This window comes from Megachile rotundata, chromosome 1 (genome assembly GCF_050947335.1).
Source record: "Megachile rotundata isolate GNS110a chromosome 1, iyMegRotu1, whole genome shotgun sequence".
Classification (NCBI taxonomy): domain Eukaryota; kingdom Metazoa; phylum Arthropoda; class Insecta; order Hymenoptera; family Megachilidae; genus Megachile; species Megachile rotundata.
In genome coordinates this window covers 15,068,200-16,107,341 of record NC_134983.1, presented here as the reverse complement: position 1 = coordinate 16,107,341, position 1,039,142 = coordinate 15,068,200, and the positions used below count along the sequence as shown (strand labels likewise).

Genomic DNA, 1,039,142 nt, shown 5'->3' with positions numbered 1-1,039,142 from the left:
CGTCGTCAAAGTGCCGAAATACTGCATTTTGCATGCGCAGTAGAATTGACATTGGCGGCTCATATACGTATCGCAATGCTGACACAAAATAATTAATTACTCGTTACCCGAACATTATTTATGAACTCTTATTACCGAACCACGTAAATAATGCACTGCTCACCATTCTTCAATCATAACAGTGTACAAAATATATGCACAAAACGTGTAATTAATTATTTACAATGACCTCGTATATACCGCTTGTCACCGTGGCTGGCCTTAGATTACTAGTTAATATCTAATAAATTTCATTGAAAATTTGAACAAATATGATACGAGAAAGTAGCTGAGGGATCACTGAACATTCTTTCATAGTAAAAGTGCATAAATTGTGTTTAGAAAATGTGTTATTAATTATTTCAAGTTAGTTCATGCGTACGATGTATTCCGCCGACTTGGTGTTGGATATCAATTAATAACTAATTATTTACAATAAAAATGTGAACACATGTGGTACGAGAAAGTAGCTAGGGAATCATTGAATAATCTTTAATCATAAAAGTTCATAGACTATGCTCAGAAAGTGAATAATTAACGATTTTGCATACTCATTATCGTGGGTACATATATGTATATTATAAGTTAAATTACAACTTATATTCTAATCGTAGCTCTTAGCTCGATATCGTTTTCTAAGAATTATTCTTTAAAATATTTTTAGAAAACAATATTGATTACCAGGTCACACCACGTGGAGGTGGCTACGATAGTGACCCACCCTAACTCCAAATCCCTTCCACCCGCCAAATGCAACCTCATTTATCGGAAGGATAAATGAGTTCTGACTCTACTTAGCTCATAGGCTCGCATATACAAGTTCTTTACCACAATCCAGCAAAGAACTTGTATTAACACACACGCACACATACATTAACTTAATACTAATTGCATAGGATCCCACGCATACGCTTAACTTATTCTAAACGCCGCGCGGTACCTCTCATTCTAACATTGCACTCAAATAATCTATGACGAATTCAAAAAGCAAAGGGGCAAAAAAGAAAGTTAGAAGAACTTTCTACTAAAAGCAAAGAAAGTTAGAAGAACTTTCTACTAAAAGTAAAGAAAGTTAGAAGAACTTTCTGTGAAAAAAAGGGGACCATTATTTTTCGCCAAGCGAACCTTGCTTTCCATGGGTCAAAGGGTAGCCCATAGTGGCTTACGTGAACCACGACGGCAAAGATGAACCGAAGATACCTTTGGCAAGAACGAGTGATACACCCCAGTTGGCGGAGGGTTCCCATTTCCCCCAGCGCTCTCGCGTCTTACTACAGAGAGGATACCCAGACCGTGATGCCCCTTGGCAGAATGGCGGCGGGTCGGGGAGGCACATCAGAGTATGAGAGGTGCCAACCCCGATCCGCCCCGCCGGGCAAAGAATATCACTCGCGCTACACCGGCACTTGCAGCTCACCTCTACCGCGTGTTCACAGCGCTATGAACCCCCAATGATCCACTTGGGCGCAGAACGATTGACAAAAAATAAGTGGGTATACTACAAGCTAACGCGTACAAAGATTGAGTACTGAGAAGATGAGTGCAATTTAGAATGAGAGGCACTTACAAGGACCCACCCGCCCTGCCCACGAGCACACTTAACTTAGAATTAACGCACGCATAAAATTAGCTTAAAACTAACGCACGCATCCCTCGATGATCCCACGATGATCCCTCGATGATTGACGTCTTCAATGATGACCTATTACCTATAGAATAAATAGATGTAACAATAAAAAGCGGAAACAGAGAAGCAAACGCAATATTAGAAACATTGAAATGTTTAGGCATGCACAATTCCTGCTAACATTTAAATTCATATTAACATTTTCAGAATAAAAATAAAATAATCCTGGAATCGACTCGATAAAAACCTGAAACAGACAAATATTATTAAGACACATAAGAAAAATTGAATTACTTATTTAAAATAAAAATCTGAAACATAAAAATATAATTAGACACATATGAAACATCACTTACTTAAAATAAAAATCAGGATACACACTCACGCACACTGTAGTACATTCTAAATGCCCTACATGTACCTCTTATTCTAAAATTGCACTCGCATATAAAACTTTGTAAAAATTGCAAGAAGATAGGAAAGAAAGTTGGAAGAACTTTCTTTTAAGTTTGAGGAAATTGAGAAAAAGAGACAAACTATTACTACAGTCTAATATGTAAGTTTAAAAATTGACAAAGATGAGTGCAACTTAGAATAAGAGGTACTTATAATGTGCGCAGGTTTTTCGTCACTTGTGGTGACGAAAAACCTGCGCCCGAGCCCACCCTTCCTCCCACAGCTCGGAATTAACTTAAAATTAATGCACTGAAAATAACTTATCAAGAATTAAATTCTGAAACAGACAAAAATTTATTAACATAGAAATTTGAGAAGAGAGAACAATATAAGAACTTACCAAAAATTAAATTCTGAAACAAACAAAAATTTATTAACACAGGAAATTATGGGAGGAGGAGCAAAGTTTTCTTTATTTTATACAAGAATTTCAAAAAATACAAAACGCAATGAAAATTGCGGATTTGAGAAGACAACTGAATTTACCAAAGATGAAATACTAAAACAGACAAAAATTTATTAACACAGAAATTTGAGAAGAGAGAACATGTTAACTTACCAAAAAATAAAATCTGAAACATATAAAATTTTATTAACCAATAAAATTGTACGAGAAGATGTGAAACAACCCTATCGAGAAACAAAAAAGCACAATGAAAAATTCGAATTTAAAATCAATCAACAATAAAACAATTTATTCAAAGTCAATTCCTGAAACAGAGAAAAATAATTAACACATAAAATTCGGGGAAATTAAAAACGCGAAGGGGTATACAAATCTCGAAGCTCGAAATAAAATCGCGGAGGGATATAAAAATCTCAAATCTCAAAATATAATCGCGAAGGGATACAGAAATCTTTAATTTCGTACTGTAATCGCGAAGGGATGCAAAAATCTCTAATCTCGAAATTTAATTGGGAGGGCATAAAAATCGCGAGTGGCTTTGCTCGTAAAAATTCGAGCAAAACGATACATTTTGTATCGTTCAAAAAAATACCTGTAAAACACAAGAAAATATTAGCGAGCATAGTGACAAAATGACTGTCCATCCTAAGATGGACAGCCATTAATAGTTCCCCTCTTCTTTGGCAACTTTGCCGGGGCTCTTCGGCATATAGCCTCTTCTCTCTTCGGCAAAGCCTCACAAAAATCACTCGCGAATTTTTACGGTAACTCGGACATTCTTAGTTTTCAATTACATAAATTCTCAATTTCGCTATCAATCTCCATAAACAGATAACAGACAATTTTATAGAAATAAAATTGCACCACTATCCATTTATTTCGATCGATAACAAAATCGAAATTTTATGTAATATATGTATAATAAGTTAGTTTGGTAAGAAAAATAATTACTCAAAATAAAAATACGACCAGCGATTCTCAGAATGCACTGTCCGTAAAAGAATGTCCGAGCAGAATATTTTATTTCACTGCACTTCACTTCACTTTATACTTCATTTTTGCAGTCGGATCTAGAACCCGACTGCGACTTACAAACTAAAAGGCCTGGCCTGAACGAACAATCGAGTTCAAGAGATATTAAATATATTCATATTTAATTTTTCTCTTCTCGATTTTTCGTGAAACCCCCAGATACAAGCATCTCACGTGTGAGAGAGGAGAACAGAGAAACGTGAAAGCTTGCTCTGGCCCTACCTACTTAAAACTAACTCATTCATACCAGAAGTAAGCTACCTGCCTGCCTATCGCTATATTTAAAAAATTGCAAAGTCCATTCTCACAAAAACACACTCCACGGTTCTCACGCATACCACCCGGGTGCAAAAAAGCCTAATCCTAGGGAGTACGTCCCGGGACGTCTCCGACACCCGAGTTCAATACTACATTCACACTCTAAGTTCATACCTTTTTGCTGAAATCGATCGACAAACGACAGTGAACGAACATATTTCATTTTCTTAATCTTTCGAATATTCAATGTAATATGTGCATGTAATTTTAACTAATATGATTTTCTAACTTAATAACTTTATGTAATTTTCAAATGACTCGACTTGCATTTTGTATGCATTTTCAAATAGAATTTTGCAAAATTTAAAAAATAAATCTATGGTTTAATCGACACAAGGTCCACGACCTAACCACACACACACACGTGTAACTTGTGTCGATAATTCACTGTCAATTTGTCGATCGCCAAAACATCTTAAAACTAAACCGTGTCCACCTGCCCTAACTCATGCGAGTAGCATCTAAGCACGCGCATGAATTTAGAGCACAAAAATGAACACGGCCAATCATATTTTGACCTACCAGTTTTCTTCATGTGTGCTGAAAATCCTGAGCTAAAAACATGATTAGTAACATGCTAATAAAGTGTCTTCCAGCAAAAATTGACTCTAACTTTAAAAAATTTTCAAAATGGAAAATGGAAGATCACTTTGCAAAAATCTAAGTATACGATTGTTTCATTTTTAACAGATTTCTGATATCAAAGTAAATTTCTAAATGACTCAAACATTCGTAAATAACTTTGATATCGAAATCTGTTTCTCGCGATACTTTCTTGTACATTTATTTAAAAAATTTTCACGCGTACGTAAAAATTGAAAGTGACTCGATAACTTTATCAAAATGACTCGAAAGCTACTGTGAAATCGGAGGGTCATCCGACTTCTATGTACTAATTTTAATTTTAAATTGTAAAGAAGTTAAAACGCGATGTACAAGAAAACCCTATCCTGATCTAATAAATATAATAAACAGTTTGTACGAATTTTGCACGATCGTACAGTCGTGGTCACTATGCTCGCTCAAATAATAAAAATACAACCAGTTCCCGTGTCGCTTCGGACCATTCGTCCTACGACATGATGGGAACCGGAGGAATCGTAAAGCATGCGACTCACCGATCGCTGACTTGCACCACTGCGATCGTTTTATCGGTAGAGCATCTGAAACAGCACGTCTGGTAGGCACTGCATCTTAGAGGTTGGTTGATTGATTGGTTGGCTGTTTGATTGATTGACTGCTTGGTTGGTTGGCTGCTTGGCTTTCGTCAGATTTGTATGTGACGGTTTGGCAGTGGACCTTCTGTAATCATAAAAGAATCACAACGATTAATTAACTGTGTTTGATTTGCATTTTGATGACATACAGGTTTTTTTCGAAAACTACTTGTACAAACATAGAGGCATGCATCGGTTATAAATTTGCAAACGTTTACAATGTGAAATATTGTAAAATATTCAAAAATGTATGTCAGGACATTTGGGTAATTACTTTAGAGAGCATGGTAAACGTTTGCAAAAATACAATGGAACATATAGGTAACTACTCTTTAAACAACAGTAACAGTTTGTCAAAACATTTAAGTAACCACTACATAAAGTATACTATAACACCAGTAATCGTTTGTAAAAACATTTAAATAGTCACTACATAAAGTACACTAAAGCACCAGTAACAGTATGCCAATACACTCATATAACAATTGCATAAAGTACACTAAAGCACTAGCAACACTATGCCAATACACTTAAATAACCGTTACATAAAGTGCACTAATACTCAATAACAATTTGTAAAAACACTTAAATAATCACTTCACAAAATATACTAAAACACTAAAAAATTAATAAAACATTTAAATAACCGCACCATAAAACACACTAATAAATTCGTATACGCATGCACAATCACTTAAAGAAACACAGTAGTAAAGTCATTGACACTTGTAGAACCACACCATAAATTTTATTAATACACCCTCATATTTAATAAAAAATATTTATTAAAGCCACTACACACTAGTAGTAATACACTAGGTACACTAATATATCCGTATATGCATGCAGGAAACACAATGGTAAAGTCACTGACACTTGTAGAATCACACCATAAATTTTATTAATACACCCCCATATTTAATAAAAAATATTTATTAAAGCACACTAAACACTTATTAAAGCACATTAGGTAACACTGGGACAAGCACAGTATCAATTAAGTAAACCCTTGACTCGTACCGGTAAGTGTTGACAGGGTACTTCCGACCTCCTCGATTTCCAAAATACAACTGAGAGCATTCGACCTCCCTCTACTGTAAGTGTTATTGGTAGTTAACAACAGCCAATTAGACACCGCATGATCCAATACCAACACCAATAGATCAAATTCGACCTTTTCGAGTGTAATAAGTGATTGGTAGTTTACAGTGGCCAATTAGACATTATGTAATCCACCAATAGGGTGCAACCACTATCATTGGACGTCGTATAATTATTTTAATGTTAATTTTTGTATAATTTTATATTTTTCGATTGTTTATTAACAAATTTATTGTTGTAACTATTTAAATTTATTATTTTTATTAATTTACTCTTGCAGATATGTTGCAAAATTATTGTTAATATATTACGATATATTTTATTGTAATTAATAATTTTTTAGTTATTTATAAAATTATTGTAACTATTTAAATTCATAGTTTTTTATTAACTTACTCTGGCAGATATGTTGCAAAATTATTGTTAATTAATGTATTACGATATATTTTATTGTAACTCATTATTATATAAATTAATTATTGTATTTCATTATTTTGTTAAAAATTAAAATTGACGCGCAGTTTTTTAAATAGTGACGTCATCAACGAAAATGGAACCAACCGCCATCTCTCCGGCGAACAGGGTGAACTACACGTTTTTGAAACTGTAGTTTCATTAGTTCTCCACACTGCCACAGGACGGCGCCACATGTATTTTCCGTTAAATTCAATTAATGTAGTTGATTTTATTAGTATAATTAATTACTAGTTACATTATCCATTTTAATATACCATGTGTTACAATAATACAAATATCCCTAAAATACTTTAACAATTTTTATGCTACATATTGGTTACAATTTTTAAGATATTCTATGTTAGATCAAGTATATATCAAACTTTATAATTAATTTTTATTTAGTATATAACTCAGTCTTTGAAAAGTTTATGCTGGTAAATGTACAGTTTTAACGAACATATTTCGCTGATTTTTCTGATACTTCTTTTTCTTAATTACTAGATTATTTTTGTATTCTTAAATTTACAAGTAGTGTACACTTTCACACAAACATGCGTAGTACTTATACTCCAGACGCATCAACTTTTGAACAGCATTTCTTTCTTCTTCATTTCTTCCGCTTTTACCCAATCATTTTATCTTTCTCATTCACATTCATCTTCTCATTTATTTCCTCGCTCTTTATTATCGCTGACTCCGTCAATTTTTGCATCTCCTGCCCGCTTTCTTTATTGGATTTTCCATATCTGTTCCATGGTTGTTCCTTCGACGTTCCGAACAGTAGATACACAACAGTCCCAATTAATGAGTTTACGGTTGCTATGATGAAAACTATACGCCATTGTGATATTGTTTGCTAAAAATAAAACAATAACAATCAATTAATGCATACAATGACCAATAAAAAGTAATCTACTATCTTGAAGTGAGACATTTTTAAACCTCATTTTGGTATTTTTTGACCAATCTTGCAGAATGTGTTAGAATGTGACACAAAATGGCGGATTTTAGAACGGAAAATCTGACGTAACTTTATAGTACAAATTATGCAATTTTTTCATGAATATTCATCACTAAATATTAGTATAAATAACAAGTTGAAAGCACCTAATGAATAATCATTTTCAATATAAGTTTTTTATTTGTTACTCACATTATTGTTTGTCAAAATCCCAACAACAGCCGGCGAAATAAATCCACTCCATATCACGATCATTCCACACAACCCAAGGAGGATACTAGCATAATTGGGGCTGAGATCTACGAAATTTGCGAAGGTGGCAGCGGAAACTGCGCCTGTTACAGTGATTCCCGCCATCATGAAGATAACAGCGAGCGTCGGTTCACATCCGCTAAACCCTAACAGTAGAATGAAAACCCCTTGCAGACCGATGGACACAAAGGTTGCCAGTTTTCTGACATTCGTCAAGCTCATTCTCTTGGTACGTATTAGCCAATCGCTCATAACAGAGAAATAGTAGGAGAAAACCATTCTCAGCAGATGTGGTACTCCAGAGATTACACCAGTCTAGAAATAAAAATTTAATATTATAAAATATGTTCGACTACATATTTACTTCTAAATTGAAAATGAAAGAATGCAATATAAAAAGAAATAAACTTGTAAAAACTCCCTCATCGACTTTGATTTCGAAATATTTTATAAAATTTGATATTCGTGCAGCTTTTTCTTTTGATAAAAATGTCGTAGTTTTAGTAAATATAGAAATGTGGAATTTAGTAGAAAATCAAATTTCCTTTACCGCATTGATGTTCCATCCGTGAATAAAATTGAAGTAAGTCGGTGTTTGCGTCATCAAAGTTAGGAAGCCCCATCCGCTACCCCAGTGAGCAATAATGGTGAACCAAACAGGACCCGATGTCAATATGTTTCTCCATGGTATTTCAGGTTTCCCTTCGTCGACGGAATCACCAATAGTATCCAGAATGTATTTCCTTTCTTCGTCGGTTATTCGGGGATGTTGCTGGGGTGAATCGTATACAAGACACAACCAGAAACCGTACCTTTGAGATTGATTTTGTTATATCAGCGAAGAAAGTAAAATTGTGGGGACATTTTTTAAAATTATACATTCTTGAAGCTTATGAAAATTGTCTGCTGATTTTTAATTAGGTTTAACTAGTTTCAATTAGGAATTTATAGTATCTATATCAGAAGTGGTCATTTTAAAAAAAAGTCTTTTGTAAATTAGTAATTGTGTATGCAAATACATTTGCGCATAGCTCATTATTGTATTTATTTATATAAAAGGGATTACCAAATAAGACCAAAGAATGATGTTACATAAAAAGCTGCAGGCCACCCGAACGTGCTACTAACAGCTGCGCAAAGTGGATAAGTTATAGCAGCGCCAACGGAGCTACCTACAAAGTTAATAGGAAGTTTTATTACACATACAATTGATTGCAAAATAGAGAAAACGAAGAACGTTTAAAACTGTTACGACAGATTAAAATTATGAGAGAAATTTTGTTACTTCAATTTTATTATTTAACTTGTATTACTGATATTGTAAACTCACCTAAATAAGAACTGACAAATCTGCTTCTCTCGTTCGGAGGTATCCATTTGGCTGTCATATTGTGCATTGAAGGCCACATTACACCCTGTAAACAGTAAAAATCATGAACATCGCCATTTAAGAACTTATAAAACTACTATTTTATTTTTATAAATCTTATTTAACCATTACATGTCACCTAAATGTGGAAGCTTTCCATTTATTATTTCATCGCTATTTGATTTAAAAAATGTAGGACAATTAACAGATTTTTTAATTATTGCTTTCATTCTTTTTAAAATACGAACGCATTATATTTTGATTTTTTGCGATTCTTTAAACGCCATAAAGTTTCATTGAATCTAACAAAGTCACGTATTAGGCTTTTTGTCATACGAAAATACAGAAAACAAACATGGTTTTGAATACTACTGTATATTTTACACTTAGTTGATGACATTATTAAATGAACAAAAAAGAAATAATAAAATAATTATATGTCCTAACTTTACTCACCGCAGACAAACCTTGCAGAACTCGTAAAAGCACAAGAGCATAAAGGTGATAACGCGTTAGAAATGGAATAAAAAGGCCGAATATAGCTGAGAAAAAATTTCCTAAGCCGTAAACAAGCTTGGTCCCATAACGTCTTGTTAGCAACCCGCCGGGAAGTTGCGATAACCAGTGCAACCAGTAGTAAGCACCTAACGCTAAACCTTGCTGATATTCGTTCCAAGCAAATCGATCTCCGTACTGCGAACATACAAATATCACTACGTAACTACTATAATATTACTACATACTATATAATTCGAAATTTATTCTACATCGAATTTAACATTTGTTGCGGTAAGATTCTTCAGCAGTCGCTGGACTGCGATGTCGCTCGAGTCTTTCACTACTAAATGTACTTAACCCTTTGCACTATTTTGACGAGTCAGACTCGTGACGCACTCCTACTTCGACCGTGATCAATTTTACTTGAATTTTTAATATGTTTCAATTTGGAGTTCAAGTCCAATTACAACTTGCATAGTCAACGATTGCATAATAACATATTGACATAACATTTCAAGATTTTTGGTCTGTTTTAATATTGTAGCTGTAATTAGTCAGTTCTGACTGACGCACCTGACAAATAAGTCATAGTGCAAGGGGTTAATGTACTACTAATGTAAGTACATTAAATTTCACTATTAAATATGTGCATTTCGTATCGTTCTACATGAAGTCAACACATGTACACATAAGTACGTTCTTCAGTTTGAATTAATATTTATATATTTAAACATTCTAGGAGTTTCTCTAAATATACGAAATACATTCAAGCATTTTATAAAAATGACTAATTGTAAAAAAGTATATATTGAAGTATGTAGGATTATCTTTCGAATTCATTATAAACGAATGCACAAATTATTGAGTAATATAACATTATGTCGCATAGAAGTGCTCATACCTCGACGTTGTCGGAGATTGATACGCTCGAAGGGGTTGTTGTAAAGGTACCATTAATATTATACGACTGATTGTTCAATGTGAGTTCAGGGTTGCATTGTGCAGTTATGGCAATTTTTGGACGAGGTATCACCATCGCCACTATCGCTAAATTCAAGTTGATCCTCATCATGTAGTTCGCAGCGAAACCGCAGAAAACGAGATACCAAAGTACATCTCGGCACGATAGCCATTCCTTTCCTTAAACGCAATTTTATTCTTATTAAAACTCCAGTTCCTTAAAAATGAAAACTCCAGTTTCTTAAAAATGGAAGTTCTATGACAGACTTTCGAAAATTTCACATATTTTCTAGTTAATTTGCTTAAAAATGAAACTGGAGTTTTATGATAGACTTTTAAAAATTTCACATATTTTCTAGTTAATTTGCTTAAAAATGAAACTGCAGTTTTAAGATAGACTTTCAAAAATTTCACATATTTTCCAGTTAATTTTCTTAAAAATGAAACTGGAGTTTTATGAGACTTTCAAAAATTTCACATATTTTCTAGTTAATTTTCTTAAAAATGAAACTGGAGTTTTAAAATAGACTTTCAAAAATTTCACATATTTTCTAGATAGCTCAGTCTCGAATATTTCCTAGATTTATATTGTAAATAAACGACGTACGCGACATGCAGTGTGTCTGCAACTGCAAATCTAGACAGCACTTGTATACACAACTACTTAAGACACTTGAAAGTACAGTGCAGTAAAATCACCCAGAAAACAACATTTGATGTTGTCGTCGGAAGACGCACCTGTTGACTCAAGTGATGCATTATACAATAATATACGATATGATATATACCTTAATGTGAAATATTTGGGTGATGACATTGATCGGTGTTATGACCAAAATCATTTAATCGTAAAATTTCGCTTTGATATATCACCTGTTTAACCGATTATTTCAATTACATCGGTACAGTGATTGACACCCGAAATATTAAAACATCATTTCGAGCAAGCTAATTTCTTGTTTTCGAATTGATGACGCGAACGCGACAGAAGATGATAATGTTATTGCTAGCTTTAAAATATTCCCGAAATTTGATTGTTTAACTTTGAGGCACCCTGTACGTGCAATTTGATAGTGCACGTGTTTGCATATTTTATGACGTTTTGTTTTGTCACTGGATCATTATAAGAGGATAGAAATGCAAACTCTTTGATGATAAACTCATTGTCAGATATGTCGTATGAAGAAAATTATCGTAATTATTTCTTAATGCGATAACGATCTTAGGACACTTACTAATAAAAATAAGTAGATATTCAATTTTTAATATATGTCAATACATAAACACACGAACATTGATGACAAAAATATAACAATAGATTTTGATGTTAATAGTCATTTTTAGTATTTATAATTTTGAAACAGATAATATGAACATAAACAATTTTTATGTTAAAAAAGTGAAAAAAAGTAATTATAAAAAACGAAGTCACAAAAATTTTGCTCTACATTTTCATTGAATTTTCTCTGATATGATTTTAGCTGTAATTGCAATATTACAGGACACCTTGTGTACTTTTCAAAAAGAATCACATGCTTCAACAATTTTTTTCAGATATCCGTTTTTCAATGCAAATATAAGAATTTAACTCACTTTTGTTCAATTTGCCGAATCTCTCCATAATTACTGATCGAATGAACAGAGAACGTCTTCTAAAATTTCCACACCATGCGTCGAGAAAAGTCTCGTTGTGTCAATCAGTAATTTATACCGATTGTTTCTGTCTCGACGAATTTCAAGGTGCACTGTTCATGGTTTTCCAAAGCACTTTTGTATTCGATTAATTTCATCGAATGTTTCGCGAGACTGCTTCGCATCGATTTTCCATTGACAGATTTCGAGATTTATCGAGTACCATGTACATATGTGTGCGAATCGGTTAATGTCGCTAAGAACACTGCATGTCTGTTCTCCGATTGCAATCGCGCGAACCTTCAGAAATCTGTCGGAGAATCTGTGGCGTCGCTGAAACAGTGATAAAGATGATCGCACCTTCCGTACACATATTTGAAAACCTTCCTTCAATAATTTCGTTCGATCACAATTACTTCACCGATTCGAATCCAAAAACAAATGATGAAGTTATCAAAGTGTACACTATTTACAATTAATAAATAAAAAGATAAAAATATTTAAAAAAAAAGAAGTGCACGTTTATCGTGCAAGAACTAAATATTGGAAATTTTAGCGCAATTTATATATGTCTATGTATACTGTTTTATCAATAAAAAAATTAACGAACCAAAAGATTAGTTCACGCCGTAAAAAAAATTAGCTGAAACAGTATTGAAAATTTCTAAACCAACTGAACAGTGTTGAAAGTTGTAGCGATAGATTTGCACGTGAAACGAAAGATCTTGATTTGGGCCATATAACGAGCACTAAATTATTATACCTCAACATATAATGCTCGTCGAGTACGTGAAGGAGATATAAGGATTAGTGTTAGAATCTGATGCACTAAAAGATACGGTAGGTATAAAATGACTGAAAAAGATGTTTTTTATAAAAATTCAGTAGCCTTGATATTTTTAAACAACATAATATACTTCTAATTTCATATTCTTATAATTAACAGTTATTCTTATAGTCTTCGAGTTTAATACAAAAAATGTAAACACTTGAAAAGTATGTCCTAATTATTATAGAAATTTGAAAATTATGTCCTGGGCTTCTTATTTGGTTTATTGATTATCCAGCAGAGCATACAGGTATAAAATAATATATTAAGTGTCTCGTACTGTACAATATAATTGTATCTTAAAGGTATTTGCAAATGTCTCAGAATAAATATATTTCGAAACATGATTCTTCATTAATAGAACTTATCTCGGGTTAGTTATTGCTAAACCATGTAAGTAGCTCATAAAACTGTCATCCTTGGAACTTATATTGCGTTCTGTATCATATTATAACGCAGAAACATGTCCGTGAGTTAGGCTGAGACGCAAGGATGCTCGAAAACAAGGCAGAAAAATATTATACGTGTACTCTTACAATGGTAGTACAGTAAAACCCTTATTAAGGGACACTTTTTAAGGGATACGTAAAAATTTATTACGCCATCATTGTGGGTGCTTCGACTACTTTTTCTTTGATTACTTTCTTCGTAGAAATTTACTGCGCACATCTATGTACCTCTTACGGTTGAGGACTGCGCAGGGGGTCAAGATTAATTCCCCGTGCATAGAAAGGGCGTTCCACAACTTAATAATTAAATAATGATTAAACAATAAGTTTAATTAAGTTATGCACTATATGAAAAGTGGTGAAAATAAAGAAAAATTTATCAACAATCATTTTGTATTTATTGTTACCTACCAAACCCAACAGAATAAAAATTTGCATATTCGAAAGACAGAATTTGTATCAAGAGAGCATGAGAATTCCTGATAGAAATCCTGTAATTCGCGGAACTACAATAGAAACTTCGCTCATGGTATATTACCGTTGAAGAGTAATCAATTCATTACCGATAGAAATCGGTCGGTACTTTACACGTGTTCATCATAGTTCAGCAGTTTGTTGTTAAATGGCACTGTTAACATGATTTGTGGCGGTTTTTTTAAAAGATTGATTCATTTTTTTCTTGATGTATTTATATGCGTATCATTTTCAATAATTCCTATACTCTATGGTGATCATTAGAATCATCGGTCAAAATGAGTTCTGTCATCAAAGTCATCGATCAAGAAGAATTCTATTTCTACTTGTGAACAAATGATTAATGTTTAAAGCTATTGTCGTTTGATCATATTCAATTTTATTTTACAAACAAAATCGTTCTATATTCATTCTCTAATGAAACCTTAATTTAAGAACGCGTGTTAAAATCAAATTCAGAATCAAGTCCAATGAAATCAGTTGTTTTGCAAAGTTATTAATTTATTGATTATTACAATATAAGAAGACAATTCCTATGTAAACAGTAGCGCCATCTAGCGGTGGAATACGCGAACTAACGAAGGCCGTGTTCCCGCCTAGTGTAGTTCACCGTGTTCGCCGGACAGATGGCGCCACTTTGCAAAAAATCAAAATTGCGCCAATTTAAAAACTAATTACGTCATCATTAAGAGTGGTCAATTTGGTCAATTTAAGAGTGGTCAATTTATTCTGGATTAAGCCTCTTTGTAAAAAATTTCGTGTGCATGTCTATCTTCTACGATTTAGGACTGTGCAAGGGGTCAGTTAACTGATTAATTCCCCGTGCATACCACGGGGCGTTCCACAAGTTACAATAAATTCCCAGGGAAGTGTATTTATAACCCCGTAAAATGTTAACCACCCTTAAAAATACTCAACGATCGCATGCCCCGCTGTGAACAAGGCTTAAGCTTGCGAAAGCTCGCGTATATCGCAAGATGCCGCAAGAGTATTCCCACCTAGCCATCCAAACTGCACCGACCGAGGCTTTCAGCTCTCGAGCTTTTCATTCTGCACCGACCCATTGGTACCGGGCTAAATCTTCTGGTCGACGTACCAGCTCGAGCGATCCAATGGACGCTTCGAACCATCGTCACCCATGCTTTCGGCACATGCGCCTTTCACCCTTGGCCGGAGGCTACGCCAGCAGATGACACTGCGATTTCACCCCTGTCTCGCTTTCCTCTCGATCCCTCTCTCTCTCTCTTCCCTTCTCTCTCTCTGTCACCGTGTCCCGTCCAAGTGGCTAGAAGCGACCAAGGAAATACGTGCGAAACCACGCGGATTTTCCGGCCTCTCCATCCTGTCGATTCCGGTGAGTAATCAACCCTCTCGAGAGCGTTCGCGAGACCGATCAAACGACCCCATCTAAGCGATAGAATCGGTGCATCTAACGAATAAAGTTCGAGTCGAACGAGAGCCGGCTGTTGGCGACATATTGATTGGTCCCGGCGCAAATCCGCCCCGTATACGCTCGCGGTTATCTAACTGCTCAAAAGCGACACGATCCGCGGCCGGTTAGGTAGCGCTCGCGAGGAACTCGCTGATCGAATTAATCCTCGAGGAGGATCGTAAATCGAGCAGGACACGAGTAGGCCGAGACCCGGCTACGGGAGAGAAGTGCGCCGCTAGTTGGTTACCGGCGGCCATTACGCGAGCGGTCGGGGGCGTACGATCATTATTCGACGCAGTTGCATCCACTTTCCTCCGGGAGTTCTCTACGAGATCGTGTTATCAAGATTTCCGGTTCACGCTGAAGTCCCGCTCGATCTACAGAGGCAGGTAAGTCACGGAAAAAGCCGGTCTTGCAGCTTAACCTCCTCGTCGATTGCATCACGAAGGGCGTGAATTGCGTGCGCTAATTCGCCGGATCGCCGTGGAAAATTGAGGGGCCTGTAATTTTTGCGTGCTCGAGGGGAGACTTTCGGACGGTTCGGGACGACGGGAAAAAGCGCGAGCTTGAAATTGCTGATCGCGAAATGGCCGCTCTGCGCTATAATTAGAAGAGGCCAGTGGACGCGAGCGCTTCGACCGTACGCGATTTCGTCATGGTTTAAATCGCGAGCACGCTGAACCGTGATTTTTCAAAGAATCGCGGGGGATATCGATCGAGCCTGGAGTGGGTCGCGGACACGTTAAAGGGTTAAATTGAGATCCTAAAAAAAAGCTCGCTCTCTTTTTTCTTGACGATTCAGGCGAATAAACGCGCACACTCGCGCCGATAGCACTGGTATTTTCGTATGGGGCCCTTTCGACGAATCAATACCCTTCGTCGACTCGTCAACGCTCGTGCATGCAAACCCCCGTAAATATTAGTTGTTCCGTCGATAGTGACCTTATCGGTTAATTACGTTCAACGAACTCTCGATAGAATTAAAGGATCGGGAAACGATAATGGCGAGGTAAGTCCAATCAGAGTAATCCGCGAGATATCGGCTTACGATTTAAGGTAATAATCGAAACCTGACCGGTAATCTGGATTTAAATATTTTCTATGTGCAAAAGTGTCACGCGATCGATAACGGGAAACCCGACTCGTTTTATTAATCTGGTGCTGTTTAATTTCTGACAAATAAGTATCCGAAGAAAAGGGTGTTTTGTTAATTAGGTTACTTGCTACATTGTGGTTCTTTATGCGTGTTCGATGTAGATGAGACATTGTAACGCGAGGGGTGTGTTCTTGAAGGGTTCGCAACTTCTTATAAGCTGTACCTTAAGATAGGCACAAAGAAGGGTTAATATAGAACGACGCAGTTTTTCTTTCTCTATTTTTGAACATGGTGTACGATATCGATTCGAAAGGGTACATATCGCGATTGGCTCGACCCTAACTTTCCATTTCGTATTGCAACATACAGATCAATGATGTTATTAAATAACCGGTGTACAGAAAATTGAATTACTTCACTTCTCACAGTTTCTTTATCAACTCAGGGAACAACGTTGAATTGAATGTTTTTTGTTTTTACTGAATTTTTTGACATTTCTAAATTGGTACAAATAACACGAACAGAAAGATAAATATGTTTTAAAGAAAGAATTTATTGAAAGAGAAATGATGTAATTTTACAATGAAAGATAACCTTACTACTCATCTGTTCAAACAAAATACAAGAATTTCATAGTGTATTAATTAGTACATTGCTTATACAGAATATTATTTTATGAAATTCGTGGTATATTATTATATGATTTAAAATTTTTCTCATAATTCAATCAACGGAACGTTTAATATTGAATTTCCGATGAAGGCGCATAAAACATACGGGACAGAAAAGAAAGGAACTAAATTTTCATTTTATTCAGAATTCAAAAACAATTACGTTTAATTGCGACGATATTAAAATGTGTATGTACTAATTTGTCCTGAATTCTGTTTCCGTATTTGTTCAAAATGCAAAGATTAGAATGCAGTGTTCTAATTAATTGTTTCAATGGGATTATTCGAACAACTTTCTGCAATAGATTTACTGCCTATAAACGTTTCATAGCAATTACACACGAAAGCATAATAGCACTGAAATCCAACATAATTCGTTGACTTCGAACAATCGATACAGCCTCGCTTGTCACCGTTGTGACCCATACACCTGAACGTATCGGGGAAGCTTTATTATGTAACAATATTATACTTCAGTTTAATGAAGTTTCGTTTAACAAAGCTTCTAATTCAAACTTTTATGCTTCTCGACTGGTATTCATTTTTATTTCTTTTTAAAAAAGAAATAGGAGAAGTTACACAATTTGAGAATAAAATTTTTATTCAACGCATATAATTTTGACGGTGTTACTTATATATCAAAATCATTCAATTCAAAGATCGCAATTTAATTCAATTTTACTTTTACCATGTCACCTAGATTTTAAAATTATAGTAATTAAAAGCAAATATTATTTTGCGTTACAACACCTTTATTAAAAAAAATACGTTTATTAACATTTCCCAAAATAGTAAAAAAAATCACATACATTAATCGGTTAATTAACGAAGCAATAAAACTGCAATCCGTTAAAATTTATAGCCAGCTAGTAGTATGAGTACGCGTATGATCAGACCAAGCCGATATCTCGTCACGAATTAATCTTTCCATATGTTCCCGCTCGTTAGATTTGATAATGAACAACTCTCCCGATATTGGATTCCAGTCAATCACTAATGACTTGCATAGCCAATTATGATGCAGGCAAATCGTTGATATACGCGATAAATTAATTAGGCGAGTTCGATGATTTCTTGCTCCACTCGTTGCTCGTTACTCTTTGGGGATGAGCCAAATTAGTGGATCATATCAACCAAAGGTTTCGAAAATAATTTGTAACATTTTATTATTTTTAGCAGTTTCAGGAATTCATTACTGTACAAATTTTATATTTCATCATTTATCAAAAATATGAAATGTTACTTGAGATATTTAGTTTTACATAACACTTTATTATTTTTAGCAGTTTCTGAGGGAATTCATTACTGTACAAATTTTATATTTCATCATTTATCAAAAATATGAAATGTTACTTGAGATAAACAGTTTTCAAACATAGTTTGAAAGCCTTTTTGTTTGAGAGACAATTTTCATACTTGTGTAGATTGTTTCAAAAAGTTCATACAAGTAGGAAAAAATGCAATTTCATTAAAAAGTGCATTTGCGTTGTTTGAGGTAGTTACATCCACGAAGTACATGAAGTACAAAAATAGACATCCACTCAAATTTTCCTCAACTTGTTCAACAAATCCGAGATATAAGCAGACTCAATTACATCACAGACCTTGTACACTTCCCTCTCGGTAACTCAACGCGTAAAAGTTACCAGACCTATCAGTCGCAAACTTTCCCGTAAACAACTTGTACATTCTCGTTATTAATAAATGACGAAAGTAGTCTCCTGAAGCATCGACAGCAGTCCCGAAGATCGATACGTGAAGTCGGTGTTTCTTGCAGGTAACTAGAACGTCGACATGGGTAAGGAGAAGATACACATAAACATCGTGGTGATCGGCCACGTCGATTCGGGCAAGTCCACAACGACCGGGCATTTGATCTACAAATGCGGCGGCATCGACAAGCGTACGATCGAGAAGTTCGAGAAGGAGGCTCAGGAGATGGGCAAAGGTTCGTTCAAGTACGCCTGGGTGTTGGACAAGCTGAAGGCCGAGCGTGAACGCGGCATAACGATCGACATCGCCCTATGGAAATTCGAGACGGCGAAATACTACGTGACCATCATCGACGCTCCCGGTCACCGTGACTTCATCAAGAACATGATCACCGGCACGAGTCAAGCCGATTGCGCCGTGTTGATCGTAGCGGCAGGTATCGGTGAATTCGAGGCGGGCATCTCGAAGAACGGGCAGACCCGCGAGCACGCTCTGCTCGCGTTCACGTTGGGCGTCAAACAGCTGATCGTCGGCGTGAACAAGATGGACATGACCGACCCGCCGTACTCGGAGAGCCGTTTCGAGGAGATCAAGAAGGAGGTGTCGTCCTATATCAAGAAGATCGGTTACAATACCGCGTCCGTCGCGTTCGTGCCCATTTCTGGCTGGCATGGAGACAACATGCTTGAACCGTCGCCAAAGACACCCTGGTACAAGGGCTGGAAAGTCGAACGCAAGGATGGTAATGCCGATGGCAAGACTCTGATCGAGGCACTCGACGCTATACTGCCGCCGTCCAGACCCACCGACAAGGCTCTTCGTCTGCCTCTTCAGGATGTTTACAAGATCGGTGGTATCGGCACTGTGCCGGTCGGTCGCGTGGAGACTGGTATCTTGAAACCAGGTATGATTCAAAATTCTTTGATGTTTTTCGGTCGAGTGCATAGCTACTTTTTTATAATTTAGTCAAATTCATGCTTAAACTTTTCTATGCTTATACTTGCGATAGTATCCAATTAGTCACCAATTATTACAGTCATCAGACACTGATTACAGATCAGTGTAAGTCAATTCTATGCGCTCAGTTTGCGATTCATTTTGATACAATTCAGATGAGTGCAATTCAATTCAGTAAACTAGAGCATTCGCTTGGTCGACTCCAAATGTATTCTACCTGTGCTGATCTCAATATCATTGAATTCTTATATATACATGTACACCTAGATTCATGCATCTCTTGATTTCTATATTCTTACATGTCATCACTACATGTGATCACTAAATCTCTACATCTCTACTAAATCTCCATCTAGATTTCTACATCTCTATTCAATTTCTATAACAACATATCCTTATATGTCCATATCCATACATCCCCAAATTCCTTATCCTGTCACATCCCTACATTCCCATATAAATAATCCTTCAAATCCCAACTCTAAAAGCTTCCACATCCCCAAATATAAAAATTCCCATCCATAAAAATCAGTAACCATCCCGCTATTTCCTGCTTCTCTGCAAATTTTCCCCAGTGAACCCGTATTTGCAGTGTACACGTTCCAGTTACAACGTCACGTTATTTGAACAGGTATGCTGGTGACATTCGCTCCCGCAGCGCTCACCACCGAAGTAAAATCGGTCGAAATGCACCACGAGGCGTTGACGGAGGCCCTGCCCGGCGACAACGTCGGCTTCAACGTGAAGAACATCTCCGTGAAGGAATTAAGGCGCGGTTACGTGGCAGGCGACTCGAAAAACCAGCCTCCGCGAGGAGCGGCCGACTTCACGGCCCAGGTGATCGTCCTGAATCATCCTGGACAGATCAATAACGGGTATACGCCGGTGCTCGATTGTCACACCGCTCATATCGCGTGCAAATTCGCGGAGATCAAGGAGAAATGCGACCGTCGTACAGGGAAGACCACCGAAGAGAATCCGAAGAGCATCAAGAGTGGCGATGCCGCAATCGTGATGCTGCAACCCACGAAACCGATGTGCGTCGAAGCTTTCCAGGAATTTCCGCCGTTGGGTCGTTTCGCGGTTCGCGATATGCGTCAAACCGTCGCCGTGGGCGTTATTAAGGTATATAATACTGCAGTTACTAATACCGCAGACATTTCTTATAAATTGTTTGGACAATGTTGCTTGCCAAAAATCGACGAGGTAGGACGGTGATGGGCAGATCGAGTGATCGCCAAAGAATACTTTAGCTGTACATTGTCGTTTGGGATTGTTAGGTTGCGATTCGAGAAATATTAAAATTGGGGGTTTGGAAGTTGGAAATTTGGGAATTTGGAGGTTGGAGAAGTAGTGAACATTAATGTATATTGGCATTTCAAGTTTTTAGATTGAGAAATTTGGGAAACTTGAAAATTTCAAGCCTGGGAAGGTAGGAAATCAAAAATTTGGGCACTTGGAAATTTAACAATTTGTGAATTTGGAGACTTGGGGATTTTAGAGTTTGAAGAATTGAAAAATTGGAATTTTGCAAGTTTAGAAATTTGTGGATATATCAAACTTGAATAAGGATTCGAAAGTTTTGAAATTGAAGAAATTAGGAATTTGCAAAAGTTCGAAGATTGTTTAGAATTTGAAAATGTGGGCATCTGAAGATCTTAAGATTTGACGTGTTCTATACTTGCTCCAAAAATTGATTATTTCAAAGAAACAACAAACAACTTAGTAAAATACCATTCACATTTGATATTTAATACTTTCCAACAATCGAAATATCATGGCAACATGACAAGAGTATACTGACGCTTTCTGCTTTATTTCCGGACTCTGATACCTCCTTCTATGTTTATACTACAATTTCGAGTATAATTAAAGCTTACTTCATTCCTGACAAAATTCCAGTTGTAACATCACCATTATGTATTACTTTCGTTACATTATATTGTGTCTATCAGAAAATTTTCACTGTTGGAAAATTTCTATTCAGAATGATTTCTCTCATAATTTATATTTTAGTACCATAATTCAATTTTATAATGCTTATATATATTTTTAAATTAGCATAACTGCTATTTGCGTTCATGAAGCTTTAATATCAATTATATATAAGAATACTGACAATAATATCAATTATTGCCAATAATATGAATTATCTATATAATTCCTCTTCTTTGTCACATGATCTCATAATTTAATTAACTTTACACCTATATTTCGTGAGATTAAAAAGAATCACGCGGTACTCTCCAACAAAAATTTAATTCCACTTAAAAAAGAGGACGTGACTAACCCTCGACTGATAACGCGAAACAGAAGGTAAACAACTTGATAACACGGGCCACTAATCATGATAAAAAAAAAGAATAGATGGAACGCGTATTATCTAACAAAACACGTGGCTACGTTTGCACAGCTCGCAAAGTAGATAAAAAATGAACAAAGAATGACCAATAAACAATACTTAACGATACTAACAATACTTAAAACGATCCTAATCGGCCATTGTAATCCACGGGAAATTTCTCTGTGATTGCACAATGTCTTCTTGCGAACTTACCAAATTAATACTAAATTTTTCAATTTATAAATTAATACATTACTAAAATTTCAAACTATTAAATACCAGAGCAAATACTTTGTATTTCGAAATATCTAAATGTACAATGTTCCAAACTTCCACATTTGCAGACTTCCAGACTACTAAATTTGAAAGTTTGAAGTATCAGAACATTGCACCTCATTGTCACATCAGTAATTTCAGCAGACATTTAATGTGCCCAACACCAGTCTTTAAGAATGAAGGATAAACCTCCAAATAGGTTTGGCTAGCTCGAAAATTTGACATTTTCATATTACTAAATTTGTTGAATAATTAAATTTCTTAGAATACCAAACTGCCCGAATGTCCAAATTTCTAACTTTCCAAAGTATCCAAAAGACAAGTTACTAAGATGAACGATCTGAATTTCTGTAAAAAAATTAACGCTGAACTTGATTTGTTTGCAGAGCGTCACGTTCAAAGATACCCAGGGCAAGGTTACAAAGGCCGCGGAGAAGGCCCAGAAGAAAAAGTAACCATCAAGCTTCCTCGGAAGCTCGCAGTCCGTCGGCTGGTGCCCGACGAGCATCTCCGCAAAGGGATCCTCCGCTAGGATGCAGTACGCCGCGGCTGCTCCATTCAATTCATACTCGACTAATAATAATACCAAAAGTGAAAAGATGTTGTGCTTACCCCCGTTACATTATCCGGTAGTATTGAATCCGCGCATCTATCCAAATCTGCACATTCAGTTCACCCACGCCCCGCGCACACCCCACATATGCTAGGTGGATGATTATTACGTTTCTACTCATTCTTACATTGACGAATATGTGTCCAATTACAGGTAAGAAATACTCAGTTCCCCTTGGACTCTGTGTAGTTAGGTTTTTCAATTAAACGACTACGTGTTACACCGATGACGAGACGGGATGTTGTACGTCGTGCGATCACCGTAACGGTGATGCACGGCACAAAAAACGAGGCAGCGTGTTGGATCACGGCTTTTCAGATCCCCACGAGATTTCTTTCCTTCTACGGTTTCAGTTGAAAGACGAACAAAATCCGACACGACCGAAAATTGCTGACTGATGCGATCGTAAAACCCAGTCGAACACCAAACAATCCGCCGCCGCTGCCTCGCCATCCCCGACCTTTTTAATCGATTTTTATTTTACACACGAATTCGTTAAGGCTGATTTGTTCGAAGACTTGGTTGCCTCGCTGCAAGAATAATTTTATTACTCGTATAAGAAGTGTATTTATCTCTAGTTAAGGTACATTAGATCGTGATCCCAAACTTTCGCGACGCGATCGAACCTCTCTCGTGCGCTTCAAAAGGATCTTTTGTTCTAGCGAGCGAGTTTCGCCATCGAATCGCATGTGTTAATCTCGAATACCCCTAATAGACGCGTTCTACAATTGTTTTGACCCTTAGCCAGTATTATGTTGATGTAATAAAAAAAAATTTTAATTGCACCCTTGTTGTTTCTTCAAATCTTCTCAACCCCATCCTATTCCTCTACCACTTGCTCTTTGAGTACATCTACGGATAACAGCGACATTACTATTATATTTATATCTTCCATGTTTTATGATCTACATTTTTCTCTCTCAAATATAATACGAGCAGATAGACAACACTTCTGACTTATCAGTTATGGATTTTTACTACATAAAACACTTCCGTATTCAATTACTAATTTATTACAAACAACAACATTAGTCAACGAATTATCTTTACTTATTCTCTTTATTGCTCACGTAAATCTACGTTTTTTTTGTTGAAAAGTTTGGGCCTAAAATCGAATACAAGCTTCCAAAGACTGGTATCTCTTACAGACCCTGAAACCTCTGAATATTTTATGTGGATCGAACTTTCTGAAGAACAATGTATATAAAAGATTAGGAGCAAGGGTTATGGTAAATATAATTTATTCCGCAATAAACTCTTCGTTAAAGTTACAACTAAACATGGTATGTACAAATATATATGTATATTATATATATATTTAATGCAATGATCTTACAAGAGAATTTAGTGTAATGCAGGTCTTGGTCAGTCTTTGATTGCTGAGGCCCGTTAGCCAGGGCGCCGAGCAGACTCGATGCTCCTTCACCATCGTACATGACACAGGATTTATCCTTTCCAGGAAATGATACACTTTCTTCGTACATACAGGACGATCAATGGAATTCATAGATCAAAACGTGTGTAGGCACTTTTGTCGGCTTAGTTTACGCTTCGAAACAAAAATCTCGTCGACCGAATCGAACGTACATATACATGCTACATGTTAACTGCGGGCAGTCCAGTCCAGATTTTTTTTCTTTTGTGCGACAACACGTCGTTACCTAGCTGTTATTTCGCAAAATCTAGAGACGCAGTGATTAATCGTTATTTAATACTAATTGATGAACGCATTAACGGTTCGTCAGAGGAGAGAAAGAAAATAAAGGAGACAAAACCGCTATGTGCCTGGTCACCGAGTGACAGTTACCCAACCGATGAGGAAAGAAAATGAAGTAAGAAATGATAGAGGAAATAGGGTGATGATGCAGGGCCGACGAGAGTGGGAGAGTGGTAAAATTCCCAGAACCCACATTTTGCAATTTCTTTTTTCTTGACCATTGTTCCCCCGGTATCTTGAAGACCCTGTGAGGAAAAAGAAACGAGAGGAACAGGATCCGACTGCGACGATATCGACGAAAAGAAAAGACACACCGAAGCTAAAGCAACCTGGGACTTCACGCCCTAATACTCTAATATCTCTATATATGACACCATTTTGTCACTCTTTCTCGCGAACCTCGTAAATGCTAAGACAACCCACAGCCTCGGTAAATATACAAAGAAAAAAGAAACATACTCGACACCTTCGTTCTCTGCGATACAGTACGCTTACAACGATAGTGCTCGCCGATATGTACACCCAGGTGCAACGTAGACTTCCGTTGGCAAACCACCTTTGATTTTGGGAAAATATGTGAAACGTGGGCAGAGTATAAAAAAATTTGGAAAACCGAAAATTTGCTTCGAAGGAATTTAGAAATCTGAAGGCTCAAAAATGACCAAATTTGTTAGTTTGTATCTGTTCAACTAAAGGAGCCTACGTTGCACCCAAGCGTATACCTAAATAATCAGAAATAAAATGAAATCCGCAACGCAAACTTCCGTCCGTAGAAGTCGTTTAAAATACTTGATCGAATGATTTCTGTGTTCGACCATCGTTCCACGTACAAGTGTTCAACACGGTGCAAATATAAGCTTCACGCTTGCAGCGAGTCTAAGTCGTATGTACGCGCGTATATACACTCATCGACGTGTGGAACAGGCGAGATGAGACATGGACTCGCATTCAGAAGCGTCCCTGAGTACGCCATTTTATGTCTGTTGTTGGTGCGTGGGACTAGAATGGTGTGACCACGCTGGCGGCGACGAATGGTTGAAGTTGACCGATATGGTAACTGGATGAAGAACAGTGTCGGGTCCGGTATCCGGGATAAAGTTCAACTGAGGCCTCAACATGGACGCTTCGATGGTTAACGGGACGTAGAAAGCACCACCGTCGTGAAGAGCAAAAATGGGAACTCCGTGTGAAGAAGTTGGCTTCTCCGCGTTGATAGCAGGCGGTGGGCTGGATTTTATCCTCTCCGCGGAGAACCTTTGCTTAATGGAGCTCTTGAACTTGTAATTGGAAGGCTTGCAGCTGGTTGTTGGCAGTGTGCTATGTGAATGGGTGCTGTGGTTGCTGTCGTCGCTGACGATCGTTGGTGGTGGGATGATCGTAGGACGCAAAGGACGTTCGGGGTCACCGAAAGAACTCACGCCAGAACTCGAACCGTGATCCGAATGTCCATTCGGTTGACATATCGTGGGAATGCTGGTGTGGGTGAAACTGGTGCCGTTCACTACACCGTTTGTTGTAGGCATCTCCGGGTGCGGGAAGCCTAGCCTATCGCCTGCAATGAAAAGTTATGACGATGCAAGATTTTCCTCTCGAATTTACATTTGCTCTTTTTTGATTAAATAGTTCTGATAATAGAAGATAAATCATTGTGTACGTTATTTACGTCATCTGATATGTTATCTACATCGTGTATATCATTGTCTATTTTGCCTACATTGTCTATGTCATATACATTATTATCTAGATCATCATCTATCTTTATAGAATTTGGCATCATAAAGTCTATCCTAAAAAGGTTCGTTCACTTAGAGATCTTCCTAGTCTATACAAATAAAGTTTATTCACACAGAATCTACATATAGACTCATTCTTCATTCTTTGTCTAATTTATCCATATGAAGCCTATTCATGTAGACTCTATTCACAGTTTATTCATGCAAAGTCTATCCACGTAGAATCTATCTACATATACATAGACTAGAGTCTATACGTTGAGTATATTCATAGTGCAGAATTCATTTTCATAGACTTTGTACATAATTCATGTGTCAGAGTCTACTTTCATATAGTTTGTCCTAACGTAGAGTCTATCCTCTTTTGTCAAAACCTATTTGATAAAAAGATATATAAAGTGCTAAAGAGCTTCATTAGACACGACTAATTGAAATGTACATTGAAGTTATCGTAATAATGTTCTTTAGAGATTGATCAAGTATTTGACACTAATTTGATTTTCCTTGAAATAAGTTATTAAGCACTGCAATGCATTAACGTATCAAATATTAATTTAAAGCTGAGTTTCACCTGGTTAAAAATTCTATTATGTACATACAAAATGCATCATCAAAACGTATAGTAATAATTTGGATAACCGAAGAAAGAAAAGGAAAGGATGTACAACTGGAAACATCGGCTTTATTTCACGTATTCATATTATTGTTTATTCACAGCACAAAATACATAATTATATTCAGTACAAAAATTCTTCGATGAAACTCATTTGTGATATGAAACTTTCAAAAGGACATATCCTACCCTAACAATAAATTCTAATTTTCCTTAAATTCGAACGTGTCTCCCAGTGCTTAATAACATATTTCAAGGAGCACAAAATGTCTCAACTACTAGTGCGAAAGGACTGACAGCTACTTTTCTGGGGAATGTCGCAATATTTCTTTCGAAAGAAACCTCCTACGCTACCTACGTTTCTGAATCAATTTGATTTGAATAACAAATTCGAACGATTAAATTCCATGTAAGCTCTTTCCAAGAACAAAACACGAGTCATTGTTACCAATTTCAATATCACTAAATGTTACTCACTGGTAGCTAAAATTTTTTCACAGTGTTGCTGCAAATGATTGATCAGCTGCACGCACAAGGAATCCCTGGCAAAGAAACCCTCCACTTCCACGAGGAAGTGCATGGTCTCGCTCAGACATTCTTGAAAACCCAACCTGTAGTGATCTGCAGCGGTGGACGTCACCGTCGAATGAGAAACACTGTCCACGCTGTCTTCGGGGTGCGTGTGAACTGTCGTCACAGCAGGGTGTTTCGATTCTGAACAATTTTATATAATCATTGAATATCAAACGAAATACCGACATCCGACTGGGTTTTCTGTTTCGATTAAGTACCTTGTCGAAGACCTTGAAGATGCTTCATGTGACGGATGGCCATTTCGATGATTTCGGTCTTCTCCACTCTTCCGCGACCTTTCTTCAAGTACTCGGCCGGTATGAGTCTGCTCAAGTCGGCCAAGCAGTTGTTCATTCGATCTCTTCTTCGCTTCTCGATGATCCTGTGAGACATTGGATCTTGCTGCAACAAAATGGAAGATACACTGTTAGGAGACAAGCTTTTACAATATCTTGATTTGTTAACAGATTTACTCAACTTCTGACCTTTGCAAATATTAATAAATTATAATGTTTATGTTATTTAATACGCAGTGCATTTTCTTCTGGAGAAAGAAAATGCAGTAGGTGCATACGTATATATTTTTGAGTAAATCTATTAATTTAAAAATTTTATTTTTCATTAACTTTTGGTATGAATTATTAACATGAACATTTTTCATGCTTCTGACTCTCGTTATATTGCTATGAATGGGGTTCGTTTGCAATAAGGAAAAATCTTCCCATGCAATGTTTACTAATATGAAAATTTGCAAATTCTTAACTTTGTGCATTCTTAATTTTGTACACTTAAAAATTTGTACATTTGGCAATTAATTTATAAACTTCTAAATTTGCAAGTTCCAAGACTTCTATGTTAGAAAATCTATAAGTTTGAACAATTGTAAACTTCCAAATCTTGAAATGTAAAAATTTAAAAGTTTGTAAATTGAAGCTTAAAATATTCGTTCATGCATCGTATTTATATCAACTTTTCATTTCTTCTGCAATAAAATTAGCCCGGTGTCGCAGGAAACTATCGAAAGGTCACGAATTTATTTGCCAATCTATTAATAGTTAATTAACAAGTGTTAAATGACTAAGTAGATTCTAACTTTATCACGAGTTTTCTAGAATCGATTGCGATACAAGATTAAATATCATTCAATAGAATGTTCACTGATGCAATGATATATTTACATCGGATTAATTTTTCACCGTTCTATTGGACAAGATTCAAGTTTGCGTCAAATCACGTAAAAAGATAATCTTTGCACATAAAGTTGTTACGCATTCGTTAGCTACGTAATATTTGATTTGTATATCGTCTGATATATCGAATAAGATCTGATGATTCATTTTTTAAATCTTTTACTTACAATATACTGATTCAAACTAAAATATGTGTACATGCAAAGCATTTAACTGTTTAAAATTTTAAATGCACTACAAACTGCTAATTGCACTTAATCTGCTAAATATTAGGTTACAACCAATCATTAAGCACGATTAGTTAACTTTCGAGTTCAACCTCCTAATTTATTTTCTTACATCATCACCGATGCTATTCAAATGTTTTCCCCGTGTTTTCCTAATGTAATAAATTCTCGTTAGATTGCCACCCAAGCAGCTTACAATTCTTACTACTGATAATACACTCGTACAAACTAATCTCCTTTGATATTACAGCAGTTTCCATAGAACTTCATTCACAATAAAGAAACGTAATTGGTGCGCATGAAAAATTACAACGGTGACAATGTAACGGAAGCCTGCATATCAAAGTTCCGATAAGAGGCACTTTCTTACAAATTACTAATCAATGAACTGCAACACCTCGAATACTTTTTCTTAAAAGATGAACTCATGCAAAATATCGCAGAAGACCTTATCTAAGAAACTGTAACGTAGGTCTTACAGAATAAAACCAACCATTACAAGACCAAGGAAGAAATGAAATATCACCTCCTTATTCAAACACCGTCTCTTCCTAAGCGGCGGAGAGTGCACATCCGCCTCAACGTGACTATTCGTAGGATAATACTGCATGTTCAAAATATTGTCCATGCTGTGCGTCACCATCGTGCTCTCAGGAGCGGGACGCGCGGATACGGGCACCGTTGACACGCTGTTGTATCGCTCCTCTTCAAACGTCACGTTCAAACACAATTTTCCTTTTCAACGATTCCTCTCAACGACTTCGCGCAAACCCCGTTCGAACGTACTTGTACTAGACCGCACTATTTCCAAGAACCGTTTTTCCTCTTCTCGCAAGTGGCACTTCGATCGCGCCCTCCAGGTAGCTCGATTCAAATTTTAGCGCGAGCACGTTCCACTCGAACCAACAATTAACACTCCGTAAGAACAATTTCGATCAATACGTCTGACGGAGGAACAACAGGTAATCGTTCATAGTGTTACGAGGACCCACTGGTGTGTGATCGAGCAGGGATCACGACGATGAGGAACAAACTCGCACGAAACGCCGCGACGTTGGTAAAACACTGTGCGTTACGATATGGCACGGCCACGACTGCGATCCACTGCTGGCGGCGCTTACGTTCCTTTAACGAGGAGGGAGATGTCGCTCGACGATGACGCCGTGCTATCACGTGTTATAAACGCGACGCATTACGCCCAACACGTGAGGGAACACGTTTCCAACGGAGGAAGCCCGACAGAGAATCTCTTCCGCGGCACTTTCCTACGTTCCTCAGGAAGCGCACGCGGCTAAGCGCCGGGCATCATTCGCTGCCTCGGTGAAAAAAGGAAACGTGTTCGATAGCTAAGACACGATTTTTTTTCTATGTAAAGTACACGCAGCACCGCCTTGAACCAGATACTTAGAAACGGTGAGTAAGGCGCACGTGACGAACGTGAATAAATTATTTTTCATCCGCGGCTTGGCCGATCGAGCGTGGAATGCAGCCAAATGTTCGTGTAAGGGTGCGTTTACACCGAGTTAAACGCTTGTTCCATTCCATAGATACCTCGACATAGTACGACACGATGATCACTATGATAACTGAGTCAGACACGCTATAGTGTAAATTATTAGGAACAACGATGTTCCAATTTCATCTTTTAATTTCTTAGTGCATAATGAAAGTTCCTTTCATTATAATTATTTTGAATGAATTTGCAGCAACGATTAAGTACGAATCTAGGGATCGACGTGTTAGACTCGCGGTAACTGAGCGCCGTTCGGGTTCAAGCGATCAGTTACGGTGAGTGCTCGTTTCGAGGAACCGTCCACGAAACGTCGTACGATTGGGACAGCTCTGGTCCAATACGTGTACTCTGTTATACTATACGTGTGTGTCGTTTTGAGCTGCAGTTACATGACTCGGGACGTTTCTTTGTTCGCGTCGATGACTCCTCGAAATCAATTTCTCTAACTGGTGGGGATAGCCTGCGTTTATCGAGGGATTAGCGATCAATGCGACTACACTTAACATGAAAGTAGAAAAACTATCAGATGCTCGATCAGAAAAATTCACTTTGTCATCCAAATCGCGGAGATATAATGTAGATATTCTTTTACTCGACACATACATACCAAATTCATCAATTTACATATTAGAAAGAGATTCATTTCTTTATGTTTAACTCTTTGCTCTTTTGTACCTAAGTTTTGTCGAATACATTTATTTTTTTTTTGTCAAATAAAAGATAAAGGACATAGTACGATGAGTAAGAAACGTTTCCCCGTCGTCGACAGCGTCGGTACAGCGAACCGTAATCAAGAGTTGCTCGTTGACCCTCGACTACGAAGTTTCTGCTTATTCCACGAGACTCGCGGAGCAGAACAGCGATCCGGGAAAGGAGATGGATCGTTAAAAAATCGCGGGGGAACCGCTTTAACGGGGTCGTGTTATCAGCATTCCGGATAGAACCGGACGGAGGAGAATATTGCGGCTGACATCGATGCTTCTGTTGTGACCAGGGTTTATCGGCAAACGTTTGACCGCGGCGGCCCCTTGCTGTTTTTCATACGATAACCGGGTATCACCGGATCTTGCAGCTTCGCCATACTTGGCAATAACAAACGAAATCTATCTGAACGTCTCGCAACGCGTCTATATTTGCATTTGCGGAATATCGTGGAGATGTCCTCTATTTGTCTATAAGCGTTTCGCAACGAGTGTTAACTCATCGGTTACTTTCTTATTTCTGAGGTGTGGGACCAACCCCTTTGTATCTGTATTTACGTTCACAAATACGTATTTTATCTTTGCTTTGACGTTGAACGAATCAGCAGAGAATATTCACGATTCTAAATACCGGAAATTTAGATATTTTTGAAGCTACAAATTTAAATTTCTAAATTCTCTAAGAATTCCAAGTCCTCAAATTTGTAAATTGTTAGGTCCTCAAACTTCAACTTTTTAAATTTCCCAAATTGTCCAACTACAAATTCGCAAGCTTCCAAATTTTCTAATTTGTTCAATCTCTAAATTGTCAACTCAATTTCTTCATTGATAATTTTCGAAATCTTCATCTTCATAAATCTTTATATTACTAAAATTCCCAAATTGTCGAATCCGCAATTTCCAAGATACTGATATAATATGTTATGAACACAGCGGATCTGTTCGGCAATATTTGATAATTACTTAACCGGTTTAAATTCTTCTTTATGTTTACTTCTTTATTCTCAATGAAAGTTTCATTAGCGAGCTCCTGTTATCGAGATTCATTTGCCGCGCAGTTTTTCTTCTTCGTCAAGCTTGCTCGTGTTTTCTGCGCCACGTTTATAGAGAGCTTCGTGGGTAGCAGCGTTTCCGGGTATCACCAAAGTGAAAAACACGTTTCACAATATGGCATCAACGAGTCAACGACTCGTGACTTGTTGCTTTCTTCATTTTTTGGCTCGGTCATTCGAGGCTCGTATGAACATTCTTGCAAGGGGATCTCACGACCTTTGAAACACGGATTTCATTCAAACTTCCTACAATTATGGACTACACCAAGACTAACAATTCTGTGCTACCGTATCGTGCAACTCTCTAAAACGAGGGAAAAATTCACTTCGAAGTTCATTAGAACTACGCTATACACTAACGTTATATAATACATCTATTCTTTTATTCAACTCTATTCATTTAATTTATTAAAACTAAGGAAATGAAAAATTGTTCATTATTGTACGTTGTATTATTTTTAAATAATTCAACTTGTCAGAAGTTTGAGACATTTCCATGGACAATTTATAATTTCTTACACAGTTGGTTTATCTTTCTGAAGCATTACCATTCTTAATTTTCCCTTCTATCCCTAGTAATAATTTTGTGAGAATCTATTCATTCCACAATTTTGCTCACAACGTTTCACAGAAGTATACTTCACCCGGTCTTTAATTTCACTTAGACTCAGATTCCTCCACATTAAACTCGATCCCGTTTCTATGGTACATTTCCCACGGAAATATTTAGAAACGTCCTTGCTGTTTCCGAGTATCATTTTTCTCACACATCCTCCAGTTACAAAAATCGTGATATCCGTATGCAGTTAATAGTAAACGTGAATGATCACGTTGGCTGCAGAAGGCATATTTACAGAAAACAAACATGTGACTACGTTCATTATGGATGAACGGTGTAAATGAGCACGTGCTGTTTTCAGCAATTCCGACGTAATCGAATACTGAGATATAACTTCTGTTACGAACAGGACAGGAAAATTTCGTAGCTCTTGGGGAGAATTTAGCTAAAGGAACTTTGCATAACCATGCTATAATTGTGACACAAAGGTGTTTCAAAATACTCTGTTTCTATATTCGGTTGAAGGAAATGTATTTTACTCTGCGAGTACTATTAATATATATTAGATATGATTTTATTGGAATGTGCAAACGTGCAAGTGATGGGTATGAACGTTTTTTGAACAAAAATAAAAAATTTGCAAGTAACACTATCAAGCTTAAAAATTATTTTAATGTCACAACTAGCTATATTGCAAAATTCTAAATTCTACAATTTTCAAATTTGTCAAATTCCTAAATTATGGCAGTTCCCAAATTTCATGGTAATTCCTAAATTACCATAGTCTGTTACTCAATTTCTATTTCTGCAGGCTCAAATTACCTTACATTTTCTAAATCTAAACTTTCTCATTCCTACATTTCCAAACCATCAAATTTCCAAATCTCAAAATTTTCCTATATTCCAAATTCCAATATTTGCAACTCCCAAAACTAGAGAATGCCTGTATCCCCAAATAAGAAATAAATCTGTCTCCAAACAAAAAATTCCCAAAATCCTCAGAAAGAATTGCAATAGACTTCAAGGAAGAAAATAAATCACTCTCAACAACGACAAGAACGTGTCTCGTGAAAAGAGAAGACAGCGAGACTAATAGATTTTGTAACTCGACGCGAATAAACGCGATAAAGTTGTATTAAAGTCCAAGCAAACGAGCATTTATTTTGCAGAATCGAATCTGTCCGCATCGTGCCGGTCCATACATAATACGATTAACCTCCGATCGGTTATCGAGAAAGCTCCGTTATCGACTTTGTTAATGGCATCGCGCGAAGTCCAACACGATATCCCCGCAACGACGCACTTGCGTCCCATTCGCAGAAAGCTCATAACAATTGTTACGTCTACGTCAAGCCCTCGTGACGCTCGGTTTACTCGTAATAAAACTCAAACGAAACACGTGACAACGGAAAATGAATTCCCCTTTTGTATCTTGATAAAAAAGCAGTAGAAACCAGTGCGAGAGAAAATTCAGTGGACGCAGGCGTCGTTCGTGACTTGTTATACGACAATCTACGCTGTTTTCAACATGGACGTATGTTAAGGGGATGTTTGGTTGAAAGTTTTTTTTCTATTTTGTTGGGAGAGTTGGAAGTTTGATCACCTTTATGAGTAAGTAATGGTATTCTGGTTATACTTTTTGATTAAATAGAGGCGTTTTGTGAGAGAAAGAATGCACGCTTCTTTTCCATATGTTGTAGTACTAGAATGTTGTTCGAACATTTGGAAATTGAAGATCTTCGAAATTTGAAAATTAGGATAATTTTGAGCTTGGAAAGTTGGAAATTTGAGGTCCTTGAAATCTGAAAATTTGGATATTTGTAAACTTGCGAATTTGGAAATCTGAAAACTTGGGAATTTAAAAATTTAGAAATTTGAGAGCTTGAGAATTTGGAAATTTGGGAACTTGAAAATTTGAGAATTTGGAAATCTGGGAACTTGAATCTTTGAGAATTTGGAAATCTCGAAACTTGAAAATTTGAGAATTTGAAAACTTGAAAACTTGAAAATTTTAAAATTCAAAAATTTCCACGACACTCAAACATACCAAACTCTTCCTAACCAAATCCACTTGATTCTTCTCCAAACAGCATCATTTGCAAGCAGCACGAATTACGCCAATCAAGCATCTGCATCAAAGACTAATTGCATCTAAAATTGGTGCAGCTAAACCGGCGCATAATTTAATTGATCGTTAAATATAACAGATAGCATCACGTGCGAGACGAATGAGCGACACCCAACGTGGAACACGTGCAAGTGACGAACGAACGGAAAAGATAATACGTATCTGTAGAGAAGTTGAGTCACGCTAGGGTCGTATTGAATGCATTTAGAAAATCAACTGTACCTTTTATTCCTATAGAATCGTATGATCTTTCTATTCAAACGGTTTATATTTAGCTTAAACCTATTAAACTATAGGGTATTATAATCCTTCTTCGAGGCAGTGTAACATATGGTCTATGGTTAGATCAATCCATAATAATCGGCTGGATAGGAACGTTTCATTTAATCTTGCTATTTTTACGAATGATCGCAGTTGATCACTCGATAGCGGAAGTGAACTTTGAATTGAAACATGTGTGGAGTCATTTTTGCTTCTTCAATTTCATATGTGGTATATGTGATATTTGTGTGATACTCGTTTGGAGTAGACAGGTTATGGTGATGGAGGCACTGCTCTTAAGATTTAGAAATTTGGGATTTGGGAGATTTGGGATTTAGGGAATTTGGAATTTAGGGAGTTTGGAATTTGAGGGTTTGGAATTTGGGGGATTTGGAATTTTCGGGGTTTGGAATTTGGGGGATTTGGAATTTGGGGGATTTGGAATTTGGGGGATTTGGAATTTGGCGGGTTTAGAATTTGGGGGATTTGGAATTTGGGGAGTTTGGAATTTGGGGAATTTGGGATTTGGGGAATTTGGGGAGTTTGGAATTTGGGGAATTTGGGATTTGGGGGATTTGGAATTTGGCGAATTTGGAATTTGGGAGATTTGGAATTTGGCGAATTTGGAATTTGGGGGTTTGAAATTTGGGGAGTTTGGAATTTTCGGGGTTTAGAATTTGGGGGGTTTGGAATTTGGCGAATTTGGAATTTGGGGGATTTGGAATTTGGCGAATTTGGAATTTGGGGAATTTGGAATTTGGGGGATTTGGAATTTGAGAGATTTTGAATTTGGGGGATTTGGAATTTGCGGGGTTTGGAATTCGGAGGATTTGGAATTTGGGGAATTTGGGATTTGGAAGATTTGGGATTTGAGGAATTTGGGATCTGGGGAATTTGGAAATTGCAGATTTAGAAAATTTTGGGGGTTTGAAGAATTTAGCAAATATAGAAACTTGGGATTTCCTTAATTTCGATTTTTGGCCCCAAACATTTGAAAACTTGAGATATCAAGCACTAATCAATTTTTAAAAAAAAAATTTGCATGAAAATAAGCATTATTAAATTTATATATCTTGTAAGGTATCCTAACTATGCAATTTTACAATTTTGCACATCTGCAAACCGTAAGTTAGCTACCTGCGTGTATAATTTAAAATTCTCGACCCATTCCTTTTATAGCCACGCGAGCAAACTTGATTCGCGAGAACATGTATAGTCCAGGTCTTCCTATGTTTCAGAATGCAGAAAGCATCTACCGATAGGTTCGCCGCTTTGACAAGTTTTTAAATCATACATGTTCCCCGTACAGTCGTTGTTAATTCTATGTCAGAACTATAGCTGCGACGATTTAAGGGAGGTCGGTGCTCTTATGGGACACGAATAACTTCGTGCACGTCTATCATTATGTTTGCTATTTAGGTCATTCGATAATCAGTGTCTTTCTGTTAACTAGGAGAAAAGGTCTTTATACTATTCTAGAAGAAAAGAAGGGTAACGCGATCTCTAAGTTACTAGATCATTAGTATAGATCTCTAAATTAGTGCATTCGTAGGTTCTTTCATATATAAATTTATAGACGGTGAAATCTCTGGATTACCAGATACATAGATGTTGTAAATATTGTAGAGACATCAGTGGACATCTAAGTGCTTATGTTCCTAAATCCTACATTTGCAAATTTCTAGATCCCTAAATCCTAATATTTCCAAATCCATGTATCCTCAAATTCTTACGTTTCTGAACTCCTACATCCTCAATCCCTACATTCGCAAATCTCTACATTTCCAAATTCCTACATTTCCAAATCCCTACATTCTCAAATCCCTAGATCCCCAAATCCCCACATCCCCAAATCCCCACATCCCCGAATCCCTACACCCTCAAATTCCTACATAACCAAGTCCCTACATCCCCAAATCCCTACAATTCCAAATTCCCACATCCCCAAATCCACACATCCCCGAATTCCCACATCCCCGAATTCCCACATCCCCAAATCCCCACATCCCCAAATCCCCACATCCTCAAATCCACACATCCCCAAATCCCCACATCCCCAAATCCCCACATCCCCAAATCCCCACATCCCCAAATCCCCACATCCCCAAACCCCTACAATCCCAAATCCCCACATCCCCAAATCCCCATATACCCAAATCCCCACATCCCCAAATCCCTACATCCCCAAATCCCCACATCCCCAAATCCCCACATCCCCAAATCCCCACATCCCCAAATCCCCACATCCCCAAATCCCCACATCCCCAAACCCCTACAATCCCAAATCCCCACATCCCCAAATCCCCATATACCCAAATCCCTACATCCCCAAATCCCTACATCCCCAAATCCCCACATCCCCAAATCCCTACATCCCCAAATCCCCACATACCCAAATCCCTACATCCCCAAATTCCCACATCCCCAAATCCCCATATCTCCTCCACAAAAAACTCCTCCTCCCAACGGCTGACAAATAAGTTTTCGAATAACATTCATCATCATCTATTTTACTGCGCAGCACGGAAAGATTCCGCGAAGCTATCACATAGTAATAGTACGTGAAAACGTGCGACTTCGTCAGACTCGCGTTTCTTTCGAAACACGACGGTGAACGTGAAACTGCTACAGCTGAGGAAAACTATGAAAGCCACGTGACTCGAATTATCTCAATTGTCACGCGCGGATAGGGAAATGAAACGGAGAGGCCATCGAGAGAGAGAGGCAGAGAGAGAGGGAGAAAGAGAGAGAATGTCGGTAAGGAAAACAAGAAGTAAGAATAGATCATGGTCAGGTGAAGACGACCTTAAGGGGGAGACTCCGCTGCTGTGCATTATGACACAGATGCAAAGTTATCGGCAAAAATATGGATTTAGTAATTTGAACTTACTGACCTTGTTCTTCTAGGTATTTAGGTAACTGGAACTTAGGAATTTAGATATTGAGGAACTTAGAAATTTAGAATTGTCAGAATGGAGAGATCTGGACATTTGGAGAGTTGGAAATTTTTAAGTGTGGACACTTCGGAATTTGGGATTACAGAGTTTGGGATTACAAGTCAGAAATTTGAGAATTTAGAAATTCAGGTTTTTGGTCATTTGAGTATTCTGGAATTTAGGAATTGAGGGAGTTAGGAACTTATAATAATTAAGAATAATTTAAGAGTTTTCGAAATTCAAGAGTTGAGGTCTCAGAGATCTAATAATTGAGGACTTCAGAAACTTAGAAGTTGAAGACTTCAGAAACTTAATAACAGAAGATTTCAAGAATTCAGCAATCGAAGAATGTAAGATTGAATGAATGTATTAATCTCAGAATTGAGGCATTTAGAAATTCAGCAAGTTGGAACTTTGATAATGAGTTCCTAAATTGACGAACATAGAAATTTCAACATCCGCGAACTAATTTTTCCAATAATCAAATTAAATCTAAAGATCGAGAAATGTAGCTTAAAATAAGAAACCTGTCTAATTTAAGCTATTACGTGTTACCGAAATTCGACCGTTACTAAAAAAAAATTGTTTAACCGAGTAAGTTTCGCAGCAGCCGAGCACGCGTGACTCTCCGCCGTTATACTCAGAAATCTTATCTCTCGCCGATCCTTTTTCCGTTTCACGGTATGGCGGATGTACTTATGTGCTCGCTGGCACGAACACGATTTTCACACCACCCTGACGATTCACGCGGGGAAATACCTGACTGGATTCTCGGTCATGGCTCCGGCAATGAGTCAGGGTCTCGATACAGCTTCTACGTCATCGGATGTTACTACGGGCCAATGACGATCACCATCCGCGTGGTATATTTGCGATTAAGTCGCCAAGATTAGGCGATGGGTCACCCCGTTGTTTATCGCATCTTCGTGCGAAGAGTATTTTAATAAAAATGTATTCACGAATATGTACTGAGAGAAGTTTTACTTCAATGTTATTTATATTGAAACACAATTATTACTGCGAAACTATTTGGGTTAATATTTACATCAGAGAAGCATATGTGCACACATGATGCATGCAAAAATTTGTTGCACTTGAAGTTCATTAAATAATTTATTTTTCTTTCATTTACAGTATGAAACTTTAAAGTTTACAATTCCTTTCAGATTTCATTATAACAAAGATATCAAAACAAAGCTAATGGAAAAATACGAGAAAAAACTATGACAAAACAGTGTAGAAATTAATCCACTTATCACAGGATACAGCACTCGAAATTAGATAATGGACGTCGATATAAATTGTAGTACAACTTTTAAGGTCAAATTATCTGAATATCTGATAAGTCGACGAATCTGAAGATTCACAGTATCTGCTGTTTATTAATGATTACATAATCACTTGACGATTTATCTAACAATTTTGTCAAGATGTTGATGGAAAAAAAACCCAGTGTCGAATAAACATGTTTAAAAATAAATCTTAAATTACTGATTATAAAAGACAAGTTCGTCGTTTAAACCAATAGCAAATATAAAAAAAGTCATATGAAAATAAATATTACATTTCATTATTGTTTCATCTCTTACAAAATTTATTTCTAAAACTCCCTTATACTCTTCCTATTACAAGATCGATTGTCAGCGAAAGAGACGTAGCCGTCACAGACAGGTCTCGTAACCGCATTGAATCAATTGCGTGAAAAGAAGATGCTTTCGGTGATTGATTAACGTCAGATCAATCGAAATTACGCAATAACTTAAAACTGTTCCGATTACGCAATGGACGATTAAGACCCGTAGATTTTCACCTGTAGTCCGCACGAATGGCGACAACCTCAATTGGCAATCGTAACGATTCCAAAGATATAAGAGAACATGCTGTTTTGCGTCGATCCGTAGAATCGAGTCAAGGATAGGCGAGGCGCGGCTCATTCGAGCGGGACGAAGCGAAATAAATTATTTTTAAGCCGGTGTCTCCACGAAAATAAGCGTGAGCTTATGTTACTAATCGAATCGAAAACTTTCGCAATCTTTCGGCTGCATTTAGCGGATACGGGAGCTGGCAGCTAAGGGACGTTTCTTTTTCGGGTAAAATATGAAACAGAACCGAAAATTATTACACCTCTAAATTAAGGTCAATGTAAAACAAAATTTAATTTATTTATTCTATTATTGAAGAGTTATTGAATCTATTATTGAAGAATGGGTCTATTATTGAAGAGTTTGTCCAAATATAATTACAAACTTTTATAGTACAATGTTAAAAATTAATTGAAGAAGAAATAATCAACAAAGAAAATACCTCACAATAATTATTTATTACAATGTAATATTTATCAAGCTTAAATTAAATTTATTTAATGAAATAAATATTAAGTTCATTTAGAAAGGTAGCAATCTACTCAAGATTTCATGAGGGAGCGTTTGTATCTGACACACAAAAGCATTATACACTTTCCAGCTTGAGAAAGAACGCAATTAAGAGGTAAAAAATGTCTCGAGTAACGTTAAAACTCCGTTATCTAAGATCGCCAAGCACGAACAAGGGAATTTCCCGGATAAGATATTTCCCTCGTGACTGCAGATCTTTTTGTACGAAACGGAACACGAGGAATTTTAAAGAGTATCAAACGATCGACGAGGAACTGGAGAGCTGCCCGAATCAAAATTAAGGGGTCACTGAATCCCTTTGGTAGTCTTGAAATTCTGATACAAATCGGAGATTTGCATCGAGTGTTTAGCGATGACAAGCGAACCTCTTGAAATTCCAAACTTTGGTCGTCGAAAGTCACATACACGAAAATCGCGATTACAAAACATTTCGTGGAATTGTGAGCTTGAAGTGCATTCGATAATCGTCGAGAAAGCGTCCGTCTTTGATCTGAACTTGTATAATCGACCTGTTGGATTCACGAGGTCTCTGGAAGACGCCCCGTCACGCTCTTCGACCATTTCCTAGATGAGTATCCTGCTCTACTGCTAGTAAAAGTGGAAATTACGAAACCCGGGGAAGAGGAGAAAACTTCTACAGATTTCTTATGGACAGATTCTATAAATACTACGCACCGAATGCTTAGATTTACATTTAAACTCTGCTGAAAGATCGACTTTCTACATTTTTCCATTTACAAATTTTAGAAATTTTTTCTAATTCACAAGTTTCCAGACTTTCATGTTTTAAAATGCATGATTTTACGAATTTACAAGTTTAAACATTTTAACACTTGAAAATATTTTGTAGGTTTTTTTCAGACATTCAAACGCTGCATAGAACTTTTCCTATATTGCCATGCTTGCCTTATTTGTACAAATAGAAAGTCACTCATCACTATTACTGACATAACAGAGCTCTCAGACAATCAATATAAAAAAGTTTTCATAATTTCAGAGTACTGACGAGAATCCCAAGTATTGAGAATCCCAAAATACAATATACAATGTATATTAACAATATACTGCTGATGTGACGACACCATTAAAAAGTGTCCTATAACATGAATTTTAATTTCTGCATCGGGTACCAGAAATTATATCGACAGCACTGACGCACAACAAAATGTTCTATGTTTTCCTCAACTCTTATCTCCCATTTCACTGCAACACAAAATTAAATAATATCCTTCATTATTCAATTGATTATGTTTTTAACATGAGTCATCCATATGACTCGCGTGATGTTACAACAATATTTATTGAATTAGATATCTCAACTCTCACTTTCCAAACGGGAGACAATTTTATTGGACAATTTTAATCCACGACCAGAATTTCAAACAGTTATCACCTGTTTGCTTTCTACAGTTAACTGCAAGCGAGAGTTTTCAAGGAGAACAACGTTCCTATTCAAATGTAAAGAGCTCATCTCTTTACGAAGGTTAATTGACGAAACCAATTAACACTCCTTAGACTTTTCCTGATTCCAGTAGCAGGCATTTACGTGTCTCACGATCCTTCGTTTTCATTTAAAAACACGTAACGATAAACGTACCAGACGATTATTACATCACGGATGATATGCCGAAGAGCCTTACGACACAACCGAAGGATCTATTATCAAGCTTGAATAATTCTTAACTCGATAGTAGGGTGTTCTGTTATGAAAGCATACAGCAATTGTTTTCGAATTATGTCACGATCCGTTACTTACTACGATCACGGAAGACATTTTATTTTCTCTTACATTTTGCTACTTTTTTATGGGTTGTAGTTTTTAGTAAATTTGCAGAAAAATTTGCGTTATTGTGTGGACTTTTGTGAAAAATTATTTATTTGAAAGAGTATATCTTCACAAATTTTTGAACGAAATACTAGATAGACTCATCATCATCATCTCATGACTTCAGTGGAATCATCATCTAACTTATCAATATTTTCTACCTCTTTACCACTTCAATTTACAACTACAACAATTTACAGCTACAACTTTTATTGTCTCAGTATGTAACAGGACATCGCTGCTACCCTCCTCACTGATTAGACTGATGAGACTCACCATCTCATCACTGAACCACACTTCGTCCAAAAAATTTCACTCCCACTGATTCCCATCAAAACTCCCACTACATAAAATTTTCTGTATTCATTTCCCCAGTCTAAGATATAAAAATCTGACTAAAGAAGACACCGTTATCGCACAGGTTAAGTACACCGTTGGTAATGATTAACTAACAAGGCAACCGTGTACATCGCACAGAGTTTCGACATGATCCACAGCAGCGACAAACTACCTACCTTCGTTAAGGGTAAAGCGGTGCATCAACCCTTATAGTAATTTAAGTTCGCAACGAGGTTACGTTTCTCCGATGTAGCAGCAACAACACGTGCATCCGAGTCACTCGTGCGTGCGTGCGTGCATGCATGCATGCATGCATAAAACGGCTACAAACATCAAGGCAAGCGCACAGCAGGCACGCAGACGAGCGAGCAATTGTGCAAGCTGCCTTGAATGACCCCACCTCGATGACCCGATATCCGTGCCACGTTGCTCTAATCGAGTCTGCCTTGCCAAAAGTGGCGTTTCACGCTCCTGTTTCGACGCCAGATTTGAACGTGCGCGCTGCACGTGATCCGGTGCAATTACAGAATGAACAGGATATATATCGCTTCACGATCGTGCCGCATGCTCGTCGCGTGTAAATATTAATTCAGAACGGTCTGCACGCCTCCCTTCCTGCGGATCACTGATCCCCGTTTTATCAGGACATTTTTGTCGAGATAAAACGCGAGCGAGCGATTGTAACGTTTTCGGCCGTATCACGCGACCGATCAATTCGTACTTGTTTTTCAACCTTTTCATACTTCGATGGTAAAATTATTTGTACTAGATTTATACTGTGGACTTAGGACACGCTGAGCTTATTTAACGAATTATTATGAAGTCGTGTATTTTATTGTTGCATCTATAAGAATGTATTTTTATACTTTTATGGGGCTGAATTTCTGCTTTCAAATTTCTTCATATATAAATTTGTATATTTTCAAATTTCCTTCTATCTGAATTTTTATATTTTTAAATTTCCTTGTATCTGAATTTTTATATTTTCAAATTCCCTTGTATCTGAATTTTGATGTTTTCAAATATCTTCGTGACTGAATTTTTGTATCCCCTTTCGGTATTTAATTTTTTGTGCTTTCAAATTTCTGAAGTTTCTAAATCATTATTATTAATTCAAAGTTGTGTTCAAAGCAGAGAATGATTATTTTTTACTTTGTTGCTCTATAAACTTTCTGCAGGCTCAAGTCTTGGAAGACATCCAACACAGAGTATCGTCTGAGTTACCAGTAATTGGCGCCACAAAATATACGTAAATAAATGAAAAAAGAAAGGATGAATGATTTTGAGCAGGCGTCACCGGTTAACAAAACTTAAACCTAGAATATTAATCCTATTTTGTATATATTATCTAGATTGTTTTACCGATTTAGCTATTTCTTTACACCCACTTAATTATTGTACAAATAAAAATCGTCATAGAACGCTCAGCTCAAGTAGGTACTCACAACTATATTTGTGACACGGTGAACGTCTTAATCACGCACAGCCTACGTCATGTTCTAAGAAATTCTTTTAATTACATCCGAGAATTACAGAACTGTTTTCGATTGTAATTTTCGAAATGAAGGTCTATTTCGGTGCAGGCGGAGAATAAAATAGAACAGAAAGGTATTTGTGTATGAAATGGCGACAGTTCCGGTGAAATATGACCCGGGAACGAAGGCAGTGAACGCGTTAAAAGTCCCGCGAAAAGCTGGCTCCGATGCAGATCCGAATTTATAGGATCGACGGGCGTATTCTCGACTGGATCCGATTTCGCTCGCGATGTCACAATCGTCGTTTTCGAGAAACGTGACCGCCATCGCATCGGTGTGACCAACAATTGCGTCACCATCGATTCGACAACACGGAAAACCTTTCTCTATGTTGGCCTAAATACCGTCTCTTCGGGCGTTTCTCGCGTACAGATTTTGCCGCGGCCTTCCGGTCCGAGTGAACGCTTCACGAAATTAGAGGCGTGGTTATTTTGTTCACATCTCATTGACGTCTAACTTAGTTTAAAATGTTTATATCGTTAATACATCGTTAGTTTATGTTAATATTATTACGTCTTATAAATCATTACTTCGATGATCTATCGTTTTCACTTTCAACATCGAAAAAAATTGGTGACAACTTTCTAGCTTAAAGTTTGATGAGTTTCCTAGTACCGATCGTCACTGCTGTTTGTTTCAACATGTTTAATCTGCTTTGACGTGTCTGACTCGTGACGCACTCGTACAACATAGTTCAAATGTGATAAGTCTCACTGGAATTTTTAACACTTCAATTTAGTGCAGTTATAATTTGCATAGTCAAGGATCTCTGAATACAAAGTTCGTATACAGTTACACATAATAACTTGAAAATATTTCAATTCAAAGGTAGTTTGAAAATTCGACAACCTTTTAACAATTTGTAAAAATAAAACAAATAAAATCGATTGTCAAATTCGATTGATTATAAATTAATAGTTAAATTGTGGTAAATAATTCGATGAATGTAGTCCGTTAATATAGTTGCCATAATAGATAATTTTGATTGATGAATTTAGAATTCGGAGCAACGCCAGTTTTCATCGCACTAATTTCGCGAAATGATTTACGGTTTCTGGTGAGAAGAGTAATGATCCTAAGTACGTCAGAGTAATTATTGCTGAGGTTAATTGATACGACTTTCTTCTGTTAACAGGTACTCTTAACGTTACTACATATTGCATTACGTAAAACTCATTGCATTGAGCAAGCAAACTGCTGACGGAACACTCGTCGGACACGTGATGCTTTGTAACTTCAAGGCGTATACGAAATATTTACTCCGAAAATAATGATATGGCAGACATAACTCCTTTTCGAGACCATCGAATGTTTTCTCGAAGAGAAACCGTATTGCGTTTGTATTGGGACTTTTTTAGCTAATAAATTTAATCAACGCTTTACAGTCACATAGAAAAAAGAAGTGAAGAAAGAACACGAGCTCTTGAAAACGAGGAGTGTTGCAACACAGATAAAATGGCCAATAGTAAACATGAGTCATCTCTAAATTTTCCAACACGTGTGTTACATCTCGTTATGTTTTTGTTACTCGTATTTTGGAACAGGAACCTTAATTAAAAAGAAAAATATGCACGGTACTGAATTTATGACGTTTCATATTTGCAAGAAAGATTGAACCAAAATCTGACCACTTTTATAAAAGATATAGCAATATAACGGAGTCTGCTATATGTTTGATTAATTAGAAGAATGACAGTATGATTAAATATGTGAACTTACTCTGGAAACTTTCTTCTTCGTGTAAACTTCGTCATCCTCTGAAGCAGTGGCGAAGTTCAGATTTCCTTCACAGTATCCAGCACCGATGCCCATCCTGTATATTTCGTCCTTACAGGATCTTCCATCCAAACTGCAAACAAAGTCCAATTTTATTAATTTTTTAATTTAAACAGTTTTAGGTGTTCAAGTTTTTATGTTTACAAATTTTTGAATATTCAAGTTTTCAGCTGTGAAAATGAGGTTTTCTCCTATTTCTAAATCCTCAAATCCCAAATTTTCCGAGATCACAAATCCCCCAAATTCCAAATTTCCCAAATTCCAAATTCCTCAAACTCCAAATTTCCCCAAATCCCAAATTCTCCAATTCCCAAATCCCCAATTCCCCAATTCCCCAATTCCCAAATCCCCAATTCCCAAATCCCCAATTTCCAAATCGCCAATTCCCAAATCCCCAATTACCAAATCCCCAATTTCCAAATCGCCAATTCCCAAATCCCCAATTACCAAATCCCCAATCACCAAATCCCCAATGACCAAATCCCCAATGACCAAATCCCCAATTCCCAAATCCCCAATCCCTAAATCCCCAATCCCTAAATCCCCAATCCCTAAATCCCCAATCTCTAAATCCCCAATCCCTAAATCCCCAATCCCTAAATCCCCAATCCCTAAATCCCCAGTCCCTAAATCCCCAGTCCCTAAATCCCCAGTCGCTAAATCCCCAGTCCCTAAATCCCCAGTCCCTAAATCCCCAGTCCCTAAATCCCCAATCCCTAAATCCCCAATCCCTAAATCCCCAATCCCTAAATCCCCAAAACATCACTCAAATCCTCATAAAAGCTGCAATTTTTACTTCACCTCCTTATACGATAATTTCCTAAACATCCTAAACCTACTCACATTCTCAACTGAACCAACAAGGTAGGTTCTCGCAAAGATTGCTGGTTGGTCCGATGTCAGCTGCAACTTTTATATGGAACGTTATAGCCGTACAGTTATCAATAATGCGAGGAGGCTCGTGTCTTTTCCGTCGATTCTATTTATGGAGGAAAATCTATAACGAGTCAGAAGACGTGGTGTCGGGTTATTGACTGAAACGTTCGTTGCGATACGTTACGTAAAGTCTGCTACGCCTGTGGGCGAGTTGCTACATTGCTGTTACCGATCGTTTCCGTCTCGAATTATTCTACGATTATCGCACGTGAATCAATGAACACGTGATCGTCATCTGGTAATCCTTTGAAACGAGAGCACTCGATTTAATTTAACTATCACTCGATTTCTGTCGTTTTAGTATCACAATTTCTATTGTGATTCCCAACGTTTAGCAATTCTGCAAAATAATAGTAAAACTGCGAAATAATAGAATATTTTTTGTACGTGTATTCTTTGGGATATTTTGCTTAAGAAAGAGTTAGGGTACAATCACAAAAAAATTAATAATTCGTGACATATAAAATATCTCTTCTAACGTTATCCATTTTCCTTCATAACTCTTAATACTTTTTTATGTAAAATAAAGTATATTTTATACCTCAACCTGATTTAGAAAAGACCATTTCTACTTTCAACATGAATAAGAAATTAATGTCAACTTTGTTAACAATTTCTGTGTAATTGCGATCTTCCTGCTCGGTCGTTAAAAACTTTTATTAACGTCGGAACGCGAAGTATATAATTGAAAATATCTTTCTGCCTCGGTGGTTGTACAAGCGATTAATCGACGTTTCTTCAACATCGTGTCTCATTCGATGATACAACGTTATCTCGAAAGTCATCTTAATAGGTAGCTTCCGAGAGTTTCGTGCGATGGGTTGTAGGTTTGAAACTCGAGTGAATGTGAAAGCGACGAGAGTTATTCGGACACGACATCCTTTCTGTCGTTGTCGCTATTGTTCACGGAACTGTCGCGGGAAATTTCTTTTCGTTGGATTACCATGCGTCACGGTGCAATCGCGACAGGAATTCACGATCCTTACGTGACTGTCGCTGAAAAGTTCTCAGGATCGTTTCAAAACCTTTCCAGTTTTATTTCATGATTTTGGTCGACGATTACAACATTCCTTCGTGTACGATCGACGCGTGCGACAAATAGATGGAACTTCGGACTTCTCTTAAGGTTCCTTTTAAATAAATAAGATAAATCGTGTTTTCACAGTGATATTATCAAACCGGTCATTTGACCCATTCGCAAGTTTTTTTACAGATACATTACTGTGTTTATTAATTTATACATTATCTCTTATTTTTACTTCTGTACAGGAGCATAATTTTTTAAATAACACTTATAAAATATATTTTTAAAAAATCGCTTAAATTTCTACAAATGAAAAATTTTGTTTCATAAGATATACGTAAATTCACTTTTCTCCAAATTGGTTTATGTAAAATTTTCGAGAATGTAAACTGTGATAATTTTCCAATCGGCAACAAGCGACGTGTTATGATTAAACAAGAATGCCTTAACTTATTTTCCTTCATCACGGTCCGTGTTATTTACCGAACCGTGTGAATAATTAATTGCACGGAAACTTTGGATGATAGCAATCGACAATGGAATAACCCGTCTGCAGCAATGTTTTTCAGATACAAGGTATGACGTCTGGTGGTCACTTCGTGAGCTAATTACTATGCAAACAGACGATTAAAAATTCTCCATCGATGACTTGATACTATACGTCTGAAAGACGGACCTTGTCCAGCAAAATTTTGTTATTCTTACAATTTATAATTACCTTAATCGTCCTTACAAAAATATTCTAAATTGAAATTTGACAGAATTGTTATGGAACAAATTTGCTCAGAATTCGTTCAAAATGAAACGAAAAATGTTCAAGAGTCAAATCTATAAGAACAAAATACAATAAAAAACAAATTATATAAATTGTGTGAATTTTTAAAAATTATTAAAGGAAAATTTTGGATTTGAAGATTTTCCTCTTACACCGTATGATAAATAAAACTTGTAATTTAACGTACTGCCAGATAAAACCATAAAATTCCATCGTCTGATCTTGCCACGCGTACGTTGTGAAGAAAACAACGTTTCACGGGAGAAAAATGTTTTCGATCGACAATGAAGGACATTAACCGGATTCCTCCGAGTCGCAATCGTCCGTCAAATGGAAACGCGTTTCTTCCCCGTACGTGTAAACTGTCTATTTATAGTACCTAGTAGCTATCGTTCGCGTTACGTGATATAATTCGATTTTATGTTATGCAATTATACACGGTGACATTACTCGTTCCAGGATGATCGATTTGCCATGTTATTTCTCTGCGACGGCTTTCCGGAATTACGCCGAGTAAAAGTGACACAAAGGACGGCGCATCCGCAGTGTCGGGAATGCAATTATACGTGATTGCATAATTACTCGGATAATAACAAATTCCTACTCAAAGGATATCTGATTCGATTGAATTAAACGAGATTCCGGAGGGTAATGAGATGTACATGATCTTTAAAATTGTGTTATTGCCATTTTGAATACCAGTGTGTGTTTGGACATTAGCAACTTAGACACAGTTTCTGGACATAATTTGTTATATTCATAGTTTCGACATGCATTCATTGGATATGAATTGTGAAGAAGTAGAAAACTTAACAGTATTTCCATTAAGATTTTCAAAATGCTCCCTCAACAATCATAGTACAAATTTGCTCCTATAACGGTAACTATAATGTCAAAATAATAAAAAGTGCGTAGAACAGAAATAAATAAAATAAATGAAAGAGAAGAATAATTTGATAACCTGCCCTTTTAATAGTCAAGAGAGTGTCCTTGGCTGCATCGACAAGTAAATGGTTCGTTACACAATATTTTTCTCCGGCACGGTTCGCTGTAAATGATGTAACAAGCAAGTAAATTATCTGAAACAATTTTCTGCATCGTTTCTTGCACGAGCATAATCACGTTGAACAGGTTATAGGCGAGAACCTCGTGTACCTGCACGTGGTTGACATTTTCCGGCATGTGACTCGCGTTTCTCTTCTTCTTTATTTCATACACACTTTGCAAAGCTGCAGACGATGCACACCTGTGCATCAACAGCTGCACGCACGTTTATGACACAAACGTCCTCGTAAACAAACAAGAATGAAGTTCGTGCGAGATCACGTGTCTGAATAGGATAAACAAAACGGATGAGTCACGCGATTAACACTTTTGTGTGTTATCTATGCAGCTACGATTTTTGTTATCTATGCACATCGTTTTCTCGTGTTATCTAAGGATTTTGTGTACTTTTTTGTTTGTGACAGCGATGACAGGACGTGGAATGCGTAAATGGACTCCGATGAGCGTTGAATAAATTAAAAGATTTATTTCCAAATGATTTCAGCAAAAACTTTCTCTAACGATCTTTTTATGGCAGTCGATTGGCAAACTGCAAGTTTCTAAATTACTTATAAAGTTGAAGACTAATGTTTGTGCTAATGTCAACGTTTGCAAAAGGCCGTTTCAATTGATTTATCCTATTCTGTTTCCTGCTAGAAACTTGCACAATTCATGCGCCACGTTATTCAACAATTAGTTTAGATTAAATAGACGATTACAAAACATTGTTATGAATTTCTCGGTCGCTATCTGGATGAGGCGTAACGCGCGACACGCGAGCATAGCTTCGCCGTTTATCATCCTATGGATTCTATGATTTCGTAACGAAACTTCGAGTTACTCCATTAATAGCGGCTGCAATTATACGGATCCGCCCATAGGAACAAGAATATCTGCGAACTCTGCTCGGCCTGCAGCAAAGTACACTTGTGACGTAACGTGCTGATGCAGGGAAACGTTTTATTGTGTACAGCTGCACAAACTTGTGTATTACATTAATTAAATGTTCTATAATTTGATCGTTTGATCACTCAATATTCGATAACTTAATAATTCAATATTTGATAATTTAATAATTCAACATTCGATAATTTGATAATTCAATACTTGATAATGTGCTAATTCAGTATTTGAATGTTTCAATAATTTCTATAGAATGTCTGAAAAATTAATAACATAGCAATTTGGGAATTTGGTGTATGGTAATTTTAGAATTGAAAGATTTAAAAGTTTGACATGATGATTTAAATTTGGAAATTTATTAATTTAATAATGTGGAACTGATAACTTATGAATTTGGAAATTTGACAATTTGTGAACTTAGAAATTCGAGCACTCAGAAATTTGAAAATTAGTGAATTTAAGAAATACTCCCTTTTCTTACCGATATCTTACCGATAGTATCAGTATGTCACAACTGTGAATAACATTCCGATGTTATCGACATTTATCGATATGCATCTAGTTCAAAGCCGGCTATTCATACCATAACTCGGAACGATCGTTTCATAATCCGGATTATTATTGTTCCCATGACAGTATATCGTGGAAAGTGCCGTGCAATGGAACGACACGCATATTTCATTGCAAGATATTTCAGAGAGCGAATCGGACCCAAGGATGTTCTGATGAAAATAAACATCGAATATTTATTGAATCGACCGGTATTTATCGAACGTGCCCGGACAGAAAATTCATGAATCAGCTTCCGTTTCGTTTCGACGTGTCCCCTTAATAAAACCATCAAAGTATTACGGCTACGTGGAACATCGTTCACAAAACAACCGTCGAAATCACGAACGACCTTAATTGCGATCTGGATTTTAATTGGCTCGGAATCCAGTCACGAAAGATCGCCAACTGTGCCCGCAATTCACGACAACGTCCTTCGTCGACCTTACTGCCCACCACATATGCATTAGCTGTTCATGCGTGCTGTCACTTTCACATATGGTTGCACCTACAGCACTTGGCTGCCTTCGTGCACGTGTGTCAGCAAAACCAGTCGGAAGACGACCTGTTTACCGACTTCGTTTGCCCACGATTGTTCGTTGATCCGTGAAGATTGAACTAACATGTCAAATCACGACCGGAGCTCCGAAATAATTTTCCAAATTTTTATGGTAACCGAACGCAAATATTTAACAGGTTATCTGTTGGCTGTGACGAGTTCCAAACTACATGTTTATTGCAAGATTTTTACTTCCGCTTGTGACTGCAGGAAGTTTATCTTCACTCGGAAACAGAAGCTTCGTTTGTTTCTTATCACCAATTTTTATAAATAAATTTGCTTTTAAGAAAAAGAATTTTAGTTCTCTTGTGTGATGCTACTTTAACACTAGTAGCGCCTATATTTTCCAACACGTATTCCACATGTATTTATTCTTGAAAGCATTAAATATTGTCTCTAAAGAAATCCAGAACAGTAACATTAATCAAGCCTCCAAACCAGCAACTAAATATCCTTCCAATTTTAGCACTGTAAGTGTCAAAACACATTATACCGAACACCTATAAATAAATTCATAGAATTGAGCTTGTCTCCAGAGCCAAGTAAATTCTATCTTATATTTTCAACAAAACGAAAATATCTAATGTCACAATGCAAGTTGTTGACGTTTCGTCCGCATCAATGACAACGTAATTTTATGCTCAACACTCTATTGAATTAAATTCACAGATCAACAACCCACGTCCCTGCATTTTCTTCACGAAGTCAACTCTCGAACATTGTAACCACAAGATCCGCGTAATTCTTAGTGATGTAAATCGAAGTCACTGACTGAGAAGCTGAAATTCGACCCGAAAAACGTGAATAGAATTACGTGGTCGGAAGATTTACGCGCATGTTTTGGTTCGCTGCCATAGAAAATTCCTGACTGTGAGAAATGCGAATTTATGCAAATATCTATTGATTTAAATCGAAGCTATTCGACGTCCTTCCACGACCTCTCTACCAAGCGAAGCATGATCATCGGCACCATTCACTTTCACATTATTATATCACGGCAAAGCACGTGCGTAAAGTAGGCGCGTAATGCGCTCATACCTACGCACCAGCGATAAATCTACGGTGTTTGTCTCCATCGATCACCGTCACAATAGGAATTACTTGAAGAGTGATTTATGGTCTTGGTGCTCCTACGATCGGCGAAAGGATTGTAATAAAAAATACCTGCATACATAAAAAGATCGTTCCCAATATATTTCTGTAAATCATTTTTCAAAACCATAGATTGGATCAACATACGAGCAAACGGGGTTCGGTTGCTTAAATCAACCTATTTTCACATTTGGAGATTTGATAAAAATTTACTAATATCAGGCAGTTGAATAATTTTGTATTTAAAAGAAATGCATCATTGATCTTTACACTGAAGATCTGAAGAGGAGTTCTGAACAGGTGGATGTGATCAATCATAGGCAAAGTAAAAATAGTAACAAAGAAAGTAATATATGCGACAGTTTTTAACCCCCGAACCCCAAATAGTGAAGTGAAACATACACCACTAAATTACGATTATAATTTTCTATCGTTGGTAAAATAGAAATCAGTGTGTACGTGTTGAAGAGCGAATCAGCGAGGATGACAGGCATTGTGAACGATACATGAATCTGAAGAGGAGTTAATCTCAAATTCAGACAGGTGTATGTGATCAATCATAGGCAAAGTAAGAATGGTAACAAAGAAAATAATATATGCGACAGTTTTTAACCCCCGAACCCCAAATAGTGAAGTGAAACATACACCACTAAATTACGATTATAATTTTCTATCGTTGGTAAAATAGAAATCAGTGTGTACGTGTTGAAGAGCGAATCAGCGAGGGTGGCAGGCATTGTGAACGATACGTGAATATTAATGAACACTTAGTGCACGCGCGCACATCGTGACAATAGCAACACCAAACGTAGCCCGGTCGAGTGCAAATTATAACCACGAGGACGTGCACGACGATAGGGCTTTTAAACGCACGCCTCCTTATCAGCCACGTGTGGACCATATAATCCAATCGATTGTGCACATTACATGTCCCGGTACCTGGACGAGCTCGCCACTTCGCAAGTAGAAAGTCACGATGCATAAATGTATGTATCGTGTCGCATGCACGCGCACGTGTACGTAACGGGTGGTCGAAAAGAAAAACCTACGTGACACCTCGGACGCTGATGCAACCATACTCTCTTCACTCCCCACGTTTTAGAACCTACGATTCCAGTTGCGTGGCTTCTACGTAACATCCTCTAATCCGTTTTTTGCGACTTGTTTTCATTTCCTTATTCTTGTGATATGTAACGCGTTCACCGAGATTCTGGTATCATTCAGTTACGATTATTTCATACGTGTTTGGTCAAGTTTCAAATTGGATGAAGTGTAAATTAGAATGTTAAAGAACTGAACTTTTCACCTATTTTGTATTGTCGAGCAGTCATTGTACTATGGAAACATTTTTGGCAAGGAGATTGAATTGGTAATGAAGTTCATTATGTGACGATTCAGGTCAAATTTAATTTAGTAATAGCATGAATTAATAGCATTGAATTTCCAAAGTTCTAAACTCGAAAGTTTGTATATCTGCAATTTTTAAAAATTGCACATTTTTCAATTTTCGAAGTGTCGCAACCTTTATGGTTTTTATAAGTACTTGAATTTAAAAAATATTTTTATAAATTTAATCGTATGAATGATAATATTGTATACTATTCAAAGGAAGTATTAAGTACTCGTCTATCTTTGTATTTGCACAAGAATTTTCGTTTTCAGGATTAAACGATTGAAGCTTCTTGGTATACTGACGAAACCCGGTTATTAATTACTGGAATTTCAACAATAAACAAAAGAATTTAATACACCTTGCAAAATATTGATAAGCTTTAATCGTCGTGATAAGTTTACAACTCTTGTGATAATTACGTGTACTCGAGCTGGTGATTTACCTGCTCGTGTAATATGATAAATAACAAATGCAGAATTTGTCATCAGCGCCTTATTCACGGCTTACCGACAAAACAATTTAATCATTCCTTTTAGATAATTACTATCGTTTTTGCTTTTACAATATTACGACTTTATTTAAAATACAGATATTTATTACAGTAATACAGATACATAGTACATTAATCATTCAATTGAAAACATACAAACCGATAATAATTGTTACAACAGTTATATATTGGGGTGAAATATAGACAAACACAAAATACTTTATTGTTGGTTTTACAATTACAAATGTTCAAAATCACCAACATCTGAGTCATCAAAAATTTCTATTAAGATTTTAATTTCTAACATTTCTGATTTTATTGTCACACACGGTATAAAATAAAGCTTTGTCATTACAGAGTCATTCCCTTTCAAACACCAGAATAATTCAAAAATCGTGAAAAGTACAGTTATCACCGTTCTAATCGCTCAGTTTTAATTAACTTGTCAATACCACACGAAAGAATTCGATTAGTCTCGCCATATGAGTTAATAGGTGCGAGGATCGATCGCTAATCGCCATATTATGTACATCGAAAGGAAAGTCTGATCGCAACTTCTTGGATCATCCGTGCAAGCATGTGGAGAAACACGTGACCGTCTCTGATGATAAATTAACAGTCGCAGAAAATATTAACACGCGAGATCCTATGGTCAGCGAATATTTTACGAGGAAACAATGCACGCGTTTCCTGGCCTTGAGATGCTTAATTATCAATTATTAAACCCGGGACAGGTGTTCAGTCTCGTTGACTATCCGTTTGGTCTGGAAATCGATTTGCCATTCAATTAACACGTGGATTACCGTGAAGGTCATCAATCACCAGGTATTTAATATAATTGAATAGTCTAGTTTCTGCGATATCAGGGCCATATAGCGAGATTGTACTTAGGAATTGGTTTTTGTAATTCTTTTCTTTTACAATGATTTTATCATCATGCAATAATAATTGTATCACAATAAAATGTGACGAAAATTATTTTGACTATACTATACTATACTTTACTATACTACTTCTATGTTCTGTTATGAAAATGGTACTCTAACATGACTTCAAAGTGTAATCTTGACTCGATGATTTTTAATATTTTCACATGTGAATACGTGTGTGATAATAGATCATTTTCTGACAGATAATTAAAATGAGATACCTTAATATTTTTTAGTTTAGTTTAATTTTTATATGAAACTACCTGATCATCCAATGTTCGTCATGCTATCGACAATAATTTTGAATATCGATAAAATCAATACTCTTTAAATTGCTAGATTTTATCGAAACTAGTAGCCAAATGGCGTTAATCAGATCCGTAGATACGATATGACTTGTTAATATTGCGAAAGAACATATTCTTTCTTCCTACGAGTGGATATCGAACTATCATGCGTTCCAAGAAACTTGCTTAGCCATTGTCCATCGTATCACGACGATATCGTTGATTAACCTCGTGCACAGTCGGGAAGAGCGTAATTTGAACGAATTGCGTAAAATCGTGTCGCCGAAAGTCCTCTCGAAATTACATGGCTGCTTGATGACGTCCGAATCAGCGGACAAAAGGTCAAGGATAAATCGCGAAATAACAGATCCTGGTTATAATTAAAATACTGAAACAGCTGGGTGGGGACCTTCGAGTGAAAATAGAATTACATGATTCCGAAGGATGGCCAAATTTTTCCTGTTCAACGATTAAAGTCTCTAAATCTCGTTTTATCTGCTGCCCGCCGATAAAATATCCAGGCGACACTTTTTGTCACGTTCTGAGATAAATTGAGTATAATCAGTAAAAAGTACGTACTTACATCCGGTTTAATACGCGAGATAAATTTCCTATGTTACCAAAAACGCACCACAGTTGATTTATTCTTTGGACTCAGATTATTAAGAGATACCAGAATTATGGCTGTTTTCATATAAAATCTCGCACTCGGGTAATCGGAGGATTAAATTTATTTTAATTTATATTTCGTGTACTTTTATGTATAATTTTGAAAAATATTTATAAATTATCTTTTATAATTAGATTTTTAAATAACAAGTCATACCTTGCCAAAATTAATGTTCAAATGACTCAAACTTTTTCATTTTGAATGCTGTTAATGTCTGAAGCTAAACATTGTAGCCTTCCACAGTAGAAGAATAATTTACTATATAATTTAGAAGTAACTTAATCTATATTGATAACCGTCAATTAAGTAATGTTAGTTAAAGAAAGTATTCGATAATAGGTGTGGGTATAAACTGACCCAATTGCGTGGCTCACCCTGTATGCAGCAGGTCGTGCCGGTAAAAATACTAACCTACATCGAGTCGAGTCTCGAAGCGCGTGTCAAGCAACGTGACTTCTGACTAGCCGATTCGTGCCAGCAATCGTGTTCTGTTCACCGTCTCTTTCGTATCTGCGAGACGTAACGCGTCTCTGCGAATAAAAAGAAAAACACTGGTCGCGCGAGAACCGCGAAAATGTCTGGGCCGTGACGTAATTTTCCGCTTAACGCTTTCGCGACCGGCAATGACGTTGATACTCGTAGGCTTTCCGTCCTAATGCAGCCGCCGAGAACTCGTTGACGTGGTACCAGTAGCCCTTTTGCCTAGTGAAAGGTGAAAGACATCCAGCTAATGCCACGTCTTTCACCGAGACTTCGAACCTTTGTCATGGTGTTACGTCTTTCCCTGAACGCGTTCAAAGCGGAAGTCTGACATTCTACGAACTTGCACACGCCGGCTAAAATTGACACCTCTGGCAAATTCGAGTCGGAAACCTTTGACGCAATGTTGGTTGCTTGCATGTCACAGCTTTTTGGACGACGTTTGTAGCATACTTTTTGATAGTTCATTTGAGCATTTTTGTATTACTATTTTTAATTGTATGAATTATTTATGCTATGCTAATTTATTATTTGATTGCATAGATTTATTTGCTAGTGTCCTGTTTGACGATTTGAAGATTTGAGAACTTGTGAAATTTCCATACTTTGATATTTCCAATTGTTCCAATTTTTATTCTGGGGTATAAAGATAAAAATTTTCATTCGAACCTAAATTCTAGTATGCACGAACCTTTACTCTTACAAAGAATTCGATATTCAGTACAGTTCTGAATCACTCAATAAATCTACTAAGAACTATGAGTCACAGTAATGCTTTAAGAATACCAGAAAACTGTGTTAGCAACATACCAAAAAGTCTATTACGAAAAATAATTTTAAATCTATTCTATATCAATTACAAATAAAAATGTCCAATTTTTGGAGATAGTTCTCCAAGTTATCTCGAAATGATCTATTTTCAAGATGTATCATAACAGACCGGTGTAATTAATCAAATTTATGATATCAATAAACGGTGATACCATACGGCAGTTAACATGCAAATAAACGAGAGGAACAGACTGTGAGAAACGACTTCATCTGTGCTGACACTGGTACAGTACATAGCTCGTTATCCCGCGAGCATGGAATACATTTCATAATCCTACAAATAGTTTCACTAGCGCAGTTAAATCTGTTCGTGTCGACCCCGATTTTGCGTAGCCGTAAGCTAAACCTTGACTCATTCCAGCCCACGATTCGAAAACATTGGTATGTCAGCGAAAAACTTGCATATCCGGTACTTCTCTGAAATTTAACCAACAAAATATTATTTCTAAGAGTATGCACAACCCTCTGAACACTAATTCTGATAGATATGCTCCCACTCGTGTCTATGAATACTCCACTCATATTAAACAATTTACTCATGAATACAAATAAAAACACAAATGAATAAGTTTAGTTACAGATTAAAATCGATCAGACTAACAGTACTAACAAATTCGATTTCTTCGTTATTCCACACATTTCCTCAACACCGATAGAAAGCAATTAGCGATCGAACGGAGCAAAATTAGCAGGAGCCCAATCGAATATCGATAGTCGGACAAAAAGTTCAGAGACAAAAGCGATACTGTTTATCTGTGCTCCTCCACGTCACAATTCGAAGTTTTTCACAATGAATCACATCCCCTGCCTCTAATGCAATCGGTGTACTATTTTCCACGCCCACTCACACGTGTGCACGCACATTCATCAGCCGCGGAAGCCCCTCTCCTATTCGATACTCCAACACGAAAACGTATTCACGTGTCCGTGTACGTACACGTCACATGTGCGATCGGTTGACTACCTGTGGAACAGCCCAAGGTAACTCTCACTTTTTCTCGAACGACACTGAACGTCCCTCGGGCATGTCGTTGGAATTACGCAGACCTCGACGCAACGATTGCCAATAAAAAGGAATTAACGACGAGCCGTTCGGAACGGAATTTTCAGAAAGAGAAGGAATTATACTTGACAGACCTTATCGCGACACTTGCCTCTTTATCGTCGAAATTTTCCGCCCGTACTTCTTCGCGTTTCTGGAAACTTCAACGACGGTATAAAACGTGGGGTGCGCACGAAAGGGACCTTAATCGGGTTGAGCTTAGGAATTTGATTATTCGAATATTTGCACACTTGCAAATGTCTTGTTACATAATTTTAAAGGCCTACAAGTTTAAAAATTTGTGTATTTGGTAATGTAGTGAGTTGGAAGGTGAATGGACCGTTATCGAGCAGTCGTTTATCGAACGGTCCATTGTCGAATGGACTAATATCGAGCGAGCCATAACCCCAGTCTATAAAACCTTAATCTGTACGAAATCTTTCTATTCTACTCCTGTACTATTTTATTTAACTAGAAGTGTTACATGTATTCGTTTTTGCGTTGTCTTTTAACGAGTCTATAACTAGCGCGTGTATTTCACTCATTCAACGCTGTCGACTTAATTTGTTTACATCTTGAATGCCATCGGGTATCATCAACAATAGTAGTCTATAAATACAAGAGAAGATATCGCAATTATACGTAAACAATTTTTTATATAAAAATTACTTGGCGATTATATTGGCAAAACAGTCTATTTTTAAAATTACTTTCATTGACACTACTTCATTTCTTTTAATAAGTTCTAGATGTCTGTTATGTATAATTCAATAATACACAGTACATTCCGTTTCATGATTAAAATACACCAGTGACGGTCATAAGGTTGCGACCACTATTGTTATCGATTCCAGCTCAATAAATATCCATAATTAACATTTGACCGTATTTAGCTATGACTAAACAGCTGAACGTGGGCAACAATGTTGCAAGTACGAATAAGCCTAATGCATGAAAGATTCGTTTGAGAAGTTAAGACAAGTTTGCGATGAATGAAAAAATATTTGAACCGTGTAACCACATTTTAAAATTTAATAAAATCAGTCAAATGATAGATCATACGTTAATGGCCAAATCTGGTTGAGGACGAACAAAACGTTTCCACAGTAGAAACAGACGTCACGATCAGAAATTAAATTGCGCATAATCGAACAAACTGCAATTCATTCAACAATCATGATCGTCGTGTGAGAAAGGAATAACCTGTTCAATACTTCAGACACAAAAACCGAACCGTGAATGGAAAAGTTTAAATGTGCACCAAACTGACGCGTCGTAAAATAATAAATTCACACCGATGACGAGACGGTACATCATTAACCTGCGATTTCTCGAAAGGAAAAACACGCGCTTACTCGTTGCTTTCTTTTGATAATTATTCTCAACAAAAAGACCGAACAAACGGTGCTTATTTCTTCCGCATCTGGTATGATTGATGATCGCTCGTAAAATAAAAGTACTTTAAATAAATATAATGATACAAACTTTCATTGCAAGGATTTTCTATTCTATTTTTATTTTAATTCAGAAATACACTTGGAAACGTACAGTTGTGACGCATTATATTGCCACGTATTACTACTATATTGTTATGCGTTATACCGAGAGCATTTTATCACGAGTTGAATTGCCTCCCGTTATATTGCCGCACGTTGTATTACTACGCCTTATTTTGCCACGCGTCAAATTACAACGCGTTAGTGTTGCCTCGCGTTATATTGCCGCGCGTTAGTATTACCTCGCGTTGTATTGCCACGCGTTGTATTACTGCGCCTTATTTTGCCACGCGTCAAATTACAACGCGTTAGTATTGCCTCGCGTTATATTGCCGCGCGTTAGTATTACCTCGCGTTAATATTACCTCGCGTTGTATTCCTACTGTATTATTATGCATTATACCGAGAGCACTTTATCACAAGTTGAATTGCCTCGCGTTGTATTGCCATACGTTGAAAAATTCAATGTATCCATTGAATTAAATAAAGACGGCAAAGGAGGATCCTTGTTCGGTTCTTTAGACGTGTTACATAGCCACGTCTTTTTGCTTTCGGTCACGTAGATAGACACGCGTTACTCTCTCGCACGCGGGAATTCGCAAACACGCGCCAACATTATCGATTGGATCGTTAAGATGTCTGCAGGTGTTCTATATTTATCCCAGGAATGTTGTAACCATGCGCCCATTACGATTTTCCATATATGTTTCGTTACGCAGACAGTTTTCTGTAAGGAAAACAGTTCGAACGGGGTGGTGGGCGTTTTTCAAGGAAGCGCGTAAAAATGTCTGATCGGATGGTATATTCTACTGCGAGACGCGAACCTTCGCGCGAGTTCTACGGAAAAATTGCGTGACTTTGAGATGCCAATGTTTTGACAGAGATTAATGATAGGACTGCGGATTTGAGATTGTTTTGATGTAGGTTAGAAAGTGAATAATTCATGGAAACGTAATTATCGAAGTTGTCAACTATATTGTCGCACTGACTTGGGAAAAGCTGACGAGGAAATTGGAAATTTAGAAACGTATCACTAAATATTATTTCATCAAGAAACCTTGCCCCTCATAACTCCTAAACCATAAAAATCTGAAAAATATTTCACACGCGTTCTATAGGGGCCAAGGTCAACGCTCGTCGTAAGTTTGTCCAAGATCAAATTAACTGTTCTTGAATCGTACAATATACAACCGATCTTTCCTCGTAAAAAAGTCAGTCGAAGAGCGAACATATCTTTACGGAAGACACGGTCCATCAATTTCACGGAACGCACCAATAAAACGTGTCTAACGAAGCACCTGTATTCTCAAACAATGATATGGAGGTTGGTGCAACGGAGAAGGGAATTGCATCGATCAACGATAAATTATGGCTACACGAGGCAGCGACATCAACTCCACCGACAATGACCGTCGTTACATTGAATGCAATTAACATCCGATTCTCTTTCTTTGTCTACTTCGTTCGGGTAGCGGTGCGTTGAGCATAGGTACCAATCTCGTGCCTTCGTTTCCACCATCTTGACACAGATACTCTCCCCGTTTGCGTTTCTGCTTATCATGGATCGAAGCGAAGGTCCTTCGACATGCTTCGTTCAATTTAATCGTTCTGCAACACACCGTGTGTCGGTCTCCTTTCATTCTTTATTTTTCAACTTCCATAAGCGTCCTCGTCAATTGGGACCGTGTGGATGCCTACCGCTCTTGGAACGAGGCAGATGCGGCACTTGCTTCGGGTACTATTCAAGGCTCTTACAGTTAAATAACTAAATTTGCAAATTAAGAAGTTTACATATGTTAGAATCATTGGCGTAGTAATACAACGCGTGGCAATATAACACGAGGCAATATATTGAATTTGGGAATTTTCAATTTGAGGAATTTCACATTTGGGAAATTGGGATCTGGGGAATTTGGGATTTGGGGAATTTGGGATTTGGGGAATTTGGGATTTGGGAAATTGGGATCTGGAGAATTTGGAATCAGGGGAATTTGGGATTTGGGGAATTTGGGATTTGGGAAATTGGGATCTGGGGAATTTGGAATCAGGGGAATTTGGGATTTGGGGAATTTGGGATTTGGGGAATTTGGGATTTGGGAAATTGGGATCTGGAGAATTTGGAATCAGGGGAATTTGGGATTTGGGGAATTTGGGATTTGGGAAATTGGGATCTGGGGAATTTGGAATCAGGGGAATTTGGGATTTGGGGAATTTGGGATTTGGGGAATTTGGGATTTGGGGAATTTGGGATTTGGGGAATTTGGGATTTGGGGAATTTGGGATTTGGGGAATTTGGGATTTGGGGAATTTGGGATTTGGGGAATTTGGGATTTGGGGAATTTGGGATTTGGGGAATTTGGGATTTGGGGAATTTGGGATTTGGGGAATTTGGGATTTGGGGAATTGGGAACTTGAAATCTAGGGAATTTGGGATCTGGGGAATTTGAGATCTAGAGAATTTGGGATTTGGGGTATTTGAGATTTAAGGAATTTGGGATTTGGGGAATTTGGGATCTGGGAAATTTTGGAATATGGGGAAATTTTTATCTGAGGGATTTTGGGATCTAGAGAATTTTGGATTTGGGAAATTTGAGATGTAGGGAATTGGGAGAATTTAGTACTTGAAAAGGTTGGAATTTGGGGAATTTTAGAAATTTGGGATTTGAGAAAATCGAAATTTAGGAAATTTTTAAGAATTTGGATTTGGAGAATTTGGTATTTGGGGAATTCAAGATTTAGAGAATCTGAGGTATGTCAATCTTAAAATTTAGGGAATTTCAAAATTAGGGAATTCGAAAGTTCTAGGATTGATAGACTTGGAAATATACAATTAACATCAAAAACGTTCAGAAAGAGGGCTTTCAGATTCGAAAGTTTAGAAACAAATGTAATTTAGAAACAAATTCGAAAGTTAGGTTCAGATGTACACGAATTTCTTCAAAACTTTTTCAGCTATATTTCGAACGCGTAGCCGCCCATTCTCATTCTTAAATCGATTCATTGCGTTAGTTTCCATGACGCAGTGATTTAATTAGATTGCGTCAATTGCCGTGGTCATCCAGGACACGAAATCAAATGTATCGCAGCCATGATGTACATATTTGCTGTACCTAAGATTACATCAGGTCGGGGCGACACCATTGTGTCTTATCAGCACATATTCCTGATAATAACGAGCGAGTTCTTACCCGGTTCCAATTAATGAATTTAATCCAAAACAGTCTTACACAATATTACGTTTCGAATAAGTAGAAAATATCAGAACATCAACAAAATTTGAATTTCTCTATTAAAATAACTAATCTCTCTATTAAAATGACTAGTGTCATAAATCCGTAAATGTACATATTAACAACGCTAAAGTAACGTCTCAATTTTTTCGTATTTTTCCGAAATCGATCGAGATTCACCGGAATCGCACTCAGACCCTATCTGTCGGACCCGATCTCTCGGAATCGATGCAACTTCGAAGGTGGATTAAAAAAAGTCGATCGATTTCCAAGTTAAATTCAACATCGTGCGACTAACGCAAGAACGAACGCGACACACGTTCGCAACACAGATGGTGCTCAAATAAATCCGTGCTGATCGATCTGCAGTGTCAATGGCCGATGCGGTGCTCGAGCGGCCAAGATGCGAAACTGTTCTATACTCCTCGAAGAATTGCTCGGGGATTACCAACCATTCGATATAGCTGGTGATGCAAGCGGAAGAACAAGGATTTTTTACGTAAGAACTAGTCAAAAATAGGCGTATATCAAAACAATAAACGTTGGACTTATATCTCGTCTTTTACCATTTACCTTTATCACCGTCTTTCACCCTTTAAGAATTACACGACAAGATTGTGAACGAGATTTAATCGTGAGTTCATGTATTTTATGTTATATGAATTATCCACTGTTCTCAAGATAAAATGCACTTCGATTTTTTTGATGAAATATTTAACTTTATTTTATTGAAAATGTTCGGTTTCATTTGAGACACACTATGTACACGACACGTTGTATACACCATGTCCCCGGTCTATTCTTGATCTCCCGTAAGTGTTTATGACCCAACGTGCTGACACACTCGTGAAAGTCACTCGTTACGAGCTTCTGAACGAGCAGCTTGAATAATACGCGTAAACGTCACTCCCCTTGACAATAGAAGTCACGAATATCAATGTAACTCACGCCTGTGTCTTGTTCCTTTGAAAACCGCTGTCCTTCGTTAGTCCACTACCATAATGCAATAAAAGTCAAGGTGTATGGCGTTCTTTTTATTTCTTTTCACCTCCATAAGGTATACAAAAAGAACGTGATTGCTTCATCTATGGAGCTTTTAGAAAGTTATCTCTGGATGTTAACATCATGCGTTAAATAATAAAGGTTGTATAAGATTACGATCATAATCACTTGTGATTAATTTATGATTACTTTATAATTATTCGACGATGTATCAGAATTGGTAATACAAATGTATTAATCAATCATAATGTGTTGACTACCGTGGGATCAGCGATATCTCAAATATTATATAATAAATAATTAAAAAAGAATATGTATAATATAATACCAAATTAAAATACCAAATTGAAATTCAAAATTTAAAGGACATATCTTCTCCAAGGAAGATTATTATTATGCGTGCAACCATATTTGTAACATGCCTTAATTGACTCAAATATTCGGTGATAAAGCGTTGTCTTATCTGTCGACGGCCATGAATTCTTTTCGGCAATGTACGGACCTTCGGAACGGTACAAGTCATATCGAGATAAGTCTAATTATCAAAATCGTCTGAAAGGTGGAGCGATAAACCCCTGAAGTAAAAAGAGAGAGGCTCATCAAAATCGAACACCTGTAATATACGCGATAACGACTTGTAGTTTTCCGTGTTACCGAGAAACATAATCTTTCCCCATAATTCGTCAAATTTTTATGTTTTCAGTGACGTGATTGTTTTCATATGACTGTTCAACGTTTAACTAATTAATCTTACGCAAGGTAAGAGGAATTTACAGTGCGCGTGTGTCAATAATTTGCTCTGAATCTACACAAAAGGTTTTTACAACCTTCTGGGCTTGCGTAATTTACAAATTGTATTGTCACGATAAACTTTCCTAGATTTACATACATAATAATGAATCAACTGTTATCTGTGCGACTATTAAATGGGAAAATGTAATTCTTAGTTGATTTGCAAAAATGTAAAATATTAACAGTGCGACTATGTATTACAAATAAGGATTGCCTTATGCTTGGTTGTTATTTCGAGAGCCTCGGTAATGCTCCAACAATAAATATTATATATCCGTACAATACGAGTCACGCGAACATCAGTTTAGCCTACTTAATAAGTGCTCTGGATGCTTATTTGTAAAATCATAAAAAATGTCTTTCCATCTTTCATCTAAATATTTTTGGAAAATATAACACCAAGGATACCGTGAAACGATCACCTGTCTTTTTAGCCCCCTTCAAAACTAACACTAATTATATCGAATTAACTTTCCAATTTAATTTCTTTATAATATTAAAATAAATGAAAAATTTGTATCGAATAGTACATTTATATTCTACTTCAATTTCTTTATAACTTTACACCAAGCGTTAATATTATATTAATTTTATAAGGTACCAAATGCAAGGTTTAAATTTGAGAACGTAATCTAAATTATTACAATTATATCGTGGAATGCCACACACGTCCGTTTTCACTGCGGCAATCAACGTGTGAATATTATCTTTACTTCATTCACCGGCAAATGTCCACGACGGTCTTTCAATCCGTAGTGAACGTGTTAAAATCCAAACACTATCACGTTTAAAAAGCGCATGTGATACCTTATACTAATTTCACTTGAAAATAAATAACGTTCTTACCTTTCGTATTTGACTTGCATAGAATGAGCGGAGTTGTCCTCCCAATAATTCTGTGTCTCCATCATCTTGACGCATAGAATCGTTTCCGGCGCACAACACGAACACTTCCGATTTCCCGTGTCTACCACCGTTATATTCCTCTCCTTTCTACTCTTTTTCTAACACCGGAATCGTCGAACTTCCCTCGTTAGATCCACCTTCGAAACACGCACATCGACGGATCAATTCGTCGCGGTTGAGCGCGAAATCGAACGATACGCACCAACGAAAAAAGAAACGGCGAAAAGTGAACCAGAGGATCACGCGCGCACAGCAAGTAACCGAAAAAAATAGTCGACTTCTCTTGAAACCGATGAGCTCCTTGATCGATAGTGCGCCACAGAACCGACGACTAGGTTAGGTTCGCCTCCACAAACTCACTGACACACTCGTAACGACACGACAGACCAGGAGGCCGGTACTTGGGAATCGCCCACGTCTTTCCGTCCAGTCACACTCACCGATATATCTGTACTGGCGCCCTCTTCTTTTCTCCTTAGTCTTCCTTCCTGTTTCCTAATTTCTCCTTTTTTCTTCCAGAATCAAATCGATTACCGATCGATCTCGCGTTATCCCTTGCCACAAGTGTAACCGGTTAATCCTCGAAGCCAGATCAATGTCCATGCATCGAGGAGCGTTTCCTCGTAAACAAAACGATAACGAGGGACGTACGGTTCGATCCTGAGACATAAATGCGAGCGACGATAAGGCCGTTGACTTGTTCGACCGCGAAATTCCACGATATACTAACCGGCAGGGCCGTAGAATTGAACGGGCCGCGCGTTCATTTGCGCGTCAAACTATCCGCCACCTATGGACGCCTCTTTCGTTCGGGTGCATGCGCATGCACCTCGGAAATTTCACGCGGCAATTCGCGGCGACGCCACGGATGTTCTGAACCAATGATTAACCGAGAACGAGATTCAATCCGTCGATCTTTTGGCGCGCACCTTTTTTTGAATTTCGCGCCACCTCGCTCTGTATAGTCACGTGACTCGAAATTCGAGCAAAGACAATCGCGTGCGTCCTTTTTAGCGGTGTGTGCGTGGAGACGCGTATAAACGCGTGTCGTTTTCTTGGCAAGATACAGTGCGCGTATAATGCACGGCCCTGTTCGCGATGGGCCGCGGTGTGGCATGCGGACTATTGGTGGGAGCGATCCAGAACCGTCCCAGGCACGGAACCATCGATCCTGGAGCCACGCAACTCAGGGCCCAATTGATACCGTTGGATTTTGCTTCGCGCGGGATACGATCTTACAGGTACTTTATCGATCATGCTACTGAATTTATCGAAATCGTTCCACTGAACTTAAAACGCGGTATCATTGGAATTGATAACCGGGCGATTAGTTACGTTGCTTCATTTTGGTAAAATACAGTCTGTTTCACGAGAGCGTCCATGTTAGATCTGTATAGGTTATGTTATGGGTTAACGTAAGATATCTAACTATTATTTATTTTTATGGCGAATTCAGTACGATTATAAACTTGTTATAAGAAACTTGTAACTCATGTTTATGTGTGGTGCGGTTAAATTATAACAAAAATTGTAAGGTTTTGGCACCAATATTTTAATGCTAAGAAACAGTACTAAATGAAATTAAAAAGCAGCAGTACTAAATGAAATAAAAAAACTGTACAAAAGAATTACGGTAATTACAGAGTTTTTCATAGGCGTTTTATCTTGTGATTGTGCATTATATTTTAATGAATATATCATCTCAAATGCGAAACTAATAGAAAATGGTTTTTTCTTAAGTATGCTGTACATGCTCTTATGGAATGAACTATATGATGTTCTCATTCGCAGAAACGTAACTATCAAGGTGTATGCGTTTGCAAAGTTTGCGAAATGAAGTGATAAGACAATTTGTTCTAGTCGTATCAGGCGTTGATAACATACTGAGTAGATCGATAAAGTGATCTAGAAATAGCTTCGGCGATACCACGCTCATGTATTGTACAAAAACAAAAACAAAGTAATCTGCATTTTGTATGTGTCGTTTCGATCTGTAGACTCGAATTCTTATTTCGTCATGTGATCGAATGTAAACGTCCCGATAATTTGGAATTTTACGCCGACTTTTGAATCATAAAATGATAAAAAGATAACAAGTCGATCTGCCTGCGTCTACCGTTCCCCGCCGTACCGTGGACGTAAACAGACACGCACGTGATGTTCTCGCATTTAAAACGAACATGGTGCAAGGTAGATATCAGTGAGACGTATCAAATATTCAAGGATCGTAATTTCGCGAAGGCAGTAAACCAAATTACGTACCTCAGCTTTCGACGACCGGTTGATAAGATTCCGCACTTCACGAAATCACCACACGCCGAAGTAACAAGCGTAAAAGTTTCGCTCGTCCGAAACCGATCCTCGACTAAATTTCACGAGCATACACTTTCATCCTTCCGTTTCGATTGGACAATACCCAAAGAGAAACCAGCGCTTTTTTCCTTTCTTCGACCGGACGGACCACGTGTTCACATAACGACTCACGCGACGATGCAAATGCGACCGTCACATCACGAATTCAGCGGGATACAAGAGAACGGTCAGAAGGGCGAGGGTGAAGCGCAACAGGGAAAAATAAGATGGTGAGTTTCCTGGTGAAAGTCACGAAAGGGGAGGGGGCGACATGGGATTTTGAGACGTTACTGACCAGCACGGCGAGTGGCGAATGCTTGGAGGGGTACGGAAGGTGAGGAACGTTCGGAGAACGTAGAGTTGAACGAAGAGAGGGATAAGAGTTACCACGCTATGTGACACGTGCGCGTGACGTCACAGGGCCGGTCACGCGAGCACCGTGTGCTCCCGGTCACGTGTCCTGTCACGCGCTCGCTCCATCTCCATTCTCCTTGCTCCGTTCTTCACCGCTGCATCCCTACCCTCGTTACCTTTTATTTCTCGTTGCTTCTCCTCGTCCGTTCTCGATTGCGGTCTACGTGCCTCGACGCATTCAGCCCGGATAAAGCCTTAAGGCTTCGTATCAAACCGGGTTAACCTGCCGTACGAATGATGCCTTAACACATTCGACATGAATAAAACCTTCGACCAACGAATGCCGTCGGATCCTTTAACCCTTGCTGGACAACCGGCTACAGTCAAGAGCAAATCTGACCTCCACAAGAAACATATGGCTGCTGGGTAACAACCTGCTCATCGACTTTTAGGGATTTTTGGAAACTACAAGTTTAGGATTGGGTGGAACTTTGGGGACATAGGACTTTGAAGGTTTTGAGGTTTGGAAACTAGGATTTATTAATATGGAATTTTAGGAATTTGATGACATAAACATTTAGAGATGAATTTGAGAATCCAGAAGGAGATCTATTAATGTGATCTATAGAGATTTGACAATCTCAAAATTTGGAGATCTAAGAGTTTGAAGACATACGAATCTGAGGATCCAGGAATTTGGGGATCTATTAATATGAAAATATAGAAACTTGGCGGTCCATAAATTTGGGGACGAATCTGAAAGGAATTTGGAGCAAATGTTACTGCAAACTTGTATTTAAGGAACTTATAATAGCTTTACTGACAAAAATATGGTACGAGGAATCATAATTATAGACACTACTAATCATTCCCCTATTTTTATTTATGAAATTATCTTAATAATTGTCCTAATTAAAATCAGTCATAAAAATTTTAGGTGCTTTGATTATCCAGCGCTGATGTTTTATTAATATAGTTATTTCCTCAATTTTTTCTGTTCTTATATCCACGTCTAGAGTCATCTAAAAGGGCCCGGCCGCATATAATGAAATTTGCATTACAAAGTGTAAAGCGTTCAATTTCATACCTAATAATGTATAAAGAGTCGGGTCAGAGGCGTTACGGAAATCGGGGTTATACCTTGTTATTGATATAGCGATTTAAACGCGTGCAGCATGCGGCTTTAAATAGTTAAATTACCATTACTTTGAATAATGTATACTATAACTACGCTTAGCCGAGTGGCAAGCTTCATAAATAAGGTCGTTGGATGTGTGCATTATTAACCCTTACTTATCACGCTCTATGTGACATTCGCAGGCTATTCCAATAATATCTCGTATTGTAAAAGAGCTAGAAATGGAGTAAACCTGCAAAAATAAAATTTGATATCTCTGTTAGTAACCTTCTATAGCAATCATGTGCTCAAAATTGCTGGAGGAACTATCTTGTATATGCTGTGTCCAGTGTGGCAAGGACATATTAAAAATTGATCAATTACTTAATAACCCTATTTGAAAATTTTCATATATTTCAAAAAATTTTAATTTAAAAAATTTGAAAGTATGAAAGTTTGTAAATCTGTAAATTTGAGAATCTGAAAATTTGGACATGAAAAAAATATCTGGAAATCTGAAGAAAATCTGTATATTTTAATTCTTACGATTTTGAAAGTATTTAAATTTGAAAATTGAAATGTTTGTGAATATTTGTGTGGTAAAATGGAGGAGCGTCAGTGGCAGGAAAATGGAAGTCACGCGCCGTAGAAGACAGTTGATCTGCCCATTGCCCATCGTTGATTTAAGTGACATACTATTCCCGTTTTACAGATCACCTGCGAAATCTAGATCTCGTTTCTACCCGATCACGAACGATTATACATTTGACCATCTATATTAAAGTCGAGAACGTACTTCGAATAGAAAGAATGCAGCTAACGACGTGGTTTTACTGAGCGAGATTTACGCATTACGAAACATTTTTATGACGTTGAAATCCACAGACGGACTAGAAAGTACAAGCATTTGTGATTATGTAAACCTGCAACCTGACAGGACGAGTAATTTCGAGACGAAATCGCGATCAAGTTAGCACATAAACAGTAAATGCAACAAGGGAGAAGTATATAAATCTTTCGCTTTCGAGCAATTTCTCGGGGAACGAAATTCAACATTCGAGACACGTGTCGCCGACTGATAACTCCTGAGAACTCGTGCATCGTTCCAGGAAAATTAAACTTCAGTCGTCATTGTTTTGTAACGTTAAATTGTTTGAAAGACTATGAAAGACTTCGGTGGAATGAAAGACTTAACGTATCTAACATTGACATATGTACATCATATGTAGATGTCTGTTGATACATAATAGAGTAAAGTTATGCTGGAAGTTTCATGAGCAGAACTTGTATATATATAATTTTATTTTTTTTTTTTTAGGAAATTAATATGCTACATGTTATAAATAAAGAACACATTATTCCATAAATTAAGTAACGACTGAATCACCATTCGAGGAAAATTTAGACCCCGTTAAGGCATATTCCACCGTTTCGAAATCCGTGAAATAAAAAATTTCTAAATTCGCAGATTCGGGAATTTGAAAGTTATAAAATATGAAAGTTGAAGAATTAAAAGATCGTCAGCCTCGTGCACGTATGCGTTATCTCGAGGTATCTTAACTAAGCGTACGTGAGCACAAAAGCAACATGTTAAGTGCTAATATATTTACCAAATAACGTACATATTGTACTTGAACATTTCACGGCAGAAAGCGAACTTTTTGGCTCGTTCCCTCTTTAAAGCGAACTTGACGTATGCGCCGGTACGCGCGTAACGCGACCGATTCGAAAATAGACGTCTTATTTTCTGCACGGCACGGGAGAAAATAAACGCAATCTGTGGCAACTTGTAGTTATTCTCGATCTGGTACATCAACTGCACGTCGCGGTGTCTCGTGTCGACTTCTAATCGCCTTGCCTGTTCAAAAACGTAAGACTGGTAGCCAGTTTTAACGAACGCCCCTCGATAGGGCGTTCGTTATCGTGGTCAGATCTTTAACCTTTGATTCCGGATTCTGTCACGAGACTCGGGCAATTTAAATTCCTTCTAGAGCACTCGACGGATTCCCCTTTGAGCCGGGATCAAATTATGCATCATACAGTGGCCGTGTACCACCATACGCCTACGTGACTTTTAGATAGAACGACCACCACGGATGGACTCATGTCAATGAATATTCAACCGTATTTTGCATGTTTTCATCCCCGACATTTTATACTAGGATTTTCATACTCGTCAATGCAAGCCAGTTGCAACACGGTTAATTAAAAGTTATTTGGTTTGGGAATGCTTCAATGTGGGTCGAGCTTCAATTTCATAAACAGTAAATTGATATTCGGTATTCTTTCTTACCATCATTCAAAAATTTAAAAACTTCTCTAAAAATTTATACAAACATTCTAAACATTCTACAAACATTTTAAAATTTGTATACATTTATTCTCCAATAAAATTCTATACAGCTCTATATGTAAAAAGCTTCAATCTGAAGTTGCAAGTGCCAGAATAAAATTAAAAAATCTATAATTTTAAAAGTTCATAGCTTCTATTCTTGCATATTCTCTATATTATTTTCAGTAAATATGACCCTTATTCTTATGTCCTTTTACATCCCTTATCCCAATGAGATAACTCGAAGGGATCCCCTTAAACGCTTCACCCTCTTTCATCCCTCTCAGACCTTTACGTAACATCTTGATGTCGAGGAACGTGTAATACGCGTTACGTAAAACTGAAGAACATCGAATTAGAAGTAAGGTGACAAATATGTAATAGCGATTGATGTAATCACGCCTTTCGAAGAACAAGATAAAACGTAAATAGAAAAAGAATGTTACACAAGGGTTGAGCGACAAGGCACGTGAAAGTAATTACGTCATGGTGATTGCATCGTTGAGTGCATCAAGGTGCTTCCCCTCGATTATCGCCTGAAAATATTTTTCTGAAATGTTCGGTGTCCTTGACAAATTAGAACATTCGCTCGGTCGATACGTAATTATACGCACTGCTGGGTTAACATTTTTGAGAGGCTTAATTAAGCGATTGATTAAAATATTTTAAGTCCTGTTTGTTCAAATACTTCAACTGACAAAATTTTGAATAAAACTTATTTTTTAATGTACTGACTGCCGAAAAAATATTCTTGTTCGATAAAAGTTCATGACTATTTTAAATGATATTTCTTATATATAAATCATATAAACAAATTTTTTAAAGGTTTTAAAGTTCAAGTTGTCTCTCCTTTCCTCGATGCTACAAGTGCTTGTTTCGCTTATTGGTTAATGCAGCACTGATTATAGCAGTTACGTGGTTATAATATAACGTTCCCTTCTCGTTCTGGATTGATCTCGTGTCCCGTGAAGAAATCCTGATAGGTCTGCCCGTTCCCAAGGAATATACTGAATCTGTACTTGAATCTGAAAATCCCACAAACGTGCCCCGTTTGATTGTACGATGCCTCCGGTCTGACAATATGATTACACCGTGCTATCTCACGCTCCAATTTAATCATCGTGATTCGAATTAATAGCGCGAAAGAAGTCACCTGCTGTGAACAAAGGTTCACTCGATACAAAATATCGAAATTCATGGATTACGTGAATAATTTTAATGTATTTAATGATACAGGAGATGGGCAAATCAAGCTAGAGCACCTACCAATATCGTGAGTACATTTGATGAAGGGGTATAAGAATTTAGGGCTTTGAAAATGGAGGAACATAGAAATTTGAGAATTTAAAAAATGTGAGAATGTATCCTTATGTAACTTGAGAATTTTCAAATTTATTTCTATTGTGAGATTTGTAATGTTTAAAAGATTGGTATTCCAAAAATTTACAAATTTGAAAATATAGTAATCTGTTAATGAAAAATTTGGAAAACAGAAAGTTGAAGTCTTGACATTTTCGAATTGCAAAATGTTCGAATGTATCCTTAAAGTCAGCATCGTTCGCTAAGAACGTAATTCCACTCGCATAAAAAATTTCTCCTGGAGCTACGTATCGAAGCAACCTGTAATTACACAATACGTTGCGTTATCTGAACGTATGCGTTCGCGTAAAAAGTTGCATTTTCAAAGTGCAATTGCACGCGTGATACTGATGTAACCGAGTTCGCGATTCGAGTTGCATATAACGGACCAACGTCCGAGAGATGTCATCGCACACCGTGCGCAAAATAACCGAGCGGCTCTGTCGTGTGCGAATGGCGCGATCGAACGAACAGGACACATTGCGTGCACGTGTCGGTTAGGGTAAACGCGTGGTCGAGCGCGTGACTCTGCGATCGAGGCGTGCCCTTCTTTCTCTCTCGATCACGTGGAATGTAACGCGGTACATTCTCTCCTTCTTTCTCTCTCTTCTGCCATTTCCAGTCACACTTTGTCTCTCCTTGGTCGCGAATTGCACGCGTTTCTCTCTAATTCGCCAGTCACGCTAACCCGTTTTCTCCGTCCGCGTCAGCCGACACGCAGGTATGCCGATCGCTGAACACGATCGTCTGCGTGCACCTTTCGATGTCCCCAGAGATACGGGAAAATGCGTACAAAAAAAGAACAAGTGAAGTCTATTTTTTAATCGGTTAATTTAGTTTTAGTTCCTTATTAAGAATCAAGGATGAGTACATGAAGTTATAAGTTCATGCGAGTGAGTACTTATGAACTTTACGGGAAAGGGTAGAGCAAAAGCATTTTAGGTAAAAAATTAACAGGAACCACACGGAAATAGAGTTTTGGATTAAGGTGTAGGTACATACGAATACATTTATACTAGTAAGAAGAGAACAAGGTGATAATGGATAAGTTTATCAGAGAAAATATGGCGAGGTAGTTCAATCAGGTCTAATCGTCGATTTTTAAAAATAGTTGAATATTAAAAAATTTCTGAATGATCTACGGCAGGGTTAGATTTGAGAACATGAGAGTGTAGAGACATAGGGATCCATGATCCAATTGTTCCAACAAAACACAACCTGTAACACTTTATGCCACCCTGTTTCTATGTAGCTGAAAGGTACATGATAAGACATTATACTTTCAACAAAATGTGCTCTTGAAAATGTAAATATAAGTTCTCCTTGAACCACTTACCTTTTTCCTCCAATTTTTTCTAATCATGAAAGAACTGTTCGAACGCTTTAGAAACGTGTTTGATTTTTTATTCAAATATAGGAAACCAACCACAGTAAGATAGTGATGTCTAACAGCAATGTTTTCATGCTTGTAACATTGTGCAGCGCGTTGAAACGTATTATTAACGTTGGTGTTACTAACTTGAAGCTAATTATAGTTGTTCGTTATCATAATACCAAAAATAGAAAGGTCTAGAACGTTCGCTTGAATTCAACGATCGACTGTCGTTATCGATAGCCACGTAGAAGGAAACCACTAGTATCAGTGACTATTTAAAGTAAACCCTGGAGACATACTTCCGGTCTAAATACGCGTCTCGAGTGCGAGATCCGGTTTCCGATTACTTTGAGGTCACCTGTTACCTGTGACAGTGGTTTATGGCTCACTTTCAAAAGGTATTATGGTTATCAGAAATCGATTGCGGAATCGAATTGTTCATTTTTGTATTCAATGATTTATGGCTTCGGCACCGATAGTGCGAGTGGTATTTTCTATGGAGCAGAAATTGAAGCATTTAATGCTTGCAGAAATTTATCTATACTAATTGAATTGCAAATTAACTCAATTGTAAATTATGTAGTGTTCTTTCAGTTATTTAAAAGAAATGAAATTTCATTGCCTATGCGATGATAAATGTGTCACGTTGCGTAGTGTTCGCCTCGATATAGCGAGGTCGTAAACTATTTAGGAAACCAAAGTGTACTTCCATGGCTATTTACATATTTACAAATTTATATATTTGGAAGTTTACGAACAGGTAAACATATGTGAAAATTTATTAATGTAGAAATTTCAGGTTTTCAAATTTAAAAAATTTGTAGTTATTGACTATGAAAGTTTTAGTTATTGAAGAATTTAGTAATTTAGGAATTTATATGTTTATAAACATACAATTTTTTATTTTAAATATTTAGAAATTCCAACTCAGAAATTCAGAAATATTTAATTCAGAAATGTAGAACTTTCAAAATACTGAATTTTCAAATTTGGAAATTTGTCGTTAAATTTGGTCTTTCATAATTGTGATATTGGTAGATAATCAGCAGTATTATGGACACTCTACAAGCCGCATATCAAGGATGCAAAATTAGATAGCTTCGTTAATGAAATGTCAAAGTGCATAACTTCCACTACGTTATAGATTACCTTTTGCTAACTTATTCTAAATGAAACAGGTCCAGCTAAATTTAGCTCAAGAAAAAGGTTACAAGGTGTTTTTAAAACGTCAAATTAAAAAAATGATTAACACATTATCTAGCACAGAACCGTGTATAGAACACCTTAATGAGATTTATTAACACACTGACAGTAGAAATGAGGACATACTGAATCATTAAAGACAAAAAACGTCATATCTATGATTTTTAATATTACTGTTTAAAATTGCTAGTAAATAAATTTATCGAAATTTATTTTTTATATAACATAAATATATTAATATTTTATATAAAATATTCTTATATTATAGTTTGTATAACCTTTCAGATTTTTAAATTCCCAAATTTCTAAATTGCTTCAATATCAAATTACTAATTCTTGCATTCATATTCGAGATCAAATTTAATTTCCAAATTTGAAAATTTTCGAATTTTAACTTCTAAAAAATTTCCAAATAAAATCCTAAATTTCTCATTTTCCCAAATTCACAAATACTCAAATCTCAGCCCTAAATCTCAAAACTAAATTTCTACCCAATTAATTTTTCGCTAATAGATAACTCCATTCTAAGAATATCTACATAAAGTTAAACATCAAGCTCTAAAAATAACACTTTCACAGCAAACACGAGCATTCAATGCTTGAATGCTGTTGTCAAATCGTCGACGTAATCTACTTTTTATCACTGCATACTTTTATGAGTCCAGTGTCACGTTGTTATTAAACGTGCTGCATCAGACGACTGTAAACGCACGCAAACGTTTCCCACGAGCGTAGACAGTTCTTTTTACATAGTCTTCAAGATGCAAAATAGACTCATAAGAAATATAATTTGTATAAAGAGTTTACCGTGCGTCTCATACCTGGTGTTGCACTGTGTCTTATAACTTGGCGCGAATCGGTAAAGTTTACCCTTCTTCAGACTGTGAACTTACTGGTTGTAGAGTACCGTAGGGTGCATTTTCCAGAAAATGTTTTGAACAATGTTTATATGTTTTGACTTTACGTTTCTGACGTCTATTTCGAAATTAATGCACATTAGGAATTTTTGAGAAATTTCTTCAAAATTTGATTGGAAAATAAAAATATCTGACTAAGATGGTCAAGATAGTAAAACAATGAAATGTGGTGAAATAGAAAATATTAAAAATGGTAAAATAGAAATGTAACAAAATAGTAAAATTGAACGCAAATAGTAAAATTTTAAAAACAATGTAAGTATGTTTTTACAAAATATACAAACAAAGAGATAAAATAGTAAAATTAAAAAAAATTCAAATACTGTAAATATTACGTGTTACCCATATCAGTAAGATTATATTTCAAGGCATTGATTAATAAAAAAAAAAGAAAATATTTGCTTACATCTGAAATTTTTCGATTCGTTGATCTCTTTAACTATGACCTTTGTCTTTCATACAGCTGTCTTATCAAGGAGAAGTGGCAGCGTTGTATATTGCAGATTCATTATCAAATTCAATGTTCCTGGAGTATAATTATTTATCTTTGGTAATTTCGGGGAAGAGTTATCTACCGACGTTACGAACATCGTGACATACAATTTCTCATGGGAAAATCAAATGACGCAACAGTTAAAGACAATCAAATTGCAAAAATTCGATCGTCTGTTTTTAATTAGAATTCTGGGAACGGAAAATCCTAATGGATTTGTTAAATTTAGGAATTGTGAATTTAAGAATTTGAGGATTCAGGAATTTTGGTGAATGTTTGAAAATTTGGAAATTTTTATTTCTTGGAAACTTGAGAATTTTAGAGTTTGGAAGTTTGGGAATTTGAGAGTTTGGGAATTTGAGAATTTGGGAATTTGAGAGTTGGGGAATTTGAGAGTTTGGAAATTTGAGAGTTTGAAAATTTGAGAATTTGGGAATTTGAGAGTTTGGGAATTTGAGAGTTTAGGAATTTGAAAATTTGGGAATTTGAGAGTTTGGGAATTTGAGAGTTTGGGAATTTGAGAATTTGGGAATTTGAGAATTTGGGAATTTGAGAGTTTGGGAATTTGAGAGTTTGGGAATTTGGGAGTTTGGAAATTTGAGAGTTTGGGAATTTGGGAGTTTGGGAATTTGAGAGCTTGGGAATTTGAGAGTTTGGGAATTTGAGAATTTGGGAATTTGAGAGTTTGAAAATTTGAGAATTTTGGAACTTGAGAATTCAATGATCTGCAAATTCGAAAATCTGGAAATTTCGAGAAGCTCGAAACTGAGAAATTGGAGAACTGAAATTTTTGAAAATCCAGAAATTCGACGATTCAGAACTTGAAAATTTAATAATTTGTAAATTTATAAATTTGGATTTAATTTGATAATAATAAGGTTTAAAAATTAGCTTGCGAAATGATGAAACAATGTATCCGGTGATCGACCCTCCCGCAAGTCATAGCCAGAAAAGTTTCACTTGAAAAATATCACGTGATGTAGAAAGAATATCAAAGCTGTTACGGCCTTGTAGGATTCTTGTTAAAGAACGCACACAATCGTTCTGGCTTTGTTTACTCCACCAAGCGTGTATTCCAACTGTTATCGTAGGAAACCGGTTTGACGGTGGATTTATTCGGTTTCGATATCAACTGTCGCTGGGGGAGTTCAAGAAGGCAACTCCCGATTAAAACAGTGCCATCGGACACCGAGTCGTTCTTAGCCAGTTACGAACATTTTTATAACACTTCTTTTTTCATCTGCATGCGCGTTATGGTCGACGATAAAAAAGAAATGCAGAAAGAAACCGAGAACACATTACTCTGTATCTATCTTGAAGGCAATTAAATTCATTTTCTTCGACAGCTTTTCCCTAGTAATTCTCTTGCGCGATTTAACGAGTGCACGTCGAGAACATGCGACGAATACGTGGTAATTTTTAATTACTCACGCTTTCGCCGTATAACTTGTCTTTTTTCTTCCAGCTCAACACACAGGCATCTGTTCGTTCAGTTGTTTTTAATGTATCCAATATAACCATTTATTAACTTACTAAATACAAGTACGCTTTAGTTCCACGTGCAAACGATTGATGCACGAATTAAAAATTCATTTTATTTCCGCAACGAAACGTTTCTCGGATTAGATCATAATTTCATACAGGAGTTGAATGGAACTTTTAGTCAATGTGTCGCCTCGATTTACAATTAAAATAAATCTTACGCCGCTCGGTTCGCGAGAGGATTATACGATTGGCCGATTTTGATAAATTGATCATTGTATGTTTAAAATTACGTTATCGTCGAGATGTCTGAAAATTGTAAATAAACAAAATCAGCTATCGTCATTTAGCGGTAACCTTGCCGAACATTCAATAGTTTTGTACATAATGTACAATGGATGCATACAATCGTGTTTCATTTTCGGGCGTATGCATCATCGGTATTCGATCTAGTAAATAACAGTCGTTCCGAGTGTATACGATAACCGTAAACTTACGTAACTCTTGTCTTGTTTATAAATTGACAAGCAATCGTTTTCTTTTTTTCTCTTTTATAAACAATTATTCTCATTTTCAACATTCACTCGTGATATTTTCCTCACACGAAGATGTACAAACGAGACAATGATTTATGCTCTCGAATGATCGACACACTATGGAAATGATAGTTCTCTTTCCTCGTGGTATTCAAATAAAAAATAATCCATTGGTATTTTTCTGACGACAATATAAAATTGTATAACGTAGATCAGTGTATATAATCACGATTTCGATTGTAAACGATTACAATGTGCCACGATAAATCCGATGAAAGGTGTAAAATATTGATTACGCTACTATCGAAACAGTGCTAAGATCAATAAACACTGACGGGGGAATCGTAAGCTTCCCTAGGAAAAATGGCGGCGTAGGGAGAAAAGGAATCGTCGCGTGTTAGTTTTTCTACTTTTTTTTAACTCTGGGAATTTGAGGATTTTAGAACTTTAATTTAATGTTTTTTTGGATTTAGAAATTAAGAAATTTGATGATTTGGAAATTTGAAATCTGAAAACAATTTTTAGTAATTGAGGATATGGGGATTTAGAAAAATTTAGAAATGTAGGAATTAGAGGACATTGAAATGTTTTATTGAAATGTTTTTGATCCCCGAGTCTCCTCCTTTTACGCTAGTTTTTATCCAAAGGAAGCCTCCGCTGTCACCCGAGTGAACAATTATGTCGATCATTGGATAATGCTGCACGCAATAATTATATTTCGTCGAAAGAGATATAGACAAATTAATTAGTTTACTTGATTATATTTAGTCCCGTTCGCCCCTCTCTTCGGCACGCTCTTCCGCTCTTGCTTTCATTCTAGTAATAAATGCTTGACCCTTACTTTTCCTAAAGTTCTCGTAAGGGTCATTTAAATTAATACCAACGCCTTTATATTGATCATTTTTATCTCTAATTTCACCCCCCGATATAGGTGCTTCGATACCCTGTTCATTGGCACCAAGTCCCGCACCACTCCAGCCCATTTTTTTGAGCAACTGATGACCCTTGTTGCTCTCATCCAGACTAATTTCTTGTGGAGCTTTACTATAAGTTGATCCGCTGGAATTAAGTAATTTGTGAGAACCAAACTTTTCGTTACACTTTAATAATACTTGGAATTAACCATTAAAGCATGTAGCGAGTACCACGGTGTTCCCAGAAAAGTAAACAAAATTTAGGTTTCATACTTTAAAAGTTAACCCATTTGATACGATTATTGACTTTGTGATTTTTGTTGGCAATATTTTATAGTAGGACATTTATACTTACAGAAAACTAGGTGGTGTCGGACTTCGATCTTGCCTGTCCATTCTCCTGTCAGGACTTCGATCCTTGTTGCTATTTCTCCTTCTCCTGCTTCTGTTATTATAATTACTATTACGACTGTTGCGTCTATGATTGGCTGCAGGCGATCTGGATCTGCTTCGACCCCTCGATCTCGAACGCGACCTACTTCGTGATTTACTTCGATATCGTTTCTTTGGTGGACTAGGACTTTTGGATCTTGGCCTGAGAATTGGCGAAGGCGACTTTGATTTTTGCCTAAGACCGGCTGCTATGTCCTCTTCTTTACGCTTACGCGCAGCGTTCTTTGCCTTATAATACTCGTATAAACCTAACTTTTCCCATCCATCGCTGTAACGTTCATGCATTGTATGTTAAAATGTTGTTCACTATTCTCATAATTCTTTTTTTATCTACACATAGTTTATATTATAAACTTACCTATCCCGCGGAGAATCATGATTAGGAGGAGCATAAAATGCTTCTACAGCTGCTACTAATCGCTCGCTTGGAGGAGCAGGTGGTGGAAGTCTAATAGCTTCCGGGTCCAAAGGTTTATATTCAGCATCTTCTAATTTGATTAGAGGCACCATCAAACCAGCAGGAAGTTCATAATAAGGCATACTGGGCATTAAATCTTCAACGGAAGGCTCGTGTATAACGGGCGGTGGACCAAATCCAGGTGGAGGTTTCGAAAAATCTGGCAAGGGAACATTCGAAAATGGCGGTGGTTCGCTTCCAGGAGGTACGCCCCATCCAGGCGGTGGTTGACTGAAATTTACATCTGTGCCTATTGGAGCAGGAGGGCCGGAATGACTAGGTGGCATAGACATATTTTGCTGATTCTGTAAAGTGTCATATTTTTTGTTAATATCTCTTAAATGCACAGATATGAAGCCGACAGAAGTTCGCCGGCACTTACCAATTGTGGTGGAGGTGGCGGCGGAGCTTTCAATTGTTGATCAATGGCTATTTTTTGCTGCTCAATATTTTGAATTTGTCTTAAAGCATGAGTGACAAACGCTTGATGTTGTGCTTGATAATTATCAAAGGTCTGCTTTGTCGACGTGGTAATTGGCGTAATTGCACCAGCATGTTGTGCAACCAGGTTAGCCTGATACTCAGACCAAGATGTACTTGGTTGTTTCAACTTATCTATAATTCCTTCATCAAAGTAATTATTTTTTGATTCCCATAAGCTTAATAGTTTATTTAATTTATTAAGTTGTTCTTCTGACGCCGCTAATGAAGTGTTACAGAACATGGGAACAACAACACTTTCCATTGCCTTGCGAAGATCCATAGATTTTTTTCTTGCACTAAAGAAGTTTAAAATTAAATATCGTGTTCACGCATTTCACGGAAATTATCAAATTCTACAATTTTAAATACTACTGAATTTCATAATTTCGATCGGTACATTTTAATTTAAAACATACACTTTTCAGTTAACATGAACAGTACAAAATCTGCAAATGATTTTTAAATAAATCTACTTACCAGTGATGCAAGACATCGTTGACCAAATAGATGATATGGAGTTTATGACTAAAATTTGTTGCCTGAATTACTCTGAAAGAAATATTTAAATGTAGTTGATACATTTTTAACACGACGCAATTGATGTTTAAGAAAAACATACTTCTTTAGTAAATGGTCTGCAACAACTTGATTACTTTGTGGAGTAACAGAGTTCTGAAGTATCCAGGCTTTCCCCGCACTGATGCTATCTTTTGTGCAGCTATCAATGATGGGCTGTAGAACTGCATCAAATGCAGTCAAATCCGTATTTGTGCTTTGCGCACTATTTTGTAAAGCTGTCTCTTGCGCTTGTCTCACAGCATCCTCAACTCTCCCTTGTTGTTGTGCCATCAATGCAGCATGTTGCGCAGCCAGATTTTGTTCTGATTGTCTAACTTGTTCCTGTAGCGTGGTCTGCTGTGATTGAAGATTTGCCAATTCATTTTGAAGCCATCCAGGGGGCCCACTGATGTTAACCGGTTGAGTAACACCAGCAATAGGTGGATTTACACCTCCCATAGCACCAGGCACTGGTCCAATTGGTCCTGCATTTCCTGGCCCTCCAATCTGTCCTGGTACTCCAGGTATAACGGGACCACCTTGATTTCCAACTGGTCCAATCCCCACTACTGGATTTAATCCATTGTTTTGAGTATTTAGGCCAGGTGCAAGATTGACGTTATTCAGTGGCTGCGCGACGGTAGCGGCTGTTTGCTGCTGCTGCGAAACGTTTAAACGTGGGTCTGCATTTTGCATTGGATTTATTCCTTTTTGCTTTAAAACTGTAAACGAATGACGGTGGATTATTGTAAGATGTTTTATTCCTTCAATGGATATTGAAAAAGTATACAAATAGTCCAATTTCTGTTGAGTCTTATCTTCTACCAGTGCATAATAAAATTCCTGGCATTTATGAGAGAATTATATCAAAAATTCAGTAAGTCTTTTGGGAGCACTATACTCTTTCCCTGTTTTATATAATATATATACATGTATTTTTTTACTTTTTTTTTACAGTACTAGGGTATTACAGGGTACAATGGACTGTATTTCCCACATAGATTGAAGCAATATATCAACAACGTAGTCCGTATTAGATAAGCTCCAGTAAGAATCTTAAAACTACATCTTCTTAAAATTCACCATTGCCAAGAAATAGAATACATCTTTAGCTAAAGCATTCTGCTTAATAAATAGCAATCCCAAAATCTTGAAACGAAGTGCTCATATTCGATGAATAATAGTTTTGTTCGCTATGACGAATTCAGACCCTTTCACCCGTATCTCTTTTTCAAAGTCATTCGTTGTTCGTTGAATAAAGCATGGCCATTATGCTTCTCAATTGTTGTAGCTGTTAAGGGGCTGTATCCCACTTACTGGCTTGCTCTGTAGTCACTTTGTATTGATAGTAGTTGAAGTGCTCTCCACCGAACAGGAAACCAAACTTTGGGTTGTCCTTCTGCTTGTTTTTCGTCATCTGCTCGAACTCTGGTCCATTGCGAGCCACAAACTGTGCCAGCTTGTCTATGATGTTCCGTAACTCTGTATCTGGGTATTATACCAAAAAGGACAGAATTAGCACAGTGACCAAGTAATTATGAATTACTTATACAATTATTACAATATAAATGATTACAATAGAGTATTTAAATACAGTACTGAAATAGGATCTCTTATTTTTAAAGTATGCAGTCCTAAATCAGCCCATCGTAACCTGAAATATTGAATCTGTTTTGAAACTCATTGCATCGTTAATGTATCTATGGGGATCTGCCTGAGAAATAATTAAATTCATTGAGTGAACAGTTCTTTCTTTGTTTTTTAATCATAGCCTAATAATATTACAGAATGTGCAGAGGTTTACATAACCTACTATTTAGAATCTACATTTTGTCTTTCCTTTAACATATCTAATTACATCTATTATGTGAAAATTCACGGGTTCTCAATTCTGACTAACTAAAATGCTAAAACGACGGATCACAAGTATTACAATTAATAAAAAAAGATCGAACGTTAATATGCTCGCCCGGAGTGGGAATGTGCAAAACCGCGCTTGGCCAAATCGTCAGATCACAACATTCTTTTCTTACCTGCAGGTGCCTGGTCCATTATCGTGAATACTTTTTTTATTTTCACACTGAATTCAATTGCGTCTACTTTTTTACTTTTGTTAATGCTTTTTCGTGCACAATCGAAGTACGCCTCCGCAAAACATTATTTTCTCACACTCTGAACACGACAACGCTAGACGTCGCCATTAATTCCGGAGCAATCATACTTGGTAGGATCACCACCAGAGTCGCTGACACTCCAACTTACCACATGCGGAAATTCTTCCATTTCAGCCATTTCGGTTGAGTTTCATGAGAATAGTTGCTTTCTTGTCACTCTTTATTTATATTGGTCCTTTTTGTGATTGCTTCAAATTGCAATTGTTGAAGGTAGTATATTCAATATATTCTAAGTTACACGCAAACGAACTGAGTAAAATTGAAAAGAAAATGAAATATTCTTCTATCACTAATTGTCATTTTTGCTTCGATGCATGAACGTTTGACAATATACATTATTGTACGAAAGAATATTTTATTTTTTAATTGTCTACTTTCATTCTAAACATTTGACTATGATTAATTAATTTTAACACCACTGAATATTGTCTACAAGACAATAGATATAAATTGATTCAACCACGTAACCTATAAATTATTGTTGGACTATTGACATTGGTACAGATCATACATATGTTCATAGAGTTCATACAAAGAAACGAAATCAAAAGAGAAACTGTCGTTATATTTTTACATATGTTCATTTATTATATATTTCTATTATAACATTTTAAGTGCATAAATATGCATAGCTTAATTATCACAATTACACCATACTTCTAACATACTTTCTATTTGTATAACATAATTAAAATTACTGTTTATATAAATTTAAGATATGCCAGTAGCAGAAGCAAAATCCAGTTGGGCTGATGAGGTAGAAGAAGAGGGAGGAGCATTACCTCCTCCTTCAGAAACCTATGAGAATGGATTCAAAATTCTTACTGAATATAAATACAACCAAGACAATAAAAAGGTCAAAGTGGTTCGTACATACAAAATTGAAAGACGTGTAGTTTCAAAGACAATTGCTGCACGTAAAAATTGGGCTAAATTTGGAGATTCAGCAGATGATCGACCTGGACCTAATCCTGCTACTACAGTCGGCGGTGAAGATGTTTTCATGCAATTCATTTCTAGCAAAGAAGAAGAAAATAAGGTTGAAGAGGATAATCTTGATAAATTAAAGAATATGGGAGATAAAGGTGTAGTTAAATGCCGTAATTGTAATGGAGACCATTGGACATCAAAGTGTCCTTACAAGGACACAGTCCTTGCTGGAGGTATGTTTTATTGTTATGAATTGATTTTGAGTAAAAAGAAATAATTTACATCTATTGATTTCATAAAATTGAATTATCAGGAAAAGTACCAGATGATAAGAAACCACTTACTACTACTGGTGCTCCTGGAGCAATGACAGATTTGAAACCTCAAGGAAGCAAATATGTACCACCTGGTATGCGCGATGGCGCCAATAAACGCGGAGACTCGATGCAGATGCAAAGAAGGGATGATACAACAGCTATTCGTATTTCTAATTTGTCAGAGAGTACTACAGATGCTGACTTGGATGAGCTTGTCAAGCCATTTGGTTCTGTCCTTAAATTTTACCTTGCTAAAGATAAGCAAACAAATCTGTGTAAAGGATTTGCATATGTACATTTCAAATATAAAGCAGATGCTGGAAAAGCTATTAGTAGACTTAATGGCTATGGTTATGACCATCTTATTTTGAATGTGGATTGGTCAAAGCCACAACAACAGAGTAATTAAAATGATTAACTAAAGAATAATTTTGATCACTTCTTACAGAGTACTACCATCTTTATCTCATTCAGGATTATTCCATTTGCTACTGTAAAAATATGATATACATGTCTATGAAAATATAATTTGTATTCTTAGATTAAAAATAAATTGTACACTACTGTACATTGTACTTTATTAATTGAATTTGATTAATTCCTCTGAATCCTGAGTACAATTCTCATTCCGACATGCTTTTTAAAGTTTACCTTCATTCGTATATTGAATTTCTTATAAAATCGTATTTATCGACAATTTGGTAACAATTATCGATAAATGTCTATGTATTTATATTAAGATTGCAATATCAAGAAGGAATTTTAAAATTGGTAATAAATATTACAACATGCTTAGTGGTTGAAATTAATCGTGTTTAAAAGAAGCGCGTGAAGTGTAACGCGTTGCGTGTAGAAAATGCGCAATATAACTAAGAGCAGTGGTTGCAGTAAAATTTCCAAAAAATTCCTAGGAACAAATAAATTACCAATTGCAAAACAAAAGAAAAATAAAAGTATGTAAAACGAAAAGTGAAAACTGGTTTTTAGAAACGACCCACATAGTGGAAACGTTTATTCTAAAAATCGTGCAATTAGCGATACTGTATCATATCTGAGTGCATTAGGTATAAACATGTTTGTGCTCATTTTATACCTTGTTTGTACTAATAGACATTTATTATTCTAAGCACACAGTATCAAAAAGGAGAAAAAACATTCCAAGATCCTATTTAAATATGCTTCTACTATAAATTTTAAATACACTACTAAATTCTGTAATATATATTGACATAGAAAATTAATATTATTCTAAGTTATTAGTGTGTAATCACAGGTAATATAACACTTTAAGTAACTTCTTCATTGTATAACAAATAAGAAAACAAGAATATGAACTTTGAAATAAAATAAATGAAAAATTTATTATAGAATTGTTAAACACTGCTGCAGTATGGCTTCAGCTTCAAGTACAAGTGCTCGTAGTTTATTCGTTGAGTCAAAAATGAGATTAGCTGATAGAGTACAAGTTAATGTAAACAATATTGCATCCCTTGCAAGACAAATACAGAGAGGTTCAAAAAGTAGTGAGGTAATATTTTGTTACATAAATTTTATACAAACATCAGTTTCTTTTTTCATTGAAGGACAATTTGCAGATGTTGTTGCATAGTGCAAAAAATTTTGCACAACAAGAACATGGATTAGAAACTGCAGAAAATAACTTAAAAAAAATTGCTCTTATAACAACTCACTTAGAATATCAAATGGAATCTATTAATAGAAGTTCTATGATTTTAGAAGAAGTTACTGAACAAGTACGTGCCATGCAAAGATAAATTATAATAAATACTTACCTTAATTTTATGAACAGTGTATAGTTTATCATATACTTTTAATAGATTTATTTATATGTTAGTATTTTATTTGATCTTGATATTAATTTTGTAATTATATAAACTTAATAATTTCGAATTACATGTAATTAGTTCATTGTGTAAGAAATATTTTATAGAATTTATTTATTATTAGTATAAATACATCTATTACAGTAATTGACTTTTAAATTTTATTCTTTATGAGATATATTATTAAAGATTTCCTTAAAGTATCTAAATTCTGTACCTTTTCATATTTTTTTTTGACAAAATATTTTCAATTCTGACTTAAATTTATGCATAATGTATTCTGCAAATATAAATGCATGTGTGAGTGTGTATGTGTATCCATATGCGTATACGACGATTTATGTTTAATAGTGAATTGAAAGATAAAAAATAATAAATATCTTGTTAAATTATTTGTTATTTATTTGATGTACTTAATTCATAACCTGAGTTTGAAAAGAATTTGATACAATTATTAGTAAATGACAAATTCGTATCTTCTTAAAAAGATACAGTATCTATGTAAATACATTTTCTTCTTTACACAAAATTTTATACTTATATTATGTATTCTATAATGTTTAAATTAATTATGTAAAAAGATAGTGCTGTGACGTTTCACCAAATAAGAGTTTTATAAATTTTGACTACATACACAAGATACAATTTGCTAAATAATTAAATCCTTGTTGTGAAAGAGACTTTCCAAAAAATCGTAACATACAATTTATCAAGGATATAAAATATCATAATGACCAGGACGATATAATAAATGAACTGCTGGAGTAGCACCTTCAGGAAAATCATGTGCAGTTACTTCAGTTCCAGCACCTCTATCCATGTACCGAACACGTACTCCAGTACCTAAAGCAGTACTCATTGCTATAATGTGAATATGATCAGACTCTTTGTACATTGGTTCCACTTCCTACAAAACCAAATAGTTTTTAATGATTTAAATGAACTTGATTACAATATGAAACACATATAAATTAGAATCTATTTTCATTTAAAGTTATGAACAATATTAACTGCTGTTTTCACTGCTAGTTTTATCAATATTTTTTTGTACAAATAACTTTTGTTCATTCAAAGCAGTTAAGTAAATTAATGTTTATAACTCTTACTTGACGGCAAAATTCTGAAACTGTACGTTCTCCTTCGATAAAGTGCTGATAAAAATCAGCTTCGCTTCTTAATTGACCGGATGTAATTAATCTAAGATAGACAACAACATAATCAGAACAACCTTGTTCGTTAAAAAGTTTATGTAATTCAATGTAGCTTGACTCTGCATCCCCTCCTACTTTATCAATTACATCCATAAACTATAATTTAAAATCAAAAGAATAATTCTTTTTTATAAATAAAGCACTGCAAGTATGTTGCAATCTTATTATTATAATATTTGTCAATAAATATATTTACCGTATCATGAAAATCTCCAACAGTAAATTGGGGAAAGCCTAATGCTACTAAGTTATCTTTGCTTTTTAATGCAAGTTCTCTAAATTTTTCGTATTCATCTTTATTTCCAATTAATTTTTCAAGATATGCATAACTAAAAGCTCTAAAGAAGCAGTTTCCATCTGGTCTGGTTCTTCTAATGTATGAGTATTTTTGACCCAATGCTTTAGCTTTTGAAAGATACACTTCATCTTCTGGGTATTCCCGTTCTAAACTTTTAATAGGTTCTTTTTCTCCAACCAAAGCAATAGATTCGGAGATCTGAAAAATCAATATTTTTTCATTCTTTATCAATATTAACTAGAAGAATAATAAATAAAAATATTAAATTACCATGATCTATTCAGTCAAATTATAATAATTGTATTTTAATTTAAAATAAATCAAAGAATAAAATAATATGTTTATAAAAGTTACAAAACAAAAAACAAGAACGAATACTAGTAACAATGATTGAATAATATTAAACAATTTTTAAATAAACAGTAATTGCTAACTGACAGAGCAGTTTTCAATAAATACATTTTAAAAGCAATAAGAAGTGAATATTAACCTCCATCTCAATTCGCCTTTGCTGCTGAAGAATTAACTCATCTTGATTGATGTCTGTAATAAAATAAATTTGGTGAGTTATACGTCCATTTTACTTTAACTAAATTATATGTTTTAAAACCTGTGTTTTCCGTTAACTGTTCTGTACAGGATGTCTCTTCCATATTTTAGAATTTCATAAATTTTAAAACGACTGTCAAATTACCAGTCGTAAATAAAAGCCTGATGTCCATGTGGAAATTGAAAAGACATATACCCTTGTAGTTAAATGCTTAGATTGGTAACTATGTCTCCTAAAACAGGGTAAATTCAATATAGTTACAATATCAATATTTCAAATTCTCATATTTCATATGTGTAAACTTACGAAAAAGAGTTTATCAACTAAAAATTGTGCCTCTTTTGTAAATTCGGCAATGGAAATATCAAATTTCATTGCGAGACAAACATATCAGATATTACTAGTTTTTCACTGATATGCAATGCGAACATATATTCCGTTCAATAAGAAACCAACTTCTTTCATGCAACTCGGCTAACTTCAGCAGGCTCGCCTTCACTTAGAGTTGTCTCTCTATCATACCATTTTATATATATACGATCAGTTTTATACGTATGTGGTGGACAAATATATGTGAATAAGGAAAAGAACTGATGTTATATGAAATATACAAAATATTTGCTCGATTTAAATTTTCAATTTTGTTTGTTTGCACAGCATTTTCTAAAGAACAGAGGCGCCGACAGCAAGTGTCGCCTCTAGTTTACTATGCGTTAATGCATTCAGGTTAAAAGTTTTATTGTTGGTCATACTGCCAACATTTATTGAAGTTAGTCGTAGTTGGCCAGAGTGATTCTAAGATAAAACTCATTTGTTTTGGAAATCCCGATAAGATTTACTGTATTGATAATGTTTTTTCATATGCGAACGAGGGAAAACCTGATTATATGCTTGCTTGCGGGGAAAACAAGTTATGAAATAAAAACGTCTGACGCAATGTAAAATTACATACATAGTTTTTAATACATGATAATCAGGTCGAGATTGCTTTCCTGAAAATTTTTCGTATATTAATTATCGTAGTGTGCAATTTTTATTCTACGTTCATCTTTTTAACTGATTTGAATTGGGTAATTATTCATATCAAATAATGACTAATTATTATTATGTATAATCCTGTATTTGTGATAATTCAATTAATTTTGTACTTGTCTTCATTCCATTTGTCAGATTAACTTTTATCAATCTGATAAGTTAGTGATTACTTCTTTATTCCAGACTCCAGAATCTTTTATTGTTACCATATCCTTGTAAACCAATCTGATCATATCGTTTATCACTATGTACTACTATCAGTATACATATATGTATGTATATTGCTGATTCAATAGGTTCAACACGTGAGCTGACATAATAGAACGATACTGAATATAGAACATAATTCGCAAGGTTGTCACGCCAGTACCAACGTTTTTTCCACGAACGAAAGAACAATGCAAAACGAAAATCCCGAGAATTTTGGAATTTTCTATGACGAACATAATGGCGTATCATTTTTTAAATATTTTGCGAGGTGCTAATTTTCGTAGAGCTCTTCTACTATTTTCTTTTTTTTTGAAATCTCACAGGTAATGCTAATAATGAGTAATATTTCATATTTAATCAATAATAATATTTCAAACATTTTGAAAAGGAAAATTGCAATAAATATTTTTAACTCTAAAATTTATTTATGATTATCACGGTATAAACCTTTTTTTAATATTTCAAACTTAAAGTATATGAAGGAATGATACGAATGAAAGAGTATAAATAATATTTTAAATAATATTTTTTTAAATATTTTAGCATTTAAAATATTATGGGAATTCTAAATATAAGCGAGCTGCTTAGGCACATATCAACTCCCGTTTCGAAGTCGAAAACCTAAACAAGAAAGCCTATCATCCATACATTCAATTGTATTAGTATAAACAATTACATCAAGGAACGATAAAATTTTTCGGGTGAATAGATTATTTAGACTACAGCGATAACACCTGAATGATTGATACTTCGTTGAGCATGTATTAAGATAATCGATCCAATGAGGGGTGGCATATAGGTCCATTGTTCGAGGACTGCCAATGGCAGAATTTTTAGTTAATTTAAAATAATGGAGGATTAAAACAGTTATAGACATTTTTATTCGTTAGTCAATTTAATTCATATAAAATAAAATACTTTTCTTGTAAAAATGATAAAAAAATAATACAACTTAACAATTTAAGAATTGCTTTTCTAAAGGATTATTTAGAATCATACCTACATACTAAAAGATTGTTTAGAAGAAAAAATGAACATTTATTAACTAGTTTGAGATATCGATAGACCGTTTCATTTGTCAGAACATTCATGCAACGCCACGAACTCATATTTGAAATGATTCAGCGCCCTCTCGTTAAAAGAACGCAATTACAACGCATTCAATCATTCAGTCGCATAATTTCGTAGAGCGCGTATGAGCTTCGATTGACTGTAGCCGTAGTGGATACTGTGCAGTGAGTGTCTATAAACTAACTTGAATTTGAATGTTACAGAAAATAAAGCTATGTTTCTGAAAATGTAGTGTTACAAAATGTGTTCAATTTGTACAAATAATTTTGTAGATACATTTTCTGTCGCTTATTATAAGCATTTACTGTTTCAACTTGAATCAAACGTTTCTTTACATTATATTAGATTTACATTAAATCAGTAAATATTGCATGGTTTTCTTAGTCAATACTAAGTTTAAAATTCAATAATTTTAAAAGTTTTATGCAAGGAGTTGGGAATATTTTTAATGCAGTTGCTTGTTAAACTGAAACTTGGTAAATTGTAATATAAAGTGCTGGGAAGTCCCGTTTACTACTATGTTTATAGTGACGTTCTTGAACGTATCATGCACAGATAAGTTAAAGGACAATTTACAGTAATCGAGTTATATCTTATATGTATTTTTATTATTGGAAAATACAATGTTTCATAAAGCCATTAAGATTGAGTTATTAAAAATACTAATGGTTTTATGCATTCTTAGCTGGTGGTTAGTTAGCAGAAAAATCAAATGAATTTATTGTTTCGTTTCGATGGCATCGAATGATTTCATTAAAAAAATTTAAATTACTATTACAGTTCACAATATCAAGAATTTTTGTTCGGTTTTTTAAATATTCTATTTTATTAGTACCAATCGGTTGATAATTTGAAAATTGATGTTTGTAGTTTTTAGTACAGAAAGTGTTTGTTTTCGAAACCTTTTAGGTGTACCGTTAGAAGTCCCATGACCCATGAAGTTTTCATTTTCTTCATGGTCATATTTGTTTATTATCAATTGCGTTATTCGTTATTCTTATCACGTGACTTCTTCGAACGTATTTGGGGGTGAGGCTCGAAAACGTTACTCCATACAAATAATTCTGAAAAACTGATTTAACTGTGTTTCGACGATATTCAAATTTAATTGAGCTTTTTCTGATTAATATTTCAATAGTGATATTTCCGTTACAAATAATAATCGTTACTTTAAGAAATATGGTGACTTCAATGCGTAGCAAAAATTCATCTTTTTCTCACAAATAAAATTTAAGTAATTTAAATGAAATTTTCAAGCGAATATAGTATATATAATATAGAATATAGTATCCTCAAATTATTTTCAGCAATTTTCAATTGGATATGAAAAACGACATTGTTATTTTTCCCTTCATATTTACGGGATTTTAATCAAATTTGCTGATAGTTTCTCAATAAATTCAAATTATGCAGGTTAAATGAACGTCTTTCATTCTGTATTCGCTGTCGTATAGTTTCGTCTCTGACGCAACTCGATACAAGCAAAACTAAAGTGAGATAAGCACAAGCAATTCCTCGAATACCTACCTCGGCGAATATAATTTGTCATACAAACTAGGAACGGCTAACATCAATCAAGATCTACTGATTTGGATACACACGATCATTGACCAATTAAACCAATTAAATTTTGCAAGGATAGAGTATAAATAATATTTTTAAATATTTGTAGTATTTTAAATAGTATACGTATTATAAATATTTACTCTAAATTATTTAAACTTTTTAAAGAATTTTTTGAATTTTTTCGAAGTTCGCTATTTGACAAAAAACGACTGTCACAATATCGTTCTAATTTTATAATTTTGTTGTTACAGACATTCACTCGTTGGAATGCAAAAGGTTCAAGCATATTTTTGTGCGAAGACATTAACAAAATAGAGAAATAAACTACAAGCACTTAAATGTAAGAAAACAACGCTACAGTAAATGTACGTTTTATTAATGACATTAATCGTTTCAATTTAATATAGATGGATTACAAAATTGCTACTTTTGAAGATCAGCAAATAAAAAGGTACGTCAGTAATTCTGCGCGGGACTCTGACGTCGAGTACGAAGATGAAACTGACAGCGACGCTTACAGTAGCGATACAGATGATGATATCGATGCCAAATTCTCACATTCCAGTATCACTTCAGTAGACTTGCAAAATAAGAGCTACTCAAAATATTACAATAATTTGACAACCAAACAGAAGCAAGCGTATCTGCAAATATGCGATTTATTCACGAAAAATAAAGGCGCAGTAGTTACGATAAATAGCCGAAGCGGAACTGGCAAGACGTATCTTTTAACTGCCATAACAAAGACTTTCGCAAAGTCTGTACAGTTTATCACCTTCCGAAGAGACCAGGCGAGCGAAATTGCGATGAAGTTGGAAGGTAGCGCTACCGTGTATACGTACATATCTTTTTACCTTAGATGTTTCAATTTAAATTACGTTCGTGCGATTCAATTGTTTACCACGTCGATGAGTGACGAAATTGATCTGCTTTACAAATTGATATTATATTCAAAAAAATACCTCAATACCGGCACGAACATCATCGTCGTGGATTCGTGCACTTTACCATCTGCGACCATGATACTTTTGTTGTACATAATCTCCCTGAAACATGGCATACACCTAATTTTTTCCGGGAACAAGATCCAACTGAGCGCCATGTTCAAACCGTCGCTTCACAGCAGATCCAATTTCGACATCATCAATCTGTTCAACGATATGACGATCAGAAAATTAACCCACAAACGATCCTTCGATAAAACATTGAACAACAAGCTATCGCAGTTTCGCAAAATGATACAACAGAACCGACCAAAGAACGAGGTGCCGTTCCGCTTCAACCTCCGTTACTACCTGTATTGTTGTTTCCGATCGAAGTATTTCACCGAAGAACGCTTCGATGTTCTGTACATGTCTCAGTTCCATAAAGACATTACGGAGCGACTGCACCGTTTTGTCGATTACCTGGATGCATCGAAAACAAACTACTTGATCGTGCCGTATTACACCGATAAAATGGAAAAGATACCCACCCCTAAAAAACAGAGAGATAAATTCTTTTCAGGACTGATACTGGCAGAGGGATACAAGTATTACCACGTTAACCGGAACGGAGTTCACAGTGTAGTCGTATTAGAAAAAATAACATCTATGTCTGAGAATTCTGTCAGTTTGTCCATTCGTTTCTTGCTAAATAATTCTAGGATTAAAATAAATGTTGGCGAACTAAATTACTATCAGGTTTTGCCCGCTTTGCGCGCTTGGCTTTTTGGTAAATACGAGAAAAAATTATATCAATTCCCTCTACGTCCGTACACGCTGACATATCACGCGGCTTTGGGACGAACGATCAGCAACGAAAAGGTAGAACTCAGCGCTGACTGTTCTCTCGCGAACACCATTTACGTTGGTCTTTGCTGCATACGTAAATACGACGACATCCAGAAAATCCATGCTACAAGAGATTTACCCAGTTTCGTGGTGATGGATTATATGAGGAAGGAGAGAAACGACGACAAATATTATTATCGTTGTCCATCGAAACTTTCCGAAGACGATAAGAACAAGATTATGCAGTACGTACACGAGAAAGGACCTAATAATTTTATCGATAGTATCAAATGGAGAACTGTGCAGTCGTTGACAGACTTCGAGAGGACAGAATTAGAGTACTTTGCGCGTATTCCGTGTTCCGTGTATGAGACACCGCGTAAAACGTCTGAAAAGACGGGTGAAACGCGTTTAATGACAATTGCGAGCTTTGTTAAGGATAATCCGCACGTGGTACTGGATACTATGGCAAAAGCGCCGGCTAACGATGTTGATAAATTCAATAAGACCGTGAAGAATCCGGGTTATAGGAATTCGGATACGTATGCTCGGTTGAAGGAAGAATATACGAAATGGAATAAATGCGCCAGAGAAGAATAAATTATATTTGTATGCCAGAGAGTGCATACTGCACCAAGTGTTTCAAAGTTAAACGACCAAACTCATTATACAATACTAAAGTTTAACAGGAACGTTATTCATCACTTCGATCAAAGAGGACTGTTTCTCATTGCAGTTAAATGCTTTTAAATAACTTTGAGAAATTGTAACTTTTTCAACGAAGTAGTTGTGCCTTTGAACATTTACACTTTGATAAAATATGTTTAATACCGAGTATTATGGGGCGTACATAGGTTTTATAAAATCTTGCTTATGACACAATTTTATAATGTGATATCTTACGGATGTATTAAACTATTTTATTTCAGTGTTTATTTGGAAGTAGTTTTGGATGATTTGAGTGGTTTGAAATTTATACTTTTTTTCCTTGTTCTACTTTGTGACTTTTGAAAGATATTGCATTATTGTAAAGCGGATGATGTGAGCCATGAAATTCATGCGCTGAAATAGATCCTTTTAAAATTTAGAAAATCGAAAGGAATTGCAATGTGCATGAGGTTTGTTCCTATTATATTTTAATTACGTTAGTGTTCATTAATAATTAGCTAAAATTCAAGCTAATTCATTGTTGGAATTTGGGGATTGAACGTGACGATATTACGTTGTATTATTGTTAATTTCATAGGATATATGTTCGTAAAGTCTGATTGTTTAACTTTGTCACTGTGTTATTGTAAGAAGTATTACTGGAAAATACTAGTTAAATTAGTTTTTGACAATATTGTTACAAAAAGATGTACTTTGATATACTATTATTTATGATTAATTTCATAAGCAATTAGCACTATATTATTTTAAACGACACATCTTAATATTTCTGAGATTTATTTAGTACAAAAGGTGTTCAACAAAGAACTTTTCTTTTGTTGCATTTCTTTTTGTTTGTTTACCACAGGATCTTTATGTTTTATACATCATTTGTACTTTGCTAAGAATATATGTATTGTTTTGGATGCTTCGCGTTCTTTTATTTTTATTTCATCGTCAACTGTTATTTTCCTTTTTGTCGACTATTTCCTATATTCCCGATGAGACATAGTATAGTGTACGAACTTTTCAAACTTTAGTTTAATTAGTTCCTACATTCTGCCGCTAGCATAAGAGTTGTTGGTAACTTTAACATAAGAGTTGCTTAAAATTAAAACTGGTTTAGTGAAGTCAAAACACTCCAAAGATTAATCTTACACTCTGATACAATTTGATGCATATAGAAATTAATTAAGCCAATAAAATCAAAATAATTGAATTTTTTTTTTAAATTGAACAAATGGCGCCATCTCTGTGGTAAACAGGATGAACTACACGGTTTTAAAACTGTACTTTCATTAGTTCTCACAGCTACCGCTAGATGGCGCCGCGTTATCAGTTCAATTAATACAATTTATTTTATTACCGTAATTGAGTATAATATAAATCGAATTGCAAGACCAATTAACTTCGAATTACTTCCGAAATTTCGCAAAAGTTTTTCGATTGATTGTGCCAGCTGTAGTCAATGCAGTTGATAAGTTTTCAGTCGATATGGACAGAATGCACATTTTCTACAGTTGATTAGCTAGTTTGCTTCCTGAGCCCTGATTGGTTTCATTGTCCTCAATTTATTTTGCTCCTTAAATGTTTACTTTTATCTCATTTAATGGTACTTTCACTTATTCTCATTCAGTGATCTACATTTTTAATTTCAATTACAAATCCAGATATTACAAGCGTTTCTTTGGTGTTGAATTAATTTCTGTGTTACAATGACACCACACGAGATCGGTGATAATTAGTACAACTCAAACTTAAACTAACTCTACTTAAACCAACATGAAGTTCATATTAAAAAATTATCAAGAAAAATTATCAATAAAAACTGTTATTTGTCCACAATCAAAAATTGCAAAATGATCCATTTTACTACATTCCTATAATTAATCATACTAGATGATTAATTAGAAGCGACTGCTTATGAATATGGTAAAATTTTTACCTTCACCGTACAATGATCAATTTTTCTGACGGGTTGTTTGAAACCTTACCCTGCATTTAATCCGTGTTATTCGTGTATCCCGAGGGTATTACCTGTCCAAAAGGATCGTGAAATCTGGAGAAACCAGTCACACGGTCGTTAATATTTCCAAACATCTCCACCTGCAGCTTTCTTTCGTCCTCGCAGGTGAACTTCACCCTGACCCTAATCACGCATTATATTCGAGGCAACTGCAGTGGCGTAACTAGGATTTTTTTTTGGAGCAGACTTGGTATTTTACTGTTACTTTAGATGTTATGAGCACTTGTTGGAAATTTGGGAATTTTAGAATTTGAGGATTTTGGGAGTTGGGAATTTGGGAATTTCGGGACTGTATAGTATGGGGTTTGTGAAATTTAGGGATTGTGAAATTTAGAGGTTGTGAAATTTGGGGATTGTGAAATTGGAGGGTTGTGAAATTTGGGAATTGTGGAATTTGGAGTTGTGAATTTTGGGGTTGTGGAATTTGGGAAGTGTGGAATTTGGAATTGTGAAATTTGGGGATTATGGAATTTGGAATTGTGAAATTGGGGGATTATGGAATGTGGGGTTGTGGAATTTGGGAAGTGTGGAATTTGGGGTTGAGAAATTTGGGAATTGTGGAATTTGGAGTTGTGAAATTTGGGGATTATCGAATTTGGGGTTGTGGAATTTGGGAAGTGTGGAATTTGGGGTTGAGAAATTTGGGAATTGTGGAATTTGGAATTTTGAAATTTGGGGATTATCGAATTTAGGGTTGTGGAATTTGGGAAGTGTGGAATTTGGAATTGTGAAATTTGAGGATTATGGAATTTGGGGTTGTGGAATTTGGAGTTGTGGAATTTGGAAAGTGTGGAAATTAGAGTTGTGAAATTTGGGGATTATGGAATTTGGGAAGTGTGGAATTAGGGAAGCGTGGAATTTGGAGTTGTGAAGTTTTAGGTTGTGGAATTTGAGGATCTGGTACTTCAAGATTTTAGAAATTTAGAAGCTTAGATTATTGAAAATTTCGTCAATTAATTGTATAATTTGAGAATTTTGCAAGTAGACAATTTAGAAATTAACGAAACTATAAACTGCAAGATTTTGGATTTTGCTAATTCACAAATGAGGTATAATTCAATTTGTAGACTTCACTCGCTAATTCAAACATCTGCAATTTTGAGCACTTCCAAGTTTCCAACACGAGTTGTACAAGATACTCTACATCCTCGTAGTCCACCCCCGTAGTTACGTCAATGGACAGCAGCCAAATTAGCTTCTCTAATAGTTTTCCTAAACCGGATTTATCTATAGGTGAGGTCTTTCATGCTACCGCATCTATTTGAATTATGTGCATCTATTACACATAACAATAATAAAAAATTCGGTCAAATTCAATACTTTCTGATTTATGAAGTGAATACGTAGCAACTAAATTTGTACAAAACTTGCTGCTATTCACAAATTAACTAATAAATGAAGTCCGCATGTAACTATACATACATTAACTTATACATCACATGTATTATTATTCACAATAGTATATTCACTTGTTCGTACTCTTTGAGAAATCCTATCGAGAGCTGGTGCAACGATCGTATTTCTCATCGGTGCAGTTTCGCGCTGGTTCTTCGTATTCGGCACAGCTGAGCCGACTTCGGCGGTGCTCGGCCACAATCGCAGGCGATGCATCGATTTTTCCTTCATCCACTGCTACTGCAGCTACGGTGCATCGCCTTTGCATCGTGGTTACGTTCACACTCGCCACCTCCCCTTCTGGAATAAGAACCTTAACACTTAACGGATGGCTTGTTTTTTCTCTGTCTTTCCCGATTCTCCGCCATTTTTTAAGAGAACCAAATAAACACGCTTGGTTTTAAAACACTGCAGTTTTACTAAATCAACTCTGGTTTTGTTAGAAATGAAGTTATTTATTCACGTTCTTTATAGAATATTTCTTTATAGTTTTATTTAAGAAAAATTAATTTTTGATGACTGTAATTTTTTTTTGTGAAAGTTGTTTTAAATACTAAGTAAGGTGAACAAGATTTAAAGAATATGTGAGTAAGTCATGAATATGTCAGCAATGTTAATGTCGTTGTTAATGTACGAGATTATACAACAGTGGATAAAATTATTAGTTTACTTCATTTTTAGTTGAAAGAGTACTGTGAGAATGGTGTTTCAATTTTCACATCCGCAGTGAATTATTGCCTGTTTATAAAGTATGCTATTGTACATTGAATAAAAGTATAAGTTAAAAAGTACTATTTATATAGTAACTAGTTACAAGAATTATGTTCTAATATTCAGTTGTTTGAATCATAATTAAATGAAACAATTTAAGTGCTTAACTTTAACAACATATTTCTATAATTATCAAGAAACAAACTGACAAAACTGTGACAAATGTTCAATCTGTGTTTGCGGTATTAGATATCTTTCTGAGCAAAATTTTTATTAAGTAAAATAGAAAATTTAAATCTGATTCACGAGCCCAAATTTTCTTCCAAAAGCTGATTCACGTAAGACTGATCTAACTTCAACAAAATATTCCTATAATTGTAAGAATATTATTAGTGTTTGTAATATTAAATATCCTTCTCAGAAAATATCCATTAAAAAAGAATAAAAAATGTAGACCCGATTCATGTGCCAAATTGGCGTCCAAAATCCTCACAAATTCTTACAAATTATCCGGGATCCACCAATACACTCAGCAGGAAATGGCGAAAACTCGATGCAATTGTATATTGAACATTGTGGAAAGTTTGCTACGAGCCTTGTTATTTCGCGAATCGGATATACGTTTCGGCGATGGCGTTTCCGTACTTTCTTCCCGATATCTGGGACGTGATTCGACTTTCTTTGCCTTGCCAGATTAAAGAGGAGGCTGTGCGAAATGAACGCTTCATTATCGGAGATTAGATTCGCCAAGTTTCTAAATTGTATGCGTGATTCACGGCGATGTAAAAGTGGAAACTAATTATAACAAAACTGTTATAAGTACATAAAACTTCCTTTATCTTTACTGGTATAGCGTATAATCATTGTTGAGGATTTTGCAATTTTAGAATTTGGGAGTTTTGGTATTTGGAGACTTGGGAATTTGGGGATTGTGAAATTTGGGGGTTGTGGAATTTGGGAATTGTGGAATTTGGGGGTTGTAAAATTTAGGGATTGTGGAATTTGGGAATTGTGGAATTTGGGGATTATGGAATTTGGGGATTGTGGAATTTGGGGATTGTGGAATTTGGGGATTGTGGAATTTGGGGATTGTGGAATTTGGGGTTTTTGGAATTTGGGGATTGTGGAATTTGGGGATTGTGAAATTTAGGGATTGTGGAATTTGGGAATTGTGGAATTTGGGGATTGTGAAATTTGGGGGTTGTGGAATTTGGAAATTGTGGAATTTGGGGGTTGTAAAATTTAGGGAATGTGGAATTTAAGGATTATGGAATTTGGGGATTGTGGAATTTGGGAATTGTGGAATTCGAGGATTATGGAATTTGGGGATTGTGAAATTTGGGGATTGTGGAATTTGGTGGGTGTGAAATTTGGGGTTCTGAAATTTGGGAACTGTGGAATTTGGACAATGTGGAAATTTGGGAAATATAGGAATTTAGGGAATATTGGGATTTGAAAAAGTAGAGATCTACACAAACACTAATCTAGCAATCTAAAGATCTAGAAATTTACAGAATTGTGAGTGCACACAATAAAAATGAATAGCTCCACAAAACAATATTAAAACAAAACAAAATTCTGCCATTCACAACAATAAACAATATTGAAACAAAAAATCTTCTATTCTCTATAAATCTCCTCCTTGTCCACCACAATTGTTTAAAAATCTTCCTTCGTTAATTTGTATTTATAAAGATCTCTTTTTGCCGAAACCTTTTCGTTGTAAATAACAATGCTAACTTTTTGCAACGGACAGTAGATGCACTTTGCGGGGATGCACTTTCGAATTGTTTCAAAGCATGACAATTCAATTATTGTTTTTCGTATTATATTCAATGAGGCTCGTAGGATTTCCATTGAAATTCGTTCTGTCGAAAGAACGACGAAAAAGTGGCGCTGGTCGTTATCTGCATTGAAACGTACACACGAAACGGAGCTTTGAAAGGAAGCAGTATCTTTTGTTTATTGTACGGCCATTGTGCTGATTCTTAGCGCAGACAGATAACGCGCAATTGCGATGTGCATATTTTCGTCCGGGTAAATAGAACAGGATATACGTATTACGGTTTCGTTAAAAATAGGTGAGAGGTTTTGAGACATTTAATGTTCAATAGTCTTCATTTTATGAGAATTCATTTATCTTCCACTTATCTTATTTTACGGTGTGATCACGTTAAAATTGTTTGAAAATTTAGAATATTTAATGAGAGGAAAAAGCAAAGGGAGATTTAGAAGTTTGCAGCTTGAACAAATTTCTGATTCTAAAATCTTTAAGTCCACAAATTCTTTAATAGCTTCTTTGTTGGATTACATGTTTAAGAAAAACCAATCGACTCATCAGTGACTGATAAACAAAAGCATTTATAGTATAAATAATTCTGTATCTATGTAATAGATATACAGGGTGTCTCAGAATTAGTGTAAGCCCCTGAAATGAGAGGTAGCTGACGTGATTCTGAATAACATTTCCCTTTGCAAAAATGGGGTTTGAAGCTTCGTTTTTGAATTATTAAAGAAAAACACGGACCAATCAGAGCGCGAGGATTACGCATGCGCAGACGCGAGAGCGGCAGCTTCAATCCTAGTGGCTGGGCGCGCGTAATCCTCGCGCTCTGATTTGTCCGTGTTTTTCCTCAATAATTCAAAAACGGAATTACACACCCCATTTTTGCAGAGGGAAATCTTATTCAGAATAGCATCAGCTACCCACCATTTCAGGGACCTACACTAATTATGAGACACTCTGTACTTCTATAAATTTAATTGAGCCCAGTTTTTATTTAAATAAGTTCTGTGTTTATTAATTAATTTTCATCTTCCTCTTCCAGTGAGATCAGTAAAGAAACATTTTAAATTTAATCAATTCACAGCGTAACAAATTATTTCTTAACCCCTTTTCCAACAATCTTCAATTCTTAAAACTCTCGACTCTAAGAGTTTCGTAATTTCAAAATTTTTAAATTAGCGTGCTACCAGTATTTTATAACCCTATTACTAACCACTATAATTAAAGCTCCCCGTAATTTCGTGACGCGATTCCCTAAAAATAGAAAGAAAATCAGGGCAACCTTTTATCGTTGTACAGGAAAAATAAAATATTCTCGAGGGATGTAGAAATGTCAGAGGATGTTCTAATAATTATCCCGTTAATTTTTCGCCGGGACGTTCGATGTGCAGCATCGATAATACATTTTATAATCCGGATTAAATATTATCGATTAACGTCGTATTTCAGCGATAATTTTATTGGTTATTTCTAACTTTTTTTTTGAAGAATTTCAGCGACACGAGTACGAATTAATCATTTCGTAATAAGATCGGAGAACACGAGGATTATGTAACATTAGTCGAGCTCATCCACTCTTATGTTTCGGGCTTTTTGTACCCGGGTTACAGGATGTACGCGCAATCCCACAGCTTAGGAGACTGCTTGATTCATTTCAGTTCATAAAATACTCCTGGTTTACGATCTTTTATTTGCTTGTAAAATATCGCGATAGTAATGGTACCAGATATACTTTAATCTTGCATGCAATTTAAGAATTTTATCAATTTTATGTTTCCTACTCTTATATTTTAATCCAATGTATAGTCAACGATTGACACCAAAATAACATAACATGAAATGACATAACATTTCAACTTTCTTTGTCATTTTTAATATTGTATCTGATACATCAGACAAATAGTGCAAGTTAACATTCAATTACCAAACCGATCAAATAACCGTTCCACAAGATCCTTATTATAAATTACACAATTTGTGATTCTGATATCTGCATTGACCTCCATCAACATGAAGAATTAATGTATATACTAATTTATGTTTTGTTTATTCATTTTTTCACCTAATTTTTCGTCTCAAATTAAGTACACATACGCCAGTAGGTTTGCTGTCAACCCTTTGCTTTGCAACTCAAAAGTAATTTGACTGCTGAACAGCAACTTTAAAATTTATTAGTTAAAAAGTTAAACGAATTCTTTCGAGGTTATTTCTATACTAATAAAATATACACGTATCATATTATAGAATCAGTTAAAAAATGCTTATTTCAAATTATTGTATCAGATAAAATGGTGACTGTCTCGAACATATGTAACTATATGTAACTCACTGATCATTAGCTTGTGACCCATCCGTGTCTCATTTTCGTATCTAATTAAATTGATATCATTAAAGTAAGCACGGGCGCTCCGTATCCGCGGTACCTTGAGCCGCGTGGAAGGGGAAGCCTGTAGTGTTTGTGCGAGGGTGGGGGAAACGAGGAGTCGGGAAGGAGTACCGCGTGTCTGCCATCTCTGTCTTCAGTTCGAGTTCGGCGCGCAGCCGGTTCGCGTCTGTGTGTTCCGCGCGCGACTTCCGCCTGATCAACGCTCGTTTCTTCGTCGCAACTCGCATCGGTTCGTCGTTGACTCGGAGTGTTTTTCGCGTTGACTTGCCGTAAACGTGGTCAGATAAAACGTAGGTAACCAGCACCGATTCGTAGCGTCGTACGCGGTTTCCGATCGTGTGGTCTTTAGGGAAAAAAATTGGAGTCATTTCAGTGATAGTTCACACGCGACTCGCGATGATTCATTGAACGTTGAAAAAGAGTGAGATGTTTGTTTTGTTAACGCTTGCACGCGGACAGACAGCTACCTTGTCTTCCCCAGGCTTCAGCGCCTGTTTTCAAAGATATCAAACGTAAATATTGCGACGCAGATTCTTCTGAAATATCGATCGGTCGACGCGAGTTGGCGATCGATCGCCCCTACGTACGCGTAGGCACGCACTTTTCTGGAGCGCGATTATGTTCGCGCGTTTTTTTTCCATTCACGGTTTCTGTTGCGAATGTCTGTTAGATTAATTGTCCATTGTCCGGGATAAATTATTGGATTTTGTTATTTATTGTCGAAAATGAACGATGTGACAGCGTTTAACTCCATTCTGTGTCAACTTTGGACATAAATTATTTCAACTCTCGAGCAATGAAATATTTAGTAGAAATATCAGTACTGAATTATTTTCTTCCTCCAGTGTTGATAAAAGGGTTGAGGACCTAAGGGGTGCAACTTCGACTTTGACAACTGCTTATAACATTGTTTTAATTTGGCAATGTGGATACATTCTGTAATATGAAAATATATATAATACAGTTAACGAGTCGATCAATTTTATCTTTGGTGAATTTTTCAAGTCTGGCCTTGACCTGCGCCAAGGTGCACAAGGCTATTCGTTAACTGTAAGATCATATGTACTTTAAGATCACATTTATCCATTTGTTCTTCAATTAATAAAATATGAAAAACAGTGACGACATCAATAGATAACACTATTCTTGCTCCTCGTCATAACACCTTCATCCCCCACTAAAAGTTGGGTGTCAAAATAAATAAATCAAATTTGCATGAAACGTGCACCAAAGAAGTTTACTTATACGCCACATCGAAGCTGTCAAAAACGAAGTTGTACTTCTGCTAGTCCTGAATTATTGACGTAACCTCATAAGCGGAGCAAAATGTTTATTTCGTAGTTCATCGAAAACGAGCAATGTGACACGGTTAAGCATCGCTTCAGTGTCAACTCCGTACATAAATTATTTGAACGATTCGCGGTATCGATGTCCCGATAACGTTCCAGATCGTTGATAATGATGAAATAGAATGTAACTTCAAGAGCGTATAGAAGTTTCTTTTAAAGCGTCGAGTTAATTATTGGCTTCGTTATCGCAATTTGTAATTTATTATTTCGGAAGGAGGGTTATTAATCAGAGGACCTAGAGAACGTTCTCGCCGACAACATTGGCAGCTAATTAATCAGCGACAGACGTATCTCGTGTACGTACACGTCCGCAGCGATGACTATCGTTGTGTGAGAAATTATTCGACGGAGAAATTGTTATAAGTCTTCGCGGATGGATCAGCGGCAATTAGTCGATTCCTCATATCGAGTTATTTATTCTCTGTCCATTTAGAGCGTAATCGCTAAAGACCACACGCGTTAAATGATTATATTAGGGATGATTATATTAGGGACTTTACTGCGAAGTTGAGGACGTGTCGATAGCATTTTGTGGTGTTTTCTGGTTTATAAGTGAAATGGCGATGTGAAAATGGCCGTGCTATGGTCGTGATCAAATGTTTTATTTTATTGAAGAAATTCAATTTTATTGAAGAGATATTAAAGCTGTGTATTTAGAATTTTGATGGTTTATGCGTACTTTTAATCTTGCTGAGAAAATAGATTAAGAATTGTTACGTTACAGAGCTTCAAAAAAAAGATTGTGCAATGTCTCTTAGCAAAATATATCATACTAGAGATGTTCTTTAAAAACAGATAAATCATTTATATAATTATTAATAGAGTAATAGAATAATATAATAGAATATATTATTAATGAAAATTTAATGTATAAACCATTCAAGAACCATTCATAACAGAATATCACTATATTTAGAATTACAACATTATTAAGAAGTGCAGTGATTACTTACAAGAATCCAACAACTTCTTTTTCCAATTATTCGATTTTATTAATTTTTAGATAGACGGTATTCTACCATAAATTCGTACTAGTATCATTTTATTGAAACCGTCTTGTAACATTTAACTAGTTGATAAGATAGTAAAGTGGAACTTCTCAAACTTTCGCAAGCCACGACATACTTTCGAAAATGGTAATTTTTCGCAACACACTTATTATCTTTCTAAAGTTCTAAATTTCTTTATTCAAAATTACTTCAGAGTTCTGGAATTCTTTTTAGCTCTCAGAGTTCAAAAATTATTTCCAAGCCTCAAAGATTTCAGTAAAGTAATATTTAAAGCTCTGTTATATAAAAATTTTACTGTTATGATACAACTTTTAGAATTTAAAAATTTCAATATCCTAAAGATCGAAAGTGTCACACTTTCAAAATAGTAAAATTTTAAATTCAAAGTTGTAAAATTGTGAGGTTAGAAGTTTCAGTGTTCAAGAACTCTAAAATTCTCAAATATGAAAGTCTTCAAATTTCAAAGCAGTACTGGAATGTTAAAATTCAAAAATATTAATACTTAAAAATTCCAAAGCTCACTCACTCTGAAATCTTCAAATTCCAAAGTTCTAAAATCTTGAAATTCTAATATCTCAACATTCCAAACTTCAAAAACTTTAAAATTGTTAAATTCTCAAGTTAAAAAATTCCAAAGTTCCAACATCCTAAAATTTCAAAAATTCCAAAGTTCCAATAGCCTAAAATCTCCAAAATTCCAAAGTTCCAACATTCTAAAATTTCAAAAATTCCAAAGTTCTAATATACTAAAATTTCAAATATTCCAAAGTTCCAACATCCCAAAATTTAAAAAACTCCAAAGTTCCAATATCCTAAAATTTCCATAATTCCAAGCTTTCGACCTCCAAAATTCTAAAAATTGAAATTCGAAAATAACCCCATAACTCGTTCGAAATCACACTTCTGAGCGATGCTTTTTATATTTTGTGGTATCAATCATTGACCCCCAACGTCCGTGTGAATTAACCTCGTCCTCCCGCGCCACAGGTCGAAAACATACACGATTCGCATAGTTACGTATACAGATAACAGAGGAGAAATGTCACTGACTCAGTGTTTGATTTTAACGTTCATTTTTATCCTCCTGAAGTTAACATGTCAGTGCTATCGACACGTTTCGTTCGTAAACGGGTTACTATAGCAGGACGTTCACCTGCATTGACGTGCAAACATCTTATTATGTATATCGCAGAACTATAGTCTGCTATAGAAACTTATCTTCCGAGAATGTGTTTCGTGCAATAATTGATAACGAAACATCGGTAATTCACTTGTACGTTTTATCTCTAGAAAGAAGAAACGATAATAGTCTGTTGTATCTCATTAATCGTAGACACTTCAAGAAATTTATCGATAGTATTCGATAAAGCGACGTTACGAACGGGGCTCGAGTTAATTGTTTTCCGTTCACGTGGTAGAGAAATTTTTTGCGGGTGATTAGAGGATAATAACGGTGTATAAGAGGGAACAGCGTGGAGGATCATGGTGTGACTCGAGTGATTAAACAGATCTTTCGGAAAGATCGACAAGGTTGACCAGTGGTTGTGTGGTGATTGGTTTTGGTGGTGGTGCTTGATACGCTCCTGGGAGTCGGAAGCTCGTTGGCACTTGGGCCTCGTTTTCGTCGGTTTACTCATGCTGGGAGTTTTGAAGCGGCGTTGGAAGCCATCGAAAAGGTGAATACACTTTGCTCTTCTAATACACTGCGCTGGCGACTGGGATTAAGAATAACGCGGACAATTCAGCAATTGCTGAAATAACTGAAATTTCAGTTCCAAGTTGTGCTTTATAGACTTATACTATTTCAGTATTACTCTATTCATTTTTTCAGTAAAATTGTCTTTGAATATTTACACCGTCAATGACTGATAATGTAATATAAGTCTGCAACACCACATTACCGTATCTTTATAATACAATTACTTTGATTCTGTTATTTTATTCTTGTTAATTCATTCTGTTATATTGTATCATTTATTTATTGTCATTCATTTTTACAATTTGAGTAACAGGGAGTAAATGAACATTTGATACGTAGTTTATACTACACCCTGACAAGTTTCTCTAATACGTAGTTCAAAGCTTGAAAATTTTAAGCACCATACAAATATGTCACTATACAACAAAGTGATAGTCTAGATTTCAATTAAAGCGTAACTAAACAGTTTCCTACGCAAGGTTTCCTGCACCACTTTATCTTATCAGTGCAGTTAGAATTGAAATAACGAAATAAGGATGATATATTAAATGTACAGTTAGACTTGTAACATTTAAAATGAATCATTTAGTGTATCTGGCTCTCGAGTTACAATTATTTTTATCGCAGTTCTGCTTACATGTAGATAACGGGTAAATGCTGAGTAGTTATAACCCCGATAAATGAATACAGTTCTTTTATTAAATTTCAGTAATAACACGGTGTTACCTTGATGCATTACAGCTCACCGGCGTAAAGATAAAGTAACGTTATGTGACACGTTAATTACAAGTTAACTGGGCAGAATTACGGAACGTGAGCCGAGGGCAATATCCTCGTGCGATAATTAAACTCCTTACGAAAATATTGACCATTTATTGGTAATTTAAGGGAACCGTGTTATTACTTTCCGAGATTCGTTTTGGGTTCATGTAATCCGAAATAAAAATTACGTATGCTCTTAATTATGGACTCGCGTTATATTGCCGTTTGGAGAGATTGTAGAGGATAGTTCTTGGGAATAATTTATTGGAATGGAGATTATTTTGATGTTATATTGGGTTTTGTAAATTGTGGTGATGTACTGAATGGTGCAGTGTGTGGCGGTATATAGGGCGGCGATATAATGTGAGACAAATACCACGCGTCGTGATACAATGTGTACTGAATATAGGACGTGGAGAATACAACGTGTCGCGATGCAATGCGTGGAAATTCAACGCGTACCAAATGCAATATATGGAGAGTACAAGGCGTGGAAATTCAACGCGGACCAAATGCAATATATGAAGAGTACAACGCGTGGTGATATAACGCGTACGAATACAATGCGTAGAAAATACAACGCGTGGTGATACGGTGCGTACCAAATACAATATGTGGAGAATACAACGCGTAGCGATATAACGCGTGGAAATTCAACGCGTACTAAATGCAATATATGGAGAATGTAACACGTGGCCATACAACGCGTGGTGATACAACGCGTGCGAATACAATTCGTAGAAAATACAACGCGTGGTATACGACGCGTACCAAATACAATGCGTGGAGAATACAACGCGTGGCGATACAATGCGTAGAAATTCAACGCGTACAAAATGCAATATATGGAGATTACAATGAGTGGCCATGCAACGCGTGGTGATATAACGCGTACGAATACAATGCGTAGAAAATACAACGCGTGGAAATTCAACGCGTACTAAATGCAATATATGGAGAGTACAACGCGTGGCCATATAACGCGTGGTGATACAATGCGTGCGAATACAATTCGTAGAAAACACAACGCATGGTATACGACGCGTACCAAATACAATGCGTGGAGAATACAACGCGTACGAATACAATGCGTAGAAAATACAACGCGTGGTGCTACGACGCGTACCAAATGCAATACGTGGAGAATACAACGCATGGCGATTTAACACATGGCAATATAACACGTGGTGAACGCAATTCATCCAAAAATAACGCATAGTTCTACTATTAAAAATTTAGATTATTTTTTAAAATCATCACAAGTCATCATAAAAAACGTCATCATCACATACTTGCAAATTCATACAATAGCGGCAATATAACGGGAGTTTGTCATATTATTGGAATATTCAGCACTACCTATGCAAAATGAACCTGCTCACCTACTTTCATAGAATTTCTTATACCCAAGAATCAAATTATGCAACATTCGCTAAAATATACCATGTTCCAAGTGTCATAAAGTGAAAACGATATGTGAAGTGCACGACAAGATACCCGTACGCCGTGTAATCGGCTTATAATCATATTTTAACGCGAATGTCGATATTCGTGGTAAGAAGAAATTTGCTACGTTGTTATTTATCACTGTACTGAAACTAGTCACAATGGAACAATAGAACAATAGGATAACCCGACTTTAACGAGCAGCAACGTTGTAGTATAACGGAGTTGCAATGAGAATAAATTATGAACGTTGCATCCGTTTTGACGGAAAGATAAAGAAAGTTGCCTGGAGATAGTATCTGGTGCTATGGGTTATTCAAAATTTCTGTTTTACAAATGTCATTTGTAGGTGTCAAGTGAATTTGTTCTATTGCGTTGCATATGTTACTAAATATAGAGTAATATCCCACCATAGCGAAGTTCCGATCGAAGTTTCCATTCATGTTCTAGTTCTCTGATAGCTTCAGACCCAAGAATACTTCAAAATTCTTGATTCATGCAAATCTTGATTGTCATGAAAGTTTTAATTGTCTCAGACCTAGCTAAGTAAACCAAAATCTCTGATTGTTTTAAACTTGATCTCAAATCCAACGGAGTACTCCAAAACCCTTGATTAAGGCAGATCTCGATTGTCCTAAAAACCTTGTTTGCCACAGACCTAGCGGAGTATCTCAAAAGTCCTGATTCAGCGGGGTGCTCCAAAATTCTCATTGCCCAAAACCCAGTAGAGTACCTTAAGAAAACTCTGATCGCCCCAGATCCAACGGAGTACCCTAAAACCCTTGATTAACGGAGATCTCGATTGTCCTAGAACTCCTGATTGCCATAGACTTAGTGGAGAACCTTGAAAAACCCCTGATCACTTCAGATCCAGTAGAGTGCCCCAAAAACCTTGGTCGTGGAAAACCTGGTGGAGTTCTCCAAAAATCCCCAAACCCAGTGGAGTGTCCCAAAACTCCTGATTGCCCTAGTAGAGTATCCCACAAACACATGATCGCCTCGAATCCAGTAGAATACCTCAAAAATCCTTAATCCCCCAAAAGTCCAACTGAGTGACCCAGAACAATACTACTCCAAAAGGCAGTACACCTACACTAACCCTACCCTTCCCTAATTTTTTGTGTCGCCCCTGGTACCCCTTGAATCTACTACTCGCGACCGCCAAACATCATATGTGGTTTCATTTTGTCGTTCATATGTGTAGACAGATCATTGTCCCTCATAACCAAACTAAACTGTAAATATCGATTCGTCCCTGGATTCTGCAAATTTTATCGTCACATCTGACTTCAGAGTCGTCCCGTTTGAAATCTGGTTATTCGAGAGGATCGGTTATGGCATCGAGAGTAAACATACCTGCTTTTTGATTTTATATTTGCACGAGGATTGCTTCGGGGTAAACGCAGCTTCAACGTACAGGATGTTCGAGAGATTCGTTCAAACGGCAGATAAATTAAACGGCGAAAGGAAATTTTATCCTTTGTGAGATAGTTACTTCAAGATTGTTTTTAAACTTGTTTAAGATTGTTTTAAACAGAGTAAAATTTTGACAGTAATTTTTTAGAGTAAGGTGATACAGTTTAGGTCTACGGAAACGTGTCAGATATGTAGGTTGTCCAATTAAATGCGTCGTAACTGTTCCAAATCCAGCGTTGAACTAATTGGCATGATCGATACGGGAGTTTCTCAATAAATAATTGTCCTGCCGTTTGTTCTGGGTAATTAAATCGTTCGTATTTCGTTGAAAGTTCGCGATCGGATACACAATGCTTTGTATGATTAGTGTAATTAATCGAACGCGATTCACTGCAAAATTGTGTACTACTGTTTCGTTCCATTTTGCCAATTAAATCTTTCATTAATGGAGTTTCATTGACTAATTAGAGGTAATCGGAGAATAATACGGAAATATTGTAATTATGATATTTGATTGGAGATAGATGCAGTTTTTCGAACAATAGCATGTATATTTTCTTATGATGTGTGATGACGTTAAATATGTGTGTATATGTACATATGTATGTGTTAATAGCAAGCATATCTCGAGATTCTTAGATTCTTAGATTTCTAGATCCCTAGGTCTCTAGATTACTAGATCATTATTTAGATCTCTACATCTCAAAATCCCAATATTGCACAAATTCCTATATTCTTCAAATTCACACATTACTCAAGTTCTCACATTGCCCAAATGTCTATATACCCCAAATCCTTATATAAACTTCTTTCAGATGTCTATATGAAACCTTTACATTCATTAAATACCTTTATCGATTTTGTAGCATGCAGTTAATTTTGACTTTTTGAGAAATTACAAACAGTGCGAATGAATAATGCCAATGCTGCTGCATGGTCAATTAGAATATTAGATTAGCACGGAATGCAGTCGAGTAAGTGTATAATGTAATTGTAACCCTCTAAATAATACCGTGACCGCCGTAATGTGTGTGGACGACTGCAACGAAGATGATTACGTTTAGTTCGCTGCATAACTTTGCATGACAATGTTTACACCGGTTAATCTAAACGAATTATCATAACACCTGCTGCGGCCACGTCGATTAATTTTCATTAGATCATACGTTGACAGAATCAACCATGACGCGATTACTGTTAGTGAATTTACGTACTTTCGATATATATTTGTATTGTCTAAATTCTCAAATCTCAAATCTCTAAACTCCCACATCATTAAATCCCCAAATCCTTAAGTCTCTAAATTCCTAAATCCCCAAGTCTCTAAATACCCAAATCCTCAGACTCCCAAAAATTCAAACTCTCAAATCCTCAAGTCTTTAAATACCCAAATCCTCAGATTCCCACAAAATCAAACTCCCAAATCCTCAAGTCTCTAAATACCCAAATCCTCAGATTCCCAAAAACTCAAACTCCCAAATTCTCAAGTCTTTAAATCTCCAAATCCTCAGAGTCCCAAAAACTCAAACCCCCAAATCCCTAAATCCCCAAATCTCCAAATCTCCAAATCCCCAAGTCCTCAGATTTCCAAAATCCCTAAATCCCTAAATCCCCAAATCCGTAAATCCTTAAATCCCTAAATCCCCAAACCCTCAAATCCCTAAATTCCCAAATCCACAGACTCCCAAAAACTCAAACCCCCAAATCTAAAATCCCCCAAAACTTGAACCCTCAACTTTCTACACCCAAAACTTCCTAAAGTCACCAACTATTAAGTCCCCAAAAATCCCCAATTGAAAATCCCCAATTTTGTCCCTCCATCATCATATTTCCCCAAGAGAAGGTAGATTTGCAAGAACAAACCGAGTCTTTGACGCATGCTCAGAACTCCTACTCGAAACGAACAGTTTCTACGCTTGTTCCCTCTCGAATACGACCACTCGACATAGGTACACGTATTTATTTGCTTTCAAACACGTTGCCCGCCTTCGTTCGCCTTGTATCCTGCTACTAAAATCGACTTGGAGGGTCCCTAGCATTGGCGTAATTGGGTTCTTTGTCTAGGGTGCGTCAGGTCTCTTAGCCTCGAGTATCTAGCTTCACACTTTGATCGCGCCTCATCCATATTTCAATGACATATGAATTCACACTTGATCTAGTCACCTAATTTATGAACGACGTTCTTTATTACCTATCGATAAATAAGACTGACTATAGGTAGCGAAAGTAGACAAATATTTACCTGTATTTGGAGGGAAATAATTTAATTTGTGGTTGTTTAGCTTTTGCACTTGGATGAGGGCTCTAGGATGACATTTTAAATGATGGATATTTTAAGCTGGAAAGTTAGTAATTTGCAGTAAAATTGGTTCGGTGAAAATAAAGTTACTATTGTTTTGGATTTTTGATTAATTTAATGTAGACTCGTAATGTTCATTGTAATTTCACTCATCATTGTAATTTCGTGGAATGTTGAAGCTGGCAATGTATTGGATTGTTCATAATTTTTCATGGATCTTCATGAGAACAATATTAATAAAGTTCATCCTGAATTGCTTATACGTGTTCTTATTGAAGTAATGAAATTTTAAGAGTTAACGAATGTCTTTTTACTGTCCCAATAATTTTTTCATTAGTTACGCCAATGGTATCGAGTGTGTTTCATGGTGCAACCGTGGCAACAATGTGAACCTTACACTTCCTTGCCACAATCAATTCCCGTTTCCTGCAAATCGTTGTTTAACCCCTTGTTATACTACACGTAACACTTGTATAGATTCAAATATATGTCACACTTGTTCTATGAATAGTAACATACTTAAATAGTAATTTATTCTTGTTTCTTCATTATGAAAACCGATAAAGTCCAGTTTATGACAGGACAAATTTACAACTGTTTCATGCTGCAATAATGAGTAATGAACACGATTTAACACTTCAAGTGATAATATATTTAATGTAATATTGTAAATAATTTTAACAAAAGTTTCACTTCACACAGTACCCTGCAAATTTATTTTTATTAAATATTATTCTATTAAACTTCGAGTCATACTTTCAATCTTACACTCCAACTCAAAATCAAAAGAATCCTTTCACATTTCAAATTTTCCATCTGACAGTCTTTGAGTAAAGAAAATTAAATAAATTCTTATCGAAATTATTCACGAATTTATCGCGCCTTCACCGTCGCGTATCACGATGGCAACACCTCGTACATTAAGAATTGTTATCTTGCTCGAGATAAATACGTTTCGCATAAAATCACTCGTAGAGGAGATACGAGATAATTTATTCAATTGCAGATTAAACAGATCAAGTTTCATTAACCAGATCGATTTGATATCAGATTTCCTGTCTGGTTTCGCCAACTAACGGTATTAAGAGTTAAGCTCGTGTTAGGTCAAAATGCTAATTACCGTCTCTTCGCTGAGAAAAAAATGGCTACGATGCGTTTGAAATGCAAACGTGGCTGAAAATTACTTCGTTAAGGAATTTCGCCGCAGGAAGTGCTTCGAGATGCACACGCTACAGTTAAACGTTAAAAAAGAATAACCTTCTGCCTACAAAGGCAGGAAAATCATTGTACAGTGAAATCTCGATCAATCGGTTTTAATTTCGTTAAAAAATGTTTTCGTTCATTGTCCTCCGTATTTGCATTTGAATTTGCAATTCAATTTACCGAATAATTCATAATGCTTTTGTAAATATTCTATTTTATGCACATCAAGATTGCATCGTTTATTTGTCCTGTTTTTAATCATACTTTGTAATCAGATTGGGTGCTTTCTCGAGCAGCGTTAATCGGGGAAATTATTTTCATTTTAAATTTTAAGTATGTTTAATTAAATGGACTTTAGCTTGTTATGAAGTTGGGAGATTTTATTTTTTATTGGGGAAATGTCAGGTTGGAGAGTTGGGGAGATGAAGAGTTGGAGAGTTAGGGAATTGGGGAGTTGGAGAGTTGGGGAGTTGGGGATTTGGAGAGTTGGATATTTGGAGAGTTGGATATTTGGAGAGTTGGATATTTGGAGAGTTGGATATTTGGAGAGTTGGAGATTTGGAGAGTTGGATATTTGGAGAGTTGGGGATTTGGAGAATTGGGGATTTGGAGAGTTGGGGATTTGGAGAGTTGGGAATTTGGAGAGTTGGAGATTTGGAGAGTTGGATATTTGGGGAGTTGGAGATTTAGAGAGTTGGATATTTGGAGAGTTGGAGATTAGGAGAGTTGGATATTTGGAGAGTTGGGGATTTGGAGAGTTGGATACTTGGAGAGTTGGATACTTGGGGAGTTGGATATTTGGAGAGTTGGGGATTTGGAGAGTTGGGGATTGGGAGAGTTGGGGATTTGGAGAGTTGGAGATTTGGAGAGTTGGGGATTTGGAGAGTTGGAGATTAGGAGAGTTGGATACTTGGAGAGTTGAATATTTTGAGAGTTGGATATTTGGAGAGTTGGGGATTTGGAGAGTTGGATATTTGGAGAGTTGGGGATTTGGAGAGTTGGATATTTGGAGAGTTGGATACTTGGAGAATTGGATATTTGGAGAGTTGGATATGTGGAGAGTTGGATATTTGGAAAGTTGGATATTTGGAGAGTTGGATATTAGGAGAGTTGGAGATTTGTTGAGTTGGATATTTGGAGAGTTGGATATTTGTTGAGTTGGAGATTTGGAGAATTGGAAATCTGGAGAATCAGCCATTTGTAAATTTGCAGATTTGAAGATTTGAAGCTATTAGAGATTTGGAGACTTGCAGATATAGAAATCCTGAATTACTCGTTTGAATTGCCATCTCTCAAATTTTCCAATTCACAAATTCGTACCTCGTGATCTCCGCTGCTCATCTCTGATTACGCTCATCACGTAGCAGCGTGTAACGACAAAATAAGCGTAGCCAGTTAAGAACACTAGAAATGGACGTACGCATCATTACTTAATAAAAGCCGTCTCTGTTCTTTTATCAATTTATCCGTCTCGCAGAAAAGGCACGACGCGACGAATAACGTGAAAACGTTGAATAGGATTTGCACAAGGGTGTAATCTCATTCGCAATTATATCTGTCGCATGGGAGAAGCATGCAACCCGATCGAGTGAAATCCTCTCTCGTTTCCGGATATTCTGGCCTGAAGGAAAAATGAAAACGCGGACAACTCTAAGGAGATTGCGAACTACATGAAAAAGAGAATATACCATCACGATGGGGGAAAATAAGGGAGAATCGTAATCGGGTTCCATTGCACTCGGCTTCAACCAGTCTTTGACGAATGGAATAAGGATAAGTCGAATAGGTGGATCATCGGTGCAGATGTACAGATAGCATATTCCGTGAACCAATATCTGAATGGAACCATATTCGTATATTTTACTGTTCGATAGGTTTATTTTGCTATATTCTCTTCTGTATAGCAGAAATATTATTTAACATTTTAGGAACTTTACACTGCTCTGTATGACACGAAACAAACAGCAATATGTGAAAATGCTGAGTACATTGGAATAAAGTTTTTGACTATTAAATTTTTTCCTAAAGACATGTACTTTAACTTAAATAATAATTTACTTTCTTAGAAAATTTACAAAATATCTAATTTCCAAATGTTTCAATATGTAATCACAGTGCAAAGAGGTGCTCCATGGTGCCTAAATTTGACGTTACCTTTTATTTACATAAAATGTACTCTTGTGGAATCTATTACTCTTATAAAATGTAATGAAGGCGACAAAGTGTGAATCAAAATACATGTATGAAAAGGATCATTCAATTGAAACTGTGAGCGAGTCAGCCAGTAGAGTGAGCCACTATAATGGCGCTACATAACGTACGACATTCGCGAAAGCTACTATAGTGGACGTACAAGGAGATGATGTCTGCGAGAACCATTATAGTGGTCGTACAAGAAGATGATGTCTGCGAGAGCCACTATAGTGGTTGTACAAGGAGATGATGTCTGCGAAAGGCACTATACTGGTCGTACAAGAACATGATGTCTGCGAAAGCCACTATAGTGGTCGTCCAAGAAGATGATGTCTGCGAAAGCCACTATAGTGGTCGTATAAGAAGATGATGTCTACAAAAGCCACTATAGTGGTCGTACAAGAAGATGATGTCTACAAAAGCTACTATAATGGTCGTACAAGGAGATGATGTCTGTGAAAGCCACTATACTGGTCGTACAAGAACATGATGTCTGTAAAAACCACTATACTGGTCGTACAAGAACATGATGTCAACGAAAGCCACTATAGTGGTCGTCCAAGAAGATGATGTCTGCGAAAGCCACTATAGTGGTCGTATAAGAAGATGATGTCTACAAAAGCCACTATAGTGGTCGTACAAGAAGATGATGTCTACAAAAGCTACTATAATGGTCGTACAAGAAGATGATGTCTACAAAAGCCATTATAGTGGTCGTACAAGAAGATGATGCCTTCGAAAGCCACTATAGTGGTCGTACAAGAAGATGATGTCTGTGAAAGCCACTATACTGGTCGTACAAGAAAATGATGTCTACAAAAGCCACTATAATGGTCGTACAAGGAGATGATGTCAACGAAAGCCACTATAGTGGTCGTACAAGAAGATGATGTCAACGAAAGCCATTACAGTATTAATAACCATATAAACCTAGTGTTAATAACAATCTACAAACTTCATTATATCAAAAAGTATCTAGAGCGTAAGTAAAAAGTTAGTAATAATTAGAGATTTGGAAGGATGATTATCCATGATTCAGTTGATTCGCCACAATGGCCGAATTCTGGCGTCGAACAGGAGCTGTTTCTGCAGCGCCAATTAGAAATGTCTGAAACGAGCAAGAAACCTTACGGTACACAGCCGCTAAATTCCGACCGAGTTTCTGGACCGTGCTCCCCTCGAAACTTTTTGCCCCTGAAAATACGACGCCATTCTTCGCCCGATTACCGAGGTATTTCGCGTTCCTCGTATTGTCTACGCCCCGGGAGAAGAGTTGCCGCAACTTCTGGAGATCCTTTCAAACACGCGAATTTCCACGACTCATGATTTTTGGTCATAGAACGCCGCATTGTTCGGGATTTGGGTCATCGAGCGACCAAGCAAACTCGACCGAGAAGCGTATTTCTTTTACTTCAAACTTTTTAGACTTTTCTTCTACGAAAATATTGCTGTTTCTTTCGGGCAATTGGCTTGAATTGTGGTTCACGTGCTTTGTCGGCGAACAAGGTGAAATAGAGGGATAATAGGGGGACTTTAGACGGTATATTGCCTTGCGTGGAACTGTAGTCAAGTGCAACGTGTGTTACTTATGTGCTGAGGTATTTTAGAATATTCAATTTTTAGCCCTTTGCACTTTTCAATTTTCTTCACCTACTCTTTAATTCACAAAATAAATTAAGAAAGGGGTTCTCAGTAAAATGTATTGCAATAGGACGTAGTATGTGAGAAATACATTTTTCTTGTATTACAAGTAGCAAATAAATGATAATATACATATTCAACCAATCTATTTATCTGAATTATTTATGAGATCCAAGAGAAGTGTGACGTCGAGCCATACTCGACATAGGAATGCAAAAGGTTAAATTCTTAAATCTTGCGTATCAATTACCAGTCTTAGTAAGTTGTACAATTTATTGTTTTAAGGTAGGAGATTGTTCGAAGAGTACATCTTGAAAACTTCTTTATTATCAAATAAATTGTTAAGTCTCTTTTGACTATTACAACGAATAATTTTTTATTAACGAGTTTTATTAACCGGTGTCTGCACTTCTTCATATAATATGAATGTTCTTTTTAAAACTTACGAAATTAGACAAAAGCTGACTTCTTAACAAAACTTGAGAAATTTTCGACTATGTGAAACTTGATTTATCTGCTAAGCCAGAATGTGTTCAGTATCCGCGAAATCGCTGAAACAGTTTAGCTTTTGCTATTTTTACCCCTTTTAAACCGTGCATGCGCGAGCGCCGCTCTGCAACAGTTTCGCAAAATACGTACGAAGAACTTCGGTGCGGGTATGAAAAATTGATTCTCTAGCGGGATGATTAATCGAGTGACCCAAATTTCGTGTCGGATATAACCTCTTGAAAGTGCTGAATAATTCGGTTTCCCAGCGATAACTTTCGAATTGAAAGGATTTCGGTGTACAAAGTTTTCTCACAATTAAAATACCTTCCGAGGACTAACATATGGTTTTGTCCAACGAAAACAGGGGACTAATACGAGTACGGGAGGCTCGAATTTCGAGCACTGTACAAACACGCCAACTTCTGAGCAAGCTTCGAATAGGATTCCGGAGTGGAGAAGCAAAAGGTAAAAGACGAGGGTGAAGTAACGTTCGAACTTCTCGAGGGACGCGGGCATAAAACCCGTTGAAATCGAACTCCTGGTATTTACGATCGATACATGCTCTAAAACGGATGATAAATGGCTTTGCTATGAGGACTCTGGAAGCTATAAAACTTGGGTCTTCATATTTTTAGTTTAGTGAATTACATTGCGAGGAGTACAAATTACTTTCTTGACGATTATAGATAAATTATGGAGGGATCATGCTCAAATTTGGTTAGAGACTGAAGTATAGTGGATGGGTGAAATTATTGAGATTTTACTTAGAATTTGGTGGAGAGTTGAGATTATGGGAATTTGGGTGTTTTGGGATTTGAGGATTTATCTTAGGAGAAATTAAGAATTTATGCATATGAAAATCTACCAGAATGTAGAAATGCAAGAACCCAGAGATTACAATCTAAAATAAAATTAATTTAAAAATTTGAAACCATACCACTTGGACAACCTTGAAAATTTGAAAAGCTTAAGGGTCGAAAAATTTGGCAATATATCACCCTACCCAAATTCAGTCAATAACCTATGCATCTCTTCATAGCTGTAATAGGTGCTAAAATAAGCAAATGAACTTAAATTTCATAAGTTAAAGAAGCGTCTGAAAAGAAGAAATTTGAAGCTTCCGAACGAGGGTCAGTCCATTACGGTCGTGGTGTTTGGCACGTGCAATGACGCGGGCATAACAAACAAATTCCGCCGGTGGAAACGCTTTCCGTCTGCCAACTCGGTCTCTGGTGGATAAATTTAATTGCGAGAGGCGGCAGACACCGCGAAGAATGACCTTACGACCGGTTCACCTTGACGGTAATCACGCCTTGAATTATTCAAGTTCTTCTGTTGATAAGCGACCCGGCGTAATATATTGCTTCTAATTAGCGCTTGTCTGTGAGGAAAAAGTTACTATCATAGATAAGTATCGGCGAATTAATCGCTATGTACATTGTTAATTTCTGAGATACGCTTTTCTTGGACTATTAAAACTGAGACGTAAAATTTCTATCAGTAGACTTTCAACTAATTATAGTTCATTATTCAAACTCTTACAACTCTTAACTCTTTGTATAATTAATTATACAAACTTTTAAAACTCTTAACTTTTTGTATAATTAATTATCCAAACCGTCTCTAAATAACTAGGTTATCCTCTTGCCTTACAATATCTCCTGTGACGCACGTAATTGTTGAAATGTGACGAATCTGCCTCAAGAATTTCACTTTTAATTTCAATTCCTCCATTAATGATCGCTATGTAGAAAGTGTTCCTAACATTTGAACATTCTTTGTCCGTCTTAATGTTACAACAATAATTAAGTCGCACTCGCTGAGAAAATCATAAGTTAAGGGGTTAAAGTAAGAGAATTTTGTATCCCACTGCAGTAGCACTCGAATATTGTTACCTGAATTTCATGAAGGTCAATAACCGAATTGCTAAGCACGAAGTTTAGTGAAAACACGAATGCAAGCTTTATTTAACCGTTGCAGGAGTGCCAAATGGCTGGCACAAAATTTTGGCTCCCAGATCTTCTCGCGTAGCCGCTGGGATAGGCAATCTTCGCTGAAAAATTGTTTAAGGGGAGAAAAAGGCGATGGGTGAAGTTCAATCTTCTGTGCTCTCTCGAAAACAGGGATACAACGTGTCGAACGTTACAATGAAAAATGCGTGTTAGCGTCAGAGTATTAATGGTTTTTGGATAATGAAAAACATTTTAAGGTTAATTGCAAGACCCTTTAAACAAACATTATCGATGTCGTTACTATTGGGAATGAGAACGTTCCTGATCTTTATAATTATACAGATCTGATCTTTATAATGGAAGAACTATTATTACTCCTTTGCACTCATCATAGAATTTGAAGTAAATATTTTCTACCAGCATCTATAATGCTATACAGGCTATAAAAATAGAGTCCACTAATAACAGAAAAGTAATAACTTCGAAAGAATTTACACTCGACTAGAAAGTTTGAGAATATTGCAACCAGTGAAGGGTTAAAGGTTGAACAACGAAGGCACCCACATCGCAACGAAAGGTGAACGTCCTCCATTTCCTTTTTTATTCGAAACCGCGCGAAGACACACTTAAGATCTCGTTGCTGTTTCACCGACAATACCGAGAATTCCATTCCTTCAGCGGAACAATTAGATACAATGGAAGTAGTACACGTATGAGAACGCGATTCTCTAAAACGCGATGCACGCAGGGCAGGTACCGTTACGCCTTTTAAAGCCGCATTCATGAGTCACACGCCGCTTAAATCGTCGCTGAACCTCACCACCCACCGACAATACCGTCGTTGTCTATGCGAAACCGATGCTCGAAACGGTGATCAATCTCTATACCGAAGGTAGTGATCGATGGTCCCTCGTGGACGATTAAACGACACGGCGAACCTGCCACTTTCCGAGTCGTGTTTCACCGCCGCCGCGTTTAAAAGAAACTCCACGACGTCTGTTGGCCGTTCGAACGATTGCGACACGCGGGGAAAAAAAAGAGAATATTGCCAGCTCATTCTTGAACTCCTTCCATTCAGCCGCGAAAGGTCGTAATCGACGTTGCATGTTCATTCATAAAAATACGAACGAAAAAACGCTAAGCACCCACACCACTTTTGCACGCGCCATGTTGGGAAAAATCGTATGTGAATATGTGAGAGATATAATACTAGTATTGAATTGAATTATATCATTTCTACTCGCATGTTTTTATGATTTTTTGTATTATAGTTTTGAGATATTTGAATTTTTTAAGAATCAGCTTCCTGAAGTTCTCCAAATTATCCAAATTTCTAAAATTTCCTAAAATTACCTGACATATTAGAATGCAGATGATCATCGCGTACTAGAAGTAGAAGTTCGGTAGCGGATTTAGCGGTTCTTCAACGACAAACGTGGCGGAAGAGGTCGAGATGTTGGCGTGAAAACGTGCGGAAACCCTTATGGGGAATTTCGCGCTCGACCCTGTTCGTGATCAGACGGCACTGTCTACTAAACGGAGGCAACTGTACACACTGACCTTTGATTCGACCCACGATGGGACCGCGATTATTCGAAGCAGCCGTGGAAAGGTGAAAAGAGCAGGGGGATAAGTTCATCCGCGTCTGAAACCGGCACGAAACGATACAATAGCTTCGCGACCATTTCAACATTTCGTCGCGACGCGCGAATGTAAATATCGGTGGAGAGCGCTCTTCGGGAATTCTGATAAACCGTGTTAGTAGTCGTCCGGCGGATTATAACGGGTCGTTAAAGTGCTCTGCATCCATGAAATATAAACGAATCTTGGATGAAAGCCATCGCATACGCGAATTCACGACACTCCGTTTCTAAATTCGCGATTCTGCGAAATTTACGTGATCTGTTGAAAATTTTGAAATAGTCTGTCTACATATTCTTTGAATGAAGCTGCCATTTTATTGTCTTACTATTCTACTGTTTCGATGCTCTACCATATATTGATATTTCAATATTTTTACTACGTTGTTTCCATTAATCGTAGTATGTTTAACTAATTTCTCAGTGCACTATTTTATAAAATATACACGAAGTACATATTTGTAACACGATAAAGGGTCGACTTATTATACTTCACACATGTACACGTATTATAAATGTATGTATCCAGCAGTTGATATACATCAGGAAATTATTAATGTATCGCAGTAATTTGTAACGAACAGCGTAGATAGTAATTAATTTAGCAATCACCGGAAAGACGTTCCCCTATCTCGATCCCCTTACACGTCTTCGTTCCGAATCTACTTAAGACGTAATGCAAATTCTCGTTTAATAAACGAAGTGCAGACAAGCTCGTTCCGTCTCGTATGAACAGACCTTAACGAATAAAGGCGCTTGAAGCGTTCGAGGGTGAAGAGGAGGAGCCTGTTACTTCTCACCCTCGAGATACGGGTAACGCACCGCGTTCCTATAATAAGTCCTTAACGACCTTTCTAAATGCAGTCGGTACCCTGACGACCACTATCCACTATGTGACAAGAGCATCCATTAGACAGGGGTTACGTGCCTCGTAACATGGGGATGAAGAGGTCGATGAAGGGAGCTCCCTAACCATGAAACGACAGAGGAAACCATTTTTTTTTCTACACCAATAACAGGAAGCAACGTGTCACTGTATTTTTGCTTGTCATACTGCCTAATTGAAACGGACGCACGCGAAGCTATGTGAACTATTGATTTTGTGAGAAGTATGATTTTTGAATCTTCAGCTTTTAGCGTAATTTTCCTCAAATTCTCCAAATTTCAAATTTCTCAAATTCCAAATTTCCCATATTCCAATTTCCCCAAATTCCAAATTCTTCAAATTCCAGATTTTCCAAATTCCAAATAATCCAAATTCCAGATTCCCCAAATTCCAAATAATCCAAATTCCAAATTCTCCAAATTTTAAATTCTCCAAATTCCAGATTCTCCAAATTCAAAATTTCCTCAATTCCCAAATTTCCAAAAATCTAGCTACCTCAGCATCGGAGACAGAAACGCTAGTTACGCTATTGCGCGATACAGTTAGAGCGACGTGTGTCGAGCAGAAACTGTAGAACGGTGGAAGTCGATTAAGAGTCAGAATTCATTCCGTAGAAAGTATGCAAACGTTTGAAATGTTCCGATCGTTTTGCTCGTGCAGCAAACAACACCGTGTGCATTTTCGAGTGCCGCAACAGGCCGGAATGATGCAATGCACACGCAGCTACCAATGTAAAGTCGAAGAGGCATACGCGGCGAACGTTTGCAGGTTGCAGGTGCACCTGTATCGCGGCAATAATTCAATGCATCGAAGCGGCCGGCCAGCGTGCAGCTCGAGAGGCACGAAGGAACATGAAAGTCGTGGAGAAATGTAGAAATGATAAATTATGTCGGAGTTGAGCGTTCTCGGCCTCGTCGATATCAATTATTGAGAAATAAAAGGGTCGCTAACTCGAGCCAAACAAAGAACAATTTCGAGCCAACGCGCTCGCAGGATGCGCCGTCGTAATAATTCAATTTCTTCCGGGGACGTGCTAGGAGAGGCTGCCACGGACGATCGTAAACAGTGCACGACACACGCTCAAACTTTCAACGTTTCGTCGACGGTTTTCAACGAACGACGTGGAAATGGCTTGTATCGACTTCTTTGATAATTTCTTCTTTCGTGAATATTTCGAGCTTCGATGTTCATTTTTATACCGATTTGAAATATTCTGCTTTACTGTGTTCCAGTAAGTCTTATTTGCTCTTACGTTTTATTGCGTGAAATTAAATATCGAATGCCAGTGATGCCTTGTGACACGAACGTTTCTATACCTTGCAACGAGTTGCAGTTTGCATCAAGCATGACTGTTACTTTTTATTTCAAATGACAAATATGTGTTAGTGGATTAGATTTGTCTCTTCTTTTCTCAAGAAGCAGTGCTCAGATTTATGAACATAAGGAATTGCTATATTCTCAAATTTTCAACTTCCTATAATTCTCAATTTCTCTATTTCTTAATTACCTACTTCTAAACTTGATGCGTTTCTAAGTGACCTAATTTTAACCTTGATGGATTTCTAAGTGACCTAATTTCATCCTGATGCGTTTCTAAATTACCTAATCTCAACGCATTTCTAAACGAGCGCGCTTCAAGATTCGTGCACGAAGAATGCCTAGATATGAAATTGAGTACATATCCTACATATAAAAATTGAGCGAATAAAGTGATAATTATCGTAATATCTTGAAGAAAGCTGTAAGTATGTGCGAAACGCTTCGCAGATACAGATGTTCGACAGTAGGCACGTTTCTCGCGTGTTCGTTGTTCGAAGTTGTTCCGGCGATGCCGCGTATTTATAGGCGTCATGCTGTTTGCTTCTGTATTAGCCCAATTTGCTTCGCAACCCCCGGTAGTTTCGTGGCCACCCTCCAATTAGTAGATTAGTCGGAGCATAACGCCTTCGCCTTGTTGGCGCGATTCGTAAATTCCAGCCTCGCCACGTGGACGCTCGATTTAACGCAGTCGAAACCGCGAATTCACCGTGGATGTCCGTATTTCTTGAAAAAAATTGCTATCACTTCGACTAATTACAAAAATATCTAAACCTTTTTAATTTTTGTATAGTACTCTTTACTGCTGTTTAGTTTGTTCATTTTTAATTTAGTTTTCCTAATATTATTATATCATAATAAATATAATAATATGCTAAAATATAATAATACATGATGGAGAATGTCTGGTACAAATTATTTTTTAATTTATCTCATGAATTATCAAATTTGAAAGATTCAAATTGTCATATGTGGCGCCCCGTATTTGGACTCGGGGCGAGTCGGGTGAAGTCGGGTGGCTTCGTGCGTAGCGACAGACCCCCGCGTAATTCGATGATTTCAAATCAACTCAGCTATGTATAAATTTGCTAATCGACAACCTAAACTTTTGAAATTTACTACTCCACAATTTAAAATATCTAAATTTGAAACTTTTTAATGTCTAAAATCATACTACATAAAATATTAAAAGTATAAGATTTGTAATCTTCCGAATTTGAAAATTAACAAGCATAAAATTGTTAAATATTTTATAACCCTACCAGAGATATTCGATTACTAGCATGTTTTTATTCCTGTTAATGCAGTTTGCAATTATAACCGGAATACCATTGTTCTCCCATTAGCATGTAACCCAGCAATGTACGCAACCTCATGTAACATTTCTTTGCGCGCATTATGGCCGATGCTAAATGTGCACCAAGCGGGAGAAGAATGCGCATGAAAAGTTAAAAGCGTTGCCTGGTACACACAGAGACAAATGCTTTCAGGGAACGGGACGGTGTTTTGATTTTTCTTGCAGCGTTAATATTTCGTTGGTGAGAGTGTTCTGCGAAATTCTGCGGAATGACGGCGTTAAAAAGAAACGATAACCACAGGGGAAAGTTCGTTGACAGCGGGTTGTAGAGCGAAAATTTTCTACGTAGAAATTTATTTCGGATTACCGTTCCCTTGACAAATTCGTTAAGCGAGGAACGTGTTGACAAATGCTTCTCTGAAAGCTGCATAATTGCACGAACTTCCCTTATCAAAAATATTGCATAATTTTACGAGTCTTTTACTCAGAGTTTAAAGCTTGTTTAAACAGAGAAATATCTTTAGTGACTAAAATTTCGATTGTACTAATTAAATTTTACTAATTTCTGTAGCACAGACATTTTTTAATAAAATAATTTCAAGCGTAAAAAAATATAGTGAAAAGTAGCGGAAGACTTGGAGAACGGAAATTAAAACTGTCTCTTCAAGAGTTGAAGCTTGAAGTAATGGAAATATGACTTTCACAACGAAAGTCTTATTTCCTACATTTAAGTCTGCATTTACCTAAAAAATAAATTCTGTTAAAAAGCAATTTTGGTACATTTCCATAAAAAGATTCATACATTATTTAAACAGAGTTCGTTGAAACTGAAAGAGCAACCGAAAGTTACCCACAAACTCCATTCTGTTGGCACGCAAACTGAAAATATTTGAAGTCAACGTGCTCCCGCTCCATAACAGAGCGCATCCCTCGTAAATGCTTACGTAAATATTGCACTACAAATGAGTCTGAGTAGGACTGTTCCTTTTGAAGAGACATTTGTACGGAATGTGTATTAGACAGTTCATCGAGGCGACGACCTTACGGATGAAGTAGTTAGTTTCCTCTTACTTTGCTCGAATCCATGGGGGACGTTTTAAGGGAAACTCACGAGGGCGAAGACGTACGCTTCGTTGCTTTTACTTCTTCACTTGTTCCCTATTTTCGTGTTCCTACTTGTAGGCGGAACTAATAACCCGTAAATGACCCGTTACTCTTTTTGGATTATTTACACGCACGACATGTCTAGACGAAATTTTGATATGGGTTTTTGTGAGAATTCTTAAGGGTGTGGTTGGACAATATGGTACCGACTTTGGTTTGGTTTGGCTGTATCTCCAAATTCTCAGATTTCCAAATTTTCAAATTCGTAAAATTTCTAAAACCCGAATTCTCAAATTTTCAAATTTCGTAAATCCCCAAATTCTTGAATTCTCGAGTTCGTAAACTTCAAATTCCCAAATCCCCACGTCTCCAAATCCCCACGTCCCCAAATCCCCACGTCCCCAAATCCCCACGTCTTCAAATTTCTAGATCTCCAAATCCCCACGTCCCCAAATCCCCACGTCCCCAAATCCCCACGTCCCCAAATCCCCACGTCCCCAAATCCCCACGTCCCCAAATTTCCACGTCCTCAAATTTCCACGTCCCCAAATCCCCACGTCCCCAAATCCCCACGCCCCCAAATTCCCACGTCCTCAAACCCCTACGTCCCCAAATCCCCACCTCCCCGAATCCTCACGTCTCCAAATCTCCACGTCCCCAAATCCCCACGTCCCCAAATCCCCACGTCCCCAAATTCCTATGTCCCCAAATTCCCACGTCCCCAAATCCCCACGTCCCCAAATCCCCACCTCCCCGAATCCCCACGTCTCCAAATCCCAAATTCCCAAATCCCCCAATCCCCAAATCTTTAAATTCCCATTCTCTTAAATTTTCAAACTCTCACCCTTTCCGAACTCTCAAATTCCCGAATTTCTAAAATTCCAAACCTCTAAATTCCCAAATGACCAAATCCACAAATTCTCAAATTCCCGACCAATACGTCAAGAAATATTAAGAAACCTGCATTATCGACTGCATATCAAGTTTCAGTGATTTCCACCCACACAAGCCATACTTTAATAACTCGAAAGCACTCTCCGTCGAATATTTGGCGACAGAATATTGAAACAAGATGAATAAGAACTCGGCGCCCGAAGATCATAAAAGTTCGAAATATTAAAGAGATTACGAGCGAATGTTTAAAGGCTTCATATCTCAAGAGGCGACAGACACTTCGATTCGACTTTGATGAAAACAATTTTTATGCGTTGCACTTCGAAAAGAACAACGACCGAGATTCACTAGAATTCATAGCGAAACTTCTTTAGCTCAAGCCAGGATCAGCCATTATGCGTTGTTTAGCAGAAAGAAATCAATATCAAAGGGGCAACTGTGCCACTTCCTTTCTGCTTAGCTTCCCGTTCGGTTTTCATCGGTAGAGTGCTCTTAAAATACAGGGGAACCGTACTGAAAGCCGATTGTCTCCTCTGGCCGGAAGTGGTTTCGGTGTTCTAACCGCTTCCGCCAGAATGGGCTTTAAACTTTGCTCAGTTCCGATGGGAAAAGATGATATCTCTTGAAACAATCAGCTCTTATTGCGGAAACTTTGTATCACCGTGAGGGTCTCCCATAAGGTTCACGAGTCGTCGTACCTATAATACTGGTCGATATTACCGCATTACCATCGAACTTACGCTTCTGATACTGTTCAGCTCTTTGCCTTACGAATTTCGGTTCTTCAATGGCTTTTGTTAAGTTTGGTAAAATTTGGTTAATACTTATCTAATGGCTTAGGTGACTCGATTGTCGAGGGATAAAATGCAGTCATGTAATACTGTTTCATTAGTGTAATACTGTCACGTTATGTACCATTGTGTTTCGATTTTAGTATTTTATTAATACAGATACTATAACGGTATTTCATTTTTTGGCTACTTGATTGTTTCATCCATTGTTCTAATCCATCACTACTTCACTGTGTTATATGATGACTCTACGGCAACAAAGATTTGTACTTCTTCAATTAGTTTCATTTTAGAGAATGAATTTTGTAAAATATAGTCGAGTTGTGATACTACTTTTCTACTGATTTCATGCTCAGGAAATTTGAATTTTAATATTTCACTAATATAGACGACTACTGTATTAGTATTTCACTATTTGGTTATTTGATTGTTTTACTCATGCGCTGTTCTAATGCATCACTACTTCCCTGTGTCATACGATGATTCCATGGCAACAAAGATCTTTACTTTCCCAATTAATTTCATTACCTTTCAGAATTTTGTGAAATCGAATTTTGCGTACATGCAGTAGAGTTGTTACACTACCTTTCGACTTATTTCATGCTCAAGAAACTTGAATTTTACTATTTCACTAATACAGCTGACTACTACACCAGTATTTCACTATTTGACTATTTGATTGTTTCACTCAAGTGCTGTTCTAATACATCACTACTTCACTGTGTCATATGATGATCCTATGGCAAGAAAGATCTTTACTTCTCCAATTATTTTCACTACTTTTCAGAGAACGAATTTTGTGAAACATGTAAAAGAAGTTCGTGTACATGTTGTAGAGTTATTACTTGAATTTAAGAAACTCGAATTCGTACAAATTTGAAACGACGTTGCTCCTTGCTGATCTTTGTAACTCTCGATCGTCAGACAGTAACCAGCAGAAACTATACGTACTTTTATGGGGTTGTACACATACAGTAAACAGTATCCAGTAGATAGAAAAAGATCCAGTTATCACGAAGGAGGCAACTTCGCCGAAGATAACAGCAGGAACTTTTATCACCGACCTCGTAAAAAGGGACGCATCGTTTGAAAGTTTATCGGCGATATTTTTCGCCGGCGCGTCATTCTAGGGGTTCTTTATTCCCCGTGTACGTCCCGTTGCCGTTGCCAAAAACTCTTGAAAACAAAAACGAGAAAAAAACCGGAGAAACTAACGGACAAAAAAGGTATGGAAATTTGAATTTTACGACTGCGCCCCCGGACCAAAAATAAATTTACACGCGACGCGAGCAAAACTGAGCAATTTTTACGAGCTTTTATTAAGGGTACAACTGGCTGCGTATACATAAGAGAAGGAGAGATCCCGAACAAAAGAGAGCCCCGGGTTCTACCGAGTATCTTTCGACACGCAGACGGCATTATTGTCTGCCTTTAAAAATAGAATCGTTCAAACCGTAGAAATACATTTCCTGTGAGCCTCACTTAGCCGCAGCTGGTGCAAAGGTCGTGGCTCGTTGAACTGCAATCGATGCGAAAAAAATTGAAGTTATAGAAAAAAGTACTGTTTGGCTTTGCGGTGATTATAGGGCAGCAAATTCCCCAAATTCCAAATTCCCCAAATTTCAAATTTTCCCAATTCCAAATTCTCCCAATTCCAAATTCTCCAAATTCCAAATTCCCCCAATTCCAAATTCCTCCAATTCCAAATTCTCCAAATTCCAAATTTCCCAAATTCCAAATTCCCCAAATTTCAAATTTCCCAAATTCCAAATTTCCCAAATTCCAAATCCCCTAATTCCAAATTCCCCAAATTCCAAATCCCCCAATTCCAAATCCCCCAAATTTCAAATCCCCTTAATTTCAAATTTCCCAAATTCCAAATTTCCCAAATTTCAAATTTCCCAAATTCCAAATTCTCCAAATTCCAAATTCCCCCAATTCTAAATCCCCCCAATTCCAAATTCCCCCAATTCCAAATCCCCCAAATTTCAAATCTCCCAAATTCCAAATTCCCCAAATTCCAAATTCCCCAAATTCCAAATTCCCCCAATTCCAAATCCCCCCAATTCCAAATCCCCCCAATTCCAAATCCCCCAAATTTCAAATCCCCCAAATTTCAAATCCCCCAAATTACAAATTCCCCAAATTCCAAATTCCTCAAATTCCAAGTTCTCCAAATTACAAATTTCCCAAATCCCCACATCCCCCACATTCCCAAATCCCCAAATTCCCAAACCCCCAAATCCCCAACTCCCCAAATCCCTAAATTTACAAATTTCCCGATCGATCAATAAATAAATCGAGTGCAACGGTACAACGAAACGAATCCCAAACGATTAACGAAGCTCCAACAAAGCTCCTTTTGTCCTTCCGCTGCCTCGGAATAAAAATCGCTCGGACCGTAATTCGAGACTGCTACCCTTTCTCGGGCTATTAAACCGGATTCGTACACGTTGGAAGAGCGTGCCTCTTTTTGTCCGAATTTCACGAGTTGGTGCATAATGCACGTTTTAATCAAAGGTAGTGTAACGAAGAAAGAAACGCGGTCAGAACACGTTCACCAACTTCTGCGATGTATTCTTAATTCAACACCGCCGGATGAATTTCTGTTCGGTCTACTGTTCCACTTAAGTTTCGCGAAGTTTAAACTTGATTAAAATTAAATGAAGCAAGAAAATCCCTTGAATGGAACACGCTTGAATGGATCTATATTTTGTAAGTTACACGAAGTGTCTCCGAAGTTACTGCAACGTGACTGGTCTGCGAATAAAATATTAAACAGGGAGGAATTTAACTAGTCTGTAACGGAGGAAGTTAGCTGAATTTTTGTAACAAAAGATTTTATAAGACTGAAAGTTCTGAATGTGTTAAAGTTCATAGTAAGAAATGAACATAACCTATATGGAAAAGAAATGAAGTTTCTAACTTTCAATATTATTCTATAGTTAACAGCACTTTCTACATTCCGTTATCACTAATTTACGATACAATTATTATTCCCGTGTAATAGTCACGATAAGCAGAAGATCATAGATTACGAGTGGTAGGTACACCTATTGCTTACGCAACGCACACTTATCATGGCATTCACTCAGAACGATTGTATTCCCTGTGTTTTGTAACATTGTAACGATTGTAAGTCTTTCACCGCAACGTTTCTACAAACGAACGCGATAAAAAACTATGAATTATTATGTATGGGATTGTTACACCAACTTGTAACACAAATTGTGGCCTGTATTTTCACTTATCTGCTGCACTGATATTTACTGAAACACGTTGTTGTAAAATATGTTTCATTCTTGTATGGCTTAATAAATATGAACGGACATTAATGTTGCAATGACTATCGGAAAATTAGAACCTGTAAAACGATCAGCAACGTTGATGCAATCTTTATTGCTGTCAGTATAATTGGTTGATATTCAGAGTACACTCTTTTACCTTTATCGATTTTTTTAAACTGGTTAGTGTTTAAATTCAGACATTCTGAAAATTTCACAAAATTTTATGTAGCATCCAGGAAAATTCGATCCCCAATATTTGCCCATTTTCCCTATGCATCGACGGGATTAAAAGAATCTTGATCGCACAACAGCCCTTGTAACTACAAAGCACGGGTCAAGAAGGGAAGGTAACAAGCAGACTTTTTATCATTCCACGCACAAAGCAGATTCGAAGCGTCGCACTTCAAAGGTTCGTACTGAAAACGAGTGATCTCTTTGAAGAACTCGATGCACTCGATACGTTCGATATTCTGGCCTGATATGCATTGCGGAAAATACAAGGAAAACATTCTGCAAGATATTCTAAAATATCCAGTTAGACGTTACATATGTACTCACATATGCTACGTATGTACACTGTCAACTTAATATTATATATAACATTATATGCTATATGTCATAGGTATACAGTACAAAGTAATATAGGCATGAGACAAATATTTACTTCTTAATTTTTCATAATTTATTGTGACTTTTTTTCTGTATAACACTGGTTCACTTTATTGAGCAGCTTGTGTATTGAATGTATGCATATGTATATGTATATGTGTATGTATATGTGTATGTATATGTGTATGTATATGTGTATGTATATGTGTATGTATATGTATATGTATGTACGTAATGTACTTGTATCAAGAGTACAGGTACATGTATGTACAATGTACAACCTGTACATGGTATCAAGAATACGCTGTCAATTTTGAATACACTCTATATTAACATTAGTATTCTATATCAATTAACAACATGTGTGTGGACTTCAAAGTCAACATTGTATTTCTGATGTCCTATACCCGTACACTTATATGCATATAATATACAGAGTAATTTCATGCATCAATCTTATTTTTATATCCAAGAAAAAATCTCAATAAATTACAAAAAAATAAGAAGTTCAATATTTTTCTCCATATACCCCTTCGCAAAAGCTAATTTCACACCAGTTCTAATTTCACCAGCTAATTTCACAACATCAAACACATTCGTCTCAAAAATCTCCCTCTTGCCTCAAAAAAAAATAACTCGAAAACGTTCGAACTAAGTCTTCCAAACAAGATGGTCGTTCTAAACATTTTCTTTTTTGAGTTTCCACATATCGAACCAAACCGATCTCCCCGGAAATCGTACTCGAAGCTCGGTGGTATTGAACGCGCACGATAGGGATCCGCCTTTGAAACGGCTCCTCCTCGACTCGTTCGGATATTCTCTTTGAAGACAGTCCTCACCTTGCAAACGTTGCTCGTGTGGTAGTAGGTCAGTAATGCCGAGGGCGAACTGCTGAACTATATTCGCGAGCAAAGAACAGGGTGGGGCAAGCCTCCCCAATCAATAAACCTCCAGCCGACGATATTCGGATTCGGTCAGGAGCTCGACCGTGCTACGGAAATAGGAAAATACGAGCTTAGCCTTTTTGGTGCGATAAAATAAAAAAATCACTCTGTCACGGAAATGAAAAGCAGCTTGTTATTGAACGTCAAGGGTTAGAAGGTTGGACTCTTTATTCAAAGGAGTTTTGGAAGACGAAAATTAATTATACTGGCTAATAAAAAGTGCTTGAATCGGACAGATAAGGATTGAAGCAAAACATTTTACGTCCTTTCTTGGCTTTCAAGTGAAATCAAATTGAAGGTTCGGTTATTAAAACTTGAGCCTTTGTTACTCACCTACCAAGGTTAAATATATTATAATCAAGGTTAAACATCATAAGGTTATGTGATATAATTTATGTTAGAAGAAATATAAAATTTTCGTTGTACCACAATTTCACAATTTCTGATCAAGCACTGAAATAATTTTAAAATGTCTTTCATGAGTTCCCTTCTTTGAAAGATGCCTTTTATTATAATGAAATTAAAATTACATCGAAAAAGTATTAAATAGAGGTAACTACAGTATTTTCTTCGAGAGCGTCCATTTGCAGAGACAAATCCTTCGTGCAATATGGTAGGAAAATAATAGAGCTCTTCGAAATATTCAACGGAGCTCCAGAGACAGAATCTTATTTAGTCGGCATACAACCAACACAGGCAAACTTTACCTGGCATCACGGTTTGCCAGCTCCTCGGATGCGTTTGTGTGCGGTTTTATCTGCATTCGTGACCGTGTCAAACGGAGTTCATCGTGGCACTGTCCTTCGTTTGTTCGGAGAATAGCAAATGGAACGACAAACTATTCCGTTTCCCTCGCAAACACGGCACCGGTTTTATCCCGATTCGCCTCTTTAACGCTCCGTTTGCCTGGCTAGAATCGATTCGTATCGATGACCACTGCATTTCCATTCGCTATCGTGAATTATCGCTATTCTCAACCATTTTGAGATGATAAATGGTAAGTGGTTACGTGGCCTAGTTTGAAAATAGGGAATTAGAGGTTAGGTTCGATCTGAGGCAGATAGGAAATTATAGGCTAGGTTTGGATTAGCTGACATTCGTAGGAAAAAGACATGTTAGGGAATTGTTTAGTATTAGGTAAAATTTGATTTTCTTTTATTCAATCAAACTTATATTTTTTTAAGAAGAAAGTAGAAATCTAGAAAAGAAGAAAAGTGACTTTCTTTTTGCTGAAATTTTAAACATTTATTTCAATTGATCTTCTGTTTGTATCTATAATATATATCATAGATAAAAACATCTATGATATGTTACTGATATTAAATAATTAATATTATTGAATAATAAAGAATTAACGAATGAATATCACTGAACAAGAAAATACTGAAAATACTAAAAATACTGAATATTTAAAAATGAAATATGAAATCAGTAATACTGTCTAATAATAAAATATCAAGTAATAACCAATAATGGCAATTATAATGACATCCAACCATATCCTCCTCCAACCACTGATTACGCATTTTACATAAAAAGCGCTCGAATACCTCAAGTCTCACGCTGCATCCAACAATGCAATTACAGTCATTCTCAGTTGCGAAGCTTCATCTGCTTCGCAGAATATCACAGCTATGCAAATTATGATCCTAGCGTGATATGAAGCTCTCCGCAATGCACCGTGGATCGTATTTCGGTAGACGGAAGAGCGAATAGAGGCAGGTAAGAATAGACTGACCTCCAAAAGCTCTCTCGGGGGAGTGCAGCAACTTGCAAGGGAGTTGTACAATGCAAGCAGAGCATATAATGAGATGACGTATAATAGTCTTCCAAGCTTGAGTCAGGCCGAGAAACATGCTGACAAGTAATTGAATGTTCAACGATACACCGTATCAAGTTTGTGGTGACCTTGCACCCAAATTGCACTATGTAGTTCTCTGAAGAGTATTTCCATGCAACTCCAAACTTTCTCATTTGCAGAGAGAAATTTCAAAATATTTATCAGTGTATAAAGCATTATTTATTAGGTCACCTTAGGAGTAATATATTTGTATCTATCAGATGTTTCATTATTAATTTTTATCAGATGTTTTATTTTCGTATATGTATATTAATAGAATTTTAGTGCATGTTTCATAGGATTATTGTATATTTTCTCGACTGTATTTTATTGTATATTATCTTATTCGTATATTATCATATATTGGCTCATTTGTACATTATCATATATTATTTCATTTGTATGTCATGATACATAATCTCATTCATACATTAACGTACATAATCTCATCTATATCTAAGAATCATCAATTGCTAGTATATTTCAGTGGATCAATTCAAAATGAAACACCCTGTATATTAAGAGTTTCGATTTCTGAAGACCCTGTATTTTTATAGTTCATGCAATATGAACTATAAAATGCAATAGAATGCAATATGTTTCAATTACCGTCAGTACTGCTTCAAAAGTCTACTGAACTTCCTACGGGACAGTCAACATTTTTCGAAGTGTATATCACCCGCAGTGGTTAAGGTTAAGCAAAGTTAACGGTTGTTCGCGTGTCTCCTCGTTGAAAGCGTCTCGGATATTAACGAGATATTTCTCGAACGTGTAATCGATACTTATTAATTCTCCCACGAAGATTCGTCAAGAATCGTTCGCAGGTACTGCATTGCTATTAACCGCGCCATCTTAGAGGATTATAGGCGAACGCCTCATGAATAGCTCGATAAATCTCCATGCTTGATATCGTTCGTTCATGTGTTGGTTTTAAACGCTCGTTTAACGCTCGAGGCGATTTATCACGAGATTATCGTGCCGTTTCGAAGATCTTTCCCTCAAAAAAACACCGTGAGATTTTCAGAAATCGTTCAGTTTTCTCTTTGTGGACGCGTGTAAACTTTAACCAGGCACGACACGAGGAAAGTGAGAGGAGCTGCGATATATCCACGCGTCTCGAATCGGGATTAATTAAGATGTTTGAAACCATGATCGATTCTGATCGTGCAACACGTATACCCTCGAGTAACGAAATCGACATTTTACTCGCAATCTTATTCCTATTGTTTCCATATATGGAGGTTTAAATATGAGATGAAAATGTGAAGGTTCGCCATTGTTTTATGTAGATGCTCTTGGGATACACTTGAGTTTAGCAACTTTAGACAGTTCAGTCTATATTTTTGTTGTCTGTTAAGTCTCACTCGTGACGCATTTACTACTCAAATATAACAAACCTTACTTAAATTTTTAATACTCTTCAATTTGAAATTTAGGACAACTATGAGTTGCATTATCAAGTATCCTTTAATCCTTTGCGCTTGAGAGGCTCTTCTCAGGTACCATTCGATTTAATACAATAATTTAAAATAAGCATTATTTAATTAATTCTATAATAGTGCTCCTGTGATGCATAAACATAGTGAAATAGACAATAGTGGAAATTATTAATAGAGAAATAATAACCACAAAAGAACTCATTTAACATTTTAATTAATATTTTAAAGTTGCTGTTTGTAAACAATAAAATTATCTTCGAGTGCAAAGGGTTAATATAAAGTACACAGAACATTTTAATTTTCTTTGTCCATTTTAATGTTATAGTGGTGAATAGGTCTTGACTGACGCATCTGATAAATAAACGGCACAGTAAAGGGTTAACCTATATCAAATTTACACCACCCCATCCAAAAATTCGATTTCCCAATTTACACAGACAGGTGCCTGAACCTTGACCCTTTTATCAAAAATCCATACTCGTATTCAACCACAAGCAATAAAGTCAGAGGGTCGTTTAAGGCAGAGAGGTAATTTAAATTCCCGAAATTGTTCGGCGGACCCTGTATTCACGCTAATTTCGATCCATAAAGATCCCAGAACCCTTGCAAATGGATATCCTTAGTCGACACCTGTTCACTTTCGAAGCGTATCTCGTGCGACTACAATTTTTAGCACCCTGAAAAAGCGATAAGTGAGTAACGATTTTGCACGGTGTCGTCCGCAAAAGGACTGGCTTATCGTTTCGCAGGCGTTTTCGCGAGGATTCTGAGAGCAAACGCGAAGTGCTGGCAGAACGACCGAAAGAAAAAATGAAGCTCGATATCGGGACACGTGAGGATATGGAGGACTCCTTCAAACTCTTTCCGGCACTTTTTTCAGCTTTTTACGGTTATTTCTTTTTTTGTAGGAATTTATGGAAAAGTTCGATATTGAACTCTGAACGTTGGGTATGGTAGGGTTTTTTTGGAGAAAATTACTGAAGTAGTGGATGTGTTTGATATGTGGATATATGGATGTGTAGGTGTAAATTAGAACAGAGTGGATCAGAATTTGGGAGTTTAGGGAGTTAGGGAATTGGGAGTTTGATAATTTGGGAAATTGGATATTGGGGGCTTGAAAATTTGGGAAATTTGGGGATTTGCAGATTCAAGATTTTGGGGAATTTGGAACTTTGAAGGTTCGAGAATTTGGTAAATTTGCGAATTTGGGGATTTAAGAATTTGGGAAGTTGGAAATTTGGGTCTTCAGAATTTGGGGATTTAAGAACTTAGCTAATTTGGATATTCGCAAATTTAAGAAATTTGATAGGAATTTGGAAAATTGAAAATTTAGTGTTCGAAAATTTGAGAAATTCGGGAGTTTAGAAATGTATTTAGTATATTTCCTTCAAAACAGGAATCGATGACAATTAACCCGCATACTTCTCAGCAAAAGTTATTTCGAATATCGTTCGAATTATCATAATTGCGAGAAACGGTGCTTAAATTGCTTCGTTTTCCGTTAGATGAAAGTACGGTCTGACCCTAGGGAATTCTCCCGAAGATTCCCCTCTGGATCATACATTATGTAAAGAATTCCAACACTCCCGTATCGAGCAGTCTCATCCATCAGCTAAGTCAAGGTTGTCGTTGTTTAGCCTGATGGACCGATAAATGTTCGCGATATGTCTGCTCGATCGCGCATTGATCGTTTGTTTTCAACGAATGCTAAGGCGACTACTTTAATCTTACGCGGGTTAAGTGCAATCGGTGAAATTGCAGATTTCGATCGGGCAACCTTAGCAATTTACTCTTCAATCTCGTTACGTTCGACTGCAACGTGGTTGGTTTTAGTTACATAGATAGGCATAATGAAGGATCATTATGTTCGTGATTCATTTTCGAGAAACCATCGTTTGCATTTTTATCGTTGTAAGCTTCTTCAAATACATTACTGCTTCTCGATTATTAATAGGTTCTTTGGGATTGTTTAGTTCTTTTTCTACTCTACTATTTTAATCTTAGGATGATTAAAACTATAGCAAGCTGATAAGTTGATTAATAGTGAGTCTATTTGTATACATTTTGTGCGAATTATACATTTAACTCTAATGGGAGATTGTTTGAAAAATCATTATAGGTTAACTTCTTCAAAAATATTATCCTGTGTAATCAAGACTATTAGTAGGTTCTTTTTAGGATGACTGACACGTGTTTAGTTCATTTTCATCTCAACCAATTTAAATTAGACTAACACTCAACCAACCACTTTGATTTACGTATGTTCCATGTGCAGTTACTGTTAGATCAAAAATAAAATACAACAAGTACATGATATGTTACAAAACTAATATACATGTCTTATTAGCTTGGATATTTTATATGAATAATACAGTTAACTCAAATAGGTGATTATTTGAAAATAATATACCTTGATTCCACATTAAACAAAATTACAGTCAGATACATTATTTTTAGAGTGCATAAATAAACTGACTGAAATAATTCATCAAACCAAACTGTTAGTTTAAACATATTCTACAGCAGATACATGATATGTTACCAAATTAATACACAGCTCATATGCCTGGATTTTACATGGATGATACAATGAACCCAAATAAAAGATTCCTTAAAAATAATGAACCTTAATTGCACATTAAACAAAATTACAGTCAGATACATTATTTTTAGAGTGCATAAATAAACTGACTGAAATAATTCATCAAACCAAACTGTTAGTTTAAACATATTCTACAGCAGATACATGATATGTTACCAAATTAATACACAGCTCATATGCCTGGATTTTACATGGATGATACAATGAACCCAAATAAAAGATTCCTTAAAAATAATGAACCTTAATTGCACATTAAACAAAATTACAGTCAGATACATTATTTTTAGAGTGCATAAATAAACTGACTGAAATAATTCATCAAACCAAACTGTTAGTTTAAACATATTCTACAGCAGATACATGATATGTTACCAAATTAATACACAGTTCATATGCCTGGATTTTACATGGATGATACAATGAACCCAAATAGAAGATTACTTAAAAATAATGTACCTTGATTCCACGTTAAACAAAATCCTACGTCATTACTCAAAGTATATAAACAGCCTGAAATAATTCATCGTTCACTTTTTTTCCAAATAAAATACCAGAGTAGAAACTTTGAAATTTGATGAAGAGCAGAATAAACGGTAAAATATTTCTTGTAAGAATCATCTGAAATTCTGATTCAAAGTCTTGTGTGGCCGATTCGCTTACATCGCCCAGCGGGCATCTTGATCGTTACCAAAAAGCTTCGTCAAATCCAGACGCCACTAAAAAATGCAGCGTATCAACACGAGGGGTCGAATTCGATATCCCCCCGTCTTTTCCTTCGCGTCGAATCTCGGCGATTCTTCGCCGCTCGAACGAGTTTAAATTTTCAAAGGACCTCCAGGCGAATCTCGTTCCGCACAAAAAGCTTCCACGACAAAAGCATCGACGAGCCTCTGACATTGATTAAAAGCCGCGTCTGTTGTAACACGCGAGGTGTGTTCATCGCGAAAACGCGTGGAAAATTCGGCTCGTTTCGACGATTGCGATACGATTTACCTTTCGGCTACGACGCGTAATTGCCTCTCGGTAACGGCTCCGACCAGATTTCCACGAATATGAGAGCCACAGCAAATACGGCCTTCGACTCCATGCGTTTAATTAAATTTCGACGGCGAAATTCGAGCGTAATTTAAACAATGTCGAAAACATCGATTTCTCAAAAACGGGAAGCACGCGCACAAAAATGCTCTTTACTCTGGCTCGAGCAAACGTGCTTCATATTACAGTTCATATGTAGTATTTCACTGCCCCTTTTATATTCTTGGGTTTTATATTTTCGTTGAGTACTATGGTGACTTGAGGATTTGGGAATTTGGAGATTTAGAGATTTGGAAGTTTGGAGATTTAAAAATTTAAGGATTTAGAGATTTCGAGGTTATTAGTACTCAACGTACCCAATGTCCCCAAAATTCCAAAGTTCTCAAATTCCAAAGTCCTAAATCCTAAAGTTTCATATCCGGAAGTCCTCAAATCCCAAAGTCCCCAAAATCTCAAAGATCCCCAAATCCCAAAGTCCCCAAAATCTCAAAGGTCCCCAAATCCCAGTCCCCAAAATCCCAAAGTCCACAAATTTCCAAATTTCCTCAAATCCCAAAGGTCCCCAAATCCCAAAGTCCCCAAAATCTCAAAGGTCCCCAAATCCCAAAGTCCCCAAAATCTCAACGGTCCCTAAATCCCAAAGTCCACAAATCTCCAAATTTCCCCAAATCCCAAATTTCCCCAAATCCCAAATTTTTCCAGAACTCCAAATTTCCTCAAATACCTAAACCCCGAAAATCCAAAATCTCGAAAACCTCAAAATCGCAAAACCCCCAAATTAACCCACCCTAAATAGTCAAATCCTAAAAATCTCTAAAAATGAACGAGTAGTCTTCTTTTCTTGAGTCCCTATATTTGACATCAGTTGAATGCTTAATGTAATACCATGTTGGCTTTTAGAGAGAAACTATGTGTTCCAGTTGAAAAAGATCGTTTGCATAAAAGTCGAGTTGGAGGCATCGCTTATTAAACGTTCGCTGTTACACGGCGCAATAAATCTCGTCCAAACAATCCGCACTCAACGTGGAACAGAGTCACGAATTGCTATTCAAAGAGGAAAATCGCTCCCTTACCTGAATCGAGAAAGGTTGGGTGCCCGATCGAACGATATTAATGCAAAGTGCTCGATCGAACTGTCGGGTTATTCGATTAGTCATCGATTTTGCTACGCCGAGCTGTGTGGGAATGACGAAAGTTGTCTTTAAAATAGCAACGATTGTGTAATGATATCGTACTCAATTGAAAAATGATAATGGCTGTATATAAGGTCTGACGCTTTTTTATCACACGTAGACGAGATAAAAACTACTGAATTCACGCTTTATAACGAACGTGGTAATTAATTCTCCTGGCAAACTCGCGGTTTCGTAAATTTATCTCGCATAAAAATTCTGCTTGCTCAGAATTTATCTGCGTTTTAAAAATATTTCTTTTTTATGTGTGCGATAAAAAATTTGTAAATCATGATACGCTGGTAACGATTACAAATACAGATTTTTAACTACTTCTCTTGTTATAAAATATTGTAACAATTTATGTAACCTGAAACCGTGCTTTATATTATTTTTTGTGTCTACCGTATGAGAGGGATTTTTATCTCTCTACAGACATATAAAACAAAAAATTACGATCTGATACGAAGACTATGTGAACGGATTAATTGACCTATAAATGCAAAGTACAATTTATCGATCGAATTTATCTACCGGTAAGGTTAACAGGTTAAAGAAAATTAATTACGCTTAAAAAGAATTCGTGTCCTGTTGTTGCAACGTTTCACGCATGTGCAGGCGCAGACATTTTCTGTCAACGTTTACATTCGACTCATACATATGCATGCGATGCCGACGTTGCAATAAACAATGCTTTGACCCGATTAGATAATCGTTAATTGATGGCGTTTAATTAATATGCCCGGCTAATGAACGCGAGAATTTAACCGCGGAACCTGCATCTGTAGGACCCTGTGCTATATGCCTTTACGGTTATTTCGTTGCATACAGCTGCAACGATGCACCTGCGGAACGACTGCGTTCTAACGTGCAGTGGAAAACTACAAAGCTCCAAATCTCCGTTACCGAATCTTCAAATGTCCAAATTCCCTTTCTTAATCTCCAAATTCCTATATCCCGAAATTTATAAGACCCCAAATCGTCAAATTCGTGAATCTCCAAATTCTCAGAGTCCTAAAGTCCCAAATCCTCAAAGTCCTAAATCCTCAAATTCTCAAATCTCCAAATCCCCGAAGTCCTAAGTCCCTATAGTCTCTAAATTCCAAATCTCCCAAATTCCAAATCCCCCCAAGTTCAAATCCCCCAAATTTCAAATCCCCCAAATTTCAAATTCCCCAAATCCATAAGTCCCTAAATCCTCAGATCCCCAAATTTCCAAATCTCCACATCCCCAATTTATCAGATCGTCGAATCTCCATATCCCCGAAATATCACGGCGAAAAATATGGACACATCATCCGATTTCATTTAGAGAAATATGTCCATTCGCATCGAGATCAACGTTGTTATCTCATCGTTCTATCATCCAGAACAGGAATATATTCGCGCAGATTTTACGGAAAATCCAAGTAAATATTGGCGAGATTCAATCGACTCGCGTTCGCCCGTTTAAGATCAACGACGTGGCACTTGGAGCGCAGCCATCCGCCGATGGAGAACTTTCCAGCCGGTCGTGCTATAAAATAGATTTATGACGAAGAAAGTCGAGAGAGTATTTCGTGTATGGAAGAATTTTACGTAGAACGTTTGTTTGCCGATAAATTGTCACGAGAATGCAACTCCGTTTTCCGTCTGACTACATCGACACGTTATTGCGACGTTGGAACGTAGATGCACGACACGCGAAATTATGGTTGTCGTTAATTGCAACATTATTCACCGCGATAAGCAGCCGTTGCTGTAACTCTATCGATACGAGAATTTCGCCTTGTAAATCTTCCAACCACGCGTTCGCGATTAAACATGTGTTAAGGAAAAATCAATGTATCCTTGGCATTTTGTTCAACAACACCCTTGTGTTGCACTTTATGGATGAGTATAGGCTGAATAACTTTAATTAAAATACTTCTTTGTATGAACTATTTGTATACCTTTTGTTCGCATATATTATGTGCTTCTCATACATTCATTGTGTATGAACGTGTGAATGAACATATGTGTATGAACATGTGTATATGAATATGTGTATGTGAACATACGTGTATGGACATGTATGTATGACCATGTGTGTATGAACATGTATGTATGACCATGTGTGTATGAACATGTGTGTATGACCATGTGTGTATGAACATGTGAATGAACATATGTGTATGAACATGTGTATGTGAACATGTGTCTGAACATGTGTGTATGAACATGTGTGTATGCACATGTGTGTATGACCATGTGAAGAACATGTACATATGAACATGTGTGTATGAACAAGTACACAAATTCTTGATGTCTAAAATCATCTTACAATGAACTATCGTTAACTATGGTTTAAATCCACATTGAATTTACGTTTGGAACTTAAACAAACTGGAGAATTCAGCTATGTTGAATTAGTTTAAAGTGCCCGTAAGTCCAGCGATCGATAAAGAACGATCCTTATGAATATATGTATCGAAGTTTTTCGTATCGTTCAAAGAATGAAGCTGATCAATGAATCGCATGTATCTAGAGCTGAATCGGAATCCTCGCGACCGCCTCGCGAACGAAACGATGAATGGCAAGGTCCTGTAAAAAAACGGACCCTCAACGACCGCGACATCGAAGAGCAAGAACGTTCCTCCGCTTCCTCCGGATTACCAGTTTATCGAAGCCTTAATCAATCGGCCATAAATTGGCAGGCTGTCCCGGCAAGCGGAAAGAGGGCCGACCACCGCCGAGGCGAGCTGTCGTTGATCCATCGCTTCCGATTCCTTGGCGATAGAGAGCCTCGCTTCTGCTGGTGGATATTCATTTTTCACCGGGAACGCCATCAAGGGGATCTCATTTTTCGTTGAACAGCCAACACAACACTTGACTTTTGTTTCTTCGACGATGTATGACGATGCGTTAATTCGATGAGTTCGATGATCGGAAGAAGCTTGATTGATCTTTTGCGATGAAAGTGCGGTTGAGACATTTTAATTTTGTTGCGTTGATGTTGAGGTGAGATATGAGAGAAGGTGTAGTAACCCTACGTTACTTGATTTAATTTGCTTCTAACCTAACCTAACTTATCTTCAACTTAGCTTAAGCTGACTGCATCTCAACTAATCTAACCTAACTCTGACATAACCTAAGTAAATTCTAATACAACGTAGGGCTAATATAATTGCTTCTAAAAAAACATAACCTAAGTTATCTTTAACTAAACTTAACTGGACTGAATTTTAACCTAACCTAACTTATCTTCAACTTAACTTAATTTAACTGCATTTCAATTAATTTAACTTAACTCTGACATAACCTAAGTGAAATCTAATGCAACATAAGACTAATATAATTGCTTCTAAAATAACATAACCTAAAATAACATAACTTTAACTAAACTTAACTGGACTGATTCTCAACCTAACCTAACTCATCTGCAATTCAGCTTAACCTAACTTCATCTCAACCTAATTTAACCTAATTCTGACACAACCTAAGTGAATTACAATGCAACTTAAGACCAATATAATTTAATTTTAGAGGGTACACATGATTCGAATACCTAACCTACTTAAAACTAGTGCAACAGTATCATCCAGGTCTAAATTTCTATCTAAAATGAGATTAGATTATCATTCAACTTTATTTTCCTGTTTAAACTTAATATAAAGTTGCATACCAGATTCAGCTCGCTTAGACAAGCAGTTTATATAGAAATAAATAAAGTTGTGTCTCAGACACTCCCATTAGTCTGAAAGATATCCTATCAATACCTATTGCTAAATTAATGTCCATAAAATATTAATAAGGAAGATAAGTAAGACCAATCGCGTTATTCAAGTTCTCCTCCACTTGTTCTCTTTGTTGGCCCGATGAAACTCGTTCCAATTTCGTGTTTTCCGTTTTGCATATCATCACGCTTCTCGTTCGAGTGGCACGATAATCCCCGATATTTCTGGATCTCATTAGGAATCACTTGCACAGCCACGTCGCAAATAAGCGGCGTTAGCGACGGGGAAATTAGTGGGACGCGAAAATCGAATTCGGGAAGGTTGCCAATCTCGCGTTTAGAATTCAAGAACGTCACCGTTGGCCATTCAGGTTCCCCGTATCGATTCACCGGCATTGTAACTCTGGTGGAACGTTATGCAATCGCGACCACGACGCCAGTGGGTGGGTTATTTAACCAATCCGCGCCACGTGTAACGTTCTGTTTTTAATTAAAAAAGAAAAACAAACGTTACGCTGTGGAAATTCTCTTTGACCACCGATCGCTGAAATTGCATTCGGTCCTCAACGAAATTTCGATGGCGCACGAAATTCATTGAAATTGTCACATTTACTTGAATTTTGGTTTTGGACAGTCGTATCAAAAAGTTAACCTTCATTGACCATCGGATCGATTTTAGATGTACTCGACCGATTTTCAGTTCTATGCAGATTGTAGCGATTATTGAATGCGATGAAATTACCTCTGACCATCGATCGCTGAAATTGCATTCGGTCCTCAACGAAATTTCGATGGCGCACGAAATTCATTGAAATTGTCACATTTACTTGAATTTTGGTTTTGGACAGTCGTATCAAAAAGTTAACCTTCATTGACCATCGGATCGATTTTAGATGTACTCGACCGATTTTCAGTTCTATGCAGATTGTAGCGATTATTGAATGCGATGAAATTACCTCTGACCATCGATCGCTGAAATTGCATTCGGTCCTCAACGAAATTTCGATGGCGCACGAAATTCATTGAAATTGTCACATTTACTTGAATTTTGGTTTTGGACAGTCGGATCAAAAAGTTAACCTTCATTGATTATCAGATCGATTCTATATGCACTCAACCGATTTCGAGTTCTATCAGTTAATTTCAAAATTGTACAATTTACTTGAATTTTAGATTTGGACAATTTTGGACTTAGTCTTAAGTAAAGACCTTCAATACAGGTCAATACGGAACCTACTCGACTGATTTCGATTTCATGAGTCCTCCAGAGGTTATATCGATCGTCGAACGTGATCGTGCAGTGCACTGCGGTCGTTTCGAGTATCCTTTACGAGATTCGGTTAGGATTCGACTTGGGACTAATGAGCATGTTGGAACGAATTATGGTCGCTTAAATGTTGCTGGCGCGGTGCATCGCGCGCTGATGTACGAGGACCTAAAAGTAAATTGCTAGGGTACCGATCGAACGCGGGAATCTCGCCAACCGCAGATTTAGAGACAAAGCAAGACAAAATAATCGTTTAGATTCGGTAGCCATAATGGCTGCGTCCCATGCGGTACCTTTTTACTTTCGTTACGCGTGAAGACTCTTAACATAACTATTCGAGAAATTTTATGACAATCGTGCTACGAAAATCTTTCTGAATATTGTTTTTGAACGAAATTGTTAATTTTGCTTTGTTTTAATAAACGAGTCTTGTTAACGTTACAAGAAGAGAGTAGACATTATGTATTACTACCATATGTATATAAATATATGTATGTATATGTAGATATGTGTATGTATAGATATACGTATGTACATGTAAATATGTATATGTATAAATCATGTTATGTGACATGTATACAGCAAAATGATGCACAATTACAGTATGTATAAAGAATATTTTATATGAAATTAAGTACACAGTAAAATTACGTAACATTTATAATATAATGCAGAGAAATCCATATAGAAGTTCGTGCAGCTAAAAATGGCGGACGCCGCTCAAACTGCTAAAGCATGCTTAGAGTCCTCCAGAAATTTTAACAAGTATAAAGATATTCGAAACTGAAGGCACAAATGTGTACAGATAAGAGAATAAATAAGGAATAATAAAGAAGATAGAAATATCAAAATCCACGTTAACGAAATAGAAGCTGAATATAGCACAGCCAGAAATTGTCTGTGCGAAGGAACCAATATCGTTGTCTAAATTAGCACAGATAGCAAGGGAACGTACGCCTGAGATGCACCTAATAAATCAACATGGACGTTAAACAGAACGTATGTACGTCTCTACTTACTTGGATTGCTATTCAGATAGTGTTGCGCAGTGTGATCCACGTCTAAGGTCAATAACCGAGTTTATACAATACGTACTTTGCATCCATACATCGCGTATACTCGAAAATACCACATGGTACAATATATATTTGCCAAGAATCTTGAAACTCGAGATGCGCATCAGCACTGTACAAGCTCCATAACGATAATAATTCTCGTTGGTAATGATAATTCGGTTTCAATTACTATGAAACGAAAACTATCAGTTTAGATGAAAATCGTGGTTTGAGAACTTGAAAAGTACATTGGAGTTCTGGTGACTTGCTGAGATGGGTGATAGTGTAACTGGTTATAGAGATAAGTGGCATCTCTTAGGATACATGAGGAAGATCTTGAGATGGCGGAGGTCGGGGGTCGCATCAAATGCTAGGAACCATCTTCGATTTGCAAGTTTCAAGTTGAATATTATAGAAATAAATTTCTAATTTCTGAGAGAATTTTCAAATTTTTATATTAAGAGTTCTTGCAACGTCGTGTGACTGCAGCTGTAACTGTATTCTCAATATATGGCCAAATCAGTTGGAAAGAATTTATTTTTATACCACATGAAATTTATAAGAATTTATTTCTGTAACATGGTTGCATGAAAGTTCACATCAAGTACAAAACAGGGATATGTAAATCTGTGTGGATAATAACCATACACTAATAACCATACAACATAACCATAATAACCATACAAAATTTCCGATAAAGGTACCATCGATTGCAAGTACCTCGTTACGATACGAAAATGTCCGATTCCTGTGCACTCAACAAGATTTACATTAATCCGATTCAGTGGAACAACTTCTAGCGCCGATGCGAAACACAAAGGGAAAAACCGGACCATGCATCAAAGAAATTGAATGAAAGCGCGGACGTGCGTATTTGTGCTAGCGTTATTCGAGCGGAATATTGAACTTTCCGATCAGCATCGGATCGCTTCAAACACGTTATCGTTCAATTCATTACATTAATTAATATCGAAGTTCAACGATACGTGATTTCGTGTTCTCGCATTTTATTTCGTTACGAAGTATCTTTCTTTTCTCCTAGCGAAACATTTCTCTTGTTAATGCAAAGATTAATTTGACCAAGGTATTAATATTGATAAGAGATAGTTTCTCTCACGTTTCTTACGTTAGTCGTTCCGCTTTCTATTCATTTGATGCTAAAATGTTATTCCATGCAATTGACCCGTGAACTCGATTCGAACAATAAGGCAGTAAACGTCGCGGAGCTTTCCTGATTCGTACATCTTCATCAAAGGCGAACCAGTCTCTCGCGATCGTCGGTGTTTTGTACTCTTATGGATTAATAGTAACCGCACGTGCCTTGTTGATGGTCGTCGGCATCTGGACAATAATGTCCCGTGGTTTCCTGGTTGCAGCGCGATGGCAGATGTTAAATTCAACTACCGTCGGCGCGCAAGTAGAGTCAAAGGTGACGTTGAAAGGCTTAGCTAAAGGAACGACATAAGGTTATACACAAAGGATCGCACAGAAGGAGCAGGATAACGAAACAAAGCGTTATTACGCTAGTGAGCGACGGAGCAAATAGCATCCGCACTTAACGGGAAGTTAAAGTCGTTGAAATTTCAAAAAGTCTACATATCTGCGGTACATGAAATACCGCTGTCGTAGTAGACATTTAGGGTTGGTATATGAGAGTTTCAAATTTTCAAGTATTTTCATATTTTTCAATGTTCACATTTTTAATATGGTCCACATTACAAGTATCAAAAGGGTCACATTTACAACTATCAAACGTCTGAAGTTTCCAAACATAGCTCCTGAGTTTCTAAATATTTTTCTCAAATTTTCAGTGTCAAACTATTAAATCAGGAACTTAAACTTATAACGTTCTGGATATAAATTTTTCACATTTCTAAATGAATAAAATTCTCAGATATACAAACCCACAAATCCTCAGAACCAACCCCTAAATCTCCAAGTCTCTACTCCACATCTCTGATATCATCGAATCTTCAAATCTCTAAATCCTCAAGTACCCAAATTCCCAAGTAGCCAAATTTTCATATGAAATATCGCTAAATTCCTAACTTGCTAAATTTCCAAGTCCTCACATTGAAAGTGAAGTCCAAATTAAAAAATTCTGATTTGATCAATAGCCCAAATCTCTAAGTTGCTTTCAAAACTTTGAATTTCCCCCAATTAGCCCCCCAGTAAACTCCAATATTTATTGCACCCTCCACCCAGCATTCTTTCGCAAAGAGCCTGGCTAATTTTCCCAAATTAGCAATGTCATCTGAACGCCGTTCCCACAATTGCTTCAACGTCCAAGGATGTCAGAAAGTTTTAAGAGGATCCGATACCACGTGAGCGGTCAGCAGCTCCACGGTTGAGTAACGCTAAAAGCCGAAGATAGCCAGAGAAAATGGAACGAGACGAGGGATACTAAGACAAATTAAAGCGGAACGGCTTTAAATGCGAACATCTGCATTATCCATGGATAACACGGGAGATGCGTCGGGACGTAGCAAGATGAAGTACGGTTTCGTCACATTAAGTATTCCGTGGCAAGCACGCACCGGCGAAGGGAGTTGCAGACCGAGAGATGAGTTTCGAAGGTGGAACGCGCTGCGCAGACTGGTCGGCGTCCTCGTCTTCTTCGCGAGCTGCATTTCAATCGAAGCTTATATCAACCATCCCAGTTGCATTCTTTGACCTTCGCCAGTGCGGTGGTCGGGAGGTGCATGCGCAGTGCCGTAGGCACACGGGCTTGCACGAGGGCGCTACTCTCCAAAATTAAAGGGACACTCTTATTACGTAAGATATTAGTGTGTGAAACTCGGTAATTATATAGAAAACAGCGGACGTCAATTTTAATTATCCCGAAACTCGTCAACAATATAATCTCGGGTTTCCTTGAGAAAAGTCAATTTTACAAATTACATTTACATTTTGATTATTTAATTTACATTTTGATTGATGTGTTGTTACGGTTTGTCTTCTTTGAACATCGGGTACGTTTGGTATATTTCAATGTGACAGTTTCTGATATGTGTTTTATGCATGCGCTATATCATAGCTGACGTTGTCAAATGGTAGCGCCGATATGTGCAAGTACAGTATATGTGCAAATATAAACTAGAATATATTATAGGTATGCTATGTTGTATTCCCTATTGTATATCGCAAATATTGTAACATTTTGTCAACTTGTAGGTACATAATAATGAAAATAATAATAAATAATTATAAAAAAATAATAATTATAATGTGTAATGTACACTTGTACATCTTATAAGTACACTCTTATTGTACACTTAATCGCAGTATTTTGTTGTGAACAATTTTTAGTTATATTTTAATAAAACTAAGTAACAAGTTCATGTAACAACTTCATGATGTATCTTCCTAAAGTAAATTCTCAACATCTTACATTTTTAAAATTCCTCAGTTCTCTCAATTTAATTAACATCAAATCTAGAATTCTAAGAACAGTTCATTAATTAAACATACAATATTCCTGCCTGGGAAACGTGTATACGTTATTAGATACTAACGAGAGTATTATAATGAGGTCTACATCATTACCTTCCCTACAATATCCTACCATATCCGTTCATTAATCCAAAATTAATTCATTAAAAACAGTCTCCAAAAAACAATACCATTTTAAAAAAATATTAAAAATCTCAAATTTCGAAGCAGCGATTTCCCGAGAAAGGTTGTCTACGTGAAAAGGTGCACGATTCTTTGTTCCGGTTTCCTCCATCTCGGAACATTTTCGCGAAACAAAGGGTGTCGCAGCTTATCGTGCGGGGTACGCCAATGTTCGCGTCTCGAGGTACGAGAGGAAGTCGAATAAACGTGAATCGAAGCGAGTCCCATTGAAAGGGGAGCCTTGCAGACGCTCGGAGAAGAAATGTACTTCGTTCTTTTACGTCATAGCAAAGTCGATGCGCTGGTTTTTCGTGTCGTGCGTCCGACAGCGACAACTTTTGAATTTCTGATACGTTCGCCGAGGTTGTCCAACCGGATGTGGAAAGTCGGTGAAATGAATCTGGTCCCTGACGTTCGTTGCGATCGTCGTCGTTGCAGTCACGTGTCGCCGTTTCTTTCTCGCGGTGAAACTGGTTCGAAATTATTGCGACTGTGTTGCAGTAACGCAGTTTGTGCTGTCAAATGGGGTACTTGCCCTGGGCCTCGTGTTTTAGCGACGAGTACTTGTAGCTATTAATGTATTATTAATTTGTAGTTTTGTAATTTTTTTGTTTTTATATTTTTAATTTATCATTTTTATAAAATACCAAACTTGAAAGTTATCACACTTGCAAGTTCAAAATTTGTAAACCACTGACCTAACTAGGTAAAGCAAACACCTCCTTCTTCTTAAAATACAAATTGAATCTCAAACATTATACCTTCAAATAGTACTTGATTCTAAAAAATTGAAACTGTATTACAATTACTACTTGATTCCCAAAAATATAAACTAGTCTCCCAGAAATAAAATGTCCTTCCCTACGAACACTGCTGCAGTTTTAATAAACACAAGCCAAACAGAGATTTCATTTATTGCACTCTTTATCGACAAAGGAATGGACAAGTTGAATAAAATCAGCCGAGCTGCTTCTAAAATAATTATATATACAACTTTCGTCACGCGAATCGTTCGATAGACGTCCTACATTTCCTGAGGTGAACACGGTTGGTTTTTGTAATTAATTTTGCAACCGGCAGGATAATTAATTGAGAAACACACGGGAAAGAAGAGACGCGAGGATGCATGGTACACTTGCTCCCTTCATGATATATGACCTTGTTTTTCGTTGCTGTTCTATGACCCTGCATTATTCTTTCTCGTGTGTCGTATCTCGTGAAATTTTAGTCCAAAGTTGTAAACTTTTTATCACACCTAAATAGTCATAACTTTTTGATGAAACGTATGACCATTTAATACTTATTAAATAGTCTAAACTATTAAATAGTTTCGTAACAGTCATAACTTTTTAATGAAACTTGTGATCATGTAATAAGTATTAAATAGTCTAAACTATTAAATAGTTTCGTAAGAAACAGTCATAACTTTTTGATGAAACCTGTGATCTATGAAATTTATGACCAATACAAATTAATACTATTGCAAAATTAATACTACAGTGACTTCTGTAATATTAATTTTGTAATAGTATTAATTAGAATCGAAGTATTCAGTTGTATTTAATTGCACGCCAGGTTAGCCACATTTAATTCGATCAATATTCCCGTTCCCACGAATTCATCACCCTAAGTGGTTTCTGATCGCAAACAGACGTCTGGAGGCGTAATCGTCGGGCGGATGAAGATAATCGATTGACGATTATTGTTAAGGCACACGGCTAGTCTATATCATAGCGTTAATGAATAATCAATAACCGCTTTCCAAAGTTCATGCGACGTTTCTCCCTTCGATTGACTGCTCCACGGAGCAAGATTAATTGGGTCACAATCGATTGTGTCGAGATAATTAATGGATATTACGTAAAGTTTGAAGGAAAATGATGAAATGATCTACTGCAGAACTGGAAGAGAGTATAGAACGTTACATTAGACTCTGTTATACACTTTGAACTCCAAACATAACCTCATTGTTCGATTTCGATTTTGCTCAATTTCTATAAATTTAAATTTATAGAACAAAATTAGTTTTGTTAGTACAATCATTAAAGCAATAACTGTTATAATAACCATTATAACTGTTTGTAAATAGCATTCAGTAAATAGAAATCTGTGAAACTAGGATGTAATTAACCTAGATGCTCAAACAGATACGATCCCTAATCCTAATACTTATGGGCGATGTACGACTATTGTTGTAGCAATATTTTGAAGATTAGTTCATCGTAGGCACTGTTATTACATGAGATACCGCGATCGTAAGAACGATTACGCGAGTCCATCGCGTGTTCCGTTTTCTTGAAATTAAAGTAATGAGTCAGCCCGCTATCGGGGGTAAATCAGTGTTTCTCCAATCTTTTGTTGCATGCCAATATATGCCTCAGCGAGATCGGGCAATAAATCTAGCCATGGCATTAGAACTCGTTCTCACCGTAGAATATGTATTTTGTAATGGAGTTTGCATCGATATTTATTATGTGCCGGTATAACGGTTTGGCGTTACGCCTCTACCACGCTTTATCTTAATACTAACGCTCTTAACTGTTGCAAAATGCTGTTAGTCTTGCAGATAAACTCGCGTATTGGAATAAATTCTTTCGCGAATATATTGCTGATCGAGCTGAAACGTTATCGCTTAGTAATTGTTTGCAAATTGTTTTAAACGGTAGTCACTTTTTGGGTTATTAGACCGTGAAGCGTAAGAACGATTTAGATATCACAGAATTGAAATTTCTTGGACGCGATTGATTAATTATTTGATATCTTTGGTGATCGGGATTTGAAATTAGATGCAAACACGTGTCTACTATTTTATTACTCTTCTGCTATATTATTGTTTTAATAGTTACAAGTATATTTCTATTGTACTATTATATTGTACTGTTACACTAATTATATGTACAACTAGTATACTGTATATTATAAAGTTTTAATTGTTGTGTATTTTATGCAAAATTTTCTGTCATCGTTTTTACAAAAATCAATATGTTCACATATTCGTATGTACTTCCATAATAAATGCCACGTAGATACTGAAATATTTCATTATTTTTTTGTGCTATGTCAAAATAGGGTAGTTTTACGCAAGTCCTGAAAAATTCATTTCAAAAGAGGCAAGCGGAGTTCCGCCATTTTGTTTCCACAGTCCGCCATTTCGTTTAAACGAAGTTTGTACACACATCAAACTCTCTACAATAAAACTCACAAACATATAATTCACTTATCTTACATCTTCAAAAAAACATTAAACAAGCCTCAAAGGTATCTCGACCCCTCGAAATTTTTAAAGATCGAATCTCCCTCTTCTTGTAGCTTGTGAAATTAGGATTTGTAATCGCATTATCTCGAATCTTGAATTCGATCACATTAATCATGGAACCTAGAGATTCATTAAATATCGGGTATAAGAAGGAATATCGGAGTTCGAATCTTAATCCACCGATCGACCAATATTTTTTTCGTTTCATGACAGGAGTCACGAAATCGGGATCAAACGTATCTTCTGTCTGATCGACGATGAAAAATGCAAGGGAGAGAGCCGAACAGATGAAGCTTATCGTTTGGCGATCTCGTTTCTTATACAAATAACTGTAGCAATCCACCTGCAGAACGCACATGCACTTTGGATTAAAAAGGTTTCCTTCTGATCCGCCGCTTTGATTTCGTTTAACCCTTTCGGCGCTGAACGATCGTGATTCGTTTTAACTGAATCATGTTACTGGAGAAGGAGATGTTAGGATTTATTGCCATTTTATTGGTGTTGGCGCAATGGGATGTCGATGACAGGTTTTTTAAAAAGTGTTATGTAATACATTCATTCTCATCGTGCACTCCATTTATTTTACCTATGTCTTCTAATATTCTTGACTGATATTTTCAATTTGAAATTAGGTTAAATCACACTTGGATTTTAGACAAGAATAAACATATAACCTTAATAAATGTACTTTTACTTAATCTGACATAACTGGACATAACCTCATAGAGTTGAATGCTGAAATTTAACCTATACTGATACATAGTATGATAATACTCTAACAGAACGAACCTACCCTAGTCTAATAAACCGGAGTGACAAAATCTGACCTATTACACTTGAATAACAAAAGCTAACCTATAAATTCGCTGATGAACCATGGATAAATTATCTTAAAATTCCAAAATCTCAAAATCTTAAAGCTACAAAGTCTTAAAATCTCAAAATCCTAAAACCCCAAAATTTAAAACCTCAAAACCCCAAATCCCAGCATTTCTAACTTAACAAAAATTGTTTAATCTCCAAAACCTAGCAACCATAAAACCCTAAAATTATATCACACTTTTAAATCCCATATTTTACTCGCGACATAAAGTACCGAAATAGTCGCGCAGGTGAAAACAATTTCTGCACCGAATCATGCCCTCGGGATACGTATGCTACCATCCCGAGTGAAGTCGCTTCCTATCTCGGTGATCTCGTGCTAAACTGTCGTGGAACGAGTCGCAACACTCTCCCGCGAATACATTTACATAAAACACGAAAGCCGTGCGTGTCTTGCAGGTCGCGGATGCGCGTCCGGGCTGCACGTGCATACGTTGCAACACTTCCCGATGCTGGACGCCACGTGGGCAAGCCGAGGAGCATCGGAAAACAAAGGACCGGGAACGAACCGGGGTTCCCTTTCAGTCGACCAGGCTCTGTTGTAACGAATTCGAAGGAAGCACCCATGAAAAGCTGGAGTGCCTTTGCAACGAGGAAACTTCGAGTGCCACGTTCTCGCTTGCCCTCTTTAATCGATCGTCTTTTCACCCTTTCGTCATCGAACACCTTTCAGGTGTACATAAGTACATGCAGTATGCTATGCAGTATGCCAGTTGATTTTCTGTTCGTTTCCTTTTTATTTGTGGATTGAATCGCAATGCATTGGGTTTTATATCTGGAGTCTTATTCCATGGGTCAGTGGTTTTATAGGTTAGCTTTCGTTATTCAAGCTTAATAGGTCAGATTTTGTTATTCAAGTTTAATAGGTCTGATTTTGTCACTCAAGTTTATTCGGCTGGGTTAGGTTACATTTATAGGTTCTTAGATCATAAGGTTTCAGAGTTTTGGTGTGTTAGGATTTTGGGGTTTTAGGACTCTAAGATTCTAGGATTCTAGGATTTTATAATTCTAAAATCATAGACTTGTGCAATGATGTGGTTCTAAGATCATAGAGCTTTGAAATGTCACAATTCTGGAATTATAGAATATTAGGATTTTTAGATGCTGAGGTTCTAACATATTGAATGTTAGAGTTCCAAGACTTCATGACTTCGGTTCAACTTTCTGACGCATACATTTTCAATATTTGTAGCTTACAGATGAATCTCAAAACCTTGAAACGTTAAAATTACAAATTTTTGTAACATTTCCAGAACCCCGATCTCAAAGATAAATCCCGCCAGCGCAAAAAAAAATTATCGAGTGAGTGGTTAACCTTGCGAAACGTATCCCGTGTGCATCGTAGGCAACATAATTATGGAAAATAATCGGATAAATTCCGTGCGAAGTCGAGCGACAACTTTTCTGGTCCAGATTTATCTCTCTACGGTCGTTGGTTGATGTCTCTATCGCTACGAGGTCTCTCGGATCTATCATTTCAGGGCATTCATCGATGCAAAACGCGTGCAAGATTGAATGACAGCGATAAGAACTTTTAATGATCGTTCATTCACTAGTTTTACCCGGTCTCGGACACACTCGATCGAATCGCGCTTCGTTTACGTACCAGAGGACTAATTACAGTTATTAGGTATTCGCAAAATCGCGTTGCAAACACGGTGTATGCATGAGGCGTATGATACAGGTGCAGCTGCTTCTGACGGTTCGGTTTAATCTTTTTCGATACAAAAAGCAAGTGTTTTTGCAGTTCGAGGCCGGCATAATATTTCATTTAGCTTTTATAACATATGCCGATGCATCGAGTATATCTGACGTTGGCCATCTCTTCTCAGATGTTTTTGACAATTTTTATTTGAGACACGTTACAAGTGGCTAGGACTTTTAGTTCATTAAATTCAACGATTTCGATAATAGCTGTTCGTGTGTATATGTTACTCATATGTACAATATGTTACTACTAATGTGTCATTATATGTACCGATAAAATATTGTAACTTCAAAGTGCACATAACCTAGCTATTATTGTAAATCTAGTTGTATACAAGCTTTTGAATTCTTCAAATATAATATTTTTAATTATATTCTTTTTCAATGATGTTCTACAAAATTGTATTATCATCATTCTTGAATATGTTCAATAAGCTACCTGTTTATTATCTCACGATTTTGAATAATCAATATCTTAAATGATTAACAATTGAACAAAATGTGACTTCATTTAAAATCAAACTAAAATAAAAAATTGAGAGCCAACATTCAACTATAGTTGCATATTACCAATTTAGACAAAAACTGTACATTTGTACAGTTACATGTACATACATACATACATGTACTCATGTAGAAGCGAGTATAATAAACTGTCCTGGAATTTTGAGGCGTAAACCAGCAAGTTCGGTACCGTTATCAAAACTGCGAGAACGGTACAAAGCATGTTCGATCGTTTTAATTAAGCTCAATTAAGACTAATTAAAACAGCGAGTACTATGTCAAAGCGTAGAGTAGTCCGTGGACCACCAGAGTGTAGTGTATCGTATGATGGCCGTTTTATCGCGTCTAAGGGCATGTGTGGCATCCCCGTTTCGCTCTAGATAACTATCGTGTTCCCATCAAGATCTTCCTCGAGCGCATATGTTCATGCAAATGGGGCCCGTGCGCTTGTTCTCGAACGCTTTAAGCACGAGCAGGTGCGTCCGCTCGCGAAACTCGGCCGATTTCATCGTTCTTTGACGCGTGCACCTACGGTTCCTTTTTTTTCTTACTCTTGTTTTTGTTTTTCCGATCGGAGGATTGGCAGCGTGAAACACGCGCTTAGAACGCCCCTGACGCCAAGTGCACAGGCAGATTTGGTCGCGAAAATAGTCCGGTTTCGATGTAACTTGTTGGAAACTGCGTTTGAAGGACGTGGGTTTAACTAGGCGCGACCAGACCGCGTGTTTTGCGAGCAAATTCTCGAAATTGAACGACCAGTTCCCGTGTACTTGTTCTGGACAGGTTTAACGAGAAAGATTTAACAACGTCACGAATTGCTGTTTCTCCTCGGCTGTCTCGCTATATGGCCCGTGAATACACTTTTCTTTGCAGGGGTTTATTTGGAAATTTAGAATTCATTTACGATTTAAAAAATTTTAACTTTGAAAGCAATACAATTTTCAAACTCTGAAAACATTAAAATTTTTGAAATAACTATCTAACTTCTTAACATACAATTTTATAGGCATGCTTAGCTAGTTTATTGCTACAGTATCAAGGCAACTAACGAAAGTTAAAATGTTATGTAGTTTGTCTTCAGCGATCCTTAATTATATAGATTATACGAGTAATTAGAATTGAACTCAAAATTGCAGTCAGAGTACGAGTCTGGCTTTTTACATTTCAACTATGGCGCGCGTCACAAGAGTGACACGATAGGACAAGGTTCCTTATAGGACAAGAGGTTAACCTTTTACCAGTAGACCACTAGTTATCAAAGATCCACAGATAAACACACGAATTTTTTAATAAATTTTTGTATAAAAAATAACAATTTAAATTTTGGCAGAATTGTATCCTCATTATCTGAATACTATAAAAGTCTAAAGTGTCTAAGTAATCAGCGAAGAAATATTGTACTGATATTCAAATGCCCCGTTCGCTCCATGCAGAGCAATAAATTGCACGGTACAAACAGCATTACCATTATCCTGAGATAGCAAGAAACGGAAGCATGGCATCGATTCGTGCGGTATTAAAGTGGCTGCATTCGTCCGGTTGGATCGTCCCGGTAAAAAGGTAAGTATCTCGGTATTCGTGGATAGGTAAAAAAGTTTTCGAGACGAGATTCGGTCAGCAGAACGAGCGCGTTCGTGCAAGAAGCTCGACGTTAGCGTTTCAATACTCTCATAGAGAGTTGCCGTTTGGACCGCATGCCAAGGAAGACGTGGCAATCCTCCAAGCTGCGTGCCTCGGAGCTGTCATCCTCTTTGCTTAGAAGTTGCTTAATAATTCAGAACACAAAGTTACCGGCTGACTCGCTCAAGTAAATAGATCCGGTCGGTGAAATCGTTTAGCGTGATGTATTGCTGTTAATTCAGCCGTGCAATATAATCTGACAGTAAATACAGGTCATTGTGTTTCATAATAATTTTGATGGATCGAGTTGACGAAATGTAAGTTTGCAAAATCTTTCTTATTTTGAGCTCGATACTAGAATTGGATATCGTTCAAATAATGCAAGAAAACAATGAGGTCATATTGCCTGCAGTGGCGGTAAATTCAAATGGTTAGGACAAACTGCATTATAATTTCAGAGCCTGTAATGGCGGTAAATTCAAATGGGACAAACTGTATTATAGTTTCGCCAGTGTTATTTATAAATGTAATTAAGTATCTTGTACCTTCTGACGCAAACCGAGCGAATCTTCGCGGTAAAATTCTGTAATAAGATTATCAAGGGTTCAATTAGTACGCTACGTTAATTGGAGGTGTTTGAAGTAAACGTGTGTGGTCCGCGAACGAGAACAGGCCTTCGACAAGGTTCGTCCTTCACCTTTCGACGTGTGTACCAAGTTTCTTTACGCTGATCTTGCACATGCTCAAGGACGGTGCATTCTCTCGTCTTCAAGGCTCTTCCTTCATAAATTTCTTACCTGTCTCCGTCACTAACGGTACAGTTTTCAGGCTTTCGCTAGTCGCTACTTGCTCACGTGTTTTCAAGTTGATAGCTCGGAGTGTTTTTAAGGTACCATATCATACTCGTGCTTGACTTAAGAGAATCTTACAATATATAATTCTAACCTTGAATATAATTTTTATAAATTAATAAAAATCTGTTTTGGTTTGTTTACAGGTAAGAGGCTCCGACTGACATATTTTGTTCTACTGACCATTTTGTTCTACTGATATGATGTGGTGACCATGAAATGTGTGAGTACTTGAATAATTCATTAAAATGTTAGCTTATGAAATAGTATAAATTGATTGCATCAAAAATGATTAAAAATTAGAGTCAAAGTTATAGTTTTTCGTGGAAGGTTACACTTTGACTAACATTCTTTCCCTTTACACACGAAGCTTGTTCGAGGTTTAACGATATGCCTCAAGGAAAGTTGTTGCCCCACCATTAATCGCAATTTGTTTTCGTTCGAAACGTCGAGTGTGCAAGCACCTGTGCCCTCGGAGTTCTCAGAAAGAAACCGACTGTAGAACGTCGACAACCTCGTGTAGAAAGAGAATAATGTTCGGTTACGATGTTCCTCGTGTTTTTTAACAGCAATTTCTATCAACCGAGCGGACAGCTTCACAGGGCAGGATACGCCGTGTTTGTTTTCTCGAACTTTCGCGTCTTTTGTTGCTTGTGTCCTCACGATTTTCCTCGCTCTTTTACGCTTCTATTTCCGTGCTGCCCAAATATCTTCTTTTCGAATACAGAGTTCTCTGCGCTCTTCGCGTTTAGAATTTGTAAAACTTAAACTGCTAAGTAACTGCATTAAGTGTTTGTTTTTATCGAAAACTAAATATTTTGGAGCAAGATCGAAACGTATGAAAAAAAGACCACTGCTCGCGAGAATGATTTATCGGTGTTTGTGGCGTGGCTCGCGCTCTGTTTGATTTTCGTAACAGTAATAATTCTTCTGTTCTTCAGGAAGGGCGGAGTTTATCGTGTCTCGTCTCTCTGTGTTTTAGTCACTTTTCAAACACCTGCTACTACATCACGGGGGAGGTTTTTACGTGCAAGAAACTTCATGATTTACTCGCTTCCAGAATTATTCTTTCGTATTCTGTCGTAACTTCCTGTATCATACTACTTCCATTAGGGAGGACGCCTGACACGACGCCATACTTCAACTAGAACATACTAGCCCGTGTTTATAACCACTTTAGTAATTGTTCATATGTATTGAGATTCTGTTAACTTCTTTTGTATTATATTATTTTTTTACTTTTAACCTTACTTTTACTTTAACGTTACTTTAATATATAACGGGTCCGTTTACCATGTATGTATGGTATTTTTAGTATGTACGTTCAAAAACTGGTATTTTTAACTTATATGTACAAGAACAGCCATTTTTAATCTGTATGTATAGCAACAGGTATATTTAATCTGCATGCGCAAAAACAGGTATTTTTAACTTGTACGTACAACAGGTATTTTTAACCTGATGCACAGAAACATGTCAATGGGCAAATATAAAATGACTCACATAAAGTGACTATGTAAAATAATTAAGTAGATGAGTAGATTGAATGTTCTGAACTCAGAAATAAAAATACTTGCAAGAAAATGAATAATGTTATGACTCGAAACACTCGAGGTCCCAAGAACATTAAACAGTATAACTCCATAAGTTTATACCCATAATTTTACCACACATAAGAGGACAAATTAAATCGAATCATTTAGCCGACAGTTTCTCTTACGGTACCTAAGCAGCCAAAAGATTAACGCTGATCGATAAAGGCGTAGCGAACTGTCACGAACAGAGGCTATCATCTTTCTAAGAAGTTCAGTTGGACAGGTGCTCGCAGGTTTTGCGGTCCACAAAACAAATGGGGATCAACAATGGGAAGAGAAGCGGAGATGAGCTTTCCATCCTGTTTTCAAGCTCATCTGCTTGGTATCTATTCCGGGTTTACTAGGAAAAGCCCCTGTGTCTCCGGCAGCCGGGAATGCAAAGATATATAAATACTTGAGAACCGTTCCTCTCCTTTTCCTTCCTCCTTTTTTACGCGTTCGTTTCGCATCGCCTCATCTCCTTTTTTCCCTCGTCTTCCTTGCCGCTGGCACTCGCCGCTAATTGCCAATACGAAAAATCTAACACCGGTGGAACGCACTAGACCCGCTTTAAAGACGCGAGCTTCTCTGACACAGTTTAACGCGTGACTCACGTGTCTTGGACCGGCTACTTTCGGTTATAATGTTTCTATTGATTGATTGACTTCGAAGTCGATTTATGCGCTGAGAGGGCAACTGATGGTATAAGGGTGGGTGAATTAAATATTTGAAATAATGTCTGATTTCAAATGTGTATTTAAGTATCTATTAAGTTTCTATACCTCCAAAATTCCAGATCAATAAATACTTAAATTCCAATATCACTTCTTTTGAAAATCTGAAAACGGAGAGTTAACTACGTGGCTAAATCTGAACGTAAATTAATTCCATATACGCGGCGTAAATACCGCTGAGTACATGGAACAGCGATTCGCACGTAAGAAATTAGTGCTATAAAACCTAAGCGTTTTCCCTAAACCTAAGCAATCTGAGCGTCGCACACCGAGCCAATAACTTTCTCGCGCGAGCGAATTCCCATGAATACTGTTAAAAGCTTCGACGTAGAAGCGCACAAATTACTCGACGATTATTAGCGAGTACAAGACAACGTGTTGCTCCGGCAACGAAGATAATTTAACCACCACCTCGAACGTTTTAACTGCTTCAAATGTAATTTAACGAGGCTCGCCTCTTCGAGACTGCAGCGGAGCTCGTATTTGCATAGGGATATGCGAGTATATGTACACTGGCGCAGATTGCATCAATGCAAGGTACATGACTCCCTTAAACGACCAATGTCATATCCATGTAACTTCTGTGGATAGCTTTTAACGTGCTTTCGTCTTTGACTGTTCGTGCGTTTATTCACCCCGTGGGACACGACCAGCCCGAGCAGGTGCTTTGGCCTTGCGTGCTTTAATGGGAACGAAAGAATGGCCTTTGAGGATCGTTGTTACTACGCTTTCGCGCGGCGAACGCGTTCAACTAGCATGGAAGACACTTTTGCGGATGGTAATTTTCACAGATGCTTTCAGTAAGGAAAAAAGAACTTCGAAATGAAATTATTCATAGAGTTAGCTAGGTGTTATGCGCGCATAAGAGTGTTTTAACGGGGTTGTATAACCGTGGGATTGATAAGATTTATTAGCTTGATAAGACTAATGCGATTCAGAGGAGGGATAATTGTAGTTTACTTTGGTCGTTTAGAAGGTTAAGAGTTTTTGAATATACACTTTGCAAACTGGTGATATGGGAAATTGGGGAATTTGAGGAATCTAAGGATATAGAAATCCATAAATTTTAACAACAACCTTAAGCTACAATAAGTAAATGTCAGTAAATATCTACAAAAAAATCCTACAGATTGAATTTACACGAAAATTGTAGGTTAAGTGAGGTTACTATCAGTTAACACCTTGTACTATGACTTACTTGTCAGGTGCGTCAGTCAGAAGTGACTAATTACAGCTATAATATTAAAATTGACAAAAAAATTGAAATGTTATGTCAATATGTTATTATTCAATCGTTAACTATGCAAATTATAATTGGACTTGAACTCCAAATTGAAGCGTAGTAAAAATTTGAGTAAAATTGATCACAGCCGAGGTACGAGTGCGTCACGAGTCAGACTCGTCAAAATAGTGCAAGGGGTTTAACGATTAGCCCCTATACTTAGAACACCTCAAACTTAACCTATAATTGTTCATTTACAAGTGATAAGAATTATAGTTATAAACGCAGAAACTCGGAGGGTAATTTTTATGCAGATAGCTATTTCGGTAGAATTTCCAACGTAAAGGTAGAATTCGTTTACCCAGCTGCATCCCAGTCCCCGAGGTCTCCCGTTTCCCGGAGTGAGAGCATCCAGCTCGTTAAACTGTTTAAGGGCAAAGTCGTTAAATCGTCCCTGTACCTGTTCGCGAGCATTCGTTGAAGCGAAACGCCTTGCAAGAACGCGTCTTGCAACCGCGGACGGGTGCAGGTGCAAGGCAATTAGCAACCCCTTGTTCTTGCGTAATGGCGAACCCTGTCGCTCGAATGCGGCTATGTGCCGTAAATTATATTATTTCGTTGCTGCGTAATGCCCTAAAGGCCAATGAATGGAGCGTAAATCGGTTCCATGGAAGTCTCGTGCAAACTGTTTACCCAAAAAAGCCCATTGACATTCAACGACATGCTTCGCGACGCCTCTGCATTGTAATTCTGCTATTTTATTCTGGGACGTTCAAACGTATTTCAATTAATCTTAGGGTTAATGAGAGTAATTTGTTCTCTTAGAAATTACTTCTAAATAAATACTTTTGAAATAAATTTTCTTGCAAAAGTAGAATTGTTATGCTATGCATATGTTGTGCTATGGAGTTCCATATTAGTGTGGAGAATAATGTAGAAGGCTTAAGAAAATTGTAGCAAGGATAGCTAATTTTTTGCAAATATTACACTAAGTATGTACTTTATTATTTTTTACCTCACTTTAGTATTTTTACATGAAAGAGAATGTATTAAGCAAAAGGAATAATATTCTTCACTGTCAACAATGAAATTATATCGAGTACTGATGTGTACTTGCAGTGAGTACTTCTGTAAAGTAACATTAGCGGAATAAATAAATTTTCGACGTTTTAAAAATGCATTCAATCTTTGTATAATAGTATTAATTAAAACAGAACGGATAAAATGGTTGACGTGTCCTATTTCCGCATCGGACCAAACTCTCCAGTTTCCTCGTCCAGTGATAAACGCGGGATTATTTTCAATGAACAGCAAACCAACTGTACTCGCGTAATTACTAACTGCTATGCAAACACGATATCGTACAATGTTTCTTCCTGGCGCATTTTAATGAATGCAAACTAGCCTTCTCGGTGTTCGGGACTTTATATCCGGCGGATCCATTAAATCCAGGATTTGAAAAATACCTGCAGGATTTCTATCGTGCAGCCCGGCAATTTCTTCCTCGTCTGTGCGTCGAGAACTTTTCCTTGAAGAGAAGCCGGTGCTCCGCTAGCTTTCTTGCAAAGCCAAGGTTTTTCGTCTCGACAGAAGTTTCTTTTGATCTGCCCGACCCCTTGCCTCCTCCATTATTCGTAATCCAATGTAAACAGCAGCTAGAGAGAAGCACTATTACAGCGGAGTATGTTTTTTTTCGGTGGAGCCTGGAAGAAACCTTACCCGTAAAAATTTCGAATATTAAAGAAACGCGATAGCGTTGTTTCTTTGTGGCACAGTCGAGTGCAAATTCGACTTCTTTAGGAAAAATGTAATAACTGAGAGGGAAGAGGATTAACTCGTTGTTTTTTTCGTGTTTTTTAACATTTGAAGCTTGGGATTGGTTAAAGTTATGGAGATTGTGGGATTTATGGATCGAATGTATGGATCAGTAGATGTGGGAAGTTATGGATGAGGAGATGTAGGAATTGGAGGATCTAGGGATTTTTGGGGTGTTGATATTTGGTGATGAGGAAATTTGGGTACTGGGATTATTTAGAAATTTAGGAATTCGTGGATGTTGAAACTTGGGGGGCATAGAAATTTGGAAATTTTTGAATTTGGGGAATTAGGAATTTGGTGATCTAGGGATTTGGGGATATGGAGATTTGGGAATCTAGGGATTTGGAGCTTTTGGAATCTGGGGATCTGGGGATTTGAAGCTTTTGGAATTTGGGGATCTGAGGATTTGGAACTTTTGGAATTTGGGGATCTGGGGATTTGAAACTTTTGGAATTTGGAAATCTAGGGATTTGGAGCTTTTGGAATTTGGGAATCTAGGGATTTGGAGCTTTTGGAATTTGGGAATCTAGGGATTTGGAGCTTTTGGAATTTGGGAATCTAGGAATTTGAAACTTTTGGAATTTGGGGATCTGGGGATTTGGGACTTTTGGAATTTGGGAATCTAGGGATTTGGTGCTTTTGGAATTTGAGAATCTAGGGATTTGGAGCTTTTGAAATTTGGGAATCTAGGGATTTGAAGCTTTTAGAATTTGAGAATCTAGGGATTTGAAATTTTTGGAATTTGGAGATCTGGGGATTTGGGGCTTTTGGAATTTGGTTATCTAGGAATTTAAGAACCTAGATATTCGGGGGTCTAGGAATTCGGGAACCTTCAGACTTGGCGATCTATAGATTTTTGGAACTCCGGTATTCTGTGACGAGGAAATTTGAAAATTTTAATATTCATTAACATAGAAATTTCTACATTTAAAAATTTCCAAAATTTGAACACTTGAAAGGTTTGCAATTTAGAATTATAAAAAGTTTGAGAATTCGGAAATTGTTAAATTTACATAGGTATCCTTATTCAAAGGAGGTTGAGGTTATACCAGAGTGTACTCTGTCGAGTACACTTATGCTTTTGTTGAGAAAATGGCCGTGTTGAGGAGCGAGCACACCATTCGCTTAAATGCATACAATGCAGACTGAGGACTGTGTATTTAACCAGCGAATGAAATTTATTTCCAACTTTATAGATTTGAACATTTCCAATCCACCAAATTATCACATTTTCAAATTTAAAATTCATGAAATTTGCAAACTTTTAAATTCAGAATTCAAACTTTTCAAATTTTCTAACTTTCATGTTATCAAATCTTTAACTCCCCAAAATTAAAAAGCACTAATTGAAATATCAATTGAAATATTAATTAAAAAATCGTCAAAATGTATTTGATCTCCCATCGAAAGCTGGCTTCTCCAGCTGAAATCAATTAGCGAGATGTTCGCCGACTCGCACTGTTTGTGCGAAAACAACAGTATTTCCGCGATTATTGTGAAGCTCACATGATACGAGTGTCGGAGTAATTTTAACGTAATTTAATCGTATTGCGTTGCAGCAAACGCTGTTGACTCGAATATTATGTAGCATTTAATTTCGCTCTAGTTGACCATGTTCTCTCGCGGTGTTCCGTTTTAAAACGGATTGAATTGTATTACGTACGTTTTGGTAACCCGGAGTTTATCTCTTCGTATCGGTAGCCAGATATTATTGACATTGATATCGAAATCGTGTACATTGTACAAATAAAACGTTTCGAAATGATACAGACAGGTGACAAAATTCTGCCACAAAGTTTTTAGTACAACCGTAGTATTTACATAGACTTGAATGGTTTGGCTGTTGATACAACTAGTAAAGATGAGATATTCTTAAAGATTCAAAAATTTGGAGATGAAGAAATGGTTAGAAAATATCAAGGTGGAGAAAAGATTTGTGAAACTTGGAGATGAAAATTAAAGACTTCAAAATTTAAAGGCGAAGAAAATTAAGGACGTACAAATTTAAAGGCGAGGAAAATTAAGAGCTTAAAAAATTGATGATGAAAGGAGTTGAGGATCTGAAAATTTGAAGATGAAAAAATTTGAAGAAATTAAGTTTCAAAGTTTGAGAACTTGAACATGTAGAAATGTATACATGTAGAAGATTTACATGTAGAAAATTTGCAAGATCTGAAAAGTTGGAGATCCAAAACTAGAAGATATAACAATTCCAAAATTGAAAGATATGAAAATTGAAAAATTGGAAGAAATGAAAATTGTAAACCTATAAAATATGAAGATATCAAAGTTTACATATGTGTCCAGAGAGAGTAGCAGCCGATATCGTGTACGAATATCGACGTTTGGAAGGGGTTGACGATTCATCTATCGTATTCCGCTATTGGCGAAATTACCCGCTATTTATGTAGAATATAGGAAGGTATAATTGTACATAGGTGGCTCACCACGTGGTGGTTGTGTGGTAGCAGCTGTTCGTCGAGCCACGTTCAATTCGTCCATCGTGGTCCGGTAATTCCATATGTTCTCGAAACCTCCGGCTTCCTTTATGCGCTATAGACCGTTGAAAATTCGCGTACGTTCGCACGCGACAACAAGCACCGGCAATAAGATAATACGGTGTCCCCGTAGGCAAGCGAGTAAAACGACGCCTCTGTTCAACCTCTCGTTCCTTAGACGACAGCTATACGATTTCTATATATAATTTCCTTTGCCGCGTTATGGATACATTTTGCGAAAGAGTTGCCGTTAATTTGAAACACACCTCCAAGTGTTTGGACTCGAAACACGCCTACGGCCGAGAATAGACGCTCCTGATGCTCGCGGAATTAATGGATCCTCGAACGCCCCAGGATTTTGAGGAATTGCCCTCACTTTCGGAAATGACGCGCGAACAGACCTCGAACTTGCTCTGGTCAGTTACCCATTCGCTTGATATTTCAATTATGCTTCTAAACTACCTTCTTTTGCTAATAAGACATTTCGTATTGTTTCTTAATGGACGCAGTTTTTAATTATTACTTAATAACAATTTCTTATTTTTATATTTTTAATCCAGGATTTATAAATTTTAGGAGAAAATTTTGTAGATGCAATATTCTTCAATTTTTCTGATTTCTGAGCTGAAAGTCGCAAGTTTTTATATTAAGGAATTACTTGACTTTAAAATTTTTTATTTTTATATTTTTGAACCTCAGGTTTCTAAATTTTAGAACTTCGAAGGAGAAGATTTTCTAGATACAATATTCTTCAATTTTTTTGCTTTCTGAACTGAAAGTCGCAAGCTTTTATATTATCGAATTATTTGACCTCAACATTTTTGATTTTTATATTTTCGAACCTCAGGTTTTTAAACTTTAGGACTTTGAGGGAGGAAATTTTATAGACATCCAATTTTTAAATTTTTCTGCTTACTGACCTGAAAGTCGCAAGTTTTTATATTCTAGAATTACTTAACCTTAAAATTGTTTATTTTTATATTTTCGAACCTCAGGTTTCTAAATTCTAGGACTTCGAAGAAGATTTTGTAGATACAAAATTCTTTAATTCCTAGATCCTCAATCTCCAAATCAAATTCTCCTTTTTCCTTCCATATAAAATATCCACAAATTGCATAAATTATCAATGTTCATCAAATTGATTTCCCAAGTATCTCCCAAGTATTCCTTAATTCCTCAACAAAACCACTGACCCGAAATAGTATTTCCCTCTCCATCCCTTCAAATACCAGAACAAGCAGAAAATAGATTAATCACGTAGCGAACAAAGATACAGTACTCAAAGCATATTTGACTACCACGAGCTTAGTAATTCGGTTCGTTTAAGCACGCGAGAGTTTCCGAGCTCCCCAAAGTCATTTTGCGTAACTCGTCTCCGTAGACTTCGAAAATCAGATACCAGAATTCAGTGTGAACTGTCACTTGCGCGACTGTTAAACCACAACCGCGCGTGTAACGCGCATGGTCTAAGTTTAATGGTACAGATTAACCACCGATGGAACGCGCCAGTACATTCTCCGCTTTCGAATCGGATAACATTCAAAATAGTCTGTAGATCTCATCGAGCTTCAAATTTGATAACCGCTCGAGCGAAATTATCTCGTATGAGCCAGTTTCGAAGAGTCTATTCATCCTGACAAGATTCCTCGACATTGCAAACTTTTGAATGGCTCCTCAGTTGACCCGACTTCCCAACTTCGGGATTGAACGGTCTGAAGGGTGAAGTCTTCGAATGAACTCTGATGAATCGTATCAGGAAGATGTTAAAGTTTTAGTGTGGAGATAAATCTGGCAGAGAATTGGTTTTTGCATTTTTTATTAGATAAAAATTTCTTATTAGGTAAATTTATGAAATTTGAATATTGTGATGTTCATAAAGTTGAAATTTTAATATCCAAATACTTATTATATTTATCTCTAATGCTTCCCTATTTATACATACGTACAATGTATGTACGTATACATATGTACATATTTATATATGTATGTGAATAAAGCTGATTGAAAAAGGACTTGTCTCTTTGCACTTGCAATAAAAGAACTTAAACTTCATTTAATTTCACTCAAACTTAAATTTCAATGTCAAATAAACCAAAGCATTCGTATATTTCTATCCAACGTCTCCATATAACGTGGCAATTTTTCCCTCGTGAAAAAGCACTCGCAAGGCAATGACCTTGGTGCTGAAACAAATGAAATAAACGAGGAGTAAAATTACAACGAACGTTCACTTTAATAACTTCAGCTTAACCTACAGAATCGCTTTGAAAGTAATATAGGGTGGAAGTTGTGTCTGAGGAAAGTGCCACTGTGAACTGATTAATCTAATCAAAGCCGGCTTCAAATAACGAGGTCCGATTAAAATTCACTTTGTAAGAACGCAACATCGAAGCTCCTTGTGAATTCATTCGAGAGAAGTTTCCGTTAATACGCGGGCTTACAGTAATCTGTTATTCCCGCTGCATCCCCCGTGATGGCGGGTTTACGGCAGATAATCTGATTAGGCAGCTCCGAGACAAGGCTCTTCTGTGTAAATCGAATCATCGAAATAATCGCGTTCCGCCGCTCAGCGTGGAATTATCTTTCATTTTCGTTGACCATGGACCCCGAAGGCACCACTCCATCCGACCAATCCTTTTGTTCCACGAAAATTCAATTTCGTTTTATCGGAACGACTTCGCCGCGAATCAACGTTGCTCCACGAAAATTTCCTCCCGAATGAACCTCACGGTATTTCCTCCTTGTACACGCTGGATAAATTTGTTTCGGAATTGCTTCTGATTTTAATTAAGCTTTGAAGCTTGTTTGCCTCCCTGTAACGCATTCTTTGCGCGTCACTTTTTATTTGGTACACGTGTAATTTTCCTTTGGGTAAGAGAACAATTGAAATTTTTTACACCCAAGAATTAAATTTGCGTTGGTATTTTCTGCATGAAGATAAATTTTTTAAATTCTGTAGTAAATACGATTTCTCTTTAGATAAATACCTCTGTGAAGCTAGCTTCCACTTGAAGAATAGATGGATTTTTAAAATTCCACAGTGAAATAATACGATTTTTCTTTAGATAATCCTCCATGAGAACCTAGTTCCTCCATTTGAACGGATGGACTTCTAAAATTCTACAGTAAAATAATAAGATTTCTCTTCAGATAAAGTTCACCCCTTGAGAAAAAAGTTCCCTCCATATACTCGAACATTTAACAAAATGAATAGTCGGTGAATCACAGGAAGTAAGAATAACATCCCTCAATTTCCGCTTATGGAAGATACATAAAAATGGTAAATACAGCACTTAACTAATTATGGTTTTTATGCGGGTGTTTGTTTTCAAAGCATCAGAGACAAAATGGTGTGCTAAGGAGTATTGCTCGGCAGCGAATGAAAAGAAGAAGTCGACGAATAATTCCGACTGTGATTAGCTGATTACAAGGCACCCAGCCATTTCGTAACGCCACATTCTCTAATTACGCGGTACGTCGCTCGAACAAAAGAAGCCCTGTTTTCCATGACTAAGAAAAAGCGGAAGGACAGATTACCTCGTTCGTGTGTTCGCCTTGCACTAAATTGCGCGTGCTGAGGGAACAGGATGTACATAATTAGCCGTATTGCGATTTACGAGTACTTCTGAGCCACCTTTGTGAACCCTACTTATATTCCCTTTCGGTATCGCGTTTACGATTCTTGATATCGTGATATGAATGTCATTTGAGGATTTGGGAAATTTAGGGAATTTTGGGAATTTGGGAGGTTTGAGAATTTCGGAAATTTGGCGAATTTTGGAAGTTTAGGGAATTTGGCGAATTTTGAGAATATGGGGAATTTGGGGAATTTGGAGAATTTAGGGAATTTGAGGAATTTGGGGAATGTGGGATGGGACAATGTGGAATTGGGGAATGTGGGATGGGACAATGTGGAATTGGGAATGTGGAATTGTGGAATGTGGGATTTGGGAAACGTAGAATTAGGGAATGTGGGAATTGGGAAATGTGGTATTGGGGAATGTGGAGTGGAGGAATGTGGGATTTGGGAAACGTAGAATTAGGGAATGTGAGAATTGGGGAATGTGGAAATTGGGAAATGTGGGAATTGGGGAATGTGGGAATTGGGAAATGTGGGATTTGGGAAACGTGGAATTAGGGAATGTGGGAATTGGGAAATGTTGTATTGGGGAATGTGGTATTGGGGAATGTGGAGTGGAGAAATGTGGGATTTGGGAAACGTAGAATTAGGGAATGTGGGAATTGGGAAATGTGGTATTGGGGAATGTGGAGTGGAGGAATGTGGGATTTGGGAAACGTAGAATTAGGGAATGTGGGAATTGGGGAATGTGGGAATTAGGGAATATTTGAATTGGGGAATGTGGGAATTAGGGAATATGGGAATTGGGGAATTTGGGGAATCTGGAAAGTTTAAGAAATTTGGGAAATCTGAAGAATCTGTGAAATCTGTGGAATCTGGGAGATCTGTGGATTTAGGACTCGAGGAGTTTATAATAAATTCTAAAGATCTACTGTAACTACTTAACTTAGAATATTCAGAACTCAAAATGTAATAAGATATTTAAAAAAGTCAAAAATCTTTTCCAAACATATCAATTCACCATAAACTATCCTAAAGAACGTTTTCTACAAAAACCTTGCCTCCACATGTCACCAAGAAGTCCCAAGTCCATTTCTCCACCGCCAGAAACAAAAAGCGAAGAATAGAAAAATTGATTCGAGCGCGAACAGGTTCGAGATGAATGGCGCGAAGCAAAACGAACTTTCGTCCGCGTAAAAGTAATCGGCAAGTAGTTTTTGCGGGCGTGCAGACGACATGGTCGAAAAATTGGTCTATTGTGGCTGCGGCTTAATATCGCTCGAACATTGGTCCATCGAGTCCATTCACGAATGACCTGTCGTAGCCGGTCTAGACTTACCGGCTGGTCGAGCAGCCTTTTTGAGCCACGAAGCACCGCAAATTCAACGGACCGGTCAGTAGACGTCGTCGGGTCTGGCACGAGCTGTTAAAACGAAGCGGAAAACCGAGATTGTACGAACGAATGGCTCGAAGATAAGTAATAACGAGCTGGCAGATAGGTTCTCGATAATGATGGCTTTTCGATCGATATCCTCTGTGTGTATTATGTGGTCGTCTAGATTCTCGATGTTTGTTCTCGATCGGCATCGATGATAGGCTTAGAAAACGTTATCCGGTGTAAGTTAACGCGTGTTGACAGTGAAAGTTGGTTTTGCAGAGATGGAGATACGCTGGGTCTGCACCTTGTGTGTTTAAGGTGGAGGTATACTTTGCGAAGTTTGGATGTAGTTTGGAATTTGGGGAGTTGATTTGGGGATTTTAGGAGCGGGAATTTTTCGTTAAGGGATAGTAGTGTGGGAATTTTGGAAATTTTGGGATTTCGATGTGGGAAGTGTAGGAAGTTCGGGATTGAGGAGTGTGGGAATCTTAGAAGTTTTGGGAATTAATAGTGTGGGAATTTTAGAACGTTTGGAATTTAGCAGCGTGGGAATTTTAGAACGTTTGGAATTTAACAGCGTGCGAGTTTTAGAAAGTTTGGGATTTGGCAGTGTGGGAATTTTAAAGGTTTTGGGATGTGGGAGTGAGTGAATATATCTATTCATATGTACATATGTACAATATATATATTCGTATGTTCATCTTTTCATATGTACATATGTGCAATATATCTATTCCTACTGTATATCTTTGCATATGTACATATGTGCAATATATCTATTCATATGTACATCATTTCACATGTACACATGTGCAATATATCAACTCATACGTACATCTCAATCCTTAAAGTATCTTCGCCTATTTCACCTAAAGTATTACACCTTTCCTTAACTAAAATCAGCCCGACTACGTTTCCAATTTATGTATCAAGTATCAGCAATCCAAAATTTCATAAACTAACCTAAGAACAATACCACATACTAACTCACACTAAATTCTGAATAACAATAGCATAATAGAACGAGACAAATGTGTGGTAACGACAAATTCGACGTCGTAAACATCAATTACCGTGTTCTCGCCTACCCCGTCGCACGAATTCATTACGCGTCGTGAATTAATTAATCGAGCTCAATTCGTGTTACCCTGCATGGTTGTTTCTACCGGTAACTCGCAAATTTGCGCGCTACTTCTTAGACAGCTTTCAAAACAATTTTACCCTGGCTTGTCAGCATCGAGAGGGTTATTAAGCAGCTCATTAAACAGCGAGATGTATTATTCAAATTACTCGTCTCTCGACTGACACTGGTCATCAATCAACCAATATTCCGTATGCTAAACGCTGTCTTTTAGCGCGCGGCGCTATCGAGAAAAATTCGTTCCAGTTTATAAACACGCTCGTACGACTTATCTACTCTGACAATGTGTGATAAAAAGCTGACAACCGTAAGTTACGGTAACGATACTTGTAAGAAATACTATGCTGTTTATTTTTTTATTTGTGAGAAGGTAAATGACACTGTTTGAAAGTAAGGTAACATCTGTGGGATGGTACAATCAGTCATGCAGTTGTTATATTTCTGAGGAATTAGGGAAATGGGGATACTTGAAGATTTGGATTTGAAGAATTTGGAAATTTGAAAGTCCTGTAAAGTTCCTTAACAAAGTTAGAGAACTATGGACTGGGAATATAAAAACAATTCTTCCTAACTCCAACCCAGTCTCCCAAAGTGTATCTCCATACATTATGCCTTTATAATCCAAATATTTCAACCGCAGCTATCTTAACCGATCTCTCATGATTCTGAAGTACTTAGATAATTCTGCATCGTATCTCGAACAGTTTGACGCGAAGATATCGATTCGATTCGCGAGCAGTCTGTGCTCGATTCGTCCGAGAGTGAAGCACCGGTATGTCTCTCGACCAGCCATACCGGTTGATCGAGCAACCTTTTTGAAGCATGAAGCGCAACAAGTTCAACGAAGCGGACTGTGCGTGGTGGATCGGCGTCGCACGAATAATCGAAAATAATGCAGTTTCGTGCAATTAAAAACAACAAGCTGATTGTTTTCACGATCAACAAAGCTGTTTTGGTCTCGCTAAGTGATTCTCCGAAACAGCGTGAAATATAATAACCGAACGCAGCAGGAAATCGTATTACATTCTCAGCGTGGTATTCTGCACGGTTGCTTAAATTTCAATATAAAACTATACGAAGCGTAACGTTGCGTTCGGACGCAAAGTGGAAGCGATTGCCTGCGATGGGAAATGTATATTTTGTCTGGGGAATTTCACGTAAAAACTGGTTGTTACGAAGTTTCCGAACTTTCCACACTGTTCTATCGGTTTATTTTACCGCGTGTGTTGAATTGCTTCCGTTTTCGCGTCGATGGCTAACGAGACTAGTTTGCGAGCTGCTCAAGTAGCTGGCTGAAATAAGCGTGCGATGGAGAAAGGTTGAATGGAAAAGGTGAAGTAGCGGTTTAAGAGATGTACGATAACGATAACGGAGTAGTTGCTGCGATATATTCATACAGGGTGTTACTCGATTGTACTTTCATTATTCTAATATATTCTACTATTTCTATTACTGTTCTGATACGCTTACCATTTCACTACTTTCTTGGAGGTGTAAAATATTGGGTGACACGTGTCGTAGGCATACGCCGACCATGTGTGACATAACGTATGCGAACACACGTCGACATAACAGGTGCGATATAACACCAAATTGAGGGACTATTTACTCCCACAGTCAACCTTCATGTAGTACACAAATATAGTTAAATATCTCATAACCACATCACCTGTATGTTGGGCTCATATATACCTACATATCTCATAATCCACATCACCTGCATGTTGCTCTCCAATATACCTAAATACCTCATAATCCACATCACTTGCATGTTGCTCTCCAATATACCTACATATGTCATAATCCACATCACCTATATGTTGCAATCAAATATATCTAAATATCTCATAATCCACATCACCTATATGTTGCAATCAAATATATCTAAATATCTCATAATCCACATCATCTGTATGTTGAACTCAAATATATCTACATATCTCATAATCCACATCACCTGTACATTGCGCTCAAACATACCTAACTAACAATCCACATCTGATCAAATCTTGACACGTTCCTAAAAATTATTTGAAAACGACGGTATTCAGGTATAGTACACTCTATTCATATTCGATGTAATCACCCAGTATTATTCGTAAATAATCATCCAGTATTAGAAATGAAGTGAAATTTTGACTATCCTCGATACAACTGATTGTACATAAAGTATCAGTCGAGTTAATACCCGGTAAAATACACGGCAGCCCGAGATATTACAAAGCAGCGAACAACAATAAAGACGGATCGTAAAACGGCGTGGATCCCTCGCAGTCGTTTCGCCAGGGAATTACCTTGTCTACACGCGAGGCGAAACGCGGCGAGTGCGAGTGTCTAGAAGAGAAGATCGAAAGGCAAGGTGCGGTGACCCATCACCGAGCAGCCGGTTACACATCAGCCGGACTATCGGCAGCGGTGCGCTGCTAAGAGTGTGACTCATCCGCTCGTAACCGCCTCGCCGCTCTGCTCCTTCGGCCTCACGCTCATTCCGCTCGGTTCCACTTGGCTCGGCCACGCTGCAACACGCCGCGATATCGCTTTTCCAGCTCCTACAAGCGAAGCGGACCGCTCGTCTGCCTCGTAGAACACGCTCGTAACGTTTCGCGCTCGGGGAAGAACGCTTCTATCAGGCGTGTCTGCTTTGAACGAGCACTTGCTCGTTTTGGACGATCTCACAGAGGCTATCGACGTTAACTACACACGCAATGTTATATACAGCTGCGGACAAAAGCTGAACGATATCGATTTTTTTATTACGTGCGGTAAACTATATTTTTATATAAATGTTCTGGTCGTGCGCTAAATTTTGTGCGGGGTTTGGATTATGTACAGCTGCGAACGAAATCTGATATCGATTTTTGTATTATGGATAAATATATTTTTTAGTAAATCTGGTCATAAGTTATTACGAGATTTTTTGTGGGTTTTATATGTGGCTGAGGATAAAAGTGTCTGGAGGATATCAATTTTTGTGTTAGGTGGATAAATATATTTTTTCGTAAATGTTCTAGTCATGCACCAGATTTTCTACGGGTGTTATACAGTTGTGGTTGAAAGCTTTTGACCGATATCGATTTTTGTATTACATGCGAATAAATATATTTTTTTATAAATATATATCGATTTCTGTGCAATTTCTTTATCGATTTCTGTGTATATTTTTTATAAATGTTTTGGGTCATGCGCTATCACCTGATTATTTCTTGTTAGGTACTTGCATGCGCATGCGGGCTCCTAGTGCTCATGTACGTAATTCAATTTCCTTACACCACAGATTTCTAGCGTTTTGTATACACAATTAATTTTTTTTTCATATAGGCTCCTGGTGTTCTTGTACATAATCAAATTTTTTGTGGCCGAGATTCCTAGTATCGAAGTATATAATTAAGTTTCCTTGTAACACCTAACATGCATATAATATCATTTTCTTGTAACACAGGTTCCTGGTATTCGTACATGACTACGTTTTTTATGGCACAGGCCAGTGTTCATGTACATAATTAATTTTCTTGTGACTTCAAATGAAACACTTGAAGGAAATTGATGCAAGAATTGATATTGTTTGGAAACTTCTGTATAAATTTAAGTAAATTTGTTTAGATATAATTTCAGTAAATAAGTTAGCACAAAAGATTATCGATTATCTTGTTGCCAACCCGTTCACCGTGACGATCGGTTTGAAGCAATTGAATTTCATAACTTGTCCGAGTGATTTTCCCCAGGTGATCCTTGTGGACGTAAAAAAACTGAAAGGCGAGCAAACAACGCTTTCAGCGCATAGAATTATGGGCGATAAAAATCTTGATAGATATCTTGCTCGAACAACGAGCAGTCCTAGTTCACTGTACAACGAAACAGAGAAATCGTGATGCACCGATTACCGCACTCGTTATGTTGGTCCTACACCTTCAGTTACCGAGGGATATTCCGAGTGACGTTTAAAATTACTTCGTGCCGACTGACAAGGGTTCTGTGCTAACCATTCTGTCTCTTACTCGAAGTCTTGACGTAGTTCGTTTTTCTAGGTTATACGAATAATTTTATTTCGGAAATTAACGCAAAATTATTGCAAAATTAAACTTGTTTTATATTCAATTATCAAATTTTGATTGTTAACAAAAATTATAATGTTGAATATGGTAGAGATCTTAGAGATATAGTTAGGGATATATTAGGGGTACCAAAAGTGATCAAAATTTCGTTTGCTTTCGAAAAACATTTATTTATTAAAGAAATCTTAAATGCTAATCAACAAAATAATTTCCATTATTGTCTAACGCTTTTTGTTAGCGTAAAGGCAATTGTTCGATTCCTTTTTTAAAAAGTCCTTCAATTTTTCATTGAAAAACTTTGAAGTCATCGAAGAAATTTTGATTACTTTTCGGTACCCCTAATATATCTTGTGAGGGATATAATCTTCATTCGCTTTGATCGAGAGTTATCTCTACGCGATATATCGTCACGCTCTGAACTACCTGCTATATCGCTACAGCTTATCAACATGCACTATATCGTGACACCCGTCATATCGCAACGCCCTATATCGCCATATGCCGTTTATCGTCACGCTCCCTATATTGTCCCACGCTGTATCTTGCGAGTCATGTATTCGCCATATACTGCCACCTCTCCCCATATGCTGTATGTATCATATAATGCATCATATAACGTCATGAACTATATCTCCCAGAAGTTAAATCGTGTTAGAAAACAAGATCACATTAGTCTGCAATTTGAAAAATTAATGACAGTGTACCACGCAATTCCAGCAGTTTTTAGGTTAAAGTGGCATTCGGTATAACAAAGCATGAAACTAGTTAGGAGTTCCAGGAAGCGAACTCGGGTTCCCAGGGTCGTTGTGTTACACGATTCCGGAATTACGTGAAATGGTATTAGAATTTTTATTCTACGTTCTTAACCGAGTTCATCACCGACAGGTAAGACTACATTTGCGGGAAGTGAATTTAAAATGAAATCAACGCTAAAGACGGAGATAATTCTTAATTTTATGAATGTTCTTATCAGATACCGTAAATTAAATTATAACGAAATGATCGACTTCATAAAGTTTGACGATATCGTTGAATTAACAGTCGTAAATTTTTCCGCTTCGAAGCACGATTTATACGATAACTGCATGAAAATTTCCTCTCTCTTTTATAAAGATATTATGCAGCTTTCGCACATTTCAGTGGTGAACTCGTTAATCTTATTATAACGCTTCGGTAACGGTACCCGAGGGTTTAAAAGAATCTGTATGGAAACTAGGGGAGAATTCTCGCAGCTTCGAGAGCAGACAAGGCTGTACGTTTTCCTTGATGTTATACGTGGGCGCTTTACTATCCGTTTGAGTCGTTCAAGTTCTCTTCATTTGCGTGCACGTTACTTGTTCCATCCCCCACGGTTTTATCGTGATCTTCAGCGCGATTAGAAGTTTCAGCGTCTAGACTCCTGGAGTCCAGTACAGAACTATTCCGTCTATGCAGCTTGGAAACGACTAACGTGTATCTCGTAACTCGTTCGTCAGCAGCGAGAAATTCGCCCGGGAAGGCTCGTAAAATGCAACTTGAAATCTTGTAATTGCGAACGTTGCTCGAAGGCCCTTTAAAACTTGGCCGGAAACGAGGGAACGCATTATCATAACGTCGCTGCTGCTGCTTTAATTGTATCGTTGCGAAATGGCGGAAATGCTGAATACAATTTATGAATATTACGTTGCATTTGTTCTGGTAACAAGTGAATCCAAGATGCAAAGTGCTACTTTGAACTTTTATTCCTTTTAACTATTTATAAATATTGGCGTTAAATATATTTGTTATTTTTCTACTTCTACTATTTTTTTATTTATAATCTCTAGATTTTTGGATTATATATCTCAAGATTTTCATATCATTAGTTCCCATAGTTTCATCAGATCTTAAGTTTTCAGGTCCATAGTTCCCACATTTCTAGATCACTAGATGTCTAGACAACTAGATCTATATATACCTAAATCCTCACATTTCCAGATCAGTGGATCGCCAGTTTCGTAGAAACCCCAGGTCCTCAGATTTTCACATTCTTGGATCCATGGGTTCCTGGTCTCATCTAGGTCTGCAGACCCTTCGATTTTTTATCGCCAGGTCCCCAGATTCTTAGATTCCTACATTCCTACAGTACTATATTCTTATACTCCTAAACTCCCATGCCCCTAGTACATCACGTTCTAAGATTCTCATGTTTCTGAACTCTCCTTACATTCTTATCTTCTTAGATTCTCATGTTCCTACTTTCCCATGTGCCTCGATATCTACATATGTATCCCCACGCACCTCTATCCATAGACTTCTATATCTTTGTATCACTGGATCTCTGTACCTACACCTCTACCCCTAGCTTTATAGCTCAGTACGTCATTATAATTTCATACATCATTTTATCTTCACCTTATGAGTAATATTCCTCTGAGTATTGCAAATCTTACAAAGTAGAACTATCGTATAAAAGTCAATCAGATTGAAACTTGCTACTCGAAAGATGTAGCATGCGCTCTCACCGAATAGTGACCTTTTCAACATACCTTTTCTCTCGCGTGCTGGCAATCGTCATTCGTTGACAACACAGACACCATCGAGTTTTATTAACTCGCCTACTCGTTCGACCTTTGGCACCTTGAGACGCTTTCGAGTGCACCTCCGCTTGCATCGGACTCGATGTCGATGACCTCATCACGAAAGTCGCTATTTTCATCTTGACACTCGGCCTTACTCGAACGGTGAAGTGGAAGAGGTCAATGTCTCGAGAGAAATCTTGCATCTTGGCGTCAATGGAAAGAAATCTTTATTAACAACGAGAAGGCACCCTGTTTTAGATTAAGCGTTTGAACGTAGACTTCGTTTCCATTTTTGTTGATCTCTTCCGTTGGCGCACGACGGTGCGTGATACGTTCGCGTGTCGCACGATAACGTTTTCTGCAATGCAAATGTCAGACACCTAGTTTCTCCCGGTTGACCCAGTCCGAATGCGCTATATTTGTCCCGGTGGCATTCTCAATTTACGCCGAAACGCTTGTTGCGGTTCGAGGAAAGCCACGGTAGTCAGCTGGTTAACTTTCGTGATAGGTGAAAAGTTCATGCATCTATTAGCGATCCTACGGGTAACGATGTTTGGATATGTCAGAGGTCGAGGGAAGTTATCAGAGGGAGGTTCCACACTCTAATAAATCTCTGTCCTGGTTCACAGTGTACGTGCAATTTTTCTTCGCGGCGTTATTGGTTGACTTGACGTAATAAATATTTAAACCCTTTCACTGCGAACGTCTCTGTCGAGAAATACCTTCGCTTCTAAAACGCCGTACACGTAAATCCGCGTCACACTTTCGGTTCGCGCGAAATATTCTTCGTTTAATATCATCTAATACGTATTACTGTCATTTTTGTACCGCGCCAAAAATTTGTTCGAGTTATATTCAGACGTATTGGTGTTACATGATTGATATCCAGCGTTCGATGTTTTAACCATTTTTCAACATTTTGCAACTTAGTGTCATGTGATATTCTTTTGAAATTTTCAGGCCAGCTATAACAGTATTTCTGTAGGGCGACATATTTGGATATTTTTTAAGATGTTTATACATATATGAACATTTTAGAAAATCTGGTTAAAATATTACTGAATGTTTCAGATATCAGCCATGTGTTACCAATATGTCTGAATGTAACTCGAATAAATTTTTGATAATAAAAAATGACTTCTGTTGATGCATAAGGACTTTTCATGGTGCAGATCCTTATGTATCTAGAACATCGAAATTAATGAACTAATTAATGAACAAAATTAATTTTCTTTTGTTTAGAGTTCATAGTAAAATTTCATACGAAATGAATTGTACATATTTGCACAAAAATTAACGATACGATAAATCATATTATATAAAAATATATTAAAAAAACTAGATATTTAGTTTGAAATCGATCCACATTCTCAGAAGTATATCTTTAAACATTACTGTTTCAGGAAGAATGAAAAAGTCGGATCTAAAGCGACGTATAATTATGAAGTCGTTGAGTCTGAAGGTATTAATGAAAGATAATATCGCGTCAGATCTGTCTTTGTCTCGTAAATATCGGTAAAAGCCGTAGCGAAAGAGAAATCGACGTGGAAACGAGTAAGCTCACCTTCGTAATAGCACGCGTCTTAATCCGGTTCGTAAATTATTGCCGGCTAGATCGCAGATATCACGATATCATCCCAGTAGTCGTTCATTCGCGATGATTTGTCCGACAACTGTTCCCTACGAGCAAAAACGCGTACCATTCATTACATCAAGCTGTTTCCTGAACGTCAATGTCTAATGACCGGTGTATACGGGTTCATTAACGGGTCGGAAAAGAATCGCGATTACGATCAATAATTCGTTCCACGACTGATCATTGTGCGCTAATTGTATCGTCGTTCCGAATTATCGGAATACCGGACAAATTTTAACTTTGTTTAATTTGAACAAAGTTTAACTCTGAAATATTTCTTTTCGATTTAAATTCACTATTACTATTTTGTCACATTTTTGACACAAATTGTTATTTTAATGACAGTTGTGTTAGTAGTAAAAGAATTCGTGTTACTCAGTTGTTATTCAATTTTAACTTTGAAAATGGTAATTTTTGAATTCTTTTGGATTTTCGAGGTTCATAAATAATTTCCGCGGTGTGTGAACGTTACTCTTAATCTTCGTAAAAATGAACGTTCTATGTTATGGTTCCCAGTTATCGTTTTCACGCGCAATTAAAACTTAGTTATGCAATTTTAATTTGTTCTTCTAGCTGATTCAGAGTAATTCTGCAATTATAAAGAAATCTTTGGTCTTTTACTTCCATCATCTTCATTAAGTTTTAACTGGATGCACAAATGTTTGAGATTAAAGATATGTCTTAATTTTTACTTTAGAACGATTGAAACTTGATAGATGATAGTATTAGATGCAGCTGGAGATAGATTAGGTAAAATTTCACTCCTGATGACATCCATCAAAGTCACTGAAATGAACGAAAAATTGTTAATGATAATTAAAATTGATACCCCAAATATGCCTTATATAATTACTAGAATAGCTATTCAAATAACATAACGCAAAAATATGCAGCATGTTTCAACGGTCGTCGAAGGGTTAATATTTTAGTCGTTCCCCCTCGGTCCCTCTTTACCGTAATCCTCGATTTATCTCTGTAACTACATTCGAAGGGACGTTTGTCCAATCTGTTTCCTCTTGCCTCCCCTCTCTCCTTCTCACCCTTTGACTCTCCGTTTTACTCATCCGTCGTTCTTGCACTCCTCGGGGACTGCTTCCGTGTACATAATGCAACTTGGATGCAGCAGCTAATGTAAATTAAGCCGTGCATGCATATTAACTACGTGTTGTTCGCCGCGTAACGGATGCACCGCGATATAATCTCCCTGTAACACATTTGCGAGTGGCGCTCACGCGTATTCCTACCGAAGGGCGAGAGTTTAATTATTCGCAGCTCCATCTGCGGAACGGTACTTCGATACGAACAGACGTGTACCTTGGGCTCAAATGAATCGAGGCGTCGCGACGCCGCTTTCTCACCGACATTGTTTCCTGAAATAAAATTAACTCGCACGGTTTCAAATTCTTTTAAAGGCTTATAGCTAGTTTCTTTCAAAGCTTCATATTTTTTAACTTGAAAACTATGGATCTCCTGATCAATTATTCTTTGAATTTCGAAATTCTGATATATGTAGAATTTCAGATATGCAAGTACTGAAGTCTCAAGTACTAAGTTCTCAAATTTGGAATCCTCATATTCCGCGTTCTCAAACCCTAAATTTTTAAATACCAAATTCTTACATCCCAGATTTGTGAATCCCGAATTCTAAATTCCCTAATTCTAAAAATCTAAACCTGTCAATTATTAAATTTCTAGATTCGCAAGTTTTCAAACGTTTCAATATCTCAAATATTTCAGATGTGTCAATTACCTTAAATACCCTAAGCGTCCCAAATGTTCCAAATACCCCAAGTACACCAAACACCCAAAATACCCCAAATATCCTAAATACAGCAAATACTCCAAATGTCCTATTTATTTGAAATGCATCAAATGTCCGAATTATTCCAAATACCCCAAATACCCTAAATATCCCAAATATCCCAAATATCCCAATTACTTCAAGTACTCCAAATACCCCAAATACCCTAAATATCGCAAATACCCCAAATACCTCAAATATCCCAATTACTCCAAGGACTCCAAATACCCCAAATACCCTAAATATCCCAAATACCCCAAATACCCCAAATACCTCAAATATCCCAATTACACCAAGTACTCCAAATACCCCAAATACCCTAAATATCCCAAATGCCCCAAATACTCGAAATACCCCAATTACTCTAAGTACTCCAAATACCCCAAATACCCTAAATATTTCATATACCCAAATACCCCAAATACCCCAATTACTCCAAGTATTCCAAATACCCCAAATACCCTAAACACCTCTTTTCATCAAAATAAACAACATTGCACAACGACCTGAATACACAAGCAAGACTATCGATCCACTTAAACTCTACAAATATGTGTTCAGTTGTTTCCATCCGCTCAAATTGCACAATCATGCGAACAGTCACATATGACATACGTTCATGAATATGTCCTATCACGAAGTCATAAGATAAAGTTTGGTTACGAATCACAATTACTATCAACAATTGCCACGTATGAAAATTAGTGTGCATACGCTACTATAATTGTGTGCTTAACAACGATCGATGATCACGCTAATTGCCACAAATTATCCACGTACCATTATTCGTATGTAGGTTAGAGAACTGCTTACGCGATGATATATCATGGATTTTCTCCGTTCGCGTAAAAAGTAGCGCGAAAATATCGGTGAAACTCGATGCAATAGTATTTGTATCAAGAGTTTCCTCGTTATGTATACTTTCGCGCATTCGTTCCGGCAGTTGTTGATTTAATTAACACCTGCAGTTACACCTGTTCTTGTGGAAGCGTTAATTACTTTAAGACGGGAAGGAGAGAACAGCGTTATCGTGACAAATCATTTTTTTTTGCAGCTCGCTCGAATAACGGAGAAAACGTTTGCCGTAAACAGGAATGAATCATGGGCATACAATTAAGTCGAGCGTTAAACTCTAACTGTAATTAGGAACCGTAACGTGGCGGTTGATGCTTCGCTTTCCTGCTAATTTCAATTCGAGTCTGATGTTGCGTAATGTTTGTGTGGGTTAAGTCTGAGATGCAAACGATTAGTATTATGAATCGTGTTAGATCGGAACGATTATGTAAGGAAATACGGAGATATTGAATAAGACTGCCTGGAGTTAGATTCTAGTTAATGGCCTCTGTCATTGAGAGCTGATTCTTTGACTATTAATGTAATGATACGGAAGATTATTTATGGTATCAATAGATATTGAATATTACGTTTACTCTTGTTCTTGTATTTGCAAGATGTTAGGTTTCTACACATTGGAGCATTGAGTGATATATTTATCATATGTGTTATTTGTTACATATTGTGTTTGTCATATATTGTTGTCACTCGTTATATTTTTCATATATCACGTTTGTTACATGTTACGTATGTCACATATGATGTGTGTCACATATTATGTTGGTCACATATTATATTTGTCACATGTTATGTTGGTCACATATGATGTTTGCCACATATGATGTTTGTCACATATTATATTTGTCACATGTGATGTTTGTCACATATGATGTTCGTCACATATTATATTCGTCACATATGATATTGGTCACATATTGTATTAGTCACATATGATGTTTGTCACATATCACGTTTGTCACATATGATGTTTGTCACATACTATGTATGTCACATATGTATTATGTTTACCACATATTATGTTTGTCATATATCGTTTTTACTTATCATATTTTTCACATATTCTTTGTCATATATTACATTTGTCACATATCATTTTTACTCGTATATTTTTCACGCGTTGTATTTGCCACATTACCATGCGTTGTATTCACCCTTCGCTGTATCCGTCATGTGTTAAATTGCTACGTTGTATTTATCAGGTGTTATATCACTATGCACTCACCCTCCGCAGCATACGTCACGTGCTAAATTACTGTGCGTTCTATCCACAATGTTTTAGATTTGTGCGCGTAACATCACCACTTGTTGCACTTGTATCTATAAGTCAGACTTCTATCTATAGAAATTAATAAACTAACTTGTAATCTGTAACTTGAAGAACATTTAGTTTGTAAATTAGAACATTTGAGAATCTAAAAATCTGAAAGTCTAAACTCTGTTCAACTATTCAAACGGTTCGTACTTTCTAAGTTATGGTTATTAAGAAAAATATACCGTGCGAAAGAGCGACTGCGATAATGCGTGAGAATCAAGAATATATCCCGTGTATCTCCGTTTCACATTTTACGACAACTAAGAAAGTTAACATGGTGAACGTATAAGTAAACACCGGACAATACAGCGATTAATTCGCACTAGGAAAGAGAACTTGTTCCACTTCAAACGTGTTTACAATGAATCCTTCTCACGAAAAACGATGTCTCCCTTTTTGTAGAATAATCGTGAAAAAATGTGTGAGAGAATTACTTGATCTAAATTAGCTGCGACGGCGGTTGCCAAGTAGCAAGCAGACGATTTAATTTCAGTTTAAATGCGCCTCGCAAGGTAGAACCAATGCCAACTGTTCCTGACTTTAATATTCCGCGACTCGTTTTACGAGTATCGTTCTGGAACGATCCTCCGCGGTTTCCAATAACTTTGAAACCACTACAAACAGGATAAGTCTCTAAAACTCCATAAAATGAATCTCGAACAAGAATTCTAGCGCGGAGTTGCAACCTTATTAAAACGTTGCTCTTTCGTGGTGAACGTACGCGATGAATCAGTAAATATATTAGCGTCGTAACACTTTCACGAGCGTGTGTTTATGACTTTCATAATTTTGAATTTCTTGCTGTATCTAGTAGGGATTTATGGAAAATTGTAGGACTGCCACGGGCAGTGCGTGGTGATTTAACGGGTAGCTAATGTAAGGTGTAGCGGAAGCAAAGTGTTGCAAGGGCAACGGGTGGCGAATATGATGGGTAGCAAATGTAATGTGTGGTGAGTATATTGCGTGATGAATGTTACAGGCGAGGAAGGAAACACGTGATAAATTAACGCGTGGTGATCTGACACGTGTGGATACTGCGCGTGGTGATGCAACGCATGGCGAATATTGTGCGTGGTAAATACAACGCGTGGTGAATTCGACGCATAAGGAATGCAACGCGTGGTGAATTCGACGCGTGACAAATACTACGCGTGGTAAATTCAATGCGTGGTGAATTCAACGCGTAGTGAATTCGACGCATAAGAAATGCAACGCGTGGTGAATTCGACGCGTGACAAATACCACGCGTGGTAAATTCAATGCGTGGTGAATTCGACGCGTGACAAATACCACGCGTGGTAAATTCAATGCGTGGTGAATTCAACGCGTAGTGAATTCGACGCGTGACAAATACCACGCGTGGTAAATTTAATGCGTGGTAAATTCAACGCGTGGTGAATTCGACGCATGGCGAATATAACGCGTGACAAATGCCACGCGTGGTAAATTCAGAGTGTAGTGAATTCAACGCGTAGTGAGTTTGGCGCATAAGGAATGCAACGCGTGGTGAATTCGACGCGTGACAAATGCCACGCGTGGTAAATTTAATGCGTGGTGAATTCGACACGTGACAAATCCCACGCGTGGTGAATTCGATGCATGGCGAATATAACGCGTGACAAATACCACGCGTGGTAAATTCAATGCGTAGTGAATTCAACGCGTGGTAAATTCGACGCGTGGCAAATACAACGCGCGAAAAATACCACGCGTGGTAAATTCAATGCATGGTGGATTCAATGCGTGTTGAATTCGACGCGTGGTGAATACGACGCATGACGAATACAACGCGTGGTAAATTCGACGCATGACGAATACAATGCGTGGTAAATTCAACAGATTACAAAACAAGTAATCATACACCATGTGTCAATATTACTCTCTACCAATATGCCAGGTATTTATCTCTGCTATGATACAAGATGTCTACTATTACACAACCCGGCTTAGATACATTTCACTCCTGTATGCCCTTTGTTGACAAACCAAACACATTTTTGTAACGACATTTCAATTTACCAGAAAAATCAATTCGTAACAGTGAAAAGAGCTTCACCGTGAAATGGAAATGATATCACTGTTCGGTCAGCCCGTGACAGGGCCACAAACGTTAGATTGAGCGATTAGGTAGAATCCAACGGTTCACAGATGCCTATCGCATCTACATGTCCGGACGACGATGTTCGATGCCGGATAACGATATCTCGACGAGTCGGATCGAAAGCTACCCCGCTGACCAATTTAACCCTCTTGTTAGTCGAATCTTAGTAAGGTGGAGCAGCGTGAAAGTTTCCGGTTTAACAGAGACTCGTTCTGAATTCAGAACACGTCGCGCGACGTGAATCAGATTTGTTTGAAATAGTTTGCTGGACGTTTGGCGTCTCATCTCCGTCGCGGTCTATTTAACTCATTCGTGAACACGATCTTATTACACAATCCACGAGAGAATTTATGGGAGACCATTATTTTCTTACTCCAATGTCGAATCGACGGGAACATTCAATCTTACACACTTTATGGTACGATACCCTTTTGACTGATGATAGAAATTTCTTCGGATATAACACGCGTGGAACGTCATTGGCTTCGAAGGTGTTTGCTTTCAGGCAATCGATCAAAACGGTCTGTTTCTTGAATAATTCGATCGTTACTCCGAGGTGTTACGAACTCTTGTTATTAATTTCAGTTGCTTTAACATTCGTGTAAATACTTGTTTTGATCAGATGCAAGATTTTGTCTGATAACTGATAAATGTCGAAAAACACGAAATAAAAAAATTGCGCCTGAAAGGTGATTTATCTTTCCACGTTCTCCGAAAGAATACTTATAGATCCAAGGTGAATTCTGGTGAATTAAAGAGGTCGATCAGTTTAGATGTCAGATACAAAACATACATCGAGGTTAACAATAAAAATTCTTTTATAACGATATCGTGGAAGTCGATCTTCGAGCTCGGATGGGTCTCAGCAGGTAGTACACGCAACGTTCTATTTAATATCTGATACGAAGACGTTAAGTTCCTTTTGCTCGGAGAAGAAGCATAAAATTTATAAAACAGAAGGATGTATGGGGGCAAGGTTTTATGTCCTTCGATACCGATCTATGTTCGTTCGAGGGCAACCACCGAGGATCCGTTCTACCGTGTATATAATTGAAAGCAGTCTGTTCGTGACAAAGCGGTAGATTCGTGTTTTCGTTTTCCTTGGAAGAAGTCTCACGGTGAAACGCTAGGTGGTAGACATCAGATATCACCGGGCCGTGTAACAATGACGCAACTCTATCTTCAGGATCAAGGGACGAAAGAACGCGTTTGAAAGAACTGAGTCATGGTGAAAAGAAAAATGTGATACTGACGATTTACGGAAATAGCTCTGTTATATAAAAATATCAGATTCCTGACAATTTTTTTGTATAATATTATTAGTTCATCAATTTTGCTGATTGTAGGATGACTGAAGTATAGTTAGGTTAGGTTGTATTACTAGGCTGGGATGCGTTACTACGGGGTTGCATAGTCATTACGCTTTGATGTGTTGGTCACGTGATGTGTTGATCACATGTTGTATTCGTCATGTATTGTATTCGCCACGCGTCGTATTTGTCACACATGGTATTCATCATGCGTTGAATTCACCATATGTTATATACGTCACGTGTGGTATTCATCATGCGTTGAATTCGTCATGCGTTGTATTCGTCACGCGTTCAATTCACCACGCGTCGAATTTACCACGCGTTGAATTTATCACGCGTTGAATTTACCACGCGTTGTATTCGTCACGCGTTCAATTCACCACACGTCGAATTCACCACGCGTTGTATTTGTCACGCGTTGAATTTACCATGCGTTGTATTCGTCACGCGTTCAATTCACCACGCGTCGAATTTACCACGCGTTGAATTTGTCACGCGTTGAATTTACCACGCGTTGTATTTGTCACGCGTTGAATTCACCACGCGTCGAATTTATCACGCGTTGAATTTATCACGCGTTGAATTTACCACGCGTTGTATTTGTCACGCGTTGAATTCACCACGCGTCGAATTTACCACGCGTTGAATGTGTCACGCGTTGAATTTACCACGCGTTGTATTTGTCACGCGTTGAATTCACCACGTGTTGTATTGGTCATGCGTCGAATTTACCACGCGTTGTATTCACCACGCATCAAGTTCACTACGCGTTGAATCCACCACGCATTAAATTTACCACGCGCGGTATTTGTCGCGCGTTAAATTACCATGCGTTGTATTCGTCACATGTGGTGTTCGCCACGTGTTACAGTTACCACGCGTTGTATTCACTACACGCTAGACTACCACGCGTTGCATTTATCCCACATCGTATTTTCCACGTGTTATATCACCACGCATTATACTCTCTACACGTGGTATTTTAATACGTTCTCTTTCCACACATTGCAACATACATACATATGTGTAGCCATTACGGGTGACATTGCAACGTGTTACATCGCAACTATACTACCCTATATTACATATTATTACTACATATACCTATAGTACGTATACTATACCTACACTGTACATGTACAATATATAATATATATTACCCTTATACTATATATTGTGCCCTTGTACATATTATATAATCAGTCAATGTACCTTATGCCTTATATCTCCACATGGTCACCCACACCAAAATTAAACATCACACTTTCCCAAGAATCATGTTTCATAAAAGATTCTTGTCAACTCAGTAAATAACTCGCATCGATTACAGAAAGTTTTTTATAAAGACTCCTTTATAAATTGCCGATGTCGTTGGCCATTTCCCATTCTTTCTCCAGGGTTCGCGTAAATATTTACAGGAATTGGCCCGCGATAAAAAGGATTCGGGCACGAAGCTACGGGCAAAGGTCAAGCAGCCACGAAGGAGTAACGATTTCAACCGATCGTACATCAGAATACTTATACACGGGCCTTTTCGGGGCCCGACCTCGAAACAGAGAGGTCAGAGATGGACCACACGCGTGGCACGTTGTACCTGATCCTTGGGTAGAATCCATTTTCGAATCTTCCTTGTAGTCTTGTTTCTATGCTTCTTTTTCGTCGTATTTTTTTTCTAAACGATTCTATGTTTTCATTTTTTTGTGCTCCTGTCTTCTGCTCGTTCTAGCTGTCGTGCCTTCTGGCTATTCGTGTTTCTGAAGGTTATTGCTTCATTCACTTCTTGATACTTGTTTTGAGTTTTATTTTACAGAATGTGTTTTACTGTGTAGAATATGAGTTGTTGTTTCTGTTGTGCTGTGTGTGGTTTAGTTTATTCTTTGATGGCTGACGTTATGTCAGGTTTATTTTATCAAATTATAATTGCAACTTCAAGTTTAGTTACAGAGTATTCAAATTTGTTATTTCTGCTGTTTATGTAGTGTTCATTTAATTCTTTGAAGGTTGTCATTATTTGTATTATTTTTATCTATTGCATTCAACTCTAGTTACAATATGGAGCTTAGCTGTGCAATATCAAAATTTATTCTTTCAGTCATGTGACCATTATTCATTCAATTCTATAATGACTGCCATTAGTTACATCATTTTTATCCAGCTTATAAAATTGTGCACTTCATCAATTATTATTACAATTACAAAATCAGTAATGATAACATTTATGCAAAAGAGTGTCTCACCTCTATTCTTCAATAACAAACCTAACCTAACTCATAACTTTTAACCTAATCCATCATAAATGGATATAAACCGTCCCAACACAGGATACCAATGTTACGTTAGGTTAGGTTGAGTCATAACGTGGGTTAAACGCAGATCATTAGATTTTTGTTTTCCTCCTCGTGTCTCTGATTTCGTCTTCGTCATTCCTTCTCACCGTTAAGACGCTCATTGTCATAGAAAGGCGGCATAAACCATCTGCAGGACATGGTTAGTGCAGTGATGTGTTTTATTGCCCGACGAGTGGTGTCCACGAATCGCTATCGAAGTTGCAATACGCCATTCGAGCAGGCTTTGATAAATGTTCGTACGTTTAGCTACACGACCGTGGTGATTCCGCGCAAGAAATTATTGGATTTTCGGTATTACGCGTGATGCACGACAATGCAACAGCCATCGCGTTGAAGCTTGTCAATGGTACAAATGAGAGTCCCGGGGTTCGTGTCATAAATTTCGCGAGTTATTCATCCGTTTCGAGAAGAGTAATGGCTGTGTTCTTCCCGCATCCTCAGACGTGATATATGTCGTGTGAATTACAATAAGATCCTCTATAATATGCGTACTGCAGGTATATTCAATATTGCCGTCGCATGATCATTTACTTATGCAATCTTTATTTATGACGTGTTGGAGAAATAATTGAGTTGTACGGAAAACGTTAACTGTTTTATGGATTGACCAACTCGACATGTATCGAGTTTCCATATCTGAAAATAGTAAACTTGAAATTTTATTCGAATTAGAAGCAGACTCAAATTCTTAAGTACCTAAATTTTTAAATCAATGAACTTCTAAATTTCTGAGTCTCTAAATTTGGAAATTTCAAAACTTGAAATTCCTATTTTAATAAATTTCCAAATGTCCCAACTCGAAGATCTGGTAATTGAAGAACTTGAAGACTTCAAATACCTAAGCACCTAAATTTCTAAATCAATGAACTTCTAAATTTCTGAGTCTCTAAATTTAGAAATTTCGAAACTTGAAATTCCTATTTTAATAAATTTCCAAATGTCCCAACTGGACATTGAAGAACTTGAACACTTCAAATACCTAAGCACCTAAATTTCTAAATCAATGAACTTCTAAATTTTGAAATCTGAGAACTTGAAATTCCTATCTAACTAAACTTCCAAACATCCCAATTCGAAAATCTGATCAATGAAAAATTTCGACACTCAAAATTTAAAAATTACGAAACTCCAAGAGTGTGTCCCTAAATGTTAAAATTTCTGTTACAGGTGAGGAACCAAATTTTCTAACACTAAGATCAACGTCCTAAGAAGCTCCGTAAGTAAATTTCCTAACGAAACAAGATTCAAAAAAAAAGTAATCAGAAGTTGTATCAAGTTTGCAGGTTGTTTGTCTTCAAAGTGTGCGATAAATTACCATACACGTTGTTATTAGATAACCCAGGGAACGTAAACTAATTAGACAGCAGGTTAAAGTTTGCACAGCGTATCAGTGTTTGTCTTCGGTATAATAATAGGAGTTACCAGAAAAATCAATATGGTGGCTAGCGAGGTCGTGGTTCGTCGACTGAAACTATTTGACTGCGTTGTTTGACCGATTGATTTCGGTTGAATTGTTGACACCAGTTCGCCGTAGTGTGTTGAATATCTCATACTTTAAATATTCATGTGTATAGAGATACGATTAGTTCTCGTTTGAAGAAGAATTTAGATACATTCTTTTATTTGTACAACGTTGCCTCTGGTCTTTTGGAAGAATGATGGGTGGAGTGTTTTTGTTTGGAAACACCTACGGTTTCTGGTTTATTTTGTATTTCTGTGTTTACGGATTTTTAACGTGTTAACAGAAGATTAGAATGCGGTGGGTAATTTTAGTACATTTGTACCAGAGATATTAATTATTTCTTAGAACTACATTGCATATATTTATGCAATGATACATTGCAGTTTATACATGAACCACATAATCTAGTCTGTGCATTCTTCTTAGATTTTCCTTATGTTATTTAGAAATGCAGAAACATCCGCAGTTTATTTATAATTTAAGACCAGATTCCCTTAAGTTAGGTATCAATGCACGACTACCCATTCGAAGTATGAAAGTTAACTTATAAATAATTTATGAAAATGGTAGCTCCTACAGAAAAACCTATATAACCTTTTTTGTAGGAAATTTCCTAATCTACAAATTTGGTAATAACAACTTTTGTCGTGAAAGTAATAGATACCGAAATATTCATGAATCTTTGACCCACTGAAAAATGATTAGTAGAGTATACCCCCAGATCAGGTATCAATACATGACTCCTCATTGGAAGTATGAAAATTAACTCCTACAAAAAAACTTATAGAACCTTTTTTATAGGAAATTTCCTAATCTACAAATTTGGTAATAACAACTTTTGTCGTAAAAGTAATAGATACCGAAATATTCATGAATCTTTGACCCACTGAAAAATGATCAGTAAAGTATACCCCCAGATCAGGTATCAATACATGACTCCTCATTGAAAGTATGAAAATTAACTCCTACAAGAAAACTTATAGAACCTTTTTTATAGGAAATTTCCTAATCTACAAATTTGGTAATAACAACTTTTGTCGTAGAAATAATAGATACTGCAATATTCACGAATTTCTATATTAACCCACTGCAAGAGGATTGGTAGGCTTAGAATATTCTCCCAGATTTATTCCTCAGATCAGCCATATTTCTGAGTAGCTTGGACCATGCATACTAATTTGTTCCGTACGTCAAAGAACAGTACCAGCTTTTCTAAATTTGCACCCTTTGTAGTAGACTGCATCTATAAATTCTAACAAGACGAGTGACGAACACTTTGAAATAGCCAACCAATCACGATCCCGTTTTATATCCCACGAATAGGACTTTAAGCCAAGAGTTGACTCGTATGCGTTATTCAGCTGTGTCGAGATCTCTTGTTTCCACGTTTCCATAAACGTTCCCAATTTGCAAAATGACGAATATTCGGTCGCGAATCGAACGTCGACAAAGTTTAACAAAACGGTCGGAAACGGCAGAATAAACGGGGCTTCGTCTGAATTTCCAATTAGCGAGAAGTTTTAACGGGTCGGTGAAATTGCATGAAATGCGTCGATACCGTTGCGGAAGAGCATCGTAACTCCGGCTTCGCAGAAAGTTACCGGCGGGGGAAAAGACACGCTGTTTGCATGAAACGTTTCAGCGGGTTTATTTCGCGATTCCGTTTCACTGCAAATGGAAGCACGGTTACAATTTCAACTTGCAGCTTATAAATTATTTTACAAGCTCTTTCGTATCGCTGGACTATTAAATATTCAAGGGGCTCTGCTTAATTATGAAAGTGTTTACGCTGCAAATGCGGACCACTGGAGCAACCAAATATAAACCAGAATATTTGAAGTGGACGGTACTAAATTCATGCAAAATTTACTGCCAGATTTAATTGGAATTTACAGACTTCTTTTGTCAAATATCTAATTAGTTATCTGTGAACTAAAGGATCAAAATGGGAGTGAGACAAAATTATGGTTCCTTGGTCTTTAATTGCTGCTATCGTAAACCCTCAATATTCCGAAACTTCCTTAAATCTATAATAATGTTTACATATCAAGATTAAGAACATATCACTATAATCTTTGCATAGGCGTTGACACTTGTCAGATGTTGATGCAGGTATTTTGTGGAACATTTCAATTTTATACAGTGTAGCCAAGATAAAGGATAATTTTGAATTTCATGCTGTATCTAGTAGCGATTTATGGAAAATTGTAGAATTGCCGCGGGCAGTGCATGGTGACTTAACGGATAGCTAATGTAAGGTGTAGCGGATGTAAAGTGTTGCAAGTGTTGATGAATGCTACACGTGAAGAAGAAAACACGTGATAAATTAACGCGTGGTGATCTGACACGTATATATATTGCGCGTGGTAATGCAACGCGTAGTGAATACTGCGCATGTAAATACAAGGCGTGGTGAATTCGACGCATAAGGAATGCAACGCGTGGTGAATTCGACGCGCGACAAATACCACGCGTGGTAAATTCAATGCGTGGTGAATTCGACGCGTGACAAATACCACGCGTGGTAAATTCAATGCGTGGTGAATTCGACGCGTGACAAATACCACGCGTGGTAAATTCAATGCGTGATGAATTCAACGCGTGGCGAATTCGACGCATGGCGAATATAACGCGTGACAAATACCATGCATGGTAAATTCAATGCGTGGTGAATTCGACGCGTGACAAATACCACGCGTGGTAAATTCAATGCGTGGTGAATTCAACGTGTGGCGAATTCGACGCATGGCGAATATAACGCGTGACAAATACCACGCGTGGTAAATTCAATGCGTAGTGAAATCGACGCGTGGTGAATTCGACGCGTGGCAAATACAACGCGTGAAAAATACCACGCGTGGTAAATTCAATGCATGGTGGATTCAATGCCTGTTGAATTCGACGCGTGACAAGTACCACGCGTGGTAAATTTAATGCGTGGTGAATTCAACGCGTGGTGAATTCGACGCGTGACAAATACCACGCGTGGTGAATTCAACGCGTGGCGAATTCGACGCATGGCGAATATAACGCGTGACAAATACCATGCGTGGTAAATTCAATGCGTAGTGAATTCAACGCGCGACAAATACCACGCGTGGTAAATTCAATGCATGGTGGTTTCAATGCGTGTTGAATTCGACGCATGACGAATACAACGCATGGTAAATTCGACGCATGACGAATACAATGCGTGATGAATTCAAAGTGTGGTGAATTCAACGTATTATAGAACAAGTGATCATACACTATGTGTCAATACCACTCTCTACTAATACATATACGAGGTCTTTGTCTCTACAGGGTAGCCAAGATAAAAGAGATCCCTCACGTTTCTCTAACTATTTGTATTTCCATATACCGCTGACAAACACTTTTTTGGCCATCCAATCGAAGTGTAACAAATAGAAAGTAGTAGGATTCAGTGGCACACTTCGGAATCCGTTGCATCACAGATAGAAGCACGTTCGATAAAGCGTCTGTCAGCGATGCACGGCGGATCTTGTCAAGCTCGGTAATTAATTTATTGTTATCGAAGGCATTCGTGCCGGCGGCGACACAGCACGGATAAGATAACCGTGTACAACGATTAATTCGTTCGCCGTCCGCATCAGAGAACGCTTTCGTTCCGTTGAAAACGGAGGTCGTGAATTCTTTCGCGCGGAAATGGAGAATCGCGAGCACCGATTACTCGCAAAGAAAACCAACAACGCGTGCTCTTGCGATCCTCCAGCGTGGAGACTTGAATGGAAAACGTTTTCAATGCGGTTACCAGATATGGAATTGATCGGCGAAGGATTCGGTTCGATGACTTTTCAAAGATAACGGGATAGGTAGACTTTAAAGGTATCTGCGAATCGTTTTTCTGCTATAGCGAGATTTTGGTTTTTATACAAGGGATATGGCTTGTATGGTAATGGATAATGCAGCGAATTATTGGACGTATATTGAAGTTATTATTATTTGGGACGGATGTATTATTTTTGAATTTAGGATGGGAGAAAGTTTGGAAATTTGGAAAATTGGAAATTCGGGAATTTGGATATATGGATAATTTAAGATGTTGGGAATGTGGAAATTTCTACACTGAATTTTGTCAAAACTGTTAGATCCCTAGCAAATACCACGCGTGGTATTTGTCGCGCGTCGAATTCACCACGCGTTGTATTCACCACGCGTTGAATTCACTACGCATTGAATTTACCACGCGTGGTATTAGATCCCTAGATTCCTAGATCCCCAGATCCCAATATCCCTAAATGCAAAACTCCCTAGATCTAAATCACCCTAGATCAAAATCTCCCAAATTTTGAAATTAAAAATTTTCAAACTTCCAATTCCCAAATTTTTCAAATCCCTAAATTTCGAAATTTTCACATTCCCTTTCAAAACCTAAAAATCCCTAAATGACCAAATAATTGAAACCGCGAACAATCACGGACCTTGAGAGAACAAAAGCAAATATACCCGCGAGATTCTGTTGAGGTTATATTTATTTTGGCGAGAGAAAATCGTGTAAAGGTGTGGTACGTTCGTACACAGTTCTGAAAAGGTCTTGGTTTTTGCACGGATTGCAATTGGGGTTAACCCAGCTCGTTCTACGTAACCACATACAAGTTCAGTTCTTGCTCTCTGTCTCCCTTATCCTGTTCGCCATTTTACTGCTCCGTCACAGAAAAGCAGGAACCGCTCGTGAATGACCCGCACGATCGTTCGCGCTTTATTTTCACGCTATATCTACACCGTGGCTTGGTTGATTTTTGGAGCATGAAAACAACGAGAAATCCTTGTTTGCTTTTAATCGACGACGAAAACAACGGGAAAACCGTTGCCTCTGTTATTTGATCGCGTTAAAAAATACGGCGAGAGCGAATTTTTAATAGAACCGTGTATACCTTTTGACGGCCAGCGATTTAATTATAACCGCGAAGCTTCCTCGGTAAAAACGTGACGGGAATTGCACATTATTATTCTCCAACGTTTCGCTTCGAATAATATTTAACGGTTTTTGTTTTTATACGCCGCCGCATAATCTTTCGTATTATTCCGTCAGCCAGAAAACTTGGCACCTGTCGAATTGCAGTAAATCAAGCAATAAAGCCTCACGAACGTTGCAGCGACGTTTTATAAGACTGGAAACAAAAAATTTACACCGACTCGTAAAATCCTGAATGTTTAGCATCGTTAATCGTTTAGCAAGCTGTTTAAACAGGATGTTCGTTGCTCAAGATCTTACGAGGATGCCGTACTGGATTATCGACGCTTTAAAGGATCGCGTTGCTTTCGACGGTTGCACGAGTCAAACAGGCGATTTTATGACGCTTAAAAATCGCCCAGTCGCGTGCTTTATCATCACCTGCTGGATTGTAATACGCGGTTTATGCTCCTTCGCACTTCGTATTTTCCGCGTTCGATCTCCGATGCAAGGGTCCCATAGCTTAAGCTACGTACGCTTACAACGCTTACGACCTTGGCTTCGTAGTCTCGAACGTTGCTACCACCGTGCAAACAGGTCGTGCGTTGAAATACCGCTGCTGGAAAAATGCAACTTATATGGCCGATAAATCGTCGAGATGTCCACTCAATTTCGTACTCTATTAACTCCGTTTTATCTCACTATTCTGTACAAAAGGGAACAGAGTCTGTTTATCTGGATGGACATTGAGTAGTCTTAATGTACTGCTATGGTTACATTGCCACGTGTTTTATAGCCGTTTTGTACGTGTTACGAATACGTTAGTGTACGTATTTTATAACTACGCGTGGTGGACATTTTGTAAGAATGCGTTTTATTGCCATATGTGGTATATTGCCACGTGCTATATATTGCCGTGTGTAGTATCGCAACACGTTATATCGCCACGTGTAGTATCGCCACTCGTTCCATATTGTCACGCGTTATATCACTACTCGTCTTATATCGCCACGCGTTATATTACCACTCGTTCCATATCGCCACGCGTAATACCACTACTCGTTCTATATCGCCATTTGTCCTATATCGCCACTCGTCCTATATTGCCACGCGTTATATTAACACTCGCTCTGTATCGCCACTTGTCCTATATCGCCACTCGTCTTATATCGCCACGCGGTAAATTACCACTTGCCCTATATCGCCACGCGTTATATCACCACTCGCCCTATATCGCCACTCGTTCTATATCGCCACGCGTTATATCACCACTCGCCCTATATTGCCACTCGTCCTATATCGCCACTCGTCCTATATCGCCACGCGTTATATCACCACTCGCCCTATATCGCCACTCGTCCTATATCGCCACGCGTTATATCACCACTCGCCCTATATCGCCACGCGTTATATCACCACTCGCCCTATACCGCCACTCGCTATATTACCACGCTTTAAATCATAACACCATATATGCGTTGTATCGCTACGTGAAGTATCGCTATATGTACGTCGTCACTCATTCAATATCGCCACTCGCCTTATATCACCACGCGTTACATTGTCATACTTAGAATTTTGCTTCATTATAATAACCGTGATAATTGTTTTCAAAATAGTCTTACAAATAAATTTTCCTAAATGCACTAACGTTCTATAACAACGAAATATTGCTGGAAAAGAAAATGCAGTAGTAGACTAAAACTTTTAATAAAAATTTTTCACCGATTGCATACGAAACTTGGAATATCTGTTGCCACAAATCGAGTTTTTCTGTGTCCCGAACTTCCAGAAAGGTTTCCACGGTATCTCTTGTATATTTCATATTTCGCCGGGTGTCACAAGATTGACCTAAATGAAATCTATAGCCGATACCAGCTGCCTCAGAATTTTCAAGGAGAAGCAAATACGTGTCGGCATCTGACGCCAACAATGTCCGATTTCTGGTCTCAGGATTCTCGATAGGATTTGCTTTCTTCGCGGTACCTTGTTCATCCTCGAGTATCTTCCCGACGAGTCTCCCGGTGTCTGGAACGATAAGGCTCGGTCTAGGTGACACTCGGAGATACTGGAATTACCACTACCGGTTTTCCTCTGGAAGTGCAGCGTGCAGGGTTCAAGGCACTCGTAAAACCTCTTCTAGGAAGCTCGTTAGGAAATCTTCGTAGAAAATTACGACCCGTTCGCAACACCGACTTTTATTTATATTAGCTTAACAATCGACAAATGGCTGAAACCTTTGTAATTACAATTGCCTGTTTCTTGCCTATTATACCTTCGGGAGAAAGCATGAAAGTTGTCAAATCTTTCGAATGTAACAGGTTTCATCTCTATAACTTGTATAACAATTTTTATATTTAACAATTTAAGTTTAAATAGTAGTCTAATAGATTTCGAAGTGTCCAAAAGTAGGTCCTCTTTCGTTTTTTGTACCTCGTGACCGAGCAACTATGTCCTGTGTCCACAACTTTTCGTGCTATCCCTTCTTTTGGTAAACTGGTTTCGGACTTTGTTTCCTAATGGGATTAGTGGGATTAGCATTGGATCTCACCTTGTGAGACTGGCCAGGAAACACGCGAGCCCATCTGTGTTCGTTAGCTCGATACCCCACCACGTAGGTAATCCAAGCAGCCTGTGGGAATAAGAACCTGGACCAGCTTCTCCGCAGTCTCTCTAAATTCCGAGATTATACTGGAAGACTGCGAAAACAAATCTGGATTAGCTTTAACATTCTGTTTTCCTCCGCAAACAATTTATTTCCGAATACGTATGAAAATGTCGGGCTATGAAGTTTTTGAGGCGAACTCGTGATACGATTTCGTAGAACGGAAATAGGATTGATCGGTGTTTCCGATGAGGAAAGAATGCATGAAACGAGATCCAATCACGGGTTATAGAGAAACTCGATTTTTCGTTTTATCGACACGATGATGAAACGTGAGACGAAAGGAGAACGAGTACACGAATCGAGGTTGTTCGTCAACGCCGGATATTTGAATGAATTTGTTGGATACGTTCTCGATCGGGCGTGCTTTTATCCTCTTACTTTTGTCCGTTTTTCGATTTTCATAGCCGTGAAATTTCACCTTCTGTTGCCAGATCGAATAACGAAGAGCGTGGAAAAAGCGTTCGCCTGAACCGCATTTCGTCCATCAAGCGTAAAATTAATTCTAGCAAAGGGAGCGACTTTACTAGAGCCCGAATAATGCGACTACTTCGAAACCGATGAATTTCGGGAATTTCATTTACTTTAGGGTCGATGTTTGGATACTTTAGCTGGCATTGCACGGATTTAATTAGCGATACTGGAATGTTCGATAGCTTTTTAACTTTGACAGAGGCTGTTTGGGCTATGGAGTTTGATAAATTGTTTGGCTTGTTGGAAGGACATTTTTTAGTACTTTGGGTTTGCATTTTTAGAGCTTTGGTATTGTGTTTTGGGACATTTGGATTTTGGGATATGTGGATATGGGATATGTGGACATTAGGACATGCGGATTTTGGGACTGTGGGTTTTAGGATATGTAGACCTTAGGATATGTGGACTTTGGGATATGTGGACTTTGGGATATGTGGACTTTGGGATATGTGGACTTTGGGATATGTAGACTTTGGGATATGTGGACTTTGGGATATGTGAACTTTGGAATATGTGAACTTTGGGATATGTGGACTTTGGGATATGTGGACTTTGGGATATGTGGACTTTGGGACATGTGGATTTTGTGATATGTGGACTTTGGGATATGTGGATCTTAGGATATGTGGACTTTAGGATATGTGGACTTTGGGACATGTGGATTTTGTGATATGTGGATCTTGGAACATGTGGGTTTTGGAACATGTAAACTTTGGGACATGTGAGCATTGGAACATGTAGACTTTGAGACATTTGAGCATTGGAATATTTGGACTCTGGGGCATTTCGACTTTGGAACGTTTAGAATTTGAGACATGTGAACTTTGGTACATGTGAACAAGCTTCTTACACGCACGTGACACATTTACCTACGTGTGTACCAAAAATTTTATTACATATCGATTACGTTTTAAACTTTCCATCATCTGTGTATGCAAAAAATGTAGAAACTGGTATAAAAAGTCGCCCGACTTCTAAGGATTAATAAAATATCGATTTCGGTATCTAATGCGACAAATCTCGAGAGACTTTCTCGCAGTTCAATTTCTCCGTGTCATAGCTTCCCGATCGGATATCGGATAATTTTTCATCATAACGATCGAGTTCGGTGCAGTCGACATTCTGCAGAGACATTCTTACAAGGTCTCGATCGTTCAGCAGTTCTAAAACAATCGTTCAGATAAAATGTGAACGTGGAACACGATTGTAACGCGATTTGGATCAAAAAAGGTACATGAAAGGTTGCACTGAATGAATTTTTATAGCGTTCGGAAACGAGATTCTCTCGAGCGAAGTTAAACAGAGTCGAAAAAACATTGGAGTTTCTGAAAATTCCTTTTAAATGAACTTGTAAGGCTGAGCGAGCGTTCCGCACAAAAGCTCGTAATATGAGCTAAAGCATAACAAAGAGTATTTATTTTAAAAGCACCGTACGCGAGGTAGAAGAAAACTCGAAGAGAAAATCGAGAAATAGAACGGGTGAAATTAATAGAAGAACGAGGTGGACAGGGTAGCGTAAAATAAAGACACAAAGCAAAAGAAAAGTGAACGGTTGACACAAAGATAAACGGACAGAGCAGAAAGAAAGAGGGACAAGGCAGCATTATTAACGCAAGAGAGAATCTCTTTACAAAGAGGACGATGAAATCAGAGCTCGAAAATCACTCAAGATTTCATCTTGCTGCTGGTGTCGATCTCTCTATTCCAGGTCTTCTTCGTGTCTCGTTTTTCACTGAAACGAGACCACGAGGTTCTATCTTCGAACATCAGGAATTCCTTAGATTCGTATCTTGAATGTCAATCAAGTAACGAAATACTCTTAGCCTGTATCGAAGTGGACCTATTTTTATTCGCTCTAAAGTGGGGCTTCAAATTGATGGAGCTACGGGTAATAAATTTAATTCAACGTCGGATTAGACAATGATAATTTAAGCTTCATTTTATGACGTGGCTGAGCTTCCTTAAGTTTTATTGCTTGATTTATTTTTGAACAATTTTTGGTCCACTCAATTTTGATGTATTATTTACGGAAAGATAAGGTCTTGCTTTTCAATGTTTTAATATTAAAAAATCATAGTGAAATGAAAGATGATAAACATCGTATTTTTATTTCTGAGAGATAGAAATGATAAAATACTTGCAAAATTATCAGGAAAGACTCAGTTAAGTAATTACAGCTACTTTAAAAGATAATTGAATTCTTTTGAACATTTCTTTCCTATCACAGTGTGTTTGTATTCTACGTGTTTGTTGTATTATCGAAGAATGCAGGGTGTAACGTTTATTCTTGTTAATTGGTCGCAGCATTTTCCTTGCCGTTTCGATTCGAGACACGCGGACGATTTCGTTTCCACTTCACGTTCCTCCATCGCGCCGATATCGGGGGCAATTATTTCTTGATCTATAAATCTCAGAGGGTCGTTTTATATGGCGGACTGACCGACTGGTCGTGCGAGATGTTAGTGCATTTCAGTGTCCCGGCACGAATGCCCGTTGAGAGCACACTCGCATACTTAAAAGAAAGCCTTGATTGCGTTTAAGTGAAACAGTAAACATAACGGGAACGGAAATCGAATGTCACGGGTGCAAATTAATTGAACTCTGCCCCATTAACAATTCCTTTAATGTCTTCCACTTTTGCACTCTGCTTTTATCGAGGGACATTCTCATTTTTTTGCTGTAACTTTTTGTTAAAGAGAGGGTAATTAATAATGTATTTTGTAGAATATTTTGTAGAATGTATTTGTAGAATAGTTTTGAAAAATGTTGCTTTGCAATAGTTTGCGAATCCCTGCTTCACGGAGTAAATATGCATAAGCAAATCGCGAAACGGTACTCGCGAGAAACAATTCCCCGAAGTAATCAACGGAGATGAAAACAGAATCGCAAGCAGCGAGAAGAGATTAGCAATTACGCGCCACCTAACAACCGACATGGGCACAACTTTCTGCATCTATCTGGTGCAATACAATTAGCCCGAGATGAGTATAACAAAGCCTCCGCGTTTTCTCAATTTTACCGCCTTATAGTCATTAAATGCGATTTCGACATTCCCTGTAAGCAAATGCTATAATTATGCACTAGGTGCTAGATTACGTAATTTTAACCTCTTGCACTATTTTCACGAGTTTCGTAACGCGCTCGTACTTCGTGATTAATTTTGCTCTAATTTGTAATCCTTTGGTCTTATATGTTATTGTTCGCGAACAGTAACTTTAAAACTATAAGTTAAAAAAGATAAATGAATTTTACTATTGCTTGTTTCACTGTGTTTATACGTTATATTTGTAATATAGAATTAGTTAAAAATTTGATCTTAAAAATGTTAGTTAAAATATTCTTATGTCAACTTATTGTATTAAATCGAATAGCGACTGTTACTTCAAGAGTGCAAAGGGTTAATATGCAATTTCAAGTCCAATTATTTATGTACTTAACGATTGCATAGTTCTAAATTGATATAAATTTGTAAAATAAGTAATAAATATATTAGATTGACATACTCAAATTCCATGATATACAAGTCCCAAAATGTCCAAATCCCAAAATTCTCAAAGTCCTCAATATCCAAGCTTCGATATCATCCCCAAATCCTGAAATCCCCAAAGAAGCTAAATATCTAAATTTGCATTCTCAAATTTTTCGATATCCAAGTTCTAAAATTTCCAAATCCTCAAGTCTCCAAATCCCAAATTTTCAAATTTCCAAATTTCCAAATTTTCAAATCTCCCAAATCCCAAATCTCCCAAATCCCATATCTCCCAAATCCCAAGTCTCCCAAATCCCAAATCTCCCAAATCCCAAATCTCCCGAATCCCAAATCTCCCGAATCCCAAATCTCCCGAATCCCAAATCTCCCGTATCCCAAATCTCCCGAATCCCAAATCTCCCGAATCCCAAATCTCCCGAATCCCAAATCTCCCGAATCCCAAATCTCCCGAATCCCAAATCTCCCGAATCCCAAATCTCCCGAATCCCAAATCTCCCGAATCCCAAATCTCCCGAATCCCAAATCTCCCGAATCCCAAATCTCCCGAATCCCAAATCTCCCGAATCCCAAATCTCCCGAATCCCAAAACTCCCGAATCCCAAATCTCCCGAATCCCAAATCTCCCAAATCCCAAATCTCCCAAATCCCAAATCTCCCAAATCCCCAAATCTCCAAATTCTCAAACTCCCCAACATCCAACCCCCAAAGAAGCTAAACAGATTCACAATTACCGCATCTTCCCAAAGAAAGCAAACGACGCAGAGAAAATCTCATTTGTCCCCGTCACGCGAGTTTCAATGGCATCGCCTCATGCAGCCAACGAGTTCAGCAAAATTGAAAAGAATCTGAAGGATTTCCGTTAGGAGGAACAATCGAAGGGGATCTTCGAGTGGATCCATTGGCGACGAGAGGGATGAGCCTGGCTCAGGAGACGGGGTAAGAGTACAGAGACATACGAGAAGTTAGTCCGGGTAATAACCGAGCGGTGCAGTTGAATTGCCTCGGATGCGATACTCGAGGTCCAACCGGAGGCGGATCCGGTATCACGTCACGCTCGTGTATATCGTGGTTGCGCCAGACCTCAGAGGATCGCGTGTTTCCTCGAGATCCCTGATGGATCGGAGTCTGCAAAAATCTACCGTACACTCACGATGTCTATTTGCCTCCGTGAATCGACTTCTTTGGATTCCATTTTTAGGTCTTTCAATTTTCTTTTTTCATGATGGCTACATTAGGTTTATGGAACTCGTCAAAGTGACCCGTCAGAGATTTATTTTAAATGACAAAACTTATTAAGAAATTTTTGTACACATGTTTGTTTACCTTCATCAAGGTAAAGAATGTGTGACTATCTAAGCTGAAGAATGTCTTAGGCAATCATCCCCAATTTGTTTAGTTCAAATTTGAATATAAGTGACTATTTTAAATGACAAAACTTATTAAGAAATTTTTGTGTACATGTATGTCTACTTTCATCAAGGTAAAGAATGTGTGACTATCTAAGCTGAAGAATGTTTTAGGCAATCATCCCTAATTTGTTTAGTTAAAATTTGAATATAAGTGACTATTTTATATGACAAAACTTATTAAGAAATTTTTGTATACATGTATGTCTACCTTCCTCAAGGTAAAGAATGTGTTACTACCTAAGCTGAAGAACGTCTTAAGTAATCATCCCCAATTTGTTTAGTTAAAATTTGAATATAAGTGACTATTTTATATGACAAAACTTATTAAGAAATTTTTGTATACATGTATGTCTATTTTCACCAAGGTAAAGAATGTGTGACTACCTAAGCTGAAGAATGTCTTAGGCAATCATCCCCAATTTGTTTAGTTCAAATTTGAATATAAGTGACTATTTTATATGACAAAACTTATTAAGAAATTTTTGTATACGTGTATGTCTACTTTCATCAAGATAAAGAATGTGTGACTACCTGAGCTGAAGAATGTTTTAAGTAATCATCCCCAATTTGTTTAGTTCAAATTGGAATATAAGTGACCATCAAACTTTAACCTAGAGTTAATAGCTGACATCTTTAGCTACAAAGTTGATACCTTTATAATCTTGATACCCTTTAGCATCCCATAGTGCAAACAGAAATATTTTTAATCCGAGATTTCAATTATCAAATGCGTTTAGAAGCAATTTGGCAAAGCCAGTGCAAAAGCAATTTACCGATGATAGCTTTCGAATAATTTCCCTCGAAAAAATAGAACGAAACGAGATTTGATTTCCAAAGGCATCGATGCATCATACGAGTGGTTTTCATTCACCCCGTTTCCCCGAACAATTCTCAAAATGCCCGCCCAGCGAGGGCGATTAATCAAAATCCTTTTCAGCGTCGGATATAGTCACGTACTGCGGCGTTCTCTGTACGGGTGGCTTCATAAATTTGAAGATTAAAGGGGCACCGTTTCCCAACGTTGTACACGCGTAATTAAAAGTAATTTTAATTGGCCCTAAGTGGTCAGGAACCACCGAGTCTTCCGCGAATCTGCATTTCGATCGTGTGACCGCATGCTGCACCTGCTATGCACGCGTTCGAACCCGGAGGCCCACGAAGACGACTCATAATGTCGGCTCTGGTTATTTTCGGCGATCGCAGAAACGCGAAGCGGCAGCGTCACACTGTCTGTCCAATGGAGCACACGTGCCAACGACTAATGGCTCATTCAGCACACCAGCGTGAAAATTGAAATCAAACAACTGGGCCGCTATCGGAAAGATTGCGAGTCTTATATCAAGCTCCAATAGTTAATCATTCTGAATATATTTTAATCTTATACATATTTCTTTTTGTTATGAATTAAATACTCTGATGCATTATATTGTACAATCTACAGGGTGTTTCATTTAAGCCCATCTATTCGAGTATCATTGCAAACATGACAAAAGTTGAAAATGATTTTAGCAAGGAAATTCGTGGAGGTAGTCTTGATGAACGTACAAGACTCGTGTCAGCTAATTGATCCTCATGAAAACATCGACTTAATTCACAGCGTTCACTCATAATTTTTACGTACCGTAATGAAGTGCAAGGTACACCCGTGTTCATGCATATTTTAACACTCTTAATATTCCTCGCTAAGTACATACGGAACGCTGCATGTTTAACTACCGATACATTAACGTCAGAATTAATTTTGACAAGCTTCCCGTTCAAAGGTGTTTCTAGTGAATATTTAAGAAGCTGCGCGTTAAACTGTTCCAAAGATTTTCAAGCAGATCTTGAATACAGTATCGATGACACTTTTCCGTTACGTTTTTTATCCACCGAGTTCAAAGATGCAGAGTTATAAAGTACACTCGTAGATTACTCTTCTGAATCATCTTTGGAGTACAAAGCATTCGAGGCACGTATCGAACAATGGGTTACTCCCGATACGAGGATTACGATTGAAACGGTCAATAGGGAGATCGATGACCATTCGCGGGCGTTGAATGAATATAAAAGGACGGCTCGAAGCTCGATCGGTCTCATCGACGTGTTTAGATTAAATTCTGATTCGCTGTGCGTGGCTGTCGAGTTCGATCGAGATACGATGTGTGTCTACTGCATATCAATGTATCCGAAGAATCCTTCAAAAGATTAATGATCCGCATTGATCTGAATTTTTCAACTGCACTGCGACGATGAGTAATAACACCATTGACGTTACTATTATCAATAACTGGGGAGGTGAGGATAAAGGGAGATGATCTGGACATATGGGAATTTGGAGGGATGGGGATTTAGGGAGATAGGGATCTAGGGAGACTTGGGTCTAAGGAGATTTGGATCTAGAGAGATTTGGATTTATGGTGATTTGGATCTAGGGTGATTTGAATCTAGAGAGATTAGAATTTAGAGAGATTGGAATCTAAGGAGATAGGGATCTAAGGAGATGGGGATCTAGGGAGATTTGAGTCAAAGGAGATTTGGATCTAGGGAGATTTGGATTTATGGTAATTTGGATCTAGGGTGATTTCAATCTAGAGAGATTGGAATTTAGGGAGATTGGAATTTAGAAAGATTGGAATCTAGGGAGACAGGGATCTAGGGAAATAGGGATCTAGGAAGATTTGGACCCTGGGAGATTTGGACCTTGGGAGATTTAGACCCTGAGAGATTCGGATCTAGGGTGATTTGGATCTAGGGTGATTTGGATCTAGGGTGATTTGGATCTAGGGTGATTTGGATCTAGGGTGATTTGGATCTAGGGTGATTCGGATCTAGGGTGATTGGAATTTAGAGAGATTGAAATTTAGAGAGATAGGAATCTAGGGAGATTTGGACCTAGGGAGATTTGGATCTAAGAATATTGGGATCTAGGGAGATGGGGAGATAGATACCCTGAATTATTTAAATATAGGAATGTAGGGTTGAGAAATACCGAAATCTGGACATTTAAAAACATAAAAATACAGAGGTCAAGGGAAATAAAGATACAGAAATCTATGGTTATAAGCTTCCTAGGAATACAAGGATCTACAGAATAAAAATGAGTCTAGTAATTCTTGAATATAATACAAGTGTTTCTCGTGTAAGTAATAGAGGAAGAAGTAACGAATGACAATAGAAATAGTTGCGTCGAGATTTAATAGATTCTCGTAGTCGATGTAGCCAGATACGTGATCAGCTTTCGTTCGGTAGCCTTCCATCAACGGAATAGCTGCGGCAGTATTAATTAACGCCGATTTTGTCACGCGCACATGACCGTTATGTAGCTACATACGAAGCCGATGCGGTCTACTCGACACCTGGAAGAACACCTAACCAAGCCTGCCTTTCATTGCTCCAGGATAGAGATGGGATCAAGCCGCGTCTACATTGTGTGCGGCTTGTCGACACCTCGGAAAATTGATACCTCTACCTAAGCTGATATGCAGATTTACGAGCAGTTAGTCGCGTAACACGCCGCTGATAACGCGGTTAATTCGAGGTAAATTGAAAACAAAAGTGATTGGAAATCGTCGTTGATCGGAATGATCCGCGTTGAGATAAGCAAGCTCATAAAGTTGATTTGTGAGGAGCATAAATTTTGCACGAGGTTGCAGATGCTGGCTATTAAGTTACGTATACTCTTTTATTGAACTAATTGAATATACGATTACATGTGTAAATAAAATTAGTAACAGTATAACAATTAATACGGTAACACTTAATTATGTCAAATAAGCACATGATTTTCCAATAAAATGTTAAGTATAAGTAACTAGTCGAGCATCAATAATATTTGATCATCCTATTAAGGAGTTTAAAGGAGTTTTATAAAACATTCCATATGTCTCCATTTAGTTTATGAACAAACCTGAAGTTCCACAAATATTTCGTCTGATGTAGTGACAACTAACTAATTAAATTTGTGCCCAGAATTTAGAACCGAGTAATTAACAAGGTGTTATAGACATTTGTGATCCGATAACAAGTTTTCACCCCTGTTTACGCACGGTCTCGGTCGAAACGAAAGCACGAAATTTCCCTATCGGTCAATTGTTCGAAATCCAGAAATCAATTACCAGCTTGATCCCATCTCTAGCGAGACAGCGTGCACGTAGGTATATACGCGCATACGTGTGTCGTATTATTTATAGAAGCCCAAGCCACGGAGTCTGATAGGCAATCAAGGCAGGGCGCGTGTGCAGCATTCCGTAGCTGAGTCACCGCTCGTACATAAACCAGTCTTCGGAGCCGCGACGATACGTCGTAATAATGGCGAACCCTCCCGTTGCCATTGTTTACGTCTATCCTCGGATCATCCGGGATCTTCTCATCCTGCCGGATGCATCGTCGATACACCCGATCGGAATCCTTGTACGACAAATACGGAGATTTATCGTGCGAATGCTATCCGTGTTGCGGTACCACCCTTCGAATGTTCGGAGAACTCCACGATGACAGACAGGGTTAACCCTCTTGTTACCCAAGATCCTCGTTGATCTTCGTCATCGGTTAGATCGTTAATTCTATAGCAAATCAGCCATTGTAATCTTTAGGGACTTTTCAGTTCATATTTTGTTTTGTTTTAGACAGGTCAAGTTTTTATGTGGAGGATGTTGAAGGATTTGATACATTTTATGTCTTAATTTTGATCTTAATTGACCTCAAAATTGAATGTTCAAATACGATTAAGGTTTGTCACATGTGAATTGTGATGTGTGTCATAAGACTCATATGTTATTCATATGTTATTCACATGTTATTCACATATGTGTGTTGTAATGTGTGTCACGAGACTCAATGTTAATTCATACGTTATTCACATATGTGTATTGTAATGTGTGTCACGAGGCTCAATGTTAATTCATATGTTATTCATATGTGTATTGTAATGTGTGTCACGAGACTCAATGTTAACTCATATGTTATCACATACGTGTATTGTAATGTGTGTCAGGAGACTCAATGTTAATTCATATGTTATTCACATATGTTATATATGCCATCTTAATTCATATGTTATTCACATATGTTATATATGCCATCTTAATTCATATGTTATTCACATATGTTATATATGCTATCTAATATTGAGATCAAGTAAATCTAATTAACCAAAGCCTCGACCCCATTCTTCTCCACCCAAAGAACCGAAATGTCAGCTGAAAATCCATTACTCAAACAGGAAACGTACATTGACCTTTCTAATGTCGCGTTATGAATAACGGAGCACAAGACAAAGTAAAAAAAGAGAGAGGGTGGATCGTAAAGCGAATGTAATTAGAAATGTTCGCACCTTCTTCTAGCCGTTACTTCTCAGTGCGTACAGATAAAATGCATTTAATGGTTTCTAAGAGTTGTGTGCGAGGACGTGTGGGTTGCACGGTCGGTCGAAGAGTGTTTTTAATGACGTCGGCATTACACACACGTAATTTACGCCTTATTGTGCCAGTTCCTAGTAGGCGCTTATATTTATCGAATAATGGTTGGAGGTTCGTCTGACGGCTGATATTTTATTTCCGCGGAAACCGCTAAACACTCGCTCCGAGCACAGAGCTGTTTCTAATTGAACGTTTAGATCCTTTCCTTTATCCGTGCTCGACGTTCATTCTGTCAGACTGTAGGATACAATTTGCGCATTTTTTTTTACTGAGATTATTCAGGAATTTACTTTCACAGCTCTTGTATATATTTTCTTCGATTATCGGTTTATGTTCTTTGCCTCGTTAACGCGTTTCTTGCGGTGGCATTTTTGAGAACCACTTTTTTAGGTCTCAAAGCTACAATTTACTAGTTTAGCTAAATCTGCTTGATATTTAGTAGTGATATCAATGAGTAGCATTTGAAAGATGTTTTCCTTGAGTGTAAGGTTAGGTTCTCATCTTCAGCAGGTAGAACTTATAATAAAGTAGTAATTGATACGAGCCACATTTAGTACTTCGAAGTACTTCAAGATTTAAAAACATCTTCCCAAAATGAAAAAATCTTAAAGCATCTTCCTAATAATTTTCTGAGGCATGATATCATCATTGTCAAGACAAAAATATATTCAGAAGTTCAATAAAATATTCATGACACGATAAAATTACATATCAAAGTGACAACATGTAAGTTGATATTGAATAACGTTGACAGTAGGATAGTATGTAAAAATGGTAATAATTATAGTATGTAACAATGTATGTAATAATGGTTCAACAATCCCAACCTCGGTAAAAATGTCTTAATAGTTGTAATTTATTTTCTTCAATCCCTAAACGAATTACGTCTACAATGGCAACATCGACTCAGCGAAATCGATTCGAAAAAAGGGTAAGGCAGCGTGGATCACGAGAGATCACCAAGAGTGGAATCCAGGGTGCACGAGGTTCAGTATCGGTAAATCTGAAATTCCCGGAGTGGTTGTGCTCGTAGTGTTTCTCTTTTTATTCGCCACGCTCTGTTCCGGCTGATCTAAGCATCAAACGAAAGAATCTTGGTGGATCGTGCGAGAGAAACCTTTCGTTTCAACGAAGAACGTCTCTTGTTCGGGGTCTACACCGGAGAATCCTGCGAGATTGGAAGCTCGATTCCCTCGTTCTCCTTAGCTTTTAATGCCTTTGGTTTCTCCTTTCAACCGGCTTCCGCGTCGCCCGGATGATCGTAATTCGGAGAGCACGCGAGGGCTCCTTCGAATATTCGATCGAATGCAGCGGCATCGAATAATAGAGCGATTTTCTGCCGATTTCTCTGGGGCATTCGGGGTGATTCGCGGAAGAGAAAGAAATTGTTTCGTCGAACGTTAATCCGATACTTCGCTAGCTTCGAATTGATTCTCCGGCTATTTGATTATTTGGGATACGTTCAGCGAAGTGTAAATCATGATCTGCAATTCATTATGTAGTTATGTGATTCGTATTTTAATATATAGTTTAGTTCATATGTTATAAATGCATTGGTCTGACAATCAATAATTTTTATGTAGCATTGACATTGGTTTCATTAAACCTACCATACTTTGTCCACATATGATTTGCATATGGCAGTCAAGTTGAATACAGAATTGATATATGATTTTAATTTTCTTTATTCGTTTCAATATTGTACAGTGAAGAAAAGTAAATAAAATACTCTTTGAATATTTTTAAAATTACTTCAATTTTATGGTTAATTATTTGAAACAAGTTGAAGAACTCAAACGTTGACCGCCATTTTGAAAATACTATAACATATCACACAGCACAGTTTCATTATGTCTCCCTTCCATAGAAACCACATAACCCTGTTAATTATGTGACTTAAATTTTTGAGTCAGTTAAATCAGTGCACTTAAATTTATGAAAATCACCATATACAAAACAGCACACCACCAGATTCTTTAAAAAACTCGTGACACCAAAGCTATAAAAACAGTTTACAAGCACTCTTCGTACATTAAGAAATGAACAAGAGAAACATCTCCGGAACACGACTCGAAATGGCGTATTGGAGGATCGATCGCGTGGAAAGGATCGAAGAGAAAGTGTTTAACGCTTGTTTTCAGTGAGCCGGCTGCGTGCAGGAACGAGTCAGACACGAAGCCCGGAAACACGCGTGCAGCCCGTGCAAGGATAAATCCTGTGACACGTTTCGGGTTCGATCTTAACGAGGAGGAACGCGGGGTGCAGGTTCTCGTCGTAAATCATTCGCGGTTCACGCTTTTATCTGGCTTGTTATATCTGCTTAGCAGAAATGTTCTGTGCTCGAAATGACCTTTACTCGAGCCACGGCATCGTGAACAGGATGTCACAGTGGACATTGTAATGTGGATGAAAAACGAGACTGTGCTCCTGCTTCTTCGTTTGTATCGGTATTCAATCTACGAATTATGATTTGGATACTTTAGATGATTGGATTTTTAATTGTACTTTTTGAGGATTTCATTTTAAGGGAGGGTTGCTTCAAACTTGGGAATTGACTGATGTTAACTGATATTAACTAATATTGACATGTGGATTAACAAATATATGGATCAGTACTAATGTGAACATTAATATACATGTAAGTACATGTATGGATGAACACATATAGAGATCAATACATATGGGGATCAGTGTTAATAAACATATGTATGAACACATATGAGTATCAATGTTAATAAACACATGTATGTATGAACACATATGAGGATCAATGTTAATGAACACATGTATGTATGAACACATATGAGTATCAATGTTGCTAAACACATGTTTGGATGAACACACATGGAATTCAATATTAATACACACATGTATGAATACAAACATGAGGACCAATGTTGCTAAATACATATAAGTATGAACACATATGGAGATCAATGTTAATACAAACATGTTTGAATGGACACATATGGGGTTCAATTTTAATAAAGACATATATGTATGAACACACATGGGGTGCAATGTTAATAAGCACACGTATAAATGAATCAGTAATATTACTGATATGAGTAGATTATCTACAAACATTTTAACCAGCAGCGTAAGTGAAAAACTGATCGTTCACCGATTTTCCTTTCGTAAAATTACAAATGCAATGTAAACGCCCTCGTTGCGTGACCAGAAAATGCAGTATCGTTTTCCACGAAATTTATGCAACCTTGTTTGCGGTATCAGCAGTATTATCAGCTAGATCTACCCTCTTCGAAAGCGATTCCATGATTCATTCCGCGACCTCGAACACAGAAGCTAGCCGTTGTTTCGATACAACATCGTGCACCGTTTTCGCGCGGCGCGATACTTTACAAGCAATTTGGAGCGGATTGCTCGATCCGGAGTCGAGTTCGATATCGATCGACCTAGTCGATGATCTCGAACCTGCATAAATCGTGGCTCCATAAATACACTGCGCCGTATGAAAATTGCATTCAGCCAGTTATGCTTTCGTATATCTGTTTTGAGATATCGCAGATTACGAGTAAAACGAAAGCTGAACAAAGTTTCGATGAACTCATATCTCGAGTTTTGTATCTCACATCTTACATTGTACTTTACAGAAGTTTCTATGGAATTTGAAAGAAATTCTATCAGAAATTTGGAAGTTTGAAAGATATTTCAAAATGTTAAATCACCTTCTGTTAAAGTAAAAAGAATGTTAAAGTGTTAAAGAATGCAAAGTATTTATACTTGTAGTTGTGTTTAAGAGAAACGTTAACGGAGATGAATAATTCTTTCAGAAAGTACTTGGTAAACGTTCGTTCTGAATTCTCTCTTCAGACTCTAGTCTCTCTTTAAACTCGGATCTAGCTCTGCATGCTTTTAATGAGATTCATCCATATGTGCGCATACGTCACTGTCAGTGCACTCGTGATGTCACTTGCGTATGCTGGATGAATTCCTGAACTCTCGTTTTCTAAACATTATTCTTGAAGCAACGAAATTTTGTGTGAAACAGTGCCTTTTTTTAAATTCCAAAATTCTAAAATTCCAAAATTGAAAATTTCAAAATTCCAAATTTCCGAATTCCAACTTTCCGAATTCCAAATTTCCGAATTCTAAAATTTTCAATTCCAAATTTCCGAATTCCAAAATTTCCAAATTCCAAAATTTCTAAATTTCCAAAATTCCGAATTCCAAATTTCTAAATTCGAAAATTTCCAAATTTCCAAAACTCCGAATTCCAAAATTTCCAAATTCCAAATTACCAAATTTCCAAAATTCCGATTTCCAAAATTTCCAAATTCCAAAATTTCCAAATTCCAAAATTTCCGAATTCCAAAATTTCCGAATTCCAAAATTTCCAAATTCCAAAATTTCCAAATTTCCAAAATTCTGAATTCCAAATTTCCGAATTCCAAATTTCCAAAATCTCAAAATCCCAAAATCCCAAAACTCCAAAATGAATTAATTACACGTTACGTGTACTATTCTCCTGATATTTGCTTAAATTTATCGGTTCAGCAGTTCGCTTATCGATCGAGAAAATAATAACTGAAATTGATGGTTAATTCAACGAATTGTGTTGTGTAATTCATTTCTGTATTTCGAATTGCATATTATGTTTGCATATTTTTTCCCTTCGTTTAATTATCTTTTGAATTCAATATGTCGGCAAAAACATTTATGATGTACCAGCGCATGCACTTTAAATATATTTATTACTTCATTTAAAATAATCGTTATCCTCACCCGAGTTACGAAAGAACTTTAAACATCGAAATATGAACGAGACGTAGCATTTATACGTTTAATTACAATTTCGAAGGTACACAGTTTTCAATTACTGGGGAATAAAATTCTTTCCTTTCACCGTGAACTGCGCAATTAAAAGCACAATTATATATTCGTATTATTGAAATAAATTTTTTCTCCGTTAAATACGTTCGTTCGATTTAATACGCTGTTGATGTATAAAATCGTGGCTGTACATTTATTATATTTTTCTTATTTGTGAAGGATTTCATTATTAACGCAAGCTGAACTCTCGACGAATTAATAATTTAATTAAAAGATCTGTCTTGAGGAATTATGTGTTTTTTGATTTGGAAATGATGTTTGGAGAAAAGTGAATTGGAACTTTAATGAAGGAAGCAGTAAGTAGGGGAATTTGTAGGAAATGAGTTAGGGTTTTGGAATGTCCAAATTCCAAATTTCCAAATTTCCAAGTTTCCAAATTTCCAAAATTCCAAAATTCTGAATTCCACATTTCCGAGTTCCAAATTTCCGACTTCCATATTTTTTAAGTTTCAAATTTCCAAATTCCAAATTTTCAAATTCCAAATTTCAAAATCCCAAATCTCCCAAATCCCAAATCTCCCAAATCCCAAATCTCCCAAATCCCAAATCTCCCAAATCCCAAATCTCCCAAATCCCAAATCTCCCAAATCCCAAATCTCCCAAATCCCAAATCTCCCAAATCCCAAATCTCCCAAATCTCCCAAATCCCAAATCTCCCAAATCCCAAATTTTCCAAATCCTACACCTTCCAAATCCCACACCTCCCATATCCCACACCGCCCATATCCCACACCTCCCAAATCCCAATTCTCCCAAATCCCAAATCTCCCAAATTCCCAAATATCCTAAAAATCAAGTAAAACCCAAGCTTTCCCTGTTTGCCATACAGTCCCTAAAAAATTCAGATTTGCCATAGACTACATTGCACGTATCCGCCTTGCATCTGGTTCGATATGCATCATACGTGTGTTACGCACGTGCACGGGTAGAGGCGTGCGTTTCACGCGAGCGTACGTGGCCGAAGAGGAGGAAGAAGCGAGCAGAAACATGGATTTATTCGGTCCGTTTGCGGAATTTATTGAACGCGATGAAAGGGGAATCGATAGAGAACGAATAACCGTGTTGGATCCTTTTTCTCTGGTTGCTTTTCTGTTCCTTCTTCGAATGTATCCACGCTAAATCGATTAGATTATCTGCGTCGCTTCCGCTTACAGCCAACTACACATATTGTCAATTACTGTACCGAAATTTTAACTGATGCAGGCTCATTGGTTGTTGTTTAATTTATTGTGAAGATAATTTTGTTTTAGAAGAAAATTTGTTTTGTAACGTGGAGGTTGAGGAAATTAATATTTGCAGTGAGCTTTTGTGGTTCTTGAGATAAATAATTTTAGATGGAGTAAGAATAAGTTAGAGTTGTGAAGGGAGTATAGGAAGATCAATAATAGTTGTTGTTAATAATCATTGTTAGTTATAGTCATTATTAATTATTGATCATTATTGATCATAATCATTATTCATTAATAATCATTATTGATCATGGTCATTATTAATTGGTAATCATTATCGATCATCACCCATCGATAATTGATAGCACAGGTGCAATGAAAGTCCATATCTCCATGTACACGATATTTATTTTGTACCTCAAAAGAGGCAAAATATTTTGATCAAACGTCCATCAATCACAAAATAATAATAAATAAAATTGCCCGGAAAACGATATCACCTCTTGCCCGTCTCTAAAAGAATATAATTAAAATGATTGAATAAAAAAAATGACAGCACGAAACGAATAGTTCGCAAAAACAAATGGAGTTTTCAAAAGCAAAATAAAGTAACGATGTTTTCATAAAAAAACCGTTTATTTCCGGAAACGATAGCGATTCCACTAAATTGAAATGATTGATACGAAATATAACCGTCGAAAGCACGCAGTGAATATTCGTTTAACAAGCAATGTATCACATACCGGCGAAACGTTAATTAATGAACAGAAACCTAGTATTCTCGTTAAACATGAAGCACTACTACGCGAAACCGTTATTTTATTTCACGACAATGCCAGAACACACGTTGTTAATTGGACGACCGAAACACGATCTTACGCCGCGTGATTTTCACGTTTCGATTGTTGCTCGCGTTACCGAGAAACCTCTGCACGACTTACCGAAACAGCTTCAATTACCGTAATTCGGCTCATTAATTAAGCTCCGGAGGATGACTTCGTTTGGCAGAATTTTAGGGACGCTGCTTCTGGAGATTTGGTGTCAAAGAGAACATAACAAATTTTAAATATCTCATTTCAGTAATAACTCGAAAACGGAGCTTCAAATACCATTTTTGCAAAGGAAAATCTTGTTCAGAATGACATCCTCTTGCAACAGTAGTTACGAGACACCCTGTATATTCACAATACCAGGTCTTATTTATTATACACAGCTTCAGGTAATTACTAGGAGGACCTCCTATTAGGTACATAAATAAATTCTTAATAATATACAGGGCGTCTCACAACTAGTGTAGGCCCCTGAAATGGGAGGTAGCTGACGCGATTCTGAATAAAATTTCCCTTTGCAGAAATAGGGTTTGAAGCTCCGTCTTTGAATTATTAAGGAAAAACACGGACCAATCAGAGCGCGAGGATCACGCATGCGCAGACGCGAGACAGCTTCGAACCTATCGGCTGCGCGCGTAATCCTCACGCTCTGATTGGTCCGTGTTTTTCCTTAATAATTCAAAAACGAAGCTTCAAACCCCATTTTTGCAAAGGGAAATCTTATTCAGAATCGCGTCAGCTAGCCCCATTTCAGGGACCTACACTAATTGTGAGACACTCTGTATGTATATTATTCATATGAAAATTAAGCGTTGCCCATATATGATGGTGAGTCAAAGTGTTTCACCTCGTGTTTCACCCTGTATTTCACTCTGTGTTTCATCTTGTGTATCACCCTGTACTTCACTCAGTGTTTCACCTTATGTATCACCCTGTGCTTCACCTTATGCTTCACCTTATGTTTCACACTGTAATTCACACTGTGCTTCACCTTGTATTTCACCCTGTGCTTCATCCAGTGTTCCACCTCAAGGTATACCTTGTGTATCATCCTGTGCTTCAACCCATATTTCACCCTGTCTTTAATACAAACAGTTTATCCGATATTTCCCATTTACCAGATTAAAATAAAAGATCTCCAGTAACAATAGATATACATAAAAGTCTACGCGAACGAAGGAGTAAGCAATTAGTGTTCTCCATTGGTAGCGAGTTTCCGGCAACCAACGCGCAAAAGGAAATTGCAAGCTCGAACGAATCGATGCTGCTAGGGCAATCGATATCGGTGCCACTCGAGGGAGAATGTCTCCCCGCAGTGTTTTTCGAGGTTTCTAGGCTGACGAGGTTCCGTTTTGAAGCGCACCGGGCCAATTACAACCGCTTGACCGACCCTCGCCAGCAATCTGCAGCTGCATAACGAAATAACTCGTTCGATCGAGTAAAACGTTCACGCTGGAATAACATGCGATTCACTTGCCGCGATTAAGCCTTCGTTTCACCCTTCGATGATTGTCACTCGAACTTGCGTAAATTTGGGAGAGTTTCATGTTCATATACCACTGTTCTTAACTTTTTTAGTTCACAAGTTCCATATTTCTAAATTTCAAAGTTCCAAATTTCCAAATTTCCAAATTCCAAATTTTCGAATTTCAAATTTCTGGATTCCACATTTCCGAATTCCACATTTCCGAATTCCACATTGCCGAATTCCATATTGTCGAATTTCAAATTTTCGAATTCCGCATTGCCGATTTCCAAATTTCCGAATTCCACATTTCCGAATTCGACATTCCCGAATTCCACATTGTCGAATTCCAAATTTCCGAATTCCACATTCCCGAATTCCACATTCTCGAATTCCAAATTTCCGAATTCCACATTTCCGAATTCCACATTGTCGAATTCCAAATTTCCGAATTCCACATTCCCGAATTCCAAATTTCCGAATTCCACATTGCCGAATTCCACATTGCCGAATTCCAAAAATGCCGAATTCCAAATTTCCGAATTCCACATCGCCGAATTCCAAATTTCCCAAATCACAAAATCCCAAATTTCCCAAATCCCAAAATCCCAAAATTCCAAAACCCCAAAATCCCAAAATCCCAAAATCCCAAAATTCCAAATCTCCAAAGTCCCACTTACACACATCCCAAAAACTAATATTAATCGTCGAATAAAAAATGTCTAGCCAGAGGGTATCCATCTAATTCGATGCATCATAAAGATTGCTACGTTTTCGACTTAATTCGATTCCTTGGGGCTACTCGTTTGCTGGATGAGTCACTTTGGTCTTTATTACTGGAATTCGATTTCCATCGCGCGAGATAGGCTAATATAATGTCGACGAGTCGCTTGCGAGAAAATTGACAAGGAATTGGTTTTCCGCTGACGGGACACGTATGGGATGGAAATTCACAAAGCTCGCTGCGTACGAAATTTTGAGGGAACTTCGACGATCTAAAGGGGATCGTAGAAGAAAATGAATTATAGCGTTGGAACAGGAGAACGTTGCTTCTTTTGTCCTTTGTGTAAAAATTTTAGAAAATGAAGATAAACTTGACAATGAAATAATTTTATTATAGTACAGACTTTTTACGAAAATCAATAAAAAGAGCATCTCTGAAATAAATGAAATGTTTTAATGAATTGATATACCTATTTAGGGTTACACAATATTTGAGGGTATTTTAAATATTCCCAGTAAAAATCTTAAATGACATACAAAACATTTGTAAGATTGTAATATTGTTTTTATTTGCATAATTTGTAACTTGAGATTTTATTTGTGTTTCAGGTAAGGAGAACAATCTTATCTACCTATAACACTGCAAGACAGAATTGTAAGTACTTAATCTACCGGAATTGATCAAGATACAATAAACTTGAAAAATTAGTGTAACGAACAAAACGTATTGAATGTCGAGCTGAAGTTTATGCAAACTTGTTCATCGAAAACTCGCTTAAATATTGATTTATATGCGGTTCCTTGTTCTGCTTCACTGACACACGACCACGATGTATTTTTGCATTTTCTCGGTCCCGCTATTCGTTCGCCCGTATGTTTATTCAAACTCACACGAATGTTTCGTAAACCGTTATCGTGTCTCAACACGCTAAACAGCCAAACAAATCTCTTAAATACAATTGGCGCTCATATTTTTTAGCGTACAGGCTTCATTTTTGTTGAAAAAAATGTTGGAGAAAAATAGACATAGAAAGTAAACTTTATAATTTACAAATATTTAGTTTGGTAAATTATTTAGGTTTCTTATGTTCAATTTAAAAAATTTTTTAATTTAGGAATGTTCAAGTTTTTATATTTTTTGATTTAAAAATTGTCAAGGTTCTACATATTTCAATTTAATAATTTTCAAGGTTCTAAATTTTTTAATTCAAAAATATTGACGGTTCTACATTTTTTAATTTAATAATTTTCAAGGTTCTACATTTTTTAATTTAAAAATGTTCAAGTTTCTACATTTTTTAATTTAATAATTTTGAAGGTTTTACATTTTTTAATTTAATAATTTTCAAGGTTCTAAATTTTTTAATTTAAAAATATTGAAGGTTCTACATTTTTTAATTTAATAATTTTCAAGGTTCTACATTTTTTAATTTAATAATTTTCAAGATTCTATATTTTTTAATTTAATAATTTTCAAGGTTCTAAAATTTTTAATTTAAAAATGTTGAAGGTTCTACATTTTTTAATATAAAAATTTTCAAGCTTATAGAACTTTGAACTTAACCTACAATTTTATAGGCAGTCATTTACAGTAAGCTAATTGCTGCTTCAACTAACAAAAGTTAAAATGTTAAGCACATTTTTGGTGATTCCTGATTAAACAAATTAAAATTAGAATTGAACGTAAAATTCATTGGCAGTGAAAACATGAGTCTGTTGTGTCACATGTGAACTGCAGTGTCACAAGTGTGACCAACATAGTAGGACAAGGGGTTAAAAATAAAAATGTCCGACAGTTAACTGAAAGAGTACAGGAGATGTAATAGTGTTCCAATTTTCCTCTCGGATTCAAGCATAAATCAGATGTCCATTAACATTCTCGTTGGTTGTACGTTTTCGTGTTGGTTCAATATCAAGCTTCCTTCTCCCCCTTTTCCCCAGCGGACCGTTACCGCTACTGCCTTCTGGCTGCCAAAAATTTATCGTCCCCCTCGTTTGGTCCCCCTTTTCTCTTCGCTTTCTTCGATAAATGCAACGGTGCCAGCACAGAATACGCCGTAATCGTCTTACAGTCGCCGCAGGACATTTTCAGGAACCCTTCTAGTTATCGTCGAGTATTATCCAGCCTTTCGATCCAGTTCAGACCGTGAATATGTACGTGGTGCTTCCTTTCGCGCAAAATCATCGCACAGACCGGATAATCCTGACGGCTATTTTACCGTCAAAATTGGCCACCGATCTTTTTTCATGGCCGAAATCAGGACTTGAAAGATGGCTTCTTATACTCTGGTAGTAATAAAAGATGAGGGATAAAAGGTGGTCTTCATACGGTTTTAACTCCTTTCATTTATTTATCGGATCAGTCAAGACTATTGAGCACCATAACATTAAAAAGGGCAAAGAAAATTAAAATGTTCTGAGTATTTTATATTTAGGGATCCTTGATAATGCAACTTGTAGGTGGACTTAAAAGTTATTTGCTATTTTTGTTCGATTACGAAATTTTTCTCTGGAAGCTTCAGAGGAATGTTGTTTTTCTCTTGGAGTTGCGTCTAACCGTCCAAAAATAATTTCTTCGAAAGGACGATTTCGAGCGGGATGTTTGGAACGACTAAAAATAAGAGTTTGCAAGGACGTCACTGACGCAGGATGGAATATTAACGCGAGACCGGAAGTTTCACAGGACTCATGAAACATCTTTCATTGATTGATGTTTCAATCTGCACTGGATTGCATAGTAAAGTGCAGTAGTGAAGTAATGAAATAGTAAAAGTAGTAAAGTACAATAATAAAGTAAGAATCTGGTAAAAAAAATAGAAGAATGAGTCAATAGTAGAATAATATGAGAACGTAGCCTAACTCTCTCTGACCCTTACCACCTAACTAGTGAACCTAAATAACTAATAAATTATTGAAGAAGTATTTTTCCACCAAGTAATATTCCCCTTCAATGTTAACAATTCCACCCGTTTATTAAATATTTCTCACTACAAAATTCCGAGTCTTGCGTTTGCATAACTTCCTGGCGCCAGCAACTGAATCGTAACGTTATTCCACGTTCTTTGAAATTACCTGCCGTCTCAAAATCTGTCAGATCGTGCGTTCTGCTCGCGTAGTCGCTCACAAACAGGCGGCTGAGCTATTGTTCTTTCCTCAGAAACTGCCTGTTCCGTTTTAGCTCGTGTCAACGCCAAGGACTACTCAGGCTCTCAACAATGTAGCCTGAGTAGTAGCCGTACGGCAGTCACACTTTCTATCGATCTTATCATATCTCACCGCGAACAAGGAGACCAGTTATTCTAACATGACCAATGAATAACGACTAATGCGAAGAGATTAGACAATGCCCGTGCAACCGTTTCATTCGAATCGTTGTTCGCAGAAAAATTCGTTAAACATTCTTATATTCTCCGTTAAACTGGAACAATCTTTCATTTTTTCTTTTCTATTCTATATTTACTGAACTATAGTAAAACCTCTTATACATAATTGTGTGCATAGAAAATTAAAGACTGAATAATACAGATTCATTTTTAGAAATCCATTTGTGTTTATTTAATGAGAATGAAAGATTGTGTTAATTAACGAGAAAAGTATGTTCATTTCAGATTGATGGACAGATTGCTAGTAATGTGTCAAATAAAAATTTCATGATTGTTAAAATGAAACGAGAGTATTTACCCAGAATGTAACATATCTGATACGTTATTTAAAAGATATTCATATGAAAGACGTAAAAGGAACGTGACACAAAATGGTTGCCTTGATAAATCAATATCTATGACACAATTCTAGCAGCGTTCTAACCTAAAAGCTTGTACATTTTTGTGTTCATAATGCAAACGTGCATCTGCACGTTTTCTGAGATATAAAGCACATTCACGCGAAAGAATGCGTCCTCGACATCCGGAGAACAATGGCGGAACAACGGAGAGCACGCAAGGAATCCATGTTACGTAAGAATTTTATTATGCGCCGCAACAATATTAAAAACGTGAGGGAACAGGTGGAAAGGATTGTTTTCGGTTCCCGATGAACACGAAGCATTCAAAGAGATTTTAATATCAGAAAAGCTCGCGAAACCAAAGCCTGCGTTCCCTGCGCTACGACGTTGGAACAAAAATATAACGCGCCCACTTTCATTATCTCGAAGAAAATACTGCGAATGAAGATTGCACCGGCATAATATTGCACACGCGATCGTGTATCGCAGGAATGCACTTGTTCCTAACTGTCTGACCACGAACGTTTGCTTTTCGAGCACGGTCTAATCACTTATGGCGCCATTTCACTTATCTCTGTTGATACGAAGACTCAACAGGGAATTTCGAGCGCTGTCAATTATTCCTTAACACATCTATGCATTTATTTTACTTTATTTTGCCAGATTGCAAATTCGATTTAATTTATTTATTATTTTCGTCAACATATTGTACAAAAATTTTGTCGTCTGACATTAGAAATTCATAACAATTATAGTGTAGTATGAAACAGTAAACTTAACCTAAAATAGTAAACTTAAATTAGACTCATTGCATATTCTACAGTTTAATAAACTTGTACATATTCGCTATTATCTTATTGATTGCTATTTTTCCCAAACTGCAGTAACTTTTTAAAAGAATTCAAAAGACAACTAAAGTATGTCAGAAAAATCGCATCAGTATTCCAGCAGAGAATAAAATGTCATCTGCAGGCAGAAATATAAACGTACATAATCAGAATTCCGGACTCGCCATTGGAATACAAATTCGAATCGAAAGTTAATGTAACGATTCAATTCTAATTATAGAGCCTATTGGACAATTTTCGAAAGCTTTTCATCCACTTTGCATTCAATATTCATCAGTCACCCTCTTTGAAACTTCAATTCACGAAATGAGTCCATTGTACTTGTGATACGCGCTCGTTCGTAACTGCTGTGTAATGTTTATACTCGCATTGAAAATTCTGCAAAGTTATTGTACATTTCGACAGACGGATGTACCTCGATAGAATCCCTTGAAAATTATCGTCGAACAGTGGAAATAGATTACGCTGCTGTTGCATTTAATAACGAGGTATTGTAATTCATTCGATGGAGATGATCATTTTTAAATTGACAAATATTGAATGCGAGTTAGCAGTTTAATCGTATTGGTAACTTTTTAATCCGATAATTTTCGGGGATCGATAAATATTTGTTGTAGAGATAACACATCTAGATTTGTTCAGTTGGAAATTTTTTAATTGGAACGTTTGGTAATACGAATAAATGTTAAATTATAATGTTGGAAAAATAGAAATTTGATGAGTTGGAAATTTTCAGATTTGAAAATATTTTTAATAATTTAGGGACTTTGTATTGTAGTAATTAGTGATTTGAATTTGTAATTTGGAATGTGAGAATATGAGAATGTGGAGCTGGGGAATGTGGGAATCGGGGAATGTAGGAATTGGGGAATGTGGGAATGGAGGAATGTGGGAATTGGGACATGTGAGAGTTGGGACATGTGGGAATTGGGACATGTGAGAATTGGGACATGTGGGAATGGAAAAATGTGGGAATTGGGAAATGTGAAAATTGGGAAACGTGGAGTTAGAGAATATGGAATTGGGGAATGTGGGAATTGGGACATGTGAGAGTTGGGATATTTGAGAATTGGGACATGTGGGAATTGGGGAATGTGGAATTGGGACATGTGGAAATTGGAGAATGTGGGATTTGAGCAATGTAGAATTAGGGAATGTGGGAATTGGGGAATGTGGGAATTGGGAAATATGAGAATTGGGAAATGCGGAGTTGGAGAATATAGAATTGGGGAATATGGGAATTGAGACATGTGAGAGTTGGGATATGTGAGAATTGGGACATGTGGGAATTGGGGAATGTGAAATTGAGAAATGTGGGAATTGAGAAATGTGAGAAGTGGGATATGTGAAAATTGGGACATGTGAGAATTGGGACATGTGAGAATTGGGGAATGTGGAATTGGGGAATGTGGAAATTGGGAAACGCGGAATTGGAGGATGTGGAAATATGAGACTTAGGAACATAAAAATTTAGGAATTCAAGAATTTAGAAATAAAAAACATAGAAACCTAAATTTCTAATTTCCAAATCTTCATACCAAGAAATGAACTATTCTCATCACCGTTCATCACCAACTACCCACCCAATAAATATAAGTTAGCTCTAAAATGAAATTTACTTTCAACAGACAAAAAGAACCATCACGTCGTACAGCTACTTTGTCACATGGTCGTTCATTCTCGCAGTTTCATTGCCTCCATTTTCTTACCCCTGCCTATCCTTTCCCCACGGTTATTACCATTTTCTCGTGCAAGGTCCATGTGTGCAACGACGCAGGCCCGTTCGTGGTCGTTCGCGTCAATGGACGACATTAAACGGAAAACAGGGCAAGTATTTACTAGCGTCAGGGGCGACATAAACGGCGTACAACCTCTCAACCATTCGAGGATCTCTTTTTTACGGCGTGTTCGGGGGTTAGACATTAACGAGAAACCGGTGGCCGAGCATCGATTTACGTGCCACTGGTTACCAGCGACCGCCATAATTGCACCGCTTACGAGCTGGAAAAATCCTGGACTGACCTTTTTAATTTAATCGCTTCGATGTCGTTTCGTTCGAAAGTACTTGACGCTGAATTCACCGATCACAGACATCGAGGGTTTTTACTCTGATTCGGTCCACGGTTTTTGCTTTCATTAGCTTTTACTTCGGTCGATTCTTTTTTTTATTTCAGCTCCGATCGCGGCAACTCCTCTTTCCAATGAAACAACTTGATCAAACTAAATATTTCAACAGACTGCTCGATTCCGTATAATCTCGTTCGCGTGTTTACGTAAGCCTCATTAACGGAGGATTAATTTTCATAAACCGAATATTAAGAAACGGAAAGATTACGAACATTCATCTTTGACATTTTACCTTTCGATAAATTATATAATTTTTTTATAGAGGACAATGAGACTTCGTGCATTATTTTTGCATTTAAAAAGGAGACAGTATTGATATATATTTATACAAGCTTTTTCGTAATATTTAAATATATGTACATTCTGTAGATTCAGTAGAAAATAAAGTGAACGAATATCAATTTTCCGAACGAAAAATTTCGCCTTGTTTCAGCAAAGTTCAACGTCCGATTAGTACAAGAAAAGATCGAAGCGGAGCCATTTTGTTCAGTAACACAAAATGGTGCTCTCCTAACAGTCTAAAATAATCACTCTTTGTTTAAATCTGTACACACTTGTTACTAATAAAAGCGAATGTAGGTCTGTTTGACCCAAATAGAAAATTTATAAATAAATATTAATGTGTCAGGCGATGTTCCCGAAGCGGAGAATTATTTAGAAAGCCTTGGGTTGGTTGACATCCATGGTGTTAAATTCATCACGCGATCGCGGTTCCTTCGTAGAAATTTGCAACGACCGCGGTGTGGTCGACGCTGTCAGGTCGTAAAAGACGGTTTAGTGCGCGATGACCGATTTTGCGGTCGACGTCTCGATTTGCTACGCGTTGTTAATGGTCATCGTTAAATCGGACGTAATACGGCTTCGCGATTAACGCTGCGACGCGACGCTAGATACGTTTACATTGCGGTGAAATGCTGCACCAACGTTTTGATCTATCATATCACTTTTGATGCTATGACACCATTGATTTAACTCTTACCTTCAACTGATCAAGGTCCATGTTATGCTTTCTGCTATGGTGAATCAATTACTTCTCTTTAAATAAGCAGGTAATAATTGTTTTATATGCGAGCAAATTTTGAATTTATTTCTGAATATAGGACATGGGGGATGTTAGGACATCGCATATGGTAGATTTTTAAAAGTGATCAAATTCACTCAGAATATGTATACATAGGAAAAGATTGTGTTGATAGAATATCTGAGAAGGTACAAGTTCGAAAATGATTGCACCTAGACTATAACATAGTATATAAATTTCAATAAATTTGTCCAGGACTATTTCCATAAGGAGAACATGTGTGGATCCTCTGAACAATGAACTTTAAAAATTTCTTAAATAAAGTTGAAGATCTCCAAGTTCAAAAATTTGAAAGTGTCCGATCTTAAAAATATATAATCTTGAAAAGTAATAAATTGAACAAATTTCTAAATATTGCGATTTGAGAACCTAAAAACTTGTAAACTTTGAAGTGTTCCCTCTAACCAACTTTAACAACAATGCATCACGCTTCATGCTTCACTAAAATTTGTACCTATAAACAGTATAATTATAGAATAAGAGGAACTTGCGAAATGTGTTCTGACAACGGTAGTGTGTTGTTGCGTAACGGTAGACACAGCGACGAAAAGAAATGCAAATTTCGCAGCGCCATCGGGAGCAGATCAGGAAACCCGTCGGAGCCCTAATTAAGATAAATCGTTTTGTCGAAACGGTTTCACTTAGCCCCGGTCGTGCGCTATTAATTTATAACCACCACTCCGCAGGTATTTGTCTCCATCAGATAGGAATCCGTTTTTCTCGGACATTTTTCTCGGACGGGAAAGGTGTTTTCAACGAAAGGTCGCGGCGAGTATAGTTTCTCACGGCACAGCCGGGATAAAATATTGCCGAAGATGCTGCAAATAACTATCACCTCTCGCGATATTACATAAAATAATGCTTGTCTCCTCGTGTCTTTTACTTTATGTATCTGTCTGCGAATTGCTGGATGTTTCCTGGAGATTAAATCTCCTCCGGCAAGATTTGCATGCTTTTAATCGTTATTTTCTAATCAACTATTCGTTTAACGTGTTTAAGGTAATCAATGAAACTAGGCATTTTTCTTTTGGTATCTTCGAGGTTATTTCAGAATGTTACTATTACTGGTATTCCTCCAGATGTTTAAGGTTTTATTAGAGATGTTAGAAATATTTGTATTTGTGAAATTCTTTGCAGTTCAGAATATACTTGTTTATGTACTCGATTAAGTTGATTGGAATATTTTAGGTATGCATTTGAAATGAAACATCTGGAAGATCACTATTTGAAGTGGTGAGGTGCATTTGGCAGTCTGGTTTGACTTGGACATCTCTAACCAAATGCTCCACAAGGATCTTAATATGTTATACATACTACAATACACACATATGTAAACATACTTAATATGCTATAATTATGCTCTACTTCATGAAGGATGTGATAGGTCCATATGTTTTCAACACTTACTGTTACATCTCTATCTAAAAACAACACACATATCATAATATATTTTTCATGAAGGATGTGATAGATCCTCATATGTCCACCACCACCACCATGTATCCATCAATGTTCTCAATCATCATGTATCCACCATATGTCCTCAACTTTCATTGATACATCTCTAACCAAATACTCCAGCACCATCTTAATATCTCATTCATAAAGGATGCGATAGGTCCTCATATGTCCACCACCACCATATGTCCCTCAATATCCTCAGTCATCATATGTCCACCACACGTCCTCAACTTTCATTGTCACATTTCTAACCAAATCCTCCATGAAGATCTTAATACACCATCCATAAAGAATATGATACATGTCCACATGTCTTTAACTTTCCTCTCTACGTTCCTAACCAAATACTCCACGAACATCTCACTATATTATTCATGAAGTATATGATAGGTCCTTAACATTTCTTGCCACATCCTAACCAAATACCCTATGAAGATCTTAATACATTATTCATAAACGATAAGTCCTTAACTCTCCTTGATTCCTAACCAAATACTCCATACGTCCTCAAGGTATGAACGTTCACGACTCAGCACCAGATCAAGCCAATCATAATATCGATGCAGGATCTTCGATCAGCGCGCGATTTGTCGCGGGTTCCGAGCGAAATTGGATTTTCGAGGCGCAACGCCTTGCAAATCGATTTATTCTCGTTGCATAGCTTCGCCGTGTTTATGGGGGTCGCCGTGACGTTTAAACAGGTACAAGTGGCCGTCGTGTCCGTATTAAGCCGCACGGTGAAATTCCGCCGCGTCTCGCGACGCCAACGAAGGATTATTCATGGCCTTCTGGCAAGCTTAAGTCGCCCATATTAATCCTACGTCGTAAGTCGTGCACACGCGACTTCGTTAATAACTCGTTTCACGGTGCGCGAGATTGCTCTCGCGATTTCGGCGGAATTCGATGCAGTTCACGTTCTTGAATCGTAATTACTAATTAGGCACGGGTTCCAGCGGGAAGTCGATTTCTTGACAACTGGATTTGTTCTCCAATCTTGAGCGAAGCCCGTGCAAACTCCGGATCGAAAGTTCTGACATTCTTCAAGTTTGAGTTTGCTGTTTGAGTTCCTTTCGGGGGTTCTTTTATTATGTATGACCCGGAAGTGATCGCGGTGAAGTCTACTCTATTGTCTAACAAATGGTAGTTGGCGGTGAAGCCTCTATTGTCTAACAAATAAATGGTAGTTCACGGTGAAGTCTCTATTGTCTAACAAATAAATGTTAGTTGAGGGTGAAGTCTCTACTCTATTGTCTAACAAATAAATGCTAGTTGGCAGTGAAATCTCTACTCCATTGTCTAACAATTAATTCTAGTTGGTTAATTTTGTACTATTTTTATGATGAAGTTGATACATTGATTCTAGCCTATTTTTATTTTTTTTATATTTATTTAGTATATAGAATTCTGAGTGGGTACTCATGGTTTTTAAAATGAAATTTAATGTAATAATAGTGACATGTGAAATACACTTCCTGTGGTCTTCAAGTTCATTATTCTTGTAATTAGTCGATCATATAACAATAAGTTGAAAGACATAGAATCTTGATATCCAATATATGTACTCGAGATACATTTCCTATTTTATATCAAGTATTGTATACATATATGTACTGGATGTTCACCTTTCAACTGAAATGATCAAAAGTGCATAAGATCGAAAGCTCCATGAAGTCATCAACTTAACATCAAGTGTTAAGAATAAAATTTTGCAATAAATTTTTTTACTGTGATGCAGCGTGCTTTGCATATCAAACGACCACTAAAATTTCGAAAGCCTCGTGAAAAGTGGAGATACGTCGAGATCAGATCAACGCGAATAATCCCGATAACAATTCGCGAGCTACATCCGCGAGAGACGCGTCTCGGATAGCAGAGAGCTCGAGCAGTTTGTCGGTCGGTCTGTAATTTGTAACGTCGGCTATTCGAGCGTGTAACTCTGTAATGATGCGTAATGATCCCGCCACGAGTCTCGAGTGTCGTGGCAAAGGCATATACATATGCAATAGCTACGTTTCGTAGCCCTATCGCTTTGCTATGTATCTTCGCTCCCTTGACCGTCCATCAGGAAACTAGCCTCGAGTTCCGAGGATGGCGAGTGCATTCCATGCGCATTCGTGGCCAGAAACTCGACTGTACGTCGAAATAAACCGCGGACGATAAAACTCGACGCAAAGCTTTGGCAAGAATGTTTGATAATTTTCTGTGTCGTTTCGAACTTTTCTACCTTTGTGGATATGGAGACTGAAATATATTAAATTTGTTGAATGAAAAATGTATGCTTGCTTGGTTTAGATTTTATGGTAATTAAAATGTACGAAGTATGTGCGATATATTCTTAGGATCTCTAACGGTGTATTTGGAGACACTTATTATAACATTCTCGTACACTTAGATTCTTATATGAGGACTCCTAGATCATGTACCCCTGTATCTCTAGAGCAGTAGATACATCACTGAGATACGTTCGATATATCCAATAATAAATGTTTGTAACGTACAAAAATTCCACATGTGGAGATGTAGACAATTAAAAAACTGGCAATTCAGAATTTGAAGAAATTAGTAATTCACAATTAAAAAATTTGATAATGTAAAGCTTGAAAATATGAAACTGGAAATTTAGAAATCTAGAAAATTATGATTGAACAAATTTTTAATTAACGAAACTGACGAAGAATGTACCAGAAAGCCAATAGGAATTACCATATCTTCCAAACCATTTCCGACCCTCAGGCATCTTATCAGATATCGTTGATTGTAACGAAACATCAGAATTATAAATCGACGCGTCGAGACTTCAAACGAGTACTCCTCATTTCTTCGGAGCAGTTTTCATCGAGTCATCTTGAATTCCTGTGAATGAGCTCTCGATTTCCGGATCAGACTCAAGCACTCGGATAAAAAGACGGAATGACAGAGGGAGCAGGATTTAAAGGATCACGTCGCGATGGTCGAAAGGTTGTTTCATTAATTTAGTCCGTGCTCCTTTGACGTTGCTTATAAATGAGAAACTGTCGATTGGAATCTATGGTGTCGCACCGGTAGGCGAAACAACGGCGACAAGTAGAATACACTTAATCGATCCTATCTCCGAATGCTAATTTCATTTAAATTCAACCGGCCGTTCCTTTGTGGCTCGTTTAAGTGTGAACTTATGTAAATGTATATTTCGTAAAGGCTTTTGTTCTTTCGTCACGCTTCGGAAAGCTCTCGTTTCTTTTTATGTTTGAGATCTGCTAAATACTGCGAGAAAAAATTCAGTTGAAACTTCTGAATGTAATATAAATCAGAAGACAAATTGTCAAATAAATATTGTAAAGATTTTCAAACTATAATTGAAAACTTCATTTAACTAAAAAAAACCTGTTTGTTTCGTGCAATCAAAACACATGTAAATACATTCGGTGTTCATTAGAATCGGTAGAAATTGACCAAGTCAAACCAGTTCGAGTCATTCGGTATCCTTCGAAATTACCTGATTTTCTTCTTATACATTTTGTAACTGTTATCGTATTTATTGACTAACAACTCGAGAAGAAACCGTAACTAATTTCAACCGGGTAGCAAGCTTGTTAATTACTATACCGGAGAAAATGAAGTTGTCAAGGTTCTAAATAAATTATTTCTGAAGGGGAAAAAATATGGGAATATAAAGATAGAGAGACGCGTGTTAACGGAAGCGTTTAAAATTGTACTTTACAGCGGAGGCGGCGAAAGAGAAATCGCGGGGAGAACAGAGAAACCGTGTTCTCCGTTGACACTTTACAGAAAACTACGGTTAATTAACGCGTTTCTTTACGATCGTGCCGCGTACGAACACCGTGAAAGTACACCGATCGTACTTTAAGCGAGGTTCGATTATTTACACGCGGGGAGTACAAAAACATTTGTAAAGCTCGATAATCGTACACGCTTTCAGGCTTGTTCGAACGACTAACTCGATACGACGTATCGACGGACTTGCTTGAAAATAAATCGAACTGTATCTCTCTGATCTTTATCGGGGCACGAATTTTCGAACCGGTCTCGTTCGCGGACGATATTATTAATAAAACGTGCCGTTGCGCGAAAATTACGGCGGACAAATACTTCTGATAGTAATTTAATTGGTCGTCGAATGGAATTTATCGAGGCACATCGGGTCCCGGAGGTAATTTCGAGTGGAACTTTTTCGTGAACGATTACTCGACGAATTTATGCTTCTGAATACGCGACTGTAGGTAATTACGGGGAAGAGATGGGTAAGAAACGTCGTCGAGCTGCGCAATAATTTTTCGACTTTATATAACAATTAAATACCGTAATCGCGTTTGTTCTTCTTTTGCGGATGTTTCGGGGTTAATTAAAATTCCGGTCGTAACGAGATCTTCAAGGAACCGTTGTTCTTCCTGTATTTGATGTATTTAATGTAAGACACTTCCGGTATGGATTTTTTATTCGAGTAATTCGAGTAATGCAAGCATTCGAATATTTAAATTATACATATTAGTCGAGTTACTTGGAGGACCTGAATTTCGTCTCAAATTATAAAAATTATTCAATTTATTCAACCATGTGAATTTCATTGTTAATTGAATATTCGAATAGTTTGAGTAATGTAAATATTCAAATATTATTCAAATTACTCGAGTCACTTGAAATACCTGAATTTCATTTCAAACCTGAATCATTCAATTTATTCACACATGTGAATTTTATTCATAATTGAATTATTCAAATTACTTGAGCTGCTTGAAGTACCTGAATTTTATCTGAAATTACCTGAATTGTTCAATTTATTCAAACACACGAATTTTATTGATAATTGAATATTCGAATAGTTCGAGTAACATAAATAATCAAATATTTGAATTATACAAATTACACAATTAACTTGAATTACTCGAATGTTACTAACAATCTATTGTTCGAATAATTCATATGTTTGAACATCAAGAATGTTACACACTGTCAGCAATAATAATTTTATAATTATTAATAACAATCATTTAGATACTTGAATACATGAATGTTTAAACCCTAATTAACTCGTTGAATTCCAGGAAAATAACCAACGTGGATTTTTATCGTTTCTAGTGTCTTCATGGCAGATGTTTGACAGAAATCGAGAGATCAGTCGTGAAAGCGTACCTCGTTTTCGTTCAGGAAAACCAGTCGTTCGCTTTCACGAGTTCTTTCATGCCGATTTATTCGCAGTTCGATTAATTAACGCTTTGATGTCTGCGCATTTCATAGAATCTATGACTGCCGCAACTTTACGTTCCTTTCCATAACCGATAAAAATTATTACCGGTATTATATTGCGCAGTGTGTACCGTACATAAATATCCTTTTTTAAATTACATCCAACAGTAATACTGCAGCAAAATTTGAAATTAAAATCACAAGCATTATTCACATTGGAATTTTTAATTTTGCAAAACATTCAATTTCAACTTAATTTTGTCATCAATTTAAAGCGGAGAGATTAATCCCAGTTATTTCGAATTCCCAGTGGATCAAATGTAACGAGCAAACCGGAGTTTCCTGAATTTTGTGTCCGCATTTTGCTACACGAAGTATGTAAATACAGACACGTTGCACACGCACGTTGCTCGAGAAATTGCCTCGTAATCCTGTAATCTTCTGTTTGAAGTCTGGTCTCTCGTGGCTTTATGATACGTCAATCATTATGAAAAGGGAAGACGAGACTTCAAGACCTTTTTTAGTCGAAGTTGAAGTTCTGTCGGTGAACCAAGGAAACTTTAATTAACTAAATATGGTAATTTCAACTCGTTATTTTACGAAGATTACATGTATACTAAAAAAAAAATAAGATTTTCATACGAATATTTAAATAATTTTTTTATGGTGAAATGAATAGTGAACAGTGATAAAGAGTACTTCCAATATAAATTTCAATGTACTATATTATTTTGAATTTTAAAAACTGAGATAGTTCAGGTGCAACTGATGATCAAGAAACTGGTCAATATTTGTATATGACAATATGAATTCGTAACTGATTAACAATGTGTTAAATGCTATCTGTCAAAAGGTCTCACTCCATCTTTATATTACAAGTGATAGGAAATTACATAGGAGTAATTAATATATTAAATTGTCAACTCGAGAAGTATCAAGAGAAGTTGTCAGATGTGCTCAAAGAAGTTGTCATATCGAGAAGTTGTACGATTTGCTCAACTATCATCTGCAACGACACTGTCTTACAATTAGCTGCAGTTTCTTTCTACAATGAACATTATACTCCATCTAACAAGTACACGTCATCATTACAAATTTGCTCCGTACATTCTGAACTCTCCCACAGTAAAGTCGAAAAGTTTCCCACAAAGGTACCTCTGGTTCTCCAGTTTCACTCTCGGTGATTAATAACGTGGCACTATATTCCGAGTACAAGAGGTCTTTCAAAATCAACTGTGATAGACCGATACCGAAACGCACTTCAGACGCCCACAAGTGGCTACAGATCGAATCTTTCGGGACGAAAGCCGAAGAACGAAAACGGAATAATCTGCTCGAAATAGAGGAGATCGTGTTGGTTGGCGAGCGTGGGACGATACGTTTCTCCTATGATCGTCAGGGTCTTCTGAAATCATAACAAACTCACCGATTCCACCTTCGCTCGCCCAACGATCCCCGATACCGAAATTTATCGATCACAATCGGCTTGCTGCTGCGGCGCATAAAACACGAGATACACGGGTATACACGTACGGCATTATAGATGCGTGAGAGAGCGAGAATCACGTGGGTGAACTCCCACGCGGTCGATGCTCATATTTGAATATTTATCCGTTCGAGAAGCGATTCCACGCCGATCAAAAGGCCCCGAAATGTAGAGCGTGTTTTTCTCGATGTTTCGAGTGGAACACCCTGTTGGAGGACTGTTTTTTTCTCGTAAATCCATGGGCTCGAATGGAAGTGCGCTGTTAACCTTCATAATAACGAAAGAGGTGTATAGGGTAAAAACGAAGCTTCAAATACAATTTTTGCAAAGGAAAATCTTGTTCAGAATGACATATTCTGCCACCCCTTTCAATAGGAGTTACGAGACACCCTGTATATTCCGAATACCAGGCCTTATTTATTATACACAGCTTCAGGTAATTATTAGGAGGACCTCCAATTAGGTACATAAATAAATTCTGAATAATATACAGGGCGTCTCACAACTAGTGTAGGCCCCTGAAATGGGAGGTAGCTGACGCGATTCTGAATAAAATTTCCCTTTGCAGAAATAGGGTTTGAAGCTCCGTTTTTGAATTATTGGGGAAAAACACGGATCAATCAGAACGCGAGGATCACGCATGCGCAGACGCGAGACAGCTTCGAACCTATCGGCTGCGCGCGTAATCCTCACGCTCTGATTGGTCCGTGTTTTTCTTTAATAATTCAAAACCGAAGCTTCAAACCCCATTTTTGCAAAGGGAAATCTTATTCAGAATCGCGTCAGCTAGCCCCATTTCAGGGACCTACACTAATTGTGAGACACCCTGTATGTATATTATTCATATGAAAATTAAGCGTTGCCCATATATGAGGGTGAGTCAAAGTGTTTCACCTCGTGTTTCACCCTGTATTTCACTCTGTGTTTCATCTTTTGTATCACCCTGTACTTCACTCAGTGTTTCACCTTATGTATCACTCTGTGCTTCACCTTGTGCTTCACCTTATGTTTCACCCTGTGCTTCACCCTGTGTTTCTACCTTGTGTATCATTCTGAGTATAACCTTGTGCTACACCTTGTGTACAATAGTTACTCCAGATACACAAGTAACTCCAGAATTAATTTCTCGTAATTATCAAGTTTCATAATGAACTTAAAAGCTCCTATCTACCAAGTAGAAATCGGAGAAATCCCACGTATTCCAAGATTTCCTCGAACTCTAAATATAACCGTTTCAAAATCGTCGAGTATCTAATAATCTAATAGAACGATGAGATTCCACCGGTTCTTGGATGTAGTTTATTACGTTACCCCTGACCGTGATTAAACTGTTATGTCGTTTCGACACACGCAATCTCCGTTTTGCAACGTGATATTTATATACTCAACGTCCGCTATGAATTTCTGCGTCGGAGACTGTCGACGAGGAAATGACTCACGAGCGAGATCAAATGGAGTCGGGTGGTATCAAGACTCGAAGGTAAAAGCGTTGCGCAATTAGAGTAATAAACGGTGAAGTTGAGAGGAAGTTACTTCCTTTCTCGGCGAAATCAGCACGGAACCGAAGAAACTTTATATCTGCTTCTGTATTCGACGTTTACGTTTCTTATTTAAAAAGAAACTTAATCAGCTTACCGTTATTCATCATTTTTGAGCGAAGTTATTCAAGCTTGAACATAAATATTTGCTGTCACTGCAAATAAAATTAGCAATAAATTTTAACTTTTACTTCCTGTAATTATTGTTCTTGTTGTAAAGTTGTGAGTGTCGGTAATAACTATAGGTGACTAACAAAAATTCTGAACTGAGATTAAATCGATATCGATAATGATTACTCATATGTAACTGTAATCGTGTATAATTAAGAAGGAAAGTTTGTAAAAAAATTTCGAAATGTCCAACTAAGTAAAGATGAATTTATATTGGATGACAATTGAAAAAAATGTATGAATTGTTAGTTTGGACCCGTGGTTAATAGAGATGGCAAAACCGCGTAATCTATTTTGACGAAACCACGAAATATCGTTTCCGTCGATGTCACACGAGCGCATACCATCCACGCAACGCGTAGAAATAGAACACGACGATATTGAAATCCCGTGTCCCCGTGGGTATACACGCAGAAACGGACACAGCCGGCGAATTAACAAGACCACGGTCACGTTTGGAAATGAACATCGGTCTGTTTTACCGTAGCACGAGATCAAAGCCAATCGTGGTGCTCGGAAAACGAACATAACCGTCTGGCCACCGTAAACACTTGTTCCTTGTCTAGGTGGAATTCGTTGCTGCGAGTTCGGTGGACGCGCGATTAATCAGCGAGCAGTTTCATTTCATCGCGAGAGGAACACGCGGAGAAACGGACAGGGAGTTTGTAGCCGAACGCGACGATGTTTAATCTTGCTAGTCTTGCTCGGAAGACCGAGACGAATGCAGTTGAAAGCTGGCATTAATGGAAACGAATAAGTAACACAATGTCAGTTCGGTTTCAACTATTATTAGAGAAAGCGATTTCACCGCTGCTAGATCAATCTTTGGCTACTGTACTCGCTTTATTGCCATCTATGGTGACACATCAGCGGAATCTTCAGTCGGCGATTTGGAAGGTTTCTTCATACACCAAATTTCATGCTACATTTTGTTTAACATTAACATATCTGATAGTTTTCTCTCCGATCGATTTTTGTTTATGAAAATACCATTTTCAAGGAACCCGAGGCGACCACATTAAGCACACGTATTACTGTTTCTAAATTACAGGTTACAGTTCATTATCTCAACTGATTCTTGCTGGACCTGTAATTCTTGCGACAGGCAAGATTTATAGACTCGATAGAAAATTCCCTTCGCTTTCACATTTACCCGTTCGTGGCAAGCTGTTACTAAACAATAAGTGCAAATGTCTTTATTATTTTCACTTAGATTTAGAAAGTGTCGGATGATAAAGTCGAATGCGGTTTATGCTAATAAAGTTCCAATATTTCGGTTTACTAAATCAATATTTTCGCGAAGACGAAAAACGTTGAGAAAAGGTACGAACGGTAAGAAGACATTAATTTCCCGCGGTTCTCGCGAAGCGCACGAGACGATTGCTCGTTATCATGCGATGTGTCCAACGATCGTCTCAAGTGCGTCCATTAAACGCGGTAAAAGCAACGCTCGAGATCGATCAAACGCGACGTGGCTATTAATAAACCTGGACGAGGTCTATTAATAAAGAGAACGGAAGATTAGACGTTTCTTGCGGCGTTCTGAAAGGCTATTTTGCACCAACGTCCCAGAACAGAGTAGACTCTGTCAACGATGCAATGAGTCACGTCGACCGCCGCGAAAACTAACCCGACTATCCCGAGGGATTCGGTTCAAGTTATATACTAGAGCGAGCATATGATTCAGCTGGTAGGTAATTACATTCCTCGGTGAGCAGGCTCGCGTGGCCAACACCGTGTCCGAAATAGCTTTTCTGGAACACGGAAGAATGCTGCGGTCACTCTTGCAGATGTTACAGGGTGTCCCATTTCGCGCGAAACTTTCTTGCACGATACAGGAATGTCGGATACAGATTCCTTTTGATGACACATTCTTAATCTTGACTATTCTTAAATCGCAAGAATTTCGTATCTATGTAGACATTATTATAGATTTAAGAGAGTTTTGTAATATTGAAGGTTTACCATAACAGCAATTAAAAACCAAGAAACCATTACTTGTCCATTTTTACCCGGCTTGCACATTGAGCCTGAGGTTGTTTGTAAATTTGTTAAAATCGTTTCTCGGCCTTAATTTAGTCTCACTCCTATTTTGATCCAAAAGTTCTACAGTTACAATAAAAGTTGTGTGTAAATATAAATAGTAACATCGTAAGAAAATATCATATATCATATGAATGTTAGAGTTTGATAAAACGTCAGTGTAATACAAACAACGTGACAGCCAAATTTTGTTTATACTTGTGGGAAATAAAAATAATACGCATAATCTTCTATAACGTGAACGTGATTCAACGCTACCGTATACGGCGATATAACGCATAGCGTCGCAAACAAAAGCACCACATAACAAACAAGGTTCAGTTGGTTAAATTAATTGGTGGCTATAAACGAAGCGTAAAATCGAAATTGCAGATAATTACAAAGTAGTACATTGAGTGAACAGCATATTAATATTGAAATTTAACGGCGACTTATCAAAAGTGCTCCGCGCAGTTCAGTCAGAGATCCTTCAATATTATTAGTCAGCGATAAAAGTCGAAGATTAAATGACCGTAAAGGAATGAAATACGAGCGTGACTCGAATAAGAAAGTTTCTCAAGCATTATGCGCCAACGCGTTCGGAAAGTTTACGCGTTGCAAAGTTGACTGTTTTAATTCTCTTCACGGACGAGAAGTTAGCTGAAAAGATTGCAGTTATCAATTGAATCGAAGTATTCCTTGAGTTCGTGAAATATCGGAGATCGAGAGAGAATTGAACAAACGAAAGAACGAGTAACGCGAAACTTGGCCGAGAAGTAGCCAGCCTGTAAAATATCAGGATATTTGGTTTTTACGAGCAACGAACAAATGGAATTTAACGAAAGCGCTCCGGCGAACAAAACAATTTGTTCGTGTCCGCTTGGACTGTGGCCGACAACGACGAGGAGAAACTTTTATTGCGATGACGAAAGCTGAAGGAGCTTACGCTCTTTTCTCGAGTTGCTTTGAACGCCGTTCCATTTCAAGTGCAATATTGCTTTGGGTTCCTTCGGTGAGATGTAGCGATAGGTACAAGTATATGTAATTCATACTTGGTGTAATTTGTATTGAATTTGGGTGGTGTTTGATATAATTGATTCAAGTGTAACATTTGTCTTTGATTTGATGACGAATCTACGTATCCCCAAACCCATATATCCTCAAATTTATATATTCCAAAATTTACATATGCCCACATCCACATATCTCCAAATTCACATATTCCCACATCCACATATCCCCAAATCCACATGTCTCAAATCCACAAGTCCCAAATCCACATGTCCCATATCCACATATCCCCAAATCCACATGTCCTAAATCCACATGTCCCACATCCACATGTCCCACATCCACATATCCCCAAATCCACATATTCCCAAATCCACATGTCCCACATCCACATATCCCCAAATCCGCATATCCTAAATCCACATGTCCCACATCCACATATCCCCAAATCCACATATTCCCAAATCCACATATTCCCAAATCCACATATTCCCAAATCCACATATTCCCAAATCCATATATTTCCAAATCCACATGTCCCACATCCACATATCCCCAAATCCACATATTCCCAAATCCACATGTCCCCAAATTCACATATTCCCAAATCCACATATCTCCAAATCTACCTGTCCTAAATCCACATATCCCCAAATCCACATATCCCAAATCCACATATCCTCAAATCCACATATCCTCGAATCCACATATCCTCGAATCCACATATCCTCGAATCCACATATCCTCAAACCCACATATCCTCAAATCCACATATCCCCAAATCCACATATCCTCAAATCCACATATCCTCAAATCCACATATCCTCAAATCCACATATGCCAGGATCTCTACATCCCCACTTCCCCATATCCCAAAGTCCTTCTACTATTACCAAACTTTTCAATTCCACATTGTCGAAAATTGGTTTTACACACACGAAATCGGTCGGACGATTCCATCCGGAGAACGACGGAATGGACCGACGCGATGGCGCAAGTCGCGCGTAAATATCGACACGGTGAAAAATGCACAGGAACTGGTTCTATTCGAGCGATCCATCGCTTTCCGCGTCGGTGTCACGGAATATTACGCAAACGACGTCGCCGTGAATGATCTACGAGAGGTCGAGCATCGTATATCGTTCCTGTTGCGGACTTAACTTTTAGTAGCAACGTTTCGCAAACTGGTCACAATTCAAGTCGTTCGTAAATAGAATTAACCTTTCCCACTACGATGTCCTGCCAATTTAACTGACATCCGTAAACGGGTTTCTAGTAAATACCTGCGTTCTGCCAAGAATTTTCATGTTGGACCTGATGGCTAGCTGATTGGATGCTGGATATTGTGACAGCTAACGTTGAACATTAATGATTATCTTATGTCATTATCCTTTTATTTTACATCTTATTGTTAGCTTTATTTCTGTAATAAGACATAGCTGTATTTTATGGTCAAGTTAAATATTTTTTAAATATTATTAATTATAGCTAAATATGGTTATTAATAAAGTTTTCTGAGTAGTTCGTTAAAGGAAGCTGAGTTAAAAAAATAGTGGGAGTCAGATAACATTGGTCAGTTCTTAGGAGTCCATCTTTTGAGGTATACACATGGTCATAGTCCTAAGGGGTGTATACACACGTATACACATAAGTGTACATATCACCCCTCAATAGACAGTGTCCATATCACCCCTCAGTAGACATAAGTGTCCGTATCAATCAAAGCAGACCTGTCACGTCGATCGAATTCGAGGCCCTCGAACCCAGGAGAAACAAAATGGAAAGTCACGAAGGGAAAGGAGCGGCGCAGAGAAAGGAAGATTCGTGAGTGGCGTATCCGGCGGAAGTAGTTATCGTTCCTGCTCGGCGAGTGTTTTTCCAAGCGTTCCGCTCTTCTTCGTGATATTATACGGCTTCTCGTCTCGCTGCTTTCGCGGCTCTTCTCTCTTCTCTCCTTCCGGGTGTCGCTGAATCCCTCCGAACACTTTTTCCCGCGTTATCCCGTAGCTCGGTGTATTCGAACAATTTTTGCCCCGCAGTTGTCCGCGAATGTCGGGAATTGCGGCTTAGGTGATTTCGTTTGCACGAACCATCAACTTTTATGTTCGGCTTCTCCTCTTTATAGCGTCGAGGAAAATCGTTCAAGATACGGGTTTGCAAAATTTTATATCACCTTTATCGTGCGGAGAACAAAGTTATCGTAAATGTTTCTTTGTGGAATACTGTTACGTTCATCAGGAGTTAAAGCAATGTTCTACAAACACGAAAATGGTATTGACATTGAAAACTTCAATGGTATTGAAAGCTGTGAACTTCTGAAAGTTACTCTTCATGAAGTAAATGTAAATATGGTACAGATCAAGATAAATGTTTATCGCACAGATAACTTTAGTTCATTAAAAATCTGTAATTTTAATTAACTACGATTCAAATACGTTACACGAAGAAACTGTAGCAACATATGTTGGTTCGACATGCATTGTCTTCCAGTAAAAAAAAATCAAACTAAGATATTTGCATCTGCAAGTATAGCAAAGCCGAAATCTTGAGAACAAAGGGTTCCTACGTTAGAAACAATCTTGTTTCGCAGAACCATTGTCAGAAATCAGACGTTACTCGAAGATTAATTGGAAACATAGTTAAGGAAGATGACCGTGCAGCAAGGCATTTATCATGGGACACGATAAAGTTTCAAAGCGACCAACTAGTCGACAGGTCGATCGTTCACTCGGGCCGAGATTCAAAGATTCCGGTGGAAGCACGCGAACGAGAGCAAGAGCGAGAAGGTCCACTTCTGTTTCTCGCGAGCCACTTGTTTCTTCGAGGCTCTTTCTTCGTCGTCGGCCGCGAAGACTTTTGACCCAGAACGAGGAGTAGCCGCGGAACGCCTCGAGTACGAGGAAGCGGTAAATATAACGCCCGTTTCAGCGGCGCGTGAACAGCAGCGAGCGACATCGGCCGACCAGAAATAGTTGCGAGTGCCTTAGCGCAGGTGCCTTCTCCGTGGGAAGCGACTCGTATCTTCCACGGATGTGCCTTTACTTTCCTCGCGCTTTATGCTCCCTTCCGCCATAGGTCGACCTCCTTACAATCACCTTCAACCTTCATGAAATATCCAATTTCCTTATCGAATGTTAAAGCCTCGGCATTTTAACTGCTTTGATTTTTTAAATGAGTCTCAATGTCTATATGACAGGCAAATAAGTATTTGATCAAATTCCTGCTTTTATCGTCTTCCTGTGATAGCTACACTAATTATGATTGAATGAAACTCCATATTGAAGCATATTGATTTTACAAATAAGATTTATTATCTTTGCACTGGGAGTGTATCAGTAGTCAGACTATCAAATCCCTGTATTTATCAAGTTCCTGCGACAGCTACATAAATTGAGGCTGAACTTAAACTTCAAATTGAAGCATATTGATTTTGCAGGATTTATTAGCTTTGCACCGTAAGTGCATCACAAGTCAGACTCGTAAAAATATGGCAATGTAAACAAAGTATGATTAACTTGAAAGTAGAAATGTTGTTTATGATGTTCATTAATTTGAACATTTTCAATGTCCTCAATTTTTATCCTCAACAATATAATTCCAGTTCTTTCACTTTCATATCCTGGGCATTCCAAATGTTGAAATCCTTGAATTCTTAAATTTTTAATGGCGATGAATAATATGCATGAAAAGGTTGAGAGAGGGTTAAAGCAAAGTTGCGTCGCGAAGTGTAGCGCAATCGAAGGGAGGTGTTTATGCGACGTCGCCGGCAGCTTTCCGGCTCGGCTTTTTCCCTGCGTCGCGGCTCTTCACTTCCGCTCGCAAATCCTCGGACGGACGCATTTGGAGCTCTTGGCAGCCGCTCAGACGTCCACGATGAAATATCTAGCACGGCTAACTTTGATCTTTCGCGACGCGTTCGAAACGACCTGGAAGTCCTGGACGCGCGGATGCGAGAACATCGCTCGCGAAACAACGCGCCCCGACGTTCCTTCGGAATCAGGAAGTTAAACATGTTGCAGATGTGTGAAATCTCGGTTATACGAGATACCAATGTTACGGCAATCCGGGGAAATTGTCACTCGAGATTACACTTGAATTACTCGAGTGAGTACATATATATGGAGTTGCGATTTCAGTCACTTTGAGAGTAATTCAATCATTGATGGATATTAATGTTAATTATAAGGAAAAATTACGTTATAAGTATGGTTACGTATATGTACATGATACATATAATATATACAGTATGCACTATTGTATAATATTGTATACACGTACATGTATATGTATATGTATATTCATATGTACATATATGACATACATATAATATACATGTACATTACAGTCAGAACTGAACATGTGAAATTTGTACATTTGTACGATAATTACCACTACTGTCTGTTTCACTATGCTTATACATCACATGTGCATTACGTGTATGTAGACTTCTTAATCATCATCTTATGACAACTTCTTAAGTCTATCAGTGTCTGAAACCTACCTTGTCCATCATAACATAAAAACTGAATATTTTCAGTCAATATTCCTATTTGAAGTCTTTCATAAAAAAAATGGTGCGACAAGAAAGTTGTGCTTGTTCAGATCTTGAGCCATTTAAACGTGCGAGGTTCCTCGAGTAATTTCAGCGATGGTCGCGTAATGGACGATGCGTTCAAAGGATTACGGTAAGAATTTCGTTTGGCAAATTATACCGTGGCTCCTGTTTCGGCGTAGAAGCTGTTAACGCGAAACGTGCATCGTGCAGCACGTAGCGGCGCTACTTTTCGTCGCTCGTATCGCGCGTTCCGCGTCACGCATACTAAACTTAACCAATTACCGAAATTGCTGACAGACCAAGCTACAAGGAGGCGTAGAGAACACGACAGCTGCGCGCATACGGAATCGTGGCCGAAATCTCTCGCTTGACCCCCTTCTTTCCTCCTCTTCGTCGTCTTCTTTCTGCTCCTCTCTCTCTGCTCATCACATTCACACGTGGAGGGGTGAATCAGCCTCCTCGGGTGAAATTCTAAAAGCGCCCGTTTTCCCGAAAGTCTATTACGAACCACTTAGAATCATACGAGTCGGCATTTGCATGGCCCTTTAAAATGGTGCTGGCCAGTGAACTCAAAGCAAATCTCGCGAGCCATCGTCGCTTTTAGGTTCGTTAGTAATGGGAGTAACCGTTGTTTGATGGTTTTTCCAGTAGCCCGTGTAGCTCCTGTTCCGAGCCTCGGTATCGGGAAGATTTACGACATTCGGGACACCCGGCATTTTATGTACGCTCATGAAGCGTTACTTTAATAAGCTGCTTCTGCCGCGGTTAAAGACTCTCGTTAAGGTCGTTGCGACCTACGCGACTTCCACGCCGTGCATGCCAGGAATCCCTTGCGAGCTGTGAGGTAAAGACGTTGAGCGAATTTGGTCATTTTACGGTTCCTCTTGAAATTAGTACTTTGGTAGCTTGCAGATTTGAGGATTTGTGAATTGGAGGGTTCTAGGATTTTGAAGTTGTGGAATTTCAGAGTTTGAAGATTTGAAGGTTTGAAGGTTTGAGAAACTTGAAGATTTGAGAAATTTGAAGGTTTGAAGATGTAAGAATATGGTTATTTCAGAATTTGATAATTTAAGAAATTTTGACGTTTGAAGATTTGGAAGTTTGAGAAATTTAAGTTTGAGTAATCACAGACAATCATCATGAATTTTTCCTCCAAACTCTGCAATCAGAACTAACAATAAGACGTACTAATCATGCTGATCGATCACGAGGAATCAGTTCCTCCTTAAAAAGAAATCCAAGAAAAACAATCCAATTAACTATTTAAAAGTTCCGATCTCCGATAGAAACTTCATTAAACTGTTCCCAGATAAAATCCGACATCGTTCAATTTGTTCGTCATGCACCGCTTTGAATCGATAGAATCTGCCGATTTCACGATCGAATGAACGTCCCTTAAAGGGTGTAAGAGGTCGTAAACAGCTGTTACGACTACCGAACAGCAATAAACGTGTAATATTTATTGGGCGATGCTTCGTCGTGATTTTCCCTCGTTGGTGGTATTATCATTAAGCACAGATTGTTCGCGAACACGACAGAAAACGTCGCGAAACAGATAATATTAATCCAGCTGGACGACTGTTCGGACGTTTTATGCTCATCGGGGTTTCGCTTGATTTTAAACGCTTTGAGATGTTAACGGTGGGCCGGCTATAAAAGAGACTCTTGGTACGAGGTGAACGAAAATGCCACCGAGAGATAGCGACGAGATATTGTCCTTGGTTTTGCTGCTTTTAGTGGGTCGTTCGAGGTGGCGTTAGATATAAAATGCCATTGATTTTATGGGGGTGTAATCTCCGGTGGTGAAAACGGGTGATTTATACTTTTAAATTTAAGGATAAAGGCGAAGTCTACTTTTTCAGTATTGGTAAAATTTGAGATTTATACAAATTCGTTAAATGTAGTCTATTTACAATTTCATAAGATGAACATTACTTTGACATTGCAGTTTTTAAACAAGCATAAAAGAGGGGACGATAACAGGTAAGGTTAAACTAGTAGTTTGATGAATTGATTTTATCAATATTCAAAAATAATTTCATAGTAAACTACCTACACAATAATTACTTAACACTAATGAACCAGTAGTTGCTAACTAGACAAACTTCAAAATGCTTATTTAAAGGTATAAGATTTAAAAAACGATTATAAAATTGTATACAGAAGTATCATCTACTTATTCCCGCTTAAATATTATTAGCAGAAAGCTTTTTATAAAGTGTTACTTAAAACTACATCGTCAACAGCCGAAACTCTAATTCAACAGTGTCGTAAAATTTATACAAACACTCGAGGTCGTAAAGATTAAGCAGAAATTTTATTTCATGAAATAAAAGTAAACTCGTTACCGTTGCGTAATGGCCGTGATCTCGTCCAGAAGTGGAAGAAAATACGTTAATAAAAGAATTGCGACGACGTTCGGTACCAACAAGAATCCAAGAAAGTGGCAGAACGAAAATTTCATTCCGGTCCCCGTGAAATCTAATTTGTTGCTCGCCGTTGCTTCATGTTTCCGTCGTAAAAAATGCAACGGAACGTCTGGTCGGTCGAAAATCATGGCGGAGAAACAGTGGCCACCTAGAAGGCGAGTTATTTCGCACTCACCGTTCTGCCGGTTGTAACTTAAACCAAGAGCGCGGGGGCTCTTTGATGAGGAGAGGGAAAAAAAATATATAAAAGCTGTAACGGGGAAAAATGTGTGCCAGATGACGGTGCCGCGTTGCATTTTAGATAAAAAAATTGCTGATTGCCGAGCGTGGCTGCGGAATATAACGAGTGGCGAGCTGAGGCCAAGCTTCTGTTTGAACTTCTCACCGAGTTAAACTAAGCAACTGTTGCAAGTTTTCATTTCTTGCGAAATTAGAACGGTAAATTTTAAACTTAAAACGTTTTTATGGTGGTTAAAATTATGGAGGCACTGATGGTAAATATTTAATTTGACAATTTCTAAATTTCTAAGTTGCAAGTTCTAAATTTTATATGACTGAATTACTACATTTTTTTGTTTTATAAATTTCTACACTTCTGTTAGATAGATACCTAAATTTCTGAATGCCCTTTGATGTTTCAAAGATAGGAAATTGAGAATTTTTTAATTTCTTTATCTAACAAGTGTAAATTAAAACCTGAAAAATATTTGTATACATAAATGAACTCAAAAATACCCCTATACATAAATTAAATGAAAAGTACCTTCACATAATTTTCCTGTAATCTTTCGATAAAAGAAGAAGAAAATTAGAAGAGTCACCGACTACAAAATGAGTTCTCAGATCTAAAGATAAAGAGTACTTGAAAGTTTAACGAAGTTAGGGTTAACAGCAGATGATATCGCAGAGATTAACAATGCACAGCGAAGTGAGAATTTAATTTCTTGGAAGTCGATCGAGTGTCGTAATACGATGGAAGGCGATTCAATTAAAGGAAGAGGATGACTTTTCCTGTTCATTTTGCATTGCATAATCTGTGACGGCGAAGCAGCGCGACCAGTAACGGTACACCCTCGGTGCATATTTCTCGAATGAAGCCGGTGTCAGATGCTGGTGCATTAGCGACTTCAGATCCCGTCTCCGTGATGTAACGCAATATCCTTCTAAAACAACCACAACTTCCACTTGCGTGGCCGTCGAGCTTCTGCTAACGAGAAGCGGCCTGGAATTATCATTGTTGACACTTGGGTGACGAAAGTTTAGCTTTATGAAATCGTCGTGTCGTAAATAATAGAGGAAATATGGAATCCGGGTTATCCAAGCTTGCCACGAATCTTACAATCTGTTGGAATGGCTGTCACGTTGTTTGTGTTACGATTTAACACCGACGTCTATCAAACGTTCACGTTTTCTACGGTTCACGATATTTTTTTATGAGTTTACTATTTATGTTTACACACAATTTTTATTTTAAACTTCTAACATTCCGAAACTCTCTTAAATCTATAATAATGTCTATATAATTTAAGTGAAAAATAACGGGTGTACTTTCAAGGTCAGCGTGGCAACCTTTCTGAAACCAACAAGGTCTGTACTCCATTTTGTGTATTTCAATTCTTATCTAGTTTCGTCTATCTTCTGAAATTTGCGACGGATGATCTGTCAAATATCTTGCATTAATTAACTTAATTATGCAGAAAATTCTACATTTAAGAAACTTGAAAAAAGCAGAATATAATAGGCCTAATTTCCATTCGCCGACTCAGACGATACCGCGCAGTATTTTAACAGTGACATTTATGTAACCTACGCGTTTAGCTAGTACAGTGAATGTTTATCCACGTTTTCTATTTTCCTCCGGTTATTTATAGTTGTTACGTAATACCGCGGTTGTTAAGTTCAGGTTTCTGTCCAATTTTGAAAACGGATCACTTGCCGACCAATTGCGGCCAGTTCTTCAAACCGCTGTCATTCGCTCGGAACTAAGTATCCAATCAGGATATATATTGTCTTACTTATGTAAGAATGTGGCACCAGCATTGCGTCATGCACTACAGAAAATTATGGAATCGGTGAAATTTATTCAAACTTTTACTGGTTGGAACTCGGGCTACTTGCATGTAAGCATCATTCTAGGCTATTTCGTGTGACATTTTTGAGGACACAACTTTGTAAGTTATTAAATTATTAGGGGGAGTTTGGAATTATTTAAATTGTTAAGTGGTTCAGTTTGGAAATACTGAAATTGTTGGGTGTAGTTTAGATATCTGTAGGTGTCCTAATTTGCAAGTTTGTAAGTTTGAGAGTTTGAAAGTTTGAAAGTTTCTAACTTTCCTAAGTTCCCACATCCCCAAGTCCCCAACTTGCCAAATCCTCACATGTCCACATCTCTACATGTCACAAGTTTCCACATCCCCAAGTTTACAATTTGCCAAATCCTCACATGTCCATATCTCTACATGTCACAAGTTTCCACATCCGCAAATACCTAATTTGCCAAATCCTCACATGTCCACATCTCTACATGTCACAAGTTTCCACATCCCCAAGTTTACAATTTGCCAAATCTTCACATGTCCACATTTCTACATTCACAAGTTCCCATATCCCCAAATACCTAATTTGCCAAATCCTCACATGTTCACATCTCTACCTGTCCCAAGTTCCCACATCCTCAAGTCTCCAACTTGCCAAATCCTCACATACACAAATCTCTAGGTCCCCAAATTTGCACACACCCATTTCCACCTTCCCAAATTTCTAAATTCCTCGCTTCGACAAACTCCTCAACCTTCAAAGCTTGCAAATCCCCAAACCTCCTCAAGGTTCCCCATCCTAACAATCCTACAATCTTCTCAAAATTTCTCATGCCACACCAAACGTACTAAAACACTGCAGCGATATTCATTTCCCGAAAAGGTACATGCTCCAGTTGCCTCACAATGGAAACATCAAGTCTCTATTGAGGATCCACCGGGATCAAAGACGAGACGTCGACGGACGTTTGGTTTCCGGCAGTTGGCTTATTAAATCGGCAACGGAAGTTTTCTCGAAGGTTCCGTCGAACAGAAGAAATGTTTGGGTAGAGAGGCAACGGTGCGGATTGTTGCTGTTAATGCACGTTTTGTACGAATTCACCGACGTCTAGGTTTTCTCGGAGGAATCGCGAGGCTCGTCGTTCGTCGTGGGGAAAGGCAAATGCTTTACGGAATGGCGAATGGATCGCGCGATAAAACGCGGCACGTTAAAACGCCCTCCGGCTTCCACTCTCGTTCACAAAGGGAGCCGGTTGCTTCTTTCCAAAGCTTCTCGTACCATTCTCGCGTTCCTTGCCTCTCTCGTCATCTGTTTCGCGAGAAATGCGTGTACTTTTCGCGTGTAAACTCTTTCCAATCCAATTCTATTGCCGGCAGCGATACTTTTCAAAGACGCTTTAACTGCGCCATTGCGCCAATACGATAAATAAGGTTTGCTCGGCGGTGGTCCGTTAATGATCACTTGTTTATTAAAAATGATCTGAAACCTTAAGACATTTACAAACGTTGAAACTGTTACAAACATTTTATATATTGTCTTAAAGATTGTTCTTATTAAGGCGTTTTAATGAATGTATTTACAGATTTGATCATTTCTCATTTATTTTGTAAAAGAAGTCTGTATAGCAATTTTTTAAAATTAATAAACAACAAGTGATTGATAAAATGAATGCAAGGTATGAATGCAAAATTTTCATTAATATAATTGTAACATATCGTAGTGATTGTAAAGGGGACATGAGACAAAATATAATTTGCATGAATAATTTTTTGGTAGACACTCAATGTTGAATGTAAAAATTGTCTTAATTAAAAACTTAGAGAGACCAACACTTAATAATTATCCCATGTAAAAATTTTGTGTGTGTCGACACAGAATGACTGCCTTCGAACCATCATATTTTCATGTGTCCAATAGTTGGATCATTGACCCTAAGTTATCATTTTATACAAATAAAATGTATAATATTTACAATGTAAGTAAGTGTCCCGTCCTATGCAAGTGTCTCATTAAAATCAACCTCATCGTTAAAAATATTGACAATAAAAAAAATGTTGAGAACTTATATGATAGTATAAAAATTATCTGCTAAATTTCTCTTCCACAAGTTCTCTCCTAAAACTGATTACTCAATACGTTTTTAATTCTCCATATAAAAGTTACCCTTGCAATGTAATCGCAACTAATTGAAGTAACAGTACCGCAATTTCCCGACGTACACGAATGAAATGGCGTACGATAAATGATGGAATTTAACGAAACCCGGGTTCATAACGTTTCGAAGTTCTCGTCGATTTTAATTCGGAAGCACTTCAGCGGATTTCGCATTTGATCACCGTCAGGATATTAAAAGAGGTGGAAAGGTACGTCTGATGAAAATGCTCCAGGCAGTCTGTCAGTTAGTCCTATAAAAAGATGGACGAGTTCTCTGCTTTTCTGTTTTCCAGAGATTCTTTCTTCCACACGGTACGCTCGCGAATTAGTTTCTCCATGTTATTCGTGGAAATTCTGAGAACTTTTTGAATTATAAAAATTATGGAAGGTAACCAAGTGCTTGTCAAATATTTGTCGAGGACACGATGAAATTTAATTTTCTGTTAAGAGTGATATTCATGTTAAGTGATATTCATAGGAGACATTTATGTTATTGTGTAATTTTATTCTTTTTGACATATACTTATTAAAATAATTTGGAAACATACTGCAATAAAAGAGATTTACATAGTGTAACGCTGAATAAAATAGTTTTGAATAAATACATACATTAGTACATACATACATTAAATAATGAGTACGTTCATACATTAAAAGATCTGTAAGCAAAGACTAAAACAGAAGATCTGAACATTTGAAAATTTGAAAATCAACATAAAAAATTAATGTAACAATCTAAATGTTAACTATAATCGTTTGAAGACATTTTCCTGAAAAAAATGTAGAACGACAGAATTTTTATTTACGAGATAAACGTAAAAATTTGTCAGGTAGAATCATTGACGGTTTGAGCTTCTGAAGTAATGGCATGTACATGACGTTTTGAGTCATCGATCGGTTGTACCCGTACAGTAGAAAAATATGGCCCAAAGGTATTTGCATCGCGTGCAGACAGATGCTGCCTTCGCACGCGGTACACTTTGACATGCATCGGATTCGCGTAGAAAATAAATAAAATAGCGAATCGAGGGAGACCCAGTCAATAACTCCGATCACGCACGTCCATCAGTTTCCTCCGTGATACATATTGCGATCATAGTTTCGGTCGTTGACGAAACAAAACGAAAACGCTCGCAACATCAAGAGAAATACGTAGATATTCTCGACAGCAAACTAAATAACACGATCTGGTAACTAAATCCGTATCGTCTCGTGGCTACGAATACTCGTATTTCCTGGCTTTTAGATCACAATTCGATACAGAATTTCTCTGATATAACGGTAACTTTATTCGTCGACGTCAAACCAGTTAGTCACAAATTACTTGCCACAAAACTCAGGACATTAGTTTTACTGAATTTTGGAAACATTGTAAAAAAGTTATTGTATTAAAAATGTATAAATCTTCTGTCTTTTTGTTACTAATTTTTGTATCCCATATAAATCCTCCATTTAAGTTCTCCATTTAATTCTCAAATTTTTGTGACACTCTGTATGTTACACTACATATATCTAACATAACTTACATATTTAAAATTTTGTACACTTTGTAAATTTTATTTTTGTGGCCAGCTGAAATTACACGAGTATACATTTTTTATTAACGAAATAACGAAAACAGTTTCAGAGAAAATGTTCACGGTAGAAAGTACAATACGTCTGCGTTATAACATCAGGGTAATGGAACGATGTATTTCACCGTGAAATGCTCGCAATATAATCTGTCCGGTGCAAATTGTTAAATTAATTAGAAGTCCCTTTGATGAAACGCGTGTCGCGAAAATTCATGTCTGGCCCCGGGTCTCGTCTGCACGTTCGATCCAATTTTTTTTTTATTTCCGTCATCTGCCCCGTATCTCGACGCAGAATGAAATCTGCACCGGGCGTCTGTGACGTCCGATACGAACAGTCGCGTAGAAATAATGATGCTGCACGAATCTACCGAGTAAATGAAACTTTCAGAACACGGCCCTTTGCCATTGAACTACGAGGAAACTGCTTGCTCCTTTTGTACGGGCTCGACGAGTTCGGTTGTACTGAATGAGTAGTGGAATTGTTCTCGTTACCTCTTTCACGATCAAATTTACCTAGGTGTTTTAACATATGTTTTATTACTGAAATAGTGGCGGAATAGACTTCTTTTATGTTTCAAATTTTTTTAGATGAGTCTTGATGATTTTTTGAGAGGTTTGCTTTTAAATTACGATGTTGGTAAGGATGAGATGTTTTTGTTATTAAACGTTTCGCAGTTAGTTGTTCTTTCTGAGGGAAAGACTGTGATGATTATAGAATCATTCAGGCCTATAACACAACTGTATTGAGTATAATAAATTTTCCAAATGTCGATTGAGGATCGCATATAATTTTCACGATTGTCGAAATGTAAGGATGTGTTGTAAATGATGCATCATTCACTCGTTGCGAAATCAATCGAATAGCCTCATCGATCTAATTGCAGACATCCTCTTCTTAATTGATTAATGGGAGATCTAGCGGCGTACAAGCAATCGTGGACGTTTTCAGAAGGAAAGCGGCATTTTAATTGAGATAAATACGTGTTAACTGTGCGCTGCTGAGATCACCGCTTCGAAAGCCAAGCATAATTACAAGCGGCTGCTTTGGCTGAAACCCGCGATAATATACAGGCTTTATCAAGAGGAGCGATCCGTGGATGATTATTATTAATTAGCTACAGACTCGTAACTACACGTTTCCCCGGCTCGAAATCCACTTCGAGATCTCCTCTCGTTATGTTGAGAATATATTTACTCTCGTCCGAGCATTAATCACGAAAATAACTGTCTAAGGAACTTGAAACCGAGAAACGAATCGGAGTCTTGATTATATTTGTCCAGCAGCTTCTTCTTGGGAGATAACGAACGGAAGAGAGAATAATCGCGGGTAGTAAATATAACACTGTTCAAAGTAATTCATTTAACGAAGTAATTCGTTTAATTTCACGCGTTACCGCTAACTGTTCAATAATTCCTGTATTAAGCATTTCAATTCTTCGTTAAGTTACTACTTTTCACGTGTCGTTCCACGTGAAACGCAATTAGGGTTTCGTGCAATAAATTTTATGATACCTGCTTTCAACTGGATCACACAAGAAATTTCAAACACACGTATACGCGTACGTGATCAGTGATGGATTGAGCACCGTGTGCACGGTGCGTGCAGTGACAACCGGAGATCCACCGAGATTTCAAATGTAGAAATTTTTAGAAACTGGAAATTTGATAGTTTAAGAAGTAAGAAATTTAATTTGATGAATTGAGAAATTTGAGGGCTTTCAAATTGAGACACAGTCATGGGAGGAATAAATATAAAAGTTTAATAGCGAACTAAAATATTATTATTGCACAAGTAACGGTGAATTCGTGAATTTTCCATAAAGTTTATTAACGTCAGTATCGAGCAAACACGTCGCAAATCGATGCACCGGAGGACCGGTATGAAACGCATTAATTCTACGATTGCACGTAAAGTATCCGAGGTTGTCGCGTTTATTCGTCGAACTTATTAATTTATGTCACGTATCCAGGCGCCACGAGTTGAGTTACGATCCGCTCGCACGAAAGCACGCTCGCTATATCAAATCATTATACGGATAAAATACAAATATTATATCGTAATACAGGAGAAATCCAAACTGAATCGGTATTGCATAACCGTTATCGACTTCGTCTTTCCGATACGAGAATAGATCCGCCGCAAGGCGTGGCTCGAAAATGAATTTTGCATTTTAACACCGAAACGCAGTTCATATTTACTGACCGATCGAAAACAACGTTGCGCAATCGCGACAAATGGCGCGCATTTTGTCATAAAATATTCGCGAGAGCTTCGTGTGAATTTACGGCGTTGTACAACAATGTATGCGATGCAAAAGGGTGAATATCCTGCAAGGCACGTTCTCAGAATAATCGTTTGACCTGTCTACCGAAGATACTCGTTTTCCAATAATTCGAGCCGTGCACCGTGTAATTTATGATCGATCGAAGAGATTTTATTTTCGTAACGTAATTACGGTACGGCAGGTTGAGTGATGATTTAATAAGTTGGAAACTCGCGGTGAAAATTTTAGACGCAGTTTTTGCACACGTAATACTCGATAAACTTTACTGTACGTAATACTTTGTTAAATGTAATGTTAACTTGTATAAACCGAGCGTAATATCGTTTTGAACTACGCGCATGCGCTGTTTCGTCATTCCTAGGCGCGCGCGTTGCGCAAACGCGTGCGCAAACGTATGCGCAGACGGATGCGCAGACGTGTGCGCGGGAGTACGCGCGGAAGTGTTACGAAGCAAGCAGGTGTTAATCGTAAGTCGAATTATTGTTAGACACTTTTATCAACATCTAATCAATATTATTCTGTATTTACTATTAATAATCTACTTTACTGACATATTACATCTAATATATTGATAGTATATCAACAATTAACAGTGTAACTTCGAACGAATTGATCGATCAACTTCACGGTAGATCTTGGCGGTAAATCTCTCCAACATGGCGTCATTACTGTACACGAACCAGTTACCGTGAACTCCATAGTAAGTCCGCTACCTTGATTTTGTTCCATCTGAGAGTTGGTAAATAAAAAACGTTTCATACAAATGTAAAGAATTCGAATAAATTATTTCTAGGTTCCGTGAACCGCGGTTTCGTGAACCTCTAATACATAATAAGTGGCTCGCGTGCTTCAGCTAGCGGACATTGAACTTTGTAGGAAAACGTAAGAGTGACTCGAATAAGTTATTGGCTTCCGAATAACGATCGATCTAACCCGTGTATCTGTGTGTCTAGGGCTTCCAGCGTCCGCGGACCTGATTCGCCCCTCAGCTCGGAACTGACGCTCGACAAGCCTCGCCCCATACCATCACCCAGGTAAGCTTCTTTAACCCTTTTTTTCTCTCCTCACCTTTGAAACCGAATGAAAAAAGCCCGACCTCAATCTCGCGCGTAATAAACTCCGGGTTAATTGGAAAACTTGGCGAGAAAGTGTCCAAGGACTTTCTTTCTCACGGTCGAGGTTCCTCGTCCTCTGAAGGGCGTTGACCTATATTAAGGGGTCTCCATAGAATCTTTATAATACGCCTTAATTGAAAACGCTGATTCACCGAGTAGTCTTATTTGAACGGATGTTTTCAAGCGATTAATGTTTATAAAGGATGAGTTTATTGGTTGCGTTGGACTATATGTCTGGGTCAAATATGTATTGCTGTTTGTATATGGGTATACATTAGTACCAGACGTAAATTCCTAAAGTCTTAAATTATCAATCTCGAGATACTTAAATTCTTAGCTTTGAACCTCAATGTACAAAAAATTGTACAGCACTAAAATTGGCTAATATTATTAAGAACTATTAAAGTCAATTTTCTAAATATAATAACCGCATGTAATATTATTCTGTTTTCAAGTTATTCCCGTTCTCGTTTCGCATCATGTATAATTTTGCATAATTTCGCTATCACCAGGATATCCGTGACATCGAATAGATTGAATTTAATTAGATTGTCGATGACAATAAAAATCGCGTCGTTACAGGAAGTTAATTATCCGTAAGTTGTCCCTGGTTCTTGTCAACTTTAATCTGTCCGTGGCCGCGTTCGAAGTGCTAATAAACCGTACATCCCGACGCGTGTTCGGAATCGTCTATTTTTATCCGTGCTCGTATGTTTCACCCTACCTGACGAGATTCACCCCTCGATGAAGTCTTGACGTTCGATAAGCCTGGCAACACAATAAACCATTCGCCGTGCACACTCCAACGCTTATTTTATTTCCTCATCGACACGTGGTATTTCGAGCCAGTCGATGGCGGACACCCCTACCCGTTGAACTCTTGTCACCTGACGAGATTCACCCCCGACTAAACCACTTATTATCGAACATCCACGCAGTAGTCCTTTGTTTTTTCACGCTACACCTCATGTGTTTCACTTTGAACGCCCGAGGAAAATGCGTCGAGACGTAATTACCGCCAGTTTCACCGTCTAATTAAGATATGTTCACCATTTTCAAACACACGGATTCTAGAGACTCTTTCTTAAATATACTCTGCTGTGAAAAGTTAATACGTTTGACACTGATGTTTGAAATCAGACATCGAATAAATTGCACGGGATTTTGTGATACACTTTTGTGATACACTGTGTACACTAGTTGTAAAACACCCTTATAAAAATTCAAAATTAATTGCAAAATAAAAACATACGATTCAAAGCATGCGACGATCAATATGATTTGCACGTAAATGCAAAGTTAGAAAATGCATTAAAAACGCAGGTGTAATAACAGTACATTTGCAGCGAAGTTTGCATGCATTACACAGTCATTTATCTCGTTTTCTTCGTGAAATTTCCATAAATTTTCGACGTGATTCACTGCAGTAAATTGCGTACGGAGCAATTGCTCTTCGGGGTTCACCAAAATGACCGAACACCGTTTCCATATTTTCGATAACGCAAAACCGGTTGGTAATTTGATGGACCGTGGTCGAACAAACATTATCCCGAAATTCTCTTCGAAATAGTTCGACCAGTCCTTTCGCGTACTTGCATCGTTCGCATACTTGTTCCGCTATTTCTGTTCATCAATTTCAACTAGCTCCGCAAGCAGGTCACGTGTAAAATAGTTTGGTCACACACTGCAGTTCGCTGCTTCAAAATTGGAAAGTTTTCACATTGTCCGGGTGAAGTTATTAATCATTGAACAAAACAGATGCTTGAATATTAAAGGAAGGGGGTTCTATTCATTATTGGATTTGATGAGTAGACTAAAGAGGAGATTAAAAATTTCGTAACCTTCAGGTCCTAAAATCTGAAATTTCCACATTTCCAAAATACCAAAATCCAAGTATTTTAATATTAAAAAATTTCAAGTTGGTAAGCGTTTGTGGCCTCTGAATATTTTCATACGCTCCTGCGAACGTCCTCGTCGTATTTGACCGGTTTCGTTTTCATGGAGATATATTTCGCGATAAAATTATCAAGCGAGGAATATTTGACGAAAGAAATTTCATTTAACGGACACATTCGTGTCTCGTTCAATCAAAATTATTGTCACCAGAAACGGGATAGAGAGTTTGAATTTAAATTAATATTTTTACGATCGGCCTCGTAAAATTTTCGTTGATATAAGAGAACGAAATTGCGAGAAGAGAACAAAGATAACCGCGGTTTCGTGCCGCGTATAAACTGTCCGCATAAAAATAAATGTCCTGTTGCCTAATAAACATCAAATTTATAGCTTTGCTTGAATTTTTCGTCGATCTATTGCAAACACGAATCAACGCATTTTATTACGGTACATTTTACTACCATCAAGCTTTATACAAATTTTTGTATCTCTGTGTTATAATACACTTCATACATATTTTTTAATCGTATACATTTACTGTACGTCATATATCTTTTTAAGAAAGTTCCTATTAATTTTATAGCCTTTGAAGCTCATCATCAGTGTTAGGAAGGGCTTCAAGCAAAATTTAATATCATAACGAGATTGAATCTCCTGAATCAGCGAGTGAGAAGCTTGATATTTTCTCGCAGCTGGGGCTCTAAGCTGAAGTTATTGTGCTGCGTAATTATTGATTTTATGGCAACCGTGAACAGCACGTTTCATAGTTGGTTAAAATCACGAAGTTCTGAAGTTTGAAAATTATGAAGTCTCAATATTCAGTGTTTCAATATACGTCTCAATCTTCAACCTTCGTTCTGAAGTTTCAAAGTTCTGAGACCTCAAAGTTTTATAGTTTAAGAGCTTCCTGAATCTCGAAGTCCAAGGTTTAAAATTTAAAGTCTCAATTCAGAATAAGTTCTGAAGTCCCAAATTTCCAAAGATTTAAAATTAAAAAATCCCTCAGACCCAACATCCAATGTCATTAAACTCTAAAGTCCCAAATTTCCAGAATTAAAAAATTTAATAATTCCTGAAGTCCAACCGGATATCCGCTTATCCTCAACAAAATAGCGATTGCATTACCCTAGAGTACTCCTACAGTGCTACCTACAACACATTGTGTATCGATGCAGGCTGCAACAAAAGGATTATAGGTCTCAGTATTTTATGAACAAACTTTTATCTAGCATTCATATTCGCAACTAGAGTCTGCGAGTCGTAAACGATTCAGCTGTCAATCACTATATCTATTAACTGCGGAATAAGCCTTACAGATGTGGCTGACCGTGCGGATGCTCGATATCGTTTTAGAAATCGATGCTCCATTAGTCGATCGCTTTGTGTTTCCGTCAGAGTTACATACTGAGGAGATCCTTGCGTTCGATAGGTAAATGCAGCCGGAACGTAATCGGTCATCGGTAGCAGCCGCGAATAATGAAGGAACGTTTTGCCACGCTAAGTTGATCGGTCTAAGTCGGCCACTTTTCCGGTTGCTCAACGTTGTGGTCCATTAAAATGCGCGTGCAAAGAGCACGTAATGTATTATACGATGTCAGAGTTCCTTCAAGAATGCCACTCGTATCCGTGAGAATCGAAGCTATTAGAATCTGAAAGACATTTTTATTCGAGACGTCAGAGGGCGGCTAATAATATCTTACTGTTCCATGGCCGTTTCATAATGGTTATAGTATGTCAGAAAAGTAACGCAACTTAAATTTAAGGAAAACGTGCCATCTATTAAAACATGTTATCTGAAAACAGTATACCTCTTCTACAAAATCTCCCCTTATTTTTTCGACATACTGTATATTCGGAAAAGTAACACAACTTAAATTTAAGGAAAACTAGCGTCACCTATTAAAACATGTTATCTGAAAACAATATACCTCTCCTACAAAACCTCCCCTTATTTTTCCGACATACTGTATATCCGGAAAAGTAACGCAACTTAAATTTAAGGAAAACTAGCGTCACCTATTAAAACATGTCATCTGAAAACAGTATACCTCTTCTACAAGACGTCCCCTTATTTTTCCGACATACTGTATATTCGGAAAAGTAACGCAACTTAAATTTAAGGAAAACTAGCGTCACCTATTAAAACATGTCATCTGAAAACAGTATACCTCTCCTACAAAACCTCCCCTTATTTTTCCGATATACTGTGTACGCGCTCGTTATGTACCAAACAAATCGGCGACACAGGAAATAAAATATCGTGGAGTTTATCAATTTAGGTTGGTCTTTATTTAGCGGATGGAAGTGGCTGTTACATAAGCGATAGGGCTGGGCCAACTTTGACCTCGATCTAGAAAGTTTACGAGCTGTTCACTTTACCTAATTAAAAATATGATTGTAGTTACTCGTTAATGCTGCAATAGATTAACTCGTTACGAAATTTCAACCTGGAAAATTAATGTGTACTAAATTCGACGGCGTCAGCTTGCCGGATATACCGTGCTTTGGGGAAATACGTGCTGTTTTATCCTAGTTTTACGGGACGCAAATATTAAAAAGTTTAGCTTCAGAATTCGTTTGATTAACTTTCATGTACTTTTAATAAAAATTTGACAATAATTGTACTATTTATTTTAACAGATTTTTTGGTGAGGAGTTTGTATAGGGTGACATTTATAATCATTCTTGGTACTTATTAAAAGTACTGAGATTTTAATATTTTAGTAGCAGATCATTCTTTGTACTCTTGATAAATATAACACTTGACAAATATATTAAAAATAATATAAAAATGACTCGATAAATTAATTTTTCATTCAAAGCCATGCTTAAGCACCATGAAGTATCTCTTCACAAAATTTTAATCGACAGACATTGTTCATTAAAAAGTATACCAAGATTTCTATAACAATGTAATAATGAAGTTAGTTATTTATTCTAAACCTTATTTACCTCTGTACATAATTAGCAAAATTTTACTTTGAAAATCAACACTCATAACAGTCTAATACAAACTCCAAAACGAACAGGCTTTTCCAGTAACAAAATAACACTGCTATCAAGTTGAGGACATATTTAATATTATAAAAAGAAGGGTACTTGGTGTTAATGTTAATTCAGTATGTGGCATGCAGTCGTCATACACAGTCGTAGAGTACTAAAACGAAAGTTAGGAAACGTTTTTGCTTGGTCGCGTTCGCGTTACAAAAGGGTCGAAAAAAGCGTGAATCGGATGAAACTTTTTTGGTCTTAATGGCAAGCGTCTGCCGTGAAAATTCAACTAGCGGTAATGCAATTTCCTCCGTGTCGTTTTTGCTTCATCGGCCACCGTCGCTTTTAATTCGTCGTGACCACATCAAGAAGGCTTCTCCGCGGTGTAATGGCTGATTCTGCCTTCCATATTTTCAATCTCGTTTTTATTCATTAATTCCGCAAATTGTACTCGTTCCGTTCATACAAACGTTACGAGCCTTCATCGTTCAGTATCGTTTCGACGAATATCGTGAACAAATTCCGAGACTTAAGGGCAAGGTAATTCTTTTCATTGAAAATTTGTCTGGGCTTTATTATTATTAATTCGATTTTGTTCGTGTTATCGTTACTTTCAAATTTAAAATATTAATGTGTTTTGATTTTTGTATTATGGGGAGTAGTAACTTTTTAAATTTCTAAATTCCTAATTCCCAAATTTCCAAATTTCTAAATTCCCAAATTTCTAAATTCTCAAATTCCCAAATTTCCAAATTTTCAAATTTCTAAATTTCTAAATTCCCTAATTCCCAAATTTCCAAATTTCTAAATTCCCAAATTTCCAAATTTCCAAATTTCCAAATTCCCAAATTCCCAAATTCTCAAATTTCCAAATTCCCAAATTCCCAAATTCCCAAATTCCCAAATTCCCAAATTCCCAAATTCCCCAATTTCCAAATTCCCAAATTCCCAAATTCCCAAATTCCCAAATTCCCAAATTCCCAAATTCCCAAATTCCCAAATTCCCAAATTCCCAAATTCCCAAATTCCCAAATTCCCAAATTCCCAAATTCCCAAATTCCCAAATTCCCAAATTCCCAAATTCCCAAATTCCCAAATTCCCAAATTCCCAAATTCCCAAATTCCCAAATTCCCAAATTCCCAAATTCCCAAATTCCCAAATTCCTAAATTCTCAAATTCTCAAGTTTTCAAGTTCTCAAATTCCCAAATTCCCAAATTCCCAAATTCCTAAATTCCCAAATTCCCAAATTCCCAAATTCCCAAATTCCCAAATTCCCTATATCCCCAAAATCCCTATATCCCCAAATTCCTATATCCCCAAATCCCCAAATTTCCAAATTTCGGCGTCTGGAAAAAATTACACAATATATGAAAACACATGTCCTTGTGTTCGTCGTCCGACAACGCCCGACTTTACCCGAAGCCGACCTGAAGCTCAAATACACGTTACACCAAGCAATTTGCACACCTGCGTATTAACAATAATTTATATTTTCATATCCGTATGATATTGGATCATCGAAGGTGCAAAAACAAATTTCCCTTCTACCACCGTTTGCGAAACGAGGTAAAAAGCATTGATTAAATGTAAATTGCTCTATAATTCCGTTACTTCGTGACCCGTTTTACCGATAAACAGTTTCCAATCGAAAAACTGTTTCCACCCCTTAATAAATTCGCTTTGTCGTCCATCAAAATTTCTGATGCATACTGATTATCCTCGTGAATTTCAATGAATTCACCACTGCTATTTTCGATCTCTGAACGTAAATGCCTTGTTCAGCATCTGTGCAAGTACTGTGTGCTTCGATATAAACAAAAACTTTTGGGTCAAAGCTATTTTCATTGTTCATTTTATTTTGGTGAATGTATCTTGGAATAGTTTTGGGTTAATTGACTATTATAGTTAAATAAATTATGATATAATGAATCTACGTATACTTCAACTAGTCCATAATGTAAAATTTGTAATGATCTCAGTTTTTACTCAGACCATGTTATTGTTTATTAAAAGAGCTACGACCTCCTTATGAGCCTATAAGCCATGTAAGAAAAAATTAGAAAACATGATTAGTGTGTACATATGTATAAGAATGAGTCTATAATATTTGTATAGTAGTGGTCATTCAATTTCATATTTACAAAAGCTCCCCGACAGGACTCCATCTATAATCGCAACCCTAACATTCGTACGTTCTTATCGACTGTTGCAGACAAATTCATCCCCTTTACGGCGAGAAAGCTGGCCTTCTGGGGTACTGCGACCCCGTCGGTAACGTAGAAAATTTTCCACCAGCCCCTAATATCGTCGTCGAGGGTGGCAGAATCGAGTTTGTGCGCCCCTCGCAGGATGGCACCACAACACCCCGAAGGAACACCATGTCCCGAGGCTCGCAGACCTTCAGCGACGAGTCCGAGAAGTCTGATCCTGCGAAGGTAAGTCGAGTTTTTCTTTTTCCATCGGTTGTTCAACCTCCAGGCTGTGTTTACTTAGACCTTGCCTGTTTACACGCGCCTGGACAGACTGGACTGCCGCTTGCTTTTCTGTCTACAGAGACCACCACCGAATTTATTTCTTTCGGGTAAATAAAACGAAGAAATCTCGGTTGGATAAATAGTCCCTAGGGACTCGTGTTTGGTTTCGCGTCTTTGAAACCGTTTTGGGTAGTTGGAGCCTTGTTCGAACGAGACCGATTATCTGTTCAAACATTTATTGTTCTTTAATGGGGTGGAGGGTTTTTTTGTTCTTTAATGGGGTGGAGAAAATTGGGGAAATATACTGTATAGAAAAATTACTTTATCATGTCACTGATTTTACATAGATTTATTGATTTTAGCTGAACTTGAAATATTTTGCTGAATTTGATAAAGAAAGGAATAAACGCCTTAGAAATTCTTTAGTGTTTATTGACAATTCGATTTTTAGTCTAAAGGACTTTGCAATAGTAAATTGCAGTATGATCAAAATAAAATACAACTGACAGTTCAGAATTTCTAACGAATTTAAAGATATTTACGAAGAATTCATATTACAGTCAATCTGTCCGATAAACGTTTCCATGCTCCGTGATTTTTAATTGATAGTACGTCAACGTCCTCTAACACGATTTTCCGGTATTTGCATTTTAACAAATCACGTTTGTTCAACCCGTTCGACGACGAATTCAATTACTTGCGTTCTTTAAACCCTTCATGTTGTATTCATTAGACGTAACCATAATTGAATAAGTCGTAACGTGTGAAGTACCTTAAACACCGTCAGCTTTGCTAGTGGGACTGTAATCGAGGCAGCTCGTTAGCTTTTGGCTAAAATATTTCGTTGAATTTTCTTGTTTTTTTTTTCGAATTTTTTGTTTGACGTTCCTTTCAACTCTCAACTGACAACGCACGATAATTATAGTATGCTTTCTTCGTTTCGACAAAGCCTATTCAGTGGCTGGAGAATTTTTCCCCGCGTTCATTACGTATTTCTTTCTTCGCACCCTTGTCATTAAGACGTTTTAGCAGCACCGGTTGAACACCAATCTTCGTCAAATTCTATTGACGAGGATTTCTTGTTGTATTGCACGCTTTTGGATTCGTCGATCTCTCTGCCATTTTTAAGCGTTTTAATTCCTTCTTTCAATAAATCTTCTGTTTGCTATTTGGAAATTTTTTTATTTCAGATATGGCAACTTCGTAATTTAGGAGCTAACAAAATTTGGAATTAAGTTATTTGAAAATTTTGAAACTTTGATATCAGTTCATTTGAAAATTGTAGAATCAGGTCATCCTCAAGTTTAGATGTTTCGAAGTTACATTTAGAAGTTCAAAAATTGTATGATTACCTAATTCAAAACATTGAAGGCACAGAAATTTTGAAAGGTATTTCACATCTTCCTAACCCTTTCAACTCCTAATTCAAGTTAAAAGAATGACGTGTACATCAGCGTCTGTGACTTCATTGATTAGAGAGATTTAATAAAACCGTTGAGTATAAAGTCTGTTGCGGTTTAGGGCACGTCCATAAATCGTGTTCGACGACCTCGAAATTTTCACCCCGGTAAACGTTACTCGAACGAGGGAAAAGTGCGCGCAGATTCCTGCCGAACCCTTTAACCCTTCATGTTGTATTCATTAGACGTAATTGATTTTCTCGATAGGGCGTTGCAGGATTTCCATATTAAATTGGAGCGCGCGAGCTTTCGTTGTCGCCTGGTGCGTCGATACGCGACAATTATCCTGAAATTAACGACGTCTCGCGTCGTGTCGCGCCTCCGACGCCGGTAATTCTAACGATTTAACTCCTTGTTCCTGTTTATTCCTTCGTTTCGCCTTGTTTGAGGTCAATTGCTGCTATTATAGACGAAACATCGTGAGCTGTAACCTTAACTATCAGCAATTATAACCGAAGTGCTATAATTATTTTACTATGAAGCTGTGTTGATCAGGGTTTCGAAAAACGGGTGACTGAGGATACAATGATGTTAATTAGAAAATCTCGTGTGTGTTTGCTGTACAATTTTGTTGTATTTATTATGAAATATTTTAAAATTTAACCCTTTGTAGTTGGACGTGTTTTTGTTGATGATAGATGACTACTTTAAAACCTTTCGGTTAAAGAGTTTGATGAATTCTATAGATGTTATTATTTCTCTATTATCGATTTTTAATGTTGTCTGCTTTACTGTTTATACAGCACATGTACAGCATTATAGATGCAGTCAAGAAATAATAATTTCAAAATGTTGCATTAAATCGGGAGGTTATTGTCACCTTTGAAGTGCAAAGGGTTAACATGGTATAATATGAAACTTTAACAGGGTGTAATATAAAAATTCCACAGAGTCTAACATGAACCTAACCTAACCTAACACAGTCTAACATAAACCTAACATAACCTAACACAGTCTACTATAAAAATATAACAAGTCGTAATATAAAAATTCAACACAATCTAACATAAATAAGGGTGTGACATAAAAATCTAGTGCAATATGACATAAAAATGTAAGAGGTTACAAACATTGTAATCTTCCCGCAAATTTTATAGCAAGACTATTAATTCGACGGTAGAAAGGCAATGCCTCGTTCCAATGGTTTATCCTTCATGAAAAGTATTAAACTCCTTCGAGGTGTCGTCATAGAACATTTGCATGTGATTAATCAACCGTCCTTCCCTTTCGAGCTCGTTCAACCGGACGAAAAGTCACGTTAACGAGCGTATTATGCCGAATTTTTACCGTCGGAGGAGAGATTAGGGGACTCCCAAAAATTTCCACTGTATGAAGAACGCGTAATTTTCGACCGGGGTGCTCTTTAATTATTTCGGTCGGGTCTAACGTATGGGTGGGTGAAAAATTTCATTTTGGCATGCTTAGAGTTTCTAGTAATTTTGAGGTTCCCATTGGTTAATAATATTTTTTCTTTTTTTTTAGTAAAAAGTCAATGATCATTATTAACATATTATGATCGGTAAAGTTAATGACATCATTTTTAGTGAAGTCAAAAATATTATCCCTATGGTGTAGTAATAGTTTTCGGTAATTTTGTAGGGATTGTTAAATCAAATTAGAATGTGTGTTTGTTATTCACCCCTTACTCTATGACTTGTCAGGTGCGTCAGTCAGTCACTGACTACTCACAGCTGCAATATTAAAACAAACAAGGAAAATCATAATATTATGTCAATGTGATATTATATAATCGTTGACCATGTAAACTATATATACAATAATGCAATACCATGGAATAATTGTACTTGAACTTCAAAATGGCAGCGTATACCAAATCCGAGTAAAATTGATCACCCCTAAAGCACGACTGCGTCCAACTCCTCAAAATAATCCAAGAGTCCATATAAATCGATCAAAATTTTCCACAAAATCTTTCTTTAAAAGGAAGTAAATCACAGCGCAGAATTAACTAATTTTTTACATACAACCACAGAATAATTATCCGCAGAACTTTGCGAACGTATTCATTTTAATTATGAACAATGGTTGCGTGCTCGAGTTAAATAAAGGTACATAAAATAGAGGAACGCGACTGAAATTCATGCAGGAATACTTTTTCAGCTTACTCTTATATTATTTCGTAATTACCATGTTCGCTATTATCTCGAATTGCGAGCCAACAGTCGTGCACACAAAGCGAATTAAATCGCGTAACGTTTACTTTTAACCCGCTCGTGTATTCTTTTCCCGTTTCGTGTAAATTTCATATATGTTACGTTGACTTGTCGAAGTTTCCGTATTTGCGAGGGAAAATAATTAATCGTTTTGTGTTTGCGAAGCGGGAATAATTAAACGACGTTTTCGGCGACAGTTCATCTACCACCTTCTTGTCAAATACACGCTTACATTTTTCTCTTCAGGGCTGAAATTTTCCCGTATTCTCTTTTCATGCTTTTTAATTTCTGTGTTCTTGTTTGCTTTCTTTTCACATTTTTGACTTCACGTTTTACAATTTTTTTTTCTGCTGTAATTTCATCTCTCTGGGGTTGTCAAAGTGGGATTTAGTAGGCACCGTTTTTTAGACTTCAAGGCATAATAAATAGTTTGAATGATGATGGTTTATTTGTAGTATTTTTAGAGATTTCGTAGGAAATATTTGATGAAGATCGTTTTGAACAAAATATCAAGGTCATCGAAGTTTGACAAGATTCTAAGTTTGGCAAGATTTAATAAATGATAGCTGAAGTCAAAATGAATCCAATGATCTTTGACTCGATCTATACCCAACAATTTGCTGATAAAAATAAATAAATACAACTATAACAGAAAAATGAACTCAGACTTTACTCAAGGTTACACGAAGGTCATACCACTCCTCACATTTCTATTCATTCCAATTATTATCCCCACTAAAAGTAATCGTCAACAAACTCAAACCTTCGAAAATCCCTTCAAAAGTTCATCAACCACAATTTTGATCAATGGACCATTTGCGACCATTTTCAGCAACAGCGTGTCAACGTGGTTCGAATTCATCTCATTTCTCATTCACGTCGACACTCCACGAACCAAAATGCAATCCACAGGCTTTTTAGGGTTAAATAGCATTAGTAAAAAGCAAGTGATTCTAACGAATCGAGGGTTCGTTGGGTCAATACAAAACCGGCGACTACTTTCTGGCACGCGCGTCGCCGTTACGAATAATAATTAATCGCGGCAGGAGAGTTGATTATGGCCCTATTCATCCGGTGGAACCGTTATAAATCACGGTGGACAGAACCTAGATTGTTCCTACGCGATCGCTACGACAATGTTGAGTAAGCGAAATTTCGTGACGTCGCTTTTGTCGAGCAGCTGTTTCGCGTCTTTTCAGCTCTCGCAGAGAAAGCTTGGGAAGCTGTCAATCATGTGTGATGGTCTTTAAGTCAATTCTGGTCCAAAATATTTGCTAGCATTAGAATTGGTTTCAAGCTTCACGGTTTATGTTAAAATATTTTGTTTGCAAAATTACCTAAGTGTCCAAACATAACCTAAATGCTTTTGTCGAAGTCTGACAAGTCTGATAAGCTGTAAATCAATTCTGATCCAAAATTGGTTTCAGACTTCACATTTTATATACATATAAAATTTTACTGTGTTTTTATTTGTTTTTGTTGTGGCAAAATATGGTTGTAATTGTTAGCTGATGTATGTACAAAAATGCGGAAAATGTTTAAGAGGCCGTGACAATAAAATTACTTGCACGAATCAGTACAAATTGGTGCCATTTGCAAATTTAAAAGTAGCGAGGTGCAACAGCTGCAACGAAGTAAAGAAATAAACGGCTCTTCTAATTTATGCTAATTTTGGCCAGGAAACTTTTTGCAACGCTTAATTCAATTAGTTCCGCTCTTTGATCGTTTTAATTAGCATGCTCCACGGACGTTTGGCTTTCAGTGGGTACACAAAAACGTGTGAGTAATTATATAAATTTTCGACACGATTTCGTGGTGGACTCATTGTTTATTTTAATCTCTTTCGAACTGGGTTCAAATTTCATTCTTTAGTTTTTGTTACTGTGTCATATTTGTTGGCTAATTTTTTTAATTTTGAGAAAAAATATATTGTTGAACTGTTATATGTGGTATTAATATAAAAAGAACAGCAGACAAGTTTTAGTATCAGATCTGGATATTTAAGAATTCTAGTCAGGAGTTGTTACATATAAAAATTTATTATTGAGATTTAAAAAATGACGAAAGACAATAATATTCAAATTACCTAATAATTCTAATTGATATTAAAATCGATCTTCTTAAAAATATCTCCTCAAACTACAGCAAGTTTGCAAAATGTTAACTCTACAATATTTCAAGTGAATCTCCCAACCCCTAAATATTTCAACCGTTGTGTACCAGATCAGTCGTCGGAAAGTTGAAGGAAAGTTACCAGCTAGTTATCAGCTAGAAACAAGATCAACAAAGTATCCGTGTTCAAGTTTGATCCAGTGGAATCAAAACTGAAAGGATTCTTGACGGAATTGGCGTAACCGAGTGAAGAAGTTTTCGAGTACTCCGCAGAGTGGTTTCCACGGCCAATGATACGAAACAGACGTAACTGATTGCTGTTCTAACTTTTCCGTTGTATCCTCTCTCTTCCACGAACGAGCGCGTTAACAAGAAAAATGTGTAAAAGCAAAATGCTCTTGACGCTGAGTCGTTGTCTGAAAGCGCAATAAAGGCGTAACGTGACTTACCTGTTTCCTCGTGCAGAAAAAGAAGTTTCTCAACGCCGGCAAAGCCTGATGGCGTACCAAAGAAATGTAACGAGTGATCAAAATAATCTGAAGCGTTCACAAGTCCACAGCAATTTTACAATTTTACGTTGCTCTTGCAATTTTATTTATCCCTCAGTGTTCTCAAATTTTTATATATTCAAGTGTTCATGAAAGACCAATTAATCTTTAACGATATTGTTACAGATATTATATTTAACGATATTGTTAGTCAAATTTTGAAGGTTTATTTTTAGTTATACAATTTAGAAATGTTCTTTAAAACTTATAAGGTCAATTGAAATTCAGATATTCTATTGGCAATTGTTATATGACACTAATAATTATTATTCAATTTCATCAGATGAGAGTTACACTTCATAGGGGTTAGACTGATACACAGTCGAGACTATGTTGTTCTTCAAAATAAAGATACACATGATAAATCATTTTTCTACACACAACAAATTTTCAGTCAATGTGTCAGTTTGTACTCAATGTATATTTAGTTAGATGTACCTAATGATTATTTACGAAAAATCTCAAAACAAGAGTCAAAGCGATATGACAGTAAAAGTTCCTTACGTTGCTTCTTTCTACAGGACGAATTTTTTACCCATTTCCTTTTCGTACTATTTCTCCGTGCGAATGTCCAAGAACTAATAGCATCTCCTTGATATAGGAGGTTCGATATCAGAGTTGACCCAGGTGTAGGTTATCTACGGTGATCATTAATCGAAGAGATTTCCTTCGTACTCGTTATCGCGCAAGATTTTAAAAGGAAGCCTCGAAGGAGCATAAGGACTAAGTACGTACATAAAAATGTAGCACGTGATAAATTGTTCCAGCTCCTAAGTCGTTCTTGGGTAATTCAGATTTTACGAATGATGGATGAACCTTCGTACACAGTTTTAGCGCGCGTACACGTTGCTTATCTCACATCACTTTGCATTTTAAATTTTACATGTGCCGCTATATCGCGGCTCTTCCTTTTAACCGTTTCCAATTTATTACCGCACCGATAACGCTAATCTATTATGATCGTGTTCCGAGTAACATGTTTGCGTCGAACCTTTCGACCTTTTAGAAAAGCGCCGTGTTCGGGACTCGATAACAGAAGTTCTCGGAGTAATGGTAATTGACTTTGAAAGTGAGAACAAAGTTCTGAGAGCGCGCTTGCATTTAACGTTCGGCTGAATCAAGTTATCGAAACTTTCAGGTATCTTCGAAATTTCGGATTATAAAATTTAGGGGTTGAAAGATTTACGAGTTTAAGAGCTTAAGATATTAGATCTGGAGATTTTAGGATCTTAACATCTGTGTATCGAAATTTAGAAATTTAGAGGTTTGGAAATGTTAGAAATTTCAAATTTTAGAATCTCTAGAAAGTCGACAGTGTAGAGCAGTAGCAAATTTACAAATTTTGAGGTTCAAAACTATAAACGTACATGGTCAGAAAATACTGGTTACACTACTGAGTTGTATCCTCAATAATAATCTTCCTCAGAAACTTCACCTATGACTTCTATCTTGAAATATTAATTGAACACGTCATCCAAAATAGTCACCCGTTTTAATTTCCAAGTCTCGTGTCACTCGGGTTTTCATTTAGACTCTTTGAAAATTACGCGTTAAAAGAGCGTGAAACAGGGTCCTGTTTCCCAGGACGACCGAATTGAATAGGTCAACAATAGGGGTGAAGGGTGGTTCCACCCTCGTAAATTTTGGCAAATTTTCTTCTTGATGGACACTCCTGTATTGTGCCCTCCATAAGAGCGTGCAGCTTCGAACGACGGGAGCAATAATCGCTGTCGATCCCCGTGTCAAAGTCCTATCACTGCAGCTGTCTTGTTACAACTTTTTCAGTCAAAATTTTCCGCTATCTATAATTTTGTAAATAATTCAGGAATCGCCTACACTACATTTCTACCACTTGAGTACAATTACCGTTTTCTTAAAAAACCCCATTCTGAAATTGCTCGAACAAACGAAAGAGGCCATTGTTTTTCATTTCTTTGCTTAATTAACCTCGTGATATTTAAAGGAACAAAGCAACATCTTCGGTGGTACAATGTCCTTTAGAAAAATGTCGTGAGTAGTCGGTATTAAAAGAAAAACCGGCGGACAAGTGGTCGAGCGCGCTAATTGCAATAACAATAGTCCGCCTTGAAACTTTCTCTTCGGCTCGAACGTGTTCTCAACTTCCGTGGGTCTTCTAATTAACAACTACACGGGAGACTCGTGTTGCGTCCTCATTCATAAATTCGTTGGCCATTCACGCGGAACCGGTGTATGACATCACTTCGCCAATTTTATCGGCGTGAATGAACGTTAATATGAATGGAACCAGTTCGCCTTATCGTCCACTATCGACATTGTTACACCTGTTTCGGAACAGAATTTTTCACTTTGTATGTTTCTTCAAGTATTTTTGGGGAAATTCACACCTTCTGTAGGAGTAGTTCAAGCATGTTCGTTTTAATCTGCGATGCTTTAATTATAGGTGTTTTACTTTTGTTAGTATGCAGGTGTGGAATAAGATCTTGGTGTTGAAGTATAATTTGGACTGAATCTCTCACTTGTAAATTGGGAAATTTTCAAATTTTTTAACTCTTGAAATTTTCAGAGTCTGAATTTCTACATACGAAAGTTTGTGAATTCATAAATGTAAAATTTCAGATTAGATTTAGAATATTAGAAAGCTTATGTCCCAGATAATCGTAACCTTCACGTAAGTGTAGTTTGCACACGAAAGGAACGTAAATCTATACATTACAACGCATAGCCTTCTCCATGAATTGACTCATAAAAAAGTTATGAAACCCTTCGATACTCGCGAAATAGAGTTTGAAAGGGAAAAGTCGCTCGATAGCGTGATATTAAAATACTGATATAAACTCGATATAAGCTCTTTGATGTCAGTGCCTTTGATCTTATCAAGGGATAAATAGTAACATCGATTAAACCGACTATCGAACGGAGCACGCTAATAATTCCCTTATTAATTAGAGATTTCTAATAAGTCGGCACTCGGCAATTATGCGTACGCGTCGTGCATTAATTAACGGCGACAATGGAGTTGGTCGAGTTGGATGAAAAAAAATTTGATGTATGCGCGCTTGGTGACGGAGAATTTTAATTAATCGAATTCTCGTGCGTATCGCTGCCGCTAATTGGAAATGATTCCATTGTGGAGATACGAACTCTGCGTACCTTTCGAAAATCGTCTGATCGTTTATTCGGTGGCGGTTAGGACAATGATGAACTACTCGTAAGCTGCAAGTCATGTAGTCAGTTTTTACTTCTACTTCAAGCTTTAATTTTTATTTTTTTTAGTATGGAATTTAGGATATTTGATGTAGGGTTGGAAATTTTCGAAGGTGTTAAATTAGTAAGGTTGCAAATTCTTAAGTTTCTAAGTTTCTAAGGTATCAAATATCTGTGGTAGCAAATTCCAGTCGTGTCAAATTTCTAAGATATCAGGTTTCTGTGGTAGCAAATTCCAGTGGTGTCAAATTTCTAAGATATCAAATTTCTATGATAGCAAATTCCAGTGATATCAAATTTCTAAGTGAGATATCAAATTTCTAGGGTGTCAGATTTCTTACTTGTCAACCTTCTCAATTACCAAATTTCTCAGGTACCATATTTCTAAATTACCAAATTTCTAAGTCATGAAATTTCTGAGGTACCATATTTCTAACTTGTCAACCTTCTCAGTTACCAAATTTCTAATCTACCAACCCTCTAAATCACCAAATTCCTAAGTTATCAATTTTCTGAAGCACCAAATTTCTAAATTTTCAAGACTTAAAATTACGAAATACTATACCTAAATTACCAACTAGAAAATTACAGAGCTCAGTGACCATCTGGCCACCTAATCCCCATCCCGTCACCATATTGAAAGCCCCAGAAAATTTATTCGCCCGATTACGTTCCCGCGCAAATCGAGCGTACAAGATCCGTACAAGATTAGTACCAAGTCTACTTAACGCAAGAATATCAGCGAGCTGCCCCAATTAAGTTCCGTTTATCTGAAATAATGATCAAAACATTCGCATAAAGTACACGTAGGTGAAATATTTTTGCGGCTACGGCTAATAGGTAGCGGCGTCGTAACCGTTTCATTACCGGTTGACACGTTAACTCGGCTCTCGCGAGTGCTACCTGAACCCGAAGAATGTTATCTCGTCGACGACACTTGCAGTCCGGTTATCTCCGACCCATTATCATTCCGTCGGTGGCTATTTTGCAAACGAAAGGCGTGCCCGATAATCTGACCAGCCGATAATCAGCCCCGCATTATAGCACCGAACGAAACGAGCTCGCCGTTCTAGACCTCCAACTAAATTAAGCTGACTACGACACTCCTGTTTTTACTTCATCTTACCCACCGATGCCTTTAACGAACCTACCATCGTTACCTTAACGATTTCTTTGCTCCTCGTTTGCTGCTAACGTTTACCCTGTTTACTCTCTATTTGATGCGATGTTCCTAACAGATTATTGGGGTAATTAAATATCGAAGGTGAGTTGATAAGGGGAAAATTGTTCAATTGTAACTTTGTGTGATAATGGACTATTATGAGTGTAGTTTCTAGATCTTGGATTAGTTCTTAGGTTACAGACTGTTATAAGTATAGTTTATTCATAAGATGAACTCTAGCAAGATGAACATTGCCAAATATCATTGCGATTTATAATTTATAATATGAAGTTTGGATGGATTTACATGACATTCAGACTTCAAATAGGAACAGTTATAAATTTCAAACGAAAATGAATAAAATTTGTCATTTAAGTCTAATTGAAAAAATTTTGTTCTCGTTTGAAATCAATGTAATCTTCACATGGTGTAACTTAATTTCAAGCAAAAACAATAACATTCAAACAATGTAATTTTGTTATAATAGGACGAGGATGTGTTAGGATTTACCTTCGAATATTTTAGGTCAGGTCATGCAACGCAAAGATACATCACACGTATGTGATTAGGTTAGGTTCAAACATAGAAGTGTCTGATCGAAATTTTATGAAGCTGATATTAGGAGTAGTAAATTTGCCACTCGAGAAGCACCTGTTTCTGAAGAATTCAATATCATTTTGTACGTTGTCGACTTTTCCATATCGAGATCTACTGTGTCCAATTTCACGACCTTTTCTTCAATGAAACCGCAGGATCTTCAATATCAAATTTCATGACTTTAATGTCGCCGGTATGGAAGACTGAAATGTATGGTTTTGTATCACACGGGATTCGAATTTGATGGTTCACTCGGGGATATCTGTAGGTGTTATTAAACGACCAAATCGGTGTACCATCGCAATCAAATTTAATTGTATGTGCGGATTCATTTGTACCGTCGCGTGAAACTTTTCGATCGTTTCGAATGCACGGTGTGGTAGTTAACGCCGCGATTTAGCCATTTATTAGCGAAATCACGTTTGCCCGGGAACGCGGTGGATATTCAACCCTTGCCTCGGTAACGTGTACGTGTGTACGCACAGATCGTTTTCGGCAAACAAGCGATTTGTTCGGGGTCCTTTGAAGTCCGTAACTGCACTCGTATCACGCCCGTCTCTGACATATTTCACGTGGAAAACGATACTAGCCTCTATTTTCGGGGTATCTATACCGCTCTAATTACTACACCCGCTATAATTAAATTTGGAAGATCGTGCGGCGCATAGTAGCGTTCTGCATACCTATGGAGGACTTCTAAGTTTATTAGATTTCGGATTTATAGATTTTTTAATTTGTAAATTTTAGAGCTTTGAAATTCATGAATGATCAATTTTTTATATACACTGTTAAATTTCTAAATTTTTAGCTGTTCAAAGTTTTCAATTTCTAAAGCTACAAATTCTATATTTCTGAAGTATTAAATTTATAAATGTCCAAATTTCTGAATCTCAAAGTCTCCAAATCTCTAAGTGCCACATTCTGGAATTTCTAAATTCCCAAATCTCCAAGTGCCTAAATTCCTACGTCCCCAAATCTGCTCCAAATTCTAAGTTTCCCAAGTACCATATTCTTGAATTTCCAAATCCTCAAATTTCTATACTTCCCAGCCTCTAAATGCCCAAAGTACCAAATTCCTAAATCTTGTAATTCGCAAACCTCTAAATCTCCAAACTTCTAACCTCTCAATTCCCCAAGTTCCCACATCCCCAAATCTGTACCTCAAATTCTAAACTTCCTAACACCCAAATCCCTCCACCTCCAGATCTCCAAATTGATTCCCAAATCTCAAAATTTTCTGAGTCTCCAAAGAACAAAAAAGCTTCCAGAATAAAATGATTGACAGAACGATAAGGAATAAAGATCGAGCGTCTCCGGTGTGAAACTGTAAATCCTGGTGGTCATCACGCATCCACGTCATGTAACAACGTATCAGCTACGTGCACGTGCACGTGGATCATGCGATTCGATTGATTAGCCTAATTACTCGCTGCTCTATCGCCATTCCTGTCACTAGCAGCGCCGCAGGGAACGTGGGCGAATACATTGGCTTCACCCTCCTGCGGAGTTTCACGTTCGAATTTACATCGAATCGCATAAAATGGCCGCTTGCGCAGTCCGATGTCGTCCTAACGCTGCTAGCGTTAATTTAAGACGATCCTCCGCTGAGTCGATCTCTTTAATCATGCGGCTAATTTAGTAATTACCACGCGGAATACTTAGCCTTACTGGCATACTAATTTCAGCCTGGAAATTTTTATTTGCAACTGTTTGCATATATTTTCTTTTATGACCTCTTTCGACATGTGAACATTTACGTCAGTGCAGAGGAATGTGACATATATTATAAGTAACTGTTTTGTTATTTTTATTTAATGAAATTATGAACATTTGATGTACTGATCAATAGACACACTAATAAAAGAAATTTGGGGATTTTTTAAAATTAAACAATTTGGAAATTGAATGTTCGTGAACATTGAATAGTTTAGGTTATGTAGGTTGTGTAGGTTATGTGAAATATCTTCTGCTTTCTACGTCTTTTGTTACATTTATAACTTTCTTAAAGAAGTTTATTATTTGTAGAAGTTTCAGTTGCTTTATTAAAGAAGGTAGTCATTAAAACAACTATTAAGATTTATGAAAATTACATATAATAAACTGATACTAAAAATGTGAAATAACCTACATTTATCTACAATGGATACAAATACAATGAAGTATAACCTAACCTTTATTCACTAAAACAACTTGTTTATAATAAAAGTGCTATTAAGTCACCTCCATAAAAGAGCTATCTAGAACGATCAGTCTATTTTAAATATCCAACGACTTTATTAAATATCTGACATATCTCCCTAATGTATTTTTTGATGAAATTAGCGTTTTAATAGAATTCAAATGATTTGAAATGCAGTAGTTGAAAGTGGCAGACAGACCGCTATGATAATTATAGAACCAGCAGACTTGTATCTTCGATTTGCATAATCGATGGTTTATCGAAGCAAGTATTTCCGATACGCTACAGACAATTAGCATCGCAGATGCCTCCTGCTGCGACTCGATACGGCCCTGAGGGTCTGCTGCACATGCAGCTGATTGTACGAGAGCAATTGCCTCAGGTCGCACAGGTGGTCGGCTAATAATAGCTCATATGCGTGTATGTCCGTGTATAAGGGTACGCGTGCGGATACGATCTAGTGCAGTGGTGCACACATTTTTTTTCCTCGATTAAAGTGCATCGGTATATTGATCGCACTGCAGCGAAAGCGTTTTAACCTGCCTTATCGTTCGTACTTAAATTGTAATTGATTAATCAACATTGTCCGTAAACTGACAAATTCAGTATTCCGTGAAATATATATGTTATACAATTTTTTTTTATACTTATGTATAATTATTAAGGATGGAGAAGTAAGTTGATGATGTCTGAAGTTCCTCAAGATATTGAAAGATAATTTGTTCATTCGGAGGATGTTTGCAATTTCGTCATTGATTTAACAGGTGATGTTGCAAGTTAACAAAGATTAATATTGGTAACTGATCACTTGTGCTATTCTTGATGGATCATTGTGTACATGGAGTGATTTATACAGTTGATAATTTCTCTCTTATATGAATTGATAATTTCTGAATTCTCAGACTATGAAGCTAAACTTCCACATTCTATAAAGTGAAAAATAAAGATTCTCTCATCGGTGTCTGATCGATGTGCACTTACTCACCAATGGTATCATTCGAAACGAGTGCATTGTGTCATCGGGAGATCAAAGATAGACACTCAGAAATTCTTCCTACATACAGAAACGGTCTTCTACGAACGCTACAGAGAAATTAGGGCTCTAGAAATAGATCATGCTTCGATCGGAACTAGATCAGAATCGTGACCCGAATGACTCTCCGACCCCTCACTTTCCGTCGTTGTATCACAAAATTATTTCCGTCGTTAAAACCAGCCAACGTTTAAATCTCAATGAACGGTTGGAATGTCGAAGCTTCCAGGAGTATGTTAATAACGATATGAATCAACGTGGCAGGATATATTCGCGTTTGATGTTATCTTACGGTATTCCATAAATAATCGAGAGTCGGTCGTACTCGCTCGGTACCCTAAAAGGTCTGATTAATCGAACGGCTACCGAAGGCGACAGAGATTACTGGTATTAACGTACCTAAACGGCACATGAAAATAATTTATGCAACATCGTTGCAACCGAAATTACTTAGCTGCAGCGAAAAGTACAGCCCTCGTGGAAATTGCACGTCGTTTCGCGACGCTCTCAAAGTTTATAATAATAGCGCTAGAAATTACTCGACAGCGTTTGATTACCGAGATTAAAGATTTTCTAAATACTATCATGAAAAGGAACTAAACCGTACGCAAACATTCGCTGCATGGGATTTTAAATGCTTGTTCGTGCAATCAGAGACAAGAGATAATTTTGCTGGAAACTTACCTCAGCGCCATTTTATGTATTGGAGAAGTAGTGGCATTGAATGTGGGTATTAGATTGTTCATTATATGTAATTATGTGTACAAATTTTTATATGTTATCATGTATGATGATATAATAGTATCATACATTATAATCATACATGATATAATGGTATTTATACTTTGTATACAATAGGTATGTACAATATGTATGTACTTTCGACGTGTCTATAGCGACACACATTTCGATACGTAGCTGTCCAAATATTTTAATTTATAATCTAATATTATGTCGTAGACTACTGTTCACATTTTTAAATTTTCACACATCCCAATCTGGAAGTCTAAGTTAAAAAATTCCGCAATTTTTATAATTGTACAAATTTAAAAATACAAGATCTTCAAATCTATGAATTACTCAATTAGACAACTTAAAAATGTTCAGATAGTGAAAGTGGATATATGAAACTGTTCGAACAGGTTGATTACTCAAAGCATTAGTATTTGTCCGTAATTTGAAGTTGGCCGAAATTCATGACCCGACCATATCGAAGGGGTGTGCGCATTCCAGAAGTTACATTTGAATATACCAATAATAGTTGGGTAACTTTAGAACGGTTTTCGTCGGAGCGGGAACAAACTCGAGCGTGTTGTTTCCATCGGTCTATGGACTCCTTCCACCCCTTGTTTTGCCCCACGTGCAAAGAGGCACGGGTTCTCGTAGCGGTACGTTACTAATATCGATGCTCGAAAGAGGGTCTGAAACCTCAAAGGGTCGACTAATTACGCCAGCTCCTGGTAACCTGTGATGCCGATACCGATGCCGGTTCTCCACCGGATTTCGAAATACTCCCCGAAAGTATCCCCTCGCAAATGATGCTTGCTAATTGCTAATGGACACGCATAAGTAATTTCGTATTTCATTGAAAATGATTGTCTAATTACACGAAACGACTCTTCAAAATAAACAGGGAAACGTTAATGATTGTGAGTGAAAGTATCATTAATTTCGGTCAAAATTAATTTGTTATTATTAATTCCTTGCACGATGTTCATTTCAACGTTGAAGGTTAAAGTTGTTGTTTTAAAATTATTTTCTTGATGTATCATCGTGGACTAGGGTTGATAGGGTAACACATTATGTATATCACATAATTATATACACTTTTAATGTTCTCAACAAATCCCTAAAGACAGTCAAAAATTTAATAAAATATTTCACTTGTTGACTGCCACCTAGAAGCTCCTAAAACTTGAACACTTTTTTGAACAATTTTATTCTCAACAGATCTCATCAATTACCCTGTTAAACCTCTGCAAATGTACAAACAGTTCCTAGAAAGTATACGTAAATGTACATAAAATGTCCATAAAAGTACATACTATAAGAAAAATAAAAAAGACCATAACGATCATTTCCAGTTACCTTAGTAATCGTGTGTCGTTCGTGTTAATATCACATATCGGAAAAAATAGAAAAGTGAATGATACGGCCCAGTAATTTCGATTATAACGTAGTCATTTTCGCGTTAATGATAAAAAGGCAAATCGCCACGTGTGGAGCGGATAACACGATTTTCATTTTCGCGACCATTAGACGGAAGATCAAGAGCGCCTGTTCGATGTATAATGGGATCCAGAACGTCTCGAAACCTGTTACATGTCGTATTTAACACCTATTTTCCCCGGGGGTCTCGACTTACCACCGGCTGATCGTAATCGACCGGCTTGCACCGCGAAACACGACTCCCCGTCCGATGAAACACGCGTTTATTTATTCCAAGGAAGCATTGTACGAGATTAGTCAGCGTTGCTTGTTATTCCTGTTACTTTCGAGCTGCTATGCAATGGTAGGCAACAAGAGCCGAGTACCTAATTGATTTCGTAACCGAACTTTCGCCGTTTCGAGATTGCCCGCGTTTATCTAACTATGATTTCTCGTTTTCAATAATATGATTAGCGGCGGAATTTGTTACGTATCTTGGTATCTATGTTATACAACTCGATAGTTGTTTATTGCACACATAGTTGAAGTGTTAGGTTAAGTCTGTTAGGTTTGATGGATGATTTTTACGATTTTTGTTTGTGGATTGACTTGTGATGATAATCGGGTTTTGATTTTGTTTTTGACGTGTTCATTTCAAAGACAAAAAGCAAAAATACACACGAAGAAGGAAGATTGCGAAACTCGTAGTCTGTCCGAATTTTTGGTAATTTCTCATTGTCACGGTTGTCTGCTTTGACGTAAAACGTACGCAACACTGTCAGACCCGCAGACAGTGGACTGTGCCAATATCACCTAGAGACTGCACGATGGTTGCCAGAAACGTTGAGCACGAAGGGTGCCTCGTAATCATTGTTAATTAACATTTATGGGGACACGTACAGGCTCTCTAGACACTTTCAGTAGATACGCATGGGCTTGCGTCATCGTGATCTGTCACAAAGGTACGACTACCAAAGGGCACAGAAGAGCCTCCATTATATTCTAATTGACGTCGCTGGCCTTCCAATGAGATAGGGTACTTCTGTCAAATTTAGGAAAATCAATTTTTATTCGTTACTTGTACGAATCATTTATTGTTCATTAGTATCTTTCGTCTTTTATTAGGTTGTTCTACAATGAGTCACTTTATGGCTGTTTTATAATGAATGCCTTTATGATTGTTCTATGATGAATTTTGATACAAAAATAGTTGGGTACAATTAAACGCATATGTGGACTTAGTGTGACGTATATTCATATAAACACTATTTAGTGTACATAGAGGAGCAACTTGACACATATTCGTATAGACGCAATTTGATGCATATGTAGACGCAATTTGACGCATATTCATGTAGACACAATATATGAATGCATAGGTGTAATTTCACACACATACACATAGGTGCCCTTTGATGCATATGTAGATGCAATTTGACGCATTCATAGATACAGTTTGACGCACCTATAGATGGAATTTGTAAACATACAGACGCAATTTGACGCATGTACATGTAGACACAATTTGACACATACGTAAATACGTATGACACATATGTAGATAATATGTAGATTTAACTACTTATTGGTTGTTAAACGATTATTATGTAAATTACTATGATAAGATGGTGAAGTGATGAAGATTTCAAATGATATGTTCAATGTTGCTAATATAATATCGTCAGAAATATTGAGACTCCACATGACACATATGTACATGTTCCTCTCCTATCAATGTATGTCTATTACACATATAACACTGACATATTCTATCACATCATGTAACATATACATGTACAGCTAATAAGATGAGTGGTGCTAATTCAATAGTCACTAATCAACATACCCAGAATTCATTTCATCAAACTCAAGATACCTCGAAACCCTGATGTAAGATAACCCATCGTTCTTATTAAATCGAGTAATAGAATCCACTCGGTTCGACAAATTGTCGAAAACAACACTACCTTTGATCTCGGGGCGTGTTTAGAATGCAGATAATCTCCGATGAAATGAAAGTGTATCGGTAACGTGCGCGTATAACAATAGAAGGGCGATTCGCGCCTCGTTTATCCCTCGAAATCGGAGATCAAAGATCGTGGTCCCTCGTCGTCTCTCGTTCCGTCGATGTTTCTCGCGTCCCCGTCTCTCTCTTTTGCTCGTAACAAGCCTCGGTGTGCTTTCAGCTGGGCCACCGTATTTCCATAAATCAACCCCGTGAACCGCGATCGTTCCACCCCAAAGTCCTCATCGACACGTCCCTTCTCGAATTCTCTGACGTCGGTGTTTTTGCTAACAGCCGAACCGTTCTCTCGTTTTCGCGTTCAAGAAACTCCACGTGTCAGCGACTACCGTTGATTATCGCTCGGACACAGCAGACCCGGTCTTTAGTTACGACTTTGACAAAATTAAGCTCTTGTAAATAGGAATTTTTCATTCTCGAGGCTCTACGGTTATCGAGATTTTCGAGGTTTTGACCCTTACAGAATTTTAGAATATTTTTACTTTGGAACTTTGGAAATTTGGGAGTTTGAGATTTTTAATATTGCGAATTTGGAACTTTTCAGTCTCTGACTTTTGGAAACTTGAAATTTTTCAATTTGTGAATCTAGGGATCCTCAGACTCTCTCAGAAGTTTATTTCCGCCAAGTGACCAGCAATTTCATCGAGTACCCCGAATTCAAAATAATTCTCGTACGCTTCCTGTCTCGTGAGCAAGAATCCGAGGAAGAGGATCTAGGAAAATATTGCTGGTAAGGAGGATTTGGGATTAAAGTTATAGAGGCGGTGCGAACGAATCGTTCCATTTGGGACTTTAAGTAGATTGCGTCTAGTGAAGTATGGTGTCAGACGTCAGCGGATTTTGTGGACGCTATTAGAAGATGGTGGGTTATAAGAGTTACGGCGTCCACGCACGATGGGTTCAGATTAAGAAAGCTTTTCTTTCATTTTCTTCTTTTTTGCCAATATATTTATTTATTCTTGGATGTATTCTTGCAGTCGAGTTTATTCCTTGCAATCCTCTTTGTGCTTTTATACTTGTTTCATGTATAAATTTGGTTACATAAGATGTCTTATCATCTTAATTTTTCAGACATGTGCATCATCAGGTATTGAATCATATATCACATGCAAGCATATTTCGTATACATAGTTTATTTGATCATATAAGATATTGTATGACCTTAATTTTTTAAACATGTGTATACATCAGGTATTAAATATATGTATGTTTCATATACATAGTTCATTTTAATAAAACTCTAACTTTGAACTTTATAGAGATGCATAAAGATCTTTAATGTATAACATATGAGTTATCATATGTTCTCTTCAAATTCTTCATACACATATGTTTCAGTGCATAGCTTCAGTGCCAAGTCTGTTAAATAATTCTCAGATAAAACACTTCAGATGTATCATGCTCTGAGTTGAACATTCACATTGACAGAACATTGACATAAAGTATATTTTGATTTATAATTTTCTCTCCTCGGTACAGTGCCACAAAAACAGAACCGTATCATTTCAAGCAACAGTGTCACTAAAGTGAATCATAGTACAATTTATTGTGAAAGGTTAAATATGAAGGTGCTAAAGCCGTGAACTCGTGAAACATCATTTTTCAAAAAGCCCGCCAGGAACCCCGAGTGTCGTTTTTTCCGGAAAGCATCGACGCAGAAACACAGGGCCGTCTCTATCGGTGGCAAGCATCGACCTTAAAACGCAAGTGCGAAAATTTCCAGTTCATTGCTTTGACAAACGCGTAGCCAGTCAATGACTCGTTGCTTGAAGGCTCTCGAGCAGACAGGAAGCATCGATCCTGTCTGCCGGGTGCACTGTACACCAGGAATCCCTGTACCAGCACCTTCTCTTCCCCCGTTTTCTCTCTTTCTCTTTCATCCTTTTCTCTCTCTCCCTCTCTGTTCGTTGCCCGACATGGTGCGTTTACGCTGTGGAAACCGGCTTCGCGTCCCGACACCCTCTGCCAGAATTCATTAGCCCGCCCCTCCTTGATGCTGGCGAGCCGCTCTAAAAAAGACTCCAAAGAGATTTTAATTGGCTACTCGGACGTTCAGGTGAAAACGCGCGTCGCGGTCTTCGGACGTTTGACATCTTCGGTTTCGTTAAACGAACTTCACTTCACGCTGTTTAATTCGAGATCAAACGATGCATTAAGTCGTTTTTGCGTAGGCGTATTTTTATGGAGGAATTGGTTGATTTTTTATAGATAGATAATGGAAGCTTGGGAATTTAGATATCTTCAAGTTCACTCTTTCAATTTTTGTACTAAGGGAATTTTATACTAAGGGAACACAGTTGGTTGATTTTTTATAGATAGATAGCTTGATAGATAATGGAAGCTTGGAAATTTAGGTATCTTCAAGTTCACTCCTTCAATTTTTGTACTAAGGGAACTTTATACTAAGGGAACACAGTTGGTAGATTTTTAATAGGTAGATAGCTTGTTAGATAAATTTGGAAGCTTAGGAATTTAGATATCTTGAAGTTCACTCTTTCAATTTTTATATTAAGGGAATTTTAGAATTTGAGTAGTTGGGAATTTGTAATAATATGAATGATACAAAATAATATGTTTATTTGTAAAATACAGGATGACCACAATGAAAACAGTCTTTGGATATTTAACTGATATACTGCACTATTGCATGTGGTACAACTATACCCTGCAGCTATACCCTCTTGTTCTAAACTCCTTTCAATCAGATAGCTGCAAGTGGATGATTAGAGGTAACACTCCGAGTACCTCAAAAATAAAAAAAACTGGAAACTTGTCAGAAGAGTAACAAAATTTCACGTGTTAAAATTGGTAAAGAACAGATGGTACAATTGATCTAATTACTTCAGCAGTATGATAAGAAATGTTGTTCCTATTTGTAAAATCCAGGGTGACCTTCATGAAACTTGTCTTCTGATATTTAACTAATGTGGTACTACTACATATGGTACAATTATACCCTGCAATAATACCCTCTTGTTCTGAACTCATTTTTAACAGATAACTACAAGTGGATGATTAGATGTAACACTCTAGTACCTCAAAAAATGAAAAGAACAGAAAACTTGTCCGAACAAAATTTCCTAACAAAATTTGACGTGTTGAAATTGATAAAGATGAGAACTGCTTCAGTTACTAATGAAAAACCGTGAACACCCAGTTATTGTTTATCGTCTAGACGAAACCCGTTCAATTCCCGTCAATCGTTTCAGTTAGGAATCGAGACTGCAGTGGACTATCTCGATCAGCATCGAGAAGGCATGGAAAGCTGGCATCGACGGTCCGGTAGAAGTGGAAATTGCAGTCGCAGCATCGATACATTGTCGGTCGCAACGAGGCGCGAGGGTGTTTTATACGTCGTGCGACCGGCGCCGGTTGTCGCCGAGACGTGAACCGTTATCAAACGACCTTCCTATTCTATCTTTCTAGCCTTCCTGTTCTCTGTCTTTCTAGTTCGCCCTTTTCCTTTCTTTCTACTCTCTACGATCCACTTTGCTCGCACCTCATCCTTTACTATTTCTTATCTGCTTCGACCTCTTTTTCTTTCGTACCTTTTCTTTTCACTTTGCTACGCGCGTTTTCTTTCTACTCTTATCGGCTCGGGGAAATGGATGAAACCGCGCAGAATTCCGTTCTTATCGGCCTAAGCGTTATTGAATCTCACTCGTTAGCTCTCTCATTGCCGTCTTACTTTATGATACGGTAGTCGAAGCAGGGGTTTGAGGTTCTGGGGATTTGGGGAGAAGTGTGAGATTTGATGATTTGGAAGTTTGGGAATTTAGTGGTCTGGACATTTGAGGATTTGGGGGTCTGAGAAGTCGCAAATCTGGAAATTTGAGGACTTGGGGGTCTGAGAAGTCGGAGATCTGGAAATTTGGGGATTTGGGGGTCTGAGAAGTCGGAGATTTGGAAATTTGGGGATTTGGGGATCTGAGAAGTCGGAGATCTGGAAATTTGAGGATTTGGGGGTCTGAGAAGTCGGAGATCTGGAAATTTGAGGATTTGGGAAACTAACAAGTCGAAAATCTGAAAATTTGAACTAACAAAAAATCCTAATAAATTGCACATGCCCTTCAATTCAAGCCCTCACTGAATTATCAAGTGAATTAGTAGCCACAAAGTTCTCTCCTTTTTCGCGGCTAATTTTAAAGTGCGCGATCGTCGCCACATCTCACCCCTCCTGCCCTTTGACCTTCCTCTCCTGTTCGCTTCGCGTTATCCGCGTAATCTCGCGTCGCGGTTTGTTCCTCTTTTTCGTAGCCGTCGTTGCGTACACTTCTCTCTTCGTTATCTCGCAGCGTTTCTGCGTTTCGCTTCGAGTACACGATGTCAGGCTTCCAGAGGCTGCAGAGACACCCTCCTGTCTTCTGTCAGGGACTAGTCACGCGCGTCCACCGAGATAAGGCTCGCCATCATCGGCGTCGACAAGGTCGAACAATACCGGCAAACGCCACCCTAACGCGAGGACCAACCAAGATCTTTTAGGCAGATAAAGCAACCGAGCGATGTGTCTCCCTAATAGTTCCTCTGTCGCTTCTGTCTCTTCTTTAGGGTACCTCCAAAAGGTCGTGACATCGTGTCATTCGAACGAAAAAATCCTTCTCCTCCTTTTTTTTCTTCTCGGAAACTTTCTTCGCTAAGTCCTTGCTGCAAATCCTGCCGGGTCCACGCTATTTGCTGAAGGAGTAGCTTCCATTTTCTCGAAAGTTGCTTCAAGAAATTGCGATGTCGTGTTTCTACCGGATATCTTGATTGCCGAGAAAAATTATGCCCGGATGCTTGCTGGTGGAATACTTCTTTTAAGTATTTTTATACAGGATCTTGTGATTCTTTATTCTTTCTGCAATTTTTTTATACCTTGATTGCCGCACTGGGGCTTTGAGCACTGAGCTCGAGAATTTATCTGATACTTTCAGAATGAAAATTCATTGCTCTAATACCAGTATTTCTTAGTAAATGTATTTAAGAATATATTAAAAATATTTGAAAAATACAAGTAAATTGTTTAAGGAAATTTAAACATCAGTGAAATGGTAGTCAGTGTTAGAATAATCAATGTCTTATTTATGCGAGCAGTGTCCATTTTGAGAGAAAAGTTCTTGTACGAACTTTATTATTCTGTTCCATCTTTTTCTTTACTATCTTATCGCGTTACCGTATGAATTTTTCATTTCGGTATTATCACTCTTTCTACTTTGCTGTATCATTCTACTGTTCCACCACGTTACAGTTCTTTCATTTCATTATTACTCAAGAGCAATTCTACCCTTACTCCGTATTCTTTATCTACGACTTTGAGTAATTATGCATATACACTGAATTTCAAATGAAGCAGACTATTTAAGTGTCCAACGAATATCTTCATTAAGAAACCTTGATCTTCAATTTTTATTCGTCATAAGAGTTTATCTTGAAAAATGGGGGTATAAACATTGTACCTAATCGTGTGAACATCCATCTTGGTTAATTCGTGCATAAAACTGAAATTAATAAGAATTCCTTGACTTAAGAACGAGAGTACAAATGAAAATCGCGATAAGAGCATTCCATCATGGCCGTCCGGTTCAAAGCAGCGGCAAGGGTTCCGGCAAACATTATGCTCGTTCATTAAACAGCGCGAGCGTAATCGTTGCACGTTGAAAAAAGCACATAGCGGGAAACGTAGATCCTTGCCAAATTGAGATTACAGTGGATAAAAAGAAATAGCAGGTCCAAGAGAAATCGTTGCCCTGCACAGTGTAATCCGTCGGATTCCATTAAGGGCGCCACTCATATTCGACGCCGGTATCTCCTTTTTCCTGCGGGCTATCGAAAAATACTGTAATTTATCAAGCCGTGGTTACGGCACTGCCCCGAAGTTCCTGAGCGGGGACTTTAACCCTGTCTGGCTCTCTCTCTTCTCCCCCTTTGTCCGCGCTTTTTCTTCTTCTTTCTTCGTCCTTTCAGGATCCCTCCCGTGGTTGTTAATGCATACGTCCACCGTGCTCGGCCTCGAAAGTCGACGCCCACCGTTAAGGCTGTGCTTAACAATTCCGAGAAGACCCGGCTAACGTCGAGGGTACAACGATGAAAAGGCGACTCGAGTCGCGATTGTCGCGAAAAATGGGAACAATAGCAGGGTAGAATTTATTTCGATGCGTATGAAAATATCCCGTTGCTCGCTCGCGTGGTTAACGTCACGCCCGCGGTACTCGCGCTACCCTGGGGACCGTTTGCGATACGCTCGTTAATTTTTATTATACACCTCTACTTCAATTTAACGTGATAATGTTTTACGTCGTGTTATAAAAAGTTTTAGGACAGAGACATTTTGCGGATTTTTTCAGACTTACAATTCAGTTATTTCGACTTGATTCGCGGTCTTTTAATTTTATAGGCTTTCGCAAATTTAGTGACTGACTTTTACAATCTTCACGTTTACACACGTCTTCGTTTGCATAGTCAGTAAAGTTTGTAATTCGGAATTTTTTAAATTGAGTTTTATATTTTCAAATTTTATATTCAGGAGAGTAATCAATAGGTCAGAGACGTGTTCTTGCTAATGGAAGTCACATTGATTTAGTATATTGACGCTGTAAGTTTATAGTAGGATTACAGGAATGCATCAATGCATCAATAGTAGATACAGGAATGCATCAATTTACAGTGACAATATAGTGAATACATATGTTTTATACAATATACTGAAAAATATAATATTACAGGATGTTTGACTTGTTTCTTTCATTCTTAAATTCTTGTTACATATCTCGTTGCGATATTAAAAAAGAATGTTCACATAGCTGTTTAATGAACAATATAATGTACAGTAAAATATATGATACGTATGCGTACAAAGTTTCTAACAACATCTCTTTCATTTTCAGGTACGTATCAGGATGCAGTTGTGGTCTTGCTTCATCAAGCAGTAAGTAACGCAATCACGATATTTGATTCATGGAATTTTGGCTCGTGTTTCGTACTCGTTAAGGAATAGTACGTCGGAGATTTTGCTAATTAATTCGCAAGTGAAGCGTAGAGATTCGTAACAGAGAGAGATCCGGAATTATACGGTATTCGGTAGAACGCTGACACAACAAATTTTCATACGCGGTTATTACGCGCTGGCGCGGCCATTAAAGAATTAATGGTCTGGAAGCATTCGCAAGTTCGCAGCATGAAAACTAAATTAACCACCTCTCGACTCTACGCAAAAATTCTGTTCTGCTTAATGGCCGTTTCGTGTTGAACAATTTTTATCAAAGTCGAACGCGCGGAATCAAAAAAAAAAACTACCGATCGCGATCATTTCTGTCAGCTTCGCAAGCCAACAATCGGCCATTACACGTAATCGAGCCTTGAACCGAAATGTTCCACTTCGATACCTTTATTTTTCGCGCATTAGTACGGTTTGAATAACGACTGAAAAATCGCGGTTATCTGCGATCGTCGATCTTCCTGTTCTCGCCGTACAGATTCAGCTTGAAACTGGAGTAATGCTCTCGCAGCACGCGAGCAATACATTTATTATGTAAATCAGTAATTAGTAGAATTTCAAGCAATAGAGAGGATCGCCTCTAATCGAAGAATAATCCGCGATTAATTACCTGCTGCAACGTAATAGCAAAGGATATATTTACGAGTAACTGGTTGAAACAGATTTGTTCGGCGTGCACCGATGTACAGGGTGTTTCAGTAACTATGTTACGGAGAGGATGTGAGTAATTGCAAAATGTGAAAATTTGCTGAGGAATTCAATTTAACAATTTAGGAAGTTGAGTACTATGTAATTGTAACTAATTGACTAATTGAGTAACTGAGAAATTGGGGAATTGAAAAAATGAAGAATTGAAGAATTGAAGAATTGAAGAGTTGAAGAATTGAAGAATTGAAGAATTCAGGAGTTGAAGAGTTGAAGAGTTGAAGAGTTGAAGAGTTGAAGAGTTGAAGAGTTGAAGAGTTGAAGAGTTGAAGAGTTGAAGAGTTGAAGAGTTGAAGAGTTGAACAGTTGAAGAGTTGAAGAGTCGAAGAGTTGACGAGTTAAAGAATTGAAGAGTTGAACAGTTGAAGAGTTGAACAGTTGAAGAGTTGAAGAGTCGAAGAGTTGACGAGTTAAAGAATTGAAGATTTGAAGAGTTGAATAATTGAAGAGTTGAAGAGGTGAAAAATTGGAGAGTTGGAAAATTGAAAAATTGAGAAACTGAAAAACTGAAAAACTGAAAAACTGAAAAACTGAAAAATTGAAAAATTGAAAAACTGAAAAATTAAAAAATTGGAAGCCTAGAAACTTTCATAGGTTATAATAATTCTAGATTTGAAAAATTGATCACTCTGTAACACAAAGTACTGAATCACACTGTACATATACGAGCACACACAGTGATAAGCACATGTACGTAAAGAAGTACACGAAAGCATTGATTGCCAACGGCGACAGGGGTATCTGATCGTTGCCAGCGAATTCATTAACGGAAAACGCGGCGGTATAGCGGCGGCGAAAGAAGCAAGAGCAAGAAGCTGAATCGAAATTGATTACCTGCATAAAAGCCGTGGTAATATCGTTAAATCATTTCGAGTATTTATAATGATCGTCAATCCACGAGCACCGCAGTTTAGATGAGCCATCGCGTTCCACCGTCCACGGACGTTTTCCTGTGTCAGCCTGAAAATCCCGCCGCTCGTTATTTATTATCGTAATTAAACGATCCAATTACACGCGTAAAATATGAATTTTATCGTTATTGGCAGCCACTATGATCGCCATCGTACACAATTTAATTACGCCACGCGCTAAATTAATAAATAAATCTACGCTGATACGGCGCGAATAATTCGTTAATAGGACGATAGTAAATGGAATACGTGCGGTGAAATCGGAAGTGATTCGATATTTGCTTTCATCCGAATTATGGCGGCAACGATCTGCAAATATTTACAGTAATCTTGTTTTATACGTTTAGTTATTGCAGATTCTAGGTATATTGCTATCTGTTGGAATTTTTAAAACAATATGACGTGTTGTGTCTGTTTGCATTTTGCTGTATATCAATATGTTAAATACTGCTGGACTGTATATTAATACATTTTGTTTCTACGATGTACTTCAACATACAACCATACATAGTAAGTTAGGTTAGGTTAACGTATACATATGTTAAATGTTGAGGCTGCTTACTTACATCGTACACAAATACATTGTACAGTCAATGTATTTCTATCGACATATTCAACTCATTATGTCCTCACATATTATATCACCATTCGTTACGTGCTGTATCATTGCACATAAAATCGGCATATAACTGAGCTAAATCTCTGTAACCATCTATTACCCTAAATGGCAAATTCGTTTGCATTTCCCATTTCACCGAAGTGCTACTTAAACTAGTATTTCTTTCAAACGACACTCGAACATTCTATCACGTAACAGTCCTCTGAACAAGAATTATTTCGATCATTATCATTAGAGAGTAAGAATTCGTGGTCTAAATAGCAGGATCGTTTGGGTCGTAATAACAGGGTAACCCCTTAATTCCCAAGGTTTTCTATCGCGTCGTATAAATCAGCCCTAAATCTCGGGAATATTAGCCTGCCATTAAAAGATATCACGCTATCGTGCGATTACAACGAAGCCGATGTAACGTCGCGAAACGTGAAAGCGTGTCCACGATATCCATCTTCGGCACCGTTCATTAGCATAATTCCCGTATACATTGATGCGAATCGAAGCGTGGTAAACGCTTTTTTCCGCGTAACTTGAGGTATATCGATGGACGGACATTGCGAGCCGCGAAGCGTGGCGAAAAAGAGAGAGAGAGGGAATTCATTAACAAGAAACGCCGCGATATCGGTGTAATGGTGACGGTGGTTGCACCGGTGGAGGCGAAACACACGGAGGGATGGGACGGCAACAAAACCGAGCAACGTTGGTTCGCGAGGGTGGCAGACAATCGAAACCGAAATCGATAACTCATCGTGCGCGTCTGCCTGATAGCTCCATCTTTTTTACTCGCGCTCCTCTGTCTACGCTTCCCTTCAGCCCCCTGCGTGTCAATCACACGACGCTACCCGCCGATATCAAATGAGCGAAACGTCGTCAAGAGACTTTTAATGACGCGTGCTTCCTGCTTTCGAAGAGAGAGATCGAACTAAACGTACGATTCATATCGACGATCGAAACACACGACTCTTTGCTCGTCTTTACTTCGAATTCTTTCGGGGGATTAGCGGTTGATTGCTCGGGTTGGGGATGAAAACACCTGTTCTGTTCTGACCAGTTCTTCAATCAACTTTCAGTTTTTAATTTTTTGACAAACTTCAAATATGAGAGGTTAGACATTTGGATCCTCAGTTTGACAATTTGGTGATTTAAAAATACTGAAATTAAAAAATTTGCAACTTTGGAAGTTTACAAACTTGATAATGTGCAAATTCAGACAGCTCAAATGTGCTCAGACAATTTTTCAAAGGTAGTTTTCAAAGGTAGCCTCAAAGTCTATATTGATTTTTATCAACATAAAGAATTTATTTGTATAATAATTTACATCGCATTGCTTGTTAATTTTTTCCTCGTCTTCGTTTTTCACTTAACTACCAAAAAGGTTATATGACCCTTTTACAAGTTTTTCATTTTAACTTACATAATTCATTAAAACATTTTGTTTAGAATCTTCGCCAATCTTCATGAAGATAAAGAATTAATGTGTGTATTAATTTATGTTTTATCATTTACTTATTTATTTTTCAACTTCATTTTTAATTTCAGAGTAAGCGTGCATTGTACACCGGTAGGTTTAGTGTTAAAAATAAACGTGCATTATGTGTCTGTCGATTTAGTTTGTATATCAGAAATTTTCTAACCAAAGAACTATCCCCCCACATGAAAATTTTCCCTAGGTATGCTAAAAATTAGGAAAAGTCCACAAAGAAAGCTGAATCACTTCAGCATGCATTCCAAAGACCATTAATTCGACATTAAAGCGACATTTCGAAGAGTACTGCTTTCAACGGTTGCTTTTTTCCTATCATTCCCCTCCGTCTCGCATCCTCGACGAAAGTTTCTAACGTCGTTCTCTTGCGTGCCAATCGTTAAAGAATTTTACGAGGCAGTAAACTCTCTGCTTACTCGCCGACTGACCTTTTCTGAATGGAGTACTCATTCGTTCACCCTCTCGATAAGGTGGGGTGGTGTGCATCCCTGTGTCGTTCATAATGCTCATCTGGACGATTTTAGAAGAGAGTCTCGAGAACTATGCTGACTGGGCAGCTTTCGGTTCCAAGCTGGCTTTTAAGTCTTCAGCTTTCAGGAAGCTATTTCGCGTACACCATTGAGAGGATTACACTCCACTCTGTGTACTGCATGTTCCAATACGGTTGGATTCTTGAGCTTTTATTAACGACGCACTTTATTATTAGATTGTCAGAGTCAGTAAAAAATCATTAATCTTGTAGGATTTTTCGTTTCTGACTTTCATTTTTATTTGGGTCTTTTTTTACATACAAGGTGTTCATGCCTGGCGAGAGAGTTAAAAATCGTCAATTGTGTAGTCGAATAAGAATTTTTCATTTTCGACTTCAATTTTTAATTTGAGTATTTTTTTATATACAAGGTGTTTATAACTAATGAGAGAGGTAAAAATCATCAATTGTATAGTCAAGTATAAGAAAAGAGAATAGAATTTTTCTCCTTCAATTTTCACTCACCCACTTCAATTTTTAAATTCAACTTTTTTATATATTTTATGTTCAATGCTGTACATGTTTATGACTGGTACAAGCAAGAAGAGGGTGCATCAGACGCTCTAATACTTATCTAGTTACCGTTTGAAGGGAAATCTGGCTATTAATTCGTTCCTGTTCGAAACGTATCAAAATTTTCACGAGCTAGTACGTCGCGTCACGCCTCGTCACCGTTTTTTATTTTTGTCGTCTGACGTTAATGAGAATTGGCAGGCCGATAGCAGGTACGCGAACGCAGAAGAGCGTTAGGTAACTAACGAGACTGGTCACAATGCACAAAAGGTATTATTTCCCCGATAGGTTTGAATGGATCCGCCGAATCCCATTCAAGTCTACCTTTTCCCTTCGTTGCGTGACCGTTCTCTCATTCTCCGTGTCTCTGCCCTTCCTCCTGTTTCCTCGTTTTCGATCTACTATTTTCTCTTTGTTTATATCTCCATTTATCTGCCTAACTATCTATTCGGTTTACTTACACTCTCGTCCCTTTTTCCTTTCTTTTATGCTGCTTTATCCTCGTTTGATCTTCGTGGAGGGTGAAGATTGCTAGATTGTGTTAGAAATCGTGTATGTTTGCAGGTGATACTTCAATTTGAGCTGAGGTGTAGAGGTTGGAGAGATGATTTCATTAGGGGATGTAATTGGAGGGATCAGGAATGGGACTATAAATATTATTCATTTTAGGTTTTTTACAAGGTTGGTGTTTGTATTATTATAATTTCGCAATTCTCAAATGACTAGTTCATGCATTGGAGAATTTAACACTCTGCACTCAGTTGTCTCTGAAGGCACATTCTAAATGGAGAAATGGATCTTCGAGTGCAGAGGGTTAACAATCTTGAAATACCTACTCTCCAAAGTTATAATTTCGCAAATTTTCAAATTCCGAGGAGGTCAAATTCCTAATCCCAAATTCCGCAACTTCCATATTTCCGAATTTCCAATCCCCAAATGTCCGCATTCCCTATTCCACATTCCCCACTTCCACCTCATCAAATTCCAAATTTCTAACTTTGTAAACATCCCCAATTCGTCACTTCACCTCCATCTTAAATCCTCAAATCTCCACCTGCCTAAACATCCCCGATTCTTGACTTCACACCCCACATCCCCCAATTTCCCAAAACTCCAACTCGACCTAAGTTCCCTAAAATTTCCGATATCATCGAAGAACGTTAATTACCAGAAGCACATTTTTTTTCCACTTGTGAACGAGTCCACCCTGAAATTGAATTCGTCCAGTGTCTACCCTCTCAGACACGTCTATACGTATTCCATTCTCCCGATTCCCGTTTTTTTCCGAGCTGTCGCTCTTTATGCTCCTGTCTTCCCGTCGTGTTTGTCTGGTCTCAACCCCTCCGGCTATCTGTTTGGCCGATAGTCGAATAAATAGGCAGGTAGACGTTGCTCGATCGACACCTTGTCCACCGTACGATCGTTCCTTTGTCATTTTCGTGTATAGAACGACACGAGAACCGCCGTTGTGTGTACCGTGCAGTATTTCATTCGGGCAATTTAAACGGGTTATTTGCCGGGTAACACACGGACACCTGGTGTCACGGTGTCGGTACACCAAAAGCCAGCTGCGCATGCTGCAAGGATTATGGCGCTGTTTTTTCGATTGAAATTCTTAATAATATTGACGGGAACGATGATACAATGCCGTCGTTAAAAGTCCGATAAACATCGCGCCGGGATTTGTTTTTTTAGCATTGGATTTTATGACCGTGTGATTATCTAGATAGATTGCGAATCGGATTGGCTTTATGGGAAACGATTAGCGGGAAGAGATGGCCATTTTTAGATATTAGAATTACAGTGAATTCTCTAGTCTGAAAGAGTGAATTGCTGTAGTTTGAGAGGGGTTTTTGGAGTTTATTTGCTGAATTGATCTAAATGATTTTTGGAAGAGATTGAGCGATTCCAAAAATTAAAGTGTGGAGGATTTCTACTTTTATAAAATTGAATGTTCTTGAAAGTGGTTGAGAATACGTTATCGTGAGAGATTATTTAAATATTATTGAAGAAATGAGGTGTCATTTAAATAATTTACACATTGGTCTAGCCTAAATCATCAGTATATGATGAGTGTACATGCTCATATAATAAACACAACTCCATAAGATGAAATGTCATTGATAAATACATTACATAGAATAAATAGCTTAAATAGACCAAATAGAATGAATAAATCATACGATACCTCAAGAATAACTGTTAATGTAAGAAACTATATTGTACACCTTATAAATAGCCCCTTCTAAAATTCAGTATAAAAATTCTTGAAAAATAGACAGGAGTAAAAATCGTGATAGTAATTTTTGCGCATGAAAATCGTTAAGAAGTTTCACGAGATAATTTGCTAAAAATATCGACAGATGCTTCCTCAGGGAGGCAGAGTAATTGATGGTCCGCGGTCGTTTCAAAAGAGCTGCACAAGTTCTCGCGAAGGGAAGAAACTTTACAACTCTCGATGCCTTTGTGCTAGAGACTCATCAAACTCGTCTTTCCTGGATCCTCGTTCGCGCCAGGCTTTTCTTTTAGAATAGATAAACAGTCATCCTTCCCCGAGGGATTAAACAAGGAGACTCGTTTCCCTCTGGAAGCGGCTTGTAATTACGTAAACTGCACGGATAACAAGACCGCGCTCGTAAAGAAGTTACTTTTTCTCTCTGACAAAGCGCGAAGCCTTCGTTAAAACGCGAACGGAAAAGGTGACATGAAAGGATCTGGATAGGACGATGTTCTGGTGTCCTGTCGACCCTTACCGTGTGGTTACATTTATTTTTTTACTTTTTATTCGTGGTACATCGCTTACTCTGTGTAAGCGAGAGGAGACGAGGTGGAAAATAAAATTTATTACTTTTGCAAATAGGGACTTCCGCTATTTTTTATTTTGGTGGATTATAGGATCTTTTTATCCTAGAACTTAAATATTATTACAGACACAATATATAAGCAATACAATTTAATAAACATTTAAAAAAAAATAAATACTTGCCAAAATTGTGGATAACTTTAATAACATGAGAGATGAAATGAAATTGAAATTAAACCACTTGTAAGTAGGTGATATAGAAAATATGTTATTTATATAACAAATGAAAATGTCAGAAAATTATTTATTGTATGTCACCAAAATTAGTGAAAAATTGATCTTGGTTTAATACAAGTGGCATCACAGAATAAATAGACTTTATTTGTCTAATGATTGTCCTTTGCTTTGTCTCGAATTAAATTAATTTTTCGACACAAATTTTTTTTCAATACATTTCTTCAAAGCTGTAAATATTAAGCTTCGTCATACAACTTTGTCATAATTTTTAAATGGTCGTCAAAGAATATTTTAAGAAAGTTCCCTCAATTGCAGAGCGAATCTAAAGTCAACGACTTCTGTGCGCCGTTAAAGTAACATTAAGTTGTTATTACTGTTCCACGTACAATTGGGAGAATTCGATTGAGTAATTCTCGCATCCCGTGACGTTTAAATTAATGATTCTTCTATTCTATTAAAGCGAAATTGCCATTGATCAAAGAACTATTAAGTGCAATTTATAAGCCCAACTGTTTATCTCGGATGTTTTCGTCGTGAAATACGCTTTTCATCGAGCCAAATCGCAATTGCATAATCACGGTGAAGGACACATAATGAAGGTAAAGAAAAGTCTGAGAGGATGCTGATTCTTAATGATCTGTAATAATTTCGAGATCTTGACATGCATCTACAGCAATTTTATTCGTGATTTTGTATAATAGAAAAATTGCAACATAATCTTTTGTAATGATGTGAAATTCGATAAAATTCTTGTGATAATAAAGATGTAGTCGCAGATGTCATAGATGTTGTAGATAAAAAAAAAATTTAGAAGACATGATATTTTATATTTTAAAGAAAGAAATATTTCATACAAGAATTTTAAAAATCTCAGGAATGAGCTCATCTTTCTCAGTTTTTTCTATTATCATACTTTCATACCTTCTTATGCAAAATATTTTCTTATTAAATAAGGAGATCTTCTTATTAAATAAGAAGAATTATGATAACTTTATATTCTATCTTTTGAACAGACCTGTATATATCCTATCTCACATCTCACCTCATTTCAAAACATTAACATCAATAAAATAAATCCGAAATGGAGTTCCATAAACAACATCGAAAAACTTCTTGAAGGAGTGCACCCTTAAAATCTCCAACAAACTTAGCGATAACTCGTTTGCAAGGTATAGAACCTTAAAGGGCATAAGCCGGCATCTGTCCATGCAAATAAAACAAACTCATCGAATTTTAAATAGAACAGGGTGGTGTTATCCCTAAGGCGCAAAATGGGGTGAAAGGGAATATCTTCGTTCCCAAAACTCGTGGGTAATATTATGGAGGGGTGCAATGGCGGACCCTCGCTCTGTTCGTAGCAGGATACGTAAATAATGATGGCCATACGAGCCACAAGCATTCTTGCACTGGAAACATGATTTACAGCATAGGGAGAAATTTTACGAGGCAAATACCGATATCCTGAAATGCGAGGGTTTCTTCGAGAAAAAATCGTTTTACGTTAATATCTTTTTTAATAGTTGGGTATCTACAATATTGCATGTCGTAGATGGAGAATTAAAATTGTCAAATCTGTTAGAGTCTGTTGTAGGTAATTTTGTAATTTTGTAATATTTTGTAACATTTGTATATATGTTCATTGTTGTGGTCATCGGTGATGAATGTAATACATATGTGCATTATCTATGAGATAAATACACTACTAGACATATGATAAATATAAATATAAATATAAATCTCGTAGACATATAAGTAGTAATCATATATGGAGCACGTGTATGTGAACGAATAAGCAAATGTCAGTTATATATTTCATCTGAGTGACACGACATTGATACTCAATTATGACATATTTAATAAATGTTCAAAATCAATTTTTTCACAATGAAAGTTTCAGTGAAAATCATCTCATACTAAACTTCTATTATATCTGCATCATGTACAATCACCTTCTTCTACACCCTACTTACCCTCCCACCCTGTACAATTAATAGCAGGTCTTTAACCTCATCTTCCAAAAGAACATTTAAGTTCCAAGCAAGAGTTTGTCTCCTCTTAACAACTTGACTTTTCCTCTCGCCACGTAAACCTCGAGTGTCAAGGTCAAGGCCATTTTGCAACCGAAGATTCAAAGTCTTAGAGCTTCAGCAGCGGTAAGGCGACGAATCGGAACATTCGACAAACGACGGAAGCAGTCCGGAATAAACGATCTTCGCCTGTAGGCATAATTAAACTTTCCGCTTAAAAATGAGTAGCCACGAAGGCGTCATAAACAGCGACTTTCGGAGAGGCAGCGCCGCGACACAGCGAGCGCAGACCAAGCGGTAATTAACGTTCTGCTCGACGAGCGGGCAGAGAAAGAGGCGGAGGGCCAAGAAGGAAATTCTCCTCTCCTTTTACCGGTATCCTCGAGTGGCTCGCTCGAGAGGAACGGAGCGGAAAGGTCGAAAGAACGGGGAAGAAAGACGCGAGGCGACAACCGAGCGCAGGTGAAGGAAATAATTTGCTAGCGTTGAACGGTGTCGCGGTTAGCGAAGATGAAAAAGAAGAAAACCGGAGAGAAGCCAGGGATCAGGGAACCCGCTTTAAACTGGGATGTATCGAGCCGTGAGATGTTTATCTCCCGTGGCTCGTCCCAGGGCAGACTACGGAATCAAAGATCGGTTTAATGTTCGCGGAAATTAGTAATCCTGTTTGATCATTCGACGGATAAAATAACATTATGCGGCCTGAAATTCTGCGTGTTTCGAAGATAATTCCGGTGATTCCGATCAACGGACAGGTTAACTGTGATATAGTCACGGAGCATTGGCCATCTTGGCTACAGAGTGTTTCAAAGTGTTACGTGAATTGGATAATAAGGTACACTCTCTGATGATGTGGTGTGAGGTATTAGGTAAGGGGGGTGCTTAGTAGATGAAATAGGTAAATGTGGATTTTGGAAATTGGGATTTGGGGATTTGGGGAATGTGGTTTTGAGGAATGTGGAATTGAGGATAGTAGGATTTGTGAAACGTAGAATTAGGGAATGTAGGAATTGGGGAATGCGGGATTTGCGGAACGTAGAATTGGAGAATGTGGGAATTGGGAAATGTGGGAATTGGGACATGTGGGAATTGGGACATGTGGGAATTGGAGAATGTGGGATTTGGGACATGTAGGAATTGGGGAATGTGGGATTTGAGACATGTGGGAATTGGAACATGTAGGAATTGGAGAATGTGGGATTTGAGGAACGTAGAATTAGGGAATGTGGGAATTGGGGAATTTGGGAATTGGGACATGTGGGAATTGGGGAATATGGGACTTGGGAAACGTAGAATTAGGGAATGTGGGAATTGGGACATGTGGAAATTGGGACATGTGGAAATTGGGACATGTGGGAATTGGGACATGTGGGAATTGGAGAATGTGGGATTTGAGGAACGTAGAATTAGGGAATGCGGGAATTGGGGAATGTGGGAATTGGGAAATGTGGGAATTGGGAAATGTGGGAATTGTGAAATGTGGAATTTGAAATTTGGGGAATTTGGGATTAGGGAAATTTAGAATCAAGAAAGTAGAATTAAAATATTAAAACTAACAGTACTACGATGAATATCCATCCTACCTTATCAAGCAATCAGCCATAACTGATAAAGATCCTCCTCTCACATGTCCCATTTATTTTGAATCATTCGATACACCGTCTTCATTAAATATTTACATACAATTTGTAACTGGCATCGTCCGGCGCATCGAAGGAGCAGCTTGTCGTCCGGAATTTTATTGAATTTTTAGTAGCGATAATGGAACCATGAGAAAGAAGATAAAGGATCGAAACGGTCGGTAAGAAATAAAAAGAAGAAATCCTCTTTTAAGTTGGTTCGATTCCCTCTCGAGAAATTCCGCTCGTTCAAAGATCAGGGATAAAGAATGCGCGAAGCGAAAGGCTCGCCGGGCAACACGGTGACCTCTTCCGCCGATAGGATCTAAATTAAATGGCTAATTAATTGCAGGGACGTGCATCGCGGTGCGCAATTAATTGCCTTATTTCGCGGCAGTGGAATTGGCCTGCGGTGACAGCCTGATGAGAATTATTACGCGATTAGGTCACGGGAATGAGCCGACGTTGCTGAATCGTAATCCCTGTACAAACAACATTTTCACCGTGGTCAAAATTAACCTCCCTCCCGTGGCGTGCTTGAAAATTTAACGTTTCCACAGAGTGCTTTCCCAAGGCTCGAAATATAATATTTCAGCCGACTGATGACCTACGACCTTTATGAGAAACTTTAATTGTCAAATTCTGATGATTAAAGCTATTTCATAAAACGAGATGGACAATTTGTGTCTTCATAGAAACAGGATTATCGATACCGTAAGTTGTGATCATGGTAATTAACCGAACGACGTAGAGGCGTGGTTCGATATTAATTAATGTTATAGGAAACTACAGGGTGTCTCACAACTAGTCAGTTATGATAAATAATTAGTCATAATAATTTATTTAAATGTAACGTTTAATTACAACATATGGTTCAACTATAAGAAACGATACAATAAATGAACAGGTAATAATAAATAATAATAAATGATGAATTACAATAAATTATTTAAATGTAACGTTCAGTTACAACAAATGATTAAATTATAAGAAACGATACAATAAATGAACAGATAACAATAAATAATAATAAATGATGAATTCCAATAAATTATTTAACTATAACAATTGCAAACGACTAAACTATGATTACCTCTAACCAACAAATTATAAGAAATGATTATAGTGAACCAATTGCAAGAAGAACCTAACATTTAGACAAGAATTTCTGAACTAACCAGATTTCCTCCGAAGTGGACCGAATTGATGAAATCTGATAGGTTGAGACCTCTTTCGGTCCCTTTTACCTCGGCATCGTCGAAAACAGATTAACGAGTGCCCTTAAAGACCGCAGAAGAGCAGAAAGACAAGAAAGTACGCGGTGAAATCGCTTTCGCGACGGAAAGTGCGGGGTTAAACGAAAGAACAGAGCTCGCGTGATGCTCGCAAACTGAGGAGTAAAAAGGACAAACGTTTCATCTCCTGGAAAGTACTTAATGAAATCCTCTCATCCGCGTGGCCATCTTCTAAAGCTGATCCTTCTCTACGGGTCGAGTTTTCCTCGTAAAACAGCATTAATCGTGGACATTTTCCAAAGTGAACGACCACTCTACGGACGATTATTTTTAACGGTTCGGTCTCGGAATTTCGGACAAATAAAACTGGAATGGTTCAAGGCATTTCCCTCGGGAAATTTTAATTACGGACAGTAACGATTACGTTATTTACGGACAGTCACTGGATCTTTCTCTTAATTTCTTGGTAATGAAGTGTTTGGGGGTTCAGTAGTATTGCTGAGCATTGGTCAGCCATGTGTATTTTAATCTATCGTTTTGCTTTGCGTTTGAAATGGTTCAAATTTCTTATATTTCCAAATTTTCTAATTTTCAGATTTTTCTATTTTCAAATATACAAATTTCTGAATTTCCAAATATCGACATACCCATATTTAGACATGTCTACATTTGTCTAAATTCATATGTTTAATTCTCCAAATTCCTATACCCTTCAATTCTTACACGTCCAAGTTCATAGTGTAAATTCCCAAAATTCCAAATTCTAACATAACCAAATTACTAACACGCAAAATTTCTAAATTTTCAAATTTCTATATCCATCAATCAAATATCATAATTTCTATAAACCTACATTTCCAAATTTTCCAATTCACATTTTCCCCAACTCCAAATTCCCAAATTCGTCAAACCCCCAAATGTCAAGCTCCTAAATCTTAAATATAAAATTCACAAAATCCTCAAACTCCCAAATCCACAATTTTCCAATTGTGGAAAATTGGGGATTGTGGAATTGGGAATGTGGAAAATGGGGGATTGTGGAATTGGGGAATGTGAGAATTGGGGAATGTGGAATTGGATAATGTGGGAATTGGAAAATATGGAAATTGGGGAAAGTGGAATTGGGAATGTGGGAGTGGGGGATGTGAGAATTGGGGAATGTGGAATTGGGGAATGTGGAAATGGGGGAATGTGGGAATTGGAGAGAGTGGGAATTGAAGAATGTGGGAATTGGAGAATGTGGGAATTGGGGAATGTGGAAATTGGAAAATGTGGGAATTGGGAAATGTGGGAATGGGGGAAAGTGGAATTGGGGGACGTCGGAATTGAGGAATGTGGGAATTGGTGAATATGGAATTGGTGAATGTAGAAATTGATGAACGTGGAATTGTGGACTGTGGAATTGGCGAATGTGGAATTAGGGAATATAGGAATTTGGAAACTTTGAATTCTAATCGTGATCCTAACTACTGATCCTAATCGATCGCAAAACACACCACTCTGATTGAAACGCAATTAAGTCGCATGATTCGTACTTCCTCTCATTCTCCACCTCTATCATGATTCCTATCTAAACATAATTTTGCTCCCAATGAAAGTGTCAGTACATACTAATTTCCTAATCTCAAAAATCCAATCAAGCAAAGAACTGACGCCAATAAAAAAATGTAGAATCTCTAAAATACGAAGAAGATCCCGTGAAGTACACTTCCTTGACACGTCATCTTTCACGAACAGCCAGTAATTATCAGTTCAGCTATAATTTCAGCACAGACCACAACGACTTTATCGATCCAACGAAAGTTCCATGAAACAGCATGCTTACGTTTCGTGCAGCTCGTAATCGAGCAGACCGTGTCGTCTCGACAAAAACGCACAAAGAAGACACTTTGCGAGACGCTCGAAACGACGATCATGTTTGTAATACGCGGACTGGCTGATGGCGCCAGCGGAAAACGATCATAAAGGATCATTTCGTCACGCATAACGCTGCGTGACGATCTACGATCAAGTCTTCTTCCTTTTCTCACCTGTGTACGGATGTCAATCACTGAGTTGGAAGAGGTTGAGCTTGAGGTTCAGGTGTTCAGCAGAGTTTGGAGTTCAGAAGAGAGTGGAATCCAGAAGAGGATTGGGGAAGAGAGTACACAGTCTCTAATTCCACATTCCCCAATTCCACATTTTCCAATTTCACATTCCCCAATTCCCACATTCCCTAATTCTACGTTTCCCAAGTCCCACATTCTCCAATTCCCACATGTCCCAATTCTCACATGTCCCAATTCCCACATTCCCCAATTCCCACATTCCCCAATTCCCACATTCCCCAATTCCCACATTCCCCAATTCCCACATTCCCCAATTCCCACATTCCCCAATTCCCACATTCCCCAATTCCCACATTCCCCAATTCCCACATTCCCCAATTCCCACATTCCCCAATTCCCACATTCCCCAATTCCCACATTCCCCAATTCCCACATTCCCCAATTCCCACATTCCCCAATTCCCACATTCTCTAATTCTACGTTTCCAAAATCCCACTATCCCCAATTCTCAAATTCCCAAATTCCCAAATTCCCAAATTCCCGAATCCCTAAATCCTCCAATTTTCCTAATTCCCCAATTTCTAAAATTCTCAAAATTCCCAAATCCTCCGATTCTCCTAATTTTTAAAAACCAAAATTACCGAAATTACCAAAATTCCCAGACTTCCCAAATTCCCAAAATTCCCAAAAATCTCAATATTCCTCAATCCCAAATTGACAAATCTCCCAATCGTCAAACGCCAATTTCCAATAAACACTTTTCATCGCACAAAAGATCTAGATTTTCACCACGATCTCCGTTTCGCACTGATTACCCCCCTAATTAAGAACTGATCTCACCCGATACCGTTGCTTGTTAAGGTGTTGTATATTTTGAAAGTTCCAACAGACCGTAAAAGTGAAATGCTCGTTAAAAGTCTACCGGTGTACATTGTTAACGATGTTTGGTATACGAAATTGATAATTATGTAGAATAAGCTAGCCACCTGCCACTTCGATAACCTCGAGGAAGCTAAATACGTGCGACCACTGTAAACGCATGTAGGAAGAGTTGTTCGGTATCATTAAGCTGATAATTATCCGGAATGAGGGTTCCACCTGCAATTTTGATGACCTTCAGAAAACTTGAAGACGCCGAACATTTTGTATGTGGGAAAAGTTGCGGAGTATTATAAAATTGATAATTATGGAGAATGAGGGAGGCACCTGTAATTTCGATGTCCTTGAAAGAAGTGAAAGACCTCGATAAGTTATACTATATATAGGGAAGGTTGTTAAAAACATGTGAAACTGATAATTATGCAAAATAAAGATGACACCAACTCAATGACCAATTTCAATGATCTTGAACAAGTTAGAAGAGCTCGACATGTATAGGAAAAATTATTAAAAGATTATGAAACTGATAATTATCAAGAATAAGGATGATACCTGTGATTTGGACAACTTTGTGAGTACTAAAAGAGTTTAACCACCATATGCTTTTGAAAAATTCATTGAATTTATACACCTTTTATTTTTTTATTCATTTGTGAACTTCGGTAACATACCAGAACGGTAACATATCAGAATGATTAGAATTATAGGTGCTATTCGTATTGTGCATATTTATCAAAAACTTCATTATAATCACATAAGTAAAACACAATAATCCTCGTGATACGAGAAATGTCCATAAAAACTACCCTCATTGTTCTCCCTCGAATCAACGTTCGACGATCATTAAGCCGTGAAGGATTTCGGTGTTTGGCGCATGGTTGACCTCTGTAGGACATCTATCGATTTGCCCGCATTCTTTTAAGTCCTGTACGATCATTCGTAGGAACTGCTAGGATTTGAGACCATTAAGACAGCGTTAATCAGCGTTGCTTTCAGTCATTTTTACAAGGGGAAATCTTATTCAAAATCACATTAGCTGCCTCCCATTTCAGGGACCTAATAGTTGTAAGACACCCTGTATATAGATATATCATAAATGACGAGTACACAACTACAATAAAATCAAATTTATTTCCAAGCAAATATCCAATAAAACCGTACCATAACTGATTCCTCCAAAAAAAGAGTAAATACATGAAACCACGAAAACCATAAAAACATCAACAGTATCGAAAAACTCCATAACAAAACAAACACATGTAACACAGAAAATATCTTATCAGCAAAGAGGGAGCAAAAACGTCCCTCGTTTATGGGGGTAACGAAAAAGCCAGGGGTTCCAGTGATTAATAACCAGCTCGTTCTCGGAAGCAGGACACCGCAAACGATAGGTGATCAAGTCCAGATAACTCGGATGATCTAGTAACGACGGTAAGGTGGCTTCATTACTCGATTTTCCAGGCTGGTAAACGTAGTCGGGCCCGGATCTTGCGTTAAACCCGCAAGAAATCTCTTCGATGGCCATAAATCGGGATAACGCTTCGAGGCAACCTTGTAGCCAACTGAACGGGTTAATATCGGCTAGCTGTTCCACGGCTTAGATGAGAGAGCGAGAACAAGCGGATTCCGCGAGTCGGGAAGCCGGAAAACCCGTGCTAGAGTCGGTTAGGTTAGGTTAGATGAGAAGCAATTATCGTAAATAAGACGTACATCCATCGCATACGTGGGTGGTACGCTTGCGGGGCCATTTCTGAAACGTCCCTTCCGGTTCCGGAGCTGCGGATGAAAGAAGAAATATGGTACAGGGGCAATTTCGTTTGGTGGAGTGCTTGACGGTTGATGAGCATGTGTGGCTCTGGGGATTGGTGATCGTTTTGAAAATTTGGGTACGTGAAATTACTATATTTTTAAATTTTTTAATTTGAATTTATAAGTTTTGAAATCCACAAATTTCTAAATTTGCATATTACCGAATTCTCATTTTTCAAATTAGTATGTCCTTAATTCTCAAATTATCAAATTTCCATGTCCTCAAATTCTCAAGGGTTCCAATTTCTATATCTTCAAATTCTAAAATTTCCACATTTCTACATTCCCAAATCTTCATATCCCGCAATTCTAAAATTACCAAATTTCCATATCCCCAAATTCTCAAGGTTTCATATTCCAAAAGCCCCAAATTCTCAAGGTTTCAAATTCCAAAATTCCCAAATTCTCAAGGTTTCAAATTCTAAAATCCCCAAATTCTCAAGGTTTCAAATTCCAAAATCCCCAAATTCTCAAGGTTTCAAATTTCCATACCCCCAAATTCTCAAGGTTTCAAATTTCCATATCCCCAAATTCTCAAGGTTTCAAATTTCCATACCCCCAAATTCTCAAGGTTTCAAATTTCCATACCCCCAAATTCTCAAGGTTTCAAATTTCCATACCCCCAAATTCTCAAGGTTTCAAATTCCCATATCCCCAAATTCTCAAGGTTTCAAATTTCCATACCCCCAAATTCTCAAGGTTTCAATTTTCCATACCCCCAAATTCTCAAGGTTTCAAATTCCAAAATTCTCAAATTTTCAAATCTTCAAATTTCCATACTCTCAAATTCCAAAATTTTCTAATATTCAACCCCTCAAACTCCCAAATTCTCAACCCCCCAAACCCTCAAATTTTCAAATCCTCCACCTCTCCACCCTCAAACCCTCAAACCCTAAAATTTCCAAACCCCAAAATCTCAAACACCCTCCCACCCCAACTGAATAAAATCTCAATCTATCCTTCAAATCACAACATTCAAAACATAGCAAAACCAGTTATATTTCATCCGATAAATTTATGTACTTTGCATATTCATTAGCTCTCTTTCGAAAGTCCCTTGTCTGAAAAGCCTTTAAACTGTACTTTTCGCATAATTACATTGTACCGTCTAGAATTAACATTTGCATTACATTCAGATGTATGTGTATTTCCTGTAAGATACAGCTATCGCAAAAGCGATGTCTATTCACCACACAGTGGGTGTTGTTCTCGTGATTCATTGTTCTTTCTTCCCTTCGAATGAAAGTGAAAAAGGAACAGAAAGGGGAGGATGCATCGGGTGGCTACCCCATTCCGTTTATCTTGCTACGGTTACAAATCTGCGTTGATCAGCAATGTTTAAATTACTTGTATGCATAACTAGCTGTTTCTTTGTTAACAAATATACTGGGGGTTTCATAAAGTGAGTCACAAAATCTTTTTTTAAAAATTTTATTAAAATTTTATACTTTTATTGTTCTTAATAAAATACAGTAATAATTGTTAATTGAAATAAAATACAATACTCTCATTTTCACTTACTAACTAATACTTTATGAGCTCCTAAACTACGTTTCCATACATTCAAGAACGAATATAAAATTAATAAAATGTAATATAATAAAATAAAGTTAAAAGTTAGAAAATATTTTGAACACCAAAATGGTTCTGACACAAACTTCAATATCGAACTACCAAAACCTAAGTAAAGCCATCTTATGAAAGATCCCATAAATCCCACTATCGTTTCCAAAAAAACCCTTATCACCAGGAACAGTAATTATTGAATCGATCGACAAAAGTAACGCAATGCTTTTAACGAGTATTCTTATCTGCCGTATCTGTCGCAATAAGTCTCGGTACACGTACACGGTCTCGTTATCAAGAAACATTAGTGTGCTCATAATGATAGCAATGAAATGTCAGCCACGCGAATAGTGCAAACTGATTCGCCTTTTCTCTTCGCGTAAGAGTCAACGGACACGCAATCATACATCGTCGTAAGGACGTGCACGACCCCCCTGACAAGGAAGCCTAGGGTCAATCTTTTGTTTAGCAGCGACCTTTTGTTTCAGTATCTTGCAATTACTCACGTATCCGACATGCTCGCAAATTGGGGCCACCCCTTTTGCCTTTTCTCTTCTTCTGCTTCTGCTTTTAGCCTGCATTCTTATGGGGATCCTCTTTTCATGATTGACACCTTGGACCGACTGCTAATTGCTGTACATGTTACAACGTAGACTGATAATTAGAATTGCAAAATATTAAACTTTCGAATTTGGTGAAAATGTAGATATCAATTTACATCACTAGTCTGTTATTTGACATTTCGCTTGAGATGAAAATTCAGATGAAAATAATCGTTGGAGTTTAAGTTAGACCAGGTTTCATTTACTCAGTCGGAATATTATTCGTGTCAGTGTGAATTATGTACTCATGTTCTTGCACGATTTTGGGTTAAATTAAATCTGGACGCAGCGAATGAAGTTAGGTTAAGTTTATTCAAGGTATAGAGTGAATTTAGGTATTCTTTGAAGTGGAACGTCGAGGAACAAAAGTTGTACCGGTTCGTTTATCCCACATTTAGAGTCGGATTATCGCGGTGAAACATTAACGAGCTACAAGTAGAGGACAGGGTCTCGTGAAAATTTCAAGGAAGAAAATTCGTTTTCCAGTCTGCGCCCTCGAAAGCTCTTTACAGATGGTGAAAAGGGTCTCGTGAGGTCTCCCTATACGGGATTCCGCGAAATGTTCACTCTTTCGACGGGTTTCCAAGTGACCGTTGCCAAGGGAGGCAAGAGACTCCACTTGAGCGACCCTCGGCTGCTTCCTAACCCCTCTGTCGATGTAGATCGAAATACTGGCCGCCTGTTTTCGAAAACGAGGAAAACAGACGGACATGCTCGAAGAATGGTGGTTGATAGCTTCTCTCTTGAGTAGAAAAAAACCTGATATCGATGAAGGGACCAACGTCGAGAACGTAATTTGTCGATCAGTGACTTCGTCCGTTTTCGACCCTCCAGCCTTTTTCTTATGTACCACCCTTTTTTTGATCTGACGCTTTTTTGGGGCTCGTTTCTTCTTGAGGAGTGTCTGTCGTTTATCGATTTTATTGCTTTCGTGGTTTACTACTTTAGTACTTCACTATTTTACTACTTTATTATTTTAATAGTTCACTACTTCACTAGTTTACTGTTTTACTACTCCACTACTTTACTACTTTATTATTTTAATATTTTATTACTTCACTACTTCACTACTCCAATAGTTCACTACTTCAATACTTCACTACTTCAGTACTCCACTACTTCAATACTTCACTGCTTCAATACTTCACTACTTCCATAATTCACTACTTCCATGCTTCACTACTTCAGTACTCCACTACTTCAATACTTCACTGCTTCAAAACTTCACTACTTCTATGCTTCACTACTTCCATAGTTCACTACTTCCATGCTTCACTACTTCAATACTTCACTACTTCCATACTTCACTACTTCGTTACTCCACTACTTCAATACTTCACTGCTTCAATACTTCACTACTTCCATAGTTCACTACTTCCATGCTTCACTACTTCAATACTTCACTACTTCCATAGTTCACTACTTCCATGCTTCACTACTTCAATACTTCACTACTTCCATACTTCACTACTTCGTTACTCCACTACTTCAATACTTCACTGCTTCAATACTTCACTACTTCCATAGTTCACTACTTCCATGCTTCACTACTTCAATACTTCACTACTTCCATGCTTCACTACTTCAATACTTCACTACTTCCATAGTTCACTACTTCCATGCTTCACTACTTCAATACTTCACTACTTCCATACTTCACTACTTCGTTACTCCACTACTTCAATACTTCACTGCTTCAATACTTCACTACTTCCATAGTACACTACTTCCATGCTTCACTACTTCAATACTTCATTACTTCCATAGTTCACTACTTCCATGCTTCACTATTTCAATACTTCACTACTTCCATACTTCACTACTTCAATACTTCACTACTTCCATACTTCACTACTTCACTACTTTACTACTTCATTACTTTGCTACTTTGCTACTTCGCTACTTCACTACTTCGCTACTTTGCTACTTCACTACTGTACTACCTTACTATTTTACTACCTTGCAATTTCTCTATTTCACTCTTTTTCAGTTTGACAGTTTTTCTGTTTCCTTATTCTACTATCATACTGTTATATTATTCTGCAATCTCATTCAAAAATTGGTCTACTCCATTATTGTACTCTTCCACTCTACTACCGCACTAGCATGTTACGCTACTATTCCATCATACTACCACCTTCATACTTTACTTCGAACTAGCGTTTCTTAAACTGTGGGTCCCCAGGGCTGTTATAATAAGTGCCGCATTAAATCAGCGATATCTAGATATTAAACTAACGAGTCATATCATGATAGAAGTACCTTGGATGAACTTTTGCACATATCATCAGCATTAATTCGCAAACAGGTACGTACACGTGAATTACGTCGAACGAGGAGTCTTGAGAAAAGTTTGCGAAGAAAGCACGAACAATGGAAACTTTCTGTTTACCCGGCCGGTGTCTGGTAATTGAGAAAAAGGATGAAGAAGGAAAGAGATCGGCAGGCGCAACGATGGCAGTTCATTTAGCTACTCGTTGAAGAAACTCGCGTAGTAGAAAAGGAAAAGAGAGTGATTGTATTCCCTCGCACTTGAAGCTTTAAAGACTTCGAAAGGTGGTTCGAGTGGCTATCGAGAATCCCTAAGAAGCTTTCTTGCCTTAGTAACTAATTAAAATTCTTCCCCTCGAATCTTTGAAACTCCGCTCCGATCAATCCGCTTGGCTTCTAATGTTCCCTCGAAACGATCCGGCAGAGAGAGTGAATATTCCACGGAAAACGCCACGATAAAGAAAAAAAGGTTCGCCGCACTTTCATGCCCGAACGATTCTAATCTAACGAATGGAAAAACGAGTCGCGTTTTTAAAAGAGAACGTTAACCCTGCTTGACCCTCGTGACAGTGGTCGTGATTATCTTAATCGACGAAATTAATTCAACGCCGTCGTCCATCGTTGACCTCGCCTTTTACGTTGTCCCGTTCGGGCTGGACAACTTTATCTTCGTTACTGAACCTTATTTTAGATTACAGAGGTCGGTTAACCCGTTCACTGTTCCAACGTGATTAAAACTGAACTACTTATTTCGGTGAAGTTGATGTAATCAACGCGTTTTTAGAAGTGCATGTATGGTACGTGATCGAATACATACATGGAAATTGTGGACATTTATTTCAGAACGTAATTATTCCATGACTATGTTATTACTAAAATGTATTCAGAATTACTGGAGTTAAACGTACTCTTATAAAATAGAAAGATATAAGTTAATGCTAAAATATGAGCTGAGATATGCAACTATTCATGTTAACAAAATATGAATACTTCGAGAGAAGCACGACATAGTTTTCTGATATGAAATACAAAACCTAAAATCACTTTTATAATTAATATATCACAGCTACATAAAGCTGTACATACAGTTTTAATTAATGTGTGTATTTAAAATTGCATGTACAGTGTCATAAATAGAATACCCTAACAAGAAATGAATTTCAACAAAAATGAAGTCTTGAAGGACGAATAAAATAGTCGAACGAGAGAATCCACGGATTAATTGACTTCGTACCGAAACGGATAAATGGAGAAGGAAAGTTGTGTAGCGTGTAAAGACAAGCCAATTCCCGGGTTCCATTAAGGTAGAAGGAAGTATCACGTGGTTAATTAATTGCGACCGCTCGAAGGGACAGAGAAACGAATCCTTAAACCCGTTCTGGAGAAAAGTAACCACGGGTCTCGGGATACAAATGCATCGACACACGCGGCACCGAGTAATGTGTTCGGAAACAAGATTCGGCTACACGACATACAGGGTGTACTCGTTAAAAGGTGGCCCCCACGTAAAAATCCATTCACGTTTTTCGAAGCATCCTACCGGAGGTGTGACTCATCGGCTCGCTCGGGCAGACCTCGAAGCGAATGCTAAATTGCCTCCACCGGGACTCCATACGAACCGGAATTCGCAGGTGTCTGCGACCGTAAGCAGACAGGACGAACATTCGATAACATCTGACCTCGTCTTGCCTTTTCTAGCTGACCAATTATTTTTAGTAGGAAAAAAGTTTGTGATCAACCTTGGTTGACTTTTATGTTTTTACTTGCTCTACAAGATCGTGACGCACTCGTACGCACTTGTGAGGCATGCGATACTTGTGATAAATCGGACTTATGTGGTGAGAATTGGGGAATGTGGGAATTGGGGAATGTGGGAATTGGGGAATGTGGGAATTGGAGAATGTGGAATTGAGGAATGTGGAATTGGGAAATGTAGGATTTGGAGAATGTGGGATTTGGAGAATGTGGGAATTGGAGAATGTGGGAATAGAGGAATGTGGAATTGGGGAATGTAAGAATTGGAGAATGTGGAATTGGGGAACATGGAATTGGGGAATATGGAATTGGAGAATGTGGGAATTGGAGAATATGGAATTGGGGAATGTGAGAATTGGAGAATATGGAATTGGGGAATGTGAGAATTGGAGAATGTAGAATTGGGTAACATGGAATTGGGGAATGTGGGATTTTGGGAATGTGGAATTGAAGAATGTGGAAATTGGAGAATATGGGAATTGGAAAATATGGAATTGGGGAATGTGGAAAATATTGCAGTATTTTTCACTGCAATTTTAAGTTAGTTCTAACTATAATCTGTGTAATCAAAGAAGAAAATTGTGCTTAACATTTTAACTTTCGTTAATTGTTTTAACGTTATAGCAATATTAGCTGGATCAGAGTGACACAAGTGCCTAAAAGATTGTAGGTTAAGTTTATCAGAATTTTTAGATTATTCTCGCTATGAATCTATGAATTATTCAATCTAAATATTTGAACATTTCGAAATTATTTTTTCGTACTGAATTTAGTTTAGGAATTTTTAGGTTATAATTTCGAGTCAGGTTATGGCAACTCAGGTTAGGTTTTCAAGTTCAGAATTTGTTTAGTATGCAAATTCTAAAAAATTCTAAATAAGTAAATGTTCAGTAGAATATTTATCAAAGTAAGTTAATTTGGAGGTTGAATACCCATTTTAAAATGAGTTAATCCAAATAACGTGTACACCCGCTGTTCTTTATTCCTCTCTGCATCCTTCGTACAAACTCATCCTCCTTTGTGCTTGCAATTAACCGGTTTGTTTTGCAAACCGACGCTACCACTTACCACTTTGCTCTGGGGGAAAAAAGTAGTCGTGAATGGTGGCTCGTTTGCATGCCATTGTTTCAATATTTGCGACACTGAACATTCTGTTCCGCAGAGAACACGAAATTTAGAGAAACAGTTTTGCTCGAAAATCACTCTTTCGAAATATTCTAAAACGCAGTCTGAGTTGAGAATACTTTCGATATAAGGTTCGACAATCTAATCTTTGTGAAAGTGGGAGAAAATTGTGGTGTATCGAATATTTTCTGAATCAGATATCGAAGTTGTTATTTGGAGATTTTCGATAAAACTTCTTTCGTACGTTGAGATATAGCGAAATTGGCTGATTATGCTTCGGAAATAGGATCGCTCGTCCTGCATCGCAGTTGGATAAGCTTGTTGATTTCCGTCAAATTATGTAAACGAGCGGTCTGAAGTTGCTGCCCAGCCCAGATCCACGGTAATTGAGGCTAGAGATGCGTATTTGCGGAAAAACGAGTAATTCGATAGAAAAATTTTCAGTACTCCATCCCACGATCCTCTGAAAAGAACCTTCTGTACAGTTTGCATTATCCTTTTTTATGATTTAGTCGAGTTAATAGAACAAGAACAATTTTACGTTCCCGTCCTAATTTTACGTTATCCTCTTAATTGCTCTCAAAGAATCTCATAAATATTTTACGTAAAAATACAATGATACTCGCAAACCAACAAGGTCGAAATCATAAAAATTTCGTTGCAAGAACACTTTTAAAAAATCAGTCGGCTGCTAACGATAATGTCAGCTTCATCAGGCTGCAACTTCAAAGAAAAATGATCATTTGGTAGCCATTTTGGTTCCGTTATCTCCCCTAAAAAGAACCGGAATATTACGGCCAGTGTAACGAGCGGTGCATCTGAATTTTTGGTCGCTTGATTACTGAAACGGATTAATGGTTCATTAAGCGTAATTACTCGAGGTAAGAACATTGAAGAAAATAATGTAGATAATATAATCACAGATTATGTTTATCAGGAACCGCTATCGTATAGAAATGGACTAATGGGTTTTTTATGAACTTCTAATGGACTGTATTAAAAGTCCTAATCTATATTGGGTACTTAAAGATGGGTTGTTTAATTGAAATTCTTGGCTGGTTAGGGAGGGACATTTACTTGTTTTTTGTGATCGAATAGTATCAGTAAATAAGTTTAATAAAATCAAAGATAGCCTTTCATTTATATAATCAGCTAACCCAATTTAATTTAAACTTGACAAAACTGGACTTTAAAATAACCTACCATTAATTTGATCTAATCCACACCTGATCAGACTAAGTCTAACTCGATGTACTACTTATTTGGATTAATTATATGTATCTGACCAAACATAGACTCAAATTGACCTAACCTAATTCAACTGAATTTTGTCAAAGCTGGACTTTGAACTAACCTAGTGCTAATCTGGTACACTTCACGACTAATCAAATTAAAACTAACCAGATGTGACTCAGATTAATTCTGTTCTATTTAATCAAACGTACACCAAACACTAACCTAACCTAATTCAACTTAATCTTGACGGAGCTGAATTTCGAACTAACCTAATCTGGTACAATCCACAAGTAATCAAACTAAAACTTAGCAGATGTATTTGGATTAAATTTATATAGTAAACCTGCATCCAACTTGACCTAACCTAATTAACTCAAACTTGACGAAACTGAACTTTAAACTAACCTAACATCAGTCTAACCCAATCCACATATAATCAAACAAGATCTATTCACATTCATCACTGATTTCCATGACTATGCTATTATTAAAATGTATGATCAAATCTAGACCCAACTCTCTGCAACCTAATAAGAAAAAAAATGTTAAATATCGTAAAATTGCACCATAAATTATATCTGATCAGATCGACATCGTGAGCCCCGCGTAAATTCGTTCATAAATAGCGGATTATTGCAGAGGAACTCCGTGAAGGGGCAACACGGCAGTAATTGCGTGATTACCGTTAACATTTGCACGAACGTTAGTAGCTGTTGGCCGATTAAGCATATGGTAGCCTGGCTGGTGGTTAACACGTTGAGTAGCGCGGGGGTCACCGGTGTCTGACACCTCGAATTCTGTATAATTAGTAGACCAAAAGGGAAGACAAGCTTTGAACACCGTTAATGTTGCATTAATCATTTGAGCTAAGTGATGGGTATGCTTAAGTAAATGAAATCAAATTATGGTAGCGCTTAGAGTTACATGTTTTAATAATTTATTAGAATTCGACGCGATGGAGTAACACATTTATTATCGGATAGTTACGTTGATAGTATTTATCACAAAATAAATGGGATTTGGTGAAGACGATGGTAATGGAGGTGTTTGCTACTGTTAACCAAGGGGTTACTGATAATAAAATGTTCTGTAAGGACTTCGAAATAAATTATTATATTCTGTGATCAGTATAAGGATAGATTATGGGTCAGATTATACATATGTCAGATTATAAATCAATGGCTAAATTATAGTTTTATCTAACAGTTTCTACCTTAAAGATTCAGTTAGCAGTTCGATCAAATTTTCTATAATACATCCTCTATGAAATAAAATTCTCTGCAATTTTTAAAACATTGCCTTTCCAAAATAAAAAGAGTGTCTGCTTCAAAAGAAGATCTAAATAAAAGTATCCGTTTTCACAAAGTGGTAGTTTGTTTAACAATACCTTGACGTACTACAATTTTCGTTAGATACAAAATTACTTAGTCACTGAATTGCAACACCGCTTGACGACATCGAGTCGACAGGAATCAGTGAAATGTCGTTCGGTGAAGTAGCGAGTAGCCCGCTCGGACGCTAAATGTTTAATCTTCGAGGATGGGTTCTGAATACGGAATACCGTATGGGTATTCATGCGCGTTTAATTACTTAGTCATGCCAACATCTCCTGCAGGCAATATTCAAGTGGTCGGTGTCTGTAGCGAGAAACGTCTTGCTAAATTCGCGAACGGTTTCGCTCTGCAAATTTCCATACATTCGTAATTGCGTTTGCGTTGCTGAAATGTCGATTCGTTGTCCAAAGTGAACCGCATGTTGATCCAATGTACGTGTAAAATGTTTTACGAAGAAAACCATCTGTGGACCAGACTAGATCGCCATAGGTAAATTAACGAAATACTTTATAATTCGATATTAGTTAAAATACTTCAAGTTTGTGCTGATAAGTAACAAAAATTTGTTTGAAGGTTTGGCAATTTGGGAATTTGGAATTTTTGCTGTTTGAGAACTTGGGGATTGGGATATTTGGGAATTGGGTACATGACAATTAGGGATATTAGAACTGGGGAGTGTGGGAATTGGGGAATGTGGAGTTGGGGAATGTGGAATTGGGGAATGTGGAGTTGGGAAATGTGGAATTGGGGAATGTGGAAGTGGGGATGTGGGAATTGGGAAATATGGGAATAGGGGAAAGTGGAATTGGGGAATGTGGAAGTGGGGGATGTGGGAATTGGGGAATGTGGAAGTGGGGGATGTGGGAATTGGGGAATGTGGAATTGGGGGATGTGGGAATTGAGAAATGTGGGATTTGGGGGATGTGGAATTGGATCATGTGGCAATTGGGAAATATGGGAATAGGGGAAAGTGGAATTGGGGAATGTGGAAGTGGGTGATGTGGGAATTGGAGAATGTGGAATTGGGAGACGTGGAAATTGGGGAATGTGGGAATGGAGGAAAGCGGAATTGGGGAACGTGGAACTGGGGAATGTGGAATTCGGAAATGTGGAGTTGGAGAATGTGGAATTGGGAAATGTGGAATTTGAAAATATTGGAATTGGAAACTTGCAAATTTGAAGAGTTAGAAATTTAAATCTTGAAATTTCGAAACCCTCCAATTTCAACACTTTGATAATTATAAAATGTACATATCAATCACATACTAAAATTAGACCCGTCCTTTGCATAACCATCGCATCGTTAATTACACATCACCGCAGAAGTCTCCAGCTAATTTATACCGTATCTAAAAATAGTTTCATAAAAATGCACTAATAACCTATTCGTTTTTCGAATACCAGTGTGAAGGGACTACATAATGAAGCGTGACTTGTTAGGTGAGAACAGGTTCGTTCGTCCAGCTGTTGCCGAACATCCGTAGGAAATGCGAGTTAGGTGAATCAGCTTGAATGCCGGATTCGTCTACCCACGAGTTTTAGCTTTCTCTTTACCTTTCCCTAGTTAGTGTTCTCTAACCCTGTTTGCATCATTCTGAGAAACGATAAAGTTCTATAAATTCCGATGGAGTTGTATAATCGTTCTTTTGTAATATCAAGTGAAAATATAATAAATATTTTTGTAAAGAGTATGGTCTTTAAGGAGGACAATTACGGTGGTAAAGATATTGTCATAACGGTCAATTGCTGGTGTCAATTAGCTGGATAATTAACGATCGACTGTCAGATACAATCAGAAGCGCTCGAGTTTGTAGACGTCAGTCTCAGATTCTGGTGAACTTCAGACAAACTGTTTGAAGCACTTTGATGTCTCAATTAATTAGAATACAGATGCAATGTACCGTAATAGATAGTTTAATTGTTCGACTGTCTCAAGTTCTGTTTCTTACTGTTTCAAACTGTTAGGCCTTGATATTTGGAATTATTTTAATTTAAGTCTTAAGAAATTATTGAATTTTCAAACTTATGAGTTTTCAAGCGTAGAAGTTCAGCAATTTTCAAATTTTCAAATTTGTAAGAGAAATTTTTAAGCACAGAGGTTCAACAATTTTCTAATTTAAAAATTTATAAGAAAATCTTTAAGCATAGAAGTACATCAATTTTCTAATTCAAAAATTTATAAGAAAATTTTTAAGCATAAAAATTCAGCATCTTTGTAATTTAAAAATTTATAATAAAAATTTTGAAGCTTAAAAGTACAAGAAGAATTTTCTGAATTAAAATCTGTAGGTTTTTCAAGACATCTCCAAAAATAAATAAATACGAGGCAGAACAATTGCTAACAAGAGCAGTTCGAAAGACAACAGAAATATTCGAAAGCGTCGCATGACACACATTCAGAGGATGTAGCGAATCTGCGCATCATCGTTTTCAACTTTATCCCTCGTTACGTTTCCCTTCATCCTTTCAGTCCACACATGAATTTGCAAGAGGATTCACGTATGTCTCGACAGCATATTTGTACGTCTCTTTCCGAGTCTCGATGCCACTTATGCGTCTCGCAGCATGCTTTCGCTGCGTGCACAATCGCCTGATCCACCTACGTACAGCTTCGCTCTTCTTTTCCTCGTTTCTTTTGTTTCTATCTTTTTCACGAGCGACATCGACGGATTTTCTGCGATTCTACTTTTCTCTTGTATAAACCGGAGAGCCGTACATTGAATTATCCGTCTGCGAACGATCATGTATGCCTTCCATAATGTTCAATATCGCGATACTGTATTTTACTTATTCATCCTACGACTTCTATCCTTTCTCTTACAATCTTTACTCTTTACTCCTACGCTCGGACATCTTCGTGTCGTTCAATTTATATATTTTTACGTGTTAGTGATGGGTTAGAGACTTCCAGGGTGCAACTGGTACTGGAGTGCAATTATACTTGCAGATGTACATTTTTGTGGACAGCTCTTTATATTACTATCGACGTGAGAGTGAGATATTTTCAGGATAGACAATACTGAATGGGGCATTCGAATATTCAAATTTCAGAAAATTAGGAACTAGGGAATTTGGGAATCTGGAATCTGTGGAATTTTGTGTAGTTTCGTACACTAATATATTGTCATAGCATGTCATGCTATCACACATGCCCACGTACCATCATACCGTCATATTATCACATCATCATACCACCATATAATTCTATCGTGCAATAACTCTCTGATACCCTTAAACTATACTATAGCACCACCAAACTATCAAACATCCTATCATATCCTACAATCCTATCGTATACTACAATCGTATCACACACACATGCTCCTGAGCGTATAGACGTCACACCGAGTAAAACGTATATAAGCCCCAGATAAATCGTAGCAAGTTAAAGCTGTTCGTAGCAGCAGGTGAGTATAATATATCGATTTACCTCACGCTAGTTGCACTTCTTGGGTGTTCGTTCAATCGTAATTCTGGATGAGCCGTAGGTAGAAAGGGATAATCGATAGGAATCCAATTTATTCCCGGAGATCGACAACGACGATAAAGAAGGCGGGAAGGAATCGAAATCAATCGCGTTCTCGGACGCGGATCATCTAGGATTATCTGACTGGCGTTATGAAAAATCAAACGATCGAATATTCTAGCTTGGAAACGTTTGATGTACGATGCCAGGAATTCAATTGCGTTTCTTATCGTGGTAGAATGAACACGTATGGTATATCATAGTTATCAATTATCGTTAACGCAAGAATGGTTTGTGGCTTAGATACTTTTCAGAGTATGATTGAAAATATTGCGGAAAGATCAGTCGATAATTCTTGACGATAATGGCTTCATATCTTTGCTGTTCACGCGTTTCATTATCGCCGGCTTTTCACGGTGATTTTTCACGCCTGTATCGAGTGTAATTCATAACATTACACGAAACCTATCACCTATTCGTTGCAATTTGCATTCAGCTGATATCTGCAAATCGTTTGTTCGAAAGAAGTGGATACACGATACTGTAACGACTTAATATTTTCTGTCTTTCAAACATCGACATGTTAATATGATTTGATGACATAGAAACACACTATAATAATACTCATATGTTACTGTGCATACGTATAATACAGGATGCAGTAATAATTATAATACAGTAACAAACAATAATTATAACACAGTAACAAACAATAATTATAATACAGTAACATAACGACAATTATAATACAACAACATAATACAAATATAATAGAAATAAATACAATAACACGTACACTCATATTCCACAAAACTAACCTCAAAGTTTGTTAGATCCCGCAACTATCACCGGCAAGAATAAAATTGAAAAACCCCGCAGTTTGCTACATTTTACAACACAAAACAATCTCTTCTGCGGTTCAGAACAAAACATTCGCCAGATCGTTTCCTCTGACATAATAAGAGAAGGTTCTTCGAGGAGGAAGCAAATTTGTTCCACCATGGCGGTCGCGTCTCGTCAGAAGCTTTTTCCCCGTAGCCCTAGTTACAGAAAGGCTGCAATCACGAGCACTTGGGCCCGATAACGGACCCAGAAAATAACCCAGCATCGATACAGTGTTGTACGAGCGGGATACATCGTTTCACTAAGAATCCCGTCGAGTTTCATGGGGAGAGATGGTTCTCGGTACGGACGATTATCTTAATGTCTGCATCATGGTGGCAGGAACCCCGAAGGCGGTGACGAACAAGGGTAAACGGTGAATAAAAAACTTTACTGCATGCAATAAAATTTCTTCCCTTTCGTCGGTCGAAAACCGAAGATCTTATTTTTTTAATTGCGATGCAAGATGGAGATGTTTGCTTATTACTGTGAAATTACCGAAGAGACCTGTCGGCAAGAAACGTTTGCTTGGCAAGCTCATTTTTCACATAATTTGCTGTTTATTGGACTTTTTTACTTCAGAGAACCCTTTGTGGTCAAAGATTTTAAAAACACAGAATGTTTCATATACTTAATTTTTATATGGATATGATGAAAGAAGATGCATTGATAATTCAAATTTTTGAAAGAAGTTTTAGGCTTATTTTTAAAAGGACTGATTCATAAACAAAGTCCCAAATAAAAGAATATTCTTCAATCTATTTTTGCAAGTAGTATTATCCACTTGTACAATCAGTTACATGCTCTGTATATTTCAATATGTACCAATCTGCACGCGTCAAATACCTCTGCCTATTATAAAAATCTAAAAGCAAGTTCTCGTATCGGTCAGTTAAAGTCCCGAGTCCATAAAAGATACACTAATGATCGCGTTCACTTACCAGGGGCAATTAGCAACGTTCGATGATGTAGAAACAAACATTAGCAAACATCAATTGGAGGGTGCAATTTATTCGCGACGAAGACATTAAAAGGGATCAGAGAAAGCAACGAAGGTAGTAAATGGCCGCGTGCGGCAATATCAGGAGCGTCGCAAATCGTGGCATCAGAAGAGGGCATTAGCGGGAAGATAACGACAAAAACTAACGACAGGCTCACCGGTAGTCGGCGCGAGACGAAGCCGAATAAATGAGCCGGTCTTAATCCGTCCGCGGGCTTAAAAACGAAATCCCTCGTTTCCGCGGACTTTATCGTCCGGGCAGCAGCAGGCGTACGAGCAAATATAATCACGTAGGCAGGATTTAACCGGGGCGAGGTTAATTCGGTGGCGGAGCTTGCTGATCGCCGGCCATTCGGCCCGCTTTAAATTCAAATTTTGGCCGTGCCGGTTGCTGGCGCGAAGTTCCGCCCTTCTGAATTACGATTCAACCGGTCCTGCTCGTTTTCCTGCCGCCAGCCCGCGAAACCAGAAGCGGTCCCCATGGAAATGATTGCTCCCACGCGAGATGTCTGGCTCATTAGGCATTCCTTCAGTCTGCACCCGCCGCATCTACCTGACCCCCCATTCTCCTATTTCGCTCGTATTCAACTCGTGTGGACGGAAAAGATGAACGGAGCGGCCACTTCGAGGTCAAGCGAAAGAGACCTGTGCAACGGATGGAAATTGTCAGGATGCTGATACACTCTTTCCAGCGAATGGTAAGATGGATCTGAAGTATGTGGTTAGACCGATGGCCAGATCAAGTGCTCCTTCAGAAATTTATGGTTGAGGATACGCAGGGAGATAAAGGGAGAATATACATATTTTGATATGATGGATACTGCCTGTAGGTTCTATGGAGACGATAGATGTATTGCTGATTTAGTTCTTTCCTATGGATTTTTATGATGATGGTGTATATTTATTGGACTGAAGGAAGGAATATATTTATTGGAGTGATTCGTAGCAACTTACAGTTTGTTCATTCTTGTACAAGTTTCAACATTTATGCATTTCTTAATAACCTTCGAAATTTATAAATTTTCGAATTCACCTCCATAAACTCTAAGTGAACCAAAAGATGTAATAATTGAAAAGTTGCTATATCGCGGTCTTCTATATCGCCGTAGCATTCGGAGTGTGCCAGCGATAATCCAGGTGCGGAATAATCGAATTCTAGGAGTGGATTCCGTGGAGGAATAGGAAGGTTCGGCTATCTGCGGACTGAACAGATCGTCGAACCGTGACGCGCTCCGGATCAGTACCCTCCGGGCAAACTCGCGAAATTCCCTGCTCTTCGAGATACATAATGGACGTCGAAGCAACGGACCATCGTTGTTGCTGCTCCGTCGGTTCTCTCTCCGGCCCGATTGGCCGTAATTTACGCGTTGCGTGGAACAAATAGTCCTTCGAAGGATGAGGACCCGACGCAGACACATTCACGGTCGGAGTAACGCTCACGGCCGGACATTATCGTTCACCGCTATCTTCTCTTTCTTCTTGCTCCTCTTCTTCCGATCCTTCCATCTTCGTCTTCGTATGGATCGTGTCGTATTTTTTCCACCCGTCGCGTCTCCCGTTTCTGCTCCTTTTCTTCCTCTCTTTTTACCTTCATGCCGCTTTTCCTTCGTCCAAGTTGCCTGTTTTTTAACGCAATTCCGCCTTGGGTCAATCGTCTTTTATTTCCCGTTCACTTCGCTGTCTTCGTGTTTCATTATCGCCCGACCGTGAAAATGGAGCGTGCACGCGATTTTGTCGGATGTACTAATGTCTCCGGGGACTTAATGAGCAGATAATAAGCGTACCTGTAAACGCTGTTTTTCAAAAACGCCTTTAACAAAGTGGAAAATTCATGTGTTTCTGTAATTATGAAGATCGCAACCTTGTTAAGTCTTCAGAAAACCTCACGTATTTTCTTACCCCCAGGATATAGTTGTAAGATGTAGTTACTCAGCCTAACACATCTAACCTTAAAGTCTAATATGGCAATACATTCCGACAAATGTTTTCTAAAACTTTGAGAACCCCATGTATTTACTTTACGAGGATGTCGAAACTGTTTCACATAGAACTTTCAAAAGTCGTTGCTTCCGTTATCTCGCAGAGACGGTACGATGTTAGTTGGTCGACGAAGTTTCCTCGATGCGATGAGATAATCTCAATTATTTTATTTTCGATCTTCCTACGTCTTCCTTTTCCAACCCCGTCCAATTTCCTCTTGTCCGGTCGTAGTTCCACTTGGTCTCGTACGTGTTCCTCTTCTCGCTCATTTTACTCGAGTCGGTTGTTCGTGTCGTCAGGCAGTAGCCGTTTCGAGAGCGCCGCGTAATTTTCTGTTCGATCGAGTCGGAAGGACAAAAACCGAGTAACCGAGCATTCCCCGCGGATTAGCCAGAAGATACGGCTACGAACTCTGCCGTGAAAGAGAACAAACGAGAAAACATTCTGCCTCGTCGCCGGAATACGGGAACACGGAAAACACGCTATCTTTCTTTTCAGGACAATCGGCCCTCTTGGAAAATTTTATTTTATTGTTATCGTTATTGTTTGCTTTCTTCGCTGTTGTATTCGTGTCTCGAATTTGATTTGTAGATATTCAATTTTTATTATTACAGATTACACTTGGTCTGCTTTTTTGAGTATGTGAAAATACTTTTTATATATTCATTAATTTTATAGTAACATAATTTCAACAAATTTTAATGTTAATCCTAAACGTACTAAATCTCCTTCTTTAGCAACATGCAAAAATAATTATGAATATAAAAACATTCTATTCTAAAACATTTTACACAATTTTTTGTAATAACAAAGACACTATAATTTACTATTAAGCAGCGTAAATATCGTGACGATATTTTAAGAGGTTTTGTTCGGTTTTTTGTTGCAGGTGAGCGAGAACACGTTTCGTTATCGCGAGCATGATCAGCGGTATGGTATAATATACGCATAACTTATTGTTGTTCAGCAAATATCCGGTGCATAATTTTTCGATCGAAAAATTGATCGAAAGCGGGATTGGTCGTGAGAAAATTCGCAATCACGATCTCGTGACTGAGTCACTTTCCGACCAGCGATTTTATCGGCGAATAATCCTATCGTTTCGGTGATTTATCGCCTCCGATGGCAAGGTGCATCGAAGCGTTGACTCGTGAGATTCAGTACCGTGGCTAGAACCGACGGTGTTTCATTGATCCTAGTTGACAATAGAAATGTAGTTGTATTGTTTCGAGAATGATTGAAAGTCTAGATTCTAGATCCTTTACCCTAACGAATAGAGACATAGAGAACAAATTTAATCGACGTTGGTACTAGAATTTGTGAGTGAAAATATATTAAAGAATTTCGTAAACTACAGGTTTAATCATCCAAAAATTGTAACCTCTTTTGATTTTATATAAAGTCTTTCATCAAACGTGTTGGATTATGAATCTAGAAAAAATCATCAATCGTATTGAACATTATAATTGACACTCAAGATGAGAATAAGAAGTAATGATAGAAGGACATCATTTTAAAAAATTTCATTTTAACTGATAATCAAAAGCCAGTGTAAACTGCAATCTTTGAACAGGTAAAATAAATTGAAAAGTAAACTTGTATTCTTTACTACGAAAAATTTATTCAAACTCAAAAATTAAGCATCACGGAAGTCCTCAATTAAAATTTATTTCCTAATCGTTAATTTAACAGGTTTGAACGAAGAACATGAATCATCTATAAGTATATGATTATACCTTGTCTAATTCTTAATAGAGTAACTAAGAATAAATGTAAAAGTTTCTAAACCTAAATAATGTTGATCAGTGAACAGAGTTTAATCTAGCTGACGAATGTTATCCAGACAACGATTGGACAGCTAATATGTTCGACCAATATTCCAGCCGCGTGTACTAATAATCGAGGTCGCATCGGGTCCCAGAGAAACTCCAATTTGATACGCGTGACACACGATTCTATCTGCAGTTCGTAGCCACCTAACCACGTAAACAGTTATCGATCGTAACTGCATGCCGATCTAATACGTACGTAAAGCACCCTGATAGTTAATCTACCTGTCTCCATATCCCGGCACCGTATTGTCCGAACAATCGCGTGTACTTGTTGCGGTGACATGCTCTCGAACGATAATTGAAATCCCGTTCGCGGAACGTTGTTTCCTTTTTTTCGGCTTGTCACCGTATGTGGTTGTCCCGCGAGAGACTGCAGGTAAAACACAGGTGAGATAAGAGTCGAGCATTAGGCAAGGTTGTGCCTTGGCTAGGAACAACCTTTATCTTACTCTGTCTTGTTTCCCTCGTTCACTTTCTTCTGATGAACGCGTTTGATATACGAGTCTGATAAGCACTACATTTTCGTTGTATTGGCGAGATTTTATAGTTGCGCTGGAAAATTCTTGGAGGTGAAGTGAGTTATTTAGATGCAATGGGTGATTGCTGTGGTGATATTGCATATGGCGAGGTGATATACCATGAAATGATTTGTAATGGAAAACGATATTTGAATTTTATATATTGGAAAATTCTGTATGTGGAATTCTGTATGTAGCGAAAGATCAGATGCGATATTCTACTCGTGGGAAAGGCTGAGATGGAGAATTTTATGTAGTAGAATTGCAAACAAGGAAATTCCACTCACAATAAAATTGTGACTGTGGAATTCTACGCGTAGCAAAGTTTTAAGCGTGGAATTCCACTCGCAAAGAAATTCCAAATATGGAATTCCAATCGCAAGAGAATTCCAAATGTAGAGTTCCACTCATAACAAAGTTCCAAATGTGGAATTCCACCCAGAATAAAATTCCAAGCGTGGAATTCCACTCGCACAGAAATTCTAAATATTGAATTCCACTTATGGCAAATTTCCAAATGTGGAATTCCACCCAGAATAAAATTCCAAGCGTGGAATTCCACTCACACAGAAATTCCAAATATTGAATTCCACTCATGACAAATTTCCAAATTTGGAATTCCACCCAGTATAAAATTCCAAGCGTGGAATTTCACTCACAAAGAAATTCCAAATGTGGAATTCCACTCATAATAAAATACCAAGCGTGGAATTCCACTCACACTAAAATTCAAAATTCTGAATTCCACCATACTAAAGTTCTAAACACGGAATTCCATGCATGGTAAAATCCAAAATGTGGAATTCCACACCAACCGATCCCCAAGCATGGAATTCCACTCGTAGCTTAAATAATTTTAGAATTCCATGAAGTTTAAAATTCCATATATAGAATTTCACCCACAGTAAAATTGCATCTGTGGAATTCTACTCACGGAAAAATTGCAAGTGTTTAATTCCACTTAAGAGCTTCAAACTTCAAGAATTAAGTTCGCACGAAATGAACTTCAGAATTTAATCTTCAAGTCAAATTTCTCCCCAATTTAGAATATTAATTTTTAATTCGCTAAAAGAAACTAAAATTAACAATATTTAGAGCTTCATCTTGCAAAGAATTTATATTTTATTCCCCGATTCAATTTCTATAAATCAGTCTCTAGGAACTTTCCGTGACAAATCGAATTCGTTAGTTGCATTGCGAAGCCAATTGTGAGATGCGACAAAAGAAACGTCGATAACACCAGCAGCTTTCGTTTCTATTGTCCCGTTGCTCGTCCATTATGGTCTTTCCTTAGCCTTTGTTACTTCTACGATTCGAAAGACGATTGACTTCAATCGGCCAGCGTAGATTTAATGCACGGTCAGCCTCGGAATAGAAAGTGCCGTGGCAATCGTTTCGCGTATTCATCGACGAAGAACACGTCCCTCTTTTCCCGCTTTTATGATGCACAGTGAGTTAACAATGATCACGATCACATTTATCGTTATATTCCGCTTTTTCCACGCGTTCGGTTGCCTTTACGAGCCGCAATCGTCGTAAAATTCGTTCCATATCGATGAAACGTTCGATATTCCGATACTCGACGTTTATTCGTGTATTAGGCATCGACTGTTACGCGCCTCTATCATCATTTATTTCGCAACAGCAATTTCGACGGTGCTTGATATTTGCGTAAATCTCGTTGAAACGTTCAATCTCTTAAAAATACTCTGTCGACGATTATACGGGGTATTTCGGAAGTCTCGACAGTTTTACGTTAATCCTTTGTTATGCGCTTTGCGACGAAATTTTAGTGAAGTTTATATTTATAGGTTATATGGTGGTGGACGATAATAGCATTCACTCCACTTGTTAGAAATAAGTAGAATATTCGTGGATTTATGAAATTTTATATCAGTAGAAATATCTAAATTTTTGGGTTGAAACCTAACTTGTACAATTGCCTCACATTTTTATCATTTTATCATAGACCTATTAGTGAGAGATCCAAATTGGCAATATAGGGAGAGTTCTTCCATAAACTTCCGATCTCCAAATTTCTGTGTTCTACATTTCAGGTCCTTACATTCCTAAACCTTAGATTTCCTAAATTTCTAGCATCTCCAGATAAGTGATTTTAACATCTCTCCTAGATACCTAATTTCCCTAGATCTCTAATTTTCCTGGGTCCCTAATTTCCTCAGACCCATACTTGAATCACATACCCTGTCAATGTAATTTAATTATAAATCTGATTTCCAGAAATAAAATCATTTGGTCGCATCACGTGCGATCACAACCCCGATAATAAATTTAATTAGATTCTTCCTTCACGCTTGATCGAGTGCTGATTGAGGATACGTTATTGCACGATGTTAGATTGCAATTATATGTAATTGCAATCTGACTAATCTGTTTAACTGGATCACGATAGCTGTTCCTCTGTCAGGTAATAGATCAATGTGATGTACTATTGCAGTGGTACACTGCTCGACCATTGTACTAGGATTCGTGATTAAACTTGAGGATTATTGCTTGATAAAGTACCTCATTTCCACCATACATTATTTTATCATCCTATATTTTAGGTAAAACAGCAGATTAGTTTATAAAATTTTCAAACATCAAGAAAGAGAAATTCTCCAAATGAAATTGTCCTTTCAATTCAATTATTCGAAGATCAAAATTAAATTTTAAGAGATGAAATTATTCCTTGAACCTGTCGAGTGCACCTCAACAACAAAAATTAGTTCACGAAATTTTCAAACATCAAAAAAAAAATTTACCATAGTTATAAAGTATGTCAAGTATCGCAAGAAATAATTTCGTAAAAAAATTCTTAAGAGATGAAATTCCTTGAACCTGTCGAGTGCACAACAACAAAAATTAGTTCACGAAATTTTCAAACATCAAACAAAAATTTACCATAGTTATAAAGTATGTCAAGTATCGCAAGAAATAATTTCGTAAAAGCTTAATTCTTAAGAGATGAAATTATTCCTTGAACCTGTCGACTCAGGTGTCTGCATGAAGTGCGATATCGAAAATCAATAAAAGAAACTCTTGAATATTCAACACAAAAGCACCAGCCCTACATTATTCGATGATAAAGGTGGTATTATCCGTGGATGCAATTACCAGTCGATTGTTAGGGATCATTCGAAGTCGACGGATTTACCGAGCGCGATAAATATCGAGACGCGTGCAGGGATCGTCCAGATGCGAACCTGAAGGCCTCCTACGAGGACACGCGCATTGTACTCGCGGTTATCCTGCGCTCTCTCAATTAATCGACTGGCTGATTGCAACCGCGATACCATCTGCTTGTTGGCCGGCATTGTAGAATGATAGAACATGGAAAGAGCGGTGAATACTGCGTGATTAACGGGACGCCGCCTACGTCGCGACGCTTGTCCTCGAAAGGGTCGCTCGAAATGCTAGCTCTTCCTCCCGCTCCACCGACGCTAATTCGCCACCCTGTGTTTGTCTAATCCACAAAACTTTGTTGCGAGTTTGCAATCCGCTTTCAACGATTTTATCCAGCTTTGCACGCTGCATTTAATATTCTGCAGACCTGGGAAGGTCTGCGATACTAGGATATTGAAGTCCATTAATAGTCTATTAGTATTTTTATTTATCAGGGTAGTTCAGATTAACTGTTAACATTTATTTTCAATCTCTCACAATTTCATAGTTCTTTATGTCACAGTAACCATGTTATGTGGACATAGTACTATTAATTCAGAATACAAATCACTGATGTCATATCAATCATCCGAATTTCGAAGCAACACTTGATATAACACTAAGGTATTCGATATTAACTCCCATAGTTTTCAAGACCGTCCTAATCGGATTTATCCTGAATATAAACCTTGAATCTGTCCACCTTTGGGTGGTCCACATATCTAACATCATCCCAAACACTTCTTCAACCTCTAAGATTTTTAAAAACAGTAAATCCCAAAAATCCTATTACACACAATAATCCTATAACATCAAGGTGAAGGTCATTGGAGCTCCTAAACGTTTACCATAACTAAACTCCTATAAATCGGTTCGAGACCTTAAATTTGATTCACCATATTCACATAACTGTTGCTTCATTTTCGTAGAAGAGGGAGATCCAAATTCGCGGCGACGTATGCGAACGCAGGATCAGTTCCAAGTTTCCCTAAGATCCAAAGCAAAGGGATCAGATGTGCTCCGTATTAATCGCGTTACCTGATTATCCGCTCCTAGCACGGTTCAGCGGCAACGTTAATTCACTTTACACCGTCGCTCCACGAGATGCCAACAAGCTGCACGCTAGAAATCGAACGGGACTAACAATAAGTCCTGTTAGCGAGTCATATCTGCTTACGGAGTTGAACGGTGTTGAGGATCACTATCCAAACTTTGTGGCAATTTGATGTAGGCAGTGAATATTCACGATCAATTATGTTTCTCAAGTACTGTCTGAACTATTATTTTGGAGCTGTTGAAACGTGGATCATGAAATATTTAGTTTGATAATTTTTATATTTTGTTGAGGTATTGATGTTGTTAGTGTGAATTAATTTTTGATGTCATTTTTAGGTTAGGTAAATGATTTTTTTGTAGTGAAGTTGAGGAATGTTGAAGCGGAGTTATGTTGTAATGAGGTTAAGTAATATTTCAATGAAGTTGAACAATTTTTTAGTAAAGTTCAGGAATGTAATAACGAAGTTAAGCAATATTGCTATGATGTTAATCATTATTTTTATAATAAGTTTATTATACTAGTTCAAGCCTAGTTGCTTAGTTACTTATTCTTCGCCATTTTCATAATCATTACTCTTGCATTGAATTGATTATACTCTTACATTGATTTGACTATACTCTTGCGCAAACTTGACTGTCTTCTTTATTTTCAATAACAGTTTACTCATAACTTTGATCAATACACATTCCAGCATCCTTCTACTTCCAACACAATCATAATTTCGACCAATATTCTTCCACAAGAGGTTCAAATAAGTCTCTCCATAAAAATTTACGCATTGTGCAAGGAAATTCCGTTTTCTTTCGCTGCAACTTTGAAGAATACCTCCGTAGTAAATCTCGCGATATTATTTAAGTTCAGCCCGTAAAAAATCTCGGTACACAATAGGTTACGTAAAAGAAAAGCCTTCAAGACTTTTCTCGTTGGGTTCTAGCCCTCCATTTTTACAACGACGGTAATTGCGATCGTAAAAGAATTTGGCGAAACGCGACGAAACTATCGTTCGCTTTCTAATTTCGTCTCACGGAATCGTAAATAATACAGACAATTTCTTTTTACAATTTCACCGAGTGTTTCCTTCGGTTTCATTCTCGTGTAATAAAAACCGGGAGACTTTCACGAGATCTTACCGATCATTGACTATGTTGCGGTCTCGCAATTAGAAAAACTCTTGCTTGAAGAAACAATTTTTACTATTTATGTGAGTAATGGATGCTAACTCTTTCGTTCGCTTTCCTTCGCTTAGTCTTTAGGTTACTATTAATTTTGTGCAATACTTTTTGTGTTATGATGATGTGCTCAAAGAGAAGATGTAGGTAACTTATAGGTTAGGTAGAGATTTAGGTATCGTTTCATCTGTATCTTCTGAAATGTACTAATTTTTTTTCTGGATATATCTATACATATATGTAGACACATGGACATATGTAGATACATGGATACACATAAATAGATGTATAGCTAATGATATGCACACCTATATACATACATTGCATATATGTATACACATACATGTGCACATGCATATACATATTCATATACATATACATATACATATACATACACATACACATACACATACACATGTACATCTACATCTACATATGCATATGGATGTACAAAAGTGTGTACATGAAAAATTCATTCATTTTGTAAAATTCAGTTCAGTCACACAAATCTTATCCGACATACTTAAACTTGATATTGCACATACATAGAACAACTTCTATCTTATAAAATTGTTATACTTCCCTCTTATAAACATCTCTCATTGCAGTTACATGTTCAAGAGATCAATGTTATTTAATTCGTTGTATGAACAGATTTAACTAGGACACTACCACAAAATATATGAAAGAAATTTGTATTCGAGGACAGTCGTCACCATTCAATCAATCGAGCAGTTGTCAAAAGCACTTCCACAAAGTAACCCGAGCGAAACAGAAAGAAACGGATGGAAATTCGTGCGTTTCCAACACGAGTATCCTGCACGGTCGTTTGTCGCCAGGGTTACGGAAACAAAATAATTAGGGGGTGGAAAGACTACAGAGAAGTCGCCCTGCCGCTGACAGGATGCGAAACGACGGCAAGGAAAAGGGGAACGGACGATCCCTGGGAATTGCGTAATCGTGTAAACTCGTCGTTCAACGGGCGTAACTTCGTTTAAACGTTACGTACGTTTATCACCGATTAAATTTGCAGGACGCTCCTTCGTCAATTTAAACTGACCGTTCGTTGGGACTCGGAATTAAAAGTCACCGGGTTGTTAGCGAACTCGATTCGCCTGGCCGTTTCCCTGTTCCCTCGTTACCCTTTCCGTTAATTACCGGAAAGTGCAGTCATTGATTAAAAGTCGTTAATCTTCTTCGAATCTTCTTGAAACTAGTTACAACTAGTTTCATCTGGAGAGCGGAACGAGGATGTCTGTTGGTAATTATCTGCGATGCTTGTCGGTAAACGTTGATTGATTAACTATCGGTGATTCTGTGAAATAGAAGCTGTTATCTCTAACGCGACGCTCGATTTTTCATCCGTTTTCCGATTAAAAAAAACGAGTGCACTTGATCATGTCTGATACACATGATAGATTTTAAAACTAATATTCATTTATTGTTTCGAATGAGTTCCAGAATTAATTTCCGGCGTTGTAGATTCCCAGAGATAACCTATGAGTCTCATATTAACCTAACCACTTATATTAAGTGCATCGGTAATGAGTCGACAACTTCGACTTTTTGTCATTGATGAAGTATGAGGAAATAGATTATAATGCATGGCAATGTGCAGATCACAGGTTCTAGAATGTAATTCGCCGATAAGCTTGTCGCGGTCACGAATCTCCGAGTTCGATATCTGAGTGGCAGCCTTTGATTTCTCACCGCGAGATACCTTTCCACACGCAGTGTTTCGCGCAGCAATCACGCGTTCTCCTCGCTCCGTTTCACGCATCGTTTCTGAGTGATAAATCGTCTGTCTAGATCAGGGTTACCTTAAAAGGTCGATATCGATCGCCGCTGCTCGATAGAGTCGTTCGGAAAGATAGAGAGAGAACGTAAACTCTAGGGAGATGATTGATGAGATACCTCCGCGCTTTTTGTCTTATTGTGAATTATTATGCCTCACGTGAACGATTATTAATATCTTTAAGATCAGAAAAATCTTATCCTACGCAACACCTTATCTAGAATCGTGAAAAATCTGGAGAAACTTGATAGACAGAGCAATTTGCATTTAGAATTTGAAGTTACCGTTGAATTACTGCAAAGTGGTGCAATTATATCGACTATTAGTCGATTCTTTTGTTCAATTTTTATTCTTCTGTGATTATTTCTTAAAGGTTTATAAGAGGTTTCCTATTAATTCAATCGAGCGTAGTGTAAGAACGTATCGCATGGTGATTTTTCGCGCGACAGAAGATATTTGTACTTGAGTCATGCAAGCCGGGGGCACGCGTTGTAATTGCAACTTGTTGCCCGGGTGCACGCCGCAAACACGTACGTGCATTTCACGGTGCACGTAATTTATGGTTGTTGGAAGCGACCGAGTGGGGGAGCAATTGCAATTTTAACGACCGTGCACGACTGCATAAATATCAAAGTACCTGGAACAAATAATTGATCAACGGCTTGGTCACGTTTCCTGAGGAACGCATTTTATACGATACGCTGGTTTACATTCATTTTTCGTAACATAAATTTATTTTTCCTGGTATAGTAGTTTCATTGGAGTAGTTTCATTGTCAGAATTTATATCATACTATTATTTGATTACTTTGGTACAATATAATAGTGTTGATGTTACAAAGCTAGAACTTCAAAAAGCATTACAAGTCAAGTTTTTCAATATTAATAAGGATTGGACAATTTTAAAAATGCTGTTGAAAAATATTACAAGTCATATTCTTCAATATTGATAAGGATTAGACAATTTTAAAAATGCTGTCAAAAGACATTACAAGTCATATCTTTCAATATTGATAAGGATTAGACAATTTTAAAAATGCTGTTAAAAAACATTAGAAGTCATATCCTTCAATATTAATGAAGATTAGACAATTTTAAAAACGCTGCTAAAAAACATCACAAGTCATATCCTTCAATATTAATAAGGTTTAGACAATTTTAAAAATGCTGTTGAAAAACATTACAAGTCATATCTTTCAATATTGATAAGGATTAGACAATTTTAAAAATGCTGTTAAAAAGCATCACAAGTCATATCTTTCAATATTAATGAAGAATAGACAATTTTAAAAATGCTGCTAAAAAACATCACAAGTCATATCCTTCAATATTAATAAGGATGAGACAATTGTAAAAATGCCATAAAATTACGTTTATATATAATAATTAGCAGAAGTCGATACCATTCTGCAGTTCCTCTCGAACGCGACGAAAAGTAAAGGGAAGATTTCTCGTAAACAAGCGATTCGAGAGAACGTCGCTTTTTGTCGTCCTATACCTTTGTCGTTGAAAACTATTCAAGCAACCAGCAGGGTCTTCGCGTTATTAAAACAATTTTAATCAAGGTGAAGTTGTGCGTGGTTCGCGCTGTCCCTGGAGCCCCTTTGTTCTCTGTAATAGGCAAACGACTTCTCATCGACAGTTTCAATTATTTCGTGACGCTGTTACCTGCTCGTTGAGCAGACTGAACGGCGATATTCCAGACTTTAACTGAAGGGTTATTAAACGGCCAACAATTACTTTCGCATGGAAAGGCGACTTCGGAATAAATTAAATTCACCTACGAATCTGTTTTGATAACTGTAATACTTCTTTCATTTTTGAAATTTGGAGGCAACTTTATTCGTCGCAAGTAAAAATAAATGTACGAATTAAAAATTCGGATAATCAAATCATTGTGAAAATTAAATATTTTCATGTTACGTCAATGACATCGTGATATTCATAATAACATTTTGCACTCGAAGATATTTTTGTTGTTGACAGACAGAAATGTGTGACAGCAATTACTCTTTTTAGCTGAGAAGTTTGATAAATTCTTTTTAGTTTCTTTAGTAACTATTGTCTCTTTCAAGGGTTAATAATATATACATAATAATGTGTTAATCGTATGTTCATAATAATGTACATATGTGAACATATTACTTATGTTACTACATTTCCAATCAATATGAAATTCAGCGTAAATCTCTATCTGCCTTCTATTTTCTACCAGATCCGATAATAAAAAAGAATGATAATAAGAAGAATGTGTAAAAAGTTGAGTATCATCATCGATAGAAGAGAATAAACGTTTCATCGTGTTTCGAACGTCTCCATCTCAGCATGCATCGTAGAGCACATTCGGCGCGTCTTTAATGTAAGCCAAACGAATTCTGTGCGCAAGGCATGCATGAAAAGGCCCCCAACCGTTACTGGAACAGTTTTAATCAAAGTAAACTTCCCTTCGGGTATTCTGAACGTTGTCGTCGTTGACGACGACGACGGTTCTTTGTCCCGTGTACAAGACGAGAGAGGTTCCTCCTCAGTGGTTTCATTCATCCGAACCCTCGACCCACTACCGCTCTTCATCTCTCCTTACAAGTTTGCTCTCTTCATCAGTATATCCTTTCACCGTGTCCTTCGATTCACCTTCTCTTTCTCATTCGTCACTTGCATTTCTCAATTTCTTGCATTCGATTGATTTCGATAACGAGAAAGACTTAGACTTATCATTTGACATCAAAATTTTCTTGAGACAAAATTATTTTCTCGTTCGCGAACAGTCATTAGCAGGAGCTAATTAATTTTCTTGGGGTCCTAGGAATATATGGAGAAGACTCAACTTGGACTTGAGGGAATAATTTGTTTCTCCAAATTAAGGGAATAAAGTGTCGGGTAAAGCATGTTGCTGAGGAAAGGTTGTCTCTCTAATTGGCTGGTTCGCTTAATATCCTCGCAAATTAGGGACAATTTGAAATACTTCAAACCCTTTTCGTCGAATAAATATTTTTGTTTAAGTACTGTTTTAAATTTTCTGTAACTATGTATTGTCAACATCTCTTCAAATGTAGACATTTGTATAAATATTTATTATACAAGATCGACTTCAGGCTGCAATTTAATTATCGAGGTTATACTTATTTTTGAATCAGTCTATCACAAAGCTAAAATTTTTTCTGAGTAACAATTCAAATTTAAATCGAAAGCTTTCTCGAAACAAGTCCGAGTGAAAAAAGAAAGCTTTCAAGAACGAAGTCCTTTCATACTTATAAAATTGGATATCCACAGTCGACCAAAATGATTTTTTTCCACCATTAACAGGGAGAATTCGAGTATCTTAAGTAATTATCAAAGGTAATTCAATGAGCGGTTAAAACCCTCGTGAAAAGGCTAGCGCAGCCATAAGTACCGGTCGACCGAAGGGAGCGAAATTAAGGGGTTGGATCGAAGGTCGCGAAGAAAGGACAGTGGTACAAGAAGGAGAAACAGAGACAGAGCCGATGAAGAGGACAAGGCTTTGAGGACAGAACGAGACTGCTACTAGGTCGAGGGTTGTCGTGAATGAAAACGTGAAGGAGCCACCTCTTCTCGTCTTTCATGTCTCACCCGAAATTGTCTCAAGGGTTCTCTTCCTATTAATACTGTTTCCACGATGTGCTTAATTTTCTTCGCCGTTCGATGGCTCCGATACCTCGTGCCACATATCGTGTCACTGCATCAGAATGCAAGAAGATGAACTGTAACGAAAGGATGTCGAGAGGGGTGGTTTTGTTCTTACAGAATTTTAATTTTGGGTAGTTTGTTGATATGAAAAGGCTAAAGATCTTTTGGCCTATCTTTCTATTTTTGTTATTACATGCATTGATCAAAATAACAATATTTTTCTGAAACACTAATTTCAAGGTTGAAAAATTTCAAGGATTGAAAATTTCTGTCTTTAAGGTAAAGTTTTTTTTATTTTTTGTGTAGATCTTTTGAAACACTACAAAAAATATAGGAAGATAATATTCAACAAATTATTACTCATGAATAAAATATTTTTTGCAAACTGTCACAAGAGTTTAGGAGTGGTATTTCAATTTTGATATAATAAAGGAGTTGTCAATTAAAAATGAAAGAAAAGTGTGGACAATATATTGATAATACAAAAGAATAAACTACAGTAAAATAGAAGCTTAGATTCTGTGTACTTATAATTACATATCACGCAACTATTGTCACCGTAGCAGCCAACGTGCTAATTCGGCATTTCGATGGGTAACCGCATATAACGCCATTTGCAATTAATATCGCGAGTATAATTTCCATGGACATGCTGTCGATCGAGAATTGTTTGGTTAAATTACAATTGTGGCATCAATCACTTCGGTCAGCAATCGATGCATTAATTACGTGCAGTAATATTCTGTAGACACATGCACCATTCACAAAGAAAATAAACCTGCACCTCAAAATTCCTCAACTTCACCTTCCTATAAATCATCTTCAAATGTACCATCCACAAAAGTGTTGAAATCGTAAATACAGTGAAAAAAGAGTCGACATGTTTTCAGCAGGACAATACACACGAAATTTGTTTGCCATAGGGTTAAACGCAGGTCCTTTTTCCCAACTTGATTGTACCCGTATAGTGGAGGATTAGCAGGATCCAGCGTTAGGCTACGTTCATGGTAAATGTGCCGTAACAGATTTCGAGATGGAATGCTCGTGAACGGACGTCCACGAATTACCTTTTACGATTATTGGATTGTCCGTAGAGATGGCGGTCCGGTACGAAGGGATTAAAGATACGCTGGCAATTTACGCGGCATGCAATTTGAGAATTCAATTCGCAGCTTCGACCCTCGACCGACTGTATGTCCTCTCCTCGGCAAGATTATCGATTCCGTTGTCGATAAACCAGTCGATGTTGTTCAACGTTACACCTTCTAATTCTATGGGCAATGCGTGACATTACAATTCCTGGTTATCATATTTAAATCTTCATTTTTCGTTCGTGTAGGATGAGCTGGTGGCAAAATCGATTGCGAAATGTGAAGTATTAGATGTGGATTTTTAAATGTCACTGTTAAAATTGAGGTTGATTTATTATACGTTTCTTTGGATTTTCTTTGGACTTTGATTAGGAGATCATGTTTTTGAAACTTCATGTGAGATGTTTTTTTTGGATATACTATCAAATAATGTATTGCAATTTTTATTTGGGTCAAGAGCGCATTTGATCATTTTATTCAATGACATCCTTGAAAAATCTGAAAATTTGATGAGGTAGCAGATTTTATCACACGTGATGATATACGACGATTACGTATCCATTGTCACGCATATGTACATATGCAGTGCAAGCTGTGAGCGTGGGATTATTTACATCATTGACGGTAGGACTACTACGTCATTGATCATATGAAAAATTTATACACAAAGAGTATAATCCTTACTCTACATTAAAAATTTATAGATTTGAAAATTTCATGAAATCTCACATTATATCAAAAACTTGATACGTTCACATATATTACCATCTAAATGGTTACGTCTTATATCCTCATATGAATTATATGTATAAATAGCGGCAATATACCGAGAACATATTATATATCCATCTATCATTGTGTACATATATGATACCTCTTTTAGTTAGTACTGTAAGCGGCGGTAATATACCGAGAGCATACTGTATATCCATCTATCATTGTATACATATATGATACCTCTTTTAGTTAGTACTATAAGCGGCGGTAATATACCGAGAGCATACTGTACATCGCTTCACCGCTGTTGTTTTCGAATGAAAATCGACGGGCCGCAGCACGACCGCTCCGTCTGGTAATCGATCTCGAAGCTCGTCGCGGCGAGATTCTCACACGTTCCAGGTTCGCGCTCGTTCGTTCGGATCGTATTCCAGATAGGCCAATGGCATTGATCGCAATATCGCGTATCCGCGTCGGATATTGGCTCGCGTGGGACGAACAAGCAAAGCGTGACTTTGCTCGTGTACGTTCCCGCCTCTTCGCCTGTCTTTCCGTGCGCGTTTTCTTCCTGTCCACGACCGAGAAAAATCACCAGGCCTTTAAATAGAGGGACGTGAATCACGGGAGGCCGCGCGCTTTAGAAAGGTACGCGTAATTATCCGCGAGCACAATTAAGGTTCGGTAACGCCATTGAACGCGTGGGTGTCTCTCTTTCGTTCTACAGATAAACTTCTTTTGATATCTTTGTTATTTTTGACGATGACTTGAATCGGAAGGTTAGCATTTTTGGCTGAGGTCACATGTGGAGTCGGAAGATATTTCATGACATTTGATTTGAATTTTAGAAAATTAGGTAGAATTGAAAACTTTCGAATCTGTAATTCTTATGATTTCTAAATTCCTAAACTATCATCATTCTATATTTTAAATTCTCTGAGTTTTGAAATTCACAAACTTCTAAATTTTCAAATCGTCCAGTTTCGATATTCTTCAGTGTCCAAATCCCCAAACTCGTAAACTTTCAAATTTACACATTCCCAAATCTGCAGAGCACCAAATCCTCTAAGTTCCAAATTCGCCAAGTTCCAATTTCTCAAATCTCCTTCCACATCTCACAACCTCCACATCCTCAAATTTCTACATGGCTAAACTATCAAGTCCTCTTTCCAAATACTAAACTTTCCACACCCCATAATTTCCAATCCCCAAATTTTCACATCAAATTTCAAAGTCCCCAAGATAGAACAAGCTCACACGGAGAAAGTATCAAATACCAATTGCTCAATACTCATATCTTGATTTATCCACCTTATCATTAGATATCCACGAAAAAAAGAATATCGATCTTTGAACTATCAGTTTTAATGGGCGATCTGCGTGAAAACAGCTCTCGACTTATCTGCACTCGCACCGTGTACTCGTTTAAAGAGGATTAAGAACCCGCTTCCCCGAAGCGAGATACCTCGAGCGTTTAGAATGGTAAATGTACTTAGCCGAGAGTCACGAATCCAGTGTGTGGCCGATGATTCAGGATAACCGAGGGAAACTGTGCCGCTAGGCTTTTGCCTCGGGAGAAGAGAAACTCTCTAGGTCTGTCTCTTTCTTTCGCATCGAAGGGATTCGCGATAATTATAAATCGCTCGTGGTTACCGCTAACAAGCTGCACGAAGACGCCTCCGCTACGTTCAACTCTCAGACTACCTAGGCAACTTGTATCGTTTCCGAAGTATATCGTTTGTGAGAATTTATACTGATTTAGGATCTGTACGTTTTCAATATTGTTATTTATTTAGTTAGATGGTTCTTTGAAGTATTTGCTCCTCTTAGCTGGTTTAATTATTTGGAAGGGTGAGAAAGTTCTCTTAACACTGGCACCACTAATTGAAATGATAGACTTCACGTTTCAAGTTTAATATTATAAAATTTTGTCGTGGTGCTTTTGTCGAAATCTATCATATTTTGTTCAGATAATAATTGTAAATGTTACATGCTTGATGTTTTAACATTTACTTCTATATGTATTTTTCTACTTTATTTTCAATTTATAAGTACTGAATCGCCTATACAGAGTATAAGTCTATAGATCAGCGAGTTTGGTTTAAATCTATAATTAATGTCCACAAACGTCAATCAAAAATTTTACCCAAAAATAGTAGACATTAATGAATTGTTGATTTTCAACAAATAACCATATAATCCTTCCTCAAGTTGCTTTACTCTTTCCCTAAACTATATAACAGGGTTTTGCAATATCTTTTGATCTGAATTACATAGTTAATAGATTACCTAATTTTGCTAAAACCCCGTCAAACTAGAAAGTAGAAGGAGCAGAAAAGACATGGCGACCCTTTGAAGTAGATTAATCCCCGCGTGGGTCAGACGGACGGATATTGGGCTAAACGTCACACACATCCCCTGTGAACGTTGCAGGAGTGTGGTCGATTCGCCCTGGCGCTGTTCCTCGCCCACGATGCTGGATTGTTTTGATTGACAGGAACAAATACGAGTGACGTGCATCCATGGGGACACTCTGTTATCGCGTTGGATCCTCTGGTATCCCAGGGGTAGGTTAAGTGAAACCTCTTGATCGAATATTTTATGCAACTGCTGTACCGTCTCTTGTGTGCATCTGCTACATCTCGATTCTGGGAATCGGGGTGGTGCATTTTGGTGAATGGGAGATAAGTTATAAATATGTAGTAATGAATAAATTATTGGTACAAGAAAATGCAGTTGCTAAAAGTAAAATCAAGTAAATCAATTTATTTAAAAGTAAATCAAGTTTTGTTAATACAAGTACATCATATATTATTCATATAAATAAATCAAGCATTATTGACACAAATAAATAAAGTGTTACTAGTACAAGTAAATCAAGTTTTGTTAATACAAGTACTTCATATATTATTCATATAAATAAATCAAGCATTATTAACACAAATAAATAAAGTGTTACTACTACAAGTAAATCAAGTTTTGTTAATACAAGTACATCATATATTATTCATATAAATAAATCAAGCATTATTAACACAAATAAATAAAGTGTTACTAGTACAAGTAAATCAAGTTTTGTTAATACAAGTACTTCATATATTATTCATATAAATAAATCAAGCATTATTAATACAAATAAATAAAGTGTTACTACTACAAGTAAATCAAGTATTCTCAAAACAAATAAGTGCAGAATTATTTGTACAAATAAATCAAATATTACTGTTCACAAAAAATTAACACATCCCATAAACATTTTATTGTAAAACATATTTTGCATCATGCACAATAATGACTATAAATTATAGTCCATGTAAAAAATTTGCCTCGAACACTTTTTCGTAACATAACCTAAAAATTGATACAATACAAAATTAAGATAATTGGAATTGTTTGACAAATCATTGTGAACAGTCTATACAACGTTTCGAGTTCCCTTGTCTTTCGTTGTTATTCGCAATAACCTGAGGTATAGCATCCCGAGATGTTCCCATCAAGGAAAAGTAGTCGGTGGTAACCAGAAACCGCAGTTTCTGCTTACATTTTACTGTAAATAGTCCTTTTCGCGGTCAGGAAGCGGAAACACTGTGAACTCATTTTTTCGATCCACCTTTCACTGTTTCTTGTTCGATTGCTCAAAAAAGTTAAGTTTGTCAGAAGTTATTTTTATGGAGACCTCAAACAATGTACTGTCACTGACAAAAGTTATTGGACGATATCGATTTTTGTGTTTCATGAAATTTCTTGTCTTTCGTTTGAAATTTCAATTATGTACATTGTCAAAGAATTCAGTGACCTGGAAAAAATAAATGCATTTTACTAAATAATGTAGGGAATTAATTTATCCTATAGAATATACAAAAGCTTTATTCTTCGAAATCTTCTTTACAAAATTTTTGAACACGACTGTACCATTGTAACAATTCCAAATAAATTTTTTATCAATATTTTCTAACACTAATAAAGCACTCTCAATGCAAAGTTATTAATTTTAAAATGCTATTAATACAATAATATCGATACCAAAATGTCGACAAAAATATTAAGAACCCTAAAACAGTATACTTGTTTAAGGTCTCCGTTTCAAAGTCATAATTAAGACATTTGAAGCATTTCATAACCTTTGTTCCTGTAACGTTTGAAGAGTACAAAGAGTACTTCTGCGTGGATGAACCAATTGAACCGAGTCATGGTCATTGATCTCCTTTGTTGGCAAAATCGTGGCATCTACGCTGTGCTCAGTCATCGTTATTATGATTATTTTCAAATTCGTGCTCTAGGGAGTTGAACAAAAGGGAAAGACGAGCAGGTAGTTCCCTCTGGAGCGATCCTGGCCTGTCCAGCCATCTGTCGCCTTTTGAAGGATAAAACCAAAAGCGGGGCCAGGAAATCCGGCACGCTCTTCTCTGATCCCTATTCTTCTCTCCCTTTTGTTGCAAACAATCTTTTCCTCCTTCGCAACAATCGGATTTGATCATCTTCAATTTACGAATCTCTATTTATCGAGTGCACTTTTCGACCACTTTGGATGGATGGACCTAGATATTCTCAAAATTTAATTAATAATTTATTAGTACATTTCATGCAATTTTTAAATACAGGTAATACTAGTCTGGCATTAAAAACTAAATTAAAAATTGTGTATATTGAATTTTCAATTTTTTTTTCAGACTGTTGATATTTGTTGTCTCATGAGATTTGTGTATGAACATATATTATAATGCCTTTACGTTTTAAATAAAATAAGTTTTTATTTAAATAAGTAATAGTTCGATATAGACATTTGTGAAAGTCCTTGTATTTCACATAAAAACTTCCTCTCGCAAGAAAAAATCTAGCAAGTTGTACTTAAAAATTTCCTAAATATTAATGATAAAAACATAAGTTCATGTTTCGTCCCCTTATAAGAGGCTTATTAACTGAAATAAAAGACGTATAAAGGATTCCGTTAATTTAACAGTTCAATGTATCTAATTAGCCCAATTCACAGAGCAAAAAGCAGACTCCCATTCGCAACATTCCACGAAGAAATTACTCGCTGACCAAAATTCTGAGCGCAGAGCGGGAAACAACGCCAGGAATGAAATATCCCCCAGTGGGAGTCGGGTGTTTTATTGAGCGGTAAAATTTAACAGCAAACGCGAGCCCGTAACTTCCGGTGTTTCGGAGGCTCCTGGCCCCCGATCGGAGTCACAATGAAAGCCACCCCGTGCAACCGGATAACAATGGCACGGGAGTACCGGTCGTGGTAATACCTTGATCCCACAAAAGGTAGCTAAACACGCCCGGGATACCTAGGCCCTACCAATTATACGTGCTCTACGTTCGCAAATGGATTGACGGTTGGTAGGCAACGATAAATCGCAATGGCGATCTGACTTTCTCCACTGAATCGAACGCGAAATTCGATCGTGACATCCAACATTTCGAGTTAAGCTATCGTTGTCACGAGCTTTACTGGCTTCCGTTCCGAACAAAATCGAGCGAAATTCGGATTCGAAGATGTAACAATTTGCAGCTGTTGTTACATTGCAGAGGGTTAATACTTGGAGCACGGTATCTTTTTTTAAATTGGGGGATGGGGAATTTGAGAGATGAGGAATTTGGGGGAAGGGGAATTTGGGGGATGGAGAATTTGGGAAATTGGGAAATTGGGAGATAGGAAATTGGGGGTACGTAGAATTTGGGAAATTGGAGAATTAGGAAAATTAGAGGCATTAGGAATTCGGGAATTTGCAAACTTGGGAATGTGGGAATTGGGAGATGTGGAATTGAAGAACGTAGAATGGGGAAATGTGGGAATTGGGGAATGTGGGAATTGAGAAATGTGGGATTTGGAGGATGTGGAATTGGATAATCTGGGAATTGGGAAATATGGGAATTGGGGAATGTGGGAATTGGGGAATGTGGGAATTGGGGAATGTAGGAATTGAGGAATGTGGGAGTTGGGGAATGTGGGAATTGGGGAATGTGGAAATTGGGGAGTGTGTGAATTGGATAATGTAGGAATTGGGGGATGTGGAATTGGGGAATGTGGAATTGGGGAATGTGGAATTGGGGAATGTGAAATTGAGGAATGTGGAATTGGGGAATGTGAAATTGAGAAATGTAGGAATTCTAAAATGTGGAATTGGGGAATGTAGAATTCCTGAATGTTGGAATCGAGCAATGCTGAACTGGAACATGTGGGAATTCACAAAATAAAGAACTTAGGAATTTGTAAATTTGTGAAAGTAGAAAATTAAAAATTAAAATATTATAAAATAAAAAATTGTAAAATTGTAAATCCAAGATTTAGAGTCGTAAATGTTGAATTTAAGAAAATAAGTGATATCTCTAAACCGAGTAAAAAGGGGATGCATCATTCGCGTATACAAAGATGCAAGGCGATGAAGCGTAACGATGCTCGTTAGATTGGCCGGCACTTTCCGAGATATGAAATTATTGTGCAGCAGCCCTCGTTGTCAAAGGATCGACTGACAAGCGATGTCGAACGAAGCACGACAGCTTGACTAATGCGGTTATACGTCGTCCCCTCGCAATCTAACCAAATGAAATACTCCCACTCGTGGAAGAAGCTGATGTCACGAAATCAAAGTTCCTGCTCTTCCCTTTATCCAGACTGCCTTCTTTCTAACGAAGAAATCATCTTTTCTACCGCATCAGCGAGAATTCTACTCTAGCTGGCATCGTGTTACGTCTGAGAGTAACTTGTTTCTTACCGCCATTCAATTTCCTCTAATTGAATAACTCGATGCTACATCGAACAATTTCGCGTATCAATTCCTGACGGATAGAGATTACGTTCCATTTAAGTATCGTACTAGATAATGTAATAACCCTTTGCTTCAGTATAATAACCCTTTAGGTCACACTCACCATTTGATACAATAAACAGGTATTTTGTAATACAAATAAATAAGTATTAAAATAGCTAAAAATTTGCCAGAAACCCAAATGCTGAAATTTTCAAACAGCCCTCCAGTTTCAATTCCCAAATTTCATTCCGTCCCACTTCTGCAGTTCGTCGAAATAACTGGTAACAAGAATCGCAAGCAACTTTATAAATACATTCCAGCTTTCTTGGAACTGGAAGTTCAAGCATAGGCATAAAGTACTCGTCGAGCAGGAAGCTGTATACCTGACAGCCAAATATTTTATTACCTCCGGAAGTTGAGCTTCTACCGTGGCCGTCGTAACCCTTGAGGTGCGGTCAAACTCGCTCGACAGCTACAGTGTGTAACGCAAACTTCTGATGTGTTCTCTGCAGCGATGAAATCGTCGAGTAATTTCGAACATTACTTTAGAATTCCTACTCGAAATTCTAGCTCCATCATCAGTGGTCTCAACATCCACTGAGTAATAAATTTTCATGAAAAATCGAGCCTTGTCACTTGATAAGTAACTGTGTATATAATGGATCGAATATTGTTGTCAGTGTTTTGAGTTACGCCCAGCGAAATTTTTGGTGTTTACCGAAATGTAAGGGCGGAAACGTTCAGTCAGAATACGGAGGGTGAAGAGCATACATTATTTGCTACGTAGGGAAGAATCGAAGTATTGTATCCGGATGGAATATTTCTTTTTGTATTTGTGTTTACATGAAATATGGAGTGTACAAGTTGAGGGTAAATAGAACTTCAATTTATTATATTTATCGAAGGGTTTACAAAAATAATTTCTCAATTTGCTGGTTGCAGAATTTTAGATTTATATTTTATTTACAATTTTGTGTAATTTCTAGTTTATTGAATTTTTACATTTCTTATTTTCTAGCTTTGTTTCTGGATTTTTAAATTTCTGTAGATATAAAAATGTGTATATAAAAATTTACAGTCTCAAAATTCTGTACTGTTACCTCTCAAAATATCAAACTTTCAAGATTACCAAATCTAATAACTATTTAAACAAATTTTTTTAAATTGAAACACCCAAAAATTGAAGAGCAAAGAAGATACTGGTGTTATATTTGGTCCTTGTATTTAGACCATGATTATTTAAAAAAATTTTTTAAAAATGAAACACCCAAAAATTGAAGAGCAAAGAAGACAGGGTATTGTATTTAGTCCTTGTATTTAGACCATGACTATTTAAAAAAATTTTTTAAAAATGAAACACCCAAAAATTGAAGAGCAAAGAAGACACGGGTATTGTATTTAGTCCTTGTATTTAGATCATGACTATTTAAAAAAATTTTTTTTAAATGAAACACCCAAAAATTGAAGAGCAAAGAAGACACTGGTGTTGTATTTGATCCTTGTATTTAGACCATGGTTATTTAAAAAAATTTTTTTAAATTGAAGAGCAAAAAAGATACTGGTGTTGTATTTGGTCCTTGTATTTACACCATGACTATTTAAAAAAATTTGTCAAAATTGAAACACCCAAAACTTGAAGAATAAAGAAGACACCGCAGAACAAATTGATCCAATCAAACTGCTCATATAACAACTTCGTTAAACGAGAAGAATGTCAGAACCGCGAAAGGCTCGCTTTCTTCATCAGCAACGTTCAATTTGAATATAGAGGATGGGCGAATCTAACCGTGGGTCTCGGAGTAACAAGACACTACACAGTAGGAGAGTACATATTGATCTTCCATTTCCTGCGGCTGAACCCGAGGGTCTCTGTCTTTGGATCGCGATATTCGCCGTAGCGTATCCTCCCACGTTGCTCGTCGAAGGATGACGACGAGCAAAGTCTTCGTGGCAAGCTCTCTTAACGGAGTCCCACGAGGCAGCGATTACACGAATCGGTGATTCATAATCATCGTTCGAGCTTCCTTCCTGAATGCAATCACTGTAGAGCCGTGGTCCGTGAAAAAAAGAAAGCCTGAAAGGTTCGAACCACGCGAATAAATTCTTCGCTCAAAATCCTTATTCGATAGAGGCTAGGACCTTTGATCATCACTTATGTGCATTCAAATTTGAACTAAAGTAGAAAAATAAATTAGGGACGACTGCCTAAGACATTAATTATTTAGTTTGACGAAAGTTGACATTTTTACAAAACTTTCTTAACAAGTTTTATCATTTAGAATGAGATGATCCGCCATTTTTATGAGTTTCGTACATCTTAATGCTCATGTCTGTATGTTTAATAAAATCGAATTTGAAACCACTCGTGTCTGCGACAGACACTAATATAACAGTAACTTATCTTTGCATTTACACGTCTAAAATACTTGTACATGTCCCATTGAAATAAGACGATACAGAGTACGTTACAATTCTAAGAGTACGTTAGAATATAAATTGCCTTCATTACTACCGAATACGCAGGTACAATGCCATTGATTTCATCGGCGAGGAAGAGTCGGAATTGGCATCAGAAACCAGTCCGCTCGGATACAGGTGTCTTATTGTCTGAATAGCCGGAGGGTCTCATTGTTTCGACGTCCCAGATGTTAATTCCAGGTGTATCCGTATGAAATACGAGGTCCTCTGCAATCCACGTGAAAGCAAATGAACCAACGGATGAATATGAAAAATGGTTGACACGCTCTCTACAGTTTTTGCATCGTTGATCAAACGTGACCCAAATGCTACGACAAAAATTGCTATTCTCATGCTTTTCCGAAGTTGTGCTAATTACAAAACACAAAGGGAGACTATTTAAGGTTGCTTTGCATTTATGGCCATCTTGTTTACAATTCCGACCAACGATGAAATTCAGTTTATTACAAGATTAATTTATTTCATCAAACGTCCACAATATAAGATAGTAACACTTAAACACAGTTCAGTCATCAAAACTTTACTCCCAGATCTATCTCCATTAAACGTACATGTTCGTGACCGTTGCAGAACCCTAAACGCTGATCGTTCTATCAAACCCAAGAACCGACTCGATTCCCAACTCCTTCGGGGTTAAAATCAATGACCGGTAAGCCGATACATTTGAGAGCCGCGAGGGTGGGTACCCTCGTTAAACCAGCCATTCATCATTCGTCGAGGAGTCTTTAAGGACGATTAGGTTGTGCGTCGACTAGCAAAAGGGTCAAGAAGACCGTCCTACGTCAGAATGGATGGGAACCTGTCGTTCTTCGTGTCATCCGCGTTTTCCACCCCTCGTAACCAAACTTGGTTAACCCCTTCGAGCAAACTGTAACGACCCATTGGTTTTTTCTTTCTGCGAGAAAAGGGTGCCTTCGAGGCTCAACCTGAGGCGCCTGTAAAATCAAAACGTGTATCAGGTGTATTTATAAATTCGATTCTACTATTCTTGGATATACTAGGATACTTAGATGTGATACTAGGATATACTGTAGTTTTAGGTAACTCTAGACATATCTTCAGATCATTAAATCTTCTCAGATGTATATACTTCAGTATCTGTATATTTTGCAGGAAGCTAAGTTTTTCAGACTTCAATATTTTCTTCTTTACTGATAAATCATTAGATCGCAAGATCACTAGATTGATCCTAGAGTTTTTAGTTCTTTGAGTTCCAAAATTCATGAGTCTTTAGATTCAGGAGTGACTAGATCCTGGATTCCTAAGTTGCTCAAATCCCAATATGTATATATGTATATCTAGATGCCAAAATCCCGGTGTCTCTATGTCTCTCTACCTTCATATCCTCATATCCCTATGTCCCGATTTCGTTATGTCCCCATATGCCTACATCTCCATATTCCTATGCACCGACTTCGCTATATCCACATATACCTACGTCTCCATATTCCTATGCCCCGATATCGCTATGTCCCCATACCTATGATCCAATGTCTCTATGTTCCCGTATCCCTATGTCTACATATACCTACGTCTCCATATTCCTATGCCCCGATATCGCTATGTCCCCACACCTATGATCCAATGTCTCTATGTTCCCGTATCCCTATGTCCACATATACCTACGTCTCCGTATTCCTATGCACCGATATCGCCATGTCCCGACACCTATGATCCAATGTCTCTATGTTCCCGTATCCCTATGTCCACATATACCTACGTCTCCGTGTTCCTATGCGCCGATATCGCCATGTTCCGACACCTATGATCCAATGTCTCTATGGGTCGGTATGTCTATGCCCTGGTATCCCTATGTTCCAGGTATCCCTATGACACAATGTCACCATGTCCCTATAAACCTATGTCCCCATATCCCTACGTCCCGATATTCTTATGTTCCGGTACCTCTATGTCCCGATATCCTTATGTCTGAACCTCCCATGTCCCAACATCCCTATGTCCCCAACACCCCTATGTCCCCAACACCCCTATGTCCCCAACATCCCTATGTCCCCAACACTCCTATGTCCCCAACATCCCTATGTCTCGACATCTCAGTCTTGATATCCCTATCTCCCAATATCCTCATGTCCCCATATCCCTAAATCCCACTACCCCTAAATCCCACTACCCCTATATCCCAATATCTCGAAACGTCAATATCCCTATACCCTACATCTCCCTATCCCCGCACCCATACATCTCCAAATTTCTACATCCCCAGATCCAAATATCGATCAACCTAACCTAGTCCAATCCAATCCAAATACTCGTACGTAATCGTACAGATTGAATCGATATTCCCGTCTTGTAACCGTCGCTACCAGCAGCAATCTTGGATGCTAAATTGAGTCGTACTTCCAACGACACGGAGCAACACGCGCACTTTGATTAAACCGAGTATGTTATCGACGAAGAGTTTCACGTGGCCGACATCAGGAAAGTTTCGGTGACGATGAGTCGCGTCGGAATCGCAGGAAGAAACGCGACGCAAGGAAAGGACGCCTGTTCCGGACTTTCTGTTTGCTGCGAATTTAAACGATCCGCAGTTCATGTTGCTCGTAGATGCTCCCGTAGCTTCCTGTTCGACGTTCCATGAATTCGTGCAAGTTTTTAATTAGATTTCTCAAGGAAATTGAATTAGGAAAGTTAGATTTCGGTACGTTAGTAGAGACACGTCAACGCGTTGCGATAAGAGATTCAAGCTTTGAGTGAGAATTGTTTAACCCGTGTGATGGAGTTATTTCAATTGTCTCGCTATATGGTCATACGTATAAAGAGGATCAGAACTGAAATTTACACGGAGGTTTATTATTGAAAATTTTTTAATTTCACGGATTGATATGTGGATATTTCTATGGACATATGTGGACATTCTCATATGTGAACATTTCTGTGGTCATATGTGGACATTCTCATATGTAGACATTGATATGTGAACATTTGAAAAATTGAAAACTCTAAATATGAAGTTTCTAAGTATCTCTACATGTATATGTATGCATTTGGATGATCTACATGCAATATAACGAGAGTCTGTATACTATGAAACTACATATGGAGCACAAGTTTAATTCAATTAACTAAAAGCCTAATTTTACTTGAATACATATTCATCAAATTTTGATCCAAACTGAATAATTCACCCTTTATCTACAATATTAAATTTAAGAAATACTTATTGACCTAAATAATTGTTAATCAATCCATAAAATGGTACCACACCATTTTGCTATCACCACAAGTTTTGCTATCGACTCATGTCCGTAAAAAAAATGTTTGTAGCAACATGAAAATTCAATCAATACCTGACTAACAACATCCGAATATTTTGAACAAATCACACACTAAATAAATAAATATATCAAACAATAGCTTTTGTAACCAAATTTTACACATAAAAATGTAATATTTTTTTTATTTTGCAGGTACGTAATTTACGGCAGTGTATAATCCGTTGTCAGTGTCTCGAGTACGCATTAACGTGAGTACATCAAAGCATGGAAAATATTCATAACCCGCGGCGTTTCCCCTGCGGGGGTGTATGTTGCCATGGTGTTGGTGTCTTTTTTCGATAATGAAAGTCAAGGCGCGTCGTGCGATTGTTTCCCACGCGAACGTAATCCCGAGGGACAATTTCTGGCGGTGGTTAGTCTCTGACTCGATCCTCCGTCGAGAGACAAAGGAGGATGAAATTTCAATTTTCGGCGGGAATTCCTGTACGATCCACGAAATCTGCATAACTTAAGGATCGTCTCCGAGGGTCCTGGAGATATACACCGCCGGAAAGGGGAACGTAGTCGGAAGCGAAGAAAGTCGTAAATCTTTTAACTCTCGGCCATTTTTGCGCGATATGCACAAATAAAAAGGGTCCGTGAACCTGTACGTCGATTTTCAGTTGGCTGAACCGTCGAGAGAAATCGTGCCTCCAAAGATTCTTACGACGAATGCTTTCTCGATAAGAATTTCAGAGATCGTCGGGTGGAATGAAGTGCTCGATGTAGACGGTTTTCGTTCAGAAAAGATTTATTCGGATGTAATAACGGTTTTTGGCAATTTTGGTTAGAATCAATTTTTAGGTTATTTTATTATTTCATTTGTTAGTGAAAGGGCGGGACATATTTTAAATATTATCACGTTTGAGGGATTTGGATTATGTTAAATTTACCGCATTGTGAATTCTGTTACATTAGACTCTTTTAAAGTATTGTTAAATATATTTTACGTAAGTTATATTTGATACGGGCTGAATATTATTTCACTTGATACATTCCTAATTGTCTTACATTTGATACCTTTTCAACATAGACACAATACATTTTCAATATTAGTACATTTCATATATTTTTAGTATTAGTACACTTCACACATTTTCAGTGTTAGTGCATTTCATACATTTTTAATATTACTACTAATTTTACATTGTTTTGAATTATGTTATATTTGTTAAAAAATTTTAATATCATTATAGTTAACATGTTTGGAATATTATTTCACTTGGTACATTATGAACTTTGTCACATATGATACATTTTCAATGTTACTACATTTGATATATTATGCATGTTGTTACATATGATACATTTTAATTATTATTATATTTGATGCATATACAATATTGATACATTAATACATTTTCAATGTTGAGTCCGTTGATACATTTTAAATATTGTTACTTTTTATACATTATAAATATTGCTCTACTTCATACATTTTTAATATTGTTACATTTGATGCATTTTGAACATTGTTATATTTGATATATTTTGAACGTTGCTATATTTGATGCATTTTAAATATTGTTATTTTTTATTCATTTTGAATATTGTTATATTTCATGCATTTTGAATATTGTTATATTTGATGCATTTTGAACATTGTTATATTTGATGTATTTTTAAGATTGTTATATTTCATACATTTAAATCAATGTTAGATTTGATGCATTTTGAACATTGTTATTTTTTATGCATTTTAAAGATTGTTATTTTTAATGCATTTTGAACATTGTTACATTTAATACATCTTGTATTTATGATGAAGTAGTAACTAATATCTGTGGAACGTCGAAAGCAGAATTCGGAGCAAGCAAACAAGGGATATCGACCAATCGTGGAATGCAGGCGTTTTTGTCGATTTCTTCAGCGAGGTTCTCTTCTCGATTCGTCGCGAATTCGAGGGTGTCGTTTCGAATGCCGAGCGTTCCTTTCAGAGCTTTCACCGTTTATCGACGATTCCGAAACGCTCCTAAACTTAGATATCGTCTGCCTCACTGAAGATTGGAGACAATCCATTTATCTGGGGCTACAAATTTCTCTTACGCCGTATATCTATTTTCAAACATATTTTTACAATTTAAATTTGTAGATTACTGTAAACAAATTTTACAGTCTTTTATAACAATGGGATCAATGGTGAAAATTGAATGAAACAATAATTATGTAGCAACAACGTGAATACTTTGGAGTTTAATTAAAATATCAAGATTTCCAACTACACACATCCATCGCGTTAAATTACCGAGGAGATCCATCGGCAGGAAATATGTATGGTTTCCGTGAACGGCGGATTTTCTCACAGAATAATTGACTCTCCGGCAAGTTGGACGTTCGCTCGAAAGGGCTCGAGGGGTGCAGCTTTAAGATCGAAGTCTGGGTGGCGGCGAATGAAGAACAATGAGGGAAGGATGAACGGGTATGAGAGCGGTTTAGGAAGCGAAGGGAGGATTCGAGCTTGTGTCATGGGTTCTCGGGCTTCTTGGTAGAAAGCCTAGCGAAAGATAGAAGGGTGAAGTAGCTCGAAGGGAGGCTAATAGAAATGAAGAGGCTGCCTGTCGTCGAGGCATAAAGTTGTAAACCATACAGGTGCCACCGCTGTTGTCGACACTTTACGATTTTAATGTACACAGCGTAAAATGATCGGTTCTTTCTAACTAATAACATTTATTTTAATTTCTGTAATCGTTCAATTTTTACCTTTCTTGAATATCTAATTGATTCATTAAATTTTACTCATTCAGTCGTTAAAATTTTACTCATTAAAATTCATTCATATTTACTCGTTATGTTGTTATACATTTAATATGTGTTACACATTTAATTATTGTTACGACTTCCTCATATTATTGATCGCACTGTTATTAGACGTCTATGTGTTTCGTTCAGTGTCCTATATTATTTCTATTGTTACTGGATATGTAATTACTGTTTCACGTAACATGCTCTATTATTGATCTCATTAGGTGTATAATCACTTCATTCAGTTCTATACTATTTCTATTGTTACTGGATATGTAATTATAGTTCGAGACCTTAATCTTCCTTGAATTAGATTGAACCTAAAATCTTCAGTTCCGTCGTAAAAAAAAAAATCGGATATTAAATTTGCAACGCAAACGGTATAACCCGATGGTATTTGATCACCCGGTTTCGCCCGTACAATGTATCAGTGATTATCGTGCAAATACATGCGGTGCAATAAAAGATCACGAGTTCGATTTATAGCGGCGAAAGTGGCGTTTTATTGGCACTATCGATCTTTTCAATCCCGGAGACTCCCTGGCTGACTGTGCCGTGCTGCTGATACCCGTCGAAATAAGAGGGATTCGGTGTAGCAGGTGTCGCGGATAAACTGACAAGGGTAAAATATAGTGTGCGTGCGAGCGCGACTACCACTTTAATGTATGTATAACCGTAGATAATTTATCTTTCTTCCGCTTATTTTTTTTATCCTTTGCCTTTTCATCCGTGCCGATATGCTATCGACTTCGTTTCGCGTGTTGCTCATAAAACAGTATTTTTTTCTTTCGCGAGTAATTAGTGACAGGTTTTATAATTTTATTTTATAATTGCACTAGAATTTTACTGACACTTTGGTACATAATATAGGTTACTTCTTCTTTGATAATATAGGTTACTTAATCTTTGATAATATAGGTTACTTAATACATCACGGAATTAATGATCACAGTTATTTTAAACACAGGAGAAACGTGATGAAGAACATAACCTAACACTGCTTCTACTTTTTAACCTCTTTATTGAAGAATCATGAAATGTATGAGGATATTTGCACAATTACTTTAAGAGAAAGTAATGATGATAGCAATACTCGTAACCTGACGGAATAAACAATGAACATGTCCTGTAGTAAATGGTAATAATACTGTTAGGACTAACGTAGTAAACAGTAATAACAGTAGTAATAACACAGAGTAGTAAACAGTAGTAACTGTAATAGTAGTGGTTTCACTAAATGCTGGAGGTCTTAATATAACAGCTACCCTGTTGCTTACCACTAATTAAAAAGGACTTACTTACCACGGACAAACAATTACCCATCTCTCTTAACTATACAAGTGCGTAGGCTTCTCTGGGGTGAAGAGGTGCGGAGAGAAACAGTAATGTCGTTGGAACATCTTTGGTTAGTGAATTTAGAAATTTGGAAAATATCAAGTTTGGAAATTTGAAGATTTGAGATTGGGGGGTTTGGTGTTTGGAAATTTCAGATTTGGAGGTTTGGGAATTTGGGAATTTAGAGATTCGAGGATTTAGGTATTTGGAAATTTCAGAATTTAAAGGTTTGTGATTTGGAGACTTAGGAATTTGGTGATTTAGGGATTTGAAGATTTGGGAATTTGGAGGTTTGGAATTTGGGGATTTGGTATTTGGGAATGTGGAGATTCGAGGATTTAGGGAATTAGAAATTTGAAAGTTTGAAGGTTTGGGATTTGGGAGTTTGGGATTTGGAGACTTAGGAATTTGATGATTTAGGGATTTGAAGATTTGGGAATTTAGAGGTTTGAAATTTGGGGATTTGGTATTTGGGGGTTTGAGATTAGGGGATTTGGAAATTTGGAAATGTGGAGATTCGAAGATTTAGGGAATTGGAAATTTGAGAATTTGAAGGTTTGGGATTTGGAGACTCAGAAATTTGGTGATTTAGGGATTTGAAGATTTGGGAATTTGGAGGTTTGAAATTTGGGGATTTGAGATTAGGGGATTTGGAAATTTGGGAATATGGAGATTCGAGGATTTAGGGAATTGGAAATTTGAGAATTTGAAGGTTTGGGATTTGGAAACATAGGAATTTTGGTGATTTGGAGATTTGAAGATTTGGGAATTTGGAGGTTTGGAATTTGGGAATTGTAATGAAGATATATTAGAATCTGTAGATATCAAGATATACAGGTCTACATATCTACAAATATACACTTGCCATCAAGATGTAGTGCTATCAAGATCTAGCACCATCAAGATCTAGCACCATCAAGATCTAGTACCTTCAAGATCCAGTACCTTGAAGATCAAGCAACATCAAGACCTCCAAGACACTGCCTTCAAGATCCAGTACCTTGAAGATCAAACAACATCAAGACGTCCAAGACACTGCCTTCAAGATCCAACACCTCCAAGAGTGCTATCAAGATTTACTGACATCAAAATCCAGATACATTAAGATTATCGTAATTCCAGGATATTCAAATTGAAGAAAGTGGTTGTAGGCTGATTTTTGACAGATTTTTAAGTGCCTTCGTCTTTAAGGGTGACGAAGTTATCGTCATGAATAAGAAACGACACGAGCTCTCAAGAAACGCTTTCGAGAACGCCGTAACTCACTCCGGACTTATTAAAGCTCTCATTAACGGCTGCGTCGAGGCAACGGGGCAAGCTTTTAAACGATTAATCGTTAATGCTTTGCTCGTGGACGTTATTATCGTTCGCTGCGATCGTTCAGTGATTTTAAAACGGAGCGAAATTGTTAGGGTTGGCTGGGTTCGTGCAGAAATGAATAAATAATGGTGGAACGACATTTTGTGATGTGTAGGATTATCGTTAAATGCATCTTTTAATTCTTTAATTATTAACTGCATTGATGTACCATAATTTATTTTTTAATAAATATTATACCTGTTATTAATGGACATTTATTAATTGTTCATTAAGAGTTTATATGTTTTGTTCTTTTTTTTATTTAATTTTGTTAGTAATAAACCGAAATCGGTGTTAAATTTGTTGGCCAAAAAAAGATGTTCCATATATAATATTAATTTATTTGTTAATAAATATTATACCTGTTATTAATGGGTATTTGTCAATTATTCATTAAGAGTTTAAACGTATTTTTTATTTAATTGTATCAATAATAAACCTAAATCAGTGATAGTAAATTTCTTGGCAAAAACAAGATGTTCCATATGTAATCTTAGTGTTACAATTCTTGGTACACGGAAATCCTTGGACAGACGCTTAGAGACCCTTAAGAGCAACGTTTCCATTTTCCGAGGCAAAAATAGGACGAGTAAATGTTGATTCAGTTAATGGCTAGCCCGTTTCGACGAACTTTCGGTCCATCAGCGTTTAGGGTATACATTTCAAGGATAGACTTGTGGAAAGAAGATAAAAGACTTCGTACGATAAAACGACCTACTTCTTTGATGAAGAAAATTGGAAACCACCCTTCTTACAAGAAAATGACGTGAAAAAAACCCGCCTATATACACGGAATACTCCGAAGTTATTAATTCTGCAAAATGTCCTCCGTCAATATTTACAAAAACATTGTATCTCACATTTATATAATTTCCTATAAAATAACAAAAATTTTAGCATTTTAATATTCTACTATTAAGACACGATAAAACTTTTTTTAGAACGTAGAAAAATTTTTTTCCATTCTAAAATTCATAACAAATATTTTTAAAATTTGTACATACTTCTATATTTGTAAATAATGTACTACCGTTTGCTAATATAAGAATAAATTAGAATATTAATATTATAAAAATAACGACTTCTGCCTGTCGCTAAGCTTCAAGATCCTCGACGATTCGGCAGAAACCCGTAAGAATGATTATTATAATCAGAACAATACGAAAATTGTACTCGCAAAAGACCGGTCAAATCCCGCGAGTTTCGCTGAAGCACTCGCTAATTAGCCAAGAATGAAACAAAGGGTGATAACGACGATCGGCGAGACAATAATGCGAAAGTTGAGGCGGTCCTTGGACCGATTCTTCTGCCTCAAGACACAACGATGAAGATAGGCCGCGTAGAAATGGAATTCGATGCGATACCGTGCCGAAGGGGACGTAAATTAAAATGTCTTCGTCGAAGAACCGTATCGAAGGGGTGGTTTTTGCCTCGCCTCGTTTCACGTCCCTCTTCCTTCCTCTAATCTTTGCTTCCGCTCGCTCGCTACCTTTCTTCCGTTTCTTCTTTGTCGCTCTTTCTTCTTCGTGCTATCAGAGAATCGATTCCTTCGGGAACGTTCGGAAACTCCTTTGCGAGGAAAAGGAACAGGTGATAGGAGGTGTACTGAAAAATTTATCGCTCTTTAATTTTGAGGCGATACGTCGATGTTCAATATTTTTTTATTATTTGAACAGTTAGCAGAAATTGTTAATATATACATTTAATAATTTTGCTTACAGTCAGTATTAAAATTGAGACTTTGAAATTTTTTAAGGTTAGGATCCGACTTCTGATATTGGAACTTTATGATCGATTTCAATTTAAATAAATTATAAGTATTATTAAAAGTGTAGAAATAATAAGGTTGAATACATGAGATTATGATATTAAATTAGGTATATTTATTCACTTAATTAATAAAAATTTAATAATCCCATAACATGTACATTGAACCATGACATATCTGTTAAATACTTTAAGAATAAATTTAATAGAATCAGAACATATACAAAGTACTTAAAACCTCATTTGATCTTCCAGATAACTTGAATCTTCATAAATAGGTCTTTCCTTTAGAATGGTTTCCAGAAACAAAGAAACGCCGCATCGCAAAGTAGTGTTCCGCACAAAAACAGATCGAGGTTATTATGAAATGATTTGCTCGCCAAGGTGAATAGAACACGGCCATTTTGTCTCTGGCTCCGAGGTCTATAGGTACCGGGGTGGCACAATAAAACACAGATGCCAAATTCAGGAGAGCCACTTTTGCCAATCTTTATTTTTCTGTTTCGTCTCTTTGTTCTCGATTCTTTTTATTTCGACCCTCCCTGCCGTTTTCTCCCCCGAGTCTCATCATTCACCGAAGTCAATTCTCACCGAAACACCCCCGCCGTTTCCAAAGTATTTGCTCGGTCGCTTTTCTTTTCCGGACATTCTTTGCTCGATAAATCCACATGCATGATTTCCCTCATGATTTATCGACTCAAAGTCGATCATCTGCATTGTTTTCTTTTTTCAAACTTATACCTCTGAAATATATTTTTTTAATCTCCCATATTTTTTTTTAAATCTCTAAACAATGTTTTATGGACTTAAATATATTTCAAAATTAATTTCATCTGCATTGATTTTTGCTCTAAAATTGAACATCCCCGTCATAGAAATATTCTTTGAAAAATTCCTCAACAGTATTTTCTAAGAAAAAATATATTTCAGAATCGACTTCATCCACATTCATTTCTTTTCCGAAATTGAACACTGAGAACTTAAAAATTGGTAAAAATTGCTTTGGAGATTGAAATATATTTCAGAATCGATCAGAATTTTGGGACGATGCTCCTCGCGATCTTTTGAGCATACTTCGGGGTGTTCCTAAAGTTTTTTCATCCATTTTGTATGCATCTGGTAACCATGTTTTACGTTGACACACGCGTCTCTTCTTGCCTCGTTCTAGCTTCTCCCCTTTTCTACCCTTCATCTTTCTTCTCAATTTCGGTGGCATTCTCAGGAGGATTCATCCCCCTGCGGGATGCTTCGGAACTTGCCCGCAACTTCCTTATAAAGCGAAATGTCGTCTGCAAAGGGTTGATATATTCTACGCGATTTCACGCGAAAGCCAACAGTTATGGCCGTCTTGACGACCTGATCGCAAGGGTTTTCTGTTTGGCTAAACGAATTCATAAGATCAGGAATTTTTTGTTCTTTTTGTATTCCTTTGTGAGTAATCATAATTTATTAAATATTGATAAAAAAGTGTCGAATATAAATTCATTACAAATTTTAATTTCTATTAAAAAGAAACATGGAGATGAATTGTAAAATATATGGAAAATTCTGTTAAAGTGTTAGCACTCTTTCAGAAGCAAATAAAATTAATTTATTAAGATAAATGAATTAGTACATGAAATTAATTAATGATGTAAAAGTGTTGAATATAAATTCATCACGAATTTTAATTTCTATTAAAAGAAAATATGAAGATGAATTGCAAAATACATGGAAAATTCTGTCAGAGTGTTAGCATTCTTTCAGAAACAAATAAAATTAATTCATTAAAATAAATGAATCAATATATGAAATTAATTAGTGAATGAAATATTAAATATTAAAGGGGATAATGTATTACAAGTACAAATTAAAATTTAAGATGCATCAAGGGATACGAGTGACGATAAGATGAACATATAGGGTGCTTTCATAAATAACCAAAATGAAATCCAGCAGGCTAGTAAGTGAAGATAACAACGTGTCAATATAGGTTACAGCACGGGAAGGAACGTTATATGACTCGTGCCTATAAATTTCGTACTATTACTTCTGGCGAGTATACGCCGAGGGTAATAAAATGCAATATAACACAGCATGAACATGGCTATGTAAGATCCCTTGCCACATAGTGCGAATAGAGGACCACCTATGGAGTGGGTTGGAATTCGAGCAAAGAGGAAACACTGTAGTTTTCTTCCTTTTTAGTAAAAGGCAATGCCGTCACACGAAAGTGCATATTTTCCGTTACTTTATATTCTAGCAATTTGAAATATGAAATAGAAAAGCATATACTTTTATGCTTTCAGAGTTGTAATTTTTAAATTCTCAAATTCTTAGGAATTTATGTTTGTAAATTTCTAAATGAACATAACACAGTAACTTGTACAACATTTTCAGGTTATGAATTTGTTAATTTTCAAATTACCAAAGCAAGTCAGACATTGAAGTAAATTTTCTAATTACCAAAACGAGTCAGACATTGAAGTAAATTTTCTAATTACCAAAGCAAGCAGACATTGAAGTAAATTTTCAAATTACCAAAGCATGTCAGACATTGAAGTAAATTTTCAAATTATCAAAGCAAATCGAACATTGCAGTAAATTCTTTAATTACCAAAGCAAGTCAGACATTGAAGTAAATTTTCAAATTACCAAAGCAAATCAGACATTGAAGTAAATTTTCAAATTATCAAAGCAAATCGAACATTGCAGTAAATTCTTTAATTACCAAAGCAAGTCAGACATTGAAGTAAATTTTCAAATTACCAAAGCAAATCAGACATTGAAGTAAATTTTCAAATTCTAAAATTCTACAAATTGCAAAAGTTCCCTAAATGCTACAATTTTTCTGAACTCCCTACATTTTTCATATCCTTTGATGACTTAAATTCCCTAAATTCTTTAAGTACTTCGAATTTGATCAAATCCCCTACATGTCTCAAATTTCCAAATCTCAAAATCACGATATTTTATAAACTCCCCAATTCTCCATATTCTCAAATTTCCTAAATTCCCAGAATTCTCTGAATTTGTCCAAAGTCACTATATCTTCCAAATCTTCAAAATCCAAATCACTGTAGTCTCTAAATTATTCAATTCCCCAAATTTTCCAAATTCTCTAAATTTCTTAAATCCTTTAAATTCCCTAAATTTCCTAAATTCTCTAAATTCCCTAAATTCCTTAAATTCTCTGAATTTGCTCAAATTTCCTATATCTTCCAAATCTCCGAATCCCAAAATCACGATATTCTATAAATCCCCTAATTCCCCACATTCACCAAATTCCACGAATTCTCCAAATTCCTTAAATTCTCTGAATTTGTCCAAATCTCCAAATCTCCCATACTCCAACTCTCCAACTCTCCAAATCTCCTAAATCTCCACATCTCCAAATACCCAAATCACGATATTCCCCAAATCCTCAAATTCTCTGAGCTTCCAAATTTTCCAAATTTCCCAAAATCACCGAATTCCTAAAATTCGCCAAATTCCCCAAATTTCCAAAATGGAAAGTAAATCAAAACACGCGCTGATTTGGCGTGCAATAACGCGGAGATTTGTTTCCGCGGCGTTGTCGTATTCCCGAGGGGAACGTACGGCTCGCGTCGTATACCGTGTACCTCGTGAAGAGAACGTCACATTTATTCGGTGAAAACGATGACGAACGGTGCTATGCATTTTTCGATCGACGTCTCTTCCATTTCCGCGAATGATTTACACGGCAATAAACTAACGCCTTGGTGCGCCTCGAAAAACGCTTTTGATTTATCCGTGCACTTTCGCGAAGTACTGGACTTCTGCCAGACCGGAAGGTCCATCTCGCCGGAAATCACGGCTATAATTCAGCACGGGCCACGGAGTGAAGCGGAGGAAGGCACGAAAACACCCTCTAGTCGAGTGTCCTGCCGGTTGAATTTGCATAAAACGGACCGCGGTTTTGCAAAATCAATTTGAACTTTTGCGGTTCCACCTTGGCCCGTTCCTTTCCCCTTCCTATTTCCCGCCCTTCCACCTGCCCTCTAACTTTATTACATCCCCGAGAACGTCTGTTTGCTGAGCTGGGTAATAGAGTCCCCGATGAAACGAAGTCGAATTTTATTCGCTCCTTTCGTTCCATTTTACGACGCCACGAGACTCTGCCGACGTAATTGGTTCGGTTAGGTAACTCTTTTACATACGAATACGGACAAATTTTTCTCGATTCGTGACTCGTATTAATCGAACGTAGTTGGGTCTATTAGGACCCACGGGACGATGTCTCGATTAATCTTATATTTGACGATTTGAAAATTTTTAATAATTTAGGTACTTGGGATGTTTTATTGGAGAAGGTGGTTGATTGTGGGGAATTTGGGGTGGGATGAACTTGTGGAATTTAGGGAGTTGGATATTTGTGAAATTTAGGAAGTTGAAAGTTTGAAGAATTTGGGGAATTTTGGGAACTGGAAAAGTCGGGGTTGTAATTGTAAACTGAGAAATTGGGAATCTAGGGAATTGGGATTTGAGAAATTAGGAATTTGGTGAATTGGGAATTGAGATGTTGGAAATTGAGGGAATTTAAAATTAAGAAATTGGAAATCTAGGAAATTGGACATTGAGAACTTGGGGATCTAGGGAATTGGAAATTGAGAACTTGGAAATCTAGGGAATTGGAGATTGGGAACTTGGGAATCTAGGGAATTGAAAATTGAGAACTTGGGAATCGAGGGAATTGGAAATTGAGAATTTGGGAATATAGGAAATTGGACATTGAAAAATTGGAAATCTGGAGAATTGGAAATTGAGAACTTGGAAATCTAGGGAATTGGAAATTGAGAACTTGGGGATCTAGGGAATTGGAAATTGAGAAATTCGGAATCTAGGAAATTGGAAATTGAGAAATTGGAAATGTAGGGAATGGGAAATTGAGAACTTGGGAATCTAGGGAATTGAAAATTGAGAAATTGGGAATCTGGAGAATTGGAAATTGAGAACTTGAAAATCTAGGGAATTGGAAATTGAGAACTTGGGGATCTAGGGAATTGGAAATTGAGAAATTCGGAATCTAGGAAATTGGAAATTGAGAAATTGGAAATGTAGGGAATGGGAAATTGAGAACTTGGGAATCAAGGGAATTGAAAATTGAGAAATTGGGAATCTAGGAAATTGAAAATTTAGGGAATTCGAAATTAAGAATTTAGGAATCTAGGGATTTTCAACTTGAAAAATTGAGGAATTCGCAGAACTAGAAATTGAGAAAGAACTAACAATCTAAAAAAATAAATCTTGAAAAATTTACGAACCGCGAAATTAGCAGAAAGCTCTCTTTTCCTGAAATTGATCACCCCACTAATTCCGTACCTCCTAAAAATTTGTGACTTCCCGCAATATTCGGTTGCCTTGTGCGTATCTACTTTTAAACGAATGGAGATTTATGCCGGATAGACGGATACCGAAGTGATGGTCGGGTAATGGAGAGCACTCATGGAAAAAATCATGCATGGATGGTTCGTTCGTTGACCTCTTTTGCATCCTGCTGACTCTTGGCCGCGTTACTACCCTCGAAGATGGTTTTACCCGGACTTTTAACAGAAAATCGAAGGAGCTGGTAGCGAGTGCCACTTCAGATTCCGATACCCTCGTCCTGCTCTGTATTTTGTTCATCTTTGGACCTGAGACTGATCGAGTGTCTCTTCTAAAAACTCTTCCGATAGTACTTTCCTTCAGGTAGCTTCATGCCGTTCAAAGATGAAGTTTCAAGGATTTCTTATGAACTTAAGAAGATTCTCCTGAAAGAACGCTCCATATTCTCTTATCATCTACCTTAAAAATTGTTTCAAATTTTATACGAAATGTCAATTTAAATCGTAGCTATTTTAGTTTTTTCGACAATCAAGAAATATGTACTATTAATTATTAATTTTCTGACGTTGCTTTGATTATTGAGTTCTTAATAAACTGGAACATGTATAGTTGGATTTGATGACATGATTATTAACATACATATAAAATATCTGCACGTAACTTCATTTTCATAAAAATTGTCTGCTAAGAAGGTTCAGTCATCCGAATCTGATTAACCCGTTTGTTTATCAATGTGCCATAAATATTGTGTACTACAAAATTGAATGAGTAATATTGTTTCTCGAGAGCATGTCTTTCAGAATTTCAGTATCCCTCAAATATCTAACATGACAACTTTAATGGATTTTCATAACGTGTTCATATCACTTTACATAAGTCGAGTCTCATAAAGTTAGGTATAATTTAAATGCTCTCTGGAATATTATTTATGTAGCGCATACGTACATACATACAGGATCCTTCGGCTGAACGATTCACGTGAAACGGGTAAAACGAGGATGCATTTGCATTGGCGCATCAATAGTTTCAAAGTCTGCAGACAATGCGAGTATCTCGCAGCGGAGCTGGCAGGCTGCGTCTGCTAACTCGACGACCGATATATAAAGGCGTCTTGTACATATTTCCTGCATAATTTTACACCCGGTTCCCGTGTCCTCAGTATGCGAAGCTTGTGCAAGCCCTCGAGATATCCATGGAACTTAATACGCCGTGCGAGCTTAACTCGCCGTCGTTGTCGACCTTACGAAAGCGTACTTTTCCTATCAGATATTCACCGGTACCAACGTGAATCTTCTCCTCGTCACCATCTTGAATATTAAACCGCGCCAGATCGGATGTCTTTCTGGGGATCGAAAAATGTACATGATGATTTATTTGCTTCGTTAAGGAAATCAAGTTAGCTCGGTTTCTTCGATACATTCATTATTTCTGGGCTACATCTTTGATCATTTCTGATTGATGAGAACATAGGTCAATGTAAAAGATACTTCATGTTTTTTGATGTATACTATATGTCAGTTTGTTTTCGACAATATGTTACATTTGTTACATGTTACAAATGTTGATATGTCACACATGTTACACATGTCAATATGTTACATATGTTACATGTTATAAATGTTGATATGTCACACATGTTACATATGTCAATATGTTATGTATGTTACATGTTATAAATGTGGATATGTCACACATGTTACATATGTCAGTATGTTACATATGTTGCATGTTACAAATGTTGATATGTCGCACACGTTACATATTTCACATGTTACAAATGTTGATATGTCACACATGTTACATATGATCTTGCAACAATATAATTAGGTTACGTTACATATGTTACATATGTTATATAAATTAATGTTACAGCAATGTGATGTTATAACAATATCATTAGGTTAAGTTAAGCTAAGTTAGGTAACATGTTACAACAATATTTTTAGGTTATATTAAGTAACATGTTAGATTACATGTTATATAATACATATATATATAATAAACAGTGTAAAAATTATTTTGTATAGTTGCATCTGTACTGAATTATAATAATTGATTTTTAGGTTGCATACATAAAATTATAATTAATCTTTACATAAAATATAATTGTTCCTAACAAATGAGATGGTAAATCCTACAATAAACTCGTTAAAAAAAAAAGCGAACAAACGAGCGACAGAGGCCTTTGAAGTCCGTTTTCCAGCTGATTTGTCTCATCCCCGTCCCCATCGTTTTTCGCCACCTAATTATCGGCTTCGAAAAGCTCAGCTGGACGTGAGAACATCTGAAGCCCGTTCCTTCTTCCGCATGTATGTAACATGGAAACACGGACGAGACACGCGTGCGAGGAAGCGGCCCCTTTAGCGAGATTTTCGATAGCCCTAAAAGCACGCTCCCGTTACGAGGGGGCGGCTACGCTAATCAGGATCAAAGTTAACGATCGCGTGGAAAACGGCAAAGAGGATTTCGTTGGCCGCGGTAACGGCGACTTAAATATCGCCGGACCTATCGTGGACACCAATACGGCTTTTTCACTCGTCATCTTCGTTAAATTGGCTAATCGGCTAATCCCGCTCCTACGTTCGACGCCGTGTTTTAAAACGGGATCGATAAGGGTGCCAAGAGCGAAAAGCTTCGGATAACCCCTCGCTCGGGGAACATCTTGTTAGGCTGAGTACAGGGCTGGTCTTCAGTTTTAACAATGAAATATTGAGATTGGGTTACGCGGTGATACACCTTGGGGCGAATTAGGTAATTGGTGAACGTGTCGGTCGGTCTTGAAGGGATGATGGACCATTTTAAGTCGTTTGGGGGCTTGGGGATTTGGGATTTGGGAGATTTGGGATTTGGGAGATTTGGGATTTGGGAGATTTGGGATTTGGGAGATTTGGGATTTGGGAGATTTGGGATTTGGGAGATTTGGGATTTGGGAGATTTGGGATTTGGGAGATTTGGGAATTGGGAGATTTGGGATTTGGGAGATTTGGGATTTGGGAGATTTGGGATTTGGGAGATTTGGGATTTGGGAGATTTGGGATTTGGGAGATTTGGGATTTGGGAGATTTGGGATTTGGGAGATTTGGGATTTGGGAGATTTGGGATTCTGGAGTTTCGGGATTCTGGAGTTTCGGGATTCTGGAGTTTCGGGATTTGGGAATTTTGGAATTTGGGAATTTTGGAATTTGGGAATTATGGGATTTGAGAATTTTGGGATTTGAAGATTTGAACATTTATGAATTTTGGTGTTTGAGGATTTTGGGATTTGTAGATTTTGCCATTTGAGGATTCAGGAATTTTAGGATTTGAAGATTTGATTATTTGACAATTTGCACATTTGTGAATTTTGACAATTGAGGATTTCGGTATTTTTGGATTTTGGAGTTTGAGGATTTAGGAATTTGTAAATTGTAGAACTTGAGGATTTCAATATTTGTGCATTTCAGCATTTAAAAGAATTTCATTAAGCGATTAGTATATAACCTCTTAAATGATTTGTAAATTTAGAAACTTGCAAGTCTAAGCATTTGAGAAGTTTCCAACCACAAAATATATTCGCAACCTTCCCTGCGCCTTTAATTTCAACTTATACTCAGAGTCTCGCAAACGTTCGCTTACTTTCAGAAAGTGTAGAAACGTCGTTGAGCGGTAGAAGTACAGAAACAAGCACGTGTTGCGTTTCGGTTGACGTGCATACCGAGCGTAGCTTGGTCTTGCAAATAGTTTACATGCAAACGAGCTAGGCGTGTTCGTACATGTAGAACACGTGTACATTTTAGAGACGCGTCGACTAACTTGGTACATTTCAAGTAAATTTGGAACAGACGTCGGCTGTAGCCCGCGAACGCTTGCTATTTCACTTATTACACGATATTTCCGACCAGTTTTCTCTGGTACCTATTATTATTCACTCAAACCTATATAAATCCATAGAGATTCATATTTTGTATTAATAATTGTGGTATTGTGATCGATTTGTGGTACGTTTGTATTTTGTGAAAAACGTTAGTATTTGTCTAAGGGAGTCATAATAGATTCATATTTTGTAGAAAATAGTAACAGTATTGAATGGAGTCATAATAGATTTAAATTTTGTAGAAAATATTAATATTATTGTAACAGGTTCATAATGCTCTCATACTTCGTACAAAATAATAGTATTTTCACAAGTTCACAATACATTAATATTCTGCACAAACTAATAGTTCCAAACAAAATACATAAATCTAATAAAAAAAATTGAGTACTTAAAAAATTTGACACAAAATAAAATTTATAAAAAATGAAAAGTATGTTACATCGAATATGTACTTAAAACCATAAAGAATAGAAAGGAAATAGTAATGGATGCATCCATGAGTTTAATTAGCAGTGATGCAACGGAAAGTCAACTGTTCTTCCGGTTTGCTCTAAACAACAGCTGCGATGTCGCATTGTTCTATAGAAAGCGAGTGCTGGCATTGCAGGTCAATGATTATGAAGCAATTCAACTCGATCGGCATTCCATTTGCGCGATGCAACGACAGTGATTGTAATAATCGCGATCGACGTCGCGGATAATTAATATTAAAGCAGCATTCGAGATCGGTTCTGCCATTATAGCTGTAACAAGGTTACAGGAAGTTCGATTGTCTCCGCGTTGCCGAGTCGATCTAAATTTCTAATACGACTGTCTGAACTGTTGTCGATTATTTTGATGAACGTATTCGATGCTTTGATGTGTGGCCGTATATGGTCGGTGTTCTCTTGTTCCTGCAATTTATTTTATTTATGCAGAATGATGGAGAACGAGATGACATGCAACGCGACGAGAATAAGAAGTGATTCCTTTATTTTGTTCTAGTAAGATGATACAGTTGACTGTTTGTTTCAATCATTCGTTAAATAAAATTAAAATGTAAAAGAAATAGAGAAACTGTTGTTACGTTGGCACCATTTTTAAGAGTGGCAGCACTGTCTGCCATTTTGTTCATACTTCAAAACACGTGTGTCGAAGTTCTGTATAATTCTGTACATCCACATATATTAACACAAATACATTTATTACCACAAATGAGTCATAATTTGATATACACATTAATTGTTTACCACCATGAAAATCAATACAGGTTTCAATAAAAGCACCCTAAAAATGTTCATAATTAAAAATAAACATTTTTTAACATTTTCGTGTTGTACCATCTTGTACAAAAAGTTACAGGATTTGTTGAAAGACTTTTCTCGTAATACAAGACGACTTTTATGAAGACAAACAACAGATGTATAACTTGATATTTTACCGTTTATTCATGTACCTGTAGCTGTTGATTTCCAGTTAATGCATTACCGATTCAACCAAGTATCTTTTACATTAATAAACAGATTATTTTTAAACTCTCATCTGCGATAACGATCATCCACCTTAAAATCGTGCATTCTGTTCAAAAGCATGTTACCTCCGCTCTTTTCTCCGAGATAACATCACGGGCTTAAATTAAGCGTATAATAAAAGTCTCGATGAACAGTTATCTCGGAAACGTAAAATGAAAGCCGCCATTACGAGACTTTCTTTTCTTCTTGTTCGAAAGGACCCACGAACCGTAATTCACTTACGAGTTTCAACGATCCTCGCGGAACTGAACAACCGAGCAAAAGGTATTATAAAAGAATAGTTATAAATATCGTTCGCTAGGTAAGACAGGATAAGCGTTAGTCCTGCAAACGAGTATCGCCAGTTCGTTGCGCGTTTTCCAGCGGTATCCAGGATCCAAGAAATATTCCTCGAATGTAGCGGTGAATTATAGCGAGCTGTCAACCGGTGATAATAAATCGCCGGCTTGGTCCGCGTACATTAAACACCGTGCACCAGCGACCATTAAAAGCCTCAGAATCTTGAATGTCGCGTACTTGCGATCTGCGAGCAATCCGATTTGATACCATAATCGCTGAAATTGCGACCGCTGTACTATCTCGTTCCTTGCTGCCTCCTGCTACAATCCTAATCCAACTAGGTATAGCGAGGCTTCCCTCGAATAGTCTCGTCTAATGTTGTACATACGTGGTACGTTTTCAAGGTTCGTAGCCTGAAATGTGAAACAGGATTTCAATGGTAGACAAGTTTCAGTTCTCATTTTCTTTGAAATTTTTTAATTCTCATTTTACCAAATACTTGAATTCTTTAATTCATAAATTTCTGAATTTTTAAACCCTTTAATCTTCTAGTTCCTATATAACCCATCACTAGATTTTGAAATCTCTACAACCCTACACTTCAAAATCCCTAGATACTTAAATTCCTAGATCTTCAAATCTCTACAACTCTAGATTTTGAAATGCCTAGATCCATAAATTACTAGATCACGACATCCCTGGACTCTGAAATCCTTAAATTTAAAAAGCCTTAAATTCAGAAATCCCTAGGTCCAAAAATCCCTAAATTTGGAAAACCCAAAATTCAAAAATCTCTAGATCCCGAAATCTCTAGATCTTGAAACACCTAGATCCCTAAATTCCTAAGTCCAAAAATCCCTAAATTCCGAAATCCCAAAATTCAAAAATTCCTAGATCCCCAAATCCTTAGATCCCGAAATTCCCAAATCCCAAAATCCCTAAATTCGGAAATCCTTAGATTTCCAAGGCCCTAAATCGGTGAATCCCCAAATCCCAAAATCCCTAAATTCAGAAATCCGTAGATCCCGAAACCCCTAGATTTCCAAGGCCCTAAATCGGTGAATCCCCAAATCCCCAAATCCCTAAATTCAGAAATCCCTAGATCCCGAAATCCCTAGATTTCCAAGGCCCTAAATCGGTGAATCCCCAAATCCCAAAATCCCTAAATTCAGAAGTCCCTAGATCCCAAAATTCCTAGATTTCCAAGGTCCTAAATCTCCAAATCTTAAAATTCCCAACTCCGCTGATCTCTGAACACTAAAATCCCTAAATTTTCAAGTCCCTAAATCATTAATTTCCTTAATCCTTGAATTGCCAATTTCCTAAATTCCCAAATCCCCAAATTCCTAAACGCCTCACCAAATCTCCAAATTTAAAAAACCCTAAATTCTGAAGCAGTCAAAGCTTGAAATTCTCCACCAGCCAAACGTTAATCAGTTAAAACGTTCTCATAACCAGTCAACGATACCAACTCGCGACACGTTCGCATAATATACGACAGCTTTTAACACGCGTAATGCTCAACACAAATCAATCAAAGTAATCTTGGAAACGTAATGTCACAACAGAATTACAGGACGTAATTTGAACTTAACCAAACGCGTCAACTATCCGCGTTTCGTCTTCGCATATCCTTTCGCGAGTTCAGTTAATCTTCCAGGCGTTTCGGAGTAACAGCGTGTATAAATGATCCGTAAATCCTCGAAATTCATCAAGATTTATGGGAAGCCAGTTTCGAAGGGAAACGAGTGTAGCATGAGGAAGAAAGAAAGATAGAGCGAATGAAAAGAGCAGACCTGGGGCGGTCGTATTTAGAGACGCGAAAACGCTTCACACGTATTTCGACACCAAAGAGACCTTGTCTTTCGGGGTGAAATCTCTTTGGTGTAAGTGGATGGCCTGAAGAGGACACCCTTGCTTTGACCACCATGTTCCGCGTACGCAAAGCGATCGTGTTTCGCGTTGAAAGTCTATTAAATCTCTTCCCGCTAAATTTTTTCCTCTCACACCGTCGAGCTATATGTTAAAAAAATCGTCTTCAATTTTTTTGATTATTTGACTTAACTGGTGGGTTTGAAATTAGCTATTCTTTATTTAATCTTGATATATTGTTCAATATATTTATTTTACATTTGATATCTTAGAGTACAGTAAACTACAACAAAGTCATTTACAAAATGTGCCCAACAAAATATCAAGTTTAATGAAATTTTGCACCACCCAAGAGAATTCACTAACGGGTTAGTTACCCACTAGGATTTTACCAGGGAAATGAATGTTACGTAAAATGTTATCTCGAAGAGGAAATAAGAGAGAGAGAGGGTAGAATGCAAACCTTGTGATTGTTTAGAGAGCAGTTTCATGCGTTCCTTGACGTTCAAATTGAACCGTGTGCCAGCATCAGACGACGACAAAGGAGCTATGCTGTCGGCGCAAATTTCCTCGAGCCCGAGACGCGTTTTAGAGAAATACATTGGTCGCTTTTGCCACTCGCGTGTTCCTCGTGTACGCGAAACGATCGTAATTTCAACTGGCAGCTGTTCGGCTTGACGGGTTTCAACGCGAGACACGAAACACCCTTAAATCAAGGTCCTGCCTAAACACGACCATGTGAATAGTTCATTCTCGCCTGCCTCGAAATAGAGAATGCTTCTCTTATGAAATTTACTTAACGAGACTGTAATTATCGACGCTCCTACTGATTTCCATTTTACAATTCGAGTGTTTACTATTAAATAGTAAATGCATTTTGTATTAAATAAAGGGTATTTTTATGTTGGCATGTTTGAAGGTGTACAAAAATATTTTGAACGTTTAAATAATTTTGTATTATTTCAAAGTTGTAATAAAAGTACCTCGATGACAATGCACAAGGTCTGGTTGAACATAACCTAAACGTAAGCTGAATACCTGCTTCGGTGCAGAAAGTAGTATGCAATTTTAATGGTACCAAAGGACTGAAACATTATGAAGAGTGCTTTTGTTTCAAGACCATTCTTTTGAAGTATTTGAAGCTATTTTATACTGAGACATTTACAGTCTTATGTTTAAATTATATTCTTCTGGCATATTTAATAGACGCTGACATCTTTGCAATGTCATCAACTTGATAATATTCTGAACCTGTACGAATGTAGCCAGTTTGATGATATTATTAGCATGCACAATTAATCAGACCCAATATTAACCACACAATACAAACAATTATTCTTAATATGCTTAGAAGCAAAATTTCAAATGAATGCACTTATGGTCACATATGACTAAAGCAATTAATCGACAAAACGAGGTGAAACAGTAGACAAGTGCAAACAAAGCAAGTTTTCAGTTATCTTACCGAAGAGCGGTGCAATTATTACGGGCTGGCCTTGTAGTAGCCCTTGTGCACCCTTCAGGATGGACGAAGGGCTCTATGCACGGGGATTCATTCGAAGACCCATAGAATTAGTACGGGGACTTCCGGGACGTCATTTAAAGTACAGAACCGCCGTGATAAGCCCACTCTATATGCAGAGATTCCGTTAAATTGCAAACGCCCATTTTCCAGCGAAGGGAGGTGAACGAGAGAGAACAAGGGTAAGGTCCCGGTTCGCGTCGCCCTCGAGTAATCAGACGGTTAACTCGATCCTAGGAACGTTTACGGGACGACAGCTCGAGCCGATTTTCTTATGCCCCGGAGAAAAGCTCTACGATCCTCTTCATCTATCTCCTTTCTCTACGTTTCTCTTCTACCTCCTCGGGGAATGTTAATTTCAACGGGAACGAATTTATTCGATTTACCGGCGAAGGATTAGATCTTGCTTGATGAACCGGTAACGATGCTACCTGATCGATCTACTTATCGATTGGAAAGGAACAACAGTACTTAGTCCACCTGACGGAAAACTCCTGAACCATATCGTTCCATTCATATTAACCCTTTGTAGTCTTAGGTCTTTTGCTGTCGCTACTCAAATTTCTTAATTAGTTATTGTTTGAGAAGCTGTTTCTTTCTTATTATATCGCTGTTTATTCAGTAAATGTATCATTAAAATTTACTGTAACAAACTGTCTGTTAGCTAACCTTTAGTATTATTTCTTAAGACTGACCTCACATCTTGATCATCAGATAGGAAGATGTAAATCACTGTATGAAAAGTATAAATACACGTGTTCATTCTACAGTAATTATGAAGATGTCTATTGATGATTGTAAAAAGTTATGAAGATAGATGTTGATTGCACAGAAACCATGAAGATATACATTGTACAGAAATGAAAATAAGTATTGATTGAACCAAAATCACATAGATAAACATCAAACAATTAAAAATGTCAAGCTAAATTTAATATATCCAATCTGTTCACCTTCTCTACACGAACCTCTACATAAGAATTCTTCCAGATTTGAATTATTGGATTACAAATCACTCGAACAAATTGTACGTAGTCCCACAAGGAAACAGCCTGCATATATATTTGTAATTAACGAGTACACGGGTTTTCAAATGCATATTCATGAAAAAAAGGAAAGGAAAGGAAACGTACAGATGTATGTATGTCGCGTAAGAATTACAGCTAGGGAAGCCGAGCCCTAAATCTTTACTTGTTTGTTCTGGCTTGGCAGGTTCATAATTATTCACGACGCAGCGTGCGCCATTAATTCAAGGGAAACCAATACTTTCCCGATAATGTCAACCATGGTCATTCTAGAAGCCCTTTAATACAGATTTACAAGTGTACAGGAGTCGACAAGGAAATCCACCCTCGCTTTTATATGGGGTGTAATTTATTCCTGAAAAAATTGTCTACTATGACTTTCGTGTTGTACTATCACAAAACTATTTATTACTATCTATTAAATATTGTTTTAATACTATACATATTGGTGTAACAATTCACATACAACATGTGTGCGATGTTACCAAAGGTCATTGACCGGTACACTTTATGTGATGATTAAACATAGGTGATAGCTTTAATAATTATTGTACAAACGTAAAATATTAAATTCGTTGTATTAAATATGTTGGTTTTATATGTATGCCCATACATGTTGAATTATTTCGTGAATTTATATGAAGTTTCTTTAAATTAATTCTTCAAAAATATTGCTGACCTCAGGTGACATTTAACTGCATAGACGTGCGGCCATTATTTATGACATTATTGGTTGTGGATCAAAATAGAATATTAGTGATATTTGCTAGTAAGCGACTAATAATATGCTAGGTGCATTGAAATATTCTATAAATTAATAAATGAGCTCCAGAGTTATAAAAGTGCATTATTTTCCAATAAAGTGCCAGTAAAAATTGTTCACAAAATAAATGGTAATGATAAATGAATAATGATACACCCGGTATAAGTTTGGTTCGTTCGCGACAAACAATAGCCAGGCGTACTCGTGGATCGGGTTGGAGTACTAAAACGTGGACTCGGCGAGGGTTTAGAAAGGGTGAATTGCAGCTACGTGCCCCCGCATACGAATCATCCCCCGCGCCCTCTGAAATGCCGTTGGCTGCCTCGAGGACCCCTGAAACCGTCGGCGTCGCCTCGAATCTAATGGATTGCACCGATACTTATGGTCAAATCGCGACCAACAACCCTTGGAGACCAACGCCGCTCATTACCATTCCGCTTGGATTGCTTCAATGAGCGCTTTTGATAAGCAGAAACGTTCTGGCGAAGACGTAAATTAGGCGCCGCGAAAATTATTACGGTTGCTAAGTGAAAAAGAATTTTCTTTGAGAGACGTGACTTGCCGCTTCATAGAAAGTTTTACTTTACATAATTAAATGTTCGCATTTGGGTAGAAACATTATCAATTTTTAGGCGAGCTTGTTCAACGATCTAGCGATGGGTATGAGTGCAAAATTTTATGTCGTGAATGTACTTTGCTGTTGTAATTGAATTTGTGGACTTTATATACTTTATATACAAGTTTTGTATTTTTAGGTGAGTTGTATAAAGCTGATAGTTTAAGTTGATAGCTTCTGAGATTGAAAAGTTTTGACAATTGCAAAGTTAGAAAAATGTGATTGAGACATTTAGCTATTGGAGAGTTGGGTAATTTGAAAGTTTAGCAATTCACAAACTTGGTAACTGAGAAATTTAGCAATTCACAAATTTGGTAACTGAGGAATTTACCCTCTGTAGAATTTAATAATTGAAAAATGCAATCCCTTATCTGACCATTCAAAATTTTGATAACCAACAAGTCCTGCAATTCGAAAGCCCAGAAATTTTCCCCTGATCCTTTGCGTCCAAACCGAATAACCTTTGCTTATAAACCGAATCGAGCTTCAAAAACAGTATTTTGGTAATCTGTAGGTAAGCCAAGGTTTCGCAAGTCCAACAGTGTTATCTTAGGCAACAGTTGAGCAGTTGGCCAGCGATTCGATTCCGAATCGCGTATAGATCGAAAGCTTAAGGTCGACCGTTTCTCAATTAACTTACTCGGCCGCAAACGCAAACGGAACCATGAACTTTGCCTGTAACTTTCAACAGGATATTCCCCGTAATTCCTGTTGCTCGAGTTTTAAGCTGCCTTAACAGAGGCTTAAAGTTTCCGGTGAGATCGTGCTTTACGTGTACTTAGAGATTACGAGGACGCGGATGGCCGATTCTGGTTCTGGAAACCGAGAAATATCACGCGTACCTGTTTCGATCTGGATTCCGTTGTTTACCTGTTGTCTGAGGGGACAAGAATTATGGGAGGGTTTGGTTAAACGTTTCTGTTCACTTCGGTTTCGATTCCTATTTGTATTTAAAGGTAAGGTAGGCAGGATGAAGGGAAACATTTGTTGCAGTTGTATTGATGAAGCATTGTGATCTTGTATCGTCATAACCTAGTTTAGTATCTAAAATCTAAAACCTTGTTTACTATTACAATCTTGTGTTGTTTATTAAGTTAACTCCTTTACTGTTAAGTTAACTGCAAAATTTAGTTATAAAATACTTCATGAGATACGTAATTAAAATTTAACAATAATACACCTGCCAACAACCTAAGACATATGCTCCCACTATAAATTTTACGAAAAATAAGAAAGGATTACATTTCTATTTTTTAACTTAAAAAATTAATAATTCATCAGTGTTAACGAAATGAAGTTTTAAACTGCCATGTGCATACATAGAACATAGTTAACTTTAATTAATAAATGATTTTACTTTTTAAACAAGATTTCGCCTTTTTAATTTTTCAGCCAGAATTAAGAAATGCCTGTGACATGCGACGATGCGACATGTCTAACGATATTTGCCTTGGTCCTTGTTTTCGTTGCGCTGTATATAAAATTGCTAAATTCGTTAGAGCAGTTGTTGAAAGAGAATTGTTTGCTGTTGCAGGAGAGTTTGGAGGAACGAGTGCAAGAGTTGGAGCAAGCGTTGCAGGCAGAACGCTTCGCTGCACAACGAGATCGAGCGACGATCACGAAACTGCAACGACAGATCAACAAGGTAAGTTGAATTAAGAAATATTTCTATCGCAGATAATAATAACAATAATATAATATATTATATATATATAATATTTTTTTCAATGTTTAATATTTTTCATATATTCAATGTAATATTCAATATTTTTAAAAATATTATATATAACATTTTATATTATATTTTGTATACATATAATAATATATTATGTGTTTTATATATCTTTAATAATATTTTTGAATGATTTGAACTTAAATAGCAACGTATAATAATATGAAGAATTGAATCTAAATAAAAGTAAAACAGAAATACAATTATTTCTAATAAATTTTGATCAAACATTTAATTATTAATATTTCAAGTACCAATAATTAGAATCATTTTAATATGCAATATAATTTTGAAACGATATATGAACAAAGAATGATTAATGTTATCAGAATAAAAGCATATGACATGTATGTATTTAGCCATAACAGAAGATTAATTATGAAATAAAAATTTCCAATAAATAATGACTCCCTCGACACAAAAAAGTATTATAAAAGCAAATAAATTTTCGTGACCATTTATTCCGGACGATCCCGTATACAAGATTTTAATTCGAAATTGTGGTAGGAATCGCGACAGCGGAAGAAAAGTAATATACAACCAGAGTTCGCGTTGCTCTGTTTCTGACATGTTAGGCCCTCTTCCAACACCCCGCGTTTACAGGCTTATAAAATATCCTGACAAACACAACCGCCGCTAAATGGGGGATTTAACTGAATATATGACGGAGGATTGGAGATTTGGGAATCTGGGATTTTGGGAGATAGAGACATTTTTAAATTTTGTAATTTGGGGATTTGGGTGGTGGTGATTTAGATTGGGGTGAATTAGAGATATGAAAGGTTGGAATTTGGGGATTTAGGAGGTTGGGAATTTTTGGAAATTTGGGGAGTTAGGAGGTTGGAAGTTTTGGGAAATTTGGGAATTTAGGAGGTTGGGAATTTTTGGAATTTTGGGGATTTTGGAGATTGTAAATTTTTGGAAATTTAGGAGGTTGGGAATTTTTGAAATTTTGGGGATTTTGGAGATTGTAAATTTTTGGAAATTTAGGAGGTTGGGAATTTTTGGAAATTTGGGGATTTTGGAGATTGTGAATTTTTGGAAATTTGGAAATTTAGGAGGTTGGAAATTTTTGGAAATTTGGAGATTTTGGAGATTTTGAATTTTTGGAAATTTGGGAATATAGGAGATTGTGAATTTTTGGAAATTTGGGGATTTTGGAGATTGTGAATTTTTGGAAATTTGGGAATTTAGGAGATTGGGAATTTTTGGAAATTTGGGGAGTTAGGAGGTTGGAAGTTTTGGGAAATTTGGAAATTTAGGAGGTTGGGAATTTTTGGAATTTTGGGGATTTTGGAGATTGGGAATTTTTGGAAATTTGGAAATTTAGAAGGTTGGGAATTTTTGGAAGTTTGGGGAGTTAAGGGGTTGGGAATTTTGAAAAATTTGGGAATTTTGGAAATTTGGGGATTTAGAAGGTTGGAAATTTTGAGATTTAAGAATTTGGGAATTGGGATGTGAGAAATAGGAAATTTAGGAATTGGGGATGTAAGATATAGGAAATTTAGGAATTGGAGATATGAAAAACAGATATGTAATACACTCAACCAACACTCAAAGAAATAAAAGATATCTCCTGCAATTTAAATAAAATATAATAAATTACCAACTATAAAAATATGACAATCAAAACTTGTAAAAAGATAAAAATTCTCATTCCTACAATTTCTTCCTTGCTATCAGAAGGTCTTACTACCAAGACCGACAAAAAAGAAAGAAGAAACTTCAATGAAGTCCTATCGCGACTGTTCGTAAAGTTTCTTACAACCTTCTAGGGAATTTCATTGAACTTATTTGAATTTTTAGCTGTCTTACAAAGATACGGTATAAGTAACAGCGTATAACTTTCAAACAATTTTCAACGATAAATAACAGCCAACTTATACGAAGCTACTTCTCAAGTGAGTTTACATTTTAAGCTTCTCGAAGACCCTTGAAAAAAAAACAATTGAGTTAAAACTACTTGTTCCCCCCTTTGATAACATCTTCAGTCTCTTGTCTGTCGTAATGTTATTTCGAAACCTTTTCTCTTTTCTTATGCGGTGTCATTTGTTGACTTTGATTGCTTTTTATTATTTTGAATCCTTGGACGATCATATTGAGAAAGAAAGAGTTAAAGAATACATTAAAGAAAGCATTTTTTTATCATTTTTTGTTGCATTCGAAAGGGGATGCATTTTTGTGATGCATTTAAAAAATTGATCAATTTTTTGTGTTAGATTAAAAAAAGGATTCAATTTGAATTTACACTAAAAAGACAGTTCATTTTTTATGGTGCATTAAAAGAGAATTGATTTATGTATTTTATTAAAAAAAGTGTTCATTTTTTGTGTTGCATTAAAAAAAGGATACATTTATTTGTTGCCTTAAAAAAACGTTTCATTTTTATGTTGCATTAAAAAGAAGTTCATTTTTGTAGAATTAAAAGAAGTGTTCATTTTTCTGTCAAATAAAAAAAATATTCATTTCGTGTTGCATTAAAAAAATTGTACATTTTTGTGTTGCATCAAAAAGAAGTTGATTTTTAAGTCTCACTAAAAAGAAGTTCATTTTTTGCAGCATTAAAAAGAGTGTTCATTTTTCTGTCACATAAAAAACAATCCATTTTCGAGTTGCATTAAAAAAGAGACTTCATCTTTGTACCGCCTTAAAAAAACCATTGCTGTAAAACGACGAATGGAATCCATAACCCGTGTAAGTTATTTTAACGCCACTCGAACAACATGTGAACCGTACACTAAGTGATCGTCGAGAAAATAACCTATTATTTGTAACGAAAGCAGGGCTGGCAAGATAAAATTGCCTGGGGTGGAGATCACAAGGGGTCAGATCAGATGAAAGGGTTATTCAATTATAATTTCGTGCCCTTGTAGCTATCGTTGCATCTATATTGTTGCAATCTATACTATCTTTGCATGCAACGTTCAAAGTAAAACGTGTAATAAACGTTTTGATATCTTTTTACTATTTATAGAGGTTTTTGCATTTTTATTATTGCAGTTTGCACTTTCTCTTCTTCTTGTACAACGTTCAAAGATAACACTAACGATCAAACACAAAATGTTTAAATATCTCAATTTCTCGAGTGTCATACTTTTTACATTTTAAAACAGCAGTCTTCAAAAATTCTAAAGTGCATCAATTTTTCAAGTGTACAATACCAAAAATATATTCAAGTGTACGTTCAAAGATGACACTAATGATCAAACACAAAAAATATTTAAATATCTCAATTTCTTAAGTGCCATACTTTGTACATTTTAAAACAGCCATCTTGAAAAATTCTGAAGTGCATCAATTTCTCAAATAAACAATACCAAAAGTGTACTCAAATATACAACGTCCCAAATTTATTATCTTCTACTTAAATTACTCTCAAACATGCAATTTGAATATATAAAAATTAATTTAAAAACTTGAATATTTAAAACCATATAAATCACTAAATTAAAAAATCTACAAATAAAAATAAAAATTGAGTTTAATAAAACCAGCACGTAACCCCTAATTAAATTACCAAATCACACGAGGTGAATATTTAAAAATTACTTTAAAAACTTGAATATTTAAAACCATATAAATCACTAAATTAAAAAATCTACAAATAAAAATAAAAATTGAGTTTAATAAAACCAGCACGTAACCCCTAATTAAATTACCAAATCACACGAGGTGAATATTTAAAAATTACTTTAAAAACTTGAATATTTAAAACCATATAAATCACTAAATTAAAAAATCTACAAATAAAAATAAACATTGAGTTTAATAAAACCAGCACGTAACCCCTAATTAAATCACCGAATCACACGAGGTAACGTTTCACGCCAGCAACCGTGAGAATCCCCTTATCTATGCACTTTTGCAGTATCATTATTCCGAAACACTGGCTGCGAATGCTAATGCCATTGAAGCTATTAGTAAGCGTCAGTGTTAAACAATCAACAACTCGAACAATTGTGCAGCCTTGAATATGAATTGCCCCGTCTTCGTGAACTTCGCAGACATCGGAACTTCCTTCCCTTTCGTTCTTCTTTGTTCCCCGTTGATTGCGTCCTATGAATTTCGCTGGCAAGCTCGAAACAGCTCCTTTTTTATCCGACAAAATACAATAAAGTCCCTGTGCAGATTCAAAATTCGACTCCTTTGTGAATTTCACGAGTAGAAAACGTAGAAAAAAAGACAAAGACCGTTTCTTCGCCGAATTAACGGTCCGTGAAAGTGAAATGAATACGCTGGTCAGAGAGGGCGCAGCCCTTCAGAGAATACCGATATTGTTCTGCGTGGATTCTTGGGAAAATGGTAATGCAACGATATTACCCATTATGTGCAACGGTTGACGTAGTGAAGTTTTTCTTCTGTTGGTAAAAGTCACGAAGGAAGATTTTAGAAAATTGTTTTTATGGACTCGTGTAGTTGTGATGGAATTTATTTTAATATTCGTTTAGGTAAATTCATTTTGGGGGAGTATTTAAGGAACATTATTAGGAAATTTGGGAATGTTGCAAATTGGGGATGTGGGAAATTAGGCATGTAGAAATTTGGGGATGTGGAAATTTGGGGGTGTGAGAATTCGGGGACATGGGAATTTGGGGGTGTGAAAATTTGGGTACGTGGGAATTTGGAGATGTGAGAATTTGGATATGTAGAAATTAGGAGCTGTGGAAATTTGGGGGTGTTGGAATTTGAGTATGTGAGAATTTGAGTATGTGGATATTTGGGAATGTGGAAATTTGGGGGCGTGAGAATTTGAAGATGTGGGAATTTGGATATGTGGGAATTTGGATGTGTGAGAATTTGGACATGTGGGAATTTGGATGTGTGGGAATTTAGATGTGTGGGAATTTGGATGTGTGGGAATTTGGATATGTGGGAATTTGGATATGTGGGAATTTGGATGTGTGGGAATTTGGACATGTAAGAATTTGGATATGTGGGAATTTGGATATGTGGGAATTTGGACATGTGGGAATTTGGATATGTGGGAATTTGGATGTGTGGGAAGTTGGATATGTGGGAATTTGGATATGTGGGAATTTGGATGTGTGGGAATTTGGACATGTGGGAATTTGGACATGTGGGAATTTGGATATGTGGGAATTTGGGGATGTGAGTATTTAAAGATGTGGAAATTTGGATATGTGAAAATTTGATAACATATGAATTTGGAAATATAAAAATTTAAAATGTGGAAAATAGAAAATTGGAAAATTTCTATGTGTAAGAAGGTTATAGAAATTTGTGCATATAAGAATTTACTCATGCAAAAATTTGAAGTCGTAAAAATATGATCTAATACAGAATTTTAAAAGTTAACGTCAAGGAGAAGAAAAGCTCGACAGAGGAATGCACAGTCGAAGAATCAAGAACGAGAAAGGGAATCGTAAAGGGATTTTCGCGACATTCGCGTAACACGGTATGCACTTCGCATTCTTGAAACGCATTCTTCGGTATCGGAACGCAAAACAACCGAATAAACAAGCAACAGCGAATGGCAGCATTTCGCAGCAACGCGACAGGAAAAGCTTCGTCTTCTCGCTCTTCAGCTGACACCCGTTTCCTTTTCCGCCATTTCCCGGTGTCTCTCAATATTTTACTGCGAGATAAACACCATGTTGCGTTTCTGTTTGAATTCTTCTTTGCTCTTATTGCGAGGAACGACTAAATATCTTTCCTTGATCATGTTCTTCAACCCTCGTGGGGGTGGAAACGATTTCCGTTTCTGAAAAACACGGGCAAAGTTATGGGATTAATTGGAAAGCTGCGAATTTGCTCAAACATCGTTTATGATGTTTACTTTTTTAGAGTGTAAAGTTTCATCTGGAATATCAAAGTTTAATCAAAGTTTAAAGAGACTCGTTATTATTATAAGAAATCATGATCAGGTAACTTTTAATCTTTTTAAGATTATTTAAGATTAAATTTGGAAATCTTTAGTATGTTATAATAATATTGAACAACTTCTTAATAATTGTTTATTGGAATTCATTCATCAGAATGAAAATTACATGTAAATTGTTACAGAGTGCAAAATGTAATCATTATTAATAATACACCTCAGTAATTAACTTGTTAATTCTAATTACCATCATTACCTGTAATCATCATCTAGAAAAGTAATCACTAACATCTCCACTCTGAGCTCACATAACCTCCAAGGACTTCGTTCTACAATCTTCCATAATGTTCACTTATAATCCTAACCACATACCTAACCTAACCATATAGAATTTCCTGTAACACATCAAAAATTCCAGCACCAACATAATAATAAAAATAAACCCAGCAAAAGTTCCAAAGTTGCGTCAGAACTACCCTTATTAATAAACTTTACCGACAGTCGATAACGAAAAATAAAATTCCACAAACTAGTTTATCGAAAAACGAACAGATACTAGGTATTGTCCGATAGCGAAGTTCACTGGCGAGAAAAAAGAAAGAAACAGAAGAAAAGTTTGTTTTAGGCGGTTAGGAGCTGTGGGACAGGGAAGCAGTCTGCCGTGAAGGCGAATCCGGCTCTTCTTAAAACTCACCCTTCGTCCTCGTACTTTTCCCTTCCGTTCACGGGGCTCGCCCTTCGCTTCTCTTCTCAGTTAGGTTAATGGAACGCATTGCCGCAAACGGCAGGAAAGTTAAGGCCGTTTCCGATTGCAAATGGACCGAAGGCAAATCACACCGGCGACGGTTCGTCGAGTTCGGGACCCAGGTACACCCGGAGGCAGATCTACCTTTAGGGAAAGTTCGGGAATTTAGGGTTTTTTGCGTTGGGAAATTTAGGTTTGAGGAGTTGGGACGTTTAGGAGTTGGAAATGTGGAAATTTGGAATTTGGAGATTTTGGGGGTTGAAATTATGAAAACATGGAATTTAGAGATTTTAGATTATGAAAATGTTAAAACAAAGAGTTTGAAGATTTTAGGTTATGAAAATATTAAAACAAAGAATTTGGAGATTTTAGGTTATGAAAATATTAAAACATAGAATTTAAAAATTTTAGGTTATGAAAATATTAAAACACAGTATTTAAAGATTTTAGGTTATGAAAATGTTAAAACAAAGAATTTGGAGATTTTAGGTTATGAAAATATTAAAACAAAGAATTTGGAGATTTTAGGTTATGAAAATATTAAAACATAGAATTTGTAGATTTTAGGATATGAAAATATTAAAACATAGAATTTGTAGATTTTAGGTTATGAAAATATTAAAACATAGAATTTGTAGATTTTAGGTTATGAAAATATTAAAACATAGAACTTTTTGATTTTAGAAATTGTAAATATACAAATTTAGAATTTAGACATTTTAGGTTATGAAAACATAGAATTCTTTGATTTTAAGATTTGTAAATATATGAACTTAAAATTGAAAGATTAAACAAATTTGAGAATTTCAAAACGCATATTTCATTGAAAAATCCTCAAACAAGAAAGCTAGCAGTAAAAGTAGGTCAGCATCAAGGCAGAAGCATATCTTACGAAATTACAACGGCAGAATTGAAATCGCGCATGTTCCTTTATTCCGAAACGCGGAGATGGCTATCGCAAAAAGAAATCCAAGATCGTAGATATTTGTCGAAAGTAGGCCACGTGTTCGAGCGAATTTCCCTTATCCCCAATGACTGTGCTCCCGGTGTTCGTGCTTTAAAGCAACTTTATGGACAAGCTCGAAATTCGAGCGGAGGCCGAATGGCCATTTTACGCACGACCAACACGATATCACGGAAAAATGAACTTACGAACGGTGAAATGGACCGACGAAACGGAAAGGAAGGAAGTTGGGTGTGTATCGTATAAGGGATAGATAAGATACGTAACCATTTGCACCGTAACATGCTAGGGGTTGTAAAAGTAACAAAAAAATATCAGATCGAATGGGCTTATATTTTCTTTTACTAGATAGACCAATATACATTTACTTATTGGAGCAATGTATATTTTTGATGGGGTTGATTAAGATTTAAAATAAAATTTATGAATTTTCTGCATTTTTAACCCCTTATTTTAATCACGTGGTACATACAGTGATTGAATTAATTTAAGAAAGGAAGAAGATTTCTGACAGGGTTAATTAAGATTTAAAATAAAATTTATGAATTTTCTGCAGTTTTAACCCCTTCTTTTAATCACGTGGTACATACTGTACATACAGTGATTAAATTAATTTAAGAAAGAAAGAAGATTTTAATATTCTAAAATTATGTAGCGTCTGTTCTATAAACGGTTTGGATTCCAATTGTACTATATTACAGATTATACTATTATGATATCATCCTTGATGACACTGTGTTAATAATGTAAGGTGCGTTCTTTCTTACAGCAGCAAACATGTTCTTGACAGTACAGATATGTCTGACAGGAGAAAAGTAGCTACGTGATCGGGTTGCAAGATTCTAACAGGAAACTGATGTACGTGGATACGGCGATCGTTCGAAAGGGCCAAAGATAAAGTTAATTGAATGGCTTGGTCCTGGCGTGAACTACCATTCTGTCGTCCGGGTTACTGCGTTTGTGGTCAGAATCATAGAGGTACTTCCCTATCGGAATGATTTATGTCCTGGTCTCGCATCTTGGGTACTAAGTGCTTTGGGTCTTCTTTATGAGATGAAAAGGAACTATCTTTGGGATATTTAGAAATTTGGGAATTTTTACCTTGGAGAGGTTTCCAGATTTTGGGGTTTGAGGTTTGAGGTTTGGAGATTTGGAGGGTTGGAGGTTTGGAAGTTTGGAAGTTTGGAAGTTTGGAAGTTTGGAGATTTGGAGGTTCGGAGGTTTGGAGGTTTGGAGGTTGGGAGAATTAGAGATTCAGGAATTGGGAGATTGGGAGATTGGGAGATTGAGAGTTTTGCAAACTTGAAGATTGGGAGATTTGGAGATTTGGAAATATGGAGATTTGTAGATTTGTAGATTTGTAGATTTGGAGATTGGGAGTTTGGGAGATTGAGAGATTGAGAGATTGAGAAATTGGGAGATTTGTAGATTTGGAGATGTGGGGCTTTGATAAAAATTTGAAAATCTAACAATCTCGAAATTTGAACTTCTGAAAATATAGGATTGAAAATTCAGTAATCTGGATCTTCCAAAATATATAAATTTAGAAAATTCCAATATATACCCAAAAACCTCTATCTCACCAAAATTCCCCTCACAGACCACCAATTTTTAAAGTTCAACAATTTTCCCAGATTTTCCACCCATTTCAAAATCATCTACCTTCGAAAAATCGATAAGTTCAGCCATGTGATCCTCACGTCCCGTAATTTGCCTCCAATAAAGGTTTCTCTCGCAAAGGTTAAAGAACCTACGAAGCTGCTTGTCCCCGGTCGTTCCCTTGTGCACTGGCTTCTGAGCTTTTCGAAGTGGAAAACCGGCCGTCGCGACGGCGCCACGCATCCACATCCACGTCCCCGTAGAAACGCGAAGTACACGCGTGTAGAGTCACGTTCGATACAAGTCGTTGTCCGTTGGTGACACGACAGTGTGTGGTCGTTGCTCTGATCTATCGTAACGTGTTACCGTCGAAATTGTCTTCCTAAACGAGAGTTGGCCTAGGTCGATTACCGTTCCAGATGGCTCATTGTTACGCTCATGCGAGGGTGCTGATCATACCCGGAACAGTAGTTTCGCTATTCACGACAATATTGACTGAATCGTTTTCGTTTATTGGTCGCACGCGTTCCTCGTCGCGTATACTCCGCGAATTGTTGGATTTATTTACGGTCAGTGTCCCGTGGAAATTGTATTAAAAGTAAACAGGACAATCGATGCGTAATGGACAGCAAGATTTGAATAGGACGATATGTAAAGTGCTTTATGGATGGCAATGGAAAAACGACGTTGGTGTTTCATGTATTTTGTACATGGTTTTTTATTGTAACACTACGCACTCTTTTTAATGGTTTGAAGGTTGGGAAGATATAATGCTTGTGAAGCTTGTGACTCATATGTGCAGAAAATTGATTTTTTGAATTTCTACTGAACTTTTTCTGATTTGGAAATGTGGATGTTCTCACATTCTCCAATTCCTGCATTCCCCAAATCCCACATTCCCCAATTTCAATATTTCCCAATTCCCACATGTCCCAATTCTCACATATCCCAATTCTCACATGTCTCAATTCCTACATTCCTGATTTCCACATTCCCCAATTCCCACATTTCTCAATTCCCAGATGTCCCAAATCCCACATGTCCCAATTCCCACATTCCCCAATTCCCACATTCCTCAATTCCCACTTGTCCCAATTCCCACATGTCCCAAATCCCACATGTCCCAAATCCCACATGTCCCAAATCCCACATGTCCCAACTCCCACATGTCCCAACTCCCACATGTCCCAACTCCCACATGTCCCAACTCCCACATGTCCCAAATCCCACATGTCCCAATTCCCACATATCCCAATTCTCACATGTCCCAATTCCCACATTCCTAATTTCCACATTCCCCAATTCCCACATTCCCCAATTCCCACTTTCCCCAATTCCCACTTTCCCCAATTCCCACTTTCCCCAATTCCCACATATCCCAATTCTTACATGTCCCAATTTCTACATTCCCCAATCCTCAAATCCCCAAAATCCAAAATTGCAGAAAATTCCCATAATTTCTCCTATTTCATAAGCACGCAACAACATATAGATTTAAAACCTAAGAATACTAGACATCTCCGTCCTCACGTACATTTGAATTTCCTTCAATAAGCAATAAAAGAAATAAACGCACTAAGCCTGAACGTGGAGAGAGTTCTTTGTCGAGGCTGTAATGCAAATCGGCCGTTTATCACAAGGTAGCATTCTATTCGAGATTTGAATGTCGCCCGCTGAGCGGAACCGCGAGTACCCGGGGTAACATCCGGTTTACGCCCCCGCAGACTGGCCCCGGTATAATAATGATTATCCTGTCGTCCTGCGCATTAAACTTACGACTTCCCTGCGCCGCCAGCGACTTTGCCCGCGTATCCTGGCTCCGTAGGGACCACGGTACTCATTAAAGGGAAGATGAATTCATTTCTTCGATGATGTATGAGCCCTCCATCTATTTCGATCACGACATTTAATCCTCGAGGCCGCCTCGTGCCGTGACGGATGAGCGGGCATTGATCATGTACGTGCGTGTGTCGTGTCAATTGAATGTTATTCTATTGTAATAAGGTGTTTGCGATATTTCTTTTGTTTGGTTGTTTTTGGAGACGTGGTTTTAGTGAGTGGGTTGAGGTATATTGTTGATTAGAGGATATTCAATGTGTCTTGTGGATTAGAAGTAATTTTTGGGGAAGATGGTATATTATTTTAGTGTTTCATGAATTCTGCTGTTCAGCTGCAGTACTAGTCTGCTGTTGTATTATGCAGTCGTAGTATTGTACAATTGCACTACTATTTTATTGTTTTACTGTTCTAATATTCCACTATTCTGCGGTCCCATTCTTTCAATATTCTACAATTGCATTACTCTACAATTCCACCATTCTACAATTCCACTGTTCTACAATTCGACTTATCTACAATTCCACCATTCTACAATTCCACTATTCTTCTATTCCACTATTCTAGAATTCCACTATTTTACTATTCCACTATTCTACAATTCCACCATTCTACAATTCCACTGTTCTGCAATTCCTCTTTTCTACAATTCGACTAATCTACAATTCCACCATTCTACAATTCCACCCTTCTACAATTCCACTGTTCTACAATTCGACTGATCTACAATTCCACTATTCTAGAATTCCACTATTTTACTATTCCACTATTCTACAATTCCACTATTCTACAATTCCACTATTCTACAATTCCACTATTCTACTGGTCCACAATTCTACTGTTCCACTCTTCCACAATTCCACAATTCCACAATTCTACAATTCCACAATTCAACAATTCTACTGTTTAAAAGTTACATATTCTACTACATTATTATTTTCCTATTTCACCGTTTCATTATATTACTGCCATACCATTTCACTGTGTATGATATTGTACTACTGTTCTACTATTTCACAAACTTCTGTATATACCTATGTCTAACCTAGTATGAGCAGAACTATCTCGACCTAATTCAATCTAACCCAAACCCAATTTCATCTATTCTGCACCTAATCTCATCTAACCTTAATTTAATGTAACCTACCCCAACCTAATTTAATCTAACCTAACGAATGGACGTAATGCAGCTTAACTTCAATTAAGTGCATAGACGATTCTCAACTGGCAATATATCGAAAAATAATTTTCAATCTGAACTTCCACAATTTTCCTCATTTTCCCGAATTCTTCTTTCGCGTGACTTCGTGGATAGCGAACATAATCGACGTTTAACGAAGGAAGTTTCACCCATTGAAAACCACACACGCTGCTTTTTAACTACACGTCGTTCAATCGAAAGGCGATCTTGGAACGGAGTTTCTTCAATTTTTCTAATTTTCCCGACTTCTTCTTTCGCGTATCTTCGCAGCGATCATAACCGACGTTTAACGACACAGCCTCACACGCGGCAGAGATCGCAGTTTTTCGGCTAGACGCCCCATTCGTTCGTTACGCGGTTCGATCGCTCGTTTTCTCGCGATAACAATGGGACACGATAACAGGCGCGAGCAGCGACGCTTTCACGCGGCAAGTAACGAGCCCTCGCGATCCGCGATGGCGTTGACATATCGCGGATATTTGCATGCGCTCGCAATTTATCTCTCCCCGCAAAGTGAATCTTAGAGAATCGCTCGGACGACCAGAGATACGAGGGGAATGAGTCCTCATCACTCATTCATTCCCGCGGGAACCACCTACGTGGACAGGATCCTTGTGCAACCGAACACCCTTCTTTCGCTCGAATTCCTTAACGATTATCGATTAAGCGGAACGATGACCGAGAGACGGAAACCGAAACTTTCCGGGTTCCTGCGGTGACGCGGGTGATAGAGATCTTTATCATCCCGTGGGATTAATTGTCGACACTGATCTCGACTGCGGTGATTTACGCGCTCTGAAGTTTCTTTAGCTTCTCTATGATAACTTCTGTAATTTTGGGTGACTTTTTGTACTTGTTGAGTCAATACGATTAGGGATTTTTATATTGACAAATATCATTAATTTTATTTATTATAATTTGATTACTATTTGATTAGTTTTAGATAAAGATTATTACTTGATTAGTTTAATTTAATTTGATTTTTGTTGATTAAGTAAAATTTTCATTTCATGGAGTTTGCGAAGATATTCTTCATTTTATGGAAATATTTCCTGAATTTTTTGTTGTATTTGTTATTCATATTTCCAAGTGGTTAATACCAGTATTTTCAATTAGTAAGTGAATTTTTAGTAATGCAAGTGATAGACTTCTATGAAAATTTAAACATCACATATGTACTAGTTAGGAAGTGTTAAAGGAAGTGGTCTAAATATGAGATGCTACTTTTACTTCAAAATATATTGTCAAGTCCCTTAAACATTTTTAACATGTCATACTTAAGTGTACATCTAAAACACTTGCTTTATAATATAAAATTGATATGAACTAAACAGAAACTACTTTTCAAATGACGTATTTATAAATAAAATACAAATTGTTAATTCTTGAAATTGTTACTTCAATGTTTTTTCCACTAGCTCCACAAGTATTACACATCTGTAGAAAATGATAAATCAGTCATTTTGTGTTAAGAACATTAACAAAGGGTTTATATAGTCATTTTTATTATTCTTCAAGCTTTAACTTGGTATATAGTAAGCATCGTTTCAAGATGCTTTTATGTCATCAAATTTATATACATCTTTACATCTAACAAAATACTTCATCATCTAGTAGAGTTGACAATTAGTCACTTTATACAATAAACATTAGCAAAGTGTCTGCACAGTCATTTTTATTAAACCTCAAACTGACTACCATTTTGCAAGAGTTATGTCATCAAATGAAATCAAAGTACATAACAATACAGTATAACTGATTTGTAAAATTGGTTAAGTCGAACAATTGTGGTATTTTCGCCTAAGAGACACACTAGACACCGTAATTTTCACGGGAGCAATTATTACGTCAGGTGGGATCCGTCTGAGGAACGCATTCGAGCAGACGCAATTTATCATTGTTGAGCAGACTGTACCCCATTCGCGTTCGCCAATTAAGACGATTCCGTAGTCAATTTTCCTGTGTTAAATATCGGTTTGATTGATGGCCACTCGACGAAAGCGACAAGAATGCGTTATTAAATATTATTTTGCAAAAAAAATGCTCGGTGAAAAGCCGGCGGTGCTGTCGTTAACGCCATTAATCATCGCTCATCAAGATGGATCGATCAATTTACTGTAAGTGGCATAAATCGTCGAAGAAAACGTTGTAGCATTTTATCGATTAATCACCTCGACGTGTTAACTGGCTGATCCTCCGACGCCTCGGTTTCAGAGGACTTCTTTCCAACTTACGTAATTGTTGAAAGTCGTCCTCGATTATTAATCGCCCACTGATAAATGATGCCTCGAATAAAGAAAATTTATTATAACGGAACACCGTTTTCATTCAACTGTTTCGCGACCATCTGCCTCGTGCGGACACCGGTATTTGGGTCATGTTCCGTGTATTTTCGGTTAAATACTGCGAAATTCGTGGCAATTGCACGTGATATATATTCTATATTTTCAGAAATTAAATCCACCCCTTGGCCTATATTGTCACTCAGTTGGAGTGTGATGAACGAGACTCGTATTTTCGCCAAACGTAAATTTTCAGTTCAATTGTAATTATAACCTATAATCAGGATCAAAGATAAAACTTAATATTTTAACTTTCTTTAGTCTTGACATTGTAAAGATAATTAATTGTGCATGTCGCACGTATAGGTTAAACTTATAGGTTAAGAGGCTAATACATATATTCTAATATACCCAAAAATCAACTTAAAATATCTTGATTCCGTTAAAGTTATCGAACGATATTTCCTCTGCATCGTTAGATGAAGTTCCAGCAAATTCCCCTCCGGAATAAACGAAATAGCGGCTTCGACCACGGTACTCTCGATAATCGCGCTAATATTCCTTGTTTGCCGTTCTGCAACTTTTTGGCCAGCGTGTCGAGGGTTCGAGCCAGCTGATGGGGTGCGCCATTGCCAGGGGTGGATTAAAATTTTACGTCAGGCTGCTCTTCGAAAAACTTTAACCCTCGTACAGGCTTCTGGCCCTTCGTGAAACCGCTCTTGAAGAGGAAAGCGACAGCGAATCTTGGAAAATTTACGAGCTGAGGAATATGAAGGTGATAGTGATTCGCGCCCAAAAACGGCGTTGAGAATACAAATAATATCATTACCTTTATACTTCCCCTTTACTTTTACATACTTTAATTAAATTTTATGTCTTTTTGGTACAAGACTTCTTTCAAATTTTTTGATATGACTTAAAGAAGACTCTTTGTTAAAATATTTTTGTTTGACTAATAATGAAATACTTCCGGTCCATGGAGGATTATAATAACTTCAAAATAATTCATCAAACTTCTCAGTTAAAAAATTTACAAATTAGTCAAACAAATTTATTATTAATAAAACAAAGTTTATTATTAGTCAAGTAAAAATATTTATCATAAATTATTATTATAATTATAGTATTTCAAGTTTACCGCCAGATTAAGAAAAGAAAATATTTTTCAACGAGAAAGTGAAATATAATAAAGTTAAGTGTTCGATGAATTATTTTGATGTTATTATAAGCCTTAATGCACCAGAAGTATATTTACCGTCAGGTCAAGAAAAGAAAATATTTTTTCCTGAGAAAGTGAGATACAGTAAAGTTAAGTGTTTGATGTATCATTTTAAAATTATTATAAACCTTAATGGACCAGAAGTATATTTACCATCAGGTCAAGAAAAGAAAATATTTTTTAACAAGAAAGTGAGATACAGTAAAGTGTTTGATGAAATATTTTGAAGTTATTATAAACCTTAATGGACCAGATGTCTACCAGGTCAAAAAAGCAAATATTTTTTACCGAGAAAGTAAGGTACAGTTAAGTGTTTCAAAGCCTACGTTGCACGCATGTACACTCGCAGTATGAACGTGCTATCTCGAGAGTGTTGGAATAATAATTGAACGGAAACGTGTGGTTTCGTTGCGGTTCCTACGCGCCACAATAAATCTCTGATATCGAGAAACGTAATCATCGTACAACCTGACTCTCTCCTCGTCTGGTTTCCACCGGAACACGACAGCAAACTTCATGGATCCGGCTTGAAAAAAGCAAGATTTACCGATCCACCCACGCCTCCTTCAATTATATGCGAAACCACGCGAACGAAAAGAATCTTGTCTTCGCTTCTGCGCGTCTGCAGGCCTTTTAATTAACCGATTCAATTTTTTGGGTTTAATAACTTCTTGCGAGCGTTTGCATATTTTGTCCCCGTTACTCAACGGGTGAACGTAATCGTTTCGTTCGATTTTGTTTTTGTTCGGAATTTCGAAAGAATTAACCGATTTTATGAATTCTTTTCAAGCGAAGAGTAAAGGAGACTTAAGACGTGAATCATTTGAATATTTAATCGAGCACGTTATTGTTGGCACGACTCCGTCTAATGAATAACTATTTTAATGTACGAGTGGGCGAACGGATGCGGTTTCATTTAAATACTGCGGAAGCGGTGGGATGTGGGAAAGTAAACAAATGTCGATTTAATTAGAACGAGCTTTAGCTGAAAATTCTGAAGTTTCGCGAGTTGATATCCACCGTAAATTCCACGTAAGCTCGCAAATTCGTACCTGCTATAATTTGCCACTTTCATTATCCAGGATTAAAGTTCTGCAATTATTATCGTGGATGCTAACGAGGAGGATAGTTAAACGAATCCTAATTAATACCGTTGAAATATAAAAGTTTACTGTCTCTAACACTATTACGGAATTTTTCATTTCTACTTGATCAGAATATAAAAAAGTACAGAATAGTCTCTCGTTATACTGCATTCACATTCTTCCTCAATTAACATTTTCAATATAGTTTAAACGGGATTGTTTATAATTATGAATGGAGTTTGAAAAGTCGATAAGAAACATTTATTGGTATGAATGTTTTTTGAAGATATAATTATACTTTCAAGAGATAATTATAGTTTCAAACGTTACTATAATTATTATAATTATTAAAATAATTGTGAATTATTTATTAGAGTGATTACAAGAAAATGTACTAAATCATAAGTCATTATCATTATTAGTTTAGAAAATTCAATAAAAATAATACACTTTATATATTCCTTATTTAAAATAACAGAATGAAGAAGTTTCTGTCCAATCATATATAAACTTTTTTCAACATGAATAAAATTTGTATAAATTAATTTATGCTTCACTCCTTATTTATTCACAGTTTCATTTTATTTTCATTCTAAAAGTAGCTGCTCGTCCCTGAACCTATTATTACTTCATTATGAATTAACGAAGCTATTATTCAATTTTATTAATTAACCTATTCATTCATTATCTGAAAAGTGTCTCTAATTAAGCCAGAATGTACAAGTTCTAAAAGAGAAAATGAAAGTAATTGAAAGTTGTAGCGAGCGACTGAATCGATTTATGTGATTTTAAAGAAGAGTTCGACAGGAAGAAGCGATTAAGGGTAACAACATCGTTCTCTCAAGTTTGAGACGAAGGAGTTCATCCAGCTGGCCCTTTACTTAGGTCGCCTGCTGAGCGCTGTTAAAATCTTGCCAAACTTATAATGAAGAGATTTTTCGCCGAGTCTACGACGCAACCCCAGCCGTGGTTAATTAACATTTTGTTTGCAACGGAAAGATTGGATCGTGATAGTCTTCGACGTGCTGGAAAATTATTAATATCGCCGCCGATTAATTAAACCCTTGGTAACTAATTGCCGTGGCTCCATGTTGAAAAGAATTCTGATTGCGTTATACAGCTGGGGCTCCACCGTTCAAACAAAATGAAATTTCTCGGAAATATTCATGCATTACGCGATAAATAGTTCACCCTTTATTAGACCTTTACAGGGTTGTAAAGCTAACAATAAAATAGCAAGATACCCTTCTCAGGAATTTTCAACCATTTTGTCGACCATTTTATGGCTGAGCAAAGAGTTAGGTTATGTTGAATATGACGAATGCAAGATGAAATTTCTGGCGAAAATTTAATACTAAATGTTATGGGTGTTTAATATAATAATCGTAGAGCACTATAAATACCTCCAAATTTAATTACAAATATTAATACTTAAAATATTGTATTTCGAAATAAATTTCACACTTGGCAGTAAAATTCAAATCGCAAATTTCTCCATGAAAAATTGTCGATTATTAATCATACCTATTTCGAATACATGTAACAATATATATTGGAGAATTGAAAAACACAATTTCCTGATATTTCGGAGCCGTCGATCAGATATCCGACATGCCATAAAAAAGGTATGTTATTTAAATCTCGAGATGTATGGATCTGGCGAGTAATTTCCTCCGGTGGAGATTTATTTCGTATTAAGTCAAACGAGCGTTGTTGAGCGAAAGCAAGGGAAAAAAGGGTGGGTGACGGAAGTCGCGAAAGGTAAACGGAAGCGAGAGAATATAAGGGAGTCGGAGAAACGGACGTCGATAGACGACTTTGACCGATAGAGACGGAAAGGCCGTGTACGGGGAGAATTGAAGTTCGCGGAGACGTGGAACTCGGAACCGGAAATGAGCGTGCCAACGGAGAACGCGATAGGAACGCAAACAACGATCTCTGAACGATCGGAATTTCTAAAGAAATTTTTTATTGTTGTTACTCCGTATTATCGCGACGGATTCGTACGATCAAAGAAACCCGACTTAGCGAACTTATTCAATGCGGGGGTTGTTAAAATTTTCAAAGAAATTGTAAGTATAAAAAAGTTTGCATTGTTCCCTTGAAAATTCTCGCAGTATATGGCGTTCGATGAATGAGCTCACCTTCGAATAGCTTTTCACGCATGTCACGTAATTGCAGACTCGTTATAAAATTTCAGATATAAAAATTTCAAAATTAGCATATTTTCAAATCTGAGTTGCACAGATTTTTTCAATATAAAAAATGTAAAATGGTTTTTCAATGTAAAAAATCGTTCGTTTCAATGATTCAGCATAAAAGCAAATTTTGTATCCATTTAACCCCTTAAGAGTTAAAGGAAGTTGAACTATAAATTAGAAGTTGCTTGCTATTTGACGTTGCGTAAAATATAGTGACGGGTTAAACCTAATTGTTTACTTGAGTTAAATATATTCGTTCAGGTTGTTAAATTTAGGTTAAAAACCCCGAATAATTTGAACAATACAGAAGAAAATAAGAGGGCATAGAAGAAAGTTGAGGTAAGAGGGCTGCGAGTGATGATGACTAATGTACATGCGAGCAATTTACATCCCGCTTTGCAAGAAGATATTCTCTTGGCGTCCTCCTTACGACCCTCCTTTCTCTGTCTCTGGCCCTCCCCGCTCAGGGTTTCACCCCTCTTCGGTTCTTGTCGTGTTTCCCGTCTGTGGAGGCTGCCCTTGAGCCGCCTGCACATCGTTACCCTCGTGTCTGCAACGCGAACAACCATCAAGCCGACGTTTTGGCAAATTGCCTCTGTTTTTATCGCGCGGGAATATTTCCGCGGCCTGCGTCGAGGAGACGTCGAGAGGCGTCGCGATGCTCCGTGCCGGTCAAACGAAACTTTTTTTTCCGCTTGATATTCGATGGGAAACCCTCAGGACGTTCGTTTCGTTTTTCCGACCGGTTTCATGGTCCCTGGGAGGAGCTCGCGATTGGTCAGCGCGAAAAATTTCATCGGGAAGCCGTTTCTTTCGGGAATTCGAAGGGGGTCGCTGTTAATTATACCGAGGCGAATTTAGACGCGGTTCCGCGTGAAATTAACATTTTGCGGGTGTCCGGTACTCCCTCGGGATACGAACCCTGACGACGTTTCATTTGATTCGCGGATACAGGCACCGCGTGTGCGATGTAATTATTTGCAAAATAACGCCACTGGCCTGCGAATTCGGACCAGCCGATGTTTATGCAAATTTACGATCGAGGGTGCAACCGATGATTTGAACTAGTCGAATATTTGTAAAGATACAAGATACAAATTCGGTATAGCATTGTGCTGACGCTTAGGGTGAATATTATATATACTCTCACAAAAAAAATTTATTTTAAACACTTAACTTTATGTACATTGTTGGTAAATATTTATTATGAGTGGTTTGAAAAATAGTCTCGTTAGCTGTCAATTTAATTACCTTCCCTTTTTTATGTTTGCCTTCCTTCTTTGTTCTTATATGTACATGTATGCTCTTCTTCTTATATGTACATATAATTGTGAAAAATTTCTTACTTTTGCAAAATACTGGTCTGTTCTATAAAATTCAGGCAAAAATTTCTATCAATATTGTAGTTGACAATATGTTCAAGATTATAAGATTCAACATAATCGTCCATTTTTTAAAATGATTATCAGAGTTGACGACATGTTTGAGGTTACGAAAATCAACATAGTCGTCCACTTTTTAAAATGATTATCAGAGTTGACGACACGTTTGAGGTTATGAAAATCAACATAATCGTCCATTTTTTAAAATGATTATCAGAGTTGACGACATGTTTGAGGTTATGAAAATCAACATAGTCATCCATTTTTTAAAATGATTATCAGAGTTGACGACATGTTTGAGATTATGAAAGTCAACATAATCGTCCATTTTTTAAAATGATTATCAGAGTTGACGACATGTTTGAGGTTATGAAAATCAACATAGTCGTCCATTTTTTAAAATGATTATCAGAGTTGACGACATGTTTGAGGTTATAAAATTCATCAGTTAACATCAGAGTTAACTATCAGAACCATACTTTTATTAAAGTCAGTAACATTGTCCAGAAATTACAAGGAACCAACAAAATCAGTCTCTGGAAGAAACAATAAGAAATGAACTCACTAGTTGAAGAAAACCAGAATACAATTTAGCGAAACGACATTTTCCCTGATACCGAAGCAGCTTCCAACCCCTCTCTCTAATCGATACAACCGGTCGGCCAATGATTGATAACAAAAAATCGGCCGAGAAGAAATACAATCTTCTCGACGATGCCAGACGTTCCTCGAGGGTTCTCCGTTTCTCGTCCCCGATTGTTTTTCATCGTATTAATGATCGATATAGCAACGAGACACGATTCGACGTCGTCGAGGCGATATCCTACCTTTAGAATGTTCGCGACGTCGCGGCGCCATGGAATCCGGGAGGGTAATGTCCCTTCTTCGTTTCGTCCTTTCGACAGTCTCTCTCTCTCACCCTGTTTCCCTTTTAGCCCTTTTCTTCCCCGCCTCTAGCCATCCTTCATCCCCGACGCCTTTGAATTTAGTTCTGTCGCCTCGAGGACTGGCTGTGTATTGATATATCGGTGTCCTGATTCGTGTTACGTTTATCGATTCGATGCGTTCTGACCAATTTTTGTGAAAATTAGAGGAGTATTGTATCTTCTTTAATTTTTTTACTATTGTAGGATTCATAGGGTAACAAGGATATTTTATAAAATTTCGAATTTCATTATTTGCATTGATTCTCAAATTTTTTAATTTATTATTAGTTGGACCTTCATGGTATTTTATCATTAAGATTAATAAATTTTTGAAGTCACTCAAAATGAAAACTTATATGTCATCTTTAAGGTCAAAATTTTGTAGACGACAGTAAATAAATTTATTAACTTACTAATTTTTATTTTTTGTTAGTTTTTATTCGTACACGAAAACAAATTGCAACCCCTTAACTGTACTCAATTTGTATTCAAATTTCAATTTATTCGTGAAAGCTGTATTTATGAAAACAATAACATATGTGTAACAGTGTGCAACATTTTAAAGTCTACAGAACATTTTTATCTGCTTCACTTCATACCAATATTCGTAACAAAATATCAATAATGTCAGCTTGATCGATGGATGTGAAACTTCACCAATTTGTTTGTGCTGATCAAACACGAAGATGCGATATAAAAGAGCGATTATTATTTATGTAAATTCGTATCATGCGCACCGTTAACATCGATTCATCGAAGATACACCCTTACGATCCATCGTTGGGACAACAAAGAACAGACTCACCCCTCGCAACCCTTTCCACCGTAATCCTTTCAAAACAGATCCCGGGCGCGAGCGGCTGATGGAAATTATGCGACGTGCACGTACCGTCCTCGAAATTTGAATTTCAACGTGGGAACGTTGTTCTGTTAGGTTCATTGGTCGTTGTAGGTATCTCGTAAACTAGTTATCTCGATTTGTCTCGATAGAATCGCGAATCCACAATACTGTCCCCCGTAATAAATATTAAAATTATTCCTGCTCTAGTGTAGCAGAACTTCGAATATTTTTAGGTGTTATATATCTACTTGGAAAATTATGGAATAATTTTTGAGGTTAGGAATTTTGATGACAGATTTTTGGGGTTAGGAACTTCGAGGTTATACAGATTTGTAATTTATAATTTTGATAATTAGGAAATTTAGACGTTTGGTAGACAATGTAGATTTTTTATTATTAGGAAATTTGAAAATATAGAAATTTAAATATTTAGTCAAAAATTTAGAATTTTAGTGACTATGAAATTTGATAATTTGAAAATGTAAAATTCTGGTAGTGAAGAAATTTAAAAATATAGAAACTCAGTAATTATAAAGTATAAAAATTTCAAACCCCTAAATAAAGAAATTGACTACCCCTTGTTAAATACAGTGTTCCATCAATCATATCCACACATGACACGTTCGCATACCTTTCCACAGAGAAAATTACAAAAGTTACAATAGGAGAATACACGAACAAAATTTTAATTCAAAGTTGTCAGAATATTGTATATCACATTCTCATTAAATTTTTCGATTATTCGCGTCTGTCCCTCGACTCCGTATTCACGGTCTGAGAACGACGGGGGGTACGCTGCCGCGAAGAAAGGGTGAACAGAAAGGGAGAAGGTAACAAATTACCCTGACGCTTGATAAAACCGCGATAGAAATTGAAGAAAGGAAATGACAGCAAGAAACAGAGAGAGAAAGTTGAGCTAATTTAATCCAAGAATGTGTCAAGCGACAGGACAAAATAGAATTTTCACCTTCGTTCTTGCGATTATTCCGGTTTAATCGCGTTATTGTCGGCCACAATGTACATTTGCAATACAATAAGTAACTCGCTGTGAAGATTCAAAGGGCCAGACGCCGAATTGTTAAAATATGCATGGAATAATTATCCTAAACAGTAAGGAGACCGTCTCACGGTATAATTACTCCTATCTCCACGGACAGGTAAATAATAATTAGCAAGATCCTTCAAACTTCCTAACTTAGTGAAAAGCTCTTGTCCTGAAATTTCTTGCCTTTCAAATATTTTCATCTGACATTTTATGTAATATTAATGATTACTCATTTACTTATAAGCATGTCTGAAAAATTTTATGGTATGCATACATTTTTTTAATGAAAATTTTAATTCTTTTACACGAATCAATTATTTAAAATATTCTGTATAAAAAAGTATTAGGGTACATTTTCAAAAAAATGAACGATTTGTGAGATATTTTAATTTAATGTGTAAAATGTCTAATTTCTTTGATTTAGAATATGTTACGGATTTTTAATTTTTTTTTTATAATATACCTTTATATTTTGTTACATAAAATGTTCCAGCTTGAAAGATATACTATTCTGTTAAAAATTTAAACATGAACTTTATACAATACTTCAAGGTCATCTCAAGGTCAAATATTATGTGTACTCCTTGACAACATGTTTTCTGACACTTGCAGTAATAATCAGATCTACACTTGAAACATACAGTTTCGTACATAATTTTTTGTAACTATTCCTCAACATTTTTCACTTCAAATATTTAAGAAAGTACACAACTTATTTCCTGCTTTGGGTCAGCCTCACGCCCACAAACTTCAATGATTCAAATACCTCCTTGGCCCTTCACCAAGCAAAGTGGCACACGATTTACATTTTCTCATCAATCTAGCCGGCCATTTCCCCTTCCGGTCAGAGGATTCGCGTTATTCGAACAAAACGAGCCTTGATTTGTCACAACTACCTTGTCAGACGAATCTATCGTAGCGACAAACTCGCAGCGAAGATCGCCGGCAATATTAATCTCGGATGCTTCGAACCAGGCAACAAAAATCTGCGAGGCTGTAGAAAAAAATACATTCGCCATTACCTTTGCTTCATTTTCCTCCGGGCTCATCATTTTTCATCGCGAAAGCAAGGCCTGGGTGCGTGTAACGTCGCGGTAAGGTCATCAATAAGGCTTCCCCGTGTCTCACATAAATATCCGGGGATTAACATATATCGACCTGGCCTTCAACGAAGCGCAGTTAAGATTCAAGATAGGAGGATCTGCTTTCTCATGGAAATCTTTCTTCGATGCGTTTATTCTCGATCGATTAAATTTTTCTTTTTAACGAGGAGATCTACGTATTTACCTTCTTTGGAATTTTGTTGATTATTATGGATGCTGAAAAGGCTCTCTAGGCTCTCGTTTAGGTTCTCGTAAGATTAACGAAGTGCTGTTTGAAAGTTGGTAATCTTTTGAATTTGCAAGCTTAAAAATTTCAAATTTATTACATTGTCAAATTCCACCCTTAATAAATTGTCAACTTGAAAGTTTCTAAATATTTCTGAATTTAAAATTTAAGTCTATAATTTTTACATTTGAGAGTTTGAGTAAATCTGCACATTTCACTTTACATTACGAAGCGATGTCTAGACAAAGTTTCCTCAAGATCTTTGATCCACCGCGTTGGATTTCTTTCGTACACCCTCGCGCGATGCCATAAACGTTAAGGTTTTTAATCGTCCACGAGGATACTCGCGTGGCCGTGCTTGATAATTTTAAAATGTACTCTTCTCGACGTTTTCAACCCCAGCAGGTATCTCTGGTGACGAGGGTTGCTGCGAGGGTGAGGCGGCCGGGCACAGTAAAAATGTCGTAAAACCGCTTCCAAGGATTACTCGGGAAAAGCGTGGAAATTCACGCGTATTTAAGTAGAGGACGATCGTTATCGTTGCATAAACTTTACTTTCATTTGTCGCCGGCGGAGTTTTAACATTGTACGTGTCGGCCGATAAAAATCTACCCTGGACCAGGCTTTCTTCGAGTTCCGCCACTTTTCGGACGCGAAAATTGTTTTCCCCCCAAAGTGAAACGTAATCTCAGTGCTGAATGCCGCGTGAAAATTTACTGGATGCTGGACTCTTTTTGCAAATTATACTTACAAATAGAAAACTTTTTAATGTACACTTGAGTTGCATATAAATAGTGCTATACACAATATCAATGATATATACATTTTTTTTATTCTTATCATATATGTATTTTAGAAGTACTAGTCTATTTTACAACACCAAGTATATTACAATTTTTTAAATTTATAACATCTAAGTCAATTAGGTATATCAGAGGTTTATCTTACATTAAATAAAACAGTCATGATTTTATTTTATTTTATTTTTAGAACAAACTTTATTTGTGACATACAAATAAATTTATAAAATTATATATATCAACATAAATATCCATGAATCCAGAAATAAAGCAGTAACAAAATAAAAATTTCTCTCAAAAAAATTGTCAGACTTCCTCCTAACTTTCAGCAGTCTAAAAAATTCTCTTTAGCATAAAAAATAAGGAGTGTTATTTAAGAATTACAGGGCGTGTAATCCATTTAGGTGTACAATGCGATTACCACGCATCGGGATATCAAGCAATTTTCCATTCCGTTTGGTCAACGTAGTCACCCCATGGGAGGGTGGTTTCCAGACGTGGCCGATGAAACAGAACAGCAATTAATGACCGATGACGACAATTGTCGCGACGCGGGTTGCACGAGCATGAATTTCAGCCGATTATCGAGGAGCGTGCACGCCTCGGCCAAAGAGGATTGGTTTGAAATTCATTAAAGGGTTTCGCGCCCTTTACGCGCATCCGCGAGCATAACGGATTCAACCCTTCGTACACGCGACCCCTTTCGCGGAAAGCCACGGTTTCCGCTTTTCCACCCTTTCCTGTTGCGGTCTCGCGTGTGTTTTTCTTTGTTCGAAGGGTACATGTCACGATCGACTGAATTTCCTCCGGTTCTCATTTACCGGATGAATATTTTACTGGTTGATGGGTTAGGACGAGCATTCTGTGTTTGGTCAAGGTTTTGGGTAACTGAAGAGTATTTACATTAAACGAGGAACGGATTTCAAAACTTTTATACTTTTTGTTGGTAGTAATGTGCAATCGTGTGTGAACGATGGAGATAAAAATGGAGACAGGGAGATAAAAGTTGTGGGGTGATATAAAAGGGGTTGCAGAGTTTAAGGCGTTATATTCCTATGTAAGATATCTTCACTGGAGTCAAACTTGTGTGATAAATTTCTTACCAAATACGCTATTTGATGTGTATGTACTTCTTTAGGTAGAGGTCCATCCGGAAGGTCGGCGACGTACGGAAAACTTTACCCTTCTGTTCCTAAGCAACTTTCAACCATCTCGTCAGGACATAATTCAGCAATAAAAATTTGAAAATCAACGTTTGATAATAAATATTAAAATAACAATCACAATTGCATATCAGTCAAATTCATCCATACTTAAAATATGATAAATATGTGATCAATTTTAGAATACCTATAAAATAATTTAAAGTAAAATTTAGATACTGTAACATACTTAAATACTCCAATATTTAGCTACATCAAATTTAAATACTCTAATATTTAGATATATCAAATTTAAATACATCAATGTTTAGATACATCACATTTTATGGACACGTTTTGATTATCCTTGTGTGTGATGAGGAATAATCCGGGCTTAAACCGCTCTGTCATCTTACACACCTCGGAGTTATCATTGTAGAGCAGAACGCAATCTTGCACCTTGCAGCACGGCGTGATTACGTGTCAATTAATCACGCTATATCGGTATTCGGTTTGAATCGTCATCGAGATTGATCAAAGGATTGTCGGTGGTTCGAGATCGATCGAGCTTCATGCGCTGCACGTTTCAATGATTCCCTCGAATCCGTCCTCACGAATCGTTGATTGCCCCACGAAAATTCAACGGTTCATAGAAACCAATTAATTCGGTGATCAAACGGGATTACTGATCGCTCGATCGGCTTTTGAATCGTAGATATCGTGTATCGAATTTCGAGATCTGGCGTTTCAGCTTTGGACATTCTATATTTATAATGAATTGTTGAAAATATTTTCCTTTATCAATTTACTCTTTGATGCACAAGATGATGCACTTACTGCATCTTATTTGATGCACGTAGTATATTGAACCTCCATCTTGATTTTAAGCAGAACGTTTCGAGACATGAACAGAAATTATTCTTCAGTTATTAAGTTTAGGATCAACAGACATTAATATTGTTTTACTCAAAATTCAATATGCTAACTCATTGTTAAAATGTAACATTTCATGTAGCTAAACTAAGTGTGTTGTATAAAGTATTTTTTTTTATAAAGCAAACTTTATGAATTCTCATTGAGACCAAGATATGTGGATCATCCTGTATATTATATGAAATGTTCAATTTATCTTGTTCACCTCAACATTTTTAATTTTATGGGTACAAGAAATATGTCGAGCTGAAGTTACTTAAACTCATTATTTGTATGAAGAATTTGTCTTTAAGACACAAACTTTATGAACTCTCAATGAGACCCACATATGTGGATCACCCTGTATAAAATATGAAGTGTTTGATTTCTCTTGTTCATCTTAACATTTTTAATTTTGTGTGTACAAAAAAATATTTCAAAATTAAATGGCTTAAGTGCATCATTTTTAATTTTCAAAATCGTTGTCCATTTTTTAACAGCAACAACATTCAGCTAACAATACATCTATTTTCAGTTCCAAATATAATGATACTTTTCTCTCGATCTTTAAATAATGAAATCATTTAAATATTCTTTAAAAATGAATTGATACTGTTTACTTCATAATTTTATGCTTCAAAAGAACATGCACTCAAATAAACTAAAACAATACTATAAAATAGATTTTCATTCATAACTGCATATTTTACCACCCTTCTTCACAACAGTATTCAAAGACATGTTAGGTCCATGTTGGCAAGGCAAGAGGCTGAAAATTCCCACGGGACAGTAAATCGTACCCCACTAACCCATTCTAATCGTCGGTACAGAACCTAAGTAATGACTAATGACTGAGCCACATTAGGGGATGAAACAGTCCGCGTTGTGGTTTACGATGGCACAGCTGATCGGTACATAACTTTGCACTTTGACCCGCGTCGTTTCTGCGTGTTGCACCGAATCCGAACAGTATGCTCGTCGTTTGGAACAATGAACGTCGTTGTACAACTAAACGGCGATTTATGTTTGTCTGGGTTCGTGACAAAAGTATCACGACAACTCTGAATGTTTCAGAAGTATTTCCATTGACTTGAATTAATTTCCTTGGTAGTTTGATCAGTGTTGCGGTTTAGCGAATGATAACTTTTATGATAGTATGAATATTTTTATTTTATTGTAGTATGAATACTTTTATTTTATTATGGTATGAATACTTTTATTTTATTATAGTATGAATACTTTTATTTTATTATAGTATGAATACTTTTATTTCATTATAGTATGATTATTTTTATTTTATTATAGTATGATTACTTTTATTTTATTATAGTATGAATGCTTTTATTTTATTATAGTATAAACATATCTACAAATGATTATACATATGTGTACATATGTCACTATATTTTTGACCAAGTTAAATTTTTAATGCAGAAGTGACAGACGCGACGCAACGAATGCGATAAAATTTAATATTCAACATTATCACGAATAAATTGGATGTCGCAAATGGGCATTAGGAATTACAAGTGCGTAAATAGTTAATATCGCGGATATCAGAGAACGATATTATCGCGCTAATGGAGTTAACACGCGAAAATCCGTGGCCCGTTCGGTGCATATTACTGCCATTTTAAATGAACCAGATAACGCGAATCGCCGTTATTAACTGTAGATCGCATTGTTTGATATCTGTATTATGATGTAGCTGAATAATTCGCGTATACGTTTTATTCCAGTGAATCCCAGTATTGTACAAATAATTTCGACCCTATCAACCGAATCAATTTTTAATTAATCTTAACCAAATATTTTTAATTTTATATTTTCAATTTTTAACTTTTTCAATTACAAATTTGTAACAATTGTTGATGAGTTTCATACATTTGTACAAGTTTCAACAACTGTAACAGTTTCATGAATTTATACAAGATTCAACAACTGTAACAGTTTCATAAAGTAGATGCATTTTAAGAAGTGACATATTGACAGAAAATATTGCCGAATCTCTGGCGAAGTCAGATAGAATTTTATGTTAAACAAGTTCATTCGTTCGGAACTGGAAATGCCCGACAATCTAAATTGTAGAATAGACAGTTTCGAAAATTGATAAAACAGCGCGTAGAAAGGATATTTACGATCGAACAACGGGGAGACGTTGAACGGTACGTTGCGAGTTTGAAAGGGCCGACTGTTCGGTATCGCGACGATAACGGCGATAACTTTTTTACGCATTCGTCGGGATTTTTTTTTAATAGACTCCTACCCTGGTTTCCGGGGGAGTTGAAAGTCAAAATGGAAATTCCGCGACGAAATTCAACGTTGCTCGCGCGTTCCTCCATTCGCTCTTCGTTCTGGATGTGCGAGCACGACGGGAAAAAAAATTGAACGGTCGAAGTATTCCTAGTATTTCAATTCGTGCCGATACCGTTCGGGGAAACAAGCCAGACAACGATAAATCGTTGTGACTGGCGGCGGTGCAACGAACGTAAATTGCTCGACGAGCAAACGATACGAGGAAAATCTAAAAGAACCTGTCTATGAACCCTCTTCTCACCTTTGTAGTTTGCTTGTTTTTTTGGATGTGACACTTTATCATAGCTGGAAGTTTTAAACTCCCAAAGTTTAATCATTCGAAATACATGGTTGAAGAATGTTCAGTTAGCGATAGTCGAAAAATAGCAATTTTAATGTTGCTGATAAAATTTGTCATATGTGTGAGGTGTACAAGATGGGCAAGGTTTATATGACTCATATGATTGACGTGATACATAAGGGTCACAAGCCTTATATGATTCATATGATACACAAGAGTCATAAGATTCACATGATACACAAGAGTCATAAGATTCACATGATGCATAAGAGTCACAAGACTCACATGATACACAAGATACATACGATTCACATGATGCACAAGAGTCACAAGATTCACATGAGTCACAAGATACTCAAGATCCACAAGATCAAAAAATTCTCAATATTCACAAGATTTATAGACCTGTAAAAATTCATCAATTTCACAAAATGTACAAGATTCACAAGGTTCGCAAAATTCAAACCTCCCAAACTTGCTAAATAACAAATCCAACAAACTAAAAATCCCAAATGTCCAAAAACTCCAACACTAGAAATTTCAAATTCTCCCTAACAATCCATCCCTAAGCTTACCCAATAAATTCGCTTGGTTTACTCAAAAAATAACAAGGATCACAAAAAGCCTAACTCTGACCAAACACACCCAGATATCCACCAGCTTTCAAACACTTCCAAAATTAATTCACGACAGCCCACACAGCAGAAAGGGGTTGAAAGAGAAAACCGCGGTTTACTCTGCACAAAAATGACTTCGCGTAAAGCTTTTACGAGATGGCGTCCGCGAAAAGTCGAAGACGGAAAACGAATTGAAATCTTGATTTGATATTCCTTGTGCAGGGTTTTCGAGAGCTTTTACGCGGCCAACCTGAGCCCCGTTGAATACGAACAAGAAACGAAGCGCATAGAGATAACGCTTCAAGAGCTTTCCAGTGTATCGTATTTACTGTTGGCGAGAAAGTATGAAAACGACAGTTGGTGACTTGTAAACGCGGCGAAGGAACGGCGATCAACGGAACGCAATAAAACAACTTCCCGCTCGACGAACAACCGCTATCTTGTTCGTTTACATTGTTGTTCGAGGACATGCTCCAACTCCGTGACTGGCCAAACTTTCAACGGGATACATATATGATTCTCGCGAGTTCGTTTCGCGACTGTATTTGCCGAGCGCAGTCAACCTTTTGATTGACTGTTTGGGTTGCTTCGAGGATTTCTGCGGAGTTATAAATGGGGCTGTTCAAACGTGCATTTTGACGTTTATTGTCTTTTGTTTGACTAGGAATTTTTGTTTAGATTACGTCGGTTTGATTTACTCTTTGTTATACTCTTTGATATACTCTTTGATATATATGTACTCTTGTACATACTCTTTGATGTATACATATATTCTTTGATACATATGTACATACTCTTGTACATACTCTTTGATGTTACTCGGTAACCTCGTTAATTCTTATCATTTTTGTGCATTACTATATGTATTAGTTTATTATTATATTAGAGTTTGTTATCTAAAATGTTATCAAAATAACATTCATAAAAGTGTAATTTTGTTATGTTCATCCTCTCAGTTGACACATCTCAGCAATGATCTAAGTCATACTGGAAATAAATATATTTACCAAAGAAATGTGCGAAAAGAATATACTGCAAGAACTATCAAAATATGAAGCAAAGTCGAATGAGAACATCATACGAAATATCATTACACGCTTTAAAAGCGAGAAGATCGTTAAGACAGCAAGGGTTTAATTAAAGTTAATCAAATGGCAAGGTAAAATACGTAGGTTGAACTTCGAGATAAAATGTGAAAGGTAAGATTATTATTAAATCTGAATGGTATTTGAATAAAAGTCAAAGTGGGTTCATAATTAGTAAAAGTAGCAAAGGGATCTTCCTGTTTCAATTTCATCAGAAGAGAGGATGAAGATCATAGCAACAAAGACTGATTAAAAGTATCCGATAAATCTTGAAGGACACATCGTGTTAATTAAATTGAGATATAAAGGAGAATTATCTTCGTGCTGCTCCATTAATATTTATTGTAAATTACACGACACGAAATGTAGATTAAACGGAACGGGTCTTTTAGTGTATTCTTTGAGATTCCCTTCAGGCGTCGCACGCATGGCCGGAAACGAATAACCACGTGGAAAGCCTAAATGATTGTCATTACTGCCCTACCAATTATTCGAGAAGCATCATCCAGCCCCTGTTTAGGGTTCGAACAAAGAGTAAAAGCATCAACGTTACTGACCCAACGAACACGCCCCTGTTTGCGGAATACAGGTTCGGGGAAATGTTTCCGCAGCAGGTGTATACAAAAACGATTGTTCTGTTTTTTGGAGATATTTGGAAAAATGATAGAGTACAAAACCATTGTCAAATTAATTCTATGAAATTTATGAATATGGGTGGTTGACAAATTTGGGATCTGGAAATTTGGTCATGTGGGAGATAGAAATTTTGATTTTTGGTAATTTGGAAATTAAGAAATTTTGTCATTTGCTAATTTGGAAATTAAGGAATTTAGTCATTCGGTAATTTGGAAATTAAAGAATTTAGCCATTTATTAATTTGGAAATTAAGGAACTTTGTCATTTGGTAATTTGGGAATTAAAAAATTTTGTCACTTGGTAATTCAAAAGTTGAGAAATTTAGTCATTTGGTAATTTGAAAATTAAGAAATTTAGTTATTTGCTAATTTGGAAATTAAAGAATTTAGCCATTTGCTAATTTGGAAATTAAGAAACTTTGTCATTTGGTAATTTGGGAATTAAAAAATTTTATCACTTGGTAATTCAGAAGTTGAGAAATGTTGTCATTTGGTAATTTGGAAATTAAGAAATTTAGTCATTTGCTAATTTGGAAATTAAAGAATTTAGCCATTTGGTAATTTGGAAATTAAGAAACTTTGTCATTTGGTAATTTGGGAATTAAAAAATTTTGTCATTTGGTAATTCAGAAGTTGAGAAATTAAGTCATTTGGTAATTTGGAAATTAAGAAATTTAGTCATTTGCTAATTTGGAAATGAAAGAATTTAGCCATTTGGTAATTTGGACATTAAGAAATTTTGTCATTTGGTAATTCGAAAACCAAGAAGCTTTGTCATTTGGTAATTTGGAAATTAATAAATTTAGTCATTTGGTAATTTAAAAATTAAGAAATTAATTTGCTAACTCAAAAATTAAAAGACCTAGTCCAAAAAGAAATTACAAATATACAAAATAAAGGGATTTTGTCCCCTCTTCATCCCGTCATAAAATACTTGTCACGTAAGTCTCCAAGAAATTATATGAAATTTCCCAAACGAGGACACCCTTGCTGGGTCAGTAGCGACACCCTTTTTATCCTGCGGTACAACCCTCAGAAAAACGGTGATGCTCCTCGAAATGATTCGTCGGTCTGTTGAAACGAAACGGGCGCATCCCCGTTTCCTCTGTCGTTGCTGATCCCGTGTGTGTCTGGCCATTAATTAAAGGGGCCCCGTAGTGCACCCTTCCCGATAAAAACCTTTTGGGCGTATAAAGCGTAGGGCGACGATGGTTGTTCCGCGAATACGGGGGTGCGGCTTCGAGATAGCCGGAATAACGTGGGGTCGAACGGTCCACTGGCGATCTCGGGGTTTTAGTTTAAATTTCGAGGTATAACCCGTATCATTAAAGGCGATTTATTGGTTGAACCATCTCTCGGGTAGTCCTGAAAGATGTACTTTGTCGATCGATGATCAAGTTTTATGGATTTTTTTTTTATAAAAAAGAAAGGTTATTCTTGAAAAACATTAGGTACCCTACATTATTGTTTAACTATTACTTTTATTTTTTATAATCTTTAGTATAGTGTGTCTGTTCTTATAATCTTCATAGTGTGTTTGATCACGAACTGTTTCCACTGTGGAGGTCAGTGTATGTTTATTTGATCTGAACAAAAAAGAAATTACTAATAATTACAATATTGTCATTTACCTTTGGTTATTTTTTTTTTTTAAATTAACATAAATTATTTTATGTAAAGCGAAGGTTTTTATAAAATTTTCTTATATTTTAGAAAATGCAAAATGTCCCTCAACTCAACCACCCCTTAATTATGTTACTTTTGAAAATCATTTTAAACAAAACACATTGCTGAAGATTCTTAAAAATTATTCAAATAGCTATAATATTTGTGATCTCATAGTTCAGCAAATTTAACTTGTATATGATAATTTAAAAAATATTTGACTTGATTATGTAAGAAACCAAGTACAGTATGGTGTATCGGTTAAGTAACAATTAACATATCGATCAAGTTTCTAATCAAACGCAAATCTATCGATCATGTGTGCGAACAAGGTATGAGTTAGTATCGATCACCGACAACCCTGTTAATAGGGTAATTCCGACGCTTAAACAAGCCTCTTACTCTTGGTATAAATCATAGCGTATTAGGGATTACGTACCGGTATATGTATACATCAATCTAGTCCTCGAGCAAATTTGTTACTTACATCTTGTTACATCAGGTTGGTGATTATTACAGATTTGGAAGTTTGTAAATTTGAAAATTCGAACATTTACAAATCTGAAATTTTATAAACTCACCAATTTCCCAATTTACAAAATATCTCCAACCCTATTAAATATATCTAAAAATTTAAAAAATCATAACTTTATACCTACGTATAACTTTGACCTTGAAATTCGAAGATTTGGCCAAGCTTTCACCATGAAAAATACAAAAATCCTCAAAAACTTGTGTTACGTATTTCAATAATTTTAAAAGAAAAGTCACCAGGGTCCGATTGACCCATGCATTTCTGACACGATAAATCCCTCAGTCAGAATCCGGTATTAAACGGTGGTTATAGCAATATGGTTGATCGATACCGGGGAACAAATAAACCGGCTATCGGCGAGGAAAAAAGGGAAATTATTCAAAGGGCTGGCGGGGTTAGCCATCTTCGTCGCACCCTCTTTTCTCCCTTCGTCTGTAACGCAGGGCTACTTGTGTACGTGGGGTTTGCGGCAAGCACTGGCATAAGCACAGTGCATATGGGTATCGGAAACGTGCGTAGATCACGCGGGATTATTCGGACAACCCCTGCTTGGCCTAAGCTCCGTTGGATGCATGCTAATTGCCATGAAGACGTACACAACGTTGCATTATGATGCGCATACGTCATTGTTCTCGCTGCCTTTCTACGTTGCATTGTTATGCGTGGAAACGAGTCTGTGACTTAACACGTTACCCGACTGCTGCTCACGTTCCTTGCTTTTCTGCGACCCATCGTGAATCACCGAACCTTCCTTCTTTTTCCTTTCTCTTAACTTCTACATGGGTTTAGGACGTTCGGAATGAATTACGTTCACCTGGGTTTCATCGATGAGGAATTTGATAGTCAACTTACTGTACATTCATGTAGAATACGTTACTACACTTATTCTGTGAATAAGGGTCCATTTAAGTCGACAGAAAAATTAATTATACTCTATCTAGTATGTTCAACGTGACAAAATAAACTCTTCTGATTTGTAACAAACTTCTGATTTGATCCAGTATGTCACTAACACTGTGGTACTATAAAGTCTACAATAATAAATTTATGTCTAACCAAGATGAAAACAATTTTTACATATTTGTCAATGTCAGTTAAAATTCAAGTATGTATACAATATAAATAATTAATAATACTGTGTTTGTTAATTTTGATGAATTTTGCACTTCGCAACATTTCAACTCGTAATTTTCAAGAAACGTATGAAACACGACTGATTGGGAGCAGTGAATATCACCGAGTGTTCTGTCTTTTATAACTTCGCTCTCGGACGTGCTCGAAAAAGAGGAGGAACAAGGGAGGCGAAAAATTCGCTCCTTGGAACAAGGGTGGCGCGGTCTCAAAAGCAGCAGCATAGTCGATGAGAAAAAAGTGCGATACACTGCTCGAGAATGAACGTGTCACGGGTTAAAAATCGCGGCTCATATGTTACATTTTAATAACCATAAAGCTGGTTTCCTGGGAGGTGCAGGAATTTGTTTCACCCCATTTTTTGGAGGCATTGTCGACTTCCAAATATTAGTACTTGGAAACTTGACTTTAAAAAATTTGTAATTTTGGAAATTTGAAAATTTGTAAATTTGTAAATTTAAGTATTCGAATACCCAAGCATTTCAAAGCATAAAACTTTGAAAATTTGGTAAGTTCATGAAAACCTAAAAATTTGATAACGTAAAAATTAAGTAATCGAAAATTTTAGAATTTGTTTAATTAGAAGTATGAGACCGAAAATTTCGAAACAGCCCATAATAGTTTATATTTAAATTCATCTGTGAATTATCACTCAGCCCATCAAATACTAATGAAATAGTTTTCGTTATACCCGATGAGATTAGTTTGCGTAGCAATAACATTCTTGAACCGCAAAACAAGTTAAAGTAAATAGCTCACTCGGATGATATTCATCCACATCCCATCGACTGCTATTCCGTCTAATTGTTTCTCTTGAGAAGTAAAGTCAGTCCCGACAAAACAGGAATAACAGACAAATTCCAGTCTCTCCCAAGTTGTCCTGAGAAGCATCAACATTCAGGGAAGACGGTTTGGCCTCGAGACTCCTGTATCGATGATACGCGAACCGAAGAGACGGGCAAAGCGTCTTTCATCCTGTGCCGGGATCGCGCGACAGCAGAGCTTTCCAATAAACGGAGAGATCTAGGCTTTGTGACTGCCAGAAGACAGATAAGGTATGCCAAGGGAAGGAAGGGTCCTTAGCAAGGACTTTCGACGAAAGGAGGCTGCGCATATTAAATTGTTTGCCTCGCAATGTCGCCCTTCGTGGATCCTTCTATCGCGATATTGGCAACCTGTTAATATACTTTGCGGAATGGAAAACAGACGTATCGATCGACATTTTAGTTTCGTTGGGAAATACTGGGTGTTTCAATTCTTTACCTCCAAACTTTATTAACTTGGCTTATCCCTTCAGTATTGTAATTTGAACAGTTAACATTTCAACTTTCTTATTTGTCTTACAGCAATAATTAAGTCTGAGACAAGTGTCGGTAGCATTGTAGGTTATGTGGCGAACACGTCAACCGCCATGTTGACGCGTCGAATTACCACGCGTCGAATTATCATGCGTCGAATCACCACGCGTGGAATTACCACGCGCCGAATTACCACATATCGAATTTCCACGCGTCGAATTACCACGTATCGAATTTCCACGCGTCGAATTATCATGCGTCGAATCACCACGCGTGGAATTACCACGCGCCGAATTACCACATATCGAATTTCCACGCGGCGAATTACCACGCGTCGAATTACCACGCGTCAAATTATCATGCGTCGAATTACCACGCGTGGAATTACCACGCGCCGAATTACCACGTATCGAATTTCCACGCGTCGAATTACCACGTATCGAATTTCCACGCGTCGAATTGTCATGCGTCGAATCACCACGCGTGGAATTACCACGCGCCGAATTACCACATATCGAATTTCCACGCGTCGAATTACCACGTATCGAATTTCCACGCGTCGAATTATCATGCGTCGAATTACCACGCGTGGAATTACCACGCGCCGAATTTCCACGCGTCGAATTACCACGTATCGAATTTCCACGCGTCGAATTACCACGCGTCGAATCACCACGCGTGGAATTACCACGCGGCGAATTACCACGCGTCGAATTACCACGTATCGAATTACCACGCGCCGAATCACTACGCGTCGAATTACCACGCGTCGAATTACCACGCGTCGACTGGCGCTGCAAATTCAGTTAGATGAATTGTTCAAAGAAGAAGTAAATGAAAGAGACTTTTGAGGACTTTCAATGATACTATGATACATCATTTTGTACATTAAAAGCCTGACAATCTACACTGTACAATTTTTCTTTTCTTTCTATTTATGAATTATAATCTTAACTCGTTAAGTTATACAAAGATCCCCAATATACGCAAGCGACATTTCTTCATGCGACCTTCACTTTTTTTTATAAAAAACGACGAAAATAAATGTATGAGCAAGGTTGCAAATAAAATCAGTCCTGTGCATCGAATCTTGATCAATCGCTAATATTTTCCCAGATAAGGCTCCTTACTCACAGCGAATAGCGGTAATTGCATAAACGACGCACTAAGACGATCACGTTCTGGCGGAATAGTGGTAATTAAGGCCCGCTAATCTCGTTTACTCCCTCCTAATAAATTCATAACTTCGATTGACCCGCAATATCCTTCGCGGTTAATCCGGTTTATGGCTTTTTAAAACCGATCGAGGGTCCCGTTAACGTCCGTCCACCCTTCGAAAATCACCCTTATTTTAGAAAATTCGGCTGATCTTGCACGAGATGTTCCTGTGATTTATTACGGCTCGATCCATGAAAGGCACAGGAGATCACGTTCCGTTGACGGAATATTCGAAAGCCGTGACGTTGTGAAAATTTTAGATAACCAAAACCAGTACTCGTGGTTACGAGCCGTGTTTTATATTTATCACGCGAATTTTTCGCTGTCCGAGGCTTTTAATATAAGCCCACGGGGTCAGAGATATTGAGGTTTGGTGACGTTTACAAATCGACGGCTGCGACGTGCTTCCCGATTTCCATCACGGAATTTTCCGTTTTTGCTATTATTGTGAAACTTCGCATGACACTTCGAAAATTAAATTGTAGACGAGTAACATATGTTGCCTGTTATAACACATATTTAATTCAATGATGATTTGCAAAAATTTTCGATGGTTTTCAGTTACATTTGTTTCTTTTAATATTTTTATTTTCGTATAAAAATCTTATTTATTTTTTATCACATTTATTCCACGCGTCGATGTACTTTTTACAATTCCATAATTTTCCAATGATCATTGTTGAAGAAACAAAATGTTGCATAAGTCATGTTACACCGATATAAATTTTCTACTCATGTACCTATATTAAATCACTCGTTTACTGAAATAATGATGTAGCAAAAAAATACAGACATTTTAATTCCAGACACGTTGATTCCTAAATTTTATAAACTTTATACCAGCCATCTTAAAAAATTTCTTCTAAAAACATTGAAAGATTTAATGGTATAAAAATACCATAAAACATCACGAAGTTTAAAGTTCATCGAAAATGACTGTATCGATATTTTATTAATACTTCAGGAACAAAATGGTGGGCAGTAAGAGCAATTAACTTAGACACTATAACAAAAAATCGGACATCTGTTTACAGTTCTACGATAGCCGATGACCGTGTGTCATTTTTCAAGCGCATAAATACGCGGACAATCGTCACTCCGGTTTCACACGCGCCGCCGCTGCGTTTACACGAAGCGTATTCCAGCGACGCAGGCGCAGCGTTGAAAATCCTCCCCGAGGGTTGGAGTGAGTCAGAACACACAGCAGGACGAAGGGAGGCCACGTTAATCGGCGATAGGCAGTCAGTCGGTCGGCAAGCAGCGCGCTCCGCGGACGTCAGCTCGCTTTTTCGAGCCGCTTCCACACGCCGATAAACGTTCCTCTTCACGCGTGACTTTCGTTCTGAATTTTCCTGCGCCACCTCGCCGTGTTCGATTTTTAAATAACCGAGAACAAAAAGTCCAAGAGGATGACATGTTCGAAATTTCGGATCGTATTCGACGAAACCTCGCGACGTTTAATGAAAAAGTGAACAGATCCGATTAATGGCGGCCTAAGTAATAATTGGAGATCCTCCTCGCTGTCATCCGCAGCGGCCAGGAGTATCGATGTTCGATCAACGCGAATTCGAATGACGGGGATCGTCCCTCGGGACATGCGAACCGGCGAGCCGTGTAATGGAAGTTGACAGGCGAGCAGCGTGTGCGTTTGAGCGACGCGAGCCAGCGGAAAGATGAACGAGACCAGCTGATGATACACCGGCTCTTTCTACCCTCGAATCCTATCTCTAGCTCGCGTAGTTGCCTTAGAACGTAGTGTTCGTATCAAGCTCGAAATCCTCTACCTCGAGATCGTGATATATTTTTTGTATGTATTTCCTAAGAGCGACCTCGATCAACCTCGATCCGAGCTACCACGAGTCTTCCAAAGGATCGGTCGTTGCTCAACTTGTTCCACGTGGCTGCGATTCTCGCGTATCGACTCTCTCGAACGTACTCTCCCGAGATCTGATCGTAGCGAGACTGTATTTTCTGCTTCGGGGTAGAGTTAATCTCCGGGGTAGCGAGATCGACGAAGCCGAGCATCCAGTTGCGTTGCAGCTGCAACGATTTCGAAACAGCTGCGGCAATATCGCGAGACGAGGAAGGGTGGCAGCGGAGAAGAGGGTTCAGGGGTGTCATCGCGATCCTCGAAGGTGACAGGAAAGGAAGGAGCGAGGGTGGCGGAGAAGGTGGCGAGGCTGGAAAAGAAGGAGGTGGAGGGTGAGAGTGGTGTCGTCGACGGTGGTGGAAGTGGTGGTATCGGTGGCAGTGGAACTAACGGTATCGAGGGTAACCGGAAAAATAACGGTGGTGCTAGTAGCAGCGGCAGCTGCACCAGTGGTGGTGTCGGTGGACTTTCGTGCAGGGGTGGAACGTTACGACTTCTAAGGGGACTGGTGGAGGGCCCGATAGGCAGGGTGGCCGCACGAGTGCACCGTTGGGGAACGGCAGGAGGGGTCAATCCCTCTGCACCCTCGGAACGGGAATGCCCCGGCGGAGAGGGCACCCCCCGTCGGAGCGTCCTCGACGCCACGAAGAATCGCCGGCTGATGGGCGCCAACCTCACTAAGCAGAGCAGGGTGAGTTGTCGAGGTTCCTAGGGGGTGACGCGTGTGTCTCTGCCTTCCGCCTTTCGTTTTCAACCGTCACGCGTCACGCGCATTCTCTTCTTATTTCCTGGCCTTTTGTTTCGAATAACGAAAGGAAGGAGAGGGCCAGAGTGACCAATATTGTGTCGCTTTTTGAGAAGAAATTTTAACCCCATCTCCTCTGTAAAGGTTTTGGCATCATGTATGTCATCTTATTTCGATTACTTATTTCGTACGACGGTCGTATCTTGGACTAATTTTACAAGACATTCGTGCAGAACTTGCTTACTAATATTACGTTGACATTAAAGTCTATCCCATAAAAATTTAAGAGCAAGTTGTGAGGTTTCTGGCTGAAGATACAGTCGACTCTGAGATCGAACTTGTTTCCACGAAACTTTCTGAACTACTTCCAACACGTGGAACGGTACCTCACCTTCTGTATTTATAAAGCATCCTTGATTTTCCTGTAATAAAAGATGATATGTCGAAAATGCTGCCTTATTTTCTACTATTTTTTAAACACAACCGAACACATTTTTCTCGAGTGAAATATACAAATTTCACGTTTACTCGTGTGATGTATTTTTAGTAAGAGAACAGCATTCTTTTTCTCTTCGATATCGGTACAGATTGGAAGACAGTGAAGCGGAAAGGGTTGGAATTTCCCATGAAGTGTAAAAGGTCTAGCTGGACGATTAAAATGGGGTAAATGACCGAAGGGTTGATCTCAGGTAGAAAGAAAGATAATTCACAACTGTTGTACAACGTGGATAACAAAGGGTTAAACCTCGCAATATTATCGCAGGCTTTGAAGTTAAAATAGAACAGATGTTACATAATTATGAATTTATATTAAAACATTACGAAGTTACGTTGACAATGTGATTTTCAATTAAAAAGTTCAATTATCCAATGTAATCATTATCGTTAGCAAGGCATTACCAATTAATCACTTCTCAATTTAAAAGTATCCATCGATTATAATTGAATCTTAATCAATGACAGGATAATAAAAATTCCTATAATACTAATCTTACACTAAACCCGAATGCAAGTAGACGTTGACACAGCATTATCCCAAGAATAAAATATTAAACCTTATCACGAAACGCAAACGAAAAAACAGTTTCAATTTCCTGCATCAGAGGGTGTATACAGAGTAGAAATAAATGGCATGTAGTTAGCCACGAATGGAAGAAACAAAGAGCGTTATCATTTACGATCTTCTCGTTGCTTTAAAATATAACGTTTGAGGATAAAATGGAGAGCGCACTCGTAAGCGAAAAAAGCTCGTTTTATCATTTACGCGAGAACAAAAGGGATTACATTTACGAAGTTCCTGCGTTCTATATGCAGTATACCTTTGGTATAATACACGGGTAATGAGTCACGATGATTTGTTCTGGACATTACAGAGGATTTCGTCGTAAAAAGTCTATCCATTGCGAACTTGTTTGAATATTTGTCTCGCGTCATAAACCGATAATCGCGATAAAAGTTCTAGCTACATAACAGTTTCGTTGTCTCGTTACCACGTGCAGCTTTTTGTAATGCATGGGGTTTCAACATGTGGCGATTTAAGGGAGCGAGATGATCTAATATAGTAGTGATTCAATACGTGGTGATTCAATGCGTGGCAATATAACGAGCGGTAATATAACGCGTGGCGATATAACATATAATGATTCGACGCTTGATTTTACGTTTGGCGATTTGGAGCAAGGTAATCTAACGCTGTAGTGATCCAACATGTGGTGATTGGACATGTGGCAATATAACGCGTGGCGATATAACGCGAGGCAATATAATGCGTGGTGATTCAACGTGTAGTAATTCACCACGTGGTGATGTAACGCATGGTAATTCGACGCGTGGAGATCTAACGCGTAGTAATTCGACGCTCGACAATATAACGCGACGCAATACAACGCGTGGTGATTCGATGTGAAGTTATTTGCCAAGTGGCAATGTAACGCGTGGCAATATAACGCGTGGTAGTTCAACGCATGGAGATCTAACGTATGGCAATTCAACGCGTGGAGATCTAACGCGTGGTAATTCAATGCGTGGAGATCTAACATGTGGTAATTCAACGCGTGGAGATCTAACGCGTAGAAATTCGACTTGTGGTGATATAACGCGTGGTAATTCACGCGTGGAGATCTAACGCGTGGTAATTCAACGCGTGGAGATCTAACGCGTGGTAATTCAACGCGTGGAGATCTAACGCGTGGAAATTCGACTTGTGGTGATATAACGCGTGGTAATTCAACGCATGGAGATCTAACGCGTGGAGATCTAACGCGTGGAAATTCGACTTGTGGCGATATAACGCGTGGCAATATAACGCGTGGTAATTCAACGCGTGGAGATCTAACGCGTGGAAATTCGACTTGTGGCGATATAACGCGTGGTAATTCAACGCGTGGAGATCTAACGCGTGGTAATTCAACTCGTGGCAATATAACGCGTGGTAATTCAACGCGTGGAGATCTAACGCGTGGTAATTCGACTTGTGGCAATATAACGCGTGGTAATTCGACTTGTGGCAATATAACGCGTGGAAATTCGACTTGTGGCGATATAACGCGTGACAACTTAACGCATGGTAATACATCGCTTAGTATTATGGCACGTGGTGATCTAAACACGTGGTTATCTAACTCGCAGCAAAGTAAATAGTCTCCCAAATACGTGGCAATCTTCACATGGCAATATAACGCGTGGCACTATACCGCAACCACGTAGATTTCGATCTAAATATTTGAGTCAAAAATTCCTGCGATCGACTAAGAATAAAAAGTCAATAAAGAAATCCCTCAGAATGTTACGTGCTAAAAAGTGATTCGGCGTTTCCGATGCGGAGGTAGAACGATGTAGATAAATTCGACGAGAAACGATAAAAATATGAAACGGACGAGAAAGGAAGAAAAAAGATAACGAGGAAACTCACGGGCCATTTAAGCTCTCCCGCAGGTATCGCACGTAGATATCTACGTCCATGAGAGACACCCATTCACCGACGGTTTTCCGTGCGGATGAATGAAGCATTCATACGGCTCGCGTTCGTAAAAGCCAGCGAGTTTACTTTGATGATCTGAATCGCACGGTTTCTACCGATTCAGCTTGTACGCGCCTCGACGATTCGTATTCACGCGTTCCCTTGTTTCTTGTCTTTCTCTTTTTTTCGATCGTGATTGCCGCGATGAATGGAAGCCAAAGAAACGACCGTTGAAAAAGACACCGTTGCCTATCGTTCGCGGTTGATCATCTGCAACAGCTAGAGGCACCTCTAATCAGAGTCACCACATAATCAAGGTTTTATCTGTTATGCTGTTTTTTAGCGAATCCCGCAGCGGAATTTCATTTTTGAGTAATTGTATGATTTAATTGAACGATACACTTTGTGTCATTATACGTTTTTATTCGTTTTTTTATGTATTGCGCTTTGTCTCTTCTTATCAGAGTAATCTATTTGTTATGTGTTTCTTTTAAATCTTACATTTTATACATTTTTGTAAAATCTGTAATTACAGAGCACGTAATTTTAGAGTTGCAGTGACTTTATACAAATTTACAAAAATTTTGTAGAAGTAAATATATAAAATTTTATGAGAAATTTGTCCAAATAAATACATAAGATTCCGCAAAGATTTTAGAGAAATAAATACATCAAATTTTATGATGAGTTTGTCCAAATAAATACATCAAATTTCACAAAGATTTCAGACAAATAAATATATCAAAATTTACAAAGGTTTTATGCAAAGAGATATAAAATCGTGTTTAATATACCTATATGAAATGCAAAGTGTCTTTAATACCTACTTTCATAGCGACAGGTGTATTATTTGTAGAGAGTTATTTTATAGGGAGTATTCGCAAGTTGTTTGGATAATACAAGAACCTTTTCACGTAAACCAATAAACGTCTATACAATCCCAAGAATTTCTCCGGCAGCTGTTGATCGAGTCGTTTCACATTCTTTGGCACACAACCTTCAGTCTTCAAATTTTCCACCTAAAAATCTCAGGAATGCAAACTCGCTGCCATTCGTGGCACATTCCTAACAATTTTGGTATGTCGTTTGCATTTCCCGGATTTTATGCTACACGATGCAACATGTTTATATGGAAAAATCACTGCGATTAATTTATAATAGAAACTGATTATAATGCAAGATCTAAGTGATTGTGGGCTCTCGTTATATTGCCATGATGGATAGTAGGGTTCTTAAAAATTGCAATATAGGGTGAGGTCGAAAGATTGATGGTTTGAAAGGGTAGAAAGTCGAATATTTGAAATTTTAACAATTTCTAAATTTGAAGAGCTATAATTTTTACTTTTTCTGGGATTGCAGTCCTAAATTTTCAAATTTCCAAATTTCTCAATTTCTAAATTTCTAAATTTCCAATTTCCCAAGTTCCCAAGTTCCCAAATTTCTAAATTTCCAATTTCCCAAATTTCCAAATTTCCAAATTTCCAATTTCCCAAGTTCCCAAATTTATAAATTTCCAATTTCCCAAGTTCCCAAATTTCCAAATTCTCAAATTTTTAAATTTCCAATTTCCCAAGTTCCTAAATTTCTAAATTTCCAATTTCCCAAGTTCCCAAATTCCCAAATTTTCAAATTTCTAAATTTCCAATTTCCCAAGTTCCCAAATTTCCAAATTTTAAAATTTTTAAATTTCCAATTTCCCAAGTTCCCAAATTCCCAAATTCCCAAATTCCCAAATTTCCAAATTTCCAAATTTTCAAATTTTTAAATTTCCAATTTCCCAAGTTCCCAAATTTCTAAATTTCCAATTTCCCAAGTTCCCAAATTTCTAAATTTCCAATTTCCCAAGTTCCCAAATTCCCAAATTCCCAAATTCCCAAATTTCCAAATTTCCAAATTTTCAAATTTTTAAATTTCCAATTTCCCAAGTTCCCAAATTTCTAAATTTCCAATTTCCCAAGTTCCCAAATTTCTAAATTTCCAATTTCCCAAGTTCCCAAATTCCCAAATTCCCAAATTCCCAAATTTCCAAATTTTCAAATTTCTAAATTTCCAAGTTCCCAAGTTTCCAAGTTTCCAAATTTCCAAATTTCTCAATTTCTAAATCACCAAATTTCTAATTTTCAAAATTTCTATATATCCAAATTTTTAAATCTCCAAATTCCTAAACCCCCAAATTCCCAAATCTCCAAATTTCTATATATCCAAACCTCTACATCTCCAAATTTTTGCCTCCCCAAAAAACCGTAAATTCCTAAATCTGCAAATTCCCAAATCGAAAATCAGAATATCTGAAAGCAAAAAAAATCTGCCAACATCAAAAATCGTCGCACAGTGCCACCAAAGGTTATTCAGTATCGGCAATATTAACGTCGATAACCCGAACGTAATAGAATCGCATGTTAGCACGAAAGTCCAGAAATTCGTGGAAACGTAGTTTCGCGTTCATTTTCAAAATAGCCCGAGCTGACTATGTAACCTTTTACAGAGGTATCGTAAGTCACGGGTCCTTTATCAAATCCGGCTAATTAACGTCGATCGTAGAGGAACGCCAGTGAAATGGAACAGGGATTTAATTATTCCTCGACACGGACATGGAACCACCGAATTTGCATTCGCTCGTTACACGAATTACGCTGAATAGGCTAGTTTCTTTGATAACAGCCTGAAAATTATTACGGTGAAACGATGTCAAAAAAAGCCTTAATGGATGCTAATAGTTTATGGGATGAAAATGCTTGATAGAATATTAATAAGAGAAAGGATAATTATGGTACATGGTAGCTGGTTGAACGTTTCAAAAATAGAATAATATGATTTCATTTTTAACGAACTTGTTATTTGATACTTAACAGAGTTATCAAGTACAGAAATGTCTGTATTCATTTATTCATTTATGCATTTTTATTTAATTATTCTTCTGGCAGTGCTGGTATGAATGTTTGTTGCGAATATGTGTACTAAAATTAAATTAGTATGTACATATATTGAATATTAAGTATATATTTACTGTAGTTTAATACACCTACTATATTGCATTTAAAACATGTGTTTCCTGTATCAGATAAATATGTACATTTACTAAAATTTACAAATGTAAACATTTTTACAATATCCAATATTGCAATTGTCATTGACAAAAGAAAATTTGTGATCTAAAAAAAAGAAATATAAGATGTTACAACGGATGTTAATCATAAAGTAAAATATATCTCTAAAAATTTTAACTTAACTGAATTTTAAAAACTTTACATTTCATATTAAATGGATAACAGAAGCTGCAACAAAATCGTGTATTCGTTTAAATTAACCAAAAAGTCAGACATATTTTTATTTACGTAACGAGCGCACAACGTGTACATAATTCAGTGTAAATGTCTACAAAATGAGTACAAATGTATACAAGGTTTGTAAAAATAAAGCTTGAAAAATACGGTGGTCACGCAGTCTAATTTTCCATGTATTGTCGCAACGCGAATTTTCACACAAATACAACGGTCACTGTATCGATCCGTTCGCAAACAGCCAACGCAAGATTCGCCCCATGAAATGGAAAAGTACACATGATTCGCACGTTGCACCGGTAACATCGAGGTTGAGAAGTGTTAATTATCCTGTTTGCACAGTTGTGCCCACCGTTCGATTGTTTATCGTGACTTCCTTTGATATCTACTGTGCGTTCGTTACTTTTTTAATTTCTACCTTCGGTGGTTTTGGTGGTTTGTAGACTAGGAGGTGGGTTACAAAAATTCGCTACTTCAGAAACTTAAACTAGCAGAAATTCAACATCTCCAAATTTTAATAACTTATAATAACAATAATTTACAAATTCAATGCTTTAAAAGTTTGATAACCGAAGACTCAGCAAATGTAGCTGCCTAGACATCAATATCTTAGTCGTACTACTGCCGAGTACCGATAAATAGCCGTCACATAACCAACCTCCACTCCAAAATTCCATTATTCTTACATTAATGTTCATAAAAATTTTCAATCCACACCAAGTTGAAACAATAACACGTGTCTGAAATTCCTTCCATCGAGTCCCGTTAATTGTCACGTAGTGTCACGTAATAAGGCGACTGCCGAGCGTTTACATCCCCAGGGGGGCACCGTTCCCCTTGGCGAAGGTGCGAAGCGTGCAAGATTTATCGCGATTCGGCACGTGACCAAGCCGCTATCAGTCCCTTTGCTCCAGAAACGTTCACCTGGCTTTCCAGCTTTTACTTTCTCCAGCCTCACTCGCGAGCTAGAAAATCCGATCGTGGCCGAGGATGTGCACGCTCGTTGAATTATTAAGACCACTCTTCGCCGGATGCTGGAGGGACGCAAGCGATACGCGATCGTTCGCGGACTTCATTAATTATTTGTCGCTCGATCAGCTAGCCCTCGAAAGATGGCCCCCCTCGCCGCAATGTCGATTGGACGAGAGGAGGTGTTCTCGCAGAATCGACACGCACGTGCCCCGAATAAAACGCACGCGCACGCACTGAGTCACCGGGGACTTTGAACCGACAACCCTGTCGCCGAAAAACGAATACTAATGGCTACAGCTGAAGCGTCGTAAAACGATAACCGACAAGAAAGTTTGAGCTATATGTTGCCATTCCGATGCTATTTCACCGACAACTTTAGCATGTTATACTGTACGTTTTTATATCTTTTACATATACAGGGTGTCTCACAACTAGGTCACGGAAATGGGTTGTGTGGGACGTGATTCTGAACGTGGTGATTCAATGCTTGGTAATTCGACGCCTGGTAATTCGGTGAGTGGTGATTCTACGCGTGGTGATTCGACGCGTAGTGATTTGGCGCGTGGTAATTCGACGCGTGGTAATTCGACGCGTAGTGATTCGGCGCATGGTAATTCGATACGTGGTAATTCGACACGTGGTAATCCAAAGCGTGGTGATTCGACGCGTGGTAATTCGCCGCGTGGTAATTCCACGCGTGGTGATTCGACGCGTGATAATTCGACGCGTGGTAATTCAAAGAGTGGTGATTCGACGCGTGGTAATTCCGCGCGTGGTGATTCGACGCGTGATAATTCGGCGCGTGGTAATTTGATACGTGGTAATTCGGCGCGTGGTAATTCAACGCGTGGTAATTCGACGCGTGGTAATTCCGCGCGTGGTGATTCGACGCGTGATAATTCGGCGCGTGGTAATTTGATACGTGGTAATTCGGCGCGTGGTAATTCGACGCGTGGTAATTCGACGCGTGGTAATTCGGCGCGTGGTAATTCGACGCGTGGTAATCCAAAGCGTGGTGATTCGACGCGTGGAGACATTCCGATCTGGAGACTCGATCGAGAGTTTTAGGTATTATTATTATAGGTATTTTGGTGTTTTCGTATGCTACTGCGTCACTACTGCTCTGCTATATCTAATATATTATTAAAATAATTTGAAATTGCTGTATTTATAACTAGAGACATAAATAGAATGTTACGTCAGTGAGCCCCTCCTAGATCGCTTAATCTGCCCTTCACTCTTATATCACGAATCATTGATTAACAAGGTGTAGACATTAAGTAGTAATCCCACAGAATGCGATTAGCGGTACGTCGATATTTTCATTACTAACTTTCATCGATCCCGCCCTTCCTAATTTAATTTATCTAATCTGGAGCGAACGCTATAGCAAACATCCCGATGTTATCTACTCCTACCTTTATCTCCCGATTTCTGGTGTACAGTGACTATCAAAAGTAAGTAAACACGTGGAGTTTACGGTAAAATATTTGTATTTGAACAAATATTTAGCTTTATAAAACAGATTATGTATTTATTTTAAATATTAGGGATACAAACGCCTTTCGCTGAAAACTGCAGGTGCCAACTTGTGGCATCCATTGTATCTGAATTGAATTTTCGAGGAAATCCGGAGCTACGTGCCGAGAGAATTAAAAGCAAGGCTGCTTGAAATCGGGAAGAAAAAAAGGTCTATTAAAGAGAGTCAGGTGAAAGACGTTTAGTCGAGAGGGTCCAAACGAAAGATATCGCGGAATACAATCTGGTAAAAGCCGACTGACCACTGCGTACCGGGCTTAAGGGATGGTCGGAGCGGATTTATGGTGCCTTAAATCCCGACGAACGTTCACTACCCCGCCATGGCTATTCTTCTTTTTGGGGGTTACCTCTCGTCGCCCCGTAATACCATCTTGTCCTTCTTTTCCAGTCGCGAGTCAACGAAACGACCTAGACAGAGCTCTCAGCAAGTTTGGCCCCTCTCCGGGTCACTTTCGACTTTCCAACTTTCTTAGATGAGGATTTAAATCGATATATTATTCATGCGAATACCTATGTTCTTCCCGGAGCTCTTTATTATGTCCTGACAAAGACGCAGTACCTTATTTAAAAATATGAGATCTTTGGTACAGAAGTTGTACTCTATTTTATACGTGAAGGTATTAACAGACCAAAGAATTTTATATAATTCATAAAGAGTGAAATTTAATAATAGTGTCGTTGATAGTCAAGTTTAGGTTGTCAACAAATTGTCATTCAACGAAGAAATAATATTTAAAATGTTTGTAATAATTCTTCGTACAATGACAATTACTGTGCATGAATTATAAAAAGGACGTTCAACTGAACTGATCATAAAATTGGAATTGTACATGTTTTATAAAGACATGTTCTATTGAATTACTATCATATTCCCATAAATTTTGTGAAGTCATTATCTGATAAAAGACGAAAAGTAACATCGTCAAATACAGTAGCAGTTCACGAGAAGAAGGTACACGTTTTTAAGGGGACACTATTGGTTGCACAATGAGCAAGAAGATAGACACGTCGATCGATAACCGCACGTGAGTTTCATGCCAGACACGTGCGACGCATGAAAAACTTACGCTCTTAACAAGATTCAATGGCAATTCTTAGCGGCGTATCCAAAGGATTCATCTATAGATTAACAAATGCTCTAACACCTTTCCTCTATCTTCTTCGTGTATCGATTGCGGACTACATGCGATTAAACGTGTAAGATACCTCTCTTTACTTCTTATGGAGATGTAGTTAAATGCCTTACAGTAGAGTTTGGATTTAAGTTACAATTCCTATCAATTTGATTTGAATGAATTTTTGAAACTGTCAAGATAAGCAGTGTTTAATATTTTTTATTTATAGTGAAAAGAAAAATATTATAATTGAAAGAATTACCACGCGTCGGACTACCAGGCGTCGAATCACCACGCTTTGAATTACCACGCGTCGAATTACAACGCACCGAATTACCACGCGTCGAACTACCACGCGTCGAACTACCACGCGTTCAACTACCACGCGTCGAATTACCACGCACCGAATTACCACGTGTCGAATTACCACGCGCCGAATTACCACGTATCGAATTTCCACGCATCGAATTACCACGCGTCGAATTATCATGCGTCGAATCACCACGCGTGGAATTACCACGCGTCGAATTACCACGTATCAAATTACCGCGCGCCGAATCACTACGCATCGAATTACCACGCGTCGAATTACCACGCGTGGAATTACCACGCGCCGAATTACCACATATCGAATTTCCACGCGTCGAATTACCACGTATCGAATTTCCACGCGTCGAATCACCACGCGTCGAATCACCACGCGTCGAATCACCACGCGTCGAATCACCACGCGTCGAATCACCACGCGTGGAATTACCACGCGGCGAATTACCAGGCGTCGAATCACCACGCTTTGGATTACTACGCGTCGAATTACCACGTATCGAATTACCACGCGTCAAATCACTACGCGTCGAATTACCACGCGTCGAATTACCACGCGCCGAATCACTACGCGTCGAATTACCACGCGTCGATTCACCACGCGTCGATTCACCACGCGTAGAATCACCACTCACCGAATCACCACGCGTCGAATTACCAAGCATTGAATCACCTCGTTCAGAATCACGTCTCCCACGACCCATTTCCGTGACCCAGTTGTGAGTCACCCTGTATATGTAAAAGATATAAAAACATACAGTATAACATGCTAAAGTTGTCGATGAAATAGCATCGATAAAAACAACGTTAATAAAGTAGCATCTAACGATTTCACGGCAACTCGTTTGCTCCACCCTCGGCTGAAATTTTATTCAGAAGACGTTGACGCTTTTCAAGCTCAGAGGAGCACGACCGAGCGGATTTATTGCCGCGGGTTACGTCCGACGGACGCGAAATGAATCGTAAAGAAAAGAAGCTTAACGAGCAAATAAAACATCGACCAGGATTCAGCCAGGAAAACTCGTCCTATTTACGATTCGCTCCCGGTTAGGATAACGTTGATCTGTACCGATCACAGAGCTCCTTCCTACGTTTCTAGCTTCCGGCTACGTTTTATCCGCTCGGGATTTGTCGCAGATTTCGATTTTATTTCGATGCTTCGGGCTACAATTTCCACGAACAATGCAAATCGAACGCAAATCGTTTACGGTGAAACATAAACGGATTCGCAGTGCCTGTTCGTTACAGGATTTGATGGACGTCGACGGAATCAAGTTTGAATTATATGGGAATTTGGAAATTGGGGACGTTTTGTTCAGGCTTGCACCGACAAATTGTATTTCATTATCTTTGTCATTTTTATTTCGCAATCACTTCAAGTTTTCCAAATTTTCACATTTTAAATATTAAAACTTGTCAACCATCATATTTCAGAATCTTTAATTGGATACATATTCCAATTCTCAAATACTCGATACTTATTTCTGAATTCTTCAAATTTTTAAATTCATAAATTCTCAAATCTCGAGGCGTCAAATTACCAATATTTACAACTAAGTCTAAAGTAGAACTTTCTCAGGAGTACTATCGACTATACCCTAGGAATCTACTCTATCGAAAATGAAACGAGAGTCAGGACATCGTGGATATCGGACATTTTGTTGATTAAACCAAGATGCAAGGCAGAACCGATCGAGCGGAATGATTCGCGTCAGGGAAGGGCAGAAAAAAGCCGGAAGAGAGGAGCTCGTCGATCTTGAAGGGTACCGGTGGGAGGAATTATTCATGAATTTAAATCGAAGCGTTGCACGGTACATTGATTGCACCCTTTCGATTCTGAACGCGGCTAGAGTCGTTCTCCTCTCCGGCAACGGCTGCTCTGCCCTATCAATAATTGCGCTCGGCCAATGTGCCGAAAGCAGTATTTCACACGATTTAACTCGATGTGCCTCCCATTGCGCCTATAGCCGCCGATAATAAATCGTACACCATGGAAGCTTGGAAAACAAGCGGTCCCGTTTCCTGTCGATCGTTTCTACGAAAAATGTTCGTCGGAAAAGATCGACTGCTCTAAATTGCTCTTGGTCTTTCATTGCAATACTGTGAAATTGCAAATTTCTTCGTATTCTTATGGCTTTTTAGGCTTGGGTTATATCTCGCGACTGGTTTGGGTTACGCGTGCTAATTCGACCCGTGGTGATTCGACGCGTGGTAATTCGACGCGTGGCGATTCGATGCGTGGTAATTCGACGCGTGGTGATTCGACGCGTGGTGATTTGATGCGTGGTAATTCCACGCGTAGTGATTCGATGCGTGGTGATTCGACGCGTGGAAATTCGATACATAGTAATTCGATGCGTGGTGATTTGATGCGTGGTAATTCCACGCGTGGTGATTCGACGCGTGGTAATCCGACGCGTGGTAATTCCACGCGTGGTGATTCGATGCGTGGTAATCCGACGCGTGGTAATTCGACGCGTGGCGATTCCATGCGTGGTAATTCCACGCGTGGTGATTCGACGCGTGGTGATTTGATGCGTGGTAATTCCACGCGTAGTGTTTCGACGCGTGGTAATCCGACGCGTGGTAATTCCACGCGTGGTGATTCCACGCGTGGTAATCCGACGCGTGGTAATTCCACGCGTGGTGATTCGACGCGTGGTAATCCGACGCGTGGTAATTCCACGCGTGGTGATTCGACGCGTGGTGATTTGATACATGGTAATGCCACGCGTGGTGATTTGACGCGTGGTGCTTTGATGCGTGGTAATTCCACGCGTACTGATTCAACGCGTGGTAATTTGATGCGTGGTAATAATTGACAGAATTTTGTGAATTACTTTCGACGTTTTGGTTAATAAGAAAATTTTGATTGTTACAGAGAGAGGCCACGCAGCGAGATGTGGAACGTGAGCGACGACAACGAATGGAGGCCGAAGCTCGTGTACGCGAGGTTACGGCAGAAGCTGAAAGAGCACGCTCCAGGGTTCATCATCTTCAAAGAGAACTGGCCAGGTAAGAAAATTCATTGTATCCATCATTCATACAACGCAATCATTTTTCTCGAAATTATTTTTAAATGAATTCGAAATCGTTCGCAGTTTCGTGTGATATAATCAAGAAAGAATTACACCACAATTTAGTTCAGATTTTGCTGACGTATCAATTATTTTTTTAATTTCTCTGTCCCGATCAGAATGTTTACGCAATTCGTTTTCGGTTTAATTAAAATACGACGTGAGCTTGGGCGCTGTAAAAGCACCTGAATCGGTGATATCGAAAAAAATACGAACGTGTAGAGCACAAAAACGGGAGTGGTCGAGATGGAGTGCAGTACGAGAGCAAATATTTTTGCTCGGTGGTACGTTTGATTTCGATCAATCTTCGCTGATTTTTATCACGCTGCTGGCATTCGATGTTCGTGGAAAATTTAGGTATTTTGATATTTAGGAATTTGGTAGTTTAGAAATTTAGAGGTGTTAGAATTTATGAATTTATAAAATTCTAGACTTAAAATGTAGAAATTTCCAATTCTCAAAATTTTCAAATTTCCACTTTAAAAATTGAGAAATTCCCCATTTAAAAATTAAGGGTTCAATAATAATCAGAAGAAATCTATGTCTACTGAGTCCGGTACTCACGTTTTCACCGATACACCGAAGAGGAACTAAGCCTGTAAATCGATGCGTTTGCCAAACATCCGGCAATAATTCGAGACGCTTGTTCGACATCGATTTCTCCTTCCTTTACTTGCCCCTTCCCTCTTATTGCACCCTCTTCGTCCCTGTGTGTCGGGGCTCGCGAAAATCGCTTATTTCATCGAGCCGCAGACAGCACTTTATTTTCCCGTACAACCTCGCTGGAAAAGTATCGGCGCGATATAACGTATAAATAATGAGACCGCGTTTCCCACGCAATAACTAGCGGATTTCATGGTAAATCATCGATATTGGCATTCTTCCAATAACGTATACGCGACTAAAGGGTGGTCACCCCGCGGATATATTATCAGGCTGTATCGAGCTAGCCGAGATTACAACCCCTTCCAGCTGCTGCTTGGCGCGAATTGTGAATCATGAAAATTTTATCCACTTTGCTCTTCGTATTTAACCTTTTATGCGCAAGGATTACATAAGGTGTAGATAATTATATTTTGTTAAGGTTAGGTTAGGTTTTTTGCAAGATTCACATAGGGTATATATGATATTAAGGTTATAGTATCTTGTTGAGGTTATATCTTGTTAAGGTTGGGTTAGGTTTCGTGCAAAACACACATATATGATGTCTTATTAAAATTAGGTTAGGTTTTTTGCAAAACACACATGAGGTATATATGATGTCTTATTAAGATTGTATCTTGTTGAGGTTATATCTTACTAAGGTTAGGTAAGGTTTTGTTAGATTAGGTATTGAAATTGCAATAGCTGGTTGAGGTTATAGTGTGTTACTAACATTATATCGTATTAAGGTCATAGATTATTTAATGAATATTATATGTTATTTATATACATGTACGTATGCAACATATATGTATAAATAAAATATCATGCATACATGTACATCATACATACACAAGTATATCTAACAATAAGTGATGTATGATGTACATGTATAACGTGTATGTATGTGTACACATATGTACGTATGTGTCTATATGTGCAGGTATGTATGTGTACACATATGTACGTATGTGTGTATGTGTACAGGTATGTACGTGTGTAGGAATATGCATATGTATATATGAATGTATGTGTACACATGTGTAATAAGTATGTATATATGCACATGTGTACATATATATGCATGTGTACGCCTATGTACGTGTACGTATATGTTAGCAGTCTGCGATTTGTCAAATGTCGGCTAGTTAGCACAGGATTAATTTTTTGAAGGTTTTAATTAATCTCTGCGTCGTGAACAGCATATATGTGCGTCACGGAAAGATATATTCCGTGCACGTGTATGGTAGAACACAAGGACAGTTACAGATAGCAGGTAGGGCGAAGGTAAGAGGTCGATAATAATTCTTTCATATTGAACCTTTCTCGATGACAAATCTCAGCGTCGGAAACGGCATCAGGCGGATATATTACAACGGATATCGGAAGGTGGGATTGTGGCGTTAAATCATAAGAGGTTTCGCTAAAAGATTTGCCATAGGTGAAACGGTGAAGCTGTGTTAAAAATTACAAGTAGTTGAAATTGTTCTACCAAGAGAATAACCTGTGTCTCATTATGAAACTTTAACGAGCTTTTCTTATGATGTTAGATCACTTGCAACAAAATTCAAGAAAACACAAGATTTTCATAACACACTAATATCGACTCAGCGAAAGAATAATTAGTTCACCTGCTAATAGGTTTATACTTAATTTAATGTCTTTCTCCGCCATTAATTTTTTCCACCGACAAATCCAATAAAAAAGCTGATTAAAACGAACGGTCCGTTAATGATTTTTATCGCCCCTTATTTTACGCCTCGCAGGTTGTAACTGGATGTAACGACTCAGCAAAAATTTATAGTCTCATAACTCGAAAACTTGCCGCGGAAGATTAGAAAAATCAATTTCCTCTGTCCTGCTGTCCGATAACGGTGTTACGCGTCTAAAAAGAAAGAAACGGCTTAGCCTCGCTCGAAATCCATTAATGACGCGACCGAATGCAACGATTCGAGAGGATCGAATAATTGCTTAATTATCCGCAGTTCATTAGTCATGTTCAATTATACGAGGCAAGTGTTAAATGGAGTATTAAGTGCGGTGTAAAATACAACGTTGAAGCACCGCTGTGGGGATCCTGTAAACGGCTGAAATTTAATTCTCCCGTTCAATTGTGCCCACGCAAACACAGTGCAACTGACTGTTCAACTCGTATATTTTCATTAAATTTTTCGTGTAATTTTCAATTTCGTAAATTTGATATTTTTTGTGGTCGGGGGATTGTAGGTTGGATATTCAGTATTTTTAATTTTTCTATTTTGTAAAGTTTCTCAAGTCCCTAATTTCCCGCTTCTCTAATTTTTCGCTTTCCTAATTTCTCAACTCTCTAATTTCGCGCTTCTCTAATTTCCCAATTCTCTAATTTCCCATTTTCCTAATTTTCCATCTCCCTAATTTCCCATCTCCCTAATTTCCCATCTCCCTAATTTCCCATCTCCCTAATTTCCCATCTCTCTAAGTTCCCATCTCCTTAATTTCCCATCTCCCTAATTTCCCATCTCTCTAACTTCCCATCTCCCTAATTTCCCATCTCCCTAATTTCCCATCTCTCTAATTTCCCATCTCTCTAATTTCCCATTTCCCTAATTTCCCATCTCCCTAATTTCCCATCTCTCTAAGTTCCCATCTCCTTAATTTCCCATTTCCCTAATTTCCCATCTCCCTAATTTCCCATCTCCCTAATTTCCCATCTCCCTAACTACCCATCTCCCTAATTTCCCAATTCCCACTTCTCCAAATTCCCAACCCCAACATTTAATCGATCACTCGAATAATCGAATCGTACAACGATGTGTAAATGAACATAACGATCACGAGTGTAAGATTCGCAGCTTAAGAAGGCACAAAGGACATCCAGAAACAGCAATCGTGTCCATGTGCCGCGAAGCATAGTGGGCCCGTTGAGAAGCGCATCGGTGCTTTTGTCGTTTTCACGCACAATGCGCTGGCGTCTCCTGTCTGGTGGCAAAATGCCACGAGCAACCCTCGCTCTATCCTACAGGATCGACCCCGTCCCGTTTCCGAGATGCGTTGGACGTGACTCGCCATGGGGAGAGATCCCGTGGCGCTCCGGTTGTAACGTGTTCTAACAACGTCTGTTCGGCTAGCTTCGATACACCAAAAACGAGATACAGAGTCTCGGACTTTTTGTTCATGAACTTCCGAGACCGGTGAATTCAGAAAGGAATAGAGTGAGTTGAATCTGTATCGAATGAGAAGGTACTTCGAGCGGACTTCCGGTGGGAACATTGTGCAAGAAGATAGGAATATGAAATGCATCCTTTAAATCTTCAGAGAGAAAGATGGTCGGTGTTTTTGCTCTTTGAATTGAATTAATTTTATATGGTAAGAGAGATAGTGAAGTAGCTAGATAGCAAGGTAATAAAATGGCTGAATAGTAATGTAGGAATATAGCAAAATAGGTAAACTACAGGATAACAAATGTACAAACTGTAAAATAGCAAAACTGCAGCATAGTAAAAGTACGAATTGTAAAATAGCAAGACTGCAGCATAACAAAACTGCAAACTGTAAGATAGCAAAACTGCAGTACAATAAAACTACACACTGTAAAATAGCAAAATAGCAGAACTGTAAAATGCAAAGGTACAAATCTGCAAAATTGTAAATCTGCAAAATAGGGAAATAATAAAATAGTAAAATAGTAAAATAGTAAAATAGTGAAATAGTGAAATAGTGAAATAGTGAAATAGTAAAATAGTAAAATAGTAAAATAGTAAAATAGTAAAATAGTAAAATAGTAAAATAGTAAAATAGTAAAATAGTAAAATAGTAAAATAGTAAAATAGTAAAATACTAAAATACTAAAATACTAAAATACTAAAATACCAAAATACTAAAATACCAAAATACTAAAATACCAAAATACTGAAATACCAAAATACTAAAATACCAAAATACTAAAATACCAAAATACTAAAATACCAAAATACTAAAATACCAAAATACTAAAATACCAAAATACTAAAATACCAAAATACTAAAATACCAAAATACTAAAATACCAAAATACTAAAATACCAAAATACTAAAATACCAAAATACTAAAATACCAAAATACTAAAATACCAAAATACTAAAAGACCAAAATACTAAAATACTAAAATACTAAAACAGTAAACCAATAAAAAAATTAAATAATAAGAAATAATTCCCAGAACGTACCAGCAGTACATAATACCAGCTACGAAATAATCCGATCGATGTAACGTTATTGTCCGGCAGGGCGCCAAGAAGTTTCTTGATAAAATTCAAACATCCACGATATAATGCATACTATTCCGGTTTTGGAGGGTTATTGGCTGCAGAAGATACGATACCAGTGCCAAATGGGGTTCGCGATAAAAATTCGTTTCACTAGCTGGGGATAGACATCGCAAGAGACGACGCTTACAAGCCAAAAGATGGAGAAACCCGAAATACTCTCTTATCGTTGGAATTTCATCTCTACTATGTTACTCCAAAATGTGTCGTTCATCTCTGCGCGTGGCCTCCAGCGAATTACAAATCATCCCCCAGACACGCGTAATCGTGACAACATCTTTTCATTTGCAAATAAAACGTCTCTACTTGTTTCGAATAAAACGGTAACATGCTGAAGTAATCTAACCTTGTTAAAAGCTTATGCAAATTCTACAAGATATCTATGATCAAGATTTTAACATCTAGATTCTAATAATTTCACAGAACTGAGAGCTGTAATTAATAATTTTATATACTTATTTATTGTAGAGGTAAAAAGCGTGTCATAAATATAAATGATTTAAGTGATAAGGAATGGAGTTTCTAAAATTGTCTAAATTTTTCGAGATGCTACATAAATTGTTACTTCCATTGGTAGTCTAATTAACAAAATTTCGCAACGATCTTTGAGTGTAGATCTAAACGTTGAGTCTTCAATATTTTCCTCAATTTTTACCTCCTTGAAACAAAGCGTACAAATGCTTCTTTGTAACAGTGCAACTATATGGTAGGTAGTAAGTTCGTGTAATAGAGCGATAAAGCGACGTAGATTTATCGGATACGATATTCCATTGGCACGTTCAGGTGAATCGGAACGGGAACAGCCAAAGGGATGCTTGGTTTCCAAAGGGTGGCGCCGTTACTGCCGTCTGTAGACTGTCATTTCCGTCGGTAGCACAGCAGATATAGCGATCTTGTAGGGCTGTTATCGACTTTTCACCGAATACCAGTCACGACTGATCGTAATACATCTTTCATGCTGTAATTTCCACGAATCTCTGCCTTGGATTTACGATACGATGCAAAAATAAAAACCACGTTGAAGAGGGTGAAACAATACCATAAACGGTAAAACGCAGATCAAATTCTATGGATACGATTTCATGTATGCATGAATAAAGTTGTTTATCTGAGAATGTATCTGAGCTTCGTATTAATATTTATCGGTACACAAAGTTCAAATTAAACTTCGTTGCAGAATGGTAGAATATTTCAGGAGATGATAGAAATGTGGTACCGTGGAATTTAGCTATTTAGTTTGTATAAAATGTATGCATAAAATGTATGCATAAAATGTATGTATAAAATGTATGTATAAAATGTATGTATAAAATGTATGCATAAAATGTATGTATAAAATGTTATAAAAAAATGTATGTATAAAATGTTATAAAAAAATGAGCTTATACATATTCAAAATTTTAATAACAAATATAAGAATGTTAGCTGGTGTTGATATCTATAATAATCATTTTGAACTTTTGTAAATTTAAAATGACTAAACAAAATGACTTAGTGTCAACTTAATTTATGATCATCTTACTTTTCAAACTGAATAAGTTAGTAAAGTTTGTACTCATCTTATTATTGCATCCTGTATACAAGAACTAACATCCTAATTTGAGCAAACTAAACAACAATGCACCAAGTCCCTTCAAATCCACATAATCTTCAAAATCACCAAATAATATCCACAAAGGTATCAAGTTGTCATATGTTCTTTTATCATGTTTCTTCAAAAAATTACTATTAAACGAAACAATTAATCGATAGAACGTCTATGAAGATCCATAGACTCGTTACGAATAAAGTTCAGAATACCCCGAGGGAACTTAGTCCGTGCAATTCCCAAGCAATTTCAAGTTCGTCTAGCTGTTCTCCAAGTTTCAAACGGCATTTTAACGAGATGTCGTTCTATTAGACGTCTTCGTCTGCCGGCTATCATTGCTTCAGAGTTTCTCACTGAATGCTTTTATGTTTGTTAAGTGTTTCGCTAATTCGTTGGCCTTTGGATCGTTGCTCGACCAATTTCCATTTCACACTTTTTCCATTAATTCGATTTTTATAAAATAATACTTGTGAACGTGATGTGATATTGCGTTTTCACTATGATATTGGAAATTATAATGAGAATTGGACATAAAATTCAGTTGTGGTGAAAATATGAGACTGGTGTATCACATATGAACTGTAATGTGAGATGGACGTAGTATGAGATGACCACGATGTTGTAGGTCAGAGTTAAATATTCATTTTCATGTTTGAAAAAATCGCTAATAGTCAATCACAAGTTCTGTCATCTCACAGCAGTACAAAATCCGCATTCGAAAGTTGATACAAAAATTGATATTCCACATCTGCTGTGAACACCCCTACTTCTTAATCCAACTGTATTAAACATTCATTTTCATGTTTGAAAAACTCTAAAACAGTCAGTCACAAGTTCCGTCATCTCACAAGAGTAGAAAATCTACATTTGAAAGTTGATACAAAAATTGATATTCCACAACCGCTGTGAACATCCTACTTCTTATTCCAGTATTCGGTAGAAAATACGATCCTTGCCGCCATATTTCATATCCAGCCGAGATTCTCAACAGAGATTATATCCATGTGGAAAATAGAAGAAGTGTCCCAAAGAAATCTGGTAAAGAAGACGATAGAAACAGAGGGAACAATAGTAAGCAGGGTTAACCGACGCGATTATTCATTCAGGACAGCAAACCGTCAGCCGGTATATCCGGCCGGTTGTAATGCATCATGTCGCGTTATATTCTCTAAAACAAAATGTCCGCTCGGTGTACACGCATTCTGGTTGCGTGTTACGTGGTGCGTGAGCCACCTCGGGGTCCCCTCCTTCCTGGAACACATTGTGTGCCGTGTGTTGTGTTCGTACACGTGAACACACGATCAGGCGGCGTCGGATTGATCCTTCAACCCGTTCGAAAGTCTTTTTCCTTTTGACCAACGACGCAACGATTCGTGACGAGGGTAGCGTATGATTAGGATTTCTCAGGCTTGAAAAGGATCCAAGGAGGATCGCGTGTTTGCTTGTTTTGCCCGGGACATTCTCCACGGCTTTCGGTTCTCTCGCATAAACGACCAAGCTTTATCTTTTTCTTCGGGCTATTTATCAGGGGATGAAGCGAGATTGAATTTCACGCGAGAGAGGAAAACAGGTCTCGTTTGTTTGAAGGGTTTAAGGAGAAACCAGACTCGCGTAAATCGTGCCTCTCCAGACAGCTTTTTCTGCCACTGTACGGAGAGCTACTTAACACCTTGCCAACCAGAGATTTTCGAATTAGCTGAACAGGTGGAAAAATTCCGGCGACCACACTCGTTTACTTTTTTCTCTTCCTTGTCCACGTTAGGTCTAGTCTCTTATATTCCAGATTTAGCGTTATATATCAGGAGACTTTTGAAGCTTAGAAATTTTATGACAGAGGTTTGTGACTTGTGGAGTTTGAAGTTTCAGAAGTTTCGAATTTTGGGACTTTCATTCAAAAATATTTTTATTTGGAACTGTGGAAGTTTGTGGTCTTTGAGTCTTACAATTTTCAAAATTTCGAGACTTGACAGGTTTGAAAGTCTGAAACTTCAATACTGAAATTTTAAAAGTATGCAAACGAACAGAAACTCGCAAATCAATAAAAGTAAATTTTCAACAATTTCTCAGCGAAATACAAACCATCTGTGCGATCGCAATTTATGAACAAGCTGCACGAAATGTCATCGCGCGCTGTCGACAACAGGGGAGGCTCCGTGCAACATTTCGATCTTCATTTTCGCGCATTAATGCACGTTCAGCACGCGTAATTGTGCGGCAAACTTTCGACTTTCGATCGTCTGGTAAATGGCGTCAGCTTATCCGCGAAATAACGCAGCTTGCAACAGCTGTGTCCGTTTAATACACCCCTGCTGTGAACAAACTCTCTTTTCAACGCGTTTCTCTGTCCTTCTTTATTCTCTCTTTTTCTTCTTTTATCCGTTCTACCTTTTTGCCTTAACCCATTCAACTTTCTTTGCTTTCTTCCTACAGTTGCCTCTATCTTGCACTCGCTTTTATTGTTTTTACTGTTTTGTGATTCTACGGAGTTCGTTCTTTCAGTGTTTCTACTTTTGTTCCCTGTGCTACTTTGTATTCTTCGCGTTAACTTTGACGTCTTCGGATTTTCGCACATGTCTTTTCATTTATTTGCTCGTTTCTTGCGTGTGTGGTTTACGGTCAAGTTTTTCACTTGCGGAGAATATGTGAGCCGAGATTAAATTTTTTGATGCTCGCAAGTTAGAAAATATTTAGGTGAAGTCAAATTTCTGATGGGTAAAAATTTCAGACTTTATGTTTCGAAGCGGAAGATATTAAATTTTGTGCAAGTTTGATGATTTTTATGGGAATTTGTAAATTTGTAAATTTGGTATTTGACTCAGGAAATGTGCAAATACAAAAATTTCACTTGCATACATCTCCAAAAAAAATCTAAATTAAAACATCAAAAACCAATTTCATGTTGAAACACCAATCTCCTAAAACTACGTATTTCTCCAACCTTTAACCGCAAGAACATGAAAAGTCGTCGCAATCGTGTAGTAAACTCTAGCTTTCTCCTAACCTGAAATCATCGATACTTTTGTCGTGTGCATTTGAATTGCAAATGGCTACCGACGTTGGTCTTAAAACAGCGCGATATTACACCTGGAAAATGACGGAGCGGTATTTCGTTGGTTAATGGCAGGTGAAAATCCAGAGAATTACAGCGTGGAATTCCTGTCGGCGTAGAAGGAAACCAAATTATTTCCGACACGGCGAAATTCGTCGAGCGGGGGATGAAATTCGTGGCAAAACGGAAACGATAGGTGAAAATTATTCAATTGCAATTTCGAAATGGCAATTCCGATGGTAACGATCGAAAATTGCCGCGAAATTATGACCGGTCCGTGCGCGCGACGGCCATTAACGTCGAATTAACCGCCATTTCCTGCCGACACTTTTCATTTTTCCGGGTAATTGCAAAGCTTCGTTGTAATTATGCCCGCGCAAAATATAATGTCGCGTGCTGTTGAAACGCTGGGAATTTCGGGTGTCCGTTGAACCTGTTGTAAAATTCATGCCTCGTGAACGACCAATTTTCCGTGAAAATTTCGAAAATTCTCTCGAAATACGCGCAATTTTACTCCGTCGATTTCTGCCAAATATGATCCTGTTTCCACGCTATTCGTCGAATTTACATTTAATCTGTTTGTTGCGTGCATTACGTGAATTTGTTTAACGAGGCTGAATGCGTTTATTTTATCGAATGATTTGTGAGACGAAATATATTGGTTAGGAATGGTAAATGAAGTTGTTGAAAAATTCACATAATGTATTCGGTGCTGTTTCGTACATTTATTAAACAGATTTGTAATTTGGAAATTTTGTTAATGGGACTGCCAAGTATTAATATTTAATGTGATCATTCTGTAAATAGGATATAATTTAACTGAAAGATAAAGCACGGTTAATATTCTATGAATGATACAGGTTAGGGAATTCAAATTTGTGGTTAGATTGAGCGGCCATATTGTTGACACTGGGACTGTCACAGTAGAAACAGCAAGGTATGGTCAGACATAACATAAAACATTTAATAATGGAAATAATAAATAAATTGACAGTGTTATTATCACAAACTTATTTCATGTATTCAAATAAATAAAAATTGTTGATGAATAGCATTATTCTTTACAGATTTATAAACATTATTTCCATATGAAATATCAAATAATATTATCATTTATAAATGGTAGGGTCAGTAGCATGTTACGAGCTAATTTTTCAGTCTGAAAGTTTTAATTCGTTACTTTATCAGTATACTTTTCGTGTTCTTAGGCGAAATCAATTGAATGAAATATTGCGTCTTATACATACAAATGTATGTACATACATTTACACTGTTCTAGATACCCGTAAAATACTCGCTTTTCCTGGAACGAGTACAAACTTCAAATATAAAGTAAAGAGAAATTTAAAAAAACTGTTTAATCTCAATTATAAAAGAAAAATATTTAATCTAGCTTTTCAATATAAACGATTAACAACTTTTAATAACTCGTGTCTGAAAAGCTGTGCCATAAAAGCCCCGAAATCGTCTCGTTTTATGCGATTAATTTCAGTCGCGCCGTTTTTCATCACAATCAGTGCTTTCCGCGTTAACGGGCACGATTTCGAAGCTGGAAATGAGCCTAACAACCGATGGAAAATTTAATCACGTTGCGTTGCGAATCGTTCCTGTTACCGGTTCACGTTCGAGGCATTATTGCTTTTCACGAAATCGAGCCCGTATGACGAAATTGGCGTGTTCAATTTATTTCACCGAACGCTGTTTCGCGAATGCCTGTTAAACACGGTTACCGTCTCATTCCTCTTAACCAACAGACGCATCCACTGTCGTAGCCAATATTGAGAAAACTAGGTACTACGTGAAGTTCAATTTTAAACTTTTCAGATTATCGATTTTCAACATTTTTAAATTTTTAGATTTGTTCGATTCTTAGACTTTTTCATTTTTAGATTGATGGATAGATAAATTGGTGGACTGGTAGATTGATGGATTGGTGGATTGGTGGATTGATGGATTGGTGGATTGGTGGATTGGTGGATTGGTGGATTGGTGGATTGGTGGATTGGTGGATTGGTGGATTGGTGGATTGGTGGATTGGTGGATTGGTGGATTGGTGGATTGGTGGATTGGTGGATTGGTGGATTGGTGGATTGGTGGATTGATAGATAAATAGCTTTACTTATTGGCAGATTGGTTGATTGGTATATTGGTGGATTGGTGAGTTGACATATTGATAGGTGGACACATTAGTAGATTAGTGAGTTAGTACATTGATAGGTTGGCAGTTTGATAGATTGATGGATTGTGAACTTCATAGGTTGGCAGATTGATAGATTGATGGATTGTGAACTTCATAGGTTGGCAGATTGATAGATTGATGGATTGTGAACTTCATAGGTTGGCAGATTGATAGATTGGTTGATTAATAGATTGGTAGATGGTTCGGTAGATTCGTGAACTGTTACTAATTGATTGGTCTATTAACAAATTAAAAAACTGATAGATTAATAGACTTTCATATCCATAGACTTTCAGAATTTCACATTGGCAGACTCTCCCATGTTCATACATAAAATTTCCATATGTCTGCGTCTCTACATTCGTCACATTCTCTACATCTCATATTTAGTGACATCGCCGTTTAACGACATCACAGTTATGCAATTCGTTATGTTGTAACTGATGATTCAACATACACATATGCAACTCGTGATAACCCATCTCGAAACGTCCCAATCCAATGCGTAGCCATAGCAAAGCTATAACGCATAGCAATCTAACGCAGCTATAACGCATGACAGTATAACGCGTCGCAATCAAAAACCGAGTCCCCTAAAAAAAAAAAAGAAATGCTAGTTACGCCAATGGGTCCACGGCACCGTTTATTGCACGTTTTACGATCGACACAGCAAAGGTCTTTCGTTTTCCTGTCCGCTTCTGCCGCTCGTAAACGCATTGTGGCGTAGAATCAAATGCCGTGCACATTTCAAAACGATGATCGAGTTGGCCTGTCGTTCGCGGATTCAGGAATCGTGCGTGACACGCGGTTTCTCCGTTAATTAAACCGGCTTTCACGAGATCGGCCACGCAAAAGGAATATTGCACGATGGTCAGCCCATGGGGGATGTATTATTAGCCACTATGGTGGATTTGGGGTTTAACTCGATGCGGCCGGAGGTCTGTTTGACATTGCTCTCGGATTTCCGCGTGTTTCACGCTGAAAGAGAGGTTTAGCTATCATATTGCCGCTGGGATGTCCGTGTGATTATTAATCGGTTAATGAGCATATTTGAAGTGATTTTGCGGATCAACGGTGTGTGATTTCAAAAGAAAACGAGGCAAATCTTCTAACTCGCCTCGTTTGCCTTCAATAACTCACCATTGGTCAAATGTGCTTCATTTTGTTTGGAATGATAAATATTTTTGTATGGCAAATAGGACAATTTTTGCATCGAAGTAATTTTTACATCATCCTAAAATATTACATTAGTTTATTTAAGGATTGAATGCTTATTAAACACTTTTGTATCTTTAAATACGACTTCATTACAAAATATATTTGAAACTAATGTTTTATTCAGATTAACCAGAAAGATGCAAATTATAGTATTATAACAGCAAGAATATTTTTTGTTTATTTAATCGAATAAAATCGTAGTAGCCACTAACTGCAGCAACAAATCAAATGTACTCAATTTTCAGTAATAATTTTTAAGTTTCTCATGCAAAAATTTACATGAAAATTCTTATGTTTGACTCTTCGTTCTATTACGTTCAAACATGCTACATAAAATAGTACTCCATATAACTCATACCTTTTTAAACCTAAAAACATAACTACATTTGTTGAATATTATTAAAACTGTCCAAAATAATTATTCCTCTATTTAACTACAAATTTTTGTTTCAATTTTATACAAACATCGTATAATTTGTTTTTTGAATAAATATTATAAGAAAGTTTCTTTAATTATTATTTTTTTATTATCATCATTTCTGGCGAATGAAGAATTATTCGATTTTATACAAACATCGTACAGTTTGTTTTTTAAATAAACAATGTAGTAAAGCTTCTTTTAGTACTTCTTTTTTATAGGTTCAACGAAAAATTGATGAAAGAGAAAACAGGAGTCTTTCGTGTTTCGAAAGGAAAGGGAACGCATCACGTGTGAAATAAAATTACTTTCGTGATGTATGGGAATTGATGGTTTATCTTTTTGATACCTTCGTTGAAGGGCGATAATAATCGAGCGTAGCTCGCACGATTGTTTTCCCACGGAGGCTTCCTTTATCGAATCGAATCCCACCGCCATTCGTGGGGTCCTGTTAAGAGACACGAAATCTACCCCAATTTTCGATCTACCAAACGTTTGATTATCCTCGCTTATGACAGTTTCGATCAAATGGAACTGATATTCCTGAAAATTGACTGTGTTCTGCTGAAACTACCAGTAACAATTACAAATGGACTGGGTCCCTAATTTACATTGCAATATGAATATCGTGTGCTTAAAATAATTTCAATTCTTGTGTTTAATATTCAAAATGAGTAGGTTATGAGTATATTAAGTATTTGAAAGATATATTCAATGAATATACTTATATTTAATATACTTAAGATATTGAAGATGGTGAGTATTTTTTGCAATATTAAATGAAAGAGTTTTTTCATTGATTCAAAAAGTAGTTCATTTACAAAAAGAAAAAAGTAGATGAAATGTCTATACGAAATAAATAAAATGACAAAGTAACATAAATAATAATATGACAAACATACAAAATGTCTATGGCTTATAATTTTCTCCAAATGTCTACACTTTCTTAATTCAAAAAAACTGAAATATAAATTCAGTAGTAATTGTTAACAACTATTAAATAAGAAATCTACTTATCTGAACATTTAAAACATTGAACTGAGCCTGTCGTTAAAAGTTTGTCTGCTGCTTCTACAATGGTCACAAAATGGTTTACTCGAACTACTTACACTCTGCAGTAGCGAAATCTACACATAACCCACCACATACTAACAATTATATCTATGATCGCAATCAAAATATTACAATCTAAAATTTCAATTTACCAAATTTAAAAAGTCAGCATTATACAAATTTCTCAACTCATTACTCTAGATATCAAACAATCTCTAAAGATGTCTAAGTCTCCAATGTCATATACTTCACAAGAAACAATCATAAACTCACACCGCAAAGTACTTAAGCATATTTGATCGATTGTCCACAAAGAAGGACCGCGTAATGCACCTTCGAACCCAAGAAGCCGTTTGTTTCTTACAACCGTACAAGTGCATAATTTGTTTATGACTCGCAGAAACCGACTGTGCAATGTAGGGTAACGTGTCTTGTAACGCATTCATAGGGATTGCAGAGGGGCGACGATCTGCTGACAGTATAGAAAGACAAACGCGGTTTGTAGGACGAGGGTAAACCTTTTCTCAGAAGGCGATAGCAAATGTTCGATGACAAACAAGATTGGATAAAGAGTGCTGACACGATAATGGCTGTTTTATAGGCGAGATCAATCTTTCTGACACGCACCTGGTAAACACGCGTTTAGCAACAATCGTTTGAGTTATTCATTCGATAATTCTGTTAAATTATTTGGGGAGAAATAGACGTTTTGTTTACTCAAATTCGAGAAGCGTTTATCACATAAGATACCACAATTCTTAAATTTTCGAATTTTCAACCCCTCGAGTTCTCTAAGTTTAAATTATCAAAGCCCCAGTTTTCCAGTGTCTAAATTCTCAAACCCTCAGTTTTCTAGTGTCTGAATTCTCAAACCCCCAGTTCTCCAGTGTCCAAATTCTCAAAGCCCCAGTTTTCCAGTGTCCAAATTCTCAAACCCCCAGTTTTCCAGTGTCCAAATTTTCAAACCCCCAGTTTTCCAGTGTCTGAATTCTCAAACCCCCAGTTTTCCAGTGTCCAAATTCTCAAACCCTCAGTTTTCCAGTGTCCAAATTCTCTAACCCTCAGTTTTCCAGTGTCCAAATTCTCAAACCCCCAGTTTTCCAGTGTCTGAATTCTCAAACCCCCAGTTTTCCAGCGTCCTAATTCTCAAACCCCCAGTTTTCCAGTGTCCAAATTCTCAAATCCTCCACTTTTCAAACGTCCAAACAGTCAGACTCCGAAATTCTAAAATTTCCAAATTTTCAACCCCTCGAATTCTCAAGCTTCCAAATGTTTAGACCCTTAAATGCTGAAATTCCTAAATCCTCATATCTCCAAATCTCCAAATTCCCAAATCCTCAAATCTCTAACTACCCAAATCCTCAAAATCCTCTATCTCCCAAATCCCCAACTCCGCCTTCTCTCCCTCAAATCTCATTATCCTCGTCTCAATCATCCTCCACTTCCGCAAAATTTCCATAAATCTTATTTTGTCACGCTGCCACCGGTAAACCGATTGCCTGTTTCTCCATGAATAGAAGACGAAGTAATCGTACAGAGTTTTGCCAATTTATCCCGACAGAGAGAAAATCGTCGATGTACGAGAACCACCGAGACCGCTCGTCTTGTAACAATACATCTTCCCCGATAGTTGTTCCGGGGCTGAAAAATACCCAGGATCCAACTCGATTCACGAAAACGAGATTAATGGTCCTCGGAGAATGTTTTCTGTCCCCGAAAGAAGAAGTTTGCGGTTAAAAGGAGAAAGAGAAGAGAACGCTACGAACCTCTTGATCAATTCCCGACAAAGCATGGCACGTTTGCAATTACTGCAGCTTCGGCACTCGAATACAATAGTGGCTCCGGGCAGATTACATTCTGCAGGATCAACCCTCTTCCTATTTTGTCGCATTTTATTCACTTTACTTTTTTCCGCGTAAAGTGCATCGACCAAACGCTGCACGATATGCGGGCTTTAACGAAATTCTGGGTGTCTCTCGCCAGGGTGGCTCTTTGGGAAAATATAGAAAATCCGTGGGCGAGGAAGTGCTTTGGGTTAGGTGAAATTTATGGTTTTTCAGTATGGGGTGGTTGAACATTGGGGAATTTGAGAATTGGAGATGAGAATTTGGAAATTTAAGGACTTCAGAATTTGGGGGTTTTATAATTGGAAGTTTGAGAATTCGAGGGGTTGAGAATTTAGGGGCTTTACAATTTGAAAGTTTAAGAATTCTAAGGGTTGAGAATTTGGGGGTTTTACAATTTCAAAGTTTGAGAATTCGAGGGGTTGAGAATTTGGGGGTTTTACAATTTGAAAGTTTGAGAATTCTAGGGGTTGAGAATTTGGGGGTTTTACAATTTCAAAGTTTGAGAATTCGAGGGGTTGAGAATTTGGGGGTTTTACAATTTCAAAGTTTGAGAATTCGAGGGGTTGAGAATTTGGGGGTTTTACAATTTCAAAGTTTGAGAATTCGAGGGGTTGAGAATTTAGGGGTTTTACAATTTGAAAGTTTGAAAATTCTAGAGGTTCAAAATTTGGGGGTTTTACAATTTGAAAGTTTGAGAATTCTGGGGGTTGAGAATTTGGGGGTTTTACAATTTGAAAGTTTGAGAATTCTGGGGGTTGAGAATTTGGGGGTTTTACAATTTGAAAGTTTAAGAATTCTAAGGGTTGAGAATTTTGGCATTTGAAAATTGGAGAAATTGAGAATTTACAAATTTAAGAATTGAAGATTTGAGAGTTTGAGTTTCGAGAACTTGGGGCTTCGGAAATTTTAGGATTTAATTTGAAGATTTAACAATTTGGAACTTTGAAAATACGAAGTGTTGAGAATTTCAAGATTTAAAAACTGAAAACACTGAGAATTAAAAAATTTAAGAATTGTGTTTGTATAGTTAAATCAGCTCGTCGTGATAATTCACCCAGCAATTCCACGAAACGACAAACCTAAGTACATAATCTTATAGTTCGAAAAGTTTGTCTTCCATCTAATCGTGGAGGGCCATCCGAAGTTTCTATCAGCGACAGAAACGCACGGCAGCAAGCAGCCGTTCCTCGTGATTTACGGCAATTGCCTCGCAAACTCGATTATAATGATGCAGGAACATGGCGTGCCGAATTACACGCGGAACCACGTTGCCGGACTTTCATTAAACGATAATCATCTTCCGCTCGGTTGTCGCGAAACAGCCGGAAAGAGGGGAACAATACGGCCTTTCCTGTATTGTCTCCGCGCTTTAGCCGTTTCGCCTTTTTATCGCGATTCGAACACTTTTTCTCTGTAAGCCTCGCGCAAAACAACTTGGCAGTGTTTCAAGGAAGGGAACGACTCGCAGAATTTGTTTTGGATTTAATTAACGCTAGAAGCACTTTTCACGGTGCTAAGGGGTTGATCGGTGATATTGCTCTTCCTGAACTTTTACCAACTTGTAAATTTCTGGGAGATAAGTTTTGAAGGAGAAATTTTTATGGAAAGTTTCAATTTATCTTTTTAATTAAACATTCTATATGTAGAATCTGATGTTTGTATGCTTTTGTGTAACATTTAATATGTGTTGGTTCTATGCAGATGATGTATGTATCTGGTATATGTATGCTTCTATGTAGAATTTTATATGTGTATGGTTCTATGTGGATGACGTATACATCTGATGTATGTATGCTTCTATATACAATTTCATATGTGTATGGTTCTATGTGGATGACGTATACATCTGATGTATGTATGCTTCTATGTACAATTTCATATGTGTATGGTTCAACGTAGATGATGTATATATCTGATGTATGTATGCTTCTATGTAGAATTTCATATGTGTATGGTTCTATGTGGATGACGTATACATCTGATGTATGTATGCTTCTATATACAATTTCATATGTGTATGGTTCTATGTGGATGACGTATACATCTGATGTATGTATGCTTCTATGTACAATTTCATATGTGTATGGTTCTATGTGGATGACGTATACATCTGATGTATGTATGCTTCTATGTACAATTTCATATGTGTATGGTTCTATGTGGATGACGTATACATCTGATGTATGTGTGCTTCTATATAGAATTTCATATGTGTATGGTTCAACGTAGATGATGTATGTACGAGTCCATATATAATTTAACATACATATGTTTCTATATAAAACCTGATGTATATATGATTTTATGTAAAATCTGATATATGTATACTTCAATGTAAATTCTAATGAACATACACATCCCTGCAGAACCTGATTAACATACAATCCCATGTAGAATCTAACTGCATATTCAATTCTATATACCCTCTGATTAATGTACGATTCTACATAGAAGCTTGCCATTAGTTTGAATGATTCAGCCGAAAGTTTCAGAAGATTGAACGTTCGAATGAAATCCACGATATCTTCGAGGAAGATGAAGGCACAATGTGCGAAGTGAACCCTAGCAGTACGACAAACTTGATTATTCATCGTATGACTGTCCCGCTGACAATCGTTCTTCTGTTTGCACTTATAATTACTGTTTGCGGAGCATTGTTCTTAAGCCTGGCGCTTGAAATGGCACCCCAGTTGATAAGTTACGGAATCACCGTTGAAATTCCTCCCCTACCGAGGGTGCTGGGTAAGACGAACAGGATTACGGGGTTACTTTCAAATTCTATGAATTTTTATTTTATATTTATGAAATATATTTTGTTACTGAAAGTATTGTTTGAAGTTCAATCAGATGATATGATTTTCGCCCTTTGCACTCTTCGACCCTTTGCACTTTTTTCATGAGTCTCGTGACGCATTCGTGATCAATTTCATTCGAATTAATACGCTTTAATTTGGAGTTTAAGTTTAAAAAAATTCTCCACTTTCCAATTTCCCAAATTTAACCACCTCCAAATATCACACCCCAAATTTTCCACTTCCCAAATTCAAAAACTCAATTTCTCAAATACCTAAACTCGAAAATTCAAGAATTTTAAAACTCCCCCATACTCCTGCCCCCACGCCCCAACTCCACTGATTTACAAAAGAAGATAATTCAACAACCAGTAACAGAATTAGTGAAAAAACCCGGTGACCCTCGCTGTTGATTCGATTATTCGTTTTCCCGAAGCGTAGGAGGTGATTCGCGCGTGACATTCGCGGACCAACGTTTTCCTCGACAAATTTCATGCGCACGCTCCGCGGGCTTAATGATCTGATTAGAGATACAAGAGGGTTCCACGGGCTGAGATATGAAGCCGATTTAAGCTTTTCGAGGGAGACGAATCGAGCAAGCGAGGGATTTTCTCCAACGCCTGGCAACACCCTCTCTTCCTTCCTTTGCCCTGACTCGCTTCCTTTTGGTCCTTCCAAACTTTCAAACTAACTGCGCTCTTCTTAGGGGCAGCGTCCAATTGTTTTCTATCGCGAAAGCCATCTGCAGGAACGCGGAAGGCTTTAATGAAGATTAATTGCTAATTACTCGATGCCAAAGTTCATCGTCCCTCTTTGTATGCCGTTTCAAGGGGAGATTCGCGTTTCGATTATTTACTGTCATAGGAGATTACACTTTTTCAAAATTAATTTTTTGCAAACTTAATATTTACATTTTCTGATTTTATAATTTTTAGGATTTTGGAAATTCTTTATTTAGAATTTTAGTTTAGTATTATTCTTAATTTAGAATTTTAGTTTACGATTATTCTTAATTTTTCGAATGCTTAATTTTACTAAATCAACTTTGCAAACTTCGATACAAATTTCCAAATTTTTAAGGATGCAAATTATGAAGTTCTCAAATTCTCAGATTTTCAAATTTTTAATTTCAGCAAATTTTTTAAAATGTCCACTTCAACAAGTTAACATTTCTCTTATGGAGGATTTCAGTACATATTGAATGACAAAAAATAAGCTCCACGAATAAGTTGATTGTCTCACCGTACTCAGCCCACGCTTATACTCCTCTCTGATTGTGTATATTCGAAAGTTCGAGGATGTTAATCGGCTTAAAACTCCATCCCGCCAAAGTTTACAGTTTACTTTAACTTTTAATACGCTCCCGAAACGATTATGAAAATGATCTTCGACGGATCGGAACATCCGAACGGCTTTAATCAAAGATAAACCCTTTATTAACGTTGGGTCGTTGATAATATTTCATGTCTTCTCCTTATCCCATTATTCTACACTTTAGTTTCTCAGTAACTTTTCTATTTTTACTTAATGTTTAACAGAGTTAAGTTAATGGTAAGTTAATTGTATTATGCAAATAATTGAACTTGAATTGAATTTGAAAATTTGACGATTTATAAATTTGAAACCATAAAAAATGAAACTTCCAAATATCCAAAGTGCCAAGCTTGCCTACAGTTGCCCATCGATGTTATACATAAACCTGTACACACACTGAATCGTTACTTTAAAACAGGGGTTGCATCAAACAAGGGTTGGAAGTTTTATTGGTTTATTCCGCGCTTCTTCTAAACCGTTCAAACATTCAGTTCGCATAATCTAACTATTTGTCTTCGTGAAAAACTTTCATTTTATCTCTTTATCAAGTTAACTTGATCATAAATATACCAAAGAAAATTGTTAGAAAATTATTTTCTAACCGTATGAAAATACGATTATTTTTGTCTATCATTTATACATCCATAGAAAAATGTATATGTATGAAAATATTTTTGACGATGGTAAAAGAAGCTTTGAATTTTATTTATCCAACAAGCGTTTCAATTACACTCGATTATATCGAAGCTTAAAGTATTAATATTTCACAGTAGAATTACTGCGCTGGGAGCTATTGGATCGTGTATAACAACGATACGTTCTCGTAAAGAGATTGAAGCGAATAGTTCACGAAGCTCGTTCAATTACAATCTTTTTCGACGTGAATTAAAATTGGACTGCTCCTTCAAGCGAATTCGATTTGTTTCAGGATGGAGGAGACGTCACGGGGGTTGCTGCAGCACAAGCACAGGGCTGAACAGCTGAAGCAAGAGAAAACCGCGCTCACGCTTTCTTACGAGGTAAGTCGATCGTTTGAACGGATTTTACTGAACTTCATACCTTTATTTATTCGTCTGGAATAATAATTGCCGTTTCTTTAACCACTCTTTCTCCTACATAAATCTATTTCTAACTTAAAATTCTTAAAATGTCATATGAAACGTGTACTTCAGACTTTTACTTATTTGTTCAATATTTTATAAAATAAATTATGAGTACATATATTTTGCTTAGAATAAATAATAGACAATACTATTTATTTATTTGATAGACATTTTCAATTTTGGAAACTTACGAGCTGAAGTAGATTTTAAATTATACACAAATCTTGAACACTGCTGTTGGAAAAATGTGGTTACTTCGAATGCAAATCAACTTTAACGTTCAATAAATAATTTTAATACAAATTTTATTATCCAAGAGTAATCAGGTACAAATATTAAAAACATCAAGAACACAGAGACAAAGTGAACTTCTCAAAAATGTTCAACAGGCGATTTCATTAGACAAATTAATATCGAATACACCCTATCAAGGGCCCATTAAAAGTTCCGATTCGAGAAGCGATCTCGATTGGTCGATAATTGGTAGTATTTCGTGTCGCATCGAAACACGGATCCCTTTTTATTCCAACGGAGCCACGATTTCAATTCCACGGAGCGTCGTTCTCCTTAAATTTATACTCGTTCGAGTGGTTCATCCGATTTTAGCCTGCCACCCCGAATGAGGACAAAATGAAAGGCGGAACATCCCCCTTGATGTCGCCCCTTGATCGCGTTGTCGATAAGCACGAACAGAGATAACGAAGAGGCTGTCGAATTCTCTCGATCGAATAATCAAACGTTTATTATTTTTTTTCTTACCAGAATACAATGACATTCGGGTAAAAATGCTCTTTATCTTGTCCGATAAGAGGCAAGTTACTCTGTTTCAATTCGAGCACAAATTTTTAGTAACTACAGTAAGATTATTAAATAAAAATTTGTATATTCATGATACATGAAATTTTTATATTCTTTTCAAATTCTTCGACTTGCAAATTTTTTACGAATTCCTACTAAATTTACCTGATCTGATAACAGTGCATGATTATAAATTTTTTAGTTTCAAAAGCTTCAGAAACGCGTCAGCAAATTTCTCGAGTTTCCAGTCGTTCATCCCTCGCGCAATATAACCGCTACTTTCGCGGTGTATTTGCGAACGACCAATATTCCTGACTTAACGAAGTAACATGGCACGTTGCTGCAACGAAAGGGAGAACGGTAAACGGCCGCGTTTACTGCGAACCCTTAGAATGTACGCACTATCTCGTTCACGGCCGGTTTGCTTCTAAAAGAGTCGTAGATTCAGAGAGCGGAGGGGTGTGCATCACTGCCCCACGAAATACCGTTTATTATCGATCGTCACTCGATCCCCTGGTTCAATGTCGTGCCACCCCAGCCCCTGAGAATCCCTCTATCGGCCATGAGGAAGCACGCCTGCAAGTGTTCTGTAGCCGTTCGATTTTACTTTCGAAACGAGAACCAAACTTCCCCCTTCCTCTATCGACCCTTGTACATCCTTTGGAAAAAGTTACTTCGAGACTGTGCCCTATAATTTTACGTGACGGCAAACGAGAACTGTCTACCAAGATAATTGAAAAATAAAACACCGAGACGATAATATTGACCAAAATCATGTCATTGTGTTTACGTTGTGTTCTCTGCTGATTCAGATAGAATTATAATAATTCATTATACACGCATAAAAATTGAGAACTCTCATCTCACAGTAAAGTCTAAAAAAGTAAACTGTACTTTTGTGAATGTACAACTTAAATTCGCTCGTGTACTTAGAAATTCCAACATTCACCCACTACGGCAGGGGTGAGAACGTTAACTACCTTGGCAATAAAAAAGGCGATAATACTACGAGAGTTTGTTGTACTTAAGAATAAAGTATTGTATTAAACTACTATAATTACAAAGCAAAGTGAACCGAAAGTTAGCACGATCACAGTTGCACCTGTACGAAATTAACGGCGTCCAAAGCGCAGCTGGTGTGAGGGACATACGTCGTTTCGCAATTAGATTAGAAATTTCGCGACGGCGATGCGTGCAATTTAGAGACACAGTGGCAAGACCGTCTAGCAACATGATGTGTGAGGATAAATTACAGCCAGAGGAGTCGGAGGTGCGAGGTCGCGCGACGACGAGGCAGATGTTCAGCCACCGGGCGAATTCCAAGAAGAGGCCACACAGTTTGTATTTTTATTTTTCTCCCTGCTCGCTGGATGACAGAAAATCGTTGGACTCCCTTCACTTTTAGAAGAAGGGGGTGTAGACATTAAGCAAGGGCCGGCTGGCTGGCACGACTGTTATAAATCAGACACACGCACCCTCTATTAGCACCCCTGTCTCCGACAGGTCTCCACAGCCCTAATTTAACGTTAAACGCTTTTCTGCTAATAACGGCCGTTCGCGTTATTAACTCTCGCCACGAGCTGCAGCTCTTGGAAAAAACGGTGCATCTGTACAGAAATAATCGGCTCGGTTTACCTATGTTATCGGTTATAAATAACCTTTGAACTGAACTACAGATCTTGACACTTAAGTATCTTTGTTTTAATGCATTCGACCAGGTGATGTTTAACCTATCATCACATGATGTTATGCAACATGAAATGGTACAGTATGAAAAATTAAAAATCGAAGAATAATTATCATGATCACTTCATGATCCACTTCTCTAAATTAAGAAAATGAATTCTTGTTTTTTGACCACCGATCATTATACACATGTATGTATAAAATAAAGAGCAAGTTTGAATAATTGTTTTTTTTGTAATTAGGCACGCGTACACCAGTATCAAGCACAAATCTCGAAGCTGCAACTAGAGAACGAGTCAATGAGGGGTCAGCTGCGTGGTTTGGAAGCTGCATGCGCTGGCGAAGTGCATGCTGCACTTGTGGCACGTCTGGCGACCTTGGAAACAGAACACGCCGCCTTGGCGCGCGACGCCGACGCTCAGCGTCGCCAGTACGAGCGGTGCCTGGACGACGTCGCCAACCAGGTGGTCCGCGCCCTTCTATCCCAAAAGGTTCATTGCTATGCTCTCGTTACCACTTCCTCTCTCTTCTCTCTCTCTTTCTCTCTCTCTTCAGAACTTTCCTTCACTTTTCTCACTCCTCTTTGATGTATAATTTTTGTGTCAATTTTAATTCGACAATAGGTATTCGCATGACAGTAGCTCCTATTTGTTGTTGAACCAAGATGTACTGAGATACTAGGTTGATCTGAAAAGTTTTATTTATTGATATACATCGTCTTCTTTAGCTTGTTCTTAAATGATAAAATCATCTGTAAAACATTTGGGTCAATAAACATATTTAAAAATATTTGCATAATGATAAAATGCTAGAATATTTTATCTGAGGAAGATATTTTGTGATGTTCGTTGAATAAGAACGGGTAGACTTTTCTGATCAGCCTATACGCTAAAACCTCCACGATTAAAATGTTTCGTCTATGTTATGTAACTAGCTCCACTTCTGTACATTACTACAAATTTAGTGAGTAATAATGAAGTTCACAATTGAGTTCTCCCATCCGTGAAACTGATCCTTTCTAATCCATCCGCATCTGCTAAGCCGCAAGTCTTGCAAGTTTGCGAACCGGCATTTACGTATAGTCTTTGTACGCTATAGTAAAAGAGCGCCATTAGTGTTCACATGAAAGTCCGTGTGAAGGAGAACTCCTTAAATTAACCATATAATGGTATAACGTGAGTTGGTCAGAGTAACATAAAAACTTGTCAATTTATCAATTCATAAAAATCTCAAGAGTCAACTTAGAAATGAGAAGATTCATAAACTAAAAATTTGGACTCAAAAATGAATAAAAGAATGCATAAAAAATTTCCAAGTTACTAAATCAAAAAATAGATCTGCAAATCTGAGAATGAAACAGTTTGAAAGTTAAAACTTAAAATCAATATTAGCCAGTCCATTTCCCACAGTCGTAAATTTACACGTTGCAAACGCTTGTCCACGCAAACAGATCACGTTGTCAGCTTTTACGATCACAAATCCTGACTCTTCGTCTGCTATTGCGCTTTTCGTCGTTCGATTCGAGCCGAGCTCTATGGACAGAGTGTAATTATTGTTTGTACGGTACGCAGGGTCTCAGGGAAGAAATCGGTGCATTGCAGAGGCGTATTCGGGAGCTCGAGGCTCAAAATCGGGCGCTTTCAGGATTATTGGCACAGGCAGCGAGTCCTGGAAGTCCGACAGAGTTGATTCAAGGGATCCTAGAAGCTGGACCAGCAGCAGTGGTCGCTGCACTTGGTCTGGATCCAGCTTGGGTTCCTTTATCGAGGCCCCGTTCGCTTAATCTACAAATACCAGTGATGGCCGCTACCAAGTGTAGACGAAACAGACCTTTGGGTACGTTTCTTTTATTACATTTTATAGGAACCACAGAATCGCATACAACTTCAAATGCTATCTCAGCTTTTCAATACTTGCCATTCAATCACAAAAAATCCTTTTGATACTCTTGTTTCTAATAAATTTATCGCTATACACATATTTCCTCAATGAAGTACAGTATAGTACAAACGTATAATATAGCACAAGATATATTTATATATTTATCTCATTTGCATAAGAATATGAACATGAGAATATACCTGATTTCATTCAGACAAAAATGTAAAGCGTGACAATATAACGAGAGTGTACTATAAGTTTATTGTCTGCTATTGAAATGACAAATACTGAAATGAAATTCAGCTCAGAAACCATCGGAAGAGGAAGGTAGCGAGAGTCCAGAGAGCGGCAACAGGGATGAGGGTTACTCGACGATGTCCAGCGACGTCCAAGGAGAGGGTGCTAGACAGGAGCCATCCCGAGGGTTGGAGGATCTCAAAGAAGCGACCGACGAGACGGAGGCGGATGTTTCTCCGGATGCACGATTGGTCGCCCTTGACGCCGGCGATCCTGACGTTCTATTTTTGCCGTTGAATCTCACCGTAGGAATAAATCCGCGTCACAGCTATCCACCGACCAAAGATTTGCTGCCGTATCAACACGTGATGCGTAGCTTCTCTGACAGTCACCTATGTCTCAAGTTGACCACAACGACCAATTTTACACCGTACAAACTGCCGAGCCCCATTGGATCCTCCTCTTTGCTACTCGTTGAAGAGGAGGGTTGGGACGCTGAATACGTACAACAATGGCTCAGGTTCGTTTCATACATTGTTTTATATATCAAATTCATATATTGTAGACATACATTGTAGACAGTTTTATAAATATCTCTCGCTAGGTCAAGTTTCATTTATTCATTGATGATTTCCTGATGTATCTCATTTTTATAAATGTAGTATTAAGTTAGGGAGTAATTTATATTTTATTTTTGTATCAGTGAAGACTACTCTGGTCTTTATGTTTCATATAAGAGACTGTTACATAACATTAATAAATTAAAATTTTGATTTGATGAAATCATGATTTGATTTTGATTTTATTAAGTCGATGTCAAATTTATTATTTGCAAAAAATTGAACAAAACAGAATATAACATACCAACAGAGTTAAATAAAGTTGAACAAAACAACAGAGTAACAATTTTATTTTATAAAAAACCTGATAGCGAAAAGTTTCCTGTAATTGAACATAAATCATTCCGCGTCTTATCGTAACATCGTAAAAACATTATGAAAGTATCTGTTTCGAAATAAATGGAGACCAATTAATCCTTGCACAATACATTTAATAAGGACAGGTGTAACAAAGCAGCCCATAGTTTGTATTTAAAATGCACAGTAACTTTGATCAATATCATTCGCGAGTTTGCGGAACAAAGAATGAGGGTAATTAATCGTGTTTAATTTAAAGCAAGGCACAATAGCGTCGAGGATTAAAGCGCGAGATAAATTTCAGGTTGGACGACAGCAGAAGTGCTCAACAACATCGAGATCTCCTCGAGTTGGAATACGACAGAGCAGAACTGGAAGATTGGAGTTTCTCGTTGTCCACCGAGGACCTTGTTCAAAATGAATCCACGGCATGGAAGGAACCTGCTACCGCCACGACCACCCCGGCTCTCCCGGCAATCAAGGAACATAATCCTCTAGAATTGGAGGAGGACGCGAACGAATGCTTATGGAATGGTGCCAGTTACCTAGCTGATAGAACCGGAGGCGAATTGGTACGGGAGTCGTTACGAAATGTAACACAATATCTCACGTCTTTTATTTTGTTTTTTATTGTACAACTTGTTGCATATTAAATCGAGTTCGAAATATCGAAAGTTTCACTAGGTTTAGTAACATGAAAATAATTCATATACGAAAGCAATTTAGAACTTCAAGTTTAACGACTTCAACACTTCATTATTGTTTTGAACACAAAATGGCTGACATTCATAGCCAGCAATGATCGATTTCAAACACTATGAAGTCTGATACCCTTTCTTAACATAACTCTATTATAAAGTAATATATGTACTATGTCAAATTGACTATGACTATGTAAATCTGTTAACAATACCAAATTGTTATACGCTGTATTTTATATATGTAGTTTTACTATCAAAATGACATGAAACTTCTGATATTCAAAAATCAACCATTTAACAAAACAGCTAATTATTAACAAACAAGCTAACAATTTTTGCTTTCTGGTGTAGGTTGCCTTATTAATGGATGCTAGAGCAACAGGATCGTGGCCGTACGCGACAAGTCCAGGCGCCTCCTGGAGCAGCGAAGAAGGAGGCCAAGAGAATTCGAGCAAACGATCATCGGCAGCTTTGTCTGGCTGCAGCGACGATCCAGATTCTCCATCCGTCGGAACCGACTTTACCAGAGACTTCTACAGACTGGTAAAGTTCGAGAGTACAAAAAGCTTGGCCAGTACGTCATCCAGGAGCGGAAGACCTCCTCCAGACAGGGAGCAAGCTCTCCAAAGCGTATTGTCATTCATCGCTGAACAACAAATGTACCTTGCCGAACTGCCGAATAATCTTCTGGAACACAACCCGGCCCACACAACGGAAGGTTCGTTCCCTTAATTGTTGAACAGAGAACAAAGAACAGTTTAGAGCTGTTTACCGTGAAATTAATGGCAGTAAGATATCTCGGAAATGTAAATTGAAGTTTAATTTGATGCAAACAGTTGTAGAGGAAACTGAAAACAAAGACGAGCGTGGAACCGAGGCGATGTGCACCGAAATAGAAACATCCGTCGATCAAGATAACAGCAACACGGAGAACGTTGTTGAAACGAGCAGTAACGACGATCTGCTGGATCAGATACCTGTGCCGTCTTTAGCGCCAGAAGAGAGAATAATCAGCGCAGTGGCGTGTAACGGTGGTGTGTCCTACACCACGGTAGCACCCTCGGAATTGGGCGCCGTTCCTGAGGAAGACGAGGAAGCCGCCACTTCTTCTACACCGAGCACGGTTGTAGGTTTCATGAAATTGTACTCTGATTAACTATGATTTACTTAATGACAGCGATCCGAACTATAATATTATATTATTAAAAGTTGATAGTTCTGTCTATAAGTTCTTACACTTTCAAGTTTCGAATTATCATGTTGCTGAATTTCTAAATTGCCAAATTCTTAACTTACCAAGATATCAAATTAGTAGGTCTACACTTCTGCCCATAAGCTCTTCAATGAGCTCTTCATTAGTCTTGTAATAGTATAGTAAATAGTATATGCAAAACAGTACCTATAATATTTTTAAACTTATTATTATGCAAAAGAATATTATATCTGTAACTACCTATAACCAAGCAGTGAAATTACAAAATTTGTCTGACCCACATCAGGTGAGTCCAGCAAGAGCGCCCCTGTTAGTCGAAGGCAGAGATCGATCGTTGAGTTTCCATGAGCGTGCGACATCGAAAGATGTGATAGACGAACTGAATCGAATGATCAGGAAGGGTGAAGAAAACACAGTCAGCCACGAAACCCAGGTGCCGCTAGAGAAATTGGATCTCGCTTGCTGCTGTCCAACAGGATGGGTTCACGTTGAACGAGACATTGACTTTACCGACCCAAAAGTTAGTAAAAAAACTGTACCTACCACCCCGGAGTTAAACTACGAATATTTAAATGATTCATATATTCTTCAGGCAAGAGCCAATCTTTTAGACGTGATGTTAGAAAGCAGCGAAAGTTCTTCGGCGACATCGAGCAGCGGATCAGCAGGAAGTGACTCTGGGGATGAACCACCGGATTACCGTCACTTGCACAGACTCCACCGATACCGACGACAAAAGAAAGGTATTTTTTAAGGGTCTTCAATTGAGCCTCTCTTCTTGTCCAGTCCTCTGCACATCACTATGAAATATACTTTCTCTCGACTAAAGAACTATACCTTCCGCTTAACACAACTATACGTGTTGCACGGAATGGATAAACAAATATATGTCGATCGTTTTTAAAATCTACGATCATTTCGAACTTTAACTTCTACCGTATCTTTCGTCATTGAAACACGTTCTTCTATCGATCTGTATCCAATTTCTATCGAGAATGCAGTATGAACGAATTGCTTTCGCTTATTATACTCGAATTAACATTACTAACAAACAATCGCCTAGATCACGCTAGTATACCCAACATACTGCGCGTGAAATTTTCACGGTGCTTGGTAGACTTCTTTAGGGAAAATCATGTTCCTGGATTTTTATGTCAAGTCCGTATAGTGGAAAGACCTTATATTCCCTAGTTTCTATGTCCTGGAATACTTGCAAGTTCCTATACCCCAAATTCTCGAAATTTCTAGATCTTGAATTCCCCAAATCTCGAATTCCTCTGATCTCGAATTCCCCAAATCTCGAATTCCCCAGATCTCGAATTCCCCAAATCTCGAATTCCCCAAATCTCGAATTCCCCCGATCTCGAATTCCTCTGATCTCGAATTCTCCAGATTTCGAATTCCCCAAATCTCGAATTCCCAAGATCTCGAATTCCTTAGATCTCGAATTCCTCTGATCTCGAATTCCCCAAATCTCGAATTCCCCCGATCACGAATTCCTCTAATCTCGAATTCCCCAGATCTCGAATTCCCCAAATCTCGAATTCCCCCGATCTCGAATTCCTCTAATCTCGAATTCCCCAGATCTCGAATTCCCCAAATCTCGAATTCCCAAGATCTCGAATTCCTTAGATTTCGAATTCCCCAAATCTCGAATTCCTCTGATCTCGAATTCCCCAAATCTCGAATTCCTTAGATCTCGAATTCCCCAAATCTCGAATTCCCCCGATCTCGAATTCCCCAAATCTCGAATTCCCCAGATCTCGAAATCCCCAAATCTCGAATTCCCCTAGACACCGGAATTCCCAAGATCTCGAATTCCCCTAGACTCCGGAATTTCTAGATCTCGAAATCCCCACATTCTAAAATCCCTAGACTGCAGGATCTTAGATGTATGACCCTATATCCCCATATTCCTCGGTTCCTATATTAATAAGATAAGAATGTGTTAATCTGTAAATCCCTGAAATTTTGAAATTCCCAAGATAATCGGAGCATTATGTTGAAAGGTATATTAGCGAGAGTTCTATGGTAACACGTGAACACAACACGTTGTTAATCGGCTTCCGTTGATTAACATCGATCACTTGTACAGTCATAGAAACGGAACATGTACACGAAACGCTAGTAGCCCTCGCTGTACATAGCCTTTTCCACGTTTTCTGTTCAGATGGTAGCTCCTACGCGGTGTGCTTTGATTGTCACAAGAAAAGCTACGTAGTTCGGCTTAGTGACGATCAGTTTCTGTAATCGACATGCCAGTTGGGAGGAATCGTTTCGCCGGGACCTAGTTTGGGCCAGATCCAACGTGAACTGTACGGCTACAACGGATTTTCCATTGGCTTACTAACAGATATATTATTAACCAGAAGACGAACGAACGAATGAATTTCTGCCGAAGTCACCTTTACGCAATTCCAACTTTGAACTGAGAATCCGATTTTCGATCGAAAGGTTAACACATTGCGAACGCATACGATTTATATTTTTATGTATTTTATTTTGTATTCAGCGCGGTCGAAAATATTTTAAAATGTAATTGTCCGTAGAAATTTGTCCGTAATGTGTTAATACATGTATGTTGTCTTTTTTTTTTATTTTTTTTAGTTGTAAAACAATGATCATTGTGATACGATTAGGCGTTCGTAGTCGAATACAAATGTTAAATGTTATTGTAGGTATTTCAAATTTTCATATGTAAAGGAGAAATTGTGTACATAAGTTTGTTAATGATATTTGTCAGATATAGCCGTTGTATCCGTTCAACGACGCGCCTGGAATTGCGTCAAGGATCACGTAACACAGTTACTTTCTCTCTCATTCTGAAGACAATTGGTACTTACGGAGTGTCATTGACAGGTACCCGACCGTCGTCATTGTTGTTCATTCATCATTACTTCGTATCATTTTTCTATTACACATCTGACTAATAAGACTGCGGTAACATGAATCTCACAACAGTCATTATAGCTTTAAACATAATAACATACGTAGATACTCATTTTCATTTCACGGTACTTACGCATCTGTGTTACTCGTGACAGACAAACAGCTTTATGTCATATGTAAGCAACTGCAATTTTTAATGAAGACAAAATTATTTGATACTGCTGTAAGGTATGAGTTATTTCAAATTTTAAATTATTGTTCTTTTGGTTACTCAAACTTTATTAGAAATTTAGAAGTGTTTAATTGGCAAACTTTCAAATTCTTGAGGTTATAGACTTTCAAATTTTAAATTGGTAAAACGAAGTCTTGTAACGCGCTTCATCGCGCATGTGCAGCGAATGCAACATCAGTGAAGTAAACATTTAGATAAAAAAAATGTTCATTCTGTACGATCAAACTGTGCAGAGATCACACTATAATTCTCTAGAGTCTCTATAATTCTCTACTTGTACAAATATTTACATATTCATGAGTAGGTAATTAAGGTACATCTTTTGCTTCCAAACATTTACTTCACCGATCCACTTGTCGCGCAGGCGCGAAAACGCGTTGCATTCAAAACTTGTACCACAATGTTCTCTGCGTCAGTGACACTTTCCAAACGCAATCTTAAAAGTCTGTCGGGCTCATGATCAAAGCTATCGAAGCCCCACAAAAAAAATAACAACAACAAGTCTGTTTGATTCTGTCACGAAGTCGTACGTCACACAAGGTCGCTTACCTGTCAATGAAGATTGTCTCGGGCAATCGGTATCACGAGAGAAAGGTAAACTGCCTAAGAGATCCCGTGACAAAAAAAGACGGCTAGAGTAAAATAGATGTAGAAATGGAGAGTGAAGGGAGAGAAAGAGAGAGGAACGTGGTACGTGTAAAAGAGTGCTAAGCCGAGCTACTCTGTGTCTGCTAGAGCCGGTATAGGAAGAGAAAGAAAAGAGATCAAGTGAGGTCTGAGGCATGTTGACCCGCTGCGCTTGGTTTCTCAGCATCGGCGGCCCAGGCACATCGTGTGCTGAGACTGCCGTCAACGTGGGGTTCATCGAGGCCGTCGATCATCGGACGTGGTGAAGATTTCTTCGTGCGATACGGAGACAAGGAACGAGAAGCTGTGGCCTCTTTCGACTTCCTTGACGAGATCGTGGCGCCTTCATCGACAGGTTCCAACGCCAGTCTCATCGATCTGGACGACACGCCATCTGCTGAGCTCCGCGGCGACATCATGAAGCTATCTCCGCTCTAGGACGAGGTTCGATCCAGGAGTCTATCGTGAAACTACTGTCGATAACTCGCTGATACCGGACTGTTCATCGAACGAACCTTGTATATATGCTTTGCTGCTGTTCAGGATTTCTGTTACATTGACTGTTTCGTTTTAACCCTCGTGCACCGTTTAATTGACCCGACATGAGAACTTTATTTCTATGTGAGACATCATTGATGTCTATGAAGCTGAGTCTCATCAATTTTTGAAAAGCTAATCACACATTGACAGACACATTATATTTGCATATGTATAGGCTAGTTAAAGATTTTGCAATTCTGTGTCAAATAGATAACCCGTGCGAGAATAAATTTGCTTTCGCAAATCCCGTTAATCGTGATAATAAAGTTCATGAGTGTCACTAGTTTGATTAGTACACAACTAGCGTTGGCTATAAGTAGCTACCGTAACAAGAGAAGATAAATTCAGAAGTTAAATTTGAAAATTGACTAACCATATCGTTAATAAGTAGAGTTTCAATGTGATCAGCGTATGTCCATTTTTACTGTGGCAGATATTTGAGAAATCCTCGATGAAATGTGAGTAATAAAAATTTGAACGGTGCACAAGGGTTAATTGCTGACAACATACGGAACTATGAAAATGAATTCATAAAAGGGAATAAGTTAACGGAGTGTATACTTGTAAAAATTAAGTCGAAGTTTGGTTTCTGTTGCATCGCGCATGCGTAATAGGGAAGTACAAATGCTATTTTTTGTACGGACGTATTTTATGGGTTTATCATAAAGGGTCAGTATAGTTTTAGTGTTATTGATAGCAGGATTTAATTTAATATTTATTTTTGTTGAATCCCCTTTGAAGAAGCTTTAAGTTTTTCTGTAGGTTGAAACATCGAGAAGATTTTGAACACCTTTAACAGAGTTTACTGTTGCTTGAAATTGCGATCTTTTGATAAAAAAGAAAAATGTTCCTGCACATAACAGTTATGTAAATTAATGAAATAAGCGAAGAAACTTGTGTACGATATATTTGTTTGTCTATTTATGCTAAAGGTGGTACATCTTCTTTCCTTTACGTGCTTGCTGTTTGAATATTTCAATTTGTAAATAGACTATCGAACAATCGTTCATTATCCAGTTACGTCTTCAATACCATTAGAGTGTTTTTGTTCTCGATCTTTAGAAAAACCTCGGAGATGACTATTCAGACAAAACTGCTGGATATTGTTTTGTGCAGAACAGTGATGGGTAATTATTACCGAACTAGAATATTTAGAAATTTAAAATTGTTATTCTAAATTGTTTAATTCTTAAATTCCTAAATCTGTAAAATTAAAAATTTAATACTTCAAATTACTAAATCTGCCCATCACTGATCTAAGACAAAGTTATAATTATCGTTTGAGCTTCCTTCGAAATATTCAATGAATTCTTTCCAAAAAACAATAAACAAGAAACCATTGAAAGGACTTTGATTTCCAACAAGAACATAAAAACTAATTACTGTACTTGAAACATACTCTTGCTCACAAAATGAAGATAGACTTCTTACTTAGCGTATGCATAATGAATATTAATACTAAAGTAACTCGATGTAAAATGTGGTCTAAACACTTAGTGTATGTAATATGTACAATACATACAAAATTACTACGAACGGAAAATAGAAAAAGATAAACTGGAACTATGATTCGATTTACAAAATCGATACAAATCTCACGAAAGATAATATATCCATTTAACAATCTTAGTCGAAATCTTAACGTTCGACGAATGATCGCACACATCAAATTTCGAGATATCGAATGGACTTTAAGTTTTCCAATATTTCGATAGAAAAACGACGTACAAGATCGATAGATAAAGAATTTCTACGATTTTCAACTTCTGATTTCGATTAGGCGCACGATGTCGTGCACATTCTCCGAAACTGAGCTTAGAACGAAACACTAGATTAAGATAAATCGACGATTTTTTTTATGACCATGAATTTGTACCATTTAGCGAACAATCGTCGATAAACGTAACGTATTTCGTGTGAAACACGCATCACGTACGCTTCGAGGGAGCGTGCGATTTTTCGTCCCGTCTTCGATGAAAGAGCGTGCATGTTACGAACTGTGTAAAATAGAAATTGTTTGAACTTGGGAGCGTGTATAATTTCACGTGAACGCTCGACGTATGAGTGGTAGAGACAAAACGAAAGGAACTATAACGGAAGAATGATTAAACGTTGAATGGATCTAAACGCCGTACCAAGAAATAGATGTTTCGTCGTATTTGTACGAGGACGCACGTTCGAAGTTTAAACTCGCGTTTGGTCAAATTACTAGGAGATAATATCATTAGTTCGTATAACGTTTAAGATAACGAGTCGATAGAAATCGAAATATTTTACACGTAGATAATATAGATATATATATTAAACATGATGGATATTTTCAATATTTGAAACGAAGACTGTACGGATACAAAGTTGTCTGTTCCATCTGATTCTAATCATTTATCCTTCGTCCGTTAACCCATTAATTCCAGTAATGTTCTCAAGACATTTGTAAACGAAAATATGTGAAAACGTTTACAGAATATTTATTCTGTAGACTGAAGATAAGTGTCTGATCTAGCGATATCGCGTGCTTTATCGCCGACCCTGATGTCGAGAACGTAGAAAATTATTGGATAAAAGAGGCACTTAAGTTTGTTAATTTACTCATTCAATTTTTAAATAAAATAATTAAACAATTAATTACAAAAATTCATTGCTATATTTGTCAGTGCTAAACATCCGATCACGCGATATCGCGTTCACAGCCTTCAGTAGCTAAATATTGTGGCACACAGCAACAGAGCCGGTTCGTGATTTGACAACTAACTTAAATAAAGTATTTATTTATAATTGATACTCCGGGTATTAATGGGTTAAAACTAAATAAGATATGTAACATATTTACTTCTATTCAATAAGGAAACGTTTGTTTTAATCTGATTGTTTGCTACGATAAGTTATCAATTTGTATAACTGAACATTTGATAACTACAACGAAGTTCCGACGAAAAACAACTTTTATCCTACAGTCCGGAAATAATCATTTAAATGATAGCTCTAAGATACCTGTAAGTTGCATTATATTGAAAAATGCGATTACTGAAGCACTGATCCTCTCTGACCCAATCGAAAGGGAAGGAAAAGTATAATACTAAATCCATCGATGACCGTGAATGATTGGGGCATTGTAAATAGAATGTATTATAGCACAACAGATGTAAGTTATCCTCTCTTGAACTTAATAAATAACGACAATATAACGAATGTAAAGGCGCATACTCGATGTTCAATCTAGAAAACCGTTCCTACAAAGACATTAATTAATACATATATATACGTACGTATGGTATCAATCCACATGATCGTATTGTCCATTAAGATACAATAAGTATTTCAATAAATAATTACAAATAATTTAATTATATCAATGTTTCAATTGCATGTAAATAGCTGTGATAAATACACATTCGATTACTTAATTAAGATCTAACTAATGGGAACATGATATCATCAAATTTTATATAAAACGGGAAAAAATATAGTTATTAGATATACTATAACGAAATGTTTCTTCTTCTTCTTTTTTTTTACAGGTCAATGACACACAGAAATTTGGGTAAAATAGAATTTATTAAAATGAAAATATATTATTCGATATTACTCTTTGAAAAGTAATAGTGAATATGTGCTGTACAAAGAATAGTATGAATTATATATTTTATAAAAGCGTCGTGTAATACTTATCAAAATATTATAAAAATACGTTCCTATAACATTCATCGTATTATACATAATACATTGTGATTGAAATTTTTAAATATTACAATAGTTTATAACCCTTTTGATTTGTCTCGATTATAAATTGTATTTTTCTTTATTTTTACAAACTTTGAAATATTTCGATCCGATAATGATAATAAAAATTGTGTACACAAACAAAAAATGGTAAGTTGTTATGATCAAATAAAAAGTATATTATCAAGCCTCTAGAAATAAATATTTTGCACCGGTTTATCACTATTATTACTGTTGTTCCGACGACATACGTAATATACCCAATTTCACAGAAATATATCAAAACTAAAAAAGAATCATTTTACACAACACGTTTACGTGTTTCAATCTTGCACACCAAAAGGTACAAATTACAAACAAAACTGATACACAAAAAGTTAAAACAGATACTTTCAGGATCTAGAATTTGCTCTCCTATAAAATGTATTAAAAAACTGTGTAAATTTGTCTTGATAGTAACAATAACCTCTATTCGAATATTACAATCGAATCATTTAATGATAGTGTTATCAATTATATTACTTTTTATGCAAAATGTACTTTCTTTAATGCTTCTTAATGCTCTCACACCCTGTAACCTCTACGCTCAGCGTTCCTGATGGAATTCGCAAGGCAAAGTGCGAAAATGATGCCGATTAACTGGAACACAAAAATGAGACGTGTTAAATATCCGTTCTATGTACTCATATATAAATTTCCAAAAATTCTCTAATTTCCAAGTCTTCCAATACAAATTTCCCATAAATGAAGCAATAATGAACTAATAAACTTACTTCAACCGCGGCAATACCAATGGCAACAGCACCCAACAAGGTTCCTGCTACTTGAATTGCGTTTTTCAATTGTTCTGCACAACCCACATCATACGACTCGTTTGCTTCACAAACTTCTCCTTCTTTTTTGCCGCAACAACTCCAGGGAATTTTGCCAGTGAAATTACCGTGGGCATTGAAATCCCACTTAGATTTGACACCACAACATTGGAACTACAAAAGAAAATTACGTGGCAATGAGATCATCTTTTATTCGGACTGTGTCAGTGGATATCAACTATATACTTACACCAGACTGAACAATATTCACTGCTTCTTCAACTTCGGGTTTGTTAGGGTATTCCTGGAATAGCTCATCGTAAGTACGTTCGATGTCGTCGCTGGAAACAGGCTTAATGATCACGAAGGCATACACTGCGACTGCTACTTGAAGCAGCAAGATGAGCATTAGCATCGAGGCAAACTAAAAAGAAAATGGAATATGTTATGATATATATTAACATGGTGAAACATTACCTTGCAAATATTTATGTATTAGATATACAAATATACGAATAGAAGTATCACTTAAAGACTCAAAATTAAATCTCCTGATTTTTAAATTTTCCGAAATGTACTTACGGTAACAATCATGCAGTGGCTGCTGCGAATGGCGCCACAGCATCCGAAGAACGATATCACAAATATTATGCTACCAACGACCATCAAAGATATCGATGGGAACATAACGTTGATGTCAAGCCGTTCGGTGACATCTGATAGGTTTAGGTGCACAACGATACCAACGGCTAGGATACCCAACCCGCATACCTGTAACAGATAATTTTAGTTATTATGACTTTGCACAATTCAACCATTCAATGAGTCATTACTAATGGCGTTTAAATGATACCACTTTTAAATGACATTTAAATTACATGATATCATGTTTGGGCGACAATACAAACTTTCTAACTTTCGTGCGTAAAACTTGTAACTATAACTCTTGTCTAAAACTTGCAACTTTTGTCTAAAACTTGTTACTTTGTAACTTTCATCTAAAACATTTGTGTCACCAATATTTTCAAAAACAAGTGGGTGTAGCCCTAGACATTCAATGACCACGTGTCTTTTAAGCTGAACTATAAAAATAAATAAATAATGAATACTAACTCATATAATTCTCCATGAAGATCATTTTGATAAAGGCTTAATTTAAGTTAAACCAAAGATCAGATAAACCTAACGTTGAACGAGACACCCTGTATAAAGTGCATAAGAGAAAGAGTCCCGTAAACTATAATGGCGGAGCTAACGCAAGAAGAGTCTGAGCAACGTAGACACTCCTTTTCCTGTAGTTCTTCTCAGCTAACAATAAGGGTAATCGAGGTTGCATCCGAGTGTATGTACACATACTCGACACGCGATTCAGGATCATTCCTATCGTCGAGTATTTACATAGACAATAACCGAAGGCTGAGACTTGCTCCATCGATAGCAGCCACTTATTACATCACATTGCACAATATTAACCGGTTGGCATTGAACATTCTGTACACGGTACACAACGATTGCGAGTGTCCGTAGTTGAATTTAGGTCAGGTTCCAGGTGCGACAGCTCCAGGTGGTTCAACGGACCGTTAAACCTTTTCAGTGGGAGAAATATATGAGAAATTGATTTTGAGAAGTTTGAGTTGCGAGGAAAAATTTGGGGATTTGGGGGAGGGGGGGGGGGTGAGATTTTGGGAAGTTGAGAATTTGGGGGTGTGGAGATTTGGAAACTTGAGAATTTGGAAGATTTGGGATTTGGGAGATTTGGGATTTGGGAGATTTGGGATTTGGGAGATTTGGGATTTGGGAGATTTGGAATTTGGGAGATTTGGGATTTGGGAGATTTGGGATTTGGGAGATTTGGGATTTGGGAGATTTGGGATTCGGGAGATTTGGGATTCGGGAGATTTGGGATTCGGGAGATTTGGGATTCGGGAGATTTGGGATTCGGGAGATTTGGGATTCGGGAGATTTGGGATTCGGGAGATTTGGGATTCGGGAGATTTGGGATTCGGGAGATTTGGGATTCGGGAGATTTGGGATTCGGGAGATTTGGGATTCGGGAGATTTGGGATTCGGGAGATTTGGGATTCGGGAGATTTGGGATTCGGGAGATTTGGGATTCGGGAGATTTGGGATTCGGGAGATTTGGGATTCGGGAGATTTGGGATTCGGGAGATTTGGGATTTGGGAGATTTGGGATTTGGGAGATTTGGGAATTCGGGAATTCGGGAATTCGGGAATTTGGAAATTTAGGAATTTGCGAACTTGAAAATTTGAAACTTTGAGAATCTAAGAACATTACTCTTGACCAATACTACATTACTCCCCCAACATTACAAACTTTTGCGAATTAAAAAGTACACTCCAGCTAAAGATTGCATATCATATCAACCTGCGATACAGTAAATTCTTACATAAGCTCGATAACAGTTAATATCAATTTTGATTCGATAGTATCAAAATACTGAAGAAATTATCTACGAGCCACATAGATATTGTTTTATATTAACAACGAGATACTTTGTTAACAAAACGATTAAATTCATAATTCTATGACTTTGTCATGTGCTTTACAAAAATCTATTTTCTATGTCATATCTTGACTCTAGTTCTAAAATAGACTCGATTATGTCAGCTCATGAAACTTTCAAATTCCTTTGTAGGTACCGCAGCGATACGATCACCTATTAAGCTCTATCGGGAAATCTTGTAATTGTTAAAATATTGAACATTTTCACGTGTTATCTAGAGGGAGTTTTCGCGTGAACTCGAAGTGAGTCATCGATAAAGGCAAATCAATAACGATGTTATCTATTTCGTATTTCAGCATTTCGTGTAACATATGGGTGAACTTATTCGTTTTCCACGTAATAGGACGTTGCAAAAATTGTAATGTAATGATTGCACGAAAATACTTTTACCGATAATGATATAATACTTTTATCAATGAACTCTTGATAATATAAGACTTTGATGTGTAAAAGTGGCATTTATTGAAAACATGTTCTATAAAAATATTCTTGTGATATAGCAAAATGGGGAATAGTAAAAAAGTATATAGTAAAATAATGAATTAAGGTGATTATGTAGTAAAATAATAAAATAGTATGATAGTAAAATGATTATACATATAGTGAAGTGCTAATAGAGTAAAATTATTAAACAGTGAAATAGTGCAGCAGTAAAATGATGATACAGTAAAATATTAAAACAGAAAAATAATTATATAGTAAAATAATAAAACAGTAAAATTATACAATAAAATAGTAAAATTGTATAACAAAATAATAAAATAAAATAATGCATTTGTCCTAAGAACCAGAAATATTTCTTGTGCGTTTCACGAGATGAAATTGACCAGAATGACTCAATAAAGAAAACCTAACCAAAGAATACGACAATAAAGGTTTACTGAAGCGTAATTGTAGAGCAATAGCAGTATGGCCTATCCTTGACACTTTATGAATATGTTTTAGACGTGGCTTACCCAGGCTGAAAATTATCATGATCGATGCTGAGAGTGTCACACGTGCGAAGACTCTATTGTGCTCCATTTTAGAGCACATCGTGAATTTATCATTAAAAATCTATTGCCAACTATAGTTACATAGCTTTACGAATTTTAAATCGGTACTCCTTACCTACTTGTTTTCTAATCGATTCTCTATGTAGGTAAACTGCATTCTACAAATACTTTTTAAAGAGACTAGAAATTATTGCTAGCAGGTTCAAAGATGAATGAAACATAACTAATTAGATAATTAGATTAGAAGAATATTTCTTAATATGAAGGAATGAAATTCGCGATTATATGAATCGTTCGATATTTTTCCTGGTACTTTCGATACAAGTATTTATATCGTCACGATCGAAAATATCTTTTAGATAATAAAGGCAGTGACGTAACTAGGTTTTTTGCAGACAGACAGTTTTATTAGAAATGTCGAGGATCTAGAAATCTGCGAGGTTGAAGATGTTGTGAGTTCCCAGAGTTCTGAACTTCCGAATCAAAATTGGAAATTTGCTGGTTTGAAGATTTGACGTTTAGAATTATTAATGTTGAAAATTTTGAAAGATGAGAATTTTTGAACTTAAGAATTTCTAAGATTGAGAATTTCTAAATCTGAAAATTTCTGCTCTTGAGAATTTCTAAATCTGAGGATTTCTACTCTTGAGAATTTCTAAATCTGAGAATTTCTAATCTTGAGAATTTCTAGATCTGGGGATTTGTACTCTTGAGAATTTCTATATCTCGGAATTTCTATATCTCAGAATTTCCACTCTTAAGAATTTCTATATCTCAGAATTTCTAAATCTAAGGATTTCCACTCTTGAGAATTTCTACCCTTTCAAATTTCTAACACTGAGAGTTTCTAAATCTGAGAATTTCTACTCTTGAGAATTTTTAGATCTGAGGATTTCTACTCTTGAGAATTTCTATATCTCAGAATTTCCACTCTTGAGAATTTCTATATCTCAGAATTTCTAAATCTGAGGATTTCCACTCTTGACAATTTCTACCCCTTCAAATTTCTAACACTGAGAATTTCTACTCTTGAAAATTTCCAACACTGAGAATTTCTGAATCCTCAGATTTCTAATCTTTCGAATTTCTAAAATTAAGAATTCCCAAACTTGAGAACTTATACCCTTCAAAATGTTCACCCTTGAGAATTTCCAAGCTCAACAACTTCCAATCTCCAAAATTTCCAAATTTCTCAATTAAAAAATTTGAAAGTACATTAAATGAACACCTAAAACGGAAAAACGAGAACTTTTGTTTCAGTAAATTAAACAAGGAAAATCTTATCTTATTGCGATAAGCTCACAGATATGACTCCGAAGAATCAAAAGGTGTAATATCGTTTGCAGCCATTGCGACAGTGTTTGAATTTTCATGGAAACACGGTCGAGTCATTTAGGTGTCCTCCATTTTGATCCAACGATCGTCTGCAGGACTGAAAAGGAAGAAGAAATATTCAACCGTCCACGGTCTTTTGTTCAGCGACGCCTTTCAAGGATTCTTCTTCAACGTTTCCGTAGCAGGGGAACAGGTTCTGCTGCCCTCTAGCAATAACAGATTCTCCTTTTCAACGGTTATAAACGTTCTTTTTTTTCGTGTTCAGCGGTCGTGAATTGGGTTGGAATTCCCTTGTGTAACGAAACTGATGATGTCATGAAACTATACATATATCCACACATAGTGATTTGTGCAGGTTAGAGTAGATACTCCATCTACTACGTCACTAAAATTTCCTGTGGTCATTTTTCCTCGTGTAACACTGATTCATACAGATTTCAAATCCAGATTGAGTTGGCACGCGATATGACAATTCCTTCAAAAATTACAATATTCTGTCAAGTCTAGAATTTATCAAAATGGCGGACTTCAGATTTCAAGTTCTATATTACAGAATTTTAGCTTTTATCGAAATCATATTTTACTGAAGTGGAAGTTTATGTTAGTTAATGTTTCAGTATTTACTTAGTTAACTTCACACTTCATTTTCGATGTAAATATATGCATTTAACGAGAGCCACAACTACAACAAAAACTACAATATTGTGTTACCTAGACTTAATCAAAATGGCTGACTTCAGACATTCATTTCTATATTACAGGATTTTGTTACTGAGTTTTCATTGAAATCTTTGTTGAGGTGAAGGTTGTTTAAGTTACTTGACGTTTCAGTATGTACTTAGTTCGCTTCACACTTTATTTTCGGTATAAATGTTTTAGCATTACCACTAAAACTACCAGATTGATCAAATGACCACAAGTTTAAATAACTACCATAAGTTATTTTGTTAAGATGCTCTTCTTAATATCTGCGTTGATTTACATCAAGATACCGACTTAACACAGGATTTTATATTGTCATTTGTTTATTCATCTTCAAATTTATTTTATTTTTAAGAATATTCATTTTAAGGATTCATTTTATTCATTCATTTTGGAGTTTATTCATTTTAAGGATTCATTTTGTTCATTTATTTTGAAGTTTATTCATTTTAAGGATTCATTTTATTCATTTATTTTGAAGTTCATTCGTTTTAAGAATTCAAAGTTTATTCATTTTTTAATTCATTCGTTTAAAGGAAGTGCACATTATACAGTTTAGTGTTAATAAAATTGTACCAGAAGTATAAATAAAGGTGTAATCGATAATAAATAAAATTTTTATTGCAAATTACTTGTATCTAAAGGTGCCCGTAAAATGTTTTAGACACCTGTATTCTATAGACAATAATGGAAGTTTAAAAGGTGTGCATCGAACAGTCATGTCAGCTTGAAGTTACAATTGCTTTCTTCGTCCTTCATGAGGTATATGAACGATTTTCATATCTTGTAGGTTAATTCATGAAACGAGCTTTTGAGTGAAACAAATGTTCAGGCGAATTCAACGAGACTGACGTTTTAGTTAATCATCGGTCGCATGTGATTTCGGAGGAAGTCGATATATCGTGGTGTAAGTATAATACGTTGAATAGAATGATGTCATTCGGTTAGAACGTAGTTTCCAACGTGGGCACAAACGCCCACGGGACGCTGAGGAAATCTGAGGGCGTTGTTGAACCTATGATCGATAAGGATGCACTGTTGTAGAATTGTTGCTATCGATAGTACGAAACGTTATCGATAACATCGTTAAGGCAGCTAATTAAGAATATAACATAACTTTAATTCAAATTTTTACAGTATTCAAATAAACTAATGTGAAAAATGCATCGTATATGTTGTCGTGTACATATCGTATATCGTATACATATCATATATGTTACCACGTATGTCTTGTATATGTATGGTATTTGCAATACTCATATGTTAGCTGATTTCAAAAGATGTGTTTTCTTCCAATTATTTCCTTATTTATATTACACTATTTCATATTTGAAATGTGATATGATATATGATGCATCACATGTAAACATATGAAACATTTTCTACAAATGAAACAGTTCTTAATTTGACCATCACTATTCTTCATTTATTCTTCTTTTCACTACCGAATATCTGGTAGTTGAATCTTCATAAAATGAATGTATAATGTTAGATTTCAATTCTAACTTAACTTTAGAATTTATTAACCTTTGCACTAATATAAATTAAAGGAAATTTTCTTTGATGTAAGTTGATACGATTCTTTGAAAACGTACGTAATCTCCTATTATCTTATCAAGTTTTTAAATTCGGTAAAATGGTACTTAAATAAGTTCCAGGAAGACATCTACTTAAAGAGGCGCTAATATTATAACACTTGACACTTTCGTAGTGTTTTCAGATTTTTGGGATTAACCCACTATTATACTTTATTTGCACATACTCTATCCGATTTCACCTACAAAACTAGGTTAAATAAATCCACAAACACGACTTGACTCATCTGTTGATAAAAATAATCGTAAAATAGCACAATTCATAGCTATAGAACGCCCTTAAAATATACAATTGTCAAAGAATCAAAACTAATTCTCCCATCGAAATGTCGCGAAACGACTTAAAAAATGCCAACGAATTACGTCATGCATAGCATCGTTATCGCAACAGGTTTCATTCAAATTTTTAGACGATGACCTTGCTCGTCATGCTGTTCGTTCTGCATGCCAATTATAGCATCCCGTGGCGAGACTTTCTGTACGTTCTACTCGGCGCAGAACTTATCTTACTCGATGTTGCATCTCTCTATCTATCAGAATAGATACAATCAAAGACAAGAAAAAAAACACACCAATAATCGTTGTTAGTGCACTTCGCACGTGATGTAAGCGCGGTTATGTAAAAGGACACAATTTCATATTGTTCGCCAACGTTCGCAATAAAACACTGTCTTGTCTAAATAAATATTTCTATTTTAGTTAACTGTTTTTGCATACAATGCACAAATAAAACAACAGCGATTAATTATAATTGTAGTTGCTGCAATATTATTAAGATTGCTAATCGATGCTTTTAGGATGGCACCAATGAATCTCTCATTTGTTAGTAACGAGAGGTGCAAAGATCTAGGGATATAGAGACTTAGGGATATTGGAAATATAGGGAACTAGAAATTTCCACAGATTTTGGAATCTAGGGACTTGGGGATCTAGGAATTTCTGAATCTAGGGATATTTTGGGATCTAGTTAAATTTGAGGATCTGGGGCTATTGGGATTTTGGGATATTTGGAGATCTAGGGCTATTGGGATCTAGGGATATTGAAATCTATGGATATTTGGGGTCTAGGGATATTTGAGGAACTAGGGATATTGGAATTTAGGGATATTTGGGGAACTAGGGATATTGGGATCTAGAGATATTGGGATCTAGAGATATTGGGATCTAGAGATATTGGGATCTAGAGATATTGGGATCTAGAGATATTGGGATCTAGAGATATTGGGATCTAGAGATATTGGGATCTAGAGATATTGGGATCTAAGGATATTTGGAGATCTAGAGATATCGGAATCTAGGGATTTCTGGATCTACGAATGTAGTAATCTAGGGATATTTCGATCTAGAGATATTTCGATCTAGGTATCCAGTGATCTAGGGATATTGCGATCTAGGAACATCAGGAAGTCTAGGGATTTCTGGATCTAGGGATATTATAATATAGGGATGTCTGCGTATAGATATCTCTATATCTCTATATCTAAGCTAAATATTTCTAGTCCTAGAAATATTATGTTGTAAGAATTTTAGGATCTAAGGATTCCTATGGCTAGGGTTTTGCTGGATCCAGGAATTCCAAGATCTAGGAACATCAAGACTTAGGGATATTGGAGTCCAAAAGTAACATTGTGTTGGAATATTCGGAGCTAGATATTGGATCTAAGATTATAGAAATCTTAATATCTAGAAATATAGGAACAAAGCGAAAATTATGAGATTCTCGGATTTCATGTACATGGTACTGAGTTACTAGATTCAATTGTAGTAGGTGTTTAATGTCACGCGAGTATAATCCAAGACCGTGCGAATTCTTAATGACGTGACTCACAATGCGGGAAACACGAGACAATTGTTAGTTTAAACGAGCGCCGCTAGTACAAATAATGAAACTTCGAACACGGAAGGTTTTACTACTTTGGACTAAGACAATCGTTATTTTACCTTTTATCTAATCTAGAGATGAAGTAGGGTGCTGTAGATTTCAGAGAAATCGATAATTAAAAGCTGTCAAAACAAGATGAGTGTATTCAAAAATGTTATACACGTGTTTGATATGTATCAGTGCGAAATGTGAAGGCGCGTTCTTAACGGAGTATGAAACTTCAAGGATACACAACCGAGCCTTGAGTAAAACGGGGAATTTAGAGCAGAATTATATCCAGTTCCCCTCTGACCCTGGAGAAATGACGCAGTTTCATTGTAAAGCATATAAACTACACCGAGCTGATATTTTAACGTTTTCGTTTTGGTAGAATATATTTATCTCCTCCTACCGTCTTTCTACATCTCTCTTATTAATAAAATGCCACCCAACACGTCAAACATCAATGTGAAAAAATCTAAAATCAATAGCGAATGAATCACGCGTTCGAAAAAACCTTCAGTTTCTCGAAAACATTTCAACTGGTGCTGGACGTACAACCTAATCTTACATTGAAAGTAAACGAAGCATATAATCATTGTTTTTCCCCACAAAAATCGCTGTGTATTTTCATAAAAATATGTAACGTGTTTTTGAGTATTAAATAATAAAGGTCTTCTGTGAAAATATTTCTTCTGCATAAACTAGTCCTTATTTATGAAAAGCTATTTTTAAATACTTCGTTCTTGGATAAATTATTAATAGCAAACAAAATTTAAAAAATGTCACTAGGCGCCCTTACTATTGAGTAACTCGACTGATAGCAGAGTAGTGTGATAAAACGATCTTATCAATCCTCCTTCATAGATAAAAGCAAGATTACTTACAGCAAAGAAAAAATTAAAAGTATAGAGTAACCACCGCATACAGTCCGAAACACAACTCATTGTTTTTCTGTATCAATTCACAGAATAGAAAACGAATGAACGAATAAAACGTCGCAAGGACGATTGTGACAAGACGCACTCAAGACGAGACGAGAGTAGTTCGGACACTAAAAACATCAGAGTTGTTGCGATGATCAAAATGCGTGAAATAAGCTTATATCGTTCTCTCTCTTGTTCCCATCCATTCTTTCGTTTCTCTCTTTCACTCTCGTGAATCTTGCGACGCGTCATCGTCGTCTGGGATTTTCTCCCAACCAATGGTTCGACATACAATTCTGTTAAGATAAGTTATTTCTTAAGAAAACTTCTCAGAAAAAGAAAAGCTATAGAGGAAAACATTGAGTTTTGCGATAAAAAGAAAACAGCAGATATAACGGTTAATGAATGTTTCATAACATTATAAAAACACTGATAAACTGTACCGTGAATAGTTGATAAAAATTAATGGAAGTGAAAAGTTGATTAAAATTAATGGCATAGACCTGGGACGTAGATAGTAATATTGAACCGTTCAAAAATGGCGCGCTTTTTACGATGCATTTCGGAAAATTCGATAATTTCCATTTTCTAAACTTTGTTGTTTCCAATTCTTCAAGTTCCTAATTCAAAAGTTCGAAATTTTTATTATTCCACATTTCTACATTTCTAAATTTTCAATTAATCATTTTTGGAGTATAAGAAATGACTTAGGTTGAGGCGTAGACGTTCTACGCAAAACCTACATCGAACACGAAACTCTTGACACGAATAGAACTACCTATATCGATTGTTTAATAGTTGAAAAGGATGTACGTCTATCCACTTTTCTGTCATAATTGAGAACGTGTATATACGCATTGAACATAGCGTGTTAACTTATCGTATTTTGGGTCGAAGTTTCTTATCTATAATAAAAGACATTCAGATACGTCAAATATTAAATATTCATAATAACAAAATTTACATTATCAATGCTTGATTAGTTATAATCGTTGCCAACTTGTTGCTGTATTACAGGGAATATTTAGTCGCATTTATGTAAAAGAAGCAGGCTTTTCATGTAAAAAATTGCATGACAGTTATTGACAATTTGTGAAAATAAGTTGGAACACTTTTCGCCATAACGGCTCTTCTTTATCGCATGACTCATGGCTGGACACTTGCGAACTGACGTATGTTTAAACAAATACGAGTAAAACTGAATGACTAAGAACTAATGTTAACTCTGTTTATATTAAATCACATAAAAATTCGAATTGATGAAATGAATTTTACACTCAATTGATAGAATGACGTTTACGAGAATTTATCATTGTTCCCCTAATGCAGTGACGGGTTCAACTACGATAAATGATAGTACAATGAATAATCGCAATGGTTATGATTACAAAGTCAAAAGGAAAATTATACGTATTGTTATCACTTTTCATAACGAGATAAGAAAGGCTTCATTTTCGTAGAATGTTCTTGTGTTAAACGAGAACGTAATTGTCAGAGAAATAAAATAAAAATTGATAAATTTAAAATTACCCGTGAAATTTGCTTAAACACGAAAAGAATGTTAAACCGAATAATCATAAAAAAATTATAACAAAACTGCAGGCAAACAAAATTTTATCTGCAAAAATAACGGAGTAAACATGTAACTCGTTAAAATGATCAAAAGAAGGAGGTCGATTATCAATTGCTTTTAAAAATAGCTTGTACTGGTCAAATACGACCGGAAAAACTACTTGTGTCGTTCCCCGAACCGATTAAATTGACCATTTTTTTTCAATCATTAAGAAAAGAAAGTATACTTTGACACTGTTAAATATTTTTTTTAAAATACATCAATCATATGCTATTTGTTTACACAGTAAGATCAATTCTTTGTCGATGTTAAACAGAAATGCGTTCTGTGATTATTTTCGATACAAATGAGACAACTGTGTCATCAAACGACTCCAATAAATTAATTGAATAATCTCAACACTTACCGCAAAAATGAAGTTGAATACGAAGAGTAAAGTTTTGACCAATCCCATTCCGCAACCCATTTTCGTAGCTTTTTCGTCGTAACAGTTGCTTCTTGTTCAAACGACGGAATCCGTTACAATACCGAGAATCGTTCAAAGAACGCGCAGAGAGACGCTCAACAGGTTAGGTTAGAAACGGCACAACCGCCAACTACGAACACCGACGTCCCGTGTTCAACTGATACAATAGCCGAAACAAGTTCCAGTCTTAAAGCACGGACAAGGAATGAGATAGAGTTATCATGCACTTTAAATCCTCTATCTCATGGATCGTATACAACTCCGTTACCATTTTCGTGTCACGTACAACGTTATCGACTCAGAACAGAATGAGACTGCAACGCTTGCAGCGGTGTGAGATCGAATCTCACGAAAAATTTGATATAGTTTTGGAATTTCGTTTTACCTAAAGTTACAAATTCAGCTAAAAATCGAATATGTCGATAACTGTCGATAATTATTGTTTTTATGGAACATGTCAAAATGTTTTAAAATACTTCTAATTTTTTGAATTAATTATTTTGAAATACATTATCGACCAGTTACAAAATTATTTATTTCAGAAAGTTTGATTTTAGGCATAAAATGTGTCGATAATCTGAAGTTACAGCGGGTGGGGGATCCTTTTCTCTTGGAAATCGTTTTCCCTAGAAAAACTAGATGTCAAATGTCATCGCATTGAACATATGTACCCCGTGTTCTTTTATTTTGTATACTTAAGATATTATCAATTTTTCTTTTCATTCATACATCGTTGCCTACCATGTATATAAATGACTGAAAAAGTGAATCACAGTTGGACAACTCCAAGTAAAAGCGAGCTCACTGAAATTAGCCGAGTTGCACGAAGATGCTATAATCTATTGTTGAACAAAGTATAGTTAACACTGTTCTCAATTGTAATTTAATTATTTAAAACAAAGTAGTTGTTTATGAATAATTTTAATTTATATTTTAGCTTATGAGAAATTATATAGAAATAAAATAATATGTATGTTATATAATTTTATATTCTACATAGTTTATGTAATAAGTATTTATTGCTGTTATAGGTTCTCTTATTTTTTAAATAAAGTAATGTAAAATAAACAGATTTATATTGACTACTGTATTTAAATAAAATTTTTGTTCCGATGGTTTAAAAGAAATATTATTCAATCGATATATTTCTGTATTATTAAGACACATTATATATAGAAAATACACTGCGGTATAAATACTATGCTGTGATCGTGTGTACATAAAATATCATTGATTTAAAAGAATTTGTTTTGTGAATGAAAATGGAAGTTTTGAGTCATTTTGATCATATCGACGAGAGGTATAGTTTATCTTTCATTCAGAAACTTTAATAACAAATCGTTCTTTGTACTTCTAAGAAAAGTTATGGTGAAGCTATCGATGATTATTTTCGTAAATAACAGCTTGTCAATTGGAAATTTCTCATCCCTAGTTTTGCATAATTAAAGAAACTAACATAAGTTAAATTTGTTACTATTTAATTGTGTTTAATTTTGCATTTTGGATAGAAAATAAAGTCAATTGTAAAATTTCGGAATGTAAGGTTATATTTCAGAAAAAAGTTTTCTAATTACATTGTTTGAGAAGCAATGAACTAATGACATTTAGCTGTTCATTTCTGTAAATGCTTAATATTTTATAGTGTGGATGAGAATACAATTAGCAATGACAATGTTGGCGTCGTTCTAGAGGAAGCAGAAATAATAGATTGTGATACAGAAATAGAAACTGTCACAGAAGAGGACAATGTGCAGTATCAGTTATGTGAACTGAATAGGAATGATAATGCTGTAGCATATCGTGTAGTACAAGTTGGTGATAGTCATGCAACTAATGCTGAGTTGTCGTTGGCTGCCCCTATAAATAATGCTGTTCAAGTTTTAACATCTCCAATAAATGGCCAACTTTATGTACTTAGCAATGGTAATGAAGTAGTTAACACAGATTCTACAAGATCAGTTACACCACGAGTCAAACTTCAAATAGATAATCCACAAAATATTCTTACCAGCATTAAAAAGGTATGTGGATTTTATATTGACTGTAGCTGATAAAAATTGTTCAGTTATGTTAACTGTTAACACATAATTTCTTTTAGAGGGATGAAAGGAGAAGAGTAACACATAATGAAGTTGAAAGACGTCGTAGAGATAAAATTAATAATTGGATTGCAAAGTTAGGAAAGCTTTTACCAGAATGTGAACAAAGTACAACAGGAGATGCTGAGGTAAAAACAAATTTTGAACTGCAGGTAAAATATTTTATATTAATACTTTGTACTATTTCTAGCTAATTTAATAATTGAATACTGTTCTTTATTTTCATTCTAAATATTTGAATAAAAATTTTTTGTTATAGAGTAAAGGAGGAATTTTAGCAAGAGCTTGTGAATATATTACAGAATTAAGAGATGTGCAGGAAAATCTTGCACAAAGTTTAGATGAAAATGCTCAATTATTAGAAGAAGCCAAAACCTTGAGACAAGTAGTGAATCAATTGAGAAAAGAAAATGCTGAACTAAAGGCACAAATACCAACTGGTACAACTTACATACTTGGTACTTAATTTCGGATAATGCATATAATAGATATGAATAGATACGATTTTTCATGAAATAATTTGTCTGTCAGTACGATTTTATTTAAAACGACGTGTACTTTCATTGTAAGTACTTGGAGTAATATGTGGGGAACACGTACAGTTTAGTGCAATAAAGTAATAGTAATATAGTAATTATAAAATGTTTATTTACATATATTTAACTGAGTAAATATTTATATTTTGAAAACAATTGTAAACATATTATGTAATTTTAACTGTACATATCATAAACAATAATTATTTATAACGTGAACAATCGAGCAAAGAGTAATTTATTCGTAAATCATTAAATTAGATATACAAATATACAAAACATTGTGCTATTCAATCAATAATTAATCTTTATCCAAAAGTTATATGTCATTCAGTTTTAAATTCCTTATTGCCTAGAGTGTGTTGAAGTTGTTGCTAATGAAGAGTTCTACAGTATTTACATTTACAAAGTACAATACCTAGTTATTTACATGAAACAAACCAATACATTGTTGTATCAGTTTCTCCTTTTTAGTTCATCGTTCATTAAATTCATTGCAATACAGGACATGGGTGTATATCAATAATTTATCGTTACATAATATCGATATACACTCACAGCCAGTAGTATTAAATATCAGGGAAAATATATGCGTTTACATATATATGCAACAGCCTAAACTGTTATTACAGTAACGCCTAATAATATTATTGCTTCGAAGCACATTATTTTGACGTTTGTGCAGAATTCGTTTCAATATTGCCAGAGTAATAACACAAATTAGTGAACTTGTAATCGTTATCTACATACAATCCTTAGAAAGAATACCACACTATTAATTACGCTATTCGTTAAACTTCATTGTGTATCATCTTCGTTCGGATATGTAAAGTATGGTCAAGGCAAAGAATAAATTATTACGGAGTATCTTTTAGTATGTGGGTTCTTGTAATATTACTCTGGCAATTCGCAGAAGTTTTATTCCTTTATTCGTGTAAATGGAATCGAATGGATGAAAAGTTATGTATGAGTTGTGCAATACGGCGGTATTATCGTTTCAGCATTCACAGTAAAGCACGAAAATGCTTTCTCCTTACATTTAGTCACATTGGCCATTATACTTGTTCTTACACAACGATGCTTGTAACGAGATTGCGTTCGAACAAATAAAAGTTGTCCTATAAAAATAACTCTTGAATGAGTTACGTCCAGCAACAAATGTATCGCGTCTAATCTACACATCCATGGTTAATGATATCTGTACAGTTTCAGTAGGAATCTTGCTCCTTCGCTTTGTCATCATATTGTCCTCGTCGTATAGTAAATACAATGCCAGAAAATAAGCAAAAATATACTTCTGTGTATTGTTTCGTTTTTGCTAATATTTCATTATTCATCTTTTACGAAATTACACACGGTTGAATACAGAGAATAATCGATCACCTCGTTTTTATAAACGTATACTTTTGAAACTTACACGGTGCTTCGAACATGATGAAAAAGACACAAACGAACGAAGACGTGTTTAGTAAACATATTGGCAGTGTTGAAAAACTTTCACAATCGAAGGGTAATAGATTCTTTTTTCAAACGTTAATTTAATCATACACGGTGAATTATAATACATACAACAGCGTGTATAGTCCCCGACAGAACATAGCGGGGTCGTAAATTAAATCCTTGTTAGAAGATAAAATGCTCAAGTATGCTACGTTCTGCTTTAGGGTCATCCAGAATTTAGGAGTTCAGGAAGTTTCGAAATTCGGATATTTAGGAATTTTTATGTTCAGGAAATTAGAAACTTAGGAAGATGGAAATATCAAAGTTTGAAAATTTGAGTCACTTCACAATATTGAACCTTACGAAATCCTTTCTCGTTCTGGCGAAAATTTCATATTCGCATCAACTTTCAAAAAGTTGTACGATCTCGCTATATCGCAGCAGAAACTATACATTCTGTTTCTTGCTCGTACAAGACACAGAGGTTTTTGCTGGCTGACTGGCTTTCATCGCGATATCCTCGTTACATTGTTCTGTACAAGAGTAGAAAAAACTTGAAAGATATCTCAGATGATTTTCATTTTTCTTTAGAAACTGCGTCTGATAGCAGTCGAGAAAAGAGGCTTGATATGCGAGTATTTACACGTTTCAACGATACCTGCGTATCCTTAATACTGCCGCTTCTTGTGCCGACGTAGAAAGATAATTCAACGTCAGTTTACCGAAATTTAAAACCTTCGTACAAACTATGGTGAGTATTTATCGCTTCGCGTGAACGTTACAATTTACTGCTTCCAGTGTAACTTGTAGGCAGTAAAAGGGTAGCCGCGTTTTATTTTTTATTTTACTTTGAAATTCTTTTTCTACAAACGCGTTTCCCTTCACTGAGAGAGATATCTCTGAGGTGATGTTTACTATCAACATTTTGTTACTTTAGTGTGCGTTCTAAAAGTCTATTTAAAAGATTATCGAACCAGAAGTATAGTTAAAAGACTTTTCAGTCTAGAACTAGGAGGTTTTCGATTATTCTTTTCTCTCAGCGCTACCCTCGTACCGACTCTCCTCGGTCAGTCTTTATTACCACAAAAAAAAGAATTGTATGGCCATCGCTGATCCATTCATTGCTCACAACACTCAAGCAATTGTATTTTAATAACGCTAAACTCTTATCACTGTTCCTTTACGCGACTTCTCGTGATAAAAGTGACTAGTACTTTCTCTTTAGTACCTCAAAAAGCTCGCTATTAACTTTACACATATATTTATGTTCGTCTAATAATAGGTGCATTCGTTTCTCTAGTAGATGCAATTATTTCTTCAGTTATATTTATCTAATGCTGGTGTCTTTTTTTAACCTTGAAACTTTTCGCAAAACGTTTAGATCCCATTTGCTTTTCTTTTCCCAACTAAGATATTCGTATAAACGTTGCTTGTATGTATACTTCGTTTTACTTACATTTTTATAATTAGTTAATGGTACTTCATTCGGATATACTTTTACGTGTAACAAACAACGTTTATCATTTACTAGAGAAAGCTAAGTGACAATACCACGTCACTTTTTGCGACGACAAAGCGTTTGGATGAAGAAGAATCTTTCTTTGAGGCAGTGAAATAAATATCGTCAATGATGCGGTTACACGTTATATCGAACTGTGTGCTTTTATAAATTAAACCAGTACTAGAATTGGACTAATGAAAACCGTAGCTATTCGCTACCTCGTCAACAGGACGTATCGATGCTGTCGAGTCGATAACAACCTTTAATGATAACTTAACGATTAACGTAAACACCTTCGTTCCATACATGTGACGAGCGCTTAAGATCGTTTACTCTTCTGTGAACGAAAACGTATATGAATTCATGTCGGAGGATAGAGCATAAATTGTTTCAAACTATTCCAACAATTCTTTCAGTAACATACGTTCTAGTCACGATTCTGAAGCAACGATTAAGCGGTTCTCATCAAACTTTCACAAATCAATGTATGGCACGAAGGTAGGCCTGTCTCAGGACGGCTGAAGTCGAGTACTTTTTTTGCTGCTACCAAATGTGAACCAAGTGCCAACTTTACGTCCCAACGAGTTCGTTGTACCTTGACTGATCATCGTAGGAATTTCGTAAGCCGCTTCTCTTTTGTACGTTTTATCTAGAAATACATGGGTCGATTACAGTTCTCCAGTTTTTCTTTTTCAACTAATTTTTTCTTTGGAGAACGAGAATTTATATATCGTATGTGTGTGGAAATTTATATGAAGTACATTAAGCAGTTATCAATTTTCAAAGTATAATTAGTATGTAATAGTAAACAGACATAAAATAATATTTGATATAATTATATTACGTACTGCGAGGTTTGATTGGCGGTCTGTTCTGTTGTCTCGTCGCTGCAAGCCTGGCCAACTCCTTGGCTGCAGCTGGAAACTCCAATCCATCGTTTCTGTCTTGAACAACCAGTCTTCGTTCCTCCGCCATTGCTGCCAACCATCGACGCTTCTCTTCTGCCGTGCGACAGCAGAAGAGCAACCATTTATCTCGAACGCAACTGTACACTTTTAAACAGTGCCTCACCGTTACTCCTAATTGATGATCTACAAATAACGCATTTCAAATTTACAATATTTACTAACTACCTTCTCTTGACACAGTAAATGAATGCACTAATCACCTTTTCCATCGGGAACATCGATCACTTCGCTCGTGTCGAGATAAATACGTCCTTTGTAGACGTAAGTGTTCCGCTTCAAAATATCTTTTTTACAATAAACCAGCTGATGATCGAACAGGAAGAGAGTGATATTGTTCGTCCACATACCGGTGGTAACTCTAATCGCTTCACCCTGGTAAATTAACTGGGACGAAACTTCTATGAGATCTTCACCCTGCAACATTGGCCCGAAATATGAACATCCTAAACTTTGTCCTACTTCTTAGGAATCAAAAAAAATTCATACCTCCCATCCTTCGACTCTTAATTGCCAAGCAGCAAGCTTCTCGAGGCTTTCCATTCGCCTCTTCCTCTCGTTGATTAAAACCGCAACGCCTCGCATCGCTTCAAGAGCTTCTTGAATCTTGTGGTAATCCGGATGATCAGCTTTCGTGTATTTCAGAAGCTCCGCCAATTGAAGCGGATATTTGCATATCCGTTGTACAGGCGTTAACAAGTACCCATCTAAAGGAATTTCTATCAGTCCTCTCATTAGCCTGCACGCTTCGAAGAATTTACTGTAACGATTATGTTGGTACAGTTCTTGTAACGTGGCGGTGGCCATTGGGTGACTGTTGCAATACTCTGAGTACATACGAAATCCTGCTCTCTGGAAAAAGTCAAAACAACATGTGAGGATTACTAGAATACTTAAATACTCGTTAAAGCTAATATTAAATATTTTTTACATGGGTTACTTTAAAATTATGGACAGAAAATAGGGACATGTGTATTGAGATGTCTACACGAACATTATAAATTTACATTTTTTTATAAATATATCTGAGGTTTTTAAATTTTCTTACATGATTTAGGAAACATTCACCGACGCAACTCTTGTACGGTGCGTTCCAGTCGATTCGAGATTCCAGATCCTTCAAGAACTCGGACTGGAAGTCCAACAGATCTTCAAGATTGATGAATATCCTTTCTATCTGCTCCTCGTTGAACATATCCGTATGCCGTCTACATTCGGCTATGTAACCTTCCGCTACGTCCGTCAATATTTTGACAAAATCTCGTTCAGTCTGAACCAGTTCGCGAACTACGCTCGTTCTAACTTGTTCGTTCGATAACAGCGAAACACTGGTGCGTCTCCTCAGTTGGGAGTTAGACGTGCCTCCGGAAGCCATCGCCGCCAAACAATCCTCGACAGTGTCCTCTTGGCTTACGCGTAACTGTACAAACATTTAATTAATTTTCAAACTTTCTAAGAATTAAGAAACTTAGTTCGGATATATGAACATTTGCTAATTATAAGATTGTCAAGTTTACATATACGTTCTTACACAAAAAAGTCTTCACTCGAATTACAAGATATATTACAAGTCTTTGTAACGTATTAATTTTGCTGTACCAAATGTATTAATTGATAAAAGATTGAAAATGTACCCTAACAAATGCAGCCGGAAACCATCCATGTTCTCCTCTACAGCTACCCCACCACCAATCCTTGTCGAGGTTGTCGAGAACCTCGATGACATCGCCGGCACGAAAAGCTAGCTCCTCAGGTTCCATAGCCACGTGGTCCCAAACAGCTTCAGCCAGTATCACCACTTCTTCGTCCATCGTCTGCTCGAAGGACTTCTTTCTGTCCGTCAAGGAGGCGATGGAGGACTCTGAATCGGACATCATTTCGTCGTCGGACGTTCCACCTCTTCCGTCCTGTTCGTCCTCCGACAGGACGTTTCCACCGGGCAACCTCGCGCCTGATTTCAAACGAAAGAGACAACCATTTTACCGCGATGACAAAATGGCGAACTGATCGTCCAGAGAAAGAAAAAAGAGAGCAATCTACTTTGCGTGTGTAGTTGGCTCGGTGTACGCCTTCTTTGCGCCGATTTCTCGATTTGTCAAGTCGCTTATGATGTTATAATACGAGAAAAAAACAATCGTATGCGAAAAATCACCGTGTAGACATCCATCGCAGGCTTGCTGGCGTTGGCAGCGAAAGATTAAAAAATCGTTTATGATGTTTGATGGGGGATTTCAACTAGGTCTCAGAGCTTCATGAAACATTTAACCGAATCTTTGTCGATCGTCGTTAAGTTGTTTCGTTTCGTTGAAATGTTTCATGAAACTCCCTGAAGGTAATCGCTTTCTACTGCACCTTGCAAACAAAAGCATATTCACAGGAAGCAAACCTTTACGGGACGAAGATATCAACACGTTCAATACAAGAGTGTTTCCGCATTCCTTTACTTTTGAGGAATCTTCTTACAGGTGCGTTCTGTTACAACGGCCAGTGGTTCAAGATTTTTACAAGGGTGCATGCTAGCTCAGAGAACACTCTCAGAAATGATTTAGTCTAGAGAAAAAGTTGGGTACCACTGCGGTAGAAGGTGTGCACTAATCTTCGTCAACGGGCTACAAGTGAACCTTTCATACCAAGCAAACAAGCGATGTGCTGATTACTAGTAGCATTTTGTGTTCACTCCGCAGTTATTCAAAAAATATCTCTAACCCATAGACTAGCTTTTGAAAATTTATATTCTTGCAAAATTACGTCGATTCTATTAGGGTTATGCAAATGTTCCTGATTTGTTTAAACAAAGTATGCAACTATGAAATATGTAATATTCTAAGTCACTCAGTCTCGGAGATTACTATAACAACCTAGTTCTGGTCATCGAATTTGATGAAACACCCTGCTGTGTTTTGACAATATTTTTTCGAATATCTCCGAGATTAAAAATAAACAACAGTTATATGTATAGAGAAAAGTCGTTTAGAATGATATCCTTGAGAACATATTTCAAGGTCCTCCAGATTGCGTAACCCTAATAAAAATAAGGAGTCCCTTGGTAATAAAAAAAGATCAAATATTGCTCGACTCAGCTGACAATTAGTGTATGGGTTAAAAGTAAAAAGTATTTGGTGCATTAACGTGAAGAGGCATCAACATCGTACTATCAGAGTCGGTGATTAATGAAAGTGCAACGAACGATCCATTACCCGTTTGCTTGGAAGGAAAGCAAAAGGAAAACGTGGTCTACGTTAAAAGTCAAACATAGTATCAAACAAGTAAAGATTCGTCTGTGGATCGACGAGCGTTAAGCTTTACCTGCAGTTTTGGTGCGCATCAAGGGTGATAGCTGATTGATACCCAGTGGTTGGCTAAGTGAACGCCTCAAATTTGTCCGAGAACTCCTCCCTTTCGCGTTACTGAGACCAGAATAAAATCGCCATTAATTTTCTCCCTCGCCGGTACATGTGTCGGATAGAGAGGTTCAACAAGCTTGTGTTTACGTAGAAGCATCGATACAACATTCAGCAACGAATTACAATAGGTAAGTATATATATACACACGACAAGGTATACACGTGTATACAGAGTGGTTCTGTAACCCTACAGTTTGCGGGTGGTCAAATTTCAAATTCGTAAATTTTCAAGTTTGATGATTTAGGGATGTGTAGGGGTGGATATTTGGGAATGTTGGAATTTGAGGATTGCGGGATTGGGGATTTGAGAGGTTGGGTGTGTGATACTTTGGGGTGTAGATACTTGAGGATGTGGGGATCTTGGGATATGGAGAATCTTGCGAATATGGGAACTTCGGGATATGGGGACTTGGGATGTGGGGACTTAGGATGTGAAGACTTGGGATGTGGGGACTTGGGATATATATGGGGACTTGGGATATGGAGACTTGAGATATGGGGAATCTTGCGAATATGGAAACTTGGGAATATGGGAACTTGGGAATATGGGAACTTGGGAATATGGGAACTTGGGAATATGGGAACTTGGGAATATGGGAACTTGGGAATATGGGAACTTGGGAATATGGGAACTTGGGAATATGGGAACTTGGGAATATGGGAACTTGGGAATATGGGAACTTGGGAATATGGGAACTTGGGAATATGGGAACTTGGGAATATGGAAACTTGAGATATGGGGAATCTTGCGAATATGGGAACTTAAGAATATGGGAACTTGAGAATATGGGAACTTCGGAATATGGGAACTTGGGGATGTAAGACCTCGCAAATAGAGTATCTTCCAAATCTATAACTTTGCAAGTACAGAAATTTGAAAATTTTAGAATTTGTTACTTTAAGAATTCCAGAATTTTTCACCTGAAAATTTTCTAAATACAAAAAATTAAGAATCGAAAAATGTGAAAATTTGGTACTCTCGAAATGTTCAATCTAGTACGCGAACCACTCCGTACGTTGTTACGCGTGACAGACCAACTGTTTTACGAGGAAAATTAAAAGAAGATGGTTTGTTATAATACCCGTCTACCTACCACTATTCTCCCTCGATTTACTGGAAAGGTTCGAGAATAAAGAATGTAAATTTCGTAAAGGATAATCTTTCAAGGAATTGTTTTTGATGATATTGTAATGTTGTGCCATGATTCGTCTCGAATTGAATGGGAATAAAGAAATATTTAGGAAAAACATCACAGAATAAAGAAACAGTGAATATCATTTCAAATAACAACCATTTAAAAGACAAACAATTTGATCAAAAAAGAAATACAATCAACAAAGCACCTAATAGATTTTTTTTATTATATTTTCGCAGCAGCGTAGCTGGCTCACGCATTCTTATTACAAAGACGTCGATGCTCTCATTTTGCTATTTCCATTTAAAACTCAAGCAATCGTCAATAAATTCAAGCTCCTTACATTTAGTTACATTTCAATTATTTTAATTTTATTTTTAATTGCAAATCACGGTTTCAGCTTCAAAGTAAACAAATTCTGATAAAGACCATATTTAAATCGATCTCTATTTTATGCCAGACATGACAGAATATTGCAGCTCTTCCGATTTAGTTCGACACGATTTAATTTATATTACGAGGGTAACTTAATTTAATTTATATTACGCTGTAATTCGACGCGATTCATTTCGTAATTTAATTTAACGCGATTGTACAGTAGACTCCCAATACATTGCCACCAAGAGTCAAAAAATTCTTAGAGTCGGTAAAATCCTTGTTTAACATTTGAATGATAAGAGCTCCATGAAGTCAACAGGAAGCAACATAAGAGTCTAGTAGACTCTTATCTAGTATAGATCTAGTAGAATCATGTAGACTCCCAATATATTGCCATCACGAGTCAAAAAATTCTTACAGTCACCTTTTATGACCTAGAGTCATCTAATCCTGGTTATAAATGATAACAGAGCTCTATGAAGTGACCGGGAAGCAATATAAGAGCCTACTGTAGCAAAACATCGAAATATACGGAGGCGAAGAAAAATGAAATATAAGATCCGTGAACCCTGAACCTGAGACGATTGCTTCAAGTTCTTCTCGTTATAGCCGGCTTTCGTTGGGCAAATGGCAAAAGTCAATGAGGCGTTTGCGATAAAGAGAAAGGGAGGGTGCGAGAAAGCACGGTATAGTTGACGGTCATTAAACGCACCTTCTTAGCGTAACGATGTCATGGGAGGAGTGCCTTGGACTGAGCCTAGGAGGCCTCGTCTTGATGGGTGATGGTGTCGAGAGCATCCTTCGGTAATTGTGCACGTGGCTGTAACCAGACCTCGTATCCCACTGGAGTAACCTTTGACCTCCTAAATCGCTGTTAGTTCTGCGTACATGCTGATGCCTCGACGTTCGACTCTGAAGATCCGCCTGAAAGTATCACACGTGTGTTCTCGTTAATATCAACGTTCCTTTTACGCTCTGCTCTTCTTTATTCAACTGTCCTTACTGACATTTTTAAACATTCTTTCTATCATCTTTTATTTACTTTATTTACTCCTGTCTTTATTTTTTAACATATGAATTTTGTATCTTATTTTTTAATAATTTTTAACATATGAATTTTGTATTTGAATGAATGAATGAATTTATGATTTATTATTTATATATTACATTTGAATGAATTTATGTTTTAATAATTTGAACACACGATGTTTCCTATTTTTATTGCTTAATACTTTGTGCATGAACATACGATGCAAATTTGTATATTTTGTAATAACTTTGGAATATGCGTGTCTGGTAAGTTGCCAGTTGGAAACGGTGTGAATATTGGTTCTGGCAACTTACAGGATACACAAAGATGCTACAGATAGGGTATTTATGTAGATGCTTCAGGACATGTTGAATAAAGAGAGTAGTTGACACGAGCAAGCGAAGATGTACAGCTTTTCTGGGTATGACGTTTCATGCCAGTTCTCCAGAAAATTGCTTGATCACCGAGCAAGTTTAGTGTGGTTCCCATATGGTTTATTATTGTATTGGATTCTGTTAATGCGAGTACATAAATTACAACTTCGTGGATATCGAAAGGATTAGGGATTTGATGGTTTAGCTCGTGTTAACTCTTTGCACTCGAAGATTGATTAATACTTCCAACCTTGATCTTTCAAATTTTCAGTTCCAATTAGTATAAGTAATCCAACCGTTTTATAAATGAACACATTTAATTTAACATAAATAGCATTCTTCAAGGATTAACTTTACTCACCAAAACTTGGATGTTGTCACAAGATTATTCTATAATCTTATTAACATTCACGGAATACAATTTACGATCAGGTTTTGAAGTAACCTAAAAGCGGTGGTTTCGAAAGGCGGCCATTACTTAAACGAACTCGGAACCGTTTTATTACACATTTTGCATACGTTCATTTCCGTAATCGGGTTAAAATGACTGTGCGATCGTACGAGGATGTGCATAAACGAAATGACGAGCGTGACTGGCCTGTCGAGTACAAAGTGTTAACAGCTCACGTTCACAATTTCACGTTCACAGCTATTTGCACCGAGTGTTTTCGCACATGTAAGGTTCACACAGAGCCAGGTGGGTTTTCCGAAACGTGAAAACGACCACGTACGGTACGAGGTGACGACGAGCGAACTATGACCTCGACTTTCGGTAGATAGCGCCATAAATTGTGCTCGCTCGGTCGCACAGCTCGATATCAACTGACCAGGACTGCGTTTCCTCTCCTCGTATCCTGGCCAACGCGATATAATTCTCTGACTGCGTATCAGACTGGCGGTGATCTGAGCGTGGCTAAATCGTATACAAACGTGAGTAATGCCAACTATTGTAACGAAGGAAACAGTCATACGCTGCGGCTCCGATAATGATTACAAACGTGCGACGCTACCGGTAGCAATTATAAATCATCACCGGGAGAGACAGAAACAGAGGGATTTAGAATTGCGCAGAAAACGATACAAAAGCTGCGAGACATCCACGACAAACCTTGTTACGTTCAGTGGAAAGCGGAAGCGTCCTCAAGATTCTCGTTCCTTGTTCTCAGACCCGATTGTTAGACCTTTCGGATTAATTAATCCTCGCTAAATCGTATCGCACAGGGAAATGCCTATTGTAGAGAGCAATTCGTTGAAACGCCATTGAAAAGTACTTTCTACGATTTGTTCGAGATATTAGGTTTGCACGATGATGTTCCTTTCTGTACAACTCGAGTGAAATTCGATACTTCAAGATTCTTATTTACAAATCATAATTATGATACATATGACTCCGCCATTTTGTAATATACAATACCATTTTAAAGCGTACACTGCCATTCTGATTTATAAATAAGAATGAACTGTTTATGATACAGATCCGCCATTTTGTAATAGACAGCCATTTTGCAGCGTACACCGTCATTTTGTAGCATGCACTGCTAAACGTAATTTTCGTCGAGATGAAGAATTATAAATTACTTTATGTTTCATCCCTTAGACATTTACACGCTTCATTCGTAAAAGTAACTGCACACCAGTCATAAAGCCGTAGTTAAATTATTTGAAACGATGTCCTAGAAACACAGCAACGAATAATTGAAACAACATGCAATCCCTTTGCGATAAATTTAACGAAAATTCTAAAGCAGAGATGCAGCGACCACGCAGCTTCTCGAGCAGCGACATGTTACTGGTGTTAATGATTAATGTGACAATTGCATGTAGCAGCAGGGCAAAGAACGATAGTCTTTACCTTAAATTTGTCGATCAGTATCTGGTTGATGAGCTCGGACTGGGGTCGTGATTTGTCCGCGACTCGTCTACGAAGGGCAGGAGGGCTGTCTGTCTCGTCTTGGGCATCCGTGTCGTGGGACTCGGAGCTATCACCACCCCCTATCATTCCACCACCACCGCCCCCAGTCAATGCTCCACCAGATACCATCTATATCGTTCACAATTTACTTGGTTACTCGTCGAGTTTGCGTGTGACATTTTCGATATGAGATCCATCGACATGATCATGATTTGCAGCGAATAGGTTCATACGAGAAACTTGTTCTCGAACTGGGAAACTTTGAGGATCCTACGTCGATGCAAGCTTTCCTCAACTTCGCTGCTTTACTAGGGAACTAAGGTACAAATAATATTGCGTGAAGGGGTAAAATGGTAATTACCTCTATTTGGATTCCACTATCCCCGCTGTTGCACTTCGCGTTCCTGGCAGCTTTGCTACCCTTTTTTCTTTCCTTACTGCTCCTCCACACCAGAGGACCAAACCTAAGGACAATTCACTCGATTTTAGATCTCAAATGCTAAAATTGCTAAATTCTCAAACTCTCAAATCCCCAACTAGCCAAGTCCCCACATACCCAGAATCTCTAAATTCTAAAATTCCCAAATTCTCAAGTTCAATTCCCCAGCTTGTCAAATCTCTACACCCTCTATTTTTCACATCTCTTTCAAATCGCCCTCTTTCAGATTTCCCTCAGATTCCACAATAAATGGAGAAATATAATACAATAGTAAACTAACCGAAATTTCTGATCAGTGTTGTTGTCTTCTTTATGCTGAGACGTTTGTTCGGCGACGTTCGAAGGTTCCCTTTCCTCCTCCTCGTCTAGAGGACCGGATCCATCGTTATCTTCGACCGGACATTCGCTCTCGTTGCTCTCTTTGCTGCCCTTCTTGTGGAACCTCAGCGAGAAGCTCTTTCTGAATTTCTGCAGAACGCTCTCTTGCTGGCTCTGCGTGCTCGAACGTGCTGAATTCTGGCCACCGGAAGCGGTTACAATATTGCCACTCAAGTTCGAGGGTTGCTCTTGAAGACGCGAGTGAGAAACCAACGGAATTGTCGCCTCCGTCAGAGGATGCTCGGTTGTTACGTGGCCTGTTGTCCCCTCGTCCTCTTCGTCGCCCGACCACTGTCGACTGTTCAAACGATATAATGGAACCTTATTATCGATACTTTGCATCCTTAGAAATCTAATTATCGTTCGTTTAAACGGAGATCGATGCTACTGTGTGAATTATGTACTCGAGTTTGTTTGCTGGGAACGAAAACTAACTGACACAGATTTTCCTCTTAGCGTGTCATAATTTATTAGTTTAATTATAGACGCGATATATAATCTATTGAGTTTATCTGGAATTTTTTTTAGTTGTATAAGTTTCATTAATAATGGTAGTTTTGCAGGAGGAATTTTTAGATTTTTATAGGTAGGAATATTTTTGAGAATTTGATTGAAGTTACAAGGTTCAAATGTTGAAGGTCCCAATATCTCAAGGTCAAACCCCCAAGTTTAATAACCCCTAAAATTCGAATATTTCGGAGTTCTAAATGCCCTAGGTTCTAAAGTTTGAAAATTCCAATGTTGTAAAGTGCCCAAATTCCAAAACGTGCCAAAGTGCCAATCTCCAAAATTTGAGATCTCAAAACCCCATAAAGTTGAAAAATTCCAAAGTTCTCATCTCCCAAAATTTTAAAGCTCTAAATTCCCCAGAGTTCCAAAATCTCAAAGTCCCAAAATCTCAAGGTCCTAAATTCTCCAAAGTCCCAAAATCTCAAGGTCCTAAAATCTCCAGAATCCCAAAATCTCAAAGTCCTAAATTCTCCAAAGTCCCAAAATCTCAAAGTCCTAAATCCTCCAAAGTCCCAATCTTCCAACAATCTAAAATCTCAAAAGCCTCAACGTCCCCAAATCCCAAAACCCCAAAGTGCCAAACTATCACCTAAATGAAGAAAAATCTCCTCTCATCAATAAAAAATGTCTGTCATCGAAGAAAAGAGTAACGACCAGATTTAATGGTCGAATTAAACCCGTCGATTAGAGACGCGAGTCCCCGATCGATCCGATCATACGTTCAATCAACCGTCCATTGTAATCGGTAGAGAAAAATAATTTACGATCCGCAGGAAACTCGACGCCGCTTCTTCCTGCGGTCCGCACTGCAGGAGACGTTGTAAAATTGATAGATCCCGAAGGTGCAGTGAACGCGAGGCAATTTATGCAGCTGAACACCGAACACGGCAGCTGACCAAGTGACTGTCCAAAGCTGCGTAACGGAAATGACCACGTCACGAGAAGTCTCATCCGTCTGCCTTCGAAAACGGAAGCTCGCGGTTTCTCTACGAACCTTTCAAAATTGTGTCGATCGTCGAACGACTTGCAACGCTACGTGGAAATTCTTGCAATTGGATTACGTTTTAATCGGCAATGAGTCAGTGTGTGTCAGTGCACTGTGTTCGAGGAAAATTCTGATGAATTTTAGTGGGATTTAGTCATGTAGTCATATAGTACTATCACGTACTGTATGGATGTACTATGCTGATTTGTGTACAAGGGTTGTGACTTTTCTAGTATAAATAAAATTACTGTTTTATTGTTGTTATTAAATTTATGGTATGTAGGTTCATTTAAAAATTATTTTCTTGTTTAATGTGTATGTGTATATGTTATGTATTGATATGTAGATATATGTGTTAGTCTCATTGCAGTCTCAACTACAGATTTCTATGTCACTGTATAATTTTAAACATTATTTCGTAAAATTATATATTATTGACAAGTTAACATGATTAGAAGACTAATATGTAACTTATAATAATTATTAGCTAATTTTTATGTTGAGAACTCAAGACGTATTTTTTTACCTAAATATTTATTTCTGGACAAGCTCTTACCCACTTGAAATGCTATGCAGTTTATGTGCCGTAATCAAAGTGTTCCTATTAATAACTCCTTGCGGATTTAACAGTTTCAACCCCAAAACAGCTATTTAAAAACCACCGTTATGTAAATTATCATTAAACTATAATGATAAATCAATAATGAATAACACCTGTAGCTTACATAACTCTTCATCTTGATGAAGATGAACATTTTAACAAAGGCTTAATAATTGCTATAAAATAAGAAATCTAAACTGTAAATCCAGTGTTAAACACAATTACTCCAGTATAATCATTGTATAGATCATAGGTATCGTTACAAGCGAAGGTTTTTCTCGAGGTACTTGAAACGCCACAGAGCGCATCTGTCGTATTTTTTCATTTTCCCGACAAACATCGTTTCGCGTGTATTCGAGTCAGATTAATGAGAGAAGTCCAGTTTCACGTACCACATCATCGAGCCGATTCCGATCGAGTTTTTTCCACTAGCCAGATTAATGTTTATCCGGCGTGTTTCGTTACTTCTTGCCGGCGAGCAACATTTTACGCTTCGCTCGGTTCCGTCCTCTCGTGTTTTTCCTTCGTTCACTCCGTGAAACTTCCCGCGAAGAACGGCCGAACACTTTTTACTCTGTTTAAAAGCATTTCAACGTAAAATATCCGCGCACTGAAAACAAACACGGTGGAACCGATAGCTGTTTCAAACGGAGGTGAAGCCTCGAACCGCTCGGCACTCGGGAGAAACTCCTTTAGCGTTGCTTTCGACAGAAAGAAACTTTCCTTTTATTAACTGTTTTCTATTTATACGGATCGCTTGGAAATCCTCGAGATTATTCGACGCACGAAGAACCACTTGCAACCACTTTTAGACAGGAAATGCGTCGAGTGACGGGCTGCAGGCGACTGAAACCTTCCTATGCATACAACCGAACCACGTTCTAACACGTGTACGAAACGTTTACGTGTTCCACTGTCTGTGCTCGTAGTCCTAACACGAATTCGTGCTACACAGCGTATTCATGAAAACCTCCCTTCCTAAGCGTTACACTGCTTATTTCTCGATTAGGGCTCGACACTTTTACTGCCAACTCCAAGATCACTTGTTGATCGCACGTTATCACTCGCGTACACTTATCTCTTCGTTAATCGTGTTATCTACGGAACGAAATATAGATATCCATAATGAGCTTCTTCGTTAATGCGATCACCGTCATTTTGGGTAGATAATGGACACATGTTGCAGCCTTTCATTAAGAAATTTTCATTTTGCTGAATGTGAGTACTTAGTAGGAAATTGAAAAAATTATAAAAATTATAATATTCTTGAGAAATTTTTTTGAGCACAAACTTTTAAAGATTATGCAACTATTTCACTGATGTACTATATTATATTTTGGGTCTCAAGATTTTATGAAACTTGCTGTAATTAATCAAGTGCACTATGTCAGCAGCGTAATGAAATAGTGGAATACAATAGCAGTGTAGTAGCATAATAATGTACTGAAAGAGTAATATAATGAAAGTGTAGAAATATTATGTAGTATAATAGCTATAGGTTAGCAAGATATTACTATAGCAAAATAATCAAATAGTAAAATAAAAAAAAAATTGATTAAAGCTAAATAAACCCACAGGTGTTTGAATTAGCTTCAAATCAACAAAAGTAAAATAAAATTAGCAAACTAGCACAAAATTACTGTATTGTTCTAGTATAGCGTCCTAGTAAAATAATATAGTACAGTGAAAGAGCAGAATAATGAATAAAAAAAACAGTAGGATATGCAGTTATCAGAGCAGTAGAACAGCGAAGCAGTAAAACAATAAACTGCCCGTACAAAAATAAGGTCTGTCTAAAACTGCACGTAACATCAATATCGTATCTCGTCATATTAATTTTGCAAGATAACAAGTGGAACGTTCAAACCGAAGAGTGATGCTATAATTTCGTTAACAATCGCAATTATATCGTGCCGTACCAGAAACGTCCGTCACAGTGGCATTAAACGCGTTAAATAATTCACATAATCGTGCCAGATACCTCAATGATGGCGGTGAGCGCGTGACAAAGAAGCCGCGCGAAAAAAAGGGATCGAAAACTCACTCCGAAAAAGACCGAAACAAATCGATGGTTTGAAAAAAAAACGAATCGAAACACGACGTTAATTCGCGAAAGAGAATCGCTCGGAAGAGACGTTCCCCCAGGAAGTGCATTGAACGACGAGCCACGACCGACTGAAGGCTCCTCTCCGTGGGCACACAAATCCAGGCTCACGTGTGCCCCACGTGTGTGTGTGCGAGTGTTTGTGTGGCAGTGCACCTCGTGAACTCTTCCCAGAACAGATTTCAAGGGTCGCTTCACGTATAAACCGACATGCCGAGGGTTGCTGCGCCTCCACCTCCCTAAACCGATGCTCTTTCTCCTCCTTTTTTCCCCATCCTCCTTTTCTTCCCTCCTCTCGTTCTCTCTTCTTTCACCCTCGTTCATTCTTTCCTCGTCGGCAGATCGTGGGCGGGAGAGGAGCGGCCCAAGGAGACCCGTCGGTCTCCACAAAAGGTACCATTTATCCATTGTAGTGACAGTGGCCCGCTGGCTCTCCTCTCTCGTTCCCTTTTTAATCGCCGGGATTTTTACCACGGCGACGTGCCACCTACAAAATTTGACACGGTACACCTAACTCCAGTTTCTCCTGTTGCTAATCTTACCCCCTGCTCCCTTTTGTTCCCTCGTTTCGCCACCCGTCACGCGAATTTTCACGAATAGGTACCACGAGTTTTCACGAGCTTTTTTGTCGGGCATCGACTCGAGGGTCGTCAAACTACTTCTTTTTGGTAAACGTTCTCGGTGCTTTGAAATCTTCTGCAGATTAAAGTCACTGGTGCGATTTTTTAATTACTGTACAAAACTTTTCGAATGATCTTCAAACTTCTCAAAATTTGTGCTGATTTTTTAGACATCTGTGCTGATGTTCGTGGAGATAAATTAATATCTGTTCAATCATGTTTTGTTGTTTGTTCATTTTTCTATTATATTTTTAATATCAAGTTATACCTCATATCTGTAGCTTGAAAATTTGTAAATTTCCTAATCAATGAATTTATGATTTTGTAAACCTGAAAATGTACTAATCCACGAATTTATAAATATGTAAAAAAATTCATAAATTTGAATTGAAGTAATTTAATTTAACAATGTGAATTGCAATTATGATCAGAGTCTAAATCACTGATAATAAGAAGCGTATTAATTAGTTTTTAATCCCTGTATTTAGAAGCTCATTAACACGTTATTCATCAGCTTCGTAGATTTCACAGATAGCGATCTGAACCTCGAGCACAGGTTAATTAATTCTTAGTCCATAAATTACTTTGCCAACTCCACATTTTAAATCAGAAATAAACCTTTTTCTCGATGGAGAATCACGAAGGTACAGGTATATTTCTTATTCCACTGCACGAAATTGCTTCGAAAATTCGAAAAGATTATTTCACAGTCACGTTGCAATACTTGCTATGTAAATTCTTTGTGGACAGGGAATTTCGGCAAAACACCTCTAAGCGGAAGCTGCGGTCACGTTTTCAACATTATTATTTTTCATGATGTAACCAACGTATATTCCCGGTAAACTTCGCCGCTGTTCTTCCCGATTTATTACTTTTATGTAGCCGGCCACGTGGCACGGACAGACTATAACTTTCCTTTTTATCGACCTCGGTACAAATCTACCACCAACGTGACTGCTGCACACTCCACTTTCGCACACACGCACGTGGGTGTTGAAGCTCGATACTATTTTCACCAGGAATGCATCGTATTTCCTTCGATCATCGATCATGCTCTTGTTTCTTCATTTTACTCTCTCGTTTTCAGTCTACAGGTATTTATGTACACGTTGTTACTTTACTATATTTCAACTATTAGTAATCAAAATTATTTTCAATAGAAATTTCAATAATATTTTCAATAATATTTTTGATAAAATTTTTTTAATATTTTTGGTAAAATACTTCAATAATATTTTTGATAAAATTTATTGATGTTATAAGTTTAACCCTTAATGGACAGGAAGTACTTCAAGTTTATTTTCCATCAGGTAAGCTGTTTTTTATATAAAGAAAAATTGTGTACCAAATATTTTTATACAAAGTATAGAAAAGAAAATGTTAATTCTTTTTAATATTTTTGATAAAATTTGTTGATGACATAAATTCAACTCTTAATGGACAAGAAGTACTTCAAGTTTATCTTCCACCAGACAAGCTGTTTTTTATATAAAGCGAAATTGTATATCAAAGTGTTAATTTTGTCCAATAAACTTAACTGCATAAAACAGTTCTAATAAGTACAATGTTACTTATGGCAATATTGTCCCATTAAGGGTGAAAAAGTCATAATTTCATATAACGGTAACTGTGTTTTAAAGCACCTTTTATGAAGACTTTCTGAGAGATAAAACTGATTGGACATAAAAATAGAGGGTAAAAAGTATAACAAGTAATAGCATGAAAATATACAAAATAGGTGAAGAAAGAGAAAGTTCGAAAGTACAACTGTCAAATAGTCTGAAAGTTCATCTCGGTTTTTCAATCTTATCGGAATCGAGAAACTTTTAATTAAATTTAATTCCGGCGCTTGGCATTTTTTCCTCGGAATCGATTAGTTGCCTCGAAATTCGGGATTTTAAACGCGAAACATTCGGTTCGAGTGGAACTCGCCGTTAAACAGAGCGCAAGTGGTAGCGAAGTGAAGAAAGGAGAACTTACCGTTCTCCAAAACTTCGAATTAGAATAATGCCAAGGCACGTCTCGTTGTATGGAATAGCAAGCTGCGAGAAGTTTCGAAGCGAAGAAAATTAACGTTCCGCTAAATTGTTACTAGCTCTATAAAACGGCGAAGTTCTACCAACAAATAACCTTTCGAATTGAAGTAATAACGCAGACATTTCTGTAAAACCATATTCTTCTCTTGTGATCCCAGTATTCGCCTGGAAAGAACGAACTTCCTTGGTCAACTTCGAAAAAATATGTTTTCATTCAATTTCGAACAATTGCAAGAAATATCAATAAGAAAATAACAGTCAATGGAAAAATTCCTTGACAAAACCGAATAAAATCGAACAAGTCGTATCAAAGGAAATAATCTTCGAAAATATTTGAAGGAGACAAAATATCTCCAAGAGCGAATCCAGCAAGGTTTGTAGTTGAAAAATACGGGTTTGAAGAAATTAACGTTGAAAGGGTGGTATTATATTCGGGGACAATCGAGAAGAAAGAACATCAACTTGTTCGTGAAATATTAACGAGGGAAAAGGTTCAGGGTGAGACGGACCGGAAGCAGCCGTACGCTTCCGTGAAACTAAAGAGGATGTCGCCGGTGAATCTCTATTCAGGTTGTAATTAGAGCAACGACCGGATGAATGTTCGTCCAGGTACAAAGTCGATGGAACCGAGAGACGGGGTCATTCGAAGTAACGTCTTTATTCTTGCCTCGGCAAACAACCCCGTCTAAGAGACACGTCCAAGGGATCAAGAGGTCACGACGGAAAGCTGGAAAGCAGGAGGAAGCACTTCAAACGGACCTGGACACGATCAACCGGGAACCTTTGATCTATCCCCGAGCCTCTTCGATCAACCATTTTTTTTCCCTTCTTTCTTCCCTCTTCTCTCTCGTTTTTAAACCTATTTTTAACTCTCCGATGCGTCGGCCCTTTGAACGACCTCTAGCAAAGTGGAAATTGCTGCTCACGGAGTGTAATCATTTTTGACCTCACCAACTTTTGCTTTGTGTTGTCTGGAGATGCAATAAATTCCCTAGTTTCTTAGCTCTTATATGGTGTGTGCTTATAGACATTTCTGATGGACTCTACGTTAGAATTGTGCATTCTGCATTAGATTTATGCGGGCGACCGGTTTGCAAATTTTTTAATTTTATGTTAGTCATGTTGAGGATGTGGGGACCTAAGGATATAGGAATTTAGGGGTTTTGGGATCTAGTGATTTCGGGGTCTAGAGATTTATGGACTGAGAGAATTTGGGATTTCGGAATTTGGAAAATTTTGGAAATTTGAGGACTTGAAAATTTAGGGGATTCGGGAGTGTTGAGATTTGGGAGATTTGGGATTTGGAAGATTTGGAATTTGGGATGTGTGGGATTTGGGATGTGTAGGATTTGGGACGTGTGGGATTTGGGATGTGTGGGACTTGCGATGTGTGGGATTTGGGATGTGTGGGATTTGGGATGTGTGGGATTTGGGATGTGTGGGATTTGGGATGTGTGGGATTTGGGATGTGTGGGATTTGGGATGTGTGGGATTTGGGACGTGTGGGATTTGGGACGTGTGGGATTTGGGATGTGTGGGACTTGCGATGTGTGGGATTTGGGATGTGTGGGATTTGGGATGTGTGGGATTTGGGATGTGTGGGATTTGGGATGCATGGGATTTGGGATATGTGGGATTTGGGATGTGTGGGATTTGAGATGTGTGGGATTTGGGATGTGTGGGATTTGGGATGTGTGGAATTTGGGATGTGTGGGATTTGGGATGTGTGGGATTTGGGGATATAGGGATTTGGGGACGTAGAGATTTGGGTATCTGGGGAGTTAAGGATCTAGGAATTTGGGGAATGAATATGATCCTGCTGTATGTTCATCCCGAAGTCCCAGTAATTATCCTCGCTAGAATAGATATCACAAAGCAACTCTAAACTGTGAAATTTAAAAGTTACCCGTATTCTTCTAAATTAACGTTTTAAAGTATCCTATTAAGAGGCTGTATCGCGGACGAGATATTTCAGGATCAAAATTCTTTTTCCAATAAGCAGCAGTTTTCCCCACGGCGTTCAAGTCGTCGTTCTTTATACGTACTTAATTTTCAGAAGTTTACTCCTCCGTGCGCCGACAATAAGTCTCCGCATTATTCTCTTAATTTCGACTTAAGTACCTTTTGTACGTCTCAGGGTGGATTTTATGGCGGTCATTTCTCACCGCTATCTGTTTATCTCGCCGGCTGCATTAATATCTCTGTTTATTCCGTGGTAAAAGCGATATTCTATCATCGTTAGAGATTACGTCGAGCCGAAACATCGGCCGAGAGCGAATTTCGTTCTCCATCGAGAACGCATAAAATCGTCGTGTCTCGCGAGACACGAGGCAACTACGTTCTTCCAATATTTGCCTCTGTACAATATTTTTCGTCCGCTGCAAACACAGCTTCCGGAAGCGGGCAAATCTCCCTGCAAAGTCCATCAGCTATGAAACGGACAGGTTTCATAACTTATCTCGTGCACCCCAGGTGTTTGTGCGAGGCAAAGTGACGGTGAATAAGGGGAGAGGACGTAACCTTCCCTCGAAGAACTTCTAAATATCGACCTCGACTCCGCGCACTTCGTTACATCATATTTCATGTGATATTTTACAGGGTGATCATTTCCCCATGGTAATCGCTGTATTATATTTTGACCCTGGGGTTTTTGGCTTTCTGTTCGCCAATTATCTTCATCCTCAATTATTGTACGAGAACAAATCTGATTCCCAAATTGGCATTGAGGGATTTCTGAGGATTTGAAGTCTTATAGATGGTTTACGAATTTGGGGATATGTTAATTTTTGGTCTCTTTGAGAGTTTACGTTTGTGTCTCAACTCTGAGTCTCAACAAATATTATACACTTCGAAACTAGTGTTCTAAAGTTCCTAATTTAAGAGCCATAAAATTCTACAATGCAATACCTTGATCTATATAGAAGTTTCAATGCCACTACAAGGTCTATACTTTTGGTACTCCATAATTTTGGTTGAAAATATGATTCATGTTTTTCAAACCGAAAGTCGTGTACAATTGCTGCAGCGTTTAACGCGATAAACAAACAGCAGTTAACACGTTACATTTTCATACAGGTAGTTAAGGTCATTCACTTTTGAATGGCAGAAATCATACACGAACAGATACGCTTTAATTTAACAGGCATCAATTCTGCTCACGTGTGTTGACCATTCCACAATGGGATTTCAAAAGCCGTTGGCTGTGCGAACACGGGACGATAAATCATCCTGCATGAAAAATGTTGCGCTATACTTTAAACCCTTCTATACGAAATTCGCCATTCAAGAAGAATATCTCAATTTCAACGGTGAACGTATTAAACATAACTTCAATTTAACCATCATTAATCTTAGCGTATTCAAAATTCGACCCCTGTTTCGAGGTACTGTTATAACCTCCTGTAAAAAGAGAACTCTTTTTTATGCGATTGACGATTTGGCAGCCTTTGGAAACTCGTATTTCGTCTATTCAACTGGTTTCAACAGACGGACAAAAACAAACGGACACGATTGGTCCCAGTGTTCTCGGTACTCGCAAATCGATGAGTAACAATTTCGAAAATAAGCCGACATCAAGTGATTCCGAACAGAGCTCGAAACAGCTTTTGTTTCAGACGTAAATATTTACTTGTGTGATTTGTTCTGGAAGTTAGATTGCTTTCTTTGCAACTCAGATCGACAGTTTGTGGAACTGATTAAAATTCGAAACTTGGCAATACAAGATTATTTTCACAAAAGTGAAAACGTTATATGAACTTGGAGAACGTTATACTGTAAGACTGTCACTAAGACTGCAAGTTTCAGTTCACAAAAATTTTTGCTGAAAATATTTTTATAAGTAATGATTTACAGGAAGGTAAGCAAACTTACGGATTGCTAGTAATCGAACGAAAATTTGGATCAGTACTTACTGATGCATTAAGTAACAAACATTAAGATACAACAGATACACTGACGACAGATGCACTGTATAATAAGATTTGATTTTATTAAATCATTACATATTACATTTAACATGTGTAAGATTTCTAATCGTATCTCCCCTTACAAACTAACAAACCATTTTTCTCCACAACCTATAACCTACAGTTGCACCATTCACAGCTAGCTAATTATTCCTACTAAGGGTAGCTGAAGAAAGTTCACATGTTAGGTACATTATCAGTTCACCTTGATTACAATCAATGTTGAACGCAAACTTCAATTGCAGTGTAAATACGATCCTAGTTTATCACATGTGAACTAGTTTATCATATGTGGACTGTAGTTCCACGAACATAGGGTTAAAAACCGAAATCGCTTCCTTCCCCTCAGAACACTTCCTTAAAACCCCAACCAATATATCAGATGTCCCCCAAATTTCGAGGGAAGTATAAATCGCAAGTGGCAGTCAAATTTATGGGGAACGAGCGAATTATGGGATTGAAAAATAACTCACCTTTCCACATCGCGATCCAAGAGTGCCGGCGTGCTCGACGCTTTAATACGCCTCTGCGCTTTGCTCAGGCCAGGAATTCGTCTTCTCTCCTTGCCGGAGTACGCGTTCGAGCGTTGATCGTGCAGGGGCTGCAACGGAAAACATAATCGAAATTATTTTACACGCCGCTAACGCATAATCGCGGTAACCGCAACATATCAAAGCGGCTTAGATGCAATATAACCCGTTGATAACCTCACGCGTGAAAGTTGCCCGAGCTCGCGATCTTTCCCATCATTCGACACGCACGAATGCCCTCGATCGCCTCTTATCTCGACACGTTTATCGATCGGAACTCTATTATACGAGAACGCGTATGTGGCTCGTTAGCGAATTACGTTTCGTCATTCTTGCCTTCGTTTACTACCCACTGTGATTACACTGTGTTTTCATTCAGGTTTCTACTCGTTATTTATTATTTCTTCCTCGTACACTTCGTCTTACTTGGACACCGATCGTAAGATGTGGTGCATAACGAATGTGGTACGGTGCATTGCCGTGACAGAGAGTTATGGAGCACGGGGTTGGAACATTGAGGATTTGGATATTTGGATATGTGGGAATTTGGAGATTTAGATACTTGAAATTTGAGAGGGTGTTTGGGAGTTTGGAAATTTGGAAATTTGACCATTTGACCATTTGACCACTTGACAATTTGACTATTTGACTATTTGACTATTTGACTATTTGACTATTTGACTATTTGACTATTTGACTATTTGACCATTTGATCATTTGATCATTTGATCACTTGATCATTGACTATTTGACTATTTGACTATTTGACTATTTGACTATTTTACTATTTGACCATTTGATCATTTGATCATTGACTATTTGACTATTTGTCTATTTGACCATTTGATTATTTGACTATTTGACCACTTGAGAATTTAAACTTTTGAGACATCGAGAACTTGAGAATTTGAGTTATTTGAAATTTTTAACATTTGAGGCTTTGAGCACGTGCTACTTTGAGTATTTGAGATTTTGATCAATTTAAGCTTTCAGTATATGAGACTTTGATCATTTCAAATTTTGAGCATATGAGACTTTGAAAATTTGAACATTAAGGACTCTGAGACATAAGTTGTTTGAAGACCTGTTTATCTGTGTTTGAAGGCCTGAGTGAAAGTACCCGTACGAAGCACTTGTAATTTGATTTTATTTTAAGTAAAAGAATACCAGAGCCCAATTAACAATGAATAAACAACAGCTATGTCTTCTAAAAGTTCTAAAATTCAAGTCATCCTCACAAAGAATTTGAAACAGCAAGAATTCGAAACCTTGAGAAAGTCGCTATCTCCAAAAGAAAAAACTGTAGAGTCCATTATATCTTTTCATCCGTGAAAAGCGAGAAGCACTTCTGACGTAAAGATTTCTGCAAAGGGTAGTTGGGCAAAAAGGTGGCAAACGGAAGTCGAATCGAGTGAAGCAGCCATTTGTAATTAAGAGTGCGAGACAATGGCATCGAAACATTTCGGTCCACAGAATTCTTTCGTTGTGCAGCCAGTGAGGAGGACAATGCTTGTCCTCGAGAAGTCAAGTGACTCCTCGACCTCCCTTTCGTAACACCACCGTGGACGGAAACGTGGTCCGAGCTCGTTTAGAAAACCGGAAGGTGCACCGAGGATCGATATTCTGTTATCCAGATCACCTGAACTATTCCTTGAAATTTTTACGTTAGGTTCAACTGTGCATAATTCATTCTGTCTATTGATACAAAAAATAATTATTAGCGATTACTTATTTATGACCAATTTATTATTTAACAGATGTAAACATTTTATATTAAATTTCAACTCTCTACCTCAACACGATAGCAACAGAAAAGAATGGAAAGTCCTTGTAAATTATTATAATATTAATTTTCTATTAATACAATCAAACTTGTTTCAATATGAAATTTTCTAAACACGTACCGTCTGTAGAAATTGAAATAATAGATGAACATTGTGTCTATAATGGTATGCACAATTAGCATATAATCGTAGAGATAATTAGCATACAATTATAAATTGGCATATAATGGTATGTGCGATCAAAATTGATTTGAGAGCACGCGATAAGCTGAGGCGAAGACAATTAGAAAAAATTAAACGCTCTAAAAATTTCCACATTATAGAAATCTTATTAAAAATAACTGGATCAATGTCTTTCACTTGATCTTCGTGCAGCGATAACCAAGGATTCACGAGCGGATGTGCACTCTGTTGAGACGTTAAAGGTGTAAATGGCGCTTGAGGGACCGGGTCTTAATTAGTAAATATGGTTACCCATCGAGAGGGAGACCAGGTATAATCAAGTATTACGTTGTTGGGGATAACGCTTATGAAAATTGATGCCAAAGAGAACCTAAGGAATTTAGGGAACAAACGTTTCTCGTTACAAAAATGGCTAATTTTTTCAATTAAATCTCATACGAGCGCACAGATGCGGAAAAGCACGAGGGAACCGAAAAATGTTTACAAGGTTGAGTATGCACCGTTCATGCTAATTAAAACTTGCAATTAAGGTCGACGCATAATACGATGGTATCGTTGCCGGTGCTCGAGGCGACTAACAGTAAACATCGTGTCGAAATAAATAAAAATTACTCGATCGAATCGAGAGCGATCGCACGATACCGAGTCATCGATAAAATGGCGACGTAATGAAAACGCGACGGCTTTTGTCGCGCCGTCGACCATTCAGATTCAAATTCGTAAACGTGCGCGACAGTCGATAGAAAACGATTCCAGATGAAAAATATGCATCGATAATGTTTGCTTTTGTTGCGGAACACCGCGATACGCCATTCGAAATCGTGGCCTCAGTCATCGAAACGTATCCTCGGGATAGTTCCGGAAAAATGGATTCTCGAAAACACGCGAAATGTTTTATCTCCGAACCATGCCCGAATTTATTTGGGTCACTGATATTCGATCAACGAAAACCATTTATTTTATTGATTATGTGCACTCAACTAATCGACACCGTCAACGAGCTCTTTCGTTGCTACGTTATTTTGGGTACGTCCAATTTTGGGAAATCAATTTTTAGAATTTAACAGGTTTCTGTTTTCAGATTTTCTTTCAACTTTCAAACTAGTAGATTGATTTTGAAATTTTCAGATTGACTGTGAAGTTTTCAAATATTTATATTAAGGGATTAAAATTTAGATTTAGAAATTTTATGACTTTTCATGAATTTAGAGTTCACAAAAATTCCAATTTACAAATTAGAAAATGTTCAAGTCTCCCTCACAGAAACCTTTCACTTTGCAAAGTAATCGCAGTGAATTTTTATTTGAATTTGCATGGACTATTCTTGTCGATCGAGATTTTAAAGGTGAATTGTAAAACGGCAGCTGTGAATAGTCAGGTTTTAATAGATATCAAAATATATCCAAGCACGTCAGAATTTTTGAGTCGTGTCAAGCCTTAATTAACAGTTCTCTGAGAGCATTTGCATGTACCTGGTGCAGACTTTAACCTACATACGCTTCGATCCTAACGTGCCCAGGGCACCGATAATTGGAGGCTAGCGAGGTCAACCTCGACGAATTATTCGTCCGTAGGATTTTCGTGCTTTCGAATGTTCCACAGGATATTCCTCGATCGCTACTCGATTACGCATTCAGCTAATTTACTATACCGGAAGAAATTCTGATTTAACCCTTGGCTTACTGCGTATTTATTCACTTAACATGTGACTCTCAGGGATTCTCAATTTCTTCTTAAACACCCATATTTATTTACACATTACTGCTTAGTTAGATATTACTCCTTAAATATTACAACTTAGATATCATTATTGTTTAGTATGAAAGTTTATTTAGAACAGTGTTTCTCAATCTTGCTGTATATACTATGCAGATCTTTCATATAAAATTTAATAAGTTCAAAAGAATGTATCTAAAATAAATATTATAGAATGTCTGGTACTAATCACGTGTGTAGAACAACGCAAACATTCCATTGCGTGAAAACTGCGGTTTAAATAGGACATCATGTTGTTAAAGTCTGAGTGTATATCAATCGATACAGCACTGCAGTTTCGTAGGTCTGGGTCACGGTAGACCCAGCCACCGAGAATCAAGGACCCGAGGTACACAGAGTCTCAGTAAAATATGCATCGAATATCTTCGAAAATATTGATGCCACGAAGAAGTATTTTACAGCAACCCCGGAGGTAAATTATCTGTTAAAAGTCATTTTCTTCTACGTGTGTCAAGTACGTCTTTTCAGTTGCAATTATATATTTTTGAATGTACTGTTCGATGCAGCTTATTCTTTTGATAAAAAATATTAAGTCATTCTTGACGAAAGATGAATAGTTCAGAAGATATTTTTATTTGAGTATGATTAAACATTATGTTGAGTTTCATTTAAAAAACGAACTTCTACTTGAACTTGATATTTCTTCTATATGTCCATGCAAAAGACAGCTACATCTATTTATTCTGTAAAATCATGTAACTTCTTAAACCAGTCAGCTGTATTACACAAGTATAACCACTCTATTAACCACTTTATAAAAAACGACCGACAACCGAAATGAAGCTAAGATTAAAATACATTTTGCATCAGTAAATAAAATATTTAAGCGAGATAAATGGAACAGCCTGTACCCGATCGATACTGGTTTATATTCGTTGAATTTGGTGGTACGAGATCGTTTCAATTAACTTTCGCACGCGGGTAAAAAGCACCGAATTTCCGATAAAAGTAACGTAATACTAATGGATTCCATACAGAATCGTTTGGTGGCAGCTTTCAAGCTGAAAATTGTGTGTACACTTCACCTTTGAAAGCGTCAGGGAAGCTTCGTTACTTAGCGATCGACCAATGAACGAGCGTGTCTTCGGGAACCGTTCGAGATGCCAGCCTTCGATTATTTTCAGCGCCGTTAATTAAACATCAATCAAGAAGTCAGCCGAGGAGGGCATTGTCGCAAAATTGTTTTCAAAGACCAACGTCAGACGTTCGATATTCGCTAGACACGCGATTCATAATTTCCTGCTCGGAAGCGACGGATTGATAGAACGGTCGAATGAATAATGGCCGACGTTCCAGACGTCTCGGATGCCACAGACGCATGCAGAAACACGTACCGTATGTTTTCACACGATTAGAAACGTTAACTGTACTCGAATCTTTTCGTTTTCCTTCAGTAAGGATGATATCTATATTGCCATCGTATCTGCTTTAACCTCTTAGCATCAGAAGAGGAAATACATTTCGATGCCATTTTTAGCCCGATACTTTGAACGAGATATCTGCACGATTTTCATTACTTTGTTAAACTGCGGGCTCTTAGCGGGGAAATTGAACGCTCATTTATTAGCTGCTGATATAAACGATTGGAAACTGGATATTGGATGTTGATTAATGCGCGCATAATTAAGTGCTGACGCCAGCTTTATTTCACTGTTTTCTCGTTGCATTGGGTGTATAAGAGAATAAGATACATTTCTGAGTTTTCGAAATATCAAAGTTACAAGTTTATAAATTATGAAATTTCCAAATGAAAATGTCCAAATCTTCAAATTCATATGTTCACAAATCTCTACATCTCCAAATCTCTAAATCCCCAATCTTGAAATTCTTAAATTCACATATCTTGACATCTCCAAATTCCCAAACTTCCAACTTCCTAAACCCCAAAATTCATAGATTCAGAAATCTCTAAATCTTCAAGGCTACAAATCTGTCAATCTCCAAGTTCTCAAATCTCCAAATCTCCAAATCTCCAAATCTCCAAATCTCCAAATCTCCAAATCCCCAAATCCCTAAATCCTCAAACTCTCAAATCCTCAAATCCCCAAATCCCCAAACTCTCAAATCCCCAAACTCCCAAATCCCTAAATCTCTAAATTCCCAAGTTTCCAAACTCCCAAATCCCCAAATCTCTAAATTCCCAAGTTTCTAAACTCCCAAATCCCCAAATCCCCAAATCCCCAAATCCCCAAATCTCCAAATCCCCAAACTCCCAAATTCCCAAATTTCCAAATTCCCAAATCTCCAAACTCCCAAACTCCCAAATCCCAAAACCCCCAAATTCCCAAATCCCCAAATTCCCAAATTCCCAAATTCCCTAATTTCCAAATTCCCAAATCCCCAAATCCCCAAATCCCCAAATCCCCAAATCTCCAAATCCCCAAATCTCCAAATTCCCAAACTCCCAAACTCCCAAAGTCCCAAATTCCCAAATCCCTAAATTCCCAAATTCCCTAATTTCCAAATCCCCAAATTCCAACCCTTCAATCTCCTCCACTTCAAATTCAATTTCAAATTACATATCCCTGCACCGATACATTCAATCCTAATCGTATCAAAAGCCGAGCGATTACTTTCTCCTCGAAAAGCATAATAAAATACCCAAATCGCGCCTTTAGTAGCGAAATCATGGCCGCGCAGAATTCGATGAAAGGATCTCATTAAATCGCGGCTCGTATTCCTCAACTACTATACACTTGTTTTTTATCTCTGCTTAGAAAAAACGAGCCGTTCCAGTTTCTAGAATCATCCCGCATAACACGGTTGAAGCTTTTAGTATATTGGATAGGTTTACACAACGATAAAGTCGTTCGAACCAGTCGGTCCTTTAATTATTTTCAGTACCGTGAAATTCGCGTGCATGCGCAGCCACGTTCGTCATTAATTAAATGACGAAGGAAAGATTGCATCGCGTCACGAGTGGTTCGTTCGAATGTTATAGAAATGATACGAACGCTTCGTGAAAAAAGATCGAACGAATTTCATTGAGGTTTTCTATTACTCTATTCATTTCATAATTGGGGCGTGTTAATGTGTATTCTCGAATAGTAGATCTACGAAGATTGCACATGTATGTTCTCACAGAGTGATGATACGAAAAGACGTATATATACGTCCTTTAAAATAGACGTATTTCGGTTAGTATTTATACAACATCATACAGTGGATGTTTAGGTATAAAGATCGTATATATTCGTTCTTGAAAAGTGAATGATTCAGTGGTTAAATACAGGAACCGTATATATACGTCATTGTAAACAGACAGCTAACTATATCAATTGTATATATATTTTGTTACGTGCATGTTTGAAAACGAACGTTGCATATATAAGTTCTTTAAAATTTCCTAGATATAAAGAACGTATATATACGTTATCAAAAAATGACTGTTTGAGGATGAAGATTGCATATGTTCATCATTAAGAAGTGATAGATTAGATACTAACATAAATTTCTTACAAACTTGAGAAGTACTTATTGAAGTACCAGGTACGTATATATACGACATCCAAAAGTGAACATTTGGGTATTGCAATCATGTACATACATCATCAAGAAGTGAATACTTATATACAAAGGTTGTTGGAAAGTAATCACTCAAATACCAGTGACGTATATATACGACATACGGAGCATACGTACAAGAGTACACATATATACAAGAGTATATATGTATTAAAAAGTAAACGTTCAGATCGAAGATTATACATATAAGTAGTGTTTCGTTTCCTCACACGTTTATCCTACAATTTGAACGAAAGGATCAATACGATGGAAAGTCAATAAATACGTAGAATAACCGTGCGAAGGTATTATGCTTGGCAGTACGGTATTCACAGAGCGGTGCAAAACACCACTGACCATACGGTTGCCTCTAATTGTCAGCTAAATGCTCCGGTCTCTGGTGACAGTGACATGTGCATAAACGTGGGAGATACAGTCAATTCGACGCTGCATTGTTACCAGCAATGTGAACGAACCCTCTATGCACTGTCGTCGCTGTGAATGATGCATGTAGGTCGTTGCCTGTTTCGATATGTCGCATGCGTATACTCAAATGCTATATCCAACATCTATAAGGTGATTCACCTAAGTTTATCATCGAAATTACTTGATAATTGTTCTAACTTTTCAAGCATTTTGCATCTGTTTTTGTGATATTGAAGTTTTGGAATTTTTGCGATTTTAAAGTTTGGAATTTTGGGATTTTGAGGTGTTGAGGTTTTGGGGTTTAGGGGTTTTGGAGAAATTTGCTAATCCACTCCATACACTAATGATTAATCATGAAAGGTCAATCATTGGTTCATCAAGTTAAGAACCAAAGTTTTCTCTCAGCGAATCATTTCATAACACTCTCGACAACGGAAGTGTTTTTCGCAGCTTCAACGGGAAATCGAAGCGGTGTCTCAGATTTGCATCTCCGCAGAGAATTCGACGATCTCACGGCACGAATTCGGAATGCACCGTTCACCGTTGATGCCGTTCGAAAAGCGGAGATCGCGAATTCTCCGGATCTCGATCTCGAGCCGCGCGTGTCCCGCAGACCGGAAACGTCCTCCATCGAGATTCTCTGCGCGCAAACTGAATCCCGGTGTTCCTTTCGACACCTTTTCCTTCCGCGTTAACGTCCTATCGAACACGATGGATCTTCCAGCAATTTTCGAGCGGATTCCCGCCTTTTCTGGAGCAATATGTCACCCGGCAACATGATCGATGCCTCTTCGCCAAGTTATCCAGGACGGTGGTCGTGGCGACCAACTTTTCGGGAGAGCTCGAATTACTGTGGCGACAGGCGACTAAAACGAGCAAACGGCCGACAAATTAAAGGTCTTATGGCACTTTTAACTCTGCACTCCTACGTCGAGGGTACTTGGATTTTATAAATTAGATAGATTGGTTATTTTCATTTATTTACTTGAATGAAAAATATATTTTACGTACTGTTGCAGTACATTTAATTCCTACCTACAATTCTTATGTAGAAAACGTTTCTAACATTTGAACATTCTTTGTCTGTCTTAATGTTGTAACAATAATTAAGTCACCCCCAATTTAGCAAATCCCAAAATTTAATGCTGCAAAAATTCTAAAATCTTGCTTTAACTAAAGCACCACCCTACCGTCCTACCCTCGCTTCAAATTCCCTCTACAAAGGTAAAAAATAAAAAATTTCCTACAACCCCAATTTGGCAAATCCCAAAATTCCATACTACAAAAATTCCAAAATCTTGCTGTAACTAAAGTATCACTCTACCATCCTACCCTCGCTTCAAATTCCCTCCACAAAGGTAAAAAATAAAAAATTTCCTACAACCCCAATTTGGCAAATCCCAAAATTCCATACTACAAAAATTCCAAAATCTTGCTGTAACTAAAGTATCACTCTACCATCCTACCCTCGCTTCAAATTCCCTCCACAAAGGTAAAAAATAAAAAATTTCCTACAACCCCAATTGAGCAAATCCTAAAATTCCATACTACAAAAATTCTAAAATCTTGCTGTAACTAAAGTATCACTCTACTATCCTACCCTCGCTTCAAATTCCCTCCACAAAGGTAAAAAATAAAAAATTTCCTACAACCCCAATTTGGCAAATCCCAAAATCTCTGCTACAAAAATTCCAAAATCTTGCTGTAACTAAAGCAAGATTTTGCTACCTCTACTCATTCTAATCCACCATTTGAAACATTAAAAAATGTCAAAAACTGTTTAATATCCATTACTCACCACAAAATTGCAGAGCGAAAAGTATGGAAGAATCGAAAGAAAATAAAACAGTTTAAAGATTCAATTCATCAATTTTCGTCAGCGACAAGTGCCAGATGGTACTTTCCTTTCACGTCATCAGAACTTTTCATGAATAATCGGTTAGCGAATGCGATTTATCAACGCAGCGGCAAACACCGTTAAGGTATAAAAGCCAGCAAACAGCGGAGCCCCATTTCTTCCGAGTTACTTGGCTAAACTTAGAAACAGACGTCTACCAACGTCGTTTGAGGTCAGCTTAATTAAACCTCGGAATGTTTTACCCGACGAACTGTCGTATTGTTGTAAGTTTGCAGATTTATCCGAAGCGGTAACCCGTATACCGCAAACAGAACAACTTAGGGCGGTGATTTGTCACGTTGCTCGTGATATTAATTGGGATCGTTACCGAGTCTCACTCGCAATTAGCGTTCCATCGGATGCTCGACGTCTGACCAAGGAATTCATACAATTTCTAGTCGGATTCGATTGGTTTGTGTGTCTAATTGTTATTCAGACATTTTTCAGATAAATTGTTTTCTAATTTTTACATCTTCAAATTTTTAATTTTATTTCTAGTTTCAAATTTTCAATTTTATTTCTAAAGTTTCAAATTTTCAATTTCATTTCTGAATCTTCCAATTTTCAATTTTATTTATAAACCTTCAAATGTTCAATTTCGTTTGAAATTCGTGAATTGAAAAATTGCTAAATTTTAAAATACTGAAGTGCCAAGTCCAAAAATCCTTAAAATACCCAAAATACTCAAAATCTTCAAAGCCCCAAAAATCTCCAATGTCCCCTAAATTCTAAATCCATAAAATCCAAAATCTCCCATTTCTCAAATCTCCAAATCGTCAAAATCACAAAATATCCCTCAAACTCCTCAAACTTCAAACTCCAAACTCCCAAAATCCTCCAAATCCTAACACCATAACATTAAAAAATGTATACTAAAAAATCCTAAAGTACATAAATAAATTTCTGAACCATAAAATTGTGAAATTCCAAAAACCGTACATTCATGCTGTTCATAGAATCGTGATAGACTGCACGCAGATTTATGTGCCGCATCGGAGAATAGAAACGAATGTTCTCCCGTGGGAAGCGATTCAGAAAATCAGTAATAATTCCGCTGGAATCAGGAAACGCTTGAAAGCATTTTATCGATCGATTTCTGGGACGCTGTAAGATGGCTAAGAAGTTCGACAAAACCGCTTGAAAGTTCAACCAAGGAAAAAAAGTTGCCACAGTCTGCCAAAGAGTCGACTGAGAAACTTTTTCAAAGGACGCGTCTGATCTTCGCACGTCGTCAAACGTATGGAACGAATTCCTTCATGGAATATCTTCTTATTCTATTTTCTTATTAGATAAGTCTTGCTTACTTTCTTCACTATTTTTTATACATTTGTGTTTGTATACACTTGATTAATGATGTGGTAAATTAGGTAAATCGACAATGTTTTATAACTTGAATTATACAAAATTATTTTGAGCTCGTACGTCACATATGGAGGTACAGGTGGTACACCATAGGTGGTACAAAAGGTGGAACAAACTTTGAGGATAATTATATTTTTCTGTAGAAACGTTAATATTAGAAATTATACTTTGTGTTGTCTTATATATAATTTATACCACATCTGATATTATATGATGTTTTATAAGAAGTGCACACCAAGATTATACTTCCTATAATAAATAATTTGTGTTACATTTAATGTATGTTCTTTTACAACAAAACACGTGCAACTATAAAATTGCACGTTATTTTGCAACAAAAGGAGCGTGATCCAGAAGTTACACGTTGTTTCACAATAAAAGAAGTGAAACCCTAAAGACATATTATTTCACACTGAAAGAAGAATAACTATGAAATTGTACATAATTTCGCAACAAAATAGATTCCATAGCAAAATTGTACCTCGTTTCGTAATAAAAGAAGTGCAACCCAGAAAAGAAGTGCAACCTAATCTAACCTAACCCTGAATATATCTCATTTCACACTAAAAGAGCAGCCCTGAAATTGTACATAATTTCGCAACAAAATAGATTGAATCGCAGAATTGTACCTTGTCTCATAATAAAAGAAGAGCAATCCCTAACCTAACCTAACCCTGAATATATCTCATTTCACACTAAAAGAGCAGCCCTGAAATTGTACATAATTTCGCAACAAAATAGATTGAATCGCAAAATTGTACCTCGTTCCATAATAAAAGAAGAGCAACCCTGAATATGTATCTTCTTTCACATTAAAAGAACAGCCCTTAAATTACACGTTATTTTGCTACAAAGGTGTTGATCCATCTGTAGATAACCATTGGAACATCAGGGTAAAGATTAATAACCGTTGAACCGTGTATAGATTTCACTCGATTAATCAAACGGGTACGAGAGCAATCGTTAGCAAAGGAATAATCGTATTTCCGGAGGGATCGAGATACTCACGGAAACGGGAGCCGTGTGAGGTGTGGCTGCTTCCTGCGTGTGGTGAAGTCGACTGGGACTAGGGCTCGACCTTTGGGAACTCTGACCACGTTGCCAGGGGCCTCCTTTGTTATTGCTGAAATCCAATAAAAATAATTGGTTATTGTACTTGTTATAACACTATAATCACTTCCATTCACTGCCATTTAAATTATGACCGATACAGGATAATTTATGTACACGCCAAGTCCAAGTGTTCGAAACAATTTATTCTTGAAAATAAATCAAATGTGGTTAAAGGTAGTTTAACTGATTGTTTCCTGACGCTCTTTATGGATACTTTGATTTATATATAGAGGTTTGTAAGGAAGCTTCACTTCCGGTGAGGGTGTGAAGATTTATTGATCTTTTGATTTTTTAATTTGTTAACTAAGTGTTGAAATTCCGTGGTTTCTAAATTTCTGAATTATTAAAGTATTAAATTGTCAAATCCTCAAATCTCTGAACTGCCAAATTCTCCAATCCCCAAATCTCCAAATCTCCAAAGTACCAAATTTCCCAAATCCCATACCTCCCAAATCCCACACCTCCCCAATTCCACACCTCCCCAATTCCACACCTCCCCAATTCCACACCACCTAAATCCCAAATCTCCCAAATTCCAAATCTCCCAAATCCCAAATCTCCCAAATCCCAAATCTCCCAAATCCCAAATCTCCCAAATCCCAAATCTCCCAAATCCCAAATCTCCCAAATCCCAAATCTCCCAAATCCCAAATCTCCCAAATCCCAAATCTCCCAAATCCCAAATCTCCCAAATCCCAAATCTCCCAAATCCCAAATCTCCCAAATCCCAAATCTCCCAAATCCCAAATCTCCCAAATCCCAAATCTCCCAAATCCCAAATCTCCCAAATCCCAAATCTCCCAAATCCCAAATCTCCCAAATCCCAAATCTCCCAAATCCCAAATCTCCCAAATCCCAAATCTCCCAAATCCCAAATCTCCCAAATCCCAAATCTCCCAAATCCCAAATCTTCCAAATCTCACACCTCCCAAATTTGCAGACCACCTTCCCAACCGTACAAATTCGCAAAACACCAGTTTCCCAAGCGTCCCAAAGATCCAACTTTCCAAGCTTTCCCCAAGGAAAGAAGTTTCGCACCGAGTTTTCACGCGGACATGTCTCTAACCGTTGATTGACAGACGAGTCGTCCCGGAGTTAGGAGTCGGGTCACGAGGCAATGATAGTTCATCGATCGATTCCACTTTCTATACTCTACGCGATCGAAACGGGACCTAGAAGATTCCCTCGCGTGACTTGGGAGTGGTCGGGATGAAGTCGATCGTTCAGGAATAACGACTGCATCTTCGTCTTCGAGCTTCAAGCCGGAAGTCGTTCTTCATCGAGGAGTTTCTAATCTCAGTTTTCAGATTATGGAAACTTAGGATTAGAAGCTCAATTTAAAAATTCATAAGCTTGAAAATTAGGAAATTTCAGAATTTATATATTCGATGCAGAAACTTGATGGCTTAGAACTTTCAGGAGACAGAAATCTCAGAACTTGTCTAGTTGATAAATATATTTTCTATTTTCAGCTGGTGCGTCAGTCAGAGCTTAGCTAAGTCAGAGCTAACTAATACTGACGTCATATTAAAATAAGTAAGGCAAGATGAATTACTAAGTGCTGCAAATTTTGTTGGTTCTTTATATCTGAACTGCGATGTGCGTCACAATGTTATAAGAGAAAATGTCCCCCAAAAATTTAAGGACCAGAAAATTGAAATTTCCCAAAATGTTCAAACGTTCCACACTCGATCAAAGGATGTTTGACCACCCTTAGTCAATTATTGCCCAGTTACCTTTTACCTGACCACACATTCGCGCCGTCGTTTATCAGTCGATCAATCGTTTATCACAAAACGATCAGTAGTGAACCGATAATGACATATTAGGTCAGAGTGAAAGCATCGTGGGAATTGATTCGTGTGGCCCGAAGAACAGGAAATGTTCGACAGTAAGGTCACGTGAAGGCGATGGAGGTGGGACGATTAATGCCATTAACGTTCAACTTTATAGGCTTTCCCAGAACACCGTCATTCTAGTCAGACCTTCACACGGAATGCTCGTTATCTTTCGGATTTCTTTTCATGTTCATGGCTTAGGCAATTTGCCAGTTGCACGTGGGATTAATACCCGCGCGTTCTACGTGAATACCTTGATAGGGTAATTTAACGTGTTCGAGATCGTTAACGGACATTTATGTCTCGCGAAATAGGGTGCATTCAAGTTATTCCAATGTAACAAGGTTTTTCTAACGATTCCAATAGTGTTGATGTTCTCAGGCTGTTAGAATGCCACTTGGCATACTTGTCTACTGAAAATTAATTTAGTTGCGTTTGTTTTTAGTATGGTCTTTTTTATTGTAGCTATATTATCTTTTTATGTTCAGGAAATATATTGTGAAAATATAAAATGTATTTGCAAAATGAAAATATATAATGTACATATAAAATGAAAATATAAAATGTAAATACAAAATGTTAATACAAAATGTTAATATGAAATGTTAATACAAAATGTAAATATAAAATGTTAATATCAAATGTTAATATAAAATGTAAATATACAATGTTAATATAAAATGTAAAATATAAAATGTACATATAAAATGTACGTATAAAATGTTAATATAAAATGATAATATAAAACGTAAAGTATAAAATATTAATATAAAATGTGCATATAAAATGTAGAATATAAAATGTTAATATAAAATGTTAATATAAGATGTGCATATAAAATGTAAAATATAAAATGTTAATATAAAATGTTAATATAAAATGTTAACATAAAATGTTAATATAAAATGTTAATATAAAATGTGCATATAAAATATTAAATATAAAATCTACATATAAAATATTAAATATAAAATCTACATATAAAATATTAAATATAAAATCTATATATAAAATGTGAAATATAAAAACATATGAATGTAAGATACAAAACCATGAATATAAAATAAAAATTGTAAAAGTTATGAATATATAAAAACTGTAAAATACATGCACATATAAAAATAAAAGATAAATTGCAAAATAAATAAATATATAGATGTTAATGGCAGTCAGTAAAATGAAATAAGTTAAAACAATACATATATTGTATATGTCCGAGTAATCCAGAGAGCAGCATTTGATGAAGACCCTCGTTAACGTGACCGGTCATCAATGCGTCTTACATTAACGTGTTAATGTAAGAACCTTGCGAGTTTTACCAAGAAGAACATTAACATTTCACGAAGTGGTACGTCGACTTCAGTGGAGCACGTCGATATTTGCGTATCGAGGTATCTGGCAAGTGTCCGAAGGCAGCGGAGAATTTCAGCTTCTCATCGTCGGAAATTGAGATATCGAAACGTCGCGAAACGATGAATCATCGACGCGTATTCGCGAGTTGGGACCCGAGGCGGATTTCTCGAGAGATCTTGCTAATCCGGTCGTTATCAAGAGTTTCGTAATGATCGGCGTGTCGGCCCGTTTTCGCGTAGAAAGTGCAAGGAACTCGGTCAATATTTCCAAGGCTGGTGGAAACGAGACGGTTTCCGTGCCGCCACCAAACGTCGTCGCAGAACTGCGGATAAATATCTCCGACCGAACTACAAGAGTTTGTACTTATAATTATCTCGAATGTTTAAACTTTGCTGCTCGCCGACACGACGCGCTCATTTCGCGTGCTTTCGTTATTTATCCGATCGTTTGAGAACAGGATCGGTTACTTCGTTTTTTTCGTTGATAAGATTGCTCTCGAGCGGATAAGGAACGTTCGTACATTGATTCCGAATGTTCGGGGAAAAAGTGGACGGAGAAATGTTCGAATAAGTTAGCTTATTAAAATGTTTAGAACGAGACTTTACGCTGGAACTAACCGGTCATTTGATCTGCTTGGAATTTATTTTAAACTACAAAAATTATTAGGATTTCTTGGAATCTGGATTCTTAACAAATTATTGTCCATGTATTTTAACCTAACAGAAATGAAAAATTCTATATTTTTACAATTAAAATTTTTTACCTCACTCTTTCCCAGAATTTTTCTACTCCATATAATAATTTTTTAGAGAATGAAAGCGAAAAGAAATTTTTTCCGAGCCACCCTATACAGTTAGAGTCCAATATTCGTTGTTAAAAAAGAATGTACTTTGATTTATAATTTATGAGCAATATGGCAATAAACCTTGATCAATATGGCGTCACAAAAACACATTAATTCAAGCAACAGTAACACAGAAAATATATCGACATCAGATACTGACAATTTATTATAACTGATAGGGTTAAACGCTAACGCTACACACAGGTTTCGATACATTTCTTTCAATGTTATTTCACGTATTATCTCGCGATCAAATTCTAACGAGATCCAATTTGCATGGCTTTTCGTTGTAAACACGGTTCGACCGGTGTCGCAATTAGTTCGAACACGCACGACTATTCGATCCGCGTCGGAAAAAGCAAGATTTATGGAAAAAAAACTGTCCGGTCCAGCCGTGACAGTTCGCGAAACTTTTTGGTATTTCTGTGCTCTGTAACAAGTTACAATTCGGATAACATTGATTTATGCAAACACGGAACGTCCAACGTGCTCCGCCGACGATAACGGAATTTTTTATCTTGTTTCCATAAAATCTCGCAGCTGGCGTAACTATGTGTGTACAGTCGAGAGCGAAGGCTTCCTAGGGGAAATATAGCGGACGAGGGGAGGAGGAATTCTTTAGTCATCTCATTTTTACGAATTTTTTAGGATTTGATAATGTGGGGATGTATTGTGAGTTTGGGATTGGATTTGGTGATTGAAGGTTGGAGAATTGGAAAGATTGAAGATTTGGGGATTTTTTAATTTAGGAAGAGGTCGATGTGGAAATTTAGAAATTTGGGGATACAAAAATTTACAGACTAGAAGAAGGAGGAATCTAAGGATTTATGAGTGTTAAAATTTGGGGATCTAGGGATTCGTGAGTGCAGAAATTTGGGGATCTAGATATTTGGAGATGAAGGAATTTGGGGCTCTAGGAATTTCAAAGTCTAGAAATTTGAGGATCTGGGGATTTCTAAGTCTAGAAATTTGGGGATGTAAGGATTTGCAAGCGTAGAAATTTGAGGATGTAGGGATTTGCAAGCGTAGAAATTTGAGGATGTAAGGATTTGCAAGCGTAGAAATTTGAGGATGTAGGGATTTGCAAGCGTAGAAATTTGGGGATGTAGGGATTTGCAAGCGTAGAAATTTGGGGATGTAAGGATTTGCAAGCGTAGAAATTTGGGGATGTAAGGATTTGCAAGCGTAGAAATTTGGGGATGTAAGGATTTGCAAGCGTAGAAATTTGGGGATGTAAGGATTTGCAAGCGTAGAAATTTGGGGATGTAAGGATTTGCAAGCGTAGAAATTTGGGGATGTAAGGATTTGCAAGCGTAGAAATTTGGGGATGTAAGGATTTGCAAGCGTAGAAATTTGGGGATGTAAGGATTTGCAAGCGTAAAAATTTGGGAATGTAAGGATTTGCAAGCGTAGAAATTTGGGGCTGTAGGGATTTGCAAGCGTAGAAATTTGGGGAGTGGGGGATACAGGAATCTAGGGATTTCTGGTATTATAAATTTAGGTCTCCAGTGATCTAAAAATAAAAAAATTTGAGAAGCTTAGAAACTTCTAAAATTTCTAAACTTGAAAATTTAAATATTACAAAATACACAAATTTGTGAATAATATTTAGAAATATAAAAACCTGGAAAATTCGACAATTTGAAAATATGAAACAAAAATGAAAAGTTCCAGCAATTTGATAAAAGTATGAAAACCTGAAAATTTCTACATCTCTACATTTTAAACATTACTATGTGTTTTTATTTTAAAAAAGCACACATTGGACCAGAGTGTACGTCAGCTCCTCTATTTCCCTCGGAAATCGGGATGCTCGTTAGTTTCGTCGACGAATGTGAGCCGTGAAGTTATTTTATCCGTTTTGCTCGACGGATTCGAGCGACGCTTTTTTAGTAGAGCATAAGTAAAACAGGGGCTGATATCAAACAGGGCGACTGCAATAAGAATTACAAAGCGAGCGTAGTTAACATACCCTGTACCGAATAAAATTTCAAGTTTACGAGGAATATACGAAGCTACTTAGATTCGGCAATTTGAACGTGGTGTTCAGTTGTGTTATTTTAGACACGGAGATATGAAGTACGTGAAACTTCGTTTTATAGTACAAATACAGAAATAAATATTACTGACAATTTTAATGGGTGGATTTATTTATAATGATGTTCAAATTTTCTGCATTTTGAAGAATAATATTGTATAAATTATAACTGAACATAGATGAAAGGTTAACAGTATTTGGAACTTGTGATGATGAATAGAGAGCTCGTCAAAATGGCGGACCTTGGATTACTTATTTTAAATTAAGAAAATTATTAAGAAGCTTTTGTTAGCATGTAATGTAACCTTCATTAAGATAAATAATTATCGTGTTAGCTAATTTACAAGTTATCCATTACTTATTTACTTTTGTAGTTCAGTTTTAATTTAAATATAAGTAGTCTTTAGTACTAGATTAATGGTAGAACTGGCGGAGCTCCTCAAAATGGCGGACCTCCTCAAGATGGCGGACCTCGGGTTCCTATTAAATTACGAAAACTAAGAAAGTTTCGTCAAAATATAACGTAACCTCCATCCAAACAAAGTATCATCATATATTCTACTTTACATAACCATTAATTTCTATAGTTTAGTTTCAATTTAAATACTAGTCCTCAGTGCTAGATGAACACAACTCAAAATGGCGGATCATAATGTAACCCAACCCTCACCCAGACAAACAATTATCTTGTAAACTAATCTACGTATTATCTATTATTTATTTCTATACTATGTTTCAACATAAATATAAATGATCATATTCGTCCATAAATCATAATATTAAAAAGCAAGCACTCAACACTCGGACCGTTAATCGGAAAAAAAGAGACTTCTCGCGTGAAGTACGCAATCAAGGACCATATCGAACTGCGTGAACATCTCTTATTTATTCGAATGATCGATCCACTTCGGAGAAAGGGACTGTGAAATACGATAAAGCTCGGATTGAAAGCGTAATCGGGATAAAAGGGTTAAGGGCTGGCGTTAAAACCAGAATTTATTCGACGCTTCCCTATCCGCTTCCTCGTCGCGTTTGTTCTTTTTTTCCGATGGATTTTCGCGGTATGCGGCACAGATAAATCGATGTACCCGATGCAAATAAACAATCGCATTTATCGGCCTCAGGATTCACGTGGGTGTTCTGTTACGAGCCGCAAGGATCGCTCGTAAAATCTTACCGGTTCCGCGATACGGCTTCGTCCAACTGCGACGTCATCGCGTACGAATGAACCTGTAGTTTTATTTCGTATCGTTCCATTGGGTAGCCGCGATTTTAAGTCGATCCGTAAAATTTCCAAGTACGAGTATCTCGTAAAAGTTCTGTTACTGGATCGACTGGAACGTACGAGTCTGAGGTAATTTATTGTCGATTCGGAATCGGTGGTCGGAAGTTGGTAGTGATGGGAACTGTGATGGTAGGCGGTGAAAAGTCTTATCTTACAGTTTAGAGATTCTAAAATTCCAAAATTCTCAAATTCCCAAATTTCCAAATTTTGAAATTCCCAAATTCCCAAATTCCAAATTTCTCAAATTCCAAATTCCAAATTTCCCAAATTCCAAAATTCTCAAATTCCACATTTCCCAAATTCCAAAATTCTCAAATTCCAAATTTTCCAAATTCCAAATTTCTCAAATTCCAAATTTCCCAAATTCCCAAATTCTCAGATTCCAAAATTCCCAAATTCTCAAATTCCCAAATTCCCAAATTCCCAAATTCCAAAATTCCCATATTCCCAAATTCCCCAAATTCCAAATTCCCCAAATTCCAAATTCCCCAAATTCCAAATTCCCCAAATTCCAAATTCCCCAAATTCCAAATTCCCCAAATTCCAAATTCCCCAAATTCCAAATTCCCCAAATTCCAAATTCCCCAAATTCCAAATTCCCCAAATTCCAAATTCCCCAAATTCCAAATTCCCCAAATTCCAAATTCCCCAAATTCCAAATTCCCCAAATTCCAAATTCCCCAAATTCCAAATTCCCCAAATTCCAAATTCTCCAAATTCCAAATTCCCCAAATTCCAAATTCCCCAAATTCTAAAATTCCAGAAATTCCAAAAATTCTAAAAATACCAAAAATTCCAAAATCCCACTAACTTCTACAAAGATCCCAAGTCCCTCCACGCGTCCGAGATATCCTGACACGAAAGCATGCTAAAAAACATCATACCCTTTTAAAAAACACCAGCGACCATTTTCGTTAGCGTGTCGAGGTAAAATCAACAACTGTCCGAATTCCCAGCACCGAAACGTATCCATCACAATTTGGATTCGTTTCGAAATGCAACAAACGTGTTCCGCGAATCGGTCGAGAAGAATCCCGTTCGAGCGAAAAATAAAGGAAAATAATGAAAGTTTCTGGCAGCCGGTGTTTCGGGTAAATATTTTTTAAGATCTTCGCACGCTCTGTTTATCCGAAAACGAAATCGAAAATCTCTGCGGGATACTTCTTAAAGCGTTCTACGTTTTCACCTTGAGCACTAGATTACTTTGATCTAATTCTTGCTTCGTTAGTCGACCTGCTCAATTAACCCGATTAAACGCGCTAATTGCAAAACGTACAAGTCAATCGACGATGTATAAGATACACGAAAAAATATAACACAGTTAGAAAGAAATCGAGAGTCTAGGTAATTAATTTTCACGTTCGATTGCGATTTACTTTCTTAAGAAACAACGTTGTTTTAATATAATTTAATACATCTTCTTTCGAAATATGAACTTTTTTGTACAGCAAGGGAACATTTCATCGACGACGAGTTAATTTTTCTACTGCTAAATCTATGGTGCTGTATTTCAAAACGTACGACCTGCTCGAGGTAATTGAGTTCCGAATAACAGAGTGCAGAATAGAATATTGTGTTTCGCGAAACAGGTATACTACATTTTTTATGTATCAGTCGATGTTTCTTTAACAGTGGTTGGCGAATGTTGCTTGGGGCGAGAAAATTGGGCATTTGCCGAGGGCTGGTGAATTTTCAAATTTTTGAATTTATTTGCAAATTATGGTGTTTTCAAATTTCCAGATTTTTGAGATTTTATATTGGTAAGATTCAAAATTTTTTAAGTCACAAATCTGCAAATTCTCAAATTTCCAAATTCCAAAGTTACCAAATTCCCAAATTCCCAAATTATCAAATTCCCAAATTCCCAGATCCCACAATCCCCAAATTCCCAAATTCCCAAATTCCCAAATTCCCAAATTTCCAAATTCCAAAATTCCCAAATTCCCAAATTCCCAAATTCCCAAATTCCCAAATTCCCAAATTCCGAAATTCCAAAATTCCAAAATTCCAAAATTCCAAAATTCCAAAATTCCCAAATTCCCAGATCCCCAAATTTTCAGATCCCACAATCCCCAGATCCCACAATCCCCAAATCCCACAATCCCCAAATCCCACAATCCCCAAATCCCACAATCCTTAAATCCCACAATTTCCAAATTTCACAATCCCCAAATCCCACAATCCCCTATTCCCACAATCCCCAAATCCCACAATCTCCAAATCTCCAAATCCTCAAATCCCCAAATCCCCAAATCCCCGACCATTCAAGAACGTCCTACAAAGCATCCTCTCCCTATATTGCCAATTCCACATAACCCCCTATGCAATATAACAAGAGTTATCTTTCTCCATACCAATCTAACGCAGCATGAACATCAAAAATACCTGCCATCTATTTTTGTCCACTGTCTCACACATTGTATAGGCAGCTCTTAACAAAGAATAACGTCAGCTTGATGAGTAAAAATTGAGGAAGAATCGGTGATTAACTACAACGATGACACAACGACGTCGATCGAAAAATTGAGGGATCAGCAACGGAGACGTGACGTGTCTCATCGAGCAAACTTTTCTCTTCGCAGGTGATTTCGGAACTATGTTTTATCACCGACACGGATTCGGATACATAAATCTCGGCCGACCGTAAATCACCGAGCGAAGGTGTCGAAAAGAAGCACAAAAACGCGTTCTTTTTGCTGAACACGTCAAAATCTTTGATTCGATCGGAGGAGACGTGTCGATCACGGTGCTGACTAGGTTTATGGCACGCACATCATTCACCGAGGTTTAAGAGCTTTTTTAAGGATGGTTATCAAGAATACAATTGGTTGAAATGTAGGTTTACTAGATCAGTTATATGGTATACATATATAACAGTATATGTAGTAACTTTTGAATTAATGAACATTAATTAACACATATTTTAAACATTTAATTAAATTACAAAGGAAATTATACATGTTTTAAGGGTGATATACGACTGACTGAAAATTTAGCAAACATTCACAGCAATGATGTGTTTCTCAATAAAATTTGACACTACTTGCAACCCTCATTTACTACGTTTACGCTTCAAGGAATATCTGCAATCGTTAACGAGTCACATAAATAATACTGAACTAATAAATGCCTACATATACAATATATAGTATACAGGGTGTCTCTACACTACTCACAGGGTACTCACAGGCTGTGAGACACCCTGTATAATAGTTTCTAAATAGCTTATACTATAAGCAATCCTATAAGTAGTCCTACTACAACTATTGCAACCTCAAATTATTTCTAATCCTAAAAAAAATACTGTAACCTCCTTGATGACAATATAACGAGATCTACTGTACCTTCCGGTACCAATAACCTTCTAAACACCAAGGACTACGATTGTATAATAAAATTATAACGAAACAATTGTTATGGACACCACGTACATCAACTTGTACATAAACATAAGATTTGGTCAGTTCTATTACACCGATAAATCGTTTGAAGTTCTATTGACAAGTTCCTAAATGATGGTGTTGCGATACTTCGGAGTTACGATATCAACGAAATTTCATATCGCAAAATTATTATGTCAATAAATCGTTGAGCTGTGAACTTATGATATCGACAAGCTACTTCATCGACCCACGATACCAACAAATTTCCGTGTTGCCGGTTTATCGTGCTAGAAAATTTCAAGCCCAGAGATCAGAGCACCAACTGAAAATGGAACAAGAATACGAAATCGATTCTTCTTGTGCAGAGTTGCTTCGTCGCGGAACTTTATTATCGACTCCGTTATTCTTGTCGAACGAGTCATGAATCGCGTAAAAAGAAATACAAAGAATGTGATTCATGTGACGATGTAACGAATGACTGATCATCGATGTTTACAAGATTGCATATTTTATGAATGATGGAAATATACTCTTTGCATGCGTAATAATTTATGAACATCATAATCGAATAAAAATTAACAGATATAAATTAACATATTTTTGTTGTGAATGAAAACAGAAATATATCCTATTGTCAGGTGTTGCATGTGCAATAATTTATGAACACCACAATTGAATAAAAATTAACAGATATAAATTAACATATTTTTGTTGTGAATGAAAACAGAAATATATCCTATTGTCAGGTTTTGTATGTGCAATAATTTATGAACACCATAATCGAATAAAAATTAACAGATATAAATTAACATATTTTTGTTGTGAATGAAAACAGAAATATATCCTATTGTCAGGTATTGCATGTACAATAATTTAAGCACACCATAATCGAATAAAAAATAACAGATAAAAATTAATATATTTTTATTATGAATGATGACAGAAATATACCCTATTGCCACGTCTTGCATGTGTAATAATTTATGAACACCATAATCGACTAAAAAATAACAAATAAAAATTCATATATTTTTGTTATAAATGATAACAATAATATACCCTACTGTCAAGTGTTGCATGTGTAATAATTTATGAATAACCGAATAAAAAATAAGAAATAAAAATTCACAAACACGCGTCTTCAGTTAACCTGTTCGAACCCATTTCCGTGAAAGTTGATACGATCCTATTCAACTTCACACACGGTTATTGAATTTCAATTCGCAATCTCATTTTCTAATTAATACCTATCTATTACCACGGCTTCTTCGCGTTTTGTCTTCCGTATGAAGTTCAGCCATATCTCCGTCGCTTTTTGCACTCGGTTACATTTGAGAGGAAATTTGTTAGAGCTGTCAATGGTACGGCGTGAAAGTGCTGATGGTGCGAGACACAAAGAAGAGAGAAATCGAGTACTGTGTCATTTAGGAGAGCTTTTTCACGAACCAAGTTTTCAATCTTCCTCGAAAGCCGCCGGTAAAAATGCGGCCTCCAGAGACGCGGCAAAAGGATATCGAGCTCTTGTGTGCCCACCGAGATGCTAGAAATCATTAGAATATCGCGAGAAGTTTGTTTAATTCTCGGGTGAAAAGTTCCCCGGGAACTTGTAACGAGAAAATTCGACGAGTTCGAGAAGTTTAAAGAAAAGCTTCCTTTTCAAAGATTCTCGTTAACGTTTGATATTGTCTCGCGAGTGGCAACGAAGAAAATTGCAAATTTTTACGGAATGTAGTTAAAACTCGTAGCTCCTTTGTTCTTGTTGCGGAAGTATAAAACATTTGTAATAAATGTTTTGTTCGAGTTGAAATGCTTTTATAAAATGAAACTTTGGAACGGCGAGTTTCACGGGGACAATTGACGACAGAGAAAAAAACGGTCCGGCACTTTTGTTTGGATTTTAAAAGCACGAAAAACGAACGTATAGGTAACCATTGGCGTAACTCGTATTTTCGTGCAAACTGGAGTTTTGGGAAGAGGTAATGGTGTTTACTAGGTGTGGTCAAATTTGGGGGCTTTTTTAGGAATTTCGGATTTGAGAATTTGGGGATTTGGGGATTTGAGAACTTGGGGATATTAGTATTAGGGAATTTAAGGATTTGAGGGGTTGAGAATTTGGAGATTTGAGGATTTGGGGATTTGAGAGTTTGGGGGGTTGAGGATTTGAGGATTTGAGAATTTGGGGGGTTGAGAATTTGGGGATTTGAGAATTTGGAGGGTTGAGAATTTGGAGATTTGAGAATTTGGGAGGGTTGAGAATTTGGGGATGTCAGGATTTGGGGATTTGAGAATTTGGGGATTTGAGGATTTGGAGGGTTGAGAATTTGGGAGGGTTGAGAATTTGGGGATGTCAGGATTTGAGGGGTTGAGAATTTGGGGATTTGAGAATTTGGAGGGTTGAGAATTTGAGGATTTGAGAATTTGGGGGGTTGAGAATTTGGGGATTTGAGAATTTGGAGGGTTGAGAATTTGGAGATTTGAGAATTTGGGAGGGTTGAGAATTTGGGGATGTCAGGATTTGAGGGGTTGAGAATTTGGGGATTTGAGGATTTAGGGATTTGAGAATTTGCAGGGTTGAGAATTTGGGGGATTGAGAATTTGGAGGTTTGAGAATTTGGGGGGTTGAGAATTTGGGGATTTGAGAATTTGGGGGGTCGAGAATTTGGGGATGTAAGAATTTGAGGGGTTGAGAATTTGGGGATTTGAGGATTTAGGGATTTGAGAATTTGCGGGGTTGAGAATTTGGTGATTTGAGAACTTGGGCATTCAAGAATGTAAGAATTTGGGGGTTTGACAATTAGGGGATTTGAGAATTTATCTCGTTTGAGAATTTGATGATTTGAGAATTTGGTAACACGACAATTTTGATATTTGAGAATATATGTATTTCTAAGTTTATAAATCTATGAACTTTTACCAATTTTAGAATTGCGATTTTTGCAACCTTAAAACTTAAACATTGAAATTTTCCCAATACAAAAATCCATAAATTCAAAAACTTAAAGAATCGAAAAAAGTAAATTTGCAGTCCGTCAAATATCTTAAGTCTCATATTTGTTACCCAACACAGAAAAGGTCCATATATGTTAAGGTTATGTGGTTTGCACCTAGTTACGCCAATGCTATACTACTTCATCGACGTTTGATTTGGATGCATCGGCGGAACGAGATGTAGCCGTAAATCGTTCGGGACGCGTTTTCGCGTGTAAAGTGCAATCCTATTTGCCAATTCATATTCATGACGAGTCTCTGCAATCATGCATGGCATGCTTTCAATAATACCCGAATAATCTGACGTTCGAATCGGTATCTACGCATGGACAATGACACTTAACGAGTGTTAGCCGTTTCGTGTTTAACCTTTTATTGCGTGGGTATTTTTATTCCTTGATTAAATTCGAGCAAATATTCCATTTGTACGATGTTATCGGTCAAAGTTGAAGGTATTACGAGTCCGTTAAATGTTATCGTGATACGGTAATATTTATACAAGTGAACAAAAAGTAATACCTTTTGCACAAAAGATAACCTATAACCGCAATCGTAAACGCGCGTAACACGATTTCCGCGAACGAGGACAAAAAAAGAAATACATAGAAATGTTGGAACATGTCCAAAATCGAGAAAAAAACCGTTTGCAGTTGAACCTGGAATCGTGTCCACATTTTTTCTTTTTTTGTTACCCAGAAAATAGCTGGTCTGTGAAATAAACTCGTGGTGTTCTTCAACCTCTGTTTGACACGTTGTGCCAATAATTCAAAAATTGTATTTAAATAAAAATTAAATTTAAGCTTCAAGGTTTTTCATACATCATCTTTGTAACAATATAAAAAATTGTGACTATTAAAGCAATTTTTTATTGCTTGATTGTTTATGTATTTATTTTGAGAATAACCAGAAAAGCTATTAATGCAACAACATCGTGTTAAACATTATGAAAAATCATTTTTAAGAAAGCAACCTTTTATTGCATTATTTACCCCTTCATATTATTTAATCTTACTATAAAACATTTTATTGTATCATCAGTATTTTTGAAAATATGAGTTGTTTTAAACGAGACGCCCTGTATAATCATCCCTTAAATTTCTACTGCAACTAACAAGTTATTTTGCAATTTTCTGCTATGTGATGGGGTACGTGTCTGTCTGAAGAATGACCAGAGAAGTTATTTATGCAACAAATCGTGTTAAAAATGATGAAAAATAATTTTTAAGAAAGCAAGCTTCAGTAGGTCTTTACCTTTTCATATTAGTTAACCTTATTGTAAAACACTTTATTGTATCATCAGTTTTTTCGAAGATACATGAGTTAATTCAAAAGGAAACACCCCATATAACCACACCCCTTCAATACAATATTTAATTCGCAATATTTTATTCCACGATGGTGTACCTGAAGAATACCTAGACAAGTTATTTATGTAACAATGTTGTATTAAAAATGGCGGAAAATTATTTGGAAGAAAGCACCCTTTAATTTAGTATTAAGCACCCTACATAATTTACACCCTGAAATCGTTCAACCTGTAAAAATTTTACTGCATCAGTATTTTCAAAGATACACAAATTAATTTACCCTTAATCACCCTTTTAATACAGTATTTAACTCACAATTTTCCATTCCCAGTACGCACAAAAGATAACCAGAAGTTCATATTGCGTCACGCAGAGTAAAAAAGACGTCTCGTTTTCTTTCCGTGGAAGGTCATTGTCAAGGAAGAAGGGAAACCTGGAGCAATCAGACGACCATAGAAGCGACATCGGCAACGAAGACGGAAAAAGAGAAGGTAGAATAATGAAAAAGAAAGTAAGAGACAAAGAAGAACGGTCGAGCGAATTCCAGTGGCGTTGTCGCTCGTAGAATGACGACGCGTAGGGCAAAGTACTTCTTCTAAGGCCACGTTCGCACGAAACGGAAGCTCTCAGTGCTCGTTCTCACAGTTCCCGGAACGATCTCGAGAGGGCTTTGTTTTTCTAATAACTGCTGCTTCGTTTGCTCCTTGAATTTATTCAATGTCAAGAATGTGAAACTGTTTTTCAACCTTCTGCAAATTGCGGTCACTTCAATTAACACCTCGGATTCTCAAATTCTCCGTGTTATTATTTAACCTTTCATTCGTCTACAAATATTTGCAGGTTCAATATCTCGTGTTTATGCTTCGGAAACTGTGGCGTTTTAGTATGTTGAAATATTTGCTTCTGTTCCAGAAATATTTGTAGTACAATTCAAAATTGGCTGGACACCATTTTGAAATGTAACTTCCTCTGGTTCGGTATGTTGGAATATTTGTTATTTATTGCTTTTGGTTCCTGAATGTTTAGCTCTAAATTGTTTACGTCAGTTGCATTATTTCAGAACCTGCATGTTCTACATTGGTACTGAAATATTTCTCATTTGCTTTTACCTAACCTAACCAATAATTGAGCTAACATAATCAATACAGATATCTTCGTTGTAAACATGATTATACCTTTCGTATATAAAATCTAAAAATGAGAGAATTCGATGGTTCTCCGTCGTAATCACGTTAATTACGGTAAATATTGTTCTCAATCAGACATCAATACCTGACCATAAACTCCACCGGGGATCTAATCAAATAGGTATCATAATTTCACGCCCGCCATCGGTCAAATTCAAAGTCAGATAATCTATGACACGATGTCAGCCATTAAGACAGTATGGATCCATACATCGAATTGTTTCTCCAATTGTTTCCAAGACAACAGAGCACCTTTGAAAGCTCGAATATCTGGAGCCGTGTGTGGGTAGCGGTTGAGCGAGTTCAAAGGGAGTAAAATATTTAAATGTCAACGATGAATGCCGGCAGCCATTGATCTCGTTGATGGACTTCTCTCTCGGTTGCCACACAATCGCCCTTTCTGGCAGATTGTCGATCCACGAAGAAAGGGATTTTAATCTATCGAGAATAATTCAAGCCCTGCAGCAGCACGCGACCGACCTCTTTCGCTCGCTGAAATCGTTTTGCATCGAGGTCGAGGTCAAAGAATCGCGGATTAATGCTCGTAGTTACAGGCAAGAAACAAGTGCACTTCCACCCCTTTAACGCAGCAATTCTCAGGCAGCAGGGACGAATCGATGGTCGAGGTGTTGCGAAAAACAAATTTTAATCCCGCAAACGAATACCCCCGCCACCTTGCTATTCGCATGGAACCTTTTTGATCGCTCAAAAGCTTTCTCGATCGTCGTTCGATTCGAATCCTGCCATTGTTTTCAACGAGTAATCCACTGTTTCCATTCGTGTACCTGCCCGGCAAATGCACATGGTGTAAAACGTACCCGACGAGATTTCATCGATTTCTAACTATCTCTTTTTTTTTCTTTACGGTTTCGTGCACCACGGTTTACCGGCGACTGATAGGGACATATTTTGCGGAATCAGTGTATTGTCGTTTTTATGGGAATACAGATTACTGAGAGAATTATGTTTGAAGTTTTGCAATTTATGAGTGTTTCGTAGTAGAGAATATTTAATTTCACCGGTATTAGAAATCTGCTGACATAAATTGTTTGAATGTATAATATTTTGTTTGATTATTTGAATGCACGTTTTGTGATATATTCAAGTGTACACATGTACATTTTATTTAAATATTCAACTGCACACATGTACATTTTATTTAAATATCCAAGGGTACACATTTATTTATAAAGTTTACAAAATTTACCTTTACCATTAAACTTACTTTTGTCAGGCTAGTTTCTGCACCTGATATGATCTTTTAATTAAAACATATATTTTCCCCTCTCCTGTGCTTATCTTTCTTGCTTCTTGAACACCTAACACATTTATGAAGAATTTACTTTTATAAAATATAATTTCTACTATACTTAATTTTCTTATTTTATCTATATCTCATGACATTCATATTTACAAAAATATATTACTTCTGTAAAATACAGTTCTCATTTTTTATGCTCGGCCATCTTGTCCACATCTTATAAAACATGTACTTAAAAAAAATGTATTACTTCTGTAAAAAAAATTCCTTTTTGTATAACTATTATTTCTCACATGATTTTAAGTCTACTTCTGTTATGACATATCATTAAAAAAAAATTGTGTAAATTTGTAAAAAATGTATTACTTTTGTAAAACACAGTTCCTTTCTTTACAACTATTTCTCACATGGTTTCTTACGGTCTATCACTAAAAAAAAATTTGTGTAAATTGGTATGTGGAATCGCGGTATGAGAGACAAAAGGATCTTTCAATCGAAACCGACGTAATTAAAAACAACACTGGCCATTATTGCCTCTAAACGGATGCTGGCGAACGACGAATAATAATGACGGATACGTGACCGAAATGCCTTCGGCCGTGGCGCTATTACCGAAGCCATTACGATGGAAAGCAGAATACTAAGAGAAGAATCGATGGTTTAACTATTCGAGACATACGATCGCGTACAATTTGTCAGAATGATACGGTACTTTTCGTTGAATACAAACGAGCAATCGTACGCGTGCCACGCGCCTTCTGAGATAACGCTAACGAAATCGTTTTCTCCCGCTCCTTTGTTAAAACGATTCAATGCGGTGTTGTATTTCTTTCAATTCAACCGTTCCTTTCTGTTCCGAGCAGGAAATAGATTCCATTCTTTGTGGATATTTTCTTAACAAACGGCCAGAATTATTCCGACCGATCTAACGATCGATCTTGTTCATTAAAATGATTTGTATCGTGGTTCTATTACATTTTATGGTGCAACGAATGGTTTCAATTTGCTGATAATGTTCAATTCTAAAACTGTTTATTATTGGAGAAATATATTGACATGATTTATATTATAATTTTATGGTATTATGAATAATCGAATGCAGCTGATTGTTTTGGAAAGAAATGCACATATTAATATTATTTACCGTTAATACATAACAATAGTGTAAATCGAAATTGTCATTTAAAACAATATAAATTAACCCATTTTGCCCTAGTGTCATTTGAGTACACTGCTTTTATTGACTTTCAGAAAAACATGAAATGTACACATGTGTCCTAGTGTACTCACATATGTGCAATGCTAAAGATTCTAATATGAAGAGATGTATTATTTTTATTATAACATAACGTTTTATTTCCTCAATAAAGTATTGAATATCTCTACAAGCATCATTGCCCCTTTTTCTCCGAAAAAAGTACACGTGAAATGTACATATGTGTTCCCACACATATGAGTACAGCACTGAAGTTTCTAATATGAAGGGATGTAATATATCTTTTATAATAAAAGATTTTATTTGCTGAATAAAGTATTGAATATCTGTACAAGCATTGCCCCTTTTTGCCAAAATAAATTGCACATGAAATGTACATATGTGTTCCCACTCATATAAGTACAGTACTAAAGTTTTTAATATAAAGAGCTGCATTATTTTTATTATAATAAAAGGTTTTATTTACACAATAAAGTATTGAATATCCATACAACCATTGCCCCTTTTTCTCCAAAAAAGTGCACATGAAACGTAACATATGTATTCCCACTTATATGAGTACTAAAGTGTCTAATATGTCATACGTTACTGAGAAAAATATCAAAAACAAAAGTAACAAAAAAGAATATAAGTATCGTGAAAATGAAGTACCGTATCGATGTATTCGACGTATCAGAGTAATTATCGCAATACCTCGAATCGACTGGAACAAACACATAAGATCATAAAGTACTTGCGTCGAAGGAAATCAAACGGTTCTCCGTTTCTTGCGGCCACGATCGTTACACGACATTAAACGAAATTAATTATCTCCCGACAAGCGATAATCTAGCTCGATACAGAGATTCGAGAGGAAACACGAACATCTATGGCACAGACGTGTTGCATATCCCGAACGGTTGCGTGTAAGCATGTCCCGGCAGCGAGCAGCTGCTGTCCAACTACCGACAGCGCATCTTTGGACCGGTTTCCAACGGCCGATTGCCACGAGGAATCTCTCGTTCAAAGAGACCCAACGTTTATCGACTCTATCGAGATTTATGTTAATTTCGCGATACCTCGAATGATGTATCGCGGGACGGGTTCGACAACACTGGTTCCCGCCGTTCGACAAACGCAATTTTACTCTTATTTGCTTGCAGCCCTTTGCACTTGCATTTTTTTCTGGTGGATAAGCTTCAACATTTTTTATTGTAAACTGATGTTATTTTTTTATTATTAGTCGCCATATCGTCTCACTGTGTTTATGCATCGTAGGTAAAATTAACTTAGGTAACTTCATGATTTTAGTTTAGACTATGATCTTCTCTGCAGTTGCGTCAGTCATAGTTATTATTTTAATTTGACAACAAATAACAGAATTTGAAATGTTGAGGATATTTTGTATTTAGCAATCTTTAGTTGTACAGATCGGTGTTGAATTCGATCTTTATGCAAATACGATTTGGGTTGTTACATTTGAACTGTGATGTGCTTCACGAGTCAATGTGATGTGCGTCACGAGATCATAAGTCAAGGGGTTAAGCAATATTTATTTCTGAGTGCAAAGAGCTAGAAAGTTTATTATTTACAAGGTACAGAAACACGTATAGTGAAAATTATACTCTATTTTATTTTATAATAAATATTCAGAAGGAAGAAAAATATTAGAAGTCGCTGTTGAGATATCATCTCACCTAGCAGATCACCTTTGTTACTTCTTTTGAAAATATTTCTATCTCCATTAATTTTCAAATACATCTCTCATTTAAATTAAATAAATGAACGAGTATCTGATTCATCAAAACTAAATTATTTTTCAGAAGTTTGAACAAATGAAGGAACATGTGATTTTGACGTAGACTGCAGGTTTCTGAGATCCAAGTGATCGGTACTTTTACTTATAACTGAACTACTTTGACAATTGTGCTTATTCTCAACTATGTAGATGGAAATCACAAATGACTGTATAAGTACGTAGAAATTCACGAAGAATGGAGGACAGTCGTAGAATTGAATGTAGAACGTACACATTTGTAGCTACGTAACTCCACATGGTAAACTTTCTGATATTTCTAGTTCTACAGTTTCTTCTGTTATCGATTCTGGAGATAGTGATTTTATGGAAATATAAACAGTGAGAAACTACAAAATAAATGCACAGAAGAAACTGTAAAATTAATGTATACATGTAAGAAGTAGCAAATGAATTCATAGAATAAATTAAAATGAATTTATATAAATAGCAAATAGCATGATGAATGTATAGTAAAAAGTAGCAAATGAATTCGCAGGAGTGAGACACAGTAAAATGAATTTATATAAATAAGAAATAAAATAAATTTTCACAAGCAAGAAATATTGAAATAAACTCGTAGAAGTAAGGGAAGTAGCAAAATGGTTTTGTAGAAGTAAGAGGAATAGTAAAATAAATTTATGCAAGCAAGAAATATTGAAATGAACTCGTAGAAGTAAGAAAATTATATCATAGAAGTAAGAGTAATAGCAAAATAAACATGTACAAGTAAGAAATAGCAAAATAAATTTGTGCAAGCAAGAAATACTGAAATAAATTTCTAAAAGTAACAAAAATAACAAAATGATCTTGTAGAAGAGAAATAAAATAACTTCATACAACGAAAAAATAGCAAAATAAATTTACACAAGCAAGAAATATTGAACCGAACTCGTAGAAATATCAGAATAAACTCATAAAACTAAGAGAATCAAAATCTACACAAGAAACAGCAAAACAAACATATAAAAGAAACCAAACAAAATTCATAAAAGTAAAAAAAAAATAGTAAACCGAGCAGAACAAAGAAGACGAATGGCGAAAGATCAAGTGATTAGTGACGAAACAACAAGTACAGAAAAGTGACGATGTTTACTCGACGTTAAAGTACGTGGCACACGTGACAAATCTTTTAAAGAGCAGGGGCTGTTAAATGCCTTACTCGTCGCACTTTTTCAGAGTGCGGAGGGTGACAGAAAGAACAGGGTGAATTCACTCCTCTGGAAGCATGTGGCACGCGTGCCTACCCTCATTAAAGGAACCATAAGCGGATGTCTACGAAGAGATTTAACGTTCTTCAGCAAATCACACTCGAGCGGTTCTCATTCAAACTATCCTTTTATTTCACCACTTATTTTCATGATTTTATATTCTCGTCAACATACTTCATGGATCATTTCGTTTTATTAACTCATTTAATATCGTCACTTTTTGATTTATTAATTTTCGCACTTCGTTATTATTCGCTTTATTAATTCCGTTATTATTCGTTTTATTCGTTTTCTCACCCCCGTAGTTATTCGTTTTATTAAACATCCCGAGGTTCATCTCTCTCGTTCAGAGAGGGATGGAATTTCCAGTCGAGTTTTTTACCATTACGCTGTATGGAAATGGTTTTATGTTTGAATGTTAAGGGATGAACGTAGGAGCTAAATTTCTATATTAGGGGTACCGAAAAGTAATCAAAATTTCTTCGATGACTTCAAAGTTTTTTAATGAAAAATAGAAGGACTTTTTTAAAAAGGGAATCGAACAATTGCTTTTACGCTGGCAGAAAGCGTTGGAAAATGATGGAAATTATTTTGAGAAGTTGGAATTTTGGAATTTGGGGATTTAGGGATTGGGGGATGTAGAGACTTGGGAAGTGAGAAGTTGGAATTTTAGAATTTGGGGACTCAGGGATTTGGTAAGTGAGGAGTTGGAATTTAGGAATTTGGGGATGTAGAGATTTGGGAAGTGAGAAGTTGGAATTTAGGAATTTGGGGATTTAGAGATTGGGGGATGTAGAGATGTGGGAAGTGAGAAGTTGGAATTTAGGAATTTGGGGATGTAGAGATTTGGGAAGTGAGAAGTTGGAATTTAGGAATTTGGGGATTTAGAGATTGGGGGATGTAGAGATGTGGGAAGTGAGAAGTTAGAATTTAGGAATTTGGGAATTTAGAGATTGGGGGATGTAGAGATGTGGGAAGTGAGAAGTTGGAATTTAGGAATTTGGGGATGTAGAGATTTGGGAAGTGAGAAGTTGGAATTTAGGAATTTGAGAATTTAGAGATTGGGGGGTGTAAAGATGTGGGAAGTGAGAAGTTAGAATTTAGGAATTTGGGAATTTAGAGATTGGGGAATGTAGAGATTTGGGAAGTGAGAAGTTGGAATTTAGGAATTGGGGGATGTAAAGATTTGGCAAGTGGGAATTTCGAATTTTGGAATTTGGGGATATAGAGATTTAGGAAGTGAGATATCGGAATTTAGAAATTTGGGCACTTAGGAATAAATTTCCAAATTCAAAGCTTCAAAAATTTATAAATATACAAACTTTTACCTTCACATATGTACTTAGTTTTTACTAACTAATAAAGCTTATACATTTCCAAAACCGAAGGATGACTCTTCTACTAGCACTCATAAATATACTAATGCATATTTACTTAAAACAATTAATTCCATATTACACTTAAATATGCATATAATAAAAAATAAAATTTGCCTCAAATTTCTGCAATAACAATATCCAACATCGTTCATTAATCACCCCAATGTTTTCAAAATGCAAGAAATCTCTGTTTCGAACACGAAACGTCAAGCCTCACCGTATATCACTCGCAGCAGGAAATATGTCTTCGGAAGCATATAGGACGGCAGCTGGTATGCAACTTAAATCCGCTGCATCTGGACCGGTTTCAGAGGCAAGGATGAACGATTGTGCAGAAAGAGGGTGCGCTTTTATTCTTCGAAAGGAAATATGTGGCACGCGAGTCGTGTGCCACCAGTCTAGACGTGGGTGGATCTACTATTTCTATACACACGCAAATAGCTACGGTGCACACACCAACGGTTCTCATCTCCTATTTTCTACTGGGACACGTCAAAATTCTTTTACGGAGAAACCTGCGTAAATAACAGCCTGCGATATTACCTGCTGCATGCAAAATATGAATCGTTCAAATGACATTCCAAGGTGAAATGAACATTCTGTTTAATCTTTTTTGTGGTAGAAATGTTTTCACGTATTATTTTTTATGAGATTGTAATAAAATTTCGTGTCACCAAAAATGTTATTATATATTCAATGTTTAAGAAAGGTATACTAATTTCAAGGTTAGGGCACTTCAAGGTTGTATCCTTTTTATAAGTGAATGACTTCCTTTTTTTTATAAAGGACGTATGTCTTTCACTTTAGAAAATGATGTATGTCCTCCATTTTAGATAATGGACGTATGTCTTGCTGTTAACAAAATGGCAGATTTCTTGCTTTTTATGAAGCGATGGATTTCTTCCTTTTTACAGAATGATGTACTTCTTCAATTTTACAATGTGACGTATCTCTTGCTTTTTACAAAATGGCGTACGTCTTCCATTTTACAAAATGGCGTATGTCTTCCATTTTATAAAATGATGAATTTCTTTCATTATAAAAAATGACTGATTTTTTTCCTTTTTATAAAACGATGTACTTCTTCCTTATTACAAAATGGCGGTTTTCTTTCTTTTTATAAAATGATGGATTTCTTCTTTTTTATAAAATGATGGATTTCTTCTTTTTTATAAAATGATGAATTTTCTTCATTTTACAAAATGAAGTATGTTTATCATTTTACAAAATGAAGTATGTTTATCATTTTACAAAATGAATTATGTTCTTCATTTTACAAAATAAATTATGTTTTTCATTTTACAAAAAGAAGTATTTCTTCCTTTTTAGAAAATGACATATGTCTTCCATTTTCCAAACTGATGGATTTCAAGCTTTTTATAAATGACGGAGATGTGGATTGCTTTCGGAGTAGACTTTTGGAGGAACACCGGTAGAAGCACTCTCGTCCGTGGTTTGTCGAGAGATATCGAATCGCCTAAACCTGAAGAAAGAATCGTGGCGCACAGCTGTCGCGTGCCGGTGGAAACATCTGCCCGTACCTGACTCCTTCAGGTCATCGGCCATCTTCTTGCCCTCTCTTCGTGTTATTATTTCGTGGTTCCACCGACGATTTTTCCCCCGAGTCTCGTAGTCCTTTCAACGTTCACCACCTGCCGTGCGGAATTTTATACGCTCGCAAGGTGATCCGATAGGGAAATTCTATGAACCGTATAAAACGCGTAGACAAAGAGTTCAATAAATAATCCTTGCTTCTCATATTGTTTCCAGTAACTAACAAAATATTAACTTACTTTGACATTTTAACATTAACGTTTTAACATAACATTAACATTAACATTAACACTAACGTTTTAACATAACACAGCAACGTGATCTTCATAATTTAGAAACTCACCCCAATTAAAATAGGAATTTAATTACCTCTATGAAATTCTACAATTCATCTTGTGACCACACAGTATAACTACTTTTATTTCATCAAGCAAATAATATATTATTAAATATTCCAAACGAATAACCGTTGTTCTCAAGCATTTTTATTTCACCAAACAAAAATTGTTTCCTAAAAGCCGTCCACATTAAACCGTGCTGCGCTCGTTAACTGCTCACAAGGAAATAATGGATGAAAAACGAAACAAATCAAAACGAATGTTCACGTACCAGTTGTATTTCTCGGGCGTTTTATATTTGTACGATAAAAAGTATTTAACTACGTGAAATTGTGTGTGCACGCTTTTTTTACGTTTCCAAGTTCAATTACAATGCGGAGGACGTTCGAGTATATGATTTTCGAGGAGCGGTGCGGTATGAATGTGGTATGAAGTTTCTTTGGGGACAATGAGAGATGTTTATGGATTGTGAATTTTGTATGAGAAATTTGGGAGAAGAGAGGTTGGGGTTTGGGAATTGGAGGGTTTGGGAGATTTGGGATTTGGGAGCTGTGGGATTTGGAAGGTGTGGGATTTGGAGGGTGTGGGATTTGGGAGGTGTGGGATTTTGGAGATTTGGGATTTGGGAGATTTGGGATTTGGGAGATTTGGGATTTGGGAGATTTGGGATTTGGGAGATTTGGGATTTGGGAGATTTGGGATTTGGGAGATTTGGGATTTGGGAGATTTGGGATTTGGGAGATTTGGGATTTGGGAGATTTGGGATTTGGGAGATTTGGGATTTGGGAGATTTGGGATTTGGGAGGTGTGGGATTTTGGAGATTTGGGATTTGGGATGTGTGGGATTTGAAACGTATGGGATTTGGGACGTGTGGGATTTGGAACGTGTGGGATTTGGAACATGTGGGATTTGGGACGTGTGGGATTTGGGACGTGTGGGATTCGGGACGTGTGGGATTTGGGACGTGTGGGATTTAGGACGTGTGGGATTTGGGATATGTGGGATTTGGAACGTGTGGGATTTGGAACATGTGGGATTTGGGACGTGTGGGATTTGGGACGTGTGGGATTTGGGACGTGTGGGATTTGGAACGTGTGGGATTTGGAATGTGTGGGATTTGATATCTGTGGGACTTGGGACGTGTAGGAAATTTGAAAAGAACATTTGTAAATCCATTAGAACATCCAAAATTTGCCACTAACTCCATCAGAATAAAATTTAAAACCAGAAAAATTTGCAAATTTGCCTTCAACTTCAAAACACAAGTCACGTGGCTGATCTTCCGCCAACAGTCCTCGCAATTAGCTTGGGTAAACTTAGATTGCTGCGGAGTGTACGTTCGACTGTCGGAATCGATCCTTGGTCTACGATAACTTCCATCATTTATTAGGAGAAGCGTAGCGGGGACAGGAATCAATACGCAACGTCCTCCATAATGGTCAAGGAGGTTCAGTGACCTTGTTAGATAACCCGAATCGATACTATCGTGCTCCGATCGGAGAACGAACGTTATCGAAATTCCCTAAACGAATGCCTCCTCGATTTAACGTTCAATCCCGGTTGGTTCACGATAACGAACTTGCCAGATACAGAAACGATTTTCCGCCTGCGTGCAACATATTTCCTTGACACGTGTTTTGTTTCTAATTGTAAACTTGTATTGATGTTGTTCCAATAGAATGGGGTACAATTGTACTAGAAAAAGTCTGATAATAGCAGCTCGTTGCGGAAGTTATTCAAAAGTAATCGAGTGTGAAGTTACTGGAGGTACATGACTTGCGAAACTAGGGAAATGTGAACCTTTATGTGGACTTTTAAACGTAGACCTTTATTTCAAATTCAAGTTCAATATTTTTTAATGCAATGTATATTTCAAATTGTTTGTTAGAGCATTATACTAATGTTATATGGAGGTATGTTGAACAAAATTATATGTATGTATTGTTAGGCATATGTAGTTTTCTGTATGTGTACATTATGATGCATGTGTGTATTGTTATGTATGTGTACATTATTATGCATGTGTGTACTATTTGGCATGGGTGTGTTGCTGTGGATGTTTGCATTATTAGGTATGTATGTGTGCATTGTTACGTATGTGTACATTATTACATATGTATGCATTATTACGTATGTGTGCACTATCACATATGTATGCATTGTTCCATATGTGTGTATTATTATAGGTGTGTGTTATTATGGATGTGTGTATTATTATGTATGCATGTGTTATTACATATGAGTCTATTATTATGTATGTATGTATGTATGTATTATTACATATAAGTATATTATTATACATATATGTATGTATTATTACATATGAGTATATTATTATACATATATATACGTATTATTACACATGAGTATATTATTATACATATATGTATGTATTATTACATAAGTGTGTATTATTATATACATGTGTATTATTACATATGTATACATATATCGTGTGTGTGTACAATGTTTTCTCTAATCTCCGATAAAGTAAAAAAAAACACCAAACTTCATAAATATAATAAAATATTTAAGAAGCGAAGCTCTAATCGAACAGCTTTCGCCCCGAAAAAGAGAAGAAAACGAAAATCGATTGAATCGAATGCAATTAACTCCAGATTATTTCACTCGGCGAGGAGGTTCAACTTCGGTCCATAAATTTTGAAGATTTAATTACCTCCTATCAATTGGCCCGAGCGACCATTAATTACCTGCATTCGGCAAAATAATCGGAAGCCATTTCGAATTTACTGTCTCGGCGTACGCATATATCAGGCCGATACTGCGTAATTAAAATCGCTACCTTCGATTACCTCGAAATTAAACGTTATAGGAATAATAACGACGATGCATACGTATCGTTGAAAAAAATCATACGACACGCTTGGCCCCATTGACACACTGCTCCGGGAACACGGTCGAATGCCATTTAGAGAGAGCAAATTTTTATAACTTCTTAACGGCAGTAGTCCCCCATCACCGTATACGGCTACGGGGCATATTATGCCGTCGAGGTTTTTACGAAGCATGGATGCAATTTAGGAGATTTAACGAAGCTTAATAACCGCTTCGGAATATTTAAAGAACGTCGCCTTGATTATGCGCGCCCCCGTGTTTGCGTGTATACCACCGTTTCTGCATCGTTAATTCCACACTTTTTTTGCAGAACCGTTGATAAGTTTGTGACGCAGGAAAAAATATCACTTCCGTCAGTTGAGGTATAGTGGGATGTATTGTATCGATGCGAATGGAGGTCGTACTCTGGCGGTTTTTGGTTGATTTTCAGATTTATAGTGTTTTGTGGAAATTTAGAGATGTAGAAATTTGAGGTTTGAGAAGTTGGGAGAAAATATGGAAATTTGAGAATGTGGAATATTGAGAAATTTGAGGTCATGGGAAATTTGGAACTATGGAAAATTTAGAAATTTGAGAAATTTGGAACTATGGGAAATTTGGAATTATGAGAAATTTGGAACTACGGAAAATTTGGAAATTTGAGAAATTTGGGAAAATAGAAAATTTGAGAAATTTGGAACTATGGGAAATTTGGAACTATGAGAAATCTGGAGCTATGAGAAATTTGGAATTATGGGAAATTTGGAACTATGGGAAATTTGGAAATTTTAGAAATTTGGGAAAGTGGAAAATTTGAGAAATTTGGAACTATGGGAAATTTGGAACTCTGAGAAATTTGGAACTATGGGAAATTTGGAACTATGAGAAATTTGGAGCTATGGGAAATTTAGAAAATTGAGAAATTTGGAACTATGGAAAATTTGGAAATTTGAGAAATCTGGGAAAGTAAAAAATTTGAGAAATTTGAAAATTTGGAAAATTAAGAAATTTGAGAATGTGGAGAATTTGGAAATTTAAGAAATTTAAAAATATGGAATAATCAAAAGCTTGAGAAATTCGAAAAACTGAAAAATTTATAAAATTGGGAAACTTGAAGCCACCCGCATCCAATCTCTCAAAACGCAAATACTAAAACATATAACAATCAGATTGATCAGTTATTAATAATAATTTATCAAATGTACCAGTTTAACAACATATCACAATTTAAATCGACTCAAAACCCAATATTTAATATTTTCCGAATAAAACAGTCCACTTATATAATTCCACGGGCTTTTATTAAAAGTACTCGAAGCGTGATGCGAATGTAATAAAAACTGGAACGGTGCACAAGAGTTACCTCTCGAATAGTAGAGCCAGATCAATCATGACCCAAATCCCAGGAACATGTTGTACAATGCTGTTTTCGCAGTCGAAAAATCAAAATTTAAACCTATGACCTTTATTACGTACATCATAAAAACTACCTATAGAAATGGTACAAAATGAACAAAATTAGAAATGAACTTCAACGATAATGAATTCGATACGATGAATTACATATCAGTTAATGTTTAGATAATTTCAAATGTGAACGTCGAATTTCACCTGGTACAGGTTGTGTTAAGTCATTAGTCGTTTGGAAATCTTCAGTGCACGTTGCACATCCATCATTCTGCCAAACATTGACGCACGCTTCTATCGAAGTTCAGAAAATGCTAATTTACGCGCGCATCAGTGTCACGCTGCACGGAGCGTAATTAGGGGTCGGCTAATGGGAACGAAATCCGTGCACGGATTTCTAACTCAAAAATGTTACGATCTCTAAACTTCTTGACACTCGGTAAAATACTTTAATCTTCTATTGTATTACTTTGTCAATTTAAAAGGAAACTTCATAATTTTTGGAAGCGATAATAACATTCTTGTATAGCAAAAATTTATTTGAAGTAACACATACATACGTTGCAGACTTGCAACACTACGTGAAAATAAAATAAATTACTGCTGGTAATTCTAACCATTTGATAATTCTGATAATAATGAAACGTTCATGTATACCTGATAAACTAGAAAAATTTCATGCTATATTTTATACATACATATAGAGTGTTTGTAACAGAGTATGATGTGTTTTGATGCTCGTATGATTATAAGATAAATTTAAAGAATAATATTCCGCACTAAATTATTTTAAACCGAGTGATTAAATTGTATTAAAAGAAGCATATGTATTATGAGTATCTGAAGGGGACAACAATATCGGGTTAATGATCTACAAAGCATAAAGTGCGACATAAAATTACGAGAGGCATAGATGCCATCAAGCGTAAGAACGTCGAAGAATTAACATAGTTGCCGGTTAACTTCGCCCTAACAAAATGAGTATTCCTACAAAGTACGTTCCCTTTTGCATTTCATGCAGAGTAAAGGTTTATAATTCATCGATTAATCTGCATTTTCAATGGAGATTGCCAGGTTCCGTTGAGGAGTCGCGTGTCGAGGGCAAACAAAATGACGTCCCACGCACAGTTGCGTGAGTTTACTTCGTCATAACGACAGTCGCGATAACTCGGAGGCAGAACGGGTACAGTCGGGACCAAATCTGATCATTTTATACAGATTTTGTTGGAGATTCAAACATTTTCGACTGGGCTAAGAATTTGGGGATTTTTTGATATTTAAAGTACTGTGGAGTATGGGGATTTTTGTGTTTCGGATTTCAGGATTTGGGATCTAGAGATTTTGGGATTCATGGATTCTGGGATTTACTGATTTTTAGACCTTCAGATTTTGGGATTTATAGAGTTTGGCACCTTGAGATTTTGGGACTTAGGGAATTTGAAACCTTGAGAATTTGGGACCTTGAGAGTTTAGGACTTAGAGAATTTGGGACCTTCAAATTTTGGGATTTAGAAGAATTTGGAACCTTGAGATTTTGGGACTTAGGGAATTTGGGACCTTGAGAATTTAGAACCTTGAGAATTTGGGATCTTGAAATTTTGGGACTTAGGAGAATTTGGAACCTTGAGATTTTGGGACTTAGGGAATTTGGGACCTTGAGAATTTAGAACCTTGAGAATTTGGGATCTTGAAATTTTGGGACTTAGGAGAATTTGGAACCTTGAGATTTTGAGACTTAGGGAATTTGGGACCTTGAGAATTTAGAACCTTGAGAATTTGGGATCTTGAAATTTTGGGACTTAGGAGAATTTGGAACCTTGAGATTTTGGGACTTAGGGAATTTGGGACCTTGAGAATTTAGAACCTTGAGAATTTGGGATCTTGAAATTTTGGGACTTAGGAGAATTTGGAACCTTGAGATTTTAGGACTTAGAAGAATTTGGAACCTTGAGATTTTGTAATTTAGGGAATTTGAAACGTTGAGATTTTGGGACTTAGGAGAATCTGGAACCTTGAGATTTGGAAATCTTAATATTTTGGGACCTAGAAAATTTGGGACTTATCAATTTTGGACCCTAGGTATCTTAGAATCTAGAAATTTTCAATCATTGAAGTTTTTGAAATTTAGAAATTTCGGTCTTAAGGATTTTGGGACGTATAAATTTTTAAATCTAGAAATGTGGAGACCTAGAAATTTTAAAAGCTATAGATTTCATAATTTAGGAAGTGGCAAGTGTGTTGTCGGAAAGTGTGGGTACTGGAATCTCTCTAACCCACAATAAGTTTATAGCGATATTGCAATATGCATTCATTTGTTTACTTCAGTGTGGGTTATAATATTAACGACAAAGCCACTTGCATTTGTACATCTTCTTTATACTACCATTATGCTGTGTTAAGTAACATCTTTTCCTTAATAAACTATTCTTATTTATACCTGTAACTCCATTAATACTTGTAATTCTATCAGAAAGCAACGACAGTTCACATATGTTGTCGCAAAAGCCACGTTGCATTCGAGTGTACGTTGACTGTCACCGTTCGCATTGTATTTGCATGGGTAATTCGTCGTAAGAGGGAAATGGCACCGTCCACATTATCAGGAAGTCGTACGAACAGAACGTTGCATATTACCGCTCCTCTTTACTTGCCTTTGCGTTTGACCTCGCGTACTTCGCAACACACCAAGACCTTACAAAGATTCTGACACGTAACCTTTTACGTCAACGCGTACTAATTGCGACGCTAATTATGAGAGTGCTCTAACAAGTGGATGGTCACGTTCGCATTTTTCTTTCAATTTTCACTTTCCATAATGAAAGATCACCGGCGATACGACTCACGATACCTCGCTTAGGCAAATCGTTATAAATTAAACATAGTTCAGCATCTCAAACTTCGTAATATAAAATATTATAATTTATTCAACAGTTATTTACAGTCTAGTTTCAAGATCAAAGTCGATCATTGCGAATGCAAAAATTTTGTAACGTGATCTTGAATATTAGATATGCAGTCGATTATGGAAAGCAATAAATATGTAAAGCACATATACATATGTAAAGCACATATAGATACGTAAAGTACATATGGATAGAGTAAAATAGAGTACTTAAGATTATAGATAATATTCATTTGTGTGTCATGTCAACGTTTCATTGCCGCCATTTTGTGACGCTGACGACTCTACTCAAGCTTCTCCCCTTTTCATTTCATTAAATACTTAATTATATTATATCTTAGGGGGAAATCAAATTATATTACATTTTAACAATGAAATTAAATAATAGACTGACAATAAATTTGTAATGGCAACAATTTACTGTTCGTTGAAATAATGTTCATTCACAGCCTACATCAACTCCAGTTAATATAAAAATTTTGTAGAAATGTCTTTTACAAATTAATTTGTAAATTTTCTTTATGTCTTATACAAATGAATTTGCACATTTATGTCTTCTATAAATTACTTTATGTATTTCCTCCATGTCTTCTACAAATTAAGAATTGTAATAAAACTGACATGAATATTTTCTGCGAATAAACTTCATATACACTTTTTACACACAGAAAGCAATTTTTGCAGCGAAGTCTAAATTTTATTAGCACCCTGTCAATTGTGACCGACACGGCAATCGACAGGTTAAATAAATACAATTTTCTTGGTGGCTCGAGTGCGCAGCAATTCCGCCTGAGAAAAAAAGGAACGAAAAATAGAGTTCTCGAGGGATGATCGGGTGGAGGAGGTAGAATAGAGGGATAAAATCCAAGAGACTGTGGATTACCCTCCGGCGTGCAGACAATAACACTCGAAACAGTCGCTCCGTTTCTGATATTAAACTATCCCGGAAATTCGCACTGCGGAATTAATGGGGATGAAAGTGCGGGGGTGCGCCGCTGAAATTCGAGTTGATGCCGGAAACATCATGAAACTGGCTGTCACAGTTTCTCTGAATGTCGCTCTCGGTTCGTCTTCCTGTCGTTTCTCAGCTGGAAAATTCGTTTCAAAATAATCCTCCGCTGTACATGGATACGTTGCAAGTATTTTTCAACATTGTATACCGTGTCGTGCGTAATATCTGCTCCTGTTCATTACCCTGCACTCTCGGAGATTTCATACGGAACGTCGGTGGTAGCTCTAGTGTTTTGGATTTTGGAAATTTTGCATTGCATGTTGATAAGTTTGAAAATTTTTAAGGATGTTCAATTGATGAACTTTCAAGTTCTTGATTTTTTAAGTTCCCAAATTTGGAAATTGGAATTGGAAAATTAGGAGACTGATTAGTTGAGATGGTGATTAAATGGAAATTGTTAAATTTGTGTGTTGGGGAATAGGGAAATTGGCAAATTAGGGCATTCGAAAATTGAGAAATTAAGAAATTGGGAAATTAGAAAATTGGAAAATTGGGAAATTATGGAATTGGGAAATGTGGGAATTGGAAAATTATGGAATTGGGAAATGTGGGAATTAAGAAATTATGGAATTGGGAAATGTGGGAATTGGGAAATATGGGAATGGGGAAATTATGGAATTGGGAAATGTGGGAATTTGGAAATCATGGAATTGGGAAATGTGGGAATTAGGAAATTACGGAATTGAGAAATGTGGGAATTGGGAAATATGGGAATGGGGAAATTATGAAATTGGGAAATGTGGGAATATGGGAATTGGGATGTTGGAAAAGTGGAAATTTGGAAAAGTGGAAAAGTGGAAAAGTGGAAAAGTGGAAATTTGGAAAATTGGAAAATTGAGAAATTGGTAAATTTGAAATTTGGAAAACTGGAAATTTGAAATTTGTTAAACTTCCACTTCTAAAATTGAGAAATCAATACCCAATCAAACCAATAAACCCCCACACAAACATAACCCATATTCATCACCTTATTGAACATTCACGCAAATGACTTTCACTAACATCCTTGATCCCCCAATTACCCAATAATTAGTCCCATGCAATTCCCCATAAAGTCCATAAAAATGTCTCGACTGTTGCAACAATCATCGCAACTCAAAATAGCAATTAACAACGTAGCTACTTGTTCAATTTTTTCGCATGATACACAATTTCTGTTGAATCGAACGATAATTAGATTTCCGTCTCGCATTTTATCGAACAGAAGGTCGTTATTTAACGATTTTCTGTGTACACACGATACGTGCACATGAAGCTGCGACCATCTACGCATGTACGAGCAGCAAGGAAATTATGGCTTGTTGTAATCTTGCCCGGTTCGACATTGCCCACGGTGATACGATTATCTTGTCGATACCAGCCATTCACCTACCGCCAAGCCACTACATTTTCCCTGCAATTATGTTTTCAAACTATCCACTGTATCTAATTACCTTGCAGATCGTGGCCCATTATAATGATTAGCTGTAACTAAGTTGCGAAGACTTTCGTTTGTGATCGTTCAATGATTGCAACCTGTTTGCTTACGATCCTTGCGAAATGATTGGCGGGTAGGATGAATTATTCGATATTTATTTTAGCACGGTTTCTTGCTGTTATTAACGTTTCTTTGTGTGCGCTGGCAGTCGAATAAATTATTGGATGACTTGATGAGGACAAAAAGGGTTTCAGAGCTGAATGAATTCGATACTTTGCACCTTTTTATTGGGGACTCGTAGTGCATGTATGTATATATGTGTTCATATGTACACACATGTACATAATTACATACACGTTACGTACATGTACATGTCAGTGCATTTATACAATCACATTATATGCATGTACATATGTGTACATATTTACATACACATTCCATACATGCACATGTCAGTTCATTTATACAAACGCATTATATACATGCACATATATGTACATATTTACATATACATTACATACATGTACATGTCAGTACATTTATGCAAACACATTATATACATGTACATATGTGTACATATTTACATACACATTCCATACATGCACATGTCAGTTCATTTATACAAACGCATTATATACATGCACATATATGTACACATTTACATATACATTACATACATGTACATATCAGTACATTTATGCAAACACATTATATACGTGTACATATATGTACATATTTACATAGGTACACATTAAATACATGCATATATCAGTACATTTAAACAAACACATATATGTACATATATGTATGAGTAAGTATGCAAATAAATAAACGGTCGAAACATTCCACTCGAAGTTAACGAGCGAAATTGGTGAACTGCGATATCTGATTAGAATTCAAGTCGGACCGGTAGATTCGTAGTGTGACCGCAATTACGAGACAATTAATTTGAATTGTACACTCGAAGCAAGGTTCGGCGCGTGGAATTTTCATTCGCTCCAAGTTCCTCGCCGACAGGACTTCTTTGCGACTTGGTCAATTATCCGGCTGAAATCGTTCTTCGTTGCCGGGGAAATAAGAACTAAATATTGACGCGAAATTAGGGGGAACCGCGGCTAGCAGGACCGCCGGTATTCCGCTTGAATTTCTTTGCAAAGTGTATTTTGCAAAAGGGGAGAACGACGAATAAGGGACGTTAAATATTTACGGAAAAGAGAGATTCGCCAGGGAACCGGCGAGATTACTTCGAGGAAGGATCTTGAATCTTGAGAGCTCTCTTCAAGAGCATTAATTGTCGTTTCGTTGGGAATTAAATGGCGATTAATTCCGCCGTATTTTACTCTTTCTTGGATTTCGTTACGGTACAAAAATGATAAACGATCGTGGAATCTGGGAATGAGATTAAATATCAAGAGGATAGTCGTTTGTTGAAAGACGGTCAGAACGAGGAAATTAATTTTAGAAATTTTCTGTGATTAGGAATTTACTTGTTCGTGTATAATAATCTAATTATCATGGAAAATTATTTGGTTGATTTAAGTACTTGGTACGGTAGTCGGTGTTGAATATGTATACATGTTAAATAAATGTACATATTCTGTAATAACATAATAAATTTATATATAACAACTTTCAAAGTTTTCAAATTTCAACATTCCTCAAAATTTGAAATTTTTTAATTCAGTCCGTAACCACACAACATACATTATAACCTAACAGTGATTGAACCAATAAAGATCGAACGCGTGGCTATATAACGCACGGTGATCTAACCGTGCACAAAAACCTTAGTTACGGCAATGATAGTGTTTAAAGATAAAGTATTAGACAGCCGTCTAATAATACCCGGGTAAACAGTAATTTCGGAGAAATCGGTCCATTTATATCGTCACTATCTGACAGATAAACGTATATGTTACGCTCGTTTACGAAATAGATATCGATTTCACCTCGATACTATGCACGTACGATCAAAGAATAATAAACGAACGCACAGAAATAATTGCCAGCGAAATAAAAGTTAATAGTGACGTTTTACCGTATCCGCTCCGATAAAAAGGCCACGGTGAACATTTCTCGTGGAAAATCGATGAGAATACAACTCGATTCGTTTCTAAAATGCGTTCGCACGCAACGCAAGGTTGATTGGTTAAAACGCGGAATCGGTGGATGCAAAACAGGATACCAGAAATACCAGAAATCCGATTTCTCAAGGCACATCGGGTTCGTTGGTAAACTTATTAACTGCTGCATCGCGGCCGGGAACACAGGTTATTAAGCACCGGCAGTAATTAACGTAATTACTTTCCGGCCATTGCATTAGCCGCTCGGGTCTTGGTTAGCTTGGGCAATCAACAGACGCGAATCATGCGATTTTAGGAATCTCTGATAATGATATATGCCTGATTAAGAGGCGTTGGTTACCCTCGTGTTCCTTTCTTTGGATAAAAATATTCTCTGATCGATTAGAGTACGTTTAATGTCAAAGAGATTTATTTAACCAATTATCAATCACATTTTTATCGAGTATACGTTAGAACGTATAATGTGCGATTTAATGTACAAAGCGGTTTGTTCGTCGATAATTGCCTTCTATGGGAAATATTAATCACGGATACGCTTATTTGCATCGATTTTCATTTCATTTTAATTTCAAATTGATGTCGCAGTTGGAAGCGGAATTAATGTAATTAGGAACTAGTCTTGTTTGCATGATTCAATTAGAATGTTTTCGAAGTTACAACGTTCCAGAATTTCAAATACAAAATTTCAATATTCAAAAAATTTTGCAAATTCCAAAATTTCCAATTTTCCAAATTATAAAATTTCAAGATGTAAAGATTTCAAAATTTCAAATTTCTCAAATTCCAAATTTTCCAAATTCCAAATTTCCCAAATTCCAAATTTTCCAAATTCCAAATTTCCCAAATTCCAAATTTCCCAAATTCCAAATTTTCCAAATTCCAAATTTCCCAAATTCCAAATTTTCCAAATTCCAAATTTCCCAAATTCCAAATCTCTCAAATTCCAAATCTCTCAAATTCCAAATTTCCCAAATTCCAAATTTCTCAAATTCCAAATTTCTCAAATTCCAAATTTCTCAAATTCCAAATTTCTCAAATTCCAAATTTCCCAAATCCCAAATTTCCCAAATCCCAAATTTCCCAAATCCCAAATTTCCCAAATGCCAAATTTCCAAAATTCCAAATTTCCCAAATTCCAAATCTCTCAAATTCCAAATCTCTCAAATTCCAAATTCATCAAATTCCAAATTTCCCAATTTCCAAATTTTCCAAATTCCAAATCTCTCAAATTCCAAATTTTCCAAATTCCAAATCTCTCAAATTCCAAATTTCCCAAATTTCTCAAATTCCAAAATTCCAATCTTCCAAAATTCCAAACTTCCAAAATTCCAAGTCCAAAATTGTCAGCTTCCCAATTTCTAAACTCTCAAAATTCAAAAATCCCAAATTTTCATAATTCAACATTTCTCGCTTTCCCAAAATTCAAAAATTCCTACATCCACAAATATCCAAATCTTACCCTATCCAGTACACAGCCCATCATTAACCAAAACCACCCATAATCGAATAATAAAATACGAAGAGCCATTCTCTCAAACTTGATATCGCAAACCCCGCATCACCAAGCTACCAAGAACAAAGTGGATCAGGAAACTACAATAACATTCCAAACAGCAATCGCATTTCCCCCCCTGCAACAATGAGCCATTTTCCCCGCAGCGTTAATATCCGTTCATTTATTTATGTAAAATGCGACTAACGTTAGAAGCGAGAATCGGTGTTGCACGATTCTCTTAATCGTTCAGTTACATAATCGTGCATTACAGTTGCAGGTATTTCTCCCGCGTTTTTCCACATTTGACGCAATTTAAGAGAAGAAAAGATAAAAAAAAGAGGGAAAGGCATGTATGTATGTAGGTACGTTCGATTCTAAAAAGAACGGCTGTCTTAGCGGATGAGACACGCTTAATATTTCGTAATGTCGGTTGGCTAACGAACGCCATTCACTCGAAACCCGACAAACATATCCGCTGCATCGAACGCACAGCCGACTCGCTCCACGAGTGCAATCCACAGATGCACTCGTCGGTGCAGCGTGAATAGCGGCACGTGTGCCAAGCGCCGCGTTAGAATTAATATGCCGGCGTTTCGTTTCAACCGACGAAATAAAGGGAGAAATAAATTTCAAACGGCAATATGCCTTTCCTTTACAACTTCACGGCCCTTCCTGGAAGCGGTTATTCATTGTCGCGAGTCTCTCCAAGAATTTCAATAAATGAATTTAATGTTCGGGCCTTGGAAAAGAATTCTATCATTTTTACCCTTTGAAAGAGTGTGATAGAGCTTTTCCTTTATCTTAGTTTGAAAAGTATGGAAAGTTAAGGAATAAGACAGAGAATATGAATTATAATTACAACAATATTCCAGACTGTTAAATTCAAGGATAACAAATGTTATCTTTGAACATTACAAATTTGAACATATAATGTCGAATATAGATTTTATTTGTTTCTATACTGCTGATGTTTTTAAAATTTATTTTATCTACTCTAAAATTTGTGTTAGAATGTTGCAATGATTAATTGCTTACTTTAAAAAGATTGTGGAAATGGTTGATAATTTACACCACTCACTTGTGAGTCACTAATCTGTATGCAATGATCAACTTCTATCAGCTGTACAGTAAAAATAAGACCAATAATAAATGAATAAAAATCCATATACATTTGCATACAATTTGTCCTATACAACCTACTAAAAATGTGTCAAATATGTGCCTTTACATGAAGCAACAAATCTCTGCATGGAAATATTTGATATGAAAAGACGTCCTCACATAAGAAAACAAGAAAGACATATGTGGAAGGTGCGAAACGTGTTAGAATTGAACGCGTTCGCCCACATTCGTATCCCGCTATTTTCTCCCTCGACCCGTGACAATCTCGTTAGACAAATTTATGTCGATACCACTTTGCAATAACAATTCAGCCAGAACACAAACCAATTTCGCTAGCAGCTTAATCCAGCAGAAACACGAAGGCAATCTAAGACCGCTTCCGACGGTGTAGTTCGATAATGTAAACGTTCGATACGCAACTGCCGTTTGCGTCCCGTCGAAATCGACTCGTCAAAACATTCCTCGATTATTTGCTTCGAATTCCACTGGAATCCTTGATCAAGCCAGACTACTGTACAAATTGCATCGTGTTCCACGTCGATCCTGTTCATTTGTGTACTGGACCTACACTCGATTACGTTGTTTTACCTGGCCTTTCGATTTCACCCAAGTATGTACCTTGGAAAGTTTGCCGATTCTCAGTGTTTGCAGTTGGGGGTTAGGGAGTTGCGATCTGGGGAATTGGGGATTTGTGAGGTTGGGAGCTTGGAAGTTTCAGAATTTGGGGATTGGTGGAAATTTGGAGGTTTTGAAGATTGGAGGTGTGGGAATTTGGAAGCTTTGGAGTATGGAAATTTTGGGATTTGGAAGTTTGAGAATTTGGGAATTTAGATCCCTGAAAATTTGAGAATTGGAGAATGTGGGAATTGGGGGATGTGGGATTGGGGGATGTGGGAATTGGGGGATGTGGGAATTGGAGAACGTGGGAATTGGTGGATATGGGAATTGGAGGATGTGGGAATTGGGGAACGTGGGAATTGGTGGATATGGGAATTGGGGGATGTGGGAATTGGGGAATGTGGGAATTGGGGAATGTGGGAATTGGGGAATGTGGGAATTGGGGAATGTGGAAATTGGGGAATGTGGGAATTGGGGAATGTGGGAATTGGTGGATATGGGAATTGGGGGATGTGGGAATTGGAGAACGTGGGAATTGGTGGATATGGGAATTGGGGGATGTGGGAATTGGAGAACGTGGGAATTGGTGGATATGGGAATTGGGGGATGTGGGAATTGGGGGATGTGGGAATTGGGGAACGTGGGAATTGGTGGATATGGGAATTGGGGGATGTGGGAATTGGGGAATGTGGGAATTGGGGAATGTGGAAATTGGGGAATGTGGGAATTGGAAAATGTGGGAATTGGGGAATGTGAGAATTGAAAAATCATGGAATTGGGAAATGTGAGAATTGGGAAATTTAGAAATTGGGAAATTTGAGAATTTGTAAATGTAGGAATCTGGAAATTTGAGAATTTAGAAATTTAGTGTTAAACTAAGCACAACAAGCAGTAACCTCAACAACCAGTAACTTCCCCGAAGTTTCCGTCTACCTTTCAAACAGAGGATTGTTATACAGAGCTTAACCTATAAAACACGTTTACCCCACGAATAAACCTAGAACCCGTTATCTTTCGATGAAATCTGTCGTTTGTCGGAATGATAAGAAATTAGAGTTTCGAGGTTTTTGTGGAAAATGAATAAACACAGGTGAATAACTGGCAAGGTTAGTGCTCGCGTGATGGCGGATCAACGAGATAGGACGTGAGGGTTCAATCACGAGACGTGTCTGCGTACGTGTTAGCACACGCGTGCTGTACACACGTGCCGGCACGTTAATAATTTAGATTGCCGCGCGAGACGCGGCAAGAGTCTAAATATTTAAACTCCTCTGCTCGCCGATGCGTTTATTTGATCAAACGAAAGAGCTTTCGAGCTCTGAAATCGAGTACCCGTACGTTGGTTCCGTCTCGAAAGCCTCGTCGTGTTTAATCACCGGACTGCTGCGGAGAATACCGTGTTTTATCGTCATATTGAAGTATCATATTTAATTAGTTCGAATACATTATCATGAATCCACATTATTTTCCAACGGTGTTATCATTGGTGATGAAACTTTTTTTATGAAAATTTGAAGTTCTTCCTAAGATATCCCCATTAGTGTCTCTCAAGTACAAATTAATCGTCCATTAAACTAATCACAGATTTGCAATTACAAATTGCAAAATGCTCTCGGTGCTAGTTAATCACTCTAAAGGTTACCCGACAGATATTTCTAATTACCCCGGTTACATTCAATACAAAACAATCAATTACCGCTCACCTGTTACTCCGACAGACAAAGCAATCAGTATCCCCGACGCTAGCAGACAAAACAATCGTAAGATCATAGACGTAATTTTCTGCGCAAAGCAATTACGAGATACCAAATCATCTATCAATATAGAGCATCACAATAATTGGTAATGGGAGTATCGCGAGGGAACATTAAACACGACGGAGGTCCAAATCGTTCGTGGAAAAACAAAGAACGAATTCTTTTGCATCATCGTGCACGATGAGATAAGTGGTTTTTACGTAACACCATTCATTATACGGCGCACAAGAGCTTCATTACCGGGAGTACGACTTTGGTGCGTTAGAGCCTCGAGGGGTTCGCGATCCTTTGGCCGTGCACGCACAAAAGATTCGTCGCGTGCAATTATGCACGAGACATTACATCCGAATGGAATGTGCATGTCTTTGACGTGCACGCTTCAATCGGTACACGTACACCCGAACGATGCTCGCTTTGATGTAGACACTGAAATTTACGGTTCTTTATTGGCGGCCTTGATCATTTCTCTTTTTTACAACGCTCGTTAGGACCCTTAGTGGACTGTCGGACCATAGGTTCTATGGAAACGAGATTTATCGAATTTACGATACTGATATTTTTGTAATTGTTGATTTGCAAGTTTGGAAATTTTTATGTTTGTAAATTGTCGATTGGTAAATTTAAAAATTGTTAATGATGATATTTGAGGGTTCGGGAGAGTTTGAGATTCCAAATTCCGAGAATTCCAAGATCTATAAATTCCAAATTCCATCAATTCTAAATTCCGTCAATTCCAAATTCCATCAATTCCAAATTCCATCAATTCCAAATTCCATCAATTCCAAATTCCGAAAATTCCAAATTCCAAGAATTCCAAATTCCAAGAATTCCAAATTCCAAGAATTCCAAATTCCAAGAATTCCAAATTCCAAGAATTCCAAATTCCAAGAATTCCAAATTCCAAAAATTCCAAATTCCAAGAATTTCAAATTCCATCAATTTCAAATTCCAAGAATTTCAAATTCCATCAATTCCAAATTCCAAGAATTCCAAATTCCAAGAATTCCAAATTCCAAGAATTCCAAATTCCAAGAATTCCAAATTCCAAAAATTCCAAATTCCATTAATTCCAAATTCCATCAATTCCAAATTCCAATAATTCCAATAATTCCAATAATTCCAATAATTCCAATAATTCCAATAATTCCAAAAATTCCAAATATTCCAAATGCTCCAAAAATTCCAGAAATTCCAAATTCCAAAAATTCCAAATTTCAAATTCTAAAATTTCTCAAATATAAACATTTAGAAATTGAAATGTGGGATTTTGTATTACATTAAAAGCTTGACAATTAGGAAACTTGTATTAATCATAGCAGATCTCAAAGACAAATGAACCTATCATTAACGACAATAACAAAATGCTCATCAGAAGCAAAGAAGTCATTAGTAGCTTCTTAATTGAATATACTGAAATGTCAAAGTGAACATTCAAGATCGATCACTCGAAGTGATGGATGAAACGACGAAGAAGGAAAGTGAAGGCGCAGAGTGCATGAATTTTCAAAATATGATACGAATACCTTCGTCGAGAGGTGTTTTGCAACAAGCCCACTCGTTTGTTTCGCCTGACACGTGGGCCCTCGATACAAAGCCCTGGTGGGCGTCATTGGATTCCATCGGGGCCTCATCGGCGTCCCATCTTAATTTTTATCCTCCCTTCTTGTCGTTCGATGCACGCCCCTTTCTCTGTCACGCGTTTAACCTTTCGTTCGATGGAACGAATCGTCCGATTAAGTCGATACGAATTCCAAGACTTATTATTTATGATTACGTCGATCGTGGTGGCTGATAAGGAACTTGTAACGGTCAAATTTCGACGAAACTCCCAATTTATTCGTGATTAAACCTGTCGTGGCTCGCAGGATCGTATATCAGGTAAAAGTTGTTGAGAAGTTCTGCACCGGATGTTTGAGTCTTTGCTAATTAATATTTGGGAAAGTAAGGGATGTTTGACTTTATCTGGTAGGTGCTGTCAAAAACTTTGGTCGAAGTTTTAGACGTTCAACATACAAGCAGAAAGTATTTGATAACTCGTGACGAAAATTGTGAAGAGATGTTTATAAAATAATTCACTTGAATTTTTTACTTGAAAATAATTCACTAAATTCAGACATTAAAATCGTGCTGAACCTGAAAGTTATAAAATTTCTAGATTTCGAAATTTGGGAAAATGAACGAGCAACGACGACCTCGTCCCGTACGTGGCATTTCCCGCGGCACACGTGCGGTGTTCGCGTACGGATAATTGAAAAGGCACACTTTTCCTTTCGTCGACGCGTGAACGAAGGAGATGCAGAAACGCGTTGAACGACACGCCCTTTCTGGCGGCTACGAAACCAGACGCAAGCGTAAAACGGTGCAATTATGCGGTCTAATTACGGAATAGCACGTTTCCGAGCGTGCATACGCTCGGGTTCTCCTTGCGTCCGCAGATCCACCTGCGTTCTGCATTATGACTCGGCGAGGACGAATTATGGCAGCGATCCATGACCGTACGGAATGCAGTCTCCGGCGATCATCCGGATGGTATGATCTTACCTTCGTTTCTTCCTATGCATCGACGGTTAAACCGTTTCCAGTCTCGTTCCAGCGAACACGTTTGTTATTACGTGATGTTTTATCCTATCGTAATTGACGCTCGTAAAGACGGAATGCTGAGCGAGTTTGAGGATGAAACTGTTTCCTCTTCCGCGTTGATGATGCACTTTCGAAAGTGATTTGTTATTGAATTTGTAGATGTGGGAACATTGGCGGGGAAGGATATCAAGATCTAGATGTAGACTTAGGGATATTTGGACTTATGTATATGAGAGATGTAGACATACAGTGTAGTTTGCATCCATACAGCTGTGGATAGTTAGGTAGCCAGATCCTTAGATGTCCATATCTTCTACATCTCCAGGTCTCGAAATCTCTAGTTTCCTAAATTCCTGAACCCCTAAATCCCTCTTCCTCCAAATCCTTCCATCCTTGGATCCCTACATCTTACATCCTCCATATGTCTCCACATATCTCCACATCCTCCACATGTCCCCACGTCCCCAAATCCCAAACATTGAAATTTATAAACTCGAAAATTTGGAATTATAGATCGAGCAATTTAGAAACCCAGAAATCTAGGAATCTAAAGCAACGTTTCGACGTGGATTTAATTAAATATCTGCTACACCACATATCCGGCCAGAATCGAAATAAATCAACTCTGTTTTCCTCCTGACTTGCCGTATATCAATTTTGGGACATCAACTTTATGGTCGAGTACATGAACGAATATCGAACGTATTCAATGCAGTCGGAGCGTGACTTCGTTAAACACGAAGAAATTTATGGGAACGAACAGTTCACTTGGGGGAACAAAACGATCGATCTGTTGCGGCTGGTTTAATCAGAACGGTGGTAGCAGGTGGTTGGCACCGTTCCGACTTCGCTACGAACAATTCATGATCGTAAAAACTAATATTTTCTGAAATATCGCCGATCAGATTTGAAATTCTGACACGTACTTCGCGACGTTCCGCTTCAATTTGAACATAATCGAACAACTTTCGACTACTTCACGAGCTCGTTTTATTTCCAACATTTTTCCTCCGTTTTCGATGTTCCTCTAGCTTCCCTTGTAATCAAGTTGAACTATTTTTTTCAACAAGCTTTTCGTAATCAAGTTTAATTTTTTACCCCGACTGCAAATTGACTCGAACTCTTATTTGCACAGAGGTATTTGATTACGAGCCGAAGACTTATTGCCTTCTCAGAGAAATTTCGAGGATCCTTCACAACGAGGTCGATGGACGAAATCGAATTTCCTCTGAAAGAACTAATTGCGCTAAGAGGAATGCAATTTCCAGGTAACCCAACAAACGCTTCGTTTTCATTCATTCAACTCCCGTATATTTCAATCCTCTGCAAGGATTTAAATGCTCTTGTGAAACACGAGCTTTCTTGGAATTTGATTCTAATATCCTAATTTGTTTTCTACAGCCGTTCACACGTAATTAGTCTTCATGTTTGTTATGTATAATCAGTCTTTATATTTGTTGCATGTAGTTGCTTTTTATGTTTGTTGTTCATAATCAGTCTGTATGTTTATTATACATAATCCATTTTCATTGTATGTGTCACACATGATCAGTCTTCGTATGTGTTACACATGATCAGTCTTCGTATGTGTTACATATGATCAGTCTTCGTACGTGTTACACATGATCAGTCTTTATATGTGTTACATATGATCAGTCTTTATATGTATCACATATGATCAATCTTTATATGTGTTACATATGATCAGTCTTTATATGTATTTGTCACACATGATCAGTCTTCGTACGTGTTACACATGATCAGTCTTTATATGTGTTACATATGATCAGTCTTTATATGTATCACATATGATCAATCTTTATATGTGTTACATATGATCAGCCTTTATATGTATTTGTCACATATAGTCAGTCTTTATATGTGACACACATGGTCAGTCGTTATATGTGTTACATATAATCAGTCTTTACATATATTTGTCACACATGATCAGTATTTATATGTGCCACACATGATCAGTCTTTATATGTGTTACATATGATCAGCCTTCATATGTATTTGTCACACATGATCAGTCTTTATATGTGCCACACATGATGAGTCTTTATATGTATTACATATGATCAGTCTTTACATGTATTTATCACACATGATCAGTCTTTATATTCATCATACATAATCATGTACATAATATTAATATGTGACATACATAAATTATTACAACTTAATCTTCCATCTAAAAACTTGAACCTCTAAATAAAAAGCTATACGTACACCTCAAACACACATTAAAAAATATTAACCCGAATTTTCATTCTGTTTCTAAAAAAGATTAAACAAAGTGAGCAAGAAGTAATTATTCGGCAGCGTAGATCCACGAAAAGATAGCAGCCCCTGTTGCTCAGATAAGGGATAAAAATTAAGAACTCGGGATAAAGGGATTTTTGTCAGGAAATTGGATCTTTCGTGTAATCTCTTTTGGCTCGATTCAAACAAGATGGCCGCGAGGGAGAGGATCCCGATGTACGTGGATCCTCATATAAGAGAGGGTTCAACGCGTGATTCCTTCGGCTTCCGGAAACGATATTATCATGTATTCGCATAACGCAACGGCCGTGTAATGAACGCGTGGGCAACCCTGTCAGAAAACAGGATACGCTTCTGTAGCGATTTCAAACAATGAGATTTCCTCTCTGGTTGCGAAAGCTACTTGTCCATTGTGCACTCTGAATTAAATTAGATTATAAGCGACATCGTATTACTCGACTTTTCTTGTAGGAAAAATATGTTGCTCTTCGGTTTCATCCCTGTCATCACTTTTACTTTTTTAAGTTAGGTTAGGTTAGGTTGTACACTTCACATTGTTACATTTTTTAGAAGGTTAATGAAAAGTATATTTCAGGTTGTAAAATTTATGTTCGTATTTAAATTCTCAAAGTTGAAATTTTCAGATCTGATCTCCCAAGTTTAAATTCTCAAATCTAAACTTTCAACATTAAATTCTCATAATGAAGTTTTAAAATTTATGTTCCTATACTCTGGAATTTAGGTCACATGCAGAATTTGGGTTTTTAGATCTGACTTTAAAGAAAAATCTTCAAATATAAGTTTATTTTCTTGAAAGCTAGAAGTGTATATGCTACACCATTCTTAGGGGTTTCAATTGCATCCAATGATCAACAGTTACATATTTTATTGCAAATTTAACAGCTCATTCCAGGAACATGCAAGACATGAATTATTCACAGGAGAAATTTCGACATTACTCCAAGTAGGAGCGAGTTGTGTTTCGATTAAATTGCAACTTCTTGCTAGTCAATTTAATTAACCCAGTGTTATAAGTATTCATACGTTTTCAATCAGCTATATCATTACGAATCTTCACTTTACGTATAATGTAGCTCTTTAATAATCGATACCGTGGAATTGGCAATAAATAAAAAGTTAACTACCTTTATCGCATAACTTCGCTTCACCAATTTATAATTGAAACGTGTGTTATGTAAAATATTTCGGATTCCCTGATATAGCTTTCATTTAATTTGAATTCGGTATTTTGGATTTACCTAATACCGTGTAAACGCAATTCTAATTGAGTTCTAATACGATTAGAGTTCGGTGTACGCGTCTTATTCGAAGAGTATTTCTCGTATTTAGAGTTGCTTTTGATGCGTTCAAGATTAAAGGGATTATATTCTGCTCACGACTCGTGTCGGTAAATCCGAAAGGATTCGAAGGGTACGGGTAATGCGAAGTGATGAGAGTATAACCGGATAATCGAGTCCAAGAACGAGAGTTCGTCTTTTTTCATGGCTCTAAAGGAATCTTACTTAATAAACCTTACTTTTTGTCGCAAGAAAAACTGAAATTGCGCCATTACCTTTCGACGATTTATTTTTCATCGTGTAATAGATCAAACCTTTCAGAAACGTGCACCCGTGAAATGTGTGAAATATTTCGTCATAAAAATATGGAAGCGACATCCCAATAAGAAATGTGTATAAATGTTGTACAATATAAAATATGTACTAATACTTCGTTATATGAATTATGTAAAAATATTGCACAATATTAAATATGAAATATGTATTTTGTAGAATATAAAATATGAAATATGTATTTTGTAGAATATAAAACATGAAATATGCATAGAATATAAAATATGAAATATGTATAAATATTGTACAACACAAAGAATGAAATCCGTACGATTGTATGACATAAAATGTCAATATCGTATAATATAAAAAAAGAAATCTACATAAAGATTGTGCAATATAAAATATGAAAACTGTATGAATACTGTACCATATTGAAATATGTATACACAGAAGTACTGTATGTAATGCGAAATATATTACAATTCGGATTTCAAATAATTCAAATTATCCGGATAATTGAACTTACTCTTCAAAGAAGACGTGTAATTTTGCTAATTTCATTGGACGAATGCGAGTTCAAAGCGGTTCATTAATTATTATTAGGTTGGCTGTCGCGCGAGGTTGCCATAATTTCCGCCCGATGTAAAAAGAAAATTTTCAAGTACCATTGCTGGTGAAATATTAAATTAAAAGCATAAATTTGAAATTAAATTAGAGCCCGTCGCCATCAAGTTAATACCATTGGTAGTGAAAACCCGAAAGGGGAGAAATTTTTCGCGTTACCAAATTAAAAGCTTAAATTATCCACTTTGACGCTGACAATTACTAGGACAATCATTTTTTATTATAATCCGTCTTATAATACGGTACTCGATTTCGCGAAAATAAGGTGAAAAAACGCTGCAATTCGTCCGAGAGCATAAATTGCGAATTAAATTGCAATTCAGCGATGATACAATTGAACGATTAAGAATCCGTAAAAGGAAAAAGGAATTTTCAACGACGCTGCTAAAAGATATCAAATTAACAGCTTAAATTGTCCGCTTTCACCGTGACCATCATGTTCGCAATATTTTATTATAACCCGTCTTACCGTACACGGTCATATTCACCTCCGCGTAGTCAACGCGTTAACTGATTTATTAAATAACATCCGAAAAGTTAAATCGAGGTTATGCAACGTGCACTCGGGACAAGAGAGAAAACGAAATTCAACCGGTCGTATACATCGACGATGTATTCCTTCATAGACGTGTGCAGCTCGTTGCAGCGGAACAGGCTGGTTAAAAACGTCTCGTTTCACTGATTTTTTTCTCGCATTTCGCTGGAAGTAATCTGGCTTTCGGCCAATTTATACGCCTAAGCGTTCCAACGAAAGACCCAAGTACAGTCAACGACAAATCGGGTTTCTCTAGGTAAAATATGCAAGCTATGATACAGGGATTTATTCGGATTTGAATATTTTAGATTGGCTGAAGAATTTGGGGATGTAGTAATTTTAGGACACTGGGAATTTTTGCACTTGGTGTATTTAGGGCATAGGGACTTCTAAATTAACGGATTTGGAAATGTAGGAATTTTGGAGCATAGAGATATTCGGATCTAGTGATTTCTGGATGTAGGAATTTTGGGATTTCTGAATCTAGGGATTTTCAGATCTAAGAATTTGGGATTTAGGGATTTTGAGACCTTGGGATTTTGGGATTTCAGGATTTAGGAATTTTCAGATCTAGAAATTTGGGGTCTAGGGATCTTGGGATCTAGGAATTTTGGGATCTAGGAATTTTGGGATCTAGTAATTTTGGTATTTAGAGATGTTGGGATCTAGGGATCTTGGGATCTAGAGATCTTGGGATCTAGAGATCTTGGGATCTAGAGATCTTGGGATCTAGAGATCTTGGGATCTAGGAATTTTGGGATCTAAGGATTTTGGTTCTAGGAATTTTCAGATCTAAGAATTTTGGGATCTAGGGATCTTGGGATCTAGGAATTTTGGGATCTAGAGATCTTGGGATCTAGGAATCTTGGGATCTAGGGATTTAGAATCTAAAAATTTGATATCTAGGAATTTGAAATCTAGAAATTTCAGAAATTGGATTTCTGGATTTCTATAGGGATTTTGAAACATAGAATTTTCAGTTTATATGGATTTTAAAGCGTAGAAATTTGCAAATGATTGTAACTTGGAACTACAATACTTTTTAATTAAAAAATTTTAGCATTCACATGTTTGGAAATATGAAAATTTATGAAATTACCAAGTTTATATATGTACGTTCGTATCGAAAGGAAACATACATTGCATTCAAGTGTACACTTTGTAAACCGTTCACGGTGGATACGTAATTCCGTTCGTGAAACATTTGCCGGTGAAATAATACGGGATAATGAATTAATTCAATTAATCCGACCGCACGACTTCGCTCATACGTTTGCAATAACGGGAGATTCATGATGGCTTTATTTGAAGAATCACGATACCGCGAACTGAAATGATATTACACTTGAATTACTCTAACGATTTGTTTCAATAAATATTTCCACTTATTACATACGTTACTAATATTATCTCAAACATATTTTAATACTTCGAATAGCATATGTATTTTGTATATTTTAAATTATATCAAGCACAAGAATGCTCCAAATACAAGTGTATGAATATCGAAAATCGAATACCACGTGAATTTGAATTCCATTTTCCAATACTATTCAAGTATAACGAGAGCTGTAGCGCAGATAAATGTGCAGAATTTCTGTTTACAGAAAGATGTTAGCAGTTAAACGAAAACCGTCCTCTTTCCGTATGCCGTTTCTCGAGATCCCGTTAGATGCAACTTTTTCGCAAGGAATCGCGTCAGAAGGGATTCTCAACTGAATACATTCTCCCGTACAAAGCTTCCTGTGTACAGGAAGTGCAACTAAGTAAGTAAGTAAGTTCCTCGACGATTCATCGATCTGCGAAACTCGAAGAAGACCACCCGCGTTCGAGGGCCCTCGAGAAATCTTCAGGAACACCGTCTCTTTACGGATGCTCCATTACGTCATTCCTCCTCTCGGTACCGTTTCGTACCCAGCCGCTTCAAGCCGGAAATCTTTGGCAACTTAATTGTTCCGCTTCTCGACGAGACTCCTACGTTCAACGGCAATTACGGGAATTAAAAGCAAAACATTTCTTTCTTTCCACTTGCTCCTTTACGCAACGTTGTCCAATCATTCGACTGCGATACGCAATTACGTAATTACGGCCACCATTAATCAACCTGCTTATGACGAATTAATAGGGGAACCTCGAGTGTCCTTGTTGAAAAGCATTAATCGAACGCTGCGTCGGGAAATTTCACCGGTTAGTTCATTACGGTATTTTTCTTCCTCCAGTGCTGATTACGATTTTGTTAGTCGAAGCACGTATAGAGAGAGTCGTTCAATATATGGCGAGGATTTTTGAGAAAGCGTAGACTGAATTAATTATTATAGTATAGGTTGAAGGTATGTGTCAAAAAGTTTTATGAAACGGAGCTGTTCGATTTGCATTTGATATTTGAAAGTACTGCTGTGAAAATAGAATCTATTGCTACAAAAGTAACTTTACGAATTATAGTAGTTTGAAACAGTACACTATAATTATGGCGATACAATCCGATATAAAGTCGATTTGATAGGAATCAAACGTTGAAAAGAATTTGCGTGCACGTGTAGAAATTCAAAGTATCACAGTTCCAATTAACGATCCACGTCACGTCGCGAACTTTCATCGGGCGAATCGAACAGAAGTTATTTTCGATTTCGTTATTCGGACGCACCGATGCGAGAAGACGTTCTTCTCCATACGAATGAAGGAGTTTCGTGTTCCGGGGAAACACAAGAATCTGCACGGTATCGTGCCAAAAGGGACAAAAGTACGATGTCGAGTAATGTTAAGATTGCGCAAAAGCCTCGCGACTTGACATTGTTGGGCGCACACGCGAACCGTGGAAAAAATATTCTTCGTACGTATGTAAGGAGAGAAAAGCGTGGCATAATAGCCGTGCAGCGAAGACGAGACAAAATTATTACCGTGTCCTAGGTGACAAAGAATCCTCACCTCGGCCTTCGTGCTCGGAGACGTGGTCGAGGCGAACTGGGTCAAATACATGTGTGCCTCCGCTCGTGTGAGTACCTACACGCGAATTCAACGACGTCGCATTGTCAACGAAAGGTATATCTCCACGACGAGGTATCGTTTTCCAGCAACTTGAAAACTCATCGTAAAAATTGGCGGAATTAATTGCATCCTGTAGTTTCTTTCAAAGCGACCCTTCAGCGTCCTCGAAACCGCTACTGTTCCCTGCGAGACTTACCGGATCGAAATAAATCTACTCTTGTTACGCTTTCGTTTCTTCTCCAAAAACGGTTCTACGCTACTTCTAACTTTCAAGATTTAAGGTGTCTCTAGGGTGATATCACGGTCAAAGTTTTGGGGACTTTGTAAGTAGATTATAGACTCGGAGGCAGTTATACGGATTGCACAAGGAGATTATAGATTCAAAGACATTTTTAGGGAATTTCTAGGTCGTAAGACTTTATACATTTCTAGACAATTCAAGCAAGATTTTAAAAAATACAAAAGCCACGAAATGCTTCCAATCTCTTGACAAAAGTTGATACTTCCTGTTTCAAAAGATACAAAATATTTCAAAGAATATCACTTCACGTAGCATATTTGCATATTGAATCTTCATACTATCAGTAAAACGTCACTTCGCGATTCGAAAACCACTTTCCTGGTACCCAACAGAAACGATCAATACTTAAATCCCATTCGAAATGTTCATCTTCTGAAAAGGAAACCCGGCCACGTCCAACCCAATTTCGTTTATTTTTCCGGTCCGCTGTTCCCGCGAGAAAGTTTCGTACGACCGGAAGCAAAATCCACTGTCATAAGCTGTTTTATCTCGAAATGCGAGCGAAATTTCAGCGTGGTCATGTAGCACGGATTCGCAGAGGATTTTCCAAAGTTGCAAGGCCACCTACAGGGCAACGCGTGGTGTTGGAAAGGCGTGTTTTCATGAGACGTGATCGCGATGCATTTCGAGAGCAATGTATGTGTATTTATCTTAAAATGTGAGCGAAATTATGCGATGGTCATGTGGTGTGGATTTGTGGAGGATTTGACATGGTTGCAGGAGGTCCTGTAGGACGCATGGCATTGGAAAGGTGTTTCCATGAGATGTGAGCACAATGCATTTTAGGAACAATGCATCAACACATATATTTATCTCGGAATTTAATCAAAATGTTGCGACGACCATCTAATATAAATTTGCAGAGGATTTTCCAAAGTTGCAAAACGACCTTCACGAGGTCACCTGACATTGGAAAGTTTCCATGAAACGTGGTCGCAATACATTTGAAACTTAATCAAAATGTTGCGACGGCCATCCAATATAAATTTGCAGATTTTCCAAAGTTGCAAAGCGACCTTCACGAGGACAACGCATGGCGTGTTTTCATGAGATCGCAATACATTTTGAGAACAGCGCATCGGCACGCGTATTTGATGCGTGACGTAGGATCACGCTGAATGGACAGCAGTTGCGGAAAGGATGCGGTTAACCTCCGCTAGTTTCGTGTTTCCTGCGAAGGTGAAACGCCGGTGCATACACAACAGCGACATTCGCATGCGAGGGTTGCAGTAACATCGTGTATACTTGTCTTTTATAACTTCTCTCGCAAATTTAACTCTAACCGCGTTGTGTACGCTTGCTACCGAGAAGTTAACTTTCTGCAAATTTTGTAATAACTGCGTTTTCAAAGTTTACGATTTTCCGGATTGTAGAAGTATTCAGTTTTGTGGTTTTGATATGTTGATATGTTTGACATTTCTGAAATTTTGGAACTCTTGAAGATTGGGGCGGTAGAAAGTTTTGTTCAGTTGTGGAACTTTTGAATTTTAGAGCTGTGGGAAATTTTGTAAGGCTGGAACTTTCGAGGTTTGAAATTTTGGGACATTATTGAATATTTCAAGATTTAAATATTGACACATTGGGATCTCTTTTGTTTTTGGTCTTTGGAGGTATTGTGATTATTTAAATTTGTGAACCTAAGAATATAAACTAACCTAACCTAAGAAAACCTCATAATTTTCACGCAATTAACAAAACATCCAGTTTAAAAAAAAGTAAAAATTAATTTTGTTATTTAATTTCCTAACTGTTTTATGCCAAGTGTATCCAACGTTCGTCGATACAAGAACTTCATCATCGAGAATCTTATTCACGAATAAAAAATGTAACCGTACAGGAAATTTAATCAGGAACATCATTACCATTTATATTACGATAAATTTGAAATTGAAAGTAGTTCTTGGAGCTCGAAAAAGAATCTTACGCAATGGACGTTACTGGTGTCGGACGTTAATACTTCGTTTTAAAATCCAATATATACTGAACTTCACATTATTCTTAGAAAATACTGTCCTGTAGATGATCAGAATATGTATCACAGAAAAATTGAACAATTATTGAAAATATAACAAAATTAACTCGAATAGAGTTTATATTAATTATTGTTATTTGTTCAAATTTAATAAATAATTTAGTAAAAAAGGTACTGCATATACGCTTGCTTTAAAACTGAAAATAAAGTGAAGGAATGAATAAGTAAATAGTAAAGAATTAACTAAGGTACCATATGTTATCTCAACAAAATATGTCAAAGAAAAAAAAATTTTGCGATATAAATTATAAAACCCGAATATAGTTATTTGATCAGTTGGTAGTTCTAGTGTTAAAAAAAATATCTTCCAAGTTAACAAAAAAAATATCTTCTATTCAAACATCCCAAGTAGCTTCCTCTCAACAAGTCCAAGTTCCCACAAATCAGCTTGGAGGGTTAAACGACCGTATAAAATAATAGCCAGCAGAAAATTTCGCGTCTGAACGTCGTCTGATCACGGATGTTTATATCTTCGCTGGCGGCGGGAAAGATGCGTCTCCTACATAGGTAGAAATACCCCTCGAACAAGGCAGGTTCTCCCAAGACCAGTTTTTCTTTAATGCCGCACGTTGGTCGGCTCTTCATGAAGCAGTTTCTGTTGAAGCAGACAATGGACGATGCGGACGAGGCTGCCTCGGGGGGCTCGTATTTCATTGATATTGCATCGTGAATTCCCGACCTAAATCACATTCTGATAGCCAACCAACCCTCCGCTCCTCCTCCTTCTCCTACTTTTCCTATCGACTCTTCTCTCTTACTCCTCTACCTCTTCCTCTCTCTGTTTCGTTTCGCGAAATTATTCACAAGAACAGCCTCGAGGAAACTCCAAGAACTTGAACCGCTTTCTGCCGAAGGCTTTCATTGCGCGTCTTCCAGGTTGCATCTGTTTGCAGCCGTACCTCGTGATCGTCTGCTCGAATATTCCATTAGGATCTTCTCGCTGCTGCTTCATTACACGCAGATTACGTACCGACCACTTTTTCTTCTCGTTTCTGATACGGCTGGCAGTATTGTTTCGACGCGATTCGGTAGTTACGGCTGCTCGTGAACGTAACAAGTATGTTCCCGCGGCGAACGTGCTTGTTACGTAACGGATGGAAGTTTTATTCGGAGGCTGGAATTTTAAAGTTATGAGATATTGGAGGAATTTTAGAAGGTTGGACATTTGGGAATTGGGGATATGGGGTGGAGGAAATTTGGGAACTGGGGGTTTGGAGGTTTGGGAAGTTGGGGAGTTGGAAATTTAGAGGTTTGAGATGTGGGGATTTGGGATTTTAGGAATTTGGAAAATTTGGAATTTGAGAGATTTAGAATTTGGGAAATTTGGAATTTGAGAGATTTGGAATTTGAAAAATTTGAAATTTGAGAGATTTGGAATTTGGGAAATTTGGAATTTGAGAGATTTGGAGTTTGGGAAATTTGGAATTTGAAAGATTTGGAATTTGGGAAATTTGGAATTTACGAGATTTGGAGTTTGGGAAATTTGGAATTTGGGAAATTCGGAATTTAAGAGATTTGGAGTTTGGGAAAGTTTGGAGTTTGGGAAAGTTTGGAATTTGAGAAATTTGGAATTTGGGAAATTTGGAATTTAAAAGATTTGGAATTTGGGAAATTTGGAATTTGAGAGATTTGGAATTTGAGAAATTTGAAATTTGAAAAATTTGGAATTTAAAAGATTTGGAATTTGGGAAATTTGGAATTTGAGAAATTTGAAATTTGAGAGATTTGGAATTTGGGAATTCGTCCTCCGATGTCCTCCTTTATTCATTTACAAGTTTCCTAACCAAATTTCCAAATTACCAAATTTTCCTAAGATTCAAACATGAAAATTAAAAATCGCCTAATACCTTGTTCCTCTTAAATCTTCTACAAACTCCCTCAATTCATTCATATTGACAAACAACCTATCGAAAATCGATGAATACAAAACCACAAATTCCATAAATTTCCTCATGAAGGCTTTTCCGATCTACAACATTTCCATAATTTCTACTGAATTAACTGCAAACTGTTGATCGAAGAAAACGGAGCCGATTTCCTGTAGTTTTTGCAAGACAGTAATTGTATACAACATTAATATGACGCGAAGATTTAAGAGAAAGTCAAGAGTTGTTCGTGCAACGATGTCACCGTAGACGTTTAAAATTCATGTTGCTGACGTGTAACGAGTTAATTACTGTCGAGTCATCCCTCCATTCTCTCCATTATGAGACTAAAACTGTTTTCCGATATGAAAGATCGACGACCCAGCATTTTCCTTGCATTTCATATTATGGTACAATATCCAATGAAAATAAATTAAGGTATCGGATCATTTATCAATCGATTATGAAGCACTGCGATGCACTTCGATGCAACTCGTTCTCCACACAAAAATATTAAATCAATCAATTAAGACATTAAAATATTAAAAATCATTTAGAAGGCATTTTTATTTCGGTAGCATAAAATGTTTCAAATACATCACTACGAGGACATATAAAAAATAATTTTTATGACAAACTGTAGAACATTTAAAAAATTCTTGATGCATTTTAAAAAATTTCCACTGAAATGTTTCGAAGAACTGAAGAATTAACAGATTGAGTAGATGTCTGGATGAAGGACTTCATACCAATTTTAAAATGTGCTGACGTGTACATTAGTACATTTGCTATTTAGTATAAAAATGATAATATCTTCTAAACGAATGATTTTCGTCATAAATGATTTAACACTTTTATGTAGAGAATAGCTAGCTTTGAATGATGCATTCACAGATGTAGTCGCTCTGATTGGTCCATGTTTTTGCTTAACTCATTTGTAACACGAGCATGTTTTTTGGAAATAGGAGCAATGTCGCTTGTATAGATAATCAATACAGTTTGTTATAATAGAAACTTCGGTACTGTGCTCATATGAGTACTTAGAAACACATGTGTAATTTCATATGCACTTTTTTTTGGAAAAAAGTGGTAATGCTTGTATGGATATTCAATACTTTATTCAGCAAATAAAACATTTTGTTGTAATAAAAATAATATATCTCTTCATATTAGAAACTTTAGTACTGTACTCATATGAGTAGGAACACATGTGTACATTTCATCTCAATCATCGATACAAATCGTGGTGTCTGGTGGAAAATTCTATTTAGATTATATCTAATAGAGTGTAACGAGGAAAACCGCGTGTAAACCGTTTCACCAGAGTTTACGGTCACGAGATTCAAATTTCGGCTTTCAAAGTTCACTAATAAAATTCCGGAAACGACGTAAATTCGCGGAATAAACGGCTTCGTAGGGATAACCCGATTTCGAGCTGGCTAATCGTGTTCGAAACAACCCCTTTAATGACTCGAACGAAATTTTATAAGCCTTCTTCGTTGTGTGGGCGTTCGTGGACGACGTGCTTTTGTGTCGCACACACGGACCACGCGTTTACGGACTTTCCATCGACAATTAATAACGCGAAATTTACTTAAAAGTATGTAATACTGTTATCGTTAAACAAACAGCCTCCCATTTGCATTTCACGAACGGAAACCACGCCTATCGACGAAAATTTCAGCGTTAAAAATGATTAAGTCAATTTTCATGTTTGCTGAAAATTATTGAAATCAAGTTTTTAAATTTTTGAAGTCGTGAAATTTTTTATATAAAAATTTTATGTGTGTATAATTAAATATTACAAATGTGCAAATTTCTAAATGTGGAAGTATTCGAACACGACTCAAGTATTCAACTCAAGTTACCCTTAGTTAATTACAAAATTAATAGCAAAATAATCCATGAAATCTAAAATGTACATAATCCATCTAAAAATGACTAGAAATCTGAGAGGGTGTAACTGGGTCAAAACTACCCCAACACCAGCCTTCGAGTATCAAAGTTGTATCCCAGCAAACGATAGCTATTCCCGATAATGATAGCCCGCGCCGTCCGAAAAGTGCAAGTTTTAATTAAGCCTTAATTACCTTCCGTTCGCGTTTTCAACATCTATTTGCCAGAATTTTCGCGTTTTAATACGGTATAAAGTGTTTATCGATCGTGACAGAAATAATACCGAGGAATCGCGATAATAGAATGGCCCTCGAGGCGTGTTCTCTTCGTTTGTACGGAACTGCACAAAACACGGCTACAATAGAAAATAAAAAAAAAAATACAGCCAGGTTGCGTGCCAAATAACAACGAAACAGCGCCACAATGTTTCGCGAAATTTATAATGTGAAAGGTTCGTGGCGATCTTTGTGCAACGTGAAATATCACGTTACGATAATGAATGTGAAATTTAATAATGAACGTGCAAAGCATGAAATTTATACGCGACCTTTTTCGATATAACGTTATTTGGTTGATACTCGATATGTATTTTACTGCTTGTTTACGCGTTGCTTTGCATAAGAATAGATTCATCTGCTAAACGCAAGAGGTTTTGCACCTAGAAAATAGGGGATTCAGGAATTTTGAGAATGAGAAAAAATTTGGATTTTCGGCTCTTTCAAAATTTTGTAATATGGTGACAATCTGGTAACTTGGTATCAGATGCAATATAGGGATTTCGGGTTCTAGGGATTTCTGGAATTTTGGAATTTAGGAAATTTGGGATCTAGAGAGTTTTGGATTTAGGGAATTTGGGATCTATGAATTTGGAGTCTAGGGAAATTGAAATTTAAGGAATTCGGGATTTAGGGAATTTGGGATTCAGGGAATTTGGGATTTAGGGAATTTGGGATTTAGGGAATTTGGGATTTAGGGAATTTGGGATCTAGAGAATTTTGGATCTAGGGAATTCGGGATCTATGAATTTGGAGTCTAGGGAATTTGGAATTTAAGGAATTTGGAATTTAGGGAATTTGGGATTTAGGGAATTTGGGATTTAGGGAATTTGGGATTTAGGGAATTTGGGATTCAGGGAATTTGGGATTTAGGGAATTTGGGATTTAGGGAATTTGGGATCTAGAGAATTTTGGATCTAGGGAATTCGGGATCTATGAATTTGGAGTCTAGGGAATTTGGAATTTAAGGAATTTGGAATTTAGGGAATTTGGGATTTAGGGAATTTGGGATTTAGGGAATTTGGGATCTAGAGAATTTGGGATTTAGGGAATTTGGGATTTAGGGAATTTGGGATTTAGGGAATTTGGGATCTAGAGAATTCGGGATATAGAGAATTTGGAATCTAGAGAATTTGGGATCTAGAGAATTTGAAATCTAGAGAATTTGGGGTCTAGGGAATTTAGAAACTAGGGATTCTGAAATCTATAGGTTTGGAATCTAAGAAGTTTGGGATCTAGAAAATTTGGTATCTAGGGAATTCGACATCTAGAATTTTTGGGGTATAGAGATTTCTCCATCTAGAGATTTTGGGATCTAGAGACTTCCGCATTTACGGGTGCTAGAATCTAGGGACTTTCAGATTTACAAATTTCGACAACCTGGGATTTCTGCATACACGGTGTCTCACAATTAGTGAAGGTCCCTGAAATGGGGGGTAGCTGACGTGATTCTAAGCAAGTCTTCCCTTTGCAAAAATTGGGTTCGAAGCTTCGTTTTTGAATTATTAACGAAAAACACGGACCAATCAGAGCGTGGGGGTTACGCCCACGCAGCCATTATGCTCAGGGGTGTCGCTCTCGCTGCGCACGCGTAAGCCTCGCGCTCTGATTGGTCCGCGTTTTTCGCGTCAGCTACCCCCCATTTCATGATGGGAGCTTCACTAGTTGTGAGACAGCCTGTATAAGAATTTGGAAATATGAAGATAGAACTTGAAGATTCAATCATTTAGAAATTTGAATATTTCATAATTGTGTAACTTCGTAATTTGTTAACTTTGAAAATTTGGAAATTTAAGAATTCACAAATTAGGAAAATTTTTAATTTGGAAATTTGACCTGCAAACTCGAATTTGTGAGTATGAACATTTGCTAATTTTGGAAATTGAGTATATCAAAGATCGAAACGAATTTGAAAGTATCAAAATTGAGAATATTTCACTGATCGAATCAGAAATTTTCAGATCGAAGACTATATCGGTGCATCGTCCAAGAATGCATTGTCAACAATTATCTTAAACGCTGCAAATGTATGAAACTCAACGTAATAACAAGCTGCACAGATAAAACTAAAATGTACAGTGACATAAAACATACCACAGTCACGAACATATGTCATTATCCATTAAAATGCTACCTATTACATAATAAGATATCTTGATAGACATCTCGAGAGCATCAATAGCTTTCCCGCAAGCATATCAATCAAACTACAAAGCATTTCCGGGGTATTTTAACAATTCCTCGAATAATATCCCCGATAATTTCCAAGAGCTTCTCAACCGAGCAAGTCTTTAGAAATACATATTCGGTCTGAGGGTTAAGTATGTACCTGGGTTCACGAATACATACACCCTCGTCGTATCTCTCCGCACTACACGTTAGCCATTGAAATATGCATTCCTCGCTCGATAAGGAGGAAAAAAAAATAAGGAAGAAAAAAGCACAAAAGGTTGTTGAACTCTTACTTGTTGGTCTTGGCCCGAGCCATGTTGTCCCAGCTACGAACAGGACAGTTGAGCTTGCTAAAGGACAATTCCCTGGATAAATAGGCGGAGCAGTGCCAGCTGTGTCTCCAGAAGATACTTCCGCTCACCCTTTCTCGATTCTTCAGCGACGACACCACACCCTTTTCACTCATTTCACTCGACGATCGACCACGAATTTGCCTCGTCAAACACGATTCACAAGTTCACACTTTCGATCACGCATTTAGCTAAGATTCCATCCGCGATTTAGTTCTAACAAATGTACCGAGTGCTTCTTTCTCGTTCAACGTCCAGCCGCGAGAGTTTACATTTTGACGTTAATCGATACATCGAACGTGCAGTCAGTTTCCAGATCGAACACGCGCTCATAGAATTTGATTTTTAATTGGCTAGTCGATACCATTCGTTTATCGATCGGCCGAACGGCTATACATTTTTTATCGCAGGTGTACGCTTCTTTTTATGCAAATTTCGGCGGAAGGAGAGAAGCTTTCGGGTTTGCCTCGCAAATATTCTGATCTGTGGAAAAAAAACGGAGAAACTGACAAACGCTTCGAAAACGGAAATTGTGTGATCGGATCGAGCGACGACGTTCCTTCAAAAAGTTCTAGCTTCTTGGAATTCTCTACGTGACCGGTTTCACGTACTATCGATGCTCGAACTACTGTAGCCAGCATAGTCATCTCTGTGAGCTCCTTACGTAAAGTTTGTCAACTTTTTTGTTCCCGATCTCTCAAATTTAAACATTTCATTTCACATTTTTTTGCTTGTATATTTTCAAAATTATGTAATTGTACTGTTTCAACGTAGATAGTTAAAAATTAAGAAGTCTAGAAACTTAGATGAGTAAAATTTTGAAAAATTATTTTGAACAAAATATTAATTTGTTACACATAAAATAGACATGCAATAAGTAGGAAACAATACTGCAATAAACAGTGTCATCGATACAATCATATTATAAGATAAAAATTTTATCGCATTTGAATCTTCATAAAATTTTTAATTTTCTCAGCTTTGTAAATATCAATTGTTAGGAACGAGGAAGTAGCATTTCTAGGAAGACTAACGATGAATTATAAAGCCTATAGAAACACTCGACAATGCGATATCGATTAATCAGAGTCAGCAAACGACTTTATCAAACATGATCGAACGATCATTACGCCACGACATACGTATTTGCAACGTTTGTTCGATCAGCGCATGAAAAAGCTTCAGCGACGTTTTAATACACGCGAAAGCGTGCACTGTTTTCCCGATTGCTTTGACCCTAGGTATTCTGTAGAGAACTAATGGAATTGCTGGAACCAGAGGGATTCCTGGTGTTCACGGTTCGATGAAGCAACCGATGCGGAAAACCGAGGTCGACGTTAACCAACGAAAGCCGATGGATCGATCGCGGATTAGAAGGTCTTTCTGATCGAAAATTGTTAAGCTTCCGGTTAATCCGATCGAAGTTCGATAATTACGTTAGACAATCTTCAGACCGCGAACATCCCTGTCACCGCTCTGGGAATATTCCATCTTCAAGAATCCTTGGTCAATGAGCTCATTCTACTGACGCTCAACGATTGGAAATATCGCTGACTGGAAACTGGAACATGAAATTCCCGGATAATCAAGTACCCGGAAACGCAGTCGTGTAATCGTTCTTCCGTATGAGGTCGTCGAGGATGCTCCAAGATTTCCTCACACTTCGTCCGCTAACAACGATCGGAAGTGTATTACTATTCGGTGACTCACATTTTCAAGAAATATGCGGTACATGTTACACAAGAAATATCGGAGTTTTCGAACTTTGGAACGTTCAGTGTCATTTGTAGATTTTTGCAGCTCATTAATTTTGAATAAGCGTTTTTGTACAGCCTCCAATTGCAAAATCAAGTGAAAGGACTTTTTAAAAATTCGACCTTGTCAAACGTACAAATTTATACAAATTTTTGATGTTGATATATTTTAACATTTTGATTGATGGATCAAAGGAACGATATGATCTAGCCTAACAGACATACATATATGCTACATCCGATGCAAGTCTAAAACTGTACCCTAGCTTCAACCTAACATAACCTAAGTTACTATGATACACAGATGACTACTTTATTTCACTTAATTTGCTATAAATTAATTTAAGAACTTGTTAAAAAAGAATGAACCCAATCTAACATAATTTGAAATAGCCTAATCCAGTAAACTGAATGACACAAACTATCTTGATCTACTCTGATCTAATATAATCCGATTCTAATATACCTCATATTAATATATTTAAACGATAATATCTAACCTAACCTGTCATACCATTTCACCTAATTATTTTGTTCCGAAATGAGGATTCACATTCAAAGATTAAACTACATATGAAGTTCGAATTTGGAAGAAAAGTATATACGAATATTAAAATTATGCACTGCTTTCCGATTATCCTGAACGATATCGACATATCGCCAAGTATCGTTGATAGAGCGTATCGATAATCGATATCGGTATCTTTGAAGCAAGAGTTCATTTCCCTCCGGGGTTACGGATTATAGGGAGGTTGCTTTCTCGTGTAGCACACCGAACTTGAAGAATACTCGACTTCCCTGATTCCAGCGATTTCTTCCCGTAAACGATTCGAATCGCGTTTAGCGAATCGTCGGGGTTCTAACAGAAGCGGAAGAAAGACGATCCACGGATAGCATCGATTGAACGCGGGATGAAGGTGAACGGGTTCTCTCGAAGAATCTCCGTGCAGGTCCACGAGAGTCGACCTACTCCAACTCGATGGACCTGCAGACATATTTTCGGCCGTTCAAGGACGGTCGATCCTGCGCTCCAACGGTGAAACCGATGGTTCCTTTTTTTTCGCGAACCGACGAACCACCGTGTTGACCCGGGAGGACCGTGTGTTTGCTTTCCGTCTCAATTTCCTTCGTTAACCGTCCAGTTGACGTAGCAAACGAACCGGGCAAACGAAAGGTGTCTCCATCGAGTCGGAGGATAAAGACGAGGATGACGGAACCGAGACAACGAGATTGTTCCAAACAACGTATACTTAACTAAGTGTACATACACTTCCTACGGAACATCGATTACTCCGTTAATTACGTAACACCTAAACGTCGTAGGCGACGATAACGAGCAAACAATATTTCCCGAAGAAAAACCGAGAGAAATAAGTACCGAGTGCAATTACAAGTATTTCTCGCGAACTCGTGCAGCCGAGTCCAATAATAAAATCGATACTCGACGCATAGCAACAGCTGCAAAACCGCTCCAAATTGCATACGTGTTTATAATATCAAGCACCGATATTAGAGGACCGTAAATTAATGGACAGCGAGACAGGAAGTCCGTTGAGGGAAAAAAGAGGTGTCGTCGCTTGCATCCGATCACAGATAATTTGAATGGTGTGCCATACATTAAGGGTTGAAATTGTTCGATACATTCGGTATTTCGGGGTGACGGTGGGCGGTGGTTAAATTGTAAAGATACAATGACATACCGTGTACAGAGGATTTCTAGGCAGACCGGTAAACAAAATGCGCGTGGAAGGATGCGCAGAGTTGAACACGTTGATCCGGAGGACGATGAACGAACATGAGAGGAGAAACGACGTGCGATCGGGTCGACGGCGCGCGGTATACTGGCGTCTCGATCGCAGCGCCGCGCCAATACACCGGCGCGTCGGGATGCGCCGTGGCGAGCACTCGAATATAGCCGGTTCGCTAACCGCTGTACTCGCGGCCACTTGTTCCCTGTTGCAAGAACTCGATGCACTCGAACCGGTGCGCGCGAACCCGCTTCTTATTAAAATGCATAAAATGCGTCTCGACGATGCACCGCGCCGCGCTAAGCCGAGCCGACCGCTTCGACAACAAGGTCTTAAAACCGCGACTCTTCTTCCTCGCAGATTCAATGAAACTTTCTGTCACCGTCTTTACACAAGGCACGAATCAGGTTGAATGGAACCTCTGGAATTCGGAGTATCTTGATTTCCACGATTTTGTGCGATATAGGAGAAGTTGTAAGAGGATTTTGTACTTTGGGAATTGGAGGTTCACAGCGTTAGAAAAGTGAAAATTTAGTATTTTAGAAAATTAGGAAAATTTTAGAATTTGGGAAATTTTTGGAATTTTGGGAATTTTGGGAATTTTGGGAATTCGGGAATTCGGGAATTTGGGGAATTTGCGAATTTGGAGAATGTGGGTAATTTGGGGAATTTGGGGAATTCGGGAAATTGAGGTTCTTGGGGAATTTAGGGAAATTGAGGTTCTTGGGGAATTTAGGGAATTTGAGGAACCTAGAGAATTTAGGGAATTTGGAAATTTGGGAGATTTAGGGAATTTAGAAATTTGGGGAATTTGGAAAATTGGAGAATTTAGGGTATTTGGAGATTTGTGGAATTTAAGGATTTTAGGGAATTTAGGGAATTTTGAGATTTGGGAAATTGAGGTACCTTGGGATCTTAAGGAATTTGAGGAATTGGGGAACTTGGAACAATTAGGGATTTTGAAAATTTGGGCACATGGAGATATGGAGATTTTGTAATTTGCGAAATTATGTATCTCAATGATTTGCAAACGAAAATTTTATCTTTTTAGAATTTAAAAAATTAGAGATCTAAGGTATTGGAAATTTGGGAATGAATTTATGAATTTAAAGGTTTGGAATGTAATAAATTTTATTATTTCGAAATTAGAAAGTGTAGAGATTGGGAAATTAGGAAAGTTGCACCTACAACAACAGAAAAATTGTTACGCGAGCTTCGAAAATGTACAACCTGATACCGTCCGGCACGACATTAACGATCCCACACTTGTCACACACAAAATCGATGTCCCTCCACTCGTAGAACTTGATACAGCTGACACGAGGATCGTGCGATTCGATACCGGCAGCCCAGGGAACCAGAGATCTAATACTGACGATATTAGAATCATGAAAATCAATACAAACGGTTCCGGACATGTGGACTCGATATAATGTCGCATTTCTATGACACAATACGCGTATTCGCGTCTAATTTTTAATTATATTCAATTCAGGGCTTTGAACCGATCGAGTTCGTTCAACTCGAACACTTCTACCTACCTCTTAAAATATTATTAAAAGCGATATATGATAAAGTGTAATTTCATTCTAAAGTGCGCAGCACAATTAGTATTAACAATGAACAATAAAAAGGGACGGGATCGTTTAATCAACTTTCGCGAATTTTATACCGCGGTCCGTGAAAATAGCAGAACTTTCCAGGTTATTAAAGTCAAAATTGCAAAAACGCGAAGAAATACTGTCATTTTCATGCCGACCCTTTTACCCCATCTTTTTATACCGGTAAAAAAAGGAAACCTGGAACACGCGATGCCGGTTTTATCTGGTTTCCTGGCGACCTCATTTTATCTTCCTAGTTTTTCACGAGAACACACCACTCGTGGACGATTTTTTCCGTCATTTATTTTCTTTTCTTCATTTTTTTTCGATCCAGCCCTCGAGCCTTCTTTGTAGCCAACCCCAGAATTGGCTCGGGTCATTGCTACGTCATTAACGACGCTCGGTTAAATCATTCGTCGAATGTTGTTTCAAGATTTGAAGCAACCTGTAGAATTACTTCGATATCGGTGATAAAATACGTTTAAGTTGACAGGATGGAGGAATTTTTCTTCGAGCAACTTCAGGTGGCTGATGTGATATAAAATCGATAAACGTGGAAATGAGATTTTTCGAACTGCGAGTATCTCAGATTTTATCTGATAAGTTTAAAACTTTATTGAAGTAAATTAGCCGATAACGGCGTAATGTTATGTGGAGCGGATGTTCGAATTTTGGTATATTCAGATTGGAAATTTGAGTAATTTAGGGAATTTTGGGAATTTGGGAAATTTGAGGAATTTGGGGAATTTGCGGAATTTGGAGAATTTAGGGAATTAGAGAATTTGGGGAATTTGAGGAATTTGAAAATTTTGGGAATTTGGGAAATTTGAGAGTTTGGAAAATTTGGGGAATTTAAGAATTTGGGAAATTTGAGAATTTGAAAATTTGGGGAATTTGGAGAATTTGGAGAATTTGAGAATTTGGGGAATGTGAGAGTGGCAAATTTGGGGAATTTGGGGAATTTAAGAATTTGGGAAATTTGAGAATTTGAAAATTTGAAAATTTGGGGAATTAGGAGAATTTGGAGAATTTGAGAATTTGGGGAATGTGAGAGTTTGGCAAATTTGGGAATTTGGAGAATTTGGAGAATTTGGGAAATTTGAGAATTTGGGGAATTTGAAAGTTTGGAGAATTTGAGGAATTTGAAAGTTTTGGGAATTTAAAGATTTTGGGAATTTCGGAAATTTGAGGATTTGGGGAATTTTATCATTTGGGGAATTTGAGGATTTGGGGACTCGAGAAACTTTGAGATATAAGAATTTTATGACATGAAAATTTTGTCAGTTGGCAATTTAGGTATCTGAAAATTTCACAAGTTGGAAATTCAGAAATATTTTCTAAATTTATAAACGTATATAAAAATTATAGAAAGTTTGAAGATTAAAAAATTAAATTATCTGGAACTAGAAACGCCTGGAAACAGGAGATTCGGATTTATGTACAAAAGTCCTATACAGCAGTGTCGATAACAATTGCGTGCGTGCATTCGATTGGCAACAATCGCAGCCAATTTTTATCACGGCTTCTACAGATTAATCACGTTCACGTTCGATAGAATCCGGTAGATTTATGAATCATAACCCGTAATCTGCGCTACTACTGCACAGACGTTCCTTATCGAGCGTACTATGCTCGAATTGTTCAAACAATCCAATACTTTAATTTGCTGCTAACACGGCAGTTTCGGTTTCAACGTTTGAAGGTTCGTTATTATATCACGGATCGGTGATGAAACTAGTACAATATTATAATCATCAGACAAACGCGAGTTAAACAATGTTGAAATTGAACATTTCAAATATTTCAATTTGATATTGCAAAATTTGTAAATTAAAAATATTCAGACTTTTAAATTGGAAATTTGAAGGCACATAAAGTTCATTAAGCACAGTACCGTTAATTGATTTAAACCACCAATTTTGGCTAATCTGAATGAACCCATTGGCAAAGGAAACAGATCAAAGCGGTGATAAAATAGAATCGTTAAGACCGATAGGCATCATTTTGCAATTCGCATTACAATGCAAGCGATTGGTATGCATCAAATATTGTGACACGCACAGAGCAATGAAATGAAATAAATCACCGACTACTTGTCACGGATTTAATGCAATTTTCCGCGCTCGCCGATCGTCGAATCGTTGATCAATGATTAATCCATCGAGGTTTCGATCAAAGAACGGAGTTTGAACGCCGGGAACTTGTTGAACACACGAGATTAGATCGGTGCATAGTTTCTGCGTACCGTAATGCGACCACGGTTTAAACCCTTAACTTTCGAGCTCGTAGAACAAAGGCGCGTAACGATCATTATATTCGGTCGTTAATATCAGACGTCTGCGCCAGGTATGCTCGTGTGTAGGCGCTACCGAATGTGTCACGACTCGCAATTTGCATTCAAAACCGTTTCAAACTGATCGTTGTTTTAAATTGCATACTCGGTGTTCCCAAAACGGTGATCTTCCACGAAACAAAAATTCTGATGTCTTCGTTTTGGTGTTAACTACTGTGCGCATGACATAAGAAAATTTAGAACGAAGTGATATAACGCGTGACTATCGCATGGTAGTATACGGTGCAATATAACGCATTACAATTTTATAGCTGGAGATTAATATGTGGCAAAGTTAATATGTAGTGATGCAACACGTGGCGATGTAACGGTTAGCAATACGATGCGTAGCAATACAACGCGAGGCAATATAACGCGAAGCAATATAATATGTGGTGATACGACGCGTAGCAATACATTATGTGGTAATACGACGCGTAGCAATATAATACGTGGCGATATAACGCGTGGTAATACTACGCGTGGCAATATAATACGTGGCGATATAACGCGTAGTAATCACTACGCGTGGCGATACTGCGCATGGCGATACTACGCGTGGTGATATAACGCGTGGTAATCCTACGCGTGGCGATATAACGCGTGGTAATCCTACGCGTGGTAATACTACGCGTGGCGATATAACGCGTGGTAATACTACGCGTGGCGATATAACGCGTGGTAATCCTACGCGTGACGATATAACGCGTGGTAATCCTACGCGTGGTAATACTACTCGTGGCAATACTACACGTGGTAATATAACGCGTGGTAATACTACGTGTGGCGATATAACGCGTGGTAATCCTATGCGTGGTGATATAACGCGTGGAAATACTACGCGTGGCGATACTACGCGTGGCGATACTACGCGTGGCGATATTACGCGTGGTGATATAACGCGTGGTAATACTACGCGTGGCGATACTACGCGTGGTGATATAACGCGTGGTAATCCTACGCGTGGTAATCCTACGCGTGGTAAACCTACGCGTGGCGATATAACGCGTGGTAATACTACGCGTGGCGATACTACACGTGGTAATATAACGCGTGGTAATACTACGTGTGGCGATATAACGCGTGGTAAAACTACGTGTGGCGATATAACGCGTGGTAATACTACGCGTGGCGATATAACGCGTGGTAATACAACGCGTTGCAATATAATGCGTGGCAATATATCGCATAAGTAAACATAAAGTTGAAATAGTAAAGAATAAAATCTGTTTCCAAAGACACCCAGTATACCGCGCTAACGATTTGTCGGCTCTCTAGCAATGCGTCTACGCTTCAATCAATTACAAGCTTAATTTTTCATCGGCTCAGCGTTACACGATTCAAGTTTCTTCTACTATGAATCACATTAACTACCGAAAAATGTAATGATTTATAGAGTACGTCGAACAGTAATTAGTTTATATTACGACGATACCGCCTTCCTGTTTTCGTCCGTTGCTCAACACATAATAAAATCTACGAGATATCGAGTATCTCACGATTCCTCTATGCGAACCAATAGATATTTCCTAGCGATTGACTCCCAAAGAGATCACCCTTAAACTTTCCGAAGCCCGTTTCTGGATATACGAAGGCGTTCGAGTGAATCGGTAAATTCCTCAAACCGTATCTTCGTGCCTCTTTTGTGTTCAATTTCGCTTCACTTGATCCACGAAACGTTCCGGTTCCATATATTTTAGTGGAGTTCATTGATTTAAGAAGCACCGATGGGTAACTGTCTAGATACTGTCATCTTTATTGAAATATAATCTCCACTTTTACCGATAACTTTTCATTGTTAGTCGATGCATCGAAGAAAGTAAATCTCGATGGTCTAATAAAGCAGCGATTATTTAAATTTAATTTTAACTTTCTTCGCCTGAAAAATTTAGAAAGTTCGAAAATCCGAATTCCTCGGGTTAAATGATCGTAAAATTTCCAAATCACAAAGTTTCGAAGTTCCAAAATTACGGAACTCAAAATTGCGATGTTGCAAACTTCTCAAATTAATTATCTCTCCAATTAATCAATGAAATAATAAATTTCATCGAAGGCTACCTTTAATTACTCAAGATCGTTCACTCGTCGACCGGTGAATTCAATTTCGTTTCGATGGGATTCTAATTATCGTGCATGTAATTTATTTTACCAAGACGGTGCATAAATTTTACGCTCAGGAGCGTATCTACCTCGACGCTTGTCAAACGTGACGGCCGTCGTTATTCAGAAATGCCGTGAAATTTCCGAGAAGAAACGAACCAGTGAGAAGTTGGTTCTTTCTCGGCTTTCAAGTAATGGTTCACGGCGGCCGATTCGAATATCATGGTGTTCTGTTCATCTAGTATTCCCATAATTTATACTCGTGGCCGGACCACCACCCATCGCGGAATACAGACGAGAGTACAAATAAAATGATGAACGGGCAACACAGTAACTCTGCTGCGTCTTTTCAGAGGTCCGTATAGTGCACAAGTGCTGGGTAATTTTAAGGACACTTGATTTCTTGATTTCAAAATTATTATTACTCAAAACTTTCTTCTTTTCTGAACTGTTACGTTTCATCTTACTTGTAAGTTTTTAGGCGAACAAATCGTCTATTTGGAAATGGGAACATTTAGCAAAAAATTGTAGGAAATTGAGACATGGAAACTTGATATTATTTTCTATATTGATATTACTTGGTTATATTAAACAACTATAATGATAACTTGATAACTTCGTAACTTAATAGCTTGATAACTTTGTAACTTGATAACTTGCTAACTTGATAACTTGGTAACTTGATAGCTTGATAACTTTGTAACTGGATATCTTGGTAGCTTGATAACTTGGTAACTTGATATCTTGGTATTGATATATTGGAAACTTGATAACTTCGTACCTTGATAACTTGGTAACTTGATATTTTGGTAACTTGACACCTTGGTAACTTGACACCTTGGTAACTTGATACCTTGATAACTTGATATCTTTGTAACTTGATATCTTGGTAACCTCATAACTTGATAATTTGATAACTTGATAACTTGGTACCTCGATAACCTGGTAACTTGATAACATAGAAAACTGAAATATTGGAGACTTAAAAGCTTGAAAAATTGAAAACTTGAAACGTTGTAAATTCCAATATTTAAAAACTTGAAAACTACATATCTCCACCTTTCTAACTCTCCAAACCTCCAAAACACCATTTCACAACCTACCAATTTTTAAATACGGAATTTTTGTAAATTTCCAAGCACCTCCGATGAGTATCTGTTCTGGCCATCGTTAGTAAACGAAACAAACGTTATACGACAGCGCATCGACTTTGATATTGATTGAGGCACAAGTCAAGGTACCATCGCCACTAGCAATTAATTTTTCATGCAGTAAAACGACGGATTTCCGGAACGGTGGATGCGACTTCCCGAAGAAACTGTTGCTGTGTTACAGTTTACTTTGACAGCAGAGGGTGTAGCTCGCAAAGTAAAAATGACAGCTTTTCCAATTTTGTATGAATTCTTTATGTCACCTGACCCCGTTCATTTCAGATACGCGCTGCTGTCACTGATGTCTGATGTATCAGATTACTTTGAACCTATTTTTGTAATATTCATCTTAATATTGTGGATGATGCGAGAATACATACGGTTGTACATGTTTGTGAAAGTGATGACAATTTGTTTAATTATTGTCATTCACTTTCTACATTATTTGCAATATTTTCTCAATCTTTTTTATATTAAACAACTTTGTGTGGATAATAATATACTCATAAAAAAATTAATTGTTTTCATTCAAAATTTATTTACTGCAATTAATTAATTTTTAAAGATTCTTAAAGAAAAAAGAATATTTAAAAATTAGTCAATTACTGAAATAAAGACTTGAATTAAAATGTCATTCAGTTAAAGGATGAACTTTGATCAGAAGATAAATACTTAAAAAATTGTGTATTCCTGCTTGTATTAAATAAGATAAATGTTTTTCGTAAAATATTTTGCATATACAAGAATTTCTGTATTCAAATATGGTATAAAGTAGTTAATTTCGAAATGATAATTAACACGTATAAGAAGACTACCGTTAATAGGATTACCTTAAAATTCGATTCGAAATTAGAATTACCACGTAATACAACGCGGACGAACAGAAACACGTATTAAGAAATACTCATTGAACGGTTTCAAAAAGCTTAAATGTAAATTATTTCCCGGTCGTAATGTATTCAACGAGATGCGTAATTGCAGCCTGAGCATATTTTACGAGATCGTCGCTACGTCCCCAGGAATTCTCACTATTAATCCAGCTCATTACACCATATACTAACGTAGGAGTGCTATGGGACGTATTTATGGGACCTGGAGACGACAATGTCCGGATTGAATGAAATTAATCGTGCTTTCTGGACGTTCAACCAAAAAGAAACTACAAGGTTTTATTCAACTTATATTATACTTAATTTGTCAAATACCAAAAATGCAAAAATTATTTTGTTTCTAATTTTGCAAATCTGGAAGTCTAAAAATTCCAAGAGCCCACAATTTTTGAAATTAAAAAATCTAACATTTAAGAATTTAAGAATTTATGATTCTCAAGAATGCAAAATCCTAAAGAGATAAAATTCCACAATTCTAAAATTTAAAAATTCCTAAATTCTAACATTCAATGGTTCCTAACTCTCAAAATTCCAAAATCCCAAATCTCCCAAGTCCTAATCTTCCAAGGTCCCAGTGTTCCCAAGTCCCAATCTTCCAAGGTCCCAATGTTCCCAAGTCCCAATTTTCCAAGGCCCCAATCTTCCCGAGTCCCAATCTTCCAAGGTCCTAATGTTCCCAAGTCCCAATCTTCCCAAGTCCCAATCTTCCCAAGTCCCAATCTTCCCAAGTCCCAATCTTCCAAGGTCCCAATCTTCCAAGGTCCCAATCTTCCAAGGTCCCAATCTTCCAAGGTCCCAATCTTCCAAGGTCCCAATCTTTCCAAGTCCCAATCTTCCCGAGTCCCAATCTTCCAAGGTCCTAATCTTCCCAAGTCCCAATCTTCCCAAGTCCCAATCTTCACAAGTCCCAATCTTCCAAGGTCCTAATCTTCCCAAATCCCAATCTTCCCAAGTCCCAATCTTCCAAGGTCCTAATCTTTCCAAGTCCCAATCTTCCCAAGTCCCAATATTCCCAAGTCCCAATCTTCCCAAGTCCCAATCTTCCCAAGTCCCAATCTTCCAAGGTCCTTATCTTCCAAGGTCCCAATCTTCTAAGGTCCTTATCTTCCAAGGTCCCAATCTTCCCAAGTCCCAATCTTCCCAAGTCCCAATCTTCCCAAGTCCCAATCTTCCAAGGTCCCAATCTTCCAATGTTCCAATCTTCCAAGGTCCAAATATTCCTAAGTCCCAAATCTCTCGAATACCAAATCTCCCAAAATCTCAAAACTCCAAAATTCCAATATCCAAAAATCCCAAAATCGTGAAATCCCAATTTCTCAAAATCCCAAACCTCAAACTTGATCAATCTCCCTAAAATCTTAAAGTGCTCCTCATCACACCATCACACGTCCCATACCTCCTCACATCTACAATTTCACCCATCAACATTAAATCGATTTTATCAAGTCCTATAAAACCCGCGCATAAAATTAACTAGCAAAAAGCTGACGGTGAAAATTAAACTTATAGTATAACCAATATTAAAAATGCACTCGTAAAAAACGTTTCATGCTGTAACTGTACGATGCAGTAAAACATGGGAACCTGACTATGCTAGGATGTAAACATTGTGAACGTGATCATCAAGGTAACACGTGTTTCCGCCATTTTATTTATAGAGCGTCGAAACTTTAAAGCTCGACAATACCGTGAAAAATAGCTTAGCCGACCTGAGGCAAAAACGACGTCAAGATCCACGGCTTCCAACGCGATTTTTCGCGTGGTTTTATAGGCATTCTTATCGCGTTGCATTTGCAAGCAACACAGGATCTCGTGGCAACCGAGATGAACGCGTCAGTTATAATCCATCTTTGCTCGTAGAAGAAAATTGCTCGAGTCTTTGGAACGATCTGCATACCGGCTGTAACTTTTGATGAAAATATTTCTTTTTCAAACATTTCTTTTTTAAGTGCTTCATCTTATAAATAATGTTGGGCGACGTACGATTTTTAATTTTTGCGTTTATGAAGATTCAAAGATTTTCGTTTGTGGGAGGCTTGGTTCTTAAATCGTAGGTGAGCAAGTTTTAGAAATTTATATTTTTAGGTACTAAATTATCGAATTTTAAAATTGATAAGTATTGTGTTTCTAAAATTTCCCAAATTTCCTAAATTTCAAGTCTCCCAAATCCCACACATTCCAAATTCCAAATCTCTCGAATCCCACGCATCCCAAATCCCACACATCCCAAATCTCACACATCCCAAATTCCACATATCCCAAATCCCACACATCCCAAATTCCACACATCCCAAATCCCACATATCCTAAATCCCATACATCTCAAATCCCACACATCCCAAATCTCACACATCCCAAATCCCACATATCCCAAATCCCACATATCCCAAATCCCACACATCCCAAATCCCACACATCCCAAATCCCAAATCTCCGAAATCCCACACATCCCAAATCCCAATCTCCGAAATCCCACACATCCCAAATTTCACACATCCCAAATCCCACACATCCCAAATCCCACACATCCCAACTCCCACATATCCCAAATCCCACATATCCCAAATCCTACACATCCCAAATTCCACACATCCCAAATCCCAAATCTCCGAAATCCCACACATTCCAAATTCCAAATCTCCTATGTCCCACACATCCCAAATCCCACACATCCCAAATCCCAAGTATTCAAATTCCCCAAATTCTCCGAATAACCCCTGCATTACCCCAGTGCCCCGAATCCCCATAATCTCCAAATCCTTAAGTCTCCAAAATTTTCCAAATTCCAAAATCCCAAAATCCAAAATCCTCTCAGTCCATAAATCTCTACGTCCCCAAATTCTATTACCAAAAAATAAAGTTCTGTTTTGGAGCCAGATATAGTTCCTGATCGATGCGTAGAAATTATGAAGCAACATCTTGTCGTTAGTCTCCAAACTTCAGCCATATTTTGGAAGGATTTTTTTGCCAGTACGCGTTCAGTGATGGATGCGTCGGAATTTTTTTTGTCGAGGCGAAACAAAAGTTTCCGGCAGCAACACGTAGAACAGTTAACTGGCTGGAAGTAGCGGGGGTCGTGAAAAGTTTCACGAAGACAACGCCCTTGCAGAAATGAATAATTAACAAGACGGAACGAAGCAACGAGTTAAAAGTTAGCCAGCCGAGGTCTGTCGTTTCTGAGGTGAGGGTTTCTCGTGGGAGGGAAGAGGGACTAATTACATCCAATTGTAGCACAGTTTCATTCAACTTTTTCAACGGCATTGTGGACGATCCGACAAGAAACGGCAACTATTATACCTAGACAACACCATGAATAATTTCATACGCAATCCTATCGAATTACAAGTTTACGAACTTTCAAACTTTTCAATTTAAATTTCCTTAATTCTACAACTTTGGAATTTTCTTAATTTTCTTTGAAATTTTTACATTCTCGGTTTTTATACTTGCAAATTTTTCAACTTGAGCCATAAAGTTCTTAAGCGTTTGAAAGTTGCAATTTTTCAATTTGGAGATTTTTAGGGAGACAGGTTTTTAGATTTTTAAGACTTTAGTTAGGATTTTTATCAATACTCAAAGAATTCAATTTTTGAATTTATAAAATTGAATGATTATTCAATGCTCAAGCTTGAAGATTTTTAAATTTCTGTGCTTTTAAATAAAAATGTAGAAATCTAGTAAAATATCTATACCTAGCGACCGGAGTTCAATTAAATTGAACTATAAAACATTACAAGCGATAATTACAGGAAATCTTTCATCCGCTAAAATTTACATATTTCAAACCGATTAAGTTCCACAAATACATAACGAGTAATTCACCGAGAATAAACATTCCAATAAAAGGAAACTTGTCAGCTTGGAACTTGTTTGCTATAAGCAACCAGAGCAACAAGTTAATTAATGCAAAATTCGACTATAGATTACCGAGTAACAGTACAAACATCCTGAAACGATAGTAAGAAAATATGGTGTTCCATTGAACACGAAGAAATACCATTTCACTTCGTTGAAACTTTACAGAAAGAATTTGTCTTTCAATAGAGAAAAAGCTCCGTTTGAATAGCTCTGGTTTCTGACGTCAACAGAAATTCGAAATTTGCATACACGCCGCTTGGAAAAATCCCCCGTGAAAAATTTACGGAGGTAGAAAATCTGCATCGACGGTGAAAAGCTTTACGGTTTTTCGCGCAAATTCGGATTGAGTTTACCGTTTCGATAAAAGAAAAACTTTTTAAACGAACTGCTATCATAAATTATCTGGAGATTTTTTAGTGTTGGAAAACTATCGTAAGAAAATAGTAGGGGATGAAGTTAGGTTTGGTTATGTTTGAGGAATGATTGTGAAGGGAGGTTCTGGGGGAAGAACCCAAATCCCACACATCCCAAATCCCATACATCCCAAATCACATACATCTCAAATTCCACACATTACAAATCTCACACATCCCAAATCTCACACATTCCAAATCCCACACATTCCAAATCCCACACATCCCAATTCCCACACATTCCAAATCCCATACATTCCAAATCCCACACATTCCAAATCCCACACATCCCAATTCCCACACATCCCAAATCTCACACATCCCAAATCCCACACATCCCAAATCTCACACATCCCAAATCTCACACATCCCAATTCCCACACATCCCAAATCACACACATCCCAAATCCCACACATCCCAAATCCCACACATCCCAAATCTCACACATCCCAAATCTCACACACCCCAAATCTCACACATCCCAAGTCGAACTTTAACAAGGTTCGATGAGTAATACTTGTAAAGGGAGGCTCCTAGGACAACTTCATCATTTGTCTATCTGATGATTAATAACTTATCTAGCGATTTTTTTATCCTGTATAATTATCATAAGAAAATAATATATAGGGCTTTTTAATGAGGTTCGATAAGCAATACTTGCGAAGGGAGGCTCCTGGCTCAACTTGATTGTTTGTTTGTCTGCAGGCTACAAGTCGCAATTCTGCGTCTTTTGACTTGAAATTTTGAGGGTAGTCTCGTGAGATACCCCAAAGTGGCTGTATAAGTTTTGATAAGGATCTGAGGACAGGAACCTGATGTTGACCTATCGTCATTCATCATCGAATCGAAGGACCGAGTTTTGATATCGTGCTACATCATTTTTCACGTACAGAATCGACTGTCACCACGTTAAAAGCTCTATAACTCATTGTCGATAGTATTTGGTCATTGATATCCGTCGACATTACATCAAGAATAATCGTTTCATATTATTTTCAATCATTTCAGACATGTTTACACGTTTGGAACGACTTGAACATCTCCATATATCATTTCTGTCTTACCTACGTGTAAGTATGCAGATGGTACTTAAAATTTAATTGTGGTTATATAATTGTATCTCTATATAATCTCTATATATCTCCATACAATTGTATCTTTATATAATTGTAACTCTACTATATAATTGTATTTTACTTCTGCATAGCTAAAAGTCCTCGATCGACGAATTCCAGAATTCTCGAATCGTCAGCAGAACAGAGTAACGCAATAGAGGAAATTTTCGAGGGTAGTTGCTACGTTTGCGGTTTTCGAACGTGTTAATTGATCGTTCCCCTCGATGCGAGTATCACAAACAAAACGACTTCCGGTGTTCTGGAAACAGGATCGAAACGCAAATTCAGTCAACGATCGTCTCCCGCAACGTTAGTCGACCTTCTGCATTGTCGGCAGTGAAAGCATGTAATTTCATCGCCTCCATCGTATCATTCGACCTGAACGGGTGTAAGTTGCAGGTGCAATGCTCTTCGTCAAGATAAAATTCTCTTACGTGAGCAATTCTATCGAGCGAACCTTACACGAGGAATGCTAGCCAATTCTGTTGTCAACAGAGCGATTTCTTTTCTCTCATCGTTCACCAAATCTGTTATTGACGTGCACTTCATGTGTGAAGCAAATTGCGAATTGGTTTCATAGTTTTATGATTTCAATTTATGAAATTTGTAGATTCTTACGTCACCTAATATTTGTGTTTGCAAATTACATTCTTAAATTATCCCTAAACTCTCGCCTCCACGTAATCTCAAATCCCACACATTCCAAATTCCAAATCTTCCAAATCCCATACATCCCAAATCCCACACATCCCAAATCCCACTCATCCCAAATCCCACACATCCCAAATTCCAAATCTCTCAAATCCCATACATCTTAAATCCCACACATCCCAAATCCCACACATCCCAAATCCCACACATCCCAAATCCCACACATCCCAAATTCCAAATCTCCCAAATCTCATACATCCCAAATCCCACACATCCCAAATCCCACACATCCCAAATCCCACACATCCCAAATCCCACTCATCCCAAATTCTAAGTCTCCCAAATCCCACACATCCTAAATCTCACACATCCCAAATCCCACACATCCCAAATCCCACACATCCCAAATCCCACACATCCCAAATCCCACTCATCCCAAATTCCAAGTCTCCCAAATCCCACACATCCTAAATCTCACACATCCCAAATCCCACACATCCCAAATCCCACACATCCCAAATCCCACTCATCCCAAATTCTAAGTCTCCCAAATCCCACACATCCTAAATCTCACACATCCCAAATCCCACACATCGCAAGTCCCACACATCCCAAATCCCACACATCCCAAATCCCACATATCCCAAATCCCATACATCCCAAATCCCAAATCACAAATTTCCCAACCGCCTAATCTCCCAAATATCATTCCCATCACCAATTCTCAAATCCGCATCATCAATCACACATCACGACCTAATCGGAAAGCGCAATAAAATACATAACCTCCATCTATGACGAGTTAATTCTGTATTTTAATGAATAGGTTGCCCGTCCGTCTGTTAATTAGCCTGCAATTAATTTTCAATCAACAACTTATTTCAGCAAATAGATTAACGTATTTATATTATCGGGAGCGCGCTCGCGGGCATAATGTCCGCTACTATTCAGCGGAAATTATCGCTGATTAAAATGGCGACGGGAGAGCTGTCAAAGCTGTCGAAAGAACAACCGGTCAACTTGATCAAATATCCCGAATGAATGAAGGGTTGAAGAGTAATCGGGCAGCAGCCAAACGTAGAACCTCTCGTATCGATCGTTGGCTATATACTCGCGATGTACACTTTAATTACCATTTATCAGGGGATGTAACAAAGAAAATGACTGCGACCACCGTGCGTCAATGATACGTTCGCGTTTTGTTTCGTCTGAAAATTCGCATGAGGGTAATCATTACCCAACGCGAACGTGGTAATTTGCCGCTTTAAACTTGTCCATTCAACCACTATCTCGCGCTCTATCTATCTCGCTCTTTCTCTTTCCGAGTCCGAGTAATTACCGAGTTTGTAATTAATGCACGCTATTGCGACGCCGTTTCACTGAATTTTGACTTCGGCAAGGAGCTAATCCTAATTGCCGGTCACGTTCGTGACACGATATTCAAACGAATTTCACGCTTTTCACATTCTCCCGTTACCTTGTTTCACTCGACACATCGTTTCGCTCGTTCGATGTCGGATTGAAGGATCATAAATTAATGATCGAATTAAACGTAAGAGATACAGGAGCGAAATTTAAACGAATTTATTATTCCGGTTGAAAGAGGCTTAAAATCGGGGAAAGGCGATGTTTGAATAACTTGAATAATTTATATGTCGTCCGACGGAATTTGCATGTACGAGAAATTTATTTTAACGCGATGAATGCTGTGGTAAAATTGCACCTAGTATGATAATGTGGATTATACATTTTAGGGCTTCGCGGAGACGTAGAACTTATTCTTTTTTTATAATTTTGCAAATCTTTCGGAGTCTCGCTATATGGCACTGGGGCAAGAGTGAAATTAATGGAAGAAGGTATTTAAATTGTACTTTCAAAGCCTTGCTATCTTGAATATTTAAACATGAAATTAATGGGTTCTTAAATTTTAAAATTATAAATTTATGAACATTTAGATAGGAAACTTTAAGCCTCGAAATGTTTAAATATCAAAATATGAAACTATAAAAAGAAGAAATTTCATCAAGTTCAAAATTTCTAATTTATAAAACTTATATGTAAAAAATTTCCATTTTCATAAATTTATAGACTTGAATGTCCAAATTTAAGATATAAAAACTTGAGGTCTGTATGTACATAAAAAATTGAAATTTCCAAATTAAAAATTGAAAAACTTACAATATTTAAGTTTAAAATTTAATGGCTTGAAATTTTGGAATTTAAAATTGAAAAACTTAAAATTTCCAAATGTAAAATTCAACAACTTGCAATTCCCAAATTTAAAATTTAACAATGTACAATTCCCAACTTAAAAACTACCCACTTACAACTCCAAATTATACATTTAACATCCTACAATTCCAAAATTAAATTTTCAAGAGCATGAAATGTCCAAAAGTTCCTGACTCATAAAGTAAGCATAACAGAAGGCAATAAAAAACAGAAAGAAAATACGATAGCAATTAACCGAAGCCGGTAGGGATGTTTTTCAATGGAAATAGTTCGAGTCTATTTCGTACGGATCCAATCAATAGAGCGAAGCTTTTCAATTGATTGAAAATCGTGCGCCATGGAAACTGGAACGTCAGTGGGGCGGTAAAGAAATACAGGTAGCAGTCGTAACAGGTGAGAAAACGGGATGCGAGGCCATCTGTTAGTTTCAGAATAAAGTAGCCGGCACAGGTCGATCGTTATAGAACCTCCAGGTAGCGCTTACAGCAAAGAAATCAGCGCCAACAGGAAACCGCAATCGATCCGTGCAATCGATGCGCATATTTTACACTTGACGCTGTTGGTTCGCGATCGAAAGTTCGCTTTTGCCGACCATCGTTGTCAATTTTATCGAATTTGATAATTATTATATGTAATTGTTATTTGTAAAGCTATTTTGTATAATTGTCTTGATGTACTATTATTTGTGAAACAATTTTGTACAATTGGGTTGATGTACTATTATTTGTGAAACAATTTTGTACAATTGGGTTGATGTACAATTATTTGTGAAACAATTTTATACAATTTTTTAAATACTTCCAAGTTTACTTTCAATTTATAAAGCAACAGATAGTACGGACTTTTTGAATATGCAGTTCTAAATATTACAAATTTTTCAATTTAGGGTGGTCTGAATATTATGAACATTTTGTTTAAGAAATTTTAAATTGACACTTTTGAATCGCAAGTTTGGAAATATGGAGATGTGAAAATTTAGAAATGCAGAATTCTAAAAATTTTAAAATTTGGATCTATAGAAAATACAAAAATTTTAAAATCCACAACTATATAAATTTAAAAATGTGTAAATTTGAAAAATTAGAAATTGCAATAGTTGAAAATCTGGCACAATGAAAATTCAAAAATTTGAAATATAAAAATGCATAAATTTAAGAATACAAAAATTTGGAAAATTAAAAATTGTAATAGTTGGAAATCCTACACAAAGAAAATTCCAAAATTTGAAATACAAAAATTCAGAAAAAGATCCAAAACTATAAAATTTCACAGCTCTAGATCTCTCTTAAAAATCAGAAACTCTAAAAATCCAAAATTGTACAAACTTGCTCCACAAATCCCCCTGAATACCCATAACCATGAAACTCGCATAAAAAGATCACACATAGACTTCACACAGCAAGTAATTGCTCAGGAAATCGAAAATATTGAAAGAACGTAGTGACTGACAGAAGAATGGGCTATTATTCCATTGAAAGATTAATTGTTCCATCAATTCAATTAAGAATTTATTCAATGAATAACCATTATTCACCTCGCTTTTCTAACTCTCTGGTTTGAAAAACAAGCTATAACCCACTTAATGCAAATTCCAAATCCGTGGAGGTTACAGTCGCTCGCAGAAACGTGATTAGAATAATGTGGTGAATCAAATCAAAGCTCTGCACAATGGTATCTGTCAAATGTCTTACTCTCTACATTCCAGCAGCAGCGAGGGAGGAAAAGTACATAAACGCAGCAATGTACATACAATAGCTACCGATGGCAACCCACGAGTTGGCGCATGAGAGATTGAAGCATTCAGAAGAGCTACAATTGATCAGAATAGAAAAATGGCCTCTCACGTATTTTTGGTGGTATTGGCACGAGCTGTAAATTCTTATAATGCGACAGGAAGTTAAAAAGTAAAGGGACGTTTAAGCAAAGGGTCCGGACATTGAGCAAACATTTTATTCTAATGATAGAAATATGAAGCATACCTCATTTTTCTACATAACTCCATACTTCACTACACTCTTCCCAACGTTTCACAAGCTTTTTGATTCCATCAGAAAAGAAGTTTTCCGGTTTCAACCAATTACCTTTACTTTTTGACTTTCCCTCGTATATTATATGTACATATATGCTATATACATCGACAGTCATCATTAATCTTGTTTGCTTGTACGCTGGAGGTGTTCACGATGAAGATAGAACTTCTTTTAAGGACTGTTTACATTATGCCAGTAAGCCGCTTTAGTGACACAGCCAATAGGCAATCGAATTTTTGCGTCTCCCACTTTGCATGTACCAAACCTGTCGTTAGAAAGAGAAAATGATTCCTTTCCTTTCTTGTCTCCTTTTCCTAACGAAAGACTTGATGCAGGCAAAAATTCGACTACCTACTGGCATGTGCCACTATCACAGCTTACTGACATAATGTAAACAGTCCCTTACTCTATGTCCGCCACGCGCCATCTGAAGGGTCGACATCGGTACACTTTATGTAACCATAGATGTTTATGAACACGAGGTAGTTCAGCATACAAACAACGAGATTTAAGCGGAAAAGTCTGGTTTCCCGTAATTATACGTAACATTTGCCAGAACGAAATTCTACGAATTAATCTTGTATTCTCATTAATATGCAGTTTGCATTCCATTACTGATTACCAAATAAATTGTTCTTGTTATTTGAGAACGCGAAAGAAGATCGCTTCCGGCGAACAACATAATCGTAATGCATTATTTATCGTATTGCATCAAACGTCGGTTATCTGTGTTCTGTTTGCACGAAGTCAGGAAATCCGAATTCGGAAACTTCGCCGCTGCTGCATACGAAATAGCATTTCCAAAATTTACTGTCAGACGTTTAGCTTGCAGGTGTACGGATGTAGAATACCAAATGGAATATTTTCAAATCGATTGACGTGCTGTTTAGCCTTGAACGTCGAGGAGAAACGTATAAGGATTTTAGATGGTGGGAACTGGGATGCGGAGGTTTGAGATGTATGAAGGTTTGGATGTGGAACGTTGAGATGTGGCAATTAGGGGTTGGAGATTTGGAATGAAGAGATTTGAGGGGTTGGATTTTGAGATATGAAGGTTTGGAAGGTGGAGATTTGGGAGATAGGGATTTGGGGATGTAGGGATTTGATGTGTAGGGAGTCTTGCAAATTTGGGGAATAGAGATTTGGAACGTGGGGATTCGGTTAATGGAGATTCGGTATGTGGGGAATTGGGATATAGAAATTTGGGGTTTTGCAAGTTTTGGGACTTGAGAGATTTGGAATTTGGAAGATTTGGGACTTGAGAGATTTGGAATTTGGAAGATTTGGGATTTGAGAGATTTGGAATTTGGGAGACTTGGGACTTGAGAGATTTGGAATTTGAGAGATTTGGGACTTGAGAGATTTGGAATTTGGAAGACTTGGAACTTGAGAGATTTGGACTTTGGAGATTCGGGACTTGGGAGATTTGGGACTTGAGAGATTTGGAATTTGGAAGATTTGGGACTTGAGAGATTTGGAATTTGAGAGATTTGGGACTTGGGAGATTTGGGACTTGAGAGATTTGGAATTTGGGAGACTTGGAACTTGAGAGATTTGGAATTTGGAAGATTTGGGATTTGGGAGATTTGGGACATAGGAATTTGGGGTCTTGGGATCTTGAGAATTTGGGGTCTTGAAATTCGGGGTCTTGGGAATTTGGGGTCTTGGGAATTTGAGGTCTTGGGAATTAGGGGTCTTGAGAATTTGGAAAGAGGATTTCGGCACAAAGGGATTCCGAACATAAGAATTTGAAAAGTAGAAATATCAAAGATTAGGATATTCTATATAAAGATTTGTCATCCTCAAAATTAACGAAATAAGGACTCAACACGATGCAGTACATAGTGGACTGTACATTTATGACAGCAGAATGTGCAATATAAAAATTTGAAATGCACAAGTACACTATCTTGTAATAACACCATAAGATTCTTGTAATCTACCACAAGAAGACTTTGATATAAAAAATTATCGCACTATTGCACTATCGATCTAGAAACGCTTAGCAGATTGCACCTGTAGAGATCTATCACACCTACAGAGGTCCCAAAATATAGAAATGCAGAAAGATTCAGTAGAAGTGCACAAAGATTTAATATAGGGATTTTAAAGATTTAAAAATCTTGAATAATGATTACAAGTTTCGATCAATTAACGCACCCATGAAATTTGCGTTTATAATAATTCCTGTCAGTTTCTCGGCAGACATAATTCAAAAGAGTAAACGAATAATTTCCTGATGTCGCTTTCCAGACGGTTGAATTATTCATCAAGAAAAAATTAACACTCTATTCACAGCTGAACTAAGAAAAGAGATACAGGAAACGGCTAACAAAGCATTGTTATGTAAAGACGTAGAAAAAAAGAAAAGAACAAGAAAGAACAGTATCGTAGAAATATATTTGTTAGAATTTTCTCGCTGTCTGCTTTCGAATTCAGAAAAGAGATTTTAAATATACATATTGTTTCCACCATTTTCTTCTTTTTCCCCATATTCTAGTGATAGGATTCGATGTAAAAATGGTTTCAAAACTGTTTTATAAAAACAGTATTACAAGAATCGCACGTAACAATACGTGCGGTTTTTATTTCGTACATTATATATTACGAGTAATAGCAACGGTGAAATGAACATCGCCTCAACAATGGGTAGGTCGAGGTCACTAGATATCATACCGGTGGATTTTTATTTGTGGGGAATTTAAAAAGAAAGAGTTTACTGGACTAGAATTAATGCACGTCAGAAGTTAGTACAAGAACTCGTAATATACTGCCGGAATTAAAAGAGATCATGCAGAAACTCGCAATACGATAAATATCAGTTCTTCATTTTAATGGTTGACATTTTAAAATGTCAACTTACAAAAATACCATTCAGTACTTTCCGGTAATTTTCCATATTTTATATAGTTACATATTTTTATGTACTCTATTATTTTTTTTCTTGTTTATAAGATACTTGTTTCTGCTTGTGAAATATTCTGCGAAACGTTTTGAGGAAAACGTAGGATCATACTTTACATACGAATTACTGTTTAAAACGATAAGAAAAAAAATTGCTCGAACGGTTTTAACGATAAAAGAAGTTGTGCAATTTTTGCTAATAATACTAAGAAAATAGTGGGAACTCGTAGTCTAGTCAGAGTCAAGTATATAAATTATTATTTAGACTTTTGTAAGTAATATTTAAGTTGCCTTCTAATTTTTTATTTAAACTTTTGTATTAGTTAACAGTTTGATCACTGTATTATGATGGTTTAATTTTCATACGAATCCATCACCATTATTAATCCCTATAATTTATTTGTCAGTTACGTCAGTCAGAATCACTACAATATTAAAACAAACAAGCTTGAAATGTTATGTCAATTTGGTATTATTCGTTGATTGTGCAAATTATAATTAGATTTGAACTCCAAATAAGAAATAAAAATAATAAAAAATTTCTAAAACCTTAAATTGAACAATTATCCCATATAAATAATCGTACGCTCTCAAAAATGATGATTAAGAAACGAAAATGCGAGGAAATTTCCTCGAACACAATTCGCGTGTCTTTGGATCTTTAAATTGGATTGGTAGCACTTGGTAAGTTTTCCCGTAGCCCCTGCCCTATGGTTCATCCCTGAGTGGAACTTCTTCCAACTCCTCCATTGTGCGCTCTTCTTCCCCCTCTTTATTCTTTCAAATCGCCCGAGTTTCCGGAGTAACCTATCCACCTGCTGGATATTCGCATATCTCGCTGGGAAATTCTTTCGCGAACACGCAAAGCGTCGTTTTGCGGCACTCTCAAATAGTTATTCCGGGATATAAATTTTGTTACAAGTGGAACATTCTTTCGACTTCTGAGCGATCCTTTTTTTACACCCTTATCACTCTGATGCGGTTCTAAGTCTTATTTGGGATTTTTATTTTTGACGAGACTTGTCAAATATTTTTAGAATGTTGTTATATTGTTTACAGTTGTAACTTGTTAATGGAAGTATTAGATATGCAAAGAGGTTCTGAATATTTTCTTAATTCTTAAAGCTTTCACTAGTTTGAGTCTCGTGACGCAAAAGAAACATTGCACGCAGGTACATCAGGTATTCCATCACAAACAGAAGTTTCGCTATGAACGAAGATCCAGCATTCCTAATTACTTGCTGCGCGAAAACAGGAATATCCTAATTAAGGTTTTGTACGATAGTCCACGATAGTCACCCTCGATTCCGTCTCATTACGGTTTTGTCAGCTTTCTGGTTGTGTTCGGTATGAACTGGAATCGAGCACGATCCACGGTTATAATCGTCCTTTGTGAGCCGCAAATTTCGCGTGGGTTCATGCGTGGGCGATTTTACACGCGGACATAACCGGTTCGACGAACGCGCGATTACGTCGCATTACACTTTGCACGCTCGTGCGATCGCCATTTAAATTTCTCTGTGTTTTTCGGCCACCGAGAAGAGGCGTTAAAGATTAAAAGCACGTTCACGGAATTGTAGCGTGCAGAATGCGAAAAGGTTAAACAACCACATCGATAGAATGCCCGTGTGCTACTTTTAATATCTGCTGAAAAGGGATATTCGCGGAGAAGAAACATGTTGTGTAGGTAAATCACGAATGTAATTACGGTGTACGAGGATGACCTCGATATCGATAAGTTATATCGGTGCATCGTTGCATTATTATATCGGTCCTGTATCCATATCCTGACATAGTTCTACATATTTTATCATATCGGTATTTTTATACGTCGTTACACTATTCTTATGAGATTCTTTATTACCATATTCGATCCCTTTTTCGAGAATAAAGCATAAAGCTAAGGGTCTGAGCTTCGTGGATCTTTCGATTTGATGAATTTATTTTTCTCGAGAGATTTTAGAAAATTTAGACATTTGGGTGTTGAAGAATTTGGACCTTTGAAAATTGTGTGATTATGAACATTTTCGAAGGTTAGAAGTTTGGGAATCTGGAGGATCTGACAATTTTGAAAATTTAGGAATTTAAAAACTTAGTACCTTGAAGTATAAAAATCTTACACATTTATGTTCCCAAAAATGAAACAAAATAAAAATTGTCTAATTGCAAGTTTATGTAATTAAAGAAGAAACATTAGAAGTTATCAAATGTACAAATTTGATTTCCGGAAATCAAAACCAAATAGGATCCTCCTCTAACTCAAGGCTATTCAGAAGAACCCTGCACATTCATATGCATAACATATCAGCCCACTAAAATTTACGCCACGCACAAGACCACCCGCGGAACTAAATTTGGATATTTGTAGAAGGGTTAATTAAAACAGCAACGGCGTTGAACAAGAGGATTAACTAACGTACGTGTATGTGCTCGAAGGTTCGAATGTCTATCCGCTATTCGGCACAGTTGAAACATTTACTGCACGTGACGCGTATGCGATTGCACCATTAGTAAGTTCGGGTCAGGATGTTCGAGTTATCACTAGAAGGTAGGAAACTCGTATAACTAACAACGAAGTAATTGAACTTTTTGAAAATTGAATTTCGTGTACAAACATAGCACGAGTTTTAGAACACGTTCTGTGTACGATGTTGTTAATTTCACTTGGTTTTTCAGGAAATATCGTAACAAAATATTTGTACGGTGTATAAATGGATTAGACGAAATTGTTTTCATGGAACTTCGTGTTGATCAAATGGTTCTATCGATCGAGCGGAATTCAAGATTTATGGAACGCAATGCGAATAAATTCTTTGCACTCTTAAAGCAGTCGACATAGCGCTCGGTAAAATTGTCTACAAATTCTAAATAAAAAGTGTTTTTGTTACTCTTGAGATGGAACCCAATTGGATTTGGGGGCGATCGAAGAAAACAATTACTTGAACCGGGAAAATTTATCTTTGCTTCGAAAGTCAGTTTAGAATAGCAATTTCTCAGTTAAAGCTTACATCACGATATAATGTTGTTTTATCGAAACTATATAGAACTTCTTAAAAAATTGAAGTAATCTTTACTTTTTTAAATATTAACATTGCCACTGTTTCGCCCAAGAAACAGTAGATATCGAAATTTCCGTTCGAACACTTCACTCAAAAATTTCACGGGGGCAATTCAGCAAAATCGGCAAATTTCAATACCCAGAGTAGACTTAAAAATAATGGCGGTACTTACCTATCGGTGTTATGAGTCAGAAAGGACTTAGGCAGAGACAGCGAGCGTTGGTGAGGATCCAGCGAAGCATCCGCAGTCAGGGAGTCCTCTCCTCTGGTTGGAGCACTTCCAGGTCTGGACAGCATCCCATCTTTCGGTGGCTCTATCAGCGTCTTCAGGGAACCAATCACCGCGTCTTCCATAGGGGTAGATGCGCCTGAACTTTTAGCGTTTCTGGGGCTTTTGGTGACCGTCCTGTCGGACGTGGTGACCCAAATGTCACTGCTAGACGAGGACGAGGTTGACGAGGAAGCCGCGTGACCACTGGGTGATCTGTTCACTATATTCTTCCCTTGGACAGGCGACACTTTTCTGTCCTTGTTGTCGCAAGCTTCGAAGCTGCTGGCGTATTCGGGTTTCTGGTAAAATCGATGGTGTTCCCGTTTCTCGATGTTGGAACCGTTGCCGTTCGATCCCTCGAGAGGCGACCACCGATTCGGTTGCTTCAGCACGCTCTTCGGCTGTCTATCTTGATACTTCGACGTGCCAGCGTTGTTTTGCTCCCGATTACCTCGATTTTTCCGGGAATTCTCGCGATCACGGAACTCTCGATCGTCCATTCGCTCTAACGATGCCGGGGACGAGCTGGCGCTACCACGGCTCACGTGCCCGCCCGAGTCCCCGGGGAGCCTCTGATGAGCCGGATAGCTCTGGGACAACTTCATGAATACCGGAGCTTGACTGGGAGAATATAGAGTTTCTCTTTGCGAGCAGTGCGGCCAGAAATCGCAGGTGCTGCTGTTACAACGTAATTTCGCGTCAGGACTGATGCAAAAGTCATGATTCGACGAAGGAGGATTTGCATTCGGGGTCGTTGCTCCTCTCTGTAAAGTCTTTGGCCTTCTGGACTGTTGTTGTTGCTGCTGTTGTTGCTGCTGCTGCTGCTGCGCCTGCTGCTGCTGTTGCGACTGTTGCATCGACTGACCCGACGATTTTGAAGTCTGTTGCTGCTGCTGCTGTTTCGACGAGATGAAGTAAACGTCGTAAGTGGCCAGGTTGTTTCTTTGCCGCTGCTCTTGGCTATCCTCTCGACGCTCGAAACGGCTGGGCAGAATACTCCTGGATACCACGCGACTTCTTGTGCCGTACAGGTACTCGGTAACCGTTTCCGTTTCGCGAAGAAGCTCCTCGTTCAACGCGTCCTCCGTCGATTGAGCTTTTCCTGGGAAATATGCATCAACGAAACGTTCTGGTGACAGGAGCGAGATATCTATAATTGTTAGTTTAATATAAAAATTATAAATTACCCAAAATAACTGTTAGTTTAAGGATTAGGAACTAAGGTATTTGGGGACTTTGGAACTTCAAGATCTTAAACAACTTGTAAAGATTTGAAGATTTGAAAGCTAGAAAATTTGAGTCTACACATCTGGTCCCCAAATAGGAAGACAACCAACGGCAGTTCCCCCGATGAAGACCATAAGGTACCATTACCAGTACAAATGTCAGAGAAATAAATGAAAACGATACATACTATTCTGAAGAATGTGACGTTTCCTCTCGTTGGCCCGGTCGCTGGAAATTTTAACAACGACTCTATGCGGCTCGTTAGATTCCCTCGAGTGTTCCCTGCTCGGAGCCGCTGCACCGGGAGACCTCTTCTCCGGTAACTGAAGACTTCTAGATCTTCTTACTCTCGACTGATGAGATTCCGGGGACGCTTGGGTCGTTCTGGCGCTCTGATGTTGCCTCGTAGCGTTTCCTCGCCTGAAAGGATTCGGGGTAGGCGATCTTCCTTGTCTCTCGGCGCTGCTCGAGGACGAAGAGGAAGACGACGGCGAATTGAACGATAACTTTCCGGATTCCGAGGAACCAGGCGACCGTCTCAATCCCTGTTGGCTTCGATGATGTCTGGTCTGCCTGTTCGGTGAAATTCTCTCTCCGTTAGCGCGTATCGATTCGTTGGACGAATTCAGTGCGATGATCGAGGAAGAGACGAGGCTGAGGTTCAACGAGGAGCTAGGATTGTCGTCCTCGTCGTCGCCGTCGTCGTAACCCTCCACGGACGAATCCGTGTTCTCGGCTAATCTGGGCATCGTCGACCTCGTCACGCAACTGTCCAGACTTCGAAAACCGACCGAAGACGAGGAGGAACTCGACGACTCTAGATAGCGTTGAACAAATTGCGATCGCCTCGTGGACGACTGATCCTCTAGCGATTTAGCTTGTGCCATCCGATACTGTTGCTGTTGCTGTTGCTGCTGTTGTTGTTGCTGTTGCTGTTGTTGTTGATTAGCCGTGTTCTGTCTCCGTGATCTGGACGGAGCGCTGGATGACTTTCGAGAGGAAGACGGCAAAGAGCTCCAAGTCATTTGACGCGGCGGCGAGGGAGGAGGGCTTATGATGTCGCTGTCCACGATGGCGTTCGATCGCGGCAAAAATGGAGCCTTTCCGTAATTATTGCGGCCAGAGGAGTGCTTCGACGATGATTTCTTGCCGATCACGTCTTGGAAAGCCGGCGGAGGTGAAATAATCGGCGTGATCGACGGCGGCGAATAAGACTCCGGGATACTGTGAGGAGAGGTGCAGGTGCTACTCGCCACGGAATCGAAATCCTGACCATGTAGAGCTAGATAATCCGGCCTCTGGCTGTCCAAACGTAGAAACTCCTCGGGACATTTTCCTGGCTCGCTGTTGCAATGATAATCGGCCAATTTGACCGTGGCACGTCGCGGTAACGGAAGAGTACCGGTGGTCGCAGTAACCAGGCTACTCTCGTAGTTTATTCGCCGATTCTCGTCCAGGGACCTTTGCTGCACTTGAACCCAACCGGATCGACCCAGATACACTCCATCCACCTCTCTGTCGCACCATCTCACCGGCGACAGTTCTCGGCTGCAGTCGCCGCTGATGAACAACTCGCCGGAAGTGCCGCTGTTGCTCGACAGGAACGAATTCGAGGACTCCCGGCGGCGGGAACTTGTCACCTGTTCGGTTAAGTTCATCGTTGGAAATATGCCATCGCGAGACACTTTGGAAAGCTTCAAACTATTTCAATCGGTTCTAGAACGCTTCGAACTGCTTTCTGTTTTGAAACATGGTAGACTCTCGTTATATTGCCGTGGGTTGAAATGGAGCAACGTTCTTGGAAGTTACAGAGGTTTTTTTTAACTTGAATCTTCGAAACCTTGTTCTTATGGACTTTCAATTTGACATACATGTAGCGAAATATTGTGGAATACAATTGACTATGAAACTCGAACATTGATACTTTGTAATGTAATATTTAATGTGCATCAACCGAATGTTAACGTGTAAGACAATATTCTTTGCGTTGATATGTATTGCGAAGATGTTCAAAGCATCGACATGCAAACTGATATTCAACGTATCGATATGTGGTATAACAATATGTTCCAATATTTTATACATCGATGTGCTACATATCAACATGCAATTTCTTTATGTTCCTCCCTGATATATGACGCACTGACCTGCAGTATGTCAACATGTGATACACTAACATGCAGTGTGACAATACATGACGACATGTAACATTATATTTCGACTCGTCGATACGCAAGGTGTAAAGATGTAACACATCGACATGCCAGGTGTAGAAATGTAACACATCGACATGCAACATGTCGAACTGCGAAGCGTACATTTTCAGAGCAACGTCATGCAACGCGTCGACGTGCAATTGTTCGATACGCAGCTGATAGACAAGGCGTCGATATTCAACTCGTTGATATGCAACGATATGATAACGTGTTGCGATACAACGCGTAACGTAAACCTCTGCGTTTAACGAGAGATTGGCGAAAGCGTTTGTCGATCAGTAAAGTGTGAAATCGGATTTTGATTTTGCAGCGATTCCCATCGGTCTCCCAATGATAATACTAAATCTACTAATGTAAGCGCGACGATACGTTCGCCATTATATCGAGAGTCTTCAACCATAATTCTCAACACAGTTCATGTACGTTTACGTACACACAAAAGGAATAAAAGATGACTGTAAAAGTTACTCTCCAAGATTTTATACGTTCGATACGAAATGGATTGTCATCGCTATATGGATTTTGAACAATAAAACAGATCTTTCTGCGCGTTTTACTTGCCTGTCCGTGGCTATCTTGTCGATGCTGTTTCAAACTGGAAGTCGACGAAGCCGATGCCGTCGTATCGTGACGTTTTAGGGATGGTATCGAAGTGCCACGCGTGTACGAACCCCGTGTATTTCCACTCGATTTCCCTTTGCCACCAGTTTGGCTTTTATTGCTGCCGACGCTATACGTGGAACCTTGGGAACCAACTTCCCAAGGATCAGAAGTACCGCGTAAGTGCAGAATCGACACGTTCGGGCCCCTGTAAACAGTTTTTATTTTCATTGAAACTGCAGTAAACATCTCGGTATTTCTTGCACGCTTCCTCTCTCTCGTTCTCTATCATACGTTCCGCTGTCATCTTGAAGGACGAACGTTTTACTGCGTCGTAGAAATAAATTCGTGAGGGCCAGTAAATGTTTCCCCGTGGAGTTCAGATACTTTAAAGTTTCGAATTTAGAGAAACGACCGACGGATTAAATGTGTGCAATAGTGACATAAGAGAAATTCATGGATGCATTAAGCGATGTGCGAAACAATTTATCAACGCGATTCTTTTTCAACGGAGATCTGATGGACAAGACAAAATAATGGAAACTAGACCACGCTTATCCACGAGTACAGTTGATTCACGAAGAAAATTAGCATTCTGAAGGCACAATAAGAGGATACATATCCGAAGTTTGTATAGAGTATAGAAACTAGAGTCTAAGAGGCTGTTATAACGTGGACATGCTGTTCTCTTCGCTACATCAAGTACAATCTCATCGCATAAATATTCATCGGGATTGCGTAGCTGGGGATATAGATATCGCGGAGATGGAAGAGCAGCGAATAAAGACGTCACGAGGGGAAAAGAACGTAAGAAGACGAAAACGTTGAATCCATCTCGTTTCGAAATGTCTACGGAGATGGAAAGCTTCTCTTCTTGATTCGAAACCACGATACGATAACGCCGAGTTTCTGGAATATGTGACAAAAGTCGACGAAGTACGAGTCGAGGTAAATCGGATTCCCCGACGTTTCCTGTTCCGGCGAAAACACGTAAACGTGGCTAGCACTGCTCCCCGGAACACGGAAACGTTTCCGGTTTAAACTATAATTAAACGTACTGGGGTTTCTTCCTTTTCTGCTGTGTTCCATTTTACACGGTACATGGAGATGGAAAGCTTACCACGATAATAAAAACGATTATTCTTACCTGACGACACTCTTTGAACGAGGAATCGTGGTAAACGGAAGTTGGAAATTCGAGAGTTTGAAAACTTTGAGATTTGGGAAATGAAAGGTTTAGGAATTTGGGATTAGTTAATTGGTGGAGAATTGGGGCTTTGGGGAAGAGATTCGTGATTTTGGAATTTTTGAGATTGACTTTATGGAATTTTGGAATTTGGAAATTTGGGATTTTGGAATTTTGGAATTTGGAAATTTGGGATTTTGGAATTTTGGAATTCTGGAATTCGAAACATTGGAATTCCAAATTGTGAAATTCGGAATTCTGGAATTTCAAATCGTGGAATTTGACATTCTGGAATTCCAAGTCATGGAAGTCGAAATTTTGGAATTTCAAATCGTGGAATTCGACATTCTGGAATTCCAAATCGTGGAAGTCGGAATTTTGGAATCCCAAATCGTGGAATTCAGAATTCTGGAATTCCAAATCGTGGAATTCGGAATTCTGGAATTCCAAATCATGGAAGTCGGAATTTTGGAATTCCGAATCGTGGAAGTCGGAATTCTGGAATTCCAAATCATGGAAGTCGGAATTTTGGAATTCCGAATCGTGGAAGTCGAAATTTTGGAATTCCGAGTCGTGGAAGTCGAAATTTTGGGATTCTAAATCGTGGAAGTCGGAATTTTGGAATTCCAAATCGTGGAATTCGGAATTCTGGAATTCCAAATCGTGGAATTCGGTATTTTGGAATTCCAAATCGTGGAATTCGGATCTCGAGAATTTAGAATCCTGGGATTCGGAAATATTTCCACTGTTAACACTTAAAAACTTATAACTTTCCAAACTAATGCTGCATTCTAAAATATCTAAAACATTGTGGCGAACGAAACGAGATCGTTAGAAAAGCCGAAATATGCAAATCCGTTCGAAAAATAATATTTTAGTACGACATGAATTCCGACTTTATGGAACGTTTTAAATGCTCGGTAAACGCGGTACGAAGTATCCAGGTCACGGAAGAAAATTTTCAAAATGAAATCTCTTATCTCCGGACAGTAAATGAATTTCAGGATGTCAACGTGACAGACGGATACTTCGGTAACTCACAGATGTTCCTGCCGTTTATCATTAATGAGTGTCGGTAAATGCAGTCACCGACACGGGGAAAGAAGACAACGGTGCAAGAATAATATTCTACGGCAATGATTCATGAAAGAAAAAGTAACTCGAGCAAATGGAATTGTTGGCAAGATTCGATTCGTTGCTCGGCTAGGTATATCTATAACATTCGAATAAACGTTTCAATCTCAAGGATACTGACACATATTTTTACCTTTAGTACTTTTATGTTCGACAATAAATGGTCACATATGAATCTTTTTTCTTCTATATTTTAACTCTTTCAGAAACCTTTCTATTTAATTCCTGCCAGTTTGAGATAAAATATAATTTCGAGAAAAAATTATACCATTAAAAAAGAGTGTTCATAGATACTCAAATTCATGTCACGAAAAAGAAATATCTGTGTCAATTGATGGGTACACGTAAGAGAAGGAGAGTGCACCAGATATGTGTCATTGCTCGATCAGTTTAATTAACAATTACGAATGAAAATATCCGAGATATACGATAATACCTCGATCGATCGTTCTATTTTGAACGCTAAAAGAAGAACGGAAATCTTTCTGTAAGATTCAACGACTCGTCTGTTCCCAGACGTGCATGGGCGTATTTCTGAACGTATAAATCCTCTAATTTCCTTCACTCCGAATGTCACTCCCGGCTAAATATATCATTATACCTCGACGAACGTATCGAATAATACGGATATAGATATCCCTGCAGTAATTATATTTACCTTTTAGTCGACATCGTCTGGAGGGTAGTCCTTCGATCCTTACACTCGATACAAAATCACTTAATCGCGTTGACTATGAATTATCACGTTCTGCTGAACCATGCACCGTTACATCGTGAATAAATATGAACTTACACTATCGGATCGATTCAATTTCCACTGTAATTCCGTATTCCGCTCACAGACTCATTTCTACATCGCGGAAGTTTATGCAAATATTTTCGCTTTTAAGTTGCTTGCTTTACTTTCCATAGTTTGCACGTCTTACTTGCTGCAAGAGTGCTGCATCGATTTCTTACACGGCTTACGTATTTACGTATTCATTTTGTGCACTTCTGTATAGTGGGTTATAATAGTACTGGGAAGCAATGCATTGAGTGAATATTTATGCGATACGTTGTGGTTGGAAGGGAAATCTGAAATTTTGAAATTTGGGGGTTTGGAAAGTGGGAATTCAAGATTTGGGGATTTTGGAATTCAGACTTTGGGAATTCAAAATTTTAAAATTTAGAATTTCTAATTGTGGAATTTGGACTATCGGAATTCAAAATTTTAGGATTCAGAATTTTGGAATTCAAAATCGTCGAATTTAGAATTCTGGAATTCCAAATATTAGAATTCAGAATTTTGAAATTTGGAATTCTGGAATTCCGAATCGTGCAATTCGGAATTTTGAAATTCCAGATCGTGGAATTCGGAATTTTGGAATTCCAAGTCATGGAATTCGGAATTTTGGAATTCTAGATCGTGGAATTTGGAATTCCGGAATTCCAAATCGTGGAATTCGGTATTTTGGAACTCCAGAACGTGGAATTCGGAATTCTGGAAAACCAAATCGTGGAATTCGGAATCCTGGAATTCCAAATCGTGGAATTTGGTATTTTGGAATACCAGAACGTGGAATTCAGAATTCTGGAATTCCAAATCGTGGAATTTGGTATTTTGGAACTCTAGAACGTGGAATTCGGAATTCTGGAATACCAAATCGTGGAATTCGGAATCCTGGAATTCCAAATCGTGGAATTTGGTATTTTGGAATTCCAGAACGTGGAATTCGGAATTCTGGAATTCCAAATCGTGGAATTCGGTATTTTGGAACTCCAGAACGTGGAATTCGGAATTCTGGAATACCAAATCGTAGAATTCGGAGTCCTGAAATTCCAAATCGTGGAATTTGGTATTTTGGAATTCCAGAACGTGGAATACGGAATTCTGGAATTCTAAATCGTGGAATTCGGAATTTTGGAATACCAGAACGTGGAATTCGGAATTCTAGAATTCCAAATCGTGGAATTCGGAATTCTAGAATTCGGATCTTTGGAATTTGGATCCCAGGCTTTGGAATTCTGGAATTCCAAATTTTAGAATTCGAAACTTTGGAATTCGAGAATTCTGAACTTTGGAATTCGAGAATTTGGGATTTCGAAATTTGAGAACATGAAATGTAAAAATTCAAGAATTGAAAATTAGTAGTCAAGTAACTTGGGAGTTGTAGATCTATAGAATTTGAGAAACCGAACATATATAAAGTAAAAAATTTACAATTATCAAATGTGAAAACTACTATCTTAACCATCTAATATAAAATGAGTTGTCCTACATCCAGCAACCCATTTGTACCATTTTAGTATCTCCAACTAGGTCCCGACCTACTTCCACTAACATCCCTAATTAAAAAAAATCACCGTGTATCACTGTACCGAATGTCGGTATCGCGTGCAAAAGAATCTAGCGAACGAAACCGTAGTACCAAGAAAGTGAACGACTTCTTTTTCCACGAGCTCGTTAAACGGCGTAAAAATTGATCCGAGACAACCGATTAACCGTATAGGGATTCACGAGTAGCTCTAGGAACGTTCTAGCTCCCTCTACCGTTTTCTCCTTGAATTTTGCATTCCCGTGTGTAAACAAGTTACACTCCACAGGGAGGCTTCGGGCAGGGATACACAGAGCGATGCAGGAAGCGGTCGCGGCGTTTCATTGGACCTCATGAAAGTTACATCGCGTGTAACTACCACGGAAGATTGCAAAAAAAGCAAACATCGTAGAGAGCGAACGTAAAGTTCGCAACGATCGAATTAGTTTTACTTTTTGCTCGTTTTGATATCAATCCAGAATACCGCTCGCTGAGGTATCAGTTTGTGCCCGACAAACGACGCTTCTTGCAACACCGGACTATACGTAGGATACGTTTTCTCGTTGTCGTTAGGCAACTGGGAATCCGGGATACGTTTTTCGGACCGAGCTTAAACTTTCAAATTCTACAATTTTATTACTTGACAAGTAATTTCAGATTTACAGTGTTCGAGTTTGGCAATTCAGGAATTTCTGTTATAATTTTCAGAATTATAGTCTCAAATTTACTTAGTTCACATCTTTTAATTTAGTGAGTTGCTACTTTCTAATTACGGTGATTAGAAATATCTGATTTCCAAAATTTCAAATTTTCAAATTTCAAGTTCATAAATTTTGTAATTTCAAGTCCACAAATTTTCAAATTTCAAGTTTCCAAACTTCAAATTTCTAATTTTTAAATTTAGTAAGAAACTCTTAAATTTATCTAGTTACCCATTTCATATTTACAAATAGCTAAATTTTCAAATTTTTTAATTTTTAAGTTTTCAAATTTTTCAAACGTTAAATATACAAACTTACAAATCTTCCAACGTTAAAATTTTTAAATTTCCCAAACGTAAGAATTGAAAAGTAATATCAGTGTTTGCACCGGGTTCCCCAAACACTAGTGACGGTCCTGGCCGTTGTAAGTGTAACGTCTTGTTTCGTTGATACTGTTCGTCTATTCTGACCTGTCCTTTTTTGGTTTGACTGTAGCTCGACAGCGTCCAGTCAAACAGTCGAGTACCACACGGGACAACGAACTCGAAGCCCACGTAAAAATTTCAACAAGGACTAACGAGCATAAAAACGACTTTGAGCTTCATCAACATACGTACTACGATCCTCTGCGACCACGCAAAAAATTTTCCATGATTAAGTGCCGTAGGGAAAACAGACACGTATGGCAAGACAAGGTAATGATGATTATTGGGTTCATACGGGAGTCTCGCTATATGGCCCTGAATAGTCCTCTACGAGTGGAAATTGTAAAAAGAGGAATTTTTTCCGTGGATTCAACATTTCAGTATCAGACATTTCTACATTTGAAAATTTCTAAATTTGAAAGTTGAAAGGTGTGAAACCTGAAACTTCATATTTGTAAATTTCCAAATATGAAATTTTGGAAAGATAGTTTAAAAATTTGTAACTTGGAAAGGCTATAAATTTGAGAATATATTTTGAGAAGCTATAAATATCCAAGCTTCCAATACCAAAATTTGTGAATTAGAATCTGTGCAGACTATTTTCAGCTAACTCTCCATGCAATTAAGATCAGCGTTCAGCTCTGAAATCCTACCCGAAACCGGAGTCGAAGCATCATTATCACCATCACATCTGTTGCTATCAAACTAGACGCCAAATATTCAGAGCCGTTATATAAAATTCACGGTGGCAATCACCAGCGATCTCCCATGGTAGCGAACGCGTTAAGAGCGACGAAACTCGCATCACGCTATAAAATAGATTTTCCATCCAGTGAAATCGATCACTCTATAGCCAGACACTGTTCCCAAAGGGGCACTCGTAACCTCGAGTTCAAAAATCTTCACGCCGTATGCAAATCGCGAAACGTGTCGTTAAAACAAACTTATGGATGTCCAAAAAAAGGAAAGAAAAAAGTTGCACGTGAAAGATAAAAAATAATCACTTCCTGGCCACTTTTTCGTGTCCGAGACGATGGTACACGATGCGTACGTCGTAAACAGAGGAAGATAAGGAGAAAGAGAAATAAAAAAAAGCAGAACACGCGCGTTACCTGTCGCCGCGGGAGCCAGTGGCCGTATTCGAGATGTCCGTAGAGTCCGCCGGACTGACTCTTCGAGGTGGCAGGGTGGGAGCAGGGGCCTGACTCGAGGACGAGGTCGAAACGGGCCCTATGACGCCCACGTTGCCCCCGCGCACCCCGTCCTCGGCCGAATGTTGCCTGGAGGATTGCGAGCTCTGCGACAACCAACGACGACCTCCGGTTCTCGTCACCACCGTGGCACCGCTGCTGGACCCGGTTGCCTGATGGGACACCGTGGCTCCGCTGTCCAATGATGTGCTCTGCGATCAGAAATTTAAATTAATGTTTGACCGCCGACGATTCAGGGACAAGGTCGGATCTCTTTCTGAATCTAGTGTAATGTTAACCGGGGGTAGGATTTGGGTTTGGAGACCTGGGTTAGCATTTCTGACTGGATAGTGGACGATGTGTGTATGTGGATGTATGTCATATATTTATAATTTAGGGTGCTATATCGCTAGATTCATATGTATATCTGCTTGTTGATGTGTCTATTATCTTTATATCACTGGTTCTCCAAATCTTGAGATCTCCTTGAAACTACGTACTTCTACATTTCTAGCTTTAGATCCCAACATACCTACATCCCTACGTACTGATACACCTATGTCCCAATATTCTACCTATGCCCCAACATCTCCATATCTCTAGATTCCGATATCCCTGCATCCCTACATCCCAATACACCTACGTTCCAATGTTCTACCTATGTCCGAACATCTCTATATTTCTAAGTCCTGATATCTTTGCATCCCTACATCCCAATACACCTACGTTCCAATATTCTACCTATGTCCCGACATCTCTATATCTCTAGGTCCCGATATCTCTACATTCCTACATCCCGATATACCTACGTCCCAATATTCCACGTCTTGATATCCCTATACCTCTAGATACCAATATCCCTATATCCCTGTATCTCTAGGTCCTACCATGACAACATCCCAATATACCTCCGTCCCAGCAAATCCAAACCAGCGCACCCTGTATATAAAGATTTGTATCGATTTTTAGCCCAGGCTCCGCAAGTTGCGGCGACAGCTCTGTCTATGGCATTTTAAGCAGGCAATAAAGTTACTTATAAGGTCTGTTAGAACGAGTATTTGTTTGATAGTGTCCTCTTTTTTCGATGCCGATGGATACAGGGTATCCAGAGGGATCCGGTAATCGATGCTCCCCCGATGCAGCAGTCTGGATGCGGTTAGAAGCGCTCCTCCTCGAACGTTTTCAATTATTCCGTCGATGGCCGAGCTAATCGATTCGGCATGGACTGTCGCTTCGAGGTTTCTCATCGTTCTCGTCTTTCAATCGTCTTCTTTATTTTTTCCACGATTCTTTCATTCCTTCGACGACGATGAACGACAGAGAAGCATTTCTGTCCGATCGGGAATTCACATTCTTCGGCCGGAAGAATTCGAGATTCGATGGTAGCTCCGCGGTAACCGCCATAGAATTTCTTAAGATTCGAAGAATATCGGCAAAGGACGGGGGTTTATTGTCGCTTTTTACCTCCATTAATTGCACTCGGTGCCTTCGTGTGGCATTCTTCCGATTCAACTGACGGTACATGGTTCGAGTGCTGGCACTTTTCAACGAAAAGTCACCCTCCGCTCGTACTTATTTCCTTAACGGGTAAACTAACGGAAGATATTATGCGACAGCGAATCAACGAGGGTGCTCCACTTTACTAAGTAATCTTCCTCCAATGAATTACTCCTGCCGGGATCAATTTTACATTGTACCACATTTATTACGCTGTAATTTCATAAGCGAGATTCAACAGTTGAATAAATTCTCGAAAGTCTAAATCCCGGATTCACTGGGTCGCGATTCTCAAGAGAGCTGTAAAGTGTTTTTTGGTAAGGTTGCTGTTATTTTTCCCTACAATTATTCTTGCAGAAAATTTTATTACAAGGATTTCCTACGTTTTACAATATCGCACTGCACAACTTCGTGTGAACAAAAAATGACATACTTTACTTCGTAAATGTAATTCCAGATTATATTTACAGTCTTTTTAAGTGCTCCTTTATGTGACACTCGATTGAATACACTTTTAACTTAATGTATCATCTTTGTGTACAACATGTTATATGAAATGCAACAATTTTCCTTAAAGGTACTTTGTCACGTCTGTCTGACAATTTCTCGTATTCACTCCTACACAACTAACAGCAAAATTCAGATGTAAAATGAGAAGTACTAAGAAAAGTACAAAAGTGTAGTTTAGAACATTAATTCATACATGGGAGCATATAGCAAAAATACAAAAAAGTATGAACGTCGTATAATTAACAAACAACCATTCGTCAAAAGTACCATTATTCACGAAAAGTGCCGAATCGGTGAAAAAACCGCAGGGTCAGCACTGGCTGTAAATTCATTCGTGAAACGAGAAAGAAAGGCAATAATTTTGGACGAGTGTTCAGAGCAGATCCGTATCCGTGAATATTGCATAACAACATTCTGAAAACTGTCTTGAGGAGACAGGCTCGTGACACGGGACGAGCTAAACTCACGGCTACGCGTAACAGAGGCTGCCGGCTGTTTCTGCTTCCAAATACGGCCGAGGCGCGAGAGACTGGCTACGCAACTCCTTCGATGAAAGTATTTTTATTTTCGTCGTGTTACGTTGAAGAACCTGTCTGTGGCCGGCGATACGCCGAGGAATCATGATACGAGCGTGCCACTTTGAAGCGCACCGATCAGATTCATCGATTAATCGCTTTCCATCGACGCGACGGACAAAACTGGCGCCGTTGATAAGAAGTATGAGAAATCGAGGTTTCGTTGCTCTATACAACGATCTCTTTGCACGACCCGTTTGTTTACCTAACGTGGAAAAATTGAAACGACCTCGCGAGCGACGATAGAAATCGAGAATATTCAGGTCGAGACTATAATTCAACGGTAACGAGACAGAATTTGTTCTTTCAGGTAAACGGTTCGGAATCATCGAGATGAAAGTCATGCGCTTTCGGTGTTGCAGAATAGAGTCTGAGCTTTGGAGATTGATTTGTGGGAAATAGGATTACTAGAACAGTGAGAGGTGGGTGATGGTCGTTGTCAGGGACGCCATTTTGTGGGCAATACTGCAAATTCTGTGGTTTAAGTTTTTGGGGATTTAGGGAGTTTTGGAGGTTTGGGGATTTGGGATTCAGAGATTTGAAATCTAGGAATCGGGAATTTAGGAATTGGTGAATGTGGGAATTGGGGAATGTGGGAATTGGGGCATGTGGGAATTGGGACATGTGGGAATTGGGGAATGTGGGAATTGGGGAATGTGGGAATTGGGGAATGTGGGAATTGGGGAATGTGGGAATTGGGGAATGTGGGAATTGGGGAATGTGGGAATTGGGGAATGTGGGATTTGGGAAATGTGGAAATTGGGGAATGTGGGAATTGGGGCCTGTGGGAATTGGGCAATGTGGGAATTGGGGAATGTGGAATTGGGGAATGTAGGAATTGAGGAACTTGGAAATTGGGGAACGTGGGAATTGGGGAACGTGGGAATTGGGGAACGTGGGAATTGGGGAACGTGGGAATTGGGGAACGTGGGAATTGGGGAATGTGGTAATTGGGGAACTTGGAAATTGGGGAACGTGAGATTTGGGGAATGTGGAATTTGAGGAATGAGGGATTTGGAAATGTAGGAATTGGGAAATGTGGGAATTGGAAAATGTGGGAATTGGAAAATGTGAGAATTGGGAAATGTGGGAATTGGGGAATGTGGGGACTGAGAAATGTGGGAACTGGGGATTTATAAACTGGCAGAATTTCGAAAGTTAGGAATTTGCAACTCAGAAGAAACTTCAGAACTTCAGAAAATTTGCAAGTTTCAAAATTTAAGTCTTCAGAAATTCATATCATGCTTCCTAGACTTAACAAAAACTAAAAAGCCCAATAAAAGAAAGATAACTATAAAACTCTTACGTTTAAATGATTCTTCCTGGACGTAACCGACGAGTCTTGCGAGGATCCCCTAGAGTAATGTCTGGAGAACACCTCAGCGAGTCTGGATCTTCCCGAGCCAGTGGCGTTCGGCTTCGACTTATTCGACGGGGATTCATCGGTCGTTTTAGCCAAATTTGGATTGCTGCTTTTGCGCTCCGGGAAAACTAAATGTTCGATATTTGGCGTGTATCCAGGATCGCTTCTCACGATATCCTGGAGGGTCACACGACCGCCGCTGGGTCCGCCATTACTGAAACAAGTGGAAAAAGCAAATTCCTTTTTCGAGCCAATTCTCGCCGCTGCAGCGCAACCATCTACAGCATTCGACAAATGTATTCGGACAAACGATGTGTTTCGGTATACTCGAATAATTTCAGTTGTTAACATTAAATCGATTAAATGGTTTACAGATGGTAAGGTACGTGCATTGTATTAATTTAGCATCGTTTGACGTAACATGTGTATTTGAACGTTAATCATTTATGTACACATGTGTTTATTCGTTTATGTGTTTGGATATTGATATCATACTTTTGGGATATTACGAAAATATTATGGATGATGTTTATGTTAATGGCGGTCATTTTCAGTATTTGTAATTTTAAGATAGATAAAATTTTATTGCAATTTATGTTCGTTTTATTTGTTATATTGTAGGTCACATAAGGGGTGTGTATACTTTGTTGACATGTTATACATCATATTATATTTTAATGTAATATATGTTATTTATATAATATAATGTATCAACTATAATTGTGTAACGTATGATATTAACAAAGATACATAATGAAGATATATGATATATGTCTTTATCAATATATAATGGATCAACTAAATTGTGTATGTATGTTATTAACAAAGATACATAATGAAGATAAATCTTTGTCAATATACCATGTACATATAATTACATATATTATAGTATATGTATATGATCATGTGTCCATATAATTTTTGCGAAAATTAAAGTACAAATACGAGCAACAATAACACACATTTATACATGAAAGGAACTATTACACATATGAAATAAGATATGTATAATTTGATATCCGTCAACGTTTAACTCATAAATAACATGTAACAGATGCAGAATGTGATTTACTAACATGGTAGTGATGTTCTGTATGAAAAAAAAAAAATTAAAAGTTTGGTAGTATCAAAGTGGCAACAAACGGAAAGAAAAATGTTATTGTCCGAATTCGCAACTGCAGTCTGCGTGTATTCTGGCATATTTGCAAGTGAAACGACAACAGTTCGACGGGTCGATGAGAAGTTGAATTTTAGGGCGAACGGTTAATATTTATCGGGAGCCGGGAACGTTCGGTTGCCTGAGGGAGTCGCGAATTCCCGTGCAAGAAGAAGCGTCAACAATCTTTTCGCGTGAAAGGAATTTCGTCAAGGGACGTCGAGAAAAGGCCGGGTTGGAACGTGAAAGCGTAAAAACAACGCGACAGAAACAAAAGAGAGGGATGAACAAAGAAGGGGCAGAAGGTGGATCAGTGAAATGCATCGTGAATGGAATGTCGCGCACGTCGACGCGTGTAATGTCGACTTTTAAAGGGTTAATTATGTAAACCCGCTGAAAGCCACGGATACTTTACTGTCTCCCGGTATTTTTTCCCTTCCCCTCCAGAGATTTTCTTTTCATCTCGTCGCGATCCATCAAAGACGATAACGAAAGAAGGAAGAGCAGACAGAGAGAAAAAGAAAGGAAGGAAACGGTCGGTCGGTAATAAAAACGTCGACGGCAGACCGCCCTGGGATCTATTGTAGCCGAGATTATAATGAATACGAATACATGAAAACGACAAGGGGAAAAGAAATTACGATACGTGGAAATAGAGTTTTCCCCGTTCTGTAAATGACACCGGCATGAAAGTAAACAGGGAGAAAATGAGTTTGGAGTATGACACGTTGCCGCTTTGATCATTTTGCGGGCGTCGTTTGAAATCGGCCTATACACAAACGGATATGTCACTTCACTGATAAACTCTCTCTCGAATTCGCGCCGGTTTTCGCCGCAGAATTATACTTTCTAATATACAGGATGTTCCGAGTGAATATTAGCTTGCTCAGAAATAAATTGCGGCTTTGGACGCCTTCCAAAACCTGATCGTCGGCTATCTTTCAAAATTTAATCAACCTTCTTTTTTGACCTGTTTTCTTCAATACAGAAATTATTTAAAAAATCTCCTATTTTATAATTAGATTAGCTACATTGTACATGTTGAGAGTAATGTTACTGACGAATAATTTACAAGTTATATTTGTTATTTGAATGGAGCTAAAACGAGGTCCGAAACATCCACTACGACTATCGAAAGCTAAGTCCGCAACATCAAACAAACTTTGTCTTTATACAAGTCTCTATACTACTGTAGAATTTATCAATTTCTGTCCAAGACAAAAAGGTTACATAGTTATATTAATTACCGTGTTTGAGACTGCATTTACCTCTCAGAGGAATTATTATTCATACTACGAAAAAACGGAAACGTCCACATCCATCGGAAACGAAATAATCCATCCGTAACAGCGAGCAAACTTTGTCCGGCTCGAAGTTTGCAAAAATCGGCTCGAAGTTAAACGGGAAAACAAGTGGTATAATAGGTAAAAAAATATATAATTGTTTCACGATAAAACCTGGTCGAATGCGTCGAATTTAAAGCAATTTCATCACCGGTTACACATTCCGCTCCTTATCAAGCGAACCGTGGATTGCCCTTCGAAACTTTTCAAACTTTTTTTTCTTCCTTTAATTTTACTGCCGTAAGTTTAATATCCCTGTTGCCGGCCAAAGTATCGCGGAGAATTATAATTAAAAAATGTTTGTCTGCTGACCTGGGTCCGAAACCGTGCGACTGCCTTTGGCCTCGTCTTTTCCCGCTGCCACGGCCAGGCTTGATGTTTGTCGCCTCGGCTAATTGCAGCAAACGGCTGCGATGCTGCCGCAACAGCGGGTCCTCCCTGCGATTCATTTTAACCGGTGCAACTGGAATCCTGTCGTCCCTGCATCCTGCAATCAGAACAAAGAAGGTCAGCCTCGTATTCGTTGCGAAAAAAGAAATCCAATTCTACCGTTGGGATCTTTAAGGTACTTCTTAGCGGCGCCCGGAATACGAGGGTGAAACGAGTGACAGCCGAGGGAGTCGTACGGCGAGGACGTCGCAATAAAAAATCTTAAACTTTCTTTCATTGTTTGAATAATACAATTGCGCTTAGTTCTTGGAGTTGGAAACTTGCCACATCACCGTTCTAGGAATTGGGGATTACGAGATGGGGAGATTTGGGGATTTGGATATTTAAGAACTTGGGAACTTGGGAACTTGGGAACTTGGGAACTTAGGAACATGGGAATTTGGGAAATTGGAAAAGTGAGAATTTTGAAATGTGGAAATTTGAGAATATGTGAATGTGGCTATGTGAGAAGGTGAGAATTGGGTATGTGGAAATGTGGGAATTGGGAATGTTGAAATTAAGAATAAGGGAATTGCGAATGTGAGAATTGGGAATGTGGGAATTGGGGAATATGGAATTGGGGAATGTGGAATTGGGGAATGTAGGAATTGAGGAACTTGAAAATTGGGGAACGTAGGAATTGGGGAACTTGGAAATTGGGAAACGTGGAAATTGTGGAACGTGGGATTTGGAGAATGTGGAATTTGGGGAATGAGGGATTTGAAAATGTGGAAATTAGGGAATGTGGGAATTGGAGAATATGGGAATTGGGAAATGTAGGAATTGGAGAATATGGGAATTGGAGAATGTGAGAATTGGGAAATGTGGGAATTAGGGAATGTGGGAATTAGGGAATGTGGGAACTGGAGAATGTGGGAATTGAGGAATGTGGGAATTGGGAAATGTGGGAATTAGGGAATGTGGGCATTGGGAAATGTGGTAATTAGGGAATGTAAAAATTGGGGAATCTGGAAAAGTAGAATTGTAAAATTGTGCTAATGCATAATTTATAAATTTATAAACTAGAAAACTTGGAAATATAAAAATCTGATAATTTTCAAATGACAAAATAGTAAAATTAAAGAGTTTGTAAGTGTGTAACTTTAAAGTATTAAAGCGCTACTGACTGTAGCGCCTGCAACTCTGCAACCCGATACACCGCCGCGTCTGTCTGCACGTGGTATTTGCGGGGTTATTTGATCGATGAGGTATTAATTAAATTTCATAAAATAAATTCGAAAAATACATTTATCGTCTACGGCAACAATTTAATGCGTTATATCGCACCGGTGCGTGTGGTATGGCTTTAGCAAATACTAAAAATGGTATGCGCAATATTTATCCGGAAAATCTGGCTGTTTTATTTGCCGCTACGTGAATTCCAGCTGTTGCCTCTTAAATTAATTTACGATCTGTATTAATATTCACGGAGAACGGTTTGATGAATTTTATTGTTCCAGCACCTTGATTACACCGGTGCGTTAGTCATAAAGGCGTGTTGCATCTCCAGTTGTTCATAAATCAACCGAGAGACGGTCATTAGATGGAATCGTCTGTAAATAAAATTAGTTCCATTTTCGCATAACATGATTTTAATGACTCGCCACTCGACGATTTCATCGAATTGCGTGTTTGCGTACTTCATGGAACGCGTTCTGGGAAATTGCATCCTTCAAGCATAAACTGTCCAATTAATTGCTCCTTCAACTATGCTATTTCATCTCAATACAGTCCTGAAAGGAAGGTTTTCGCGCTGTTCTAAAATAATTGATATAATTCAACTCTGAAGAAACAACATCAATTTTCTCAAACGACAATGAAAATAAATTTGAAATTAAGTTCGAGGTTTAAGTCAGAAACACTAAATGGTCCAATTTGATCTCGATATTTTCCCGCACCAGGGGTTTTAGGGCGGGGCAGAAAATTATGAGTCGCAATATTTGCAGCAAAAACCAAAAGAAATTTTAATCGAAGCATTTGAATGAATATTTATCGAATTCCTGGTATTCCAAGGAAAGTTATAAAATCATTCGAAGTGAATGGTTAATTAACGCTTAATGGAAATCGTACGAACCGTTTATTATTCCATGTATTCTGGTCGGCCTCGCGATAAATTTGGTCGACGGAAATTTTGTTTAAACATAGTTTCAAAGCTTTACTGTATTTTCGTCGATGCATTACTTACAGAGTAAACTATTCCGCTCGAACGGCTAAACGTAGAAAACTTTTGTCGATATCTGCCATTATAAACGAGGTTCATTATCGGCGGCCACCAGAAACTAGAGCTAAACCTCTATCGATGTCGATCTTCCGTAGATGAAAAGACGCCATAAACAGCCTCATTAATTGCAAGATAATAAACTGTCGGCCAATGTAATTAATTAAATTGTCTTTATACTATGACTTCATTTTACAACAGCAGAAAATTGGTGCATCATTAGTTTGTTCCATCATGCCTTCAGTCTTGATTAAAAAATATTTTTATCTTTTATGAGTGGCAATACAATTTTTTCACTTTACAAATTTATTTAACGACAAATCGCATGATACTGCAAATGTGCAGTAAATGTAGAACAAGAGGCAGGAACTGTTTTTCGATACATCCATTAGTAATAAAATGTGCCGTTCAGCTCTGTAATCTGCTTAGAGTACAAAGAGGAACAAAAAGTAATTTATTTTCATTTAAACCGCGCAACGCAGTCAATCGCGAACACCAAAATATAATAAATCAATCGATGTACGTAACACGCTGAATTTTCCGAAATACGTAATAGCCGGAACAAAAAAATTTACAATTCCCTTTGTACTCAACGAAAAATAGTTTCGATTGAGGGAACTGAAAAAAAGAGCGTTTATAGAGGCGATACAATGTCGAAAGTTTTTAACAGCGAAACAAATGTAAAGGAAAAAAAAAAAGAGGAGCACCGTCAAAGCTTTTTGTCAAGACTTTTTTTCGTGGTTGTACTGCGAAGGAACAAAAGTGCAGTGGGCACAGTGTCAGTAGTAAATTCTTTTCCTGATCCAACACGATCCCCGAGAGAAGAATTCACAGTCCGATAATTACGATCCGATGCTTTTAACAATGCAGCACCATAAAAGGATAACGCTCTGGAGTCGTCTTATAGGAAATTATTTCCTCCCTTTGATTCTGTTTTCTCATCACGTTCGATGTTTCGAGTTCTTCTAATTGTCGGGAAATATCTAGGCGCTAAACGGTTGATCTTTGTTTGACTAATAATTGAGCAAGAATAAATTGTGTAGTATCGAATAATAATTATGTCAAGTTACTTCAGGAGTGAAGCTCTTTTAATAGCTGAATTGTAACATAGCTGGATCCCATACCACCACGTGTTATATTGTCATGTCTCATATTACCTCGCGATATATTGCCGCACGTTATATTACCATGTACTATATCGCCACGCGTTGCATTGTCACGCGTTATATCGCCACGCTTTATATTGCCACGCGTCGTAATACAACGCGTTATATCGCCACGCGTCGTATTACCACGCGTTATATCGCCACGCGTTATAGTGTCACGCGTCGTATTACCACGCGTTATATTGCCACGCGTCGTATTACCACGCGTTATATCGCCACGCGTTGTATTGCCACGCGTCGTATTACCACGTGTTATATCGCCACGCGTTGTATTGCCACGCGTCGTATTACCACGCGTTATATCGCCACGCGTAGTATTGTCACGCGTCGTAATACAACGCGTTATACTGCCACGCGTCATATTACCACGCGTTATATCGCCACGCGTTATATTGCCACGCGTCGTATTACCACGCGTTATATCGCCACGCGTAGTATTGTCACGCGTCGTAATACAACGCGTTATATCGCCACGCGTTATATTGCCACGCATCGTATTACCACGCGTAGTATTGTCACACGTTATATCGCCACGCGTTATGTTGTCACGCGCCATAATACAACGCGTTATATCGCCACGCGTTACATTGCCACGCATTAAATTGCCACGCATTATATTGCCGCGCGTTATATTACCGCGTGCTATACCGCCGCACGTTTTATTTCCGTCCATTATATTACCTTGCAACTGATCATCGTAATACCGACCTTGTAATAATCGCTTACTGATTTGCGTTGTGTTTCCACACGTCATATTGCCATCTGCTATATCATCGCATGCCTTTATCGTATTCAACCCATAACTAATTCAACGCTAACGCAAATTTATTTCTGATAGGTCAGACATGCATTGTTGTATACACACTGTATCAAACTTTTCAATTGATATTTTACGAGATTAACACGTTGCTTTGGGGTTTTCTACCGATCGATATCGAGAGTTCAATACAATCGAATAGCTAAGAGAAAAAAATGAAAGAAAATTTTAATTACTTACACCGGTTGTACGTATTGCTTAAAGCAGATAACGCAATACATACACTTCCGTGTTTCGATAGTAGTTATGATAAAATGATAAAATCGCAAAAGTTTCTAGGTACGAATCCAATTAACCCAGCAGAAATTCGACGAAGTAAATGAAGATAAAAAACGAACTCCGACAAAGTCGTTAAGAAAGAAAAAATAAAATGAAACAAAAAAAGTATTGCGACTGTAAATTCGACCGAGACGCCGTTTCGGTATAGGGAGGAATAAAAATCCAGGACACTTGGCAACCGAATCTATCCGTTGTCACAATGACTGTGTTAAAGTGGATTAATGCATTGTTCTAGCTCTTTCAATTCCGATTGGTTTTATCAAGTTTCCGATAAGCTACCATCGTCGTACGAATATTTCGTTATACCTATCACGGAACGATACCCGCTGTAACTAATATTGGCTGCAAGAGGACTTTTTGTGTCAAAATTTACTTTTGGAAGAAGTGTTTCTCAATATCACGAATTTTCAGGATTTTTCATGCATAGCGAAGGTGAAGAGCTGTTCGATTGATATTGAATTTTCACGTGTAATATATCAAATTTATATATTTATTTTCAAATTATTAAATCTTCAAATCTTGTCCACATTCAAAAATTAAAATTTTTAACACTGCAATTGCCATAAATGCAAAATTAAAATTGTAACTGTAAACTTAAACTGTAAAATTAATTTCAATTTTGAACAAACTGTCTTTTATTTTTTTTTTATAGCAGTTTTTTATTACAGTCCATAATAGATGCCTTTGAAAAATCATTTTTTGCAATTTCGTTGCTAACAAGCAGTTCGAATTGTTATTGCGAAACACGTGTTTCGTATCAGACAAACTCTCCCATCATCTGGATGTTCCATTTTCGCCAAACTATTAACAGTAACATTGAAATCGATTGCATCAAAATAATAGTACGTATCCGTTTTTCGAGAAAGCGCACGAAATACGGCGGGATACTCGAAAATCAATTCGACAATGAGAAGTGAAATGTTTGAATGGAATTTTGTAATCGAAAACGATTTCCACAAACATTCCAATTTTACGTTCAAAGGTGCAGTACAGAATGTGTACGCTATATATGTATATGGAAATTGTAATCATTGTAGGAGGCAATAAAAATGGTTTTTATATTTTTATAACAAGATTTATTGACTTCTGCTGTTGTACGAAAATGCAGCGCTTAATATGCAGTGGGTGACAATGTAATATATGGATATGCAACGTGTGACAATGTAAGAGATTAATATCACCTTGAAAAATCTGCATGTTCAATTGTTAGTATAGTGATATAGAACGCGTTGAAATTAACGCGGTAGCGCACGAGCGGTGAAATATCGTCTTGTTGAAATATCAACGCTCGTGGATAATAGAGAAAAAATATCAATGAGTTAGGACATTAACTGATTAATATGTAACGCGTTTAAATATCAACTTACTGGAATCTAAACGCGGAAAAGTATTAACTTACTGGAATCTCTATGTGTTGAAATCTGAACGTGGTGAAATATCAAATTATGGGAATCTTAATGCGTCGAAATATTAACTTATCGGAATCTCAACGCGTCGAAATATGAACGTGCCGAAATTTCAACGCACCGAAATCTCAACGCGGCAAAATCTCAATGCGTCGAAATCTCAACGCGTCAGAATTACCACGCGTGGAAATCTCAACGCATCGAAATTTCAACACATCGAAATCTCAACGCGTCGTAATCTCAACGCACCGAAATCTCAACGCGTCGAAATCTCAACGCGTCAGAGTCACAACGCGTGGAAATCTCAACGCATCGAAATTTCGACACATCGAAATCTCAACGCGTCGTAATCTCAACGCACCAAAATCTCAACGCGTCAGAATCACAACGCGTGGAAATCTTAACGCATCGAAATTTCAACGCGCCGTAATCTCAACGCACCGAAATCTCAATGCGTGGAAATCTCAAAGCGTCGTAATTTTAACGCACCGAAATCTCAACGCGTCAGAATCTCAACGCGTGGAAATCTCAACGCACCGAAATTTCAACGCATCGAAATCTCAACGCGTCGTAATCTCAACGCACCAAAATCTCAACACATCGAAATCTCAACGCGTCAAAATCTCACTGCATCAAAATCCCAACGCGTGGAAATCTGAACGCACCGAAATTTCAACGCGTCGTAATTTCAACGCGTCAATATCTTAACGAATCGAAATTTCAACTCATCAAAATCTCAACGCACCGAAATATCAGCTCGAAATCCACGCGTCAAACTTTCGCCACGTAAAAATATCACCGCGTTAAAATATTAACGCACTGAAACCACCACGCACCAAATTATCAGCGCACAAAACCGTCAGCGACTAAATTAACATTACATTACATAACGCGAAGCCATATAACATGTGGTAATCCGCCATTTCACACAAGATTCACAAAACGATTGTGAAAATCTTGATTCGTACGTGCTTCAGCACATATTATAATTACTAAAGAGATTGCGGTAATATAATAATTACACGTAACATATTATATGTAATTACATGAAACTGCATTAAACTGCATTTAACAATCGTACACGCTACGATGAATTGCACTAACAGCTGCTAAACGTTCCGGAAGTGCTTTCTTCGTTCGATTAGTCGTTGAAATTGAATTATTAAATACCTATCTTGTTGGTCCGACGTTTCAATGCAACATGTCTCGTTCCGTTCGATTACGTTTACTAGAATTTAAATATACATATTCTAGTAGACAAGTAAACGAGCGTCGAGTAAATATTTTATGATTACGTGTGTATCTGCCCGTATCGTATCCGATGCAGGTTTCGGTGTTTGTCAGAACAAACGGCAGGAAATTCGTAAATATATTTTATAAAACATTTACGTTCCACTTGATATTCCGTGTACACGCGTGTGATGCACTCGTTTGCAAAGATCGAGTTTATCCATTGCATACAAATGCTCTGAGCAATATTCAAGGTGTCCTAGTTGCGTAAACGAGTCACTGAACAATAAAAATTAACAAATTCGTGACTACTGACCTATATGGTGCTTTTCGTCTGACTACGCTTTGTGATTTTCATGTTTAATCTTTTCCACGAAAATTTTGTTTGCTTCTGTGTATGACTGTAATTTGGTAGCTGGTCACTTTTTATGGTATTGACAAACTTTTTATACTGTTCTGTGGTAATTACTTTTTTAGGGTTCGAAGTGTACGAAGTTTGTTTTGTAACGAAGAAGATTTGCAAATGTTATGGACTGACTAATTTACGAATTCTGACATTACAAGATTTGATCAAGTTTCAAATTTAGAGTACCAAATTTTGAGGCCTAATAAATTTATGATTGCAGAAATTAAAAATTTTAGTAAATTCCTAGGTGGGGGATGGTCAAGTATACAAATTGACAGATTGATAAAATCAGAACTTTGTAAACTTACAAATTACGTATTACCATGTTTTTACAATGAATTTCCACGGTCCCCAATTTCCACATTCCCCAATTCCCACATTTCAGAATTTCCATGGACCCTAATTCTCACATTCCCCAATTCCCATATATCAGAATTTCCACGGTCCCTAATTCCACATTCCCCGAATCGCACATTACCCCAATTCCCACATTCCCCAATTCCCACATTCTCCAATTTCATAATTTCCCAATTCCATAATTTCCCAATTCCCACATTCCCCAATTCCCAAATTTCCCAATTCCCACATTCCCCAATTTCCACATTCCCCAAATTCCACATTCCCCAATTCCCACATTCCCCAATTCCAACATTTCCCAAATTCCACCTTCCCCAAATTCTCACATGTTCCAAATCCCACATTCCCCAATTCCCACATTCCCCAAATTCCACATTCCACAAATTCCACATTCCCCAAATTTCCACATTTTCCAAATACCACATTCCCCAATTCCCACATCCCCCAAATTCCACATTCCCCAAATCCCACATTCCTAAATTCCCACATCCCCCAAATCCCACATTCCCACATTAATATTCTCACATATCCAAATCCTGACATTCCTTCACTTCCAAATTTAGAGTACCAAATTTAGGAGCTAGTAAATTTATGATTGCAAAAATTACAAATTTTACTGAATTCCTAGTTGGGAAACGTTTAAGTATACAAATTGACAGTATGATTTAAACAATGAAGTACACGTTCCGTCTGTCTGTCAACATCTCGAAAATCGTGGAATGCAACCGCGAGAGTTCGCCAAGCGATATTTGCGGATCTTGTAAAATTGCAGAGCTTGCAATTTTTATGTTGCAGCATCAGAATTACCACAGAGTGAACAAAATCGTACAGTTTTCTCGATTCACCATTATTATTCCAACATGCAATTCGCCTTAAGCATTTGCAGGCGTAAAATTTGCGAAGAACGTTGCCTCAGCATCCGTGAGATAATGTTTTCAAGACTTCCAGGACCAGCTACGTTCGCGTTTCGGTACCCAACGGATGCATATAAATGTATGCAATATTCCAGGTGAACGAGGAGGAAAAGAGAGACACAGAACGAGGACATTATCCGGTGGATTTCGTGTTCGTAGCCAGATAAATACAATGGGGACGGCGTTAAGTCAACACGGCACCGTTATCTGGACGTTCGAAGAGAGGAAAATGCCCGTAAAGACAGGAACGGCCCGCTCGAAAGCTCTTAAAACTCCGACCATCATCGAATTACGCTGGATTTTCGAGGGTCACGGCTATTGTGTCGCATTTGCGGGCCCCTATGGAAATTTCCTCCCTCTCTTTGTACGGAATTTTCCTCCGATATCTACTACACCCCCGCCAAATCTCCGCTCTGCGATAAAGGCCACTTTTTATTATGCAGAATCGAGAGTTGCGCAATAAGCGGAATACCGAGTTAACGAGCACGGTTTTTATTGTGTAATCATGGGAGATGAAGTTGCAGCGAATCGATTCCGGATTTTCTCTTCCGTTTGTATTGCCTTGGGAAACGGAGTCATCGAATGACCATTACGTTGAACTTGAAATCGTCTATCGCTGCAATTATTTATATAAAATAGTAGAAATTTTAAAAATTTTATGTAACAGGAATTTTTAATTATTTCGAGATGAATTTAAAATATGTGGATAACAAGGGTGGTTACATGGGGTGTGATTTTTATTTATTTTGATCATGAATGACCTTTAAAAATGATTCAAACTTTTTTATGCCACTTTCAGTCACTGTGAATGACATTATGAATGAATCATGATCATGAATGATGTTTATTAAAAATTATAAATTATTCATATATGTATTCACATATACAAAGAAAGTATATTCACCACCAGTTTAAGTTTAAGTTTAAATTGCTTAATTTAAAGAATAATTCAATTAAAAAAAAAATAGAGAAGTCACTACTAATGACAGTTTATTAAAAATTATAAATTATTCATATATCTAAAAAAAATGTACATTTAAATACACATTTGCACCCCAAAATCACAATGTATTAAATCCACCCTATTTAACATTTAAATAAAAATAATTCAAGTTCAAAGTTTAAATTCCTGAATTTAAAAAATAATACAATCTTTAACAAAATAAATAAAAAGTAGTATTAAATATACACCTTGTTCCAAGAGTCTATTATTCTTTATTCTATAAAACATGTAGAAATATAATATACATTGAATCCATAATTCAAATACACCAATAGGGAACATGATTCTGTCCACACAGAATAATGCAGAATTGATCAATGATTCAATGGGGAACATTTTCAATCACTCTATTACGATTAATAATTTATTAAAAATATTCGGAAACAGGAGATACGAGAGGTATACACGCGACAAGTTATCGATGCAACTAATGATCGATCTTGCTAATCCTCGTATCATTGGAGAGATTAATTAATCACGTAACCCGACAAATCCTCTATGTTAGATCATGCAGATAGCGGTTCAAAGTTGAGTAGAAATTCCGTTGTGCAATTTCCCAGATGATTTCCCCATAGACAAGCACGGTACACTATAAAACTTTGTATCGGGTATAATATCGACTGGTTCACAGTCAGACGAATGGTATCGATCGGTATTTTTCAATCAAGCTAGTCTGAAGAACCGCATATTGCCTATTTCGATCTTCGACTGCAACCTGCTGATTGTCTTCTCAATGAAGCTTTGCTTTCAGAACACTATAACTGTTCGTTCAGAACGGATAAGGATCATTTAGTTGGTTAAGATTAAAAATGATATGATTTGAGATATTTTGATTATGTACTGTTTGATGGCCTTGTTGAGGAATTTTCTAAATTTCTCAATTTCTCAATTTCCCAACTTCCCAACTTCCCAATTTCCCAATTTCTCAATTTCTCAATTTCCCATTTTCCCAATTCCCCAATTCCCCAATTCCCCAATTTCCAAATTTCCCAATTTCTCAATTTCCCAATTCCCCAATTCCCCAATATCCAAATTTTCAAATTTCCAAATTTCCAATTTCCCAATTTCCCAATTCACCAATTTTCCAATTCACCAATTTCCCAATTCATCAATTTCCCAATCCACCAATTTCCCAATTCACCGATTTCCCAAATCACCGATTTCTCAATTTACCGATTTCCCAATTCACCGATTTCCCAATTCACCGATTTTCCAATTCACCAATTTCCCAATTCACCAATTTCCCAATTCCCCATTTCCCAATCTTGCCAATTCTCCCAATTCACCAATTTTCCAATTCACCAATTTCCCAATTCATCAATTTCCCAATCCACCAATTTCCCAATCCACCAATTTCCCAATTCACCGATTTCCCAAATCACCGATTTCTCAATTCACCGATTTCCTAATTCACCAATTTCCCAATTCCCCAATTCCCCATTTCCCAATCTTGCCAATTTTCACAATATTCCCGAGTCCCAATTTTCCCATTTCCCAATCTTTCCAATTTTTTCCCCAATTTCCCATTCACTGTTCTAAAACGCCTAATAAAAAGTGACTTTTCACGAAATTAAAATGCAAAGACTAATATTTGTCGGGGCGTAAAATCTGTAGAGAAGCCATCGCAGTTTTTGATGAATAATAATATACGAGCAACAGTGAAGTATAGTATGATCAAACTGAAGCTAATCCAGCATATTCTAGCAAAGTGTTCAACGTAGAGCTGTACGAAGCATTATGTTATAGCGGAGAGATGATATAGGTCTTCCAACAGTGCGTTGAGTGCCACCGTCGAGGATGGGGCGCATGCATAATTCGCGTTTTCGAGTGCAGAACAGCGAGACGGGGGTAGCCGGGGGTAGAAGAAGGGACGAAAACACTTCGAGAACGAGTAGAAAACCGCAGGAATAGATTTTCAATTATCCTGGAAAGAGTACTTGAAGCATTCGAGCCAAGGGGCTAGAGACTTCCGAACTGGTCTCGCGTGTTTCCTCTTCTCATATATTGCAAAATCTCGGAGGAGACATTATTGTATCGCGATTTCAAATAGTCTTCTTTGTTTGAAATTTTTAAATTGCCTGTTAAACCAATGTCTACAGAAATTTTCAATATGCAAAGAATCAAGAAATATGCACAATATCTACGTACATCTGCACAAAAAGGGTGTCTCATAATTAACCACTCTTAACCCGCCGGTTATATCAAAATACATAGATTGAGATATAATAATTGATTTGTAAACTCTACTAATCTGTTTCCTGAATGTATTCAATTTTACAGAATCACATTTGCATATTATTTATATGCACATAATTTATAATACAAAACTCCTGAAATTTTCAGTATTTCTGTACTATATTCATAAATATGCTGAAATAAAAAGAATACTTCTTTGGTAAGTTGCCTGCATTTACTGCATAATTTCACCAAGACATTCTAAAATTTTCATAGTATACAGAAAAGATTTTTTTAAATGATTAATTTCGTTATTGATATTCGCGTCACGTCTCGGGTCTAAAGCTCTCCTCTTTGTCTGTAGACAAAGTACGCAATAAAGTATATTAAAAATTCATTTTTTATCGACTTCATTACTAGTTTGCGAGATAAACGACCGTTCAGCGGAAAGCGTATTTTCTTAAATTCTCGAGAAATATTTGGACTTAAAACCGTGATGTACGAGATGTATTTTGTATTGCCTTATAACGCATCTGTACAGAGGGAAAGTAGATTAGCATCTCTCTCGAGCAGAAATCCGGTGTACCAAGTTATATTAAAAAATTGACGTTAACAAACGCGACAGAAGGAATTCACGCAAATGAAAAATCTCCCTTTTGATCTAGTAGCGCACTTCGTCGAATTTCATTGAAATTACCAACGCCGGCCATAAATTTCCCCGTCGACGTAACTGGCTTCTTCCTACCTATTATATAGTATAAATCGTGGAAGTACAGTTTCCGTTCGAGAACAGGTGAAACGATAAATTTCTGGAAATATTTCGACACGTTTTGGGGAAACGTTCTCGCGCAATTTACGGAACCAGCTGATCAAATATGGATTAGGGTGTTAGGTCGGATAGCTTTATCCGTACGGTATTTAAATCCAAATAGTATCGACCGAGACACCGTTTCGCGAACTGACAACCGTCGAGATATTATAGAAATTACTTAAACGGACCTCTCTGGAGCACGTTGGTTATATCGGTGATATCTACCGCGGTGAACTTTGCGCACGTCGATTTAGTTTCAGCACTCGACGACACCTGCGGGAAACTGATATCTCATGCTGAGACTTTACAGCAGTCTTATGCGGACTTATAAGAAGACATACGGTTAACAGCCAGTTACAAACTATTGCATCAAATCTGATCACTCTTATCAAGTGGATGCAAGTTTTGCTGTGGTTTGTCCTCAGAGGGTGACTGAAACATTTGCTCTTTTGTATTCCTTCATTTTGCAAATGTTTCTGTGAAATCATAAATCTTATCAAGATTGAGCATTAATCCTTCAGTTCAGTTGACAATTAGTTTCTGAGATACTGATAATTTGAATCTCTTGATATGTTATAACATATGGACTTCTAAAGTTTTTCTAGTTCTTAGATATTGTTATATGTATTTCATATGTATGGGTTTGATACCTGTAGCAAATGATTAAGCTAATTTTAGTAATAAGCATTCATAACATCAACTATTATCATTTCATTAGATATTATTCTTTTGAATATATATTTCATTTATAATGATACAGTTATAATGATATGCTTATTTCAGAGTCTACAAACACCTGATCAATATGTTTAAATAAATCAAGAAAAAAGGTACAAATACATATAAATGATATTTTATACATCATATATAAATGACAAATATATATAAATGATGTTCAGTAAATATAACGATACAAATGTATTATGCGTCTTTAAATTTTTGTTACCGTAGCAGAGAAATCTATTCCGAAGCGAGCAGCGACAGAACTTTGTTTCAACGTTGAATTGTTGACAGAACTAGTAGGAGAATCGCAACCACTGTATCGTCGAGTGAACATACGCCAGCGGAATATTATAAATTTGATTTGAAACTTTCAACGTTGCTTCCGAGTAACTCGTTGCATTCGTGTCATTGAACTTCTGATACAGGATGTTAACCGATGCTTTCCTCGAGAAATTCCTCGTAAAATGTAGACGTCTTTGTCGTAGGAGATGTGAACATCTCCGAAATTGGTGTGCAATTAGTGGTGAGATTGTGGAGCAGGAGAGCAAAAAAAATTTGTTACAAGTAATATACGATGGAGAAGTGTATATGAACATGTATAATTTGAACATGTGACAAGATGTCTTCCTAACGTTAATTCAGTGTTAAGTTATATTGATTGAATAGTTATACATGCGTATGCGTAATCGTGTGAAGGAATGAATCATGCTATTAGCGAGTATTCATTATCAATCCAGCCATAACCAATTTCAATTAAACAGGGTAATCTTCTGCGCCGTGAGTCTCAAGTTACCGCTAACAGTGCAAACTTGTGTCGACAAAGCTTGCAACGCGGGATCTTCAGACGTCTTGAAAGCGTATTGTGCTGCCTTGAATTACGAAACTTGCTTTCTGTTCCAGACATCTGCTTCTACGATTCGTTTTATTGTTGATGATCGAATCAAGCTATAATTCCTCTTGTGACTTTACATGTGTATTTAGATAGCGTACGCATTATGTGTTACTTCTCTAACTAGAAAGCTCTAATGTTAATAGGATATTTAATTAAGACTTGCAGCAAATCTTTAAGTAAATATTTATTTAAAACGTCTTATTTATTATTAAACGGTGCTTTGACGTCGCGACAGAATTTGTATATTTACACGGTCTGAAATTATCGATGCAAAGTAACATCCACAAAGTTCATCGATGCAAATTAATACGCTGAACGTTTACCAATGCAAAGTAATACCTGTAGATCGCTTAATAGTCTTTGTGCCGGTACTCAGGTGAGAAAAGGATGTGTAAGTTGGAAATGAATCTCTAATGCTCATATACATATAAATAGCCTTGTTAAGATGTTTACAACGTGAAATTTTCTCTATCGTCAAAGAGAAAATTCGACAAATAGTACGCGTGCAACAGCACGCTCCGCTTGATAATTTCATTTCCGTTTTTAATTTCTTTCGTGCTGTTCTAAAAAACCTGCCAATTGCCAGTTTAACTTACGTCAGGATCACGTAAAAGGGAACGAAAGGAAAGAGAAATGGTAGAGTACGACGAAGAAAATTGATTTACGATACCTCGACGGTGTAGGGGTCTTATATCGGATATTGCACGACAAGATTTTCACGGATAAAAAGTCCTGTTGTTGGTCACGAGCGAACACGACGTAAGCAACGCATTACACATCTATAATGCCCACGAGTTTCTACGTCACAATTCAATTTTTCATCTTAATCGCATCATTCGTTATCCTATGCTGTTTCATTTACCATTTCTTCCTTTAGCATCTGCTGATATAGGGATTTCGTATCGACCTTCCACGATACATTTATTTTCTGCTCGTATGTTACTTTTATTCTTCATGCTATTATACAGTCTGGATTTTAAGTCTGATGGATTCTATGCTTCATGATATAAATTCTCCAATTCCTAAGTTTTCAAATTTACAAACTCTCGAATCTCCAAATTTTCTAAACTCAAAATTTTCCAATTTCTAAATTTTAAAATTCCCAAATTCCCTAGATCCCAAATTGACACGTTGAGCAAACAAATTTTTTATGGAGTTTGTAAAAAATAAGAACCTCAATGGTACCACATGTTTGAACCTACCCACAAATTTTTATAGTCCAACTGACACATATGCAAACTATGGAGTTTGTAAAAAATAAGAACCTCAATGCTATCACATGTTTGAACCTACCCATAAATTTTTATAGACAAACTAACATACATGCAAGCTATGCAATATTTTTGTGTAATATAAAAATGTAAAAATATAGAAGTATAGAAATTTTTAAATCTGCGACATATTTGCATACGTTGAACACAAAGAGCGTACGCAAAATAGAAAAGTGTACTTAGAATCTTGTTCAGAATGACTTTATCTGTTTCCGATAAATGCATATTCGTGAACATCCGGCGTGTACTAATATCTTTGAAGTCTTAAGCGAACAGTAGGAACGCGTTCAGGTATATAACAGCGTTCTCCAATAGTTTGCAAAGAGGAAAGAAGAAAAAGAGGGAGATGGAAAAAAGCAGGGACAGTAACAGGGTGGATTGAAAAGGGAGCTTAAAAAGCAGTTTTCTATTCCTGAGGAAAGCATCGTCCAACGACGATAATTTTGTTTTCCTGGCGTCGTTGACGTCGTCCCATTCATTTTCGTGGAAAGTGGGAAGGAATTGACGGGTAAAACGGAAAACTATGGTGCGCTCTAGTCGGCACGCTTGAATGCAACTTTGAATATGCGTTGGAAACAATTGGTTCCTTTAATGAGATTGCTCGTGTAGATGTGTAGGTGTTACACACGCCGGGAAGATACGTTTGTGCACACGATCCTTGCCGTGCTGCTCGAATCGCCGAGCGAAACGTTATTAACCTGATTGACGGGGCAAAAATACCTTCGGCTCGAGCCAGCTCGGTCATTGCACTCGAATTGATTAACTAAAACTAGAATATAATGTAGTTTGTTCAACGATCGGTTCATCGTTTCCAATCACTGCACTTTTACTTTGATATTCACTGCACGGACTGTTTGCTTACTTTTTTATTATATCGATTCTAAGAGTACTTGGAGAAACTTAGAATTATTTTAAGGAACGGGTGAAGGTTGAAGAGATATTTTGGAGCAAGGATGGAGATGTAAAGTAGATGACAATTTTCAGAATTTCTGGATTGAATTCTAAAATTTTCTTATTCTCACATTAGTAAATAAGAATGCTCCTACTTTTCACATTTCTAGGTTTTCGTACTACCAAATGTTTATACCCCCAAATTCTCACATTTCCAGATTTCCATATTACTAGGTTCTCATACCCCTAAATTCCACAGATCCATATTCTCACATTCCCAAATTCTCACACCCGCAAATTTTCACATTCCTAAATTCTCACACACCCAAATTCTCACACATCTAAATTCTCACACATCCAAATTCTCACACATCCAAATTCTCACATTCCCAAATTCTCACATCCCTAAATTCTCACATTCCCAAATTCTCACACACCCAAATTCTCACATATCTAAATTCTCACACATCCAAATTCTCACACACCCAAATCCTCACATTTATAAATTCTCACACCCCCAAATTCTCACACATCTAAATTCTCACACATCCAAATTCTCACACACCCAAATCCTCACATTTCTAAATTCTCACACCCCCAAATTCTCACAACCCCAAATTCTTCCACTCCCCAATTCTCACACCCCCAAATTCTAACACCTCCAAATTCTCACACCTCCAAATTCTCACACCTCCAATTTCCCACAACCCCAATTTCTCACAACCCCCAAATTTCAAAATCTCCAAATTCCCAATTCCCAAAGTTGTAAACTCGGCAACCATCAAATTCCAAATCTCCGAATATTTCCAAAAATAAAAATAGACCAAAGAGCGATAACCATGCTTCTGTTCGCGATTCCGTTATTGTCCCTAAGGAACCCCACGCTCTCCAGTGTACTTTATACTTTATGAACAGATATGTAGTTCGATGTACACGAGACCGTATCAGCCTGTTTTGCGCTTCAAACTGCTGTATGAATTTCCCTAAAGTATATAAGTCTTGTTCTGAATGAGCGACCACCACGAATATGTACGACGATACTGGTACTTTCGGATAATCTCGACGCTGACGTACTGAATTAGGACGTTGAAACTGTTCCTACGGTTTTAATGTCGTATATGTTAAATGTTCGTAAATGGAAGCGGAATAATTACGGACCATGATTGCTTCCTTTTTACATTTATCGCGCTGGTGTTGTGTTATAACATGGCGATGAAACGCCATTTTGTTATTGAATCATACGATCGCTCTTTAATGTAAAATATACTTTTAATAATTTTCAAATATATTTTCATAATTTTTGAAGGGAGTTGTTTGCACCATTTGTAGATATTATTCAACTTGTTTATCATAGATTGTTTATTATATTTCTGTATTATCTCCTTATATTATTGTATCTAAATTTGGTTATATTTTTATTTCATTTATATTAAACTTGAATAATTTTCAAGAAGTTATTTCTTACGTCCAAATTTTCCTTAAAAATGAACTACAAAAATTTTCATCTAGCACCATGAATCTTTATTTTTGATTAATTATGAATAAATTAAAAATGGTTATTATAACTCACACCTAAAATGCATAGTAAAAGTTGAACTTTCAGTCGACACAGTAATTCAGAAATTTAATTATTTGCCTTAATCACCGTTATTTTAATTAGAAAGAACGTGACGTGGAGATTTGTGAAATTCGCTTAATGATATTTTAAAGTTGCAAGCCAAAAGGCAGGAAAGATGAGAAGAATATTAATTTCGTGTTCGTAAAAAGAACTTTATTCGAGCAGATTTTTTAGGATAATGATTTTCTTTGTGGAAGGTATCCTTAGAAAATTTAATCCACCGGTTGAAGGTTGGCGAAAATTTTTAATTGACCCATATAGTTAATATTGCAATATCACGCCCGAATGCAAATAATCCGCCGTTTATTCGACAAGGTATACAATAATGATTGCATAGCTGCCAGTTGCAGCTTGTTTAATATTATCTCCATCCTCTCTCAATTATTGCGGCATAATAGGGGAACTAATCGATTCGTGATGACTATGAACAGGCTAGCCGCCCTAGGATAATCCAAAACGAGGGCACGCATACCTACTGTTTAATACCCATTTTTTAGCCAAACCAAACGGAAATTGATCAACATGAGCGTGTAATAAGAGCACTTGTAGCGTTTCGTGTATGCAGGTTCAAATGGTGCAGATTGAAAGCTCAAACTGAGAAATGTTAGAGATTTTTGAATGTGGGGATGCAAATGTTTGGATGTTGGAAATTTAGAGATGTTTTCTATTAGAGCACTAATTAGAAATCATAATTAGTAGTAACAATAATTAGAAACAATAACTAGAAACATAGAAGTTTAACCTAACCCAGAAGTTTTAAACCTAAAAATCTATGAATATAGACATCCAGAAAATTAGAAGCTTAAAAATCGAGAAATATAAAAATTTAGAAATCTGGAACCCTAAAAATCTACGAATGCTGGGGTCTAGAAATCTAGAAATCTAGAAACCTGAAAATCTAGAAATTTAGAAATCAAGCAAACTAGCAATCTAGAAATCTAGAAATCTAGAAATCTAAAAACCCCGAAATCTAAAAATCCAGAAATCTAAAAATCCAGAACTCCAAAAATCCAGAACTCCAAAAATCCAGAAATTTAAAAATTCAAAAGTCTAAAAATCCAGAAATCTAAAAACCCCGAAATCTAAAAATTCAGAAATCTAAAAACTCAGAAGTCTAAAAATCCAGAAATCTAAAAATACAGATGTCTAAAAATCCACAAATCTAAAAATCCAGAAATTTAAAAATTCAGAAATTCTCCAATACGCAAACTTCAAAAATTACAAATCCCAAAACGTAAAACCTGTCAAAAATATTTAAATCTACATAAATTCCCATCTCCCAATGAAACATTAAAATCAAAAAAGAATTGTCCATTCGCAAATTAGGTTTGGTCGAACTCCGAAATCGTTGGTAAAACGATTAACATAAACTGATAACGAAACAACTAAAATTCGCGCATGCAACAACGAAAATTCTCGATAAATCGTTGGTCCGCGAATAAATATCGGGATAATATTTGCTATCTGGGTTGACGGTATTCGCGATAAAAGTTCGAAGTTCGTTAATAAAAACTCGCGCGCTAATTCGGTGGCAATAAGTAAAGGACAACGGTGAAACAGTATTTGACCGAAATTAACAATTGACCGAAATAAATCGTTTAAGTGCACGATATTTGTTCTGTTCCACGTTTTACCCGCTTTATTCCGCTGGCCAGCATGTTCTTCCTTTTATAATTACCGCCGCTAGCCGCATGGTTATTAAGTTTATTAGCCGTTATCGTAGTTCAACCGTTTAGCAAAGTACTCCCTACGCAATTGCGTTGCGTCATTACTGTCAATTTTTTACTAATTAACGATATTTTATATTTTACAATCTCGAGAAACTTTGGGTGAAATAGTATACAAAACAGATGCAATTTATTTTATTCCTACATGTGGTAATTATTAAATCAATAATTTTTACGAGTTTTCTGTAGCGTTTGTATGAAATTAACTGATAATGATTTTATATGAAAGTACAAATGAAAGTGATTAGGATTTGATCAAAGTTGTATGATAAAACCTAACCTAACTTCATCTAAGAACTAACCTAATATGAGGTTAAGTTAGGTAACTAAACTAACACCAATAGATATGAAGTAAATACATATGACATTAATATGATAAAACCCAACCTGAATGATAGATAACTATGAAAAAATAAATACATACTTAAGTACTAAATTTAAATGACAAAACGTAACACAGACTAACATAACCTTACTTAAGGTAATATATCAAGGTTTAATATTTCTGATAATTATTGCAGTTTACCTAAACAATAATTCATACTATCACGCCTCACGTTACTGCCACAAGTTACTAGCCAATAAATTATAACCAGTATAATCAATAAATTGAAACGATTAAATGTAACACAAACTAACCTTATATGTTATGTCCTTAAAACTATCCTTAAAATTGTATTTTAAAGTTAATTATTTCCGACAATAGTTATAACAATATATCTTATGAATATTTCTACAATATCTATGAACTGTGCCCTGTCTTTAATTTATAATTCGTAATATCACGAAACAGACTAAGCACGAAAAGCAAGGAAAAGGAATTTATTGAAATGGCAAGAAAGAAGGAGAAATACAATTTTTAGGAGTCTGATTATCCGAGACTATAAGGAAAGCATGGAAAGAGGAATAAATCCGTCGGTTAATAGATAACCGGGTCGTCGCCCTCGAGAGGTCGACAAGGCTTTTGGCAAAGAACGAGCAAAGAAGAAACGAAGGTGGGGGATTCGTCTTTCCTAGGTGACTATGTCTAGCAAAAGAAGTTGTGCAACGTGTGCAATGTGTTATAAAAAAAAAGTAGAACGGGGTCAAGGCGGTTCATCGTTCCTTTTTTACTAGAAGAAAATTGCCTTGAGCCAAAGTCTTTTATTTTTCTCCTGTTATTTTTTTGTTTTAATCCAACCAACTGTTTAACATCACAATTTATGTTTACCACCAACAACAAACGCTCGAGAGTAATTCGCTTCGATGAATCACGGTTTGCACTTATCGTTTTCGTTGCGATAAAAGTGTATGGCGATGCGCTTTCGTGTACGAGTACATTTAAGAGGTTGTTATTTATCGATACTGATATCGGTATCTGGGGATGTGCTGGAGATACGTGGATAGATCTGGGGTTGTAAAGATGTAGAGATATAGAAACTAATGTGGATTTCGGGATATGTGGGTCTATAGATTTGGGGTTATATGGAGGATATCATCTCGAGATGTAGGAATGTGGCAATACAGGCATTTAGAATTACAGGGAGGTTGTAGGAATCTGGGGTTATAAGGATCTGGGATAATGGAGACGCGGGTTACAAGAATTTCGAGCATAGGCATTTGAAGTACACAGATTTGAGGATATATGGGTTATAGGTACCAGGGTAAGATCTGGATTTATAGCGATCTTGCGAAATAGTGATTTGAGGATCTAAGAATCTAACTTAACAAAGATCTAAGGATTTAGAGATAGTTCCAAATCTAGAAGTCTAGAAATTCAGAAATTTGAAAAGCTAGAAACGTTTCCCTTTTACAACATTCAATGTCTCACCTGACACGTTTCATGCTCGTCCCATATTCTTCGAGTCCAAGTTCCAATATTGTCCATTTCTCGAGACTTCTCGTGTTCTGTTGTAAAAATTTCCGCTCCACGTGATTCCATCAGAAACAAAAACAATGTTCAACGGTAATTCAGGGAAGAGCCTTCCATTCGTGTTTCCTCTCTGATTATCGTGATCCTCGGCTGAAACCGTGCACGTGCTGGAAACATGTCGCGGAAAATCGTGTCACCTCTCGCGATGCACATTTCGAACACGATTTCTTACTCGATCTTCCCGCGAATACACCTGTTTGTACAAAAGCAGCTGGATCGATAATCATTTCGAAATGCGTCACTTTAAACTCGTCACCGAACAACGACCCGTAGGATCGATCACACGAAGCCGGAAAATGATCTTTCTTCGTAGAACATGTACTCCCTTTGTTCGTACGATCAAATGTTCACTGGCATACGATTTATTACCGCAACGTTAATTAATATTGACTCTTATTGCTAATGGAGAAACATCGAACGCATCGTTCGAGATGCAAAGTCTGTTGATGAGGAAATTTCAGTTCATCGCTTCGGAAGCATGATCGACGCCTCGTTACCCAAAAACACGCTTCAACGACGAGCTCTCGCGACTCGATTCGAACACATCGTTGTCAGGGATTTTCATTGTTGCTCCCCTTTTAGCATCAAACAGAAAATCGCGGATTAGTCCGGCACAATCTTTTGCCCGCTTTGAATGCTCGCCCTAAAAAGTGCAAAATGAAAAGCTGCTTTTTATTGCTCTGTGGGGGACTCGGTCGTTTCCACGGGATCACGAGCGCTTGTGCTACACGGATTTAACGTTGTTCCTGTTTCGAAAATACTTTTTTCGCTGATATCACTGTCCACTGTTCTTCCGCCGTCGAATCTTCCTCCTCGAATATCCTCATCGATTCCTAAAACGACAGTTGCCGATCGTCTCATACCTCGATTTCGAAAATAACGCACTTGAGAGTCGCTTGATCCCTCATCGATTTCGAAAATAATGCAGTCGAGAATCGTCTGATACCTCGTCGATTTCGAAAATGCACTTGAGAATCGCTTGATCCCTCATCGATTTCGGAAATCACTTGCCGAGAAGCGGAGTTTCAAATTGTACGAAGACTTATAATCTCTGCGAACGAAGGATTTGTTCAGAGTGCACATGCTCGAAACCTTTCGATGGAACCAACTTTAAATACCGGAGTGACGTGTTTCCGTAATCTTCGAAGCAAGAACGGAATTTTTGAAATCTCGCTCATTAGAATGGTTGTCTACGTCGAACATTTCGCGAGGGAGAGAAAAGAGGCAGCGTGCGAGAACGTTAAAGAAAAAGGTAGAAATGAATTTTCCGACAAGGCTCTTCCACCTCGTCAAGCTTATTTTTCTCAGGCGTCTTTCAACCTTCGTGAAAAATCGCTAGCTCCATTTACGTTTTCCTACACCTGCGACCTGACAATTTCTGCGACCATAACCGTAACTACCATGGAAATTCGATAATCTTTAAACTTGGTACTTTGGAGTACGGAGGTCAGGATCATTGGGATTTGGTGTTTGCAATTTATAATACTGGAAATTTGGAATTTTAGTATTTGAGAATTTTTGGATTTTGGAACTTGAGATTTTGGCAGTTGGAATTTTGAAAATTTGGAAGTTAGGATGTGCGATTTAAGATTTTGGAATTGGGAATTTTGGCATTAGGAATTTTGGAATTCGAATTTTTGGGAATCGAAATTTTGGAATTGGAAACTTTGGAATTCCAAATTTTGGATTTCGGAATTTTAGAATTGGAAATTTTGGAATTCCGAATTTTGGATTTCGGAATGTTAAAAATCGAAATTATGAAATTGGGAATTCTGGAATTCCAAATTTTGGAATTGGGAATTTTAGAAATCGAAATTATGGAATTGGAAATTCTGGAATTCCAAATTTTGGAATTGGGAATATTGGAATTCCAAATTTTAGATTTCGGAATTTTGGAATTGGGAATTTTGGAATTGGAAATGTTGGAATTCGGAATTTTGGAAATCTAAATTATGGAATTCGAAATTTTTGAATACCAAATTTTGGAATTGGGGATGTTGGAATTGGGAATTTTGGAATTTGGAATTTTTGGAATTGGGAATGTTGGAATTGGGAATTCTGGAATTCGGAATTTTTGGAAATCGAAATAATGGAATTCCAAATGTTGGAATTGGGAATTCTGGAATTCGGAATTTTGGAAATCGAAATTATGGAATTGGGAATTCTGGAATTCGGAATTTTGGAAATCGAAATTATGGAATTCAGAATTTTTGGAAATCGAAACGTTTAATTTTTTAAATGTTCCCATTCTATAATTTTGTACCTTTAAAATATTGTTCATTTTTTGCCCTTGAACTTCGGACTTGAACTCTTCAACCCTGAACCTTTTCAGTCAATTCAATATCTAAATCTTGAATAACGAATTTTCTAAACAAACTCCCATCACTCGATTTTGAATAAAATACCCTAACTTCATTCAAAATAAATCAGATCCCTACTTCTAAAAAATGCAATTCCACTTACCAGATTATTTGAATACCGTCCACATTACCAAAAGGAAACATCCAGCAAGAAATCTATAATGAATGAACAAAGGAATATCGAAGCAAAGTAAGAAACTCGAACAGATCGATGCTCGATACGCGTGAATTATACATCTGTCCGTATATTTCATCGTGTGGAACGTGTTCCAGCAAAGGGCGCACGTAATGTTAAAAAATGGGTGTAAAATCATGATCAATGTAGGTATCGTATAAAAAGAAAGAATAATATATCGAAGGAATAGTCATCCATTTGGCAGGTTGTTGGCCGAGCTTACACGCGCGAAAGACTTTACGACGAACGTAACTTCTTACAGCGACCAAAAGAATGGAACATACCGTCGTTCGTTCCCGTGAAAATCATACCGGTCGTTGTTTTATAATTTATCTCGATACCTGCGGTATCATTTTATCCGGCTGACTAGCGCTTTCCGATAACAAGATATCGATCCGTGGAAAATCCACGAAAAACTTTCTGTTCTTGAACTGTCGCGCTCCCATAATTCGTATTATTCAATTTCACCATTGTCTCGTTATCGAACTGTTCGGTTCCGAAGGAAAACACGATATACGGGCTTGAGCAATTCTTTTCTGGACTCGCTATTCAATCTACAGAAACTATAACTCTGGTATTTTTGTGTTGAAGATTGGGCAGTATTGAAATTTTTATAATAAACAATCAATAAGAGATAATATCGAAGGTATAAAGGGGGCATTTGGAAATTTGGGTAGGTGGAAATTTGAGAATTTGGAGATTTGGGATTTGGAAATTTTGGGGTGTTGGAGTTGGAGGATTTGGGGATTCGACAATTTTGGGATTTGGTAATTTGATAATTAGGGGATTTGGGAATTTAAAGGCGTGAAAATTAGGGAGTGCAAGGATTTGAGAATTTCAGAATTTTGGAAGTTGGCAATTTGAGAAAGTGGAAATTGGGAGGAGTGAACATTTGAGAATTTGGGGGTTTAGGGGTTTGAAAATTTTAGAATGTGGAAAACTGAGAGCTTTGGAATTTGGAAATTTTGAAAAATTGCAATTGAAGGATTTGAGGATTTGACACTTTCGAGATTTGAACATTCAGAAATACCGTAATCGAAAAATTTGAGAATTTATATCAAAACTTCTAAATATTGAAATTTAATAATTTGGAGACCTGATCTGAAAATTTGACAATCTCCTACCACGTAACTCTCACCCAGCCATTTCCAAAATTATACCTCAAAGATGGATTAAGTGTTACTAAAAGTACAATCGATCAAGATAAATCTAAATCCGAAAAAAGATTGATACTCGAATAAAATCGTCTCGGAAGCTTATTATCCCCGGAAACATGGAAGATCGATTTTCAGATCTACCGCATCAATCGCGACATAATTTATGCAGAGAGCGTTCTCTCGACGTATAATAACATTCGACGTCGCTTTAACGCGCCAACGAAATTCATTTTCAGTAGCTATCCGACAAATTCTCCTTCAAACGCGAACTGATCAACGAGATTATTATTTTCGAGATTATAACAAGCCCCGAATCACGGTGTAACTACAAACTATTCGAAACATTCTGACCAATCGGATGCTGTTCAAAAGGAAGGATGTACTACGAATTTCAGAGGTTCACAATTTATTCGTAACCGGAAGGGATAACCTTTGTAAAGATGAAAGTGTATGAAGGATGGTTATACTTTATCAAAAAAATTCACCTCTCTTGACAGAAAATGAAAAACGAAGCAAAGCTGACGATTTGTCAAAGGATTGTCAAATCGAAACACGATAGAGAATTGTGTAAAATCTATGTAGAATTTGATGAAAATTTCTGAGTTAATTTTTCAGTAATTAAAATCTTATTCAGAGATATGAGATATGGTTATTCGTATTTGATATGATCAATCTTGATAAATTTTTTAATTGGTATACTCAAAAATTTCAAATTAACAAATCACTCTATCTATACATTTTTAAGTTTTCTAATTTGCGACTTTACAAGCTATTTACTGTTACAAGTTGTTTGCTAGTTTACATTGATATTAGCTTTGTTATTAGATAAAAATTGTAAAACATTCAAAGTGATCTCCCCTATTTTTTTTAAGAACGGTAGGAAATTATTTGGAGCGATTTAATGGTGTTTCGTACACAATTACCGTGATATTCGCAGACACTGTCTTTCAAATTCGATGATTCTCCTGTAATTGTTCCCGCAAATTATTCCCTTTGAGTCGGTCGTGAAAGGTCGACATTCGGTATGCCGAGACACCACTTTGATCAGTTAATTGACTCGATGGACCAATAGTAATTAGCACACGAATCTTAATTCGCTTTTTACTGGCGACTTACCAGCTTTCCAGGAATTTCGAACATCCCCAGCGCGTTTGTGACTTTACCATTCCCATCTCGCATGTCATACGTGTAATTATTTGGATTTCAAATGTCACTGCGGGATTTGAATAATCCTTTAGACGGTCGAGTTCAAAATTCAATTTATACGATTACTTGGATTTCATACTCTTATGCAGAACCTTCATAATTTATCAAACTCGAAATTGATTTTCTACGATTATTTGCATATCAAACGTTAACTCAAAGCTTTGTGCGTTGAATTCGAAATTGATTTCGTAGAATTATTTACATTTCATGCTTTACCTCAAATCCTTGATTATTCGACAAATTTTAAATTGATTTTGTTGAATTATTTACGTTAGGTCAACTGAGGGTTTTTTGTCATTTGTCGAGCTTTAAATTCATTTTATTCTGCTATTTGTGTTTTTTTCACATAAGATTTAGGTATTTATCAAATTCAAAGTTGACTGTACACAATTATCTATATTTTACCTCAAGATTATACGGTAATTCAAGATTTGTGTCATTTGTTAAATTGAACTTTGATTTTGAACAACTTGCACTTGTAACATTCACTCAAAACTTGCATAAATCATCTAATTCAAAACTGACCCTTATTATTTTGGTCCTCATAATCTTAAATTTTAAATAAATCATCAAATTTAAAATTGAATCCGAATAATCATTTATGTCATACTCCACTTGTCAATTATAGTAATTCAAAGATTCCTCAAATGTCACTACACCAGAACCTAAAGAGTTAAGTATCCGACATACTCCCACAAACAGAACATTACGAACAATAATGGAAACATAAACGTAACTTTCACAAACAGCGCGCAAGTTAGGTAAATTAGTCGAGGGAGGAAAAAATAATAATTGTATGGAACTTACGGCTCGTAATGTCTTTAACCTTTCATTCTTACAATACGCTGTATACAGGGATACGGTGGAGTAGGCTTGACGAGAGTAGAGGATTGCTCTCGAGGCAGAGAAGTGACACAGAGTAAAAGAATGATGGAAGTAGGGGAGAACATGGAAGAGAATATTTCAGTGTTACGCATGCCGGAATGCATTGTAGTAAGCCGCAAACACTGATTACCGATGTTCATCTAAAAAACGAGGTACAATACCGAACAAACTGTTGTCCCGATTTCGTTCAGGGCCGTCACCGATATTTTCGGAGCCTGTTCATCGAATATTCCTCACAATATTTCGTATCGGGACATTTGTACATTTCTCGATCGTTATTGATTCAATTCGTACTTTACGTATCGTACCGCTCGTATCTTTTGTACTCTTCTTTTGTACTCGTATTTCGTTGGGAAACATTTTGGATAATTTAAATTATTTCCGGGACTTTTAGTATAAAGCTTGTTGAAAAAGTGGAAGGTAAATGTTTGTTTAAAGGAAACTGTAGGCGAGTGGTGATAGAATGTGTATAAGACACGTGACTGACCTCTAATATCAAACACCATACTAAAGCAATAAAATAATGTCTCGAGTCTATAATTAAAATATCTGATACAAATTACTAACACAAAAATATGAAAGTAAAAAGTTAGAAGAACACCTGAAGAAAAACTATTCTTATCGAAAACCTGGATCCGCAGAGTTCACAGCCTAACCCAGACACTCCTACGCTTCGTCTTAATTAAGAAAAGCCTACATCGCACCCTGGTGTGCATAGTTGTCCGCATATTTAATAATTTAGGTAAGCAGGTATAATTTGTTATTTTCTAACGAAATTCCTGTGTTTTCGTCCTAACTCGACAGCGGAATGAAATCAGAAAGAAAAATTACGGGAGCATCTTTGAAAGAACACAAACAGCGTATCCTCTGTTTGTCGGCTGTATGCCGCATCATAAATGCTACAAAGCAAAGAAGAACGGTGTCAGGAATAGAGACAAAAAAAGGAACGTGATCCAATTTCAACGGCAACACCCGCAAACGCGTAACACCGTGTCCGTTTAAAACGGAAGATTTAGTTTAAACGCGACAAACGGTGCTTCGACAAACGGCAAACTATAAATAACGTTGTACAAACACGGACCGAAATTGAAGTACCGCAAAAACCGCGTTCGGTCTAGTTGGAACGCTACTAATGACTTTACTATTCCGCGTTAGCGTTGTGTGCGGTGTCACAGCCAAGTATCGCGAAACCCTCGTTAAACGTCGCGGTATGATTGAACGTCGAGACCCTCGGCCAGCAAAAACGCGACAACTTTTACGAAGCAGCTAATAGAGCAACGTTGACCAAACGAGCAAGAAGAGTCTATTGTTCGCGGCAGACGGGGCAAGAAAAAAGGCTGAAAAGGTTAAGCCGGCAAACGAGTCGGACAGACACGGAAGGAAGCAAGGTGCACGGGGTCATTGTCCTGTAAAAGGCGCGTAGCTTCACGTTTCCGCGAGAACCTCGGCTACAAAGCCGGAAGAGTCCCTCTGACTCTTGTTTCCAGAACGAAAACCGGGCAAAAGGTGTCTGGTTTACCGTTCGTTCGAGCGTTTATCATCCCATGCTCGGCGAGGAGGAGTCGGAGTCCCGGAGCCGTGTCACGCGTCACAACATCGTCGGTTCACACGCGACCCGTACGCGACACGCCGAGGAGGATCGACGCAGACGAAGAGAATCGAGCAGACGTCATGTCGCGTCACCAGCATCGTGCATTTTCATCACACACCCACTATAACGTTCGGTTAACGAGCGGCACGGGTTCCACCGGGACCCGGTAACGGATTCGACACACGTTTCCTCAGGGTCGTAGTAGGACTCGAGAGGCGTTGAAAAGAGGGTGCTCGAAGGGGGAGGTGGAGAACGCGTATCGTCCGCGTGTGTCTTTTGGGCTGCCGGTCCCAACGTTGACTGCACCATCGGACTTTATCGCGCTACTAGCCACCGCCACCACCTCCATCGCCACCACCACTGCCGCCACCACCGGAGCTATCGTGGCCGCCGCCACCGACGCCACCGTCGACGACGACGACGACGCCGTCGCCTCGCGTTGCTTATCGATTTTTCCGCGCAGCCTCCGCCGCCGGAGCACACGGACCGCCAAAGTCTACTGGATAGTTTTAACGTACTCGCTTGCTGATACTTTAACCCCTTCACCTGTTCCGCCTTCCTTTTCTTTTTCTATTGCTGTTTTCGCTGCTATCAGGCTCATCTTTTTCCAGAACAAGGGAAAGGTTGCTACGATAGGAACCTTCTTTCGAATACACCTTTTTTCCTGCTGTTGCAAATGTTAGCCGATCAATTTATATTGTCAATATTTCGGGGCGGGCGTATGTTGTCAACATCGATGTTGACGGTACTGCTGCCACGGATGAGATATGGGGTTTTCAATATTCTTTTCACGTGTACATTCATAAAGTCTCGAATTGAGATATTCGTAGATGGAACTACAAATTTTTTAATTTTCAAACTCAGGAATTTGTAAATTATTAAAATACCTAGTCTACCTCGACTTCCAAGTCTCTGATCAAACCCTGTTTCCAAATTTTGAAGCAATCTGTATATCCATAAAATTTCATACTACAAAATGTTTCTAAGCTTAATAAACTGACAAATTTGCAAATTTCCAAGTCTTTTTAATTTCAATAAGTACTGCAATGAGTGTTTTCAGTAATGTATAAATACTCCATTCTTGTCAACTAAGCAACAATCTTTATATATTAGCAAATATTGTTACATTGGTAGTTTAAAAATGTAAAATAGTGATAGGGAGACTAGTATTAATAATAAATGAATGTTCGTTACGCTGTATAATATTTCGGACGGAATACTTTCTCTGTAAAATAAAACGAAGATGGGTTTTTCAATTCTTTTATGCGTTCTCCAAGCCTTTTATTGATCGCGTTTCTGTTGATCTTTCTTCCATGGCCTCGTTACTGTGGAATCTGAAATCTCTCGGCGGCTTTATGAACGGGTTACGTTCTTTTGTTTGTAATAAACGACGAATATGGCTTTTGTCGTTCGAGTACTTTGCAATTACTTCAATATTTAATTGAAATTTTGTAGGTCTTTCGCGTGGGAATGATTTAAAGGCCCAGCCGATAGTACGCGAAACGAAATGTTTCGTAAAATTCAATCGCTGAAATGCCCGTCTCTATCCTTTTATCGTTTTAACCGGCGTTGAACAATTTTCGGACGTTCTTAGTTCGTCTCTTGACGCGAAGTCAACTTGGCAACAATGAGTTCGCTGGAAAAATGTGAAAGAGCACTCATAAAAACGAAGCTCAAAGGAAGACATTTTCCTCCGAAAAGACGAAACGTTCCTAAGATAGAATGCGCGATTTCGTGGAAAGATTTCATGGAAAAAGCAAAAGACGGAAACTACCGCTCCACTTTCGTATTCTACGATCTTTTATTCGTAGATCTGCCGTCCCGTTCGTCGCGCCGGTGCTTCCTTCAAAGCCGAGAATGGCCAACAGCCGGCATTCTCGCTAACGAACGAGTCACGAATTTACACCGACCGTTAAACGATGTTTGCATTCGTTAGACAAAATTGATGTAACGTCGAACCAATCTTCTCTCTATAAAATCGACGGAAACAAAAAGTACTCATGACCTTACTACTGTGGAATGGAAAAATTATACGATCCTTTTAGAAGAGGTTAGAATGATAAAATGGGAAAATTGTAGAGTAGAAAAGGAGTAAAATAAAAGAGTAAAATCATGAAAAAATAAATTAGAAAAAAAATAGTGTAACAGGAAATAGAACATTGAATTACCAAAATAGTGAAACGATTCGCATAAGAACAAGATTCTCGTCATCTTTACCGTTCGGGTCAAAATTAGCCAGACATCGTACTGTCTCTGCAAACACATCTATATCTAGTAATCATCGAGTCGACAACTCAGGTGTTCCACACGATAGTGTATAGACTCAGTGTGTTTGGCTATGTGTTCACACATGTGTGCGTTTTGTGGTGTGGTTCCCCATGTAATTTGACATGTTTACGCGTGTATACCAGTCTGTCCCGTTTTGTGGTTGCATGGGGAAACATGGTGTTTTCTACAATATTCCTAATGTGTCTAAACGTGTATACATATTAATATATTTGTATAATCTTCCAGGTATTAACATATGTAGGTATGTATCAAAATAATTTTCCAAGTGTTTGTGCATATGCAAATCTATCAGTATACATATATTACGTAGACATTAGTATGATAATCTTAGGAGTATACATATTCTACATGCGAGTATTTACCTATGTACGTGTACATTTATCAATATACATATTTCATGTAGATTCGAGTGACATTTCATAGACTTACCTATTAAGTGTACATATGTATACATATTTTATGATACGGTTCCTTACACGTTCTCATATGCAAGTTTCTTTTTAAATATATATGCTGGTACACGTGTAAGTCGATGAGTACTTATTTGGCGTAAACATGGGCGTGCATGCGAATAAATACGAATACGTTAACTATGATACAGTTAGTTAGTCAGCGAGTTGGTTTATTAACATTAGGAGCATCAAAGGCTAAGGAATGACTTGGTTTACATTACCTCTTAACTTTCACTCAACTTGTACTCTCACATGAACACACCTTTATTTACACGTATTACATTTAAACCCTCTTAACGTATCCGGCTTATCCTACCTACAAACGCCCTTAATCCCTTACTTTCTTTAATTTACTCTTTACCGTGTCCCTAACCGTTTAACTGCCTGTTTCTTCTCACTTCTCTTCAACGCTTTTGTACAACTTGTTTTCTTCATCTCGAAGCCATATCTTTTGTAAGTCTATTCTCTGGGAAATACTTATATTTTACTGCTTAATTCTTAATTCTCATTAGGAACACACATTGTATCGCTACTTTTCTATAAAACATTTATCAAGTTAATTGGAACGCATCAGAAATGAATTGACATAGTTGAAAATGTAAATTGACAGCGAAAGATTGGCAGACTCGGAAATTTGTTGTTTTCAGAATGGAATTTGGATCAGTAAAGCAATCTTTCTCCGGTGATCAGCATGATGCCCAGTCTCGATTACACGGTGGATAATTACGGTAACAGAATTGGTCTATGGTTGATAGGTACAGTTCACTAGTGGGTCAATCTCTGCAGCGTGTTGCGAGTTCAGTGGTATGAGTCAACGATTGGCGAACCGCTCGATTTACTAGCCCTCCAATTTACATGTAAACGGTTCATAGTTGTATCGTTTTTATGTTAAAGGGAACCGAGTAATACAATAATGCCTAGTCATATCTTTGTTACAATAATGCGATAGTGTAATCATGCGGTTGTAAACTATTATGCAATCGATTTTGATATTGTTCTTTGGAGATTTGGGAATTTAGTAATTTGGAAAGATGAAGAATTAGAAACATGGGAGTTTGAAACTTGAAAGATTGAAGTATTGAAAAATGAGAAAATGGAAAACTCGAAAAATTGAAAAATTAACGAATTGAAAAACTAAAAATTTGAAGAATAGAAAAATTGAAAAATTGAAAAATGGAAAAACTGAAGAATTGAAAAACTGAAGAATCAACTAATTGAAAAATTAAAAAACTGAAAAACTGAAAAATTGAAAAATGGAAAAACTGAAGAATTAACTAATTGAAAAATTGAAAAACTGAAAAACTGAATAATTGAAAAATGGAAAAATTGAAAAACTGAAGAATTGAATAATTGAAAAATGGAAAAATTGAAAAACTGAAGAATTGAATAATTGAAAAACTGAAAAATTTGCAAACTTGAAAACTTGTAAATATTCCAATGCACAAATTACAAAGAACTTAATTCTCAAAAATTAAAAATGAAGAAATTTGAAAAAGTAAAAATTTAAACATAATTCTGAAAATGTCTGCGACGATATGTACGAGACATTTTACGTGTCTAACGCAAAATGTGATCACCTTCGTCCCCATTTCCCAGAAAATCCAAGCTCAAACTGCATTCCATGATAGCAAAAATAAATTATCGAAGTGGAAAATTAAAACGTGAAACGAAGTAAATTTATTTTGCCGTAGCATTCGCGCAAATGTACGCGTGTGTACGAGCAGCGATTCAAAGAATTGCTGGCCATCTACGTGCCAGTTTAGTTTCGCAAATTCCTCTTTTAGGAAGGTAGGAAATGTTCGAGCAGTCGTAATTTTTCGTGAATGATTTTAGCGAGGCTTTACGTCGGAAAAAAGAGGCTATTTACTGAAAGGCCCGGTAATTTTGGAATAAAAGAGAGAAACCACTAACGACTGTTCATCTTCGAATAGGCCATTATTTTTATGCCACTATATTCATTACGCGCGTTTGTTTTAAAGTACCTGGATTAATGTACTATTAAATCATAGTATCAAGTTAGTAAGACGTGGCCGTAAATCTATTTCTCGTTACACGGACCTGCGGGCTAAACAGAGTCAAAACTCGACTCTCAAGTTGGCAACAGCTTGACGAACGTGGTAATAATGGAAGGATGCTTGAGATTTGGTATTAAGACTTGGTCACTTTCGTAACTACTTTCATAGTAATTGATAACTAGTGATTAGCAAAATCTTGTAGAAAGAAATTTTTATGATCCAGTACTGAGCAAATAGAAGCAAATTTTATAAGTCTCATAACTAGAAAATTTTTAAGATTGCACAAAAATGCAAAATTTGAAACTTTTCAATCTGCAAGTAAGAAAGTTTGTAAATTTCTAAATTTTTAAATTTTAAAATAACTATGTTCCACAGTTGAAAAACTTGAAAGTGTGAAACTATAAATTTGAATATTTGAATATCTGATACTAAAATTTTTGTATAAATTACCGACAACCTGTTACCAAACTTTCTTAACGATCATTTCACAGACAAATTACAATTCGAAGCAGGAAATGATAAAGTATGTTAATCAGTCTTATGCAGTACTTCATCAACACCTCAGCTCGCGTGCCACTAATTAATCACATTCAAAAGTTTATGAAGTGATACCGTTACACATTATATAAGCGAACATCTTACAACAGTATTGTTGTTCCGAGATAATTCGAAACGATAATAATCACGCGATGTTAATAGAGACAGGCAAGTTTCCGACACCGGAACTATGACGGTTATTAAAAGTGTAAGGAAAGAAGAGATGATGTATCGAAATATCACCGCTGAATATTCTGTTTTCCACTCAGCAGTTCCAAACACTGGTTAATAGTGATGGAAGATGCATTAAAGGGATATTAACACTTTCACACCGTTAGGGAAACTTTGGCATCAACAAATCATTATGCATGCACCAGATTATACTACCTAAACTTCAAGATTGATATTCTGCGAATCAACAGATGTAACAAATTAACATCCATAGGAAGTGATATATAATATAATTAAATAATCGTATAACATCTTTTTTACATAGACTCGTATTAACTGTACATTCACTGAGAAAATGAATTTAAATTATTAGTAATATTATATTAAACACGTGTATTACATATGAAGTATCAAGTAGCAAGTTCAGATTGAAAATTAAAAAGCGATCATATTCTGAATGACTATTTGTACAGCAGATGTTTTCATTGAAATATTAAACGCGTTAGTACGTTCATTCATCATCGATCGACAATGAGAATTTGATTAAATTTTAAATATTTAAAAAATGAACCCGGTGGAATATATTGAAAATACCACTAGAATTATACTGATAATATAAAGTGGACTAAAATGTGTATAAAAGTATTTAATGTTTTTAATAATCTATCTCCTTTATGGACCTTACTTTCGCTGTGCGGTTAATGAGTTTATTTTTAAAGGTACATAAGAGTAAAAAAATCTGCACGAGTTTATAAAATTAGTAAATAACGCAAGGTTAGAACTAAAGGATCGAACCAGATTTCTTTACGCTCAAGTCTGATCTCAGAAGAATGACTCTACTTGATGCTAGTAGTGCTACTCAATCTGTAGCCAGGCAATAAAAGGAGTAACGCTTACGCCAGCGAGTTTCTCGCGATAATAGGTGATCTTCGAAACGAAAAAAGGTGGAGAAAGAATTTTATAGTACCTTTATGAGAGCGTTAACACGTTCACTGTCACAACATTAGATAGGTGATAGGTGGTAGATTAATAATTTTATTTTTTAATTCAAACTTCTCTGTTATATAATTGTTACGGTATTAAAGGAGAAATTAAATAATATAAGGTGATTATAATTTTTGAAGTTATAAATTTTTATGTGTGGAAATGAGGTAGTTGGAAAACCTGCAATTATCTGAACTTGTAGATTTAAAGATTTGTAAAGTTGTAGGTTTAAAGATTTGGAAGTTTGTAAACTTGTAAATATGTAGATTTGTAGATTTAAAGATTTGGAAGTTTGCAAAGTTGTAAATTTGTAAATGTGTAAATTTGTAAATTTGCAAATTTAAAAATCTTAAGATCTATAAAGTCATAGAGTTAAAAAGGTGAAAGTTTGAAACCTTGAAAATCTATAAATTTACAATTTTAATTAATAATAAAAATACCAAGTGTCCATCACCAATAACCCCCACACAGTACCCAATCCCCCTTCTCTAATTCCCAAATACATAAACTTAACCATAAATTAATCAACCAAGTGTAACTCATCCACAAGAGCATCACATTAGAAAGCAATGTTACAAAAGTGAAGGGTTGATTTAATCTTTCGCTACGAATCTTCGGCCGACACGAATTAATTAAACCGAACACCGAAAAGGATGACCCTAATGAGATAGGGCTCTGAAAATTAAACAATCCTCGCAAGACTCCGTTTCCCGATATTCTTTCAATCCTTCGTTGTTCAATTCAACAGAAACAGAGTAAAGCTTCACGGAAACAAATTCATTCGATCCGGAATGAATTTAACGGTCTGGCCGCGAGATTTTATTTTACGGGAGAAGATTAAAAATTTGTGAACTCTATGCACGCTTTCGAAGCAAGGATCGCGTAATTAAACCGAGCGAACGTTTGCAGTGGACGTTATTCAAACTGGAGAACCCAACGTTCTCTATTTTAAACAACACTCGGGGTTATATGACTAGAAGAATTTGAGTGATACAAGGTTAAATATACGATTATATTTTTATTGTATATATTCGTTTTTAATTATTATGTTCATTATCACAATCATCATGATCATAATCATTATAATGACAATCACAATTATCACAATCATCACCACAATCATTATAATTAATATCATAATCATCGCCACAACCATCATCATAATCATCATAATAATCACCATCATAATCGTCATCATAATCATTATAAATTTCATCACGAACATCATCACAATCATCATAATCATTATCACGGTTAAAAGATTATATTTTTATTACACATGTTCACATATGTATACAATCATACTTTGATCATACATTTTCCTAGTAGACGACGATTCATGCAAGTTGGAAAGTTAGATTGTTGTATACCCATATAGATTCATGAAAAATATTCTGGGAAATACAATCGATGAAGTATCGTAGCTAGAAAGGTTTTCCGAAGTGAAACGATAAAGGATCGTTCTTTGAAGAACACCAGGAAATGGGGATAAGGACGAGCGCGAGGGACATTCAGATAAATTCAGAAAACAGTACATCTCCCGGAAATCTCTTTTCTAGTTGCTGCAAGTGAGGGATAGACAGTGGAACAAGTACAGATAAGTACCTATACAACTGCGGTCATGAACGGCGGAACAGACTATACCATTTTCAAACTGCTAAGAGACGACATTTTCAAAGTCAAAAATTTATGTGTGTCTTCTGATGTGCAAATTTTTTGATATTCAAGTATGAAAATTTTTGGATGTTCAAGTATGAAAATTTTTAGATGTATGCAAAGTGAATGTTCAAGTATCTAAAATTCTAAAGCTTCAACTCTTCAAATCTCAAATTCTCAAACTTCAATTTACCAAACCAGAAATTTCCTAAAGTTCGTTTTCCAAATTTAATAATTTCGGATCAAATATTTTTATAAACTAAGTCGAAAACCAACAACCGAAACGTGACCGTATTATCAAGAAAATACACGCCGCTACAATTTATCTGATAAAATTGAACAGCATCTGTTGTTGTTCCTGCGATTTCTGCAAACGATTCGTGCACGAGTTTCGACAAATGTGCGGCGCATAAAAGTGTAAAAGGCATGGGGAGTCCTGGTAGCAGGAGAAACGGTCTTTTGTTCGTGAAAGATCGATTTCGAGCTAATCTCGAATATCTCTGGACAGGAAGTACGCAAGCCAGAAAGGCAGGTCACTGATCGAACGATATATTGAGTTTCCGTGTACAGTGGCGTCAATTTCGAGAGTGTCCATCCATAATCCTTAGCTCCTCGGTCAGTATACAGGATAATGTATATACTTATCGGTATACGGAGTGTCCTCCTTCCTAAATCTAGGAGCTTTTTAACTTCGCACAACGTACGCTATATTTTACGAGAATAAAGAATAGAAGTTGCGCTTTTATGATGGCGCCGGTGTTTCCTGTTCGCGCGAGAAACTTTCTCGTTTCGTTGAAATTATAGCGTGCGCGTTGTAAAAGAAAATTAACGAGTCGGAAGAGATGTAAAATACATTTTATAATTATTTTATTGGAGACTAATTTATGAAGAACGATGACGAACGACGTTATGTGCCCGGTGCATAATTCAGTTCTATAGGATGTCTCACAATTAGGGTAAGGATGTAGGAATCTGAAGATATAGGAATCTGATACTTCCGATTTATATGAATTTCGAAATTGATTAAGTTTCATGAGAATTCGGCAACTTGCAGTTTATAACCTCATGACTTGAGAATGTGACCTCAGAATTTGGAAACCGTAAAATTTCATCTTATCGAGAATCGAGTTTTTGGTAGCCGATGAAGTTAGAAATTCCTCCTGCAATAAATGCGATAAGGAAGTTCGATATCTATCGGTTATTATCGTCGAAATTCGATAAGGGAAGATATCCGAAAAGTTTAGCATGCAGGAAAGAGTAGTTAAAGTATTATTTTCATTATCGTTCGCTTCTTTCCCGAAAACTTGGTATCGTCATACGGGTAGGCGTTACGTGAAAGCTTCTAAGGAAGTTGAGGAAGTTCGGATCGCAAATTGACTGGGCGTATTAAAGGTACCGGTATATACTTGATCGTAATTGAAATCTCGAAAATCAAGATTTCAGATAAGGACTGCTCTCGTCGTGCGACGTTCGCTCGAACGATCGCCTGTTTATCTTGCAATGTAATATAGCAAACCGAAGAAAATGTTTTAATTATACAAGTTTCCTCACAATTAGTGTAGGTCGGGTAGAAATGAGGGCAGCTGACGTGTCTGAATAAGATTTTCCCTTGCGAAAATGAGATTTGAAGCTTCGCTTTTGAATTATTAACCCCTGACGTGACATTTATTTATCATATGCTTCAGTCAAGACTAACTGTTCAGGGCTATAATATTAAAACGAACAAAGAAAAGTAAAATGTAACTATTTTGTATTCAGGGATCCTTGATAATGTAACTTATAGCTGGACCTAAATTTCAAGTTGAGTATTCAAAATTTAAGTAAGGTCACTTTTGAGCTGTAAGTGCGCTACGAGTGAGACTCGAAGTACGGGAAGGGGTTAAGGAGAAACATGGACCAATCAGAGGATTACGTGTGCGCAGACGTGAGAGTGACAGCTTCGAATTTGGTTATTTGGGAGTTGAGGGATTTGGGAATTGGGGAAAGTGGAAATTGGGAAAATTGGGAATTGGAAGAATTGGGAATTGGGAGAATTGGGAATTGGGGAAATTAGGAATTGGGGGAATTAGAATTGGGAGAATTGGGAATTGGGAAAATTGGGAATTGGGGAAAGTGGAAATTGGGGAAATTAGGAATTGAGGGAATTAGAATTGGAATAATTGGTAATTGGGGTAATTGGAATTGGGAAAATTGAGAATTGGGGAAAGTGGAAATTGGGAAAATTGGGAATTGGGGAAAGTGGAAATTGGGGGAGTTAAAATTGGGAAAATTGGGAATTGAGAAAATTGAAATCGGGAAAATTGGGAATTGGGGAAAGTGGAAATTGGGGGAATTAGAATTGGGAAAATTGGGAAATAGGAAAAGTGGAAATTTAAGAAATTGGAATTGGGAAAATTGGGAATTGGGGAAAGTGGAAATTGCGGAAATTGGAATTGGGGAGAGCAGAAATAATATCCCTAAATCTCCAAATAGCCAAATCCCATTCTAAGTACAATCAACAAATTAAACCGATTTGTAATTACTTTGCTGCGTGGACGTTCAGAAGTTCGGAGATGGAAAAACTGTTAGCACCCAAGCCATTTCTCGAAGCGAGATTAACCCCAAAAGCAATAAAAACTTAGACGGTTATTTTTCAACGATTCACTGAAAAGTCGTTTGCCGTCTTCCTCGATTCCTTTCGACAGTTTTCGCGGTTCCATTATCGAACAGTTCCTAGCTCACGTTCAACGGCATTAAATTTAGTGCCTGTCGTTCAAGAAACCGCGGTTTCATCAATTTTTGAACGGTCTCCTTTCGTGTCAACTTCCTGGTTACACAAAATGAATAAAATACATTTCGAATGGACTACGAATGCATCGCTTTGTCAACATCGTTCGCAAAACGACATAAATTTTAGATCACAGTAGCGAACGTCAATTGTAGACCCTCGACAAATCACGGATTCGATATGCCAATATGTTAGATTAACAGAGAAATATGGTCGTACAATGATTTAGATCACCGCGCGAAAGATCTCCGACTATAATTTCGACAGTTGAATCCCGAACAAAACTCTGAAGTACAAGTACAAACTTCACCGGATCGCGATGAGAAGTTATCAGCGGTTAGAAGAACCCGCTTCAAATGGGAACACAAACTGCAAACTGCAAACTGTCTGTTTAAATGCTTGTTCAAAATATCAAAGAAAACGAACGGAGATACGCCGGCCAAAATTTGACTGAGCGAATAAGAAATATCCTCCGAAAATATCGACATTGCAAGGAAAATAACAATCGTGTTTACGTATCGTTATCGAAATATTTCTGAAACCCGGGTGGATTTAGCGCAGGGTAATTCTGGATCAGACAAGTCTCGTGTGATGAAAATATGTTTGAATTTTGTGAAACTTCGAGGAAAGGATTTCAAGAAAAATGTTCGACGTCCTTAAATTTATATGATGGAAAAGTTTTATGCAAAGAAGTGAAATAAATTTTCCACCTGAAATCTGCAGAACGTATATTTTACCTGAATTATAACAGGTTATCTCATCTGAACAGGTTGGGTTTATGGAATGCAATTTATTTTTTTACGAATATTTTTTACCTTGACATTGAAATTCCAATATTTTGTAAATACAGTCCTCGAAAAAGTGATCCGTCATATTTACTTTGTACCTCGGACCAGTTCTGTGTCTAAAAAGAATATTTGATCCGGGTACTATCCTGCGGATTATATGTTAGCGTACACGACCCCGTTTCTTATAAAACAAACTCAATTTAATCTGGAATCGAGTCTGAATGCAGCGGTGTTAATGGAATTCAGTCTACTGGATGTGACACGCTCGGCTAAGTCTTCGGACTCGATTGAAAAATAACTACGAGGTTCGATTTAACGGAGCGTGAAAAAAAATCCAATGTAAAACAAACTAAACGCGTACAGGATACCGTGTAAGAAATTAATAACTTCGATACATCTTATACTTGATCAGAGATAATCTGCAATTAAAATACTTTACAAAGAGGGAACTAATAGTCGGTTAGTGACAAGATGAATGTTGGGTCGAATGAGACTCGATCTGATATTTCACGTGCAAATGTGTGAGACAATTTTTATATCAATCATTGCGTGACTTTTGCAATTCTCTGAAAAAATTACTTTTCTATTCATAGCGATATTCAGAAGATAATAAGTACATGGTTTCATTAGCATGAATTTATTAAAGCATAGCATGTAAATTCCATTAAGCATTGCAAAATATTAATGTATAATAATTTGGAATTACAGAAATGTTCTCGATAATTTTAACGAAAGCAAAATATTCGTGTTTGAGAAGTACAATTGCATGATGTATTTTTATGTAGTAAACAAACGGTCCACTTTCTGTCTTTAAATTCTGTCTTCATACAATAATCAAAGAGAAAAATATACGTGTATTCGGTAATTCTGTAAATAATTCGTCTCTCAGCTTAAATAAAATAAACGAGCGGATAAAATACGATTCATTTTGAATTTTTAAATGAATGTCAGACGATAACTGCCATTAGTTGCGCTCAATAATTCAGCTCCAAAAAATGTTACATATAAAAACATGTATCATTTATAAATTACAAATGCTAGTTCACATTGATTCTCTGCCATGAAATTTGATTCTCTGAAAATTCGTAAACGTGAAATTTCGAAAAGTTACAAATCTGAAAGTTGAAAAAAAATTTGATAAATCGTAGGGAAAAATGAAAAAATTTGAGAAATGGTAAGGAAACGCCATTAATTCGAGTGACAGTATAAAAATGAGAAAATAACGAAGGTCTACAGTGCTTACATTACTTCGACGACAGAATCATTAGAAGTCAAAATCTTGGAGCAAAAAGTTTCGTCTAGGATAAGACAGATACAAGAGATATAGGTCACCGGAAGTTGGGGTAAATTATCCGGGATACAAACGAGCTTATGTTCCAGGACAAGAACGAAGTTGGACCTTGGACTAGTAACCCACATAATGCTCGCTGAGGTAACACGACTGTCCTTCGAATATCGATAATGCTCATGCACGGGTTACTCACAATTCCGTATCCTTCAAATTTTGTGCAACTTCGGTTTATACTTCCATTGTTCTGGAACTCTATGAACGGATAAATAATGTTTGAGTTATCGCGCGCTATCCGTCACGAATTAAGAACAGGGTACAGTCGACAGCAAATCTAACTTCCCTACGGTAAATATGCCAACCAGGAACTTTCTCAATCGCAGTTTTACGCTTGATAGATTTATAAATTTCTAGCTTTGGTTTGGGCATCTGACAATTTCAGGATTCAGGAATATAGTTTGAGGATTTTATAAAGTGTTGCAGATAGATACATTAAATAATTCAACATTTTAAGAATCCTTTAATTTAAGAACTCAATATTGCAGGTCTGTCTTTGAGAATTGAAAATTGAACTTGAAAATTGGAAATTAATTTAAGAACTCAATATTGCAGGTCTGTCTTTGAGAATTGAAAATTGAACTTGAAAATTGGGAATTGCAAATTGCAGATGTGATATCGAGAATTGAAAATTGGACTTGAAAACTGGAAATTGAAAATTGAACTTGAAAATTGGGAATTGAAAATTGAGAATTAAAAATTGTAAGTATGATATCGAAAATTGAAAATTGGGAATTGAAAATTGAGAATTGAAAATTACAAGTTTGTCATTGGAAATTGAGAATTGTAGGTTTGTCATTAAGAATTGAAAATTGAATTTGAAAATTTGGAATTGAAAATTGGACTTGAAAATTGAAAATTAAAAATTAAGAATTGAACATTGAGAATTGAAAATTGAGAATTGAAAATGAGGAATTGAAAATTGAAAATTGAAAATTGAAAATTTGAACACTTATGTATTTAAAAACTTGATACTTTAAAAATTTGAAAATTTATACATTTGAGAACATAAAAATTTGAAAGAAGCATACTATGCACCCTAGAATACAATTTCACGATTTTCTGCAACAAATCAGATTACACTGAATCTAAATGTCAAAGTTAAAGAAAGAGTTGTCGGTGTCCGCCTGTATCGTCCATCATTTCCTATTTTTCTTTCCATGTAACTTGAATTTCTTCGTGCGCGACGAATTCGGTATCGAAACGAGTGAATCGATTCTATCGATTTCGAGCAGATCCAGTGTGGTTCTTGCAGGAGGAAGTTGTTCCCAAAACGTGCCTTCGCACCCTGCGACGTCTGTCGATACGTTATTCAATTCCATGCTATTGGATTTCCCTTCTCGACGCTCTGCAGTCAACCAGGAGCTGCGACTGCAGCCGCTGTATCTACCAACGAGATGTGGTTCCATCACAGTACTCTCCCCTTCCTTTTTTTTCCTGTTTTCCTTTTCACCGATCGCACTATGTTTCCATGATTGACTTGCGAAACAATGGCTTACAAAATATTTACGAATTCAAATGAATTGTTAGCGACGGAGTACTGTGAGTGAGAACTAGGGGCGTTGGAAATTTAGGAATTTGGAGGTGTGAGAATTTGGCACTTGAGAATTTGAGAATTTGGTAATTTAGGGTTTTGGAAGTTTAAGAACTTGAGAATTAGGAGATTTGGAAAGAGAACTTGAGAATTTAGGAATTTGGAAATTTGGGAAACTGGAAATGTGGGAAATTGGAAATTTGGGAAATTGAAAATTTGGGAAACTGGAAATGTGGGAAATTGAAAATTTGGGAAACTGGAAATGTGGGAAATTGGAAATTTAGGAAACTGGAAATGTGGGAAATTGGAAATTTGGGAAATTGGAAATCTGGCAAATTGGAAACTTGGGAAATTGGAAATTTGAAATAACATTCAAGAATATCGTAATAAAACCGCATTTCACACAAATATTCTTCAAGAAACTTGCATCTCGGCAGCTCCGTATTTTAATTAGGTTAAACCACTTAATAAAGGCAAATGTATTTCTCGTTCAATGCTATTTCACATTAAAAATTCTAATGGGTAAGTGATTGCATATCATAAAACAGACATGCACGTGGCTGTACGTTCACGATAAGAAGCGCGTCTAATTTGTGACGCTGTTGCCTTGCAGTCTGGTGCATCCATTATTAATTCTGTACGTAATAATGGGGGCTTCAACTTGTATCTCGTACCGCGGATGAAGATGCATCTGTGCTCGGATTAAAATTCATACATCCTTGAGTACGAGTTCGAGTATCAATATATACATATAACGTTTCCGGTTGCCATGATTTCGATCAACGAAATAATCGGGATTGTTACTGCGATCTTTATTCTGATTCTGTGCGGAGCTGCAGCTTTTAATTGCTGTTCGGAAATTGGTCATTTCGCGTTGTATATTCTGATTGCGAAAAGAAATCATCGAATAGCGATTTGAGGGAGATTTCATATGCATGTGGTATGTTTTCAGATTTGAGAATTTAGGGATTTTTGGAATTTGGGGATTTTGGAACTTGGAGAGTTTGGAATCTGGAGGTTTTGGTATTTGGGGATTTGGCATTCGGGGATTTTGGAATTTGGGGATTTTGGAATTTGGGGATTTTGGAATTTGGGGATTTTGGAATTTGGGGATTATGGAATTTGGTGATCTTGGAATTTGGGGATTTTGGAATCTGAGGATTTTGGTATTTGGAGATTTTGGAATTTGGGGATTATGGAATTTGGTGATCTTGGAATTTGGGGTGTTTAGAATTTGGGAATTTTGGAATTTGGGGATTTTGGAATTTGGAGATTTTGGAACTTGGTGATCTTGGAATTTTGGGAGTTTAGAATTTGGGGATTTTGGAATTTGGGGATTTTGGAACTTGGTGATCTTGGAATTTGGGGATTTTGGAATTTGGGGATTTAGGGAATTTTAGGACCTTGGAATCTAGGGAATTTGGGGAATTGAGGATCTATGGAATTAGATTTGTGGAATTCGAGATCTGGAAAATTTGGGAAATTTTGAGAATTGAATAATTTTTGAATTTGGAAATTTAGGAATTTGAAGATTTGGGGATTTGAGAATTTGATAATATAAAAATTTACAAGCAATAAACTAACAACCATAAATTCAAAAATTGTTAACGAATCGTCATGATTTACAAGCTCCCTGCACGAACAGATTTACTCCATCCACGATTCATACATCTATCGATTTTAGAGAAAGATGACGTAACCATAGCTGAATAAGGAATTAGAAAATTGCCTATGAACATGTAATTACCTCGGTAATCTAGATTTCAAACGACTCGTACATTGTAATTTCAACGTATGAAATATGTTAATAAGCACACCTGTATCGAAGGTGTTTATAACATAAACTTCAATGCCACACGTTGTACCGCCTCGCATTATATCGCAGACTATAACGTCACACGTGGCATTACAACGTACTGAACAATCATATATCACCTTACAACATACAATCACTCGTTATATGACCGTCATAATATCGAAGAAATAATTTCCAACCAACCCAATTCTCAACATCAGAAATATTGTGCTGTAATTTCACAAGTGGCAATATAACGCGAGTCAACGTTACAGACAATTGTCGATATTATTGTAGTGGAAAATTCGAATGAAAGTTATCGCAGCCTTGAACGTGTAATCGAGTATGCATTCAATACATCGGGTCAACGATATATGTATCGGATAAAAGTCTGGACACTGGGCTCGGTGGAAAAAGAGAAGAAAAAAAGAGGAAGCACCATGAAGGTTGCCCGTTGTCGATAATGTCTAATAGAACGGAATATCGTCAACTCGTAAAGTATCGTAACAATGTAACGGACATTGTTTTTTACATAACAACGACTATCGGTACTTCGGGATCGACAAACGTGCACAGTTAAGAATCGACAGCCGTCGTTTGAAATATGCATTTTCGACATAAACAGTATCGATAATCGCGTTCGGGGAACTGAAACGTAAAGAAGATGAATGCATGAGCGATCCGATCTTGGTTATCATTAGTACATACATTTGTTCGCGTGGATACGTAACGATAATGAGTAGAATTTCGAAGAAAAAATTCAATCTTGCAACTTGTATCTTGTTATGATTAATACGTTGACAAACGCAGTCACGCGTGGTGAGCTATAACTGTAATTATGTATTAAAACTGTGATTACTTAATGCAACGATTCGAGCTAGCATTTAATTCCCCGGTATCCATAGATCTTTATGACGCAGATAATTCGTTCGTAGCTGTCGGTAAACAAATGCGTTTAATTAAAATTCGAACGAATACAAATATATTTAGCCTGAATAAACATAAAGTATTGGTTAATGAAGCGATACTACGATAATTAGATTTCGACGCTTTTGTAACAATAGCAATAAGCTTAAATTTATTGTTTCTATTTTTTTTCATTATCTGGTTATAATAAATTTACAGTGACCGCTATAATTAACTGGCGGTGCGCAAGGATCCCAGCTTTTCTTCCACAAAAGGCAAGGGTGAATTCTGCGGTTAAAAATAAGCGAAAAATGTTATATAAAGATTGACTATAAATGTTTATGAAGGTATACGCAAATGTTGCACGAAATAGGTAACATCGGATTTTCTATCATAATAGGCGAAAGGTCAACTATGTTTATCTTCTGTGCATAGTTATACAGTGTTCATCAACGGATAGATATTAACACTGACGCGATAATTTACTACGCCTCAAATTCTCAAGAATCCTAACGAGTTTCTGTTGCGTTACCTATCGTAAAACTTTTGTTTTACGAATACATCACATTAACTGTTAGCTATCATGTAACAAAACGTTTGTGGTTATTCTTTACGTAACATGGGAATGTCATTAGGGATACGGGAATGTCAAGTTTCTAAGAATATTTAGGGTTTGGGGGGTGTTAGGGTCTACTGATATTAGGAATGTGGGGACATTAAGGAGCTGGACATAGTAGGATGTGGAATATTGGGGATAGTAGAGATCTGGGGTAATACAGATATGGGGATAGTAGAGATTTGGGGATAGTAGAGGTCTGGAGTTAGTAGAGATCTGAGGATAGTGGAGGTTTCGGGATATTAGAGATTTGAGGGCAGTAGAGATTTGGGGACAGTAGAGATCTAAGGATAGGAGTGATCTGGGGATAGTGGAGATCTGGGGATAGTAGTGAACTGGGGATAGTGGAGATCTGGGGATAGTAGTGATCTGGGTATAGTGGAGACCTGGGGATAATAGTGAACTGGGGATAGTGGAGATCTGGGTATAGTAGAGATCCAGAGATATTAGAGATTTGGAGACAATAGAGATCTCGGGATAGTAGAGACCTAAGGATATTTGAAATTTGGGGACAATAGAAATCAAGAGATAGCAAAGATCTGAGGATAGTAGAGATCTGAAGATAGCAGAGATGTAAGAATAGTAGTCACCTGGGAATAGTAGAGATCTGAGAATAGTGCAGCTCTAAGGATATTAGAAGCCTATGACTACTAGAAATCTAGGAGTATTGAACTCCAAAGATCTACTAACATAGAACTATTGATTTTAGAGATTACAGCTATTAGGGATACTAAGAAATTAAGAATCCAGAAATGTCCAAATGTATGAATACACCTAGAAGTACCTATAAAGTCACCAATACGTCACACCTAACATAACGCAAACACTCCGCATAACGACAGATTTCCTTCTGATCTTACAAAATAAATCCTTGCATTTCTTGTGTAAAAAACTGCAGCTATCATATAGTTATATTTACCGCCTATTAAGAGGTGAAATTTTTTATCAGTTTTATTCGTGGCGTCTGAAAGAGAGCGCCATTAACATTATTTGCGAATCGCCTCGTTTAATTTAGGTAGAAATCGTATAAAAAGAAGTTGGAAAGAAACTCCGTTAACAATCTTTTCATGTACGCATTTTCGCGAAGGCTTCATAAATTTAGCAATAATCTTGCAACGTTCCGAAACGCATAAAAACAGCAAGAGCGCATACACGCTGGCGATCGTGGATAGAAATGCCGAGGCTCGCTTTAAAAACGTCCGGGTCGTTATTTGCTTTCTATGAAATTTTATGAAACCTTTTCACTTAAGGATTCGCCGTGCAAAACGACGAGGACAATATTGACTCTCGTAACGGGGAGGATCTTTTTTACACGTTCATTAAGAACACAACGTATAGTTGTTAGAGGTTATGGTCTTTCAAGACCGGTTTACTTCTCATATTTTTCTTCTTCATCTTCGTCTAAACATTTTAATATGCGCGTTCGTGGTGAAACAGAGGCGTGTATCGGCCAACTTCAACCGCGACACACCCACGGTTCCACCTATCACGGCTCGTCGAGTTATCTATTTCTTTATTCGCGAATCTCTGACGCGACTCGTTGCATATTAACGCGTTAAGTCGTAATGAAACCGGAAGCATGTATCATACCACGCTATAATTGCAATTATTGAAAATTATGGATACAGGAATGAGTGACTTTATTTGCAGGATGTAATTTCGAACACAACGAATTAATTTAACTTCATTTACTGATCAAGATAATAATTTTACAACAAACATTAATTTCAGTGATTTCAGTATTTTAGTAAATCAATTATTCATCGCTTCATCTTTTGCCTCTGACAATATTGATATTGCATAATTCTTCTGTACGAAAGATTTAAGTTTCCCGCTACATTTGGACCTATGTAAGAGTTATGATGAACCATCTCCCTAATTAAAAGTTTCTCGAGCCATTCGGAATGAACTAGTTTCCAAATCGAGCAGCTCGAATATTTTTATGCAATTTTAAACGGAGATACAGTTTCGGGAATATGAAAAATAAATCGCGTTTGCTATTTTGAAGGACTGCAGATTATCGAACCTCGAAGGAACATGAGAGCTAGCGATTTTCGGCTGAATAATTGAGTCAGAACGAAAATTGGTCGTCTGTGAATTTTTTATATTTCTGACGTGTCAGTAATTTTTATGAAATTTTACGAAATCGAAAGGTACAGGTCAAATTAAAATAAATTGTAATAAATGCTGGTAATTTTATGTTGCAAACGTCATTCTGCCTACAGAATATCTCTGGTTAAAGCAGTTCAGTACCAAGACTCGTAACGTCGAAATAAATTGAATATTTCGACCTTCACTTTTTCACATTTAACAAAAACGCGTGAACATACAAAGATTTTCTGATGTTCTTCGTACTGGAATAACATCATATTTAATTTTAGCAATCTTACGCCTCGAATTTGTTCCAGGAACAAGCACTTTCAATTACAGAAACGAGAGCTGGAAGCTTCATTAAAATCCTGAAACAACCGTGCAAGTTCTATTTCGTAAAAATCGTTACCCGCAAAGAAATGACTAACGGCTATATAATTAACAAAGCAAACATCATTACACCTTGTATCGCAGTCGGTTACACACTGCTCGTTTATCACGCTCATATTATTTCCTGATACTTCTCGACAACGTTACAAAACAGAACAATGCATAAATTGAACTACATTTTTTTTACAAGACAATTTATCTCGCATAAAGTCGCTTTTATGCCCATCCATTATCACCTGAAAACAAAGCGAAATGTTCCATTGTAATTTTTAATGCGACACATAATTGCATACCAACATCACGTTTTTTCTTTTTCCTGGAACATGAAATCGTTGAGGAAAATAATCAGACGTAACAGGATTGATGGTTCCGATACCCTGTCTGACATTACATGGAATTTAAATAAAACAATATGCCAACTATAAATCTCTGTCCGACATCTACTGCTATCTATAGATAACCAGACTTTTACCTTTTCCGAAAAAAAGTTAAAACTGGAAAACACGACGATAAATCCAGACATCTACATCAGGCATCTATCGAATGATACTAGGAACCCAAAAATCTAGAAATACTAGAATCCTAGGAATATTGCCTATCAACTTAGGAATATTGATTATCTATGAACACAATTTTACAAACGTCATAAATTTTATTTTTACAAATGTGTATCGCATACCTGTTATTGTAATGCAAGCAATTTCGATTCCTATCAGTGTCTCGCAAATACAATGTAGAAAGTTAAACATTTTGAAACGACACGGGTTATTAATTGAATAAGTATGTGACACATAAGTGTAAACGTGACAAGGCAAAAGGCCAATGTACTATCGTATGAATAGATATCATCGATAATAATCAAGTTATTCCGAATCGACGTCACAGTCAGGTAAATATGCGCTTTTACTGTTGACAACTTACGAAACTGTAACTCGTTTGGTATCTAAGGACATATTTACCTAACCGCCTATGTTATTTCATCCAAGGAGAAAGTATTTATAGAATCCGAATTAATCTATTACGTAACAGGAAAATACCCGTTTAGATTGTCCCAAGAGAGTCGATGAAAAACCATGATTGCATTTCCTAAACGTGTACGTCACGGTGAGGTTAGGTTTCCTCCGTCGGGTTTCCCCGTAAGTGCCGGATATTTGACGTCGATCGCGATTTCCAGAAGAATCGAATAATTCTAATCCTAGTTTCGCGGTTAGTATAAATGAAACGAAAATAAATATTTCTCGTTTACTTACCAATGAATTTTGATGAACTAAATCATCAGCTTTAATGGATCTCAGAATTCCTTATATCCGTAGATGTAACTCATTAACACGTCTGTTGGATAAGATACATGTCGATGCGAATCTTTAATTACACCGTCAATTAGGCCAATTGCGCATGCTCTAATCAGCCATAATGAAACACGTTCAAAAAACACTTTGGTTCGCATTTTCTGCTTGTACTTCTGCACTTTGAGTCATGTGTTTACTTGGATATTTTAATTTCTTAGCAAGGATTAGATGATGGTTTAGGTTTAATGAATACATGTGATGGATTCATACATTGGTTCAAGTAAATCAGTAATGGGCAAGTAGTCAGAAAACTTAAGGACACTTATCCATTTTATTATTATTTACAGTTAGAAGAATAGGGTATACCATCTTTTAAATTTGTGGATATTCAAGTTCCTACATTTACAGTTTCCAAATTTATAAATTTACAAACTTTACATGTCAATACAATTGAAACTCTCTGTGCGTTATCAGTTCCAAAACAGTATTCTCACTTGACGACCAACAATGTGAATCTACCAAATCGTCAGTCTGCGTAAATCTATTTTTAAAAAGAGTGTCCTAAAAAATACCAACACCATGACCAGTGTTTACATGACTACCTACCTACTTAAAATTCAGGCATAATCAATAACTTTCCCCACTCGAATCTTCAAGAGAGTTAAATTAAGCAATAGAGAAGCATGTACCCAGACGAGATTCGACTGCAGAGAAGTTGTGCGACCAACATAACAGGGTACTTTCAAGGCGATCCACAGTAATCTTTGTTTAACGATGAAACATGGCTTTCGCGGGGATATGACGTTGAACCTGAACCTCCCGAACCGGGGATAACCCATTCTTCGAGTACGTGGCCTTCGAGGAACACCGCGATCGCCACTCGGCGGCAGGAAAAGGATCAACGTAACGAGCAAAAACGGGGAACAGACGATAAAAATCGAGAGAACAGCAAACCTGTTCGCCTGTGTTCCTTATCCACCCCCACTCGACCAGTTGTTTCAAGTTAAGCACCAGCAGGAATATAAGGATCTTCGTAGATCGTGCAAAGAAATTGTACATTCTGGACGCGCCACGCTCGTGCTTTACATTCTCATCGGGTCGGTGGACAAAAAAGAAATAGGATGTTGCTCGATCGGATGCTAATTGTCACGGTGATATCTATCGTTGTCACTGTGGCCAACTGTGATCTGGAGTTGCAAATGTTACACCTGGTAAATTTCAAGGCTTTCGCCGATGACATCTTCGCAGAAACAACTTTCGTTTTTATAAATATCCCGTGGTAACAGTGAACGTCGCGTCATTCGAATTTGTGCACGCATCTCTTGATGTAGTCTGTGGTCGAATTAATGGTTCCACGTGTTTTTAAAGGTATTTCGACATGGTGACAAAGTGCCTCATCGGGAGTATCAGAATTATCCGACTGATCCGTACAAGGACTACTCTTATTATCCGATGGGCAGCGGAGACTTGACAAACGTAAGTTGCAGTTAAGTTGCAATTAGTGTTGCATGGCGGTTTGTGAAAATATTTTTCTGACGGTTTTGATGAATAAATTTGCTTCGGTATTCATGGTATTGACTAATGTAGAATAATAAAAATGGTTAAGTGATAAAGTACTAGCATAGTAAAATAGTAGAATACTAGCATAGTAGAATAGCAGAGTAGTTGAATAAAAAAGTAGTAAAATAGTAGATCAGTAAAATTGTAGAATTGTAGTATTGTAGAATTGTAGAATCATAAAATAATAAAACTAATAAAATACTGAAATACCAGTACAATAAAAAACTAACGGAAGTGTAGAATAATAGTATAGTGACTCAGAATAACAGCACAGTAGAACAGCAGGAAATACCATAATAGAATAGTAGAACGATAAAATAGTGAAACAGTAGAACAGTAAAGGTCACAAATCTAATTATAATCTACTTATGAAGATTGCACACATGTCAAACTAAAGTCACTGTATCGTATCGGTAGGTGTGGTTGCATTACGTATGTTTCGAGAAATCTTTAAAGTTCTGCATTCAATTAATTTGTAAGTTTGTTTCGTACATAATCTCCATAACCGGTATACACCTTCCTAATTGAACGATATTTTCCAATAATATACAGTATTCTCGCGTCAGGTGTTCCGGATGAAATTATTAATTCATTCATACAATTTAATTTACATATATAATTCATTTATGCGATTCCAGCTTTGTTAAAGATAATATCGTTCAAAAAACTTAGATTTCTTGAAGCTATGTATCCTTCGAGATGATGCATTTTACTTGATTGTAGATAACATTCCATTTGAATCTATCATGGATGTCACTTTAGAGATTTATATTTGCATGAAATTATCAGCAACTTCTACTGCAGAATGTTCTGATTGATTTTCACTCTGATTCGTTGTATATCCATTGCTATATCTGATTCAACTCCTTTCCTGCGGCTGTTTCGCCATGTAATGTTTTCATATGTTCAATTAATTAATTTCGCGTTAAATACAAACGTAAATAAAATAATTTTGTCCAGCAAATTTTACGTGCAACGAGATATTTCTATCACGGATGTTTCCATATTTAATTATCATTTCAAAATTTCCACTGCGAACCAATTACAATATTTCAAAATGTAGCGGTCGCCTTTGCAAGCGAAAGATTAATAAAACATATTTCGTAATTATCCTTATTTGCGATCAAACCGTAAATTGTTAGAGCACACGTACTGTTTTATGTCATCAAATTTCATATTTAAGTATAAATCATTCGATATGGAGCAGCTCAATATGTACCCTCAATGATCCAAATCGAGAAAAGCATTAAGTATTCCGTGAATAATCCCTAAAACATCACACACTGTTCTAATTATAATGCACAATTGTTTCACGCAATCATGCAGCAAGGTAAGCTGCGTGAATACAGGATCGGCACAATGCTCCGTGAACGTTACAATCAATATTTCGGGCCGGATTATTGGCCAGAGAAGATCTATGCTCGATCGACATACATCCCAAGGACTCAGCTATCTCTACAGCTAGTTCTGGCAGGATTATTCCCGCCCTCGGAGAAGCAAACCTGGAATCCACAACTACCATGGATTCCCGCAGCCACCTTCTCCGTACCCTACGAGGATGACAATCTTCTATTTCCACATCATTGCCCTAGGTAATTCTTACGGTGTGTTCGTCCATTTACTCTTGTACGAGCAATCTGGTACCCGGAGCAAAACATTCATTTCTTACGTAAATCATATATTTTTATTACAAACACGTACATCTGTATTAATAGAATGACAAACTGGTACTTGTGACATTTTCATAGGACTCAATAAAAATAAAATACAGAACTAATTGGGTACCAGGTCGTTCACATAAGGGTTGTCATATGTGGGTCTAATCAGAAAGATGATATTTTTGTTTGATTATAAGTATAATATTTTTATGACATAACTGAAGAACTGGAACTACGTTTAAAATATCTCTATAAAAAATATCATCAAGAATGAAGAAATCTACTCGTATATCTCTAAATATCATTGAAGGTTTGACAATTTGAGGATATGGGAATTTACAGATTTGTAAATGTAGAAATTCGGGGATCTAGGGAATGGGAGATGTTAGAATTCGAGCACCTAGCAAGGTGAGAATATACGAATTTGGGAATTTAGGGAATTCAAGGTCTATCAATTTGGAGATCTAGAAACTGGAGGATCTTGAGATTTAGAATGCAGAGTTAGGAGGATTTGTTAATCCTGGGATTAGAGATTTGAGAATTTGTGGATTCAGGGTCTGGAGCTTTTGTAATCTCGGCATTAAGTGGTTTAGAGATTTGTTAATCCAGGAATTAGAGGCATGTAGCGATTTGGGGATGTAGAAGTTTAATCTATGCATTTGAGGTTAGCGAAATTTGAGGATCAGTTAGGATATTTAGAAATCGATGAATTCAGAAACTTTCACATTTACATACGTCTTCTTATCTAACTATATGTATACATACATAGTATACGTGTATACATATGCATATTCATATACATATACATATACATATATATAAACATATACATATGCATATACCATGTACACCTTAAATAATTCAGTGCAAAATAATCATTATTCAAACTTCTTCAAACGGTACAAAGAAAGAGTATTTTTCTAAAGTTCCAAAAGCAGCATGCACGAGGCAGTTCTAATTAATAACGCGAATCGTTCCTAAACACGCGACCCACTTTGTATCCCTAATATTAATTAGCTAACTCGTGTCCAACTAAAGGTACAGAGAAGAGTATGATAAATTCCTCCGGCAAAAGAACGTGCAAGACATAGTAGGGAAATACAGAAATGTTATGAATTATCTGTCAAAGCATTCTGGAAAAGCGGTGAACACAACATCCGCGGTGACGTACATGTACAACCTACTGAAGGAACAGGTATGTTACTATCACGGAATCTATTTTATATTCATAGACCGGTTTAATGATTGAGTATCGTTAACGACAGGCTGCTCAAAACCTGAGTCTTCCGAAATGGACAGAGACAGTGTATCCTACGCCGATGAAAGAAATAATAGCGTTGGATTTCAAACTCAGATCATATACAAGGACGTTGAAGCGTTTGAACGGAGGTATTGGAATAATCGCGTTAATCGATGAGAAACGGTCTAGATTTGAATCGATGTCACAGGCAATGATCCCTGTTTATTCCAGGTTTACTGCTACGGAAAATGATAGAAGATATCAAAACGTATCAAATGGGAAAACTGGAGCCTTATGACAGGAAAGCGTTTCTTTTCTCGGCTCATGAAATGAACGTTGCCGCGGTTGTAAGAGCATTGGGCTTAGATGAACCCTCGGTGCCTGCCTATGGAGCTACTGTAATCCTCGAAACCTTGAGGGACAAAAAGGGGAGCTACTATGTTCGGGTAAATATATCATTTTTAATTTGACGTAGCTAAGTCGTTGGCTGAAAAACGTCTGATGACCTCCTGATAAATTAACATTTTTAAAATTAATTTATTCTAAATAAGAAGTTTGGAAGTCATTAAAGCATCATTCAAGAATTGTCCAAATAAATTTACACTTACCTCAAAATACGAGTACTTAGAAGTTACAAGTCTGTACAGAATTTACGTTTGCTATTTTATTAATATAATATTCATTCCCGTTCCTTTCGCCCATAAAAACGCTATAAAATAAAATTTATTTCACTGTCGTCGGATTTTATTATACAATCAATAACGTAACCTCACATTTTTACAAAGTTAATTAAAGATATAAAAATCTATTTAATGTGGGGATAAAAATACGCGTTCCATTACATCAATCACACTTCCATGAGAATTGTGGATAATGCGTATGTAAATTTTAGAATGATGCAATAAATATTTCAAGTACCGTAAAAGCAGCACTGTAGTTAAAAATAGATTTCTCAATAAATACGAGATTAGTTACGGAATGTCGAATGACGAGTTAATTCGACGTTTAACAGGTTAAGATATTCAGCATATTAATAAATTTCACCGCGCCATTTTAATTTAAAAATACTACACTTGCAATCTCTCGACGTGTAAAAAATCGTGGTAATATTCATAATGAAAATTTTGCATAAAATATTCATGTAATAAAATAAAGATATTTTTTTGAACAGTTACAGAAAGATTAAAAATAATTTTTGAAGCAATTGCAAGAATATCGAGAATAATTTTTTAAGCAACTGCAACAATACTGAAAATAATTTTTGAAGCAATTACAGTGTTAAGAATAATTTGTCAAATGACTACAGCAATATTAAGAATAATTTTTCAAGCAAAAACCACGAGGTGAAATTAGTAGAAAATATTCATCATGAAAGAGAGAATTCGCACCGTATTCGAAGTTTAAAGTACGCGCATAAATATTTTGTGAAATATATAACTTTTCCCCAGGTTTTACTTTGGACTGGAGTTTCAGAGCAACTTATAATCGAAACGATCCCAGGTTGCGTGGAATTATGCCCGTTCGACCAGTTCTTGAGCATCGTAAAAGACGTGATACCAAGAGACGACGAGTATTACTGCCACCCAGGCGAAAAATTGAACAAACCGGAGAACAGCGAATACGTAAACTCTTCCACGTCAAATATAATCTTAGCTAAGACTTGGTTCAATTCGATATTATCAGTTTTCTTCACGCTACTATTTACGTCTTATGTCATTGACATCAAACGTTGAACAATCTTGTCAAAATTGCAATATTGTTATATTAACATAACTATATAGCAGTTAACACTTTAACGGTCAATATTTATAAGTTGGTCATGAATTAGTTTTCTCAAAATTGTCATTTAACTTTTAACTTCATTATTTATTATCTTACTTAGTTTCATTTGTTTCAGATATTAATTAGCGTTTAAAAATCAGTACCTTTACAGAATCAGATATTAATTAGCGTTTAAAAATCAGTACCTTTACAGAGTGAGATATTAGTTACATTTAAAAATCAGTACCTTTACATTGTAAATAAATGGACACTCAAATATAATTTTATTGACAATTCGTTAGGAAGAAATTTAAAATGATAATTGTAGAAAGTGTCAGGCCGTTAAAGTGTTAACACCGCCTGAGGCTTCAAAGCAAAGATGGATTCCATTGCTGAGTGAACAACTAGTGGCTCGAGTTCGAAACTTTGCGTTTGAAAATTCATAAATTTACAAACTTTTACCTCACTAAATTATTAGTACAGTTTACGTTTGTAAATTTGAAAACTTAAACATTTAAAAACTTGCAAATTTATTAACGAAACCTTGAAAACTCAAAAATTCGAAACCTTAAATATTTATAAACTTGAGAATTTGAAAATCTCTGTATTTCTAAATTGGATGAAGCATAAACTTAAATAACAGTGTTATCACAGATTGCAACATGCTTAAGAGTCTAGCGGAGCGTCTGTGACCTCCATAATTGGAAGGAGTAACTGTAACAAACTGAGCGATGAAGGCAATCAAAACTCTCGATATTGTAAATATTTATACACCTTCTTGTTTTACACGGTAACTCGAAAACAGAAGGAATGAAAGTTTGCGAAACTTTGAACGTTCGAGGATGTACAGATAACTAGATTAATAATGTAGATGAAGTATTACAATACATAATAGCGGTATCGTAATCTCTAGTCAGACAGTTAGGTCAATCTTAAACTACAGATGTTTGTGCATTTATAATATATCTAGGAGAGAAGAACGAATGTAAGGAAATTCGCAATATGCAAATCGTAAGAACTGAGATAATATTTTAAAGCGTTTGAAACGAGAAAATATTTGCACAAACATCTGCAGTATAATCATTGTATATCTTTCGCCTTCATGGAAAAATGTTATAGAACAAATTTTAACTTATTTACCATATAAATATACGTGTACATTATGTATATAAAAATAAATGTATATTGAGAAAAATATATTTTGTTTTACGAGAGACTCTCAAACAAATAATTCGTCATGTAATATACGCAGACGTCAGTATTTCAAATAAACGTAGCGTACGTTTTTATAGAACACAGCTGCATAAAGACTAAAAATACGGTCCAACGAACGCGATAAAGCCAATATTCCGGTAAATGCAAATTGACAGTCTGATTCTTCTATTTCCGTCCGGGTTAAAAGTTCAAGAACCTCCGCGCAGCATCGGCAACGAAATATTTATTAATTTAGAGCGATAATATCGAATGAAACGCGTTCATCGGTTGATGAGAGCAAAGAAAATTAGGAAGCTCGTTATTAGTACGAAACAGAATTAACGTTCATTAAATTTAATAAAAGACTTTCCATGCATTTCCATTTATTTTTATTTTATTTATTCTTGCACCATTCGAGATCTTTGAGACGCTTTCAAAAGGTACAGAAATGACTCGTTTCTTAGTTAAACTAAATTAAACTAGTAAAGATGTTTCGTTGACTGTAACAATAAAATTGTTTTCCAAGACAATTGGCAGGTGAATTCATAACACAGACAAAATTAATGTATAGGTATAGCTTTGTGTTTAGTAAAAAGTATAATTTACAAACCGAAATGTTCGTACGGAATGTGTTGCACGATTTGGTGCAAACATTAACACGCTTCAAATAACCAGCGCGCTGATTTATACAATACACCATTGCAATTTACACAAGCACAAGAGTCGAGTTTCTCCTATAAATTCAATCGCTTAACGACTTAACACTTGTACGACCTGCTTGCAATATCATTGGCGTAATTAGGATTTTTATCTCAGGTGAGTCAAGTTGCCTCTACCGAACATATCAAGTACCTATCGTTACTTCATTTTTAGTATGGTTGGTTTCTGAATTTGTAGACTTTGACTGGTTTAGTCACTCCAATTCGTATTCATAATTTCACATAATATTATTTATTGTGTATTTTGTATAGAATATTTTTTTTCAATATAACGTTTGACCATACGTGGTGATTTGAGGATTTATTTCTGATCAGACTTGCCGAGATAGTTATAGCCAAAATTCAATTTATTTAAATACTTTTGTGGAAGCAAATTTTGGGGTCAAACTTACTCTAATCACTCATCTACTTATGTCAATAATCGAGTCTTATTTTTCTTATAAAAAATTTGTTGCTTCTTATTTTATCTACAAAAATTAAATCTAAGAATTAAATTTTGTTTATAAGAATCTATGGAATCTCGTTTCATCATAAATCTGCCTCTCTCCAATTCCCAATAAAAAGAACTTGAAGAAATTTATTCCCCATGTACCAATAAATCAAGTACCTCTAACGCATTTCCTCGTTTTAAACAATTATAGAAAATCACAGACAAGATCATAAATCCCAAAGGATATTTAACAATGTTTACGAAGTTGTCAATAATTATGATCATCGTTCCATAATCATGTGATGAAAAATGCTTAGGTACGAGCCACAGGAAAAAAACAATTTAATTGCATTAAATATCGTGAGCTTAAAAATTGTAAATTAGTTTTCCATGATTACTGATGTTCGTTTAATTACATTAATTGTCACGTCACACGTGTACGTGTTATATAATTGGAATGCTTCATCCACATTGTTCGGAATTCTTTTCATAGTGAAATAATATTTTATTAGAAATATTATTACTAATTTTAGTATTTGAAATTGTGAACAATTGTGATCATACAATTCAGATCATGTCATGCAACAGATAAAATATATTAAATACAAAAATAGTTGATAAAACTTTTAGCAAACAATGCTGGCCCCAAAATGATAGCCAACTGTTAACACGTTATCGTTAAAGCGATAGGTGATCATTGACCTTAGATAAATAATAAATAAATGAAAGAAACAAAAAATGAAAGGGAAGGAGTGTAATAGAAGAATGTTATTGATGAATAATATGAGGTATTTCTGTTTGATCATCATTAAATCATGAACAACTGTTAACACGTTGTCATTAAAAAAATAAATAATCACTGATAACAGATAAATAATAAATAAATGAAATAAAATAAAAAATGAAAGAGAAGGAGCGTAATAGAAGAACGTTATTAATGAATAATATGAGGGATTTTGATCGCCATTGAATTGCGGACAATTAACGAGGGCAGCATTCCCGATGCATATAATTTCGCATCGGACTCAGGATGATCGTAAGTAGAAGGGATAAACGTGTGGGAATTCATTGAACAAGGTAAGCAGCAGCTCCTCAAGGCGAGGATTTCCCAATAGGCATGTGACTATTTAGAAGACGGACGCAGATAAGCAACCACGACTAAGTACCCTGAAGAAATTCCCGAGTCACATCGCGTGAATTCCGACCTTGCATACCTTCACCGTGTCGCTCATCGAAACTCATTTTTATTTTCCCTGTATTAAACAGCAGTTTACCAAAATACTCGGCGTCTAACACTTCGACTCTTATATTACATTAGATTCGTTAGATTCAATGTAAATTCTAACATATACCGATTTAACCTCTTCTCGTGCTTTGACGAATTTCACTCGTGAGGCACAAGTGTGACAAGTGTTAAAGCTCAAATGTGACAAACCTAACTTAAATTTTGAATACTCTTCAACTTGAAATTTAGGTGCAACTATAAGTTACATTATCAAGGATCCTTGAATATAAAATAGTTACAACATTTTACTTTTCTTTGCTAATTTTAATAATATAGCCCTTAGTCTTGACTGACACATCTGATAAATGGGAAGGGGTTAACAAAATTAATCGCCATTGAATTTTCGTAACCATGTTTCTCGAACACGCGGAAATTCTTAGTGATTCCACTTAAACCGAGAATAAACGGTATATCGCATACTTCTAGATTTTATGATGTAGTTTTTCGTGCGAAGAAGGTCAGGGCCGTCGGCGCGAATTCAAAGCAAAACCACACCTTGACTAATTAGGAGGCGAAAAGATTCTAAATAAAGGTGCTTTTGACATTGTTACGGATTAACGAAGAATGTTTGCATTCATGGAAGAAGTCGGCAAACGTGTTAAAAGTGGATGAAATTAACACACTACACGTGTTTTTCAGTGGCTTTAGAAATCATAGAAACTTTCTACGTTTATTCGTTGCAATTTTAAATTATAAACGATTCGGAACACGGTACTCGATAATAAAGTGGTAGAAATTTATTCTCGCTCGAGTCGTGAAACTTGGAGATTTTTAACTTAACAGCCGCGTTAGAAGTAGCACAAAGGAACAAGAACACCAACTTATCGCAATCGTTGCAAAGAATAACACGGGAAAAGCATTGTTCGAACTTTACCACGTACCTACACCTTCTATAAATTTAAATTGCAAGAATGCGATTTTCTTACGTGGAACAACTAATTACTCTGTGGTTACATCACAAATAACCTTCGATTCCCTCCACACTTATTCATCTGCATCGAGTAACCTACAGTCAGTCACAAAAATATTCAGATATCTATAAAACTGTTCTAAACTGGACTAAACGACTTCAATTTTTTTACAGATTACCAAATGACCTAATTATGAGTGAAAGTCATAATTTTCATCTAATTATGGTTCAAAATCACCCGTAACGATAACATCAATCTTTTTCGATGAAAGTTCATATTAATAATATACGTAGACATAAAAGTATTTTAATAACCATAGATGAGATCACTAAAAATATCTCTTAATGCAATTTTAAGTAACGTCAAGGTGACAGTTAAGGTGTTCGCTACAATAAAAACCCAGTTCGTGTACTTCAAGTCGGTTTAAATGTTTTGGAGAAACTTTTGTTTGATAGTCTGAATGGTGAAACCGCGTTCGTGGGACGTATACGAGTGCATTATCAACACCAACCGTAACTACGTTAAGCCATGGTAAATGCATTTCGTGTGTCCAAATGAAATACATGCTCATTGTTAATCTGACTCTAAATTTTTAAATTACTAAATTTCTACGTCTCCTAAATTCCAAATACTGCAATTTTTAGATACTTTAATTTTTAAAATACGTAATTCTCAAATTATTTAATTGTTGAATACCCTGATTAAGTCCACAAATTTATAGGTTTATGAATTTCGGAATATACGTTGACTGAATTACCTACTTCGAAATTCACCAAGTCCTAAGTTCTCTAAGTCTCAAATCGACAATGGTCAAATTCCCTAAGCCTCAAATCATCCATATCTCAAATCCTACAACTGACAACTTTCCCAATTATCAAATTCAACCGTTCACAAATTTCCTAATGCTCAAACTCATCAAGTCTCAAATCATCCAAGTCTCAAATCCTTCAACTCACAAATTCCTCAATTCTCAAATTTCCAATTCACAAATTCCCTAATGCTCGAATTCATCAAGTCTCAAATCCTTCAATTCCAAATCCCATAATTTACAAATTCCCCATTTGTCAAATTCTCCAATTCACACATTCCCTAATTCTCAAATTCATCCAGTCTCAAATCCTCCAATTCCCAAATCCCCTAATTCACAAATTCCCCAATTCTGAAATCCCAAAATTCTCAAATCCCCTAATTTACAAATTCCCCAATTCCCAAATCCATCAATTCTCAAATCCCCTAATTCTCAAATCCCCCAATTCCCAAATCCCCTAATTCACAAATCCCCCAATTTCCAAATCCCCCAATTCCCAAATCCACCAATTCTCAAATCCCCTAATTTACAAATTCCCCAATTCTCAAATCCCCTAATTCTTAAATCCCCAAATTCTCAAATTCCCCAATTCTCAAATCCCCAAATTCTTAAATTTCCCAAATCTCAAATCCCCCAAGTCACAATTTCCCCAATTCTCAAATTCCCCAAATCTCAAATCTCCCAATTCACAAATCCCCAAACTCTGAAATCCCCTAATTCTCAAATTCCCCAAATCTGAAATTCCATAATTTATAAATTTCCAACTCCCAAATCCCAAATTCCCCACTTTCCAACTCCCCACCTCCAAATTCCCAACTTCCTAGATCTCCAACATCCAAATCTCCAATTCGCAGATTCGCAAATTTCTATCTCGCACATAATGACGATATAACGGCAGTTTGCCGTAGACATTTCCAATAATATCGACTTTTGCCCCGAGTAGCAGAAACCATAGCGGTGACTGTGCCCATTATCAACCGGTTCTCATTAACATATCGACTTATCGTTAACAAATATTAAGCGCGAACTCGCTGTGCGGATCGTATCGGAGTACGATTATTGTAATTAACTTAAAGTTACTTAAATTATACATCGACGCCACGGAAGCGTGGATTATTTACAGAAAGTAATATGGAACGTGTGATGGCGATGTCAGTGAATGCCTATTACTGCGATAAGCATCATGAGACGCAGCGTAATTCGCTCCGAGAAAACTCATGCGAATTAAGGAACACGCGATGAGCAACGTGTAAATTTATCTTTTGCGTTAAAACGTTTCGCTTCGTTCATCAAAAGATTCAAAATAGTAATTAGCTCGTGGAGCACGGCTGGCACCACAATGATGCATTTACATCAGAAAGGCGGAAAAATTATTTTGTAATTACAATCACTTACCCGTAATTACGATCTATTAAATTTTTATGCCAAGATTTTTCAAAAGATTATGAATTATTTAACTCGAAATATATACTCGGTTATAAGCTCACGAGGTCGCGAATTAAGAAATTTATAAATATGTAAATTTAAGATCGAAAGAGAAATCAAAATTTGTCGAACAGTGTAATAAACGAGGAGACGCGGATCGTTAGGCAATAAAGGAGCACTTAACTACCGCTCCTTCGAAAAAAAGAAAAAAATACGAGAAACGCGGTTTTCATTGATTGCCCAATCCGGCTAGCACTTTCGAATTTCTCATTTATCAAATATCCGTTCGCGGTTTTCTATCTATTTGAAACAATCTGACTCGAGCGCCACGTAAGGTTGCGTAAATGTGACTCACACTCGAACACAGCGTATTATGACACATTTTATATAACGCGGCTTGTAAATTGCATACAACAAATACAAACGTATACACGTGTGCGTGCATTCGTCAAAGAGACGAGATTGGAAATAACCGTGATGATCGAGATTCGAATCACGTAACGCGTCGCATGCACACGTGAGTACGAAGTAAATATATACAAAACACTCACCTATATTAATTCCATCGGCAGCTTTGAACGGTCCTTCGTCATTTTGCCGCACCGCGTTCCGTTTATCACGCGAGAATATCAGCGTAAAAATCGCTTAAAATTTCTGCTCCATGGCCGTTTGTCTTCGACACTTTCCCGATCGAAACTCGACTGGTTAGAAAATCCACGACGGACAGCTTTGTTGGGTGTCGTGTTATATCCTCGAACAACGGTTTAATAACAAGCCGACGGGAATGTTATTGTTTGCACGCATCGTTTCACTTGACGCCGTGGTTGTAATCGGCGGCCGGTTTCCAAGTCGTTGCCTGATCGCTTTGTTTACCACGAAAAACGAGTGTTCGAGGATGAAAAGCGGACACTTTGAAATTTCACTAGCACGCTCGGGCACAAACGTTGTAACCGTTATACCATAAAGCACGGGTACACGATGTCAGCTGTCAGAAAAAATACAGCCACTTGGCAATGTACCGGACAGCTACAAGCAAGTGCACGTTGCCAGGTTGAATCTGCTGTCACGCCTCGGGCTTCTCCGGTGCATCGTGAACAGGTGCCAGGTAAGGGGTTAGAAAAGTCGGTGCCCTCGGCATAGTTTCTTCCTCCAGCAATTGTATTCACTGTTCTTTCTTTACGTTTCTTTCAATCACTCTGCTCACATCACTCGTTATGCGATCATAATGCTTCGACCTTATTAAGGTATACTTCGAAGCTTTACATCTCATACATACTTAGAAAGACCATTCGTACTGATTCTACCAATACAGCGAATTTTTTGACATGCATACCAATTAAACAGTTTCAAATTGTTTTCCATACAAATAAACTACCAATTATTCATTTTCGATAAAATGTCAATGTCGTCAATTTAAATTTACTTTTCGATTGTCCTACAGCATGGACGTCAAATAAAATTTGTTGTTACCAACCTCTGTGCTGAATTCCAGAAGTTTCGCTTTCTTAGTCCGGAATTGTATTATTGCATATGATTTTGGTATACCAATACGAAACTGTGATCAGGTACCTGTTAAATAGATGACGCATACATTGTCGAACTCATGGGATAGTTATGCATTGAACGTTGTTGTGCACAAAGGTACAAACACTAAATTGAACTCTTCGAAAGGTGCACAAAAATTCAAATGTATATTGGGTGCTCTACTTTTCGAATAGAAAATGGTGCTTTTATCGTACGATGCGACTTGACCTCCTCAACACTTCCACGTTGTAACTGTTTATTTTTTGATTGATTCGTTTTACTTTTAAGCGGTGAATTTTCACAAATTGGACTAGAATAAAAGGAACCGTAAAGTACTACCGCCAATTTTCAAGTTCGACTGTCGACACGGCGCTCGCGACAAATGGCGGAAAATAAAACAGCTGTTTTCGCGAACACGAGGACATCTAACGGAACGCGCGCGCAATCAGGACCGCGACGACAGGGAAGAATGGGAGACGTGTGGGTCGAGGACCGATTGTATTTGCAGTAGCCGCGTCCGTCGAAGGAATCGACTAACGAAACATGGCTGCAGGTTGTTGTGGAACGAAAAAGCAGAAGCTGAACAATTCGTTGAGTGTTCCTTGTAACGGATCGGTGCTGCAAAATGGCACTCAATTAAGAAACGGTGTGATAGTGAAGCCCGAGATGGGCTTCTTTTGCTTCGATGTACTCTATTGTCAATTACATCAACTTGACCCTCCAAAATCACCCAACTTCAGTAACGAAGCGTTGTGAGTAATTATAGTTGGCGATATTGCCTTTACACATTTCATTTCTTTTTGGACTTTCTTTCACATTACTATCTTTCTTTTGCCTATAGTGTTATCTTTGTCTTACCTACCCGCGCCATTAGCTACTCTCTCTCTCTCACTCTTTCGTTCTTTTCTGACCAATGTTATTCTCGCGTGCCTTTACCCTCCTAAAGTTTCTTTGTTCGATGTTGATGCATCGAGTCTTATATTTTGCAATGAAACAAAGACTTTTGTCTTACAAATATTTGTCAATGTCATATTTTATAGTTTGTGTATTTCAAGTATTTTACAAACTTATTCCTATTACATAGGTTGTTTTAAATGTTTATTGTTTATAATATATAATACAAATATTTTATAATGAATATATTAACAATTTCATGTATATATTATATAGCATGCAAAGAATATGAAGTGCAAAGTTGAATACTTATGGAAAGATTAATATTTAGAAAAATATTTAAGTAAATATTGAATTTTATTGACAATAATAAAAAAGGGAAGGAAGATGATTAATTGTTTACTCCTAATTTTGTAGCCCGTTATTTGTTACATGGACTATTGGGAAGGACATGAGGTTAAGAGGTTGTATTGGCACATTTAACGCGATGCAGTTACATGCTGGACTTCGGGAATATGCAACAACAAGGTAAAACTGTTTATACTTTTATTTTAAATATTGTCATTGCTCTATATATTTAAAGACATGAGATACTTTTCAAAGTGCATTCAAAGATTCACGTTTTAATCCTATAACACGAGAAGAACTTCCACGCTTGCATGTAAGTGTCTCCATTTTGAGACACTTTGAGGATGGTGTTGATTATTTAGATTGGGAAGTAGGTGTTCATGGAATTCGTATAGAATTTCATAATGAAAAGGGCAATAAACGAACTGCTACCTATTTACCTGATGTTGCAACAGAGCAAGGTTTGTATGTTATTTTGTTATCATGAATAGTAAATGTTGTTTATTTGATAAATACATACAAGTGTTCAAAATTTTTATGTATTTTTCAATATGCACAATTACTTTTATAAATGTAATTGGTTTGATAGGCATAATTTATCCTGTGTAGGATGGGACCAGATACAAACGATAGATTCGTTGCTTCATAAAGGTGGTTACAAAGGACTTGTTACTCCGGATATTAGACGCAGTGTCAAATTGACCCGTTACCAGAGTGAGAAGGTTACTGTAAGCTATCAGGACTATATGACACATTGGCATAGCCGAAGATGCTAGCAGCTGGCTTGGGGTCCTAGCCAAGGATCCCAGTTATCACAAAGTTCTATTGCAGTTCATTATAATCCTAACACCTCTCATACTTCTCATTTACTATATAATAGTTCTCAATGCAATTCTTACATGGCCAGTCAAGATCATGGATTAGTAATGACACAACGTAATCATCCTGCATTTATACATCCCCTTCCAGTACCTCCCATTTCCCCTGTTATGGTACCTATATGGGATTATTCATCATTTTGGTGGGATCAAACGGGTTCACCCTATCCTCCTCCTCATCCACACCTTTATCCTCCCCCTCGAGTTCACCGGTTTCCGTCACAAGAATCCACCGATCACGCAATTCGTAAACGAAAATGACACTGGAGGCGGCTATTGTTTGCGATCTTTCACTGTTTGAAATGGTGCCTACTATACTTTGTATGTTTTTGCATACATAGTTTTCCCTTTATAATACCACAAAGTCCTCCTTGAGGATGATAGAAGTTTATGTATGATGGCACTGTTTTGTTTCTTTGTTGATCTTTAATAATTATATAAATAATTATAAAACATGTATGAAAAGTACATTAACTTTAAACTTAATATTTATAATTATTATACGAGGTTACACATTAATTATTGAAATTTGAAAACTTGTACTATAATATAATTACTCATTCTCTCATGCTTTAATGCGTTCATAAATGAAATAACCTAATTCAGTCCACAAATAGGATGTAAATATAATTAAATTAGCTCTGCCATCATACTTACCAAATGTCCATTTATAATTTATGTCTGCAGTATACGAGTGACATAAACAATTTTATAGCACAGTGATGCTGCCTGCAATTCACTGCCTGCTTCACAAGATTTAATGTACAAATTCGTGTGAAAATATGTTTCTATTATTCGTATATTATGAAAAACGAAACATAGAACGTCATTTTTAGATTTGTGTACGTAAAATATGTACATAAATGAAGAATAGGAGAATACAGATTTTCTATTGTCAGCATTTCTTCTGATGTTCTCGTAATTCTTATGTGGCATACAGTTATTTGCAGCATATTATGTTACTTGCCATAGATCCTAAATGATTTTCATTCGAATTGTCGTTAGTGTGAATTAGATAATCAATGCAAAATATGTTTTGTTTTTCTTTTTTTAATATGCAGAGAAACTTACTTAAAAACATTCATTTGTACAACACTCGCGCATTAAATCCACTAATTCAAATTTCTTTGTACTAATGGTATGAATAAATGATTTCTGTTATATTATCTGCAAGTGATTGTTTGTATCAAATTTAAACATTGGAATCTACAGAAATGGAAAATCTGCAGTATCATATAGAAACTTATAGGTGATAAATGATTATTTTTATATTTCATTTTTTTAATACCATTGCTACATTGAAGTTTAGTAACTATGGTTATATTATAGTCCAGAGTTTTATTACAGCAAAGGATTCTTATATTTGTTAAAGATATTTACGTATAAATTAACCATATAAGTGAAAAAGTTAAATTAGCATTGCTCCAAATTTTAATACTTGTCTTTGTGATAACTTCCTTCTGTTATGTGATATAGTACGATTTAGTTTTAATTTTTAAGATTTAGATAATACTCTTTAAACATATGTCAATGTGATGAAGAATTTATAGAAGGGACCTCTACTGTAAATAAGCAATGGACTGCATTATGACTATTAAAATCCATTAATAATAGTTGTGACTTAGCTATAAGTAAAAATGTGACGATCTCATTGTGATTTTAATTCTGTGACTCGTAAAATACGAATAGAATTGCTATTGCTTTGTATAAAATGCTTATCTGATTGCTCTATTTTCATTGAAACAAGGCATAATACATATTAACATATTAAAGCAGTTTAAAATTTTGCATTCATTAAGATTGGATAAAATATGTTCTTCCACATATTAATATCTTTACTTTTTTTATTGTTTTATTTTCGCTTAATTATTTTATACACTGCCAATTTATTAATAATTATTTTTGTTATTACAAAAACATCTTATAAAAACACAGAAACCTATTAAATTTTGTTAATTTATAGTTGATATTTGTTGCTAGTAGAATATTCTGTTATCTATTTAGGTTCTGACACTTAATTATGTACCTAATATCTTATAACGTCCAATAAACTGCCAGTTATGTAGTAAAATGTAAAGTATTCATTATTGAAGTAATGAAACGTGTGCTTGATTTGTGACAATGTGTATGCAATGTAAATAAATTTGATATTAAAATTACTAGAAGTAATAAATGATTTATTATAAAATGAAAAACGAAAATTTTGAGACTGCGGAATTTAGTGTAATAATAAACTAGATTGTCATGTGGTAGCTTGCAAACCACATTGAGTTTGATTAACAACTCCAAATCTTCCAATGTTTAAATTCCAAATTCCTAAATTTAAAAATTTTTAACATTTATATTTAAAAATTTGACAATTTTTTATTTTATTTCGCAATATACGATAAGATTTCGTTTGCTAGTTCGTGAGATAAACATCGACAAATATTTCTCCTTTGTTCGTTCTCTCAGTGGATAGTCAGCATCAGAAAAAACATAAACAGTGAAACAGCTGTTTTCTTAAATGGTGAGACACCTAGCGGAACGCGTTCGTAATTTAGTATGCATTTGCAACGGACGAGCGAGATGTATGATTCGGAAAACGATCGTGTCCATGGTAGTTGAAAGAGTTAAGTAACAAAATATGGCAGCTGGGTGTTGTGGTGCGAAAAAGCAAAAGTTGAACGATTCCTCAAGTGTTCCGCGTAACGGTATTGTTAGTTTGCAAAATGGTATTCATATGCGAAACGCTATAATAGTTCAGCCTGAGATGGGCTTTTATTGTTTCGATGTCCTTTACTGCCAATTGCACCAACTTGATCCACCAAAACCACCCAACTTCAGCAACGAAGCATTGTGAGCATATTTCATCGATATCACTCTATGTTTCGTACCTTCATTCTTGTAACCTTCAAAATCATTTAATTTTTCTTTTCCATAAATTGTCAACACAGTTTTTGAAATAGAAATTTTAATTTGTTGGTTTTTACATGTATTTGCAACGTGTTTTGTCCAAAGTACTTATATATCGTGTTTACTACTGTAAACAGTGATTATAAGTTTTTTTTATGATATGCCATACAAACCTTGAGCGTTTTAGGTCAGTTATACTATTATTTCAAATATTTTGATATATATATGTTTATCTGTGTTTCAGGATACTAAATAAAACAATAGTTTCCTAGCCAAAAAACACATATATAGATTCATTTGATTATATCTTGTATTTGTAATTGTGAAACGTGTCATATAATGTACAATTCATTTATTTATTCCGATATATTTTGGTTTTTAGTAATTTTTTATCTTAATGTAATTGGAAAATTTATTAAAATTCAATAATAATCAATTGAAATATATATTCATAAAATTTTCATCATATTAATCATATGCTAATGTAATATTTATATTCAACTTTGAAGCCCATTGTTTGTAACATGGACTATTGGCAAAGATATGAGATTACGAGGCTGCATTGGTACATTTAATGCAATGCATTTACATGCAGGATTACGGGAATATGCTACCACTAGGTATTCAATACATGAGTATTGAAAATTATGATACCTTTTGAGGAGTTTTAAGTGTATTGTTTCTCATAGTGCTTTCAAGGATTCAAGATTTAATCCAATCACGTTGGAAGAACTTCCACGTTTGCATGTTAGCGTTTCTATACTTCGACATTTTGAAGATGGAACAGATTATTTAGATTGGGTTGTAGGAGTTCATGGAATTCGCATAGAATTTCATAATGAAAAGGGAAATAAACGAACTGCGACATATTTGCCTGATGTAGCATTGGAACAAGGTATGTATTTAATTTTTTCAAAATTTATATTATTAGCCTGAGATTAAGAATGCAATGTGAAAATTTGTTTAGGGTGGAACCAAATACAAACAATAGACTCCCTACTACATAAAGGTGGCTATAAAGGACTGGTCACACCAGACATCAGGCGTAGTTTGAAGCTAACTCGATATCAGAGTGAAAAAGTGACTGTAAGTTATCAGGATTACATGACACGTTGGTGTGGTCGACGATGCTAGCAACTGCCTTGGGGTCCTATTCAAGGGCCCCCTATTTGCCAAATGTCTGGCAACATTTGTTGTCCAAATACATATATGTTTAATTATTGTTTGCAATATATTAATAATCAATATCATAGTATAATGGCCAGTCATCGATCATTCACTATAATAAAACCTAATCACATTTTATTTATGCAAGCATATTTTACATTTGTTAGTTCTCAAACTATATACTTTACAAAATACAGTCCTTTGTTTTTGTGGAATTTTGTAGAACTTTTCTTTTTATTATCACGTTGTCATTATAAAATATGTCTTCCTGTAGAGAACCTTGGATTATGCTATTCAAAAACAAAAATAATATTAGAAATAGTACAACATAATTTTTTACCATTTCAAGTGGTGCCTATTATATTTTCTGTACCTCATCTTCATCTTCTTTATAATAAAATATGTTTGTTAATAAAGATATTAAACCCTTGGGTATGAAGGTGCTATTCCTTTCAGAATTATTACTTTAAACTGAAATGTTAAACACACCTAAGATTACATTGTTTACTTCAGTTTAAACACCATTAGAAATTTCCGAATGATTTCGATCTTTTTATGAACTTAATTGTATCAAACAATATCTTTATTTACAAATTCTCACAAATATTGATTATTTATTTTTGTTACATATGTAATAAATTTTTATTATTTAGCAATTTCCTTTTAGTTAACATTTAAGAAATGTACATTGTACTTAGTATATTCACTTCAACTGTTTATGTATATTTATTGCTCAAGATTATTATTTATCTTAACCAGTGTTTCACTTTTAACAATGTATTAAAAAGAAAGAAAAAAAATACTTATGATGTAAATACTAACAAAAGTGGCATAGAAATTACTTTTTTGTGGTATCAAGATGTTTATTTTCACTACATTTATAAATACATGTTTAAATATGTATTGCATCATACATAAATATATATATACAGAATATACTAAATCAAGATATTTAAGCTTCTTTCTCTATTTGATTTCTTTCAGTATATTCTTTAACTTTCCGTATAACATTTGCCATTCTGTCTGCTGCTTCAAACTGTTTATATACAACCACACCAGCAAGAAGTGAATTTAAACAAAATGCAACTGTAAGATGATTAAATGCAGGTTTAACAACACTCCACCAAAATTTAGAAATCTCTTTAACTTCATATATATATGGAATTCTTAATCCCAGATTTCCTGCCACCTATGTAAAAAGAAATGAAAATATTAGTTATCGAATTACAATCAAAAGTAAATGTACATAGAGATATAAAAGAATCTTACCGCAAGAGTTATTGCTGGTGATAGAAGTAAAGGATATAGTATAGCATTGGCATTTAAGTATAAACTTGCTTTTACTTCAGTGCATATTGGACACTGTTTTTTGTATAACAATATATTGTCTGTAATATACTGAAAATAATAGTTGTAAAATTGTATATAGTTTTGTTAATATATTAGTGATTAGAAAACATTTTACTGTAAACTGAAGTTAAAGTTAACATACGGTATCGTGAATAAAAGTTGCTAATCCCGCTGGACCTATCATCAAAGCAAGCGTTGTTACTATTTCTCCAGCATAGTGTAATTTTAATTTACGTTTGAATAAACTATTAATCATTAACGACGTCATAGAAGCTGATATTCCAACAAAGTAACTTCCATATTTTAATGCCCATCTAAAAGTAAAAAGGTGATGTTAATAGTCTTCGTGCAACATTGTTCGCTTATTATATGCATTGAGTATTGATATAGAAAGAGGTTACGTACACTTCACGTGCAGGTTCCCAAAGTTTAATCAAATTTTTCTGAATCTGGAGAGCTTGCAATTTCGTTAAAGAACAAGTCTCTTTCAAAGTATTTGAATCTACAAAAGTGTCTCTTTCTACAGGTAAAAGTGCCATTATAGAACTGTTCAACACTTATTCTATAACTCCATAAAGAAATACACGTGCAGATGGGATTTGTTAGACCAAGAGATTTTTTAAAACCACGATCATAATATTTTATATATTAAATTTATTATTTTACAAAGAATTTAATATTCGTATAAACTTAATCAAGTCAGTTTTTCTTTTATTAAAATAAACAGAAATCAATAAAGTGTTATAGCATGTACTTCAAGGTTTTTTGTACATACAACCATCCGTTTAAAATTTTAATGCGAATATATTCTATAGTCTCCCTCGTTATCTCAAAGATAATATTTTATATGTAAATCAATTGTTTAATACAATATTTAAACAATTATCAACTCGGATACCAGATATGTACCCTTATTTCTTTAAGAAATTATATTTCAGACTTCACCGTTAGATGACACTATTTGTAATCTTGACAGATCGCGCCACATATTGGAAGTCAAGCAAAGTACGCTACAACTAATTCTAAATATACTGTCGATATTCAAATATTATTTGCATTATTGATAAACCAACATATATTTTAAACAGATTCGAAAATAGAATAAAAGGTGAAATAGAATAATACAATTGTTACATTCAAGTATCATCTTCATATTTTCTGTGTCGCGCACGTGTACTTATATCGTGCATGTCATGTGAGTTTCGGGGGTTGGTTTTACGGTGGAGCGTATTAGGGTGCGTTTAAACTAAACGAGCAAGAGCAAGAACATTCGTCGTTGTTTGTTTAATATAAACTCATTGAGCGAATTGCTGAATGAGAAATTTAATTGAAACGCTTTGAATTCTTATCTTCAATTGTAAGTATTTTTAATCATAGATAAAATGACAATATTTTGTAGACGGTTAACCTTATTAGTTAATTTAGAGGAAATTTGTATTTGAGTGGTGTATTAGTGTGAAACATTGTGTCTCGCAAGTGCTGTATCAGACACGAATTAGTATACATAGAACTTCTGACAAGGAAGGAGTTCAGGGGTCGTATGACGTAACCTCATTGATTAACCCCATGAATAAATTTTGCATAATGCGATCTTATCTATTATCACGCTGTTCAATTGCTGTTGATTTGAATCAAATTAAATTGAATTGCATTATACTGAATCAAATTGAATTGTATTATGCTTATGAATTAGTATTATGCTGAATCGAATTGAATTAAATGATGTCGAGTCGAAAAATGTCGAATCAGAATCGTGTACAAAACGTTGTAGATATAGCTAGAATCATATCGAATTAATTAGACTCGTCTAGCGTTCTAAGAGCATTCGTTTGTGTCAGCGATCAATCGTAGCGAAAGAATGTTCGTTGAGCGTCGAAATTTGAACGAGCATTCGCGCGCCGAATTCAAACGCACCCTTACGAGGCGATCTGACGTCACGCATGGTGCGATCGACCAATCGGAGGTGGCGTTCCTCGCGGCTAGTCAGTTTTCCGGCTGCTAGAGTAAGCGCGACGCCATATTGCCCGTGGCCGAGTGGTGGCGGTCTGTGTTTATATCCGTTTCGTTTTACCACGTTTCGACGGGCCACCGGGAGGTTTCGCGAGTGACGTGTCGAGCCGCGTACGAGTCTGTCTACGCCAGCCGTGAAACAGGTCGTCGATTCGCGTGACAAATAGTGCGCGTTCGTGTAGTATCGTGGAGTGACACTGCGTGCTTTTGTGCTACTCTCTTTTCCGTTTCTTCATCCTTCTCCGTGAACTAGTGTGTGTCGTGTGTTCACGTTCTCTCTCTCTCACGTCGTGTCAACCCCTTAGCCCGCTGCAACACTGTGCCTCGTCGTAGCTGTACCAGGATTTACCCGACACCGAGCAGAATGCCAGTTCGTAAGCAAGGTGGTAAGCTCTCCGTATTTTACATCGAAAGAAAACCCTTCAGAACTCGTCGATTCGGAGCTGTAAAATCCACGAATCGTCGAGGGCGAGGGAGGGGCGGTTACGTACGGGTCACTCGGTCAGCTGTCATCTGACTGTCACTCGCATGCCTCTTTAAATCGTTCTCGTTCGACATCGAATTCTATCGAGTTTCACACGAACGATTATTTTTGCTCTCTTATTCAGAACGTGTAACGTGTCCAGAGGGAACGTTCTATTCGTCGATACTATGTATGTGCTAACGAGGAAAAGGGATTCGTGAGCTCGTTGTTATTGTTAGTTTCTCTAGTTCGACCGCGAGTTGCGCACAACGTTCGACCTTGAATTATACGGCTAATCGAGAGAGGTCGCGTGTTTACGGCCAACTCAAGATTACGTTCAATGTAACCTCGGTCGGGATTATTAAAGGGTTGCAATGATCCTGATACTTGTTGGAATTGCAACCACGTGTACGGTTTCACTACGCCTATGGTGTGCCGTTTCATCAACGTGACAGACATTGGGGTAACTAGGTTGTTGTTCGGGGTGGGACAGATGGCCTCTTTTACTATTAGTGTCAACGCCCCGGTATCACGTAATGACCTAGCTTTGTAAATTTCACAATTTTAGATGGTCTCTTACAAATTTTGCAATTTGTGTTTTAGAGTAATTTTGGATTTGTGGATTAGAGGTTTAAGGATTTAGGGATTTGGGAGTTTGAGGATTTGGATATTTGGAAATTTAGGGATTAGGGCATGAAAACTTGGGAACTTGGAAAATTGGAAAATTAGGAATTGGGGTATGAAAATTTGGGAGCTTGGAAATTTGGAAATTTGGGAATAAGTGATTTGAAAATTTTGGAGCTTTGAAATTTGGAAATTTGGGAATTGGGATATGAAAATTTTGGAGCTTGAAAATTTAGTAATTTGGGAATTGGAGATTTAAAAATTTGGGGGCTTGGAAATTTGGAAATTTGAGAACTGGGAGTATGAAAATTTGGGAGCTTGAAAATTTGAAAACGTAGGAGCAGGGGATTTGGAAATTTTGCAAATGAGATATTTGGAGCTGTAGAGATTTTGCAAATTATATACTTGAAAATTTCTAAATTCGAGGATGTAGATGTCGAAATTAAAAAATATAGCTATGTAGAAAAGTAAATTCCGAAATTAGTATTGGGAAGATAGCAGTATTCTCCCACCCCTCGCGTCACGTGGAATCTGAGCATATTCTATATGGTCCAGGCGCACCCCAGTCCATACTCGGTTACATCAATGATAGAAGTTCACCGTACCGTAGTATGAGGTCGTTATTAAAGTCGATCAATCGGTGGATTTCTATTTACAAACGTCCACTTATCATTCGTCGGTTGTACGTTACGTTAACGTATCCGAAGAACGAGGAAGTCGTTGACGGCATCGTTCGATCGACGAGTTCGGCGTATCATTGTCATATCGATGTAGGCCAGTATAGGATGTGTTGCAATAATCAGACTGGGCTTTTAGTTGTCGGTGTTTGGACGGTGTCCAAGAAAACGCAATAATTTCAGCTCTGGCGGGGCTCTTTTGCCGCGGTTATGCGACCAGCCACTCACGGCCATGGGCTCGACCGTTCGTATGACGTTTCTGCTCTCGAAATTTCCTCTCTTCTTTGCCACGATCATCTGCATCGCGTTTATTTTAGCTTGGAAATTAGCTGGCGCTAATTTCTGTTCTAACGAACCGCCGAAGATAACAGCTTAAGTTTTCGGCCAGACGTTCCGTGAATTTTGCGAATTCCATGGAACACGTGGGGCTGACAGCAACTAACGCAGTAGATTATAGGGTCTGTTAAAGTTTCGAGCAATAATGGAGTAACCGTTCATTCTTGTCCATAAATTGAATACAACAAAAATTGCCTATAAATACTCTAACAAATTCTAGCTACCCCATCACCAAATAATTTAACACATAAGTTTAGCATATTTGATCTTTCTTTGTAAGCAACACGAATTTATAAGAACTGCTTACATGAACTTTCTCTTAAACTCATCGATAAGTTTTTATTATTGTTAGACGCTGAAGTTAATTTTTTTTTTACAATGTAAGAAATGTCACATTTTTATTATTGTTTGACGTATTAAAAATGCACGAAGTTCTTTTCGTAATAGAATTACAAATTGAAAGAACTGATTCTGCAAAATCCGAGGATTATTGTTAGAATTTGAAGTTAATTTTTTTTTTTTACAATCTAAGAAATGTTACATTTTTATTATTGTTTGACGTATTAAAAATGCACGAAGTTCTTTTCGTAATAGAATTAAAAATTGTGTGAACTGATTCCACAAAATTCGAGGATTTAAGCTATAAAGCGATAATACAAATCTTGCTGAGAAATAGGATAGCGCACAATCCTGGAATTTAGAACATATCCTGAGCTTCGCTATTAAACAGGGAATATTGATTATTATAGCTGAAAGGAGATTGTTTTGTTGCGTAGCTTAAAACCGGAATCTTACGGCAATGCCACCCCCTACCATCCAGAAAATTTCTATGCAGCATAGTATAGCGAATAGTATGGCATTATTCCTGGCATATTGTATACGCTAAATATAGCGTTAGCATTGTAAAGGTAATGAGAATGCAACCGTCAATGAATACAAAATTCTCGGTATTAATAGCGAAACGACTCGTTCTTGCATAAACGAATGGAAAACGAATCTGATAGTTGAAAGAGGACTTTTCGTAATCCTGAATGCTCGTTGCCCTCTCGTGGGAATATACTGAAGATGAGTACTCTTTCGTAGCACGTGCCAGCAAGCACTGCATCCCCTGTGCATGCGTGTCGATCGATAGAAAGAGTTTTAAAAGCGCTTCACGTCTTACCAGCGAACTTTTCCACCTTATTAAAGGCACTCGGAATCATCTGATTACCGTTAATTCTTCCAGAACGATCTACCCGTATTAACAAATTTAATAGAATCCTTCTAAGTTGTAGAATTCACGAGTCAACTTTTGTCTACACACAATCTGTGTAACTATATTTCGACTCTGTATATTGATTTATGACACAGGGTAACTGTGCTCACACTGTATGTTGCCATTGTTAAAAGTTAATAAATTCATGATGCTTTTGTCGTTACACTTCCTCTTCGGGAACGAACAAACATCGAATGAATGAAAAAGAGTAACGTTTCGAATACTCTGTGAAGACGAAAGAATGGAAATGCAGGTACGATTCCGCATTGAAGGTTCTCTCGTTTGCGGAAAAGAGTAGTTCGCTCCAAAAATTTTTGGCAAGGGACCGAAACGTGGTATTGTTCACAACGACCTATCGCGATGCTTCGACCACTTCATTTAATATTTTCCACTTCACAGTAGCGGTCTGTTGACTTTTGTTTTGACCCTTTTACATTGCACTTCAGCGTGGGTTTAGTTATTTCATCAGTGATGTCAATAACGAGCCTTGTAAAACTGGTTGTTCTACGGTGCACGTATTTAACGAGCACAAACAGTAAGACAAATCTTTTATTTCTTTTTTAAGGATTTTTGAGGATTCGGGGATGTGGAGATTTTGGATCTGAGGATTTCGGGGTATAAGGATTTGGGATCTAGAGATTTAGGATTTAGGGATTTGGGATCTAGGGATTTGGGATCTAGGGATTTGGGATCTAGGGATTTGGGATCTAGGGATTTGGGATCTAGGGATTTAGGGATCTAGGGATTTAGGGATCTAGGGATTTAGGGATCTAGGGATTTAGGGATCTAGGGATTTAGGGATCTAGGGATTTGGGATTTAGGGATTTAGGGATCTAGAAATTCGGGGTTTAGGGAATTCGGGGACTAGGGAATTCGGGATCTAGAGAATTCGGGATCTAGAGAATTCGGGATCTTGGGAATTCGGGATCTTGGGAATTCGGGATCTGGAGAATTTGAGATCTAGGGAATTCGGTTTCTTGGGAATTCGGGATATAGGAAATTTGAGATCTAGGCATTTGGGGCCCAGGAATTTAGAGATCCTGAGATTTGGGATCTTGGCATTTAGAGATCTATAGATTTGGAGATCTAGGTATTTGGGGCCCACGTATTCAGAGATCTAGGGATTTGGGGATATAGAAATTTTCGGATACGTGGATTTTAAAGTTTTGGAACATGATAATTGAGGCTTTGGCAATATAGAAATTTCAGAACTTGAGTATATGTGGATCTAACTTCTGAGAAAATTAGAAATTGAGATTTGTAAATTTGCGTGTTTCGTTTCTAAGAAATTTGTACATTTATAAATTCGAGAAATGGAAAGATATCGATTGTTTTACCCCTTTATGAACGATTTAAACGATGGCTCGTAGCAGTAATATTGAAATCCTTTCTGGTGACCTCGTTTCCTCACAGCGCGTAACCCGTTTGCTCACTTAATTACACGGCCCACCTTAGAAAACATTCCGGTCGCGAGGTCTCGTTGAATGGTCGCAATGAAATTCGCCCGTATTTATCTTCGTTTCGAAGTTATTTAGAAATCGGTGCGTTTGGTTGCCGGTTTCGCGAGTACCAACGATTCAGTTCGCTTTTCAGCGTCCGGAGACGACCGCGAAAAAGTTTTCTACCTCCGTCAGGCCCGTAAGACGATACGCAAGCGAGCGAGCGTGCAAGAGGCTGCAAACCGAGCCTATAGTTTTCAATTTCTGCGGTGCAGGCATTTCGTGGCCAAAGACAAGGAGAGAGAGGCTGAGCAAGAGGGATAGGGTCAAGGATGATTTATGGCTCGGTGATTCGCTTGCCCTGCTAATTCGCGAAGCTTTTATGCATACCGATGTATGTACATTTTATATTCCTATCCCCGCCTCTCGCGTTTCCGCCGGTAAAACCTTACCAAAGGTGCTGCGTTTTGCCTCGAATCCACCGAAAGGGTTGATTTTAATGGGACACCGCTCGCGAAGGGAACCCGACTCGCTCTGCTTCCACCTTTGCCGACGATTCTCCTCGAAAAAACGCGAAATGGAGGCAGATTTGCCTTTGCACGCAAATAACCACTCTTTTTTAACTCATTGTACACTTTTCAAACTTTTTATACTGTATTAACACAATTACTACTATTTTTGCTTCCTCATCTTATATCGATCATTCGGATCTGTAGATATTCAAGATTTTTTAAATTGCTTTGGTAAATTTAGTAAAAATTTTTTAAGTTAGACATTTAGTATTTGCAAAAATTATAAACTTCAAAAAATTCAAATTTGTATATTTCTAGGTTCATCAATTGAACGATTTGATATTTTAATATTTGCAAATGTATAAGCATTGCCTTTAACGAAGTAAAGGACTAATATACTAATTCCTTCGTAATCGTTCAGAGCTAAAAGTGACGCATATTTGATGTTTTGATATTACATTTTCAGTAACGCGATGTTTCAGCATTTTCCAGCTTTAGATCGTAACTTTTAGCGGTAAAAGGTCTGTGGATGTTATTTTAGTAGGTAAATTCGTGGGAAGTTGCTATTGGAGTACACAGACGTGATATATACGAGACAGAGGTGATATAGGACGAAAGGGGAGACAGCGTGGCTGATAATGAGAGCAATGAATGGGAAGTGGAGCGAGAGTTTATGTACTTACTCCTCTCGTGGAGATGTGCTCACCGTTTCGTAGAAACCATCCATTTACTTACATCTCTTCTATACACTTCTATATCCGCCACTGACGTTTTAGATCCTACATCGTACCTTTTGTTCGATCGCGGCTGGTCAACCTATTGTTTCCTCAACGATGCTCGATTTGTTGGGAATGAAAAATATCCGACAACGTATCCACATTTTTTTATTTTTTTATTTACTGCAACTTCCCTACTGTTACTACTCGATCAATAACAGTTACCGTTTGCAAAGAAACGCGCACACCGAATCGACCTGATTCTTCTTCTGTTTTTGTTACGCTTTGGGCGAGTTCAGTTTTGTTCATTTGTTCTTCGAATTACACGGTTTAATTTCATCTGCAGAATGGAGCTTTGGAACACGGGTTTAAATGCACTACAATTATAGCGGCTGCAGGCAATAATTTTGCGATATTATAGTTCAAGAACTTTTGATATAAGGCAGCAATTCGGGATGAAACTTTCTTAATTTATGCTAAAAAGTGGCACGGTTAAAATATGTAATATACATAATAGGTTTGGCGTCTGAGTCTCGTTCTCCAGGGGTGCTCTTCAGATAAAAACATTAATGATCAATACCGTGTATCGACCTAAACAATATCGTGATTTACACACGCATGAATAATGCTTTAATAAATATACAAGACAAATATCAATATTGCTAGACATCCACAAATATTCATACACTTTCTTCCCTATCCCCAGACATCAAACATGATATATCTAAAACATCCTTACGTGTTACTGAACAGCCCTATTTGTCCCAAGACAACCATAGATGTCGCAGCATACACGTAAAGGGCCATAAATTTAGATACCCCTAAATGTCTCCTGACAAGCTAACATGACCTAGGTATCTCCTTGGAATTTCGTTGTCCCCATATATCTAAATGTTTCGATACGTAACAATAAATGTTATAAATTATTGAATTCTACTAGATACCAGTGTAACATATTATTGAAATACATCGCTATAGATGCGTCTAGATTTGCGTGCACATGTTCCTGAACACAATTAGGTTTACGAGCGGGCCACGTTACGTGCAATATCTACAACATGAATAATTCTATCAACTCGCCGGCGCCCTAGGTTGGTATTAATCGACAATAATCGCCGCGAATCCCCTACCTCGTTGGCGAACGCGTTTGGCCATTAACGTGCACGAAATCATCGAACCGAATTTCCTACAGGTACAATATACTTGGCTGCATCGAATATTCCAGTATACTCGGAACCTATTACCGCCAGCCACGTCAGCCGTGGAATTTTCTTCAATTTTTCGCGCAGAGTCTCGACGCTGAAACATCGATAATACGATTCTATCGGATCCTTTCCAATTCGTTTAATGTACTCGACTCGAGTATCCTGATAACGTTTAATCCGCGTCAACGTTCATACGCCCGATTGCGATGTAATTTCTTATTCCTCGAAACAAGCGAATTTTTATATTTTACCTCCGATTTTTTATCGTACGATCGCGCTTTTCGTGCATTAACTTTTGCAATTTTAAATTCGCCGTTTCATCTATCGGAATTGTGTTACGATTCCATTTGTGCAGGATGTGAAATTACTTCGTTGCATGTGAAATGTCGGATTTTGAAAAGTTGAAAGTCACGTAATTTAATGATGTGAGATTAAATAAATACTTAAGTTTAGTGGTAATTTTTCTAGTAGATTTTTCCTGACTTTCGAAAGATCAGAATTACGCGCACTGGAAATCTACGGTGGAAATAAACGCATCACGAGCGTCAATTATTTAACTGTCTACCTAAATCGACGCTAAATTTGTACAGATTTATCTGCACAGCTACGAAACGCCGGAAACAAATTACGTTCGAAAGGATTAATTAATGACGGTCAATCGAGTCTCCATTTAATATTGTAATGGTCAATTAGCGATAATTGTCAATAGCGGCATAATATACTGGGTGTTCTGCAAATTCCTCTACGTCATACTTTCAGCAATGGATGTAAAAGTTACTTAAAATCAGGGTGTAAATTGATAGTACTTTACATGTTCTTATAACATGAACTATTAATAGTACAGTATACTCTTTTGTAATATAAACTATTTATATTACATGATATATTTCCTCGTAATATAAAATATTTATGCGTAATGTATTTCGATATGAACTATTGATCATTAATATCGTATTTATATATAGTACAAGCTATCTCATATTATTCTTTATAATAAAAATTATGGATACGTTCTACGTCTTCAAGCTATAAAAAGAAACAGTACCGATTTTATGGCAATAGGTTTTATTTTTGGCAAACTATAATAATATAACCGTGCCGTGTTTAAACAGTACACGCAGTGACTCGCGAACAGATCTACAGAGATGCCAACAGCGAGACCATAAACTGACTAACCGTGTACGTATAGAATATGAAAAATTCGTGACAATGGTAGAACTCAAAAGAGACTGAAAAAAAGCAAAGAATGGTAAAACGTGGAACGATCTGCAGGAGTAACATTAACGAGCGAGGTTAACCCAGCGTGCAGAGGGTTCACAGGAGAAACCAATACCGTGAAATATCTGCGAACTTTACAGCAACCGGAAGCCACCGCGAATTGTTTCACCGGAACTTGCCAGAATGGCGTACAGGTGCAGCTACGAATTGCTGTTCCAAAAGCTGCCAGAATTCAATTTAATGTCGACCTGCGATCGCCTTCCGGCATATTTTAATTCACGGTATTGTCTACGTTGTCTAGACCGACTTCGTTAACGACGATTTTCTAAGTTGAACGCGATCGACGGTTGTTCGTTTGCAGTAATCACTGTCTGCCGCGATCGATTCGAAAGCTACATAGTTTATGCAGGGGTAGTTTCTGAACTTCGAACGAGAAACTTTCCGACGGATATTTGAATGATTGAAGATGTTTATCGCGTTGAATGATATGTAAATCACTGATGAATTTTCCCTGGATATGAAACTTTCGTTGCACAGCGAAACTGACTTCTCGAATAATTGACGTGGAATAGGCAGCACAAGAAGATTAATGGTAACTTTGCACAATACTCACTATTCTTAGCTTCTATCACCTAAGTGGTACGCGAAACTGGAAACTATACGATCAAAATTTTTGATCTATCTCGAACTCTTTCATTTTCAAATTCTCAAAGTTTCAGATATTTAAATTTTTAGGACTTACTTAGAGTAGTATTCGAGGGAAATAGAGATCTGGGCGAGTAGCGATCTGGGGAAATATGGGAATATAGGGAAATTGGGATCCAGGAAGATTGAGAACTAGGGAATTTGGGAACTGAGGAGATTGGGAACGAGGGAGATTGGGAACTAGGGAGATTGGGAACTAGGGAGATTGGGAACTAGGGAAATGGGGAACTAGGGAGATTGGGAACTAGGGAGATTGGGAACTAGGGAGATTGGGAACTAGGGAGATTAGGAACTAGGGAGATTGGGAACTAGGGAGATTGGGAACTAGGGAGATTGGGAATTAGAGAGATTGGGAACTAGGGAGATTGGGAACTAGGGAGATTGGTAACTAGAGAGATTGGGAACTAAGCAGAATGGGAACTAGAGAGATTGGGAACTAGGGAGATTGGGAAATAGGGAGATTGGGAACTAAACAGATTGGGAACTAGGGAAATAGGGATCTAGGGATCTACGGATCTGAGGAAGCTAGCGATCCAAGGAAACTCAGATCTACGGAAATTAGGATCCAGGAATGTATCTAGGAACATAAAGCGAATGAAATGCGAAAAACAGATGAAACAAATTTTTTAATTTCGTTCGTGTACATAAAATAACTTTCAAAAACTATATGTTTATTTCGTCCCCGATGGTTTCTTTCGGCTGGCACAACAGAAAGCTTTAAACTTTTATCGGGTACTACATCCAAGTTTTATCAAAAATGTGGGGTGGTGCCTGGTTATCACCGGTTGTAACGAGAGTTTGGAAACTTTTTCTTTCTCGCGTTGTTCAGTTTATTTCCTACAGAGGGGCGGAACGAAAGGAGGGTCAAGATACCGGACGTATTATTAGCTTGTCGCAATTATCGACTTATATCGGCGCATGGTATGCTTGGCGTTAATGAGCAATCGTTGTTGCCAATTAGTATCGATAGATCAAGTCTGGCGACCACGTTGGGTGTTCGTGATGTCGCGTGCTATCAGTCCTCGTGTTGAAATCAAACGATGTCTGTCATTTAGATTGTCTGTCTGTTTATTCAGACAGGAAGTAAATATCTACATTGTCAAAGCTTTTATTTTCGCTAGTAAATATTTATGCTTCTGTTTTATGTTTGGGAAAAGAGGTTAGGGAGTAGTCGACAATTTTTGAAAGAAATTCTTGAAAACACCCTCGATTAATATTTCGTTGATCTTGGTCTAGCGATTTAATAATATCACAGCCTTAATTGCATACCGGCCTCTCGTATTTTGGCACGGTCTGCTTATGAAAGTAAACTAATATGCGCGCATGCAATTCCGTCTGTAGTATTGCATAATTTTACACGCGGCTTAATATTAATTTCCATACGGACGTTTATGCACAGTTTTATCCGATATTTTCTCTGCTCTTATAATAGCATGCTCTTACCTATAAAGACTAGTTCATTTTCTAAGACCTTACAAAGACTGGTTCATTTTCTAAGACCTTATAGGGACTGTTAATTTTCTCTGAATTAAAGGCATTATCAAATCGATGAAAGACTGCTGTATTTTTGGAGTTAGATTAAAAATATTTCAATTACGAGATGGTGGGAGTTGGTGAAACACATTTGGCTACTTTCTCAGACTAGTTGGGGGGATAATCCCCACTCTGTGCTTGACTTCCTGTTTTTTTTTAAATCGGACCATTTCTAATTTATAGGGTGGATCATTTGTTTCGTGATATAGTAGGGTTGTCAGTTATATCGATCGTTGCACCTTATTTTAGTTGTGAACATCTTACATACTCAAGAAGTTGAAATTCTCAAATTTGAGAATTTCAAATTTCCCATGTTTTTAAATTTCCAAATTCTAAAATTTCCAAATCTCCAAATTCCTCAAATCCAAAGTGTCCAAACTCCAAACTTCCAAATAAAAAAATTGTCAAATCGTTCAACCGGTTAATTTCCCTCACTGCTCTCCCAGTTTCCGACCACACCTAAACCACACTAGTTCCTGCGGGAATCTCAGTAGCACCCTGTATAAAAGAGTCCAAAGTACGCGTGTCTATAAATGATGTGGGGCAAACCGAAGGGGGTGGTACACCTGTATGTGTATCTTCGCACGCGACACACAGTTTAACAAAATACCCACACCTAAGATGAACATGTTTGTACAAACGTGTACAAACACATTCGAAGAGATTCTTCTAATGTGGGACGCAGCCGAGAACGCTAAATTTAGGGTAGGTTCGAGCAGTCGATTCTCGAATGGTGCCCACGCACGTTGCAGGTGCGTTTATCGAACATTTCTATCGGTTTGCAAACACAATCGAAAGTAACGAAAGTCCGCGAGTGTCGTAGGAGTGTTCGTAGTTTTACCAAGCAGACAACCAGCGTTCTGTCCGCATTATTCTCGTACTATCGTTCGCGGTTCGTTCTCAGTTCGAATATCACGGTGAAAATCGCGATTCATCCGCGAACAATTTCACGTGTCACGTGTCATCGAACCGACACCACGTGTAGAGGCGTGACAATACAAATAAATAGGATGCGCGTTGGCTGAATGCCAATACGCGCCATTATCGACTCTGAAATTGGGAATATACATGCATCCGAATGGAGACGGATAATCGTGGGAATTAACGAATAATCTTTCGATAATTGCTTCGATCAGATACCTTTCTTGTTACGAGAATTATCCTACTAAATACTGTAGCTTCGGTATTATTCGCTCTAGTAGCCTATTCGTCGATGAAGGAGAATATTATTGACTGAAGTCAATTCGATTCGGACTTGAAGCGTCGTTAAATATTTTACAGATAATTGTTTGGATTTCTATCGAACGAGACGGAATTAAATATATTATGGGAAGGAGATCGGTCCAGAGGGAGACATTGAATTATTTGCAGAGGGAAGCTTGAATTATTTGCTGTTCTACTAGGAACAAGCTGGCTGTTCGAGATGTTAGCAAGGTTCCACTTGAAATTCTAGGAAATATATTGTTGGAGAGATTGTTCAAAATAAGACTCCTTTGCAGTAGCTTATTTGAAGTTTCGCTACGAACAAAATATAGAATAAACATATTATGGAAGAATAAGTAAGATCTTTCAAATCTAAGGGACGTCAGGAACAAAGTATAAAAGAAATATATTATTGAACAGTGCAATTCCAAAGAGAACGAGATAATTGCTCATAAACTATTCAAGAAACACGTGAAAGATATTTGCGCAACAGAAGAGATTGTCTAACAGGTATTCAGAGTACATAAGAAAAGTATTACAGATCATTGAAAAGAAATATCCTTCAGAAACAATTTCCAAAGTGAATCCAGAAGAATATTTCATCGACGTAACGTACATGATATGATATATCTATTGGCCACGTGTGACGACATATTCTATGTTGGAAACGTGACTAGTGACTATAGATCGTCTACATGTATGATGACGTCTGAGGTATCTCGAGACAAGATTTTTTCAAACGTGTCTCGTTGAGTCCACTTGGTATCTGCTACGGACGATGATCTCTGTGCTCGTTCTTTGCTACGTTTTTTAACTCTTCGACAATCCGCAGACTTTCGAAAACTTGTAGCAATTTTGGCAAATATATTTTTATATAGATATTCTATCTTGGACAGTTAATATGTAAAGTGTAATTGTATCACTGGTATCAATGAGTATAATTGTGACATTGGTAACATTCGATGAATTGTGACATTGGTAACATTGGTGGAATTGTGGCATTGGTATCAACATTGGTATAATTACATTATTGGCATGTAATAACATTGGTGCAAACGAAACATTGGTGCAAGCAAAATATTGATATCATCATTGGTGTAGTTGTGACACTGATATCAACATCAGTATAGCTGGTGTAATCTGATATTGACATCAACATTGGTTAATTGTAATCTACGAACATTGGTGTAACATTGATACCAGCATATAATTGTGACATTGATATCAACATTGCTCAGTCTTGACACTAATATCAACAGTAGTGTATTCGTGGCATTAGTGTCAATACACCTCCAGTTCTAACATTATTTCAAATAAAAGGTAGAGTTTAAAGAGTGAACGTGAAAAGTTATTTGTTAATTAAAGAAGGTTTCGAGTGACTCTATAATAATGTGGCTGCCAGTTATTTCTATTTTGTGGGCCATCGTGAACGTCGTGCAACGTAAGCTATCAACCAATCGTGCAGTGTACTCCACGTTGAATGAGACAGAAGGTACGCAAGCTCCCTGTGCTTTACTCTCTAAGAAGATTAGATATGATGGAACCCTTTAGCACTATCATTTCTGAAATCCCTCCAATTAGTAATTTTACTTTCGTTAGATGCGCAGACAACTGCTTGAATCGAAGGAAAGGACGTAATTAATAAAGTTATTCGTCATTGATTAAGGAACATATGTTATATATTATTCTGTAACCTTATTTGTACATTTGAGACTTCCTAAATTTGTAAATTTGAAAAATTGAAGTTAACTTTGAAACTTTGAAAATGATCCGAAAATTTGGAAATTGAATTTGAAAATTTCTGAACTGATTTTGAAATTTGAAAGTCAGTAAAATTGTAAAACTTCCGAATCTTCAGTCTCTACAATTGAGAAGGTAAAAACTCGGTAACAAGATAACCGATCACTTTGAAATAAACGATTGAAATAAAAATCAAATAATCACCAAAGTAATAAAACAATAATGAAATGAATACACGAGCGAATAAGATAAAAGCAAATAAAATAAACGTAGAATGAACGAACAAACGAATAAAGTAAAAATAAATGAAAGGAATATTCAACGAATAAAATTTCCCTAAAATAAAAGGGAGCGAACGCTTGGTTGGTCACAAAAGTGTATCGTTCAAAGGATTAATCGAACTCGATAAAATGATAATTCAAGAGGTTAGATACGCGAATATATCGAAACATAATATCCCGTGGCAGGAAAGTATCAATCACTTCTCTAACAGAGATTTACGAGCATTTCGAATATGCGATATTGCGTTTCATTGGTTTAGATATTGATGAAAGTAGTTATGCGCTTTCTGTCGTCGTTTCGGTGCTCCCTGATGATTTATACGATTCAGTGCAACGTCGTATCAGCAGCCGTGGAATTCGTTACAGACCGCACCGCCAGTTTCACATACCAAATTAGATAATTAATTGGCAGATAACTGAATCGGTGGAATGCTTTTCACTACGCGTATTATCGTCAGATTTATGTTTCGATAATAATCGTGTTCCGTGAGAACGATTCGACCGTTCGGTGCTAGAATGTTTTATCCGAAGATTAATCGGTTTCTGCGCCTACCAATTGGCAGACGTTTAACTTCATCCGTAGCGAAACTAGACACAAAACCCTGTCCTTGAATCTTGTTAAAAGTTTCGTCAAATAATTGATAATAGTGTTTGATACGATTGTCACTGTTCAACGCTCGAAACAGGAAGCTATGAATAAATTAGCAAGTTGATTGTACTTTGTGCGTAGGAGATTTATACGAGGTGCATGGATTCACCGGAGTTCGTTAAGTAAATTAGCATAACTGATATTTCGAAGACTACGCTACCTTAATGACATAATACAGTTCCATTGTTAAAAACTTGAGTCATTACTAATCGATCCAAAATCTCAAGTAGAATTCAGCTGACTCGCACTGCGAAAAGTTCGAAGAAGCTTACGACCCACGAATTAGCATGATTGAAAGCTCCTGCGCAAAGATTTAACCGATAGAAATTGGCATGGCAAACTGCTTGGACACACCTGGCGAAATCACCGTCGCGTCCCCGGTTCCCAAACAGAAATCAGTGTCCGAACGAATTAGCATTGTTAAAGTTGTCAAAACACAGACATTTTGCATAAATGTAATAGATTACCAGAAGGTATTCGGAATGGGATCTAGAAGGATTCCAGACATTGTGACTTCGGAACTTTTAGTTATATTGGATATGAAGAGATTTTAGAATTTAGGGAGTTTTTAATGTAGGAGGGATTTAGAGATTTTGGAATCTAGGAGTTTGGAAGTTAGGGATTTTGCAATCTAGGGGTTGGAGATTTAGGGAATTTGGGATTTGGGGAATTTGGGATTTGGGGATGATGGAATTTGGGGACTTAAAAATTTGGGAACGCTGAGATTTGGGAACTTAGCAATTTGGGGACCTTGAAATTTGGGGAGCTTGGGATTTGGGGAGCTTGGGATTTGGGGAGCTTGGGATTTGGGGAGCTTGGGATTTGGGGAGCTTGGGATTTGGGGAGCTTGGGATTTGGGGAGCTTGGGATTTGGGGAGCTTGGGATTTGGGGAGCTTGGGATTTGGGGAGCTTGGGATTTGGGGAGCTTGGGATTTGGGGAGCTTGGGATTTGGGGACCTTGAGATTTGGGGAGCTTGGGATTTGGGGAGCTTGGGATTTGGGGAGCTTGGGATTTGGGGAGCTTGGGATTTGGGAAGTTTGGGATTTGGGGAGCTTGGGATTTGGGGAGCTTGGGATTTGGGGAGCTTGGAATTTGGAGAATTTGGGATTTGGAGAATTTGGGATTTAGGGAATTCGGAATCTAGGGAATTCGGGATCTGGGGAATTCCGGATCTAAGGATATTCCGGATATAGGGTATTTCGAATCTAGGGATATTCCAGGTCCAGAGATTTCGGGAACTATGGATTTTTACATTTAGAGCTTCCGAATTTAGAGATTCGGGATACTGGAATTTTTTAACCTAGGGATTTCAGCACATAGAAATTTGAGATCTAGAGATTTCTTTTACATGGCCATTACAAAGCGCCATACAATAGTAATATTCTCGCTTAAAACTCCACGATAACGAAAAGATACAAAGATAAAATTTTGTACGATTCGTTCGTTCGCAAAGAATTCTGAATGTCCTCGTTCAATGAACAGCGCAGATTCGTCCCGTTCAGTTTTCCCCTTCTCGTCCACGGTGTTTCGCGTCGGCCTGTTCGTCCGCGTTTCGCACGATCGTTCAGCGGCATTCCTCCTATCTCTGTTTTCCCGCCCGTTCATCCGCGTGTCTGTTCGTCTTCGAAATTCGTTCGGGGTTACCCAGACATGACGTAGATGGCCGCTATTCTGGTCATCGGTGTGACGTAGTCCTCAGGGTGTTCAGAAATAAACTCGAGTGGCAAGGTGCTTCTCGTTGCGTGGCCTCTTTCTCTCGTCCACCTCTTTTAACCTCCATTCGTCACTGTCTTCCCTTTTGGCCCGCGGTGATTCGCGCTCGATCCGACGATTATTGTGTCACGGACAAGCACCAAACCAGAAAATTACCGGGCCTATTTAAATTCGTCCGCCGTTGTTCCGTAACTCGGCGAACAGACCGTCGAGTTCCTTGCACCGCTGGATACCTAGACGAACATCGCTTCTGTCGTTAAAACGATTAATTAGCGCATACATTGTTGGCAGACCACGGTCTAACCTTGCGCCACATTTATCACCTGTTAGCGCGACTACCCTTGAATCTCGGTTTTAGAGCTACTAGGTTCAGCTAGATTTTTTCCCTGATTTAGGCGCGACTGTGGTACAATAGATTCATTCGGAAGAACTCGGTTGAATATTTTGTAATTAATATGTACTTTATTGCCATTAGAATAGTTGCTTTTGAAGGTCGACCTTGAAGAAGTAAACAACACTGATCGTGACACGTAGGCGAGACAGCAAAACAAGTAGCAGAATAGCTACTTGAATTGTAACCATTAAGAATACTTAGTTGTATCTATTATATACTCATAGTTATTTTTGGAATGTTGGACAAGTATCCATTTGACGTAATTTAAGGTTCAGTTAATTGAAGAATATTCAGGGTCTACATGGGAATTTAAGGATTTGGGAAATTTGGGATTTGGGGACCTAGCAATTGGGGGAGCTGGAATTTGGAGGTTTAGAAATTTGGGGATGATGGAATTTGGGGACTTAGAAATTTGGGAACGCTGAGATTTGGGAACTTAGCAATTTAGGGACCTTGAGATTCGGGGAGTTTGGAATTTGGGGAGCTTGGGATTTGGGGAGCTTGGGATTTGCGGAGCTTGGGATTTGGGGAGCTTGGGATTTGGGGAGCTTGGGATTTGGGGAGCTTGGGATTTGGAGAGCTTGGGATTTGGGGAGCTTGGGATTTGGGGAGCTTGGGATTTGGGGAGCTTGGGATTAGAGGAGCTTGGGATTTGGGGAGCTTGGGATATGCGGAGCTTGGGATTTGGGGATCTTGAGATTTGGGGAGCATGGGATTTGGGGAGCTTGAGATTTGGGGAGCATGGGATTTGGGGAGCTTGGGATTTGGGAACGTTGAGATATGGGGACTTTGAGATTTGGAGAGCTTGGGATTTGAGGAGCTTAGGATTTGGGAACGTTGAGATTTGGGGTCCTTGGGATTTGAGGACCTTGTGATTTGGGGTCTTCAAATTTCGAATCTTTGGATTTGGTATTCTGGGATCTTGGAATTCATGATCTAGGTACTATCAACTTGAAATTTGGAGATTCATGCTTTAAAAATTTGTAATCTAGCAATTGGTATTCCAACAACTTTCATCTACCAATTCTTATATCTAAAAATTTCCGTACGTTGTATTCTGAAGATACATAATGAGTACATAAATAGATTTTTTACTACTATTCTTATAAGCAGTACGGGATTTTTGGTTGGCCGTTATAGCAAATAATACGCATTCCGTTCGATTCGAACAGTCGAAAGTTACGTTTATTTATTGCTCCGTCTGGCGCCGAGAGAGCATCGACACGGTTGCTAGTGGAACGCAGAATTTAATTATATCTTCGCAGTTCGTTCCCATGGATTTTCACGCTGATGTTTGCGATCGAAGGGTTCCAAGAAAATCATCGATTCCTTTTCCAATTGAAGGCTGCTGTTTACCCAGGATCGACACGAAGTGAATTCAAAATGTACTTGATTCGTGCAAAATTTCAATGCAAATTTTGGTTTTACTCGGTGCATAATAAGATGTTGGTGATTTCACGTTGGAATTTGAAATATGAAATAAGTGGTTCTGAAATAAAATTACCTAGCAATACAGAGATTAATCAGATATTAGATTTTGTTGATAAAATTATTCGAACTTGAAACAGGTAGTTTGATACCTTCCTAATTATTCCAAGGTATTCTAAGTTCGAATTGTTTTGAATTTGAAGCGTTGCAAGTTTAAAGTGTTCCCAGTTTGGAACATTTTAAGTTTCAATTGTACCACGTTTGAAAAGTTTCGATTTTAAAATGTTCCAAGTTCGAGAAGTTTCAAGTTCGAATTGTACCAAGTTTAAAGCGTTCCTTCTAACCATCCACGTACGAATCGTTCTAACATTCATAAATAATTTCTTTCGATTTTGATAATCCCGTCGTCAAATGTTTTCACCGACTCCGACCGAAAGCTCCAGCAGGAAGAAGCTCGCGTTCATCAGCGTCCAAACAGTCGGAAGTTATCCGGTTTTGTCTGCGTAACCAGGGCTCGATGTAAACGAGCGACTCGTGTCGACGACAAAAATTTAATTAGAGAGACGCGATTCACTTTCACGAAGCTGTGGTCGGTCTTTCTCTCGTCGGATAATGAAGTAACGCCGGCAGGCTAGGCACTTGTGGTTACCTTCTAAGAGGAACAAAGACGGGTGAAAAAAGGGTCGTAAAGAAGGGCAGAAGGTTGAAGCAAGGTATACCTTGATGACTTTTCTCTATTTTCCTTCGTCTAGGCGAACGACGAACGCTTTTCGCGAGCCACTGCATCGATCTGACTTTTTCTCCCCTTCTTCTTCTTCTTCGTCGTCGGCTTTTCCGTTTCCTCTTCCTTCGACTTCGTTCTCTTTTCGATTTCCTTCATCCTGGCCCAGGACGTAAATACATTTCCGCATGGAAAGCGGCACTTTCAAACTTTCGCGACCCTTTTTCCACGCATTTATCTTTTATCCTTGTAAATGCGGTTGCTCGCCTCGGCACCGCTTGTCTCTTCTCGTCTTCTGCTCACCTCGCTACCTGAGAAGAATAGAGATTTACTTTCTATCTTCTTTTTTAGTCCGGGAAGCCACGGATAGGATAATGGACCTATTTTGAGCAACGATGGCTTCGCCGTTATCTTCGGTGTGTTTTGTGTTTCAGCCTTTCTTGTTTCTTCCTTGGTTCGCGTTAAACTCGTTAGCATAAGTAATGCGAGGAAATGTAATTTTATGCATGGAGGTTTATTTATACGCATCCGTAACGTGTCTGGGCTTCAGATACATGATTCTTCGCGGCTATCATTGATCACAAAATATCTTCCTTCTTATATTTTTTTATCTTTAAAGTATATTCATACGTATCACATTTAGCCTTGTCGCCATATTAATTACAAACAATATTTTAGTTTTTATACATGTTACGGTAGTTTCTCCATTTCATGTTAAAAAAATAACTCCTTGAATGGAGTCATAGATTTACTTCATCCACAATGTCTCTGTGCTTCAGCTACATGATTCTTCGCGGCTATCATTGACCACAAAATATCTTCCTTCTTAAATTATTTATATTTTCCTATCTTTAAAGTATATTCATACGTACCACATTTAGCCTTGTCGCCATATTAATTACAAACAGTATTTTTGTTTTTATACATGTTATGGCAGTTTGTTCATTTCATGTTAAAAAAATAACTCCTTGAATGGAGTCATAGATTTGACACATCGTGTAAAAATATACGAACTCTCTTCGCAATTTATTCCCGTTATTTATTTTGTTACTCGAAAATTTCAGCTCGAAATTTTATTTTCAATGTTGACGAGTTTATTTTTTAAATAACGCACCGTAGTAATCTTCGATAGAGTATCTATTTTATTTGAATCCCGATATCGAAAATACGAACGGTGGAAACATACAAATTGAAAATCAATATTGTTCGAATTTTTCGTGCGGTAGTATTTGATTTTGTAACTTTGCGATATTTTTACAACACAGATATTTCCAGCAATAACAGTTTGATGTACAGAGAGATATGATACTTCGCATTGTTTAATCAACACCGTACAAATTTTCACGCAACGTTTCTCCCACCAGTGCGAAATTCCACAAAGACTCGAAGTTTTTTTTAAATACGAAATACTTATACGAGTATGCCCGTCTGTTCAACGTATCGGCAATATAAGTTCACTGTATTTATCTTCGTATTTCTGGACTGTGAGGTAACGTGTAAATGTTTTGTTGTACGTAATTAATTTGGTTCTTGTACGGGAACGTCGTATTTTAATAGTGAACTCCCTTGTTTGGTGATCATCATTTTCGAGCTGACTTTACTGGCGGTGAATGTTTCTCTCCTCTTTGTTAGAAGCTGAATTTTTGTCGTCAACGCCGACAAAGCTTTCCCTTGTTCAGCAGCTTGCCTGTTTCGCATCTTCGCATCGGCGGGTTTAATACCGCTCTAGGGTTAACGGGCTGTAGTATGAAAATATTCCTTTGCAAAGGCACGGATGCGTCCGTGGGAACGCGCATTTCTGGCTTCTGTTTTCGTCCTCTTCTCGAATCACGAAACGCAAACGTTTAATCGTTGAACTACCCGCGATGCTCCACTTTCGAGATTATTTTACCAAAAGAAAATAGAAAAAAAGGGAGAATGCTCGCGGAAGACTCGTTGTTTTTCCACAGGAAAAGATTACCTTTCGGTTTGAACGAATAAGTTATGTTCAATTTACTCAAATTTCTAAACCATAAGTTTTGGTATGCGGTCGTTGAAAATGGATTAATTGAATCGAAATGTTACTTACTTTTTTATAGAGGTTCAGCTTTATAAGTTTAATTATTGGACCGCAACGAGTGCGGCTTTAAAATTTGCATTTGAAATTTAATTAAAAAAGGGGAAAGTGTTAAAATTTTATTAGTGTAGAGGTGTATTCGGTGAAAGTGCTATTTTTGAGGACCCTCTTCAATTTATATTTTCTAAAGGCAAGGTCTAAAAGGTCTAAAGCAACTAAGCAGAAAAAATCATTAAACAGTCACAGCAAGAAGGTGTAATGGAGACCTCAGATAACCAATATACATATATTGCCAATATTTCATACATTATCAATATTCTCGCGATCGATATATATTTTTAATACGACGTTGTGACTTCGAATTTCCAAGTTATTCAATTTTTAATTCCTACTTCTAATTTTACCTTCCAAGCTATTAACCATCTGACAGAGTTAAAATGAAAATTCGGTTCGGTGCATAAATTTGTTACATTAAAGACGTGCGGGCACAAACAGTTTATCTGCCGCTGCGTCAACAATACGATAGTTTAACAAGCATTCATCTCGCAGTATGAATAAGTTTGAAACTCCGCGAACTTATCTCGCATTTCCCTACATGGTTTACCCGGGGTAATTCTTCGTGCGTTTTTCTACGTGATCTTTGTGCAAACGGCAAGGCACATCGGTTCGGTAAACGTTGGAATAATTTCTGACTTCGTAATGGTGAACTCAACGTGAAAGTTTTTCTCCTCGTCATCGTTCCACGCTTCGGCCACGCCGCACACGTTTCCACGGAATTTTCAAGCCTGTATATTTTATCGTTCGTTTTAATTCCTGTATCATACATAACAAACGTGTGCTGCTTGGAGAGTCACGATCGATCAACTTCAGGATGAACCGTTTTAAAGCATCAAATGTTTTTTCAACATTTTATCGAGTTCTTACAAAAACTGTTCTTGATTGTCGGAGAATTCATAAGTAACTTTACCATTTTGTTTAAACTGTTGAAACGTAGTTTTCATTCGAGCGATAAATGTCTAATATTTGAAAATGTGTTTAGCGATGAAATTTTATTTTTAGTTATATTATTATATTACTGCGACTATTTGTTATATGACTGAGGGTTAAATTGCAATGCGCAATTATATTGCCACTTTTCATATATCAGTACTCTTCATATATTGCCACTTTTCATATATTGCAATTTTTCATATATTGCCACTCTTCATATACCACTTATCGTATATTGCAATTTTTCATATATTGCCACTCTTCATATACCACTTATCGTATATCGCAATTTGTCATATATTACCACTCTTCTATATCACCACCCGTCGTATATCGCAATTTTTTATATATTGTCACTCTTCGTATATCGCCACTCTTCATATACCGCCACTTTTCATATATTGCCACTTTTTATGTATCGCCACTCTTCATGTATCGCCACTCTTCATATATCGCCACTTTTCATATATTGCCACATTTTATATATCGCCACTCTTCATGTATCGTCACTTTTCATATATCGCCACTTTTCATATATTGCCACTTTTCATATATCGCCACTCTTCATGTATCGCCACTCTTCATGTATCGTCACTCTTCATGTATCGTCACTTTTCATATATCGCCACTTTTCATATATCGCCACTCTTCATGTATCGCCACTCTTGATATATCACCACTTGTCATATATCGCCATGCGTTATACATTACCATATTCACAAAATTATTAATGTCATAAGGACAAGCATTAAAAACTCTCATATTAAAAACTCTCAACATACAATTTGGCAATGTAACATGAGTCTACCGTGTAGCAAGTGTAAATTTTATAACTGAAAATGAATGGGCTGCAATCTAAATTAGTATAATTAGTAGCAGTCGTAATTCGCACCGTGATTTCACTGCGACAATTAAAGTAACAATTACGAAACAAAGGATATTACATCAACGTGTGCTACCATCCACAAGATAAACGAACTCTTCTATATTCACTTTTTTATTACAAACGCGAGAATTGCATTAAAAAGATAACTCTATTATTATTATCGTTAACATTCGTGTAATTGAGACAATATTAAGTGATCATGAAAAGAACTCGGCGTGCTTCTACTTTTTCAAGCACCAAGTCCATTCGGCACGAACAGAGGTACTTTTTACAAGCTCCTCTCTGGTATTTCACTGTCGATGTTCTCACGGTTCAGTTCCATCTTCGAGGAACAATTTTCGAGGAAATTGTAAGACCAGACCTAATTAGCTTGCCTTCCATCGTACAGGTAACGTAGAGAATAAATTCGTACCGTATAGCTTGGTAATAGTCAGATGTAGGTCGACCTTAAAACTTAACATCAGGAATCGTGTACCATTTCTTTTATCTAAATATTCGCTTTCGTTATATATTTGCTTCATCAAACTTTCGCGCGATCACATGGCAGATCTTTAGCACGTGGCTCGATTCATTGAATTAATCAAGATATTCATTTTAATTAATTCGATGTGTTCCTAATTTCTCATACGAGCACGAGGTTTTAACTTATAAGAAATTTTGAAACTTCGGAATTTCGAATCTTTAAAATTTGAGGCGCAACATTTTTAATACAAGAAACGACCCAAAGCACCTGCAAATTAATAAATAAAAGTATGTTCATAACGACACGGTTTACAATCTTCCTTTTCTACCGTGAAGCTTAACATTTTATATCACGATATCTTTACATCTATCTTTATAATCCAATATCATTAAGTTCGCTGTCATAAAAGATTTTGTTACAATCTATCCAGTTTCAAGTACACTATCATAAATCCCTTTCCAGGCATTACCTTCAGATTCTTATGTTCGAAAATTGATTTTGATTCTACATTTACCAAAAGAAGAAGAAATAAAGAAAGAATATAATGAAAGATAAAACGAGGCGGTTGCCCGCGATATCTTTCTCGAGTCTTCAGTCGTTCATTCCCAGAAAAATCGAGAGAAGGGATCTCATTACCTCTCGTCCGGATATAACGTCGTTCTCCTTTGACGCCATCGTTCGATGGATTCACTCTGTGCAACCTCATAAACGATGAAAATAGGTCAGGAATAAAGTTCGTCCGTTGCTTCCTTTGTATCCATGATATTGCAATAACCTATGTTGCAAAATTCGATCTTAATACTCCCCAGCTTCCCCTCAAAGTTTGCTCATTAGGTACTAATTGCACTTTGTGCCTTTTGTAGAAATACACTTTCTAAGAATTTTTGAATTATCCTCATTACGAGAGTGAAGAACAATTTTAGAAATCTTAATAATTTATTTTTTTCTTTCTTCAAACTCTTGCGTGTACAAAGTTACGATGGATTTTTTAATTTCTTGCTTAAAGTTAACAAAGCTATTCGAAGGCATTTAGGTACTGTTAATATTTAGTATATACTTTGGTACCCTTGGTTAAAACTGAACGTGGTTTTCGAATAATCAAAGCAGCCAAATTTGCCATGAAGGTACATAAACCCCACATGTTTCTTCTCATTCGCAAAGTTCGGTTCCTTTCGACATACAAGTTCCACCGAAAGTTTTATTAATTTTGCACCGTTTGATGGATCTTGGAGCTCGATCAGAGCCGGCGGGAGACGAAAGGGGTTTCGAAGTGGTTATATCACGCTTCGAGACGATAAAACCACTAATTGTTCGAAGGGAAGCTTCGCGTCGCGCTATATCCGGACACAGACTACTGAAACACCGGCACCGGCAATGCGTTTAATCCACCGTGTGAAATATTGCGATAGTTTTGAGGCAAACGAGCCAATTTTACCGAGTGACTCTGACGAACGTAGTTTCACACTTGTATTATCCCATATTAATCCCTGAACTCGGGTAAAATTCAACTTCTCCTCTCCTCTGCAGTCATTGATCAAATGCTAGAATTAGAACGACTATGGTCCCCTGCATTAGCGACACGAAATATGGAATGGAAGAGTAGAGATGCATTTATTATCTGATGTTGCTTTGTACTGGATTTATCGGTGGAAATTGGTTGGTTGGAAATTTTAGGACATAGAAGTTTGAGAATTGGGGCTTGGGGTTTGGGGAGCTGAGGATGCAGAGTTTAGGAGTTTGGGAAGGTGGGGATTTGAGGAGTTGGGTAATTGGGAATATAGAGATTTGGGATTTGGGACGTGTTAGATTTGGAACGTGTGGGATATGGGACGTGTGAGATATGGGACGTGTGGGGTATGGGACGTGTGGGATATGGGACGTTTGGGATTTGGGACGTGTGAGATTTGGGACGTGTGAGATTTGGGACGTGTGGGATTTGGAACGTGTGGGATATGGGACGTGTGGGATATGGGACGTGTGGAATATGGGATGTATGGGATTTGGGACGTTTGGGATTTGGGACGTGTGAGATTTGGGACATGTGGGATATGGAACGTGTGGGATATGGGACGTGTGGGATATGGGACGTGTGGAATATGGGACGTTTGGGATTTGGGACGTGTGAGATTTGGGACGTGTGGGATATGGGACGTGTGGGGTATGGGACGTGTGGGATATGGGACGTTTGGGATTTGGGACGTTTGGGATTTGGGACGTGTGAGATTTGGGACGTGTGGGATTTGGAACGTGTGGGATATGGGACGTGTGGGATATGGGACGTGTGGAATATGGGATGTATGGGATTTGGGACGTGTGAGATTTGGAACGTGTGGGATATGGAACGTGTGAGATTTGGGACGTGTGGGATATGGGACGTGTGGGATATGGGACGTTTGGGATATGGAACGTGTGGGATATGGGACGTGTGGGATATGGAACGTGTGGAATATGGGACGTGTGGGACTTGGGACGTGTGGAATTTGGGACATGTGGGTTATGAAACGTGTAGAATTTAGGACGTGTGGGATTTGGGACGTGTGGGATTTGGAAGTTTTAGGTATATAGGAATTTATGGATTCAGGGAATTGGTCATTTAGTAACTTAGAGGGGTAGGGATTCAGGGACTTGCATTTTGAATTTAAATGAATTCCCATTAAAATGAATGAATTGAAACTGATGAATTCAGAACCTAACATATTAAAATTAAAAATTAAAAAATTTGAAAATGTGCATATTCGAAACTTGAGTCGTGTATTAATCCGAGAATCGTGAATATACGACTGTGGCAACTTGGAATGATATTAAAAGATTCGGAAATTCAAAGCCATAAATATCAGTACATGCAGTTTCGAAAACTTCTATGTCCCATATATGATGCATGTATAAATATATCACCCAATTCCGAATCCTATAGAAATTGATCCCCTCTCCCAAATTTATTGCTCATCTCTAGTTTTTAATCAATAAATAAAATACTAATCAATTATTTTTCAATACTTGCGTTACAGGTGAGTGTGACCAGTTTTCGGGATGCAACATCGAAATCATCACAGATTTCGTGCCTCGTCCCGCACGAAAGCACGTAGGTATGGAAAACATCATTTGCTCGTTACAAAACGTAAAAACGTAGGAGGTAAAAGAAACGCGCGACGATCAAAACAATTTTATAACACGCAGCGCACATATTCTGGGTCACGGATTCATTTCTGAAAGTATTCGTAGGCGAAAGCACTCGTTTTGTAAACATTTCACCGTGTATAATATACTCGTTGAAAATGTTGCAAATATTTCTTCGACAGTAAATACCGCAGGAAAATAATTTCTGGAAATGATCGTGTTGTTTGCAATGGAGTTTTACGAGTGAAGAAAAGCACGCCGGGAACCGTTGGTAACCGGTCAAGCCGCATTGCTCTCCATTGCAGTAGACTCATACACGTGCAATCTTCTTTGTATTTGTACGTGTGTTATGTTCGTTTGTTCGTGTTTCTCGGCACAACGATTGGAACGATAGGGTCATGTGAGGAATGGTGCTATTAAATTTGACTGCAGTCGCATCGTGCGGCTTTGCACTTCCTCCTGCAGGCTACGCAACAAATCTGAAATGCGTTCGTACAATGCACTCACTTTGATTGCGTTCCCTCTGTTGTTCATTTTTTTATTTAACACGCTCGTTTCTGCGTGCGACATCGTTGCCCCACGGCTCCACTTTTAACCAACAATAGTTTTTTGTTTAATCTTAAGGTTTATTTAAACAAGTGAAATTTGTTCGGATATTCTTTCACTCTTTTCTGATATTTTTACATTTTGGTATTTGTGAAGTAAACAGTTTTTTGGTTATGGAGTGATGGTTCTGTCAATCCGATGTAAGAAGGAGGAAATAGAAGATAGAGGGAGGAAGGCTGGACTAATGGTTCGGTTCCTTCGGTAGTTTGGAAAAAATTCATGTGTATGTGTAAAAAGTTCATGTGTACCTTAAACGGTTTGGACCTAACTGTACAATACTACAACGCTACAGTTGTTCTTCAAAATATTTATAGATTTACTGTAACTCCTTTTCAAATTTAAAATATTGAATTTCTTACTTAAAAATGTTTTAATTGTGAATTTTTACATCTCCAAAATTTCTGAATTCGTAAACGCAGAATGAATTTGAATATTTGATCATACGAGCCATATATGTACATCCAATTTGCAGCGTCACATATCCGTAATCCTTTAAAACGATTAACGACTAAAATTCTCCCAGCGATCATTCAATTTAACACCGTACAATTTTAACTCGATTGTAGCACGTTCAGGAGCAAAGAATGGCAACATTGTTAAATTAGAGGAGAATAGATGTATCTAGAAGAGAGTTAGAGGTTGTAAGGAGCGGAGTAACAGAGATGCATAGCCTTGATTTCAGCAGAATTTTCCCGTGTGTGACAAGGGAAACGGCAAGGTATCTGGCACGGTTATACGAACGAATAAGGTCGTAGAAAGGAAACTAGGAAACGTCACGCGAAACGCTTCCAATTTCTTTCGTTACATTTCCTTTTCCTGTAGCGGTGATAACAACCGGTGCCATAGATCTTATTTCACAATCTTCTTGGAACAGTGTGTGTCATTCGAAGAGCGATGATTTGCCAAGTCAGCTTCCTCCTTATATTTGCTCAAGGAATCGACGAATTTTCTTCCTATTTCTCCTGGATGCATATTCTCGCGCCTTTCCTCTGCTATCACGTTCTGTTAGGGCTGAAGATCATTCTTAAATTTCATTTTACTGTTTATTCTAATTGTGTTAGGATGAGTAGGTTAAACTAGGAGGAATTAAGTTTACTTAGGTTAAGACTCAGATTAGGTTATGATTAGGTTAGTTTAATTCAGGTTAGTTTATGTTTGGTTAGGTTAAATCCATGCGTATTTGGGGTTAAAGTTAGGATTAAAGTTACGTTAGGATTGTAGTTAAGATTAAGTTCAGGTGACAGTAGATTCGGTAAGGGGTTACGTTCATTCATATTTGGTTACGTTAGGGTTGAAATTAGGATTAAGTTCAGGTGTCAGTAGATTCGATAAGGGGTTAGGTTCATTCCTACTTGGTTACGTTAGCATCAGATTATGTTTTGGTTACGTACGATCAGATTAAGTTAGGATTAATTCCAATCATATTAGGTTTAGGTTATGTTTACGTTTGATTACATGAAATTCAATAAGGTTAGATTAAATGTATTCATATCTGATTACGTTACCACCAAGATTAGATTATGTTCAGCTCAGGTTGAATTAAATTTAGTCACACTTAGTCTGCTCATATTTAGTCACGTTAGAATCAAGACTCAGGTTGTTACATTACTTTAAAGTTAATTACAGTCACACAGGTTTAGTTAGGTTAGATCAGGATCTACTTGAGTTAGGTTAACGACTGCGACAGTCGTGTTTTTCGGGCCAAGAAGTATAACTGAAAGTGTCCATAGAGATGAAACTGCGTATACTTGAGAAGTTAGACGATTAAATGTTTCTGATGAAATTTTGATCAAAAGCTCATCGCGTTTGAAAGCCAGCGTTCCAAAGTAAACGTGTACATAAGATGTTATTCGACGCTTTAATTTATGCGATTCGGTAGTTTGAGGACTTCATTTCGATTCGACGCAGTTAATTTGCGGGAAATAGAGTTGTAGACGTAGAAATTCCGGGGTGCACCGGCTCGTTAAGTTAAATACACGTGTGCAGACGCGAAACGCTTGTACGGAGCCGCAATTGGTGTTCCCTTGATGTGCAGCTCTCGTTTTCATGAATATTCATCTCTTTTCCCACTTATGAACGTCGTAAACAAGACCCGCCGTTATCTTCTTCGGGCAAAAATTTTTCCATTTTCGCTACGCCAAGTTCGCTCTGGTAATTAATGAACATCCCCCATGCACATACTACGGACGCTAAAAGAAAAAAACACACGCAAACATGTCGAATCCTTAATGTACAAATATTGTACGTCCACGTTTTCATACGCGACAAATACTTTCTAACTGTTTCTTTGCGAACATTAAGTATATTAAAAATTATATTCTTGTTTATATCTCTAAATTTTATTGTTCAACATTTTTCGAAAGCACATACAATTTTGTAACTCGCAAATTAATTTGCTAATTAAGCTTCGAGGTTATGCATAGATAAATACAGTAAAATGAAGATCTGAATTTTTGAAGTCACTTCTCTCCAAAAACTAGGTTAAACGAAATAGATGCAATAAAATGGATTGGCAACTGAATTTTTGAAGCTCACATTTTTCTTCGCGCATAATTTATTAAAATTTACCGCACACGAATTTCTAATCAGGGAAAATACCATGCGGCAGTCATTTTTAGAGTATTCGCCATAATCTCTACGGTATCCGAGCAGTCTCGATGTAAAATACGATAAAAGTTTGCGACTTTAGTTGCCAAACTAGCGTATGCATACAGAAACGCGTATTGTGGGGTAAAAATCGATTTGACGCGAGCCGTGATGTTATCCGTATAACGAAAAAGAGAATTAGGTTCATCAGGGATTTGAAAGTTTCGAATCGAGCCAACGAGTATGGTGAAATAGTTAATCTGGATGAGCTCCAATAATTCTGCCAAAAATGGTCCCTTCTGACTTGGCTAAATTCCATGTTACAGATTTAAATCGACGTTTTATTAGTTGCAATATTTCGGCTCTTAGCTAAATGACGAAGTTTTCGCTAATTCGTCGGGAAGATTGAAAAAAATTGCGGAAAACCGGATATCTCTTAACCGATGACAACAAGGCTGACTCGAAATCGTGTTCCCTGCTGTACACACGGACTAATGAGACGATTATTTAGTCGAGTCAAGGGGCTACAGTAGAGTGTTTTTATAGCCTCGAGGCTTGTAGCGAATAGCTTAACCGAGAACAAACCAGCTGGAAGCAAAAAACCACTCTTAAACAGGGCTATAGATTACGAAACACAAGGACAAAACTACCCTTATAGATTACGAACGTTAGAGGCAAAGCGGCGCAAAAAGTCTTTGTACTTGATTAACGCGCTAACTGTTGTGGGCAGTTTTTCAATTTATTTTAGTTTTTCAATCTTTCAATTTATAGATTTCGGTGAATCTTTAAGAAGGTTTTAGACTATTTTTCAAACGTTTAATATTGATAATTAAGTTTGGCAACTGCTATTTGCAGTTTAGGGTGGAGTCTCGATATATGGCCCTCGACAAGGTAACATACCTGGGTCCAATTTTAGTGAAGACCATTTGAAATTTTTTTAAAAATTGTAACTGAACTGATTGTCAAAAAACTTCACTTTCTGCAAATCTCTATCCTTTCAAATCGAGAAACCAAACCACCGATCACAAAATCACCGAATTGTCAAAATTTGAAAAACCAAAAGTTTGACTTTCAAACAAAGGCTTGAAAGGGCGAAATATCGAAAGGTTCGAAGAGTGGAAAAATTTGAAAGTTTGAAAGATTGTAAAAACTCCGCCAGCGTTATTTACCGCATCACGGAAATAGATGAGGGATGTACGTGTTTTTTCGAAGTAGCATGACAAAGGAAACAAGTAACGACGAGTTTACCAAGTGAAGCGAATTTACGAGCTCGAAGTTTCTCGTATAACGTTGTGGTTGTCGCTACAGCAAAGTCATCGAAGCGTAAATAAGTCTGTAACTTTATTACAACGTTACGAGCGAGGCGATATCACTTCGTTGCTGTTAAACAATTAATACACTCGTTCCCGTATAATATCCTACGTAATTATTGCAAACTATCGAATAATTTTGGCCTGAAAATGGTACGTCAATCAAAGTACGTCGAACGTTTCGTAATTTTAACACTGTAACGAAAGTGAGCTTAATTATTTTTACTTTTAATTTTGGGCATTTTTCTTGAGAGTTGATTTAGCTTATGAGATACTCAAACATAGTAATGCATCATGATTGTTTGATCTGTTATAAACATTTAAGTTATATCATTTAAATATTACAATTGACGTAATACTTCTACATAGAAAAAATTTGCTTCCAAATACAGAAATGAAAAATTTAAAAATATGCAATTTTCTACTAAAAGCTACTGTTACGATAGCACGTCCAGAGCAATATAACTAACCGAATATTCCCAACAATTAAATTTCGAAAAATCCCAGTATGTTCGGATATTTCACGGATGTAGGTCATAGTTGAACCGGTCAGAATCGTTCAAGGGTTAAAAACTTAATTTAGCATGCAATTCTGGCAATGAAACACAGAGCCAATTCCGAGGTAGATAATTTCGTTCACGCAGAATCGTCGAATTAATTTGTGGCTCTGAGTGTCTCTCAGATGTCACGTCAGGTTTACCCCGTGGGTGGTCCTTTTGCTTTGTACTGCACCGTCTCGTGACAATACACCCATTTAGTTGCACCGTTTCCGGAGACTCTGTTTGCTGCTATTTCACCATCAAAGGTGATGCCACGATGCCACTGCGGGTTCACGGTTCATTCGCGGGTTACAGCAATTCTGGCTACGTTAGTTTCAGCCGTGATCTGCGCTAACCCCTGGGATCAGATTCGTCACTCGGGGAATTTCGAGTAGCTTAATCTATCCCCTATCTCGTAATGCTCCGTGAAATGTTTCTTTTAGTTCAACGTCTTTCAAATTACATCTTACAACATGTAATTTCAGAGAATTTTAAGTAACCAAGTTAGCTCTATGTTCAGATTGCAAAATAATCATGAAACGAAAATATTTATTAGATTTATAAAGTGAAACAAAATGAAGCACATACCTAGTCACCGTGTATAAAGAATTTCAAGAAAATTCTAAAACACCAAAGTACACGAATAATCATATATATGTACATGAGTGCATGAAAATAACACATTACCTGAAAAATAACATAAAGTATATAAGATCGAATTTGTTACTGTAAAATGTATCTTTGTAACTTGAAGAGAAAGAACTGTACCGATACAAATGTTCCAATTAGAGCAATAGAATAATAATAGAATATAATAATAGAATAAGCAGAAGAAAATTTGAAGATTAAAGAATTTGAAACCAGAAGAAAATTGAAAGGGGTGAAAAATTTGGCGCGATAGTTTGTGGAAGAAATTGTTGATGAAACCGTGAGATGGATAGTAACAAAGTGAGAATATCATGGTAAAGTGCCCGTGGATAGAATTTGTTGGCCACGAGGCACTCGTGGACTATTTACTTGGAAACAATGTAGGTTCTAGCCACGGTGGTACAGTTCGTATACGTCATTGTCGGAACGAAGCCATGCTGCATCTCTCCCATCTATGTTCCTAGGAGGTTTCTCGCTCATCCTGGTTCTTTTCCTGTCAACTTCGTGTGACCTTTTCCCGTGGCGCGCACTCTTTCATCGTTAAACTTTCCTCATAAACTTTTTATGAATTTATTACCTTATCGTTTTTACCTCCTCAAGCAATTCTAGACGATACTCACGGTTTATTGTTTATTTAGGTGGAACACATAAAAGCGCTTCAAATTTATGGTCCATTAAATTTCTGTTTCTAACGTTCTAGTCTTTGAATTTTCAGTCTCTATAATCTTTTGAATTTTTGGATTTTGCATCTCTGTAATTTTAGATATCAAAATGTAAAAATATCTTTAGTCATGGATAGATAGATGTACAAATTTCTGTGGTCTTAAATCTCTTTTCGAAATTGTAGGTTTGCAAGTTTCTAAGTTTCCAAGCTTGCAGGTCTTTAAATCCCTAAACATCCCAATCCCTGGGTCTCCACACTCGTATATCACCTAATTCCCAGATCTCCAAACTCTCACCTCTCTAAATTTCTAGCTCCGCAAATCTTTAGACCGTCAAAACTCTAGATTCCCATATTCATAGATCAACTCCACATCCTTTCATTCCACATTTATATCTCAAATATTCTCAAAATCTCCAAATACCGAAATCCTCTGAAATCACTAAAAATGAATAACTAGAAGCTTTATTCCTGTAATCCTCATATTTTTCCTTAGAATATTTACTTCCGACATTAATATTAAACCTGAAAATGTTATGTTCTTGTTTACTTAGCTACCCACCCAGTTATCTCCACAAAATCAATTCGCTCATTATTTTTTAGTAGTTTATCCATGAAATAGATTTTTTACCCCCATCGCAAATTCGACGGAGTAATAGGTACGTTTCGCTGCAGCAGGATTTACGTGATTTATATTTTCACGTGGAATCGATTCGTCCGATATCAGGATAATTCTACCCGTTTCCTCGATATTTCTCGATAGAAATCGTGAGTGATAACGTTGCGTGGTTTCCTTCCATCGACTTCTCGGTGCTTTATGACCCCGACGGTTTTTATTTCTGACTTACGATCAGAGTGCAAGCTGATTCATTTATGAGGGGAAGAAGAACGTCTTTGAAAGACGCCCGGACGTCCAGTCGTCCAACTATGTATCGGCAGAAAGTCGATTTCATCTTATGGGGTCTTTAAATATCGCTCTGTTTTGTCGGCGGTATTTACCTGGATTTCAAAGAGTTTCCTGACAGAAGTCGACCTAACGGGAAACCTGGTAAACGAATGTAATTTAAGATATAGTCAATTTAGAGATTGTGCTAATATTTCATGGGGAACGAAGTAGAGTCTCGAAGTTTAATTTTGAAAATACGCTTTGGGAAGTTCCCTTATTAGATTTCTAATTTCAGTTTCATTTCATCAGAATTGAAATTATGAATCAAATGAAACGGCATTTTTGTGGGCACGATTCAATCGACTGTAAAAGTGTACCGTGAATTTATAATAGCGAATGCGCGAAATTAAACCGTAGATTGTTCTTGCGATTTTAGCATTCCTCGTATCCTTTTCACCGATAAAATTATGTGGAACAGAAAAAAAGGGATTACGAATTAGTTCGTACTGGATTAAGCACGTTCAATTCGAACCCTTCGCCAGTCTAATTAATTCCTTTCATTCACGCGAATATCGTTCGCGGAAAAATTCTGATGGCGAAATACTATCGCGATATTTATTACATTTCGCGTTACTCTGTGTTCATAAAGCTCTAATGCTAATGCGATATGCACCACAGTGCATTATATACTTTCCAATTTATATTTCCTTAACTTTTTACGCTACTACAAGTTTTGTGCTGTTCATATTTTTAAGTAGACAGATTTCCAAATTTTTGGTTTATATTTTCTGAAGTTTCAAATTTCTGTAAATTAGCAATTTCACATATTCTCAAATCTTTAGATTCTCAAAACTGGGAGGTCTTCAAATTCTCAAATTTTTGTATTCTCAAATTTCCAACTCCTTAAGTTCCAAAATTCAAAATTATCAAGTTGACAAACTTTCTAAATTTCCAAATTTCCGTACTTCCAAATTCCCCAAGTCTCCAAGACCCAAAATTCTAAATCCCCAAATTTCCAAATCTTCAAATCTACAAATTCCCCAAATTCCTCAAATTCCATATATTTCCCAAAGTTCTCAAAATCTTAAAAATCCCCAAATTTTATATATTTCCCAAAATTCCCAACATCCCCAAATTTTCAAATTCTCTATATTCTCCAAATCCCCCAAATCCCCCAAATCCCCCAAATCCCCAAAATCCCCTATATTCCCCAAAATCCCTAAATTTCCTAAATACCTAAAAATCTTCAAATTCCCAAAATTCCCCAAATTCCTCATATTCCCTATATTCCCCAAAATCCCCAAAATCCCCAAAATCCCCAAATGCCCTATATTCCCCAAAATTCCCGAATTCCCTATATTCCCCAAAATCCCCAAATTTCCCGAATTCCCCAATTTCCCAATTCTTAAATTTTCCAAATGCATGAGCACTATATCTCCACGCTCATGTACTATGTTACAAAATTGAATTAGATTCCAACGAGCAACGTGACCCCCGTTCCCTGTCGTTTTTCGTATAAAAGTTAACCAGCCTTGCCAGTGTATAAAGTTTCGTCGCTAAACTGTGCGTTTAGGTATTCAGATTGAAGTTCGCAGATAAACGTTTTCAGCGATTACGGCTTCCCATTCGGTGATACCTGAAATCTATGCTAATTCACAGGGATAAAGTATTTGCTTCGGCCCTGCATGCAGCGAGTCCGGCTCGAAACTCGTACAATGGCGTCGGCTGATTTATGCTGTACGCTTGACTCGGCAGGGACAAATCCTATGCTTCGCTCCGCGACCCTACAGTTGTGTTCGCTGAAATTTTATGGATTACGTTGTTCTGTTCGACCGACTAAAATCGATACTCTTTCCTCTCTCTCTCTCCGTCTCCTTGCTTATTTCTTTTTGTAGAATACTTGAGACGGAACGGAGAAAAAACTGACGGCAGGGATTTTTCTTTGGGGATGCTTCGTTTTGCTGCGTGGTCTTGGAAACAATACATCAAACGAAAGATTCGTTACATCCAGAAATTTATTTCGTCGACGATACGACCGGTAGATTTAATATCGCGGATCAGATATTCCGCTAGTGTGGCTGACAACGTATCATGTATGCGTTGTCATTTTTGTGATCTTATTTCAAGACTTGTGGATTTAGGAGTTTTTTGATTTAGGTATTTGGTAATAGAGAAATTTACAAATCAAAAAATTCGATAATTTTGTAGCTTAGTTTTGAGATTGGCACACGAGTCCAAAAGCCGCCTACGTTTCCCTCGAGTGTACAATGTATCATTATTAAAACGTGAGAACGTCCAACGAGACAGGTTGTGTATTCGTTCGAGTACAATTTAGCAACGGAATCTCCTTGAAACGAACACAAAATTGTAACGTTCGTGGTTCTCTCGTGTGTCTGCGATCTCGGCAATGCTAAGTACTAGTTTCGATGTTTGGCAGCGCACCGAGAATCTCGCGCAACACGGTTAATCGAGGATTGTTCGGAGGCATAAAATATTTACGCGGCGATCCGGTGCCAAGATCTGGTGCAGAGCTACGAAGAAAAGCGAACCGCAAGACGCCGAGGATTCGACGTACGATATCACGTTGTTCATCCGCATTGTCATTTTTTTTCCTCTCCTTCGTCCCGTTCTGCTGGCATGCGCGCCGTTCGTGTCATGCACGGATTAAACCCCGAGAAACTCGGGAAAGAAGAGCGGCCGAGAAGAAAGCTGAAATGAAGGGACTCTGGGTCGCCACATTCTTTGTCCCAGCCAATCGCAGTGTATGACGGATGTCGCAAGCACGTAATTTCCATCTTCCTGGCGCTCGACCAACTTCTCGCTAGTGGAAAACCTCCGTAATAAGAAGAAAAAGCTCCGTGCAGAAAACTACCTTCCTAGCGATATGCTTCCTCTTTTATCTTCGCCCTAAACAGAAAATGCTTAAAGTCTTATTTAATTCCTGCGTCGCTTGGACCTGACAACCTCATTTTTTATCTTTTAAATTCACATCCCTGATGTGCATAGACGTCACCAACTGTTACTGATTATTATAAATTGTTAGGTTTGATGAACTGAGGTTTGATGAGCTACCTAATTGATAGCTGCAACTAGTACAGCTAGTTCAGGAACTGATGAAAATTTGACCACTCTCATAGTCATGTAACAACAAAAAAGGTTCTATAACCTTTATAGCGTGATTATTGTATGGTTTGACGATATAATTTCTAGTAACTTCGAAGGAAGTAATGTCGAACTTTGAATGGAGTCGAAAGCGTTAAACCTGTATCAGCAAATGACCGAAGCAGAACTCGTTAGTCCAAAGATCCGATGTTGGCAATAATTGTTACTTTTTCATTCTGGATTTGGATTGTGCGGATCAAGTGTATCGGATACTTTATCCGCTTGCCTTTTGTGTCTGGCACAAAGGACTCGAGCAACAAAAGGGCGGATTATTCGTGTCAGTTTCACGCACATGCCTGTGGCGTTTTCAAAGAAGGAAACTTTCGATTCTCCGCGGACGTAATCACGTGACTTTTACGGAGTATCCACGATTATATCTTTCAGGGGATCACGATTCACCGCAGCTACACTTTTGACGACAAAGCGAGCGTTCGCTTCGTGCCTTTCTGCGTTCATCACAACGACATCGACTCAAGGAATGAACAGCTTCGATAAAGTGCCCAAGTACCGGAACCTTGTCGAAGTATCGCGACAAAAGCATACCCTTTCACCGAGATATTATATGTGTGCCTGAATAGAAAACTGATCGAGGCTTTATAACGTGTATAGATTATTGAAGCGAGACAAATATGACACGATGTTACGACTCGTATATACGACTGATCTTTCGATAAATATTCCATCAAGGAGGACAATTTGTGTCCAAATAAGACAGGTTATGATCGATGCTTTCTTGTCTGTTTTATTTTAACAATTTATTGCTAAAGTAGGAAGTCAAGCAAATTTGACCATCATGTTCCATCAGTTGTTTTATCGTATTATTTATTTTTATTGCCTACTGTTACTATTTCAATATTATTTCAATATTATTATTTTTTACTACACTTCCTCATAAAAATTGAATGAATAGAAATTTCAAGCAAGAACAAATTTTGAATAGCTAAGAACTTTTATATTTTAAAGTAAAGTTTGAATCCAAAGTTCCTTTGGATCACAACCCTTAAAGGAAGAAAAGTTTGTCGAATATGATATTTTTTGCTGATGCTCGTGCCCCTGAGAATCCTACGAAAGGACTACAGTGTCACGTAAGCTGCAAGGCAGGCGAGAAAAGATTCATGGAGGTCATTATTCACAAACGATTTAGCGCCGGAATAATGAATACAGTGAACTATATGTAGTCGGAAAGGGGTTAGCGGTGACAGCTAAGAAGTAAATGCGACCGAATCGAGAACACAGTCGTTGCAAAGTCTTTTTTACACTGTTCACATTTACGGCAGGAAACGGATGTCTCTTGTGCTATTAGATGTACGTTATTTTCTCATTTTTAATTTTTAATGTAGGTTATCAAGTTTTCGTGGTTTCTAACTTCTTTTCAAACTTATTTTCGTAATTTTATACTTCACAATTTTTCAATCTTTTAGACTTTCAAATTTTCCAATTTATAAAGTTACATACTTGTAAGTTCTCTTATTTCACGTTTTTAAACCTTGACATTTTCCATATATTAAAGTTTTCAGCTTTTGAATTTTCTGAGTTGAGAGTTCAGAAGCACGATTTATACATAGAAAAGTTTGTGTAAAAAAAGATTTTACGTGCTGTATAAAGTCCCTTTTAAGACTGACGAAAGGGAGAAATATGAAGAGGGCCATATAAATGGATCTCTTTCCGTACAGTACATAATTATCATAGCTTCATCGTTTTATTGGTAGATACACAAATATTTCCCAGTGTTGACTCGCGATCAGAAACAAAACAGCCTTCGAACTTGCACGAAGCACTGTTTTAGCCGGATATTATTATTTGTAACCAAAATACCTTCTAATTCTGTACCGGGTAAACCGTAACTCAGTTCAGTATATTTTGTTTGCAACATAACGAATGTGGTCGAAAAACAGTATATCTACCGCATTTTCTGCTCATCGCGGCTGCTTTGTAACCGCTTCTCGAGGCCCCAATTCCCCGGTCTCGTTCCCGTTTCGGAGCATCTCGTTTCGTATCTTCCTTCCCGTTGGCGTATTCCATCTGTTCTACGAACCTCTTGAGGTGGATACTTGTACGTAATCTGGAGTGTGGATCGATGGAAAGGACGGGGTTTTAGTTGCGGGCCTCGAGTCCGGCTTTCGAGGATTTCATTGAAAGATTCCGAGACGACCTCAACTGCCGACTGGAAACGCTACGCGAAAGCTAGCTGAAAATGGCGACACCGGTCGATCCGAATACGTCTGCTCGGATAAAAGCTCTGCTTTCCCTTCGGCGTAAAGGAAGAAGATCCAAGGGATCAAGGGAAAAGGAGTGCTCTGACGCTGCACGAACGAACCAAAAAAGAAAACGATCCGGTAAAGAGTGCACCAGTCACGAAAATAATGGGACCCCGTTCGAATAAAGGACTTGACGTTCGCCCTCTTTCGAGCAAATTTTCGAGCGATCGTTTCAAATTTTCGACTCGGCTGGAAGAAGTTTCCAAATGGAAAGAAAACGACGAACCGATGGCTTCGATATCGCTGAAAAACTGCTGCGGTGAAAAATTCTGGGTCTACGGAAATGTAATTTATGGGGAGTTTTATTAACGATTTTTGGTTGTAGCTTTACAGCTACAGGTTTTAAGAGTTTAATACGTGGGATACGCAAGAGTTATGGGGGTTGTAAACTCTAGCTGATTATGTCCAATACTGTGTTCTTTGATTAACACTAAATTATGTGTACTTAATTTTAAATTAAAAATGAAGTCAACAAATAGATAAACGACGAAACATAAATTAGTACGTTTATTCTTCATTTTGATGATCAATGCTGATTTCAAGGAATACTTTAATAAAATGTGTATGGTCATTTGATCGGTTTTAGTGTTAATTTAAAGCGAATGTTATTAAAAATTTCCGCGAAATGATTAACTACGTGATCAAGTAGAAAGAAGTAATTAACATGTAATCGAACATTCAGCGAGTGGAAATCAGATTTATGGAGTTTTCGTGAAATAAAATTTGAGAAGCAAGTAACAGGCCGTAAAAGAAAGATGAAAGGTACAGAAAGGTTCGAAGAGCAATTTACGAGACACAGATCGTTTAAAATCCTGAGGGTGCAGTCTCAGCACCACTTGGTTACCGTTCAAACGTTATGGCGTGTCCATATTTTATCGGCCACCCTGTTCGTTGCATGGTAAAATCCGGTGTGCTGGTATGCGTCCAAAGTAGACACATTTATACACACAGAGTAATCGGAGCAAGATGTTCGGGTATACATAACTTGAGCCGTGTAACAACCACCAGTGAATGCAAATATCATAATTCACTGCCTCCGAAGCCATGCATCTTCGTAAACGAAGTATTCTCCATAGAAGCTTAAGCTATGATTCATCGAATAAACGTCTTTCTTTAGTCCCATGCATTATTCCCAGACATTCGGTGAATGAAAAAAGAACCCGCGTTTTTGATGGCTTAAGTTCGCGTGAATGTACCGAATAAGTACGTACTTAGCTCGTATGGCTGACTAATGGTGGACTGCTACTACTGAATATTTTTCGCGAAACTGTTACGGTAGAGGTATTGGGGTTTGGTGGATTGTGTATCAAGGTTTAATGATGGCGAGAGCAATTATCTATTGAATCTTGCAAGGGGAGTGGTTGTAGGAGTTTCGGCTTAATTTACGGTAATTTTCAAGTGATCCAATTAATAGGTTTCCAAATCTCCGAATCCTAAATTTTCAAATATTAAATATTCTCCAACTTCTCAAATACTGAAACCCCAATTTTCCAGCTCCCCAATTTTCTCAATTCCCAAACACACAAACTTCCAAACTTAAAAATCTAAATCACCAAAAATTTAGATGACTCAGAAATTCCAATAAATCTAAAAATATAGAAATTGAAAACTTCTAATTTTCAAACCTCTCATTTTATTTTCTGGGGACAAAGAAAATTTCTTGAGGTAGAAATCTGACAGATTGCGCGAAACAAGGAGAAAGTTTAACGGGACATAGCTACCCTGAAAGTTTGTAATTTTTCGGTCGTGGAAAAGGTGTCCCGATGGTCACACGTGTAACAAAACTTAAGCTGCCACTTTCCTCGCTGTTTCGTCGCGATACCAAGAGAATTTCCTCACGAAAACTTATACGAGGCATACGAATTTCGCGCTTTATAAAAAATTCATGTTGCCTTTCTTACAAATTCGTGTCCAGAATAAGGGGAACTTTCCGCATGAACGTACAAATGTGCGAATGAGCGACCCTCCTTTTATTTCGCCACCCCTCGTTCGCCGTTTTCACGGCAACTTTCTTGAGAACCTTCTTTTTTGCAAGATAATTGCACGAAAGAACTGTCTCGACAAGACAGCCGTTCTCCGAAGACAGTTTGTCGATCTTCCGGTGCATTCGGAGAATTTTAAATACAATTCAAGAGAATCTTTTTTATTGTTAAACATGGAAATTAGAATCCAGGGGACGATTTTCATTTTGAAATATTGAAAGTTTTATTGGAGTGATTGCAATTTGTTTTACAGTTACTGTTCGCGCGTAGTTATTTCTGCAATTGCTTTTTAAAATCGATCATGGTGATTCGTGTGGTTATTCATTCGTGTTCAATTATTCGTTATTACATTTTTATATTATTATCACATTTATTTAAATAAAAATACATTGAGATATAATTTTAATGTATGTGTATTAGATACATGCATAGAATATGTGAAGGGTTCACTATACGTTCATGTAATTATTGTACAAGTCTGACTAGTTATTGACATACAAGTATATAATGTATTCCAAATTTTTAATAAGAACATGCATGATCAGTTGCTTCTGTTATAATCACTCATGGTAACTATAATTATTATTGGGTTAAATTACACAGATCAATAAAGTACATTACAGATACGTGTTTAAATTATACAGATCAATAAAGTACATTATAGATACATGTTTAAATTATACAGATCAATAAAGTACATTATAGATACATGTTTAAATTATACAGATTAATAAAGTACATTATTGATACATGTTTAAATTATACAGATCTATAAAGTACATTATTGATACGTGTTTAAACTACACACATGATTAAAAGTCCATCTGAAAGATTCAAAATCAGGCCTGTAACTATTGTACAAGTCTGACAAGTATCTCTATCTATGTTTATATATTCTACTAGTCATTGTCATATTAACATGCTGTGTACTAACTGTTGAATAAATGAAGACATATGCGAACACGTAGAAACAAGTATCACTATCATTACTGTTGATACATTCTAGTCATATAATCATGCCGTGCAAATGATGAATAAATGAAGACACGAATCACACGTAGAAACGCGAGACATTTATGGAACTCGATTCGCATTCACAGCGCTTTCTCATTTCCCTCCATTCCCTAAATTACCGTGGCATTATCAAGGGATCCCGTAAAAGCTCGTTCCATAAGACTCGTGACGAGTCGCGCGTATTAACGAGCTGCGATAACTGGAAACACATCGCGATTCGATTCGAGATAAGCTGACGGCGTTATCGCTCTATCAAGCGTGATGGATCTCATCGTTCCCGTCATCGTCCTCATTTTTATTCCTAATGGGTCGACTCCATTAAGGCAGATTCAATTTTTCAACGAAATCGGCAACTTCGAAAGCCATCCAATTCTTGCTCACCTTATCGCTAGTCGCGTTTCTGAGGCGCATTTGCGAAATCGCGTGCAAGCCTGAAACGTGTGACGAGAGGAAACGCTTTAGGCGATCTACTCGCTCGCTCGCCGTCGCCGTCTTCCTTTCGACCGCGATTAAAAGTAGTCTTCGGTGACGATTAAGATAGGAGGATCCTTGAAATTCAACGGCGCTTTTAACCGCGCATTCGAACGCCGTTTCGCGAGCCGTGAAACCTTCTCGTCGTTCGAGCACCCGCGGTAATAATGATGAAGCGATTCGTTGCTTCTACGGACGCCTTTTTAAGTCGCGCTTTCGGGAAACGAATCAATTAATGATCTCGTTTCATTTACCTGTATTGCGGTCGAATTAAATCCACGTTTTATGACTGCGTTCGTAATTCTATTTTAATTGAATTGTTTCGATCGCTGTCTGTTTAATTGTGGAACGATACTACTGGATGGTTTGAGGATTTTGGGATTTCTCGGGTTTTTAAGAGGGAAATTTAGAAATTTGAGGATTTGGAAATTTTAGAAGATTGGTAGATTTTTATTTTTGGGAATTTTTGAAATTTGGAAATTTAGGGTTTTGTGGAATTTTAAATTTGGGGATTTGGGATCTAGGGATTTGGAATCTAGGAATTTGGGGTTTGGAAAATTTGGGATTTGGGAAATTTGGGATTTGGGAAATTTGGGATTTGGGAAATTTGGGATTTGGGAAATTTGGGATTTGGGAAATTTGGGATTTGGGAAATTTGGGATTTGGGAAATTTGGGATTTGGGAAATTTGGGATTTGGGAAATTTGGGATTTGGGAAATTTGGGATTTGGGAAATTTGGGATTTGGGAAATTTGGGATTTGGGAAATTTGGGATTCGGGAGATTTGGGATTCGGGAGATTTGGGATTTGGGATGTGTGGGATTTGGGATGTGTGGAATTTGGGATGTGTGGGATTTAGGGTGTGTGGGATTTGGGATGTATGGGATTTGGGGTATGTGGGATTTGGGATGCGTGGAATTTAGGATGCGTGGGATTTGGGATGCGTGGAACTTGGGATGTGTGGGATTTGGGATGTGTGGAATTTGGGGTATGTGGGAATTGGGATGTGTGGGATTTGGGGTATGTGGGATTTAGAAGATTTGGGATTTGGGATATGTGGGATTTGGGATGTGTACGATTTGGTATGTATGGAATTCTGGATGTGTGGGATTTGGGAATTTGGGAACTTGAGAATTCAAAAACTTGATAATTTGATAATTTAAAATCACCCTAGACTTAATTTCACTCCTTCTAACTCCTTCTAGATTGTCACAGACATTTGAGACAAAAGAAATTTCCCAGTGAATAATATCGAATCTTTTAACAGAGGCCTCGTCCAACATTTCGCGAATTCCCTTTATCACACCTAGCGGCATTCTCTCCAGGGAAGATTCGGTTAGATTTCTGCAAAGAGATAAATAAGTTTGCGAGCTGAATCTCACAGGGGAGAGCGATCTCGGTGCCAGATAAACTGAGGTAAACCAGTCACGTTTTTTTACAAAGCTTTTCTTTCCATTTCTTTTTTGTGTACTTTACTTTAAGTACTTGTATTGTCTTTGTATTGGCAATTTGTCTATTCTCTATCTATTCCCAGCTGGTTGGCGCAGAATTGTTTGCAAAGCAGTTAATCTTCTTTCGTCTCGAAAATCCAAAGATTTGCAGTACTTTTACGATGTAGTTAATACGCTAATTCCTGGTTATCTTTTCACTGAATCTTAATTATTTTCGTGTTTAAAGTAACGTCGATCAAAGGTTTTATCGCAGCCTCGATACAATCTGTACCTAATGTCGTAATCAGGCCAAGGGTATAGTTAGCGTGTACCTGCATGACTCTAGAAACCTTCTAAAGCAATCTGTAATTGCATTAGCATCGTGAAACTTCATTTGCTATCGAACGTTATTGCTATCATTGCTATGATATAAAAATAAAATCAGTAAAATATCAGACCTACATTTCTAAGTTTTCCGTGTTTTCACAAATTAATGTGTTTCTCCCGCATTTATTTCCCTTAGGGAATTCTGCCGCAGCGTACGAGTAGAACCGTCCGCTTGATAATTCCCCGACGTAGGTTATCGTAGAAAGTAGAAAAGCCCCTATCTTTTTATGAGTACAGTAAGTCTCCATGTTCTTCACAAACCATAACTTCATGACATTAAACGAGATCTCAGAAAGTTCTCGAAACCAAGTTATCCACCGAAGCAATCAAGCTCGCGGCAAAGAGGCTTACCAAAAAATGTAACTTACCTCGACACTCGGTGTAACTTTCACAGAAGAAACGAAGGCACTTCGTAACTAGCACTGTCAGTTTACGTTGATTCGATATTATAATATGAGGTAATAAAGTGACCAGTTATATGCTTTGTTCTGGAAATCTGTACACGGAGTAGCCACGCTTCGTGAGTAGAGTTGAATAGACTCTTAGCCCGAGGGTTTCGAGTGATTTCGTACTCGGCCGGAAAGTTAAACGTTGTTTCTGCGATGCACACGTGCATCTGAACTACGGATATCAGTGGACCGGTTGAAACTTCCCTTTGAAATACATATCTCAATTCTACAATCTATTTCTGACGTTGTATTTGACAGTTATTCATCTTTTACTCTTCCTTCTATTTCCTTGCAGCGATTATAGCTCAGTGTCACACATTTCCACACACTGTATTGCCATGTGCAATATATTCGTACACATCGTATATCGGTGTACGCCATGTGTCGGTAAGCACTGTATTGCATTCGTATGTGTACCATAGGTGTATCACCATATGTCATATATCACCGGGAGCCGCATATCAGCTCGTGCTGTGTCGACATATCGGTTGTGCCGTATGTTCGCTGAATTCTTACGCGTTATATGTTGCCACGCAGTATATTGGCATGTGTGACTTTGCTCTATCAACTCGCGCTATATTGCCATGTACAATACAGTCACAAATTATATTGATAAGTATTATACTAGTGTGTGCTATGTTGTATGCACTGCTCGTCATGCATCGTATACTGACTCGCGTTATATTGCCACGCGCTATATTGCCACATACCTTATATCAGCTCGTGATATAGTGCCAAGCGTTATATTTTCACACGTAGCATCAGCACGTGCCGCACATCGACTTGTGCTATATTGCCACACACCATACATCGACACATGCTATATTGCACGTATATCAATACACGCAATATTTGTCATATTTCACAATTCGTAATATCGTGATCTCCACGCTGTATCTCCTCGCACTGCATCGCCACGTGTCATACATCAACTCGCGTTATATCGCCACGAAGTGCATTGCCATGTACCATACATCGAGCTGTGCTATATTCCCATACGACATTGCCATATTACATTGCGACATATTTATATTCACACTTGATGTCTCTACTCGCCATATATCGCCGCGTATAGTATCGTTATACGAAATACCATATATTATCTTGCATTTGAAATATGTATATATCGACACAAGCTACGAGCCAGTAGTTGAGCTTTTAACGCAATTGGAAGGTTCACTCCGCTTTTTATCTAAATAAAATTCCTGTTTCAAAATCTCCACGCCTTTTAGCATGCTCTCATCCCTCGATGCGGGCAATCTTGCGCTAGGAGTGCGGCTCTAAGAAAAACATTGTATTGCCGTAGAATTACCGTCCGTTAACCGAGCACTCGAGAGTTCTAGACACAAGCAAAGCTCTCGAGGTGCAAGTGGCGAACCCAGAAGTCTCTTCAGGCTCCATTCACCGGAGAACTGCGTTGCTTTCGTTGGTTCAAAGCTCGCTGAACTCGCCGAACCTTTTACATCCCGTTGTCGTATCGGCTCGGCCAGGATTCTTACCATCGACGCCGTGTCATTTTCGAGAAACGCTCAGACGGCTTGCCAAGACATTTCGCAAACGCGCTTACGGCTTTGCCAGCAATAGTACATTGGAAAATGAACGAAACAACAGTGTAAACAGTTTGTCGTTCGGGAGGCAAAATTATTGTATCGAAAATATTCTCAAGTCCCTTACTTCTTGACACATTTCTTCTCGTTCTTCTGTCATTCGAACTTGTCAATTTAGTTAATTCATATTCATAATTTTTTCAACGTTCAACTTTTTAGAGACTTCACACATTTTTGGATTTTCAAAATTAGAAACTTCTTTTCATACAAACTAATGTAAGAGCCGAAAAATTTTAGAACAAATTTTCAGCGGAGATTAGCACGTGAACCGCTCCCCAGAAGGAATTCCGTTTATGTGCCTCTATCCACAGTTATTCCGCCCTTGCAATCCTATTCGCTGTATAGCGAGACTCCAGTCTAAATGTACAAACTAAAAGACGTAACAATTTTGAAGGGTTACAATCTTCCCTCTTCGATAAAATCAAAGTGTATCACCGTTGATTGCACAATCTAGCTATTTATTTCTCTCGATTTCGACGCGCAGTTGTAAATGCACCGTAATTGCTCCCGACAGACATGGATTGGGAAACACGTCACGGTTTAGAGGTCTACCTCCGCTATTTGTCGTAGTTTTGAAAGTTCTGCTCCACCGATCGATTGCAGTTTGCGTTTAGCATTCACCGTGAAAACATTTACCGCCACAGTTCACTCGATGCTACTCTAAGCAGGATTTCAATCCGGCTCTGTTCTTTGCTACTGATTGTTGATTCAAATTTTACAGAGCATAGTTACATGAATGACAGATAATGCATAATGCATAGATCATGATAATGCACAATCTATTAACATTCAATCTGAGTAGCCGTTCAGTATGCCAGTATATAGCCACTTTGTAATCAAAGCCCATTGATAATCATGTAGATTGTGTTTGAACGTACGGCGCTTTTAATTGCTGTAACAACGTGTATGAGTACTCTTGTGCAAGCTAATCATCCTCTTGTCGCTAAATTGATAGTTGCGACGAAGAAACTTCGCATATTTGTTACCTGTCGTTTTTGAACACGAAATCTTTATTAAAATTTTCACCGTTATGAAAATAATTTCATGTCAATTCATTTCGGTCTGTTTATTTCAGCGTATTTATTCTGGAATCTTTTATTTACATTATTGTACACACAGCGCTTTGGGATGTAAATTTTTGCGTGCTTTGAGCGATAATGAATTTATATCGGAAAGAGTTCCATATTCGATAATGTATTAAAAAGATTTCATATTTAATGCGTTTACTAATTTAGTAAAAATGATTTCGTATTTAATGCATCGAATAATAAACTACTTCGATGAGAAGAATGTTAAACGTTCTCGGACACGGCAATGTGAAAAGAAGTTAAATAGAAATTTCGCGCGGATATCTATTTCCGATATTTCGAAATTTATGCAATACTTCGCAGTCCCTGAAAATTGAAAACTATAAAATCCAAGATAAACATTTCGCCCGTGTGCGCGCGTTTATTCTCCGTAGAAAAAAGAAAGGGATATTTCGTCGGATATCGGGAGCACCTGCCTTTAAAAATATTTTCCATGGAAATCCAAAAGTAGTCAACACCGCGGAACACCAGATTCAAAAACAACACAGGACGGGGTCGAAATAAAATATCCCTCGTGCGTTGTCGGACACGTACCATTTCCATGGAAGCATGTTACACGCGAAACATCTATGGAGCGAATAATTGAACGGATCAAACGTGGTTCAGAAGTTTGCCTGTGCGAGTAGCCTTCGGTCTTGTAAAGCAAAGGATGTTCGCGATCGAGTTCGACGTCGAAAGCTCTGGGGTATCGGGCATATTTCATCTTTCGTGGTATAAGAGATGCACGTGAGGAGAAAGTTCAAAGAGGCAAAAGGAGCACACGAAAGTTACGATGGCCAAAGGAATATTCGGCCGTCATAACGTTATAGCCAAAATAAATTATGCAGAAAAAGAAAAGAATAGAGCGTTCTTTACCTATTTGTTTCTCCAGCCCTCGACGGCTGCCTAGCAAATTTTTTCAATATAGAATTCAGGAGTTTCGCGATTTTTATATCCATTGGGATTTTTAAGATTTTTTGAATTTTTGGGGGTTTTAGGATTTTTGGGGTGTTTAGAATTTTTGTGATTTGTAGGATTTGTAGGATTTGCAAGATTTATAGGATTTCTGGATTTCAGGATTTTTAGGATTTTTAGGATTTTTAGGATTTTTAGGTCACATAGGAGTTTTTAGGATTTTTAGGGTTTTTAGGGTTTTTAGGATTTTTAGGATTTTTAGGATTTATAGGTCACATAGGAGTTTTTAGGATTTTTAGGGTTTCAAAGATTTTTAGGATATTTAGGATCTTTATGATCTTTATGGTCTTGGAGAATTTTAGAATTTAAAAAATTTTCATGATCTTGGGAATTTTTTAAGTATTTGGGATCTTTAGAATTTGTAGAATCCATACAATTTTTGAAATTTTCAGCAGTTTCAGAATTTTTAGTAGATGTAGAATGTGCCAGATTTCTGAGATGTAAACCATTTTGTTCTTACACCCCAATTCCCGGCAATATAACGAGAATCCGCAGTCTACCCGAAATTTATTCCGAATTAAATCAGGATTCGAGAGGCTAGAATCTGCGGACGTAGATGTTCATCTGCTTTCGAGTACCGGATGTATGGTCGAAATGTGATCGTTTTTTGCAAGGGTAATCGTATATGTAGGAATTCGTGAAAAATAGGGACTGTCGACTCCGGAAATCGAACGCAGAATCTTTGCATTCGTAGCAATGGCACCATCAGTCCTCTGACATACTTCCACGATTCCTTTTATCTAAACATGAAATCTACACACTATTACATTCATTCTTTAAAACAAAGATCGTTTTCATCTTCTAACTGCAAACATTAAATAAACACATTCATAAAACTGATAAAAAACGACTTTCAACTAACTACAAATATTGTTATTATTCATTAAGAGATATCAGAATGCCCACTTTGTTTTGAGTGCAATGAACACGAGTACAATATAAACAAGTAGCACCGATGTTTTTATACTCTTGTACGCCTTTTCCATATTTCTACATGCAACTTTATTTCACAATTTTTCCACACGATTTTAATTGCTGTCGTTGTTCCAATTAAATTGTCCAAACATTTGCCATGCGCGTATGCAGCAATTATTGCGCGTGACGAGACAATTGTTGATATTTTTGTATTCGTCACTCTTCAATTACACATCAAATGTCGAGTTTTATCTTTTAATTGTGTGCCTTCAAAGATCGTGTAATCGACGACTAATACACGATTGTTCCTCTTCTCTTATTTATTTCTTGCACTCGCACCAAATTGTCGAGTTTCATCTTTTAATTGTGTACAAAGTTCGTGTAATCAACGTGTCACAACTAATAAACGCTCTTCTAAATTTATTTATTTTTTGCACTCGTTCATTTGTAGAAATGATTGGTATCGTGCTGGGCGAAAGAATCTTTTTCTGGTACTTCCTGCACGTTCCGGAACGTGTTATTCCTCGAATCTATCCTCTGGCTACCTTTTCTTCGTACCAGTATTTTCCGTGGATGATTTCAGAAAACGTTTACTTTCTTTTCGTATTAAAGAGAGAGGAAAGAGAGAAGCGTGGTACTTTAATTAAATGTTGACACGTATTTCTTTTTTACGTTCCTTGTACTGTTGGTCGCGTAAAGGAACAATGTGGTTCGTGGCTATTTTATTTTTTTCGATGGTGCAATTTTTTCACCAATTTAAACGTGTCGAATAATTACGGGAAAGAGGAATAAACGGAATCATGAATGACGTCAGTGTTTGTTAATTATGCGCTCATTTGGAAAATTAAAGCCTGATTAAAATTTGTTGAAGCAGTCAACATATCGTTATTCAGTTAATTAGGGAACGAGTCAATTCGTCATTTTCGCAGAAGAATTTATTCACCTAATTGCAACGTTCATTTGAAAAATTTTCAAGGTAGAATAATTTTTGTTATCAATTTGTTATCAATGTCATACTTAACGAATTTCTTTCCACAAAAATTAAAGTCATTTACTTAAATTCTATCAAAGTTACTCTATTTCAGAATATAAATTCAGTCACCGTATTTCAACCCACTTTTTTAGAAAAATTAATTTTACTGAACCTTGGTGACACATAAAGCTGTTCCACCACAGTCGACACATTACCACTTGACCGTACGAATAATTAATTTCGTAATAAATCAAGTAACTCGAAGCGTTCTCGAAGATTGTTATTCGGTTTGTGAAACGTAATTTACGAAAACAACGGGCGAAACTGGGTCAGAAATGCTCGAGAAGGAATAAAGACTGAAAATTGATGTCGGTATACACCTGAAGAAAGATACAGTTACGTGGGAGTACTATGAGCAGTCCCTCGCGAGTCCTCGTTTCTACTTCCTTCCTGCAGCTTCATTTCCTTCGTATAAATATTCACAACAAGGTTATCGTGTGCATATGCACGCGTCTTCGTGAACACTTCATTGCTCCTTATATGCAATTCGTCGTTAAAAAGTTCCTCCATGCGCGTTCAGAAAATTTAATAACGTTTGTATCATGCATCATGCATTCAATCTTCGGTGGATATTAAAACGGTGAAAACACGCACCTTCGAATTAAAACGGTGAAAATAAGATCTGTGTACAATGTAAGTTATGATTAAATTGATAATGCGCTCTTGTGGAACCCCTGAGGGACATTATATCAAGACTTCATATAGTCTAGTTTCTTTGGTACATGTTCCTCTGTGGCAATATAAAGTTTCACTATCACTGTAATTATATAGCATATCATATTTTGCAGTGTGGTGATCAGTCTAATCGCCTGTTACTTCATATAGGTTTAACTAATGTAGACATTATTATAAATTTAAGAGAGTTTCGGAATGTTGAAGGTTTACCATAACAGCAACAAAAGACCAAGGAACAATTACGGCCTTGTTGTTGTTCAGCCTTAATTTTGTCTCGCTCTCATTTTGATCCTTTAGTCTACATTAAATCAGTTTTAAATAAATTTATGCACAGTATTATTTAAAGTATTTAGATCTCCATTTTTCAATTATCCAAAAGTAACACCGAGGTACAAACAAAGAAATCAACAGCGCAATCAAATTCGATTTTCCACAGTATTTTCGCACGGTCCAATTCTTGAAAACGATTGTTCCTTTCGATTAATTCGCGGATTAAGATCCGATGCGCACATTTTTCCGGCGCGATCATACGGCGTTCGTTTATCGGCGAGGAAACAAAGAAACATGTTTGATCGCGGTGAAAAAAAGCCGCTCGTGTGCATCGGGTCTAATTCATAGCATCTGCGGGGGACACAGAATTGTTTTTTACTCCGATCGTACACGCTGCGAATGGGTTTCCATGTATCACGGTAACGGTCTATCGCAATGCAACACTGCGTGCAGTTAAACCACTATCATTGATCCAACGGAAACGGTACAGGCAGCTTCAAACGGAACCCTGGAAGTCGTCGCGATAGAATTTAGGTTACGAACCCGTGATTCGTTCCCCTTTTACCATCTCCGTTCCATTGACTATCCGCGACTTGGCGACCAACCAATTCCGGCCTTTTCGTGACATACTACTAGCCTACATTTTCTTTCGCTCGATGCCCGTGGTGCATCGAACTTGTCCGCGACAACGTGTCCACCTTCTTTTTTAACCCTGCTCATTTGTACGGTGTCATGCTTAATCGTTTCTAGGTACATTTGAAAATTTAGTAATTTATACATTTTTGGGGCAGTTTAACAAAATTCATATAGTGAAGTTTCATTTCATGTATTTTCAGTGAATGAAGCGTGGAATAGATTAAGCAACACTTAAGGTAATTACTATTTTTAGCTTCCTTATCTGGCGAGGTTTGGAATTTTTGAAACGTATCATAAAGTAATAAAATGTTATATATAGCTTGTTAGCATTAGGAAATTGTAATATGTATTTTGTTATACGTCAGAGAATTGTTACGTATTTTTTGTTATATATTGCAGAATGATTACATATAATTTATACATTAAAGAATGAATCATGTAATTTATTATTCATTAAAGAATGAATCATGTAATTTATTATACATTACAGAATGATAATCTGTAGTTCATTATACATTACTGAGTGATTACACGTATTTTATTATACATCACAACGATGATGTATGTGATTATGTTATTCGATATAATGTTTTAATTTTGTATGAAATAATTTTTTTGTAGAAAATAATTTTGTATGAAACAATGATAACATGTAGTTCATTATATATTAAAAAATAGTAACATGCAATTTATTATACATTACAGAGTGATCACATGAATTTTATTATACATCGGAATGATAATGTGCGTGATTATGTTATATGACATATTGTTTCAATTTTGTATAAAAAACAACACCATTGTCTGTCAAATTGAAGTAGTCAAAAAAGAATTATTGCTCATCAAGTTAATAATCATCATGTAATATAGATGAGGTGAAAGTATCGATTCTTGTAATATTTTTAATTGTATGAATCTTTTGAACTTCGATATATAATTTTTTATTTGAAACTTCATTCTTTTCAGTAACAAAAAAAGTCTATTTTTAAAAGCCTCAAAGACCAACTTGTATAAAGAAGCCAGTCATCAGTGTCATCATGTACACATCTCTTATCGATTGTTATTTTCGTCAGTTTCAAAAATGAATATCACCTTTAAGATTCATCAAAATCTCTGATTAAAAATGGACTATGAATATATCCTCTTTCATAGACTTGTTTTCTTTTCTGTTTCCGCGTCAGTTTTATGAAAATACGAAGTTTGAATGCACAGAAACGTAGGCACAAAGAAAAATCACGCGTGCACGCAAGGTGCAATAACGGAATGCCTGGAAGTTTCAGCCGATAAAGTAGTTCCGAAAACAATTTTGCAATGCAATAACCCTTCGCGCCACGGCAATCACCGAAGTTTCCCTCGAAGCCTTACCCGTTCCGCAGTCAGAGAATCTTAAAATTCAACGAACCCCGAGCATACGATCGTCTTTCCACGTACAAACAGGGATTTCGTTCGTTCTCGATTTTCTTTTCCCGAACCGGTAACCGTGGAGCGGTTCGGCCGAGGAGTTTGATCGGCCGTAAAAATCAAAAGATCGCTGGTACAATGCTCGAGGTACTCTTCGGAATCGCCTCAATTCCAGCCGCTTACACGGCGCAGACAAGCTGCGAACCTTCTCTCATTTCCACGGGAGAATGGTCGCGTTATCCTGTCGGGTTGAACGCCGGCAAAATGACGAGAGGAATATTGAGCTGGTCCGCAGGAAATCGAATCGCGAATCGTGGTAATTTTTTATCGACGAACGTTGAGTTTAACCGCTTTCTTTTCTCACGGTCCGCCGGTATAAAGCAGTCATCTTACGGAGGGGTAGTCACAGAAAGTGGAAGATTTCCCTAATAAAATTTTATGACCCGCAAGAAAAGTGGATGGCATTCGTGCTGATTCGCGCGAATCGGATAAGTATTTAGTGTATTGGAGAAACTCGATTTCGAACGATAAGAGTTTATTACGTGTATGTGGTAAAGGAAGGACATGTGAGTCTTGTTTGTGCTATAAAAACGAAACGTATGTGTTTGAGTATGATATTGTAAATTTCGGGATGTCTAGTTTTGTTAATTTTATTTATGGATTATAATAATTGAGGTTCTAGTTTTTTATATCTTTGGATTTCTGAATGCGTATATTTCTAGGTCTCTATATTTGTAGAATACTTGACCCAGAATCTTCAGATACGTACTGTTTTATATAGCTAGATTTATAGTCTCGTGTGTACCTATATCCCTTGATACCGATATCATTAGTTACCGATCTCTGTGTAATGATATTTGTAGGTACCGATATCCTTACATACTTATGTCCCTACATATCGATTTTCCTACATACCGATATCTCTACATACCGATATCTCTACATACCGATATCTCTGCATACCGATATCTCTACATACCGATATCTCTACATACCGATATCTCTACATACCGATATCTCTGCATACCGATATCTCTACATACCGATATCTCTACATACCGATATCTCTACATGCCGATATCCTTTTATACCGATATTTCAACGTACCTATATCTCTGCATACCGACATTCCTACATACCGATATCTGTATGTACCGAATCCTACTTACCGATAACCTTACATACCGATATCTGTGCATATTGAATCCTACTTACCAAACCCTTACAAAGCGACATCCCTAGTTCTTACCATCCTCATATTCCGATATCCACACATCCTAATCTCGTTACAATTCATAACTCTCAAAATTCGAAACGCCAAATCTTGAACCTCAAATTTCAAATCCGATAATCCTAAATTCAGCTCCATCAGAAAAGTAAAGACAGATGTACTTTTTGAAAGAATAAGACGATATATATTTTGTTGGAATAAAATTGGGAATTTGTCGGTGTTCCCTTAGACGTGCTTTCGAACAGGTGAGTCTAGTGTGTGTTAGTTTTACCATAAACGCCATGCGGTTTCCTACGACTCGAAGAAAGTCGACGGCATACAATGGGTGCCTTCGAGCGTGTAATTTCCGCGGCTTTGTCAAGGCAGACGTTCGTATCACGATGACGATAAACTATCTCGTTCATTCTCGAGAAAGTGTTAAGAAGACAGTCAGATATCTTTGCGTCTAGATTCCAACCTAGAAATGCATCGATTTTTATACAGCTCTATTGTAAATAGCTTTGCAGATCTTTTGTAGGCTTGGTATTTTTTGAATATTTTTTTCATGATCCCGTGTGAAAGGGAAAAAAGATTGAATTAAAAATTGTACTTCACTGCTTTGAAATTTGTTACGCGACAGGTGTCGATTTTCACACGTATTTTCCTGCAAAATGATGCTGACAAAAAATTGCCGTTAATTCGATTTGCTTCCAGTAATAGAACTCTTATCGAATTTTGTCATAAAGCACGACCCGTTCTACGTGTATATTATTCATTGTCAGAGAATTAGCGTGCCGAGAAGTGTAATCGTTGTTCGAATAGCAGCTTAATCGTTATCCTAGCTAGAACTCTGTGCATTCGTTTCGGAACTTCTAATCGCTTTAAAGCTGTCTGCAACTAAACCGAGTCAATTACTCTGTCAACCCTCCACGCTAGATCGCTCTTATGGCTATTATAGCGTAAAATTCGATAACACCGAACGAATTATCCGCTCCTAGATACATAATTTATTCGACGGAACGATGTTACTAAAATTTTCGAATTTTTATTTCACCGCATGCTCTCAACGCTGAATTTACTCGACGGAAATGCGCCTCGTCGCTAACCGTCTCTCGGAGCGTCATTTCGTAAATGAACTTTCAGAAATCGATCGTTGCACAATTACCGTCCGCTCGTTTCGAATTGATGGATAACGAAAGCTTTCTCGCACCCGAAAACAGAATCGCACGATCATTCGTTACGTTCGTTTAGACCCGCGGTTTAATTTACTTCGACAGCAGTCTTGGAACTGGCTGCTGCATACAAGCACGCACTCCGCTGACGACAGACATTATTGCCGTTTCGTTCCTGTCGAGCGTAAATAGATTTACTGTACTTTATCGTCGCTTCGAGACATTGATTATCTCGAAGATACTAATCAAATATTTACGAAACCAACGATATTAAAAATGTTCCTGAAAGATTAATATCTGTAACAATAAGGTGGAACATTGAGATCTAGGGATTCGTATATCTAGTGGATTTTTTGATTTAGGAATTTCTTGGTTTAGGGATTTTTCGATCTTGGCATTTCGGGATCTAGGGATTCCTGGGATTCTAGGATATAGGGATTCTAGGGATTCCTGGGATTCTAGGATATAGGGATTCTAGGGATTCCTGGGATTCTAGGATGTAGGGCTTCTAGGGATTCCTGGGATTCTAGGATGTAGGGATTCTAGGGATTCCTGGGATTCTAGGATATAGAGATTCTAGTGATTCCAAGGATTCTAGGATTCTAGGATATAGGGATTCCAAGGATTCTAGGATACAGGGATTCTATGGATTCTATGGATTCTATGGATTCTATGGATTCTAGGGATTCTAGGGATTCTAGGGATTCCAAGGATTCTAGGATTCTAGGATATAGGGATTCTAGTGATTCCAAGGATTCTAGGATACAGGGATTCTATGGATTCTAGGGATTCTAGGGATTCTAAGGATTCCAAGGATTTCAGGATATAGGGGTTTTAGGATTCAGGGATTGCGAGATTTAGGGATTTGTGCATCTAGGGATTTCTGGATTCATGGATTTTAGGGTCTAGAGATTTCCGGATCTAGGGATTTTAGGATTTAGGGATTTTTGCATCTAGCAATTATTAGATCCATGGATTTTAGGGCATAGGAATTTTAGGATCTAGGGATTGTTGGACCCAAAGATTTTAGGATCTTGGACTTTTAGGATCTAGGGATTTCTGGGCAGCGAGATTTTAATATATAGGATTGCAGTATTTAGAGGTTTTGGTATCTAGGGAATTTTTAGCATCTATAGATTTCAGTATCTGGATATTTCAGGATTAGAGATATATGAATTTTTAAATTTCGATTTGTAGAGATACCAGAATCTTGAGATTTGGTAATTTAGATATACATATAGGAATCTAGGTGTTCAATGATTTTGGAATTTTTGTAATATTTCTATATAAAAATTGATCAATTTATGAATGTTTGTAAGTTTTTGGCCGTTCAAGGTTGAAGGTTAAATATTTATCATTCATCCTTCTCTACTCAAAGCTCCTTTTCTTATATCGCTATTTTGCTCAAGAAAGTTTAGTAATTCTCCGCGTCTTCCACGTCACAATTTTCCCTGCAGGAAATCTAGGATCCCGGAGTTGTATGTTACGTAGGAAATCAAAGTTAAATGGAAAGAATAAAACGATCCCTTTACGTCAGAAAAAAAGCAGCGGTATGCAAAGGATCTGAAATGGAATCTACAAGAAAATCTTACGAAGCGAATGCATTGTTAAGATTTAGCGAATCGTCGGACGAACGACTCGTTCAATGTCGAACGTTCCAATAACCCTCGTGAATATTCCGCTTTATTTCCGACCGGCAATCGTCCCTTTACGACGTGTTTTTTACTGTCCGCTAAGCTGTAACGATCGTTTCGACAAAGGGATGAAAAATCGTAAGGGAGCCCGGTGCCATTCGATAGCTGGAAGAAAAAGTGTCATGAATGTTTCATGAGCCCGAACAGACTGCATTAATAACTCCATGCATCTTTCCGTTCCCGATAAATGGACACGGTATTAATTACGATAATTCCTGTGATCTTTCTTTCTATAAAGTTGGATTTACTGCAAATCGGCTTATCGAATCGCCAGATACAATAATTTAACGATATCGGTGAACTTCTGAGGGTACAGTTGATTGTGAACGTTATTCTCTTGAGCAAAGTATAATATCATTGGTTTTTACGGTTCTTGGAATGGTACCTCGGTTAATTTCAAATGATAATTAGCTGTATTGCCTACAGGAAGTGAACATCTGGAGCTCGTTGTGGCGGTGACGTTTCGGTGATTAATTTGATAGACTTTTTGCGAGGCTCGTTGAAAACACGTAATATTGACAGGAGGTTCTTTTGAAATTATTTGTTTCCATACTTTTTATGATACTGTCACTTTGTTTTCATGGAAATATTCTAGCACAGTAATATTAATTACAAGCAAATGTAACAGTGATATGTTACGATCAATTTTTTGTAAAATATCTGTTGCATTTTTTATCGGACGTATATCTGAAATCTCATCATTATAGGTGATGTCTACTATATTTATATCTGGTTATCAAAATTCGAGATTAAATTATATTTCATTGTATCGAAATGCAACGTGATTAAATCATTGAAAGATACTCTTCATGAAATATGATTTCAATCAAGGATAATATTCTTTCAGTAATTTCAATATTTCATGAATTTCGCCCAGATTTATTGTGTTAATTAGAACGATGTGTCAGTGTTAATAATGCATGCTCCAGAATATTTGCTTATTCGATAAACTTTGTACAATATTTATGTGGTCATGTGTTGCTGATAATTATACTTTACACCAGTGAATTCTATGTGGATGACCTGCTAGGGACATTTATTTGTACAAAGAGTGATCTTAAATTTGAGTAAAAAATATGTCTTTCAGTATGAAATTTTTCATTCGTATTAATTTTTACTGTTGAAGAATAAAATTAAAAATGGTTTCATTTTGACTAGGTTGACTGTCACAGTAGATAGTGACGTTGGTGGTCAGACACGCTTCAATACAAATTAGCTTGTAAACGATGCATGAGTATAAAATTCTTCATGTACATTAATTATTACAATCGAAGAATAAAAATAAAAATGACGTCATTTTGACCAAGTTCATTGCCACAGTAGAAAGTGACGTTGATGGTCAGACGCACTTCAATACAAATTATATTGTAAGCCATGCAAGATATCAAAAAATGCTTGAAACAAAAATTATACTACTTCTTTGGACCTACAAATCCATGTAGAAGGTTTCGGGAAAAAATAATTTTTCTAACAAAATTAAGTTACACACCTTTTTTTGAAAACTTTAATTTTCTTTTGTTACAAACATAAATTCAACAGTGTCTAGTACATAATTATTATAATTCTTCTATATACAATTGCTATATTAGATATGTATATTTTCTATATTATAAAGCAATTTCACTATTACGACTACATTGGACAAATTATCTTATAACTACACATAACATTCTTGAGCTCGAACTTGATTATATCAAATGGTATCTACAAGTCAGTATCAGTAAATACTATTACAACAACGTATAACTTAAACATAAATAACTTTTGATTTTGACAATTAAGTGTTGTGTTCACTTTTGACAGCCTTGTTTTTCGACAATCAAAGATCTAAGCTTTCCCTAAAACTCGCGATCCGATACGGTGACGTCCGCGCGTAGCCAGTTAGAAAAGAAAAATGAATCGTAAATTTTTATCGATGTCCGACCGTTTATAACGTCATCAACGAAGAGCCACCGTGCAGTGACCCGAGCGAGATAAGCTGGCGTCGAATTTTCAACAGTGTCGTCATGGGAGCGTGGTAAGTTTAACGCTGTTGGCGTGGTTCAAGCATCGTCTTGTAAAATATGAAACTGGCCGAGTTCCATCGTCGACGTTACGACGGCGTGCGTCCGCTCCGAAGAGAAATAGCTACATCGTTTCTCGGTTAAGGGAAAATCGCCGGGCGAAAGAACACCAGGCATCGAGACCTTCCTTCTATTATCTCGACCTTTCATACGAAACTCTTCGAGATCTTTCGAACGAAATATCCATCAAACTTGGACCATCTTTCAAGAAGCAACTTTCGTTCGAGTAGAATTTTCTTTTCATTCTTCTTTTCTTTGCTTTCTGGTTAATGTTAAACGGATGCAGAAATGTTGGCAATAGGGATCTGGTGCTCGAGTAGGGACATATTAGAGTTACATTTTTAAATGGTGATATGCTAATTCGTGATCTTTGTATCCCAATTGTAGAATTTGTGATTTTCTAAATTTTTGCTAGCACAAGTTTTCTTTATACTACAACTTTTAACACCACATCCCATTTCCAAATTTTCCAAATCACCATATTCGCAAATTTTGCAACAACCAACCTTAAAAATGTCTAAATCTAAAAATTTGAAAATGGTATTTCGGACAATACAAATATTAGGAATATGAGCGATCCATGTTCACACTATGCCCGACATATGAACGTACACAAGAAAAAATACTGAACTACACATCAACGCAATCAGAACATACAAATCATGTATCTTTAATCTAAATGAACAGCGCGTAACAAATCATGGTATTCCGAAATATCTAGGATTATCGCTGAACGTTACGATCGTAAACTATGCGTTTGAAAGGACCCTACGATCGCTGCGAGCGACAACGTGCATTTATTTCTTATCTGTCAGTCGAGTTTGAATCTCTTGCAGCGTTAATCCCTTAGTCTCCGGTACAAACACCAACGTGAACGGTACAGCCGTAATTAAGCATAAAGCGTAAAATAAAAATACGTACCGTTCAGTCATCACGTTGAGCAGAGGCAGATAAGTAATCGCGGAAACGAAGCCGAAGACGCCGCTTGTGCAATTACTGAAACACGTGGCGTAACATTTCAAGTGCGACGGGAAAATCTCGCTGAGAATCGTGGTGGGTACAGGAAGTAAACCTATGAACGCGCTTATGTAAAAAAAAATCATCGCGAATATGGGGATCGCCTCCACCGAGCTGGGTTCGAAGCCGTGGTGCAACAGATGGAACTCCAACGACAGCAAACACATCGCCAGCGTGACACCAACGCACGATATGATCAGCAGAGATCTCCTCCCGAATCGGTCTATCAGGAACGAGGACAAAAGTGTCCCGACGATACCGAAGGACATTACGATCGTCACCACGTGCGCTGGACTTATCACGCTGACCCGCGCCGACGCTAAGATGGACTCCATGTATAGAAGGATGTTGTTGACGCCGCTCAATTGGCTGTAGACGAACAGCATCATTATCAGGAAGATCAATTTCCTGAAGTTGATGCTCTTCAGCTCGTTCAGGTTGTCGGTCAACGACCGTTCACCGAAGTTCACGAACTTCTGCAAGGCTGCGAGCTCTGTATCCACGTCGCAGTCGCGATGGTACCAGCGTATCGCCGACTTCGCTTTCTCGTTCTCGCGTTGTTTCACCAAATAGTGCGGAGAGTTCGGTAGCCAGAAGAAGAAAAACATCACGATCAGACAGGGACCCAGAGCGATTATGGCCGATGTTTTCATGGACAGATACGTCCCCATGATGCTTATGAGCAGGTTTCCGAAAGGTAGACCGGTCATACCCAGAGCAACCAACCCTCCGCGGATTTTGGAGTCCGCTATTTCGGCCAGGTAAAGGGGAAAGCAGGTGTAGATCATTCCTAAGCTGGTACCACCAGAAATTCTGGCAACGTACAGCCACTCTACGCTGTCGGCCAGGATCATGAACAGCCAACAGAACGCCATGGGTACGCTACTGATCAGAACCGTCGTTTTGCTGCCGAAATAGTTGATGCAAATTGACGAGATCAATCCTCCGCACAGCCTTCCTATGTTCATCAACGACACCACCAGAGATACTTCGGTCGCCGTGATCGGGAGCTCAGATTCGGGGGAAGTTAACTGACTGATGTACGGAGAGGACCACGCTCCTATTATCCCCACTTGGGTTACTAGGAGGCAAACTGTGAACAGATTGGAAATCGATGGTTTATTGGGGAATTACTAGGCTGGAAAGAAATAAAACGATGCTCTTATTTCTTGTCTCGATTAGTTGTTTCTGCCTTTCGGGCTGGTACGGGGGCTAACTGCAGACGGAGATACGAGCGGAAGTTTGGAAACATTAGGTCTGGGCGATTTACGGTGTTTCTGAGGTGGAGAAGTAACGTTGGTGTATCGATGGTATTTTGGAGTTGTTAGCTCATCAAACTTTTAAATTCATGAGTTGTCAAATATGAAATTTCCAAGAGTCCTATATGATTTTCCCCAAATCTACAAATTCGTAATTTACCTAATTCCTACTTTTCTAAATGGAGTCAAGTGGTCATTCTAAATGGAGTCAAACCTTAACTCCACAAATTCACAAATTCTTACATTTGGGAATTTTTAAATTTTCCAATCCCTAAATTTCAAATATCTAAATTTCTAAACAACAGTGCAATAACAAAGCACAATAACATGTATTGCTAAAGATATCAAGAGCTGGACGAATAAGACCAGACGTAGCGATAGATGCTTATCTGTTAGAATACGCTGAAGTTCAAGAACTTTCAGCATCTTCTCTCAACACGCGCGAAATTATCATGTAAAATAACAGAGGTTAGCAGAGCGTTTATCTCTTGTTTATTTAAGTGTCAAGATCACGAATCAGTTAAATGTTTCGTACGATTGGTGTAGTGTCTTCGTATCTTTCCTAAACACATAATTGAATTTACTTTACTGTTTTTTTGTCATTTTTATCACGAGCAAAATTTCTTTAGCATTTAAAGAGTCAGAAGTGATTTTGAAAATAAGATCCACCTGAAAGTACAAATGATGAAATTTAAAAAAATTTAGTATTTAATTTCGTATAAATTAATGATGGTGTATGGACGTCTAGGGATATTAGGATTAAGGAATTTTAGGATCTAGGGAATTTGGGAACTGAGGAGATTGGGAACTAGGGAGATTGGGAACTAGAGAGATTGGAAACTAGGGAGATTGGGAACTAAGGAGATTGGAAACTAGGGAGATTGGGAACTAGGGAGATTGGGAACTAAGGAGATTGGAAACTAGGGAGATTGGGAACTAGGGAGATTGGGAACTAGGGAGATTGGGAACTAGGGAGATTGGGAACTAGGGAGATTGGGAACTAGGGAGATTGGGAACTAGAAAGATTGGGAACTAGAGAGATTGGGAACTAGGGAGATTGGGAACTAGAGAGATTGGGAACTAGAGAGATTGGGGTCTATGGAGATTGGGGTCTAGGGAGATTGGGATCTAAGGAGGTTGGGATCTAGGGAGATTGGGATTTAGGGAGATTGGAATCTAAGGAGATTGGGGTCTAAGGAGATTGGGGTCTAGGGAGATTGGGGTCTAGGGAGATTGGGATCTAGGGAGATTGGGATCTGAGGAGATCGGGATCTAGGGAGATCGGGATCTAGGTAGATTGGGATCTAGGGTTATCGGGATCTAGGGAGATCGGAATCTAGGTAGATTGGGATCTAGGGAGATCGGGATCTAGGTAGATTGGGATCTAGGGTGATCGGGATCTAGGGAGATCGGGATCTAGGTAGATTGGGATCTAGGGTGATCGGGATCTAGGTAGGTTCGGATCTAGGTAAATTGGGATCTAGGGAGATTGGGATCTACGGAGATTGGGAACTAGAGAGATTGGGAACTAGAGAGATTGGGGTCTACGGAGATTGGGATCCAGAGATTTCGGGATCTAGGAATATCGGCATTTAAAAATATCGATGTCTAAGGATATCGGTATGTAGTGATATCGGGGTTTAAGAATATCGGAATTTAGGGATATTGGGATTTAAAGATATCGGAATCTAGAAATAGTGATAGGTATGGATATCGGTACATAAGGATATTGGTACCTAAAGATATTGGTACGTAAGAATATCCGTATGTATTGATATCAGTATCTAGAGGTATCGGCATTTAGGATTATCCATGACTAGATGTATCAGGATGTAGTATATGTATAAAAATATCAATACGTAGCGATATCAAAATCTAAGGATGACAGCATCCAATGATATTGGAGTCTAGGGATATTCAGTCTGAGTCTAGGATCAAAGGGTATGGTAAAATGGTTATATTGAAATATGGAAATATAGAGGTACTTGTATGTATGAAATTATATAATTTAAACGTTCAACAGCATATAAGTCTACAAATGTGCTAATGTACACATATCTATGGAACCTTGTGATAATTGTATTCACACATCGCTGCGGTAGTTCGAATGTCACTCACAGTTGCAAAAGGTTCATGATTACAGTGACACCACAGGGATTACACTTGACGTTACAGCACCGTAATATTAAATAAGTAAAATTATTAATTACCTTCGATACCAGTGATCCATTGCGGCCACTTTACCGTAGGTGTTAATTTTTCGCCTCTTTCCGCAACCATGTTGTCCCCTCTGGAGACGCGGAACGACTGATAATGTTACGCGCATGAAAATGAAGCGGTTTTCAAAATCTCGTAACGTAGTATAAAATTTGTTTCGAACAGATAAGATATTATTCGAGTATGTACACATGCATGTCATCATTTCGTTAACAGTCGTCTCATTTCTATGGAGCTGTACTCAAACTGTCTCCGCGTGTTCTTTTGTGGAGCGAGCAATTATTTGCAGGCGACATATTTTATTAATAATGCTATCAATTACATTTTGCAATCGTTAATTTTATTTGCATCGTGGTTGTAAAAGTCTCGCGAAGGACGCACTTGGAGAAGCGATATTTTGCGGTGGAAAACGACAGTTTCGAAACTGAATTATCTCTCCCTTGAAATCTACAAATTGCCACCGGAAACTTCCGCGTTATTGGTATCCTCGTGAACAAATTTGAAAAAGGTGTAGATTATTATAAATTTAAGAGAGAGAGATGTTGAAGGTTTATCATAGCAGCAATAAAAGACCAAGGAACTTGTCCATTTTTACTTGGCTTGCACATTGAGCCTGGGGTAGCTGTATTTTTTCGGTTCCATGTAGTTTGAAAAGTCGAGGCGATACTAGGGTTTATTACTGTTACGATAATTTGTAGGAGGAGTGGATGGGTCACCGTGCAACGATTTGGGCCAGATGACCTCTAACAGGGGAAAGTGGCAATTCATAATTTGGGGAAAGTCACCCCTTTCCCACTCCACGTTTTCTCCCTTCTCAGTGTACCGAGAAGATGTATTTGTACGCAAGTCAAGGCGCTGTTTTGCTATACCCGCGGAAGAAATAGTCACTCTTGCTATTTGTTAATTCGTTAAAATCGTTGTTCGGCCTTAATTTTGTCTCGCTTCCATTCCGATCCAAATTTAGTCTACAAAGAGAATTTTGAAAAGTTCCAAACCATCGCATGACACGGGATTTATCTCTCCTTTATAGACTAGAACAAATTAGGCGAACGGAGGAGGAAGTGTTTTATGAACGCTATGAAAGTGTCTGCCTGTTTTATTAGCTCTGACGTCATGTTTATAGTACGTATAATTCGACGGTAAATTTAATGAACAATGTTACTATGACATTTCTTTTCAAAGTTAGAAAGGACATAAACTTGGTAGTTTCTTGATACAATTATTCAGTAGTTAACTTCAACATTCAGTGTTCTGAAAATATTTTGTATTTTATCACTGTCTATTTCCTTTTAGACTTCGCAAGTTTCATTTACTTCATTAGAATAATTGTCACTAGTAATTAACTTTAATTGAACACTTTCGAGCAAAACTATTTCAAAGCAGTTAGTTTTAATTATTTTAAAAGGCAATTAGTTTTGTCTCACCTGTCATATCTTTAGGAAGCCAAAAATGCTCGTTTTTTTCCTACTTTTTGTACGAAAGTTTTAGATAAGAAAATTTGTGGTTTTCACCCGCATGATTTATAGAATTCCCGTTTTTTTTCTACCGGTTAGTTGTTAGTCTCTTTTGACACGATAAGATAAGATACGTGTAATTCCTTGTAGTTTCATTCACGGTCAAATAAATCAACTAAATATTCATAACTCACCATGTTTCCGCGATTACACAACACATAGTTTATTGCCTATTTTAAACGATACAAATATAAATTATTGCTAAGTGACACGGTTGTAACAAAAACGCCGTTTCATTGAGATCGTTGATCTTCTATCGTTCTTTATTAGTTTCAAACAATTGGCAGTTTTATCCGTATTCTGTTTGCACACTGTTCTCCGATCGATTACGTCCATCCAACATTTCCTGTATTTCCTGTGAATATTGTATTTTATATAACATTATGGTTACAACAAATTAAATTAAAATTAAACAGTGATTAAATTTTACCGAACTGATCAAACTAAGACATCTTAAGAACCTGAAATACTTATTAAAAAATGCTAAAATTTATCTCTTTGCACTCGAAGATAATTTTATTGTTTGCAAACAGCAACTTTAAAATATTAATTAAAATGTTAAATGAGTTCTTTTGAGATTACTATTGCTCTACTAATAATTTCCACTATTGTCTATTTCACTATATTTATACATTACATGAGCGCTATACAACACATGCCTGAGAGGCGCCTCTCGAGTGCAAAGGGTTAATCTACTATGATAGTCTCATAATCTAAATGTAATTTACTACATTTTAGTCTATTAATATTTTGGCGGTTTGGCTAGCTAGTGAGCTAGGAAAAATGAAGGACAGGTAGAGAGCATGGTAAGTGGACTGGTCACAGTCATCCTATTGAACTTATCGTTACCCTAGCAGGATGAGTCATCCTAATCATCCTAACCTTACTTTAAATGCATGGATGTATGAAAAGGATGGACAGGAACTACATGTATGAGTAAGAAAATTCCTCGAGTACTGGCGAGAAAGTCAAGTCTCATGCACCCTTTAGTGATCATAAGTGTAGAAAACACTAAGTGTAGTGACCATAAGTGAGAAACCGCCACATATCGATGATTACCTGCAAGGTCTTCCCTTTCGTTTCCGGCACACAAGTAACGGAGAAAATCAGACACCCAGTCATCAGCACCGCATATATCCCGAACACATACTTCTCAGTCAACGTGTCGATCATAGGTTGATAGGTTATGGTACAAACGAACGCGGACAACGCGGAGGTGACGCTGACCATGAAACCCGCGATGCTCCTTAAATACGCCGGGAAAAGTTCCCCGAGCAACGTGCTCGGTACCGGTATCAAACCAATGGACATCATCATGAAGAGCATCATCGCGATGATTGGCAGCCACTCGAGCTTTTTCGGATCGCAGTTCAAGTCCAACAACATGAAATGCAATCCCAAAAGCACCATCGCGGCGATTACGCAGCAGCACGACGCCGACATGAGAACTCTTCTGCCGCACCGATCGATCAGGTACACGCTGATCCAACCGATTAGTATGCCTGAAACACGGACACGGTGTGTATTGTATCGATTTTAAGTGGACGAAACATTTTCGGAGGGAACGAGGGTGGAGTTTTTGTTAGTGAAATACTTGTCGGATTGTTTGAACAGGGAGTCGATCAGGGAGTCATCTTTTGATGGTTGATTGTCACGGTTCAACTATAAAGAATACCATCTTCCTCTTACTATTAGTTCAGTTTTCTTTTTAAATGATTTTTCCTGCGCTTTGTACAATGTCTCTATTTTAATCAACTACGTGGAAAATGAAGGGAGATTTGGCACATTGGATTATTTGGATCTGGATTCCAACTCGAATTTTTCAGAGGTGACTGATACGTGTTACAACAAATGTAATTGCTTTTTGGTGTACTTCGTGTATAGTAGAGAGATTATTTCAATTTTTAAAATGTGGAAACATGAACATTTACCAGATTGAATTACATGGATGCAAATTTGAAGTTCGACAGGTGATTGTACTATATGTATATGACGCTACTAAGGTTGATCATAAATATTTTTCTTTCAAGTGTAATTATTTTTACTTCATATGAAGTGTAGGATTATTGCAATTTTTCAAATGTAGGAATATAAACATTGAGTTACATGAATGAAAATTTAAGGTTGAACCTTTAGCTCGTCAGGGGACTGCATTATGTATGATGTTACTTAGATTGATCATAAGTATTTCTCTCTTAAGTGTAATTGCTTTTTGTTGTACTTCATATGAAGCATAAGATTGTTTCAATTTTTCAAATGTGAAAACATGAGAATTTATCACATTGAGTTACATGGATGCAAATCTGAAGTTGAACCTTTTGTTCGACAGGTGACTGCACTATTTATCATGCTACATAGATTGATCATAAGTATATCTCTTTCAAGTGTAATTGTTCACACGAAGTACAAAAATCATTCCAATTTTTAGACGAATATTTGACGAATCGGATTCGAACTCCTTTTGTTCAATAGTTAAGCTAATACTGTCCTATCGATTTCAATCGATTTTTGATATACCTTATGCAAAGTACGAGGATCATTCTCGATTTCGAGAACGTAGAGAGCCGAATATTTGACAATGAGTAGTTTCATCGGGATTTGAATTCGAAGCTACTGTTTGATGAAGGATTATTCCTAACTAGTGAGCTATAGGAAGATTAACTGATTGAATGATTGGACTGAATGGTATAATGGGGATTTATGAATTTTTCGGTTGACGAGTAAATGTTTCACCTGTTAATACATTTCAAACTGAAAACCAGTGTACGAATGTGAATAATATCAATATCATGAACATTAGTTCACTGTTACTTCTTATGAAATATAACTACTGTTTATTTCTATTAATTTTGTGTTTCATCTTGTTCATTTCTGAAGTTACAAGTAATTTTTTTCTGTGACCTATCCTTTCACAGAATATGTACTGACTGTACAAAAAAGTTAGTTCATCAAAATTTGTTGACTGCATAAAAAGTTAGTTACAATTTTATGAAATACTTGATCAATGTACATTGTTGAAATTGATCGATGAAATACTTTCTACATCATACATCGTATTAGACATTTCACTTCATTCAACAGGGGCTAGAAGTGCACCCAACATTTTATGTAAGAACATTTGTTGCGCCAGAAGGTTGTGAGATAATAAGATTATAGGTTATAAGATTATTTAAAAGGATACAATACCTACTGAACTGGCAATGATGACGACGTTCTTTGGTTCTATGGACGTAACCTGGGCCCTCTTAGCAATAATCTCCATATAGAACACGACGGTGTTCAGTCCGCTGAGTTGCATGAAGATGAATAACAGTATCACTATACCGAACACGCGACGGTTTCTCTTTTCACCGATCTGTTTGAGTCTCTCTCGCAGGCTCATGGATCCAGAATCTCGCACGTAATTTCCGATGATCTCCAGTTCCTCTTCTACGTTCGATTTTCTATGGTACCATTGAATCGTCCTTCTCGCCTCGTCCATGTTATTGCGACGTACGTAATAGTGAGGCGTGTGCGGCAGAAGCGGGAAAATCACGACATAACAGATATTCAGAATTAAACTGATTATTCCGAACCACATTATTGACACTTGAACGCCCATTACGTTGCCGAGCAGCGTTCCAATCGGCAATCCGTTCATTATGATGCTGACCAACGCACCGCGAATCTGCGCCGACGCTATTTCACCGACGTACAGGGAAAAACAGCTGAAGAACATCCCGATCGAAATACCTATGGTTGAACATCGTTCACAAAGGTTTAATCACTCTGGTAAGGCTTCTGATAAATTTTCGTTCAAACGACAGCAATTAGGAACAGAAGCAATAGAGCTGAATATAATGAGGAGAATGAGCATAATAGGACAAATTGATAGTGGACTTCGTTTTGTGCTACGTGATAAGAGAAAGCTTTAAATAAATGGGTAAATAAATTGATCGACAAATGGGTCAATAAAGTGACCCATTTATTATACAGTATATCTACTGTATAATAAATAGGTCAGTAAATAGGTACATAAAATTAATAAGTTTAGTTATGATTAATATAAACAATGAATACAGCAATTAATACATTAATGAGTTATACATAAATATGCGGGTATAAGTAGACTAATAAACAGATGCATAAGTAAATGAGCACATAAATTTATAAGTCAATAAAATAACAGATAAATATATCTAAAAATAGATACATAAATCAATACATCAATAGATGTATGAGTTGCAATAAATACATTTAAAAATTTGTACAATTTCAATCTCAAAGCATTGTTCCTTTTCGAATTAGTCCTTCGAATAGTCATTTGAATAGTCCTTCGTGATCAATCTACTAGTGAATTGTTTTTAAAAGTTGGAAAGATTACTAACCTGCACAGGTCCTGGATACATAAAGCCAGGGAGCCGAAGTGGCAAGTATTATACAAATCCAGCCTACGATGACAGGTACTCCTGTTGTCATGAGAGCCATTTTGCTGCCGTAGTATTCTAAAATAATGGCACCAACGATGGCACCAAATAAACGTCCGAAAGGCATCAAAGCTGCCACCCATGATGCCTCGTTATTTGATACGTGGAATAAATCGTCGTGGCTGGTTAATCGAGCCAAATAAGGAGATGTCCATCCGATTACCAGGCCAAACGAGATGGATAACAAGGTCACTGTGGGCAAATTATTAAAGAGTCACTGTGATTAAATTTTTAGAATCACTATGGTTAAATTATCAAAGAGTCATAATGGTTAAATTATGAGAATCACTGTGCATAAATTGTTAAAGGGTCATAATGGTTAAAATTATTAAAGAGTCACTACGGTTAAATTATTAAAGAGTCACTATGATTAAATCATTAAAGAGTCATCACGATTAAATTATTCATTGATACATCAATTTTTATGTGTATATGTGTACATGCAATTATCATATGTACGATTCACTGGTGCTTCATAAAGAATTCATAATGTGACGATTAAACAGCTACATGTTATCTAAATAATTTGTTCAAAATGAATTGCTGTTGGATTCTTTAAATTTCTATCAGCAATTCTTCAAGTAGATTTAATTTAATTATTGTCTTCTGAAATGAGAACTTTCTTGTTCTTTTGTAAAAATTCATCTCATTGAGACAACATCAAAATTTGAAAAATTGATGAACAAGTAAGTCTAGTGACTGAAATATGTACACGATCAAATTTTAAAAAATTGAACTTGACACATGAAACCAACCTAAACATCACAAGTTCGTCAGAAGCACGTCACAAAAAATTTTTCCTCAGTCGAATAATCAATAACCATATTTCACAAAATACATCAAACCGAGTACTGTCTGTCATCATTTCCCCTGAACATAGTTTTCGTGACACTCGACTATCGTCCAATTACATCATGAAAAATAGTTTCCTGATCACATTTTTCTCAACATACGGATGATAAATGGAACGATAGCACGGTAAATTTGACTCGAGCGAAGAAATTGAGGATTTCACAAACCTATAATGCAGGCAACCCACTGTGGCCATACGCCAAGCGTCGTGTCGACTACTTTCGTTGTCATCGGTGCAGCGAGTGAACCAAGCGGTATCTAACGAAATTGTCTGCGACGTATCCGTTATCGTAATTAATTTATCTTGTCCCGTTTCCTCGATACCTTTCGAGCTGGATTCTCTTGCAAACACGTGCGGGTCTCAGCTTGCGAAGAGCGATGCATGATTCGTCGCTGCGGCCGCGCTATCAGCGATACGAAAACTGTGCGTCTTCCTGGGCAATATTTCAATCCAATTCCTCGTTTGCGTCGAACTACGCGTTCTGAACGGTGCACCGACTACCTTATAAATTCCGCCTAGGGTGATTTTCGTAGTGATAGTCGCGAATGCGTGTTAGCTCCGCGCGAACAAATGTGTCATACGTAATTCGATTACGATTCGTCCTCGCAGTTTTGCTGTCGATTCGCAGCAAGCGAGAAAATCATTTTTTGTGACTTGGATAATAATGCATTCTCAACGATGCACCGATCATCTTATAGGTTCCAACTCCTCCTAGGGTGATTTTCGTAGTGATAGCCTCGAATGCAAGTTATTTCCGCACGATCAAATGTGTCTACGTGTCGACGTAAAATACGTAATTCGATTACGATTCATCTCGCAGTTTTTCCCGTCGATTCGAGAGAAAATAATTTCTCCTGCCTTGGATAATAACGATGCTTGAGTTCGATAACGATACCTACGTGTAATTACACGAAATATGGCGTGTCGATGTGTTTACGCGTTGATCGATTTTACGGGTTGCACGAGAGAGGAATAATCAGTTACGTTCGGAACAGCCGAATAATTATGTTTACTCGAATAAAATCGAACAGAATCCATTTGCACACGGTGCAACGAAAAATGCTGACGATTATGTTGCGATGGCACGATTACACTTTCGATTATGCGATCTCTTTCGTCGAAGGAATTAAACGAATATTAAATTCTTACTTTATTTAAACGTTTATTATTCTGTCGAGTTAGCACATTTTCTACTATCATTTTTATTGCTTTACTGCTTCATTTGCATTCGGAATAGGCTTAGAGATAAACGAACGCACCATAATTCTCGGAAGGTCACGGAACGTAGAACTCTTTTGTAAAATATACGTATCGGCTCGGTGAGATGGTTAAAATAGTCCCGTGTCTGGGAACGTGGAATATTCTTGCATTGTTAACAAAGTGCAGTTTGGAATGCAGGGTGCAACGCGAACTGCTTGGAAAAAATATTAACATGCTCGGTGTTCGTCGCGTCTGACAGTCTTCACAGCAGAGACGCGTATATCGTTTTCATTTTTACTTTTTGACGCACGAACGCGTTCCACCGGAAAGCTTGCGCTTTGACACTTTCTTTTTGTAATTTTCTCAGCGATATCTTTATCATCAAGCGCGCCGCTGCATTTGCCTCCACTTTTCTGTTTCCGTGAATTTCCAAGAAATAATGCACAGTCTTTATCGATGAAATTGCGTTACGGCCGCCTTGTTAACCCTCTCGCTACGGAGCACTTTCCTCGAAAATCGTTTACAGAGATGCTCGACGTTTTATTAGAGAAATCATTCGTTAGTTTTAACCTCGTCGACGATCTCCTTTTAGATTATAGGTGGACATGATTGAATTTTGGAATTTTATTTTGGCAGTAGAATTTTGGGTTTCTGAAATATTTATGAGAGCTAGGATCAATTAAAATTTTGTTGTTGTTTGAACATTTTGTATTAATATTTTAATTCGGTTATTTGACAATTTGAGAATTTTGCAGCTCAGTCATTTGACAATTTCAGAATTTCAAAATTTAATCATTTGTTAATTTGAGAACTTGAAGATGTCCTTTGACAATTTGAGAATTTTTAAGGTTGGTCATCTATCAATTTCAGAATTTCAAAATTTGATCATTTGTCAATTTTACAATTTTTAAATTTGATCGTTTGAGAATTTTGAAATTCAATCATTTGTCAATTTGAAAATTTCTTCATTTGTTCATTTATCAATTCGACAACTTCAAAATGTCTTCATTTGTTAATTGAAAAAATCTAGGACGTGGAATGTCAATACGGAAATTCAATAATTTGTCAATTTAAAAAACTTACAACGTGGAAATCCAGAAAGTGAAAATTCGCAAATTTGATTTGAAGAATTCTGCTGGCAAAGTCAAGAAACCGAAGAGAAGAGATGAAAAGGCACGTGATCCGTGGAATGAAAGTTTAAAAAGTTTTAGCGGTTTCGAACGTTATTTCCATCGAAGGGGATGAAAATTGAGTACAATCGTAATTCGACAAGGCTTCTCGCGTTTTCGGAGGCTGGCAGTTATTTGATGTCCCTGAGGGTAGTCCAGCGCAATCTAGGAACTTCAATATTTGATACACGCGGTTGGTTGTGTATGCCTGGGCCTTCGAACTAGTTTCGCCGCGTGACTTGATGACGTGCAAATTGGATTACTTGCCCTCGGGAATCGTATAATTGAATTTGACCAGGTGTGCTTATTATCGAATATAACTGCTATTCGTCTAAGACGTACACTGTTATCATGCCAAGAAACGCTTTAAAGTTTCAAGAAAATTTTACAATTTAACGATGTGGAGTTTTGGTCGTTTGGAGAGTTGGCTGTGTGGAAACTGGAGGTTTTTGTATGTTTGGGGATTTGGGAAGTTGGGTGAAATTTGGAATAATGGATTTGGATTTTTGAAGGTTGGGAATTTGGGGATTTTGGAATTTTCATGGAGGGGGTTTTGGATATTTTTGGATTTGGGGTTTGGGAGTTTTGGGAATTTTAGAATTTTGGAATTTTGGAATTTTGGAATTTCGGAATTTGAGAATTTAGAAGTGGGGGTGTGTGAGAATTCCTGGATTTGGAAATTTGGGGATTTGAGAATTTGGGGAATTTTAGAATTTGGGAATTTTGGAATTTAGGAATTTAGGAATTTTGGAATTTTGGAATTTTGGAATATGGGAATTTGGGAATTTGGGAATTTTGGAATTTTGGAATTTTGGAATTTGGGAATTTTGGAATTTGGGAATTTTTAAATTTTGGAATTTGGGAATTTGGGAATTTGAGAATTTGGGAATTTGGGAATTTTGGAATTTGGGAATTTTGGAAGTTGGGAATTTTGGAATTTGGGAATTTGGGAATTTGAGAATTTGGGAATTTGGGAATTTGGGAATTTTGGAAGTTGGGAATTTTGGAATTTTGGAATTTTGGAATTTTGGAATTTGGGAATTTTGAAATTTTGGAATTTGGAAATTTCGGAATTTAGGAATTTGGGAATTTTGGAATTTGGGAATTTGGGAATTTGGGAATTTGGGAATTTTGGAATTTGGGAATTTTGGAATTTGGGAATTTTGGGAGTTGGGAATTTTGGAAGTTGGGAATTTTAGAATTTTAGAATTTTGGAGTTTGAGAATTTAGAAGTGGGGTTGTGTGAGAATTCCTGGATTTGGGAATTTGGGGGTTTGGAAATTGAAGGATTTGAGAATTTGGAAATTTTAGAATTTGGGAATTACAAAATTTGAGAATTTGGGAATTATAGAATTTTAGAATTTTGTAATTTAAAAGTTGGGGTATGTGACAATTCCTGGACATGAAAATTCTAGAAATTTGGAGTATAAGAATTTGACATACAAAGAATTTTCAAATTTTTGAATTTACAACTTGATGTCTTAGACCATTCCTAGACTTGAAAATTATTAAACTTGTTATACGAAAATGAGTTTGATAATTCGTGAATTTGTGAAAATGAGAATTCTATGCAATTGCTCCTCGTTTAACGAGCAACCTATCAATTTACCGTCCCGAAATTACTAGCTTATTCATTCGTTTTACCCCGGTAATTCCCTCGTAATTTCGTCAGTTGATATTTAACAACGTTGTTCCGTGACCGTGTTCGAAGAGCACTTTTACGACGTTCGCTGATCTTCCTTTAAAACATCGAAGTAACCAGCCGGTAGAAGCTATTTTCACGAAAACGTATCATGGGAGTTGTTCACTTTGATGAGACTCTGTCAATGCGGGCTTCGACGAGTTTTCCAGAGATACGTTTAACTCGCGATGCTTCCTTTTCATGGAAATCCTTTACCGTTCCAGATTTTTCAAATTCATGTCTCGACTACGGAGACTTTACGAGGCCACTTGTCGTATTAAAATTTTACGTGACGAGATCGTCTTGTCCGAAATGCACGGGAAGAATAAGCAGCGATAGTTACGAGGAGAGAAAACACTGGTGGCTGGATTACACTTTACTTTTAAGGGGACCAAGAAAAACGCGATGGAAAATGTGGTCGTTGACTCGGGGCTCGCGAAATGCTTGGATGTGCAATCTTGGATCCTGAAAATAGAAAGTCAAATACGATTTCATCGCCTGGAAACAAATTCGCAAATCGGTTTAGAGATTATAGTGCGGCGAATAATACTTTGGCTCGGAACGCATTGGGTTTTGTTATTGTAATTAAAGGCTTAAGTGTTGTTAAATTTTTCAGGTTACAAATTTATTATGGAAATTTTAGAAAATTTCGAATTTCTCAAATTTCGGAATTTATGTCTTAATTAATAAATATCGAATTCGAAGTTCTCGAATTTCCAAATATTCAAGTTCTTGCATTCCCACATTCCACATTCCAACATTCTCACATTCCCAAATTCTAATGTTTCAGTATTCCCACATTCCAAAATTCCACATTCCTACATTCCCAGATTGTAGTGTTTCAACACTTCTAAATTCCCAAATTCCAAAATTCTAAAATTCCCCAAATTCTCAGACCCCCAAATTCCCAAATTTCCCAATTCCCAAATCCAGGAATTCTCACATACACACACTTCTAAATTCCTAAATTCCAGAATTTCACATTTCCACATTCCCAAATTCCAGTGTTCCAACACTCCAACGTTCCACATTCTTAAATTCCATATTCTCACATTCCCAAATTCTAGTGTTCCAGCACTCCAACGTTCCACATCCCAAAATTCCATATTCTCACATTTCACTATTCCACATTTCAACATTCTCACATTCCAAAATTTTAGAGTTCCAACACTCCAACATTCCACATTCCAAAAATCCATATTCTCACATTCCCAAATTCCAGTGTTCCAACACTCCAACGTTCCACATCCCAAAATTCCATATTCTCACATTTCACCATTCCACATTCCAACATTCTCACATTCCGAAATTTTAGTGTTCCAACACTCCAACATTCCACATTTCAAAATTCCATATTCTCACATTCCAACATTGCACATTTCAACACTGCACATTCCAACATTGCACATTCTAACATTCCGCAATTGCAAAGTCTTCATATTCCAAAACCTCAATATTCCCACATTCGTAAATCCTCACATTCCCAAATCCACAAGTTCGAAAAGTTTAAGAATTTTCAAATTTCCTAATCAATGATCCAACTCAAAAATATTAAAAATCCCAAATTTTTAAGAGACTAAACGCCTACTATTGGCTCAATTTTGCTTCTCATCGCATTTCATACATGTTCACGGTGTTCCCGAGGTGATATTCTCCCTGCTCCTTTTCTGTCGATCTTTTCACCCCATCTTCACCCTCGGTCTCGTTCGTTTTCCTCTTTTCTTCTTTTTTTTTCTTCCTGCTCCTCTCGGTCCCCTCCGCACTCGCCCTCTTTTTCCGACAGTCAAACGAGACAAAGATGAACCGACGTACCAGCGAAAGGAGTTGCTGGTGTATAATGTAACGTTCCGAAAGCTATCACTCCCCAAGCTAAAAGGAAAGGGCTAGTAACGTAGCTGAAAAGGGTTGAGGGTAAAACCCTGACTTAGGAACAGGGGATGCTTGCGGAACTGATGGTAAGAGGAGGGTTCTTATACCGGTTCCACCTGTCTTTTCGTTTTACTTCAACCTTTATGTCTCTGCCACTGTTTAATCAAGTGTCTGTAAAGTTTTTATATTTCTCGTCTATTACGTGCGAGGAATAGTTCTGATTTTCTGGTGGATTCTGGGGAATTTGTGGGGAGAAGTTTATGTTTGGGAGTTTGAGACTTTTAGGACTTTTTTTGGAGATGTAGAGTTGGGAATTTTTAATTTTGGGACTTGACAAATTTCCAAATTTTGACTACTTTCAACAATATGCAATTTTTAATTTTTAATTAAAAAACTTTTCAATTTTTAATACTAAACTTCAACAGTATACAATTTTAGGACTTAAACAATTTTCAAATTATGAAATCTTTTAACTTCAACAATATACAATTTTTAGTCCTAAGTACAATACGACTTTGGCAGATAATATACGTATGAGAAATTGCAAGGTTTCTCTCACAAGTGATCCCCTTTGTTATTTATCATAAGCTCCTTTTGAAGACTTAAATATTTACCAAAACAACAATCAAGAAACGAGAAAACAGATTTATCTCCAAAGCCCGTGATTTCCAACCATTAGGTACGTAATATCGTTCTTCCAATATACAATTTCGATAAATTCCAATTATCCTCCAATTAATTACGTTTCAATCCAAAGTTACATAAATATTTGATGGTTAATGGTTTATAATCGAAATTTTTATTTCGTTTCCAATCAATTCGAGCGATCTGTATTGAAAATTATCATTATTTAATACAGATTTCATTCTCACGAGACAAATATTGAATGTGCGTTCGTTTATCATTAACTACGAAGTTAGCAGATTAATTCATATCGGATAAATAGTTTATTCTTTCGTCGCGTATATTTATACTTTCAGAGAGAATTTAATATTGTTCTTCGTAGTCTCTTGTTTATATCATCTGCTGTTTTTACTGACGGTGACTATGCTCTAATGGAGGATATATAGATGACTTTTTATTTATTTAATATCATTCGAATTACTTTTTTCATTATTATCAAGTTACTTTTTTTATTATTCAAACTATATACTTTTTTATTGTTACACATAATTAGGATTGCACACTCTTGTCAAATTACATATTCTTTAAAAATATTATTTAATTTAGTTACATACTATTTATATGTTATTCTGGTTATATGTTTTTTAAATCACATACTTTTTATATGTTACACGTTAGTTAAATCACATACTCTTTTGTGCTTACATATTATTCACATGACATACCTTCTTCAATTTGTATTTTATTAAACTATATACTTCTCTCAAATTATATATTTTTTTTATTGTTACATATAATTCAGATTGCACACTCTTTTCAAATGATACATTTTTAAAAAATTATTTAAATTAGTTACATATTATTTACATGTTATTCTGGCTACATATTATTCACATGACATACCTTCTTCAATTTATATTTTATTAAACTATATACTTCTTTCAAACGACATACTTTTCTATTGTTACACATAATTCAGATTGCACACTCTTTTCAAATGATACATTTTTAAAAAATTATTTAAATTAATTACACATTATTTACATGTTATTCTGGCTACATATTATTCACATTACATACCTCCTTCAATTTATAATCATTCAAACTGTACACTTCTTTCAAGTTATATATTATTCAAAGTATTCTTCCAACTACCACAATGCAGGTAAAAATACTCGTATTTTTAAGCTCCCGTACATCAAACATGAACGATTTACCACGATATGTTTAGCGAAATAATCAACATGCAAAGAAATCTCGCGCTCGTTACACATATTTATTACATCTTTCCTCGTTTTCCGAGAAACTCCGCAGCATCTTCATCTGACACGTTTACACACGCTTGATATTTTTATTGTGTTTCTTCATATTCGCGAGATATCTCTGTAAATATAAAAATATTGATCGTAGGTGGTATATTTGATTGTTCACGGTTATCAGTATCCGATATCGTACGATTAAATCACGGTTTAAATATAGACGCACTTTCGCTGGCTATCTATTTTATGTCGGTTTTCGAAAGTAGAATATCAAGCAAAATAAACAATAGAGCACAGAGCTGGGGATAGAGTTTGCGGGGCCCCGGGCCAAAGACAACATTGTTTTCTATGCTGTTCAACGCTGTGGATCGGTGATGGACAATGATCACCGTTGTTGACTAATAGCTACGGGTGGAGCGATTGGCAATATACAGAGAGGTCCTTTCATATCTGTATCGTTTCAAGGTTTTTAAATTTCATTATTTGTGAACTTCAAAATTTCCAAATTTTAGGACTTCTGAGCATGATGGTATTTAAATTTGATTTATAACATTTGAAAATTTCTGAATTTGAATATTTGTGATTTTCATAATGTTCACTATGGTGGATTGGTGATTTTGGAAATCAAAAAGTAACTTGAGGATTTGTGATTCTTAAGGTGTCTAAATTTTTGCATCTGTGATTTTGAACATTTGTAAATTTCTAAATTTGAGACTTACAAATATGTAACTTTAAAAACATCTAAATTTAAGAATTTATTATTGTTAAAATGTTCGATGATGAGGAATTTTATGTCTCGTATGTTATTATATGTTTTGTTCTTGTATGACTTCTTATATGTCTTTGTATGTTAATAGTTTTAGACGTCTAAGTGTGACAATTTATAACTTGGCGAATTTGCAGATTTCATAATTTAAAACTTTATACATTACAAACACCTAAATATGCAAATTAACTATACAAATTCAAGACCTGTCTAAAAATTCATACCTTCAGAATTTGTTAAGAAAAATTGTTCAAAATTTAGTGAATCTATAAATAAAAAATTTTGTATATTTTTTTATGTCATTTCATTCTGTAATATTTTTGCATGAGGCATCGTATATTTGCAAATCATTTGACCAGTAAAAACGTAACACAAAGACGTACATATAAAATTAAAAAAAATCTATACAAAACTAGAATATAAGAATCTATATAAAACTGGTGGTAATAAAAAATGAATTATCATTTCAGTGCAATCAATCAAAGTTACAGAGTTTTCTTTCATCCCGTTTGTGGAAATTTAAAAGAACATTTGCCGGTGAATCCATCAAAGGGCGATCAATCCTCGAGTAGTAACAGAATGACTCTACATCCCTTAATTGCTCGATCGAGTACAGGGAAATAACTGCATTGACTCCCTAGAGTGTCGACACATTTTAAATAAACGAACGTAATGTATTAAATTTCTTCAGGTCTCTTGCCAAAGCACCCCTTTTCAATCTGCTGTTCTTTTATCGCAAAGTAACAGATTTGAACATTTCAGCTTTGTTACGGGTTTCAGCTTTATCAAAATATCCGATACAAAGGAAATGCGAAGCTTTAATTTTCGCGAGATATTAAAAGCACGCATAGCAATGGCAACGAAAATAGCTGAAAAATATCCATGCTTTGATGTCCTTTGCCGTCGTGCCGTGTTATAAAATGGATTTATAAACATGTTTTATTACACTGCGCTCGAAATTTATTGCGAAAAAAATGCGTCACGTCGAAAGAATTACACTGGACGAATTTATTACTTTTGGAAATCACTGACTCCGAACGTGTGTGTCAATATTATTACTGTCTGCATTTTGAATCTGCTGCGCTTCAACCGTATCTGCGGGTTACTGTTGACTAATTTTCAAAACAGGAATGTTTGCTTAATTTTAACGCGGGTTTATTTCCATCGATGTTGACATTCGGTAACGATGTATGCGCCATAGTGTATCCACCTATTTCAGTGTCCCTTACGTGGAATTATCTCGGGGATTCTCTGCTAAGAGATTAAGGATCACTCGTTCGGATTCGGGCTGAATATTCCGTATCATTGTTCGGGAGTTCAACCCCATACGATGTACCAATTATACACACCCCGGAATCTCATGTACGCTTAATGGGTGTTTATTAACCGAATTGGGGAATTTAGGAATAGGGACTTGTGAGGATTTGGCAAATTCCTAAATTCTCACATTCTCAAATTAACAAATTCCTAAATTGTCAAACCCCAAATTTTCAGCTTCCCGAATTGTCAAAATCTCTGAATTCTAAAACCCCAAATTCTAAAGTCTTCAAATTGTCAAATCCTTAAATTTTCAGGTCCCCAATTCGTCAAATCCCAAAATTCTCAAACCTGAAATTCCCAAGGTTCCAAATCGACAAACCCCAAATTCTCAGCTTCCCAAATTAACAAATTCCTGAATATTCAAACACCAAATTCTCAGCTTCCCAAATTAACAAATTTCTGAATAGTCAAACTTCAAATTCCCAAGTCCCCAAATCGACAAACCCCAAATTCTCAGCTTCCCAAATTAAGAAATCCCTGAATAGTCAAACCCTAAATTCCCAAGTCCCCAAATCGACAAACCCCAAATTCTCACATCCCCAAATTCACAAATCCCTGAATAGCCAAACCCTAAATTCTCAGCTTCCCAAATTAAGAAATCCCTGAATAGTCAAACACCAAATTCCCAAGTCCCCAAATCTACAAACCCCAAATTCTCAGCTTCCCAAATTAAGAAATCCCTGAATAGTCAAACCCTAAATTCCCAAGTCCCCAAATCTACAAACCCCAAATTCTCACATCCCAAAAATCACAAATCCCTAAATAGCCAAACCCCAAATTCTCAGCTCCCTGAATAACCAAATCCCTAAATAGCTCTCCATTCTCAATCTCCACATTTCCAAACTTGCCAATCCCAACCTCAAACCCCTACAAATCAAAAAATTCCATTATCAACATCCTCAAACATCAAAAACTTCCCCGAACCCTTTACCATGCAAACCCAGTAAAAACCATAAATTTTACAATAAATCCGGTATCAGATATGTCGAATCCTTGTCCGTAATTGGCTATTCGGCCCCGGTATCGATAATCGCGTTGAACGTATCGAACGAGTGCTTCACTGTACGGTGATCGTTTTCTTGCCAGCCGTAACGATGAGTAATAAGGCGTAAAAAGCTATTAGGTAGCTGAAGGATATTCTCGGTCTCTAGCTTCTTCTCCTCTTTCTTTTTTCTCCCTCTCTTAAGAAGACTTTCGAGGTGAAAGCGGGATTCTTCGGCCCAGTCGACGAAAGACGTAAAGCTGGAGCGAAGAGAAGTCAGCTCCGTGGATGGCTTTCTTCCATCGTCTTACCGTTTCATGGGATTTTATCTCGTTTTCTTCATCCTGTATTACTTGTTCACGCGGCTTTTCGGCTCGTGATATAGATCAACGATGCTAAAGTACAGGACTGTGTTTCCCTTCTTCCTGATTTTTTATCTTCTTCCGTTTGTGCGCGAGAATAATAGTGTTATATCGTTCATTATTTGGTTGTTTGCTTGTAGTACACAGTAGACGGAATACACAGAAATTAGAAGTACACAGGAATTAGATTTTTGGACGTATAAGAAGTTAAGTCATTTCGAACTTATAAGGAAAACTGGATGACTGTATTAACCTCACTGTTTTCACTTGTCTGACCAGTCTGACTCGTGACGCACTTTGTGATCAATTTTACTCGAATTAATATGCTTCAATTTTGAGTACAAGTTCAATTATTTGTATAGTCAACGATTGTATAATACGAAATTGACGTCACATTTCAACTTTCTTTGTTTTAATATTGTAGCTGTGATATGACTGACGCACCTGACGAATCATAGTACAGGGTTAGGTACATAGTATTTTAATTATTTCTTGTGCAGAGTGTCTTTCTAATTGACTAACTTCTATACTGTACACTGATACATTCTTATTTAGAACGAAAGTAAAATAAAATTTCTAAAAAAAAATGGGGGAGAGTCAACATAATTTTTCTAACAAAATCATTTTTCCCAGAAACCTGTATCAAACTAAAATTACAGCAAAATATTTTATTATGTTAGTTTTACCATGTTAAAATATATCCATTCGTATGTATAAATGGTAGAAATAAAAAATCCATAATAAAAACAGTAACACCCCCATTTTCCTATCGATCCGTATTTATCGAATTCGTACAAAAAATATTCGAACATAATTTTGTTTGTACTCTCGTTAACAGGCTCCTGTTGCAGGATTAATTTCTCAAAACGCTTCGTAGTATTGGTATATTTCAGGATTATGCAATAACAATAATTCTCGTATATTTTGATGAAAAGGATCAAATATTTTGCTTCAAAAATTGGCACTCTCGAGATAAAAACAACGAAAACTCTCATTTTATTCGCGAAGGACGAACGAAAATTGCTGCTCGTAACCTACGACCCCGTAAAATGTACTCGTTTAAGTTTGAATGGGGTTATAAAAATACAACATATTGCGTTGCAGTAATCCGAAACAGCAGTTGGTAGAAAATATGGGGTTCTAAAGTGTTTTAAACCCGTGAATTTTGGTGAACGGCTCCGCGTCTGACTAAATACGCTCTAATACTACTTACTCTTGCAGATATACTTCACTGAAATTCAATGCTGTCTTACACGTATCGTACCGTACATGCTAAATTGATGGCCTTTCCGTGGGTCAACCTTCAAATATTTTTAGTCATTTCTCGCTTTTACAAGGAATAAAACTTTCGAATTAACCATAAACAAGAATAATTACATTTTGTAAGGCAGAAATTCAATCGATACGAGTATCACTGAGAATGAGGATCATTCAATACTTGGGCTCGTTTGATCTATTGTGCTAGCATATGGTAATTAAATGCAAAACACAATAGTTATCTGAATGATCGATATGTAACATCAGATGGTTACAATGCTTGCAAATACAATACCTCGTGATACAACTCTCGATACCGCATTTATATACCATCGACGTAACATCGCATGAACTAACAACGTTCCAAAAAGAAAACTATAATAAAATAAAAATAAATAATAATAAAACAGCGTCTATTTGTTGTAATTAACAAACTATGAAGCATAACAGTAGGTCAGCAGATTCTCTGACGTTGGCGAATTAAAACAGTGTTACCCTGAAAGAAGAAGAAAAAAGGAAAAAGTGTACCAGTCTTAACTCTACAAGTATTTCTCTCGTCTCGGGTACTCGACTTGCCGGTATTGCCGAGGAACACGAGATCTCCTAATTATTTCAGCCAACATATTTAACCGTTAGAAATCTCACGTTCATCATTCCTTTCCCGAGCGGAGACTCGTCATTAATGGCAAAGACGAACAGCCGCACGAATACTTTCGCGTTTTATTCGCGCGCGCATCAACCGGAACAAGGATTTCGTTCGAGTACACTCGCGAACATGGTACACGTTTTCGGCTGGCAAATTGCCATAGTTAAAACTTTCATCCGTTTCAAACTGGAAATTCGGGGATATAGGGATTTTGGGACTGTCGGAAATTTTGAAAGTTTGAGAATTTCGGAAATTTGGGGGATTTAAGAAATTTGGAGAATTTGAAGAATTTGAGTTTTTTGGAATTTTAGAAGTTTTGGGAAGTTTGGGAATTTTCAGAATTTAGGAAATTTAGGGAATTTAGGGAATCTGAGGAATTTGAGGAATTTGGAGAATTTGGAGAATTTGGGAATTTTGGAAATCTGGGAAATTTAAGGAATTTGGGAATTTGAGAGATTTTGGGGAATCTGGAAAATTTGGGAATTTTAGAAATTTTGGGAATCTGGGAAATCTGGAGAATTTGAGGGATTTTGGGAAATTTGGAAATTTTGGGAAGTCTGGGAATTATGGAAAATTTGGGGAATTTTGAGAATTTAGTGATTCGGGAATTTGAGGTTATAGGGATTTACAAAGTTTGAATTTTAGGATTTGGAAATTTGAGAATTGATGAGAGAACTTAAGAATTTAATAATCTGGTAATGTAGAAATTTAGGAATTCAGAAATTCAGGAATTTAGAAATTTCGAACTTCAGTAACTTAAGAATTAGAAGCTTTAAAAATACAGGAATTTATAATCTTCGGAAAAAGTTCTAAAAATTAAAAAACTAGAAATTTAGAAAATTCAGAATATTCCTTATATCCTCTTGAAATCGTGTAAACTTCAATATTTTCAAATTCAACAACATTGAATTATCGATCTGAATTAGATCATTAAAGTATTAGAAAAATTTCTCCAGCATTAAAAATTTCAAAAATTCATTCATTAGTCTAAGAATTAAAAACTGTAAAAATATCAGTGGCACAGTAAATAACTACTAACCACGAAAGAATATAAAAGCTCTATATTAAATTTGTCCACGTTCAAAAAAGAAACGAAATCGAAATAAAGCTCCCGCACAACAGTTCTTGAAAAGTAGTGTACATTGCTCCGGATTGTACATTCGAAGGTGGAGGTCGTAGATGAAGTTGGCGGGTCGGTCGGGGATGTAGGTGAGGCGGAGAAGGGTGGCCATAGGGTGCCAGGAGCACCGTGGGTTTGGGGGGTGGTCCGGGACGAGTCAAGGGGTTGGAAAAGGGACGACTCCGCCAGTCAGCGGGTTAAAGCCGCTCCGAGCGGGCGTTCCATGTGCGTCGACTGTGTCTCCCTGAAATTCCAACGGGATGTCGCGCAAAAGAATTCCTCCCACGGTCGTTGTCGAATCACGTGCGGTCGTTAATCGTGTCGGACAGCTGATCGCGATGTTCCGCTCCGTAATTAACGGCTGCTGCTGATTGCTTTCGTCCATTTCCTCCGAATCGATGCTTTGCTGCATTCGGTTTTGTCCTGGTGCTACGAATCGACGGTTAACCTATTCCAGTGTTGTCGTTCTTGCTATGACAAGCGTGTTAATTAAACGATACACGCTTGTCTATGTGCGTGTGTGCTCGTGAATCGATCTTTCATCCATTGATTTTTATCGGAGGCTACAATTTCTTGTGCTATCGCTCCTGCGAATGTTTCGTGCGATTTTTTTAAACATGTGATTCGAAGTTTTCGAAAGTACAGCAGGTACTTCGATTAATACGTTTGACAATTCTTTATAGAAATTATTTAGTGAAGCAATGATAGATGCACTAGTTTTTACAACTGTGACTGTGTACTCCACTGACAGCTGTCCAAATGTTACCCCAAAAAAATTCTTACTGTTAAATTTTCTAACTACGAAATTTTTCTAATTGTATAACATCACTGTTATTGACCGTCCAAATATAAAAAAAAATTCTGACCGTTCCTAAATCGTTCAATTATCAAACTATTTCACTGATTTAGACTACCAAGAAAGTTCTCCAAACATCCAAAAAAGCTTCGTATATTAAAATATAAAAAAGTCTAGAAATTTTGTCGAACAGAGGCAATAAAAGAGAACACGCAAAAGTAACAGTTAAATCGGTTGTGGAGAAATCCTTTGATCCCCTGTGCGGATGAAAGTCATTTATCTTCGTTGATTAAAGCGGCAAAAAGTTTCAGGGTTGTCCGATATATTTCTCGTTTAACGAATTTCTTGATAATCGAACGGAAAGAGGAAGGTCAATGGTGTTTTCATCGGGACGTTAAACTTTCGGGCACATGTCGTCTACACGTGTCAGACGAAACGGTTGTCGCGACGCGATTAATTATCCATGCTGTTTTTTGATACTCGAGTTCCGAAGGATTTGCGGGAAAATCGGGAATCGTTCTCGGAAACATAGATTGTAAATGACGCGAATGAACCGCGGATCAGTAACGTTCGATAACACGTATGCGCGCGATACTCACTCTGACGCCGCTAATTTGCTTATCAGAATTTGATTTTCGAACGGGCGCGAGTTGTTTGTGCGTTTGTAATATTCAAGAACGATTTATCGTTAAATGGCAAATATCGCGTGATTCGGGACGATGCTTTATTTAAATTGTTAGATAGCTTTATTTAAATTGTTATTAGCATTTTATTCCGAACGGATCGAAAACATTCGGGAGTAACGATCCTTTTTTTATCTCGCGTGAAATATTAGGGGAGGTGTCACTCGTGATTGATTCTGTTTTTTGTTGACAATGCATTTTTAGAATTTGACAACTTTCGGTTTGAAGGGGAGATTTATTAAAGTTTACAAATTTAGAGATTCGGACGGTGGTGAATTTGGAATGTCATTTGTGAGTGGCTGAATTTAGGAGTTTTTCAATGTGAGAGTTTAGATATTGCAGTATTTTATATTCAGGAATTTGGAGAATATGCAAAATTTAGAGAATTTGGAGATTTTTGGGAAAATTCAGGAATTTAGGAATTTCAAAATATGTGTTTAGGTGTTTTGAAATTGGACTTGAGAATTTTCTAAATGGATGAATTTGGAACTTTGAAAATTTCATGTAAAAATGAAAAATTTTTATATCTTACAATATGAGAACTTTAGAATCCAAGAATTTCAAAATTTAAAGATTTAAGAATTTTCAAGTAGGGATCCAAAGATTCAGAATCTTGAAACGTTCGCTATTCAAAACTTTAAAAAGTGCAAAATTAAAAAACTTCAATAATTCAGAAAAGAAGAACCTAACAAATTTGTGGACTTGTAAACCTAACCGAAGTCTAAAATTCAAGTTATTCTAAAGAAAATAAATCCTGCCAACACAAACCGTCGGTGAATAAAAGTCAATTGATTCGGTGTGTTGTGAATAACAAAACTCATCGATACCGTGAACAATCGTGCGTGAATCTCTCAGTGCGTCGTTTACCGAAACTTTTTCGCGGAGCTGTGAATCATTGAGGCCGTCTCGCAAAATAAACGCAAATTACGCAAAATTCGTGGCGCAATTAACGAAATTCTGGGGTTTGGTGTCCTACATGATTAACGACGTGGACTCGTAATCAATTATTGGGAATTCACGAACAGCGATCACGCGCGTTGTTTCGTTCAATCTATCGGTCGTTGAAACTCGATAAAAATCGCTCGTTAATTGGCACTGTTTCTGCAGAAATATTTCATACCTTACCAAACGGCAAAAATAAAATCGAGCTGTTATAATGTCGCTTAAAAAATGTGGACGGGTAATAAATCGAACGAAACGTTCGTTGCTAAATTAATTCCTTTCGATTAATTACAACTTGATAGTCGACGAATATCAGTGATGGTGATTAAATTCGGAATTCGATTCGTCGGCTTTTGGATCGACGTATTTATCTGCATTGTATCGCGTTCTATTGTAACTCGCTGTAACGTTTTGACGTGGTTAAACGTGGAGAAAAATTAAAAACAGAGGTAAAAAACGAGTGACCGCAGTTCGGAATTCGTTGACCGGCGTTCAACGTGCAAATCAATCGTGTGTCTGGTTCAGACAGATCGGCCACGTGCTCGTGTTTGGCATCGCGAATGCACTTGACTGCAACCATTTTCCAAGCAGTTGCATAACCAGCCTCTCGGGAAAATCGCGTTAACTGCATCGCGTATCACAGTATCAGATGTTTCTCGTTTCCACGTTCATCTATATCACCGATGCCCGAATCTACTACACACAGCTTACCGGAAGCGGTGCGCATAATGTCTGCCAGCGTTGTGTTGCTGGAAATTTACGGAGATTTCAAATTTTCGATATTAGATACTCGGAATTATGGGAATTTCGGGAATTCTGGAAGCTCATCATTTCAGAACTTGGTTCGGGAATTTAGGGGAGAATTGGAGATTGAGAAAATTGGATTTGAGAATTTTTGAGTTTTGGAATTTGGGGATTTTAGAATTGGGGTAATTGGAAAATTTGTGATTGAGGAGATGGATTTGAGAATTTTGGAGTTTTGGAATTTGGGGATTTTGGAAATGGGGTAATTGGAAATTGGTGACTAGGAGTTTGGGCACTTGAGAATTTTTGAATTTTTGAATTTGGGGGTTTAGGAATTTTGGAATTTGGAAATTTGGAAACTTGGGAATTTTGGAATTTGGAAATTTGGAAACTTGAGAATTTTGGAATTTGGAAATTTGGAAACTTGAGAATTTTGGAATTTGGAAATTTGGAAACTTGGGAATTTTGGAATTTGGAAATTTGGAAACTTGGAATGTTGGGAATTTGGAAACTTGGGAATTTTGGAATTTGGAAATTTGGACATTTGGAAATTTGGAAACTTGGAAACTTGGAAACTTGGAAACTTGGAAACTTGGGAATTTTGGAATTTGGAAATATGGAAACTTGAGAATTTTGGAATTTGGAAATTTGGAAACTTGAGAATTTTGGAATTTGGAAATTTGGAAACTTGAGAATTTTGGAATTTGGAAATTTGGAAACTTGAGAATTTGGAAATTCGGAAATTTGCAAACTTGGAAAGTTGGAAATTTTGGAATTTGGAAATTTGGAAACTTGGGAATTTGGAAATTTGGAAACTTGGGAATTTTGGAATTTGGAAATTTGGAAACTTGGAAACTTGGGAATTTTGGAATTTGGAAACTTGGAAACTTGGGAATTTGGAAATTTTAATATATGGAAATTTGAGAATTTTGGAATTTCACAATTTGTAGATTTGAAAATTTTGCGAACATCAGCAAACGAAAACCGCAAAGTTGGAAAACATGCAAACGTCGAAATTTCGTAATTGAATGTTTGTGAACTCCCCCTCCGCGACAAGGAACAATACCGCGAATTAAATAGCCGCGATTAATTTCGTTGCCGGTTTTCAGAGAACTCGAACTGATTGTACCGCGTGAACCCGGCGAACAAACCGGACGATCGTTCATTAACTTTATCGTGGCACGATATCGAGGCTGGTTCTAATGGAACTGTTTTCCGTAAGATAACAATTTCGATGAAATTATCAATTCACAGTGGAAAAAAACGTTCGGTTAACGTAGCACCGTGTCGAGTTACGGGAGTTTATAAAATAAATAGCCGTGTTCGTTTCACATGGCCATCGTTGCGTGCATGAAAATTAAACGACGAGCTGTATCACATAGCGATTGCATCGACGGATCGTAGTGTTACATTTCTACGTTTAAAACATGGAAAAGATATTTTGGTATTGATGGTGGTTGTAGGTTTTATTTATACTGTTGATTTCACTGTATGACGCTACGTATATCATTTTTACTTAGTCTTTGTGATCTTAAATTACTTGTTTTTTACTGTTTCACTGTTTGGGACTAAATCCATCACTTCTGTGAGACCTTAATTGTGTCGTCAATATTGTAAAGTTTCACTGTACTGATCTATTGTATGTCTAGGTGTATCATTCTTATGTAGAGAACCATTGTAGGACTCTAGACGTATTATTTATGTGTAGAGTCTCACTATATGGCCTTAGATGCATCACTTGTACTGTGGTGTTAGTAGAAATCGCTGAATGCATCACTTGTATTATACAGTTTACATTGCCATGAAGTTTGATGTATGAGTGAAAAATATACAGAATGGGCCATATATACGGAGTGTCCTCTATAAGGAGTATCATCTTGTGAAAGGACTGCTGTCAGTGGTGTAAACAGTGGAGTTTAAGTTCCTCAATTTATTAATCTTTAAATTTCTATATATGAAGGTTAATATTTGTAGATTTTAAAGTATGAGAATTTCTAAGATTGTCTGTTTGAAGGTAGAGATGAAAATTCCTATCATTAACATATGACAATGTTCAAATGTGAAAGTTGATAAATTAAAAAATTGTCAAACTCTAGTACTTTCTCAAACCATTCTAAATTTGAAAGTTATCACATTAGTCAATTTGAAAGTTTAGAAATTACACAATTTCTAAATTTCCAAATTGCTGAATTTGCAGAATCGAAAGCACAAAAAGAGGAAGTGTCACCATATCCCTAACAAAACTGTGCTGCAATCCTCGGAAATAAAATAAACCAGAAACTCTAGTGAACCTATCTGTGTAATCTGTGTGCGAAGGAACCAAATCTAATCTTGAACCTCCGTTTTAATATTCGGAGTTCGCAATTAAAATTCGAGGAAATTTCACCGGCAGTCGTCCACGCACTTAACCGTTCCTGATCACGAAGAAGGCGGAAGAATCGCTCTAAGAGAGAGAGAGGAAGAAATATCGGAACGAGCGAGGTCGGATATTAGCTGGATTCGATCCGTGTTATTTACGGCGCATAATAGCGACACGAGTGGACTCGCGTCAATTTGTCTCTGGTTTCGGCGAGCAGGGACGATCGATCGTGGAAAATCGATCGATCTGTTCGGCACGCAGATCCGCCACGGATACACGCTGCTTCGTCATGTTCCCGTGCTCGGCCGGACACGGATATTCCGGTACGAGTGAAGGATCGTCCTACGGATCGGTCAACTGACAGAGAAGGAGCTTTGTCAAGCGTACAGCCAGGGCAACACTTTCACGTGCGCGTTACCGACAGCATTCCGCTGTTAATTACCAGACATGTATGCCCACGTGCACGGTGATAACGGCATGTGCTGTTATCTGCCCACCGTGTTCTACCTCGAGCGATTTCGTAAGTTCTTTTCTACTCATCTTGTTTGCGTTCGCGGATCGAAATATAAATTCGCCTTTGAAGCTCCTCTGATCTTTACATTTTCGGACCGAACAATTCTGACTCTGTCTCGGGTGGAACTCGTAAATCTTACTTCGAGTTTCATTTTGTTTACAGTGGGTATAAGTAACTTCGAGGTCATAACTTCATTTTAACTGCGGCCAAGAGAAAATCTCTGTGAAGAATATGGCAAGTGCCTTAATCGACTTTTAGCGATTTGTAAGGACTTGGAAGGTTAGGGATAGGTTAGGCATTTGGGAACCTTGTAATTAACCTTTAAATCCAATGATCGAAGAGGAATCCACATATTTGTCAAAGTGGATAGAAACCCTGTAAAGATAACGTAATTCTCTTAGTCCCAGTATAATAGCAAAAGAAGTTAATCGAGATGTAAATATCTTAGAGTCTCGAGAGTGTTACAGGAAATAATGACCCCTGAAGTTTTCTTTGATCCCCAGTAACAACTATACGCAACTACAGTATACGCAAAGTTTCTATTTAAGTAACTATAGAATGTATCTGAACTTAAATGATCGCTATTCGTTTTACTCTGTTGGCAACGAGTTCTCTTAAACAGGCGGACCATATTTCCGAGCGTATTAGTTTGGAGAATGGCGAGATTAGCGTTACTTTAGGATTGGACGGACGCTAAACGAGCCAACGGAAGGGAACGGACGTAACACAGGCTGAAACTTATTTAGGGAAAAGATAGCGAAAGGTTTTTGCATAATGAAGCAGTTAAACCACGGTCTCCTTTAACGCGAAGACGTTAGCCAAACGCTCACCGGGTAAACGTTACAGCCTGGTAATCGAATAAACGAGCGGCGAACCGACCTTGTTTATATCTCCGATGTAAATCCTGGCAAATTTATTTTCTGTTCGCGCTTCGGTGTCCGTTGATCCTCGTGAAAACTCATTGATCGATTTATTTATGTTCCTCTGACGTTTTTAGTTCGTTTCGCTACAACGAAACGACATTTTCGAAATTCTGTTACAACTGCGGTGGCTGTAATTTTGGGTAAATTAATTATTTATGGGAAGAGTAAGTGAACGCAATTTATGAAGACTATTAGTGTTGAAACAGTGATATATACTGGTGTGTTAAGATGAAATTGAAAGATTAAGTGATCTTGTCCTTAACATGACATTAAAGTCATATGTGGCTGCCATATGATGTTCATATGTGATTCATGCTGCAGTTTCAATTAAATTAATTATTTACAGTAAGAAATAAATGAAAGCAACTTTTGAAGGCTATTAATCTTGGAACAATGATGTATACTAGTACATTAAAACATAAAACTGAATGATTAAGTACCCTTGACCTTCACACGTTGACCGCCATGATGGTCATATGTGACTCATATGCAATTTCACTTAAATTAATAATTTATGGAAAAAGGCAAATGAAAGCAACTTTTGAAGGCTATTAATCTTGGAACAATGATGTATACTAGTACATTAAAACATAAAACTGAATGATTAAGTACCCTTGTCCTTAACACGCTGACCGCTATGATCCTCATATGTGACTCATATGTAATTTCAATTAAATTAATTATTTACGAAAAGAAGTGAACGAAGACAACTTTTGAAGGCAATTAGTGTTAAGATAATGATATAGATTAATATATTCAAAGATGAAATTGAAAGATGCCCTTGTTATTAATAATCTTATAGTGTCTGACTATATACGTCACTTTCTACTGCGGCAATCAACCTGTTAATAAATATTAAATTCCGCAATATACCAGCAGTTTGAGTGATGGATTGTTCCTTCGTTGTAACGTGATGCTCTTATCTTATGTTTTGTTTTAACATATCTCACAAAAAATGTGCCACCTAAATGGTCGACGGAATTTTAATGCAAATGAAAAGGAAAGATAAAATTTTGCGAAAATTTTGAAATTAATTTCTGTCACGTGACTCTCTAATGTACACGAGCGACAATGAAGAAGACTCAGGAGAGGGATCTGAATTGCGTAATCGTGCAAACAGTGCCAATTTAATCTCAATTCTGTACGCGACAGCTGAAACGATCCTCCGCCCACTGACCAGTAGTCTGGAGCAAACATAGCGTGAAACCGCGATAATCTCAGTGTCCATTCTCTCTGGACCCATTGTCGACCATTGAAAATTACCGTGAAAACAAAAACCGTAATCTACAACGATTTTCTTGGGAGTTTCCTTTGAACTATCGCGATTAGCCAGAAGTTTGTTTCTGACGAACCTTTTCTCCCGTGCTGCTATTCAGTTAGGGGCTAATCTGATCTGGTACGAGTCAGATGGTCTTTGAATCGTTTGTTAAATACGATTGAACGTACAATTGGAAGAGTACTAATATCTCTAAAATCTTTTCTATTAAATATAAAGTAATGAAATATACAGGGTTTCAAAATTAGGAAATGGGGGGTAGCTGACGTGATTCTATGTATGCTGTACATACATAGTATTAGTGAATACAATGAATTTGTGAATTATGAATTGACATAGTATGAGGACAAAATGAATTTTTATTAAAAAAAAAAACATCAAAGGTTAATGATCACATATGTCAATTTAAAAGAATTATAGAGTAATGTTATCACAAATTTATCTTTGAAATTACAATTTCAGAGATTGTAATTCGCTACAACTGAACGAATGAATTCTAAATGATGTGTAATTGGTGTTCCAGCAGAGGTGTACTCTATATTTTATTCAGTGATCGTTTTAGAGCCGCAAAAAAATGTACAAAATTTGATGGGACAAAAATTGAAAAAAATTTGATAGGATTCAGATGTTCGTGGACGATACCGTACGCGATTCTTGATGGCCCGGCGAAAATTAAATTCCGATACTTTAATCGCAGTTCTGGTACGTGTCATCGGACGCGAACCTCAAATAAATCATCGAATATATCACCGGCAGAAAATCGTGGAAATTCAATGAAATTCGAATGTAACTTTGTTTTTTATTACATATAGAAAATATTGGTTGAACTGTAAACAGAATAACCTAAAAGCCGACACTCGATTTTATCATCCAGGGATTTTACCGTAAGCCGTATACTACGGATACTAAAATGATTTCGAAGCTTTATCAGATTTTGTCGAGATTAAGACGCGATTCGTTTTATCGCGAAAGCAGATTCGCTAAATAGTAGTTTCGAAGTGGAGATACAAGTTTGTAGTTTCGTGAAAATTTATCTCGATTGAAAATGGAGGAACGATAGTGCACGTTGAAGAGTATCTTGGTTTTTTATTTAATAATTGGTTCGATTTCATCGTTATGGTTTTACCATGTTTTTTTTATTGATATTTCAAGGTACATTGTACAGGTGATGTACTGTGGATAATGATCTCTTGGGATGATGGATTTATGTTACACTTTTATAGTATATTTTTAATGGAGTTTCTGTTCAGCTGCAGATAAAAGTAGAAATGGGGGATGTAGATTATTGCTATATGTAGGAGGGAATATTAGATGGTCTGTTCAATTTTCTACTTTATAAGCTTAAAACTTTCCTACATTTTCAAACTTCGAGTCTCTCAAATTTCCACTTTACAAAATTCCTACTTTTCAAAATTATTACTCCCTCAAATTTCTATTTCTCCAAATTTCTACTCCCCCAAATTTCCACTTCACCAAATTCCTACTTTCCCAAATTACTACTCCCTCAAATTTCTAGTTTCCCAAATTTCTATTTCTCCAAACTTCTACTCCCCTAAATTTCCACTTCACCAAATTCCTACTTTCCCAAATTACTACTCTCTCAAATTTCTATTTCTCCAAACTTCTACTCCCCCAAATTTCCACTTCACCAAATTCCTACTTTCCCAAATTACTACTCCCTCAAATTTTTACTTTCCCAAATTTCTATTTCTCCAAATTTCTACTCCCCCAAATTTCCACTTCACCAAATTTCTACTTTCCCAAATTACTACTCCCCCAAATTCCTACTTTCTCAGATTTCTATTTCCCCAAATTCCTACATCCCCAAATTTCTACTTCTCCAAGTTCCTACTTTCCCAAATTACTACTCCTCCAAATATCTATTTTCCCAAATTTCTAATTTTTTAAATTCTCAATTTCTCAGTTTCCATCTTCCCAGTGCCCACTTCCCCAGTTTCTAAATTTCTAAATTTCTAAATTTTCAACTTCTGAAATGTCCAAATTCCTAAATTCTCAGAATTCCATATTTACAAATTCCCACACCTCCAAATTTCCAAACTTTCACATTTTCAATCCCTTACTTCTCCACTCAGCATTCTAAACTTGAAAATTTATAAATCCATAAATTTCAACTTTTACTATCATTTCCTACTACCTATGCAATAAATGGTAATTTCTATGATCTGCTTCCTAAATATTCAACCCTTAGATTTGATCACCGAAATCAAAAATAAATATTACAACAAAATTCGACAAGTTGCAATCACTCATCAGGGTTCTAGTTTTAATTTGAGTAGTATGAAAGGCAACAGCAAATGGCCAGTACACGGTCGGTGCAAACTGAACGTGAATGGAGGTCCAGAAGATGCAGATGTACTCTCCACAAGTGTAGCAACGCGCGGAACAAATGAGTTGGATAATAGAAGGAGAAAAGTAAGAGAATTTGTAGATGGAGGGTAAGAGTAGTGGAATGTGAAGCGAAAAGGCAGACCAGACGTTTCGAATCCGTTTTCTTCATCCGACGGTAATAATGAAAGAAATTCTTCGTTTGCATGGAACGTCGGTACTCCTTTCTCTATCTTTTATTTGCAAGCTTTTTCCACTCCTCTCGACCATTCATCCGTTTTCCTTGCACCTTTTATATTGATCACTTTCATTCATGGTAAAAGTTACGTTGTTCTGATTACATCACATTATTCATCCCCTACATTTACATTTCACTTTCGAAGACCAATAATTATTATGCCGGAAAATCATCTGGGGATGGGTACGTAAGAGTATTCTACTGATCGGTCGTTTTATCGTTTTCTGTCTTTGATGTCTCATTATTTTAATGTTTTATTGTTTTATTTTTATGTTGTATTGGTATTCTACTATCTGCTGATACTGCTATTTTGTTATTTTTATTATTTTTACTATTTTGAATATTTTTACTGTTTTTAATGTTTTTACTATTTTTGCTATTTTTACTATTTTTACTATCTTTACTATTTTTGCTATTTTTGCTATTTTTACTATTTTTACTATTCTTGCTGCTTTTACTATTTTTGCTATTTTTACTAATTTTACTGTTTTTACTATTTTTACTATTTTTACTATTTTTGCTGCTTTTACTATTTTTACTGTTTTTACTGGTTTTAATGTTTTTACGATTTCTGCTATTTTTACTATTTTTACTATTTTTACTATCTTTACTATTTTTACTATTTTTGCTATTTTTGCTATTTTTACTATTTTTGCTGCTTTTACTATTTTTGCTGCTTTTACTATTTTTGCTATTTTTACTAATTTTACTAATTTTACTGTTTTTACTGTTTTTACTATTTTTACTATTTTTACTATTTTTACTATTTTTACTATTTTTACTATTTTTACTATTTTTACTATTTTTACTAATTTTACTGTTTTTACTATTTTTGCTACTTTTACTACTTTTACTGTTTCTACCATTTCTACTGCTTCTATTATTTCTACTATACAATCCATGATCTCACTACCCCTCTCTTCAGTTACTCTACGGTTCCACAATTTCACAATTCCATTGTGAACCTTACTATTGTGAATCTTACTATTTCCTCATTTAATTCATCCACTACATCAATACTAAAGTATATAACCTTTCAACTATAATATTTAATTACAATTACTCTTTCTTTACATTATCTAACGTACCTGTAACTACGTCGAACCGATAGAAGAGCTTACATGAATAGTTGATTTAGTATGACGTATATATACGTCCGTGTAAAGGTAGAATTTTATAAGTCACATAGTTGCTTTAGAGATTGGATTTTAAGTGTTCGTAAGCTTTGTCGTAGTTCACGGAAGAAATATACCGGAAGAAGTAGCACGGAATATTAAGGAGGACGGAATTACTTTTTTATCTCGGCTTAACGTCAACCTATCGACTTGAAGGAAATTTATTACCTTTAATTTTTCTTCCCTTTTTTGTACTCTGCGAGTCAGGGCTGAAAGGTTTCACTTTTTCTTCCGATTTTTGTTGTCGTGTCGTACTACCTTTTACTCCATGAAGATGATTTGAGAAATTAAAAAATTTTTCTTGAAACAAGATTTCAAGGGTTTTACATTGCGAGACTTAAAAAGTAAAAAATTTGAAGATTTAAAAAGGTTTTAAAAATTCATATACACCTACATCTTCCATAAAGCAATTTTGATTAAGAAAAAAAAATAGGACAGCGACTCAGGTGCGTCAGTCAAGACTCATTAATCTACATTGTTCTCAAAATAGTATTATCTTGTAATATCTAAACAATTGCAAACAATAAATTAATTTGCAAGAGTGCGCTACAGAATGTCATATACACTCACATATTCCATAAAGTAATTTTAATTGGAAAAAAGATGTAGCCTGATTCGAATGCGTCTAGAACGCGTTAGTCTACATTGGTTTGGCGATGTGTTTTCGCGACACGAGACGAGGTGAGATCCAATTATTCGAAATTTCCATAATTCTGGAAGTCCTGTATTCCTGTGGCACGTAAATTTGGAAAATCTGTATCCCGCTGTTCCCCTGTTTATCTTGCACGCCAGACGCCACGAGCTGTTATACAGCGGCCCGGATTAAACGTTCTACGCGGATTCGCGAAACTTCCAACTCGTTCGCGTCTAACTCGCTTTCATCCCCTTTCGACCCTCGATCCTTCTGGTTACCCACGTCATCGTCGTCCAAGATTACTCGTCGTTCGTTAGAAACAATATTTGCTTGCTACCCTTCGAACGATCAACTTTAACCTCGTTCCGGGTGCTACCATGCGGTAGAAAAACTTTGCTCAACACGATCGCTGGGAAATAGCTGTTTACACCCTTTGCACATACTTTTCTATGTTCTATAACTTTACTTTTTTATAAGTTTTCCTTCGGTTATTTTATTATTTTTTTTTATGAGTTTTTAATATTGGGTTATTTTTGTTACGAGGTTTGGTTTAATATTGGGGGGTGTAAGGGGAAGATTTATTAAGTAATTGTTTTATACTTTTTATCGTAGTCACGATATGTAGTTTCGTAGAGGGATTTGAGAATTCGTTGCTTGTTCCAAATTACAAATTTCAGAATCTCCAGATTTTAGAAGATTTGTCCACATGGTTCAAATTACACTTCCAAATCCTCTGATTTGGAACCTCAAGGTTCAGTAGCCTCTCAAGGTTCAAATTCCAAATGGATATTGGTCCAAACATTTGTACACATGAGTAACACAGTAAATGAGTAGGAACAGATCTTCATAGTATGCTAACATCCACAGCTACTAGAATTAGGGTAAATTTTAATTAACAGAATCTTCACACCCTTAGCAATCCTACAATTCATAGTTTCTAAATAAAAGTCCGTGGTTGTCAAGATTAAATACATTTACTCTAAATATTACGAACGAGGCAACTAACTGATTTCCAGAAAGGAAAGCTCCTCAGATGAGGACCCAGGTCAGAGTGGTCCAGCCATCATTATCCACTAAAATTGCCTACCTCTTAGGTCCTAAGTATAATTGCTAGCAAAAGGGCCATTACATTATTAACCCCTTGTACTTTGACGAGTCTCACTCACGCACTCACAACTCAAATGTGACGAACCTTGCTCAAATTTTTGTCTTCAACTTGAAACTTAGGTCCAACTATAATTTGTATAATTTGTTTTAATATTATAATGACTGACGCATCTGACAAATAAATTGTACGGCAATTAAACATGTATTATGAGCTAGATTCAGTGTTAAAACATTGAGTTGTTAAGCTTGTTCCTATAATTATGTCGTGCCTCCACTTTGGATGATGAATTCGTGACGCGTTTAGAATCTTCGTACAACATACACGCAGTAAGAACATTATGGATCACCGACCATGAGGGACGTTTCAACCACTATTTTTCATCAGGGCCTAAAAACGACGAGCATCCTTCCATTTATCTTTTATGCACGCTTTCATAAAGTATGATAAATGTTCGAGTTTGGGCGGTTTCGCGTCTATTCCGTTTGCATAAACTTAACCGTACGAATATTCCCTGTCCTTATTACGGGGCGTACCTAACGGATTCGTATAATTTGCTTTTACGAGGGTAGTTCTATCATTCTAACCAACATACGAAACGGGGCTACTGCGTTCAAGAAGATCATTGCACTCTCTATTTCAATAACTTGCCATGACCTCGTAAGTTCGTATAACCACTTGAAATCACGTTTCGTTGGAAGTATATCGCGTGGAATGATGCCAGAACTTTGTAATCCTTGTAAAATTTCTATCTTCCTTTGTGAAGGAGGAAACTCGATTCTTATAAATTCTCCCTTTCTCGTATCATTAATATGTTTTTGGTGATGTTCGAGAATTTGAAGTTGTGGATTTGAAGAGCGAATTAAATTGAAAGTTAATGTTCAATGTAATGAATGTGTGATATAATTTCACTGTTTCACTCGATGTTCGTCGACTTCATTTCATAATAAAACTAATGATCATTTTAATTGAATGTGTCATTGTAAATTTAGTGTACGTGTACGAGTTTCGCAATTAGGCTTTCATATTTAGTCACTTTTAGTATATACACTGGGTAAACAATACCTAAATTATATGGACAGTGAACTAGATTCTCATATTTATAAATTCCTAAATTATTGAATCTTTACAAATTTTCAAATTCATAAATTATCAAACCATGAAATTATAATTAAATCCTTAATCAACCCCTGAATTTTTAAACCCTCAAAAGTTCATCAACTTTCCAGCTTTTCTCTCTTACCACATTTTTCATATATAAATAATTAGCTCACGTATGTGAAAGTTATCAAACTATAACCACTTAAATACTTACCAAATAAGTTAACATAAATTGAGTTAAATAACAAATGAGTGTAGAAAATGAACCTTCCGTGACATAATCCACGTAGATGGCGATTCTAATAAAATTTAAAAGTTAGAGTCCGGCATGTTTTATGCGTTTCATTGGTTGCGGGGAAACGTAGTCGAGACACGAGTGCCGTAATTCACTTCGATAATTAGCGTGCTTTAATTAGACGCAGAGCAGGGTCGGGATACGTCCTTTAATTATTGCGTGCGAACTGTGTCAGCGGCGCACGTGCTAATGAACGACGAAAATAATAGCGTGGCGACCGTCTTCGCTCGTCTGTTTCCTTCTTCCCTGTCTGCTTTCGCTTTAAACCAGATCCTGAATTAACATCTGAACACGGGCTGAAATTAATTTCCGCATTCCACCAGTATGATTAGACCCTCGCGAAATTTTTCACATTCTTCGGCATCCTTCGCACCAGCTCCGGGTACCTGTGCAATTATTCTATTGTGTATCTCGTTTGAACATCCAAATACCAAATAAATTAACTTTTCCGTACCTTGATTTGATCTTCCACAAAATTTATATGGATTTCTTATGTGGATCTCTGAAAATCATTTTGCGAAAATTAACAGTGTTTATTTTAGATAAAGTGTCGTCCATCTTGAATTCTCAGACTTGAACCAATAACTGCTGACATGTATTTGAAAATTTGGTTAGTTGCATGAAGTGTTACGATACAAAACAATGGGTACAGATTGTACATATGTATGCTTCATATAATTCTGTATTTTTTATACAATCATATCAGTCAAGTTACAAAAGAAGAATTAAATAAGTATGCACGTATGTACTCCACATAAATAATCCTTTATATTTCGTAACGACACAAGAAATGATAAAAGGAAGACTTAAATAATTAACACAGATAATAAATTGACTTTCCGAACGTAAAAGGCCATCCGTGACAAAGAAACGTATAAAGTAATTGTTGGAAGGTGAAACGAAGAGAAATTTACGTTTCCACCATTTTGCATTATTCTAATGCAACTGCTGTCCGTTGTAAAGGATCTCTTTTTACCTGCTCTGATTAAAAATCCAGCGGTCGAGCGTCCGTGTTACCAGTTGTGCAAGTCTCTTAATTAAGTCCTTTGAACTTTTATTGTAGGAGAAGAGTACATAGTAGCCGGAGTCTAACTACCGTGTGCGAGGTAAATTCAATTTATTTAACACATTTCTCACGAACGTCGGTCGAATTCAATCATTTTTCGTCACACTTCCAACCTGATGGCGTTGCTGTTTTTATATATCGATCACTTTCGGACGACTTCTGTCATGAAATTTCTGCAATCCTGACCTCGTGACACACTTCTCACGCGCACACTGCCACACGTGACTGCAATCGTTCCCGATCATCGATTTGCAATCACGTTCACGTTTTGTTGGAATTTTCAAGCCTTCTCGTCAAACTTGATATATTGCACCGATTTCCTACGTTTTTTTTTAATCGAAATTCTCAGGTTACGACATTTTTAGGTACCTACATTTTCGAATTTTAGGTCTCGCAAATATTTAAACTTCTAAACTCAAAAATTCCTGGAACTTAAATTTCGAAATTAATTCCTGAATTAGTAGATTCCCAAATTCCAGATTTCAAATTAGTACCTAAATTCTTGAATTTCTACAATTTCTAAATTCCAGAATTCCAAAATCCCAGATTTCAAATTAGTACCTAAATTCGTGAACTTCTACAATTTCTAAATTCCAGAAATCCAAAATCCCAGATTTCAAATTAGAACCAAAATTCTTGAATTTCTACAACTTCTAAATTCCAGTATTCTAAAATTCTACATTTTCAAAATTTCAAAATTCTAAAATTCCCAAATTCTCCAAATCCCAAATTCCTGAACTTCCAAATTCCAAATCCTAAGTTCCCTAATTTCACCCCAATTCGCCAAATTCCTCAAATCGCAAAACTTCCAAGTTCCTAAGTTCCGAAATTTAGAAATTTGCAACTGTCCGGGTAACGAATCACCTAAATTTCGGAATCAACTGTTTGAAGAAGCACACCGACGTGAGAAGTGAAACTACGTTCTACATCATGGAGCACTTTCGTCTAGCAGGTTCAGCAATAACGAGAAAATATCTTAGGGGTACTAAGATGGCAGCGTGTAAGTGATCCTCCTTCGCTAACAGCAATGAAACTATGCCAAGTACGGCAATTCATCTCGACTTAATAATTCAAGGAAACGTGACCACGTCATACTTCAATTACGGTGTCTCGATCTTCAGTAATTATCAAACTCTCGTTTTGCTCGTGCTCGAACTTCAACGTCGACCGTGATCGTAATGCAAAATGTTCTATACCGCTGAGTGGTAACACGAACTTTCGTGACTTTCGTTTTACCTACGAAATCCAAAACTATTCGAAACTTTCTGTGTCTTAATAAGCCGTGCAATAACTTTACACGGACCTTAATTTGCGTTTGTATTATCAATTATGTGGAATTTTTAAATTTACAGATTTTTATGTTTGGAAATTTAGAATTTGCAGTTTTAGGAATTTGAGAATTTTGAGATTTGGAGAGTTTGGAATTTGGAAAATTTGGAATTTGGGGAGTTTGGAATTTTGGGAGTTTGGAATTTGGGGAATTTGGAATTTGGGGAGTTTGGAATTTGAGGAGTTAGGAATTTGGGGAATTTGGAATTTGAGGAGTTTGGAATTTGGGGAGTTAGAAATTTGGGGAATTTGGAATTTGAGGAGTTTGGAATTTGGGGAGTTTGGAATTTGGGGAATTTGGAATTTGGGGAGTTTGGAATTTGAGGAGTTTGGAATTTGGGGAGTTTGGAATTTGGGGAGTTTGGAATTTGGGGAGTTTGGAATTTGGGGAGTTTGGAATTTGGGGAGTTTGGAATTTGGGGAATTTGGAATTTGGGGAGTTTGGAATTTTGGCAGTTAGGAATTTGGGGAGTTTGGAATTTGAGGAGTTTGGAATTTGGGGAGTTTGGAATTTGGGGAATTTGGAATTTGGGGAATTTGGAATTTGAGGAGTTGGAATTTGGGGAGTTTGGAATTTGGGGAGTTTGGAATTTGAGGAATTTGGAATTTGGGGAATTTGAAATTTGGGGAATTTAGAATTTGCAGAATTTTCATAATCTGGAAAAATTCAAAAAAGCTAAAATTTTAATATGCACCACTCAAGAAATTAACTCTCCAGTCTATTAATTCTCTACTTTTCTATAATTAATATTATAATTTCCACGATAATTAAACCTACCTTTCCTTCCATCTTTAATTAAATTCAAAGCCCTCGTCACTGATTAATAACGAATACCGAAGTCTATTTAAAAAAGCATGATGCAAAGTACTTTCTCCTCCATGAAAATTCGCGGCTCAATGAATGGGCACGTTTAAATTTGATGTTTCGTTACTCGAAGTTAACGCGTATTAAATTGTGCGATATACCGTGTAGTGTCCCATGTAGAGCAAAAGTTGCGTAAATTCTTGTAAAGGATATTCGCACACGACTACTTTTTTTCGTTTACACGGGAAGCAGTTTTCTCGTTTCACCGTGTATTCCGGATGACGCGAAAAATGGAATGGACGAGGAGGAAGCTCTTGTGCACGCGTATGTAGCCACCTATAGAGGAATCAAAGCATCACTTTGACTTTTATTCCCATATATAAACGAATACCAACTCCGCTAAAACTTTGGTTTCTAAAATGCTTCGTTATCTATAAAACGAATGTTCAACTTTTCCTTTTAAAGCTCGTCTTTTTTCTACCACGTTTTGTCACTGTTTTTTCTGCAACTGGAGTTTAAACTAAATCCTTTTAAACACATTGGGAATTTGGGAATCTTTTGATATTTCTATTTGAGTGTTATTGAAAATATGAATTTGAAAATTTCTGTATGTAATACATTTTTTATATTGAATATTGTTAAACCTATCAACATTATAAAAAATATCAAAGTTGAAGATTAAAGAATTTGTGAATAAAATATTTGTCAAAAATTTGGGGACTTGAAAAGTGACTATGAATGTAATAATTATAAAATATATTTTGTTGTGATAAAATATATTGTATGCACATTATGTGGATAAAGAAGTACTAGTCTAAGGTTTAAGCATTAATCCGCAAATTCTTCAAAGCAAAAGAATATAACCATGAAATGTAAATAGGAGTTGATAATGCATTTAACTACCGAGTATTCAACTTTACAGAGTTGGTAATTTCAAGTGTTTTCCGTAATGAAATGTCTGCAATTGTCCTTGGAAACAGCAAAAGGTTGCTTACTGAATGGAGCGTTTACCGGTAATTGGCCACTTAGCATCCTCATTTAACGGAACGGTTAATGATAATTAGCTCAGCCTGTTGGGAAGATCCGGCTGGTTATCTGGAAAATGATTTTCGCGTGAAAATCGTGTCTTCCGCAGCTGTTTTCGCCGACAAGAAGTTCTACCCTCATTTTTCTTGCGTTACGCAGATGTCGCTAAAACGAAAACGTTTCTTTAATCGGAGTCACCTTTCGCATGCGTAATTTCCTTTTAATAAATAATTTCACGTGTCTCTATTACACATTTTCATCCGTAACGTTTGTCGATTTTTTTTTTAGCGTTCTTGGTCAAAGTCGGTATTGTGCCGTTAAGAACGTCATTAACAAGGTGCTCATTAAAGTTCCAGTAATGACGTGACTTTTGATGGACTTTTGGGCGGTGTTTATACGTCATGCCTTGTAATTTTAATCGTTTAATCTTCTTACGACCTAACAGGTTAATTAACGACGTCGAAGCGTTTGTTAGTGATAATTAACTGTGCGCCAAATTGTTGCATTAATTATGTTTTAGTAAAAATTCAATGAATACTCTGTTGGAAGATATAGTAACAATTAGAGTATTATTAATGATTAGTTAATTTTTTAATGAACTATTTTTTATACTTGTATTAAATGTTAAATTAAAGATTGACTTGTTCACAACAGTTGTAAAATATATACCGTTTCTCTCAATAAAAATATGGTTCGTTTAAAGTCAGACATATTTTGTTAAGTACACTGTGATACATAAAACAATTTCTGTTGTGTTTATTTAAATAAATAATTTTCTTTAATGAACGTATGAATTCTGTGTACAGGGTGTCATAATGGGTGCCTTAATGGGGTCTGAAGTTGACCAATGGGAAAGTTGACCAATCAGAGCGCGAAGATTACGCCCACTCCGCCATTAGTTCGAAGCTGCCGCTCTCGCGTCTGCGCGTAATCCCCGCGCTCTGATTGGTCCGCGTTTTTCCTTAATAATTCGAAAACGAAGCTTCAGACCGCATTTCTGTAAAGGGAAATCTTATTCAGAATCACGTCAGCTACCATTTTAGGTACCTACACTATTTGTGAAATACCCTGTTGATTTTCAATTAAGTGTTATACATATATGAATTTTTATACAGGAACCCAGCAGTGTAATGTAACACATACATATAAATTGTATAAATATATGTACATGCATAATTAATTTTGAATTAATAGAGAGAACCCAAAAATAAAAATATCACATTTAACACAAATGACGTCGATAATTAAACGTTCTGCTTCAAATAATTTCTTGAATAAATTTCGATATTTCAAATAAATTCAGTGGACCAAACATGTCTAATAGAACGAATGAAAAAGTGCTAGTTCCGAGCTCGTTCAGTACCAAACTCATCGAAGAGGAAAGGTTTAGTCGTTGAAGTACGAGTTGAAGGAAGTCGTGCAAATTCGCGTCATCCAACAGAAGACATTTATATCGATGTTTGCGAGCCAGCATCGAGATTCTGTTTGGCAGCGTATTGTTTTGCGAACAAAAGGGGGTCACTGGTTCGTTCGAGAGGAGGGCAGACGAGGACGTTTCGAAGTAGATCGATCCTTTCGGTGAGTTTGGGATTCGTTCAGGAAGTAGTACGAATCAACAAGTGCGTCGATCGCTTATCCAAGACCGTTTAAACTATCTTCAAATAGATCGACGAAGTTTTCTTACAATTTATTAGCAAGTCTGAGTGCAATTGGAGGGTTGTAATATTTCACGTTCTTGGAGGAAATATTTGCATTTTATAAGAGATTCATGATGACTTAATATTCACTTAATATTTTACTTAATATTCATTGTCTATTACATTGTTGCATTTGATTTTTCTTTTAAAATAGAAATATGTGACAGTGTTTTTTTTGGTGAGAGTGGTGTGAGTGGTGTAACTTTTCAGGGTAGAAAATTTGATCGTCCAAAAATTCTCACTTTGAAACTCCAACGTTCACGTGTCTCAAAATTCCAGAGTTCTAAATATTCCACCGTCATCAAGTTCAAGAGCTGTAGAGCATTAAATATTCTAATATACCTATGTCGCAAACTCCTCATGTTCTAAACTCCTTATGTCCCAAACTCCTCATGTCCCTAACTCCTCACGTCCCAAACTCCTCACGTCCCAAACTCCTCACGTCCCAAACTTTTCACGTCCCAAACTCCTCATGTGCCAAACTCCTTATGTCCCAAACTCCTCATGTCCCTAACTCCTCATGTCCTAAACTCTTTACATCCCAAATTCCATATGTCCCAAAGTCCCAAACTCCTATGGTTCCAAATATCTTCACCTCTCAATTTTCTAAAGTTCCAAACAACCTACTCGTAAAATTTCAAAAGCCCAAACATCCCAAAGTGCCATACTTCAAAAATTGCAGCGTTCCAACGATCCCAAAGTACGAAAGTTGAAAAATTCCAGCGTACCAAATCTCCTGAAGTCTCGTAATCGCAGAATTTCAAGAGTTCCAATACCATAGAAGCGAACGAAAGAGATATTTTGTAAAATAGTTACGCGTAAAAACGTATTGTGGCGAAGTTTAAATAAATACCGGTAGCCTTCATGCGATGGAAATACTGTGTAAAAACACAACTTCCATTAAAATATGAACCGTACGTTCGTTTTCATGAGAAGACAAAAGCACGCAGCACAAAGAAACGAGCAGCTGGGACATGCATAAAATTTCGAGAAATAAAAGACAAATGGATGCACAGGTGCGTCTGATTTCTAGCGCAAAATGGCAACATGAACATGGTGCACGTGAAACTCTTTCCTAAAAAAAAGAAAAAAATAAAAAAAGAAAGAGGAAAAAAAGGAGAGAGCAACGAGTAGCTCTGATACTGAGAATTCACTTTTATATCCTGATGCTTTCTGGGTCGAATCGAAAGAGTGGATACAATTTCACGTTTAAAAAATATATAAGCAGATGAAAAGTAAGGATGAATTTCTTAGCGATTCGTATGCCGTTTTCTGGTTAGCCTCTGTTCACTGAAAGCGACATATACTTTTAACATATAGGAGAGAACCAATAACTATGTATGATAAGAAAGAACCACTTGAAAATCTCATATGCACTCGACATAAGTATATAAAGTGGAACGGAGATGCTGTAGATCAAATTTTTCATCTTCTATACTTCTATCTTGTATTTTAGATCAAGCTATAGTCTATATTTTCACGAAAATTATTGATTAAGGATACACTTTTGATGAGATAGGTTGAAAAATTAACAATGTAGGTGAGGTGCTTATTGAATTTATTCAGCAATATTGTTTCAGGTATAATAAGGTTTTTAGAAGTTAGAGTGACTTGGTTGAATGTTGTATCGTTTCTGATATTTTTACATTTTGGTATGTGTGAAGTAAACAATTTTTTGGTTATGGGGTGGTTTTGCCAATCTGACGTAAGCTGTAGAGGGAGGGAATAGAAGATAGAGGGAGGAAGGCTGGACTAATGGTTTGGTTCTTCAGATAGTTTGAAAAAAATTCTAATTTTTAGGAACAAGTTTTCAGCATGACAGTTAATTACGGTTGCTATGGTCTGAAAAATATGGTGTTCTAAAACAGTTTGGATTTTCCTCAACATCATGTATACCATAAACAGTTTGGTCCTAACTGTACAATACAACGACGCTACAGTTATTCCTCAGAATATTTAAACAATTTATAAATTTGTAACTCCTTTTCAAATTTAAAATATTTAATTCCTTATTTGAAAATTTTGTTTGCATGATTTTAATTCGATTTTTCTTTTTCAGAGGCTCACCGAGCTCTGGAGCTCCTGGAAGACTACCACGCCAAATTAACAAGGCCACAGGATAAACAGCTACGATTGGCCATCGAACGTGTCATTCGAATCTTCAAAAGCAGATTGTTCCAGGCATTGTTGGGTAAGTATTGTCTTATAAAAATCGATAAATTTTTATTAAAAGTCTTTGAACCTTTGTAAAATATCCGCACGGTATACGAGCGTTTGAAAACCCGAAAAATTCCATCGATTCATCGAACCTTCGAAAAGAGGACGCCTGATCCCATTCTCCTCTATGCTTCAGCTGAATCTCATCTTATTTATCGGAACTGGCACGTTGCCTCTCGAACGGTTCTAGCACCATTGTTATTCGGAATAAAGCGCTTTTACCAAACGAATCCGCTCAGAAGACTCGCTGGAAATTTCGATCGAGGCCTTTGCAGTATTCCTGGGAAAAAATCATTATCCAAAATACAGTGGGACCTCGATTATCAGAACTTCGATTAACGCGTTCATTGTTACGCGTTATAAATGAACGTCCGGTATTTATGCGCTTGTGATATATTGCACTGTACAAAGTAAACATAAATCATGTAATTTGAGAGATGCGCAATTTTATGATTTATGCGAACTTCACGGACTTTGATATATTATGTCGTAAATACGTCCACTGATTAGTTATTGACAAAATTATTCCATTATGCCGGTAACACGCAACAAAGGAGACAGAGTATTAACCTCTGTATCAAAAACCTCCAAAAATAAAGATTTATTAACTAGAAAATTAGTAGCTAACTTCAGTATGAACGTATCATTGCAGCTAGAAAATACCAAATTCAAGCGAATCAGTTATTAGTATATCGTACAACCGATATAAAAGCTTCTACCACGCTTCAATACCAAAGAACGTTTCAAACCAAAAGAATTTTATTTCAATATTCCCGTGATTATCGCGTGATGAGTTCTATTCAACGTTACTCGGTCTAATTGGTGCACGCGTGCAGCAAAGTCAGGCAAGTCAAGCATCGCCGAAAATGCTTTTAAAACTGTGAAACGTCGCTTCATTTCCGGCGTGGTATCATGGAAACCGTGGGAGTTACCTGGTAGCCAGATTGTACTGTTCGGTCTGTTCGGTATAATGCTTCCACATAGAGGAGATTAGTCCGTTGCATCTGCAACTGTGTCGGTTGTAGCGGTGTCTGTATGGCGCGGCTCGCCTGTTACTGCTGATAACCCCGAAACACCCTCGCCTACAGAGTCCCATCGGTGACGTGGACAATGGCCGCAAGATTACACGTCATATCAGCTTCGCTAAGTACCCAAACGAGATTAGAATATTCCCATGCTACGTCCAAAATTAATCTTTCGCTTTCTGGTTGGGTGAATCGTTCAAATACCGTTTAAGACACGTGTGGCAAAAGACAGCTTTAACTGCTTGAGGGTGGTGGACTTTAAGGGGAAATGCGCTTCAAGGAAAAATGTGGCGAGGTGCTTGCTGGGCCGTTAGGATTAGCTGGAGCGCGTCATATGCGTCATTATTGCTGACAAAATTTTATAAAATCTGTAAGGGTGTGTTAGTGCAAAAATGATGAAGCAGCGCAAGATTTAAGAAAAAAGATTGAAGCGTCTTTGCATATTTGAGATTTCATAGCTTCAGACCTCGAAATTTAAGAATCTAGAAATTGAAAAAAAAGAAATTTAAATAAAAGAATTTGGGAATTTAAGTACCTAAAAATTTTTAAATTGGAAATTGAAATATTTGGAAATTTTTGAACGTGGAAACCTGAAGTTTGGCAAGCTAATAAATTTTCAACCGAGGAATTGACTACCCATCAGAGCCCGCTAGCGTGCTATTCACTGCTCTAAATTATGCATTGATCCAGCAGGGAACCTAATAATGTAGGATCTAACTTCTGCTCAACAGTGTATCAAACTAAGTTTCAAAATCGAGCAATGAAATCGTGGAAGCACGACAGCAACGGATTATAGAATCGGCAAGCCGATTTTCTTTAATCAGATCCTTTGCTATAATCTGCTTTGCATAGTCGGCATCTTAGGAAACTGGGTCTGTCAAGGAGAGAGGAACTTTTAATCCGAAGTTAAGGATATAAATTCTCTTAAATTGCTCGATAAAACTAGAATTACACGGTAAAATTTTTTAGATCATGCATTGCGCTACATATTTAGCTAATTATAAATTATGGGTTCTGAACCTAATGTAGGTTTTAATTCGAGTAACTTAGGAAAGACATGTCTGAGCAAAATTTTTCTTAGAAGAACAATTCTGTTTTTATTTTTGCAAGAAAGGAAATCTCGCAGGGAAACATCAAACAAACGATGCAATTCGGGTAAGGATTCGTCGTTTGCAGAGGATTTAAGAATCGAGCAAAGAGCATCGGCTTAAAGAAACGAAACAAGCTATCCGTAAGTAGGTGTTTCCTTGCAATTTAGATTTCAAGTCCTTCCATCGGCTAAAAGGGATTGTGAGGTAAAAGATTAGAAACGTCGAACGCCTTGAATCCGTATTTCTAGATGCTCTGTTTTCGCAGATTCTGTTTCCGCGATGAAAGCTCAGAGCACTTTTCACACGGTCATGAAGTATGAAAAAAAATTAATATGTTGATCAGCAAGCTGAAAATAGACGCGTATTTCGTCGAAGCGTGAAATGCAACGCGCGGCGATACAACGCGTTGAAACGTCGAACAATTGCCTCTCTAACAGCGCGGTATTTTATAAACGTTATTGCAGCTATTTGTTCTCGATTCTCTTCCGGACTCGGTCGATTATACTCGGGAAAATACATTTTAATTTCCATCGTTCCGTTATTCGCGGTTCACGTGGATAATCAAGAACGATAGCGACCAGAAGAGTGGCGAAAACGAGCGAGGCGCGAGAGAACGATAAATTGAGAGCACTCGTCCAAGACCACTCGAGAATTTAAACCCGTCCAAAATGGCTCTACGGCCCCTCTCGAACTGTCTCCAAGTTTGCTGACCAAAGGAAGGGTCTACGAGTACCGCGCAAATCCTCTACGTGTGTCTTTGATAAATTTGCCAAAAGTATCAGCGAAAGCGTAAATCTGACCACTTCACCTTTCACGCGTTTTATGTCGGCGTTGAAAACGCGTTCATTTTAACTCCACTCATCGATTTCGTAACTTTCACGACTGATATTTCAAATAACATGCATTATATTTCACGTTGCTACTGTATGTAATAATCTTATCAGTAAAACTAGAGTGTAAATCCGATTACAACTGCGGTATTCATTGCTCAATTGTAATCAATACGATGTAATCTTGCACAAAATCATTTCTCATCAAGCACCAAGTTGTAACTGCTTTACGATTAATTTTCTAAACGTTGTCCGACGCAATAATAAGTTTCTGTAATATACAGAAATCGTTCCAGATAACAAACTGCAGTCATGAAAGTTGGAAACGCGACGTTGTTTCCAGATACAATCGTAGGTAATCAATGCCGCAACAGATCATCGAACTTTCGGTTGAATTTCACCAGCTACCGTTAACTTCTGTTTCTAAGTTCACCGGCGTACACCCTGTTTACGTGCTTAGTTCAAAATTGTAACCTTGTTACGTACTCGGAACTGCCAACGTGACGCGTAATCTCATGGCCATTGACCAGGAAACTATGATGTAACGACAATGATACGGTGCAGTGGTCTCCTTTGAATCGGTAACCATTGTTTAACATATTCATAACGGGTTCGGTGCACGAAACCCATTATAAGGACAAAGTTTAATAAAAATTTTGATATTTTGATCCGAGTAAAAATCTGAATGGCATGTTACTGCGCGTTTTGTGACCGGCTGTTAATAATTTTGACACGTTTTTACTTTTCATGCGTTACATCATCATAGGTTCAATTTGTACGCGTTATACAGCCACGTGTTATATCACCACACGTTCAAGTTACACGTTCGCAATTTCTATGTGTTATATTTCTAAGCATTCAATGTACAGAAGTTACTTTTTCTCCGGTTTAGCTTCCTTGTGTCACTACACGCTCGACTATTTGACGTTTGAAAATATCAAAGTATAAATAATTCTATGTTCTAAATACAGGTATATTTAAATACATGAATGTATTTAAATATTTCGCAACAGTTCACCAAAATAATTTCATCCAGTTAAAAGGATAAATCACCCAAAAGTAATTGCAATTTAATAGAGATAAACGGTTGAATCAAACAGCGCGCAGAAACAATTTTTGCGAAGAATTTTCAAGTGGTTTTGCAATGTCGCGTAACCTGTTGGGTACATCGCATCGGGTGTACCAAACACTTCATGGATTTAAATGCATTGCCGGTGCAACATGAGTCCGAAACATAGTCCGAAACGCACTATTTTACACCTTGCTGGCGGATGCGTTGGACGTAACGTGCAGAGCACGAACAGCCGACAAATTTCCCCTGCCTTTGTACGTGTTTCAGCTAGTTTCCAGCAATACTGTGACAAACTTTTTTTTTATTTCCTGCAAAAAGTGTGACTTGTAGTTTGAAACCTCGTTTACCTCGCATACAGTCGTCTTTAGTTCTGCACTGGTGCAGAAATATTCAAACGTTTACGTTTTGTTCTAATCAAGTTTCATTCGTGGACAAATTTTATTTGAAGCAAAATTTAAAATATTCGATTTTTTCGTGTCGGAGTTGAATAAGTAAATCCTGAGAAAATATCACATACTTAAATGAAGATATAATTGCTTCAGAAAATAAATTCATATTTGTTTGGATAAGTAAGATACATAGGGTGAATTTATATTTTTCAGGTGTATTTGAATAATAGTCAAGATTGTACTTATACAGGTATAATCAATTGACTATTTCATGTCACAGCAAAATAATGAAATAATCTCGAGAAAAATCATTTTATATATTTAATTGAATTAAGATATATCATTTAGACAAGTGAGATATATTAAACACATGAATTAGAATTGTGATCATATATAACCTAACCTAACCATATATGAATTAGCATTTTTCAGGCATATTACTTAAATAATATTAAAGATTGTATTTATATAGTATATTTACAGTGACGAATAAAATAATAAAATTTACAAAAGAAATATTTTCTGCAACCATCAACGGATAAGCCGTAGTTGAAATGTAACGAAAAGTATTTGATTTTTGAAATTCAGGTCGGTCATCGATCGACCGAGCAATTTTTCTCGAACGTCAGAGGAAAATGGTGGCAAGTATCCCGTCTACTTTTCGAGTTACTTCGAGAACTATTGAACCTAGAAGGACTGGTTGTGCGGGATGAAAGGTGAAAGAGGGAGGGAAAACGAGGAAAAAGAAAGTAACGAGGCTAGAGTGGCAAGTGGACGAGCGGATCAATTTATAAATCAATAAAAGCGCCGCGGTACTGTGATAAAAAGAAAATGAAAGTTGACGGAATCGAAACGGATGGAATGTTTCAATCACGGCGAAAAGGTGTGGAATTGAGAAATATTTAAGTTACGAAGTAACAATGGTAACGAAATTGTTTTGATGCATTTTGAATCTTTTCTTTCCTTCGACTTGATATTGCCACTGAATACACGATATGATAGATCTTTTTTATAATCAAGTAGCTTGTAATTAGGTTTGCAATTTTATTGTGTTAAAATTTTTAATTTAAGATAGTGAATTTAAAAGTTTCAAGTTTGGAAATTTTTTCAAGTTTAGAAAATTAGATTTGGGGGTTAGAAAAGTTTGGAATTTAAGGAATTTGAAGTTGAGGTAATTTTAGGAATTTTTAATTTAATAATTTAGGATTTTATGAATGCGCGGATTTGGGAATGTCGGGACTTAAGAATGTGCGGAGTAAAAATATGGAACTAAGTATCAGATAAATCTTTGAAAGTGAGTGACAAATTGCCCGAGATTTTCACACCTTTTTCTATAAAAATGCGAACGTGGAAGGCTAATGTTTTCTGGTTGCATGCAAAGTGCCAATTTCGATCAAAATCGCCAACACGAAGCTTGCTGTTGCAAAGTCCAGAACAATGCCTGACCCTTGGATAGGCAAGAACATGTGCTTGAAAACTGCACGGACATCGCGATACGTATGAAAAGAATATCGATCGAATTTTTATCTACAAAGGTTGCTAAGACTCCAGCTGACGGTCCCCGGTACACATTGCAACTTCACAACAAACTGCAATTTTAACGTGATAATCTTAGCCAACTACAAGTCACAAAGGTTATTTAAATTTGCTGAAAAATGGAGAGCAAAACTCTGTACATTGTTAAAGTTTTGGTAGCAATTCCATATTCGAGACAAATTTAACTTCGTTGAATTAGTTTGCTTTTTGATGCTTTTCTGGGAGAACTTTTTGTACGTGTTATGTATTAGGAATTTCTTTATTTAGCTAACTGTCTTTTGTACAAGTTAAGCAGGTTTAATTGTAATTAAAGTCTACTGAAAAATAGTTGACATATTGTGGATATGATGTACACAATGTCCACAAAAGGTACATCTACCCTGTTTGAAGTTATGGACCTATTTGAGATTACATACTGAAAATACAGTGAAATATAGTGAACTACAATAAAATACAGCGAACTACAGCAAACTACAGTTAACTATAGTGAACTAAAATGAAATACAGCGATAACTAACGTTAAAAACAGATAACTAAACTTGATAAACAGACAACACGAGCCCAACACAACAGTCGAAGTTAACATCACCACCGGAATAAAAATCTGAAAACATTCCCCGTCTGGCTAAACATTAAACCGGTAGCGTACATATTTTTCAGTAAAAAGAGAGTCATACGGTAAAAGGTTAACAGGAAACAGAGGCATAGCAAAGCGACAAATATCGAGAGCATCGGAAAACAGACGAGGCAGATAAACGCGGACAAAGAACATCTCGAACTCGAAAAAATCGTGAAGAGCTGACGTGTTTCGCGTCATCGATCTGTCGAAGGGGTGTGTCAATTTCTTTTTCCGTCCTTTATGCTCCGATTTTCTGCCGTCTCTCTTCTTCTGCTGTCTTTCGTGCAACGAAATGTCGTCGTTCGTGAGTAAAGCGACACGATCGCCCAGCCAGATGAAGCTGCAATTTTCTGCACTGGTGCCGCGTCTAATGCCCGAAATAAATCGGATTTTCCGCGCCGTGCGACGCAGAATAACAGCAAAAAAAAAAAGGAAAAATAAAAAGAGGAGAGAAAGGAAGAGAGAGTAAAAGAACGGCGCGAGGTAAAAACATCGCTAGACACCGTGCAAAGAAAATTAATCGTAATTAAAACAAACGGTTTACTGTAAATAATTCCGGACACGCTCTTCGCGCCGGTTCCTTAATTCCGGACTTTTACTAACGATCCTACGGAGGATTTGATCGACTGATACTAATGATACAGGCGATGACTTTTAACACCTATCGATTAATCGAACAAAACGACGCTTTGTGTGCCACGTTGTGGAGGCTGGTATCATTATTTCGTGTATTACGAGTTAATGAAAATAATTTAGTATTTCAATATTTATGAATTTGTACCTTTAAGTATATCATATAAGTTCATTTAAGTTCATCGAAGCATAGGTATATTATATAAGTTCATTTAAGTTCATTGAAGCATAGGTGTATTATATAAGCTCATTTAAGTTCATCGAAGCATAGGTATATTATATAAGTTCATTTAAGTCAATTGAAGCTTAAGAACATCGTATAAGTTCATTTAAGTTCATTGAAGCTTAAGAACATCGTATAAGTACATTTAAGTTCATTGAAGCTTAAGTACATCATATAAGTTCAATTAAGTCAATTGAAGTTTAAGTACATAATATAAGTTCATTTAAGTTCATTGAAGTTTAAGAACATAATATAAGTTCATTTAAGTTCATCGAAACTTAAGTACATTATATAAATTCATTTAAGTTAATTGAAGCTTAAGTACATTATATAAGTTCAATTAAGTTCATTGAAGTTTGGGAACATAATATAAGTTCATTTAAGTTCATTGAAGTTTAAGAACATAATATAAGTTCATTTAAGTTCATCGAAACTTAAGTGCATCATATAAATTCATTTAAGTTCATCGAAACTTAAGTACATTATATAAATTTATTTAAGTTAATTGAAGTTTTAGTACGTACATTATATAAGTTCAATTAAGTTCATTGAAGTTTAAAAACATAATATAAGTTCAATTAAGTCAGTTGAAGTTTAAGAACATAATATAAGTTCATTTAAGTTCATTGAAGTTTAAGAACATAATATAAGTTCATTTAAGTTCATCGAAACTTAAGTACATCATATAAGTTCATTTAAGTTCATCGAAGCTTAAGTACATAATATAAATTCATTTAAGTTAATTGAACCTGAATTGCATTTCATAATAACAAAAACATAAAAAAAATTGTAAAAATGAGAAAAGAGAGTTGATCGCATTTCCCCAGAAAAAAATGGTGTTTTCCGGTACAGATTTTCATTACAGAACATGATAGCTTCGCGTCGTTGGAATTTTCGAAATCGAAACTCTCGTGTAGTTGCATGTGCACGTACCTTTTCGATCCTCGATCCCTTCTTCCCTTTTTTTTTGTCCAGGGAGATTGGAAACGTCTGGTCGACGATGATTTCGATTCGATCGAACCTGATGCTTCTATACCGCGCTTTTTTTGCGCCCCAATATTGAATGCCACTGTTTAATTCATTTTCTGCTGCAGAAAGGGAATTTTTGGAAACGTTTCCGTTATTCCATTAAAATGTACAAAAGCGTCTCTCAGAATTGCAGATAGAAATTCGGTTGATTGATGCAATTCGGGGAAGAATAAAATAAAGGTCTGCCAGATGCGGATTGCGGAATGTGTGAAGTTAATTTGCGGTGTTCGAAGCTCCTGTGTTAAATCAAAACCTTTATGTATGCGTTCGTGATATTAAAACATGGTAAAATAATTTTAATTACTTCATAAGAAATAACGAAAATCAATAAATAACAGTTTATTACATAATTGTGCAGCATTCATGCAGATCAATTAAAATAAAAAATGTTTGATTATGAAAAACATAACGAGTTCAGATTATGAAAGTTTATTAAAAATGTGCCAGCTTTATTCTCCGCCGTTTGCTTTAATTTTCAAACTAAACAGGCTTTGTCCATTATGGGGTGGTTTAATTTTAAACAAAGGAGAAATTGATAACCGTTCCAGGAACTTCATCGTCGATTTTAAAGCTTACTTTGTTTCCCACGCGGTCGACAATGCTCTTCATGAAAGACCGTACACCTTTATACAACGAACTTTTGTCCTCGGGATCCGAGAATCCGTTAATTATCATTTGCTGAGTGGTCTTTTTATTGTCACCCCAACGATGCTTTGTTGCACACGTGGAATGCGGTTCAAAAACCAGCTGTTGTTCCCAAAGCTCTGGATATGTATCTTCAATTCTTATCTGGTTTAGATTTACATACTGGTTTTACTTGTTTCCATGCCTGAAAGCTAGGATTCCAAATGAATGCAAGTATTGTGCATGACTGTATTCTGAACGTGGTGCATTGTAGGCGGCTGTGAAGATTTACTTTGAATGAGCAAGTGTAGAGCTGGAAATTTTGTTGTTCGCTTTGAATTTGGAAGTGTGGGTTTTGAAATTTCCGTGTTTGAGGATTTATATATATGCAAATTTGTTAATTCTTTAATCTATAAATTTTAATATTCATACGGTTTCAAATGTTTGCAGTTTTCAATTGAAAAATTTGTATGTTTTCAAGAATATACATTTTCAGGTACTTAAAGCTCCAAATGTTTAAACTTCAAATTCTTGAATTTCCAAAATTCCTAAATTACCACAGTTTCAAATCATGAAGTTAATTTCCCAAATTCTGAAGAATTGAATTTTCATATCCACAAGTTCTCAAAATCATCACTTTCTTCATTTCCCAATCTTTAAATACCCAAATTCTCAAAGCTCCAAATTTTCAGATCACCCAAATCCCTAAATTTAAATCCCCAAATTCTCGTATCCCCAATATCTCTAATTTATGAAATTTTCAAGTCCCCAAATTCCTAAATCTTCCAATTCTGAAACCCCAAATTCTCAAACCCCTAAATTGCCAAACCCCCAAAATTCCTTATTGACCAAATTCTCAATATCCCAATTGTCAAATCCTCAAATCCCTAAATGCCGGAACTTTCAAATCTCCAATTCTCAAACCTTCACATTTCCAAACCCCCAAAATTCCCAAATGACCAAATTCTCAATATCCCAATTCTCAAATCCCCAAATCACTAAATGCCGAAACTTTAAAATCTCCAATTCTCAAACCTTTACATTTCCAAACGCCCAAAATTCCCAAATGACCAAATTCTCAATATTCCAATTCTGAAATCCTCAAATCCCTAAATCCCAAAACTCTCAAATCCCCAATTCTCAAACCCCTAAATTGCCAAACCCCCAAAATTCCTTATTGACCAAATTCTCAATATCCCACTTCTCAAATCCCCAAATCCCTAAATCCCAAAACGTCCATCTCTCCAATTCCCAAACCCCAAATTCACAAATCCCGAACTCTCCAACTTCCCAAATTCCCAAGCTCCTAAATTCAATTCAAAAAGAAATGCTATGTCCCTCACGACTAATTCAATAGATTTTATACGGAATTCGGGCAAAATACCGGAACATTGTTTTAGAATATTTCGTCGAAAAATAAAAACCGTGTCTACTGAAAGTATGTAACGAATTCCTATTGCTTCGTAGCATCGCATGATATTCGTCGAGCGTAGAACGTTAAACCGCATATACATACGTACATATGTGCACAAGATATGTATATGTACATACGTGTTGCGTACAACGTATCCTTATCGCATTGAGGCTGGGATACCGTACACCGATGTGCAGATACATTTCCAATAACCTTATTGATATTGCATGTATCGCAATATCCGAATATCGCCACGAAGGCTACTCTTCCTTTTTTTTTTATTTTATTTTTGCAAAACGCCGTCTGTCCGTGTATATAGAATGAAAAATGCATATTTTTACGGTTACCCGTTGCGAACAATTTTATTCCGCTTCCTGTCAACCTTGTTCGTTGTATTTCTTTTATATAAATACGAGCCGCGAGTCCCGTGTAAATCAAATGTAAACTACTAACGGCTGCGATAAACGTTTACACTGCACCCATCGATGTTTTTCTTTCTTCTTCGACTGGAAAATTCACCCTGCATTTCCGATATCTCATTTTTCATATTTAATATCATCTTGTGGTTTATTAATGCGAGTACATATTTTTTATCTCGTTCGCTGATAGAAATATTAATTAACGCGTAATGCATTGAAAAGGTATATTCGAGAAAAGCTATATGGTGTAGTCTCCTAAAATATTTCTGACCTCGTTGGTTCTTCAATTATTCAACTCTTGTGCAAATCCTTCCACGTATGTACCTTTCACATATGTTACGGTAAATGTGATTAATTTGGTGATTATGTATGATTGTCGACTATTATACAGGCTGTCTCACAATTAGTGTTACTCATGGGGGCTACAGCTGATACCGTACATACATTAACACATAGTCATATATACATGCATTAACACATGGTCACACATACATACATTAACACATAGTCATATATACATACATTAACACATAGTCATACATACATACATTAACACATAGTCATATATACATACATTAACTACATAATCAAACATACATACATTAACTACATAACCAAACATACATACATTAACACATAGTCATACATACACGCATTAACACATGGTCACACATACATGTGGGATTCGGTAAAGGGGAATTAATTTTTGCGTGGTATGAGTGTGTGTGATGTACGAGTGTGAAACAAAAGAGTGTGAATGCGTAGTATAAAAAAACGCGACAGCGTCGAAAAGACAGTCTAGTCTTGGCCGAACCGTAGAAACGTGAACTATCAAATTTTGTATTCCTTTCAATTTATTAAAATATTTACTATAACTTTAATCCGTTTCTCATCTTCTTGCTCCCATCCTACATTTGGGGGCTCGGTCCGGGATAGAGAGCAGTGAGCGAAGAAGAAACGGAAGTAATAGTAACGGTGTAAAGTTGATAAAGTTGCGGTGTTTGTTCGGTGCGTACTTTTCCGGTAGATCGTGACGTTCAACACGGTGTAGGCGAAGTGTATGTTGGCACTCGTCATCAGTTGTAAAGTTGTGAACGAATAACGGTTAAAGGAAAAAAGGAAAACGGTGGTGACGCGACCGAAGCATCGGGATTGAACAGTTGTATTACGTAGCATAGTGAAATTCGGAAGGAAGACAATGGCCACAGAACAAGTTGTTAAGTTGAATGAAGAAAAGGTGCAGGAAAATGAAATGTGTCCAGTGCGGGAAACAGTGCCGCGGGACAAAATCGACAAAATGAAAGTAGCCGAATTAAGGGATGAATTGAAGAAGATGCAATTATCTACGCAGGGGAAAAAACAAGAATTACGAGACAGGCTGACACGGTATAGCAGGACTCATACGGAAACCGAAGAGGAGACGTCCAGCGATGAGGAAGCGGACGAGACGATGGTAGCAGTACAGGATAAACAAGACGAATCATCCGAAGAAGATACCGAAAGCGAAGCAGAGGAAGAAGAAGCTATCAGGCGAAAACCGGCAGGTATTGCGCGAAGCGGCCGACGGCAGTCCGACGGTAGGTCAGAAAATAATTATATGCGAACGAGAGACAGATTCACAATTAAAGATGTAGAGGAAAGTATGTCACATTTTTCCGGAGACGATAAATTAGAAATAAATAAATGGATCGAAGAATTCGAGGACACAAGTCAATTATTAGAGTGGGACGATTTACAAAATTTAATATACGCGAAACGGCTACTTAAGGGGTCTGCGAAACAATTTATTAGTTTTCAAAAGGATATTAAATCGTGGTCCAAATTAAAAAGGCGGTTAATACGAGAATTTCAGACTAAAGTCAGTAGCGCAACAATTCATAAACAATTAATAAATCGGAAGCGACAACCCGGCGAAAGCGCACGAACGTATATGTACGCGATGCAAGGAATTGCAAGTCAGGGAAATATTGACGACGATTCATTAATAGAATATATAATAAGAGGTGTACCGGACGAAGAGTCAAACAAAGCGATTTTGTACGGCGCGAATACGTTGTATGAATTAAGAAAAGCGTTCGAAAAGTATGATAGAATGAAAGAAGCGGGTAGTCGGAAAGGGAAAATTGTTAAACAAGATACGATCCAAGACAAAAAAGTGATATTAAATAAGAAATTGCGTTGTTTCGTGTGTGGTTCTAGAGAACATGAATTAAAAGATTGTCCGAATAAAGAAAAGGGTCCGAAATGCTTCTCGTGTAACGAATTCGGTCATCGCGCGGCGGAATGCCGACAAACGCGAAAAGAAACGACGAAAATAACGAAAGTAAATTCAGTGGTTAGCTCGAGCGATAATTTAATTTCGGTAGACATTAACGGAATATCATATTCTGCATTGATAGATACGGGCAGCGAAGTAAATCTAATCAGGCGAGACGTATACGTCGAAATCGGTTCTCCGCGATTAGAAAAAACAAACAGAACGTTCGCAGGTTTCGGTAACGCTATAACCGCGCCGATAGGAAAATTGTATTTAGACATCAAAGTACACGGTCAATCATGCCGCACGGAAACTTTTGTAGTCCCAACGTGTACGACAAACTCGAAAATTATATTAGGCGGCGAATTCTTAAAGAACGTTGAAGTATGTATACAGCGCGGTAACATTACGATCAAAGTATTGCCGACAAATGAGACGCGCGACAGTAATTCTTTGAACGGTAGCGAAACCGGTGACGAGGCGATCCGCGAGGAAACAGAAGCAGAGCAGGTTACCGAGCTAATGAAACTCACCGAAATTGTACAAGATGAAATCGATGCGATTGAGCCGTTTAAAACTAAAATACAGGATATTATTTGTAATTACAAACCAGCAGAGCGCGTAACAACGAATGTAACAACTAAAATAACGTTAACGACTGACGAAATAGTATGCCAAAGACCGCGAAGATTGGCACCAAAAGAGAAAGAAATTTTGCGTACCCAAATCGACGAATGGTTAGAGAATGGTATTATCCGTGCGAGTAAGAGTGAGTACGCGAGTCCGGTTGTAATTGTGCCTAAGAAAAATGGAAAATATCGCGTGTGTATTGATTATAGGGAACTTAATAAGAGAGTTGTAAAAGATAGATTCCCAATGCCGTTAATAGACGATTGCATAGACGCGTTAGCCAATGCTCGTGTCTTCTCGGTGTTAGATTTGGAAAATGGATTTTTGCACGTTCCGGTTGCGGAGGAATCGCGAAAATATACTGCGTTTGTCTCTCCTCTGGGACAATATGAATTCAATAAGACACCGTTTGGGTTATGCAACAGCCCTGCTAGTTTTGTTAGATTTGTTAACGAAGTATTTGGAGATTTGATACGTAGAGGAGTTGTACTTGTATATATAGACGATTTAATTATTCCGGGTACAGACGAAACAGATGCGTTTTCTAAACTTCAGGAAACTTTGAAGGTCGCTAGTATAAACGGGTTAAAAATCAATTGGAAGAAAAGTAGTTTTCTAAAAAGACGTATTGAATTTCTCGGATATGAAATAGAAAACGGTTACATTAATCCGGCAAAAGAAAAGATAAAAGCCGTGCAGCGCTTTCCGGTGCCGAAACACAAAAAAGACATACAAAGTTTCTTAGGTTTAACGGGATATTTCCGAAAATTTATAAAAGATTACGCGAAATTGGCGCGACCTTTGTCGGACATATTAAAAGACTCGTGCGTATTTAGCTTCGGCGAACTACAAAGACAGGCGTTCGATGCGTTGAAGAATACATTGTCGCGAGAGCCGGTGCTTAAGATCTTTGATCCGCTTGCGACGACGGAGCTTCATACCGACGGTAGCAAAGAAGGGTACGGGGCTATATTATTACAAAAATCAAACGGAGAGAAAAAATTCCACGCCGTTCATTATATGAGTCGGAAAACATCAGACGCCGAGAAAAAAATGCATTCTTACGAAATAGAAATATTAGCAATTATCAATGCGCTAAAGAAGTTCCGCGTTTATTTATTGGGTTTAAATTTTAAAATCGTTACGGATTGTGAAGCGTTCAAAAAAACCTTGTATAAAAAAGATTTATCCCCGAAGGTGGCGCGATGGGCATTGATATTAGAAGAATATTCGTACGAAATAGAACATCGTCCAGGAGTGCGTTTGAAACATGCTGATGCTCTCAGTCGATACCCTGTAATGGTTATCGAAGACAAATTGATAGCGGTAATTCGCAAGGCGCAGGATGCGGAAGAACGTTTAAAGGTTATTAAGAAAATAGTCGCTAATGAAACATACGAAGATTATTTCCTCAAGAATGATATTTTAATGAGAAGGGTGGGAGAACGAGATCTCATCGTCGTCCCAACGAGCATGCAAACGGAGATAATCAGAAAAGTTCATGATAACGGACACTTCGGTGTTAGGAAGATGGCTGAAGAGTTAAAAAAAGATTATTACATATCTCAATTAGAGGAAAAGCTACAGAATTTTATAAATTGCTGTATACCATGCGTGTTAGCTGAAAAGAAAAAAGGGAAGAAGGAAGGGGAATTGACGCCCATACCTAAGGGAGAAAAACCATTGACGACGTACCATATAGACCATTTAGGACCAATGACCGCAACAAATAAATTATATAAATACTTATTTGTGGTAGTCGACGATTTTTCCAAGTTTGTATGGCTGTACACCACGAAGAGCACCGACGCCAAAGAAGTCATCGAGAAATTAACTATACAACAGCAAACTTTTGGGAGCCCACAACGCCTAATATCCGATCGAGGTACTGCGTTTACGGCAAAAGAATTCAAGAACTATTGTGACTCAGAAGGAATCGAACATATTCTCACAACAGTCGGCGTACCCAGAGGTAACGGACAGGTGGAGCGTATAAACCGAATTATTATACCGATATTAACAAAACTTTCGATAGAAGCCCCGGAAAAATGGTACAAACACGTCAGAAAAGTACAACAAGCGATAAACAGTACATATCAACGCAGCGTAGGCATGACTCCATTTGAAGTACTGATCGGTACGAGGATGCGGCATACACAAGATTTAGAAGTTCAGAGACTGATCCAGCAAGAAGCAATAGAATTGTATAACGAAGAACGAGACCAATTAAGACAATTAGCAAAACAAAATATCATAAAGATTCAAGAGGAAAACGTGCGAAATCACAATAAAACATGTACGAAAGCCAGAGAGTATAAAGAAGGGGATCTTGTAGTGATCAAGCGCACTCAGTTTGGACCGGGCTTGAAAATTAAAAAGAAATTTCTAGGACCGTATCGGGTATCGCGCGTAAAACGAAATAATAGATACGAAGTTATTCGAATAGGGGACGATGAAGGACCAAAAATAACTAGTACCGCCTCAGATTATATGAAACCGTATTTAGATTTATCATCGGGGACCGAAGATAGGTCAGGAACGGCCGAGTGTGGGATTCGGTAAAGGGGAATTAATTTTTGCGTGGTATGAGTGTGTGTGATGTACGAGTGTGAAACAAAAGAGTGTGAATGCGTAGTATAAAAAAACGCGACAGCGTCGAAAAGACAGTCTAGTCTTGGCCGAACCGTAGAAACGTGAACTATCAAATTTTGTATTCCTTTCAATTTATTAAAATATTTACTATAACTTTAATCCGTTTCTCATCTTCTTGCTCCCATCCTACATACATACATTAACTACATAACCAAACATACATACATTAACACATAGTCATACATACATGCATTAACACATAGTAAGACACACATACATTAACTACATATATCATAACATGTAAATATATGCATATAAAAAAAAGATTTACAAGAACATCAACACCGAGAAGAGTTAAAAAAGACGATAAAAAATGTCGATGACAGTTCTGTACACGATCATTCTTGAATGTAATCGTCCGTCAGTATTTTCTGAAACATCCATTATATATAAAATCCGAGACTGGAGTTTTTTGTTAACTGCGGTCGTAAATAATGCTCGATAAAGAAAAGAAGTTGAAGAAGTATCGGAGTTCCATCCGAGAGGAGATCGTTCTCACGTAGCGGAGAAGAAAGTTGTGCAGGATGGACGAGAAGTGTTCGAAAGAAAAGTTTAGCACTGCGACAAGATCGTTAGCATCGGGTTGTCGAGGGCAATGGCGGAATTGCTCCATTGGTCCCGGACGATGGCAAACTGCGACGGATCCGTGTCCACCGGCGGTACCATTTGAAATTCAAAGCACGAACAGCCGGTGTTGTAAGATCGTTAACCGAATACCACGATCGTTGGTGCGGCACGGGTCGGTGAAGTTGTTACGATGGTGGCCAATTTCTCTCGTTCTGGCCGGGAATCGTTCCCATTCGTTCGCCCGATGCAGCACACGGCCTTCCGATTCGTCGCCATAAACTTGCCCGTTAGTCGCGTCGACGCGATTTTAGAGCGTTTTACCACCCTGTTCCTGCTTCCACGCCTGCCAATGTCCAAGAAAAATCGAGACGTTACGCTTTCTATAAATCCACTCCGATAATTCCTCCTCCTGCAACCTCTACTCGTTATCCTGTATTTCTTCGGGGACATCCATTTTGTTCGACGTTCTATCGACGAGCTGCGATCGATCTTTCCCTGATCCCGATTTCGAATTCGTTAACTTTTTACTCTTGTTACGGTTTTCATGCTTTTTGTAATTGGAGTATGTTGGATTCTGTTGTATTTAGATTTTCTAGTTTATTGGCAGAGCTATTATTACTGCAGTGTTAAGATACAGAAGGTTGAGATGTTGTATACTTTTTATTTAGCGATCTTGTTATACAAATTTCTATCTTTTACATTTGGTATTGAGCTAAAAACTCGATCTTCATGCAAATACAATGTTTGTCATATTTCATCAGTAACGTGCTGATCAAATGTTAATGTGCAATCAATGTTAAGGGGTTATTTCCAAATAATTGCCCTTACAAGTTACAGTTACCCCAACAATTTTCATCTCACGTTTTCTATGTGTAAATATAATCTAATTCCTAGAACTAGACTAATATAGTAACAACTGATTCATGGCAAATGAGTTGTCCTCAGCAATCAAGCGGCTCCTTCGCAAAGTATATCACTAATAAACAGAAAGCAGTAAAGTTACTGATATTCCTGAAAGTGTTGCACCGTTGACAAACAGCAGCATCTCTGTTTCTTTACCATAGAATAGTTTCACCAATAGTCTTTGAGATACAACAGTATCCCCAGGCTTTCTGTAAATTAGTACAGCCTGGAGCAATTCAAAGAAAGTTGTTTAGCCACTTCTCTTGGTTGCGTTAACTGAATTGTTAAATCAATTTAAATATTATTTTGCAATTGTATGCATATATACAGATGATGAAATAAAAATTGGGAAATATGCGACATAATTCTCCATTAGGACGTAATTACAAAATATAATTAAATTCTGAGATTATATTACCTCCGTAAAGATTGTCGACGACACAGCGTGATGTTGCGAAAAACAAAATGAAAGACAATACAATTATTTTGTAGGAAGATATTCTTGTTTCGTAATTCACTGTCAGTCGTTCGTTGGTGGAATATTAATTAGGCGTCCACAGAATACTCGATCAAACGAGTATTTTCTCGAAGAAATACTACCACTAATGCAGGGGTATTAATCTTGGTTCTAATTGCATGCAGCGTGTTTTAACCGTAGTTGGAGCTAATAACGCAACGTGTTCTTCTTGCACTAGCGCGAATTATGTTTTTGCGAAACTATGAAACATTAAAGTTTGATGGCCGTTGCTTGCTCAGTTAATAACTATTTTCTATGGCTTAGAACTGAATTTACCGTGCATGGAAACGGGATCTTTACGAGATGTTGCAGGGAAACTGCGCCAAACGTTGTTCGACGTATATTCACTACCGATTTACTTTATGAAGATGTTATATAACATATTATATATAAGATCCCATTAATTTATTTTTTTGCATGTCATATTTTAATTTCAGCTATTTTATATTTTTAAATTGAACTGAATTTTTTAATTTTTTAACTCTTCAAATTTCTGCATTTCTAAAGTCTCTTTCCAACTACCATAATAATCAAATTCCTAAATTTCCAAAGTTCTAAATGTTTAAATCCCTAAATCTCCAAATACTAAAATTTCCAAATCGCCAAGTTTCAAAATATCTAAATCCCACACATCTCAAATCCCACACGTCCCAAATCCCACACGTCTCAAATCCCACACGTCCCAAATGCCACACATCTCAAATTCCACACGTCCCAAATCCCACACGTTCCAAATCCCACACATCCCAAATCCCACACATCTCAAATCCCACACGTCCCAAATCCCACACGTCCCAAATCCCACACGTCCCAAATCCCACACGTCCCAAATCCCAAATCTCCCAAATCCCAAATCTCCCAAATCCCAAATCTCCCAAATCCCAAATCTCCCAAATCCCAAATCTCCCAAATCCCAAATCTCCCAAATCCCAAATCTCCCAAATCCCAAATCTCCCAAATCCCAAATCTCCCAAATCCCAAATCTCCCAAATCCCAAATCTCCCAAATCCCAAATCTCCCAAATCCCAAATCTCCCAAATCCCAAATCTCCCAAATCCCAAATCTCCCAAATCCCAAATCTCCCAAATCCCAAATCTCCCAAATCCCAAATCTCCCAAATCCCAAATCTCCCAAATCCCAAATCTCCCAAATCCCAAATCTCCCAAATCCCAAATCTCCCAAATCCCAAATCTCCCAAATCCCAAATCTCCCAAATCCCAAATCTCCCAAATCCCAAATCTCCCAAATCCCAAATCTCCCAAATCCCAAATCTCCCAAATCCCAAATCTCCCAAATCCCAAATCTCCCAAATCTCCCAAATCCCAAAATTCCAAAATTCTTAAACTCCCTAAATTCCCCAAATCCCCAAAACCCTAAATTTTTCCTCAAATTTCCAAATTTTCCACCAAACAGCTTCATCACCGACCCTTCGCTTTTTGCCATAATCGCAAGTGTCAGACTGTTCAGCTCGATTTCACTTCTAACCAGCTCATGCCTGAACTAAACGCGCACCATCTATAACTGTTCGAAATAATTTTGCACCACACCCGAGGTTCTACCGAAAGCAAAGTTGCATTTAATGCGGTTACGTAGTTAACGATTTTATGACGTTATTGAATGAATTATGGGTCGAAAAGTTGGATCTAGTGGGGATTTAATAACTTCGTGAAACGAACCGATGTAACTTGTTTCGAGACATGTTCAGTGTTTCAGTAATTAAAATTGCAAGTTATTCCGATAGTTCGGAAAGCTCGAGTATCGATTGATGCAATCTGCAGCTTTCGTTCGTTTGATGTCGAAAATATCTGTTGCGACATTTTTTTTAGTTACTTCATTCTTTGAAGTTGATTTTCGTTTCCGTGAACTGTAATCAATTTGTTTGTGTACTAATATTAACTCATTTTTATAATGAAATTTTATAACGAAGTTTGTATAAGTTTTTGTATATCTTTTATATTCTTATACTTTTGTTTATTTGCTGTTATATTTGATTATTTTTCTCATCAAGTTTTAATGAGAAATTTTATTAAACTTCATCGCTTTGAGGTACTTTGATGTCGTGAAATGTAGATTTTTTTTAATTGATTATTAGATGTTACATAATGATTTCGTTAGTAAATATGTTGTAATGGAATGCACTATTAAATACGTAATAGAATTATTTACAAGTGAGTACTATGTGTATTCACATTCACTATGACTACAGTTCGATACTTTGGATTGCTTTGTGCCAAGCAGGACAACATTATTCCTCTTTATCTCGGAACTCCGAATGCTGATTGCATCTCATTATCCGTCATTATGCGAGATCACAAACACACACATAGTCAACCAGTCGCGAAATTGATCGCTAACTGGGACACGATATCTTCTTCGAACGATCATTGACTCGTTTCCAGCTTCGAGATCCACTGATTAACACATTAACTTCTATCGGAGGCACAAAAATTGATGTAGCTCAAGCACCATTGATCTGTTGACGCAATCGCTGAGTTAGATCTCATGAGTTATTACTTTAGTCAATTTGTCGAGAGTGGTAGCCATAGTTAAATGAGATACTATAAATATGTTGTAGAGATTATCTCCTTGAAATATGTGGACTGCTGTGGGTAACATATGTGAGTGACACTTAAGGTTTTATAAGATTTTCTCAAATTTATACTTTCCTTAATTCTTACGTCCCCAAATCCCAAGTTTCCCAAATTCTAAGATCCTCAAATTCCAAGATCCCCAAATTCCAAGTTCCCCAAATTCCAAATTTCCTAAATTCCAAGATCCCCAAATTCCAAGGTCCTCAAATTCCAGGATCCCCAAATTCCAAGTTCCCCAAATTCCAAGTTCCCCAAATTTCAAGTTCCCCAAATTCCAAATTTCCCCAATTCCAAGATCTCCAAATTCCAAGATCCCCAAATTCCAAGATCCCCAAATTCCAACATCCTCAAATTCCAAGATCTCCAAATTCCAAGTTCCCCAAATGCCAAATTTCCCAAATTCCAAGATTCCCAAATTCCAAGATCCCCAAATTCCAAGTTCCCCAAATTCCTATTTCCCCAAATTCCTATTTCCCCAAATTTCTACGTCCCCAAATTTCTATTTCCCTAAATTCCTATATCCCCAAATCTCCAAATCCCCAAATTCCCAACTTTCCAAATCTCCAAATTCCCAACTTTCCAAATCTCCAAATCTTCAAATTTCCAAATTTCCAAATCTCCAAATCTCCAAATCTCCAAATCCTCAAATCCCTAAATCCCCAAATCCCCAAATGTCCAACTTTCTCAAACTCCCAACCTCCCAAATCTCCACCTCTCAATTCCAAATTCCAAACCCCACCTTCCCCAACTCTCAAACCTTCAAATTCCCCTCTCCCCAATTTCCCAATCCCCCAAAACCTCAAAAAGTCTCTAATCCTAAAAGCCCTAAAAATACACTCGAAAATGACTCGACATCCCCCGAACGGTGTTTAACTTTTTCCAGTCGAACCGTCAAAATCTCTGGCTCAATCCGTATTTTTGTACGTCACATTCGATGCGCAGGACGAAAAGTAGTTGGATGCAATTCAATCTTCGATAGATACAGAATTTATGACGTTTCCCTTTCACAAAATAGTGCACAAACGCGTGATCGCGGCAAAGCCCGTATGTTTGTATGGCAGGTTTCGAGGCAGCACAAAAAGCTGGGGGTTCGTGTCTGTCAGGCGATGCAACGGATATTTCGCTATGCCGCTCACATACTAACCGTGTAACGTTGTATTCCGTTGCGAGCCGTACCGGTAGCCAACACACGCGCAGACTATCAAGTTATGTGGCATTTCACTTGACTACCTTGTTATAAACTCAATTACCGCTTTACTTATGCCGCATCATAGCTGATCACGTAATACCGTACGTATTGTCTGGCTAGTTACCGACCTTATCTACTTGTTACAACGCGTTTCGGAATATCGCGTTACAGTAGCCACTCGAAGTTAATGCGATTACGGTTTCCGCTATAATCCGTTTACTTTCACGTGATTTTTAATTCCAACTTCAATTCCGAAACTCGTGTATCGTTAGTCTAATTAGAAGGACGCGGAACTTTGCTGGTTCGAAAATGAGGTTAGATTTTGCAAATTCTATGCTGGTTTTTGATGATAAATTACTGTTAAATTATAGCATTTTTTGATGTTTTAATTTTAGCGATTATTGTTGGATTTTTAGGTATGATGAGGTATTGTTTGATTTTTAGTTGTTATGGGATGTTTGATTTTTTTATATTATGTGTTGGTCGATTTTTAGATATTGTTAAATATTGTTTGAATTTTTAGTTTTATAAGGTATTGATTGATTTTTAAATATTGTTAGACATTGTTTGATGTTTTAATATCATATGTAACTCGATTTTTGAATATTGTTAAATATTGTTTCATTTATTAATTTCATGTATTACTTGATTTTTTAATATTGTTAGTAGTGTTTGATTTTTTAATTTCATGTATTACTTGATTTTTTAATATTGTTAGTAGTGTTTGATTTTTTAATTTCATGTATTACTTGATTTTTTAATATTGTTAGTAGTGTTTGATTTTTTAATTTCATGTATTACTTGATTTTTTAATATTGTTAGTAGTGTTTGATTTTTTAATTTCATGTATTACTTGATTTTTTAATATTGTTAGTAGTGTTTGATTTTTTAATTTTATAAAGTATTATTTGATTTTTTAATTTTGCCAGGTATTGTTTGAATTTATAAATATCCCAAAATATAGACTATTATTTTATTCGCTCTGTATTTTGAATACCTTCCATGATTCGCTGCAGGTTTCGCATTGTTGCATAAAATAATTCCACAAAGACTATGTAACTGTTTGGTATCATGAAATGTAAATAAATTGCATGTTTTAATAAAATAACAGAAAAAGTTCCTTGCCTTCCGAAATGCTTTGTTGAAATAATTTAAAACATCTACCGTTCCTAATTAGTTCTGCATTTCGTATTCGTTTCATTTGGCAAAGTTTCAATGCTGTACAACTTTTATTAGAATTTGCAATATAAACATAATTTTACCGTATGTTTCTTGTTATTGAAAAAGTCAGGGAGAGTTAATAAAAGCAGTTAATAAAGAATGATTGAAATCGTATTAATTGACTTTGTACTAAACAAATTTTTATTGAATGTAACTAAATGATCGTTTTTCGTCAAATATGACATAATTAAAAAACCACGTAATTAGATAGATATCTTAATGACAGATCGTCAAAGAGGTTTCGTATGATTTCTGAAACGGAGTGTACGTTTCGTGGTTAATGTAACGTGACTGTCTAGTTAGCGGAAGTTCAGATAACCGTGTTAAGTAAAATTTTTTATATAAAAGAAATCGTTTTATTCGGTTTGTAGCAGACCAAGCACGAATAAAATACATTTTTCAAAAAGATAAATCTCGTTACGTATCATGCACAGTTAGTTTTTACTAAATTCAATTTTTAGCGTGACGGATTTCAAATTTATCTTCGCTTTATTCCTACGACTTCTATTCAAACTTATCTGTGCTGTACTGTAGCAATATAACGACAGCCTACTTTATTCTCTATCTGTCGTTTCTGGTTAAATTTTTTAATAATTATTTTTCACAAATAACATTTGTTAGGAATTTTTTTTTAATTGCTTAGAATTTCATTTTCATGCATACCATGAAATTTGCATGCAAATTATTTGCTTGCAATGAAATTTGAAATTAAAATTAAATTTAAAACCATTGTTAATAAATTACATGTCAATATTAAGGTTAATATTTATTCACATTAATCTTGAAGTTAAATATTTATTTATTAAATATTTATTATAGTGACATTTATATGATATATTGTGTATAAATATTAATTTCTTTAAATTGTATGAATTGGTTGTAACATATATTTCAATATAAATTGCAGTATAAGCTGCACTTGTTTACACACGCACAGCAAATTAACTTTAATAAATTGTTTGATAAAATTGAAAATCTTCATCATCCATGACCCAAGTTTAAAATTACAATCCAGCTTATCTCAAAAAATTTGATCTAATCTTTGGTCAACATCAAGATCAATCTCTCTATATCAATCTCCCAAATCCGCCCACGCAAATTACAATGAAGCACGTTTTCGGAAGCTAATCGTACCGTCATGCCCATTTCAAGATGAATCCAAGGCACCAGTCAGACGTAACCGTAATTACTCTAATGCTGCGGCGAGTTCGTACGCTATTTGTTGCGGAAATGCATTTGGCCGAGGTTTAAATCAACTTCGGTTAATCCCGCAGAGATGGATATTCTGAGATACCATTGGATCAACAGTCAACTACTGTTTATCGTCGGTTACGACGCTAAGTAACCCAGCTCGATAATTCTTGACGCGTGCTACGATATCGTGAGAATGTCCACTTTCGAGTCACGATTCGTTTTAATAACACAATTGTGTTTCGTTATTTATCAGAAAAATGAACGAGTGTCACGCGACGTCCACGATATCGCGTCACGATAACGCTCCTTTTCACGTGGACGTTTAAATGAATTTCATGACGTTTAACAAAGAACACGGTCGAAAGTACGTATTAAGATAGCACAGTTCTACTTCTATATTCATAACTTTAACGCAAGGTGTACTGCCTACACATTGATCATTTTGCTGTCGTGATTTAACGAACTTGTTAGGTTGAATAATTGTGTACATTCATTTAGGTTTCTTTACCTCTACATCTGGATTACTCCTGACAGTATATACTTGCAAACAGGTAATAAAGCTAATGTATGTGTCAGTTAGTTCTGATTGACGCACCTGACAATAAATCATCAAGGTTAGCCATAACTCTCCACTCGACAGACTATGTCCGTAGACATGATAGATTTGGGCAGGGTTCATAATAAGACTCTTCACAATCGAATGTTGACTACTCGTATGCCCATAGTCTTCTATACAAAGTATATTTGGGTGGAGAGTCCATGAGACCTTTATAGCTAATTGTTCATGCTGATGTTTTGAAGGAATGTGACGGTGACTGTCACTATGACAAGGATGCAAAAGTTAAGATGCACCTGAATAAATCATCAAGGTTAACCATAACTCTCCACTCGCCCTACTAAGTTCATAGACATAATTATTTGGGTAGAGGTTCATGATAAGACTCTTCACAATTGAATGTAGACTATTCGTATGTCCATAATCTTCTATAGAAAGTATATTCAGGTGAAGGGTTCATGAGACACTTATGCCTAATTGTTTAAGGTAGATGCTTTGCAGGAATGTGTTGCTGACTGTCAGTATGACAAGGATGCAAAAGTTAACAGTGATTTAGGGTGTAACAGCACAGACTTGTTCGATAACTTCAGTTGACTAAACCAATAGACCTGTCACTAAATAAAAATCAATTTAAAAAGCAACGATTAAATTATAAACCTCTTCCAAAACCTCCAGAAGAGTAACTCATCTAATGAGTAATATACTCGCAAAGTAATAAATAAAGCAGCGAAACGGTAGTGAGAAGAAAAGGTTGAAAGAACAGGTAAGCAACGCGTAGTTTCGGTTGGCCAGACCAGTAAATGGACTCGAATCCATCGGACTTTCGCATCGAAGAGCAAAGGGGGTGTGATGGAGCGGTCGAAGCTGCTAGACGGCGTAGGAAGGGCAGTGAAATATTGCCTCCGGATTCTGCATCCACCTCGTCTGCCTTCCACACCGTTCAACCAACCCCTTTTGAACACCTCCGTCTCGACCAAGATCCTCCCTTCGAGACGAAACCAGAAGTTAAACGTCGCACCGCTTATTTCACGTTGACGTAGCCAACCCCTGATCTTCCGCTCCTCTTTACTTTTCATGATGCACCCTTTTGCTCCTCCTACATCGCCCTGTCTCCCATTCCACGGCATGTTTCGAGCCAGTTTTACCTTTCTCGGAGGTATCGTTCGCTGACATTTTCTATCTCTCGAATTCGAAACGACGTTTATATCGCTATGTACCCTTACTTTCTGGTTCGGTGAAAGTTTTCCAAGAAAATATTCGGTGATTCTTGTGGGTTTTACGTTGTGAGATCGATTGGATTGTTAGATGGGTTAAGGGTAGGAATTTTGTGGGTTTGGATTCTTGGGACGATGGGATTTTTGAAATTTGGAGATTTTAGGACGGATTTTAGTCTTTGTAATGTTAGGACCTTGGTGCGCTGGAAATTTCAAGTTTTTGAATTTTTTAATGTTGATATTTTAGAATATAATAATTTTGAGGTACTGCAATTTTCGGATGCTTAAGAATTTGAACATTTTTTATTTCCAAGCAGTTATCTTGAAACTTTAATACTTTGATGCACTAAGACTTTGAAATTTTGAGACCTTGATGTAAAATTTTTGTAACGACAGTGATTACTCGGTGCAACATAAATTCCGTTTTTAGCGTGTTCGAATCATTTAACGGGCAATTGTCAAGTCTCCGAAATACGAGCGAGTACATTCACGGTAAATTGCCTTCGCTTAAAAGCGTTAAATTAACGAGTCGCGAAAAACCAACTATTAGCGGGGTGTTACGTTTCCCTGGTAAACTACCAAGTATTCGTTTCCTCTTCTTTCTCTTTTTCTTTTTCTCATTTCCACAACCGGCCAGGCGTAATTAGCATCGCTGTAAAGGCGGGCGAAACGGAACCGCCTGAAGTTTTATCGGTAAAGTGAAAAAGCTCGAGTAGAAGCGACAAAGAAAGGCATCAACATCGATTGCATAACGAGAAGGAAAAAAAAACGACGATAGAATCTAACTACATTTGCACGCGGTATTTTTTTCTCCTGTTTCTCCTGTTTTTACTTACTGGATATAGAAATCTTACTGTGTATGGAGAATAAAGATGTGTATGGGAAATAGTTCCGAACACACATGTATGTAATACATGTTCTTGAAATTGTTGGCATTTTGGGAATTTGAGAATTTGGAAGCTAAGTGATTTGGTAATATAAGAATTTGGAAACTTGAGAATTTTTAATTTAAAATTTGAAGATTTGAAATTTGGGTACATAGAAGTTCAGAAATTAAAAATTTTATTAGTATAATAATTTAAAAATTTTTATGTTAAACTTTGAAGAAAATTTGAAAACTAAAATTTTGAACATTTCTTACCCACCTCCGAAGCTTCCTATCAGAAAATAAAACAACAATTTAAAACACTTTCTAACCGCATTTAAACTTTTCCGTATCGCTTACAGCTAAAAAGACACACAATCCATAGAAATAAATTTCAAAGAAGTTAAGGTTTGTCCAGAATTTTCACGGAATTGCATCGAAGTTTAACGTTGTTTCGCTGGTTAGCTTTCTTAAAGCCATAGGAAACAGTGTAATCGAAAGTCCGCAGATTAAACTATCCCTCCCTGTTTGACCTTACACACGGCTACGAAGATTGCTTGCAGATTTCCCGGTGTTAAACTGCGAACTAATCAAACTTTCTCTCACCTGTCGCCGAGTTTTCGATGTCTTGTTTTTCCGTTTGGAGGATCGGTTCTCTCGAATATTACATAAATAGAACGATATTACTTTTCAAATCGTAATTTCTTTCGAGGAGTAGCAACTTGACATAAGCGAGTCTTTCAATTTTTATATCGTGTAGTTTTTTACTGATTGAAATTTATTGAACGTAGACGGGCGAACAAGATGGCCGAACGTATAGGACGTGCGAACAAAATGGCCGAACGATAACAATGTAATAATTCTAGTACAAAAATACAATTTTTTTTATATTTGATATTTTTGTTGTGATACCAAAATACTTTTGTTAATATATTCTTAATATATATTAATATATTTTTATTAATATATCATTAATATATTTTACATTTTTCCGATTACGCGGACTTGGAAAATCAAAAATAGAAAAGTTTCATACTTGCACTTACATTATTTCAACAAAACAATCAAATCTTCAAAACGTTACGATATGTTCATTTATGTCATGTATTTCGCTTACATCAAATTTAACCGTATTTCTTTCTCGTTAATTTGATATCTACCAGCATCTTTACTTCCATCTCGTAGAATGTCCATCCGTTGGGAACACATTTTCTCGACCGACGCGAACGAAGATCCGACTTATCAAAAGGTTTCGGAGAGGACCAAGAAAGTTAATTACTCGACGGGGCAAACGAGCGCAGCTTCGTTCCGGTCTTTCTTGGATGATGAAAGATCTTCCTTTATTTATTTCCTCGGAAGTCATTGGTACTGTTTTTGCCATTGTGTTTCTCTCGATACCATCGCGACTTAATACGTTTCTTTATTACCTACGCTTCGCTTAGATTTCGTCTTCGCTAACGATCATTGTAACATTCAATTCGTTTTTCTACTTTACTTACGAAATTGATTATTTTCTTTGGCTCGATGTTTTCTTAGCTGTTGGAGGAAATTGAACTTTTGGAATGTGTTGTGTACTAGTTACATAAGGTATCAAGTAGTCGAGTTAGTGACGTTTATAGGTAATGAAATTTTTTAATCAAAATTTTCAAATTCCAAGATTTCCAAATTTCAAAATTTCCAAATTCCGAGGTTTCCAAATTCCAAGGTTTTCAAATTCCAAGATTTTCAAATTCCAAGGTTTCCAAATTCCAAGATTTCCAAATTCCAAAATTGCCAAATCCCAAAAGTTCCAAATTCCAGGGTTTTTAAATTCCAAGGTTTTCAAATTCCAAGGTTTCCAAATTCCAAAATTTCCAAATTCCAAGATATTCAAATTCCAAGATTTCCAAATTCCAAAATTGCCAAATCCCAAAAGTTCCAAATTCCAAGGTTTTCAAATTCCAAGGTTTCCAAATTCCAAAATTTCCAAATTCCAAGATATTCAAATTCCAAGATTTCCAAATTCCAAGATTTCCAAATTCCAAAATTGCCAAATCCCAAAATTTCCAAATTCTAAAATTTCTAAATTCCAAAACTTCCAAATTCCAAAATTCCCAAATTCCCAAAATTCCCAAAACCCTACTCACAAATTTCTGAATCTACTCTGCAACATTTCCCAATTCAAAAACCTTAATTTCGCCATTCTCTGAAATTTCCAACTCCCAATTTCCCAAATTACAAATTCTCTACTTCCGAATTTCACCAACGTCGAATGAAAATAAATATCGCAAGCGTTAATTGTTCCATTTGCAAATTCCATAAAAAGATATTTGCACGCACAACAGCTATCGTTTAATTCCCTCGGTAACGATACAACGGTTATAAAACAATGTATTCCTGAAATTGAAAGCGTGCAATTAGAACGTGAACAAATTAAACGATAATGGAATACGAGCTGCATGTATGAAACCAAAGACGTTAAGGCAACATTGATGCTTAACAGCTGCACTTGGATTAGTTTCGCTGGTGAAACAAGGTTTATGTACGATAGTAAAACCTTCCTTCATGCTGTATTACTCGTTTCGTGTACACTAAACAACTACTAAAGAACAACTTATCATTATTAAATTGAATATTCAGTATCATCAGATTAAATTTCTGTGTTATTTTCTTTGATATTGTGAAGACTTAAGTCCTCGAATTTTCACAATTTTATTATAATTTTGTATATTAATTTATTCCTAGAATTTTTAAAATTTTTGAGGTGCTTTAATATCAACTTTTTATTTTATAATTTTTAAGTAGAATTTTTTGAGATGTTTTAATATTAATTTCTTATTTTATAATTTTTAAGTAGAATTTTTTGAGATGTTTCAATATTACCTTTTTTTTTATTTTATAATTTGTAAGTAGAATTTTTTTAGATGTTTTAATATTAACTTTTTTTTATTTTATAATTTTTAAGTAGAATTCACAATTTCGTTGTAAAATTATAAAAATTCTAGGAATAAGAAATTTATCTAAAAAATTGTAATAAAATTGCGACTTAAAAATTTCAAAATTCAACCTTCAAAATTTATATTTGAAAATTTGTTACTTAAAAATTTATACTTAAGTATAAAATAAATAACGGTGTAATTTAAAGTACCAAAGTCTTGTGTCGATATTTCATCGAGTTCTGTCAAATAAATATTCTTCCTTTTTTCGTGGAACAGCTAAATACACAGTTTTATTAGTTCCTCGAAAGCATGCTTTGCTGAGGTACACAATATTCACAAACTTTATTTTTCTCTGTTTCAGAGAATGTTTCCTTGAAGTACATGTATATAGTATTGGATAAACTATCGGTTTAAAATAAAACATAGATGGTAAATGATTTATGGTTAATAAACGATTCGGAAGATATTGCATTATTACGGGAAGATATCGAAAGCGAGTGAAAGATAAAGAGTAGAAGGACTTTCATTCGTTCGATTGGTTCGATGTAATATTTCGATGAACCGTAATATAGTACGCAATTTCCTGTCGCTCTATAAACGACAGATGTCTCTAACGAAATCGATAGGCAAGTATGGAAAGTTGCATGTTGCAATCGAGGAGGAAACTTCTATCTAAGGGGATGAAATTTTGCATTTTAGTTTAGAGGGTTGGAAATATTCCAGTTTCCAAGGTTTATAGATTTGAAGTTTTTTCATTTTTCAAGTTGATGTGTTTTCAAGTTTTCGAGTTTTCGAGTTTTCGAGTTTTCGAGTTTTCAAGTTATCAAGTTTTCAAGTTATCAAGTTTTTAATTTTTCAAGTTTTCAAAATTTCAAGTTTTCAAGTTCTCAAATTTACAGTTCTTCAAGTTATCGTCCCCCAATACTTACATCCCTGAATTCCTATATCCCCAAATTGCTAAATTCCCAAATTCCCAGGTTACCAAATTCCTAAATCCTGAAATCTCCACCCCCAAATCTCTAGACCCCTAAATAGCTAGATTCCTAAATTTTCAGGTTACCAAATTTCTAAATTTTGAGATCCCCACATCCCCGAATCCCTACGTCCCCGAATCCCTACATCCCCGAATCCCTATATCCCCGAATTCCTACATCTCCGAATCCCTACATCTCCAAATCCCTACATCCCCAAATTGCTAAAGTTTCAAATCCCTACATCCCCGAATTCCAACATCCCCGAATTCCTACATCCCCAAATCCCTACATCTCCAAATCCCTACATCCCCAAATTGCTAAAGTCTCAAATCCCTACATCCCCAAATCCCTACATTCCCAAATCCCTACATCCCCGAATCCCTACATCCCCGAATCCCTACATCCCCGAATCCCTACATCCCCAAATCCCTAAATCCCCAAATCGCTAAATTCCTAAATTCCAAAATCCTGAAATCCTACATCCCTAAATCCTCAATTCCCTAAACCCCCAAATCGCTAAATATCCAAATCGCAGCAATTACCAATACAAAACAGATGCTGAGGACATTTTGTGTGACCCCAGGGTTCCGTTCAAATAACACCCCCAATTCGTCCAAAGAGAATTTTGCGGCACGTTTCGATCCAGGGACCGAGGACACGCATTTAGTAATTACCGGTTACGTAATTATTTATCTTCGGCTTAAAACGAGCCGACACGTACCGCAATTTGGTCGGGGCTCGAGTAAAACCGGGCAAAGTTTGGTCGCGAAGCGTAAACTATAGGGCCGTATTAGTTCTCTCGAGCGAGTCAAGTTCTGATGCCGTCATTTAAAGTCTAATATCTCTCCGGTCGGAAAAGTTGGTCCGCTCGTAAACGTCAAACCTACTTATTCCTGTTTATCCGGTTTTCCCGACCCTTCGTCAGCCATTCCGTGGATAGCGCTCGCTCTGCTAAACAGCACTGAAAACGCGAGATGGGGAAGTTTCAGTCGGAAGAAAGCCGAGAAAGCAATGAACGCGATATCAAAGAGACTGCAGTGGTGTAATCATGGCTACGATCAAACGACAGGTAACAGAAGAACCGGAAAAGTCGGAGGGTGTGCGTCGCTGTATCGATCTTCTCGTCTCTTACCGCTCGAACTGTGCTTAGGACGTAATATTTCGTCAGATTCATTCTTACGTGTCGTACGTGTCTTGTAATTACTGGGTCTTGAGGGTAGATTTATGGAACGTGACGGATCAGAGGGTTGTAGGTAAAATTAATAGGGGTGCTGTAACAAATTTTCAAATCACCACTGAACTACCACTGAAAATAGGGTGCGTCATTTTATCATTTCACGACGCATTGTAAGGTAAAATTATAGTTCTATGAACACTTGCTTTTAAATTGAAATTCAAGTGGACAAGAGGGATGATACGTTGACTAGCATGTACAAGTAGTATTTATTTATTTGATAACTTATAATATTAATTAATTATACTTACTTAATAAATTTAGGACTTGGAAACCTAAATACTTGAGAAATTAAAGACTTGAAAATTTGAATATTTGAAAACTTGAAAATTTGAATAATTGAAAACTTGCAAAATTGAGAACTTGTGGAATTGAAAACTTGCAGAATTGAGAACATGCAGAATTGAAAACTTGGAGATTGGAAAGCTTGTAGAATTGAAAACACAAATAATTGAAAACTTGAATAATTGAAAATTTGACAAAAATGTCTTAACAGAAAAGAAATCTTCCTTCTATGATTAAAAATAAAACTACAAATAATTTTGACCTATCTTATAAATATGATTTTAAAGTACAGAAGTATGTTTTTATCGAAACTGAATTTCGATTATTCGACGAAATAAAACTTTCCTCACTATTAATTATTATCTTCCACTCAATGAACATTTCAACTTTAACCAATCTTCCCGAAGTCACAATCGATTATTAATTAAAATCTGTTCGTACAGATTCTACTCCATTTATCGTTCGATTATTTCGAATGCTTTTTTGTGGGGATAATCAATGTAAACGCTGTTTTGCTTTCGAACTTAAAGTGGCAGAGGCAGTTGCGAGTTAGAATGGTAAATGTATTATTCAGACGTAATAAGAAAAAAGCAAGTTTTTTATTGTTCCCGAAGAAGTTACAGCAGGCAGTTGTACTGAATAATTCGCGACCGAAAACAGGAAAATCGTGTACAGTGTGCTGCAGTCGCGAGAGGGAGACCAATATTGCTGGTAAACAGTGGTGTAACTAGGACTTTTGTTCAGAGGGGCGTAGGTACCTTTTTACTATAATGTCAAAGATTTGCGAAAAAAATTGCAAATTCGAGAATTTAGAAAATTGACAATTATGACATTTGAAAATTGGAAGATTCGCGAATTGAAAGAGTGGAAAACTTGAAGTGTGGTGATATAATAAATTTGGGACTTGGAAACTTAAATAATTGAGAAATGAAAGACTTGAAAATTTGAATACTTGAACACTTAAATAATTGAAAACTTGCAGAATCGAAAACTTGCAGAATTGGAAATTTGCAGAATTGGAAACTTGAAGAATGGAAAGCTTGCAGAATTGAAAACTTGCAGAACTGAAAACTTGCAGAATTGGAGAGTTGCAGAAGTGGAAAACTTGCAGTATTGGAAAGTTGCAGAAGTGGAAACTTGTGGAATTGAAAACTTGCAGAATTGGAAACTTGCAGAATTGGAAAGTTGCAAAAGTGGAAACTTGCAGAAGTGGAAACTTGCAGAATTGGAAACTTGCAGAAGTGGAAACTTGCAGAATTGAAATCTTGCAGAAGTGGAAACTTGCAGAGTTGAAAACTTGCAGAATTGGAAGCTTGCAGAATTGGAAAGTTGCAAAAGTGGAAACTTGCAGAAGTGGAAACTTGCAGAATTGAAATCTTGTAGAAGTGGAAACTTGCAGAATTGAAAACTTGCAGTATTGAAAACTTGAATAATTGAAAGCTTAAAGAGTTGAATATTTGAAGACTTCACAACTTGTTAATTTAAGAAATAAATTTCGCTTTCACTCGAGATCACACGTTCGACGATTAAGCTATTGCGACCGGGTAAATTTACCTCGGTACCTATAAAAGTTGTTTACAACGGGGCGAGATATTTGCGTTTCGTTGATTTACGCACGTTGAAAAGTTGTCACACGCGAGCTACGTCACTTTCATGTCGCGTTTCAAGCAAACAACTTGTTCAAAGAACGATCTTCTAGAAAGACAAAAAACGTATCGTGAAACGTTCCTTTCTTCCTTTTCGTAAGCTTTCGACTGTGTAATTTCGTAATCGTCTTCTTGCATTTCCATCATTCAACATTTAAATCGTCCTTCCGATGTATAAAACAAATCTATCACAATTGTCACGAGATTATCTTTTCTTGAAGATATATTCCTCGTCTTTCTTTTACAATCTTGTTCTATTCTTCGTCTGTAATTATACTGACATTCTTCTTTCCTATCGATTCTCCTTTCATCGAATTCATCTCGTCGCCTCGTTCCTTCAGCGTTTCATCATTGTCTTCCTTTCTTCCGTTCCCTTTAATTGCTGATCTCCTTAGCATTTGGGTCAGGAACGATAATTCGACGCTCCTTCTCTAGGATAACTTTCCGTTCGCAATTTGGTAACACGAAATCGGTGAAACAGAGACCGGATAATTAGAATCGTTATCGAGTTATTTAACTGACAGAAGTCTTTGATATCTACAAGCTCAAGGAAAATGAATAAGCAAGTCTCTTGACGAGAAGAAAACGATGTTCTGATCTTATTACATGATTATTGATTATACAGGACGATTCACAATTTGCGAACTAGTTTATTTGGATACTTTGTCTTTGATATCTTTGGCTACCCTCAAGAAAAATGAATAAGCAGGTCTCTCAACGAGAAGAAAACCATGTTCTGATCTTATTACACGATTATTGATTATACAGGGTGATTCACAATTCGTGAGCTAGTTAATTTGGAAAAGTTACACAAATGTAACACAATCTGTACGCCGTGCAATTATAAAGAAATGACAATAAAGATGAAAGTGTATAAATAATAAAATTACAGAAATTTTCATTTGCAAAATTGTACTTGTAATTCTTTGTCACATACGATTTGAACAACACGAGAAATAATTTGAATGATAGTACAGACGGTTTATTCTTAATAACGTATTGATTCGCGTCCTCACGCTGAAACAATCGAGATATTATTTTTAGAGAAGCGTGTATCGAGAGTAAAGTTGAAAATTAGCCGACCTTGCTTCTCGTTAATCACGAGCAGCTTCGATGAAAGGTCGATCGATCGATCTTCTCGTGTCACGGTCTACTGCTCGTATTCTCCGTCGCTGAAATTATCCAAAATCATGTGATTCACTTTACAAGTATTAAGACTCTCTGATAAATCGATTCAAATTGGTTTCCACGCTTTGCAAAGCAATTTTCGTCGAATGAGAGAAATAAAATTCTAAAGGGGATATGTCGCGCGGTATCGCGGTTTCATCTATTGTTATCCATATTTTAACAACAAAACTCAATTGACCCATTGTTTATTCAATATTTTTTGTTCCGAATGTCCTCTTAAATATACTGGCGAAGTTTATTGGTTTCATCGCGGAACTTTATGGATATTAGGCTCAGAAGTTCAGGTCGTTTTTCATGTAGAGTTTAAATTCTGGGATATAAATCTGAATGTAATCGAAAAAATAGTTTTCTTTGTCTATAAATCATCTTTGCGTTTTCATTATGTGGAACACTTGAATTTAGAGATGTTCTTATTTATAAATTTACTTATTTTATGAACTTCATGAATTGGGCCAATGATCATAGCAGTCGAGGCCCATATAAAATCAATCAATCAACTTCATGAATTTACTAAATTTATAATTTTTAGTCAAATTTAAAAAACGTACTACTTTATATAATTTCAAAGGAACGTTTTTATAATTCTATATATATTAGTAGACCACATTTAATAAGTTTAAATGTTGGACACTTTTTATCATTTTTAAAAATGTTATACATTATAATTACATGTAATGTGACTACCTTTGTATTGTACTATTTTAATTAGTACTTGTAACCGATATAATTGTTCACAGATAAACTCTTTATGAACTGAAATATCGTTTACTAAGATACATAAAAATGAAATAACATCACTGTATTGAAGTAAAATAAAAAATGTTTTGTAAACTTCTCCACAATATTACAATAATACAGAATATTATGTATACAATATATAGTAAGTGTATATTACTGTGTATTGAGCATTAATTGTACCAAAACACCCAGAGCAAGAACACGTAAACTTTGAAGGGAGTATTAATTGATAGTTACAATGGACAAAGACTCAGGGCAAGCCTTACGTATGATCCTTTGTAGCGAGTGCAGTGAGTATCCCTTTGTGTCCCTTGACGGTTTACATTAGACCTCAGTAACGAACACAGTTTGTTGAAGCAGCTTAGCGTCGTGCCCGAATTTATTTGACCCAGCTAGAACTTAGTATAACCAAGACGCATATTAAATTTTTGATACGAATTCAGGTAGATGGTCGATTTAATAAGAAACTCGCGTCACTTTGGAGCAACGTTGGATATCGTTTGCCCGAACAAGCTCGCGAGCGGATAACGAAACGTTGCGATGCATCTTTCGTTTAGAGGTAACTCGTAACTTCATTAAGCCGGCAAGTTCCACAAAGTTTTACTGCTCGTTCGAAGTTTCGCCCGCTAGATAACCGGACTTGAGAGCGTCGAATGAATTATGCAGTTTTCTATGCTGACGGTGTTGCATCAAGGTGCAGCCGATTTTGCGACCTTTCTCGATCTGTAGGAATGCAATTAAAGACGGGAGAAGACCCGACACGTTTTAAGGTTTCTCGATTCACCGGCACCATCGTTTCGTCGTCTCAATCGGCAAGTTCCAGCGATCGATCACTCGTGGCCCAATAACCTGGTCGTTAGTTAACGCCGCTTTAAATCGCAACGATCGTTTGTCTTCTACTCCGTGGGAAACAAACTTTTTACTTAACACTTTGACGGTTCCGCGTAAATTATTCCTCTCGTTTCGCGGAGAGATTGACCTTAAAATCTGGGGGTTCAGGGACTTAGGTTCTTGGGGAAGATATTTTTGGTAACTTGGAAAAGCGTTTATTAGCTGGGGAATTTGAAGATTCTCAAGTAAGAAATTGTGGTACATGGCAGTTAAAAAAATTAAGGATTTGTCAGAAAAGTTGAGGACTTTGTGCAAGGGCAATGTGAGAATTTGATGACTTAGAAATTTGCAACTAAGGAATTAGTTTAAGGAATTAGCAGTTTATATTATGATTAAGAATTTCGAATTTGTCGTTTGGTCATTCAGGAACATTGAAAACCTAAGAAGCTGTATTTAGAAATTTATAATTCAGTTACTTTGATATCTAAAACTTTCAGAATTTGACAACTTCAAAATGTAAAACAGATTCCAAGATTTTGAAATTTAAAACTATCCCAGTTTGTTAATCAAATCAACTTGTCTCAAATAAAAATATCGAATAAAAATTGTGCATTCCCAAATTCGTTAAATTTGTTCATATACCCTTTTATCCATTCGATCACGAAAAAATTCACTTATACGAATTACCGACCCCGACCGCAGAGACCGGAAATTCCCCTAGCAATGTTCGCTTTTGTCGCAGCGTGTACCAGAAATCCAATAACTGCATTGCCATTGTTTGTTCTGTTTACTCTTAGATGTAATTCTGTATTCCGTGTTATGTAGCTGTTGATGGAGTTAGGTTTACACTTGGCGGGACACTTATCTGCGATACAGCGTATAGTCACGAACAGCTATAAGATTGAATGACAGGAATTACCGTTGGTATCGTTCGGTTGTCTATGTAGCACGTATCCACTTGCTATCGAGACAACTTGCGATAATACCCGCGATACTTGAGCTAGTATCCCTGGACGATGTTCCAGAGGGTACTGTAACGTTCGCACTCGTGAAAGTTGGATCATTTTCATCGTTGCGAACCGGCAATTATCTTGCTCCGTTTTATGTTCAATGTAAAGCACGATTCCATGTTACGTTTGGGAATTTGATTGATCAGGTCTCTTTTACTTCGTGTTATCTCGCTGGTAGCTCGTTTCTGGCTTGGCTAATTCAGCCAGTAATTGCCTCGGTACGATCGTGATCTCTCGAGCTCTGATTCAGCTTGATTTCTCCGCGGAGCATGAGCTGAATGCGAGACACTTGAAAACTAGCACGGTTCCTTGAGCTTGAAAACAATCAGCTGTCAGAAAAATAGGGCAGATCCTTTTAACTGATCTAACACCTTCCTGCGGTGGCTGAGAATGCATGCGCAAAGTTTCTGACGATCAATTTTCTTCGACTGAAATACATAGATCTCTTACAATTACTATACGTATACTTCACAAATTTATTTTCAATTTGCAGTAACAAATTTTCACTTTCTTTAAGCATAGTACACTTGTACACATTTTTAATCCCGAATATTTTTAACTGTGTACATTTGCAAATATTTGATTTTAAAGACCATTCAGTGGTCACGTAATTATATCTTCATATTTACAAATTTAGAAATATATTCAGAATTTTTGAACTCTAGAATACCTAGGTTATAGACATACAAGTTTTTAACCCATCCTCCGACCCATAGACTTTTAGTCACTTCTAGTAATCGGCAAGGTACTGTATTAACCTCCAAGTTGTCTGTAAAATTCATTGCTCTTTAACACAGAATTTATCTTGGTTTACCATACATTGTCAGTCGATTTTATCTAAAAGTGAAATCAAAACCTTCCAAAAAATCCCTAGACAAAATCACCTCATGCACGGATTTAAAATCAGAGATACTCGACGAAGGTAAAAGAATGTCTCATAGAGGAATCGCGTAACAGCTTGCGAAACGCGTAGCATAACGCGGTGTTCATCGCAGGCTCTTGAAGATGCAGCTTCATCACGAAGAAGCTTCTTCTCATTCCCGTCTCCCTTTCTTCCGTCCCGCGAGCCGAAAAGCTCGGTCGACCGTTACTGGCCGTTTGAATGCAAAGCACAGAAATATGCATGCAGACTGAAGGAGACCATCGTCGGCCATTGTGACCCCTCTTTCTCTCTTCACCGACCTCGGTCACAGATTACTGAATCTTTTCATGGGAACAACTCCGCCGCGTTCCGGGCTGTTGTGCTCCTTGAATCTTCCGCTTGCACTCCGAACAAACTCGATTTCACACTCGACGTTATCCCTTGGCGTTCTGTCCCCTTCTATTTTTCCTGCCCTCTGACAAATAACTACTCCGCCGGTAATTGAAATACAACCGTTCAAAATAATTGAAGGACCACTTTATCGAGTGATTAAGTAAGTTTGTGGCGGGTTTTAATTTATGGGAGGATGGGGGTTGGGTGGATGTGAGGAGTGTCTGAGGAGTGCTGAGGAGTGTTTAGGAATTTTAGAGAATTTTGGAATTTGGAGAGATGGAATTTTGGGTATTTGGGATTTTGTGGATTTAGGGATTTGGGAAAATAGGAATTTGCATGTGTAGTGATTAGGGGGTGTGGGGATTTGGGGACGTGGGGATATGGGGACGTGGAGATTGGGGGATGTGGGGATTTGGGGACGTGGGGATTTGGGGACGTGGAGATTGGGGAATGTGGGGATTTGGGGACGTGGAGATTGGGGGATGTGGGGATTTGGGGACGTGAGGATTTGGGGACGTGGGGATTTGGGGACGTGGGGATTTGGGGACGTGGGGATTTGGGGACGTGGGGATTTGGGGACGTGTGGATTTGGGGATTTGGGAATTTGGGGATATGGGGATTTGGAGATGTGGGGATTTGGGGATGTGTGGATTAGGGGATGTGGGGATTTGGGGATGTGGGGTTTTTTGGATGTGGGGATTTGGGAATATAGGGATTTGGGGATGTGGGGATTTGGAGATGTGGAGATTTGGGGATGTGGAGATTTGGGGACTTAGGGATTTGGGAGTGTGGGAATTTTGGGACATGGAATTTAGGAATGGATTTGAGACATGGATTTGAGGGTTTAAGAATTGGGAGCTATGATAACCTTGTAGTATAGGTATTTGAGCACATAGGAATTCGTGGTCATGAGTATTTAGGGATTTAGAGACGTTAGAACATAGGAATTTGTGGTAATAAGATTGTGGAAACATAAGCACTTCAGGACATGAAGATTCAGGTGTATAGTAATTATTGAACGTATGAATTCAGCCATTTCCAGATTTCATCATATGTTCATATGTGAATATGTGAATTAGATGTTAGTAACGTTCCCACACAAGAAACTAATATAAACACAACTGAAATGAATAAATTTATCAATCTACGAATATAATTTGATAGACATTGAAAATTGTTTCGTCATATTTTTGAATTGCTTGAAAATTGCATTCGTGCCATCGGTTAACAACCCCTGCACCAGACAATATCCGAAACGAAAAAGATACTTAATTAAAAATTTTTCATCGACGACTGAAATTTTTCATTTAATTTCAACAGCTTTTTCAGCCGACCGCGACGGAGTACATCTCTGATTTCATCTTTTATACACATTAAATCCCGCGAATTGAAACTACTTGGTCATTGATCGTACCTTTTGTTTCCCCGTTTCTTCGTCTTACGTCCGTTGAAAGTTCTCGTCCGAGTTCCACTGTTTCTCGCTTCGTTACCTGCGCCCGTGGTAAAAAGCAGATTTAAGTCTTTGTAGTTTCTCTGGTTTTCATTCGCGGCAAACTTTTCAACCCCTTTTCGTTCGTTTTACACTCGGCTCTTTTCTTACGTTTCTTGTTATTCTTCGACACATCAATCGGCTCGCGGAGTAGCGAGAGATTCATGAATTAGGCCAATTTATAACTTTTCGAGTTTATACTTCTTAACTATTACTTTGCGCAAGAACCGCTGTTTCAACATTCTTACCGACCATAAATCTGGAGATCTACAGACATAGGGATTGGTAGAACTTATATTGAACTCTGGAGATTTCAGCAATTTTTAAATGCAGACATCTGCGAATTTAAAGTTTTTTAAAATTTACGGATTTGGATCTCCAGGAATATTGAAAATTTAGGGATAAGTTCTATAGAGAGAATTTAGAAATTTTGGGAATTCTACGGATTCTAGGGGTTCTCGGGATTCTAGGGATTTTGGGGATTTTGGAGATTCTAGAGATTCTGGGGATTCTAGGGATTCTGAGAATTGTGGTGATTTTAGGGATTCTGGGGATTCTAGGAATTCTGGGGATTCTAGGGATTCCAAGAATTCTAGCGATTCTGGGGATTTCAGCGATTCTAATGATTCTGGATATTCTAGGGATTTCAGGAATTCTAGGGATTCTGGGGAACCTGGGGATTCCCTAGGTTATAGGGATGTTTAATACTTGGTTTTTAGGATTTTAAAAATCAGTAAATATTTGAAGCCAACAGATTTTTTAATTGATTGACATTTGGTTTCTGGGGATTTTGGGAATTGGTGAATATTTAGGTCCTAAGGATTTTTTAAATTCATGAAATTAGGATCTAATGATTTTGGTATCTGGGAATTGTAAAAAAGGACTTGTTATTCGGAAAATCAGAACTACTATACTTTCCATTTAATTACTTAAATTTCGTTCCATCGTGTCCGCGCGAATGTAAATTTTTTATTTTAATTACGCTTCAATGAATTCCTCGTTTGAACGCTCTCGTTCAAGCACACAATGTGCGTAGCACAAAACATTACTCAAGTAATTGGATGGATTCAATTATAACTACATTACCAATTCAATTTGCGAACTTCGCTCCCAAACTGTCGAATTTTTACTGCAGCGTAGCCAGAGTATTATTACAAGCGCGACAGAAAATTCGTTCTCTCACAGGGGAAAAATTTATCCATTTCATTCTGATCAAAGGAACTTTGTATAAAAGTATTGAAATTTTGTATCAATTTATCAATTTACCTTCGTCAGTTAATTTCTAGGTTCCATCTTTGATTTGTCAGAGAGGTGAACAATATTTTTGGGAATTCGAAATATTTTTTAATCCGTACCCTTTCAAATTTTCAGTTCGACAATTCAGTTTGTACGCGCTTTGTTCAACACTCAGAATACAACCGATTCGACGTACACCTCTCGACTTCCGGACAAGAGTCGGTTCGACTTCAGCCCCTTTTCCATTCTGTCCATTGACATTATCCGATATTTGTTTGTTGCACAATCAATATTAACACTGTACTCCACGACATAATGAAAGCGAAACACAGCTTTCGGTCACGTCGCGTTCCCATGTTAGTTTTGCGAAATCGCTGAATGCGTGGTTCGTGACGCGCGTCGTTTTTAAAATATTTTTTTATTCTACCACGCATCAACTTTACCGCGTTATTTAAATATCGCTATCGCGTAGGTGCATGATCGTGACATGAATCCATTCCACAAATTTTACGTTTCTTTCGAGTTTGTTAAATATTCAATGGTTTCTGAAGCTTGCCTCAGGGTATGGTGGTTTATCGCTCCAACTTATGTGTAGTTCGGAGTGTACCATTTTATGGCGACGAATCACGGTTTCACGTTGTAGACTAATAACTTTTCATGTTTTATGTACTTGAAATATATAACTTTTTTGGGAAAGTTATGTACATTTTATTTGTTTCATACTTTGGAAGTTTTATATTGATTTTTAGCTTTCAGATTTTCAAATTTTTAAATTTGTCAAATTTTCTTTTTGGAGTGAATGACCTAATTTTTTAATTTTTATGACCACAAATTTTTAACTTTGGAAATTCTAAAATTTTTACATCTCTAAATTAGCAACTATAAATTGGAAAATTGTTGAATTTCTAAATCTCTCAAATTTTAGATTTTTTAATTTTTTAATTTGCAAGCACTGCTTTGCAAATTTGCAAATCCCCAAATTTCCAAATTTCTAAAATTAAAAATTTTTGAATTATCAAATTCTTAAATTTCCAGTTTCAGATTTTTGAATCCCTAAATTTTCAGTTTCAAATGTTTGAATCCCTAAATTCCCTATTTCCAATTTTTTTAATTCCTAAATTTTCAAATTGAATTTGATAAATTCCTATATTCCCCAATTTCTAATTTTGTAATTCCTAAATGTTCAAATTTCAATTTTTTAATTCCAAAATTCTTAAATTTCCATTTGATGAATTTCTGAATTCCCAATTTTCCAATTTTTTAAATTTCTAAATTCCTCAATTTCCAATGTTTTAAATCTCAAAATCCTTAAATTCCTAGATTTACAAACTCCTTAGTCAAGCTTCAAAATTTTTGAGTCCTCACATTCTCAATTCTTTAAATTCATAAATTCTCCAAATTTCCAAATTCTTCAATTCACAAAATCACACCAAAAATCCTATAATAAAAACAACCCCTTATCACCCCTACAATCATCCTATTTCCCCAAAAGAAATATTCCTGGATAATCGCAAAATATACTACGAAAAAGACTCAGCCCCGATTTATTTGGCGACGTATTTTAAATCGATCGGTCGAAAACGTTAAACGAAAAATGACTAGCTCGCCGGGAAATGGACGACCGGGTGTCTATCCGTTTAACTGATAGGATTATCATAGAAATGCACGCGGCATATAGCGAAAATGGAAATAGATGGAAAAAGTTGGCTGGCCGTCTATTAACCCGTAACCTATATGCGAAGAAAGTTCAACGTCATGGCCCCGTCGGGACGTTTATCGCATAAATTAAAAGTGCTTTTAATCGCGCGTTCACCAGCCATGCTACGGAAACGTGTAATCACGAGCTCTTCTTAATTTCGGAAACTCGTTACGAAACGTTTGCCATTTACCTAAATCTTGTTGACTCTTCCGCAGGTCAAATAATAATTCATGCTTGAGGATCCTCTGCTGACAAATTATTTTTGCGATTGAAATACGACGTCTTTACTTCTGTTTAATTAATTTATTGGGAAGATTCGAATGTAGGTCGTGTTATTCGATGTTCAATCGTGAGATTTAATTTATTTTGGTTACAGATTTTTGGGAGGGGTTATTATTCATTTAATATTATTTTTTACAATTTTTTAGTTCTCTATAATTTTTTTGCGTTAGCAGTTTTGTTTATTTTGGGGTATAATGATCTACAAATTGAATTACTGATTTTTCTATGAATATATTTTGTTAGATTTAATTTGGCACTCCTTCTAGTTCGTCAATTTATTTATTGCTAATTTAGATTTATTAATAATTTGTTTATTATGTATTTCAAATTTCTAACAATTTGTTGTTCACTTACTTTAACATGTTGACAGTTCTTTCGTTATTTACTTCAATTTATTAACAGTTTATTTACTTTTTTCAATTTGTTGATTTGTTTATCACTTATTTAAAATTGTTAATAATGTGTTCACTACTCGTAGTAAATTATTAATAATTTATCTGTAGCTTCAATTTTCTCTAAGCGTAGCCATCTTGTCACACTTTTCGCAAGCCGCAATGAAAGACTAAATATTTATAGAGAGCACCATATATCGCCTAGAGCACGTCTATAGCCCCAGTCTTTTGGCCCGTGAGCAAATCTCTAGGGCAGTGACATCAGAAGCCATTAAAAGGAGTAGAAAGACTGTTCATTTTCTTCTCCACCCTCTTAACGTTACCTTTCTTTCTATACTCGAGACGTCTGATATTACATGTATTTTGTCGTCTTACCTTACACGGCTGCTGCCCTCGGAGACGTGGTTAAGTTGCCCGCGGCGAGCAATAAAATACCAGCACTAGGGACATTCATTTGCGTGGCCCTTTTGTGGAAAATGTGTTCAAAGGTAAAACGCGTAACCATATTTTAATTTGTATTATGCTTTTAAATGATGCGCGGTGAATTGCTGCAATTACATTGCAACGAAATAATGTAGTTAATAAATAATTTCTTCGTTGAAAGGTTCATTTTAACCACTAATGATGATATTTAACTAGTAGTACTTTGTGCGTGGTAATATCGTTATGTTCATATTTTTACTCCAGCTTTTTTATTTTGGAGATTGGTAGTATGTGGGGTGAGATATGGGGATGATACAATGCGGGAAAATTTAATTCGTAGGGGTGAATGTGTGGTAATATATTGTGTAGATAATTCAGAGTTGGTAGTATAACGTGTGGGTGATATAACGTGTAGGTGATATAACGTATGTATGATGCAGCGGATACATGACTTCATTTGTAGGTTATATAACGCGTAGGTAATGTAGCGCGTAGGAAACTGACGCGTGGGAATCTAACGTGTGGAAATTTAATGCATAGGTAATATAACGAGTGGAAATTTAACGCGTAGGTGATGTAACGCGTGGGAATCTACGCGTGGAAATTTAATGCGTAGGTAAAATAACGCATAGGTAATCTTACGCGTGGAAATTTAACGCGTAGGTAATCTAGCGCATGGAAATTTAACGCGTAGGTAATATGACGCGTGGAAATTTAATGCGTAGGTAATCTAATGCGTGGAAATTTAACGCGTAGGTAATATAACGCGTGGAAATTTAACGCGTGGAAATTTAACGCATGGGAATCTAACGCGTAGGTAATCTAACGCGTGGATATTTAATGCGTAGGTAATCTAACGCGTGGGAATCTAACGCATGGGAATCTAACGCGTGGAAATTTAACGCGTAGGTAATCTAACGCGTGGATATTTAATGCATAGGTAATATAACGCGTGGAAATTTAACGCATGGGAATCTAACGCGTGAGAATTTAATGCGTGGGAATCTAACACATGGGAATCTAATGCGTGGAAATTTAACACGTAGATAATCTAACGCGTGGAAATTTAATGCATAGGTAATATAACGTGTGGAAATTTAACGCATGGGAATCTAACGCGTGGGAATCTAACGCGTGGAAATGTCACGCGTAGGTAATCTAACGCATAGAAATTTAACATATAGGTAATATAACGCGTGGTAATATAACGCATAGGTAATAGAATCGAATCACTTCACAAAAAAACAAATATAATCCATAAACAGCTAAAACGAAAAGCACGCACTTAAGCCGATTTACCGTCGTTCCATTTTCATAGATTAGAAGTTCCATTGGAAACAAATCTAAATACCAATTTGTGGATGGCTTCATGTTGTAGAAGTTATAGGAGCTCTATCAGCTCATCCGAACCCGTCCGCCTTGCTCTTCAAGTATAACGTTTATTGCAGAACAAAACGAGCAACTATCTTTCTTCGGCAATAAGTATGATACTATTCGGTTATTACCAATTTACCGTCACGAACTTTGCCATTGTATCTCCGATGTGGGTCTGTCGATGCTACCGGATCGATATGCTTGTTAACTGAACGCGAGATCAGCTGCGGAATTTAGAAAATGCTTTGCAAGCGAGACGAAGAGTATCTTTCTCGTTTTATTACGGTCTTGATCGTTTTGGAGAACGTGTCAATTATCTCCGGTGAACCATATGTAGCTCTTCGTTGAATTTTAAACTTCTCCGAGGTGCACGTACGTGGACCAGTTTGTTTTTGAATTCAACACCAAGGGTCACGTACGTGGACATCACTGGTGTTTAATTTTTTATATTGTTATTACACACTTTTATATTATTTTGTTCATCAGTATTGTTTTTTAATATAATTTTTGTATTTAAAATCAATCAGATGTTATATGTGTGCATATCATCGTTTTGCGTATTATCTGCCATTATACAGTGGCTTCCTAATTATGCAACAATCAATTATACGGTAGTTCATTAATTATTAATGTAGAATGCAGTACCCGAAAGTCTATAATTAATTTGTACCATTCCACCTTTATCGTGGCTCTAATCATTCTATTTCCATATGATGCTTAATGGCGATTAAAGAACTTCCGGATCACGATCAGTTTCTTAATCTACAGAAATAAATATTCGTGCAAAGGTTGAAGATTATTTTATGTTGTTCACGAATGCACGGTTCATAAAATTCGTGAAAGTCGAGGTAAGTTGCGTGACACAGCGTTGTAATCTATTTCATTCCCTGTTGGCTTTCTGCACGCGAAGCCGTAAAAGCTCATGGTGATGTTTAATCCTGGAGGGTCATAATTCCAGCATATGCCGCCGAAGAGTTACGAAGAAGTGGTTAAAAATTAACTTCATATCTGACAGGAAATGTAACCAATCTTCAAATTCTGTTGATGGAATTTTAAATGGCGGACGATTAAAATTGATAATGTGATTGAATAAATTTTAATGTGTGTTGTATGGAATTAATGAGAGAGGAAAATTGATATTTAATTGTTTTTTAGATAAGTTTTGTTGAGCTTATCTAGCTACGATAACGGCACTGTCGGTAACTTTCGGTAGGTCTTGCAGAGCTTGCAAGCTTTACCTATTTTATCGACTGTAGGTTGAAGTTTTTAAGGAAGTAATCAGTAGAGCTTGCAAGCTTAAGTGGTAAGATTCTGGAATTTTGGCAGTTAGGGAGTTTGGAAGATTAGGATATTTTAATTGTGTAAATCTTGGACTTTGAAGCTTTGAAATTTTGAAACTTTGGGTCTTTGAAATTTTGTAATAATGTAACTCCAAGTCTCTGAAACTTTAGAACTTTTGATTTTTGAAATTTTGAAACGTTAAAACTTCGATATTATTCAATTTTCAAATTTCTCCTAAGAACCAAGATTATAGTACCTCAAAAAGTAAATTCAAGATTGAAAGTTTAGAACTTTGTATTTTTGTAAAATTTTATACCACAAGTATATGCGTCTCATGTTTGGAATATGATTTTTGAAATATTAGATGTATTTTAAATACCTAAAATTGTATTTTCCTTGCATTTACTCTTTTGAAATTCAAATATTCGCGCCATTTGGGAATAAGACCCCTGTCGCCATCTATCCCTGAGTGAACCAACTTGAAATACAGAAATTGTACTTTTTGACACAAAATAAGTCTTTTCTGAGCTTCATTGAAATCATAGAACGATCTGTGGTTATAACATAACTTAAGAAATTGCAATACAATATTTTTGGACGATAAGGTAGATATTTAAAGAAATTGTGGTGCTTCGAGTATTATTCGCTACAGCCATCTAGTGGTAGCCTGTTCATTCTTATGAAAGCAAGATTTCCCTGTTGGTATTGCAGAACCTGACGTTTTTGAGTTTGCACAACTTTTTTCAGTAATTACATACTACATATTGCTTTTAACATTTTCCTGGAAAATTGTGTTGCTAAAACTGATTGCACCATTCTTCAAGATAATAATGATTTAGAGTTAGTAACATGTACCACAAGAATCACTATGATCTAGTTGTTTCAGTTCTTAGAGCTTTCCGCTAGATGGCTATAGAACTTCCTCTTCCGTAAAGAGCAATTTTTTAAATTATTGACTTTAACATTTAAATTATACCGCACAATTATTCAAATTATTTACTGACTACAGAATATTTCGCTCACATTTATCAATTTCATAAATTCCTTATTTAACAAGAAAAGGTAATTTTCCTCTTCATTAGTTATCTCTCCCTCAAGTAGATGGTGCTTATAGTACTATTTCATTGCTCCCTTAATTTTCATAAAAATAAGTACTTTCAGTAATTTAATTAATACACCAAATCTCAAAGTAAGAATAAAAGTAACATACTCAAGGATGTACATATTATTCTTGCAAAAGCTGTAACTATTACTACAGTATTATACAATTCAAGATCAGTTTTATTTTTCTTTCCCTTTTAACTGTTTGACTACAACGTCGAAGACCGTATTTTAGTGCTGCTGGTTAGGTACATAAGGTTCAAGAGGAAAGGTCATGTAATCATGGTAACAGTTTAATGATAAAAGTTTGTATGGTGTGAAAAGGCCATTGAGAAGTTTGGACCGGTTTTTCCCAAGTTTTGTGTACCCTTTGCACACAGTACACTGCAGGGGATGTGTACACACCCATTTGTGTACACAGACTGATCGCTGATGCAGGTTTTTACGTCAGTTTCACGAATTCGAAAAATTTGAAAATTTCGATTTTGAGAATTTGGGGATTTAGGAATTTGGGAATTTGGGAAGTTGAAAATTTAAAGATTCGGGAATTTGAGAATTTGGGGGCTTTGGAAGTTGGGAATTTAGGGATTTGGGAAGTTGGGGATTTGGAGATTTTAGGAATTTTGGGAATTTGGGGATTAGGGGATTTGGAGATTTGGGAATTCGGAAATTTGGGAATTTGGGAATTTGGGAATATGGGAATTTTCGAATTTGGAAATTTTGGGATTTGTTAAGTTGGAAATTTGGTTTAGGAAATTGGCAATTTGGTGATTTGAGAAATTGGGTAGTTGGGAATTTGGGGATTTGGGGATTTGGGAATTTGGGAATTTGGGAATTTGGAAATTTTGGGATTTGTTAAGTTGGAAATTTATGGGTTTGGGAAATTGGCAATTTGGTGATTTGAGAAATTGAGTAGTTGGGAAGTTAGGAATTTGGGGATTTGGGGATATTGGAAAATTGGGAATTTGGGAATTAAGGAAACCTACATATTTATAGTTGTAGAATTTTGCACCCTGCAATATTTGTAATAATAAAATTCAGTATTCTTCAAATTTGACCATTTATCCCAATGACTCCTACACAGAAATATAGGTCCAAAAAATAATGAACCCACATAAGATTCGTAATTTCCAGCTATCTTTCACAACTTGCCACATAGCAGAAAGGTTTCCAGTCCGCAAAGAAATTGCGAGTCTATGGCGCAGCTCCAAGAGCAAGCTTCTGCCACGGACACCGCCATATTTATTGTTGCATGAAATAGCATCGGCAATGAAATGACGCAGGTCGATACGAAAGTTCGATGTTGATCTTCGTTCTCGAATTCGCGGCAAATCCTCAAGGATTGCTCGTTACGTATTCCTTTTACCTTAATCTCCGCATTCCCTTTGAGGCATTCGTGTGTGTAGTAAAGCCACAGGAAGAGAAAAAAAAAATGGAAAACAGATTCGACTTTCCATCGAAACGAATACGATTGGGACCGCGGACTTCGTTTCCCCTTTGCCGGTTTACCGTCAAAGAAAATCCAACGTATCCTTTCGTCCAGTGATGCGTGTACCGGCAGAAACCACGTTACAGGAACGGAAGTGCCGTTGTCGTGCCAGCATTCGGCGTTCAGACCGTCGTAAAGAAACCGTCGCGTCACGAAATGCGATCCCACAACCATAAAATTCGATCACAACAATTTTCCTGCGTTTTACGTTTAGAGTTCTTTTTGCAATCTACTACGATCTTAAATACTAATTACCGGAAGCTTCGAATGTGATCTTTTACGGGGACTGTTTTTATTGCTTCTCTGTTTTACTGGTTCGGTATTTAGGTATTTTACTACTCTGTTGTTTCTAGGTTTCATCTCTTTAGAATTGTTTCTAGTATTTGATCGTTTAATCTACTTAGATAATTTATTTTCTGTCAGTATATCCATTTGTTGATTTACTAGTCTGCTATTCTTTTGGTTCACTGTTTTATTGTTCCAGAATTTCAGAACTTTACTATTATACTATTGTATAATTATACCACTATACTATTATACTTTACTATTACACTATTTTATCACTTCAAAATTTTAACGTTTTATTATTAACCCCTAGCACTACTTCGTCAAGTCTGACGTGTAACGTACTTGCTCTTCAACTGTGATCAATTTTAGCTGCACCCCATTTTGGGGTTGGAGGAATCTCCATTTTGGGCGAAATTTTTTAAGCACCCTTATTTGAAGTTTAAGTCCAATTAGAACTTACATATTCAACAATTGCATAATATCAAATGACATAACATTTCAACTTTCTTTGTTTTAATATTGTGGATGTGATCAGTTAGTCTGGTTGACGCACCTGACAAGTCATAATGCAAGGACTCAATCTATTTTGTAATTCAGTTTTATTGAGTTATTAAACTAAGTTGATATTGATCGCTTAATTTATCATAGTAAAAGTTAAAAAGATAAATCATGAACATTTAGTATATAATTGATAGCAAGTAAATTTTTGTGGCTACTTCAGCACCTTTATTTTACTAAAACATACTTGGACAACAAATTAAGCAACATATTGGATAACATATTTGGATAACATACTTAGATGACATATTTAGATAACATATTTAGATAACATGTTTAGACAACATATTTAAACACCATATTTAGACAACATATTTAGTGCACATAATCAGACAAACTTAGAAACTTCTTAACATACCACCATAAATATTTTCTACATCTAACCATACTAATTTCTGAGCAGCAAGTATTCAGACGAGTTCTTTCAAACGCCATTCATTTGATCACCCTGAAAAGTTCGATCAGAAGCGAGACGGAGATTGACCGGAAGGGGAAGGTGTTCGAGCGTAGGTTGATGACGAGTAGGGTATCCATAGGGGTTGGGGTGACCGAGGTAGGGGGAACCGAATAGAAAGGGTGACGCGGTTAAAAGCCAGGCTTGAATTCCCATCGATCCTAAGTGGCGGAAAATTTTCGTGTTCGCCAGCGCGATTTTCAGGCCAGTGAATATCGCGGGCGGGCTAGGACGATAAAGAAATCCGCCACACGACACGTAAAACGTGGCAGGGAGCTTCTGTAATCTTCTTCACCGCGATTTATGCGCTGGACGGGTAAAATGCGATGCGCTGTAAAAGGCTGATGGAAGGTGAAATTGGTTGGTGCGATTAGTGGATGGAATGGATGGTTGAATGTGCTGAGTTTCGGGAGGGTTTGAAGGTAACGTGCGAACTGGAAAATATTTGAAATTATATTGGTTATAATATATTTTGTATGGGATTTTGGGATTGACAGATTTTTTAATTTTTAGATACTCAAATTTTCTGGTTTCTTAGTTTTTTAAGTTTAGAGGTTTTCTGTTTACAATTTTGGGGTTTACAAGTTTCTAATTTTTCAATTCTTCAATTTCCCAATTTTTCAATTTCCCAATTTCTCAGTGTTCTAATTTCTCAATTTCCCACTTTCTCAATTTTCTAATTTCTCTACTTTCCAATTTCTCAATTTCCCATTTTCTCAATATCCCAATTTCTCAAATTCCCAATTTCTCAAATTTCCAATTCCTCTACTTCCCAATTTTTCAATTTCCCATTTCCTCACTTTTCCAATTTCCCACTTTCCCATTTTCCAATTTTCCAATTTCTCAATTTCCCATTTTCGCAATATCCCAATTTCTCAATTCCCCATTTTCTTACTTCACCACCTTCGCAATTTCCCACTTTTTCATTGACCCACTTTCTCACTTTCCCAATTTTCCAATTGTCAAACCCTGCAATTCCCAAACTCCAAATTCTCAAATTCCCACATTCCCAAATTTTCAATCCCCTAATTTCACAAACCCTCAAATTTCAATACTATCAAATTCCCAAAGTCCCTCCTATGAGAATCTATCATTCTTCCAAATTTCCAAACTCTAAAACCAAATTTTCAAAATTCCAAATTCCCAGATTACCAAATTCTCTAAAATTCTTCAAAAATTAATTTATGTTCTAATAATAACCCTCTAAAACCCTATCTCTCTCTCCCTAAAAAAAATATTTTTCCGTATCACATACACGCAAGTAACGATTGTGCCAAATAAAAGAAAGTATAGTGTTGTCCATTCGCAGTCTCCACGAGGCGCTAAAGTGTTGAATTGTATGGTTTGCCCACGCATTAAATAACGCGCTGATCTCCCTTAATCTCGCGATATATGCGTCTGTTAAGTAATACGATGTGTTTTGAAAGCATAGCAGAAAATTCGAGGGGAAAATTGATTTATGAACAGGTAGCTGAGAGAACTGCCAGGAGGCTGAAAATGAAATTATCGATTGAAACAGAATTCAATGTACATAAATTCACCCCTATACGTTTCATAATATTGGCGTTGAACGGAAACAACTTTGCAGCTTCTTACATTGCGTTTTTCAATTTCCTTCCGAGATCCATGCATTTAATTGTAAAAGCTTTTTGTAATCCTTTAACTTGCTCCTCTTTGGATCGCGGCGAGAAATTCATTGATTTTTAATATGGACGCAATTAGACGGAATGCAAGAATGAAGAAGCCAGTAATCGATAATTTCTTCCGTCAGACTTTCTCTTGCTTCTTTTCTCGTTGTTCAATTACCTTGATTGCCCGAAATTTTATCCACCGTACGGATCTTTTTCTGTTGTCTTTAATTCTTTGCTCGTTTATCTACTTGCGTGATGTTGCTTTAATTGTTTAAGTATCCGGTAACGAGCTCTAGGATTCGACGTTCTTTTATGCTGTGATAATATATCAAGTTAAAATGTACCTGCGAACGTTACTAATGATACTCACATTAATAAAATTATGCGTTCTTCAAATATTTATAATTCTTATTGCATATGCATAATAAAATAATTACACTTTAAAATACTTGTATGGCAAAGTCAAAGCTATTACTATTATTACATTAACTTGTTTGTGACTTCTAAACAAACAACATAAAGTGATTCCTTCTAAACATAACGAGATTACAGAGTGTAATTTGAACGAAAGTACATTAACAGAATATATCTAAAATCCGTATACAATATGAGAAACTTTATCTTAAACATGAATAATACTCCCATCATTCGTTTCCCCTTTGACTGATAACCGAGCAACCATATCAGCATCACCCTCGAACATCACGAATCACGAGCCGCACTTATACGATTCGTAATAAGGCTCCAAGTTTGACGCGACACAGCCTACAGGCTCGTTTATCTTGAATCTTTATACAAGTATAATGAAGACTCTCAATCTATTTACCTGTCCGTTTATCCCTCTGCCGATTATTTTCTCTCGTCTTCTTTGATTTACGAATCCCGAGGCTATATTGTGTTTCCGGAATGCGGAGCTCGGCTCTCTTCTTCTCATGCATAATGCAGCGTCGGATCAAAGAGCGTTCGGTACAAGGCCCTCCTATACGCGTTTACGCCCCTATACGTTCTCGCGTGCCCCTCTATAAATCCGTATCTATCCATCGTTCGTGACAAAGCGGAAAAACAGTGGGTCCGATGGTGCATGGCTGTCATTCATACGCCGTCTTTTGGTGCAGCTTTTAGAAATTTTATACGTCAGCCGATAGATTTTCGGTATTAGAGCGTTGCTGTCGTTCGCTATAGAAACGTGTTATATCCTTGCGCCGTGTTTTCACGCGATATATTGATACGAGCTACTATTTCTATGAGCCATATCTCAACGTGTATAGCTGTGGATTATATCGTTGGTGTTATCACGTGATATATTCCCACGCATTATATCGCCGTAATACGATAGAATATTGTTACGCTTCAAATCTCGACACGTTGCTATTGCTACGCATTATATTGTCACAGTTTGTATTTCTGCGTGTTGGTGTTGCCACGAGTTATATCGCCGCGCGATATATTGCCACGCATTATATCGCCGTGCGCTATTTTTACTCGTTAAATTTCGACACATTGTTATTGCTACGCGTTATAGTGCCATAGTTTGTATTTCTGCGTGTTGGTGTTGCCACGAGTTATATCGCCGCGCGATATATTGCCACGCATTATATCGCCGTGCGCTATTTTTACTCGTCAAATTTCGACACATTGCTACTGCTACGCGTTACAGTGCCATAGTTTGTATTTCTGCGTGTTGGTGTTGCCACGAGTTATATCGCCGCGCGATATATTGCCACGCATTACATCGCCGTGCGCTATTTTTACTCGTTAAATTTCGACACATTGCTACTGCTACGCGTTATAGTGTCATAGTTTGTATTTCTACGCGCTGGTGTTGCCACGCATTATATCACCGTGTGATACTGTCACGCGTCAAATCTCGTCGCGTTGCTGTTGCTACGCATTATATTGCCACGCGTCAAGTTTCCGCGTGTTGGTATTGCCACGCGTTATATCCCCACGCTCTGGTACTACTACGCGACATATTGCCATTCATTATATCGCCGCATGCTATTGTTGTTACGCGTCAAATCTCTATGCACTGTGCTATTGTTTCGCATTATATTGCCACACGTCGTACTTTTACACTCTGGTATTTCCTCGCGCTATATCGCCACGCGCTGTATCACCACGCAATAATATTTCTACGCATAACTATACCTACGCGTCGAATCTTGATGACCTGGTTGTACCTCGCGTTATATTGCCATAAATTGTATTTCTGCACACTGACATCACCACGCAATATATTGCCATATGTCTTGTTACTCATTCTTATTGACAAACACCAGTATCGACTCACTAGCATTTCCACACGGTTAAATATCACATGATGTATTACCTCGCGCTATATTGCCACCTTCTATTTCCACAAGCAATATTTCTACGCGTCGCTGTTCCTACGCGTTGAACGTTGACAAGTTAAAATTGGCTATTAATTACTGTTACTAGTTGAATTTTTACGCACTAGTGCTGCTACGCGATATATCGCCACGTAACATAGTATATTGCAGTAGTATTGTCGTCGCCATGCAATGCATTCACGTCATACTTCCACGTGTTGGTATCGGTTCGTATTATGTCGTCAGTTGCCATATCTTTACGTGTTATTACTGCCATACGTTATATCACTACGAGCCATTATCGCCCCGAAAAGTCTCGATATTTTTCTGCATCGTCAAACGGTATTTGAACGCGTCAGGCGAAGCTGCATCGATCGACGAACCAGAAACTATCAATCTCCGGGCATTAGCAGCGGAAAGTCGCGTGAAAGATGGGGATGCGATAAAATGAAAACAATCGTCGCATAATTCACGAAATTTCCAGTGAAATTAAACGATTTCTCCATTGATTTATGCGATTTATAAACGTTATTTAGCGAGAAAGTCGCAATGCGAAATTCGAAACTCCTCGCAAAGGTTACAAATCGCAAAGTTTTTCTTCCGTCGTTCGATTGAACAAGCGTTCAATATTCACGGGAAATTTTGATACTTTTTTTTTCGTTTCGCAATCCAGTTTGATCGTTAGGATCGATGAAAGGAAAATAAACGAAAGTATATCGCTCGTTCGGTGAACGCGGGCTAATCGAATTAAAAGCGTCCATGCGTTAACCGAAACGCTTTCCCGACGAAGTAATTTATTCCCTCTAAAACAGCGGGCCAACAAAAAAGGTAGCGGAAAAAAAAGACGACGAAACGACGAAGCAACGACTTCTACGACATAACACGGTCGAACGAGCGGAATGAAATACGACCGGAAGCGGCTAAAGGTGGGCGAAAGTTTCGTGGTTACAGCCTACTAAAAAATTCTATGCATCTAAAATGCAAGCGTGTTCCGAAACGAGTCGTGCCTCACGGATTTCCCACGAGTCAACGCTATTCTTAATCCATAAACACTGCTCATCCCTTTGTACTTCATTTCCTTCAATCAAAACATTTCTACACTTCCGCGTAATTGAGGTTAATTTATCAAACTCGAATGAAATTATGACACGGTCTAGTTATAACGTGTTCTTATGTTCTTTTTTTTATTTTCAATTTTTTCTAATGAACAGAGTTATGAGATTTGCTATGGTGGTTTTGCTTATTTCAATTCGTTTACAGTTTCTGACTACTTTGGTATATGAACAAGAAGTTACATAACATCCCTTTAAATGTATATTATTATGCTGTGGAATTATTTATATTTCAATGATAATAATTTGTACATTTAACAAAAATTATTTGCCTGTGATAAAAGCAGAATAAATATAGATGTGTTCGTGCAGTAACTAGCATCGTTTTATCATTTCTAATTTGACTTGTTTGTTAAAATAGTTTCTACATTAAATATCAATAATTCTTCAATAACACATATTCTATAAATACAAAATGTGGTTTACAATAAATTTTACTCTGATACAAAATCCAACCCTACTATGATATTAAAAATTGATACGATATAATATTGATAAACAATTATTAATGCAAGTGATAAAAACGACAATAGCTTAAACGTTGACTCGATACCATCGAAATATATTTAGATAGCAGACAAAGAGCACCCAAAACTAACTTACTACAAATGTAACAGTACTGCCGAATAAGAGATCGAGATTGTACGTGCCGCAGTACGTGAGTTTTAATTAGAAACTAACGAACGATCCTAACAGAGGAGATGGACGAGATAGTTTCGTCGAGGGGACAGAAGTTCGCGAACTTTCAACCGCAAAAACGCCCGGAACCTTTTCATTGTCACGGCAACGCCAAGTTAGACGAACCGTATCGCATCTTCGAAGAAACTACAGAGTTGGATCCAGCCCTTAAGCTATACTACATGAGAACTTCGACCTTCGTTGACCTCAACGAGTTTCGATGTAACGATGCAACCTATGTTACAAAACGACCTATACTTCGACATGGCTGCGCAAGAACTGCTGCTCATTACCGGAGTAATTACATCAGCGTCAACCTGCTGAATTAGTGACTAAATTTGAAGGTCTGGGGATGTGGTGGAAATTTAGGGAAGAATTTGAGAGATTTGGGATTTGGGATTTGGGATTTGGGATTTGGGATTTGGGATTTGGGAGATTTGGGATTTGGGAGATTTGGGATTTGGGAGATTTGGGATTTGTGAGATTTGGGATTTGGGAGATTTGGGATTTGGGAGATTTGGGATTTGGGAGATTTGGGATTTGGGAGATTTGGGATTTGGGAAGATTGGGACTTAAGAAGATTTGGACCTTGGAGGATTTGAACCTTAGAAGATTTGGACCTTGGAGGGTTTGGACCTTGGAGGATTGGGGCCTTGGAGGGTTTGGGCCTTGGAAGATTGGGACCTTGGAGAGTTTAGACCTTGGAGGATTGGGGCCTTGGAGGGTTTGGATGTTGGAAGATTGGGACCTTGGAGGGTTTGGACCTTGGAGGATTGGCGCCTTGGAGGGTTTGGACCTTGGAAGATTGGAAACATTGGAGGGTTTGGACCTTGGAGGATTTGGACCTGGGAGGGTTTGGACCTTGGAAGATTGGGACCTTGGGAAGATTAGGACTTGGGAAGATGTGGACCTTGGAGTATTTGGGACCTTGGAAGATTGGGACCTTGGAGGATTTGGACCTTGGAGAATTTGGACTTTGAAGGATTTGGGACCTTGGAGGATTTGGACCTTGGAAGATTGAGACAGTGAAAGATTGGGAACTTAAGAAAATCGAAATTTAAGAAAAGTAGCAGCTGTGAAGTGAACTCCAAGATGAAATCCAAGGAATGTAGAGAATTTCAACATTTGATAGATTGAAATTCCCATACTCTCCAAATATGAAAATTGGAGAATATTCAATTTCACGTCCCTACCTCAATATTCATTTTACATTTTCCTCCTACATAATCCACAGGATTAAAGCAATCTGTAAACTATCAAAAACAACATAAATCACAATTTCAAACACCTATCGAACAAAAATAAAGCGGATGAAACTCGTACCGAATTCGAACGTGTTTATTTATCGTTTTCATTTCCACACGAAGTTACATCTTGGTATTACCTCCGCTGTTCCGCTTGTACAAACATACAGCAAAACGAAAGAAAAACAATGAATTTCGTAGTATTTTGAAGCTTCCCTTGGAAATACACGCCTGTTGCGTGAAATAGAAGCAGCGAAAATATTAGCATGTTAGTATCAACGTGTTTCGCTCTCCATTTCGTTGCATTTTCTTCAACACGATGCATCAAATTTCCCTTATGACACGTTCCCTTACACATATACTATGTCTTGTTCCTTGAAATTGTTCGCTACACCGAGGAGGTATTACGGTTGCCGGTGTTTGCACAACACCAACTTAATCTTCTTCGGTATCGTAAACAGACGGCTACACTGTCGACCTTGCAGAAGGGTTTTTCATCTCCACGTCACCGATGAACTTTCGTACCTCTCTGTTTTGCAAGTGCCAGGTGGCAAGAAATTCGATGAAATTGCCCAGTGAAAAACCATATGACGCGATAATGGTGATTTATTATCCTTCCTGTATACACGCTCTTGATACTTCACATTTTTATATCTTTGCTGTTTTTAATTTTCAAAATCTTCTTGTGTACTACCTCATACATTAATCTTTCAGTAAGTTATCTTACATAGCTCATATATCAATCTTACTTATATATTAATTTTATATAAAGTACTTTACATACTTATCTTTCACAAACTAGTTCGCAATATCAATATTATACAAACTAGTTTATAATATTATTATTACATGAAATAGTTTATACGTGATCTCACATGAAGTGGTTTAATCTTACACAGAGTAGTTCATATATTAATCTCATACATATAATGTATTTTACAATATTTATTTTGTATGAAGTAGTTGATATGTTAATCTTACATGAAGCAGTTTAATCTTACACAAAGTAGTTCATATATTAATCTCATACATACAATGTATTTTACAATATTTATTTTGTATGAAATAGTTGATATGTTAATTTTACATGAAGCAGTTTAATCTTACACAAAGTAGTTCATATATTAATCTCATATATACAATGTATTTTATAATATTTATTTTGTATGAAGTAGTGTATGGATCATATAAGTAGTACGAGTCAATATGATGTCAGACAGGGAATATTTTAACAGAACACCATACATCTGTTCTTATATGTCACTTTTAAAACGATCAGTAAAAATGATCATATTCAGTGTGACATGCAAAAGTATACATTAAAGGTATATTGATTAACTTTCCAGTTTTTTCAATTCATTTCACTTTATCGTGGAGTGTCGTTCTCGATGTATCATCGTTATTTTTCAATTGATGATTGAAATGCAATAGATGCTGTATATTTATTATCTTAAACTGTGCAATTCATAAAGTATTAACAGTTAAACAATTCATATATTACTAAATTATTAGTTATGAATTATTAAATCGATTGCAGACATGTATCATGTTTCATGTGTTTATCAATCTATATTATTTGTAACAAATCAACATAAATGTTGTTACCCCGTTTTTATGGCAATTTCATACAGTACATATAGCGTTAAAAATGTCATTTATCGTGAACAATGTAATCAGACAAATGACATTTGTGTCGAAATTTCGAACGTCCCGAAGAGACGATCTCCGAATAAATTTGCAATTCCAGGGTTTGTAGCTCATGATCGTGATTGCAAGGGTCGTAAGATCAGCAATCAGAATACCCCGTTGTTTATGGCGAATGTCGAAACATTCGGGAACGTGTTCAGACCGTCAACGTAATCCAGTGAGGATTTCGAGAAAATTAAGGGCTCGTTACAACGAAACGATCGTAAAATCCGAATGGTAACACGGTGCCTTTTACTGGCCATGACAGCACGTGTTATGTTACCGTGACGAACGTTCCTCGTCAAAAGCTACCCGACAAATCTCTTAATCTCGACATTCGAATAAAATTTACAGTCGAGTGGTGTCGATTCTGTTCCACCATTTGCGAGGGAAGGGCCATGTGATGTAGCCGTGTAGCATAAATCTTGGTGATGCGTGCTCTCATTCTCGCGAGACAGAACTTTTCGACCCACGCTATTGCCATGATGCAGCAATTCTTATTTTCTACTTAAATGTTCTTTCACGCCAGCGATCTTAAATCATGCGCTCGATCTCAACGCCGTGAAATATTTCCCACCATATCCTCGATTATTTTCGCCTTAAACATTTTACAAATTCTCCGTCATTTTGGTATTATAGAAGACTACCGAAATATATCGTAATAATATGTAAATTATACCAGAGTTGTTTGCAATTTCAGAGAGGGCATATGATGAATTTCGTAAAGGCAATATTAAAATGTATAATAAGTTTCGGTAATATTAAAGTGGAGTTGGTTACTTCTGTATGTTGGTAATTTTCATATTATGAATATTAGCAAGAGAGGTTTTACAACATCGAGTTCAAGCTTCATAGACTTGTTCCAAAAGAAATTCTGCAATAGCTCGCAATTTTGCTAAATAAGGATTTTATTGTACTTCGAGTATTTGTCCAGTGAGCTGTTTATTCCCAGATGATCTTACGTATTGAATGTTAAACATCTCGAGTTCGAGTTTCGCGATGAGAAATGAACTCGCCGAAACGAAATACACTCGACCCTGACTGTCTATGGAGGCGAATTCCGATAGGTATTGTCAAGAGAGGTCCTCGAAAATCGTGGAGAAGTTCGCGTAACTTCCGGTGGGCGCAGAGGAATCCGGCGCGATCAATTCGGCTTGTCGTGCCATTGTGATGCGACCCCATAACAAAAGTGGCTCGAGGAGTTTCGGTTATTCGACGTTATTCTCGGATGAACCATAAAGAACCCTACGACTTATTGTTGCTGCGTGCACGTATCGATGATGTACGATTTCCTATCGACAGTCCACGCGGCGATTTGCATGAGAGCGTACACGTCGAGTGTATTATCGTGGTTCGTTGGCGAGAAACGAATTTATGTAACTGGAGCTCTTTTCGACGTAGACGAAATGGAGTTAGTGACGCAGTGTCCGTAATGGCGGAAAAATACGATTTATTCGAAATATTCGATGCATTTGGGGAATACGGTTTGATATTCGTTAATGGAAAATGCTGATCTGTAAATTGGCCGATACGTTGTTCCAATAAAACATTCGCCATTTTATATTAAAAATAGCCAGGTTTGGACTTTGTACTGGATTTTATGTTTTCAAATTATTCGTCATACAAAGTGTTAAGCTCTACAATTGCACTTTTTTTATTTTAATAATTTTTGCCTGGGTTCATAGCTTCTTTGTTTTCTATATATTGGAGATCAAATATGTAAACTTCGCTTCTGGATTTCTACAATAAATTAGCCTATTAACCTTCTGTCGATAATTTTAGATGACTTTTAATATGAAAGATTTGGAAGATTTTGAGGTCTTGAAAGATTTGAAAACTTTGAACAATTAGTAAGATTTGAAAAATTTGAAAACTTTGATCAATTAGTATTTGGAAGATTTGCAAACTTTGAACAATTAGTAAAATTTGAAAGATCTGAAAAATTTTGAAGACTTAAAAAGTTTGAGAGATCTCAAAGACTTGAAAGATTTAAGATCTGAATGTTCAGAAAATTTCAACCACTTCATCTTTATTTTTGAGAACCCATACTGCGAGACGTCTTCAAGTAAGCGGTACAATATCTTGAATAATCCAAACAAATTGATTTTCGATCTCATTTCGCGATTGTGGTTACACTCGCAGTTATTGCAAACAATAATCTACATATGTATGCGTTTTGATCCGCCAAATGCGTATAGTGATCATTAATAACTCGCGCATTGATTTACAATCGATTGTTAAACCGACCAACGATGACATAATTTAGTTAACCCGAAGTATGTAATCGGTACTCGAAGTACTTCGGATTGTATCCAGTATAATCAACCACGCAATTACAATAGTAATGTTACATTTATTCAACCTATTAATTTGTTGATATTCGATTCTGATTGATGTCAGGCTGGGTCGAATCGTTCTGGCTAATTCAACGTGTTGTATGTAAATCGACTTTGACGAGTTTCTGTAGAAATAGATTCTTGGAGATTTGGGATTTGATGATTTGGAGACTTTACAATTTGAGAATTTGGAGATTTGGGTTTTGAAACTTAAGAATTTGGTTGTCTGAAGATTTGGAAACTTTAAAAACATACAAAATGTGATAGTTTAAAGATTCTTAAATAAATTTCGTGTGTATAAATTCCATTATCGAATGTGCATAAAAATGACACATACATACGTGTATATTTTCTGAACAGTTGCAAACCCGTTCTCATTACGCAAATTTTATTCCCCAGAATGCAATCGAAGATCGTTGGAACCGTAGTTAGTAAACTGAAATAATTATCGTTAAACTTGTAGCTGGTTTGGAAATAGGCGAAATTTATAGGCGAATCTTCGAGTTCTCTTGGACACATCGAATGCAATTTCCTGATTCTCGATACTGAACGACGAATAAGGCGGAGCAATCGGAACAAACTTACTCCCCTTCCATGAAATTAATTCGGGAAACCAATTTGCATCGTCGCTTAATACCGCTGTTGTCGGTGTATCGTGCTTGTTCGTAGGGTCGCACGCGAAATTTCAATTACCGAATCACGAGTACTATCGAAGAATATTCTATCGCGGTTAAGCGTGTAACTCTCGTTCACGATTTAACGTGCTGACATTGGCACACTCCGTTATAAACCTTTCTTAAGAAATCTATTTCCTTTCTATATTCTTTTTGTAACATTCCATTTGATTTGCGTCTTTGATCGAAAAACATGAAATCATTCAAGTTGAATAATTTAAATAACTATATTGTAGTAGCTACTTAAAATAATTTAAACAACCATATTATATATTAGGTTGATCCTAATTGTACGATGAATATAAAGCAAAACATGATTCGAGTGGTACCCGATAAAAATTACTAATTTATTTACGTCAATTATACCGAAATTTTGTATCGACGCATCGATTATTATATTAGTGTGTATTCGCAGCTAACGAATTTTGTGGCATTTCTTGTTGGGAAAAATTCTAAATTTTCAGCGATCCTCCGTAAATTAACGTTTGGTATAAAAGTTAGTGCTAAATTGAAGGGAGGAGACGCAAGGACCCTCCATTTTTGAGAGGCTCTTTAATTTCCCATTGAACAAGCGGGAACAGAAAGGAAACGCAAGGGTCCGTATCGCGGTTACTCGTATTTCGCGATGAAAATATTATTTTCGCGAGTGTGTCTGTCGCATTCGAAAATCCTTTAGTTCCTCTCGTTTCGTGTCATCGCCGAGTTTCGAGTGGATGAACCGTCTCGCGGAGCAGACTATCGTCAAATAGAGCCGACACGAGTGCTTCCTAACCAGCTTTCCAGCTTCGTTCTCCGCGGGGTCGACCCTTGACCCGTGCGAACTCCACTGACACGGCATAAATTACAAAAGCTCGCTTACTTTGTCGCGGGAACCACGGAACTTTAAGATACCTTCGCGAAAAACTTTCGGACTTTCGATCGCGTGTCACTCGTTTACCTTGCTCCTGGAATGTCGAGTGGTTCATGAGTCGTTTATTCTTCGCAAAAAAGTTCCTCGTCGAAAGAGGAAAAAAGGTACGAAGATAAATTGTTCCTCGAAACAACCGAGTCCACCTCGTTTCCTCGATTTTTCGCTCCTTTGACTCTTGATTGACTTCACTTTCCACTGCTTGCCGGTCTTGTTTCTTCTGGATTGCGTTATTAAAATTTAAGTAATTCTTGGACAGTATCTTTCAAGTACATTCTTCTTTGTGTGTTAATTCTTACTGTTTCGTATTAATTCTTGTAATAATTATTTAAAAGTTGAATGTTCAAGTAGCTTCTATTATACATATTACATATTGATATATACTGATATACGTTTATACATATTCGTACATATTCATTGTCTCTACATGTCTAGATATGCCCATATATCTTCATACATGTTTGGACATATCCACACACGTCGACACATATCTACAACATGTCCACATATGATCGTACATGCCCGTGCCCTTACATATCCACAAATGTTCTCGAATACCTATACATGACCACATATGATCATACATGTCTACACATGCTCGCATATATTCACGTTCACATATGTTCATATGTGTCCATACATGTCCACACATGTCCCTACGTAACCATGTATGTTCATTGATTCTTGTTTACATGTATTCATACCAGTCCAAAAGTGTCCGTACACGTCCACATATGACCACGTATGTTCACATACGTTTCTATCAATAACGAAACAAATGAGGTAGTTTCAAACGCGTTTCCAGAAACATGGTAGCTTAACAGCGTAGGGTAACCTAAGCTTAAACGATCCGCATAGCGGTCGTAATCAGCAATGCAAAGTTGACAAGACCACATAAGTTAGCTCGAAATTAGCGTAGAACCGTGATTAGCAATTGGTCCAGTTGTCACAGGCCCGTAATGCTATAAGGAATGTTTGTGGACGATAGTTTGCGGGAATCGTGGCAATTACTGATTATGCGGCCAATCGGCAGGAGACAGGGAATATCGACTAGCAACAGCAATGCGGATCCCTAGCTTGAGACGAGAGAGAATGATCGAGCATGGCTTGTACTCGCAACCGACTGTAACCGACACATCGTTGCACCTGCCAACCGTTGCGTTGCATCTATTGTCGGGTCACCGTGTCCGACCAATCTAGCCACATACACTAACAACGGCTATTCGCGAAAATTACCGGCTCGATGCGATTTTGATGGAGATCGATGGGGCGGTCGGACATCTCGCGATCCGATACGGAACGATCTCACCGATAGAGAAAAATCGTCGATTTTTCAGGATCTATTTTACTACATGGTCAAGGACCCATCATTTTTAGTTAAGAAAATTAATTTTTCATGCGCGAACAAGTTTGATACTCATAGGGACTGTTAACACAGTCAAGGATCTCTTATCTGATTATTTTAAAATACATATATGTACCATGCAATAAATTTATTTTAAGACATCACTATGTAGTTGCTAACATGTTTGATACTCGTGTGGACAATTTGATAAGTCACACAAAATGATATGTGTATGTATATATATAACAACATGTATGAATACGTATAAACATATATGTATATGAACACGCATGAATACCTATAAACATATATGTATATGAACACACGTGAATACGTATAAACATATATGCATATGAACATGCATGAATATGTATAAACACATATGTATATGAACACGCATGAATACCTATAAACATATATGTACATGAACACACATGAATACGTATGAACATACGTATGTGAACATATATTGACATGTGTATATGAACAAAAATGTGTCCCATTTTAAAAGTGAAATGGCTACAAGGAAGACATTTCAGCACGTTCGGACTTTATGTAGCGTATGTAGATGCACGGTGGGACAGTGAGTTAAAGTTTATTAGCTCGTAACAAGCTTTTTAGTCTACCGTTCTCACGGTGCTGGAACTTTTTTAGATACGCCATTAACGAGTTTCCTTAGCTACCGATGCTTAGTCGCTCTTAGCCCGTAGAATTCGTGGGAATTTCATTTCCTTCGAGTGCAAGTTTTAAGAGTCTCCGGCTTAGGGACGAAAAAGGATACCCGTCGAGCTTCAGAACTTTATTAATATCCTACAAGTTTGTGCGTCTGAGCCACGGCAAAAACGGAAGTTACTCGAGGGGGGGAAAAAAGATAAGAACATCCTATCGAAGCACTCTGCGTTTAATCCGAACGCGTGACTACGTTTCCGATCGATTTCTCATCATCGTCGACCTGCTGACTCTTGTTTCTCGATATCTCATTTCGCGTCGAAAGAAACTCCGAATACTAATCGAACTGTATCGCAACTTCTATCGTTTCGTGTCGGAACGTTTATGGCGATATTCGATTAAGAAAATGAAATTAAGATTGAAGCGGAACGGGAGTTTCTTAAGTTTCCGAGTAACAGTTTCGCGGGAAATCGTAAACAGGAATTTCAGTCGAATCGACGATAAACGGGAATAAGTACGAAATCATAACGATACTCCATCGAAAGTACAACAGATGGTTTTTCGTTCAATTTATGAGAGACGAATATTCATGATGCATGAATTTGACAATATCCGTCATTGCTGCTCTATCAGCTCACGCCACCAATATTCCTGCCATATATTACGAATATCGACGTTATCTGGTCAATGAACGACACAACAACACGTATCGCTGGTCATCGTCCTTTCTCGAATACTGAATAAACTCTACGTTTTACGTGATATTCTCGTATACTCTCTGATTTACCTCTCGATAACCTCTCGATAATTCCCTGCGTTTGGGGCTTCTCTACGTGCGTATTCCTAAATGGACGAACTGATGATACTTGATGATATAACATTTTTTTATAATTCTTCAGTCACTTTTGAGACACTTATTGATCATATCCTGCAATGCCTTGCATGAACAGAAATCTATTCATATGTGATACATATGAAACACCCAATAATTGTGTGTCTACCTTGTTTACCTTCGTATTTTGTTAAGAATGAAATCGAGAAAAAAAAACGTCAGATCTGCAGACAATGTATGAATGCTCGAATATGAAAGACATTTGATTTTCGGTGACAAGAGTGCCTCTTCGACAGTATATAAATGACCTCGTTAGGACGTACACGTTTGATTAGAGCTTCTGAACAGACAGTGCAAATTAGCCTTATATTGTCTTACACGTAGAAACTTACTCGTAGGGCTGTCACGAGGTTCAAAGTTTGGATATCGGATCGCGAGCGTTTCGTGTGCGAAGCAAATAATCACAAACGTTCGCAGAATCAGTAGGGAAACTGGAGCTCGGGCGGCAAACAATTATTGTGATTATTATGTTTGCGCGACGCGGATGAAAATTAAACGCTGCTCTGTCGCGTCTTAATTGCCTAAACGAATAGGTATACATGGAAGCGGAACACTAGACTCGCGGCAATTAAAACAAACTCCGGTGTATTCGGATACGGTTTCTTATTTAATAATTACGTTTACCTTGGTGAAGCGTTACCTGAGTATGAGAGGTGGATTCGGGGAAACTTCGATCGAGAAATTTGCATGTGGGGTAATTAATGGGAAGAGAGGTTCTATTCAAATGCGGGGTGGTTCACGGGGGGACATTCCTACATTCCCAAATTTTCAATCGTCCAAATTTCTGGTTTGCTAAATTCTTAAATTTCCAAACTCCTACATCTCTATATTCTCAATCTTCCAAATTTTCAATCTTTCAAATTCTCAATCTCCCAAATTCTCAATCTCCCAAATTCTCAATCTTCCAAATTCTCAATCTTCCAAATTCTCAATCTTCCAAATTCTCAATCTCCCAAATTCTCAATCTCCCAAATTCTCAATCTTCCAAATTCTCAATCTTCCAAATTCTCAATCTTCCAAATTCTCAATCTCTCAAATTCTCAATCTTCCAAATTCTCAATCTCCCAAATTCTCAATCTTCCTAATTCTCAATCTCCCAAATTCTCAATCTCTCAAATTCTCAATCTTCCAAATTCTCAATCTCCCAAATTCTCAATCTCCCAAATTCTCAATCTTCCTAATTCTCAATCTTCCAAATTCTCAATCTTCCAAATTCTCAATCTTCCAAATTCTCAATCTTCCAAATTCTCAGTCTCCCAAATTCTCAATCTTCCAAATTCTCAATCTCCCAAATTTCTAAATTCCCAAATCCTCAATCTCCCAATTCTCAAATTCCCAAACTCCTCCACTTCCAAATTCTGAACCTCCCAAATCCCTACAGCCCCCAAACTCTAAGTCCCCAAATCCCCATCTCTAAATACCCAGCCTAAAGTCCCAAAGCCATCCAATCATCCAGAACATCAATATCGACCTGTCCAGCCTAGACAAAAATCCTAGGTACGTCGGTATACGAGCGATTATTAATATTTCAAGAGTGGTGCGAGGAGCCAGAGTGGTAGATTCCGGTCGGTTGACCGTGGCTAGCAGACGTCTGTAATGACTTTTCCTGTGGACCGATTACCGTCGTGGCGTCGAGGAGTTGGAAGAACTAGAGGGAAGAGTCAGCAGTGACTAAAAGAGGCCACAGACCTGGGAACGGGGTTGAGGAGCTAATTGAAAGTCCTGGTCGGAGGTTGGGAAAAGACCCGTGGCAAAGAGGCGTCGATGCCGCCACTGTAATTGGCCCAGCTATTATTAACGTCGCGGTGTGCCACTTATTTAAATGGTCTGCCGAGCTTGTAGGCGCGAGACCAGCAAATCTCAGCCTCTTCCTCATTCGTTCTCCTTTGTTCAAAACGTTCAAAGACCGATCGTCACATCGTTGCCTCTCACGGTCCAATTGTTCTCGTTGTTCGATTTTTCCTATCGAGTCGAGTACTTTTATTCTTATTTATTTAATGGAGTTCATATTGGGTTCTGTTATATTCTTTTCTCTTTGTTATTATTGTCATCATTATTAATATTATTATTACTATTTTTGTTGGGTTGTCATTAACTTCAGTCTTCAGTAATTTTACTAGTATTATTGGTGTTCAGCAGCAACAGCATTGTCGTCAACATTATTACTATTGTCATCAGCAGCAGCACTGTCTTCAGCATTATTACTACTATCATTGTCGACAGCATTATCAGCAACACTTCAGTATTATTACTATATTATCATTATCATCATCATCAGCAACAGTAGCAGCATTGTCTTCAGCAATTTTATTATTATTGTTATCATCATAATTAGCAACAGCAGCATTGTCTTCAGAATTATTACTCACATCATTGTTATTATCATTGTCAACAGCATTGTCCTCAACATTATTGCTATTATTAACAGCAGTAGCTTTATTTTCAGCATCATTACTATTATCACTATGAACTGCATCAGCTGCAGCAGCATTGTCTTCAGAATTATTACTGTCCTTATTATCAACAGTATCAGCAGCAGCATTGTCTTCAGCAATTTTATTATTATTTTTATCATCATCAACAGCAACAGCAGCATTGTCTTCTGGATTATTACTGTCCTTATTATCAACAGCATCAGCAGCAGCACTGTCTGCAGCAATTTTATGATTATCATTATCATCATCATGAACAGCAGCAGCATTTTTGCTACTGTCTTTATCATCAGCATCTGCAGCAGCATTGTCCACCTTAGTTAAGAACAATGAATGCCAGTTACTTTCTTGGACGAAGAAACTTGCGAATATTGAATTTTCAAGCAATGCATAGATCGGTAGCGCGGTTAGTTTGAAATTTTTGGCAAGTTCTGAATGTAGAATAGGTGGAAGATCAAGGGGATCAGAAGTTTGCTCATTTCGAGAAGCAGTCGAGCCTTTCGTGGCAGGTGTGGCCGAATGCCGATATCCTTCGAACGATTCTGTGCGACCGCAAGCCATCTCGCTAGGTGTTCTCGGAATTCCAATCGGTGGTCGCATTCTGGACGTCCTGCGGGAAAGTCCTCGGCTGCCTTCCGACGCCTAAATCAATTAAATATCTCGCAGTGTTATCCTTTCTGCGCGGTTTCCTCCTCTCTTGGCGTGCTTACATTTATTAAGCGGAAACTGGCCCCCCTCGAATAGGTTTAAATGTGCTGGATGGGAGGTGCGTTTTCAGATTAAATATAAAAATATTTGCAAATTCTTAAATTGAAGTACAAGGATATATACGTGAAGATACATGAAGTAATCTATACATGTATAATGCAATCTATGTATGTTATAATTAGGAACAGTAACGTTTACAAACGATAACAACAATTGTCCTAAAAGAATTATATTTGCTGTCGGCAAAAATCGTTGAACTCATTCCTGATTTCGAACCCAGAAAGCTGAAAAAATATTCGAAAGCGTCTCCTATCACCGAACGATTGCAGTATTCGATGCTCGTGACGTTATCAAAATTAATAATCGTTTCCTGATTCCGAGAGAGTTATCGGGTCCGGGTTAATCGATAATTATGCATTCACGACGGACCCGCCGCTCCTTTGTTTCCCTCTCCAGCGTGCAACACCGTCGATGATTAATATTCATTTACACTGACCGAGTGAAAGACCTTTTATGATCCGGTTAATTCTCGCCAGTGAATCGTACCGAAAAATATCGACGTGCTCGCCAGTTGCCGGGCCATTGTTCCTCGACTACTCTCGATCGATCGTTGGAGAAAAAAAAAGAAAGAAATGTTAATCGGCTCAATTAACAAGGGTTCGTTCTTGTCGGTTGTCTGACTGAAAATCGCGCTATCGGCGATCGACGACTGAAAAAGGCTCGAACAACGTGAGATGATTTTAGAACGGGGTCACACGGATGCTTTGTTCGATACACCGTCGAAACGAACTCGTATTGTTCCGTAAACCATGCTGTTCGCAAGCTGTGCTCGCATTTACGCGACAACGAAGCCTCGAACATTGTTATCGTTATCGCGTGTACGCGCAAATGACGCTGGCGGGAACTTCAGGTTGGATAACACAGGATAGATTGAATCTGCGTCCTTCGTCCTTAATTTTAGACAAAGAATCGGTGCAGATCTAGGTACTTGTTTAGCGGTGATCGGTTGCTGTTTAGGGGACTTCGTTCAACTTATTAAGGGTTCGACTGCGAACCTCTTGCATGATCGAACGTTGTTATGGGAGTAATATATTCGAAATGGGAATAACATATTAAATTCATGGGAGTGGCAATACTATATTCTGGGATAGAAAATACACTGCTCAAAAGAAATATGGCATAGAAAAAATTTAGGCAAAAATTGGCCAAATTTGACTGATGATAACTCCGTGAAAAATCATCGCAAAGTTATGCTCTTTTTTTTAAATTAAAGCTTGAGATCTCTACTTTAAGACCCTGTAGTTTGATTTTAGATTTGATGCATCCCTACCACAATAACACCGTAAATGTGAGGTCATGTTTGCAATATTGAAAATTACAAAGTTTGACGAAATGCATGGACTTGCCACATTTTTTTGGGGCGATACTGTTTACAGCAGCATAAAGGACAAACCTTTATCTTTAATTTCCAGTATGTGAAAAACCGCTACCATTTTTGTCTGCAAAGATACAGAACTTTAAAGAAACCCTTGCATTTATGGCATATACCGCCGGCATTAGCATTACCTGATATGCACCTCGGAGAGGTTGCTGGACAGATTTTGCGCATCATATGCCTCTGACAAGAGCCTTTTTTTGTGTGTATTTGTGTGTGAGTATCTGTGTGTCTGTATGTTTGAATTCTAATAACGCGTGTTTCCACCGCGTTGTTGAATTATCCCTTGCAGTCGATTACTCATGTTAATGCAAGCCCTAATTTCTTCCTGTGGAATGTCATTCCAAATTTCAGTTAAGACTTGCGATAGATCTTACAGATTGGTAGGTTGTCTTGTTAAATTTCTATAGGGTTCAAATTTGGACTTACTGCAGAATATGGAAGCAATCAAATTGAATTGGGACTGCAAAATTCGAGAATGATTCTCAACGAGGCTTCTCGACGATAATTCATACACACACACAGATTCTCACACACAAATACACACAGAAAAGGCTCCTGTCAGAGCCATATAATGTGCAAAATCTGTCCAGCAACCTCTCCGACCTGCACATCGGGTAATGCTAATGGCGGCGGTATATGCCATAAATGCAAGGGTTTCTTTAAAGTTCTGTATCTTTGCAGAAAAAAATGGTAGCGGTTTTTCACATACTGGAAATTAAAGATAAAGGTTTGTAATTTATGCTACTGTAAACAGTATCGCCCCAAAAAAATGTGGCAAGTCCATGCATTTCGTCAAACTTTGTAATTTTCAATATTGCAAACATGACCTCACATTTACGGTGTTATTGTGGTAGGGATGCATCAAATCTAAAATCAAACTACAGGGTCTTAAAGTAGAGATCTCAAGCTTTAATTTAAAAAAAAGAGCATAACTTTGCGATGATTTTTCACGGAGTTATCATCAGTCAAATTTGGCCAATTTTTGCCTAAATTTTTTCTATGCCATATTTCTTTTGAGCAGTGTATAAGCCCACGAGATAGCTGTGGTAATCTATTTATGAATTTATGATTAGTTCACGCTGGTTTTGATTGTCTCGCATTTAGTTGCATTTGCATATGTACATTGATCTGAAGTCTATCTAACTTTCGTAAATTCTCGAGTTCATTTATTCAACAATTTTCAGATAAGCCCATTAATCTGCGAATCTCTAAATTCACGTCTATACATTTTAACGTTCAAATCTCGAATCCTTGGGTCATGAAATTTTCAGAATCTCAAATTTGAAAAATTCCCAGCTTCGATATCTTCCTTCGATCCCCCAAATCCCCAAATTCAATTTTCTCAATCCCAAAGACTTATGCTTCTTACCGATTTTCCCTAAGGTATATTCTGTATACCGATAGTCTTCCCTGATTCTACTTAAGTTCTTCGTGCACTTTTCGCTAAACACTCTCCAGGTTCTACATAGACTTTCTTAAGCTCTTCATAAATTCCCTGAAGATACCGAACTTGCATTCAATACCTCTTCAAGTTTTCCCAAAATAAAAGCGTCGAAAGATTCCCCCGCTTGAAAAGTTGCATCGCAACCTAAAATTCCGGTAATCAATTACGAGGCTGATTCCCCGAAGGCTGATTTGTCAGCAGGAACAAACAGAAGCGGATCCGTAAAACGCGTGCGAATAAATCTCCCGTTGAAAATCCTTCCGTCATAGCGGTGCAGTTTTCTCCGGTTCGTAAAACGAACAGATGATTCGTGACCGCGTCATAAATTCAGCCGGTAGCAGGCTCTAACAAGATATATTACCGGCGGTCGTTGAAAATGCCGCGTGAATATGCAAAAGCTCACTCAGTGGGTTATTCATTTGTCGCGTGATCGCGAAAAACCATCGGACGCGATCTCGTTCGATCAAATGGCGGCTTTAGAGCCGATTAACCTGTTAAGCACGTTGCGCCGCTATAGTGGCTTCCGGGGATAGCATCTCCCTGTACGACACTATAGTGACTTCCGCGTATCATCATAGATTACATAGTGGCTTCCTCTTCTGATTCACTGCCTCGTCGTTTCAATTGAAGGATGCTTTTCGTATATCTTGATTCACACTTTTTAGGCTTCACCAGGTTTTGTAAGGGTATTAATAGATTTCACAAAGGTACATTACATGTGAATAGAAGGTAACGTCAAGTAGATTAGGCACCATGGGAGAACCTCTTTACACTAACACTAATAGTAAACATGATATTCCAATGTAAACATGACATGATTAGATATCAAACTAACACTAACAGTTTGATAGTGGAAACATTTGGTAATTACATATTGTATGACTTTTCTAAAAAAGCAAATTATCAAAGTTAGAGTACATGTATCATATCTTTGGTACAAGATAAACATCATAAGAAACTCCAATGTACCCACATAGATATCAACATTGTCACACATTACAGTGCTATGCACTCATACTTCTCTGTCGTACAGAGAAGCAACGTAAGCCGTGTCTAAATCGATCGCCGAATTCTTAGCAAAGTTGTAAACGCAGCCCGCGATCTAGCGTGTAAACAGATCGTTTAATTGTCGTTGGGCAGTGCAGGCGTATGGAGTCGGGAAACGTGGTGTTGCTCGTTAAAGGGAGAGCAGACGATAGAACCGGTAGGACATCCAGGACGACACGCTCGACTATCGCTAGACACACCTGTCAGGCTTGAATCAAGTCGTTTATAACGTTAATTGCTCTCTCGTGTCGCTAGCATTACCGCCGACTATCTTTCACGGTTTACCCCTGTTCTTCGCTTCGCTGAACTTCCATCCTCATGTCGTGCGTGTGTCCTTTGGACAAAGCCTGCATATTTCGTCGTGATGAGCTATCGATTCAGAATTAATGCTGCTCGCCTCTTGAGAGAAGTATGTGGGTTAGAATTTTGAACATTGGGTGGTCAAGGTTTGGTTGAAGAATACTCTTACTTCTTCAGATTCCGTCATTTTCAAATTCCAGTATTCTTTGCGATTTTTAAGGCAATAAATTTCTACATCCCCAGATTCAGTCTTTGATGAAACTATCTCTTCTGATATCCTTAGACATCTTTGCTCTTTGATCATTGTCTTTGTTCTCCTGACATTCTTGGACATCTTCGTCCTTTGATCAGAATTTGGTCCCTTGAATTTAATGTTCCTAAATTCAAATTTCCTATATTTGAATATAATCACAGCTAATGTACCTATGTCAACAGATAAACATCCTTAAATCCCAATATCCGTTTTATTCGCTTGATTTGCCCACGCTTTCATTTTATGACACTTGAAAAATAAGGCAGGGTACCGTAATGGAAGCGAAAGAGATAAAAACGGAATCGTTGAAATAAATGGGTATCCTTTTTATCGTCTTCTTGTAGCTAACAAATAGTGTAATAGAAAATGATCATAAGCGACTGACCCCTGCGGAAAAAGTTAACCGGTGGTAATGTCATTTATCTCCCTGTCTTCTCAACACCAATCGAAGCTGTTTTTAGCTACGAGTTCGATTATTTGAGCGACAGGTCGGTAGTTCTTATTTCTATCGTATCTCTAGTGTTCATTTATATCTTAAATACATTATTTCGTTTTTATCTGGGTGACATGTGACATTTATTTCCGTTTCATGATTACCAGGCTTATTTGGTTATAAATGGTATTATACAAATGTTACGAGATATGGAAAAGTGTCATCAAAATAATGGCTAAAATTAATTAAAAATCAAATTGTATAAATTTAATGATGAATTTAATTACAGTACAAATGTTAACGATCTTACGTCTTCGTTCTTACAAATTGTGCAGTATACAAAATGGGAATCTAAAACAATAGTTTTAATAACCTAAAAGAGTATAAAAGAATTATATAAAATTCGAAAAGAAAATCGTAAAGAAAAAATAGTGAAGATACAAAATTCCAAAAGGGGAGAATAAACGGGTACTTGACAAGTGTTGTAAGATATGTCGTTCGAATAAAGAAGATAGTTATTTCTTTTCCGTGATGCAGTCCTTGATGTCCTTCAAAATTTCCGCCAGACTCTTGAGAGATTCCGCTTTAGCTTCCGCGTGGCATTTGACCGCCTGTTTCAAGTGGTCCGCGATCGAGACTTCCGCATTTTTCACCGTTTCCGACAACCTTCCGACGATTTCCTTCCGGTCCCTGGCGGACTCCTTTGTTTTGCTGGCGAGGCATTTGACGAAATCCTCCTGGTCCAAGCACTCCTTTAGGATTTGTTTCACCTTGCCACGTAGCCCTTCCGCCGTTTCGATCTGGCTCTCGTATTTCATCTTGGCCAGGCGAAGACCCTCCGCGGCCTTCTCGTCGCAAACTTTTATTCTCTGCGAGTACGTGTCTTTGACGGCCCGTAGACGGTCCATGTGCTTCTTCGAGCATTCCTGAAATAATTTACTTTGTTCACGCGTCGACTGTCACTTTAAAGTTGACGTCGTTCACCGACCTGGCGGTGCATCGCTCTTATTGCAAACACCCGGTGAAATTTTTGATGAAAAAGTGAAACGCGATGAAAACATGAAATTTTCATAAGACCGTATCAGCGGATCGTGTGCGAGGAATTTTCGGATCCATCGTTGCAAATGCAATTTCGTTTTGTACCGCTATGGACGAATGTAGGGCGTATGGCAATTGAGAGAATGGGGATTTCAGGAATTTCGGATGTTGGGTAGAGACTTTTCGATGTGGGGATGCTAGGAATATTGGGATTTGGGAGATTTGGGATTTGGGATGTGTGGGATTTGAGATTTGTGGGATGTGAGATTTGTAGGATTCGGGATGTGTGGGATTCGGGATGTGTGGGATTTGGGAGATTTGGGATTTGGGATGTGTGGGATTTGGAATGTGTGGGATTTGGAATGTGTGGGATTTGGGATGTGTGGGATTCGGGATGTGTGGGATTCGGGATGTGTGGGATTTGGGAGATTTGGGATTTGGGATGTGTGGGATTTGGGATGTGTGGGATTTGGAATGTGTGGGATTTGGGATGTGTGGGATTTGGGATGTGTGGGATTCGGGATGTGTGGCATTTGGGATGTGTGGGATTTGGAATGTGTGGGATTTGGGACGTGTGGGATTGGGGATGTGTGGAATTTGGGATGTGTGGGATTTGGGAGATTTGGGATTTGGAAGATATTGGAATCTAGGGATATTGGAATCTGGGGATATTGGCATCTAGAGATATTCATGCATTCAAGATCACTGGAACACAGGAACATAGGTCTACAGATATTTGGATTTGTGTATTCAAACTTAGATAAATGAGAATCTAGAGATATTGTTACATAAGACTATACTAATCTAGGGATATCAGAATCAAGCTCTAGGATCTAGGGGTATTGAGATCCAGGTATACTGCTACCTAAAGACATCGAATTGTGGAATCATTAAACATCCAACTATGAATTCACTTCATCACGACGAACCTCTCGTTACATTGCAAAAATATCATACTGTCCTTATAACAACTATCCACCTCTCACTATTTCATCTTAATTCAAGTCTAACTTTCCACAAACATTCCACCGCTAATTTCCTTTTTAAACAACCCAAATTTATCTGTCGTAACGTAGTCTACTACTGTGTTCAACGACGTGTCATTAAAACGAACGAACCTAATGTCCACAGTATCGGAAAAATACCTCGGTAGCTTCGCGAACAGTTTTCTCGGCCTTTCGTATCTCCTCAGATATGAATGCCTGGTTCTGTTTCACCATCTCGGCCAGTTCTTTGCCGGTTTTCGAAAACAGGTCGGTGAGCTCTTTCATTTTCTTCCCGATGTCCATTTTCGTTCTCTGCTGGATATAAGCGAACGCCTTAGCAAAAGCTTCCCTCAGATCCTCTGTGCTTTTGTTCCTTACAAAGTGAGCGGCCACCTTCGGCGAGGAGCATTACAATTACACCTCTAATCTTTCTAAAAACTGGATCCTCGCGCCATTATCGTTTAGACCGAATCCAACAACGTTACCGTATTTTTCCAGCCAGCTGCAGTACTTTGCAACTCGCACTTACCCGCGCGTTTCCGGCGATATTGAAGGCGTGATTCGATCGAGGAAGTTGAAACATAATAATGTACGACGGTTTTTTAGTACACGTCAGGTTATGGAAGCTCGTCAGGTTAGTTTCTGATTTATTTTGACGCACGGTTAATTTTCCTTAATTGCATGTTGCGAGACGGTGAAAAAATGTTTAATATCTTTATAATGGAGGGTAGGATTTTTTGTACGCGTCACATTCTTTGCAAAAATTAATTATTATTGAGTTTTTGAATTTGATGGGCGGAAAGACAGTTGGGGTGACACGAAGTTTTCAGGTTTTGACAATTGTAATTTTTTAGGTTCACTTTTATGCGAATTTGGATATTTTAGATTTAAGAATTTGGGTATTTGGATATTTTGGATTTAAGAATTTGGGAATTCTTCGATTTTTGGATTACAAGATTTAGAAATTTAGAGAAGGGGAATTTGGAAATTTGGGGAATTTGGGGAATTAGGAATTTTGGAATTTGGAGAATTTGCAGAATTTGGAATTTGAAGAGTTTGGAATTTGGAGAGTTTGGAATTTGGAGAATTTGAAATTTGGAGAATTTGGAATTTGGAGAGTTTGGAATTTGGAGAATTTGGAATTTGATGGATTTGGAATTTGGAGAGTTTGGAATTCGGAGAATTTGGGAATTTGAGATTCTGGGAATTTTGGAATTTAGAAATCTGATAATTTGAAAATTGGGAAAATTTGAAACCCGACAATTTGAGAATTTGAAAATCTAACAATTAGAAAATTTTGTGATTTGAAAAATTGAAATTCCTAAACCTAAAAATCTAAAAATCTAAAAACCTGAATCTCTACAATTATAAAAGTCCTCCAGTACGAATAAAATTGAGTCCAATTTTCAATTGAAACGAACTTGCCCCGAATCGTACATGCAATGAAATTTTCAGCGCAATTTCCAGTATCGAAAAACCAATATCGATTCGATTAGAGTATCGATCCCCTGTTATCTACAAGCAATTTAATTTCAAGCAGAAGAATGATTTACAATACTAGCGGCATTTCTTCAAAGCGACACTTTGAAAAAAGTAGCAACGGACGCAAAGAATTACTACATTTTTGCTGTTTGTTATCTCGTTACAAAGCAGCAGGGTAGAAAATATGTAACTGTTCAAATTCTACGCTCGAGGGTGGCATCTGCGGGTGAAGTTGCCGCGGTTAACAATTCAGAAGACAATACATTAAAGTGCTTGTGACTGGACCGCAACCAGGTTATAGAAGATTTCGTGAAGAGGGATTATGTATCCTTGAAAGATTCTTGGATATAAAACAGTCGCGGAGAAAATTGGAACTGAAACGTGGATATAAAACGCGTCGTGTTTCGAAGACGTAGGAAATTTATTTTTATTATTTAATTTTATGTGTGTCTTGTATAGAATATTTGGGAATTTAGGGATTTGCTAATTTTTGGATTTTAGGATTACAAGATTTAGAAATTTGAGGAAAGGGAAATTTGAAAATTGGGGAACTTGGGAATTTAGGAACTTGGGAATTTGGGAATTTAGGAATTTGGGAATTTAGGAATTTGGGAATTTTGGAATTTTGGAATTTGAAGAACTTAGGGAATTTGAGGAATTTGGGGAATTTAGGTATTTAGGAATTTAGGAATTTAGGAATTTAGGAATTTGGGAATTTTGGAATTTTAAGAATTTGGGAATTTGGGAATTTTGGAATTTTGGAATTTGAAGAACTTGGGGAATTTGAGGAATTTGGGGAATTTAGGTATTTAGGAATTTAGGAATTTAGGAATTTGGGAATTTGGGAATTTTAAGAATTTGGGAAATTTGGGGAATTTGGGAATTTTGGAATTTTGGAATTTGAAGAACTTGGGGAATTTGAGGAATTTGGGGAATTTAGGTATTTAGGAATTTAGGAATTTAGGAATTTAGGAATTTAGGAATTTAGGAATTTAGGAATTTAGGAATTTGGGAATTTTGGAATTTTAAGAATTTGGGAATTTGGGAATTTTGGAATTTTGGAATAATTAGAATTATTTAATGTTATATATAACCCTCAATTATTTTCTACTAATTTTATGTATAATCTTGCATTCAATTTTCCAAAGCTTCCAATTCCCTAATTTGCCAACTCCTAAGCTTCCAAATATCTAAATTCTCCAAATCCCAATTTCCAGACTTCCACTTTCTAGAATCCCAAACTAAAAAATTTCCAATTATTAATTGCATGCATCCTCGAATATTTCCTCCATCATTGACAACCTTCGTCACTGATTCGTTCTCCACTAAAGCGCCACAAATTTCCATATAGTACAAAATCACTCTATTGCAAATAGCCTCTATATTATCGTCGAATCTGGGCAGAGCGCTAATTCGTTGCGATATTCTATCTTGCAGGATCAATCTCCTTGCGTACAGGTTTATCACTATCGTGGGTCGTCTTACTTCTGTGTTGAACATGACGGCCTATTGATTGATCGATTAATCAGTAACTTTGCCGAACTTCCTCGCAGCATCGAGTCGCTAATTGAGATTAAACTAATATCAATATCATTTACGGAGGTAAACGTGATGTCTAAATTATCAGTGTACATTTATAATATTATATACCTAGTATTATTACCTAATAATTTGTACAGCTTATCTTCTGTGAGTATTTGGTAAATTTAATAGTTAAGGTAATAATTCGAGTTCGGGGGGAATTTGTGGTAAATTTGGGATTTGTATGGTGCAAATTTGGAGATGTGAAAATTTAACGATTTTGAGTATTTAGGGAGTTGGGAATGCAGGAATGTGGGAACGTAGGAAGGTGGGAATGTAGAAAGGTGGGAATGTGGGAATATGAGAATGTTGGAATGTGGAGATGTTGGAATGTTGGAATGTGGATATGTGGGAATGTGGAAGTGGCGTTTCACTCCCACGCTCATCGCCACTAGACGGCGCATAGAATCTCGAGACTTAGACTTTCTCGCTAGTACTCAAAGAGCCTTCCTATTCATATATATAGTTCCTGTCCATCCCTCCCTTACATCATCGCGTCTAAGGCAAGGGCCTGCTAGACCGCCTTACTGATGAATCCACTAACAGGTCCCGGACGAAACGTTCTCCCTCTCCTTTACTTTTCCTAGCTCCCTACCTTAGCTAAACGAACCGCCAAAGTGGATATGTGGATATGTGGGAATATGGGAATGTGGGAATGTGAATACGTGGGAGTGTGGATATGGGGGAATGTGGATACGTGGGAGTGTGGATATGTGGGAATGTGGATATGTGGGAATGTGGATATGTGGAAATGTGGATATGTGGGAATGTGGATATGTGGAAATGTGAAAATGTGGGAATGTGGATATGTGGGAATGTGGATATGTGTGAATGTGGATATATGGGAATATGAGAATGTAGAAATCTAAAAATTTAGGAATTTAGAAATTTAAAGATCTTGTGAACTTAGCATTCTAGAAATCTGCAGAATAAGAAATGAAATAATTATTCCCAATTTCCAAATTCCAAAATTCCCACTTCCTGAGTTAAACCCTCGTACCTCCAAATTTCCTAAACCTTCAAAAGTACCAAATTCCCCAACATCCAAATATAAGAGCCTCTCACCTCCAGATACCCAAAATCATGCACTAGAAAACGCGAATCCAGCGGCATTTAATCCTCGGAACGCAGTCGCACATAAACGTTGGCCAACATATGCATTCAAGGATTGGACGCAAATGTGCTTAAAACAGCGAGTCGTTAAATCCGCAAACTTTGACCAGCGCAAGCTTTCTTGTAATTAATCCGATCAGCAGAATCCGGCCGTACGTTCCACAATAATCACCTGCTTTTTTCCCCTAGGGAATCCCAGGTAACCGTCCGGTTTGCTCAGCATCTCTCGTATGACCATTTCAACGATTATCTCAGCGTGCACGTTAAGACCCTTTACATGATCCGCTTGAAATATTGTCTACGCTGCGAACCAGTCAAAACCTCAGCAGTTCACCGATATTAAAAACAGCTGGTTTTCTATCAAATTCACGTTTACATTTAATATACATTTCATGAAGCTACAGTTTAAACAAACATAATTTGTTATGTATCGCAAATTTGTTATACATGTACCTATTAATTTTCAAATCGAGTTTCGAAGTTAGATCAAATTTGTACAGCAATTTTTCAGTAAATTTAATTGGAAAAAAAGTTTTTGCTTAGTCTATACAAATGTTTCATTTTGATCAGATTTCAATCTAGCGCTCCTGATGGGCAGCTGTATGCTGCGGTTTTCGTAATAAACCATTTTTAACAATGTGCGTTTACGTTGCCCATAGGGGAGTAGTTAATTGGATAGTAACAGCTTTTTGAACAGTTTCAATTTCAACTCTTTATCCATGCTTGGTTTGTTCTGATTTAATTTCATTCGAAATTGTATGGTACAACGTTGTCGAATTGTTCCACGCGCTTGTTCGCATCAGGATGAATGCATCATTCAATACTTCTGCCGTGTAATTGTTCAGACGTGTATGGAAAATATCTTTTTCAAAAATTCGAGAGGAAATTGTGTTTGAGTTACAAATTGTGTTACAAATTTCAAAATTTTCCAATTCCCTAATTTGCAAATTTGGAAGGCTACAAATTTCCGAAGTTTCCAATTCCCTAGTTTGTAAATTTGGAAGATTACAAATTTCCCAATTTTCCAATTCACCCATTTGCAAATTTCTAAGCTTCCAAATTTCCAAATTTTCCAATTCCCTCATTTGCAAATTTCTAAGCTTCCAAATTTCCAAATTTTCCACTTCCCTCATTTGCAAATTTCTAAGCTTCCAAATTTCCAAATTTTCCACTTCCCTCATTTGCAAATTTCTAAGCTTTCAAATTTCCAAATTTTCCAATTCCCTCATTTACAAATTTCTAAGCTTCCAAATTTTCAAATTTTCCAATTCCCTCAGTTACAAATTTCTAAGCTTCCAAATTTCCAAATTTTCCACTTCCCTCATTTGCAAATTTCTAAGCTTTCAAATTTCCAAATTTTCCACTTCCCTCATTTGCAAATTTCTAAGCTTCCAAATTTCCAAATTTTCCACTTCCCTCATTTGCAAATTTCTAAGCTTCCAAATTTTCAATTTTCCACTTCCCTCATTTGCAAATTCCTAAATTCCCAAATTCCCAAATTGTCGAATCTCGAAACCCCTAAATTTCCAGCGTTTGAAACTAAATTTTCCCAAGCTCAAGTTTCCAAATGCAACTGCTTCTTGCACTTTCCTGTATCACCAAAAGTTCTCCCTAAATCATCTCATCTTTCTCCGAAGATTCTAAGCAGCATCGAACTCGCCTGACAAAATAAGTCCCCAAAGGGAATTACGTGACAAGGAATTATCTAGCGGTCACCGTAGGTCCAAAACTCCTACCATAACAAGATCTGGCGACCGTTATAACAAGATAAGAGGTCAGCGGCCTTGGTTGTATCGTTTAAACGGTAAACCTCCCCAAATCCTTGTGTCTGCACCGGCATCGATCGGATTCAACGATTTCACGCCAAGACGAGCGTGATCATGGTCTAGCAGGAAGAGCGTAGAACGGTATCTCAATTTGTGAAATGAAAAGGAAGGAAGGGACCGAACAGCGTTCGCTGCATTTCAACGTTCCTCCCTCTTTCTCTTCGATTAAAAGATTTTCAATTTTTGCGGAGGCGTGTGCAGAATAATCGACGTCCTGTCGTGTCCAGGCCTTCCTTCCTTCCTGCTTTTCGACTTGGCGTATTCTCTGGCTCGCTCGTGACAGACTCTGTCGGGGCTCAACCGGAAATTACCGTAAGCGACTTGTGAACGGATTTAAAGCTTATTTTCCACCCTTAATACGCTTACTTCGCCGCTGTTCCCTTCGCAATCACTCTCTGTTCAATTTTCCGATAACCTTTAAGGCTTACGTACATTATCGCGCCCTCGGAACAGCGCATCGCGAAAATCCTCGTGGGAACTTTTTTAATCGTATGTGATTAGGTGATTTGGAAAGTGTTTGAGGATTTAGAGCTTTGCAAATTTATGACCTTACAAGTTTGAAAATTTGGAAACTTGAAAGCTTAGAAACTTAGAATTAGGTAGTTGGAAAATTTGGGAATATAGATGGTTAGGACTCTTAAAATTATTATATTCGTTTATTATTAATTGGTACAGCAGCTGGCATTCGTTTCGTGTTCCAATCGTACAATATTGACAACATGAATTGGAACGGAAATATCGAAACAGAACTTTTTAATTTTTGCGTATTCATTGCGACACACTATGATAGAGGTTTTAATTATGCATTCTTTTTTGAGACAAATTTTATGCCACCATGCGGATTCATTTGTATACAATGTGACAATTTCAGTCGATTGTAGGCAATGTGAGGTTATGAGTTTGCTTGTATGAATTTCGTGTTGATTTTTAGAATTGTTTCCGATTAGATTGGTAAAAAAAGTTATTGCGGATAACTGAGTTAATATATTACGTATTTATTTATTTCGTATATAAACAAAGTAAAAAGTGGGATGACAATGAAGCTACGATACATCGAGCAACTTCGTTCCTCTTCGGTGCTGTTCGGATAATCACGTGACACTGATCGCCAAAACCTACTATCATAGACTTATGTGCCTAAAATATTAAAATACGAGCGAAACTACAGTTTATTATGAAAAAAACATATCTATGCATAGGAGACTCCCATCTTAAATTATAAAACAGAAGAAAGAAAACTTGAAAAACGTTAATTCCTTAAGAAACTACAATAATTATGAGACACCCTGTATATAAGAAATTCTGTACATCGCGTACTTTATATAATATTACCAAATTTAACAAATACTGCAAAGCTTCTTTTCAACAATATCGTATGAACATTTAATAAAATATCCTTAGTACTTAGAAATCCATTTGCTTAAAAACATTTCAACCTATCTCTAACACAATATACGTAAAAGGAACAGCGCTATTTCTCCGACCTAAACCGAGTGCTTCCGAAGCTAGCCGATTAACCGCTGCAGCTTCTGCAATCTTAAGGGTTCCTTCGCACAAATAGCTTATGATGTACACAAGTACGGTATTCGTACACCGTTGGTTCGCTAGATTTTCTGCGTAGCGATTATAACGTTGTCCCGAAGAGTACGATATTTCGCCGCTATGGGATCGTGAAACAGCTGACGCTTAAAAGCACGATGAAGCCAACGAAGGAAACTTTCCTATCATATTACCGCAAACTTTTCGGTAGCCTGGCCGGATCTACGGATATTTCTGCTCTCTGATCCCTTGTTCGGTCGTTGCTTTAATTTTTCCGAGCTCACGGCCGGAATATCCCTCGGTATTATTCCCCTGGAGCGTGTCCTCCTCTCCAACGCTTCCTCTTATAATTTTTAACGCGTGTACCTCCAAACGCTCCGAGTTTAAACTTTGAACGCGTTCTCGAAAACTGATATCGCCAATTTTCGGCATCTTTTAACGAGAAGTCTTGATAGCATATCGATAGAAGCTTTGAACTTTTATTCCGTGCAAATTTTCGCTCGTATCAAGACTTTATTGTACGAATACAATTTGCAAGTAGCCGGTAAAATAGAATTGATACGAGGGTGCATCAGGTTCAGTAGTTTGAATTCGATTGAAAGTCCAGACTGACTGTACATTCTGAGCTCCCTGTTTGCTATGCAAAAAACAAAGTACACAAGGTGTAGACGCTTGAAACAGGACGTTTACACGGTTCGTCGAACGTGTACGGTCTCTTTGTTCGAAATAATTGAGAAACACAGTGTTGGCACGTTTCGACGGTCACGTGTTCCACCGACAGCTTTAACTTCCGGTATCTCGTACTATGTTACTAACTTGAGGCGATAGCAATTCCACTGTAATATTTAATAGGACTCTAAAATACCCTCATGTTAAATCATCGAGATACAGTGACATATTAGAAAATCGAATATATTATCTGTGGTGTGTGTGTGTGTACTTTGTAATTGTACGAGTGACATGGGCGCATGATATGAATGAAGCTTGCGCCTGGTTTGAATGAAGTTTCCATGTAATGAAGATTGCTAAAAGAATGTCTTTGTGGTTGATCAAATGTTTTCGGAGCAAAGCGAAGAGCTCATTGCTTTGTAAGAAATTGAGAGAGAAAGACGTGTGATATTTGTAATCTGTATAATATTGAGATTCTATTAATGTTGCTTAGAGTTAATTTGAGTTAATCATATTTTGTTAAATAAACTTCATGAAACGTACCGACTATTAAAATTATTCTACATATCTAAAATGTGTTCATAATGAAACGAAATAGACCAAAAATTATCGTAAGTATTCAAAAGGAAAAAAGCCTAAAATAATTTCAGGAAAAGAGCGTCGAACGGTGGCACCAATACTTGCAGAGTAAGTTTCGATTTTAATGAAAGCGCTAAAAGGAGTGTAGCGAAAAACACAGTTAATTAACGAGCCCGGTTAAAGCCGCCCGAGTCCATATGAATTTCTCTGTTCGAGTGCATTGAAAAACGGGATTAGCAACGAAGCGGAAATCGAAATGAAATTTTCGTCAGTCGATCAGAACCGAGGCGATCGTTCGTTGGCCAGCGAAATTTTCACGGTACACCGTGCAATAACGATAACTTCACGAAGCAGCTTCGGTTATCGATTTCGCAGTGGCCCCGTTTTTCTTTCGCTTCCTGTTTGCCCCTGTTCCTTCTGTCGGTCTGTCCAACGCGAACAAGGACGAACAACGAGAACCATGCAGTTTCTGTCCGTTTGCATGGTATCGTGACTGCGCGATATCGGATGAACTTGTAAAACCTGCGCAATCAGCCGTGAGATTGCATGTAACCCTCGCTATCCAACTATCCCACCCCTTTTCGCCGGTTTCTGGCTAGCGTTTCCTTCTGCTCTTAGAGCTTGCTGTTTTCTCGGACCACGTTGGATGGTCGGTGAACCGCAAACGTTGCGAGTTTCGACCGCGGTCGTGAAAACCCTGCCACGACTTGGCGTCATACATATTTGGCTAGCACGGAAAATTGTAGCAATTTTCGAAAATTTTGTCGGTGTAACGTGTCAAGGTCTTGTTACATCGTTGTCGCAACGTGCAGTGTCGTTTAGGGACAGTGGAGAGTTTGGACAGCAAGTTTTGAGACGGTAGGAAAAATTTTGATGTTGGGCAGGGAGGTCATCGACGTTCGGAGATTCTTGGAAGGGAATTTGGGATTAGGGAGATTTGGGGTTTGGGAGATTTGGGGTTTGGGAGATTTGGGGTTTGGGAGATTTGGGGTTTGGGAGATTTGGGGTTTGGGAGATTTGGGGTTTGGGAGATTTGGGATTTGGGAGATTTGGGATTTGGGAGATTTGGGATTTGGGAGATTTGGGATTTGGGAGATTTGGGATTTGGGAGATTTGGGATTCGGGAGATTTGGGATTCGGGAGATTTGGGAGATTTGGGATTTGGGAGATTTGGGATTTGGGAGATTTGGGATTTGGGATGTGTGGGATTTGGGATGTGTGGGATTTGGAAGGTGTAGGATTTGGGAGATTTGGGATGTGGGGAATTTGGGATTTGGGATATTTGCAATTTGGGGCATTTGGGATTTGGGGAATTAGGGATTTCGGGAATTTGAAATTTCGGGATTTCGAAATTTGAGGAATGGAGAATTTGGAGAATTCGAGCTGTAGGTTATTGAAGATTTGAAGATTTAGTGATTTATTACTTTGCAAATTTGGAGCTTTGGAAATTTGAAGTTTTTGACATTTGAACATTTTTATATTTGAGAACTTGGAAATTTGCTGATTTACTAATTTGTAAAGTTGCAAATTAAATTACGAAATTTAGGACATTATACAGTAATTACGTGGAGTGCTAGGGAATCTTTGTAATAATGTAACAAAGTCCAAGGGGATTCAGACTGTTCCTAACGACCTCTGCAGTGATCATCAACAATCCTAGCATAACTGCAACGAATCATAAAGTAACCCATCTTCATGACAGTGTAAAAAAATCCTAGGCAGAATTTCTAAGATTTCCAAAGAAAATCTTACAAAGAAAATCTTACGGGAATCTTTAGCCAGAAGAATGTTGAAAATCTAATCCCTACAAGATTTATTCCCAGCAAACGTATAAAATATTAACATTGCAAAATATTCCCCTATGTGCATTTCCTTCCTTGTCTGTTTAGCAAACAAACTAGACGATCTTTCTTACGTTCGCAAATCCATCACGGTTGCTCTCCGTTTCCTCGAATTTCATTTCCCGGATCGATGAAATATTTATGCATCCGTATTTTTGTATCGATCGGAAGATATGCGCGTGTATTTGCATACATCGCGGGTCGAAGTAAAAAAAGGGGGAGCGAGCGCGTATGCGGCGAAATAAGAAAAGGGGTAAAAACCTGTCGGGAAATAGAGGAATCTCGTTAAACGGGCCGTATTAAACACAGAAATCCAAGCGACGTCGGTTCGGGTAACGCGTTACCCGGGAAAGAAACGGTTACGAAGGGACACGAGAATAAAAGCAAATTTTACCCGGTCCTCCATAAATTCATGAAGAAATATGAAGGCGAGGATTTCGATTTAAGCCTCGTTCTTCGATTCGTATGCGTTCCTTTTTACGAGCGTCGACCTCTTTCTTCCCGCCATATTCCCTTTCGTTTCTTTGTTTCCTTTCACCCCTTTGCTTCCCACCCCCGTACAGTTCCTTGCCAACACGCCGTAATTTATACGCTCGTTCTGGTCATCTTTAACATTATTTTTTAGAGCCGGCAACCTGGTTCGAACATTTCTCAAATTTCTTTCTGGTTTTGGAACCACGATATCTTTCGACCTTCTTGCGATGCCACGCCGCACTATATCCTTCCGTTTTATCTCCCTCGCTCTGCGCTTTCATTTCTAGACCGGCTTCAATTGAAACCTTCGCTCCGACGAAAAGCTACGATGAGAATATCTGCCGCGTTTCGCTACGGATTTTTTCACCTCGTTTCTTTCAATTCGCCTTGATACGAGGCTGAGTTCTGTGTCGATACTTGGAGGCAACGTACACTTTTGGATGAAGATAAACGGGATACGTAGCTTGGATACTGTTACGGTGTTAAACGGTTAAGTATGTATTTAAATTACGTTTAAGCTTTTACATTTTTAGATTTTTCTATTTCAAAATTTTCAATTTTCGTATTTTCATAATTTCTGAACTACAAATCTCCAAATGCTTAAGCTTCACATGTACCAAATCTGTAAATACGCAAATCCCTAAAGTCCTACATTTGTCGCATGATAAATTCGAAGATTGATCAACCAAAAATCAGCGCACTGCAAGATCTTTTTCCCACATCGTCATTTTTCCTATGAAAGTCTGCCATACTCGCCAGTGTACCTCGTTTTTCCTTCGCGTTTTTCATCGAACTAGGTCGCATAGTCGTTAAGGACGCTCATTTCACACCGTGAGCAGCAATATTTTACAGTTTCGCTCGAATACTTTGTTTTTCCCTCGTGCTTTTTCCTCAAATCGAGCCACCATCGCTACTGTTAAAGACGCAGATACTATCTTCGATTTATACATCGCTGAGATGTATGTGACCATATAACGAGATACTACTGTATCTTATATAATTAATACTGGTTAAATAATTTTGTATTACACCTCAGTCTTTTTTGCTTTGATGAGATACTCTAAAATACAAAAACCCATAGTGCCATATATACATCTATCAAATAAAAAGGCGTCGATAAATTGAATAAATTGAATAAATTTACCAATAAAAGCAACGTAACCCAACCCAGAGTGTAATTTCTACCGACGCACCGAAATGAATGAAAGTCTAATTACGACCTTTTAATTTTTACATCCGAAAGAGCACAGCATTACATCCGTGAATATGTACGAAGTGTATAGCGAAGAAAATTGTAAAGATCAAAGCAGTCGTATCTTGTAGAATCAGTAACGCCAGAACGCGGTCTCCCTGAAGAGTCAAAATGGCAGCTGCGCGCGACGCGAAGTATTTTCGGTAGATATACCGAGACAAATTCCACGATATCAAAAAAAGCGAGACAGTAAGGTAGAATTTATTTAAGTTTTTGGTTCTTTGCGGGTACAAAGAACTCGACGTGTACGTTCGGATCCTTTTTATGATCGCTAATGGAAGATAATATTTTCGGTGCGCCTTCACAGAGGAGCATCAGTTGTTTTGTGCTGGCTTAGCATCGTCGTGCAGTTTTTAACCGGTCGTTGTTAGTCATTTTTCTCCTCGGGACGTTCTAACGCCTTCCATAAACTGCCGTTTTATTATCCGTATCATGCTGCTCTGCCAATTTGTCGAGATTTAGGGGCCTCCAGTTTCTACCCTTTGTTGGTTTAACAACGATACGCTCCTTGTTTGATACTTCTATCGGGCTTTCGAGTGTTTTTCTTTACCCCTTGATCCTTGTATCGATTCAACGATCACGTTCGGTTTATTAGTGTTACAAAGGATGTATTTACTGAAATTATTGTTATACTGTTGGGCAATATTTACTTTTTAAATTGATCTGGTGGTGGAGTTTGGTGACAGTTCTGTGATGGACTGAGATTTTGAGATTTGGTGATTTGGAGATTTGAGGAATTTAGAAATCAAAGAATTAGGGAATAGGGGAATTAAGGCATTGGAGAATCAGAGAATTAGGGAATTAGGGAATTGGGGAATTGGGGAATTGGGAATTGGAAAATTGAAGATTTGAGGAATTGGAGTTTTGGAGATTTGGGGAATTGAAGATTTGGAGATTTGGACATTTGGAGATTCGGGGAATTAGGGAATTAGGGAATTAGAGAGTTGGGAATTAGGGAGTTGGGAATTAGGGAGTTGGGAATTAGGGAATTGGGGAATTATGGAGTTGGGAATTAGGGAATTGGGGAATTAGGGAATTGGGGAATTAGGGAATTGGGGAATTAGGGAATCGGGGAATTGGGAAATTGAAGATTTGGAGAATTGGAGATTTGAAGATTTGAGGAATTATGGTATTGGAGAATTAGGGAGTTGGGTAATCAGGAAATTGGAGATTTGGGGAATTGAAGGTTTGGAGAATTAGAGATTTGAGGAATTGGAGGAATTTTGAGGAAAATTTTATGGACATAGAGAATCATAAAATTCACAAATTTTCCATCCGTACAGAGGACCTATATTATTTCCAAAAATTGTCCTATAATTTTATAGTAGATAAAATTGTATCTACTCGAGTATATCTATATAAATAATATTTCGAGTATATATCTGTATTAATACTATTAAATATCAAATTCGTATTAACGTTGAATATAAAATTTTAAACAGTTCCTCCGTAAAGTTATCCTTCCTGAACATTTCCGTAATCCAGTAGCTGAAGCATTCGAGGCGAGGAATATTTGGAAAATGTTTCTGAGAAGTGGAGTACTCGACGTGTGATCGTTCCATGCTGGGTAATCTCCTTATTTTCTATAATCGACTACAATTTCTGTGGAATTGGCTCGAATTTTGATCCGGATAAAATGGGATTTGTGTCTTTCCGTTCGGCAAATCGCCGCCCCATGTATATCACACACGTGCGTTTCAACCGATCCGATGTTTACGTAACCTGCTTAGTTAATTGTCAAACGGATCGTTGCTGTTATCGCGTTTAGAATATTATCGTTAAGCTGATTATTGAAATTCTATCTGGTTCCGGCATTAAACATATGAACGCTCGTATTAATGCGTTTCACGTCGTACGGAAGAGAAATTTTTCTTCACGCTGCAAGTATTCCGTTCCCTCTTTTTGTGTCGTTCAAGAAAATAGAGAACGAGTTACGAGTATGTATAATTAACGTACAGCAAATTGTAGCCGTGCTAACGATTTAATCCGTGTGGATTACTTCTGGACGAAATAAATTCTCGTTAGCGATCGCGTTTTGCGGCGGACAAAAGCATTTGACGTAGATTCGCTTTTTTCCCCCGCGAGCCGTGAATTTTTCACGCAGAACGTTCGGAGTTTACGCGATAATTGAAGCGATTCCCCGATTTTTTTTGTTCTGTTTGAATAAAAATTTCGAAGATTCCGCTGCACCGCCGGCTCGAATTTAATCCTCGAAATATTGCTTGTGTCCACCATAAAATCGATTGCCGGCCAATAAGCTGCGGGAACCAGCTATCACCTTTGCAGCTTCTATTATATACAAACAGACTCCCGAAAGCTGTGTGCTCGAAGCTCAAAATTCATAGTTTCAATATTTTACGAGTCTATCAAAGAAAATCTACTTTAAATTTTATTACAAATTTCACAAAAATTTGAAGCAGGGAAATTAATAAAAAAGTAAATTTTATGCAATTTTATATTTTAAAGAAATTTTAAAAGAATTCGCCAAACTGTATGAATTACAACCATTTTAATTTTCTCTGATTTTGCACGAGCTCTTTTGACAAACGCTCCGTTATTAAATATTGCAGGTCCATTGATAAAACACGACAACTTTTTTCACCTTTGTAATATTCATTTCAAGCAGGAAATATTTGAAAAATTTCATTAAGTTTCGATAAATTATTTCTGTCAAGTTAATTATAAATTGATGGAAGTTTTACATGACACGTAAAAAGAGGTACATTGGCAATGTAGAAAAATGCACAGAGTAATAACAAATATTTTATTTCAATTATTTTTAATATTCATATTTCTGTTAGTATTCAGTCTTCATCGAACAAATAGAGATATTAATAAATAAAAAATTATTCAACATTAATTTGATTGTATCTGTGATTATTAAATGAGTAGTTAGTTTCAGTGTACACATAAAATAATTTCATGATATTATAATATAAAAATAATTAAATACAGGACTTTCCTTATGAATGTACATTTTAGAAATAATTATTAAAAAAGTGCACAGTCAACTTTAATAAAAAAAACTTCATTTTGGAATACGGTTTGAGGCAACCATGTTTTTCCCTCGAAAGATAATTCTACAGCGTCGATAACCGTTTCCTATAATCTGTTCCGATCGTTTGCGAACCCGTATTTTTTCTATCAATCTTCCAATAATCCCTTTTTTCTCTCTGTCCATATTTTCGGTGCTTGACCGCGTTTCCTATTCGAATTCGCGAGTTACCGATCGATCGTTCCCGTCGTCCATGCAAACGATCGAGACGCGATCGCTCGACCCGATTCTTAAAACGTGGTCTATCGAGAAATCTCGTAGCTACGACCAAAGGAGACTTTCCGTTTAAGTATCTGTGTGCACATTTCCTTCACCCTAGCAAAGTAGCTCCTCGAAATGCACCAGCACGAAATTACTCTTGATCTTAATCCTACCGTTTTTGATCCGACTATCGTGGGATACTCGGAGATGTCCTGAAGAAATTATCGCTCTGGTAAATCCCTATTGTAGATTAATCTTCTTTCTTCAACAATTCTACACTCCCCAAATTTTGAAATTACTTTCAAATTTTTTAGTTCACAAATTTTCATATTGTCAAATATTTGCAATTCTCAATTATTCAACTTGTCAACTTTACAAGTATTCTTCATTCTTTATTTTTCAAATTTATAAGTTTAGAAATCAAAAATGTAGGTACCGAAAGATCACAAATTCGAATTTTCTAGTTTCTAAATTTTTTGACACGTTAATTGTGAGACACCCTGTATATTCCACAACTCTGAAGTACAAAACTCTGAAATCTTGAAGAACCCCCAAAAGTCACCTAGTTGGTCATCTTTCCTCCTTAAATTGTCAAATTTGCCATAGACTGTACCCGTTAATAATTTACCAAAATTATCATAATTTTGAAACGTAACCAACGTATGAAAAGTAACTAACTTGTTCCACAAGGGCGGTGGAAAAAATATGGTTCGGTGTCAGGTGTCGTATGGAAATGTACGCCGGAATAATTCAACCCTAACAGCAGTTCAGTAGTTGGGGTAGAAAATCGAGTAAGAGGGTAAAACTAGAGAGAGGAATTCAAAAGGGAAGAGCAAGATGACCCGAGAGGAGCCGAGCTGGCTCTAAATCATTTCATAGTACCATCTTGCATCGTCGTATTTTCCTTCCAGGTGGGACTTTTCGAACATTTTCTCGTTTTAAGACAGCAAAGTGAATTGTCGGGACGGGTTTAAAGGCGTTCATATATCCCGTTTATCGATATCCGTCGTACACCAAGAATCATACGTTAATAACGCCGCTGGATCTCGCGAAAATTCCTTCTCATTCGTGTCGACTGTTTTCGTTTTTCCACCATTCGTTCTCATCCCGGCGAGTGTTATTTGGATTCTGTCTTTGTAGCCAGAACGCAATCGATATTTAATTTGAATACGTCACCGATACACGGGGTATACTGTGTTCTCCAACAAATTCATTAATTTCGGTCACTTTGATCAATGACATGAAACATTCCAATGCCAGATACATTCAGAAAAAAAAGCTTTTCCGCTTTCGAACAACTGGAACGTGGAGAAATGTACGAGCAAACGTTGTTTGAGTTTGCGAAACAATTTTTAGTCGCATCATTCTTCGTTAACACGGTGATTGGCATAGTTGACAAATAGTACGATATTCGGTGCTGGAAAATTTAAGCGGGTTAAAATCTGCTTTTAGAATTATTTTCTTGATGATTAATTGTGAATGATTAGTGAAAGTAACATTTATTTACATCACTCAATTTTCACGAGTGCATTCGATCCTCTTAAAAGGCCATATAACGAGACTCTACTACACCTACCCATAACAAAATAATCTAAATAGCTCTAACAACTACAAATCAGCTAAAACTACATTTCCCAGTAACTCCAATCGATAATACTCGAAACGTTCGCATTTATCTGTCGATTAAGTGCTTATTCTTTCATTTATTCATAATGATTCCCCCGCAACAAAATTTACGCTGTAAATCGTGATGGTTGGTTCGTAAAAAGGCTTTCAAGTAGTTCGATGTTCGAACGAGGTCCATTGACCGGGAGAAATCGACCGAGCTTCCGGCGTTTCAACTAATTTGAATGGACGAAAACGTACGTATGTGCTTAAGTACGTATGTATGTAGTACGTGTACACGTTATTTGAGATGCACGTACGATGCTGTCAGAATACGAGAGACCCTTCAGGAACGTATCAAGTTTCCACTCGTCTGCGAGCAATTAGTCTGTTTTATTTCGCGATCGACCATTTCCAATCTGCTCGCGCCATTTTGTCGATAGTTTACGGTGAACTGTTTTATATCTTCTATCATTACTGGGAAAACTTAGAACACTGCTTTAAAACCTGTAGCAGTAATCAAACTGATTAGTACTTATTTTTAAGTAATCTTACAAATTTTATATTTTTGAGGAAGTTGTTTAGGAATTTGTATATGTCGAGTTTTACATCTTCAAATTTAGAAATTTCGAATTGTTACATTTTTAACTTGGGATATGTAGATATTTATAATATTTTAAAGTTTTGATTTTCAAACTTAGAATTTGATCATCTTTGAGTTAGGATGTTTAGGAGTTTGTAAATCTGTCAAGTTTCAAGTCTTCAAATATAGAAATTTTTAAATGTTACACTTTCAAGTTGGGACATGTAGATATTTACAATATTTCAATGTCTTGATTTATGGACTTAGAACTTGTCCATCTTCAAGTAAGAATGTTTAGAAGTTTATAAATGAAGAACCTTCAAAATATGGATAATATGGAATATCTATAAAAATTCTGAATGACATAAATCGACGTTGGAAATGAACGAAGGTTATATCAAAATGGTTGTCTCATCCTGGTAGCATTGTTTCACGTTTCGTGTAATCTGTAGTTTTCTTCGTTTCTGTTTTCCCGCGCGATAATCTCAGTTTCTCTTCTAAATCAACGCTCGAAAGTTTCGAGCGAGAAGCAGTGTAATCGGCTTGCTTAATATTACCATAAAAGCGAGTTCCCTCTATATTTCATCGAGTCGACTCTGCAAGCGGCAATAATCGAGTTCTTTCTGGAGTATGACGTTTCCTAACAATGCTACCTGCTCCTCGCTACATCCAGATAATTCCTCGTCTTATCGCGTGCCGCTTTTTCCTCCTTCCCGGAAGAAAAATATCCCTTTGTATCAAACAGCGTCGGCGAACTTTCTCGCTCTTTGTTTCTTAAGCGATTGTGTTGCTTCCGGCATCCAGCCGTGGCCGTCGCTGAATTATCAAAGCCTCGCTCAACGACGACACGGTTTAATAACCGGCCATTTTGTGTGCGCGCCGTTCCTCCGAAACACGCCACGGAAAAATGGAAAAATAAACCGATCGCTATCTTGCCTCTCGAATTGATCTACGGATCGAATCGTCTAGCTTGTCGATTGCTTTCTTTCTACTCAAGATTGATGCTCGAAAATGGTTGACGACTGCAGTTCGATCGGTTTTGATGAATGTCGACGTTGACAGGCTTGCTCGAAACTCAAAACTCGAAATAACAGGGACACTGAAAGGTTATAGAAACTGTAGATACGGGAGACGGACGAGTCAGCAATTTTTTTGTTACAAAACATCCAATCGATTACATCGCAGATAGATAGATTGCTTCATTCGTTAAATATTGTTCTATAGTTATATCACGATGGGACATTTCATGTTTTCTCACATTTATATCTCGCGAATTTAATATTACAAGTATTACAATATTAGAGTTCTTTTGTGTCACATTGGTAGGGGATCTCTTTGTTGAAAATAATTAAACTCGTCATTCTTCAGTTCGTGTATTTAGCTTTAATATGTTAATTACAACGTCAGTCATGTGACGATAAATATTGTGTGGTTCAAGGAACTCTTTTACTTTCATAATTAAAAATATTTATATTAACTGTTACAGACATAAAATATTTTTGAATATACTTCCTTCAAATGCTCAGCAATACAAAACAAAATAATGTAAAAATTAAAAAAATGTTAAGAATGTATATCACTAAAATATCAAATATTTTTTAGACTGCTTCTAGAGTTACTTTTTAGAGATTTTCAACTTTTAAGGTAGATACGTTTAGAGAAAACTGTGTGTCATATGTTTCGACTTTCCATGCAGCTGCAGAGTTTCGAAACCATCGGCATATTTTAAAAATGCTCGGCTTGTCAGAGCATTACGCGGAATACGTATTTTTACTGCTTTAGGAGGTGGTTTTCACCTCGCAAAATGGATTTCCGCAGATAAAGAAAATACGCTTCGCGATCCATTGTCAACGTTTCCAGAAAATCGGCACTGGTTTCCAACTGTAGTTACTCATTATCTAAATAAATGACAAATTCAATTTTAAAATTATATTTGTACTTATTGTATCATTTATATCTATAATAATTGTATCGGTCACTATATGTGTAACAATTGTATTGCTCATTACACATATGTACATACATGCATGTATAACTTGATCACACACTATCTGTCTATTAATTATATTACTTACTACACATATAACAACTGTATCGCTCATTATATGTATGTACATGCATGCATATATGCCTTGTTCACACACTATCCGTCTAGTATTTATATTACTCACTACATATACATATATCAATTGTATTGCTCAATATACACATGTATAACTTTACCACTCACCTATCCAGTAAATTATATTGCTAAGTGTAGTAATTGTATTGCTATAGGTATAATAGTATCCCTATACATATAATAATTGTATCGGACATATCTTCGGAATAAAATTTGGATCAAGAGACTTTCTCGTCATCGAGTCGAAACAGGAATGAATAACAGGCTACAGGAGGGGTTGTTTCCTTTTAACAGGCAAGCATAGATACACATTAGTTTGCTGTTTTACATTGTTCAAGAGGGAACCGTCGACGTAGTCAAGTATGTCAACCGGCATTTCATAGGGAGAACAATGGCCGCTGCAGGCGCAGTGTAAAGTGACGATATAACAGCCCGCGGGGAACAAAAGCGATGCGGGGTATACTTGTTTAAAACGCTTATGTCGATCTCTCGATTGTGGCTCCCGTCTCTCTGCCTTTTACCGCTCTATTGCATTTTCCTCCGGTACGTTGGAAAATTGATATATGCATCCTCGCGACGGCCCAACCGCGATTACCATTCGTTTCGTCTCTGTTCCAATTTCTGGCATCGTGTGCCGTAAACTACTCCAACAGATAAACCGTCTACTCTCGAACCTGTTCCACTGTCACGGAAATTCCTCGATTTATAGCCAATCTAATCGATATTGGATAACTTCCTTCATTTGCTTACATTTGTTCATACTTTCTCTGCGGTATTGTCTCGGTTATGTTAACGCTTCGCTAGCCGCATGTTCCGTCACTATTTTTTATTCTATCGGGATTTTTAAATACAGGGATATTTTTTGATGTCTTCATTATTTTTGCTCATCGTTCTGTGTGCATTTTGTTCAATTTTTAGCGACGATCATGATGCATGATTGAACGTAACGTACACGCGAACAGAACCACACTGTACAAAATGGCCGACGTCCTAACACAAAATGGCTGGTACTGAAAGAACGCTGTGTTGACGCAACGATATCAAACTTTTTATAATTTGCAAGTCCGATATTTTTAGAAAAATTGTACCTTGAACAATGAAATGAGGGTCGTCAACAATTCATCGTTTACTTAGAAACTTTAATAGTATTAAATCAAAAAGCATTCGTCCTCGTTAGGAACATATAGAACATTGTCTCATGAAAGTTCGGTATGAAGCAATATCACAATAGTTTGTTTTGAAATAATGTTATGTCAAAAGTTAATAAAACTAGGATCGAATGCGCAAAATTTCTGATAAAATATAAACGAACAGGAGAATAATTCGTTGAAAACGTGAACTTTGATAAACAATGTCAGATATAATTTGAAGTGACGTCAGCAAAAATATTTGACGTATTTATAATTTGAGTCGTGTTCAACAATCGGACATATTCGCAATTTCGATTAGTAGAATATAAATACGAAAGTTATGAGAAGTGGAAAAATCGATGAAATTCGTTATGCTTTTATTTGATCGAACAGGTGCTGGTTTTACGAAAAAATATGAGATTTCAGCCATACTGGAGCACGCAACCAGAACATCCGCGAAACGAATTTTGTTAAATAATGACATTCCACATTTTTTGAAATCAAAAATACGTGCGACGCGTTACAGCCATAAAAGGTGCACATTTTATTGAACGAATGAATTCCATTATTTGCTTTATCCCTTCTACACAAAACTGTCGATTTAAAATCGATAAATATTAATACGAGATAATGTAACAATGTTAATTTGTAAATTGAAGTGTTTGTTATAAAGCGAGTTCTTTGTGTTTGCGAATAATATGATCGTGAAAAATACTGTGTTAAAAATCAAAACAATCGAAATCTTTTTTTGAAAGAATTTTTTCCAACAAGTTTAATCAGTAATTCTAAAGTAACTTACAGTTTACAATTTTTCGATCTCAAGCGCCTAAAATTGCGAGTACCATTGATCCTATAAAATTTGATTTCCAAATCGTTAAATGAAAATTGGAAGAAATTTTGAGCGTAATCTCGAGAAAGAAGTTCAAGCTTTCAGGTATTTTCGACAAAAACCCCAACGAAATTACATTGCTCCGACATCCCTTCTTTCTGTATTTCTACCTTTCGTGCCAATTTACCGAACGAATTAATAAACGGCTAATTAATCGGAAGTTTTTCCGACTTGTGTTCCGATAATCGAGGCTTGTCGGACCAATGGCGCGGAATGAACATTTACGAACGGTGCGAGTGTTTTTGGCGATGAACGTTTTGTGTAGTTGCATCGAAAACATTGTTTAACACGCTCGATCGATAAGACTTGAATTGCACGCTGAAAATTAATCAACAGTTAATTCGATATTTTCCGTATCTATGAAAATTAATTGAATTTCAAAGATAATAGAGTTGGTAATTCGATCTAAATTTGATATTGCGTTGCTATTAAAATATTTCCGTAAATATATATTGTTGTTGCTGTAGAAATTAGATAATTAAAAAATGAGGTATTTAAGGTGGTTCAAAAATTTGGTTTCAGTGTGGAAGGCTTTGACACAAGGTTATACATGTAACAAAATTAATGAATTTATTAATATAAAATTTTCTATCTACTTACTTTTATCTAAAGTAAATAGTATTCATGGTTCCAAGTAGTTAATACGAGTGTTTCCAATGAAGCAAGTAAAGTATAGATTCATATGGAAAATTAACTCCATATGTGGATGACGTAGCAGTGCAAGCGTTAAAGAGAAAATATACTAAAATTAATTTGACGAATAAACAGTAAATATACCTGAAATTACCTTAGCCAATATACTTAAAATTGACCTAACAAATAAACCTAAAGTTCCCTCAGTTATACCTGAAACTACCCTAGCTATACTTGAAATGAACGATTCGAATTTTATACGAGTTTCTTGATTGAAACGAAGGATCTATAATCAATAATTAGCGAGAGTGTCTCTGGTGTCATTTCGCTTTACGTACCATTAGAGAATCCTAATTTTGTCCGTTCACGGGAAAGCAGGTTGCCGAGTACGCGTTCTCGATCAGCTCGAACGATAAAAGTTAAGTCGAAGGAACCGGTCCGACGGCTCCTTCCGTGCATCGCCATAGTTTCCGGAAACTCGAAATCCTTGAAATCTTTGGAAGCGTCGTAACAATGGAAACGTTTTAGCTCGCGGCCCGGTCCAATTTTCGAAATTATTTTCTGCGACGATCATCGAACCGGATGACTTTTTGTCGTGAGCGCCTCGAAACTTTCTATTGAAAGGACTGAACGTTCGACTGTGAAAGAAAATCAAATTGTCCTACTTCCTTCGAAAAACTGTATACTGTGGACGAGTCGTTATTGTCATTTTAATTATACGAATATCTTTTTTTCTTGTAGAAAGTATATTTTCATGCGGTTTGTTTTTTAGAAGTGCTGGGTTCTTAGGTTGACATTGTTTATTGATATTTATGTTTTGTTGTAATTTTTAGTTTATACTATTTATGTTTCATTTTTTTTCACTATGCACTTTTGATATTGTATATTAATATTTATACTTTATGGTGACTTCTGATATTATTTATTTGTATTTTGTGTTAGTGTTTGATATTATATATTGATATTTATATTTTATGTTCTCTTTTAATATCGTATATTGATATTTAAATTTTGTACTATTTTTTTAAAATTGTATATTGATATTTATATTTTACATTAATTTTTGATATTATATGATGATATTTGTATTTTGTATTAATGTTCAATATTATAATAATTATATTTATATTTCATGTTGTCTTTTAATATTGTATATTGATATTTAAATTTTATGCTGTCTTTTAACATTGAATATTGATATTTAATTTTTATATTAATTTTTGATATTATATGATGATATTCATGTTTTGTATTAACGTTTGCTATCATATGCTGATATTCATATTTTATATTAATTTATAACATTGTATATTACTGTTCACATTTTATGACATTGCTACGAAAATTCAAGCAATGTTTTCTCATAAAAATTTATTAAAAACATTTATCTGTAAGAAGAGTTTATCTACGATAAACGTCGCCGGGATTTCCTCAATGAAACTGTAAATACTTTCTTCAATCCGAAAATCTTAATTAACCACGTCGACTTCTCGAATTTGTTTTTTCCGTCGCGACTGCTTTGAACGAAGCTCTTCGGCATCTCTGGGTCTTTACTAACAAACTTAAAGAGGATATTCGAATGTAATTAACTCAAAGAAAGCTCGAACTCGGAGATCTATCGAAAGAAAGTTCTCTGATTGAAAGTTAATGCGGCTCAGGAAATTTTCTGAATCGTTATGATATCTGAAAAGTTGCGAAAATTTTGGTAACTTTTGGATGAATTATGTTTATGCTAATTTAATCTTATTTATGTTTCAGGTGAGTACATCTTTTCTTTGGCGGCCATTTATGAAGCTACGTAAGTCCAATTTTATTGCATTTATTGTATCGATTATAGTATTAAATTTTGCTTTAATTCTGTGGTTCAAAAGTACACCAATAAATTCCTATAATTTCGACATCGACTGTCAGAAGTAACACGTGATATAAAATGAATTAAAATGCCCCTTTATTCATTGCATCAATGTCCGATACGAGATCCTGATTTAATATTTTAAACCGAAAATAGGAAGATAAATGTACGATTTCAACCACTGCTTTTCTTGCAAATACTCAAGTAAACATTTGAAAACAGTATAAAAGTTCAATGAATAAAAGCCGGTTGCAAATATCTGTTCGAAAACATTAATCCTGCTACAAACAGATTTTAAACATTTTTATAAATGTAATATTAAATGCGTATTTAAGAATGCAAAGGTAACATCAAATTAAATATTTTATTTATTCAGAAATTTCTTTTTCAACGTTCGAGACTTATCTATACTTCCAATCACTGCTTCATCACTCTAACATATATTTTCAACTGTACGATTGTCCCAATAAAACGTACGACCTATATAAGTGAAGCGAAAACAATAGTTTTTGTTTCCATTCCGTCCCAAATACCGACGGTCCCGATTAACCGGAATCCACCGCATTAACGAACCCGAATAATTTACGCAAAGCATAACTCGAATAACCCTGAACTTTAACCCGTAATTGACGGAACAACTGGCTACTCAGACTTTGAAGCGATATCAGGTTCGGTAGAGTGCCTTAATAAAATGCAGACGACGTCATTTCTTGATACCGTTCACAAGATCCTCGATGTTCAGGTATCCGCGCAGCTAAATATCTCGAATTCGAAGAGGATCGAGATTTCTTTGATCTTTCGAAGTTGGAATTTCCAATACTCGTTGTCTCGTCAGCGCGATATCAAGTAGAAAGTCAGCTGTTGGGTAAAAGTTGAAAGAACTCCGTAGGTTTCGTGTTCCGTGCCCGTGAAGTTGCCGGAGCGATGTATTAAGCATCGCTAATCGAGCTAACTTAGTCGACGGGATGCAAGAGCAAAGTGGTAACTCGGCCGGCATCGAGAGCAGCTCGCTAGGGCCAGGAAGAGCATTAGCTGCCCCGGGAGCCTCCCTCTAAGTGCTGCAATTTATTTTATTACCCTCCACGTTCGCGTTTGGATACCGTCGGTCTTCCGATGCCAACCCACGAAAATTTCGTTTATCAACCTACGAAAATTTTTGATGACTTTAACTCATCTGTTCAAAAACACTAGTGGTGTCAACAGAGATTATCACATTTCAACTTTCAATTCAAAATTAATTTATTTATTTTTATATATTAATTTAAATATTAATTTTCTTGTGTTACTTGTTGAATACTAAGTGGAATTAAGGTAATAATAAAATATTTTGATTAAGGACATTTTATTCCCTTGCCTTGGATATCTTCCATATGTTAGCACATATGTTCCATGTGTGACACTCTTCGGCTGTGACAAGTCTTGCCCGAATTTTTAACACTCTTCAATTCGGAGTTCAAGTCCAATTATTACTTACATAGTTAGAGATTGCTTAATAGAAAATTGACATAACATATCAACACTTTTTCACTGCTTTAATCTCTTGCTCTACAGTATCGTCTTCCATATGTGACACACTTTAGCTGTGACAAATCTTGCTCGAATTTTTAACACACTTCAATTTGGAATTTAAGTGCAATTATAATTTGTGTAACCCCTTGCCCTACAATATTATGTCATACTTATGTGATACACATCACAATTCGGACGTGATATACTACACTCATATTTTCCCTGCAATTGAATTTGTCGTTCAATTCTGATCATAGTCTACATAATCAAGGATCGCAAACTACATAGCATGTCTAACATTTTAACTTTCTTCAGTTGAAAGTTGTAGGTTAATTTGTTAACCCTAAAAAAGGAGTTCTCAATAAAATATATTGCAACAAGGCGCAGTATGTGTCAAACACATTTTTCTCTTCTTACAAATAGTAAATAAACATATACATATTCAACCAAACTATCTACCAGAATTATTAATGAGATCCAAAAGAACTGTAATGTCGAACCATACTTGACATAGGAGAGCAGAAGATTAATACTTTAACTGTGACTACTGACAAATCATAAAGCAAGTTACCAATCGATTAAAATGTGTTCAGTCATGTCATATTAATCCTATTTGATGTTTAAATCCGTTGGGTACATGTGCAATAGCGAAGTGTAGACACAGAATGGCGTCGGTTGTTGTTGGCTTATCTGTTGTTCATCGCGTTTCCGAAACGAGTAGTTCCGACAAAAATCGACAAAACTTTTTTGGTTAGCTAATACAAGGAATTCTCGGGACTAGCACGTAACTGACAAGGAGGAATGGGTGGGCGAGGCCGCGCTGTATCGACGAGGCGAAAACACAGAACGTTTTGTTGGCTGTTGTTGACACTTCGTTTCTGTCGATGTTTCCTCCACCTTCCCCTCCGGTGTTCGCAAACGAGAAGTCTGATCGGATTTTCCTTTCAATTGTCTTTTGATTTACGGTGACTCCGTCGGCGATGTGCGTTCCTCCTACGCTGTCTCTGGGAGGTGGAAATGAGCATGAAAATAGAACGAATCGAGCGTGGAGGACGCGGAAAACCGGGTCATCCGATGAATCGAATCGCCGTGTTTCACTGCGATGATTATTGGGTGAATTTAGCCGGGTTCGTTCCACTCGAGCAACGACGTTTCTCCTCTCTGCAACTGGCGAATCGCGACGTTGTAAATTCCTGTCTCAGATAACGGCTCTCGTGTGCCACGAAATCGAAAGCAAAATGCAATATCGTTTGCCCTGGCTATTTTCTTTCTGGAAACTTGTTTTTATTCTCTACGAGAATATACAAAGTGTTCTATGCATTCAAACGACTGTATAAAAAATACGTGAAAAATTTGTGCGTTACATCTTCGACGAAAATTTCTGCTCATGCATTTATGTATGACTCCCCTTGTTTTCTGTGCGTATGTTCATCACAACGGGTTTTGGAGAACTCTAGTCTTTCTTTTGATCATATATCTTGTTAAAATTAGATGACGTCCAAACTTCGCGCGTTTGCAGACTCAAAAAGTAATTATTCTGGCGAAATTATAGTGTGCCTCAAGCACGGCAAAAGCTGGCGTACGAAGTTTCTTAATGTTACTCTAGCCTAACTGTAAAGTAGTTCTTGATGTCACTATGGCTTTACGGTACAATAATTATGTTAAACCGACTGGTCATTGATTTATATAACATGTCAAAACGGGTCGTATCTCGAATTTGGTAAGAATTAGGAAAAAACTGAAGAGAAAATAGTTAAACAGTATAAAATTGTCTGTTTTTCTATGACTCCGTTTTCTTCATAAACGCAACGATGTACCAAAAAAAATTAAATGTATATCTTTTACGGATATTATTTTTAGGTGTATGAAATCATAGGAATATTCAACGTAAAAATATATTAAGGTACAAAGTTTAAAAAACCAATATTTTGTGTGATATTTTACATTTTATATAACTTGAACATTTCATGGAAAAACATTTGCGCTATTTCAGTTTTAATTGCAGCTTTTTATTATCTTTCACCAAATTCGTGATAGATAGCTCCGATTGCATGAATTTACCGTGTATCGTGCAATCAGAAATTTATCGATACTGTTGGAAAAATGAAAACGTTCGAAACTGGAAAATTGGACAATTTGAAAGTTTGAAATTTAGAAATTTAAAAAATCTGAAAAGTATATAAATTTGTAAAAATCATAAATTCCTTACTGTTTAAATTTTGTAATTTCCAAACTCTTTGTCTGACTCCTCGAATTCGAAAACTGAGAGCTTACAAATTCCACAAAGATTTGTTAAATCGAAACTTGTAAACGCTGAAAAGAAAGCAGCAGATAAATATAAAATGTCAATTATCACGGCAGAAATATTCAAAAACCACTGAAACGAGGAAAAAGCCAGGCTAAGACGATGTTTTAAATGAAACGTGAATGTTATACACACCGTGGCGTTAAAAGTAGCGTAAACGCGTGTGATTTTCGCGTGACAGAGCAGCAACGTGTCGAGAAGAAAAAGTGTAATTCCAAACCGTGGAGTAATTCGACCACGATTCGTTGTGGGATTACCGCATTGCTCGTCGACACGTGATATAATTCTGCGCTGTTAATATGATATAAATCCGACACGTTGACCGTCGTTTTCCATTCGCGACGCAGGGGGTTTAAACACAACTAAATACGCTGGAATATGTCGTTTAAACGCGACATAGTTTGTTCGACAGTTAAACGCATCGGGAAGCTTTGGAAAATAATTCTGCGTATTATATTTCTGGTTCATGATTCTCTCGTTGCGATTCGACGTTATGTAGTTACTCGTTTTCGCCGATAATATTTCTCCGCTTGAATTTTACCGTCTGTATCAAGGAGATAGGAAGTGGATAAAATTCATTTCACTGTTTTAAACTTTTTAATATTTTTGAAATTATATAAAATTACTTTTCACGAAAGTTATAAACGCTGTCAGATATAAGTATTACATTCTATCAAACATGTATTAGGGAAAAATAATCAAAGTTTCGTTTGCTTTCGACAAACATTTATTTATTAAAGAAATCTTAAATGCTAGTCAACAAAATAATTTCCACCATTTTCTAACGCTTTTTGCAGCTTAAAGGCAATTGTTCGATTTCTTTTTTAAAAAAGTCCTTCGACTTTTCATTGAAAAACTTTGAAGTCATTGAAGAAGTTTCGAATACTTTTCGGTATCCCTAATATTATATGAAGGATAATGTGCGAATGTGTTGTATATAGATATTGAAGATAATCCAAAGAGTAATTAGGGGTAGGATTGTTACTCCTACTGCCCGATCATGTTTTTAAATGTTTCAAATTAAGATTTTTGTGTCTTTGTACTTGCATATTTTTTTTTAGAAATTTAGAAATGTGCGGAGTTGTAAATTTAGAATTGTGGGGATGTAGAAATGTGGGAGTGTGAGAATGAGGAAATGTGCTACAGTAAGAATGTAGCAATGTGAGAATGTATAGATGTGGGAATATGAGAATGTGGGAATGTAGCAGTGCGAGAATGTAGAGACGTAGGAATATGGGAATGTGCGAATGTAGCAATGCAAGAATGTAGAGATGTAGGAATATAGGAATGTACGAAGATAGCAATACGAGAATGTAGAGATATAGGAATGTGGGAACGTGGAAGGAGGTAATGTGGAATTTGGGAATGTAGAATTTGGGAAAGTGGAATTTCGGAATGTGGAATTTGGAAAAGTGGGACTTGGGAATGTGGAATTTGGGAAGGGGGAACTTGGAAATGTGAAATATAGGAATGTGCGAATGTAGCAATGCGAGAATGTAACGATGTAGGAATATGGGAATGTGGGAATGCGGAACGAGGTAATGTGGAATTTGGGAATGTGGGAATTGGGGAATGTGGAATTTGGGAAAGTGGAATTTGGGAAGGGGGAACTTGGGAATGTGGGAATTGGGGAATGTGAAATTTCGGAATGTGGAATTTTGGAAAGTGGAACTTGGGAATGTGGAATTTGGGAAGGGGGAACTTAGGAATGTGGAATTTAGGAATGTGGAATGCCGGAATGCGGGAATGTCGAATGTGGGACCGTGGAATGCGGGAATGTAGAAAGGTGGGAATGTGGGAATGTAAAGAGAATGTTGGTATGTGAAAATTTAGAAATTTAATAAGATCTGATTAAGTCTAATACTGATTAAATCTAAATCTGAAAATTTGCTAATTTAAAACTTCTGAATTTTCCCAAATTCCAAATTTCCAAAAATAGTTTGAAAACTACAAAGTAATTTTCTGCAATACCTATTTCGAAACATTAGCGGTATTAAATTTTCCCCGTGGCCATCCAGCGATTAATATTTATTTCAGTTGGCTATAATAATAGAGTTGCTGCAGCATCGCATTTTACTTCCAAGGCCATAGTATAATTGCTTCAACGCCAAGCTTGTATCTTGTATACGTGTTTTCTTTTCCATTCGAAGGAAAGAAACGTAAACGACTACCACGAATTGCAACAAAGCGTAATGGCAAATTAGACTCCGTAAATTTCCCGGCTTTTATTATTCTTTTTCTTTCCTATCCGTAGCCGGAGAAGGCTTCGGTTATTTCACGTTGGGACCCCGCCGGAGTGAAATTACAAGCCTCTTCCGCTGGCATTTTAATATCAGAACGTTTCGTAATATTCCAATGCAGCGTTCATCGGTAGACAATATCGGTAGTAACGCAAAACAGTTGCAAAAACAGCTGACGCAGAAGACGATGTCGATTTAAATGTAATACGACCCGAGAGTCAATGGAAATGAAAATACCGGCAGCAGCGGAATCGTTCTGTTTATTTCTGAATAGAATAAAAACCTGTCGATTGTCGACGATGTTAATATCGGACGATGTTCGTTTGTTCAAAATGGAAATTATCGCTGTTGCATTTACCGATAATGGCCAGATTATGCGCTTAGGGAGGAGCTTATGGGCATCAACATGCACTAGGCGAGGGATTTATTTCCACATTTGGAAATCGACGAATTTTTACATCGGCGAAATTCACGTCATTGTTGGTACTACGTGAACAATATATACAATGGATTATGCTGACAATAGAACAATAGATGTAAACCTAATTGTGTTTCGGGATACTTTTTAATTAAATACACTCGAAACATTCTGAAATTTTTTAACAAATTTAACTTCGATTGGCAATTAATTTGACTGCAATTGATTTTTTAATTTATGCGTGGTTTACACATCATCTGAAACGTATTCATATTTGAGCTATTCAACAATAATATTGAATAACGCCGAGTGATAGAACAGTATGGTTCTATGAACAATTTCCTGTATATAAATGATTCTATAGAGACCATACGTTTAAATTTTTACACAAATACATAGAAACCTAAATATAGACACCTATAAAAAGTATCGTGAAACTGGAGATTTGTATAAACAAAAATATTGATTAATAAAATTTTCGATAGCTTGCGAAGCGGGGTTTGGGTCGCAGAAAAATTGAATCTTGAAGTTAATCGAGATGGAACAGATTTAGTTGGTAGATAGGAAGGGAGAGAAGTGTAAGCTCAATTGATTTCGAAAACCATTTCCCCCAAAAACGATTCAGATCAGCGGTAATCCCTGGGCTCCGGTTGTCGAAGGCACGGAACAAGTGGAACAAACGATTCCAGGTAGAAAAGCCACGTAGTCAGAGAAATTCAGCCAATCGACACTGTTTTTTAATTTACCGCTATTTTCCATGTTCCTCTTCACTTTTTATTCGTTCCTATAGCGACGTCTCTGTAATGGTGAGCTTAATACCCTGTTTCTTAATTAAGTAATTGGAAGGTAGCGTGACGCCGATCGAGCAAACCTATCAATTACACTCTCGATTGATTCGAGAGGTTTGTATCGGAACGTCAGTTCCATTGTTCCGGATACAAGAAGGAAACGAATAATGGAGAAAGGCAGTGGGAAATGGTAATCGAACACAAATAATATTGTTGAGGCAGTCGTCAGCAAAAGTGTAATCAGGGGATAAAATTGTGCAAATTCTTATACTTACAAGTTTTCAATACGAATTTTCAATACGATAGATTTCGCAATTTTTTAACTTTTCAAGTTTTGAAAATTTTTTTTTCAGAGACTCAAGCTTTCACATTCCTCAATTTTTCAAATTCCCAACTTCTCAAATTCTCAACTTTTCAAACCCCCAATTTTTCAAATTCGCAACTTCTCAAATTCCCAACTTTTCAAACCCCCAATTTCTCAAATTCCGAACTTCTCAAACCCTCATCTTCTCAAACCCCCAACTTCTCAAATCCCCAATTTCTCAAATTTCCATATTGTCAACTCCCCAATTTCTCAAATTCCCAACTTCTCAAATCCCTAATTTCTCAAAATTCCCAAATTCTCAAATCCTCAACTTCTTAAATCCCCAACTTCTCAAATCCCCAACTTCTCAAATTCCCAATTTCTCAAATCCCCACCTTCTCAAATCCCCAACTTCTCAAATTCCCAACTTCTCAAATCCCCAATTTCTCAAATCCCCAACTTCTCAAATCCCCAACTTCTCAAATTCCCAACTTCTCAAATCCCCAATTTCTCAAATCCCCACCTTCTCAAATCCCCAACTTTTCAAATTCCCAACTTCTCAAATCCCCAATTTCTCAAATCCCCAACTTCTCAAATCCCCAATTTCTCAAATCCCCACCTTCTCAAATCCCCACCTTCTCAAATCCCCAACTTCTCAATTTCCCAACTTCTCAAATCCCCAATTTCTCAAATCCCCACCTTCTCAAATCCCCAACTTCTCAAATTCCCAACTTCTCAAATCCCCAACTCCTCAAATCCCCAAAACTTCCCATTCCCCAAATATTTTAATTTAAACCACCAAAATTTCCTAATTCACCTAATAAATCCAACAACTTCATTCAAACTCCAATTAAACAAAGAATTCAATTAATCATTCAGTATCTTGGTTAAGCAAGATTTGTAAAAAGAGTCCGGTACAAAAACAATTCGATTTAAACCAAGAGGTATTTCGCACCTATCTTTCTCTCGAATCTCTTTCTAACCAAGAGAACGTAGAAATAGAGAAACAAACTGGAGCAAAAAGACTAGCAGGTTACAGTAGTGCAAAATTCAGTGACACAACGATGCAACGAGTAAAAAACAACGTGAACTACATTATGAGACGAGCAGAAAGAACGAAAAGAGTGAGAGAAACAGGATTCGGAAAGGATGAGAAAGAAGCGAGATAAAAAAGAAGAAACATTGATACATTCGAAAAGCGCAGTAGTTTTGTGCATTGTACTTTTTTTTAAATTAGTCAACAAGTTATACTGTTTAGTAAATTAATACACTTCTTTGTACTCGATTAAACTTTCCATTCATTTGCAGACAAGAAATTTGCAGTTTCTTTGCTATCTTTTTTATATTTAACTAAACATGGTAGTTTAAGATAATTTTCGAGAGGTTTGAAGATTTTAATAATAGAATAATATTTTTATGACAGAATACATTTTATGTATTTTATTATTTATTTTTTCAAAATAAATTTTATATTTGAAATATAAAATCACATATATTTTAAGGGTTAGACTGAAATGATTAAAATTAAGGGTAGTTATATTTATTGTACTCTGCAAAGTGTCGCATATTTTATTTTCATAGCTTATAGTCATATCTTCTTTTCGTTTTAAACATACATCTTGTGCCATGACTGTACCTCAAAAAATAAGGTAAAGCTTCATAATTCGTATTTGGCTCGTACCCTAAACAGTCAAAACTTGAGACATCGAAACATGACAGAACATCAAATCCGTTGAAGCATAATTTTGCCCACAATTGAAGAGTTAAAAAAGGGGGCAAAGTCCTGTGAAAAATTACGATCTGTGGAGTGATTCGAAGGGAAAAATGTCATAATGTGGGACTGGTGCGTCGGAGGGCGTCGGGCGGGGGTGGATCGTGGTGGCGTTTGCGCCTGGGGTTGTCGAGGACAGCGCAAAGAGGGTGTGCAAGGGTGATCGGCGTAGGTGGTGGGTGCACAGAGGTGGGAGGACAGGGAGAGGCGTGGAATTGGTGGAAGCAGTCAGTGGCTCGCCGCGCGCCACAACGACCGTGGGATCTACTCGTTGAGTTTTTCCACTTGTTATCGTATCGTACCCTTTTCTCGTCCCCCTTCCCCCTCGTTGCTTTTGTGTTTTTTTTCTCCGTTGCTCTTCCTTTCGCACTTGGTCGACATTCCCGACCGTGCGTCGCGATGGTGGTACGACACGTCGAACACGAACAGCATCGTGATCTGTGATCTAGTGCCTCCGGCTGTCGACCGATCTTGATTCAGTGAGCCGACGAAACACGTTCGTCGTTGTTGCCAGTACGAAATTACGAATGTAATTGTATCCAGAAGATTGCGGTACAACGTGAACCAGTGACGTATATCTTGCGTGGATACTCGTCGAGGGGTTGATGGTGGTTGTGGATGAAAAGTTTCACGTAAATATTTTTTGCACGACGTGTCCATCGACGCTGTCTCGAAGGGTAACCGAAATTCTGCCGCGGCTGAACATCCGAAATATTATAATTGCAAATTCCGCGTCGCGTACGTTTTTACGCTTCGTATTTTGGATGCATTATACAAATTGAACGTTGCATAAGTTCCTTCTGGGAAATTTCATAACCGCCGCTGTATTTTCCCTGACTTTCCGTTAGTGGAGCCTCGGATTCCAATATCGAATTTTGAGTTTAGTTTGTGATACCATCTTTATAAAGCTTCTTAGGATAAGTCAGGAATATTTACAGTTCATTTGGGTGACGTTTAAATATTTGTATTCTTGTAGGATATTAAGGGTAGTTTGATTTAATCAGAAATACGTAATAGGTATTATAACCTCAGGTCACTTTCACTCGGTTAACCTCCATCGCAAATAGATCACTTTCGATCTTGTTACTCTGCAAATTGCTAAATTGACTGATCGACACTTTCAATGGACGTTGTCACCTACCATTACACGTTTGAACGGTTTACAAAATAAAATCGAAAATCATATTTCGCCTTGGGTGAAAGTTACACTTCAGTGTGGTAGTCTCAGTAGCTTTAATGTCTACTCATTACTGAAACTTTTATTATAATTCTGTACTTTTTAATCAAAGAGTTAGTTATTGCAAATGAGTGTGTTTTAATCAAATTAATAGAATACCAAACCGAGCATATCCGAGCATATCAAGACCCAGGAATTTTTAAAAAATTTAATGACATTAAAATATAGAAATATACACATCCAATAATTCAAAATGACACATCTAAGCACATGTTTCACGTTACAAATCCTACGGAAAATGCAAAAGAACTGCTCCCAATATTGAATCACTTTTACAGCCCAACGAAATCGATAAATCTAATGTCTATATTCTTGATAACTATCCAATTGTACATGTCAGTTCTCACCATGATACACGCGTTAAGTAACGTCAGCAACGTTTATCCGAACAAGCACCGAACATAAAGGTTCCGATCGAACGTTACCCTTCGTAAGCGTCGACATGCGTGCAAAAATGGTTTACGTCCGTGTGCAGGTGTTCAGAAGTGACAAGTGCGACACGACGAGCAGTTAATTGGTGCAAAACGGATCCTGGAAACGATCTCCGGCGAATTTTCAAATGATATGTTGCGTCTGCCGTGTTCCTGACGCCACGAACCGCGATCCGTATCGACAGCGCGCGATTTGTGCGGGGCGCAATCGAGCCGCGTTTTTCACGAGTTCTCGAAACGCGAAAAGGACGCGTTCGTCCGTGTACGATTCGACTGGCGAATCGAGAACGCGGATTAATTCGTTGTTGAACGAGATCGCTGATGCGTCGACCTCTCGTTGGCTAGTGTCTGGCTGTTGACCGAATTTCGACTCCTCCATTTTCTCTCTGTCTCCTTTTTTTTTATTCCACGTCGTCGCGGGGAAGAGCTCGTGAAAAAAAGTGAACGACGCGCGGCCTCTGTTCGTTCGTCCACCGATCTTTTTGGGATAATGGTGTTCGCAGGAAGGGTTGGCCGCTTTGTTCGGCCGCGATGATTCGCCTGTTTCCCGGCTGATGAATTTCCACCAACTTCAAAGGAGGTAACGTAGCGTGGCTACCGTGGATAAAAAAATAGACTCGGAGGAGGATTTTTTGTTCGTCCTTTCGTGCTAGGCAGAAAGGAACCGTTATATATGTATGCACGTACACGTACATGCGGTGTTGTCGATCTCGAGTACTGGAATTGCTGGCACTCGAAACGAAAAATGGCTCGTTCGCGGCCATTACCGGCTTCGGGACAAATGTGTCGCGGTCTCGCGAACCGGAGAAAGTGCAAGATTTTTTTTTATCCTCGAAGACACTTTTGTCACTCGGGATGAAGTTATTACGAATTTACGAGACTATCACGAAATTAATAAAATATATTTTTTACCTGAGTATCTTGCAGTCACGTGCACAATTCTATGCTTTGTGACTACTCATAAAACATTATAAACCTTTTACCACAATTCGACAAAATTTAACCATTCAAACCATTTGTCGAATATGATATACAAGAAGAAATGTAGGATTGAACCAGTTGTTGCAAATGTACATCTACAGTAAGGACATGTTACTACCTATATGGTTCAACACCATATCTCTTCAATTATAGTAACATCTATGTACCTCTCAGTTTGACTGACTCTTCCTTTAAACAAAATTTAAGATAACACGTTTTCATTGTGGCCAGCAGTGTACAAATCCTACAATTCTCATCCAAAGACAAAGGCAAGATTTTTGTTAGAATATCTTAGTCAGTAATTATCGTCAGTACCGTGTAATATCCACATTTAAATACTGCATACCGTACGCGAATCGCGGGATAAGCAAGAAGCTTAATTTCCGTCTAAGTGGATGGGGTTGCTCCGTTAAGTAAATCCTGTCGGAATGCACAATAACAGCAGGCAAATAAGGAAGTACTTTTCCCTTCTCGTTTTCGTCGGCAATTTTATTGAAACGACGAATGTCATCGCTCCCTTATACAAAAGCTTCGCGCGAAGACGTAACTAAATTGTCGAAGCGAACACTTCACACGTTTGTTTCGTGTCTCGTTGTTTCGCCCAGCTTTCCCTTGCTCGAATAATTCTCGGCTAGGTTCTTTGGTCCCGACCGAGGTCGACACCCTTCAAAAGCAGGCTAAGCAACGGTTTTCATTTCCTGCCAGAAGAATCGCGACTACTCGCGAATGTCGAGTAATGAAAATGCGGCTGCGGTTACAGACGTCTCACGAGACAACGCCGACATCTAACGACAATGCGTGCCATCGAAACAACGACATATTTTATCCTCGTCTTGTTCGACACTTACACGTTTATCCTTGCAAACTTTCGATAACAGAAATTTTGGCGTGTATTCTTACAACTATCATTACGTTAGTAGGACGTAAATATTCTGCAACTATTTTATTCATAGATATTTTATATAGACATATATTTAGATATCGTATTAGTTGATTATGTTCAGACATTTTTCAAATTGAGACTAAAATTATACATTGAAATTTTGCTCCATACAGAGGCTAATTGTAGACGTGTTTTTGACTCAACGAGTTTTTGTTATTCTTTTATACAGTGTAGAGAGAAGTGTATTTTAAGAATTCTTAAATTTATTGATTCTTGCAAACTGTACTAACATTCTGAATTATTATGATCCTTCACATCTTCCTCATCGTACAGTCTAAATATTTTAATTGTCAGACTTAAATGTTCAAAGAATAATGAACATATTCAAACCCTACTATAGGGTCAACCTTATAGACTCAACACTACATTTTACATAAAATGTTCTAAAGTCACTGTACGCTCCCTTCTGATTAACATGTCCAAACTGACGATTGCATAGTGTACCTGCACTTTGTAACGTATAAATCCGCGCGAGCAATTTGATTCAGATAAACGGGCGATAAAATTAAATGGATCGTAAATCCCGCAGATTCTTGCTGAGATAGAGTCGCGTATAGAATTCTGAAATTGCGAAATAATAGGATCACGACAGATTTTCGGTGTTAAAAGACTCGTCTGCTTTACCTGTTGCAGCATCCGAACGTCTCCTATATTCTGGCACGTGTTTCATTTAATTAGCGGCAGTGACATCGAATCGGTGATACCTGCCGGGAATACAGCAACTGAAATATTTATGAAGTAGCTAGTTGTTACGCAAGCGAAAACGTTGTCTTCGTGTTTCCTGTTGCATCTCAAGGTTTTTGATTCTCGTCACGATTTGTCGAACGAGGCGATTCGACGCCTCAGATTCGTTGGAAAAGTTCGAAATATCTGTCGCAGTGTATTTGGAGATCATTCGTGATAATTATTGATAATTATTGATTTTGATTGCTTCAAATTTTTGAAGGCTTTAGAAAGCATTTTGATTTTGTTTAGCACAAATTCTAGCTTAAAATGAAATTCGAAATATTTCGGAGTACATACGAAGCATGAAATGGTAGATGTGTGAGTCTTACTATATGGCCACATATGTGGATGCTAGGTGCAGAGTACAATTGTTATGTATGTAAGAAGACATACTCTTTGCTCATTTGTCAGAATGTAACTTACAGATGTAGAAAATAATTACACATATGATTATTTTTCCAGTGTGTGAATTTTTAATGTGTTCAGTTTTCTTTGTTCTTTATCTTCAGATTTCTTAATGTCTGAATTTTTAATCTCTAAATTTGAAACCTTTAATTTCTTCCATATCTAAATTCACAAACAAAGCCATTTGAAACTTCTATAATCTATATAGAATCAATACAAAGGCCATATAGTGAACAAGTCCCTTGATGCTTGAAAATTAAAATGTAACACGAACCTCAAATCGTCAATATTTGTAAAATACGATTATATATCCCTATTCTTGCCTATCACTCCACAAATCCGCAATGTTTCCAAATCAACGAATTGCATTTGACAATGCACTACGAGCATAATTACCAAACAATTCGCTTGTTACGCTATTACAATATCGATCACGGACTATTTGATTTGGAGCACAGGCTCGAATGCTTGGAAATTGATTTCGTGGAGTTGGACGTAGTTCTCCAGTCAAGTTAAGGTAATTGTCGTCCAGGGAATACGTAATTATCAGTTACATCAAGCTCTAGAGGATCGTTCTAAAAGATATCACTTTCGACGACGATTGTTTCGACTCGATATAAATTCATGAAACTCTTAGTCGATGTTATTTGTTTGTACGAAACCGTAATAAGCAAAAGTTTATCCTAAATTCGAGCTACTAGTACAATTTTCTCCTTTAAATCTCGGCTTAGTCGAACGAAATAGGATAGCTACGCTTTGACACGATGCCTCAGGGCGAACTGAAACTCTGAGCAACCAGCGAACGTTTATTCAACAAATAAGTGATCAGAAGAGCCGACTAGTCGGTTCGACAAATCAATCGACTACATTTCATCCACCTACACATTTTTATAGAGAACTACTCTTTGAAGGCTATCCACACAGGGTGTCTGTAAATGATACCAGGGGGATGTTTGTACGCGACGAAATAAGCTGAAAATACTACATAAGTCCTCTTCCTTCGACATCGAATGAAACATCCAAAACATTGTTTTAGAGTAATTTGAACATTTTTAAATCTGCGAATGTGAAGATTTTAAAGTTGGGAAACTTCAATATCTTGCAACAAGATATCTTGTCAACTTGCAAGTCTTGGAATATTTAAATTCTAAGATTTGAAAGTTGGGAAATTTGAAAATTTGGGAGTTGCTAAATCAGCAAATTCAAAAGTTTATAAACCTGAAAATTAAAAAATTTGGAAATGTGAAAATTTAGAAATATAAATATACCTAAATAAAAAATTTTTAAAGTAGTAACTTCGACCGTCCGAAAATTTGAAAATATTTAAATGAATCTGAGATAAAATTCGATAATAGCCAAACTAAATACGAAATCTAAGTGTCCTAAACCCAGAAACATACACACGTCTACAACGTAGTTCTGATGAAACGAGTTTTCCTCGGCATCGTGAAGCTAAATATTTGTAAAAGCTCTTTTCCTGTTTCCTTCAACCATGCAAATACCATCCTCACCACCGTAAAATCTACGAACTGCGATACAAAATGGAAAAACTGAAGCACGCACTTCGAGCTATAATTCGATTCAACAATGGACACTTTAATTGAAACACCTGAAGCTGTCGTTTGAAATATCGAGTACATCGAAGAGCATCGTTTTCACTGTTCCGAACGAAATCGTTAATGAACGGGCTTCTCGATCAATCACGACAACCATTTCATTATTTACGTGCAGAAAAATTTGTAAGCCTCGTTAACGAGTTCACTGGCAATTTAACGTGGCGCGATAATTAAAACGTGGAGAGGCGAAGTTATTTTCGAGTGTTTTTAGATAATGCAAACTTACACGAGCGTATGTATGATACGTCCACGTTACTCGAATAAAATGTTGACAGTATGAGAACGGTATGAGTCCGTAATTAAATAGATGAAACAAATTAAAAATTCAAGAGCAGAAATGAAAAATTCGAAGAAATTAAAAAAGTCGAACAATTTCATTCAATTTCATTTGCAAGAAACTTTTTGATACAGTATTTGCTTTGCAGCAAATCGCAAAAGGATTAAATAAAATTCGAAGAGCCATAAATCAATAAGATTCACAGCCACGTTTAACGGTAAACAACATCGTCGCTCCACTTCCGTCTAAAAAAGCTCGCCTGAAAGCTCGTCTCAAGATAACTTGTTGCAAACTTTCCAGGGATTTACGAGAGGGGACGGTGGCCTTTTGTCGCGACACGATCATTAATTGTTTCCCAACGAGATTTACTAAGCAAACAACGCTGAAGGATGCATTATGAAAGTTCGAATTCCACGAAACGAGCGTTTCGATGTCCTAGATTGTAATTGATTTATCAAACATGCCGAACCGAGCGTCGGCAACCGAACTCGTTTGACTAATGAATACAGAACCGACATGATGCTTCGGTAATCCATTTGACAACGGCAGCGATGTTGTTTTTCATTCGTTTTTTGTGTTCCGCTTCTATAATTGTAACGGCTACCGTGGAGAAATATCCCAATCTACAAACGCTTCGTCGTACAATTTGATTAATAAAATGGAGAGCGGTTGATGCACTGAATTACTGTTTTTACTAGAATTGCAGTAAATACAAATTAAATTGTATAATTACTTAAATGTATATTGTTACACAAGTTACATATGCAGTTTGAATACACATATGAGGAAAGACTACTTTCGTCTTTTTTTTAATGAAATGATTTGTCAAAAAGATGTGAAGAATGTGTTGATTGAGATGTCTTCATTATCTAACACTTCATAAAAATAAGTGTGTACAAAGAGTTACGTGTGTGCTTTTCACATATGTCCTACATATTCACATGTGTGCCTTTCACATATGTTCTACATCTTCACATGTGTGCCTTTCACACATGTCCATAATTCTCAAACATAATAGTTGTACTATGTCTCACTGCAATTTAAAAAACAATAAAAGAATGACGTCCAGTAAAAAGCAAATATGTTGATAAAATAGTTCTGAAGGTTAATATAATTTTCAATTAATCTCTTAGCCTACAATGTTCTAAGTAGTAGCATCATTCATATCTAGCTAACCATTATTACAATGTTAAGACAACTAAAGAAAGTTAGAATGTTAAGCACACCTCAGTTATCCTTGATTGCAGAGATTATAATTAGAACCCCAAATTCAACTGTAGTAAAAATACGAACCTAATTGATGACCTTCCAACGAGTGACGCCATACTGACGCCATTAAATACCCAAAGTATCTCGCCACAATTTATGAAATAACTCCGCAGAAGTGCCCTAATCAGGTACTATTCTATTTTATAGTCGTCGATCAGGCGTCATAAAGTTGATAGGGATACTTAGCCGACTGCAATTTACGAAACAGCCCATGAAAGAAGGAACACGGTCGCGAAAGAGGTAATTTCGTTCGGTTTTTTATTAAATGCGCGGCGAGCTTCGTGACTGCATAGAGGGAGAAAAGGGGATGATACTTTTCTTCAGGTGTCGCTCGTTTTTCATAGCCGCGTAATATCGCCCTTCAACTTTTCGAAACTCGTGTGCGATCTTCCGCGTCGCGTCCCTACGTTGGTCGCCATCTTTCGATTTTTTATCGCGCGCGCCAGCGATTTATTTCGTTGATCGTTCTTCCGAGAATTGGCCCATAAAAGTTGACCCGTGTTCGAATCGTTTCCTCTCGAAACAATGCCACGCAAAATGGATGACGAGAACTTTCATAACACCGTTCGAACAACGGTGGGGAACGTTTTCGTTACGATCCACTGTTCACATTTTTGCCCAAATTTCATTCCACGCTTTTCTACTTTTATTTCTGTTTTGTTACCGACTCGTGCCGCAACGTGTTCCGCGATGAAGAAGATTGTTCGCATCGTTCAAGTTTAGGGATTTTTCAGAACGTATCGAATTTTTGGGATTTCAGAATTTCTGATTAAGAGTATGTTAGATTTTACGTATATGGATTTTTTGTTGGGGAATGTAGAGGTTTCGCATTTTTAAATCTGTTCCGAGTTGCTCGGAATATAATTAAAGTAACATTTATGGGTATTTTGTCAAACCCAAAAACGTTTCACCTTTGGAATTTTAAACTGATATTTAAGACCATATGAACGTCTCCACAACTTGACGTTCTTAACAATTGACAATAACCTTCTAATAGGCCAGAAAAGCACGCTTTCTTAACACCAATATACCTTTTCTTAAAGAAGTTTATTCCATGGTCCTAAACTGTGCACCCCAATAAAGTGGGCCTACGCGCTCGAACTCCGATGATAAACACATGGTGCCCATTTATTACTTCCTTTGAAGGACCCAAATCACTCAATTGCTTTGGGTTACTTTGTTTACAAAATGTAATTTACAACCCTGGAATAAAGGCTAAAAATCTTACAATCCCATTCGCTAAACCATCTCACCAATCAGTATTTTTCACAAATAACAATCTGTCCTGATTGGCCTTTTTTGGTAACGCCTTCATGTCCTGAACTTCCTGCATTGCTTTCTTTTCTGGCTGTTTAGAAGCGACGAGGCAGTCTTAAATCAGCTTCCTTAGAACTTACTTACTTCGGTCAGTCTTACATTAACTTTGTTACTATCAACGACTTCAACATACAACAATCATTACTACCAGTGGGATGATGAACTACATCCTTCATTGACCTGGGCACACCAGTGTGGAGGACTCTGAGCCACTCTATCAATTCTACTCTATAATACTAACTCTACATATAATTCCACTACCGTAACAAGTTGTGGAAACGCCATGGGTCGACGAAGATTTACAACCTTCGAAATTAACTATAAATGATTAATATTTTACCCAGCGCGTGAACAAAATCTTTCAAGTTTGTTTCACAATCACATGTGTAATCGTATTTCATCACATGTGCAATCACATGTGTAGTATATCCATAACTAAAAACAACTGCCAATAATAAAAAATGCTTCAACATACTTGGTACTCTACAGTCAACCAAGTTCCAAAAAGACTGGGTTATCACAATCACATATGCAATTATATACAATCACATGTGCAATCACATGTGTAGTATATCCATAACTAAAAACAACTGCCAATAATAAAAAATGCTTCAACATACTTGGTACTCTACAGTCAACCAAGTTCCAAAAAGACCCACTAACCGTTAAAAAGCTAGAAAATCTGAAACGTGACAACAGTTGGTTAAAGCATTCTATCGATAAAGGATCTCTCAAAGCCACGTGTCTTTAAGGACACGAAGGATTTGCATATTCGTGAATATTGACTGAGTCAGTTTGCATGGATGCGCGTTTGTGGTAAACCGTTGAATAGAATTACTAGTTGTACAGGATAGCGTGCGCGTGTGTGTATGCCTCGTACGTGTATCCAAACATATGTGTCCGAATCGTACGTTAGATTGTCATTGGTTGAAATTGAAATGTAGATGGCGAGGATCAGTTGGAATTAAATGCATCGGTGTCGTCCATTAGAACGTGCCGTGACCAATGAAATTTCCTGATCTAACAGAACTTTGCGTTTACAAAGTACCTTTCAAGCTATTCATCCCAAAGGATAGTACGTCTGCTATTGGCCTTAGAGTATCAGCATGGAAATGCATCGATCAGGAACTTTGCTTATTACGGCTGGTAATTCAAGACAAATGAGGCTTATAATATTGGCTTAAACGGTCAATAGTGAATGCCGGGTAGTGGATTCGAGTGTAGGTGTAAATGTGAACATTTCTTATTTCGACGCTTTTTGATTCGCGGAGTGATTACTGCATTTGGAAGTTGGTACTTTCAATTCTAAATTTGAGAATTTTTGAACCTTCAAATACTATGTATTCGAATTTTCAAACTTCATTTTCAAATTTTTAAATTTGAAGTTTCCATATTTTGATAAATTATTGAATTTCTAAATATTTATTCCTAAATCTTTAATTCATAAATGCCTATACTCATAAGTTTCTATATTTATATATCCCTGTATCACCAAATCTTAAATTCACTAATTTTCTAATTCCCCAAAATTCCTAAATTTCTAAAATTTCCTAAATTCCCCAAAGCCCCCAATTCACATAAATTCCCAAATTTCCCAAATTCTCCGAAATTCATAAATTCTCCAAAATCCTTAAATTTCCCAAAACCCCTAAATTCCCTGAAGTCCCCAAATTTCTCAAAATCCTGAGATTCCCCAAAATCTCCAAATTTCCCAAAATCCCAAATTCCCCGAAATCTCCAAATTTCCCAAAATCCCCAGATTCCCCAAAATTTACAAATTCCCCAAAATCTCCAAATTTCCTAAAATCCCAATACCTCCAAGTTCCCTAAAATCTCCAAATCCCCAAAATCCCCAAATTTTTGTATGATACTTGAACAAGAGTACGGTAAACCGCGAGGAAATACGGCTTTAATAGTATTCGTGTAAAAGGTAGATGGAACAACGGTATATCTTCGTTATAGAACGAAACCGCAATCAATAACGATGCTTTTACCGACACACAGGTACAACCACACCACACTCATCAATAATGGGCCGTGTCGTGGTGGGTGTAATTACCACGTGACAGGTGTTTCAAACTAATACCTGATCCACGTTAATAATGTAGACCGACCAGAGTAGAAATGCGTAGAAACTGATTCTGTTCGCGATTTTTGAATTTACAACTGTTGTTTGTTGCGAAACTCGATGCTACAGTAATTGCCTAATCGCTCGGTTTGTTTGACCACATGAGTGGTTGCGCTACGTGCTTTCATTCGGTACTGGCACAAATTATTTCATTAACTTGCCTATGTATGTTGCTTTTTGTGCACAAAATTCTTGTTATTACATATGGTGGCAATGCATACATTTATTTTATATTGAAATTTATTTAAATTATTTAACATTGCAAATTTTTGATACAACATATTGTTGTAACCGTGTACAGCAAGTGAGGATGTTTCTTTTATAGTTTCATTAATAATAAAACATGTAATTTATCTATTATTAACAAAATATGAAAATGTATGCAATTTTAATTTCAGAAATTATGCAGCATAAAATTGATTCGCATCTAATTTTAACAATTTTAATCCTATCATGTATGAATTTATTTTTGTAATTAAAATTCGAAAGCCACGAAACACGCAGCAGCGGTTAAAAAATGTAAAACTTGCGTCCACAATTTAACATATAAATTGCTGCGTTTCGAAAGCTGCGTAACGAGTTTAATAAAATGTAACACTGTTATTACACGAGAGAGTAATGAAACGTTCCATCCGATTTCCCGAATGGTAATATTTTAAAATCCCACTAAAGATAAGAAAATGTTCTCAAGGGAAAAGAAAACGATATAATTTCCGCGGGACAAGTGAAAATTGAGAATTACAATGGAGTATCTTTCTCGACTGACGGTCGCTTTAGAAGTGGATCGAGTTATGCTATCCTGTACGAGACTATTGTAATCAGACGCGACATTCCAGCAAGAATAATTACAGTCCGCATTGAACGAGCGGAACTTGAGAGTTTGAATTTGCAAATCTCAGTGTGGTTATACCGCTCTTCCTATTCTCGTTCTTCTTCTTCTTCTCGTTTCGCTGTAGGGCCCCCGTTTCCCCGCGAAATTTGTCGAATTAACTTTGCAAATTTGTGTCCCCCGTCCAACTACCAAAATTAAACTGCAAAGCCACCGCCGGAGATGAATACGAAATTTTTCAGTCCCCGATCTAATTTCCGTTTAAGGCCAACGTTCTGCGACCGAAACGAAACGTTACAAGTTTCACGGCGCGACGAAAAACAGGACATGTTTTAATTACGAATTCTCGAAAGCGTATCAGTCGTTTTCAACTTCGATGAAGATCACCCGCGAGTTGCGTTAATTTTCTCGGGTTCACATAAATTTTCTTCGGTCTTATTCGCTTGTATCCCCGTAAACGGTGTTTACGTATAATGCAATTAAACTTGCTTCAACGAAATCAGTGGAATGCAGCTATTTTGCCCGCGAGAGTTACGTTATCCCAATGAACAAAAGCTCCTCCGCTTCTTCTTCCGTGTAATTCGATTTCAGACTCCATTAGTTTATGTTAATTTTTCTCGGATGCGCTTCGAACGGTTAACGAACTCTCAACAGAATGCTTTGCATTATTTAATGGACTGGTTAAATCCACCGGTTGGGGGGCGGTCGAAAGTTGTGTTTTTGCCGTGGAAATTTCGCCGGCGAACCCGATTAACGCGATAACCCACGGGCGCGGAAATTTGATACGAAACTCGGGGATTAATTAATTATGAGCATTCTGTAAGCGTTACGAAAACGTTGCCCTTCGCTTGCGAAACTTCGAGACGTTGATTAAACGCGCTATCTGAAAAATGACCTAATAATTGAATAGCATGCTTGTACTTTAAAACATCTTCGAGTTTTATCAATATCTTTCAACAGCGACTAAGAGTCAGGATCTATTTTGAGCCTCAACGTACCCGACATAGTAAGCTTCTTAAAGTAGGAGTCAATTTTCAATTCACAAGTTGATAATTTTATGATGTACCAAACTTACATATTTATATTTTGTTTGTAATTTAAAAATTGAGAAATGTGTACAATAGTATCATGACCACTGCTCAGGATCATGTGATATGTTTGGAGAGGTGGGTTTGCACGAAAACCTATTTATGATGAATTTATTTATGAATAATTGTGTTGATTATTAGCGATAAGGTTACTCTAACATACCTAGTATCTTGCGTTCTCCAAATCTCATTAAATTATAATTAACCATCAATGAAACGTTCGAAAGTATTTAAAATTCCCGCCGTTTCAAGTGGCGCCATATTGACAACCATCTCACAATCAGTCCCAGTCGCCATCTTAATATTCTTACGTTAGACTAAAGCAGTATAAAGTTCTCATTAAGAACATAGGTGCTAGTGAATTAACAAAATTATTTCAAAATAATTTTTGTAGTATTAACTAAAAAATTAAAAATATAGAAGCTTTCAGAAATCAAAGCCCGAAACGGCCAGCTGTCAAAGCGTTAATTCAACGGCTTAAATTTGTATTCTCTAGAAAGTAGTTCAAATCGATTTGCTGTTTCTCTGTAATATGTCCTTCTATCCTGGCAGTCATTAACTTTAATGACTCAGCTGGAAACCTCAGAAGTACCTTCTCATTCGTTACTACTTTTTTCAGCCTCGCATTTCAATTACACGGATCCTAAGATATGCAATCTCGCAAATAGACAAGCTTAATTCCTTTTAAATGATCTATTTCCGTGTGCGTTTAATATTCAGTCGTTGTTTTATATCGACGCTTAAAGGTTTCGTTCCGCGGGAATAAATAAGTGGATAAACTAGAACGCTGGCTGTCCTGCGTGCACATCACGAACGAACTTCGAAACGGGAAACATGTTTATCTCGAGCCGAGGGAAACTTTCGTAAAGAAGTTTCGAGCGTTTCAATTGTAGTTATTCATGCGCCGACATACTTTAATGAACCTTGCAATGCTGTTTAGAAAGTGGTACGACACACGGATGGCTTCGGCTACGGTATCTGCCACGGTCTCGACGCTCGTGTGCGTTCCAACTTACCGGAAGATGCAGATTCTGGGTGCAGTTGCACCCAGTTTCATGCTAACTTTACAATTTTATCCTAGCTTCTCCGACAATTTTTATACCGGATAAATTGCTCTTAAACCGGACACTCTTACTTCTATACTGATTGTTTCACTTGTTACTTTACTGATTGTTTAACTTTTTCATTTACTGATCATATACATATTTACTTTATTTACTGTTTAACTTCTTCTTTTACTGGTCACATACATATTTACTTAGTTTACTGACTGTTTAACTTTTTCATTTACTGGTTATATATTTATTTAATTTACTGGTTGTTCAATTTTTGAATTTATTGATCATGAAATTTATTAATTTACTGATTGTTAAACTTCTGACTATAAAATTTACTAACTACAAAATTTCTTAACTGACCATAAAATTTCTTCATTTATTATCCTCAAAATTTTTTGACTTATTGATTATTACATTTCTTCATTTATACACTGTTACATATTCTAAGTTACATATTACTAGGACTTAGTAGGGTAAGAAAAAAATTGAGCAAAAATTAAAAGATGATAGTTATGTTAGTATACTGTGTAACGAAGAAGGTGGTCACCTTTAAATTTTAATCTTGCGTCTACACTTTTCACAATTCCTTATTTTTAGCACTTAAGACATATGAACAAAATATCTCACAAAATAGCATGTCTCACTATGTAGTACAATGTCTTTGAATTTTCATAAATTTTTATGAAAGTACCTTAGCTGAGATGCAGTGTCAAGTTGATAAAAGATGTTATTCAATCAGTACAAGATTAAAATGTAAACGACTGACAAATTCGAAAGCTGTAGGTAATAAATGATATTAATGTAGATAATAATGTTAATGAAGCAGGAAATAACGATGACCGTATTAATACTAATAGGGCTGAGTCAATATTAATAATCGGCGTGTCGGTAATATAACAGCTGCATCGAACGATCGCAGCGAAAGTGTTAACGAAGCAAATCATCCATATTCCCAAGCGTTACGTTACAAACGATTATCACAGGCATATCCTGTTGTGGCATGATCTCCTTTGAAAATTGAACGCCCTCGAAGCTTATCCGAGCGTGCCGTTCGACTCTGTGAAGCCGCAATTCCAAAGCGTTTCACTCTGTATATTTCGTCGGGTATGCGGTTACGCGCGGTGTGCATTTTGGGGAATATCAGTGCACCCTGTGCGAGGCTTTCGGACGTTCCTTCGGGATGAGACGCGATCGCATGAGCGAACTGCTGGCGGTGGACCTGCTCGCTCAGACGGCATCTTATGCAGCCGACTGGAATAAACGTGGATGTTTGTACCCGGCTGAATCAAGCTTGGAAGCCCGGAAGGTATCACGCAGTTTCCGCCAAGAACTCGTAATCTCGTGAAATCGATGAAGAAAGAAAATTTCGGGGGAAACGAGAAATTTCGAACCGGGGAAAACATCGTTGTTCCGCGTTGTCCGTTCCCGTTACCGGCATTACCGGGCTCAATTTATTCGTTAATGGTATAAATTACGAGAGCTCGCGGTTCTCAGCGTGATAAATTATTTTCATTTCGTTCGGCGTTACGGTGCATTGTTTTACGGTTGGCCTGCGTCGAACAACAGCGTTCTCCGGCTGATGAATTATCATAATTTACCGGACAGAGACACCGACTCGACGGAAAAAAAGGTTTCTTCAGCCGCGTTGCGAGGCGCAATTTGCAGAAACTTGTGGAATTTCGAAGTCCCCTGTACTCTGACTTGGTCCCGACAACTCGAGGATGCGACAGACATTTTTCTTCTTTCATCGTCTCTGCAGCACAGAAGAGACCCTCCGTTTTTTTTTTTCTCTCTATGACCCCTTTCATCTCCATTCTCTTTCTCCGCGTTTCTTTATTCCCTTGACCCCGCGTCCTCGAACAGAGAGTTCATCTTTTCTATGTTTTTGTCAGATTTCTCGTTCCGTACTGAACGAGAACCTCGCGCTCGAATGCGTACATACATCTTCTCGTGTATGGTGGATGTTATTAAAGCTTTAAAAAAATTGCACCGTTGCACGCGTCTGCTTTTTAATAACCGGATAGATTTGCATGTTTACGGTGTTTACTCCGTTTAATCGTAGAAGTGTATGCCAAAGGAATGCGAATCAGGCCTCTTTTCACAAAATTTTCGGTGCTACCCAGCTTAATTTTATATTATTAATTCAGTGTAATTGAAAACTGGAGAACTTTTCTTCTATTTTATAACAACAAATTGTATATCATTTTCACAACAAAATTCCACTATTGCAGGGTTACAAAATTACATGTATGTACAAAGCTTATTATAGACTATTCTTTTTATACTTAGGTAATCGAATAAATTTACTGTATTTTATAAAATCATTAACTGACTGAACTATAACATGCGTTACACTTATCTTTCAATAATTTATAAATTTTATAATGGAAATCATCAATCTTATAATATTTTAGAAATAAATTACGAATCACATGAACCACCACGTTCAATAAAAGAGTTTCACAGTGACCCAAAAGAAAAGGAAATAAAGTCGAAGCACGGAGAAGAAAATATCGTTAAACCCGGCCACGTTGAATTATCGAGCAGAAAATTCGTCACCGGGCGATTAACTCAACATTTGCATGTATTCCGCGTGACGTAGATCGAGTCGAAAACTTGGCGAACTCTTTCACTCTTTCCCGTTTGTTTCCGCATTATGATTCCCAATATGCCCACCCAGTCTTCTCTCCCTCTCATAAATTATTCGATCGCTGGCCAGTCGTGCCAGACACGCTCCGAATCATTTTCGCCGCAGTTTTCGGGACGGTTAATGTGGCGTGCAATATGCAAAGTCGAGTGTTCGATTCGACAAGGCGCAGTTTGTTCCGTTCGCATATGACCGGTTTGCAAAAGTTGGGAATTGGATGAATAGAATATTGTGACGCGTTTACAAAAGTGAACCCAGTCGTTTTGGCAAAATTCAATGCTCTTTTCTTTCTGAATTGTTGAACTTTCGTGGTTCACTTGAACTTTTGAGGTCTCAAATTTTGTAGGTACACTTGAGGTTTTGAGGTAGCTTTGAATTTTTAAGGTAGCCTCGAATTTTTTAGGTATACTTGAATTTTTGAAGTAGCGTCGAATTTTTTAAGCCAACTTGAATTTTTAACTCGAACTTGAATTTTTAAACCAGACTTGAATTTTTCAAGTGAACATAAATTCTGGTACACTCGAATTCTTAAGGTAGACGAATTGTACCAAAATTAGAAAAGAACGAAAATTTGTTCGTTTAATATAAAGACATCATTAAACACAGAACTGATACAGAGTGTAACAAGATAGCGAATATCAGAGAATAAACTAAAAGAGACCTGTAAATTATTTTATAGATACTGCACCATATTGACGCTATCGTTATAATCAAGACGAGTAGCACTGATACCATGTCGTATCTTCAATGAAGCTAGCTACAATACTAAGGCAAAATGTCGGGTCGTAACTCTGTAATGACACCATTTACACTCCGAGATCTTGAGGAATAATTGTACTGGTATGTAGAGATGACGAGTTGACATCCTTAAGGAATATGCACCTGGTTCGTTAGTATAATTTGCTCTCTATAGGGGTTCAGTTTGATACAATTATGACGATAGAACACGTGTATTGCCATTAGTATCATCAGAGTAGAGAGGTTTACTTATAATGGACAGTATAGGTTGTACATTGTATGTATTGGTAATAAAACTTGTGACTACTCTTTAATTCATTATATTCATTATATGTACTTCATTATATTAATGACATGAATTAAACTGGATTTGGACCCTTAAGAAATCTTAATGCAACATGATTGAGTTTTACTGATTAAGTTTGTATTATACACACGGCTCTAATTCTCTATTAAGTCTGTTGATGTCATTGTTTACAATCTACTAAGTCGATCTCAATTTTTTTCCAATTTTGTATTAGCTTATTTTAACATGAAAATCGTATGTAAAAATCTTTTATCGAGGAGAGTGGAGTTACATGAATAACACCGAAGAGGAACGGAGTTATCCGAATAGCACCGAAGTGTAGCGGAGTTACATGAATAGCACCGATGGGAAACGAAGTCATTCAAATAGCACCGAAGTGAAGCGGAGTTACATGAATAGCGTCGAAGTGAAGCGGAGTTATATGAATAGCGCCGAAGTGAAGCGGAGTGAATAGCACCGACGAGCAACGAAGTTATCCGAATAGCATCGAAGTGAAGCCAAGACATGAATAGCATCGTTGAGAAACGGAGTCATCCGAATAGCACCGAAGTGAAACGAAATTATGAATAGTACCGAGTAGACACGAATAGCACCAAAGTGAAATAGTTATTCGTACAGAAGCGGAGTTATCCGAGTAGCACCGAATATAGGCGGAATAATCCGATTTGCCACTACTGGTCTCGTCGCCGCGAGTCTCCCTAGTCATGAACGTATATAAACGCGTACGAGCGCATGCGAGAGACTGTATCGGTCATACGAGTTGTTAATGTGCGGATAACACGGGGTAGGGATTCAGGTATCGTGGAACGAATACGAGTCCGTCAGACACTTTGTACCCCGATCGGAATTCACAGCGATGCTTGACAATGCAATACGATCTGCTCGAATTGATCTCGTTCGTAATTGAAACGCGAGACCGAGCGTGTTCCCTGTTCCACGGGATTGAGATATCTCTCGGTGGCCTCCGAGAATGGCCGTCGCTGAGAGACTAATGAATCTCGTAGCACGCCAAAAATGTCGAAATTCCGGCGAGCCGCGCGTTTCTCGCTCGCGCTTCAGAATATTACGCCGGTTGTTTCATGGATTTACGGACTGCCCCGGGAATTGCCGACTATTTCTGTTTTCCCCCCTTTAAGAAAATTCTAACGGCGACGTTTACGGTCCTCATAATTTCCTTCCTCGTTCAAATTTCATTTAGTCGAGCACACAATTTGCGAACATAAGAAATTACATTTCTTGTGATCATCTTTAACGAGAATGGTACCGGCTTATGACTTTTGCTTACTTACTTAATATTAACTGGTTAATTTCTTGGTGTATTAAATTTGTGCGATTCAGACAAAATTTGTACTGTTATTTATTATATTATTACAGTGTTCTTTACTATTCAGTTATCCTGTTCACGTTTTGTTATAACTTATTATTTATTATATTTAATTAATGGGTCTCGTATTTGTTTTTTAGAAATATGTATTCAAATAATTTATCCGACAAATGCAACTGACTAGCACGTCATTTTGAAGAGAGAAGTTTTCATATGTGAATATCTCTACAAATGGTTCAATCTTTGATTTTATCCACGTCAGTCATCGAATGAAACGTTTGAATATTGTTACGCGTTCAATTTTATCTCTCTGTCTATCGATTTCAATCTAACTGTGTGTATTTTTGTACGCGAAATAGACAATCGCATTTTGGACGTTCGAAAATAAATCGAAAATGTAGGAACAAAATTTGTTTATACCAAGCTTTGCTTCCGATAAAAACGGAGCTTTAACATGCTTCCGAATATTCGGGAAAAATTTGCTTGCCATCGGAAATGGAACAATTGTTACATTTCTCCAACTAATGGTTACTGAAAATGTTCACATGTTATGTTTAATTTTGTAACTGGAAAATTAAGAAATTTAGAAACTAAAAAAATCACAAAGTTGGCATAAATTGAAATTCGAAGACTGGGAAATTAGGAAGTTTAAGAATGAAAATATTTACAAAGTTGACAATTTACAAATTTAGAAATTTGATCATTGAAAAATTGGGAAATTTATTAATTTAAAAAATTGGTGAGTAGAAAACTTAGAAATTAAAAAATTCAGAAAACAGGTAATTACAAAATTTAGCAATACAAAATTTCCAACTTACAAACTTAAAAATTCAATAACCTAAATATTTGTAAATATATAAATTTCTAACTTTAAAAGTTCGAATTGCAAATCTAAAAATTTGGACCCACATACATTCGCTAAATTGAGGCTCTAAAAATATAAAAATCTCTGAATTTAAAAATATTAAAATCCAAAAACTGTCCGCAATTATCCATCAGTGTTCCGCAATTCAGTTTATTCCCCGAGTAAAATTTGTCCCATTTGTTTGGCGCATACTAAGATAGAGCGTACAGTTTTCCAAGATCCACGTCGGATTACCAAGCGGTGTAATCGTGTCCGTATTTAATGAACCAACCATGCAACGTCACGTTTCTGTGTCACGCGCAAAAAGAATGATACGTATGTTTTTCGGCGTGTAAAAATAAAAGAAAGGGTTAGATATTTCGTGTAGCCGTAGCGTTGGCCAGATTTAATGACGAGATTTTAACGGTGTTTCGACGCGGTTGTCCCGGCTGGAGTTTTTTTCACGAACCATCTCGCGCCGTGAATTTCGAGCGGGGTGAAATAGAGAGAAGAGGCAGAAAACGGTGCCGGAGTGCTTTATAGAAAATGGAATGAAGAGAGGAGGATCGTCTTAATCCTCTCCTCCACCTCGGGGATTTTCATTCCCTTAAGAAACTCGCTACGGTGAATGGAATATGAACATTCGCGCAATGAAGCGTCGTACGTCGAGACGTGGCCCATTAATTATTCTTTCTCTTTTTCCTTCCCGTTTCTTTTTTCCGCGTCGGAAATAATGAAACAAAGGGAACAGAGCGTGCCACGATTTAAACGATTTCAATAAATGAATTTCGGTTTGTTCGGTCTGCCACACGCGCGACGATTCGTCTGGATGAACAACGAGAATATGGATGAACAACAAAGTACACTCGCCAAGGTTTCATGAATAAATCATTGCATTCAGCGCCGTATGGAATTCGCAATGAATCCGAAATATATTCGCGCTATATGAAGCGTTAAATTAAATCGTATTGGTGATTTAATCAGCGATGATTTTCGTCGCGATTCCATGCACGTCTGACGAGCGTTGTTGCTTCGTTCGACACTTTGCAATTTTACACTTTGTAATGGTACCATTTTCTCGCCTGCTCGATCGGATGTTTTTTTAATTGGTCGATCGTATTGGTCGAGAGGGTTGCAGGTCTGTGTCGCGCGAGGGGAGGGAACGATATTTGGAACACCGATCCAAACGTTGTGATATGGGACATCCAAACATAGTAACAGATTAATTTTGTTAAATTACAGCACACAGTCTTTTTGATACAAGGGATTTTTCTTTTAAGGTTTCTTAATACAAATTTTCTTTCATATTATTTGCATTTGCAGAGTGTAATATGTACATGTTTATTCCCTGTCAATAGAAATTAGGAGTTAACTTCGTTTTTAGCTGATCAACTTTCATGAATGATATTTCTATCCTTTTCTTTTCTGGTACCAAGTAATAGAATCTGAGGGAAATAATATTTTTTAAGTGTACGTTGAATACCGCTCGAATGAAAATTTTGTAGATTGAACAAAATATCAAGCGAGCCCATTAAAAAACCATGGTATTTAATTAATTATGACAGACGGTTCGATCATTGCTCCACTGTGTTTAATTAACTCGAAAATTCATGGTTTTACTCCATGTAAAATTAACTCGATCAAAAGTCTTTTGAAGTTTTTCATTCACAATGTATTTATTCAGTTAATCATAAAGCAATATTGATGAAATCCTCAGAAATCAGTTAATAAATTGAAACCTTATATAAAGCATGCAAATCAAATGTATGAAATACTGTACGAAATATTATATGAAATATCAAATAAGATATTGTATTAAATATAGAATAACATGTACAAATGAAATATATCGAATATCATATGAAATTGATTGGATTACAAATAACCTCTAGATTCACCAGTTGCGATCATCCCTTAAATTTATATGATTGTTCTATTCAGTTACTATTAATCGTTTCATTTAGTTGTTAATGAAGCTTTGATTACAATTTAGCATAGCGGGTGCGATTTAGATTAACCCTATATTGCGGTGATAAAAAGTTAGGTCCCGAGATTTCCACCCCTTTGCGCGGTCCATGGATGTAGCGAAGGTTATCATGGCAGTTACCATTATCATTAAATTTGCACCATGAACTCACGGAACAACGTTGCTTTTAATTATATAAATTGAATATGTTTTTTTATCCCGTATTCCATTGTGCGGCTAGGAAAAAATATTCTGAAATTTCTTTCGCCGCAAATACAATTTTAAGTATTAAAATTATCAGGGAAGTTAGAAATGAATTTACTTAAATATTAGGAGTTTTAAACATTTTATTTTGTAGAAGATGTGTATATTAATTTTTTATTGAAATAAAGGGAAACACAAAGTTACTATTATAAATTTGTGGGGTGAAAGATGAACCTCGTGTAGTGGTCACATAAGTGTTAATTATTGTATTTTTAAAGATTAAAAAAAAATGTAAAGGTTCCTATAAAAATGGAAGTTATTTTGATTGAAGGAAATCACTTGTGTACTAATCTGAGACAGAAGATTTTCGAGGAGTTTTGTGGTAAACCAAAATTAATAAATTCCCAATATCTCCTCTTCCGATATCTCTGAGAGAAGATAAGTCTCGGGTTGCTGGCAATTAGTCTCTGAAGGACCGAAGCACGGTTAAAAATTACAAACGCTTAATGGTCTGAGAAGTTTCTCGAATTTTTCTTCCCGGTTAATTTTCAGCGCCGAAAATAGAATGAAATTCCAAGCTCTGATTAAAATCTTCCGAAAGAAGAAACTCTTAAAGAGCCTTAATCCTAAAAATAGCGAAAAATGTCAGGTTCCAAGGGGAAATTACAGTGAAATACCCGTCGGGTGTCTCGAAGTCTTTCATCAGCACTTTTCCGAGCTCCTTCATTTTTCGTGCTACCGAAACGAATGGACCGTTTAATGAACGCAACGGTGCATCGAGGCATCTAGCAAGATAACCATGATCGCTAAAGCTGAAAAGTTGAATGTCCATCACGCGGACATTATCGTCCTCGCAGCGAGGTTCCTCGATGCGCAACGAGCGAATAAAAGAGGAAACAGGAGGGAACCGCGTGATTTACCTTTCCACTTCTCGACAAACCGGGACTAATGTTCGTGTTCACGGAGGATATGGTGCGTGCGTCACATACCGGCGACGAAGGCTCGTGGAAAATTGGCCGAGGAAGAATTGGACGATATTTCTTCGGTCCGAATGCCGAAATGGAAGCCATCCGAGTTTTCAAAGACGAGCCGGGTTATCTTGTCGCCCTTTGTGCCCGCCATCCGGAACATTTATTTCGCAACTTCGTAACTGAACTTCACTCCGTCGATTTTCGAGATGCTACTTCAGAACTTTCCTCAGTTATACTTCGTTCTACAGAAATGCTATCGAGTTATTCTTCGAGTACAGTAATTACATTCAGAGGAGTCTTTTTACGTTTTCTTTGAGGTTCTATAACGGGTGATCAATAAATGCATTTGTATTCGAGATGTCATCTTAAACTTCAATATTTTCAGACTTTTCTTTGATTTTCATTTAAAATTTGTAAGTTTGTGAATATTCAGATTTTTAGAGTAAGAAATTTTGAATAATTAATTTTTAACTTGTGAGGTTTAGAAATATTTAAGTTCAGTTAGGTTAATAATTTTTAATTCTTCAATCCCAAAATTTTTAATATACAAATTCCTATACCATCAAATTTCCAACTTCCCTTCCCAAATCGACGTGAAACCTGCCTCCTCCGATGTCAAAAAGTGTCGAAAGCCCCAAAGAACAACAGCGGTGGCATTTTCATGGTGTTATTCAATATTGATCTTTCGGGCGTCGTGACGCCGATGCGGGCGCCAGAGACGCTCGCTTTGTCGACCACAGAGCGTCCAGTGATGTGTCCCTGAACGGTTCGCTCACTCTCTCAGTCTCTCTATCAGGATGTTTATCTAAACAATTAACAGAGAAGCAGAGTGGATAGGAAGCAGCAAAGGCTTCTCCCAGAGAGAGAATCGCCGATTCGTCGTGTCGTTGCACTGTGTAGTCTCGTCGAAGCACTCGGTGATACCGTTTAAGATCAGCCTTGAATACCAATGAATTGTTTAACATTGATCTGGCTTTACCATAGAAATCGGATTGCCACAAGTGCCTTTCAACTATTCCGAATACTCTGTCGTGTCAGCGATCGTAAAGATCCCTATTGTTCGCGGTAATAGAATCTCTTTGGTTTAGGAGGAAATCCTGTCATCGCTATTTTTAATTGCATTCCGACATCGTTATGGCTAACAAGAATTTTTAAGATGATTTCATTGCGCTCGTAATGAGAGTTGTAGTTTATGTGGACACCTTTGATCAGGGGATTTCTGTTTGACAACTTTAATTTACTAGTTCAATTTCTGTTTTCCTAGGTTTTAAATCTGAATTCATAAATTACAGATTTGTTCCGGAAATTCTTAAAAGTAGTCTTAATTCTACAATTACAAATTGTGATTTTCTAAGTTTTTCAATCGGAAGTTCTCTAAAGAGATACCGAATTCTGAAATTATAATTGGTTAGGAATTTCTAAATTCCTAAATTAAATTGATTAATATCCAAGCTTATAAAATTTCAGTATCTAACTATCTTAATTTTATATTATCTAAATTTCATTTTAAAGTTGTTCATCTCTAGCCAATTATGAGAATTTTTTTATATAGGAAGTTTTTAAGTTAGCAGAATTTTTAATTGGCGACAGTTACGAATGCTAATTAGAATTTTTAAGGTGGTTTAATTGCGTTCCTAACGGGGTTTCAATGGCATTGTCATCGTTATCTTTGCACAAACGCCGTCAGCACCACCCTCTTCGTGTCCCTTCTATCTGGTGTACCAGAGGTCAATCTAGATTCAGTGTCGTAGACAGCACTGAAGAACCCTGCTCGCTTCTCTAAGAGGGAATTAATTAACTACCGAGTGGTCGCTTGTATCTCCTCGAACCTTCTCTCTGACCAAGGTTCCTCGTCCTGTCGAATTGTTCCGGCTAAATCCGCTCAAATTAACAACGTTCGAGGGATAACAATTTGATGAAAGCAAGTGACTCGAATAAAACGACGCCGAATGTGAATCTGCGAGTCATTGTAAAAAAATGTTGCACCTGGTGAACTGTGTGAGTCGAATTTAATGAATGTTTTATTGACAAAATGAACACTGCAACTTGTTACAATACTTGCTGATAGTGTTCAACTGTGATGTGTAAGTTCTACATGGTCTATACAGCGAGGTCGCGTTAACTGATCGTTGAAGTCCCTCTGTAAATGAACTTTTGCTATCCTCATTACTTCTCAACTTGATTTCGAGTTCCTAGCCTTAGAAAGCATATGCCTGTGATACAATAGGAGTACACATTACTTAGTTACAACTATGTTGATCGTTACTTGATGTCAACCACTTCCCGCTGTAACTGATCGCGCTAAGTTTCGGACGCTGATCAGTTAACGCGACTCTACTGTACGATCTGCTTATAATGTACAGAGTCCACATTTTTAAATGTAAAAGTTTATACCATCGTATTAAGACTATATTTTGAAGAAATTTCATCGAATCACTTCCTGAATCCTCGAATTAATTCCTGCTTAAAATTTCTTAAGATCTAATCCACAATTTTGTAAACTTATTCCCTTGATTTTACACGAAAATAGAACCTATCTCCATATCGAAATTGTGTATTTTCTGGGGAACAGAAGCCATTGCCAGAGAATGTTCGCGCGTAATAATGTCAACGAGACTTACTTGGCAGGGACATGTCGACGAAATGGGTAATTACAGTTGAACTAACCCGCAATGTTGAAACCGTGCTTCAATGATTAAAGCGCACGTTTCCAATTAAACCGAAGTGTTCCTTGCGATGGAAAGAACCTGCTGTTCCAAGACGATACGAGGAACACGTTCAATCGAATTCGAAACGATCATTTCGTAACGTTTACTTAGATCGCGTCAATCAAGACGTAGTATTCTAAGATAATAAACCATGTGTCTTTGCAGATGAAATTATCTTGGCAATTAGGGAACGTCAGACACGGTACGATGAACGTCGATAGATGGAATTACCATAGGTGATATCTGACGGATGTTCGGTAACTATGATACATATGTATGGGTTTAATAACGTTTCTCACAATTAGCTAACGCATTCCGGGATTCCCGATTCGATTGATATTTTCAAGATTAAGGGGTTTTGACAGGTTTCAGACACTCAAATTAAAAATATGCCTTGATCTTGACACAGAGGGAACATAAAAAAATAAGTTCTATATGAAGAAACCTAAGTGACAAATTTTCTGATGGAATCAAGCTTCTGAATTACATTCATAAATTCCGAAATTTCCATATTTTCGTTACTGTTAATCCATTTTTCCTCGGTGAAAATAAGCTCTTCGCCAGGTTCATACATAAGGCATATAAATAAGGAGAAGAATAGTGAGGTAAAAATTGAAATACAGCCACGAATGCACCTTGAAATTCTGTCTCAATTATTCAATGGACTATTGTTCTTACGACGTAGGTTTACAATTTAACTGCTCCTTGGACAAAAGCACGATCGTTCCAGTTTTATTAACATTTTAATATCAGACGTGCAGTATTCTCCAAGAATGAGCAACGGCATAATATAGCTAAGATAAAGGCCAGGAATTTATTACGGCATTGTTTTAACGTCAGTTTTCTGGACTCTGTTAGTGTGTGGGCAATGCGGAGGATACGATGTATCACTTAGGCGGACGTTCTGCGTTCTCTCCGTGTCTTTTCCGTTCTTTGTTGCCCTTTTTGCGGCCTCGGAACTCGACGAACCACCCCCTTATTCGATCCTCTTCCCTCGTTCTCCTCTGCCACTTTACTGTGTACGTTTCGACTCTTCCACTCTTTGCCAGAAGTTACGGGAATAAAGCAAAGTTTATGACGTTTCGACATATTTATGTGTCGTGTAGGCAGCTATTTCGCCGTTTGCGTACTTCTGGTAAACGTAATCGCCCGGCTAAATAAGAAAAAACGGGACAACGCCACTCGTATTTCATTTACTTTTTTGCTCATTCTACAAACGGCTCGTTGCACATTGCCCGCAAGATCGGTTCCCCTTCATTTCAACAATCTTGTGCGGTTTGCGTGTATTAATTGTTCCAATTATGGAGGATTAACACATATGCATAAATAAATAACTATTTTATAAATTGATAATAATAAGATTTAAAATAAAAACAGACAATTTTAAAATGTTACAGTGTTATAAACATTTACTAGAGAATTACATTTTTGATGATTTGATGCTCGTACAAAACTTGAATGTTTACTGAACTGATTATAAATCACTTATAAACCAGGTGAGACACGTATCCAGAATGATCTAAACGAAGAATAAATTGAACAACAAACTTTGTTTTGAGTGAATTCCATAACACCGCGAGATCTTCAAAGTTGTCGGTAACAGGAAGCCCCAAGGGGTAATCGCTCACGTTCATAACTTCCTGTGCATTTCAACTTCCGAAAGTAATACGTATGTCACGAATGATCAAATAATTATGTATTATGTTTGCAACAGATACAAGACGATTTCGAACAAAATCTGTTTCACGAAGTTTAAGTGAAAGTTAGGTTAGAAAATGGTGTTCGAAGTCAAAGAAAATGGCGGAAGAGATGTTGTCATCTTGGAGTGACACTGATAACCACAGGAAACATAGAATATTACTCTTATCATTGACAGCAAAAAATAAGTAAAATATTTCTATTAATAATAAACAGTAACTAGAATTTTTTTATTAATGGTGAAAGATGAATAGGACATCTCTATTAATAGTGTAAACTAAATAGAATTTTTCTATTCATAGTACAAGATAAGTAGAACATCTCTATTAATAATAAAAAATAAATAAAATATTATTATTAACAGTAAGTAATACAAACTCATATTTTTATTTCCTAAAATTATGAAGATTCACTTAAAAAAAAATGTCCATGCCAAACCTAATAGTTCATTAACAAATATTAATTTCAAGAACATCATCCTTCGTGTCAAGTATTTTTTTGCTAAATACGGTAACTGGCTTAAAGCCCTTTTCAAGTAATTTCCGCCGGTTCGTAACCGGGACACATGGACAAATATCGATCGATCCGCTATATTGTTCGCTGATGTTACGATAACTTAATGTCGTGAGAGGCTAGTTTGGTAAGCTGTGATATACCTCGGGGAGCTTGTATAACGAGCTTCGAATGTTTACAAAGGATCAGTGAGTAGGTATAAGCTCCCTGCCCGTGAATCTCCTTCTCGTACATTCTTGATGCAGCCCTGTGGTACGTGCCGCATCCGAATTTCGTTATCCCAACACTTTATCGCGTTATGGCAAAGATTTATTAACATTGATTGCCACGGAGACCATCAGCTTTCAGAGTCACGCGTTAAATATGTATAATCGCGTAATTAACAAAAGCAGATATACATATGTATATCGAATACCCTCTCTACAGAATTCACTCGATAAAATTTCATCAGGGAAGGAGAGCAGGGAAAGCAGGTGATACTTTTTGTTAATTTTTCTCCAGTAATTACTCTAATATAAGGTTTACTGGTTTTAGATAGGTTTACTCTAATATAAAGAGGGTTACTCTAACATAAACAGAATTACTCTCACGTTACACCATTACACTAACACTAAAGTTACAAGTAAACGTCAACTTACTCACAGGGAATGTGAATAGTATCAGTACAAATTGTTTCGGTAAGTTTGGAGAAGTCTTCACCGAACTCGAATGCTGGAAGTCTCAAGTTACGTACATAAATCTGAACGTGTAAAGGATGAAAGCAAGGGACAAGCGATCGAGCAGCTGGCGTAATTAATTGGCTGCATGTCGGGCTTTGGATCCTGTTCCTGGATGATATAAGAGTTAATCCTGCGGAGTGCAGTCGATATCCAGCCATCAGTCTGGCTGGACGCATGTTGCGTCGCTTTGAATCTCAGCGTCATCAAATCCATTCACATTCTACACCCCCTCTTTTCCCTTTTGGGAATCACTGATCTTTATGTGATAGTTATTTTACACTTATTCGTTAATAAGGAAAATCTTTGTTCTCTTGTCAATCTTGATAACTTAGTTCATACAGCAATTATCAGTGAAGATTATTTACAAATTCAAGCATTTGCAAATTCATGTAACCAGCATTGCATACGATCGATGTTTGAAGGCAATGGGTTAATAACAACATTGTTAATGGATTGTAACGTAATTTGTTAGCAACAAAGATACTCCGCAATATTGAAACAGTGTATGTTGAATTCGAGATACGTCAACCGCGTTCGATAGGAAATTTCTGCTCGATTCGTTGCGATAACGGCGTTCGGAGGACGTCGCGTACAACGCTGGAGAAGGGACGTCGAATATAACTGGATCTGATCGAAACAAGAGAACACGGGAAAATCCAGGAACCTCCTGGGACCGTCTCGTGTCTGATCAATCCGGAATCCCAAGAAACGCGAACAGTAGCGAATCGGTGCAGATGAAACCGTGCGACAATATCCGCGGTAGAGAACGCCCGATTGAAAAATCGATAACGCGAAAGGGCATTAATGTACGCGAACAGCTTCATCTTTGACGTGGAATCCGGTCAACGAAATGAAACGAAAATTCGCGTAAGAACGGGGATTTTAGAGGAGATTCGGTAAATCGCGAGATATCGATCGCGGATCCGCCGAAACGTCAGCCGCTCGGAAAAAGCGTAAAGTCGTCGCGGCGGTCTGAAGAGGGAGGAAAAAAAGGGGAAAAAGAAGCACCGCGATATTTCCCTTTGAAGCGGATAGTGTATCGTTGGCAGAGATTCAACGAAAAGCAACGACCGACTCACCGTGACTGCTTCTGCCAGGCCGATAATCGGCTCGTCGCAGAATTGATATACACGTATACCGGCAGTAAATCAGGGATTTGATTCACGGCCAAGATTCCGGAGGATAAAGGAATCGCATGCTTGCTCGCTCGAGTGTTCTTAGTCTGACCGCAACGATAACTTCGTACACGATGTTTGTGTCGACGTTTACAAATACCTTGTATCGTATTCTTACGCTTTCCTTGCACGATGGTTCGTTATTTAAGAGTTTTGGATTATCCAGAGAAAATAGTCATGGAGAAAGGAACATGGAAGAGAGGTGATATGTTGACTGATTATATGTTTTGAGGGATTTTTTAGGGGGTTTAATGTTTGAGAATGGGGTAAGAATTCGTGTGGATTAAGAGGTGATTTCGGGGAGTAAATATGTGGGGATATGTGGGAATTCGGGAATGTAGAGATATGAGGTTTAGGAATTTGGGAACGTAGGTAATGGACCTTAGGATTTGGGGACATAGGAATTTGTAGATTTTCTGATATAATTAATTAGAGATTTGTGGATAAAGTGATATGGAGGTTTGGGAATTTGGGGATGTAGGTAATTGAAGACCTTTGGCTTTGGGGATATAGGAATATGTTGATCTGCAGATATGAGGGCGTCGGGATTTGTGGATGTGGAGATACGAGGTTTAGGGACCTGGAGACGTCGGTAACAGGATCTTATGATTTGAGGACATATGCATTTTTGGAACTACACATATGAAGACTTAAGGGTTTGTGGATGTAGAGATATGGAAGTTTAGGAATTTAGAAATATAGGTAATTCAGGACCTTGAATTTACTGAATTTATGAATGTATTTGAATTTTGAGACCTGAGGATTTGGAGATCCAGATGTAAAAGTATAAGCCTACAAATCTCATCCATCATGTCTTCATAAATTCACCTAAACCAAAAGCTAAACCTAGACCTTTAAATACCTTCAAAAATAAAAAACCCTGTTTTCATGCTACACTGATAATTGTCTTAAACATAATCTACACCACGCAATTGAAATTTGCCTTCTAATTAATTAATTTGTCATTATTCGAGTTTCTGTAATTTTCTGTAAATAAGTGTTACACATTTAAAGCTTATTTAGTAGTTTCAATATTTCAGCTCGCGTGACAAAGCTGAAGCTTATATTTTGAAGCGTTGTTTGATCACGCGCGATGATAACAGGAAAACGCACGCGACCACGGAAAATTCTGATAATAAAACGTATTACGCCAGACATGTGGTATAGAAGTACACGTGAAGTGTAGCAATAAGCGAACCACGTGCAACGGGAACACTAGTTAGTGCAAAGATAACACTATCAGAGGGTTTAATTAATGCTGCTCGTTCTGTTAGCGAATGTAAAGTGCACGCGAGAAATAAGGAAACAGATTGAAAATTTTTATTATAAATTGTGCACTATCTAAGTTTCAGTGCGCGAGTTTTCCTATGAATTTTGTTGTGAGTACAAAAACACATGAAAACTTATCATCATCGCTGTGTAAATTTATTTAAAAATTTGAAGAATAAAAAAATTTCAAGAATTGCCAAACTCAGTTTTCTGAAAAAGGCGAATATGAAAAAATGTTAATTTTGTATTCCATCAATTTTTGCACGTGCATCTTGTCATTTGTTTCGTGACTTTTTATACACCCTGAACGTGTAACCAAGAGTAAGTTCTAAATTAAATGTCAATTTCGTAGCATAATGGAATAAGCAAAGTTTTCTTCTGAAAGAATACCGCCATAATTAAGTAAATAAAAGCGAAAGTAAGTTCGGAATGAAATATCATTTCTTTTGCAGCTTGGTGTTGAAGTAAGTGAACAAGTTTTATTCCCGAAGAAGTAAGAATAATTACAGGGTATAATTGAGTAAATAAAAGATGACGGTAATTATCTTAGGAGACGTAATTCATCGAGCCGATGCATCTTGCTTTAATTCACGGAACGGCGTTGTAACGCATTCCTGAATCGCGAAAAGAATTCCACCCCGGCTAAATATAATTAATTGCACGCCGACTTTATTAATGACGTACTACGTGTAAATTTCTCCAGTTCCAATATTTTCTTTATTCCCATAACTTTCCTAACGATCAGCAAAAGTCCATAAATTCCGCGATAGTTTCGAGGAACTCGTTGCTTCACCGTTTACTCCCGATCTTCGTTCGTTAAAAATTTCGTTATGAGAATAGTTTCATGTTAATTTCGAGTTCGTTTCGTTCTCGGCGACGTGGGCGATACGAGCAAAATAACGAACCGTGTACTCCGCCTCTTATTAATTTGAAAATTATTCGAAAGTAAAGCGGATTAATTATATGAAAATCGTGGACTTGATAATATATCGCGTTTAGTAATTTATGGGATAAGAGGCTCGCAATTTACTTGATTATGGGTGTAAATGTAAATCGTGTCGAGTGTCTGATCGTACACACAACTAACTACTTACTGTAGACTCTCTGTACGTCATGTGTGCATATGTGTATTCAATCGTGTCGAGTGTCTCATTATACATAGAACAATTTGGTGGTACAGTAGACTCTCGGTATATTCGTGTTTTACGTTGTGTATACAAGGTTTGGTTAAAGGTAGACAATATATCTCCATCGATTGAAGTGATATTTTATAATATTTTACACTTATACAGAGTGTCTCACAATTAATGTAGGTCCTTGAAATGGGGGGTTGTTGAGGTGATTCTGAATAAGATTTTAGAGCGATAGCTTCGAGCCTAGTAGTTGATTTTTCTAAATCTTGTGAATTCCTCAAATTTTCTAAATTTTCAGACTTTCTCAACTTCACCCCTTGTTTCGCAAGTCCCTCATTTTCAAAACACGTCAAACTTCCTTGAAACATATAAAGCTCAAATATTTAACATACAAAATAATTTGTTTCCTTCACTTGTTTTTCAACGTAGCTTCAAGACAAATATGCATTACATTTAATATTAGAAAGCAAGGAAAGCAGTGCGATGTTCCGTCGATGTCACATTCCAGCAAAGGCTCAATATCGGTACTGCATTCCTCCCGGCAAACGTATAAAAAACGACCATAACGTCTCGTTCAACTAATAGCTAAAGCTTCAGGGTAACTGCACTCGTCGCTATTTTTACGCTGCGAACGGAAACAGGCTCGTTCAAGCATTCATAACACTCCCGAAGGCATTTTGCGCTGGAGATACGCGGTTACACATTTACATGCTCGACCTTTCCGAGCTGTTACCGTGTCTTCTTCAGGGTTGGCTCCCGGACTATGAGCTTTTTCTTCCTCGAAAAGAGCTGTCCATATCTTTTCCCGGGATCTCTCGGACAGACGTTAACGAGCAACTGAAACAACGTCCTTCTAAACGAGCTACGCTCTGTAATCGTGCCTGCGTTGCTCTTCTTCGGCCCGCCATTTTAAATGCGAGCACACTTTGCCCTTTTAGACTCCTGCCAGAAAGATATGATCATACGAAGTTTCACTTGAATATCTGGACTACGTTAATGATGCATCGTTTGATAACATCTGGGGAACCTTCGTTTGGGGTTGGTTAACGAGTTTAGGTACTTATTTCGTGTAGTCGAGGTGTTTCATGAAGGGGATTTCTGAGGTTTATTTGTTGTGTTGGTTAGTAGGATTTTTTGAGGTAATTGAGAGAGGATGTTGGTCTTTGGGATTTAGAATCTTTCAGTTTTCGAATTTGGGTAGTGTGGAATTTTTAGAACACTGTAGATTTTAATCTAGATTTGAAGTCGTGGAACCTGAATTCGTAGATTTTTAAATTTTAGATCTACAGATCCTTGGTGTACAAATCTTGGACCTCGAAATCTTACATCCTCAAATGATACATTCCTCAGTCCTTTATCTCTAAATTCACATATTCCCATATCCACATATGTCCTGATCCAAGTATCCCCAAATTAACTTATTTCCAAGTCTACATACCCCCAAATCTACATATCCCCAAATGTACATGTCTCAAAATCCTCATATGCCCAAATCCACATATGCTCCAATCCACATATCCCCAAATCTACTTATCTTCAAATCCACATATCCCCAAATCTACTTATCTCCAAATCCACATATCCCCAAATCCGCATGTCCCAAAATCCTCATATGCCCAAATCCACATATTCCCAAATCCACATATCCCCAAATCCATTTATCTCCAAATCCACATATCCCCAAATCCACATATCCCAAAATCCTCATATGCCCAAATCCACATATGCTCCAATCCACATATCCCCAAATTCACTTATCTCCAAATTCACATATCCCCAAATCCACATGTCCCAAAATCCTCATATGCCCAAATCCACATATGCTCCAATCCACATATGCTCCAATCCACATATCCCCAAATCCACTTATCCCCAAATCCACATATCCCCAAATCCACATATGCTGCAATCCACATATCCCCAAATCTACTTATCTCCAAATCCATATATCCCCAAATCCACATATCCCCAAATCCGCATGTCCCAAAATCCTCATATGCCCAAATCCACATATATCTAAATCTACATGTCTCCAAATTCACATATCTCGAATCCTAGATCCCCAAATCCTAAATTTATAAATTTATAAGTTCTCAAATCCCCAACTTTCCAAATCCTCAAATTCACACTGAAAAAGCAGAAATTATCCATGCAACGTTAAATCAATAATCAGCAACTCATTCGATATTCGGTATTAGACATTTTGGTTAGTTCGAGATTTCGGATAACAGGTAATAGGATAACCGGGTTATTCCCTGTATGCCGCGTCAGATAAGCAGACGTCCAGCAATACATTCTGCAGTCAGGATATTATAACATCGTAATCCAGCTTTCCGATCGACCTCACAATTTGCCAACCGCAATTTAGCTACCATTAACCCTCTCATTTCCAATGTACTCGTATGCCTATGTACCTTAAATTATCAGACAGAATTACACGCATCGTTAATTCTATTACATTCGTGATTATAAAAATAGTTTCGTTTACTTTGTATAAGATTATCTTAAACAGCTTGTGTTTAATTTTTAGATAGTTAATAATCTTGAATGATGAAGAACCAGAATTTCTTGATACTTGATTTGGATTTTGATACTTGTTGTTACAATCTAGATTTAATTTGGATAATTTTAAAGAGCATAAATTCTACAAATAATATATGTATCATCCACACATCATACAATTACTCTATTTAATAATTGTATAAAAATATTATTTCAACATTTGAGGTACAGTATTATTATCTCTTTATGTTATTATAGCATTAAATATTTCTTAATCATTCTTCTTAAAAGAATCCGTCGACTCGTGTCGCTATAGAGGAGAGCAACGACCGCAAACATCGCGTCATCGACCCGCATGGTTACTCGAGATACAAAAACGAGAACTTTATGCGAGACAATAAAACTTCACGATAAACGTGCAAAAAGGCGAACTAAAACGAGATGGAGTTCAGGCGGGCGAGTTGTTGCTCTCAAAGCTAAAAGAATGGAAGAGAAAGCAATTAAAAGTCAAATGCGTCTAATCCGTTTAAACAATCATAAAGCTTCAGTAAGAAGTCTTGTCGTGAATCACGCTTCTTCAAGTATCAAGGTCCTTCTTGACAACTTATTGTTTCTGGACATAAGAAAACATCCAGTCTTTGTCTGAACCTTTCTTCATCTTTTGTTTATTATATCTTTTGTTTTTGATCAACAGTGAATGTGGCCACTTTTTCAATTCAGACTTTTAATTTTAATTACGTTGTTCTTATTAGTACCTCATGTTATTTAGACACATTACGTTATTAATAGAAACATAATATTTTATTATGATAGACATATTGTGTTCATAGTGATACATTAATGGCAGTATCAAATATTTTCTTTCTGTCGTTTACTTTCAAATATACTGTCTGAAACTTGAAATTTTACTTCACAGGTTTAGTGATCATGTTCATCAAACTTGAATTTTAATGTAAACGCAAATTAGTGTTTGTATCAGATTCGATGTCTACATAAGACCTGAATTTCCATAAGCTCATTCATTTTTGAAATTGCAAAGAATCTCCTTATTTATCTGATCATTAATATTTGTGTTAGGTATTTGAGCAAGCTATATGTTATTGTGTGGTTAATATAATATAGTACAATTATTACTTCTTCCAATTTCTTCCTTTTTGTATGTTATATAGGAAAATTGCTGCTCCATATCATTACACCCTGTACATTAACCTCTGACACCACATGTGGCCAGCTAACTCGTCCTCACTATTGGTCCTCAGTAAATAGTTCATTCATTTAGTAAATAGTTCCTAAATGTATCAAATTGCTTTCACTTTAAAATATTTGCATTAAAACACCAATCTAAAGTGCCGCGATCAAAGACTCGATTAAGAGGTAAATAGCCAAAGGTATTTTTCGCGTTACATTCCATGTTTAATTCGAAAAACAATTTACCAGAAGAGGTTGTAGTCCCTCGGGAGCAGCATCTTTGCCGAGTACGCGGTTCTCGAGTTCGTGAATTATTTAAAGTCGAAGATGGCGTGTACCGCGGATCGGTCAAACATTCATAAAGGCTTGCAGGGCTCTTTAATGCGTTTCTTTTCAAAGTTTATAAGGGTACACAGAACGTGGCGCGAGCTTTTTCCCCATCTCGTCACCTGTCTTTTCATTCACGGACATCTTTGCTTGGCCACCTTTGTGCCGTCAGGTGCGATGAATCTTTCAGCGATCCGGCAAAACGGGGACAAACAGTTTGAATAAGAAGCATTAACACCGTTTCTTATGAGTGCGGAATTTGATTAACGAGTATCGCTGTTGGGCAAGCAAACGATCCATGGCAATTATTTGGAAGCCCGACGGTGTGCGACGCTATAAAAAGTAATGCAGTTAATGGCGCGAAATCGGTCGAAGCCCGTTTTTCTTTCGTCGCTTCTTCTGACGAAGTTTCGTGGCAATCGGCCAGCTACCGAAGCGTTAAGGTGAAACGAACTGAATTTGTTAAGGCGACAAATGCCGGGGAATTTGCCATTGATTAGCGTTATGCATTTAACATTATCTGAGTGTACAAAATTAAAAAATTTAGAGCACAATGGATTTTTGTTATATTTACTGTATGTGACTTCGAGTGTCAGCAACGTTAGCGTGAAATCAGTAGAATTCCAATAAATGAATATAAGTGGACTGTTTCTAATTTTCTACTGGTTTATTGAACTTTCAAATGAAGATAGAAATGCAAATGACCTATGAAGTAACTCTGATAGTTCTTCAAAGTGACTGTAGCAAACAATAAAACCTTATATCTCGACATGTATAAAAAACTGAAAATGGAAGACTACTGCTGAGGTTATGACAACCAGATGAATATAAAAATTAATGATTTACAAATGAAATAACACTCAACAGCAAAATCCCCAAAAATTACAAAACTGCATATCCTCTTGAATACCAAAATATAATCCTACCTCAAAATATAATTTCCAACGAATCATATTAGACATCCCAACAAGGTACGAAACAAAAAATGGCGCGAACGTTATGATGGAATTGCACGTGCTTTCATGAAAATGTTCCGGTGATATGAAAATGAGTGTAGGATTTATGCGGAGAGGATGAACATCCGATGGAGCAGCACGCTTGTGCATGAAAACAGGATGAGCTGAAGTGAAAAATGCGGTAAATAAAGGTGGAAAGCAAGCAGGAATACCGCGAGAAGAAGAGAAACAAATTTCTTCTTCGTAGAATCTGTCATTACGTAATGGTGTGTAAAATCTACCAAGTGTTTAACCAGCGGTTTTCGTGAAAAGAAACCATCAAATTTTCTGTATTAACATCTCGCTTTTTTATTTAGGGTAATATGCAAATGGATGCGCATACTTCTTCCCGGGACCGCGAAATAAGATGACAGGTAGAAGAGTATGAAATATGACAGATAGGAAAGGACGTTTTTGAGCAAAAAAAGGAAACGTAAGACTGGAAATAATTGCGTAGAAAGAAGATAAAAAGCAGAACGAACGATCGGGTAGTAATCTGAATAATGCTCTCAGCCAATCCATTTCGCTGTTTCGTAAGCCCCGTCGTGTTTCGCCGTATAGTATTCTTTTGAATTATTAGTAGTCTCATGAATTTCCATTTTTGTTTGCTTCTGCGATATTCCTCTTATATCAAATACTGCAGCACGTTTCGTTGGAACTTACAATTGATTCGATGTTGTAAATACGTCTGTAAACATTCGTTAAAATCCTTGTTGAACTTACGCATAAAATCGTTGATTGAGAGTGTAGCTACGGACGTCTGATCACGTACGGGCTTACTCTACTAGTCTGATCATATGTGGTCTTGTTTCACTTCGATAACTTACATTTTCGTATTCGCTTGCGGCTTTCTTTGTAGTCGAAACGTGGCTCGAAAATTACGGACCTGGAATTTATTTGAAAATGTTGTTTCGAACATTTGAGAATTTTTTTAAAATTTCACATCTGCAGTAAATTTGGAAATTTAAAAAATTAAACTATGTGAAAATTTGAAAGTCCAAATACTTTTTAGGAATTTTAGAGGTTTTAGGATTTTGAGAGTTTGAAAACCTGAAAAGTAATAAATTTAGAAGTTTGAAGACAATTTTTAAATCTAGAAATTTGAAAGTTTTGAAACTTGAAGACGATATCACTTGCTTTGTTTTACTGTTTCAATTCCAATAATTACATCATGATTGGTTTTACTTCAATCGAGGTTGCTGATTAATTTTACGTGGCAGATTAACGCAGCTCGATTCTACGTATTTCAATTTTACGAAGAACATGACAATTTGGCCCGATGACACGCCAGAATTTAGTGCTACCTAAATCAAACAGGTTTCTGTCGTAATTGCAGAAGTTCAAGCATTAACGTTTATCTTGCTACTATCCGTATGCAATATGTAACATTACCGAAGTGTGCTAACATTAGCATTACCTTCATTCGTGAGTTGAGCGATGAAATTTAACAGCTCGTACGTCTCGTACGGTCATAACCCCTTATGTCTTCAATTTATAATACTTCGTTCAATTTACGAATGATCTCAAAATTCTTTCCACGTTAAAAATGTTTAACACTTTGTCCGCCGTAATTATAACAATTTTTTCAACAAACTATTGTGAAAAGTTACATACTTTTCATCAAAGAAGTAATTTTATTTTCAACAAACTTGATATTTTTATATTTTTAGCAACTATGAAGTCTAATAAAATCATCTATCATTAAACAGGTGAAAAAGTTCCTCATAAAAAGACCGATCAACTAAACTATAAATCATGCGTGTAAATATGTACACGTCTATCACACGTCGCGTTAAACCACCCTCTTATTCCACGTTCAGATTGAAACGTATTAAGGTCAAGTTCGTTGAGGTTGCGCGGCATCATACGTTAGCAAGTTATTCACGTGTCGTTCCAACGAATTTATGTCGCTCTCCACTCACCTGGGCGCTAATTAAAACTTAGCTGTGGATATATCCATCGTATCTATTCGCACGCATGCTACGTAACCAAGAGTTTTCGAACGTATGCACGTTCGTTGGGTCGTGTATCTCGGGCCACATCTGCGCTTTTACAAATTGCGCTCATTTTATGTTAATCTTCGTTGCTCGAGCGCGAAATACGTCAGCATCGAAATATTATCCGGAGCTTTTACGAGTGGAAATGAAATCGTGTATACGATATATCATCTTTTGTGACGCTCGTTTCTCTTATCTTTCTGGCGACCGGTGAGAAGAGAATCTTGAGCAGGTGTGAAACGAGCCTCATGAATTTTACTGTGCTTCACCCCTTTTTTTCATCATCATCCGCTTCATTTTTAACGGGAAATAAATTTAAGTTTGTTCTCATTTAATTCGTAAGAGTCTATTCTTTGCAAACTGAACTCGATTAATCAACTTTCTCTACACTCACACTTGTATATATTCTTCTTCAATAATTTTATTTTCATATAATTTAGTTTTGTTATGTAATGATTACTTTTGATGATTTTTTGGTGAAATTGCACGTGGATTTAGAATTTGGGAGTAGGTTATTATAAATTGATTATTTGCAATGTTGTTTATGAATGCATGCAATACATCAGTTTTGACGTTCGCTGTACTTAAAAAATATTATAAGAATTCCCTGTAGAAATTTATTGCGAAATTTGTCGTTTAATAACCGTCTTGCAGATTGTTTAAAATAATCAAGTTTCATGAAGTATGAACTGCATTATGCATCTTTAATATCCTACAATAAAATGAACATAAAAAAACATAAAATATCATCATAGTTTTGTAAAATTGTATTTGAACATTATTTAAAAGATTATTTTTTAAATTCACCACAAAGCTGATTTTAATAATTTCAGTCTGGTAAACATTATTTTATCAGTCTGATAATTATTCATTACTTTTCATAACAACTTAAATACTCTCATTCAACGATGAATTAACGTAACGAACATTGTATCAAGTATTGAAAGAAAATTCTCAAGTACCGTATACAAATACAGAATACCTTGTATCGCACAGCTTTTCAGACAAGTCGGTAGAAGCTGAAAAGAAGAGTGTAAGGTGTCTTCTGGTGGATTAACTCGTTCGATAAAGAAGGAAAATCCGTGGGCAGGTTTAAAAGAGATTTCCATTTCAAGCACCTCGGTAAACTGCGGTAATCGCTATCTAATCGCGTATCCGTAAAGAAGTATCTTACTCCGGCCTCCCTCTACTAATTACCCTGTAATTAGAGGTTCTTTTGACGACGAGCAATCGAGTGAAAAGTTTCCTCTAATAAGTTCTTTCTCGGCTTACTTTAATTCATTTTTTTCGCCAGTTTCACGCGGTCCTTTTACTCGCTAATCCGACACCATCTTGTTTCTACCGAAATTTTTTTGAAGCTGATGCGTTACCAAATTCTTCGTTTTACAATTTTTTATCCATTCACGTGTCAATAATGCGTGCATAATTGTTATGTGCTATATTTCGGTGCGTGTTAATTCCCGTTGCATAAATAAATCTGCTTACAAGTTAGAACAACTTGTCGATAATTAGTGAAAATATATTAAAACTCCACAGTCTACTACATCCATCCATTTACTTATATGTATCAAATATTTATATATGCGAAGGGAAATCTTATTCAGAATCACATCAGTTACCTCTCATTTCAGGGACACTAGTTGTGAGACACCCTGTATATAAATTCGATAAATGTTTCGTGGACATAACAAATTACGTTCGATCATTTAATAACGCAAGTTTCAGACGGACACCCGGATTATTGTAGATGAAAGAGGTATGTAAATTCGTAGCGAGTGTGGATCGCATAAATCGAACAAAGCGTTCGTGATGAATAGCGACGTCGCGTAGCTAATAAACAGAACAGAACCACCGAGAAGAATGAAATGCAACACGGTTCTGACAGCCTTTAAGCCAATTCTCTTCTCGTATTCGAACGTTTCTACGCGTTCCCGAAGGGAAATGTAGATAACTCGCAGAAGTGATAAAGTAACGACTTATCGATCTGTCAGCCAGAACCCACTATGAATATGTAGAGCACTGATCGACGACAAATGAAAAAAGGATTTCACGATCAAGGATCGGACCGAGCATCAACGACAAGGGAAGGACTTATCTTTCGTCCTCGATTCCTGTCCCGATCGACACGTACGAGATATCCCAGGAATTTTCTCATTTTCCCTCTTGTCTCTCGGTCTATACCCCTCTTTCTCTTTCAAAAAAAGAGAAAAGGGGCGTAAAAATTCGTTGAACTCGGTTCGTTGCTTTTAGCTGTTGTTTCTTGTAATTATTTTGAACCTAATAATTTTTATTTTAATTAAATAGAAATGTGACGTGAAACATTCGACTGAAATTATATTTGTCCGCTTAAATGTGAGAGGGTTTTTGAAATCAGTTTGATTAAAATACGAGTTCATTTATTTTTCAAAAATAAAATCGAGTTTATCATTGTTTCTCGAAAATTAATAAAGAGAAATTATTTCAGAAATTCTAGAAAATAATTACTAAACGATGGACAAATTACTGAAAATATTCGGGGAAATAATTAATAATGAGCGCACAGAGGTTGTTTAAAAAATTGTGAAGATTGGTCAAAGAAATAATGTTGAAAATGTATCATGCTTTAATTAAATTTAAAACAGCGCTAAAATAGAATATTCAGGCTGACAAAAAATTTGGTACCTTGATGATGCTCTTCATTCTTTTTGAAGATAAAAAAATTTACAAATGCATTTTCTACGAGATATAAATATTCGTTTATGCTGAAGTGCTGTTGTAAATCAAGTCAATATAAAAACATGAAAGAATATGAAAATATAATAAAAATATATTATACAAAGTTAATTATTGTTGAAATATTAAGACAGATTGAAAAATTGAAATGTTAAGTACATTTTGAATTTAGCAATTATTAGACGAACTATAATTTGTATTAAATTCAAAACTCAGTTGTGGTAAAAATACGTAACAGTTCGCCACATTCGAAGTGTGATATGCATCACAAATGTGACTATTATAAATCAAATGTCAGCAAGTAATTTTATCTTTGATGCATAACTTGTACTGTATTATAGCAGGTTCAATTTTTCTTTTACATCGCTCAACATAATAATTACAGCGTAATTTTGATCTATTTATAGCAGGCATGCAAAATACATGTAAATGACGTGGTAGAAAGAAACAGCAGAAAATCGTGTAGGTATAAAAGGAAGTATCGTGTAGGTATAAAAGGAATAAGTTTGTGTAAGCGTCCGCAGTGAAGCAACGAGTCAGGCGGTAGACGCAGCATAAAACCTCGTAATTAAAAAGGAAAAAGAATCCTTCCGCATTTCATTGAAAGGATTATTTACAGTGGCGTATTTTCATCGCGCTTCGATACGCAACAGAACAAACGCGGCTGATATCGATTCTCTTCTTTATGTTCTGTAGCGGCGAATGCATCGCGCATGCAAATGTCTGCCACACGGCCGCGAATATTTAACAATATGGATCCATGGTTATTTCCTCGTTACGTTCGGAATCCGTACACGCACACTGTAACGACGTTCTGGTTACCGTTGCACGGCTGACAACGATAAATTTACAAACTGTAATGAACGGCTACCAAATAATCCAGGATTTTGAAACGCGGTTCTGTTATCTGTCAACGCGCCACTGTGTTCGAAGGCGTTCGATATTCAACGCGTGGTCCTCCATTTCGCGAAAGAACCTATAGAAACTCGAACAAAGTCATTTCGACAATGTGGCAGCTGACTTGAATCGTCACGCTGATAGACGGAGAGTTCAGCTCCTTTATTTCGAGAATGAATTGTCCCTTCTTTTAAGCCTAATATTCCAAATGACAATGCCACTCAAAGTTTCATTCAAGTTTTCACAGGAACTCGAAACTGGTGCACCGGAGATTCCCCTTTTCTGTACCATTCTTAGATGGCTCTATTTTGGGCTCTATTATTCCACTTTTAATCAGCGGATTTTCTGAAAATGGTATATCAGATGTAGTCTGCTTTGCAACTTTGTGCGTTGTACACTTTTTAACACGACTTACTTTTTATTACCATTAATTTATGTCACATTTGAGTTTTTGCCGACCTCAGCAAAAGTGCTTGAACTCAGTCACGCCGTAATTTCGTGTCATGGATTCTACAGGACTTCATTCTTCTTCTGTCATAGCTCCATTCTTCTTCGTTTTCATTCATTTAATCTGTCAGTCATGTTCAGAGATTCATGAATTCATCCACATTTACACATCTAATTAAGAGTAAGAAAACAATGGAAAGAATGGAAGAAGTTTTTGAAAATACTCACAGTCGCAGATATAAAATATGTATATTATATTCTTTATATTAACGAAGTTATTTATAGTTGATCTCACTAATTATATAATTATTCAAAATTTGAAGCCATTGATCTGGCACGGGTTAAATGCGTCACCGTCCAATATCCTTTGCTCTCCACACATGTGTGAATACACGTACTCCAACACGTGCGTACACATATGTGTGTATATATGTACACATGCATATGCACACGTGCATTCTCATAGCGTACGTCACCACTTGTCACCTCTACTGTTACGTATGTGCCTTACTGTATGTATTTCTATGGTGGACGTATTAACACGTATGTGCGAAGATTGTGAAATATTTGCAAGCAGCCGAACATCGAATAACAATTATAAACGTAATAATGTTGCTCAGTCTCTGTAACAGTCGCTATCGGATAACCACAGAGAACTGTAACACTGCCAGACATATCGTACAACAGTATGTATTTGCCATTTTCAGTCACAGTTCTCTATTGTCTGCAACTAATGGCAATTGCGTCAAACATGCAAGGCAATGTATAACGTACGTGTCAGTTGCGAAATTAACCTCCTTTCGATTGTGGGTATACTGTTATTAGTGTGTAAATGTTCTCGAATTGTTACTGGAATGAGAATCGATATCGGTCGATGCTAAATTTTCATAATTCAAGCCTAACCGCATATCTAACCGGGAACGTTTCCATGTCGGTAATAGTTTGAGCATTCGCTTCCTTTGAATCTATGCGTAACAATCAAATTCGAATCGTAGAGGGAAATGATGGACCGCGCTTCAAAATTTAATATCGTACTTCTCTCTATTGAAAAACATTCTGTACACCTTGGAATTAACGTGCAACGTCAGGATTTAAATTATAAATGAAAATTATTGGAATTAAACGGGTTAATTTTATAAAAATTCCATTTTGATGAAGAGAAAATTTTGTGTAATTATAATATCCAATTTCGTGGAATTAGTATGCAGTAATAAAATTTAAATTACAAATGAAACCGATGGATGAGGAGTAAATTACGTTATAAATTTAATATAAATTCAGTCTGTTGTGCTGTTGCATTATATGATTTCTTCGAAATCGTATGTGACAACGAAATTTCATTTATAAACGGAGATGACGGACAAGAACTAAATTAAGTTCCACGGTTCGAAATGTAATTTTGCACACATTCAATCTGTCGCGAAAAGCGTTGCACTGTAAACGCTGCAAGTGTCTGCTGTAAGTTTGTACAATTTGAAATTAAATTTCGTATGAAATCAAACTATTGGAGAGAGTGGGAGGTAGAAGTTACAAATGGAGCAACTGCTAGTAGCAACTTCGTAACAAGTGATAAATTATTGTTCAACAGAGATTCCATTAGTTGATCGAAATTGCTGAATAAACGAGATTCGTAAGAGCAAATGACAGACGGAGCGTATTGCTTTTTGGAACAGAATTCCAGTTATGCGATTTATAACACAACGTATCGTGGAATTCCTATAGAATATGAAGCGAGATTCTCTGTTGGATTATTAAGCATTTTATATCTTTGTTCAATATCTCCCATATTACCATAATTCACTTCGATGCCAATTAATTTGCTTTAATATAAAACTTTCGATTGTCCGGTAGACAATATCAGACACAGCATACTATGCTAAATAAAGGTAGATAACATATCCTTTGTTATTCAAATCTGATTACCTGGAAAATTTCACGATGAGAAGAAAGGTGGACTTTTGCATTATGAGGCTTTTGTATTGTTTTGTAATAGATTATGACGATAATTTACTATTATAAGTACGCTTATTTAATATGTTAATTATAAACATATAATTTATTACTGTTATTAGTATGATTTTTATATGTTATATGTGAACACGTGTACGTGTTGCGTTGTATTGCAATTATTAGTGTAAGGTCGTATTGTATATCTGCGCCTAATATTTCGCAGTGTTGTATTGCGAGACGTAATATTTCGTAGTACTGCAACGCGTAATATTACGTCACGGAATATTCCGACGCGTAGCATCCCAACGCTTAGTATTTCGACGCGTAGCATTGCAATGCGTAGTACTGCAACGCGTAATATTACGTCGCGTAATATTTCGACGCGTAGCATTGCAACGGGTAGTATTTCGACGCGTAGTATTTCCACGCGTAATATTTCGACACGTGATATTACGTCGCGTAGTATTTCGACGCGTAATATTACGTCGCGTAATATTTCGACGCGTAGTATTTCCACGCGTAATATTTCGACGCGTAATATTATGTCGCGTAATATTTCGATGCGAAGTATTTCCACGCGTAATATTTCGACGCGTAATATTATGTCGCGTAGTATTTCGACGCGTAATATTACGTCGCATAATATTTCGACGCGTAGCATTGCAACGGGTAGTATTTCAACGCGTAGTATTTCCACGCGTAATATTTCCACGCGTAATATTATGTCGCGCAGTATTTCGACGCGTAATATTACGTCGCGTAATATTTCGACACGTAGTATTTCAATGCGTTTTATTTTATGCGTTTTATATTTTGACACGTAATATATCTACGCGCTATGTATCGACACGTTACACATCGACGCATAATATATCATAACGTAAAACATCGATATATCACACATCGATACATTCTCCATCACTAATTTCATGATTAATTTCATTCAATTACAATAAGCGACAAATTTTTTCCTAACTCGACTACAATGTTAAAATTAGAATCTTGAAATTGTGAAACTTCCCTCATGAAATAATAGTTAATCCTGTTTTCACTAAGTCAATTATAATAATACTGTCAGAATTTACTTCGTAATATAAAATATTTTTCTGGTAAAATAAAAATTGAGAGAGAAATTTACTTCCACAATTTACAGCGAACATTCCAGACGCTGTTTCTCATGTTGGCTTAATTAATGTACCATTCGGTGGATTAAAGAAACTAATTACCGAAAATTCATGGTGTCCGAACGCGACAATATGGCGGGAGGATTAACTTCTTAAATTATGCTTAATTATTCCCGGGCGTTCTAACGCGACGCTAATAAAACTTGCGTCGATTAATTACGGAACTTGCGAGCGTATCGCTTTCTGCAAATAATTATTCCGTTAAAAACGTAACACTTTCCGTTCGTATCGTTTCCGAATAAAATCTGCGCGGTCCGGCGAACAAAACAGTTTCGAAATAAAATCGTTCCATTTTAACGGGAAGATAAATGGTCGCCGTCGTGGCACGAAAAAGGGAGTATTTATTTTATCGGCGAAACTTTCTATTGAAATTTACAGAATTCTCGTTTAATAGATTTTAAATCGGTCCAGACATCTCGTCGGATGGGGAAAAAGTGGTCGACCACTGTTCGCCATTAGAGCGAAAGTTTGGTGGTCGCATTCGAGGCACGTGGGGCAAACCACACGAGCGAAAAAGGAGCGACACAAGTTTCCTGAAAGGCGAACGAAATAAAGGAGGTGAAAAGGAAAGAAAGAAGAAAAATCGAACCGCTAATTACGAGATCCACGACGCTTCTTTGGAAAGAGGTTACAAATTCACCCTTTCTTTCGCCTTCCACAAGCTTTGTCAACAGAGGGACTTTGCCAGCGAAATTCGATGAATCCGGGGACAGAGTTAAAAATTATCGCGTTACACAAGCTCCAATGGAAAAACACTCGCTCCGAAACTACCACGATCATATTTTGACTTTAACTCGTAAAATTGAATTATGCTCGTGCCAAAAGTGCTTTTAGAAAAGTTCGTCGACGTAACAAACTTCAAAATTTACCTTCGAATTATTGCGTGGGACGTTGCAAGTGCAGGTTACAGAATATGAAAAGAAATCAGAGCCTCCATTTAGTTGAATTAAGTGGATTATAGAAGTTCAAGCCAAAATAATTAATATGTTACACCTTGCCCTTTGCAATGACAGTTAAATATTTAATCAAATATCAATAGCAAAATTAAGTATTCAATTAAATATGTGTGACAGAGTTAAAAATCAATCCATAATTGAGCATCAATGACACCGTCAAATATCAGTATTCGATTAAATATCAATAACGATATAAATGTTAATAAAATAATGAAATTTTTATCCAATATACATAATAACAAAAATGATGAATAAAATGCATTTCTGAACGCACTATTAGGGATACCGAAAATGCAGGTATCTCTAGCGGAAATAATTTGATAAAATTTCAGCATCAATTACCGATAAGCCCTGTAGTATTAAACGCGTTAACTCGAGGGTCAGAGGGTTAGGATGAAATCAGGCTAGGGCTGGAGATTTTCGTAACACGGTTACTTTTGCCACACGTCGTTTGCATACTATTTGCATCGGCGCGACGTTAATGCATATGCATGCACTGCATCCGTGAGGCTGTTGTCGCGACCGGGTTATTCAGCGATGGGGAAAGTCGAACGAGAAAGAGAGAGTTACCAGGTGAAATAAGGTTGGATAAGGATGGATAGAGACGCGAATGAAGCGGCTTGAACGTCGAGAGCATGGTAATATTCCGTAATTAACGCTGCCACGCATCGCTCCCCTCTACGCTATATCGATTTTAGCCGCGACGCGAATAATAATGCTTCTCGATTAGGCGTGGGATGCTTCTGTCGGGACGTGGTCGATTAAGAAAATTTGGAATTTCTCGTCTCTGTTCTGTCGTGACGTAGACGACAAATTATTTGCGAAAATCTGCAATTTTCCTCAATTGCGATTTGGCAAATTTTCACCCTCTCAAACTTATTTCAGGTTTTTGAATTTTCTGGCTTTCGAGCTTTCGAGTTTACAAGCCTTTTTATCCAGCTTTTAATTTTTCGAGAACACTGGTTCTCAAGATATAAAATTATCGTAGTTTCATATTTTCAAGCTCTCAAATTAAAATTCAATTTTTCAAATTTTTGGAGATTACAACTTTTTACTTTTTACATAAAGAAATTTTCAAATTTCTAAATCTTCAATCTCACAGTTCTCAAGTTTTTAAATTTCCAAATTTTCGAATTACCACATTTGCAGGTTTCAGAATTTTGGCACCTCATCCCAGTAATAATTAGCTTCGTCCCCGAAAATCGTGAATTAAGGGGTTAAAGCAAGCCTCCATAGATTCGTGCAGAGTAGCAGAAGTAAGCGTATACAGAAACGTACGTGTACAAATTGCATCAAACGCGAATGCGCGTTTCAACGTTATGTTCGTATCTCAGTGACGATATTACTTTGACATCTCCTGGTACGCTCTTTGAAAAGATACCACCGTCACAAAGAGGAATTCCGTCACGAGCGAAGACCACCTGTCTCGACGGACTACCGTAGATTTCTGTCTAGCTATGGTGAAACGAAAGATTTCTCCGGGGTATATGGTACGTCTGAGAATCTGCATTATTCATTCGTTTCCCATCGGGAACAGCGAACCCATAGGAAAAACTTTTTGACGCTCTGATCTATTGTTCGATACGGAGTGATTGATCGCTTCGTACATGTTTAGATACCTACTACGATTTTTATGAATAAATAATAATTTAATGAAATCCTAATTTTTATTGGTGGACAGGAATATATGGGGACATGTTTGGTACTTATGTTTGATGTTGTTTGGGAGTAAATCTCTTGTGTGTACACATATTGACATGTACCTGCATGTGTCTATATGTATCTACACGTACTTATATGTGTCTACACGTACCTGTATTTATCTACATGTTCCCACACGTATCTACGTGTACGCATCTACACGTGTTCAATGTTGAGTACATGTATTCAATCAGAACTGAACGATTTCGTGTCTGTCGTGACTGTTTATGTTACATAAACACCTAGATGACAGCTAGGTGTGGAAGTACTATTTTTGCTGTCAAAGGTGAGACAAACAGTTCCCAACTATTCATAGTTACAGGAATTCGTTAGTAAATCGTTACTATTAGGTACCAAGTGTACCTTTCAGTGATGTATGTACATGTGTGTTCTCAAAACAGATATTCCTGAAAGTGGTCAAGTAATCCTAGCAAGTAATCCAAGCAATGTTTCTACATAAGGAAACTGCAACTAAAGCTAAAGAAACTGTAAGAAACTGAAAATAAGGGATTCTACTACTAGAATTAAGGGTTCTGGAAAACAGATGAGAGTAATAATGAACAGTAATAATTCTACAGGGTGTAATGACTCTGTAGCTGTTATTGCTGCTTCGGGTAAAGAACCTACTAATTTGAACCTATATAAACTAAACTAAACTAACCTAAACTAAATTAACCTAAAAAGTAAGAACCAGAAATGAAATTAAAAATGTCATGTTATTATGTGGATAGAAACTTGGACCTAGGTCTGATCCTCTCGTTATAACCTAACTCTATAAGCTAAAAAACATTATCACACGTTATCGTTTTGATTGTAATTAACCTTTACGTGCGACCACGTAACTTTCCTTCATGATTCGCAATTCTATAACCTTAAGCAGTTTTCCGCGATAGTAATAGGACAGTTTCTATTGCAGAAGCGAGTAAACTCGAGAACAATAGGACCCATCGATCATTATCGATCGACAACTATGGCGCAAGATATAACGAGCTGATTAAGCAGATAATTTATTTTTCCTTTTGACGCAAACTTCGAGCACGGACATCAATCAAAGAACTTTCAGATGCGTCGACGAAATGGATTGAAATGATAATCTCCCGCAAGTAAGATCGAGCGAATTTTGATCCGGTATATTTTTGACACCCTAGATCTCTTGCAGTGGAACTTTGTAATAGTTGTAATATGCTTTTGGTGAATTTGGAAGAGGAATGGGTGAAGTTTTAGGGTTTGTATTTGGAAATTTGGGGATTTGGGGATTTGGGGATATGTGGATTTGGGGATATGTGGATTTGGGGATATGTGGATTCGGGGATATGTGGATTCGGGGATATGTGGACTTGGGGATTTGGGGATTTGAGGATATGTGGAATTGGGGATATGTGGAATTGAGGATATGGGAATTTGGGGATGTGTGGAATTGGGGATATGTGGAATTGGGGATATATGGAACTGGGGATATGGGAATTTGGGGATGTGTGGTTTCGGGGATATGTGGATTCGGGGACATGTGAATTCGGGGATATGTGGATTCGGGGATATGTGAATTTGGGGATATGTAGATTCGGGGATATGTGGATTCGGGGATATGTGGATTCGCGGATATGTGGATTCGAGGATATGTGGAATTGGGGTTATGTGGATTTGGGGATATGTGGATTTGGGGATATGTGGATTGGGGGATATGTGGATTTGGGGATATGTGGATTCGGGGATATGGGTTTCAGAAATTTAGGAAATTAGGAATTTGGGAATTTGGAAATTTGGAAATTTGAGAATTTGGGAATTTGGAAATTTGAAAATTTGGAAATTTGAGAAATTGGGAATTTGGGAATTTGAGAATTAAAAAATTTCTACTTCTACAAATTTCAACACATAAAAAATTTAAGGACCTCAAAATTTGTCAACCTTGAAATTAAAAAATTCAAAAACTCATTAACTAAGAAAGTAACTCTAAAATTAATAAACCTAATTCTCCAAAATCCAGATCCAATATACATTTAACTCCTCCAAAAACATTCTCACCCACCAGTAACCCACATTACGGTAAAAAACCAGCAAAAAAACACACATATAAGGTTGATATCGAACTATCGTTCTTTTTCGAACCTTTAATTAGCATCGTTGATTCTCCATACTCGATCGAACAGTTCGATCGCGTTACGACAGTAACCAGCGACGAAAAAGCTTGCATTACTGTGCACGCGGTGGTCATCCTGCAAATTGCGAGCGAAGATTAAAATAGCGTCGATTAAAGCGTACACGCAGTCTCCAATTGAACTGATTTTTCTGGTCTCAATTAGAGCCGGTTAATTGAAGCGATTTTTGGGGATGTTCCATTAAGCCGTCGAACGGCACGTTGAATGCAAGGACGGAATACTGGAAACGTACATGGAGCCATTGTCATAGGTCAGTGTGTGAGAAAGACAGGTGTGAATGAAATAATTTTCCCTTTCGCATACAATAGCTTGGTAATTCGTTCACTTCTTTAATAGCTGTATTATGGACTTTGGATGTGGATATTTTAAATATGTGAAAATTAACACATGCCACTTTTCTTTACTTTAGACACAGATAAAGTATATTTTTTGTAAGATTAAGTTGATGAAATTAATTTTGGTAAAAATATTTTCTGATAAAAATGTTATGTATACTGACAATCGGTAAATTTATTAATTTTATTGTGTAAAAGTATCAAGTTTAAAAATTCACAGATTTGGAAATTGGAAGAGATGACTTTAGAAATTTCAAACTTCCAAATTACTAAACTTTTATGTTTCCAAGGTGTCTAGTTTTTAAACTAAAGTTCAAAAGTGTGGTCATTTAAAAATGTCGATATTTAAAACTAAAAAGGTAACTAAAATGTTCCCAGATGCTTTCGGAGTCAGAACGTTTGTCGAATTTACCTGTTTCGTCAGAAGCTACTTCTCGAATAAAAATGAACGTAGACAATTTTACAAAACAAGAGAATTAATCGTCTCTGCCGAATCTATCAAAGCTGCATTCGCTAAATTTCAAAGCTGCACAAAGAATACCTACAGAGAGAAAGCAATTCGCTTTTCTGTAAGAACTGAAACCTTTCGATCGAGAAAACGTTTTAACGAGAAGACGATATCGCGATAATTTCATTGAATCGCCGGGAAAAATATCTGCCTGGCAGAAACACCAGCGAATTTCTAATTACGCGAATTATTCTCGAAACCGGTTGGTTCTTCAATTAATCTCTTTTACGGTGTAAAGATCTCCGGGACGTTCTAACGAGATCGTTCTCCTCGAGATCTTGTTTGTCGGCGTTAATTAACGCGGATTCCGTTCTTTCTTTTTAGATCTATTGGCACGAAATGCATTTTCTTTGATAGACGCAAAAAATAAAAGTTTATCCTTAAGTAGCTTACCGTCTTTTATTTCGCGCCGCGTTTCAGTTGCCCTCTACGCGATAATTATCCTTTCACTGGTCCTTTTGCCCTTACGGATTCATGAATTTTATGGTAAAATATCTCGGAATACCGTGAAACGTGTCGAGTAGTACCCGGAGACCATCTCTGCTCCGCGAACTCTGATTACCCAGCATCGAGCATTTCCAGCTGCCAGCGTTTCCTTGCCTCTTACAGTAACGAATAATTTATACCGTGTCAGAACCATGATAGATCACCGTGATCCGTAAAAGTGCTGCGTCAAATGTTAGTTCCCTGACACGTTACGTGTTACACACGAAAATTTTCTGTTCTCAAGCTTCTTGGATTAATTTACCTCAATTTTATCTTCGGATCCACATTTTTAGATTTGAAATTTCTGTATGATTTTTGTTAAACAGCCTTTTGAAATTTCACATGTTTAATATGAGGTCACATGTACCTTCTTTTAAGTTCAAAAAGGTTAGTCAAGTCCAGTTACTGTCCGAAATAATCAATTATACTGGTTCTTCATATTTTTGATAACTGACGATAATGCACTTTGAGATGCAATACAATACGTGCTCTTAGCTTTCGTTTCTTTTTTGTAATTTAGTAAGCATTGATTAGTCTAGCCACTATTCGAGATAAATAATTAAAATTGAACAGGTACTTGATATTTTTGATAGGTGACAATAAAATGCACTTTGAGATGCAATACAATGCATGCACTTAGCTTTCGTTTCTTTCTTGTAATTTAGTAAGCATTGATTAGTCTAGCCACTATTCGAGATAAATAATTAAAATTGTACAGGTTCTTCATATTTCTGATAGGTGACAATAAAATGCACTTTGAGATGCAATACAATGCATGCACTTAGCTTTCGTTTCTTTTTTGTAATTTAGTAAGCATTGATTAGTTTAGCCACTATTCGAGATAAATAATTAAAATTGAACAGGTACTTCATTTTTTTGATAGGTGACAATAAAATGCACTTTGAGATGCAATACAATGCATGCACTTAGCTTTCGTTTCTTTTTTGTAATTTAGTAAGCATTGATTAGTCTAGCCACTATTCGAGATAAATAATTAAAATTGTACAGGTACTTCATATTTCTGATAGGTGACAATAAAATGGACTTTGAGATGCAATACAATGCATGCACTTAGCTTTCGTTTCTTTTTTGTAATTTAGTAAGCATTGATTAGTCTAGCCACTATTCGAGATAAATAATTAAAATTGAACAGGTACTTCATTTTTTTGATAGGTGACAATAAAATGCACTTTGAGATGCAATACAATACGTGCATTTAACTTTCATTTTTTTTTTTGTAACTTCATAAAAATGAATTAACAAATTCATCATATAAATTGTAAATTGCAGATGTATTCTTTTACTACAATTAATATTTTGTTTAAAATATCTTGTTTTATTTAAAGCATAACTCGTCTCGTTTTATAAAAAGTAAAAAAGTAAAACATGTGAAAGAAAAAATTAATCTACCGTCCATTTCCTCTACGTCCATAATAAGTAACAATACGCATGAAATTAATATTTCGCTGGAATATGTAAAGATCAGTAGCAAATATTGTAGCACAGGAACGTTCCCTTCTATCCCCGTTTCTCCAATATTCAACGAAACATGAATGGAATGTCCTATATACAATTGTATTTCTCTTTATTCGTGGAATTTAACTTTTTAAATTCCACCGAAGCAAATTTACTTTGTATCCCTTTTTTGTTTTCCTCCCCAATATCTTCAATTTCTTCGTTTCGCTTCTTCTTAATATTCATCTCTTTCATCTCCTCAGAACATTTTCCTTTACTTCAAACACGTTTTCTCTCGGAACGAATTGTTTCTTTTTTATTTTCTTCTTTGTCACTCTTCTTTCGACGAAAAAGAAAGATAAATTCCAGACACTCGCAAGTTCATAATTTACGATTCGCAATGTTTTCTGCTTACCTACTCCTTGTTATTCTTTCCTGTTCGTAATTGATGCTAATATAATTGCTGGTTAGATTAGGTTACATTAAATCGCCGTTATATTCTGTTTTGAATTTATCTCGACTTCAATTTTTCTGATAATTGATCCCTTTTGAAGTGTTCTCTCTTTCAGCCGCAATTTCGATTCGCATCTTCGTCCGGAAATAGGGAAAAATCTGTCCGTTGTACAATGATATCACACGTCTCACACAACTCGAACTACCTTTATGTAGGTGAATACACCGAACACTTCTACGGCGTCGCTCTTTCACTGTCCAATTTTCGAGCGTGTTTTATTCAACGCGATACTTATTATATCGAATTTTTATTAATGCCACAGAATCCTGATCGATTCCTATCTGCGATTGTTGTTAACACGCGGAAGGGTATGAAAAATGTGAAAGCTGCATGATTGAGTTCCTGTGCATTCGGCATGAAGCACGGCTATAACGGCACCCATGTTCCGCTCGTTTTAATTGCTTTCATTCAATTTTATATATCGATGAAACTTTTAATTAAGGCGTGTGATAGAGAATACGAATTTGTTTGACTTTCATCTGGCGGTGAAAAATGGGCGAAATAATTTTTTCCTCCATCCAATGTTGCTTTTTCATTCGGTCTACATGTTTCATGAGCACTTCAAATTACCTGGAGTATGTACAAAAAGACCTTGACCATGCACGTTATTATTAGGCTCGTGGATCATTACAGTTTGCCTAGCAAAATGAGAGATTTCTTGCCAAGATCTTGCAGAGAGATTTAATATCGTAGTGGATTAATCTGGCGGTCTTTGATAACACGTAATTGAATCTGTTCTTTCTTATTATATCGTTGCCGAAATTTATCCTTCTTGTTAGACAGATTCTTATTTAAGAAATTTTGACAATGCTTGTTTTTGTGACATCTATGTGAATTTAAATATTTGCTGTCCTTAAAAATTGAATGAATTATTGTGGACACAACGAATAATAAAATATATCATATTTAATAAATGATGTACAGTAACACCGCAGTATGTCATCTATATTAATATATTAGTCAATAACATAAAATTAAGATATCAGCAGACTCATGTCACAAAATTTTAGTCTGACTTGTGACGCACTCGTACTACTGCTGTCATCAATTTTACTCGAATTTTGAATATGCTTCAAGTCTAATTATTTGCATAATATTTCAATTTTTTGTTCGTTTTAATATTGTGACTGTAACTGATTAGTTGTAAGTGACACACCGGACAAATAAATCATAGAAGTTAATATTTTTTACACATATAATGTATAAAAGGTCGGGGACCAAAATGGCGGTCCGGCAGGTTGCAGTATGACATTCAAGCTAACACATCAATTAAAAAATCATCCAATATGTCTCCATAACAGTCCAACGTCGGTCTAGTACATCTGCAAGTTTGATATATCACTAACGAATATCACGGTGAACGTCCGGGAAAAACAAGTTCAAGGAAAATGTAAGAGGTGCAATTAAGCGAAATTGATGACAGAACGATGTAGGACTGGCGTATGCAAGACACGTTCGAGCGACGTGAGTCCAGTTAATTTCCTGATCGCCTTTCATCGTGGCTGTCAACATAATCCACTCGAGAAGTCGACGATGTCAGCGGCCGTAGTGCGGACATTTTGAAAACACGACACGTCACCACGATCGCAAATGAAAGGTTGTCGACGTTACAGGCGAACCCCCGCATGTGTGTCAACCTGTCAGCCAGAACAAGCACGTGGATTTCGGGCCGATCGTTTTGGAAGCAAAAGTTTCGCCGATTTTAAAATCACCCGTGACATGTCCTCGCCTCGGTAAATTAGCGATATGCGGAAATTTTTGGGTGAAACGAGATTTTATGCATTTACGGAATTATAACGCGATTTCACGAAATTTTACCGCGTCCTGTTACGAACTGTCCACGGTTGTTGATTTTTAACTGTAAATATCGTGAGGTATTTTAACCGACATTTTTAAAGCGTACGCAAATTGATGCAGTACGTATTCGTTAATTAATGAATACGAACTAATTATCGAAACGACGAGCTTCGGCCGCGGAATTGATGTAACTGGTCTTTGTTCGATTTTAAATTGTGTTGGTGATTCAGGTGTTTATTTTCGATTTTATTTTTAATCTGCAATTCAGATCGTTCCGTGCTAGTTGATATTGTTTTTACTCTGTGTTTTGTCTCCTTCGTGATGAACGTTTTTACGAATTCCTTTTTAATAAACTTTCTCATGATTTTTATAGGTTAACACAACTTCTCTTTGAGAGTACTCTAAATATTTATCTTGACCATTTTTACAATTGTTATAAATAATACTTGAATTACAAGCAAACAATTTTATGAATAATATTAGAAGTATAAGCAAATAATTTTATAAATAATGTTTGAGTTATAAGCAAATAATTTCATGAATAAAATTTGAACCAAAGGTAAATAATTTTGTGAATAATGTTTGAATTACAGTCAAATAATTTTACGAATAATATTTGAATCACAAGCAAATAATTTTATGAATAATATTTGAATCATGTGCAAATAATTTTATGAATAATATTTGAATCATAAGCAAATAATTTTACGAATAATATTTGAATGACAAGCAAATAATTTTATGAATAATATTTGAATCATGTGCAAATAATTTTATGAATAATATTTGAATCATGTGCAAATAATTTTGTGAATAATATTTGAATTACACTCAAATAATTTCGTGAATATTTGAATGGAAGGTAAATATGGGTTGTACGTCATCGATTTATAGTAAAAGGAATTCCAGCCGGAATGGCGCTTCAGATCTCTCTGTGATCATTCTGTCGAAAAATTTCGCACAAATGCAAGGGTTCCGTTTGTACGAGGACTTTATAATTATATTTACCGGAAACTCTCTTGCGGAACGAGCCACCGTCACGTACGAAATTCAAATGACAGTCCTCCAGAGCACCACGTTTAACGACCGTTTATAATATCCGTCGTTCTTCCTCGTCCCGTCTCATCCACGTGGATAGATCTTCCTTACCTGGTTGCTACAGCGTAAAAGAAATTTAATTAACGCGGCTTCTCTTTCGTCGTTCGTGCTCCTGAGACTGAGCACTGATTAATTCAAAAATCTTACCGCCAGGAAAAACTTATGTGCATCACGGTAAATAATCGGACACTGAGCTGCGGATATTTAAATCAGTCTACTTTGACTACTAAATTCTTTCTAAATACTATACTTTCTTTCATAAATACGATACGCAATGAAATACATCTTTTTAACATTTACTGTCGTATGATAGAATAATATAAAATATGACAAGGTGCCAATAAGGTGTTGTTTCGTAATAAACAGCATAAGAAATAGAAATTTTGGAGGAAATGTGTAACAGGTGCATTTTTGCAAAACATGTCACTAAACTTATTATAAGATTTATCAGAAGTCTTGTTGCAAAAGTTAGAGGTTTGCCACTGAAAGTCATCAAAAGAATTTTTTCGCACATAAAATTTTGTTATTTTTCGAGATGAATTATTTTAGTACGCGCTGAAAATAGTTGCAGAGTTCCTCGATTTTCAAAATACGAGTTATTTGCAAATAGCGCGTGTTAAGGAGTTGTCCGGTCGATTTAAAGTCAGAAGGGAGCTGATGAGCGTCAGAAATGCTTGAACTTCTTGGTTCAAGTATTCGAAACACGTACGGGCGCTGCTCTAGAAATTATCGCAGATCGCTTAATTATGGCGGAATCAGTGTGCCCTGCATTAATTAACGAGCAGACTCGCAGCTTTCTCTAATGCGATCTTTATTAGTGGTCCCTCGAAGCGTTTCGTGACTATCGCGTAAATGAAACGTCGGGAAGCAAATGAAGAGAGCGTTCATCGCGAAGGGTCAAGATTTAAAATTAAGGGAAAGAATCGAAGACAGAAGAGAGTTAAAGAGGTCAAAAAAAAACAGGGAACTCTATACTGAAATAAATGGACGGCGTCAACACTTCAAAGAAAATATCTCGTAATGATGTTGTTACGATAATTGGGCTTTCTGGAAACTTTTGTCTGCTTGTCAAGCCTTCTAGGATAAATACGATAGCACCCAAAGGAACCCAATCGCGTCGATACGATTCAACGATATTGTTTTACCATTTCCTTTTGCGACGTCGTTACACCTCGTTTCGTCCTCATTATCATACCCGGTAGTGGACGATTCGATGAAACGGATAGAGTTTCCAAAGGACCGATCGAACACGAGTACGGCATAATTTGTTACACAAACATTGTCAAAGATATAAAGTAATTTCACGTAATCACAATTCGAAATCGTCAATAGCATGTTTCGACAAAGTGATCAATTTTTCATTCAGCCACATACATACTTCAGACATTGTAAAAGTTTCTGTATTAAAAAGAAATATCGTTCGCCAGAAGGATATTTTAGAATCAAGGTGAACCTGTGACGGTTAAAATATGAGGGTAATTAATGATTGACGTAAAAGTAGCGCATCTCGACGGTCATCATTTATGTGCTAGATGTGGCACTACAGATAGCCTAGCTATATTTCAGATAACGCATGTGCTGTGAAATCATCATTTCATGTGTTGTCTGCATAGTACATGCACATAGTAGCTCCTGATATGAACAACATTGTAATTAGATTATGTTACGTTGAAGTTACAATGTTTGTATCAAGTATCCTTCTACAATTTAACACCAATTTCTGATGTACAGTCATTAACAAATCCTTCACTAGAAAATCATTTTATTGTACTGCATCTTTCCATATTTTATATTTCATTTCATGTCAATGGTTTTACTTGACTATAGTTTAATTAATTTTATTTTATTTCTGGAGCTTTTAGAAATCATCAAACAGAACTTATTTATAAATTATGTTTCTATCTAGGTCGCTATGAACTTTTAAAATGAAACCATTTATTTCTTTTGGTACTGTATTTATGAGGAAGAAGAAAAGCCTCAAAGGTGTCCCCTAAACTCGGAATCATATCTCAGATGGACTTTTGCTGGCTGTAACCAGCGAAGAAAAGGAGCAAGTTGATTTTCGGGGAAAATCAGCCAGAGGAGGGTCGATGTCGAAAGTCTCGAGGGTCGTTCAAAGGGCCAAGGATTCGAGACGTTCGGAATAAACGTGGTACGTTCGAAAGTCGTCCTTACACGACCCCCTCCATCTTTTCGTGTATCCTCGGAAAAGCATTCGCAAACGTTTCCACGGCAAAGAGAAATCGAGATACTCGATCGTTCGCATCTCATGCGCCCCGTACACACGTACACTAGCCCCTTTACCTCTGGCCCCATGGAAGCCAACGTCCGTGGCTTGGTCGATGCATGCTGAAAGCCTTTTATGTGGCTTCGAACCCGCATCAGCGTGAATCCGCGCGGACTCCGGCCCCGGAGTTTCTCGTCAGTGTGAAGTGGCACCGGGCGCACGGTTTGTATGGGGTCGAAAAGGAGAGGATCTGCAGGTGGATCTCGCGCGAGAACATGGTGTTCGAGGAGCATCATTCTGTGGGATTATCGAATTTCGTTTAGAGGATCTAATATCGGGAAATGTTTGACCGAATTCGGTAGCTGGTAATCGACGGAGCTGAAATAGTTTGGTACTTCATTTACTGAAAGTCTCTCTACGGCGAATATTGAAATGGAATCGTGGACTAGTTATTGAAAGGGTCCATTCAATTTCTCCTTTTTCGATTAACATACTGACTTAATTATGCTCTTACAGGAATTTACCTAAGCTTTTCTGGTTATCACCAGATACGTTTATGTACCGAATGCATGTCTGTCAAGAGATCAAATATATCTGCAACGTATGAGATGCACAGTCGAAAGATTGCAGCATATGTAGACTTTCACATATGAATACACCAACAGCCACATTTTAAAACCGTATCATCTTTAAATACATAAAAGCATCAAACATGTAAAAATACATTAAATTTCTGATTTCTATACAAAAATGTAACAGATCTTCATAACCTATTATCTTCAAATACATGAAATCATCAAACATGTACAAGTACATAAAATTTCTGATCGCTATACAAAATTATAACAGATCTCCGTAACCCATCTTTAAATACATGAAATCACCAAACATCATGTTCATCAAATTTCTGGTGACTATACAAAAATCTACCAAATCTCCGCGTCGAGTATGACACGCCAGTTTGAGTAAGCTTTAAAGAAGTTCTCAGAGTAAGCGATATGAAGTGACTTCCACATTTTCTGAAGTTGGTAGAATAACTTCAGTTGAATGCACATTTCCTCTGAAACTTCCTCTTCATGGAAGCACGAACGTTTTCAATCGAGATTACCATCGGTACCCGGTAAAAGCCAATTTTAGGACCTTTTCATTTTAGTACCATTCGAAAGTGCCTTTTCACTAGCGTGTATCTCGTGTTTTATGTGTTTTGTATTAAACAATAAACGCTACTGGCAAATGTGTAGCAGGAAATGGTTGGCCATCATTTCTGTCGAAACCCTGTTATGGAACTGTGTATTATGGTGTACTGTGTGTGTACAGTAGTACATGATCTTATAGGACAAATACGTATATCTCTTGGTTGAAATAGTAAGATTAGCTATCTATGTTTTCTGTCGTTAAATGTAGCTGATATTAGAGTTATAAATATTAATGAGTAAATAGAGATGAGTAAATTAGTAATGGGTGGAATCTGTTGTGTTGAGTGAATCTATGTATGTAAATAAAGTTAGAAGAACGTGTACCCTCACATGCTAATAAGATTAGTACAAAAATTTTGCTATATATATAAGCTCAGTAAGAAACTTAAACTCTTATAAACGATTGAGCAAAGTTTAGAATATGAAAGTGATGATAACAAGATGATAAACTAGTCTCTCCTCAGGCAAACTTATTAGTCCTATACTCTAGTGTTTGCTCTAACAGCGCAAACTGGAGTTAATAGTACCATTAGCCTTCTCCTATTTCTTCACGGTAATAATGTTAGTATATGCTATAAGTGCAACTTGAACTTTGCTACTTAGATTTCTCCCGCTAGTCGGATTTAATAACGTTAATATACTGTGGGATTTACTTTAATAATACTAACTAGAGGTTATTGATATCATTAGCCTTCTCGGATTTCTCCGAAGTAATAACGCAAACTCTGTGCTATCTGAACTTTACCAGTGTCGTTAATTTAGAGTCGCTAGCATATTTCAAGTGCTTTGTCGATTCGACGTGTGGTTCATTAGGCTCTTTTTGGTGGTTTTAGGCGCTTCTGATGGTGGATTTAGTGTTTGTTATATTAATGTAGATAGCAACTATTAATGTGGAGTAGGTTTATCTTTATAGCAAGGTACTATTAATTGTATCACTAGTGGTATTTCATCGTTTGATACAACTACTGTATTTTTTATGGTGATACTTTATCTGTCAGTGTAAAGTATCATTATTGTCTCATTCCAAATCATATTTATACTCTTAAATACCTATAAATTTACTTTATGTATTAAAATTAGACTTAGCTCTACAACCCATGTATACTCCATCCGCATCACACGTACTCTATCACTGCATACAGTAAGTCCTCCACTTACATGAAGTAGCTTCAAACCCTTCTTCCATCACATCAACCAATATCAGACTTCCATCACGTCACAAATGTAAAGGACCTTAAATCTAACACTCCCAAATGCCTACCAAGAAATGATCACACACTGCAACGACAACCAACATTTTAATTGACACATCAACTGCAACTCAATCCATTCACATAAGCTTACATTATAAAACAGAAATGTTTGATTTTAATTGATCGCCGTTAAAATCAACCTTGGAATGATAACACGAATAAGTAGAAGCAAGCGAATTGCAGCCGTCCGTATACAGGTGAAATCGTTTCAACGATATGAAGTTGCGCAACGGGCTCGTATCGATCGCAGCGTTCAGGAACAATAGGGCGCATTATACATGGTTTTCAGAAAGGTGAAATGAAGTAAAAGCACACGCGTCGGAATTTCGATCGTACATCAGGCGGATAATGTTCTTTTCAACGTATTCTGATGCATAACGTTTTGATTCGTACATAATTCTTCCTGTCATTCATCTTATTTGCTCTGCCATACACTTAGTATTGTGAATGTCATGTGTCTTTATACACTTTGTACCATTATTTACTCACGCTACTTTACATTATTATACATAGTATATTATCTACACTATTATACATAGTATAAGGTGTAGATTCGCAGTAATGTATTGGGAGTTGATAATTACCCTCCTTTGTGTTTATGGCAGTCGATACGATCGAGACTTCCAGCACTAATTCAAGTAGAGACTCCATCTTAACATTATCTTCTGGGGTTACCACAGTTGCATCGGATACGTTAAAAGCAAACCAAAACTTGTGGGATTTGATATCGAAGATCCAAGACTCATGGGACACCTTGTACGTGGCGATATCAAAGCTATGGGAGTTGACCCAAAGTAGTTCTCGAGACTCGATATGCACGACTTTAGACCCCAGGAGTTCTACTTCATCGGTCTCCGGCTTCGATTCAGAGGAGATTCTCGACTTATAGAAATTCGATAGAGGATCTTTAGCTTAAAATTTTCGATCATAGGACTTGGGGAACTTCTAAGAAAATACCGAGTTCTGATGTGGGGTATGCCACTGTGAAAGCGATGAATCTTAAATATTGAAATATCGTGATAGACTTTTAAGATTATGTATCATTTGACAAATGTATCAATCTGGAAGAATATTGATTTTGTACTCATATTTTGAACCTCATAACTTCTGTTCTATTACATTCAAATTTCTCTTTACACCGATTTAATCATGAGATGTTAAGTTGGTAAACATGAATATTTTCAACAATTTCTGCTCATCGAGATTCATCAAAAATTCGCAGAGATTTTACTGCAGGAGCATCAGAAAATGGTTTGTCTCCAAGAATGAAACTTTCCCTAACTTTTAATGAATGATGTTATAATGAATAATGTATTAATGAAGTCGATGCTTAATTAAGTTATTTTATTGTATACTCAAGCCTTGTTCTACCTCTTCTGTAGTTTGCAATTTCCTTTCATTATACAGTTTCGTCCTTCATGTATACATAGCTGGATCAATAAATATGTACCAAAGTCACCAAAATATTATATTTAAAAATAAATTATCGACTATCTAAACATCTAAGTATAAACGTTGCAAATTTTCCAATTTCACAATATCTGAATTCACAAACTCCTCGAGGTAGAAAAGTACACTTTAAAAATTTCACACGATTACCAGTAAACATCGCGCCGTGACACGCGTGATGAAACAGGTTGTATGTGTACACGTTTGGAAGTAAATTTTCCGTAGCGACCTCGATCGTTCGAAGGAAAGCCATCGAGCTTTCGACGAGAGATTTTCCTTCGTTTTCATTCGTTTCATCGATCAACGTCGATTCTATCCATAGGTACGAAGGCTCGAGATACATCGTGAAAACAGCATCGAACGAGTCTTTCAACCTATCAGTATATTGAATGTTTCAATATTGAATCTCGAACTCGATTCATGCCGTTCGGGCGTTTGTACGTTCATAAACATCGTTTTCAGTTACTCGCAGCTGCATCGGTATTCCAGACATCAAACTGATTTCGCCAGGAATTATACAAACAAGCTAAAAAGTTATTTCATTAGCCGCATATCGAGCTTCCGTGCATCACGCGTTATTGCTCTTTCATTATTCCGGTCCGGTCGAGCAAATAATTTCGCGCGGCGTTCATACCGCGAAAGTTATCATTCGGTGAACTTTAATGAATCCCCTTGCTGGCGGGATTTCGCGAATACTTTCACGAATCGAAAGAAAAACGAACAAAAATAGGAGTGCGGGGTTTCACGCAAGAGATTTTTCGCGAAACGAGAATCAAACGACGTGGGCGGAAACGACATGGACGATCGTTGATCGATTTTGCCGACGATCGAACGCGATCGTTTTACTTGAAGGTGTTCCCAGACTGATTGCCGGAGGACAAACGGAAATAAATCACCTCTGGCAAAGCACCACGTCCGCTTCGGTCCACTCTTCGTCATCGGACCCCTTGTAGAACAACCTAGCCACTTTATCGAAGATTAAAAGAAGAGTTCGAAACCTAATCCGACGGAAACTGCGGATAGATCGATAAAACGGATGCCTCGGGCATCGTTTATCTCGAAATAGAGAGATTGAGGTACGACCTCCACGATAAGTGTAATCTTTCCATGGACAGAGAAATGAAGAGTTCAAAGCTGTACGCAAATCTCCATACTTCAATTTTCAATCTTTAACTGTAATACTGCAAGTCAAACATTTTCATCTTGATTCATTTTTGGATCAATTCTGACTGCAATCTGTTGAATGAAGTATCTCTAAGTGCAAAATGTAGCTGACATTTTAATCTTCTTTGTCTTGACTTTATAGATTAGCATAGCTTAACATTGTCTTCACATAGTTGGGTGTGAAGGTACAACTACCTAGAACATTGTAGTTTAATGTCCAATTCTAATATGATTATAGTGTATTAACCTCTTGTTGTATAACACTGTGACATACTCGTGACTCACACCAGAGTTCACATGTGACAAGCCAGACTCGTATTTACATTGCAACTGAATGTTGAGTTCAGTTCTCATTATAACCTGCACTATCAAGGATTTATAAATACAAAGCATGTCTAACATCTGAACCTTCTTTGTTTGTCTTAATGTAGCTTAATATTGCCTTCATATGGTTGGGTGTGAAGGTACAACTACCTAGAACATTGTAGTTTAATGTCCAATTCTAATATGACTGTAGTATATTAACCTCTTGTTGTATAACACTGTGACATACTCGTGACTCACACCAGAGTTCACATGTGACAAGCCAGACTCGTATTTACATCGCAACTGAATGTTGAGTTCAGTTCTCATTGCAATCTACGCAACCTAGCATCTCCAAATGCAAAGTGTACATAACATTTTTTAATATTGTAGCAATTAGTTAAGTGTGAATAATGCATCTGGATAGAGAATTCTAGGTTAGGTTATTTCAACATCTTGACCATCGATGAAGTTGCATTAAATTCAGTTCAGTTACCTCAAAATATATGGACCTTTAATGACCATTTGTATTTAACTTGAATGATAAAAATAGACAGTGAATAATATATAAACTAGCTCGTGACTCTCCATCTTTCTGAAAGTTAAAATTTCGACAAGGTACCTAATAATTTTCATAACCGAAAATCTAAAATCCACCATTTTGTTCCGTAAATAAAAAGCTGAATTTTATTAATAGTACGAAATTACAGAAGTAAAAAAAAACTACAATTTACGAGTAAGAGAGAAAAATTCGCAGAATATAAATGAACCCAACACCGCTGATTACAAACATGGAGAGATAGTTTAGTGCGGCATTCTTAATAGTCTCCAAACTTCAGGCTGTCTTGCAACGTTAATTAATCTCGCGGCGTAACGTGATGTCGGTGTTATCCGAGTGATTAACGGGTACGAAACATCCAGCATTTCTCTTTTCTGTCATCGGCTTTGTTCGCACGATGTCCCGGGCGTTGTTTACGCCCTCGTTTGGTAGCAACCGCGTCATAATTTTCGCGTCAATTATTCTCGACCGGCACGTTTACTTATTCGATCCACGTGGTCGCATAACCGTAAAGAAACTGGACGAAACATTGCACGCAGAAAAGGTTACGTGGCGTTTCTTGAATTCATTCTACGTTATAGTCACAGGGGAATTCCGACTTGATGGCAGCTCTAACCCTACGAATTTGTTTGCGTAAGCTTCTCTCCTTTTGTGGAACAAATATTCATGAGATCCTTTTTCGACCCACTTTTTTCTTATTCGAAGGACGTTAATATTCTAGGGATGTTTATTACTTTCTGTGATGATTACTCTACAGTTTCATGGTTATGGCGGTGTTTTATCATTCCACTGTTTTACTATGATACTGCATTATTATACTGTTTCTTTGTTAGCTAGTACTTGTGATTTTTATCATCGTTATAATACTAGAGGTACATTGGAAAATGTGAGAATTTTTTCAAAAGAAGAATTTGTTTAAAATTTACGTCATTTTATGACAAATTGTTGGTGTTAAAAAAAATATTTTAAAATAGCCCAATCCTTCAGGAATAGAACAAAAGAAAACGTAGCTAAATCGGTTGAGTAGTTTCTGAGAAAAAAATTAGTAAGTGAAGTCTATTTTCGCAAAATTGGGCAAAAGTGGCAAACTTTGAAAGCTTGTTATTCCTTAACAACTTCCAAACCGGCAAAATGATGACTTAAACCCCCCCTAATTTCACATGGACGACAACATATTTTGATTAGAGCAAAATGGTGATGCCCAAAAGTGATAAATTTGCTGTGGAATGACCCTCATACAATTATACAAAACCTCTATTTAAAAATTCCAGCCTCTACAGAAGTCACCACATAAATCCCCAATAAGAATGTAAAAAATCTCATAAGAATTTAAAAATGTATTAGGGTAAATAAAACGGTACTCGAACCGCTCGAACGTGCACGTTCTAATTACACAAATTAGCCAAACTACCAGGCGAGCGAATGAAACAAACACGCGCAAAGCGTACGAGTAACTAATATAGGCGAGCTTGTAAAGCTTTCGTGTGCGGTATGCGATCGGGCACGCAAGCTGCATTAAAACCGCGACTTTGGTGTCGGTTTCGCACGTTTTCGTGGATCGAGCCGTTCGATGTTTGCGCGCGTGTCCACGCGCCTACGAGCTGGAAGATATTTACGATCTGTGGCTTGTGGCATATCGATTCGTATTCGGCTAGGTGTTAACATCCGGTCTGTAAACGAATCGATGCAGATACGCAACACGCCCTTTAGGTGCAATCTGTGATTGCCAGTAGCCTGGAAATATCGAAAGGATCGATACCGAACGTGTCCGTTCGTTCGCTCGTTGGTCAACGCGAATAATTCGCTCGTAGCAATTTGCTTGTTGCCGTACGGCTGACAGCTTTAATCGCCCTCGGTGATTACTTTTGTTAATTCGTTTTATGCCGCTGTGGTTTCGACTACTTCGACCGGCGAATCTTTTTTCCGTACTTTATTCGTTCGGCCCGAGGAAATTGCATGTTTTTCGAAACCGAATCTCACAATTAAATTCGTGATTGACGTATTTTTTTTCTTTTGTTCTTTCGAAGATTGCTGTTTTTCATTATTTAGTGATTCGGGTGTTATTTTTTAAGAGTTTTTTAGGCTGAAATTTATTTTGGATTTTGGTTTTTAGTAGGGAGATTGTGGTACGCTTAGTGCGTTATTAGTGTACTGCTATATTAGTGCATTACTGTAGAACTTTCAAAATCCTCATATACCTATATCTCTATGTGCTAAATCTCTGTATTTTCAAATTCCTGTCACCAAATCCTCATATGTGCAAATATACATATTCCTAAGTGCACATATCCCCAAAACCACATGTTCCCAAATCCACATATTCCCAAATTCACGTATTCCCAATTCCACATATCTCCAAATACACATATCTTCAAATCCACATGTCCCAAAATCCACTTATCTCCAAATCCACATACCCCCAAATCTACATATCCCCAAATCCACATGTCCCAAATTCCTCATATGTCCAAATCCACATGTCCCCAAATCCACATATATCCAAATCCACATATGTCAAAATCCACATATCCCAAAATCTACATATCCCAAAACCCACATATCCCAAACTCCACATATCTCCAACTCCACATGTCCCAAAATCCACTTATCCTCAAATCCACATACCCCCAAATCCACATACCCCCAAATCTACATATCCCCAAATCCACATGTCCCAAATTCCTCATATGTCCAAATCCACATGTCCCCAAATCCACATATATCCAAATCCACATATGTCAAAATCCACATATCGCCAAATCCACATATCCCAAAGTCCACATATCCCCAAATTCCCAAATTCACATATCTCTTTAGTACTCATATCTCCAAATTCCCATACTCCTATATCCCTATATCCCTATATCCCCAAATTCCCAAATCCCCATTAGCCTACTACACTATTGCCCTTATACTAATTCCCTCAAAATATTCATCTTCCACCGTAAAATTTTGAACTATTCAACTACAACCTAGTTTGACGCTCGCACTCAATCGCCAATACTCGAAGCTGTAACCGTAACCGATCGCATTCCAAGGAGAGCTGTTAATGTAAATGAAATTCTCGGATTGGTGCACGGATCGTTTCGCAGGATCCCACCGGCGGCGGCAGGAAAAAGGAGGACGAAACTGAACAAAGGATCGCGAACGATTCCCTGGACACCGGGCAGGGAGGAAGGGATGGTAATTATAGAAACTGCAGCGGCTGCCGGGAACGTCTTGCCATTCTGCCGGTAATTGCGTCGTATTGCTCGCAGAAAAACAGAGCGAGCCAGAAAAACAGAGGGCGAAGAACCGGAAAGAAATGGCCGCTTGGGTAAAGACGAACGAGAAGAAAAGGAACCGGCAGCCTGTTGTCCTCCGTCGTTTCCTCTCCTCGTTCCGCCTCCGCGACTTCGCTGAATGAATTTCATCCCTCCTATCCCATCTCGATGGGCCGTGAGAATTATGAAACCGCGTTATTTTACTTCCGACCCGCCTCTGCCGCCGCGAACGCCGCAAACTGCGCTGCTCAGCTAAAGCGTCGTTCACTTAAATCTCGCCGTTTCTCTATTAACTCTGACTCGCTCGAATTGTTGGTTTAATCGAACATCAGATAATTCCTCCTTGGATAACAGATCGAATACGTCGATCACACTTTTGTTCTCGAGGCTGATTTTGAAGGAAATTGATTTTCGGTGCTTGCGAATTTTATATGATCTAATGGAGGTTCTTAGGGGTTTCTTTCAAGATACAGTTTTTGTTCTTCGATTTGTGATGGAGTATTGTGAAAATGTTTGTTAAGATTTTTTAACTTTTTATTGCTTCGACGTGACTGTCAATGATTACCCTTCTTATAGGGTAAATACTGGTGGTACACTTTTTAAAAAAATTTTACATGTCAAGTATAAATAATTATAAGTAAAATTCTCCTAAAATTAAAATATAAAATATGTAAAATTCTGTCAATGATTACCCTTCTTATAGGGTAAATACTGGTGGTACACTTTTTAAAAAAATTTGACATGTCAAGTATAAATAATTATAAGTAAAATTCTCCAGAAATAAATATATATTAGATATACGTTTTCAACTCATTTTTTGATTGAATATAACAGTCGATCATATTTGATTATCGCATAAATCTTATTTCAAAAGCGATGACCCACACCAATGGTTCAGTAGGAATAATTTTAATGAGGAGTTTTCTTTCGCGTTTTCCGATTGAATGGGGTGGATGAAACCATATATTTAAACCGAGTCAAACAGGATCGATAATTCTTTCTATTTCCTCTTTTTAATTCATTACCGACGAAGTAATAAAGAATGTCGAGTCAGGAAAGGAGGAAATCGTCAAAGGAGCAAGTTCGATTCTCGGGAGTCAGAGTTTCCTAAAAAGTTTCCGGTATCAAGTTAAAGCGGCGTCGAGTAGTAAAAAAGGAGGAGGAATTCTCGCGCTTGCTGCAGCACAGCCCCGGAATATTGACTGTACTTAAGGGAATAAATCTGAGTTTCGGAATCCTACGTGTTGCGCACCGTGAACGGCCCTCTGATCCCGGGGGATAGCCATGCATTCAAATGAACTGCAAACAGGATATCGAAAGTATCGTGAAACAGCAGGGACCAAGGTGCGTGGAGGGACAAGAGAAGCAACGGGGGGGAGGATAATAGAAACGAAGAAAAGCCGGAGGGTAAAGATGACGTAGCATCGAAAATGAAAGAAACAAGCAAATCCAAAGGGACGAGATATCATTTCGGACGAGAGAGAAGCTGGGAAATTAAATTGTTGCGAGATTAAAAACAGTTGTGAATATTAATTGCAGATAAGTCGCATTTGGGAAATTGGGAAGTTTGGGATTTTGGGAATTTGGGGCTTGAGTATACGATATACATCTGGAATTTTGGGATTTGTAATTTTAGGAATTCGGAAGATAAGGAATTTTGGAAATCTAAGGTTTGGAAAATTTAGGAAGTTTAGAATTTTTGTAATTTGGCGACTAGGTAATTTAGAAATTTGAGGACTTGGAATTTGAAGACTTCAAAATTTTCAGACCTCCAAATTTGCATAGTTTAAATTGTACAAAATTTTTAAGCACTTTTTAAATTCGATAATTTGTTCAAATTTAGAAATTTGTGGATATGAAAGGTTTCAAAGTTGTTTATTCTCTTCTTCCTTGGATATTATAGCCATATCCCATGTCGAGCTGAAACATCAATAAATTTCAGGGAAGCTAAATGAAGAATTACCTGAGCGTATCGAACACGACCGAAGAATAACCTCGGAAACGAATTTAAGATACATTAAGTAAACGATAAGTAAGCGTAGGAGAAAAAGGTTGATTTATGTAGGAAGCTGAAAGAATCGAAGCAGATGGAAATCTCGCGAAAGGAGGTTACACGGTGAATGGCAGGAACCAAGAGGAAGCTTGGGAAGAAGAGGGAGATAAAGTTTGTCGGAAGAAAAGGGAGATACAGTGTTCGGGGGATGAATCGATGGAGGTCGAAGGATAAACGATGAAGCAAGGAACACGAAAGAAATCGAGAAAACGAATTTCGTCGGAGATATCCTGGTCGATATCTCGGATTCCGAGCCAGGCGAAGGCTGTCTATGAAAACGGAGATTCCACTTTATCTCCTGATGAAAGATTTAAAGAAGGAATCGTCAACTATGCTGAACGAAGGAAGATACGAAACGGAGTTCTGCCTTTTGGAGTTTCGTGCTACGGAACTGTTTCGTAATTTAGTAGGTGCATCTGCGAACGTTCCACGAACGGTCAGCGTGCCGGCAGGAATGCAGTATCGAGAAACCCATTACATACCGTTAAAAGCAAGTTAAATTGAATTCATGCTCTCTGCTGTTTCCTTTCCCGCTCCTTTTTTTCCGCTCGATACATCCCGCGGCCGGAAAATGAGTTTCGTTGCGTCGTTTACTAGGACACTGCATAATTCTTCGCGACCAGATAAATAATGCACGCTATTGCATTCGTAATTCGGAACGCTCCACTTTTTGCGAGCTATATGAACGATCGCTGCCTCCGTTTTATTCGCTGGGGAGGGAAATTGGTTTTGAGTCTCGATTTTTTATTGCTATATGACGTATGTAAGTATGTGAGGCTTACTTCGGGTACTTAGTATAAATTGTACTAGTTGTTCATTACAGAATTCATCTGTAACTCCTAATTCCTAAATTGTCGTATGTAAGAGTATGTACGTATGTAAGAGTATGTGAAGCTTCCTTTGGGTACTTAGTATAAATTGTACTAGTTGTTCATTATAGAATTCATCTGTAACTCCTAATTCCTAAATTGTCGTATGTAAGAGCATGTACGTATGTAAGAGTATGTGAAGCTTCCTTTGGGTACTTAGTATAAATTGTACTAGTTGTTCATTATAGAATTCATCTGTAACTACTAATTCCTAAATTGTCAAATTTGTAGTCTTCAAATGTCCAAACATTTGTATCTACAAGTGCCTATATTACAAACTGTAAAATTTGCAAATTGCAAAATTACCAATTTCCAAGTAAATGGAAAGACTCGCAGTGATGTTTGATGCAAAGGTGCGGTAGTTGGAACAAGTATGACAGTGAACGCGTTATCTGTCAGTTGACGAAACGAACAGGTGAAGACAAATTCAGGCTGCGGGACATCATACTTCCGACACGAGAACGTGACGCTTTTACACGAACCTATTCACCTCGACGAAGATACACGTTCTTGTAACGTGCTATCAGCAACCTAGCTGGCAAGGGACCTTATTTATGCGGCACCGGTTGATTTATTCCCGCTGGAATCGGAACGGGAAGACGATTAAATTCTCACGTTTCCAGCCAGACGCGTTCTTGGTAAAAGGTTCGTGAAAGTCGTAAGCACAAAATACGTTGGCCGGATGCGAAGTTCACTGAGGATCGTTAAAAAGTATCGCGTAGAAAAAGGCAGAGGGAGAAAGATAGAGAAACAAGGTTTTCTCGCGAAGTTACACTGCCATTAAGACGACGTTAACGAAGAGCGACCGAAGGGTCGCCGGTTTTCTTGCGGTTCGACCTCTCCGGAAGTGCGCGAGCTTGCATTTAAATTCCTTATTTTGTGCGCAATTTACGTGACTCGTTTCCAACTCCGTTGTTGCCCCTTCCGTTACAATGGGAAATGGACCTTTACTGCCATTTGCCTTTTTCAATATTCCCGCCGCTATTCCACGCTCTCTTTTTTTTGAGCTAATACCGTTTGTACCAGTCATGTTCTATGCATATGTCTGCATGTTTGTGAGAAATTTTGGGAACTTTTTCGTGATTGGTCTTTTGGGGGAAGAAATTTTTAGATTATTGGAATGTGGATATGTGGGATGAGAATTATCTGTATGTGTCTTTGAACTGGAGGTTTTGGAACAGCTTTTACGTATTTGGAGAATTTGGGATTTCAAAATTCATGAACTGTAACAATTGAAATACAGAAATACTAGTCTTGAAATTCAAAGACTTAGAAGATTAAAATTTTGAAAATATAAAAATTCTAAGATTCGAAAGTTTGAGAATACTAAATTTTGCCATCTTGGTAATTCGAAAATCTCGAAAATTAAAAATTGTCAAATTTACGTCTACATCCTCGGAAAAAAGTTTCTGTTACACAAGAGTGTCATTTACGTTCTTTTTTTTTTAATAAGAACGGTGACAATAGTCGTAGAAGAAAACGGGTTGACGCGAAAATGAGGTCGATATTGCGTGACACAGCGGTTGCTATAAAACGAAAATAAAAGTATGACAAAGGTCGAACGGGACAAAAGTGTAGTAGAAGGTTACGTAGCTTCTAACCTTACGGTGCTTTATGGCGCGACATCTTCTAATGTAATTTTGCTTGCGAATCCCAAAGGTGGACACGGATGAGAACGAATTAGATTAGTGGTGATCATGGCTTGTGGCGTGTCTCTTGCAATTCGCCCTTCCCATTTCGTTCCAAGAACGTGTTTCACCTTTTTCATTCCTTTCTAAATTCCCCGGTGGCATTTTCGAAGCTTTCTCGAAAATCTAATAAGTCTCTTGCTGTTTGTTCTCCTCAAATATAACTTGTTTCATCAACATTTCGTCATTTCATCTACGACACCTTTGGTTTACGTAAATTTTGTTTCTGAAATTTCTGCATTTAAAAATTGTCATTGTCCCGTAAAATACATAATAATAATTAATTAATGGTATAAGAAAAGTTAATGACGTGGTCATTGGTTGATTGTTAAAAAATTAGACATATGTGTACATATGTGTTTAGTACTACACATTCTTTATTACTGTGACAGTTTTATCGTACGAAATAATTCAATGAATTTAAGTTTTAAAATTCGTTCTATATTCAAGAGATAAATCTTGGAGAACATAAAAATAACATAAACTTTTCGAATATCCTAACAGTTGATTTGCTATTGCAACGCTTAGCGAAGCATCGTTTGTCTGACCATAAATAGTGTTATTCTACTGGCACATTTACCACCGTGTATAATCTTGCGCTACATCTCTGACTTAGACTGGATTTATTTTATTGGCTTACTTACACGAATAACAGATATGTATGCAGCATTAGCCTGGTCAAAACCATCCCGTTATCTTTCGTTATTTACGATGCACTTACGAGTTCAACCAAAATGTCGTACCACTTATTAATTTCTTAAACGTTCATTAACACCTCTCTGGTTGTTCCGAAAATAAATGTGTGCAATGTGACACGAACAAAATTTTAATAAAGTACAAACATGTGTGACATGACATAATTAAAATTGTAATAAAATACTGAAGTGTGTAATGACAAAAATAAAATTGTAATAAGATATCAAAATATGTAACATGACATAATTAAAGTTGTAACAAAATACTAAAATGTGTAATGACAATAATAAAATTGTAATAATATATTAAAGTACATAATATGACATAATTAAGACCTTAATTATCAACAAAATAAATGTAACAACGAAGTTCCACGTAGAACAACGCATGTAGAAAGTAGTAAATTTCACGGAGTTTAATTGGAATAAAATAAATTGCTATCACTTTAGTATAATAAACTATTTGATGATCCACTTTAGCCGGGTAATCGACTATGGTCGTTAGCATACGTATCGATAATTAGATGAGCGCTCGTTAAAACGATCATGAAACAACGAAGCCTCGCAGGGCTCATTAATTTCTCGTAACTAATTGATAGATTTATGGTCCTGCGAGGAATTAACATCCGCGAGATAATGTCGTAAACTCGTTCGAGTATCTCGCGAGTATCTAATTATCGGATGGAAAAGTACACGGTTATTTCTTTTATAGCTTATTAACAAAACCTGATAATGTCATTGATACGGATCAATTAAATTATGAGAATAAATGAAAAGATCGAATTTACGCTATAGAATTTATTGTACGCGGATTTGTGATAATTCCATTTAATTATCGTTTGATTTTCGATTCTTTAGAAATTAAATGAGGAGAAGTTTGTATTTAGTTTTTTTGTTTTCGATAAATTCATAAATCTTCAAAAACCAAATCCCATACTTTAAATTCCAAGTCTTCAAATTCCCTAAATTCTAAATTCTTTAAATACCAAATTTCCCAAATTCCAAATTTCTCAAATTCCAAATTTCTCAAATTCCAAATTCCCCAAGTTCCAAATTCCCCAAATTCCAAATTCCCCATATTCCAAATTCTCCAAATTCCAAATTCCCCAAATTCTAAATTCCCCAAATTCCACATTCCCCAAATCCCAAATTCCCTGAATTCCAAATTCCCCGAATTCCAAATTCCCCAAATTCCAAATTTCCTAAACTCCAAATTCCCCAAACTCCAAATTCCTCAAATTCCAAATTCCCCGAATTCCAAATTCCCCGAATTCCAAATTCTCCGAATTCCAAATTCCCCGAATTCCAAATTCCTCAAATTCCAAATTTCCCGAATTCCAAATTCGCCCGAATTCCAAATTCCCCAAATTCCAAATTCCCCAAATTCCAAATTTCCCAAACTCCAAATTCCTCAAATTCCAAATTCCCCAAATTCCAAATTCCCCAAATTCCAAATTCCCCAAATTCCAAATTCCCCGAATTCCAAGTTCCCCAAATTCCAAATTCCCCGAATTCCAAATTCCCCGAATTCCAAATTCCCCAAATTCCGAATTCCCCAAATTCCAAATTCCCCATATTCCAAATTCCCCAAATTCCAAATTACCCAAATTTTAAATTCCCCAAATTCCAGACATCTCATTAGTAGAAGAAACGTAGTTAACTAAACTACCGATTTACAGACCTTCAAAATCTATTTTCGATTTCGTGCTCGTTAAAAACTAATTTGTTCCTCTTTTTTTTTCTCCACGGCTAGCACGATTGTGGTGAAAATCGGTGCACGAAGAAATCCGAATAATAGATTCCATAAAACGTCGGTTAACTGATATTTCCTATTTACGGTTATGGTCCTTGTTGAGAAAACTCCCTTAGATTGGTTCTCGTTTCTCCTTCGCGTTACTCCAGCGTTCTTGGATTGCTTTTCAATAGTGCTTTTTGAATGCTTATCTTCCGGTTTGAATAATGCAATCTTTGCCTGAATATCCGTTTTATTTTACATTCGATCGATGTTTGTTATAGCAGTTTTAACGGTTATTGTTTTAATTGGCTATTGGTGAATTAGTAGTGGATTAGTCTACGAATCGAGTGAAATTCTTATTTGCAACGGCGTTTCGATACTCGTAAAATATTCGATACATTCTGTAGTTTATTTACAGCGCATTTTTTATTATCCTTCTGTTCTCTATCAAACTGATCACATAATTCATGTCGGTGTACTAACAATTACAATGTGATTATTATAGAACTTTATGATGCAATATTTGTTACAATATTGTGAAAGCAATAGAATTCCGTAATAGCACAATTCAATTGCAGTTGCTCGATACTGTATTTCACATAATAAATAACATCGTTAAAATACAAATTGCTTGTAGAAATTTTTCATACAGAACTTCATTCAGACTTTCATATAGAACTTCAGTAATTAATTACCGAACAAATTTTCAGTTTTCAATTAAATTATCAATTATTCATTGTTCATGCAAAATTTCATTCCACAGCATTTCCCTACTATTCTCACATAGCACTACAAAAGAAAATTTATATTAAATGTTACCCATAAGAATAATTAAATAAAAATGAAGTGATCTTTGATCAGCAATATCAAATTAAATGCAAACTTCACCGATCACTATTACGTGAATTCCTATCTGTCCAAAATTCTCGCAAACTAAAAAAGAAGCGATAAACCGTAGAAACAAAGATTTTAATCACAGCAAATCTACATAGCGTGTTACATTAACCGTAGCATCAGGCCTCATCCCCGTGTTATTAACACATATCAAAGGAGCACCAATTCAATTACCTTAATTACCCTGTCTGGAACGTAGAGAAACTCGCTTAAGGCGCAGATAGACGCGCTCACATACGGCTCATCCCTGTGTAACGCGAGTCCTATTTAAAACGAGATATAAACTCCCCGAAGAGTGACGCACTCGTAAAGGCGCATCTAGCCTTCGGTGCAGCAGCGTCTCTTTCAAGGATTTGATTTGTCAGATTCCCATTAAAAGCGGAATGGAAAACCGGTCTCCGCTTTAATCTTTCTCCTGTGTCTGGGATAGCCTCGCACTCGATATTGCATCCCCGTCATCCTCGTTTACCATATTTCGCCGCTGACATTTTTCTCTGTCTGAAACTTTCTCCCGTCTCCCGTTTCTGACCGAGGGACGTCGCTACCTGTCGAACGTTTCACCAGATACGTGCATGAGATACGTTACACACCAGGCACCATGTGTTACGTTGCTCGATGAGTCTGCCATAACGTGGATCGTGTTCTTCTTTAAATTTGACGCCACGGTGTACGTTCAGGATATCAGGTTTTGATCGAAGAGTATCGATGTTTTGTTCTTCGTTAGCACAAGTAATGAATTACGGTAATGTGCCTAGCTTCGTGCGGGGAAAACGTTTATATTGATTATGGTGGATGGAGGATATTCAGGGGGAAATTTTTATGTGAGAATCCTGGGTGGATATTTGGGGATTTGGGAATTTTTGATATTTGGAGATTTGAGAATTTGGGAGTTTGGAGATTTGAGAGTTTGGGAATTTGGAGACTTGAAAGATTGGCAATTTGGAAATTTGACAATTTGGGAGTTTGGAGATTTGAGAGTTTGGGAATTTGGAGACTTGAAAGATTGGCAATTTGGAGATTTGAGAATTTGGCAATTTGAAGGTTTGAGAATTTGACAATTTGGAGACTTGAGAGTCTGACAATTTGGAGGTTTCAGAATTTGGGAATTTGAAGACTTGAGAGTTTGGCAATTTAGAGACTTGAGAGTTTGGTAAGTTGGAGACTTGAGAGTTTGGCAATTTGAAGGCTTGAGAGTTTGGGAATTTGGAGAGTTGAGAGTCTGACAATTTGGAGGTTTGAGAATTTGGGAATTTGAAGACTTGAGAGTTTGGCATTTTGGAGATTTGAGAGTTTGGCAAGTTGGAGACCTGAGAGTTTGACAATTTGGAGACTTAAGAGTTTGGGAGTTTGAAGGTTTGAGAGTTTGACAATTTGAAGACTTGAGAGTCTGCAAAATTGGAGGTTTGAGAGTTTAGCTATTTGGAGACTCGACAGTTTGGCAATTTGGAGATCTGAAGATCAGGGACTTAGAAATTGTGGAGTTTGAATCTCTAAAATTTCTAGAAATTGAGGATTTAGGGATTTGGAACTTTGGTCATTTGGAAGCTTTAAAAATTAGTATTTTGGTCATTTCACAATGGAAGATTTTGAGGTTTCGGTATTTGAGACTTCGGTAATTTGATAATTTGAGAACATTACAATTTGTATGTCTAGCTACTAGTATTTCATTAATGTATATATCAAATGACATATAAACGTATACATTTCACTCTAGCTACTAGAATGTCATTAATATATATATTAAATGATATATAAAAATATACATCTCAGTACAGTACACATAAACATACACTCCATAAAAGTATACATTGCAGTATAAAAGCGACTAGGGCAATTAAAAAATCTGTTTCAATAGAAAGTGCTTAAACGGACAGAAGAAATATGTAAAATACAAAAATCTCGTTTGAAAGAGATCGCAAGCATTTCATTGACTGCGATCGAAATTACAGACTGCGGTGGCTTTTCATAAAACTGTTTACGACGTCCATTTGCATGCGACAGAATGGCCAATGAAATGACCGTTTACAGGCTTAGTGGGAAAAAGATAGCAATAGTAATTTACAAGAGATCAGAAATGTTTCGATACGCGAGAGTGCTGGAGCGGTGAACAGAGTTTGTTGCTCGCGAGCGTAATTGAATTTTATCGGTGAATGAACGTTCGGGGACGATGAAAATCACCCAAATTAAATGGCGGTTCGCGGAACCCGCTGAAGACCGCTCCTTCACCGTAAATTGCATTTCACGCTTCGTTTCGTTGAACAAAACAGAGGAAATATCTTTTACTTTCGATTGGAACTCTTTCAAAAATTATAGTTGCAAGCATGACTTCTGTGACCTCGACATTTTGAGGTTATGGTCAAGAATTTGTATCCTCGTTCAAAACTTGTTATAATCATTATAGATATTTACACATCTTTTGATGAATAAGGTCTTAGTAAGTCAATTATGACGAATGTTATTTTAAATTAATATGATTTGTAAATAATTGTTGTAGACAATTATTATATGTAGAAAATAATTGATGTATTATATTATGAATTACTGATTATGGGTGAGTGTTATCAAAATTTTATTTTGTCTACCAATTACTATTATTGATGCCTAAGTCCTATTTTCAGTTGTGGGTAACCGACGTCAATAACAGTTATTTTAATTGCTTGCAACAAAACACTGGCCATCGATATTGGTTATCGATAACCGAAATAAAATGCAAGTTGTGTATACTGGCTATTCGTGAGTGAAAACAATTTTCTTTGGCGATAATTATTTGAAATCAAAAACAATTTGCGTAATCGATATTCGTAACCAAAAACGATTAAAGCCCTTTGTGTCACTGATAACACTACAGTGACCGATGGTCGAAAAATTGTAATTAATTGTACCATGATAACCGTGTCAGATACAAATTGATATTTTTCACAAACTTCTACAGATTTGAAGTCTTCTACGAGTCTGAAATAATTATAATTATTCTTGTTGTTTATAACAAAAAATGATATTCTTATCACAAGAATAATCATTACAAAAATGATTTCCTTATTATTTGTTAAAGTAAAATGATAACATTTCTTTGCCGGCGGAAAATTTTCAAAACACCGTTGTCTGAACTTTGCTACAAGTATCGATAGACGAATTTAGATGATAAAGGATTAAAAATTGTCATTGTTGTATCTCTTTCTCTTTGTTTTGAACGAGAGGCTAGAATTACGCACAATGAGGCTCACAATGACCGTCTGAAAAATCCGTCGGCGCATTTCACGGTTTAATGGACGCGTATTCATATCGTTGATGCTATTGTTTCGCAAAGCGGTCTTTCCCTTTTGCCAATTTTGTTTTCCAGCAGCGAAGTGAACTCGCTTTTCTCATTTGTTCCCGCGTATCACAGTTTTTCATTCCTGGTTCGCAACATCTACAGCCCGTTTACCCATCCCTCGTATTATTCCAACGTTCTTTCGCGTTGAAAAAATCAGGAAAATATTGGATTGTTCGAAAACTTTCAGAAGTTTTTGTTATGTCCTAACTTTCGTACCACGTGCGTAAAGCATTGTGCAAACGCGATGGAACATTTTGTTCGGTATTTTATTTTCTGCGAGTCAGTTATTTTGGTCAGAGTTGCAATTAGCTGATTTCTTTTTGTTAGAGATGTTTTGTTGGTGGAACAAATTTTCAATTTTTGGGAGATAAATGGATGATGTAGTCTTCTGGAATTGCAGAATGTTTATTTAGAGGCGATAGCAGATTTTGAAAATCCTTCTCATACATGAACCCTCATAATTTATTTTTGTTGCAATTTTATAAATGGTTATAATAGAAGATAGATAATTAGTTTAATTTGTGAGTTATGTATACATTGTACGTATGTGACATGTGTGACATATATGAAATATGTAACATATGTAACATATATGATGTATGTGACATATGTGACATATATGACATATATAACATATGTAACATATGTGATGTCTGTCCGTGACATTATATGACATATAGGACATGTGTGACACATGTAACGTATGTGACATATGTGACATATGTAAAGTATGCATACATATATGACTGATGTATGTAAGTTTAAGTACAGTAGACACTCAAAGACTTAAAACTTGAAAACGCAAAAATTTATTCTAATAATCCAAGCATCATCGTGCACGTCACAGATAATTTCTAAAAAAAAAAGTTAAGAAACGTTCAACCAAAAATGTGTATCGAAAAGAATCTCGACACGCAACATCGATACCACATTCAAGAGTATCGGAGTAGTTCTTCGGAATATTCGGTTTAAACCCGCAGGTTCATCCGAAATGATTCAATAAAAAAGAAGGGAGAGAAACACGAGCGAAAGTTCTGAGAGTGAACGCAGCGGAGTGTTCAACGAGGCAGGGACTATCAAAACAGCCTGGAGAAACGTAAAAAATGGCGGTTGGGCACTTGTTCCACGCAATTTGCCGGTAGCCGCAACAAGATAATGGCCATTTATGCAGCTATTTCTGGCTGGTCCAGCGAATATAAAGGAGGAAAGAGTAGGCGCCCCGTGTGCACGTGGCCAGCGCCGGCCAGCACAAAGAATCCCGTAATACCCGGTTTCCGGTAGATATTCTTTTTGCAGTGCATTTATTTTTGACGTTCCGTTTTTCATTTTGCTCGTTGTCCCCGCCCCTCCCGACCTTTTCTCTCGACTCGGCCACCCCTCTGCGTTCCCCTTTTAACCTCGCCCGGTACAGTTTTTCACCCCCTCCAACTCTATTCACACCAGGGCTTTTACCTTTGATGAATCGTGGTGGAATTACCCGGTACATCCGCGGGGCCAATGGAACAGCTTCTGCCCCGGTGAAAAGATAGAAGCTCCCGCTGGAGAAAAAGCCCGCGCAACGACTTGCAAAGAAACGAGACGGGGGTGAGACACTGAATTATCCCGTCGATATTTCTGCGAGTATAACGAGATAGGAAGCCTCAACCCCGTGCTCTCGATGCATTCGAGGTCTTCTCGATTCTTTTTACCTCTTTCGAATCGAAACTCGATAGTACACTCTTTGCCCCCGGAAACACACGAGCAGAAAACACCGAGGCGCGTTGCTCGACAAAAAATATTAACCCCTTGGCTATAACATCGGTTACAAATTATGCACATCAGTTCAATGTTGATCACAATTTGTATCAAAGATTACTGAGAGATATACTTTACATTCCAACTTTTTAAATTTATTTTAACCTTACAGTAATCAGCTGTGACTGATACAACTACCGACAAAATCATTGTTTGTGTAGGTAATTTTCTTGAAATTTGCTATAAACAGAATGCTATACCTTCCTTGTCTAAAACTAAATTACCAAAATAAAAAAGTTCATTTTAAAATATGAAGTTTATTCCCAAGATACCGATTCTCCATAAATTTATGAATGAAGAAATTGCAAAGGAAATATAAAACCGAACAAATTCTCTGTTATGGTCGTATAAAACAGTGAATTTGAAGAACGTATACGTCTCCTGAGGTTAAAGGGTTACATTACTGCAACAAATAAAACATTTTATTTTTGAAGCTACATACCTTGAAATAAACAGGATTATTTGCTATTTCAGATAGTATTTTAGGGAGGTCAGATAGTATCCCGTTGGAGGGAAAGTAATAAAGTCGATGTTGGCGATGTGTATCCGCTCTTCCCGTTTTGTTGTTCGTGTTGCATCCGTAAGTTACGTTTCGGAGACTAGCTGACTCGGTTGCGGTGCGTTTAAATCTTGGCAATGGGTTTGCTTGGTTCCGCTATTTTCCTGGTCAGTTTATTACCTGGTGTACCGTGGGAGAGCTCGTTAGGAAAAGCTTCGGCGAGTCGCCGTCCAAACGATGATTCATCCTCGAATAACCTGGACCACCTCTCCCGGATGTCTCGGCTACGGCTGGCGACTAATTGTAATCTCCTAATTATAATTGGCCGAAATTACCGTGGTCGTCTGGCCGAGTTAACTAAGTCCGTCTGCGGACCACATAAACAGTTTCAAGGGGTTGCTTCTGAACAGGACCGTGATATTAATCGTCAACTCTGTATTTGTACACTTTTAAAGTTGAAATTTGAATGATCCAGATTTATCAATTTAAAATTTTGAAGTTTAAAATTTAGCAGGTCAAAATTTAACATCATCAATCTTGAAAGCTTGGAATTCGAAAGCTTGACATTTGAAAACTTGAAACGCAAAACATTCGAATTTGAAAGCTTGAAATCTAAAAGCTCGAAAAGTCGAATATTCGACAGCATAAAATATAGATACCCCATCGGTAGAAGAAGTGGGTATAATTTTTGTTACTAGCAATTCATCAGAGCTACAAGTGATCGTTTCCTGTTTCAGCGGTGTCAAAACTTTACGATGCAATCTTTGGTTTATGACACATGATATATAATATCGTTCTAGCTGAAAATATATATACATATATACGTTTTGGCTCTAAAAGTTTGATCGTCGCTCGTTATTTCATTTTCCGATTTTCCGCTAGAACGAGCAGCTTTCTGATTATCGAACCAGAAAACGTAACGAGGTCAAAGCGATGTTCATCGCTTGCAACGTGTTACCTTTTTAACGTGCCTCTCGAATACATTTTGTGTTCAATTTATTGTAACTTATTTATTGTGTATCGGTATTAGATAGTACTTTTAACGGCAAACATTTATATCTTGTATTACAAGAACGTAATTCTGCAATTTTAAATTCGATACGAGTTGTATTTCCATGCATAGTTTTTCCTATGTGTATGATATATCGCCTCGCGTTGTATTGTCGCTTAATGTATTTCCTACGCGTTATATCGCCATGGGTTGTATTTCCTACGCGTTATATCGCCACGCGTTAAATCGCCACACGTTATATTCCTTACTTATTATACCGCCATTCATTGAATTTTCTACGCGTTGTATCGCCACTTGTTGTATTTCTTTCGCGTTATATCGCCACGCGTTATATTGCCACTCGCTGAATTCCTTGCGCTTTACATTCTTGTGCACTATACTTCCTACGCGTTATATCGCCATGGGTTGTATTTCCTACGCGTTAGATCGCCACGCGTTAAATCGCCACACGTTATATTCCTTACTTGTTATACCGCCATTCATTGAATTTTCTACGCGTTGTATCGCCACTTGTTGTATTTCTTTCGCGTTATATCGCCACGCGTTATATTGCCACTCGCTGAATTTCCTGCGCTTTACATTGCTGTGCGCTATACTTCCTACGCGTTATATCGCCATGGGTTGTATTTCCTACGCGTTATATCGCCACGCGTTAAATCGCCACACGTTATATTCCTTACTTGTTATACCGCCATTCATTGAATTTTCTACGCGTTGTATCGCCACCTGCTGTATTTCTTTCGCGTTATATCGCCACGCGTTATATTGCCACTCGCTGAATTCCTTGCGCTTTACATTGCTGTGCGCTATATTTCCTTCGCGTTATATCGCCACTTGCTGTATTCCCTACACGTTGTATCACCACGCGTTTATATTGCCTCGCATTATATTGCCATAAGTTATAAACAATCGTTCCTCATATTATTCCCCATTATATCTTCAGATATTGCAAAGCTGTACACACACATCAAATGCTATATAAAGATTACTCTAAGTATATTGCCATTTTCAAGAATTTCGCACTGCAATAATCTCATCGTAGCAATATATGAAAAGTCCACTGTATTTCTGTTTTAAGCACAGCGTCCGAGTTTATTAAATATAATTTTGTTTCTACTGTTTATAACACTCCCCATTTCATATGTACATTTGTACATAGTGCACATTCGGTGAATAATAATTTTATCGAACACGAAGTTGTCGGTATAGCAGGCGGCAGTGTCGCAGACGCGGATGATGTACTTTCGTCGCGTGACTCTAGAATTTGAATGGAGAATTTATATGGGTCTCCAAGCTCGTTCCATCTTCAAACATGTTCGAAATAATAAAAGAATCCAGCAGTGTTTCTAAGGGGAACCGTCTCTTTTTTTTTAAGAAGCAAAAGTTATGTTTTATTTACGTTCATCGTAACGACGTCTGCATACATAGGGCCACTTCCACAGAACTCAATGCGCGGTTTCCCGTGAAATAACGAAATATTTTTCTTCTCAAACAGTCGGAGAAATTGTTCATGCGTCCTGAAGGGGACATTGAATACCTCCAGGTTGTCGTAACTTCAGAATGTCTTCTCGTTTTATGTTACATCGGACAAATCAATATTATAACCGTTCAATCGCAACAGTTAACTGCACGAAGTACTACGTACATACTAACATAGATAAATAACTAGATGAACATGTGAATCTGCATGAATTTATGAACGAATGTATTAATAATTAAATATAAAACTGAACGAATAAAGCGATGAGGAGTTAAATGGATATGAGTTAATGACAGAAGATGAAATTGAACGGATGCACTTTATTAATATCGATAAAAGTGTGGAGTCAGTAATAAAATATTTGAAAGCAGTCTCACGGTGCAACTTCTACCCTGAAATATTGGAACAATTTTGAAACAGGAGTTAATTATTATTTAAACTGGTGAACACCTCATGTAATATACGTCAGCCAAGTACGATTTTATTTCGGTAGTTTTACCAGAATCGTTTTATTATACGGTTTATCGGATTTGCCCTTTTTGCGGTTAATTTGTCTGACCGAGCACGGCACTATTTCACTTAGTTGGCGTAGAAACGATCTCGGCTCGCTTGTCTGATTTGCGACGGTACTGTTTCACCGGTCTGACTGTAAATGGTCTTATTTTACTTGATATACTGACCACATTCTACACCCACCATGTTGAAGAATTCCATTCTACTTTGTACCCTATACGTCTACGTTGAACTTGCTTTTGATCGTGAGTCATCGGTTACAGCAAACAATGCATCAAAGCGGAATGCTTCTATTGCCCTTTTACAGATTTCAGCTCGGCACGCTGAAATTGTAGACTATTGATTTGTTAATATTAAATATCGCACAAAGGCTTCTGGATTAATAAATTTCAGCCGGAAGATCATATCGTGCGAAATGAAACCTCTACGAGGGAAATATAATTAATATTTCTTTTAACGGTGTTTTATGTTCATATAGGCTGGAATATTATACGAACAATCTTTGAACAATTGGGGAATTGAGGGAGGAGGATTTTGGGAATTCCTGGAGAAATTTTGGGGAATGTAAATTTTGGGAAACTTGGGAGATTGAATTTTAAGTGATAGGGGAAATTAAGATTTTTTGGGGATCGGGGAAATTTGGGGATTTTGTGTTTAGAGGAGTTTAAGAATTTAGGAAATTGAGGAACTAGGAATTGGAGGGTTTGGAACCCTGGGAAATTTAGGGAATTGGGAATTTGAGGATTTGGGGCCTAGGGAAATTTGGGGAATTGGGAATTTGAGGATTTGGTGTTTAGGGAAATTTGGGGAATTGGGAATTTGAGGATTTGGTGTTTAGGGAAATTTGGGGAATTGGGAATTTGAGGATTTGGTGTTTAGGGAAATTTGGAGAGTTGGGAATTTAAGGATTTGGTACCTAAGGAAATTTGGGAAATTGGGAATTCGAGGATTTGGTATCTAAGGAAATTTGGAGAATTGGGAATTTGAAGTTAGGGTACCTAGGGGAATTTGGAAAATTAAGAATTTGAGATTGGGATATTTAGGGAGTTTTTGGAAATTTGAGGCTTGGGTTCCTAAGGAAATTTAGGGAAATAGAAATTTAAAGATTTGATACTTAGGAATTTTGGGAATTAGGAATTTAAGAATTTGGTACCTAGGGAATTTTTATGAATTAGGAATTTGAGGATTTGATACCTAGGGATATTAGGAATTTGAGAGTTTAATACCTAGGGAATTTTAGAAAATTAAAAATTTGGGAACTTAGTACCTAAGGAATTTTGATGAATTAGGTATTGAAAGATTTGATATCTAAGAAAATTTGGGGAACTAGGAATTTGATGACTTTAAAGAATTTAATGCTTGTAAAAATTTGCAGTTTTGATATTCTAAAATTTCTGAAATTACGAATTCATAGATTTAGCAGTTCGAATAAAATTATCGAATATTTGATAATTCATAAATTTTGATAATTTGTCCATAAATTTGAGAAGTATGAAGATTTATGTCCTGTATAATTTCGTAATCTAAAAGTCTTTACACTAAGAGTACAAATACACCCTGAACCCGAAATAGTTAATCTAAAGATATTAATGCAAACGATATTCAAGAAAGATTCTGTCCCCGCATAATTTCTCCGAAAACAAAGAATCTACAGCCGGCGCAATAACAGATTCATGTATCTCATTAGAATGCATAAACGGTTGATTCATCCCGGCCAGCTCTTAGCTCCGCGGTTTCCGGGTCCCATGATTTTTCAGGTTGAACGAAATCCAGGAATCGTGGATGTAAATCAGCGACTGCATAAGAGAAAAGCCGAGAGCCCTTTTCGTCATGTATCAGGTATAAGATACGGCGACGATTTCCGCGATTTTCACCGCCCCGCAAAATTGTCGCTGCTTTCGACGATCGCTTTCTAAAGCAGAGATCAGAGATTCGTGGAAAGCGTGTTTGCAGTAAAATCGTAGCAGTTTTTCTCCGGTGACAAGTTTAGTGCCGCCTCGGCTTGAGGATGCAGCTAGAAATCGACATCTTCGAATTGCAGCCTGTCGGGCAAATATACTCGCGTCTGCTACGAGCGAGGCGTGTTCGCGATGAATCTCGTTTACTTCGACACGCTGCGCGATACTACAGAGAAACTTGTCCGAGAAACCGTCGTTTCGCTCTCCTCTTTAACTCGTTACTCGATCGAACGCATCTGCTACCTATGCTTCAATTATCGATTATCAATATTTTATTGATAACTTATCGATGTTTCGCATATCGATGATGCTGTTAGGGTATCTTTGAAACGGAGGGAACACGCATTTGAAATTTCTATAATCACAAGTTTTTAGAATTTTATATTTTTAATTTTGTAGGGTTTCAATTTTTTAAATAGTTCATTTCTTTTATTTTTATATTTTCAAGTAATTCATTTCTTAACTAAAAATTTTTTAGTAATTCATTTTTTGATCTTTACATTTTCAAGTACTTCATTTCTTAATTTAAGTATTTTCAAAACAATTTACTCTTTGTTTTATCAATTTTCAAATAATTCTTAAAAATTAAAAAATTTTTAAATAACTCATTTCTTGGTTAAGTTTTGAAATAATTCATTTCTATAAATTTTCAAATACTTCTCTCCTTAAATAAAATAATTTTAACTAATTAATTTTGCAATATTTAAATTTGAAACTTCAAAGGTTAAAAATGATATTTGTATCCCTAGAATATCTGTGTATAGTAGAACGTTATAAAGATTGAATATAAATTCATTTACGAAAGCAAGTCCTCTCCGTCACAGTTTCAACAAATCGATCACTCGAAATCCTTCGAACCGTTCTCTCTTATCCCTGTCTGAAGAAACTCTGCAACGCGAGCGGTCTGTGTATCGTTGCATCTGAGTGACGTTGTAAACTTTTACATCTGCGATAAAGTTTTAAGAACCCATGGATTTCCCTGCTGTCTTTACGACGCTATTGATGGTCGGAAGAATTAGGATGGGATCTGAGCGATAAATCGACACACTTGATTTATTGCGGTACGTCTCTGGTTTGTTCTTCCAAATCACAAAACAATTTCGGCAAGTATACGGTAGTTTAACAATTTTAAAATCCCAAAAATCTGAAGTTCTCAAAATTTTAGAGTTCCAAAATCTTCAAAATCTTAGAGTTCCAAAAATACATAGTTATTGCAATCTCAAACATAAATTCAGGAAATCAGCAAGTTCCACATTCTAAGGATTTTGAGGTCTTTAAATCTATGAATCATATCTCATAATCCCAAAAATCTCTGTTTGAAAGTGCCAAAACCATCTAAATCCAGAAATCATCAAATCTCCTAGTTGTTAAATCCTGAGTCTCCAAATCCAAACATCTCCACATCTTCAAATTTCCACATTACTGAATCTTCACATCTCCACATCTCCAAATCTCCACATTCTTGAATCTTCACATCTCCAAATCTCCACATTCCCAAATCTCTACATCCCCAAATTCCCACATCCCCAAATTCCCACATCCCCAAATTCACACATCCCCGAATCTCCACATTCCCAAATCTCTACATCCCTGAATTTCCACATCCCCAAATTCCCACATCCCCAAATTCCCACATCCCCAAATTCACACATCCCCTAATTCCCAAAACCCCAAATCTCTACATCCCCGAATCTCCACATTCCCAAATCTCTACATCCCCGAATCTCCACATTCCCAAATCTCCACGTCCCCGAATCTCTACATCTCGAAATCTCCACATTCCCAAATCTCTATATCCCCAAATTTCCACATCCCCGAATCTCCACATTCCCAAATCTCCACATCCCCAAATTTCCACATCCCCAAATTCCCATATCCCCTAATTCCCAAATCCCCAAATCTCTACATTCCCGAATCTCCACATTCCCAAATCTCTACATCCCCAAATTCCCACATCCCCTAATTCCCAAATCCCCAAATCTCTACATCCCCGAATCCCCACATTCCCAAATCTCCACGTCCCCGAATCTCTACATCTCCAAATCTTCACATTCCCAAATCTCTACATCCCCAAATCTCCACATCCCCAAATCCCCGAATCCCCAAATTTCCACGTCCCCAAATCCCCTAATTCCCAAATCCCCAAATACCCAAGACCCCCAATTCCCAAATCCCCAAAATCCCCGAACCCCCAAATTCCCACATCCTCAAATCCCCAATTTCCCTAACCGATAATTCTTCACATATCGACCACCAAAAAGTAGAAAATAGTTGCGTATTGTTCCACACAGAGTCATTACAGGGTTCCAGAAGATCGTCAACGCCCAATGGGTTAAGCGAGAAAACTTAGGCTATTCGTAGTCGAAAGTTCTTTAGCTTGTGCAGCCGTGCATAAATCTCCTGCTATCGCTGCATTTTTCCTTGCCCTCGGTTCAATCGCGTCATTCTTGTTCTCCTCCCCCTCGTTCATCGTTTTACGCCACCCTCGACGCTTCAACCCTTCATCTCCGCCCCCCCATAATACTTACCCCGTTAGCGTCGAGCGACACGTACCGATATTACCTCGACGTGCTTTGTTGCTCTGCATAAGAGAATCCATTCAGATTTACGTCGCTGGGAAACGGAAAGAAATGCTTCTGCCAATATAATTCCTAAACAATTTTGTCCCACACTCGCTTCTTGAAAATGGAATCATTTTGACATTAAATTTATTTCTTTTCTGTAGGTGACGTTTAAATTCATGTGTCAAGTTTTTATTAATAAATATTAAACTGTTCTGAATTTTTTAAAATAATGTTCAGTAAGATGATGATATTAAATGTTAAAAAAATTTATTCTGTTTTTTTCAATAGATGATGTTTACTCAGTTTGTATATCAACATATGATTATTAATAAATATTAAACTGATCTAAATTTTTTAAAATAACAATGTTCAGTAAGATTTTAATATTAAATTTTTTAAAAATTTATTTCTTCTTTGTCAGTCGGTATTTACTAAATTTGTATATCAACACATGATTATTAATGAATATTAAACTGGTCTAAATTTTTTAAATTACAATGTTCAATAAAATCTTAATATTAAACTTCTCAAAAATTTATTCTCCTTCTGTCAATAGATTCTTGTACCAACACATTATTAATAAATATTAAACTACTCAAAATTTTGAAATATAACAGCGTAAAATCTTGAAAATGATCGCTTCAGTTATTCATTCCCAAAGTTTTGAAAGCTAACAAACTTCCTCTCAGCTCTTCCGCTATTTCAGACGGTGAACACCGTTGTCGCGAATATTTATCAAATTTTCTTTTCCCATTAACGTATCAAATTCGGTATTGTTTTCAATAACTTTTCCAGCGAACAAGTTGTTCTATCGTCGATGGAGAAAATTGCAAAAACTTCTGACAGAGTCGGCTTGTTTAAAGTAAACAAGCGATATAGGTCAAACTATTGGAGCAAGTATATCGCAGTTCTGTTGAAAAGTGGATGAAATAAGAATGCTTGTACGGTTGTTCGCGGAACGCGAGGGAATAAGAGAAATAAAATGTCTCGGAGACTCCGGTAAGAATACGACAAGATTACGGAACTACTCTTTCGGATTGAAAGTTGATCCCCGATATTCAAAAGTTCGAAATTTCAGCGTAAAAAAAGTCGGCGGAAAGATACACGGGGAAGCGAATCGTTTTTCGGGTGTAAACAAACGAATCGATTTTGGGGAAAATCGAGTTGACCCCCATCTATCGAAAAACCACGAAACGTCGATGACTTTGCGGCCATTTCCGGCGCGAAAAGGGAAAATATCGTTAGTTGTCAGGGACGAAACACACCGCAGCGTATCTCGTCCTTTTTATCTCCCTTTCCCTTGGTTTCACCTCGTTTACGAAACACTTTGCTCGTCACCGGCGTAAATACGTAGAGAAATTCGCGTACGTGTGTTCCCCGGCTCGTCGAAAAGCGCCACGAAACTTGTTTGCCCTGGCAAATTGGCAGAGGTGCAAATGCATTGCGTCCCCGTTGCAGATAACTCGCGCGTCGCGACAACGCTCTCGTGATTTTTCGACAGGAAATTCCGACAGAAAAATTGTTTTACCGAGTACCAACAGCTTGTGACCGTTTCGATTAAGTCTCAGTTTTCGACGAGGTCGCGTGGAAACGTTTAAATTTTTCGGCTAAAGAACCACTCTACCATTTTATTGCTTTCGAAGTGGATGGGCTTCAAGCTTTAAAAGATACGCAATTTTATTGAAAAATTTATGGTATCAGCAGGTATATTTTCTGAAAGGTTGATTTTTTGAAATTTTTACATTTTTAATTTGATGCATCTAGCTTCATATAATTTTCAAATATTTGTATGCTTAAAGGTTGCCTTATCTGCTAGTCTCCATATTGATAATTAATGGCTGCGTTATCAAGCGAGGTACGGTGCTCTCATATATTTACTTCTCGTTAAATTATGAATGTAATCCGGTAAATAATGTTTCTTGTAAGAAATAACGAGACTTGTTGAAACCTTATACATATCCTTCTTATAAATGTTGCTTATAAGAAATAATGGGAATTGTTGAAGCCTTAAGCCATAACTAAAATTGAACATACATATCCTCCATTGAAACTATCATCCCCTATCAAAAGTTCTAATAAACATACTGCAACAAATTTTAATTGTACATCTACATTACATAAATAAACCATAACTGAAATTGACTATCATCCCCTATCGAAAGATCGACAACAAATTTTAATTATTCATCGTTTTAATTTAATTGTTCATGTACGTTGCATAAATAAACCATTATAACAAACGTTAAATTAACTGCTGTATATAAGAGTTAAATTAAATTTTTCAAATAAGAAGTAAAATTACCTTCTGTATTAAAATACCTTTGTATTGTGACAAACAACAGCTGTAAACTTGCAGTAAGAAAATCGTCTCGTTTTTGAACAAAAATCAAGAAACGAGCGTAAATCATCAAGCAGAAAGTTAGAAACGATGTCACAGTTTTAAAACGCTGTCCTTTTAGATAACATTTTTACCCTCGGAAGAATGCAATATTCCAGCATACTTTGCAATGGCTCGTCACGAAGGAACAGCTTTTCGCGTTGCCACGCAACAGTTCCACGGGAAATTCCACTTGCAAATATGTTCTTGTACAAGGAGAAAACGCTCCGAAGCGTAGGAAAATTTTGAACGACATCTCGTGGGATTTTCGAGGGTCAGAGATTTTTCGTAAAGTGGACGTGGAAAAATGTTTCAAAATAGTAATGGCACCAGTTACTTTCTTCTAATCGTTTTACTTAAGCGAGTATCGTATTTATAGATTTTTTAATATTCCAATTTATGTCTGAACTTTTCAATTTTTTAAAGCTTCAAATCTCTGAAGATTTTCAATTTATTAAATTTTCTAGCTGTCGAGTTTCTAAATATTCAACTTTGCAATATTTACAGTCCTGATCTTTTAATTAGATCGTTATTATTTTATTATTTTCAACTTCATAATATGTTAGAATTTTCAAATTCAAAAGGTTTACACTTTTAATCACAGAAATTTAAAATCACAGTACGCAAACTCCTGCATTTAAATTTACGAATTTCGCAGTATACAAACACCGGCATTGTCAGATTTACAACTTTTACATTTCCCAACTCTGAAATTCTCAACTTTACAAATCCCACATCTACCAACGCTCGTATTCTCAACTTTACAAATACACAAATTTCAAGCGAAAACCCACCTCAATGGTAAGCACACGATAATTATAATTATAAAAAAAAATATGATTTATCAGTATTTTTATCCTGTGCATATCATCGGATAAAATCGTTGCACCGAAAAAACACGTTCATCGCAGAGAATCGTGTAAACGTGTTGTTCAAGATGGTAAGCTCGCCAAAGCGTAACGAAGACGCACGTACACGTGTGCGAACGGTACACATACGGGACTTGGGTAGACAATAACTACGAACGGCGTTATTACAAATTCACGAAATACCGGGCTGCCTGGGAAATCCCGCAAAACCAAGCAAACTGCTCCGCTCGCAAATCGTTCTGAAAATAGTTCATGCACGATGTACCGACGTTGTATACGCGTACACAGTTGCTTCGCATAACTATACGCGTTCTGATGTTTCGTTTACTCGTTCAACTGCTGCAAAATGTTTTCCTCAAAGACTGAATAATTATGCGGAAAATGTTGAATCATTTGCGTCACATGCTGCGGACCTCAGTATATCGGGTTCCAATCGACGTTTTTTTTATTTATCGATTTTTATCCTTTTATGTTCATAGACTTTTCTGTTGTTATATTTTTATGGGTTTAATTTTTGTTGTTTTAAATTTTTGGAATTTCACGTTTTCGAGTTTTCAAGTTTCCAATACTTCAATTTTCCAATTCTTCAAGTTTCCAAGTTTTCAAGTTTCCAATACTTCAATTTTCCAACTCTTCAAGTTTCCAACTCTTCAAGTTTCCAATACTTCAAGTTTCCAAGTTGTCAAGTCTCCAAATTTTCAAGTTTCCAACTCTTCAAGTTTCCAATACTTCAAGTTTCCAACTCTTCAAGTTTCCAAATCTTCGAGTTTCCAATACTTCAAGTTTCCAACTCTTCAAGTTTCCAATACTTCAAGTTTCCAACTCTTCACGTTTCCAACTCTTCAAGTTTCCAATACTTCAAGTTTCCAACTCTTCAAGTTTCCAAATCTTCGAGTTTCCAATACTTCAAGTTTCCAACTCTTCAAGTTTCCAATACTTTAAGTTTCCAACTCTTCAAGTTTCCAATACTTCAATTTTCCAACTCTTCAAGTTTCCAATACTTCAAGTTTCCAACTCTTCAAGTTTCCAACTCTTCAAGTTTCCAATACTTTAAGTTTTCAACTCTTCAAGTTTCCAACTCTTCAAGTTTCCAATACTTCAAGTTTCCAACTCTTCAAGTTTCCAAATCTTCGAGTTTCCAATATTTCAAGTTTCCAACTCTTCAAGTTTCCAATACTTCAAGTTTCCAACTCTTCACGTTTCCAACTCTTCAAGTTTCCAATACTTCAAGTTTCCAACTCTTCAAGTTTCCAAATCTTCGAGTTTCCAATACTTCAAGTTTCCAACTCTTCAAGTTTCCAATACTTTAAGTTTCCAACTCTTCAAGTTTCCAATACTTCAATTTTCCAACTCTTCAAGTTTCCAATACTTCAAGTTTCCAACTCTTCAAGTTTCCAACTCTTCAAGTTTCCAATACTTTAAGTTTTCAACTCTTCAAGTTTCCAATACTTCAAGTTTCCAAATCTTCAAGTTTCCAACTCTTCAAGTTTCCAATACTTCAAGTTTCCAAGTTGTCAAGTCTCCAAATTTTCAAGTCTTCAAATTGTCAAATCGTCAAGTTCTCAAGTTTCTAAGTTTTCAAATTTACTTTTTTTTCAGATGTTCAGAAGTTCATTAAAATGTTCGGATGTTCAGCTGTTCATTCAGATGTTCATTTGGATGTTCATTCAGATGTTCATTCAGATGTTCATTCAGATGTTCATTCAGATGTCCATTCAGATATCCATTCTCAAATGTTCATTCAAGTGTTCATTCAGATGTTCATTCGGATGTTCATTCAGATGCCCATTCAGATATCCATTCAAATGTTCATTCAGGTGTTCATTCAGATGTTCATTCGGATGTTCATTAGAATGTTCAGATGTTCAGATGTTCGTTCAAATGTTCATTCAGATGTTCATTAAAATGTTCAGATGTTTAGATGTTCATTAAAATAGGCAGATGTTCAAATGTTCGTTCAAATTTTTATTCTGATGTTCAATTTTTAAGTATGCAAATGCTACTTGAACCATCCAATTTCAAGAAACTTGATCATACTCCGCTTCTCATAACAACCGAAGTTCCAATCTTCGAAGCCATTAAATTTTCAATATTCCCATTGAACAATTTCCAAATGATCAAATTACGACCTATCGAATCCTACGAGGAACGTAGAAAGCAATTATTTTCCGCGATTATCAAAGCCGTCGAAGGTAATAACCGTTCGCGTTTACAGCGATACCAATACAGAAATAAGTTGGAACGTCGATAGCAATACAGAAATAAGTTGAAAATTGATTGTTCCCGGTGGTCGGAGAAAAACGGTGCATCAAAGTGGCTCTCGAGCAACGGATCGTCGAGGTCGCAGTCAATTACCGGCTGCCACGAGGAAAGGGAAAAGGGTGCCGTGACAGAGGAGGACTTCCTTTCGATAGGGACGAAGAATAAGAAGAAGGGTAAGAACGAGGGGCGTCGAGAAGAAGGACGTAGACAAGGAAGAGCAGAAAAGAGCCGAAGAATTTGCCAGACGCTTCTCGCTTATGGAATATCGCTGCGTCAGCGCCAAGCTTCTGAAGGCGGGTGTGCTTTTTAAAGTTTTCCAGCTTTCTCGATGGTCGCGTCGCTGACTGCACGTAGCTACCGTTTGATTCGACTTGCTCAAGGAGCCACGGAGAAGCGACCGGAATAAACGACCACCGGGAACCATCCACGTGTTGTCGCTCGGTTACCCTTTCGAAACCAACATTCCGAAATGCGGCAAAGAGGCAAATCAAGAGAACTGCGAAATTAGAAAATTGTAACACTGGAAGATGAGAAACGAAATATGAAAATTAGAGAATTCGACTATTTTAGGAAGTTAGAAATTTAAAAATATGGAAATTGGAGATCCAGAAAGTGGGGAAATGAAATATGTGGAAAGTAGGAGTATCAGAAAATGGAGAAATAGAGCATCGGAAAGATTGTAAAATTAGAAGAGTATGAAATTGACAAATCAGACAAATTAGAAACCCAGAAAATTGGAATCCGAGACAAATTATAAAGATGAAAAATTGAAAAAGTAAAAGAATCAGTAACCTTAAAAATTGAACATCTGAAAAACCGATAAGCACCAAAATACCTTCGAAATTTAACAACGAAAAACATCAGAAAACCGTTTCCCAGTAACAGTATTGATACACAGGGGTAAAATATAAATTTACGAGCGTATCTGTTAGAATTCAATTGTTACATTGCTTGATAGTAAATGCGCCTTTCTTTTCCCTTTGTTAGGTGGAATAACTGAAGCATTCATTTAAAGGGAATCGATAGCTTTCACGGGCTGGTACAAATAAAAGTATTCATGAATAACGATTGAATGCAACTCGAAAGCTGGCCGTATATCGTTCGCTTTTTTAATCATGCAATCGCTGAAAGAAGGAAGATTGATTTCCCTTTGAGATACGAAGTCACAACGAATCGAGGTGTCGAGGGTACTTTGATGTTTAAACGCCGATAGATCAACGTTTCGAGTGTCATACGTCTTTGTCTGTGCGATTGCCTCTTGGAATTGCTCAAATAGTGATCGCAGCTTCGTATATTGCTTGCTTGATAATCAATCAGGTAAAAGATCTAATTATACGGAAGAGACTGTAAACTTTCTACATTCAGTTACTCAGTAATTGCGTTGCAGCTTTTAGATAGCTTTTGTTATCTTGAATCTTTGTGTGGATATTTTATTTTATTAGGTACAAGATTAGTCAAGTGCAATTAACTAACCTACTATACGATGGTAATTCTTGCTTTCATGAAGGGTATATCCTTGAAATTAGCTATGAAGAGGATTTATTTTATGACACATATAACCTTGTGGATTTAACAATTTCTATAATTATCATTCAGAAATGCACTCCTACATTTCTAACTCTAAAATCTCAAATTTTATATCTTGAGCTTAATTATTTGAATTTGGCAACGTAGAAGCATTCTACACTAAGGAGGCGTTATGAACAGTTGCAGAGATAATATTTCACGTCTGACGAGCACCAGACAGCATCCCTAGATCCCATACAGCCGCAAGCGACGTAGGAATCAGACTAGCAATGTCATAGCGTGAAGTTCATAAAATTTTTACGATGTTACGTTCCTTCGTTTACGATCGATCGGAAGGATTGATTCGTTGCCGCGTTTTTCGACATCGAATGCAGCGACAGGCTTCGAGGAATTATGTGTTTTCGATGTCCTCGTTACCAGAAGGAACAGTACTATTTTCTGTCTAGAGTCTGGACCGTCGGAATATATCGCGGTTGATAGCACGATCCCCATAAAACTTTTCAAAACCAAAATCCATAAATCGCCATATTATCTGAGTGTTGCAAGATTATATGTACGTATATAGTGGACTCGTTGAAGTATATTGTCGTGGACAACGGGCGAGATGTAGCAGAGGAATATTCTTGGAATTTTAGTGATCTATTATGTGACGATATGATGCGATATGAGGTGAGGATATTACGTGTGGGAAATAGAACGCGAATGAAACTTGTGATGATAACCCGTGTCGAATATAACGCGTGATTATGTTACTTGGCGGATACTTCTAGTGGCGATATAACGCGAGGGAAATACTATGAATAGAGAACTAGGAGAAAATATACAACGCGTAGGGAATATTACCCTTAGGAAGTATACGTAACGATATTAAGTGGAAGGAATACTAAACATACCGAATGTAACGCGTGGCGATATAACGCGAGGAGAATATTACGTGCAAGGAATGCAAAGAGTAGAAATATAACGCGTGGAGAATACTAAGCATAGGAATACAACACGTACTGAATGAAACGCGTAGCGAATACTGTGCGTGACGATATAACGCGGGGAAAATTCTAAGCGTTGAGAATACGACGCTTGGCGATACAACGCGTAGGGAACTCAACGCATAGCAATTACAACACGTACTGATACAACGCGTGGAAATATGACACATGGCGATATAACGCGAGGGAAATTCTGCGCATTGTGAATACGACGCTTGGCGACACAACGCGTAGGGAACTCTACGCCTGGTAATTACAACACGTACTGATACAACGCGTGGAAATATGACACATGGCGATATAACGTGAGGGAAATTCTACGCGTTGAGAATACGACGCTCGGCGACACAACGCGTAGGGAACTCAACGCATAGCAATTACAACACGTACTGATACAACGCGTGGAAATATGACACATGGCGATATAACGTGAGGGAAATTCTACGCATTGAGAATGCGACGCTTGGCGACACAACGCGTAGGGAACTCAACGCATAGTAATTACAACACGTAATTATGCGACGCGTGGCAATATAATACGTAGCAATATAACGCGAGAAAAAATACTATGTGTGACTGTTTAACACATGCCGCTATAAAATTCAACAATTGGCTCACGTCCATATTAAAAAATCACTAAAAATTAACAAATTAAATATCACCATTAATGTCTCCATTAATTAGCCTCCACATATGAACAATATACATAGATTATGCGCTCCGGATATCGTTCTTTTAAACGAAAAAAAAGTCACGAATTAATTGATCTATGTCTCGTTTGAGGATGAAGCGACGCGATAAGGTAATGGTAGTTAATGTTAATTATGCTCCAGTTAATATTGAATTTCCCAGGGAAATGGAGAGGACTGATAAAAGGAAGCGTTTAAACGAATGCTCCTTTTCTTTCAGAATTATTTAAACTCTCCGATATCTTGAACCTTCTGGCTCGCAGAAGGTTAACTGCACTCGGAGTGGAAGCAATTAACGAGGTTTAAATTATGCCTGCGAATGGTTTTCGAACGTACATATATAGTTTATGCACCCGACATAAATATCGTTACCGAAAACTTAATCGTCGATTAAACGCCAAATGCTCCGTTCGTTCATTTATTCGGTCGGAAAAATATTTCTCTTCCTTGAAACGGTAGTATCAAACCGAATAATTTGTCAACGTTATTTTCGCAGGTGAAATTCGACGATAAGCTAATTAATTTGAGAATTCAGCCTCGATATCGGGTATAAAATTCTGTTAATCGGATCGAAATTTATCTTTGTCGCGTTTTATCGCATGGTCCTTTTCGAGAAACCGTTGTCGGTTTTATCGCGATATCCCGACTTGATCCGTAATTTTATTTGAAGATATATTTTAAACGACCGTCACCTGTCGCGATTATCCGCCTCCCGAAATGAGCCGTGATTGATTACAGAATAATTACAATCTCGATTTTATTTCGTTAAACCATGGATTATACAGTTTCGAAGATACAAACTCGTGCTATGGACGCTTAAGTCTATAAAGATTTTACGACCCCTCGATTCTGACGCTCCTCTCTTTATACCGCATACCCCACTACTTTAATTTCCGGTAACGAGAAGCGGATAATGAAAAGTGGACAAATGTACTTAGCTTGAAAATCGTCTTACGTTCGTTTGTTCGTTTCGCATCGAATGGCGCAATCATTTGATTACCTTTCCCAGTGTTTTGTAGACTCGCTCTTCGGTCGTTAATCCATTTATTTTGTCGGGGAGGAACGATTGGAAATACCTTGTATTGCGATATTAATTTCATTGAAATACAGGAATAGAGAATTGGGAAACTGGGGGATTGGGAATTCAGAGTGAGGGAAATTAGAGAATTGGGAAATTAGGGAATTGGGAAATTAGGGAATTGGGAAATTAGGGAATTGGGAAATTAGGGAATTGGGAAATTAGGGAATTGGGAAATTAGGGAATTGGGAAATTAGGAAATTGGGGAATTGGGAAATTGGGGAGTTGAGAAATTAGGGAATTGGGGAGTTGGGAAATTGGGGAGTTGGGAAATTGGGAAATTGGGGAATTGGGGAATTGGGAAATTGGGGAATTGGGAAAGTAGGGAATTGGGAAATTAGGAAATTGGGGAATTGGGAAATTGGGGAGTTGAGAAATTAGGGAATTGGGAAATTAGGGAATTGGGAAACTAGGGAGTTGGGAAATTAGGGAATTGGGAAATTGGGGAGTTGGGAAATTGGGGAGTTGGGAAATTGGGGAATTGGGAAATTGGGGAATTGGGAAAGTAGGGAATTGGGAAATTAGGAAATTGGGGAATTGGGAAATTGGGGAGTTGAGAAATTAGGGAATTGGGAAATTAGGGAATTGGGAAACTAGGGAGTTGGGAAATTAGGGAATTGGGAAATTGGGGAGTTGGGAAATTGGGGAGTTGGGAAATTGGGGAATTGGGAAATTGGGGAATTGGGAAAGTAGGGAATTGGGAAATTAGGAAATTGGGGAATTGGGAAATTGGGGAGTTGAGAAATTAGGGAATTGGGAAATTAGGGAATTGGGAAACTAGGGAGTTGGGAAATTAGGGAATTGGGAAATTGGGGAGTTGGGAAATTGGGGAGTTGGGAAATTGGGGAATTGGGAAATTGGGGAATTGGGAAACTAGGGAATTGGGAAATTAAGGAATAGGGAAATTAGGGAATTGGGAAATTAGGGAATTGGGAAATTTGGAAATTGAGAGTTGGAAGTTGGGAAATTAGAAAATTTGAAAGATTGGGATCTAAAAATTGTTAGACTTACATATACCAAACAACATACCGTAAGTAGCTATTAAAATATTACTGCCCCCAAAATCGTCATACTATAATTGAAATTATTCTAACCCAAAAATACATATAAATAAAATCAATCCTACATTCACCAATTAATATTTATTACAAGTCATATATGAAATAAAACTGAATGGAACAAAACGATATGGAATCAGAAGTAGATATTGATTGTCCGCCCACGAAATAGCAGTACGAGTGCTGGGTAAGTTTATTATTTCTGAGTGTAGGCGTGTTTGTAGTACTTGCCAGATTAGGAACGACCACGATCCTATTTATCTAACCAGGAGCAATTCTATATTAACCGCCTCACCGAGAATTCTGTAGCTCCTGCCGGATCAGAGAAGCGCTTGTTCCACTTGGCTGTCCAAGAACAACTCCATTCTCCTTGTCTGATCGAGGACAGTCTATTACTTGTGCAACGAAGGACGTTATTCCTCTTGTCCGGTCCAATACCATTCTATTTTACTTCGTTCGATTAACTATACTTCCATTTCCCTTATTTCATTCGATTCTTTACTGCTGTGTTGCTTTTCAACGAGGTCTTTTTTTCAGCTGGGAACATTTCATGGTGATTGTATAATTCGATGTACGATCTTCTTTCTTCTCGTTACTTGTTATTTTTGTCTGATGTCATCTTATTTCGATTTCACGTGCTTTTATTCACTGGGTTATTTAACATTTGATGGAGTTTTAATCATTTTTACTTAAGTAAGCTGGAATACGTTGATAGTGATTATACAGGGTTCTTTTGTTCTATTTACTTCACTGGATTTTTTCATATTTGAGTACCTTTCAACAAATTTTTATTTTAAATACATCGTTCACATTTGTTAGTGACTGTTATTTAATGGTGAAACTTCTTCTTCGTCTTTTGAATAATTTGTAGAGTACGTTCTATATTAATCTTGTCTGATCAAGTACGATCTATTCTACTTACTTCGATTACCTATGCTTCTATGATTATACTATTTTCATTTCATTCTCTATTGTTTTATTGCCTTTTAACAAATGCATTTTTACATAAACCACCATTTAATAGTAATTGCAATTCAATACAGAATCCTCCTTTCATGTATCAATAATAAAATTGTACATATATGTTTTTTAATCCTGTCTGATCCTATACGTTCCCATTCTACTTACTTCAATTTGCTTTACTTTTATCATCCCATTAACTGCACTTAATTTTTGATTACTCCGTTTTTCAGCAAATTGTTCCTTAAATAAATTGCTACCATTTGATGATACCAATAATTTGATGTGCGTAGTTCAATTTATTATGGCATCATTCTTGTTCAGCTAGGGTTTCAAATTTTGTTGTTCCTCAATAAATTCTTTTTACGACAATCAATATGTGATTCGATATAGTTTCCCTACTTTTAAACCACAATATCATAAAATGTATTTTTCCTTGCACTGACTCAATACTTCATCCAATTTGCTATGGTCCCATCGTTCTATTTACTTGACTGTATTATTTGTCCGCTCCTGAATAAAGTCTTTTTTAAATGAACACCGATTTCTTGGAGCCAGGGTCCTTTTTCTTTATTTTCAAACTGTAGAATCAGAGTGTATCTCTCTTTTGGCCGATCCAATACAATCTCACTTCACTTCGTTCGAGTAGTTACGATTCTGTTCCACTTATTTTATTAAATCCACTGCGGTGTTTCAAGCAAACAATTAATATGATTATACCTACACGTATCGTCCCTTTTATCACGAACACAGTATTTTATTATTCTCTGTACTTCCATACAATATTTTTATTCATATTTCGACGAAAAAAAATTCGCTCTTGTCGCTTTGTAGTTATCAAATATTGAAAATAGATCAAATTTATAAAGGTGAGTGAAATATGGGCAAGGAAGCGATTGTAAAACAATGTATCTCGTTAACCAGGTACATATTTTCGTTGGAATATCGTATTTTTTATGGAAATAAAATTGGAACGTCGAGCGAGCGGCAATAAAATCGTTCCCGTCCGTATAAACGTTAAACTCTAACGCATATTGGCATAGTTAGCTCGATAATAAATACGTTTCCGGTACACTCGCGTAAACAGATTAGACAGAGTAGCCAAATAAATTGTCTGTGATACCGTTCGAAAAAAAAAAAATATATTCCCGCGCAATTCCGTTCGAATTAACGCAACCGTGCGCCGTGCATCACCGGTTCTTTATTGGCGTTTCATTGCATTTAAAATTTCGGTAACCACTCGTTTGTTTGGCCCGTTTTATTAAACATTTTACCGCACAATTCCGAAACGAAAAACAGAACTAATTTTTGCGTTTCCTTTGGGCGATGTTTTCTTTCACAAGATATTCGACGCGCGTTTCGAAAATGAAATATCGCGAAATAATGCGTGGAGTAATTGGCTCTCCGATGCGGAGTAGGCAAACTTTTAATGGGTCAAATTTATCGCTCAAATCGGCCAATCAGATCGATTCACTGGACATTATTCGCGACTCGTTGCGCATTTAAACGCCCTCGGCTGTAAAATACGGTCAGCTTTCAACCTTTCAACTTCTGGTCGTGCAATCTCTCTCTCGCATCGGGTCGACAGTGAAGAAAATTGCGTTGGAAAATCGATAGCGCATCTTGAAGTTCGAATGTCAAGTCCGTAACTGTTGTACCGATTTACAGGGAATGTAATTTCAAATTATTTTTCAAATTTAAAGATGCTTTTATGACTGATAAGTGGCACTCGCGGCTGAGGGGGTGTCAAGTTGATGGGTTGAACATTTCAAGAGCTTTTCAGTTTTAAATTTCAGAATTTTTACTGCTTCGAATTTTCATATTTTTATATTTTCAGGATTTCGTGTTTTTATATTTTTATATTTAGGAGGTTTTTAATGTTTTATAATTAAAATATGTAAATTACATTTCCAACTCTCTAATATCCCAATTCTCTAATTTTCCAACTCCCTAATTTCCCAATTCACTAGTTCCCAATTCCCTAGTTCCCCAATTCCTTAATTTCCCAATTCCCCAATTTCCCAATTCCCCAATTTTCCAATTCCCTAATTTTCCAACTCCCTAATTTCCCAATTCACTAGTTCCCAATTCCCTAGTTCCCCAATTCCTTAATTTCCCAATTCCCTAATTTCCCAATTCTCTAATTTCCCAATTCCCCAATTTTCCAATTCCCTAATTTCCCAATTCCCTAATTTCCCAACTCCCTAATTTCCAAATTCCAAATAAAAAATTTGAAGTAAATCAATCTCTAAACATCTCCCTACATCAATCCTATCACCCTATGCCAAAGCCCCTCCCATATCAAACATTTTCTATCTAATCTCTCCGCGTCAATAAATACAATCACGATTACAGATATACAATAACGGAAGCACTCCTCCATGTTTGTCCATCCACACTTAAGGGACGTTCAAAGCGTCACGTTGTTTCGAATCCGTGAATTGCTATCGAGGGGACAATTCAGATTTCTAAAAGAAACTTGGAAAGAATGTCTTGTACAGAGCTTATTGTTCCCTGTTCTCTTGGGAAGTACCCTTTATTTTCATTTCAAACGACAAAACGACGGCTTTGTTTGTAAACAGCTTTTAAATGCTGGTATTATTCTTCGCACGAAATGAATTGCCATCTCGAGACCACTTTCTGATCCATAAAGGAGACCGCCGGTCGTATAGCATCCCTTTGGCAATTACAATTCTTTTGTGGATCGTTTTCAGCTTCGTTTTAGGCCTCGTTTCCAAACCACTCTTATCCCTACAATGCTGCGAAATTCTTTGTTCAACATGATATTCTTCTAAAAATATTTGGACAAATCTTAAAGCTGATATTTAACCTCAGAGAATAATTATGGTTTCATGGTTATTTTGATGATTTCAAGCATCACAAATTGAGTAGTTTAATACCAGTTTACTGTCCCAATTTATTATTCATTTTGATATATTCTCGTGGAGTTAGGCTTGAAATGGCAATTGTACAAAATACAAGGAATTATCGTTGACGCATATTGGGATTAAACGAGATAGACTGTTTTTCATTTGAACATTCATCAATGTTGGATAACAATCACAGCTCGTCAAATTCATTCTCAGTCGTATATTGAAAGGATACTCTTTTACTGGGAATTAATATTCGAAATTCCGTTTAGCTTTCTTTTATAGAACTTAACATAATTGTTCAAGTTATCTGTTCAGACACATCTTAATTAAATACCACGTGTCTTTATAAGATGTCTTTTGTTATTTTTACTCAGGCTATACTTTGATCTGTAACATAACATGTACATTATGTTTTGTACATAATGTACATTATGTTATGTACATTATGTCATCTATATCGAGTTAGAGCAACTTGTCGATAATTAGTGCAAATATGTCACAACTACACAGTCAGCTACATCCATCCATTTGCTAATATGTATCAAGTATTTATACATGCATACATATGTGTACAGGGTGTCTCACAACTACATATGCATACATATGCATATAAAATATTGACAGGTAACAATATAGTGGTCCTAATACACTTTTATAAATATCTCAAAAACCAAGGCCCAAAAATGAGTACATATATAAAGAAAACTTGTTCAGGATATAATCCTGGACAACATATTTCAAGCTCCAGATGAAGGTGAACCATCTAAACAGTATACGTAAAAGCAAAGCGGTGATGAATCAGCAGAAGGTCATTTGAAGGGGAAATCGGAATTAGTGTTTTTGCAACGATACCCGGCAAATATTTTCGTAAAGCAGAATATGCCGGGCGTATCGCGAACTGGAAGCGGCATGTTTGGAATCCAAATAAGAAAGTGAATCGCGTTTATCGCGCGAGCACACGCCGCGACGCCCGAGAACTTCGGAATTTAGTAATTCCGTCCCGTCTGCGAGCCAGTCCGTCGTGTTGGTGTTTCGTCGTCACACGAAGACAAACGCGCCGCCGATACACACAGAGACAAACGTCGCACACGAACGCACCGCAGACCGTGGAAATAATTGGCACGTGAGAAACGAGCAGGAACGAACGAGCGAAATGAAAAGACAGAGAGAGGGTTGGTTTCATGCTTTCAAAGGTGTTACTCGGCTCGCACGGATTGCATCGAACGTTTTCCATGCGCAAATTAAGGCTCAGCCGGCAGACTAATTAACTGGAAATCAAATGTCGCGTTGCGCCGGCGTCTTGCCGGGCAAGAAGATTCTCCTCGAGCATCCATTAATCACCGCGACAAGAATCGAAGTGTAACGGAGTTCGCGACTAATTGTAAGCATTGGTAATGACGGAAGCGGAAACTTGGAATCATTAAGCCGGTTTGTTGGCGTAAACCGGTCCCTTGGTACTCGTTGCGCTTACCGATCGCGGGACGAACAACGGAAATTAACCCTCCGAACAATCGCGCGATCAACACCGAAATATCGCTCGATGTTCGCCGAAATTTTTAGGTCTCTGGCACAATTTACGCCTCTTCGCTTTGAATGATGGCTCGTTCGGCCGTGATGACGCTGGAGAATGAAAGGCATATTTGTACCGGGTCACTGATCGAATTCAATGTTCAGACCTACTGATACTTGCATTCGTTTCTGTTGTTCCCACGCATACATGATACTCATTATTACACTTATTATCATGGTTACAAATTATTTTCTTTTATTAAACCATTTAATAAAACGCCTTTTTATATATTTTTCTGACAAATCAAATTTTCAGTCAAGTCAAGTTTTCTTAAACTCTATAATTGATATCATTTGTGTATTAGTGTTACTTCATTTCAAACTTTGACTTGTTCTTAAGCGAGTATTTGGTATTCTTGTACAATTAATATATTTTTATGTACTTCATGTATTAATGTATTACTAGAAAAATGATACATTGTACAACGCATATAATTTAACATATGTGGTTGTAAAATTGTTTGGTGTCCAAGTATATATCACTGTATCTTACAATTCTATTACGTCTTTAAAACTTTTGTCACATTAATATTTTTGTGCATATTTTTGTACATATTTTATAACAGCCATGCAATTGACAATAGTCCTCCGATCCCCAAGTGCAGGAAATTATCGAACAGTCTACCAAAAAAATAAAATAAACGTGAAGGTTGCTTGTAAAGAGCAATATCAGCATTATACGAACAGCGACGAAGGTGTAAATAACGTTACTGACGATACGTGCGTCTTAAAAGGTGTCGTGTACAATAAAGTTGAAGGGATCGAAATGATCGGTGGGCACGTGGCGTTATAGAATCGAACGGCTCGCAGTTATTGCCGATGTAACCGATTATTGAATTTCTCGAAATGAAACTCCATACGAGCGTCGAGCTGTTGGCCGTTTGTCGTGTTTTAATACCGTCTCGTCCATTTATTGCGATTGCCTGTACTTTAGACCATATCTGTACTTCCGTTTCATCGAGCATGTAACCATTTTTGAAAATACCTCGAATCCTCTCGTTACCGATTATTAAAATGAAGCTCAGAAGATAAGCTGTAAGATTTGAGGATCTGAATTTGGAGATCCTGGAATCTGTGAGCGGATAAATTTGAGAATTGTTTACGAAAACAGGAATCTGGAGATATAGCAATTTACAGATGGAGAAAGTTTTGGATTTATTTGTTTACGAGTCCAAGAACTTTGAGATACAGGAATTCACAAATGGGGAAAGTTTTAGTTTTGATTGTTCATAAATCTAAGAACGTGGAGTTTCCAAATTATTCATAAATTTAAGAATGTGCAGAATTCGGTCACAAAAATAGAGAAATATGAGATTTTCGGTTTTCAAAGAAAGCCCACGCCGAGAAGGCTTGAAGAGAAGTAGGTCCAGGTTCGTTATTTTGTTTTTTTAAGTATCCTGTCTGGCCGGGAGAATTCGAAGATACGATAGATCGGGGAAACGAAGACGAACGAGGCGAGAAACATATTCATAGAGGAGAATTTGTCGAAGAAAGGACTTTGTTCGGGTTGCAGGAAACGGTGCCGGCTGGATGAACACGAAGACCGTCGGTAACTACTTCCGCCCTCTTTGAAACATGTCCTTCTCTCGTTAGCCATTCGAGTTGGACTTCCTTTTCTTCTGGGCTTCCGACTGCACAGTTCGTTAGGCAATTCCTGGTTTGTCCCGTGTCCAATTTCCACCGCGGGATTTTCGGTGTCATTACATTTTTTCCTTTCGGTAAAATTTCCTGCTTCGTCGCGCGGCCACACAGAATTTTCGGCCGCAATCTTCCGTCCGGTTGGTCCACCTACGACAGGAATTTATTTAGCAGAAGAACGAACGTGTACCCCATTTCTGCGTTAACGATGGACCAGAAAACGTGCGAGTCTGTCAGATGTAACAGAATGCGAACTTTCGTCAACGAGATGCTGTAACTAACATAGATAGAGTACAAAAATTTGTATGCAGGATTTTACATTTGGAGATTTGGGGGTTTAGAGGTTTGGGAAATTGTGTCTTCTTGATTTGAGAATTTCACTTCTCTAAATTTCGCCCAAAGTAGAATATTCCTCTCACAGAGAATACCGATTGAAATGTAGTTATATAGGGTTAGATCGATATCAGATTTGGTGAATGTAGGACAGGAATCCGCGGACGCGTGTAAAGTCATCGTGTAGAAAAGTCCAACAGGATCGGAGTAGAAAGGAAGTTTCGTTCGCGTCAGAAGTCGGTTACCCGACAGGACGCATTGTTATCGACTGGTTTACCCACGGTGCACACGCGTCACGAAACTTCTCCGATATTTTATGGTCTGCTCGATGTCGACAATGGACGGTCTTGGCTACAACGCCCCGGGAGATCCCTTTTTTCAATTACCGACCGGCTATCAGGGTGGAGGGAGTTTGTCGCGATGGCTTCGCAAGAATTCCAAGTAAACAGTTGCCGTTCTCGGATCGATCCGGCGAGGCGGGCACGCGCGCAGCCATTCATAAATTCGCGATTGTTTCGCAAGTATCCGCGGAATTCCCTTTTGACGGTGAACACTTTGAATACTCGCGGCTTCCCGTTTCTTGAGAGCGAGGAAATAGCGCGAAAGTTGCGAAGCTATGTCAACGATGATAACGCTTCGGTACCGCTGCTTCACGATTCGTCAAGCGTCTCGAAGCTTCGCGACTGTTACGCTTTCATCGAATTAGTTGCATCAAGGGACGATAACATTGGAACGGTACTCGAAATCCGTTCATTCTTGTAAACGGAACAATACAGATACCTTCGAAGTATATTGTAACTTTGAAGTTTGCGCCGACAAAAATGTTTGAAGTTGGTATCGGTTGGGACGCGTTAACTGAGCGCCTGCCGCAAGCAGTTACGGCGGGAGGTGGTTGACTTCGGGCAGCGAACGAGGGTTTAGTCAGAACTCAGGTTTAGTCTCCAAAACTTTATTATTTGTATTAATGACAGATTTACAGTCACAAAATATTATCATGAAAAATGAATAGTTGTGAAATTTATTGAAAGTCAAAGAACTCTAATCAGACATAACGTTCTATGAATACAATAAGTACAAGTAACAATAAATACAAACAATAAGACAAACAGCACAATAGAACAATAATAAGATAAACTATTTGTTGTCTAATTATTTCCTATACTTTGATACAATGAATACTATGTATTAAACAATTTATACTCATTAAATGAAAAACTATTACGTAAATCTTGCTCCTATATATTATATTAGAAGAGTAAACGTTTATAAACGAAGGTAGTGAATCGTTGGTCGGAAGAAACAATAAAAAGTTAGAGATTTGAAAAGGGGTTAAAAGGTTAAAATCCAGAAGTGAGGTGAAATATTTTCTTTCTGAATGAAGAAACATATGTTAGTGAGTGATTATCTCGATTCGTGGATGATGCATACAAATGAGAATAAATCGTGTACAGAATCCCGGTGACTCGGCATGGTTCCTCGGGGACCACGTTGTTTGCGCTGCAAAAATGAGTTCTCAATGCCCTTTGGCCACACAGAAATACGCGACAGTGTGTGCAGCCTACATTCGACCGAAACGAGCTTTTGCAATCGTTCTATTTCGCGTCTCCTTTTGTCCCTTCGTTCGTTACTCGCTTATTATTCGGACGAATGCACAGCCGTGATAATGGAGATAACGAACATTCCAAATATCATTCATAATGTTGGAAGAAAAATTGTCTCGATGACCTGAATATCGTTAACAGACAAAGCTATGGGACGAAATATAACAAACTGCAATTTAAACAGTTTCAAGTCCTCGAAATGAGTTCGCAAGTTTCACTGTTTGAGATTCAAGGTTTCATATTTGGATGCTTGGATGTTTTATGATTTTTGGTTTTAGGATTTTTAACTCTTCCAAGTTCCAACTCTCTTGAGTTCCAACTCTCTCAAGTTCCAACTCTCTCAAGTTCCAACTCTCTCAAGTTCCAACTCTCCCAAGTTCCAACTCTTCCAAGTTCCAACTCTCTCAAGTACCAACTCTTCCAACTTCCAACTCTCTCAAGTTCCAACTCTTCCAAGTCCCAAATCTTCCAAGTTCCAACTCTCTTGAGCATCAACTCTCCCAAGTTCCAACTCTTCCAAGTCCCAACTCTCCCAAGATCCAATTCTTCCAAGTTCCAACTCTTCCAAGTCCCAACTCTACCAAGATCCAATTCTTCCAAGTTCCAACTCTTTCAAGTTCCAACTCTTTCAAGTTCCAACTCTCTCAAATACCAACTCTTCCAAGTTCCAACTCTCCCAAGTTCCAACTCTTTCAAGTCCCAAATCTCCCAAATTCCAACTCTACCAAGATTCAACTCTTCCGAGTCCCAAATCTCCCAAGTTCCAACTCTTTCGAGTACCAACTCTCCCAGTTCCAACTTTGCCAAATGCCAAATCTCCCAAATTTCCACTCTGTCTAACACCAAGACTTCCAAGTTCCAAATCTTCCTAAAATCAATTTTAACCGTTTGGCTAGTGGATGGAAGGTCTAGAAAAAATGATGAAGAAGAAAGCATTTCGTCCGGGACCTGCCAGTGGATTTGTTAGGGCATCCCAGCCTTCGTCTCAGAAGCAGGGATGTATGAAGGACGCAGGGATGGGCAGAAACTATTTGTAGGAATCGTTAGACTCGTTGAGTACTAGCGAGAAAGTCAGTCTCGACGCACAAACATCAGCACTCCCATTACCCTAACAGCGTCACCCATTAATCACAAAACCGAAAACAGCCACATCCACTCGTTCCCAAAACGTCCTCCCTCGTTCCGAAAACGTAACACACCCCATCTTGGAGCAAAAAATTTCCCTAACGGAGATATTTTGCAAAAAGCGTTACGCGTAAAAATGGTAATCGTTCCATAAGTTAACGACAGCGTCGGTCACGTACCATTGCGAAAATCGTTGGAGCATGCGACGCGTTCCGGCATCGGGGAAACCATAACGAATACAGGCAAGAATTCCTCCATTTAAAATGTTTGTTTTGCGCCTGGTCGGCTCCGCGAGGGCCAATAAAAATCAGCCGTGCAGGACGGGCGGTCTGTCAAAACATTGGAGCACGGAAACTCGGAAAATAAACGCGGTAGGGGAAGAAAAAAATAGTGGAACGCTGAGAAGGAAACGAGGAGTTCCAACACGTCCCGCGGGACGTTATCGAGGAAGCTTATAACGAGGTACACAGCACGGCCGACCTGGACTTTTTCCTGCTTGCAATCTGTGAAAAGGAAGTCGACGGGGAACACTTTAGGGAAGAAAGCCCGTCGGGAACTGTGTCGACGTCGATCAGGCGATCGACAACTTTCTTCGATTCGTTTTTTCTTTTCTTATTGCGGTTATAATTATGGATTATTTTTATTGGGAAAACGGATTATTTTTTGCTATTGGGAAAACGGCACTCTTTTAAATTTTTTACTGGGAAGTTTATTTAGGGTTTGGATGAATGTGTTGACTCTTTTAATACTCTAGAAGTGAATAGATTTTACGCTTGAGAAGTGCTTCTATTTATTCTTTTGTATAATGATTTGTCAGGTGTGTCAGTCAGAAGTAGCTAATCACAGCTGCAACATTCAAATAGATAAAGAAACTTGGAATGTTATGTCAATTTCATAGCAATTGTTGACTATGCGAATAATTGGACTTGAACTTCAGAATGAAACATATTAAAAATTCGAATAAAATCACAGCTGAAGTACGAGGGCGTCACGAGTCAGACTGGTCACAATATTATTGTAGAAGAAGTTATATCACCTGATGATGTCAGTTCAATTTTTTAATTCAGACAATAGTCATTCTTCCTCATAGTTACATTTAGCTAATAATAATCCAAACTTAACATCTTCATTCAGGTAAATAGACGCATAGAATATGTCCATACACTGAGTCTAAATAATACATCTTAACTACAGAGACAAAAGCAGGAGTAGAAAAGCTAGAGAAGAGTCGACAGAGACATCTCTCCACAACGTCATCAACAGTTATGACGTCGTTCCCAGCTGCCGGCGTCACTTTTCGCGACACTCCAGTTACATTTTTACGAAACACTCCCCAGTAACATATTTTTGTTAAAATAAAGAGCAAGCTATGTCAGTTACTATGTTGGTGTACTGTAGAACATGTGGAGACAATTTATTAAATTCTCACGTTGTCCCACTTTTTCCTCTTTCTGATGTTCCTTCTGGTGTATACTGTCATGTCCGGTTTGTAAACTCCTAGCATAATGTATTCGTGGTTGGATTTCAATAAAGATGAAGGTCAATTGATCCATTCATATGTACACTTTTAGCTTTTCTTTTTAGGATAATATAAATTATGTATTATTTTTAAAGAATGATGAGTTAACTTATGTTTATTATCATGTTAGTATTGTGATAGATGCAGAAACAATTTATCAGGTTGTAACAATTTTTGTAACTAGTGTTACAACTCTTGTAACCGCGTCATGTTGTAACAAGTGATACAACTGTTGTAACAGTGCCATGAAACAATTTGTGATGATGAGTTTATACAAATTCCTGAAAATTTAATGAAATTCTAACAACATGTCAAAAAACGTAATTGAAGATCGACTTTCTTCCACATTCTAATCCATGGTACCATACCGCGTCAGAGTGAAAAGTATAATTGCAAAGCGTGGTGCTAGCTTCCTTGGAAGTTACTGAATTTGGAAGTACAGGAATATTCTTGCTTCCGGAGATACGTTTGAGAAAGCAATTTGCATGATAAACGCCTCTGGTGAATATGTGCATAGGAATTTGTATCGGCGACGATATATGCAGTTGTATTGAGCGTTTGTATGCTGACTCCGGATCTTGATAAATGCAGAATAATTTGCAATTTGCGGCGAATTTCAGAGGGATTCGAAATTAATCACACTTCTAAATGTATGCAATCTTATAAACTGTCTTTAACACTAAAACTACCAAACCGGTCAAATGACCGCTACACAAGTTTCTTATTATAAGGTATACATTTTGTTAAAATACATTCCTTGAAATCACTCATGATTTTCAACAAGATAAAGAATAAATGTGTGTACTATTTTATGTTCCGTCCTTTGTTTATTTATTTTTCAAATTCATTTTTAACTTCCAACTAAGTATACATTATATGTCGGTAGGTTTAGTGTTAATTTTTTAAATTCTATAAGTGTACTCCTGTCAATATCCTCCATAAAAATAACTACAAATAAAAAGATAAAACCATATATTGAAGTATCCATCATCGCGTAATTCAAGAAGATGCAGTAGCTCGGAACTGGATTACGGGGGTGTTCAAACAAGCAATTAAATCGCGAGGAAAAGAAAATCGGAAAGTTTTTCAATGATTCACGAGAGCAACGGCCACGAGCGGAAGTTATGCCCGTTTCCATCCCAGTTTTCCCGACTCACTGATTACACGGAAGTTACGGTCGAATATAATTTCCAGCGACTGGCGCGACCTGATTCAACACGGAGTGGCCTACCATGAACAATGGCCTCGCACGTGTACGTACGACCGCGAATTTACTCGACATACTAATGGAAATTCTTGTGTATTGAGAAGGTCGTATCATGAACTGCCTACGGAAATTTCAATGCGTCTTCGACTATGTCCAAAGGAACTTCTACTATTCACTGCGCATACACGTGTGGTAATTAACTCGAGCAACGTTTATCTGGAACGTAACATTTCATGACTCAAATTTAATTCACTGTTAGGTTAAGTGTAATTAGGTTAGGTTTCTACTCAAAACTTTAACTTGTATTCGTAACAATTTTTGGTGTTTGTGGAGTATTTTGAGATGTGTATTAGTTCGTTCTTTGCAATGAAGAATGAACATGTGTGTTTTGATATGTGCAGACGCATCAAACCATTATGGGGTACAACATCAAAATTATTAAAGAAAATTCAAATTCAATTACGATACTCTATTCAGCGATCGTAGCTACATATTTATAGGTACACCTACACTGAAAATTTAAGTGGACTAAACATGTGAGAAAACATTTGTTTAAACATTTGCCATGTTTAAACTGCAGATCACAAGGGCAACTCCACAAGAGGTTAAGTCCTAGGTCTACAAGTATAAATCAATAATTGTATAAGTAGTATAAGTATTTCGTATAAATCGATAAGTATACAGTACACAAATAAGTATATAAAAATAAACAAATGCATAAGTTAAAAATCACATAGACTGTCCTCTTATCATAAACACCTCTGCAATATATTAACACACATCACACATGTGAACATCTTTACGTCTAAATAATTAGCGTTCCACAACTTTTCGCATCTCCGTTGTGTATCAACGTGGACCATAAAATATTAACGTCGGTTAATGTACGCAAATTTTGGAAGCTTTGAAAAACCTTTTTTCGCGTGGTTGTTAGTCAACTTGGGAATTCACGGCGCGTTTACTCGCAGCGTTTCGGTTCGAGTTACAAATTCGTAGTTATAGCAGTAACGAAGGTAACGAAGCAAGCGTCTCACGGGGATCTTCTAAATTTCGTTACCGGTCTATGTCTACGAACAAACTTGAAATTTCACGTGACTGCAATTCCTCGCAGCGTTCCCGTTGCGGAATTATCCGCGACGTCTTTGTTTCCGCTAACGATAAACTCTTAATTGGAGAATTATATTCCGGTTATGGACGTTGAGCTTCTCGTTTATTGCGCAAATTCGACGTGGACAAATTTGCCGTTGTTACACCGTGGTAATATTCCGTGTATTCCGGAAGTTCTGCCCGCATGAAACAGGCAACCGATACTCGTTGCGGATATTTGTAAACAAATTACGACTGATGAACGCGAGCGAATGTAATTAATTATCACGTTCTGCAATATTCGAAGGATTTTCCTTCGTGCTACAAGTTTTCGAACATCGTTATCGAACTATCTTCCTTCGGTTTCCACTTCTCGAACTTTCATACTTCCGCTGACTGCCACCTTTCGATGCTCCAATTTTCTCCAC

The 1,039,142-nt window shown here is 37.1% G+C and overlaps 20 protein-coding genes and 3 long non-coding RNA genes across 50 annotated transcripts; 13 read left to right on the top strand and 10 right to left on the bottom strand.

Moving 5' to 3' along the window:
• Positions 1–6,897: 6,897 nt before the first annotated feature.
• NaPi-T (Na[+]-dependent inorganic phosphate cotransporter) lies at positions 6,898–13,064 on the bottom strand. Of its 3 annotated transcripts, XM_076530515.1 has the most exons (9): positions 12,938–13,064; positions 12,289–12,660; positions 10,637–10,875; positions 9,694–9,930; positions 9,199–9,283; positions 8,935–9,040; positions 8,419–8,680; positions 7,809–8,183; positions 6,898–7,511 (listed from the first exon to the last, which is right to left on the bottom strand). In XM_076530515.1, exons 2-9 carry the CDS (start codon positions 12,314–12,316, stop codon positions 7,278–7,280), a joined length of 1,566 nt encoding a protein of 521 aa, XP_076386630.1. In that variant the 5' UTR covers positions 12,317–12,660; positions 12,938–13,064; the 3' UTR covers positions 6,898–7,277. The 3 variants fall into 3 exon arrangements, with proteins under 3 accessions (XP_076386630.1, XP_076386634.1, XP_076386639.1); XM_076530519.1 differs by lacking the exon at positions 12,938–13,064 and having other exon boundaries at positions 12,289–12,705; XM_076530524.1 differs by lacking the exons at positions 12,289–12,660; positions 12,938–13,064 and adding an exon at positions 11,303–11,430.
• A 2,211-nt stretch (positions 13,065–15,275) lies between these two features.
• Positions 15,276–23,966, top strand: Ef-1a-f1 (translation elongation factor eEF-1 alpha chain). 3 transcript variants are annotated; one of them, XM_076534848.1, is made up of 4 exons: positions 15,276–15,433; positions 19,056–19,895; positions 20,580–21,073; positions 22,955–23,966. In XM_076534848.1, the coding sequence occupies exons 2-4, from the start codon at positions 19,073–19,075 to the stop codon at positions 23,021–23,023; spliced, it is 1,386 nt and encodes a 461-aa protein (XP_076390963.1). In that variant the 5' UTR covers positions 15,276–15,433; positions 19,056–19,072; the 3' UTR covers positions 23,024–23,966. The 3 variants fall into 3 exon arrangements, with proteins under 3 accessions (XP_076390963.1, XP_076390968.1, XP_076390973.1); XM_076534853.1 differs by lacking the exon at positions 15,276–15,433 and adding an exon at positions 15,552–15,900; XM_076534858.1 differs by lacking the exon at positions 15,276–15,433 and adding an exon at positions 16,186–16,520.
• A 439-nt stretch (positions 23,967–24,405) lies between these two features.
• cwo (transcription factor cwo) lies at positions 24,406–67,930 on the bottom strand. 3 transcript variants are annotated; one of them, XM_003700151.3, is made up of 5 exons: positions 66,623–67,930; positions 46,196–46,325; positions 28,036–28,219; positions 27,722–27,958; positions 24,406–26,450 (listed from the first exon to the last, which is right to left on the bottom strand). In XM_003700151.3, exons 1-5 carry the CDS (start codon positions 66,685–66,687, stop codon positions 25,873–25,875), a joined length of 1,194 nt encoding a protein of 397 aa, XP_003700199.1. In that variant the 5' UTR covers positions 66,688–67,930; the 3' UTR covers positions 24,406–25,872. The 3 variants fall into 3 exon arrangements, with proteins under 3 accessions (XP_003700199.1, XP_012153223.1, XP_003700200.1); XM_012297833.2 differs by lacking the exons at positions 46,196–46,325; positions 66,623–67,930 and adding an exon at positions 29,728–30,498; XM_003700152.3 differs by lacking the exons at positions 46,196–46,325; positions 66,623–67,930 and adding an exon at positions 29,761–30,460.
• On the top strand, positions 34,462–87,068 carry eIF3g1 (eukaryotic translation initiation factor 3 subunit g1). Of its 2 annotated transcripts, none has more exons than XM_012297873.2 (3): positions 34,462–34,670; positions 85,958–86,404; positions 86,485–87,068. In XM_012297873.2, exons 1-3 carry the CDS (start codon positions 34,667–34,669, stop codon positions 86,895–86,897), a joined length of 864 nt encoding a protein of 287 aa, XP_012153263.2. In that variant the 5' UTR covers positions 34,462–34,666; the 3' UTR covers positions 86,898–87,068. The 2 variants fall into 2 exon arrangements, with proteins under 2 accessions (XP_012153263.2, XP_003700197.1); XM_003700149.3 differs by lacking the exon at positions 34,462–34,670 and adding an exon at positions 85,299–85,451.
• On the top strand, positions 38,212–39,963 carry LOC143265065 (uncharacterized). Its single transcript, XR_013039190.1, has 2 exons — positions 38,212–38,734; positions 39,551–39,963. It is a non-coding gene; the product is annotated as an uncharacterized LOC143265065 (long non-coding RNA).
• On the bottom strand, positions 79,678–85,273 carry scaf6 (SR-related CTD associated factor 6). 3 transcript variants are annotated; one of them, XM_003700150.3, is made up of 8 exons: positions 85,101–85,273; positions 84,385–84,555; positions 83,129–83,789; positions 82,987–83,058; positions 82,409–82,805; positions 81,928–82,331; positions 81,472–81,837; positions 79,678–81,261 (listed from the first exon to the last, which is right to left on the bottom strand). In XM_003700150.3, exons 1-8 carry the CDS (start codon positions 85,117–85,119, stop codon positions 80,967–80,969), a joined length of 2,385 nt encoding a protein of 794 aa, XP_003700198.1. In that variant the 5' UTR covers positions 85,120–85,273; the 3' UTR covers positions 79,678–80,966. The 3 variants fall into 3 exon arrangements, with proteins under 3 accessions (XP_003700198.1, XP_012153236.1, XP_076390953.1); XM_012297846.2 differs by lacking the exon at positions 85,101–85,273 and adding an exon at positions 84,644–85,073; XM_076534838.1 differs by lacking the exon at positions 85,101–85,273 and having other exon boundaries at positions 83,129–83,727; positions 84,385–84,541.
• A 303-nt stretch (positions 87,069–87,371) lies between the features above and the next one.
• On the top strand, positions 87,372–88,724 carry BORCS7 (BLOC-1 related complex subunit 7). Its single transcript, XM_003700148.3, has 3 exons — positions 87,372–87,761; positions 87,857–88,016; positions 88,084–88,724. The coding sequence occupies exons 2-3, from the start codon at positions 87,879–87,881 to the stop codon at positions 88,261–88,263; spliced, it is 318 nt and encodes a 105-aa protein (XP_003700196.1). The 5' UTR covers positions 87,372–87,761; positions 87,857–87,878; the 3' UTR covers positions 88,264–88,724.
• Positions 88,712–90,850, bottom strand: LOC100877943 (ubiquitin thioesterase otubain-like). Its single transcript, XM_003700147.3, has 6 exons — positions 90,698–90,850; positions 90,452–90,623; positions 90,332–90,384; positions 89,740–90,039; positions 89,439–89,639; positions 88,712–89,239 (listed from the first exon to the last, which is right to left on the bottom strand). Exons 2-6 carry the CDS (start codon positions 90,492–90,494, stop codon positions 89,042–89,044), a joined length of 795 nt encoding a protein of 264 aa, XP_003700195.1. The 5' UTR covers positions 90,495–90,623; positions 90,698–90,850; the 3' UTR covers positions 88,712–89,041.
• A 1,871-nt stretch (positions 90,851–92,721) lies between these two features.
• LOC105664234 (uncharacterized) lies at positions 92,722–97,619 on the top strand. Its single transcript, XM_012297912.2, has 3 exons — positions 92,722–92,871; positions 94,525–94,613; positions 94,681–97,619. The coding sequence occupies exon 3, from the start codon at positions 94,681–94,683 to the stop codon at positions 96,643–96,645; it is 1,965 nt and encodes a 654-aa protein (XP_012153302.2). The 5' UTR covers positions 92,722–92,871; positions 94,525–94,613; the 3' UTR covers positions 96,646–97,619.
• A 7,523-nt stretch (positions 97,620–105,142) lies between these two features.
• On the top strand, positions 105,143–470,517 carry LOC100876384 (uncharacterized). Of its 8 annotated transcripts, XR_001097441.2 has the most exons (17): positions 105,143–105,287; positions 108,775–109,032; positions 259,163–259,243; positions 266,426–266,648; positions 379,913–380,023; positions 433,925–434,058; positions 455,433–455,523; positions 458,334–458,582; positions 459,663–459,927; positions 460,276–460,729; positions 461,431–461,698; positions 462,179–462,545; positions 462,664–462,953; positions 463,327–463,560; positions 463,633–463,783; positions 465,211–465,355; positions 466,897–467,111. XR_001097441.2 is itself a non-coding variant. In XM_076535030.1 (16 exons), the coding sequence occupies exons 2-16, from the start codon at positions 108,992–108,994 to the stop codon at positions 467,224–467,226; spliced, it is 3,186 nt and encodes a 1,061-aa protein (XP_076391145.1). In that variant the 5' UTR covers positions 105,143–105,287; positions 108,775–108,991; the 3' UTR covers positions 467,227–470,517. The 8 variants fall into 8 exon arrangements, 7 of the variants coding, with proteins under 7 accessions (XP_076391145.1, XP_012153182.1, XP_012153193.1 ...); XM_076535030.1 differs by lacking the exon at positions 465,211–465,355 and having other exon boundaries at positions 458,334–458,555; positions 466,973–470,517; XM_012297792.2 differs by lacking the exon at positions 465,211–465,355 and having other exon boundaries at positions 466,973–470,517.
• On the top strand, positions 110,938–166,723 carry LOC143265082 (uncharacterized). The gene is made up of 3 exons (XR_013039237.1): positions 110,938–112,981; positions 161,911–161,987; positions 162,747–166,723. It is a non-coding gene; the product is annotated as an uncharacterized LOC143265082 (long non-coding RNA).
• Positions 470,518–470,864: 347 nt separating the features above from the next.
• Tspan6 (tetraspanin 6) lies at positions 470,865–484,021 on the bottom strand. Of its 2 annotated transcripts, none has more exons than XM_003700146.3 (5): positions 483,779–484,021; positions 472,443–472,631; positions 472,111–472,284; positions 471,822–472,034; positions 470,865–471,687 (listed from the first exon to the last, which is right to left on the bottom strand). In XM_003700146.3, the coding sequence occupies exons 1-5, from the start codon at positions 483,836–483,838 to the stop codon at positions 471,613–471,615; spliced, it is 711 nt and encodes a 236-aa protein (XP_003700194.1). In that variant the 5' UTR covers positions 483,839–484,021; the 3' UTR covers positions 470,865–471,612. The 2 variants fall into 2 exon arrangements, with proteins under 2 accessions (XP_003700194.1, XP_012153211.1); XM_012297821.2 differs by lacking the exon at positions 483,779–484,021 and adding an exon at positions 481,761–481,921.
• A 937-nt stretch (positions 484,022–484,958) lies between these two features.
• LOC100877719 (upstream stimulatory factor 1) lies at positions 484,959–486,704 on the top strand. Of its 2 annotated transcripts, none has more exons than XM_012297777.2 (4): positions 484,959–485,138; positions 485,481–485,859; positions 485,937–486,065; positions 486,197–486,704. In XM_012297777.2, exons 1-4 carry the CDS (start codon positions 485,095–485,097, stop codon positions 486,401–486,403), a joined length of 759 nt encoding a protein of 252 aa, XP_012153167.1. In that variant the 5' UTR covers positions 484,959–485,094; the 3' UTR covers positions 486,404–486,704. The 2 variants fall into 2 exon arrangements, with proteins under 2 accessions (XP_012153167.1, XP_003700193.2); XM_003700145.3 differs by having other exon boundaries at positions 484,977–485,138; positions 485,937–486,089.
• Positions 486,566–694,343, bottom strand: RhoGEF3 (Rho guanine nucleotide exchange factor 3). 4 transcript variants are annotated; one of them, XM_012297719.2, is made up of 21 exons: positions 694,203–694,338; positions 651,560–651,854; positions 629,729–629,903; positions 626,861–627,131; positions 622,895–623,184; positions 616,004–616,250; positions 613,414–614,866; positions 611,901–613,149; positions 522,722–522,836; positions 510,725–510,852; positions 499,333–499,728; positions 498,975–499,077; positions 498,554–498,742; positions 496,010–496,221; positions 493,686–493,786; positions 492,014–492,330; positions 491,428–491,799; positions 490,869–491,231; positions 490,583–490,796; positions 490,263–490,505; positions 486,566–490,063 (listed from the first exon to the last, which is right to left on the bottom strand). In XM_012297719.2, exons 3-21 carry the CDS (start codon positions 629,863–629,865, stop codon positions 489,924–489,926), a joined length of 6,540 nt encoding a protein of 2,179 aa, XP_012153109.2. In that variant the 5' UTR covers positions 629,866–629,903; positions 651,560–651,854; positions 694,203–694,338; the 3' UTR covers positions 486,566–489,923. The 4 variants fall into 4 exon arrangements, with proteins under 4 accessions (XP_012153109.2, XP_012153103.2, XP_012153123.2 ...); XM_012297713.2 differs by lacking the exon at positions 651,560–651,854 and having other exon boundaries at positions 694,203–694,343; XM_012297733.2 differs by lacking the exon at positions 651,560–651,854 and having other exon boundaries at positions 611,901–613,101; positions 694,203–694,343.
• On the top strand, positions 681,377–689,076 carry LOC100876154 (venom acid phosphatase Acph-1). Its single transcript, XM_003700132.3, has 7 exons — positions 681,377–681,871; positions 682,029–682,136; positions 683,547–683,812; positions 684,917–685,073; positions 685,144–685,267; positions 685,350–685,564; positions 686,567–689,076. The coding sequence occupies exons 1-7, from the start codon at positions 681,782–681,784 to the stop codon at positions 686,849–686,851; spliced, it is 1,245 nt and encodes a 414-aa protein (XP_003700180.1). The 5' UTR covers positions 681,377–681,781; the 3' UTR covers positions 686,852–689,076.
• A 1,375-nt stretch (positions 694,344–695,718) lies between the features above and the next one.
• LOC100877497 (nuclear protein AMMECR1) lies at positions 695,719–699,454 on the top strand. The gene is made up of 4 exons (XM_012297756.2): positions 695,719–695,927; positions 696,487–696,597; positions 696,673–696,878; positions 697,027–699,454. The coding sequence occupies exons 1-4, from the start codon at positions 695,719–695,721 to the stop codon at positions 697,191–697,193; spliced, it is 693 nt and encodes a 230-aa protein (XP_012153146.1). The 3' UTR covers positions 697,194–699,454.
• Positions 699,455–699,795: 341 nt separating this feature from the next.
• Positions 699,796–702,475, top strand: LOC105664179 (AMMECR1-like protein). Of its 3 annotated transcripts, XM_012297614.2 has the most exons (5): positions 699,796–700,133; positions 700,700–700,810; positions 700,880–701,085; positions 701,158–701,276; positions 702,342–702,475. In XM_012297614.2, the coding sequence occupies exons 1-5, from the start codon at positions 699,922–699,924 to the stop codon at positions 702,351–702,353; spliced, it is 660 nt and encodes a 219-aa protein (XP_012153004.1). In that variant the 5' UTR covers positions 699,796–699,921; the 3' UTR covers positions 702,354–702,475. The 3 variants fall into 3 exon arrangements, with proteins under 3 accessions (XP_012153004.1, XP_076391193.1, XP_012152988.1); XM_012297598.2 differs by lacking the exon at positions 702,342–702,475 and having other exon boundaries at positions 699,899–700,133; positions 701,158–701,448; XM_076535078.1 differs by lacking the exons at positions 700,700–700,810; positions 702,342–702,475 and having other exon boundaries at positions 701,158–701,448.
• On the bottom strand, positions 702,200–703,615 carry LOC105664185 (transmembrane protein 126). The gene is made up of 4 exons (XM_012297627.2): positions 703,113–703,615; positions 702,850–703,021; positions 702,627–702,755; positions 702,200–702,546 (listed from the first exon to the last, which is right to left on the bottom strand). The coding sequence occupies exons 1-4, from the start codon at positions 703,244–703,246 to the stop codon at positions 702,310–702,312; spliced, it is 672 nt and encodes a 223-aa protein (XP_012153017.2). The 5' UTR covers positions 703,247–703,615; the 3' UTR covers positions 702,200–702,309.
• A 183-nt stretch (positions 703,616–703,798) lies between these two features.
• On the top strand, positions 703,799–914,380 carry LOC143265079 (disks large 1 tumor suppressor protein-like). Its single transcript, XM_076535136.1, has 4 exons — positions 703,799–705,103; positions 730,935–731,012; positions 812,844–812,975; positions 914,322–914,380. The coding sequence occupies exons 1-4, from the start codon at positions 705,082–705,084 to the stop codon at positions 914,363–914,365; spliced, it is 276 nt and encodes a 91-aa protein (XP_076391251.1). The 5' UTR covers positions 703,799–705,081; the 3' UTR covers positions 914,366–914,380.
• LOC100876039 (uncharacterized) lies at positions 764,852–769,206 on the bottom strand. The gene is made up of 2 exons (XM_003700131.2): positions 768,636–769,206; positions 764,852–766,259 (listed from the first exon to the last, which is right to left on the bottom strand). The coding sequence occupies exons 1-2, from the start codon at positions 768,703–768,705 to the stop codon at positions 764,947–764,949; spliced, it is 1,383 nt and encodes a 460-aa protein (XP_003700179.2). The 5' UTR covers positions 768,706–769,206; the 3' UTR covers positions 764,852–764,946.
• Positions 770,295–775,955, bottom strand: LOC100875927 (facilitated trehalose transporter Tret1). 2 transcript variants are annotated; one of them, XM_003700130.2, is made up of 5 exons: positions 775,642–775,955; positions 774,524–774,814; positions 773,343–773,888; positions 771,216–771,658; positions 770,295–770,511 (listed from the first exon to the last, which is right to left on the bottom strand). In XM_003700130.2, exons 1-5 carry the CDS (start codon positions 775,703–775,705, stop codon positions 770,446–770,448), a joined length of 1,410 nt encoding a protein of 469 aa, XP_003700178.2. In that variant the 5' UTR covers positions 775,706–775,955; the 3' UTR covers positions 770,295–770,445. The 2 variants fall into 2 exon arrangements, with proteins under 2 accessions (XP_003700178.2, XP_076391167.1); XM_076535052.1 differs by lacking the exon at positions 775,642–775,955 and adding an exon at positions 775,378–775,496.
• LOC143265078 (uncharacterized) lies at positions 888,084–891,429 on the bottom strand. Of its 3 annotated transcripts, none has more exons than XM_076535119.1 (4): positions 890,519–891,429; positions 890,368–890,382; positions 890,149–890,304; positions 888,084–888,891 (listed from the first exon to the last, which is right to left on the bottom strand). In XM_076535119.1, exons 1-4 carry the CDS (start codon positions 890,570–890,572, stop codon positions 888,481–888,483), a joined length of 636 nt encoding a protein of 211 aa, XP_076391234.1. In that variant the 5' UTR covers positions 890,573–891,429; the 3' UTR covers positions 888,084–888,480. The 3 variants fall into 3 exon arrangements, with proteins under 3 accessions (XP_076391234.1, XP_076391239.1, XP_076391230.1); XM_076535124.1 differs by having other exon boundaries at positions 890,149–890,301; XM_076535115.1 differs by having other exon boundaries at positions 890,149–890,382; positions 890,519–891,424.
• LOC143265080 (uncharacterized) lies at positions 891,518–894,632 on the top strand. Of its 2 annotated transcripts, none has more exons than XR_013039234.1 (3): positions 891,518–891,795; positions 894,079–894,288; positions 894,355–894,632. It is a non-coding gene; the product is annotated as an uncharacterized LOC143265080 (long non-coding RNA). The 2 variants fall into 2 exon arrangements; XR_013039233.1 differs by having other exon boundaries at positions 891,521–891,883; positions 894,124–894,288.
• Positions 914,381–1,039,142: the final 124,762 nt, after the last annotated feature.

What these genes read in the sequence shown, in the direction of transcription:
- NaPi-T (XM_076530515.1), bottom strand. Translation starts at nt 12,316, where the DNA reads ATGGAGAGATTCGGCAAATTGAACAAAA. An exon ending in ATTCGGCAAATTGAACAAAA is followed by an intron (nt 10,876 to 12,288) that starts GTGAGTTAAATT and finishes ATTGCGTTTAAG; the next exon opens with GAAAGGAATGGCTATCGTGC. An exon ending in ATTTGTCAGTTCTTATTTAG is followed by an intron (nt 9,041 to 9,198) that starts GTGAGTTTACAA and finishes TTAACTTTGTAG; the next exon opens with GTAGCTCCGTTGGCGCTGCT.
- Ef-1a-f1 (XM_076534848.1), top strand. Translation starts at nt 19,073, where the DNA reads ATGGGTAAGGAGAAGATACACATAAACATCGTGGTGATCGGCCACGTC. An exon ending in GACTGGTATCTTGAAACCAG is followed by an intron (nt 19,896 to 20,579) that starts GTATGATTCAAA and finishes TTATTTGAACAG; the next exon opens with GTATGCTGGTGACATTCGCT. An exon ending in TCGCCGTGGGCGTTATTAAG is followed by an intron (nt 21,074 to 22,954) that starts GTATATAATACT and finishes ATTTGTTTGCAG; the next exon opens with AGCGTCACGTTCAAAGATAC.
- eIF3g1 (XM_012297873.2), top strand. An exon ending in GGACACAGTCCTTGCTGGAG is followed by an intron (nt 86,405 to 86,484) that starts GTATGTTTTATT and finishes TTGAATTATCAG; the next exon opens with GAAAAGTACCAGATGATAAG.
- cwo (XM_003700151.3), bottom strand. Translation starts at nt 66,687, where the DNA reads ATGATGGAGACACAGAATTATTGGGAGGACAACTCCGCTCATTCTATG. An exon ending in CGAAGAAGAAAGTTTCCAGA is followed by an intron (nt 28,220 to 46,195) that starts GTAAGTTCACAT and finishes ATTTTGTTGCAG; the next exon opens with CAAGATCCAATGTCTCACAG. An exon ending in TGAAAAAATTTTAGCTACCA is followed by an intron (nt 26,451 to 27,721) that starts GTGAGTAACATT and finishes TTTTCATTGCAG; the next exon opens with GCGATAGGCTAGGCTTCCCG.
- scaf6 (XM_003700150.3), bottom strand. An exon ending in CGCCACCTCCACCACAATTG is followed by an intron (nt 82,332 to 82,408) that starts GTAAGTGCCGGC and finishes GACACTTTACAG; the next exon opens with AATCAGCAAAATATGTCTAT. An exon ending in CATGATTCTCCGCGGGATAG is followed by an intron (nt 81,838 to 81,927) that starts GTAAGTTTATAA and finishes TGAACGTTACAG; the next exon opens with CGATGGATGGGAAAAGTTAG.
- BORCS7 (XM_003700148.3), top strand. Translation starts at nt 87,879, where the DNA reads ATGGCTTCAGCTTCAAGTACAAGTGCTCGTAGTTTATTCGTTGAGTCA. An exon ending in GAGGTTCAAAAAGTAGTGAG is followed by an intron (nt 88,017 to 88,083) that starts GTAATATTTTGT and finishes GACAATTTGCAG; the next exon opens with ATGTTGTTGCATAGTGCAAA.
- LOC100877943 (XM_003700147.3), bottom strand. Translation starts at nt 90,494, where the DNA reads ATGGAAGAGACATCCTGTACAGAACAGTTAACGGAAAACACAG. An exon ending in ACAGTTAACGGAAAACACAG is followed by an intron (nt 90,385 to 90,451) that starts GTTTTAAAACAT and finishes ATTTTATTACAG; the next exon opens with ACATCAATCAAGATGAGTTA. An exon ending in TTTCAGAATTTTGCCGTCAA is followed by an intron (nt 89,240 to 89,438) that starts GTAAGAGTTATA and finishes TTGGTTTTGTAG; the next exon opens with GAAGTGGAACCAATGTACAA.
- LOC105664234 (XM_012297912.2), top strand. Translation starts at nt 94,681, where the DNA reads ATGGATTACAAAATTGCTACTTTTGAAGATCAGCAAATAAAAAGGTAC.
- LOC100876384 (XM_012297792.2), top strand. Translation starts at nt 108,992, where the DNA reads ATGCTGGGAGTTTTGAAGCGGCGTTGGAAGCCATCGAAAAG. An exon ending in AGAAGTCTGATCCTGCGAAG is followed by an intron (nt 266,649 to 379,912) that starts GTAAGTCGAGTT and finishes TTGCTGTTGCAG; the next exon opens with GAGAGTTTGGAGGAACGAGT. An exon ending in TAGACGAAACAGACCTTTGG is followed by an intron (nt 459,928 to 460,275) that starts GTACGTTTCTTT and finishes AATGAAATTCAG; the next exon opens with CTCAGAAACCATCGGAAGAG.
- Tspan6 (XM_003700146.3), bottom strand. Translation starts at nt 483,838, where the DNA reads ATGGGTTGCGGAATGGGATTGGTCAAAACTTTACTCTTCGTATTCAAC. An exon ending in TATTCAACTTCATTTTTGCG is followed by an intron (nt 472,632 to 483,778) that starts GTAAGTGTTGAG and finishes TATCTGTTACAG; the next exon opens with GTATGCGGGTTGGGTATCCT. An exon ending in TGAATATTGTTCAGTCTGGT is followed by an intron (nt 472,035 to 472,110) that starts GTAAGTATATAG and finishes TTTCTTTTGTAG; the next exon opens with TTCCAATGTTGTGGTGTCAA.
- LOC100877719 (XM_003700145.3), top strand. Translation starts at nt 485,095, where the DNA reads ATGAAAATGGAAGTTTTGAGTCATTTTGATCATATCGACGAGAG. An exon ending in TTTGATCATATCGACGAGAG is followed by an intron (nt 485,139 to 485,480) that starts GTATAGTTTATC and finishes AATATTTTATAG; the next exon opens with TGTGGATGAGAATACAATTA. An exon ending in AAACAAATTTTGAACTGCAG is followed by an intron (nt 486,090 to 486,196) that starts GTAAAATATTTT and finishes TTTTTGTTATAG; the next exon opens with AGTAAAGGAGGAATTTTAGC.
- RhoGEF3 (XM_012297713.2), bottom strand. Translation starts at nt 629,865, where the DNA reads ATGAATCGCAGGGAGGACCCGCTGTTGCGGCAGCATCGCAGCCGTTTG. An exon ending in AACACTGATCAGAAATTTCG is followed by an intron (nt 499,078 to 499,332) that starts GTTAGTTTACTA and finishes AATTGTCCTTAG; the next exon opens with GTTTGGTCCTCTGGTGTGGA. An exon ending in TAAGAGTCGAAGGATGGGAG is followed by an intron (nt 490,797 to 490,868) that starts GTATGAATTTTT and finishes CCAATGTTGCAG; the next exon opens with GGTGAAGATCTCATAGAAGT.
- LOC100876154 (XM_003700132.3), top strand. Translation starts at nt 681,782, where the DNA reads ATGTTGCTCGATCGGATGCTAATTGTCACGGTGATATCTATCGTTGTC. An exon ending in AGTTGCAAATGTTACACCTG is followed by an intron (nt 681,872 to 682,028) that starts GTAAATTTCAAG and finishes GTGTTTTTAAAG; the next exon opens with GTATTTCGACATGGTGACAA. An exon ending in GCAGCGGAGACTTGACAAAC is followed by an intron (nt 682,137 to 683,546) that starts GTAAGTTGCAGT and finishes GCAATCATGCAG; the next exon opens with CAAGGTAAGCTGCGTGAATA.
- LOC100877497 (XM_012297756.2), top strand. Translation starts at nt 695,719, where the DNA reads ATGGCTGCAGGTTGTTGTGGAACGAAAAAGCAGAAGCTGAACAATTCG. An exon ending in CGGGAATATGCAACAACAAG is followed by an intron (nt 696,598 to 696,672) that starts GTAAAACTGTTT and finishes TACTTTTCAAAG; the next exon opens with TGCATTCAAAGATTCACGTT. An exon ending in TGATGTTGCAACAGAGCAAG is followed by an intron (nt 696,879 to 697,026) that starts GTTTGTATGTTA and finishes TATCCTGTGTAG; the next exon opens with GATGGGACCAGATACAAACG.
- LOC105664179 (XM_012297598.2), top strand. Translation starts at nt 699,922, where the DNA reads ATGGCAGCTGGGTGTTGTGGTGCGAAAAAGCAAAAGTTGAACGATTCC. An exon ending in AACTTCAGCAACGAAGCATT is followed by an intron (nt 700,134 to 700,699) that starts GTGAGCATATTT and finishes TCAACTTTGAAG; the next exon opens with CCCATTGTTTGTAACATGGA. An exon ending in CGGGAATATGCTACCACTAG is followed by an intron (nt 700,811 to 700,879) that starts GTATTCAATACA and finishes TGTTTCTCATAG; the next exon opens with TGCTTTCAAGGATTCAAGAT.
- LOC105664185 (XM_012297627.2), bottom strand. Translation starts at nt 703,246, where the DNA reads ATGGCACTTTTACCTGTAGAAAGAGACACTTTTGTAGATTCAAATACT. An exon ending in TGGGAACCTGCACGTGAAGT is followed by an intron (nt 703,022 to 703,112) that starts GTACGTAACCTC and finishes TTTTACTTTTAG; the next exon opens with ATGGGCATTAAAATATGGAA. An exon ending in CAACTTTTATTCACGATACC is followed by an intron (nt 702,756 to 702,849) that starts GTATGTTAACTT and finishes TATTATTTTCAG; the next exon opens with TATATTACAGACAATATATT.
- LOC143265079 (XM_076535136.1), top strand. Translation starts at nt 705,082, where the DNA reads ATGCCAGTTCGTAAGCAAGGTG. An exon ending in GCCAGTTCGTAAGCAAGGTG is followed by an intron (nt 705,104 to 730,934) that starts GTAAGCTCTCCG and finishes CTTGCGTTACAG; the next exon opens with GTGAGTGTGACCAGTTTTCG. An exon ending in TCCCGCACGAAAGCACGTAG is followed by an intron (nt 731,013 to 812,843) that starts GTATGGAAAACA and finishes TTTCTTTTTCAG; the next exon opens with AGGCTCACCGAGCTCTGGAG.
- LOC100876039 (XM_003700131.2), bottom strand. Translation starts at nt 768,705, where the DNA reads ATGGTTGCGGAAAGAGGCGAAAAATTAACACCTACGGTAAAGTGGCCG. An exon ending in ATGGATCACTGGTATCGAAG is followed by an intron (nt 766,260 to 768,635) that starts GTAATTAATAAT and finishes ATCTGTTCACAG; the next exon opens with TTTGCCTCCTAGTAACCCAA.
- LOC100875927 (XM_003700130.2), bottom strand. Translation starts at nt 775,705, where the DNA reads ATGACAACGAAAGTAGTCGACACGACGCTTGGCGTATGGCCACAGTGG. An exon ending in TGTATCCAGGACCTGTGCAG is followed by an intron (nt 773,889 to 774,523) that starts GTTAGTAATCTT and finishes GTTCAACCATAG; the next exon opens with GTATTTCGATCGGGATGTTC. An exon ending in CGAAAGGGAAGACCTTGCAG is followed by an intron (nt 770,512 to 771,215) that starts GTAATCATCGAT and finishes CAATATTCACAG; the next exon opens with GAAATACAGGAAATGTTGGA.
- LOC143265078 (XM_076535115.1), bottom strand. Translation starts at nt 890,572, where the DNA reads ATGTTTCAACTTCCTCGATCGAATCACGCCTTCAATATCGCCGGAAAC. An exon ending in ATATCGCCGGAAACGCGCGG is followed by an intron (nt 890,383 to 890,518) that starts GTAAGTGCGAGT and finishes TCCTCGCCGAAG; the next exon opens with GTGGCCGCTCACTTTGTAAG. An exon ending in CTGTTCGCGAAGCTACCGAG is followed by an intron (nt 888,892 to 890,148) that starts GTATTTTTCCGA and finishes AAATTATTTCAG; the next exon opens with GAATGCTCGAAGAAGCACAT.